This window comes from Calonectris borealis, chromosome 2 (genome assembly GCF_964195595.1).
Source record: "Calonectris borealis chromosome 2, bCalBor7.hap1.2, whole genome shotgun sequence".
NCBI lineage: Eukaryota > Metazoa > Chordata > Aves > Procellariiformes > Procellariidae > Calonectris > Calonectris borealis.
Window position 1 is genome coordinate 5,006,046 of NC_134313.1, and position 1,116,842 is coordinate 6,122,887.

At 40.5% G+C, this 1,116,842-nt stretch overlaps 6 protein-coding genes across 31 annotated transcripts; 4 read left to right on the plus strand and 2 right to left on the minus strand.

Annotated features, from left to right (window-relative positions):
* The first annotated feature begins 20,265 nt into the window (after positions 1–20,265).
* PTK2 (protein tyrosine kinase 2) lies at positions 20,266–249,681 on the plus strand. Of its 7 annotated transcripts, XM_075141088.1 has the most exons (35): positions 20,287–20,495; positions 35,406–35,464; positions 61,914–61,940; positions 109,224–109,450; positions 121,812–121,978; positions 130,732–130,819; positions 152,836–152,915; positions 154,448–154,510; positions 159,106–159,160; positions 164,734–164,874; positions 165,582–165,659; positions 166,645–166,752; positions 168,021–168,138; positions 178,132–178,162; positions 180,628–180,680; positions 191,135–191,152; positions 195,047–195,103; positions 196,543–196,563; positions 197,621–197,718; positions 199,765–199,849; positions 207,567–207,667; positions 208,956–209,071; positions 210,630–210,730; positions 211,982–212,071; positions 213,407–213,611; positions 220,223–220,334; positions 223,197–223,283; positions 224,504–224,641; positions 226,255–226,386; positions 235,571–235,633; positions 241,753–241,792; positions 242,540–242,646; positions 246,724–246,879; positions 247,357–247,437; positions 248,424–249,681. In XM_075141088.1, exons 4-35 carry the CDS (start codon positions 109,256–109,258, stop codon positions 248,634–248,636), a joined length of 3,198 nt encoding a protein of 1,065 aa, XP_074997189.1. In that variant the 5' UTR covers positions 20,287–20,495; positions 35,406–35,464; positions 61,914–61,940; positions 109,224–109,255; the 3' UTR covers positions 248,637–249,681. The 7 variants fall into 7 exon arrangements, with proteins under 7 accessions (XP_074997191.1, XP_074997189.1, XP_074997185.1 ...); XM_075141084.1 differs by lacking the exons at positions 20,287–20,495; positions 35,406–35,464; positions 61,914–61,940 and adding exons at positions 79,847–80,348; positions 189,845–189,928; XM_075141090.1 differs by lacking the exons at positions 191,135–191,152; positions 196,543–196,563 and having other exon boundaries at positions 20,266–20,495.
* Positions 249,682–251,100: 1,419 nt separating this feature from the next.
* RPLP1 (ribosomal protein lateral stalk subunit P1) lies at positions 251,101–252,703 on the minus strand. Its single transcript, XM_075141096.1, has 4 exons — positions 252,467–252,703; positions 252,277–252,351; positions 251,745–251,862; positions 251,101–251,221 (listed from the first exon to the last, which is right to left on the minus strand). Exons 1-4 carry the CDS (start codon positions 252,536–252,538, stop codon positions 251,142–251,144), a joined length of 345 nt encoding a protein of 114 aa, XP_074997197.1. The 5' UTR covers positions 252,539–252,703; the 3' UTR covers positions 251,101–251,141.
* Positions 252,704–273,110: 20,407 nt separating this feature from the next.
* AGO2 (argonaute RISC catalytic component 2) lies at positions 273,111–336,071 on the plus strand. Of its 4 annotated transcripts, none has more exons than XM_075141092.1 (19): positions 273,111–273,413; positions 292,298–292,493; positions 296,407–296,527; positions 301,000–301,184; positions 302,530–302,666; positions 302,801–302,935; positions 305,512–305,599; positions 306,654–306,801; positions 307,004–307,123; positions 307,482–307,604; positions 309,374–309,507; positions 312,422–312,606; positions 314,562–314,721; positions 317,025–317,115; positions 318,256–318,450; positions 319,629–319,763; positions 321,187–321,288; positions 322,111–322,310; positions 322,646–336,071. In XM_075141092.1, exons 1-19 carry the CDS (start codon positions 273,383–273,385, stop codon positions 322,752–322,754), a joined length of 2,595 nt encoding a protein of 864 aa, XP_074997193.1. In that variant the 5' UTR covers positions 273,111–273,382; the 3' UTR covers positions 322,755–336,071. The 4 variants fall into 4 exon arrangements, with proteins under 4 accessions (XP_074997193.1, XP_074997194.1, XP_074997195.1 ...); XM_075141093.1 differs by having other exon boundaries at positions 301,003–301,184; XM_075141094.1 differs by lacking the exons at positions 273,111–273,413; positions 301,000–301,184.
* Positions 336,072–341,762: 5,691 nt separating this feature from the next.
* CHRAC1 (chromatin accessibility complex subunit 1) lies at positions 341,763–344,898 on the minus strand. The gene is made up of 3 exons (XM_075141097.1): positions 344,581–344,898; positions 343,775–343,901; positions 341,763–342,806 (listed from the first exon to the last, which is right to left on the minus strand). Exons 1-3 carry the CDS (start codon positions 344,713–344,715, stop codon positions 342,661–342,663), a joined length of 408 nt encoding a protein of 135 aa, XP_074997198.1. The 5' UTR covers positions 344,716–344,898; the 3' UTR covers positions 341,763–342,660.
* An 11,738-nt stretch (positions 344,899–356,636) lies between these two features.
* On the plus strand, positions 356,637–898,679 carry TRAPPC9 (trafficking protein particle complex subunit 9). Of its 17 annotated transcripts, XM_075141101.1 has the most exons (24): positions 356,758–357,240; positions 357,877–357,939; positions 358,294–358,894; positions 372,175–372,320; positions 374,150–374,278; positions 380,337–380,363; positions 381,779–381,900; positions 384,263–384,388; positions 391,072–391,288; positions 393,861–394,004; positions 410,407–410,533; positions 417,445–417,590; positions 422,689–422,774; positions 433,812–433,938; positions 435,525–435,657; positions 441,760–441,923; positions 452,534–452,686; positions 467,250–467,374; positions 542,707–542,849; positions 555,099–555,209; positions 607,982–608,135; positions 618,508–618,598; positions 887,781–888,004; positions 895,447–898,679. In XM_075141101.1, exons 3-24 carry the CDS (start codon positions 358,311–358,313, stop codon positions 895,624–895,626), a joined length of 3,459 nt encoding a protein of 1,152 aa, XP_074997202.1. In that variant the 5' UTR covers positions 356,758–357,240; positions 357,877–357,939; positions 358,294–358,310; the 3' UTR covers positions 895,627–898,679. The 17 variants fall into 17 exon arrangements, with proteins under 17 accessions (XP_074997199.1, XP_074997207.1, XP_074997209.1 ...); XM_075141098.1 differs by lacking the exons at positions 356,758–357,240; positions 357,877–357,939 and adding an exon at positions 356,637–356,712; XM_075141105.1 differs by lacking the exon at positions 357,877–357,939.
* A 59,018-nt stretch (positions 898,680–957,697) lies between these two features.
* KCNK9 (potassium two pore domain channel subfamily K member 9) lies at positions 957,698–1,046,987 on the plus strand. The gene is made up of 2 exons (XM_075144555.1): positions 957,698–958,283; positions 1,046,146–1,046,987. The coding sequence occupies exons 1-2, from the start codon at positions 957,698–957,700 to the stop codon at positions 1,046,985–1,046,987; spliced, it is 1,428 nt and encodes a 475-aa protein (XP_075000656.1).
* Positions 1,046,988–1,116,842: the final 69,855 nt, after the last annotated feature.

Below are 1,116,842 nucleotides of genomic sequence, written 5' to 3' on the forward strand. Positions count from 1 at the left end.
GCAGGAGGCAAAGATAATTTATATAGCGCCGTACTGGTGTGTCCACCTTGCTACTGATACCCAAACAGGGTAGTTCAATGCTGTTATGGGTCTCCCTACATTACACTGCTCTGTAGTGGGGCAGGTATCTCCCATTACCCCATTTTTTAATGCAGCTTGGGGGAAGTTTGTATTAGATTACAAGTTTGGCTGATGAGGGAATTGATGTTAGGCTTCTGTAAGAAATGTGCCTTGTAACAGTACAGCATGTTGATGAAGTAACTAAAACAATACAAAACCACTGTAAAACACATTAAATGGATTAAGAATTGGCTAACTTCAGGTCTCAAATATAATTATAACCAGAGAAATTTTCTTTGAGTGGGTGTGTGTTTGGAGAGATCCCACAGGGACTGGTTCTTGGCTCTACGCTATTGTATTTTATCAACAACTTAGGAAAAAAAACCCTTTAAATCATTATCAACAAATTTTTCAGATGAAAAAGGCTGGGAAAGTGATAAAAAGAAGGAATACAGGTCACTGATAGAAATGGGTAATTGGTAATCTGAAGGTAAGCAAGTACAACTGAGTTAAGTCACAAGGTCAGAGAAAGAAGATATTTGCCTGGTGAGGGCTGCAGCAGTTCTACACTGGAAAGCCATGACCAAAAAAGGGTTGCAAGTCACAGTGAGTAATAACTGTCCATGAACTGACCCAATCTGTATATGTCTAAGCAGAGGAAATCCAGGGAGAAGAGGATTATATTGTCTGAATATTCCCCCTCTCCCGAAACTGCTGCCAACGCATTGTGCCCTGCTCTTGCGTCCACGAAGCGAGCAGGAGGTTGAAAAGCTGGAGACAATTCAAGAAAGAAACACAAGAATGTACACAAGTCTGAGAAAGATGACTTGCAGGGAGAGATTTAAGGAGCTTAGTCTATTTAGCTAGTCAAAAGAAAGCTAAGGGGTGGCTGGACACTGATCCAAGAACCTCCAGGGAGAAATCCAGTATCAAAAGTTGTCTTCAGTCTAGCCAACAGAAATGTCCCATGCCACCGGATTAGGTCCAAATTCCCATACGAGGTGCACGCCTTCGCCATGTCCTGCCACCATAGGTGGGGAACACACCAACCTTTCTCTCAAAGAGAAATCCAGGTGCCTGGTCCAACCAAGAGCTACAGCATGCTCTGACAGGTCCTCCTATCTAGTCAAGCCAGGGACTGGGAGCCTGTTGTGCACCAGATTTTGAGTGTGAATGTGGCCAAAGAATTTGGGTCCGGGATCCTCCAGCTCTGTTTTCATTCTGTGGTTTTTGTCTCTGTTCTGATCCTGGTGCCAAAGAAATATTGCATTGTTTGAGAGATTTGAATCTGGTGGCATAGCCTGTCTCAGAACAAGCACTTTCAAAGTTCTCATCTAATCTCTCAAGAGAGAAGCTAAACTGAGAGACAAAGATAGCAGGCTCAAGCAAGAAAACTGCTGTGCCTTTTTCCCCCAAATAAAGGAAGGATTATGCATTGACCAGTTGGAGCAAGAGAAAAATGGAAAGGCTGGAGAGCAGCAACACTTTGGAACACTGTACATGAGAAAGACATTAAAAATAACAGTTATTTACTGGGCCCATATCAGCAGCATTTATTTCCATCGTCCTACCTGCCCCTTTTGGAGACCTCTTATCCTATCACTTCAAAGGCCAATAGCCAAACGTGGCAGTTAAACAAAGGTCAGAAAGAGGTGGCTAACATCACACTGACTCCATCTGGCTGCAGCTACTGCCTTGAGTGCAGTCCCTCCCTTTTCATGTGTGTGGGTTTTTTTCTTCAGCTCTACTGGGAGATGGCTGGAAGCACAAAGAGGGGAAAAATAACCAGTGAATATGTAACAGGAACAATTTGTTCTTGGATTTAGAGCTGTCTATGGACAATTTGTAAGCCAGCATTTTGAGTTAAATATTTGACTAATGATCCTTACAAGGAGTATGGAATAATTAATGCCTGGAAGTGATATACAGGGATATGGGGAAGTTGGAGATGGGTGTAAGAGAGTGGGATCATGGCAGTATTTGAGAAAAGCCCACACCTTTGAAGGTAGTTTTTCATGGGGGAACAAGCTGTGAAGAAAGTACATGATGAAGAACAAGGTGGATGCTTTAGCACACTTTTAAAGTGCCTTTAACACATCATAAGAATGTGTTTAAAACAATGTTCCTGTATTTTGGAAGCAATCACAATGCTAGCTGCATATTTTTAATTGCAACAAATTATTGACTTGCACAAGCTTTACAAAACATTGCTGAAACTCAGGCCATTATACTTAAGAATAATTGCATGAACTACTTAAATATGAACTACTTAAAAACACTGGTGAATAAACAAGTATTGTTCTGTATTAAGTTCTCAACAAATTGTTGCTTCTTCTGGTTGAACCTTGTGTTCACTCTAAAGACTACTTTCTTATGGCACTTCTAAAAGCTTATGTGCAAGTGCAAGTGCAACGTATAATTTGAGGTCCTTTTAGTTAATTGCCCACACAGCTGAATTCTACATAACTGCTAAATTCCAAAAAGGCAAAATTGGAGCTGTTTGTTTATTTTCTCTTCAGTGGGAAGTAAGCTTTCTACTAATCAGTGACTGCAGCTGAAATGAATTCATCATCACAATAGTAAAACAAGAAGTGCATTCATTTAACAGCACGTTAAACTGTGCATGCATTTTAGCCCCTTTGCAATGTCGTTGCTATGGCATTTGTGGGTGGTGGTGAAGATGACAGGAGATTCTCAACATAAATGCCAAACCACGCTCTAATATACTGACCTGCTATTAATTCAGTGGCTGCTCTTTTATCATAAAAAAAAGATCAGCTCAACTTTCACTTCAAGAATGGATGTGAAATTCAAAACAGCAGTGGCTATAAGAGTGTAAATCACATGACAGAAACTTTAAAGGTTGTTTTTTTGTGTTGCTGGGGCTTTCTGAAACCATAGAAGGATTATAAGGAAATGGGAATAAGTTGACAGTCGCAGTAAAAAGTTAGGCTGTGCACCTGCCCATGGACTTAGTTCTAGCAATTTCATCTTGCCATAAAATGTAATGATTGTCAGGAACATATATTAACTTAAATATGAGGTTTTAATTCCCTGTGAGGTTTTCTTTTTTTCCCGCCAAGGTGGATGTCAAACCTGTAGCAGAGCTGGGTATTTCTTTGGTCCCATGCTCTTTATTTACAAAGAATTTGGAATTTTGTTTTCCTTACCCTCAAGAAGAATCAAATAATGAAAAATCTCTTTCATGCTCCTTTTCCTTGGGACTGTGCTTATCATCTTTGTGCCAGGGTCTGGGGCTTCTTTTTCAGCTGCATGGAAGCCGTTCTCCATCCACGTGTCCTGCACATGCCTTTGTTTGGGCAGGGACAGTAACTGTTTCGTGTAATTGCCTCTATTATTTCAATTATCTATGTCTTTAATGAAGATTACTGGCTACTTACAGTTATACTAACTCTAACATGGCTCTAAGACAGTCTTGTGAAATAAAACATAATTATATAGGAAGCAGAAGGTATGGATTTGTGTTTTCTACTCCAGATTAGCAACCCCATGAGCATCCTGTCTGGACCATACCAGTGGCTGGTGGCTTCTTGCTCATAGGAAGGTGACACCCTTCCTGCATGCACACATTTCTGAAACTGCTCTGGAGGTTGGGTATCAACAGGCATTTAGAGTATGCTGGCACTGGACTCTTCCCAGAAGAGCAGCCTTAAACCTGAGCTTCTCTGATGGTTGCAACAGGCTGTCGTGTGGTGAGAAATGTGGCAATTAAGACATTGCCTGCTGCTTGCACTGGCAAGTAAAATACTGCCAGAAATAAGTTCAGCAGAGGATGCGAAACTGGCTTATAGGTACCAAGGCTTGTCCTCTTGTCTTTCCCTGCATTGTTTTCTGCTCTGCAGATCCTGACCAAGGTCACAGCGGGCGATATGCCCATTTCCGTCAGCCCCCAACCGTAGAGCGAGCGTGAGCAGTGAATACTAGGACTATTCATGGAGAGCATGCAGGCTCTCTGCACAGAGGCAGCCAGAGTTTCTTTTGTTCTGTATAAGCATTTCAGCTCATCTGGCATTTTTCATTCAGGAGCATTAAACTACAGTCCAATATAATTATGTACTATATGCTCTTAAATTTTTAATTAGTTACATGCACTCGAGAGCAAATGGTCTCTTTTTTCCCCCGATATACACATATAACTCCTCTCAGCATTAATGGGATTTACATGGGTTTATCAAGTGATAATAAAAGCCTAAACGTCAGCTTCTGCTAACATTTACTATATAATTTCCTGCTCTCTCAACACGTAACTATGCACTATTAAGTACAACGTAACAAGAAGAAAAAACATTTAAGGTTAATGCTCGGCTTTACCCATGTCATTGTTGGAAATCTGGTACATAGGTGGTTCATTTTCAAGTGTTATGACAAATCACACAGAACGAAGCAAATCAAAGGGAAAACTGATTTAAAAGTCATAGATGGGTCTTTTCTACCCTGCAAAAGGGCCCGTCTGAACATCTGGGTGAGCAGAAGTCTTTGTAGGAGTCTGCGCGTTGGAGGTTGCAGCACCAGCAGAACGGGAGGGTCCATACAGCACCTTGCTCTTGCTCTGAGGGGAATATATGAAGAAGATAACACCAGCTGGGCTGATTTAATCTAGTCCTATGTGCCTCCAGTCTCCCGTCGGGCAGGCGTGAAACAACAAGTCCTTAAATGCTACCTCAGCATTTCCTTGGGGCTGGAAACAAAGTTTAGTCCCAAAGGGTTGGACACATCTCTCCCAACTTCAGCAGCTGTCTGCGGCATAGGTGCCTCCCATAGCCTTCTTGTCCCTAAAGTGCTTAAGTCTTTCCCCCAAATACTAAGGAATAAAACTAGCGCACCTGAAATTTGGTGACACCAATTCCATCTAAACTGTGCATGAACGGCCCTGGCTTTTCCATGATTTCTAGCTACAAAGCTGTGGCCTGTTTCTTCCCCTGGAAGTGCCCTGGTCTTTAATGATGAGAAAAAACTGCTATGAACAGGTGTGCACAAGGTTTGTCTCACTCCTGCTCTGTCCAGGCAGCTTTAGGGTAGAAAGGGCTACATTATAAACTGGATTATTGAGTCACAGCCATTTCTGCAGTTGTTCAAAACAAACCATTTAAAAATCTCTTCATAATGCCAGTGTTTTTTAATGATTTGAGGTCTGAATTTTGTATTAAGAACTTACTTTTTGTGAAGGTTTCTCATGCAACACGCATTAACACACAGCCTGGATATATTTTATATGCAGTTTCAGTGTAGAGTCTCAATATTGTTCTTCCAGCCATTTCTTACGTGCCACAGCAGAGGTGACTTGTAGAGAGGAAGCTGAATGGGAAGAGAGTATGGAAACAGAAGCAATTTTAGTAACCGCTAATACAAATTCTAGCCACATGCTTAACCACCTCCCAGAGAAAATCAGATTAGCATTAGCAATAAGACCATGCAGATCTGTTTATTGGAAAAATCGAAAAGGAAAACCTCTGTAGAGTGTGACTGCTCCAGATTGAACTTCTGTTGGACAGATGCTGAAAACTGATCTCCCCTAGCACTCTACGGCCAGAAGGAGTGACACACATTTATTGTGCCACTGTAACATGGCTTGATGGAATAGCCATGCAATTTGCTGCCTTTTATCTACCGACTGAAATAAAATAGGAGAGAGAGGTTTTTTTTAAACTTTCATATTGGAAAACTTGCCTCTTCTAAGGGGAATGTCGTGCAGGCTCAGCTGCAGGCAAATATGCCCAGAGGCATCCCACACACATACCAACACATACATAGGGAGCCATACACAATATGCAAACACCCTGAAATCCCAAATAAATATCTTGAAAATCAGTTGTGCTCCAGGGGAAACAAGGGGCCTGCCTACACACAGAATTAAGAAGTTAATTAGTGTTTAAATATTTCCTTGCAAGCTTTGGCATTATTACTGCTTCAATGAGTATAAAACTAGCAAGAACAAGTGACTATATGGGAGAAGAATGACTCTGTTCTTCAGTATGCTAAGATAAATGATAAACAAAAATCATGCAGGTAAACTGTGCATGGTTTTTATTACAGCTTTAATATGGCATGATTGGGAACTGAGGGAAATACTTTTTTTTAAAAGCACATTCATTTTGATCTTTTAATATGTTCAGGTCCCTGCAGGAGAGACGAAGCTACTTGTGGTCTTCTGTAAGAAAGAATGAAGAAAAAAGGCACTTCAAGATCACATAAAATCAATGATCAGCCATAGGAAAATACGTTTTCACCCTCTCAAGTAATTCACTAGACTTGATGATCTATTTATTTTGATACATTCCCCTGTATGACTTCAAGGTGGGATGGGTTTTGTTGGGTCTGCCAAGAAGACTCATCTGTCATCTACAGTTAGAGAAGAATGGGGTATCTCTACCATAGCTGGACAGATGAAATACTGCTTACCCATTCCTGTAGTCATTTTTATATTTACCTATCTGGGACAGAAGCTATGATTTTGTTTTGTTATCTCTTTTAAGTGCCACCAGCAGATAGCTAATATAGTGCTGAGGGAATCAAAGATGACTAAGGCACCTTCCTGAAGTTATTAGTCTCCCTTTACCATTACAGTACAACTCCAATGGGAATAGATGGACGGTGGAAAAGAGTACGGATTTATACTTTACTCTCCACACCTTGGGCTTTTGGATTTTCCTTTTTTGAGAATAGAATAGAATATTTCAGTTAGAAGGGACCTACAACAATCATCTAGTCCAACTGCCCGACCACTTCAGGGCTGTCCAAAAGTTAAAGCATATATTAAGGGCATTGTCCAAAGTTTTTTAACTCTTTGGTTTTTAATTTACTTATAGGTCAAGTTTGCACGTTGCCTCTAATGGCACAGCAATTTCACTGCAGGTATTGAAGCTATACATTTCTCTTTTCAGGCCTCTAGGGACTTAGTTATAAGCTAGGTGCTTCTGCTTCCAGAAACATGACTAGCATGTCAAAATGGAAAGATCCTTGAATACTAAATTTAAAAAAAAGTATGAGTGGTGGAAGGGTTTTCAGGCTGAAGTACTCCGTGATCAGAATATGTGCTTACCAAGCTAAGAGTCTAGCAAATAGTTTTACATAGGACCAAAGCTTTATGGAAACTTGCATCAAGGATGGAGAGGAGAAACATCACCACTTTAGTACTTACTAATTGCTGCCTGCATTACAGTTGTGACAGCCTAACATTTTACAGTTCGCTTCTCTTAAGGGCTGATAAATGGTTTGGTATTATCTGCGATTCTTTGTCTAGAGAAGTTCACTCGTATCAACAAGAGTAAGATCGATGTTCCCCGAGCACAGCTACAGCAAGGCAGCTAGCTGCCATCAGTACATATTAAACTCACCTCTCAAAGTTCTCTTCCAGCTTTGCCACCAACTCATTTTTCTGACCTTGAGCGGGATGTTTTATCTGTTGAGGTACCACCTGGCATGCCTGCAGATGGGAATCCTTCTTACTTTTCAGAGACCGCTATCAATTTAGCTAAACCTGTATCTATAATGTGCTTTGAGCTCTTCAGATGAAACATCACAGAAGTGCAGGTATTATTGAAACACACAGGTAGAAGCCATGGATAAAAGTCTTTCTGGAAATGACTCTTATGGTCTCAATTGCCTGTATGCAGTATTTGTCCTTGGCACATCTTGAACACAAAGGTCTGAATGTGTTTTTTCTTTTAGACATGAAGAGGTGGATCAGCAATGAGAATATTCCTTTATTTTATTGGAAACCGGTACTTCTATTTAACTCTGAGTAAGACGAAAAGTAAATAAATGGAAGTAAATCTCAAGTTTTTTTCCTCCCCTCTGGTTTCTGCAACTGATATGCGTGTTTGTGTGCATTTATCTTACAACTTTTAACTATATTTAAGAAAACTGTATAATGGTTGAGACCCCAACATGTTTTTTTAAGCCAGAGAAGCTCCACAGTCCAGCTCCCAACCCAGCCTCTCAGGCATCTTTACCAATATGGTTGTAATAGCACAGCGCTGGAGTGAAAAGCAATGAATGAGAATACTTTAATTGAGTATTGCTGTTGAGGACTCAGCATCTTAAAACCCCGGCCCAAAGGACTCTCTTTCATCAGAGAAACTGCAAGCCTGACAATACTAAGGATGCTAGATGTATCTGCCACAGTGAATGATCCCTGGCCCCTATGCAAGGAAGTGCAAAGCAGTGATGTCCTTTGCCCCACCACTGGCAGTGTTCAAGGTCAGGCTGGTCAGGGCTTTGAGCAACCTGATCTAGTGAAAGATGTCCCTGCCCATGGCAGGGGGGTTGGACTGGATGATCTTTGAAGGTCCCTTCCAACCCAAACTGTTCTATGATTCTATGATTCTATGATGTGCATGGTTTTCAGGGCTAAACCCTCTCTAGAGCAGATTGACGCATCTACTTGGGGTTCTCGGGGCTCCTCCCTCTTGCCATAAGGCCTAATTGAATTTTTTTTTGAGGGTGTGAAGCCTTTTAGTAGGGTCTTGGAGGACTGTATAGGACAAAGGGAGATAAACCTATAGAACTGCTTGTACAATGCCCTGGGAGCAGTCTTTGAAGTGAACAAACCCAAACACTACAGCTAATTTTTATTTCAGAGGGAAGTATCTGAGTGACTCCCACAGACAGTTGGGATTGAACTAATGTTTTCGCATTGTGGATGCTCAAGGGAGAGGACCCAAAAGTGAATGGGGAACTAAGTTACTTAAGAGGGTGGAGACACCTTAAAGGGACAGAGGGAAACTGGCTGCTGCCTGTACACACAGAACAGGAGAAAAGAAGGGAAGGGAAAGAAAAGAACTGTTTAACCTAAGGTACAACCTGGGGAAAAAGGCAAACACACATAATATCACAGACGAACGTACAGTGGAGACTGAAAGAAGGTTTCTCACTTGTGACTAATTTACTACGCACCTTTGTGCAGGATTGGGAAGTTAACTGTTTTGTGGTTGAATTTGACCAATTCAGGATCAGGCTCATGCCACGAAACGGTTGGTGATAGCAGGGCACCGCACTGATGACTTCTGAGCTTCCTTTCAGTCCGAACCTCGCTCTTTGCAGGATGGTCCCAATCTATGTGTTGCCATTCTTTTCTCAGGATAGGTCTCCCGGCCTGAGTATTTCCTTTCATAGAAATAATAATGAATGTTAAATAGTAGCATTTATTTTAAAATAAATAATAAACATGAATAAAACCGTAAGATAAAGGGCTTACTTCTCAGTTGGGATGAATAGGGGCAGTTCCGCTCACTTCTAAGGCCCCATTATGGCAACGAAGGATTTGGTTCAGATAAAATTAATCGCCAAAAAAGGACTTGATCTTCTTTTGAACTAGGAGTATCATTAGCTCCTTCCTTAGTCTGTTCTTCCAAAATACTGCTGAACAAGAGAGGAAAAAGGATGAATCACTGCAAAACTGCAAATATTTGGCTGGTTTAACAGTAGTAAAAGCTATTCTCCTATAGTAATCTCTTCCTCTGTGGGCTCACTTTGGTTTATTTTAGCTCATGAATGAATGTATCAAGTATGTCTCTTGAAATTCAAGACAAATAGTTTAATTTAGAGCAAAAAGGCAAAATGATGAAGGATTGTTGGACTATGTACCTAAAAATAAATATCACCTGTGTTTAAGGACATAAAATATTCCACAGGTGACTTCCAGTAATTTTAATACTTGACACTACAGCTGCAGTGTAAGAAAGACAAGAGAAGCCTAATGGACTCTAAAACAGTCCTCATTTATTGTGGTCAATAGTCTAGTATTTGTGTTATTTTTACTGAGGGGACATTGTTCAGCACAGTAGCTTAAAAATAACACTACTATTGCTATTGAATTTGTTCTTTTTAATTTTTGTTTCCCATGGAGTACTTCCACGGGAAGAGACTGACTAAAGTGGTGCAAGGACTGGATCTATCCACATAAAAACTAGGGCTGCAAACTTTCTCATAATTTCCACTAGATGTAAATAAAACTGCTCCAACTCTTCACTAGCCCTAGAGAAAGGGTGTTCTCTTCACTGCAGGGAAATTACAGATAAACTTAAATTCCAGAAGCTCTATTGCCAAACTTCATGTAATATTTTATGTAAACGTAACATTTCTATTTTTTCCAAATGCACAGCGACACTGCTTTCAAACAGTTCAGAGGTTAAATCTCTCAGGTACCATATTAAAGCAAGACTCGTAAGATAGTAATTCTGTGCACAAAACATTGGAAGTTACTTTTTTTGTAATAGAGTATATTTAGAAAAAGTTAAGTAATTGTTTTGAAACCTTTCAGCTCACAAAGAGAAATCCAACTCTAAGACTGAACACATGCATTTGAGATCAAAATAGCAACAACTGTAAAATTAATAACTGATTTTACGTAAAATTAATAACTGATTTTATTACAAGATAAAGTTTTGTAAAAGAGGAGTACTAATTTATACCATGATCCAGTGGTACTTAAAAGACACTAGCATGTTGTACTGCATTATGGTTAAAAAGGCAATTTGTCTTCAACAAAACAAAAACTTCAGAATTAATTTAAAAAATGTAGAAGGTCCGTCTCAGCTGTATAACATGACTAAGTAAAACTGCGCATGGCTTGGCAAACTGAAAATGGAACCAGAAGCCAGGTTCTCTGAAAGGATTTTCAGTAAATTATTTCTCTTTTCCTATCAATAAATTTTGGAAATCTTTAGAAATCTATTTAGTCTATAACTAGCCATCTTAAAACATGCTAAATTCAGAGCTTCTCTAAAACATAGTGTTATTTTCATTTAGAGCTAATAGCACTACAGTGAAATCCTACTTTCTGCACTAGTTACATATACTCTTTACATTTACCATATGCATTTTTCCCCTCCCAGTAGCACGCTATAATCATGTGCACATGCACGTAAGAATATCATTGCAATGTGCATATTATACGCGTGCACAAATCATATTATATTATGGCACTTGGTATAACCTGGTCTTTAACAAAGACAATTGCTTTTCAATGTACTAGAAAGCTTCTAACTATTCTGGAATTCTCACTTCTGAAACATTTTAAAGATTAACAGAGACTGACACTCTTTGAAGTATACAGATAACCATATAAAACTAAAGCATACAAGTGGTCTCTTGCTATAGAAAGGGTAGGAGAGGTATACGTGCCAAGTAGCCCAGATGCCAATACCTGGAAGAAACATTGCAAACAGCATAAAGCTCTTTGTTTGCCTACCTAGGCATTTCAGCTGGTGGCTCTGCAGCTGCTTCCGAGTTTCTGAGCTAGTCACTGTAACACCTTGATATGTTGAAGGAGCTTTTTTTACTTACTATATCATAATAATGACAAAATATATAAATATTCCAAAAATATCATATGTTTCCCAGAATATTTACATATTATTTCAATGTGAACTTAAGGAAAACAATATTCTCCGCAGATATTAAGATTTTCCTTGGCACCTGGTTAGAAGTGATGGACTTTATTTCTATTCTTGACATTAACATCTGTGAGTTTCTGTTTTCAGACAAATTGCAGGGCTCCTCTCCTTACAGCAAAGGAAACTAATATGTACTTCTAGACAAGAATTTGCTTTTTAAGTATGAAATCTCTCAAATGTCTTAATGGTCTTTTGTATTACATATTTATTACATATTTTATTACATACTTATTACTTATTTTTATCACATCTTGGTTGCATTAATCTGATTTAAATCATAGTGAAAGACAGCATTGGGAAAACTATCACGAGCTTGAAAAACCTCTACACTTGTTGCACCTGCTGGGTAAATAAACAAAGCAGCTCAGACTGTAACTAGCTTAACATAAACAGATTTTTTAAAAAAGTCTGATGCAGGAGCTGATCTAGCAACATCAAAACAAAAAAGTAAGGAAATCTTTGCTTCTCCATTATGCACAACTCCAGTCCTTCACTGAAACTGTAGGAGTTTTTTTATTAAGATGCAGATAAGAGGGTTGGGAAAACAACAACTATATGAAGAAAGAGAAAAAACAGCTTATACACTCTGTCTTCAATGTTCAGGCACCTTCAATCTCTTTTCTGAACCTCTCCTAATTATAATATCTCCCAATACCTTCTCATAGCTATCAAATTACTACGCCTATTTTACAGACTAGAACTGGAGGCAGCAAAATACTAAATGACATTAAACCCCATATGAAGTTCATAGCAGAAAAAAAGACCTAACACTGCACTGCTTCTTCTAACTTGTAAACTCTTTGACAGTTAAATATCCTGTATATGTATTATGCGGATAAGTAATATTCTTACAAAGTTAATATTGTGATGTGCAAAAAATATGTTTCTAAATAAATAATAAGAAATAATCCACATCTAATTTACAAGGCTCTTTCCCTTCCCGCATACCAAAGCACCCAGGTAACTTTCTAGAGAGGCAGACATCCATAAGAAAGAAATGTTTGACTCTTTTGGAAAGAGAAATCCATGATTTGGTACACAAGCTAAATAGTCATACTTTTTAAATTGGTTCAATAAAAATTAAAACTATTACAGTTTTTTCTTTTTGGGGGGAGAGTAACATTTTCAAGAACAAATTCTGATTAAAAGCTGTGTTATAGACGATTCAGCTGCTGTCAGTTCACTTTTCTATAGCTAATAGTGACTTTGATGCAAGAATGTTTGATTGCCACAAAGAACAAAAATCTTTGTGCAAAATGAAATGCATCTGTCTGCAATCTTTCTGCTATAGCAATTGTTTTCAGAATAAAGGAACCCAAGAGAAATATTTGTTTTCAGTGCTTGCTATATCAAACTGAAATGGCAGACAACATGAGGATATGCAGAGAATACAATTGTTACGGAATGTGATCTATTCTTCAGAGGTTATTGTAAAATATGAACTCACTCCTACATGTGCCGCAATCAACTCATTTAGTCCTGCAAAGCAAAACACACTGATTTAAGTCAAACCACAGGTCTCCTCTCTCACCTTTTTTTAGTGTGCAATATTCTTCCTACAAAGTAAATAAACTCAAGTGTGGCATCGAGGTAGTGAGATACAAAGGCACTTCACAGAACACCTCCAAAAGACGCAAAGTTGTTGTGCCTGTACTGATAAAACTAGTAGGCAGAACTGTGTGTGTAACAGGGAAAAGAAGACAATACAGAAAATCTCTCTTTTTCTATCTATACTGCAAATGCATACACGCCAATGAATGTCAGCCAGTGGGAATAAAGAAGGGATAAAGAACAGGATATCCACGAGTTTGACAATCCTGCAAAGAAAGTATTTTCCAGTGCATCACTGTCTTCTAAACATATCTGCTATGATAATTAGCTCCATATTTTATCCATTGCAGAGGCTCTCTTCAAGAACTTTGTGCAAGAGCAGTATCCTTTCTCTGCAGAATCCTAAATGAGAATAAATTATCAATTTTTAATTAGGCAATTGAAGAGCAAGGACCTGAACTCAAGAAAATTACAATCCTCTTTTACTCCACTTTTATTCCAGCTTTCAGAGCAGCACAGGATGAACAAATTAGAGGAATGACAGAAGCCTTCTACCTCCTGGCTGACTTAAATTTATGAGGTCACTCATTCAGTGGTTCCCAAGTAATGACTTCATGTAGACAGCAGGGACTCTCCATGCAGCCATCGTAAAATGAATTCATACAGGTCAGCAATATCTTGCCTATAACTTTAACTGTTTTTAACAAGAGGAAAATGTAATGCAAGGTGATTGCCTCTGAAACAGGATACAGGATAGGAAGATTCACCCCACCCCAGAAGTAAGTGCTAGAACACGTCCTCTTCACCATGTCCCACAGATAGCAACACAGCTATCAAAGCCAATGAAACCTGGTCCAATAGAGCGATTACAGCCCCTATCCCCCACTCTTTTGTTAGAGAGGAGAGAAAGAGCAAATTTCCAGAGCCACAACTTTAGGGAAGATGAGGAGAACCCGATAACTCAGAGGAAAGTCATATGCAACAAGTACTAGTCCTCTATCCCACTCCTAAAATCCAAATCAAAGTAGTATCAAAGTCTTCATGATTCTGGGACAGATTCCAAAGTGACTGGTCACATTGTCTCATCAGAACTCTTTCCACCTGGAATTAGAAACTAGCTTGGTAACAAATTTGTAGATACTACAGTTGAATAAAGAGACTGGAAAACAAAGAAAACATTAGAAGAATCAATATTCACATACATTCAAAATCATTCACTGAATATGAGACTGGGCAGCAATGACCATTAATACCCACAGAAAATAGTCTCCCTACTTAATGTATTTGGTTCTGTGTTTGAAAATAAATCTACAGAAAATTATTCTCTGATGTCTAAAATGCCATTTAAAGTGGCTGAAAGGATTGCAGAAAGGAGATATTTTTTTTGCCATTTGCTTAGATGTTGAAAAAATGTGAAAGAAAAAAGACAAGTTTTCCCAAATGTGGTCACTGTAACCTTTTAGACGATAGGTGTTCAGAACATTAGTTAATGTTATCGTAAATGGATAAGGCTTAACACAGTCTTAAAATAAAATAAAGAAGTTAAAATATTCCTCACCAATCATCCCTGCCCTCCTTGCTAGCTGGACTGATGTCCCGTGGGCCCAGTGTCACTCTGTGGAGATCAGGAGGATTAGAGTGATACATTCACATCTGACTGCTATAAGTGTGTTCAAACTTGCATTAAGTACAAGAACTCCTTTGATCAAAACATTGCATACATTTTACACATCAAGGGGCTCTACAGAAAAAGTGTAAGCTTACCAAAGCAGCTGAAGGGATTTTTGGGAGGGATTTGACAGAGAATAGAGTGATGACGCTACTGTCACAGTTCCTGCAAAAAGCTGATTTGGGCTTGATCTGATTAATGACAAAGAACCAGAACTACGTAAGGACAAAATAAAAAAAAAAATCAATTTTTTCAATACCAATTTGACTAAATGAAAAGACAAGCATCACAGGTTGGCTCAGTACTGGAAGAGACGAAAGGCTGTATCTTTACCGGGAAAACCACCAAGTGCACTCCTGGAAGTGCTGCGGAATCCATAAGCACTGCGGCTCCAACCCTGGCTGTCCCACAAGCTAGCCCCGCTGACAGCGCATACTTGTGAATACCCTCCTTCTCTCTTGAGCCTTTCTGAGAAAAGTGTGGAACACAGCTCAAGGCATCAAAATGGTAGAAAACTGCAGAAGATAAGTCAAAGAATTCAAGTGTTTCTAAATGTCCATGGGAACTCCATCCCCTTATGCTGCTTGGTCTCAACAGAATGCAGTTTTAAAATATATGGTTTGGTTTGGCTCAGCTACAAGTTTGTCTGAGGTTTGGTTGACAAAAAAAAAGAAAAGGAAAAAAAAAAAAAGGTTGATTTCCATCATGGAAGCCAAAATAAAATGAGAAGAAAAGAATCTCTGATGGGAAGAACAGCCCTTTAGGATAGATCATTAATTTTACTTCCCATGCCATCACACTAGGGCTCCGTCTGAGAGTCTCCTGACTCTCTTGTGCTTTCATACCGACCAGACACAGGATGAATCTCTCCTCTTTCCTTTTAATTTCCATTTCTTACTTGGAACCAGTCTAACTAAGCCAACGGTGGGACCTTTCCTTTCTTTCTAGAAATCAAAGCTACCAGTCAGGACAGAAATTTTGTTTGATTTTCTAGAAAGATAAATGAACTTCTTGATCCCATGCTTCCACCTAGTCACCCTGCTGAAAGTAAGGTGGTCTACGTTACCGTTAGGATAGCAACGCTGCAAACACACATCAGAAAATGAAGAAGCAGTACTGGGAGGGTTCCCTTGCTGCCACGTTTGTTTTTAGCCAGTTATATCCAGAAAAAAATAGTCTTGTTTTTGTTTTGTTTTTTTTGTTTCCCACTGGGAAATCTAGGAGGTTATTACCCTGCTTCTAATTAACACATTAACATTTGCTTTGGAGGTTTTAGTTAATAACAGCAACTCATCAAGTGGGTCCCCCAGCTGCTAATTAGTTTTTTCCACCAAATTTTCTATCTGAAATTTCCTTCCTGATCCTGTGTAATTTTGCCAATTTCCCTTGGAGCTTTTCTTTAGATTTTGTTTGTTTGTTTGTTTGTTTGTTTTTAATAAATTTGAAAAACCTCGATTGGTGACTTTCCATTCAGCTTCTACTCTAGACGCTCCCCAGAAATGCTAATATAATGGTTTGCCTTTTTTTTTTTTAATCCAGAGAGAAGCAGAGATGTGCACATTAATATTATTAACATTTTGGTGCCTTTAATTGTTCAAGTCTGTACCTTGTAACCATGAGGCTGCACATACCACTGTGCCCCTAATTGCTGTAACACCCATCCTCCACCTGTGTGGCATTATTCACTGTTAAATGTAGGATCTGATCCCTCAAGGTAAACCATGCCGCTGACCCTACTGATTAAATATGAAAACTCCCACATGAGAAAAACTTGCAGCATAAGGTTTGCAGCAGGTTGTAACTCTGATAAGAAGGGCATTGTAGTTTGATTTCTATCTACTTATAAAATAGGTATTTACTACATACTTTTCCTTCACCAATGTCAGAGTACTATGTAGACTCCTTATGTATGCAGTTGAAGAACTGCTTCATCTGAGGTTGATTTAAATGATTAAAAAAAAATTCCTCTTACGATGAAGAATGTTACTGTGTATTTTGTGAAATATTTAACATCTTGCCATTTTCTCCTTTTTTCCAAATCCCCCTGCATTTCATTGTCACAGCTTGACATAGCCCTGCAGTTCAGAGCTACCTGTCTCTCATAAGCCTGATCAATCTGATTGCTTTAATGACTATTTACCATCCTGCAGAAAAGTTGAAGATGCCCAACAGCAGCTGTGCTCCAAAACACCGGAAAGAGCTAGTTCTCTTTAGAGCCATTACCTCCAGCTCCATCACTTAATAAAAGGAAAGACAATACATGCTACACTGTAATGAAGTTTCCTACCTTTTTGTTTATACCAAAGCAGCACAGGTTTAATAACCACTCTAAATTAAATGAAATAATGGCATGGACTGGACAAATAATACCATTAGTATTAAACTGATGTCTTACCTCAGTATTAATCATTGGATAATAAATTATAGGGGATAGTCTTTCTTCCACCTACCAGCAACCTCTGTGTAGACAGAGCGGGCAAGAAAATTATTTTATTTTTCTGCGCAAGTTCTCAAGAATCAGAAGAAAACAAGAATCTTAGAAGACAAAGGTGCAAGTCACAACTTATAAAAGTTTACCTATGTAAAGATTTAGGCTAATTACCTAGGCTCTCCCGTAGTCAACTGAGAAAAATAGAGGTCATCAGAGAGCGATTCATTGTATTCTCAATAGGTGGGATGGATGAGCTTCTGTAAGTGCCTTTCTCATAGGCAATTAGTTTGGATGAGACCCTGAAGTTGGAGGGAAAAAAGCCCGGCACCTAGAGACAGAGCAGAGATTTGAATCTGGAAGCTTTATAGTCCCTACGGAAGCCATGACTATCATCCTACTCATGTCCCATGAGTTTCTGCAGAAACTATTGTTTTGGATAATCATGTAACTTTTCATTGGACATCAACACAGCTCCCCTTTCCCAGCTGAGAGCTTGAATCACCAGCTTTTATGGAACTTCCTCTACCTTTGACTAAAAATTGCATTCTGTAGTGTGAGAAAGATTTCCCAGCAAGTGTTTTATCAAAATCAGTACGTTGCTGAAGGCTTCTGTTTTTACAAGCATTTTGCTGATGAAAGAAAGCAACAAGAAACCAACAAAAAAATTCTAACCAGGACCTGAAACAGAGACTTCTCAGGAATTGCTACGAACCATCAATTTGATATATTATTTTGGGCTTGCCTTCATCCCATTAAAACCAATGGGAAAGCTCCCAAGGACTTCAGACAGCATACTTCTTTTCCATATGAAAAAGTGTAACTATTAAAAGATTGAGCAGAAATATAAGAATCAGATTCACAGTTCAACGATTGCTCCGGCTTTACTCTGTCTCTTCCATAAATAACCCACCTATCTCCTAATAGTAAAATGGAGAGGGTTGGTATATTGACATTGCCCAGAGAACCTTCAGAGGATAAAGTCATAAAACCACAAGAATAGTAATCATTTATTAAAGCAAGGACATTGGAAAAGATATCTAAATGAAGAATGTTTATTAAACCTGTATATAAAATCAATAGGATATACTATGCAGGACAGAATGTAGGTATTGCTACTATCTCATATGCATAGGATATAGCCCCGGAGAGGAGATATTTGCTTTTAGGCCTGTTCATCCAGTGAATAATGCGTGAATTTGGCAACTCAAATACTGTTTCAGCTTTCCAGTGTAAAAAACTATCTTCTTCACAAGTTTGCTGAGAGGCTAGAGCACTTTGACAACTGTGGACGAAGGCTGAGACAAAGGAGAAATTATTAATCATTGGGATCAAATGCTTGGAAGGGTCATTTAATGCAATTCCCTGCTATTGCTAACAACCATGTAATAAAAAGTTCTGAAGCTCAATTTTCCCTTTCATTTTCCCTTTCCAGTATTTATACCACCCCTCCCTGTGTACTAATCATAAAATATACTCCTGTTTTACTCATGCATTTCCTTCCATTTTTACTATCCCAGTCCTCAAGAGCATTCAATTTTTCCTGTGTGTTACCGTGAACATCCTCTTTATTGATGTCTCCCAACTTTCTGTCATCGGTAATTTTAATTAGCTCATTTCTACCTTTTCTGGCAACACCATCAATAGCCACCCCAAGACCAATAATTATAAAATAACTGAAATCATTCTTCCTTCCTTCCTTCCTTCATTTCTGCATAGTGGTCCAGCTTCAGTAGAAAGGGTAGAGCGTATTTGCTATCCTGTCTAGCCTACAGTCTGCTGGTTAAAGGACTCTCCCAGGAGACTGACAGATTCAGGTATGAATCATTTGGGCTAGGGAAGTCACTAAGTTTCCCATTTTGTTAGTAACTACTCTAATGGCCAAGCATTTCTATAAAAGATGGATAGGAATGCTGTACTGCTGTTTAAAAGAGAGTTTCTAGGACTTACTTTTATATGGTGCTCAATGCATTTTGCATTTGTATCATGCTCAGAGCTTACCTGATGGATTGGCTCCTGGAGGGGCTGGGACATTTTGGGTGGGATTCACCCGAAAAACTGTATTTACAATCTAGGTACCAACTTGTTTAGCATGTCTCCCTTGAGTTTTCTTGTAGTGCCTGGAAAACTAATAAACATAGGTAAATTTAAGAGTGTGACTTGTCTTACCCTAAACTACCCATGTTTGATCAGATGAATCACATCCCAAATGCCATTGACTATACTGACTACTTCTCCATCAACTATAAAGGCAGCCCAGCCAGCTAGCTCAGCTGAAGATAGGCTTAAACCAAAGCAAAATGCATTCTACCTCCAGTTTCCAGACACACTGGCAACTTCCAGAGGTGGAGGTTTGGGATCTGCTCAAGCTCAGGCTGCCTGGGGCACGCAGAAGAGCAAAAACTGAGTTCAACTGCCACTAGCGGCAAGCAATAGACTAATAGGGACTTTTAAAATGACTATTTCAGACTTAGGTTATTAAATATACTCAGTGACTGACAAGCATGCAAACACTGTGGTCATATGTAAGTAAATATGCAAGTATTTCCTTGAAAGAGAATGTCCCAGCCTTGAAACAAGAGAACAATTGTGCCAACCGGTGCCACCGTGGAAATGAAGCATGGCCAGAGGTCCCAGAAAAGGCCACAGAGCGAGTTTGTCTGAGGCATTTTCACGCCTCCAACCAGCTGGGACGCCCGGTCACAAATGAACAGGGAGACACCGAGGACGCAAGCTTGAGCACCGAGAGCCGCTTCTGAAAAGCGGAGTGAGGACAAGGGGTTAAACTTCCCCTTTTCCCGAGCTAACCCGCCCTTTCCACCGGCCCTTCAGGATCTGCGTTGCCTCGGGGAAGGAGGGCGGGAAGAGCCCCTGAGGCCGGCGAAGGGACGGGATGCGCCCCGCCGCCATTCGCCGCGGCCGCCCCTGACAGGATTCGAGGCGGCGGCGGGGACTAACGGGCTCGCGCCACCTGAGGCCCGCACGCCGCGCCTGCGCAGGCGGCGCGGGGCGGCTCCCCCCCCCAGTTTGAGGGACGGCAGCCTGACAGCCCCCCCTCCATCCCCCGCAGCCATGTTAGTGTGGGGAGCAAACCAGGCGGGGAGAGAGGGAGAGGGCAGCCGCGCATCCCATGGTGCAGCGCGCCGGGAGGGCGGGGGAGCGGCCTGGAGTGGCCGGGGCGGGTAGGCAGGCAGGCAGGCGGCTGCCCGCGCCGCCGCGCAGACCTACCTAGAGCGGGGCGGCAGGCGGGCGGCCTCAGCAGCCGGCGTTGGCGGGACAACGCCGCTGTTTCTCTTCCCCTCGCTCCAGCTCGCCGCGGCCCCTCCGCTCGTCGGGGGCCGGCCGGCCGGAGGCGGCTGCCCGCAGCGCGGTGAGTGCTGGCGGCAGGGGCTGCCTGAGGAGAGGAGGAGGAGGGGACAGAAGGGGCGAGGGGGACAGGCGGAGTGAGGCGCAACGGCCCCAACGGCCCTAACTTACATAACGGAGTGGGGGGAGAGGGGAGCGGTGGGAAGAAGTGGGGGGGGGGCAGCGGCTTCTCCTTCCGTGTCCCCCCCTTCCTCGGCTCGGGGTGCGACGACGGCCCCTACTCCGCAGAGGAAGAGCCGCCCGTTTCTTCTGTATCGCTCGGGAGGGGGTGCCATGGACACCGGGGAGGGGGCACAGGAGACACCTCCCCTCCGCCCCCCCATGGGGCACGCGTATGTGCCCGCGTACATGTACACACGAACCGCACGCCGTGGGTGTCCGCGGCTGAGGGCACCCAGCGGCCAGGGTACGAGCGAAGGGCTCCGGCCGGCCGAGGAGGAAAGCGGGTATGGGGGGGTGGGCTGGGGGTCCGGGCAGAGCCGCTTCCCTTCCCCCGCGGCGCCTGCGAGGGGGCTTGGTTGGGCGGTGTTGGGGGGACGGGCTGGATGGGAAGGGAATGGGAGAAGAGGAGGCTCCGGGGAGAGGTCATTTGGTGCACCGCCTGCCCCTTCCACCCTTCCCCGGGGCGAAGCCGGCCGCCCCCTCCGCCCTGCCTGCCCGCCCGGGTGGCTCGGCCCGCGGCCGGCCCTCCCTGCTCCCCGGGGCCGGGGCGTCCGCGCCGGTCCGGTCCCACCGGATGTGGCGGGAGGGCGGCGAGGTGCTGGCGGCTCGGCTGTGGCGGGGCCGCGGCTCGGCGAGGCGGAGCGGGACGGTCCGTAAAGTAAACAAAGGGAAAGGAAAGGGAGGAGGAGGTGTCCCCTCGCTGCCGGAGCCGGGCTGCTTGGCTTGCCCCTGCCTCGCTCCAGGCGTGCTGGTAAATCTGTGGTTGCTTCTTAGAGCCTGGGTGGGAGCGCAGGGGAAGTGGTTGAGGTTTCTTCTTTTTTGTGCGTGTTGGGGTTTTTGGGGGTTTGGTTTTGGGTTTTCTTTTGGGTTTTTTTTTGGTTGTTCTGTTACTGCGCTCGCTGGAGAGTGGGGTTGTTTGATCCGGAGAGAAGTAGGGGCAGCTCTTCGGTCACATACACGTTTTAACCCGGGGATAGCCTCCTCAATCTAGCGGGGGAGGGAGAGCAAATGCTCCTCAGCGTGGCTTTTGATCGCCCCGGCTGGTGCCGCAGAAGTTGGATTAGATAGAGGAGCCTTTGCACTTCTTGAAGAAATTTGATATTTTTTTTTTCGGTCGTAAACCCGATTTTGGAGTATAGTGAGAATTGTACTTCTGCAGCTGTAACAGTATCTTTCTCCTCAAATCCCTGGGACTAATTTTGAAGCATATGCTGTATATTGCCAATTTTCACATCCATTCTCTTTCCAAGTCTCCTTTACTCAGATGATGCTTTTTTGGAACAAGGGGTAGTCTTTCCCTTTGATTTCCCTTTTTTTTTTTTTTGCTGGCTGAAAGACTGTTCACTATATTGTTTCTATTAGTTGACTTGCAGTCAGTCTTATTTAAGTGCTCTGAAAGCAGAGTGTATCCTGTAGGCCCTAGCACTCTTGCAGTGTCAGCCTGCAGCTGAGTTTTTGGCAGTTTGATTAGGATAATAGCAGTGCTGTAGTAAATGCATTGAACAAAAAGTTCACTTGAAAGGAGAAACACTTGGGGATTCATATTGAAGTATTTAATGTATATGTTAGCTTAAAAGTGAAGTATTGCAATGTCCCTTAAAAATTCAGACTCCTTTGGCCTTTGGTTGTTTAATATCTTTTTTTTTCCCCTGTGTTAATTGGAAAAGTCCCACATTCCTCAAAGCTAATCTGCCTTTATCATTTCTGATTCTATTAAACCTGGGTAAGGTCAAGAGCGTAACTGGATTGGGGCCAGAAAATATTAAATGTTACATAGTTATTTGGAACAGCTTGTTACCTTACTGAAGTTGTCCATGTCTAAAATTCCACCACTTCCTTTCTCCACCCGGCTCCTTTTTTGTTACCTCTGAAATTAGGCTGTTATCCTACCTTGCATCTTTGTTGGAACACCTTTGCCCGTGTGGTGTGATTTACGGATGGGGGCCACTGCCTTTGGATTTCTTAAAGCAAGGTTTATGGCCGAGATTCTGTAAAGAATGTGTATGCGTACCTTTGAGATCGGAGCCCATGCAATAAATTTAATGGACCTAAAATATGAGGTACTGTTAACAATACAAACAAAAAAGCCCCCAAAAGAGGGAGGAGACACTAGTTGCTGGGAAACGTTTTCTCTCACAGGACTGTAAACTCTACAGGCTATTCATCAAGAGAAAAACAGTTCTGAAATTAATTTGTCTTTTGTGCTATTTTGTCTTAAATCCAGTTTTTGTAGAAGATGGCTTGGATTGATGTTTGTGTTGGTTTTGCGGGAAGGTTAAAATGCACACATAAAAGGAAGATGGCATAGTATTTATTTATTAAAAGGTCTAAGCTTTATTTGGCCTCAGCCTTAGGTATTATTAAAAGTACTAAGCATATGTATATGACATAGCAATCAACTAGTAGTGTATTGGAGTACTTATTCTAAGAATATTAATTTCTGGATTAGCACTCTTGTGTCTTGAATGTGTAATTTGCTGAAATAGCTTTAAAAATTGTTTCAACTGCTAGATATCTAGTGATGTAACTTTGCTTCAAAGTATGTTACATGTTGTTGAAAGAGCTTTTTTTTTTTAAAAAATATAATGGTTTACCACATGATGGCTAATAGTTGAATGGGGGAATGATTGGTTTTTCTTCCCCTGGTAGGCATTGCCATGTGTAGCAGTATGGTCTTTCATATGATAGAACATTCATAGTAACAATACATGCTATTCCCATTCCTTTTGTATCTCTTAGGATTTGTGGAAAAGCCTTTTTCACTATGGCGGAGAACTTTCTGTGTTCTCAAAGTACAGTTTTGAAGTACATTGTGTTGCTGGTTGTTCTTAAATATATGTATGTGTATTCATCTACAAGTTTTTGACAGCTAGCTGCACTGGTGTTTAAACAATAGTCATGTTTTGCAGAATATTGGTAACTATAAGTAGGTTGTAATTTTGCTGTAAAACCTGTATATTCAAATCTTGTATGTTTTTAGTCTTGCATAATTTTTTTGTCTTAAATTGAACATTTGTAGCTTTCATTTGATGTAGATTATTGCATAAAGTGCCTCTGTATTCTCACGTTCTGGACAAATTTCAATAAATTGGTAGAAGTTATTTAAAAAAGTTATTTATAAATTAAGAAAATATTCTACACTTACACTAGAATTCATACTCCAGATCTTTTTTCTTGTGTTACAACTACCACTCTGGGATTGCTAGTAGTGAAAACATGGGTTTTATTTACTTCTTACCAGTAAGCTTTTGAGTCCTCATTTTGGACAGCTGTCAATGAAAACTCAGGTGTGTGACTGATACTTAGCTCCATCAGATGTAGTTTCCAGACTAAATCTGTTTTTTCTCTCATCTTGTATTAGTGTAATTCTAAAGTTTCAAGTACCATTGCTAAGTAACATGAAAACATGGACATATTGACTTAATTTCTTGAAAAGGTTTTAATTAGAGGTCAAGATTTTAAAAACTGCAACAAACAAATCCTTACTGTATCACTTTGAGCTCTTGTATGGAACGACAGCAGAAATGATTTAGGAACACTTTAGAGAACACTGTTGAAGAAAGTGGCTATTTAGGGACTGAACAGCTTGAAAACCTGCAGGTTTTGTGTTGTAGGCTTATATTTTTATTTTCCCTACCCCATTCATTTTAACTTTGTGTTCTTTCTACCATGTAAGCTTCCTAAGGTAGGAGTTTGTCGCTTGCTCAGCATTTAGTGTTCCTGACACTGGGATACAAGTCTTGCAACTGGGGGGACTTTTGAGTGTTAAGTCTTCATGAATAGAAAATGGTTTAAAAAAAAAAACCCCAACCGCACAAAAAAAAAAATCAAACAACCAAAAGCACAAAAAAACTTCAGATGGCTTGATCTGATTTTCTCTGTTTGTATTAAAGCAGACACAAGAGACACAGTTGTGATTACCCAGGTGTGTTGTTCCGAAAGGTGTATGAACTACTAAAATTTGCAAGGGGATGTTTTGAAAGCTAGGTCAGAGGTATGTGTTTTTGGAGGGAGTTGACACAGGGAATGATGAGTGTGAAAGTCATAGTTTCAGAGATGGCAGGAGAACCACAGAAACTGAGTGCTCTCTGGCCTGACAATAATTGAAATCTGGAGATGCAGATCACTGGTGGCGTCAGTGGTTCATAGTTTAAGAAGAAATTGGGGAATAGTTTCTGAAATCTGGTTTACAAGGTTTGAATGCAATTTCTTTCAAGTAAAAATCAGAATGGAAGAGGTAAATAACAAAAGCTGAAGGCAACAGGCTTTGTTAGAGAACATCTGAGGCTTTGCTTGCATCAGCATTAATTGTGGGTACATCTAAATTTTCTTCAGATCTGCAGCAGTCCACGGCTGAACTGGTAAAACTCTCCTGTATTGGATTTCCTTTGTCCCCTATGACTTGAAGCCTTTTTTTCCACCCTCTAACTCTCTGCATTGGTCCTCTGCCCTTTTTTTATCATGTTCAGTGCAGAAAAGGCATATAGAAAAAGTTTAAGTAGGTTTTGTTAACTTCCTATTGCACTGAAGTGTTACTCTCCCCCCGCCCCCCCCCCCCCCCTTTCCTGGGAAGGGGAACTGACCAAGCGCTCAACTCTGTTTCATTTTGCTGCAGGGTTCCAACTTCATACAGTGTAATATAGGTCAATTTAGAGCTTAATCCTTAAGATTAATCTTGACCCTTTCCCTGCCCATGGAACTGTAATTTTACTCATTACCCTGGACTAATTTCCTTCCTTTTGACCAAAACTGTATAAGCAAAACATGTGCATCAGTTTTCCTGGAGACAGTAATGGGAGATGACATATTCTTTGCCACTATCATTCTAGGTACATTGATGAATAATAAATCTAGAAGCATTTAGACAGTGTATATGTTAAGAGTCCTTAGATGAGGCACTTCTCATTGCCTTTGCAGAGGTTGTAGTGATACAGCTAAAGCTGTTCTCACTGTTCGGGACAGTAAGAAAGAGGTCAGAGGGCTCTACTGACTGCTAACTACTACTGCTTCCTGCTGCCATGCTTGGGGTTTTTCATTGTTTACCCACACATGAAAATGTGCAATTCCTGCTTTTGTTTTATTACGTTTTGGGGGAGGGGAGAGGGAGCAGAGCATCTGAGGCTGTAAAGTATCTTTGGAAGTCAGAGATTATTTTTCCTTTTTTCCCATTAAAGTTCCTGGGAAGGATTTGAAGCAGCGGCTGATTTTTTTTTTTTTTTTTTTAATATGGGAAGGAGCTGATACTCTTTCCTGTTTTCTTGCTGCTAGGATAGCAAATAATTTGGTTGCAAGGGGGTAGCAGAAGACTAGTTTAGCAGAAGCTCAAAATGAGCTAAATGATATATTTTAGAGATCTGAATGCACCTCTTTAATCAGGTACCTAGCTTTTTTCCCAGACCTTTCTTAATGCTGCAAGGAGTGTTTACTGGTATAATCCATGGGGCATAGAATAGCCAGTAAGGTCTCGGGTCCATCTACATTTGATACTTAATTTCCTAGCATTGCCTTCAAGATTACTGCTGCTGAAGATAACCGGTAAGAGACTTATAAATCCCAATGTCTGAGTTACACCCAGTGGTGGGGATTTATATCAATCAATACCTGTTTCATCCTGTTTGTTGTAGGTTTTATGTTCACTGTGAATGCCGAGGCAAGTTTCTCCTCAGTAATATTCTGTAGCATTGAGATTCAGAAATTCTGTGATCTTTAAAACAGAATTTCCTTTTACTGATTTTGGGCAATCTTTTGAATTCTTTTTCTATGAAACATAGTGTAAAAGCATAAAATCCACTGCCATTTTCTTATTTTTACATAGGTATCTGCGATTGATTTCCTTTTTTGGACTAGGCAGTCGTAATCTTTCTGTCCTGTGAGGAGAAAAATTGGCTATGTTCTGGTTTAGAATATTGGAATTTTTATTGCCCATTTTTCTCAAGTAAAGGTTGATACAGAAAGGAGAGAAATAAAGTTAATGTTTAAAAGAGTACCGTTCCTTTTTATTTTTGGTTAATTAACCAAGCTGTTTTCCAACTTCTTTTTCCCTGCTATTTCTAATACACTTTTCTTCAAGCAGAAATTCCTTTTGCTGGTGGCTGAATGCTCTTGTGGTTCTTTTATACCTGCGTATACCTCAGGTTTTAGCAGTCTCCTCCTTCATTCTTTCTGCTCCTTTACTGATGCTTTTCTGTAGTGGAAGCTGTTTAAAGGCAGGGTTACTTCTTCATAATTGTTTTTACAGTCTAGGCAGTAGCATGCAAAAGTAACATGTGTAACGGGTATCTTTATAGTTCAGTTGCTTGAACTTACTCATTGTAAAGAGTTAAACTTCATACTACTTTAATTTTGTATTAGTCCTATTGCCCTTTCTTCACCCTTTCCCCCAGCAAGTTCCAGAAAGTGATGGAGGTATTGTATTTTTGCCAATGCCTAGGACCTCTCGTGGTTGATACCACTGTTCTTGTTAACCAATTATGGAAGGAGATAGGAAACATTGATACAACCAACAGTATTGGAAGTCAGGAGACAAGAATTTTATTTCTACCTCTTTTGTGGCTTATTTTTTTCCTTTTGATGGCTAAACTAATTTATCTGCTGTGCTGTTGTTTATTCCCCTTTAAAATAAGGACAGTGCTTTGCTCAGGCTTCATCTGCTGGCATATAAACACATGGCAATTCTGAAGTGCTTTCTGTAGAGGTGTCTGAAGTACCTGACACAAGGAAAAGTAGAAACCGTGATGTTAGATCAAGGTTGTTCATTTAAGGTGCCGTCTTACTGCTTGGAATGAACCTTGGCATGGCCATCACAATTAATTCATGTTTGTCAGTGTACTTGTCAACCTTTCATGATGCCTGACTCAGAACTGCATTTGCATTTACTGAATAAAATGCACTTGCACTTATGAATAGGAACAAAAGCTGGTTGATAATACGTGTATAAAAATGCACATCCCTCTGAGATGAGCCACAAGTTGGAGAGTTTCAATCTCTAAGTTCCATTTTTTAATTGTGTTGAAGACTGTTAAATTTTATTACATTTTTAACTAGTTTTCTATTGCCAGCGTTCACCCAGGAAATGTTTACACACTGCTGACATGGAAGGGTCGCTTCCTTGCAGTGAAGCTCTCTGCAAACGTTACAAATTACAGTTTCTGTTCTTACTCTTGTGTTAACAGCACTATTATGAAAATTCTGTTAATTAATGGCTAAAGAAGTAATTCTGAATTTTTATCAGCTCTCATTTTCTATTTCAGGCTTAAGTACTATATCCTAGAGGCTTCTAGATTCCAGTTGGTTAATTAATTATCTTGTCATTTTCACTTTAGTTTGTATAAATCACAAAGCTGATTGTTTTCTTTACTTGTTCTAGTGCCTCTCCACTCCACAGCTTCTTCCTACTCCATATTTAGTGCATTTTGAATTTTGTTGTTCAAATGTCCGCTCAAAACATGCTTTTCAAGTTCTGCAAGAGCTGAGTAAGCAGTGATGTGCAGGTTATTGATTGATTGGTGCTCCATTTGTGATTAACCTTGTTCTGCTGGTGCAGAAAAACAAATGCTCTGCTGTGGTGTAGCAAGGTGGTAAATACTTGGAGTAATTGTTCTACTGAATTCTATACTGATAGGATTTAGTTAGAATGCGATTTTCAGTTCTGGACACGGTACATCGAGAAAGGGTTTTCCTCTCTTTTGGGTGCTTTCAGTAGGCAGATCAGATACCTGAAGAATATGACACACAAGAATTGAACAAATTAAGATGTTAACTTTTTATCTCCTCGTAGTCTTAAGTTATTCACATGCATTAGGCTACTACAAGGAGGAAGAACATAAAGGTTTATGGGGGCTAAAACAAGAAATAGTTGACTTAAATAGGTCTTGGGGGGAAGACTTCTAATGTTAAGAATAACAAACCATTGGACAAGAATAGGGAGGGGACTCTTGTCACTGACAGTATCTAAGAATAAATTAGACGTCTGTCAGAAAGGAAATGCTATTTATCCCTACTTCAGGAGTGGCAGATTGACAAGATGACCTCTTGAGTCCTATCCAGCACTGATTTTAGTGATGCAAACAGGTAAACAACGTGGGGTTATTATTTTCAGTTTTATGCCGATAGTCAAAATGTAGTTGACAGTAACCCCAGCAACTGATAGTTTTCTCTGAGCTCTTGTAAGGAAGTCCTCTTTGTTACCTTGTTAGTTATTGCCTGAAACTGTGCAGCTTTGATATAAATCTGTTGCAGGCAAAGCATCTTGTATTTTCTTTGTGGAATGCTGTTTGCAGTTACAGCTGTAAAGGTCATGGAGAGAAGATCCCTTCCATAAGTGAAACATCTGCATTCTATAGATGCAGATGTTACCTAAATGTGGCTTGAAAAACCAGAATTATAAACTGGTTACTGATATTAGAACAATTAGCTTAGTTGCCATTTTGTTGTACATTTACAAAATTTCATGGAAGAAAACATGCAAGACGTCTAAACTGTGCAAGCAAGTTAATAAAGTGGCCTTAGAGGATGACTTTTCTTATTCCTTTTGGTATTGCCCTATAATTAATGACTATATGTTATTACATATTAATAAACTGAGCTTTGCTTTCAGAATAATAGGAACTTTGGTGGATCTATAGTTTCTTTTTATGTCTATCTTTCACTCTTTAATATGATAGCTTGTATTTTGATGTTGCATCAGTAGGCTTCCTCTTAATTGTAACTCAAATTAATCTATTTTAAAGCAAGTCAAAATGTTTCTCAGCGTTTTGTCATGGAAGGAGTAAGTCACTGCTGAGCTTGGGAAACAGAATTAAGTAATCTTTAGTGAAAATGTGAATGGAGACAAATTAAAACATGGTCTGTATGCCTTCCTGTACTCAGTACAACCTCTGCTGGAAACTAGTATTAATTACACACTCTGCATTTGAGACGTTCCTTATGAAAGAATAAACTCATTGATCGGATAGCTTTTTAAACACTATGTTAAAATTTAGAGGCAAAAGCTGCTGGAATTAACATTTCAGTGCTACATCTGGGCTTTCAGGGAGCCTCTAAACTAAAAGGTGGAGCTAAGAGTGTACGTTTGTGCAGTGTGTATAAACTCTTGTAAGCTGTTTGCTATGGTCTGGGGAACTAAAAGTCATTTAAAAAAGCCCAATGTGGTGTGGAGGCAAGGGGAAGCCTCTTGCTCATCATTTGTGTTGAATTCTGTTTAATCAGTTGTAAAAGCACCTAGTCAGACTAGATACTAAATCTTCATTATTAGGGTAATATAATAATTTCAGATTTACGTGGATTCCTTGTTTAGCATTGCCTTTGTAGATTGTGTGACTTTGGCTGGGGGGGGGGATCTCCTCCAAGGTGGAGGATAGCATTGTTATTATATACCTTAGTGCATATGTACATAAATTGTTGGACATTTTAATTAATCAATGGTTATCGGGGAAAAATCAATCTATTTCCGGAATTGAATAATATTCCTTTTATTTTGCCCATGTATTTGGATGGTGCAGTTTAAGGATTGAAGTTAGTTGAGAAATAGGGGGAAAAAAGTATATGGCATGTGTATCTCTTGTGGGAATATTCTGACTGTCTCTTCTTGAATGCTTTGTGAATATTAGATTGAGTTTTATTACTTGTATTTCTTGGGTTGTGGGTGGAAACAAAAATAACATAGTCAGAGCCCCTGTAAAACTTAGTCAAGGAATGGAGTCAAAAGGAGAGGGATATAACACCAAATAAGCTGCTTTTCCATCTTCTGCCTAGAGTTTGCATCAATATTTCATTTTTATAAGAAATCAAGCTTTAGTTCTCTGGATTTCATTCCCTTGTTGCTGCACATTTGTTACCTACATGAAATTAATGAACAACCAAGTGGATTTCTTTAGGAGATTAGGCACCTTTAGAAGAAGATGGTGTGCAGCATAGACAATTAATTCTCAGATGGGGATTTAAATGAAGGGAAAGTTTAGTTGTGTCATAGGCTACAAAGCCCCTGCTGATTCAGCCTTAGTAGAAGGGGGAGAGTTTCTTTGTGTGATGGCAGTACTGCTTGTCTCATACTGTTTCAGTGCTTTCAACAGCTAGTTTTATGCCTTGCTCTCTTTTCATCAAAAGAGGAGCGGGAATTCTTAGACAGGAGTGTGTATCATTGGGTTCATTTTACAACTGAATCAGCTTTTTCTTCTCTTAAAGGCAAACAAAACCTTTAAACTGTTTCATAATCTGGGAAGACTATTGAACACAGAAGCTTCCTTTCCTACAAAACAAATTTTGGAGTTCTGTAATGTATTTATCTATGTGACTTTTTGGGAGATAAATGGGGATTGCATTGAAGTTCTTTTTTTCAAAAGTCTTTGTTACTTCTGTCGAAATGGGTATTGAACTACAGTATTCTCAAGTGGGAGTAGGAACGCTGGTCATATTATAGCAAGCAAAAGATCATAGAGTGGAAGTACGGGAAGGGTGAGGACTGCAGCAAGTTGTGAAAATAAATGTACATAAAGCACGCCTGCTTTAATACCTTACTCTTGAAGTTGATAGAAGTGGTAAAATACCACAAGACCTTGTGGGTTGCTGAGTCGAGATCAGTTTTGGAAAGGCAAGATGAAAGTAGAGAGTCTTGACAAAGGAGTTGAAGCATAGTCAAAGTGAAATGGGGAGGGGGAAACTGTGCTGCCTATGTGCATATAATGTGAGTACTTAATGCACAGCTGTCACTTGAAATATGATAGTGTTTTGGACTGAGTGTTACAGCAGATTTAAGTGTTATGTTTAACTTGTGTTCTATGTTGTTAAATCTTTTTCTTTATAGCTGATTTTATATGATGCCCTTATGAATAGGAGGTGATAATAAGTATGGACTCCTTTATTTTTTTGGTGTTTTTAATATGATGCGGAAGTGAGATCTTACTGCAGTTTGCCCTTCCCCCAATTAAGTTATAACAATCTGGTTAAAAGTTTCTGTAGAACTACTGGTGGTGAAGCTGACAGTGGCCATATGGATATGTTTTGTGGTGACATGTTTAGGGTCTATGTTTGGGTCCACTGAATCTTTCAAAATTCTGCTTTATGGACTACGTTATTCTGGTGTCCAAGCCACTAAGCAATGTTAAGATCAAGTTAGTGCTTTTACACCAATTATCCCGAAACACTAAGGGTTTCAAGACTACTAAATCTTTACAGCATTGTATCCATGCAAATAGAGCCTTTGAGTCAGTCTAGAATTCAGTAGCTGCCTTGACTGTTCTCGGACTTTTCCTGAAGGCCATAGGTCATTTGTTAGTAGACTGTACTCAGGGCTGCGTTGCACTGTTCTTCTGCATAGGTTTCTTCTTGGTGCTACCGCTGAAAGTGCTCCAGGCAGGTCCATTACCCTCATTGCTTGAGGTGTAGAGAAGCTGTGTATATACAGTTGTTTACGCAAGATATAGGAGAGTATCTAAAAACCTGTGCGTACTGTATAACTAGCAGGAACAATAACATTGCAGATAACTTAGTTATAATTATGTCTCATCTCCACTAAAGAAAATATTAGTTATGTCCAGAATTGCTGTTACTGTTTTTTCCCTGCACTAGCAGAGCTCTTGAAGCCTTTCCTGTCTACCATGATCTTTTGTGGAGTTGCCCTGTGTCTTACTGTAGTGCCAAAGGCACATCATTAGAGACCAGATCTGATCACATTAAATGCTTTATAAGGATAAAAATGTTGCACGACACTAAACTGTTTATTCGCTTTGCTGCTGCAGATCAGAGGTAGAAGGAGAGGGAAGTGAAACAAGTTTATCTTTTGTGGTCCATCTTTAGCTTTGTAAGGCTTGACATGATGAATTGCTGTATTGAAATGGAGTGGAGGATTTGGGAGAGAGTTAGAAGGAGAGGAATTTGTAAAGAATAAATTAATGGAATGATGAGAAAAGAGCAAAGACGACAAATTTTCTTGAAGAACGTGATCAAAGAGCATTAAGGGTAGTTGAAAACAGAAGGAAGCTGAGGAACGAGGTCCATGCCTAGAAGATATTTTAAGATTCTTCTTCTTGGATACTAGTAATTGGCTTATGTCTTCAGTGATATGCTTGGTGAAGAAGTCAAACTGGAGAGGGAATGGAATGATACTGGAAAACAAAACGTAAAATTTCAGACAGTGTATATGGAGATTTAGATCTACAAGTAAGATGCTCTATCTTTTAGTTGAAAACCAGGTAGAATTATGTGTGATTTTTAAGAGGAAAATAAAGTAGGACAGTGATAGATAAAACTGAGTAAAAAAAAAAAAAAAAAAAAAAAAAAACAAATAAAACTGGACCAAATGCGTGACTTACAGCCGCCAATTGGAAAAAGTCTAAAAAGGAATAGTTTTCCACCACAAAAAATGTGTTACACTTAACATTTAAATATTGTCAGTTTACTGAAAACCTCTCCCTTGTCGAGAAAGGTAGAAAAATTTCAAAAGCCATGAAAAATTCCTTCCTCCCCCTCCCCCCACCCCGGAGCAGATATATTTGCGGTTTTTTTGCTTTAAAGAAACCATTTTGTAAGATATATAGGGTTTTTTTTTTACAAAACGTTGAAATAAAAGTGCAATATTTTGCTTAACCCAAACCACTTTTTATGTTTAATCTCCTTTTGACCACTTTAGAAGCTTTCAGTATTTATCCCAATTAGAATGAGACTAACTGATGTCTTAAGAAGCATTACAACTGGTCAAACATGAATTGAGCATAGGAGAGTTTTTGTCACCGCTTGCTTCCTAAGTAATTGATGAATGAATTAAATCAGTAAGTAATCTGCAAGAACAAATCTTGGGAAGGTATGCCTGGAAACGGCTGTCAGTGTAAGGGAGATGAAGTGATCCTGTGTTTGGATTGTCTCTGACTGCATTACTCTCTTAATAGCTAACGACCAGAAGAGAGGCCCTTTATCTGTGCTCTAGGGTTGCCGTCCAACGTCAAATCACAGTAGCATGTGTTTGTACGCTGAATTTTACACACATGGGTAGTTCTATTGAAAATCTGGGGGATGACTTGTGTGGAAAATTTAATATGCTTGTAAGTGTTTGCATTATTGATGCCTAAGTAATTAAAATAATATTTTTTTCTAGTATTTGGTGCATTTTTGATGTTGCATGTGAGTAAGTCCCGTGATATTACACACACAATTATTTTAACAAATGCTTTAAGGGTGCTATTGACGTACTTTCCAGAGTGGGGAAAGGTCATTACTATCGGTCTTGGAAATTAAAAGTAGCTTTTGCCGTATCAGAAGACATCTTTAATTAAATCAATAACTGCACAGGTTTCTCAGGCTGAGAAACGGTCTCATAAGCAATTTCCCTTTTCATAAAGGACTTGTCATGATGTCATTCCCATTGTGTTGATTGTTGGTGTTTTCACGAATTGTCCCAAATCATGACTAATTCCCTAAAAATATTCAGAGCAGACATGATTCTGGGGAAAGCTGTTGTTTGCCACTCAGTCTGGTAGAGATAGTGGGACAGCTGGCTAACTTAGCAGATTTTGTGTTAACTTTAAAATTAGTATTTCGAGGCAGTGCCATTCTTTTTACATGCCACCATAAAAGCAGTTCAAGTTTTCGGTGATATTTTTCCCGATGGTATGGATGGGTATTTCAGGTGAATGTCTGTGGCACATTTCTGTGGCCTTCATGTAGAAATTTAAGTATTTTGGTTTTCTTATTATTTCAGTTTATTAGAGGTTAGATGAACACTTAAAATAGGATTTGAGTGTTCTGTTTTTTAATAAAAAAAATCTCTGCACAGTTTCTCTTTTTTGTGTTACTTTATCTCATCAGATTCTTTTCTCGTGTGGAAATCTTTTGGTGGCCTTTGTGTGTGGGAAAAATTTAAGTAGCTAAGGTGAATAAAGTTTCAGAAACAGTTCTTAAAAATTGATTTCTCAGTGCTTAATATGTAAGCTTAGGCTTTCTACTGGTACTGCCTTTGTCCCTGTAGTATATATTTGTTCGAGAGGCAAAAGAGCAAAAACAACTAACAAAATAGCAAACCCAACTCTGGATTACTCAACTCTGGAGTTCTTTCGGTTCGATCATTTCCTTTAAGGAGAAAAACCACAACTCCTTCTGGACAGTGTATTACGTGTGTGTTTTGAGCTATATCTGTCTGTATTTGTTACTTCAGCTAAAAACTGGCTTGGCTGTCCTATGATGCACATACCCTGAGGAAATAAATGCTTTTACCTAGTTCCTCCCACACACTTTTTTTTTTTTCCCCAGGGAAGCACTCTTTCTAATCCTAGATCTTGATGCTGCTAACGTTTTGAAACACTCATCAGCGTTTTCAATACTCACTGAATTGTTGTTTCCATTAAATGTATGTTAGCTATATGAAAGGTTCACTTCAGAATCCTTCTTTAACCCTCCTCCTTCTTCAAAATACCAAAACTATACAACTTATGAAATTTTTAGTTTACTTTGATGGGACCTACAGGATTTCTGGCAACGTGCTTTGTCAGGTATCTATTTTGAGTTCAAATGTAAGCCCTTGGCTTCTACTTCTACAAACTTCTTTTGTGTGGGGGGGTTGGTTTTTTTTTTTCCTTCGTAAGGACTTCCAGCTAAATAATCTGCACTTGTAAAATAGGGTACATACTGCAGCTCATTCCTTTGGAAGGTTATCTTGTCTTCACAATAAGAATATCAGTTATTTGCTTTAAAGCTTGTTGGATATTTGAATACTTTGATGTTAGGTCAAGAAAATAGCCTGATCAGTTCTAAATGTTTATTTCAGATTACATGTTCCATCCTGTGTTGAGCACCTGCTGCTGAGAGCTGGAAAGCCTACTTAAGGTATGTGGAACAGCTAATGTTTTCACTTTCACACAGCGTTTTATTCTGGGTAAAACGGTTCAAGTTGAGATTTTTTTTGTTGTTGTTCTTTTCTTGTAGTTATTGCTGAAAGTCCTAATTTTTAAATAGTGGATGTTAAAACGGAATTTCTTGGTTTGTCTTTTCCCCTGAGCCTCCTAGAACTGGCCTTTCTCTAACATGCCGTTTATGGCCCTTCCATTCAGCCTGAGGGCTACAGAGGTGGGTAGGCCCGTGCAGCAAGTAATTTATTGTGCCTGGGAGGAATTTGTAAGGTGTTTTCTTGCTTACCATAAATGCTTAGCTGGAAATTGTCTGACCAGACTGATGTACTGGCTTTGGAGCGAAATATTAATGATTCTCTATTTTCACGTTCTGCTTTTCTGTAGTACCTAAAAATTTGTCTTAAGCAAAATTTTCACTGCAGGGGCACCTGGCCTAATCTTAAGTAGTTTTGCTGTAAGCAGGAGTAGAGAAGTTGGGTAACCACAGTATTCTTCACAGTATTACAGGAATCTATTTCTGTTCTCCTATTTTTTTTGGGTCCTTGTGACACCCCCCTCTCCCAGGGTGAATATATTTGCAAACTTCAGTTTTGTTCCTCAATATTCTTGGTATTTCTGACTTCTGCTTTTATTGGTGCTGACATACATGGATGTTTGGAATATTCTTACATTTGAGTGTGGCTAGAATAATGTGATGGATCTTTTTTTTTTCTTTTCTAGTTTGGTGGTTTTTGTTTTCCTTTTCTTTCTACAGCCTTCTCTGTAGTTGGTGGTATGGGAGCCTGTATTACATTATTTTTTTCTGTTTCTTAGGCTTTGGCAGGTAACAAAATTCATCGCCTGCCACTTCAAGAGCACTTTTGCATCTAACTTGCTAATGTGGAGAGCCTTATTTAAAACTTCTGTATCACCTGTTTTAGATTATGTTAATGTTCTCCTTGCCTGGGCTGTAATGTACTTGAGGACAAAGGATATGTGGCTGCTAGCATTTCATGTGGACTAGGCCCCTAATGGGATTTCAGACTGTTATCTTGCAGTTTGACTTCAGAGTACTGCCTCTCCAGGATCTCTCCATATTTTCACCTTCAGGAAACAGCAGAGGGTCACTTAGCATCTCCTGACTATCTAAATTTGCAGGGGTAGATGTCTTTATTCTTCAGTAGGTTTTTTGCTTAACTTCTTACTTCGTGAATGGTCTGGATGTTAGTCAGCCTTTCTTAAACTTCAATTTTCAAGTTTATGGTGGCTAATTGCTTCTCCTTTCTAATTTCTCCTTTCCCTTTTCTGGTATGGGATGATGTTTGTGTTATGCAGTTGGCTTTTTTCCAAGGAATTCCATCTACTTTCACCACTCCAAGGAATAATTTGAGTGGTTTAAAAAAAATAGTAGTCTTCAGTTTTGTCACCTAACTTGGAAAAAAGCCAAAGTACTTCAGTTTGAACAAAAAGCACCAGTACTAATATTTTTATCAATTAAGACTAAAATTTGTTGCCTTGTGTATCATGTTAAAACTGAATTATGATTTGGATGGAAACTCAGACATTTTAAAAACTTTTTTTTGAACATGGAAAACTAATAGTGTGACAAACCCAGAAAGCAAGGGGATGGGGGGAAAACAGGCCCACCCTCTTCAGTTTATCATATATAAAAGCCTACAAATCAGACCTATGATTTCAGTTTTTTTATGCTTCCTTTCATTTTGTTTGACCTTTTAAAAGGAACAGCTATGATTGTCGTGATGTCATAAGCAAAAAAGCACGCTTCTATGTCTTGTGAACTGAAGCCATTTGTTCTTTGGAATACATCGTTTGTAAAAGGCTGAAGTGAGTCATATCCTGGTAAAACCATGACAACTAAGTATTTATTAGTTTGTTAGGTAAATATCTCGCACTACCTTCCTAGGTAAGACTTTGTAGAAAACCAGCCCTGTGAATAACAAGGCTGTGAAATGTGATGGCAAGTAAGAAGAAGAAACAGTGAAGGATCTTAAATGTAAATTGCAAGTACTTCTGACTTTGTCAGGTTTACATTGAAATATGTGTATTTTTTCTGGCTGGGGATTTGGTAAGAGGAAGAGATTAGTGCTACTTACTCCTTGAAATTGGTATTATATATGCAAATACTGGAATGACAGTTCCAGTGGAAATGGCAGAAGAATGTACTGAATCTCTTGCTTACCCAGCTGCTTTACAAACTGTTATTGTAAGTCTTACATTCAAATTGCAAAAATTAAACTCTTATGTGTATCACGATAGTCCTTTCATTACACCATCACATACTTTGTTCTACAGAACCACTCCTTGTCTGGTACCAAAAATATACTTGTCTATTCACTGCATTCTTTAAGCCTTTCTCTGACAGGATGGATTTTTCCTGTTAAGTTTGCCATGCTAGTGCTGGCTTTACCTGTTCATGTTATGTTATTATTAGTATTTGTATTGGATGGAGTCACAGAATTTGGGATAAAAGGTTTCAATTTTAGGTCCCTGCTCAGACATGCCATTTTTTGTTGTAACACTTAAAATTTGCACTCAAAGTAGATCTCTCACTGATTTAATAGCACCTGAAAGTACTTGGCAGTTCTGTATTTAACCCCCTAGGTATCAGGGCATGTGTGTATGAAAGAGAAAAGCATGGTGATTGCAGAAAACTTGACTAAATGGCTCTGCTAGCATCATCCAGAAACCCTGAATGCATAGATGACACTTAATTGCTTTAGCTTATAAAGTATTCTTTGTCTTCTTCCTGATGCTAGTTATTTACTCTGATTATTTATTAGCGAATGCAGAAGACATGTATCAATAGGAAGGGATTATGAGCAACAGTTCTGTTTAGCTTTATTATTCTGACTTACTCGTCAGGCCAATCTTTATGCCCTGAATTGATGCAGGGGTTCTGTAGGTAAAACTACGTGTAATTGTATGGGTATTTGTCATGTGTGTGTTTTCAAAGATGTCGGACCGCCATTGACAGTAGGTGGTGCTAGCACTTCCACCTAAGAAGCAGCTTCCAAAAGATGTTTTCCTGATTGTATCCCTACTGCAAGTGACATCTGATGCTTTCCAACTTTACAGTTTTATTTCAGTTGAAATTAAACTAGTATTTGGTGAGCAACCCTGTTGTATCCGGCACAGTACTCACTTAAATTAATGTTCCTTTTTATCTCTTACAAGTAAGAAACACTTCCCCAATTAAATCTTAAAGATCCATGTTTTTTGTGTATTTTGGATGTTATGCGTGTAATCTTGTACATTCAGGGCTTTTCCTTCTTGATACAAAATCTGTTTCAAAAGATTTCAGTTTGCATTTAAAACTGTAAAGAATAATCACTCTATTCTCAAGTGTCAAGATAATCAATGTATATTGCTTCTTATCGATAACACCTATGTGCTTATAGCTCCTCCTGGCTTCTGAAAGTGGAATTTTGCTGGGCTTGCTACTGGTTTATTATCCTGGACTTTTGGGGCATTGGAGAAAGATTTACTTTTCCCCCAAGGTTATGGTAAACTTCAGCTTCTTCCAAGCAGGCTGGGTTCACACGTGTGTGTGAGTTCATAAGCGGTTCAGTGCAGAACACGCTCTTCTCTCTGGCTGGGTTCTTGCTGTGAAGGGCTCTGTGGTCTATCTGTATTGGCAGGCATCACCAGAGTTTTAAAAGCAATGAACTTGAATGTAACGAACACAATCCATGCCATGTGGTGCTTAATGCCTTCCTGAACTCTCTGTCCTGGCCTTTGCTCAGTATAGTTGTTGTTCCTTGGCCTCTTCCCAGAGCAACTGTTGTCTTTACATAGAACTAAGTGGACTGGGGAAAATAAATTTCAGTGCTTGTGATATTCTCCTTAGTTGTCTCATCCCTCAGTGGAGTTTAATAAAATCTCAGCCTGTCTGGATTATCTCGGAATGTGTTACCGAGGTAAAATGAAGTAGGGTTTTAGTCTTCCTTCTGGAGGTGCCAAAAGCCTTCTGTATACCAAAACAAATTGTTTTGGTTGCTAGCCCTTCTGGTGAATGTGAGTAGGGAAATACAAAGCAGAAAACAAAGTTTGACTCTGTAAATAGTACTCCTTTGTAATACAACTTGGATGGATCTCTAGTAGTACATTCTGATGATGCCAGGCACAGCCATGTAATGCTGCTGCTGCTACCTTCCAGACTGTTTAAATTGCAGATTTCTGAATGATTGACTTGATTAAATATCCATGGGGCTTTTCCCCATACATCAGGGCATTAGCCTGTACATTGCACCATTATGTCAGCTTGGAAATGTTGAAACCTTTTCACAGAGTAGATTCTTCTTCTCATCTTGGGGCAACTAATTTTTTTTCTTCATCCCAGCCCTGCAAACAAATACCTGTTCAAATTTATGCAACCATGTTGACATGTTCAAATCAGTAAGAGTAGTTCTTATATCTGAAGTCAAGCATGTCTACACATGTTTTTTTAGCTATTGTGGTGGTAGGCTCTTATTTATAGTCATAATGAAGGTGGATGCAACCCATTTATTGGTCTAAAAAGCAAAACTAACTCTGTTTCACTATGGCTATTCTGTTCCATCCCACCAGTGTATTTATCACTTCTCTAAAAATAGACTTAAAGCTCTTGGGAATGCAGGGCTATATTTGCAGTAAAGTTTGCTGTAGCTCTATTTCTATGAGAACACTTCACTTTTCTCACTGGTAATGTATAATCCTCCTTTGATCCTGTATTTTGGTTAATGGGTTAAGATCTGTACTGCCTCTTATTTGCTGCAGGAAATACACAAGACTGTTCAACACTGGCCTAGGAAAGTTTCTAAAAGCAGCAGGATATTCTGAATCATTCACCCAGACCGTATCTTACACAAGATAATCACTGATAATGTGCTCCTTGCTGCTAGGTGATAGAATGACCTTCCAGTATGTTCACATTTCAGACACTCAACTCCATATCAGCCTTTGCGTGCACTTTGACAAGTGTGTTACTTTCCTGCTTGTAAAAAGAAAACTTGCAGAGAATTTTCCGAGAGCATCAAGAAGACCAAAATTCAAACCAGACCATAATCTTTTCAAGGCTTGAAAATTTCAGTTTTTACCTGTAAACTGAGTTTACAGGCGTGCCAGGCTTCCTATTATCCTTTGTGATAGTGTTTGTTATTGGTGTGGCATCTTGAGTTGTAGTTGCAGACCAGGTTGTAATGAGTGTCCTTATAAGAAAAGGAAAATTAGTGGATCCAAATGTACTGAGAAGACATAAAATACTGTGGAAAAAATACTGGCCATCTTGATAGGCAGCAGGACCAGCAAGTGACCAGCAAGTTGCCAAGGTTGATTTGTGTGCTCTGTAGTAAAGGAAAGATCTGGGTTATTTCATGGCAGATGTTCATGGAGAACTTCCTCTGAAGAGAAGCAGTCTCGAGTAGACTTCCTGAAATGTGTTTTAATTAGCACTACCTGAGACGCAGAGAATCTTACTCCTCAGGAAATTCAGGGCTTATAAATATTGTGCTGTGCTCAAAACAGGACCTGATATTTTAGCTTAACCCTTATCAGCATTGTATAAAGTGAAAAGATTACTTGTCTCCCTTATGTTTGGCACCCCTTGTTCACAAGTCCCAGCATAATACTAGTTTTTTGTTTATTTTCCCCTTCTCTGTCTCAGCCATTCTTGTTCACTTTTGAGTCACTAAAACCTCCAGATTTTCTGTGGTATTATTGTCTTGCTAGTAATCTCATTTTGTATATGCATGGTTGGTTATTCTTACCTAGTTGTAAATCTGGTGGAAAATCATGCGATACAGTGTTAGAAGCCTGATGTGACGTCTTTCCTTCTCATATATTTATAAGACACATTCCCACAGCTATATGTGAACAGCCAGTATAAATCCTTTCAAATTGGCCTGACTCCCCTTTATGTCTAGATGCTTGCAGATAATTTGGTTTGCTTATTCTCTTATTTCTTTGGGACCTGGAGCTGCGCAAGTCTTTCTGATACATCATAATTCTTTAGATGCCAATTTCTTTTGAAACTATTAAGTTTTGGAAATAATGCTGTGTTTTCATGTGCTTGTATTTCATTAAATCCCTTTACAGTAGCAGGAATTGGCAGAAATAGTGGTTTATTTTTGATTATATTTTGTACTGTTCACACATACTGCTATCTTGGGTATAGAGCAGATGGCTATCAGAAGTGATGTGGTTTCTTTTGTTTCTTTCTTACTGGTAGCTGTAAATCAGTACTTTTTTTTTCTGTGGCAAGAAGTAAAGCAGGCAACCTGAATTCCCTGGGCAAGATTCTGGACTAATGCAGCTTGGACAGTGTTTCCTTATTAGGGAGGATGAAGAGGACGTGAGAAGGCAAGGAGAGTCTATAACTGCACCCATAAATGAATGCATTAAATGAGATACAATGCTCTGTTCCAAGAAGCAGCCTTGATCACCTAGCAGAAGTTATTAATAGCTGTTCCAGGTGCCACTGAAATACTGCCCTTTAACAACATGTGGAAGGTATATTGTAACACAGTCTACTCCCAGCTGTATTGTGGAAGGTGCAGTCTTTAAATTGCTAACCAAGATTCCCATTAAAAAAAAGGTCATTTCTTATTTTAGTAAAATAGTATTTAGAATGTGGAAAAGAAAAAGGCACTTAAAAAGTCATGGTTGTAAACAGGACTCCATGTTTGGCATTCCATGTTATATTTGTATGTATTGTTAGCAGGTGGTTGTGTTGTCATTTCCCTCTTTCAGGATCAGTCTACTCAGTTTAGCTTTCAGGATAGGATGATAAAAGCTTGGCAGAATCATAGTAGGTGTTAAAGCCCAAAGGAATTAGGGCAGCTGTGGTCATGGAGTTCTTCCTTTCAGCATGTTCCTTTATTCCAAATGATCAAAGAGCAATGTCCAAAAGGAATGGTAGGCTTTTTCTGATATTATAATACTCAATGTATTTTAACTTTCTCCTGTTTCTGAAAGTCTTTTCGTGTTGTTTTGCTAGTACTAATATTCCTGGGAGTCTGAACATATTTTGTCGTAGCTATTTTAAGCAGAACAGTTCAGGTTGTACTCCTCTGCCTTTAATGTATGCTAACTCTTACAAATCACCTTACATATAAATTTGAGTTGGACTATTATTATGGTGAATAATTTATCTTAGAAGCCTCTGCATAATAATTTTTGTTTTTGAAAAACAAACAGGATGTTAACTTGCACCTCCTTTTTGCATGGTGTTAGGGACTATGGATTAATCCTTTGATACCCTAAAAAATTCCTAGGCACAGGTTATATTTGTATCTGGCCTGAGTCCTTGTGCTTCTAGCCCTGTGCTAAATCCTAAGCAGATGTGACCCTAAATGAAGGTGGCTGTTAAACAATGACCTCTAAGTCTTTTTGGGGGAAGGTTTTTTTGGGTGGCTTTTTCTTTTTTTTTTTTTTTTTGTCCCCTCTCTTTTTTGGTCCCCTCTTTTTTTTTTTTTTTTAATTTATTTTGAGGCCCACTTTCTCCAGGAGATCTTGTACGGATGTAGGTAGTCAATGAAGAATAGGACATCTGGTGGTGATGGTAGTGAAATCTGAGCTTCAGTTCAGAGGCTTTCTGTTCATAAGGTTTGAAGAGAAGCCAAGCTAAAGCTGCCTGGAAGATTTGCTGGGGGCAGGGGGGAATGTGTGTATAGATGTATATGGTGTGAAACTTTTAACAGTTACTCTTCTACTTCTTGAAGGAAAAGGTTAAGAGTTAGAGCTTTCTACTAAATCCAGAGTTCAAGTGACATAAAAATTACTGAATCCTGATACTAATACAAGGAATTAATATTTTTGGTAACAAACACTTAGCTTTGGAGACATAACATAAATGCAGCTCTCCCCCTGGAAAGGAGAAAGAATGACATAAGGAAAACAGTAAGTTACATTGCTTAATATACTGATGGTCTCTGTATCCATAGTGAAGACAGCAGAAAAACCTGCACAGAACGCTGCTGCCATCTCTGCAATAACTGTATACAAGCAGTATGACTAATATGGGTCAGAAGATGCTGTTTTAGCTTTTCTAACTAAAACTCCCACTCGAAGGTATCATCATACAAAGAAAATTTGTGATGGTTATATTCTGGGGAGCATTACAGATTTCAAAATTAGCTGAAATGCACAAATACAAGTTAATTGTTCTTTTAGCATCTAATGCTTTTCTAGTGCAAGTTGTGCATCCCCTAATTCTTAGTGGGCAAAATGTGGAAGTATTAAGGTGGGGAGGGAGGGTTGCGATCATTCAGAAGTCTCATCTGTTTTTAAGTACAAGACTACGTAATCCATTCTTCACTCAAGTTCCTCACCTGGTTTGTATTTTTAAAGAAAATACTTAATCCCTAAATTTGCATCTGAACTGTAAAATACTTTTGTCAGGAAAAAATAATTTTTGTTATTTGCGTGAGTTGGGTGGAGTTTATTTTAAATTTGTTACTTTAGTATGAACTTCTCTTTTCCCCTTTCTTAAAAATAATTTTTCAAGAGAAATTAGTGGGAACCTGTGAACATTTGAAAAGCAGTTTGTAGGAAAGGCCCAAAGCTTGGCCTCAGGTCTAGAATTTTTGCTCTCATAGAAGTTATGGTTAATTACAGAAGATTATAGAAATTGAACAAAAGACTTGTTGCTTTTGGGAATGGTAGAACTACTGTTTTTCTCAGTTTTCTTGAGTGGCAGCAATGCAGAATTTCTGCAAATTGGCACATTTCAGTTAATATTGGTTTTCATCTCTGCAGCATCCATATTTTCTGTATAGCTGGTCTGATGACTAATCGAGGTCATACGCAGTCCATTCAGGAAATCCTGGTAACTGCATTTTCTTATTTTTACTGTTCTCTCGTATCGTTAAAATTGCCTAAAATGTGTTTTGAAGCAAAGACACGTCTTGATTTGTCTGCGATATCTCAAATTTCGAAGAATGCAGAAATTTGAAGGAGGGAAGCAGTTAGGGATGTGAGCAGCCCAAGGACAAGGAAACCTCTGCAAGCCTACTTTATTCCCTGTGGTAGAAAGAAATATGTGTAAAAAAATTTGGGTTTGGATTTTTGGATTATGCAAATAATGGTACATATGTGCCATTTGTAGCTTAAACGGCATGGTTATTCCAAAATTTTTGTTAAAAGCAGGGGATATTAAAAAAATTACGTTGAAATATTCATAGTATATAATTGCTGAGGCTGTTAGTAGTACACATTTGTATTTATTTCACTTTATGGTTTAGAATATATACACTTTGTAGATAACTTCTGTTACATTTTTTAACTCCTACGCTGACTGCAAATTAAATATTGATTTGCGCATTGCTGGTTTTTAATCTTCAAGGCACTTCTGAGTTGTGGTTAATTGATCTCCAACTCCATATTTTAACACACAGTGGTGGTTCTGAAAGCAAGGCATCTGAATTGCAAATTACTGTATATTTTGCACATGCAGTTCACATATTTAAGTGATTTCACAAAGTTGAGACTAACCTGTTTTGCTGTACAAGTTACTCTGAAATGCTGGTAAATATGAAGAACAAAATGAGAAATAAGCTGCTGCTAACAAGTTTTCTAATGTGAAAGTAATGTTATTTGCATGTAAAATATTTGGAAATTCCACACTCTTATCATTTACACTGTCCATATCATGGCAGTCAGTTTCCCAAAAACCCAAAAGTCAGACCTCAATTTTCTGGAGCTTTCAGTCACAAATGTCAGTATTTAGCCAGTAATCAGGGCTGTAATCCAGTCCATGAATGTTCCCAACATAGGTTTCGGCTAGCTTATTCTCACAGCTTGTACATGTGAATTAAATAAATTTCATCATCTGTCATGGTTTTCTTGAATGAAAGGATTTTGTCCCTAAAAATAAATTTTTGTGGCTGTAGTATGAGGCCATATGAGTTATTTTTAATATTTTATGCTACTTAAAAGCATTTGGATGCGTGTGGAGGTGGAGGTCCACCAGGTCTCTAGTCTTGGTCATAATGTAAAATTTAAAAGCCCACCAGGAACTCTGTTTCATAGAGGGCAGCTGTTGAGTTCAGCAGTTGAAAAGAGCTGCTTACTACCTGGAAGTCTTGTCTCTGATGAGCTGATAAAAGTTAACATAACACAGTGAGATTGTCTTAACTCTTCCGCAGGTAGAGTTGAAGGTTCCTTGTTCTTTTGTCTTTGAGATGTAATTGAAAAAGCTGATGTCAGGAGGGAGAGCCATGTTGGCCTTAGGACATCAGATGTAGTAGGTTGCCTCCATCAACGAGCAGTTCATAAAGAGACAAGGTGTCCATTAACGATCTGCATGGAAGGGAGTGCAAGTCATTGGAACCATTTTCTGACAAAACTACTGTATTTGCTTACCCCAACTGCAAAAGCAACATATTTGTATTTTGAATGGCTTTAGTTTTAGAGTTTGGGATGGAGGCTGAGGAGACAATGGGGAGCTAAGTCCTGTGGAAACTAGATCTTGGAAGCCCAGATAGAGATGAAGTCCTTAGTTTCTCAGTCTAGCTTTGTATTTTTGTACTTTGGGGAAGAGAGGGAGGAGTTGGAGCTTTATATTCTCTTAGTATTAACTTCTTAAAAAGCCAAACAAGATAGTATTTTTCTTCAAACAGAAACAGATGTTCTGGATGTAGGACAGATCAGAAAGGTAAAACTTAGGTGTTCTTGCATTCATGTTAGTGCTTTGGAAAGAGGCCTCAGGATGAGTCATGGCAAGTCACTGCTGTCTGCCCAGCCTCAAAACTGCACTTCATGATTTTTGGAACAGTGTCTCATTAATTTGTAGACTTTAAATTCTAGAGCTGTATGTAATTGCCAAATCTGTTGACATTGTCTAATGTCTACAGACGGATGTGAAGATGTCTTCATTAGAAAAGTCTATGTGGGAAAAACCGGAAATCGTTCTTTTTCGGTATTGCTTTTTCTGAGGTGACCTAAATGAGTTTTAGCTAGTATATTGTAGTTGTATATCGCTGGGATAAGCCTCTTTGTGTATGTTGTCTGTAAAAGGTAGTTTGGGCCAGATGATGCACTTCTTCCCTACACAGAAGCTCCCTTGGACAGGATGAAACCATTAGAAGTCACCACCCCTGACATGACACTTTCCCTCTCTCTACAGTCATGTTCTTAATGACAGTGTTGTCTGTCATTGCCTTGCTTTCCTAAATAATTATAGACTTGTGCTGCCTACCATCTCTCTGATACCCTCTCCCCCACACTTTTTGGCCATAAGCTAGTTTATACCAAATGCAGCACAGAGGCAGAAGCTCCAAAACACAGCTGAATGGAGCTGCTGACTTCAGGCTGCCGACATCAGTGTGCACACAAGGTGTCCCCCAAACTGGTACACGTGGAACTTCGAACCTTCCAAAGCATTATGATGCTTCTTGCCAACTGGTAGCAAGGAGGTGGGGTTGAGGCTTAGGGGTTAGCCAGAATGGCTGTCAGGAGGCAGGTAATGGCAGATCGGATGAGTTTCATGAAAGATTTGCTACTGTACAGGTGCATTGGGATGAAGGGGCCACACGAATGGTGGTTGTGCTTACTCCTTGCTCAAGGGTGTTCCGAACACCGTGATGCTGTTGAGTATATGGGGGTATGGGAAATAATGCTTTATTAATCTATTCAGAAAAGTTTCTCGATTTTTAAATTTTTCAATTTGGTATTTCAAAACAATGTATTTAAGTATTTTAATGTTTTAAGAAGGTAAAACTGTGTTGGAAGGGTGTAAGGTGGTCTTGTGATCTTGGATATTCTATTAAGCACTGTGCTGTGCCATTCATTTGCATTTTAGTCTTACTTTTTAAATTTGGAGGCTTTCTGGCATTGCTTTCAGTTTTCCTTTGCACTGTAAAAACGAAGCGATCTTTACAGCTGCTGAGGCAAAAAATAAGTTTGAAAACTTATAAAAACATCCAATTAGGGTGTGGAATTCACGTGGTTAAATGGGATAGCAGAAGGAACAGAGTTGCCCAGTTTACCCCAAATCCTCTAGAGGATTTCTGTGGTTTTTCTCTTCTCTGTGGAAATAGAGACACACGCCATAGGTTTTCTTCTGGCCTCGTGACTTTTGCCACTGCTCGGTGATTCAGGAATTGGGAGAAAGGAGGTAAATGGACTTACTTAAAGAGCATTCATATGGCAGCAGGGTTAACATCCCTGTCATTTAGGCTGAAAAGAATTCTTGCATTCTGTGAGCCTCCTCTGGTTTGCTCTGAGCTTTCAGTATCCTGTTATTAAGAACTTGTGCATTTCTTCTTGTGTGGGGCTGCAGCAGACAAATACAAAGTAGAAATTATTTCAGCTCCAATTCTGTGACACGTTGTTAGCATATGCAGCCCGGAATTCCAGCTGTCACAAATGCTTAATTTGCAGAATAACAAAATAAATATTAACTGTACCAGAGCTGACACTGGAATAAGTACACACTACAGTTCTTTAATTTGATCTCTTTCTGCATATCAGCAGAAGATATATGTGTTCAGAAGTTCCTGAAATACTGGCATCCTCGTGCAGTAACTGGATGATTTTGTGCCAGAATTACTTCAGTGTTTTCGAGCAAATTTAAGTTCACATCCACTCTGAACCTGTTTAGATCTTGAGATAGCTTGCACTGAAAATGAGTCTTTCTAATAACTATTGGAAATTTGAATAAGGTTTTTAATTTGGACCTTGAGCCTCTTTCTTTCACATTTATAAGCTTGAACTCAAATGTTATTTTGAGGGTGAGTTTTAGGATGCCTTCACCAGCAATTCAGAGAGGGAAGATTGGGGAAAAGAGATCTTTATGAAATCAATGTTGTTTCAATATTTGATTAATTTCAATTTTTTAATAAGCATTGCATATGTATTCTGCACGTTATGAGAGTTAGAAGATACTGTTACAATGTATTCTAAATAACTTAGTGTGCTAGAGGTACCTGACACTTCATGACATGACAATTTGAAAACTGGATCATAGTATAATTAAAAATGTTCACCACCTTAATGTTACTGAGGTTGAAAGTGCGTGAAACAACTGTCAGTTCTGTTCTTCATAATCATTCTTAATCTTGTGGGATTTGGTGGCATCTGACTTTGTCTAAGTTGGATCAGGAGCAGAGAAGCTGGATAGCTTTTTTTGCTGGTCTTTCCTTCTTCCATGCGCAATGAATGATCAGAAAAGGAAAAGCTTTTTAGAGAATAGTCCTCAAATAAGTTATCCTTGCTTGAAATAACAAAAGAGGTGAGTTGCTGTTGGTTTTTCAGGCATGCAGAATGGTGGGATAACGAATAAACAACGATATCAGTGAAGAATTTAAAAAGCTTGACACTGTTTTTTCTTGGTTTAAGCTTTATTATCCTTGTTGCCGTAATTTCCTACAGGTTATATTGTGGTACAAAACATTTACATTTTACTGCCTTCCAGCACTCATTGCTGAGGCAAAAGCACACATTTCTTCTGTACAGTTCTTTGTGGTCCTGAATTCTTATCTTTGTGCAGAAAATATTTGTTCACTGAGTCCAACCTACACACGGCTGCACCAAATACGCTTATATAACTGGGATCTTGTTGGTTCTTTTCTGTTTAGTCTTAAAGGACTACATCATGATTTTCTTTATTTCTGCCAATGCATGTTACAGCTAACTTGCTGATAAGGAATCATTATACATCAACAGTGTATGTATTCACCATTAGTATTGCATTTTATATATCAACAAAGCAAGTTCAAGTAAGATGTAATTGTACAAGTGTATACACTATATGATCCCTCTGCATAAATGGAAAAAGCTGTTACTGGAATATTTGACTATGTACTTTTCAAGTGAAACAGCACTGTTTCTTAACATCAGCAGAAATAGTAAATTTCAGACTTTTTTTTTAATATTAGATGCATTTTGTATTGGAAAAAAAATTTTTGTCTAGGAAGTCATGTCTAGATACAAAATTTTTGTAGACTTAAAATCCATTTAAAATAGACATGTAATACTCTGTAGTACTTACATACTTATCAATATAAGGTAAGTCAGACTTACTAAGGGACTTAGTGATTTTTAGCTAAGAAAGAAATGAGCGTGTTTTGTGAACAGCACTCCTGTCAGGATTCCTTTCTCTGCTGCTGCCCTTAAAATTGGTCTGTTAATTATTTGCGAGGAAAATCGGTTTGACAGCCCTGAAGGCAGAAGTGTTCGCTTCACGGTACAAATAGTGCTGTCACGCTGTAGCCTTGGCGCTGGGGTGACAAGAGCTGCTTCTTGGTGAACCAGCTCTAGTCTCGCCCCAGGATCGTTCGGGTACCTCCAGCTTTGGGGCTGCCAGCAGGGCTGACTAGTACATGTGTCTTCTGTAACGTGTTAACTTATAGCTTCAAACTGTTCTGTATGGACCTCCAAACATTCTTATGTGGCAGCTTTCTGTCATTGTCTTTCAATATTTCTGTGGATAATCTAACTGGTTTAAATTGAACCTTGATAAATTTTGGGTAGGGCTGTAAGCTGCTTGTTACTTCATCTGAGACAGCAGGGACCTGGACCTAGAACTCATTCTGTTCTGACACGTGCATTTATCCAACCTGGTTTTGGCCAGATACCTACACAGGAGATGTAAAATGTATATAAATTGAGAGTTGTCCTTGCTGTCCTTGTTCTTTCTCCCTAGTGTCTGTGGAATTTATCAGTGTTGTATGAAATATTATTTTTATGAGATTTTACTTCAAAAATTGCAGTCATGGCTTGTGTAGGAGGTGCAACTTGGGTTAGCTGCTGGGGAGGTAATTGCAGTGTTAAATACAAAAACCACAGCTCTTAGACGCAATATTGTGTCTACAGACTATAGCGTTTATAGTGTATCTAATGTTTATCTGCCACCTAAGATGTAATGAATCTTAAATCTTTCTGCAAGTATTTCTGGTGGTCTTAATCTGTTTCATGCCAGAGGCAGAGAGAAATAATGCATTCAATTTTGTCAAATTAATTTTTTACTGTGCATTAAATTGATTAAATAGATCAGCAGATTAAGGCGAAAAATACTATCTTAAATTGCAATTCAGGACTGATAGAATCTTAATGATGCCAAGCTGAAATTTTTCAGTGCGTTTGTGGGTATGAGAATCCATTAATCATATATGCTAGACTTTGCGTGTTACTGTACTGGAAACAAACTATTTGACTTGCTCACTTGCTGGTATGAGTAATGGCCGTGTTTGGAAGTCGCAGCAAACAGAATATGAAAGTTGCATGCGTGTTGTGTTCTGTCAAGCCAGCTGGGTCTCTTGTTTGATCACGTTCTTGCAGAGAACAGACGTGTTGGGGGTTTTCCTTTTACATGAATGACAGTGTCTTTTGAGAGTCGCTCTCCGATGGCTACATGACAGAACTAATTAAGACAAGAAAGCCTGTCTCATGTTGTGTACTGAAATTCTTCTGTCTGCAGTCTTGTTCCCGCACTGCCCCCTTTTTTTTTCCTTCGTAATCTAGTTTTCGTCAGTCATCTCTTTTGGTTTCTTTGTCCTGGTGTATGTGTGTGTTTTTCTTTTGCTGTTTTTTCTGCCTGTGGTTCCTCCCCACCTCCCTTGTCATCTTTTTTGCTGTCTTAATTTGTCCTTCATTTCTTTTCCATCTGGAAAACTATATAAAAGGGGACAGAAGCAGAGGAGAAGATAGGGAAAAGATTTTTCTCTGTTTCTGCTTGTCGTGGTTTAACCCCAGTCAGTGAATAAACCCCACGCAGCTGCTTGCTCACCCCCTCCCTCCGGTGGGATGGGGGAGAGAATCGGGAGGGCACAAGTAGGAAAGCTTCTGGGTTGAGATAAAAACAGTTTAATAATTGAAATAAACCGAAGTAAAACAGTAATAATAACAATGAGAACAACAACAACAACAGAATACACAAAGCAGACGATGCACAATGCAACTGCTCACCGACCGCGTGTCACGAACGGGGGCGAGGCACCTCCCCCCCCCCCCCCCCCCCCGGTTTTTATACTGAGCATGATGTCACATGGTACAGAATACCCCATTGGCCAGCTGGGTCCACCACCCCGGCTGTGCTCCCCCCTCCCGGTGCAAGCACCACCCAGCAACAGCCAAAGCATCAATGGGCCATCAACGCTCCTTTCACACCAAACCCAAAACACAGCACACCCCCAAGCTACTGGGAAGAAAGTTAGCTCTGTCCCAGCCGGAACCAGGACACTGCTGGTGCATCTGCCTTGTGTGGGGCGGAGGGAGGAGGGAACTGACCTCACACAAATACTACTATCATGAAATGTAGCAAGAAAAATTAATTATGTCAGTTTAGATGAATGCATAATACATAGCTTTATAATGACTCTCCTGCCTTTTTCTGATTTGTTGTCTTTATTTCTGTGGCCCCTAAATTCCTATTTCAGACCCTGAGGTAGGCTCTGTCTTTTAAGTCTTTTTGACTTAAAAATAATTACGTACGCTTGTGTAACGATAAAAGAAATAGTGTTTGTTATTATCTCCTTGCTAATTCTGATTGCCCTGTGTCCGCTCTGTTCTTTGACAAATAATTTATTAAATCTAGGTGATTCTTGAAACAACATTCCTTTGTGACCTAGGTTTTGGAAAGCTTTTTTGACTTTTTCATTAAAAAAAAAAACAACACCCCACCCCCCAAAACCAACCAAACAAAAACCAAACAAAAAAACCCCCAACCCACTGGAATTACACTTTGCAGCAACAGTACAGTAGTTGGAAGTGGTGTAATCTGTGTCCCTAAGTAAGACATGTAAGACTTGCTGAAACAACAAGATTACATTAAAGGAGTCTTCTCTGTGCCTGTGGTGGTACATTTATTGGAAGTTTTTCTAGCACACTGAGCATGCTGTCCTCAGTTTTCTGTTATTTCTTACATTATTAATGTCTAAAACTGTCATGTCTCACTGTAGAACTCACTTCAGACTCTCTGTAGCTCTACTGCAAATACCCTGCACCATATGCTTGTGGAAATGCCCATTTGTTGTAAAGGGATGTTATGCTTTGCTTTGAGAATGAGCTCTAACTGCAGCAAAATTTTTCTCCATCTATAGTATCACTATTAGACTAAGAAAACACTAGTATTCTTGTTAAAAATAGATTTCATCTTGTTTATTGGGGCAGATTTCTGTACAGAACAAAACTTCGGTAGCTGCTGTCAAGTTTGCTTTGAATGCCTTGCAGTAATCCCATTGAGATCAAAAAAACGTTTTATTTTTTAGGCACTAAGTAAATTAGTCTTTTCATGCATGCAAGTGTTAACTAATAATGGCCCCTTTTTTTTTTAGGTAAGTACAATGTATGTGCAAAGATGATAATCTTCAGTTAAACTTTTGAGAAACTATTTCGTGTGTCTTTTTTACTGGAAAGCTGTCCTTTAAACTTTTTCCTTCTCCCTCCCTCCCTCTGTGCTGGTTGCATTGATTATCTTCAGCCTTCTTTCACTTGTCTTCAAATGAAAAAACTTAAAACTTTAATTCTAGCTTCTGAAAAACTGCTATAACAATGGAATCCATGTGTGGGCCATAACCATGGAAACGGCATAATTTTACAGTGGTGGAACACGAAGGGAATGACTCTCCCAACTTTCTAAGAATTTGTCTTTAAAAAAAAACAAAACCAAAAAAACTTGCAAAATACTGTTTTAATATTCCAAAAAGAAACTTTCAGTGGGTTTTTGTTACATTGTTAGTCTGTTACTCTAAATCTTCTTAACTAGTTATCCTTTCAGAAACAAAAAAAAACCCCAAGATCCCCTAAAAGACCCCAAAACAAAAAAAAAACCCAAGAAAGCAGTTTTCTCTTACATTGCGTTCTGGGATCTGTAGCTCCATTTGAGTTATTTTTTAGTTATTTTTTGCCTGAAGTACTTTCTCCTAACTCTTCTGTTCTTGGTTTTGTCCTTGGTGTTCATTTCTCTACCTGGAAAAACATTTATTTTACCTTCTGAAATGCTCTTTCTGAGTTCCTGTCATACCTAGAGTGCAAAACAGCTTTACTGGCATGCAGTGCTAATGTGTATTTGAGTACAGGAACTATAAAATCCTGTCACCTTTTGAAAACGTGGGTGACTTGTGGTGGCACACTGCATGTCATGAGTCTGTCGTGGAAAATGACAAGGGAAATTCAATGATAACAACAACAAGACAATGGGTTTTTTTGGGGGAAAAAAAAATTCCACTAAACCTAGCACTTTAAGAACAAACACTCCGTAGTACAAATGGGGCGGGACTAGCTAGACACATACAGAGTGCATGTCTACAGCTTTCCCTAAGCTTGCCTTAGGGCCCGAATTGTTAGGTTCATAAAATGTCACAGTATTTCCATCAGGATTATATGATAGCAGGTCATAGTGCTGGAGGTATTCCTGGTAGATCTGAACCATTGTCAGCACGCAGATGGCCCTCCTTAAACGTCTTAAGCGGGTTTAAAGTTTCCTGGGCTCGTTCAGAGCGAAATGCGTCTCCTTTCGCTATAAGCCATTAAAGGATAAGAACACTCCTATAATGTAGCTGATATATTCTTAAAACTGCACTTCTGATTGAGTAGATATTCTTATAGGTCTCGTCTAAAGCTCATGACTGTCCTGCGTCTTCACAGAGCCACAATGGAGGCATTTAAGAACACAAGAGATGCTGCTGGATGAGACCAGTGATCCTCCAGCCCAGCAGCGTGCCTCAGTGGCAGCAGGTGGTGGTGTTCAAATTTGCATGCCTAGCCCTGTATTTCCTCGGCATCCCCATTGCGTCAGGGATGCCAGCCGGTACCTCCCTGACTAGTCCTTGTCATCTTTCCTTGCCAACCCACTGTAAGCCGGTACCTCTTTGACTAGTCCGTGTCATCTTTCCTTTCAACCCGCTGTGAATCTGAACATCTTGAGCTTGCTGATGGTAGCTGCCTCTGCACCCTTCTCTGGCAGGAACTTCAAGAAGCTCACTGCTAGCTGTGAAGAGAGGCACTCTTACTGGTTTGAAGCTGATCTCCAGTAGTTTCCTCAAATGCCTCCTACTACTCATACTCATACTGGCAGGATTTGATGAACAGTGGTGCTGCATTGATTTGCTTCTCCTTTTTCTCCTGCCCCCCCCTCCCCGAAGGGTCCCAGATTTTGTAGTCTGGCCTTACATGGCAGCTGCTCCATCCCTTGATCACTTCAGCTGTCCTGCTGTAGACATTCTCTTAACTCTATTATGTATTCCTTCTTGTGCAGAGACCAGAAGTGAACACAGGATGGGGATGCTTTATTGTTTTGTACAGTAACATGTTTGAATACCATGTTTTCAGTATCCTTCCTAAGGCTACACAATGTTTTATTGCCTTTTTTTGGTCAGCTACTGCACTTTGAGCTGATGATTTCAGAGAAAACAGTGACTCAGCCTTCTTCCTGCAGTTGGAACTGGAGAAAGTGCAAGTGTTAAGTGGTTAAGGAGGTATTGCTCAGAATATTTTTCCCCTAGATGCATTACATCACGTCTATCTATGTCGAACTGTATCCGCTGTCTTTTAGCGACTTGCTTCATATTGTGAGATCCTTCTGGATTTTTTCCCCATTGGCATAGCTTTTGTGTACCCGTAAGAGCTTAGTATCATCTGTATACTTGAAGATTTCACTTACCCATTTTGTGATGCTGAAGAGAGCCAGTTCTTGGGGACTTTACTCCAGACTCTTCTCTATCCATACCTCTCTTCCCCATAGGCAAAAGGTTTATATAGAACTTGTGTAGATATTGAGAATAAATTTTTTTTTATCTGAGTTGCTCAGATACTGCATGTTCTGTAACTCACTGTGTAATGAGATTGATCCCATCTGTCCTGAGTAATGATTGGGTTATTTCTTTTGCTCTTCTTAACCTCCTTGAATGTAGCTTCCACCAGAACTTTTTCATTTAATATCTTACTGTTCAGTGTGCCTGTCTAAAATGTGGCTGCTGGTGGCTGAATAGATAACTTTGTGGACATGCTCAATGATGCGGTGTAAATGAATTCAAAGTTTCCAGGTGTGTGCTTTTTTAGTTCAGGGCAGAGTTCAGGTGAGATGAAGGAAAATACATGTGGATTACTTTCAATGTCTTAATCAGAATTTGGTTTTTTTTTCAATTTCAAAAACTAGTATTTAAGAACCATAAGCAGAGTGATTTAGGAGTTGTCTCTCAGTGGCAGGGGGGAAGTTGTGATTGGAAACTGTTGAAAGACTTTTTGTAGATGCTGTAAACTAAGGAGACTAAATCACGGTGGGTGGGAAGTAGAAGGCAGGTATAAACAGAAGATTGGGGGCAATGAGAAGAATGCAACAGTTAATTAGCTACTGATTTGTCAATTTGTTGTCAGTTATGGAAGTAAATATAAACTGAACATGTTCCTGAGCTACAGGACAAGTTAGCTGACACTGACCCTTGTATTGCTCTAATAACAGCATGTGTTTAAAACTATTTGAGGTATGTCAGATAAGGTGGTGATCACACTGTAAATGTGCCTAGTACATATTTTGTCAACCAAATATATAATCTGGAAAAAAAAAAGTTGGTGTTCTATGCGGTACTTCAGTTGGTCCTCCAATTTTTCCTTGCCTTAACTTTGTGTTTCTTTTGTGTTTCAGAGGCAGCAGCTTGCATTAAAACTAATAACTGGTTAAACAGAACTTCTGAAGCATATAATATAGGCTGTGCACGTTTCCCGAGGAGGGTCTCATAGCGGTTCATTCTTGGCTGTTTGCTAGTTAACCTTTTCAACAGACATAAATGAAAGCATTAAATCATTACTGCTGATATTCACAGTTGAAGCGAAGATTTAAACAAAGATAATAAAGGACTACAGTGCAATGAGGATCTCCTATGAAGTAGGGTTGTAAACAAAAGATGTGTGGTTTTGTACACTGAATTTCTTCTGATCTGCCCATAGCACAAAAAATTGCTGGCAAGTTTCATGGATGGAGGTGTCTGCCCTATAATTGTCCCACCCTATCTCTCCCCATGGTAACAGATAAAAATTTACAGTTAATGGTGGATATTCAGCTGCTGCTGTGCATAAGGCAAATGCAATAAGTATGTCAATAGGGGAAAAAACTCCATCTAAGTAAGCAAATGGTATTTTTAGGGCTGTTATGATTGACTTATGATTACTGTGTCAGGTGTTGGTGTTTGCAAATCGGGGAAGCTGCTAAAAGCAAACATAGTTTAAGCATTCAAAGACTTGTAAGGATGATCAAAGGTTTAGAAAAATGGACCTTTATAGTGAGCCACTTCTGCCTTTCATTCTACGTAGCTAATATAAGATTTGATTGAATCACTCTTTTAAAATTGCCCTAAAATTGCCTTAATGGGAAATGATATAATAAAAGGCTGTTAACATTCAGCTCTGCAGACTGCTAAATTAGAAGTAGGTTAGATTTAGGTTAGAAATAAGAGATGCACTTTTAATGATGAAGGAAAAAAAATACATATATGGCACAATCTAACTGGTGATTTATGTAATCTTATAATCATATTGTAAAACTTTTTAACAGCTTTTTCCTTCGGGGTGTGCTGTCAGAATGAATTCATTGTATCTCCAAGGTCTTTGCTCGATAGATTGGATGATCGTGGACAAATCCTTGGAGTTTCTCAACAAACGTAATTTTACAAAGCAGTTTTTTTTGACAGGTGACTTGTGTTTTCTGCTTAATTATTTGCTTTTTAAAAAAAGAAAAGTATTTTGACATAGACGATGAGATCTCAACTTCATTAAACATTAGAGGAACATCCAGCTGCCTTTTTAGCTTGCTGGAGAATAATAGGAAGGGAGACTTCCGGGCTGTTGAATCCAGCCTCTAAGACAACATCCTTCACCATCAGTCATGCAAAGGCTAAAAGCTGAATATGCACGTGTATTCCTAAATGATTTTTGTATTGGTAGATAAATAGGAAAATTGCATCTTACACTGAGTCTGTGATAGTCCTCGTTCAGTTGGAAGGATTGTTGTTGAATGACATGTGCTACTCGGCTTCCTGGAGACTGTGGTCTGTGGTTCCTCATGTGCCGCGAGCCTTTACTCTTCACTGGAATGAGAGATTGGTTCATGAACTGAATATCTGAATTCATTTCAAGGGAATACTGTTAGGTTAGAGTCAGTCAGTTCCCGCTACAGGAGAACAGGATTAAATTTCTTGTGGTCTGCTGCTTACCACAGCTCTGGAAAGAGATCAGTGCTGCAGATGGGGTGAGAGTCTGAGCCTCTGTGGTTGTCCATGGAGCCATATTCTCATTTTACCTTGAGGTAGGAACATGAAGCTTACAAAATACTCCTGTTTTTGATGATTAGATGTTACTCTTGGAAAGAAGATGTTAAAGTTGTGGCTCCATTTCCAAGAAAACATTTGAGGAAACTCTGCAATGCAAAATGCATAATTTCATAAAAACGAATACAGTGTTAGAGATACCCGGTAGTCAAGGCATCCATAAATCGTAGAAAAAACTATTTGTGATGAGATCCACAAAGCCTGATGGGATCCACAAAGCTTATTTGAGGACTATACTGCCCAAAACCATCTCAATGGGTACAGAAGTAATAGTACTATTCTTTCTTTAAAATACAGTCTTTTTTTTTTTTTTGTTCCTCAGTGAATTCATGTAGGTAATTGTTTTACTTGGCAAGTTTTTTTTTACTAAGGAACTTTCTTATTTTGTAGCACCTCTAATGTCGTTACAGCTTTTTTCCTGTTCTGTTAGTGTCATCTGTGTATGGTATTATAGAAACCTTGCTTGGAAAGGACCTCTAAAGGCCATCTGCTCCATCCGCCCAATATCTATTTGGGATAAAAACAGTTTTCCTTGAGAACTGGTTAACCTTTACAAAGTATGTAAAAGTTTGTAAGGAATATGGTCCAAAAATTATTTTTCTTTCTGCCTATTCAAACTCACAGTTTGCTCCCTACCTAGTAGCACGGTAAGACATGTAAGAATATAAATGCAGAACATCACTGATCCCTTGAAAATATCAGTAGGAGTAGAAGCGTGTGAAATGTGATTAATTTTTAATTTCACTTTGAAGAATGACTTTGGAGCAGATAGGAAACGTAAGGTTGGTTCATGTTCTACAGCTGTAAATGTGGTTTGTGTGATAGCATTCACATGCATTCAGGAAACGAGTTGTAGGAGAAAAGTCAGTCCAGATCTCCATTGCGTGAGGGAATCCTTACCAACAGGACAGCTCCCCAAAATGCTCTCAAGCCTCTCCTTACAGTCACAAACCAGATTAGGAGCCTAGCTTCCCCCTTCCTCCCCCCCAAATATCAGCATTGAATGACTTTCTCCTATATAGAGATCTGAATGCTATAATGTGCTTCAAAAAGGGAAAGGTTTTGCACAGCAAAGAAGGCAAGTTTGTAAACGAGATCTGAAATGAGCAGCTGCCTAAATGCGTAGTCTCAGTTTACTTCTCAGTGAATGAAGTTTTTAAAATGTTGCCAGAATTCACTAATCTTTTTTCAGTGTTAGATGTTAAGTGAAAACCATATTTGGAGAATAAAGCTAAGAAGTTTCAAGCCAGAAAAGATTAGAGTGTGCTGGGGAGACAGGGTAAACCCCAAGGTAAGAAATATCATTGAAGTTCCTTATGTGACTCTGCAGCTAATAAAAACACATGAAGGTAGCAAACATTCATTTACTGTTGTGGTGTCTGGATACACAAACACACACACAAAAAAGTGGAATTGTTACTTTTATCTTTAGAATTGTGACAGTGTTTACTTCATTTATGCTATTATGAGTTGATGTTTGTGTGGTGGCTGTGTTTGCCTCTATGTTAGCCTATAGAGGACCTTGTGCTTAATGGAAATCTTTGAAAAATATGATACAAGTAACTTGCTAAGTGCATTTATACAATTTTGAGTAGACTGATATGACCTTCAGGCTTCAATTTCTTTTGTCCTACTTGTTTTTAAATCTAGCGTGTGTCGATTAATCGTAGAAAACAGTCTGTGTTACGCTAAATTGTATTAGAAGAACGTGTACTTGCAGGAAGCTGTTCAGTATATTTGTCCCAGAGGTGTAGCATCTCTTCAGTTAATGCACTTATGGAACTAATTTGCAGTGGAACATGGAAGTAAGAAATCATTACAGTGTTTGACTTAAATATAGTAACAGTGCTGATCTTGTAGATACCCCATTTGATTAGGTCCCAGTGCAGTAATGGGATCTATGTGCATGCTGGTGCCTGCGTGGGGAGCGATCACAGCAGAAACAGTGGCTCAGGTATTGGGGGCAAACACTACAATATGATCAAGTCTTTTTTAAGTGAAAAATATGTGCATGTCTTAGTTGCAGAGCTTTCCCTGGAGGTGTTTGAAATTGCATGGCTAAGTTCCTGGAATGTAAATTAATGTGTTCTGCCTATCTTTGTGTATATGATAACGTATTTTTCTGGTTTACCGTTATTTTTTTGAAATCTGTTGTGTAGGCACATTTAACCAAATAGTCTACTTCAAGAGTAATAAACGCTGTGATAAAACTTTTCCGGTACATCAAGAATTAGAAGAAAATTTTAATGCAGCTTGTAATTCTTTGTAGTACCTTAAGTTTTTCAGTGTTCTTTAATTTTAAATATAAATGGAACTTAGAGATTAGTTTCCATCACTGTAGAAAAATTAAAATCAAATATGCTATTTTCTGCTCTGCAATTTTATTTTAGAAGTTTTTTTACTCATGGTTCGCATTGTATAGCCTAGTGACAAGCAGGAATTTTTTTTGCAATTTTATAAAAAAAAGTGTGTGGGAACTATCAAACATCTGTAAACAAACAGAAAGATGCAACATTTCTCTTGATTTACTTAACTTTCCAAGTTAATTGTCACTGCAACATATTTTTCTGCTGGAAGAAAGCTCCATTCCCAGTGCACTGGTCTGGATTCTGTGTAGAAGCTGTTGCAGGAGGCGACTTTAGGCTTTTCCTTCCTGCAGTTTATGCAGCTTCTTCCTGTCTGGTTTTCTCTTGTCTAAGGCATTACATAAGCTGTTTTTTTTTCTCGTAAGCAGAGAGCATGATGAGAATCTTTTAAATGTACCTTAATAACTTTTCAAACTTTTTATGTTCTGCCGGAACAAAGCATGCAATGTTTTCTCTGCTGGGGTGTCCTATTGCTATTTTCACTTTGCATTTTAAGCGTGTGTTAAATTTATTCTGCTGTTTCATTGTCTCCTCAGAGAGTACCACAGTTCAATTTTGAAATTTTTAGTAGGCTGCCCTTAAATTTTAGGTGTAATTCTCTTTGGTATTCAAGTTTTATTACGTTTTGCAGCCACAAACATGGATTATAAGTGAAAGCAAGCATGATGTTAAAAATCTGTTGGTGAGAGCAGGGCTAATGAATTTATTAAGCCTTGTTATTTCTTCTAATAGGTAGCAAAGTAGTGGCCATCTGCCCTGACAGTCTATGAATCTGTTCCAGTTGCTACACCTATGGTTAAAGTTCAGTTTCCATGTGGATTTTGTACCCAATATGACAATTTTATTACTCAACATTGCTGTCTCCTTTTAAGCAAATAACTATACAAACCTTTTTCTTACGTTCAGTTCAGTTTCTTATTCATTTGTTTTTACTAGTTCCTTTTTCTCGTCCCCCCATGCTTGCATTTATTTCAGCTTTCGTTAACCCCTTGATGTGTGTCCCCAGTTCTCGTCCTTACAGACTTTTGAGTAATTCTTTCTTACTAGTTCTTTGTGAGTTCTAGTTTCTGTTCTGAACTCTGATCGGCATCTCAAGTCCCAGTTAAAATCGTGGGTGCTCAGATGACAAGTAATGTGTGAAAAGCAGGCAAAAGGAGTTATAGTTTATAAAATTACCTATTTAGGAAAATTTAATGTATATGCATTTATACCCATCTTTCTTGAGGGTATAATTTTTAATACGATCTATTTAGACTCTGAGGCAATGGTTCTTTTAAAGTTGCAGCTCAAGGCAGCCTTGGCATTTACTATAAAAATGTTCAGCTACTGTGTCTCGTGCCTCAGTGACAAAAATTTTTTTCTTTTAATATTATTTCTTGTGTTCCATATTTACCCATTTGTAAGCTTGGCTACCTTTTCTCTAAAGGTTTCAGAATAAAGAAAGCATACAATAATGTCCTCTTCATTTGCAAAGACTAACCCTGACACTTTCAGCTCTGAAATTATGTAGGTGATAATGGTGAAATCTGTATGTAGCACTTAATTTGTGCGTTGTGACCTGTATTCTGCTGTAGTAATTACGCTCATTGCCTAGCAGTATAATCTTTGTCCTTCGGTTAGGTGGGCAAAACGTAATCTTGTTAATGAACAGGGTGAGACAAGGAAAATGCTTTTGATTTGCATGTGGCGTGCCTAGCAGCTAGCAAATTGCTTCAGATAATGTGCTTTATTAAACAAGTACAGCCTTGCAGAAAAATGATTAGGCCAATGCAATTTTAAAGCTATTTTTCCTTCTGTTTCTAAAAGTATTTCTTTATTGTTACAGATATTTCAAGACTTTCCTTGCCAACAGGTAAGTTCTCTTTTTCACTTATGTCTTGATGTGGCAGCAGGCAGCTTTTAAGGGCTTGCTTGCAATATAGTCATGCTTTTATATAATCAGAATATCAGTTCTTATTGGCACTGTCATGGTGCTTAGTCATGTGGGGATCTGAGGTCAAAACAAAACCTGTTGAGGTACGGATTTTTTTACATTTAAATAGTGTATTTTGACAAGGGGAGGAGGTAACTGAGATATAAATATATGCAGTCGTTAAATATGCGTGTGATATAGTTAATGCTTAAAACCACTCAGCAGAGCATGTGATACAGCTGTCAGAAGAACAGATGAGCAGCAGCCACAAATAGTATTAATGGTGAACCAGAGGGACAACATGCAAGGAAATGTGGATGGGTGGTTTATGGGTGGAAGGAATCTCCCCAGGTGCTAGTGGGGAAGGTGACAGGCATGTTCACTTGCCTGGGGTCACAGGTGAGTTGTACCAGAGCTGGAAATATCCCTCCGCTCTGTTGGACCCTGTGTCTCCTACCAGTGGTGTTTAAAAACAAACAAACAAACAAAAAATCCAAAACAAAAAAAAACACAACCCACCAAAAAAACTAACCCCAACAAAAAAACCAACCCACCAAAAAAAAACCCCACAACAAAAGACTTGATTTTTAAAAATAGCATTTTTTGTTTATTGTTCGATACATTTGGTCTTTAACACAGTATTAAGCTCTATAAATTCACTTGTGCTGTGGGCTCAAGTTGTGCTGTAGAGCTCAGAATGATGATGTCTTCTGTTCCCCAGCATTTTGTCTCTCTATTCACCGTTTGTAATGTGAGTTCTAGAATCATAACCGTAGTGCGCTTTAACTCCTGGTTGGGCAGGTTTGGCATTAGGTGTTTGTTATCAGGCGTGCTGACTTTTGTCCTTACTCTGTGTTGGTGATTTTTGCTTCATATCTGTCCACAAAATATCTTTTTACAAATGAGTATCTGAAGTATAATGGTACTTAGTCAATATGAATCTGCTCCGGATGTAGTTGCTCTTTCCCGTTTGAATCAAATGGCAATTTAAATTCAAAGCTTGATAGCTGATGTGTGGTAGTCTTTTCCACAAGAACTTTAGAGTGGCTGTTCTGGAAAAAATCATGTTTGCTTGAAGCAGTGAAGAGAATTCTAAATATGGAAAAATTTGGGTGGTGTGTTTTTTTTTTTCTTTTAAGGAAGGTATCTTAAAAATAATTTTGAGTGCTGAGAGCAGTTGTCAGGAAGGCAAGTACTTGTGGAGAATATTGGAAAAATAAATGTCTGGTCTTTAGTCAGGCTGACAGGAAAATAAGGGGTGTCATGTTTTTTCTGCAGCTTCTAGAACAAGGATGTGTGATGAGACTTCTTCCGAGTTTCCATTTGGGACTTGAAGAGTTTGTCTGATGCTGTGAAATTGAGTCACAATGAGATTATTCTTTTCAATTTGGGTATGTGTATGGGGATGTCCTAATTGTACTTTTTAGCTGTGTCATTGAAGTACTGATAGAGGGCAAAAATTTGCCCAGGATTTTGAAATGGTAACCTTTTTCCACGGCAAGACAAGAGGCCTTTATAGAGGGTAGGAAAGCTGTACACCATGGTTTGCCTATAGCAGGGATTTGACAGTATTCACTGATAAGCAAACTACGGAAACCTGTTTTAAAAACACGCTTAAAATATTGTCAAAAGAGAAGGGTGTGTCAAATGGAGTCCCACAGAGGTCTGACTTGTCCTGTCGTATTACAGTATTTTCATTAATGACCATGATGACAGACTTTATGTGCCCATGCAATCTACCAGTAACACCAATATAAAAAGAGTTGGGAGTGCATTGGATGACAGGATTAAAATTCAAAAGAAACTTACAAATTGGAGAAATAGCCAAGATAAAAGATATAATGCATTTGAATAAAGATGAGGTTCTACCTTAGATGGGAAGTTTTAATCATCAGAATTCGTATTTCCAATAAATAACAGTATTTTCTTATTTCAAGTTTTAAAGAACTTTTATCTTTTTTTCTGAGTGCCACTTCTAGCAATGAGCAACAGATTCCACTAGAAATGCTCTCACTTTTGCCACCTGGTTTTAGTACTCTAAATTTGCATCGTAATACGGTGGGGAGTTTTGCAGTGTTTGAAGACTTTGCAGTAGGGAGGAGGCTGCTTAAAATGGTCTTTATTGTGGTGTCTTGTTTGAGGTTATATTACATGTAAATTCATTATAGTCAGTGGTATACCAAGGTCATCCAGAACACTGCCTTTTCACTTTGATTTCATAGCAAAATCTTCACCTAAAGGATTTGTGTGCTGTTGAATGCATTAGTTGATTAGGTCGTTAGTTAAATCATTACTCAGGAGAGTTATCCTATATTAATCTGTATCACTGCTTTGAAGTCTATGGGTAACTTGGTTTTTTACTACCTTGTAATTGAGGCCGTGGATATGAGCATAGAGAATTTTTGGAATGTGAACCAGTAAGGGCTTGGAGGGCAACTTGCTAAAATATTATAATTTCAAAGCTGAATAGAGAACGCAGTACTCCTGTCTATATGTGAAGTTATCTTGGAACACAAGTGTGTTCACAGTACGCCTGGAGGAATCAAAGACTAGTTTCCTTCGATAAATGCAGTTAAACTTTGTCTGTTGGCACTGTTGGGATTAAAAACAATCCCTCCTGGATTTTGTCACCCTCTGAATTCCAAACAGGAATAGCATCTGTGTGGCGCAGGTGACTTTTCTTTAGAGTTGGCCCTTTGTTCTTGATCCTGTAGTGCAAATAAGTATTCATGACCAGAATCAAGAAATGGTAAGAAAGCAAAAAGCTATACCAAAGAACTATACCAGATAGGTAGAGGAGAATAAAGAGAAATAAAAGAAATGAGCGTATACTGGGTTTTTGGTTAAAAATGGAACAAAACATTCTCCAAGAGTGGAATCTTAGGTACGGACATTTGTTCCTGATGACCTCTCTCCTTCAGAGAACATCTGGTGAGTCTAGTAAAATCTTGCTGTCCTAGCATAAGGTATCAAAAAATTAATAGGAAATAAGCATCCTTTGTGTAGCTTAATTCCAGATATGCAATATATTTGAAGTCTGTCTGATGTGTTTGTGTGCATTTTTTTGATATATAGTGTACAATTTAGGTAAGCACCATCCACACAGTCATTGTTATCTTGAAATATTAAATGATTTTGGAACTAGTTTTAATTCCAAGTGCTCATTTAGGACAAAAAAAAAATTGTTAGACAATTTCAGCTCAACCTAAAGAAGTTGTTCTTTCTGAATTAAAAACATGTCCTCATTCAGTCTTTCGTTAGTGTGTATGGCCTTGCTTCTTACATAAGGCCTGCCAGTGATCCATTTAATTAAACCAAATTAATCTCTTGGCACCTTCCACAGAAGCACACTGCCTCAAAACAACCTGCTGCTGCTTTTTTTTCCTCTTACCCACCGGATACGAGGTGGGGTGTTTAATGTTGTGCTGTATAATTAGATCTTCCTTATCCTAAATCTACACCTGTCTGTGTGATGAACTTAAATACAGCAACTGAAATGCAACATAGCTTTTCAGACTAGAATTAAAAAAACCCAAACAACGGCATGGATACTTTCTATGATGTAAAAGATGGAAGGTTAAAAATCAGTTGAGGAATTGCCAGATGATGTAGCAGTAGCAAGAACTGACAGAATTGAGGATATGCAGAATTCTTAAAATAAATGGTCATGTTTATTACAGGAGTAATAAATTATGCAGCGATTATTCATGCAGCTGACAACAAACTCGGTAACATGAGCAGAGAACTGTTAATGTCTCTGCTTAAAGGGGGGAAAAGTAACCAACTGTGTAGTCAAAAGTAAAAAAACTACAAAATAATGGCTTTTTGATGTCACTTTAATTTTAAATAAGAACTACATACAAGCTGCACTAAGATTGTAAGCAGTTCCTCTCATGTCAGAATGCCTGACGTGGTGCTTAAGCATTACATAAGGAAACCTGCACTGCCTTATTCACAAATAGTATTTTCAGTAATACCTTTGAAAAATCGGGATTTTTTTTTTCTAGGAATCTTTGCAAGTTTTATTAAGAATTCTGATTTTATCCAACAATAAACTTAATGTTCATATATTTGTAATGCTTTTGGTTGTAATTTTTTTATTTGCACTCAAATTATGAGGTACTCTTACAAATGAATGAGTATGGAACTGAAAACTTTTCAGTTTATGAAATGTTAGTGCTATCAAGTTAGAATAGCTGTCTACATGGCCCTTACCGTTTAGAAGATGTGAGAAGGCTTTACTTCTTTTGATGGAAGTATGCCTTACAGTTTTAATTCTTTTCACTACCAGCGAGGTATGTGCTATTTCTAGACTTCCAAATGCTGCATCATGAAACTTCTATTACTACTGGATGAGATTATTGTTGACAAAACTTAAATGTCACTTTGAGGAAGTTTCCCTTGCTATTTGTATGTTAGATCTTCCTGTTCTAAAATTTTGCTGAGTAGTTTTAATAATCTAATCATCTGTACCTCATAAAATGCATTTTCCCATTGTTCTATACCTCTGATACTTGGAAAAGCAATATATTTATCCTTCGTAAGCTATCACTGTTAGGTGTCTGGTTTTTTGCATTGAACACTTCGGAGAGGTGGGGAGATGACAACTAAGATCTTGACTAAATCTATCTATTTGCAAGCCTTTCTAGTGAAACTTTCTATGCTTATTTTGGCTGCACTTTTGACGCTGCCCTCTTCCCTGCACTCCCATCCATATTTTATAGCTCAGGTCAATAGTAACAGCATGGTTTGGTAAGAAAAAGGTAACATTTTTATCAGTGAGCTATGTAGTAGTGTTGAGATGATGAGACATATTAAACACCTCACTAAAACTTAGGTAACTTAGAATTTCTTCTTTTTCCTTTAGAAACTGGTGATCTTACTAATCTTTTATTTGTAGTGGCTGGCCTTCACCTGGACTTTAAGCTGCTGATTGCAACCGTTTGAGCCTGACAGTCCAGACAGTTTCCAGGTCATCTCACTGTCTATTTATTTAGTCCATACTTCATCAGTTTGTTTATTAGGATGTTGTCATGGGAGACAGTATTGAAAGCCTTGCTGAAGTGAAGAGAAACAACATCCCCTCATCCACCAAGCTAGTACTTTCATCATAGAAGTCAGTCACGTTGGTCAGGCATGATTTCCCCTTTATATATCCATGCTGACTACTGATCACCTTCTTGTCCTCATATGTTTAGAAATGGCTTCCAGGGATATTTGCTCCATCATCTTGTCAGGAATGGAGGTAACGCTAACCCGCCTGTAGTTATCCAGAGCCTCTCTCCTTGCCCTTGAAAACAGGAGTTCCATTTGCTTTCTTCCAGCTGTCAGGAACCTCCCCCATTTGCCATGACAGTCTGTAAAATGGTTTATAGTTAAGAAACTTGCCCTGGCTGCAGGCCATTGTTTTTCTGGGAGTATGTATAGGGATAGAGGAAAAAGGAGGAGATGGGGTAGAAGGAAAGAAGTTTCAATAGAGAGTATTGAGAGTAGGATTAAAAAAAAATTCAGGAGTATTGGGAATGATGTGGCACCCCTAATAACTGCTTTAGTCTGTTTTCGTGCTCAAAGAAGGTGAAATTTGATATATTTATCACTTAATGGGGTTATGACATGATTGCATGAGGAAGTAGGGAGTAGGAGTTGATATGAAAAGGTCCTTTGAGTCCTATGCCCTTTGTTTCTATAAATGTTAACAAGCTGGGTTGATAGTCTGAGAGTTTAAAACAAACAAATAAACAAACAAACAAAAGCAGCAGTTCAGCACATTCCTTTATCATTTCCTGTCTGTAGTTTTGGTTCCTAAGATTTTGGGGACGTTGCTTACTCCTGTGCAGTTACCTCGAAGTGGAAAAATTCCAGTAGTCAAGGGTACATCATATACAAATTGTATCACTTGAATATACAGTATGTAAGATTTTTTTTCTCCTTTGTTCTCCTTTCTTCTGATTCATTGCTATTTTAGGACAATTTGGAAATTTTTATCTGCTTCCTTAGAAATTAATATTACAAATTATGTCTTTAGAATAGGAATTTTGCAGTTTGGAGGGATAAGGATATTCTTCCTAGGGAAAATTGTTCAACTTCTTTTTGCTAGTGACAGAAAAAAGTGTGGGTGAGAATCAGCGCTGCTCCACTATGGATTACTTGAAATATTCTGATTTCAGTTATGCAGTTCAGCTTTGAATTAAGTCATCTGCACATTTTCTCCGTTCTTTTAGATAGTGTACTTAACTTTATTCCTAGTTTGGAAAGTTTGTTTTAGAAATGCTAAGATTGTATATATTCTCTCACTGAGGATGATGGACAAGAAACTTGAGCTTCAATGTCATACGGGCACCTGTTGACACTCCTCAGCCAGGTTTTCCAGGAAGGGGTTTGTTACTCTTCCATTTGAGAGGTGGGTAATTTATATCTCGCATAGTTAGGGGTGCAGGGAAGGGGGATTGTCCAACGCTTCATTTTAAACATAGTAAGAGTTGGCATTATTATTATTCTTTTAAAAAAACAAACCAAAAAAGGCTACCTTTTGCACAAAGTATAAAAGAAGAAAATGCTGAAAATTCTTTAGGTGGTTTTTTTTGGGAGGGGAAAAAACCACGTAGGACAGAAGCTATTGAATTTTATGGATTTTTGTCAGTAGTAGTTTCAGGGGAATTGCAGGAGGACTGAGAACTCTGTACTACATGCTGTCAAAAAATAAATAACTTGTGGTAATCTTTTGCTTAGAACACGATGCTTATTTGCTATGAGATGTTTCCCTGTTTTGGAGTCGAAGGAATACAGACTGAAAATGGTTATTTGTGGGTTCTGTGCCATTAAATTTTCTCTTTCATTCTGTTGAAACAAAATGGGTGTCTAGGAACTGACAGTTCACGTTCAGCTGAGGCAGTCCGTAAGTGCTCTCCTGTGACCGAAGTGAAGTTCATTCCACACTGTGCACCCACATGTATGTTCTTGGTGGCAGCGGTAATGCAGGAAAAGCCGAAGGGACATCGATGAGCGTTATTCAGGTGGCACAGTTGATCTAGACCTAAAGTAGAATTTTGTCTGGACTCCACCAAGGTTATAAAAATGCTACATTTTTCATGTTTCTGCAGGAGAAACTAATTCTTGGCCTTGGGGAGTAGCTGTTGCACTTCTCACAAGTGGAGGTTGCCGCTGGCTTGCAGTAGAGAGGTGAAGCTGGTGCTCTCATTTCAGTGGGTACCCCTGTAAAGACCTGACCGAGTGTCCCTGTTCTAGCTCAATATAGCAAATCCTGCTGAAATAGGATTTGCTAATATGAGGATAGTAGCAGGACATGCAAAACCTGTTGTCTGTTTTATACTTACTGTGTGCAAACAGTGAACTAATTTCCAGTACTATAGTTAAGCATCAGCTGGAGAGAGTTGCTTTTACATTGCAAGACTGGCTGTACGTGCTTTAAGACGTGCACCTGCTTACTTACCCAGGGACGTTGCATGGTTGCAAATTTTAGAAGAACTTTTTAAGGGTATTTGGTAATGAGTTAGGAACTTACAGGATTTTTTTTTTTTTGTTTAGGGTGAGGTTTGTAGTTTATAAAAGTTTTTGATAGGCAAGGTAGGGGGTAGGTATCTGCTAAGAGGACTGGAGAATTCATCTATCTTTTCTTACAGGCGAAAAAAAAAAATCCAAAAGCAGAGCCAGCCTTGCAAATGGAGGACTGAGCTATAATCAGGGCATCAGGATATTGTGAATGAGAGATTCTGTTGCTTCTTTACAACACAAAACCTTCAGTGGCAGTCACTGAAAGTATCTTTTTCTGCTGCAGAATTACTTAATGAAAACACAAAACTTTGAAGAAATGAATAATTATGGTACATAAACATTTCTTCTTTACTCTGTCCTGTGAATAATATCCTGCTTATGCCCATGATGTATTCACTCTGTTTTTATAAGACTACTCCACAGAAAGTACAGTATCTGCTATTTTCTGTAACCGCTTCAACTCTTGCAGTTCTTTCAACTTAGATGCATAATACACTTAACAGCTTTCTGTGTGAGTTTCTGTTAAATCCACACACCACACTGGTCTCCTATCCAGTTATATTCGCATCCCATATTGTAGTGTCCTACTGCGGGAGCAACCTAAATGAGCAAGAACTGACTGAGCCTCGATAAGATTTTCAAGCTGTTACCTCTTTTTGTTGTTGTTTTTTTGTTTGTTTCTTTTGTTTCTCCCTGTTGATAAAACACAAAGGTGTTGGAAAGGAAGATTCCCCCCATCCCTCCATTTTGTCAAGCAATTAATACTTCTACAGTAGATTTTGATGAAACCTGAAGCTTTCTTGGATGAGTGCATTGGAAATTCTCACTATCGTATCCAAGTATCTTAGTACCTAAGGTTTTCATAGCAGCAACTGTTGAAGTAAAGGAAGGGTGGGGATGATAGTGTTACTGAAAGAAAGATTCTGAAAATCAAGTTGGATCTTGTGTAGCTGGTTTATATAAAGTGTTAGTTGTTAGAGTGCGTTTTTTGTTCTGTGAGACCTAGGTTGGGAGTGGCTTGGGATCTTCTCCCAAAATATACATAAGTTTGTTTGAAGTGGAGTATCACAGCCTACAGTAAACTAAGAGGAAAAACACTGCATGACTGAACTTTTATCAACTACTTTATTATAAGTTACACCTAAAATGACCATAAATAAAAGGTTGTATGAGCTTTTCTTTAGTCTATTTTTACATCTTTGACAGCTCTTAATGTATAGCTCCACTGCTCTGCTTGTGTAGTTAGCTAATAACTTTTTATTTGTGCAGGTTTTTTTTGCTCAGCAGAAGACTGGAAAAAGGAAGTAGTAAGAAAAATTGTAGATATTGTACCTATGACTTTTCCACCCTTTCTCTTTTTTATTTTCAGAAGGTGAAGAACATATTTAAGAAAATATCCAAACAGTTTATCATAGCTGTGATGTTCCCTGCAAGCCTTTCCCCTGTTGGGTGGGAGTTGGGGATCAACTATGCATCCTCCAAGAGGAGGAGTAAAAGGTGTTATTCAAACTTGAGGCCTTATGATAGAGAAAGGTGGGGGAGCCAAATGATACAGTGAGATGTTAGAGGTAGGTGTGATCGTTGAGGTTCTGGAAACATCAGTAACTGAATTATTGAGATTTTTATATAAAACTTCTTAAAGAAGGGTTTTAAGTAGAAATTTGAAGGACAGTGATCAGGCTTTGTTTAATGACTTGCGTCCTTCAAAACTTGAGGGAGGGAAAGGAAATCTGTCCTTCTACCCCAAGGCAGAATAGACTGAAGTCATTCTTTGAAGATATTTAACCTGTTAAGATGGCAGTTTCACAGTTCCTTCTGCAATTTAAAAATTCTTACTATGCTTTCATTTCAGGGTACTTGAACTTCTCTACCACCAGTTTAAGTTTACTACACTTTGTTCTCCATGTCTTGGTGGCAGAATAAGGCTCATAATCTTCCTCTGTTTATGCATTCACTGATTTTTGTCTCAGTCTCTTCCAGTTTTTTGAAAGTGGTGCTCGACAGCTCAGTACCACACAAGGGATGAGCTCTTGACCCTGTCAAATGCTGTTACGTGCTGACAATGTTGTTCCTGTGATGTTTGGTAATGTAGGTCATTCAGGCTGCTATCAGAAAGGTTTTATTTTTTTTAATGTTCTGTCTACCACTGCAAGACATTGGATATATATTTAATATCTTCTGGACTGGAAGAAGGACTGTGCCCAAAAAGTCAGCTGTATCAGTTGGTCTTGTAGATTTTGGTCTTGCCTAGTTTAATTTTTATAGGAGCATTCTTGAATGTGTCTTCAGCTTCATCAAAACACTGCCTTTCGTGCTTAAGTTGTCCTCAAGTCAACAGATGCAGTTTAGTACACTCAAACTTCAGTTGAATTTGGAACTACAGAGAAGAGGTTGTATTTGTCTGCCTATAAATGTATGTATTATAAAAGGATGCAGACTGGGGATATTTGCTGTCTTTGAAATACTGAGTGCTGTTTCATCTAGTTTCACAGCTGGTTAGCTAAACTAACTTGAGCTTTATTTGGTTCTGAGCTCCTGGAAGCTTTTTTAAAACTAAGCAACAAGTGCTTGTGTTTTCTGAGCACTTTGATACCACTCTGCAGGCATTTTCATAGGTGAACATAACTTGTTCAACAGAACTGTGCTGACAACAAGCTGTCTTGTGTAATTGCAGGAACAAATGAGGCTATTTAAGGCGGTGGATTTTGCATCAAATAAAAGGTTTTGTGTTACCTGAAGATGACCTTTGATTCCCCATAATGGAGCATAAAATGACTGCCTGAGGAACTGCTTCTTGAAAGTTTATTGCTGTTCTCGTGAAGCAGCGATATAGGTGAAAGCTCTTGTAAAGTGAATGTCCCTTCTTGGTATAAAATTGGGAGAGGGATTGATTAAAGTGAATAGGAATTGAATTTTCTGTGGTTTAGAGGCTCAGCTACACCTGGACTGTACTAGAGGTTCTCCTAAACAAAACATCAAACTCTATTTGTTGGAATTTCTCATGCAACAGTTTTGAATCCAAATTATGCTAATTGGAGAAGGAAAGGGGGATTTGTGTCTATTTAAAAATATTTTCGTGGGTTTTAAATACACTAGTCTTTGCTTGAGAAGTTAGGCACAGAATTTGCTTGGTTAATAGAGCAGCCTTAACATTTGTATTATAAAACTTTAAAAAGTTATGTAAAAATTAATTTTTAATTTTCTATTTTCTTAGACTTGAAGGGTGTCAACACTGGCTTGTTGATTTGTTCTGTAACACTGAAACTTTAAAGTTAGATAGCTATTTGTCTTAGCCTATAAGTGTTTATTTAAACATAGGGGATTTATGCTATGCTCATCCTTCATTAAGAAATACAATGTTAACTGTTCCACCAGTGTGTTTTTAAATATAAGTAGAATAATGTTCCATTATTGTGAGCTCATGGATTATTTTTTATTCAGTTTGGAATTGCATTTAATGGTTTGGAAGTCTGAGGAATTGCTAATGTTATATTTGTGGTTTATGTAACACTGGGAGTCTTTGAAAATTACATGCTTTCTTCTGAGGTGCAGTGATACATAAATCAGGTACAACTCTTAGTTGTAAACATCATTTTAGCACAACGTTTTTTGGTAAGCTGTTGTTCTAACTTCGTGTTTAGCATATGGAGAAGAAGCGGGACAAGGGAGACATGTCCAGACTACACCATTTTCTGGTAAATTAATTGGACTCTCTGTGGCTGCACAGCTTTTTTACTTTCTTTTGTGTAACCGATTATTAGATAGATGAGAGAGAAAGCAGTCCAGATATGAACAGACACTGAAGAGACTTGCTGACCCATAAGCAACTTCATTTTCCTATATCCCTCTTAGAAGATGTGACTAATTATTTCTAGGTTACCCTTGAATTAATGAAGAGGGGTTTTAAGAAGCATCTGTAAGGTCAACTGATCCACTTATGGATCCCTTCCACAGAACAAAAGTAATCCTCGCAGAATGCGTTTCCTTTAAACAGCATCAAAGGAATGAGTTCCTCCCCCTTCAGATACCTTCTGCTATGTTTACCTCATACATAGAAGGGTTTTCCCCATAAGTAGAGGAAGCTTTATAAGGTCAGGAAATTCTGGTGACCATTCTGGGCTAGCTTTGTCTCACTCCTTCTGTCACCCCTCCTCTTTCTCCCCATCTGAGAAGGTTGAAGAGAAGCAGTGCAAACTGATAAGCACAGTGAGCTTGTTACAGAGCAAAATTATCAGACTATTTTGCAGTAAAACAAGGAGCAGGATGTGTAGAGTTCACTTTTTCTTCTCTTAGTTTTCCAGGTCTCCGTGAAGCAGATTTTCGCTTTAAGCACTGGAATTGTGAAGGAACTTCTCAAAGATGTCTTGAGGATAGCAACAGTGTTGTTGTTTGGTTGGTTGTTTTTTTTGTAAATAGCCTAGAACATGAAGAGGCAGAAGATTGGAATCAGTGCCCTAAGGAAGGAGTAATTTTAAACCATTCTCAGCTTTCATGGCACTGACTTTATACTTCTCTACAGTAAGCCTTCAAAAAGTAAATGGAAGGAAGTGGGAGAATGTGAGCGGGTTAGTCCACCCACAAGAAAATCTGCTGCAACTTTCATGCCTGAACATTAATACAACCCATGTGGGTTTAAAAAATGGCTAGTCTTTATTTATGAAAAAATAAAAATTAAGTTAACTTAGTGGTCCTTCTAACATCTGTTGTCTTAACAGCATGGGCTAGGAGGCTGCCTGCTGTCTGCTCTGCTGCTCAACATCAGAGGATCCTTTGGGAAGGCAAAGTATGGGAAACTTCATTAACACTACATTCTTCCTGCTTTCTTCCAACATCCTGCTCTGTTTTCCTTTCCCCACCTCACTACTACCAATAGGTTGAGATTTGAAAATAAAAGCAGTGAATTCTGTCAACTAGTATTTTAAAATGTAGTTCAGAGGATAGTAAGGCTGATTAGGTGACCATGGCCCAGAAGGTGAGAAACTGTTGCTTTAAAACTCTGCATATTTCAGGCATAGCCTAGGTGTATTCTGCTAATAAAGCTCACCAAATGGAGGAAGGTAACAATAAATTCAGTATTGGATTGAATTTATGCCAGAAGAATGTCTTAAGCAGAGATCCAAAGCAGTTTCTATTTTAGAATGAGTTTATGTTGGTATACTGGCATCTTCTTCTGGTCAGTTGAAGCACTGTAGCATGAATCTTGCAATGTATTTTCTTCTTTCCCTGGTTATCCACTGCCTCAGGTTGAATCTAGGAAGTGTGAGCTTCAGTCTCTTGTAATTGTTCAAATCTCAAGCATTCTCTGAGCAAGAAATCTTAAAGCAGGTACCGCTAGAAGTTCAAAGTGAAGACTAAATTCACAAACCCAAATTTTTCATTTGATTGATTGGAACCTCACAAAAGAGCACTTAGCTTTACAGGCAATGGATGTTACTAGTAGTTTGCTTTGTGTGTGGTTGTTTTTTTTTTTTTAATTTATTCTCTAAGGTTTATTTCCTAAGTCCTCATTACCTTTTTCCTTAAGGAGAAAAATGGCCTAATCTAATCTAGAGCATGGAATTAGAGTTAGTCCATATTGCAGAGAGTCGAATTCATGGAGACGATGTTGCTTCTCAGTTGTGCTGAATTATTTCTGTCAGAGGTCTGGCCTTGGATTTTGACACTCAAAGTAAAATGGCATTTGTTTTTCAAGTTTTATCTGTCAGAATGCTCATAGTTAAATAAGAAAGAACATCTCTGGTGGCAGTATAGTGATGACTGAACTTCTCAGTCTCCAGAGATCCTTTGAGTTCATGAAACCTGTCATCCTTGTTCTCTGTTGTGTCCTTTGGCAAAGGGTGTTCAGGAGAAGACTATGCTAGAGAAGATGTGGGTGGAGGGGCAAGGGGTTGCTAGTGGGCAAGGATGATAGATGTATAGAGACCAGGTAATCCAAGATAGATTTCCAAGACAGCCTTAGCAAAATTGAGCCTAAGGTAGACTTCAGGAGCTGTAATTCCAGATTTAATGTCATGGCGATGCACCATTTTTCAATAGTTCCTGTGAACAAAGGAGATGATGTTTGTTTGACTCTGGCCAAAGGGAAAGTTAGGGCAGATAATCTTTTCCACTCTTAAGTATTATGCACACAAAATAATTATAGTAATTAAAAAAAAAAACATAAGGAACAAGCTTGAGAGAATGAAGATTAATGAAAACTACAGCGCAGTTTCAATATTTGGAGAGCATTTTCGCAGAATTCTGGATGCAAACGAATTAGGGTGCAGAAGATTGTTACATGAGCAATAAACACGTTTTAATTTTTAGAACAGTCATCAGGCACTCTTAGTTTTACAGGCTGTTCTGCAGTTGTCTCAGTAAAAACCATTTGTGGCTTTACAAAAAGAATCCTCCACTTTTCTTGAGGGCAAACTTGGTTTGGGAGCTCTCATTTTTTATTAGCAAAATGAATGCAATGAAGAAATGTTCTTCTTCCATCTCTTACATCAATATGCAGAGCTTCTTAAAATAAATGCACTTACTCGCCAGCATCTACTAGAGGGATAAACAGTAGCCCATGAAGTGGCTAAGACTACGAATGATCAAGTCCAAAATAATAATAATGATGATGATGTGATTGCTATGCTCTAGGCTGTAGCTCTTCTTTTTTGTCTTAACAAGCAAATGGGCTGCTCTCTTCTCTCTGTTGGAAGGAGGTCTCTGTTGCTGGTATGTTCATCTGGTAGCTGAAGAGGAACTGAAAAATCTTTATTCGGCTGTCAAACGCTGCTTTGATACAGATCTGTCTGCTTTCTTCACAAACATTCTGAATACTGAGTTTAGTTTGGTTTCTCAGGGCAGTGGAACTTGGGCAAGCATTCTCTGTTTGGCTCTGTCCTGTTCCCCTTCCCAACAGTGCTTGAACTTGCCAGCCAGTTTGATCAAAATTTGATGAATAGAGATATTAACTGATGTGAAAATAATTGGTTGAATAGTGGAGAGATCCTAATGATGCCATTCACTGAGGGAGAAACTGTAGTTAGCTCTCTGCTGATCAGATATCCGAGACACCCCACAGGAGCTCAGTCTTTAGACTTAACCCTAGAGAAAGCCAAGCTTTGCCAGTTCATCTGATAGGCATTTTAAATCTTTATTCTTGTTTGAATAAGGTTCAGTGGAAAAAATTATACAACCTTTTATGTGCCTTGCCGTTGTACAAAACTGTTGTTTAACCCTTTATTCCACAAGGCTTTGATTTTTGCAGTCGACTTCACTAGGAGACAGGATCAGCCCTGCAGGCAAAATTAAAACAAAAACCTAAATGCCTTGATACAATTCAAAAGCTTCTGACTCTTTCTTCCGCTTGCTTTCAAAAAGCTGATGCTGATGTTCAGTAGGCTTTAAAACCAGGCTGAAATTGAGCAACCAAAGTTATAGTCACAGTAGAAAAGTCTTGGCTTGAATTTCCTTGGAGGCAAAATGCCATTTCTTAGCTGAGGACCTTAGCCTGTCTGTTATTATTGGGGTAGTCTGAGTTTTTTCTGGTTAGAATGTGTGTGTTAGGAAAATGGTCGGTGCTTCTACATGTTCTTACAGTATAAACTGATGCATTCATTTTTTTTTAAATAAGTATTTTTTAGAATTTTCTTTGATATTTGTAAGCATCATTGCTTACATAGTGAGTACTATGCAGATACTATCAGCGTATGTCAGCATATGCATCTTGCACAACACGAACGAACGTTCCTGTTTCACAGTCCTAATTTCTGACAGATGTTTCTTAGCTCAGTAAATGTTATAATCTGATTGGCATTACTTAAAACAGATTATTTTACATAAATGCTACTCAGATACCTACTTGATGAGCAGTATTTATAAAATGTTGCAAATAACTTGATATTAAACATACTAGAGACATATTTAACTTTCCAGTTTTTTTTTTAACTTTCTGCCTTGTCTTCTGCTCTACCTGCCCTGCTTCCCCACCGCAGCTGAAAAGTCTGGGGTTTCTGACTTTGTCCAGACACAAATTTCATGCTTTTGGCTTTTTTGTACAGAAAAACTGAACATGTTATTTGAAAGAAGAGAATGAGCATATGTCTACTGATTATTTTTTACAAGAACAAATAGAAATTAGGTAATTTTAAAAAAAAATTTTAGCATCAAAGAAGCATTTGGCTTATTTTGAAAAATCTGTGCTCAGAGTCTAAAATATTGGATAACTTCTAAAACTGAATTAAAAAAATTCTCACGCTGTGTAGTACTTTTTCACCTTCATTTTGTAGCCTAATAATACAACAAGAAAGTATGTCCTTGAGGAGAATGATTATAATACTCGTATCATCAATAAGGATAGCTGTAACGAGCAGACAGTATCTCTTGACACTTGGATTTATAATCTGTATTAGTTGAATCTGTTAAAAGTATAAAGAAAAATATGAGTCCACACATTCTGTTTATTAAAATTGTCCTTGGTAATGCACTTACCAGTTGATATTTAAAGAGTTTTGTTTTCCTGAATAAAACTTAAATGTAGGTCCTACCATTTTTACCTCTTGAATTTTTTTTTTAGCTAGTTTTCTGCAAAACACTTTATTTTTATGGAAGACACACAGGCTTTTTATATTTTATGCCCTAAAGCACAGACCAAACCAACTTAGGGAAAACTAAAGAAGTATCTGCAGCTTTCAGTTTTGTAACGAAAAGAGACTGACTTGCTCAAGGTCCTCACGGAAGCCCGTGGCAGAGCTGGATGTGTGAAAGCAGCTTTCCTGTGCTGCGAGCTGCAGCTTGAACCAGAAAGGCGCCTATCTGTGTTCGTGCATCTTCTGTAGGCATACAAATACAATAATTTGTGTTCTAAATATTACTATAACCTATTTTGCTTTATTATTGAAGGTAAATAAAATCGACCTTGTTGCTGGAAGTATTTGGCTGTCTGTGTAGCACTTAGGGTCTTTGAAAACTTTATGGTGGGGGGGAGGAAGGCATCCAGGCATGTCTTCAGTTCCCTTTGGCTTTCTTCAGCCCCAGAAAGAGCTTTGTGCCTGAGCAGTGATGCAGAACATCTGATGGGCCTGCTTGTGGCCTAATCTCTCTCTCTCTCTCCTTTTTTTTTTCCCCAGTGAATGTTTTTTCTCCTTTAAATATAGAAGAAAGCAATACTTCAGAAAAAAAAAAGCAGCAACTGTATTTATCAAGAGTTTTGACATACACTGCTGTAGTTCTGCATAGCCAGTGTATTGAGAAATGGAAATGGCAGAATTATAGTAAAGAATGGTAATTAAACATATGCTGTAGATGAGTGTGTGCTGCTACAAGTAGGCAGATAGGTTAAGTTGAAGGCTGCTAGCTTTAGATTAATTCCCTTTTGGTTATAGTCTTGAATAAGCCTTATGCCTTATGCTGAGGGCTGGGAGTGAGAAAAGATTACTATGGAATATATAAAGCGCTTTAATGATCCGTGTGTGAGTCTTGTTCCTGTTGATTTTTAATACATATTTTAGCTGAATCAGTTGTTCATAATTTTTGTGAAACCTTTTGCTAGGAGTAAAATGAGTATTTTCTTTATTTCTGTATACATATGCTGCCTGAATGTGTGTTTATAAACATATGCTTTTGCAATGTTTATACTCACATTTTTAAAAGAAGAAAAAAAATGTAAGTAGTTTTGATGTTACGTGCTGCGAAGTTGAGAAGAAACAAATGCCATGCTGCCTGGGGTGTGTACATTTGTGGTGACCTTTGCCTTTTGCCTAGAAGTATATAAAGAAGCCCTGGTTTTAGAGGAGGGCTAGACGTGGTACTGAGTAATTAGTGGCATGGGCTGTGATATTTGCTCTTTATTTAAGGCAAAGGAACACTACCAGGGTTCTTTCATCAATAATCTCGTCATTGTGAAGTCAAACAGGAGATGATGTAGGGTCTAACCCCAATTCCTGCTCAAGTTTATGGAAGTTCTCGTGTGCTTTTAGGGTGTCGGGTTCTTTTTTCAGTACAGCCGTATGCAGGTACAGATACAAAATACATAAAAGCAATGCCAAAATTCGAGTGCTCGGTGGGAAGGTGTGATTTTCTGAACAGCCGGGGCTCGGCCCCGGCCGGGCATTGTGCGGGGCTTCACTGTGCCGAGCTGGAGCCGGGCTGGAACAACGGCGACAAAAAATGGTCGGGGGAAGCGCATCTCCAGACATGACCCGGGTCAGGCTTGATTTGCGGCTTAGTCGCTTTCAGAAGCGGCTGTCAGTTTGGTAAACAGGAGGCTGCCGGGTGAATTGAACAGAAGGGGGAGATTAGCATATTAATGTGGCGCTTGCTAATCGCCTTCCCTCCCTCCTCCCCGCCTCCCTCCCTCCCTCCCGAACGAAGGCAGGAGTACGGGCACCCACGCTCACTCCGCTGCCTGCTCTCTCCCTCCTCGGCAGCTCACCCCGGGAAAGGATGGTGCGGGCTTTCAGCCGCCGAGGCGTGAGAAGATGAAGCAGCGGCGCGGCCTCCCCCCTTCGCTGCCGCCGCCGGAGCGCGCTGCCCGGGGCGCGCTGCGGCGCCGCGCTCCCGCCGCTCCCGCGGGCAGGTGAAGCCAGCACAGCACGCCCGGGGAAGGTTAGCGGTTCTCCTCCTTGCTGGTGGATCGAGTACGTTCAAGCGGGCTCCCAGCTCCCCCTCCCCGCCCCCGCAGGACCACATACTGCTGGAGCACTGAATTGGGACATTGTATGCCGAAGCCTTGCTTGAATCTCTATACGGTCGTGTGTATGTGGTTGCTGGAAGTGGCAGGCCAGCAGGCCCCGAAGCGAGCAGGTGCTATCTATATGGAGAAAAGCGGCTGTAGCCCATTCCCGATATGCTGGGCTAAAGGTACACGTACCTTTTTTTAATATTTCTTTTTTTCCCCCCCTGTTAATTTAATGTTTTACCACCTGTGGGTCTATAGGTTTTTTCCTATCAAAGAAAAAAGCAAAGCGAGAAGATAATTTTTTTTTTTATTTATTCTCGTCATGTGCTTGTAATGCGAAGCAGTCCACAGGATCTTCTTTCACCTGACAGCTGTAATGCTTTTTTTTTTCCCGTGGCTTTTCAGAATTATTTGAAATGAAAGAGCACTTGAGCTGTTTGATTTTTACTTGCACTGATGTGAGGATCTGAGGGCTTTGTTTTTGATCTTTGTATGTTTGAAACCACTGTGAGTGTAATTCTGCTTTCACTTACCTTTTGGAAGAAGTAGTTTTTAAGTGGCTCATCATAGGTAGTGTTTACAATGGAAGACTAACATCTTTTTACTTGGTGTCTTAGAAGTTGCCACCCCTATTCACCCCCCCCAAAAGAGACAATAACTAGCCACAAAGCATGCATTTATTACAGTGACAGGGTTTGACTTGAAATTGACGCTTAACAACAATTAGATGGAAATGTGAAACTCATTCACAGGATTATCTTAACTTGCATCCCAAGACATTTATAAAATTATAAATCTCCCAAAGATATTTACCCTATTATAATCTAGAAGGTATTTGTATCTGTATATGTGTTGTGGGGGGGAGTATGTATATGAAGATACGGTGCAGGGATAAAGTTCGAAATTCTGTTAGTAGCCAAAGAATCAAATCTTCCTTAGATGGAAAACAACTGTAAAAGGTTGAGTGTTGCTGATTGTAAGCATAACTTTCCTCACTTTCATTTCAATGTACTTTCTTTTTTGGAAGAGAAACTGGCAGTGAAGTATTGCGTCACTATAATCTTGGATCACAGACAGAGGCAGTTACTTCAGAAGTTCAGGGGAAACGTATCTGAACTGAGGAGTTGGTAGGCATAGCTGATGATTAGTTGTCCTGGCAAAAATAACTAAATTTATTTAGAATTTTTATTGTCTCGTTATTTGGAGGAGACACGAAGGAGCATTTAACACTGTCTTTGTCTTGCCTGCTTTCTGTACCTTGCTGAACTGGTCAGGCTAAACTAGCATTTGCTGTACATTGACATATTATAGTAGCACATATAGTAGAAGTAACTTGAAGAAATTGCAGAACTTGAACACCACATCCTGGTAAAGTCTCATGAAGTTCAGAATCTTGTCAGCTCACTGGGGAATAATAATGAAACAGTGAGTAACAGTAGCTGGAAACAAAGCTAAAACAAAGCTGTGCTTTGCTTTTAGTAAAACCTGTTTACCAGGAAGGGGTAACAGTGATGCCTGCTCCTGTGTGCCATAAATTGGATAACGAAAGTATTAGGTGAAAGTGGGCTTTGTCTCCTTGGACTATTCTGAGGGTCAGAATGAAGGTACTTCCCAGAGATTAACTTTCAAAACTAGGGAAGAAAAATCTTTTCAAAGAAAAAGCAAGTTGTTACCATCTGTTGTTAAGGCTGTTTAGTATTGGGGATATCAGTTTTCCTCCTCCTCCTCCTCCAGCAGGATGACTACAGCAGGGCTAGCTGCTTCTTGCAGAAGATGGCTGCACTGGGCCATGATAAAAGGTATCGATTGCCCCACCACCCACTCCAGCAACTAAAATGAATGAAAAATGATCCCTCCCTCTTCCCCTGGTCGCCTGTGAAATGTTCTCAGAACGTAACTTTGGGAAAGATTGCTTATCCAGCCTCCTCTGCCCTGAAACGGAGAACAGCCATGTAATTTCTTTTTATTCCTGTTGCGGGGGAGAAGGGGGACACCAGGAGTTGCATAAGAGGACAAAGGCACCAGCATCTTCGAGGCTGCCAATTGTGGTGATTTCTAGAAAAAGCTACATCTCAGCCTCCAAAAAAAAATAGGACAGATAAGAAATAGCTTGTGCTATATTTGTCGTTGAATGGTGGCCATTCCTTAGTTGATGAATGCTCTCTATACTGTTCACCAGCTTAACCTTAGGGAAATGAAACGGATCTGGCCTACTTTGATAAGGGCTGTGAGATATCTACAGTCAAAGAAAGGTAATATATTAATGAGAGAAACATTTAACTTGGATAGCTTTATTCTGGCCCTTTGGCTTTTCTGTTAAAGCTTCAGGTTACCTGCAGCAAAAAATGATAAAACTTTAAAAAGTATTTTATAATGTCTTAAAATGTGATCTTGATATATATGTTTTATTATCCATAACTTCTTTCTAAATGGTCTGTTCTCTATTTGAATGTGACAGATTAAGCTTTTGGTGTGTTATGTGTGATCTCATAGCAAATGTTCGTTCTTTGAAAATGCTTTGAAATATTTCAGTGAGTCTGTGTTCATATGGAGTGTGCTTCTGCTTTTTTTTTTAGTGTTCTTAAATCTAAAATCTTCAATCTTCTTAGTGATGCTGTTTGCCCTAATTGCAGCCAATTCTGAATGCTCTGTCTGTAGGACTGCATCAAAGAATAAGATAATACTTGCTTTTTTTATAAAGTATTCATGTAATCTGTATTGCCAGCTTTTGACTCCTCTTTACGCTAGAGTCAGATCTAAGTAATGTTACTGAATTCAATAATTTAGTCTAGGTCTGCATACTCCGTATTTGAGATTATTTTGATTGGCAAATGAAGAGAAAGTGTGTATTTTGTTTACTGGCATATTTCTTCTCAGCAAGCAAGTCTGTACTACTTTACTTTACTTTAGTAGTATTAAGAGTAAGACATTTTTGGCTGCTTCCCGCCCTCTCCCCTTGTTAAGTAATTTGAAACTTAAAATCTCTGGTCTTGTGGAATAAACAGCCTCAAGCTCGGTTCCAACTTTGGGGGACGTTGAAGTGGGTGTCTTGGTCCCTGAGAAGGCAGTACTTGTTTTCCAGCTAAGAACTGAAAATTTGTGCCAGTATCATACATGTTTTCTTTCTGACTGTAACAGTAGACTAAAAACTAGTCATGGATCATTAAAAACTCTTCATTAACATCTCTGATCTTTGGTAAGATTATTAATGGTATAATGGCTTGTACTTTGGTTTAGATGTTTTTGCTAGTGACCTTTTTTCCTGAGTTTCATGTGGCATGCCATTTCAAGCTTACAAAATAACTTAGTGAAAGAAATGTAAATATAACAATTAAGGATAGTTGGATAGCTGTGCTGTATAGTTGTAAATTATCCACCCCAAAAAGGAGGAAGTTTCTTGAGTATCTTTCACGTGAAGAGCTCTGTTTAAAAATATATGAACAATAAATTGATGTGATGTTGTTAAGTGTATGTCATGTGAGTAGTTAGTGACGGGTGATCGCAGTTCTTGAATTCAACTGTTCAGCCTAATATGAAAAGGTCTATATTGTCTTAAGATAATCAAGCCCAATTCAGTCAAAAACCTTGTCTTGATTTAAAACAAAAAAAAATTAAGCTGGCTATGTTGTGAAATGTATTTAATCAGCTGGGAAGAAGTTTTACCCTATTTATTGCAGTCTGTTAATGTTGCAATCTTTTTTTTTTTAAAGTGATAAGCAATTCCAAGTTAAATGTTTGGGTTTTTTTTTTCTTGTGAACCCTGCTGTTTCAGGAGGTGTGTTCAGATGGAACCAGCTGGTGATCTGTTGAGTATAAGCAAGACAGTTGGATACATAGGAGAAAAGTTCAGTGCCGTTTCTCCTTCATCTCCATCTCATAAGTCTCTACTGTTCTGCTAACAGAAAAATACTTGGGTGATAATTTTCAGTCCAACAGACCCTTAGATTTTTAGGTGATAGGTAATCACTAAAAGGGACATGGTGGTAGAAAACGGAGTAAGGGAAGTTGCTGATACCATGAAGGTAGGCAGGTAAATAGTCTCCGAAACAAGATTTCTTACTTTTTTGACACAGACACTGTATATATAACATAGAAATATAATGGCTGTTGTGTATTAGGAAAGAAAAAAGCCCCTCTGTTAGAATGAGTGTTCTGCTGCATCTTCCTAGTGACTTTCAGTTGAGGTGACTGGAGGGAAGCACCCACTTTTTGTGGATCTATAGGTGTAGTTCAAGAATGCAGTGAAGCGCTTTTCCCTTGGTTTCTGAGGCCATAACAACTGTCGTTTGACAATCTATTGTTGACTTACTACATTGGCTACATCAGCTGACGTGACATATCAGCTATTTCCTTCCAAACCATAAATTTGTCTAAACTTTTGTTAAACTTTATTAACTTAGTGGCTTCTTAAGCTGTGAGATTTGCAAACTGTTAAGGCATCTGTTATTTCAGTTCATGTGTGCCTGGTTTTTTTTTTTTTTTGAAGTCTTTGTAGAAAAAAGAAAAATAGCGTTAATCTCATCAAACCACCAATTTTCAAAGGCAGTTTAAAAACAATTCCTGAAATGCCTGTGTATATTTAAAAGTGGAAAATGGTCTGGAAAAGCAGGGGCGTTTCTTCCCTTCAGTGTTACAGTACAGCACGCGGTAGCGTTGATATTCTTCAAAATGTATAGAAAGTATGCAGCTATGAGAGTGCTGATGCATTGCGTGATTTGTTTCTTATTCAAAGTCTACTGGAATAGAAGATGGAGCTTGAGATATTTTTACAAAAAAGGAAAGTGATTGTATTAAGCGCTGGGGGAGCATTTGGTGTTCCCTGTGTAATGGAGATGTATGATCTTATCAATTGTAGCACCTAGTAATGAACCGGTGAACCAGTGTGGAATTAAATTCTGAGCTGCCTGGGAAAAACTAAAACGGAAAACGAAATGTTTTAAATATCTTTTTGAAGATGCATTAGAAAAAGGCTGAAGAGCCAAGTGTGGAAGTCAGCATTTAAGAGAACGATGCATTGATTGAAATGATGCATTTTTGCTGAAAAGTCAAACAGGAGTTTGTGGCCTTAATAGCTTTCTTATTCAGTTTATATTTGAAATTTTTTATCACAAGTCACATTGTGTTTATGTGTACAGATATATTTATTTTCTGTATGGCACACATATATATACACACACACACACATTCAGCATAATTTTCCTTACCCAATTAGCCTGGCAACAGTTGCAGTATTTTGAAATTAGCATCCTTAAATACTGAAGATGATCTCTTACCTGTTTTTGTGTTTTTAGCAAACACAATTCATTGGGCAACTGATCTTCATGCACAGCTTTTGTTGGAAGGACTATTGTAATGAAATAAGCTTTGACTGGTGTTTTATTTGTAAGGAATATATCAGCTTGTCTCAATCCTTCCACTTGCTGAAGTGTTGCTGAAAAGGAATAGTTGCAAATTCATGTCTTGTAAAAATTTCGGTGTGCCAGCAAAGAGTATGTAGTTTTCATTAATTGTTAGTCAGAAAAAAAACCTCACTAGTATCCTTAAATTCGTGACCTGATACAGATTTGTTCATGGTAATGTGTTAAGAACTGGAGACATCTTAAATTAATTTTATCACATTACAGTAGGCAAGCCCATACAAGCTACTGAGTTCTATAAACTAGTACAGCAAACAAGACATACATAAGGAAATGTCTTTGTAAATGTTATATTAAAACAAGCCTAAGTACAGCACATTATAAATGTATTTAATTATAGCAGTTATAAAAATACTGTAGCATTCATGAAGACTTCATCATCTTACAAAATAAATGAGATCACTGCAATATCTGCTATTGAATCCATGTTGAGAATTAATGATGCCAATTTTTTTCTAACAGGCTGTAAAGGACAGGGATTGCTGAGGTTATGGAGTTAACTGGTGGTTGCCCAGCACTTGATATGATGCTTTATTTACTGGCATACAGGAAGAGGGTTGGATTTTCCTCTTCTGATATTGAATGTAGCTTAGCAAAGATGTTAGGAAAAGTATTTCTGGGTGGAATTCAATCCTGCTGAGTCATTTCATTGAAAATAATCTGTAAACAAACTCCTTTTTTTTTCTTCTTTTTTTCCCTTTTTCATTTGATAACCAAGGTTTGTTTCTTTGCCAGAAGAGAGGTTGCTTAGTATTTTTCCCAAGCGCTGTCACTGCTTTCCAAAACCATGTTTCCCCTGCCAATGATTTGAGATCCTTAAAACTAAGCACTAGGGGTTCGATTTGTCTGTCTTTATTTAAATTGGACTCACTCTGCAAATTAAGTATCGTCCCTTGCTTTATTGAGGAAATTTCTAAGGAAAAGCAGCTTTTTCCATGGCCTAAGTCTCTCCATCTTGAGTAAGTACAGGAAGAAAATCAGTGTGTGACCTTCAATTCTGCCATTACTTCGTACAACTGCTCACAGCAACTGAAAACACTTCAGTGAAGAGCTGTAGAGGGTGTCATATCAACAAATGAAGAGCATAATAAACTGAAGTGTGGCATTTTGAGACTGAAAGCTAAACCTTGACTTCAATTTGATGTGCTGTAGAACTAAAAGTCTCTTTTTGTCGGAGGAAATTTGAATAGTCTTAACTTCTCTACATCCAGTGTTTGATGGTTTATTTTACGTTAGCTGAATGGGCCCTCAGGGATGTGGCGGTTTTCTTTCAGAATTGGAAGAGGTACAATAATTTTAAACATGTCCAAAACAGTGATGGAAAGCTTTTGCTTCTCAACCTTGTAGAAGATGCAGATCATCTTCACTGTCGTGTTCCTTACAGTATGAGACACCTTGGGGTTGTCTGACTAATGATTAGAGAATGGTAGTGCCTTCCTTTCATTGCATGCTTTTTTCCTAATTCCTGTAAGAATTTTGCCTAAGCCAATTGTACTTAAAATCGTCAGTAAAACCAGACGTTTCTTCATTTAAATGATACTACTTCTTGATGAAGCTAGACTAATTACTTTATTGCCAGTATTTCGTCATGGATTCCTGTACGGGTTGAGTTTTTTCCTTTAGTAAGTGTATAAAGGTTATTGTAGCAAAGAACTTTTTCATCACAAGTAGTTGCAGGGTAAGTAATGATCTGCAGTCCTCTTAAATCTTTATTTCTAGGGAGGAGGATGGGAAGGGACTGGATGTATTCCTGAAGCTTCTCAGCTGGCTTCTGAAGATAAGGGGCAATAAGATTTAAGCTCTTCTCATAGGCTTTCTGCTATTACGTTTGCAACTCAGCAGTGATCTGTTGTCCTTGCTGTTATGGGAAATACTAGTAGGAATCGTATTCCTGAAATCCTAGTGTGTTCAACTCAAAGGGGGTTTTGTCTAGTCTGTGACATGATGGTTGGTCAAGATAAACTGAAGAATTGCAACAAAGATACTTTAGAGTAGAGCAGCCTTTTCAATTTGATCATAACGGCTGATTCCCATACAAAAACTTGCATTGCCAGTCGACTCGAACAGCAGCTTTTTGTCCATTCAGGTGTTTGATTGCAGTGGTCTTGAATCATACTGGCAGAATTAACAGGCTCAATTAAAAGGTCTATGATTTATGGTTGTATATAGCTGTACCTGTCAACATGGAAGCATATGTGCTGTAGATATCCATCCCAACCCTTCACCAGAGGGTAAACGTATCGCTCAGATGGCACGGAGTTGTGTATCTGTTCTTCAGATACCAACGGTGTTGGCAGTGTAGTCCTAATTAGTATGCTTCTTTTATCATGCAAGTGGCAAAGAAATCGATGATTTGCACCCTAACCTGTTCAGCTGTTCTGAGCACAGTGCCCTCTGGCACAGAGGTGGGATGGGCAGATAGCAGTGGTGCCTGTCAGTTCAATATGTTAATGTTTTATCAACTAACTGTAGGTTTTAGCAGAAGGTAGTCTTTTCTGTATGTGTTTGAAAATTTGTGCTTTCTAATATTAAGGGTTTTTTGCTCTAGTTGTAATGGGAGGACTTAATGCCTGGGGTTTTCTTATACAGAGGTAGGAGAATATCATTGCACTGTTGCTGTTCTGCCCTTGAAATGAGGGATTTGCACCTTCGTACTTTTGCTACTAAGTTCCTTCAGCTACAGCGCTTTTACTTTTCTATTTTTTATATATATATATACACACACGTTATTTTATAGAGTATATAATATGAAATATAAACTAAATAAATGGATACAAGGCATAATCAGTGCTTGGATAGGAAAATGTCCATTACTTGTTCTCTCTTCCAAAGTCATTTTGGGAGTTGTATAGATTCTGGTTTGATCTGATATTGAACAAACTTCTTGCTGGTTTTGGGTGCACTGATCTAGTTTTACTGAAACAAACTGTGTGACCTGCATTGGCCAGTAGTGTTGGGCATGATGCTGAAAGTACCAAGTTCGCACATCTAAACATAATTTAAAATATCTTTTGTCCATCTGGAGGTGCAGTAAGAATTCATTTGGAATATTTGCTCTCATCTGTCACATCTCACTTCTTTTCAGCACTCTGGATGTGATATGTTTGTACAGTTTAAGTATACTATCCCACAATGATGAAAAACAAGGTATTACAGTATGAACAGCAGCACTTGCTATGGCTGTGGCTACCTAATAATTTCTGTGATAAACCCTCCTTCAGGTTGCTTTCTGAACTCAGAATTATCAAAGTTCTTACTGTTCGTGCTGGAATTAAACTCCGGAATCTCTTTGCTCTGAAATTGCTCATTCCTAAAATTTGAAGGGAAAGCAGTTACGCTGGTTCTGTGTCCGGTCTGTTCTGCAAGGGAGCAGTGACTGTTAGAGAGATGAGTGGGGTGGGCCAGCTGGTAATAAGAATTATCTGAAATCCAGAACAAGCGCACCCTGGATACACAAAAAGGTCGTGTTCATTATTCCCGTTTCATACTGTAGGAAAAGCCAGGCAAGTTACTTAGTTTGGCTGGAGGTGCGACTAAACTGCGCAGCACCTTGCGTCTTGGGGGAAGCAGTGGGCCAGACTGCGTATTGATCAGTGGTGCTGCTGATCTGAGCAGTGTTATACTGGGCCCCTTCTAGCAAAATTTTTCTACAAGAAAGGAAACGGGGGAAGTAATGTATTTTTAGTGTTTCTGTAAATACAGTGCAGCTCTTTTAATTTAATACTACTTTTTTGGTTTTACTCTCTCATTTTTTTTTTTTACGCCAAGATTTCATCTAGACATTTCTGTTGTTGTTCCTCTACTCTAGTTAACAACCACGTTGCTCACTGAAAATATACACTAAGAAGGACTATTGTATAAGATAAATCCTTTTCTCACTGTTAACATTTTATTTTTATGTTTCCTGGTGAGATGTTAAGTAGAAAATAGTTTTAGTTGCTAAACGTTGACTGGAAAGTAGCAATAGATTCGAGAAAGTTGATATTGTAGTGCAGAGTAATGATGAAAATAGCTGTAAGCACCTGCTCACTATTTCTTGCAGGGCATTAGTTGAAAAATTTAAAGAAAAGCATAACAAGTTCTTTAAAGAAGAGTGAGGAAAGAGAGAAAAGTGTAGTTAAGTGTTTCGGTAATGCTGTCCTTGGACACCAGAATCATTTAAGTAATGAATATACTGTATAAGCCAGTGGAAATCACAACCTGTACCTCTTCCTTTTCAAGTCATGCACACCCTTACCTGATGTGTGATATGCACCAGCCCACTTGTGCTTAAAGAAAATACTGAAGTAGAGAATTGCTTTTATGAAACGTTCATAGTTTAGCAATGAAAGACAAAGCAAAAATAATGACTATGTGCCAATCACCGACCCACTGTGAGGTTCTTTAAAATCGGATGTCTGCTTATTGAGCTGATAGAAATGAGTTTGAGGACTTGTTGCACAGAAAGTTTGCAGTAGTTAAATATGTGATTTAAAAAAAAAAAAAACCCACAACAAAATACTAATGTTTATCCAGCATAGAAAAGCAATGGCAGACTCTCACTTCTGTTTAATTTGTCTCCAATTTTTTTTTTATGTTAAAATCACAGTCAAGTCAAAGTAAAATAAACCAAGGTGGGATGGTTTGGGCTTAAGAATCTCAGGAACAAGTAAAATTCATCAAAAAGGGGGAAAAACCATCATATTGGAAACTACGTATTTGAAATTGGTTATAAGATGGGATCATACTTGGGTACGTATTTATGAGTAATTATGAGTCCAAAATAATAGCTTCAGGATTTTTACATTAAAGTTTTTCAAGTTAATGTACTCAGCTTGTGTAGCTGTGATGGCTTGTGCATCTTCAGGAGAATTAGAAATTAAGCCAGCTTTGAAACTTGAACTCGCATCTCTTCTTCCTTCACTATCATATTAGGCAATTCAGAGAAGTTTAGTATGAACACACTGTATTTGGAGACGTAAAAACAAGAGGGCAGACCAGAGGTAGAAAACCAAACCTCAACTTAAAATGGGTTTACTTGTCTGTTAAGTGTGCTTGCCTATAGTGTGTGTTTGTGGATCTACACAAGCTGTTGATATGCTGTAATGATTTATTTTAATGTTTGTTCTTTTTAAAGTATTAGTCACTGATGCCTTGAGCCAGTTAGTATTTTCCTGCTCAGTGACAGGAGTTGAGTAAACTTTAATTTTTTTGAATAACACTACATTTGGGGGAGTGGGAGCCATTCCCTGGACAGAGGATGTGACAATTAATTGTGAATTTTAGTTTTGTTTCTGTCTCTGTGGTATACGTCATGCTTCAGCCCTGGAATAATCATATGAAGCAGGCGTTCATCTATAACTTTTTGTAACTTATTACCATAAAATTCTTGGAGGGAATATTTTTCCTTTTTATTAGACTTTCCTTGCTCTTTATATCCAATCTATACTCAGATTATTAATATTGCTCCAGTTCTGTTGGAAATGGAAATAAAATACTGTCTTGTTCCTTTCCTCCAATGGGAAAAATATTTCTCGGAGCAGGCAGTAGATGGGACGTAAGCTATTACCCTTCTGTTCTTGCAAGGACAGTCAACCTACTGTAATGCAATAAAGTTGCTCATAAAATGTGTCCTTTGTGACCAACTGTGCAGTTTTTTACAGGTTTGTAGGGCCAGGTCTTTTCAGGTGTTGTATGGTTCCTCCTTCCTTATCTGTGTGCGTGTACATATTCCAGTGCTTATCGCCTGAACATAAATATACTTGTATATTCGAATCTGCTGTTTTCCTGGAAATCCACAGGGATAGTCATTGCTTTGCAAAATTAAGGGTGGATCCTGAACAGTTCAGGTTGTCGATTTGTTAATTATGGCATATGTTTTCTTTGACATTGGTGGTACAGTGTAATTTGGCACTGAATTTTTAGATGGACTGTTATTTCTGGCTTTGATTACTACTTCTTTGTGTTCTTTCCCTTTGCTTCTCACTCCTTTCAGGCCACGGAGATGCTGTTAGTTCTATTGTTGTGAACTGTTTTGTTTAGCATGTAAGAGTAGATTATATAAATGTTATAATAACTTGATTTATAAGTTCATAGTTTTCTGTCAAAACAACATGTTCTTAGGAATATTTCTAAAGTAATTTGTTGTATCTGTCTCTAATCTTAATTTTGTTGCATTAAAACAAACAGACAAGGAATTTAAGCCTCTCCTGCAAGATGTCCTGGAAGAATTGACAAACCCTTTCAAAAAGATTTCTTTGTAAATACCTTATCTTTGTATATACCATTGTTAAATGCCTTATAAAGCAAAATAAAGAAGGAATGTAAATCTGTAAGTTTAAAATGGAATACATGCTGTGCAGTAACATACAGTCTTTTTTAAATTAAAGGAACAGAACAAATCCAGTTGTAAAAGTATGTCTTGCATCTGGAAAATGAGAAGTAAAGTATTTGGTCTTTTTTCTAGACATTTATCTGGTTGATAAAAGCAACAACTCTAATTTCAAAATTTTTTTTTTTATATCAAGTATTTTGCAGGTGACAGAAAATAAAACAGTTGAAGGCAGACACACCGGTGAAATATTTTTTTAAATTAAAAAAAAAAAAAAAAGTTTTCTTAAGTCCTCATTTTAAATACTGTAAAAATAACTGAATTGGTATATGAAAGGGAAGATGGATAAGCAATGTTTTTAACAAATAATCTAGTGCATCGTAAGTGTGAAGTAAAGAGAAACTGAAACAAGTTTTTGTATAGTTTTGGCATCGGTTGTCTTTGTCTCTGAAATGTTTGAGCTGCAAGTTTCTTTTGATTAAAAAAATGAAGAATCTTCAATTGTCTAGTTTAAAAAAATATTCTCAGAAGAAGTCTTGAAAGAAATGCAGCTTTCTGATCTTTAGCAAGAGCTTGGTAGGGGATAGTTAAAACAAGTGAGTAAATGGGGGAAGGCTGTGCTGCCACTTTTGCAGTGAAGAAACAGACGAATATCTGTTTCTGAAGGGTTTTTTTCTTACACCAACACCCTTTTCATGTGTATCTCACTTCTGCTGCGAAGTATAGCAGTGAAACAGTCTCTGCAGCTGAAGTTTTTGCTGTGAAAAATACATTTTTCACAATAAGAGTGGAGCGGGGATGTTTTAAGTCTGTTTATTAACTGACATCTTAAATAAGGAATTAGTGTTGTACATTAATGAATCAGAATTTGCTCATCTTAAAACGTTGTAAATATGTATTCTTACAGTAAGTGAAAGATGATGGCTTGGGGGTGTTTTAGGGGATTGTGATGTTTTGTGGGTGGGTTTGGTTTTTTTTTGTTTTGTGGTTTGTTTTTTTTTTGTTTGTTTTTTTGTTTGGTGATGTTTTGTTTTGGTGTGGGTTTTTGTTTTTTGTTTTTTTTTTACCTGAAGGGGTAGAGTAAACCACAATGTCTCATCAAGTGTGCTGCTCTGTACTCCCGGTTATTTTAGTGAAATATTCTTCTATTCGGTCTTTAAAGTGAGTAAACTCATTTCCTTCTGGAGTGTGAAAATAATCTGCAGCTTATTTCTTCAGTGCAAATCTTATTAACTCTTAATGTCTCAAATTTTACGTTTGTATAGAAGGAATGTTGGTACTACATCTACCGAAGTCCAGCGGCAGAGCAGTATGTACACTGCGTCCCACAAGGACAGTTCCTCATTGTCCAGATGGAGCAAAAATGTTCTTGAAGCCTGACGAGCTCTGCTTTTTGCTCTTTGCTTCTCTCATTGCCTCTTTTCGGTGTCCATCATTCCTTTGAGTTAGCATTGTCTTTGACAGAAGAATATAGCTGCATTTTAAATAAGTTTTTCTTCTTTGAATCCATGAAACTCACTTCACTTGCTCAGTGAAATATTCTGCAGCTGATTAAAATGTAATAGAATCATGTTTCAGACAAATGCTAAGCATCTTTAAACCGTACTTTGACATTTACAAAATACTGGGAAATAATTAGAGGTTAGGTGTGCTTATGCTCCCATTGACTGTGCCAGGCATATTTCAAATTAACCTTTTTCCTTTACACTTCACTGTAGTTTCATGTTCTATCATGTCTTCAAATGGTCTCTGGCCAAAAAGTTACTTTTAACAGGTAATGTGGTGCTTCTAACCACCTCTTTAAATTCTGATCCCTGATGGAAGATCTGTAGATGGTGCTGTGATAGATAACTATGAGGTGCTTTGTCAATTTTGGTGCAAATTACAGGTGCTCATCACAGTCTGCCTTGTAGCAGGTGCAAACAAGCCCTACTCGTCTATCCTATTCCCCAAGAATTTCATCAACTTCTGCCTGTGTCCAAGTTATTGGAATTAAGAATTTCATTGGTTAGAATGTGTCAAATGGTAAAACCTGCTTTAGTACCAGAACTACTGTCTAATCTGTTAGTAAACACCCTGCTCCTTAAAAAAGGGAAATTGTAATTGTTTTGAGTAAACTAGGTAATTAGACTTTTTTTTCTTTCAGACTGTGCCTTCAAGGCCTTCAGCTCATGCACTATCTAATCTGAACGCAAAGTCAGGAGATGCATCAAATTTTAATAATTTTAATAGTAAAAGTTTCTAGAGATACAAAGTTCTCATACACTTTTGGGAATATGTTTGGTATTTCACAGGTATTCTTTCTGTACCTTGTTCTTCTTTCGCATACATCTTGTAGTACCATCAAAGTTGCATGTTGTTAAACATAACATCAGATTGATTATTTTTATTTTTACGAAGATAGTTGTATCTCAGAAGAACACTGCATGCTGTAGCAGCCATAATTGTCCAGTTTACAAACATTTCAAACCGGGAAATCGCTACAAGATAAATCGCTTCTATTGCTCCGGAAAAATAAGAATAATCTTAAATTAATGATAAGCAATTAATGTATGTCTGATGTCTTACATTTAGTCTATTATATACAATCTTTTTACATCTGTTATAGAAACAAAACTTTTAAGTTCAGCAAAGCCATTTTTATAAAAACTTTATTTTTCATTAGTAAGATGGAACAGATGAGTCCTCTGCAGTTTCCGTTCTTTTTTTATTTAGTATGCAGGGTAAGGAGTAGGGATTATATAGGTCTGTCAGTAACCTAAAGAACTGTTCATCTTTATTATTACGGAGATGTACATAGGAGCTTTGTAGATCAGCAAGATGCCTCTGTGGTGAGGTAGGTGAGGCACTGGAAGGTCCAGGAAGCTGGACTCCGGTTTTTGAACCTGCTGCTGAACACCATAGAAATTCAGTCACTCTGCCTTGAAGGTGTTACTCATTTTTCTCAGCAGCTCCTCCCTATTCTGTCTTCATGTTTGTTCCTTCTTCTGTCCACTCTGACACTTTTTCTGTGCCATTGCAATACGTTACTGTTAAAGATTCTTGGTCTCTTTTTCAAATCTGCCCGTTTAGTTTGTCAAACTTATCTGGGTACGAGCTAATAGTTGATAAATGGCTTTAAAGGAAGAGGAAAAAAATAAGGTTAAAGTTGAGAATGAGACTTGAATTTTTAATATTGGTATTTTAACCACATTATTTTTGCCTTTTTTAATCATTACAATGGAAGACTTCCTCTTCCTCTCCTACCAGTGCTCCGCCCTCCCTCCTTCTCCCCTCTCCCCCCCTGCCCTCCCCTTGCCCAGGTATTGAAAATCAGTAAATGCTATTTAATATTTTAGCATCGGAGGCTCAGAGCTGTCAGATTTGGACTGCAAATGATTTGTGCAGCTGTACTGAAAAAAGCAATTTCACCAAAACAAAACTCACTCATTTCTCCTACCCTTTTGTGAGTGCAGAGGAAGATGGTGTACATCTGATGTATTTATTCCCCCTGCCCAAGATGTCCAAGAGCAGCAGTGAGCCGACAGACCAGCTTGCAGCTGCCAAAAATGGGAAGCCTCCTCCCTACTACTGGCCATGTGCTTTGCTGTTTACTTTGTGCTGGCTCCAGAGCTTTTTAGAGCTTTTCTGAGCCACTTCACCTCATTTAAATGGACCTCCCCCCAAAAAACCCCAAACAAAACCAAACCAAACCCCCACCAAAACCAGAAAAAAAAGAAGCCTGGAGTGATTTCTTCTGTCTTAATAAGTAAAAGCAGCTCAAAAACTGTTTAAGAAGCAGCAGGAGGCCACAGAAGGGAAGCAAGGGCTGCATAGTCAGGAGGAGTGGATGAGGAAACACTTGGCAGGGATGAAGGGGGTAGCAAGCGCCGCAGCTTTGGCAGCAGCAAGGACAAATTGGTTATATTAAGTTAGTTCAGCAGCCTGTGGTGACAACTTACTTGCCTTTGAAAAATTAACTCAAACCTCTGTACAAATATATTCTTCAGAAATAATCATATATCAATTCTGTAGCTTCTTACAGGCAGATCTGAGAAACGAGACTTAAATTCCTTTAATGATATTTGAACATCAAACGATACATGAGAACTTGCACTGTGTGCAAGAAAATATTTAACACTTTAAAAAAAAAATCTGAAAATATTGTGTGAGTGATAGGCCATCTTTAATTTTGGGGTTTTTTTTAAACATGCTTTTATGAACCCTTATAAGGATCAGAATATACAGAGTAGACTTTTCTGATGCGTTCATAGATGTGCTTTTTTTCTAGGATTGTTTAATTTTCTGATTTGTTCTATGCAAGAAAAATCATCAAAATGTTATTTGACTTCTTTTAGTTTTCTGACTTGATGTCAGTCTTTTCCAAGCCTGGAAATCATCATCTTGCACTGGCAGCTATTGGCTTGATAAATGTAGTCTACAAAACATAAGGCATGAGAAAGCTCGCAAAGGTGGTATATCTGTATTTTCATCTGAACTTTCTGGAAGCCTGAAGGGTCATATTTCAGCTTCAACAGTAGAAGCAAAAGGTTAAGCTTTTATGGATGTTCTTAATGTAAAAAAATGTATCACATCAGCGGTACACTCTCTTTGACAGCATCTCCTATTTGTGACTCTTTCAGGAGACCACGTGAGCATGGCTGTTGTCTGCAGTCCATCCTTGTGTTTCTTCAGCATCCACTGCATTACAGACTTTTGGAGAGTCTTTTAATGTCCATTCACGTGCCTGTTGCCCATACCTTTCTGAATTTGCTGCTACCGTCTGCCTTCACAGTCTGCTGCCCGCTACCTCCTGTTTAGAAAAGATCTTTTGACTGAAACTAATTAGGGGATTAGTTTATCCATCAGTTTATGCATCATCATGGATTTTGTAAATATTGATCAAGTTCTCAGGTGGAGTCCCAACTTTTTTAGGTTCCCCTCACATGGCTGCTGCTCTGCCCCTTAATCATTTTAGTTGCACTTCTCTGGACTTTCTGGACAGTACTCAAGACTGTCAATGGAAATTCCATTGATTTCTCTACTCTGCTGCTCCTTGGGGTTCAAATGGAATAAACTTATAGTTCTCTGCTGGCAAGGGATTGTGTGATGCTGAAGATACTAGACACCCACCCCTTGCCTTCAGTAAGCACTGACAGAACCTATTCCAAGTTAAAAAGATCCTGAAGACCCAATTTCAGGCTAAAATTAATAATGCAATGAAATACTGTATTCTTCGGTTGGAATACTTAATAATATTTTATCCCTTTGTGTCATTTTTCCTCAAGCTAGCTACTGTACCAGTTTGCATAGGGGTTTGAGTGACAGTAGGTACCTTCGACCTGTGAAAATACTGCTGCTTGGAAAAAAATGAATTGTTTGTAGTGTGGAGGGTGTATTGTCACAACAATATTCTGGTTTTGTGTGGAAATGTATGTATTTTCATACATGTTAAAGCACATATACTCCTTGTTAAAAGAGATTGTTTTCCTATTTTGTCTCTAGCTACTATGAAGTACTTACTGCAAAATAAATTTAAACATATTAAGAGCACAGATTGCAAATACGTAAGAACTCTTTGCTTCCTGAAGCTCGTGTGCAAAGATGTTTTAATTACTGGATGCTCTTGTAAGAGATTGTATTTTCAGGCCAAGTACAACTCAGTGTTTTAAAAACTGCACATGTTTAAGTAGCCCCCCCAAATTAATATTTCTGTATGTTCTAATAGGGACTCAAGGAAGATTGGACTGATAGCTCTGTGTCTATTGTTGGCTTATGTAGGTGTCTTGTTTGTGTAACACCAACTTAATTTATTACCATCTGCTGTTTCTGCAAATGGTCAGATTGTTGTACACAAATTGCATATTTCATCACTATGATGTGGTGGGGAATTGATTTATTGTTTGCAGAGAAATAATTGAATAGAATAAAAATGCACTATAAAGTAACAGTTTCATCTTTATGAGTCTTCTTAATGCCAACCCGTGATCAAGTATATTGTAAAAATATGCAATAAATTCTTGTGGAGGTAGTGAAACCTGCTTACTTGATTTCTTCAGGTTTTCCGTAGCTTATTAACCATGAAGATGTTACACCAGTCATCCCACATGTTATTAACCATGAAGATGTTACACCAGTCATCCCACGTGTCCTTTGATACCCTTGCAATGATGAGGGACAGCACACGCTGGTGGTTTTGGACCGAAGTGAGTGCTGATAGATCTGTCATTATGTTTGTGCTCATTAGTTAGCTGATGGGCTGTCAAAGAATGTGTGAAGACTGAATTTTACTACTGTGTTTTTTCAAAATGGGCAGCATTTTAATTACCTGATATTTCTGACCCCATTCCAAGTTGTTTGAAATTAGGTAACTGTCAGTAACTAATAAATATCTGGATTTGTTCAGGTAGGATGAGATGGGCTAGATGAAACAACATAATTATTTTAATGGAAGAGTCTGAAACTTGTTGTGGCTACAACTGTGTTGTGTTTATTGCCCATGCATTGAAAAGCATGGTATAGTTTTAACCCAGGATGCCCCCTATTATGGGATAGCAGAGGGGAGAGGAAAACAGTGCCACATATACTGTGATCGAGTATTCTTGAGATGTTCCTGCATGATTTCTTCCACAATTTGAAGTGACAAAAATTATGAAGCTTGATTGTAACAAAACTTGTCTTGCTGTAGGGGATTGAACCCAGCTCTTCCGGGTTCCAATTAATTTTTGTACCATAGACCAATATCTTATCCTTTAAAGTATTAAGTTTCTCTTTCAGAGAACTTTGTTGGAGGAAGCCCTAAAGTAAACATATTTCAGCTGGTTAATACCTAGTTTAAGAATGGCTTTTTTTCCTTTGTTTAAAAACTTAGGGAAATAGCAACTCAGTTGGAAATAGAGTGGTCTAATTGCAGCTGTTACAGTTCAAGTCACAAGCCTTAACTTTTTAATGGCTTGTGTCTCATGCAAAGCTAAATCTTTGGCTGATCTGACATATTGGACATGGTTATTTAAAAAAAAAAAAAAAAACAACCAAAAATAGTTTTTCTAAAATCAGTTGTTTGGTAAGCAGTTGTCTGTCTTCTGTCGCCATATACTGACTGTTGAGGAAACACCCATTCTGAACCCCCTTTATATCCTTATAAAGTTACTTAAGTGACAGCTTTCCCATAAAACTGCGAATTCCTTATTTCTCTGTGCAGTGTGAATGTTGAACCTCAGAACTTCTAGTATATTAAACATGCTTCTTTTCTCTAATCTAAACTCAAGGAAGGTTCAGTAGCCCTGTGTTAGCTGATTTGAGGTAAAAGACTGAAAAATGCCTTTGGTGAGGGCCAGGGGTGTTTTCTTGGACGATACCGTCTTCGGAGCTTTTCAGTGTTGATGGTTCTATTCAAAGACTTAATGGAGCATTCACTGGAAAAACCTAGAAGAGTCAGTAGCATAAACTCCATCTGTATGAAAAAAGAACAAAGTCAGTGAATACCCCTCCTAGTAGATGCGCAATGCACAGAATAGAAGTCCATGGTTTTGTGGGGAGAACATGGGGACAGGGACTATGTCCAAGGGAGAATTCCAGCTAGTGAGTGAAAGGGCAGAGGTCCTGGGTTTAGATTCAGCCCTACACAGCATGTCAAGAGGATCCACCTAGAATGAAAGTGCTGGTAGAGAATCCATAAATCTTACTCTGCCACAACGCAATATGGAATCATTGGTATTGACTCCCGAAGTCTGGAGGGGGCCCTGATGTACTGTTTTGTGTGGATTAAGTGTCTTAAATTGCCTTTTAAAGACTATATCAAGTTGGGGTTTTTTAATAACAAAAATCTTGAAGCGGACCATAGAGGATCTGTCTATTCGCTCCTAGCTTGACTTCACCAGAGTACTGAGACTTACTAGTCATCATATTAGAGGCTTGGACTTGTGCCTATTTCATGATCACGTCGGTACATGAATCCTGGAAGCCACCAACTGATTTCTTACCGGGCATTATGCCTTTGACTTGACTGTTAAATGCCAAATTTGAGAAGGTATTGCTTTTGTTTTTTGACTAATTAAGCTAATTCTGCTTACTCTTCTGTCTTTGGGTGCAGTAGATGGAGACTTTAGGAGAAACGAATGCCTAGCTGAAGGATGATGTGGCTGGTGTTTTGGTCCTCAAACGCAGCATAGAGTCTTGAGCTGTTGAGGAGCCAAGAGCTTTGATTCCTAGGGGGATCCAAGGGAATGTCACAACTTACTCTGCTCTTCAGGATCTTATGTGAGGGTGCAAGGAGACACATGGTACATGCCCAGTTCCAACAACTGCAACTATGAAAATCACTGATTTTTTTGTTTTTGTTTTTTGTATGGTTGTGGAGATACACAGAAGCATCATCTCAAAAAGCTTGTAATTAGGAGAATTATTATGGTCGGCCTACATTGAACTTCCCATTCAGTCACTTGAAAAAGAATCACTTTGTTCTTCATTTCTACCTATATACCAGAGTCTGTAATTACTGGCTTTGGAAAACACTTGAGCCAGAATAGGTTTAAGTAAAACTTTTTACAGGTCATTGATTTCTTTAATAGGCCATTGTCATGCAACACAACAATGTGACTGTTGTCATGCTCTGTTTCTCTTGAGCACTTAATTGTCTTTTATCTGATGTGTGCTTCTGGTTTTCATGAAAAACAGGGATAACACAAACACAGTTAAAACTAGATTAAAGGGGATCAAAAATTAAAAGCCTATAAAGTTGAATGTTTTGAAATATAGGGCTGGGGTGATATAATCATTCAGTAAAGTAAAGCTAGGAAAGGCAGGTTTGAAGTCAAATGGTAGCCAAACCCAAATGTGTTAAGCTGTGATAGTGCATAGCCAGAATACCTTGCTTTTCGTAACTGCCTCTAGTTCAGACATTTCTAGTTCTTAATTTCTGAGAAGCACACTTGCTTTATCACCAGTTCTAATTTATTTTTTGCCTTTAATATTCTAGAAAGACAGTATACACTCAGTGCTTCTATTTACTTCTTCTAAACCTGTTTAGAAGACGACATTGTGCTATGTAGGGCTTCCAAAGAGTAATATTTCAGTAAGTGGTATTAAAAAAGATTACTTGAATTTGTACGGCTTACTGCACCCTCTTGTTTTGATATTCATATAATTAGGGCTGCTGCCAACCAGTGGTGCAACTTCAAAATAGAATTTTAACTTTTTTTTGGAAATAGGGAATTTTTACTTTCTCACTTCTGTGGTGTCTTTTTTAAGAAAGCTGCATCACTATAGTTCTCTACAAACTTGCTAGAGAAATTCAAAAGATCAGCAACAGAAGATGTAAGGGGAAATTAGTGTTTACTTGGATTTCAGTGATACCAAGGGACCACAGTGAAGGTTCAGAGTATTATTGAGAAATGAAGCAAGTATCTAGCTGGATAGCTTGTTCTAATTAAAGCATATAGAGACATTGATTTTCTTGTATTCCCAACACAACTGATGCTTCCTCATTATTAAATTTTTTAATATTAAAAATAGAAATTGGTGCCAACTCCAAAGGGAATTGCTGATAGCGCAGATTATGCAATGTTACAATAAAATTGGGTTAAACTGAGTATTTAAGGCATGTCAGGACTTAATCCTGTGGGATTCTTAGTCAGAAGGATGGGTACCATTTTGAATGTTGCAGGATGGATAGGGTGCAAGACATCTTGGTAGATTTGAATTGCTGCTTGACAGTACAAATAGTTCAGCTGGTTGTCAGTACTCTTTGAAACTTTTCTCTATCTTTTCATCCCAAGGTGCAGTGCTACCAGAGTAAAAGGCTACTGCTTCTGTAACACTTTTTAAAAAAAAAAAAAAGTTACTTACATGTCCTTAAAACAGCCTGCATCAATAGGAGCTGTACATGGAATATGCCAATACGCCCTTGTTTCAATTAGTTTAGGCGATGTGTATATTTATTGATTGATTCCCCCTCCCCCCTTACTGCTGAGATATGCTTGCTGTTTAACAGGCCAAAGATTGTCATAGAATCATAGAATGGTTTGGGTTGGAAGGGATCTTTAAAGGTCATCTAGTCCAACCCTCCTGCAATGAGCAGGGATGTCTTCAACTAGATCAGGTTGCTCAGAGCACCATATTGCTTTGGTTCATATGGGTCTGGTAGTTCATGCTCTCTCTGAATTCCTCCTTCATTCTCCTCTGAATGTTTAATCTCCTGAAACATTGATATAATTGAAATAAATTTTCTCATGTTGGCAACTTGCATTGCTAAACTTGTTTTGACTTTGGTCTGTATTATCTTTTCATGTTGATTTTCTAGTGTATTTCTAAAATATACTTAACTCTGCAAAGACAGAAAAACTATACATTTCTGCTTTGAACTGTATTGAGACATAGAGTCACTAGCTGTTCAGGCAATATTCCCTGGGGGGAAAAAACGTGTTCAGAGGAATTGCCAGTACCAGGCTGTTCTTCCATTTCATATCGATATAGTGAAATATTTGGTGTGTCAGTTTAGACTAAAATAGATATTAACAACTCATTTTAAAAATTGTTTTATTGTGGCTGGCCAGGCTGCTTTATACTTTGACTTGGTGGGCCTTCATAAATGCTTTTGACTGCAATTAATGTACTTAAAAATACCTATATATCTGAAGAAGGGGGGAGAAAGCAGTGACCGGGGGGGGATCAGAGAGGCGGCAGCAAGAGAAATAGATGAATTCTTGGATGTAGCCGTGGCAAGTATTACCAAGAAGAGTGAATATAGCTGAAAGTTGTCTAAGGTGGAACAAAGGATTACTGCTTTTTTTCTTTTGCTTTTGAAAATCAGTATTAGCTGAAAAGAATGAGAACAAGAAAAATAAACTCAGTAGGAAAAAAACAGAGACTTTTCAATGTGACTTACAGAAATAGCTGAAATTATTGACTGTTTCTGAAGGCAAAAGTGATGATAATAGAAAAAAAAAAATACCCTTTCTCCTCTCTTTCTATGTTTGTCCCTAATTTGAAATCACAAACCTAATGGTTTTCTCAAAGTTTCATTCTTAAATCTGCATCCTTAAATGTGAAACAAGATGTTAACATCAGGTAAATGCAAAAAAAAATTGTTGCACACCTAGTGTGCTTGCTGCTTCTTTCCTGTGGCATATGTGTGTTCTGGGCGTGCTGCTTTGACCACTTTGCTTTTTCCACCCTTCATTCTTCTGGGAACGGGACTGTTGCCATAACCAGGCACTCCACGCCACATGACCATCAACATGTAGTTGAATGCACTAGGACTGTTTTCTTAGAAGAAATGTGTCCTTCAAGTGCTGCTAAGAACGATTTTAGCGAGTCGTGCATTGTATGTCCAACAGCAAGCATTGGGACTGGATCTTAACGATAAATATATGTGTGTGTCTATCTCTCTCTCTCTCTATATATATATATCAGGAGATGGCATACCAAAAGTCAGCAATGTGCTGATTCTTAACACAGACTCCTGAAAATACAAGCTTTGTCACGGGGAACATAGTTAAAATCGTACTTAACATCCTTACTTTCTGTGAAGTTGAAATAGACAAGTTAATATTTGCAAGGTGAGCTATGAGTAGGATTTAATACAAACTGTGAAAATGGATTGAACTTGAAACTCATGAGATGTTTACTGTCTGATGTGAGATGCATTATGGATAATTCTAAGGAATTTAGAGTGTGGAAGAAATTCTTAGTCACCAAATCACAAAATCCCTGAGGTTGGAAGGGATTTGTGGAGATAATTGTGTCCAACCCCGTTGCTCAGAGCAGAGTCAACTACACCAGGTTGTTCAGGTCTGTGTCCAGTCGTGTTTTGAATATCTCCGTAGATGGAGACTCCACAACCTCTCTGGGCAGCCTGTTGCAGTGTTCACCTACCTGAGTAGCGCAAAAGCTTTCTCTTATATTTAAATGGGAATTCCTATTTGTCACTTTGTGCCTGTTGCCTCGTATCCTCACAGGGCACCACTGGGAAGAGTCTGGCTCTAGCTTTACTCTTCCCCAACAGATATTTATACGCATTGGTAAGATTCCCCTGAGCCTTCCCTTCTCCAGGCCAAACCATCCCAGCTCTCCCAGCCTCTCCTCATGTGACAGATGCTCAAGTCCCTGAATTTTCTTTGTGGCCCTTTGCTGGACTCTCTCCATTATGTCCATGTCTCTCTTGCATTGGGGAGCCCAGCACTGGGCCCAGCGCTCCCGATGCCCCTCACCAGTGCTGAGTAAAGGGAAGGATCACCTCCCTTGACCTAACACAGCCCAGGAGGCTGGTGGCCTTCTTTGCTGCAAGGGCATGTTGCTGGCTCATGGTTGGCTTGTTGTCCACCAAGACCTCCAGGTTTTTCTCTGCAAAGCTGCTTTCCAGCCAGTCACTCTGGTAAAGCTGCATTGTTTATTGAGGATGCAAGTAACCTAAAGGCTTTTATTTCTTTTAATAACATCAATATTTTGAAGTATTTTAAGTCTCGTAGAATTTTTACACCAGGACCAGAGAAAGAAGTGAACTCTGAATTTTTATTGTATTTTTAATAGATTTCTATACTTTAAAATAGATTTATATAGACTTTTACAGGTTTGAATTGAGATGGACCAAGTTATTCTGTGGAATTGCAACCTGAAAGGGGCATTATTTCATAGATGGCGATTCCTTCAATCCTGAGATAGGGGTCAGAATATGGAGGTTGGGCAACATTTTAAAACTTCATCATACCTACAAAGGACAACATGAAGTCACAGTGTGAATAATTACAGCTTACTTCCTTGTCACATGGACTTGTTAACACTGTGTTGATGGCCATCTGCCAATGCTAGTATGAGGAACAGTTTTTGGTGGGTTTTTTTTTTTTTTTTTAAATTTATTTATTTTTAATATATTATCAAACTGCTAATGTTGAACACATTATTTTCATTGAAAAGATTTCCCTTATGAGACTACTTTAACTTTTCTATCAGTTTACTAATCAATTTTTAGTTAATTGATTTAAATATTTTATTATTTTTTGACTCATAGTGGAAGTGATTTAGTTTCTAAGTACTCGGAGCTGGAAGTGAAACGTGACTTTGAACTTTGATTGTTTGTACCACTAAAAGTCAATACTGACTTTGTTCCTGATGTAAGTAGCAAATATGGGGAATATGCAGTGCTCATAAGATGTGTCAGCAGGAGTCACGTTGAGCAGCAAATGACTTGCAAACAGAATTCTAGAAGGATTCAATTAGATATCTCATTATTTTGTGGGTTTTTTTGAGAAAATAACTTTTATTATACTAATGTAACTGGTACCTAAGTGATGAAAATGGCAGATATTCAAACTCAAGTTGTACAAAGACAGAAAGGAGCACAAAAAAGGTCAACAGTCCTTACTTGTAATTTACTTGAGAAGCTGTGAAGTGTATTGTTGTTGGGTTTTGTTTTGGTTTTTGGGTTTGTGTTTTTTTTTTTAAAAAAAGCTTTATCTTCTAATGTCATTTATCTGTCTCCCATATACTTTCCTAAACCTCAAGTACTCCACCACAGTAGAGCATATCGTCTGAAAAATAACATGCATCATAGTTTGGTACAAATGTAATACCTTAGCAGAGCCACTAAATATCAGCAGGCCATGTTTGGCTTACTCCACTCTGCTCCCCGAGCTTAGAATAAGTCTTTACAGTACTGAGAAATGTGTTTTTTGTAAAGTGTGAGCATTTGGAGAACAATAGTCTTTACTCTCAGCTCAAAGGGATAGCTGGCACACAGCTTCAGGTACAAACAAGTTTGAACAGACTTGATTTTAGATCATTAGTCTTCAGGGACATCTTTCACTAGATCAGGTTGCTTAAAGTCCCGTCCAGCCTGCCCTTGAACACTGCCAACGATGGGCCATCTAAACTGTATCTGGGCAACCTGCTCCAGTGTCTTACCACCCTCATCATAAAAAATTTCTTCCTTATATCTAGTCTAAATCCTGTCCTCTTTTAGTTGACTGTAACTTGTTTCTGCTCCATAATAGCATACTACTTGTCTGTTTAATACCAAAAGGACTAGAGCTGCTCTTTTAAACTGAGATCTGTAATGGCAGGACTACAAACCAATCTGGTTTTAATTTAGAAGAACCCAAGTAAGCATCCTAGTCTTGTAATCTTGGCTTTCTTTGTATCTTAAACAACCAAGCAGATCTTGTTAAAATAGTTGCTTAACTACCCTTGCATCAAGAGCACTATGTTTTACAAAGTTTTGTCCTGGGGCAGAGTTTTACAGTCACATTATAAACTCAAACCCAAGGGCTGGTTTTAGTGGGAATGTTAATAGGTCCATAACCAGAGATAGAGCATGTGTTTCTATAACTTGAGCTATTAAATTTATTGCTCTTTTGGTACCTCATAAAGTAAGCATTGGGTTTTGTAAAGAAGTTGTAACGAACCCAAAGATGATCAAATTTTGAAGGAAAACTGCTTTTCTAATTTTGCATAGAAGATTGTTTTACCTTTAAAAACCTCTGATCCATAAAACCTTGTGAAAACTGACAATAGCCTGTACCTTGTATGGTCAGTCCAATGTTTGATTTCACATTTTCCCTTCAATGTGATGAATATGAAAAAATTGTAATAATGTTTTGCCCAAAATCACGCTGCCTAAGAGCACTTCTGTGTATAGGAACTGATGTCTTCCATTGCTCTTCTGTTTGCTGCTCCCAAGGGTCTTAGATTGTCCGTATTAAGTCTGTGGTCAGACATCATCTGAGTGCTTGTTTCTACATTTTCCTGTAGCTTTTCTCCCCTTTCTTTTTCTGCTAAATAAAACCTGGTGAATGTGTATGTTAAAATTATATGCAAATTAATATTAAAGCAGGCTTTCTTTTAGTTCTACATTACTAAAAAATTACTCATCTTTCTTTGGTTTGTAGCAAATTTTCCTGCTATTTGTGTGCGTAAGCTTGAAATAAAGCTTAGCATTTTTACTAGTGCCTTTGAGGTAGAGTAGGTTGTTCTGAAAGAGGCAGAAGATAACGCAGAAGGGTTAAAAGTGGCCCAAGTCTGAGCCTGAAAACTGCCATTTCATTCCTAGCAGTTGCACTATTGAAGGGCTTCATCTGTACGAATTGTCCTAATGAAACTCCTCACCCTGCGAACATTTGGAGTTTCACGATGGCTATTTTAACCTTACAGGAGAGGAGCCCTGCAGTTAGGAGCATGTACGGTCATGTTGTCGTGGTATTAGTCTGCCACAGGGGAGACTTTTATACCTGCTTCAGCTTTCAAGTCAAGATTTATATGAAAACAGCTCCTTCGGTGAGGATAAGTCAAGAGTAATGTTGTGGAGGGGTTCCTGGCATTTTTTGGATCTGTATCCATTAGTGTAGGGTGGTTAGGAGGGCATAAGGTTGGCTTAGTACATTTGTATCGATTGTCAGAAAAGACAACAATAAAGCAAGGTACAAAAGCTGTAATGATTTCTTGAGTTTGCAGACAGAGTCAACAGAGATACGAAACTAAGCTAGCACTTGGCGGGTGGGGGAAGTCCCTCAAGGATTAGGCACTGGGAGAATGTTGGGGAGAAGTATCTCCTTGGCCCGCTCTTACCATCTTCCTGGAGGGCAGGACATTGGAGGTCTTTTGTCTGACCCAGTATTGCCAATTTTAAGTTCTTAAAGTTCTGATGGATGAATGCAATTCAACCATTTATTCAAGAGGTAAAGACATACTGCACAGATGGGCTGTTTGTTTGCTCTTTATTTTGTGGGTCTGAATTAGGTAGACTCTTAAGATCGTTGTGTTAGACTTCAAGTCCTGTTTTAGCCTCTAGCAAATGTCGTTATCTACAGTCTGAAGATTTCAAGCCTTGATATTGCCGGTAGTGGATTCCTGTTCGCTGAGCTCATGGTGTGGTTTGACATTACTGGTGAACTGGTGTAATGGCTAGCTGCTGCTGGAGGGGATACGGTCTCCCCTCCTGCCCCTGACCACCGGCTGCTTCTGCTTTTCTTCCTCTGTCCTTGTCTAACGTCTATGGTGAGCTACTTCAGGCAGCTGTGGTATAGAACTAAGCCAACCCTAAAAACCAAATCACTTTTTTTTTCCTTTTCCTCCCCCCATAGAGTTTCCTGAACTGATTGTCAGGGGGGTCAGCAGAGCACCATGGCGGGTGGCAGGTTGGTGGCTGAAGCTCTGTTGAGGGGCAGCCAGGCATTAGGGGATCTCAGCTGGAAGCGTGGGTCTCTCTCTGCCTCGCAGTGAAGTAAACTAAGGCTTAGGCGTTCAGTAGCAGTACTGAAGCAGTTTCGCTCTCCTCCAGCCCCCTTTCGCAGGCCAGCTTTACTACCAGGAAGGCGTTCAGAGTACTATGCCAAAAAGATCAAGTTTATTTTATTTTTAACATCTCCAGTTTTCCAAAACTGCCTCTCCACTGGCTGCTCGCTGTGAGGAGGAGGTGCAGAAATCTCGGTGCACTTGCCTAAGCCCTGGAGCAAAGCCCTGCAGTTCTTTGCTCTTTCCAGCCAGCAGACTGGAATGATGCTTGAGACTGTCAGGCGAGGGAGGAGGTATTGTTTGCTCTTTTTCTCTTGTACCGCATTGATTTCTCAGACACCATCTGCTTGTGGCTGACTAATTTGCAGCAGTAGCCAAGAGGCAATTTTTTTCTTTTTCCTTTGAGATGCAGACTCATACCATGGTCCATGCCTTTTGCCACCAGACTTGGAAATCACTTGGAAACCTGGCTAGTTGATGATAAAACTTAGCCACTTATTTAGTAGTTGATGAGAGGAGGGACAGTGGTGTTCTTAATGATTCCTCAGTGAGTGATGAATTTAGCTCTGGATGGTTTTGAGTTGCACTGGTTCCCAAAATAGCACAAAACAAGTGATGTGACAATGTCTTAGCATTAAACAGGAGAGCCTGGTGTTAGTGTGTGGCTTCTTAGTGGAAAGCCTCCAGTTTGGTGACTTGCCTGTCAGGGTTTCCCTATGCTGATCTTTACAGGCTTGTTGCAGGACCAGACTTGGGAGATTTTAGAAATGGGAACTCCTGTTAAAACTGGAAGGTGCTATTTGGTCTTGAAAGCTTTGGTGGGGGCCTCTGTTAAGTCATTGAGAAACTAAAGGAAGAAGTCTTGCCAAAGATATCACTTTTGTTAATGATTGTGGTGTTCAAATTTGGATCACTTGCTCCAAGGGGCTTGCAGTTTCTCTGGTAGTCATCTGGGGAGGTTTTTTATGTTGTAGATGGTATAACTATTTTAGGAGGGGACTCCAAAAAAGGCAACTAATTGTCCTTTAAAAATGAGTCTTCATGGATTTCTGGTAAATGCTTTGTATGAATCGGTGTAAGATTCAGGTATAAATAAAATTAATTTATTTTTTGTTTCCCTTTCCTAGAATATGACAGATACCTAGCATCTAGCAAAACCATGGCAGCAGCTTACCTTGATCCAAACTTGAATCATACACCAAGTTCAAGTGCAAAGACGCACCTCAGTACTGGGATGGAGCGTTCCCCAGGGGCCATGGAACGAGTCTTAAAGGTTTTTCACTACTTTGAAAATAGCAGTGAACCGACAACGTGGGCCAGCATTATCCGGCACGGAGATGCTACTGATGTCCGAGTAAGTGTTTTTAGCGTTCTCATGCCATCTTTAGGTTAGGTGTTAACTTCATGCTCAACAAAAGGGAGGTAAAAGCCTGGAAGCAAACAAACACGGAAGTTTTTCTGTTTATTTTAAAAGAATCTTTACCTGTTGTATTTTGTGAGTAACTTCAGAAGAAGCTTTAAGTGGTACCAACTTTCCTTGAGAACAAAAAAAACTAATGTATGATTGTGTATTATCTTAAAGAAATGAGAACTCTTCCCATTTTTGCGGAATAGAAACTTCAAATTTAGAACAGTGGTTATCAGTCTAGATACCACTACTGATGGATGTCAGTTGACTTTTACCGCTTTATACTCCCCGAAAGCCTGTGTGACACCTCATGGCAGGATGGCAGGGATGAGGCCTGGGATGAAGGTGATATTAAATGACACTTCTCATGTTTTTTGTTTTTTTTTTTTTTTTTTTTTTAAAAAATTTTTTTTTTTACATGTTTAGATGTAAGATGTGTATATTTACATGTTTAAAATGTTTAAATATAATGTGTACATGACTTTTTAAGAAAAAAAAAAGTCTTGTTTGGAAACTCATTCCCTCACAGTGTGGGGAAATTGAGCTGAAGAGTCCTTTCTCCCCCTGTAAGTCCCTTTGTTTCCCTTCCCCCGCCCGGTAGTCACCCGCTGCTTGTATTTGTACAGTGTTGTCCTTCAGTTAGTCTATGCAAAAAAATGAAGGTTGGGATTTTTTTAAGAGTAACTTTAAGTATCTGTAATCTTAGAGGTATGTGGAAATGTTATGTATGCATGAAAAACCAGTGTTTATTCTGAAGCATACATTCTGTCTAATGCCGAGACCTTTACCTACCATTTGCTACACTTATTCTTTCAATTTTGAGGTGTTGCGGTATTTAAACTGAAAAGCTCAATTTAACATGTCTTTTAAACATGACTTTTAAAACTTTGTGGTTTACTTGTTTTTTAATTATCGTCCAAGAGCAGAATCTTGCATGGTGGTAGGTGGTGTGCGGGGTTGTTTTCTTCTGTGAGGTTCTTACTGTAGAAGCAGGTTCCCATCTGCTCATTCCTTCCAACATTTGTATTCTCTGCACAATACTTCAAGTTCTGCTATAAAGACACGATTTCAGTCCTTCTGCCCACTATTAAGTTTCCTTTGTGCAAGAGAAAACAAAGTAAAAAAGACTAAAGAGTTTTGAATGTTTTCTCTCCTTTGCTACTGTTTATTTTCTAGCATGGCTGCGTATGAAAAGACCTAACAGCATTCCTACGTGGAGTAGATCTTGTGACAGTGATCATTGACCTATGAAATTCAAGGATTTTCACTGGTGATGATCAGAAAATCTGTCTCTCTGTCAATTTAGTAAGTTCATATGTGTGTTTAGGGATACCTTGGTGAGCGGACAGATTAGAGGTACAACATCGGGAATCATCAATAGCATACACTTATTTTACATGGAATAGAGTTTTTTGGGTGCCGCTTGAAACATCTTTGCTCCCTGGCTTAAGTGTAGTGGTTTGATATATATCTAATGTGATTGATTCATTTCATAAAGTGTATTACTTGGTACAAGGGAAGAAAAACTGTCTCAGTGTATTTTTAACCTTGCAAGCCTCTACTGTGGACGAATGTCTAGGGTTCTTTATATGGTACTTGAAATTGAGGTTACTTTCCAAAGAAGTATGTAGAAACTTGAAAAACAAAAGCAGAGATTACATCTCTGGTTTCTCCAGCTCAGAAATACCTGTGGTTATGGGCTTTAAGGATCCAAAAGTTACAGTCCCTGTAAGAAATTCAGTGCTGAGTTCAATTTGCAGAGTTACATATCCTTGTTCTAAGCAAAAATGTGTCATTTTTTATAAAAGCGGGGTCAAAAGAACAGGCAAATAGCAGTTACTTGAGGCTTGCATTAATTTTTACTTTTCTTACATGCACATTTAATTAGCTGTCTTTTTGTAAAAGTATTGCGATTTTTGTATTGTTCTCCTTTCCTAATAAAGAAGAATGGGATGGGTTGCTGTTAAACTTAGTTCTTTTAACAACTGTGGTTCTTTTTTAATTTTGTTAAACTGGGACAATAACTGTTGAATGTGCAGGTGCTCCGTAGTGAAGATCTAGCACTGATATATTACTGTGTCCTGACATTTATTTCAGAAACAGTAAACTGTTGTTGGAGTACAAACCTACATTCCATTGGAATGACTGCTGTTTGACCAAGCCGAATAAGATTAAAATAGCCTTTAAGGTTTTTATGCCTTAGTTTTAACCTCCCCTCCTTTTGTGGAGGAAATGGTCTGCCATAGAGCTTCCATTTCTTCTGAATTACAAACTGAAAAGGAGACTGGTGCTGGGTTTGGCCTTTGGCTTGTTTCCAAGGAGCTCTTTGAGAATATTCAGAGGTGGATGTCTTTAGGACAGCTCTGCAAATAAAAGGAAAAGAAAAAAAGGTTTTTCAAGACTACTCCCTTGTTAGCACAGCTTCTGGGATGATAGCCGAGGAACCTCTCCAGTATTCAAAGGAAGTCAGACTTGGCCTGAAATCTCCAGAAGAGCCAATTAAAGGTATTTCTGCTGGTAAAGTGGACGACTTTGTGGAATGTACTAATACCAAGGGAAAGTAAGGGTGGCGTTTTCTTTCCTGATTTATAACATCTTCTGTTTCTAACAAAGTCAAGTTTGCCTTTGTCAATGGAAAGGATGTGTTTGACAGTCAAAGAAGTGAGGAAAAGCCCTTTTCCTTTAAAAAAAAAAACAAAACCAAAAACTTTTATGATTTCCTAAGAGTGGAAACAGTGCTTTAGCAGTATACATTATACACAAATCCTTGATCATGAGGGGAAACCCTTTTCATTAAAAACCTCATTTTGTTAAGCTCATATGAACAGAACTTAGCTTTCTGTAAGAGTTTCTTTAAGTGGCTAGACTAAAGGTATGATTTCCTTGCTATTTGACTTGAAATATCTTTAATCATGACAACAGTGTGGCTATATGTAGGCTTTATTTTGAGGAGAACTTCTGGCTGTGGACCTCTGTTTATTCTGGATGGATTTAGTCCTTCAAAGACAGCTGTTTCCTTTGAGGGATGAGTCTGTATTCTGCAAAGGATTCAAGGGCAGTTTTTCAATTCTTGGAAATGCTTTCTTGGATGCTTCCCTTTATCCTTTTTTTCCTTGGTGTAATACTAAAGATATGTTTCACTTCCCCCTTGCCACCCCCCCGCCCCCCCCTGCAAAAAAAAATGCTTTTATGAATGTGCAAATAGTGGTCTCCTACTGTGAAATGCCACGTGTTTGCCAGAGAAAGAAAGGTTGTTTATCTTCTCTGTTTATCTTGGTGTGTCTTCACTCGGATGTGTTGTCTACGTGCATATTCACAGAGAGGGATTTTGAGGGCTTTGGGGTTGGAGAGGATGCAGGGCATGCTCTGCCTTGTTCAGAGCCTCAGGTGTGGCATGCAAGTAGGTGGGTGTTGCTGAGATGGAATTTCTTTGGTCTCAAGTGCACCCTGAAAGTAAACACTGCCACCGCATCTTGATCAGCAGTTACAAGTAAATAGTTTTTCTGTTTTCAGAAGTCGTGGTTGAAGCAGAATTGTAACAAGCATATTTGAAAGAGAAATGAATGCACTGCATTTAGCAGATTGAGGGGGTAGGGAAGGGTTGGGTATTTTAGAAAACAGACATTTGGAAACCTTGTGGGAGCCCTTAAAGATGGCTTTCAGTGAAGTGCAATTCTGCTCCATGGTCTGCATTCGAAGCCCAGAGGTGCCCAGCTTGCATCCATTACACCGTCTTTTAAACTTCTAGCCCTTAAAGCTTAGCCTTGATTCTTGAATAGTAGTTGTGAGACGTAAAGATGGCATTGTTGGTATGGAAATAACAACCAGAAATCTCAAACCAGGTTAGTGCCAGACATGCATTGCACCTTGATTCTTATACAGGTTTGTTTTCTTCCAATTTTGTAAGACTAGCTGACTAAAACATAAATTGGATAGAGATAGCATTAAAACTTTTAGCTGTCAGCTTTGTCCTTATTTCTGGAGCTAGAGAGCAGCACGGTTAGAAGTCTTTGACAAATAAAGATACAGTGTCCAGGGCTCTCTCAGCCCGTTCATCATTCAAATGTCTTTTTCTCCCTTTTTTTATGTAGTACCACCCTACAATGTCAGCTTCTTCAATGTTGACAGAATAAGAACTCAAAAAGCTGAAGAAAAAAAAGAACATCATTAGCTAAGGATAAGGATATATCTAACTTAATAGATATATCCCGAAAAGGTTTGAAGTCAAGGGGCATGCCTTGGCTGTGTCCCATCCCTACATCAGGGAAAAAGACCAGAGCAAATCCATCAGCTTTCCTGCTCACCTGCAGAATCTTATGTTTCACAGGTAGAAGGCATGGGTGCAGGGTTGGAAGACTCTGTATTCCAACCAGTTCCCTAATTTGAGCTTTTTAGAAGGAGAAGGGCTGAAGCACATTCAGCCGAGACATCACTAAAGTAGTTTATTAAATTGCGTTACTGTGTTAGTATTTGTTGCTTGCTCTTTTCCTGTTTGACTCTCCCCTTCTATCCATGTCCAATTTTTATCTTCCCAAATGATTTGCAATTTACATGTCTTAGTTCATCTTACAGTGTCTGTATTTCACTCTGTTTTGGCTAGCTGTTCTTGCAGTATTTCCATTCCTTCCAGGTTTGTCTACATTAGGCTTTTGAGTTTTTGCGGGTATTTCTGCACTATGGATGATTACTGTATTTTACCCTGTAATACAGGAGACTTGAGTATTTGACTGAAGATTCAGTTTGTGGTGGAGGAATGGAAAGAGTCTGTAGTGCAAAGGTCTACAACTCAAATGATATCCTAGTTAGACAAGTATTTCTTCTGGCAGCAGTGCCAGCTTCCTTCTCACTGTTTGTTTTCTCATGCTGCCACCTTAGTTGTGCTGGCATAGGTATTGTGACTATTTGGCAAACTCAATCCAAGCTAAAATGAATGATTGTTTTAGTATTGTTTTTACTCCAGACCAGTTCCGCAATCTTGTTAGCTGCATCGTCTTGCAGACTGACACAACTGAGAAAACTGGAGGAAGAAAGGAAATGCTTGACTATGCTGGCACTGCTCAGGTCTGCAGTGTTACTGCACCACCAGGGAATAGGCTATTAGAACCTTATTTATAAGCATCCCCCATCATCCACTGCAGTGTTCCTGGTTTCCATACACTTCTTAAAGAAAGATATTGCCTATCTTGAAGAAGGGCAGGAGGCTTGTCGGTCACTGAGAAAACTAACTTCTAGCCACAATGCTACCCATTCAGCTTCATCTCTGTACTCCAAGTCTTGCCCTTTTTCAAACCTGCCTTATTTTGGCCTAATATCTGGACAAAAGGCAGCAGATGCTGTGGCTAGGCTGGAGCAGAGCTGGTATATACAATACTGATTCTGATCCACTACTAGGTAGCCAGAAGTTGAACACACTGCTTTCCAACTGCTGAATGGGCCAGATACGTTCTATTGCTTCTTGGTTCCTCCTAAACCAAGCAGATAGCTTGAACAGTTGTAGGGGATTGGGCATGTGGTAGGGCTGTTCTAATGTATCTACTGCTATCTGTAAAGGAGAATGCAAATGTATTATACAGGAAATTTTTTTTCATCTACTAGGTTTCTCTTTTAAAATAGATTCTTATGATAATGTAGTACAGGGGTAGCAGGTTGGTCACACAAAGTTCTTTCACATTCAGTTGATGGTGAACACTAGCAGGGCTCAAAACCATGCCAGGTAAGTACTGTTTGGTGTTACAGAAATCTGTTGTATACAGCAATGGTTATATATCCAAATCTAATTTCTATGTGTATACAGTAATATATGTGCTTTGAGGCCGTGGAACTTTTTGATGTATCGAAGCAGACTAGAGTGCACTGATTTCTAACATCAATTAGATACGTGTAGAAATGTATAAAATCATTCCTGATCTAGTAAGCTAGAAAATAAGTACCATTTACCTTTTTTCCCTTCCTTTTCTCCACTGCACGTCTACATGCATTGTAATAGATGACAAGGCATAGTTGTATTGTTAGTTAATATGTGCCTCTCTTCTGCAAACTTGAAAAATGCACCAAGAACTCAAAACTACGGACCTGCAAATGTAAGCAGTATGAAAAAGAAGGTAGTCGGTACTCTGATATTCAGACTAATTATAACAGACAAAAATACCCTTGGTCTTTAGAATGCCTTTTTTACTTGTGCAAAATACTCTTGATATCCTTGGATGAGACACACATGCAAAATAACATTTTAAGAACAATATAAATAGCCCTTTGACATTTTTCTGAAAACACCTAGATCTATAGGTGGCTTCAAGTCAAAGAATTATAGAATATCTCAAGTTGGAAGGGACACATAAGGATCATCATAAGGAGCAACTCCCTGCTCCTTGCAGGACTACCTAAAACTAAACCATATGACTAAGAGCATCGTCCAGATGCTCCTGGAACTCTGACAGGCTTGGTGCCGTGACCACGTCCCTGGGGAGCCTGTTCCAATGACCGACCACCCTCTTCGTAAAGAACCTTTTCCTAATGTCCAGTCTGAACTTCCCCTGACGCAGCTTCATTCCATTTCCTCACGTTCTATTGCTGATCACCAGAGGGATGAGATCAGCACCTCCCCCTCAAGTCAAGAGCACATCCTGGATTAGAGTTAAGCCATACAGGACTGGATCCAAGGAAGCGCCTAGACTTTGCAAGTGAAACTGAGGATAGGGGATAGTGAGTTCTATATCTTAAGCTTCTGGAAAACTAAACTTATTGTCAGCATTTAAAATACTGTTACATTTATTTAGGAAGCTATGCCAGTGTGCAGTAGGATCAGAAGAGTGCTGATTCAGATGAGGAGACTGGAAAGCACGGCTGTACTGGCTCTGTGTTTGTCGATGCTGTTGGCGTGTGCTCGGAGGTTCCCTGAGGAATGACGTGTGGATGTGGGGAGGTACTTTGGATGACTGATCTGTGTATGTCTTAAGTGTGAGAGATGCTGAGCCACTTAGGTGGATGTGTTGCTTGAGTTGATGGTGTCTCTTGTCTTGCATGGTGACAAAATCCTAGGCACCAGAATAACGTGTTTTCAGGCTATAGTTTCAATATATACTTGTTACTGCGCTTCTGCAGCAGAGTTCTTGTTCAGCTGGATCAGTTCCCCAGTCTAGTTTATCATGTGATGTACAAATGTGTTTGCTGGATCAGTGCGGGAGAGAGAAAGTAGCACTATAATGATAAAGAGGGATGCGGGCTTTGCTCTTTGAATGTCAGACATAGTGTCATTGGAGGACAACCTGTATTTTGGATGTTTTGAGGGCATTCTAGTGTTTTCCTTTACAGAGATTGTAAATTAATTTGCATCAGAGCTTTGTAGTTTACTTTTGTCCAGCTTTTCATTTAAGCTCCCGATATAAATCTCTCCTCAGAAGTTATAATACTTAGATATATAACTAGCATTTGACATATTTGAAGTGCTTCACAAACATGAACTCCCTATGTCGGAGGTGCTATTTAAAGACTTTTTCTAGTGCAAGATGCTCTCTCCTTCCTACTAAATAGGGAAATTAGGTTTGTAGTCACACTGGGAGTATATTATTCCAACATCGATTTATTCATAGTAGCACATCAGCTTTGTTAATTTACAATCAAGCAATTCATTTTCACTCATTTACAGAAGCACAAAGTATTATTGATACATACTGAGAGAGCCTAGGGTATCCTGTGCCTTTTGGCCTTTCTCTGGTCTGTCTTGATTTTTCAACAGCCTCCTAAATATACTGTACTGTAAATTCTATTTTTGGATACATTCTCCTAGTTTAGGACAAATATTAATCTATTTTTCAAATTAGCAGTGTTGAATATCTGCGGGTTCTTTAGACAAATGAGTAAAAATGAGTGTTACCCAGTTTTCTAGCTATTGAAAAAGCTTTTTTTTCTTCCCTCTGGGTTAAAGGGAGGGAAAGGTGACCTATCACTTTCCTATTATTGATTGGAAATTCCTCTAAGGGCTTCCCATTCTCTTTTGCTCAGCTGCACTAGCCTATTTTATGTTTGGGATGTAAATGTTAGCTCTGGAAACCTAATTAAACTCAATGTGATTACAGTAAACAGCATTCAACTGGCATATGATTGTGCCACTTCTATACAGTTGTAGAGTATTTATGAGACTAACAATAGACACATGAAAACTCCTCATAGAAATTTATATTCATGTAGGTATCCTGTGTATACCCAAAGTGAAATCTCATTCTGGAGTGGGCTTCTGCTGGAGTCAAGCTCTCCTGCGAGTATTAATTTGAGGTCATAAGTTTGTAATCAAAGTTGAAACTGTGGTGTTCCTTACCTGTTTTGTCCACTCAAGAATGCATCTGAGGAGCTTCCTGAGCTAAAAGGCTGGTTGTAGTTAGGTCTGGAGAGATCTCAGATGTCTTAGGCTGTGATTCCAGTTAAAAGATTGTCATGACATATCTCAGCAGGGTGTTCTAGTCGCTATTGTGCAGTGGTTAAGCAGTTAAATTCTTTGTCTGGAAACTTCTGATTAAGTATTCTGATCACTACCACGAAGAACATCAGGCATGCTTCTGGCAAGGCTCCTCACATTGCGACTATGAAAGACAGAGAAGCTGTCACCCATCCTGGAGTGATGGCGGTGGCTTTGTTTGACACTCCAAGCATCTCTACTTGGTCTGTGGAGGCTGTCCAGAATGCAAGGAGACTCTGTGCGTTGTTTACTATGCAATCGGAGTTAAATACACTGACCTGATTATGGCTGCGGTGCCACTGCAAGTTTGGAGATTAATCTTGTACTGTTTGGAAATAGCAGCCAGATAAAACAAACCCTGTCCTGCTGCATGGGAACTTACTATACTGTTTATATGCTGCACTTCCCTTGGTGAGAGTTCGTGTTGCTGAATGAACCGCACTGTTGTAGTGCTGGTTTATGTTGATTGAAGGTGTGGCTCTAAATGTTTTAAAATTCAACTTCGCTGGTTTATTAATAAAAAAGTAAAAAATTTACTTTAGAGGCTTCCCCTGCAGACCAGCCATTTTGAGTGTCTTAATCACCACATTTCCTTATTTCTCCATTTTTTGATTCTGGCTGTGGTTTGTTAGCATCTGGAATGAGCTCTGTGGCATTCCTGAACAAAAAAGAAGAGAAGCCATTTAATGTGTTTGTTTTGCATAAACCATCACTTCTTCCTTTCTGGGCATATATAAGTTTTTAAAATGTATTTTCAAGCATTTGCACTTGACCTCCTTTGCATCAATGCTGCTATCTTCTTAATGTTTACATTTAGTTACGTTTTTCTTGAGTTGCAGTATGTACTAATTGTTGCTAATTATTTTCTTGGGGTGATACCAACTACCTGGCTAGAAAGGATGGGGTACCCTTCTTACATGATTTAGAAAATACATTTACTTTTTTACTATTATTTACTTTTGGTTCTGTGATAGGTTTAAGATTGATTGATGATATAAAAAGGATAGAGGCTTAAAAATCTCACTCGCTTTTGATGGGAGTTAAGACATCTGACTTCTTAAGTCCTTTTGAAATCCCAACCTGAAAATTAGAGAGGTTCTGAGATATCTGGCTTGATTCTTTCCTGAGTAAATACTAATGGTTTCAGCTGAGTCTTGTGAATCAGTATTCTTGGTGGCTCATGGTCATAGATAATTTTGCCTTAATTTTTTTTCTTTCCAAAGCCATTTCTTATCACAGCAGGCATAACTATCGTTTAAGAACATGTACCCCCATTTTCATTATCAACTGACAGCATCAGAGACAGGGGAAGGTGTGAATTTCCAAAAACAAGCACTGCATGTTATGTACTCTATGCAGGGTGCAGAAAGAGATGAAAATGAATGAATCTCTTCTGTTTGCATGCATATAGAAAAGCTGGCAGTGTTCCCTTTAGAGGAGAGCATTCCTGCCAAAATGTTAGGCTTTACTAACTAAGCAGAGATTGTCCTTTGGGTGAAGACGAGGTTAAATGTGCCTCTGTCACTTCTAAGAGTACTTGGTGGTTGTTACGTGTTTCCTGGGATACAGTCAACTGTTCTCCTTTGCAGTATTTGATACAAAGACCCTTAAATGCAGGCAAGAAACAAACTTAACCAATTTTTATACACTGTGCTCAATACATTTAATTCAGGTTTAAAACCGTTCATTGACCTGATAATAGACCTTTGGAACTTGCTGGGAAAGGTTGCAAAAAGTTAACTGCTTTATGAGGAGACAGGATGAGTAACTGGAAGAGTTTCATTGAAGGTTGATGAATGACGGAAACAATGCTTGGCTCAGGAAATCCACTCAGATAAAAATAGCCAGAGGCTGGGAGAGCACTGAGAGTGTCGTATGTGCTTGCCTGGTGTCGCCTCTTCCCCCGGCATCCATCTGTGGCCACTGTGGTTCTTCCTTCAGTTGTTTTACCAATGTACCTGCAGGGAGGTTACTTTCGTTTAAATCAGACATTTGTCCCAGCAACTTGGGCACCTTCTGGCTGCCAGGATTCAGCTGTTCCTGGTTAGTCTGTGTGGTGCTGCCAGCTGGTAGTGCTGCTTGAAAACTTTGATTTGCCAGAGTGTTTTAAAGTCTCCCTCCCACATGATACAGTCCTGTGCAAGCATCTTGCATGCTTTGCTGTTTGTGTCCATCTTCCTTCAAGTGTAAGGTTTGTGATCCACTTAGCAGTGGATGTCCAGCTTCTGAGCATGGAAGAAGAAAAGGGTGTTGGGAGGTAGTACCGGTACTGAAGCAAATGATACTTATGAGGATGCTCATACTGCTGCTGTTGGAGAAAGGGTGCTGGGCTTGATGGAACCTCTTCTGACTCAGACTCCATAAACTTACTAAATACGGCTTGTGTTTCCTTCTTGTAGCTTGTAGGCTGAAAGATTTTTTTTTTTTTTTTTTCAACATTTCACAATGCACTGTGTTGCTTCTGGAAGATTATTTAAAGCTTGCAGTTTGATGAGATGTGTGAGCTGATCTAACAGCTCGCTATCACCTCACCAAAAGCACGTGATTCCACTCCTACACGTGTCATCTTCCCCCTCTATTCAGATTAGTGCTTAATTCTCTTTTTGCAGTTAGTTTTCTGCTTGCTTAGTTTGCAGAATCAGGGTCTTAAACAATTTCTTCGGGATATAAAATAATAAATTTTGGGAAACCATGTCATCCTGAAAAAAAAACAACTTTTGCCTAGCTCACTCCAGTAGCCCATATAGAACTTATCACTGGCTATGTGTTGATGTTTTCTGAAATTCTGAGTAAGAATCAGGAGCTTGCGCATCTGTGTGTGTATATATGTGTGTATATGTATGTGTATATATGTGTGTACACACACACTCACACATGAGCATTTTCAGACCATTGCGGGGTCAGAAGCAAAGGACTATGAATTCCTGAAAGAAGTGTCTGGGAACAGTGATAGCCCGTGCTCCTGCTGAGCTCTAAACTCTGTGCTGGCAGGGGTCTGCCGCCTTGCACACAGACAAGCTTTACCTTCTACTGAGTTGTGAGGCAGCAACTCTGATCTCCTGCTGACTTTCTAATCTGGATAAGAGCAGGACAGCCTGGCATGCTGCACCTGAAAGGTTGCTAATCCACAATCTACTAACACATTTGAATTTTAGTGACTGTTAGACCTTTCTAAGGTCTAACATGGAAGGGAAATGGCAGTCTGTTAAAATTTTTTTGAAAGGTTCATTTCTTGGGTAAGAGGTCCTCTAACTATGAAATTTACCTCAGGAGAAACATTTGTTTTGTTTGAGGATCTTACCAAATAATTGTCTCTTGCCTCGTTTTATAAGGGATCTGTGCTGAATCTCAGGAGAAAATGTTTGGGGTAAGAGGGGGAGGAAACCAAGGGGCTGTGACGTGACCTACCAAATCCTGGCTTTTGGGACACTAAATAGGATGAAAGTCTTAAGACGATTTTCCAACTGTAGATGAAGAGTGACTTTTAAAGACTGGTGGTGTTTTTTTGAACAAATCCATCTTTTTATCCACGAATCGGCTTTTTATATTTTGGCTTTTATGTTATTCTGTTTTATATAGCGGAAATAGTAGCTTAATTCTGATACGATGCATGGAAACTATTTACTGATGTTTTGTGAAGCCATGCTGGTAAAACTTCAGAAATTGTAAATGTTTGTTTGAAACAGCTTACAAGTGAACATGTTTAGTATTCTTAATAAAGGTGATACCTGATTTATTGCTTGGTATGTTGTATAGGGTATGACATTGTTACATTTTAAAGCCTTACTGTAGAAATTTTAGAAAATATATATTGCTTTTTACGGCTTGTAAGGAGTGTATGTTTCTCTGTTTTAGGGCATAATTCAGAAGATTGTGGACAGTCACAAAGTGAAAAATGTGGCCTGCTATGGGTTACGGCTCAGTCATCTGCAGTCTGAGGAGGTTCACTGGCTACACCTGGACATGGGGGTGTCCAATGTGAGAGAGAAATTTGAACTAGCCCACCCTCCAGAAGAATGGAAGTAAGAGTATAAATCTGTTCAGTGTCAAAATCGAGTCATATAAGTCTTTTTGCCTTGTCATAAAAAACAACTCTAATTTGCTTTATTAAGGAAGATCCTCTTGTGGTGGAATAGAGGTGATGGAACAGGGAAAAAAACCCACAACTTCTCACATCAAAGAGCTGTAAGCAGTGAAGAACACTTTTTGTTGTTTTAAGGGGTTTCCTGCAAACTGAGGAGAACAGATAAGTGTAATCTGGGATTTAGAGGAAGCATAAAGTAGGAGCAGAAATCTCCTAGTCATTTGTCCTCAAAAAACCTGCAAAACTTGTGATATATCTGGTGAACGAGCCCCGTCTCGGGTTTTGTCATCCTTCCTGTTTTAGGGCAGGAATCCTATTCCTATTTGTGGTATAGGAACACCACTGAAAGTTTAAAAGGATAAATCTTGTTATTTAAATGAAAACAAGAAAATATTGTTAAGTACTGGTAGTGTTTAGATATAGACTAAGCAGGAGAAATGTAATTTGAAAAGGCTGAAATGCAGTGAATAGATCAGTTTATCCCTCTGCAGTTGTAAAACTTTTCAGTTGTAAAACTATTGGATAATGAATTGAGGCCCAGAGTGATGAGTGACATCTGCCTTTCTTCTGACTGGGATCTTCGGTTATTCCAGCAGCAATGAACAATAGAAAGGTAACTGCAGAACTTGGGGGTTTTTTTTCCCATAGCCTACATACATTTGCTGAGATATTTTCATGATACCAGTTGGTTGGTTAAAAAAAGCGGAACGACCTCTACGCTGTTGAAGGTTGAGTTTTCTTCAGCTTTTTAGCAGAGTAAGCTGATGGTGCACGCTCAGGAGAAGGATGTAGGCTGGAGAGGAAGAAGGGAAAGATTGTCCACTTTCCTGGTAGAAAGACAAGAGGAAACTAAAATTTATTTGCAGAAGGACACAATGGTCTATTAGAAGATGGGGAGCTCAGAGTTTTAAAATACCATTAAACCAAGTATAGTACTAAACATATGGGGGAACACCAAAAAGTAGATTACTATGGTTACTAGTTCACTGCAGGGGTTTTGTGCATGTTTTTCTGTGGTTTATCTTCATAACCACAATTTGTGCAAAAGTTGCTAGTATTTTAAAGACTTAAACATATCTTCTGCAGAATTATTGTAAATAGTCTATACTTAATTTCTTGCAAATGGAGTTGTTACATACTAGCAAATGTCACAGTTGGCAATTCTTCAGTTTATAAATTCTCTTTAGGGGCCTGCTTTTAACAAATGCAACAAATTCAAACAAATTAGGTATGTTTAAAGTTTAGGTTTCAGAAATGTTGCACATTCTCTTCTGTACATGTTACATTTTATTGTTTCTGGGATGCGCATCAATATTTTTCCTTCCATGCCTTACAAGAAATTTTTCATTGATAATACTGTGAAATCACAGCTTAGGAGGTAGGGGATTCCTGAATCCTTTCCGTGATAGATACTGCGTATAAGATGTGAATAATTTATGGTATGGAAATTTGTTACGTGGTGTACAAGTGTCACTTCCAATTTTATTAGGCGGTGCAACTCACGCTGTACATGTTGCAGAACAAAGTCAATCAGTTTTAAAAGCAAAGTTAGATGATTGTTTTGAAGGTTGTGAAAAGGAATTATATAAAATACTCATGAAAGAGCTATGGCAAGATGTAAATTATTCAATACCTTTCCAGAGTGCCATGTAATGTTTTATGGAATACATGCAGCCTGATGTACCTTTTAAACCCACGGAGATTTGCTGTGCATAATCAAAATGCTGCTGTCATATTTGTAATACCATAACACAGAGTGTTTAAGATCATATGACAGTACTTGTAAAAATAGTTAGATCAGTAAAGGGAGACAAATCTTGGAATGGTTCTTAAATTAAAAGCTTCCTATAGTGTTAATAAACCAGTAACTGACTCTTGTGTGGTTTTGGTTTTTTTAAATCATCTAAATTAAAAGGGCTGTATATTCAGTGTTCAGAAATTAGATCTCAGACATTCTCCTGGACTAATCCAGATAATAGAAGTTACACTGATTGTCAGTAGGTTTTATACAAAAGTTACTAGAATAAAATCCGTCTCCTGTATATGCAGCTTTTATTTGGTGCTGTGCTGTTTATAATCCTTCAGAGGATGGGCTAGTGAAGGGGAGAAATAGGGATATGACTGCTTCAGATGACATAGCTGTAATTAGAGCTAAGGAAGAATAAATAATAGTGGACTTCAGGGCAACAAGGTCACTTCAAATTTTCTTCCCTCTTTCTATGGCAAACAGTTCAGTTGTGGGAGCACACACAATTTAGCTTTGCCAAACTGCCAGTGGATAACCTCAGTTATGTCACAAAAGATGAACAGGAAATCACTGCTTACTGGAAGTCTTTTTTCCCCCACCCTTATGTTTGCTTTTACATACTACTTTGACCGTCTTCTTGCTATAAAAGGTTTGTATTTTGCACGAGATAGCAAAGGTTTGAACTACCTTGTGGTGGTGTTTTTTTCGTTTGTTCGGGTTTTTTTAAAGAAAAATCAGTAAAGACCTAATACTTAGTTTTTTCCTACAAAGAAGAAAGATTGGCACTAAATGTCAGATAGAAGCCTTTTACTGACTGTGTCTGCATCTTCACTGTATGTTTACTTCAGGAATGTTTGTGCTAGTTAATGGTATCAAACCAAATATCCTTTTTCAGTTTTATTTTATACGCTGGCAATGAAAATAATTCCATCCAGTATCAGAAAATTCCAAATGTGTCTAAATCATGGTGCCAAAAACGATCAGAGTTACAATTATTGGAACTGCTTGCTTGTTTGTTTGTGGTAGTCTGTTCAGGAAATAAGTATTCTGGAGTCTGCTGTTGTTTTATGTCACATTCAGTAATAACGGTCTTATTTCTTTGAGTTATGCAACATTTAGCACTATAGAAGCATTGTATAATTTGAGTGTAATTCCATGCAATTGCTTTAGAATAACTGTAGTCTTCCAAATGCAGTCTGAGATCTTTGTTCATTACTGAATTACAGTAGGACTGCTGCTGGAGTTAGGTTTATCTTACAGTAGCATAAATTGTTAATTCTTCCTTAGGCATTTGCTTGTATGAAGGCCTGTACCTGTGCATGGGATATGATCCCAGATGACAAGTGAAATACAAACAAACAAAATCCCAGGGCTTTTTTACAGGAAAGCAATAAAGACTGGAGTGGATTTGTTTGCTTCAGGTTTCCTCTTAGTGTTTATGCTAGCAAGGCAGACCTGGGCACGCATTAAACTCCATTTTTAATGAAGAAATTAATCTTCACTTGTAGTATTATTATTTTAATGATTGGATGTTTCCAAGGGCATGAGGATGAAAGATTAAAAAGCCTTCCTTCCTTAACCTTCATCTTTACCCTGTACAGCTAAGTGAACTAGGGTTAGCAGGATGTAGGACTCTTAAATCATAACATAGACCCTGGTCATTTTTGGTAATACCGAGTCTTCAACAGCAATCACAGCAGCTATCCTTTCTGTCTCTAAAAATGCTATGTGCCAAAGCACTGTTCCGTTTGCTGGTCTTTTTTATCCCGCAAGGGGAGAATCAAGACATTTGAGTAACAAATTGTTCCCCGCAGGGTAGACATCTGCCGGTTCTATACTTAAGGTTTGTAGGTAAAGCAGGTCCTTGTAACCAGGCAACATTCATGTTTTGGCTCTAACAGGTAGAAGATGCCCCAATGCTTAGCAATCCTGTACTGTAAGTTTTGATAGCTGCAATACAAATGCCTTGGCACTGATACAAAGGCCAGACCACCTGCGGAATGATTTAATGAGTTGACTAAGTTGATCTAAAAGCTCTGTATCTCTTCTCTCCACAGTCTGTATTCTCCCCTCTCTCGCTTCCAGTTATCCAGTCCTTTCCCTTTTCTTCTATATGCCTTAATGCTTGTCTAATCTTTCAGTGACCTGATTGAGTTCATTAAACTCACACAAGGCTCCTCCTTTGTCTGCCCTTTTTGTTCCCATCTTCTCTTTTCTGGTTACTTTTTTGCTGATGTGAACTGAATTAGAACTTGGTGGAAGCAACCTACATGGTTGGGACTGGTGAGATTATTTCTTTCAGTGCCACAAAATATTAAGCGTTGGATCATCCTTTCTTTTTTAGCTCCACCAACTGCCCAGGTAGTGCTTGTTACTCAAAGAGAAGCTCCTAGAACTGCTCACTAGTGTATGCTATGTTGTGGACAGGTCACTTCACCATACAGCTTGTTAACTGTATTGATGCCCACCTTTCTGCAGGTCTGAGCGGAGGCCTGTAGTGTGTGTCAGTGTGTGCATGGAAGCATCTATACCACAGTATAGATGCAGAGCAGCAAGTAGAATAGTAGTCTCTGGTTTTATCAAACATAAAGGAAATGATCATCAGCTGGGATACTTGCTCAAAAAGCAGACCTGGTTTGTGAGAAAGGGACTGGTCATCCTCATGCTGGCTGCATTTCAAAGACAGTAGATCTAGAGGATATTGAAAATCAAGCCCATCCTTGAGTTGGCCTTTGGAAATCAGCTTCTTCATTCCCATAGGCGTAGTCAGAGATTAGGTTATAAATAGGTAATGAAGGTCACTCCCAGTGACTGTCCCAGCCAAGTTGTTTTGCCTTACCTGATTTTCTCATGAGATCCTGTTGCAAAAAGCAGTACTTCTCATGGCTCCTCAGTTAAGAAGACAAGTCCCTGTAAAGGAGAAAGATTGTTTTTCCTATATTTTTTTTAATCCCAGAGGGTAAAGTTGTTCTACATTCTGGTCTAGATCAGGGTGACTGAGACAATATGTATGCTGCTGAAGGTCTGAGATCAGTTCCACATGCATTTCCTCAGGCCTGAATGGTCTCTGATTGTTGGCTTGTAGGATGACTGAAAAATAAGAAAAGAGGTGGTGTGGAGTTGCTACCAGTATTTAGGCAATATTTGTTATTAGTACATTGGAAGGCCAGATAAAGCATTCTTTTCATTTGTATAGTGTGAAAATTCAACCCCATCTTCAGTATCTATTATTAAATAAGATGTCTGAAACACATGCATTGAATCATAACACTTTCCTTCCAGGATTTAGAAGGTCCCCTTGGTCAGGTATTTGATACCCCTGTGGTGGGTTGATGTTGGCTGGCTGCCAGACCCCCACCCAGCCCCTCTCACTCCCTGTCCTCAACAGGACAGAGGGAGAAAATAAGATAAGAAAAATTGTGCGTCAAGAATAAAGGGAGATCACTTACCAAATATGGTCACAGGCAAAACAGACTCAAATTCCGGAAAATTAATTTAATTTATTGGCAATTAAAATAGATTCAGGTAGTGAGAAACAAAGACAAACATTAAAATCCTTTCCTACCATCCCCTTTTACCCTGCTCACCTTCGTCCCCCACTTCCGACCCCTCTCCCCGTAGAGGGGCGCAGGGGGTGGGGATGGGGGTTGCGGTCGGTCCCCCCCAGCCCCTTTCGGCCGCTCCTCCCTCCTCCCCCGTCTCCCTGCTCCAGCGCGGGCCCTTCCCCGGGCTGCAGCCCTTCAGGGACAACCTGCTCCCGCCGGGGCTCCCCACGGCCGCAGCTCCCGCAGGAAATATCCCCCTGCTGCGGCCTGGGGCCCTCCCCGGGCCGCAGGGCGGGTCTCTGCTCCCGCGGGCTCTCTCCAGGGCTGCCGGGGATCCCTGCCCCGGGCCTGCAGCCCCTCCTGCCCTCCTCCTCCTCCGGCCTCGGGCTCCCTCTGCCGCTGCTCCCTCCTGGGCTTCCTCCTCCTCTGCCTGTGCCGCCCGTGGCCCTTTCGGAAACCTGTTTTCCCCCCGGCGCCCCGGCTTGGCTGAGGGGCTCAGCTGTGCCCTGCGGTGGGGCCGCTGGAGCCGGCCGGGACCGGCTGGGACCGGCTGTGTCCGGCACGGGGCAGCCCCGGCCTCTGCTCACAGAGGCCCCCGCTGCCAGAGCCTGGGCACACCCAATACAACTTCTTAGGGCAGGTACACTTTCTAACTTATTCTTTGCTTTGAAATATTTGAAAATACCTTGTCCATTAACTGTCCCCCAGAAGCACTGTGTGCTGGTATTCTGTCTTGTACACAAACCAAGTATGTGGCAGTCCGTTCAGGTAAAGCCATAGCTGTGTGCCCAGCTACAGCCCAGGAAAGTGGCCTGTGTTAGTTTGCAAGATCCTGAATTTTCCTTAGTTGACTTTACTGATTTATAAATTCTCTTGTGCCATGCTAATGCACTTGAGTTTCATGTGAACCTATGCTATGAATTTGCCAGTCCCCCACAAAGATTAATCAAAACAATAATAAAGAAGTGCCATATTTTGTATTAACATTCAGTGATTTGACAAAGTGCAGCTCCAATGGGAAAGGATGAAATTGTGTTTTAATTAACCGGGAGGTGCTGCAATATGAATAACCAGTTACCCAGTCACTTTGAAGTATCGGGTCAGTCAACTTTTCTTTGCTCAAAGGTTGGATCTCCACTTCTGAATACTCTTTTTTTTCCTGCTTACTGTTTCATGCAGCAAGGCTTGGAAGGTGATGTGGAAACTTGCTGCCATGGAGAGGAATTCAGATAGAAATGGATAAAGGATGAGGAGAGAATAGCAGGAGAAAGTGCACCTGGGAAATGACGAGAAATTTATAAGGACAGTTTTCAGAGAACAGTGTTGGTTTTAATCTTAAAATGCAGAAAAACAACTAAAATGCACTGGGTTATAGAGTCCCAAAAAATGTAAACAAGCAATTTTTTTTACACAGATTTGTTTTATTCCGTATCGGTCTTTGTAGTGGTGTTCAGTGATAGATTTGAGGGGATACGGCAGAAGCAGGCGATAGGGGAGGCTTTGCATTTCTGCTTCTGGTCAGTGTGCTCATGTGCTTTCTCTCCCTAGCACTTAAACACCTGCAGGTACGATTTGGCTTATATCTAAAATTAGATTAATAATTAGATATCTGCTATGTATCATGAAATGTAAATGCTGATCAGCAATAGAAGGTGGTTCTGTGTGCCTTCTCAATTAGAGTAAGTTTTGAGAGTTTGTCTTAACTGTGACTTTGAATCTTTTTTTTGTTTATACGTGTCTGTGGTGTTGTATCAGAGAATGGTTTGGGTTGGGAAGGACCTTTAAGGATCATCTAGTCCAACCTCCCTGCCATGCGCAAGGTCATCTTTCACTAGATTAGGTTACTCAAAGCCCCATTCAACCTGGCCTTGAACACTTCCAGGGATGGGGCATCGACAACTTCTGGGGCAACCATTTCCAGTGTCTCACCACCCTCATTGTAAAAAATTTCTTCCTTATTTCCAGTCTAAATCTACACTCTTTCAGGTGTCCTCCACCTATTTTGCATACCCTACTGTCTGAAGACTCTTTTTAGTTTAAGAACATGTTTTTTGTGCAAGAAGACTGAGCATGCATTTTCCTTTATGAAACAAACGTGCCATACTGTGAAAAAACTTCATTTTACGTATTCCTAGTTTGTATATAGTGTGTATGCATGTGTTTATAGTTTCTAAATGTTTTCCTTGTTTTAATGATTTCTAACGGGACAATGTATTTTCAATTATTTCAAAGAAGAATACCGCAACTTCTGTTCGCAGTGGAATCCTAAGCAGCAGTAACTCCTAGTAACTTTTTATCAAATACCTGCATAAATCTTGATTACAGGCAGCCAAATCACTTGCTGAAAAGAAGTTCTTGGCCTGCTGAAACCAACAGGTTGAAATGTTGCAATATTTGCTCTGACCATCATGAGTAGATTGTTAAATATACTTACTTTGGGGAAGGGCTGTAAAGAGTTTTATACTTAGGATATTCTGTATTGGCACACCCAAAGGGATGAGGCCATTTATTATCAGAATTTCATTGCAGGAAAGTGTTAGAGGCGGAAGCATGCAGTATGTGTCAAACATCATGGGCAGCTACCGCAGGGCAAGCAGTAATACTAAATTTAGGGATTGGAAGCAGAAGCTTAGGTTTGAGAAGGGATACAAATTTGGTATAGGTCATATATGATCAAGGCTAATTCTGAATTTCCCTCACTCCGTGGAGTACTATTAACTTGAAAAATATGACTGTCACATTGAAAACTGGTTCATTTGGTTTTTGCATGCATCTTGATGATGAAGAAGGAAGTAGGAGACCTTTTTACAGAGAAATCCCTTCAAAACCTTTGGAACAATTCAGAGGTGAATATTGCAGCACTTGATCAGAGAAGGAGCAGAGTCATGTTCCTTGAGTAAGCCCTGGTTTTGTCTGTAGCATGTGGCTCCCTGGTGAGTAAGGTTGCCACTCTTACTTGTTGGAGCAGTGGGATCTGTGTTTTAAGTACCATGCTTGTGATAACCAAAGATAAAAGCTGTTGCCAGGGGGTCATGTCAGTGGTGATGGCAGCTCATCTGCTGTCGTCACCTAATTGGGGCCTTCTTTCCTATGGATCTGGACCTGATAGCTTATCTGCTGCAAGTCTTAATGCTTAAGTCCTCACTGAAGCTTTGAGAAGGCAGCAGGGGTTTTATGTTTGCTTCTATTACAAAGGTCCTTGGTAAACATCTTTATGAAATGTCAGGTACTGCATACCATTTTAGTTCTCTGAGTAGTCAAAAGAGGAAGTTTTCCCTTAGTTTTCTGAGTTTGTTTTGATTTTATCCTTATTTTTAAGAATGTTTGAAGACGTCTTTTATTTCTGAGGAAATCTCAATTACTATTTCTGTCTCACCAGTTCTCTTTCTTGCTTTTCAGATATGAATTGAGAATTCGATATTTGCCAAAAGGATTTCTAAACCAGTTCACTGAGGACAAACCAACTCTAAATTTTTTCTATCAGCAAGTATGTTCAGTTCTACTACACTTTCTTTTGCTGGCATCAATTTGGGAAATTCTGGCTTTGTTTATGCGGATAACATATTACTGCAGAAGCAGAAATTGGTAAAATTTAAGGTTGCATATATAAACCAGAAAGGGCGTGAACCCATGGCATCTTTCTCCTTGAGAAGTGGTGAGGAATATTTTCCAAAGACAAGGTAATTCTGCAGTTGTCGTCTTAACTCAGATAAAATTTACTGTTGTTCAGCTGGCTTCTTATAGTTGTTTCACACTTTATTAAGTTGCTGAATTTCTTTATTTTTGCAAGCGCAAATAAGTGGGCAGTTTCACTAAAACCATGGAATGTTTTTTCCACTCATATTGTTAGGTTATTTTCTTGATTTGAGTATGTCTTATTGATTAGTAAAACTGAATAATAGTAAAAGTTTCTGTAAATTAAGCACCTAAATCTTCATTTTGTTCACTTAAATAATTTCAATCTGCTTTTAGACTGGCAAGCTCAAAGTAAAACTTCATAGGGGTATCTGTTACAGGAGTCTGGACTAGAATGGTTATAGTATCCCCTAACTTTAAGCATCCATGCATCTGTGAAAATTCAAACATGAAGTTATGTGTTAGGTGGGTCTTTTCCAGTGTCTGGATGGTACAATGTCTATGTTCATGTACTGAAATATTGTTAGTGCTTACCAAACAGTTTGTGTTGCTTATGGTGATAAGTTTGTGAACCAGATATGGTTTCATGTCATAGTTTTAAGCAGTACTTTATACTACTATATGGAGGATTAGTTTCAATCTAGATTAAAGGAGCCATTTTATGGAGTATTGTCATGATAGAGATGGAACAAGGTAGGAACGAGGCGTAGGGTGAGAGGGCTTGTGAAGTCAGCTGAAATGGCAGAGCTCAAGAACTACACCATGAAAGCTCTGGAGTTTTGTTTTGAAATAGGAATTTTTTTTTACCTGATGCATTTTATTGTGTCAAAGGAACAACAATATGATGTGCTGATAATGTTCTCGAACCCCAAAGGCTTCTACCAAGGAAAACTATTGCAATGGACTACTGTCCTTTTTGTTGTGTCTCTGCCACATTCAAAAATATCCTGATCTTAGGGGGGCACACCATAATTCTTGAGCAACATCCCCTAAAATTAGGGTGTAACTGGAGCTGGTCCAAAGCATGGCACTCTTCTGCCCTTATGAACACACGTTTGCAGATGAGTGTCCTGGTTCCGGCTGGGACAGAGCTAACTTTCTTCCCAGTAGCTTGGGGGTGTGCTGTGTTTTGGGTTTGGTGTGAAAGGAGCGTTGATGGCCCATTGATGCTTTGGCTGTTGTTGGGTGGTGCTTGCACCGGGAGGGGGGAGCACAGCCGGGGTGGTGGGCCCAGCTGGCCAATGGGGTATTCTGTACCATGTGACATCATGCTCAGTATAAAAACCGGGGGGGGGGGGGGGGGGGGGGGAAGGTGCCTCGCCCCCGTTCGTGACACGTGGTCGGTGAGCAGTTGCATTGTACATCACCTGCTTTGTGTATTCTGTTGTTGTTGTTGTTCTCGTTGTTATTACTGTTCTTCTTCGTTTTATTTCAATTATTAAACTGTTTTTATCTCAACCCGGGAGCTTTCCTACTTGTGCCCTCCCGATTCTCTCCCTCATCCCACCGGAGGGGGGGGTGATCGAGCGGCTGCGTGGAGTTTATTTTTGCTGGCTGGGGTTAAACCAGACAATGAGGAACCAGGAAACAGTAATTCTGATTATATTTTCTTTTTAAGTTTCTAAAAAGATGAAAACATAATCCTCCCTGCTGTCCAATACTTCAACTGAAAGCAGAATATAGAATTAACATGCTTGTACTAATGTCTTAAATGTCTTCTATGCTTTATTGTACACACACATATTTGTGTCTTAGGTAAATGCCTTTTAATTTCTTTAATATGTATTGATACATGATGAAGTTGATTTGTGAGAAGACAATTCTAGTGCAGTGCTTATATGGACTTAGCATTCCAGTTTAACTAATCTGTGTGATATGCTTGTTTCAGCCTAAAAATGCCTGGGTTTTGTCGACTTTTTAGTTCTGCCAGGGGTTCTTCTAGAAACAAGAAAATCATGTTCCTTTTTGCTTTATCAGCAAGTGACTTTCTTCATACTGGCTTTAAACATAGGAGAGTTGTGTTTTCCATGATGCAGAAGTGGCTGATGAGCTCCAAAATAATTTCCTGAACTCCATCATTTACCTATCCAAGAGCTGGGAAGCCTGCAGTGTCCTTTCATTTGTGCCTCAGAAACTATTTCTTTCAAGCAAGGAATTTAAAATGCCGGAGGAATATTTTTAGCATTTTCTGAGAAAAGTTTACTAAATTTGTGGAAATCATTAGAAACAGATACAAATGGCTCAGAATAGCAAGAAGGCTTATGAAGGTCAGCAGGAACTCATATGAAAAGACGACAGCTGTGTGTATCTGACAATGCCCTGAATCCTAGTTCTATCATGAAACGAAAATCAGAGATTCTTGTCTCCTTGCTCTGCACACCATACCATTTTTTTTCTCTTCCCCTTTCTTGTCCACCTTACTGTGAGATATTTCTAAATCCAGTTCTTCAAAAGTCACTGTTCTTTGTTCTAGGGTGCTGCAAGGTAATTTGGGTCTCCATTGTCATAGAAATTGGGTGCACAACTTTTCAGAGCTGTCATTCTCTATCCATGATTCTGTTTTGCTCCGTAAGTCTCACCTGACCTCTTGAATAAATTAGGACAATTTCTTTTATCTGGTAAAGTGATATGACTTAGGAAAAGAAGGCAGGAAAAGAATTTGAGCAATAACGCTGCTTCATAAAACAGACCTAAAACATAGGAGGATGTGGAAAAACAAGGAAAGACGATTTTTCACATTCTATTCCTCTCTCATTGTCATTCCCGCAATATTTTAACATCCTCTTTTGCTAACCGCAGCTCACCCTTCACAATCAGACACATCATGTTGTATATAGGCAAGAACAACAGAATATATGTAAATCATACATGCATACATAGATATCTTGAGCTTTCTGCACAGAAATAACTGTATTGGAGATTATGAACATAGGACCCAGTTACAGAATTTTAAAAAATCCAACAGAATAACACTTCTGTAATCAAATTGGCTTTTGTAGATGTAAAAGTCAAATACATTGCTGTCTCGTGTGTTATAAATGAGAAAAAAAGATTTTGAGGACCAGATGCTGCCCATGACTAAATCTTTCTTTTCAAGATGAGGCTGAGAACCTATTACCAACTTGATAACATTTAAACACATGTTGTCTGACTTATTAAAAATGTACAATATTGAATTAAAAAGCTCATGGAGAAGGAAGAGAAATATGGTGACCTCAGTCACCCACGAATTGTCCATGGATTTTAGAAAATGTAATTATTTTCTTGAATAGGAGTTGCAGAGCAGCAGTATTGTTGAAAAAGAAGCTGAAAGTTTAAGTAAGAGACTGAATCCTCAAGTGATCTTCGTCTTCCAGAAAAGCACAGAACATTTGTAAAGATAACAAAATGTTACCTTAATTGTTGTCAACAGAGACAGTTTATTCATACAGTTAACCCAAACCACAATTATCAGGCTGTTAAACTGAAAACTGGCACACGTTTGTAACTTCACATGCATGACTACTCCCATTCACTTCAATGAGTGCATTGCCCTGTAATAAATTGGTGCAAGCATTTAAGTCTTATCAGCTTAGACTTAATATGTGAATTTTTTTTTTCTTAATTTTGACTATTTTAAGGATACTGTGACCTTTCTTTGTTTTGGATATTCTTTATTTTCAAGAGTCTTGAACAAATCAAGAACCTATGACCAGAACTGTTTCTAGCTTGATGTACAGCTGTTTGTAATGAGTGGCAGTCATTCCGCCATCTGCAGTGGGCGTAAGCTGTTCTAATTGGAAGTATAAAAGCAGGACACTTAACGAGACTTTTCATAAGAGTGCCCCTGGTTTGCAATCTGTACAGCAAAGGATTAAAATTAGTGTGTGTGAGGGAGGGGAACCATGCAACTTGTTTGTAATGTCAGAATTAGTCATACTAATATTGATACCATGCAGTTCGTCGAAGCATCTGTGTTTCAGGCTTTGAGACTTGAGATGGGGGAGAGGCTGATGCTTTGACCGTTCCTCTTGACTGGAGGAGTTGTGTGTTCAAGACATGTCACTTTACATCCCAGTTGAGAGCTCAGATCAACGCACTAATGTTAGAATTGTGTCGTCTTTTTTTTACTGGTCTGTTTGGAAGGTGTCAAAGATAGTGGATGACAGGTCTTCAGAGGTGTCTTCTCTTTCTTTCATTAAGTAGAGCATTTAGGTGGTGATATTGCATTGACTGTATTATTATTCCCCTGGGCCCAACTGCTTACAATTTCAGCCGAATTAGGCAAATCGGATCCCACCCAGTGTTGTTTGAATTGTGAGGTTAAAGTATTAAAAAGTCAGGAAATGCCAGATTTATGGTTGTCTACACAGTTGGCAGATGCTTGCTGTATAGGTTTTTATGTGCCAGCCTTCAGTGGTGTCCTGTTGTATTGCATACCTAAATCTGAACCAAAATGAACTCTAACCCCACCCCCAAAACCTTAAACATGAAGTGCACAAGATTGCTGAATAAAAACACTGTAAGTTAATTTTTATCATTAAGTAACCTCCTTTTTTTTTTTTTTTTGGTTCAGTGGACTGTTTTGTAAATATCAATAAAGATCTCTCTCTTTTGTATGAATTTTTATCATTTTTCAAGAAAACTTCAGAGGAAACAAGCATAAGGGTACAAAAGGAGAATTAAAAATTGGAGTTTTTTGAGTAATGAAAATTAGACTTCACATATTTCTTGTACTTTTTGGGAGCATTTCCAGTTGCTTTAAATAAGTGTTGGTGAAATTCATTGCGAGTGTCTTCCTTTCCCTCTGTTACAGTGACAAGGCTGTTGGGAGGTGGAAATAAAGTGGACAGGCTTCTCTCTTTTCCCTTAATAGCTGAGTGAGGAACGAAAGCCATATCTCGCATCAAGACAGAATACAGCTTTTAAAAACATCCACATAATGAGAATCAGACATAAGCTACTTGAATTGCCTTCCTTCTATTGTGGGACAAGAGCCTGCACACATTTATCCTTGAATAACGTTAGCCCCCAGTAATTGGAGATGGTTTATCCCTTGATGAAAAGGCAATAAGCATCTGTATGAGAGTGGGGGGGAAACCAGCTCTTAGGCATCAGCTGTTCCATTGTTGCTGTCCTTGTGCTTCAAACAGAAGACTTTTAAAGGAACTTTTTGGGGTTTTTTAGCTCCGGAAGAACAAGAAAAAGTTGTTTATATCAGCGTAGAATTTTTCTCTATGCTGTCTCGTTTAGCCTGCAGCGTGGAGCCGCCCTGGAGGTCTACATATATATAATAAAGGAGACCATAGGATTGGACGATGGTTTGGTTTTGCTTTTTAAAATGAGCCAAAGTTCATGTAATGCACAAGAGAAGGAATTGCAAGCAGAGGGAGGATGATCTCAAAGTTAGGACAGGTAGATGATGTTCTGCAAAAATGGAGCTGAATTCTGTGCCACAGGGATTCTGTATTTCACCAGACAAATACAATGCAGGTTCATTTTCATAAGAAAACTGTTTTTAAAAAGAAAAGGGGAAAAAAGTAATACTTGTTTTCCTCTAAAAAAAAGGAAAAAAAAAAAAGAAAATTGTCTAAAGAAAGAGGAGGCAAAGTTTCTTGTGGAAAAATGGCACTCTTTGCTCTCTCTCTCTAGTATCTGTGAAGACAATGTTAACACTTAAAATGTATTTCCTTAAATGAAAATTTTCTTTTATATTGTGGCAGATAAATGCATCATGCAAATTAAATTGTTTTTATAACACTGACCCCAAGATGTAGGAAATTTCAAGTCCAGGCAATTACTGTAATAACTTAATGATTAAAGTTTTATAAGGCTTAGGTGCATGAGATATAATTTGAAGTGCAGGCTGGGAATTAGACTCTTCAACCTAATTAAATAACAACATCTCTTATACCGTAATAAAAATAGGAGACCTAAAGCAAATGACTTTGACAGGAAAAGCTTTGAAGAAAATCAAGGACATAAGGAGAAAAGCTGGCATTGTTCGTGATATTGGCAGCCTGTTTAAAACAAAAAATAAAACAAAAAGATCATCTTTCAGGAAAAGTTAATGGTTGACACATAAACTGTGCCCTAAAGGGTAGTGGTAATAAATGTAAGAATTGCAGCCACTTAAAAAGATATTAAAAAATCTTTTTAAAAAAAAAGATAAAAATATAAATCAAACTGAACATCACCTGTCTGCTCCTTACAGCTTGTAAAAGTAATTATAAGTGAGATATCCTTTACAGGGGTCAGTTTCTTGAAATTGCTGAAATTCACAATTCCTCATAAAGTACTGATTTTTTAACTATAAAAGTTGATTTACACTCTCAAAACTATGCTGACATTCTTGCAGATCTTCCTGTTTGTATCGCTGTGTAGCTACTTCGGTATCTTCCAAATGTTCTTTGTCAAATGTCTGCTTTCTGTTAGCAGTGCTTATGATACTCGTATTCCTAAATACCTCTTAAATAGTCAGCCAAGCTCAGTCCAAAGAAAAATGGCTGGTTTGATTTAAAATTTCCACCTGTCATCCAGAGTGGTGAAAATAGTGCTTGTGGGCTTTCTTGCAGTCATACGTGAATTACTTTTAATTCAATACGATAAATTTAAAATGCTCAGGACAGGTTTCCAGGTACTGATGCATGGGTATGTCTTTGTTAGTAATCTTGAACAAAATGTTATTCCAATTAGTGTATTAGGTTATATATAACATGCATCAGACCGGAGGGGGCGGGAGGGGGGAAAGTTGACTCAAGTTGATGCTTGGACTCATTTGTTCTAGAAAAGCAAAATTTGCTGTTGGAGAGGAGGAGTATAAAATTAGCTGTTAGCAAGGCATGCTTAGTAGGTTGAGTACTATATGGCTCCCAAGAGTATAGTCCTACTTTATCAAAGATCTGAGAGGCAGCAGTGTATATTGCAGTGACATCTGGAGATCAGCCCACTCGGACAAAAGGGATCATTTTTAGCCATTCTATCCCTAACAATGCCTCGTCAGAAGTTGATTTCCCCCCCAACCCCATCTCTAATGCCCTTATTATTAACAGAGGAGCTTCCAAAATTAGTTAGAGATGTCAAAGTTCACCTCTAGATAATACAGAGACTGTGACCTTCGAAGACGAAGAGGAGGAGCAGCTGAGGACAGATGGCAAATGAATGTTATCCTGATGCAGAATCGGTGCTTTTAACTCCACTAGAAAAGGCCAAAGCCTTAATTTTCCCTAATGTAGACTTATCTTCTGTAATAAGTCTAATATTATCAAATGGGTAAATAGGGGTGGAAACACATATGTGTTTCCCTCCTGTGCATTCTTTAAAAACTACCATTACGATCATTAAGATGGCTCCTAAAAATACTGATGACATTAGAAGCATGCTTTGGGCTTTTGTGCATATGGTACTTCATTCAGAGCAGATGAGGCACAAATCTTTGAGGGTTAATTTTGCGTAAGATTTCTGAAGCTGTAGTAATGTGGGTTGGGACCCTACTCTTTCAAGCTGATTATTCTGATTCTGCAGTGAAGAAAATTCAGTGTCCTACAGGAACCTGCTGTTGTTAAACGAGGGTGGACTCCGCTGTGAAAAGTTGGAGGAGCCATCTCCTTTTGCAGTTTGGTGATTACAGGTAGAAGCAATTATATAGGGTGACTGTTCTGCATTCATCTAATGATGTATCTGTCCCAGGCTACACTACAGCATTCCTGTAGTGCATTTAACACTACAAGACAGATCACAGAATATTTGAGATAATTATGTCTGATAGGATACCACAGAAGATCTGTGTCGTGGATCGTGGTGGACTTGCATGTGGTACCCGCTGCAAGTGCGGAACAAAATGCAGTCTGAACAGGAGTACTCTGAACACAGAGCAACTTTGTTCATTTTGAATGTGAAATTGTGGGGAAAACAAATGTGGTATATGCTTCAATCATTGTCTTGGTCACATAAGTAGTTGCTGAAGATCATCTTTTCTGATGGATATATTGAGGTACTCCGGACTTCCATGTTATGGAAGCTGGATTTAAGAGTTGGTAAATTAAAGGAAAAATTTCACTGGACTGTCGTAGGACCAATGTCACCAGAAGTGTTGTGTGTTAGTGTAAAACAAAGATCCTGATAAGCAGTTCTTGTGGTGGCTCAGAGTGAGCTATTACATGCAAAAAACAAACACCAAAATACCTTCAGGTATTAGAATCTTGAATGTTTAAAAGCAGGTGCAAGAACACACCTGAGCTGTTAAAAAGGAGAATAAATAAATAATTATTCCAGATATAGGAAGGTTAAGAGGAAGGTTGTATTTGTTAATATAAATGTCGCACAAGTACGACAGCACAAGTACGTAATTTCTGAATATAAAAAACACCAGCTAAAAATATCTGGATAGAACAAATGGATAAGGAGAAAATGGTGTAATGTGAATCTTTGTTTTCCATGCTTCATTAAACTATTATAATTACGATTCTTATGCTACTTACTAAATAGAATACAGAAGACAGTTTGTTTCTTTGCTTGCTTATCCAAATATCTTATGTGTTACGGTGGTGATTTTTTTTGGTTATGCACTTAACTCTTTAGGGGGTACTTAATCACTGAAGTGCTGTTTAAATGCAGTTCTCAAAGCAATGCCAATTTGGAAAAAAAAAAAGTAAAAAAGGACTAAGTTGTGTAAGTAGGTCATAGACATTGAAAGAGAAATAGATGGCTTATTTTTAAACTGTCCTCCTGAAAAATTGGAGATCATCCTGCGGGAAATTTCTTGGTAACATTAAATGAGCTGGGAAAGCCAGCGTAGTGGCAAGTATTGGTATTCTCCTTTTTTGAGACACCATTTGATAGTACTGTTGCTAAAGAATTTCCACAGTAGTTACACTTGAAAAGAAAACTCAACGGAAAGTTTGATTTTTTTTTTAATAATTTCTAAGGATATAAACAAATTTAAACCTAAAATATATTTTAAAGACACAACAAGTAAGTTTTTTTTAAATACCTAAACTCCTGGAAAGCATTCAGTACTAAGTTCAGAATGATTTTACTCTTGTTCTTAATAAAGAAATTTAAATCCAGCTTAGTGTTTTTATGAACTGCACTGGTAAGATGGCTTGTCAGCCTGAGTGAACGTTTTTCTGAAATAGTGCAGCTGCATAAAAAAATTGTATACAAAAAAATGAAGCAGATGGCTTTTGAAAGTAGCAGCTGGTATATAAAATACGAGGCCTGTGATAGATTTCTTCTTAAATCATGTGTGCTAGCGTAGGGCTATTCTCTAATTTCTCCATCTTCACAAACATGGGCTTTCCTCTGTCTCCAATTTTTATTTTAAATTATACCAGCTGGAATTTGCTAGCCATTTATATAGCTAGGAAAGTGCCCATTATTTCCTAGTAAATTTTAAGAAGTTAGAAGTTATACCACCAGTAATTTGCCCATTCAAGTAAAAACCCAAATGTTTTAAAAGTCTGACATCAGAAATGAAACTGGGCTTTTGTTTACGTGCCTGTCTGCCTTGTGGTAAAAGCTTATTAGTTCATGGTGTTCATCTCCTTTCTTTTCTTACGATTTTGGAGTATCTTTGAACTTTTAATGCTTAAAAGACTAGAGACATAAGAGAGATTTTTGTTCTGGCTAATCAATGAAGAATAGTGATGTAAAAATTTTTTTAAAATACTGGTGAGAATAGAAGGTAAATAAACAAAGTGAATTGTTGCTGAATATCAGGATGTTAATATGTCAAGAAATACATTGTGGCATAGGATTATGTTGAATTTCGAAATTCTTGTTTGTTATAAATACTACTGCCCTTTCTAAGCATGTATTCATTGAACACATGAATGTGTGTGTTGGGGGTGTGTGGCAGTTTTGTTTCACTTTTTATTTTATCAGGACATGTAAAAGACTTCTTTTTCCTACCTCCGAGAGGTGCATTTATGCTTGGCATTCATGTTTTCCACATATTGCATTCCTTCCTCGTAGTAAACTGTTTGTAGCTGTCGTGACCAAGAAGTTAACTACAAATGTGAAGCGTAGGTCACACTTTGATTCTTATTCACCAGCCTGTGAATGAGCAAATGCAAGTACAGTTATTTCTTCTAACACTGACATTGTAGTAGTACTCATCCAGAATTCTGAAGTAGTTTTCATTTCCACTATACCATGTTTAATGGAACTTAAATAGACTAATCCTTTTGCCCACAAAGCATACACCTGCTTGACTGTGAATCTGATTTAAACTTGTTAGAACATTTACAGAAAAAAATCCGAGGGAAAAGGTGATTGAAATCAACACCACAGTTTGCAGCAAGAAATTATTTCTGTCTCTATCCTCCTTTAAACTGCTTTCAAATATATTTTTCTCTGGAAGTTCAGATAAGCACATTCTGCTAGAATGCAAAATGGGTAAGTAAGCAGAAGCAAGCGTGTTGCAAGCAATGTAAACCAAAGTGATTCACTTAATATTTGGGGATTTTGATTGTTACCAGATAAAAAGTATATAGGCTTCCAGCAGTATAACACTTGAATTCATACTCCTAGTGTAAATCTAAGTGTTTGCCTTGTTGACCTTTATGCATTTTTATTGCTAAAACATTGTGACCATGAAGCATTTGAGATGACTACAGGCTTCATGTAGTTTTATCATTGCCAGAGCATCTGGTCTCTAGTGTGTGGTGTAGCTGAAGTAATACCACACAGGTGTAGTAGAGTACTTTAAAGGCTTCATTGGGTTGGTGGAAATTGGTAAAGGTTGCTGCTTTACTGTTTCTTGTTTGGCTGGTTGGTTTTTTTGGGGTGGCTTTTTCAAAACCAGGTTTGTGTGACAAGTTTGTATAAATTAGCGTTCTCTTACAAACTAGATAAAATTAAGTCATATTAAATAGCATCCTACAGTATTTTCTGATTTAGTCTTTGGAGAGATCCCATTCTGAGCAACTAAAATGGGGAGCAGAACAGCAGCAGTGGTACTTGGTCTGCTTGAAGAGTATACATATCTTGGTGATGTACTCTTCAGCCTTCCTCAGGTATTGCATCCTGTTAACTGAACTTCCAAGCACATACCACCAAAGAGGCAGTTCTGCAGGTGTTACATGAGCTCACAGATAACAGCATCAGCAAAACCCACAGATCAGGATTCATCCTCCCTCTTAACATACTTCTTCTGAATTCGTAGTAAACAGAAAAAACGGGTAGAATTCTTTAAATTTGTCAGAGTTAAGTTTTTGTGTCTTTGTATGTATGTAGGCTCTATGCTCTTAAACATAGGGCCTTTTTTCCCTTAAACAGACAAAAAATACTCTCATTTCTCTCATTTAACTATATTAACAACAATAATAATAAAAGTAATAATTGAGCAAACACAAAAGACTTCTAGAAAAACTGTTCAATTGCCCTGTGGCGGTGCGCTTAATTACCATTAGATTATCTTTTGCATCTCTTCCATTTAATATTTGTTCAAGCTTTTTCCTTAGGAGGTTATGCAGCTCGTGCTGAACCTCTTGCAAAATTCTTATCTAATCTTTGCATGAGTATTAGTTCATGCAATGATCTAATGCCATCTCAAAGAGAATAGTCAAGAAAAATTAAAGGTGATAAGAGAAGTTCTCATTAGTATTCTGGGAGTAGAAATTGAATCTGCTTTTTTTTTTCCCTCCCCTTAGACTTACTGAAATTTAAAGAAGAATGTGTGTGCCCAGGTTTCTGAAAAAAGCAAGATAAAATTAATTCCTTCTATCAATTTATTACTTTTGCTATCCATAATAGGACACTGCTCAATCTAATTAGACCAGAAAATTATGGCCATAGGCTTCCTGAAGCTTATAACCTCTTTGTACACCTTCCAAAGTTTAAACACAAAAATAAATAGGTGTATATAATGTATATGCAGTGCTTTATGATAATCAAGTGCAGCTATTAATTTTGGTCAGAGGATGTCATGACTGATTTTGTGAATGCTGCTATTAGTCACTTCTGGACACTGAAGGAGTGTATTATTTCTATGTTTTCATCTCATTTCTTAGGCAGATAAAAGCATTTTTATGCCACTCTTCAGGTTGAATAATGTAGTGAATTTGAAAGACTTGAAACTCATGTTACTGTACCAAGGAACTTCAGAAACAACACCCACACACACACACCCCCAACGCAATAAATCAGCAAGGGAGAGTCTCTTTTGGCTGAAATGTGAGGTGGAGGGAATATATGTAATTTAGTCCTTTATGAAATATCTGTGTTTGTCCATCTCTTCTGGACTGGGATGTGCAAAAAAACCCCTTTTTTCTGCTTGTCACACTGACAAAATTATGCACTCAAATAGGCAACTGTCAGCTTGCAGCATTATGGTGAAAATGTCTCACTTATGTCTTGCAAATAAGCTGAGAATTTTCACAGTACTTATTTCTTCTTCCAAATTGTTGGGATTGGGTGGGTTTTTAAAACTTAGTCAAGTTCTGGTGCCTGTAGTTGCAGAGTCAAGCTGGGAAAATATGACTGGAATTTGTGAAAGCACACAAGCCAGAAGGCAGGAGGAAAGAAACTCCAAACTTTAAATATTTGGGTAATTTTGCTTATTTATTTATGGAGTAGTAGTTACTTGAGGCTAGCAGCATTTTAAAATATGTTTTCATGAAACTGAATATGTTCTTAAGCTGTTTAGTTTAACAAATGAAGTACTTCAGTACTGGGATCTACAAGGCAATGAGCTGTGAAAATAAATGAATACAAATTTGATCATGATATACTAGTAGCCTCAAATTAGCGTAGTTTCTGCAATGGGAAGTTTTGTATGTGAGGATTGAAAAAATACTTTGCTGCAGTCAGTTCTCTCTGGCGTCTGAATGCTTTAAAGAATAGGTGGATAACAGCTCTGAATTTTCCTGGTGATGCAAAATTGCTGAAATGGTTCAAAAAATTGAATACATAGTTTTTTAAAAAAAAAGTTTAATTAAATATAAGTGAACTAGCCAACGGATATTTGATTTGAGTGGATGTAAGGCAGGCTAGCTAATGGATTTTGTGAACAGATATGTTAGCTTTTTAGGTGAAGTAACTTGGCCTATACATGAAGATGAATTCTCAGAAAAAGGGTAGGAGAATGAAATGAAAGCTTCTATTTAAAGTACAATTAAGGTTCATTAAATCTCAGTATGGATGACTAAGAAGTAAATTGATTATAGTTTCCTTTAACTTGATAAATTTCTGGAATACAGGCATCCATATAAAAACTGAACTCACATACAATTTGCATCTTCAGTTTGTTTCGTACTTTTCAAATACCCCCATGTAGACTTGGGGACAAGGAGTACTGTTCTGTTGTTTGCCACTATGGGTATTACAGAGGTCATTTATGGTAATAACATGGGAGCCTGCAAATTATATTCCTCATAAAAATGCTCTGAACTTGGGTTTGACGGTTTTAATGCAGGACAGGTTTCATATCCTTACTGATGAACAGAAATTCTGATTTTATTTTCTCTTTAGGTTATTACATTGTGCCATTTATGAGGGCATCTAGATGCTAGTTCTGACTCAAAAAAACCCTTGATTATAAAAGATTTTCTTTTAGAGAAATACTATGCCATTACTGATGGGTGCAGTTCTGCAGTAGAATGAAGAGTAATTGTAAACGGACGCTAGCTGAGATAAAAATCTCAAAATCTCTGCATTTTTTGTCTTGTTTCCAGAAGTGCCCTTTCCAGGGAAACTTCTTCTCATTTTGGCACTTGATGATACTGAGCAGCAGGCTGGTCAGAAATGCCCAAACTTCCCGTTTTCCAAATTTCTTGGAAATGCCTAAAGGCTTTGTAATGACTTTCAGTACAAGAGAGCTATTGAGCTTTTGGAGAGAGTCCGGCAAAGGGTCACGAAGATGATGAAGGGAACGGGAGCATCTCACCTATGAGGGAAGGCTGAGAGAGCTGGGACTGTTCAGCCAAAGAAGGCTAAAGAAGCTTCAGAGAAGAGAAGGCTTAGGGCCACCTTAGCAACGTATGTCAATACCGGAAGGGAGGAGTCGTCGTTTAACCCCAGCCAGCAACTAAACACCACGCAGCCGCTCGCTCACCCCCCACCTCTGGTAGGATGGGGGAGAAAATCAGGAGGGCACGAGTAGGAAAACTTGCAGGTTGAGATAAAAACAGTTTAATAATGGAAATAAAACAAAGTAGAACAGTAATAATAACAATGATAACAACAATAACAGAATACACAAAGCAGGCGATGCACAATGCAACTGCTTACCACTCGCTGACCGCGTGTTGTGAACAGGGGGAGAGCTCCTCCCCCCCCCCCCCCAGTCTTCATACTAAGCATGACATCACATGGTATAGAAATACCCCATTGGCCAGCTGGGCTATGCTGCCCCTGCTCCAGCTTCCCCTGCACTTGGCAGAGCATGGGAGGCTGAAAAGTCCCTGGTGCAAGCACCACCCAGCAACAACCAAAGCATTAATGGGCCATCAATGCTCCTCTCATACCAAAAGCAAAACACAGCACACACACACCCTCAGCTACTGGGAAGAAAGTTAACTCTGTCTCAACCGGAACCAGGACAGGAGGCTGTGAAGAAGATTGAGTTAGACTCTTTCCAGTGGTGCACAGTGACAGGACCAGAGGCAACGGGCACAAACTGAAACAGAATAGGTTCCTTCTGAACATCAGGAAACACTTTTTACCTTGAGGGCTACTGAGCACTGGTACAGGTTAACCAGGGAAGTTGTGGAGTCTCCATCCTTGGAGATATTCAAAAACCATCTGGATGTAGAATCATAGAATAGTTTGGGTTGGAAGGGACCTTTAAAGGTCATCTAGTCCAACCCCCCTGCCGTGGGCAGGGACATCTTCAACTAGATCAGCTTGCTCAGAGCCCTGACCAACCTGACCTTGAATGTTTCCAGGGATGGGGCATCTACCACCTCTCTGGGCAACCTGTGCCAGTCTTTCACCACCCTCATTGGAAAAAATTTCTTATATCTAGTCTAAACCTACCCTCTTTTAGTTTAAAACCATTCCCCCTTGTCCTGTCGCAACAGGCCCTGCTAAAAAGTTTGTCCCCATCTTTCTTATAAGCCCCCGTGAAGTACTGAAAGGCCGCAATAAGGTCTCCCCGGAGCCTTCTCTTCTCCAGGCTGAATAACCCCAACTCTCTCAGCCTTTCTTTATAGGAGAGGCGTTCCAACCCCCTGATCATTTTATGGCCCTCCTCTGAACCTGCTCCAACAGGTCCATGTCTGTCTTGTGCTGAGGACCCCAGAGCTGGACGTAGTACTGCAGGTAGGGGTCTCACCAGAGGAGAGTAGAGGGGCAGAATCACCTCCCTCAATCTGCTGGCCACACTCCTTTTGATGCAGCCCAGGATACGGTTGGCCTTCTGGGCTGCGAGCGCACATTGTTGGCTCATGTCCAGCTTTTCATCCACCCAAGTACCCCCAAGTCCTTCTCAGCAGGGCTGCTCTCAATCCCTTCATCCCCCAGCCTGTATTGATACCGGGGATTGCTCCGACCCAGGTGCAGAACCTTGCACTTGGCCTTGTTGAACCTCATGAGGTTCACACGGGCCCACTTCTTGAGCTTGTCCAGGTCCCTCTGGATGGCAGCCTGTCCCTCAGGTGTGTTGACCACACCACTCAGCTTGATGTCATCTGCAAACTTGCTGAGGTGCGCTTGATCCCACTATGTCATTGATGAAGTTATTAAACAGTACCAGTCCCAATACGGAGCCCTGCGGGACAGCACTTGTCACCGATCTCCATCTGGACATTGAGCCATTGGCTACTACCCTCTGGATGCATCCATCCAATCAATTCCTCACCCACAGGACAGTCCACCCATCAAATCCATACCTCTCCAGTTTAGAGAGAAGGATATTGTGGGGGACCATGTCAAAGGCCTTACAGAGGTCCAGAGAGATGACATCTGTAGCCCTTCCCATGTCCACTGATACAGTCAGTCCATCATAGAAGGCCACTAGGTTGGTCAGGCAGGACTTGCCCTTGGTGAAGCCATGCTGGCTGTCTCGAATCGCCTCCCTGTCCTCCATATGCCTTAGCATAGCTTCCAGGACGATCTGTTCCATGATCTTCCCAGGCACAGCGGTGAGACTGACTAGCCTGTAGTTCCCGGGGCTTCCTTTTTTCCCTTTTTAAAAATGGGGGTTATGTTTCCCCTTTTCCAGTCAGTGGGAACTTCACCGGACTGCCACGACTTCTCAAATACAATGGATAGTGGCTTAGCAACTTCATCCGCCAGTTCCCTCAGGACCTGCGGATGGATCTCATCAGGTCTCATGGACTTGTGCACCTTCATGTTCCTTAGATGGTCTTGAACCTGATCTTCTCCTACAGTGGACGACTCTTCATTCTCCCAGTCCCCACCTTTGCCTTCTGTGGCTTGGGCGGTGAGGCTCGAGCACTTGCCAGTGAAGACTGAGGCAAAAAAGTCATTGAGTACCTCCGCCTTCTCCATATCCCAGGTAAACAGGTCTCCTGTTTTGTTCTGGGGACGGCCCACATTTTCCCTAGTCTTCCTTTTATCCCCGACGCACCTGTAGAAGCTTTTCTTGTTGCCCTTGACATCCCTGGCCAGATTTAATTCTATCAGGGCTTTCGCTTTCCTAACCTGTTCCCTGGCTGCTCGGACAATTTCTCTGTATTCCTCCCAGGCTACCTGTCCTTGCTTCCACCCTCTGTAGGCTTCCTTTTTGTGTTTGAGTGTGTCCAGGAGCTCCTCCTTCATCCATGCAATCCTCCTTGCATTTTTGCCTGATTTTCTCTTTGTTGGGATGCATCACTCCTGAGCTTGGAGGAGGTGACCCCTGAATATTAACCAGCTTTCTTGGGGCCCTCTTCCTTCCACGACTTTGTCCCATGGCACTCTATCAAGCAGATCCCTGAAGAGGCCAAAGTCTGCTCTCCTGAAGTCCAGGGTAGTGAGCTTGCTGTGCACCCTCTTCGATGCCCTAAGGATCTTGAACTCCACCATTTCATGGTCACTGCAGTGAAGGCTGCGCTTGAGCTTCATGTTCCCCACCAGCCCCTCCTTGTTGGTGAGAACAGGGTCCAGCATAGCACCTCTCCTCGTTGGCTCCTCTGCCACTTGGAGAAGGAAGTTATCATCCACGCATTCCAGGAACCTCCTGGATTGCTTATGCCCTTCCGTGTTGTCCCTCCAACACATATCGGGGTGGTTGAAGTCCCCCATGAGGACCAGGGCTTGTGAATGTGAGGCTCCTCCTATCTGTGTACAGAGGGTCTCATCCGCTTGGTCTTCCTGGTCAGGTGGCCTGTAGGAGACCCCCACTGTAATGTCACCTGTCCCTGCCCTCCCTTTAATCCTGACCCACAAGTCTCGGTCAGCTCCTCATCCATCCCCAGGCAGAGCTCCTTGCATTGCAGCTGGTCATTGACATGGAGTGTGACATCCCCTCCTCGTCTCCCCTGCCTGTCCTTCCTAAAGAGTCTGTATCCCTCCGTCCCAACACTCCAGTCATGGGAGCCATCCCACCACGTCTCTGTGATGCCAATATGATCTTAGCCCTGCAGGCGTGCGTATGTCTCTAACTCCTCCTGTTTATTCCCCATGCTACGTGCATTTGCGTTAAGGCATTTAAGCTGTCTTACTGGCTGGGGTTCCTTTGTGCCGCTCTTCAGGCTCTCTCCTGCTGACCTGTGTGATCCTTCTCCAGGCTCTGGGCATCTGTTGCTGGCCCTGGCATCAAACTGGTAGGAGTGGGATGGATTGAGGTTCCCCTCCCTTGGCAATTTTAGTTTAAAGCCCTCTTCACCAGCTTGGCAAGCCTATGACCGAAGATGCTCTTCGCCTTCTCTGACAGATGGACGCCATCAGCCCCCAGTAGACCAGGTTTCTCAAAGCGAGTCCCATGGTCTAAGTAGCTGAACTCCTGGCTGTGGCACCAGTCCTGTAACCATTTGTTGATTGGCCAGATTTGACTGGCTCTTTCAAACCCCTTCCCTTTGACCGGCAGGATTGATGAAAAAACTACCTGTGCTCCAGAGTCCCTTACTACCGCTCCCAGGGCGCTGTAATCCTTGATACTCCTCAGACTGCTCCTGGCTGCATCACCGGTGCCCATGTGAAACAACAGCAGCGGATAATGGTCAGTGGACTGTACGAGGCTTGGTAGCCTCTTGGTAACATCCCTGATACGAGCCCCCGGTAAGCAGCACACCTCTCTAGAGAGTGCGTCAGGTTGGCAGATGGGTGCCTCCATACGTCTCAGAAGAGAGTCACCTACTACGATCGCCCGTCGCCTTTTCTTAGTTGCGCTGGTTGTTATACGGGGGACAGATCAGGCTGCCTTACCCAGCTCCAGTGCCTCTCCTGGTGTGACGGGTCTTTCCTCTTCAGCCTGCAGAGCAGTGAAGTGGTTCTGCAGGGGCACCTCAGGCTTCAGGGGAAGTCTTTTCCTCCTGCTGGTCCTTGCTGTTGCGACTGTCCATTCTTCTGCATTATTGGCCCCCCTCCCTTCTGCGTGTGCCGGTGGGGGAGTTTTTGGCTGTTTGGCCGTGGGCCCACTGCAGACTGTGCTTGGAACCAGCTATCTAACTCCTTCTCAGCCTCCCTGATGTTACGCAGCCTTCTCAGTGCCTCTTGCAGCTCAGCCACCTGCTGCAGGAGGTCCTCTACCTGGGTATACCTTTTGCAGGCAGGTCTGCCGCCTGTCCCTGCCCCAGGGGAGAGGTTTAGGCACTTTCTGCAGTTCGAGATCTGCACTCTCCCATCAGCAGCTCCATCTGCATGGAGGCATTGGCCACCACTGGGGTAGATGGTGCAGACTCCAAAGCTGGAGCTGCAGCCTTTGCTCTCAGACGAGTGCTCGCCATTCTGCCTTGCGGGTCAGGTAAGATGAGTGCCCTTGACCTGCGCAGATGGTCACAGAACGGTGCCCAGTTGCTGGGTTACGTGTATGCCGAGTCCCGCACTCGGCCCGTGGCATGCCCCTCCTTCGAAGAGGCGCCCTCCCGCGCAAACTGACGTGCCACGCCCTGTTTGCCCGTCCTGTTGCAGTGCTCCTGGTCGCCAGTGCTCCCTGGGGCTGCCTTTTGTGGGAGTGGGGGTGGCCGCCGTTACTGCTGGCCCCGCCCACGCCTCCTCAGCCGCCCTCGTGGCAGCTGCCGGCTCCCGACGGGTCTTTGCGCTCCCCTGTGAGTTCCCCGGCTCAGGAAACCCCTCTGTACGCCGCGATCCGCGGGACACGCCTGCACCGGAGCTGATCCCCTCCGCGAGTGACGGGTTGGTAGCGGTTACACCGCGTTTAAATATGCCGCCATTACTCCTGTCCCTGCCCACGCCTCCTCAGCCGCCCTCGTGAGAGCTGCCGGCGGGTTTCTGCGCTCCCCTGTGGGTTCGCCGTCTCTGGAACCCCCCCCCTGTACGCCGCGATCCGCCACTCCGCTGCGGGGCACGCCTGCACCGGAGCTGATTGCCTCTGCGAGTGACAGTTGGTGGCAATCATAGTCCTGGGCAACTGGCTCTAGGTGGTCCTGCTTGAGCAGGGGGTTGGGCCAGGTGAGCTCCAGCGGTCTTTTCCCACCTCAGCCATTCTATGATTCTGGGTGATTCAGATGGGAGAACTCTTTAGTCAATTCATAACATTAGGTAGTGTTTTACACCTGATGCTGAAGAATAGGACCTTAAATTACCCTGCAGAAAATATTTCTTCTTTGCTGAGTCTTTCAGATGAATGGAATGTATCTGACATATCTTATAAATAAATAGATGATAATATGATATATACTGTAGATACACATAATATCTGTGGTCATCAGCTGACAGTTGTTTCTAATTTATACGTGATGGTTTGTAAATGATGTCATCAATTAGAAGATGTTTCTTCCATTAGAGCAATGACTGTTTACTTGGCTAACACATAGGACTCTGCACTTAGGGACCTTCATGGTTTTGAATGAAAATACAGAATCAAACCATCTTGACTTCCTGAAAGATCCATATCTCTCTCTGTTTATATCACTTACAGCCATTGAAATTACCAGATAGGGTCTGCGCTTTTGGAGGGCTTTTTTTAATTTTTTAATCAGATGAACTTTTGTAAACATTACCAGAAAAACTCAAATAGAATGCTGTTTCACATGAGAAGCTATGTTTTTTAATTGTAAGCATAATGAAGAAAAAGATAATTATTAATTCTACATATTTTAATTTGTGTATTACTACCATGGGAATACAGAATGACTATTTCCATACAAATTGCGAACTACATGATGCTGAAGGACAATTATTTCTTCTCCTGACTCTGTCATTAGTATTTGTGGGAGTTGAATTGAGAAGGGTTAAGAGTTTATTGTTTTGTCAACATGTTGAGTACCTGGGTGAGTCCAAATGCAAGAAGCTATTGTAATAATTGCAGCTATTGTAATAATTCAAATTCTCACTCTTTCATAGTTTATTATATTTCTTCTTCCACATCTCTCTATAACAAATTAAAATTTTTCATGCACTTCATAACTAGGAAGGTCTCATGTATTTGTTGCTTTGTAGTCTAGGGCTGGATCCAGCTGTCAAATTGGTGGTGAGGGAATGCTGTGGTGCATGCTCATGTGTTACTGGGAGGATGCTGACTGGAGAGGACCTCCAGCTGTTGGATCTGCTGCTGTACTTCCTGTTCTTTTAAATTATGAATTTCATAGTGGTAGCAGTTTGAAATAGTTTTTCTTACAACTTCTCATCACTCAAAAAATATTTCGTGAAGTGTATTTCTTCATAATGTATAATCTCCTCTTTGATCTGCAAGTCAATCGTGGATTTTTATGATATTTCAGGACTTTCTGCAACTTTAGGATCTTAGGTTTTAGGATCTCAATAGCAAGTTTATGATTTCATAAGATAGAGGATAACATGAGCCATTAAAGAAAAGTTGTACTTCTGTAGAGATATGTTACTGTAAGAAAAGCCTGCTGCACAGAAGACAGGATTTGCAGAGTTAAGACCTTCAGCACTAGTTCTGTTCTCTCTTTCTGTCTTTTTTTGTTAATAACTGTATAAATGACTTACTCCAGTGTGGTGAAAGTATTACCAAAAAAATAGGCTTGCTGCCTACATCGATATTAGTAAATAAAACAAGTCCAGGACACGTCATGAAGCTTTGACCCACCATGGTCCATTTTGTTGAATACTTAGCACGCTCTGTGGTACATCTTTTGCACATGCCACTTTACCACTGTTTTAGGCTGTGCCGAAGCACAGCTGAGGCTTGGTGCATGCCAGCAGTGGTCCAAATACGCTGTTTTGGCCCAGCCATCCTCTTCAGGAGGGATGACCATTTGGCCATAGCATTTGGCCTCAAGGTCAGAGCACACTCCTTGGCCTGTTTTATTTCCTACTGTAGATGGTAACCATCTAGCTACACTCTTGTTTCTTCTTGCTCGTTCAAACATGATTTTAAGTCACTATGTAGTATGATTTTCACATACTACTCTTTTTACTTAATGCTATTATTATTTTCACAGTAACGTGCGGACGTTTGTCTGTTTTATATGCATGATTAGATGCACCTACAAAATTAAAAACTATTGACACAGATGATTTAAGAACACAGCGTACATTTGCATATGCAGGTGCCACCATCTGCTCAGCCTCCTGTGAAGATTTTGAGCATATTTAATAAAACATAGGTAATATTGATGTAGATAAGGAAAATTTTTTTATCAAGTTCATTGCAGTTGAAATGGGTTTCTTACAAAAGTGCAGCTTATTTGTGGAGAATATGAACATAACTTCTTTTTTCTCTTCATGCACTGAAAATATTCTAAAAAATTAAACTTAAGATGTATTTATTCTGTAGTTGTTTGGTCAGTATTTTAGTCTGTATTGGGACTGAACTGATCTTTCTGTGATGCGTACCTACTTCTTTTGCTGTAGGTGAAAAATGACTATATGTTAGAAATAGCAGATCAAGTGGACCAGGAAATTGCTTTGAAACTAGGTTGCCTTGAAATCCGGTAAGCTGATAATTTCATTTATTATTCAACATGTTTCTGACAGAATATATACATTAATTTTTAAACTGCTTATAGTTTATCGATTTCTGACCAGTATAGCTGAATAAAAACATCATAAGACTTTTTTGCTACCAAGTAGTTTGAAGAAAAACTGAGTAGACTGTATTGTAACCAATTTCTAGTGATTTTAGATTAACATTAATTTAAAAATTTTTATTAATTACATCTTGATACTGCCTTTTGGGTGAATTCTTTGTCCGAATAATTCAAAGGCCTGTAGAATACAGCGAAGTATACTTAAAAAAAATGCATCTGTGATGTTATTTAGCAAATAGTCATTGTGCATATATAAATCCTTCAGCTAAAGAACGTAATTAAAGATAAATGCTATTACCTTTCCTCTCTGCATTTACTCAATTTTTAATGTGCTATTTTCAAATGATTAAATCTTAAGGATTCTTTTGGGTGTTTTTGGTGTTCTTGTCAACTGTATAGACAGCTGGAAAATAAAGATAAATTTATCAGATTAAGAGATCCTTGAGAGAGCTTCCAGCACAGCTTTTGAAATTCATATTTTGGTTTTTGCTAATTTATGGAGAATTTCTAGCCTGAAATTTGCTTTAGTTATGCTATTGTCTCACACAGGGAGATTAGGGAAGAAGTAAAATTGATAGGAAATTAATGGCAAATGTAAACTTGTTAGCAGAGAATAAAAGTGTCCTTTCAACAGTACTTTCCAAAATAAAACAAAATTTAGGCTTATGAATTCACCTAGGTATCATAGGAGAACCTGATGTCTTTGCTGTAAGTTTTGCCAGTAGCCCCAGAGAAAACAAAAATTCTTTATGTAACTGCAAACTCCTTACACACTTAAAAAATTGTTGGTGCCTTATTTCAAAACATGTAATGAGTATAATAATCCATGGTTATTTCAGTCAAGTCCTGCTTTCCATGGTTCTCATGCTGTGGCTCTTCAGAGCATTTTCATGAGAGATTTCTAGTAAATGACTACTAAGACTGTCTTACTGTAAGCATTACTAGTCCACTTTCTCAGTGAAAACAATGATCCCAGCCCTCTCCCAACAACAACTGCTATTTATTTATTTATTTATTTATTTATTTGAACATGTCTGGATTGAAACTGTTAGTTTTCATCATTCCCTGCTTCCTCTGTTGCATGCACAGACATGAGTGCTGTTACAAAGGAGGGAGGTACTGTTGGAGGTAGAAGGGAGCTGCTGAAGGGCAGGTTAGATCACTTCTTTTGATAGCGGTGTAGTTAAGCTGGTTTAAAATGGTTCTACAAATGCAGTACCGCTATAGTCCTGTAATGTTCCATACATGGAATTACTTTGTAAAATAAAAATCTGATCTATTAAGGTGGGAGAATAATATATTAATATTTATATTTGAATTCATTCTGCCAATGTTTTCTAATGCTAAGTCTCTGAAAGATTTGACTACATTGATGTTGTAGTTTTAGGCTGGATCATTCAATAATTGTCACTTTCAAATATTTTTCCTGACTTCAGGAGATCCTACGGAGAGATGAGAGGCAATGCATTAGAAAAGAAGTCCAACTATGAAGTGTTAGAGTAAGTATTGTGTTCTAGCTTGAGGTTTGAACTATTTCTTAAGCAGGAACATTAAATTCAGTTAAATAATGGAACGTTTCTGTTGTAATTTTTTATTCCACAAAATTTGTTGAGATCTTCGAGTGTTTTAATGTAAGAAAAGGATGATGAAACCTATCAAGGTATAGAAGTAGGAAGAGCACCTTTAACTCTGTTCCAGGGAAACAGGGTTGGAGTTATTTAAACTTGATCATGAGGCTTATTATGATTCTTTGCAATTTTGCTAATGTTTATGGGTTCGTCAAGTCTATTTCTAAGGTGATTTTGTTTCTAAATGGTTTTCTGTGCGTAGTTGCATTCTTCACTTGTGACTCATCTGTGGTAAAGTTTGAGTTACTTGAAAATGTTTGCGGTATTGTTTTTTCTTCTGTTTGCTCAGTATGTGGATTTCTTGAATTATGACCTTGCAATTAGCAAGTTTATAATTTATCTTTATATCACAAATTTTAAGAAGACCAAGAAGCATCCTTCTACTGAAAGTATTTTGGTTACTTAATCATGTTGTACAGTAGATGGCTTCAGTCCAAACAATCCAAAGTCCTTTAGAAGCTTCAGGGATTGAAAACTGGTTTTATTTGTATTAATTTAGTGGAACAGTGTTTCATACAAACATATACCAATGATCTACTCTTCACTACTGATTATCTTTGTGAAAAGATGCTGTATAATTTAACATAAAATTGGGATAAAAAGTTGGTGTAGCAGCAAAGTCTCTATTTTTTATTTTATTTTTAATAAAACGTGTGCGAACTTTTAGAGGTGTGAAATTAGAGAATTTGGAGGTGGAAGATAGGATTGTTCATCACAATGAATAAGTTCACAAGGATTCTTGAGGAAACTATATGATTTTAAAAGGAAAAGATAAATTTAATGAATTGCCTGCTTATTTATATAGTGCCTGCTGTTTATATAGTGCTCCTCTATCTGTGCAGAATTTTTAAAGCTTTGTTTTTATTTGAATTACGGTTTTTTTGAAGGACTTCATTTTTCTGTCAGTAGCCACTAGTAGAAATATCCTGGTTGAGGAAATGTATAACAAAATGAGAAAAGACTAATAAAGATGAACAGGATGAACAGATAGATAAGGCTAAAAGGTGATATAAAAAAGATTTGAAAGTACTGTGACCTGGAGAAATTCAGATCCCATGTCATCCTCTTCAGGAAAAGGGAGCTTATGAGTTGTTACAATGGTTGTAGTTTACATACGTTCCAGCAAAAACTTGAGAAAGGTATTTTTAAGTCAGCAACTCACAAGCTACAAACATTAGTAATTAGGTTAACAACTTTGGAAACACTGAGACAAAGGAAACAAGGGTCATAATAGATGACACAAAGTATTAATTAATAATTGTAACAGGTGAGAGTTCCTGGAGGACTCAGTGAGGACTCCTGGAGGAGCTGCTTCCAGTTTAACAGTGACTTGTTTCTTTCAGTGCCTGTGTTTTCCAGGCAGTAACTGTTTTGGTAGGAAATAATTTAATGGCTGCTGTGAAAGACAAAGTGAAGCAAAACCCTGACATGCAAAATCTAACAGCTTAATGCCATGCAAAATTGGAAATGTAGAATTGTGCACTTCAAGATTTTTTTTTTTTTTTGAGAAGCAAAATGTGTTTTGTATGGGATTTAGCTAGGAGAGATGAAGGATAAAAGCACCTTAAAGTGGCTATAGATAATTATAAGCTAGTAAGAGTCTGCAAAAAGTGCCAGCGATCCCCAAAATGTACTCATTCAGTGTTACCACCTTAATAGCCTAGAAAGGTTTATCTACACAAGTAATATTTATTTCTCAAGTGAGGCTTTTTGTTTGTTTTGGTAGTTTTAGTACATCATGAGGCACTTAACCAGCTGAGTGCAATTTTTAAATGGCACTTTTTTGCATTTGGTGTGATTGCTTCTTGCCTGTCTTTGTCAGATGTCTATTTGATGTATATTCATCTTTGATCAGATTTTCATACAAGAGCAAATCTGGATGGGAAATGGTAGATAGAATCAAACTGTTAAGTAGCCTTTAATAGTTGGGCCTTCATGTAATGAAAGAAGAATTTTTTCATAATAAATGTGAAGCCTGTTAGCATAGAACAAGGATAATTACAAGTACAAAAATGGGAGCTATATGAAGGAACAGCTGCAGCCACAATTTTGTAAACAGCATGTTAAAGTCTATTATGTTAATCTAACATTACTTTTTTTGTTGTAACTTCAATTGAGATGAAAAATAGAAATAAAGATATATGTTGCCTAAAGCTTCTTGTCATTGCATGACAAGCGATATCATGTATCTGTAGTTGGTATTTTATTAATCCTATTGAAGTTTATACATAAAAAAAAAACCTTTACATTTAAGCCCACAAGTAGGATGGAGTAGATGAGGTTAAATACAAAGCTGTAGTAGAACTGTATGAACCAGGATCTCGCTGCTAATTATCTCCTACTGGCAATCAGGAAACAGATGTCTGAGTTCTTAATTTGGGGACTGAGTTGGTGTGTATCCCGAGTTGGCCATTTTACCCCCACGCCATGCAGCTGAGGAGGGAAGGGAAAGAGTTCATAGGATTGTGTGTTTAAAACTGTTTGTATGTGCCAATTTCCAATGCTTATTATTTATAGGTACCCATAGTTTGTTACTGACCATGGCATTAAATCTGTATGCTTCTTATGTTAAATTCTCCTCCAGTAAATAAGTTTGCTGTCTCAGTTAAACACAGGATATGTTTTATTAACAAATTTTATTAAGAGTTGTGTTTTGTTGTACTCTGCATAAGAATTTCTTCTGAATTTGTTACATACAGATCTGTACAAAAGGCTACTCTACAACTCTTTTTAATAACAAATTGAATCAGATTGTCACAGCCATGTGCTGCAGTACTGTTAAAATGAGTAATACTGGAGTGATGTAGGGTGCTTCATTTTTGAAAACACCATTTCTCTCTCAAATGCTTAATGCTAAACTAATATATTCCTTGTCAAGATGTCTTTGCATGTTATTTAGATGGTAATAGTGTGTTAGATTTATTTAACTGTGTGGGTTGATAAACCGCATATAATTTGCATTTGAGAAGAAATGCATCAAAGGAATTAACATTTATGAAAGTTTTATAATCTTTCAGCTTACTGTCATTCCACAGATGCCAGTGTTCGCTGCTGCGCATGAACATTCTGCTCTTCTTAGTTGAGGATGTTTTTAGTATGTTTTGTGAAATTGTATACTACTTGTCTTTAGAGAGTTTTAAAAATACGCTGTTTTATTATTTTGAGTAATCTGTTTGTATTAACTTTAATGTTGACTTTCTTCTTGTGCCGTTAGGTAGCAGTAAATATATACTGTATCTCTCAGGCTCGCTAACAGCTTTTCTTTTCTTTGCTAAATGTAAGAATTCCAGATGTATTTCTGTTTATGTTCAAAGCATGCAGTCATGGAAGGCTTTTTTTCATACTCATTTCAGAAGCAGATACGGGTGTTTGTTTAAAAGAGATTGTAACCCCTTAAATTTAAAGGAAAAAAAAAGTCAGTAATGCCTTTGAGAGGCAAGGATATAAGTCCTCTTCCTATTTACATTTTTATTTTAGTTTTTCTTTTGTCTTATGCAAATTTTCTGCTAATACTATACAACTAGTTCACGGTCATGCAACATTTGATATACCTGGTTGTATAATGATCTCCTTCTGCACTAACATATCTCTGGCAACTTCTCAGGCATCTTTCTTGAAGCTAGTGTTTAGTTGTAGTGATACATACGTACTCAGACATAAGCTAGGTGCAGCACATCTGAGCCACAAAAATATGTAATCCTTATGGCTCTGGGTTTCAAACCAGGGCTGCAACCCTATTTATAAGTGTGAAAGTGAGCTTGATGTTTGCAAAATCTGAGCTCCTAGACAGAATTAGGATCTTGATTTAGAGAAGTGAGGTTACTTGCAATAAAAAGCTGGGAATTTTAACATTAGATGCTCAATATGAGGAAAAAGTGATTGCAGAAATTAAAAAAACTTTAATTATAGTGCTGCAAACGGTAAAACAGTAGTGGAACAGCAGTCAATATGCTTACTGAAGTGATATCATGAGAAGTCCTTTCCTTTATGTTGTATCTCCTACTCAATTCTAATAGCTGTTTATTAGAATATGCCATTTTCATGTTATTCCCTTCTCGCCTGACTACATGCTGTAACAATGTTTTTTCAATATTCTTTAAATTATGAAAACATGTACAAAGAACAGTTTTTATTCTCAAAAATTCTCTGTGCCCAAGCCAACATTTCAAATAATACACTTTCCACACCATGTACCTGTTGTAAATGTGATATCCTTTTGAATTTAAACTAGAAGATACTGCTATCCCGTATTTGCTGTGGAGTGGCTGTAGTTGGCATTTTAATGGTATTGTGTTTGTTACTCTGAGATTGTCAAGGACCTTACTATGAAAATAATTTACTATATTGCATGTGCTAGTTAAAAAACTAAACAAAACAAAAACAAACCCAAAACACCACCCTGAAAAAGAGCAATACAATATTGCGCAATGTTTTTTATATTAATGCTGTGTGTGTTTTTGTTTCAGGAAAGATGTTGGTTTAAGACGTTTTTTTCCGAAGAGTTTACTAGATTCAGTGAAGGTAATTATAGTTCCAGTCAATTGTATACTACTTAAAAAAAAAAAGTGTCAAAAATCTGAAAATTGCATTATCATTTTCACCATATAGTCATAAGGGAATTGCTGTGCAGTTGTGCTGTCTTGGTGAAAAAATATCAAAGCTATCTTATCAAATTGGTAGGCTATAAATTCCCATAGTACAGGTGTGCAGCTGGCAGAACTAAGATAGTAGTGATTTACGTGGCCTTGCTGAGCTACTGTGAGAGGTACCTCTACACCTCTACCTCTCAAACTTTGTGGCCAAAAGTTCAAAACAAGTCTTCAGATCCTCTAGTATCAAATAACGTGGGGGGTTTGTTCGTTCGTTTGTTTGTTTTCTTCCCCTTCTTCTCCCCCTGAAAGAGAAATGAGACTTCTGGAGAAAGAGGAAGGGGACATGTATGAAAACAGCATATTTTTAGTGGCAGCTCGATAAAACAAATTCTGCCTTCCTTGCTCAAGACTGTATCCGATTCATTCAAGGAAGATTTCTAGTAGTTGCCACTTATGTTAATCCTAGTTAAGACTATAAACGTTAGTCGAATCTCGCTTCCATTGAAGTCCATATGTTCCCAGAGTAAAAAAATGCAAATTTTTCTCGACATATTTTGAAAAGGGGGATTAGGAATGGTCACCAAGTATTTTTACAGCTATATGCATCTTGATATGAATGTCTTGGTAAAATATCTCTTACCATTCATATGTGAAAGTATAAATCACAAATTGGTATTTTGGAGCTGGTTTTGGGAAGCAGTGATGGTTTTATAGGAATAATAGAATTCAACTTCAGATTTAGAAAGTTTCTACATTGTGATTTCAGTGAATAAACAGAAAAGGTCTGACATGAAGAGGTTTTGTTTCAAAAGACCTTTGAAAATCAGAAGCTAATGAAGTGAAGTGGATTTAAGTAATCCCTCTGCATTTTAATTTAAGCAATTATCTGAAACTGTATTCTCTGCTAAAGGGAGAAATTGTGGTGAAAGGTTCCAGATGTAAAAGAATGGATAACTATCTCAAAAATTATATTAACGGAGCCAGAAAACTGACCAACAAAGAAAACTGCTCTTTAGAAATCATGAAATGGAGAGAATAGCAGAAAGAAGTAGCAGGAATTGCCAAAAGGTGAAGCTGAGTAGAACCTTGCAAAGACATGAAAAAGATGTTGGACGTATGAAGAGGAAAAACAAGGGAAGGGAAAATGGGTCTGCTTTTTAATGAAAATGAAATCCCTATTAAAAATAATCTAGGTTTGGTTCAAGTGATTAAATGACTCTCTCCCTTTGTGAAGACCAGTGATTTTGAACTGGCAGGCAAAGGAGGGCTCCTGATGGCCATGAAATATAACATTAATTATTTCTCTCTATTAGCGAGATAAAGCTTAAAGTATAGTGCAGTGGTAATCAAATTTGTTAATGTTATACATTTATGAGATGCCTGCTATACAGAGGATAGGATGTATGCTCTATGTATAGGAAGACCAGAAGGCTGGAAAAATGAAAATCAAAATATTTAGCAGTGCAAAGTATGAGGTGATATACAGGGGTTTAAAACCAGAAAGTTCAGCTTTATTTGGGGAGCTCATTAAATAAATTTTAAAAAGTCAGGAGTTTAAAGACATCTATATATTAGCTGATCGCAGAGTGTCTGTAAGACATAATGTTGTAAAAGAAGGCAAGTGCTGTCCCAGGAGGTGTCTAGGGAGGTTTCTCCAGAAGGAAACATTAAAAAACAATGCACTATATTTCATATATGCTGCAAATAATTCTCTTTATCCGTGTTCAAGAAAGAATAAGTCTAATTCAAGTACAGAGGAAAAGTTACTGAGTCAACAGGACTTCCATTTTCATTACTTCACTAGAGAAGAATAAGAAACCTTCCTTTGTTTAGCTTTGTAAATTAGTAAATGGTGCCTCTAAGATGACATGACTGCTAAGCCATGCTCTTTGTATGTAGATATATCAAGTATGCAAACACCATGGGGGAGAAAAATCTACTTACACTAAACCAACAGTTGGGAGGTGGGGAGGATGCTGGAAAATGGATGTAAGCCAGATGTGTTTAGTTTGCAAATTAGGAGTCTCCCCCTCACTCTAGAGCATGCCTTAAGCAAAAGTGGAGAAAAAAAAATTTTTTTCTTAGGAAATATTTTAAAAGCAAATTTTCAGTGTGTTTCCCTTGAAGCTGTCATTTGCACATATTTTTTGTAAATGGCTCTCTTCTGTTATGGAAGAGGTGTGTTTTTCTAACTGACTTCCTATGTTTACACCATATTAATGATCTCAAAGTTAAAGTGAAGAGTAAGTCGTCTTTGTGGACTTAAAAGAGCATATGCCATTATGCATGGAAGTCAAGATGATGCTGAAAACAGGCCAGGAGAACAACCCATGGGCAGAATAAAGTATCTTTCAGCAACCGAGTGTCTGAAATACTTGGGACAACTTGAGCTATCAGATTTTTTTCTTTTTGTAGTGTCTTGCTCCTGCTATTTGCCAGGTGTTCAGTTAAGGTTAAGGTCTTCAGTTCCCTTAATGTAAGTTTTCTCTGTAAAAAGGAAGATAACAGAAGGGTCCAATCTAGTATGTCTGACTCCTAACAAAGCCTGAGGCAGCTTTGGGTGCAGTAGGGAGGTCTCCTGACTGCCAGATGCTTTCTTTATCCTACCCAGTATCCGCAGCCTGTTAGAGTAATGATCCACCTGATAGTTGGTAAAAGGTTCTGCTAAAGTGACACAGTAATTTGAAATTACAACAAAATGGCAGATTTCTTTGTTAACTTCCTACCATAAAGTTTATGTGCTGAGCTGAAGGGTTTTTCCAACCCATATATGGGTCATTGCAAAACTGATAATAATTTTGTATGAATATAGAATCATAGAATCATAGAATCATTAAGGTTGGAAAAGACTTCTAAGATCATAGAGTCCAACCGTCAATCCAACACTACCATGCCCACTAAACCATGTCCCTAAGTGCCTCAACTACACGTCTTCTAAATACTTCCAGGGATGGTGACTCAACCACTTCCCTGGGCAGCCTGTTCCAAGGCCTGATCACTCTTTCAGTAAAGAAATTTCTCCTAATGTCCAATCTAGACCTCCCTTGGCACAACTTGAGGCCATTTCCTCTCGTCCTATCACTTGTTACTTGGGAGAAGAGACCAACACCCACCCCACTACAACCTCCTTTCAGGTAGTTGTAGAGCGCGATGAGGTCTCCCCTCAGTCTCCTCTTCTCCAGGCTAAACAACCCCAGTTCCCTCAGCCGCTCCCCATCAGACTTGTGCTCCAGGCCCTTCACCAGCTTCGTTGCCCTTCTCTGGACATGCTCCAGCAATTCAATGTCCTTCTTGTAGTGAGGGGCCCAAAACTGAACACAGGATTCGAGGTGCGGCCTCACCAGTGCCGAGTACAGGGGCACGGTCACCTCCCTAGTCCTGCTGGCCACACTAGTTCTGATACAGGCCAGGATGCCGTTGGCCTTCTTGGCCACCTGGGCACACTGCCGGCTCATGTTCAGCCAGCTGTCAACCAGCACCCCCAGGTCCTTTTCCTCTGGGCAGCTTTCCAGCCACTCTTCCCCAAGCCTGTAGCGTTGCATGGGGTTGTTGTGGCCGAAGTGCAGGACCTGGCGCTTGGCCTTGTTGAACCTCGTACAGTTGGCCTCAGCCCATCGATCCAGCCAGTCCAGGTCCCTCTGTAGGGCCTTCCTACCCTCCAGCAGATCAACACTCCCGCCCAGCTTGGTGTCATCTGCAAACTGACTGAGGGAGCACTCGATCCCCTCGTCCAGATCGTTGATAAAGATATTGAACAAGACCGGCTCCAGTATTGAGCCCTGGGGAACACCGCTCGTGACCAGTCGCCAACTGGATTTAACTCTGTTCACCACAACTCTCTGGGCCCGGCCGTCCAGCCAGTTTTTTACCCAGTGAAGAGTGTACCTGTCTAAGTGTTGAGCCGCTGGCTTCGCTAGCAGAACGCCATGGGAGACAGTGTCAAAGGCCTTACTGAAGTCCAGGTAGACCACATCCACAGATGCAACACCCTTGAATCACTGCTATTAGACTAACTCTCTTCTGAGCACTCTTTTTAAAAAAATCTGGCTATGTAGAGTTCTGTATGTTCTTTAAAGGCTTACTAAAAATGAATGCCTAATCTGACTGGAAGTTCTAACAATGAAAGGAAGTTTATATTTGTGTAATGCCTGGATCTGTTTAACAGGCAACATTAAAGAATGAAGAGTTCTAATGCTGTTAAAATAGGACATTCAGATATGTTTTGGTAGAGGAACAATGGTAATTCCCATCTTAACCTTGACATACGGCAAAAATAAGCATGGTTTTGCCTTCTGTCGTTGTTAGTTGGAAGATACATTATAAATGGATATTACTAATGTTTTTTAAACCCATTCAGTCACTTTAGACATGGGTCAAGCTTTGGCAAAGGGAAAAAGAATAGATGTGTTTGTGGTTTTGACATTTTGGCACTATGTCATGAAAACAGTGGGTCACCTGGCCCTACACTACTTAACAGAGCTTACCTGTACTGTTAGGTCTTTTCCGACCTAAATGATTCTATGATTCTTATGATTAGGACAGATGAGGAGAAGGCACTGCACTTCTGTCTAGGTGAATTCTAGTGTTTAGAAACAGATGGTTTTATTCAGGATTCTTGATTGCTTGTTCAGTTTTCAGGCACGTTAAAGAGATTGCTTCTCAGATTCTGTTTTTATTTTCGTATAAGTGGCAGTCTTCCCAGGGTTTATACATTATATACAGGCAGATACTTCACTTTTCATAAGTTTTAGTTTAGTTATCCTTTTTTTTTTTTAAATGCAGTTGTTTGAAAGCCTGCTTGTATCCTCTACGTGCTTGCTTTTTCAGGATATGTAATTAGGTGTCCCACTGTCCCAGATGTTGGGAGGATGATTTGTGCTGCTCTTTTATGTGGTTATTTCTATCCTGAAAACAGTTAATAAAATGATATGCAACATAGTTAAAATAGTCTAATTTAAATGTTTGTTTTACTTTTTACATTAATTTTTAATTTACTATTTAAATTTTATCTTTTTACGTGGAAGTTATTTTGCATATTATCAGACTTTAAGAATCCACTATATTATGGATAGTCTAAGATACTGTGCGTAGAGATTAAGATACAGCTACAGCTGGGTTGTTACTACCAGATAAGAGAACGGTGATTTAAAAGCTTGTATGAAGGTGTAGGTTGCTGTGTTTTTGTATTGGTACACTGTTAAGAAGTTGGGAGAAATGAGGAATCTAGAAAAAATAGTTCCTGCAAAGGTTAACATGTTGTCTTTTATTATAATTTATTCAAAACTTTGTTAGTTAGATATTCCCTCTATAATATATAGCAGAAATAATTTTGTTCCCAAGCAGAAGTTAGAAGGCAGAACTGTAACTTGTATTTTGAAGCTTCTTTTTTTTCTTGAGAATTCATGCAGAAACTGTTAGTGATACTGTGAGACTGAAACTCTTAAAATGCACCGTCACTGACTAGATATAAAATAACTGATCTTTAAACATTTTAATGCACAGGCCAAAACACTACGAAAATTAATCCAACAAACATTTCGACAATTTGCCAACCTCAATAGAGAAGAAAGTATTTTGAAATTCTTTGAGATCCTCTCTCCAGTGTACAGATTTGACAAGGAATGCTTCAAGTGTGCTCTCGGTGTAAGTAGAGTAATGTGCCAGTCACCAGAATACATGCTGTAGTTATGAGTCTAATTGGTTTTGCTTAGTTCCTATTTTGATGTAGAGACGATTGGATTTCATTAACAACAAAAACATATTTATTGATTTTATTTAGAACTTTCTCAGTTGACTGTTAAAAAAGCACCATTCATTAGTAGGGTAAGAATTGTACATTATTAAATATTTTTATTGGTGCTTCGTTTGTGAAAGTCAAGCAATTTTTAAGCTGGTTTCATGAGGAAATGAGACTTCTCAGCTTCTTCTGTTTGTGAGTTTTCCTCTCGTGCCTTTTAATCTCTGCCAATTGCAAACAAATTTTGAGGAAGGGCCTTAAGTCTGCAAGCTTTATGAAAATAGACACTCAAGTAGAAATTAGAACATCAACATTAATGTCCATGAGAAGAGAAGAGGAAATACAGGAAATATATAGTTCTCATGTAGACCTAAGATAAAACACATGGCAACTCATTTTGAGTAGCCGGGATCCCCAGGAAACCAGTCATGAGGAGTTTTGCTACTTATAGAATTACTTGATTTTAACATATTTTAAATTGTTTGAAGAGTTGAAAAGCTTCTAGAGATTAATTACTAAAAACTGTAATTATAGCATTGGAGGATAGTGTTCCATAGCAAGGTCTTGTCTTACTATTGAAATTTTGCCCTGTCTTTCTCCTTCAATTCTGAAGTCAAGCTGGATTATTTCAGTGGAACTGGCAATTGGCCCAGAAGAAGGAATCAGTTACCTTACAGACAAGGGTGCAAATGTAAGTCTACTTCTGTTTTGTTTTCTCAGTTACTGTCTTAACAACCACTAACTTGAACTGAACTTCACACAAAGGGGAATAACAAGTCTAATCTTTGAGTTAAACACAAAAGAGCTGGGAGATTCAGCATATACAGCTGTTAGTCAGATATTAAGTCATAATTTGGGATCGGAGAAAATGCAGTTGGGATAGTGTCAGCCTTAGCACTGAATTTGTTGACTTTTGTACCCAGTGAAGTGCTCAACTGCAGAATTTGAAGCATTAGTGGTGACTTTTTAACAATGAAACATGCAAATTATTCTGAATTATTCTTTTCTTTCTTAGTAATGTGTAAATGAAAAGCTTGTTTAATCAGTTAGTGCTTAGCATTTGTGCAGTCATTGCTGGCTTATTTGCTTTACTTCATACCCTTAATAGCCTTTTCATTACCTGATATTGACTGTATTACACTATTTCCTGTACACCTCTGTGGTGCAAGGAAGTTATGTTCAGACAGTAAAATGTTTGGAACCTTTACAATCATGACTTAAGTTGAGCCCAACTTCTATTGAAATTAATTCAAAGGTAGTGAAAAGGTTTGGAGATCAGAAATATGTAGCCAGCTAAGAACATACCTTTCACAGCAGTCTGGAGGTATGTTAAGTACGCTGTGAGTGCAGGTTCCATGTGGTTAACCTGTTGAGTTTTCTGTCTTGACCTCCAAGAGATTGTTTCCATTATGTACTTTAGCATGTGCCTGGAGTTACTCAACAGTGACCTCTGTAGGCTGGTTGGTGCTTGGTTTCATTTTGCAAATACTGTGGATATTTGTGTATGTTGTTAGCCAAAGCCTAACGTAACTGTAGAAAAAACCAGAGGAACAGATTTCTGCAAGTGTAATTTGGAGATCAAAGTCTACATGTGCTTTTGCAACATCAGGAATAAAGGCAAAGTATTTTGCTGTAATTTTGAAATTTTCCCCACTTTTTCCATTGCCTTTCTGCAGCCAACTCATCTAGCAGACTTCAATCAAGTGCAAACTATACAGTATTCAAACAGTGAAGACAAGGACAGAAAAGGGATGTTGCAACTCAAGATAGCAGGTGCACCTGAGGTATGACATTGAAAGTTGTGATAAACTTACTAGCTTTGGTTTTCCTAGGAAGGGGTGGAGATTAGTGTACTCTTAATGAAGATATTCTGTATATTGTACTTTTGTTCTGGTCTGTAACTTCATTTTGGATTTTTCCACTATCAGTGTAGTTATGATACACTAAATGTATACTTCACTTTTGTATGTGCATGTTTAAGCTGGGGACTGCCTATCTGTGTATGTGTACAAAGACTTCAGTTATTGTTAAAGTCTCTTGCTCCTCCTGTAGTTACAGCCAGTGCATTATATTTTAACATTGTAATTCCGGGCATTCTGCAGTTGTTCGATTTTTCTTGTTCTTTAAGGGAAAAGGGAAGTTGAGTGTGAGCAATCATCGTTGTACTAGTCAGATATTTTTGTTTTTAAAATAGATTTAGAGCTCATTACATATTTTAGGTTTTGCATCTGGTGCTTGTAGACTTTGATATTTGTAAAAGAAGCTTAATTTAAAAATACTAGCCCTTAAGTGCAACTTAATAGTAGCCTATATATGTATATGATGCTACATCCTAAAGAGGAAACTGAGCAATTTCACTTTTGTGAAAAAGGGAAGTATGAAAGAGGGAAAATTTGTTCCCTCATATTACATGGAGGCAGAGCTGGAAGTGAAATCAAATCTTTTCCTTGGTCCACTGCACTGGAAAACAGTCAGTGTGTAGAGAAGGATTGAAAGCAAGTTGGAAAATCTGTGCAGAGGATGATGAATGTTGGAGGTAAAATTAATAGCTTGTCTGTATGTCTGTCATCTCTCTTTCCACTATCCGTCTGTCTCTTTTTTTTTTTTTTAAATCTTTTTTGAAATTGGGAAGGCTACTTTTTAGGGCAAAAAATAAATAGCTGCAAAAAGGTGGAAAAAAGGTACCACCTTGTAAGAGTTTTAAGGAATAAGCAGCTTCTTCAGAATTGTCGTAATTGTAGCTGTAAGAGTTACAGCAGTTGTAATGAACAGTGGTTGACTGAAAGTTTAGTGAGCAAGCCACTTAAAAAGCCCAGATTAATATTACATTTGGGTGGAGGGTTTTATCAGCTGTGCTTTCTGAACCTCATGTTTTAAATTTGCTACATAAAAGGTAAAGCAAGAATCTGATAGTTCTTTGCTCACCCACATTTTTCTGTTTACTGTTCACAAATGTCTGTAAAGTTCTGATGCAATGACACAGCTGTTCTACTCAGTGTTTGCAACTGCTATAATACCTCTTTGTTGGTCCCTTGTTTTTTTACTTCTTTAGCCTCTGACAGTGACAGCACCATCCTTAACCATTGCAGAGAATATGGCTGACTTGATAGACGGATATTGCCGACTGGTGAATGGAGCTACACAATCTTTTATTATCAGGCCACAGAAAGGTAAGGAGATGTTTCATTCTGGTAGTTGGTATACTCATATTTACCGAGAGATTATTTTGCATTTGAATAGAAGACACAAGGTATCAGCAAAAACCTCACTTGGAGGCTCTTGTCTTTCAGGGAGGAACCACGAGGTATTTTTGTTATGGGAAACACTGATAGTAAATGTCACTCCATCAAAAATTACTTAATGGCTGATAATTTAGACTAGTTTTCAATAATCACTGCTTTACACTATTCTAAACCACCAGTGCTTTTTTGTTCCACTGGTTTTTGCTAGTTTGTAGTAGTTCAAATGGGGTAATGTTATTAACATAGTTCAGATCTTTGGCAGGTCCATATATAGCATCCGGCAGGAAAAAAATAACCACCTGAAACTTGGTCATTCAGTAATGAAGAAATTGTGATTGTAGGGTGTTAGATGTTTTGACAGCACTTAGTAATTGTTCAAATTATTCTTAAATTTGCATGTTTGTTTGTTATTTCTAACCCTTAGCATGTGTGACTAACCTTTAGCTCCAACACAAGCAGCTTTGTTAGAATTTGCGTTATTCATGCAGCCTTATCTCCATACAAAGGAAATCTTCCCTCAACACAAATTCAGCTCTTCTGGCCCACTTAGTGTGCAACTCAGTAATGATGAACCAAAATTTGGCACCAAAATTTGACACCAAAAGGATAAGCTAACATCAGTGATAATGCTAGTTTATTGTTCTAAAAATAAAATAGGCATCACAAACCAAGATTTCCGTTTCACTAGTCTAGTCTATACCTGTGAGCAATTGTCTTCTGTGTCTCTTCTTTTCTGAAAAATTGTAGTTCGGGGTTTGTTACAATTATTCACTCCCAAAACTCTGCTTCTCGTACCCAGTGGATTGGCTATTTTTCAGCCTGAACTATAGGAGCCAAAGTTGAGCTTTTAAAACCTTTTCGTATCTTAACACATTACCTCTTCCGACCTCTCAGTCGTACTAAGTTGATGGATAGCTCTTGACACTGTCCTTTGCTTTTTCTTTAAAGGTATGCGTGTAGAGTATGTCTAATTCTTGCCACTTCTGCACTGGTGGTATTTCAGAAATTGGGTCTGTTCAGTCTACATTGCCAGTGCTATTATAGGCTTGCTCCTCTGCTATTAGAATGGCTTTCCTTTTCTTACCTCTACATAAATGCTTTTAACTCCACAAAATACCACTGCCTGATGATTTCTAGTTCTGTCATTCACAACAGCAACCACAGGCAGCCAAGGCCTTCATCAAGTCTTAGCTCTGTTCATCCAGTGTGCAAGTTTCCAGTGCTGTGCATTGTACTCCAGTCACTTGTGTTTCCATTCTTCAGCCAAACCCTGCTCTGCTACCCTCTATGCTGTTCTTGCCCAAGCAAGGGAGCAGCTCCCAGTCAATCTCTACAGGATTTACCATGTCTTCTTCAATACTTACTTGTTTCATGATGCATACAAACAACTGCCATCTAAGATTAGCAGGGCACGTGGGTCCTGACTTACTGCTGCTGTAGGTAGCAATAAAAATTGACCCACTCTGTTTGCACTTTTTCTTTCTAATTCTTGTCTTCCTCTGACCTGACTTCCTTATCATTCAACTGTTACATCTTCTAGACTCACTGAGCTCTGTTAAGGGCAAGATCTCGATTTTTCTATGTGTGTACAGTACTAGGCATAGCTATGCTTTGCACTGTGGTTTGCCGGTAGGCATGAATGCAAAATAAATCAATCCATTTAATGGAGTGTGTTTATTTGTGTGATATTCTGTCGTGGTTTAACCCCAGCCAGCATCTAAACACCACACAGCCGCTTGCTCACCACCCCCCTCCGGTAGGATGGGGGAGAGAATCAGGAGGGCTCAAGTAGGAAAACTCGCGGGTTGAGATAAAAACAGTTTAATAATTGAAATAAAACAAAGTAGAACAGTAATAATAATAATGTAACAACAACAATAATAGAATATACAAAGCAGGCGATGCACAATGCAGGTGCTCGCCACCCGCTGACGCCCAGCCCATCCGCAAGCTGCGAGAGCCCCCACCTTCCTGGACCATGCCTCCTAGTTTATATACTGAGCGTGACATCATGTGGTATGGAATACCCCGTTGGTCAGTTGCGTTAGCTGTCCTGGTTATGCTCCCTCCCAGCTTCTTGTGCACCTGGCAGAGCATGGGAAGCCAAAAAGTCCTTGACCTAAGCACCACTTAACAACACCTAAAGCGTCAAGGTGCCATCAACATTCCTCTCATACCAAACCCAAAACACAGTGCCACACCAGCTACTAGGAGGAGAATTAACTCTATCCCAGCCGAAACCAGGACATACACTTATTGGTGTATTTTAACACAGAGCAAATGAGCAGTGATTGAGTTAAAGGAACATTATATAGCACTTCGGGAACACTCCTCTTTATGCAAACATTAAGAGAATCCCTCCAGTAGAATAAATTGTGGGGTTCTTTTGTCTGAGATTTCTTTTTTTGAAGTTCATAGCAATACTCAACATATTAATTAAACATTTCATAGGAGAGGAGTCCCCACCATGATCTGCATTCCCAGATCCCTCCCACAGTAAGCTTTGATTATATAAGGCACATCAGAAACAAATCATGTAGCAACTCTCAATCCAGCAGATGTGTTTTCTCCCCTCTTTGAGCCTTCCCATCCCCTCTTTGTTGTAAATTTACATGTTTATTGCAAGTCTCCTCATAAATTATCCTCCTTGATTACTAAAAGAACCCGTGTTCTTGTGATATTATCTGTCTCACTATCTGTTAATGATGTAGTTTCTCTTAATTTGGTGAGAGCACTTGGTAATGTTGAAGACCTGGACAGTATTTGGCATATTTCCATTCAGTTTGTTTTATTTTTCATAAATATTTTGCTATACAGGTCCCTTTAGACCAATGTGGAAACTTTAAACTTAATATTTGTGTTTCCATTATCACGCTTATCTCTTACAGGCAAAAAGCACAAATGAAGCAACTGATAAAAACTGAAACTGATATGAAGTGGCTATTTACTGACTGGACTATGCACTAAGTAGCTTTCCTGTGATCTAGTGGAAGTCTAGTGGCTGAATTTTGTATCTATTAATTACTTTAAACAAGCTTTATAGATAATGCAAAATTGTCAAAACTCTTATAAAAGACTAAAAATAATTTCAATTGGATAAGGACAGTTTATGTTGTGGTAAATCAAAATACTTGAGAGTTCTTTTCATGTCTCCTGGAGCCAGGGGTTATAGGAGTGATGGAAGGTACTGGGCGTATGTGCCAAGGTTTTGGTCGCGGTGGGCTGCAGGTGTGGCCGCTGTGGGAACAGACCTGGGGCTGCCCTGTGCCGCTCACAGCCGCCTCCACATCATTTCACCCCTTGCCTCTGTGACACACACACACCTGATAATTATCATTAAAATACACATTCATCACACATTCTTTATGACCTTCTCTTACATCAACAGAAATTCCCAATATCAAAATCTGAAGTATCATCATCACAAAAGCAAAAAAAACCCCACCACAACAGTATATACACAATAAAACTCCTCTCCTTGTCCCATCACCACTTTACAATGACAAATTCCCAACACCAGCATCTAAGTTCCCCACAATTATTGCACTTCCTAGTATTCTCCAGTCTGAATTTTGGCCACTACCTCTTTCAGTTACTGTTGCTGCCTTGAACTCCTGAAGCCTATGCTGGGCACCAAAAAGGTGGGTCAGCCCTGGCCAGCAGCCAACCTCAGCTGCTCCCTCAGTCCCCCTCCTCAGCAGGACAGGTGGAGAAAATAGGATGAGAAAGCTCATGGGTTGAGATAAAGGTAGGGAGATCACTTATGACCGTCACGGGTAAAAGAGACTCGAATTGGGGAAAATTAATTTATTACGAATTAAAATAATTTGGGTAGTGAGAAACAAAGACAAAACTAGAGGAACACCTTCCCCTCACTCCCTTTCTTCCCAGTCCCACCTTCACCCTTCCACTCCTGAACCCTCTCCCCCTGAGGGGCGCAGGGGTGGGGATGGGGGTTGCGGTCGGTCCCCCCCAGCCCCTCTCGGCCGCTCCTCCCTCCTCACCCATCTCCCTGCTCCAGCGCGGGCCCTTCCCCGGGCTGCAGCCCTTCAGGGACAACCTGCTCCCGCCGGGGCTCCCCACGGCCGCAGCTCCCGCAGGAAATATCCCCCTGCTGCGGCCTGGGGCCCTCCCCGGGCTGCAGGGCGGGTCTCTGCTCCCGCGGGCTCTCTCCAGGGCTGCCGGGGATCCCTGCCCCGGGCCTGCAGCCCCTCCTGCCCTCCTCCTCCTCCGGCTTCGGGCTCCCTCTGCTGCTGCTCCCTCCTGGGCTTCCTCCTCCTCTGCCTGTGCCGCCCGTGGCCCTTTCGGAAACCTGTTTTCCCCCCGGCGCCCCGGCTTGGCTGAGGGGCTCAGCTGTGCCCTGCGGTGGGGCCGCTGGAGCCGGCCGGGACCGGCTGGGACCGGCTGTGTCCGGCACGGGGCAGCCCGGCCTCTCCTCACAGAGGCCACCCTGCAGCCCCCTGGCAGACACCTGGGCACGGACACCCCGATACAATCACGAATACCCCATTTTTTTAACTGAATTTAGAATTGGGCAAAATCTCGTGGGTTTCAACTTGTGAAAAACAACATATGCTTTTACTGGAATGCTGTTAGTAACAAATTTTGACTTCAGACCTACAAAGGTACTAATGAATGTTTCATATTTTATTTGGGATATAAGCTGTAAATGGATGAGTACCAACTTGGGAAATACTGTCTGAAGTGAGCAGTTTGTATCTAGAGAGCACGTAGGCGTCTATACGATCAGCTTTGATTTCAACAGTAGTTCCATGCAGATGGATTTTTCTTGAATTTTCTCCAGTGAAAGGGGAGGCATCTCTAATACTACTTGATAGTAGGTTTTTATTTCTGGCTGCTTTTTTATTTTTTTAACATATGCTTACTTTTCCAGTTTCCCCTGTCCATATCTGGCCCCCCACTTGGCGCGTATCTCCAGCAGCCAAAAGGGGGATGTTGTCTGTGTAGCCGGTCAATGCATATGTCAGATTGTGGCTTAAGCGCGGTGCATGTGCTCCTTCCTTCTCCCCAGGGCTAAGCGTGCATTGTCCACCTCTCCGACCCTCATCAACCCAGAGAACAAGGGCCCAAGTTCTGTTCAGTGCATGACAATGTGTTGCTCTGCTACTAATGAGAACAAAATCAGTCATGCCTCATGGAATTTGGCAAAGGACAGTGAAAAGGAAGATGATCAGAAATAGCAAGGTTTTAGTTACATTGGACCCATGCATGCTGCCTGTTTTTCCAACCAATCTGGAAACAAACATTCATTTAACTTGGGTTAGAGTCTCTGCTTTTCTCTGTCCATCCCCATAATTTCCTCTCACTGTTTTCCAGCCATCTTCAATTCCTTGCACCTTTTTCACACTCTACTCGTTAACTATATCATACTAGTCCTCAACTAACTACATAATACCACTTCTATTCGTGTTGTCCTTTTCTCACAAAATGTGTAGAATGGGTTTACTATTAAGATGGAATCAGGATTGTGTTGTGAAAGGGATTTTTATTACAATCCTTGCTTTATATTTTGCACCAATAGGAAGCTGTGCAGTTAAGTGAAGTAGGGACTTGCAGGAACAGAATGGGAATCTCATGGTTAAGGAAATTTAATACTGCACTGGAAGGCTGATTCTATCTTTATCTCTCTTAGATCCTTTTTGATAGGTAGCAATTGACTTCAGCATACACTAGCAGTTGCCTCCTATGGTATTTCTTACTTTCTTAAGAGGTTGGGGTCTACATTTGCAGGAGAGGGAAATGATCAGATCTGCAGCTGAGGTCAGTACTTTGAACATATGAAGCACTGTGGCCCTGCAAGTGTTATGAAATCATTCACTGATGTTTCTGAAGTCCCCAAATATGATACTGATGTGCTCCACACAAAAAAAAACCCACTAGAGGAAATGAAAAGTTCTATCTTTAGAATACAGTTTGAATAGTGTGCAGTTAATATGTATTGGAGCTATGTATTAAACAGCAAGAAAAATTATTTGGAATACCTGTCTTCAATTGTGCATCAGTTATCTCGATTTAAAAGTATCGAATGATGAAGTTAACTTTGCAGTTTAATAAAGTTCTTTTAACACAGAGGTTTGTATGTTTGTATCATTGCCTAAGTGTTTAGAAACAACAGACTACAAGTATGTTTTACCAGTAACATACGTGGTTCATCAGCAACGTCTAAACCATTAAATCCACTGCCAAATGTAGGAGCAGTGTTGGAATAACTAACAGTAGCCTCATAACTTGATATAAACTAGAACATGGGATGCTTTCACAAATAATGATGGCAGCTGGTGTAGATATCAGGTGTAACTTAAGGTTCTTGAGTCTCCTTCACAAACCTAGGGAGGCCCGCACAGTAGTAGGCAGGACTCACCTGCCTGTTTCTCTAAGCTTGATGTTTTTTGCCCAGTTCCATCCAGTGTGAATCCTCTAGTGCCCATTTCAGTCTCTTTTTTTTGGGTACCTCCCCTCCAATCTTTTTATTGCCAGGCTGTCACCTTCAAGCATCTGATCTGATACTTGTCACTCCACACTTCCTTTCAGGATCTTTGCCTTTTGTTTCCTTTCCCAAAAGGTATCATTTACCCTAACATCACAATACCTTTATCTCCCACCTCATGCTGCTTGTATAATCTTGCTGTCCGCCCTCTGGTTTCAAGTGCTTGCTCTAGTCACTTTGCTGAGCTGGTCTAGGTCATCTCCCAAACCACAGCTCTTTGTTTTCCTTCTTTCCTGCATCTTCCTTTTCAACACCTCCCATCAGAGCCTGAGGTGCAGCTCTCTTACCCTTTCTGCACTTAAGGTAAACCTGCTTGCTCTTCAGCACCTTTAAGTACAATTGAGCCTGTCTCCTTTTATTCCTGTGTCCAAACTCGCTGGGAAAGATCTGATTTTGTAGTCCTGGGCTTGATTTGGAGCATGTGCAGCCCACTGCAGCACTGCAGTGGTTTTTTTCCCCCAAAACCCCCTGATAGCTGACTAAAATTAGGCAAGCTTTCATTGAGATGGTGAAAGGAAACATCCTGATACAACACCCATCTCATAGCAAATTACGGTGCATCCTTGATCGAAACTAGAGAGGCCTGGGCAGTTTCCAAAGGGGTCTTTTGTTTTTCTTAAAGTTAAAAGGTCTGATCAGTCCCCTAAAAGCCAGCCAGCCAGCACGTGGCAGAAATTGCATGGAAGCAATAGATGTGATTGGTGAAAGTACAGCAAAATTGTAGGAGATGGAAAATGGATTTCTGTGAACTTAACAGGCCATGCTCTTAAGCATCATTTATGACTTAAACGTTGTTGTGGTTTAACCCGGCAGGCAGCCAAACACCACACAAGTGCTTGCTCACTCCTCTGCCTCCTCCCAATGGGATGGGGGAGAGAATCGGAAAAAAAAAAAAGTAAAATTCATGGATTGAGATAAAGACAGTTTAATAGAACAGAAAAGGAAGGGAAAATAGTAATAATAATGATAGAATATACAAAATGAGTGATACAGAATGCAATTGCTCACCACCCACCAATGCCCAGCCGGTCCCCAAGCAGCAATCGCCCCTCCCCGACCAACCCCCAGTTTATGTACTGAGCATGACGTCATATGGTATGGAATACCCTGTTGGCCAGTTTGGGTCAGCTGTCCCGGCTATGCTCCCTCCCAGCTTCTTGTGCACCTGGCAGAACATGGGAAGCTGAAAAGTCCTTGACTAGCGTAAACACTACGTAGCAACAACTAAAACATCAGTTATCAACATTATTCTCCTATTAAATTCAAAACACAGAACTATACCAGTTACTAGGAAGAAAATGAACTCTATCCCAGCCAAAACCAAGACAATTGTTTCAGATAAACTTAAAAACAGACCTGGGTTGGTGAGCCAAACTATGTTGTTTACCTTTAGACAGCAAAAAAAATTGTAACAAAATACTGTAGTTTGCCATGTTGAGCGTGGCGTCTGAATCATAGAATCATAGAATCATGGAATCATACAGGTTGGAAAAGACCTCTAAGAGCATCGTGTCCAACCGTCAACCCAACACACCATGTCCACTAAACCATGTCCCTAAGTGCCTCATCTACACGTCTTTTAAATACTTCCAGGGATGGTGACTCCACCACTTCCCTGGGCAGCCTGTTCCAAGGCCTGATCACTCTTTCAGTAAAGAAATTTCTCCTAATGTCCAGTCTAAACCTCCCTTGGCGCAACTTGAGGCCATTTCCTCTCGTCCTATCACTAGTTACTTGGGAGAAGAGACCAACACCCACCCCACTACAACCTCCTTTCAGGTAGTTGTAGAGCGCGATGAGGTCTCCCCTCAGCCTCCTCTTCTCCAGGCTAAACAACCCCAGTTCCCTCAGCCGCTCCTCACCAGACTTGTGCTCCAGACCCTTCACCAGCTTCGTTGCCCTTCTCTGGACACGCTCCAGCACCTCCATGTCCTTCTTGTAGTGAGGGGCCCAAAACTGAACACAGTATTCGAGGTGCGGCCTCACCAGTGCCAAGGACAGGGGCACGATCACCTCCCTGCTCCTGCTGGCCACACTATTTCTGATACAGGCCATGATGCCGTTGGCCTTCTTGGCCACCTGGGCCCACTGCCGGCTCATGTTCAGCCGGCTGTCAACCAGCACCCCCAGGTCCTTTTCCTCTGGGCAGCTTTCCAGCCACTCTTCCCCAAGCCTGTAGCGTTGCCTGGGGTGGTTGTGGCCGAAGTGCAGGACCCGGCACTTGGCCTTGTTGAACCTCATACAGTTGGCCTCAGCCCATCGATCCAGCCTGTCCAGGTCCCTCTGCAGAGCCTTCCTACCCTCCAGCAGATCAACACTCCCGCCCAACTTGGTGTCGTCTGCAAACTTACTGAGGGAGCACTCGATCCCCTCGTGCAGATCATTGATAAAGATACTGAACAAGACCGGCCCCAGTATTGAGCCCTGGGGAACACCGCTCGTGACCGGCCGCCAACTGGGTATTGGACATTTCTCTACTCAGTCCCGTAATACACAAAGGCAAAACTGTAGTTCTCTTTTACAAGGTCTGGAAATTTAAGATACTTCAATATAGGATAAGAACAACCCAGAATTAATATGATTTTTGTGTAATCAGTATGTATCACCATTCTCTAAAATGGTGGCTCTTCCATTTTCTTTCAGGTCACTTTATCAGTACTACAGTGATTTAGAGAGTGATACTCATTTTAATTGCCCACTTTCCTTCCCTTCATAGTGTGATCTACTGTAAATCATTGGTGTTTTACTAAAGGATTAGTAACTTCCCCATCATCCTTCCCCACACAGATACCAAGTGTCTCATCAAATCCAATAGGGAAAAAAAGCTTGATTATGTACATCCAAGCTTTTATTACATAATATTATCAAAGAAAGACTGGCAAGAATTTGAAAATAGTTTACAAAAAGCTAACTTCATCTCTGGCTACTAAGCATTACTATTGTGTAATCTCAACCAAATGTGAAATCAGTATGATATGTTATGTGCTTTAATAATTTATTTCAGTTGTCTTGCTTGGAAGTCCAAGTTGGCTTCAACTGTTTTATTTATATGTTAGCACTTGGCACATCTTGGAGATAAAAGAAAAGTGTTTCTTAGTAGAGAGATGAGATACTGTTATACTTTCTGCAGGAGATTTATTGGAGTTACTTGTCAAGAATAAAAAAGAACTTTTATATTCTGTCTACGTTGTTCTCGCAGATAAGAGTTTGCCAAAAGGTCTATATCACTGGTCAGAAGGAGTTGTGTTGATACGCTGCTCTTAATATACATATAGAACAGGCTTTTGAATCAACATAAGTTTCCCTGAGAGATTGTGATGATTATTGTTTCGGGCATGTATGTATTGCACATTGAGAGAGGTTATTTGGAAACTTCAAAAAATTGTAATCCTATTTTCTTCTTGTTTACACAGAAGGTGAAAGAGCTTTACCATCAATACCAAAGTAAGTTTTATACTTTCTTTTTTTTTATATTAAAAAAATGTTTTGAAAAATAGTTTTGCTTAAGTGATGCTTTAGGACTTTATGTGCTTAATTTTTATTGTTGCTTTTGGATTCTAGGACAAATAGCAGGCAGTCATTTGGGACTATGGGGCATAAATGACTGACAGCAGCATTAAACTAGAAAAATACCAGAAATAAAATCTGAGGAAAAAAGTGCATAATGCATCAATCATATTTGACAGTAACAAAAGAAGGATGTTTTGGAAAAGACTTGACTGGGATTCAGGCTATTTATTTTGAGTCCATGAGTAAATTTAATTACAGGAGTGATGCTAAACAGTTTTTGAATTGTGGTTTCAATCTGTACGTCAGTCTGTGCTCTTTTTTTCCCTATTTGTCCCCTTTTCTGCTTATGTGAAATACAGAAAATATTTTTTTTCTCCTATCGTAAATCTGTCATGTCACCTTTTGTTAATAAAATTTCCGTAATGGGGACAGCCTAAGTTGGGATCTCTAGGTTCAATGTAATAAAGAATATAATTTACATAGCAAATACTTTTAAATCTATTTTTTAAAATCTAGTAATGTAGAAGAATTCTTCTCCGATAGTAATTATGGATTTGTAGAAAATGCTAATCTATGTCAGGCACATAGAGTTGCATTTTTTTTCTCTGGCTAGTTTTATGGTGATTCTGTATCCAAGGTATGCTGAGAGATGCTATCTGCATCTAATAATTCTTACATAAAGTATGCTAAGATACCTCTCTCTATTTTTCTCCTTCCCAAGCTTTAAGGTAAATAAGAAAAGATTTCTAATTTAGCTCTGTTTGAACTAAGAATACTTCTTATGTTGTTGGAGTTGGTAGTCCATAACGCAGTGGTAGGCAAGCCTATTAATTCTTCCTGCTGATTCTCTACACTCCTGGTGTCAATGGCTAAGTCTCTGTCCTATCTGGCAAGTTGTGATGGTTGTCTTCCCTTTCCATGTGCAGTTTCTTATTGTGGCCTCCTAAACTTCAGTCATTTAACCAAGCCACTTTTTTTTCGCTTGTTTGTAATCAGACTGCTTTCTCAGTAGCCACATTCAGGCCTGTTTTAAAGCCATGTCTCATCATCTCATCAGATCGTTTTCCTTTAACCTTATCAGGCAGTATCACCCATATCCAGTAGCAGGAGATAACTATTGAAAGACCAAATGAAATTTAGCAGTTTATAGTGACTTATCTCTTCCTTTTTCCTTTGGGACACAGAGACTGTGTCTACTTTGATCCAGCCACCTCATTCTGTTTCTTCCTTGATTCCTGGAAGGAGTCCAGAATTATTACTATTACGTTTTTTAACTATTGGGTGGAGTATGGAACACAATTTGTTCCTGAATCTGCAAGAAACTAGCCACTTAGATATTAGTGATTGCTCTTCCTTCACAGGTCCTGCTGCAGTCCTCGCCAGCCAGGTAGCTTTCTCATGGTGCAGAAGGAGAGGCGTTAAAATGCAGGGAGGAAAACGAAATGGAAGTCAAGGCTGGAAGCAGTAGAACTGATAAACTTAGTGTGCACTCATATGGAAGAGAAAAATTTGGTTTTACTTAAATAGATACAACTGAGAAACACAAAATAACTTTCTAATTACATAAATTTTATCCTTTTTTTATTTGTAGGGATTTCTGGGATAAAATAAGGCTTGAAGGAAAAGCTTCTTCCCATTTTTGGGACAGTTTACCCAAACTGAATTTGTACTCTTGAGTCTGTTTAAACAAGGGCACCACATATGCTCATAGTCTGGCAGCAGAGGAATGGGCTTTTGTCAAATACATAAAACTACTAGCCAACACTATCTTGCATATGGAAAGATTTGCCTTTGCCAGATGAAATTACAGATTTCTGAAGTGCAGTACTCTCGCTGTCTTACCATTAAAGTTATGTTTATATATGTACATGAAAAAAATTTAGAAGAGTTCTTTGGAATTTCTTTTATTAATGAACATTTATAGCTAACTACATTTAAATTTAATTGTTTTTCTTAGTTTACTTGACATGTAAATCAATTTAAGATTGTTGTACAGGGGAAGTCATCTTACACACAAAAACTCGGTTCATACTTTATTTCCAGTAAATAATACAGAAAGTAGAAGCACCATCAAATTACCTACATTGACAAAGTTTACACATGCACAGCTTGATTTTAAAAGTTTGTAAAACTTAGGTTTTGGTTTTTCCGTGAAATTTGCTCTGTCGTTATGAATCAATATGCTAATTAAAATGGTAACACATTCTCTCCGCTCTTACTCCCCCAGATGGGTTTGAAATGGTAGATTCCTTTCTGACTTTTCTCCCCCTCAAAATCTGTCACTGTGGGAAATGGATTGGCCCTGCTAATTACAGTAGGTGCCCTGTTAGGATGAATTCCCAGTGTATGTGACCGTGAAGAATGTACAGCATTCAGCGATTCCAACCTCTGTTTTACAGGCTGGCCAACAATGAGAAGCAAGGAGTAAGGTCACACACAGTCTCTGTGTCAGGTAAGGCTCATTAAAAAAAAATGCAAGTTTATGTATAAAGCTAGCAGATCTTTAGGCAGATTTTTCACTCACAGTTAGCTCGCTGCTTGCTACATGGCTGTTGACTTTCCCAAGACCATAGCTGTGCTGCCTTTGTGGTGCAGTTTCTAAAGAGAAACTTTTTGCAGCTATCCTACGGAGTGTTGCTTGCGAGAACAACCATATCTGTGCAGTAATGTAGGGCCAGAATACTTCAAAGCAAAGCTGCTTGTCAGTATTTTCACTTAGCTTTGTAAGGAAGTAGAATGTCGTGGGCTAGAACTTAAATTGCCTGAGTATGTGTTAATTATGAAGGAGCAGCTTTGAAAAGTGAAAATAGGCAATTAAATATTAATCATCACTTTTCAGAAAGAAGAAACTTAATAGCTATTTTTTTGTAGCTGCTGTTTAGATCAAAGCACTTAATTTTTGCTATTGAAAATCACAAGTTAATTGAAGGATGAGCATGTGAGGTAATACATGTTGTTTCTATAGCTTGTAGGCTTCTAAGTTCTCTGTTAGTTACTGTGGGTTTTTTTAAGTTTTTATACTTGAGAGAGAACATTTTTCTTTTACAGAATCTTAAAACAAATCCTTTTGAGGGATTGATTCAGTGTCTTAGTAGAAGATACGTTTCTAAATCCTTATACATGATATTTACTAAGGAGATTTTCAATGCAAACGTGGTAATATTATGGTATGTTCTTATAGATTTCTAGTATTTGGCCACGAACTTCAGGAACCAATATTGTCACCCAGTGGAGTGTCCACCCCTGACTTACAGGGAGGCTACAGCCCCACTTTAACATTTATGTGAGCACTTAGTGGCACATTTTCAAAAACCCAACATATTTTATACAAGAAGGAGGAAAGATACAAAGATGTTTAATTAATTTCTTACTTTCAGATTCCTTTCCCCACTCTTAACCTTTTTTTAAAGATGTTTGAGATTCGCCACTTGGCATAGGAAGCCCAAGTAAACAGACCTTGTGCAAGAAAATAGATGAGAGGATCTGGAATTAAAATGTGTATCAAGCTGCAAAGGTGTAATAGAGCTTCATCAGTTACTATTACCTCTCAGAGTCAAATAGCAGTTCTTCTTCCTTCAGTACCTATCAAGCAAGCATGGTAGATAAGCATGAAGCATGGTCAGCATGTTCTCTCTTGATTCTTACCCGTGTGGCTCATTTTAGCTGTTAGAAAAAGTTGAAATTTCTTAAGTGATTAGTGTTGTGCTTTTTAATCACTCTGCATACACAAAAAAGCTACTCTTCAGGACAAAATAGGCATACTCCGCTGCCACCTCAAATTTTCATCCTTTCGATTTTTCTAAGAATGCTGATGTACTTCTACTATTAAAAGCAGTTATAAATGCTTACTTCATGATCTTTTATTGCTGCCACTTTGACTTTGCAAATCTAGATATCTTTTGCTTGATGCATTTTGTCTGAAGTAGTGTTGTGTCTCAGAGCACAAACTTGGTTCTCTACTCTTCTGAAGTACTGTTTTGATATTAATGGTGAATTTACTTGTAATACTACATAACTCTGGAGTTTAGGGTGTCACATAAAGGTGAATGGTGGGCAAATGAGAGCTTTGCTGTAGCACCACAGAAGAAACAGAAGCAGTAGCGCTGGAGATGAGCTGGTTGTTCCAACTGAACGTCAAGGAAGCTCTAAGGTGCAAAGCTGGCTCCTGATGCCATAAGCAAAACAATCAAATTAAACCAGTAAATGTCCATCCCTTTCTTTCCAATACTGAAATCAAAACCAAGTAGGTATTTTTCTTGCATTGTAGTAAGGTTTTGTATCTTTCCATAATGAAATCATTGTGCTTGATTCTTGTTTTTTATCCCATGTTACAAACCACTGGAAATACTGACATAGTGCTGGAATGATTCAAGCCATTGCATTTATTATTCATTCTCAACAGTTCTTCTTTTTAATAAGGGTACATAGAACACTGACATACTTTTTGTTAGTGGTGGTTTGGTTTTTTTGCCCCAAAATTATTTGAAATGAATCAAGTGTGGCATGGATGTCAGCATGTTAAATTTAAACCACAGACAGATTGTTGAGATAAAGTTGTGTGATAAGGGTTTTTCCTCGGGAGGTGCTTTCTGTAAGAATCTCTGAGTTCCCAAAGGAATCAACTTGTTATAAATGAAGTAATACTTCACGTAGATGTGAAGAAGTGTCACTCCTTTTGTCACATGTAACTGATCCATCAGTATGAAACAACGGAGGCAACAGATGTACATAATGTTCAGTTAACCCAAGAGTTACAGGTCAGCAGAGTCTGAGAGCTGACAGCATCCAGTGCAAAGCCAGCTGTGGGTGATGCTATCTTGGTTTGCAGAATAAGAGCTTTTCTCTGGTGACATTTAAGTGACTTAGAGCTAAAGGCTTCAAATAAGACGAGCTTTTATAACTTACTGACAGCTGTAACATCCTTCATGCCTTTGATGGTTTAAATCATAAATTAACTCTGCTGTTTGTTCTCAGAGATTGCTATTCTTTGTTTAAACCTCTTCCAATGCTAAAGCTGAATAGCAAAAATCTGAGACACATATTCGGCAGGAAAATTAAGCAGTCAGACATATTTATAGTATTAATACCCTTAGTTCTAAAGGAAGATTTCACAGCGAGTTCCCTACCACATTTGGGGGAGACCAGCAATAGTCGAAAACCGGTGTGGAACGTGATTTGGTGGTCTAAAAGTTCAGGTATTTGTCTGAAGTTTTGTAGATTTAAAAATGACCCTGTTAATGAAAGACGCCTTGTCTTTATTAACATACCTTGAAATATTTCTGGTCTAGTGAAATGAAAACTTGTTCTTTCCAAGTGTTTCAATATTCCAAAGCATACAAAGATAGAAGGTTTTTAAATACTTCTCTTTTTTTTTGCTCTAAATAAAGGCCTTTTCAAACTAGTGAAGGGTGAAGTTGGTTTCAGGAATCCAAAGCAGCAGATTGCTGGACCTGGGAGCCAAGAAGTGTTCTCTTACAGCTGTGTGTCACTGAACCAGGTTTCACCACACACCTCTTACTGCATGCTTCTGTTTCTGTTTCTTCTGGTATTATTTGTCTGCCTTGCTTCTTCAAATTATATGTTCCTTGCAGTGGGCACTGTCTTTCACTGTGTGCAAGTAAGATGCCTGCCAGATTTCCCCCGTTTTTTAAAGCGTATAGTAATAATTTTATCCCTCAAATTTTACGTTCACGCGTGTGTAGGATTATAAATAAATATAAACAAGAAGTCAAATTAAATGAGTTGGATTTCAGATTTCTTTGGTATACATCTGATGTTTTGGTTTAAGTTCCTGTGATTCACCAGAAGCGATGAGTGTTTTAGTTAATAGATAAGTAGTTCCAACTTTTATCTCCTTTTCCCTCTACTTCTGTCTTTACATTAAAAAAGAATTCTTTGTACTTAGGCAAGAGTGTACACTCAGGAAACAGTAAGGCTAAACCATTTGCTGTGTGCAGATAGTGTATCAAATTTGTAAGAAGCAGCATACTAGTTTAATTTCATTGACTAGATTTTCTCCTGTTTTGCTTGGAGTCACCTTATTAAAATGCTCTACTCTAGCCTACAGGAACTTATTTTGGCCAGCAGCTTGTTTTGATACAGCAAACATTAGCCTTAGTAAGGTGATGCACATATTTCCTGATACACGTATTTCCAAAAATAATAATTTACCTAGTCAATTATATATTATAAAAAGTTCTTCATAAGATGAAATCAATAAAGCCTTAGTTTGCTTGCTCCCGTTTTACATAAATTCTTTCTCACACAGAGCTCTTTGGTTTCTCCTGCCCCATCCTTGCTTATATAAATATGACTCGGAAGAATAAATATGCTTTTGCAGCCTTTGGCTAATTGTTGTGCCTCTTTTGCAGTAGAGAATTCTATGGATGTAAATTTTTTTAATCGTAGCTCAAACATTACTTTACATGCAGTGCTACAGAATATGACATTTTAGACTTGTTTCAGCGAGTATTGAACAAGCAGAGTATTGAACAAGTCTTGGCAGTGTTCGGTTCTTGGCAATGTTAGGTTTATGGCTGGACTCCATCTTAAGGGTCTTTTCCAACCTAAATGATTCTATGATTCTAAGCAGTGACTCTTGGCATTTGGATATTCAGGTAATGCTGAATAAAATAACGTGTTTGTGAGGAGGGAGCTGTAACTAGAAAGATGACAGTAAGGAAGAAGATGAGCTGTTCTGCAGGAGCCAGCACAAGGAATGTGCCTGGAGGGCGTTTTTAGGGCCTGCCACAGGATTGGTCTTGGTTCAAAGTGGGTGCTGGTTGTGCAGCTTTAGTATGTGCTTATTTGGTGAAGGAGATTGAAAGGTGTTTAAAAATATGATCAGTGTTTCAGATGTAAAGGCAGGCTGTTCAAGCCATCTAAGTAACAGACCTCAGGACACATGCCTTTAATAGGGAAGCAGGTATCTTAAAGAGAATTTGTTTGCAATCTTGTTCCCTAGCTGGTGTGGCTGTTGTTACAAGTAGTATTTTAAAGTCAAAAGGGGTGTAGCTCTAAGTGCATGGTAATATGATGGCATATGTTTCTAATAATGCTGGTGTACCATTGCCTCTCTATAGAGGAAAAAAAGAAAATTTGTTTGCTTATATTTGCTTACATAATTTTAATTATAACTGCATCCCATCGTTTAGATATATCCAGTAACGTGCCCTGCAAAGGAGAAATCTGATCTCTTGGAGAGAGCTTCCTTCTAGGAACTGAAGGATTTTAGCATCCTGAAAGAGGGGTTTCTCAGCAAGTTTCCAGGTTCTGCCTTAGGATCACAGATTTATAGTATAATATCATTACACTTAAATCACTTACTGTGGTTAACTCCTGATCATGGCAGTGAAGTGGTATGAGAGTTCTTCTCTAAGGTGCTACTTATGAGCAGATCCTGTTTGAAGTAGTTGCCAATTTAATCATACCATTTAGCTGAAATTTCAATTTGAATGAGACAATGTATCTTTTGAAGGAGATATAAGCATGATTTAAGTGAGGTTTTAGCATGCAGGAAAAAATTAGATGGTATATTCATCTGTGAGAGAGACTTCCAGTAGGTTACCTAGAACAAACTGAAATATAGCAGAAGCCAATGTCAAAATGCAACAAACAGGAGAGAAAAAAATAATAAATACATTCACCTGATTTCAGTATTACAACCCTTAAAAATGTTCTTAATGAAGGAGATGTCAGCATATGAAAGGACCTGAATGTACGGGTGAATGATGGGGCTAATCACAAGCTAAGCTGTGAGCAAGGATGGAAAGACAAATACAATTTTATTGAATCACTTCTGCTTGCAAATCACAGTGCACGCTCTGTTTCATGATTCCTGTGCCCAAAATGAAGGTCTGCCCTGTGCTCAACTCCAAAAGAGTTTCTTGTGTAGGACTTGTATTTCCTAGTTCCATTTGAATTAGTTGGTAAGGGAAAAAGGTGTTCTTTGCTTGAGATTGTAAAGATTTTTTTTTCTCATGTTCATTTTGTCAAGTCATTCCAAAAAGACAATGCTGAAAAGTGTAAGTAAATTTTTAAGATGAAAAATTGTATCTTGAATGCTTTTGACTGTGTCTGCTAGCTCAGTTATGTCATACTCTACAGCTCACTACTTCTGAAAAGAAAGACTAACAGTCTTAGCATAGTTTACATAGTTATACATCGAAATTATTAAATAATTGGAGGAATATAAAGGCTCTGTACAGCTGTAGCTCTGCCATATGGTCATAAGACTGGGAGACATTCAAGCCTAAGGTTTATTGCAGATTAATTTTACAAACCTTGAGCAAGGCATTAGTCTCCAAGTTCATGAAGGGAGTTACTTGCTTCTTAACTCACCCAGCTATTCTGCTGATTAGTAAGATACTATAGTTAAAAATACCCTTAATGCTAATAAATTACAATATTTCAGATTCCCGTCACAGTTGAATAGACTGGTGGTGTTACCTGTTTTGTATTTTAGACTGACTAAACCGCTTCTTTTCATGCATAAGACCAGAATGAACTGTGGTGACAGGCTAAACAGACTTTCTCCGTATCAGTACCTAGGAAGTTACTGCATTGATTTCATCAGTCTGTTAAAGAGTTCTTACCCTCCTATGCTCCTCCTTTATGATCCATTCATTTGATTTGAGCAGACATTTTTGCTTTGCTAGTAATAACACTGTAGTATGACTAAAGAAATGTTCCATGAAGTATTAGGTTTGGGGTTTTGTTGTTTATGTATAAACATACTTGATGTGACAACTGCATAGTGCTCATTTTATTTCAAAAGCTTGAAAACAAATAGGTTAATTCCTTCCACAGATTTTTTTCAGGGTTTTTCCTCAAACTGATTCAGGAATGTATGACTAAAATAGAATGGGAAATTACCAGTTTCAGCCTTCCAGTATTGGTTATCTACTCATACAATCCTAACAAGAAGCTCCAGTAGTAACTGCCCACTAGCCTGGTCGCTTCCTTTCTAACATAGTCTGTTGCATAGCAAGTGATTTGTTCTTTTTTTTTTTTTACACAATAATTTTAGTGAATACTTAGTGCTGAGAAGAGGAACTAAATTAAAAAAGAAGTCCAGTGCAGCTTTCAGCAGCATTTCTGAGCTTTATGGGCAGTTATATATGCCAGTGATATCCTGCCTGGAAGCCGGTGTGGAATGGTGGAAATCCTTCTACGTAGTATTCATTTCAAGGAGGTGCTCTCTAAGCTCCTGAAAAAGTGTTGGAACTTCTTTTTTTTTTTTACCCTTAGAATCAACTCTTTACCTAAATAAACTTTCTTTTGTAGCTAGACTTGAAGATGTGGTACGTTTAAGACAAAGCAGTCTTCTGTTTAGTCTGGCAGAATAGTTAAGACAGTAAATCATAAAGGCGAAGCTTGAAATGCAGAAGACAAGTTGGACTGAGTATCACAGGGCATCAGGACATGTACGTGATGGATTAAAAACACCTTTGTCATTTTGATGTGCCCTTCATATGAAATATGCCCAGGGAAGTGGTTGAGTCTCCATCCCTGGAAGTATTTAAAAGACGTGTAGATGAGGCGCTTAGGGACATGGTTTAGTGGGCATGGTGGTGTTGGGTTGACGGTTGGACTCGATGATCTTAGAGGTCTTTTCCAACCTTAATGATTCTATGATAAATAGGTTAGTCAGGCTTCAGTCAGCTTCCGCTATCCACATAGAGTGAACAGCATTTCAGCATTTCAAGCTTAAATTAGCTTTGTAGCCTGAGCAGACAGGTCAAGAGTTGAAACATCTCTTCCCCTTTAGATAGCTTGCATTGCTTCTGGTGACTCTATACCTGTTCTTCTGTTTCAGTACGGAGTATTCGATTCCTTTATTCTCATTTCAGTACCTTTTCAGTAGTCTCTTAAAATAGCTGTAGTATTTTTTTCTTTTCTTTCATACTATGTCTAAAGCTTTTTATGAATGTTACCTCAGGTTTGTGTTAGAATGATAGTGCTGAAAATTGTGCTATGTGATGTTAGGAAGATAAATCCCTAGGATTGCAGTAATGTGGTATACACAGAAATACTGATACACTAACTTACTCAATAATTTTGCCCTCTCCTTGCTCCTCTTTTAGTTTTTAGCATTGAATCTGATTAATGTTCTGTCATTTTCAATGACATGTACATTTTCACAATTGATGAATGATTTCTGTTTGTTGAATCACCCCAGCAGTTTTTATAATGGTACTTTTTTGTTGTTTAGCATACAATGATAAATCTCATCCACTTATTTTAACTTTGGAGTAAAATTGCCATCTTAGCGAAGAATGAGTTTTACATAGTAGTGCGTTACCCATTAGATTTGCATGCGTGAAATTCAACATGCAGCCTCCAGATTGGACAGTGATTGAACACACTTAATACACCTTTAAAAAAATTCTGCACATTATCCCTCAAAATCTGGCCACTAAAAACTGCACAACTGTGTATAAGATGGTGCTTTTGTGTAAGTGTAGCTGCTTTGATGGTTCTTAGGTTTCCAGAACCTATGAAAAATGTGAAGTTATTTTTATTAAAAGGTAATTCTCCTTTTCTGCCCTTCCTCCACTCCTCCCACCACTGACTAGTATGCTGTGCCAGTATGCTGCTTCTATAGTACTGGGCTTCTCTTTCAACACCTTTATAACTCAAGGTGGCTGGACCTCACTCTTGAGTTTTGACTGTAAAGGACTACCAGCAACAAAATGCGGGATTTTAGTTGATTGGCTTTTAAACCACCTCTCACATTTCCTGAGATAGAGGAGAGAAGGAAAAGAGGAAAGCAGAGAGGAGCGAACAGATAACAAGAGAAATAAAAGGAACAGCTATCTTCAGGTTCTTAGTGTGGTCTTGTGTCCTTTCGCACCTTCTGAAATCAGTTGTGGCTTCTTTGTATTTTCTCCTACTCAGAAAACTCTCTCCTCTTGATAAGCGCTTTGCTAATTCAATGCTGTAGGGTGCTAGGAAAGGGGACAGTGAGGACGGTGCCATGGGTGTTCGCCCAGAGATCCTTGGAGAGCTAGAATATCAATTGGCCAGACAGGTCTGCACTGGGGATAAAACTCCAGTGGCAGATATCAGATCATAAAATATGTCAGTGTTGTATTTCAGTGGGACAGAGAAACTGTGTTTTTCCTTGTTCTGTGTAACCCTGCTATGTGAAATACTTGTTTTGTGTTAAGTTCTTTTAAGGGTCCAGAAAGTCAATGCGTCCATGTTTAAGTCTGGTGACTGCCACTTAAATCAGAATTTAGCTAGAGCACAGTCTAGTAGAACTTAGATGGGAAGCTTGCAAAAGCGAGTTACACTTCTGGGATAGACAATGTTCTTTGTGTTGTCAATGGATGGTATATATAGTTGGGAAAAGCTGACTTTTTTAATAGATTCTAGTCTCACTTTTAAAAATTGAAATAAGAATAACTGCTGTAGAAAGGAATTTGAAGGAAAATACCAAATATGCTTTAGAGTTTCAACAACATTCGTATATCCATTTGTGTATACAGAATTGTAATGTAAACCTTTACTTTTATGTTCATTCATTGTAGATGTTCTCTCCAGTCTCTTTTCTTTTATTTCCAAATAATTTGTTTCTGTTTTTCTCTTTCCTTTTCTTGCCTCTTTGTAAAGGAGTCAATCACTGTCAGCATAAAGTAAAGAAAGCTAGACGCTTTCTCCCTTTCGTCTTCTGTTCCCATGAGCCGCCGCCTAAGGGTACTGCACTGCTCTTTGTATAGGCTGCCTTATTAACCCAAAAGCTGAATATACTAACGCAGTTACTGGTTTTTTTACTACTTTAACCTCAGGTAAACAGAGTTCCAAGAATAATTTCATTAAATTTCTACTACTCCTTTCCTCCTATTGAATTGGATTTTCATGCAGTGTCACAAACTTGCTGGTCCCCATTTTTATGGGGGACTGAGTTTTAAGCATCATATTCTACAATGACAAACATACTAATAATTTCATTTGTATAGCTATGCAGCCCCTGTTTACCCATGGGCTTTTTGGTTAATATATTTTTACTTCATTCTTGGACCCCTGATACAGCATGCTTATGAATGAAATAGAATAGCAACAATAAGCATCAGCTAATTTCACTTTGAATTAAATACTGAATACAGTGATGCTTTTGGCTGCATACTGGTTCAGCTTTTGGTCTGGACCAGTTTGGCTTTGTTAGGGGTAAGAAGAATTGGAGTAACAAGTGCATTACTTTTACAACATTAATGCTCATTTTCCTTTTATTTATAAATAATGTCTGAAGTGCATCAGCTTGTGCTGTGGGTATTGGTGTGGAATAGGACTGCTACCATAAATGTGGAATATGGTGCTCATTTGAAGAGCTTTCCAGTAGAGTTGCTCCATTTGCCATTGGTTTAAATTTCAGCTTTGTATAAGTGCAATATGCTCTGTATAATTAGTACTTAGATGGTTCCATTTCTTGCTCATGTCTTAGTGATAGTAGAGGAGTGCATTTCCTTTGAAAGGGTGAACACCAACTCTAGTTATCCAAAGTCCTAAGTGTGTGAAAAGTCAAATTGAACTGACTCGTGGCTGTAGGAGATCCATTTTGTAGTGAAGTATTGACTTAAACCAGAAATTGGCATTTCTTAACAATGCATTAAAATAGTTCCACTCCTAAATTTAATTTTTGTGTAAATTTGTGTTTGAAAGTCATTAACTCTGTTTCATCATACAAGCTTCTTAGAACATATCTTTGTCCCTTGGGTTTTAGGTGAGAAGTCTTAAATTCTGCTACTTTTCTGGTTTCTCTTGAGTCAGGTATATAATATAACTGCAGTCTGAATACTTTTGGATTACTCATGAATTTAATAGTATATTTTCCCCTCCCCTTCTCTGTCCCTTCTCTCTCCCCCTCTGTTTTTCTCTTTCCTTGCATGCCACCTGGATCTGCAGATGAAATTAGTGGGGACGGTAATATGTTTTCTAGTCTGTGTGTTACTAACATGCAATATGCAACTCTTATATCCATATACCACTTAATGCACATTTCAGTAATAAATTTTATACAGATTTTAGTATTAAAAAGCAGTCTGCTTTGGACATTAGCCAATAAATACTGTACTTTACAGGCTATGCAACTAACACTTTCTGCTAACCTGGAATTGAAAAAGGAAAAACTATTTCAAACACGCAGGGATGTGGTATTGCATGCATTTGCAATGAGAGTTCTGGCATGATGCAGAGGAGGTTTATAGGTTTGCAAGAGTGTCCATTCAGTTTGATTGAGATGGTTGTATCACAGAATTTTTTTGGTCAGTGGGTGAGATCAATGGATGTAACATGTGAAAAGTGAGTCTACTAAGTGATGCTTTAAAGGCATGGTAGCATCAAAGTGCTCTGTAGTCCACTACTGCTCCTTGCATAAAAAGAAGCTGTACAGGATAGATTAATGTAGATTGAATACATGAAATATTAATCAGGTTTCAGCTACTCAAACTGCTAATTTTAGACAGATTTTAATGTTTTTCTTCAAAACGTCAAAACTTATTACAAAATATTTAACTTTTCCAGACTTTGTAAGTCTTTTTTGCTAGAAAATATTGACTTGCTATCCTCTGAAAACAAGTTGGATTTTGGTTTTGTTTTTTTAAAGAGATTTTTAGCTATTTTTCTAAAGCATTCCATCTGATATTGGGAAGAAAATCAAACACCTACTACTGATAGTGTATCTTTATCCTTATAAGTAGGAGTACTAAAAGGGCATAAAAAGCAGTATGCAAAGGAAGGCGATAAGAAGAAATAGAAATAACGTCTTGTGGCCTTGCTCAGTAAAATGTAAAGGGGTGTATAACTTTTCATTTCCTTTCTCTCCTTCAGATATAAATCAAAGATAATACTATCCCAATTTTCTTTCTTTTCTTAAGCATCAAAAACTCAAAGGACATTTTTTCTGTCCTAAATTCAGAAATTGTATTTCACATACTAACCCTATATAGCTTTTTATTGGTGCTTATCTTCTTTTATAAATTACGGGCTCTGATAAATGGGAAAAAATAATGAAAAGGGAAATTACAAACGGGTGGATCATGGATTAGATCATGGATTAGCTATTATGGATTTAATATCCTAGGATGTTTTTTCCTACTGTTTAATAAATTATTCAGATTTAGTAAAGCTTAAATTGGCTCATTCACCTGTACCACCAACACTGTATCTTTGTCCAAAAGCAACCTATTCGTTTTTCCATCTAGAAGAATCTGGGGTTGACCAACATGTTCAGTGCTGGTTTTAAAACGTGTGAGAGAGCAGCCGTAATGAGCCCTATTTTTAAATCTTAGTTTTTCTAGACTTATGAAGGGCCTCGAAGATAGGACATCTCCTGGAGTCGCTGCTCTGTTGTGAGTGTTTAGCTCTTGAGACTGCTATAGCACATCGTTCTTCGTAAAGCAGTCTGGAGAGCCTTGCCCAGCTGAGTTTTGCTTTAGACTCCACGTGGGTTCTGGAATATCTCTTAGCAGACATAGTCACAGTCATAGCAGACTTGGTAATAGTCTCATACTATATGACTCTAATTGTGGGGTAAAGACTACATGTGAGAGAGGTCAGTTATCTTTGTTGCAGAACACTTTGAGCACGACTGTTAATGCCTTGATTGAATTTTCCTCTAATTCCCAGAAACAATGCCAGACATGTATAGGAATTATTTTCTGAATTCTTATTATATATTCCTTTCCAGAGTGTTAAATGTGTAACAAAAATACTTGTTTAGTTAATTGCATTCATTAATTTATTTGGATTGGCTACTGAAGACCCTTTTAGTTTCAGGATGGTTTTAGGCAATGTATCAAAACATGTAAAGTGCTCTGCGGTGTTCTGATAATGCTTTTATTATGAATTAACTTCATTAGTTTAAAATAGAGAGATGAACAAGCCAAGCCATTTATCACATTTTGAAAGCACTGTTCCATAATCTAGTGTGACAAATGTTTTAGTTTTTTAAAGACCAGTGTGGCACCAGTTCTAGTTTCCAAACTTAAATTCTTCTCAAATATGTTTGTAATATCTTTCATTCGGTCCTTTTTTTTTTTTTTACATAGATTAAGAACTTTCTGGTATCCTTAAATATTAGCCTGTAACAATAGTTGATATATATCACACTTAACAAAAGTTAGAAACATCTTACCACAATAGTACAAGGAAGCAGAGTGATTTATCTCCATCACATTGGTGTCACACTAATGATTTCTTTCAAATGGATGCTTATTTTTTAGATCAAACTGGGGCTTATTTTCTACAAAAAAATTAATTTATGATGTAGGGAGGAAAAAATGTACCAAGAAAGAGCTTAGTGTCTCTGGAGTATGCTGCCTGTTTAGAATTGTGCACTGTCTTTATAATTAATTGAATTTTCATTAGGTGACTCTGTTATGCTGTGTCCTAAATAGAAATTGCCTAGCAAAAACTTAAATGGCATAGAATTTCCTGATTCTGTTTTTACAAGACACAGTATATTTGTACAGGAGTTCGAAAGAAAAGTAGATCTAATTTTATTTAAGTAGTACAAAGTTAGGATCATAAAACTACATTTACTCACTGAAGTGTGTTGAACTTCAAAGGTTATAGGCAACCTGTAGTTTCCTAATTGTTGAGTATTCAGTTTGTATGAAAATTAAGCCTCTTGTTTATGTATGTGTATGATATTTATGAGCCTTGCTCTGGTTTCAGAGTTGGCTTAAGTTGGTTGAACTGAGGGCTGCTGCCAAAAGGGATCATCCCATCCTTCTTTCCAGTCTCACTGTGGCTTTGTCCCATTCACCATTCAGAAACCATACCTCTAGAAATGATGCCAGGGAGTTGTAGGGATATACATATGCTCCAGGGCAGATGGGGAAAAAGGGGGAGTAAATCATGCCTTTCAGAGGAGATCAAATATGTGATTACCTGAAACCAAGCATGAAAACTGCATACTGGATTTGAAATTATTCAATTCTGAGAACCTCTCTATGCATTTAAAGTTGGTGAGTAGAATTTAACAGTCTTGCAGTGAAAAATTATCTCACTGTTGTGGACTGGTCTTGTAACTCCCCAAAGAATTTATCTGACCTTTAGGAAATTACCTACGCACACTGGAAGTTCTTTAGAGCAAGAGAAGGATCTTTTGATATGACTTGACGCCATTTAAAGCATTTTGAGAACAGATGATGTAAAAGTTGTAAGTTTTAAACAGAGGAAGAAATACAATATCATTTTTCAGAAAATTTTGAGAATTGGTTGTTTTCAAACTCTGTCCATGAGAGGAAAATTGAGACTAATGCAAGGAAAATGGGTGTAAGGCAAGAATGTGACTTAAAAGATCTTTATGCTCTAGAAGACTATGGAAAATAACTCACCTTGCCACACTGACAGTAGGTAGATGCTGCCCTGGAACATCTTTACTGTCTGTTCTGCCTGTTTGACATAAAAAACTAGCAAACTGTTATTCACAGTTTATTGAAAGTAAAGCAGTTTAATCCATTAATAATGTTTTCTCCTTACTGCAGTGGAATTTGCTGTTAAAAAGATTTTCTTTTTAAGTCAACAGTTTAGATGGGTTTCAATTACAGAACTTGAACTTTTTTGAATACAAATGAATCTTCCTTTTATTCCTTGTTGAATGCATCTATGTGACGTAGTATAATTGGCACTGAGGTCATTATCATACCATAAATTATGCATGAGCAAGTTTTATTCATGCTGTTGTAAATGCGTCCCAGCAATGCTGAAGTTGGGGCATGTGACATATCAGCTTTGATAAATTGGAGATATTGTTCTGGAGAATTGTTTTCATCTGCTTTTCCCGAAACTCTTCAATTCCTCCCTTTACAGAGACAGATGACTATGCAGAGATTATAGATGAAGAAGATACTTATACAATGCCATCAAGTAAGTATGGTAGTTAACTTGGGAACTTTTCTATCCGAAAGCTTCTTTGGTTTAGCAGGGACTGAATCTTATATTTCAGCCCTAAGTAATATGTGTGCAAACAAAATATTCTTCATGATGTTTTGAAAAATCATAGATTCAGTGTTTTTCAAGTTCAAGTTTTGAAGCAAATAAAACCAAATTCTATTTTGCTGCTATCAGTGACTTCACAGTGAAGTTCCTTTTATGTCTCAAAATGTAGATTTTTTTTGATTGTAATGCTGAACAAAACACTTAAAGAAAGAATGGATAAGATTTCTGTGATAAGAACAAACAATTTGGAAAGCTTCTGTGTGTTGCTGTCTAACTGTATCTCACCCTTGCTCTATGACAGACTTGCTGCTCTTGAATTCCATGATAGAGGAAAGTCATCTGTACCACATGCAATTTTGTTAAAGATGAAAGACTTTAGAAACAAAAATAAAAATTCAAAGTTCTTCTGAGTCTTCATCTTTGAAGTAAAAAAAAAGATCATTAGCCACCACAAGGATTTTGTCTCATGGCATGTTTGAATTATATAATATAATCTTAAACTGTCAAGGCTAACTAACTAATGTGAAAGTCTAGTATTCTGATTTTAAAAGTTATGTCTGTAAAATTACAGTTGTATTTTGCCAACCAAGGATTTATCTAGAAGTAGACAATCTGTTGATACGTACAAAAACATCAGGTTTGGTTAGTGTAAGAGGGGAGGATTTTCCTAAACTGGTACCATGTTCTGCTGAAGAACTGTGAATGTCAGGATTTCTAGAGTTCACCATGTCGCAGGAATGTTTCATGATCACTTCAGTGTTTAAAACATAGTTTCCACTACTGTGGAAAATATTTGAAAAACAAGAATATATGTTTTGAAAAACATATATATTTGAACATAAATATTTGAAAAGCAAGAATATATGTTTTCCAGAAATAAACAATGTGTTTTGAATGTCTTGCAGTAACTCACTACATGATTCTACTAAATAATTGCAGGATCAAAAAGTACTGTGATAAATTATATCCTTTATTTTTTGGTAACATATTAACATTGTGGGATTCCCCACCCCCCACCCCAATCTTTTCATTTAAATTCTCATGGAAGTAATTACTTATGGGCCCAGCCCTGGATTATGCTGGACGTTTAAGTATGCCTTCAATTCAAAGCCCATGAGATGGGCTGTTGAAGTGAAATTCATTAAGTGCTTTGCTGGATTGAAGTAGGCTCAAGTGTTCAGCTCTCAAAGGACGGTGTCAGTAAAGATCACAAGAACAGACCTGTGACTTCTGCTAATGTAAACTTAAAATTGCATCAGTATATTTCTCCATTTTTTAAATCAATGTTAAAAAATGTTTGTCCTTGTCTTGATTTTAAGAAGCTATATCTAAGTAAGCATTTGATTTTTCTCTTAATTGCACTGCAGAAAGCTATGGAATAGATGAAGGTAACAGGAGACCCTTTACCCATCCCTGTATGCTTGCGATTTGGAATGATGTGGAATTTTTAAGTTTACTATTCACTTTCATTTAATAAACATTATTTATTTATAGTTAAACCAGTTAGCTTCGGGATTTTAAAGAGGAAAATGCAGTACTTAAAAAAAGAAGTGAAAAAGGCACTTATCACTTTGTTATCCGGGTCATGATGACATTATTTCTGTAGTGTTAATGAAGTCAAAATCATCAGTCATGAAGTCCTAAGCTGTTTGATTATATTTTTTTCCTCTGAATAATACAAATAGAGGTGAAAACATATACTGTACATGCTTTTCTGCTATTCCTGAAATATTTTTCCATGTCTGCTAGAAATGAAATTGCAAATGAAGTAATTCAATTGCAATTGATTAAATGTTTTGCTGAAGTACTGAGCCATTTTTAGCAGTAAATTCTCAATCTATTAAACAACCAACTTAACAAAATTGCATAAGTCCACAAAACATATCAATTTTACTTCAATTACACACTGATAGAGGTGTAGTGCACTCAAAATTTTGCTCTTTCATTTTATCTTTATTTGCTATGTCCTTGTTTCTGTATTGTTTCTTGCAGTTACCTCTTTAAAAAGTCTCTGGGCTCATTTGATGGTTCCAAACTCTAAAATACCGCATAGTGGAGTTCTCTTAAACATATAAAGGGATGTGTGCTAAGGCTGTTTTTAATATCATCAGTATTGCCCTGGGCTATTTGTGTTCTTTGTCTTTTACTAGCTATAATTAAGAAGGATTCAATTATGTCTATTGCATTGAAATAAATAATGCATAATAGTTAATTTAGCAAATTAGATTTCACAATTCCTTTTTCATTGCTTTGATTCAAACATTTGTTTAAGAGGTTTCCACTGTGTGTATACAGCATTTCTATAGGTTGGTGTGCAGCAAATGTTAATCTTAGCTATTCATATGTGAGACATTTGAGTGACTTACTTTGAGTTTCGTATCTTGTGGATTATTTCTTTGCCCTTCATTGGAAATTTGATATTTTAAGTGCATTATATTCTTATAGCCAGAGATTATGAAATTCAAAGGGAGAGAATTGAACTGGGGCGCTGCATTGGTGAAGGACAGTTTGGAGATGTACACCAAGGAGTTTATATGAGTCCGGTAAGCGTCACTTCTGAAATAAAAATAAACAAACACTAAAACCTTTCTAGTTAAAAAAATAAAATAAAAAATAAATGTATTCCTTAGATGCCTTGGTCTGAGTCTTCCGGAACAAATAAAAATTTACTTTTAAATTTATTTTTCAGAATAATCAGCATGTAGAGAATATTTCCAATGTTTCAGATAAGTAGAAAACTAGCTCCAGAGTAGTTTTTCTGCTCCTATATTCCCATTTTTTTATAGATTAGAAAAGGAATCAAAAGAGCCAAGTAAATTATTTGGGACCGTACTAAAGCCAGTCGCTGAGTCAGAATTAGAAGTCATTGCTTTTAACCACAACTATACACTTTCTTCTTTATTTTGAGTGTGTTCAACCATAGTAAGCACACGTCCCTTTGGCCATACTCCTCTATTCAGCGTTCAGTGCTTTAGAATCTTTTCCAAAGTTTAAAACAGTATTTATGGGTGTTCAGCTTGACTTCGGTTTAGGTTCAGCGTTCCGTGCAGAAGCTGCTAACTGTGTCAGGATAAGCTAATCTAACTTCTGTGCTGAAATACAGAGAAGAAATTTTAGTCTGTTATGCTGGAAGGGCAGTAGCCTACAGCAGAAGGACAATAATGTCCCAGGAGAGGGACTGGTCTGGCTGGTCTCCAGAGGTCTCATCCAGTGCTGATTATTGAATCCTGATTTCAGACGGGAATAGAATCATCTTAATTTACCACCAGTTTTTCAGTCAGTTTAGGCATGTTTAGGTATGACACAAGATTTTAATCAATGTTTTCCTGCAAAGTCAACTTGAAGAGCTATGTTGTGAGTAACTTAGAAAATAGACATTTAAGCCTGAAAAGTATAAATATTATTCTAATTCTGATAATGTTTGTGTGTAAAATTAGATTTAAAATAGAGCAAGCATGAGCAGACATAGAACATAACTTTGTGAATCTTCAGCTCTCACTGGCCTTAAAAACTAGGTGAGGACATATATCAACCCTGTAGCCTTTTGGGGAAAGGTTCATTTGTAATCTTCCCATTAAACGATGCACAATTCCCAATTTCCCAGTTGTAAGGAAGGCATACTAGTCCTTGAGCAGGCCTATACCTAATGTAGAAGCTTAATTTTAAAACACTTAAGCGTCTTCCAACCCATTAAGAACTTGTATGAGTGACATATGAGCACTGCATATTACCGTGGGGTTACACTGTGTTGTAAAAATACCATTTTCTAAGTAAGTTGTGGCATTTTGAATACTAGTGAAGCTTGAACACCTAAAGCTTCTTCTCAGGAGAAAAACGCTTGCAGCTTCTCTGTGCTGTCTGTAATTTATGGAAAGGGTATTTGTAAAACACACCAAAGCAAGAGAAGATGAAAGACGCTGCCTGAACCAAGAGGCCTCCTTTGGACTGTCTCGGTGCTTCTTATTTTTCAGTATTCAGAGGATAAGCAATCAGATGGTAAAATCTGTTTCTGATTTTGAATACATGTGTTCTCTTTAACTCAGTTTTAAGCCCTTGATATAACTGATTGTGAAGCTAATATGTAAAATCTTTGTTTTACTTTCCTTTGTAGTTTGAGTTCAAAATTATAGCCAGTCTTTGCTCTGCAAGAGCCACAAAAAGTTCTTTATTTGGCTTTCCAGGTTGCTTGCTTGCATAAGCCAAGTATGTTTTTTAGGCATATATCTACTTGATTTCTCTGCTTTTGCTAAATACTGTCAAGAGTTTACCATCCTCAATAACGCAAAAAGTTTACAGTACTATTCAGTTAAACTTACTATCGTTTGTCATAATTTTTGTAAAATTTAACATAGTTTAAAACAGATTAAATATTTCCTAGGCACATTAGATGTTAATGTTGTACACTGGGTGTCTTGACTATAATAATATTTTAATATTGAAGCTTTCAAAATGTAATTTCTTAACCAAAGATATTTTTGTTAATTGTAATTTTCTCTAAAGCAGTTTTGCTAGAATTTTAAAGGACTTAGCTTTTGGTGGGCTGTATTTGGTGGGCAGTATTTCAGTTATTTCTCAATAATGTCTTTCAGGAAAATCCAGCTATGGCTGTTGCAATCAAAACATGTAAAAACTGTACCTCAGACAGCGTTAGAGAAAAATTCTTACAAGAAGCCTGTGAGTATTAAAATACTTCTTTTGGGGTAGCTTCTGTAACTGGTTCTTGCAAAGACTGCAGCCATCTGTGCCAGAAACTTCTGATACTAATGTTAAATCTTCTATTAATATATAGCATGACCTTTTCCTCTCCTGCAATATGTGCCAGGAAGACTGCTTTACATCCTTGTATTGCCAATGTATATAATTATATATTATAAATATATTTCAATATTATATATTGATTTTCTAAATTGAACACTTATGTCTGACTCCTGTAAGGCTTCAGAACCAGTTTTGGAATATTAGAGATCTGATCCTCTTTTTCCTTCTTTCTCCTTAATGAATTTAAAAAAACACAGCACTTGTTTCAGTGTATTACTTCAGAAGGTCAGGTGGTTGTTAACAAAGTTGCTAAAAATGTTATGTCGAAGAGAGATCTGTTTTGAAAATTCAGAATTAAAAATTATGATGGAATAAACCAATTTTCTAAATAATTGCCCACAAATATTGCATTCCCCAAATAGTACATTTCATTCATGGAGGAAGGCTTTTTGTTGAGATGAATACAGAAAACTTCTATAAGAATGTTGCAGTTACTGATTTCTCTGCTGTTTGGTTTTGTAAGAAAATTAAGATATGAGACTTAGGCCTGAATTTTTGCCTATTATCCTCCGCTATTGTATATCTCTAAATCTCATAAAGGTATTGTATTATATCAATAAATTATTAGGTTATGGCCAGATGTTACAGTATACTTTTATTCACTATTCCTTTGTTCAAGGATTTTTTGCTAATTGTTCAGAAAATGTGTGTTCATAGCTAATGGCTTCTTATTTTTGGATGTCAGATTTTTCTTAAATTACTGTAATTTTTTCCATTACATTTCTACCTGTTGGAAAAGTAAATACTATTGCTTATAGTAATAACTTAGCAGTCAAAGGTAGGCTGCTGTCTCTTAACAATGTAGAAAATAATTGCTCATTGAATGCTCCTTATTATGCTTTGAGGTTGACAGATTAGGAAATGCCAACGTAGTAGACAGATAAATAGTGCTTTTCAATTTTGATTTAGTAGTTTTGCCATTTCTTCTTTCTTTTTTTTTATTTTAATTCTCATCTGTTACCTTTCTCTTGTTTGCGTTCAGATTGCAAATGCTCTCAGAAGATACTGCCTCCTAGTTTTTAAGAGCACTCTTCAAAAGGTCCAAATCCAACATCTGGAGGGGCAGAATTGGTTATTTCACTGAATTAAGACATTTATTTCCTAATATGTTATTTTAATAGTAGGAATATTAAAATATTTTAGGGTTTTAGTTGTTTGCTTGTGGAGGAGTTTTCAATGCTGAAAAGGTTTAGTGTTGATTCTTGCAAGGAGGAACACCTCAGTATAAAAAATAGATGAAAGAAAACCTTTTATAAGCAGCATCTGTCTCTTCATTCCTGTCGGCTTTTGCATAGCAGTGTATTAATGCATTTGTATATGCTAAAATACAAACCACCTGGTTTGGGGAGATTTTTATTGATCTTCCACTGGCTTTGGTAAATTGCTCCTTTCTACAAGTAGTTCATTCCTGTAGAAGCTGGATGGCAAAATGATGTAATAACTCTATTACCTTTCTGAATTTGTGAGCTTGTCAGCTAACGTGATTGAATTAATCTCTGGGAAGTACTTTCCAACAATGGAGTTTTTATGTTTAAAACTGGTAAGACCGTATGATATAAAACTATTCGTGCTAATTGCCTTTCCATTGCTTTGATAATTAAAAGTGTATTCCTGCTTCATTTTTACATCAATGAAGAAACATTTCCATGTTGTAAGATTGTAGATTGCATTGAGTTAGATTAGCACAAGAGAACCCTAAAGCTAAATAATTGGGGTTTGTTTGGAATATACACTTTGTTTACCAAGATTTTAATACTAACATTGGGTTTAGATAAATAGTTTAGCAATGCATACTTTTTCGAGGTGTCAGAAATAGCTTCCCTCTCTGGAATTCTGTTTACTTCAAAGGGGGAGAGGGGAATTGAATGATTTAGGAATCTAGCTTCAAGTCTGTGTAGTATTTTAGCAGTTATTACTGCCCATTTGACATTTCACCACATTATTTATTCCTTTTTATTAATGCGTTAAGCTATGTCATTGATAGGGATGTTTGTTTTACTGATTTTTTTTCTGTATTATTCATAACGCATAAATATTTTAAAGAATATGTTATATTAAGTTTGCCCATATAAGTTTCTTTGCAGGAAAATACATTATTGAACCATTATACATTAGGTCTTATAAACATCATTGTCCAATGATTTTTCTTGGAGTTTGTGGTGTTGCAAGATGTGTTGATTATATGGCTTCTGTGTACCAGTGGACAGCAGTAGAATTCAGAGCTCATCAGAACAGAAATCCAAAAACAGCTGCTGGTTTTAGCTTGTAATTAATTAAAAGCCAAAAGATAGCGTTTTTTATTCTTACCCAGTTTTAGGTGAACTGAAGCAGACATTCCGGTTTGATAATTACCATACATTTCTGTTGACACTACAAACTGTAAATGTAAAAGAGATACTACTTCAAGATTAAATTAAGGATATTTGCCAAGATTAAATTAAGGATGTTTGTCATGCGTACGTTGGACAAGAAAAACTTAATCAGAGGACTGATGTTTCATTTAACCTACCAAATACACCTCCCCAAAACATTAATAAGCATTGAGTGAGTCGCCGAGGCGAGCAGCTCCAGTGCCGGCACGATCGGCAGCGGAGCACTCTAGCGTGGTGCACAGGGGGGTTTCCTGAACCGGGGGAACCTCAGGGGAGCTGAGAGACCCGCTGGGAACCCGCAGCTCGCACCACAGCGGCTGCGGAGACCTGGGCGGGGCCAGGAGCAACGGCGGGAGGTTTAAACGCGGTGTAACTGCCATTAGCCCTCAGTCGCCAAGGTGAGCAGCTTCGTGCCGACACATTCCACAGCGGGGCGGAGGGTCACGATGTACAGGGGGGTTTCCTCAAACAGGGCAATGCCAGGGTCATGGAGGGAGCCACCAGGAGCTAGCAGCTGTCACGAGAGCAGCTGACGAGGCTTGGGCGGGGCCAGGAGCAACCTCGGCCAACCCCCGCATCTGTAAAAGGCAGCCCCCAGGGAGCACTATGACCAGGGGCAAACAGGGCGTGGCGCGCGAGTTTGCATGGGAGGGTGCACAGGGAGGGTGGCCTCCGACAAACGGGCTGTTTTCTTCTGTGAGCCAGACAGAGGTAGCGAACAAAATGGTTTCCACCCGCTGCAACTGCAAATCTGTGACTGAAACCCAGGTGGAAGTGGTAAAAACTCCCTATGTGGACACCTACCCAGACTGACCCCCCAAGAACTGAAAGAGCTGCCCAGACCCAAGTTGCATGGAACTCCAGAACCTGGAAGTCCCCCTAAGGTCCAAAGGCAGAGGTGGATGTCATGGGTGCAGGCGAGCCCAGCTGGAGGAACTCTTCAAGCAAGTGGCCATGTCACAAGAGGAGCTTAACAGGCAGCGCAGTATCCGGACATCAGAGCAAGAGATCGATGTGTGGTATTGTGCACTGTCACAAGCTGAGCGACAGCCCTGCCTTCAGACTTTGCAAGGGGAAGGTAAGCTTCTTTTCAACCCTGAGGTGACAGACTGAACCAACTCACGAGACAAAGGAGACTGGACGCTCATCTCTGCTTGGGGCAGGAGGAGGAATATTCCCTTTCCCCCTGAAGTGCCCCTACGTAACAGGTACGATGCCCTGGGGCTGGAGAATGAAGAGAGAGTAACGGGCAAGACTCAGGGAAGGCCAACTGTGCAAAGTTGGTCCAACCACCCCCCTGCATTAGAACCGGTGCCAGCAGAAAAGTAGGTAGGGTTTTAGTAATTGGAGACTCCTTGCTGAGAGGCACCAAAGTGCTCATTTGTTGTCCAGACAGTATCTCTAGAAAAGATTGCTGCCTGCTGAGAGCTCGCATCCATGATGGTCATAGAGAGGCTGCTGAGCCTGGTAAAGCCTGTGGACTATCACCCATTCCTACATTCCAAGTAGGGTCAAATGATGCTGCAACGAGGCAAATCAGAAATAATCAAAAGAGACTTTATGTCCCTCGAAACAATGTTAAAGGGATCGGGAGCGCAGGTGGTGTTCTTCTCTATCCTCCCAGTTGGAGAAGGGGATTCGAGACAAATTGAACAGATGAATGACTGGCTGCATAGTTGGTGCCATGCTCAAGGTCTTGGCTTCTACGATCTTGGACATACCTTTGAGAAATCAGGCCTGTTGACAGCTGACAGGGCTCAAGTGACCAAGTGGGCAAGAGTGTCCTGACCAATAAGCTGGCTGGACTTACAAACAGAGCTTCAAACTAGATTTAGTGGTAGAAGGGGATGGTGTTCTAAGCACTCAAGAAGAACCAGGGGCTGCTGAAGCATAAGGAAGTAACAGGGACACACGTGTGAATTGCCTCAAGGGAATTAGGGCGAGCTCCTCTAAAAAGGAGATGTGGCCCGTAGCCCAGCTGAAGTGCCTCTATACCAATGCACGCAGCATGGGAAACAAACGGGAGGAGCTGGTAGCCACTGCCCAGATGGAAAACTACGACCTGATTGCTATCACAGAAACTTGGTGGGATGAATCGCACAGTTGGAGTGCTGTGATTAACAGCTATAAACTATTCAGAAGGGACAGGCAAGGAAGGAGAGGTGAGGGAGTTGCCCTCTATGCCAAAAACTGGTTGATTGCACAGAGCTATCTTTGAAGAACAGAAAATGCGCAGGTTGAGAACTTATGGCCGAAAATTGGAGACCCAGCCAACAAAGGAAACTTTGTGGTTGGTGTCTACTACAGGTCACTCAATCAAGAAGAGAAGGTTGATGACTCGCAGGTCCTGTTCCTATAGGGGACTTCAACCACCCAGACATCTGCTGGAAAAGAGGCACAGTGAACTGCAAGCAGTCCGGGAAACTACTGGAGTGCGTTGAGGACAACTTCCTAGTACAGATGATGGAGAGTCCGAGCAGAGGAGAGGCACTGCTGGACCTATTGGTCACTAATGCAGAAGAACTTAATGGAGAGGTCAAGATTGGAGATAGCCTCGTCTGCAGTGATCATGCCCTGGTGGAATTCTCAATCTTGAGAATGGGTAAAAAGTAGAGTCAAGGACACTAAACCTCAGAAAGGCAAACTTTCGGCTGTTTAGGGCACTACTGCATGGCATCCCTTGGGAAACTGCCCTCAGAGGCGAAGGAACGCACGAGAGCTGAGAGATATTTAAAGACATTTTTCTTAGGGCGCAAGAGCTCGCAATCCCAATGTGCAAGAAGTCAGGCAGGGGAGGCAGGAGGCCAGCTTGGCTAAGTCAAAACCTCTTAGCCAAACTAAAACACAAAACCAAAATGCATAGGCAGTGAAGGCGGGGAGATTATAGGGATATGGCATGGCCTGAGAGTGCAGGGTGAGGATCAGGAAAGCCAAGGCACAGCTGGAGCTGAACTTGACTAGGGACGTGAAAAATAACAAAAAGGATTTCTTCAGGTACGTAGGACAAAAAAGGAAGATGAAAGAAACTGTACTCCTCGATGACCAAAACGGGAGACCTGGCTACAACCAACATGAGAAGGCTGAGGTACTGAACAACTTTTTTGTCTCAGTCTTCAGCAGCAAGTGCTCTAGCCACACTGCCCAATTCACAGAATCCAAAGGCAGGGACTGGGAGAATTAAGTATTGCCCACCGTAGGAGAAGATCAGGTTCGAGTGCACAAGTCCATGGGACCTGATGAGATACATCTGAGGGTCCTGAAGGAACTGGCAGATGAAGTTGCTAAGCCACTATCCATCATATTTGAAACGTCATGGCAGACTGGTAAAGTTCCCAGTGACTGGAAAAGGGGAAACATAATCCTCATTTTTAAAAAAGAGAAAAAAGGAAGACCCGGGGAATTACAGACTGGTCAGTCTCACCTCTGTGCCTGGCAAGATCATGGAGCAGGAACTATGCTAAGACGTGGAAAATGCTTCACAGAGGTGATTGGTGACGGCCAACATGGCTTCACTATGCACAAATCGTGCCTGATAAGTTTGGTGGCCTTCTACAACAGGGTAACAGTATTGGTGGATAAAGAAAGAGCGACTGATGTCATCTACCTAGACTTGCCAAAGCATTTGATACTGTCCTGCACAACATCTTTGTCTCTAAAATAGACATGGATTTGAAGGGTGCACCACTTGGTGGATAAGGAATTGGCTGGATGGTAGCACTCAAAGAGTTGCGGTCAACTGCTCAATGTCCAGGTGGAGAGCAGTAAAGGAGTGGTGTCCCTCAGGGGTCTGTATTGGGACTATAGAATCATAGAATCATTCAGGTTGGAAAAGACCCTTAAGATCATCAAGTCCAAGCATAAACATAACACTGCCAAGTCCACCACTAAATCATGTACCTAAGCACCACGTCTACACATCTTTTAAATACCTCCAGGGATGGTGACTCAACCACTTCCCTGGGCAGCCTGTTCCAAGGCTTGACCACTCTTTCAGTAAAGGAATTTTTCCTAATATCCAATCTAAACCTCCCGTGGTGCAACTTGAGGCAGTTTCCTCTCATCCTATCGCTTGTTACGTGGGAAAAGAGACCAACAATCACCTGAGGTGATTCTCCCTCTCTACTTGGCTCTCGTGAGACTCCACTTGGAGTACTGTGTTCAGCTCTGGGGCCCCCAGCAAAAGAAAGACATGGACCTGCTCAAGTGGGAGAGAAGGGCCACGAAGATGACTGGGGGCTGGAGCACCTCCCCTATGAGGACAGGCTGAGAAAGTTGGGGTTGTTTAGCCTAGAGAAGAGAAGGCTCCAGAGAGACCTTATAGCAGACTTCCAGTACTTAAAGGGGGCCTACAGGAAAGATGGGGAGGGACTCTTTATCAGGGAGTGTGGTGATACGACGAGGGGTAATGGTTTTAAACTGAAAGAGGGTAGATTTAGGTTAGGTATTAGGAAGCAATTCTTTACTGTGAGGGTGGTGAGACACTGGAAGAAGTTGCTCAGAGAAGTTGTGGATGCCCCCTCCCTGGAAGTGTTCAAGGCCAGGTTGGATGAGGCTTTGAGCAACCTGATTTAGTGGAAGGTGTCCCTGCCCATGGCAGGGAGGTTGGAACTAGATGATCTTTAAGATCCCTTCCAACCCAAAGCATTCTATGATTCTATGAAATTTATGTCTTATTGCATAAAATATATTGTGAATGCACTGCTGAGACTGAAAAGTTAATTAAGTCCATGGAAAATAAAATGAGATGTGAACGTAATCATTAAATGAGATTTTCGTCTATGTCATAAACCGACACACATTTTTTCCAGACATTGAATTATACGTGCTGTTTTTTCCTTCCTCCTCTTCCAGTAGAAAGGTACAGGTTAATTGGTCATGCACTGGATTAATAGGTCATTAGCTTAACTTCTGTTATGCTCAACCAGGGCAGAAGAGCCAGGGAGCCTGACTTGACTTGCACCTTCCACAGCAGTTTACTTTTTGTGAGTGGAGAATAGTACCACTAAAGCAAGCAGTGTTTCATACTGCCCGCAGCACATTAAATGACCAGCCATTGCTTGCAAGCAGTTGTTTCAAGTCCTGCAGAACTGTGATTATGTTTTCTGGTCATAGACTAAATGCTTCTTAACTGACTTTCTTATTTTTATTTTAAAAAAAAAATGATTTTATGTAACACACCAACTTGTTTCTTTTCCTTTTAGTAACAATGCGTCAGTTTGATCATCCTCACATTGTGAAGCTCATTGGAGTTATTACAGAAAACCCAGTTTGGATAATCATGGAGCTCTGTACACTTGGAGAGGTATGAAAAATCCTCATGCAACTTTTTAAAAGAGATCTTTTAGCTCACAGATCCCTTTACAAAAGACTGAAAAAATCACTTCTCGGTACTAATGCAAAGGCACTGTCCTCAAACATGATATCATACTTGTTTGCAGAGTTATGGACTCAGAAACAGGAGTGGCAGAATTTGACCTAACTCCTCCACTGAGGGAACTGCATCAGCTCATACCAAAGTGATTTAGTCACAGTTTTCAGAGAACTTCAATTGCTGTTCCAGAGTGAGAGCATGACCTGTGTCAAGATGATGATAATGCAATACCATTTAAACAGCATTTGCAAACATACCTTCTAGAAGTGAAATTACGTGGTACTTCTTTTATTCTTCCTGAGTAATACTGCGTTTTCCCTTGGAACGCTGAATTTCTTAGGGTTTTTTTCTGTACAGTCTCTGCAGCAGAGACCCTAGATAGACTTTCCTCATTATTACATCTTTTGGATGAATAGCTTAAACAAAACTAGATCTCAGTTTTTATAATCGATTTGTTCTCTTTGAGCTTCGTGTTTCTGAAAATGTGAGCTGAAGTGATATTTCATACTGCATTGTAAGATAGTCATTGTAATTATCAAACTGCAATATGTTGTCCAAGAAAAAAAAAAGGCAGAAAAAGCTGTAGTGGAGAAGTAACTTTCTGTCAAAAAATGACAGATTTCCTTTCCAGTGCCTAAATCACTTTTCAAAGCCTTGTTTTAATTTATAAGGAGACTCTAGTGCCACCTTCCATTAGGTCTGAAGTGCCTTATACTAGGAATATAGCTTATGAAAATTGTGCATTGATATTTGCTACTCTGAGCTAAATCCAGTTGTTTTAGCAAATGTAGATTAAAATTAATGCTTCCAAAACAATACTGATCTAATCAGTGTTTGGATTGGCATGTACTGTTTTATTCTGAAATTATTTAGGCCAAAAATGTGCGCGCTTCTCAAGGGGAGAATGCATAAAAAGTCCAGGAGTGCTTTACTCTGGAACAGCTGCAGCATATGCTCTCAGTCTTCAAAAGGAGCCTGAAAGGAATGCACAAAATTTATTTTTTGTTTGGCTAACAGTTTTCATGTAAAAAAACCTGCTTGAAATTAACCCAGAGTCAAATTTCTTCATGGCAAGTGATTTTCCTTTCTCATCCAGTCGTAAGAGAAAGCACGCTCATGGATTCTCATGTAAACTTCACAATTTGAGATATGCCGTGTTCAAATTTGTTATTTTTTTGTCCTAACTTCGTTCTTTTTTTCTCCTTCTTTGTGCAAAAAGTTGAGATCGTTTTTGCAAGTAAGAAAATACAGCTTGGATCTGGCCTCTCTGATACTCTACGCTTACCAGCTTAGTACAGCACTTGCCTACTTAGAGAGCAAAAGATTTGTACATAGGTAAGATTTTATACATATATATGTGTTCGTGTCTACTTTTATATGTAACTACTTGAAATTTTAAGGAATACGAGGTGTCCTAGATTACCAGATTTTTGACTGGCAGTATTCTGGCTATTAGGTACACTTGCTTAAGTGAAGACAGAAAGCTTATAACACATAGTTGGATTCTCTGAAGCCTTCCTTTTGTGTTTCTTTTTCTTGACTTACGATGAATGTGTTGCAGCAATACTTTGAAACTCCTAAAATCCACTTACCTGTTTTATGTCAGTCTCCGTATTAGCATGTCATTTTTTTCAGACGCTGCCACCAAAATTACACCCTTTTCAAGAGTGACACCTGCTGGCTCATTCCGAGATTGACTCGGAGATGGTGCTGGATTTTAATCAGAATAGATTTCAGCTGGGTTGTTGCTTTGTGGTTGCAGTATTTTTTAAAGCAGTAATCTTCCAAATACAGAAAAGCAAAACAAGGGGCAGCTGGCTTCTTAAGTAAAGAATAGGGAAAACAAAATATTTATAAAATACAAGTACTTGCTTAACCAGAAAGTGAACCTAAATTTCTTTCTAGGTGTGTTTTGAATTTTATTCCCTTGAATTTGAACATGAGCCTTCTAGAGAGAAGAGACTGGCTTTAGCCTCTTGCTGTATGCAATTAAAAGTTCACAGCACTCCAATTATCATGTATGATTTCATTTTGAACTTGAGCGTTTTATTTGTGTTTAAATACTTACATTCAAATTCTATATATGTGTTATATATATTGTACATAGAAACATGTATATGTAAGTATTAGGTATGTATACATAGATATGTATACATATATAAAAACATTGTAAATAACAGAGCCTTACGATTGTTACAGATACTTGAATTTTGGCCAAGTAGCTGTTTATTTTAACTCTAACAATAAAATTTCAAAATACAACTTATTCATACTGTACTGAAATGTGAAAAAGTAGCACTGCTTAGTTTGCTGTATTTACTTCACTGCTCAAAGCTAAACCTGTCAATACTTAGCCAAGTTTGCTGAAATCCAGAATCAACAGACACATAAGGCGGGTTGTCTCACCTGGGAAACTCCAAGAGGAAAATGCCCAAGTCTTTTCATAATCCCTGTGGCATCACTAAAAACTGAGCTCCTTTTTAGGAAGCCTCTCACAGGACTGAGATCTTAAACTATTTCCTTACCTTTGCAGGGTCAGGAGGTAGATTTTCTTCTTTCCATCAATTCTAATTGCCAAAAATTGTTAGCCTGTGATATTTAAATAGCTGAAGAATAAAACCTTTTCCTCTTGACATTGATGGTTATACTTTCGGACGACAGCTATTACTCGTAAGGATCAAATGTAATGCAGCATTTCTGCAAGCTTCTCAGTATCAGTAGACAAATATGTAGTCATTTTTTCTGTACATGCACACCCAAACCATTACTAGAAAAATAATTCAGTCCTCTCAAAGGCGTTTGATACTTCTGGGTTTTAATAATTTTTTTCAAATGATATTTCACCACTTAACGTTTTTAAATTACTAGAAATAATGTCTCCTCTGTTTGGCAGGGATATAGCTGCTAGAAATGTGCTTGTATCTGCCACTGACTGTGTGAAATTAGGTGACTTTGGTTTATCCCGATACATGGAAGACAGTACTTACTATAAAGGTAAGTTGACACTCTGCATCCTTCTTGCAGGCCAGTTAGAACACAATTGCTTCTCACAACATTGAGTTTGTTGTCAAAAAAATTAACCAGATTTTCTTGGTTGTATTTGTATAAAAAGGCAAGCTATTTGACAATTTAATAGGTGGCAGTAAATTCCTACATGTATGCTAAAGAAAAATAATCACAAGGTCTGATTTTAATTGCAAAAAGTAGGAAATTCATGTGTAGGTAAAATTCCACTTTTTAGGACAAGCTTATAGTGCTTTCTTCATGATTTTTAGAAGATTATCTGCATTTGAGGGTTGTTTGAGATAATATTCATATTTATGGCATAATATAGGTAGCCTACAGTGAGTTCAAGGTTACCTACAGATAAATTTTGAGTTTGTGCTGTCATTGTATGCTGCATATTTCAGATGCCACTGGACTAGGGATGTTCAGTACAAAAAAGTCTTTGAAGCCTACTTTTTCCCCCATTTTGGATGGAATACTGATCTTAAGTCACTCCAGCAGCTGTGAGATGTCCTGCAGTGCCTGACAGATGGGAAATACAGCAGGAGAATAGAGATTGCATGTAGGGTACCAAACAGTAGCATTTTAAATCTGGTGTATATTATGAAACCATATATTCATAAATCTAATCTTCAATATATTTCTAGTTTCAGTCATATGTTTTAAAAAATCCTTTATCTGTCCCCTTACACTCCATTATGTTTCCTCGTTTCATTTGTCTCCTATCACTGTGAGCTACATATCGTTGTTTTAATTGCTGAGAGGCGGAATACTTTTGACATGATCATTTCTTGTTGTGCTTTTGGGGTTTGTTGTTGGGGGCTTTATTGGGAGGTTTGGGGGATTATTTTTTTGTTGGTTCTGTTTTATGTAAGGCCAAACAACCTACCCTTTTTTTGTGAATCATTTAAAAACACCTACTCCCTTGCTGAGATTTTGTGACAGTTTCAGATTTGGTGCCAGTACCTTCTTAACTGCAGTAGTTGCATCTTGAAATAAGAATTAACTTAAAGGAGCTCAATCAGTCTGAATATTTAGGCAAAGTGCTGCTCTTCTCTCTACATAGAGGACTACCGGCAGAACTGGTCAGACAGTGCAGAAATCTCTTGTACAAAATTTGATAGTTGAAGTGCTTCACTGGAGACGGGTTTTGCCTATGAATTATTTCACTGAGAACAAAATCTATGTTTGAGCTCACTAGTAGGAATAAAAGCCTGCCTTGTCTTGCCTTCCCTGTAGCTTCCAAAGGAAAATTACCTATCAAATGGATGGCTCCAGAGTCAATCAACTTCCGACGGTTTACCTCAGCTAGTGATGTGTGGATGTTTGGTAAGTGAATACCAAATGGTGGGGTTTCTTAAGTGTTCTGCTGGAGAAGTTCAGTTTCATTTTAACTACTGTAAATGAATAATTTCCCGATATTTGGCACTGTTTTTATCGTACTTTCTGAAAATATGATTCTTTCTAGCACATTTTCCATCTCTGTATTTTTCTTTCCTTTTTCTACTCTGTGAGCCTAAAGTTTCATGTGCCTTTTCGCCCCAAGTAAGAAGCTGACAGAAATGAAGGTGCAAGGAAATTAGGTCATAGTCGTAATGGAGATGATTTTTTTACTGTTGTTTTTCCCTCTGATTTCTTTTTGTTACACCATTGTTATTTGCTGTTTCTATTTTGTATTTTCACTTTTTCTTTTATGGTCATATGCCTGCTGCCTTGCTTAATGCATAGATCAGCCTACATGATGTCCTGTTTCCAGATCTTTAATGCTAAATTCCCACTTAATTTGTATTTCATAGTGCCTGCTAGCTTACAAAATATGACCAGAAGCTGAGTAAAAGTGAGGGTAAATGGGAATATCCTGAAACCTTGATCTTTTTTTCCTAAATATGCAAGTTTTTATATGAATCTGATCACCTGTGCTCAAACTGGTCCAAACTGCTGGTCTGGACAGACAGAGCATAGGCTGCGTAAAGGAACAAAAATGATGAAACTTGAAATAAGAGCAGAACAAGTCAAAATAAAATTTACGAAATAAAATTTGAATGTTTTTAAGTGGAAGGTATGTGAATTTTAGCAGGTTTATGATAGTTTGAAGAAAACTCTAGCACAGTCAGAGTTAGAAAAATGAAGTCTATGGAATATTCTGGCCAATCCTAAACTGACAGACCATTTTTCCCTTTGTGCTTTTAACATAGTTTCAACAGAAACTGGTTTATTGCATAGTTTCAGCACAAAAAGTTTGGATCAATGCCAGTGTTAAAACACCCTCAAAGTGAAAATACGCTCTACATGTCGAAACAAGCCAGTTGGAACTAGTCAAAGGGAAAAGCAAACACAGCTCATTCTACCTCATAAAAAAGTAGATTTGAATATGAGCAACCATCCTGATTTACAATAGGTAAAAAGTAGCTAAATGTGAAGCCAGGCTGCTGTGAGCCAGCTGTGGGTCATGCTTCCTCATAAATAGTTCAGGTTGATACTGTGCGTAATCCCACTGCACATCACTCCTCTCTGCTGCCAGCTGGTAAGTCAAAACTGATTCCCGAGCTATACATTTCAGAAGAAATTGCATTGTTTGGCTGTAAAAAATTGGGGTTTGTTTCTTTTTTAACAGGTTTTGTTGTTTGCTGACACTGGGGAAATTTTTTTGTGTGTGTTTCTCAGGTGTGTGTATGTGGGAGATCCTAATGCATGGGGTAAAGCCCTTCCAGGGAGTGAAGAACAATGATGTGATTGGGCGAATTGAGAACGGTGAGCGGCTCCCAATGCCTCCAAACTGCCCTCCTACCCTCTACAGCCTTATGACCAAGTGCTGGGCATACGACCCTAGTAGACGACCCAGGTTTACTGAACTTAAAGCACAACTCAGGTAGGGTTATACTTCTGAAAGGTCGTTTCCTTGTTCAGAAATATTTATTTTCACTGTATCTTCTGTTACAGTATTTTCTTTCCATGGAAAATGCAAGACATAGGGTATTAAGTTTAATCTTCAGAAGGCCAGGTTGTTGGTACTCTTTTGGAAGTCTGGACCTTATCTGTTGGAGAAAATTAGACTAGGCAATGAATTCAAATAACTGGAAATATGAACCACCTTTCTCTCCCAAGAAAAACTTCAGATTTTACTAGCAATTTGTTTGTAAGTTTAGCTATGTATGTTACAATCCTTGGGGAGGGGGGTAGAAAGAATTTAGAGTGATTACTTAGTCAAACATGCAGTGTAAAGTTTTGGGGTAGAAATGTATCCTTTCTTAAATAAATGAACCATCAGGTGAGTGCTGTTGAAAGTTATTTTCATAACATATGCAGCACACTAGTTGCCCTGTGGCAGCTGTGTCTGCGCAATTGCAGAGCCTGCAATAAATGCAGAGTCATTAACTAGAAATTCCTTTGGCCTTTGTAAACCAAGATATAGACTACCTTATGTTTATCTTGGAATAAATGTGAGCACACACTTTTGAGACCCGTCTAAATTCACACCCTAGTTTATTCTGCAATAATTTATTCCAGTGTCCATATCTCCATTTCACCAGCCACGAAATGGGAGTGATATTTAAACTTTGAAACATCAATGAGATATTGTGTAGACAAATTTGATATTTGTGACCACCTTTGGGATTTTTGAGTGCTCAGTATTTATTTTGCCTGAGTCAATATAAGCTTCAAACAATATGTAGGTATTGTACTCTTGGATTGTTGTAATTCGTTGCCAAATTCTTCCATTTTATCTTGTTTCAAAGTTGTGCTTTGTAGCGTGTTTCATTTTCATGGTATCATTTTGTGGTGTCACTGGATGTTCATGGTACGAGATAGTTCATAGGTGGTTAAAAAAAGGGACAATTTTAATACAATTATGATGCTGTTTCAGAGTTGCTGTATGGATACCTTAGCTACCTTTAAGTTTTTTCCTGTTTCTTAAAATGTCATATGGTTCTGCCATCTGTTACTCTGGGAGCTCCTATGTAGACTAATAATTTACATAGCTAGAGGAAAATGTAGCCCTTCTCACAAAGAACTTGTGCTATTGACTTTGTGGAGTTAACTGCAAAGGAAGGAATGGTATAACTTGGTAGGGATTGCAAGAAAAAGATATGACACGTTTGTGTGATTTGAGTAATAGATAGAAATTGGCAATTCACTTGCTTTTTCTTTTTTTTTTGCTCTGGAAGAATAGAATTCTTTTTAATTTGCAGTCAGATTGTACTGATAACTTACAGCTGACTGGCACAGAGGAGAATGAAGCCCTAGAAACATGTGACTAGGAAGAAGGCTATAGTGTGTAAACCCAGGCAAGGGAGAGTATCTCACCAGTAAGGGAAGACGGATGAGTAAATCCAGAGTAAAAGTAATTGTGTTTAGGAGGTGGAAAAAATGTAGGCTGTACTCAGAGAGAGAGTGAACAGCAGCATCACTTGTAACAGCATGAGTCTGGAGGGGGAGAGGGGAAAAAAGTGAAAGACATGGTATTTATCTGGTACCACCAGATAAATGGGATAGACCAGAGCCCAAGAGCCTGGCTCTCCTCAGAAATGCACAGCCAAAGAGCGAGAACCAAAAGTCATGACATGCAGCCAGGCAAATTCTCGTTAGTTACAAATCAAAATGTTTCCCAGTGTGCATGGGTAAGCTCTGAAACAGGTCACCCAGAATGACTCTGGAATTTCCATACGGGAGACTTTCAAACCTCGACTGGAAAAGACTCCGAGGAACCTGACCTCGCCGTGCGCGGAGCCCACCTTTACCACGAGATTGGACTCAAGACCTTCAGGAGTCCCTTCCAACCTAAATGATTCTCTGGTTCTAGATGAAAAATGTACGAAGGGGGGTGGCTTTTTGCTCCTCTAGTCATGCTAGGAGATTTGAAGCACTGTTTAGAGGACAAGCTCTCTCGTGGGGCCACAGCAACCCTAAAATCCAGTTTTTACTCTCTTCTCACCAAAGCAGAGAGTTTGCTGCTGCTCCAAACTGATGACCTGTATCTCCTAGAAGTTAGGCAGCATGGTTGTCCTTAGGGCTTCTTTGTGCTGCTCACAGACAGAATTAGCCTCTGGTTGGAGAGGCTGCCAATTCCCTTACGATGAGGCAATCTCAGGCAGCTAGAAAAGATTGTGTTTCAAAACTCAAATTCCCATGAACTTGCAAAAACAAGCCATTTCCCTGGTGGCCTTTTCTGTGTGGTGTTGCTACTGCTCGTTCTGGATCCTATCCAGGGTAGTCTTTTCAAGCTGAGAGCAGACTAGTTTGCTTGAAGCCAGTGATACAGCATTGCAACACTCTCTGTTTTAATGAGGAAAAGTCCATGGCTTTGGGAAAAAACTTCTTTTCTGCATCTGAAATAGCACTTCATGGGTTCTCTGTTTGTTATTTGATGCTTTTCCTATTTCATAGTAAAATCTGCTTTGCACAAACTTTATTTGCAGCTGCTTGTGTAATGCGAAGATGCGAATGTAGAATTTATATAGGGTTATTAAGGTAGTAATAAGGCCTGTCCAAAGCGGATAGGGATGAGTTAGTCTTCACAGCAAACACAGAAACAAATGGGTGGATTGTGGATTTTGAAATTTAATTCCTCCTCGCATCCTAGGTCTCTTTTTCAATTTTGGGGGGTGGTAAAAGTGAGAATAAATCAGGAAAGTGAGGCGCTACCACTCTGCTACTCCTGTGATTCTGTCACTGACTGGGCCAGAATTAGAATCTGTGGTATTTTAATCAGGAGACATGTGTTGCCTTGCTGATTTTGCGTGGAAGAGATTTTTAGTCTTGCACTACATGGTAAATAACATAAGAGGCCCTTTGCAAAGTGTTTAATGTATCCAAATCATGCAATATCACTTTTACAGCATTTCTCCTCAGAATGACTCCTAGCCACTTACTAGAACCATATACTTAGTATACTATATTTGTACACTCACTAAACCATAGACTATCTCATACATGCGTGTATTATAAAATTTAATTTATACTTTGCTATGTTCAATATGCTGCAGGTGTGTATTGCTAAGGTAGCACCAGTATACTCACAGGCTTTCTTACAAATCAGCTCCCAGGCTTGTGCTTGCGAGTTGTGGTGCCCTGAGTGTCCCTTTGGTTGATAATGCTTTTAAAACTGGGGTTTTTTGCATTGGAGGTTAAGTTGGATTTTAATTTTGAGCTTTCAAATTAATGTAATTGCATGACATTTTCACTACGTCTTTGAATGAATTTCATATAAAGTACCTATTGCTAACGCTTTCTCTCTACTAAAAATAGCAAAATAAAGAGCAGTTGTATCCCTGCTGTGGTAAGAATGTGAGTCCGGTCCTCTGTTGGTCACTGATGAAGAAGCATGTGTTTTAACAGAGTGGATGATTCCACTAGTATCCCAGCGCTGCAGGTCACATATTAAATACAGCTCTAAAAAGAATGCAAAAAAAAAAAAAAGAAAGCAAGAAAAAAGACTTATTCATGCTTTTAGTCTGTTTTTATGACAACAGTAAGATAATTAACTGATGAGAACCAGACTTGAGCCTTTTTGTGAATGCATTTGATGTAGGTCTTGAGATGTTGCTTGTAAATAAAAGAAACAAAACTGCTAAGAGTGAGGGTAGTCTGTCCTCTCCTTTCATGGCATCCTGCTAAAAAAATATTTTAGCACATACCTGAAATACATGATGGAGGTTGCAAAATGCTTGTTAGCCTTTTGGTTTTTGACAGTGATCATTAGGAACAATCTCCATATGAAAGTGCTTTTAAATTAGGACAATATGAGAAAATCGTTCGTCTGCATCCAGCATTGCATTTCTGATGGCTGGAGACCACAGAGAGAGAAAAAAAGAAGCTGCTTGTTCAGGGTCAGCACTTACTGTTGGTTCCCGCAGCACTATAGCAGCAAACGCTGGTATTGCTGTGCCTTTTGAAATGTAAGAATACATTTTAGTATTTCAGATACACTGAAGCTCCCAGTAAATGTTTCCTTTTCAATGTCACAGGCCAATTTCAGTAAAAAGATTCTTTGTAAATGAAATAAGTTTATCAATTATGCAAACATTTAATAGTTGAGATTTTTCATCAGACTTAACCTAGCCAAGAGGATGAGTTAAGTTTGTCTGTACTACCTCAAAATTTGCTAGGGAAATCATATGAATAGAAGTACTTCTCTGCTTGCTCCGCTTTGCTGCTAAAAATATGTGCAGTTTGGGAAAATATGCCTAGATCTGACTTTCCTGACCTTCTGCAAATTCTAATAAACTGTTCAGAGTACTTAAGCAGCTGCACTGAGAAAAGGTCAAAAATATCTCTTGGCATGCTTTTACTCTGTCTGTGGATTGGTCTTCCCTTTGTAAAAACAAAGACGTTTCTGTGAGTCATTTATATTCTTTGTGTTTTTTCGAGTGATGCTTCTCTGAGGCATTTCTATTTTATATTCTTGTCAGCAGTACTCAAGGGCATCCAAGTACAAATTCTGCTTCAGCTGATCAGCCTTTGACCAGGCTACTTACTGGGTTGCTGGGGAAAGGACCTCCTGATGGCACAGGCGACGAAAGAGCAGGGTGGGATGAATTGAGAGTTGTAACGCAAAAATCTGAGCCTATGTTATGAAAAACAAGTCATTTCAGTAGAAATTTGTCATTTCCAGTGATATGATTGAAGTTAATGGTATTGTATTGAATACTGTGACACCACAGATAAAATGGCTTTGATAGCAAGGCAGATAGGTATTGGTGTTTCATTCCTTTTTATGGAAAACCAGAACTGTGCTGTGACAAATTATACCCATCGCCCCAGATTGTCCATAAGCCATCTCTAAATTTAATCAACTGCTTTTAGCCGACTCCTCTTCCATTCTTTTGCTCAGATTAGAGCAATTGCTGTATCAACAGCTTTGTTAAAAATCTGTATTTTATTCATGCAATGTCTGGGTGGATTTTTTTGTATTGTTTTGTTGTGGTTTTTTTAAATCTTGAGGTATTTCTTGTAAAATCATAATCATGGTTCATGGCTACATGTTCTTGTGCTACATAAAAATGCATGCTGAATATCTGAAGTGTGACCTAGCTTTAAAGCAGTGGTTTTTTGCTAGTTCTTCATGGGTTCAGGTAGGAAATATTTAATTTTCTATTATTATTCTAAAGGAAGAGAGAGGTAAAATAGAAGGATTTTCTCTTTTTAGTTCCCACCGTTGGGCTGTAGCTGTGTTTCTGTGGTAGTTATATCAGGATGACTTTTGCAAATAACTTGTCTGATTTTGTTTTTGTTGCACATTCTTGTGTTACTTCAGCAATGATGGATTGAAATTGCAGCAATACTTATAAACTTGGTTTAGCTGCAGTGAGACGAGATGACTTGTCTGCTTTTTAGAAGTGGCAGATTTTTTTTTTTGGCTGAGTAAGGAAAAGCAAACTTCTCGTCTCCAGCCAAGCAGGAATTTATTCTTGAAATATGCATTAAAGTTCCAAGATTAGAATAGATTGCTGTAGTTGATCTCATCCCCTGCATGAGTAATTCTGGGTGGTTATTTAGTAGACTGAACAGGGGATGATAAACTCAGAACCTAGCTTTGTTTCTCGAAACTTGAGTGATAAAGAAGCTGGAATAGCTCCTTTACAGGATTATCTTTACACTGGGGATATTGACATGTAAATGATCTGCCCTACTCACATCTCCAGAATGTCCATGTAGCGTGCAGCTCCAACGAATTTGCAGATCCCTATTTCAAAGCTTCATTCTGAGTATTTTTCAAATGGCAAATATCCAACATTAATAATCCACATAGCAGAACTGGGAGGAGGCTGCTGTGGGGGCAGCAGTATCACGTTGAACTTCAAACAGTCTTTTTAATAGTCAGAACAGTGGTAAGTAGCAAACTAGTTTTACTGCTGTCTTGTACTTTGTTGAAAATGTAGCCTTTTGACCTGAATGTTTAGAAGCTGAGTGAATACTGTCAGATATTGCTGTTTTGCTAAATTTGTTTGTTGAATGTGTTCCTGGTTAGGCTAAAATGTAAGAGTTGAAGACATAGTATTTAAAATGTTTTTTGACTGCTTTGTTTAAAAAAGAAAAAAAATCCCAGTAATCTGAAGCTCTGTTGAGAAGAACATTTTCAGTTTGTTTTGAACCTTTGCAGCAGTTCAGTAAAATATTTTCTTGTGAAAAATAAGTTTTCATGCAAGTAAGTGCTCGATTTATTGTCTTTGAGGATTCTTCTGTGTAATTACACATCAAAAGAACTGTTGACATGCAAAAAAAATTTTGTACAAGATCAACCACAGCTTTCTAAAAACTTGGTGCTGCTTCTGTTGTTAAAAGCATGCTGGTAATCCTACAGAAGTATTTCTTCCTGATACTGATTTTCAGAAACCTAACCAATGTAAGTAAAAGAAGTTTGTGTTTCAGTTCTCAATCACTTTGTCAAATAGTATTCATTAGTCTGAAAAATGTGGGAGCTCTGGGGAGATGTTTGTTAGACATTGAACTGGAGTTTTACTTCAATATTGTTTTTCTTAGTACAATACTGGAGGAAGAGAAGCTGCAGCAAGAAGAACGAATGAGAATGGAATCCAGGCGACAAGTCACAGTATCCTGGGACTCAGGAGGATCAGATGAAGCTCCTCCCAAGGTAGTTAAGACTGCAAATTATGTATGTTTAAAAAAAAAACAAATAAACAATTTTTATTCCATTTATTTCTTCAAAGCCTCCTTTGACGGGTTCATTCGAACAATGCCATTCTGGCCAATTTTGTCATCATCTGCCAATATTTGCCTAAAATGACCCCGCTCTACTTGAACTGTTATGAGAACTAATCCATGCTATAATATCGCACTAGTGATTTTCTGTTTCTTGTTTTTTAACTTGTAAAAGACTACCATAGTTGCAACAAAATTGTTTCCTGGCCTTTTCTTTATTCTTCTTTCTTGTAGCACTTCTATGAAACGTGAGCTTTCAGACCACCGTGAAGTTTATTTATAACACATCAGTGAGAGGATAGAAATCAGTTAATTGCATTTTCCTTATTCTGGACAGAAAATTAGGGGTTTGCTTTTAAGGACCTTATGTGTTTTAGTTTACACTTAATTTTGTTTCGTTACATGTCTGTCCTGTTTGGATGTCGCTGATGTGTTCTGCAGCTGTGGTAGTCTAACCTCACCAGTTGCTGAGCACTCTCTTCTCTTAGTAACTTGTCTGCTTCCTATCCGAGTTATTTTGCACTTTGAAGGATCGAGCCTGTGTTTTGAAGAATTTCATTTTGTACAGTCACCATTGTAATGTGGAATATTATCTGCTCCTGATCAGTTTGTGATGAATTCTTATAGCTCGCTACGCTAGCTCTGGTGCTGATAATGATATCAGTAGTACTCATGTGGCACCTTCTGCTGCACACATCCCCCAACAGTCATAGGAAGGCAACTTACTTTTATTTTGTTTAGTTTCCCCATGCCCAGGTTGTTTATTTTGTTTAGTTTCCCCATGCCCAGGTTGTAGATTTCCGAGCTTGGTTCGGCATTTTGATAGCTTTATGGCAACCAAGAAATATGGGCAGTGGAATTGTTGCTTTCATTTCAGAGTTAAAAACAGCAAACAATCCATCAACCTGTTTAGTCATACGAGATTAACTAGCAGGATTTGGTGTATATATAAACAGACGATGTTCCAAGTTACAGAAGCAGATAAACTGCATAAATTGGAATATGCTACTTAATTGTTACAGCCTTGTTTGAAGAATTTGTTTAGTCTTGAAGCTTTGGGGCTAATCCAGATAGAATAAATACCTTTTACTATTAGAAATGATCACCGTTAGAGCCTTGGGTGTGATGTATAAACTGAAACACTTGACAAAAGAGGTGTTAAGATTGAAATTAATTCAACCACTGCGTATCTTTTTTGAGGGGGTCAATACGTCCTCACTGTATATGTGATGCAGTTGTTGGTTAGGTTTTTTATACAGTCTTTTTGTGTAAAATATGTGTAAAATAGACTAATGACATTTGAATTAGTTGAATTTCATAGATATGGGATTTTAAGTATCTCTTGTTATCTAATTCTCTAATGATGACAACTGATTTTTTTCTTCCAACAATTCATTATGCGAGTTTCAGGTCTTTGTAGGGCTTAAACTGCATTTTATTTATAGCCTTAAATTTCTACACGTTCTTAAATAATACACAGATATCACAATTTGTACTATGAAGTTACTTGTATCTCACAGTGATTTCAGTTAGAAACGTAAGACAAAAAAGATCCTAGTTCAGAATGATAATAACATTTTTCATAAAGTGATGATAAAATTCTGCAATCTCAAAGTAATGTGGTGGTCACCTTTAACTGCCAGAAGGACTGGAGGAGCCCGTTTGCAGAATTATGAGGTTTGGGGTTTGTTTTCCCCTCTTGGGTTAATTTTTCTCCTCCTGAAACACCCAGCAGCACTGCTTCTCATTAAAAAAAAAAAACTAAATATACTTTTGGAGGTTAATATCAAACAAATAACAGAACACTTCTGCTTGGAAGATAAAAGTGTGTTGTTCTGAGCAACATTTTCCAAAATTACTTATTTCAGTAGTGTGAAATTTCTATACCTATTCTAGCAAAAGGATGATCTGTTCAATGTGTGCAGAAAACCAGGCTCCTTTTCATGCAGTTTTTTGTAATAGTACTGTCCGAATTTCTGGTGACTTTTCTGATGTATTCCTGTGATTATACATCTTGTTTGTTTATGTGTAAAGTATTGTCCTTCTCCTGAAGGGGTAAAGCAAGGTAGTCAGATAGAGGCTCTTGATAGCTGTTCTTTAGCTGTCCTTTCTAATAGGACCTAGTTCTGTCTTGTTTTTTTCTTGGCTGGGAATGGGTTGCAAACAAAGCATGGATAATGAAGCGACCATGGAGTTCAGAATATGATCAAAAGCACCTTCCATGTTGAGGCAGTTAGTTACACAGAAGTTAATTATCAGAACTAACTTTAGTCCTCATAATAACACATGGAAATATTCATGCTAAACAAACCAATTTGATTTGTGTTCCAACTGAAGCAAAAGAATTTACTTTTGGGAACAGTCACAAAAGCAACAAATTAATAGCAAAACTTTATGTACTGCACGTTGTGAACTTAGAAACAATGCTATATTTGCACCTGGAAACTTGATTTAAGAATTATGTTCTTAGTTGATGTCTTCTCTAGAGTTAAACAGCACAGAGCAGGTAATTTAGTGCAAGCAATTAAATATGCACAAAGAATTCACAGAGAAAACATTATTTATTGACATACCTAGCAAACAATTCAGCTGCTTCCATTTCCAAGCAAAAATGGAGGAAAACTTGATTTTAATTGTTTAAAAAAAGTTAGTCATTTTAGAATATTTATTTCAGGGGTTTTTTTGAGCTTGCATTTGTGGTGCACTGCCTGTAAATGTTTGTCTCACCGAAGAGTAATTTTCTGGTTATAGTTTTCTGTTTCTAAACACACTAAAAATTCCTTTGTATTTACAGCCCAGTAGGCCTGGTTACCCCAGTCCGAGATCCAGTGAAGGGTTTTATCCAAGTCCACAGCATATGGTACAGCCAAATCATTACCAGGTATTACATTTAACACTGTGCATGCATTTTTCCAAATGTGGGGTTTATAACTCAGTTGCAGCTGGTGGGATTATTTCACTTTTTACGTGGTTTATTTTCATTCAGTTCTGTTAAATTGTGTTTGTTTTACATCAGAACAAACCCCGAACTGAACCTGGTAGGTTTACTCCCAATGGCAAATATTTTCATATCTGATACGGTGCTCAGATTCCTAAAACTACAGTGAAACACATCAGACATTTTCATATTTATTGAAGGAATGTGGTGTTCATGTTAACATTTGTGCTAAGCTATAAAATTACTTGCCTTATAAATGGCATTAACTGATGGACTTACGTTGGGCTTATTGATACTCTGCTCCCTGATGATTCTCAAAACATTTTTATTTTCTGTTGGCTGATGGCTACCTGTAGATCTACCACATCGTATACTCACAGGTTTTGCTTTTCTTCCTAACACTGCTGAAGAAATTTAAAACAAAGTTTGTCATGAACGTACTTTAAGCATTCTTGGGTGTTCAAACCTACAGCCATATACAGCAGTCTCGGTCGAGATTTTTTTTTCCATGGAGAGGGGGAGGTTTTCATTGTTTTAATGAGTACTTAAGACTCATTAAAACTACTTTGGTTTTCCTGTGGAGAAGTTCTCAGGCTGCACAGCTAAGCACACTAATTACATGCTGTCACTCAAGACTTAAGCTTGTAACGTACACTAGGGGGTACTTTTTTATATGGCTCTGTAGGGTGATGTGTGCAGGCTCCTGTTAACTTGAATATGAGCTCTGCATGTGTAGCTCTTACAAATGTGTCAATAAGTTTATTTTTGTTTATCAGAAGACTTTGATCTTCTTGGCTGCAGAGGTTAAAACGTACTTTCTAATGCTGCTGTTTCGATAAGCATCCTCAAATAGTTATAGTTGTCCTCAAAAGTTATATTTCTGTATTTCTATATAGTTATAGTTATCCTGAAGTAGTTATTGTTATGTTATGACAGGCATCCTCAAAGACTTAAAAAAGAGTTTTTGTGTCATATTTTGGCTTGGCTTCCTTCTTCTGATGTTGCTTCCCCTCCTCCTCCTCCCTCTCAGTGACTGAATTGAGTCATTTCTGCGTGCTCATATTTGCTTCCTTGGGGAGCGGAAGCGATTAATTATGGGGAAGCATAGGTCTTATTAATTCAACTCTTTTTTTCTTTTTTCCTTTTTTTTTTTCCCCCTAAAGGTGTCTGGCTACCCTGGTTCTCATGGGATACCAGCCATGGCAGGCAGCATTTATCCTGGGCAGGCTTCTCTCTTGGATCAAGCAGATTCTTGGAACCATCGGCCTCAGGAAATATCAGTGTGGCAACCAAACATGGAGGTATCATGAACTGACACATCTGTTGTTGTGCTCTGTACAGTAAATACACTTTTTTGTTACTGAGGTACATCTGGAGATTATTGTAGGAAAACTAAGTGTTTCTCTGGTATTTTTTAAATTGCTTTACTGCAGTGGGATGGGAATCATGACTGAATTCTGTTCTTTTCCTCCTATGTGAGGTTGGGCATAAGGTGTACTCTTTACACAAATTCTTGATGAAGTTACTACTATTTGTTATCTTAACTCAGTGAGTGATAGAAGATATTTTGTGTTTGTTAAAAGAAGGCTTTACTGAAACTTATTGCTGTTAATAGAGATGGGAACATTCATGTGAAAATATGTAATATCATTACTATTTAAAAATACCTCTCGTGGGAGATATCCAGCATAGCTGGAGGCTCCTCTGTAGCTCATCCAGAACAGAAAATGAAATGGTCTGCAAAACTGTTCTTGAGTTGTATTCCTGTTAGGTGCTTTTCAGCCTGTCATGATTGCACAGAGCTGCTGCAAAGAACTTCAAATTAATTCCTCCTTTAACCTTCCATCATTTTTTTTCTGTTCTCCTCCAGTATTTTATACTTTTTTCATTCCATTTTATCCTCCCACAAAGATTCACTTTGTGCAGCTTCTGTGTTAAATCCATTTCCTCTCTAACCAGTGCTCTATTCCCTGTGCCTCTGATAAATATTTAAGTGATAACTGAGGCTTACCCGTTAAATACAGGCAAGCAGATAGATGTCTAAGTCTTCAATTTGCCTCTGCTTACTCTTGGTTGATTTGGCCATACATTCTGCCATTATGACTTGCTGTCATGCTGTTGTTGTTCACACTGTATGTAGTTGAGGGTTGTAGTCCCAAGTAGTTCAACATCCCTGTAGATTATTGACTGCAGAAACAATGTAGTCTAACTATGTCGTACTTGAATAAAGTGTTGGTGGAAGGACATGAATGCTTTAAAAGTGTTTATAATAACAAATTATAGCCAAGTTTTCACAAAAGCTTGGGAAGTTGGTTACCTAAAAACAATCTTAGTGAAGTTTGTTACCAAACTCCCCTTGGCTTCTCTAAGAATACTAATTTATACACTACTTGCTAATGATTTCCAGAGAGCATTGGGATATGGTATATTCAGTATTGTAAGCTTAAGACATGCATAAAAACTTACTCAAAAATCATTAAAAATGTTTTTGTGACATGCTTTGCAAGTGTCAGCTAAAACTGAAAAGCGTGTTTGTTTGGAGTGAAAAATCTTGCAGCTTTTAACAGCTGGATAGTTACATTATTGCTCAAGACCGAGAAGATGAAATTGATAAATCTGGTTTTGTTGTCCAACTTAAATGAAGTGCAATATATGAAGTGACAACGTTACTGAAAAACAGAACAGAATTTTTCAGATCTTTTTGGTTCCAGTGATTATGAGCAAGGCAAATAAAATGTTTCTAGTTGGAAGGAGTTTCTTCTGATGGTCTGCTTCAGGAGTCGAAGGAACTCTGCTTGACTGCTGTTGTGCATTTGGGCTTTTAAAAATCTATTCTTTTATCATCTCTAAGTTTTTGTAGCTGTTTATACAAATTTTAAGTTGTGAGACTGAATAAACTTACTCTGTTTTGTAGGATTCAGGCACTTTGGACATACGAGGAATGGGCCAGGTTCTACCCACACATCTCATGGAGGAGAGATTGATACGACAACAACAGGAGATGGAAGAAGATCAGCGCTGGCTTGAAAAAGAGGAACGATTCCTGGTAATGCTTTGTTTCATAGTGCTTCTAAATTCATTATGATTTTTCTTTTTTTATTGCAGCTTGCTAAAACTGATCACTTCTGTGAAATGAGTGTGTTTAATGAACATAGGAGTCACTACCAAAATGTAGGTTGGAAATCGTTTTTAAATTAAGTGTTCGGCTTGTAAGTGAGTCCTCTGTTACAAATACGTTGAACAGCTGGGTTTTTTAGTCACTCTCACTTTATCCAGTTGAGTATTTGTGTGTGGGAAGTTGTGGGTATAATTCTGTGCCAATCTGGAGATTGCCTGTTTGTTCTTAAGGAGATAAATCTGTGCATACGCTACCCTTAAAAAAGGGATAACCATCAGCCATCTAACAACCGTGACTATAGTAAGTGTAAGCACTCTTGCACTGGAGGAATAATGAGACACATTAGTGTGAAGAAATAATTTAAGAGAGAGCTCTGTGAGGTGGGGAAAAAGCTCTGAACGTGACCAGGAGGAGAAAGAAGAGATGCATTGGTAGTGGATCTTCTGTTCCTGTTTCTCTGCAGTTCTGTGTTTTCTTGTTGTCAGTGCCACTGGTGTAGGTATTTTAGTTCAGCTCTGGCTTCCCAGTTGTCAAAATTCATGTTCTGTGTTAAAATTCTTCTACTCGAGACTGATGGCTACAGATGCAGCAGAAGATGGTAGTAGCACATTACTCTGTATAGGCTCATGCTGGGGACCCTATGGGTGCGCGAGCCTCACTTGACAGGTGGATAATTTACGGTGGTGTGGTATGGGTTGTGACAAACATTAGTCGCATGTTTAGTCTTAAGAAGTGTATTTCAAGGAATGTTTCTGTTTGGAAGCCTTTTATGTTGTACATAGTTACAAAACACGCCTGTATAAATGCAGGTGCCATAGGTTTGTTGCGGGAGGTTAAGTTTGAATAAATATGTTCTCTCTTTAAAGCAGATGATGATAATGGTCTATGGTTTCTGTAAGAGTTCTCTGCACTGCCTAGAGCTGGTCTCCAGGAAAATCTTAGGTGTATAGATGAATATTTTTATTTTAGACACCAAAGTTGCTGGTCGTCGTCGTCTTGCAGAACTTAAACAGTCTTTTAGGGATCTTGAAACCAGGACATTATGTTTCTTGAAAATAAGAATTTAGGCTTTATTCTACAGCAAGCCAGTGGGCGGGAATGGAGAGCAGCTCTTGTATGTAGACGATGTTACCAAGACCTTATTCCTTGCCAATTGAATTGTCTTAGTCTCTCAAGGGTTTAATTATGTATGGCATTCAGAACTGTTCAGAACAGCTGACGGCTGTGAAGTCAACCAAGGTAGGATAAATCTCTGCTAGCTCTTGAGAGCTACTGATAGATGCCCCCATGTCCAGTACATGTTCTAGCCAAGATCTAGATTGTGCCAGAGTTAAGATGTTACTTTTGATTAAAGGATGTTGAATTTTGCTTTTGGCTGGTTTCCTTGTAAGTGCACTTGGGAATTTGCAGTTTTCCATTGAATGACTGTAAAGAAACCACTGTACCCAGATTGCTTTGTCCAGTTTATTAGGAGCTGAAGAGAGGGAGGGGAAAGGAAAATTTCTTCCCTAATTTAGGCATTAGCTTTTCCAGTCTTGAGTGGCACCAGTTGCTTGTGACTTTCACAAGCCCAGGAGGTCAGATTGATCCATTGTGGGTTAAAACTTTCAAGATGGTCAAGAACTTTTTGAGGAATTAATGTATTTACTGAGAATGAGGCATTGTGATTTCAGGTGGTGACACTAGATGGTGTGGGAACTTTCTGCAGAAAACTTTCTGAACTTTCTGACCTTTTCTGCAGAATAGATGACAATTACTTGTAGTGTTTGTTATTCTGCTTTGATTCAGCCTCTGGACCATTAGGCTGTTTACTGTCCCCTAAATTGCTGTTTGAGGAGGGACTTTTTGATTTTTCTTTTGATCTGTAATACAATCTTAGCATACATTTGGAAAAAAAATACTGCATTTTCATTATGTGTTTTTATTGCAAGGAGACACCATCTCTATTGCCACCCCCTACTCAAAGGAGAACTAGCACTGATGAACTTGTGAGCAGCTATACAGCTCTGCAGCTTTGCCAGAGCTGGATTTGGTTGATGTAAACCCTTAGTGGGTTAAAAAGGCAAAAAACAGAAAAAGTTTGGGTGGAAGTAAGCATGAACTTAAATGGCCAAAATGAGGAACTGGAATCCATAAGAGACTTCAGTTCTTTTTCTTTCTGCATTAACATTTTGACCATACAGACTTTGGGGTTTATAGTTGCATGCCTGTTACAGATTTATACTCTGTGTCAAAAGCTAAACAAACTAATGATAGCCACAGGGTGTACTGGAACCCATAGCAGGATGTATGTCAGAGGACTCTTCAGTTTATAGATTGGTGTTTCTTGAAATGTGGTTTTCTAGGTTTAGCCCTGAAGAAGTCAAGATGGTAGAAAAGTCACTGTGGGGAGTCACTCTTGGAGGCCTTGCAGATCTCCTTGCAGATATCCACAATTCATACATGAGGGTCCAAACACAGGTCCAGTGTAGAAATAATCCATATATTACATGCACACACTTCTTGCCCCATGTCCTCTAGTGAGTGACTAGTGATATTTCTGCTCCTGGGAGAAGGGCCTTCCCTAATTTCACTCCAGGTGATTTAGGGGGGAGAGGCAACTTTTTTTTTCCCCTCAAAATTGATGTCATGTCTCTTACTTGCTTTGAGACGCCTTTCTGCACTAACCTTTAGATTTTGATAAAATTCTTTTGCTGAAGTGTAGCTCTCCCTTGCCTGCTACAGGCAGGTTTCAGAAGAATATTTCTCCTTTTGAGCACAGAGAACAATAGAGAGAGTAGAGCCAGATTTTAATTTTTAACTTATGTAACTAAACAGTGTAATGTTCTTAGTTAAAACTGGTTACTTTCAAAAGCTGCTCTATTTACACAGTCTTCAGGCTCCTACAGTATATCTCACTTCTACTATTGAGAATTGGACTCACAGGGGAGTAACTGCAGATCATTTAGTGTAAGACACTGCAACGAGAAGAAAAATCCTCAGTGGGGTTTCTGTTAGTACAATTTTTGTTTCCCCAGAGTAACACCAACTTGCACATGACTTGAAATTTATTGCTGCTTCTACAGGATAAAAATACAACTCAAAACATGTTAATACAAATATGAACAGCACTGATGCTGTGTTTCCTAGAAGAGACACCCGAGATAAAGAATGAAATTGCAATGGCATTGAAAGGGAAATTTGCCAGGTTCCGGAGAGGTTGTTATCTGTGTAAGCAGTTTAGCTGAAACTGGTCCTTTGAGAACATGTGACTAGTCAATACTTGAAAGGAGTCAAAAATTTTGTTTGCAAGCTGCAGCTTTAACAGAATCCAGAATTCTGAAATTCTGCTGAAAAAAAGGGAAAACAAACAGATCTCTCTTCATGGGAACCTCCTGAGTGAAAATAAATCTGTTGTGTAAAAACTGAAGAGTAAAGAAATGTTTAATTTTAAATTGTACCGAATATATCCACTGGGAAGTGAGAGGAGAATTGCGGGTTGATTTTGGGGGACTTTTTTTCCAGGACTGACACTCCCTCCCACCCCCTGATAAGAGGGGGGATGTTGCACGCTAGTCTGGTAGCTTTAATGGACACTGAAAAGTGCTTTGATATCATCATCTCCAGGAAGGAGGACAGAAATTCTGAATTATTTTTGAGGAAGCTGAAGCAAAGACAAAGCATTACTGCATTTAAAGCTTGATACAGGTAACTATAGAAGACAGTCTCTGTCCAGGACGTATGCAGGTGGAGGGGGTGAGAGAGCTGCAGTACAAACACATTACATCAAACAAGTAGAAGTCTGTTTGGCCTTCTATGTAAGGAATCTTACTGTTAGGATTTTTTAGGTGCTCAGTCTCGTTGACTGAGTTTTTCACTCATCGTTTATAGCCTGTGATGTTTAGACCTCGGCAGACAAGCAGAATCACAAGAAATTAATGAATTTCTCATTCTGCACTTTCTCCTGAGTTGTTTTTTGATCATACGGGTATTTCCACCCCAAAAAATAAAACTGACGAAGATTAATCAAGATTTTACTTGTACACAGTGCATAGCATATAGAAGCTGAATGAACAACCTCCATCCCCAAAAGCAGTGCTCCACAATTGCAAATGGCCTCTCTGCTGCTGGCACTTGCAGCTCGCTGTAACTAAAAGATTTGGCCCATTACCCTGCAGTTTGGCATGCATGCTGCGATACTCACCCTTATGTCCAGGGTTTCCTGGATTTCCTTTACAGCATTTGCATACACAGAAAATCAGCCCATAAGGATCAAATTACTCCATTAGGGCCACAGTATGTGTATGTTAATATTCCAGCCCTGACTTCTTGTGTGTAGAATTAATTTAAAAGCAAATCAATTAATTAATTGAGTTAAAATCATGTTTAAAGGCCCCCCAAAAATGCTTTTATTTGTGGCTTTTGACAGAAGTTTGGAACTGCCAAAACCTGTCTTGATATTTAGGTTTTTTTAATTGGTTTTAGGAGAGAGTATACCTTGTGTATTTTAATACGGAGTTTGACCCAAAAGGAGAATCATCTGTAACCACAGATAGGAAACGAATGGTGGTGGTGATGCCATGAGAGAGCATACTGAACTGGTAGCTATTTAGTTTGCTTCACAGTAGTTGTGGGAAAGAAACTATGTCATTCTGTGTCTTTTCAAGGTGACCTTTTAAGTTCAGCAGTATAGTGAAGTTAGTGATTTTTATGCTGTAACTTCTGGCACTTTCACTATCTCTGCACGTTTTGCAGAATGCTTTTCTTCTTTTGGGCCTGTTTAATTACCTGCTTCCTCATTTATATTTAGTTTCCAGTTTGAACCTTTCTTTGTGGCTGTATTGATGTTATGTGGCATTGTTTTTAATCATATAAAATAAAGATATATATGTGCATGCCTTTTTGTAAGTCCTCAGCAGACAGAGCAGTGTTGTGCTAAAAAATTTATAGTCCTTTACTGTGATAGGCTAAGAAGAAATAACTCACATAGTTTCCTTATCGTGTTTGGGTTTGTTTTTTTCTGAAATTCCCACATAGTTGTGGTTTTGTCCTATTTTGACACTGAGAACTGCAATTCAAATATAATTGATGTGAACTGTTGCTAAATTAAGATTTTAATTTTTAGCCTGAGAAAATCCCACCAAGACATTACAATTTGGCATGTCCTGAGAATGCCAAGACTTACATGTTCTTTTATTAGTGAGTAACCAAAAATACTGGAAATAAAGTAGATTATGTTCCAGTTTGTCAACATACGCATCCTGTCTGAAAAGTCCTCTTGACGTTTCCAAAGATTTCAGATAATAGACTATTTATTAGGAAAAAATCCATTTGCTTTTGAAGGATTTTGATTTTCTGCAGGATTTTAACAACATGTAGTTCGTCCCTTAAATATGTATCTGTAATGAATATAATAGTAAGTAGAAAAGACTTTGCTTAAACTTGCATTTTAGTTTAGTACAGTTGGCACTTTCACCAAAAAAAAAATTTCAGAGCACTACGGTTTGTATGCTTGAGAAGTCCCACCATACTATGAGTATGAAACACATTTGAAGATGATTTGTCATCATAGTCGGTCACTGTTTAGCTTCAAGGCTTGAAAAATATACTCACAAGTGACAACTTTTTCAGGTAAAGCTGAAATCCTAAATCTCTAATTTCCCAAAGGCTTCATTTTCTGAAACAGCCTTACGCTGCAAAAGGTGTTAAAGAGGGCCTTTGTAGACATACACTCTTACTAGCTAAGTTCAACTTGGGCGCTTCACAACCAAGTGGATGTCTTGAGGGTTTTCCCCCCTCCAACTCATCTCCCTGTTGTATATACACCCTCATACAGTTGTGCTTCAACAAGTGCCGGAAATGTTCTCCATTAACGCACGCATGCTGAGCACCTCAGCACCCACCACCCAGTTTCCAGCCCCTTTAGCTGCCTCTCAGAAAGGATCGTGTCCTGTCCAGCCAAGCAGCTCTGTATATCTAATGGTATGCCTAGTACCAGGATGGGAGAATCATTCAGAGTGATTTTGGAAAGGATGATGGTTTTGGAAAGGATGCCATGGAGGTATAGGGCCACAGCAGGGACTGGAAAGATAGAAGGGTGTGCTTTGGGGCTGTAAAATGGTGTGTAAAGTACAGAACAGGTCAGTTTTGGTGCGAGGCTTATTTTTGACTTAGAGAATGTTGTATTAAACGTATCTGGATGTCAGTATTAAAAATTGAGCAATGCATTGCTATGTAATGCCAGCATAAGGGGCTAAAATTAAGCTCTTGCCACTGTAGAAGCATAAGAATTGCTGCTAAGTAATATTTAAAAATACAATGGGAGTTTGATCTTAGATTTCACCTTTACTGTAAAATAGTTTGTCTTTTGAAATTTCCACAGCTACGCAAATGAGTAAATCAGAATATCATTTACTAAAATATGAGTTGTAGAATTTATTAGAACACAATCAAGTCACTAGAAATATAATTGGGCCTGTTGTTAGTCATTGGACACAAAAATGTGTTGAATGTTTCTCTGTTGTTCCTTGTGTTCCTAACTATCCAAATTTTGATGGGGCAGAAGAAGGAAAAAGTTTAGAGAAGTTAAAAGGGCTTGCGTTTATGTACCACTAAAGATTTTCAGTCCTTATTTCTAAGACGTAAAAAGGCAGATCGCTGAGATGCAGGTGGGTTGTGTAGCTGTACAGACTGCTCATGGACCTGCTGGTTTGCCATTACCCATTGGTGCTTAGTATCTTCATTTTCAGATCAGGTTCTTGGAGATGCCTGGGCAACATCCTACCTTTCATGGCTTTGCTTGCATGGGGTTACTCAACAGGACTCAGTATTTTTCTTGGCAATGTGTGAAGCAAGTGTTTGTCAAGTCAATAATGCTCATTTTAGTAATATTTTGTGTGTATTTCCAACCTTTCTGTGAAACGGTTCTTGGACTGTAGCTAGGTGGTTGTATACTGGTCATGTATGTAATGTTCTGAAGTCCACTCATATGCTGCACATTTGCTGCTGATGGTTACTTGGGTAATTAACTTGTTGCTGTGATGTGAGGTTGTAGAATTGAGCATTTAGAGAGTTTAGATGCTGAAAGGGAGGACCTTTTAGTAAGACAAGGAGGGGAGGAGATGGATATTATGTCTGTTAATTTAACTTTTTTCTTATAATACTAGAAAAAATCTGTTATTTGGACTATGTGTGCTTCTGAATCTTTAAAAATGCTCAATATTTCATTATCTGTGGAGTCTGGTTTAGGGTGCATTTCTGGAGTAATAAATTGTTAAAAGTGCAAAGAGCATTTAAGACCCCTGTGATAAAATAGTCTTTGACTATTTCCAAAGACTTTCGGCACTTCCCTGGCTGGAAACGAACATAAAATGAAGGCAAATTTTGAACATCAGTGTAATAGAAATTCAGTTAGTTGTATGCTTAGATAAACAAAGATAGCTATTTGCTTTAGCTTAAAAATATGAGAATCACACCTTACTTTCGATGTCTAGTGAAGTATCTAACATACCCATATCAAATGAGACTTTAATCAGAAAAAATGCCTTAATCATAATAAAGGAAATAAACTTGAGATTCGTCAATGGTAGGTTTCATCATATAATTTGTCACAAATTCCTGGAGAAACACTGGGAAATCGCTTGCTTGTGTCTGCTTCAGTTCTTCATGTTTAAGATGGGGTTAAATATTTCCCTGTCTAGTATGATTTGTCTATTTTTAATCTGCAAGTTCTTTCAGGCAGCGACTGTGTGGCTGTGCCTCTGGCTGTGCCTCAGTCTGCAGAAGACTGAATGAAAATCCAAAGTATAAGCCCTTCTGACAGACTAGCAGCACAACTGGAGTATTTTTAATGATAAAAGATCAATATTAGTGTATCTTTGCAAGTTCCATTTGCCCTGCTGGCTTTTTAAGGTCATTTAGCAGGATATGGGAGTTGGAATTATTCTTTAGTGCTTTTAGAAAGAAAGGAAAGGGTTCTGGAGTAGCTTTAAACAAGAAACAGATATATTTGTCCCCCAAAACTGACCCTGAAAGAACATGTATCTGTTCATGGGGTCAGTTAAGTTACAGTCAATATTCACATGCCTGCATTTCTCTAAACAAAAAATTTTCATTCTCATTCAGTGTATGTCTATTTTATGTATATATCCATACAGACATATGAAATAAGTTGTATTTACACTGATGCAGATGTTAATTTTATCCATTTTCTAAAGAGAATGAGCTCTGAGTCTCATAGGAGAGTGAATTGAAGAGTCAGATAAATCCTCTTTCTTTGTTGTTGTGTGCCAGAAGTAGTGCACTAGAAAAGCACTCTTATTTTGCTGAACTTGTATCTTCAGATCAGTGTTAACCTTTGTTTCACATCGGCTCTTCCTTTGTCTTTCCCTGTACTTAATATTGTCCTCAAAGAGTAAGTATAACATACCTAGATTTGCTGGGGAGATGAGAAACATGACCGGTTTCTATGTGAAAAAATTGGGCCAGTTTTATTTTTACTTTTTAAAACAACCAAGCCCTGAGTTCCTGTATCTCGCTTAAAACGTATAAAATAGAAATTCATTTGGTTTTGTTTGTCGCTTGTATCACGAGAATAGTGCATCTGGATGTCTTTATTAGCTTTCTGTATCCAAATGCAGTGTTTAAAGAGCTCCAGTAATTGGCCCCATTTGCAGGCTTGGAGAGGGAGCCAAGTACATATAAGCCGTCCTCAGGCAGGAAGCGGGAATTAATGCACAGCGTTTCTCATCCCGTGGTTGAAATTTTGCTGTTGGGCAGCAAACAATTTAAAAAAAAAAAAAAACTTTTGCTGCCTTTGAGAAAATTAAAATGCAGGTTTTCCAATGTTGTGTTAAGGAAATGGTACTACCAATATTTATAACAAGCGTTTTTACACGTGCGCTGAGAACGGGTGGTTGAGAAGCAGTCGAGAAGGCTGCCAGGAGTTTCAGTAGCTGCAGTTGCAGAAGCGCGTAGTCGCAGCAGCGGGGGTGTATAGGCTGGAATGAAATGACATCTGTATTTGTCAGTGTAAATTTTTAACAGTATTCTCCTGTCTTTATAATGATTTTAAGCCTAGGTTGCATGAATCGGTAAGCAGAGTACAGAATGAAATTTTTAATTTTTGTTTTAGAAACCTGATGTACGGCTCTCCAGAAGCAGCATCGACCGAGAGGATGGAGGTCTCCAGGGCCCAGTAAGTATGTGTGGGATCTTTTCATCTCCCAACTCTTTCTCCGGTTTCCTGGTAGAACATGTTGTACGCTGTCTTGATTATGGGAGATGATTTAAAGTTTTTGCTAAATGTTTCCACTATTATTACATGATTCTACAACTTCCCAAGTGGCTCAGCTTCTGTGGGAACAGCAGCCGTGGCAAACTTATTCATGCAGCAGTTTGGGGGATTTGGCGTTTGTTTTTTTTTTCCCCCCTTGAAGCTGCTGTTGTAACAAATACTAAAATGTTTCCACAAATATGTTGCAATAATTTTTTAATGCTCACGTGCTGTATAATTGGGCCTTTTATTTAAAAATATGGATAGCTTTCTGAAAGTTCTGTCAACAGGAAGCAGGATTAAAATAACTTTTGCAGTTGTTTAAATATCTGAAGGGTTTTCTTACAGGGAATGTAAATGGTACTGTTGTATTACTCAGAAATCTGTTTGGGGTAAATGATCCGCTATGAAACAAATGGAATAAACCCCATCGCCATTGATTTATTGCCAGACAACAGCTGCAGCTGTGGTATTCTTTCTAACTGGCTTAACTTCTGTCTGTTTAACTAAAAACGTCTCTCCAATTGTTTAATTGCCATTGGAATCTCTGAATCATACTGATCAAAAGGAGGGGTTAGGCTAGGGACTGTTAATGATAGAAACCTAATGCTTCATCTACTGTTAGTCCCCAGGGATCACCTTTAAAATAGCTAAGTTAATATTCTAAATTCACTTTCCTAGTTCATTTGGGATGCAATTGTAAACTCCTAGTTTGGCTTCAGTATTTCTTCACTACCTAAGAATTTAGGGACTCTTCCTGCATTTGCAGCCAAAGTACAATCGTGAATGAGTATATTAATGACAGACTGCAGCGTGGTCTCTAGAGACATTCAGGTCTGGAAGCTGCTAAGATTTTTTTCCATGAAGTTGGAAAAGACTATTAGTTATTGTTATGTCTTTGCTATTGTTGCATTTTTATATACGGGCAAGTAAATTATCGCTGCATTTTGTGCTACTCATGAAGATGCTCTGAGATAACCTGGAGATTTTGAAGTCATGTCAGAGGTTTGATTCAGGTGGCTGTCAGGGGCAATGGGTTTAAAGTACAGCTTCTTGCAGCCAGCTGTTTTCTCTGACTGCTATTTGTTTTCAGCATGACTGCCTGGGGTTAGAATAAAAAATACAACACCCACATCCCAAACTGCTTGTAGGGGAAGTCCTGTCTTCCCAGACTGGGTAGTAGAATTTCACACCCCAGTTGAATGAGTGTGAAGAACACTTAGTGATCATTGACAAAATGAGTTTTAAAAGAGACTCTAATTCGTGATAACTACATTTCTAGTTCCAGAATTTGATTTTGCATTTTTATAGTTCTTAATACATTCAGAACATAACTTTGACTGGCTTTTGCAGTGGGAAATGTCTAATGCTTCCGTGAGTCAATCTCAGTTTCTCACCTAGAGGATGAGAAATAGGCAGTAGTCATTTCTAGGAGAATATGATTAAATAATTGTCCAGTGTAACACAGAGATTTCTGTGACAGTGGTGAGGACGGAATCCAGTTCACTGAGGTGTCATTTACATCTTCCCCATAAAGTGACTTTTTATTTGAGTAGTCGTTGTGGTAATTGGAATGGGAGCAGAAGGCACAGCAGCTCTGATTCCTGCTCAGAGCAGCAGCATCTGTGCAGTTCAGGGATGCTGGGAGGGAGGATTAATACATGATCCTGTTCTTGGATGTGGTGGTACAAATGAAAAGTTATCACATGCATTTTATTAGTTCCTAACTGATAAGCACGTGGCTGTATAACTTCGTGCACATTCTTTTGACTTATACTTTTAATACACAATTTCCTGGAAGTCAAAAAGCAAGAATTGTGTGAAAAGGGGAATTTTACTCTCTTTCCTCTCTTCCTCTCTTTCTTTTCCCCCAGGGTTATCAGATTTGAAATAGGTTAACAACACAAATCAAAGTTAACGACATGACTGATGGTGCTGGCAGAAAGCAGATGTTGTTTCTAACTAGAGAGGGCAGCTGTATGACAGTGTGTGAGATGATCGGCCGGTGGATTTCAGAGGTTCATGGTGACAGCAGGAGAGTTTCAGGGCTTTGGATCTTTGATTTCTACTCCTGGTTCCTGAAAGTGAAATTTGATTTTTTGAAGTCTGTAGTTACAGTTTTAGAGTAGGCAGGGTGATTATGCTCCTCTGTTTCTAGCCATCACGTTTCTGCTCTGAAGTATTAAGTTGATAGAATATCATCTACGAAACTTAGAAGAACTTCAGATTTCTCCCTGTGCAATACATTTTTATGCAACCTTACTTCCTGGAATTTGTGCTTCTTGACAGAGTTTTCCATAGCAAACTGATAGAAATGAGCTTGAAGTAGAGTTAGTGTGGGAATTTTCATTTCATACAGTTAAAATTTGAAAAATTTTTGAGCAGCTGAAGGCAGGCCTCATGAAGTGCTAGGCAACCTTAGCCATAGGAGCTACTGTCAGATCTGTCTGTAATTTTAAAACCATAACATTAATTTCTAAAAATGCCAGGCTGAAGCTTTTAATAAATGCTGAACTACAATCGTGACTATCCTTCGAGTTTGTTAATGGGTCGGTTGCAAGGCATGAGCATCTCAGTTCAGTTCGGAGGATCTCCTGCAGAGTTTCTGTGTGCTGTTGGGCAAGCTGCTTGGTATCCTCATAGTCATCTAGCACTGAAACGAGGTGATGGTAGAATTAGAAGCTAAGGAATAGTAAGTGTACTGCTATTGTCCCTGTTACCTGGGTGTGTTTCTGAAAATAGAGAATGTGAGACATTCAAAAACAGTTGCTTAAAAGGTCAGAAAAGAAAGTTAATGAATTAACATTCTTAGATGGTGATTTATGACAGCATTATCCAGACCTGAAGGTGAATTGAAGCAGAACTGTTTTCGTACCATTAAAAGTGCATTCTAAGTCTGAATGTCATCTTCAAAATGTTAAAAAAGCAGCTTCCTTAGGTCTGACGCAAAGTAGTATTCTGACTTTGCAGAAAGTGGTCTTTATTTTATAAATAAATGCCTTTTTGAGATGTTTCAGTACTAGACCTATTACATTCTAACTACTTTCAGTGTTTTACTTTGGAATGGAAACTGCTTTATGCAGATATGCTTGCGTAAAATGTGACTCTGTTGGGATTGTAATACTTTTTATTACATGACAACTGCAAGTTTTGTGTAAAGTATTAATTTGGTTGTGACCAAACAGATTTTCATCTTCTATAGAATGATAGAATACCTCAAGTTGGAAGGGACCGATAAGGATCATCAAAGTCCAACTCCGTGCTCCTCGCAGGACTACCTAAAACTAAACCATATGACTAAGAGCGTCATCCAGACGGTCCTGGAACTCTGACAGGCTTGGCGCCATGACCACTTCCATGGGGAGCCTGTTCCAGTGACCAACCACCCTCTCAGTGAAGAACCTTTTCCTAATGTCCAATCTGAACTGCCCCTGACAAAGCTTCATTCCATTTCCTTGCGTCCTATCACTGGTCACCAGAGAGATCAACACCGCCCCCTCTGCTGCCCCCCTTCAGGAAGTTGTAGACTGTGATGAGTTCCCCCCTCAGCCTTCTCTTCTCCAAGCTGAATAAGCCAAGTGACCTCAGCTGCTCCTCGTACATCTTGTCATCAAGGCCTTTTACCATCTTGGTTGCCCTCCTCTGGACACACTCTAATAGTTTGATGTCCTTCTTATATTGAGGTGCCCACAACTGCACACAGTACTTGAGCTGGGGCCGCACCAGGGCAGTGTAGAGTGGGACAATCATCTCCCTCGACCGGCTAGCTATGCTGTGCTTGATGCACCCTAGGACACGGTTGGCCCTTCTGGCTGCCAGGGCACACTGTCGACTCACATTCAACTTGCCATCAACTCAAACGCCCAGATCTCTTTCCACATGGCTGCTCTTCAGCATCTTGTCCCACCATTTTTTATGTGTAACCAGGATTACCCCGTCCCAGGTGGAGAATCCAGCACTTGCTCTTGTTAAATTTCATACAGTTGGTGATTGCCCAACTCTCTATCCAGATCTCTGTAAGACCTCTACCCTCAAGGGATTCCAGAACTCCTCCTAGTTTAGTATCGTCAGCAAACTTGCTTAATGTACATTCAATTCCTGTATCCAGATCATTTATAAAAACATTAAAGAGCACTGGCCCTAAAATTGAGCCCTGGGGAACCCCACTGGTGACTGACCGCCAGCCTGATGCAACCCCATTTACTAAAACTCTTTGGGCCCAACCCATCAGCCAATTCTTCATCCAACATATTAGACTTGTCTAGCTGTGTGCTGGATGCTTTGTCCAGAAAGATACTGTGAGAGACAGTATCAGAAGCTTCGCTGAAATCCAAAACCAATCACATCTACTGGCTTCCCTTGGTCAACTAGATGGGTGACCTTGTCATAAAAGGAAATTAAGTTGGTTAAGCAGGACTTTCCCTTTGTGAACCCATGCTGGCTATGGCCAATGACTGTGTTGTGTCTCAAGTGTTTTTCAATAACTCCCAGAATAACATTCTCCATAATTTTACCAGGCACTGAAGTGAGACTGACAGGCCTGTAATTACCAGGGTCTTCCTTCTTACTCTTCTTGAAAATAGGGACAACTATTTTCAAAAATAGTTGAAATAAATAGTTTCAAAAATAGTTGAAAATAGGGACAACCTCAAGCTTGGACGTGTCAGCGAGGTTAAGTCAGCCTTGTCATTGTTTGGTTCCACCTGCAGAGCCTCATACCTATTACACAAGGGCACCTGGGAAGGTGGGGTAGTCACAGAGGAGATGTGCCCGCTGCGCCGGGCAGGAACTTGTTGCCGTTGCCCCCTATCCCTCAAGTCACTACGTTCTGCTGGTGGAGAGAGGACAGGGAGTCCTCTGTATCGTGTGTCCTGCCTGCCTCTTGGGCCTGCCTCGGGGCAGGCAGGGTGCGGTTCCCGTGGTCTCTCTCCCTCTCAGACTCCCTGATACTCCTCAACCTACTCACCTCCTCCCGGAGCTCTGTCACCCAGCGGAGGAGCTCCTCTGCCTGGGCCACCTCCCTCAGGTGTGCTCACTGCCGCCGGCCGGTCCCGGCCTAAGAGCAGGCACAGCCGGCAGCCCGGCACCTGGGCGGCTGCGTGCTCCCGCCGGAGCCCTGCCTGGGAAGCTGCGTCAGTCGTGGTGGGTGCAGAGCTTAGGGAGGACACGGCCTTCTGCCGGGTGGATGCCATTGCTCCCTGATCGAGCTGGCAGAGCTTCAGCGCCCTTCCTGCGCACTCTGCCACATGAGCTGCGGCACCGTGCCCTGTTTCCCGCCCTGGCCGCTAGCGCTCCCCAGGGGTTTCTTTTATACGGGGGGGGAAGGGCTTGGCCGCCGTTCCTGGCCGCGCCCTGGTCTCCTCAGCCGCTGTGGTGCGGGCTGCGGGCTCCTGCCAGGTCTCTCTGGTCCTCTCAGGTTCGCCCGGTTCAGGAAACCCCTCTGTGCACACGCTAGAGTGCTCCGTTGCCGATCGTGCTGGCACTGCAGCTGCTCGCCTCGGCAGCTGAGGTTGGCATGAAGGTTGTATAAATATAATTACCAAGGAAAGTCACTTCAATTATTAAATACTTCCAGATGAATAAACAAACTGACCTTGACCAAGAGCTTTGCAACAAAACCAAAAAGTAAACCAGCTTAGAAATCTGTTGCCATTATGGAAACCATTCAGCAGTGCAGAAATACCTTAGTCTTCTAATTGTTGCACTGCCATTTCTTCGTCACCATGACTTCTACAGTTTGATCTCTGAATACAGATTAAAATGATTGTGAATATACCACCACATCTGATTAATAATGAAGGTTAAACTGTAATGTAGAGGCCAGAGCTGTTGTGAGTGATACAAAATAAATGAAAATTCTTTTTCTTACTGTATAAATACTATACCTGCAGTTAGGAGCTTAGCTAGTGATGGTGAATAGGGATGTATTTTTAACTGTTGGGAGATGTGCTAAGAACTGGCTACTCTCAGTGTTTGAGGTTGTGCTGATGAAAGTTGTGAGCACTGTAATAACTAGTCTAAATGTATATTTTATTTTATAGGCTGGTAACCAGCACATATATCAGCCTGTGGGTAAACCAGGTAAGCAGGAAATTCATATACTGTCATCTTGAATTCTTGATTACAAGTCTTCTAGAAGCGGTAGTGAACAAAGATTTATTGCAGTATTTTCATACAAAGGGTAGATTCAATTTCAGATAACTACACATAGGTGTTTCGGTGCGCTATGTGTTTAAATTCCCCATGCAGTCCCCAGAGATGTAGTCAGCAAAGCCAAGAAAGCCGTTTCATCAACAGGCGGGAAGTGTCTAGAGGAAGCTGAGTCACTCTGTGGAATTTCACCGTGTGTGGAGTTCAGACATGTAAAACAAAAGTAGACTCCTAAATTTAGGTTTCTCAATTTCAGAGTGAATCACACACAGGGTTTCTGCCATGAATAAGTCCGGTTTTCCCAGACATACGCAGCATGTATGGCACTCAGCTGTGGTACAAAGGGGCGAGTACCTCTCAGGTCTGGGGTAGGTGTACTGAGATGAGTATCAGTTGCCCCGTGAAGGGATTTTTGAAATACCTTACTAAAACAGTCATGTTCTCATAATCACAGGAAAACTTGATGAATTCACAACCTTTTCTGTCTGCATTTCTTCAGTAGAAATACAGATTAAAGTGTAGTTCCTACAGTGGATTTACTGCAAGACGCATTAAGATGTACATCTCCTCTGCTAGTACAGTAAAGCATGTGTAGCCTTTGTAGTGTTGACAGACCAAAATTATGCAGGTACATCTGATATGTTGGTCCTCTAAAATGCAAATTGTTTTGTTAACCAGATCATGCAGCTCCGCCAAAGAAACCTCCCCGCCCTGGAGCCCCCAGCCATTTGGGCAGCCTTGCAAGCCTGAACAGCCCTGTAGACAGCTACAACGAAGGCGTGAAGGTACATTGCTCAGTGTCACATGAAATATGCTTCAGGAGATTAAACATTATCACTCTGAGATAGTTTGCTGTTCCTGGAGTAAAGACCATGGAAAGCAAAAGCATGTAAACTTCCCAAGTAAATGTTGTCATGGGGCAAACATGCACTGGCAGCTCTCCAGGGAAGTGGGAAGTTAACTGGTAAGCTCATGTCCTCCGTTACTGTGATTCAGCATGTTCCTCACATAGAACCTTTCCCAGGTGAGTTTATTTCTAGTTTGAAGAGCATATGAGATCTCCCGTATGGACTCAGCCTCCCTGCTCAGCAGCTTTGTTAAGCAGGAGGGAGCACACCCAGGGTTCCCAGTTACTCAGGTAGTACCAAAGTACCCAGTTACTGGGTCACAGAGAAGTGAGACATGTCTGAACTGTGGTGCTCCAAAAAGCTCTTGCTGCAGCACCAAGGCTCCTAAAGCCCTGCTAGCTCTGGGCAACAAGGGAGGAGGGGAAATAGGCTGTCTGACCTGTGATTGAGATACTTTCTAATGTGTTGTTTCATCTCCAGTAAATAGGCAATAAAGCCAAAAATTAAACTTTACATTTTCTAGGAGAGAGGTGCTGCAGGGTGTTGTGAAACACGGCGTCCTGTCCCCTGTTGCAGTTGGTGTCAATGGAACTGCTCCTTAGTATGTCAGTCACTTTTAAAATCATGCCTCTAGGTGTTGTTCCCTGCCTTTGGGGCTCCATTACCTTTCTAATCTTCAGGAAACAGAAACCTGAGTGACCTCAGGGCCTCCCGAGGGGAACCAGTGGAGCTATTTCTGATGCAAGCAGTTTCCAGCAGCTAGATATAATAGTGGTTGGGAATTCTCTGTCGGTAATACTCTAACAGAAATGCAGCTGATGTATACACATCGCCATTTTGTTATTTCACAACCTTTGCAGCTAAACAAATACCCCTCCACAAAGACTGTTGGTCTGACGGCGGTATTACTGACCAGAGCGTTAAAGCAGGATCACTCCCGCTGCTGCTCCCATTCTGTCAGTTGATGCCATCAGTAGCACCCAGGGAGGTGATGTATTTATGCTCCGTCTATTTCCCAGAGTAGAAAGATGGAGTCTGTGTCAGAGCACAGGCTTCTACAAATACACCAGGGCAATCCCTACTGTAATACAATAGCTAATGCTAATAGTACAGCTCCTCACAGGAGGAGAACGTCCTGCTAATCTAAGCCCTGCCAAGCCTGTAGTAAAGAACAGGAATCCATGTTGTGGTAGACACAGAAATCCATGTTGTGATAAGCAACATTTTATTTTAGACAATTTAACAAAATACAGAAAAAGTACAGTTCATCTGACCATGAAATTCAAAACTTCCATCAAAGCGATATGTTTAGCACAAATTGATCTCAGCCACTGCCTGCCTGTCTCATTCTTGTTCTTTTGTCCGAGATTATCGGAATATTTAAGAATCAGTGTAAATAGACAGCAGTGACGAATTTGAGCAGGATTATTTATTATAAACTGATGCCAATGCTTTTCAAGCTGCTAAGCCTCAGAAAATGTCAAAAAGCAGTAACAGATGTGTTACTAAACTTGGCTTCTCTAAAATTTCCTTTCTAAATGCTGATACTGGAACATGAAAAATGTTTTCCAAAATACATCCTTTAGACAATAAACCAACCTGAGCCACCAAAGTCATCAGCAATAACAAGTGAAGAAGATTCGTGTACTAAATAGCTTCTTCAGTAGAAAACAAGGGCTGATTTTGTTTTTTCTGTCAAGAGTTTCTTGAAATTGGATCGGTTTATGCCCCTTCAAGAAAACAACCCATTATTTTTTAATAGCATATAGCTTTGTTAATGTCTGCAGTCCTAAACTGAAGATGCTTCTGGGGTTCATTTCAGACTCCCTTTTCTGTACACCCATTTCAGACTCCCATTTCAGTCTCCTTTTTCTGCAGAATACAAATTAAAATAAGAGAATTTGAACTGCTTGCCCTCAGGAACCTTCAGGGCATGCACCAGGAAATACATGGTTTTGTGTTACTTGCTGAGGCAAAGTCAGCCAGGCCACACAAAGAAACTCCTGACTTCATAGTCTGCAGAGCAATAGTGTTCATGTTGGGTATAAACAAAAAAAAATCGAGCGTTGAGAAATGCAGATGTCCATACTCTTGAAATGTTAGGGCCTGGCTGTAGGAATGAAGTGGGTTGGGTATAATCCATCCAGAACGGGTTCTTGGTAGTTCTTAACCACGACTGTGATTAGTCATCGTGAACAGGAGCTGCACAATTAGATGACCATGTATTTCCTATCATGACTTTTCTAAAGGAAAAAAAAGGTTTCAGAAAGATGAAAACAACATTTTTTTAAATCTGTTGGTTGATTGTGTAAAGGGACCAGGGTTGCACAGGACATGTTGTTTCCCACCGTTGCAGAGGCCCTCTACTCCATTCACCACTTTGCTGCTCACCAGACTGGCTTGCTCCTGTCAAGCTTTGCATGATCTCTTCCCCATGTGTTTAATAAAAAGTAAGCATGGGTGCATGGCAAATACTTCCACTTCCTACACGGGTGCACAGCAGGTCGTGAGCACATGGTGCTTCCGTAACAAATGGACCAAGAGCTAACATGAATGACTGCCGATACTGTGGAGGATGCATTTTTGTTGCAGGCTTTTTAACTGGTCTCTTATTGCTACACATGTTTTGGTTTTGGTTTGGTTTTTTTCCTGCTGAGTTTTATTAATATTGTTTTTCTTTTTTCCCTTCTTTTGGTAAATTTCTTTAACCTTCCCCCACATTCTGCTCAACCATAGCCATGGAGGGTAAGCAGTGCGTGAGCGTGTGTGTACGTGCCCTATTCCAAAATGTCTTTGCATGTGACTTTGCCAGATGACTGTTTAACTTCTCGATTGCTGAAACCAATTAGAATCACAGCCTTTCACTGGTGATTGAGGCAATTACAATATTCTTTTTCCTAAGGTATTTTCTGATCAGCACACTAGATTGAATCTCTGTAATAGTTGTCAGTACCCACTTAATGAAATGCCACAAAATGGAATCACCATGCACTCCTTAGACAAAGTTTCATCCAAGTATTTTATAGTTTCATCAGGGTGGTATCTCAGGTGCTTCCAGTGAAACATCTCTGTAGCTAGGACCAGTTGTAAGAACCAGTAGTAACCCCATGTGGTGGGCTGAAATGCCATGAGCCATCTTAGCTCAACAGGGTGGACGGCTGCTGTGTGACCAGTAGGAAATAAGCAATTTTTTAACCTTCTGCTCGCACTGAGTGGTTGCTTGGGCATCCTGTAGCAGTGAAGAGCTGCAGGGAACTGGGATGCTTGTAGTTTTACAGTCCAGGAGCAAAGATACTGAGGACCTTACAGAGGAAGTTTTCAAAGTTTGTTTCTTTTCTGAGCGAGGATTATTTCAGTCTGTCTTGGCTTTAACTCTAGACAGATCTGACTCAATGGAAGTTTTGCTTGAGTAAGGACTACAGGATTTTTAACCTATTGGGTTTTTTCTGATCTATTGGAAACAAACTGTATGAAAACATTCAGTGTTTCCCACTTGTACTAGTGACACCATTTTTGTTAATCTGCTGTGAATTTTCACTAACAAAACAATAATATGTACTGCAATATTCTCTCTTTACTATATCAGTATGTTAACTATGTATTCTGACATTGTTTTGGAGCACAGGACAACTTTCTGGAACGAGGGACCTGTTGCCTTAGCAGTAGAACTTGTCCATCAGTAGTGAACCACTTAGACGTGACAAGTACTTTGTACTCCTCGTTCCTCAAATTATTTTCTTCTCTGTTGTGCGAGTTATATTGGAAGCTCTTCGGGGAAATCCTGGTAAAAATTCCCCAGTGTAATTTCACAGATCAGGTTCAGTCAGAAGAACTAAAGGAAACTTCCTTCAGATCCGGGAGCGAGCGTGCTCAGCCAGGACAAGGGGACCCAGCAGGACCGGGCGGGGGGGCTGTTGCAAATACGAGACCTTGCCGGCGGTCTGCAGAGGTTGGGAAGTTGCTGAGCCCCATCTGCTGGGGACAGGAGGTTAAACAACCCCTCTCTGCTTCCAGATTCAGCCGCAGGAAATCAGCCCTCCTCCTACAGCCAACCTGGACCGCTCCAACGACAAAGTCTACGAGAATGTAACTGGGCTGGTGAAAGCGGTCATAGAAATGTCCAGTAAAATACAGCCAGCTCCACCGGAGGAGTATGTACCCATGGTAAAGGTATGGAGGCAATTCTTAAAATCAGTGTTTTAGTTCTCTCCTGAATGAGGTCTTCAAGTGGCGCAGGAGAAACTTCCTGGAAAGTTGGAAGTAGAAAAGCTTTTTGTGTTTGCTGGAGGGGTAACTTGTGGTCAGAGTGCTGGAGCGTTGGATACTGTTAAGTGTTGTGGGAAACAGTGCTTTTATTCCCCAGCTTGCCTGTGCTTATCCAGGGGCAGTGAGTTGTGCACTATCATCTTCTCTACGTTTCACTTTTTCGAAAGAACTTTTTTTTATTAACCCTTTGGCATTTTGTTTTGATGGTGAAACATGGAATTGCAAGTGGGGTTTTCAAACTCTCTCAGCCATGTTCTAACTCCCTTCTTATCCAGATGAGGGATTAAGCGTATCGGTTGCTTCCTGCGCTCTGGCTACAAGTCTCTCATCCATTCATTCCAAGTTTTTAAACCTTATTTTCTTTTTTTTTTTTTTTCTTAGGAGGTTGGTTTGGCATTAAGAACCTTACTGGCAACAGTAGATGAGACCCTCCCCGTGCTTCCTGCAAGCACCCACAGAGAGGTACGTAGCGCTCCCCTCACCCGATGCTCAGTCTATTACGTTTCAAGTTAGCCCCAGCCAGGACAGCTATCCGGACACGTTTTGGCTCTCTCTTTGCACATGTTTTGACTCAGTAAGCAGTATGAATTCTCAGGTTATAATTCTTCTTTAAATTAATTTTATTAGCATCCAGTTGCTGTCTGGAAGTAGGCTTGTATTGACTTAAGTGAATCAAACTGGATGTAATTGAAGAGCATACGACACACGCATATATGAAGTTGACATAAAAACTGTTAACAGTGCTTACGCAGAACTTCTTAGTGCAAGTTTAATCTTTCATTAAACTGCAGCTTGCACGCAAAGTCATTAAACAGGTAATTGAGCATAGCTTAGTGCAGCTGGAAGGTTGTGATGAGATATCTCGCAATAACCTAGTTCTAGATGAGAAGTGACTGAGATCTTTCAGTGAAGTTCATGAGTCAGGAGTAAAATTGTTTTCCTCCAAAACCTTGAATGAGTGCAATAATGAGAAAGCCAGAGAATGGTTCTTTAAGTGCCATCTTAGAGAATCATCCTGACTTCAGCTATGTGGTTAAGTAACCTGTATCTGGCTTCTTGACCTGTTTTATTTTTTACTGCTTCAGAGCTACTTTAATAATAGTACTAAAAAGGGTGATGATAATAGGAACCTGGAAACCTAGAACAAGGTGTTAATTCTTAGACCTGGGTTAAAATTCATTACCAGCGATTTGGGTCTCGGTGCTGTTTAAAGGTGGGCGGCTCAGCAGCTGACAAGGCTGCTCTTGATCTCCACGCAGCGTAGACCAGCAGGTGCCGAAATTGCATCTGCTCCACCTGGTGTGCACAGGAATGGCCCCAGCTTCAATCAGAAATCTCAAGCAGGGGCTATGAGGGTGGATGGATAGTGCCATTGCTCTGTAGTATCGCAGTCACGAGTGCAGTGCTTCTAACGACTTTACAGAGTTGACTGAATCTTCTTGTTCCAGATTGAGATGGCACAGAAGCTGCTGAACTCTGACTTGGCTGAGCTCATTAACAAGATGAAACTGGCACAGCAGTATGTCATGACCAGCCTGCAGCAGGAGTACAAAAAGCAAATGCTGACGGCTGCTCACGCTCTGGCTGTGGATGCCAAAAACTTGCTGGATGTTATTGATCAAGCCAGACTGAAAATGATCAGTCAGTCCAGACCGCACTAAGTACTGAGGGAAGAGTTTCATCAGTCTAAGAATTCTGCTTGCGAAAGGATGTTATTTCACCTTCCACCAGCAGTGAGGATTAACCCAGTGTAGTCCTGGCTTTCCAGCACCTCTTGCTTCAGCAGACCTGACTGACAGCTGTTGGTTCTCTCATTACAAAAGTTTAACCAAGTTTTTATCATAAAGCCAAGCTGGTCTGGGATTCAAAAAGTGGCATTAACACAAGATGAAGTTTGTACAGAAGTCCTCGGGAAATCACGGCTATGGCGCGCACTTGTTTTATACCATCGCATGGGACACGCTTAGCCTAGAGCTGCCACAGGGTTATGGTCTCAGAGCCAGAACTGTCCAAGCAGCAGATCAGAGAGATATTGTGAAGTGAAGAATTCGGGGAAACCTCAGGGCTGAGAATTCTTGCCCACAGTATATGAACTATCCAGACTGGAATTTTTTTATTAGAACACTTACGTCGCAATATGCTAATCACAATTTACAGAGAAAGAATAAAAAGCTATATTTTCAAGACTTCAGTCATTTCAAGACAAAACTAAAGCCCTCTTCATCTTCCTGCCTTTTACTTTTATGTGAATGTGTGAAGCATTTGTTTGGAACTAGCTGTAGAACACAACTGAAAACTCTCATCTTTTTCACCAGAATAATGTGCCAGTTCTTTTGTAGCAATGTTGTTTTCCTTGGAAGCAAAAATGCTGCTTTGTACCAGAGCAATTCAGAGCTGCATTTAGAGGAGTTCTGTAACCATTCAAGTCCCCCATTTTTATATAATTTATAAAGACAGATTAAAGCCATGTTCAATATTTTAAACCCACTGTAGTTAACTAACCCGTCCTTTTGTCTATCTTGCCTGGGAGGAGTTACAGTAGACCAGTGTAATTAGATTTTCCTTGGTTTTCCAGTTATGCCATCTGTTCTGTTAAAATAAAAACCACACTCCCTTTTTGCTGTTGAGGGATATAAATTATTCTCAGGAAGAATATAATGAACTGTACAGTTACTTTGACCTATTAAAAAGGTGTTACCAGTGAAATTCTGGGTATATTATTTTGTGTGTGCATGCACTGCAGAAGAAACCACTGAGAGTTTTCTCTGCTTAGAATTTTTCCCCCTACCCTAATCCGCAAGCTTTTAAGAATTCACTTATGCAGGACTTAAGGAGCAACAGTAAGCATCTAAGGCAGAAATCCAAGATTTGAGTAGTCTTCCAGAAAGCAATTTTTCTTCCAACTACAGAGCACAGGAACAAGACAGTGTTGTCCGTGTAAGTGACTTGTAGTTACTTGGGTATCACTCCTTACACTCCTTTAGACACTTAAAATCAATTTTCCTAAGGGAAGGTTTCTTTAAAGAGGGTTGGGGGAACATAGTTGAGTGGTTTGCAGGAACTATTTTCGAAGCTCAGTAGAGAGTTTGCAGCAGCAGCAGGGGGTTGCATGGACTAAATTCATCCATGGGTGCCTGCATCTTTCAAAAAATGAGCTCCAGTGTTGTGGGAAGATGGGACAGTGCAGAGTGCTTCCATCGTAGGTCTAGATGTGGAACAACCCTCCTACGCAACTTTGGAGTCCTTACACACTTGAACATTTTGCTAATGCATAATTTTCATTTAATATTTTAGAATACACATTAGAAAGACAGCCCCTTACCTTGCTCAGTTCTCTGGTAAAGTCCTGTTCAAAAGTTGTTTTAGAATTACATACTTTTTAAGTTACTCCTTTCATATGTAAAGATACACAATCTTCCACACCTACCCTTCAAAGCAGTTTTCAGAGATGCTCCTTAACTTTCTTGGTGGAAAGGCAAAAAAAATTACACACCTTACACAACCTAGGCTTGGTGCCTTGGTGCCTAGCACTGCAAGACTCAATCTGCTTTTAAATTATACCGACTCATGAATAAACAGTATCCTAGCTTTAGCCTCCAACAAGGGCCTTTAGCTGAGAATTTCAGCCTTTTTCCCCACTCTTCAGCTCAACAAGTGTCCTCCACCATGAAATGCACGCAATCCCTGCCGTGCCACAGCTCTTAGCTGCCCCTGAACAGGTCAAATCACCTGGTGCTAGAAACTGCCCGAGATGGAAGCTGCGCTGTTGCTAAAGCATTAGACACGTTGCAGCTTCACAGAGAGGCTGCAGCACAAGCAGCTCCTGACTGCAGTACCAACCAAGTCACAGCACTTCTGCGAAACGTGACCACATTCTGTACCTACCCAAGCTGTTACTACATCCCACATGCACTGTGATTACATTTCCACCTTTGTCCGTACGCTATGAATACAATTTAGAGCTGTAACTGTCACTGTGCTATGGGTATGTTAAGTATGAAAAACCAACAAGTGAAGTTGTAAAACCCTAGATTAACATGGGATGACAGCAGTTTCGGTACCTGCAGGTAACCTGGCCATCCTTCATCCACTCCCCTTCACATGCATCCATATTAGAGACAAGAGTACATGTAGATGTTCTTTATTATAGACAGGTACAAAACTAATTAGTCAAAAAGACCAAAGCCCATGTCATCATCAGATTCCTCTGATTCTTCTTTCTTTTCCTCTTCTTTCTTCTCCTCGGCTAGAAAAGGAGAAAGGAATTTTTCCATTTAAAGCTTTTTCCATTTTATCAGCTCATAAAAGTCACATGCCACAAAAGACTTCACATACAATGTAACATCAAGAAGCAAGAGCTGAGCAATCCTAACAAGCTAAGCTAACAACCCAAAGAGACTAGTGCTTCCTCTATTAGGGAAGTGGGTTTGTGCCTTCAAAATTAATTCCTATCAAATCTGAAAAACTTTAAAAAGCAGGTGCTCTCCCCTCTAGCCATCATGAGGAGATCCTGGTGATGTACAGGAAGATCAGCCTTAATTCTGAGGTAACACTGATCCTGTACACTGACTCCAAGTGCAATTCCAGCCTTTCTAAAGGTGAGGGTCTGTTTTGCTCTAGAACACCCACTTGCATACTACAAAGCACAAACCGCATTAAAATTGCAAGAGGAAGAGCCAGTCTGACTCTCAAGCTGGTAACAAGCAGCTTTTTAACCAAGTATTTCTTCCAGCTGAAGATGGCTACATTGGACACAGAAGCCCACTTACCAGGGGCAGCACCGCCCGCAGGTGCAGCACCGCCCGCAGGTGCAGCTGCAGCTGGAGCACCACCACCACCAGCTCCTACGTTACAGATCAGGCTTCCGATGTCGATATTAGCTAGAGCCTAGGGAGAACAAGTAGCAGTAAAGCCTCGTTAACACAGGGTGCGTGGGGCAGCTTTGCTTCAGTCCTGTACACCTGCTAAGTCATGCCATGAGTGCAGTGATTAAACCGCACCGTGACAAACCAGGAGTCTGCTGCACTCCCACCAGCGGAGTCACCATAACCCAGTGCTTTTTACGTTCGTTAAAGGCAGCATTTCAAAACTAAACGTCTAGGGGTCTATCAAGTCAGCACGGCCGGGGAGCCGTTGTTTGGTTGTGATCTGCACCCAGAAACCCCCACACCGAGACGGGGACGTCCCCACACGCCTCCCGCCGCCCCTGCCTTCACCCCTCACTCCCCCCGAGATGCCCAAGGCATACCGGCCAGCCCGCGGCTCGCCCGCCAGCCCGACCCGGCGCTCCCTTTCGCCCACCTTCGCGAAGAGGCCCGGCCAGAACGGCTCCACGTTCACTCCGGCCGCCTTGATGAGCGCGTTGATCTTGTCCTCCTGCAACGACAGCGGCGCTCAGCAGCCAGCCCGGCCCCGCCGCCTCCCGCCCCGCCGCCGGCCATGCCGCGGCTCGCCGCCATCTTGTGCCGGCGGGGCCGGGGCCCGCACTCACCGTGACGGTGACCTCGTCGTCGTGCAGGATTAGAGCGGAGTAGATGCAGGCGAGCTCGGAGACGGAGGCCATGGTAGGGGCGCGGTGCCAGTCGCCGGGGTGGGACGGCCTTAGCTTCAGCTGAAGAACACAGCACCTTGGGCCGCCAGGGAGGAAAAGGGACGCGTGGTTACGGGGGAGCTTTATAATGGCGCCCTGAGCCAATCGCAGACCCGGCGAACTGAGACGCAACAAAATCGTCAGCACGGCTGCCCAACCCGTGACGGACAGGGCAGCCCTGACCAATGCCCTCAGGGAAGCGCTCCGCCAATCGCAGCGTAGCGGAGGATGACGGGAGCGTCTGAAGGGCTCGGATGGGCGTAGCGGGACCAGAGCGGCCATGGCGCGGCCCGGCCCGGCCCGGCCCAGCCCAGGCAGCGTCGTACGGCCTCCGGGGGGCGCTAAGCCTCCCTGTCCGCCTCCCTGCCCGTCTTCTCCGGCGCTGCTGCTGCTTCCCTCCCCCTGGGGCCGACGTGGGTGCGGAGCCGGGTCCTGCCTGTGTCCCGGCGCTGAGCGGCCCCGCCCGGCCCGTGGGAAAGGCCCTTACCTTCCCGGGCAGGCAGGCACACTGCCAGCTTCCCCGCGGCTCTCCGCGCTCCGGAGCGGCGCTGCAGGAGTCCTCCACGTTAGAGATGTTGTCTTCCCGTAGAGATCTTTTTCTTCCCCCTCCTTGTCAGAAAAAAAAATCGTCTCAAGATGTGTCGTTATTATACATAAAAGAGGGATTATGGACTGTGAACTACCAAAAAAAGAAAAATACAATACGGAATACTCATCAGAGCCGATACCGTTGACGTAACGATTGACCAAGAGGTTAACGCGGTGGACGGGAATGGCTGGGACCTGCTTTTTCTGTGTGTCGGGCGGTGTCCCCAGACCTTCGATGGAGATACAAACTAATACCATTTACATCAGAATACAGAACTGCCAATTTTTGTTAATGTTCTCCAAAAAAATGTCAATATGTACCGTGTTCTGGATTTAATCAGTGCTGTTATTTAGGGTGTTAAATGCAAAAATTTTCTGTAATGTGCATATGTAAAAAAATGAAAATAGGAGAGGCAGAATGAGTCATTTGTGAAAACTTCACACTTCCCGACTTCTACAGAACTTTGTAACCTTATGAGCCTTAGCAAATTCCAGCATTTCACTCTGAAAGAATAATCAGATTATGAAAAATAAATGTTCTCTAATTTTTATGTGTTCTTGACAGATGCACATTTGATGGGTATCACGGAAGAGTCACGGAGTTTATGTGCCACAGCGCTTGCTCGGAGTCCTGGCACACAGGATGGATTTAGACCTTTGAGAAGGTGCTGAATCAATTGTGCTCTATCTGTTGCTCTTTCAGCAAATGAAGTCCCCTTCAAACTGTGGTCCAGGTAACAGCGACATCAACAGAGGGATTTCAACTGAATCAGTCAGGACTGCAGATTTTTATTTTAAATGGTGAATTGGCAAGATAGGCATGTTTTTAATTCCTCCAGAAAGATGGGAGGTTGGTTTGAAAATATTTTGTCAAAAGGGGCAGAGAAAATAATTATTTTGAGCGAGAGGTGGGTACTTAACTGAATCAAAATATCTTCCCCACCAAAACCGAGCTTTATTTTCTATTTATATACAATCAACCGACTTCCAGACAAGAGTGAAGTTACTTAAACAGCATTTTTTCAGAATGTTGTTGATGCGAGCTACTCCGGAGCCGTCCCGGTCCGCAGCGGAGCGGCAGATGCCGGCGTACATAAGGGTTTCCCGAGGCAAAGAAACGCCGGGGTAGCCAGGAGCCTGCAGCTCTCGCGAGAGACGCTCACGAGGGCGTTGCTAGAGCAACCGCGACCCGCCGCCCCCCCCCCCCCCCCCCCCCATAAAAAGCAGCCTAGGACGCGCTAGCGACTAGCGCGGGCAAACGGTATGGCGCAGCAGTTTGCGCAGGAAGGACATCATCATCCTACCAGCTCAAAAGGTCAGTTCAATTAGTGATCACCACCTTCCCAGAAGGAGCTTAGCTATGGAATCCACCCGGGAGAAAACCATGTTTTCTGCACTCACCAGAACTGATGTGGCAACCCAGACAGAGCTCCCACGAAAATTTGCAGCCATTGAGGTCTCAAGCTGCAGGGAGTGCTAGAGGCTTTCACTGGTAATGGATAGCAATAGTGAGAACAGCTGTGTGAGGTGTTACCAAGTGGACCACCTGCTCAGCCTGGTGGCAGAGCTACAAGAGGAAGTAGAAAGGTTAAGGAGCATCAGGGAGTCTGAGAAAGAGACAGACTGGTAGAACCATGCTCTGACCTCCCTGAGACAGAAACAGGAACAGCCACCAGAAAAAAACCAAGATCAAAGGGATCCTCTATCTTCCCTCCCACACCGGGCAGTAGCTTAAAGGAAGGGAGTGAAGGGAGGCAAATCCACACTCGGGGCGGCAGGCGATCCCCCTCCTTGCCTGCTTCGCCTTCCTAGGTGCCTCTGTACAATAGGTATGAGAATGTGGAAGGTCAGTCAATGAATGATGTAGATGATGGTCCATCTACACCAGAGGTGTTCCCAAGGTCAGAAAGGCCTAGCCCCTGTATCATGACCGCTCCATGAGGAAGAAAAGATGGGTTATAGTTGTAGGCGACTCCCTTCTGAGGGGAACAGAGCGTCCTCTTAGGGAAGTCTGCTGCCTGCCTGTGGCCTGGGTTAAGGACATCGCTAGGAAGCTTCCTAGCCTGGTACGGGCCTTGGACCATTACCCATTACTGCTCTTCCATGTGGGTGGCGATGAAGTCGCAACACGTAGTCCAAGGGCAATCAAAAGAGACTTCAGGGCCTTGGGACAGTTGGTAAGGGAATCTAGTACACAGGTAATTTTTTCCTCTATCCTTCTAGTTGTGAGCAGTGACACTGGAAGAAACAGACATGGACAGTCTGTTAATACATGGCTCGTGGCTGGTATCACTGCTACAATTTCGAGGTTTTCGATAATGAGATGCTCTACATGGCACCAGGCCTGCTGGTGTTGGATGGGATTCATCTTTCTCAAAGGGGGAAGAGGGCTGATTGACAGAGCTTTAAACTAGACTTGAAGGGGAAGAGGGGATAATATCAGGCTCGCCCGTGACAGGCAAGCCATGGGACGACATGCCAAGGTTAGAGGAATGGGGTGCTAGTGAGGGCTCTCAGCCTGTTGCTCTGAGACTTGCTGAGTATACTGGAGCACACCTGAAGTCTTATGGAGATGAGCCAGGGGCTCCTGAGATAATAGGATGCAGCAGGGGAACACCAGTGAAATACCTCAAAGGAATTAAGGGGGGTTCTTTTAAGAAAGTGACATGGCAGACAACCCAGCTGAAGTGCCTCTACACCAGTGCACGCAGCATGGGCAAGAAACAGGAGGAGTTGGAAGCCATCATGCTGCTAGAAGGGTACGACCTAGTTGCCATTACTGAAACTTGGTGGGACAAGGAGGTGATTTGTGACAGCCAGCATGGCTTCACCAAGGGCAAGTCTAGTGGCCAACCTAGTGGCCTTCTGTGGTGGAGTGACTACATCACTGGACAAGGGAAGAGCTATGGATGTCGTCTGTCTGGACTTCTGTAAGGCCTTTGACATGGTCCCCCACAACATCCTTTTCTTTAAACTGGAGAGATATGGATTTGATGGGTGGACCATTCAGTGGATAAGGAATTGGCTGGATGGTCACATCCAGAGAGTAGTGGTCAACGGCTCAATGTGTGGATGGAGATCGGTGACAAGTGGTGGTCCTCAGGGGTCCGTATTGGGACCGGTACTGTTTAATATCTTCATCAATGACATAGACAGTGGGATCAAGTGCACCCTCAGCAAGTTTGCAGACGACACCAAGCTGAGTGGTGCTATTGACATGCCTGAGGGATGGGATGCCATCCAGAGGGACCTGGACAAGCTCGAGAAGTGGGCCTGTGTGAACCTCATGAGGTTCAACAAGGCCAAGTGCAAGGTCCTGCACGTGGGTCAGGGCAACCCGCGGTATCAATACAGGCTGGGGGATGAAGGGATTGAGAGCAGCCCTGCTGAGAAAGACTTGGGGGTACTGGTGGATGAAAAGCTGGACATGAGCCAACAATGTGCGCTCGCAGCCCAGAAGGCCAACCATATCCTGGGCTGCATCCAAAGAAGCGTGGCCAGCAGGTCGAGGGAGGTGATTCTGCCCCTCTACTCCGCTCTGGTGAGACCCCACGTGCAGTACTGCGTCCTGCTCTGGAGTCCTCAGGACAAGAAAGACATGGACCTGTTGGAGTGGGTCCAGAGGAGAGCCACAAAAATGATCAGGGGGATGGAACAGCTCTCCTATGAGGAAAGGCTGAGAGAGTTGGGGTTGTTCAGCCTGGAGAAGAGAAGGTGTTGTGGTTTAACCTGGCAGGCAGCCAAACACCACACAACTGCTCTCTCACTCCCCTGTCCCCAGTGGGACGGGGAGAGAGTCGGAAGGGTAAGAGTGAGAAAACTCGTGGGTTGAGATAAAGCAGTTTCATAGAACAGAAAAGGAAGGGAAAATAATAATAATGATAATGACAGAATATACAAAATGAGTGATGCACAATGCAGTTGCTCACCACCCGCCAAGCACTGCCCAAAGAACAGCGATTGCGACTTCCTGGGACACGCCTACCATTCATATACTGAGCATGATGTCATATGGTATGGAATACCCCACTGGCCAGCTGTCCCGGCTCTGCTCCCTCCCAGCCTCTTGTGCACTTGGCAGAGCATGGGAAGCTGAAAAGTCCTTGACTAACAGGGTACTTAGCAACAACTAAAAAACCGCATCAGTTTGTTGTTAACATTCTTCTCATACTAAATCCAAAACACAGCACTAGGAAGAAATTTAACTCTGTCCCAGCTGAAACCAGGACAGTATCCACCCCTTATTCTATACCATCTACGTCATGCCTAGGTCTCACGTTTTCCGATACATTCCAATTAATCACCACCACCTTTCTTGTCTTTTGATGTATACGCATAGATATCATTCCCTTAGTCTATAGGCCATCCCTCTAAAATGTACATTGAGTTCATTTAGTCCATGACTTTGGGCTCCATCTGTCATAACAGTCTTTTAGGGCAGGAGAGATGGTGTGTGGTGTTGGATTGTTGCATCCTGAAGCCAGTTCTGATTCCATTATTGCTGCACTCATCCGGTTCTATCATCGTTGCATTTTGCTCGGTTTCATCAGAGTTCATTCTTCATTAATCTGGGTGATTCTTACTGCAATACCATTGATAGCAACTATAGAAATAATGATATACAATATCATATAATAATTAACATCATACAATTCAGTTCATTGGCTATTTTCACCCAAAATCAAATCCTCTTGAGGTACATACCGGACTTCCCCATCCTTTCGCATTACCCACCAAGTGCACCCAGGTCCTTGAGCAAAAGCAATCCCACGGATGGGTTTTCCCTTGCCTGAGACAGGAGTAACCCAAACTGTCTTCCCTAGTTTATTTCTTAAGTGCACGACAGGGACTTCATCTACAGTACGCAGAAGTTTTGATCTCGATTGAAAGATCCCCTGGTGTTGACTACCAGGTGGCTTTTGCTAAATGTGTATCCCAATGCTTGAATGTCCCACCACCCGTTGCTCTCAGCGTAGTCTTTAGCAGTCCATTCTATCTTTCGATTTTCCGAGAGGCTGGTGCATGGTAGGGGATGTGATAGACCCACTCAATGCCATGCTCTTTGGCCCAGGTGTCTATGAGGGTGTTTCGGAAATGAGTCCCGTTGTCTGACTCAATTCTTTCTGGGGTGCCGTGTCGCCATAGGACTTGCTTTTCAAGGCCCAGGATGGTGTTCCAGGCTGTGGCATGGGGCACAGGATATGTTTCCTACCACCCAGTTGTTGCTTCCACCATGGTGAGCACATAGCACTTGCCGTGGTGGGTTTGTGGGAGTGTGATATAATCAATCTGCCAGGCCTCCCCATATTTATATTTCAACCATCATCCTCCATACCAGAGAGGCTTTATTCGCTTGGCTTGCTTGATTGCAGCGCATATTTCACATTCATGGATAACCTGTGCAATAGCATCCATGGTCAAGTCCACCCCTCGATCACAAGCCCATCTATATGTTGCATCTCTTCCTTGATGGCCTGAGGTGTCATGGGCCCACCAAGCTATAAATAATTCACCCTTATGTTGCCAGTCCAGATCCACCTGAGCCAGCAGCCTGGTCCACCTGCTGGTTGTTTTGATGTTCCTCAGTGGCCCGACTCTTGGGTACATGAGCATCTACATGATGTACTTTTACAACTGGGTTCTCTACCTGGGCAGCAATATCTTGCCACAGTGCGGCAGCCCAGATGGGTTTACCTCTGCGCTGCCAGTTGTTCTGCTTCCACTGCTGCAACCACCCCCACAGGGCATTTGTCACCATCCATGAGTCAGTATAGAGATAAAGTACTGGCCATTTTTCTTGTTCAGCAATATCCAAAACCAGCTGGATGGCTTTTACCTCTGCAAACTGGCTTGATTCACCTCCTTCAGCAGTTTCTGTGACTTGTCATATAGGACTGCATACAGCAGCTTTCCACCTCCGATGCTTTCCCACAAGACGACAGGACCCATCAGCGAACAGGGCATATTGCTTCTCGCTTTCTGGTAGTTTATTATACAGTGGGGCCTCTTCAGCACGCGTCACCTCCTCCTCTGGGGATATTCCAAAATCTTTGCCTTTCGGCCAATTTGTAATCACTTCCAAGATTCGTGGGTGACTGGGATTTCCTATTCGGGCCTGTTGTGTGATCAGTGCAACCCACTTACTCCACGTAGCATTGGTTGCATGATGTGTAGAGGGGACCCTCCCTTTGAACATCCAGCCCAGCACCAGCAGTCCAAGTGCCAGGAGGAGCTGTGCTTCAGTACCAACCACTTCCGATGCAGCTTGAACCCTTCATATGATGCCAATATCTCCTTCTCAGTTGGAGTATAGTGGGCTTCGGATCCTGTATATCCCTGACTCCAAAACCCCAGGGGTCAACCTCGAGTCTCCCCTGGTGTTTTCTGCCAGAGGCTCCAGGTAGGGCCTCTGCGGCTGGGTGTAGAGCACACTCTTTACGTCTTGTCCTGCCCGGACTGGCCCAAGGGCTACTGCATGAACTATCATCTCCCATTTAATTTGTTCAAAGGCTTCTTGTTGCTCAGGGCCCCATTTGAAATTGTTCTTCTTCCAAGTCACTTCATAGAAAGGGCTTACGATCTGACTGTAATTTGGGATATCCATTTCCAAAAACCCACACCACCTAAGAAAGCTTGTGTTTCCTTCTTGCTAGCTGATGGAGACATCGCTGTTATTTTGTTGATCACATCTATTGGGATCTGACAATGTCCATCTTGCCATTTTATTCCTAAAAACTGGATCTCCTGTGCAGATCCTTTGACCTTACTTTGTTCTATGGCAAAACCGGCCTTCAGAAGGATTTGGACTATTCTCTTCCCTTTCTCGAAACGTCTTCTGCTCTGCTCCCCCCCCCCCCCAATGATGTCATCAATGTATTGCAGGTGTTCCGGAGCCTCACCCTGTTCCAGTGAGGAGTGGATCAGTCCATGGCAAATGGTAGGGCTGTGTTTCCACCCCTGGGGCAGTCGATTCCAGGTGTACTGGACGCCCCTCCAAGTGAAAGCAAACTGTGGCCTGCACTCTGCCGCCAAAGGGATTGAGAAGAAGGCATTAGCAATATCAATTGTGGCATACCGGTTGGCTGCCTTTGACTCCGGTTTGTGTTAGACTTCTAGTATGGCACAGCAGCACTCAGTGGTGGCGTGACTTTGTTCAAGCCACAATAGCCTACTGTTAGTCTCCACTCTCCATTGGACTTTCGCACTGGCCATATGGGACTGTTAAAGGGTGAGCGAGTCTTGCTGATCACTCCTTGGCTCTCCAGTCGACGAATCAGCTTATGGATGGGAATAAGGGAATCTTGGTTGGTGCGATATTGCCGCCGGTGCACTGTTGTGGTAGTGATTGGTACTTGTTACTACTTGCTTTTTTCTTCAGCCCTCAGCAACCCCACAACAGAAGGGTCCTCCGAGAGACTAGGCAAGGTAGACAGCTGTTTATTTTCCTCCCCAGGGCAGCTACACCAAAAGCCCATCGCTGCCCTTTTGGGTCCTTGAAATACCCTCTCCTGAGGTAGTCTATACCAAAGATGCACGGAGCCTCTGGGCCAGTCACAATGGGGTGCTTCTGCCACTCATTCCCAGTCAGGCTCACTTTGGCCTCCAATACAGTTAACTCTTGGGATCCCCCTGTCACTCCAGAAATACAGATGGGTTCTGCCCCTTTATAGCTTGATGGCATCAGGGTACACTGTGCACCGGTGTCTACGAGAGCCTTATACTCCTGTGGGTCTGATGTGCCAGGCCATCGAATCCACACAGTAAACCCGGTTGTCCCTTTCCTCCACCTGGCTGGAGGCAGGGCCCCTCTAGTTCTGGTCATAGTATTCGTTACTCACTTCTTGCAAATGCGAGTCAAGAATTTCTGCGTTACAATCCAAAGTAAGATCAGTCCTTCTGCTCTGTCTGGGGAACTGTTCGCTGGAAACTGGACCATTGTTTCCTGAAAACTGGAGCAGCATTTTTCCTGGGAGAACCCCCTTGTGTGATTGTTTTTCCTTGCAACTCACGTACCCGTGCCTCTAGGGTCAAGGTAGGTTTCCCATCCCACTTCCTCATGTCCTTTTTGTGGTCATGCAAGCAAAAACCACAGGGTGCCCTGTGGTGCGTACCTTCTACACCCTCTCTCTTGAGCAGAAAAACACTGACTCCTAGTGGCTGAGATACTGGTCTGTACAGGTGGAGAATAGGTCATACCCTCTTCGAGTTGCTGGACCTCCTGGGACAGTTTCTCCACAGCCGAGACAAGGGAGGAGGAGACAGTTTCTTCGTATTCCCGGAGTCTGCCAACCACATCATCCACTGTTGGTGCTTCTTCCTCTTTCCAGGATGGTACTGCCAACAAATTGGCATACGATGCTGGTACCTTCCACACCAACTTCCGCCACATGGGTCACATGCACTGGACGTCATCTGGATCTTTGGGTACTTGCTCATTGTCCAGGTCACTATAAACCACCTCCAGCACGGCTAATTCTCTCAGGTACTGGATACCTCTTTCCATAGTGGTCCATTTGCTTAGGCGATATATAACATCTTCCTTGAAGGGATACCATAGAATCATTAAGGTTGGAAAAGACCTCTAAGATCATTGAGTCCAACCATCAACCCACCACCACCATGCCCACTAAACCATGTCCCTAAGCGCCTCATCTACACATCTTTTAAATACTTCCAGGGATGGTGACTCCACCACTTCCCTGGGCAGCCTGTTCCAAGGCCTGACCATTCTTTCAGTAAAGAAATTTTTCCTAATGTCCAGTCTAAACCTCCCTTGGCGCAACTTGAGGCCATTTCCTCTCATCCTATCGCTTGTTACTTGGCAGAAGAGACCAACACCCACCTCACTACAACCTTCTTTCAGGCAGTTGTAGAGCGCGATAAGGTCTCCCCTGAGCCTCCTCTTCTCCAAACTAAACAGTCCCAGTTCCCTCAGCCGCTCCTCATAAGACTTGTGCTCCAGGCCCTTCACCAGCTTCATTGCCCTTCTCTGCTCCAGCAATTCAATGTCCTTCTTGTAGTGAGGGGCCCAAATCTGAGCACAGGATTCGAGCTGCGGCCTTACCAGTGCTGAGTACAGGGGCGCAATCACTTCCCTAGTCCTGCTGGCCACACTATTTCTGATACAGGCCAGGACGCTGTTGGCCTTCTTGGCCACCTGGGCACACTGCTGGCTCATGTTCAGCTGGCTGTCCACCAGCACCCCCAGGTCCTTTTCCTCTGGGCAGCTTTCCAGCCACTCTTCGCCAAGCCTGTAGCGTTGCCTGGGGTTGTTGTGGCCCAAGTGCAGGACCCGGCACTTAGCCTTGTGGAACCTCATATAGTTGGCCTTGGCCCATCGATCCAGCCTGTCCAGGTCCCTCTGCAGAGACTTCCTACCTTAGAGCAGATCAACACTCCCGACCAACTTGGTGTCATCTGCAAACTTACTGAGGGAGCACTCATTCCCCTCATTCAGATCATTGATATAAAGATATTAAACAAGACCGGCCCCAAAACTGAGCCCTGGGGAATACCACTTGTGAGTGGCCGCCAACTGGATTTAACTCCATTTACCACAACTTTCTGGGCTCGGCTGTCCAGCCAGCTTTTTACCCAGCGAAGAGTGTACCTGTCTAAGCCATGAGCCGACAGCTTCTCTAGGAGAATGCTGTGGGAGACAGTGTCAAAGGCTTTACTGAAGTCCAGGTAGACCACATCCACAGCCTTTCCCTCATCCACTAGGCAGGTCACCTGGTCATAGAAGGAGATCAGGTTGGTCAAGCAGGACCTGCCTTTCATGAACCTGTGCTGGCTGGGCCTGATCCCCTGGTTGTCCCACACATGGCTTGTGAGCGCCCTCAAGGCGAACCGCTCCATAATCTTCCGTGGCACCGAGGTCAGGCTGACCGGCCTGTAGTTTCCCGGATCCTCCTTTCAGCCTTCTTGTAGATGGGTGTCACATTGGCAAGCCTCCAGTCGTCCGGGACCTCCTCTGTTAACCAGGACTGCCAATAAATTATGGAGAGTGGCTTGGCAAGCTCCTCCACCAGCTCCCTCAGTACCCTCGGGTGGATCCCATCCGGCCCCATAGACTTGTGAGTGTCCAGGTGGCGTAGCAGGTCGTTAACTACTTCCTCTTGGATTATGGGGGGTTTATCCTGCTCGCCGTCCCTGTCTTCCAGCTCAGGGGGCTGAATACCCTGAGGATAACTGGTCTGACTATTAAAGACTGAGGCAAAGAATGCATTAAGTACCTCAGCCTTTTTCTCATCCTCGGTGGCAATGTTCCCCCCTGCATCCAATGAAGGATGGAGATTCTTCTTGGCTCTCTTTTTGTTATTAATATATTTGTAAAAACATTTTTTGTTGTCTCTTACGACAGTGGCCAGATTGCGTTCTAGCTGGGCTTTTGCCTTTCTAATTTCCTCTCTGCATGACCTAATGAGATCCCTGTACTCTTCTTGAGTTGCCTGCCCCTTCTTCCACAAGTGGTAAACTCTCCTTTTTTTTCCTTTTATCATACCATAAGCCAGTGTTACACAGTATAGCAAAATGATAACCTTAATCCATCTCTCACAGATGACAATCCCCACATAAATACCAACAAACAGCAGTATATACAGCCAGTAAGGTGCTACATACCAAAACTTCAAGTACAGATCTGACAACTCTGAGAACAAATAAACAAACATTGTGACCAGCAACTACTAAACTGATATAATGAATGCTTGTAACAAATGCAAATAACCCGCTCGGGTCAGGTGTGTCGTTATCTCAACCCTTCGTGCCCCACGTCGGGCACCAAAAAGGACTGTCGTGGTTTAACCCAGCAGGCAGCCAAACACCACACAGCCGCTTGCTAACTCCCCTGTCCCCAGTGGGACGGGGAGAGAGTCGGAAGGGTAAGAGTGAGAAAACTCGTGGGTTGAGATAAAGCAGTTTCATAGAACAGAAAAGGAAGGGAAAATAATAATAATGATAATGACAGAATATACAAAATGAGTGATGCACAATGCAGTTGCTCACCACCCGCCAAGCACTGCCCAAAGAACAGCGATTGCGACTTCCTGGGACACGCCTACCATTCATATACTGAGCATGATGTCATATGGTATGGAATACCCCACTGGCCAGCTGTCCCGGCTCTGCTCCCTCCCAGCCTCTTGTGCACTTGGCAGAGCATGGGAAGCTGAAAAGTCCTTGACTAACAGGGTACTTAGCAACAACTAAAAAACCGCATCAGTTTGTTGTTAACATTCTTCTCATACTAAATCCAAAACACAGCACTAGGAAGAAATTTAACTCTATCCCAGCCGAAACCAGGACAGAAGGCTTCGGGGAGACCTTATTGCAGCCTATCCGTACTTAAAAGAGGGCTTATAAGAAAGATGGCGACAGGCTTTTTAGTAAGGCCTGTTGCGATAGGACAAGAGGTAATGGTTTTAAACTAAAAGAAGGTAGATTCAGACTAGATATATGCAAGACTTCTTTTATAATGAGGGTGGTGAAACACTGGAACAAGTTGCCCAGAGAAGTGGTAGATGCCCCATCATTGGATGTGTTCAAGGTCAGGCTGGTTGGAGCTTTGAGCAGCCTGATCTAGTTGAACATGTCCCTGCTCATTGCAGGGGGGGCTGGATTAGATGGCCTTTAAAGGTCCCTTCCAACCCAAACTGTTCTATGATTCTATGATAAATAAGTCAAACTTTCAAAAATAAGCTTGAGCAAAATAATTCAAGGATTTGCAAAAAGCTTGAAAGATTACAATCCTAAAATGACAATTTTCCATTACCAGCAAAGCGTATCCAACAGCCTACTATTGTAATGCTCCTTCATAAAAATCTGAGGATTTATTAGACCATTACAACTAAAAACTGAGGTAGGCAAGAGGGATTTGACCTCTTGTATCCATCCCTTCCTCATGATCAGAAACAACTCAAAGTTTTCACTAAATGAAGATTTGACACTACTTACTGCTGGAGATGATAAATGCAGAGTGTTGCAGCACTTAACTTTTGGGTGCTTAACCCTGTTAGTGGGGTCACCAGCTCTGAATTTAAGCATTTACTACCTATACAAGGCATAGGGCAAATGTCTACATTTTTAGTACCTAACTCAAAGTAGCAAATAATACATCCTTCCATTAGGATGCAATATCCTGGAACCTCTGTCATTGTTAGGTGCTTGAGGATGGGATTTCACAAATGACTTTGCATGAGCCTGCCTTATCTGTCCCTCACTCCAATGTTGCCATGGCCTCCCATGTGAAAGCACTCAGAGCTGCGCCGATAGGTCCATGATACGATCTGACTGTGAAAACTAGCAACATGAGAAGAAGAGATTCCTTTTCAATCAAATGAACTTGCCAATGATGGTGGCCTGGGAAATGAGTAACAGAAGGGTGCAAACAAACCACAAAATTATAGGGTAATAGAGACCAGTCATAATTTGCTTATGAAGGAAGTCCATATATAGTATATAAATACGTTACAAATATCAGGAAGCAGAAACTGGAGTTTGTTCAAGGGCATCAGGATCTCAGAGTAACTCCTACTACAGCATCTCTGGAAATGTACAGCTTGTCAACAGGCTAAAAAAACTGCAGAAGACCCAAGCTATTCAAATAAGAAAGATTCCCTCCTAAGCGGGTCCTGCACCAGATTACATTTATATATGTGAGGAAGGAACTGAAGATTAGACCAGCCCACATAAGGAGCTGCTCAGATAGCTTTTACTTTATATCTAAAGGTACTGCCACCTAAGAAACTGTTAGATTAAGCATCTGAAACGTCTGCTCCATTGAAAACATCCTGTGTTAAACAGGAAGTAACTTATTTTGCAGGATTTAAATAGTGGCTATATATCATTGCTCTCTTTAGACAGTAGAGGAAATCTAGCTTCACTGAACTTGCAGGTTGTCTGTATTCCAGTGATTCTTGTTGCAATGAGCAGCGTGTTTAGTGCTGTTGTACTGAAATTGAATGCATTTGGGGACAGTATGCAAGCATTCTATTTCTTGTGGATATGAAGAAAGATGAATAATGGGGGCCAGCATTTTCTATTCCGCTTTAGTGGTGAAAGTACGAATGGAAATTTGTGGGGGCCCTAACAGAGGGAGGAGGAACACTGATAACAGTTCTGATATAACAGTCCTTAAGCTAAAAATGATTAAAAATGCTGATGCATTGTTAAAAAATAAAATATGAAGACCTAGAATTTAAATGTGACATTCACATAAGCTTAGGCTTTGGTTGGTAAAGATGTTAATTAAATGGGATTTGCCTACATCCTTGCTTCATGGCTGTCTTGCTGCATCTATTGAGTGACACTGATAAGGCTCCTCTGTAGGGGCTCAGAATAAAGTTATGATGAAAACAAATCACTATGTAATAAGTAAGCTAAAAACCAGTTTTTCTGCTTCCCAAAGCTTTTTGAAGCTCAGTTCCGACGCAGACCAAGGGGTAGGATCTAGAAATCTGCAGTGGTATGTGCTTTTCACCTCTGATCCTGTAACTGTCTATACTTTGTACAATCTATTTAACACATCACCGTCCTTTTGTGGCAGAACAGTCTCCATTCTAGATGAATCTATAGCAAATAGATGGGGGCTTAAAAAAAAAAAGTCTACATGCTTCTGTCTATTCTACAATTCCAGGGTAGTGAGTTAGTTCCAGGGTGATGAGTTACTGCGACTTGGTCCAGAAAACCAACGTTCTGGTTTAGGATGATAATAAAACTGTGTTGCTAGCAAGCTGTTATAGGATAGCACAGGAGTGTCTTCATGATAAACAAAACAAGTAACTTGGGTATGAAACGTCCCTGAGGTGGGTATTTTACACTTAAGAGGATGGTGAAGAGCAGTGGCAGAGATTTGGCTGGATATGCTTGTGCATTACTTACCAGCCAAAAAAGGAAAACATCAGCAAGGTGCGGATAAACTGAGGTGATTCTTCCTTTCTTAAAACAGCAGTGTCCCAGCTCTCAAGGCTGTACTTTTTCAATGACCAATAATGGACCATAAGTGAGTTATTGATGGTTTGGGGGCCTTTGCGTTCTGTCTGTACCTTTAGTTTCAGGACCCTTGCTGTTATCCCACACTTAAATATCACAGCATGAGACACCTGGTATCAAGTTCCAGTTCACAGAGTAAGCTTTCACACAAGTTAGTAGCAGGTCTGATGAACCAGGATTGGGGCCTTCTGGAGTTAGTATAAGGCCTATAGCCTGTTAATAGCAGGACAATAGTATTTTCACCAGACATTGGGTACAGAATTGCTTATAAAGTTATGCTGTATTAGCATGCGTATATTTGGGTTCAAAACAAACTAGCATTAAAGTCTGCGTAGTGATTGTTCTGTGGTTCTAGAAAACTGCATCATATTGTGACTCAATACTAAGGAAGCAAGAACAAGCAGGGTAGGCAAAATGGCAAAGTCTTGTATCTGTGACTTGAAGACAGCATTTCAAAACATGAAACAACACGAGTTAAAAACTTAGCCACATATAAGACCAACAGGTAGGGAAGACATTTGCACGCCCCAAAAGAAGAAAAGATATGACTGCTTGACAGAAAAGAAGACAAAACCAAGATTTCCTTAGCCTCTCAATGGGCTTTGTCTTGCCCAGAATCACTTACATCTTCTGTATAGATACCATAGTCTCCTAAAAGCAATCACTGTATGACAGTGAGAGGACTTAAAAGCAGATAAGCCATTTTAGGTTGTCTTTCTTACTACAGTCCACCTTAGTCTCTGTACAGTTCCCTTTCTTTCTCTAGTAGTTCATTATTTTTTTCTTGTTTAAACTGTTCAAATGGTCTAAATTGTTCATTGTCCCTAGAAGGATGCTAATTTGGCTATACAAGCCTGTATCTCCTGGTTTTAGCAATTAGCCACACTAATGAACTTCAGGTTGTTGATCATCATCAACAGGGTAGGAAGGCTATACAGAGGGATCTGGACAGGTTGGGTTGATGGGCTGAGGCCAACTGTATGAGATAAAACAAGGCTAAGTGCCAGGTCCTGCACTCAGTCACAACAATCCCATGCAATGCTACAGGCTTGGGAAAGAATGGCTGAAAAGCTGCCCGGTGGAAAAGGACCTGGGGGTGTTGGTCAACAGTGAGCTGAATATGAGTCAGCAGTGTGCTCAGGTGGTCAAGAAGGCAAATAGCATCCTGGCTTGTATCAGAAATAGCAATCGTGCCCCTGTACTCTGCACCGGTGAGGCCGCAACTCGAATACTGTGTTCAGTTTTGGGCCCCTCACTACAAGAAGGACATTGAATTACTGGAGCAGAGAAGGGCAACGAAGCTGGTGAAGGGTCTGGAGCACAAGTCTTATGAGGAGCAGCTGAGGGAACTGGGACTGTTTAGTCTGGAGAAGAGGAGGCTCAGGGGAGACCTTATCGCGCTTAGGGACATGGTTTAGTGGTGGACTTGGTAGTGTTAGGTTAATGGTTGGACTCTTACAATCTTAAAGGTCTTTTCCAACCTAAATGATTTTATGATTCATGTTAACACCTTCACCCAAAGGCAACGGGTTAAAGTCTTTCCAGCTCTCACGGGAGGGAAAGTGTTGGTAGATAATCAGGTTGCCCTGATTGGGTTGAGTCACTGTTTATGTGCTGTTAACCAGTCATCCCCTCCTGCAACTGTTTTCCACTGTTTTTTGCAGTTGCACCTACTGTGCCATACTGAGTCAGGTGGAGGGTTTTTCTGAATTTGACAAAGCAACTGTAAACCATTAAGTTGTTTTCCCCACGTTTGTTCATGAACAGTCTCAGGTACAATATTTGCTTCCCTTATCTTCTTTTTGGAAAACTACTTGTCTCCCTAGCTGTTTTGTTTTGTTTGGTTGGGTTTTTTTTCCTGATAACTGGGTTATTACAACAAAGAACAAAACTCTGTTACTACTTAAAACTGAAATAATCAGCACACCTAACATATCCCCAATAGGTGGTGCTGCATCTTTTTCATAGTGTTTAATTGTTGTATTGTTGGCCCTGATCACCTAGAAAGGTTAAGTCTTTCTTGAGTGAACTGAAGTTAGTAATCTAATACTAATAAATACCTTGCTTTTTTTTTTTTAATAAGTAAGTATTGCAGTTCATTTGGCAAAAGAAATGAAGTGTGGCTTTGTAGTAATTAGAACAGTCATCTGGTTGTGGAGAGACAAGAATCAGGTTTTGGTCCCTCTGCCATGGATTAATTGTGATTAAATCAGTAATTGTAAAATAATAAACAGTCTCTGGGGAGAGGACCAGAACCCTCAAAGTCTTTGTAACCACATGAACACATTAGATCGTAGAGTACTGGTCTTCACTTTTGTTCTGATCTCATTCATTTTATATTCTTATGCAAAGCAGAATACAGATTATGTGAGACGTCTAATGCATGCACTCCAGGATGATATCTTAAGTTAGGTCAGTTGAGAGCTGAAAAATGTAAGCTTAAACCCCCTCAGAGCCAAGAATAAAATTTATATCTTTCTGCTCTGAGTAAAATTTTTTGCTACTGTGTCATTGTTATCAATGACTAAAATACATTTATAAACTCTGGAGTTTTTTAATTAATTTAATTTAAAAAGGGAAGGGTTGTTACTTAGAGAGATCAATGTATGTTTTCTAATCAAAAGAAAAACCATATTGTTTGTCACTAGCCTATTTGTATATGAAATATTTACCCCAGATTGCCGCTGCTGATGTAAATGATTTTTAAAAGCTCTTCCTAAATGATTAGAACATGCTCAGTTTTTCCAAAACTAATAATTCGTTCTTTGAGAGATACCAGTTCTGGGAAATGTCAGCTTGAAATCCAGCAGTTATGATAGGTATTGTGGCCAACATTCATTCAATGTTTTCTTTAAAGAAACCTGATTTCTTTAAAGAAGTGTTTAAGCAGTTCTTCTTATACTACTATATAATTGTTAATATAGCATATAACAGCATGTATAAAAGAATGCTTTTATAGAGCTTTCAAACCACTCTTTCAAATCAAACCTTTTCAAAAACTGAGGTCTTTTTTGGGTGAAATTGCCCGGTAAGACATAATTAGGTTTCACTGTGCGCCAAAACTTCAATTGTCAGTGACAGAAAGCATTAGAAATAAAGCAAGTGACATGGCCCAAAATGAGCGTGCATCCTGTTACTTCAAGAACAAGTAGAAGAGAGCTGTAACCCTCCTTTCCTCAATAACACAGAAATGCCGCTGGAAGTCTGCAGTAGCATGAAAATAGCCTGCAGGAACAACAGGACTTCTACATGAGAAAACAGTGCTTAAATAAAACTATTTAACTAATTTATTATTTAACTGATTGTGTAAGTCTGCAGTCTGCTGTATACACAGCGATAAGCACTTTTGCTTATGAAGTGCTAAATCCACAAAAATCAGCTTTAAATCAATACGAGTATATTGCACTCTAGGATGTTCCAGGTATTAATTGCTGTTTTCGGCATCTCTATTTTCCAGGGAATTTCTGAAATCAATTGCAGAGTATCCTATGGAGCCCGAGAGAAGTGTGGGTTATGGGTTTATTGTTTTGTGAAACCTCTCCTTATATTTCAGCTCTCTTCTGTTGCTTGTTAGCTTGTTGTTTTCAAACTGCTAGCAGAATACCGTAATCTACTTTTTTTTTTTTCTTTTGCAACTGTGTGAGGTGTCAGGTGAAGTTCCGTGTGGATACATCCCTTCAGCACGTAAGCTTCACTGACTATTGCTTTCAGGCCAGGATTTCACAAGTAGAATGATGTGGAAAGGTGAGACAGAATTATCTGTGTTTGTGTGTCCAACAGTCAGTCAGTTTGGTTTTTGTCCATCTATAGGACAGAGATGGCCATTTTCCTGGAAGTCTGTATTGAGCTCATTCCACATGTCTACAAACATGATCTGATGGAGGTTAGCTTCAGTGCTGCTAGTCAGGGTGACCAAATTAGTCAAGCAGACTTTTCTAGAAATCCATCAGTGTATTTTTATGCTCTTTATGCTCTCTTGTACTTAAATGCAAAAGGTCTAAGAAGCATGATAGTGTGCGTAATGTTAGAGGGAGTTATCTTCCTAATCAGATTGAAGAGATTGATTTAAATATAGTATCAAAAAAATTAGATATTAATACAGGGACTGCATGGTTTCCCTCTGTCACCTCAGCATTTAGTATGATCTAATATGGCAGAAAGGCCAAATTTGCCTCAGAAAACTCTCTTCTGGCTCTTAGTTTTGGGGATTTCTTCCCTCCCCCTGTTTTCAGCCTCTAGTAAGGTTATATAGCGTGAACCAGAAATTATTGGTGGTTGTGCAAAAATGTTACCCAACTCCTCACAGAGAGGAAAACAGCAACCCCTTTGCCAGCTCCCGTGTTTATCTTTATAATTTTGCTAGAGCTACTTGGCTTTACTCTAGAACTAAAGTTGACCTATGATTTTTTCTTTTATTTGTTTATAGTTACTGGTAAATCTTTACTTTCCAGCAACTTGAGGAGCTTGGAATGCAGACAAATCCAAAATCACTCCAGTGGAAACTCTAATGGTGACAATGGTTTCAGGAACAGTACACTTCAAGTGAAAGCTGAGCTGTTAATAACAACCCTTGAATACCTACAAGTATGACCCAAACGGAAGACTAAACATACAGTTGATGTAACTTCAGAACAATGAATGAGATGCTTCAAATATGAACTGATGAAGGAGGATATTAATTGGTTTGATGAACCATACAAGCCATATATTTCTGTTGTCCTTTGGCAGATGATAATTTACTGAAGGAATTCAGTTGACTTTGAAGGGGGTTGACTGTTCTGGGATGAAAACTGCATTTTTTTTTTTAAAGGCTTCCACATGAAAATGGAGCAGGTGAATGAAAGTATGGATGATAGCTGCTATACTGTAGTTCTGTAGGTAACAATTTCTGGTGGAAGCGAGCATCATTAACTTGCTCTTTGCCTCCTTAGCAGGTTTAAGATTTTTTTTTCCTACTTTCTCCTCCTGAAAGGAAGAGGTACCAGTGAGGTGATTACAGGACGGCTACAGGAATCATCATCACTGGTATCTCGTGGGTCTCAGTGCATCATACTGAGCAATACTATGCCTCTTTCACATTATTGCTAGTCGGTATTCCCCCGTACTAAACTTTACATACATACGGCCAGAGATTATCTGGTTGTACAAGACAGTAAGGTACCACAACACAGCTGGGTTTCATAGATGTAACAAAAAGTGGATGTGGTATGGAGGTGTGAGATCCGTGAGGTGACTGATGTGAGGTTTTCACAGCAGCATTGCTTTTGTCTTATAGGGTAGGGGAGGTATAAAAGAAATGCAACAATCAGATCCAATTTTCAAGTAAACAGGGCATTCAAGATCAAGCAGTACAAGTAGTATTGATGCCATTCCAGCATTCCTTTTAAAAATGCATAACTAGGCCAACTGCCTTGAAGGAGAGGTAGTGGAGAGCGAGCTAGAGGCACACAGTTATTTTCCAAGGTCTCATTGAAAGAAAGAACAAGTCTCCTGTCTGTAGCATACACTTTGTTTTAGTTTGACTGTTGATGTTGCACCTGCCTAAGGCAGAGGCTTGGTAAAAAGGAGCCATGGTTCATCTTGGTGGGTGACTCCAGGGCCTAGAAAGGCTCCTGCTACAAATGGTTCGTGTCTGGTTAGCCACATTGGCAGGCTGTAAGAAGAGCAAAGCACAACGTGCGTGGGTACTGACGGCAGGGCTGTGGTAGAGCTGTTCAGATCCAGTTGATTAAATTCGTGCGGGGGAGGAGAGGAGGCGGCAGAAAGGTGGTCAGCTCCAATTGGCGGACCGGAGGCGGTGGGCGCGCGGCTCGGCCCGGGCCCACCGCGCGGCCGAACTACGGGGAACGGGGCCCCTCGGGCGGGCCGGCCGCCCTGCTTACGCGGACTACGGGGGCCGCGGGCAGGAGGGCGGAGGAGCCGGCAGCGGGCGGAGCGCCCCTTCCCCGTGACCCCGCGGCTCCTCCCTTCTCCCCACCCACCTCCCCGCTCCTCAGTGCCGCCGAGTAACCAGGTTTCCCGGCGCCGGCCCGGCCCTCCTCCCTCTTTTCTTTTCTTTTTTTTTTTCTTTCCCCTTTTCTTTTCCTCCCTCCTCCCCTCCCCTTCCTCCTCCTCCCCCTTCCCCCGACAGCGTAGCCGGGGCTCGGGCTCGCTCCCTCCCCCTCTTCCCTCCCCTCGAGCTGCTGCCGCGGTAGGGACCTGGAGAGAGGCGCCGCCTCCGCCGCCGCACACGGAGACATGTACCCGGGAGCCACCTCCGCCGGACCCGGTGAGGCTTCGGCCGGTTTTGTTTCCCTCCTCCGGGCTTCCCTCGAGCCGCCGGAACGACTTTTTCTTTCTCGGGGCGGCGGGGTTTGAGCTCGGCCGCCGTGTGTGGGGTGTGTGTGTGAGGGGGTGACCGTTGGCGCACGAGGCGGTCTGTCAGCGCGGGAGGCGGCACGAGCCCCCTCTGCGGCCAACTCTGCCTCCCCCCCCCCCGCCCCCAGCGCCGCGAGACGGGGGGCGCGAGGCGCCAACGGCCGGCGGCGAGGCGCTGGGGGGAAGGGGGGGGCACCCTGCGCGAGCGCGCTCCCCTCCCGCCCCGGCTCGGGCCTGGCTGGAGCCGCTGAGGCCGCGGCCGGCCGCGCTCGCGGGGGAAGGAGGGGTCAGGCCGCTGCCGCCACCTCGGGGAGGGCGGCGAGCGAGCCTGCGTGTCCGGAGGCCCCTTTTAGGGGGAGGGTCGCCTTCCCCTGTCCTCCTCTCCCCTCCCTCTGCCGCGGCGGGAGGCTGGCCCCGGCCTGAGGCGGGGAGGGGGGAGGCGAGCCTCGAGGCGGCGGGGAAGGAGGGGCGGGCGGGCAGAGGGGGGCGAGGCGAGGGGGGCTGCTCCCCTCTCCCGGGCGAGAGGTCCCATCACGGGGCTCTGGTAGCCGCTGCGGTGGCTGCTGGGGCGGTGGGAGACGGCAGAGATCCCCCCGCCGCCCTCCCTTCCCCGTCCCGCCGCCGCTCCGTCCCCGGGGTGTCCCCTCGGCTGTGCGCTACGTGCTGCCTTCCCCAGGCCAGTGCTTGGTTGTTCCTGCCAGCTCAGCCTCCTGCTGGCAGCGCGGTATGGACTGGGGTCTCCATTTCCTCCCTCCAAGATCCTCGTAGCGGCTGCATCCTCCTGGGCTAGCCTGGGATACCCGTCTCGCCGTGCACAGAAGTTCAGGCCGCTGTGGCCGTGTTTGGCTAACAGCGTGTTTGTCAACGACTGTGCTGCGCTAGTTTGTGTTGTTTAAATGCAGGTAAACCGTATCCAGATATCGGGTAGGGCTGGAAGAGGTTATCGGCTTCATTAGATGTCTTCAGGCTCCGTCGTGTAATGAAATCTGGGAGCAAAGGAAGGCTGTGTGTGGAGAGAAGAAAGGTTACCAACTCGATCAGGGACATTTAATATTATTTAGGGGAAAGATAGGTTAATATTGTGGGAGTTTGTGCAGTTAATATGGGACAGTGTTTTTTCTTCTTAGTGTTAGGCTGTTTCTGTGGTGAGAATTCTTTTCTTACGTAGAAACTACAATGTTTGGGTGACTGGTACCTAGTTTTCTTCTAGAAAAGTTTCAAAATAAGTGGAACTTTATTTTATATTACTGTTCTCAACAGTTTTGCATAAAATCTTTTCTCTTAGACGGATAATCTAGCAAAGAATAATGTAGTGAAATATAGGACCTGTAGCTGGGATGTCTTTTACTGCTTCTCTTACGAATGCTTCTACTGTAAGAGCGTTCACCTAACACCAGAGCTAGGTGCTGGCTTCTTTTTTTTCTCTGATTTGATTCTCTTGAAGGGACAAGAATCAAGAAAGACAATTAGAATGATTGTCTTCCTCTTAGAGTACAGCTCCTCTGTTTTTACTTTCTTGCTTTTCTTTCTACAATGCACAAAGACTTTTACTAGATGCACCAGGAAGATAGGTCTCTCCAGCTGTGTGTATCCAGACTGATGTTCAAGATTTTGCTTTCATGTATAACATCATTCGCACATTTCAGTACTGTGTGTGACTATTGATGTAACCATTTGGTGGCTTCTAGTGTCAGATTCTCTTGCTCAGGTACAGCTATACTTTCAGTTCACAGGTATTCATGGTGCTCAAATTGTGCTGTTGTTGCTAATGTTCACCTATTGATACATCTTTTTTGAAGTTATACGTAAGGAGCTAAATAATTGAAAATATTGCCAGTGTATGGGCTGAAAGTAGTTTTACGTGTGGGAGTCTCTTTATCTTCCTTTATTTGCTCTCTGTCTGATCCTGCCACTCTCCCTTTCACTCAGAATGATATTACTTCCATGTCACCAGCATCGCTGGCTGCTGTCTACCATCAGGGACCCACGTTCAGTGTGTAAGGGTATTTTCCCCTTACCAGAACACCTCTCTGTTCACCTCGGGCTCTTGATAGAACAAACACTGTACTTCTGCTGAGTCCTAGGTTGCTACATGTTACTGGTGTGTGTCTCAGGCTTCTGCTATCCTGCTCCCTCCAGCCAAGCTCATCTTCCATCTTGTTTACTTCCTAGTTTATCTCTGTGGCTCAGCCCTTTCCCCCTGCACAGAGCTGGGCAGTGGTGGTGTCTGTTCTGGGGTATGAGCTGTGAGTTCTCCACATCGTGAGACTCTCCGTTTCCTTCCTGTGAAATCATCCACAGAGAGCCTTAGCAGCATAGTGGCTTCTAGCAGTCCAAACAGCTTCCTGCTCCACACCAAATCATAAGGCAGGGCATTTGAGTAAAGTTTTTTTAAGAGAGCGTGGCTGTACTGTGAACTAGTCTGAAAACGGGGACTGTCAGCAGGATGCTTAGTTGTCTTGTGTAAGGCTACATGTGGCCTGCGAGCTGCCAGTGAAAGTCCCTTTCCATATGTTAATCTGATACCTATAAAATGAATGTATGCTGAAATCCTGTTCTGAGGAGTGAGTAAGAAGTGTGGTTTACAACAACAGTTACAACTGAGCCACAGCTGCCGTGAATGCACAAGAACTCCAGCCTCTATATGTCTGTCAGCACGTCCTTGACACCACTTAAAAGCTCCGTCCACATCTGTAACTTAGATCTTGCCGCTGTTTGCTTCTCCAAACGTTGCTGATGCGTACAAGCTACTTTGCTCTTCCAGCTCCCGTCGCCAAACTGGACACTGCAGCCAACCCTGTTCTGAGGGTGCCTGTGGTGCTGGCCTCCTGCCAATGTAATCGCTCAATTTGCCACAGGGTTTGCTATTTTAATCTTAATTCTTTTTCTGGAAACAGTATAAAGCAATTTAGGAGGCCATATCTGACTAATTTCAAAAAATTGCTGCTGAATGTGGAAACTTTGTTCAAACATGCTGTTACATCGGGAGTAAGATGTTTTTTATACAAGAGGGGGACATCATGAAATCACTGTTTTCATGCTTAGGAAACCTATGATCCCTGTTCCTTTTTCCCAAATACCATTCGAGTTCTCGACTTGGTGTTGAATTTGCTGAAGCATTGCGCCCATACACTTTTTTTGCCTTCAGGAAACTGTGAAAAGTAAAAAATCTGAAAATACAAGAGAGAAATTTTTTTTGTTGTTAAGAAAAAGAAGTTTGGTGCTGCTACATTTTGGTATATCTTTTTATAGAAGGACAGAAAAATGTCAAAGTGGCATAATAAAAATACTGTCGTTCAGTTTAAAGAAGTATCATAGAATCATAGAATTCTATATTCTAAGTGATTAAACCTTGCATAAACTTCTGTAATTTACACTGCTTGGTATTCGTGTATTTACAAATTCTAAACTTCACACGCTATAGATTCTCTTTTTATTCTTTGAAAGGATATTTGATTTTTGCCTGCTACTCAAGGTCTTAATTTATTGTTGAAGCAGCAGTTGTCTGAAAAAGAGTGACTTTGTGAAGGGAGTTATGGCTTTGCATGTAAAATATAACCTTTTTTTCCTAACACAAAAACCAACTTTGAGCCCTCTGCATCAAACTAGTGAAACTAAGGTTATTTTCTCACTTGTTGTTTAGTTGTAAGTTACCTCTTTAAAATTGTTAACAGACTTGAAACTTTTAAATCTTTCTTGTTGTTTTTCAGTGTGTGTACTTGTTTCTAACTCCATATATTTTCTTGAAGACCTGCGATAGTTGAATGTTGACTCTCTTTTGGACTCTTTAGTCCTAAAACGTGATGCAGGGAAGGGTGTGCTCATGCCTTACTTGGGATGGTAGAAATGGCAATGTCTTTGTCTCGTGGAATTTAACTCTACCAGCATCCTCTTGGCTCGCACCCCAGTAGCAGCAAGAACTCCTGTGTACCTCCTGTCAAGGGTCTGCTCTTCTCTTCTTAGAAGGGCTTTTTGTTTTCGTTTGGGGATGGATCTGGACCTGCTCTTACTGCGCTAGCTCTGCTGGTATCACAGAGTTGCCCAGTTCCTTTGGCTTCATTTTAGAAAGTAAATTATGTTGAAATTCATTGTAAGCTGCCATACATAGAAGAGGAAATGAGAACTGAATGCACAGCTTCAGCTCTCTTCCTTTTTGCGTGAGAATTTTTCCTTAAATTTAAGTTGCATTTGACGACATTACAACGTACAAAACACAGTGTAACTTCTTCAAGCGTATTGTTGTCATGGCCAGTATATTTTCCTAAGGAAGAAAAAGTCTGCATATTATTATGTTGCTTCAACTAGCTGTGTAGTCGTAAGGTGGCTTAAAGATGAGGTAGTCATTTGATGAAAAGGTAATTGATGTTGTCATACGTGTGAACCAAACTTTCTCCTTTCCTTAGTGAACTGAAGTATGCTATTTGCTCTGTGAAAAGTGAAACTTTTTTCAGCAGTGATTCTCTTACTGACCATGCAGTCACATGGGATTTTGTACACTTATTTTTCCTTCTTCTTGAAATTTTTCACTTTTGCATTGTGTCCTCATGTATACTTAGTGGTGTGTTGTAATGTATATAGAAAGAGTATAGAGGAACAGCCAAACCTTCCTGACTTTCAGGGAAGTACTGCTTTCACAATTTGTATACCTTCTCCTGCACTGCTATGACGACCAGTCTTCCTCTATTTCACAGAAGGGTGGGAAAGGGGGTTAAATGCTTTAACTCTGTAAAAGAAAATATGTCTTAGATTATCATACGATGGTCTGTTCTTCTACCCACTTTGAACAGTATAGGAGGGAAAGATTTTTCCATTTCAGAAAACAGCCTTTCTAAATACTTTTGGCCTTCCAGAAAATGCAGGGATCAAGTCGATGAACGTGGTAAACTTCTACCTGCTAAATTGGCTTTGCAAACATACACAGTTCTTGCTAATTAGGAACTTTACATGTGTAATGAAAGTCTTGTTTGTGTCAGCTAAGCATGTGCCAACAATGGCTTTACAAAACTTGTAAGACTTGTCAAAATTTTGTTGTGTATTGCCTTCCTTATTTCAAGTTTTAGTGGAACACTTGGTCATATATTTAGTGATGGAATTTCTAATACTCAGACTACCAGAAAACATTACTAAATTTGAAAATTAAGAAAAGTCAACCTTCAGTATCTTATTTTTGGTAAGTTATGAACTAGAAAAAAATAGCTGGTGGAAAATATTACATAGTTTTAACTGTAGTGGCTGTGGATAAGGATCTGTTCCATGCATTTGTCCAATAAATTTGCTTTAGTATCATGCATCCTTTCTGATGCACACACAAAGCAGCCCACTAGAATGTAAACTATCTCTTATCCTATCGACTAGGGAAGTGGTGCTGCACTTTCCAACTTGGTGCAAGGGGTTTTTTTATTTTCTTTTCCCATTTATTGTAGTAGCCAAAGTTGAACTTAAACTTTTCCGTATCCGTTTTATGCTATCAAAATTGGGAAAAGTAAAAGACAGACCTGAATAGCATCATCCCCAGATAGACTGGACTTCTATAGTGTATCTCATGTCTTACACCAGAGTTGTAATTTGTTAGTACACAGTTCTCTTTGGTAGCCATTTCTAAGAAGTAGTGCTTCCAAGAGACTTTTTAGTATTGTCCAGGAAGTGTTTTTTTTAAATCCTCAGACTGAGATGATGCCCATATTTTTGTATACTCATGATAGGTGGTGTCTTTCAGTGTGTTTAGTGAGCACCATAGGTTAATGCAATTCATTTTAACCTCTCCATTTTAATTTGTTTTGCTTTTACTATTCTCTTTTCAGAGTAACCTTAGTGCTTTTAAATAAAAATTTTTAGTATGAGCATTATTTCATCTGTTTCTGTAGTCTCTCTTTGCTTTTTGTGTTAAGGAAAAATATTTCTCCTAAATATCTTTCTTTATAGCCTTGCTGCAGCTGTGAAGCAGTGTGATACCTGGTGACCAGGCTTTCTAGAAAGAAGAGTTTGGGTTTTTTTTAAACTGTATGACTTCACAAAACTGGACACAGGCAAGGTAGAAGCAAACCATTGATTTAGGTGGGAAAATACTGTTGATAAATGGCATAATCAAGTCAGTCCAAAGCTTGCTTTGACGTTTTTCTTTCTTGCTGCCATCAGCGTTGTCTTTTGAATTCGGTTCTCACTGAGCTGTCCACAGTGCTGCCAAATTTTGTTTGTATTTTTTTTTAATCACAGATGTGGCAAGAGTAGTTCATTCTCTCCTGTTGTGATTTGTTTGTCCTCTTTTATTTTTTGCCAGTGCTGCTCAGTTGTGTTTTGTCTTTGTTGTAGGTTTTAGTCTCCATTCAACCTTCATTAAACAGGCAACTGAAAAATAAAACTTTTCGTTGCTGAGAGTAGATTTAGAAGCTGTCTGTGTGTCAGCCTGTAGTTTTACATTCATCTTAAACTAGCCTAATGTAGACCTAACGCAGAAAGAAATGGTCCTGCAGGCATTAGTGTGGGAGGCTGCCTTGTGCACTGTTGGGCAGACCGATCCCGAGTAAAGCCAAGTCCCTTTCATTACTTGCCTTCATGCCCCTCCTAGTTTTAGGTGCTTTGCTTCTCTGCAGGAACGCTCATGATAACGCAAGTTTTGGGATCATAGGGCAGACTGAACGGCTGCGTGAAGGCAGGACTTCTGTTTCGGTGCTAGTTCTGTCTTATACCAGCTTAAGTTGTATGTGAGCTTCTTATGGCCTGAAGTGAAGTTGTTAAGGCCTGGATGCCAGCGTTAATATATGCCATGATAGCTCTGCGGTTGTGAAAGTCTCTATCTTTGAGAGAAGTGTTAAAAAATTTAACTTTTCAGAGATATGGAATAACTACATACACCTGCACTGTTTTGGGCTCCACATGTCTTTCCTAACAGCTCTTGTGGCAACAGCCTGATTGCATTCCCTTGTACAAGTTGCTTTATAATCAGAACGTGGAGAATATGCTTAATGTTAACTCTTTCACCTGTATGAAGAGTTAAATCACATAATACATAATTCCGTAAAATATGTCTGAAGACCGTATGTTTAAACAATATGTGAACTTTATGTCTCATTATGTCACTTTCAACCTGTACTGGGATGTGACTGAAACAAGGGGGCTGCAGAGCAAAAATTAAGTCGTCAGTCTTTTGAGGAATAAACTAATCTCAGCATGTCATCTTGGGGAGCATGAAAATATACTTTTGAAACTATGTTGGTTTTACAGCGCAGATTTGAGTATAGGGAATCAAGTTGATGACTTTGTATGTAGTCTAGGAAAAAAAAAATTGTAACTCTTTTCTGGCCAGATGAAGAGCTGACTTGGCAGGCAGTGTTAGATACCGTGGGTGGCTCTGTTCGAGCTGCTAATGTCACAGATTGGAGCTTTAGAACTTTTTGTCTTAGTGGTGCTTTTTTTGTGTTCTTAGTTCAGTCATGAAATTTATGTTAGAGCTTATTAATGTGAGAAAATAATGAAATTTAAATTTTAATTTAGTAGTAGGAAGTGTGTGTGGATGTGCTAATTTAGATTTATTTAAAATAAGCCAATTTTAGAAGAATTCCCAAGAGGGGAGGTTTCACTGCCTTAGCTAGATCAATCTAAAAATTGTTTGAAGTTAAACTTGTCATGTAGATGAATAAGGCTTTAAAACGTAATTATTACTGGGGCCTCATTATATACCTTCTGAAACTTGTTTAGCAAGTGTTTACTATTAAAGGACAGGCATCTATTCATACGGAGGGTAAATAAATGTTGCTGTGTTCTTGGCTTCGCTTATCCTTTGATAATGAACTTATTTTATTGTCCTTTCATACAACTTGTGGTTTGCAGTGAATGCACCCTTTCTACTGTTTTGTTTTTTTTTTTTTTTTTTTTAAATCAATCCCTCTGTTGGTTGTGCTCTCTGGCCGCATCATACTCCTCCATCGTTTCTGAAATCTTCGTTTGCTCCCATGTGGAGGACAAGACTTTGGGAGAGCAGGGGTTTTCTTGTTTGTGTTTTTTAACTGCCGGTGAAATGTAAGGTTTCTCAAACAATAGTACTCGTCAACTTCAGCTCTTTTGACTTGAATATTTCTGTTGAGAAAGCTAATGAGAGACATAGGTTTAAAAAGAAAACCCCCAAAACCACCAACCCTCCAAACCACAAACAAAACAAAAATAAAATAGAGAAGAAACCCAAGTTCAAGTAGAAATGACAATACGGAAGAATTAATGTCTCTGTGAACCAGTATGTTTCTTTTTGGAAAGAGCTTCAGTGTTTAATGAGGAAATGTTTAGGAATAATTCGTATGGATTCAGAATGTTTGCATAAGGGTGTGTTGTTTAAAAAGTGAGAGCTTCATTCAGAAGGAGGAAGCTTCCCACCAGGGCAAGGAAGTGAAGCTTTTTTGTTTGGGTTTCATTATGTGATTAGAATACAGTAGTGGTATTTTTTTTTTCTAATTGTTTCTGACTTGCAAATCCCCCTTTAAAGTAAAATTTCAGTGGAGGTATAGGCCTCTCTGTAGGAAACTTATGTGCTTTTAAACTTACCTTTCACAGACTCCTTAAAGTAATGCACAGACCAAAAATGGAAATTTACAGGACTAGGTGCCACATGGAGTAAGGTTTTGATAGTGACACTGCAGGAGAAAATTAGTTATGTCCAGAGAAAAAGATCTGTGGTGATTTGGATCTCCCTATAGTAAGATGCCATTATTTGCGGTCTCCTCCCATGTTGTTGCCGTCATGACTGGGGTGGCACAGTGCCACAACTGAGTTTTGGTTTGTATCAATATGAGAACTTAAGTTGCTTACCAGAAGCAGGTGGAGGGAAAAAACCCAAGATGTAATAGGAAAAAAAAATTTCTCATAGGGGAGTTCTGCTGAAAGCCTACACTCTCGTCATATCTCAGTTATTCCATTATTATGAAACTGCATTTTACCCCTCTTTTCAGCGATGCTGAAAACCACAGCCCTATCTCTTGAAACCGCATTAGATACTGTTGGATCTCTTGCATGTTGAAGATGCTGCTACAGTTGCTTTCACTGTCTAAAATGATGAAATAAATCATAACCTCGGCTCTTAACTGTGAATTTTCTATTTTGAAACTAAGCCACGAGAGGGTTCATGTTTTTGTAGATTAATGCAGTATGGGTATGGGGAAAGATTTCTTTTTCAAGGAAAGCATGACTGCTTCTGAGTTATAGCTCAACAGTTGAGTTTCGTAAACTAAAAAGTATCTTAGGTATGAAGACAACTTAAAATTTTTATTTTTAGATTTTACAAAAAAATACTGCTAGCCAAAATCTGTGAGGATATGAATGTGCTCACAAAGGTACAGTGCAAAATATGGCCATCCTAGCTTATTTCTTTAATAAGCTGAGGACAAATTATTTCTGTGTTTCATTAAATTGTATACAATGTGAATACCACAGAGAACGGGGATTTGGGGCCTCTGTGGCACCAGTTTCCAGCTGGGGAGGCACAGCACACTAGAAAGACATGCCAGCGGCAACAGAGTAAAGCCCAAGCCATTAGAGCTCGTTAAGCTTAGTGGAGCTTGTGTGCATGTGGGCACTAATGTCTCTAATAATACAGAAGGCGAGAGGAGAGGCATGGGAAGTAATGGCAAGGGATCTGGAAGGAGAAGGAAGGGAAGGGAAAGGTGTTGGTAGAAAGGTTGGGGGAGCAACGTTATGCTGAGAACTACAACTCTGGTTCAGGTGATTTAAGCTGTCCAGTGTCTGCTTGTGAGCTATAATACAGAGACCAGTTCATACTATTTCTAAGCGGGGAAAAAAATCTATGACATACTGAGATCTTGAGTTATAGAGGTAACGGAGTGTCATAGTGAGGTGTACAGTACTGATGCTGTTATTTGATAGCAGTTTGTGCGTGCAAAGGTGTTGAAGTACTTAGCCACAGCCCTTCGCCCCCCTCCCCCCCCCCCCAGCGTTAAGTACCCCTTGTTGAGCTCAGTTCTGCGCCTGACACTAGCTGGAATGACTCTGTGTGCTCTCCTCGGGACTGAATGCAAGTGCTTTTTCATCTGATATTCACACCAAGTAGTTTGGTGGAGACTTCAGTGTGTGCATTGAAGTAAATATTATTGGAAGACTCAGTACGGTCAAGTGTGATAAATAGCACTAAGAATGTTCTCCATTTCCCCCTTCATCGAGTAGAGGTTTGCCTGAAGATGGAGTTATTTTGTAGTTTGAATTCACGTTTAACTTTGAACTGGGTTGCTGACTTGTGGGTAAGCCATAAGCATCCCTTCCATTGTTTGGATGAGGCTCACTATTTGGATGACTTAACTCAACATTGCAGTTTGTAATTAAAAGCATTTCTCTGCATCTCTTAAGAAGGATTTCAGTAGTATTTTGTACAATTTTGCGTACAGGGATTGGTTAAGCCACCTGGCTTATTAACAATAAGGATAGATGTTTTACGCTCTGTATGCTCCTTGTGTGCTCTGATGGTGCTTTTCTGCCACTCGCCCCATTTGCAGGTGGCCAGTAGAGTGGTGAGAACCAGCTTGTTAGTATTTGAAAATTTGGAGGATGACTTTGAAGGTCTAGGCTGAAAGGAGAATGTGGGAGGAAAAAGAAAGTACTAACACTTGGTGTCTTTTGCTAATTGACATTGTCCAGAAGAAGCTTGCGGGCTAGAAAGAACCATTCTTAGTTTCTCGCCTGCTGCTTTCTTGCTGCAGCATTGATCTTTTCTGCTTTGGTTCTCTGGCGTTTTGTTCTTGTAGTCTTTCACATATTCTTATTTGAAACATGGTCATAACTTACAAAGCAAGGTGGATTGATGTCTTGTTTCTCCCTTTCATCTCTGACTGCAACACTTGCTCACACCATTGGTGTCTGGGAGTGATTCTGGTCTCTGTGTATCATATCACTTCTGGCACTGTGAAGAGATCACGTCTCTATCTTACAGAGGTCAAAAAGTAATCAGGATAACCAAGGGAGCTATAGATATGTAACTGATTATTCCAGACAAAATAATCATAGAATGATTTGGGTTGGAAGGGACCTTTAAAGATCATCTAGTCCAACCCACCTGCCATGGGCAGGGACATCTTTCATAAAAGGGTTGACTTGAGAGTTAACATTGCTTGAATTCTTTTGCAGTAAGTGACAATTACTCAATAAAAATCATGTCTAGATTAGGTCTACTGAAGATAATGAAATTACAGGTTTGAAGGCAATGCTGTTTATCTAACACTCTGACTCCTTGTTAAGGTATTTAATTTCATACTACAATGCTAAGAAATTAGAAGCAATCTGGCAGAGTGGGATCCCTGAAGTTCTCAACAGTCATACCTGGGACTTAAAATATGACCAAGTATGAGGACAGCTCCTTCATTTTTGCTCATGAGTATTGAAGCTAGCTCTGATAGCCCACCTCGGCATACGCAACGTGCCGTGGCTAGAAAGTGTGGTAGTCGCTCACTGAGAGACCAGAAGAACCTCTACAGAGGGGCTCCATCAAAAATGATGTGAAAGGCATCATATATGAATTCTTGACAGGATCCAGGCACAGTTTATATATGGTCAGAGTGAGAAAAGAAATGACAGAAATGTAACACATGCAGAAAAATATCAAGAGACTATGAGCTGCAGCTTTGAGTTTTCCTTATCTCGTAGAAAACACTGCCAGCTTTTTTCCTATCTTTCTCTAACGGCTCTTAACAGAAAGCCAGTGCAAAAGTTAAACTTCTGTCTATAACCTAGACTGTAAGAAAACTTGAAGACAGCCCAAAGCTTTTTTCAGCTGTGTCCTAAAAAGAAAAGGCTCAACTTCCTGTATTCCTTTTCTTGCTTTGACCATATATATATGTCAATAAAAACTCTGTGCAGATCCTGTCAAGGATTCGTATTGGATGTTTTCTACATTCTTTCTGGATTCCCTCTATCGCTGGTATTTGAATAGCTATTTGTGGAAACCCTGTTTCCTCTGCCATGGAGTGTACCCTCTCCAAATCTCCCATTCTCCCACTTCAAACTGCACTCCCAAAAGGGCATATTACCTGTTTGCAAGCCCAGTGACAGGCCACCAAGGTGGCTAGGGGAAGGAGCACGTGGCGTACCAGGAGAAGTTGAGAGAATCAGGTTTGTTCAACCTTAAGAAGAGAAGGCTAAAGGGTAATCTTCTGGCTGTCTACAACTACCTAAGGGGAAGCTATGGAGAAGATGGAGCCAGACTCGTGGCAGGTGCACCAGAACAGGGCAGGAGGCAATGGAGAGAAGCTGGAACACAGGAAACTCCAGTTGAGTATAAGGCAAGTTTATTTTACCGCGGGGGTCATCAAACACTGGAACAGGTTGTAAGAGATGTTGTGGAAACTCTGTCCTTGAAGATGTTCGAAACTTGACTTGACAAGTCAACTCCCTTCCAACCTACATTATTCTATGTTCATGGTACTCAGCACCTCTACAGCAGCTGCTGGAAAAGCCTTTTCAAGCAGATGTGTCTGTTCCTTTGCCAGTCTTGGTTCTTTTTAACCTGATCATGATAAACATGTTTGTCATTTTTTTGTTTCCTGCAGTTCTGGAGGAAAAACAGCTGATCGCTAGTTGAGGGCAAGTTATTAAACCCCTTTTTTTCCAAGGAGTGATGCCTCCTCTGTCTGTGTGGTGGAATTGGTAACTGACCTGGAGGCAGCAATGAATATGCACAATGGTTGTATAGTCCGTGCTGTCTGCAAGGCTGGGGCAGGCAAGCAAGGTAGATCAAATCAAGTGCTGCAGGAGAATTGAATTACATATTGAATTAAAATTCTGTATACTAGTATGAAGTTTGGCCGCCTTGTATTAAATACTTGGGTATCAAGTAATTAGTGTATCTAAAATACTTTGAAAAGCGCATCTTTTATTGTGCGGCAGTATCTGAAAACACCCGTAGTCATGATCCGGAAAAGGTGCCCTGTTGTCTGATATTAGAAACCTTAACTGAAAGTGAAGCTTCCAAATAAGGCTTCCTTCCTTCACCTTAGTTTCATTTAGAGACTATATTTTTAGAAAAATGGTTTTAGAAAGACTTCCTATCGACAAACATGGGTTGCGGTAGCCCAATGCTAAAACATGCTTTGAGTTGTGAAAACATCACCTGATTATTAAATATGCGTTAGGACTTGCCACACAAGGAAACTTACTGATATAATTACATTAGTATAATTATGCTCAGACGGTTTCCTGTGTCGACAAGCCCTTAGATGCAACTAGTTTGGCCCTTTCTTATTTAGTAACTCATTAGGCATCTGACTGCACATTAAAATTGCATAATTCTTTGCTAAAAAAACTTCTATGTGCGAGTATAGTGCTGACTGGCAGCGCTTCCAGGGTGTTGAGCAGACAAGCAGTTAAGCTTTAAAGAATGATGAAGAATGAAGGACAAAAGAAATGAACGCTCTATGTGTGGGAAATGGTTATAAATTAAATGTCTTGAAAAATCATCATTATACAAGTGCATGGATTTTGGAGTAGATGAGCTGAGCTCATTCAAAAGTGTGGCTCATTCACACCTTTTATATACTAGGAGTGTCTTGGCCAGCTGACTCCTTGAGTCACTCTCTTATCTCTAGTTTTGATCCACAATAACGTGCTGAAGTAGGAGCACACACAGAGACAGCCTTGCGTTTGTAGTCATGTTTTCGATTTGCAAAACTCTGTATTTGTAACAAAGCAGCATTTCTGGGATTGTGCAGAGTTCCTCTACCACCACCTTTCCCCTGCCACTCTCTTTTGACAGAGTAATTTTGCTTGATTATTAATTTTATTTTAGAAAACTGCCACAAGCTTGTTATTTTTCTAATATCTGTCTTTTTCCAGATTTCTTTTTTTTTGGTGGAAATTACACTTCTTAAGATTGATAACGATGAATGTTGAGTTTATGTAAATTGGATGAATTATAATAGGAAGTCTGATTTTTTTCATGATAAAAATAAGCCTAAAGACAGTATACTGGCACCTTATTATTCAATACCCAGCGTACCTTACTTCACACGTTGAAAACGGGGCTCTTGATGGTCTCAATCATCACATCAAGGCTGAAACATTCTCATTATTCATATTATCATCTAGCAAATGAGTGAGGAGCTTCTGATACTTATCACACGGATGCTCCAGTTTATTAGTCTTTCATCTTACTTCCAATTCATTCTTCGCTTGACAGCGCTTTAAAAGTAAACTCTAGGTATGCATGTAGATTTTCCAACGCTTTGAAATAGTGTCTCTCCAAAAGCATCATCTGCGTTCGTAAAGGAATCTCTGAAAAACAGAAATGGAGCAAGAAACACGCGTTGGGGTATGAATTTTGGCAGGTTTCCTTGAGCAGGGTGTCATCTCGAGCTCTGGTGTCCGGAGGTATCCCCTGTAACACACCTCACCACACTGCAAAACCTCCCAATAGGAACCTCTGTGCTAAGAAAAGCCTTCTCTTATCGGTACAGCTTCTGTCACATTTAAAAGTGAGGGAGTGATGGGAATTACGCAGGAGTGCTTGAACAAGGAGTTGGAGCAATTGAATCGCTTTGAATGTAGCAACTGTATTTTACGATTGAAACTCACGGTTTTTTCTTTGATAGGAAAGAATAACAAAACTATCCTTTCGTATCGGCACTGAATTCACTATTTTGTGACTCTGTACACTTCACAGCTGGTTGCTGTAATCCATTTTACACAAGATAGTTTGATTTTTGCATGCTTAATTTGAGGCAGTAGTCCAAAAAGTGAATTCAGATCAGTAGTTGTAATACTTAGGTTTTTTCCCTTGAAGTTCAATTCACATCCCTCAGTCCTATAGGTAACGCATACATATCTGTTTTATGTGGCAAAAATATAGGTTGACTGGTTATTAGGTCAATGCTGCTGTTTAATAAACAGTACTTATCTCTTGGAAGCAACACCCTGCCCTAAATAAGTTTGCCTAGGGAGTTGAGCCAGAAATAGCTTGCCTTTTTTTTTTTTAATTGGATTGTGAAGAAAAAAAAAATTCAAAAATACGTTTAACATGAAAATACAGGTCAGTAGTAGTCCTGCTTTCTGAACAGCATGGTTCTTCTTTTTGTTTGTTTGTTTTTCCTTCTCTGTCAGAGGTGCAGGTTGTAAAAGTGCGATCACACACCCCAGGAGTCTGTGCTTCTCCCAGTGTTTCACGTTATTCTCAAAACTGAATATATGCCCTCACTTTTATTTACTGTTTGTCACTAAAACTCCAGTGGAGGAATGTAATGATGTTGTTGAGCAACGTGATTCTGTTGATCCCTGAACACTTCTAGATATGGCTTTGTTACGCCCCTGTGAGAAGTAGTAAACGATCCCATTTTAATACGGTGGGAGGAGGATGTGTTACTTAATTACAAAATTACTTAATATTGCAGCATAAAAAGCTTGTGAGGGGGTTCCCCCCTTTACGATGCAAGTCTTTGTACTTCCAAATCTTGTAAGCTTTTTTTTTCCGTATTTCTGAAAACTAGTTGTGACGTACCAAATCAGGCACAGAAAAAGGAAGGGCAGGGGAGTTAGGATGTGGCAGTAGATACAGAAATGTTAGAAGGCATAAAAATAGCCAGTAAAGAGAAAGGAAATGCTTAATATTGATGAGATAATAGTTGACCAGGTAATAGTGGTAAGGCAATACATAATGCAGCTAGAATGCACAGTGTGGATAATAAGAAATGGAAACTTAAAATAAAAATGCCAGGAGCCTGGGCAGAAAATGAAAATATTTTCCAATGGGTGATGCTATAGGGATCATACGGAACAATGCAAAAAAAGTCATAGAATAACATTAATGACTAGAACGTGGTTTTCAAATGGGAATGTTCTGTTACAAAAGATGGAAATAAAAATAACTGCTTTAATGCAGTGATGAGCTGTAAAGCATTAAGCAACAGAATGGCTGAAATCATAGGTGGGAGCCAGATTTCTTTGGGAAAAGATGGTAAGTGAGATTCTGATGGAGTAGAGGTAGATGCTTGCTGCAGCTCCTCCTGATCTGATTTGGAGGTGGCTAATAGAAACCTTTGTCATATTGCAAGTACAAATATTTGTGGGAGTGTTTTTTTTATGTAACTTTCCAGCTGTAGTGATAATGCTATGAATAACTTTGTTAATTGTCGTATCTACGATAGAGGGTTCCTTCCAATTAATGACACAGAAACTCTGTAAAGTTCCTGAAGTTCCCCAAGCAAGGGGATATGGTGGCTGTGGGGGCCACCTGAGCGAGTTAATCACCTTCAGAAAAATATTTGAAGTAAGCAGAGGTCCTGTAAGTGTTCAGAAAAGATGACAAATCCATGTCTCACACAAGATGTGCAGGAATTCAAAATAAAAAAATTGCCAAAGGTTGAGCGGAATTAGTCAGCTAAGTATTTTGACTTGCCTTCAGGGATGTAAATAGGAAAGGTCAGATGCAGAGGCAGATGGCTGCTTGCAGTGAGGACTGGATTATAGATAAGAGTCTAGAGCTATTGTGTGAAAACTATGAAGATACTTTGCTTCATTTTTCAGTACAGGTGTTGACACTGCAGAGGCAAGGTGGATAAATAGAATAATATTCAAATGAGAATTGCTATGTTTCCATTGAAAGCAAAAGTGAAGGAGTTGGTGTATTTAAATTAGGGAGACAGAATAATCTTTTATCACAGAAACCTGAAGTTTTAGGTCATGGAAATGCAAGTCTTTAGCATCTTTAACATATTGATCAAGTTAGTGCTGGAGAATCACAGACTTTAATGGCAATGTTTACGAAAGGAAGGGGGGAAAAAAGCAAATTGAACTTCTGTAACGTGACATCAAAAGGGTTTATGCCTCAGAATATGTTTGGAATACAAGATCTGAAACAAGCTTCCCAAATATAAAACACATGAGAACGCAAGATTTTTTAAAATAAATAAATAAAACAAAATAACTAACAAAACCCCTATCATATTCCCAATGTCAAACCAAACTATCTGGATTCTGGTGAAATATCTGATATGTGGGGAAGTTGGTGCTGAAAGTCAGGTTAACAGAATGGTAAAAATAAGTAAGGAGATGCTGATGAGTGGGAAACTGGCCATGAGGAGTGTTGAAACGTAAAGTGGGGAAATGATGCTACTGAGGTTGGGAATAATCTTGTTTATTATTTCGTTAATGATCTTATGCATAAATGTTAGGAATAAGTACATGACACTTAATCATAAGGCATAGGAGGCCTTGTCAGAAAAGCAGGACCTGAGCATCATACAGAAAGCAGTAGGGTAATAGATATGGGTTAAAATATATATATATTAAAGATCATGTTACGTGGGAGTTACTAGTGAACTGGGAGATGATCGGTCATAAACAACTGAGACAAGCATGCACGTACTGACTGGTCACTGGATGGCCAAGAGCTGCCATTATAAGGCAGTGGTGCAACAGGCAAATGTAGTTTAGGGCTCATTAACCTGACATTTCCAACTGAGAGATGAAAGGATCAGTGCAGTTGTGCTGGACCCTGATGGGACCTCATGTAGAATAACACTTGGTCTTGTTCAGGAAAGCTGAGCTGAAAATGCATTAGCTTGGAAAAACGGCTGGAAGGATGAGAATGAAGCCTGGTTTATGAGAAGAAACTAATAGAAGTAGTATAGCCTAGAATTAAGAATTAAATGGGAATTTCGTTTAAATCTAAAAATACAATGAGTACTTAATCTAAAGGTCTGTGAGTATAACCTGACAATGAATAAATAAAAATGGAAGGATGTTTCTGAGCATTAGAGCATCACAGTTCTGGAACAGCTTTCCAGTAGGGAAAGTGAGGGTGGAAAAGTGGTGACTGATCTGTTAATGAGGGGATGCGTATTGTTTCTGGTGCTAGCAGAGGACTGAATTCGATAATCCCAGGAAACCACACCTGGATTCTTACATAAGTAATGAGAAGCCTCCTGGGTTATTTTGCTGCAAGTTATTATTGCTCCAGACCACAGAAAACCTGAGTACTGATGCTGCAGGAGTTTTGAAAACTCAAGCTGGTACCTTATGCATTTCTCTGTGGATTTTTGATGGCATTTCCTAGATTGAAACGACCACTAGCAGCTATTATGCTTCTTTTTTTTTATTATGCTTCTGTTTCACATTGTCTGATCTATGGCTGGTATTTGAGCTCAAGAATACAGTACAGCAGCAGTAGACTATTTGCTCTGTTTGCTTTCTGTTTAAAGGAAGCAGTAGGATATAGTTTAATTCTAATACATAGCGTTTTCCAGAAAGCTGCAACATGTAGGAACAGCTTCTGTTTTTCCCTCTTTGGCAAGCTGTGCGGTATGGTCATTAGAGCAAAATGTATATAGCTGAAATGCATGCATTGTATTGGCTTTAGATGCATGCAACTCATTCAAATGTGATTGCAAAGGTGGTTTAAGTGGTAGAAACTCCATTTCATAGGTGTTTGCTCAAATAAACGTGGTTAGGTTACTCGCTTTGGTGTCTGTTTTGAAACCGAGATTCTTCCCTGCAACCAAGATCTGGTTCTCACTTTCCCAGCAGTGCCCGCTTGGCCTCTCAAGTTCCCACCCATCTGACTTGTAGTGTAGGAAGATGCAACTGGTTTTAAGATTTTGTTCAGTAATCAGGGCTAAGAAATACGGCAAATGGTGAACCAGCATGGGAAGAAGTCAGAATTCATGGACTCCTGATAGCAGGGTTTTTTTTTTCTTTTCAGTTTTTAGATTGTTTAAAAGAAGTTACCTGAAAAGTAACTAAAAAGAAGTAGCCTGTAAATTTGTTTAACTGTCAATTTGATATAGCTTATGGCTAATATGTGCTTTCTCTGTTTTTCAGTGCTTGCACCTCCTCCACCGTTGCCACCACCAATACAGGGATATGCCTTTAAACCCCCTCCTCGACCAGATTTTGGCACTTCTGGGAGAACAATCAAACTGCAGGCCAACTTCTTTGAAATGGACATTCCTAAAATAGATATCTACCATTACGAATTGGATATAAAGCCAGAAAAATGCCCTAGAAGAGTTAACAGGTAATACTGTGCTTTGCTTTTCCTCAGTTTATTTACATTTTGTTTTCATTGAGGGCTTGGAGGATGTGTCTGTCTTTAGTCATTGTTTGTACTGATCGCTTCCAACTTTGCATATCCATCAACAGGCATTTTTTTTTCCTCCAAATCTTACTGTACCAATCCAAGATTTCAGTGCTAATTGTCCCTTATTCTGATTGAACTTGTCAGCATCTTAAGATGCTCCTGATCAAAGCCACTGGTGACAGATGGATAAATTGTATTGGACTCTAACGGAGCTGGGTCAGTATAAACCAACTTGATAAATATGATTCTTAGTATTGCTTGGTTAAATATTGGAGTGCAATTGGCTGACAAGCCCTTTAGCAGGGAGTTGGTGTTACCAGCTTGTTTTCCCACCTTCCCCTACTGACAAGGGGAGGCAAAACCCATTTGTTTGTGCAGCTGCAAGAGGATCATGGAGGGACTAAATTAGGTAAGAAATTATCCTTCATCAGTAGATTCTATATAAGGGAAAGATACACTCCTGAGCCAGATAGCAAGGTGAAAACATGAATCAGTTGGCCAAGGAAACAAGCAATTAGGTCTTACATTTTGCATGTGTGCCCTATTAGTCACAGTGTGGCAACATCATTGACTTGAAAAAGAGTAGTGTTGCCAGAAGTGAAACTTGAGAACAAGACTTGGCCCTAACTGGAAACCGCAAGTGTCATCATCGTACTACCTACATCTTAACTGTAGAGTATCGGAATGGCATCTTTATATATGCAAGAGCAAAACCTTTCCTTTATTAAAAAAGGTCACGTGGGTGGAATATGCAGTCATGAACATGAACAAAGTGCGGAGTCAAAAAAGCCACCCGAAAGCCAAAGTTTTCTTAACGTGAATTAATAAACCGGAGTGCATTATCCATTGTTATACTAAAGAGTTGGTAATGATAGCATTTTCATAAAGCAGCATCACTACGCTTTGCTGTCCTGTTGGTTTTTTTTCTGTGGTGATCTATTATAAATTTAATTTTTAAGCCAGTTGGGAATTGAAAACAAACACTGTTGTAAGTGAACTCTCTCCTGAACTCTCCTCTTGCCCAAGGGCAACCCTGCTGATTTCACTGAGATACTCTTACTGCATTGGAGCACTGAAAAAAATTTTCAGCAGTCACTTTTTTCATAGTGGGAGCTGAGAGAGCTTTGCTTTCACCAACCAATATCCCTGCCACCAGCTCCAACCCTGACAACTGGCATGCTGCTGACTCATGCAGATTGCCATGCCTCTGTAGCTCCTCTGGGAGCTGAGTGCTGCACAGCTCTTGCGTGTGTTGTAGTTCTGTGTGATCACGTCCGTTACAGTCCAGTGTGTGGGTGCTTGCTCATCAATGGAAGAAAGCATAATTATTAAATAATAAAGCAATTTTTCTCACTGAAAAGGCAGATTATATTCAGTAGCAAGTTCTTTCTCCACTGACAGCTTCTGACCTGCTTTGCTTTATCAGGTTAGTCACTCCCTCTGTTGTGGTAACAGGAGCAAGTATAAATCTACATAGATTAAATGCCTTTTGCAGTAAACAAGGATGTCATAAATGCATTCAACAGTGGTATGGTGCATGTTTCTCAGTGCAGTGTAGGAAGAATACAAATTGGATTCACTTAATGAAGTGTATTTATTTCTTTTGAGTGCTTATTGCTGCATGCGTTACCCTGTAGATGTACATGCACTCACCTGCGCCTGGGTTTTTGTGAGCCGTGACCTTTCAGTCCTACATGTATACCTATATTTTCCTGTGCTTATGTATATATGTATATATATATATATATATATAGGATTATGCAGGATGCACATATAGTCCAATTCTAAATGGTAGTTTTTTCAGCTGGCTTACACGTTTCTAGTATTTTGGTTATATAATTCAGATATATATAAATAGTTTTTATCATTGCTTTATTTGTTATAACCTCTAGAAAGGATAGAGGGAGATTTTATTTTCATTTACACTACTCCCTCATTTGTCCCAGCTTCATTCTTCAGTTTTATTCTAGGACTTACTGTGGCTTGGACTATGACCCTGCAGACCCACTGCAGGGATGTGTACAGTGTACATGCAAGTTCCACGCTGATGAGACGTGAGCTGGAGCAGGACTGGAAAACACACAACTGAGACAACGTGCTGCTGTGCCAAATTAATACAGTCTAGCTACAATTCTTCACATGTTGCAGAAAGTCCAGATCTATTTGGATAGTTAGATAGGGGGAGTAGGCAATGTGAGTTTGGTTCTGCACCATGGATGCCCTCAGTTTAATTCATGAGGACGGCTAGGACTTGTACAAGGTTCAAGATGAACTTTGCTTGCAGTGCTGGCCCCGAGATCTTGGTGTGCTTGCATGATCTCAGTAGAATAGCAGTCCCAAAGGCTGAAGTTAGTGAATTGGTAACTTCATTTCTTTTAACATCACATGGCAAAAATAACTTACTTTTCATTAAGATGTCTCCACCCACAGCTGAGAAGCGCCATCGCTGAATATGGTTTGAAGCTTGAAAACCTTAATTAACTGCAAGTGTTCATTTTTATATGAAGTAGTTCACAATCGGAAGAACTTGCTCAGTAAGAGAATGGGGTTTCCATTGCTCAGTCTTTAACTCAAGGTTGAAAAACACCTTCTTCCTCCCACCCTCCAAATTATGTACTTGTTCAATCAGACATTGCAGACCTGAGGCAGAAATTACTGGGTCAGGCTTTATTCATGCTTCTCAGGAGGTCAGGCAGGTTTCTTTCAGTGGTCACATCTTGTCTTAAAGCCTTGGGACACAGCAAAGAAATTGTCAATTAAAACAGTCGTCATGCTTTTCTTGAATGAATTCAGAGTTTCATCTCAGAATTTTGCATCACAGTAATATCTAACTGTATGCTGGGTTAATTGCCTTTCCAAGTCAAGGTGTATAAAATAGTCATCTGCAGCCTCTCTGAGCTGCTAGTTGACAACATTACTGAAGAAAGAGCATGCCGTGGTTTCCTTTCTGTGTCAGTTTAACTTCTTAATGCCCTTTTGCCCCAAGCTGTATGTTAAGGATCTTGAAGGCAGCGTATTGTAGACCACTGATGGATTTCAGATTTTACAGCCTTGTGATACAGTTAGCCTGAAGGACGTCTCTTTGGGACATTTGGACCAAAGACCTTTGGCATCAAAGGATGTTATTATTCCAACAGACCTCTCATCAGCTGGTGAACTGCTTTGCATGACCAGTGTGTAAACACTGTGGTTTGACAAGAACTTTGTGAGTGGTTACCTTATTCATACAAACATGCAGTCTAATTCCGACTATGCTTAAATGAATATGTATTTTTAATATGCACGGTCTCAGTGAATGCGCATATCCAGTTTTGTTGGATGGATCCCAGTTTTGTTGTGTACGTGAAAAAAAAGTGATCTTTCTCAGTGCGATGCAAAAAGTTTGCATCTCGTTGTCATCATAGAACCATTGTCCTTACACTAAGGCTGTAAGCTTGGATAGTGATTTTTTTGAAAGCTGCTCAGGCTGCTGAGCTGTTGGTCCATGGTCCTCTGCAGAAAAGGCTCTAGGACAGAGGAGCAGAAGCCTGAGGAGAATACCAAGCACCTCTCGTTTTGAGCTTGAGAGAGCATGAGCTTTCGCTTTAACACTTTCAGTAGATCACAGAAAAGAGGAAGGAAAGTTTCAATGTGAACAAGCTAAAAATAGCTGCTTTAAGAAAACAGTTTAGTCTGTGAAAAGGTTGCTTTAATTCAGATCCGTTAAACAAATCTTGCCTTTAATACTCAACAGTGGACAACCCTTTCATTTACCTAATGCCTCTATTCATAAATATTAGTGTTAGTGTTAATTTGCTACTTAACATCAGAAGTAAAAAGATGAATTAATGTAATCTTTTTGTATTTTCAGAGAAATAGTGGAACATATGGTTCAGCACTTTAAAACCCAGATTTTTGGGGATCGCAAACCAGTGTTTGATGGAAGAAAAAACCTTTATACAGCTATGCCGCTTCCCATTGGGAGAGATAAAGTAAGTTTTAAACAGAAAAGTTTTTAATTGGAGATTTTAATGTAATATTTGCAGAGCCTTTCTAATAACTGATAGGAACTGATTTTATATTTCTGGAGTAGATGCCTCCTTCTGTTGCCACTTTGCTCAGGATGTGGTTTGCCAGGACAGAAGTGTGAGCTTGCTGCTATCAAAATGGTCACTCCCCTTCCCACATCCCTTCTTTCCTCCCTCTCTTTCTCCTCACTCATGTGGTTTCTGCTGGTTTGGTGAACTGGATCACTGCCCAAGACAACGGACAAGCTCCATACTGGCACTGGGGAGAAAGTGAAAGTACAGTTGAGTTTGGGGAGCGGAAGCACCCCTCTGGGCAGCAGCAAGCTGTTGTGTCAGCTTGTTAATCTCATCAAAGCCCATTGTAAGCTGATTCTCACTATCCACTAGCTAGAAGAAACTCCTCCATCCCTCTGTTGGTGGTATGGAACCTCTTCCCCAATCCCCTACAACATGAGAGCCAAGTTAATTTAAACTGCACGGGTTAAGACCTCCTAGCTTAGCCCTTGAGGCAATTGAAGAGGACTTGCATGTTCTGTTTGCCAGCTCTGTATGTGGGGCGGTGACCTCTTTGGTCACTCTGGTTGGAGCTGCGAAGCGTACCCACATCTGTGCCCGTTGATGACTGGTGAAGCAGAAGGGACTGTGTTGGAACATGCTAACACACAAACTGTATAAAATAATTTAGCCTACGCTTCTGTGATCTAATATCAGATTGATTTTTCTGTGGCCTTTTTTATTTAGATGATGAACCCTTGAGGATAGTCATTCTCATTACTCACTTATACTATGGTAGTTGCCAGAGGCCATTATACCCTTCTGCTGTGGGTGCAAGGTGAGGCACACACAGTTACAGGGGAAGACTGTCCGGTCCTGTAGAAGTTGATTACAACTTAACTAGTAAAAAGTAAAATGTAAGGGAGCAAGGGAAATACAGAGAAAGGTGGAAACTTGCTTATGTGATAAAACTGGGAACACAGCTTAGATCTTCCTAAGTTGAGTAGCAGTGTGCTACAAAGTAGTTCATGCTGTCCTTCGCTGTCTCATATTGTATGCCTGTGCAGTGCTTGACATAGTTAATAGTTCTACCTGAATCAAGCTGTTAATGTCATATGTGTAACACTTATTTTCCCCAAATGTATTTAAGTGAATGTCATGCAGTAAAGGTCAGTCTCTACTCCAGTCTTAATTATATTTCATTAACTGATAAGCTAATGTCTAAGAAAACTATAAAAGTATTAGAGATTTTTTTTCACTTTCACATACAGTATTGCAGTTCCTACAGATTTGACATACAAGTTTGCAAAGTATTTGATGAGTGTCTCCTAGCAGAGTTACCTTATAACTATAATACGCTCAAAGTTGTGGATGACTGACAATATATTTTACGACAGATAGGAAGTTCTGCATTTATTAAGTAAAGGCAAATGAAAAATGGTTTATTCTATGGAGGGTAAACAAACTGGGATCAAATTAATCCTCTGATCAAATGAGACTGAGAGATGCAAAGTCTTGACCTACTCTGATTGGGAACTGCATGAGATGACCTGCTCCTTCTGTTCCTTCTGTGTCTGAATGCCTGCTGACTGAATAGGACTTGATTCTTGATGCTTTGGATTTTAAAGCCCACGTATACTAAATCATACATGGTAAAAATGAAGTCTAGTGACACTGTGTCAGCAGGAAATGCTTTTGACGCCCCAATTCCTTCGTGTCTGTGCAAATGAATGTTGTAACCTACACTTGGGAAAAGGCTGACTTTAATTATTTTATTAACCATTTTGGGTGAGTGTCCTGGTTTTGGCTGGGATAGAGGTAATTTTCTTTCTAGTAGCTGGTATAGTGCTGTGTTTTGGATTTAGGATGAGAATAGTGTTGGTAACATACTGATATTTTAGTTGTTGCTAAGCAGTCGAGGACTTTCCAGCTTTTCATACTGGCCTGCCAACGAGAAGGCTGGAGGTGCACAAGAAGCTGGGAGGGGGCACAGCCAGGACAGCTGATCCAAACTGGCCAAAGGGATATTCCATATCATATGACGTCATGCTCAGCATATAAACTGGGGGGAGTTGGCCAGGGCACAGCCGCTGCTTGGGGACAGGCTGGGCGTCAGTTGATTGGTGGTGAGCAATTGTTTTTCGTTTGCATTGCTTGTCTTTCTTGCGTTTTATTTCTCTCTCTTTTTGTTATTTTCCTTTTCATCATTATTATTATTATTATTATTATTATTATTATTATATTTCAATTATTAAACTGTTCTTATCTCAACCCACAAGTGTTCTCACTTTTACTCTTCTGATTCTCTCCCCCATCCCACCGGGGGCAGGGAGGAGGTGAGCAAGCAGCTGTGTGGTGCTTAGTCGCTGGCTGGGGGTGGGACACAATTATCTAGCTGGAGCGATTGCAAAAGGCGGTCACTGAGGAAAGTGTTTTAGTGGAGGTTAGCACAAGATGGTTCAGGTAGTTTCATCTGTGGCTCACATTTAGGCTTGCTTTTAATAAACTCGTATTTTTTCCCTATTTCTCATGTCGGTTGTTCTGCCATACATATATTACTACCCTGGAGGAAAGAGCTAATAGAGATAAATCTTCAACTGGTTTAAATCGGATGTGGGGAAATTTAGCTTAATAAGGGAAATTTTTACATGGTGCTAAATTGGTTTAAGCACAGTTTAAACCAATATAAAGCTTGTAGGTATTAGGACTTTTCTCCAGCATAATTAGATTAGTTTCTTTGGGGTTTTTTTTGGCTGTTCTGTACATAACAAATGTAGCAAGTTTACTGCACATCTGATTACATTTAGGATCATATTGAAAAGATTCACGAACATACAATGGTTAATAAATGATCTTTAATCTAAGTGGAAGAAGACCTTGATTTACTTGCAGTGTGCATTGGTAGTGGAAGAACTGATGCTAAACAGAAGGCTGACACCGAACTGCCAACACTTTTTTTTTTCCTCCCCTCCTGTTGCTCTTTAACTTAATTAATGCACTCTGTCCTCATCTCTTGGTGGTGGTGGTTGTTCTGGGGTTGTGGGTTTTTTTTTTGTCCTTGCCGACAATCCTGCTTCTTTTATAACTTTTTCTACTATTATATAAATACTTTTCTGCTTGGCCTTCATGGTTATTGTACCCATTTTCATTCCTTCTTTATTGTGTCTTATTTTCATCCTTTAATTTGTTCGTTTCTTTAGACCTTTCGGAGCAAATATGGAATATGTAATAGTAGCAGCATATTTTCTTAGTTTTTCCTTGTACACATTGAGAAGAAAGAAGTGTGTAGGAATATTAATTTTGACTGCCTACTATAAATTGTCAACTCGTTTTTTTGGCGTATAGGAAGGCTTATTATTTGTTTTATCTTTCCTTCCTATTTTTTGACTGAAGAAGCTAACTCTTGCAAAAGACCACATGATTGCATATATTAGCTTGCCGTTACCCGTGTATTATTTTTGCTAGCCCGCTAATTACGGTTTGTCTGTTAAGTGGATGCCTTTTATATTTAAATTGTAAGCTCCCTCAGACAGGAAAATGCAGTGTTTTTGTTTATATCCAGCAGAAAGGATATTCTGATCTTGTTATTTCTTGTAGTCACTCCCAGAACTGCTAATCATTTCAGACAAGCCTTAATTTTAGTCAGTTTAAGAACTTCTGTGCTCAGGCTTTCTTTGTTTTAATAAAGAGGAGAAATCAGCATTACAAGTAATTACATGTAATCGGCTAAAGTAATTTACCGTAATGTAGTTTGCCAGTGTTTTTTAGACAAAAAATTCAAAGTAGGGCATAACATGTCAAAGGAGTACCCCTGTTTCCTGCCTGATAGCATCACTACTACTTGGGGGCCATCGTTTATTCTTTCTTTGGTACTTAAAAATAAGAGGGTTTTGGGTTGGTGGGTTTTGTGGGTTTTTTTGTTTTGTTTGGGGGGTGTTTGGAAAAGCTCCTTGCGGATTTTATTTTCTCTCATTTGATCTATGTCTACAGTAATAGTATATAAAGCACTCTGGTGCTCTAGAGAGTGAATACCAGAAATTCATGAATCTTGGCAGGTAGTGACAGACGACTTTTTATTTTAGGCATGCAGGAGCTGACGTGAGCGATGATGCATTAGTATGTGTTAGGTATCTGAAATCAGGTTACCGGATCTTCACCGAGACCTCCCTGTTGATACGCAAGCACTTGCAAATTATAATGTTGCCTCAAAGAGGGAGATAGATGCCAGTTGGGAAGCACGCCAGCTTTCTGAAATACATCTTTGGAAAGATCTAGCTGTAAAAAGAGGCTGTACCTAATGTATATTGTTTCTTCATCATTGCTTTTTGTCTCCTCCCATGCTTTATAGCACTGTTCAGAGGAATCCATCGTCCCTTCCAAGCCCCTTCCATTTTCCCCTTTAAATGGAAAGAATCATCTTGGTTTGTTGTTTGGCATTGTTGCAGGTGGAGCTGGAGGTCACGCTGCCAGGAGAAGGAAAGGACAGAATATTTAAGGTGGCTATAAAGTGGATGTCCTGTGTGAGTTTGCAGGCTTTACATGATGCTCTTTCTGGTCGGCTGCCAAGTGTCCCGTTTGAAACCATCCAGGCACTGGATGTAGTGATGAGGCACTTGCCTTCCATGAGGTGAGGGGAAGACGTTGACGTTGTTTAGGAGGTTGCATTGTTATTTGAATCGCTTCAGAGGCTTTTTGGGTAGGAAGTGCTTTTGTAGCTCAACCAAAGTAATAGCTATCTAGCAGATGGCATGCTTAGGCAAGAGGCAATACAGTACTTTTCTGCTCATCCGGTGGAATCAGTAGCCTCCAGCCTGGACACAAGTCCCTTTCCCCACTGGTCTTCAGACTCACTCCATGTTTGTGTGCTCTCAGGTCAAGGGTGCCCTGCCATCTCGCTCGTAGCCCGTTTCTCTGTAGGCCTCAGAGAAGGAAGCCCTTCCTGAGTGGAAAGTAGTTGGAGGTTGGTAGACATGTAAGGGTGGTTTTAAAACTTGATACCATGTTCCTATGTGTCCTTGGGCAGATGTTTATTGCCAATTTTGTATAAAGGAGACTGTGCTAGGGGGACATTAATGTCACCCAGTATAGCAGTTTTCATAGAAAAGAAAAACTTGAAAATGATTTGGTGTTTTTCCAAGCAACTAGAATCTACAGCATTTGCAGTCAAACCCGAGAGATCCTGGGTTTAATTCTGTTGCCATGAAACAAGACACTTAAGATTACTGTTCAAATTACATTCAATTGGAGAATAAAGAACAAAGTTTAGTAGGGCTGAACTTTCCCATTTTGAAAGGCTAAAGGGGAAAATTAGTTAAATATATGTAAATATCTTTAAATAGCCTTATATTACATTGACTTTATCCTCACATTAAGGACTAAAAAAAAAAATAAATCGTTTTAGTCAGGTTTTGCAACACAGAAAATGACCCAGACTAGTTGTCACACATCTTTGTTCAGAGAAACATATTAGCACTGGTTTTGATTAGTTTGATATTAAGTGTGCAGTACCGAATTACCAAGATGAAAGATGCATCAAAAATATTTGTTAGATCAGTCGTTCACCCACACAAAGTTTCCATGGATTTCAGAGGAAGCGATGCACAAGTAAGGGGAGAGATTATTACATTGTGTTTTAATAGCAAAGATGTTTTATTATTTTTCTTACTGAAGCGTAGCTGAATTTTTAATAGAGTACAAAAAAATTATTAATGCTTTTTGTTTGAATTAGTAGGTATATTAAGGAATATACTGAAAATAAATTTAAACAAACATGAGTAGCAGCCAGTTTCTTACTGTAACTAGCTGGATTTTGAGAGGTGTAACCTGAATCCTGACAGGAATCTCAGATTATTGGTCATTTGAAACACTGACATTTCTGTGCTTTTGTGAAAAGGAATTTGCATTAGTTACGGCTTTATTGCATTTTTTTTTTGCTTTAGTTTTATGATCTGAATTTATTTTCTTTATTGCAGATATACTCCTGTGGGGCGATCTTTTTTTACAGCATCAGAAGGGTGCTCAAATCCATTGGGTGGTGGCAGAGAAGTTTGGTTTGGCTTCCATCAATCAGTCAGACCTTCATTATGGAAAATGATGTTAAATATTGATGGTAGGTCTTATAAAAATCTTTTCTTGTTCCTTCTTTCTCTTTCAGTGGAAAGGCAAAAATTGAGTTCCATTTGTTGGATTTCTTAAAATTTCCTCAGTAAGGTTGTAATATAACATTAACGTTTTTGTCTACAGTATCTGCAACTGCATTTTACAAAGCACAGCCAGTTATTGAGTTTGTATGTGAAGTTTTGGACTTCAAAAGTATTGAAGAACAACAAAAACCTCTGACAGATTCCCAAAGGGTAAAGTTTACCAAAGAAATAAAAGGTAATAATTAAATTACATAAAAATGCTTTGTTCTGTCTGATGCGTTGCCACTACATGTTTAAAGTATTTTCTATAGCAGTTGCCTTATTGGGTCTCCCCAATTATCACAACAAACAGTTCACATACAATTTTTGAGCAAAACTAAGAGGCAAGAATAATTTTATTACTTGTATGTATTTCAAGATGTTCAGAAGTCTACTGATCAATTTTGTTTAGTCTAGTTTGTTTCTCCTTTTTTCTTACTACATTGGTTAATCTCTGTAGCTTGACAGAGTCACTTTGTGAATATAAATGTGACAGATAAGTACATGGCTTCAGGTTTGATGAATCACCAGTATAAAAAGTTAAGTGAGCTTTTTTTTTTTGAACCAGCCACATATAAAGCTCAGATATGCACATAAGTAAATTATCACATATTCAAGAATTTCTGGTAACTATATATGCATGTGCATTTTGCCTGTGGCAAATATAGGGTAGTTTAATTAGGTTTGCCCTTAATGGAAGTGCTTTAGTGAAACTGTGAAGGTGATACATTTTACTCTAAGTGATGGGATGAACTAAAACTTTCTAGCAGATGGATGGTAATTTATTTTAGTGAGATTAGTTACTGGCTTGTGACTTGTGCAAGCTTCTCCTCATTTAAGTGTAGGTTCTCTTGACATACCTTCTTTTTTTTTTTTGTTTTGTCCCTCACCACTTGATCAAGTGTCATGTCAAAGTTACTGGTGCATGTTGGCATCTGAGAGCATCTCAGTGCAGAGGAACTACTGAGATCTTTTCAGCATGTAGAGCAGCATCCCTTATTACGTCAGTCTCCTTAAAAACAATTTATCTTCTCAAGTGAATATTGCTTTATTGTGTTTAGAAGTTGTATTTACTGTACTGCTTTACTCTTCTTAAAGTACCCCCATGTCTAGAGTAAATGAGAGTTAACAGTTAGAAATACAAAAATTTCATATTTTTCTCTTTTGAAACATATCGGTAGTGCCAATCCCAGTTCCATGACAAAGATACTCTAGTTCCTAATCTAATGATTTCAAAATGTTTACAAAGACTGGGATTTCATGTTTTTTAAAATCACCTGATCTTAAATTTTTCCAATTACTGGTGTCAAGATTTTCATGTTGCAGATTTTACTAATAATTTAGCAATGTGTTTTTGCATATTTAGATATATTTCATACATATACTCTCCTGGAAGTAAATGATAGTTATTCTAATATGTAATGACTAAATCGAAGAGTAGGAGGAAGGAATCTTACTGTTTGTGTTCACTGAAGGTTTCTTCTGGAAAATTGAGGTCATTCCTTCATGATATGCTTGATAGGAAGAAAGTAAGTTAAAAAAGAAAAACAAACTCCATAAACCTATCCTGCAACTTCCTTGTTTCCACAAAATGTCCACAAAATCATCTTTGCCCAACTAGAAGTTAGCAAGAAAAGTATAAATAAATCCTAACTTTGTACTGGTTGTAAGTGTTTTGAAAAAATAATCACTTTTTTCCATGAGGATTTTCATTCTTCAGATGGAAGAAGTCATCTCAGATTTGCAGCAAAGCTAGTTGTAAATTGAGGTATTGAGGTAACAGTTTATCTTTTAATGAAAATACCGTGATACAGATTTTGGAGGTATTCATTAAAACTTGGTATTTATTGAAGGTTTCATAATAGATGGCACTTTGAGCCATAACAAATTGCGTGGAAGGATTAGTATGTTGTTTGGCAAGTTATTAGTGCCTTTGACAGATAGGGGAAATCAGCAGCCTGAGTTTATACACACGTGTGGATATATAATGCATATTCTATCTACAGCCCCCTCTTTCCTATTCCCACACATTCCACTTCCTATCTCAAACAGCCCACCTACATCTGTTTCTGCCTAAGCATGGAAGTAATATCGATGAAAACGCTGCATTCAAGCTTATATTTGTGGGCAATGGTAAATTAGAAACAATTCTTTAGGGGTAGCTGTGTTGCGCTGGTTTGGGGTGGATAATTTATTCTTCTAGAAGTTGTTGGCTATCAGGTGGGCTCAGCTTTTGTGCCAGTGGGGTTTGCAACAGATGTTTTTCTTCACGAAGAATAAAGCCCCATGGCCTCATTCCCATGGGCTCCTACAGGCTTTATGGGTATTCCCTGCCCTGATTCATTAGTTTGGGGTTGGTTGCAATAGTTGGAGGTCTCACAGACACTGTATGTTTAGACATAAAGTATAAACAAGCTTTTTGTTTCAAGGAGGTTGCGTGCCCTTTTTGTCCTTCTACCATCCTGGACTTCTTCAGAGGTACAGAATCGGAATTCACAGAATGTGTTCAGCTTCATCTGTGAACTCTTGGGGCTTTGGGGTTTCATCTTGTCGCTAAAATTCTTCGTTGAACTTTGGCTGAAGCTCAGGGTTTTTGAATTTTAAGACTATAAATTGGTTTTTTGAGTTCTGTCTGGGATACCCTTTGGTGCTCTGAGAACATGCTAAATAGTGAATAGTTTTACTGCACAGTTTAAGTGGTCTTGGGTAGCAATTAAGGGGGCTGACACCTTGATTTTGAAGAAACGGTGATACGTGTGTTCCAATTTTTAGGTCTAAAGGTGGAGATAACACACTGTGGACAAATGAAAAGAAAATACAGAGTGTGCAATGTCACCAGACGACCAGCAAGTCACCAAACGTAAAGTATTTTGCTTCTTTTTAAGCATATGTTTAATCTCAGGCTGGAAAAGTATCTTGCCTGCCTTACTGTCATAGGAAAAGTTGTCTTGAAAAATGATACTTTCTTTGGTCAATGTATTTAAAATACAACTCGGAGTACTTTCCCAATTTTGCTGTTCTTTTTGTTCTATTTTTATTCTGTAATGAACGTCATGGCATTTGAACCAATCACTTTGTTTTAAGTCTGTGGTGGTTTTTTTTATTTATTTACGCATTTCTTCAACATTGGAAGAACAGGGTGCCCTATTGGTAGCGTAATGTTTCCCAGAACTATTGAGTAGAAAAGTAGTGCCGATTGGGATCAGCTTTCTAATCTTGCTTGTTACTAATCTATTTTTCCTCTGGAAAAAATGTTTATTTTTAATCACTATCCAGAGATTTGCAGATAACTTGAATATGGAGGTATTTATTTCCATTTTTAAGAAAGTAGTATAAGGAACAAAACTGATACCAGCTTTTTACAAGAAGATAACTGATCAGTATCTAAATCTGGTATTTAATTGTTTGGGCTTTGTTTCATGCTCTTTCAGTGATGTATTATATTAATGAAAAGACAAAATACTTGTGCCACCTTGATGTAAGTATATGCAAATGTGTGTGCATTTGTAATGTACAGAAAGCGAGAAATGCATTTCTGAAGCAATAATTGGTTTTGCAACTCTCATAGCAGGCTTGCTATTTTCTGTGCATGGCATATCATAAAATGTAGTACTGTGAGTATCCCAAATAACCAGAAAACATTAGTCTTTGTCTCTAAGGCACCTGCTCTTAGAAAACTTAATTTATAGCTTCAGGTATCAAGAATGCTAGAGAAATAGCCTTCTGTGGTACTATTAGAAGAGAGACGGTAGTGGCAATGATGGAATCTTAATTATAGAAGTACACTTGGATGATTTCAGCAAGATAGGTTTAATCTCCAGTAAGCTTAACTTGTGCCAAGAAGTGTATAGAGGAAGTGTGGGAAAGTATTCTACATAAAGTAATGGTTTATTTTCATATTTGATCTCCAATAGATTCCCACTTCAGCAGGAGAATGGACAAACAGTTGAATGCACTGTAGCTCAGTATTTTAAGGACAGGCACAAATTAGTTTTACGCTATCCTCACCTTCCATGTTTACAAGTTGGACAGGAGCAGAAACACACATACCTTCCTCTTGAGGCAAGTAAACTTTTAGATAATACTGTATTCTGGGAAGGGGGTCAGAGGAAAAAAGGCTCAAATGTTGACAAACTGTTTTTTGAGTAGCCAACTTTAGAAATTGTGTAGTGCAGGGGAAAAAAAAAGAAAAAAAAAAACAACAAAAAAAACCCAAAAAGAGTTGCATTGTGTTTCTTAACTCCTTTGTGCGGGGATATTTTAGGTGTGCAACATAGTGGCAGGACAAAGATGCATAAAAAAACTCACTGACAATCAAACTTCCACTATGATTCGAGCAACTGCCAGATCAGCACCCGACCGTCAAGAAGAGATTAGTAAATTGGTGAGTATTCTGTTGAAGTTGAGTGAAGTGTAATAATGGACTTAATTTTTCTCTTACTATTAGCAGATACTAAATAGTTTGTGCGCTACGCACAGTTTATAAACTTGTTTTCATAAGACTGTCTCCATTAATCACAGAGAAATACATTCTCACAAAAGATTTTCAAGTGTTCTTTTGGTGCTTTATTCAAATTTTGAGGCATCCATGTATCCAAGTGGAATTAACAGAGGCTCTGAATGCTTAGCATCACCCATCTATAAGGGGTATGTGCCCAAATACAGGTCATCTCAGAAAGTTTTGGATCTCATAAAAAGAACTTCTTTTTCTGCAAGAAATACCTAATTCTTTTTAATTTCAGATGCGGAGTGCGAGCTTTAATACTGACCCTTATGTTCGTGAATTTGGAATAATGGTCAAAGATGAAATGACAGATGTGACCGGTAGGGTTCTACAGCCTCCTTCAATCCTCTACGGAGGCAGGGTATGTTGAACAGATACTCTACAATCCGTGATATATTCAATTACCAGCTGTGATAACTTCTATAATATGGTTGCTTTAAATTAATGATGTTGGGTGTAATGGGATAAAGTCATCCGCAGTGTAATGTTTAGAACTTAAATATAATTTTTGAAACTCCGTAAATGTAACAGGCATGTTGTATGTGATGATACTCTGTCCCGCAATCGCATCTTTATTTCTGAAAGTAAAGCTAGAGTAAAAATGCGCTTATATAAACTTAAGAGAAAAATGAGTGTAAGCAGTGTAACACACTGTTTTATTTTGTGTTGCGAGAAGAAACCTGCAAATAGTGGTTCAAATTGGTGTGTATGGAGAAGAACAGAGACAACTTCCATTATTACTGTTCATTTTTGCCTCCCCTAACTCTGAAATGTTCCTGAACTTCTGGTTGGTTTTGAGTGTTCTGAGTGGAGCAGCTGTGTTTTTTTCTAGAGCCATCTCTTCCTGTTGGAGTATTTACTCACACGTTTTTTTCTTTACAATGGCTTTTCAGATGGCCTTTCTGATATAATCTTCCTACTGTGGTGTCTTTCAAAAAAAGCTTGAGAAACAGGATTTTCTACCAATTATATAATGTGTCTTGGTTTTATGCAAGATGAAAGCTTTGATAGCTGGGATAACTTAATTTGTGAAGGCTTCTAATGAACCTCTTCTAGATCATGCATTGCCAGCTGAAGGTAGTTCTGTCCCTATGCACAAATCAGACTGTTACCTCCACAAACCCGCAATGGGAGAGGGTCTTGCATTTTCTAGTAAAGCTCTTCAGACAAAATCGGGCAGATGAGCTCAAACCTTCCTTCACTGACAGGTTAAGATAACCCAGCTGTCTTTGCCTGATCCTGATTAGGGAGAGCGCTCTCATGAACTATTCTGGCACTAGAGGAGCAGAGGAAGCAAGAGCTTAATGGGAGATGAATGATGGAAAGTCGGAGTGGGGGAAGTACTGCCTTCAGCAGACACAACTTTTTGCAAAATGAGTTATCAAATTTGTGTGTGTGTCCTGAAAAATTCCCATAAATTTTAGCTGTTGCTGCTAAATGAGAAGGCAGGCATCGTGGTAACTTGTCTAAAACATCTATGAGATATTAATACTTATTAAGGTAATTAACATCACCAGAATTACTTTAGTCATCTTATTATATCCCTTGTCCTCTAGATAATCCATCACAGTAATGTCTGCTTGATGGGAGAAAAAAAGTATTGCGCAGGTCAAAGTTGAATAACTGATCATCTTTTGTCAGCTTGTTCACATTTTTTTTCTAGAGTTGTGTGAGTGACATCAAACCATTATTTGCCTCTACTTAGTGATGTGTAAAATATTGATAATATTTAATTTAAGTTGCTCTTGGAAAGTTCACTGAGCATTTGTAAAGTCTCTGTAGAAATGTACGTTCTTGTTAACGTACCAAGCATGAATCTGACTTACTAGCCATATGTAACTTCTATCTGCTGCTGATTTATATAACCAAAGGAAACGATCAACAGTAAAAATGAACAATATGAGCTTTATTTTTATGAGCTTTATTTTTCACCAGGCTAGCAAGCTGTCTTGCTACAGTGACAGAATGATTTTTATAAGATACGATAGATGTTTGAACAGTGGAAAGAAAGACCTGAGAATATAAATAGCCTGCTAGTTGGAGGGAAGTAGAAGCGTAACTGATTTTTGTTAGCACGAACCAATTTTTGCATTAGTGTTTTGGTTTTGTTTTTTTTCCTTCCACTTCCAGAATAAAGCAATTGCTACACCAGTTCAAGGAGTCTGGGACATGAGGAATAAACAGTTTCACACTGGAATTGAAATAAAGGTTTGGGCAATTGCATGCTTTGCTCCCCAGCGCCAATGCACTGAAGTTCATCTTAAGTAAGTGTGTTTCGTAAGATGGTGATTTCACTATTTATTATGTATAGAAATACCATCATTTCACTTATTTATTTAGAATATATATTTTGTTAAATTGTTTAACGTATGGCAATACATATTTAACAGTGCTTTTGAAGTTCTGTTTTGAATGTTGCCATTGTGTTTTGAATGATGCCAATATGATTTCAATGCTAGCATCATGAAATCTTCCAAATCGGACTTAGCAAAAGCAATTTATACTATATGGCAGGTTTCTGACCATTGAGGTCTTAGGACAGAGTTTAAGATGACTGAAATGATGTAATGACGGGTGTTTATCACTAAGTATTTGTCAAGAGTGAAAGCGAACCTGTACGTCGTCTTAAGTTCTCTTCCTGGTTATATGGAATAGATTTATTCATGCAGAACTGAATTAAAAGGAAAATTTTAAAAAGCAATCCAACTTTTGTCTAAAACTTTCTACCCTCTAGAGCTACCACAATGTGCAAGTTGCTGTATTTGCAAGATGAGTAGGACTAGTTGTTTTGTTGACTTTGAGCATTTGAATGAAACTTTCAAATTTGGTTTCTTTATCTTTGGATGGAACATGATTGTTGAGAGACTATTGTGAAAAGTGACATCTACCATTCTTAGATCAGGGAAAGTGTGCATGCCTGTGTAGATGGATTGTCTAATTCTTTCTTTTGCACACAGATGCTTTCCCTTCATGCATGGGCAAGTGCAGCTCTTACAGCTGCCCTAGCAGGTGACTCAGCTGCTCTTTGTAAGGTGAATGTAAGACAGTGATTGTTCATAACAATGGTATTGCCATAACAGTGTTCCTTTAGATGATTTGCCAAATAGCTTGGGAATTTTTCCCTAAGAAGCGGTGAGCAAACAGTGGGAATCTTACCTTTTACTTTTCTTCCCATTGTGTAAAGCTAGGGACTTGTTCTCTCCAGGTACATGGCAGGAAGTAAGCTGCCAGAGAATTTTCCCTTCCACACTTCCTTCTAGTGGAAATGCTGCGTAGGAGAAGTTAGTCAGTTTTGAGATAGGCAGAAGTCTTCAACATAATGTGGCAAAATAAAATTATTTGATGGCTTAGATGGAGTTTGTCCTTACCGTGAAAGGACGTTCCTTCATACTAGGAATATGGCTGCATCCAGTTGCATCTTGTTGCCTCTTGTTACATCTTGTTGAGCAAGTAGGACTCGGCTGCTGTAGATCCGTCAGAGTAAACACCTTCAAAATCCATAAAAGTCTTCAAAATCATCCTGCTTTACCTCTCAGGAACAGGGAGAGAACCTTTCCTCTTAGACACCATACTTACAGATGGACTTCTAAAGGGTCAAAACCTGTGCTGTTTTAGACTTGCATGTTCTGCCACTCTCTTTCTGCTTATAGTGGTGAGTGCCTGTTTTGCCAGGGAAAATGCTTAATGTGCCTATTTTCTGCAAGAAGCCAAAAGCTGCAGGGCTGAAGCTCACAGACTGTTATGATTCATGAAAGTTAACAATGGGTTTGGAAGAAACTAAATCTTCACACCCTCACAGTAGGTAAGACTGTATTATCTGGCACCCTTTGGTGGAGACGAGCAACTTTTTAGACACCTATGGGAGCATCCACTCCAAAATAATAAAATGGGCTTTGTCAGCGTTTATGTCAGTTAAGCATTGCTACCTGGGATCTCACGTTTACTATGCTGGTCATTAAACCAAGTGCCGAAGAAGGACATCTCTGGATGCATCTGCACTAGTGTTTTAGTTTGGATCAGGAGTGCATATTTGAAGTGATGCTCCTGATGGTCACCAATTGCTATACCATGTTCTGCATCAAGGAGCAGTCTGAGTGTACAATGTGGATTTTTTTTTGATAAAACTGGGCTAGAGGATGTGCTTCCGCCACTAAGGGACGTTTAGCCCACCGCACCAGACTACAGTCACTCTGATGAAAAAACCCAGAAACACATGTAGCGTGGATGTTGGTCCCTCAGCACCAGGTACTCCGCTCTACAGGTCTGCACTGTGACGCCTCATTACTTGCTCATCTCGCCTTTGTTTTATGGGGATGGGACTTGCAGACTACTCATGCACCATTGACTGCAGGTGTCTAATCTGGAGAAGCCATGACTTTGAAGATGCTTTCCAGGCTGGGTATACTTTATAGAGCCCTAGACTGCTACGCTGAAGTGCTTTTGATTGTCTTGCTTACAACAGGCACAGTGTCTTCTTGGTGTCCCTTCAAAAGGAAAGATAGCCAAACACTACCACGTCAACAAGAGCCAGAGAAGGAGGCAGGGTGCAACGCGGCATACCCTGCTAGCAGGTGGCCTGAAGCAGTCTTCACTGATAAAAGCCTCTGACAAAATTAGGTTGTCTCTGTTTCTGACCAGTTCCATCAAAGGGTGACTTATCTTTGCACCATCCCTGGAGAAGGTTTGTCTTCAGCTCCAGGATACACCTTTTCTCTGATATCTAGCAAGGTTTTCTTGTGCATTATTATTGATGTTGGATCAATTCGCTGAGATGCAATTGCTGGTAACTTCTGTTGGTTGTTTTCCTTACCAAGAAGAAGGAGGAACGCCAGCCATTTCTGTAGTGGTAGTACCACACAGAAGTATGGTAGAGCAGGCTATCCAAAATATGATTGTTGCTGTATCTCCCGTAGAAGGATCAAGTAAGGTGGAATTTGCTTTGGAAATGAAGTTTTTAGTAATGGTGTTATTTATACAGTGTGTTTCCTCATCCTCCCCTGTCTTTCCTTCAGTGACTACATAGGCACAGTCAATTAAAGATGCGCTTGGGATAAATTCCCAGGTTTTTGGACAGTGCAACTCTGCAAGTTTAACAGGAGTGTTCCATTAAAAAGAACAACAAAAATCAAGATGAATTTTGCTACCTGAGGATCTAATTTATTTATTTACATCCTTTAGGTCCTTTACAGAACAGTTGAGGAAGATTTCCAGAGATGCAGGAATGCCAATCCAGGGGCAGCCGTGCTTCTGTAAATACGCGCAGGGAGCTGACAGTGTGGAGCCCATGTTCAGACATCTCAAGAACACTTACACTGGGCTGCAGCTTGTTGTAGTAATTTTGCCAGGAAAAACGCCAGTCTATGGTCAGTAAGTGCAAATCATGAGCGTGTGTGTTTCAGTCACAATTTCATGCATTTTTTATGAAGTATCTGAATGAGAGAAGTTTAATTCTGATTTAACTATATAAATTCCATTTAGGGAATGGGCTATAAATTAATTTTATTATTCTTGTGCTGCATGGTGTTTTATATTAAGACCTTAATTATTTTGATTATTTTTGTCTATGCTTTTAATTTGCTTTTCCACATTCTTCCTGTTGGTTGTTTTTGAGATGCAGTTTGCAAGTGAGAAAGCTAAACCAGGGCTTTTGTGAAATTGATGAAATTGATATGCAGTGGATTAAAATATACTTACTATAATTTATTTATTAAAAATTCCAAATGATTGAAGAAGTAATGAGTTCAAGAACTGTGTAGCTTTTAGAACATTTTTTCTTACTCACGCCATCACCCTTTGGCAAAAAAAGTTGAGTGAAGGAGAAGATTTCTGCCAATTGATTTTTCCTATTCTTTTAGTTTTTTAACTCTTGGCTTACAAGGACATAGATGCATGGACAGGTGAAAACTCAGCAACTTAAACTGTTTTCTGGAAGCATTGACAATTAGTGCATTTTACATAGCACATACACATAAGTTTTAATATGTTTTAGATAAACCGTGCATTTTGGTTTTAGCTAGCTCTTCCTATAGGCAAGACTGCACGTTTTCCTGTCCTGCCTTCCTCCTTTTTTCACTTACCCTGCCTAATTGCAACACCATCCACTGTTTTTCTCCCATAGCTTCACGGACTGTCTCTTCTCTAATGGCTGAGATCTACCAAGCAGCTGTAGATTTGTTTTATCCCATCCCTTCCCACGCTCTCGCCAATTTAATATAGCAAAAAATAATTTCCTAACTTTCTTTTCTCAAGATTAGCTCATATAAGATAAAAAGAGAGATTAAAAAAAGAACCTTAACGAAATAGTACCTTTTTTCCCCCTTGAATTCAGCCTTGCAAAGGAAGTGGCCTGTGTCTAATTTGTTCAACAGAAATTCAGTGCAAAATGACATTTTCACTTTTCCTGCTTGGCATTAAAAGGGGACTCTTTCCTCTATTTAACCACTGAGAGGATGTGGTACCACTCTCATCTGCTTTCCGTGTCATTATCTTTAATTAGAGTTCTTTCTGCCCTCTCTAATTATCATTTTCTCCCTGCACTCTTCCGTACTCTTGCACTTCCTATACCTACAGTCTTGTCTTTTCTCCTCTTCTCACCCTGCTCCTCAAAAAGCCTCTTTCCCTCTCCTGTTGCCAAAGGGGGGTTACACCTTCTCTGAGCCTGTCTTGGAGCTTAAATTTTTTCTTTTCCTGAGTGTAAGAGTATGGCTCTCTTAAAGCCTTTAAGTCTCAATTTTGTTGTTAACAATAGGATTTGTTTTAACCTTTTGAATAGTACAGTTCTTAATGAGTTTCTTTTGGAGTTTCTATGGGCCATCCTTTGCTAAACTGGCTGCTTTTTAGCAAGTGATAAATTTGCAGTGATAAACTGGTTGGCTGAATGTTACTCAGCACCTTACTACTAAGTTTGCCTTACTAGTCCAGTGTTAATAATGAAATGAGTGCTCATCATCCTAATATTATCCACATTACCTACTTCATTAGCCAAAGGTTCTTACACGCTGGTGATAAAACACTGTAATTCTAAAATTACAATTAGTGTAATTTAAAAAAAAAAATCTTAGTTAAAATAAGCCACCGGTGCCTTTGGTTATATTTAGGAACCAATTACTGCACTGTCAGCAGGTGGAGCAGTACAGAACTGGGAGGAGATTTATTGGAGACTGGGGTTGGGTTTGGGGGTTAGGTTTCTTGTTTCTTTAAGCTTAACGACCACTTTTCTAAAACTCTAGGTGTAGTCAATTGTCACTGAATTAACGTCCCCTACATTGTTTGATTTGCAATATGCAAATATTTTTTGGTGTTTTTCTTCGTTTTGCAGCGGAGGTGAAGCGTGTTGGCGACACTGTGCTGGGAATGGCTACGCAGTGCGTTCAGATGAAAAATGTGCAAAGAACAACTCCGCAAACTCTGTCTAACCTTTGCTTAAAAATAAATGTCAAATTAGGAGGCGTAAATAATATTTTACTGCCACAGGGAAGGTAAGCCATCTTTCAAAGAGGAAGAGGATGTTGTATTGTAAAGAGAACGTGTCATATTAACATAACAGGGTGCTTTTATCTGTAGTCATAGCACTAATAGTTTAAGTGACTCTTCAGATGAACTATCTTTTGGCTTCTAATAAATAGTCCTGCAAAAGTTAGGTTACGAAGACTGGAGAGGAATACTTGTTCCAGTTGAAATGTATAATAAAAATATTGTTATTGCAATTTGACCATTGAAGTGTACAACTTTCATTTGAATGAAAAAATTGTAATATTTTATTTGCCTTGAGTTTTCAGAAACAAATAGAGACTATCTTGAATAGTAATGCCTTTTCCTTTGTAGTTTAATTGTGGTCAAGAGTCTTCATTTTGTTGTATGTCTTAACTTACATAGACATCTAAGAAAAAACAAGAGCTGGGAGCAGAACTCTTAATTGGTTTCCAGGTCCAGTTTACCTTGCAATTTCTTATTAGTATTACATTGAAAAGTTTTAGTTACACTGTGACTATATTCTGTGAAGTTAAATTGATACTATTGAATTCCGTATCTGACATGTCACTGAAGTCCTGCATATAGTTGAGTGGGAGTGAAATAAATATCTTCTTATTTGTAAACCTGCTGTTAAAAACTAAATTTGGTTTGTGTATCATTTTAAAACAAATGTTCTAAGATTGAAACTTTTCATCAGTTTTATTGAAAAATCGGTGACAAGAAATTCTAATGGAAAAATGAATAAAATACAGCTTGTTTTGTCTTACCTGTGCAGGATAGAGAAGGCTAGCATGAAGATATATAAAGTTACTTTAATGAAAATGAACGACTAGGTTTCTACGTCAGTAAAAAGATGGCGTTTTTACAATCATTGCATTTCAAGCTGTAGAGAGAGCTCAGGGAATAACCTGCTACATCATTCTTGGAAGCCTGTTTCAAAGAAGTCAACATTCTGTTTTGCACAGATAAGCAAATTTTCACTTCGACGTATTTAGGCTAGTCACAAGGCAGCTGCTGAAAAATAATCCAACAACAAGTACTTAGGGAGGGAAAAAAAGAATACATTATCAGAAGGGATATAGATTTTGTGTATCTTGTTAAATTCTGTTTATTGAACTAAATCTACTCAGCCTGGGTAATGTGCTTGTTGGAGACCCCTATTAAAGCAAATAAAAATCATCATATTACAGAGCATGCATTTCAAAAAGGCACAGTGGTTTTTTTTTGTTGGTTTTTGGTTTTATTTTTCAAAAATGAGTTCAAGATACTGCTGTGGAAATAAAACAGAAATACACCATATAAGTAGTTTTATGCTGGATTCATAAACATAAGGTCTCTGTTAAGTGACACGTGTTGACAATAGTGTGGCCAGAAAGTTGAATTCTGCTCGTTATACCAATAAACTATGCATTCATGAAAATGGAGTTAAGTAAAGGGGGAAAAAAAATGGTACAACTACACACAACACCTAGGCATTCTGGAAAAGAGCAGGTTTTGGGTATTTAAAACAGAGCTCTCTTATTTTCTGTTGGTTGAGGGGATGGGAATAGAACAGCTATTTATTTGTATAATTGCATTGTAAGTTACATTGTTATAATTACCTTCAAATTCCTTTTTTAGAGAAGGTCTGAAAACAGCTTAATCTATCTACATAACTGTTCCCCCACACACCCACATACACATGAAAAAATTCTGGTGGCCTAAGATTTCCTGTTTAAAATTGTTTTATTAAGGAATAGAGTTGAAGCTTAAAACTTTCAATGTAGTGTTTGGGTATTCTACTCTTGATGCAGTGGATTAATAACTTAAAGGTTTGTTTAAAACTTTGAAGCATAGTTTTAAAAAAAAAATCTACTTTTAAAATAATACCTATGATAGCCACAATTTCTGTACTTCCTTACCATCGCTGGTTTTTTGTTCAGAAACAAAATCATAGCATCGGTATATGTGCACAGTTCTTTAATTTTCTCAGGTGCTATTTGATGCTAAGGAATCAACTTTTATTCTTTTCTGTGGTCTAATTAATAAAGGCTGCAATTCTCCAAGTTAAAAAAAGAATTTTTTTTTTTTACTCATTTTTAATGAAAAGTAACAATTAGCTATGCTTTAAAAATATGCTTAAGCATTTAGTATGAGAACCCTAATCAGGACTTCTAATTACTGTCACAGTACAAGTGACGAACTCTGATCAAGCGCAAATTGTTGACTAATTCACTGCAAGACTATAGAGCGCTGTTTACTTGAGTTATAATGCGTTTTATTAAGTGTTAGCCTTGCTGCTTTAACAAATTTGCTTTCTCTTTATCAGACCACCAGTATTTCAACAGCCTGTGATATTCCTTGGTGCAGATGTAACTCATCCACCAGCTGGAGATGGAAAAAAGCCTTCCATTGCTGCAGTGAGTAAATTGTGTACTGATCTTTAACCCCTGCTCTCTGCTGCTGCTCAGCTCTAATGCTTTCAATTATTGCTTTCAATTCTTTTGTGGTCCATTTCTTCTGATTGCCTAATCATAGTATTATAAATTATTTTTCTGCAGGAATCTAATGAAACTTTGGAGAGCTTGTTCTGATACTAATTACCTAAATGTGTGTATTAGTTTGTAAAATGCCTGAGCTGCTAATACACAGAGGAGCTTTTCTATTAGCTAATATTTATCAGCAACCTGTAATAAGCTGGTGCATGTTTAAATCTGCTTTTTCAGCAGTTAAAAATGTTAAGAATTTATCCATTACTGATAGGGAACTAGGCCTCCTGACAACACAAAAAGTGCAGTAATCTCTTGGAAATGTACTCCTTAAATACAAGGAAAGGCCTTTGACTTGCTTTATGTCAAACACCTGTAATGGCTGCTGTGGCTTATTTAATAACAAAGGTCTTTGGTGACAGTATGTGCAGTATCTTAGCCTGTGGTGCTAAATAAACAAATACCTGTTTTAAAAAGTTACAGACGTATGTCCAGGCAAAACCAGGTGGAGATGTGCTTAGCTGTGATTTTTGACATAGGGAATTTGGATTTGTTTTGTTTGTCTGTTTATTTTTAAGTCCCATGCCACTTTTACAATAGATGAATTTTGATGTTTTATAAACAGAAAAATCCTTTCCCTTGGGGAGCAGTGTCTGTTTGGTGTGGATATTTCTGTGATGCCTCACCATTTCAGTTTTATGGATTCATCCACAGTGTCCCAGAAAAGCACTTGGTCTTCAGGAGTTCAAATTCCTATGCTGCAGTCCTAACTAAATCAATGGTTTCATGGTATCAGTGCTCCAAATCGTATTTGGGTTTTTTTTAACTGTTTGTAGGTGCAAATAGGAAATCAGTCTTCTAGATTTAAAATAAATTTTCCATTTCTGCAGGGTTTGTTACCATGGGTAGACTAAACTCAAAGCTCTCTCCAAGCACATCATGATTTTGACTACATCTTTGCTAGGTCAACCCCTTAGTTTACAACACACTGTTAAAATGCAATTATCTTCATGAAATACCTTTATTAAAGCGCTTTTAACTTTGGTTTGATACTAAGTATTTTTTCAACAGGTTGTAGGAAGTATGGATGCTCATCCTAATCGATACTGTGCCACTGTTCGGGTCCAGCAACACCGCCAAGAAATCATTCAAGATTTGGCTGCCATGGTCAGGGAGTTGCTTATTCAGTTCTACAAATCAACCAGATTTAAACCAACTCGTATAATCTTCTACAGAGATGGCGTTTCTGAGGGGCAGTTTCAACAGGTGGGTTGGGTGTTTTGGTGGTTTTTTTTATTTTGATTATGTAGTTTTCTGGAAGTAATGTGGTTTTATGGAGTTGGAGTTATGAAAAGAAGTATACCCTCAACAAATCTTCCCTCAACAAATCTGTTGTATTCTAACCAAGCAGGGAAGGTGTTTTCATATTTTTCATGAGCTTTTTAAAAATATTTTTCCCTTTTAAAATATTTCCCTTTGCAAAATTATAAATGATAAAGTATAGTTTTAGCACTCAAGTTATGTTCAATATCTGTGACCTATGCAAGATAGTCAAACTATATCCCATAGAACTTGAACAGTAAAGAAAAACTAAGTGTAAGCTAATTTTCCTGCTTTTTTAACCAGGATTAATAAATGCTGTGTTTTCATACTGTCACTTTTAATTCATTCCCGATAAAATTCAACAAATACTTTCTTGTATTTATTTTGTTTGCTTATAAGTACCATATTTTATGAAATATTTTTCTATATATTTTAAATATACTTACATACACTTTCCTTTCCAGTATTTCTATATGTAAATTAAAACATAGAGAATTTAGTCAACTTCTCAAAATCCAAGGGGAAGGGAGTAAAGGTCACTTAGTAAACTTGAATTAATAAAATAATCTTTGTATGAACTTTTGGTTTTTTTTTCCTATTTATTAGTGTTTTTCACTGAATTTTTAATTTATAATTAACACAAACCCCAAATCATTGCTTTTTGTTTTATTGCACTTCCCTCTCTCTTGGTTTTTATTGATGCCTGTAGTCCAGCATGAGAGTTCACAAAGCTGGGAAAGAGCATGCAGTTGAGCAGTTCTGGATTTTATCCCTTGTACTAGTCTGAAAAATAATTAGGCTGTTGTATATTCAACAGCCTAATTAAATGTTCATTTGTATTTGGCAGTTAAAAAGATTTTGACATACAGCTTATTAGTCCAAGCCTCATGCTTGGAGCTGAGCGGAACCAGCTCTCGCCTGGCTTAGGAAACTGGTGATCTAATTTGTTCTCATTAAGTGAAGAAATTAAAGTTTGATCCTTCATGCTTTGACATCTCATTACTCTGAGTGACAATGCAAGAAGGAACATGATAAATAAGAGTAATCTGTACATAAATAAGAGTAATCTGTAAGATAGCTATCTTTCATATTTATCATACATCTTTATGTTTATGATTCAGGTTCTCCATCATGAATTGTTGGCTATCAGAGAAGCATGCATTAAACTAGAAAAGGATTACCAGCCTGGAATTACATTTATAGTTGTGCAGAAAAGGCATCACACCAGACTCTTCTGTACAGATAAAAACGAACGGGTATGTTCTAATTGTGACTGGCAAGTATCTAGCAGGCAGCCAAGTTACCTATTACTTACTGCTTATTTAAGCAGTAAGAGACTTGTTTGAAGACTTACATAACATAGTGGGTGAGATCTTTCTGCCTGGAAAGGAAAACCTTCATTTTCTGTCCCATATAATAAACTGGCAAGAAGCTTTTATGAAATGTCAGCAGGACATGCCTTTCAACAAGTCTGTTCATCCTTTTTTAAGCTCATCATCAAAGTTTTCAGGATTCTTTTCAGTTTTTTTACTGTCTCAAGATCCTCAAGGGTTGAGATTGATCTGAGTAGTGTCGGGTTTATAATGTAGATGTCTACATCTGGAACAGTTATCTCAGGCACTCTGTTGTAAATGGAGATCTGGTTAGTATTCCCAACGCACTTTAAGGCACATTTCGTCTGCTTCTAGCGCTAGTGAGTTCACTGATTTGGTTGCCATTGACTATAGAGTGACTCTTGGGTTACCAGCTGAGATGTAGACACCTGCGCAATGGACACTGACATTGTTAGGTAAGGTGAAACCTACACTTCAAGAATATTTTCTTTTCCATTAATGCTACCTTTAAGGTATCTTAGGTGTCTAATGTCTTAAACACGTGGAGTTCAGTTTGGGCATATCAAGTGTCACAACACATTCTTTGTAGTGCTGAACATCTCAAATTGTTTTATGAGTGTTTCATAGTTGTTATTGCATCTGTGTGAAATACATGTAGAAATACTTGATTCCACCTTTCTGGGGGAGAGGAGACTCCTAAGTCTAGGATGGAGTCATTGCTGTAAATGGAGAGTTCCTAATGGCAAACCTCTGTTCACAGATAGGGTTTTTCATGTTCTTTGTCCTTCTGTCAGGCTTCTCCATGTAAGCATTTGAAGCCCACTAGGTTTCAAGGCAATAATTAATAACTTTTAATGCTGACGTGAAGGTGCTTTTTGTATTGATAACATGCTACGATTACAGTTGTTAAATTGTTTTAAAGTAAGGAGTATTTTTAAGTTCTGCTTTGATATAAACTGTTTTTGAGGGAAGGAGAGGCCTGTCTTACAACTATGGATTGTCCTCTTTCAGGTATAAACAAGAAAAGTTACAGAGGAATAACCTGTCCTGGAACGGGAAGGTTAAAAGAATTTGACAAATCAGTTGCAGGAAATTCTTTTTACATTGATCAGAAAAGCTAATCTTTGTAGGTAACTTCTAAGAAGATTTTGCAGCTTGTGGTGTTTTTTCCTCTGTAGTAGAGACAATCCAGACTTTCAGTTGAAGAAAATTTCAGTTTTGTTCATTCTGTCTTGACTTTTTGCTTTTTGCAGATTTTTTTTCCTTATGTCTTTTCCTTACTACACAGCTGAAAAGAAAAAACTTTGTGTGTGCCTTACTATATTTGCATTTTCTGTTCACACAGGTTGGAAAAAGCGGAAACATTCCAGCTGGTACCACAGTGGACACAAAAATCACCCATCCGTCAGAGTTTGACTTCTACCTGTGTAGTCATGCTGGTATTCAGGTACAGCATTTTGTGTGGGATGGTAACTTTCAAAGATAACGCTGGCTGTTGGTATTTCCTGCATTCTTTACACAGGAGACAAATGGTACAACTTCCATCTGTGTATTTCAGCTTTTCATCTGTGCCATCCACAGTGCTCTTCCATCATTGTTAAAAACTGAAAGAAATAATGAAACTAAATAGATAAGCAGCACACACCCTGTGCATTTAGTTTATTATGCTTCTCTCCTGTTTGTATGCTCTTTTGAATGGTAGCAAGGTATTTGGACTATTTTACAGAGCTGCCTCTTGCATTAAATTCTCTTGAAATGTGCATCCAGTTCCTAGGAAACAACTAATACATTTAGATAGCACCATTGTAGTTTCACATTTTCTTGTGATTTCTTCTTCCCAGTCAGAAACTATTAATCAACAAGTATTGAAAGTCAACATTTGATATTGCCTAAAAAAGTATATTCAATAGGGGCACAAGTTAGATTGCTGTTAGCTATTAATATTTTGCCTAAAACTACTTTATATGATGGCTTTTTGTCAGGTCTAAGTTTCACAAGATGGAAGTGCATTTCAGTAAGATCATTTAATTTCAGTAACAGGGATGAAATTCTATAAAATGCAATCCCATCCAAAAATGCAAAGGGATTAGTTATATGGGGAGCAAGGAGGGAGGTTGTTTGCTTTTTTAAAGGAAAAATTTGCTGGAGAATGTAGAATTGCTCACGTGATTTTTGGAGAAGCGGATGGTTATACTGCAGTTCACCTGCAGAGGTGGAAATTTAAAGAAGTGTTTTATAAATGCTGACGTGCTGTGTGATCTGCCTTCAGGGAACAAGCAGACCTTCTCATTACCATGTCCTCTGGGATGACAATCGTTTCTCTTCAGATGAACTGCAGATTCTTACCTACCAGCTGTGTCATACGTACGTACGCTGTACTCGTTCTGTTTCCATCCCTGCACCAGCATATTATGCGCATCTGGTTGCCTTCAGAGCCAGGTATCATCTGGTGGATAAAGAACACGATAGGTGAGTTGCATAGTTTTGAATTATTACAGAATTTGAAAGGAAGCAGGAAGTGGGCTTGTTAATTCTGGGGTCAGTAGTATCCTCAGTTAGCAGTTTGAGGGTAAATTTGGTCTTACCACTGAATTATTTTGTGGAAAAAAGTAGATGTTTCTGTATGCTTCTGTGCTTTTTTTTCTGTTTCAGAACTTCAGTGGTGTTTTAAGGGTAATTAACTTTTGACCGTTCTGTTCAGAAGAAATTAATGATACGAAAACTTTATATGCAAGGAGAGGCAGATTAAATAGGGTTTCTCTTCTCCCCTCCTTTCCCCCCCCCCCACCTCCCTTCTTTTTCAGTGCTGAAGGAAGCCACACTTCCGGTCAGAGTAATGGCAGAGATCATCAAGCACTTGCTAAAGCAGTTCAAGTTCATCAGGACACGTTGCGCACTATGTACTTTGCTTGACATGTTTTAATGTTTAGCGACTCAGTACAATACAGAGTTGGATTCACATGAGACCAGCTGCACTTAGACCAAGAGTTGCCCAAGCTACAGTGACAGCCAGCAATGAGTTATGCATCTTTTTTTTTTTTCCCATTTGCAAGAAAGCCTTCCGTCCAGAATTTCAGACTTGATTATGAACTGCATTCTTGTACCAAACCCCACTATTGTTGGAAATGTGGTTTGCCAAAAATCTCTAAGCTGCTTGGTATAAAACAGACCCATATTTTATAATTAAATCAAGAGCTGTGATCTCAGGGCTTAGGGGAAAAAAAACAAAACAAAACAAAACAACAACCCAACCCACAAAACTCCTCATTCAGTTTGGTATTCATTGAATTGCTTTTGATAATTTGGAAAGATCTAATTCATACTAAAGTTTGATGGGCTAAAATGCTGTGAATTAGCTTTTAATACAAAGGAAAGCAAAGCATTTTTTGACTATTTATGAAGCCTTGATTATTCTAGATGCATTTACAAAATTTTTATTTTCAAAAGAAAAGAGTGACAAAATTCTGGTTTTCAACTGTCTTATAAAGATTATTCTCTGTGTGTCTAAGGGCAAATGTATTTTCTGAAGCTTGTTCTTGAATGTTTTTTTATTGTGCTGCATTTGAAAATGTTTTTCATAGACTAAAGAAGAATTTTAAAAAAGAATGAACTTGTACCTAAGCTTTTAATAGGTCCACTTAGATTGGCAAAAGAAAATGTGCCATTTAAAAAAAAAATTTGTAAAGAATTTTTTTAAAATCATACTGACAGCTAACTAGAATTTGTCATACAGGACTGTGACACTTACTTTCCAAAGCCTCTAAAGAATACGGGTCTGTGGTGATAAATACAGTACAATCCTTTTTCACTGTTTGAGTTAATGTAAATTTTATATATGTTTCACAGTATTAATGTGATAGACTAGATGCTATTATTTATTTTTATTTACTAAGGAGTGCTCATTATACTTCTGTTAACATATCAAGAATGCTTTGGATTTAGAAATTAAAACCTTATTGTGGGGACATTACGACTCAAATGCAAAAATATGCAATTGACTTTGATGTGAGAGTTCAGAGATACATACAGTGTATATTGTATAGCTTGTAATTTGTAGAAAGGCTTTTTAAGCGTGCACACAACATAGCAGGTTTTACCTGTGCTGTTCAGAGACGCACACGAGACCAATGTTCTACGTTCATTCAAGCACAAAACAATTGTATTTTATTTATATGTTGAATATTGGTGAAGCAGGAGCTCTAATAGAGAAGAGTGGCTCACTGTTTGTAATTTAGACAAAAGTCAGAGAATCTATGCAGTAAAGATAAATCTTAGGAAACTGAAGTTTACTTATGAAGGGAGGTGAAACTCTCTTCGTTATGCATAAGGTCAATAGTAAATGTGAGAGTTTTGCCATTCTCTTGGGAGAAGCATTAATTAAAACTGATAATTATTAGACAAACGCTTCTGTTAGTTTGCACACTGGGTTCATAAAAAAACCATAATTCATATGTAAACCATTGCACTAATTATGATGCCACAAGCAGGTTTAGAAGAAAATGGAAAAAGCCCAGGAAACTTGTTTATGCTGACTTGGTTTTGTTTATTTTTCATAGGATAACTCAAATAACATGCTAAGAGGCAGGTTTTTAAAATTTCATTCTCTTCCACTGATTTATTTTGCTTCATCTTTTCCCTTTTCTCTTAGCAGATGCTCAGTTGCTGTTTTGAATATATTTACCTCTAGCCACTGAGACGGGCGAGCAGCTTTAACCAGCACAGAGGTCTGTGCCATATAGCGGATAGACTATAACCAGTTGCTGTTGGATAAGCTAGAAAATGCCCAACCTTTGCTGCATAAAGAGTTTTAGGTACATAACTTTGTGCAAGTTCAGATCTTCACCTTGTAGCAGCGTGTTGGTTGTCGGTGGTGTTTAGGTGAAATAACAGTGTAAAATCTCTTAATCGATTAATTGTATTATTCTAATTCGGTGATTAGGCTGCTGGGTCAGATTTTCTTCTTGGTCACAGTTATGTAAATCCAGATTTTAAATTATGCTGGTATAACAGAAAGCAAATTCCAGGTCGCATTGTCTATCTTTCTGTGTTCCAACCAGGTTGTATATATCTCCTAAAGAACTGCTAAACTGCAAAACCTTTCCATGGTGGGTATGTTGCACTTCTCTGTGCATTCGCTTGAGAGGTTTCAGATTTCAGTGAAGATTTTAATTTGGCAGAGTTTTATATAAGAATTATTTTTTTATATGAATTATTCCTAACAAATAGGAAAAAGATCAACCATTTTAAGACACCATTGAGTTTGTTTATGCAGAGACCCCTTGGATGTGAAATTCATCCTCCTCTTTCCTTTCTGCGCACATTTGGAATAAATGACTTTGTACACATCGTCAGATGGGGTGAGGAGGGCAGAATCTGTCTTGACCTCAAATTTTATTTCTGAAGCTGGCTGTGGGACTTCACTGCATCCTATTTGGGATGTATTCTTTGGGCTGGAATAGTCCAACAACTCCTTTTTGTAAGAAAAGGAGTATTAGGCAGACCCTTAATCTGAGAGTAGCTGTTGTCTGTGTATCCTTTTGGAATGAACAGAAATTTTGCATAGCTTTCCTTCCCTGAGTATGAAGAACTTGGGATGGTTATATGCATTTCAGGCTAGGGACATTTTTATCTTTTACAGATCTTTTTAAGCCTCCAATACTGCTAATTCTTTATGGCTTGATTTCTCCCTCCTTTCCCCTCACCTCCCACCCCCTGCAAGTGGTGAATTAGTGAATAATTTAAAGCATTTTTAAAAAAAAAAAATTAAGTATATACTTTGAAGAGTACAGCGTGCTATAAGTCCAGCAGCTGCCTTTCTGGGAATATTTTTAATTAAATCATGTATTCAGAAATGTGTCCTGTCAAAAAAAAAAAAAAAAAAAACACCATGAACACTTAAAATTCTTTTTTTTTTTTTTTTTACCTGCCATGTGTCTTGTAAGAACAGCAATATCTCAGGTAAACACAAAGCTCAAGATGTCTCTCTCTCACACATTCCTGCTGTTGAAGTCACAGTTGAGGTTGACAGTTATAACCACTAAGTCACTATGCAGCTCAGGTCAGCAATAACCAAATGTGCGTTACCCTCTGGCAGTTGTTTGGGTTTTGGTTTTGGTTTTGTTTTTTTCCCAGCCCGTGCAAAGGAATTGCATGACTCCTGTTGCAAAAGAGCACTGGGTAGGACCTCATCCCTTGCATTCCTCTTGCTCTCCGTTATGTTCCTGGCAAAGACCTTTGCTTCAATTCGGCTGTCGGTGCAGTTGATCCTGGTGCTTAGCAGTCTGAAAATTGATAGTAATTGCACCCTGGTAACAAAAATATGTTATTCCCATTGCAGGCATGAGCGGTGTGATGGACAAACTGACCACTGCCAGTACTGCAGTATTTCTTTTGTTTTAAGAGCGTGCTTGAGAGATAAACAGATTTCTTTCCTCTAAGTTTTTTTTATGGAAATGGTAACACTATCAAAGACTGAAGCAGGTTGTAGAATTTCTGTCCTCGGAGAGGCTCAAACTTGGCTGGACAGCTCCCTGGGCAGTCTCAGCTCACTGGATCTGCTTTGGGCAGGGGGCTGGACCAGACATCTCCAACGAGCCCTACCGAAGCACGTGGTTCTGTAGCAATTACCCAAAAGCCAGCAGCAGCAAGTGCAAAATGCTCCTCTTGGGAGGCGAAAAATAATATCGACAAAGATAAAATACTTAAAAGTTGTCTTTTTTCTTTTTTTATGTAGGAGATACAATGCAATAATTCGGTTTGCTTAGTTTTGGAAATTTCTGCTCCAGTGGCTGAATATTATAATAAGTCCACTCCACCTCTTCGAGCCCCCAGAAAACAGAGTTGAGTCAATCCTAAGAGGAAATGTCCTGTTGTGAAATGTTGGAAGTAGGTGGATTTGTCTCTGCCTTATACAAGTTTGGCATTCAAGATAGCCCTATGCAATCTTTTAGTTTGTATATATGCACTGATGTACGGAGTGAGATCACTTGTTTTTATTAGAACTCCTTATTTTGCCTTGGTTTGGGTTAGAATATTTCAGTAACCATATTTGGCTTGCTGAATTACAATCAATGATCCTCCGTGTTACAGAAACTTTGGCATATTAATTTCCTTGTTTCTAGATCTCTCAGGTTTTGGGTGAGTTGTTAGGGAAAGGTGTTGTGTCTTAATCTGCTGGAGCCAGCATGCAAAATTTACAGGAAACTTTTATGCTTAAACCAAGAAATCCATAATAAATATTTTTGATCTTCATCCAAGCCTCCAGGCAATGTTCCCTGATTGTAAAAGCAAAAAGGTTGCGAAGGTTTAGCTTTAATTCTGACTCTATCAGTAACTCCTGCAGCCTTTGTCCATTTTTAACATAAGTTGTGTTCAGATGTTAGTAGCTCATTTTTATAGCTAAAACAAGAGAGAATATTTACACGAGGATTTTAAATTTAAACTTTTGAAGGGTAGGTGTGGGGGTTTAGGTTTTTGTGTGCCCAGGTTACTTTCTGAAAAGATTGACGTTTCTAATTGAGTTAAGATGCTTCTGAAGGTTTTATCCAAAGTCTTAACGTGTACATGCACAAAGGCTTTCTATTAAATAGAAGATGGTGATCTGGAGGGCTTTGTGCATTGCTGCCAATGCTGTTTTCTTTACTGCAGCAGTGGGTTCCTCAAATACAGTGGTCATGTGCGTCTCACCTGTAGAAACCGCAATCTTTCTCATGCCAATGAATCTCTAAAATTTAATTGAGAGCAAGGATAGGAGGAAGGTCTATGACCCCCCCAGTCAAATTTCGTGGATTGCTCTAGGCTTTTTAGTGTACATGCAGATTGTTTCTTTTTGAGGAAGAACGTTGAGATTTTGAGGTGAGAATTGATTCTGCAGGTCACGCTTATTCAAAACTATGAGTACTAGAAATGCGGGACTGGGACCTTTGGAGGTTTAGATGGACATACTTGCCTCTTGATGTAATCCAGTAAGCATCTCTGGTGGCATAGATAACCCATAAGGGACTTTTTTTTTTTTAAAAAAAAGAGATCTTTTACACATTAAATAAAGGAATGTAAAAAAAGTTCTCACTCAGTATGTTTCACACTCGATACCAATGTAAGGAAATCACTTTTTTTTTCTTTTTTTTTTAATACTCTTTTCCTACAGTAGCATCTCTTTTTGTGTATTTGTCCTGCCAGCGTGGCTTTCTCAATTTCTAATGCAGGACAGTACATTTTTTTATTTTTGTATTACATTTGGTAACATGCTTCTTGATGCATACATGCAGTCTTTTCTAAGAAAAACTTCAAGTAGAAGGTAATTGCACTGATTATTTTTTTTCAACTCCCTTTTTACTGTAAGACTTCTTTTTTGCATCTGCTGTAGCTGTTTAAAAATACTGTAAATAGTGCTATGTATAGCGAATACTGAAATGCTGTGGATACCATTCCTTGTTGTTCTTGTATTTTTCGGAATACTACCATGTTTTACAGTATTGAGATACGAGCTTTGGTTTTAAATGTTGTTATACTTTGTTTGCATTATGGTATGAATCCAAGGGCACAGTTGCTTTATTACAGTGGAAATATTTAGGGTTCATCTGTATTTATAAAATATTTCTTCCTTCTCTCCTCTATGCACATTTTTCCCACACCGTAAAGATACAAAGGCAGTTTTTAAGCTACTAATGTGCAACGTTCAAATGCCGATCTTTGATATCACTGTTAGATGACTAATAGCATTAATGTAATATCTGGACTGTAGCTGTCACGTGTTTTCCTTGCTTCTTTCAGCATCTGATTCTTGTGTCATATGAAGGAGAACCTGTCTGTGTGGCAGAATCAGTGGAATAATAGGGATTTGGGATCCAAGTTACAATGTCTTGCTCTCTGTCCCTCTGTGGGTGAGGGATTGTCAAGTGCAGTGGATGTTTTAGTGCTCTGAACTAAGAAATAGTGTTGCCTCTCTGATTGCCCACATGAGAAAGCCATCAATCTCCTATCCATCAGTAATACCCTTTTGCTTCAGTAACCCTTGAGGACAGGAGAGACCCAAACGCCAGCCCCATCATCTAGCGTTAGGATGTGAAACAGCATGTTTTGCCTCCTGTTTCTGAGGGTTAATGTCCGGAAAGATGCATTCCTCCGAGATGGTTTTAATCCGAAGGATATGAGGTTTTTTTTTGTGTGTGTGCTTGGTGTGGCACGTAATTCATTTTATCTCATTTAGTGTTTCAGTTGCTTTTTCTATGTTGTTTCTTTGCCTGAAGTGTTAATATGAATGTAATGGCTTGGCCAAATAACTACAAAAGGTGGTTTTGTAATACTCTTTAGTTAGCAAGCAGATGCAGTTAAAGGCTACCTCCTGTATTCCTCTGCAGATGAATTAATTTTTAAAGTGAACCTACTACTAAGCAGCCAAAATGCTCCCAAACGAGAACTGTATTTTTACTGTTTTGTTTCTTGCTGGAGAAATAGCGGTGCCATACTGTGATCTTGGACGGCTGCTCGTCGCTCCTTCTGTCTTCCTAAAGCATAGATGTGGCTTGTGTTGATGCAAGGTATTAAGAAGGTATCAGAAATGGCGAGGCAAATGCACATCTGGCACGTTCGCTTTTGTGCAGGGTTACTCGATAGCAGCAACTCCTTCTATAACCTGTCCCTTCACTCGCTGAGTTTGTATACTGTTGGTTCCAAATTAAAAATGTTTTCATACTTTAGCTATTGGCTGAAAAATGTCACGCTTTCACTGAAAATGACATGAAGGTGCTTGAAATATATTTTGAATCTGAGGCAAAAATTATGTATTGGAATATTTTTTTAAACGTATTTTTTAGATAAGTTGACATGAGACTGTAACAGTGAAAATACTGTATTCCCTGCTCAGATCATGATAAACTTTAAAATGGGCGGAAAGAAAACAAAACAAAACACCAAAAAACAGCCCCAAACTTGAGTATGTTCATATTGTGAGTATTTAGTGTCAGTTATGTGCAAAGCCTTGGCCGTAACTCAACCTTGAAACAAGTGCACGCAGACTAAAGGTGCTTTAAATGACATGAAATGGAACTGTAGAAAACTGTGTTAATACATCGTATTTTGTTTACAATGAATCCAAACAAGCTTCCTCATTTTATAATTAACCACTCTGCTGACAGAAATACTACCTGTTTAAGCACAACGTGCTGGTGTGGTTTCATAGCAGTGTTATAGGTTTGGTTTTGTTTTGTTTTTTGTTTGTTTGTTTTTTTTTTTCTATTTAAAAGTAACTGGGCTTTATGCTACGAACGTTGGCATCTCAGAAGCAAATTTGCTGGCATTATATGCTACCTGCAATTTCATTATCTTAATCTTTGGGCGTAGACACTAATGAAGCTTATTGTTGGCAAGGAGGATTGCTGAAGTTCTGACATTCTGGAAGCCAATTCTTGTTGAGCAATGGTGAGTGACTGAATAACTAAGCTCACTAATAACTGAACAGGGTAAAATCCTGAAAATTTTGTTCAGTTCTCAGTTATAATTTAACAAAAGCATGAAGTATAGGGTTTTGCTCTAGGGTAAATAGCTGCTTTTCAGAAAATATTTCACTACATCTTGTAAACACTATTGATGTTGCTGTGGCCTAGAAGGGGTTTTACTGTGCAGGCGTGCTGAACACACTTCTCCGTGAGCATATCCTTGTAAAATGGCAAGACTAACGTGTGTGCTTTCTAAGCTAGGTCTGCAAACCCAAAGGAGCATCAGGAAATTTAAGCAACTGAAGAGCCATGTGCTAGGTGTTTGTCAGGCCTATACAGAAGAGAAATGCCATCTGCACTATGCCGGCTACCCTGTCCCTCATGGAAATCAGATAAGGAGGCGAGGGGAAACATTTTCTTGCAAAACTGCTAATTAAGCACTTGTTAAGGTGACAGTTAAATAATACTGTCTTGGTTTTCCTTCTGGCTTCCCTGTGAGGGGCCCCTGAGTGCAGCCAGAGCTGTGGCGCAGCCCCTCGCAGATCCCCCACCCTGCACACGTCTGTTGGCCTCTTCCCCAAAAGCGGAATATTGGTAGGCAGTTCCCTCAAGTTGACTTCTGGTTTCAGCTCTCCGTATCAGAGGGCTTTGGACTTGGTTGGAACAAGGACAGGGGCATTCGCCGAATTTGGAGGTGTGAGAGGTTGGCGAGAGCTAGTCTCGGGAGTTTTGCATGTGGCAGCACTAAGAAAGTGGACCCACAGCACAAGATGAAGGCTGGCTACTCCCTTCCTCCCATCTAAATATCCTTAAAAGAGTAATTGCTTTGAATTTGTCCACGCACTGCCTCAACGGCTGCATCTTAAAACTACCTGTGGCTGCTCTTCAACCAAACAACTTACCTATGTTGTTTCGAAGAGCCTAGTATTTGCATTACAAATCTGTATTAAAGGACATATTCATTTCTACGTGGTTCTTAAGAGTGCACAGATTTTAGTTATTTTTTTCCACACCTTTTGGATGTGCTATTGTACTGGGCTGCTTTAGTTTTGTTATTTTTTTTCCCCCTTCTTTAAGCACGACTAAAATACCTGCTGGAATAACTACTATCTAATCATCATCAGGGATTACAGATATGACTAACCTGGGAGCAAGCCTAGGAATATAAATTTAAACTTTTCTGGCCGTTTTATGGTGTTTTGAATGTGCTTGGCAAGCATGAATTGTGAAAAGGACAGCAAGAAAGTTTGGGAGTTTATAATCCCCTGGCTGGTGCTCTTTGTATTTGCTTTATTAGGTTAGATTTCCTGTCGGGGGAAAAAAAAAAGAAAAAAAAAAAAGAAAAAAACCACAAACAAGCAAACAAAAAACCCCAAAAAATCAAAACAAAAAAAACCCCAAAACATTTAACGTGACTCTATTCTGTATTTATCAGCTTTTCCTGTTTTTAAATCCATGAATAGAGGAAGCTTCACTCATGCCAGTATACATAAAATTGCACATCTTTGCTTGCCTTGTACTTGACTCAAAGTTGATCTGGTCTGTGCTTTAGGGGCACCCCAAAATCTCAGCTACTTGATCATGTGCTGTGGGTAGGATCAAACCTATCATGTATCAACATAACATACAAAGAAGTTTGTTTCTAGATTTCACCAAAGTTAATTCTGCATCAACTATGAGATGCTCAGATCCCACTGTTTCTGTGCTATAAAAATATAAGACATATCGACCCTAATTATTTTGTTCCTGATATGTTTTCTCATGGAACTTAACAAGACTGAGCCCTTAAATTGCTCATCTCATTTACAAGTGACAACTTTGTAATTTTACTGTAAAGTAAATAACATGTCTCTAATTGCCTGACTGACTTGAATCTAACTGATCTTCAGTGGTCTGTCAATGTTGAATCCCCAGAACGTCTCCCACCAAGAGATTGTTGCATTTTTCCAATTCTTTATTACCTGGTTTTGGGCAGTAGAAATAACTTGAGTACATGGAAGGGAAGAGTTAGATGTTATGTGCTTTTCCTCAAGGAAGTTTACTTAAGGAATAATTACCAGTAGACCATTTGGGAAAGCAAGGCATTTGTTCAGAGGGGAAAGAAAAGGGGGGGGAACCTAAACCCAAAAAAACCCATTAAGGAGTAAGTTTCAGAATTACGTATCTTGGAAAATCACATTTTAAATTAGGTGCAGTGAGGAAGTATATCTGGCAAAGTTATGTGCTATCCTGAAGAGTGTTGCTATTTGTTTCCTGTAATTTGTTGATACAGCTTAGTAGATTTTATATAAATATGTACGTGTGTGTGTATATCCCTATGTGTGTATGTGTATACACACACACGTTAGTGAAAGGAAAGCAGGACTGTTTATAGACTGTTTATAGAAGATATAAAGGCAGTATTTTGCTGAAATAATAAGCACAATTTCACTGGCTTCCGCAGTACTTCATTAGTTTGTACAGTCACAAAAATCTCAAAATTTAGGGCAGTTCATAAGTAAAGATCCAGTCCCAGATTTCTGTGCAGCAAAGTGGTTAACTTGATCTCGGGAAGGTGAGATGGAAAACAGAATGTATTGATTAAATCAATTTTTTTTTTCCCCTTAATTTTGGTACATTGCAGATTTAACTGACATCTGTTAAGGTTTTAATCTTTTGTTAAATAGTCTTCAATTTTTTTTTTATTTTTATAAAATAACTGAAAAAGAACCAAAAATCAGTTCAGAAATTTCATAGTGTAAATGTTCCCTTGAAACAGAATGTTTTTATAACCATTTAAAGTTTGCTATTTTTTTGAAAGGGAAAAAAAAAAAGAAAAGATACGATGTTAAGGGCCTCATTTCAAGTGGTACTAAATGTATGTTGACTAGTTTGTATGTGTGTTGCATCTGTATTAAAATGTCTTGTGCTTGCAATATATAAATGATGTAGTGCTGTTTGGGTAAGAGTAGCACTTGTAATACAAAAAGCAGACACAGAAATACCCTCGACTGACTTTTAAGTGCATCAACGGCGTTGTAGAATTTACTCCATGGATTGTAAGTAATTTATGTTACTCAAACGATGAGGTTTCACGTAGGTGTGTGTAGTTTAAATACATTGTATGTATCTTGATAACGTAGTTTAACATTTGCATGATGCTGTGTGGCGATGCCACTTTAAATTAAGCCTTAACAAAACGATAAATTTGTCAGATTTTTCTCAGAGTATGCAAAAATACTGTTTAATTAGAGTAGGATGTTCCCATAAAGCTGAGCTGAACTAGTAGAAAAGGAAGTCTTCTCACCTGAGAAATAAAGGGAAACTTGTAGATCTGTATACTGTGACTGACCTCTTTAGGCACTGGCTGTCACTGTTGCTCTACAGGAACTGGGCTCTTGGGCGTTTCTCTGGCAGTCTACCGAAAACAGGCTTTCTCAAATCTCAGCTTTTTGTTGTTGTTGTTGTTGAACATATTCTCCTCCCTCCCCCTGCTAGGAAATCTCTGCGTGAAGGAGGATTGTGATTTTAAATTTACATCGAAAAAAGCTGTTCTTGAGTTCTGTGCTTGCTTCAGATAGTGCCATCGTTTCCACTTCTTACGACTGACATATAATCCTTAAAACATTTTAAATAGAGGCAAATAAAATGTTGGGGACCCAGCTTTCTTTTTTTCGATTTGGATCTACCTCATTTAAACAGTTGGGTGCTATTTACTCAAATTGTCGATGAGATTGGCAAAAGCGACCAAACTGCGTGTGATGACTGACCTCTTTGGAGGCAGCATTCTGCGAACCAAAACCTCTGGGTTTATTGTTCAGAGACAACAATATTCTATTTGAGTTTTATTCTTTGTGCCTTTGTGTTTTTTCCCAGTGCATAACAATCAAAAGTCATATTCTTAATTAAAAACAGCAAATGAATTTTAACCACAAAGTAAAAAAAAAAAAAAAAAAAAAGCCGCAAAACATAGTTTTAGCAAATTTTAAAATATTTTTCAGTGTATCAAGTCATAAAATGTACAGTATCACAGCAGAACTAGGCAAAGAGAAATAGCCAATAAAGAATTTTTTGAAATATATAATCCTGACCCTAGATATATACATTTCTGTGTATATCTATCTATATATGCATTTATACACACACCTATAGTACACAATTTTGTGTGTGTGTGTGTGCATGTATATATATAAAATGAAGGGATACGTGTGTGAGGGTAAGGGAATAAAATGTCATTGACTTTTCCGCTGTTTTGTATGTAACAGTTTACAACTATGTGTAAGTTTTTCTACTATGTGAACCTTTTTTACTTAAAAATAATTCCTTTTTGGAAAATTTTAAGTTGTGATATGCTATCATTTTTTGAAGTTTAAAAAAAAAAAAAAATCGACTTTTTACCAGTACCTAATACAGACGGGGAATCTTTTCTGTAAAATTGTATTTAGTTTAAATATTAAAGAAAAATCTATATATGGAATTGTAAAAGTGCTGACATTCCATCGTGCAGGACTTCAAAGCTGTTTCCTAAGGCTTTCTGCTGCAGAGAGACTCAAACAAAAGGAAAATGCCTCTGTTAAATGTTTTTATAAAACTGCTCCATCAGGTCTATACTTAAGCTATATTTTCTAAAGCCTAATCATCCTTTAATATGCTGCATATAAATTATCAGCATGGTTGCACTTTCTCAATAATAATGTATGCCCTGCAATTGGCTCATGATAAGGACTTTAGTTTTTTAACAAAACAAATAGTACTTTGGGCAGAAGGTAATATTTATATAGGTACCTCAAGAAAAAAAAAAAAGAGCCTGAATATGCTGCATTTTGTTCCTTTAACATTTTTCATGTAGCATTTGTTTGCTTTTATTTTTTTTTAGTAGATTACTAGCTACCTGTTTTGCTTTGGGGGACCCTGGTAGCATTTTAGACCGTTGTTTTCTATTGATCTCGTAGAATGTAGTATCCTTCCTTGGTTTCATGCAGTAGTTCGGGATGGGATTTGCCCTGCATTGTGTACGCAAGGGGGAGGGGGACCATGAGGAAATATGCTTTACATAGACTTCAGGAAAAGGATACTATATTTCTGAAACAAGACAATACATGTTCTTAATTCTTAATCTTTTTTTTTTTTTTGCTCATACTGCTTTCTTGACTCCTTTCTCAAATGTGAGTGTGGAGAGGGGCAGCTTATTAACGGAGGAAAACCAAACTGACCAAACTTGCCCTGTTGGTCAATGTTTTGGGGGTGATGGAGAAGCAGTGGGACATGGGCTCAGCCACGCTGTGTGCCGAATTACCCAAATGCTGGCTTTGGTAAGAGTTGCGCCCCATGTCGGAGGAGGATCCATCCTGCTCTCTGGCCGCTTGCTAGTGTAGGTGCGTTGTCTACTTCTTCGTTTCCGAGTCAGTAAAAATCTAAAAAGGTGCAGAGATGGGGAATTTTTTTGAGAACTGTTGAAGGAAGCTTCAAAGGCTGTGAAATTGAGCATTTATTGTCATGTTTTTAAGCTTAGGTGGGTCCTTTTCCAAGTTTGTTTTACAGCTTGCAAGGTAAAATAGTTTGCACTACTTTTGCAATAAACTCATGAAAAACCTAACAGTTTCTGTTTTGGTTTCTTACTGTATATATACAACTAATACTAAAGATCTAGCATAGTGTTTTTCACCTCAAAACACAAGACTTGTAACACGCTCAGAATGCTGTAATTCCTGACAAAATAATGATGTGAATGATATTTTATAAAGTTATTTTGTATGGTGTCAATTTTGTTTTGCCTCATAGTATGTCAATAAAATAAAATTCCTCATCTTTACAAGTTTCTGTTTGATGTCTTTTTATTTAAATTGGCCACTTTCTGCAGTTACTTGTGCACTGTGAGACTGTTTTTCCTGTGAGCACACAGTGGGACATATTCATGGCCTAAATAATTTTCCAGTGAGTAGAGAAGAGCGGTGGGAGGACATCTCATGAGTGGGGAGCTGCTGAATGCCACTAAATAGAGAAATCCCAGGACATGGGTAAAAAGTCTGTGTGTACTATGCAAACAGTTATTTTACAGCATTGGTGCTCTGTTTTTCTTGCTGCCAAAGGTCAGAATCAAATTCTAAAATCATTGATTGCTTCAGTCTGTAGCTCAGAAACAGTTGATAAAAGCCCCCGTGGCAGATCGGAGATTGTACTGGAGCGCAGAGATCTTTACGCTATACCAAATTCTGCTCTGTCAAATCGTTACCCAAATTTAAGTGTGCTGGTCTGGAGGCTTTTTTTGTGTCGAGAAAAGATCCATGTTGCCTGAGAACCAAAAGTTCTCCTAGTCCCATCGCTCTCCCTTGCATTACACCGCTTAGGTGCATTTCAGGTGTTTCTGTGGGCGCTCACCTGCTCTGTGCCCAGATTTGCAGAGGCAATATATGCTGCTTTTAACTGAGTGTCTTACGAGTTACAATCCTGAAATTATTTATGGAAAGTCAGCATTTTGGAAACCACTTGCCTGAAATCCTACCTTTTGTTGCTTTCTGAGTGAATACCTACAGCGATCAATTTTTAAATGGAAACGAAGTAAGCACTCGGTGTTCTATTATAAAGCATCAAGTGAAGGGGGATATCAAAAAGAATGCAAGTATGCTGAGGAGCTCCTGTTGGGAGCCCAACCCTGCAAACACAGATTAGTTTTACTCAATAATACGAAATAATGTCGCAGCCATCTCTTCCATCTCAGGCAGAGCTTTATTTTTTCCCTTGTTTTTGAAATACTACTTTGAATTGGACGTAGTTTTGCTCTCTGTCAAGCTCTTGGGGAAAACAAATACCACTGACTGGTTTTGATGGCAACAAGCATTGGCAGATGCAGGGTCTTGGAGATGGCTGTGGCAAATTTTGGCTGCTCTGAAGTCCCCATCGAAGATTCTGTCTGAATGAATCCAGAAGGGTGTTCAAGTTCTTGTGGCCTCGCTAATTGACAGAATATGTGCATCATCCCACAGGAAACTTCTAAGAGGGATGAAATATGGTAATTTATACTTAGTAACCACAGTTCTTTTGTCATTTTTGCAAGCTTAGGAAGCTTCATCTCCTTTGAGCAGCCTTGGCTGGGGGGGAAGGATCTCACAAGCTAGTATTGTAGGGGGAAAAAAAAAAAAGAAATATGTATATAATAATAGAATCATCCTGGAAAGTGTCCCCTGGCCTGTGTTCCACTGTCTAAAATCCCTGAACACCTTAAACAGGTCAAGATACCCCTAGTGGTACCACCAGCTTTCCGCCTCACAGGTGTCTTCCCTGCAGCGCAGAAACATTCAGCAACTGCAAACTTTGAAAACTAAAAAAAGAAAAAGCAATGTGTCTCGTAAGCAAAGCTGGCTCTTTCCACTACAATCCCCCATTTAGGATGCCTGTAATTTTGTCGAGATTTGGCTGTTTATAGTGAAGTTTCCCCATGCTAGTTACGGATAGGGACTTGATCACAGCTTTCTAGTACCTGAAGGAAGGTTGTCCTTGGCATCATGGACTTTCCTGTTCCTCCTTTGAGTGTAGGAAGAGGCTGTTTCAGCCCAGGCCGTGGTGGCTGAAGTACTCACAGTTTTGATGCATGGTCCATGAGCAGTAAGCTCCTCACCTGAAAAGTTGGCAGGAGGAAAAAAGTCCTTCAAAGTCAGCAGGGGCGGTCATGGCAAAGCAAAGGGATCGCAGAGGCCCAAGCGGTGCATTATCTGCTTGAGATCTTCAACAGCAGTGGAGAGCTGGGTGCTGGTGGGGAAGAAAACCCTGAGATGTAAAGGGAGAAGTCTGAGACAATCACTTTTTCTTGCTTTCCCCGTTGTTTCAGTGTAGAGTTTAGTGGATGTTATGCAAATTGTACAGTTATAGAATAAGACATAGTCTGCACGTGTGCTTCGTTTTGTTCAAATGCTCCTTGGTCACTTTTGGACCAGTCTGCTGGATAAAGGTGGGCTGTACGTGGACTGGGATATGTCACTTGAAATCTTACACGGGTGTCCCACTGTTCTGGTTAGTCTATGTGTACATCTGATCTCACTTAAAATGTATTTATTTCCTTTACTGTGTAACCCAGTGTTAATGTGCTGTTTTGGCATTTCTGGTTGTGGAGGGTTGACCTTGGGGCCAGCTGCGCCCCCAGCTGTTCTTTTACTCCCCCACCTCAACAGGACAGGGGAGAGAAAATAAGAGATAAAGATCATGGGTTGAAATAAAGACAGGGGGATCACTTACCAGTTACCATTACAGGCAAAGGAGACTCAACTTGGGGAAAATTAATTTGATTTATTGCCAGTTAAAGTAGATTTGGATGGTGAGAAACAAAGACAAAAACTAAAACACCTTCTGCTCACTCCCTTTCTTTCCAGTCCCACCTTCACCCCCTCCCCCACTCCCGACCCCTCTCCCCCCGAGGGGCGCAGGGGTGGGGATGATGGGGGCTGCGGTCGGTCCCCCCCAGCCCCTCTCGGCCGCTCCTCCCTCCTCCCCCGTCTCCCTGCTCCAGCGCGGGCCCTTCCCGGGCTGCAGCCCTTCAGGGACAACCTGCTCCCGCCGGGGCTCCCCACGGCCGCAGCTCCCGCAGGAAATATCCCCCTGCTGCGGCCTGGGGCCCTCCCCGGGCTGCAGGGCGGGTCTCTGCTCCCGCGGGCTCTCTCCAGGGCTGCCGGGGATCCCTGCCCCGGGCCTGCAGCCCCTCCTGCCCTCCTCCTCCTCCGGCCTCGGGCTGCCTCTGCTGCTGCTCCCTCCTGGGCTTCCTCCTCTGCCTGTGCCGCCCGTGGCCCTTTCGGAAACCTGTTTTCCCCCCGGCGCCCCGGCTTGGCTGAGGGGCTCAGCTGTGCCCTGCGGTGGGGCCGCTGGAGCCGGCTGGGACCGGCTGGGACCGGCTGTGTCCGGCACGGGGCAGCCCCGGCCTCTCCTCACAGAGGCCGCCCTGCAGGCCCCGCTGCCAACACCTGGGCACAGGCACCTCCTACACTGGTGTCTCTCGGTATCTGTACCAGTTTTGCTGTAGACAGACTCTAAGTGTGACAGGAGGGAGAAGCTGAGAGGAAGTAAAGCACCGTGAGGGGCGTGTAAAGGGAGACCAGGGCAGACACTTCAGAAACAGGGGTAATCAGTGTGCAATGAGGAGAAACACTCCTAGGAGTGATTCATCCTTCTGGTTTTCCTTGTGGGCGTCCTTCCTTCAAAAGTATGGCTCCTCCACCCTCCAGCTGGATTTTTCTTTCTTGTGCTTTCCCTCCTAATTGCATCTTTTGCCTGACATTCAAAGACACCAGTTGTGTAGAGCATCCTCTGTGTTCGCTCCCACTCCCCAGGTGCACACCGCAGCACTTTGCAGCCTGGCTACAGGGCCAACACGAGGACATGATTCATACCAGGTCTCTTCCCAAGCAGTCCGTTCAGCTCAGGCTCTGTAGCCACTGCTTGGACTACAGGTCCAGGGCAGAAAGGACGCATTCCCCTCTGCTGTGAATGAGGATGGGTTGCAGGACAATGAAGTATGGCAGTCTGCTGGTGTGGGCTACTCGTAACTAGGGACACCTCTGCCATTTGCAAACATAGCCCAGGTACATGAAAAATATGGTCAAGCACTGCATTGGCCTTTTACCACCAGAATTTCCGCCTTCAGTTGACCCTCACAGGACTGGCCATGATCTATCACATCCCAGTAACAATATTTTGTCTTCAGTCCCAGAATACCAGTGTTCCCAGTTGTGTCAGCACAGGCACGTGTACTGGTTCATGGTGTCAGTTTTTGTTCTGGACACATTGGCTGATCACGCTGAGACACTCTCTTTCCCAGGCTCATCAGGTACTAGTCTGTAGAGCAGTGACTGATGAATGTGTTGGGGATTTTTTTTTTTTTCTTCTTTTTTTTTTAGGGTGTCTAAAAGCAGAGTTTCTGTGTTACCTACCAAATGTCAGTGGTAACAATCCATTGACAAGCTGAGTGGCAGCTGTACCAAAAATCCAGGAATGATCACCCCCTGCAGATTATGAATGGTGGGAGATGATACTCACTTGTGGCTGGGGGCTGTTTTGGCACTTTTCCTCAATATTGTCCTTCATAACCTACACCTGGCTCCAGGACTGGTTTAAAAAAACACTTTTCAGAGGGTTCTGCATAATGGATGACTGGGTTAGCTACACAAACAGAATTGGTGGTGGAAAACGCCAGGTCTAAAACTAAGCAGAACTGTAATTTCTATAAACGTGTGTGCTATAAAACTTACCAGCCCTGATGTCTTTACCTCGAAATACATGTGCCCAGCATGAAGACTTCTTTGCCAGTGCTGCTTGAGGTCATTGCATTCTACGTAACATAACTGTGGGTTATGCCAGGTATTGTTTGGCCTTAGCCATAATACCAGTGAGTTGAACAATAGAGATGCCAGCTCTGGGATCAGGCTATTCCTCTGTGAGTCTTCAACACAACTGGTGTGGTGGCCAGTGGTTTATGGGCCCTCAATGATTTGATTTACCTCATTGCCCTCTCCCCTGTTTATGCTACAGAATTACCATGCAATTTTGTGCTAGAGTAGAAGTAGCTTTTTTTTTTCCCAAAAAAAGCTGGCAAGTACTAGACGCACCAAGCGTTGAGCAATGCCACACAATTTACATACCCTACTGCAGGCAACCCGCCCCCCTCCCCAACAGGCAGCATTCAGCCCTCAGTTTCCCACAGATCTCCATGCGCTTTTAATAATAATATTTTTTAAAAAAGCAAAACAACGCTTTCAACAATAGTATAGTTCTGCATACCCACTTGGGAATTTCTCTAGGGATAAAGCATCACTTAACACTCACTGCAGCATTCCTGATACAATATGATTTTGATTTATGGTAACTTTGGGAAAATTTTTTATAGTACAACATACTTTGATCTTTTAAAATAAGAAGAGCATTTCTTGTGTGGCTCAGTAGCTTTACTCTTCTGCCAGTCTCTGATCTTACCCGCCTAACCCCCATTTTTGCTTACTTAGAACAAATCTGGAATGTGCCAGGTCATGGAGTTGCTAGAGCTTTCTGCCTTGTTTTAAGAGCAGTTTAGTGTATTTGTGCCTTCAACCTAAGAGAAGCTGTTAGTATTATCCTAACAGGGAGGATAGTTTCCTCGTAACTCTACCATGCCATCCAAATGAGGGTGTTGCTTGAGACCTCTCCCTTCCTGACTGATTTAGGGCACTTTTTGTAGATTTTGTTCCTTAGTAATATTCCCATGCTTACTTGGGGCATTCTTCACATCCGGGGAGAGATCTTGGTCACTTCTCTCTCACTCTGACTGACCATGACATTGTGCAAGCGTTAGTTGTGTATCAGCAGAGTGCTGGTTAACACAGCTAAGACTCCCAAAGCAAACTGGATCTCGTTAGTATTGCTGATAGAGACTATTCAAAGCATCACTTAGCCTTTTGTCCCCCCTTTCTTCCTGGAAAGATGAACAGTGAGCGTGCTAGGCTTGTACACGACTGGAGCTGGAAAGAACTGTATAAAGTCTCTGCATCAATTGTCACTTTTCATACAAAACATTTATTTTTAAAAAGTTGCATATAAAGTTCTACACAGGACGGTTACCATTTCTGTAGTAAAAAAAACCCCAAACAAAACCAAATGAAAAATCCAGCTCTGTCACTCAAATGGTAAAAGGGTTGCTCATTCTCAACAATCCACATTTAACAGACTACAATGTGCATTTTGGTAGCACACCATGGACAAACTGCAGAAGTAGAGTTCATTAGAGAAAAAGGTTCTAGATGTACATATTTACATCTAACACATGTACTTTTTACCACCACAGCTGCAGAACCACATTAGCTCTTGGAATGGATCTTATCCTCTACCCTGTTTCTGTGCCGACATGGCTATTTACGTTGCATTACAGAAGCAGCTGTTTTTACAGAAGAGTTTTTTAATGGGCTTTGTCCACTGCTAATGCCCTGGCACTGTTCCAGAAAACTGAGGGAGGGTTTGATCGATTATTGGCTCCCCAAGGAGAAGACCGATAGTAGACACTGTGTAAAATACCTCCTCTCCCCTCACCTCATCTTCCGCTCTGAGGAGAAACGCAAATTGGGGAAGGACTCCCTTCCAGTCAGAGGACGAAAGAGCTTTTGCACTGAAAGCTGCCTGTAAGAAATTTTAAATTTGGATAATGATTGTCTGAAGAAGTAATTTTAAATGATCTGAGCAAATTCTGCTGTCAGATTTACATTAGCTCTTCTCACCCCGCCATGTTTCTGAGGGAAGAATTCCATTCTTCAACAAGTATAAAGTTCAATTTCTAAACAAAGCAAAAGCAGATGGCTCAGTATATAAATATATCCAGCATCTGGATTCTCAGTCACAAAAATAACATCCTTTATACAACAGAAAACTGATCACTATGAAGCAATTCTCTGTTGGTCTTAAGACCCAACATCTCCATCAACAGTTTCGTCTTCATCCTCTTCCTCCTCATCCTCTTCATCATCTTCCCCCACTTCTCCATCTCGCTTCTCTTTTTCAAGCATTTTTAGGTATTTGCTAGCTAGAATCTTCTTTGGCAAGATATCTGGAAGGTAGAATTGTTTCTTTTATAGTCAGTTTGAATACTTATATTGCCTCATTAATACTGTTGCATCCGTACCGCTAATGAAATGAAGTCGAAAAGATGCTTTGTTAAAAACATTGTTATTTAAGTGAATAACCAGATAAGTTAGTCTGACCTATACAGCTGTAAGAATAAGAGGGAATTACCCACTTATGGTACAAGTAACCAAAGAATATTTATGACTGATTAATGGCAAGTCTTTACTATCTGCTCATCTACATTATTTATTGGATGTAAAATAGAGTGCTTAATTACTTGACTGCCTTAGATGGAATCAACAAGACAGCTATCCCATAGCTGTCCTGTAGAAACATTTTTTCTGCATTAAGGTAAGACACTTGTTCAGGGCAGTAATGATGGACCTGAGACAAAGCGGGTCCTGCATGCTCTGAAAGTATGTCCACGGGGAACCTAGAGAAAGACTGGGCTAGGAATATCTTATTCTCGACCTATATCCTATAGCTGAGTGTTAGAACAAAAATCCAAGTATCAGTAAATGTGCGTGCGCACGCGCACTTGTGTGTACATACATATATATAAAAAAAGAGAGAGGGACCATATGATGAATCATTTTAAGAAATAAGACTTACAGATTTAAATGTGTAATTTTGGGGCCACATAACTTCTCACATAAAGATGTGCAGTAATCTTGTTTTCTAGACTGAAAGCTTTCAGATGGAGTTGCTGGAATTTAAGAAATGCTTAAGGCAATATGCTGAGAACTAATTAGCATTGTATAATTTTGAAGCACCAGAAAAATCCCCATTCACAAAGAAATGTTTTCAGTGATGTAGTTTATGAGTTCCAGTTGAATGTTATACAGGAGATTAATGACCAGTAGGAGAATTGTGCTCTCACAAATTAATTCAATAAGAGCAAGATTTCGTTTTCCAAATTACATACTAGATTTACCATCATGCTATAGATACCTGCAAGGAACTGAAAGGTCTCACACTCTTCTGCAGTATGAGACAGGTCACTGTACGTTAGAGCGTTCTTCTCCTTGCCTCTGCCATGTTTGTAGGAGTATGTAGCCAAATACTGAACAAAAAGCTCCTAAAAAGATTAAAACAAAAGCAAATAGTCAAACTATGAATTCACACATGTAGTTGGCAGCAGTTTTCTTTAATCCCTGTTTAAAGACACAAATACCACATTTAAGTGTACATATACTAGACGCTTTGTGGAGAGACCCACTTATTTCAGAAGAGCTTAAGATCAGGATATAGTTGCATCTCCTTGGAGCACTGACTGCCAGCTTGGGTTCTGCTTTGTGACTTAATTTGTGCTGCTCTTCAACACTTTCCACAGCCCAGCAAATGACACTTGGGCTCAGAAAGCAGCAGAGTATTATTTCCACACGGGCTAATTTATACTAATTGACAGTGGTGGAAATAAGAACCTCCTGCATTGCTCATAGACTCTGGGAGATCAGCTGGACGGGACGATGCCCAAAACCCCTTTTGCATACTGGGAGCCTGTAGCGTGATGCTTCATGGCCGCCGAGTGACAGACACAGGCAGGAGGGGAAGAGAGGTGCGGTAAGAGCCGCTCGCTGGGGACGAGGTCGGCACTGAGCAGAGACGCAGCGCAGCTGCCGGGGTGCCCCAGCAGCGGTGAGAGAAGCGACGTGGGAGCCCAGCCCGGAGGCAGCGGTACCTCAGGGAGGCACAGGCCCAGCACGGCGGGGAAGGAGCGGGGTCGGCCGAAAGGGAAGGGAAGAGGGAGCCGGTACCGTGGCTTTGGCGGTGAGGAAAAGCGCGTCCTGGTTGATGCTGGAGACCTCCGGCGAGCTCTTCATGATCACGCGGATACGCGACAGGGGCAGCGACACCAGCCGGTTCTCACCGCCGCTCAACCTCGCCGCCATCTTTCCCCCCTCGACCGGCTCCGGCCCTTCACCCCCAGCCCGGGCAGAAATGGGCGGCCGCCGAGGCACGGCCCGCTGGGAGCTGTAGTCTCCGGCCGCCAGGGGGACCCGCGCGCTGCCAGCGGCCAGCGACGGCGGGACTACAACTCCTGTGAAGCCGCGCGCTCCCCGCCTGTTCGCCGAGCGGCGGGAGGACTACAAGTCCCACAGTGCAGTTCGCACCCATCCCTCGCCTGCTCCCTCGTTCTCTTCGCGGTGGGGGTACCGCGGTTCCCAGGATGCATCCGGGCGCACTGAGGAGCTGGAGGCGTCTGGCTGCCGGGTCTCTCAGGGCTTCGGACTCTCCCCTTCGGCCCGGCGGGTGAGGGCGCTGGGCGGGTTTCCAGAGGCCGGTGCTGGCCCCAGCATAGGCTGGAGGGGCCTCAGGGCTTCCCTTGCTCAGCCCTTCGATATGGGCCTTAGCCCCAGGCAAGCACCTGAGATTTGGGAACTTGTTTTTAATGGCAAATAGGCTCATCCTATATATATTCCAATTATAGGCCAGTGGCTACAAAATTGTTAACTCAAACTGTAATTAGAGGCTGCTAAATATCTCTTTTGCTGCTGTAGTACAGCAAAAGGGAACGCTGTCTGGTAATCCTGACGCTTGTCAGAGGAATGCTGAGGTGTGGAGGGCACATGTAAACTATTAAGTGATTATGGGGCTGTGCCTTTATTATTAACACAGTCCTCATATACAGAGAGTACTTAACCTGTGTGTCTACTGTGTAGGTGACTTGTAACATCCTTACGGATGACTTGCGTCAGCCTAGGCCTGCTAAAGGCAATGGGGGTTTTGCTGCTGCTGCTACTGTTCGGTCAAGAAGTTCATCTGTGCGTGTTCGAGTGAGAGCTACTGTACTCCACTGAGAGTGACGTAGCACTTCCAAAAATGATGACGCATAATGTGCATTTCATTAATGGCTTTAATCAAAAGTTTCCAATACGCTTTACAAACAACATGCCTGATCGTTTGTGTTGGTACGAGGTCTGCTAAAGCCACTAATTTGATTACTACTTAGCATGAGAAGGAAGAACGGGAGCTTTTCCATAGCATGCAATAATAGTTTACATAGAATTTAGGGCAGAAAGAGATGTACCCATAAAGAATCATATTAAGTGGAAAATCTAGGGAATTTGTTAATGGAATAGTACTAGCTTATATAGAATTTGCCCAATACATAAGGACATGGCGTTCATACAGATGATACTGATTTATTAATGAGAGACTGCACCTTAAGCAGTTGTAAGCACCTTAGTGCAAAGATGGTACAGTGATGTATTCATTGGCTTCAGTTCCAACACTACTGTATTTGGAGACATCTTTTACAGTTAGCTATTACAGATAATCTAAATCTCTTAGACTGCATAATTCCCTTGAGGTTACAACTTCTGTGAGGCCATTCTGTGTAAGTTATATCTGAAGTGAAGCATAATGTGCTATGATGCTATATGTGTATCCAGCAGGCTCAGTTTCTTCTTTGATCCTTATCGTCTTGTGACATCTTGTGGAAACAATTGACATTACTATGACAGTGAATTTATAAATACTGCTGGGGTCTTTAATGATTTCAACATACATATAAACCCCCATCAAACTACCAAGATTTCTGAGGTCATTGAGCTATTTGGATATGGATTTAGCATCCATACAGATCCCATAGTATCTGGGAACCTGCCTGTAGGCATTTTACTCAGCTGTGGACAACGCAGTGTAAGTCCTGGGTAAACCAGGACTCACTCTTTCTTCTCCTCTAGCTCCTATCTCATTATCAGATGTTTCCCTTTTCCGCATGCAGTGCTCCCAGAAAGGCCACGCATGGGACAGCTCTGTCTTCTTCAGTACCATGCTGAGCAGATGAAGGCAGGAGAAGAATAGGAGCAGGAGCACAGCAAACTTAAGACATCTCTCCATGCTGCAAACACAGCTTTGGTTCGCCAGAGACAGAAACCTGGTGTAGCTGTATAGCATAAAGTGGGTGTGCACACACTCAGAGAATACCATGATACTGCGATATTACTGGCATTTAATAATTAAACTTTTTTTAGTATATTTTGAAATCGCAAAATTAATGTCGTACCAGTAATGGAATTGAACCTGTTCCTAATTAAAAACAAACAAACAAATCCATAGAGCAGTTCATACTATAATTATTTCTCTTGAATCAGAACTGAATTGGTATTGTTATTAAGAATTCTTTGTCAAGCCTGACTGGGAACACAAGTAAAATAAATCTCTCCTCTGGTAAATTCAAAATAACAGTTTGCCTAAAAACTACTATGCCCTGTTCAGTATAGGGACTGTGTGTACTAATTACAAACTGTAGAGCAGCATCACATCTCAGTCTCTCCTTTCCTACTGTCACTTGACTCACCAGTCCGTGCTACAGGAGTCCTTCTTTTTGCTGTGCTTTGCAGACCTGAGTAAGAAACTGCTCAGTGCAGGTACTTTTGTGCCTTTTGAGCTCTCTGACTAAATTAGGTCTCATAAAGGAGTGACCGGAGATGCTATTATTGTCCTGTAGTGAAGATTTGTTTCTTGTTACTGACACCTGTGAGCTTCCCCACAGCAATCTAATTTCTTTACTTCATTGTGTAAATATGTGTCTGGGTCGTGTATGCACATGCACAAATTTGCCAGGAAAAAAAGGAAAGATCAGATTCTTTTCCCTGACCTCTGTCTCACTTCCCCACTGCAATTTGTACTCTTAGTGCAGTGCCATGGCTTCTCTAAGCTTCTCAAGCTCTGTTTCATATTTGGGGAATTGGAGAGAAACTTTGGCATTCTGCTAGCAGTACAGGTACTGTGCAAGCTCCAGCAGGAGAACAGGAAGAGGGTGTTAAAGCCTTTTCCTAGCTGCAGTCTCGCCCTATAGCATCACCCTTTTAATTTATTATATATGTGAGGCAGTGCGCATAAATTCCACAGTACTGGTATAAACTCTTAGTCCTCTGAACCTGAACTACACTGAACAAATTTATTCATGGGCTGAATCTGAAGCAGAACCTAACTGAAGAAGTGTACTAATTTGACTCCCTAATTTACTGATTTTACTTCTACTGTCCTGAATTGAGTGGAAATACGGCAACAGCAGAAGTAAAACTTGCTGCTCCAAGAAATAGTCCACTCAAATGGGGAGAACTTACTCACATGTACTAGTGAGCTACCTGAAAGCAGAAAAGAATGTTGAATCATTGAAAAGTACTTCTCTGTATCAGATCTTTATTGTATGATATTAGAAGAAAAATAATGATAAACCTGATATAATCAGAATTTCCCATGGAAGAGAATCTGGAGAAAGTGTCTGCTGAATTCGCAAAAGTTAGTGAGAGAAGTTAGAGTACTATTGGAGAAAGAGCAAGTATAGTAAATGGGGTTACATCAGGCTGGCGGCCAGTCATCAGTGGGGTTCCCCAGGGCTCAATTTTAGGGCCAGTGCTCTTAAATGTTTTTATAAATGATCTGGACACAGGAATGAAATGTACGTTAAGTAAGTTTGCCGATGATACTAAACTAGGAGGAGCTGCGGAATCCCTTGAGGGTAGAGAGGCCTTACAGAGAGATCTGGATAGAGAGTTGGGCAATCACCAACTGTATGAAATTTAACAAGAGCCAAGTGCTGGATTCTCCATTTGGGACGGGATAATCCTGATTATATGTACAAATTGTGGGATGAGAGGCTGGAAGGCAGCCATGTGGAAGGAGATCTGGGGGTTTGGGTTGATGGCAAGTTGAGTATGAGTCAACAGTGTGTCCTAGGGTGCATCAAGCACAGTGTAGCTAGCCAGTCAAGGGAGGTGATTGTCCAACTCTGCACTGTCCTGGTGCGGCCCCACCTCGAGTACTGCATGCAGTTTTGGGCGCCTCAATGTGAGAAGGACATCAAACTACTAGAGTGTGTCCAGAGGAGGGCGACCAAGATGGTGAAAAGTCTTGAGGGCAAGACTTAGGAGGAGCAGCTGAGGTCACTTGGTTTGTTCAGCTTGAAGAAGAGAAGGCTGAGGGGGGACCGCATCGCAGTCTACAACTTCCTCAAGGGGGGCAGCGGAGGGGAAAGTGCTGATCTCCTCTCTCTGGTGACCAGTGATAGGACACAAGGAAATGGAATGAAGCTTCATCAGGGGAAGTTCAGATTGGACATTAGGAAAAGGTTCTTCACGGCGAGGGTGGTTGGTCACTGGAACAGGCTCCCCATGGAAGTGGTCATGGCGCCAAGCCTGTCAGAGTTCCAGGAGTGTCTGGACGACGCTCTTAGTCATATGGTTTAGTCTTAGGTAGTCCTGCGAGGAGCCCGGAGTTGGACTTTGATGATCCTTATGGATCCCTTCCAACTTGCGGTATTTTATGATTCTGTTATAGAAAGAGCATGAAGCAATTCTAGCTGCACTGAAGATCTTCCATTTATTCTAGAGAGAATATGAGGACTGTAAATTGCTTGGCAAAGCCAAAAAAACCCCTGAAGAATACGTTTTCTTTATATAAAAAGAGAGCATGGCTAAAAAGATTGGCCACTATATTGCTAAGTGACATTTTAAAACCATTTCATACACATTTAAGAAGTTAATAGACTAATTAAAGATTTAATTATTTATGATCTGTAATCACAAAAAATAATGAAATTCACCATTTTTGTGTAAAGAACAGTGGATAAGTGCTGAACTAGGGAAAAATCTGCCTGTGTCAGCAAACAAGGGAAGGCGCTGAAGTCAGTCTGGCAAAGCATAAACACAATATATGGATAAGTAGTTGGCACAGACAATAATAAATGTAAAATTATATTAAAAGAAAGAGGTATCTAGCACAAGATGCAACTGTAACAAAAGAAATTAACTTCTGCGTTCTTTAAATTTGAAGTACAGCAATACAAACCCAGCATTTATAAACTAAAATCAGACAAGTTCATGATGAAGCAGAAGCATTTTCTTGCACAAGGCAAAAAAAGCTAGTCTGAGGGGATTTGATGAAGTGTTATTTGGTAGGCATAAGAAGGTTGCGTCATATTCAAAATATGAGATAAATCTGAGCAGTTGGTAAATTACATGTTAATGCACAAATGCAAACAGAAAATGACTGAACTGACAGTAGTCACTTTAAGATACCTACACATTTGGAAGTCTCAGGGAAGGCTCTTAGTGTAGAAGTTCCTCCATTAGACTAGCTGGAGCAATGAAGGTTTTCAAAAGCAAAAATAAATTAATGGAAGCCAAGCTTTTAGGCAGTCAATACAATGTCTAATCTTCCATTTCTATTTTTGATAGATATTTAGGCAACTTCTCTTCAGAGTTGCTCTACCACTTGGAATTATTCAGAACATTACATGCCCTCATCTTGAAGGATCTCAGGAGACTGAGTAGCTTAATGGCAGTGAGAAAGCTCTAGATCACAGCATTAACAGAGCCACAATCTAAATTACTTTCTAGAGATGATAAAATGTTAGATACTCCAATGTACATTTAGTAATAACTGTCTTAATTAATGCAAGTCATAGATTGTCATCACCTTTTTGTCTCCTAGGGAAGAAGTGAAACAATAAACTGCTGAGATGAACTATGTCAAAAAATGTTTCTAAAACCCTCTCCAAATAATGCTATAGGGTAGATTCATGAATAATGCTGAGCATTGGCTGTGTTCACATGAGACCAAATCTTTAAGGTATCACTGATACCGCAACGAAATACAGTGTCAGCATTTGCAACCCAGTTAGTACTCACATCAATCTTGTAGAAATAAATGTAGCGATCACTTCTCTGTGAGAAATGCTCCTAGTTACATTCCTGGTAAAATTCTGTGAGAGAAAACCATTTATTTTCTTTATTTAAAACTGTCACTCTCTGTCCCCTCCATCCTAAATGTGGCCAAGTTTCAACATCCCCATCTTCCCTCCCGAAAGGGGTGTGTAGCTTCCTAGTGCAGTCCACAGAGCTGCTCTATTTGAAAAATGCAGTTCAGTCTGTATGATCTTTGAATTCATGTTAAATCAATTTACACCAGTTAAAGGTGTAGGCGAGCAGCTCCGGTGCCGGCACAATCGGCAGCAGAGCTCTCTAGCGCGGTGCACAGAGGGGTTTCCTGAACCGGAGGAACCTGGGCCAGCGGAGAGACCCGCCAGGAGGCCGCAGCTCGCGCCACAGCGGCTGAGGAGACCTGGGCGGAGCCACGAGCAACGGCGGGAGATTTAAACGCGGTGTAACCGAAATTAGCCCTCAGCTGCTCAGGCGAGCAACTCCGGTGCCAGCACGATCGGCAGCGGAGCGCTCTAGCGTGTGCACAGAGGGGTTTCCTGAACCGGGGAAACCTGACAGAAGCGGAGAGACCCGCCGGGAGCCCGCAGCTCGCACCACAGCGGCTGAGGAGACCGGGGCGGGGCCAGAAGCAACGGCGGCCAAGCCCCCCCACGTATAAAAGAAACCCCTGGGGAGCGCTAGCGGCCAGGGCGAGAAACAGGGCGCGGTGCGGCAGCTCATGCTGTAGGGTGCGCAGGAAGGGCGCTGAAGCTCCGCCAGCTCGACCAGGGAGCAACGGCATCCACCCGGCAGAAGGCCGTGTCCTCCCTCAGCTCTGCACCCACCACGACTGACGCAGCTTCCCAGACAGAGCTCCAGTGGGAACACGCAGCCGCCCAGGTGCCAGGCTGCCGGCTGTGCTCTCCTCTTAACGCCAGGACCGGCCGGCAGCAGTGAGCACACCTGAGGGAGGTGGCCCAGGTAGAGGAACTCCTCTGCTTAGTGACAGAGCTCCGGGAGGAGGTGAGTAGGTTGAGGAGTATCAGGGAGTCTGAGAGGGAGATAGACTACTGGAACCGCACCCTATCATCCCTGGGACAGGCCTGTCAAGAAGGAAGTCTTAAAGGTGCAGGAGCAGGACATCCCTATGTGCCAAAAGATGAGCTGATGGGGAAGAAGACCGGCCTGGCTGGACAGAGAGCTTTGGCTGGAACTCAGGAAAAAAGCATTTATGACCTTTGGAAGAAGGGGCAGGCAACTCAGGAGGACTACAAGGATGTCGTGAGATTATTCAGGGAGAAAATTAGAAGGGCCAAAGCCCAACTAGAACTTAATCTGGTTATTGCCATAAAAGACAATAAACCATGTTTCTATAGATACATTCACAACAAAAGGAAGGCTAAGGAGAATCTCCATCTTCTATTGGATGCGGGGGGAAACATAGTGACAAAGGATGAGGAAAAGGCTGAGGTACTCAAGGTCTTTTGCCTCAGTCTTTAATAGTAAGACCAGTTGTTCTTGGGGTACCCAGCCCCCTGAGCTGGAAGACAGGGACAGGGAGCAGAATGAAGCCCCCATAATCCAAGGGAAAATGCTACACCACTTAGGCACACACAAGTCTATGGGGCCGGATGGGATCCACCCAAGGGTACTGAAGGAGCTGGTGGAAATGCTCACCAAGCCACTTCCATCATTTATCAGCAGTCCTGGCTAACAGGGGAGGTCCCAATTGACTGGATATTAGCAAATGTGACACCCATCTACAAGAAGGGCTGGAAAGAGGATCTGGGGAACTACAGGCCTGTGAATCTGACCTCGGTGCCGGGGAACGTTATGGAGCAGATCATTTTGAGTGCTATCACACAGCACGTACAGGACTACCAGGCGAGCAGGCCCAGTCAGCATGGGTTTATGAAAGGCAGGTTCTGCTTGACTAACCTGATCTCCTTCTATGACAAGGTGACCCACTTAGTGGATGAGGGAAAGGCTGTGGATGTTGTTTACCTGGACTTAGTAAAACCTTTGACACTGTTTCCCACAGCATTCTCCTGGAGAAACTGGCTGCTCACGGCTCGGATGGGCGTACTCTTTGCTGGGTAAAAAACTGGCTGGATGGCCGGGCCCAAATGGTGAATGGAGTTAAATCCAGCAGGAGGTGGCTGGTCATGAGCGGTGTTCCCCAGGGGCTCAGTAGTGGGGCCAGTTCTGTTTAATATCTTTATCAATGATCTGGACGAGGGGATTGAGTGTCCCTCAGTAAGTTTCCAGTTTGGGTGGGAGTGTTGATCTGCTGGAGGGTAGGAAGGCTCCACAGAAGGATCTGGACAGGCTGGATCAATGGGCTGAGGCCAACTGTATGAGATTCAACAAGGCCAAGTGCTGGGTCCTGCACTTTGGCCACAACAACCCCAGGCAATGCTACAGGCTTGGGGAAGAGTGGCTGGAAAGCTGCCCAGAGGAAAAAGACCTGGGGGTGCTGGTTGACAGCTGGCTGAACATGAGCTGGCAGTGTGCCCAGGTGGCCAAGAAGGCCAATGGCATCCTGGCCTGTACCAGAAATAGTGTGGCCAGCAGGAGCAGGGAGGTGATCGTGCCCCTGTACTCAGCACTGGTGAGGCCGCACCTCGAATCCTGTGTTCAGTTTTGGGCCCCTCACTACAAGAAGGACACGGAGGTGCTGGAGCGTGTCCAGAGAAGGGCAACAAAGCTGGTGAAGAGTCTAGAGAACAAGTCCTATGAGGAGCAGCTGAGGGAACTGGGGTTGTTTAGCCTGGAGAAGAGGAGGCTGAGGGGAGACCTTATTGCTCTCTACAACTACCTGAATGGAGGCTGTAGCAAGGTGGGTGTCAGTCCCTTCTCTCAAGTAACAAGTGATAGGACGAGAGGAAATGGCCTCGAGTTGCGCCATGGGAGGTTTAGATTGGATATTAGGAAAAATTTCTTCACCCAAAGGGTTATCAAGCATGGGAACAGGCTGCCCAGGGAAGTGGTTGAATCCCCATCCCTGGAGGTATTTAAAAGACATATGGATGTGGCACTTCGGGGGACATGGTTTAGTGGTGGACATGGTAGTGTTAGGTTTACAGTTGGACTCGATCTTAAAGGTCTTTTCCAACCTAAATGATTCTATGATTCTATCTAAATGCAATTGCTCATCCAAAATCTTCAAAACCTGTGAATGCTGTTGAAGTTATTTTGTTGGAGTGCCACTACTTTAAGTCATGACATGCCCCCTTTTAGTCCAACAAGCATCTGCACTGGAAAAATAGAGACAGAGGCTGAGAATGCTCCCATGCTAGAGGTTTTGCAAACTGAGGCTGAGAGCAGTTTTCACTTCCCTTGTTTTGGCTGAAGAGCAAAGGTGGCAGGGGAAGGCTTGCAAGAACAGATCATACAACTTTCCTTTCTCTTGACATTCAGACAACAGAAAGATGGTTTGCTTGATGCTCTGTCTTGATAAATGCATAAAATACTTGGGCCAACCACCTTCATGGAAAGTGGAGTGGCAGCAGGTAGATCTCTTCTATGGGGAGAAATAGCATGTTGGAATAGTTGGTGGCAACCAGGAACATATGTCTGCTCTCCTGCATTACTGTGGAATATAAAAAAACCTACTGGAATGAGGAAGAGGTTGTCAGAGGCGATTATTCCCAATGTTTTGTAAACAGGGTTTTATATATATATAAAAGCATATATATGTATGTGTGTGTATATATAGAAAAAAAGTTAAATTATAGAAGAAGAATCTGGTTGCTGAATGTTGATTTCCAACTCTCCCCATAGCTGGCACATCAGCAATGTGCAAAGAATTAAGTTTGCAGTATGTCTTTTGTGGTTTCACATGCATCTCTAAAGCTAATAAATGATGTGCATTTTAAAGAAAGACACCTAGCTCTCAGGTGTCTCTCTTTAAAATGGCGTCTCTCCATTTTTTTTGCTGAGGTTTCTGACCTGTCATTGAGAAATATATGTTTACCATGTTATTAAAGTAATTATTTTCCTAAAATGGGCTAAGACCATTCATTTGCCTACATTTACATTTAATATTTGTGTCTTGGAGGTAGGCTTGTGTCCCAAATGACCCTTCACAGGCTCTGTAATCTTTCCCCACCAATACACTTGTAACAAGGTCTCCCTAATAGTGACCTTTGAGGGAGCCACATTGCCAATAATGTAAGTAAATGACAGTCTCTATCTAAAGCTGGTAACTGTATTTTTTAATATCCCAAAAATGTTTGTATAACTACTTCTAAAATTTATGTTTTAGAAAATTTAAAGACTTTACACTTTCTAAACTCAGAGGTAATGTAACTCATTTTCCCCAATTTTTTTTGGGAAGGGATACATTTGCACCACTTATGAGCTGTCTGTTGATAAATGAGATGGCTATGTTCTTTGGGCTGCCTGCATGAAGAATTTCCCGCTGTCGACAGCGAATGCTTTATCAGACTGTTTCATGAATAGAAGTCTCATAATTTAATATCATAGTTCAATTGATGATCAAGATTTTGGGTTATAGAAAATCCCTAAGAGTGCAGTCATCTGTAGTGAGATCTCAAATGGGAAGGGAGGCAAATATGGAGAGGCTTGGCACCACTCAAGATGTTGCTGTTTGGAAAACAATGTTGGAAGAATGTTATTTGGGGCCCAGAACTCAAAAATTGCAGGTATGTCCTGTCAACTCTTGCCCGAGTGAAAAGCAGAGGATACTCTGAGAATCTGAGTTAGAGAGCTGCTGTAATGAGGTGTGCCAATGCTTTGTTTTCTTCACCAAACCTAAGAACTGGTTTCCTAAGTTTATAGTTTAGTGGAATAAAACGTTGTTTATTTTTCACTTAAATACTGCCTGATTTCAAGAGCGATTTCAAAAGTATTTGGCAAATACTGAGATATGAGATGTCATTCTCACTGAGAACTGCTGCTGTAAGTAGGATGTCATAGAATCATGGAATGGTTTGGGTTGGAAGGGACCTTTAAAGATCAGCTAGTCTAACCCCCCTACCACGGGCAGGGACATCTTCCAGTAGATCAGGTTGCTCACAGCCCCATCCAACCTGATCTTGAATACTTCCAGGGATGGGGCATCCACAACTTCTCTGAGTAACCTGTTCCAGTGTCTCACCACATTTCTTCTTTATGTCCGATCTAAACCTACCGTCTTTCAGTTTAAAACCGTTGCCCCTTGTCCTATCACTCAAGGCCTTGGTAAAAAGTGTCTCTCCGTCTTTCCTATAAGCCCCCTTTAAGTATTGAAAGGCCGCAATAAGGTCTCCCTGGAGCCTTTTCTCCAAGGCTGAACAACCCCAACTCTCTCAGCCTTTCCTCATAGCAGAGGTGTTCCATCTGTCTGACCATTTTCATGGCCCTCCTTTGGGCCAGCTCTAACAGGTCCATATCTTTCTTGTGCTGGGGATCCCAGAGCTGGACGCAGTACTCCAGGTGGAGTCCCACAAGAGCAGAGTAGAGGGGCAATATCACCTCCCTCGGCCTGCTGGCCACACTTCTTTGGATGCAGTCCAGGATATAATTGCCTTTCTTGGCTGCGAGCGCATATTGCTGGCTCATGTCCAGTCTTTTATCCATCAGCATCTCCAAGCTCTTCTCTGCGGGGCTGTTCTCAATCCACTTATTGCCTAGCTTCTATTGATGTTGGGGATTGCCCTGACTCAGGTGCAGGACCTTGCACTCGGCCTCATTGAACTTCATAAGGTTCCCATATTCTCCACTACAAAAGCACCCGTACTCTCATACATGGCTTGTGCTTCCCAGAATCTTCAGGATTTTTGCCCTTTAAGCTACAAGAAACCGAAGACCGATTTCAGAATTTGGAAAGGCTAGGAAGACTCACTTTTGGCCACTACTAAGCGTTAGAGCCCCTGAAGTTTTCAGTTACACAGCAGGGAGAGATATTAGCAGCTGGGATTCACCTGCCAGTTGATGCTCATTCCTTTCAATTAATTCCTCTTCGAGGAATGTCTTGTGTTTGCAGACACAAGCGGAGTCCTTGGAGAAACGCCGGGAGAGGCACCCCGAGCAGCAGACCGGCGAACACCACCACCACTGACCCACACAGCGAACCCGCCAACACTCCCCACCTCTCTTTGCGCATGCACCGCCCTCCCTCGGCGGGGCGTGGCTGCGAGCGCCCATTGCCGTCAGTTCCGCCGCGCCCCGCCCCTGCCCGCCCCGCGCGTCCGGCAGCAGGAGGAGGCGGGGGCGGTTCCTGTCCCGGCTGTGAGTGCCCCTCCGCCCCCCCCACCCCCCGCGTTACCCACCCAAGAGCCCGCGCCGGCCCTGAGGCGGTCGCTCCCCCCACCCTTCCTGGGAGACTCAGCGCCCCCCGCGCTCCCCCGGGCCTCCGCGCTCCTCACGCTGCACTTCAGCTCCCTCCCTCCCTCCCTCCCTCCCTTCCTTAGAGGGCGGCGGGGCGTGTGTGCCTGCCGCCGCGCCTCTTTGGGCTCATCTCTTGTTTTAACATTTATTTCTTTTCCCTTCCTAAACTTCGCCGCGCCCAACGTGGGGATCTGCCCGGAGAGAGGGAAACGGGGGAAGCGGAGCGGCAGGGGCGGCGGTTGCCCGGGCAGACCGGCCGCGCCGGGCGAAGCCCTCACACAATCCCTTCCTGCCCGCCCGCCCGCTGTGACGGGACGCGGCCTCCTGCTGAGTCGGAAGCGGCGGGACGGGCAGCGGGTGCAGGGCGGTGCTCTGCTGCCTGCGCCGCTGTCAGCGGGGCTGCGCTTCTGGCTGACGTTGGGGAGCAGGGTGGGGGGACGGGAGAGGGGATTTACTTTAGCGGGTCTTCGCGCTGCCAGTAGTTGTGAGGAGCCCCTCCCCATCTAACAGCTGCTTTTCTGCCACCTGTGCTGCCGGGCTCAAAACTCTTTTTCTTCGTTCCATTTGGTAAAACCAAGTAGTGTCAGTGTAAAGCCGTGCTGTGGGTTTTTTTTTTGGGGGGGGTGGGGGTGTTTTTTTGTTGTTTTTTTGTTTCGTTTTGGGGTTTTTTTTTTGGTGGTATGTACGTTTTAGAGGGTGCTTTGGAGCTGAAATCCCCCAAGGGATCTGCGTGGTCTGGGAGATCTCGAGGACGTGCGAGGGCTTAGCTATGTGCATCTTCATTTAAGACACAGCTGCAGTACAGTAATCAATTTTAGATAGCTCAGGGGGGAAGGAATTCTAAATATTTAAATATAAAAGCAGAAAACATTGCTTGGTCCTTCTGATGAACCCGAATGTGTTTTGAGAAAATAATGACTTCACTTTTTCTCAAAAATAAGTGTTCTGGACCTGATTTTCCTCTGCCTGGCCATGTGCAAGCACTGACAGCTGTGTGAAGTTTGGTCATTCCGATTTGGTGTCGGCTTACATCCCACCTCACACAATTTTCCATATTTCCCCAAGACGTGTTGTGGAGACAGACTGGAGAACCTGAGTCTCGAACGTCTCTTCTGAGGTGGTGCTTTAGTAAGCATTTAATCTGTGGCTATGGTGCGGAGAGACTCTCTGTTGCCCCATGTGTTAGGTTGGCTTGTGTAGCTGCACAGTGAGTGGGAAACTGATTTGGTTGGAAAAAAACTAATTTACAAATTTTTGTTTGTGGCCATACTGATATGTGACTTAAGAACACTCCTTGTGCACTGTGTAACTTTGTCAGTAGGTTACATGATTGAAGATTTAATAAAATGATGAAAGTAAGTATTAGTATTGTAGCACATATATACAGGATGCAGAACTGTTTAGCATCAAAGTTCTGGTTTGATTCAGCAATGATGCGTATTTCTGAATATTAAAAAATAATATACGTTTTTCTTTTACTAGCCTGCAGTTGATGCAAAATGAGCGTTCCTGACTACATGCAGTGTGCTGAGGATCATCAGACTCTTCTGGTTGTGGTTCAGCCGATTGGCATTGTACCTGAAGAGAGCTTTTTCAGGATCTACAAGCGAATTTCAGCAGTGAGTCAAGTTAACGTGCGCGACTCTCAGCGTGTGTTGTATATCCGTTATAGGCACCATTATCCCCCAGAGAACAATGAATGGGGGGATTTTCAGACACACCGAAAAGTTGTGGGACTGATAACTATTACGGACTGTTCTTCTGCAAAGGACTGGCCTCAGACTTTTGAAAAATTCCATCTTCAGAAGGAAATGTATGGTTCTACTCTCTATGATTCCCGGTTGTTTGTCTTTGGGCTTCAAGGAGAGATTGCGGAGCAGCCCCGCACAGATGTGGCGTTTTATCCCAGTTATGATGAATGCGAAACTGTGGAGAAGAGAATAGAAGATTTTATCGAATCCCTCTTCATAGTATTGGAATCTAAGCGGCTTGACAGAGCCACTGACAAGTCTGGAGACAAGATCCCGCTCCTTTGTGTTCCTTTTGAGAAGAAGGATTTTGTAGGTCTGGACACAGATAGTAGGTAAGCAGCTATTTTTGTCAGCTCGCAGGTCTTGAAAAACATATGTGGCAATTGCTTGCCTTTAGAATAAGCCTATTAGAAAGGACAAATCGTACTTTGTTACAACAAAGGTGGTGCCCCTGTCTTATTGTGTATGTCTGCTCTAATTTAAGAGAATTTAATTTGTAGTCTGACTATATTTGATGTTTTGAGTTTTTATATATATATACACACACACTTAATTTTATGAGGCTAATCAAATAGGAAGAAGTCACAGGAGAGGTTTGACAGATTGTGCTATAAAGGGACTTTTGCTGGAAAGCATCAAATTGTTTATAGACATACAGTATTAATAAAGAAATTCAATTAACATCAATGAAAAATAATTTTGTTTTATGTTGAGTAGTATTTGACTAATCCTACTTACTGTAGTTTTTTTTCCCTAAGCCTCTGTCTACTTTTTCATCCTATGAAACAGTGACCATTTATTTTGGTGACCAAGTTCAGCGTCTTTCCCTGTCTTTCATTTTTATTTAATTATTTGATATTCTTGGCCAGTCTTGTTTTGCTACCGTTCTTCTCGCAACTGTTCTCTTTGGTTTTGTGTATGTTATAGTTTCGTTTTGGTGGTGTGTTTTTTTTTTTCCACATCACATCTTTTCTTCCTAATCATTTGCATGCTCTACTTTCAGATTTGAGTGTTACATAGTTCTCGTATTAGGGATTAGTAATTCTGGCTTGCTAGCTACCAGTAGGTGCAAAACATGTTTGACTCCACCGTTCACAGTCAAATCCAAAGATCACAAGCAACCGTCTTCCTTTTGTCTTGGAAAAGACAGAGATGTGGAAGCCCTATCAAAATACATAGTATGCATAGGAATAGTATCTTTCACATCAGTCTTGTACTACTAGGGATGCCAGCAGTGGTTATTGTGTGTAAAAGCTCAGAGATATCCAGGATGGGTTGTCCAGAGCTGTCGAGGAAGGTTTGTGAAGCCTTCTGATCATGTTAATCAGCTCTGCCTGCATAATTAGTTCTAGCCTTAGAATCTCTGTATAAGAATGTGATAGACTGGAAGAAAGTATTCTAAGTTTCTAATCCGTTTGAAGCCCTCCATTAAATTATCTCTCGTTGCTTGAAGGACCAACAGTACCTTTCTCCCCTGTTCCTGGTCATCTTTGCTGGTGAACAGAGCTTGCTTATCCAATGTTGTTCCCTATTCGAGGTACTCTTCCAGTGTTGTGGTTAATCCCCATACTATTCAATTTTCATTAGTGGTATAAATTACTATGTTATTTTTTGTACTCTGCATGGGCGATAAAGTTTTGTAGACTAGATGAGCCCTTTTAGAATCTCAGCTTTAATTACGTAGTTTGGATGACTTTTAGTTGAATGTAATCACCAAGATTTCCTGTTCCAGTTAGCTAAGAAAACTACAGGTTTTGGCCAAGAATCTCAAAATCAGAATTAATTATGCTGTTCAATTTTGTCTTCTAAATAGCATGCTTCCAAATTGTACTTTGGAAGTCAGTTCCTTACATAAATTACTTATTTATGAGCAGTGGCTGTGTTGTAGCTAGTGGCTAAATATTTCCTGCGAAGTTCTGAAGTGGTGGGGAGCTCAAATAACAGGTAGTATGTTTGTCCACACGTATACAAGAAGATATTTTATGCTGTTGTACTGAAGAGTTGAAACAGATTTAGTGTGATGCTTGAATTCCTTGCAAAATGGAAGGTGTATGACCCTGGTTCATAAACATACGGGTTTATACTGAGTTAATCACTAGTTCAGATATGCGTACAACCTTGCTGGGTGGTTTGAATACCAAATACTTTTTCAGTAAGACTAGATCAATGGATATACTTTCAAAGTTTGCTGCACTTAACTGCTCAAAGAAAAGGTCTTAAATATTCTAATCTTTCCTCTTTCAGTTCAATAGTAAGAAAGTTTTTCAGCTTTATTTTGCTGTGGAGTTAGTACTTCTGATTGTTTTAAAACTTACGATTTATATATGAATAGCATAAGCAAGCTGAATTAAAAGACCTTTATATTCAGTTTAGTATTTTGTGTGGCTGAGTAAGGAAATACTCTGAATGCCTGGACTTTTTTTTTAATATTTTTGAGCTTTGTAACAGAAGGGAGAAATTAATGTAATCCCAAATAAACATCAGAAAAGGAATTGTCCTTGAGTTAGAAATACATGCGCATAGTGTACCTGGGCTTCTCTGCACAGGCACCTTTCATAGAATCATAGAATCATACAGGTTGGAAAAGACCTCTAAGATCATCGTGTCCAACCGTCAACCCAACACACCATGTCCACTAAACCATGTCCCTAAGGGCCTCATCTACACGTCTTTTAAATACTTCCAGGGATGGTGACTCCACCACTTCCCTGGGCAGCCTGTTCCAAGGCCTGATCACTCTTTCAGTAAAGAAATTTCTCCTAATGTCCAATCTAAACCTCCCTTGGTGCAACTTGAGGCCATTTCCTCTTGTCCTATCGCAAGTTACTTGGGAGAAGAGACCAACACCCACCTTGCTACAACCTCCTTTCAGGTAGTTGTAGAGCGCGATGAGGTCTCCCCTCAGCCTCCTCCAGGCTAAACAACCCCACTTCCCTCAGCTGCTCCTTCATGTAGCATTACACATTTTTGCTTCTGTGTTCTACATAGCAGAAATTCAGGACCGTGAAATGTGATTGAACTAAGATCAGTTTATTAAATTAACCTACACTTTCAAACTTAAGTCTTTAGATATGAAATGGTAGTATAGCGTGTTTTATTACTTTGGTTGCAATAAAAGGTTTTTATTGTAGCATGTTCTCTTTTGCAGTGACAAATTTCCTAATTAAGGGGAAAACATTGCATTAAGTTATAACAGGGACATACAGGGCTATAAAGGACCTTCTTCAACTGAGTCCAGTTTCTGTTTTTGCAAGATGCAATGTTGTATAATTCTGTTCAGGGAGGGCTAAGGGTTGTCTGAATGCACAGAGTGCATATGAGAACTTCTGGTAGAGTAACTTTTGCTACTTTGTTGGTTTTGAGTCTGTTGGCATAATAAGTTTAAAGAATGAAATTTAAAAAATTATGACATTATTGAGATATTGAGGCAAATAAAACAGCTTTTTCTAGAATAGGTAGAAATTTCTAAAGGGTTAAAAGATATGTCCCCTTGCTCTTTTTTATATACCCTCTGTCCTTTTTTTAAAATTTTTTTTGTATATAATGTATCCTGACCTCCTAGTCAGTGTGCAACGAATATTCTATATTAAATAGATGGAAGAGAAAGCACACTCTCTGTGTTTATAACAGAGAATATATGTTTTTGCTGCTGTAGTTGCAGATGTCTACTTAGGCTAAATAAGCATATCTTTTCCTGTAACTTCTAAAATTGAAGTTAAATTTCACTGTGTAGCAAAGGTCTCATTAGATGTAGAGTGCAGCTGTAACCTTGAGCTAATGAACTGGGTTGATACATTGAGTGAAAATACGTTAAGAAGTTACATGGGACATAGTAATTCCGATCACGTGATTTGAAGACTAATTAAAACTACTGAACTTTTTTTGTATCTTGAAAGAGACTTTTCTCCAAGCAATTTATTGTAAAATATTAAGGTAATACTTACGTTATGACCAGGACTAGATACATAGAACTGATCTTCTCTCTCACCCAGTAAGACTAGTATTAATTTGGTTGCATAATAATTGCAATATGATTGGCTTCTTTTAAGATGCAGAGTTCATAAATTAGGAAGATGGATTATTATGCTGCATTTCAAATAAGATAATTCTCAGAAAAAGTGGAGCTGATCTTTGTCTTTTGCAAGTTGTTTATTGTTGTGGTTTAACCCGGCAGGCAGCCAAACACCATGCAGCTGCTCACTCACTCCCCCCTACCCCCAGCGGGACAGGGAGAGAATTGGAAGGATGAGGAAAAACTCATGGGTTGAGATAAAGACAGTTTAATAGAACAGAAAAGGGAAAATAATAATGATAATAATAGAATATACAAAATGGGTGATGCACAATGCAATTGCTCACCACCCGTGCTGACCGATAACCAAGTAGTGATCGCTACTTCCTGGATCACACCTACCATGCATATACTGAGCATGATGTCACATGGTATGGAATACCCCGTTGGCCAGCCGGGCCAGCTGTCCCGGCTATGCTCCCTCCCAGCCTCTTCCAGAGCATGGAAGCTGAATCTTCTTGACTAGCCCTGCCAGCCAGGGTACTTAGCAACAACTAAAACCATCAGTGTGTTATCAACATTCTTCTCATACTAAATCCAAAACACAGCACTAGGAAGAAATTTAACTCTATCCCAGCCGAAACCAGGACACTTGTGTAATGAGCAGAAGAGACAACATTCCCAGAACTCGTACTGAGATGATAATATACACAAACCCATTATATTATTTGTTTAGAAGAATTTTTTTGACTGGTAGAAAACTTTATGTATGAAAAATAGTGGATTAAGTTTTAACAAGTTTTGAAGAAAGATTGTCCTGTTAAATAGAAGTTGTAGGACTGGGAGTCTGACCTTAGTTTAATTCCTAGAGCACTCAGCCAATAGGTGATCTTGGCAAATCTGTAAATTTTTCCTTCTGTTTCTTCATCTGTAAATTAGGTAAAATATTTATGTGGTCACAGGGCTGCTGAGGATAATTGAAAAAGTTTCTGAAATCAGTTGCACTTGATAGTTACTTGTAGAGGCCGGGAGACTCATTGAAAAGAATGGAAATGCATGTTCTCATGATGATACAAAGGTCCTACAAACTTGAAACTAGGAAACATACTTGCCAGAAATACCAGAAATCCCATTTGTTTAATTTTTCTATTTCATTTCTGTTTTCAGCTTAAAAAATAAACATACTCATGTATGATTATAAATCTACTTGGATAAGCTCATTTTAATGTTGTTCACATCAGTCTGTGTCTTAGGTTCTTTCTTTTTTAATACTGGTAAGGCATCCATTTAATACTATTGAGTGATGAGAAAGTAAGGCTCTATTTATAGATGTGTCTTTCTCTACACAGTATCATAGATAGGATTTGTTCACTGATCTATCAAAGGTTTATGATATCTCAGTATGTGTATGTGGCTCTTAATTTTCTTTCTGTTGTCTGTCTTTCTAATTTTTGTTTTGTTCCTTTTTTTTTTTCCTTCTTCTCTCATACTGCCCTGTGAGTTTGTTGTTGGGTCTAAAAAGGTAGGCTGTGATTGCATATATTTAAAAATAGTTAGCTTTCTTCCATGTACTGCCTTTCCACTCCGCCTTCATTGCATATTTTAGTGTTGCTTTTTATATTTATTTTTCAGTACACACAAAAATAATCGTTGCCTGGAGCCTCACTACTGTGGTTGACCCTTTTTGGCACATTTGGCAATTATATTTGGTAGCAATGCTGATTTTTTTTGTAGGACACACATAATTTGCTTAGGCGGCTGCTGGCCTCTGGAATTTGCTTTATTTTTTAAACTCCAAAGCCATGAAGCTGTTGCTGCCTGTGTTTGGTTTCCAAATTCAACAGTTCTGGCAGTCGATCAAATGCCCTAGCTGTGTCTTTTAAGTCTGGATAATGTTATGATTGGTGATATCTATAGTTCTGCATGCTAATTGGAAATAGCGGAATTTGATGGAAATTTTTGTTGAAGCATTTTGCATGAATACTTTTGCAAATTCATTTTGCATGTTTCTTGTTTTTAAATTTAGCCACTTTGAAATTTTGAGGATCCAGAAATTCCTTCAAACCTGTTGCTGGATGGTTTGTAGTGCAAATAAATTCTGTCTTGAAATATAATATTGTTGCTCTGAATGTTCCATAAAATTATCCTGGGATCCTAGAAAAGAGTTGGGGATGAAGGGGTAAAGCATGTGTCCTATATAGCAAATTAAGTAGAAATGGAAATGGGGTTGAGCAGCGCTTTTTGGTTCCTGGAACCAATTGGTTCCTCCAGTTTAAAGTAGTAGTAGTGGTCACTGATGGTAATGATTGTGGTTATTATTCTGAAGGGAACATAAAGAGTGTGTCAGGTACCAAATTAACACAATTAACTTTAGAGAATAAGATTTTAAACTAGTTTTGTAGTCAACTGTACGTGTACATTTGTTGAGGAGAGAACCTTCTGAAAAGGAGTTTGGATGACTGACGCTATGGAGTATTCCACGTGTGGTCCTGCATTATGTGGTATTGCCTTCCCTGAGGATATTTCTGAGTGCATCACACTCCGAAAGGGGTTTGTGGTATGTCTTTGTGTGAGATTTGGGTGTGTCTTTGAAACTTAATGTCTTAAATGATCTTCTAGAGGAAAAATAAATAGAAACAGCTCTTAGCAGTAGGGTATTAGAAGGAGCTGACCTAGAAAAACGTTGTCATTTTATCCTAGAAAAAGTAGCAGTTAACTTATGTGGACTTCTTGTCATCAAATAGATTAGGATTAAGCAGTAGAGAGCCAAAATAATTAAACCGTGTTTTAATAAAAAATAAATTAGAAAGAAGATATCTATAAGCTTCTCGCTTTCGGCTTTGTGGCCAGATTCTTCAGGTAAAGCTGTGAGGCAAAACTAGCTAGGTATTAAATTGAATGATCGTAATTTTATGCTGATATATATATGCATGTATGATTTTTTTTCCATTAAATTTGCAGCCCAGTATGCATTGAAGAAACCAGCAATCATTTAGACATGCTTTTAATTACCTGTCGTGGTTTAACCCCAGCCAGCAAAAAATAAACTCCACGCAGCCGCTCGATCACCCCCCCCCCGGTGGGATGGGGGAGAGAATCGGGAGGGCACAAGTAGGAAAGCTCCCGGGTTGAGATAAAAACAGTTTAATAATTGAAATAAAACTAAGTAGAACAGTAATAATAACAATGAGAACAACAACAATAACAGAATACACAAAGCAGGCAATGCACAACACAACTGCTCACCGACCGCCGACCGCGTGTCACAAACGGGGGGGAAGTCCGTCCCCGTCCCCCCCCCCCCCCCCCCCCCCCCCGGTTTTTATACTGAGCATGATGTCACATGGTACAGAATACCCCATTGGCCAGCTGGGTCCACCACCCCGGCTGTGCTCCCCCCTCCCGGTGCAAGCATCACCCAGCAACAGCCAAAGCATCAATGGGCCATCAACGCTCCTTTCACACCGAACCCAAAACACAGCACACTCCCCAAGCTACTGGGAAGAAAGTTAACCCTGTCCCAGCTGGAACCAGGACATTACCTGATACTGTAGATATTGTGGAGAGTGGGTTTCGTTTCAATGAAATCTTTGCCTTTTGTCTTTGTGGACATAGTTGCAGTAATTTGGGGAGGGGGGGAAGCCTGAATTAATTGTACTTAATTGTGAGTGCTAAATTAAGACACAGTTTATACATTTGTATGGTGCAAACTTACTTTATAATTAGTGAAAAAATGTTTTCCAGGAGGATGGTCAAGGCTTGTAGGGACTGTAGGAGATAGATCCTGTCGTGGCACCACATTTAAGAGCTTAAAAGTAGGTGGGATGAATTCAGTCTTTGAATAATTAATAGTAAATTTCTTCATCACCAGGAATAAATTATCTTTTTGTTTATAAATAAAGAGAGTTTCTAAAAGAGAAGTGTTTTGTATGAACAATGTTTATTGATGTCTAAGTGAATAAATGCCTTCAAAGTTTGCATATATTGACATATGCATAATCTGCAGCAAAATTAGGTATTGCTTAGGAAAAGCTGTTGGTGAGGCAGTATGATTGAAACCATTCCGATATTAGGTTCTGATTTAGGAGTCTGGCACCATCTCTTTTCCTTTTGCTCTATGACTCATGAACTTAATCGTATGCAATCTGGAAAATCTGGAAAAAACAGTTAAAAACTACAGTTTTGAGAGAATAAGAAATGTAATTTGTCCATAAACATAGAGATTACTTGAAAGTGTAGAGAGAGGAAATTTAGTGTTAGCATCTTTGAAAGGAATTATAGCTGTGTAAGGAAACAGTGATTCTCCAAGTCCACTATTTATTCTGTGTAAAAAAAGTTAAAAGCAATATAACACTTATAATCTTAATTTCATTCTGGAATACAGAGATTAGTAAAACCTGACTTGTAAACAATTTATACTCTCCTATACGATACTGATTCAAGATTACAAAGTAACTTTTTGAGAGGTATTTCTCTATAACCCAAAGCTCAGATTGAAATCTTGGTAAGATTTGGTGCCCTTCCGTAGTTTATCCAGAGCAGCTTTCGTTTTCACTTTGAATTTTCTTGCATTTTTTCTTAAGAAGGTCTGTAAAGTACATGCATGTTGAAAAATAAAAGATAAGAAATATTGCAATTTCTTGACATATCTGAAAGATAAGGAACAACAGTAGTCTTGTATTTAGCTTCATTTAAGTCGTCATCTTCACATCAATTGTGAATATCATGTGATAGATCTGAAAAGTGGGAACATTTATAAAGGAGTTATTTGTAACTTTTTAGATGGAGAGGAGCAATAGGAGACATGCTTCTTGTCTCCTTTTATAATTTCCAGTTTTTCTTGTAAACAATGACACTGGTTCTGATTGCTTTGCTGTTTAATTTTATAAGGACATTGTATGTGCTTCCATATATCTTCTCTTTTTAAACTTCTGTCCTCCATCCATATAAATCAGTTACTTTCTTTTCATCTTCTTGATGAACTATTCTTTTTTTGAACCAAGTACAAGGAGTAAGACATTATTTGGCAGCTGAACGCAGTGGTTATCCTTTGGACTTGATGCTTCTCTTTAGTGTAAAAAACCCAAACCAAACCAAAAACCTCAAAAGCAAACAAACCAGTAACATGTAATTGTTTCTATTATTACCATTTCTCCTAGCCTTTCTGCCTTAAAATCTAAAGGAAATAAATTAATATGGTTATTCCTACCCTTGTACTTCATATGTTCTGTCCCCCTTTTACTTTTTTTTCGCCCACATTACAGACTTCATGAAGACAGTCTGTTCAGATGTGTTATGAGAGATTATTTCAGTCACAATTTAATTAATCTCTAGGGCCCTCTGGGAAGTTCTTTGCTGGGAAAAAACCCACCACCCCAAACCCCATTTCATTCCATAATCGTGGCATTTCCTCGTATATTCAAGTCTTGCTCTAGGGTATAAGAGTTCAGCATCTGGAGAATGGATGTTATCCTGGTGTTGGTTTTCTTTTTTTGTTGTTTTGGGTTTTTTTTTTTTTTTTTTTTTTTTTAAGTTGTTAGGTTCAAATATGCTAGGTAATTTTTTTAAAGATACTCTGTTGGACTTAGTTTAATTGAAAAAGTATCACTACGTCTACTAAAAGCTAAAAATGTAGAACTATGACAGTCAATCTGAGATGGTTCTTTGTATTTTTGGACACCCCTTTTAACCAGATTCTTTGATTACTCCATGTATACTTCATGTATACAATAAAGAATGACATCTACAGCAATTCTTTTAATTAAAATTTAATTCTCAGGTAACTTTTATTTTAGTTGAAACCATCCAAAGAAAAAAGATTTTTTTCCTTGGTGTGAAGTTTTGACAATGAAATTGTATGCCTCTATATATTTATGTACTTCGAAGACATTGTTAGAACAAAAGGATATACTATTGGAGTAGTGCAGAGAAATGAATAAAATACCTAAGTTGATGTTTAATTTTTCTCTAAGAAAACAATTTTATAAGGTAGAGCAAGGACGTTTGTGCTAGGGAATACTTCTGCAGGAGGGAGAACAGAATTGCTGATGAGGTCAGGAGAGCAGCATTGTTCTGAACTGTGACTTAAATCATGAGGTGCTTTGAAAGTCTAGTGTGTCTTACTCTGCATCTGTTACATTTCTTTAGCTGCAATTTACTAAGAAAAATTAAATAGTAAGGTTAGTGTGTCTTTATCGCATGGATTTGTGCCCAAGTTGCCTTTTCAGTTGTACCGAAGTCTGTTTAATACTTTCAGGAGGACTTGATTCGCCTTGGCTATTAATTTGTTTGGAAGGGAAAGAACTTCACCATTTATTTTAATACGTTAAAAAAAGGGGTAGCAAGAGAAACCCTGTCAGTTCTTACCTGAAGTGATAGTGGTCTTTAACTAATCATCCCTTTAAAAGAAAAACGTACCTATTTCAGGATCATGACATTTCTAAAAAGATAGTATTTCTTCACAAACATAAGCAACTTTTTACAAACCGTGGGAAGCTAACGCTGGCGGCAGCAGCAGTAGGAGCAGCAGTTGCTGCGTGCCGGGAGGAGTGCGAGGCTTGTGAGGCCCCGCCGGGTGCCTGAGGGGGTTTCTGGGCCGCCAACGCCTTTGGGCTGTGTGTGGAGAGGGCAGGTGTCACCAGAGGAGAGCGGCGGGCGAGAGCTGGGCGGTGCCGGCTGTCCCCGCGGCCAGGTCAAAGCGCGGGAAGCCGCGTATAACCGGCCCTCGGGGAGCGCCAGCCACCCGGAGGGTGGGACGGCAGAGGGGAGCGGTGGCAGCAGTTTGCGCGGGAAGCGGTGCGTATTCTGCTAGTGATCGGGCTGCTGCTGGCTCTGATTACCTGGCTTAGCCTGCTGCCCCGACAGTCACCCCAGCTGGTGCTGTGCAAGCCTACCCAGCAGTTTGAGGTCTCCAGGGAATTAGAAAGGTTTATTAGGCAGTGCTTTGAGGTTGTCAGCAGCATGGTGGTAGAGACCAAGCAAGGGCTGTGCTCTGCAGCTGACAGGAATCAGCTACCTTGCCAGGCAAGCCTGGGATGAGTGGAGGCAGCCACCCAGACAGAGCTTGCTATCAGAGCAGCTGCTGTCCAGGTGGAGGGCTGCAAAGACTGCACCTCTGCCTCCAGGGTGGAGGAAGGTGGAAGCTCCACTTTGTGCAAGGTGTGCTCTGGTGGCACATTCAGGCAGTGGGTGGAGGAGCTGCAGGAGGAAGTTAGCAGGTTATGCTGTATTAGGGAGGATGAACAAGAAATAGAGTATTATTTGAGTCTTAGCAGGAAGAAGTACTAGGGCTCCGTGGCACTGACCTCCAGAGACTACCAGACAAAGAGCTTCAACAACGAACTGACAGTACCTTGGAGAAGGAGGTGCCAAGGTCTCTGATAATCCATAGGAACAGAGTATCACTTCAGTCCCCTTCCTTTTATGTACCAGCCAGCAACAGATAGAAAGCCTTGGCAGAGGACAAAACCCATGAGCAAGATTCACAGGGAGAAGCACTCCAGCAGCACATAGTAAAAGCTGCAAAAGGACACGTCAGGTGCTAGTAGTGGATGACTCCCTGCTGAAAGGCACCAAGGCACCCATCTGCCAGGCGGGTATACGGTCAAGGGAAGTTTGCAGCTTGCCAGCAGCCAAGATCTGGGATGTCAGAGGGAGACAACTGCCACAGCTGGTTAAAAGCACAGACTACAGTCCCCTACTTCTTTTCCATGTGGGCACCAATGACATGGTAAAGCAAAACCTGGGCAAGATCAAGCAGGCCTTCAGAGCCTTGGAGGCGCAAGTAAAGGGGACACGTGCGCAAGTAAAGGGGACAGGTGCGCAAGTGATCCTCTTCTCTGTCTTGCCAGTCACAGATAGGGGTGTACGCAGAAGTTGATGCATCATGCAGATCAATACCTGGCTTTGTGGCTGGTCTAGTTACCAGCGTTTTGATTTCAGTGATCATGGGTAGATTTTCGATGAATACAGCCTATTGGGGAGAGATAGGATCCACCTACTGAGAAGAGGTAGGAGAATCTTCACTAGCAGATTGGTTGACTTCACGAATCGTGCTTTAAACTAATGAACTTGGGGTGGTAGTGTCCAAAACTGTGACACCTGCATATTCATAAGCAACAGGGTGGATGAGTGCATGTACTCATGGGAATGCTCCCCAACCCTCTCCAAAGGCAAGAATCCTAAGTTCAGCCACCTCAAGTGCATGTCTACCAACACAAGTAGTCTGGGCAACAAGAAAGAGGAACTGGAGTTCCATGCCCATTCTGAGAGTTATGATGTCATAGGAGCCACAGAAATGTGGTGGGAAAACTCACATTACTGTAAGACCACAGTGGATGGCTGCAAGCTCTTTCAGAAAGATAGGAAGGGAAGAAGAGGGGATAGAGTTCACTTCATGTGAAAAAGAAGTTTGAATATATGGAGCTGAGCTATGGAGGCCATTCTGTTGAATGCCTTTGGATCAAGATTAGAGGGATCATCACCAAGGGACATCTTATGTCAGATATCTGTTACCAGCCTCCCAATCAGGATGACAAGGCTGATGAAACCTTACTTCAGCTGCTTAAGGAAGTCTTGGGCCAACAGAACCTCCTCCTCATGGGTGACTTCAATTACATGGACATTTGTTGGGAAAGCAACACAGCGGTACACAAGTTGTCCATCAGTTTCCTGGAATGCATTGAGGACTGCTTCCTACTATAGATACTGGACTTGCCAACTAGGAACAGTGCAGTGCTAGATGTACTGCTCACAAACCAAGAAGACTTGCTTCACAACATAACTACCAATGGATACAGTTTTGGATACAGCGACAACAGCATTGTGGAGTTTAAGACCCCGCTGAGCACACTGAAGACCAGGAGCAGGACAAAGACCCTGGCTTTTAGAAGAGCCAAATTCAATATGCTCAGAGCCCAGATGCAAGGGATTCCATGGGAAGCATCCATGGACAGCAAAGGAGCTTGAGAGTCCTGGGAGTTATTTAAGAACAGCCTCTGGAAGCACAAGAACAGTCCATTCCCTTCCGAGGGAAAGGAAAAAGCAGAACAAGAGACCACCCTGGCTTAACAATGAGCTTTTGGGTGTACTTAAAAGCAAAGCAGCATACCAGCTGTGGAAAGGCAGCCAAATACCCATTGAGGACTACAAGAACCTTGCTTTAGAGGTTTTCAAGATGTGACTGGACAAGGTGTTAGATAATCTCATCTAGGCTCCCTTTCCCGTGAAAGGTTGGACCAGATGATATTTCGAGGTCCCTTCCAACCTGGGTGATTCTATGATTCTGTTTTATTTCATTTGTGACAAGGCTATTAAAGTGCTCTGAAGTGTAGTCTTTTAACTTGGTGACTCTATCTGCATAAATGCTATGTAGCCAAACTACATGATGCATTGCTTTTTTTCAATATATCCTCAAATTGTTGGTTCTTTTACTTTTGCATATTATGCTGGTTAGAATTCATGCTGGATGCTTGCTCAGAGAAAGAGAGTAAATTAATGTTGATCTACTATTACGGAGGAAAGAAAATTGACTGTAGGTGTTTATTACCTCAAATAAGCGTTTTCTGTAAAGAACTGTAAATTATACCTTTTATTTTGCAGACACTATAAGAAGCGTTGTCAAGGCCGGATGCGGAAACATGTTGGTGACCTGTGTTTACAAGCTGGCATGTTACAAGATTCCTTGGTGCATTATCACATGGCAGTGGAACTTCTGCGGTCTGTGAATGACTTTCTGTGGCTTGGAGGTAGGATTAAGTGGTGATAGTGAATCAAATAATTAGTTGCTAAAACCAAATAAATCAAACTATCTGCTATAACTGTCCTTCTGTATTGTGCAAAATAGGAATTATTTTGGTGACCAAAATCTGAGTATCAGGTGTGACTAAGAATTAAGTTGAAATAAAAATTAGTTAATAAGACATGACAAAGAAATGTGTTTAAGAAAACCTGCAACATAAAATGTGTTACTGTAGTAAAGCATGTACTTAAAAAAAAATTCTGCATCTGACTTTTTAATGATTCTTTGGAAAGTGTTTGGTTTTTTTCAGTGGATTGTACAGGTGTTTTTAAAATCTTTCCTGTGGGTTTCTACCATGGACTGTTAGGAAAAGATTTTTGCCTTTACATCTACCAAAGCCACAAGTGTTTAACTTCCACTGGCATAACTTCCTTTCACATTAGGTCCTAGGCTTCACTTTTTTTTCTCCTGCCTTTTTCTTTATCCTTTCCTTTTCTTTTTTTCATTCCTGCTTTTTTTTATTTATTGGATGTACAACTGATCTTTGAGCACAATTTCTGCTTCTTGGTTTCAAACCCTTTCAGGACAATCGCTGTCTTCAGTTCTGCTTTTAGCTTTCTCATTCTACTTGGAAATCCATTTAGCTTCCTAATGGCTCTGTAGGTTACATATTATGAAAACCTTAACACCTTCTGACCTTCCATTACAAAAGGTTAAATGGCTCAGGATTCTTCAAGCAGGAAAGGAGAACTTTTCTCCTTGTGCAGAGCATGGAAATATTTTAAGGCCCATCTGTTGGACTACCAAATTATACTTACAGATTCATAATTTGGATTAGAAGTGACCTCTGGAGGTCCCCAAGTCTCTGCACTGAAGGGCTGCCCTACTGTTCCCTCCAAGTTGGTATCACCCAGGAATTTTCTGGGAGTGCCCTATGCAATCATCCAGGCTGTTAATGAAGACATTAGAGTATCGTCCCCAGTATTCATCCCTGAGGGACACCACTGGTAATGGGCAACCATTTGAAGTTTGTACTGCTGATCACAATCCTTTGAGCCTGGCTGTCCAGCCTGTTTTCCACCTACTTAGTAGGCCAGCTATCCAAATCTTATCTCATCAATTTGGCTATAAGCATGCTACGGGAGACCATGTCCAAAGGTTTTCTGAAAATCAAAATATACAACATCGACTGCTCTTCCTTTGTCCACTGAGCTAATCATCTCATCATAAGAGGCAGTGAGGTTGCCAAGGACTGCTTTATCCTTGGTAAATCAATGTGTGCTGTTCAGAGCCACCTTCTTGTCCTTCATGTGCTTGGAAATGGCTTCCAGAAGGATTTCTTTATAGCCTTTCCAGGGAGCTGACGTTCACCTGCCTGTAGACCCCTGGTACTTCCTTCTTGAAGAAGGGTATGATGTTTCCCTTTGTCCAGTCATTAGAAACCTTCCCCAGTTGGCATGACCTGTTGGAGGTGATAAGAGAGTGATCTCACGTTGGCTAGCTCTCTTGGCATCCATGGATGCATCTTGCCTGGTTTTGTGGATTTGCGTCCAGTTGGATTAAGTGCTTCATACGTCTGTCTTCCTCTACTGTGGCTAGTGTGTACTCCTGCAGATTCTGCTAGTAGGCTTGGAGACCTGGGAGGTCTGAGAGTAAACTTACCAGTGAAAGCAGAGATAAAAAGGACATTGAGTATCTCAGGCTTTTCCATGACCTTTGTCCCTAGGTCTCCATTTGAGGCATACTTTATGTTTGTGTAAATAGACTTCACTACATGATACTTCACTTCTTGCAAGTATCTCTACTAACGTGTTGGCTTTTTTCTTTACTCTACAGCTGCTCTCGAGGGGTTATGCTCAGCATCAGTCATCTATCATTATCCAGGTGGTACTGGAGGTAAAGTTGGATCTCGCAGGGCACAAGGAGGTTCTCTTTCTGCTGAGGCAGGCAACAGGCACAGACCAGGTAAGGATGGGGTTTCATTTTTATTCTGTTTGCCACCACTGAACATCTGAAAATTTCCTCTCTATTTCCTAACTCTGTAAAATTATACCAATCACAGGATAAACTGGAGGAAGGGGGTGGGAGGGCAGAACTGTATTTCTTTTTAAGATTTTTACATTAATGACTTTTCTACTGTTTTGGTGTTAATTTTGACATGTGTGCTTTGCGTAGAGTTGCAAAGCTTTTGATATCTTCATCTGATTGTTAATAGTGTCTGCATTGGTTTGAATTTTGCTGGAGGAGATGCAGACAGTTTTCATAAAGAACATATGATGTGGCAGAGCTGCACATATTAAGAAGAGTAAGTTAGGTACATTTACTCAGGCTACTCAGCCCCCTGAGCTGGAAGACGGGGATGGCGAGCAGGATAAACCCCCTTAATCCAAGAAGAAGCACTTAACAACCAGCTACGCCACTTGGATGCTTACAAGTCTATGGGGCTGGAGGGAGCTGGCGGAGGAGCTTGCCAAGCCACCCTCCATCATTTACCAGCAGTCCTGGTTATCAGGGGAGGTCCCAGACAACTGGAGGCTCGCCAGTGTGATGCCCATCTACAAGAAGGGCCGGAAGGAGGATCCGGGGAACTACAGGCCGGTCAACCTGACCTTGGTGCCGGGGAAGATTACGGAGTGGTTCGTTTTGAGGGCGCTCACAAGCCATGTCCGGGACAACGAGGGGATCAGGCCCAGCCAGCACGGGTTCATGGAAGGCAGGTCCTGCTTGACCAACCTGATCTCCTTCAGTGACCAGGTGACCTGCCTAGTGGATGAGGGAAAGGCTGTGGATGTGGTCTACCTGGACTTCAGTAAAGCCTTTGACACTGTCTCCCACAGCATTCTCCTAGAGAAGCTGGCGGCTCACGGCTTAGACAGGTACACTCTTCGCTGGGTAAAAAACTGGCTGGACGGCTGAGCCCAGATAGTTGTGGTCAACGGAGTTAAATCCAGTTGGCGGCCGGTCACGAGCGGTGTTCCCCAGGGCTCAGTACTGGGGCCAGTCCTGTTCAATATCTTTATCAACGATCTGGATGAGGGGATCGAGTGCTCCCTCAGTAAGTTTGCAGACGACACCAAGTTGGGCGGGAGTGTTGATCTGGTCGAGGGTAGGAAGGCTTTGTAGAGGGACCTGGACAGGCTGGATCGATGGGCCGAGGCCAACTGTGTGAGATTCAACAAGGCCAAGTGCGAGGTCCTGCACTTGGGTCACAACAACCCCATGCAACGCTACAGGCTTGGGGAAGAGTGGCTGGAAAGCTGCCCAGAGGAAAAGGACCTGGGGGTGTTGGTTGACAGCCGGCTGAACATGAGCCGGCAGTGTGCCCAGGTGGCCGAGAAGGCCAACGGCATCCTGGCCTGTATTAGAAATAGTGTGGCCAGCAGGACTAGGGAGGTGATCGTGCCCCTGTACTCGGCACTGGTGAGGCCGCACCTCGAATACTGTGTTCAGTTTTGGGTCCCTCACTACAAGAAGGACATGGAGGTGCTGGAGCGTGTCCAGAGAAGGGCAACGAGGCTGGTGAAGGGTCTGGAGCACAAGTCTTATGAGGAGCGGCTGAGGGAACTGGGGTTGTTTAGCCTGGAGAAGAGGAGGCTGAGGGGAGACCTCATCGCGCTCTACAACTACCTGAAAGGAGGTTGTAGCGAGGTGGGGGTTGGTCTCTTCTCCCAAGTAACCAGCGATAGGATGAGGGGAAATGGCCTCAAGTTGCACCAAGGGAGGTTTAGATTGGACATTAGGAAAAATTTCTTTACTGAAAGAGTGATTAAACATTGGAACAGGCTGCCCAGGGAAGTGGTTGAGTCTCCATTCCTGGAAGTATTTAAAAGATGCGTAGATGAGGTGCTTAGGGACATGGTGTAGTGGGCATGGTGGTGTTGGGTTGACGGTTGGACTCGATGATCTTAGAGGTCTTTTCCAACCTGTATGATTCTATGATTCAGAGGTGTTTTGCTATTCTAAAGTCAACATTTAATAAATAGATTTGCTTAACTAAATACCAATAAACCAACATAATTTATAAGTTCTAGTATACTTTTTCTAAACTAATATGAGGATTGTATTAACATGGATGTGATAGACATTCTTTGAGAAATGATCTGCATAAAGAATTTTAGAAATTATTAGGAGAGTAACAAAGGGAAAAGAATAGAAAGTATCATTAAGTCTGCGGTTCACCTGCATCTGGAATATTGTATGCCATTTCAGTTTTCCATCTCAAAAGGGTGTTCATGTTCCCTATCTCCCATTTTTCTACTGCAAGGAGGTTGCAGATTGGCAACAATGATGATCTTGGTATGATCTCTGTACAAAGAATAACTGTATAGCCTAGGACTCGTCAGTTTTGCAAAAGAGATGGCCGAGAGCGCTCTGTAATATGGTGAATGTTATGGAAGAGGATGGACAGGGATCAGAGGTTCAGTGTTTCTTCTGACAGAAGAACTGGAGGACATCAGAGCTAGCAGATGGAAAAGCAAATGAGAGGAATTATTCTTTATCCAATGTATAGGTATGACATGGAACTTGTCATTAGGAGTTACCAGATCTGGTAGCGTGATAGAGGCAAGGCTGCTGCAACTCCATGTCCCCAGGTCCAGCCAGTCATGAGGCTTAGCATGCATTCCCAGTAGGTGTACAGGCACACACACAGACCATGTATATACACACAGTCACACAAACTGACACAGACAGAAAACACAGCTTTGGATTACAAGAGTTACTGGCACCTGGACCTACAAGCCTCCGAGACCCAGAGCCCCATTCCAGTTGTTGGTACTTAGACCTACACACACACACACATGCCCTCCCCTTATCCCTCTATTTTTCCATGCTTATTCCCTTAACTGCCTTGATCCCGCCTTTTCTTTGTCTTTGGTTTTTCCCCTACACATCCCATAAGAAATCTTGTGCAATCCAAAGATGTTCTTTCCCTGTATCCTATAATGAGCCCCATATCCCTGTAGGCAGTAACCCCCCACAGTCTGTCTGCAAGGTGATCCAGAGAACTGGTCATGTTAACTGATCTTGATGGGTTTCACCCCCAGACAGCTCTGTTGGTTCTGATTAGGTTATTGGGGTTCAGCTGATTGCCACTGTTCCTCTGTGCTCCTTTGTGTTTGTGGAGATGAACCTTTAATCGCATAACCTAACACTGGCCACATGCTGTTAAGGCTCCTGAAAGTTTCTATGGCTTCCAGGAGAGGCTGGCTAGGGTAGTGAAAGAAAAATGTATTGATTATTATAAGTTAGACAAGCCTTTGGTCTAACCCAGCATAGCTGTTTCTACGTATATACTCGGGTTCCTACACAGTACTGAAACAAACAGAAGCTGGGTTTAAGTGCTGGTGTTAAGTACTTATGTGTGCAATGTGATCAAAATGAATTCCTTCATCTAAAAAAACCAACCACTCACCTTTATTCATCTGTAAGTCACAATCTAGTCAACACTTGCTTTGTATTATCTTTAATACAAACTGTGTATGTTGACACCAGATAATTGTGATAGTAAAATTACCTTGTTTCAGGAGAGAATACTAATTTTTCATATGATATCTCTGCATTTGGTCCCATGGCCTATGAATGCATTTTATGTTGGCTGTTACAGTATAATTTCATACAGTTATTGATCTTTGTCCACTTTTCAACAAATATTTAACAGTACACATTGCAATCTGTTTGTTTGTAATGGGTACTCCTTGTTACTAAAGAAGGTATCAAGTCACAGCTATCAGAATAATTTAATAAAATATATTTTGGGTATATTATTGCTGTTTATATAAGTTGTCTTGTGATTCAAAGTCATGTTTGCAAACTTGTTAGTGTGGTCATATTTTAAAAATGTTTTACTTTCATATGACAAGATTTTTCAAAGGACTTTTGTGTGAAGAAAAACTGATTACAGGTTTTTTTCATCCCTTCCAGATGAAAATGTTACTTCGTGGTCCATTAGATATTGTTCCCTAACTCTAGTTATGATCTCTTAATGTTTTGCGATTCGAACTGCTGAACTCTGTCTAGCCAAACAGCTATTGTTGTGATGTTTTTTCCCTACAAGGTTTTCTGAAAGTTTCTTTTCAATACCTTTTTTGACTCTGCAGTGCCTTTAATTTAAAATATTTTCAAACTGCACCTTTGTTTATAATCTACTTTGTTATAATTAATTTTGTGAGGACGGTATTTAATCTGGGGAATGAATTCCAGTGTATCTTTTTGTAGGGTAAGGCCGGAAACAAAAAGGGGTTTCCAAATTCTGCACAAATCAAGAAATGCCGTACTTGGAACTGACATTCAATTTGTGCCTACTTTTGAGGCATATAGATGTGAGAGTTACTTTTATTGCTTCCTGATGTGCCTGGAATTGCACCTCCTCTTGGGCCCTGTACTTCAGCCTTGACAGGAAGGGGTTTCTTGGTATTGCCTTTGTGCCCAGACCCGATCAAGAGAAACATCTTTCTCTTGGATCTCCTGTGACTTCCACCATTTGGCATTTTTAGGCTACAGAACAAGACGTGGCTGCTCAAAAAATGTTGTGGTGTCTGCTTTATTTAAAAACATCTCTGGAGAGACAAGCATTAATATTTTCTCTTTGTATAATATAGAGCACAAGCTTAAGAGGGCAGTGTTAAAGGGGGTTTTTTTGGGTGGTGAGTGGTGTTTTTTTTTTCCCTACTAAGCAGAATTGAAATATATTTCATACCTATCTGTAACCATCAGAATATAGTCTGTTTTTTTGTTGGTGCACCTTTCAACTTCTTTTGAAACTCTTTTGATAGGAATAGTTCATTCAGAAGAGAATTAGTCGATAACATAGTGTTAAAGTACTTGCCTGGGGGAGGGAGATACGGAGTCTTGCCTGCTCCAAAGACAGGTTTCTTCCTTGGTTACTGCCATGAGCCCATGGACTTGGTATCTTGCTGGTCGTGAAATGGAAGCTTTGACATTTTGAAGAAGTGTGACTTCTCACGTTCCTAAAACCTTTTGTTTCTGAGGGGAGAGCTTTAGATTGTGTCCCCTTGAATGGCTGGATTCATTTTTGCAGCCTTCAGTGTAAAAGCAGATTTTGAGTTGCTTGGTTCCTGTTGGCCAGGAACCTGGCTGTGGTCTGTTGGCTATGTGATTTGTATGTTGAATAAGCTATGTTTAGATTGCTTTGTTTAGCTTACTAGCTATTTGGGGTTTCTCTATTGTGCTTTATTTGTTTGAAGTGCTAAGATCTTAATTTTGTTGCTTGACCTTCCTCTTTCCCCAAGCAGAATTAGGACACCCGAGTGAAGTGTTGGAATATCTTTCTGATCTCGCTTTAAATCTCTAATTTGCTAGTCTGGAGTCTAAGCAAATTAACTGAAGGGAGGTCCTGTTGTGCTCATAAAGCAATTGTTTTTGACTGCTTAACCCTTCATCTTAATAATTTTATTGCCATGTTTAATCAAAGTTTAGGGCAACAAGGTGTTATATATCTGATAATCCAACTTTGCAATACTCTTGGCAACTATTTTATGTGAATAGTCTGGCTTGTTGGGTTGGCGTGACTCAATTATTCAGAAAATTCGATGGAGTGAAATGAATGACAATTGAAAGGGGTACAATTACTTGAAAATGTTATTCTAGAGTATTGTGTAGATTAAATGAGCTCCCACAAGGAGATTTAAGCACTGTAGGACTTGATATTAAAATATAGTAAGTGGATTGTGATGGAAACTTGCCAACTAAAACAAGAATAAAGAAAAAGGAGAAAAAGGGTATGGCTTTAAATTATACACAGAAAATCCTTCAATTCTTCTTGATGTGTCTTAGAATTCATTGCAAGTTTATGGGATTTTTATATTTGTTTTTTAACAAAATGAGATTTAATATACCGTGACTACTTGAATTATAATTGGTAGTCCTTCAAAATAGCAATGATGATCCTAATAAATCCTATAATTTTGTTCAAGCCTGATGTTAGTTATAAAACATTGTAAGAACTTATTTTGTTGGCTATACTTGAGGCTGAAAAAAAAATCATTTTTGTTCCTCCTTTTAGGGGCACAAGAAGTTCTCATTGATCCAGGTACATTATTTTCATGCATGTTTCCAAAGTCTTTTCTTTTTATTACTTGCATTTGTTTTGCATTTGTGTCGATAGTTACTGCCACTTGCCAAAACTAATACTGATTCCTGATGCTTCAGTTTTTGGCTATAAATCTTGAGGAAGCAGAGACTGAAGGGTAACTGGCACAAAATAAATGATGTAGTTCCATGATTGTGTCCCTGTAAATTCTAATCAAGATTGTTTCTTCTCACAAGTAGTGAGGTTAAATTTCTTTTTAACCAACAAACCTGAACGGTCACATGTAGTCTTGTAGTGTCATGGTATTCTTTCAGTCATCACTCACAGAGATTTTCCACTTAATTTCCATAAAAACCCTAAGGTGTTAATCTACAGATGTGCTTTGTATGATTCTTTAAGGTTGACAAACATATAAAAGAGGCGCTTTAGTATTTGAGCATGTAAAATAACATATTTCTGAATATATAGAAGGAATAGAAAGTATCTTTCACAGTAGTTTTTAACTGTCTACCGAGAGCTAGAACCAGCTCTGAAACACAAAAATTTCTTTGCCATCTTAGTAGAGAAACCTCTTGAAGAAATAAATTACCGTATAAATTTAGGCATGTAATCCTACAGATTATGTAATGCTTAAAAAGGTGTAGAGCCTTGCCAAACCTTTGATTGATGTTTTCAATTTTATTATGTTAATTCTGCAATAAAATTAAATTCTAGAAATAAAATTTTCATGTTCTTTGTAATACCCCAGATTTCCTTGGCTTCTATTTCAGATTCTTATCCCTTACATATGTAAAAACTCTTTCTGTCTCTTGCCTTCTTTCTTATATAAGAAAAGCAATTTCTTACTGTTTTGTCTGAGCCTCAGGTAATTTTTTTTTTTAAATGCTCAGATTTGGTGGCCTTTGTTACAATGTAACACTTGGTTTTCTGTGATTAGACATAGGGAAGAGAAGTATTTGTTTTAAATGACTGGAGGAGAAGGTCACTGTTCTAATAATTAGTTTATAAAAAAACGGCACTTTTTTTTTCATAGGTGTGCTTTAGAAATACAATTTTTAAGTAGAACAAGGAATATTCCAAGATTAAAATTGCATATTTAGCAACCTAATATTTTATTCATAGTCTAAATATTCAGATAAGTGTAAAAGATTATGAATATATTTGGTTTTTACTAAATGAAAGTTTATTTCCTATTTGCTGGTTTATGATTGAATCCATTTTTCATTTGCACTCTTTAAAATAGCATAGTAAAACAGAACTAGCATTTTCTAGGTAGGGCATGATTTCTTTCTAGGTAGGGCAAGTATTCTCTGTGTATGCTTTTGTCAAACCTACAGAATATCCAAGTTTTCTTATTAGATATTTAGTATTTGCTAAAAGTCCTTCTGCTCATTTCTTACCCTGTTCTGTTCTAGGTGCGCTGACTTCAAATGGTATAAATGCAGATACCAGTGCTGAGATAGGACGTGCCAAGAATTGCCTAAGTCCTGAAGACATCATAGATAAATATAAAGAAGCCATTTCTTACTACGGCAAGGTATTCCTACATATTTTTAAGAAACTTCACAGAAATTCTTGTGAATAATGAACTAGTGTGGTTTTGGTTTCAGAGGACCTTCTAAAGCATGTGCAATAAAGTTTGTAAAACATATGATAATGGAAGAAATAGTTCAGTAGTATAAATTATTCCTAAGTGCTTGGTTTGGAGTCTGGGAATCTCAGAACTTTGATGAAAAATGACACTTAAAATAGTAATGTGCTGAGTAAACTATTTACTGTACCTGCTAGTACCTGCAGGTTTTGGATTACTTGTCTTACGTTTTTAAAGCACTCTAAGCAGAACTGTTAGATATTTGAAAGTTTGTTAACTATATGGTCCTATATGGTTAACTCTATGTTTATGGTCCTTAATACATACATCATCAATTCCAGTGATGCTTTTATGTGTTGTGTCAGGTGAATGCTTATTTACTGTGCCTGCTGGAATGATCTCTGGGGAATTCAGGAGTTTATGAAGATGTTGCTGATGATGCATATGATTTTAAAGGATTGTTCAGGGAGGCTAGTATTTAGAGCATGCGGAGAGGTAGGGGGTCATGGAGGAAATGTGAAGGACAAACATTCTTAAAAGAGGATTTAGAAAAATCAAAGTTTTCAGCTCTACTGGAGCATTTTTTTAGATTTTTGTGCAAAAGCTCAGAGCATAAGATAGTAAGATAGCTTAATGTTTGCATTCATAATATGAAAAGAAGAAAATTATTTCATACTGTGACAATAGTGGCTCAGTATCCACATCAACATTAAAGATAAGTTTAATTGTATTGCAGTGTAGTTAGTTATGCTTTAATCACCTTTTAATTTCAGGTATCTCTCTTGTTTTATATTGAAAATATCTTTAGACTAAGCTATGTAAATATGATGTGGCATTTCCATGTCTGTGTTGAAGAGAGACTCTCCAAATGAAACAAGATAAATTGTGTGCATAGGTTAATTTATGATCAGGAGCAATGAAAGGTGATAGTTTTAGGGATAGTTTCAGATAGATTTGAATCCATCAATATAACAATAATTCTCAAGCATGCATTCAGCTTTTTATGTTTCCTTAAGGGTAAGTTGCTCATCTAGAAAGAGTATGATTTCTGTAGAAGTATAAAATTATTTGACTTTGGACTTAAGGCAGGATATTTATATTTTGATTATAATAGTATACGTTATGCTCTCAGCAAGTAATAACTATGCTTCACTGCAGCTTCACTTGCAAATAACGAGGAGCTTTGTCTTGGGACTGATCTATAACTGTTCAAGCCAAGCATAGTTAGCTTTTGTCTGTTCAAGACCTACAGATAGAGTAACTCCTAGTTCTAATGCTGAGGAGGCAGCACTTTCTACATATTTTTTGTTATCACTGAACTTAAGAAACTTTTGTAGCATCTTCTAAAATGGATTCAATCTCCAATGATTTGTTTTTGCTGATATAAATGCACAAGAGAGGAATATGTAACTGCTTTGGTGGAGTAACTCTTGCATTTCGTTCTGAGCTTTATTTCCCCCATTAGATTTCAAACATGATAAATACCTGAACAGAGTTTAACTTCAGCAGGAGATAGGCTGACTCAAATATCCAATATCAGTATTGTTTGAGGAAATAACTAGATCAGATTGTTTGTCTACAAAATTGCCTGTGTTTGTTGTCAGAGCTCAAACAGTTCAATGCACATCTACGTTGTCTCCTGCCTTTCTTATGCAAGCTAAATAACTGAAACAGTCATTTACAGAAAATGTTTTGTAAATAGATGCAAGAAACTCAGAATGGTTTGTAATTCACTTGGCATCAGTGATACTGTTTTAACTAAAGAGAAAATTGATGCAGTAAAATGAAAGTTCTGTTGCTACAGCTTCCTGTGCTATATAGCGTATTTTGTAATAAGTGGAAAAAGCAAAATTAATTCTTCATTTATCGTGATAGAACAGTTTTAGGTGGTGATGAATTACTGTAAAACTGATCTTTTTGCTTACATACCTATTACACTGTGAAGGTAGAATTTATTTCTTTGTTGCAGACATACCACCCATACTCACCGTATATATAAGGTTATCCAAAATTATACTAATATTCCCAATTTTTCTTCTCGTCTGAACTCTGACTGAAGCTGTGCTGTGTCTCAAAATAAGAGAAGTGAGTGAAGAGGCTGAAAACAGTTGTTTTGCGTAATAACATTTTAGATGACACCTTAATTTTCACTTGGACATATGTTGATAATTTAACAGTATAGTCACTAGCATTAAGGAATTGCTGGGTTTGGAAGATATGTCAGCTGATTCATGTGTTGAGCAGAAATACTTATCAAATCTAACAGGTGCAATACTTCAATATTATTTTAATTTTCTCCCTATTCAAGTACAAGAATGCTGGTGTGATTGAACTGGAAGCCTGCGTGAAGGCAGTGAGAGTGCTTGCAATACAGAAAAGGAGCATGGAAGCCTCTGAGTTTCTTCAGAATGCAGTTTATATCAACCTTCGTCAGGTCAGTGCAGAAAGTCCAGTTATTTTTCTCCTCTCATTTGAGAGATTATACTGAAGTGTGGAAGTTACTTAGATTCAAGAGACTCCAGGTTATTTGCTGTATCACTACCTTCCTTCTCTCTAGGACTTGACTTCTGAGGATTTTCACATCTGTGAGTCTGGTTTAAAAGGTATTCAGAGTTCATCTAAAAACATGAGGATTTAGTTTGAGATTAAAGACTCTATTGGTTATTCTCCCGTGTGAAGAAAAAAAAAATCCCATTATTGTTCTATTGTGATGTTGTAGTAGGGAAAAATAGCTGCTTGGGACAGATCTGCAATGGATTTTTTTTTTTTTTTCCTTGATTGTATCTCATTCTATGAAACTGTGAGCAAATCGGGAATGGCCTGTTGCAAAGTGAGCTTAAGAGTCTGACTATTGTTGTTAATCAATTGAATTTTTGTTATGTAATGCGAAGTTTTGGTTGGGCCAAATTAGAAAGGAATTTAGAGGAGAAAATCAGTATTTGGAACTGTGAGAAAAATGCTCAGTACCACCACAGAACAAGACTAACATTTTATCAGTGTCTCAAGCTTGGTGTCACTGGTTACAGAGACACTGCTGTGGTTGAAAGAATTCATAAAAAGCTGTTAGGTTTCTTACCATTTTTCCTTTTTTCCTCGTTATATCTTGGTAAGACTAGCAGTTTAAGTCCACACCATCGAGCTTATTAAGCCCAGATGGGGACAGCAAATTTATGAGGGAGGTAGAATACTTTCTTTCATTTGTGGAGAATCCTTTCTGTGGAGTCAATTTTCTAACCCAACATAAATAAGAAATTAATTAATTGATAATCTATCATAAAAATCTTCAATTCTGTCACAGAGTATCTTAACTGCTGTAATCCTTGCAGTGCTAAGGGCTTTCTCTTTAATTCTGTAGTCTGTCTGTCACTGGCAGCTCTGAAGCTGCCTTTCATGTAAGCTGCTGTGCAGTATTTTTCCCTTGTTGTTCTTGCGCTGTTATTCTTGTGGCCTGCCAACTCCAATATTGTTGTTATGATGTTTTTCTTATAGAAGCAATTACTGTCATTGTGAGAATCACCTGTTCTCCTCCTTGACACCATTGTTGCAACTTCCACTTTATATGAGAGGAAAAAAATAAGACTTAGTGAATGGCAAAGTGTTTAAAGTCATTTAAATAGCTGATAAGTATTACCTAATAATACACAAGCACAAAGCTTGGCAGCATGCAGCATGTGCCCTGATCAACGCTTGCCTCAGCCAGCTCTAATAGTGTCCCAAATAGAAACAGCTAAGAGTTTGAGTGGGTCCTGATGAAACACATCTAGTGAAAAAGCGTGGTGAGAAGACATCATCGTTTTTGTCACAGGCTGTGTTGGAGAGAACTAGAGAAGGGTGTTCTGGAGGCCCCACTGCTTTTCTTCCTAGGTGGCTGGTCTCTTTCTCTTTTCTTTGTTTTTCTCCTAAAGGAACTTTGAACTTGATGTATGCCATCAGCTATTGACCCCTGTCCTAGTTTTGGCTGGGAATAGAGTTCATTTTCTTCCTAGTAACTGATATAGTGCTGTGTTTTGGATTTAATAGGAGAATAATGTTTATAACACACTGATGTTTTAGGTGTTGCTAAGTAATGTTTACGCTAGTCAAGGACTTTTCAGCTTCCCATGTTCTGCCAGGTGCACAAAAAGCTGGGAGGGAGCATACTCAGGACAGCTAACTCAGCTGACCAACAGGGTATTCCATACCATATGATGTCATGCTCAGTACATAAACTGGGGTTGGTTAGGGAGGGGTGATTGCTGCTTGGGGTTGGGCTGGGCATCGGTCGGCGAGTGGTAAGCAATTGCATTGTGCATCACTCATTTTGTATATTCTACCATTATTATTATTATTATTACTATTTTCCCTTCCTTTTCTGTTCTATTAAACTGTCTTTATATCAATCCACAAATTTCACTTTTTTCTGATTCTCTCCCCCATCCCACTGCGGGGGCGGGGGGGAGTGAGTGAGCAGCTGTGTGGTGTTTGGCTGCCTGCTGGGTTAAACCACAACAACCCCGCAAATAAATCTTTGCGCATATAAAGCATGCCTCAGTGTGCATTGTGACGCTATATAAAATATATTCTATAAATGCCAGATCTCCCACTGTCTGGAAAACCTTGAAATAAAAATCAGGTATATTATGTATTTTTGTTGTAGCTCAGTCAGAATTTAGGGAGTTACTGCAGATATCATCTAGCAACCTTCAGCAAAGTGTTTGACACTGTTTCCCACAGCCTTCTCCTGAATGAACTGGCAAGATACAGACTGGATGGGCGGTCTGCAAGATGGGTAGGAAATTGGCTAACAGGCGCACGCAGAGGGTGATGATCAAAGGTTTTTACTTGGGCTGGCAGCCTGTCACAAGTGTGGTCCCTGTTGCAAATGAGTGGAATGCACCTCACAAGAAGAGAGAAGCAGCAATACGTTTTATTGAGGTCAGTCAGTTCGATGGAATTTAACAAAGCTTAACAGGGGTCTGCCAAGGTTCAATAAGTTTGATGGCAAGGTTCACCTTATTAATTACTGCATGGAAGAAACGTACAAAGGAGAATCGAGTTAGAATCGAGTTAGAATGATTCACACAGAGACCGGAGATGCAGAAGGGTAAGGAAGACCCTCCCATTGAGTCACGAGGTTCAGAGTGGACCCCCTTGCTTTCTAAACTCCTTATAGAGCCTAGGTGTGGCTAGGTCCGATCTTAGTCTCAGACTTGGACAACGGTTTATGTCTAGTGGAATTATCTATACAAAGTTTATAATAATATTGAGTAGCTACACGGATTAGTAATGTTTCATTAATATTAATTCAGCATGCTATCAGTCACTTACTGAGGATCTGTCACGAGTAAGGGATCTCTCCACGTTGGGCAAGGAAGGATCTCTTAGTCTCAGGTAAGGAATCTCAAACCTTGAGAGGCATCCCTGCTCAAGGGAAGAATCACCCGGCATGCAGTCCAGCTGCAATTCAGGGAGAGCTCAAATTGGACTTACCCAAAGATCTGCAGTTGATAAAAGGTCTCTCTGCCTCGAGGAGCAACCTTGGGGTTGAGGGAGAGAATCGGGGAAAAAAAAAGTAAGATTTATGGATTGAGATAAAGACAGTTTAATAGAACAGAAAAGGAAGGGAAAATGATAATAATAATAATAATAACAATAATGGTAGAATATACAAAATGAGTGATGCACAATGCAATTGCTCACCACCCGCGGAGCAACGCCCAAACAGCAATCGCTACTTCCTGGACCACGCCTCTTATTTATATACTGAGCATGACATCATATGGTATGGAATACCCCTTTGGCCAGTTGAGCTATCTGTCCTGGCTATGCTCCCTCCCAGCTTCTTGCGCACCTGGCAGAGCATGGGAAGCTGAAAAGTCCTTGACTAGCAGACTGCTTAGCAACAACTAAAAACATCAGTGTGTTATCAACATTCTTCTCATACTAAATCCAAAATACAGCACTAGGAAGAAACTTAACTCTATCCCAGCTGAAACGAGGACAAGTATATGGTTGCTTTAATTAAAAAAACAAACTGACACCTTGACAATGTTGTTTATTTGGGCATTGAGGCCCACTGCTGAGCTGTGAACCATTCTTTACTCTGTCTTTATTGATTTCAATCAAGGATGACATTCATCTAGCTTGACTGTGCATGTCTACTACTTTGTCATTTTCTTGGGTGAAAGTATTTCTAGAAAGCATTATTATGAGAAATATGAGTAGGATAATCTTCCTAGTGTTGTATTTTTTTGTATTTTTTGTATTTTTATGGAATGTATTTTCCATAAAGAGGAGTATGGCTGGGAATTATATTTACAGCTCTTCAAGATTTACTGTATATAGCATGGAAGCAGATAATAGTTATAGTTATAATTTGGACTAACTCAAAGGAGGAGTCATCTTGTGATAGGTTAGGGAAACAAACTGTAGGATAGTGTTTTTCTCTTGCAGATATATAGAACATCAGCACAACCAGTATTCGACAGTAGAAAAAACACCTCACAGGATAAAGTGTATGCCTCTGATAAACAGGAAAACTGGTTTCTTTCCATATATTCAATCTCCTACACAGCCTAATAACATTAATTGGTGTTTTCTGATCATAGGAGAGCTGCAGGTTAATAAGACTTTTCTTTGCATCCAGTTATGAGGAATAAATTGTAACATCTAATTACAAAGAAAGTGAGATTATAGAATTTTAATATAGTAAGGAATAATAAAAAAAAAAACACACAAATAAAAAGCTACCCTCTTGAAAGCCTGTCTTAAAACAAGCCTGTGAAAAAACTGGCTCAGTTGCTTGCATAGTGAACTACAGCCTTTACAGATGCAATTACTAACTTGGTTTGTTATAACAGTTAAATGAAAATTAACCAGATGGAAAAGAGGCTGTGCTTCAGGTGTTGGCTATTTCACAGCCACTTGATAGGCCTTAAACTTTTATAAATTTGTAAGGTCAGGAGAGATGTTTGTGAATGCTACACTAATGGTCTGCAGAATGCCTGCTGCAGTCTTCCCAGAATTAATTACTTGGAGTATCTGTGTGGGATTTTTTTTTTTTTTTTTTTTTAAATCCCTGGGTGCTAACACGTAACTATTAGCGCTCAGGGAAAATGCAGTTTTGCTATCCTTGTTGCAATGAAAAAACAGTTTCCTGCAACTGCAAAAAGTATTTGAGTAACTTTGTGGGCAATCATTAAGCAACAGGTTAGATAGCAGTGTTAAAAACTTACTCAGATACAAGAAGAATAAAACTTTCTGAGAATCTGTTGCCTCCCTGATAGTTGTTCCAATTATTAGTAAGCGCTTTTATCTACCTAGATAGCATGACCCTGTCTCTTCTCATCTTAAAATTTAGTTTCCATAGGTGTGTGAATATTGACAGTATTATGTATTCAAGGAATAGCTTTTCTAACTTCAGTACGCAATCATGCACTCATGCCCTTTCTAATTCTGCTGCCATATTTTTTTATTGTGTTAGCTTTTTAAAAATTACATAAATGGAAAAAAAAAAAAGGTGGAGCAGGTTTTTTTTTTTTCTGCTAGAGTAGATAACCTTAATCTGACACCTCATGTTCTTTCTGAATGATAGCTTTTGGGGATTCTGATAAACTGGTTTCAAATTGTTCTGTATTTTCTTCTTGTGCCTTGTGTTCTTTCCAGCTGTATTGATTCATGAAAGCTTTCAGCTTGGTGCAATTACCTTTTTACAACTCTCGTTACAGGGATTGGTCTTTTATATGGATGGGCAGTGTTTTTGCACTGGGCATTGTCTTGCATTGAGTTCTGAGGGAAATAGCAACTTCAGCTTCAAAAATTGTCTGTAACTTTCTAAAATGATTTGCTAGTCTATCTATCTGTGCCTCTTCATATCCTGAAGTGCTAAGATTTGAACTATCAAATAAGGTCATGGTGCCTTCTGAAAACTCTAGGCTGCTTTGAGGTTTCTCATATCCCTATGTCCAAAATTAGAAGTGACTTTTGAAAACAGACTATTTTTTTTTTAATTATATTAGGATTTAAGTGACTGAAAGATGTTTTGCAGCTTCATTTATAAGACCTAATTATTTCTCTAAAAGTTAACCAGTGTGGCTAGCATTTTCTTTTGACTTGCCAAGGCTTTAAGTATCTGAAACTAAATGTACGGAATCCACTGATTGATACTTTCAGTTTTGAAGAATGAGTTGCAGAAACGCTGTTTCTGTCCTTTAGTGCTATTTTTGTATGAAGTTTGTAATTTTAAACGCCTTTGCAAAACGTGTTAGCAGCTTTAGAGTAATTTAAAACATTTTCTATTGCTTTTGGTTGTGCATGCCACATTGTGCACTAGGTGTCAGCATTGGTCCACCTTCAGAACTCAATATTGCTTGTTACTTGGCTGTAGACTTGAAGTAGTTGGTAGCTTCCAGAGTTTCTGCGGCAGTTTCTTCTTGGCTGTCTGATTTAAAAGCAAGATTGTCATTCAAAGCAGAGGGGTTACATGTGACTTGTGCCAATATATTGATAAGCTAAAGAAGTACATGTTGGTAGTTCCTTATGAAGTTTGTTTCAACTTTAAGCCTAATGGGGCTGTCGCTACATTCTTCCTCACTAGTTGGCAGTCTGCATATGTATAGTATCATGGAATAAATATTTTGTGGTTTACAAGATCAGAGACACATAAAAATTGAGACAGTAGTTTCCTTGCTTTCATAGCTTGAGATTTCAAGATTAATAATTAAGTTTATTCTTAAAGGAATGAAAACATTTAACTTGGTAAATCAATAGACATTGGAAGTGGTGTATTTTTGTGTTATTACGCACATGAATATCATGCTAAATATCTTCCATAAAATGTGGAGCTGTTTAGGTGTTATTGACTATTTTTACTATTTACTTGTTAGTTCTACTGACAAATAAAGTTGATAAAGAAATCTATCATTGCTGCTCTTGTTAGTTGTTAAACTTGAAGCAAGCTTAAATTTTCCTTGTAGTAGAAGCTGTCATGACTGGCTCTATGAAAAATCACTGGCCCTTCTGTACTGTTGGAGATATGCCTACTACATTTTTTTCCTCCTGTTTTTTTTAAGTCAGATATACGCTTTAAGGTTTATTTGATTAGAAGCATACTTTTTCTCTTTTGCCTTTAAATTTCAGCTTTCAGAAGAAGAAAAAATCCAGCGTTACAGTATTCTTTCTGAGCTGTATGAACGTATTGGTTTTCACCGAAAGTCTGCTTTTTTCAAGCGTATAGCAGCAATGCAGTGCGCTGCACCTAGCATCCCAGAACCTGGGTGGAGGGCCTGCTATAAACTGCTTTTGGAAACTCTCCCTGGCTATAGCTTATCATTGGATCCTAAAGATTTTAGCAAAGGTAAGTCCTAGGTCACTCAACTGGCTTTCTGTAACTAATTTCCTTTACTTATCTGAAACTAATTGTGGCAAACAGAGGAGTTCTTTAAAATGGTACCTTCACTTTTTGTTAGTATTGCTTTCAATAATTTCCAATTTCTGCGAGCTACTGCTGCATGTGTTGCTGTATTCCTCTGTCTGAGCAAATAATTACGTTTTATTTATGAGAGCTTCATTTCTACTGTTTCAAAAATGTCTTTGTTTTTTATTATACACTTCTCAGTATAAAAAAGGTCATATTTTATTTTTGAGTATTTTTTAAATTAAAGTGCCTCCAATTTATGTATCAGAAATTGTATTTCTCTTGGTATTTGTTGTTATTTGATCTTAGAATCAAAGAACTAAAGATTCTTCTACATATGTTTGTAATAGACATGCATACATACATACATATAATGTAATTCTCTCTGTATCTGTAGGGACAAATATGTCACATTTTTCCACAAATTAGATCAGAGTCATGTTATCTATAAGACTAGCATTTGGTTAAGACATTTCAACAGTTTTTAGATGCTATATATCATTTGAATTACTACTTTATTGCATCTATGAAAAAACAATGCAAAAATAGCCCATAAGAACACATGCCTATTCTTGTAGCTGTTAAATACTGTGTTCACTTTCTGCAAGCTATATGCTGCTTGCTGCTCTTCTTTAGGTAAGCTATGTTTGAACAATTTATCAATGTTATCTAAAGCTGTATATAAAGTAATAATTTTTAAAATTCTGTTTATTTTAATATACTGTGCTGCATTTTGCCTCTAAAGGAAGAGGCAGCTAATATTCTGCTTGGGAACTCCTTCTGAGTAAACCTTTCCATGAAGCCCAAAAACTTGCATTATATTTGTATAGTAGCATTTCTGGGGACTATTCACTAAATGTTGTAGCTGCAGGGGTGGAGCAGCAAGCAATGGGCTGAGCATGTATTGATGGAAGGAGGTGGGGTTCACCAGTAAGAAAACTCTGAACTGGTTTAAATGTGAATAAACAGCAGCTGGCAGAGTCTTCTCCCTTTTGTGAGAGTACATTGACTGTCTATTGTTGGGATTCCAGTTTGAAGTTGTCTTGCAAGTTTAGGTGTTTTCATATGTGCTAGGTTACTTAGCTCCATTATTGTCAATGGCTAGCTGGTCAATTCAGTCAATAGAGAACACTCAGCTGACCAGCTACAATGGAACACAATGGAAATACTCAGCTGACCAGCTACTACATGGTATTTTCCAGGCTGTCTTAGCTGCATTTGTGATTTCCATTGATGAAACAGGCATGTAGACAAGCTGCTGTATGTGTGGATGCTTAGTTTTTTCTTTTTAAACTGGTATGATTTTAGCAGTCACTGAAAGAAATGATATGTGAAAGGAGGCAGAAAATGCCAAGTGGACTAGACAGAAAGATACAAAGCGTCTAGGGAGAGGGAATGTAGTAGAAAAAATAAGCTGTGGCCTATGGTGGAAAAGGAGAAGACTGGGATGGGACTGTGTTGGGAGAAAAGGTTGTACAAGTTCTGCAAGAACTGACGATTACAAAAAAAAGGTGACGATTGGTGTTTGTCTCTCATTTTTAAGTTACCTTTATGTTGCACTGAAGTGCTTTGTCAGATTTTACCCCTAAAATGGCTTTTTCAGAGACATATGGAAAAGATCACTGTAAATTGTAAGAACTGCTTGATAAGAACAATATTTTGCACATGAAAAATGAGACTCCTGTGTGCAAAATATAAACTCTTAAGGTTTGTTTGCAGTAAATACTTCTAGAAAAGTTTGCCAAATGCTGAAGGGTAATGTTAGAAGGAAGGCTGTTTAGAACTTTATGAAGTATGGCCCATCTTGGAGTATCTGTTATTTAAAAATTATTGCTGTTGCTTACTACTAAAAGCAGGTTTAAATTTCATGAAGAGTACTGCATATTACATTTTTGAAAGAAAAGTTACGTTATGATGATCTATTATTGTTACCGTAGATACTTTGCAAATATGAAATAATTTATAGTCCGAAACTTAGTTTTTTAAGACTGAAAATCAGGAAATGTGCCTCATGTCCTGTAGTTTTATTATTTTTTACTGACTTTTAATGGCCAGGAAAGCATTTAGAGAAAATATCTTTTGCTTGATCTTCAAAGAGAGTTAAGTAGTACTTGATTTGGATGAAAATGAAGTTTCTGTATGAAATCTCATGTGAATTTCTTGTTCAGAGAATTTAAAAAATATAAAACTTTAAAGGTTTTGTATCACTTTATTTATTACTTCATAAGGAGTGTTAACTTCATTTTCTGAATTCTAATGATAAATTTATTAGTTGATAGACAAGCATATAAAACAAAAATTGCTTTCGCATTTAAATATTCAAGCAAACTCGAAAATCCTAATTTTTCTTTTGTTCTGAGTACAAGATTTGGTTTTGTAATTATTGGTTCCACTGGGTGATTTTTATATATATAAAATTAAATTACTGCTTAGTATATAAAGAAAACCACAACTAATTGGTTTGTGATGACTTACAGCTTTAAAAAAAGTTAAATGACTGCTTACTTTGTAGGAACTCACAGAGGATGGGCTGCAGTACAGATGCGTTTGCTTCATGAACTAGTATATGCTTCCAGAAGAATGGGCAATCCTGCTCTATGCGTCAGGCATCTGTCTTTCCTTCTCCAGACCATGCTGGATTTCCTTTCTGATCAAGGTATGATTTTTAAAAAAGAGATATCCGTACTTTCTTCAGTCAAATCATGTGACTTTGTTTTGAAATATATTTAATTTGAGAAGTAATAGAGAGCACAGAAGTTAGGGAGTTCTGTGTGTGCATGAGTAAGTGACAGTAATCAATCACGTGTACAGTGTTATTAGTTTTAAATATTACAGTGTTCCAACCTTGATATGTAGTATCTAAAATAAAACTGTCTTAAATGTTTTCCATCAGTAGATGGCCTGCCTCAAGCCTGATTGCTCTATTTACTTAGTAAATATTAGGAATATGATCAGACGGCTTCATTTGCATGTGGATTAAAAAAAGAAGTATTATTTGAAAATACTAGCAGCCTTCAAGCCTTCATAAGTGCTATTAATGAAGAGATTAAGAGGAACTGAGGCTGAAAAGTAAATTCAGAAGAGAAGAGTGTACTGTACTTCAGAATGAATCTACTATGAGTTTTCTGATGAGAGATGTTTTCTGATGAAACATTAATAGTCTGGTTACAGAAGTCATCTAAGGGAGTAGGCACAATCCTTGTCCCTGTGTTTGAGACAATGGACTTGTAGCAGCTGAACATGATGGAATTGAATTCAACAGTATTTAACTAGGACAGTAGGCTTAAGTTTCTAGAAGTAAGATAAATTTCTGTGGTTTCTTTCAATTTGTGTTTTGGTTGTTTTTTTTTTTTTTAATTCAGCAATACGTTTCAGTGGGTTTTATTAAATTTGTCAGTGGGTAACAATGGAATGAATGTGTCTGTGGATGATTTTCAGAAATGGTAATGATATGTGTGAGGACCATTTTGGGGGGGGAGCATGTAGCACTTACAAAATCACCTGGAAAAGCAAAACGTGACAAATATTATGTTTCTATTACGTTTCTTAGGAAAAATGTTTCAGACAAATTTATTTATCACCCAGAATAATGAGACAGAATTAGTGATGAAAGGTTTTAAAAATGTTTTTGATTCACAGTAAGCTAAGTAAAAGCTGCATATTTTTCGGTTATTCCCTTGTTTACAATAAAGAGGATGAGAGTAAAATGATCCAGGTTTTTTTCCCCTCTTTTCTGCTTTAGTAATGGCCAAATGTCTCTCCTTGGTGACTCCTGCAGCAAAAAACTTTGCTAGCAAGCTTTAGGTCTTTGCCTACCAGTGAATTCCGTCTGTTTAGTGGCTCAAGTCAGTAGTGGAGGAAGGAGAGGAACTGAGAGGAACTGATAAACTGGGATAAATTATCTTTCTGTCTGTAGATCTTATGTGCTGTCAAAAGGTCCTTGGATTTTCCTGGACTTTTAATGAAGCTTCATTGATTTGGAAGGTTTGGCTGAAGACAAGGCTTGATGTTCTTCTACTATGCATGTCTACATATGATATTGCTAATCTCTAAACCTAAAAAGGTTTGAAATCTTAAAGAGAAGCAACTTTTGTGTTTCTTGTCTTCAGACATTGTATGTCTGAGTAAAGCTTCTAAGTTTCATAAGACCTATGATAACTGTAATATTTAGTGTCTTTGAAAAATCAAACTAAATGTTCTCCAATGTGTTTGAAAAGTAGCTGAATTTTTTTCTCCTTTTCTGCTGAAGACATCCAAAATAGAACTTAGTGTTGTGTTTGAAGTCTTTTATTGATAGCATGTTGCTCAGACACGGTTAGTGGTGTTCCAAACTAGCTAGAGTGTGGATGATACAGTGCCAGAAATCTATTTCTGGCTTGTAATTTTTTTGTAATTCTTCTGAGATTGATATCATGGTTCAGTTGAAGTTGAGATACTGGGACTTCAGAAAACAGAAAAAATTTATTTCTTCTTCACTTCAAGTAGAAGTTCAGAAGATGAGATTTAGTAGTTACCATGAAAAATCTATTAATTAGAAGCTCTTGCCTCTATTCACAGAATACAAATGCATAGTTAAAACTCGTTTGTGTTTAAAACAAAGTTTTCTTATATTTTAATTGAATGATACTTGATAATTATTTTAAAACACAACTTTTTTATATGTTTACTTGAATTACAATTTCCAACCATGCAGCCTGGCAAATCTGAATAAAAAGTATCATAAATGGGAGATGTCAGTCACTATTTTAACAATATGGAAGCTAAGAGTCTGATTTAAAATTAAACTATTTAGTTACATAAATATGTAAAATGCAGTCTTCTGCTTAGCAAAAAGGAGTACCAAATTCTGCACAAAAGCTTTCTAATCTCAAGCCATTATGTTTTAATGTTAACAAGCCCTTGAGAATCGCTCTTTCTTTAAATAAGAAATAAATGTGCAATTTCAAAGTTGCTTGGAATTACATCTAGCTCTTTTGTATAATGCTTTGTGAAACATAACACTGTGTGTACAGCTCACACTGAATTAGATTTGGGTAAGGTCAGATACTTGGGAAAAACCCCAATATTTTCTTGGGGATCTTTATTGATAATATCCATAGTACTTAAAAGGACTGTGATTTGTACTGTGTGCAAATGATTCTGAGTTGGCTCATCTGTTAGGGCCTGTCTAAACACTAGCTACTTGGAAACAGCTATTATCAAAAAGTGACTGTCCAGACAGAAACCACTTACAGAGTGCATGTGTGTCTTGCCTGCAAGCTCACATTCTCTCAGACATTCAGTGGGTTTCCAACTGTCATGCCTGCTGTTTTGCTTCTGGTGGCAAGGATCTCAATGCACTGAGATGACCTTTTCTCACCATTCATGGTATGCGATGAAACTAAGAATGCTTCATTCCTTTTTTTGGGGCGAGTTCAGTTCATTAAAGATTCTCTAAGTTTGTCTGTTTTATTATTTGGGAAATTATGAAGTGCTTCTCAGTATACCTCTGCCACTAAGATCTTCCTGTCCTGTGATTGTTGTTGCGCTTTAACTCTTTTCAGCCTTCTGGTGGGATGACAGGCTTCGCATCTGAGATGTCTATTGATCTGTCTGTTGTGTACTTAAACTACTCACTCTATGATGATTCTGCCTTGCATGAAACATGCAGAGGTCATTTTTCATCTGTTGACCAGTATTCTGGATGTCTTTATTCTTGAGGTGACTGACAGCAGGTGATGGAGAGAACAAGTTCTAGAAGTACTTCCTGAAACGTGCTAGGGTCCTTCCTGTCATTCCTGTGTGTGGTTGATGCTTACATCATTGGACACCACTGTTAATTCCAGCTGCATCCTCTGTTACCAGACTTTAGGACAGAAGTTGGTTCCCAAAGCAGTTTGGCAGGGGTTTGAGATTGTGGAGGCTACTATGAAGGTGCACGTTGGCCTTTTGACACCAGTTCTACCTGTTGGTCCTGGAGAGTCAGGAGGGAAAGGCAGCAAGACAAATGACAATGTTCCATATTTTTCCTTCTCTCTATCACGGTATTGATTTTGGACACAGCCTGCATGATGGTCTGAGATCTCTTGGGACCCTTTAGGTGCTTCTCTAGCCAACCAAACTGTCAGCACAGGGACTGCTACAGCATTAGCATGGTCTTTGGTGTCTCAAAACGTCTATTCTGCTGTTCCTATCATGCCCTAGATTAACACAAATACTCTCCTTAGAAACAGAACCATGTTGGCTAACAATCTGAAGAACGACCACGTGGCCTCTCATGTATGTACATGTTTACCTTTCAACACCAGAAAGACAGAGAATAGTGCACCAGAAAGACAGAGAATAGTGGATATCATGTAATTCAGAATCTTTCTGTCATGACCTTTGCCTTTAGTCTTAGCAGCAGCAGCAGTGACCAAAAGTAAACAGGCGAAGTTCCACAGCCCTGACCACAAAATGTCTGTCAGCTTGGCAAATAAGATACGCTACTTGTTCCAGTTTTGTTGATCGGGTTATCAAGGCTTCTTTGCTCATTAAGTATAAGATTTTGAACAATTTTAGCTTATTTCTCTTTCTGCTGATGTCATGAAGAAATTTGTTTTAGCCCTAGCAAACTAAAAATGATATCCTGGGCTTCATTACAAATACCCCTTCGACAGAGGCATGCCCTCCCCAGAGTGGATACTCATCACCCTGGCCACAGTCATTGACTCTGCTGAAAGACATGAAATCTTTAGTGAAAGACTTAACTTGTTATAACACTCCTCTTCAACCAGAGGACAGACGAGGTCCTGCATGTGATGAAGGACTCAGGGGGTTTCCTTGCTGTAGCTGGATATTTTATCTTCAGAAGCAAATCTTGTCAACAGAGTTCATCAGTCTCCCTTAGGAGGGATTTCTGTATGTGGATTTTCATTTTCAGTATACCTACTTTATATATCTCCATACAGGCATTGCACAGGAAATACCATGGATTGGCTGAAATCATTACTTGGTCAGGAGTTGTTTTTATGGTTCATCTCAGAAAGCGACTACGTGCCATGGCTGCACTGGGTCACTGGGATGATAAAAACATAGCTCTACCTAAGAAAAAGGTTTTTGTTCCTTTCAAAGGTCCTGAGTTGAATTTTCAGAAATATCCCTAGTTGTCTAAATTTTATTGATGTGATTCTGAACTCCATGGTGGCAGGATTCTATCCCTACTGCAGTAGTGGCTATTACTTGGCACTTCAAAATCATATGACACATTGATCCATGCCATGCAAACCTCAGAGGTTTGTAAGTTTGGCTCCAGGCTGTTTTCTCATGAAAACAATCTCTCATCTTCCAGAAGACACTTACTCTCAGCCTGTGCTGAGATCATCCTCCCTGATGAAGAATTTCTGCCAAAATTTATGCTGAATGCTATTTCAGTTCCCTTCATCCTCTAGATCAGTTGTGATGGACTTGTCAGTGTTGGCTGGGCAGGCCACTTTGATGCCTTGACAGTTTAGAATTGTTGCTATTTGGAGGACCAGGGACTGCATGCCAATAATCTGAGATTGCTTTCAGAACCTTTTCATCCTCCTTTCAAGCTTGCTGTGCTCAGGTGATGGCTGACATGTCAACTGCCGGGGTGAGGTCTGTGCCTTTTGCAAAGAAGTGATGAGCTTTATCTCAGGAAAAAATCCCTAAACCTTGTTTATCTTTAGAAATTACGGTTAAGCCTGGACTGATCATAATTTGATCATGTCAGACGCGGTGTCTGACAACTCTTAAAATATGCCTTTCTATCTCACAGCTTGAAAGAGGAAACTGTGCAGTATTTTACAGACATTTTTATTTCTAGAACATTGCATATGCATCCACTTGGTGATACTTAAATTTCAAATTGCTATGTAGAAATACAGGAAATAAGAAAGAATATTAAACTGGGCTTGTAAAAATTGACAGCTAGACCAAAACCAAATGTGTTAATGCCCTTAAATGTAACCCTTCTGCCAAACCTATATTGGCAGCAGTAAAGACCAGACTCAATTTCTGAGGATCTTTACTGAAAACATTGTCTTGAATTTCCACCCAAACACCTGGGAAGATGAAATAAAGCTGCATGGGCACTTGGTGAGTTATACTTCCCCACACAGAATTGACTAAATAGCATGTCACTGGAGAAAGGGAGAAGAATAACCTATAAACCTACAAATAACTGCTGCTACTTTAGAGCATGGAATGATTTAAAACCGCCTCTTGTTCTGAGCGTCTGCTGGAGCAACTTGTTACTCTATGTTCACCTAGCCGTGTCCTGTTCTCTTGTTTATGTCTTGCTATGACTTTCTCATTTTTCCCTGTTTAGATTGCTGTAGAAAGAGTTCTTGAAAGCTTCAGCTCATTTTCTTTAGTTTGAGCTGGTTGCTCACCATTGCTCCCCTCTGCCATTCCTCCTGCCTATTCCCATAGTGCTCCTCCTCTTTTTTTCTCCTGTTCTTCATATTTAGGTCACAGGAAACAAGATTATAAGTATTAGAAATAAAATGTAGGATAAACAAATAAGAGTGCCTGATTTTAAAATAAACAAACCACCTTGACAGTAGTATTAAACTTTGAAAGGAGGAAATACCTAAAAGTAAAGAAGCTACTCGGAAGAAATTGAGTGGCATGTTTGCTGGTAACATGGAGACTGCTTAAAGATGCCGTAGTAGATTCTCAGGAAGCGTATTCTCCTTCTCCATGAAAATAAATCAAAAAATCATGAAAAAGCAAGAGTAGTTAAACAGCAAAATAAATGCAGTTGGGGAGAAAAAAAAAGTTTACTGTATAGAAGTGGATGTTGTGTCCAAACATAGAAAGTAGAAGGCAACGTCAACCCTGATAAGTTAAATAAGTTATGAGGGAGGAACATAAACCCAGAAAAGATTATGAGGAGTAACTTGCTGAACTCATGAAAGTTAATAACTTGTTCAAATATATTAGAAGCAGGAAGCCTGCCAGAACTGAAACATAATTGAGGTATAAAAAGAGACACTCAGGGAAGATTGAGCTGTATCAGAAAATTTTGATCAAGGTTCTCTTTTTAGGACGGAAGATTCCAAGGCTTGGTCCTTCCTCTACAGAGAATATATCTGTGGAATTCTTTCAAAGTGTAATTAGAAGTGGTTTATGGTGGGGAGTGATCTGAACTGTAAAATGAGTAGTAAATTATAAGAAACTATAGTAAATAATAGTAGGCGTATGGATAATTGATCTAATGGGAAGGAGGTAGAACATCTTTGAAGCGTGATTTCTTTCCAAGAAATGATGGAGCACTTAAATGAGTGTGATTTAGTTAATACAATGTTCCTGAATCAAAAAAAAACCACCTTTTGGTACATTGATTAATTAGTGATTAGAAGAGATAGAAAGAAACAGTAAGTGAATGAGATTATGGTGTTGAGGAAAGAGATTATTAGTCATGTGGCTTTTGCTTTTCAAAACGGTTGTAAGCTATTAGGAAACTGGCAAAAATGGCAGTATCACAATTTATTGCTGAGCCAGAGTTATTTAGAAGAGTTTCTAGAGTAGACTTGATTGTGATATTGTTTCTTGAGAGTGGAAAGTAAGAGATCCTGTATTGGAAACCTTCTGTTAGAAGGTCTGCTATGCTGACCGTCACAAGTAATCTCCTGAAGTGTGTGTAATGTAGGCACCAACTGCTTTGCTCTATAGCTTCTCTTCTTTTGTGCTGCAATACTTGATAATATAGACTTAGCCTGTCAGCACTTCGCAATGTTTCGTAGTCATAAGGAATGTTATTCCTGAATACTGCATTTAAATTAGGACAGCATTTCCCCTAGGATCCTCTATAGTGTGTGAATTAATTTTTAGAACGGTAAAAGTTACTGATTTCAAGGGCTGAAAAGAAGGAAGCTGTAATCAGACTGAACAGAGAATATAATGCAAAATAAAACTTGGTGTAAACTTCTGAGTTGAAGTGAGGTTTACTTAACTGACACTAATGAACTGGTTTTAATGCACTGCATTGTATTTTAGTTGACAAAGTACCTGCAAATTGTTTTTGCCTAAGCAATAAATCTTTCAAAAGGGAGCTAATTTGGTTGGTCTTATAATATTAAAACTAACTGATTTCAGGATGGAGACGGAAATCTTCAATATAATTACTAAGGAATATTTATAGCAGCATGGTAGGTTCTTAGCCATTAATTGGAAATCTTTTTACAGCCTGAGCATAATGCCATATCTTATCTGTGTACGTATATATAAAAAATTGTATGTGTGTATATATATAAAAAATGTAATTGAACCGACTTGTCACCTCGTGTGTTCAATGTATAGCAGTGGCACAATATGGCGTTGTCGTGGTTTAACCCTAGCCGCCAACTAAGTTCCACACAGCTGCTCGTTCACTCCCCCGTGGTGGATGGGGGAGAGAATCAGAAGGGTAAAAGTGAGAAAACTCGTGGGTTGAGATAAAGACAGTTTAATAGGTAAAGCAAAAGCCACGCACGCAAGCAAAGCAAAATAAGGAATTAATTCCCTACTTCCTATCAGCAGGCAGGTGTTCAGCCATCTCCAGGCAAGCAGGGCTCCATCACACGTAACAGTTACTTGGGAACTGCCATCACTCTGAATGTCCCCCCCTTCCTCCTTCTTCCCCCAGCTTTATATGCTGGGCATAACGTCACATGGTATGGCATATCCCTTTGGTCAGTGGGGGTCAGGTGTCCCAGCTGTGTCCCCTCCCAACTTCTTGTGCACCCCCAGCCTACTCACTGGTGGGGTGGTGTGTGAAGCAGAAAAGGCCTTGACTCTGTGTAAGCACTGCTAAGAATAATGAAAACATCCCTGTATTATCAACACTATTTTCAGCACAAAACCAAAGCATAGCCCCATACTAGCTACTATAAAGAAATTAACTCTATCCCAGCCAAAACCAGCACAGGTGTAAGAATGAATATATTAAAAAAAGCTTGAATGTAAATGCTTTCTGAGATATGGTAATAAAAGACTTCTGAGATTGCACATGAAGTAGGAGGAAGCTTCTTAGAAGCCACTTAAATCTTCTTACTCATCATGGTATCATGAATTTTGCAGCTTTTCATCTAGTTCTGTGTTTTCTTCAGTTGTGTACTATAAAACTTCAGCACTGTTATGTGCTCCTGTTGCTGGGAGCTGTTTATCTGCAACACTTTTTCCTGCTTTTTAAAAAACCTTTTTTCTTTTTTTAGTTCAAAATAGTAGCAGCAGGGTAAAACTCTCTGGGCTTGTTTTATTCTTTTAAAATCTCTCTCTGGAATTGGTGTTTTCTAGAGACAAGCTGGCTTATTAAATAACTTCACTCAAACTACTTTATTAAAAAGGTGTAATTTATTTTCCTGAAATACACGTCTTTTAGACTATGTAGAAAGTGAAGATCGCTAAGAGGAAAACCACAATGCCTATATGTGTTTATCTGTTTCAAATAATGATCTGCTTATCCTTGTGTTCCTTGAGTAACTCTGGTTCAGATCCTAATTCAGTGAATTTATAATTTTGAAGTGGAATAAATAAATGAGACTGAGTAAACTAACAACAGCGATAAAAGATTTAAATTCATTTGCATAGCACAAAATATGAAGACCAACAGTTTTCTGAGTCATATGTTATATGAAAGAAAACCACTGTAATGTAAATGAAGACTAATTTGAATTGTCCAGCATTATAAACAAACCTGGAAGTCTTTCACACATGATTTACCTTTTTTTAGACTTGCGTGTTGATGAGGTACAGACAAAAACTCCAGCCAACACCATATCCAAATTCTTGGGTAAAACAGAAGATCAATCATTACAATAAAATGGTGCATTTCTTTATGACAAAAGTTTCCTATTAATTTGTATAAAGTCATTCATGAACAAAATGAAGTTTCTGACCTTTAGCTCAAAATTCCTATCTTCATGTAGTTATCTCTGATTTTTGAAGAAGCCTGATTTGATCAATTGAGGGAAAAGATAAAAGTGTTCAAATGAAGACAAGTTGCAACAATTTTGTTGGAAAAAAAAAAGATTACTTTGGGGGAAGACATAGTTTAATTGGCAATATGAAGATGTGAAGAATTTGTGCTATTTTTGTGTGTATTTTTAAAAGCTAAGGTTTTTGTACTGAAGGAAGCTATTTTAGGAGGTGCTATATTAACTATTTTACTAAAATTCAAATAAATTTTATATGACACTTAACAGACTCAATACTGCTCTCTTTAGCCTAAAGCCAAATGAAGGCACTGGAATCAAGCTGCTACTGAAAGTAGCAGTTTATATGTAAAAATAAATACCCATGTTTAAAAGAGGATCATCCATGTACTTCGGTGAACTTGCCATGTGATGTCCTTTGAGTATGATTGAATGTGCTAAGAAAAGAAGAGAAAGATCTAGGAGTGGTACCGAAGAAATGTTTTTTCAAAAGGACTGGAAAACTCAACTATATGTTAGTTGAGAGAGCTGACATGTTTTTGTTGTAAGTTTTCAGTCCGTGGTCTAGTTTTTTAAACAATTAAACTGTCCTTTTCTCAAGCAAGAGTCTCTTCTCTTTTTATCACTAGTGGAGGCATTGAAACTTTGAATCATGATAATCCTCACTGGCCAAATTCATATGACTTTGCATAACAGTATATTGGGAAAAATGTCCCACAGGAATTAGCATGTTGTTCTTGCCATCTTCTGTCTCTCTGTGCTTCTTCCACCCAAAACGCAAAATCAGATATGTTTAACAGTTACACTATTGTATCTGTAAATTTTTACAAAGCCTGCTTTGCTCAGAGGCAGCTTTGCAGCAGTCCTTAACTTTTTTTTTTCTGTTACGGAAGTTATCTATGCTCAGTTTGCTCCACTTTATGTTAAGATAGGTCTTTTCTTAACAGGAAAAGATCATTAATGTTGTTCAGTGGTTTACATACTGATTTTGTATGTACAAAATATATTTTTGTAGTGTTCAAAGTACACAGACATCTGAAGTTCTCAGATATGGTGGAGAACTGGATACTGAAATTTTAATGGCATGTTTCTGAACTCTGACTTCAACTATGTCAATTTTTCATGAGATTTTATCTAAAAATATTTTCGTGCTTGCTGTGAATTTCAAACTGACTGTGACTTAATGTGTACACATTTTATATAATTATTAAAAATCTTGTAGTAGAAGACCGTGATGTGTTTAGTCAATGTCTTCCCATTGTCTCTCTTTGTGGTGGTCATCTTAGAAGCAGAATGTTTTCTGCTTCTAACAGACAACTCTTCTATTTTTATTTATGTTGAAAAGATTATCTTCTTCCTCCACTTCCTGCAAAGTTAGTAGTAAAGCTGATAATTTCTCTTTCAAAGATGAGCTATTACACAACAAATAACTGAATCCTTTTGCTCTCATTCTCTTCATTGTATGGATGGAGCCACTTTCTTTGATATCGTTCATGATAATCTGTTCATGAAAGTGGGTCTAGCTCTCTGGGTAGCATAGATTAATTATTTTCTTGTTCCTGCTCTTTTCCATGTCAAACTGTGAATTTTATTAGTTTTAGTCTCCACTGTATTTATTTAGAGATTTATTTTGCTTGATTTCTCAGAGAAACAGGATTCATATAACATGCTGTCTGCCCGTGCCTTTCTGGTTTTCCCCATAAGAATGGCTTTTGAGTCTATAGACAAAACATGATGTGGAGAACAGATCAGAGATGTTAATTTTTCATGACACTTGTTTATACATAGAAAAGGTAGATGTTAACAGTGCCCTGAAGAGCCGAAGAAAAAAAGACCATTAATTCCCACTCGCTTTGGTCATTTTGTCATCCAGTTGACCAGTCAGATTGCATGTGCTTCCTGTCTAACTGATGACTTAATGAATATAGGTAGGAGTCTGAAATGTAGCTGTTCAGGGCAGTATAAAAACATAGGTAAGTCCTGAGATTTATTGCAGTAGAGAATACTGGAATGAAACCCCAGTATTCCTTGTGTTGCTTTCAAAGCAACTTGTTCAAGTATCAGATCTCTGAGCAGTTTGAAGTCATGTTTTCTTGCTCCATGTATTTTTCAGAAAAATATTAGCAATGCTGTTTGTTTACTAAAACTGTAGAAAATGCTGTCATCTAATACCTATCAGACTTAATATAATGGAAAAACAGGTAATGCTTGCCTGCAAATTAGAGATCTGCTCTGTTCTGCTGCATTAAACAACCGAAATACTGAATTAGTGGATTGTTCATGCAAGTCTTGCGAAGGCACTTCACTGCCAACATTAGCTTGCTTGTGGTAGTGAAGAGTGACGTACTGAGTATACAAATAAGATGCTTACTGTCCATCGGCATCTATCCAAAACTAGAGTTGAGGGACTACCTGAAAGGTCATGAAGACCTTTGCATACATGCTATAATCTAGTGATTAACTTCAAGGTAAAAAGTTTGTAGTCTATGAATACTCAATTTCTACTTCAGCTTTTGTGAGGATCTTAGCGTATTTTGTGGCCTTTTTGAAATTCTTTTTTTAGTTTAAAGAACACGCTGCGTCTTGATGGCGGGGTGATGCTGAAGATCTCTGGCAGCAGACACTGACTTTTTTTTCTTCTCTAGTTGTAAGAGGGCTCACCAAGCAATTTTTTTTTTTTTTTGGTGAAGGAAATATCTATGTTTGCAGGTGCTGAAACTAGTGTTTCTCTTGCTTTTTCTGCTGTCAGGCTGACTTTTCTGTCTTGTTAGATGTTACTTGAGCAATTTATCAAGGAGATGTTTGACTCTTTGTTCCTGAGAGAGTTGGGTAGGCCAGCTGGCTGCCAATTCTCAGGGGCTGACTGCTGCAGGAGGTCTCATTGGACTTCTCCTTTGTGAACATTATTTGCTGTTTTCAAGGGGGAAGGAAAAGCTCAGCCACCACAAAGAACCCTGGGTACTAGGCTTTTTTGTTAAAACTTTGATTCTGGGCTTATCACCAGGGGGAAATTGAAGTCAGAAGGCTTTTAGCTATTTGTTTCCCAACTTCCTTTTTCAGTATTTTAGCAAGCTGCGTAAGGAAACAGAAAGTTTTTTGTCTTCCAGTGTAATTGGCAGGTCACACATAAACTGTTTCCTTTCTTCATCCTACCTTGCTGTAGGTTGTTCTGCAAGGGACATAATGACTTGATCAAAAAAACATCAACCAATTGTTTGCCAGAGAACAAATGTATTTTTAATATTTGACTTTGTTTTTAATGGGTAGTGACTGAGACCGAGTGCAGATATTTTAAATTTCTTCAAATATTAAAGTTAAAGAGCTGAAACGTACAGTTATAGCAATTAAGGTGTTCTAATTTTCTCCGTTATCTGCCAAGGCATGAAATGCTGTTTGTGTGATACTGTTAAATCACAGTTACTGAAGTGCTTTAAAATGTTAGTCTATAACTGACCTTCTTTCCTGTCCTGGTCTGATTTTCCAATGGCTCCTTCTTTGTGAAATACTGCTTCACATTATTGTGAAACTAGCAGGAAGACTTTTCTTTTTCTCAGTTAGTAACTTTCAGTCACAAATGGTTTCTAACTGTGCAACTGAAGCTTTCAGATTTTTGTGTTCTCATATTAGAAAAAGGTTTGAAGCAGCTTTGGGACAAAACCAATGTTCATTGTGTTGACATGAAGTAGTGTCATGGTTTAGCCCCAGCCAGCAACTAAACACCACACAGCCGCTCGCTCACTCCCTTCTGCCCAGTGGGATGGGGGAGAGAATCGGGGGGGGGGGGGGGAAGTAAAATTCGCGGATTGAGATAAAGACAGTTTAATAGAACAGAAAAGGAAGGGAAAATAATAATAATAATAATGATGATAGAATACACAAAATAACTGATGCACAATACAATTACTTACCACCCGCTGACCGATGCCCAGCCAGTTCCCAAGCAGCAGTCACTGCTCCCCAGCCAACTCCCCCAGTTTATGTATTGAGCATGACATCATATGGTATGGAATACCCTGTTGGCCAGTTTGGTTGGGTTAGCTGTCCTGGCTATGCTCCCTCCCAGCTTCTTGTGCACCTGGCAGAACATGGGAAGCTGAGAAGTCCTTGACTCATGTAAACACTACCTAGCAACAACTAAAACACCAGTGTGTTATCAACATTATTCTCCTATTAAATCCAAAACACAGCACTATACTAGTTACTAGGAAGAAAATTAACTCTATCCCAGTTAAGCAAAAAATTACCAAGAACATTGGTGGACTTGCAAAATTTTCAGTTGTCAGAAGCAGCCAAAAAAAGGTAACGAAAACAATTTGGTATGAAATGGGGAAATTGTACTATGAGGTTATACTGAACAAACTGAGAAGTACGTGCTCGAGTGGCAATACTGACTATGGCTTTGTTCAGCTTTATTTAGTTGCAGCTGTTCTATGATCCTGATCTTTCAATGAGTCTGGAGATAAACTGGAGGGGAAAAAAAAATCATGAACGTAGTTATTCCAGATGACAAAATAACCCATCATTTCTCACTCCATAAATGAGTCTCTGTAATACCTACACAAGAGTATCCAGTAGGGTTTCCAGCCGCAGTGCAGGCTTTTAAAGCTGTTGAGGTGAATTCACAGGTCAAAGGATCAAGTGGTGATTGCTTTCCTGCAGAGGTTTACAAGCATGAAGACACTAGGAGGGTAAAGACCTCCAAGAGTAGCTGTTTTCTATCTTTTCTTTGCAAAGAGAAAGATAAGTACTAGTGATAACTGTTTCAGTCACAGTCTTCTAAACTATGGGTCAGGAGACTTAGTAGTTGAATAGATCCTCCCAGGAGGTCGGTGCAGTTTCTGATTGTGTCAAAATATGATGACAGCCAGGCAGATGCTAGGCAAATTCAGAGATATTTGAAAGTAGCAGTCTGGAGCAGGTTTTTGGCAACTATTAGGCTTTGCAAATTTGACTAAGCAGAGAAATTTGTATCATTCATTCATACCAGAGAGGTCAGGTAGCAGAGGTGCTCAGTCAAGGGAGAAAGGCTCCAACATTTGCTTTCAGAAGTGGCTCTCAGGCAAGATCATGCTCTTCTGCATCATGAATGCTTCTTGGTATGTCCTATCGATGTAGATTCCTTTAGCAGCTCAGCTGAGATGCAGTGCTAAGTAAAAAGTAATAGAGCTGTTGGCTTGGCAGCAGCATGTTTTAAAGTGCATTTCATACAATATCAGCATAGAAAAATGTCTTGGTTTAGCCTTGTCTTTGCAGAAAGCATGCTGAACTTCTACTGTGAAATAAAAATGCGACTCTAAAATCTATAAACAAATTCTTTTTGCAAGTGGCAGCATGCTTTCTTTGAATACAGTAATTGACAGTATTTCACACTAGGAAATGAAAGCCAATTCTTCAGAATGACAGACCTCCGGTTTCAAGCAGAATTAAGTGCATACTGTAGTGTTGTCTTCGTCATTCTTGGTAGCTGTGATGCTTTCCATCCCAGTGAATTCTCCTTGTACTATGTGCCTTTGCTGACACAACATGCAAATAACAACCTAAATGCTGTAGCCTGAAATTTTTATGAAAATACTCAGTCTTGAACCACTATAACTCCTGGCTGTACTACACTGATCTGAGTGTACGTGTATGTCTACTAATGTATTTTTGGGAACATTTCCTACATGCAATTAAAATGTGGTGGGTGGCTCAAGAGGCAGTTCAGTGAAACATAGACACAAGCAAGGCAATTTGTCAGTTATGTGGCATTAATTTCATAGTGAAGGCGATTACAATTCATGTTTATTTGCTTTGAAAGAGTATGTACTCATGGCTTTAGAAGCTTATAAACTAAGCTGGATTGATGTGGGCAGTACAGACATCAGTGGATGTTTGTGCCTTTCAAGGCCCACGATAGTGTTTTGGGCAGTAGCATGGTTTACAGGATCTGTTTCTCTCACATTTTTCTCACTCCTCCCTCTCACAGCTGCTATGCAGCATTTTTTACCCTTTCTTAAATATGTTATCACAGAGGTGCCACCGGCATAACTGATGGGCCCAGCTTTGGGCAGCGGCGGGTCCATTTTGGAATTGCCTGGAACTGGCTCTCTCCTGACATGGAGCTACTCTTCACAAAGGCCACCCCTACAGCACCCCTTGCTACCAAAACCTTGCTGCATAAACCCAATACACTTGTCTAAGCAGTTTTTTTCGGAAAGCAGTATTTGCTATCACCCTTCCCTTTTCTATTTTGTTTTATCGTTGAGTATTTTGATCTCTGAAGTATTTTCTAGAAAGAGTTTAGTTATTGAATAGTTATTTTTATTGGTAGCACATATATGGAGGAATGTTCACTGTGCTTTAAAACAATATAAGTCTAAGAATTTTCAGCTATCTCATTCTCCCCTCTAAACACACACTCTCGGGCTTATTTCTGTTTGCAGGCTCCCATGTCATCAGAGAAATACAATTTTGTGTTCGGGCCATATATTTCCAAATAGACATTTTTTCTGGAGACACATTGTTGAAAATAATTGTTGGATAAAATTCATAAGCATTTATGATACATTATTGAAGATAACCCAAATAACACATGTTTATTTGAATATTCTTGTATTTTTAAGCAAAACCAAAAGAAATTTTCTTACCGGTTGTTATGATGTAGTAGCATAATATAGTACAGTTATTTTAAGAATTAGGTAGTTTTAACACAAGGTAATATCAAAAGTAATTTGTTTCTCTTCTTTGCCTTTAGTATTGTTTCAGCTCATGTTTCAGAACAGGGCTTGTTCACATAACAATGCTATTATTAATAACCTTAACATGCTTGAGGCCAATTGTGTTGGATATGTAGATTTACTAGAGAAATTGTAGAAATTTTTATCTTGACAATGAAAAAATTAACAAAAAGCAGGTATAGACTGACACTTGAAAAATTCTGAAAAGTCCAGAAAACTGTCTTGCTTAAGGTCACTTAATTATATTTGATCCATCCATTCAGGCTTCTGGAGCATAACTCTAAGCATTGTATGCAAAAATTAGTTGGCATTCCATTAGAGTTATTTTGTATAAATACAAAAAAACAAATAAAACTTTAGGTTTTAACTTCATCTTAAACTTTTGTTACATCTAAGTTTGAAATGGTTTTTTAATTTTATTTTAAACAAATTTATTTTCTAGAGAAGAAAGATGTAACACAGAGCTTGGAAAGCTACACAGCAAAGTGCCCTGGTACAATGGAATTCATCACTCTTCCAGATGGTTTGAAGTTACCTCCTGTTCCATTCACGAAATTGCCTATTGTGAGGTAAGACTCAAAAATACAATCTTTAACTTTTCCACGTTACCCGTCATATTTTAAAGGATACTGGAAGGATGTAGTCTTCTCAGTTTATGTAAGTTGTTCACAGTAACATGGAAAAGTGTCAAAATGTCAAATTGTTTTGAGAAGTTCTTAGGCAAAAATAGAGCCTTTGAGCAGAAAATACTTTCTGTGGCCTGTAGTTTCAGAAGGAGAGGGGTGGTGTTTTTTTTTTAAACTGTCATTCAAGAGTTTCTGATACAATCAAAGAAAAGTATTTTTTAATTGCACCTGAGATTTAAGTTAGATACCTGATCGTACTGAAGGTCCACGAGTTAGATGCTCTCTCCATCTGTGGAGCTTGGAACTCAGCTGGAACTGATGCTTTTTGTAGCTGTTCCTTTCCAGATGCTGCATTTTCAAGCTGGCACCTTCACTGGCCTATTCTAAATCTACGTTCCTTTTTCTGCCTGCGTGCCCAGGCACATCATGCAGTCAGTCCAATGAATAATACCTTGTTTAGATTAAAGCCTAGCATGAAGTATTAGAGAGAGTCACAGAGAGAGAGAAAACAGCCATTGGGCATCAATAACAAAAGAAAAGGCTAAAAGAAAATCTTTGTCAAGAAGTGGCTTTTTGAAGGAAAGATAATTGCTATTCAGAAAAAATATGGTAGAAGTTATTGAAGAGAGTTCTCATAGAGATTTGAGTTCTCAGTGGGATGTCATCAAACATTTCATAAAGCAAGAGTTCTGGTATCACAAAAATAATAAAATGTATAACCAAAGAGTGAAAATTATATTTGTTTTCAGATTACTTTTAGTTTCTAAAATGAAAATGAATGTTTTACTCTATGACTATTTTTCATGATACAACTAGTTTTACTACGTTCTCTCTAACTTCTTCAATTTTTCTTTCACATTTACTGAAGAAAGAGACCTTATCTAACTATTTGTACTGCATTTAACATGATAGGTCTGTTCACACTAACAATTTGTTGTGTGGGAGGTGTTCGCTTAAGGTGCAGGTTTGACTGGAGCATGTGGTTGTATGTGGTCAGGTGGAATTGTATGGGGAATCAGAACAGCCACACCGTCTCCAGTGGGGTCCTGGAAACTGTTTTTTCTCCTGGTTGGATCAAGTACAAAGCTGTGTGCTGACTAGCCACCTGGGTCACCCCACTTCTAATGTGTACTCACGGGAGAAAAATGCATCTTCCCTGAGGTCTTCCAGCATTTTCCCCTCAGTGGATTCAGTTAGCACTGACAAATCATCTAGGATGACTTTGCAGATACCTGCTGTGTGTTTCCTGTTCAGTGGTGCAGTGCATACTTTGGAGTTGCAGCTGATACCAACTTTTTTGCCGGAAAACATGCAGTGTGGACATATGATCCCAAAACCTTTTAGAACCAAAGCTACATATTACAGTGGGAAGGTTATTTGAGTAATTTATTATCAGCTGACCTTGGGGCTGATTTAGTTTCACAAAAAAATCTATGTATAGAGCTAAGCTAGTCATATTTGACTATCCTAGATCATGTTTTCAGTCACGATGCGTAGGTAGTCACTGCCAGGTTTTTGTAACCCAATTTAGATATCTACTTTAGGATGAGTTGAATTACTGGAGTATGTGGACTGTATTGACTCATTTTCCATTGACCTTAAAGATGTCCAATGACAAGTTCGGGTAACTGTGTCTGTGTTAGATGAGTTCCCTGGTAAATACATTCTGAAGGCAGGTTCCCAGCTAAATACATGAAGCTGGCCTGTATTTCTTCTCCTGAAAGTTTTTAGACAACAAACAGTGCAAATTTTAACCTAGTCTTTTTTTTAGAAAGAAAAATCAAATAGTGCTAAAAAACCTGAAGCTAATTAAGCAAACTTGTATAGTCCTTTCTAGTACTTGAGTTACGTGATTGTAGAGAGAAGTTAGAGCAAAAGCTTCCATGAAAACGTTTTTAAGGCAAAAGACTTTCTTTTGAGAGCAAGAGTTCTGTCAGCCACTTACTGCCTCTTGCAGAGCTGTGTTCTAGGAATAATCTTAGTATTATACAGTATAAAACCAAAACTACCTTCCTTAATCTGACTGTGTATGGTATCAGTCTGCCTTGGCTGTCAAATAGGTGCAGAAATGCGATGCTGAAGTTCCCTTGAGTCTAACCCCTAACTTGTGCTGAGAAAGCAACACTGTGTTTAGCTGTGAAGTGTTAAATCCTGAATTAGTCTCAGGTTTTTGCTTTTTGCTTAACTTTTAAACCATGGGGGAGGTGGATTGTACTGAATGTATTCCGTAGCACTTTCTTGTTCTTCTCCATGCTGAACATTGAAGAAAATTCAACGTGGAAGATACAGAAAATGCCGATTGAATCCTTTTTTATAGGAGTTGTGCATATAGAGGCTGGTCAGAACTTCGGCGTCAGATTACCAAGACTTCAATGGGAAAGGCTCTGCCTCACTTAAAATGTTTTGTATGCTGAGAGAAGGGGACAAGCACATTATATTTACTTGTTATTCCTAGGGCTAGCTTTAAGATATAGCTCACCATCCAGGTGCTTCATTTACACTATAAGCTTGTGCTGACCTGGTTGCGCTTGGAGTGTTGAAAATAGTTGCTGCTGTTTTGCCATAGGGTGGGGAACCCAACATCAACATTATTTAACAGCTAAGAATTGCTGTTTGTACTCCTCTCCCCCTTCACCTTTCTTGTCTTTTGAAAGTTCTATAAAAGCCATAGTGATAAAAATCTGTCATCCAACAAAATATGAGTTGCATCTAAATATAAAGCCTCCAATTACATCTACACAGCAGACCTAGTGTATTGTACAGCTGTCCAACTAGTTGGAAAATAGCTGTGCTGTAGGACTGCAGAGCTCTTTGAGCTAAATCATGTTAATTTTTGAGACATAAATTATAAATGTGTGGAAATGTGGTTTTGATCAATGTTGAATAACCTAAGCTTATGATTCAATCCATGCTAAAGCCCTCTCGAAACATACACATTTACTGATGATGATGACTTCCATTTACTGTGGGCATTTCATGGTCTACTAGTTTTCAATCCATTTAATGTGGGGTGCTTATTTTGGATGCAGATTTCTTAATCAAATTACTGTCAAACATTGAAATGCCCCAGTGAAATCGGAACATAGTTGGACTGTTACCTTTTTCTCCCCCATACCTATAAAGCAATAGAAGAGATTTGACTTGGCAAAATGTTTATATTCCATTACTCATGTTAACCAGTATTTAATGTCTAGCTGTCCTTTATTTAAGTATGGTATTCTTTATAATCTTTCTTTTTTGTGTGTGTCTTTTAACTAGATGCTTGGTCTATTATTGATGTGCTTTAAATATGTCCTGGTTTTGGCTGGGATGGAGTTGATTTTCTTCCTATTAACTGGTATAGTGCTGTGTTTTGGATGTAGTGTGAGAATAATGTTGATGACACGCTGATGTTTTGGTTGTTGCTAGGTATTGTTTACGCTAGTCAAGGACTTTTCATCTTCCCATGCCATACCCTTCCGATTCTCTCCCCGTCCCGCTGGGGGTGGGGGGAGTGAGTGAGCGGCTGCGTGGTATTTGGCTGCTGCCAGGTTAAACCACGACAAAATATTATCATATTTTTATGTATTTTCTTTTAGCCTTTGGAATTTTGGGATTTTTTTTTTTTGACATTTCAAATACTGTAATGCAATCTGGAAAGCTCTTCAATGAATTTTTATTTCTTTTGATGAAGCTTCAGGAATTAAAAGCATGTTGGATTAGAAAGTATATCATTATAGCATACTATGAAGTCATAATCTAGTATTTTATCAAATAAAAAATAGAAGAATTTATTGTCTTTCTGTTCTAATAGATGCACTATTCCCATTTTCATAACTTACCTGTGTTAAAACTCATTTTCTTACTAACATACTTAAAAGAAGAAAGAATTTTCTTCCTTTTCACCACTGATGTCTTTTAGTTGTCCTTATACACTTTTCTTACTACTTTAAATTTACTTGGTGTCATTTTTTTCCTTCCCTCTGTTTACTTAGTAGAGTTGAGGTTTTTTTAATTATTTTCATTTCCCCTCTAAGCAAGGTTGTTTTTAATTAACACAGCTTTTTCCAGATAGAAGATTTTGATCTTCTGGGAAGTCAGTGAAATTATTTTGTAATTCCTAATTGTCACTCATTTGAATTCAGTTGGGCTGGGCCAGGGGCTAGAAAATATACGTTACTGAAGCTTTTCACACAAAGGAATTAAAAAATTTGCCATGTGCTATATATGACCTGTGAGAGTATAACTGTCTAATATGTGGCTGAAGAACATTCCTTCCTTAACTTATGCATTAAGATAAAAAAGTTTATCCACCAGTATTTACATAATAATGATGGATGAGCCAAAGCACTTCTTTCTAGATATAAAATAAAGTTCCTTTTTATTAGCACTTTATCAAATTTAATGTTTGTTTCCTCAAATAAGTACCATTCACATGTTTTGCTTTAAGTTGCATTCTAATTTGTAAAAAAATTCTATCAGAAGAGGTTTCAAAATATGAAATATGCAGGAATCTCTCACAGTTTCTCTCTATTCCTCAGGCTTATTGTCTGTTATTTCGCATTTGATTGCAATGCTGATACCAACAGCAAGTATCACCAACAGATAATATATGGATGTGATTTATTTCTTGTTCCAAAATATTTTTAGTGTTATCTAGTAACTTCTCATCGGGTGTTTTATATCACAGAGATAACATGTCTGTGTAGTGTTACTCTTACAGCTTCATTACTTTTCAGCAGTAGCACATTATCTTGAATGATTGGGGTAATTTTTAAAACAAATTGTTTTCTTGTATGTATGAACTTTCTATTAGTGGGATATTGATACAACTGTTCTTTAATGTGCTGAGGACTTACTGTGTGAGCCGGCACAGGCAGCACACAGGAACAACCACAAAACCACAGATGAATGCAAAGAGTAAATTTATTTTCGTTACCTCGCCAACCGGGGGATCCCTGAAGCAGCACCTGGGCAGAGGCACACAAGCGGGAACGCAGGCACTGCGGAGCTTGGTCCATGCTAGAGGATCAACAAACCTCCTGGTTTTGCCTGTTTATCAAGGATCCATGCAGGCGTAGTTTACTACTGTGCTTTGATCTTTCCACAGCAGGGCAGGAATCTCAAGCATGTTCGATAGGGTGCCTCTAAGTCTATCACAGGCCTGTGTTATCTAAACACAGATGTTCTACTTGTCCAACATACAAGGCCAAACAACAATTAGTATGATATATGTGTTTTTCGACACCCCACCTGCAAGTCACTTGAGCGTGTTTACAATCCTCCTTGCCGATCTTTTGTTATTTTCTCACACTTGCATTATTTTCATGTTCTTAGTAATAGTTTATATTTTGAAATTAAGTATAATTCTGTAACTTTGGTAAGTGAATTACTTCTGTTATATTCTGTAAATGATGCAAAACTGTTTCAACATGTAAAAGAATACTTACCTGCTTTTCAAAGTGAAGACACTTGATTTTAAGTTGTTTCTATGACCTTTACAGCTGAGGAAGGCAAGTTTCTTTCTTAGTGCTCCAGTGCTCGTCATAGTATTTGAAGAACTTCATAAAACATGACAACTTAATCATGTACTGTAACATTGATAACCTCTTTGCTTTATTATGGCATTATCAAAGAATTCCAGTGAGGTAATTTTTTTGGGAGGCGAATATAGGAAAGGGGGGAAGAAGGGAATTAATCTTTGAACAAGTTGGGGTTTTCTAGCATTCTTGCACTTGGCCTATTAACTGGTTTTAGAAGTCTCCTAGAGTTTTAGCTAGACTGTTGTTGTTCCTGTCTTGAAACAACTACTATATCTTTAAGTATCTTTTAAAAGTTTACTGCTTGAAAGTTTTGTGAGCATTTTATTTCATTCTTGTTTGTCTAGCAGTGTGGTGGGATGCCCCTAGCAATTAGCAAAAATAGTCATTTATTCTATAGGAATTTTTTTTTTTACTTGAAAACCAATATTTAAAAAATTTGGAGATTTAATCCATGAGTAATTGTAAAGGGGAGATTCTTGTCTCTTGATGACGTTCTTAATTAAAAGCACAAATACTTCAAGCTTAATAGACTGTAGCATAATAGCTATGATACTGAATGGTGCCTTTATTCACCTTTTGTTTTTCCTTTCCTTGCTCCTTCCTGACTCTTAAGTAACTAGGAGTCTTACAGGCTTTTATAATGCTGCTATTTTTATTAAATATCCACTAATTTATTGCTTGTTCTTATGCCCAATATTTAGTCTTTAATTTCCCATCAGCATTGGAAGGCCAGTGATTTCCCTGCATGGTATTATAGAGATTTGGGTCTAACAGGGATATAGTCTAATAAATAATTCATTTTCTGTCTATTTGTAATTGCTTTCTGGTCGTTCAACAAACCCACTCAAATTTCTGGGATGCTTCCTTCCTTCCAGAAGCAACTCTGCATTTTAACTGTTTTAAAATCTGGTTTATTCACCTCGGAGAAGTTCTTTATTTGTATTACATTGTCCAATGAAATTTTGTCTAGCTTCTAGTTTGGATTTAAGTTAAATAGTTGGTTGCTTGCTGCACTGGACTTGTGGTGTATCTGTTGTTCAGTCTGCACTTAACCTGGAAATTAATAGCTGGATTTCAAATCACCCATCTGGCTAGTTTGGGTTTTGTTGGTTTCTACAGAAGGTGTTTTTTCCTTTGGTATTTGTTTTCTGAGAGCTTTATGAAACTTTGCCTTTAGTTTCCTTAGGTTGGTACTACTTTCTTTTGTACTGTAGGTGTTTACTTCATGTTTTCCATTTCACATATTTTAATCAGTACCTGCTCAGTGTGTCACTTAGTATTTATCAGTTCATTTTTAACACAGCCATCTATAAAATTATTTTTACTCAACAGATCTGTGAAGCTCTTGAACCTCCCGACCAGTCTCCGACCTCACAAAATGAAAAGTCTACTTGGTCAGAATGTGTCAACCAAAAGCCCCTTCATATATTCTCCCATTATTGCGCACAGTCGTGGGGAAGAACGAAATAAGAAAATAGGTACGAATATTTTGCAATATTTTCCATTGTTTTGTTAAATTAGAAAATCTTTCTTGGTCAAGGAAAGCAAACCTGAACGTTACTTTCTTGTATTTGAAATAACCAGCTTTTTAGCCTGAAGTTCTGAAGGAGCAAAGCTTTGTTCTCCATAGGACAGTTTCATATTTGAAAGAGGAATAAAGTGTCATAGATGATAAAATTGATTTTCAGAGGAGATAAACTAGTTTTATTTCCTTCTCAAACGAAAGAGAAATCAGCGAAAACATTCTGTTCGGCAGCAGCCAGCTTAGCAGTTATCACGTGTGGTGCCCTGAGCTAGATGCACTGTTGGGGTTTCCCCTTTTCTAATAAGGATATCATCATGAACACAAAGAAAATAGGATGAATGAGCTGCAGTTTCTTGAACAAAAAATGCAAATCCATAGGAAACTGGAGTGTGGTAGTTCATCACCCATAGAAATTTTTTTTAAATTTATTTTTGGTTAATAGTGTTAGCCCATTGGGATTTCAAAATTGGTTTTCAGTTTATCTCTTTCAGGAGAAAAAAAATACATCTAGTTAATATCCTATTATCATTTAACTTAAACTCAGAATGATTAACTGTCTGATTATTCGTTTTTTTTTAAAGACAGTTCAGCAAAAATCAGAAGAGCCTTATAAACAATGTTTAGAATACTACAGTCATTTTCTGCTAGAGGATTATTTCATTTATTATAAAGCTCTTCAGTGCAGTAATTGTGCCACTGGAAGTAGACTACAAGGCTTGTTTCAAATCCTGGATTAAGTTACAAATATTGGTAGTCTTTTTTGTTGCTTTTGTGCATATCACATGTATGATAATTTTTAACATAATCATTAGTGTCAGCACAAAAAGGACTTGTGTGACTATGAAACAGTAAAAAATTTCTTTCTTATATTGTGATGAAACCTCTACCAGTGCAACTTGTACCCATTGCCCCTTGCCTTCTTCATATGGCTCGTTGTGAAAAGAAGGTCTCTGTCCTCTTTGTAGCCACCCTTTAAGTACTGGAATACTGTGATGAGATTCCCCCTGAGCCTTCTCTTCTCTGGGGAGAAGAGACCTAACTCCTTTAGTCTTTCCGCATGGGGTAGTTTCTCCAGCCCTTTGATCATATTCGTGGCATTCCTTTGGATCCTCTCCAGTCTGTCCGTGTCTTTCTTGAACTGTGCGGACTGGAACAGTACTCCAGGTGGAGCCTGACAAGTGCTGAGTAGAGGGGGATGATCACGTCTCTGTTTCTGCTAGCAATGTCCCTGCGGATGCAGCCCAGGAGCCGATTTGCCTTTGCTGCTGCAGGAGTGCACTGCTGACTCCTGTTCAGCTTGTTGTCTACCAGGACCCCCAGGTCCCTTTCAGCAAGGTTGCGCCCCAGCCAGAGATCCTAGCCTGTACTGGACTGGTTACGTCATCCCAGGTGTAGGACCTTGGAGTTGTCACAGCTTTGGACACTACTCCCCCAAGTTTGTTAGTTTAAAGCAAGATTGGCAAGTCAGCCAATCTGCTAGCGAAGATTCTCCTGGCCGTCTAGGTAGGTGGAGCCTATCTCTCCCCAATAGGCTGTATTCGTTGAAGGACTTCCTGTGGTCACAGAAACCAAAGCCGTAGTGACAACACCAGCCATGAAGCCACGTATTGATCTGCATGATGTGTCGACTTCCCCCTGCATGCCTATCACTGACTGGCAAGACAGAGAAGAGGATCACTTGCGCACCTGTCCCCTTTACTTGCGCCTCCAAGGCTCTGAAGTCCTGCTTGATCTTGCCCAGGTTTTGCTTTACCATGTCATTGGTGCCCACATGGAAAAGAAGTAGGGGACTGTAGTCTGTGCTTTTAACCAGCTGTGGCAGTTGTCTCCCTCTGACATCCCAGATCTTGGCTGCTGGCAAGCTGCAAACTTCCCTTGACCGTATACCAGCCTGGCAGATGGGTGCCTTGGTGCCTTTCAGCAGAGAGTCACCCACTACTAGCACCTGACGTGTCCTTCTGCAGCTTTTACTATGTGCTGCTGGAGTGCTTCTCCCTGTGAATCTTGCTCATGGGTTTTGTCCTCTGCCAAGGCTTTCTATCTGTTGCTGGCTGGTACATAAAAGGAAGGGGACTGAAGTGATACTCTGTTCCTATGGATTATCAGAGACTTTGGCACCTCCTTCTCCAAGGTGCTGTCAGTTTGCTGTTGAAGCTCTTTGTCTGGTAGTCTCTGGAGGTCAGTGCCACGGGGCCCTAGTACTTCTTCCTGCTGAGTCTCATCCTCCCTAATACAGCATAACCTGCTAACTTCCTCCTGCAGCTCCTCCACCCACTGCCTGAATGACCCCACTAGACCACACCTTGCACAAAGTGGAGCTTCCACCTTCCTCCACCCTGGAGGCAGAGGTGCAGTCTTTGCAGCCCTCCACCTGGACAGCAGCTGCTCTGATAGCAAGCTCTGTCTGGGTGGCTGCCTCCACTCATCCCAGGCTTGCCTGGCAAGGTAGCTGATTCCTGTCAGCTGCAGAGCACAGCCCTTGCTTGGTCTCTACCACCATGCTGCTGACAACCTCAAAGCACTGCCTAATAAACCTTTCTAATTCCCTGGAGACCTCAAACTGCTGGGTAGGCTTGCACAGCACCAGCTACCTGGGGTGACCGCCGGGGCAGCAGCTTAAGCCTGAGGATAAGCAGAGCAAGAACCGGCAGAGTGCGCAGTCCACTGCTGACACCGCTCCCCTCAGTCACCGCTCACTGCGCACCCTGCAAACTGCCCGCGCTGCTCCCCTCAGGCACCGCTCCCTGTTCGCACGCCCTGTCGCGGCGCTCCACATGCCTCGGGCTCCCATGGGGCTGGTTATATGCGGCTTCCCGCGCTTTGACCTGGCCGCCGGGACAGCCGGCACCGCCCAGCTCTCGCCCGCCGCTCTCCTCTGGTGACCTGCCGCCTTGCCGGCCGGTCCCTCCCCATACACAGCCCAAGGGTGCGGTGGGCCCAGAAACCCCCTCAGGAACCCCGCGGGGATCTCGCAAGCCTCCCATTCGTCTCGGCACGCAGTAGCTGCCGCTTGTGCTGCCAGCATCGGCTTCCCGCGATTTCGATACTATTGCAAGGAGGTAGTTCAGAGAGTATTGTACACTGACGAAGGGATGATATCTGTAAAAATTAAGAAACGAGCCTAGAATCCTTTCTTTTTGGAAGGAAAGACAGATTAAAGCATCAGACAAATCAATGGTTTGCGTTTGCTTTGAGTAATAGTTAGATGAAATCAAGAGTTTCCAACATGGTTTTCTGGTCATTGACTTTTTTAGAATCACTTCTTAAGTGGTTGGATTGAAAGCATTTTAAGAAAAGACATTCCAGCCTTGTGGTACTTCTTACAATGTGGAAATTGCTGTAATTTACAAGGACTGAAGTACCTACTTTGGCTACTACAAGTGCCTATGTTGATATAGTTAACCGTAATGAGGCTTCAGTGCTTAAATATCTTTGAAGCTCTGTACAATACCTCTTCAGAGGAGTAACGGATTCTTTTGGGGACTGCAGAATGCAGAAGACATTGTGGACACTAATAAGCAATTAAATAAAAAGAAATTTTCAGAACATCTCATACAATTGTGCTTCTGGATGTTTTGTTTTAATCAACAGTTTTGCTTTTCAGGTTTCATAGTAATATAACCTGTTAATATCTCTGAATGTATGTTTTTAATTTCCGCTAGCATTAATTGGGAGTTAAACATTTGCATTAAGTACATCTCCCTTGAGCTCTCTAATATTGCTTGCAAGATGTAATCATATAGTAAATGATTGTGAATGTACAATTAGAGTACAGATGGTTTCAACTGTGTATTACAGTCTTAATACTAATAATCCTCTTTTTTTTACTGGACACTTTCTAATATCCTAGTAAAAAAGTGTTAGTAATGTATGTTAAAATTATTGAGTAGACTAGTAAAAGTTAACCCATGTATGTTATAGATTAGCTTATAGTAATCGTTTATTTAACAAATACAGTTAAACCACCTTTTGTTTATTTGGACTGCAGGTCCTCAGCTTTTATGGAGAATCTTTTCACATTCAGTTTTAAGTCTGAACATCAGGTGCATGTGGTTAACAGTGAGAAAATTGGAAGGTGAACAGGATCTTTTGGGCTGAAAAGATCATAAAGTGCTGATGTAAAATAATCTTTCTGCATTGAACAGTTCCTCAGAACTTGCGTCTCTGCTACTGACCTCACTTCCATAAACCTCTCGCCTCCTTAAATTAAAAAAAAAAAACAACAATTTTAAATTTGGCAGGGTGAAGTGTCTTTAAAGTTGAACCTCTGTTACTTGTAGTGAGATATAAACTGAAAATACAGCTTATTACCTGACCTATTTTTGTTCATTGTCTTTCCTAAGTATTTTCACAAGTTACTAAATAATTTGCATTATTACTTGTCTCCATTTTGTGAACCTCAGAAAAATCTGTATCTGTAGATCCTAGTGTCATCTTCCATGCCCACAGCATCTCCCAAATTATTTACTGTTTCCCAAAGAGAAGTAGTGGGAGGAAACTAAGATGGCATCTTGCTCGTGAGCAGTTGTTTCCTTCTTAATTTAGGATGATCTTTTATTTACTCTGTATCATCAGCTGTCTATATGAAGATTTGTTTCCATTATTTTTAATTTCCTTCTTCCTGTTGTGTTCATTCCTTATCTGCTTGCTTTTCATCTGAGTCTTAATTATCCAACGTGATATGTACTCTGTACCTAACTCTGTACCTAACTCCAAGTATGTAAGCCTTTAAGTGTTTCAGGATGTGTTTAAGTACTGTTTTGAATTGATGCCTGAGTTAATTTTGCCAATGTAATGTTGGCACACTGGGTCTTTGGAGCACTATTACTGTATTAATGAATTCTTCTGGTCCTTTAACCCGTTGCTTTGCCTGTGATGTATAGCTTGTGTCCCACAATGCACTTGAATAGGACTTGGGCTGTGAAGATTATACAGAGATGTTAATTTAGAATATAAAGATAATATAGTAATCTGACAGCTCAGCTGATGCTACTTTTTTACAACACTATGATTAGGTAATCTTGCATTAATTCTGTAATAATTTCATGTAGATTTCCAGTGGGTCCAGGGAGATGTATGTGAAGTTCAGTTGATGGTGTACAATCCTATGCCTTTTGAGCTCCGAGTAGAAAACATGGTATGTATCTTCCTAAATCTCCCCTTTTTATTATTTTTTTCTGAAAAATTTCTCAGTTGAACTTTCAAAGATGGTTTTCTGTAAATCAAGTAGTTTAAAAAAATCATTTAAGCCAGTATAACCTTAGTTTAACAGTGCAGTACTGTCAATTTTCTTTTATTTGTTGGTAATGAGGTGTTGAAATGAAAATCTCTGCCACTCAGAGTGTTTAAATGCTTTACTGTTACTGACCCGTAAATCAATTCTGTACCTTTCTGCATTGACTAGAACTCATGCTACATAATTTACATATACTGGTCTTCAAGTAATAATTACGATAACGCAAAACCTAATAATTAGTGTATACTTACTACTGTAATTTAAAAATCTGCATTCATCCTAGCTTTTCAAATTCTTATTTTGACCACATTTTAAAAAATCTGAGGAATAAAATAGTTCTGAGAAGCTTTGTTTTTTACTGGAAGCTTCAGCTCACGAATCTGCTGTTCCCAAGGATATATGTTATTTGAAAACACCGTAAGCTAAAATTATTAGGAGGGAGGAAAAAAATGCTAAAATACCAGAGAAGCATGTAAAGTTAGAAGGATCAAGCCCAAGCCATCTACTACTTCAGTCGACTGTATGATATTAATTTTGTGGACTGCTTGCAGAGTAACCTGAAACAAAGTAAACTGGGTTATTTTTGCCCTCTTTATGCCAACTGATAGGATTTTTGTTTTTAATTTATATTCATTTAAAGGTTAAAAGCCCTCTAACTACCAAACCAACTTAATCTCTGCTCAGTCCTAATCCAGTGTTGTCCTTTATATTAAATATTTTTACCTTTAATATTGTTTTAAAAAATAAATCCCATCTCTTAGACCCTATTGTTCTGTTAGGCTAAGTGAATCAGCGTGTATTTATTTGCTCAGGATTTTTGTTTGTCTTTGTTTTTCATAGGTTTACTGCAGTGGCTAGTCAAACAATTTGACCTAAATTACTGATAATATGCCACACATAATAAAGTGTTTTTCCACGGGAAACGAACATGCCCAAAATTGTGCTTATAGCATAACAAAATTCATTCTTGGAAGCTAACACACTGGTTTCTTCAGCAGCATTTTATCTAACCCTTACAGAAGTATTCCAAATTGTTAGGAATGAATAGAAAAAGTAATTGTAAAGCTGTGCATAACAAAGGACTCTCTATAGGAATTAATTTATTTAAGAACATTTTGATTTATAGTCTGATTTGTATTGTGTAAGTAATGATCTAATTATATATTTAAAAAACTGGGTTTGGATAATTTCTTAATTTCTTAATGAGGAAATTTCTTATGAGTGCTTACATATACTTAAGAACTCAGAATACAGTTATTTGCATAGATATGCACTCCATCCATTCCCTGAGCAAATTAATTGTAGTGGCATGAATACTTCTTTTTACTGATAGCGTGATAAAGTTCTATCTTTGCATTAATACTGAATTTCAGTTTCATTGGTAAGCATAAGAGGAAGCAGGCATGCAAACTAGATACAAATAATTGAAGTGATTAATGTAATTCTTTAGTCAGTGCTCCATAAAGAGAGTGCTTTGAGAAATTCTGCTGTGTGCTAATGTCATCTCATTGGTAAAAATTAGTTGATTTTGCTTGATTTGTCTGTGGTATCAAGACTGTAGCCAGCAAGTTGAGGGAAGTAATTATTCCCCTCGATTTGGCATTTGAGAGACAGTGTCTTTAGAAGCAAGGCCAGTTTTGAGCTCCCCGTACAATAGAAATATTGTCATACTGGTAGCAGTCCAGCAGTATTACCAAGATGATTGGCAGGCTGGAGCATAAGACAGATGAGGACAGGTTCAAAGAGCTGAATCTGTTCAGTTTGTAGAAGAGAAGAATACTGGGGTAATTCCTATTGCTTTCCTCGATCCCAAAATGGAAAGGTGCAGTGAAAAGGAAGCCAGACTCTTCCCAGAGGTGCCCAGCGTAAGGGTGAGAGTCAGTGAACACGTTGCAGCAATGGAAAACTTTCCTAATAAAAAATTTCCTTTTTTCAATCATGAGGGTGATCATACACTGGAACTGGTTGCCCAGAGAGAATGTGGGATCTCCATCTTCAGAAATCTTCAAAACTTGAGTGTATAGGACAGTGAAAAACCTAAACTACCATCAAAGTTGGCCTTGTTTTGAGTAGTGGGCTGGGCAGTAGCATTTCCTTCCAGCCTAAATTGTTCTGATTTTCCAGTCTCATCTGTGAGCTTTCTAGAACGTGGGAATAGTTATTACTTTATCACACGAATAAACTCTTTTGTTTTTATTTTAATAATTCAAAGTGTTGTTTAATATTTTAAAATGTTTTAGTTTATTATTAACATGTACTCATGCCTGCAGTCCCCACACCCTCTTGTTGTTTGATTTCTCATCATGTTTTACATTCTTTCGTATCATTTCGTCTCCCAGAATCATTTTCATAGCAAGCATATCTTTTTCTGTCATTTAGGGGCAATTTCAGCTTGTCCCAAAACTTTTTTCCTTCTGTCTGACTCAGCACCGTACCTTTGCAGTATGACTCGTTCAAGCTTGTTTCCAATGACTGGCAGTTCTTCTTTGAGTTCTCCATTGCTTGATTTTCTTTGTTCTTTACCCTTTTCATGGTTCACCATTCATCAACATGTCACTGTCCTGAAATCTATAGACTTATTCCTTTTTTCTAGTTTTCCCTTTCCGTCGTCTTTCAGTTTATGATTTGTTGTTCTGTTAGCTTATCGTTTCATGTTAAATGAAAAATGGAAGCATCGATCCAAACTTTTATCATGATACTTTTCCTAATGGGTGTTCCTGTTACTTATGGCTGAAAGTTGTGATGGTAAACAACTCATTGAAAGGCTTCTCTAGCTATTTTCATTATTTGAAGTATTCATGCTAAGTACATAGAATCAGAATCATAGAATCATTAAGGTTGGAAAAGACCTCTAAGATCATCGAGTCCAACCATTAACACCACCATGCCCACTAAACCCTGTCCCTAAGCGCCTCATCTACGCATCTTTTAGATACTTCCAGGGATGGACACTCAACCACTTCCCTGGGCAGCCTGTTCCAAGGCCTGACCACTCTTTCAGTAAAGAAATTTTTCCTCATGTCCAGTCTAAACCTCCCTTGGCGCAACTTGAGGCCATTTCCTCTCGTCCTATCGCTGGTTACTTGGGAGAAGAGACCAACACCCACCCCACTACAACCTCCTTTCAGGTAGTTGTAGAGTGCGATGAGGTCTCCCCTCAGCCTCCTTTTCTCCAGGCTAAACAGTCCCAGTTCCCTCAGCCGCTCCTCATCAGACTTGTGCTCCAGGCCCTTCACCAGCTTCGTTGCCCTCCTCTGGACACGCTCCAGCACCTCCATGTCCTTTTTGTAGTGAGGGGCCCAAAACTGAACACAGGATTCGAGATGTGGCCTCACCAGTGCCGAGTACAGGGGCACGATCACCTCCCTGCTCCTGCTGGCCACACTATTTCTGATACAGGCCAGGATGCCATTGGCCTTCTTGGCCACCTGGGCACACTGCTGACTCATATTCAGCCGGCTGTCAACCAGCACCCCCCCAGGTCCTTTTCCTCTGGGCAGCTTTCCAGCCACTCTTCCCCAAGCCTGTAGCGTTGCCTGGGGTTGTTGTGGCCGAAGTGCAGGACCCGGCACTTGGCCTTGTTGAACCTCATACAGTTGGCCTCAGCCCATCGATCCAGCCTGTCCAAATCCCTCTGTAGGGCCTTCCTACCCTCCAGCAGATCAACACTCCCGCCCAGCTTGGTGTCATCTGCAAACTTACTGAGGGAGCGCTCGATCCCCTCGTCCAGATCGTTGATAAAGATATTGAACAAGACTGGCCCCAGTACTGAGCCCTGGGGAACACCGCTCGTGACCGGCCGCCAACTGGATTTAACTCCGTTCACCACAACTCTCTGGGCTCGGCTGTCCAGCCAGTTTTTTACCCAGCGAAGAGTGTACCTGTCTAGGCCGTGAGCCACCAGCTTCTCCAGGAGAATGCTGTGGGAGACAGTGTCAAAGGCTTTACTGAAGTCCAGGTAGACCACATCCACAGCCTTTCCCTCATCCACTAGGCGCGGTCACCTGCTCATAGAAGGAATCAGGTTGGTCAAGCAGTACCTGCCTTCCATGAACCTGTGCTGGCTGGGCCTGATCCCCTGGTTGTCCCGGACATGGCTTGTGAGCGCCCTCAAGATGAACCACTCCATAATCTTCCCCGGCACCGAGGTCAGGCTGACCGGCCTGTAGTTCCCCGGATCCTCCTTCCAGCCCTTCTTGTAGATGGGCATCAAATTGGCAAGCCTCCAGTTGTCTGGGACCTCCCCTGATAACCAGGACTGCTGGTAAATGATGGAAAGTGGCTCGGCAAGCTCCTCCATCAGCTCCCTCAGTACCCTCAGTACATGTAGTTTAATTGAGGTATGCTTAAGTAAAAAATTGAATTTATGAGACTGTGGAGACAAGATTTTGATCATTGTTGCTCAGATGATAAGCCCTAGACTCTCTGAAAAGTGGATCTTTTTGTTGGTTTTTTTTATTGTTTTCAAAGCTCTTTGCCCATCTTTGTTGTTCTTGCTGTTTATTCCCTGTCATGAATATTCATGATTTGGGACTCTATTTAGATACCTATTCTTCATGAGTGTCTCATTTATGTATTATCTTTCTGTCTTTTTCTATTTCATGTTTTTGTTTTGTCCATATAGTTAGAAGGCTGATCCATTGAAAGGTGCAATGGTGTTTGTAAAATGTTAAATGAAAATGTTTAATCATGGAATATGGAGGTGAGTAGGTCCAACAGCTGTGTATTTTAGTCAATAAAGCCAAGTAGGAGAGATCATAGGAGTCTTCAGAAGAAGTTAGTTAATAAAACTTAGCAGGTACCTTAAATCAACAGAGTGCGCCTAACTAGCTTTGACTGCAATGGATTAGAGAGAATATTTTTGCTATCCTGGTGGTGGAGCCCAAGTTAACAGGAGATGTTAAGCTGTCAATAAGTGTATATACCACTTTACTTTTTTTCCCAGGAATATTGATTTCTGTAAAGACTTGTTCAGGTATGTGAATGATAGCTTCTATCTCTTTTGTGGTTACTAAGCCTTTTTTCTGTCCAGGAAGAAATGACCTTCAGATTTCAGGCCTTCAAAAAAACCCCCAAATTCTGAGAAGTCTCTGATGGATTTATTTTGTATCTTGGGATAAATGTTTAAAGCAGTAAGTCATGGTACAGTCTAGTGAGATCTACTATTAAAATAAAACGCATGTGAAGATGCACTGCAAAGTGTGTTAAGTCCTCTAAGATTTTAACTACTTTTTCCTCTTTGTTTCTCAAGTTTCATATTAAAGGCAAAAAAACCCCCAAACCACCTGATAAATTTGATACAATGTTATTTATTGAGTGAAAGCATTTTTTCTGCACTTATTGTAGAAAATATAGCCGTGGTTCTAAGAAGGCTACAGTATGTACAGAGCAGTGTAAACTGTATTGAATAATATTGAGAAACTAAAAAATACTACCCCAAACCACAGGGATAATGTAGTTTATAGTATTAAAAGCTCATTATTCAAAAAGAAAGTCTTTGTTCTATAGTTGTCCTTCTATTTGGAGCATTTGAAGACAATTTAAATTTGGTATTTTTATTAATGATGGTATAAGAATGGCTGTTACATTCTTTTTTGCAAACTTCAAAACTATAGTATTAGCCAAGAGCTTTATGTTGATGTTTAAAAATACCATCTAAAATTTTGATAAGTTTTTATGTATAATCAGTCCCATAACTTAGCTTATGTTCTTTTAAATTGTTTCCGTGAACTGTTTTTTAGTGAGTTCACATCTTTGTACTGTTTCTGCCATCTTGAGAGAATATTTACTTACTGATAGACAACACTTAATGGAATCTATATTGGGTAAGAATGTACACAAAAAAGGTGAGGGAGAGGGATAAAAATGGTCGTGTTCGGTGTTTTCTAGGTCTGCTGAAAATAATCTTGTTAGAAATAGTAGGGAAAATTTCCTTTTAAATAAATATTTGACAGTTTTTGTGTAAAGTATTTGACAACATTGTATAAAGTATGTTCAGCATGAAAATTAACTTTGATGGCAGTGTTACTTTAAAAAAAGAATGATTGCGTTTCAGGATTGGTAAGTAAAGCCTAAAAAAAGCAGTTACATACTCATGTTTTTTTTAACAGCATCCCCAAATGCTACCATTTACATAAAAGTTCTTTTGTATCTCTAAAACTAAATTGAGGTTTGAAGTGATTGAAAGACATGCTGTGATAATAGCATGCATATATTAACTCTATGACAATTTAAGTTGTTTTATAAGAATACAAGGAAATGTAACTACTTTTTTTTTTTTTGTGATTCATATATTCTCTGGAGGAAACCTTGTATATGGGTAAACTTTTCCTGTAAGGTCAGAAAGAGCAATGATTACTAAATAGTATTACTTTAAATAAGGTATAAGACTCAAGGGAAATGAAACCTAACACACACTTTTGTTTGTTTGTTTGTTTTGAGTCTGATATGTTTAGGTAAAGGATATGACAGTACTGCAGCCTTGATTTGATTGTCACTGTTAACGTAAAAAATTCTTAGGCACCAGAGGGCAATGTTGGTCAGATATTGCTGAATTCTGCTAACCAGCAAATAGCAATATTGAAAATGTCTTTCAGACACTCTAGATATGTCATTGTCTTTTAAAACTTATTTCTGTGGGTTAATTTTTAAGGGTAAGTATCTTGATTTCAGTTTATGTCTGGAATTCCGAAGCCTAGTTGAGGTTTATATTGGGTTTTTTTCCATTTCGATGAGTTTTTATGTTTTCTTAATAACTTTACTTTTAAAGACTTGAAGTTTTACTGAATAGTAAAACTCTCATATTGAGAGAAATGAATGCTGTATTCTTCGTGTGATAATACACTTGAGGCTCTTTTATTTCTAGTCCAGGCATAGTATGTGCTTAGCGCAGGTGTTTTGGCATTTCCATTGCGTTTGTTCTCTAGAAAAGCTCTTCGGTTTCATGATCTTTGTTGTTAAAGAATACACTGAGAATGCATTCTTAATGCATTATAAGAAAAATACATTGTGCTGAGTACTTATTTTGCTTTAGCAGTTACCTGTGATCAAAATGCTGTGTTTGTGATCAACATGATCCAAGGGTGGATATATAATTTCAGGGGTTAGGGAACAATGTACACTGTATCAATTTTTTTTTTTCCTCTACTGTTATTAAATCATTTTAATACTAGCAATTGCTCTTACTAGTAACTCTTCCTTCTTGTCCATAAGCACATGCGTATTTTGGGTGATTGTACTCCAGATGCATTTGCATGCCTTTTTGTCTATTACTGTCTCTATTTATCTTGATTTTTGTCTGGATTTTGTCTGCTGTTAACATACTCAGTTTAAATCCTTTGGCAAAGAAGATGCTTTCTCTGACAGCTGGGTTGTGATCATTGCTTTTCCTGAGCCTTGACCATTAGCCTTTAAAAATATTACCATTGATTTATTTAATTTTTCTCAGTTCATTTCCCTGTTTTTTTCCCCCACGGTTGTGATCTTTAGTTTCTTCAGGGTTATTTGGCTCTGGCCCATTCCAGGCCTCAATTCCCTGCAATGAGGGAACTCATTAGTGTCCTAGATCAAAACTCTCGCTGGGCTGTGAGGTTTTGACTGGCATTTTTAGGGTCGTATGGCAGCCTGTGTATGTGCACGCATGGCTACTTCAGATGCATTTCTCAGGGCTGTGCTGGTTCATGGCCCCCCTGTGAGGTTATTTTTTCCTTTACAGGAACCTAAAAGGCTTCGGGGAAACGTCTTCCCATGCACCCCCTCAATCCAGCTTGATAGTGGAGGATGTCTGGGGTGGGGGACTAATTCATATTAAGTAAGAGCACAAGACTGGTTATACTGCAAGAAGTGAAATGAATGTATAAATGTATGTCCTGACATCCAGCTTGATTAAAAATGTGAAGTAGAGGAGTAAGAACGTGGGAGAAAGCTGTTTTTACTCATTGCTTCCGTCTCCCCCTTGCGCCAAGGAAAACTGGGCTAATTAGGACCATGTCTTAATGAGGACCTTCCCGTATTTCAGGAAAGTGACCTGACTATGGTTTTGCAATGGTGTTGTCATTTCTTAGTATTTTGTATATGTTTATAGGCATTTGATATACTGGCTAATTTGGGGAATTAGCTAGGAATGGAAAAATAATGATGTGTATTAATTGTTACAAGGTAAGTTCAGTCTAGTATTAGGAGAAAGTTTGAACTGGAAAGTCTTTCCAGTTTAACCACTGCACTAAGCTACCTAATCCCCTCTTAGAGACTACCACTGAGGGAAATTCCAAAACTCCTTAGAGAAACATGCTGGGAATGGTTAATGTGGGGTTGGCTCTGCTTCAGAGGAGGAAGATGAGTTAGAAGGGGTCCCTTTCAGTTCTGTTTATTTGCATTTGCTATAGCTGATACTAAACAAGACATTGGAGGGTTTTTTTTGTCATTGATTTTTTAGGACTTTAAGTCCTTGGATGAAAGTATTTAGTTGAGGTGAATCCTGAATAATATATTTGAATACCTGGCCAAGTGATAGTTCGGGATGCTTTCAGGACCTGTTTTAAAAGTGAGTTTCGAGTGTGTATGGGGTCACCTTTTGTTTATGTTCTAAGATTTGCTTCAGCCAAAGCAAAAGCAGGAAGATTGTGATGAAGACTGAGGCTAAGTCATTATTAAAGTGTGAATGTTCACCCCATTTCTGTGGGGTGAATCCCACTGGAAGGATTCATATTCAGTCACGTGCAATCAATTATGTTGCATCATATCTAAAATTAGTTTGTATTGTCTGGGTATTGCAATAATTATTTTGATCTCTTTATTCTGAAGTATTGCAAGGGATATTTCACCAAGAGCGCAAACAAGGCCTGCTTAAGCTTCCAGCTACATAAACATACCTATTTGAAAAGTAGTGACCAAGCTTGCGTTTACGAAGTGGGAATCAAAATGCGTCAGTGGTCTGATACACTGGGTAGTGAGCGTATAGGAAGACAGAATTAGTTTTTACTTACTTTTCTGCGGATTGTTTCTGACAGCTGAAGTCTCCATGTGAAACTGGGGGAAAACTAAAATTCAGTAGAAGTGAGGGTTTGATACAGTATTTTCTGACAAACTCAAGTGAAATTATATTGAATTTTGTGCAATATTAGAGAAGGATAGAGTTCTCTAATGCACCTTTCCACAAAGCAAGAAAAGCTTTGTTTGAATTAGGTGTTGTCTCAACAGTGTCAAGTCTACAAAGAAGTAATTGCTAGAACGAAAGATTTTTTAGCTTTTGGGTATATTATAATCTTGATGACTTCAGATCTTCGTTAGAAGAGAAATCAAGAACCTGATAAACCTGTTCGATTTGCTTTCTTAAACTTCTGGTGTATTTAGGACTTTGCTGTTAAAAATCTTAGGTGCAAAGTGTTTATTTAGGTGTTACGTAGCATGTACGTGAAAGATGTTTGTTAATTTTCCAGAAGGCACACTGCCTTCTGAGGAGGGAAGAAATTCTGATAATGGCTTTTAATTTAGTTCAGTTTTTGACTGCTGGTGGGTTGATTTTGGATAATATCTAGGAATTGCTTGAAGAAGACTTGCTGGTGGTTAGTCCCAATGCAAATCAGGCCATTAAAACTTAATGTACATGACAGGTCAAGTTTCAGTCATTGGCTGGGTAATTCCAGTGATGCCATTTGCATTTCTTTAAGTACTTGTTATACGAGTATCAATTTTCCTAATTTTTAATTGAGAATTGGAAAAAGAGGGCTAGTCTGCCTTTTACAGCTGACATGAGCATTAGAGGTGCACCATTCAAAACGCAATTGAATTAAAAACTAGGCAATCATAGATGTTTTCAAAGAAAAGCAATGCTGGTATTCTGGCACTGTGCAGATAATGTTGCTGCTTCTTAAACTCCTTCTTCAGTCTCTTTGTGGTTTTCTGTGGCTCAAACCATGAGTTTTTTCATCTGTCTTTACAAAAATAATATCTACCTCTTTCATAGAGTTTTGAGTTCCTGTGAAGCATCCTCATGGAGTTGAGGTTTAATCCAATTGTACTTACTGCATTAATTGATGGAGATATTTGGGTGGCATCTTTATTAAAAAATAAAAATAAAAATCTATATGTATAGAAAAGCAGCTGGTAACTTAGACTTACGTGCTGTACAACATTAAATTTCTTACTTGTAACAGTACATTCTGTGTTCAAGCATCTTAAATTCATTAACTGAGCTTAAAAAAACCCCCAATCTACTAAGGACAGTAATGCTGTGTTTAAAAGTTTGTTAAGTAATTTTTTTTTTTTTTTTGCTTAATTTCTTATTTTGTCCTACGTTTTAAATATAGGATGCTAAGAGATTTCTCTGACATGCACTAAGGAAGTAAATCATACAGTCTAACTGCAGGCATCTAGGCTTCATAGAGGATCAATTTAGCAAAGTGAATGTCTACTCCAACTCACTGAGACGTTTAGGTTGGACAGTAAAGCCAGACTTGCTCTATTATCTGTAAATACTAACATTTTTTTCTCCCCATAGATAAATATTTTCTGGCGAGGAACTTTAATTAAAGTTAAGCAAGAATTGCTATTGATGTTTCATTTCCACTGTCCAAAACATAAGCAAATACACAAGTAAGGTCACAGGTACAATTAAATGTAGGTGCAAAACACCACCATGCAGATTATATCACTCATTCTTTTTACTGTGCTTGGGTATAAATTTTTATTAGTTTTTCATACATCGTTTCCACCTCAGATCCTGAAACACGCTTCAGTGTTGAGTACAAATCTTGCCGTAATTCTAGATGCATGCTTCAGTCACTGGAACTTAAAAACCAAAATAACTACTATGGGCAAATTGGAATAAATAGTAAAAGTTTGTGTGATGTAATGCAAGGGATTAAAATATAAGTATATATCGTAAAAATGTAAGTGTATATCATAAAGGGATTTATCTATGTAATATGACTTTTTCAGGGTCTCTTGACAACAGGAGTAGAATTCGAATCTCTTCCTGCAGCTCTTTCTCTACCTGCAGAATCTGGTCTCTATCCGGTAACTCTTGTTGGTGTTCCTCAAACTACTGGACAGATCACTGTCAATGGTAAGGGATGTCTTCAGTCATTCTCTACCTAACAAAACAACCATGTGTTTTACATCTCTGTGGATTACATAAGTTTGAATGACACATATGTATTTGCCACTCTGAATTCTTCTCAGTAAGTAAAAGAAAAAACAAAACAAAGCAAGCAATCTGTTTTCTATACTAGGTTTCATAAAAAATATAGCCTGCAAAATCGCTTGGTTGTAACAGCAGTAATAAACACGTTTACAGTATCTCATGTATGAGAGGAAAAGGATAATGACTCAAACTCCCCTTTATTAATGCTTTCATTTGGAAAGCTTCTGAGGAGGATTACTTGAACTTTTTAATGAGAATGCAGAAGATAATCTTGGAGTTCGTTTTTCTTAATTAATTGTGTTCATCTAAGATTACAGACATTTTTGCAGATTGCTTCTGTAGAAACAATTTAGCCAATGTATGTAGTCAGTTGCAGTTGAGATATCATTTCATTAATAAGCCTAAATAAAATTGTGTTTGTAGTAAGTAAAGAGAATTAAAGAGCTTTTGTAGAAGACGAGCAGATCAGTCTCCTAGAAAAGGAGGTATATGTGAAGATAATAGATTCAACACATAGTAGGACTGAATCGTCTTACCAACACACAATTTTAGGTACGTGTTCCTGGAATACAGTGTTACAGGAAAAGAACCATTTTAATAAAGCTAAACACCAAAAGAAGATGGCTTTGAACTTGATGAAACTGTTCTGAGTTTTTCTTAAGTGCTTTTCTGTCTGCTCATAAAACGATTCTTCATTTGATTTTTTTTTCCCAGAAACTATTTCAGTAAATACAGAATAGCATCAAAGCATTCAGAGCATTTGCGCTGTAGTTGTCTGCTTTTAGTTTCACATACTAAAAATGTATTGCAAGTAGCAGAATTGATTTCTGTACTTGGCAGCTGTTTGTGTGTCAATGTATCAATTTTTCCTTCAGATATAGCTTGTATATATTGCCTGGTAAGGAATCGGTGTAGAGATACTTTCCTACTAGACTGAACTTTTAGAGGATGAGCTGTGGTCTTTTATGGCAGGTGTCTGTGTGTGTATGCATGTATGCGTATATACTTTTAGGATTCTTTTTTCTTTCACTTCTGGATACAGTTGAGACTCTTTCCTATAATCATTTTTTAGAGGAAATAGGGAACTGTTAACATATGTTGAAGGGTAACAAGTTTTATGTGCATGAGTGGATTAGGTGATGTAGTATAAAATGGTGGTCTCTATACTATGACTTGTGATGTTGATCATGTAAAAGATTTTACAGAACTTGCCACAATCTGTGGTAGAAATCATGGACTCTTTATTTTATTTTTTTTTTAATTTGCATGTTACAGATACAAAGGCATACATGTGTGTTGTTTGTATGTTGTCATGTAGTTATATATGTTGTTTAGGGGGTTTGAAAACTTCTTACATCTTTTGTGTCCTGAGAAGATTCTTCTGTAGAGAAGGTGGTGGTTTGGGTAGCAGAAATATTGGCAAGATCTGACTAGTAAGCTTAGTACTTTTAGACTTTTCAGAAAACAGAAAAATTCACAAAATACTGGTGTTTTCTTCTAAAAATCAGGTTACCATACTTCAGTTTTTGGGGTCTTCAGTGATTGCCTTCTGGACAATCTGCCAGGAGTGAAGACCAATGGCTGTACTGTTGAAGTCATTCCAGCTTTGCCAAGGCTGCAGATCAGTACCTCTCTTCCAAGGTGAGAAGCTGAATTAAATGATGATTTTATTTGGTCGTATTTAAGTGTTAGTCACATGCTGAATAAAAACTCCTTCATCTGAGTATATAATCAGTGCTTTAGGAAAACAAAACATAAACTGTATCTGTGCTATTTACTGCTTAAAACCTTGGAATTTCATAGAAAATATTTTGAGATTTAATTAACTGAGGGAGTATAATGGTTATTTATTATTGAAGTTATAGTTTTAAACAACTGAATTCTTAAAAGCTAAATGTTCATAAAATCTTGAAGTAAAGTGGTGATCCATGGAATAGTGTAGGTTGGAAAGGACGCCTCTGGAGGTCATCTGGTCCAGGATCTTGCTCAAAGCAGGGCCAACTTTGACAAGTGATATGACTTAAATGTTACATCAGGTTGCCCAGGGCATGATCCAGTTAAATTTTAATTATCTCCATGGGCAGTGTTTCCATCACCTCTGTGGGAAATCAGTTCCAATGACCACACTCTCGAGTTTTTTTCAAACTGAGCAAACCCAGGTCTTCGAACTTGTCCTCATATGTCATGTGCTTTAGCTTCCGCATAATTTTGATAACCCTCTTCTGGGCTTGCTCCAATATGTCAATATTTCCATTGTTCAGGAGGGGCCCAAACTTAATACCATACTACAGAAACAATATGTTTAAGAGGTACAGGAAGGATCAACTAAAATAACTTAATTAGACACTCACCAAAAAGGACACAGTAGTAGTGTAGGGTTTTTGTGGGAGTTTTTTTTTAGCTTTTTTTGTGTGAAGAATGTGGCTGACTAATTCCACGATTTTAGAGAGAGATGGTAAGACATTGATTCAATTCAATTTTTGGAACTTTTCAAGGTTCAAGAGCATTCGCCTACTAAGCTGCATGTGGGTCGCTATATCTCAGAGTCTTGCCATCCATCTACTGTTTTGCAAATAGTTGTAAAAGTACGGAGTTTCAGTTGTTTTGTTTTGTTTTGTTTTTTTTTAAATATTCCTTTTAGCTATGGATCAGGAAACAGCCTTTTGTTACTTACTGCCTTGATAGCTCAAGTGCCACAGCGATTGTTCTATTGATTGGAAGATCTCAGCTCCATTTATGATCCTTAGTAGGATGATCATCAGTATCATATGACGCAAAGGGATATATATGTGTGTATATATGTGCATTTTTTTTAATTGTCTTCTTCAGTATGGTTTACTTAGTAAAGCAAAGGAACCCGTTTGGTTCTGATTTTTCCATACTGAATTCTACTTTTCTAATGTGGAATGGGCTGTGTTGATGGCATTGCATTACAAAGATATAAAAGTAATATTCTGATGAAGACAGCAAAATAATAAAATGCTACAATTGAGTTACATGTTGGTAAATTCCCTATAAAAATTCTGCTAGATACGGAGTCTGTGTGGTTTAGCTGTAACAAAATTAATATTGGCTAGCCAAAGTTATGATTATATTAAAGAAGATGATGGGTTTGAAATACAGAGGGAATAGCAAATATTCTTAAATAAGCATAATATCTGCTTTTTTTGCATATATGTTCAGCTGATAATGTGGAACATTAACGAGATTTTCTTTGTATATTGGTGTGTATTTACTTTTTCATTGGTGTTAAATTTACTCTTAGTTTCTTCAGATGCTTTAGTTTCAGTACTCAGTCTCAGTTCCTGTAACACCCTGGGAATTTAGATGTGCTCTTGGCTACCTTGCAGTGTGCCAGAGAGGTCTGTGTGTACCATCACTTACTCCTTCTCCCAGCCTCTATGATACCAGCAAATTGCCTCATGCGACTCCTGTCAACAGCGTTTTATCCTTTGGGTTCTCCGGAGGATGATGTACTTTAAAAGACATGGTGAAGAAATGAAAGAAAGAACATTCTTAATTAAGAGACAGCAGGATAAAATTTGAATAATCCAATTTCTATCCTTGCATCTTGCTTTACTTTTACATTTCCGTTGACACCCATCTTACCAACATTTTATGTTGGGCTCTATTCTTGAGAGAGAGTCTTTTCCTGACAGAGCACATTAGTTTTTATAGCTGATTGTCTTTGGAACCTTCTGCTGGAGCTGAGCTGACTTTTCTTAATTTTTCACCAAATTTATTTATTTTTGAAGTATTTGAGATAATCTTGGTACTGTATTTATTGCCTTGCTTCTTTGTAGGTGAAACTGCTGGTATGTAGGAACAAGTTTGAAATGTCAAAGATGTATAGCTGTTTATAATTTCTTCAACAGTTCATTGATCTGATAGTAATTTTGTAGTGATAGTCATATTCGTAGGCAAGAATAATTCCAGGCCTTTCTAGGCATACCATAATGTCTTGTTAGAACTGTAGATTTTTTTTTATTGATCTGTGTTATGGAAGGTCAATTTAATAAGCTCAATTTAGCAGGAGCTGTAATGAAGCTTGCTGTCGTTGAGAATGACTTAGTATATATTTTCATCATTATATGTATTTACAATTATGCATAAATTGATATGTATCATATATATAGTATATAAAAATACACTACTGAGTAAAACAGTCTTAATGGAAAAAGCCTATAAAGTAAGAAAATTGAGGTAAGAAAATGAAAAATTTATAAATAAAATAATGAAAAACTTGTAATATGGATGAACTTGGAAAAATACCAGTCATTTCCACAAGAACCAGAAATTTTTGAAGCTGCATGCCAGTGTCCCAGATATTACAGGTTGCTTCCTTGATGAGTACTTTCTAATATACTGAAATAATTGTGCAGTACTGTTATGGTCAAAATCTTGTTTATGGGCAAAGAGGAATATATAAAGCTAAGATTTTACTGTTTGTAAAATAGTCCAATACAGGTATCATTATTAATGCAGATGCAATCATTACAGAAGAAAGAAAAAGAAAAAGAGAAAAATACTCTATACAGAAGAAGAATCACTAATAAATACAGTTGTTATACACACACTTCCTATTTTCTGCCTATTGTCGTGTTATACTCACCCTCCAACTGCTCCTCTGGGTCCTAAGATTGGCCTTTTCAGTCTGGTGGTACAGTGAGTTGTCAGCATCTGGAGACCTTCACTGAGAGGAATATGTTGTTGCTGGTTTCCCCCGCACCCCCCCTCACTCTAGAAAGCACTTGAGGTCATTTTTGTTTGCTTACACATTTTTATGCCATGTTTTTTTCTCTTCACTGAAGCTCCACGTAACGTCCAAGTTTAATATATGTGGTGCTTTTTTTTGTATATTAGGTTCTTGTTTTCTTTGTTTTCTTTGTTACCCCTGAAAGCTCTTTTTGTCCAGCTCGAGGTCTGCATTTCTTTGACTGTTAGTGAATAGCTGTGGGGTCTCCAGTGCTAAGCGTGTGCCCCATCTCTTACCATCCCACACCAGTAGTGTTCTCCGCTGCATCCGGTGTCTCCACTTCACAATGCCTCTGCTATCATACCAGACCTGTGTTTCTCTCATTGTTCTAGTCATAAATACCTCATTCTACCTAGTACACCTGCTTGTTACTACTATCTATATGAAACTATGGTTGTGCCAAACAGAGGTAACAGAAATAAAGCAATAGGCGTAGCCACAAGGTCAGAAGAAAAATTGCTGCCACAGCTACAGTAAGTCAAACCAAAGTTGCGGGCAGGTCAGGACAAGTTCAGAGCAGGCACAGAACCACAGAATGGTTTGGGTTGGAAAGGATCTTTAAAGGTCATCTAGTTGAAACCCCCTGCCGTGGGCAGGGACATCTTCCATTAGATCAGGTTGCTCACAGCCCCGTCCAACCTGACCTTGAACTCTGCCAATGATGGGGCATCCACAACTTTTCTGGGCAACCTGCTCCAGTGTCTCACCACCCTCATCGTAAAAATTTCTTCCTTATATCCAATCTAAATCTACCCTCTTTCAGTTTAAAACTGTTGCCTTTTGTCCTGTCACTACAGGCCCTGCTTAAAAGTCTCTCTCCATCTTTTTTATAAACCCCCTTTAAGTACTGAAAGGCCGCAATAAGGTCTCCCTTCTCTTCTCCAGGCTGAACAACCCCAAGTCTCACAGCCTTTATTCATTAGGGAGGTGTTCCAGCCCTCCGATCATTTTTGTGGCCCTTCTCTGGGCAGGCTTTAACAGGTCCATGTCTTATGCTGGGAACCCCAAAGCTGGACGCAGTAATCCAGGTGGCATCTCATGAGAGTGGAGTAGAGGGGAAGAATCAGCTCCCTCGACCTGCTGGCCATGCTTCTTTTGATGCAGCCCAGGATACGATTGGCTTTCTTGGCTGCAAGCGCACATTGACAGCTCATATCTGATTTTTCATCTACCAGTATCCCCAGGGCAAGCCTCAGTCCTGAGATCTTGCAAGTTCAGAACAAAGCTGGTGGCTACACAGCCTTAAACAGGAATTGAGACTTTTTTTAATTTAACAAGCTGTATTACAGAAAAGGATGTGTAAGCTGAATAAGCTTGGGCTCAGGTTTCAGATGTACATTTATACAGTAAGTGAAAGTACCATTTGTTTAGTTTGTTAGTATGCAATTCCTTGATACTTTTGTATAAATATGAGGGGGAGAAAAGAAATTTCTTCTTTCCTGTCACTCCAAATGCCCAAACTTCTGAGTGCTGCAATGATAACAATACATGACAGTAAATTTTAAATGATCAAAAAATACATTTTTTAACTACTTGCTGTCATAGATGCTTTCTGAAAGACTAAAATATGCTCTTGTTTGTGGAGGCTGCTTATCTTCTGCTAAGAAAGGATAGGATAGAAAGGAAGGATAGCAGAAATACCTGCCAAAAGAAGTTACTGAACCTGGGTTTCCCAACTGATTTATTGGTCATTAATCTCAGTAGCTTTTGCCCTTGTATCCTCGATCCCTTCTGACCACTTTGTATTAGCATGAAAAATACAGTCAGAAATTGAACCTCTGCCCATCTGTCTTGTTCTGCAATCCTTCTTCCCTCATTCGTGTTCTAAAGAGTTCATTTATATTCACTATTTCACCTTTCACAAAGTTAATTTCTTCCAGGATCCACTCCCATGAGGTTTATGCCCTCTGCTGTCCACTAAAACTTCATTCTCTGAACTCCCATATTACTTCTTCCTAGGTCAAGGTTACTGCTCAGTTCTCCTTTATCCATGATGTGTGGATATGTGCATATGTGCTATTTCAATAATTGACTGGTTTGAGGCATTTGTTACTTCAAAATGAAATGCTTGATACTCGTTTAAATAAATTCTCATGTTTCTGAAGCTTTAGATAGCCATGCATTTTCTCTACCACATATAACTTGTAGAATATATTTTTTTTCATCTCTTAAGTTGTTTTTACAACATATTGCTCTACTAAGTATATCTTACCTTGTGTTTCAGATACTGTTTATGATCTCTTAAGAAAAGTTTCTGGGTGAACAGCTGTGTAAAACAGTTAGTGCTGCTTATCTGTCATTAAAGGTGTTTCTGTCTTAATTCTGCATATATCATATGTTGGTGGAGTTTGGGAATGCTTAACAATGTAAGATAATGTATCCTCACTTGTGAGTACAAAGGTTTCATCTCTTCTGAGGTTTCTTCTACCAGTTAACTTTATTCTCACTTTTGTAATTTTTACGGGCTGATCAGAGAGCAGTATGGACTTCAGGATCTTGCAGAGGACTCTCACCCTGGTTTCTCTTATGCAGTGCTCAACTTCTTATTCTCCTCAATTTTATTTTTTATTATTTTTGTTTTACGTTCAGCTCTTGATATTCATTGTTACTCAACCCTAGTGTTCAAATACTTGGTAGCTACCACTTTTTTCGAGTTTGCTCATTCTAATGACCTGCTCTTGCTTTTTTGTTCATTTCCCTTTCTTACGGTTTTTGCAGCAATTTTTAACAAGCTTTCACAGTTAGGAATACATATTTTATATTGTTTGAAATCTGACTTATCTTATGCATAAAATATTAACGTTTAACCTCACTGGTTATAAAAAATGACCCTAAAATGAGAATGGAAAATTATATCTAATATCTTCAAGATTGCAGAGCAGTAGTTTCTGAGTCTTCAAAGAATAGTTAATAGAATATAGTAACTTGGACAGACTTTTAACATGTTTATCATAATATTTTGTTTGTCTATGTGTCACATTTTGTAGGTCTGCTCATACACTTCAGCCTTCTTCAGGGGATGAAATCTCCACTAATGTGTCTGTCCAGCTTTACAATGGAGAGACCCAACAGCTTATCATTAAGTTAGAAAATATTGGAACAGAACCATTGGAGAAACTAGAGGTCACAGCGAAAACAGTCAACACTAAGGGTGTGTATGCTGATTTATATCTAGAAATAATAATGATCACTTTTTCTCTGATAAAAGGGGAATTGATTGTATTATACTTCTTTTAGGTCAGTTTAGAATAAATACCATAATCCCTGTTAAGGAACTGGAATCATTCAGTTTTATTTTATTGTAGGAATGTAGAAATGAAAGGGAATGTAAGAAAATGTAGAAAGAGAATGAAAGAAATTGAACCATCTGTGTGTCAAAGGGTCATCTGCTTTTTGGAAATCTAGATTTCATTTTAATGTTACTTGGGAAAAAAAATCCTGAGGCAATAACTAGTAAAAAGCAAGAATCTTGGGTCTAAATTATTTTCTCCTTATGTCTAAATAAACTGATTAGTTAAATAAATAAATTACCATTAGCAGTAATGTTGTCCTACTTGAGGGAGTGGAAGTAAATAAGCCTACCTCTATATCTCACTCAGTAAGCAATAAGAAAAAAATGGGATAAAAGACTTTAAAAAACAAGGCAATAAATAAAATAAGCTACTGTGAGTTAAAAGAATAATTGAAGGTATGGAAGAAATACAGTACATGTCCTGCTTTCAGTTATTTCTCCTAAAATACTCTGTACATATTAGTATTAAAAAGTAGTCTGAGAGGTGAATCTTGTTTTTATTTCGTGATGTGTTTTATCATTTTTGGTTTGTCCTCTGAGGCATCGTTGAAAATGATATTAACAGAAGAACTGCAGTTGACAAGCAAGATAATCTTTAATTGCAATAGAAATACCTTATTTTATTGCAGGTTTTATTCTGTCAGTGCCAGAGTATTAAAATGCAATGTGATACCTGGTGATTTTTGTTCATTTCAGTATTCGAGCTCGTGATTTTTTTTTCAACAGAGTATCCTCTTCTCTGCAACCTGAGAGGAGTTGCCAATCATCTAAGAATAGATTTTCTGTCTGAGACTTTTTACCAAGTATAATTTTAGAAGCTGAAACATATGATGACTTACTGTTGTTATTTCAGTAATTCCAATGTGCTCCTACTGTGCTAGGTGTTGTATGTATGTAATGGAAAGACCAAATACAGCACGCATATTAAATGGTGAAGTTTATGTAATGAAATGTATTAAATGGTGGAATACATGGGTCTCTGAATCAGATGTTAATTGGACTCTTAGTACATAACATTATGCAGTTAATTGGTTCAAAATTTTGAAAAAGAGACTCTTGTCAACTTTAAAACCATCATAATCTCTCAGTTACAACTTTTGTTAAAAACAGTGAGGAAAAAGGAGAAAAGTTGATACACTCAGCTATGAGTTCAGTAAAACTTTAATTTTACTTCACCCTTCATTTTCTTTCTCTATAGAAAAATTTTATCATGAACCCTCTTTGTGTATTTTACAATATCTTAGATGTTATTAAGCATGATAATAATTGTCTTTATCAGAGAAAGGAAAATTTCTGATGAGTAACTCACAAATATGCATACCCCAAAAAATGCAACACTTACATAGCCATTTTGGAAAAATAGAAATGAGAGCGAGTTTTGAGAGGCATCGAATGATACTTGTTCTGAGAGTGTGAGAACCATGCCATCAGAATCATAGAAGTCCCCACGTGGGCAGGGGCCTCTGGAAATCATCTTATCCAACCTTCTTTTGAAAGCAAAGCTTTAGATTAGGTTATCCAGCGTACTGTCAAGCAGAGTCTTCAATTTCTTGCAGTGTCGCACAGAAGCAAAATGCACGCCTGTACTTGGAACTGTATACTCGAGATGAGCCATTTTACTGGAAGAAAATACATACTTAAATAAGTGTGACTTTTTACGTGACTGTCTGCTGTGGGTATGATGTAAAGCGCTGAAAAATGCTATCCGTGGCAAAAGAACTAATGGTCCACAGTAAGCATGTAATAATTATGTTATTTCAACTGTGGTTGTACGTAGTTCTTACAAAGGATGGACCTTTGCCTTTTTTAATGGATTCTCTTCCATTTTAGTTATTTATCGTAAATCGATACAAATGCATAAGGATGGACTTACGGTACAGTGTGACATGGGATTCTGGTGATCAACAGGGAACTAAATATTTGTCATGTCAGCAGCTTAGTTTGGTCAGTGAATACTACATGCATGGAAATAATGTGGATACGACATTAAACCATCTCTAATAGCAACACAAATTCTTGATATTATATATCAAGTTGAGAGCATATGCAGACACTTATGAACTATCTCTAAGTGCATTAAGAAGTTGCCTCTTGGATGTTCTTTACTACTCCTCAGCTGAAATGTGCCTGTGATTTGAACTGCTCAAGGTCTCCCTGAAAGATGTTAGGCATCTTCATCTGCCATGACCACAGCTTGCCTGTCAACTTGGGAGCCCATAAGAAGTTGTCCAATTTCAGCCAGATACAAAGAGCTTTCAATGATCCTTGGTTTAACCTGATTTGCTTTGGTTCTTTTAGTCTTGGCAGTTGCTCGTAAATCATTTGCAGCTGCTGCATGAATGCCCGTCTGACTTCCATTTCCTTACCTTGTTTCTGGGGCCACAACTTTTAGCACAAAGATGAATACTGTAAATGGCAACCATTCTCAATTTTTTGTGTAAATTACTGGATGGGATTAGCTGTTGCAGTGCAGTGACCTGACCTCCCTCCTTTGTTATGTTAGCTATAGCCAGGCACTTTTCTTGAGGAAGCCCACTTCTCTGGCATTGTTTTCAATGGTGTCTTGTTAATGAGGACCTCTGGAGATCAGGCTTTCAAACTTGCCTTCCCTTACTTTCTCTCTTCTGTTTCTTTCAGATGCAGCTCTTTAGCTTTTCCCCTCTGGCCCTCAGATAAATGAGCAGAAGTTGCAGCTCACCCTGTGCAGTTCATAAAGGACATCACAGGGTTTTTGAGTCCTTTAGCAGCCATGTGTTATGGAACAGATCCTGAGGCAAATCAGCAAAAGGGACTTGTCATGCTGCCACAATAAACGTGTCCGTCATGTCTTTTAATGTCTCTTGCACCACTCTGTCTACCAGGCTGTGGTATCTGTAGGTTGGACATCACATATATACTGTGAAGGTCAACACTGTGTCACCTCATATTGTCCCTCACCAGGTCAGATGGTCTAACACTTTTTTGAGAATGATGACATGTGCAAAGGGGGATGCTTTTCCATCCTTTGTCTCCAGTCAGCATTTGTCAGAGGCTTGTTACGTCTTAGTTAGGGAGTGCGCTCTAAAAGCTTTGATAACGCAACTATTTGATCCACTCGGGCAAATGTGACACTGATGTTTTCAAACTTGAAGTACTGAGGAGAGCGTGCCAGGCGTTCTTGCCAGCCTCACAGGTTATTAGGCGCTAGTAGTGAGCACCAGTTGCACACACTGTATGAACTTGGATGATGAAGCAAAACCTCACTGATCTTTCTTAGAAGTGATTGACCTCTGGAATTTAAACATAGAGAAATAAATTTACCTGTCTAGCTGTATTCTTCCCATTGTCTTTGAACACAACTGCTTGCAGTCTCAGCTGTTTAGCTGTGCCAGACCACAACTGAAAAATCTACTCTGAGGTTCAGGTAACCCATTTTAAGAACTGTGAATATCCTGGAATAGATTGATTTACCTTTTTTTGCCAAACAAAACTGTAGTGTCTTTCAAATTGGAGTTATGTTCCATAGAGAGTTGTGAATGCAGGCAGGCTTTTCTCCAGTTAGTCCAAACGTCCTTGTGAAGGTAGGACAATGAGGAGTGTTGGTAATCCAACCCCAGTCTAGCTGCTGTGATTTTACTATCTGGGTTTCTCAGCTCAAATCTCTTCCTCTCTGCCCACAGCCCTCTGGCTGACAGAGATAATAATGATTTTGTATGATTCTTACTAACTCTTTTTTCCACTCATAGGATAAATGTCAAATGGTTCATGATTTTAGAGCAGTTTTTGTTCTCCTTTTGGGGATACTGGCTAATTGCCTAGAGGAAACTCTGCTAGATACATTTACATTGTAAAGAACATAACAAGTCCTGCAAATTCATTTCTATCTATCAGGTCTGAATTCAAAATATTCTGGGTTGTCTCCTCACTTCGAAAGAGGCCAATCTCAAACGAAAATTAGTATCGGAACACTGCCTACGAGCCGATGAACTATTAGTGCTTTTATCTCCGTAATTCTAGAGTGCACACCCCACAGTTCCTCATTTTAAGAAAAGGTGACAGATACTGTGCAGTGCTAAATATGCAACTTTCCTTTTTACTAGAATTTCATGCACTTGAGAAGTTAAGATATATGAATACCAATGCCTATGCATTTAGAACTGATAGTTATTTTGAGGTCAGAATAACTGATAGTTATTCTGCTAGGAATATAACTTCAGCTGGTGAGGCGTCAAGAATCAGATGTGCAGATTATCATGTAAGTCTGAAGAGCTTTGTTGCTGTTGTGATTTAATCCTAGCCAGCAACTAAACACCACACAGCTGCTCGCTCACTCCCCTACCCCCGCAGTGGGATGGAGGAGACAATCAGGAGAGTAAAAGTGAGAAAACTCGTGGGTTAAGATAAGAACAGTTTAATTGAAATAAAATAAAGTAAAATAGTAGTAATAATAATAATGATGATAATAACAATAGAATATACAAAGCAACTGATGCACAATGCAATTGCTCACCACCGCCGATCGATGCCCAGCCAGTCCCCAAGCAGTGATTGCTGCCCCCGGGCCAAGTCCCTCCAGTTTATATACTGAGCATGACGTCATGTGGTATGGAATACCCCTTTGGCCAGTTTGGGTCAGCTGTCCTGGCTGTGCTCCCTCCCAGCTGCTTGTGCACTTGGCAGAGCATGGGAAGCTGAAAAGTCCTTGACTAGCCTAAGCATTACTTAGCAACAACTAAAATATTAGGGTGTTACCAACATTATTCTGGTACTAAATCCAAAATACAGCACTATACCAGCTACTAGGAAGAAAATTAACTCTATCCCAGCTGAAACCAGGACAGTTGCCTTGAAGCACATCACATTTCTATCTTCCAAGTGTCTCATCGTATTTGCAGTCAATGTATCTTCGTGCATGTTGAATCAGAGATGTGGCGTACTCTGGTCTCATCCTTCTGTGCTAGCTGGAAACTGCTCTTGCATTTTTATTTCCTTTCAACTGCTCAGCTTGCGAAGCAGTGGTTTAGTTATATTCTACCCAAACTTCACCTTTCAGCTGTAGTCTGTTACATTTTTCTTTCTCTTTGTTTCCTTTTGTCCTTACTTTTAAACTTTTAAACTCTTTTAAACTGTTCCAAGGGTTTTAATTAAACTGCCAGTAGCGTTGCTAGCATCTCACTGGACCTCCAGGCTAAACTGCATCTTTTTATCCTCCTGTGGTTTTTTTGTAAATCTCTGTTTGTCAGGAATCCACAACTGTGCTCAGAACACTATTCCACGTATGTGCCCTGTCCCTGATGCTTTAAGTTCAGTTTGCAATTTTGAGGCTGTCTGCACAGCAAAATGTTGTGGTTAATAGAGGATTCAGTCCCATCCTCTCCCTTTCTCCCACAGAAAGACAAAGGCATAACAATTTAAGAAATGTCCTACTGGGGCTGATGGTCCATCTAGCTCAGTAGTCACAGGACATTAGGAGATGTTGCTTAGGGAGAGCATGCAAGTCTCGCCACTGTTGTGGTGTTTCTGTTGTGCTTGCTCAGCATCCGTAGCTGCTGTACATACATACTCCTTTTCAGTAGCCCTTTGTGGACTTACCCATGAATTTGCCTAATCCCATTCTGAAGCTGCTGGTACTGCAGCAACAGATTCCAGAAGTTCACTACCAGCTGGGTAGAGAAGTGCTGTATGTGTTTTAATCTGATCTCCTACTAGTTTTATGAAGTGCTCCCAGTTCTCATGCCAGGGAATTTAGTAAACAACAGTTCTGCATTCACTTTATCTGCCATCTTTGTAATTTTTGTATACTATAGTCATCTTCCCCTACTCAGCCTTTTGTTCAAACTGAAGGGTCCCAGCATTTTTAATATCTGCTTACATGGCAGCTGCTCCACCCCCTTGATCATTTTATTTACCCTTCTTTGGACTGTCTCTAGCGCTAATATGTCCTCCTTGCAGTACAGAGACCAGAACTGTAAATAACACTTAGGATATGAGCACACCAAGGTTTTATGCAGTGGCAAAATGCCCCCCTTTGATTTGCTGTCAGTATCCTTCCTAATGATGACCTATGTTTTGTTGGGTTTTGTTTTGTTTTGTTTTGTTTTTTGTTGCTGTTCACTAAGCTGATGATTCCAGAGGACCATCAATGGTGATTCTAGGGTTTATTTCTGGAGTTGTAACTGCCAGTTCCAAGATCAACATACCATGCATGGCTCATATTTCCTCCTCCTCCCCCCCCCCCGCCCCGAGATGCATTATTTTAACTTTATGTATGTTGAAGTCCATTTTTTTGTCTACTCACTTGATTTTGTGAAGTCCTTTTGAGTTTCTGTCCTTTGACATTATTACTCCCCCAAAATTATTTTGAAATCTAGTAAAGATTAACTCTCTGGAAATGAATCTGATCAAGCGCAGGATGTAATTTGCACAACAATTAAATGCTGATAGCCTTAAACATTGTTATTGAAAGAAATCATAGAATCATAGAATGGTTTGGGTTGGAAGGGACCTTAAAGACCTCGGGCAGGGACGCCTTCCACTTAGACCAGGTTGCTCAAAGCCCCATCCAACCTGGCCTTGAACACTTCCAGGGATGGGGCATCCACAACTTCTCTGGGGAACCTGTGCCAGTGCCTCACCACCCTCATAGTGAAGAATTCCTTATATCTAATATAAATCTACCCTCTTTCAGTTTAAAGCCATTACCCTTGTCCTATCACTACATGCCTTTGTAAAAAGTCCCTCTCCAGCTTTTTTGTAGGCCCAATGTCTTTGTCTCCACTGTTCTATAAAGCATTTTATGAAGAGTAAAAAAGAAATTAAAATCTTGGTACCTCATAAATTTGCAGTCTATGCAATTGAGATATTAATGTTCAAATATACCAAATACTAAATACAAATTGCTAGTCTAATTTGAATGTGTTCCTATTTAAGTGATTCTTAAATTCATCATTTTATGGTTGTGTTTCTTGACTGTTTATCTTAAAAGCAAATAATTTTGAGAAAAATGGTAGCAGTCCTAGTAAGTGTTTTTCTGTACCATAGCATGAACTTGTGATGGTGGAAAGGTAAAAACAGATTATGGCTTCTCACAATGGTTTTAATAGCCATGTAAAGTTATATACCCAAAGAGTTAAATTATTTCCATAAAGAATTTTATAGATGTGCTTACATTAAAATAAACCATTTGTGCATCTTTTGAAAGAGATTAAATTAGGAAAATGAGAAACATAGCAAAAAGCCAGATTTACCTGGGAACTTAAGATTGAAAAGAATTGAGGTTCTTGTGGTCTTGAAAGACTTGCTTTTCTATTGAGTTTCTCTACAGAAAATTCCAGCGTGGATTTTTTTTTGGCAGACGTTAAAATCTCTTAAGAGTTAGATTGGGTTAGGGTAACCCCAAGTTATATTGTGGGTAGGCTATTATATGATATTTGTTATGATTTTAGTGATTTAGTATCCATTAGAATGATAAAACAAGTTACTAATTTAAACTCTTGACTAAAAGTCACTGGTATCTTCAGCTGGTTGCTAAACACAAATTTTGGACTCTAGAAACAACTGAATGCAGGCATGCTCCAAATAAGAGTCTTTCCCACTGAACTGAAAGGTTTGAAACCCCATGCCGTAGTATTATTCACTGTAATAATGATTACTGAACAAGGTGAAGAAAACATTATTAAACTATAAACCAGTGTCAGATAAATATAGACGAGATTTTTCTCTACAGTTTAACTTTTAGCTCGAGGATTTAGACCTTGTCTTGTAATTACAGGTGTTAAATTAGAGAGTATCTGCAAGGGCTATTCTCGCTTGGAAAGTTTTTTCACTCATAAGGTCTTCATAATACGAAGACATAATAAATCTCCTACTTCATGAAAATACATTTTGGAAACAATTTGGTCATTAAACTGAAGATACATTCAAGTGCTTGGGATATGTCATTCTTCTTTGCTTACACTGAGGAAAAACATCCCTTTAGCATGTGATGTTTTTACTTATCAGGAAAAGTCTATAGAGTTTGCTGTACTTGCTAAGCTATTTATTTTCTTGTAAATAGAAGAAAATCAAATGTGGTTACAGCTAAATCATTAGATGAGGTGGAGGTGACTTTAAAGAAACAATTATTAGGAGGATTTTTTTATTTTTACCTCATCTTTGCTCTTACAAAGAATCACAGAATCATAGAATAGTCTGGGTTGGAAGTGATCTTTAAAGGTCATCTAGTCCAACCCCCCCTGCTGTGAGCAGGGACATCTTCAACTAGATCAGGTTGCTCAGAGCCCCATCCAAGTCTATAATAGAAGTCTATAATATTGATTTGATGTGGAAAGACACAAGACAACAATTGACGGTCTGTGAGAAAAATATATCTCAGGCAAAGCAGTTATTGTTTAGGTAGAAGTTAATGGAAAAATATTCACTTTTTTTTCCTTCCCTAGATGCAGTTGTTTCTGTGCAAATCAACAAAGTTTGGACTGGAATTCTAATTACGTTTTTTGAAAGATCCTTAATTCTAGATTGTAGTTGTTGAATCAGTCTTCCCACCCCGTTTTCTCACACATGGATCTTAGATGATGGCTTTGGAAAGGCTCTGAAATGACAATATACTAACTTGCTCTTAAATACAGTAGCCTGGTATGAAGTAGAGATGAACTGTGTGACTTTCAGTGGTCCCCATGTTACGGAAGCAGTGCTCAAATGGTGTTTAAATGAGGATTTAGAAGAATTCTTCAGTGTACTTTGGAGATAGTATGCGTTGCTACAATAAATTAATAAATATATTTTTAGGATTCTGCCAGTCAAACCAGCATGTTTATTTTATGTATTAATAGACTTTTCTGCAGTGTTTAACATCGTATGGTCCTGCAGATATTAATGAATTCATGTGGTGGGTTGACCCTGGCCAGAACCGAAGCCCCCACCCAGTTGCTTGCTCACTTCGCCCATCCTCTCCCCCAGTGGAGTGGGGAAGAGAATTGGAAGGGCAAAAGTGAGAAAACTCATAAGTAGAGATAAAGATTGTTTAATAAGCAAATGAAAGAGGAAGAAAAAAACAAAACAAAATGATATTTTATGGCATGGAATATCCCTTTGGTCAGTCTGGTTCAGCTGTCCTGACTGTGTTGCCTTCTAGCTTCTTGCGCGCTGCTGGCCTACTTGCTGGCAAGGCAGAGTGGGAAAAGAGAAAGCCTTGATGCCATGCAAGTACTGCACAGCAATAGCCAAACAGCTGGTGCGTTATCAACACTGTTTTAGTCACAAATGCAAAACACAGCACCATACAGGCTGCTGTGAAGAAAATTAACTCCACCTCAGCCAGACCCTGTACAATGCATTAGAAGTGAAGCACTGAGAGAGTAAGTGATATTTTTTCCCCCCACTCAGATCATTCATGAAGTGCATAAAAATAAAGAAGATACTAGCAGATATTTCTTGTGTCTATTTAGTATCTGAAGTAAGATGAAGTCAGGAAGAAGTCACTGTGTTATTGTACCATTCTAGTACATTACATCTGTCATTCTAAAAAAAAAAAAACATTTTATCTTGCGTAAAGTTCATAAATATCACTTTTTTGATTGCTTTTGCTGAAGGTACTTAAATATCTGTGACTCTAGCTTTTGGCATACTTCAGAGCTTGAAATAACACATAACTAACTAACCCTTGTTCCTGAAGCAGATTTAACCCTCCGCTCGTCTTTATTTCAAGATGGATCTTTCGATGTTACTGGAGTACTAAGGAGACTGAATAACTGGATATAGTATGTCAATGTATTGATGAATAGTAAATAGGTTTTTTCCTCATATTAACTTCTGGCATGTTAGGCTTAGGAGAGAGGAGCTAATAATTACAGATGCCCTATCTCATATGGACCGATGATAAATAATTTATTAAACAAGTATCTTTTAACACAAACTAATCCTGTCTGGCAGCATCCTTAATGTTTGGGTCTTGTATACTTCACGCTTCTCAGTTTCGACAAAGGACTTTATTTTATAAAAAAATGAGAGCCAATAGTCTTCCTAACCTTCTCCGTGGCTCAATAAGTAACTAAATAATGATGTTACAGGTGCTTCAGAATTGGAACTGATTTATTTTGGTGTAATGTTTTGATGAAATGTTTTTGCATTCATGTGACATTTCCTGAATTGAAGTCTGTATGATTCAAAACTATATGAACTTTCAGGTCCCCTTCAGGCTGTATTCAAAGTGTATATTTAATGCTGCCTATTGTACAATATTTTTTTTCTGGTAGTGATCTTCACATAAATTCATATTTTGAGCTTTGTGATCTACGTGCTTCCAGGTCCAATGTCAGTAAACTCTGTAATATCTTTCCAGTGTTACATTAATTTTTAATGCCTTAATTGTAAATATTTTGGAATTTAAACAGGAAATGACAAATCAGTTAATACTCTCTACAACAGTTATAAACTTAAACTTCCTTAACACAGGAGTTATGCTCATGAAATATTTACTTATTTTAATACAGAGAAGCTGTACGGGGACTTCTTGAGTTGGAAGCTAGAAGATACCCTCTCCCAGTTTCCTCTAAAACCTGGAAAGATTGCAACATTTACTGTAAACATTAAAGTGAAGCTGGACTTTTCATGCCAAGAAAACCTTCTGCAAGATCTCAGTGATGGTGAGTTTTTAATTTCTCCTTGCTTAGGAGGGTTGTATGTACTTCTGAGAAACACTTATCCAATTGTTGTGCCATTCGTTTTAAAATACGCTGTGTGATGTGGCTGTGTATTTTCATATTTGTGTCTTGTAATGTGAAGACAACTGTTCAGTGAGCTGTATGGATTGAAGACTGAATTTTTGTGACAGCTGTGGGCATGATAGTCTGACCAAACTTCCCCATCATGAAACCTTGCCCTGCTATCTTTTTAAATCTTTCTTGACAGAGAGTTTTGTTGATGTTTCTCTTTGTATCCTTATCTTATGAAGATAAAGAAAAATAGCTTGCAAACATCAGTGGGTTTTAAAGAGAAATAACGTTAAGTTGATCATTTAGTTAGCTGAGATTGTAGAATTCTTAGTCGTGGCTGACTGCAGTTTTGCCTGAAGTGACATACTGCAATGTAGGGCATAATCCCCCTAATATTTGTACTGTAGAGAAAGTTTCATGTGCTTAAACTCATCATTTCTTTTGAATATAAAAAACAAACAATGTTTGCTTGTATTAGAATTATCTGGAATTACAAGTACCAGATACTTGTAATAAGGATTTCCTTTTTATAATAAACACACAGTCTCACTGGAGTATTTGCTATACACTGTATTTTTTCAATTGCCTGGTATATTTACACTGATTGAATTAACTTGAAAAAACAAGATATTCCTGTATTAAAAAAAAAAGTATCATTATTATTTGGACTGTTTCCCAGGATCCAGTTGCGCGTATGTATTATCAGTATAATTAATCTTTAAAAAATAAATATTTTCAGTATAGAAAAAATACAACAAAATTACATGCATAGCTTATTCAAGTTGAATAGGACTGATTTCTGTGAGTTATCTTGCAAATGCATTTAGACAGAAATTATATTAATTGTTAGTAAAGATTAAAAGACTTGTTTTTTAAACCTCCCTGGTGTAAAATACGTAAATTATAAAAGTATTTCAGAATTAAACTGCACAAAACCCATAGTGTTGCTATGCTAAGGTTTACTTTAGAACTTTTTGAAAAAGCTGATAGTGGAGGAAGACCACACCCTGATATTATTGTGAAAACACAGCTGCCAAGGAATTGAGGCTTTGAGAAATGCCCTTGATAGGAAATGTAATTCCGTACAGCACAAATTTGTGCTACAAATTCACAGAACTGGCGGGGTGAGGGAGCAAATCCGATGCTAACTGTAGGATGATTTTACTGTTTCAGAAGCAGATGATACTGCATTATTTACAGATCCCTGAACTCTTGGTCCTCATGTACCCCGTAGATGACCTCTCTTTTCCATGGAAATTTCAATGGCTTATTGCTTGCTTATTTTATAAGAACTTTTATTAGATCATAATTCAACTCATTATCTATTCCATTGTATGGAAAGGGTATAGGCCAGTTGATTCAAAATTTAAATTGAACTTTGGAAACTTAGCTTTTATTTGTTGACAGATTAACATTAATAGGGAAGAAATCAGAGGCATGGAAATGAGAAGGAACATGATCAATGTCATCAATATAACTTGAGAAATAATTATGAAAGTCAATATTTTAAAAGCTAGACATTGCTGTCTTTAGTGCCAGTTCTGTTGATTTCATTTTTGTAGCTTCCAAATATATTTTTTATATATATATAAAATTTCCTTCATTTGCCCTGTCTCCAAAAAGTTTTAAAGGCACTCTGAAGCTGCACTTGCCCAGCAGTTTTTCAGATGAAATAACATACAAACAAAATACTCTATAGGAGGAGAAGATAACATACATACTTCTTGGTATTGACATAGAACAGTTGTGGGATAGTGGATTTGGGCCTCTGTTTTTTTACCTGTATGGGACATAGGAACAAAATCTTGGAACATTTTTACCTTGTTATTTCTGCCTATAGCTTCTTTGAAAGGTTGTGTAACTGAATCCTGGAAGCAATTCAACCTTTTCTCATTCAGTGATGATAAAGGAGTAGAATCCATTAGTGTTTCTTTAGAACTTTAGTTATCTTTGGGTGCTATGTACTGTGTGTACTTTGAACGTATTATTAGAGATGCTAAGTACATTGAAATTTTTACTTGCTCCTGTAATTTTTCTATATTGCTTTTAACTTTACAAATATTGTACTTTCTAAAGAGGCAGGTAAGATCCTGATGTGAAGAACAGTAAAGAGCTAGAAAAATCAAGGGCAACTATGACATGACTTTTAATCATATGGTAGCTATGGTACCTTTTTCTTCTGAAGACCAGATTTACAATGATGATCAAAATACTTCTGTCTTTTAAAAGTAATGCCCTTAGCAGGGCATCTGTTACTTTGATCTGTTTTCATTTGCTGCTAAAATTGTTTCCTTTTACGCTGTTTGTAATAAGGACATAGTACAGAGAGGATAAATTACTGATGTTTCTGATGATACGCTTATCCAATTGGAAAGTAAACTAAGTTATCAATCAAAATTGCTGATCTAATTCTTGTGTGTTGATGGTATACTGTCTTGTAAGGAAAAATGTTAGATGTTCTTCTAGATTAAAGGAAGCAAAAATACATGAGTAGCTGTACAGGATCAGATCAATGACCGTCTAGTCCAATATCCTGGCTGTGATAGTGGCTAAGAGCAGATGCCTGTGGGAGAATATAGGGATAATCATGAACATACATGCTACTTTCCTTTAGGCTTTTGGGCTCCAACTGTTGTTAGCTCAGGAACTTCCAGAACCTGATAAAGTTTCTCTGGTTTTAGGCATTGTTGTCATCCGTAGTGGGTTTCTCCTTCATAAAACACAGGCTGGATCGATGGGCCGAGGCCAACTGTATGAGATTCAACAAAGCCAAGTGCCGGGTCCTGCACTTCGGCCACCACAACCCCAGGCAACGCTACAGGCTTGGGGAAGAGTGGCTGGAAAGCTGCCCAGAGGAAAAGGACCTGGGGGTACTGGTTGACAGCCGGCTGAACATGAGCCGGCAGTGTGCTCAGGTGGCCAAGAAGGCCAACGGCATCCTGGCCTGTATCAGAAATAGTGTGGCCAGCAGGAATAGGGAGGTGATCGTGCCCCTGTACTCGGCACTGGTGAGGCCGCACCTCGAATACTGTGTTCAGTTTTGGGCCCCTCACTACAAGAAGGACATGGAGGTGCTGGAGCGCGTCCAGAGGAGGGCAACGAAGCTGGTGAAGGGCCTGGAGCACAAGTCTTATGAGGAGCGGCTGAGGGAACTGGGGTTGTTTAGCCTGGAGAAGAGGAGGCTGAGGGGAGACCTCATCGCGCTCTACAACTACCTGAAAGGAGGTTGTAGCGAGGTGGGTGTTGGTCTCTTCTCCCAAGTAACTAGCGATAGGACAAGAGGAAATGGCCTCAAGTTGTGCCAAGGGAGGTTTAGATTGAACATTAGGAAAAATTTCTTTACTGAAAGAGTGGTCAGGCCTTGGAACAGGCTGCCCAGGGAAGTGGTGGAGTCACCATCCCTGGAGGTATTTAAAAGACGTGTAGATGAGGCCCTTAGGGACATGGTGTAGTGGGCATGGTGGTGTTGGGTTGACGGTTGGACACGATGATCTTAGAGGTCTTTTCCAACCTGTATGATTCTATGATTCTATGATTCTATGATTCTCTTCATCAGCACTGTACAGCATGCTGTGGCAAAAAGAATCATAGCTAAATTACTTTTAGCAGCTTTGCACTTACTGGTCTCCTTCTGATATTACCTGGTTCTTATATTGCAAGAAACAGCTAACAGTACATCTTCTAAACATCTTACCTACACTCATGATCTTATACATTTCCTCCTGTTATTGCCACAGTGGTCTCTTTCGCAGACTGAAGATTTCTAACTGGCTTAGTTGTCCGTGTTATGGAAACAGTTCAACACATTGATCAGCCTTGTTGTCACTTTTGAACCCTTTCAATTCTGTATGTTTGAGATAGGCTGTAAACACTATTTGAAAGGTAATCTATGTATTTCTGTAGCGACATAATGATGCTCTTTATTTTATTTTATATTACTTTCCTTATAACAATGCAATAATGCACAATTTGTCATTTGCTTTTTTGACTATTGCTGAACATTGAGTTCATAGATTCGTGAATTTGTGAACCATAGCTCCAGGATCTTGCTCCTAAACAGTAATGGTATGCCAAGAGCCTGTTATTTCACATACAAATTTAGGGTTGTTTTTTCCCCATTTATTTATACTGAATTTCAGTTGACATTTTACTGCCCAGTCATTAAGTTTTGTAAGGCCCTAGCTGTGATATCAGGAACATGCCATTCTGTCTGTGTTGTATAGGCTTCCATGCTGGGAATTGGGTTTATGCAAATACAGCCTAATAACGTGCCAGATAACATTGCTGAAGAATGTGCATCCCATTAAAGCACATCATTTAAGGTTCTTGTCACAATCTAGATTGCCTTGGTTTATTATCTTTGGAATTAATTACTTCGCAAACACTTTGAACGGCTTGGCAGGTGTTCTAGAGACCCTTTGTTAATTAGGATTAAGAAGACCAGGTTTATGTCTTGAAGGCAGTTGACCAAGATTCAGGAGTTCCCTGTAGGAGATCTGTTTGCTGCAAATGCTAATGAAGCTTTGGATCTCCTGTCCCTCAGCTGGGTTGTTCAGGGTTCCTTCTACATATGTTCTTGGTTCTGTGGTGAGGAAAGTCAGGGTGTGTATTTAACTTGATTCTAAGGTTGTTGCACTAGGTAAGACAGGAGGAAGCACTGTATCTGCTTGGTACAGCCAAGCTTAAGAGCTTAAGCAGTAAGGTCTCTGTCACCTGTTAAATCAAAGAGGTCAACGGGATGCTCACGTTATAAGCATAGTCAATTCTCCTTCCCAGTCATTCTACTTTAATTTCTGAAATCCAGTATTTCTCTGACGGTAAATGGGAAAAAAACAATAGCTGCTCTTTGTGAATTGCATTATAAATGGTAACTTGTTAGTGGGAAGCAGTCTTTTAAAAAAAATTCTGTTACATGGGGATAATGTTTTGCAAAGTTAATGAATTAATCTATAGTGAGTACTTCATTATGTAAAATGTTAGCGTTCATTCATTCTGTGTATAGGGAACCTAAAGACAGGTGTGAGAATATTTAAATTCATAAACTCATCAAAGGAATTAATTAATTACATGCTAAGAGAGAAGCAAATCTATGCCTTAAGTCTCTCCTTCCCTTCTCTGGGGGAGAAAAGGTTGCGGACAAATAATAGCATATTTCTAAAAGCAGTGATCTTAAATATTTTTTAATATTGGTATACAAGACCACTGTCTGCTTCATACTCACTTTGTTGCTTTTCTGCTTAAATGGCTATATTTTATCTACTTAAAAATGTTCCTACACTTACATAGTGTATAGACAATATATTTCTTTGTTAGTAAGATACCTGGTTTTGAATTTAAATGTAGTCTTGACAGGTCTTCTGAAAAACTAAGTAGCTTAGAGAACTCTATTAGGATAATTGTATTACTGATGATGATGATGGAAGTCTTCAGAGATGTTTCAGTATGATCATTTACATGTTACTATGCTTGGTTGCCTTTATTACATTTAATCTTTCAGAATATTTTTTCAAAGTGACTTCATTTCTAAGAAGTTTTTTGTCTCTGCAGTTTGAAGATGTTGGTTTTCATTTTGGTTGCACTGTTAATCTGAGTAAATGAGTTGGTTTTTTGTGGTTTTTTTTTTTTAAACTACAAACGCTTCTGTGTCCTCCATAAATTCATCACTGAGGTACGTTAAAAATATTCTTAATTTTTTGAAAACTTTTCTTACAGAGTTCTTTTTGAATTCCAGCTTTAGTGCTTACAGAAGATAAGGTGCATTTTTCTCTTACAACTGCCTTTTAATCTAGATAAATAATCTTGTTTTATAATTTGCCTGATGCAGGGTGGGGTTTTTTTAACAGTATATAAGGGCCATCGGACGTTAGCCTATATCAGTTGTACCAGCCGCTATACAAACGTAGTAAGAGGTATTTCAGGCCCCAAATCTTTCCAATGTAAATAGGTAAGACAGACATGAGGCAAATAGCAATAAATCTATGATTAGCACATACAGGCTAATTGACCACCATCCTGTTACACTATTCCTTTGCTGAGGCACTTAATTTTAGCATCTAATGTAGTGTGCATAAATAATCTCTAGTCTTTGATTATGAATTTCTTTACACTTCATTTGCTCCCTTTTATTGTATTCATCTTATTCTAAATTTAACTTCCAATTGTAGTTTAGTTAGTTCACCAACCTCAGGAAGGAATCCTTCCTTATACTGCATTTGCTATTATTAATTATTATTACCATCCTTTTCAAATGTAATGGAGTCTCAAAGAACTCTGCTATGTGTCATCTCTGCCCTGCTCATGGGAGCCAGAGAGTTGATGCAATCCTAGTAACTTTGCCTGGAGTACTGCTGCCTGTGGTCTCTTGTGTGATAGTCTTAAGCGTGTTCTTGAGAGAGGGAAGGAACTGCATCTTAATGCCCACCTGTAGTGTGAAGGGTGGATTACATTGCCTAAAACTCTGTCTACTCCTCTGTTATCCCCTCTTTGTTGCTGCAGACAGCAGGTTTCTAGAATTCTGCCTACTTTCAGCAGAATACAAGATCGGGGTTTTTTTCTGGGGAAAAAAAGGGCATATTCCAGTTTGGCAAGCATACGCTTTCTCCTGTCTTGAGTTGTTTTTTTCTTTTTCTTCTGCATGCTGAAAGTACCTTAAAACTGTTACACTATTCTTAGGAGAGGTTGCCTACCAGGAGGCTTTTTGTTTTGGAATTTCTATCGAGTAATGGATTGACAAAATAAACAAATGGGTTGAGGGGGTATTTAGTTTTCATATTTTATGCTCAAGTTGTGTACTTTCCAAAAACTCTGACATATCTCATGGGTGATTATTTCATACTGTTAAAACACTCATGTAAGAAAGAAGTTACTATAATGTTTTTCTTTTTTTTTAATATGTAGTGGTTAACCTTGACTAATGGCCAGATGCGTCCCCCATTCCTCCCCAGCTGCTTGCTCACTCCCCATTCTAAACAGGACAGGGGGGAAAAAATACGATGGGAAAGCTCATGAGTTGAGGTAAAGACAGGGAGATCGCTTATCAGTTACTGTCAGAGGCAAAACAGACTTGACTTGTGGAAAATTATATAATTTACTGCCAAATAAGATAGAGCTGTGTGGTGAGAAACAAAAAGACAAACATTAAGATAATAACTTCCTGCCCCTTTCCTACGCCCACCTTCACCCCTCCACTCCCGACCCCTCTCCCCCTGAGGGGCGCAGGGGGTGGGGATGATGGGGGCTGCGGTCGGTCCCCCCAGCCCCTCTCGGCCGCTCCTCCCTCCTCCCCCGTCTCCCTGCTCCAGCGCGGGCCCTTCCCGGGCTGCAGCCCTTCAGGGACAACCTGCTCCCGCCGGGGCTCCCCACGGCCGCAGCTCCCGCAGGAAATATCCCCCTGCTGCGGCCTGGGGCCCTCCCCGGGCTGCAGGGCGGGTCTCTGCTCCCGCGGGCTCTCTCCAGGGCTGCCGGGGATCCCTGCCCCGGGCCTGCAGCCCCTCCTGCCCTCCTCCTCCTCTGGCCTCGGGCTCCCTCTGCTGCTGCTCCCTCCTGGGCTTCCTCCTCCTCTGCCTGTGCCGCCCGTGGCCCTTTTGGAAACCTGTTTTCCCCCCGGCGCCCCGGCTTGGCTGAGGGGCTCAGCTGTGCCCTGCGGTGGGGCCGCTGGAGCCGGCTGGGACCGGCTGTGTCCGGCACGGGGCAGCCCCGGCCTCTCCTCACAGAGGCCACCCCTGCAGCCCCCACTGCCAACACATGAGCATGGACACCCCATATATAATATTAAGTACATTTCGTATGTCTTTAGAAAACAGCAATAAGCAGGTTTGTACTGCTATTGGATTATTTCTTCTGCAGAGAAAAAGCAGTTTAACTTAAAATCTTATGCTGTTTTGCATCTCACGTGACATCGTATTGCCAGTTACCTGTAGACTGCCTTGGAATACATACATACTTCTGTGGTGTCCTGGCTTCAGTGGTAAGGTTATTTAAGGGTTTCTTTGCCACAGAATTTGAGACCACCATAGTTGTGATACACCTTGAAAACCGTATATATTTTTGTCACTTGGCCAGTGATCGTCATACAACACAGCATTACAAGGAATTTCTGTATTAGAATGGAACGGAAGCTATCCCATGCCAGCTTTTTCTTTAGTGCTTAGTCATCGGGTTGTAAATCTACAGGTTTAACTCCCTTAGTAAACTTTCCCTCATTCAAATCATAGTATCATAGAATCATTAAGGTTGGAAAAGACCTCTGATCATCGAGTCTAACTGTCAACCTAACACCACCATGCCCACTAAACCACGTCCCTAAGCACCTCATCTACATGTCTTTTAAATACTTCCAAGGATGGAGACTCAACCACTTCCCTGGGCAGCCTGTTCCAAGGCCTGACCACTCTTTCAGTAAAGAAATTTCTCCTAATGTCCAATCTAAACCTCCCTTGGCGCAACTTGAGGCCATTTCCCCTCGTCCTATCACTAGTTACTTGGGAGAAGAGACCAACCCCCACCTCGCTACAACCTCCTTTCAGGTAGTTGTAGAGCGCGATGAGGTCTCCCCTCAGCCTCCTCTTCTCCAGACTGAACAACCCCAGTTCCCTCAGCTGCTCCTCATAAGACTTGTGCTCCAGACCCTTCACCAGCTTCGTTGCCCTTCTCTGGACACGCTCCAGCACCTCCATGTCCTTCTTGTAGTGAGGGACCCAAAACTGAACACAGGATTCGAGGTGCGGCCTCACCAGTGCTGAGTACAGGGGCACGATCACCTCCCTACTCCTGCTGGCCACACTAGTTCTGATACAGGCCAGGATGCCGTTGGCCTTCTTGGCCACCTGGGCACACTGCCAGCTCATGTTCAGCCAGCTGTCAACCAGCACCCCCAGGTCCTTTTCCTCTGGGCAGCTTTCCAGCCACTCTTCCCCAAGCCTGTAGCGTTGCATGGGGTTGTTGTGGCCAAAGTGCAGGACCCGGCACTTGGCCTTGTTGAACCTCATACAGTTGGCCTCAGCCCATCGATCCAGCCTGTCCAGGTCCCTCTGCAGAGCCTTCCTACCCTGCAGCAGATCAACACTCCCGCCCAACTTGGTGTCATCTGCAAACCTACTGAGGGAGCACTCGATCCCCTCGTCCAGATCATTGATAAAGATATTGAACAGGACTGGCCCCAAAACTGAGCCCTGGGGAACACCGCTCGTGACCGGCCACCAACTGGATTTAACTCCGTTCACCACAACTCTCTGGGCCCGGCCGTCCAGCCAGTTTTTTACCCAGCGAAGAGTGTACCTGTCTAGGCCGTGAGCCGCCAGCTTCTCTAGGAGAATGCCGTGGGAGACAGTGTCAAAGGCTTTACTGAAGTCCAGGTAGACCACATCCACAGCCTTTCCCTCATCCACCAGGCGGGTCACCTGGTCATAGAAGGAGATCAGGTTGGTCAAGCAGGACCTGCCTTCCATGAACACGTGCTGGCTGGGCCTGATCCCCTGGTTGTCCTGGACATGGCTTCTGATCGCCCTCAAGATGAACCGCTCCTGTCCCTGCCCACGCTGAGTCAGAGCTGCCGCTCGTCAGGAGCTCACTCCTCCGGCTCGGAGGGGGTGGGGAGCGCTGGGGCACCCTCTCTCTCCCTGCGCTTTTGCCCTCGCGGGTTTTGCCGTGGTTTTGCCGCTTTAGGAAGGGTCCCCCGGCGCGATCCTCCGCTCCGGAGCCCTTCGCCGCGGTGGCTTTATGCACCAATCAGTGTCACGTTTCGTTCTAAATGTAGAGCTGGTGAAAATCATTCATCAATTTGTAAATAATTATTTTTTCTGAGGTGAAACTTTTAATTAAAAAAGAGTGTATTTCAAAGCTTGCTATCGAATAGATTTATGATCAGTTTTGTTGGCAAGGTATCTTGAAATTCTTAGTATATTGTTGCCTGAAATCTTAGGCTAATAAGTATGTTTGCCTTCATAGCAGTTGGCTTTTAAGAGATTCTAAGAGCTGGTCTAGGAGTGTTTTGATACCTTGTTAGAAATATAATACTTATTAGCCCATACAAAATTCTTTCATGCTCTATCTCCCTTCCTTTTCTGTGGTCTTCATGGGCTACATTCCTTAAATCATTAAATATAGTTATATTATAAGAGAAAAGGCTTTCTGAATTTTAGTTGAATATTAATAAAAACTACTAAGTTTAGCTGATGTGTTTTCCAGTTTTCCAGGATATATGATAACTCATATGATTGTCTTCCCATTTGTAGCTACCCTATTCAGACATACCCCTTCTGATTTTTTTTTCATTTAGATGATCCTGATAGATTTTTCTGCAGTGGACCCACATGGAACAAATATGTTTTAATATCTAATATTAATAAATGCTCTTAATTGGAATATCATAGGGATTAAAATAAGAATTCTAACAATAAGGAAAACCCTGCTAATGCTGCATACTTCTCAAAGTAGTACAATGTGGACATGTTCCCTTTGTGCTCTGGTTGCTCTCAGGGTTGTTTTTTTTTTCTTGTTTTGTTTTGTTTTGTGTGTTTTTATTTTAATGTATAAGTCATTAAATAGCTAACCTGGAAAAGAACAACAGTGAAGGTAAAAAAAGAAGGTGAAGTGGAGTTTGACCTAGATGATATTTAAAGGTCCCTTATAACCCAAACCATTTTATGAAAATGCATGGATTATCATACGAGCTAATAGTCAAAATACAAACCTTTGGGTTGGATAACTGGAACTACTGTTGCTTGAATTTGAGATAGCATGATGCCTTATCTTTGCTGTTCTTATCCATGATGCCATCTAAAAGATGGATAGATATTACATCATATATTTAGCTTACTTTGATAAACCTATGCGAATCACTTTAATGTCTGTCCCTTAACAGTAGCCTATTAAAAAAATTGCTACTGAGCAGTCCAAAGCAGTTTTTGCACATGGATAAACAAATTTATGCACAGTAAGTTTTGACTAATTCTTAGTAAAGCTACATTGCACAGGCAGGGTGTTCTCACCTGCTTGTCCTGCTCTCCCCCAGTAACTGATAGAACAGGATATTCAATGCTTTGGCACTATGCTTGAGTAAAGATATAACACTGGAAAACACAGTGTTAGTCTTTCACTTTTAAATTCTTTCATACTGTCCATTGAGGAATGCTTGATCTGTGCTGGCTCTCTAAAGGTGGCTGGAAGCTGTAATCTGGCTGGCAAAGAGTTGTTCCATCAGATAGTTGGCAACCCTGATTAATTTAAGTAGACTGCAAGTTGTGTCGTTCTGAAAATTCATTAGGGGCTTTGTTGTATTTGTATCTTACACCTAACAAAACTCTAAATGCCTAGTCTTAAATGTGTAGTATATAACGTCTGATCACACACAGCTTTTTTATGTTCTTATACTGCCCAGTGATCTCACTGTAATTCCTTATTTAGAATTGCTAGATTTAGTGACTAAAGGCTGTATCCACATTAAGATGATGCAGTAGGAATAGATTGGTAGGTAGAAGCACTTGGTGCTAAAACTCTTACATTACCTTGTAGTGTGATTCAGGTGTTTTACCTGAGGCCTGACTTATTCTGGCCCTCTGGATAAAATATCCCCTCCGCATATGTCTCCCCTCCATATTTGTCTGAAGGGCTGCTTGTTGGTTCAGACTATTATGCTCCCGTTAAGGGTTGGAGGACATTACCTGTACTCTGGGATTGAAGTCCTTGATTTTGGTTTGTTTATTCCAAAAAGAATCTAGTTTGCATGCACTGAAATTGCTCTGCAAACCCAATTAAGTGGGGATGATGATGAGATTTGCTTCAAAACCATGCACCAAAACACAAGGTGTGGCAAAGTCCATCCTAACTGTTGCAGAAAGACTTACATCTAATGAACATTAATCATAAATGTGACAACTTGTGCTGTGGGTTGAGGGGGGGAAAGGCAATTTTTCATGCACTCCACACAAAAATTGATACATATTTTATTTAGCCACTAGTTCTTTTGCTTCTGTGTGAAGGTCACCAGAACCATCAAAATAATTTTCCCTGCCTTTAAATTTCCCTTCCTTTAAAATTTGCTTCCTTTAAAGCACTGAGAATTGTTTCTGTGAGTTGGATCATTCCTTCCACTACTTCAGTGGTAGCATCTCGTGTCATCTTCCAAAGAATAGTACCGTGGCCCTTGGGGAGCCAGTAGTACAGTGTGGTAACAGCAAGACATCTTCACCCAGTTTCCGGCAATCCTCTGCAGAAGTCAGTGGAGGCCTTGAGAATGTCGTGGTTTAACCCTGGCCAGCAACTAAGCACCACACAGCCGCTCAGTCAGTACCCCCCACCCCCGGTGGGGTGGGGGAAAAATTGGAAGGGTAAAAGTGAGAAAGAAACTCATGGGTTGTGATACAAAGAGTTTAATAATTAAAAAAAGAAATAATAATAATTTTTAAAAAAAAGTAAGGAAAAGAGGAAAAAAAAAACAAAGAGAGGAAAATAAAACCCAAGAAAGACAAGTGATGCAAATGAAAACCATTGCTCACCACCAACTGACTGAAGCCCATCCCATCCCTTAACAGTGGGTCCTTGCCAACCTCCCCCCCCCCCCCCCAGTTTTATTGCTGAGCATGATGTCATATGGTATAGAATATCCCTTTGGTCAGTTGGGGTCAGGTGACCCATCTGTGTCCCCTCCCAACTTCTTGTGCACCCCCAGCCTACTTGCTGGTGGGGTGGTGTGAGAAGCAGAAAAGGCCTTGACTGTGTGTAAGCACTGCTCAGCAATAATGAAAACATCCCTGTGTTATCAACCCTGTTTTTAGCACAAATCCAAAACATAGCCCCATGCTAGCTACTGTGAAGAAATTTAACTCTATCCCAGCCAAAACTGGTACAAATATATAGTATCAAACCAGTACAAATATACAGGCTTTGCCCACATGAAGTACATGAGTGTATGTGAATACATCTTTTGCCATAATCTGTAAAGGTTATTGACCTTTTAGGAAGTCTTGAATGCTCTTGTTTGATTGAGCTGATAATGTTGATGACGGTTGGTGATGGAAATATTAATTTCCTGAGAACTAGTAATCTTTCTTTTCACTTAATATTTTTTTTTTTGCATATGAGGTAAGTTAATTGTAAATTAAAAACTTAGGTTTTTTGACTAGTAAGCCTTCTGAATCAGAATCTTCAAATCTGATGTTTATCATGGTGTTGCACCTTTAAGGCTGAACTAAGGTGCATTTTAAAACCAGTTAGTGAAAGAAATTGGAAGTAAAGGAATACGGGAAATGCCCTTTGTTTTCTCATTTGGATACTTGTGAAGTTGGATTTTACTGAAGCAAAACCATTTCATGCTTCATCTTGTTCTTCTGGTTTCTTCTTTTGAGGAATGTGTCTGCACCAGGACCAGATTCAAGGTCATCCATGGAATTGGAATGTGGTACTAGCAAATATAATTTGATAGGAGCAATTTCCAAAGAGGAAATATGTTTGGGTTTTGTGTAATAACTCGGTGTTTCCCATATGTTTAAATACATGTGTCTGCTGCGATATATGAGATTTTACTTGTATTTAATTGGTGTTTGTAGATTGCAGTCGCTCTGCACAGCATAAAGGAATAAAATCCTGCTCTTCTTTGGACTTTGGATGTAAATCAAAATAATAACGAAATGTTAATAATAAATTGTGAATCTAGTTTTAATGTAACTTCATTATTTTAATTTTCTTGTTCTCTGACTTTTTGATTCAACAGTAATTTTCACGTTTTAATGGTTTGTGCTTAGAATGTAGCTTTGGTAGATTGAGAAACCCAAATATGCTGCAGTGTATTTATTTACCTTCAAGTTATACAAGCTTGTCAGCAATAAAAAGTACTACTAAGTTGTCATATTGTCTTTTATTGCTATACTATATGCCAGTACACAGGCTGCTAGTAAATACCAAACTGAGGACATTCCTCTAAGGATATCTATTTCTGTTAAGCTTTTTCTTGACTATTAAAATGTAAACCTTAGTTTCCATTCTGTCTTTGTTACACATGACAAATGTTTTATATATCTTTACATCAGTAGATGGTACAAAAGATGACTTCTCTATTTTTTATTCTTTTCCACAGTATATACTTGAAAAAGGAATCCTCAGGCCTCATACTGGAAGTTAGTTTAAAGATACTAAGCAGTTGATAGGGTCATTATCATGGAAAAGCACAAACTTTTATCTTTGTTCTTTTCTAATTTTGTAAATATTAAAACTAATTTTATATTATTAACTCTGACATCTCTGTTGTGATATTTCAAATGCAGTTACCTTCCTCTCCTGTGACTTTCACTGAGTTTTAGGTGTATTCTTGTTTGGGTTTTTTTGGCTTCTAGAGAAAAGTTTAGCAAAATAATCTTTACCTTTCGTTTTGCCTTTTTGTATAAAATGTTAATATTTGGGTTTGTGTCTTCTTTCTCCCTTTGATAATACAGCTATAGATGCGTTGGAATAAAATATAACGGTGGACAAGCAAAAGTAATTTAATTTATTCTGTTTCTAGATGGAATCAGTGTTAGTGGACTTCCTCTCTCCAGTCCTTTTCGGCAGGTTGTCAAACCAAGAGTAGAGACTAAACCTATTAATCCGCAAGAAAGCAGCAAAGTTGGTGACTTCAGTCATGTGAAGGTAAGTAAGTGCTATCAAAATAAGTAAAAGATGTAGTTTTCATTGTACTGTGTTACGGTTTGTTGAGTGATTAAAAAATAAGGTTTTCTTAGTCTCATAAATATTTCCCTTTGGTTTTTTTTTAGAACAGCTTGATGCTTTCTGTCTTTGGATTGTTGTATTAGAACAAACAAACAAGAAGGTGAAACAAGATCAGGCTAACAGTAGAAATTGTAAAGAGTTGGTTATCAGTATGGTACACTCAAGGAACTGTCAGTTCTTCACCTTATGTTGCTTTCTTACGCTGTATACTCTGTAGGAAGGTGCTTCTGTATGAATTCTTGGTTTTCGTACATTAAAATGTACGGAAGGATTTCTACCTTCTAAACATTTTGGGATCGAAGTCTTATCTTCACACTCCCAGTAGTAAGCCTTTTAGAGGTGTTCGTGTAAGTAATAAAACAGAATAGTTGAGAGAGCCAAAAGAAAAGTAAATAAAAGTAGCAAGATGAAAAAGCAACTGTGTAGGTAGAAGCTGCACTGTGCTTACTGAGAGTGAGTCTTCCCTGGAGAAAGCTACTATTTGTTTTTCTGATGAAGATCTTACCTGTTGAAGATGTAAACTTCTTGTTTTGAGCAGTGAAATAATAACAGCTTCATACTGGCCAGATTTGCAGAAGATATAATTTAAGATGAAAATAATGAAGATTGTAAAAAATGTACTGTAGCACTTCACTGGTCTCTTCCATAGCTTTCGTGAATGTTTTGCATGCCTTGTACTATTTGATATGTTTCCTACATGAATCTGTGTTCTGCATTAGTGCATTCAGTCAGAATTTAGATCGAGTGTTGTACAATGCAATATTCGGCTTAGCATGTCTTTGGCTGAGAAGCAAACATAGGCTTTGCTTTTCTCAGTAACTTGCTTTGCATATGAATTTGCTTTCTTCCCAGTGAGATTATTTACAATTCTATTTTATCAATAAACAGGTGAAGCTATTAATTTTTAAGTATGTTTCTTTTGGACCATTAGCACTGCTAATTCATCATCATTTGATTCTGCAGTACAAAAAAGATGATGACAGCATATGAAAGATGATAAAAAATTAGTAAAGCCTTTCTTTGTATTTTATGAGATAGCAAGGTGTTTCCCAATTGCTTATAAATATAAATCAGCATGACTGAGGAAACAATTTGATATTTAAGTGGGTAAAATGTCCAGCATTAATTTTTAAGCTTAGAACTTTGTGTAGAATGTCTGACCTACAGACACTTCTGACTTATGGAAGCAAGGGGAATGTTATTTTGAAATCGGACTAAAAATCCAGAAATGCAGAATTTCTTTGCACCAAATACGTGAAAAAACCTTTTGGTGCACTTTTTGCTTGTCAGCCAGTTGTCCTGGCAACCAAGAAGTTGCAGGTTTACAATGATCTATATATTACAAGGATGTTGGAGAGCTGTAAAGCAAGAACGTGGTTTTTAACAGTGTATAGTGAAACAGTTTGGTAGGAATGCACATGCTTTATTCTGTTGTTAGGTTTATGGAATGAATTTTGATTTAATTAATTGGTATTTTGTGATGGAAGGACCTTGCAGGTGATCAAAACTATGTTCAATAGAGAATACACATTCCAATAGCATCAAGGGGTTCCTTGCTCAGTAAATTTATCTGTGTATTGAGCCTGATTTGTATGACTGCTGTACAGCTCCCATAGCATGCCTGAAATTAACAATCTACTGTGTTAACGTCTATTCTAAAACAGGTTTAACCAACAGGCTTAATCACTAACCTTGCACTTTTGTAATGTTCGAAGAGATGATTTATAGAGGGGGAAAATTAAAAATCAGGGTGTTATAATATCCAACAGGATAAAGCTCTGGAGGAAGTCTACAAAATTATATTTCTAATTACTTAAATTATTATCATTCTGATCATGTATTTGCAGACAACATCCATGATAGGAAAAATATGACTTGTATTTTTCCAATATTTATAAGATTGGTCTATTGTAGATGAGGAGAGAGAAAATCACAGTAAGGTATCACCTATCTATAGGGCGATTTACTGTCATGGCTCATTCCATTTTAACAAATGTCCATTTCTATAACTTCCATTTCTATTTACCACGTTAATATAATCATAAATAATAATCTTATCCCAGTTTGTTCCAATTAAACTACTATAAACCAATAATTTGATCTATCTGGATTAAAAATGCTTATGAAGTTCAGAATTATTTAGAATATCTTAGAAGTATTTTTCGATTCACCAGACTATCCACATAATTAAGTCTCTATGTATATGGACATACATAGTTGGTACTGGGCAAATGACCAGAAGAAATCACCTGTCATAACTGAAGAGGTTGCATTTGTCTATTTAGATGACCACATTACATCTGACTGCTAGTTGTTCTGTGATAAGGTATTATATCCAGCTTTGTCCCCTGCTGTCTACTTCTGTTTAATACTGTCTGAAGTAAGACAGTATTAAACTGGTAAGAACCACCAGTAGATTAAAATAAAAGCTAGGCAAATTCCAAATAAACTGTCAGGCAGTTATTGTAAATAATTGAGTCAATTAAGCATTTAAAGATATAATTAGAATGTGTTCTGGTCCAGTTTTCTTGGCTGGGTTCTGAGGAATTTGCTGTATTTTTGGTTTTGACTTGCTTGGTTTTAGACTGGGTATCTTTCAGAGTACATGAATATGTGTTCATTGTCAAATGCAAATGCTTTTGCTCAGTAAGAACATGGTTGTCTAAAATGTAGCAAGCTGGGATATATACAAGAGAGATGATCCAAGGTTTCCTTTGAACCTGAGTCTCAAAATATTTGATATTTATGAATCTTTTTTAGTTCCCTAGAACCTCCTTAAAAGATACTTCAGTTTCTGTTGCTGCAGAACAATTCAGCACTTGTGGACTATGGCCTGTGTCCTGCACAGTGCCATTTGGGACGATTGCTTGATTACGTTTTAAGGTTTATCTTGTAATAGTCAAGCCAATTAAAGTAGTTTGACAAAGACTAATGTAAGAAGCAAGTGGGAGTTTTTAAGTTGAGAAACAAGATTGATTTTAAGGATCACCTCCTCCAAGCTCAGGAGCAATGCATCCCAACAAAGAGGAAGTCAGGCGAGAATGCCAGGAGGCCTGCATGGATGAAGAAGGAGCTCCTGGACACAAAAAGGAAGCCTACAGAGGGTGGAAGCAAGGACAGGTAGCCTGGGAGGAATACAGAGAAAGTCCAAGCAGCCAGGGATCAGGTTAGGAAAGCTAAAGCCCTGATAGAATTAAATCTGGCCAGGGATGTCAAGGGCAACAAGAAAAGCTTCTACAGGTATGTTGGGGATAAAAGAAAGACTAGGGAAAATGTGGGCCCTCCCCAGAATGAAATGGGAGACCTGGTTACCCGGGATATGGAGAAGGCTGAGGGACTTAATGACTTTTTTGCCTTGGTCTTCACCAGCAAGTGCTCGAGCCTCACCGCCTAAGCCGCAGAAGGCAAAGGCAGGGACTGGGAGAATGAAGAGCCACCCACTGTAGGAGAAGGTCAGGTTTGAGATCACCTAAGGAACCTGAAGGTGCACGAGTCCATGAGACCCGATGAGATCCATCTGCGGGTCCTGAGGGAAGTGGCAGATGAAGCTGATAAGCCACTATCCATCGTATTTGAGAAGTCGTGGCAGTCCGGTGAAGTTCCCGCTGAGTGGAAAAGGGGAGGCATAACCCCCATTTTTAAAAAGGGAAAAAAGGAAGACCCAGGGAACTACAGGCCTGTCAGTCTTAACTCTGTGCCTGGGAAGTTCATGGAACAGATCCTCCTGGAAGCTATGCTAAGGCATGTGGAGGACAGGGAGGTGATTCGAGACAGCCAGCGTGACTTCACCAAGGGCAAGTCCTGCCTGACCAACCTAGTGTCCTCCTATGATGGAGTGACTACATTAGTGGACATGGGAAGAGCTACAGATGTCGTCTGTCTGGACCTCTGTAAGGCCTTTCACATGGTCCCCCACAACATCCTTCTCTCTAAACTGGAGAGAGATGGATTTGATGGGTGGACTGTCCGGTGGGTGAGGAATTGGTTGGACGGTCACATCCAGAGGGTTGTGGTCAACGGCTCAATGTCCAGATGGAGATCAGTGATGAGTGGTGTCCCTCAGGGGTCTGTATTGGGACCAGTACTGTTTAATATCTTCATCAATGACATAGTGGGATCAAGTGCACCCTCAGCAACTTTGCAGGTGACACCAAGCTGAGTGGTGCGGTTGACATGCTTGAGGGACGGGATGCCATCCAGAGGGACCTGGATAAGCTCGAGAAATGGGCCCATGTGAATCTCATGAGGTTCAACAAGGCCAAGTGCAAGGTCCTGCACCTGGGTCGGGCAACCCCTGGTATCAATACAGGCTGGGGGATGAAGGGATTGAGAGCAGCCCTGCCGAGAAGAACTTGGGGGTACTGGTGGACGAAAAGCTGGACATGAGCCGGCAGTGTGCGCTCGCAGCCCAGAAGGCCAACCGTATCCTGGGCTGCATCAAAAGAAGCGTGGCCAGCAGGTCGAGGGAGGTGATTCTGCCCCTCTACTCTGCTCTCATGAGACCCCACGTGCAGTACTGTGTCCAGCCCTGGAGCCGTCAGCACAAGAAAGACATGGACCTGTTGGAGCGGGTCCAGAGGAGGGATGGAATACCTCTCCTATGAAGAAAGGCTGAGAGAGTTGGGGTTATTCAGCCTCGAGAAGAGAAGGCTTCAGGGAGACCTTATTGCGGCCTTTCAGTACTTAAAGGGGGCTTATAAGAAAGATTTAGCAAGAGGTGTCTGTTGTAAATATTCAGGAGCAGTAGTTATTTTTCAATCCTGCATGCTGTACATAAGCTAGTCTTCAAATAAAGGTGAATTTTTGCAAATGAAAATTAATGTAAATCAATGCTTCTCTTGTTGCTGATTCTGAAATGTCCTTGTTCAGATATTTACAAGTCTTAGTGCTTAAACCTTCCCTCCCTACTTGTTTGCCTTATAATTTTTGTGCTTCAGTCTTAGATATTGCCAGTATTGCAGTTGAACTTCTCTGCAATCTACGTTTTCAATTTTGCTACAGGCTGTCTTCTAATAAACCAGTCACTGGCTTCTGGAAATGACTGTTATAATGATCTCATAAATTCAGTATTAAAATTGCTTTATGACCTCATCATAAAGCTTGCTTATACCCTCAAGCTGAATAGAATATCATGGTGTAATATTATGTTCAGATGTACTCTTTTCTACTGTTCACTACTGAGTAGTTGTGGTAAGCATTGTCTAAAACCCTTGGTCGTTCTAGGGTGCATCTGTACGGCAGAGTGAGTTAGCCCCTGCTTAGCTCTGCATTGCTGTGGTTATACTGGTATGTGAAATAATAGTCTATTTTAAGGCTGAATCTGTTACTTTTTGAGTAACACTGCAGTGTGTGTTTAGATACTCAACTATTCTATTTCTTAATGCAAAAGCTGCAGAGAGAAATTTAAACAAATATCATAATCTCTCAGCAAACAATGTGTTATTTTTAACCTAGGGAATTCTGTACTGGTTTTCGTGCTTGGAAGCTGAGATTATTTGGCTTAGTCTAGTTCTTGTCAGTGATGGAAGAAACACACTCTTACTCCATGCCACATATTATGGACTTGAGGCTTAGAGATCAGTCTGTTCCATGGAAATTTGGTCCTTAAAGTCACAGTGATTACCATCACGTAATGATAATTCATTGGTAGTTCCTTTTTGTCACAAGGTCAAAAGGAGAATTACTCATCAAGTTATCTCAGTTTTACATAATGTCCATGGTTTCTTTGGAAAAAATCTTCTGGGATTAAGAAATGCTACATGACCCTAACTGGACAAAAGACCAAATCAAGAGTTGAAATGGAGAAGTTTTTTAAAAAAAACTTTGAAGCATATTGTGGGTTTCTTAAAATCTTGGTTTAAGCTGTTAAACATAGAAATTGAGGCCAGTTGTATGGCAGACCGAGGGCTGGTTTATAATTTATAAGGGCCTCGGCTGACTTATTTATTTGTTTTGAAACTTGTATGTTCAGGAGAATTTGCCTCTGCATACTGAACATGAGCTGTAATTCTAGAGATTCAACTGCAGAAATTGGAGAGATTTAAGTATCTCATGGAACTACTCTGTTCCTGCATTATCAGTAAATGGTAGAAAGTGTTAAAATATGGCATGTAGGGCTAATCTAATTTAATACACCATCTTTAGTGTATCTTTTCTGATTTAGTCAGCAGTGTATTAAAATGAGATACAGACCTTAATTGGATTTTTTCCATGCAGTTCTCAGACTCTGCTCTTCTAGTATGGAAGTATGCTTTTAATTGAGGTAAACTTTATATTGTTGATGCTTTAAGCTCAAACTCCTTTTACCCATAAGCCTTAAATCTATTCTAAGTTTAAGCCCTTAAACAGAACAAGTTGGATTTTTTTTTTTTTTTTAACTTTTGAATAATTCTGGATCCTGCTGGAGTTAGTGGGGATGTTGAATCTACAGAGCACAATTGAAATTTAGATTCTTTCTTTTTGGTTGACTAAATGTGAATTTAGGAATGAGATCTTAGGCACAAACATATAACCCTAAGTTAGATGTTCTACTTTCACACTGTCCTATTTTGGAATTCAATACTATGCTTGTAAATCCTGTGGCCCTGAGTTCTCCTTCAGTATTAAACATGTCAAGTCTTATGAAGAAAAAAAAAAGGAAGATACAAGTCTCTGTTTCCCTCATAACTTTCAAGCCTGTAAAAGAGAAGATAAAAAAATCCCAAAGCTCTTTCACTTCCCAAGTTGATTTTTATCAAAATAATATGTATTTATTTTTTATAATTAATTGACATTTGTGAGAGAAGTACCAGAAAGCCAATCATATTTCCTGAAGTCTACTCAGATTGGAGCCGTGAGCCAAATCAACTTTTGCCAGGTCAGCAAGGTATTTTTTGTTGCCTTCCTAGTCAATAAAGTGGATGATAAAAGTAGAGTTGTTCTGCAAAAACGAAAGAGCACTGGGTTCTTGGTAGTTGGTACCTGCCTGGCAAAATTTGATTATGATCTGTATTTGGACCAAAACCTGCAGTTTTTGAGTAGTCTGGGTCTAAACGCTCTTCCCTGCCCAGTTTGGCATTGCTTATATTCCTTTAAGTGCTTTTTGGGTTAGTCAACTAACTACTTGTTCTCTGTGAATTGTTCCTCTTCTGTGAATTGTTCCATCAAGAAATGAACACTTTGTTGTGCCCTAGAGACGACTGTACTTCAGAACACGAAGAAAATATTTTACTAAAGCTATTCTCTAGAGCCATGGGAAAAATAAATTTTCTACTTCCCCCTGAATTTGAATAATTCAATTCATTCATCTCATCTGGTATTTTACATTCAGTATTATCATTGTAGTAGCTGCAATTTCAATTCAACACGTTTTACAACTTGAAGTACTTCCTATTTTTGCCATTTTATTTGACATGAAAGAAGCATTAAAAATTTTGTAAAGTATCGGTAGAAAAATTTTGGATAGATTCACTATCTGCCTGTCAAAAGCACCATTTTCTCCAGACTTTTTTCATTGTCACTCAGTAAACAGGAGATGATAGTCTACTTATACCCAAACAAATGTCTCATCAAGGGTAATTGCAGCAGGTACAATCTACTATATAAACCACACTTCATCTATCTTTCTTTCTTGTGTAAAGGTGAACAAAGAAAAATTAAAGTTGACATCAACACAATAAACAGAGCTTATGTGAAAGTAATAGACTCTGCTTCTTTCCCCGAGGAGTGATCCATGGCCGTCGCTGGCCTTGTTACTCAACTACAGTAAAATCTTGTTGCTATAGTTAGGACATGTCAGTATCTCTTGAGATGAACAATTTCTGGTAGTTTTTCATCAGGTTGCCAGACTACATTTAAGTCATTAATACAGTTAGTGAGTATCAACAGCAGACATCATCCATATGTATCTGTTACCTATGTTCAGAGTGTTCCAATGCTGTCACATTGGAAATATTTCAGACAAAAGGAGTTCCCTCTGAGCAGCTGTTGTGACTTAGAAGGTAATGGTAGATGAACCCATTTGGGGATGGGGTTACCCCGAGATCACCGTAAAGTCCGAAAATTACTTTGGACTGTTTATCATGGTAATGCCTAAGAAGTGCTGTCTACAAATAGAACAGCAATAGGTGGTTACTTCCATAATGACATTATGATAAGAAAGCAGAAAATCTTAATATTGAAGTGGGCTTATGTAGGAGAGCATAGGCTGTATAGAAAGTGAAGGAAAAACTGGAGGTGAAGGTGACTGGGTTAAAGTAATGGAGAAAAACAAAAGATGGGCTTATGTGAACACTTGCTGAGGTGGAAACTTGAAGGAGAGAGAGGGTTGGAACAAACATTTAGAATAGAGTGGTGAAAGTCCAGTCAGCTCTGTAAGAAATTTTAAGAATAATTAGAAATTGAGATATTTGTGTGAATGCTCAGCTTGCATTGGATGATACATTTCCTTACAACAGCTTTTCCAGAAGACAGAGATCACCTGTAGCCTAGACCTCTCAGAATGTAAACTGCTATGTGCCACATCGTCAAGTGCCATAAATTCAGGATACCTTGGATATATATATTTCAATTTTGCCCTTGTGAGTTCTTGCATGTTTAGTTTTCCTCTTTTAACGAGAACAGATGAGGTAGGTCAGACATGCGGTTTAGACCAAAGACCACTCTTTATTTCAGGTGCCTTATTTATTTGTTTCTCAATCTTTGTACATTTTTACTGCTCTTGATGTTGATCCTCTGGCAATCAAGCAGGGTCCTCATGAGTACTCCTCATGATTGCTTCTGCCAAATGGGGAATGTTTCAGCACCAAGAGTTAGGAATACAGTTGATCAGCCCTCTGAAGATTTGCTCTACTTATCAGACTTAGTTCACCACAATGAATTGCCAGTACTCAGCCTCCCTGCTCGCACTTTGGATTTCGTCTGAATGTCCAATTTAAAGTGTTTTTTCATCTCCTCTGCAGGTGGATTTTGATTCATTGTACGTGCTTCTAAAATGAGAGTGTATTGTCCAAGTCTGAATCAGAAGCCCTGTAGCATATTGGGTATCATGCTATGCTTCAGCTAATAAATCCTTTCTTTCAGCAGTGCTTATTTTATTCATAGTGCTATACTTCTTTGACTACATGTCTTCCAGTTCTTAACTGACTCATGTTCAGTCATATGAGGTTCTGGACAGAGTGAGCTCAAGTATGTTTATGAAAAAGCTATAGGTAAGATTTAAAAGATCTGTTTTACCCCTAAGCGCAGAAAATCTGACTCTGCAACGCAAGAATTCTTCCAGAATGACTTATCTGAAAATGTGGGAGAGACTTGCATTCTGTTGTAAGTAGAGACTCTTTCAAGCATTTGATATTTAGATTTCAATTATAATAGAAATTCTGGATATTCTGGATATTATATTAACTTTATGGCCAAATGTATTTCCACACTTCATCCTTACATGGGTATTGATAAACATTTTGCCGTGCTCATTTTTACTAGACTCGTGATGATAATTTCTACTGTTTTAACTTAATCAGAAGTGCGGAATTGGCTGGGAGGAAGGCAGCTGCTCTGGCAGGAAGACACCATAGCAGAAGATGAAATGCACCAGAAAATAGAACTTGGGAGACCAAGTGATAGGGCAGCTCTTATCAGCTGGAAGGTTCTCCAGTGCCTACATAAATTGATCCAGTGAAGTTGTCCATGTGCTTTTGAAAGCATAATCAAGATTTTAATTCAACCTATGTCAGTGTGAAATTAAATGCAGAGAGTGTCATACAGGTGCTGTCTTACTACAGTTAACTGTAACTTACCTTAAGGATGTTATTGTTCCTGACATGACAAGGTAATGCCATTTAATGAACAGTATCAGAGAGAATTTTATTCAAATCTGTAGATCTATGCAGAGAAGAAAATATTTACAATATAAGATTAGAGTTTCAATGTAATGTATATCTTGGTGTATATCAAACAGTTGGAGAAAAGTTGAAGTGTATTAAAAGTAATTTTTTGGATTTGGGTTATTCTTTTCTGTAAAGCAAAATTCTGAATACAAGGAATAGATGGAGTCATGGTTTTGTTTTCATTACTGTTATTTCATCCGTTTCAAAATCTTGTTGCTACTTAGTATGACACAAAGTTGTCCTGAATTGAGTATCTGTACATTCTGTTTAGTAGCTTTGTGTTTGTGAGTTGTTCCATGTAAGTTCAGTAAAATTCATGGCTGCATTTTCATTTTTAGCTAGATATTAAAATCTTAATAATTTTAAATGTGCTGTGATACAATCAATATTCTAAGAACTTGCCTGAACAAATTTTGTTTTACCATAATTGAACTTGTGCAATTCCATAGGTGCCTTAGCAACATTAAGGGCATTCCATCTGCAATTCTCCAGCTCGCCTTTCACCTACAGCTTAATTTACCCTTTTCTTCCTCCATTTCTTCTCTTTTCATCTTGTAGGTTTTAATTTATAACTCCATAGTAAGATCTCTTCACCCTTATCCTCATAGCTGTTAGTTTATAACTTTAGAGCCTAGTAGATAACATAGTAGGTAAATCACATATGAAATAAATACTACTCCTATCTTGTTTACTTTTTAGTATCTCTTTGCTTCTTGTTTTGCCCCTGAAAATAAGGGAGACTACTTTCTTATAGCTCTGGAAAACTGCTACCTGGAGGAAATATTTTTTCTAACTTCTGAGTGATTTAGTCAAAAATGTAAGTTTACATGCAGCATCGTGAACATACATTATATTTCCTTTGACTTAGATCCTAATAATGATGTATTACTGTTTTAAATCTTCCCCTGAACAATAACAAATGGCCTACCTCAAAAAATCATTCTGATGTGATAGACTTACCAAATGAGCTTGTAAACAGTCATTTAGGATAAAAATGATGTGTTCTTCAGAAGAGTAGTTTGTAAGAGAGGAGGCATGCTCTCCAAATTATGGTAACTGGAACAGTTACTCCATAAATGTAATAACCACCTTTGATGCTGTGCAGGAATGGCATCCTGATCATCTTCACATACAAAACCACCTGTTTAGGCTTTCATTTCATTCATAGTTAGTGGTAGTGAACAGTGTCTCCATCCTAGTTGTATTCATTTGTGTAGCTGCTGATATTAGCACATTCTATTTACGCTTCTTGTCTAGAGCCAAATACGAGTAGCCTCTTTGAATATGTCGAAGCAGACGTGGATGAGAAAGGGTAATTTAGGTTCTTTTTCCTCTATTTGGAGCATTTTGTTCTGATCACTAAAATTTAGTTCTTACATTATGAAATGGTTAAGTTCAAAATGTAATGATCTAGAAATTTGCTGCTGAAGTTGGTTTCAACCTTACATTACATTTTTGCTTAAATATTGCTCATCCTGCATGTGATAATCTCTTCTTGCCAAATGTTTGATGGAACTTTTTTGAGATTCTGTAAATTTTATCAATTTAATCTTTTCTTGTGGTCTTCTAACCTCAGGGACCCAGTGCATTGACAAATAATGATAAGTGCCATGTACCATATGCAGGACTTAGCAGCATATCCTTGATTAGTTTGAAATTGCTCAGTTTTTATTCTGTTCTTTTTAAAAATATAGATCAGTTCTTTTTCTATCAATTTGAGAATAAATACATCTTCAAGCAAATTCCGTTTCTGAAGTTTTAAATTAACTTTCTTCTTGAAATATTCTTGATTTCTCCATCACAGGCACAGATCATACTTATGTATGGAGGTTTGTTCTGGTTTTGGGGCAACTAGCCAAAGGAGTTAAAGTGCATCTTCATAAAAAAGAAGAATCTTTAGACTGCAGATCTTCTGTTTAGTTAAATGTGGCATTCTTAATAGCTACCTTACTCAGGAGTATGAGAAAGAGAATAAAGTTTGGTAATTTATCACTGTGGGGACTTCAGAAGAGTAGGTCAAGTGTGGTAGTTTTCCGCAGAAGAAATTGGAAACTGAATGTGATAGCTGTAATTGATGCCAAGCCATTTTTGAAAGGGCACATCAGAATCTACTTTACCAACTTCGTTTCAGCTAGGGAAACGACTGGATAATCCATCACAGCAAGCTCCCCGTTTACTGTTTATGGGATAAAACATGTTTTAAATGTCATAGTTTGCAATTTCTTACTAAGATGGTTTGTACTAATATTCTCATTAAGGGATTGCTTAAGAGAATTCCAATTTTATTTATTTATTTGTTTAAGGCTTTCTACTGCTCTCAGTGAAAACGGGCCTAAAATCTCAAGTTTTAATGCAGGTTTATATTGTAATATAGTACTAAGAATAATGTTGTGCTAACTTTATCATTGATCAGTGTCAAAGGCTGACTCTTTGTTAGGGTGAGTAGGACAAGTTTGGCTTTAAAAGCCTTAGATTTCCAGGATATGAAAATTATCTAAAATTGTCAAAAGTAGGGGAGAGGAAAATCCTGTTACAAGAGGGGAAAAAAGCGAGACTTAAATAAATAAATGCAGTTTTTAATATTGTGTTACATGAAATAGATCCAAGTTATAACTTATATTTCATTGGCCATTTTATGAAACTGTTTTCTATGCGTTGTCATTAAACTGCTGTTCTTGCTGTATATTGCAGTGACTGATGATGTGAGAGAGGAGAAACAGGTGATGAAAAAAATTCTTATATGAAGAGGGGAAAGTGCAGGAATTGGGAGATGCTGATCAAATAGAGTGTAATTTCTTAGATTTTTCTCTATGATTGGTTTAGACCTGATTAGGTGTAAAATTATAGTAAATTAAATTTCTAATGTTACTGTGTTTAAATGGGATAAAAATCTTGTTCTCTGGTGGTAGAAGATGTAGAGAAAAGTACTATGATTATTACTGTGGAAAAATTAATCCTTTGCACTGGTGCATATTGTTTGTGCCTAGAATATTTTCTATGCCCCTTGACTTAGACATCTGTAGTTTGACAATGTATTAGTATAAATATTACTGTTAAGTGACTTGGACGTACATCAACTGTAGCCGTTAAGTACAGTGAACATAATATATAATTCTCTGCAATTGTATTTGTAAAAGTGGAGAACTCATAATGACTAGCTAATTTTAAACCTGGGACTCTTAAAAATTATTATTGATTTAGCTGAAATAGGTCTGACAAGAGCAAAAAACGCAATTAAAATGCATGTTTTTTAATAAACTGATTCTCAGGGGCAAGGAGGCTTCTAGATTACTTCATGGTGGTAGCTAGTTTATATAAATTTTATTAAGTTTACTTTCAGTTATGTTATATCTTTGTATAAAATGACTAGCAAACTGAGAAGTACATTTCAAGTACTGTACAAGTAACTTTATTAGGATTAAGGCATTCTGTAAAACTCCACTCATTTTTTGTTAGGCACTATGCAAATGCAAGTAATAGACAGTTTTATTACTATTGCTGCCATTTGATCTAGTGGCTGACAGTCCAGAACAATGAGTAAATGACTTGCCCAAGATTGCACAAGATGTACAGTTAGGAATATTTCTGATATAACTACCAAATGTTCCTTACTGTGACCAGGGTGAGAAACAGGTGATGTAATCCTGTTTCTTAAGAACCAAAAAAAAAGTCTAAAATCCCACATTCTTCACTGCTGGAGAAATTCAACATGAGATTTTCTCCACTCAGTATCTTGATACTTTTTCCAAAAGCTATTTCTAGATTTCATCCTTTGCCCAATGCTTGTTTCCCATGGGTAATTATCTATGTCTATTTATTTTAATTCTTCCATGTTAATTTCTGTTTTGTCTTAATATATTTTTCTACCTCTTGCTTGGTCAGTGCAGTGCTGTGGTCGATCCAAACCCTCTCCCTGAGTTTATCTGATTGCTTGATAGCCACCTGTAGACTATAATGTTAGATCCTACTCCAGTCTAGGACGGGGGGAGCATAGCTACAAATGGAGATCAAATGAGTTGAAATACAAAAGATGGAATGTTATACAGATGCTGCGAATCCATTCTTGTAGCCTTGGTGAAAACTTCCCACTGATGATCCACCTAGTCTGATCCTGATAAATTTACTTCAGTGGTTCCCGTATCAAGCCAAGAATTCTGAACTGAAGCATTTTTGGAAGTCCTCCAATTTTATTAAAATATTTCAGTGGCAGAAAACTTTCTACATCCTTATAGCAGTTACTTTAATAGTGGCATACCCATGTCATTCAAGAGTGCATTTTACCATTATCCTTAATTTGTCCCACCTTCAGTTTCCACCACTGGGTTTTGAAGCAAGATACCTCCTGTCCTAGGTATCTTTTCTCGACTTATTGTAAGTGAGCTCATGTGAGACCAATTATTTTTAGAGTTTTATTTTGAACTTTTGTGTATGACAGAGATGTCAAATTCAGAAGGAGGGAGACCGCTACCTTTCCAGCACTATTATACAGCTCAGTGATTTCCCAAAAAGTGCTGGTTTTGCTGTTCAGGCTGTATCTCTGTAAAGTTTTAAAGTTTTACAAATTCTAATGAACATTTTTTAATGTTGTGGTTTTGAAACTAACCTTTCGGGTTTCCTTTGTGGTGGTACTGTCGTGCAACTATAATGCATAACTTCACCCAGATAATTTTTCTACTACAAAAGGAGTAAAATAGTTTGATTGAATCGTAACCATTCTTTGTACTTGCTATCCAAGCGTGAGTTATGATCTCCCAGTCTAGATGGAATGGAATTGCAATGTTAGGCGATCATTAGATTTTTAACTGAAAAATTAATTAAAAAAATAGTAATCGTATTATCATGATCTATGCCACTTAATTCAGTGAGTATTGCTCAGAGTTGAACTTGCTTGTTGTTGAACTTAAGAGAAGTCAGTTGAGAAAAAGAAAAAGCTGTCCCCAAATTTGAGCATTATATTTAACTATATTTAACTATATTTAACTGAATAATTTGACTATGATTTCTGTGGAGGAAAAAACCAAAAACCACACAAATCAAAAGACCTGATCCTCCGATGTTAGTGTAGTGGCAGCTCTGCTTACCTTACCTCTTTTGTGAAAGTCACTCGCTTTGAAAAGTCCCCATTGTAAAAGGTAACTCCTGTGGATATGCGAGTCACGGATAACAGTGGAAGCAGTATAACCAGTGGGGACCATTTCTAACCGTTACCTAGTAGCATTTTTTCAGTGCATATTTTGTCAGGACACTTGGCATTTGAATTTAAAAGCATGACAATTATATACTATGTGTAGCCAGGGGACCTTGTTCCCCCCTGAGAATAAGAAGTGATGACATAACTGTGCAAAATAAGACATGGCATCTCTTTGCCTGTGCAGTGCCAGGCTGAGTCCTGTTGGGTTGCATGTACATCACACTAGGCTCTCCTAGCTGTGTGTATTGAATCTGCCCTGGAACAGTAAGGTATAAGATAGGGTATTTATATTCCAAGAACAAACTTCTAGGGGATACTGGCTGAAAAAGAAAGGAAAAAGGAACGCAGACATCAACTTAATAATCTTGCTTCTGCATTCTGGACAAAATTTACAGATGCTTCTCTAACCTCTGTTATCATGATATCCATCTCACTCCAGGGAGGAATGTACAGGAAATCATAGAATCATAGAATCATTAAGGTTGGAAAAGACCTCTAAGATCATCGAGTTCAACCGTCAACCCAACACCACCATGCCCACTACACTATGTCCCTAAGCGCCTCATCTACACGTCTTTTAAATACTTCCAGGAATGGAGACTCAACCACTTCCCTGGGCAGCCTGTTCCAAGGCCTGACCACTCTTTCAGTAAAGAAATTTCTCCTAATGTCCAGTCTAAACCTCCCTTGGCACAACTTGAGGCCATTTCCTCTCGTCCTACCGCTAGTTACTTGGGAGAAGAGACCAACACCCACCTCGCTACAACCTCCTTTCAGGTAGTTGTAGAACGCGATGAGGTCTCCCCTCAGCCTCCTCTTCTCCAGACTAAACAACCCCAGTTCCCTCAGCCACTCCTCATCAGACTTGTGCTCCAGGCCCTTCACCAGCTTCGTTGCCCTTCTCTGGACACACTCCAGCACCTCCATGTCCTTCTTGTAGTGAGGGGCCCAAAACTGAACACGGCATTCGAGGTACGGCCTCACCAGTGCCGAGTACAGGGGCACGATCACCTCCCTACTCCTGCTGGCTGCACTATTTCTGATACAGGCCAGGATGCCATTGGCCTTCTTGGCCACCTGGGCACACTGCCGGCTCATGTTCAGCCGGCTGTCCACCAGCACCCTCAGGTCCTTTTCCTCTGGGCAGCTTTCCAGCCACTCTTCCCCAAGCCTGTAGCGTTGCATGGGGTTGTTGTGGCCGAAGTGCAGGACCCGGCACTTGGCCTTGTTGAACCTCGGCCCATCGATCCAGCCTGTCCAGGTCCCTCTGCAGAGCCTTCCTACCCTGCAGCAGATCAACACGTCCACCCAACTTGGTGTCGTCTGCAAACTGACTGAGGGAGCACTCGATCCCCTCATCCAGATCGTTGATAAAGATATTGAACAGGACCGACCCCAGTACTGAGCCCTGGGGAACACCGCTCTTGACTGGCCGCCAACTGGATTTAACTCCGTTGACAACAACTCTCTGGGCTCGCCCATCCAGCCAGTTTTTTACCCAGCGAAGAGTGTACCTGTCTAGGCCGTGAGCCACCAGCTTCGCCAGGAGAATTCTGTGGGAGGCAGTGTCAAAGGCTTTACTGAAGTCCAGGTAGACCACATCCACAGCCTTTCCCTCATGCACTAGGCGGGTCACCTGGTCATAGAAGGAGATCAGGTTGGTCAAACAGGACCTGCCTTCCATGAACCCGTGCTGGCTGGGCCTGATCCCCTGGTTGTCCTGGACATGGCTTGTGAGCGCCCTCAAAACGAACCGCTCCATAATCTTCCGTGGCACCGAGGTCAGGCTGACGGGCCTGAGGTTCCCCGGATCCTCCTTCCGGCCCTTCTTGTAGATGGGCGTCACATTGGCAAGCCTCCAGTCATCCGGGACCTCCCCTGTTAACCAGGACTGCTGGTAAATGATGGAGAGTGGCTTGGCAAGCTCCTCCGCCAGCTCCCTCAGTACCCTTGGGTGGATCCCATCTGGCCCCATAGACTTGTGAACGTCCAGGTGGCGTAGCAGGTCATTAACTTCTTCCTCTTGGATTATGGGGGGTTTATCCTGCTCGTCGTCCATGTCTTCCAGCTCAGGGGGCTGAGTACCCTGAGGATAACTGCTCTGACTATTAAAGATTGAGGCAAAGAAGGCGTTGAGTACCTCAGCCTTATCCTCGTCCTTGGTGGCAACGTTCCCCCCCCGCATCCAATAGAGGATGGAGATTCTCCTTGGCTCTCCTTTTGTCATTAATATACTTGTAAAAGCATTTTTTGTTGTCTCTCACGACAGTGGCCAGGTTGAGTTCTAGGCGGGTGTTTGCCTTTCTAATTTCCTCTCTGCACAACCTAACGAGGTCCCTGTACTCTTCTTGAGTTGCCTGCCCCTTCTTCCAAAGGTGATAAACTCTCCTTTTTTTCCTGAGTCCCAGCCAGAGCTCCCCATTCAGCCAGGCCGGATGTCTTCCTCACCCGTTCTTCTTGCGGCACATGGGGACAGCCCGCTCCTGCGCCTTTAAGACTTCCTTCTTGAAGAACGTCCAGCCTTCCTGGACCCCTTTGCCCTTCAGGACTGTCTCCCAAGGGACCCTCTCGACCAGTGTTCTGAGCAGGCCAAAGTCCGCCCTCCGGAAGTCCATGATAGCAGTTTTGCTGGCCCCCCTCCTTACTTCACTAAATATTGAGTATTCTATCATTTCATGGTCGCTAAGCCCAAGCCGGCCTCCGACCACCACATCTCCCACCAGTCCTTCTCTGTTTGTGAACAGCAGGCCAAGCGAGGCACCTCCCCTAGTAGGCTCGCTTACCAGCTGTGTCAGGAAGTTATCCTCCACACACTCCAGGAACCTCCTCGACTGTTTCCTCTCTGCCATGTGGTATTTCCAGCAGACATCCGGAAAGTTGAAGTCCCCCACGACAACAAGGGCTAGCGACTGTGAGACTTCTGCGAGCCTCTTGTAGAATATTTTGTCTGCCTCCTCATCCTGGCTAGGTGGTCTATAACAGACTCCCAGCAGGATATCTGCCTTGTTGGCCTTCCCCCTCATCCTTACCCACAAGCACTCGACCTTATCATCACTATCATTGAGCTCTAGACAGTCAAAGCACTCCTTAACATACAGGGCTACCCCACCGCCTCTCCTTCCTCGCCTGTCCCTTCTGAAGAGCTTATGGCCATCCATTGCAGCACTCCAATCGTGAGACTCATCCCACCACGTTTCCGTGATGGCGACTAAGTCACAGCTACCCCGCTGCACAATGGCTTCCAGCTCCTCCTGTTTGCCGCCCATGCTGCGTGCATTGGTATAGATGCACTTGAGCTGGGCTGCCGATTTCTCCCCCGACATTGGCGTGCGGTCCCTAGGCTCTTCTCTAGTGAGCCTGGTTTTATCCCCTTCCCCCTTCGAACCTAGTTTAAAGCCCTCTCGATGAGCCCGGCCAACTCACACGTGAGAATCCTTTTCCCCCTGTGAGACAGCTGAACTCCATTGGTCGCCAGCAGGCTCGGTGCCATGTAAACCTCCCCCTGGTCAAAGAAGCCAAAATTCTGCCGATGGCACCAGCCCCTGAGCCACATGTTGATCCGATGAGTTTTCCTGTTCCCTTCAGTATTCCTCCCTGCCACTGAAGGGATCGAGGAAAACACTACCTGTGCTCCCGATCCTCCCACCAGTCGCCCCAGTGCCCTGAAGTCCCTTTTGATCCCTTCGGGACTTCTCTCTGCAACCTCCTCACTGCCAGCCTGTATAACCAGTAGCAGGTAGTGATCGGAGGCCTGCACGAGACCAGGGAGCTTCCTAGTAATGTCCTTCACCCGGGCCCCAGGGACGCAGCAGACTTCACTGTGGGATGGGCCTGGCCGGCAAATTGGGCCCTCCGTCCCCCTCAGAAGGGAATCACCTATGACAATTACCCTCCTTTTTTTCTTAGCGGAGGCAGTCGTAATGTGTGGGGCTGACTGCCTCGCCTCGGGCAATCCCCTGGATGGGCCTTCATCTGCATCCTCGTTTGTCTGGCCCTCAAGTTCCAGAGCCCCATATCTGTTGTGTAGGGGCAGCTGGGAAGGTTGAGGGGAGGAAGGCTGGGTGGGGATTCACCTGGCGCCCCGAGCAGGGACCTGTGTCCATTCCCCCCCGTCTCCTGGGTCCCCTCCCTCTGCCTGGTGGCAAGAGGGCAGGGGTTCCTCCGCTTCTTGTGGAACCTCCATGTGCTGCCCTTGCCTCAGGGATGGTAGGGTGCGGCTCCACCAATCTATCTCCCTCTCACACTCCCTGATACTCCTTAACCTCTCCACTTCCTCCTTCAGCTCTGCCACCAGGCTGAGCAGATCATCTACCTGGTCGCAGCGCACACAGGCATCGTCTCTGCTGCCCTCCTGTACAAGGGACAGACTCAGGCACTCCCTGCAGCCAGAGACCTGGACAGATGTATGTTTGCGTAGGGGCTCGGTCTGGGTCGCCACATTTCTTCTGGCGATGGCTTTCGGCCGAGTGGGTACTATGGCTAGGTCCTCTTCTGGGAGGGCGATGACCATGAGTTGAGCTAGCCTCTAGAGCCTAGAGGGGGGGCTGGGCCCTGCCCGCATGCCTTCCCCGCATGCCCTGCTGGCGCCAACTGATACCAGAAGGACAACTTGACAGCAGTAACCTGCAATAACTCCATTTGTCCTTCATAACAGGGAAGAGCTGTCATAATTGCTACTGTCCAGTGACAGAAGAAATGCCCCAGATCAGTTCTGATACCTGGAGAGTGTCTCCCATGCACAAGGAAAATATGAAAGAGCAAGGGCCATGTCATTGATGTAGAAGCATCTTCTTCCACTTCTATATCTACATAATTGAATGGAATAGAATAGACTATTTCAGTTGGAAGGGACCTACAATGATCATCTAGTCCAACTGCCTGACCAATTCAGGGCTGACCAGAAGTTAAAGCATGTTATTTAGGGTATTGTCCAAATGCCTTTTAAACACTGACAAACATGGGCTATTGACCACCTCTCTAGGAAGTCTGTTCCAGTGCTTGACCACCCTCTTGGTAAAGAAATGCTTCCTGATGTCCAGTCTAAACCTCCCCTGGCGCAGCTTTGAACCATTCCCGTGTGTCCTATCACTGGATCCTACAGAGAAGAGATCAGCACCTCCACTTCCCTTTCTTAGGAAGCTGTAGAGAGCAATGAGGTCTCCCCTCAACCTCCTTCTCTTCAAGCTAGACGAGCCCAAAGTCCTTAGCTGCTCCTCATAGGACATTCCTTCCAGCCCTTTCACCAGTTTTTTTGCCCTCCTCTGGACGCATTCAAGGACCTTCACATGCTTCTTAAATTGTGGGGCCCAGAACTGCACATAGTATTCAAGGTGAGGCTGCACGAATGCTGAATACAGCGGGATAATCGCCTCTTTTGACTGGCTGGTTATACTGTGTTTGATGCACCCCGGGATCTGATCTGCCCTCTTGGCTGCCAGGGCACCCTGCTCATATTGAGCCTGCTGTTGACCAGCACTCCCAGATCCCTTTCTGCAGGACTGCGCTCCAGCCGCTCCTCTCCCAGTTTATACTTGTGCCTGGCATTACTCTGTCCTAGGTGCGGAATCAGGCATTTGGACCTGTAAAATTTCATCCCATCATTGCCCAGTGCTCCAATCTATCTAGATCCCTCTGCAAGGCTTTCTGTCCCTCAAGAGAGTCAATAGCACCTCCCAGTTTGGTATCATCAGCAAACTTGCTACATGTCTCTGTAATTTCAGACATGCATACCACTGCCTTATTCTTTCACTTAGTATTTTCCTCCTTTGTAACACTAGCACGTGTCTAGCCATTTCTAGAATTGTCTTTGCTGATAGGTTACTATTTTTATAATTAAGCTGTTGGAAGCTTTTCTGCCTTTTGGTTTTTTTGTCTCTTCTCATCTCTCATAGTATTTTCTTCTCACTGAAGTGCTTTGCCATGTACAAACCCCTGGCTTTCTTTTTCAGGAATCTTGCCATCTGTTGAATACCTTGTACTAGCCTAATGTGCAAAAGTAAGACTCAGTTCATGTTCTCTTTTCCTCATTTGTTCAGCATACAAGCTTGCCATCTTACTCAGAAAGAAAATCAAACTGTATGAACATTAGGCTTTTTAAGGATATGTAGAAGAATATCAAATGGGAATAGAAGTCAATCTATAATTGAGATTGTAGTGCATTTTTGGTTTACATCTTAATTTTTGGCTTCCTTTCTAGGTTCAACAAAAAAATCTCCCTATTTCAAAATGCTCACAGTGTGTGTGTTCTAGACTACAATATAATGAGGCCATACAGTTTGGAGTTCAAAATTCAGTTTTTCTCATGTATTTGAATATACTCAAATGTGAGTTAGTTTGAGAATCACCAAAATATTGGTGAACATAAATTTACTGTTACAAATTTTCCAGCCCTTTATTAAAAAAAAAAAAGAAAGAAGTTATAGGTAAGCCAACTTCTTTAAAGTCTTCAAACAGACATACAGTACCTTTAATACTGAATATTTTCTTTATTGAAAGTTTTTTTTCTCCCAGTTTGTATAACAGTGTTATAAAATATCTGATCTAGTGAACATAACATTCTTACCAGGCTCATGTCCCTCCAAAAAAGGACCAGAAAGTAAAAACTTACTGGAATCTTCTCAGTGAATGAAGATTTAATTGCCTTCAAAGAGTTAGAAAGTCTGTCTACGTATCTCAGGAAAGAGAGGAAACTGCTCGGTTACTATTCACTATGCTTTCCCTGCAGACAACCTGAAATTTATAAAAGTGAAACTTGCTTTTGGAAACAGAAACCTTCAGGTCAGAGGATTAGGAAAACAATGGAAAATGCCCTTTGTAAACTTGCTCTTTGAGGCAAAAGCTTTTTTGAAGAAGTTGAAAAGTAAAATTCAGAATGCTGCAAAATGAGGAACTGTTAGTCCTTTGTGCTCAAATGGTTAAAGTCTCCAGTGTAGTGAAACACTTCATTAAAATTTTGTCAGCCACGCTGAAGTGTTAGCCTTGGACTAACCTAAACAAATGTGATGGATTGGCACGTGAGTATCTTGCAGTGCTACATCTCAACACAATTTCACAGTTTCTCTAACGTCTTTTTTTTTTTCTTTTCTTTTTTTTTTCCCTGCTGTATTCCTCCTTTGAAGGAAGGTACATTTTATTTTGATCATCCTGTATTTTAAAAATTTATTCCTTCACATTTGCGTGGCTACCTGTTTGGAGTTATGGTGGGCCTTTTATTTTTCTGACCATTAAATAAGCCTTGAACTTCAGCTCATCATACAGCATAAACTGAAAGTTTTCATACTTCTCTGTCTGTGTGACTAGCTTGCTGTTTTATATTTTATTGCTATTTTGTGAATTAGGAAAACCTTGAACAATAGTAGCAGATTTTAAAGAGATTTGCATATTATCCTCTGTGTAACTTGAAATGCATTTCCTTGCAGTTTTATCTGTGGGTTTTGTTCAGGGCTCTGTTTGATTCGAAAGCAATTAAACGGAAAATAGACACTACAGTTTTAGAGTTACTCCGCAGGTTTCTCTGCAGTGTTTATACTTGGGGAGTAGGTTCAGAACTGGAGTGGCAGGCTGTAGTTGTGGAGGATAACAAATCTGGATTTTCAATATAGGGCGTGAGAAGCACTGGGTTCTTGGGAGCTGAGATTTATCTGGGGAATTCTGAAGTGAAAGAAATATGGATTGATCCAAGTCTACTGGTAAATGAATTTTAAGGTGAAGAGATGAGGGATATCTGTATGTCTTTAAGGAATACTATTGTTCTATAATATATTCTACATTTCTATAATACTTTCTAGAAACAGCGACCAAAATTGACAAGACAGGAAGAATAAGAAAGGGTTTTCTGGTTATTGTCCTAAAAATTGGGTTATAGCTTAAGTTTTGCTCCATATTTGACTCCAGTGCATACATGGTTTCTAATCTGAGTAATGCTTTATATATGATAAGGCAAGGATACACCTTTCTCATTGAACTAAGAGTGTTAGGATGATGCCTTTCATCTACTCATTGTATTCAGTTCGGGTACTGTTTTGCTGTGTGCTCATCCTTGCTTTAGCTAGGTTAACTCAATAGCAATCAATTATAGTGTGAATAAGTACGGCTGCAAAGAAAATAAACAGGAAAAACACTGAAATTTGAATATTATTTGCCTTTTCCTTAATATCCCGTGACAGTGTCCAAGTTCTTTAAAATACTTGTGATTGCTACTATTTTTTTTCTTTTTTTTTCTCTCTTTCAGGAATTTCCCTAATTCCCTGCCGCTAACACCTCTTCAGGTCTTTCTGTCAGTTTATGATCATATAATCTATGGCAAATTGCTACCCTGCATCTTTAATAAATATTCAGGGCACAAAGTGAAAAGAAATCTATGATCTCATAGAAAGAATTAAGATTTTTCTGGAGCTAGAGGTTTTTACCTGTAATTTAAACAAAATTATTTAACTGCAAATAAACATAACTGAATTGTTAACATTTCCCCCCCAATTGCATAGTATTGTTTATTTGCTTCTGGGTAGGTTTTCATTTTTCCTTTACTTTTTCATTTAGGAACTTAGAAGAAGAGGTTATGGCTCTGAAACTTACATAGTTCTGTATCACTGTTGTGATAACAATGTCATGTTAAAAATGTCAACAGTGTCAAATACACCCATAGATAACTGTGTCTATTTATGTCACTGGCCTTTTGAAAGCAATCTTGTTAGAAATTATGTGTACGTCGGTGCTCATTCTTGAAAATGTAGTGATGCACCTGTTCTGAAATTAATTCAAGAGGATATTTCAGTGCTGTGGCAGTCTTGGCCAGAAATAATAGAGAAGAGAGATCTTCTTTGACAAGCACAGTTGTGCTTCTGTTGGAAGTAACTGATCTATCAGGTGTTAAATAATTGTGATGGAAAGGACTGAAATTATCAGTTTTGAGGCCTTTAAGAGTGTCTACACTTTCTGGGAGTTCAATAAAGCATACAAAAAAATTTTGAAGAAAATAATGCACCAGAACAATTTGGGAATAGTCAGACTACATAATATAGAAAAGTGTTCAAAAAGATTGTTTTTCTTAGACTCCATTGCAGAAGACAAGTGAAATACCTCAATTTATTTAGTACCCAGAGTACACCTGTAAGCCTATGTATGCTATACTTAGACTTTCCCTTAGTGATTCAAATGTTTGTAACATCTATCATATGAAAATGCAACAACCCAATTTGCAGGAAAAAAGCCCAAAGAAAACAAGGTTTTATGGGCATAGAGTAGGTACATTGGAGTGCGTATAATGCTTAGGGGTGTAGTGCAGAGATTTGGAGCTACTGATTTTTGGAAGGACATTAATGAAGGCTACATGGTTAGTAAGCTGATATTGTTGCTTGATGTAGTCTTCATGTTCTCTTGCTGTGTCCTTTCCTTTTTGTCATACAATTATATGGTGTATTCTCTGGAAAATTGTACTACTGTCATTAAATGTATGTATCAGTGCTTTTAGTGTTCTAATCTATGGCTGAGGTTCTAAGCCACATAAGCTACAAATAACTTGGAAATTGCAAGATAAAATGAATTAATTCAGCATTATGAAAAACAATTTAAAACTGATTAATGCCAGTTAAGATTGTATACAAGTAGGTAGATTTAAAAAAAGAGAAATATAACTTGCTTTTATAAATGAAACTGAAGATATTTCAGTCTTACTTGATTTATATTTGGAAAAAGAATACTGTGACTGTTCTACTTTCAGCTGTCATTTTTGTCAGTTCTTAATTTACTTCTTTCTAAACAAGTTTATAAATTTGTTCATTTAAAATTGAAAGTTGGCTGCTGCTGTTTCTGTTTAACACATGCTTGAAAATGTGCTACTTTTGAAGATGCTTATTTAGGTGAAAGCTTAAGTCAAGCATTTGAATGCGTTTACTTTCAGAAATCTGTTTCAATTGTCTGCCTAACTAGGTCTTTCAGTGTTCCTATTTTCTCATTTTAACTTGCAAGTGGAATAAAAAACCAACCACCATTATTTGTTTAATATGAATTTGGGGACGAGTTTGTTTCGACTGAGTAATAGATTACATGAAGTTATATATGTATAGTTACATATAGTTGTAGAAAGATTCTTCTCACTTTCTGCTGAGGAGTCCTGAGAAGCTGTATGAATCCTTACACTGTAAGAATTCTGTGAACTGAATTTTTACCCTGCAGTTTTGTGTTGAATGTTCTAATTATGAAAGCTTACATTATATGTAGTGGTTTGAGTGTGGCAATTTGAATGAAGCTTTGCAGTAAATTTCTCTTGTTGAGAGGGAATTTCTTGTTACAACAGGGTACCAATGCCTTGGCACATGAATAGTCTGGTAGTAAGGACAATTGCTTGGAGTGGTTCAGCTTGAATCAAGCAGGAGATGTATTTTGAATAGATTTTCCCTTATTGTAAAAGTGCATTTCATCAAGGTTGACTTGGCCAGTATCTTGTCCGCATTTCTTTATTGGACTGTTGGTGAATTATTTACAGCCTTTGGGGTTTACAGTGTCAAACGTGTATCCCATCTCTTATCGTGCCATGTCTATACTTCTCTGCACTGCATCCACCTCTCAAAGCCTCCATCGTGATGCAAGGCCTGTATTTCTTTACACTACGTTGTCATCTTATTCATAAATATCTCATTCTACATAAAGTAATTGCTTCTTACAACTATCTGTATAAAACTGTGGTTGTACCAACAAAAGTAAAACAAATTAAGTATAGTATCCTGATTGATTGGACAAATTGTTGTGGCAGTTAAACCTCATAAAACAAAGTTGCAATCAGGTCAAGAAAAGTTCAGAGCAAGCCGGGCAAGCCTCAATCTTGAGGCCTTGCAAGCTCAATACAATGCAACAGAAATACAATATCTGGTCCATTACTAGCTAGGGCAATATAGTGTTACCCAGCTTAGATGACACAAAGTTTGTTTTAGATAATTAGTACACGAAAGAGGTGGACATGAGTTCCAGTCACTTCTCTAATGAATGTTCATTCAAGTGAATAGAAAATGATTCTGTGGCACCCTAGAATATTAATTTAAGAAAATTACTATTCCTTTAGCAAGATTGGTTCTTTTTCCCCCGCCATTTATTAAATAGTTGTGTATGCTCATTGTTGTCAGGAATAGGTTATATTACCCTTGAAAAACAAAACTGGTATCTTTGCACGTGAATTGCTTTCTAGAAAACAGTGAACAATGGCAAAATTATTAATCAATTGCTTTATGGAAAGAAAACTTCATCAGAAATTATTGACCTGCATAGTATGTTCAGGATGATTCTACTTGCTGGGTGTGGAATCAGAGCACTTGTTGCAGTGAAACTTTCAGAAGCAGTGGATTTTGTTTGGCAACAGCCTTTCCCATTTTGTACAGTAGATAGTGTGCCTGCTGAAATTTCTTACATAAAAAGGGACATAATAATGTCTTCCACAGGAAAATAGGAAATAGTTGTTCTCTTTGAGCGTCTCAGCTGTTTTTCTTATGGGATAAGTGAAGCATTTTGTTCCTACTTTGAAGGAAAACAGTAGCATCTGAAGTAATATTTAATGTTTTACTCGTGATTCCTTGTGGATATATTTAATAATAGAAGAGATATTGGACTGGAGATTGAGGTAGTGTTAATAATCATAAGCACCAATGATACGAATTCTTTTTCTAACTCATCAGGTACGCACAGTTTGTTTCATATGAAGTTGACGTGTTTACTCTTATTGAAAAACTTAAAGAAATGTAGCATTACATGGCATCTTTTCATTCAAGAAGGAAGGAGGGATGGAAGTCTACTTGTAATTTTTGTTCAATAGCTATCTTGTTTTATGTAACAGTTTCTGGCCGAATTGTTTGTACTATCGTAACTTCCAATCAGATATTATTCTTACAGCATGTCTGTATTGAGGAAAAATGTTATCTGGTATAATACAGTATTTCCCTTAGTGGTCCTCTTTTATAGATATGCAGTATATTACAGCCTTGTCACTTATTTTGTTGTGGGAAGGGGTGAAGGGTGAATAACGACAGGAATATTTGTTGTGAGTTTGGGGAAGGGGAAAAAATAAAGGTCAACACCAATATGAGAAATCTTTCTCCAGTGTTGCTGTCTTCATCAAAGTGTCAGAACTTGGCTCATCACTTCTATAAACTGTTAAAAGAGATAAAATATATAATAAGCCTGGGAAGTCTATCTGAATTTTTCATATGTGAACACAGTAAGCTGATCAATAAGTTTTATACTTCATATTTGCGATTTATCTTCACTGTTTATTCATCTGCCACCACTTTTAAAATGAAAGCTATGGTAATTTTAGCAACAGAACTTGAAAAAAAAGTTCAGTTTGTCCTTGCATAGCTGGCTTTTAGAGGCCAAATTCCAGGGAAAAGCAAACAAAAAGCATACCCTTCCATTTATCTCATTCTTGAGATCATGCTGTTCATTTCCATCAATAGCAACTTTTATTATTTTATAGCAATATTCATATGACTTAGTGGTTAAAGTCCACCATGTTCCTAGTGCACATTTAAGTTTGGAAGAAGAACATGCAAATTGGAAATTTTGAACCATTCCAGTTCATAGAGAATCACTTCTGTCTTTGTCTTCAGATAAAAATTAAGACAAGAGGAGTGGGTTAACATAGGGTAATGGATGACATGAGGTGGTTTGATGAGCCTAAAACATACCATCTATTTATAATGTATAAGAGTATAAATAGTCACCAGATGGCACTGTGGCTGAAATTTAAACAAGGCAACCATAAATATAGTCAGCTAGATCTTGGAATAAATGTTAGTTTTCTCTGAAGTTCTTGTATCAAGCAGTGTTGTTTTTTTTTTTTTTTCCTGTGTTGAACTTTAACTCTACCTTTTCTTAGCTTCAGTAGCTAGTGCTTAGGACTGCTGGTTTATCCAAGCAAAAACATTTATGTAAATTGAGCCATCTAATTGATACTTGGTAACGATTAGTTTTAGACTATCTGATTAAATTATAATAAATTCAGACAACTTCTGATATTCTGCTTTTACTTCTAAGGGGATACATGCAACAAATTATTTGAGAAAAACAGTCATTCTGATCAGAGTCAAATGCTACTTGACCAAAGATTTATACCAGAACAGAGTCATAAAGTAATAGTCATAGTATTCTGTTTAAATTCGTGGCACAAGTTTAACTGGATCTCTTATCAAATCGTTTACCATAAGGAATAAGAGCAATTTTGTAGTAGACATTGAAGTTAAGTGGAACAAAAATTACTTTCTTTTGCACAGAGGTTTCATCTAATTTTTGTTTTATTTGTAAAAATCAGTTACCTAAATGATGTTTTAAAAGAACACTACCAGTCAAGCTATTGCTCATTGGCTTATTTTTCTCATGAATTTTTCTGTTTGAAAAAATATCTAATCAGATCTGACATAACTTTCCTTTAGTCCTAAGCATCACACTTCTTTGACTGGTTGAGTAAACATCTTAGTGGCAGTAACATCACTTGGCAGATATGCAAAAACCTTATATAGAGATGGAGTAGTACTGTCAGTATTTATACAAATGTTCAGAAGTTCAAAGTGGTAATGTATGCTCTATGTTCTAATTCCTGTGTGATAAATCTAGAAAAAAGATTGGAAGAAAGAACCGGTGTGTAGTTGATAATGGACAAAACTGAGTAGAAGTGTTCTTTTTGCCTTCCCCTCTGTTCAGTGCTTGTGACACCACTTCTGGAGTACTGTGCCCAGTTTTGGGTTCCTCAGTATAACAGAGACGTGGACATGGTGGAGTGAGTCCCGTGAAGAACCACCATGCTGGGTAGGGCATTAGAGTCCATGACTTATGCGGAGAGTTATGAGAGAGTTGGGTTTCTGTAGTCTTAAGTGGAGATGGCTAAGGGAGTTACATGATGGGAGAGTGTAGAGAGGAGGGAGACAGAGTCATCTCAGAAGTGCACAGTAAAAAAATAATCACAGAATCACAGAATGGCTGAGTTTGGAAGATGCATCTGGAGGTCATCTAGTCCAACCCCCTGCTCAAGCAGGACCACCTAGAATCAGTTGCCCAGGACTGTGTCAAGATGACTTTTGAGTATTTTTGCTAAGCAATAGGCCCAAGCTGGAACATAGGAAATTGCAGTCAAGTATTAGGAAGATTCTTGTTCACAGTGAGGGCACTCAAACAAAAAACAGTTGCTCAAAGATGTTGCAGAATCTCCATCTTCAGAGATATGTTCAGAATTTGACTCTGTGAATCCCTAAACAACCTATTGTAACTTAGCCCTGCTTTGAGCAGAGGGTTGCACTGGATAACCTCCAGAGATTCCTTCTCAGCTAAAATATTCTATGATATATGACATTATTTACTCTGCAAGCACATTTTTGTTTGTGAAGACCTTCATCATTTGTACCATTTTTTTTGAACGGCCACATTTTCCAGTGTACGGTCGGTTATTAGGAAATTAGCAGTCTGTATGTTTATTTGGTAATTTAAAGAAATGTAAATATTTCCCTGAATAATAAAGGAAGCTGGTTTGTTTTTCATCAGCTGACCTAACTGGCCACAATGGTATTACTGCAGTATTACGAACTGTGATCACAAAGATTTTGAATTAAGACGATGGACATACTAAAAGTAGCAAGCAAAAGATACCTGTTTTTGAGAATGTGTGTCTGAATTCATGACTACTGAATTTAGAAATCTCTTTTCAGACAGTTTTCCTTTATTCATACTGAATGGTAGCTCATACCGTTGTTAGTAACAACTGTGTAGCCATCATTTCCTTGTTTCAGTTATATGGAAGTATATTAGAATGAAGCTGAGCTCCAGCAGCTCAGACAGATGATTTGTGTGCTTTTGATTACCATGTGCTCTTTTATTTTTTCCTTGTAAAATGATTTTTGATTCTGCCCTTGCTTCATGTACTTTGAATTCTAGGCATTACTTCATGTTTTATAGCAGCCTTTTCAAGATTTTTACTGTTGTGCTTTTATTTGTAGTGTTATAGGCAGGAGGGAGGTCAAAAAATGTCATACTGTCTGTCTCCTGTGTGCCACAGATGTTCATTTTCAGCTTCATGCAGAAAAAAACTGAAATTCACTATATGTATGTGACAAAGTGTTTCTGAGGACAAGTGTTCAAATGCAATATTGTCAAGCTATTTTTAGCCAACTGCTGTCCCTATAGTGCTCTTTAAAGATTCAGCTCAGGCTGCTAATAGATATATTTATAACCATTCTGTCAACTGCCACAGCATGAGTGCTGTTACAGATGATAATTCTATTCTTGGAAGCAGTGCCATGGTTACCATTCCCCTAGCTGCTCAAATAGAAGCTATACATCTGTATACACTTAGTAGCATTTTAATATACTAACACATTTTTACACTGCAAAAAAGAACAAAGCTAGATGTGGTATTAAAAGAAATAATACATGCAGACAAGCACATGAAAAAATTAAAATCAGTGTATTTACTTGTTTAAGAAAATACAATAACTTCTTTAGTTACATTCTGAAGTCTGGGTGTGAAAGAAACTGTGTGAGGGTTTTAAACTGCATTTTACTGGCATTTATTTTTAATGTAAGCAGTTTGACTTCACTGGTTTTTGTTTCATGTCAGATTGCTAATGTATAGACACTGAAGTACAGTATGAGTGTGTGTAGACATGCTTTTTGTACTGTAAAAAGTCATTATGCTGATGAGGGTGGTGTTATGCCTTCTAAGAAATTCAGAATTTACTAAATTAGAAATTAATCTGCTTAAAGGTGAAATTTGATATGAAAAGTTTCACGTGGCTTTACATATGTGTGCTGTGCTCCAAGCATGGGTTCTTGAGATGCTCTTTCCTTTGGAAGCCTCCAGCTGTGGCTTTAGATGGCTGTCTGGCATCACAGCAAGCAGCTGCGTCTTTTCTGAGGCTGAGTATCATGTAGAAGCCTTGGATACTCCTTCATTTGGGCCTAAAACCCAAGTGATCCAAGGTCCTGCAGCTTTCTTAGTCTCTGACTCTTTCGAGTAAATATTTGCTAAGTGATAATACAGAGTCTGTGGCTCAACTGTTTTATTTGCTTTCTGTAAGTACTGAGGAGGCTTTAAGTAAGTGTGACTGGAGTGAGGACATTAGGTCCCCCATTTGAAGAAACTGTGTTTCTAGTGGCTGTACTGTAATGTTCTTGCAGCACTGCAGCATGCCTGACAGACAGAAAAGAGTGTACACCTGCATGGTAGGGGAGCTGTCAGGGCTTTGGAGTTTGTCTATTTTTGTTTTGTTTTTGCTATTAGGTTTGCAGGGAATTGGACTGTAGGGCCATGAGTAGTGGCAAAAGGCTCTAATAACATTGGTGATACAGGTTTGGGATGATGTGCTCTCCTCCACCATGCTGGGAAAGAGATGACATGGTCTAGTTTTACTCTATTGCTTTTGTGGAGTTGGGGAAAGGGCTTCTGTGAATCACGGACAGCAGTGGTTAATTTTTATTTGCCTCTAAATTCATTAGGTACAGATCAAAAAAAAGCTATCTTGGCTTTTATACGACTACTGTAATCATAAAAAGATCAATAGGTTTTTTTAGTACATTGTCATTGTCATTGAATGTATCAGTTTTTTGCTAGACATTGACATGAATTACAGATTATGCCTGCCTGAAAAATTGAAAACAAAATGAACTTTGATTTGTAGGAAGATTCGTGGAAAGATTAATATTTTGAAGAAGATAGCATCAGTATTACTGATTTCTTCAGCTGTGGGAGTTACCAGGTGAAGTTTTAAAATAATCAAAAGGAAGTTTGTTTTCATAATGTGCATAATTTAAATTGTAGAATTCATTACTACTAAATGTTAGGAAGGCCAGAAGAATAGACATGTTCAACATGGAACAAAAGAAATGGAAAACTGGATTTCATAGGTAGCTATTGTCTGGTTGATCCAAATGCAATGTCTGTGCTAAAAACTTTTGTGGCTGAATACTGAGAATAAATGAGAGTGATGATAATTTTGTTGCCTTGCTTGTCACATTCCTCCTTAAACAGATACTGCTGTCCATTGTAGGATGCAGAGCTACGTGGACGTCTGATTTGTTCCAGTAAGATATTAAGAAAAAGAGCAGCAAGGCTCCATGTAGCCAGAGTATTTTGTTACAAAATAAAGAAATGTTCACAAGTCATCCAGTCTATCAGAAAGCGTCCTACTGATGTATCTAAAATAAAAAGCCAAGTCTGTTTGGTTTGGCTGCTCAGAGGAATTTTTCTATTTTTAAAGTTTTTCATACTTTTTACTGGTCTATTAAGTGGGTTTTGTAAAATCTAATGAATTTGCTGAACAGTTTCAAAAAAAAGATAATGTACTGGCTCATTACTTGATAATTTTACTTTTTGCACAATTTTCAGTGAAGTTTTCAAAAAACGTTGAAGTAATGTGGATGTTTTTATGTAGATGGTAGAACAATTACTAGTTTTATTAGTTTCTTGAGGATAACTTTTGTTGTAATAAGTGCAGGCAAGTAGTCTGTGTCTTCTAATTGTGAAGGTGATGAGGGATGAACAGATATGAATCCAGGTTCTTTTAATAAGTTTACTCAAATTTTGTACCAGAAATGTGAATCATACTGCAATTTGTCTTTCTCGTTTATTATTGGCATTGCAATGTGCCCGATTGTGTCTACAAATGAAGCAGGTATCCAGCTTGTATTGTGAATGTGAAATAGTTCAGGCAAAATTGCATTAAAAGAAAGACTAAAATCTAGTTTGAGATGGATTGAATACGGCTTGGTATGCTCAGAATATGTACTGCTTAGAATTTTTGTGTGGTTTCTAGAATGTACAAGAGGCTTAGGTGTTGGGTAAGGTGGTGTGTAAAAATCAAGAGAGCGATTAAGAGCCTTATATCCTGGTTTTGCGCTGGCCTTCATGTGGAGAAAGATGGAGCAGGAAAAATGTCATGCCAGTGATTAATAGTGATTCTACTTCTATAAAAAGAAAAAGTAATTGATTGACAGAAGAGTTTATACATGATGTACACCTTAAAACATATTACATCTGTGAGATTTACTACTCTTAACCGTATAATGCTATCAAAGCTATATTATGCATTACAGTGAAGGTGACTGTGATTAAAGCTGCCCGTGTTCCGAAAGTGCTTGGAATGAAAGTATAAGAAGATGCTGCAAAGTGAAGGGTCTGTAGGGTTGTAATATCTGAACTACAGAGGTTTGTTTTAAAATGAGATAGGAATATTATCACATTAGATTCATTTAATAGGACAGCAGGAAAACGTGTATGAAGGAATGGTCAAAACAAACTTTATTGGACAATGAAGAACTTCACTGCATTAGTTGGCTTGTCATGCCCAAAATTCTGGACATATACGCCTATATAAATTACTGGAGAGATATATATACCTCTCTGTGTAAGTATGTATGTATTTGTATATATGTGCACCTAGAAACAAGTGGAAGAACTTGGTGTTTGGTCTTGGGCATGTATAGAAAAAGAAAGAAAAAATGTCTGAAGATGAATTTACGGTAAAAACCAAAAAATTTGTAATGACAATGGTGGAGAGCATGAAAAAATGTGTTGGTAAAGAGGAGAGCTTTGAAGGAAAGAATTACTTTATTGTTGAATAACATTCTGTAGATGGCATCCAGGTGTGATTTTTGAAGTGGTGCAGTTTCTTTTTTGAAGTCTGATGAAGGATATAGTGTTTTTCATATTGAAGGGACAAAAGCAGATTTGAGATTGGTGACTCAGGAAGATTCCTGATGACTGGAAAAAAGTTAATGTTGTGCCCATCTAAAGGAAAGATAAGGAGGCAGATTCAGGGTTGCATAGGCTGCTCAGCCTCATTTCAGTTTCTGGAAAGATAATGGAGCCTTTTTCAAACATGTGAAAGACAAGAATGTAATTGAGCACAGTCAGTGTGGACTTACCAACCTCAGCTTAAACTTGACCACCCTGATTGCCTTCTTGGATGAAATTGCTGGTTCTTTGATGACACTGAGGCTGATATCGTCCATTATCAACAATCCAGATGGTGAAACAGAATGCGTCCTCAGCAAATTTGTGGATGATACTGAGTGTTGGGTAGACATTGTAAGTGGTAGAGATTGAGTCCAGAAGTATCTTGGGAAATTTGAGGTTGGAGCCAACAGGAATTTCAGAAGTTCGGCAAGGAGAAATGCAAAGTTCTTCTGATGAAATGATCTTTGTAGTCACAGTGGATGCCAAGTTTAATATGAGCCAAGAGTGTGTCCTCACTGGGAATAAGGCACAGCTGTTCTTGATTTTATATATTATGGAGTATTTTGGAGTCCTTTGTGGAGGTAAAGCAAGTTTGATCATTGTTAAATTCTCAAACACATTTCATCTACTTCCTCTTAAATGCAGAAATCACAGTGGTTTTATTGTTTAATAATACTGTATTAATAATGGAAGAAGTCAAGCATGAGTGCTGTATTCAGTTTCACTGGCCATAAGAGATGGTTGCCAGATCTCCATGTTATCTTACTGTTTGGCAGAACCATGCTTTAATTATTCCCTTTTTATTCTCTCCCAGACAACTGAGTTGTTTGAAGCAGTTGTTTCTTCTCTTCCACAAGTTTTCCCATGGAATTTTTTAGATTCCTGCCAACCTTGTCTTTTATGTGAGACTGCAAAGGAGGTTGTGACAGATTGGTTTGCAGTTTCATCAATATGCTGCTAATATTCATTTTTACATCTCCCTTTCATGAAACACAGATGGTCAGTTTTTTTAGATGATCCGTGTGTGACTGAAATTGGGTTTTGGCTAAGAGCTGTTGGCTGAAACTTATCCTAACTGAAGCAGATGACACTGGTTGACTAGGGGGAAAAGATGAGAAGGTAGGAATTTGTTTCTTCAAGAAGGTGTAGCTGCATTTAGTTGTTAAGACATATGATGCTTGGCTTAGATTGTTGCTTTTGCTTTTTGGATATGAAGAAAGAAGAGGCATCTAATAATATTTCCTAATGTTCATTTAAAATGCAGCTTTCTGCTTTTATTTTACTGACGAGATGCTGGCTTTAGCTGATGATGTCAAATGTCATTTTTGTGGCTTTGCCTTCAGAGGTATTGAATTCCAGTTACCAAAAGTGTATCTGTGATACGACATGTACCTTCCTCTGTTTAGTGTTCTGCATAGAACACATTATATATAGCCTTTTGGAAAGAGCATTACCTTTCAGAATGTTTTTTATTTCTGTCTGGAGCCCTTAAAACAACTTTGTTTGCATGTGTGCATCTCAGTTTCCTGTTCTCTTGACTGAGAACAGATAGAATTCTTAAGATATGGTTCGTAGATTGAGCTGCTGTCATTCATCTTCTGCTTGGCATATTAGTTTCTTTCCATTTAAGAAATAATAATTTCCATAGCTCAGTTATCAACAAATGTGTGTGGCAGACAACAGTGTTCATATCCACGTTGTACTGAGAAGTTCTGGTAGACGTAGTTTTTTGTAGCACTTAATTAAATGCCTACAAGTCTCAAACAAATACCTGGAAGAACCCCTGTATTTGAATTAAAATCTAAAAGAGAGATGAAGTTATATAAAAATCTCTGTAAGCCTAAAATATTGTTTAGTCTTTGAAAACACTGCTAACTTCATGAAGGGGTATCCAATTACATTTATTGGAGCTGCGCATCAAGAATTCTACACGTGTGCATAGAAATCATACATTTTTATGCAACTCTCACTTAAATTTGTTTTATATATACTTAGACAAAGTAGAAGTTTAATTTGCAAAATATTCCTTGGCAGGCATTGTCTACTTTCTGTGATGATTCTTTTGTGATCTGTTTAAACACTGGTATGCAACATGCAGAATTACGAAGACAATTCTAACTTTTAAGAAAACTCTTTTCAGTTCAAAATGATGGTTTTCTGGTCTTGTTTATTTAGACAGATGTCCCATACTTCAAAAAATGCAACATCGAGAAACGTTCACTGTATTTTAGAATTGAACGGAAATTGGAGAGTGCTGTGGGGAACCAAAAGGGAGCAATACATCTGGGCAGATAGGTTGCAGAGAAGTGGCATGGACAGCCATCAAGTGCTAAGCAGTTGTAGTTTGCCTGCTCAGGCACAGGTGGGAAAGCTCCTATTTCATTCTTCCATCAAGCATGAAAGAAATAGAGTAGATGTCCTTTGAATGAGAGAAAGATGTATATATATGTGGAGGGGCAGAATAGCCTCAACTATTCTTTTCTCTGTTCTTTTTGGTTGTAGTAGTGGGGGCTTGTGGTACTGTGTAGTTTTACATAAGATTGACAGCAACTGGATTTTTTTACTGTAACTATAACTTGTGTTGATATTTGGTAGCAAATATGTAACATACATGAATTTGGAAAACTTCCCTTTGTGAAAAATATATTTCTGGTAGTCTGATTTGCTGCATTTTTTTCCTTTTGCCTTTTTTTTTTTTGCTTTTTTTTTTCTTTCCTTTAAAGAAAATCTCAATTGTTAGGGAAGACCATCCTTTTTCTCTCTCTCTTTCAGAAAGTCTGTTTAAAGAAATTTTTAAAACTTTTTATTGTTATTCATAATCTGAAGAATCATAGGCTAGTATTTGTATTTATCATGGCCCTGCCTTTAAATCTTGGCCTTAACTCTTCTTCCAAGGGATCAAGTCCTGTAACTCCTGAATGCTGTGGAGCAAGTTAAAACCTTTAACACCCAGTCTTTGGAAAAGAGTAAGGAGGAACATGATTCTCACCCTGCAGATACTGGCCATGCTCTTGGATGTTCTGCCTGATAACATAAAGGCCTTTCTCTTCATCCTGGTCTGCTAAAGAGGATGGATGGACTATTAGGTCAGATTTCTTTGAGGTCACCAGTTAACTTAATCGCATTCTCAAAACTTTTGTCTGTACATCCTCTGATAGTGACATTTAAATTTTGACACCCACATTCTCTCTTCCAGAAACCTTGAATTCCCTGCTACATTTTTTCTAGCAGAACTTGGCACTGTTATATTGCAAGAGAAATCCTGCAAATGATTGGTTATCCCATTGTCCCATTCCTCATAGTTTGAAAAATCCATCATTAGTTCTTGTTTGTCTGAAAATCTGTGGCCAGCTCAGCATCTGTCTGCTCCATCGATATTTAAGAGAAGATAATTGCTACTATACTCCTTGTAAGGACTCATCATGTTTTTTAGACTGTCAGTTTTAGGATCATTAGTGGTAGCACTGCTGATGAAAGCCGAATGCTCCATTATGAGAAAAAGGAGTAAGCTTCTTCAGAAAGCTGTGAGTCATAAGAACTAATTTTTATAGCCTTAAAGGAAGGACATCCATCTTTTTTCTTGATAAAAGAGCAGCCAAGAATACTCTATCTATTCAAAAGTGCTGTGTAAGCAGATCAGTGCAAAAAGTATTTGTTTTACCAAGGTAAAAGTAATTTATTTGACATACAGCAACAGTACTTTTTAAAGCAGACAGAAGTTTCTACAAGGTTAGAGAAAGTAGGCCTGTCCAACATCTGTGACAAAAAGCTATCCCTTTCACACTCCAGAAATTTGCTGGATTTCTTGTGTCCTGCCATGTTACCTTCCTACAGGTTGCTGAAAGTTTTTTGTCCTCCATTAGAAGGACTGCAATTGGGAGATGTCTTTGATTTGTTTAAATAAGGCTTTGACCACTTCTTGGTCAGGCAGTTTGTATTAATATGTCCATTGTAACATTCTCTTGCTGGTCTCTCCTTTGATCTTGGCTGGTCATTCTTTCTGTAGCTGAGCTTCATGTATTTGAGCCTTTGTATTCAAGTTTTTTCTCTCCAGCTTGTCTATTCTGCATTTCTTTCTCAAAGTGCCTGTATCCATTTACTGCAACACTCTGCTTGTGTGAGCTATCCCACTAAGTCTCTGGAATCCCAAATACATTGTAGGTCTATTTATTGCTAGGCACAGACTTCTAATTCCTTCTGCTTGTTTCCCAAGATGTGTACATTTGTCTAAAGGCACTTGTTACGGGCCTCTGGTTGCACTGCTTTCTCAAGGGCAATGCAAAAGATTCGTTTGATACCCTGTTCCATGCTTGTTTTCCATCTATTGTCCAGTCATCTGCTTCTCTTCAGGCTTTGGTCTCCATCCCACAGTGAACCTAGCTTAGAAGCATTCCTCACAAGGATAGAGAGTTTGCTGGTCAAGATTGCCTTGCTTCATCAGGTAGATCCTGTGTCTGTAAAGTCGTTCTCATTCTGCAAAGATGTCCTATGGCCATAGAAGCCAAAATACAGCTGCCAAAACTAGCTGTGTTGCCAGGTGGTGATCTGCTGGATACATCCACTTCTGCCAGCGTGTCTGTCCTCCTGAGTTGCAGGATCCAAGAGAAGTGAAGTCCTGTAGTTGCCAGTAATCTATGCTCTTAGTCTCCCTTTTTAGTATCATTTGTGCCCACAGGAGTGAGAAATAGAGGGTAGTGATTTAGCACTACATGAGCCTTAGCAATCTTTTTGGCATTCCCATTCAGGACCCTAAGCAAACAGTATATTTCCAGACAGATGGGTGCCTCTGTCCTTCACTACTAAAAGTTTTACTACTGTATGCACAGTTGAAATTCAATAAAGCTGTTTGGTTACAGACATTTACTAGGATATCTAAAGCAGTCCCGCAGAGAGATGTGGGATTTACCATCTTGTGAGTTATCAAGCAAGCCCTTAAGTAATTTCCTTTATACTTAACTTGTATATTTATTAGATGCAGTCACAGATGACTAGATGTGTAAACAGTCAGTATAGAATAAGTTTATATGAAACAATAGGAGAAGCTGTGGGGGCTCCACATAGCAGTCAGAGATTTCCAGTTTAAAGATTATAATCTAGTTAGTGTGGAAAATAATTTGTAGCAAGCGTGATATACAATAACTTTTCATGCTGCTTGGTCTTCTAGATTGACATATATACGTGCGCATATATATGTATACATATATATACACACAAACTTTAAACAGTCTTGTTTATGGGACTTGGTTTATGTAATCAGTAAGAATATTAGGAAAATCCCATTTAAATGCTATTTACTAGTTCTTTATTTTTCAAAGAAACTTACATGTGCTATTGCTTGTAACAGAAAATGTTAAACAGAAAAAGTAATAATCCATTTTCTCAGTTAATGAAGGCAAAACCCTGAGAAAATGTGTGTACTGTGCATTGTTTGCAGGCTGATACTTTCCTGGGCTAAGTTTTGGGGATCAGTAAAATTCCTCAATTCTTAAATCATACATAAAGTTAAGCTGAAGTTGACAGTAGTTTTGAGAGGGCATATACTGCATTCTCCTGGGAAACATGACCTTGAATTTCTAAAGATCAGCTTTTCAAAAAAGCAAACATTCAAACCTCACCATGGAGATTCAACTTCTACTTGTATTTTTAATTCCATATAACAGTCTTTTTGGTTGCTACCTACTAGTTTTGTGATGTGATTCTTGCCTTGTTGCAGGATTACAAAAAAGAAATTCTTTACTTGCCATTATGTTCCTTTCTTTATTAATGGTTTGACTTTCCTGTGTCAAGCATCCTTTAAAAGAAGGTTGCTGAAAGTGGGGCTCTGAATAAGGTGTAAGAACACCTGTACTTAAGAAAGCTCCATCTAGCCTGGTATTGCATCCCTAATACTGGACACTAGTAATGTAAGTTATTCAAGGAAATAATATGAAAAGATGGCATAAAAAACCAATAGTTTTCTGCTCCATTTTTTCAGGTTTCAATATCTAGTTGGTTGCTGGCTTCATTAAGCAGAGGGTGTAGCTGGTCAATCTTATCTAAAACCTACCACCTAGGCATCTTTTACATGAATTTTTCAAATCCCTTTCTGAGCTTACGGCCTCCAAAGTATCCTGCTGAAACTGGGTTTTTTTTTGTGTGTAGAATTTGTCGTCTGCCAAATAATTATATCAACTAGCCTCTCTTCCCTCTCCTGTCACAAATGGTAGCTTAATCATTCCATACTCATTTTCTGCACAGTGTTTATTATTTGATACATTGCATTCATATTGCCTTTCAATAATGTCTATCTACCTGAAAAGACTCAGTCTCCTGAATCTCTCCTTTTGGAACTTGCTAACTACTTTGCAGGTGTTTTCAGAGAGCTACCCACAGTAATTTATAACCAGTCACTGTGTTTAAATACGTAGTATATTATTATATCAACATATTATTAGTAAAACTTACCACTTATCAGCTACCCCATATTCTGATCATGTGACTATATTGCACAGCTGATGAGACAGGACCATCTTGACCCCAATGGTAGTATTTCCCTACAGTGTTTTAAAAGTACCTGTTTGCACTGTCTGTTGAACCAGTTTTCTGTGAGGAGAACCTTTTCTCTTATCCCATGTACCTTGATGCCTTAAGTGCTTTTTAGGAAGCTTTTGAAAAATCTGAACATACTCATCCTTATTCATGTTGACACTGACTTCCTTGGAGAATAGATTTGGCAGACATTGTTTCTGACCTTAAAAAACATTTGAGCATTTCCGATTTATCACTTCAATCCATTTGTCCACTAATTTTGTTTTCTGTTACGGTTCCTGCCCGTTTGCCCAGTACCGAAGTCATTTACAGATGGCTAAATTTCCTTTATCATTTGCTGAGAATCTCCTTCCTTTAAAAAGAAAGAAAAGGCACATTGGACATCCTGTTTTGCAGATAGTTTATATGAGTAGTCCACCAGTTTGGTACGTGAGTTCATGTAGGTCTCTAATGTGAATACCACTGTAGCAATTTAGAATCAGAGAATCATAGAATGGTTTGGGTTGGGTTATGGTTTAACCCGGCAGGCAGCCAAACACCACACAGCCACTTGCTCACTCCCCCCGCTCCCACAGTGGGATGGGGGAGAGAATTGGAAAAAAAAAAAGTAAAATTTATGGATTGAGATAAAGACAGTTTAATAGAACAGAAAAGGAAGGGAAAATAATAATAATAATAATGATGATGATGATGGTAGAATATACAAAATAAGTGGTGCACAATGCAATTGCTCACCACCCACTGACCGATACCCAAGTAGCGATTGCTCCTTCCTGGACCACGCCTCCTACTTATATACTGAGCATGACGTCATATGGTATGGAATACCCCGTTGGCCAGTTGGGTTAGCTATCCTGGCTATGGTCCCTCCCAGCCTCTAGTGCACCTGGCAGAGCTTGGGAAGCTGAAAAGTCCTTGACTATAGGGTACTTAGCAACAACTAAAAACATCAGTGTGTTATCAACATTCTTCTCATACTAAATCCAAAACACAGCACTAGGAAGAAATTTAACTCTATCCCAGCTGAAACCAGGACACGTTGGAAGGGACCTTTAAAGATCATGTTGTCCAACCCCCCTGCCATGGGCAGGGACATCTTCACTAGATCAGGTTGCTCAAAGCCCTGTCCAATCTGACCTGGAACACTTCGAATGATGGAGCATCCACAACTTTTCTGGGCAACTGGTTCCAGTGTCTCACCACCCTCATTGTAAAGAATTTCTTCCTTATGTCCAATCTAAATCTACTGTCTTTCAGTTTAAAACCATTGCCCTTGTCCTGTCACTACAGGCCTTGGTAAAAAGTCTCTCTCCGTCTCCCCCTGTAAGTATTGAAAGGTCTCCCTGGAGCCTTCTCTTCTCCAGGCTGAACAACCCCAACTCTCTCAGCCTTTCTTCATAAGGGCAGTGTTCCAGCCCTCGGATCATTTTTGTGGCCCCCATTTGGTACTCTTTTCCTCATTACATCTAAAATTTACTGGCCTTCCAATTTGAAGGTAATTCTAAAGACTCATCGTATATAAAGGAAGTTATATGCAGTCTAATACATATAAAAAGAAAGAAATATTGCCCATGCACTGAGTCGTATGTCAGCCACTGAGATGTATGCCAGAGAATTTTGATACATTTATGTTGACAATCTTTCTTCCTCTTTACCTCTGTCGAATATGAATGACTAAAAAAATGCTATCGGGTAATGTTTAAAATGGTATGTACTAGAAATGCTAAAAACCATTTTGATTTGAAACTTGCTCAGATACCGAGTTTAAAAATTGGAAACATTATTGTGATCTGCTTATGTGGTGAAAAAAGTTAAAAGAGGAATATTCTTAAAACTTAAAAAAAAACTCACCAGAAAACCCTACAGATTTTTTGTGCTCAGAATTATCTGTAAAGAAGGTTATTTTCTGACCTAATTACACATAAGGGAAATCACAGGGAGCTAGTGAAAATTAGCTTTTTGCTTGACTGTTCTTACATTTGTGTGTATTGCTTTACCTTTTAACAGTATTTGTTTGCACACATTGTTGGTAACAGTTATAATAGTAGCGCTTTTTTTCAAGAAAGGCTTGAGGGAGAAATGTCACGCTTGTCAGTGAATGATAAATGTATTGAATAAAGGTTAATTACTTTGTGATTCACAAAACAGCTGAAAGCACAGATGAATGCACCATGGAGACTAACTTTAAAGCAGGATCAGAGCTGACCTTAAATGCTGGAAAAAATAGTGAAAATGAAGTTTTCTAAGCTAAGAATTAGTAAGATAACAGGGCTGTGGTAATGTGCTGTATTTGAAAAGCTTTGGTATGTTTTGTATAAAGAGTAATATCTTTTGTCTCATATTTGGGAACTTTTTGTGTAGGAATGATTAGACAAATAGTTAAATCTCTGTATGTATTTATTAATAGAATTATTATACTGTATCAACTTGAAAATTCTGTAATTATTTTTCCACTGTATAGGTTTTGGTAATAAAATAATAGGTAAGAAAAGACAGTGTCCCAGCTCTAGATAAGCATTTATATCTTCAGACTACTCAGAGTAGTAATTCATTACTCCTTAAAGATTAAAATAATACTAATCTTTTTATATTTGATGAGAAAAACGTGCATGCTAGTTATGGTGGTTGTATTAGTCATTCCCTGACTGAAAGTTGTAGAAGTAGTAGTTAACGTTATCAGTAACATTAGATTTTTCTGTTGAAATTTTAGATTCATGAGATGCTTTCTGGTACTTGATGTTTCCTTGATCTTATGAACGTTCAGCATAGAAATATGTTCAAAGGTTAGAACTTGAAAAATTGCAGATTTCCTCACAAACAGTAGATTACTGATGTGGAGACAGCATTACTACAAAATGTTTCAATTATATTTTACTCTGACTGTCTTCTTTCTTCTCATTAAGAGGCAAGGTTATCTGTTCTGTAGCTGCTGAACACATTGATATTCTTTTTGCGGCTGATATCTCAAAGTCAGTAAAACTGAAATTATTTTTATATTCCTGGTTAACAAAAAGTGAATGTGCTGTTCTTTTATGTGTATGTCATTAAAATAAAATAGCTTCAGTTAATAATACTGCTTTATGATCAGGTTTTTTATCAGAACCTTTTAAAAAACCTTCCTATTCTGCCTGAAGAGAAAGTAGATTTCTAGGAGAAAGTAGGATTTCAGTTAGCTTGTACTCAGTTTCATTACTGACTTCTTAAACAAATATTCCAGCTGCAGTTAATAAATTTTCCTGTTTGTACAAGAGATGCTAAACAAATCACAGAAAGTAGAGCTGGGAGGGACTTTAAGAGAACTCTAATCTCTATTTTGCTGCCTCAAAGGTCAGGTTATAGAGAAGCAATGCCTACGCCATTCTGGAAGAAGATCTGGTGATGGAAATTCCACAATCTGTGTTTAATCATAGAATCATAGAATCATAGAATGGTTTGGATTGGAAGGGACCTTAAAGACCATCTAGTTCCAACCCCCCTACCATGGGCAGGGACACCTACCACTAGACCAGATTGCTCAAAGCCCCATCCAACCTGGCCTTGAACACTTCCAGGGATGGGGCATCCACAGCTTCTCTGGGCAACCTGTTCCAGTGTCTCACCACCCTTACAGTGAAGAATTTCTTCCTTATATCTAATGTAAATCTACCCTCTTTCAGTTTAAAGTCATTACCCTTGTCCTATCAGTACATGCCCTTGTAAAAAGTTTCTCTCCAGCTTTCTTGTAGGCCCCCTTCAGGTACTGGAAGGCTGCTATAAGGTCTCTTCTCCAGGAGCTTTCTCTTCTCCAGGCTGAAAAATCCCACGTCTCTCAGCCTGTCTTCATAGGAGAGGTGCTCCAGCCCTCTGGGGCATCTAGCCTCATCTCTAGTCTCATCTCGAGCCTTTGCTATTGTGGAAAGCTGTAGAAAGCTTTTCCTTTTTACTGTACTAGTTCTTCCTTTTCATGGTTTTCCTATCCCCAGTAGAAACTGTTCCTGTCCTCTGCACATGAAACTTTTAATTACTTAAAAACTGTTATTTGATCTTTTCTATCAAACTTCTTTGGGTCTTATAAGTTAGGACTCTAAATAGGAAATAGGTAGAGTTTTAATTCAAAACTGAATCACTAGTTCATTTTTTGACTTTGGGAGAGGCGTCTAACACTGTCATTTCAGGGAAAATCCAATTCAAGATGAAGATCTGCTTCGTCTGGTTGAGCATAGCTAGATTAATTTCCTGGAGTGGAGAGTGTTTCGGTTATAGTCACCAAGCTGTTTTAGATGGAAGACAAAACTGAATTTTAAAACACAACACTATAACTAAACACTGTGGTCCAAATAAGAAGCAGACTCAGACTACTTCCACAGATTAAAAAACCTTAAACCACCTTCTGGCATTCTGTAGATGTATGGTTGATTTGGCAAATTTTTTATGCCAGAATGACTTTGGTTATAAGTTGAATAATATCATATAATTGTGTGGGTTTTTGCCATCAACTGTCAGGTGTAATGAACTAGTTCGTGAAACTATGACAAACTGATTTTAGCAACAGTAGAATTCTTCTTAAAATTTCTGCAATTAAGATATTTCTTTTAAAAAGGCTTTTAAGTGGTAGTCAGAGTAAGAAAAAAGGTCAGTGAGCACTATTAGCATACAATTTGAGAAAGTATGGGCAAACTCTTTGCTCATCTGTGATACAGAGTTTAGAACAGCTTTACTTTCTTGGTTGCCATGTGGTTATAATTTATTTTAAGGCTTTATTCAAAAGGACAGGTATTTTTTTTCTTTAGGCTTTTATAGACTGAAGTATCTTATGGCAGAAGGGTCACAAAGCAATAAAAGAATTGAGAAAATAAATGCATGTTATACTGATTGGAGCTTAAGAAAAAAAATGTAATTTTCTTCTCCCCTTACATTTTTTAAATTGCTTTACCAAAGTGCAAGAGGTAGGAAACATGTGGAATACTCTGCATAAAAAAAAAGATAGATTTTGTTAATTACCTGGCAGAGTAGTACATAGCCCAGAGGAAAAGGACCTGGGGGTGTTGGTTGACAGCCGGCTGAACATGAGCCGGCAGTGTGCCCAGGTGGCCGAGAAGGCCAATGGCATCCTGGCCTGTATCAGAAATAGTGTGGCCAGCAGGAGTAAGGAGGTGATCGTGCCCCTTACTTGGCACTGGTGAGGCCACAACTCGAATCCTGTGTTCAGTTTTGGGCCCCTCACTACAAGAAGGACATTGAGGTGTTGGAGGGGTGTTCAGAGAAGGGCAGCAAAGCTGGTGAAGGGCCTGGAGCACAAGTCTGATGGGGAGCGGCTGAGGGAACTGGGGTTGTTTAGTCTGGAGAAGAGGAGGCTGAGGGGAGACCTCATCGCGCTCTACAACTACCTGAAAGGAGGTTGTAGTGAGGTGGGTGTTGGTCTCTTCTCCCAAGTAACCAGCGATAGGACGAGAGGAAATGGCCTCAAGTTGCACCAGGGGAGGTTTAGATGGGACATTAGGAGAAATTTCTTTACTGAAAGAGTGGTCAGGCCTTGGCATAGGCTGCCCAGGGAAGTGGTTGAGTCTCCATCCCTGGAAGTATTTAAAAGATGTGTAGATGAGGCGCCTAAGGACATGGTGTAGTGGGTATGGTGGTGTTGGGTTGACGGTTGGACTCGATGATCTTAGAGGTCTTTTCCAACCTTAATGATTCTATGATTCTATGATTCTATAATGTGTTGAATGCATTGATTATTACATACAGCGGTTCCTTGCAGAGATGAAGATGGCTAACATGAATATATTGGTTGCTTATATATATTTTTTCAACTACTAATACTTTGAGCAAGGCCAAGTTAGCAGTCAAAGTGCTTCACACTGAAAGTGTGTGAAGATGCAGGGTTTATTTTATTTATACATGGTGTATATGCTTATTAAATTTATTTTTACTACTTGTGAAAGATTAAATACACACTGAGCACTAGTTCTATTATTTTTGATAAAAATTGGCATATTGATGGAGACATTTTAATTCAAAGACTGAATTTTTTTGAATTCAAAGTAGCAGAGGGTTATACATGAAGCTTGTTATTCAGTTTGCCTGAGCAGTTATCTTATTAAGCTGTCACCTTCGATAGAATATATTAAATGATTTACTACAAATGAAAACATTTTTTCATAATTACTATTAAAGTTATAAATATTTTAGAAGACATTATAACCCATACACTCTGAACCAAAAAGTGCCTTTGCAAGTCAGTAATTTTTAAGTTGCAAAGGATATTTTTTTTATTGAGGATGGAATATCGAATAAAACATTCTTAAGCTTGGAATATTTTGATGTGTTTGATAACTCATGAAAGAAAGTCTTGCTTTTTGTGATGGCTTTGCCTTTTCCATGTTTTCTTGCAGGGAGGAAAGATTTAATATAATACATCTTTTAGTGATGTCAAACTTCTCCTGGTATAGCCAATGAGATTAGTGTTTCTGCAGAGTTTTGAGGCTAATCTATATATTTTAGTGTAGTGTTACCCTTTTACATGTTGTTAAACATTTTTAACTTAGTCTGGGATTATATGAAGGTACATGGTGTCCTATAAAGTCTTCAGGGTTGTTTGAAGTTATCGTCCCAAACTTCAGCGGTTATCTGATTTGCTTGTCACTTCCTGATGTTCTTGTACATAATTACACAAGATAACCTAGAAAAACAGATAACTTTTTCCTGTACAGCTACGTTTGCATTATCTGCACAGTAATATTAATGTAGCCTTCATTACATTTTCAGATGTAAAATGGTGACAGCTTGTTTGTTTCTGAGAACATATTTAGTTAGGTTTAGTGGACTCAGCTATAAAGTTATGCTCACAGTTGACATTACTGATTAGATTTTTTTTTCTCGTTGCTGACATAATCAGGTACATAGTTATTACCATAAAGAAGGAAAAAGTGTTTAAATTGCTTGCACATAAAACAAATGGAAGCTCTCTTGAGATTCTAACTATACTAAAGGAAAATTAAAATTTTGATTAAGCAGGCTTTGAATAGAAAATATCTAAATGTGCATTCGTGATGTAGACTTTTGTGCACCGTGAAGTGCTCAAGGCTGGAGCTTTTTTTTAGACTAGGTAGTATATATAGACAATGCATACCCCATGTTCTTTCTGCTTAGATGTGTGGTATATGTGTGATAGTGTTTTTCGGTCTTGGACTTTGTACCTCTTGAATTCCGTTGATTTGGGATGGAGCATTCAGTTGATCCTCTGCGAAAAGCCTTTTTGCTTTGGCTACCTGAATATGGTTTTTCACAGGAACTTTCTTTGAGTTATTTTATTTATTTATTTATTGTTCTTTTTCTTTTGTTTTAGCTCAGTGACTTACGCTGCTATCCTTTAATGCGGTAGTTGACTCTGGGCCATAACTTTGAAGAAACTTCCTTTCTGTGGGTGTTCTTAAGGCCTTTTACTTTATTTTTCTTTCAATTTTGTTGTCCTTTGACAGTTTGTGTTAGTGTTTTTTTTGAGAGAGGAATAGCTGAGAGTTATACTGATGTTAAATTATATTAAAGTCACTACAGTTTTTGGAAACAATGTTTATTGGCTATGAGCTTGCTTACCAAAACCATTAAAAAAAAAGTTTCTAGATCCTGTTTTTGTGTCAATATTGTATTATGTCTCTTAATCTTTGTCATACATAATAATACAATATCTCTCCAGAGAATGGGAGACAGATGTAATGTTAATATTCTGGCCAGTTCATTCAGCCTTCTTTCTTTTCTGCTGGGTTGTTTTGGTTTTTTGAGACTGCACATTAACATACTGCTTCCCGTGCAAGATTGCACGGTACTGCTTGGGTTTGGCCTATACAATATTGCTTTAGGCTGTGATTTCTGCAGTGTAACGTGCCATGTCACAATTTAGCAAACTTGAATAGGTTTGGGACTTGGTTTACTCCAAGATTTTACGTTTTTGTGGATGTGAAAGGTCAAGCAAACACCAGGTCTGAAGTACAGGATTGGCTGTGGAAAAACTAACCAAACTGTTGCTTTGAAGACAAGTACTTTTTAAATAGCATGACAGCATAAGAACATTAATTTGATAGGCGATGTAATTAGATATTTTTTCAGTAGCCTGCTTAGTGATTAACCATTATTAACTGATTATTACATTAATAATATTCCAGGTATTGTTTTCATTGCCTGAATTTTAAATTTCCTAGCTATGTTGGACTAGGGGAATCGGTCAGAAAAATCTTGTGAAAGTGCACATTGGCAGAAGAGAATATGGGGTTCTTGAATTCTCTTCTGCCTTTATCTAAGCTCACTGACAAATGACAAAGCTGTTTTACAAAGTCCAAAGTTCTGTGAGTCTCAGTATCTGATTTTGAAATCATACTTTTGGTATCAAGGTGAGCACCTCAAACACAATCATTTTGCTTTCTTGTAAATGTCCTGTCAGAATGGAAGAACTCCTTTGAGGACTTGAAGAAAGCACTAAGAAATTAATCTTTCCCAAGTGGTGCATCGATGTGTTTTATGAGTGTCAGATGAATGAATTGCATTCACAACAAATAAAGCATTAACATGCCTTTATAAAATGGCAATAATAAAAATGTAAAATGCTTATACGAGGAGATATCATATTGCAGAGCAATCAGTTTCACTGTCATGCTGCAAATGTTTAATATAACTTGTTAGAAGTGTTAAGAGGGAGCTAACAAATGTATTCAAAATTTGTTTATAGTCTTTCTCTTTAGCTCCTCCTTTTACAATTCCGTTTTGTATACCAGGAGTAAAATGTGGTGTTTGTTTATTTACATATTATTGAAGTGTTTGACAGGATAAGGTGTTACTTATGGAATATATAGATACGTTGACTAAGGGAAAAGGTATATCTCATGTTTGATGAAGAGCAAGCTTACCAGCAAAGGTTAAAAAGTAGAGCAATTTTAGTGAAGTCCTTGAAAGGATGGCTTTTATGTATGTGATATGAAAGGAAATGGTAGAGTGTAAGTCTGAGGTGCGACAAGAATAGAATGTTAGTCAAAAACAGAGTGATGATCTCTTCCTTACTAAAGGAAACCAACCTTTTGGAACATTACATTAGGTTTTAATTTATTCCAAAAGATAAACACAATACACTCTTAGTATTTCAAAGTGTACAATATATCTATAAATATACCCTGGGATAAGTGTATAAACTTTTCAGAGAGGGCTTTAGAAGCTTTTTCAGCAAAATGATTATAGTTTGAATAATGGGTGTAGTTGGATGTCAAGTACTACAGCACCGTTTCAGTGGTTATATGTATTTTTCAGATCAGTGATAGGTTATTTTAGTAGGATATTTTATATCACCAATGGCAATGCAAGATGTATCTTGAAAGTGATCTCGAGTAAACAAATTTACTAAGAAAATATTTTCTTATTTTCCTGGTGTACTTCCTATACTTCTTTTTCAGATGTAGTATATCGAATGGCTGGTATCTTAAGTATTGTAGTGTAAGTGCTAAACTTTCCTGTTATATTTCAAAAAGAGAATTTTGTTATTTTGTTTTTGTTCTTGCCTCTTATTTCCTTATTACAAAATCCTTGTTTTGCCCCATTTTTTAAAAAATGAAAATATCCTTGTTCTACTCCAATGTCTTGATGCATGCCGCTGATTTGAACTTACCAACTTCCGTATATGAAAAATATCAGTGATATGAAAATATCACTTTCTATTTTGTCCCTTCTCAAGCTTTTCTAATGTGTGAAATTTTACATTTCATATTATAGCCTGAACTCTTCTGAGAAATTAAACAAATCTGTTGGTTTTTTTTTTTTATTTTGCCTAATAATTTCTAAGCAGACGTGTTGCTTTGACTTCACCCATTTTCAAGAATGTTTAGGTCGTTTTTTCATTCTTGCACCTGATGAGTCATTCAAGTGTGTTTTGTATTAATTTTTTTTACTACTTGTCTTGTTTATTTGTTTTCCTCTGGTGTAGTACTTCTCCTGTGCTTGTGGTATTCCTTGTATTGTAAGGGGTATGGAAGGGTTATCCTTAATCCACTATTGTGTGTCTGAAAACAGAGATTATGCATATGTAATAGGGCTTTCTTTGGCCAAAGTGCAGAGAGCAACTACATCTAACAGGAGGATAGCTTTTGTTAGTAAATAAAGGCTGTAAAAGCAGCCACTATCTAAACTAAAACTCAGGTTTTGTGCGTTAAGGAATGCAGTCCACATCCTGTGCGTATGTCTGTTACCAAAGATCCCATATATATTTCAGCATAATTTTCAAAAATTTTGCCTTAGCTCTCCATTGCATTTTGTATCCTACACAAAATTGCTTTGCTGACATTTAAAATTGTCTACCAATATATTGCTGTTTATCTCAGTGACCTTCTAGTTCCTTATATTCTCATCTGAGAGCTAAGGTGTAGTGTAATTTGTTTTCGTGACTCTTAGACATTTGAAATTACCAGAGTAGTTAGTTGGAATATAATTATCCAAGTGAAATTTGGCCAAAACATGAAGGTTAACGCTTCTCTGCTTGCGAAAACTATCAGGTTTTAAGAATGGGGGCCAGAGTTCTAGTTTTATGTCTCATCAGAAGTATAATGCTTTCAGCAACGTATTTAAATACTATACTATGAGATAAAGTCAGTGCCTCTTCCTAAAGAAAGAGTGCTACCTTCTGAAAGGTGAAGGATTTCCTTTCTTTAGGCTGTATTATGGACTTTTGAACTATATACTTATTTTTCCCACAACTCAAATTCAATTCTAAAATCTTTCTGTAACTTGGCCCCCTTTACGTTTTGTTTTCTGCTTCCCGCAGACTTCTACTACTTGCAGTGTGCAAAGCCTCCATTCTTAATAAAAATATAGAATGTGAATAGTTCCTTTAATTTTTGGAACTGGTAAGGGTGAGTACAATATAAGTGGCACATTTATTATGGTTCACCACCTATATTTAACTCAGATATGATGATGTTTCTGACAAGCTGCTTGCATTTAGACCAAGTCAGCAGTTCTCCATGATGACACATGAGCTGGGACAGGAGAACAAATCATCTGAAAAGGACAGAAAATACAGGATTCAATGGCAAGATGTTAGGAAAGAAAATTTAAAGTAAATATTGAAAGCAATATTATTGTTAATTTTAGTCTGTCAGTTTGACATCTGTGAAGTGCTGAGTGCTTAACTTTTTTGGTTACACAGATCGAAGACCCAGAAAGATTTAGTTCTTACAGTCTTTACAAGTACAAGAATATATTGTTTTAACAAAAAGTTAAGATTCTACATGCTCTATTTTATTTATTAGCCTTTTTGATTTCCTATTATGATCCTCAATCAGAACTTCTGTGCTTGTTTTTCTGGTTATTTCCAGTATACACTTTATTATTAACAAGTACACTAGACTCTATCAATTAAAGAATTGTTTAAAATTATAGAATCATAGAATCATACAGGTTGGAAAAGACCTCTAAGATCATCGTATCCAACCATCAACCCAACACACCATGTCCACTCAACCATGTCCCTAAGGGCCTCATCTACACGTCTTTTAAATACCTCCAGGGATGGTGACTCCACCACTTCCCTGGGCAGCCTGTGCCAAGGCCTGACCACTCTTTCAGTAAAGAAATTTCTCCTAATGTCCAATCCAAACCTCCCTTGGCACAACTTGAGGCCATTTCCTCTCGTCCTATCGCTGATTACTTGGGAGAAGAGACCAACCCCCACCTCACTACAACCTGCTTTCAGGTAGTTGTAGAGCGCGATGAGGTCTCCCCTCAGCCTCCTCTTCTCCAGGCTAAACAGTCCAAGTTCCCTCAGCCGCTCCTCATCAGACTTGTGCTCCAGGCCCTTCACCAGCTTCGTTGCCCTTCTCTGGACATGCTCCAGCACCTCCATGTCCTTCTTGTAGTGAGGGGCCCAAAACTGAACACAGCATTCGAGGTGCGGCCTCACCAGTGCCGAGTACAGGGGCACGATCACCTCCCTGCTCCTGCTGGCCGCACTATTTCTGATACAGGCCAGGATGCCGTTGGCCTTCTTGGCCACCTGGGCACACTGCCGGCTCATGTTCAGCCGGCTGTCCACCAGCACCCCCAGGTCCTTTTCCTCTGGGCAGCTTTCCAGCCACTCTTCCCCAAGCCTGTAGCGTTGCCTGGGGTTGTTGTGGCCCAAGTGCAGGACCCGGCACTTGGCCTTGTTGAATCTCATACAGTTGGCCTCGGCCCATCGATCCAGCCTGTCCAGGTCCCTCTGCAGAGCCTTCCTACCCTCCAGCAGATCAACACTCCCGCCCAGCTTGGTGTCATCTGCAAACTGACTGAGGGAGCACTCGATCCCCTCGTCCAGATCGTTGATAAAGATATTGAACAAGACCGGCCCCAGTACTGAGCCCTGGGGAACACCGCTCGTGACCGGCCGCCAACTGGATTTAACTCCGTTCACCACAACTCTCTGGGCTCGGCCGTCCAGCCAGTTTTTTTTATGACACTGAATGAATTTAATTCATAAATATGAACAAATTAGGGGAGAAGGGAGTTCACGTTAGAGTGAACTCTGTTAGAGCCATTGACTGTCAGAATACGGTTTTTTGTAAGGCCATTGTAAAAGATAAGCAAATTATCTGTTTGAGGTCTAGTAAGAAGAAAAATTTAAATGCAAATTATGTTTTTATAGACAATTCCAGTGTGGTGAGATGACCTTGGCTGGCTGCCAGACACTCCCCCCAACAGGATGGGGAGAGGATAAGATGTAAAAGCTCATGGGTGGCAATAAGGACGGTAACTAGGAGGGGGTAATGGGCAAAACTCAGACTGGACATTGCCAGAGAGTGGAATAATTGTGTGGAATCTTTTGTTGTTGTAAAGCGGTGAAAGGACGAAGGTTGGTGTTGTATTATGTGTGTAAATTGTCCACCTTTGTCGGTGTTGTGATGACGTTGCTTTGATTTTGGTCCAGCGTGGGCCCTTCCCCGGGCTGCAGCCCTTCAGGGACAACCTGCTCCCGCCGGGGCTCCCCACGGCCGCAGCTCCCGCAGGAAATATCCCCCTGCTGCGGCCTGGGGCCCTCCCCGGGCTGCAGGGCGGGTCGCTGCTCCCGCGGGCTCTCTCCAGGGCTGCCGGGGATCCCTGCCCCGGGCCTGCAGCCCCTCCTGCCCTCCTCCTCCTCCGGCCTCGGGCTCCCTCTGCTGCTGCTCCCTCCTGGGCTTCCTCCTCCTCTGCCTGTGCCGCCCGTGGCCCTTTCGGAAACCTGTTTTCCCCCCGGCGCCCCGGCTTGGCTGAGGGGCTCAGCTGTGCCCTGCGGTGGGGCCGCTGGAGCCGGCCGGGACCGGCTGGGACCGGCTGGGACCGGCTGTGTCCGGCACGGGGCAGCCCGGCCTCTGCTCACAGAGGCCCCTGCAGCCCCCTGCCAGCGCCTGGGGATGGACACCCCATTCATGCAGTAAACAGAAAAAATAACGTAAAAAACCTTCATTCAAGAAATAACTTCCACCCCAAACTTAGATGCTCCTTTTTCCCCCACTGCTGGCTATTTGCTTGTCAGTTCTTCCTGATAAAATTCCTTAGACTCTCAGGTTGAGTAGACAGTAATGGTGAAAAAGTGGATCCTTTGTGAGGTGATGCAGTGAAAAACATCAGAGAGCTCTACTGAATATGTGTGTAATTAAAACATTAAAATACTGCTATGCAAAACACTTATTACACCATCTATCATGATCATTCAAAGGAACTGCTATTTTAATAGTAGAACCAAATTTTACTTTGTGCAGCTGTGAATTTAATGAGCAATTTGCTGTTAAAATATTTGGAAAATTTGAAGGGAGAACATTTGCAGGTCATATTTTGAATATTGGGCTTTTCACAAGAAAGAGGTTTTATCTTTCAAAACTACAATCAAACTACAGTCCCTTCTTCTGTTTCTGGTGCTCTCCTCTGTGTGGTGCTGTGTGTCTACAGCAGTAAAAAGCTGAAATTTTTTGAGTAGTTTTTCTATACGTTAAAACATTTGACACCAACTTCTTAGCTTGATTGAAGTAGAAGAAAACATTCCACATCTATAGATAAATCAGCAACCTGGAACTTTGCATGCATGAATCGTCTGTCACATCTCTTATGTTTTGACTGATATCGTAGCACTTAAAAGCACAGGCAGATTAGTGAGTTCCATTAATAATGAGTTAAAATGTATTAGGTTAATCCTGAATTTATTACCTATCACATAGTTGCAGACTAAGAGATGAGTGCAGGACAGGTATTCCAGAAGTGAGGAACACTCACTGTGTTGTGGGATAAGGAAGTCTTTTAGACAAGTCTGCGGGTCCTTGAGCTTTGAAGTCCAGTACCGTACTGTACCGGACCATTCTCTTTAGCATAACTATAAACTCCGGAACATCACTTTACAAATTTTGTTAACATAATTTAGAGTTTCTAAATATTTCCTCCGCATTACAACGGTGGGCATTTCAGTAAATGCACAGTAGGTTTTTTGATGGTGGTATAGTGCTATGAATTAAGGAAAATTTTAAGGAAATCATATTAATAAATCAACCGTATCACTGAGAATTTCTTTGTTACTAGCTGCAACAAATAACACAGAATTCCAAGCCTGAAATTTAAGTCCTAAGTAGGAAGAAGATGGTAGTGAATCAACACTATGGCCTGGTCGGCATGATGGTACTTACTGTAGGATCTTAGTGGAAATTAGAGAGCCTGTGAATTTTGGATACAGTAGTAAGAGATGACCGCAATTGTTCTTTTGTAAATTGGACCAGTGCTGCACTGGGACATGAGACAGACTAAATTTGCAGACATGTCTGTTTTGTGGAGGAGTTGATTAGAAAGCCAATGAAAGTCAATCCCTGACATTTTCTTGGGGAACATGTAGGACCTGGTTCAAAATGTGAGGCTGAAGTGTCACCTTGTAATAGTGATTTTATTATGCTTGGATACAGCAAGAATAGTCAGGGAAGTAGTGCACAGGTTCTTAAAGCTATGTAAAGCAAATATTCATAAAAATGAGAAAAGCTGTTGAAAAGAAAAGAAAGAGCAGCTGAGAGTTAAATCTTGGTAGGTAGCATGGAAACAAATCTTTGAGAGCACCGTATCAGAAGCACAGAACAAAAATATTTCCATAGGAAGAGCCTTTTACCTGTCAAGAATGACTTGAGAAGAGGGCAAAAGACATTGGCATGTCTAAAGAGTAAGGCAAAAAAGCACATTAAAAGCAAGATGACATCTTTCAAAAGTGCCCTGAAAACATGTTTGTTAGGATCCAAATTTATGTGGAAAATAATGTGATACAAATAAAAAACCCTAATATTACTGTCAACAATAGCACCTCTGTGAACTAAAGCGTAATGGTTGTCAACTGTAGTTTGTCACCTCCTGCTTTCAACCATCTTTGTGCCTGAGGATTGATTGATAGATGGCAAATATGATGCCAGCACTTTCTGAGAATTCCAGATCTGGGACTCTGCGTACTGCTAAGCCTGATGTCTCTATTGGACACTTCGATAGAAATTGTAATACAGAATTAGCGGACACATGGGTATGTCCGATATACTGGGGACAAAGCTTTCTTATTTTTCTTTTGAAGTCGATGCTTCACAGTCCATATGCTCCACATACTGGAGTTCTTTGAAGATGGGAAGAAACACTTGGAGGAGGGAGATGGTGAAAGTTTTTCTGGATTCAGAGAAACATTGAACAAGATCAGAGAAGAGAGGTTCAGTGGGGGTTACTAAATACATAGAATTCACCTTTGTTTCAACGAATCTCATGCTATTTGTGATTGGGAGAGTGGGCTGGGAAGTATTTTGTGTGCTTGCTCTGTTCTCCAGGCATCCTGTTTTGGTTCCTATATGTGGCCACTCTTATGAGTATAAACTCATACCAACTTTTCTCTGCTGACTGTACCATTGGTGAAATCTTATCTTAGTTATGATATAAGACTTTCTACTTTTAGATTGTATTAGTGAAGCTCAGTAAATTTAGGTGAGCAGGTGTCCACCTAGGGACAGCATTGGACATGCTGCATAATGGTCTTGTTTAACTGAAAGAAAGAAGAGTAAATGAGCATTAAAAAATTAAATATTTTTGAAGAAGATGCATCCTAGCAAGAGAGATAGACAGGAGCTGGATCTTCTGATGCAAAAGGTTTCAAGTAAAAAGCATCTATTTTTTACTTTATTGTACTAATCATTAACTTTTCAAGATGTGGGTTTGTATTAGAACTGTTAGTGCAAGCTAGGTTTTATTTTTGTTTTATATGTGTATGTTCATGCATTGATTCTTGTATCAAACATTTCAAAGAAGCCCTTCAAAATGTGAGAGTGCATACAACATGGCGATATAATTTTGAGACTATCAGTGAAAACATACAGCCACTCCTAGCGCATTTGGTTGTTTTAAGTTTGTATTATTATCTCCATTATACAGACAATGGCTAAACCCCCTAATTATTCTCTCTCCAATTACCAAGCTAAAGTTGTGCATTGTGTTGGCCTTTCTTTATCTTTTTCAAGCGTATGAAAAAGTAAAAGAATTTAATTTGTGTGAAGCAGGAAAAAGGGAGAGCAAGGCCTGAAATGTCTGAGTAATGTGGGCAGGGGGTGGCTAGTGTATAACAACTTGCCATATATTTGCTCTGTAGAACAACATTTTTTCTTGACGTCATTCATAAAGCTGTCATACCCACAGCACAATAGAAAAATACTTCCCTCTACAAATTTTACAATATCTTGCAAGCTTGTTTGACAGGGCACATGACAGGTCTATCAAAACCGAGAGTCTCCTGTGACAAAATTCAAGACAAGTAAATCGAAAAGGTGGAATTTATGTATGTCAAAAGCCACCCCATTTTAATTTAAATTTCTAAGAGTCATCTTACCATTTTTTCTTCTCATTTTTCTATCTATAGGATTTGAAATATTAAAAGAGAAACACATTAAAATGCTGTCTGGCTGTACTATGCTTTTATATAATCTTACTTGAACACGTTCTCATCTTATCCTTGGATCTCTTCCTTTATCTCATTTCGTTGGAAAGATTTAAACTAGAGCAAAATTGAGAAATAAACTTTAAAAAAATCCATTTCTTCTATTTTTCCCTCAAAATATTAGAGGTTTATGGTCAGTGAAACAGATGGCTGAAGCTTGACCTGCAGACTGCTGTATGCTGGCAAAGGCTTGTGAGTTCTACTTGAACAGGTGCTCTAATGAAGCCAACTAAAAAAGAGCAGAGAAGCAAAAGGCAGTGATGAACATGGAGTCCATAAATCAACCACAAATGCTACATTGCAATGCCTGAGGACATAAATGATTTATTTTTATTAATTGAGGATATATTTAGAATGGTGCAGACTGTCGTCCATGGTACTTTCTTAGTGTAAAGTGGTGAGGCGGTAGCACATGTTGATTATAATACTTAAAAATGCATAGTCATTCACCTGTGTTACACAACCCAGCACAAATGTATTCAAGTACGAGTAGCTGTAGGCTGTGTTGCTGTACGAGGGTATGGCTGAGTAGCTGAGAAGGCGGCTAGAAGGTCCCTGCTTGCTGTGTCCTGGCTGCTGGGTGCTAAGTTGTTTTGAACCTTCTGGAGAGGAGAGATTTTTCCTTCTGGGGGAAGCTCGTCAGAAGGCTTGAGAGGGAAAGAAGTTTTGCAAGTGAGGGGTGAGGAAGGGGAAAAAGGAATGGCTGGAAGGACGGGAGCTCTGCTGTCAGGAAGCCTAGACATCAGCAGCCAGGGAGATTCATGGGAAGAGCAAGAATCATATCGTCAGCTCTCTCTGGTGACAGAATGGACTGTATCTACATTATTAAGTAATGTGGCCAAAAAATGCAGATTTTTAAAGAGAAACAGTTGCTGCTAAGCATAGGATGTCTGTGGTACCAATGGTTTTGAGGAAGGATGGGGGATTTTAGTTTAGACTGTTTCTAACTTGGTATTATGGACTTGAATGCCTAATAGTGGATGGAATACACCTTCCAATTTAATGTCACAGAATCGTTTCTGTTGGAAGGGATCTCTGGAGGTGGTCTATCCAACACACTTGGTCAAAGCATGGTCAGCTAGAGCAGGTTACTCAGGGCCATGTCCACTCAGATTTTGAGTATCTCCAAGAACGGACACTTCACAAGCTCTTTGGGCAACCTGTTCTAGCATTTGACTCTGCTAACAATACTAAAGCTCTTCCTTATGATTATAGGGAATTTTCTGTAGTTCATTTGTACCCATTGCCTCTAGTCCTTCCGTTGGAACCCACTGAGAAGAGCCTGGCTCCATCTTCTTTGCTCCCTCCCATTGGGTATTTATACACATGGATAAGATCTCCCTGAGCCTTCTCTTCTCCAGGCAGAACACTCCAAGCTCTCTCAGCCTCTCCTCGTATGACAGATGCTCAAATTCCTCAGTCGTCTTCATGACCTGGGGCTGGACTTGCTCCAGTATGCCTGTATCTCTCCCAGCACTGGACACAGCACTCCTGATGGGTCTCAGCAGTGCTGAGTAGAGGGGAAAGATCACCTCCCTTGATCTGCTGGCGATACTTCCTAATGCAGCCCTTCATAACTGACCCTGAAATAATCAAGTTTGCATGCTTCAAGACCACCCCACAATGTGAATAAAGACTCAGTAAATAAGAACAAATAGGAGATTGACCACAAAAGGATCTTCCTGATCCAGACGAACCAAATCCTGAAAATGCAGCCATAAAGACCAACAGTGGATTGTGCAGAGTTCACACAAAGTCACCAAGGTCGACTGATAGAAAATGTGAAAGAATATAGTAGACAGGGAGAACTTATTAACAAAGCTTTTAAAATTCTGTTTTCTCTCTCTTTTTTTTTTTTTCTTTTTTTTAAATGGTACCTGTTCTCAGAAAATTCTATCTTCTAAGGGGTGGAAAGAGAGGCTTTTAGGAGGGAGAATTCTAGATAAATCTATCTCAAAGTTTTGGCTGACTTGAAGTCCCATCATAATTTTGTGGTTAATTTTATCCTGTGGTATTTTAAACCTGGATATTTTCTTTTTTACATTTTGTGCCTACTGCAGTTACCGTGGCACAATTTTGGTACCAAATATTTGAAATATTATATATAACTCTAATAACTTGAATTTTTCAGAATTCATTCGGATTTCTTGTCTGCTTTGGAAAAGTTAATTTCCTTTTTAAAATCCATATAGCTTCTTTTTTCTCTGATATGGGTTGAGTGTAGATAGGTTGCCTTAGGCAAACAATTACAAATCAACCCTCAAGCAGAGTCCTTAGGAGTAATTTACCCTTTTTCTATATTAAAGCTGCGAGGCTTATATATTTAAACTGAGTTCTTATGTGTCTTTATTTCAATAGAAAAAAGTTACCCTCATGTTACCTGGTAAAAATAGATCATAAGTTGCCAAACAGATTGTTACCATTTGGTATGATAAAATTAAAATGTTAGAGATGGACAAGAACAACTTGATTCTTTATAATCTTAATATTTTTTTAAAGCAGGGTGTGACACTTGTCATCTAGATGCAAGAATATGTAGTCAACTATTTATGCTTCATTGTTGCCTGACTTTGAAAGCGAGTTTTGACTACTATTTATCTTCTGTTAAAGAGAGTATAATACAAATTTATTGTTAAACAGTTTTCAACTTCTAAATGTTACAGTTCCTAACTGTATTCAGTAAAAACCTATATGTAATAGAACACGGATATGTAATACTCAGTGTTCATAATTTCTCCTGGTAAGCAACTAAAAGGAATGAGTCTGTGAATCGGAAGGGAACATATTTTTTTAGCAAAATCATCACCTGATTTTAATCATTTAACTTAAAAAAAGTGGAGCGGGCATAGGAGGACTTCTGAATGGCTGAAGTTATGTATTTTGATACTTTAAATAACCAAATCTAATTTTCATGTCTTTTCAAAAAAAACCCCTTGATTTGGTTTTGAATGAAGGAAAGCATCATCATTCAGGTTGAATCAATTTGAATTAAAAAATAAAATCACCATTCTATCATAATTTTTTTAATTGCCTTTTTTTTTTGGTCTCTTTTTTGTCTCAAAACTTTGTATTCCATACAGATTTTCCAAGAATAGGATACTGGATTTCTTTTGACTATTGACTATTCTGTAATTGAATGGGATCATACCAAAAATTATTCCTGACTTTTAGCCAGTGTTGCTGTAATAACTGGGAAGTATTGGGCCTGTTTGCTTGCAGGTACACCAAGCACAGTGTCCTGATCTGCTGTGGGAAGTGTGTAGCACAGGATGGAGAGGGTCAGGGCTCTATTCAGTCCTATGTATGGCATGCTCGTTGACTCCTGTGGACTTAGTTTGCTTTCACAAAACTGCTCAAAATAGGCTTTAGTTAGTGGTTAGTTAGAGTATCCTTCTTTAGGCTAAATAATTAATGAGATATGTTTTATACATTTTCAGAAGTATGGGAAAGTGTCTAACCCTTTTGTTTAAAACTAATCCCTATGAATTTCATTGCATCTCATGCAGTAATTTTGCCATTCGTGTGACAAATGGGATGGATAGATGTTTAGATTTTTGTTATCGTGTGATGATATTAATTTGCATTTATATAGTTTTTACATTGTGCACACATTAGATTGCCTTTTGGTGAAATGATTACTGAAGTGACTACAAAAAAAGCCAGTATTTTACTAAGATTTGCAAAAATGAGTTTATAAGGCCTTCTTCTTGATTTTACAGAAATCACTACGTTTACAGTAATGACATATTTTTAATACTGTTAAAATTTTAAAAGATACTTTTCTTCATTTCAAGACAAAATAGGAGCACTATGATGATATTTAGCAGTAAACCATTAAACATGTATTCTAAGTATCATAATTCTGTAAGAATAGGTAGCTAGAGGATGTCAGTGCATTGTCTAACCAGGAACGTGACAGGATTGTTGAGTTGCAACTTTCAATAGATATATGTGAACAGAGTTCTATGGAGAAGAAACTTTGAGATTGTTGCATGTTCTCAGATCATGTCTCATTTTTCTTTTCTCTAGGTAAAAAAAAGTTGTCAAAGTTGGGTTTTTGTTTGCTTGTTTGCTTGTTTTCCTGAGTCAATCAGTCATTCTTATATAAAGTGAAGACAAAATCCACCTACACATCAGTTGTAAGGGAAAGAATTATTGTTCAATGTATGTTTATATGAAATAGTTTTTCCATGTAAGTTGTTAAGAATTAGCACTCTTTCCAGTTACCTGATTTTGGTTGTTTTTTCCCATAGCACTCTTATTTCTGTAGAACTTAACGGATGGTCAAGTGGAATTCACAGAGGCAGGATGGTTTTGACTTAGGATTTAATAAGTATGAGTAACAGTTGGAAAATTCATGATTATTTGTCTGTTTTAAACCTCTGAAGTTATGAGTCACTGTTTCGGAGTTTCCTGCTGCATATTTATGAAGTTCTCTGAGTGAGCTGACTCAGTGTGTTTTTTAAATAAGCATTTGTAATCCTTTTAAATGTGTGCTAACCACTTAGATTGGAAATCAAGTTAGCATCCCTAATAAAATCAAAATAGTGATTTAAAGATCAGGCACCAGTACCTTATCTCTACCTATATATTTATAATATTTCATAGAATCATAGAATATCTCAAGTTGGAAGGGATCCATAAGGATCATCAAGTCCAACTCCCTGCTCCTCGCAGGACTGCCTAAGACTAAACCATATGACTAAAAGTGTCGTCCGGACGCTCCTTGAATATGTATATATTTTTATTTGTATATAAAATATATACATATTTTTATACATATATGTATAAAATATATACATATTTTGCAAAAATCTTTTAAATTTAATAATTTGTTTAGGTCAGTTCATCACTGGGGATCCCTAGAGAGTAAAGTGGTCAAATGAGAAAGAGGTTTTTGCTGAAATTTTATTTATGTGTAAGTGGTTGTTGGAATATGTTGGGGGAATACGTTTAATGTTCTTGAGTGTCTCAGGGAAAAAAGGAAGCAATCAGAGACTGACTATTTCCTATTCACACAGAACGAAGATTTTCTGTTTCTTTTGTTAGAAAGTGGAATTCTCCTGATTTATTAGCATATGATGGTTTTACAACTTAGATTCTGGAATTAGATTTGTCATGTGTCCTTCAGGAAAAGATCTCGGAATCCGTTGATTAATTCTCTTGTTAATGGTGAGTTATGACCTAATAGTAATGACATTTAGTTGACTTTTGAGAATGTATTTTGTTGGAGGGGAAAAAACCAAAAGTAACAACATACATTAAGCCTTTTTTTGATGTTATTTTTATAGGATGTTCTGTTATTTTTAGAGCATAATTGATCTATGTGAAAGTAGTGGTAGCTTGATAACAGTGATGGTCCAAGTATTTTCCGAATTGTGAGATCATGCTCAGAAATCAATAATAAATGCATACTGCAGACCAGTCTGACATACACTGTTCAAATTGTGACTAGGCCTTTATAAATCTATATTTCTGAGAAAACATTTTGTGATGCCTTTCATCTGCTTTAAGACCTTTGCCTTTGTAAAATTTGTCTGTTTTCATTGTAACATCACGGAATTTCGAGTGTATTCTCAGCCTTCAGGATTCTTTAGTGCGGGTGGGACTTGGAGTAGGCAATGGTGCTGGAGCCTGTTGGCATGGACCATGTTTACCTGGCTGAATTATGGCAAAATAGGATCAGTGAAGAGAGGAAATGAATTTTAGTGTCATCTCTACTTTTGTTTCATATCTGCAATTATCTTCTTGTGTTTACTGAAGAGCTAAGTCCAAATGTTGAGGAAAAACATTTGAGGAAATCACATACACTGAGTTTATTAAGAGAACTGTATGTTTTAATAAAGTGAGTGAATGCTTGGTTGCTTGGCATATTAGTTTTCGGATAGGATACCCAGTGAAAGAAAGAAGATACATTAGAATGGAAAGCGTCGCTGTTCTGCAACTCTAGGACCTGATTTCTAGCAAAACTGTAGGACAAATTTAATTTCTGAAGCGTTAATCCCTGAAAACTAATTCACTAATTTTTTATTCTGTTAGTTTTTATTGTCAAATTAAGGAGTAGGAATTTGCAAGATTCATTCCATATAAAACTCATCAAATCAGTGATAAATTTAGCTCAATAACTTTACTGATTTTGAAAATGATTGTGCTACTAGAGCCTCTATTTCCAACCCAAGTAGCAGCTGAAAATTCTGAAGTACTGAGTCTTCCATATTTATGTTAATGGCTATGCTGAATAAACAGATCTATTGATTAAGTTGTTCAAGCATTCCTGTTTTAAAACCTCTTTCTTCATTTGCTTCTACTTTTGAACAATCATTTAATTGGGCTTATCCCTCCTAATCACAGGAATTCCTGAAAAAAATGAGGATTGTTTAACACAAGAATACCAAAGAGCTCTCATGTAAAAATCTGATCACTTAGTTTCAAGGATCTTTTATGGGTTATAGTAGATTTTTTCTTCTGATTGGCTGGATGCATTATTTCTTTATAAGGTACTTCAGCTATTGCAGAGGAGGATTTGTTTTATCTTTTGAGGGTGTGAGTATCATTTTTGTTTAGAGTACAATACAGCAGTATTATGAATAAATAGTATTTGAATAGTGAATGGAGCTGGGTTCTTCAGGAGACCGTTTTGAACAGTGAATGGATTTGAGATTTTCAGGAAACCATCTGTACTTTTTGTGTGCCCTTTGTATGGGATGGATTTGTGTGTTGTAAAATAGAAACTCCAAATTTTGCTTACTTGGGTAATGGTGATGGTCTTGGACCGGTGTCAGATCATACACCCATAGGGGAATACATGCGACTATTCCTTCTTTGTCTGGAATATAATCTTCATATTCTCTGGTGTTTTAAAAGTTTGTAAACTTTGAAAAGTCGAGTTTTATATTGCCATTGGGGAAGCAGAGTAACTAATCTGATTACTTTACTCTTATTTTTGGTAAATATAGTAAAAACAGAAATGTAACAGCAGAGTTAATAATAAGGTTCGTATGTTGGGATACTGTTGAAATGTTTTTTTATGAAAGGCAGAGATTCTGTGAGAATCTTTTGAAGCATGTGCTGAGCTCATGAGCAAAGGGAAAGTTGTTGATACTGATTACTTGATTCCTAAAACACTCCCCAAAAGACTCTCACAAAAGGCTCTTTGAGAGAAACAAAGTGCTGTGAAATAAAAGTGGAGATCCCATCATGAGTCGAGAGCTGGTGCAAGGCAGGATAAATAGCCCATTTACTCACTGAAAGGTGGTCTCCAGCCTAATTCGTAGGGATCTATATTGTGCCTGTCCTATTCAGCATGCTCATAAAGGATCTGGATATTAGGGTGATTAGGATTGTGTCAAAGTTTATCAAGGGTAGCATACATGAAATCCAACTTTTAAGGATTACAGGCTTATTCTGTGATAGAGATGGGTTGTTAAAATTTGAGATGAAGATCAGCGTTGATCCACATGTGCATTGTGAAGTAATGCACATCATGAAGAAAATGCAATCTTAATTCCAAGTACACAGCGATGGGCTCTGAATTAATCATTGCCATACAGGATAGATATCTCAGAGGTATGAAACATTCTACGGAGATGTTAGTTTAGTTTGTAGTAGCAATGCAGAAGACAAACAGAATATTAGGAATAACAGAAAGTAAAGGAGTAGAGAGCAAACCAAAAAGTTTCTTCTGTGTTTACCCCACTTCGTGTGCAGTCTCATTCCCTTTTCTTACAAAGGACATGGTAGAAGGGAACAGAGAATGGATGGGCCAGTGTTGAGGAAGTGTGAAACAGTGTAGAAGTGTTTGGCATGAAAAAATAAAACTAAATAACTTCATTGTGTTACCCAGAAACTTCAGGTTGTTGCATGTGAGCCTATTCAGGCTTGGTGTTGTTAATTTGATTTCCTTCCTGGGTGGGAAGGTTGGAGAAGAAAACTTGCACTCACACTTGCAAACTTTAACAGTGTCATACAGCTTTCTAAAATGCTCATTTGCTTAACTCAAAATATATACTGCAAGGTAATACTTGATTGCTGAGTCTGCAGTAGCAAGATGTGGTGGATCGCAATTAAAACGAGCAGTGTTCTCGCTCTCTCGAAAGTGAGACATGACCTGCTTGTGGATGAGTAGCAATATTGATCAGATGTGTCATTCTTAACTGGGGAGTCACTTGTGCAGCAGTTGTTTTTGGTTTTTTCCTGATGTTCTTTCTGGGGTTGTGACTGTTTTTATACTGTCTGGTTATTTCATTTATGATTCCATGACATGCTGGACACATGTTCTTTGCACCATTATGCCCAAGAGTTGGTTTTATCCACCTTCTCACGGGTGTGTTCCTTTAGTGAGAAGATATCTGCCAGCATCTTGTGCCTTTGCTTTAGGGACCCTGCCTACAGGGTGCAATGAACAGGTTTCAGTGAGGAAATACATTCAGTGATGCTTCTTTATAGCAACCAACACGTTACATAGCCATGGCTGGGAGAAACAGTCTGAGTTGTTGGTCTCCACATAGAGAAATTTCCCTTTTGAAGGGGGTGTGTGTGCTTGTGATTTGTTCATTAACATCTATCCCTGCATTTACTCTCCTTTTGTACCTGCCTACTTCAGAATCAGGGCAGGATTTCAGAATTGGAGAAGTTATTGAGGAACATGTGTGATGACTTGCCCCTCCATTCCTTCATGCCCTCCAAGAACAGAAAGCAGGGCTGCCTAATTTCCTAGCACACGTTTTTCTAAGAGGTTCTGCAATTCAGCGTCAGTAGACAGAAAACTCTTGATGGGAATGTTCCACATAAAAGTTACTTGTATTTAAATTATTTTAGATTCTGTGATACCTGCGGTCAGCAGTGCTTGTATCTAAGTTGATGGAGGTAAAACCTTTGAGGCAGTTAAGAACATGCATCAGCCACTTGGGCGTTCGGCTGCAATAGTACTGCCCTGGAGGCCTGGATGCAATTTGCCTTTAATTAAAGAAAGCAGAATTCTGTGATTAATATTACAAGAAGAATTATGTATTATATTTCCTGACTATTTCCAGAGGGGAATTGAACTCTAGGAGGGAATAACTATCCAGAGGAGTAATGCTGTATACTCCTATCTTTCTGCTATCTTTTGGAAGTAACAACTTGTGTTCTAGCTAAAAAATGCACACAAAATAACTTGTGAATGTGTGGCTGCAACAGCCAATTAGAAAGTGCAGAGTTTAGTGTGAGATGAATGCTCTTTAGTAAAAGATTGCTGTATATTGTATTTTATCTGTCAGTCTGTATATTTGTTTGTTAGATTGACCTTTGATTCACCCTATTCGTTAATGTGGAATGACTATAGCATGCCTGCCTTTAAATTTAATATTATTCTCCTCACATCTCCATTCTCATTATAAACCCGGCTATTTTTAGCTAACACAGATTTAGAATATGCCTTGTAAGCTTAAGGGGGATTTACTGAGCTCCTGTGTGTATTCACTAGAGATTCCATGTTGAAGCTTACTGATTTAGGATTGGGGAGGGGTAAAATGTACTATTTAATTCCCAGCATATGCCTGCAGGAACTATATTTAGCCTCAGCTACTTGTCGTTGCCATTGTGCTATTTTTACAAGGGGATGCAGCAGTTTCATTGTTCAGGGGCTTAACTAGACTGAAATGTAGATGGATGAGCTAGATAAACATTGGTGTACTGCAAAAATTGCTACTGAAAGTCAGTGTGTAGGCAGTAGGTGTACTTGAGTAAAAATGCACTAAAGCATGAACAGAACAGGCACCTTGTTCAATAGACTGCTTGTGTAAATTCACCTGATTAACACATGTGCTAAGATTATATTTAATTTTGCTTTAGCCTGATAAAGTAGTTTAACAGGAATAACAATGTGGGCTTTGTTTGTATTTGTACATAGAAACTACTGCAGTAGCACAATTTATTTCATTGCTTAATCAGTTATTAAGAATTTTATCATAGCTTTTGCAGTTGCCATGTATATTTTTAGTGGAATACAGAGGAGAAAAATTAGTATGGAGAATGCTTGCTGCAGTTCGGTCCTAGGGGGTGATTACATATGCACTACAAGATGATTACATATGCATATCCTTTTTATAATGCATGTATCAGGGCTCTTGCTATCAATTACTATACTATTTGGTGCTTTAAGGAACAATATCTACTGGGAGAGTCTCCTTTTCCTATTTGGTGAAAATTAGGAATTCTACCTTGATCAATTAAGTATTCCAGTAGATTTAGATTTGCTTCATGATTTGCATTCAGAGAAATGTATAGGTACTTTCTGTCCTTTCTTGGCTGTTTAATTTCTCCTTAAAAATACAGAATTTATTTTTTAGCTAAAAAAAAAAAAAAAAAGAGAGTTGTTGTGTCATTTCTAAAAATACAGAAAACCTAAAATATATTTTGTGTATCAGAAAATCAGACAGGTTAGCCATAAGTGAAAAGACTAATATACTTCAGTGAGAGAGAGAGCAATGAATAGATCTCTTTCTGCAAAGTTCATGATATCACTGCACACTCATTCCATCAATTAGTTTCATGTAAAAATTCAATTCATGATATAATTTGCTTTTTATGAACCATGATACGGTGTTTTCTACAGGTAGAAAATTTCATATATGGTTGTTCATGTATTCCACTTCTGATCTTCATTTCTTATTGTGGACCTTTCTTGGGCAGCCTAAGATTTGTGCCAGGTATTAAAGACATAAAGGGAGGACTAATTTATTTTCAGTTTTGGAATAATACTCACCTTGAAAGAAACCTTATGAGATAAAGGCTTGGTGCTCTTCTTATCACAAATGACATGCTCCACTTCTCGTCCCAAATGTCCTTTCAATACCAATATTTCAAGTAAAGGAAGGTGTAAGTGTTTGAGGGAATGATGTGAATTCCTGCATGGAAGAAGCTTGGAGGATGACAGCAGCATCCAACTCCTTGTGATCTGAGTTTTGCAGTAAGAGACCGGTCCAAAGAGTCAATACTAAGAAGCATGTGTATCTCAGAAACCATAAAATATGTTGCGAGAGCATTCAGATTTCAGTAATGCTGTTCTTTGCTTAGCTCTCATCAACAGGGAGTAATAGAAACACGATGCTAGTGACAGTTAGTTGGAGGGTTTTTTTCTATTAGATTGGAGATTTTTGTCCTCCCAAGAAGAATTATAGAATCTCTAACTAGGCAGCAGTTTCTCTGCTTTTCCTCTTTAGTGGTGTGGGGGTGTGTGTTTTTTTCTTTTATCCTCCTGAGAACAAGTGGGCAGGAAGATATTCAGCTTATGTACATAAGGGCACCTGTTGCTTCTCCCAGCACTGCTATTAAGCCTTATGTTTTTATACTGACTTTATCCTTTAAGCCTGATTTTTATACAGACTTTATCCTTTGTCAGGTTACCCTGTGGAATCATGGACTGTAGACTCAGTGATGGGAGAAAGATGCAAAAATCACAAGTAGTTGTCTTTTGTTAGACTATTGTAAATTAAAACTCAAGAAAGTGCTAATTTAAATTAATTTTGATAGCCAAATGAATACATAGGCAGAGATGTGTGCATTTCTAAATGCCAGGACTGAATTTTTTCATGAGAACAACTCTAAACATAGACACAGTCTTTGCATTCACAAATTGGTCCAAGGACTTGAAGCTTGACGTATTTGAGTCCCATCTTCCTTGGTTTCAGCTACATAGGCATCTCCATTTCCCTTCCAATGCTCACATTCTGATCTTTCCCTGAAAAAAAGATTCAACTGTGTCCAACGTACTGCATTTCTGTATGAACCATGTTGCTGGAGCAGCATATCCCACGTGCTTGGATTGGAAAGCTTGCAGTCTCCAAGACTGGATCTTTTTGGGTTTGGTCTAGTAATGCTTGGCTAAGCCAGACAATTTTGATAGTAAAGATGAGAAATTGAGGGTATGGAGCTACATATAGAAAGAAGGATAAAAAATTTAGTCTGACTAGGGCAAAACACCTCTACTTCACTCTGTGATAACTGTGTGCTGTGCAGATGGGGATAAACCACGCAACTTCTCAAGCGTGAATGAAAATGAGCCCGTAGGACTGGCCTGAGGCAGCAAGGAGCAAAAGGGGGCTTGAATGCACCGTTTGGAACCATGGTCTGCAGCCTGAAGCATCACAGAGGCCCTGCGGGGCTGTGTGAGTATGACAGCCCTGAGGAGAGCTCAGCCTCATGGCCCAGAAGCAGCGAGGAAGCTATGGAAGGGCAGAGACCAGGAGATGCCACCAGCACTGCATTGCTGCACCCAGGGAGCCAAGGCTTGGAACGCTGTCTGTGTCAGCAACGTTGGCGCTCTGAGCATGCTTTCGGCTGGCCATCTCTTTGCTGTTACTAGCATATTTATTGCCAGGGTTACCTGCTGCTATTGAAAAGAGTGTGATTAATTTGAGAAACTCGTTTTCTCTTTGTTACTGCCAGATAATTTCATTAGTTACAGTTAGGCAGCTGAAATTGCTGATCCTTGATTTATTTACACAATCCTCAAAGCTCTTAAAAGAATATAAACATGGCACCCAATAGTAGAAATTGAGAAATTAATTTTGTGGAGAGAGTTCTCTGGTGACTGTTGCGAGATGGAACTGATGAACTAGTACATTTTTATTTCTCTTTATTACTGATGAATATCACTGATTGCCCATCGGAATTGAATATGGGAATGGAATACTCAGAGAAGGAAAGAAGGGGGGAGGCAGACAGAGAATTTAACAAAAATGGGGTTTATAGTCTGTTTAAGGGGAAAAAAAACCCAAACCTGAAAACAAAAGGCATCCAATAAGAAAAGGGACTAGAAGTCAGAAAGAATGGCTAAGCACTCATGACTGCATGGAGCATGTCCTGCTAGTGCTAATTTGCATTAGAAGCAGGAGATCAGGAGCATGATGGGATGTGAAGGTATATTTGAAGATTACACACCTAGAATATGTTCTTTTTGAAATTTGAAGCCCTAATCCTGTGAGAAATTATACTCATTAGTAAGAATTGTTTTCTATAAGCAGTTCAGAAACTAAAAGGGAAAGATTATGTTCTGAATTTATATATTTTTAGTCTGGTCTTCTGTATCTTAATGGGGAACGTGCAATGGTACGTTCTGGTATTTCTTCACAGTTATTGCAGTCAGTATCTGCAGGGTCTCTTAGGAGCAAACAGCCTGTAGCTAAGTACTGTCATTTCATCTTGTATTAAATGTTGAGATCTACTTTGTGTCATTTTTACTGTTAATAAATATTTCAGAAATTAATGTTCCAGTTTGGAAAAAAGTTGAGGACAAAATTTTGCTTTGCTATCTGAAACTCAAAATGCAGTATGTGTGGTGATGCGATACTGTAAGAAGAAATATTATAAAACAGAATCTTCTGGTTCTTCCAGTAGCAAGATAGGCACAGGGATAAAATTAGAGTTATTGCTATTGTAAATAGCGAAGTAGCATAGTAAAATTGCTTAGGAATAAAGAAACAAAGAATAAAGAAACAAATCTTCTAAGCCAAATAGATGATGTAAGAATTAAACCCAGGAGCTTCTGACCTGAACTGTTTCCAACTTTGTAAATTTTACAAAACCAAGAATTAGATGCATAAAAGTATTTTTCAGCAGTGAGGAGGAAAGTATATGAACATTTTATTGATTGTTTACTCGTTATCAATATATCACTATAAATTTGAGTTTCCTGATTACTAATTCACCTACTGTGTATCTCGTTCTCATTGTTGGTAGTTTCTTTGTTGATTATATCTAATGTTGCTGTTCAGTAATGATTTCTGTTTTTTAAAAGAAAATTACTCTTTCAATGTTTTTCATATCTTGAAGGGTTTTTTCTTAAAAAACCAGTCTAATTATGAGAGTTGCTAATATTAAATTAAACTAATATTTTGTGTTCTTCTATGGAATGTTTATTTTCCTTTACATACAGCATGTAATGATTACATCTCTGCAGGTGGATTCTTATATCCTTGATTTATAGTTACCTTAACATACTCTTGGTCTAAGCCAATTTTTTGAGCTAAAATAGTGTTCTTTGCTACATATAACTTTGAACACTTTTTTGGGATAAAGCTTCTTGACTCTTGTAATAAATCAACCCCCTGACTTGAGAACAGCATACAGAAAGGACTGAGCACCATATTTAACTTCCCAGCACAAGAAATCTGCTTCATCACTGCTCTTTCCCCCTTCATTTATATGTTTCTTTTGTCATTAGCTGTTTTGGGGAGATCTGTTCTCAAGCAGTAATGTTCTAGCTTCTGTGTAAGTAGCAATATTCTGTAGAATTATATGGAAATTGTCTTTAGATTTTACTCTCTACTTCTGGGTAGGAAGTATTATAGTAGTAGTTCAGTAGAAATAATTGATCCGAGTTGTAGATTATAATTGTTTGAACTGACAATTAAAAATCAGTATATGAAAGGTATTACTGTTCAGACAGAGGGATTGGCAGAAGAGTACTAAGTGTTGTCATTTAGTTAGGAAACTTTAATGCCAAATGTTTTGCTTTTCATTAGTGGCATAGTGTTATTCAAATAGCAGTTCTTTTCTGATTTTGCTTTTAATTTTGTTATGAAAGTGATTTCCGTGAGCAGACCGGAGAGAATGATTTAAAAAAAAAAACAACTGGTACCTGCTCTGTGCAGAAAATAGGTTTGGGGACAAAATGCATGAGAGAAACCAAAATGGTAATTTTTTGATAGTTTATCCGTAAAATATTTCTTGTCAATATAGTAGGTGGTATTAATGTCTGCTGCCGTTGGTTAAGAGTCTTGTCATCTGGAACTTACAGTCAGAAACACTTTAATTTCCTTTTCTTCATCAATAGAAGGAAGGACAAATGAAGTCGTAAAAAATTTATCAAGCCAAAGTCATCATATAGGTTAAACAATTTATCCGTATTTTTACTATTGAGTTTCCAGAATGCAACTCTGCTTAAAAACAAGAATCCCCTCCCTAGTCCATAGATACTCTGAATTCCAGATGTGTTTAGTTAACAATAGGCTTCTTTTCCTGGCTGCCTGCCCTGAGAGGGCAGTGTACTCCATCCTTCCTTCCTTTTCTTTTTTATGGATCATCTGCAGGCAAAATTACGTTCGTAGTGACACCCTGCCGTTTCTTTTTGGTCTGCAGTGATGCAGTTTGGAGAAATCTAATAAATTCTATTGGTATTTGTGAAGATGAATAGAATCTGCAGCTCAGTTTGTTATTTGTGTAGGTTTGACAAGGCCACTGGAGTAAGTATACAGCATTATTTAAATCGGGGTCTGTAACATTTGGACCGTTCTTCTCTGCAGGTGCTGTGGGAGAGAGTGGTAAATTGTTTTAAATTGGAGCTTTGTAAGCTTATGAAAGTATAAGATTTTTTTCTATCCTAGAGATAGAAAATCAATCTTTCATATAGTATGTGGAGTCCTTTCCAAGGTACGTGTGCGTAGAGGGGTTTAAAGGAGATTGAATTTGGGTTTTTTTTACATCCTGTTGATATTACATGAATCCTAAGCAATAAAGCTTTCTCTGATCAGCTGAAGGCTCCTGAAAAAATTATTTCCTTCAGTCATGCTCTTCCCCTACACATACGTCTATACTCCTGATGTAAAGTCTGCCTGATGTTTCATTTTTGTGTGTGTGTGTACGTTCCCAGAAAGCCTGCAAATTATCACGGCCAGAGAAAGAATATAGATTTGAGTGTTCTGTGGTACTCAGAGATATTAAAAAATCTCTTACATCCCCAGTGTTAAATGTCCCCAGTTACGTCTTACATTTTGGGTGAGAAGAGATGTCCTCCTGTTGTCTAGATTAATAGAAGACCATTAGGTTTTCTTTTCTCTGTTCTCTAGCATGGGGTGTGGGACACGCGCAGGGTCATCAGCAAGTTTTCTTTGACAAACAGGGACCAAGATTATGATGATGCCCTTAAACTCTCCTGCTCATCAATGGCATGTAGTGGTTGTATTTTTTAGACTTTTTCTAGAATTTTTTCATTTGGAATTGGTTAGGAAGGGTTTTGCATCTGGAATGATAATGCTATGTGACCTTTTGAACTAACACTTATTACATGTAATTATATGGGATTGGGTTTAATAAAGCAGCTTTGTGCCATGGTTGTATGTAGAATGAACCATGGATCCATACCACAGTAGCTTTCCCAAGCAGGATACTGAGTGTTAACAGCAATAATACAGAACATACATAGCTAAAGTTTTCACAGATTACTTAATTGAAATTGAAGTCCATTCTCACATTACGATGTAAGTAGTGTCAGATCCCTGTACTTGTGGAGTTTAGCTGCGATTTTTATTAGATGGTCCAGCTGGTTAATTAGAATGAAGTATGTTTTGAATGGGTTTGTGCTTTTTTATTTTTGTGTTTAATATTGATTAGCTTCCCTGACATAACATAAACTTGAGTTCATTAACTACAAATTAAGAATTGACATAAACAGAGTAGACGGGTATGTCCGGAGTGCCCAGTGAAGGTTTTTATTTGTATTATAAGGTGCCTCTCATGAATTTTAATGAAACTAAATTAGGAATTGGAGTTAGCCACTTTACTTAAAAGCAAGCTGGAAGTAGGCAAAACATTTAAGTGCGCACATGTAGCAAAACATTAAACTCTTGATTTTGGTATTATTTAAATCACTGGATTGTGGTTATTTTAAGAAATTGATTGTATCCGTGTTTCTGTTCCTTCAGCCAGACTTAGAAGCAGAATGGTATCAAACGTAAATGTTTTGTAAGTTAGAAAATCCTTAGATTTTTCCTTAGAGCTTATGAAAAAAATTAACAGGTTTCATAAGGTGTAAATCTTCAATTGAAAGGGAGAGTACTTTTAACTGTCTGAGGATTGATGACATCTGATAAATATAATTGGTTTCCTGGATAAGTTGTTGACTTCAGGTTTGGGTTTGTTTTGTTTTGTTTTGTTTTTTTAAATAAAGCATGAGCTAAAAGCTAATCCAAGAGGAGACGCGCATCGTTTCAAATCTTTTGAAGAAACGGATGTCGTCCTAGACATAGGCTTCAGCATAATATTGTAATGTCCATGTTAGGGTAGAGGTCTGTCTCTACCTCTGTCCTTGCTCTGAGTCTTGGCAATAGCAGGTGACTGGGGGCCAGAATAAGAGCTGAGGAAGAATCCAGTCATGCTAAACAAACTCTCGCCTTGCTTCCAGCAAATTATATTTCAGGAATATAATGAAAGAAGAGGTGGTGTATAGTCTCTTTGGATGAATCAAAGGTGTGTTCGGAGCTTGAACGCTGATGATGGCATGGGGACTGGTATGCTGGGAAGCTTCCCACTTGCTGTTCATTAAGGAAAAAGACATAGAGCGCAAAGTTTCATCACAGAAATAAAGGCTTGGTACTACTGAGAGTAATGAGTGCATAAGACTAATGCTAAAGAATCATCCTCATTTTTAATATTTGCTAACCAATCATGTTCTATAAAATGAACATCAAAGAAAGACAAGGTTCATGCACTAGATCTAGTCAACAGTGTTGTTTTAATCTGTTAGTTAATGGAGATGAGCATATGTTTACAGTGACTTGTTAAGAGACCAGATGCTTTTAGTTTTGTATAATCTTTATCTGTCCACACTCAAAAACTTTAAAGGTTTTCCATTTGATTATGAAGGTAATGAAGTGGTGAATATTTTTCAAAAGTATGACAGAGCATATCATTTAATAAACGCTAAACTTTTCTAAGCAAAAATAAGCTCTTCATTTTTTCTGCGTTAAATGTGGTATGGAGAGGAATTATATAAAGGGAAGTCCAGCTGACTTTGTTCTGTACTCCTTAGTTTTTGAAAGGATTAGGAGAAGAAGCAACTGTTTACATAAGATGCAGTTATTTGTTAGATTGCCTTTTTTCTTGAGATAATAGAATAGATGGGTTAGGAAGGCAAATTCTTGAGGGCATTAGAAACTTTGTTAGTAAATCACTTCTATGGTCTAATTTAATTGAACTTGTGAAATGCACAGTAATGAAACATGGCTAATAAGTAATTTACTTTTATTTCTTTAGACACTGGAAGCCATTTTGAATTTTAAGTACTCTGGTGGACCAGGACACGTTGAAGGATATTACAGGAACCTTTCACTAGGTCTTCATGTAGAAGTAGAGCCATCTGTTTTCTTTACACGTGTCAGCACCCTTCCAGCAACAAGGTAAGCCTTGTTTTGACTCTTGTATATTTGACTCATTGTCTCTATTATATTGGCTATAACTTAAAGACCATGCTGGAAACCTTCCATATCATCAGCAACATGTAGGTAAAGAATTATGTGAAGAAATTTTCAGAATTCCTCATTTAGGAGTTTAAACTTCCTTTAACTGCAGACTATGATTAAAGCAATCCATATGCATTGGACAATTTCTGAGGTTCAAACATTTTTTCATGATGGTTTATTTTACCAGGGACAGGATATCTCTTGTTTATTGTAATATTTGATGACTTCTTTCTATATCTCTTTGCTGTTGTGGTGTGTTGTGCATTACATTGTTTTGTGTTTGTCTAACAGAGTCTTACCCAAAATGCATGTGTAAATGATTGTCTTTGGATGTGAGGAATAAATTGTAATCATTCTCTCCTTTGGTGCTTGCTTTCTCTTGTAAGCCACAGAGTAGTTTCACATATCATAGTGAGTTTTAAAAATCATGGCAACACGTGAAGGTGGTCAAATGCCATAATTACTAAAATCTGATTGCCTAAAATTCATCAGCAACTGGGTACAATCAGTTTTAATAAGTATTTGTTTTGATAAAATTGTCTTTATTTGCTGCTACATACACGGTTCCTATTCTATATGTTTTTATTAATTTTATATTGCTTTACATACTGCTTAAACAAAACAGCTTTTGCAAAAATGAATTCTGTAAGTTAATGATTTTACCGATCCTTAATCAACAATTTTTTGTTAATGTAAGTTCACCTATGCTAATAGTTAAATACTCTACAATCTTTAAATATTTGGGATGTATTCAAACTCTGGCAGTTCCAGAGGTGGCCTTTGAATAGCTGTCATTCAAAAGATGAATAAACGAGCTTGGATTTGTTGGGAAGAAAGAAGATTGAGAATGGACTTTGTTTCAGTGCATAAGTACTTCTGAGGTATAAATATCAAGGAGGAGGAAATACTTTTTTAGAGGAAGGATGGAGTTAGTGCAAGAAAAAATTGTTACAAATTGGACAGGAATATGCTTTTATTAAAAATCCCCTTGTAATAATCAGCTACCAAGTACCAAAGTAGCAAGATTATTGAAAAGAAAGCCAGTGTGCATAGTGGGAGCAAGTATTTTATTTGGTTTAAAGTCTGAAATAATTTCAGTGCCATTATGTAATACTACTACTAATAATAGTTGAGAGTGAACTTAATTGATTCCTACTGGTCCTAGGACCTTTCTCATGACAGACTTCGGACATAAAACCCAAATATAGGCAAGAAGGGAATATAAGTCTAGGAGATATTGGGACTGTATTTCATTTTCAAAGGGAAGAAATGAATCACCAGTATCATACCATTGCAAAAATGTCAAAGGATGGATGGACAGCAACATAGCTTGCAAAACGTGAAATGTTTCTTTTGTTCCTGTGAAAAAAAGAAGTAAAGCCTCAAGAAAAGTTACCATATCTAGTTTGGGGCTTGAACTTGGAGAAACATGGAGAAAAGTGGACAAGTTGGAGAAAGTCTAGAGCAAGAAGAGTGATAAAATGTGACTTATGCTAAAGCATGAGTTTAAAGAAACTCTTAGTCTTGCTGAAGCCAAAGAGAGGACTGACAGAGGACTTAAGTTTTTAATTACATCAATGGCATTGCCAAGAGGATAGGTATCTGTTTTTCACAGCAGGTAATACAGTAAATAATAACCTTTGCATATAGCAAGGGAATTTTAGGTTAGTCAAAGATAACGAAACACTGAAATAGTTTTTGTAAAAAATGTTTAAAAATGAGACAAACAGAATTGTTTCAAACTGAATTTTTTTAATGAGTGGATTGTGTCCAGCTCTTATAAAAGAGACCTAAAACTGTATGTCTTTATTGGTAAGCAGGTTTGTCAAGCATTTTGCTGCTTGAAAGTGTAGCATAATAGGCATCGTTTTATTCTTTTTAGGAACTGCTCTAGTAAAATAATCTAATGCTACCTGCGAAGTCAGAACACAGTATCCAGAACAGCTGTTTGCAAAATCCCAGGAATCTTATTAACGATGTTCAGAATTTCATCCCTGCAACGGCACATTCTTAGGCCTTCGTAAGGTTTTCAAGGTTAATAAGTGGTCTCTCTTTATCAACCTGGAAGTACCACAGCACCTACTTTAAATAGTTTTCAAGAAGATTCATTATAAAGGTTAAAATACTCAGTTTGCATTTATTATTTGCATGCATGGTCCTCTTCATTCAGTGTCAAAAATGTCTTTTGTACTCTGTCTATGTATACTTTTAAATGGATGGCACGACTGCTCTTTGGTTCACTGCAATTACTCTCCTATAGTCACAGAGCAGCTTGGGTGTGAAGCTGTGAGCCTTCCATAAAAGCTTCAAATACAACATGATGCTTTTCTTTGAAACTCTCTTGTTGGTAAGCTGGCTTTTTGTGCTGGGTTTCCCCAGCTGTGTTTTGTGTAAGACAAGGTTATCCTACCCCTGCCTTGTCAATCTATTCTCAGGAATTTACTATGTGAGGAAAGTATTTAATCCTGAAATCTTTAAAAATAGATTGAGGTGCTAATTCAAAGGTAGAGTTTCTGCGTTGTTCAGCTGTGTACAGTTTCACAAGTCTTATAGCAGCAGGTGCTATATATAGTGGCTCCAATTCAGCCAAGTGTTTCAGCTCATATTGTATGCATTTGCTTCATTCTTTGCCTGTTTATCATACCGATCAGCATTTAAGTCAGTGGAAATTTTATTTTAAGTGATTTGCGGACTGGAGATGTAGTTAAAGGTGTGACTGCTTTTAATTACGGTACCAAAAAGCTTTACTGAGTTGGGGGGAAATACTGTAATATTTAAATTTCTTTCATAAATGTTTTATTGTAAGACCTGTCAAAAGGCTATTCAAATCTTTTTTTGTTACATTAGGTATATATATTGTCTGCTAAGTCATGAATGCCTTTTGTTTTTAAGTGCTCTTATCTCTTGCTGTTTGTTCTATACTATTAGCTTCAGTGATCAGTAACACCATTCCTTTACTCCTGTGTTTCCCCGTGTTGACTCTCCATCAGAAGAAGTCATGTGTCATTCGATACTCTGTTTTAGAGTGAAAAATAGCAGAAATATGTCATCTTCCAATCTAAGGATAACTATTTATCATTAAATGAAAAAAAGATTGGTTTTTGACTGTTGATCATCTCTGCCAATATCTGAGACTCAATGACAGCAAATTATAAGTCAAATTTTGTACTTTTATTTGCTCTGTTAAAATCTTGAATCTGATTTCCTTTTGATTTACAGCTGAGATTTCATTGCTTAAATTCTCTGAGACGCTGAGCTATTTTTGTTTAGTCATTATGAGTAACTGTATTTTATAATTTACCTTCTCAGCTGTCATTTCAGAATGAAAATTACCATTGCTTGCATTTTCTGGATTAAATTTTTTCCCTTTCTTTTATGTTTTTGTTGTTTTTATTTTACATTTTATCTCAACAAAAGCAAGGAACAAGCCCCCACTAGCTGCTGGGCTTAAAAAGTCATAGCAAAATAAAAAACTTTGAACATTGATTCTTCCCTTAGGCCTTTACTAAAAAAAAACAGGAAAAATGTTAATGAAATAACTTTTTTCCCCCCAGTTGTAACATAAAGATTATGGTTTATGTAAAAGTCTTCCAAACTTAATTGGTATTTCTTTTATTTAGCTGCCTGAGCAGATATGCATGGGAAATATCACTGAAACAGCTGGGGATTTGGGTTTGTTTTTTGTTTTTCTAAATATCTAGCCAAAATTATGTCTTCCACTCATGCACCGGTTTCTGCTATATCGGGAGAATTTTCATTAACTGCATCTTCACTATATCTTAAGATGTGTTTAATCCTGACAAGAGGTCCTTTTAACCTTTATCTGTGCTGGTCTGTAGAGGCATCCGTGGTTAGCTTGATGCAGCCCTTGACATGCTGCAGTGCCTAATCTGTTGCCTAATTCTGATTCAGAAAGCAGCTCTCCTGTCGGAAGAGATGATGCTCTGTCAGTAAACGGACGTAATCTGCTCCGAGGTTTTTCACTGGGTATATCAACCTATGCCTGCATCCGAAAAGACTGGCAGAACAGCCTTGTGCTGGGAAATTGTTTGCCTCTGATCATGTTACCTGTAATCCTTGATTCTGCTTGTTTGCGCTTGCCTGGAGATGATTATCCCGTGATGCCTAATCAAGGTGTTTAAAGCAGCCCAGATATAGGGTATAAGAGATAATGAGTTAATGTTGAAAGTTTTCGCAGTGTGACCTACAGCTCACTGACCTGCAGATCACTGAAGTCTTAAAGGGCTTCAGGGATCTGCTTGCTTGACTGTTTATTTACCATAAAATGTAGATAAATCTATATAGTAAAATTGTATTCATTGTCTTCTGTAATTGAGTATACCATGCTAATTGATTCCTTATCATGTCTTAGCCCCAAAACCACTGGTGTGATTCCAGGCCTCAAAACAGTTCAGTTACCAGCAGATTATAGACTGCTAGCAGAGATCTGATGCTAATGGTTCAGTGTAAGGGAAATGTTCTGCTGGCAGTTTCATGTGATATACCTCTTCATTCTGACATACTGTTAACTCTAAGAAAAATCTGCTGTTGAATCTTGTGCTAGCTAGATTGTCTTGAACGATATCCTTTATATGTGTTGATTCTCTCAAAGGCATTATCTGCCAATTTTGGTGGGCACTGAATGTCCTTCCTTATAGCCTTTATCAAAGAGCAGAGAGCATGAAAAAATGCCAGAAAAAATACTGCTTCACTCCACACGTTTGCTAAGAATTCAAGTAAGGCATGCTCTGCATGCTGTGAGGTGCCTGTTGGTCTCCTGGTGTCCCTTGCCATTATGCCATCAGTACAAAATTGTGTTAAATAAGAGCCATCTGCAAAGGTTGGAAAATCTTGGTCTAGCTTATTACAAAGGTGGCGAGATGGTCTGAATTTGTAGATGAAGTCAATCTGCAGTGCAACAGGGATGCTTCCTTCACTTTTGGGCAAAGTTCAGAAGCCAGATATGTAAGAATATTCTTACCTGTAAATTCTACAAATTCAAGGTGGTGAACAAGGTAAATTTTTTAATTTTTTTGAAGCGGCGGAGTTTTCTTCCTATCTTAAAACCACTGTACAGCTGACGAGACATCAGCTGCAGATCTCTTTTGGCAAGTGCAGAGGCCTACACTCTGTTCTTGTAATTGAGTCAGAGAAAAAAAAAGGAACTGCAGCAGGTCTGACATTGTTAAATTCAAAGTGTCAGTTCATCTAACTGTAGGTTCAAGTTAATTTTCCTTTGTACCATTAATGTATATCATTTATTGAAATGTTTAGTTCTGTAAAGAAGGCATCAGATCATAATAAAGCCCGCAGTGTGCTCCCTAATCTAAGACCTTTCATTGTTTTGTATTTAATGTTAGGATCTAGTTTTTCCAACTTGGTTTCCCCAAAGTGTTTGGAGACTGAAAAACAACAATCTTGACTATGTTGAGGTTCTCAGGAGATCCTCAGTTTGGTGGGTAGAACTTTGGGTCTTAATGAAATCAGACATAATTTTCAGAATTTCCATTCCAGTTTCCAGGGTTGCCCACATTTTCACTACAATAAATTGCAACACAGCCTCTTCAGCCATGTCAGGTTTGGGTTAGAAATCCTGATCATACAAGGGAAAGAGTAAACAGCATGTTTCTTTGGCCATGTTCTAACAAACATTTTTGTTAGGCAATAGAAAAGTTCTGTAGCATTTTCGGAAACACTTCTTGGTTTATTGTAGCTGAGTTTTTAAATTAAATGTTCACATTTGCTACATTCAGAATAAGAATCATCTACCTACTGACAGGCAGCTGTTGTGAGTCTTCTGTTTCTCAATATTTCAATGTTCAAATGTCATAGAGCTTTGAGGGGTGGAGAAAGACTCTTGGTTGGGTGCTTGAAGAGTGATCCGTTTAGTTTGGAGGAAGGCTAAGATATGACCTGTTTAAAATGGATGGCTGTTTCTACATGGAGAAAATAATTAGTATTAAATTCACTGTTTTGTTAATGAAAAATAGTCAAAATGGAAACCAGGCAAATTTAACTACAAATAAAGCTCTCATTTTGATCGATTAGACATAATAACCATTGGAAAAATCTGTCAAGGAATGGGTTTAATAACCATTTTTTAATGTTCTCAGGACTGGATGTCTTTCTAGAATACATTATTTATCTATAAACACACCACTGAGCTCAATATAGATTCCACCGAGTGGGAACCCATGACACATGGGAGGTTACATCCAACAGTTAAATCATCTTGCTAACCTTAAACTCTGCTAGTGGTATAATGTTGCATGTTGCAGAGGGTTCATGGAAGAGCAGCAAAAAGTAGCTTACAGATTGAGAGAATTAATTTTTGAGATCAAAATGTTAAATATGTATGGTTTGGCACATGAAGACGTGAGAACATAAATCTGCAAATATTTATAGATATGCTGGGAATATTTAGCATAATTGAAAAGGTTTACAACTGGGAGAAGTCGGATGAGGACAGTTCTTGGAATATTTGAAAAGACCTTTTAACAGTAAGATTGATAATCTGATTTAGTCATCTAAAGTGAGTCTTGAAAGCTTAATTTTTAGAGAATTTAGTAAAAATAAAATTGAATTAAAGAACCCCTATTGAAAACACAATAGCATCAACAAAGATGCTCTAGATTGTTGTTTTGCTATGTTGCTCTTTGTGTTTGTCAGTGGATTTTGGAGAATAGGGTTGTCATCTGGCATGCCATTGCCTGTCGTCATTGCCAATGCTTCTCTTCACTTTCTGATGTCTCTTTTTGAGTAGAGATGCCTGTTTAAAGAAAACGGAAAAGAAGCAGAAAAAAGCGTGGATGTGAAAACACTCCATGATTTCAGTTGATGGGGAGACTGAGCTGAGTCAGGATGTAGATAACTTGCCAAACCCCCCTGAGCATTTCTTGTTTAAACTGACTTTAAAACTAAGCTAGAATCAGAACTGCAATAAGATTATTCACTGAAGTGAGCTGTCATTAGAGCATGGCAGCTGCATCTGGTTTTTAATACTGTGTTAAATGTTACTGAAGAATATCCTCTGCTGTCATTTCAGAGTGCATTGGAATAGTAATCGCAATACCCCTGAAAGAAATTTCTAGTGTAATTGTCTCTTGCCTTAATCTCCCATGGCCCCAGTTTTGTGACTATTTTTGGAATCATAACTGGTATTGTAAGATTTTAAAAACACCGCATGATTCATCACATCACTAATTTTTGTTTGTGTTATATCCTGAATTCTGCAATAGGGGATAACAGAAATTAATTTATACAATAAATCTTCAAGACGCTGTTGAATTAACTCAATTTTTAATAAAAAAAAAGAATTCTTATTTTTTATTGTTTGAAATGAGTATTGACTTAAATTTGCATGTTATTCTGAGACCTTCAGATTATAAATCAATCAACTGAAAATGTTTCCTTGTAATTCTAATTTTTACCTGTACAATCTTCTGATGTATAGACTTTTGTGTTACTTGTAAAAGAAAATCTTGAACATGAAATTTATGGCAGATTTTTCTAAAGGAAACATCAAGGACAAGATGGACATAAGGAAGATCATTGAAATGGAAAATGTTTGCATGTTGTGAATTTTAGTATTCTTCCACTTAGGCTCTGAAACTGTTTGTTTGACCCAGGCTTATTTCCTTTCCATTAGCAGTCGAAATGACAGATGAAAAGAAGACTAAAACCCTTTCAAGAACTTTTGTTCTTTATCCTAGCGTCTATATACAGTCCAGTACAGTTTTAATTCATCTTCATTTAATTTGGACTTTTAACATAATGCAATAATTTGTATATCATTCCGTTCAGAAAAGACAGATGTTGTATTTGTGGTGTCTGCTGTATTTTTCTGGATAATTTTATATTTTATTTCCTAGGGAAATGAAATTTATATGTTCACTCTAACTGTTTCCCCCTCTTCCCTAGGTAAATTTTGACTAATTGCAGCTTCAGGGAAAGGTTAAATATATAGCTGCAGATTGGTGACTGGACAGAGAAGAGATATCCTAATTTATGTCCCAGTGAGGAAAGGCAGAAGCAGGGGCTCAGCAGTTACCTGCTCTGTTCCCTGTGCCAGTTGGCATGGATGAGCTCAGGGCCAGCCACAAACATTGCGCTGCCCACTGCGGTTGATGGACGGGTGAGAAAGCTGTGGATAGTTTGGGGGGTGTATGATGAGGAGATAGAAATGTGGATATATGAGAGTTGAGGTTTTTGTGGTGCAATAGTGTATTTCTGTCCTGTATCTTCCAGAATAATCCATGAAGAGTGGATTATTCGGGTTTTGCAGAAATGGGAAACTCTGTACTAATTCATATTATTTTCTTAAATGCTTGTAAGTCCATGAGTATATGGAATAAAACTAGATGACAGTTTAATTTTGCATGTGTTAATGTGTTATGATACCATGCTATCTCAATAGATGTTCTGGAGGGAAAAAAACCCATAAAACCAAAACACCCAGACACAAACTGACTTATTTTAGATGTGTTTGACCCAAAATTTAAAAAGGAGTTGGTAACTACAAAGTGACCCAGAACCTCTAACTGGGAAGCCATTGATGTCCCTGCACATTATGTGAAATGTTGAAGATGGAGTTCTCCGCCTTCTCTGGGATGAATGGTAACTAACTTCTACTTAACTAGACTTAGAGGACTCAAAATCCACTTAAAGTGGATTTTTTCCCCAGTAACTCACCCTGTACCTCCCTCCCCAATCCACTAAACATTTAGTGTAAACTCTTATATGGTTTGGAAAAGTAAGAAGAAATTGGGTAAGTGTGGGATAATCTTTCCCAGTTCCAGGAATCAGTGGCTTATGTCTGGTATTTCTCAGCCAAAAATTTCAGTAGGCCATTATGGTATATAATTTAATCATCTTTAGATCCATTTATTATTTTGAGTGTTTTAAGTTTTTAAAAGCTTACATACTTTTTTTTTTTTAAATTAATTTACCTAGTATGGAGGCCAGGGTTAATGGTCTAAGATTTATTCCATTGCCTTAAAATCCTTAAAACAATATGACATTGGAAATTTCTCTGATACGGAGCTTAGTTTAAGCAACAGATTGCTGACTGGACTTACACGTAGTAGTTCAGCAAAGTCATGTTGGAGTTCCTTTATCACACTTGCATGGTTATAATTTGCCTCTCAAATCTCATTTATTGACACTTTGAGACAGGTTCTTTAATTCCTGTCTCTCAAAGGACGGCCTTCTCTAAGTTCACCTGTAGTGAAAATTGATGTAATTTGGCTTTCTTGCTAATTCTTTTTTTTCCTGGAACTTCCACTTTCACCCAGATCGTAACTCAGCATCATCAGGTCTATGCAGTACTACTGATTGTGGCATGTTAAAAAAAAAAAAAAATTGATGCTAGTTTTCAGATCTTTAGCAAATTGCTTTTTAACAACTTGAGGTTTTCTTTTTTCCTTTTTGAATTTATTATGGTGTTACTTCTAATTTTCCAGAGCTTATACTTTGTCTTGGTTTCCTTACTTGGATACAGGTTCCAGTATTTCAAGCTTGCTGTTTTAATTAAAATATTTTTGTAACCTTTAGTTGTATTTGTTTTTCATTGCTCAAATAGTCTCTTTGATACTGTCCTGTATTTACTCTGAACATCTAATGCTTCTTCTACAGTCTTAATGTTACCTTCAATCCTTTTATACCTGTATTTTATTCTTCTAAGTTTTCAAACTACTGTGATAATTCTGTAACTTTGTTTTTTATTCATTAAAGATTTCCCTGGAGAATTAACTTAAAATTGACAAGGAAAGAATTATTTCCCCTACATGTCTATTTTGTGTAGTGTTTGAAGAAGATTAAATAGATGTCATGATGATGAATAATTTTCACTGCATAGTCCAAGAGTTCATATTTGGGAATTTTTAGTATTAATGATGGTGTTTAGGACTGCAGAAGGGCTGCTGCTTGTATAGGTCCTTTATATTTATGGCATGAATTGTGTTATATACAAAACTTTGGTTCTGCTGCCAAAAGATATTGCACAAGGTTTGAATGTTATTTCAGACAACTGTTTGGTTTTGCTATGGGATAAATAAAAAATTCCTTCCATGTTGAATTTTGTAAACATAGTCTACACTAGAAGTCTCTCTTGCAGATAATAACTTCGTATCTACTGGAGAGGCAGAAGTTTGCTGGTCTTTACAGGTCTTGTCCCACTCTCCCAACGATGAGATGGAAGCCAGGCTTTTTTTTTATTCTTTCTTTTTCATTCCTTACTGGTAACAGGATAGCTACTTACTCAAATACTGCCCTTCCAGTTATTTCTTTCTTGTGAGCTGTTAAGGAAGGGAGTTTCTAGTAAGAGTTATGACTCCTTATTTGTTATAAATTCTTGAGTTTTGACATGTTTGCTTCAGGCACTCGGCTACCTTCATGCATTCTTCTTTATATTCAGTATTCATTGAGGTTTTACCCAAAGAAAGTGAAACCCCTTAAAATACGTATCAAAAAAGCCTCCACCCTCACTTTTGCTTTTTACTTTTGCTAAGAGACATGCTACTGCCCCAAGCAATGCTTGCTTGTCATTTAGGGCCTGAGTGCATGTGACATTGCTATCACTTTTGTGACCTGAACTTTAGCCTTCCGTGCTTGTCCTAAGAGTGTTCCCATTTCAAGGGTTTGCCAAGTAGCAACACAGTTCCTCCTGTATATGCTCTGAAAATGATATCTCTTGATTTTCAGAAGAGAGTTGTATTTTGAACCAGAGAACCTGTTTCCAAACTAGAAGAGCAGTTCTTAAACTCTTGCACCTCTTGAGTTTAATTGCCTTTGGAATGGCTGGCATTTGAGTTTAATTGCAAATTATTATGCCATAGGATACATATACTTGGTTGCCTTAGACACACAACTGTATCTTACTTAGTTTGAATATGCATATTTTTTGAAGGATGGCTCTGATGACTCAATACCAACATATTCCTCTTTCTTCCCTTTTGGGGAGCTTCTGATTTCAAGTGGACACTCTCAAATTAATGCTGCTGGTGGGTTCGATTTCTGACACCAAATAGAAGTTACTTTTCCCTACTTATTGATTCTGATAGCAATTCTATGGGATGAGATGATCCATAATCTTTGTACAATGGCTATACTACTTTATACTGTAACTCACAATAAGTCACCCAATTTTGTTATATGTGCATTTAAACTTCAAAGTCATTGATAGCTAAAGCTAAATCGTAGTGATGCTTAAGGCTGGGATATTTCTCTGTTGTTAAGTAGCTTCTTAGGAAGTTTTGAATTTCAGAGTAGGCTGATGAAACATTATTGCAGCTGTATGATTGTATTTGGCATTTTGGTATCTGGTTCTGATATTTTTCCATGTGTATTATATTATAATCATTCAATGCTGCTATTTGTGCTTAGTTTCACAAGGAAGAAAAGTTTATAAATAAGAATAAAAATTTGGAATAAAGTTTCTTCTCTGGAGCTTTGTCAGTATTATTTCCTAAGGTTACCAGAAATGCGGTTGGTATATTTATACTGAATGCTTCTAGGGAAATTTGTATTTGAAGGATAGGAGCTGACAAATACAAGGTTTTCTGTGAGAGGTGCCTGTGTTTGCCTTTCTTACAGAAGGGACAGAGTTGTCTCTTTCAGAGTAGTTGGTATAATGGAAAAGTACTCCAGTTGCCAGCTTGCTTTGGTCTGTAGACTAACTAGCTATAGTAGTAAATGGAATTACTCCCTGACACTGGGCAAGGTTTTAAATTTTTCCTTGTAAATTTGTTTCTTAAAAAGATAATGTCAAGGTAATTTGAAATAATAAAACTGTTTCATGTGAATGCTCAAAGAACTGTGGCTTTTTCCATAGAAGTGAATCTGAAAGCTGCGGAGTGAGAATATATAAAGCTGATCAAATGCTATGGGGCTTAATATTGTGCAGGTAGTAATTGCCATGGAACTTCATCTCTTTAAGATATACGCTTCTGTCTAGTTTTAGTAAAAAAAAAAAAACAAATTTCCAGTTATTAAAAAAAGAAAAGTTATTTAGTATGATACTTTTATAATTGGAGTAGGGTATAAAACATATGTATGTGAATGTATGTATATTTATATTTATGCATATTTATTTATATTTATGTATAAATTTTAATTCTGATATATGTATAGTAATTCTGTGGTGTGTTATTGAAATGGTGCTATTCTTTTTTCCCCCCATCTGAACAGCACCCGGCAATGCCATCTACTTCTTGATGTCTTCAATTCTACAGAACATGAATTGACCATCAGTGCTAGGAATAACGAAGATTTAATTCTGCACGCTGGGGAATGTCAGCGGTAAGTGCTTTCAGTATTAAAAGGGCCCTGTTTTTAACCCTATTATTTATTTATTTATATACAATTGATGATATTTGGGGCCTATTTTTCTTTTTAAGCATTGTACACATGTCAAAGAATATAAGAGTTTTATTTTCTTTAAGGTGCATCACTGAGGTCTAGCAATATCTCATGTGAATTTATTTTGGCTATTAATCTAGTAGTACTGAAAATAACAAAATACAAAATAGTTGGTTCTGAGGTGTACAGATGGATATAGCATTGACCCATTTTGTTTAACTCGTTTTTGTAGAATCTTTTAATATAATTTTCATGTGCTCTGGACGTAGTACTGGTGTTAAAACCGGATCTCACTAGTTCGTTATTCTTTCCCAGTTTTAAACAGTCTTTTCTTTATGTAGTTTTCCAGCCATTTAATCAGTTTTCGTAGAAAGAAAACTGCAGGAAAGAAAAATAGAATTGAAGAAAAAGCAATCACAATCTCTGGAAAAAATATTCTAGTTTAAGTAGGCTGTTATGTGTATTGGTTCTTACAACCCTACTATGGTGATGTAAAGATCATTTTGTAGCAAACTATAACCATTATTTGCCATAATATATCTACATAGTATTCCTACTGCTGACTGTACCCTAGGTTGCTTGGTTTGTCTCCTTCAGATGATCATTACATCTAGATGACACCATTTGCATATTGAAAAGATGGAACTGTGAGAAAGGAAATGTTTCCATTTGGTCATACGCTATCTGCACAGTTCTCTTCTTTTGGAGAGTTGTGCTACAGTCTTAAATCATGCAATCAATAAACTTATTTAAAGAGAGATACTTTAATGTCTTCAAATCTCAGTCTGAATATTAAGTTCAAAGTAAAAACACATCAATTGCAAGGCATGCAACTGTCAAAAAGAAGTATAGAATATGTAACAACAGCAGTAAATTTGGAATGCTTTTTGCCTTAGTGACTCTGAAAGCACAACCATGAGAAAATACATTGACTCAAACCAAGGCTGAATTTTCTCAATTTTACTTTATCAAGGAATGGACAAAAATATCAGTAACATACAGTGCTTGTTCCTTTCATTTAGAAAGAATTGGGTTGTTTTTTTTTTCTTAAAAGCAGTCTAAATACTCACCAAAATGTTCGTGTTCTTATACATACTGTCTTGTAATTTTGTTTTTATGCCTCTTGCTATTTCCCATCATTTTTGTAGTTGGTAAACTCCTTGAAATTTTTCACTCCCAACTTTTGGGACAATATGTAACAAAAAGGAATAATGCTACAAATATGGTTATAAAATTACTTTGCATCTCCTTGATTGAATTACCTTTATTTTCCTATGGATTTAATAATTTAAGTTTAAATATTCTTAAATCATTATATTGTAATGGATATAAACACTTTCAATAAGTCTTTTGAAACAGTCATTTATCAAGGCAGATTGTGTATTTCTTGCAAGTATTTAAACCTTTTAAAAATAGTGATTTTTATTCTTACTGCAAAATATTTTATTGTTTTACGCTTGGTTAGAAGTTGCACTGAGTTTTTTTATCAGTTCTAAACTTATTTGTTATCTATTTCTTGAATGATAAGTGCTTTTAATTGTAACAATGTGTATATAGCTCCTATGTTGCTTAGAGTTTTAATTTTTATTCTGATGGATCTGCTACAGAAACTTAGGCAGACCATACACTGGGCCTTAAAATTAGCATCCTCCTCCTAGCAAAGTGCTTTTGTTAATCTTACACACACACAAAAAAAATCAGAAATCTTCCCCCTTTTTTGGAGCAATGGTCTTTGGTCTTTCTTTTTTAACATAGGACTATCGTTCTCAGGAGTTTGCATTTGAACCAAGTGTTTTCAGTCCAGATATACAATGCTTTTTAACAAAGCCTACTCTTAGATTCTCCTTTTATAATTTTTTCTCATCTTTGGACATTGATTTTTTGTTAGTATCTGATTAATATTTAAAGAGAGGCTCTTCAGTCAAGTTCAGGGTTTTTTCCCCTTCGCTGTACCTTCTTGATTCCGTCCTCATTCTTAATGTTTTCTTCATTCCACTTTTATTTAAATTATAACTTTTTTGCCAGCCTTGGTCACTCTTGCTTCCTTTTGTAATTTACTGTCCCTCCATTCATCACCATCATTTTGAAATCTCCTGTCCTGACAAAGTGTAGATAGCAGGAAATTGTTTTCTTCGTTCCTGCTCTTATTGCTGGAGACTCTAAGTGTTTTCATATTCTCTGCCTACAGACCTACAAAGAAGGATAATGCTGCATCCTGCTTACCGCTTGCCCCTTTGCTTCCCACTTTGTACGTTTATAAAGTAAAGTAACTTGGAAGTCTTTGATGTGTTGCTTCTCTTTTTTATATTATGGAGCTGTCGCTGTAGAATATGTTTTGCCCTCCTGTGCCTGGTGAGAGGGAATTTGCAGGGGATTCTTCGTTGCTTTTATGTAAAATGAAGAATGGCAATGGAACGCTCTGGCTGCTACACTTATTAAAGCACTCTCCATAACATATTTGATTTATAACCAAGGTCCACAATTGACTATGAAGCTGGAAACGGGGAGCGTGTAGGAGATGGAAGCAGAAATGCCAAAAAAAGTCTAGGATCAGCAGCAGATCAGTACTGGCACTGCCAAATCTTGCTGAGTCCATGAAGGGCAGTCCCTGGTATCCATCTTATAATATCCATATTATTTGGTGCATTCCAGCCCGCTCTGGTGCTCCGTCTTATTTGTGTTTATGTAAAATGCATCAAATGCATAGAATATTAGACACTCCTTTTACTTTAAGGTCTTAAGTGAAGTTTGCTTCAATTAACTTAAAGGCAGGGAAATAATAACTCTTACAATAATACTGCATATAGTATGAAAAAATGGTATTATACTATTAAGGAAAAATGAGATCCTTTAGGCCATTAAAATACTATCTGGAAAACATATGCCTTTTTGTACAGTAAGATTATACTGCTGACTAGTAAAGTTTATCATTTTAGCTTTCAGAAAACCTTAAGCTTACAATTTACTGTAATTTTTCAGCCATTGATTGGGAATATTTAGTGTGTGCATTGTAACTGTTCTCGGATATGTAAGTAAGTAGTGTTTCTGAGAAGCAACACTCTTTTCCCTCTATTTTAGGATAGAGGAATACATGCTTTGCTCCCTATCATTTTATAGTAAGAAATGATAGTTTGGGCTCAGTCATTATTTTGTTCACTCATTTTTCTGTCTTTTATCATATTTTCTGCGGATACACAAATGGAAAGGATCGGCCTTTCATTTTTTTCCTGTATCCCACGATGTTACTTAGTGATCTTCATGCTCCCCTTTTTGGTTGTCATGTGATATGAAACGTTCCTCTGTGTCCCATTAAGGGACAATTAGTGATATGTTTTACTTGGAGACCTTTTGTTCTCAGAAGATGGCGGTGGTGAGGAGAGAGAACTAAGACTCATTTGGAGGAGAAAAGGAAAAGAAAGGAAATTTGCCCTCCCTCTCCTGTGAGGTGGCATGCTGAAGAAAAGAGAGGGGCAAGGGGTTTGCAGGGTCCTTCGATGAAATCCTGAAAATATAGTTAGGTTTCATTACAAAGCTAGATTCAAAATAAAATTATTTTTTGCGGCTTTACATCTGCAAGAGTTTTTTTAAGCTTTAATATACACAGGGAAATACATTGGACAACTGGTGTCCAGGCAAAAATTTGTCAGGCAAGTTACTCTACTGAAGTTCTGACTGCAGTGAGTGATGCTGAGATGTTGGCAATGTCTTCAATTGATATCAAGTATGTTTGATATACCACACTGCGGCGTCAACATGTTTTGTTAATCTATCCGGTTGAATATGCTTCATGTGATGATGAGGGAAACAAGTTCTCTGATATACGCTATTGGGAAGTTCAGCCTTCAGATATTTTGCTTGACTAGCAGAGCCTCCCGTCTGCAAAGCTGTTTCTTGAAGTAGTCAACTGCACACTGTTGAAGGGGCTTTGCTATGAATGTAGAAATGTTTTGAATGTAATCAGCAGTAAAACTGAACTTGTTTATCACAGTGATGTGGCATTCAACAGGTTGTTCTGAAATGGAAGAATATAGCAGACAGCTCTGGGAGGGGAATTGTATTATGTATGTTACAAAGAAGTGTTGCCACTAGCAGTGATTTTAGTTTATTGAAAAACTTAGGTATGGTAATTATTGTGTTTCTTACTTGATTATCAAACCATTAAAATTAAATTTCATGACAACCCTCATTTATGCGTAAATCACTTCATAATTTATGGTAATAGATGTTATCTCATTATGTGCCCCAGGATATCTCATTTTGTACAACATACCCTGCATTGCCTTTACATTTCTATTCTGTGCACGGTGTGTCTAGCATTTGGCAAACATCGTCGTCAGTGGAAGATTTATCATGCTGATGGTCTGAGTAGATCAATCCTCTCGTTTATCCTTGTGGTGAAACACAACTGAGTTGTTAAAGTCTTCCATGTATATGGGACTCCCCAGTTGGTGGCTGTAGATACAACAGTTTTAGACATTAAGAGTTTTCAGACTATTTTGGCCTTGGTGTGAGGACCGTAGGGATTAAAGCTTGGGACTGCCCAGGAATAGGACTGGAGTGAGGAGTTAAGAAATGAAGAGCAAACAGGACCTGTGTAAGAACAGACTGGAGAAAAAGGGTCAAATGGTATCAGTCATGGAGAAGAAGCTGTGAAGGATCTCTAATCTTTCAGGCATCTTCCTAACCAGAGAGGATATCTTCTTTACTAGATGCTGGAATGAAATCTAGAATTTTTTGAGTGTTGTATTTCCTTGAGAAAAGTAAACGGCCCTGAAGCTTCTGAATAGGTGTTTCACTGGTACAAGCCATCATAAATGAGGAAATCCTTTTATTGGTAATTCAGATGGCAGAGGCTTTTGTGCAAAATTTACAAGTTCTGACAAGTACCGGTGATCCATGTGAATGCTGATGTGAAATAACATGATGGAATATTTTTTTTTTTAATTGGGAGTTGCATAAGAAGAAATAGGCTAAAGAAATGCTACAGTAGCAAAGTCAACACTCAGAAGTTCAGAATTGCCAAGCTTCTTTCTGGGTCGGCAGTTCCTGCCTTTTAGCAGGGTTATAGGGTTAAATGAATGAGTTTACTAATACATATCCACTATAGTAAGTTTTGTTGTTTTTTTTTTTAAAGTCAGCAGAAGCAAAGCTTTTTTCCTCAGTTTTGATAAGTCAACTTTTGTATTTATTGACTTCACCTATTTTTAAATACCTTTTTTGTCAAATTCTAATGAGTCAAGAATAATTAAACAAATTATTGTTTTCATTTTTATACCTCTCATCACACAGTATGGTGTTTCTTTCATCCATGGAAAGTAAAGAATTTTTTAAAAGTCCTTTGTGTGCATACTATTAATGAGGGCCATTGACTACTGCTTAATTATTTTATTTAAATGCGATGATTAATTGAGCTGTGAAGTCTGTGATGTGATATACTGCAATTTCTGCAGCATTAGTTAACAATGCACATACATATTGAAAACATTTTGAAATAAGTCCTCTTGCAAAGGGTCTGAGAATTAAGAATTCTGCCCCTTTTTAAGCCATAAGTTCCCTTCATAAATTTATTGTCCATGTGTAGGTAAATCATGATTGTTATTTCTCGTAGCTGCCAAGTCAGTGTTTAATTTGTGCTTTTGTTTATGACAGGGCATGTTGTCTGTATGAGAGATTAATGATTTTTTCCTTACATTGCTGTTACAGTTTATGTTTTAAAGACAAAGCTGCGATGACTAAGGCTTTGCATGCTGTCATTGAGAGAAAAAATTTCACAGCACTTTCCCTGGCTCTTCATGTTAAGTCCATGGCAAGCTGGAAGTTTCTGAGAAACCTTCAAGTCAAATTAAAAAGTATCAAAGGTTGTATTAACTAAAATATGAAAATCACCTGCTATTTTCAGGGTAATCATTTTTATTTTGTCTTTTACTTGACATTTGTTAAATACACATATAATTTTTTTAAGGCTTGCCTTTTTTTACTAATAGCCAAATCAATCTTTAAACATACTACATAATTTTGAGTGAATAATTAGTTATTTTCAAGAAAGAAATTGAAAAGGAAATGTTTGTTTGGGTAGGAAAGGGTGTTATATCTAGCACTGGTCAGATCCATAGTATGATCCAGTTCTAATATTTATTTCAAAACACTTTTCGAAAATTGGAGATGTTACAGGAAGAATCTGCAAAAATTATAGGCTGAGAAAATAATAAACGTAATAATAAAAAAATAAAGAGCAGTAGAAGGAATAAGAAAGAGAAATTTCATTTTTGGACTGCTTTATACTTAGAGCACTCAAGGAATTCCTGTGCTGAAATGAGGCATGCTTCCCATGAAAAGTTAGTCCAGATGCTCTTTTGAGGTCCCTTCCAACCTTGGCTCTTCTATGGTTCTGATTCTTTGGTAAGGTGCAAAGGCATGATGGGTGATTGCAGGGTGGTTGCGAGTCCTCAGTGCAAGTGTACTGCAAAAACCCAAATGTGATCTGAGAACAGGACAGGCAAATAGAAATAGGGAATAATAAGTGAGAATTATGACATTCAGTTCTGGTCACACGTATACAAGAAAGAGGAGATCAAATGGTAGAAGATGCAGATAACTGGTGAAAATAAAGAAGACGTTGATTTTGGTTTGATAAGCGCTGTAAAATTTGAAAGGGATTATTAATGTATTCTATGAAGTCAGGGACTTCCTCAGGGACAGAGGAGGGCTCTCTTTTAAAGGTTAAGGGAGGTGAGGACACCAAGAAAAATGGAGCTTTGAGCTGTCTATGAATACAGCTAGAAATGAAGAGATTTCCAGGCCTCAGACATCATCAGATTGTTCAGCAGCCTCCCTCACAGAGAAGTGGAGGCAAAGAACCTGACTGCTTCTAAGGTGTCCTCAGCGGAATTGCCAAAGACCTGCCTGCAATTGCCGCACTTTCCAACAGGAAGACCTCTTCCAGTGTTCTGTCCCTGTAACTGATGACAGGAAAACAAATGCCTGTGTAGGTTTTACAGCAACAAATACGTGAATAGATACCTGTTCCTCTCTCTGTTCCCTCCACAGTACAATAACATTCTTTTGTTCTGAAAATGTAGTTATGGTATATTTCTTTAGGCAATGTGCAAGAGAATCTCTTTTCTATGATTTGCATTTGAATTTAGCATTTCTGTTTCTGTCAAAACCACACATATTTGGAACACAAATAAACCTGTCTTCTCTAATTGCTGGTATGGACACTTTCCCCTTTATCAGGTTTGTCTGTGTAAGGTGTTTCTCCCCTCTCCCAGCTTAATTTGAAAGACTCAGTGTATTGCTTATATGAATTGGAGGGTGCTACGCTGGGTAGACAGCTGCTTTGGTATTATATGACTTCTCAGAAGACCTTTCTCTTCTTCCCACTTCTTCAAAAGTAGGTCTAAGCCATTTGACTGTTTTTCTAAATTGGGGGTGGCTAACTCACTGGATCTAACCTGCATGACAGTTTTTCTGACCTCTTTGAACATTGACTTGACCTCAGGAGACCCAATTTGCACTATTTCTAATATTTTGTGTATGCAGCTAGGGAAACAGGAGGTTTGTGAATACAGGCCAAGTTTGTCTCTGACAGGGTTTATTAAGTTTAATAGGGTACAGTATAAACATGGCTAGATAGGTTGGCCCTTATACAAAATATCACACAGATGTAATACGAGTTTGCTATCCTAGTTTTAGATGATCTATAAATCACTCAAAATCCAAAATAGTCATCTTCCTTTTCCCCTTAAATCGTACGTAGATCACAGGTTGTAGGAGGTGCAGGGTTCAAAAGCTCTCTCTTGAAAATGTCAGAATAACGATATCAGAATTCAGATTTAGAAATTATTAAAAAAAAGAGCTCTTTTTTTCCATAAGAGAAACCAGGCTTTTTCCTTCCTTCCTTCATTTCTTCAATACTTGGAAAAATTATTTATTTATTGAAATTTTTGGATGCTAGGCAATTTGTGGAAGCATTTGACAAAGTGCAGGTCTATTAAAAAAATTGGCTGAAGTGCTAATACTTTTTAATTGAGTTTTCATTTTTGTGCAAGACACATGGAAGAAAAAGTAAGAATGTAAGAAAATCCATAAATGTTTCTTTTGTTAGATAGCAATGGAGCAACAAGCTAAACAGGAAAAAATACTGCTTCCTGAAGGAAGTCATAGTTGAAACGGTTTGTGCTTGCCCTTAATTCACACATATTCAAGCCAATAGATTCTTATTGTGGTTTTAGAAAAATCATGTTTCAACATTGATGGATGATGGAAAAAAGTGGCGAATGAAGGTGAACATTATCAACCTTTCACTGCGCATTAGTCCTCTCATTAGAATTAAATAAAAAATACCAATATTCACAGGAAGAAATGATGCCATGGAAAATTTGGGGGTTGTCTATTTTTTTTCTAGTGGACTTTCTGAACATTGAAGGAGCAAGGTAAGTAGTGTTTATCAACATTGTTTTTTCTACTGATGTTTGTCAGTATTTCTGTGAGATGGAAACTTCATCAAAATTTCTGTTTTGTCCCGAACCTACTCAGTGGTCAGCACACCTGAGATAGGCTGTTGCTATCTCTCTTCTTTTAGTAAAGTCCAAGTTGGAAACCTAGGAATACTAAGTGAAATGAGGATAGACAACCACAAGGTAAAAAAAGGTGCCATACAGATGAGTACAGACAAGTAGAGAGGTGCATATCTGCAGTTCTGCTAATATAGTTGGCGCGGCCCAAATGTCTGTAAGACTTGCTTTGCGGTCTAAATTCAAGGTAGGCTGCAAACATTGTTATTGCAGAGGTTATTTCATAATTCTTTCTAATCTAGTTGAATGTGGCACTGCCTAAGGCATGATAGGCGAAGGGAGTTGCGCTGTGCTATGCAGTGTGCCTGGGTGGGAGCAGGGTTGCAAAAAATAAGTATCCCTTGCATGCTGCTGTGCTGCAAACATGAGTCTTTGGGGCTGACTTCCAGATTAGCCCTGCTTTGAGTGAGGGGTCTGAACTGGATGACCTCCAGAGGTCCCTTCAAATCTAAAATATTATTTGATTTGAAAATCTACCTACACATTGATAAACTCACTCTTTCTTCCCAAAGCCAACAGTGTTACGGGCACGTGCCCATATGAATTGGTTCCTCTATCACTTTCTTTTGTCCTCTAAGACTCTTTCTGTCTTCCCAACATTTGTCCTATTCTGTATTGTTGTTTTTTTTCCCTGCCAGAAGACGAATTCCTTTCCTTAGCCTTTCTTCCTTTATTTTTCTGCTGTTACAGATGGCATAGTGCCAGTTTATGGTAAAGCTTTTGGCCTCCAGACTCATGTATTACTTTAAGTAGTGTGTTATTGGGGGTAGCGTGTATTTGCACAGTCCTCCTTCATAGGTCCGATTAGATGCATTACTTTTTCTGTTCACTCACACCTAAAACCTGGTGCCTTGTATGTTCATCTAACAGACGAAAAATTGCTGTGGAATTTATTTTTCTGATAAATTGCACTAATACAGTATTTGGAGAGTTGGAAATAGGGATTGAAGGGTAACTAGATGTGTAGAACCTTTAGAGGTCGTAGGTTCAAATGGCGAAGATAACTGAATAGTTTTAGTCCATTTCCTAATTAACCATCATCTTTATTTTCGGGGAAAAAGCTACCTAACGCATTTCAGGACATTTTTGTTCATGCTGCCAGTAAAAGAGTGAGCATTTGGGTGTAGGTACAGCGCCAGGTCGCACCTGGTTTGATCGATATCTGTAGATAAATAGATTAATTTAGCCTACAGTACTATCAGTATTTAGGAGCACTTGCTGTGTTTTGTGGCTGTGGTGACATGGTGACTGCATTAATGGGATGATAGAAGATTGTCTTGAGTGGCTGCCAGTTACGTCTGCTTTAATGGCCAAAGGATTTATTAAAGTTACACTCTGATGTTGCACTGATTTGGCTTTCTGCCTGCTCTCTAATGTTCTGTAAAAGATCATGGTGGTACAGCATAGATTTCCTGAAGTTGGAAATGAAAATACCCAATTCCTATTAATTTATTTTAGATGATCAAAAGTATAATTAAAATAGCTGGGTTTTGAGTCTTTCCTTCAAAGAGAACAGTCATTTAAAATTAGTGCTTCAGCAGCTTGAATTTATTCTTCAGTCTTGATATCCATTTACTTCTTCCTTCATTAACTGGAAACAAAAGCTAAAACAACAGTGATCTGAAAAGATCTCTGAAAGATGTTATGTAAATGCTATAGTATATAAAGCCTGCTTTTTATGACGTTTTCATTTTGCAGTTATAAAGGTGTCTCCGGAAGTTGGTTTGAAGTGGAGTCTTGGTTTTCTATTTTTCTCCTGATGCCGCTATACTAACTGGGATCGTAGGCAAAAAGTTGAAGCCTTCTTTGGAATAATGCAAGGGTTTATATGTTCTAAAAACAATATTCTGATAAATTTGAATGCAACTTATGATTTGCCCTACAGAACTGTATAATCTTGGCAGGGAATGGGGTGGTGTTAAATCCATAATCTTTCCTCTTCAACCACTTTGTCTTTCCACTCCAGCCTGCTCTTTCGATGGCTGGATCTCCCCAAGGGAGAGCTTTACCCACGTTGGCTTGGTATGCTCTTAGTCCACAACGCAGCATTTGAAGCACATTTGCTCAGTTTTGGAAAACACATACTGCTTCTAATTCGTTTTCTTACAGTTGACAGCTGTAATAAAAATGAAGAATTCTGCTCTAGCTTTGGATTTTTAAAGAATAATAGACAGTTCTTAAACAAGTTCATTGGAGTTGTTTAATTTTCTGGCCCTCAGGACTCTAACTTGAGGGAGAGGAACTCTAAATCTGAGTCCTGTAGTACTTTGATTTCTATCTAGTTTGGTAGGTGTGTTTAAAGCCTCCATATATACGTTTTTTTAAACTACTCCTTGTCTTATATAGTGTTTTCAGGCTATGAAAGATCCCAACGTTATGGAAACATTCCACATTTAATATGTGAATTTTAAGTGACTACCCTCAGGAAAGAGGATGACTTGTAATAAAGAAGGTTAATTACAGGTTTCTTTCTTTTTTTTTTTTTCTTGTGTACGTCTGCATTGGGTAAGTGTGCTGAATTGGGAAAGAGTAAACATGGTTTTATGCCGGGAAGTTGTAGCTCATAAATCCATTGAAGTTCTGGTAAGGAGCTAACAAGCTTCTGGGTAAGGAAGATCTAATTAATATAATTATTGACATATGGCAGAGTTCCCCACCAAAGGCTGATAGAGAATCCAAGCTGCTGTGGGATAAGAAGGGAAAGTTATTAATTGGTTAAGAGAAAGGTGACAGAGGAGTGAATAATGACTTGTAGAGATCAAGTCATCATTGGAGCCCTCCTGGGATCTGGGCTGGGCCTCTTTGGAAACTGTGTGGGAAGAGGAGTGAACAGTGGGCTGGGAGGGTCCCCAATAATAAACTCTGGGCTGTAAAGGGGGAAGCTGACTGCGAGGAATTACAGAAGGACAAGGTAATAAATTGGTAGGTGAACTTCAGTCTTAGTAAATGCAAAGTGATGAACAGGGTGGAAAAAGAATACGAACTTTAAATAGTGAGTGATGAGCTCAGAGCTGTCTTCCACCTCTTAGGAATTGGATGCAGGTTTTAATACATCTATGAAAATGCTGCCCGCGGTTCAATAGTAGTTGAATAGAAACCAACCATCTTTTTGAGCAGATGTATTGTATCAGCACAGGATAGGATGTTTTCACTTCTTTGGTACGATTTCACCAAATGAGGTGGTGATCATTGAAAACTATTTAAGTTGAAAGGAAGTGCTAGGAAGAAAATATTTGCAAAAGGGAACCTAATATGAGAGAGGAACGTAGATGCTGTTACACTTGAGGGGGAAAAAAAGAAAGTAAAAGCAAGCACACATTGTAAATGGAAGAATAAATTATAAAACTATTTCAAGTTTAATAGCCCAAGATGATTGGTAATATTTTCTTTTTCCCTTTCAATTATGAGATTAAATTTTTGCTATCTGGTATAACTATTGGTAAGGTGGTTAAATGGAAACTGGTTTATTGATTCTTATCTTCACAAACTAAATTAGTTACTTCTTGGTGAAGGTTTTGCTATTGTCCGCAGATCTCTTCCTGACTCCTGACCTGAAGGTTTCTGGAGTATTCCCACACATGCAGTTGATGCAGGATTTGCACTGCTGAAGTGCAGCTTTAAGGAGAGGAGCTGGTAATGGGTTGGAGCCTGTTTATACTAGATTATTTGGGGATGGAACAGAGATTTTCCTCACTGATGACAGGTGCTCTTTCAGATTCTTCAAATTCTCCGAGATATTTCTCTGTTCCCCAGTTGCTTATTCTCCTCTTCCTTTCAGAGTCTTCTTTCCCGTGAATTGTGCTGATGCCAATCAGCTAGTCGTAGGTCTGTCCTTTAACTGAGAGGGGAAAGCAGTGGACAAGCAGGAACAGCAACCTTTGCTTTAATATTTTTAAAATCAGCTGAAAAGTTTTATAAATTACATGACAAAATTAAAAATTAGAATCTGGATAAATTCAAATATGCATTGAAACTAGATATACTCAGTATAACAGAATAGAGTGGTTTGTGTGGCTACATGACTTCAATACAATTAAAATAATTTTTCCTCCTTGCTGTATGAGTCTCCAGAAACTAATCTTGTTTTGGAAAGAATCTACTGAGTCATTGCTTGCATGAGGAAATCTTTCTCTCTAAATTACTCCTGCTATAACAGTTTACTAGGTCATCTATATTTTTCCTGAAGTGTTTATTCATTGTTTTTTTTTTCAGTTCAAACTGAAATATAAGTCAACTCTGCAGAAAACATGGCAGAATATTAATTCTGTTAATAGTTGCTGTGAAACATTTGTGATAAAATCCCAGCCATGGGATGTATCTATCTCAGCTAAAACCTTTCCCTTTGACAAATGAGGCCTAACATTATAAATACTGATTCCCAAAGTTTCCTTCCAGGGTTACTTCGTCAGGGAATCTTTGTTCTCAGCCCTATTTTTTATATCAAAATGGTGTTAATGAGCTGTGCATCTCCTGATGAGTTGGCAGAGCTTTCGCAGCTTCGAGGAGATCTAACACCTGCTAATACCAGTGCGAAAGCTTGGCTGCTAAGTTGCCAAGACCACATTTAACCTATTTAAATCGCAAGCTACCATTGATCTGGTTTTCGCAGTGTGTTCTCTTGAGTGCTTTGGTTTTAGGAGATGTATTATTTACAGAAAGATTTTAGTATTCAATTTGCAGTGTTTAAAAGGAGAGAAGCTGCCTCTTTGGGATTGGTAAAGGTAACAAAATACAATTTAGTAATAATTTATTGATAATAATTTCTGAGCTCATAAAGGTCCTTTTAGTAGGATTCTTCTGCTACATGAAGATTCAGTTTGGTATGAACAAAACCAGACTCTTATCAAGAAGAAACTTCAAATGGTATGAAGAGAAAGTTTTAGTGAACCGTATCCGCATTAACAGTGAGGGTAGGAGCAGTGAATGACACCGTATATAAACCAGGTGTATCCCTGTGGTTCTGGCGTAGTTGAATTACCACTTTCAGCTGGCCCAGGTTTTGAGTATGGTGGTACTATTGAGCAAACCTTTCCATCGACGTGTGTAGTTTGAAATTGTAAAACTGTAGAGTGGTTTGGGTTGGAAGGGACCTTTAAAGGTCAACTAGTCCAACCCCACTGCCCTGGACAGGGACATCTTCCACTAGATCAGGTTGCTCAGAGCCCCGCCCAACCTGACCTGGAACACTTCCAATGATGGGGCATTCACAGTTTCTCTGGACAAGCTGGTCCAGTGTCTCACCACCCTCATCATAACAAATTTCTTCCTCATGTCCAGTCTAAATCTACCCTTGTAGATTGCCCTTGTCCTGTCACTACAGGCCTTGGTAAAAAGTCTCTCTCCGTCTTTTTTATAAGCTCCCTTTACATATTGAAAGGCCACAATAAACTCTCCCCGGAGCCTTCTCTTTTCCAGGCTGAGCAACCCAACTTTCTCAGGCTGTCCTGACAGGAGAGGTGTTCCAACCCTCTGACCATTTTTGTGGCCCTCCTCTGGACCCGCTCTAACAGGTCCATGGGTCTTTCTTGTGCTGGGGATCCCAGAGCTGGGCGCAGTACTGGTGGGGTACCAAGGAATTGCAGCAGCACGCATTTCATTATTTTTTCACAGTCCTGAAAAATACGCTATTTAGGGTCCTGATGGGAACTGTGTCATTTTGTGTGTACAGTAATGAGTTAACGCAGGCTTGTCTTTAATGAGGGTGCTTGTGGTGGCAGTGACAGTTCAGGTTTGAAATTGGCTTTTTTTGGTAAATACTAGAAATGGAAGTGAAATGGACTTTGTGCAGAAAAAGGAGAAACCTCATTTTTTAAAGCTGTTCATATTGAATACTTGCTTGTGTGTATTTGGAAAAAGTACCAGACATATATCTGCGATAATTTCTAACTGGTAAAATATATTTTGTAATATATAATTTTGTAAAGATAACAGCTGCATATTGTATTGGCAAATAAGAGAATTTATACAAATTTTTTTACAAATATTTGCCTTAGTTTCAGAATGTCTTGTTTCACAATACAGTAAAATTATTATTTTACTTTAAGTCCTGTGGCTATATCTTTGGGTACGTAGGTGAACCGTTTCACCTTTTGCTACTTGGAGTTTTTGTACGAGTTGTGAGCTAGATTTGTTTTGCAAAGAGTAGACAAACCATGGGTAATGTCTGTAAATCTAACCTGTTCAATTTGAATAAAACTTACGTTGAGGTCTTAACAGTCAGTGACTGAAGAAGTGGAAAGAGAATACAAAATTAGAAAAATACACATATTAAAGCTACTTGTGTAGCAGTTTACTTTCCTGCTGCTCTTTGAAAAAAGGGGCCAGGGAAGAAAACAGTGTCTTTAAATAGCCTGTCAGGCTGCCGCTGCATCTACTTCTTGTGTGACAGATACTGCATTTCTCATTAATGGTACCTTGCAAGTGCCTGTGGTTGCCATAGTAACTATCTCCGAGCCTTATACCTTAAATTTATCCTGACAAAGGTTATTGTGGCAATTCCTACTAATTGGCTTTTTTTGCTGCTGCTATTTTTAATTCATCTCCTCCTCCTCTATTTAAGTTACAGATCCTAAATGGAATGAATTGGCAGAATGGCTGTGGGTGAGAAAATGCTTTACAGGGCAGGACTAATTGGCAACTAAACTCTACGTTTTGTTCTTCAGTGCTTGGTCAGAAAAAACTAAATCATAACTTTCAGTGGTAACTAAAATATTATCTGTTTTGTCCTTCAAATGTTTTGATATGAAATAATATAGATGCTCTTGAAACATGGTTTTGGTTCATGTAGGGTTCTATTGTTTATTACCAAATATTATTCATGTTGTTTATTACTAGATATTACTACCAGCAGAGATACAAGGAAATGAGCCATATCCTGAAGACCTGAAAAGCTAATTTAAAGTAAGTCTTTAATAAACAGAAGATTGCACAATAAGAAGAGTTAGCCTTGTGCTATATTAGCACCTGGGACAGGTGTTGTATTAGTACGAATGCAGTTACCTGGCATCTGCTGGTACAGCAGGTTGAATTAAAAAGTTATTCATAGGCTGATGATATCATTGTTTAATTTCCTGTAGGTGTTTTAGAGGACTACTGCTACAACATTTCCAGTGGCTAAGAACTCTCAAATTTAATCACTTGATTGACTTCAGTTACATTTTCCAGGCTCAGGACTGAGACAGCAACACAGTGACTTGATGAGCAGTCGCAGAGTATTCATTTCATGGATACAGAGCAGCAGAGAAGAAAAGTTACAGGTAGAATGGGGGGCTCTCAAGCACTCTAACTTTTGATAGTGTGGAGAACAGTTCAGTTCTGCTGAACAGCAAGAAATGTGATTGCATCTATGATAAGGTACAAAATGTAGCCATAAAGAAGGCAACATGATAGGACTAAATCAAACCATGCTATTAGAGGAAGGGAAGGGGCAGAGGATTCTCAACTTTTCAGTAAGGTGAAGGATACAGATGCACATTCAACCCATTGTTTTATACTCAGCCGATTTCTGCATGGCAGAGTTCATCCAAAGGTGCAGCCAGCAGTCATTTGACCTTTTTCTTTCTTTTGAGACATATGAGAAAAACTTTTAAAACTTCACAACCTTTAAACATTGAACTTCCTCATTTTAATATCTTCAGTTCAGTCCTGATGTAGATCAGCACTTAAGTTTAGGGCACAGCAAACTTAAAAGATGTAAGAAATGTTTTTTCACAGTTGACCACTTCCGAAATGTTAAGGCTGATGCATTCAATTGCTTTGAAGCCCAAGAATACATCCACTAGAACTTCTTAGAACAATTTAATTTTCTTTCTGTGCTTTGTCAGAAGGAATTTACAAGGACTGTAAATTCATGTCTGGGAAATTTGCTGCAAAGCTAGAAAGGTCCCTATGGAAATTTTTAAAAAAAAAAAAAAAAAAAAGAGATTTGGGAATTATATACCTCCTAAGGGCCATGCAGGGGTATGTCTCATTCAGCATTGTTTCTTCTGGTGTATAACTTTGACCAGAAGCCTCTTTTTCAATAACAAAAACAAAATGGAAAGCTCTGGAGATAGTCATTGGCTTCCAGCATTTTTAATTCTCCTCCTTCACCTTGAAGGATAAGATGAAGGACAACTCTATGCTAAGTAGGTGGACAGGATTTATATCTTGTTTACAGTAAGTCTGCCTTTTGTATAATTTAAAATGAAGGTAACAGAGCTTTGTGGGATACAAAATTAATATTTTGTCACTATGAAGCCAGTTCAATGTGCTTCTGAGGAAACCTCATTCTCTTTCCTTATGTATTTTGACGCTACAATTCCTAACACACTGTTGAGCTTTCTAGATTTTCCTATATTCTTCACTTGGTATTTCTGAACAGGAACAGAATTCAGAACTGATATTTGCTCATTTTTTGGAAACTTCAGTCATTTAATGTAACAGGTAGTGAACTGGAATAGCAAAGTCCTTCTCGCATGTTTTTTCATCCATATGCTTAAGTATGTTATAAAAGAGGTGTATGTTGTCATTGGGGGCCTGAGAGACAAAATGGTAAGCGATTTTCTGGCTGTCACTCAGCAGGAAAGTGCCAAGAGCAGAAACACAATCTGCCTTTCTGGGTTTGCTGTAGCCGTTGCCGTTGAGTGCTGAATTCACTGCCCTGGCAGCAGCTGAACATGTACCGTTTACCTGAATGTAGATATACACGCAGTGATACCAAGAGCTGGGATGTATAAAGAGCAGCTTGAAGATTTCCAGAAGTTTTTACTTTACATCAGCAATAGTGGTCTGAAATGTAGATGATGATTTACAGTGACGTAGAAAATTACAGCATCGGTAAAGACAAATCGTTTCGTCCTGTGATCAGTCCTGGAAATGCCAGAACCCTGTTGGAAATCTAAGATTAAGTATGGATTGAAGAAAACAGCATTCACATGCTGTTACAATTTTTTAACCTTTTGAGGCATTTAAACTTAAATTTTATATAGCAAATTATACTAATTTGCTGCGTAAAAGAATTTCTAGCTGAACACCCGCTGAAGACTTTTTCTTCTTGTGTTGACTTTTCTATTGTGTTGAACATTAACTATAATTTTTGTTTTTCTCAGCAATTTTATATCTTCGTTTTGTTTATAAATCCATTGTCAATGGGATGTCTTTTTCCTGTGTGTGTTCTCCCTGACAAAGTGATTCTGGTCAGCACTTAGGTTTTATACTTGCTGCTGCAGGAATTACAAAAGATTAAGGAATAATGCAAAGTTATGGAAAAAGAAGAAAATACTAATTTAATTTTAATATGGAAAAAGAAGAAAATACTAATTCTCAACAGCGAATGTGTTCTCAGATCTTTCACTTAGGCATACAGAATGTATCTAATACTAATTTAATTATTGTTAGGGGAACTATAAAAATTATTTTTGATACTGTGATAGAATATAATACATTGTACTGAATTAAGAACTGCATGTTTTATTTTTCATAAAATAGTTTCATCCTAAGACCACTACAGTTAGTGTCTTGTGCAATGCCCCAGAAAAGAGGGAAGTCACAGAAACAAAAAACTATCTGTAATAATAAGATTGAATCCTGACTGATTCCAAACAGGTAGCATAGTTTTGAAAATACTGCATTTTCTTCACCGAGTAAGCATTGGAGTATCTTGATCAATGTACCTAACAAAGCAGTCTTGGAGTTTGGCTGCAGGGAGAGAGATTTTTAGGAAGAGCTATTTGTGATAACTCAGCAGAAGGCTGGTGTAGAGTGGAAGCGACAGGAAAGACTACTTTTTACTAAAACACTGACCAAATCTTTGACAAGCATAAGGTGCTGAAGAAAAGTCTAAGGTAACAGTGACTTTCCATGGAAGTTAGTCATATACCCGATTTTAAAAGAATTTCAGTTTGTGTGCAATAGGTGTTTAGTGTGATTTTTCAGAATCTGCTTTGCAGTCTGTCTTAAATCCTAGATCTAGATAATTCCAGATAACTAAGCAGATTTAGAAACTGAATGGAGTACTCAGGCAGTTAACACATTTCTGTGTCTTCTTGCCATACAAATCCAATTTATGAATGACTCACCATAAGAGGTTTGTGAAAGCTCATGGAAGGTAATGGTCTAATAAAATCTGCAACAAAAATTAATTTGTTTAAAATGACATTAAATTTTATCTTCATGCATTAAAATATAAATCATAAGCTCCTGACAGCTTGAACCATTCAAAGTTTTTTCTTTGTATTATTAATGACAATAGATACAGTTTAAATACTCAGGACATTTATTTAAGACTATTTTGGTTTGGATGTGAATGCTCCATCAAAAATATAAATGAAATGTGTTTTCACAGAATCATTCATAGAATCATTTAGGTTGGAATGGACCTCTTGATGTCATGTAGTCCAACCCCCCCTACTCAAGCAGGGTCACCTAGCACAGGTGCCCAGGATCGTGTCTAGTTGGCTTTTGAATGTCTCCACGGATGAAGATTCTACAGCCTCTTTGGATAACCTGTTTCAGTGTTTGGCCATCCTCACAGTGAAAAAAGTGTTTTCTCATGTCCAGATTGAATTTCATGTGTTTTAATGTGTCCAGTGCCTCTTGGCCTGTCACTGGGCACTACTGAGAGGAGTCTGGCTCCCTCGTCTTCATTTCGTATCACATATTTATACAAATTGATGAAATCCCTCCCGACCCTTCCTTTCTCCAGGCTGAACAGGTCTCGGGTCTCTCAGCCTTTCCTCATATGAAAGATGCTCCAGTCCCTTAATCATCTTAGTGGCCCCATGCTGGACTTACTCCACTAAGTCCGTATCTTGTACTGGGTAGCCCAGCACTGGACCCAGCACGCCAGATAGTCTCAGCTTTTCTGGGTAGATGGGAAGGATCACCCCCCTCGACCCGCGGGACACACTGCCTAATTCAGCCCAGGATGCTGTTGGCCTTTTTTGCAACACAGGCACATTACTGCCTTGTGGTCAGCTTGTCTGCTAAGAAACCAAGGTCCTTCTCTGCTTTCCAGCTGTTTGGTTCCCAGCATAGAATCATAGAATCATTAAGGTTGGAAAAGACCTCTAAGATTATCGAGTCCAACCATCAACCCAACACCACCATGCCCACTACACCATGTCCTTAAGCACCTCATCCACACGTCTTTTAAATACTTCCAGGAATGGTGACTCAACCACCTCCCTGGGCAGCCTGTTCCAAGGCCTGACCACTCTTTCAGTAAAGAAATTTCTCCTAATGTCCAGCCTAAACCTCCCTTGGCGCAACTTGAGGCCATTTCCTCTCGTCCTATCGCTTGTTACTTGGGAGAAGAGACCAACCCCCACCTCGCTACAACCTCCTTTCAGGTAGTTGTAGAGTGCGATGAGGTCTCCCCTCAGCCTCCTCTTCTCCAGACTAAACAACCCCAGTTCCCTCAGCCGCTCCTCATAAGACTTGTGCTCCAGGCCCTTCACCAGCTTCGTTGCCCTTCTCTGGACATGCTCCAGCACCTCAATGTCCTTCTTGTAGTGAGGGGCCCAAAACTGAACACAGTATTCGAGGTGCGGCCTCACCAGTGCCGAGTACAGGGGCACGATCACCTCCCTACTCCTGCTGGCTGCACTATTTCTGATACAGGCCAGGATGCCGTTGGCCTTCTTGGCCACCTGGGCACACTGCTGGCTCATGTTCAGCCGGCTGTCAACCAGCACCCCCAGGTCCTTTTCCTCCGGGCAGCTTTCCAGCCACTCTTCCCCAAGCCTGTAGCGTTGCCTGGGGTTGTTGTGGCCGAAGTGCAGGACCCGGCACTTGGCCTTGTTGAACCTCATACAGTTGGCCTCAGCCCATCGATCCAGCCTGTCCAGGTCCCTCTGCAGAGCCTTCCTACCCTCCAGCAGATCAACACTCCCGCCCAACTTGGTGTCGTCTGCAAACTTACTGAGGGAGCACTCGATCCCCTCGTCCAAATCATTGATAAAGATATTGAACAGGACCGGCCCCAGTACTGAGCCCTGGGGAACACGGCTCATGACCGGCCGCCAACTGGATTTAACTCCGTTGACCACAACTCTCTGGGCTCGGCCGTCCAGCCAGTTTTTTACCCAGCGAAGAGTGCACCTGTCTAGGCCATGAGTCGCCAGCTTCTCTAGGAGAATGCCATGGGAGGCAGTGTCAAAGGCTTTACTGAAGTCCAGGTAGACCACATCCACAGCCTTTCCCTCATCCACTAGGTGGGTCACCTGCTTATAGAAGGAGATCAAGTTGGTCAAGCAGGACCTGCCTTCCATGAACCCGTGCTGGCTGGGCCTGATCCCCTGGTTGTCCTGGACATGGCTTGTGAGCGCCTTCAAGACAAACCACTCCATAATCTTCCCCAGCACCGAGGTCAGGCTGACCGGTCTGTAGTTCCCCGGATCCTCCTTCCGGCCCTTCTTGTAGATGGGCGTCACATTGGCTCTGATTAAATCTGGTTATTTTACCAAAAAAATGGCTTAAATCCTGCAAAAGGTAATTAACTTCATGTGCTACAAAGCCATGTGTACCATTTAAACACTATGATTTTCTTTTCATTATCAGAACCTGGAATCTAGTGGTTCTGGCGAGGATTAGTGCTCTGCCTCACCTTTCCAAGCTCCTTTTTTGAATCTGGTTTTCTAACAAAACAAGTTTGATGCAATTGCTTTTTCTGTTCTGTCACTACTAAGTTTTGAATTCACCAGTAAATTGAGGAATAGAGGTCTCAAAGGTAGATTTAATTCCTAAAATCATTGATGGGTAGAGGGGAAAGAGAAAAATCACTGCCGCTTTTCTGGGAAAGACAGGCAGAATTTAGTGAATGTATATTTGATTTGACACCTGGAGCTTTTTGGTTGTTTGGCAGGGAACATGCAGAAATCAGGTCTGAAGTTAGAGGATAAAGAAGAGTGAAAGAACACAAATCCTTATGAAACAGACTTTATTATTCTTTCTGCTTATGAAATAACTTCTTTGACTAAAGTAGTGTTCTCTCAAATTTCTCAGAGGGCAGGATTTTGACCAAATACTTCCTGTGCTTCTGTTTTACCTTTGTTAAAAAAGATTCCGAGTTTTTATCCCCACCTGAGATAACTTCTTATATTGTCTTTAAGGAATATAGTAACTTGACAAAGAACAGAATCCTAGTATTAAATGTACTCTTTCTGTAAAGGACCAAGTTTTCTAAGACACGATTCTTTTAAGATGCTATGTGCCTTCTGCTCCTATGTCTTTGAAGAGCAGTTTTAGAAGTTCAAGCATTTATCTCTGCTTCTGATGGGACTCGATCCTGAATGATGAAAGGAATAGGAAGGTTCCCCACAGAGCAGCTGATGAGTGAGTTGTGTAAGATGAGGATGCTGGAAGTCCTGCCTTAACTGACTGTCCTGGTTTTGGCTGGGATAGAGTTAAATTTCTTCCTAGTGCTGCGTTTTGGATTTAGTATGAGAAGAATGTTGATAACACACTGATGATTTTAGGTGTTGCTAAGTACCCTATAGTCAAGGACTTTTCAGCTTCCCAAGCTCTGCCAGCTGCACAAGCGGCTGGGAGGGACCATAGTCAGGACAGCTAACCCAGCTGTATTCCATACCATATGATGTCATGCTCAGTATATAAATAAAAGGTGTGGTCCAGGAAGTAGCGATCACTACTTGGGTATTGGTCGGCAGGTGGTGAGCAATTGCACTGTGCATCACTCATTTTGTGTATTCTACCACCATCATCATCATCATCATCATCATCAATCATCATCATCATCATCATCATCATCATCATCATCATCATCATCTTTCCCCCATCCTACTGTGGGGTGGAGGGGGGTGAGTGAGTGAGCGGCTGTGTGGTGTTTGAGTAGGTGAATCACAGAATCAGTCATACATTTATTTTGATGGAGCAAAAGTTCTATAAGTTTCTATACAGCACAAGTTCATTAAAAGAGTAATGGTTTTGTTATTAATACCTGAGTATTTACGGCAATCTTACTAGTGTGTTGTCAAACCTGCTTAAAATCATTGAATTTACTTAAACTCAATCAATTTATGTCAGGTTACAGCAGTAGAGGTGGGACTCTGATGCTTTGTCCAAGCTCTACAACAGAACACAGATTCTGATTATATGCTGTGTGTACTAAATACGTAAAATACATATGATTTGGGGGAACGTGTGTTAGGGTCTCAGTTCATCTTTGGAAGAGGAAGCGGTTCTGCAGTCCTGATCTCTGTACCGTCTTTTGGTGAAGGATTGAGCCTTGGTACTTCCACTGCATGTGTCACAAAAATGACCGTGTCAGATCCAATTAAATACTGATTTAGCCATAATCCTGTATGTAACTGAAGCTGGTAGGAAATTGTTTCAGAGGAATTGAAAAGAACAGAGTGCATACACTGAATCTGAAAAAAAGTTGTAATTTTCTATTAACATATTTTACTCTGATGAGCTAGTTGAACAGTTAGACTGAAGCATGTTTAGCTTTGATTTAGACTCCTAAAAGTTCTGTCAGTACCTGGCAAACTTACCAAGTGATCAGCAATGCCTTGCAGACTATCTGTGAGCTGTGTTGCATGTCATAGTATAGCTCCGTATCTACTATCAACAATACTAATGCCGTGAAAAAGTACATAATTACAATTCTGTAGTTGAAAATACATTGCATTAAAAACTAACAATGAATAGAATATGCTTTTCTGAATATACTGAAAAACAAACATGCTGAGAGCTAATCATTTGGAAATGCATGATTTTTCAAGTCTGGTTCAGATCATACAAATGAAACCTATTCACATCTAAGTGTTGTATCTAATACGTTTACACAGACGTAATGGTCTTGCACAGAAATAGTGATCATCTACGGGGTTTTAAAATCATTTAAAGTAAATAATACATACTATGACAGCATTCTGTTGCTGGTCTGAGATTTTTTTTTTTAAAATCATCATTTACTGTTACACACATATTTCATTGCACTTTTTTTATGTTTTTCCTTGCTTCAGCTCAGAAATAAGTCTGACAAGTTTCCAAACCCAGTCTTGTTCTCTTAGTGTTTAAAGCAAAACTAATTATTGTCAAAGGTCTTGAATAATGTGCAGAACATGCTGATAAAGAAATAAATGGTATAACCTAGGAGAAACAATACTTCACCTTTCAGAAACAGTTTTAGAAAACAATAGCAACATGCACAAGATGATAAAAAAGCAGTAGAATGCTCAGCCAGAGTTCTCTGACTGGAGCCTCTGCTGTCATTAAACTGCTTTTGTACCATCCAGGTAAGCAAAGAGGGTACAGAACTGCCTTCAGCCAGCAAGTGAATAATATCCTATTTTAAGAAATTCCAAGTAGACAATATGATCTTTGGGGTATTGTGTCTGGGCAATGGATTAAAGTTGGATTAAGCCCAATTTTTCAGACAGGAGAAAGTTGTAATTAAGCAAATGCTTAATTACAAAAAAATAAAAAAAATGTGTTCTGACCTGGCCTGAAGCTTAGAAAATCAGAGAACCTAAATGGTCTACAAGTTTAGGAATAAGGTGTGTCCATGGCCAGAAGTGAGGCTGAAGACAGGAGACCATGAGGTTCATGCCGAAAACTGTAGTCATGTGAAAAGAGCAAGGGCAGAGCTTTGGCTAGGTTGGGTGATTGGATCAGAAGTGGAAACTGAAATTGGAGCCCAACAAGCCAGACATAAAAGCATGGAAAAAACCAAAGCTGCCACAAATTAGACATTTTCTAGTAGAAATAAAGTGTTGTTCTCTCGATTGCGATGTAAATAAAAAGCAGCAAGGGTCAACTGTCTCAAAGATAGCACAAATATTATAGATGATAATGATGCAGACGTTCAGATTTGATCTTGATGAGATGTTTGTAATCCTTGTTAAGACTGTGAAATGGAAGAAGCAGGGATTAGGTTGGAGAGTATAAAAAACTGATCTAAGGAAATGAATTTGAAATAGTATGTTTGGATAACACATTCAGTCATTTCAGATTTAGGCATAGAGATTGTGTTCGGGGATGGAGAAGATAAAGAGCTGGGATTTCTTAGACTGGAAAGAAACTTGCATTATAAGGAAATGATCTAATAAAATGGAAATGTAGAAAGAAAAATGAGTGAAAGAAGTGAGAATGTAGGAATCTACATTCCTATGCAACAGGAAGGTTAGTGTTGCTGAAATAGCAAAAAACATCAGAGGAGAGAAGGGTTCAGGACAGAAGAGTTAATCTTAGTGTGTGCTTAAAAACATAACACCCTTGTTTCATAGTGCTTGTTAGTATGGAAGAGAACCAAGAGGAGAATTATGCTTATCACCTCTCCCATTCTCAACAGTAAAATTATCCTCTCTCAGCTGCAGACTCCCTTCTGACATACAGTAGAAGACTGGGCTTTGTCTATGTGGCTTGTGTTAATCTGCCTTCTTAGACTCTATGTTCTTCAGGGTAAGTCTGCGTCATTTTCGAGACCTTGGTCTGCTAAAGCAAGAAAACATATTTCTTGTCTATAAAATAAAGGTTCAATTTTGCATGGTGTGCCAGAAGAGTGATTATATTTGACAGTTTCAGTATTTTGATTTCACACCGTGCCCCATTTTGAATTGCATCCATCAAGGTAAAGAAAAGGTTTGCTTCTACAGAGAGTATTGTCTATAAGACATGATAATCTTTATTATGCTGCTCAGCAAATTTGTGTATTTGTCTTCAGCTTTGTCTTCAGAGGGCAAAGAATCAGTTTCATTTTGGGTATGATTAAAAAAAGAAAGAATCAATAAGGAATTAAATGGTCATAAATCAGATAAGGCCTGATTATGATGGAGAGTTGTATTACAGCTTTCTATTTTTTTTTTGCTAGCTAGTGAAATGAAAGAGCAAAAATTAGAAGTAAAAGTTACAGAAAGTAAGTAAAAAGAAATACCCAAATGAGCTAAATTACTGTGATTTAATGTTTGGGGTGCATGGCCTGCCATTAGTTCTGTCTTTTCTGCTTGCACTCATCAGTAGCAATTAATTTAAAATAAGTTGTTTTGAACATACTGGCATAACCTCAGAAAATTGTTTTTGTTGTATTGGTAATTTGCTCCTTATTTCTATTATTTTAGCCTTTTACATTGGAGAACACTTACTATTACATGATGTAGTGGCTTCTAGATAAAAGTAATAATGAGACTGGTCAAGGACTTGGTAGCCGCGGTAAAGACAGGACCCTAATTAATTACTATGACATTATTTATACTCTTCAAGCCTTTTCAAACCAATATAGACTCTTTCAAGTTTCTTGTTGTGAAGTCTCTTAAGCATCATCCTTGTTTGTCAGGAGAGTGTTAATGAAGGCAGCCAGTCTTTTGGCCTGTTAATCCAACAGGAGCCGCTGCTGTTGAAGGAGCAGTAGGGCTTCTTTGATATGCTTGGAGGTAGAAGGAGATGAACATGAAGAATTGGTTAACACACACATTTCAAGCTCTGGTTTAAGTACTGAGAGTGGCAGTAAACAGAAGGGGACACTAAAGAAAAATCTGCTTTTATGACTAATCTTTGAAATGTTTCAAATTGTGGAGAGTTGTGTGAAAGAAAATGAATTTAGTGGAAATAAATCTAAAAACTAAGAAATGGTTTATTTTTAAAAAAAAAAGATTTACAACCATTTAACATCATCCTGAAATTAATTTATTTACGTAATAAAAGAATTATAGATAGTTACTGCTATAACATGGAACATTTTGAGGAATAAAGCTTGAGACCTTGAATTTCACCAAGAATCCTCTATGCAACCATAGTAGAGGAAAAGTACAGATTTTGTGAGCTTTTAGTAGTCTCTGTTACTGAAATGATTTTTGTCAATATTTTTGTGATACTAGAGTCAGATACGTGCTCAAAAAGAGAACATGAGAATAAGAAGCTTTACAATTCTGCTGGAGGAGAGCTGTCTGCTAATGAAGAGTGAATGGATACCACATAGAGAAAATACTATTTTGAGTTCATTGAGGTGTTTTATAAGCACTGCATGGTGATCTGTTGGACGATAATCAGTAATCTGAGAGAATAATCGAAGAGGATTCTCTGCTTTTTTCTGAATCCAGCAGAAAGTCATCCCTGAACCCCAATTTAGGAAGGACTATGTTATATCCAAAGTCTTAGTGATTCACGATGCTGCCGGAAGATAAATGATACTGAGCTTAGATGCACTAACTGCTATGACCTTCTCAAATAAAAAGAGAATAGAACTTTTATTGTTACAGCAAATTCTTCATCTATCTGAAGTTTAATGATGCATGTGTCATCTGAGCTATCTTGGTGTATTACGGTTAGTTTTACTTATGACTCTCTGAACCAGCATCCTCCTCCTTGCGTGGTAGAACTTAGCACTTCAGGAGATTCCCATTAGAACCCAGTTTCCTATTTATTAAGTACTCTATAAATAATGTGCTTTATTGATACTGAATGTTGTTGAGTAAATTGGCAACCTTAAACAGTGTAGTGATTAAAAGCCGTAGTAAAATGCAGCTCCAAGATCATTGTGGCGATTGGGCTTTACTGTTAAAACTCTCATTAGATTAAGTTCAGAGCTCACTTTGAAAGCTGCTTGGTGATTCGGAACAGCACACCTGTACGAGTTTACTTGTCTTCATGTTATCTATTTATTTGTCCCTGGGTGCTAAAGTGCAGACTGTGTTCATCAGATGTACCTACTGGGTTGTACTCAGGTGTTGCCCTGGAATATGTATTACATCTGCCTTGTATCAATTCTGGATGCATTAAGTAGCCATGTATAAAAATCAGCATTATAAAATTCCCTAGGGGCTCCCTTTTGCATCTTGCTCCCCTTCTCTCTCTCACGCTTATTCCCCAGTTTAACCTCTGTTTTCCTCTTACCCCTTCATCTTAAGCCGCTCCCCATCTCAAATGAACAGATTTCTGAAGCAAAAGAAGATTTTCCTTTGTTTTCCTTCTCCTTTCAGGTAATACTTTGTGTAGATACTGGGAATAACCGAAGGTTGGAGATTTCCTTACAAATAATTCATTTTTGTGAAAGTAATTGAAACAACAGTATGAAATGAATGTACAAGAAAACTTTCAGTTTTTGTGAGGGCAGAGATAATGAGCAGGAGATGATCCCACAGGTTTTTGTGTACATTTCTCTTCCACTGTGTTAACATGTTTTCTGAGCTAACTATGCCTTATGCAAGCAATCTTTCAAGTGCTTGAATGTAAAAAAACCCCACCAACCCAACTCTGCATAACTTCACCTTCTCCTTTTGCCAATGACATAAATATTTATTCCTGTAGAGCAATCTTCTAAATGTTCTGTTCTGTTTTTTTTTTCAGCCCTTTTAATGTTTGGGAATATTTTATTTATTATCAATTGAAGATTTTCCCCCATTGCTTTCTAATTATTTATTAGTAAACATAATCTGGGATCAGGAACTATTAGAAGATAGACATTCTGGAATAACTTTCAGACTGGCTTTTTGCCCTTCCAGTCTTCCTAAGTAGTTTGAAGACTGAATTGATAATTTTATGAGTAAGGTTACAGAATCACATACACAATCACAGATTGCATGGAGACTGCACAGCCTCTGAGCAACCTGTTCTAGTGTTTGTTTCTCACAGTAAAAAAGGTTTCTACTATGTCTAGATGGAATTTCCTGTGTTTTGATTTGTGCCCACTGCCTCTTGTGCTGTCACTGGGCACCGCTGAGAAGAGCCTGGATCTGTCTTCTTTACTCCTTGCCCCCTCTCAGATATTTATTCACATGGATAAGACCCTCCTGAGCCTTTTCTTCTCTGGGTTGAACCATCCCAGCTCTCTCAGCCTCTCCTTGTATGACAGATACTCTCATCTCTTAATCATCTTCATGACTTGCTCCAGTATATCCATGTCTCACTTGTACTAGGGAGCCCAGCATTGGACACCTGATGTGTCTCAACAGTACGGAGCGGAGAGGAAGGATCCCCTCTCTCGACCTGCTGGCAATGCTCTACTGAATGAAGCCCAGGATGCCATTGGCCTTATTCGCTACAAGGACACCTTGCTGGCACATGTGCAACTTGTCCACCAGAACCCCCAGGGCCTTTTCTGCAAAGCTGCTTTCCAGCTAGTCAGCCCCAGCCTCTACTGGTGCTTGGGGTTATTCCTCTCCTGGGGCAGGACTTTGCATTACATGATATATTGCTTCTTGCAGCTGGAAGCTGGACTCTGTGAACCTGGAGAATCTTTCCAGCTATACATTTTAATTAGACTAAAGAGAAGAATAATGATCATACTTGCTCTATTAATTTTTTTTCTCTAAGAAATTAAATTCAACCTGTAGCTTAAGTATTTTCTCCATTGATACAGGATGCAGTGGAGCCACAAAAGCATGCATTTTTACATCTTAGGAAATACTGATGCAAAAGGTCTTTATTTCAAAATGCTGCTGTATTTGCTTTAAAAAGGGAATACAAACCACTGCACATTTTTGCCGTGTAGTTTCCTTTTATTTGTTGCCTTAGCTTTATTTTCAATGAAAAGTCAGTCCGTTGTTTTGTTAAGATTTCCACCCACATAAATATATGATTTTTCTTATTTTTAATACATGGTTAATCATTATGGCCCCATTTCAGCTGTGGAGCCCTCCGCACAAGAAACACATGGACCTGTTGGAGCAGGTCCAGAGCAGGGCCACAAAAATGATAGGGGATGGAACGCCTCTCCTATGAAGAAAGGCTGAGAGAGTTGGGGTTATTCAGCCTGGAGAAGAGAAGGCTCCAGGGAGACCTTATTGAAGCCTTTCAGTACTTAAAGGGGGCTTATAAGAAAGATGGCGACAAACTTCTTAGCAGGGCCTGTTGCGACAGGACAAGGGGGAATGGTTTTAAACTAAAAGAGGGTAGATTCAGACTAGATATAAGGAAGAAATTTTTTACGCTGAGGGTGGTGAAACACTGGCACAGGTTGCCCAGAGAGGTGGTAGATGCCCCATCCCTGGGAACATTCAAGGTCAGGTTGGACGGGGCTCTGAGCAACCTGATCTAGTTGAAGATGTCCGTGCCCACAGCAGGAGGGTTGAACTAGATGACCTTTAAAGGTCCCTTCCAACCCAAACTATTCTATGGTTAAACAATAGGGTCAGTCATGAAACAATACCATAATCAGTAAAAAAAAAGTACAGATTTTGATCAGGCACTATTAAGCAGGTGCTGCAGACACTTTCTATCCTGAAATGTGCTAGAAGAATTTTGTTCGTATACAGCAGAAAACCTGATTTATTTTGGCATGCATCAATGTTTGACTGTATTGTCCTTCTTCAAGGATGTAATAGCCAAATTCACCTCATTTAATTTAATACATAATTCTTAAGGCATTTTGTAATTTCTCCCAGGAGGTTATTCATTCATCCAGTTGAAGGGAGATTCTTGAAACAGAGAGAAAAAGCTGGTTTAGTGTTCATGACTTGTTTTAGGGCATATTACCCAAACTTAACAAATTTTATCAGTAACATTGGAACTGAAAATCAAATGTAATTAGTGAGGAAAGTAGTATTTCTGCACATAGCTTTAGCTAAAAACATGAAAGAACCTTAGGACATAACGGTGGTAAATCTATTTTTAAAAGAGAGCATTGATACTTAATGAAATGCTGAGCCCAGGGAATGCAGTCAAGGATAATCAGAGGCACTTATCACCTTTGACAGGCTGCAGTATTTCTTATGGCTTTGTTTCAGCCCATGACTTCTTACTTTGGTAATCAAATACTTTCTGTGCCCATTTCTAGGGAAAAAACATTAAAGTTTAAAAAAATCATAGTAAGAAAAAAAGTATAGCTGGAGGGGATGGGAGAATGCTTGAAACATCAGATTTGAAATATTTAGACTCCTTAAATCAGAGGTTCAAATCCCAGGAGGATTGACTTAGTCCTTCATGTTTTGCAAGCTAGATAAACTCAATGCAGAATCATTGGAAGTCCCTAAATTGTTGTATCAGTGAATCACTTTACTGGTATTCAGAGCACACTTATTGATGGTCTTGTTAGATTGTTTTTAAAGGTCTATAAGGAGGAGCTCTGTCTCTACGATAGATACGATATTCTACCAAGGGTAGACCTGCCACAGCCGAAAAAAAAAAATTCTCAAGGAAGTCTGAGCCCCCATCATTATCACTATTTCCACAGTTTTTTCCAACTCTAAGAAGCATGAAGTATGTTAAAGTATCGGTTGTGCTGTGATATGGCTGATGTAGTTTCCACCAGGAGTTGGAGAAGAATCCATTAGCAGATCCACATGGACAAGGTTGCTGATGTAGTGTGATCAACATTGTATGTGTTCTCTGCATTCATAGTAAGGAGGCACGCTGGACTACACTGAATTGTTGAAAATTACTGATTTCTGCCTTAATGCATCTCAAATATGTTTATCTTTATTCTCCTTTAGTAAATCATTAGTCAAGAGTGGAAAGGACATGCACCAAAGTTTAATTTCAGTTAAATAAGTATGCTCTGAACACCAGTAAAGTGTTCACTGATGAGAACGGCATATTCAAGATTACTCCTACATCTCAAGCCATTTTAGTTTGAGTATAACTTGAGTTGACAGTGAAAAAATGTATAGAAATAGCTGTGAACTGGTGGCAACACCTTCGCTTTTGTCAATAGTATTTTCCTTAGTGGAAGGTCTTTGTAGAGCTTCAGTTCTTTGTGTCTGCTGCTTCTGACCTTGTGGGTAGACAGCTTAAAGTTATTTTTAGACCACTTGTGAGCATATTTATGTGACACTGACTTTTTTAAATTTGAAAAGCCAAGTAGCTTTTTATAATGTTGTTAAAGAGGCAGTGGTCATGGCTCAGTAGTTGAATTCTTTGCACTTAAAAGCTGAGATTTATCCTTTTAAGCCTTGTGTTGGCTTGATTCAATACAACTGTATGTTTGCTGGGAAGTGGTTTCTGGCTGCCTTGCTCTGGCTGTGTGGATTTCTCCCTTAAAAAGAACAGGTGTAGTTTGTACTGTGTATCATCTTTATGTTTTGTTTTCCTGTTTTAATGGATATTTATTTCTGACATTGTAGATATTTTTGAAAAACAATGCAATTTCAGGATAAAACCAAAACCCCAGCTCCACATAAAATAGCCTAAGGTTTGAATATACCGATCAGCAATTTAAACCAGAAGAAAAAAGATACCGTAATTATCCCCACATTAATCACTACATTTTCAATAAATTCACAATTAAAACTTAGCCCAGAGAAAGACTGATGTGTAAAGTACTGTAACAGGGACAGTTTCACCATGCAATGACTTGCATTTTGTCTTTCTAATTTTTTTTCCATGATGGAATTGAGAGAAGCTTGTCTTGGAATCTCATAAAATAGCTTGCTGCTTCTGCACACATTATTTGATCAAAGTCTAGGATCTTCAAGTATTCTTCTGTTAATGAAAACTGGCTGTGGAAATAATGCTTTATAGCAACTACGTCTGTTCTCTTTGTATAGTTTGCTTTTGACGCATTTTTTTGTTGTTGTTAAAATAAATACAGTTTTTTTTTTCTTTGAGTGATTGCCCCATGTACACTTTCTAACAAGGATGTGTGCATTTCCAACTGCTTGCCACCAAATACTTTAACTTCCCCTGTACTGAATGAACTAATGCCCTTAAAATACGTGGGTACATCCTGAAGGAGACTTCATCTACCTGTGTTATTCTTAGCATGACATTGCAGCTGCGTTTTTCTAGTTTCCTTCCTGTCCCTTTTAGAATATTGCCTTGCTTGCGTTCTGAATGTTAGACAAAAATATTTACAGGTGATTTGTAGTTTTGCATGTCAACTTTGAAGCTGTTGGGCTTTGAGGGTCTCACTTGTTTCAATCTGTTTCTACCTCTCAATCTCAATTTTTGATGTTTGATCCCAAAGCACGTAGATTTTCTTTTCTTGATCTCCTCTTTTCAAATGAAAAAGACAAAAAGTTTCAGAATACTCAGTCTTGAGGAAGGTCATTGGTTAGTGCTCTGTCATGAATACCAGAGTTACGTTCTCTATTGCCTTATGGCCCTGTAGATATTTACAGTGTGGGGTGGAACAGACCTCAGTCAAGCAGCCTTTATCAGCTGCAACAGAAGGAAAAAAATAGTCTTCATCTGCTCTGGTGGTGCTTATGGCTGTGAGCGTTTCTGCCGTTGATGCCTTACTGCAGCCCTCTGTCAAGTCACAGTGTTCTTCAGTGAGCCCCATGTTGCACATTTCTGGGGAAATCTCAGTCTTTCCCTGGAGCTTGCACAGCATTTAAACTTCCAGGACTTCTCAAGAACATCTTGGAAACTTGGTAATGCAATTACCTTAATAGAAGTATATCATCTATCTGTGTCCTTGAGATACCTGGAATTATTCCCATCCATAACACGTTATGTACAACATACCTGTTGTTACAGTTGATGTACTGGATTAAGGCAAACCTGTCATTACTGTGTCACAGGTTGATGCGAGGGGCACATCCTGCAGCTTAGATATACTATTTTCTCAGAATCGTAAGAGACAAAGAACTCTGCCAACAAGAATCTCCATTGCAGAATAGCTGGAGAACAGGGAGATGCAGTTCCTTGTGCTTAATGAGCGCCTCTGAGGCTTGAACTAACTTTACAAAAGCTGTCATTTGTTCTCTGCCCCTCTAATCCGGGCTCCAGCAAGGACCTGTATCTTTACAAGGGGATTGTCAATCTCTCTTATCTGCTTTGGCTGCAGGTGTTGATACACAGCAGTAATGGCCATCCTTACGGCATCCCAGATCCCCCCCCAGATAGGGGACCATCCTCTTTGTTTCCTCCCTTGAGTTTAATGGGTGTTTAAACACCTGTGTAGACACCAGTACGGGTTCTTTATCTTGGAGTAAATCCCACTGTTAGATCCCTTGCCAGTAAGAATAACTACTTTGCCCACTGGCTTTTTTCCATCCTTCTCAGGCACATTCCTCATGGAAGCCTGCTTAGAAACACTACTAAATGTCTTCCCCACTAGGTTTCCTCTCATTTGAGAAGAATGGAGCTTTACATCAGCTGTTTTCTGGTAACAAAGAGAAAAAAAGGACAGAGTCTTACTTTGAATTTCAGAAAATGGTGAACAATTTTTGTGGTTCAAGTTAAATATGGTAGCTGCGGTTGAAAAATAATTTGATCATTTCATAAGGAAAACTGGTTTGTTTCTATCCATCTTACGGGGGGTGTGCTTTTCATATTTTGCATGTTCTTGTGTAAATATAATCAGTTCGTCAAAGGTCAAGATCACTATCAGTACAAGGATGTGTAGTTTGGATTCTCTATGACTCTAGGGCTGTTCACTGGAGGTCCCTGCACCAGTAGATACGTACACTTCAAGTTAAGTGGAGCTATTTTTTATCATTACTTCAAACAGGTACAAAGATTCCTAGAGATGATTGTGCAGCTGTTGCACTTACTCGAGTTAATTTGAGCCATGCTTTTTGTTTGATGATGAGACATGGCCAGCATCTGCAAAGAGGAGCCTTTCATCTTCAGCCCTTACCCTGTTATGGTTTTTCGCTGGTTACGACACAAAATCTCTGATGCATGTAAGTGCATTGGACCTCTGGGCTCCTTTTATATTAGCAACGATCATGTTGCAGGTCCTGATGAGTACTGATGGGACTGTGTGACATGTAGTCAGGAAACTAGTGTAAAATGAAGCACAAAGCATTTTGATTTGTCTGAGTCATTTCTGGCTTCCAAATAAAAGAGCTAACATCCAAGTTAATCTCCTTTACTTAATTTTCAGCACTGAAAATGTCTGGAATTTCGTGTGTGTTGGATACCAACAAGAGATTTGACTCTGTTGTGGGTGCTACGCTGGCCCAGATCAGATGTGTTTCTAATTAACGGATTTTTGTTTCTAATTTCGCTGATTTGTGTTCCTGATTCACTGGGTGTAAGTAATGATGAATGCTTTTCCCCAATTCCAGCTCTTTAAAAATACCTTAGGAAGAAGACATTGAAGCTGCTATAGTAATTATATTCATATTATCATGACTAAGTTTCCAAAGCTGCTTTGAGTTACAGAATTGCCCCAAAGTTCAGACCAAAAGTGTACGGTCTGGGGAGCATCTCTGCACCTAACCGAGCTCTGCACTTACCGAGCTCTGCACTTAACCGTGGCTCACAGAGCTACACCGAATTTACCCCAAATCAGCTAGATATATTTTTGTTGATAGCAGGAAAAGATGCAATTTGTCTCTTCTCAACAGTGGTGGAGAGGCCAGAGACTAATTTAACACGGAGCTTGATGGAGTCGATTGCAAACTCTTTAAGACCTGCAGTTTAAAAAGTCAGCTGACTTTTTCTTTTTATCAGTCTCATTTTTTATTATTGAATTTAGTTTGGACATTGAGAGAAGCTCAAGGGGGTGAGGGGAGTACGCTGTCTTTTTTTGGGGTAATTTTCCAGCAGCATGTGGATGGGTCACAGCTTGAGTGAAGTGTTAAGTCAGGTGATAAGGCTAAGGCTAAAAAAGTAGCTTATGTCATATAGGTAAGTGTAACCAATACACAAACACTCAAGTGGACTAGGACATCTTAAAAGAACTTCCAATTTTTGGTGAATAACCTTCCTTTTCCATATTTATAAATATTAAAAGCTGGTTAGCCACTGGAGTGGAAGAGCATGATAAAGGCTTTCATTGTAGTCTGGACCATTATTCTGTATTATCTACAGAAATGTTAACTGAATTCTAATTACTTGGCCAAATTCTGACCTTCCTTTGCACTTCCTCCTCTTCTGGGCATAGCAGAACTTTGGAAAAGCTTGTTATTGGTGGTGATGAATGGGAAAAAGATTATAAACATTAATAATCTGAGTGCGGGGATTAGAAGACTGGAAGGGAGGAATGAAACGATAAATGAAAGAAATTTGATTTGGAGTCACTGACCCAATAACCATAGGATAGTTCTTTAGAATGTAAGTGCACATTAAGCAAAGGATTATTATCCTCCAAGTTAACTCAGTTTAAGCAATGAGGATTTATGGGCAGGGCTAACGTTTTGTCTAAAGATTTGTCTATATTTTTGAGAAAACTTTAGTGTTACGAAAAATCATTTTAATTATTAATAGAACTGAGATTGAGAATAGATGATTTCTTCACTGAAATAAACAGGGTACATCAAAGCAAAAATGTTTTTGTACCTTGAGATCAGTAAACCTGCATCTCCTAAAGCTGTCACACAAAGAGAGTAATTTATTTTTCTAGAAAGGCTTATGACAATAAAAATCATGAAACAATCAAAATTTTCACCCTTAGAAAAGAAACTGCATTATTAAACCCACTGAACTTTGGAAGAAGTGGGAGTAAAAGAATGCAGCAACATCTGTAGATTTAGTAGATATTTTATCATTATTAATTCTATGCACTTGCAAATCATTAGTTTTTTTTTTTTCCTTATATATTTGATATCCATTATTGTTATAAGTGTTGTCTTTTTAGGTGCTTGATCAGATCTTACTGTTTTGCATCCTGACATGAATGTAAGAATTTAGCTGCCTTTTCCCCCCTGAATTCAGTTTAGATTTATTCCTCGGCATTACACTCTATATTGTATATTATTCATTATGCACTGGAGGGAAAAGCAAAGTACGTATGTAAAATGAAATGAAAGGTGTAAGTTAAGAAGTTCAGAAACATTAATTTAGATAGGAGAGCATATGCATCACGATTGAAGTCGTGAGCTGAGGTCCTGTTTTTCATGTGAATTTAGACTTGTTAAGTAGTAAAATAAACTTAGAAAGTGAAGTTTATGTTAAGTCATTGAGATGTTTTTTAAAATATCCATAGGCTTAAATAATAGGCTGTGCTGTGTTCTGTAAATAATGCCCTAAACTGCTTCTTACTAACATATTTTGTATTACTCATGAGCAGCCTTTACCCCATCTCATCCTACAGCAACACTGCCATGCCCAACGGTGTCAGGCACAATAGATACATTGTACTTTACCAAGATTTCATTTTTTTTCCTCGATATATTGGTGGAAAGCGGGCATCACTAGCGGCTTATTTTGGCTGCCACTTATTTTCCTTCTGAATACACAGTGACTTGAGTAGGACAGAACTTAATTAAGCATATTCAGAGTCAGGACATCTTAGAGAATTTCATGAAAGTAAGTGTGCTAGTTTTGGCTGGGATAGAATTAATTTTCTTCATAGTAGCTAGTATGGGGCTGTGTTTTGGATTTGTGCTGGAAAGTGTTGATAACACAGGGATGTTTTCGTTATTGCTGAGCAGTGCTTACACATAGTCAAGGCATTTTCTGCTTGTCACACCACCCCACCAGCGAGTAGGCTGGTGGTGCACAAGAATCATAGAATCATTAAGGTTGGAAAACACCTTTAAGATCATCGAGTCCAACCATCAACCCAACACCACCATGCCGACTAAACCATGTCCCTAAGCGCCACATCTACACGTCTTTTAGACTTCCAGGGATGGGGACTCCACCACTTCCCTGGGCAGCCTGTTCCAATGTTTAATCACTCTTTCAGTAAAGAAATTTTTCCTAATGTCCAATCTAAACCTCCCTTGGTGCAACTTGAGGCCATTTCCCCTCATCCTATCGCTGGTTACTTGGGAGAAGAGACCAACCCCCACCTCGCTACAACCTCCTTTCAGGTAGTTGTAGAGCGCAATGAGGTCTCCCCTCAGCCTCCTCTTCTCCAGACTAAACAACCCCAGTTCCCTCAGCCACTCCTCATCAGACTTGTACTCCAGGCCCTTCACCAGCTTCGTTGCCCTCCTCTGGACACGCTCCAGCACCTCCATGTCCTTCTTGTAGTGAGGGGCCCAAAACTGAACACAGGATTCGAGGTGCGCCCTCACCAGTGCCGAGTACAGAGGCACGATCACCTCCCTGCTCCTGCTGGCCACACTATTTCTGATACAGGCCAGGATGCCGTTGGCCTTCTTGGCCACCTGGGCACACTGCCGGCTCATGTTCAGCCGGCTGTCGACCAGCACCCCCAGGTCCTTTTCCTCTGGGCAGCTTTCCAGCCACTCTTCCCCAAGCCTGTAGCGTTGCATGGGGTTGTTGTGGCCGAAGTGCAGGACCCGGCACTTGGCCTTGTTGAACCTCATACAGTTGGCCTCGGCCCATCGATCCAGCCTGTCCAGGTCCCTCTGCAGAGCCTTCCTACCCTCCAGCAGATCAACACTCCCGCCCACCTTGGTGTCGTCTGCAAACTTACTGAGGGAGCACTCGATCCCCTCATCCAGATCGTTGATAAAGATACTGAACAGGACTGGCCCCAAAACTGAGCCCTGCGGAACACCGCTCGTGACCGGCCGCCAACTGGATTTAACTCCGTTCACCACAACTCTCTGGGCTCGGCCGTCCAGCCAGTTTTTTACCCAGCGAAGAGTGTACCTGTCTAGGCCGTGAGCCGCCAGCTTCTCTAGGAGAATGCTGTGGGAGACAGTGTCAAAGGCTTTACTGAAGTCCAGGTAGACCACATCCACAGCCTTTCCCTCATCCACCAGGCGGGTCACCTGGTCATAGAAGGAGATCAGGTTGGTCAAGCAGGACCTGCCTTCCATGAACCCGTGCTGGCTGGGCCTGATCCCCTGGTTGTCCTGGACATGGCTCGTGAGCGCCCTCAAAACCAACTGCTCCATGATCTTCCCCGGCACCGAGGTCAGGCTGACCGGTCTGTAGTTCCCCGGATCCTCCTTCCGGCCCTTCTTGTAGATGGGCGTCACATTGGCGAGCCTCCATTCGTCCGGGACCTCCCCAGTTAACCGGGACTGCTGGTAAATGATGGAGAGTGGCTCGGCAAGCTCCTCCGCCAGTTCCCTCAGTACCCTCGGGTGGATCCCATCCAGCCCCATAGACTTGTGAGCATCCAGGTGGTGTAGCAGATATTGGGAGGGGACACAGCTGGGTTAGCTGACCTCAACCGACCAAAGGGATATTCCATACCATATGACATCATGCTCTGCAGTAAACTAGGGGGAAGGTTGGCCGGGGGGCCGCTGCTCGGGGTCAGGCTGGGTGTCAGTCAGTTGGTGGTGAGCAGTGGTTTTCATTTGCATTCCTTGTCTTTCTCGGGTTTTATTTCTCTCTCTTTGTTATTTTCCTTTTCATTACAATTATTTTATTATTATTATTATTATTTTATTTTATTTTATTTTATTTCAATTATTAAACTGTTCTTATCTCAACCCACGAGTTTTCTCACTTTTACTCTTCCAATTCTCTTCCCCCATCCTGCTGGGGGCGGAGTGAGCGAGCGGCTGTGTGGTGCTTACTTGCCGGCTGGGGTTAAAGCACGACAGTAAGTTATGGAGTGATTAGTGAGCGCTGATAAAATGGTGACAACAGGCAATAAGTACGTATACACAGGCTTTAATTGTGGAATTTAAATCTAGATGAGGAATAGTCTTACGTCAGTACTCCTTATTGTTTGTTTCCCAGGCTGTTCTATGTGTGTTCAAGTCAACTTCTTTCTTGCATTCTCTCTTGTATTTTGATGTTAGGTCTCCTTTTCTGGAAAGAGCAGGCCATCTGTAATTTTGAAGGAGAGCTTCTTGTCTGTTATCTGGCATTATCTGAGAGGCTGTGCAGGCTGGAGTCGTGTACAATGATATTTTCAAGCACACAGTGACATTAGACAGTTGGTTATGTCTGTACTACTTGTCCTGAAAACACGCTCACCAAAACAAGCCCTGGTTTTTGTCTTTCATATTGCCTCTTGCTATTCTCAGTGCTGCTATCAACTACACAAATTCACTTGTTTTTGATCCCTGTGCACAAGAACTGATTTATACAAATAATTAATGTTTAAAAAGTTAGCATTTTTAAAGGCTGTTCGTTCTTTTGATATAAACTGGATATTTGTTTTCCTAAGGCAATTTAAACCATGTGGCTTTTTCATTTTCTGCATTTCCATACTGTTCAATTGAGAAAGCAAATCACTTTATTTCCTTTCCAAGTCTTCCATTTTAGTTTGTGTAGATGTATGAAAGAAACAATAAATTCATATTTCCAATAATGAAATAATGATAATGACTTAACCACAGTATCTAAGCCTGCTTGGCAAATGTATTCCAATAGGATAGGAACTTTCCTGAGACAGAAGGTCACAGTTTTTCTATTGAAATGGTATTGTCTAAATAAATACAACATAAAAAGAATAGATTAAAAGTGAGTTATTGGGAATTACTTGAAGGAAAATACTGATTTCGCTTAGGGCATACAGGTTGTCCCAGATTTGTGAAACTGCCACCCTTGTTTGCAGAACAACTGCAGAATTAATTTAGTTCCAAAATGCAATTTGTACTTAGAGCTGTTAATCCATATCTGATATTCTGATTATCAGCTTGATAAACAATTACTGGTTTAACGAAATTCTATTGTATTGTTCTCAAAACGGGGTGAAGATGCCTTACTTTTTGACTGGTTTAGACAATTTTCAGAAAGGAAAAGTGTAGAAGAGCACCATGGGGAGAGGTAAGTGTTGCTCCTCCTCCTCCTTTGGCTTCTGTAGCCCAGGAGAGTCCCTTGTATCTGCCTTTTGGAATATGTTTTCGTCCCAGCCTGCATTCCAGCTCCTGAAGTAGCTGCCAAGGGCTGGACCAAAGCGCCTGTGCGGTGGCATGAGGACAGGGCTCCGGGCACTACTGAGCTGGTGCCCGCAGTGAGCAATAGTTTGCCTCAATGCTGAGAATGGTTAGAGATGAAGAGCCCAAAAGCTGGTAAATGAGAATCATTTGCACTGCATTTTTTTTTCCCCCACGGCATTATTCTTTTTGATGATGTTCGTGATTACAAGCCAAAATTATCCCTACTTATTGTCACTCACATTACAGTTGGCAATTAAGGTGGTGATTTGATTTAGTGATTTCCTGTGTTCTGTGATAGCATATGGATTTCTGTAAGAGAACAATCCAACTGAAAAAATGTGTGTAGGTACCTATTTGAAGGATATTACAGCTAAAAAAACCAAAGAAAACTACTGTTTATGACTTTGTACTCAATTATGCGTCATTAGAGTATTGTGTATTTAGGAGGAAATGCTGCTATTTAGCCCGTTTCCTACCACCTGGAAGTAAGTTGGTTTACAATTAAAACTGCTCTTTTTAGTAATATCAAAACTCTTAATGTACTATTTTAGTGACATGTCATACAATGTGTCATGTGCTGATTAAAGTCAAGTTTTGTCCTTTTTGGGAAATGATTCTAATGTAGTCTAGTCAAAGAATTTCATTTAATTACATGTGTAATAGAACTTTCTGCCTTTTACTTAATTGGTCTCGCCTACGTTGTTTCTGCCTATTAGATGATAATTTACAATTTCCAATTTGTATATCCCTGAGGGAGGCTCCATGGGAATAAATGGGAGTAAAAAAATCTCTGCAGCTTTATTCCTCGATTTACTGCTTGATGGCATCTCTTTATTAGTTGTATGGAAGAAGAGAAATGGAGAATAGTAACCAATAAAAAAGAAAATCCTTTGTATAAAAAACTTAGTTTCAGAACAAAGCAGACTCTGTAATCTTTGCTTAGTATATTTACAGTATTATTTGCTTAGTATAGGATATATAAACCCAATTTTAATAATATATGCTTCCAGTTTCAATATTAACCCTATAATCCATTTATACCTGAACAATTGAATAACTCAGAGCAAATTAGCACATTAGAAGCATGGCAGCTTCTTAGCTGTGGATGGGAAGGTTTATAAAACTACTACAGAATTCTGGGGTACAATTTGTCTGGTAGTACTAGACAATCATTTTGGGATAATGTGACTCTGGGATTTGCTATGTTATTTGTAGGCGGGAAAGAATTTTTTTTTTTTTTTTTTTTTTTGTAAACTGTCAAATTGGCCTAACACTCTGTATGTGTTTGAATATGTTGCAAGAACTGGGAACCAGGTGGGACAGGATGGTTTTAAGAAAAAATCTTGGTGATCTATATACAAGTGAATTTCAACTCTCTTGTAAGCTGGAAGTGAAAATACATTGATTTTTGCCTCCTAAAGATGGAGAATAAGACTGATTCCTAAACCGGGATTCAGTTTGAAATGGATGTGTAAATCTAGATATGCCTACATATGTTTTTATTATAGTCAGCAAAATCTAGTCAATGAGTGGAAAGTACATGTACTTTTCATAAAAGAGATCTCAAGTCATTGTTTTCTATTTTGGTACCTTTGAATTTTACCTTGAGTTTGTATTTTTTTTAAAGGAAAAATTGTCTTGCAGAAATTTAGAAAGCATCATGTACTGAGCTTTTGTTATCTATAAAGGAATACTACAAAGAAACAGAGATTCACAGAATTTTGATTAAATTTTTTTCTTAGTCCATAAAATTTAGATTTAGATGAATGATAAGACTTTGTAAATTTCTAGGTTAAAAAGAAATGCTAAATAAACCCCCACCTTCAACATTTACATATTTTAAAACACTACCAAAGCTTCCAAATAATACGAAGTTAATTTTTTACTTGAAATAATTGTTTCTCAGTTAATGAAGCTCTGAAAAGATTAATCTGAAAAAAATATTTTTAAAGCTAGACATTTTTAAAGCATTATTTGAAGTAGACGTGAGTGAAATACTTAAATGAAAAATTACAGCACTCCTTAATCCTGTTAGGATATTCCTCATTTTGAGAAGAAAACTTTCTCTTAAAAACCATGAAAATTTTGAAAAAGTTTAGTAGCATACTTAAAATGATACCTTCAGTGTGAACTTTTAATTGAAAGGTCATATTTTGGGAGTTTTGTTTTAAATTGTTCCTCAGCTGGGGTCTTTGTGCTTGCCATGATAACAGGGTGCTCTGGAAGTCTGTCAAAACCAAAATGTCTTTATCTCAGACACCATTAGTTGACTGCTTGTAACTTTTAGTATTTATAATCCCACTTCCCTCCACTTCCTCCAAATGTAGTGAAGAATTCCATTCGCATATAAGAAATTTGTGTATATGAAAATGATAAGAAATGTTCTTTTATTAGTGGCACCAAAAATCCTGGGTTTACCTCTGAGTTCCTTTAGACTAGCTGCATATTCTGCGAAAGCTTCCCAGGCATGACTTTGCTCACAGGTGAAATTTTCCTGTCTAAAATTCATACTACTATGTTCAGACTATTTCTGAACCATATTTAAGAAGAGTAAAAAGCCCTTTGATCTAGTTTGATTGTAACGGGGTTTTTTAATTTGCTTTAGTTCTTTTAAGATGGTTGTGTCACTGCCTGGACATTAGGCAGACATGCAAACAGGGCTGCGCAATTGATTGTCCATATATAATGTGTGGTCTATACCACCCTAATTGACTAAGGTAGGTTAATATGGCAGGCAACTGCTCCAAAACGAGTATTTTTTCATTTTAATAATTAAATAAATACTGAATTTCTAGCTGTAGTGTTCGGCTTCACTGCCCTTTCCCATGGGAGCTCAAGCTCACGGCTCATTGAATAAGAGGGCAACTGGCAGGGCAATTATTTAATAAGATGCAGCGATTTCCAAATAGGAAGTTACAGCAGTTGAGTTTTGGCTAAAATAACTTGGTATTTTAGAGCTGTGCTCATTTTCTGATGTACTAATCAGGCAAAGCAGACAACTAATGCAACACAGCAATATGCGGGGCAAAATGTGCGAAGGTAAATCAATATAAACATGATGAGATCCAAGTAAAGACAATCCTAGCTCTGCATATTGCTGAAGTTGGATCCAGGGCTGCTAAAGTATAATTAGCAATAGAAGCAACGCCTTGGTTTGTTAACCATTATTTCCTGGGCGGAAGGGAAGTGCTTTGAGGCTATCACATTAACATTCATTAAGGATGTAACTGTTGACGAGAATTGGTAAGACCAATGTGGTCTTTCAGGCTGCTGCACTGCTCAGTGGGAGAGTTTGTTTTCTGAAAATAGCTTGTTTCTGAGCATGCTTCTAAACACGTGTTTAGGTGTTATTGGTGGAGGAAGCATTAAATAAACTTCTCATGCATACAGTGTTTTTGGGGCAAAATATTGTTTAGGTGAAAATTTTGTGTGTGTGTGTGAGTGAGATGTGTATAATTTTAATTAATAGTGCTGAGCAGTTGACTGCTATGGAACCTGTACGCCTTCTCAGGTGAAGCTTACTCACTGGGAGCTAAGATTTAGGGAGCATGATTAAAGCTTAATGAATAAATGTTTGCAAACATTATTCCTGGTAGTAGTTACAAAATAAGCTCTGTAGGTCAAAACTCACAGACCACGTTGCTACAGTGGGAAATGTTCACTGTTGTACTGGTGCTTTGGTTTCTTAAACTGATTATGTCCTGATCTCCAGCTTTATTCTTTCGCAGGCTAGTTTAAGTATGGTGTCACTATGGTGGGTTGACTTTGTCTGGATGCTAGGTGCCCACCAAGCCGCTCTGTCACTCCCCCTCCTCAGCTGGACAGGGGTGAGAAAAATACGCCGAAAGGCTCATGGGTTCAGATAAGGACAGAGAGATCACTCAGCAGTTACCATCACGGGCAAAACAGACTGGACTTGGGGAAATTAATTTAATTTATTGCCAATCAAATCAGAGTAGGATAATGAGAAATAAAACCAAATCTTAAAACACCTTCCCCCTACCCCTCCCTTCTTCCTGGGCTCAACTTCACTCCTGATTTCTCTACCTCCTCCCCCCCAGCAGCGCAAGGGATGGGGAATGGGGGTTGCAGTCCATTCGTCACATGTTGTTTCTGCCACTCCTTCCTCCTCAGAGAGAGGACTCCTCACACTCTTCCCCGGCTCCAGCGTAGGGTCCCTCCCACAGGAGACAGTCCTCCACAAACTTCTCCAACATGGGTCCTTCCCACGGGCTGCAGTTCTTCATGAGCTGCTCCAGTGTGGGTCCTTTCCACGTGTCCTTTCCACAGGGTGCAGTCCTTCAGGAACAGATTGCTCCAGCATGGGTCCCCCATGGGGTCACAAGTCCTGCCAGCAAACCTGCTCCAGTGTGGGCTCCTCTCTCCACAGGTTCACAGGTCCTGCCAGGAGCCTGCTCTGGCATGGGCTTCCCATGGGGTCACAGCCTTCTTCACGTGCATCCACCTGCGCCGGCATGGGGTCGTCCACAGGCTGCAGGTGGATATCTGCTCCACCGTTAACCTCCATGGGCTGCAGGGGAGCCTGCCTCACCATGGTCTTCACCACGGGCTGCAGGGGAATCTCTGCTCCAGCACCAGAGTTGTTTCTCTCACATATTCTCACTCCTCGCTCCGGCTGCTGTTGCGCAGCAGTTTTTTACCCCCTTCTTAAATATGTTATCCCAGAGGCACTACCACTGTCGCTGATGGGCTCAGCCTTGGCCAGCAGTGGGTCCGTCTTGGAGCCGGCTGGCATTTGCTCTATCGGACATGGGGGAAGCTTCTAGCAGCTTCTCACAGAAGCCATCCCTGCAGCCCCCCTGCTACCAAAACCTTGCCACGCAAACCCAATATAGTCACTCAACAAAACTTGCTTCTGGGACTTGAGAATCTGTAATAAAATCTGTCTGACTCCTTCATATACCAAAAGAATCAATGAAGCTGTGGCAAAATAAACATTTTAAAGTCCATGGACTGGGCTAACTTGAAAAGACTCTTCAAGGAACTAACCAAGGAGCACTCTCAACAGCTCTTGTTTTTTTAAGAAATCCTGAAGATGTGAAGGTCACACGTGTGATAGAAGTAGACAAGTTACACATCTAGGAGGGGAAATTGTTTGGGAAAACAATGACTTGGAAAAGAATTTGGTTATCACAGTAAATCTTCTCAAAGTGAACTTTTACTGCAGTGCTCTGGGAAAAAGGGCAAATGTTATCTTTGTATATAAAGAAGAAGACAAGCAAGTACAATGTAAATTAATAATTCACTATGAATGTAAAGTCTAGTTGTATCCTGAAGTGATAGTCCATGGTGAAATGCGTACACTGAGCATTCATGCATCCTATCATTTTACCCCAAAATGTTTGAATCACTACCTTTACGAAAACCTTCTATGTAAAGCGCTGTATCATTTAATTTCCTCCCGTGTAATCACTGAGATGGACTGCTTTAGGTATGAATGATTTCTCAGTTGTATAGGCTGTTCTGGTGTTTTGAGCACTCTGAGTTTGGTTTTGACTAGGATCTCAGTATCTTTGAAGATGACCTTTCAAGTGTATGCAACATGTTATGGTCATATTCCTTTAAAAGACGAGCATTGCCATCAATTGCATGATTTACTGGGAATTTTTAAGCTTTTTCTCTGAAGAGGAAGTGCGTTGATGCTCCAGGTTTATCATGTGCAAGAGGCCGTGAGACCCCTCTGAGTGTCTTAGTGTCCTATGCAGGTCCTACACAGACCCAGCGCCACTCCACTTGTACCATACCGCTGTGCCCTGGGACCAGCAACAACCATCAGTGTTGGGACAGGACAGAGACCATGCTGTGAAGTGATCTGGTGGTGATTCCTGATCACAGTGCTCCTTACCAGTGTTTCTGGTTTCTTTGGGGTGTTCCAAAAGCAGAGGCACTTGACGTTTTTGTCCCATGTTCCTTAATGCTAGGTGTGTGCAGAGTCAGAAGGAAGATAAGGGTTGGAGCAGGCGAGTACCTGGTGCCTCCACTTGAGGTTACCTGAAAAAGATGCTCTGAACATAACAGAGGCGCTTGCCTTATTCACTGTATTTTTCTCTTTACTTCCTGGGGCGGGCAAACTTCTCAATCTTTTCCTGAGAAGATTGAAAGAGCTGGACTAGGCATGACTGTAGAATGAGGTTTTTTAGTCTTATTTGTTATATCTGGCACAAAATTACATGTTTTTAATTTACATATGTTTTCTTTTGAACTTTCTGCCATATAAAGGCAATACTGAATTATACAAATGAACAAGCGAATATGAACATACACCTTTTGAAATTTATTTCTCTCATTATTAATATTCCACTGAGAGAGAGGTAGGAGGTACAGTATGGCATTATTTTAGATAATGATAGGATGACAATCCATTTGTAGTTCAGCTGTGATAAATAAAGGGAGGATATTCAACTCAATCTTCAAATATTATCATGCTTATGCTTTTCTAGATTTCCTAATGGAGTCAATGATTATTAGTCTCTTATGCCCCCTAGAGAAGTTGGTGTATTTCTAGAATAGGCTATTACCATTATTATTATTATTATTATTTTAAATTTCTTATTTCATTAAGTAGCTAACAGTTTTGCTGCATGGTGATTGCCGTAGAAGTCCAAATTATTCATATGGACAAGTGAAAAAAGATGCAAGTGGAAGTTAATTGCTATGACTCTTCATTTCCAGTTTATGGTTTTCAGATTTGGAGTTAGGAATTAAGAAGCCGATTCTCAGCATGCATAGTATAATCTCATTTAAACAGAAGATTTATGTAGCTAACTATCTCTTAACACTGTTCCATTTTCAAATATTACATTATATACAGTGGAACTATTCTTTCCTAGCTTAACTTTTTATCATCTGAAATGTTGTGAATCAGGTAAGTATAAGATACTGAATTTTACAGACTTCAGCACTCTAGTTTGACTTTTATCTCCTCTTCAATTATTTTAAATAAATAATTAAGTTCTAAATGCAAATTTTTTAATTTAATTGACCTTTTCGAGATTAATGGAAAAATTTATCTTTTGCTCTGCATAGTTCAGATATTAAAGCAATCCTTTTTCTTTATGAAGTCAGTTTGAGGCCAGGAGGAGAGATCATTACTTACAGGTTGCTTGAGCTACTTATTTTTACAGTTGCATTTTATTGTAGTGAATGAAACATGGATCGCTCTTCTAAAGCAGTAAAATAATAAAAAGTAAACACAAGGTGTATGTTAGTTTGGATTACTTTAGTTTCTCATTTTTATCGAGTGATACATATGTATTCATCTCACAAGAGATTTGATTCTTGAGGTCCGTCTTCGCGTATAAATTATTATATACTGGGGTGTCACTACTCCACCATTTTTTATATCAGTTGCAGAACTTGTATTTAGGGTAGAATTATGTGTACCTGAAACATGATGTTATAAAAACGTTATTACTGAGCTTGCACAATGGAAGAATCAGGTGAAGTTTCTTTTTTTAAAGTAGGCTGTCTTTATGCACTTTTTTCCCTCGTGAAAGTGAGAACAAGAGTATCATCCTCACTTCTAGCTTGTCCTGAAATTTAAAGTCATTGACTACACAGGGACTATTCATATATATAAGCATTTTGCATAAGTAGTAGTAACACGGTCTGGCTCTGTGTCCCAAATGTCTACTTTACATAAGAAAGGAGGATAAACAGGAAGCATAATATTGAATAAAGTCTCCAACTGCCTTCTTTCAGCTTCATTATGGAAACAGCTTGCAAATTCATCTATGGATGATAGTATTCAAATAGGTAGGTAGTTAGCCATAAGGAAAAGTTTTTGGGTTCCTGTTATATTGTTTCTTCCTAAAGATAATTGAATAAGGACTATCTCTAGATTTTATGCTTCCAACCTAAGCAGCAGTATTTTATTTACTTAATGAAAGATGAAATCTAGTTATGTTAACCAGATTGGTGCTTTTCTTTTAATACCATGCCTGCTTTTAACCCTGTTTTATTTGGAGAGTGTGACATATTTAATTTCACTTTATAGATTCATCCTCCTATAAGAGATGAGGACATCAAAAGAGCCGAGATGCATCGCTGGGGGATAGGGTATGCCTAGGACCTTCCTGCTTTCCTGCCAGGAACAAGGGCGCAGCGCAGGAGGCAGGAGTTTATAGCACTACAGGCAATACTCCCTTACTGAATTTTTCACTTATTAATTTTATCTGCTATTTGCCACTTCTGTGAAACTGTTGGTGTTGCTTAGTTTTAACTGGCACTGCTTTAGTAAAGAGGGATGTGCAAGGCACTGGCTCAGGAGTAGTCATGATGCCATTTACAGGAAATTTTTTTTCTGGATACAAAGTCCTTTCTGTTGTGCATTTTGTTGTCAGGATGGACTACTATTTCCAGTAAAGTTGAAACTCATTTTGTGAGAAGTGGCGAAAAGAACTATCCAGTGTCTTTAATAATTCTGTACTGTTGCTTTAACAGGACTTTAGATACTGTCATTGAAATGTCTGCTGCACCATCAGAAGGTTTGTTATTTTTTTCCCTGTAAGTAATCCTGACAGGTGACGTGAGATGATACCATACAGACATATCATCGGCATTGCCAATGAGCTGACCTTTTCCTCTTTATTCACTTAATTTGTATTTGAATAATTTGCATCCCTGTAAACAATGCTTGGTTGTCTTGAGTAGCTGTCACAACGGCTTGGGCTCGTTTTGTGACAAAACCCAGTAGTTTCAAAACATGATTGTTTCATTATTCATGAAAACTGTGTTGTTGTTACTTTATCCCTCCTCCCGCACAAGCAAGGTTAGCCAGAGAGAAACAAAACCTGTTTTGCATTTGCAGGATTGGCTATTTAATATTTTTACATAATGCAGTGTTTTTATACAAATATCTCATGATTTATTGAAAACTCTTCTTGTAGGAAATTTAGATAGCTACCCACGAGGCAAAGAGGGTTAAAATGAAGTTCTAATCCCTTTTGCTGGAGCAAGTATATGTTTAAACTTTTGAGTTTTAAGATCTTTTACATTTTCCCTGATACATAATTACTGTAAAGGGCAAGGTACTGTGTATATTACCCTTGCACATTATTCTAGCTGTTTGTAATAAATTGAATGCCTGTTTCAGTCTGAATTGTCTTTTTTTTATGCCTTTCTCTATAGATTCTATAGATTCTTGTATATCACAACAAAAAAGAAGTGCAGAGAACTCTTGACAAGAAACATAGGTTGTAAAGTAACTGTAGACAGAAGTGGAGGAAGACTTATACGGCTAAAATACATTTCAGTTTCATTATTTTGATGCACAGCACAGTGACAAAGATGGGCAATGTCAAGAGGTTGCCTTTCACTGTCTTCTGCTTCTTTTAGGATAAAGCCCATGTGATCTCTGCAGATCACTTAAAAATTGAAAAACCTTTTTCACTTGGTGATTGTAATCCAATGTCCAGCTTATCCATTTTCTCCTTCAGTCAACTGGCTTTGGGACTTGTTTGTCCATTCATTGATACCTCACTGGTGAAATGCATCTTTTGAGATGGGAGAAATCATCATATTAAAGTGAAGCAAAGAAGCTATGTTTGTGTAGGGGTAAATTTTTAAGGATGAGTGACTGATTTAGGTTATGGTATTTATTTTTTGTTTTGATTTTTGTGTAAAGCCTTCCAATTTACTACATGTTCCATAGGCTGAGGAATAAATACTGAAGCAACATTATTGATAAAAATGCAGAGACAAAAACCGATCCGAATATTTTTAGGACAAGAGGAAGCAGAATACTGATGATAAAAGGCATATAGATTTAAGAAAAAGAGCTAGCATTTAATTTTGTCATGCTTTACTTTGAGTGTAACCATAGTCTTGAAAAATTTTATTTTATGTTTGTTGCTTTCATATATTCTGCCTACAGCTGTATTTGTGATATTGTTTAGTGTGGTATTCTTTTCTCCATAGTTCTCTTTCACTCAGACCTCTTCACTCTCTAGCTGGCAAGTATGTTGTTGGGGGTGGTTTTGTATTTTCTCACGGGACATGAGGTGTCACTGTGCTAATTACAGTATACACAGTATAAATAAAAACATGGTTAAAAAATTCGAAAAATTAGTAGAGGTTCTGAGTACTAGGAGCCGTATTTACTAAAGTTTCCATACCTTAGAGCTTAATGAACGTTATTTCAAACAGAGCTGTGCAATGAACTGTTGTTAAGAGTAATCTAGGCTGTATTCCTGAAGCTGATACGGATTTATTGTAGACTATGGGAGAAAAAAGTGCTTACATGCGTATTTAATTTCCAGAAAAAAAATTACCATATTGCCAGTAATGATCCATTCACAGAAGAATGCAATCTGAATGCCCTCAATTAAATATTAAATATTGTTAGGCAGGAATGTTTTTCTAATATATCATTCACTTAGAAAAGTGTGGAACAATAATTAGATGAGAGCTGTTTTCCAGGTCCGTTGGGAGATGGATTCTAAATATGTTTTACTGTTCGGAACTAAGATAATTTGTTGTTGAAATATGACTACAGGTAACTAACTATGAGTATTTATGTGAGAATTTAAGCAGTACTGTGTATATAATAGAAATGAAGTACTGAGTTTGCATCTGCTCATGTACCACAGAGTGATGAAGTAATCTTGGAAACAAGGGCAAAAATGATTTCTTCCAGTTGCATCTCTGCCTTCCACATGCATTGCCCATGCAAAATCCAGGAAACTCAACTGGCATTTGCAGAATTGAATCATACTTCAATGCCAGTAAGAATGTTGATGTTGTTAGCCATAGTTTCAGGCCTGATTTTTGTTTTTTAAATCCGGTCTACCGATTGTATCTAGGTGTTTTTCATTACATTCTTTATTTCTGGCTTGATTCCAGTAGTTACTGTGATACACTTTTGTAGCTCATGTTAGCTTTTTTATATGCCTAGCACTTGATGGTCTTTGCATGCAAATGAAGAACTCTTAATGATCTCTTGCTGTAGAAAAAATAGCCAAAACAAAAACACCCTTTAGAGAGGAATAGATTAATTTCTCTGCCTTTTTTGATTTTTAAATGTGAAGATCAGTAAAGATACAGTCTGCAGAAGAGGTAGCTTACAGAAACAGTAATTGTGCCACCTTTATCTCAGTGCTGTATTTGTACTTTTTTAATGATGAAGGTCGTCTTGGACCATTAATAGCTTCTCCTGAGATCTCCAGTTTTTGCTCAGGGTGAAGCATGGTGGGCCTATTTGAATTCATCTTTCCACAGTAAACTTCATAAGCTTTAGATTATTCCTTGTTCTTGTAATTGCCATGTATTTTCTCCCAGTTTCTTTTAGAGTCAAGATTCTCTTAAATTAATGCTAATTATAGAAAATCTCTTCTCATCTGGGGGGATTTCAAAGCCCTTTCTTGTTGACTTTTGTTACTAGTGTTTTCCTTTTGGCAACATTTATAGAATATGTTTCTGTCTTTATATGTAGAAACAGAAAAAGGAATAATAGTAATCCTCTGTTTTTGTGAAATGCCCTTCCCATACCCCTTCTTAGATTGTAGTTGCATTTCATCATGAATGATTTTCAAAGCTGTTGCTTGGTCTTCTGTTTTCCTTAAGTGCAAAGTCGTCTCAAGAGCAATATATTTTGATTCTTCCCTAATTATTTTTCTATTTCAGATGATTCAGGAAATTAAAGCTATTTTGGCAACACAGTATATTAGATCGGCTATAACCACATTTCATGTGATGTGAGCTGATCTAAATTCCCTTTTATATTAGATTAGTGATTCTGGTTTAACATATAAGTATTTAGTATGCATTACAGCGTAATATATTTAATTTAATTTGCTTTTATGCCTTACCGTACATTTAATAAAGCAATTATTTAACCATTTACTACCAATGAATTATACTATGATATTGTAATTAATATTGCCTGTAATTCATGAAGATATATTAAGCAAGATGGAAGTATCTTCTTAAAGAGAAAGTCAAGAGCCATATTTAGGCCCTAGTACTGTGGTTATTTTGTCTTTCCTTCCTGAGTTTTGTAAGGAAATTTTTAAAGAAAAATTTAGGAAGTTGGCTTGTAAAACCAATGAAGTGCACATGGCTTTCTAAGTGTGTTACTGTTCACTTCAGGAGACGCTTTCGTATATAATATTTTGCTTCACTTGTGTATAGGTTGGGATTAATGAACTGCTTTATATAGTATGTTCATCAGCATTTGCACCAGTCTTGTTGCTTTTTTTCAGCAAGTCTTAAGCACACCAGGAGCTTTTACATACCAAGAGTGAAGGCAGATGAACCTCTGCAGAACCACAATACGATCAACTGGTTGCAACTGCAAAACAGATGTCTTGTGTACCACTTACAAAGGCATTAAGATGTTGATTGATGTTTTGTAAAAAATCTTACCATCGTCAATAGGCTTAGACAATGTTTTCAGTTTTCTGTTTTCAGTAGCATAAATCATATATATCATTAGTATACAGACTACATGCCACTGAGACAAATATACTAATATTGTAGTGCTTGGTTTCACAGTGGTCTGCATTTTCTGCAGAAGTAACATCTGTAAAATTGTTATAGTAAAAATCCTATTTTTCTTCTCTTTCTTTTCCCTTTGCTACAGTATGGCTATCCAAGTTGACAAGTTCAATTTTGAGAGCTTCCCAGAATCCCCTACTGATGGGACACAGTTTGCAAATGCAAAGCAGCTGGAAGAAGAAAGGCAACAAGCAAAAGGTCTGGAGATTAACAGCAAGCTGGATATTTGCTGGAAAATTATATCCTTTCATAAATACTTGCTTAAAAAATATATAAAAAGATGCCCTATGACACATTTTATTTTATAATTTGACGCACTTTATAGCACTGTTACTGAAAAGAAAAGTAATTAGAACTATGAAGCTTATCATAATTATAGACTCTTTAAGGTTAATTGTGCTGTATATTATTTAGACGATGCTTGGGTCTTACTATAATGGCTTTTTCTGAGTCACTGAGCCTGCCACAAATCCTGTGTGTTTTTCCCAACTTCTAGGGAACTGAGGAAGTATAGTTAGGATTGATGAGTAGTAATTTTATAGGGTCAAATTTTTCTATTCTCCCCCACACCGAGTAACTGAATCATGAAGAAATACATGAAGCTGGATTTAGAGAGTTTTCATATATTTAATTAAATTTGAGCAAATCAGAACATATTAGAATAATTTATTTCCAAGTCCTTTTTACAGATTTAGTAATATATCTAATCTCGGGTAGGCTTTTTAAGGCTTAGAAAGGACTTGCGTGATGACTTAGTCATTCTAAACATAAAATCCCCATAATCATTCTAAATGCAGTAAAATATCGCCTTATGATTATTAATAAGAAATTACATTCGGTTTAGAATTAAATTAAACCAATGGTGTTGCTGTAAATGTCATGATTTCCATAAAAAATCTTGTGTTTGGCTTGTCAGAAATACACTTTTTCATGATTTTCATCAGGGAAACATTCTGTGCAGCCAACAGCCCTCCAAGCCATGAGCTGATACTCAGCATCTTCCAGGATATTTATGTTTTTCACTCAGATCATCCTCAAATTCACATGATAGTGGGTGGCAGAAAATGAGAGAAGAGTGACAATCAAATCGTGGTTCATCTTTTTGTACTTTTAAGGTTACTTTTATCTCGTGATCCGAAATGATTTTTCATTACTAATTATTAAATGAGCTGCACAGGATTTGTCAAAGGCAAGACTTGAGACATAAAAGAGATTCCTTGTGCCTGGTTCCGTCCAGGCTCCCTAAGCAACATTTCAGAAAGAGTTCTGTTTATGCAAAAATGTCAATATTTAACCAAAACTCACTTCGAAAATTTCTGTGTTATGGAAAGATATAAATATTCTTTGATAGCATAGTTGAATTCTTACACTGAAATTGAATGCATAGTTGTAATAATTTTGTCAGGGTGTAAAAATACATCCTCATTCATTTCTGTTGCTAAGCAACACTGTTTACATCCATTCTGTGTTCCGTATTTAAATCCAATTTTGATACCAAAACTATCATGGCTGACATGTAAGTCAGTACCTTAGAAAAACAATAGAACAATGCATGAATTCTGTGTGTTAAATTCAGTGCAAGCATCAGTTTCTGTGTTTTTAAGATTAGTTATGAATGTTCTCTCTGTTCCTAGAACTAAAACTATGCTAATGAAAGGCAACAAATTGCACATGTACTTAAAAATTCTTGAAGAAACGTGTACGTTGTTTTCCAGGTTTCATGTCCTGACTAGAATCAGTCTTTCTCATCCTTTTATTTCTAATAGCAACATTTAGATGTGAACCAGTAAAAAAAAAAAATTCTCTTCTCACTTCTGCTAAGTTTGAGAAACTTCGTTTCTGAGACATCTGTCCTCCCACCAGCGTAATTTGACACTGGCCAGCAGGGTTTGTTTCAGGCATACTGACGGACAGACACACGGAGAAATGGATGCATAGCTTAACTGCACAAGCCTTTTTTTCCTTCAGAAGCCAGCCTAAAAGCAGCCAAGAGATAAAAAGTATTTGCAAAAATAAAAAGGGATATAGTTGCTTATATTTCGTACTAGAGAAGGCATTTTTGCAAAAGTCTTTTGAATGGTAAGACCGAGTGATCTCTTTGGTGTCTACCATCTTTGAACTACTTTGAGCTCTCCAGCTCGTCCTTCTCTGCTAAGTACATGCATGAGAGGAGGAATGTGTATTTTAGAGAACACAGTTCAGACAATTTTGTTATAAGTAATCTTATTGTTTACAAGGGAAGGGCTGTATTATCTAGCTTGCAATTCTTTAAATTCTTACTGCATTGGTTGATACCGTATGAAACCATCACATAAACAAAAGCTTCAAATTTTAAGTGTGTGGATTACATTGACTGCAGTGAAAAGTTAGTTATATGAAACTCCTGTGAGGGCCAAAAATAGTTCACAAAGGATGAGGATTTCAGGTTGTATCTGTATGTCTTGAGGAGCACCAGAAGTACTTTCCAGCATGGGAAGTCCATTTTCCATGGCTTTATCCATTGAAATATTCAGGGTTTCAAGTGATGAGATTTTCAGTACTTGATTTGTGAAAGTATTGTAAAACTTCATTGATTTTCATATACTTTTGGAGGGCTGAAAGCAGGAGGTAAAGGCAACACAGCATATTATTCAATTCAATCTTTGTACATTTTTGATACAATGAAAATTACTAGGAAAATAGACCTTCTGATGAGAAAGCTTACTGCCATGCCATTTCAATTAAGAAAAATTGTGGAGTAATGTAATTTAGTGTATCATTGAGATTATAGGTGTATTGAGATCATTTAAATTAGGAACATGTTGTCTTGTTTTTTAGCATCTGTTAGATGGCATCTGGTATCAGCTTAACAACTGGGGTTTGTTTTAACACAGGATTTGAACAGATGGAGCACATGTAGTATTAAGGTAGCTAATATTTTCAAATTATGCTTCTCTTCATATTTTCTAAATATTTTTAAATAAAATTTATATTTTCTTCAGGCACCTTCTATGCATTCTGACTCGTGGATCAAGGCATCTCTACTAAGTGTCCTTTGAAGTTTCTAGAGTGCTGTGTCTGTTACTGAGTGCTCTAAGATTTTAACCTTTTTACTGATACTTTGTATCTGACTTCTTCAAAATCTTGAGTTAAGAAACGTCATGTTACCCATGTGAAAGATGAAGGGCAGGTTAAACTTCTCCTTGCGGTCTTTACATGCTCTGTGGTGCCATCTACATTTTGACTTCAGAAATTCAAATATGTTCAAAATTATTTCAGAGAATTTGGTCACATACAGGTGATCCTCATTTTTAGAAGAATAAACGAAGTTTTATCAATGTTCAGATGGCAGAAGGGGTTTTTCATAGGAAGCACAGAAAGGTTTGGCTAGGGGTAGCATCGAGAAGTTATTTATGCTTCAGTTTTATATCTATTTTAGTTTGTCATAACTCTTGCTGCTGCTTAATGAACAGTCTTTCTCTGTCCTCTAGCTCTGAGTGCCTCTTGTCAACCTGCTGATGAAGTGAGGTAAGAACGTCGTTGCCAGCAGACTTGCTAGTCTAGTAAGTCTAGCTTTAAACTTGGTGCCTTGCAGGATGGACCCCAAAGCCTGTAGAGCAGTGCAAGAAGGGGGAAGCATGGGCAGGAGAAAGTGATGGGTTAGGATCTCCGAACCGATCCTGAAGTGTGATTGAAAGCCCATGTCAGATGCTTACACCTGAACTTGCAAAAGCATGGGGAGGAGGAATTAGAGGTCAATGTGCAGTTGCAGAGCTCTGGTGTCACTGGGATTTCAGAGACATAGTTGGTAGTTTGCGTGAACATGGTGCATTGACAGGTGGGTATGGGTTATTTAGGAAGGTTGGGCAGAGATGATGAAGTGCACAGAGAATTGTTAGGAAATGAGCGATGGGACAGTTGAAAGCTTTTGGATCAAGAACAGAGGAGTCCAACAGGGTGATGCAGTGTGCACTTGTTACAGACCATCCAATCAAGAAGCGAAGCTGGATGATTCTTTAACAACTGGAAGAAGTCTTCCAATTGCGGGTTACGAGATTTCTGGAGTACTTTAAGGACACTTTTTGTGTACAGGTGCTGGATGGCATGTGCTGTGTGGGATCTGCTACTTGAAAATAATGAAGATCCAGTTAGAGGGGTGAATTTTGATGGCAGCCTTGATTATAGTCGCCCTGAGATGGTGGAGTTTAATATTCCAAGGAAAGTGAGGAAGGCAAGTAGCAGGATATTGACTCTGGACTTTAGGAGACGAGACTTTGGGGAACCGTTAGGCAGGACTGCACAGGAGGCTGCCCTCAGGAGCATGGGGTCCAGGAGAGCTGATGGACCTCCAGGGGCAACCTTTTCAAAGCCCAAGAGTTGAATCTGTCTTTTCAAGCAAGGCATATCACGAGATGACTGTAGCAAGTTGCAGCCAGGTAAATTCTGGTTAGGTACTAGGAAGAATCCATTTCACAATGAGGGTGCTCAAATAATGGAACAGGTTGTCCGAAAGTGCTGTAAAATTGATGTCTTTGACGATACTGAAAAATTCTGGTCAAGGCCTTGAACGGCCTGATGCAATTTCAATATTTTCCATGCTTTGAGCACAGGGTTGGACAGTGACTCTGGAATTGCCTTTCAATATAAATTATTCTGAGATTTGTGCAGCCACGCAGTGGGCTGGGTCAGAGAATGACCATTGAAAACTAAAATCCTTTTCCTCCCCCTGTCTCCTGCTCTCCCCAGGTTTGATTGCAGCCAGAAAAGTTTTCTAACGTACTGTGAAAGAATTGCTATTTCAGTTTGTCCTGGTTTCGGCTGGGATAGAGTTAAATTTCTTCCCTCTGCTGTGTTTTGTGTTTTGTGTTTTGGATTTAGTATGAGAAGAATGTTGAGAACACGCTGATGGTTTTAGTTGTTGTGAAGTACCCTGCTAGTCAAGGACTTTTCAGCTTCCCATGCTCTGCCAAGTGCACAAGAGGCTGGGAGGGAGCATAGCCGGGACAGCTAATCCAACTGGCCAATGGGGTATTCCATACCATGTGACATCATGCTCAGTATATGAATAGTAGGCGTGTCCAGGAAGTAGTGATTGCTATTTTTTGGGTATTGCTCTGCGGGTGGTGAGCAATTGTATTGTGCATCACTCATTTTGTATATTCTATTTTTTTTTCCCCTTCCTTTTCTGTTCTATTAAACTGTCTTTATCTCAACCCACGAGTTTTCTCACTCTTACCCTTCCGATTCTCTCCCCATCCCACTGGGGGGGCGAGGAGTGAGCGAGCGTCTGTGTGGTATTTGGCTGCCTGCCGGGTTAAACCACAGCACGGTGAAATGAGACTATAACATTTTGCAGTCATTTTCTTGAAAATATTCTAAACTTGGCCCTAATAGCCTTTAAAAAATGAGAATTCCAGTGCCACCTTAAATATCATGTTCCATTTTTAACTTTTCTAATGGTTACACATTTTTTTCTTACTTCAGCATTAATTTCTGTGATTTACATGAACCCTGTCCTATTTGCAATGTTTTCTTACATTTTTGAAATTGTATTCTGTGTGTGCCTTGCTCAGTTTTTTCTTTTCTATATTTAAACCTAATTGCCAACATTTTTTCAAAGCACATTTTCTTTCAGTCATATTGCTGATGTTGTTCTGCAGTATAGCTATATTTTTCTCACTATGGGGGATCCAAAGCTGGAAGCAATACTTCAGGTGAGGTTTCTCATAGAATAAAAGCTATACCTTCCATGTTTCAGATATGATGCTTGCTCTAAGAAATATTCTTGACTTCTTTTGCAAGTGTCCCATGCCTGATTGATTTTTTTGCATGTGGTCCAGCATAACTGACTGAATAATTATTCCCAACTTCTATTTATAGATTTGTTGATTCCTTCCAGGGTAATACTTGGAACTTTTCTTCATTGAATTTCATCTAAGTGATCTTCATAATTCCACTCATTTATTAGGTTTGTGAACACTGACATCTTTTCCAAATACATAAATTTTATGAATGTTTTTGTATTTCATCATCTAAGTAGCAAATCAGAATTTTGAAATTATTATGTATCGGACAGAACCTTGAGTCATCGCATTTGATATGCTGTCTGGGTTTGACAGCAAACCACTGATAACTGTTATTGAAATTTACTTTTCTTTTGTCTATTCAGCTTTTGATGACTTCATCTTGATCATAATTATGAATCTTTGGTTATGAGAATATTGCATGTTGCGGAACTTTTGTACATCAGTAAAGGTTTCCTTAGAAATCATTTAGTTGGATGGAGCTTTACATTTCCATGCAGCTTCTTAGCATCAACAATTGTTTGCGAAAGTAACTATTATTTAAGAACCTCAATAACTGCATGTAATTAGTTTTAATAATAAAGTACCACAATAATAATCAAGCAGAAGCTTAAAATATGACTAAGGCTACTGCTATAAGTAAACTGTGATCATTAATCATTTAAATTTGTTTTTCATTAGTATAATTTTTATTTATGAACATTTGCTAATTTGTTTATGATTGTGTGCACACTTCCACCTGTATTTATTTGCAAAGGAACTGAGAAATATGTTATTGCAAATAAATCTTTTTACAAGGATGCAAGATGTGGATGCTGCAGAGAGAAAAAACATGAGTAACTTTAAGATAGAAACCATTTTTTAAAATCTATTGTCTTTTTAAGCAGTAGGTTTTAGATAACATGCTGTGTTCTAATTGTGGGTACCCAGCTACACATTAGACAATCAAGACAGTATAAAAGACCAAAGTTTTCCCTGAGGAAATAACTAGTTCATTTGACTGTCATTCAGGTTTTCGGTATGAAACAGTTTATATCATTTACAATCTGTTGCTAAAGAAATGTGAAATAAAGGTGTCTACTGTGAAAAATTAGAATTTGGGTTTTTTTGGGTTGTTTTTTTTTTTTAAACAGCATCTGGTAGTTGTGTGTTCATTAGCTCTGAGACCCCCATTGAAACTCCTTTGATTGTGCAAATGAAAATGTCTTGAACTGCCAAATGTGAACAGTTGCACTGGAAACTGGAAGTCAACAGTTTCAGTCCTGGCTGATGCATGTGTTGTTAATAACACAGATTTGACTGTTGGAAGTGAGTCCTGGGTCAACAAAGGCATTTAAGAATTTGACTCCTATGGAAGAGCAGGTTTGTAATCACAGTGAGATTTCAGCAAAATTCTTGGAGGTTTAGTTAAGTAGATAGATTCTGCAAGGTCAAACTTAACTTTGTCTGTTCTTCTGTTTATGTGTGCAGTTTTTTTCAATGAATTTTAAATTCTGGACCTTACACTTTTGTCATTTATCAGGTTCCACTTAGAGCTAGGAATGAAAGGGTATCTTGGCACCCCCTGTTCCAACTGCTTTGCCTTCATTGACTTCTAAAGGCTTGTCTTAGAAAATAGGCAAACTCTTGAGTAAAGCTTTTCTCTCTTTTTGCTCTGACATTTTATTCCTGCATATTTTGGTTGCTTTTCATCTCCAAGGCGATGAGTTTGCTACAGTGTTCAGTTTGTATTTGCACTATAATGAGCAATTATATGTAATTGCGTGATATACTGTCAGAAGACAAAGATCAATGATATGAGATTCAATGCTATTTGTGTCCATTAGGAATGGTTAGACTATACCAACTATACTGAGCTTCTCTGTCAACTTCAGTGATTTTTGTCTTTGAGTCTGCTTGGCAGCAGAGCTTAAGCTGGACTAGATACTCTGAGGGCAAGATCTTAGGTACTGGTTAAACTAAGTACTTTTGCTGGCAAGGGAAAGCATGTTTTCTGAATTGATTTGTCCAACTTAGGCATTTACATTATGTTTGAGTCTATTTTGCCATATCTGTGGGGCAGTCTGAATACTGCACTGAATGCCACTGGCACTGCCAGGTCTTGCTGTGGAATAATCTGAAGACAACGAGGTTACATTTATTGTAGGATAATTTAGGTTGGAAGGAACCTGTTCAGTATACCTTGTGCAACTTGTGTTCATTGCCCCTCTTTGTATTACTATGCTCCTCCAAGAAGTCTGGCTCTATCTTCTCTATACCCTCCCACTATAATAAACAGCAATAAAACGTCTCCTTAGGCTTTCTCCTCTTCTCAAGACCAAACAAACCCTGTTCTCTCAACTTCTTTTTATATGTTATCGGCTCCAGCTCCCTAATCATCTTGGTAACCCTCCAGGGAACTTCATCCCGTATTTCAGTGTCTTGAACTGGGGAACCAAAACTGGACACAGGATTTAAGAAGTGTAGGTATGTCATTTTTTTATTAGTTGATGTATAGGTATGCATACTTTTTGCAGCCAATCTAAGAAGCAGTTGGCTTCAGAAATAATTTGTAGTTGTGTTGAATTTGAAATTGCAAAATGTGTTTTCCTTATGAATACATGGATCTACTTTGATAGCATTTACCAATGAGAAGTATAGAGAATCACCTATTTTATAGTCATTTTATAATGGTATCATCTGAGACATTAAGCTTTCCATGGAGCTTTAAGCAGTAAAAATTTGTAATATTCCAGATACCACTGTGAGCCAGTTGTAAGTAAATTACAGTTAAGTTAGTTTAACGTTACAGTTAATGGCATCCACTCTATTTTAAAACTTCTTTTAAATACTGCCTTTTTATTAGTATTTTCTCTCACTTATATTCCTTACATTAAAGATGTGATAACAGCATTATTTATCTGCTGTATCTATGAAGTAATCCAAATTATGTATTCTCTATCCTATAGTTTGGTTTATGGAAATGATTCTGTTGTGCTGGCGTCCTGGGTCTTATTTTTCAGCAGCAATGTTTTTCTAAGGTGATATTTGCTGCCTTCAGTTTTCCAAATAGGTGCTTTTCTTTAATGGTTTTTATGGCTTTCAGACTCCTTGGGGTTTGTGAATTCTTCATTTGTAGTCCTTTTAGGGAAAAAAAAAACTATTTAAGACACTTTTCAGGGTATAATGAGAATTATTAAAAAAAAAAAAGCTGTGAGAATGCTATACAATGTATTGATTTTCCTCTTCTGTCATCTCCTTGAGCTCTTGAGTCGCAATCACTGATTGTTAGATCTCATTTTAATCTGGGGTTTCAAGAGTTTTCTTTTAAATCTCCTGGAGAGCCTGTAAAATTATGTCCTGTGGTAGAAATTAGTTATCTGCAGTACTTGCTAATTTTCTTTTAAATGACACAGATGAGAACATACACTTTATCAGTCAGATGATGTACCTCTCTTTCCAGAGTTTTGCAGAAAAAGGACTGTTCACATTTAGGAGCTGTTTATAAAAGCTCATCTATTCTTCTATTTTTTTTAATGTATTTTCGAGGAAGTACTTTTGGAGTTGTTGATTGAAACCTTGATCAATCTTGCTAGGCGCTTAGCCCTTAATTATTGTGGGACACCACTTCACCTGTAGTTGTTTCACTTGAAGATTACAAAGTTGGTAAAGGATTTTTTCCAGGTCTCAGAGAGGATCCGGCCTCTCTCTTGAATTTTGTTTCTGTGTGATGCTCCCATTCTGGGAAAGCATGAGCCGAGCTGTAAAGACGATAGAAGTTTTGCCAGAGGAGTTCCAGTATAAGTACACAGACGCTCATATGCTGTACGTGTGCCCGTGAAGGAGCTGTGCTTGCTCCACCTCCACTTCTTCCTCTCAACCTAGCCGAGATAGCGGCTTCTTGTGGTACAAAATCATACCAAAGCCAGTGAATGCAGCAATAGTGCTGACATTTGCATGTGCTTCAAAGCTCTTTGTACTCAGTGCCTTTCTGAAGTCAGGGAATTAGAAAAAAGAAATCCAGTGCTCTTCCTGTTACAGATACATGTTATCTTGGTTGACGCATCGCACATGAAATTATTATTAATTTGCTTAAATGGAAAATATTATTTTGCGTTACACTGGATATTGCCTAAGCCTTTATATTAGTACTTGTGTAATGTGTTTTGAAGCCCTTTAAAAATGGGGATTCTGATTTTCCTAACAGTTTGTTTCAGTGCTTCACTGTCCTTAGAGTAAGAACATTTCCTAATTTTTTCTCATTTGAGTCTGATGTTCTTACTGAGTTTATACAGGAGTGAGTAGAAAGGGACGCTTACGGGTTATGTGCGTGTGCAATTCTGGCATGATGTTTGCCCTCGATAACGACACTGTCACTGCATTGACTAACATCCCTGTACCTCCACAGAACTGGCACCGAGCCAGCATTCAAAGCTCTCCTAGCCCACATTTGTTCTGTTTTGTATTGCTTTATTAAATTTTATCCTTTTTGTTTTCAGATTGCTCTTAATTTGTCATTTTGAATTCTGATCCTGCACCACATAGTTACAGGTTCTGTATTTTTACAGTTTCCAGACTTTTTTCCCCTTGTGTTTTACCACGGTACAGGTACATTTCACCTTTGCATCTTCATATTTAACACTCCTCAGTGGAATTAAATTTTTGTATTCTGAAGATATCAACTGCTCTAATTATTATTGTTAGCCAATACATGGGTTAATAAACCAAATATATAACATTAACCTTTAATAAATCTCTAGCTTGCAGTTTTGATATGCAATAATAAAAGTTGTACGTATCACATGCTCTTTTTCTCTCTGAAACAAAATTTTCCTTAATTCAAATTTACCCTTCCTTGAAGCGTGAAGGAGAAGCAAGCGTGGAAGGTGTTCTTAATCAACTGGTCTTGGAGCATCTACAGTTGGCTCCTCTCCAGTGGGGTGAGTAATGTCAAAATCTATTGATGATCTTTTTAGGGGATATACTACCTTGTAATTTTTAGCAGCATGAGAATGATGATAATGTTTTCATTTACTGATAATCTATGATACAGAAGAATTTGCTAGGAATTTTATTTTCCTTTAGATATGTTACTTAGCTGAAGAGAGATGTAAAATTGAAATTTATTTTAAGTATCACTGTTCAGTGATAGTAAATACGAAATCTGAGTATGCACTTTTCCCTGTAATTTGCAGTCCTAGTTGTGTTGTATGAGAGGTGGCTGCTACTTAATTTTCCCTTTGCCTGGCTGTATGTTTTTAAAGTAATTTCTCTAAAATAGATTCATATGGAATTATAGTATACTTTGTGGTATATTTCTTATCATGATCTAGACATTTGTGTTACTAACTTTTTAGGTACAGAAAAAGTTATTACTCTGTAGTGAGGAAGAACAATTTTTCTTAATTTTGCATTTAGAATTATGTTCCAACAATGAAATACGGAATTAATTTAATTTTGAAGAGTTGTAATAATGTGACTTCTGTCTGAGGTTCTTAACAAGGCTTGTTCAGAGGCTTTGGAACATGGGATGGTTTATCCCCAACACTTCTATGTCAGTTACAAGTTTCAGAAAAAGTCCCCAGTTCATCAGAAAATTGTTTTCAAAGCTTTTGCTTTTAAAGCAAATTTAACTCTATACTCCTTATTTTAATTAATTTGCTGACCTAGAGAGGACCAATTTTAAGGAACAATGATCCATCACTGTTGTCTGCGTTAACTATTAAAACTAAAATGATCCCCAACTCTAGTATTTGTGTAGTCTTTTAAATGCTTGTGTTTTTTTTCAAGCACGTGGACCATCCTCAACCCATATGTTAAAACTTTTAAGTACTTTGTTTATAGATAAGAAGATTAAAACCGGTAATGGTTTAAAGTTGTTTGTTGTAAACATGTCGAACTTTAACCATAATCATGTGTCTCTGAAATCATGCTTATTTGGCCTCTGTTCTTCAGAGGATTCAAGGACTTTGTAGCACTTGCTTGTATGACTGGCTTTGGCTATGATTGCCCTGGTCTTGAGAGGTTTGTGTCAGATGCCTGTTGTGAGGTCACAGGTCACTTGAGAATCATCTTAGTCTGTGGAGTGCCACTGACCTTCAACATGTTTGTAACCTGGGCTCTGCGTTTGGAAATTTTCCCTTGGCACTTTTGCATGGGAGATTGCCTTAAGGATGAAAACCGTAGTCTTTTTCTTTTCATGTTTTCTTGGTTTTTTTCTTTTAATTTTCTTTTCATGCCAAATTCCACTATTTTCTTAGTAAAAGAGGCTTTTAGAGTCATAGGATTGTATCTGGTATCCTGCCTAAATGGTGATAGTCATAGGTACTTTGATGCACTAGTTGGAAAACATGAATGTAACACTGATTTACCATAAAATCTGATTGCCTGTGGAGTTGGTAATTTCTCAGCTTGTTGCTTAATTCAGTTAAAGAATCCCGGTTACTTTCGTTTTCAGAATGTATGAACACCAGACAAAACTCTGTGATATTGTCTGCCTCATAAATGGAAAATCTTTTGAAGCACAATCTCTTGGTTGATTATAGCCTACATGTTAATTTTCTCCATTACGTAAAGCAGGCAAAGGGAGATCCTGTGGGATCTCAAATACTTGATTTGCCACGATTTATATATGACATGTCCTTTTTGAAAGTCCTGGTGGCAGAAAATAGTGTTTTTGCAGAAGTCTACTTTATTTTTATGTCTAATATTTTCTCAATCTGAAATTACTATTGCATATATTATCTATTTTGTATAACACAAAAAATATGTCCATGTAGAAGCTGTAGCTTACTGTGGAGATTATTGAAAAGGACATTTTGATTAAATGCCTGATTTTACTTGAAAACAAAAGCAAAACATGAAAATTAAAAACAATGGAAAAAATTTAGTTTCTTTTAATTAACCATAACTTCAAATATTCAGCAGTTAGATCTTTGCTAGTTGGTTTCACAATGTTGTAGCCAGGTAGCCCTACGTGGATTCATCATGAGGAAAGCTACTGCGGTCCCTCCAGAAAGTGTACTATGGCAATAAAGGCTAATTTTGGTTTTAGTAATGTATGGGATGGAGAAGGAATGAAAAGATTGTTTTTTTCAGTTTGGTAGGTGGGAGTAATGAGTTGTTGGAATGTCTGGACAATCAAGAGTGTGTGTCTGCATGTGTGTGTGTACACACGTATTTAGACAGTGTGACATGCTGCCTTTCGGAATTTAAATTGTCTTTCGGTGCCAGAATGTATTTCCTATTCAACACTTACAGGCATGGTAAAGTGTTATGTGTTTAAAATCATCTAAGATGTAATGCGAGTTCTCTTTTTCCTGTGTTTTTTTCCTTGATATTTTGAAGTGATTGACCTTAACTATCTTGGAAGAATCAGCTCTTTTTGTAGTAGTGGTCTGTACTGAGTACCAATAACGAGATAAACTTATGCAAGCTATCTTAAAAATTCTTTGACTGTTAACATTTCTACTAAAAGAGAACTATAATCTTAATATATATAATTAATAAGGCAATAGTCTACAGATTTTCTTTTCTCGTCCTGCCTCATCCAATATTTTGATGTCATTGATAAGAAGTTACTTTAAAAATACTGTAATATGATAGTATCAGATGTTTTTTTCTCTTCATCATAACACTGTAGTCACAGCCTTGCTTTGCTTTTAGTTTTGCTTTTCTGTATGTTAAGAATAACTTGTGGTTTAATGTGAGCCCTTTAATACTAGCCATCATTGTAATATAATCTTTGCATATATTGGCTGAAAATTTTGCCTTAGTTTTATGCAATAAAATTGATTCTATAATTATTCAAGGCTTTTACTATATTGATGGTTACATAGAGGGTTTACTTTATGAGAAGTGCTCACATTGAAACATGAATGAATATTTAACATGGTTTTGATTAAAAAAATGACTGGCTCTTGTTCAAATTTGTAAAAGCTGGACTTCAAAATTCCTTTTAAATTTGGCATATTTAATTCATATTACAGTTAATATTACATTTCTAAAATTATAAAAGCATATTGAAACAATTTTTCATGTAAATTTGACAATCCTGTCTTTTTTTCATTAAATGCAAGGTAAAAAGTAGAATTAAAACTTAGTAGCATTGAAGTTTTGGTCTAAGGGTTAAAAGTCAGCTCTGACGGTTGTCAGATAGAGGAAAAAAGTGTCTTTTATTGAACCATGTTGGTTGTGATTTCGTATAATTAAATGACTGGGGAAGGGAAAAGTATTTCAAACATGAGGAATCATAAAAAAGAAAATATGTCAAAGGCTAGAGTGAGAATTCTTAATATGTTATTAAAATTGATTTTAAGATTTAGGATATTTCTGTAAAATGAAGTTGTCTATTAGGGAGGTTAGTAAATCACACATAATTGAAAAACATAATCTTGTTCAACACAGCAAGTTCAATGTTCTTTAAAATTTATGACATATTTTCTTTTTACTGCTGGGCAGCAAACCAAATGTAGGAATAGATGTGGTTTTAAGGTGAATATATTAATATAATCAAGTCAAGGAAACATAGCCTGCAAAGTTTAATGAGGAGAACCAAGACTCTTCAAAGGCATATGTTGTGCAAGTTCTCTGGTTAGTTTTGAAAATGATCAGATGGAGGCATCTCTAGTTGCTGGCTGTGTGATACTTTTTCAATCTTTATTTGATTTATGTTGATAAGTTTTGCAAGCAAGCAAATTTCTGAGACCAAACACTTACCAGTTTGATGGTACTCTTCTGCATTTCATAGGAAAATGATCATAGGTACAAACGCTATGCACAAAATGTTGTTATTGAACTTGAAATAGACTGAGTTTGAAATAGACTGTTGATTGAACCTGGAATAGGCTGGACTCAGGATACTCCTACATGCGAATGAGAAGTACCTCTTAAGCGAGAGGTTCCCAATACTTTGCATGCTCTACACAAATTTCGCAACAGAAACTTATTCTAAATTCTCCTACATAAAGCAAAATAAACTTAACTTCCTTCGCTGCCTGCAACCACAAAGTAAAGAAATCTTTTCCTGATGATCCTCATATCTATAAGAGTGAAGATTTATTAGAGAAATTTGATTTAGGAATTTAGAACTGTAGACAAATCTAAACATGCTAAATGTTTCAATATATCGGGCAAATACCTAGCTTTTCTTTCTCTGCAGAAACTAACTGAATAACTGAAACCCCATGATTATATATGAACTCTAAAGAGTATTTGCGTTAATATTCTGAGAACGATATATTGGTAAAGCTTCACCATGGGCAAAATCCAGAAATACCTTTTTGTTTTCATTCGTTCTTTTATTTCATTCACTCATTTCATTCATTCTTCACTTCTTCCTTCATAATAAACATGAATATCAAGACAGTTTATAACATTTAAATTAATCATGGATACCTTTTCATAATGCAGTTCGTTTCATTTGCTAGTATGTGCTTGAAGGGAAAACTAACAATAGTGTTGCTGAATGCTCTCCAGATCATAATTAAGAAAAGTGATAGTTAGTAACCAAAGTCTTAATTGTTTACTTATAGGTAGAGAAAAGAAAACTCAAAAAGAAAACTCAAAAACTCAAAATCGAAGGGTGGTTTTAAATTGTCCCTCATAGGTAGTTGGAATCAATAGGAGATGTAGATGTAAAAGTATTTTGAAGTATTTTATGAGCATGTGGTTCATGACAACTTGTTCTGAAGTTCTGTCTGCTTAAGTTTCACAAAACATCTTATGGAAGCATTACTTTTAAAATAAATTGTCGTAATAATTCATTGTATGTTTTAGAGAGCACCAAATCAGAATCAATTTTCACAGCTTATATATTTCATGGATCTTAAAATTAATTACTGAAACTACTCACCCATTTTATTTTGCATTTTCCAGTCTGACCTTAGACCATAATTAAATCTTTCTTTCCACAGTTTATGTGATTAACTCTTAGGGACTGCAGCAGCGTCCAATCACCGCATCCTGAATACAGAGGAAAATTTTTTAAAGTCTTTGTTAGTGAGTAGATGAGGAAATGATACATCTCTAAGACTGTGTTTTGGATGCCGTCTTGACACCCTGACAGCTTGTTGTCCCCAAGGACCTAGTTAAAAAGAGCCACATCTCTGCAGACATGATCATTGTTAACAGTTTTGTTTTGGTTGGGACAGTCCTACAATATTGCTCCTCCCCTATATTTGAAATTCCAAGGCTGTCTTGGATGTTTGTTCAAAGAATAGTTTTAATGGGGAACTGTAAGGAAGAAGTTTTACTTTCTCTTTTAATAAACAAACCCCTTATAGGCCCTCCGCAGGAGCATGTAGATTATATAGATATAAGCTCGGAAATATGGAGAGATCAGCAGGGTATATGAAGGTCTGCCCTTCAAAAAAATTATGAATGTTATTCTGTTCATTCCTCAAACTAAAATATTCTTTAATTATTTCTATTTTAGAATTACAGTAGACTGGCCATTATCATCCTTAGAAAGATGAAACCAAGAGTGTTAGCCAGAAAATCTCAAGAGTAAGCTGTCTATAAGGTAGAGAATCACAGTCTGATTCATAGGAAGACCAAAATTGAGAAACAATCTGGTGGTAAATGGATTTTACTAGGTAACCAACCTTTCTCATCCATTTAGAAAAATCTTCAGGTTTGTCATTTTTATTTTTAAGATGCAAGAGAGGTGGGAACACTTTCATATCTTAACAGCTTGTGTGCGGGCTGTTTTGGAGGATATTTTGGCAATGTCAAACAAGCAACATGCTTTAGTTACTGGGAAGTGTTAAGGGACTGAGGTAGTACATTGAAAAAATGGACTAACTTGATAAAACTAGGGCATCTGGCACACGAATAATGTTCTCGCATGTCAAAACATGCTATTGTGTGATATACTTTAAATCAGCTGTTGTTTCTAACTCCTATCGAAGCCTTGGTTACTCTAAACTGAGAGGAAAAGCTTGTAGAGAAAGGGTTTCAGACATAACTGGACCAGTAGTGATTTCAAAGAAAAGATCCTAAGACTAAAGAAAGCACCCTAAAGTGAAAATAAACTAACAAAACCTCTTATGTAAACACAGATAGCTTGAGACAGGTTGGGTGGAGTGTCAGTGGTTACTTCATCTCAGATTTCTGAAAGAACTGGTAGCTGCAGCTGCAGGTCCAGCATTTCTAACAAAGCAGTGAGAAGAGGCGGGAGGGAAAATGGAGTAATAAATACTAATGGAGTTGTCTAAGTATTGGTCTAGGACCAGTTTCACCAATGTGAATCATTAGTGATTTTTGCTTAAAAAAAAAAAAGGAAAGCAGATAGGAGGAGGAGGAATAAACTGATGAAATATGCTGATGGCTCAAAAATAAGCACCACCATCTCTCCAAAAAGAGATCAGGCTACTACACAGAATCATAGAATCATAGAATGGTTTGGGTCGGACGGGACCTTCAAAGATCATCTAGTCCAGCCCCCCTGCCATGGGCAGGGTTGTCTAGGACACTAGATCAGGTTGCTCGAAGCTCCATCCAACCTGACCTTGAACACTTCCAATGACAGGGCATCCACAGCTTCTCTGGGCAACCTGTTCCACTGTCTCACCATCCTCATTGTGAAGAATTTCTTCCTTATGTCCTATCTAAACCTACCCTCTTTCAGTTTAAAACCATTGCCCCTTGTCCTGTCACTACAGGCATTGGTAAAAAGTCTCTCTCCATCTTTCTTATAATCTTTCGATAATCTCAAAAACCAGAGTACTGTAAATGAAATGGCTGAAATGTAGTCCAGAAAAGAAGGTTATCTGTTCTGAGACTAGTAACATAGAAATCTGCTAGAAGTTCAGCTGTCTGAAGTGATTGGAAAGGATTTGATTGTTACTCTGAGCTACCAGTGTAATCATCTATGAAGAAGATGTATGTGACATTTGTAGAAGTCTCTAATGAAACCTCACGTGGGAAACCTCTTCTATAAGAAGAGCTCAAATCAAACCAGAATATGAAAAAGTAAGGTTTTGGAGGTGATCAAGGAATGAAGACTTATTGATGGGTTTATGCTATGGAGATACTACACTGAGTAAAATTAGATCAATTCTCAAAAGTTGAGTAAATCTGGCAGGCGAGTTCTGTGTTCACTACTTAGATGTCTAATACAGTTTTGCTTGCTTTGAACTGCACTTTCTCCGAGACTGATTTATTTAATTTAGCAAAATCAAGAGTTGAATGATCTCCAGGAATCCATCGGAGGACAGAGTCTCAAGGAGGGGAAAAAATTGCTGAAGTAGGGCAACTTTTGGCATATGAGCATACTGAATAGAAACTGTCTGTTAATAAATGCAGTCTAGATTTTTTAAAGACCATTAAGGTTTTCAACACAATGTTACAGCAGAAATACTGGCGGAGAAGAAAGTACCAAATAATGGTGTTTAATTGGATATGAAAAGGAGAAAAAGAAACAGAACATTGTGGTAGCAGGAAAATTAACTCATTCAAGCTTGATTCAGGCACATGTGCCTAATACATTTTGTTATGTTGAGTAAGTGTGTGAGTTTGTTTTCAATATTTCATTTACAAAGACAGTATATTTTTAAAGAAAGAAAAAAGCTATGCATAGTTTGCTTCTTTATAGGAATATTGCTTAGGACATTTCAGTTAAGCCATAACAGGTGATTGAGGAACACTATAACGATGATAAATTGTTACACAGTTACGCAAGATACTTAATTTTCTAGTATTGTTAGAAGTAAATTGAATAATAGATTAATTGAGCATTCAAATAAAAAAATGAAAAGCTATCGAAATAATTATGAAAATAGGTTACACTTTCAGAAAAAGGTGTGAAGATAATTGTAAGGAAGAAGACTGAAAAGACAAAAAAGCTGTCTTGTAAAGCAGTTGGTGAAAAGTGTCACTGAATCTGCAGAGAAATAGATTTCTATTACTTTGATGGACACAGAAGATACCATTTGAATAAAAATTTAGAAAAATATGATTCAGCTTGTGGATAATTAAAAAAAAGAAAAAAGAAAAAAGATCAGAAGATGTATGTATTAACAAGAGAGGCAAGAAAGATGCTTTGATCAGGCAGGATTTTAATCACCCAGCAATTAAACGAATTGTACAGTTAAGTGTGTGAAGAATGAGAAATGGAAAATATGCTAATTGTAGTGGAGGAATATTCTGAATAGCGTATGTAGGACAGGTTCAACGTGTAATTGGTTTTGGGCAGTAAGCAAGAAAGGGGGCCTTATTTCAGAATGCATACGCTAAGCTTTCCTTATCTAGCTTCTGATATTTTTCAGCTTTTGTTTTATTTCACTTGAAAAAATAATGCATATGCTTGGAACTGAATGCCATGAATGTCGTAAATGAAAGCAGTCTTTTCACTGACTACCTTGTACTTTGGATCACACTCTTTTTTACTAATAAAATGTGTTATTTGACTGGACTATTACATCTTCTCGGTAGAAGTGCAAATGTACTCTGTTGTAGTTTGAAATTTGTACTTAATCAAGTCAAATGGGAAGTTTTCCTTTTATTTTTGTATTTTACTAAATGCAAAATTTTCCAAGAATTTGCACATGTTCTCCCTCCACCCTCATGTTTTTTTGATTCATCAGTTAAGGCCAGCGTGACCTATTATCAGTAGAAGTTCTCTGGCAAACAGACGTTTTGAGGGGAGGGAAGTTGGTTTAATTTTCAGTGTTCATTTTGAAGTAGTCCTTTATTTCATCAAGGAAGCAGAAGTGAATTAATGACTGTAAAGAACATAAATCCACCTCAGTAAGCCTTGTAATACTGAAATTAATAGCTTCCAACTGTCAAAACCTCAACAGTATGAGCACAGACTAGAAGAGAAGGATTTGTATGAGGAAATATAAGCTTTGACTGAAGTCCTCTCTCTTTCATGTTCTCTCCTTTTCTCCTTTTTAGTCTCCCTCTCTCAAAATTGGCAGCTAATTGTCTATTTTTTAGCATAAGGGATTTTTTTTGCCATCTTATTTTTCTCCATTTTGTGATTTTTCTTAGCCTGTCCTTCTCCCCATTGTCTCTTTCATTTACAAAACCATTGTATTTTTAAAGAAAAAAAAAATCAGAACTTGACTTGATTTTACTTTTGTTCGGATGGATGCATTAAGAAAAGTTACAGAAGGAGAAGGGCTATTTTTTTTGCATCTTAGGATATAAAAGAGGAGCTGAGCAAATGTTTTCTGTAGGATGGCTTTGTACAAAAGAGCTTTCGTCAAAAGATACTCGAGTTGTTTTCTGTTACTCATTACATTTTGTATAGTATCATATAAAGTTGTGGCTCAATAATATCAGACATGTACAGAGCTGTTACAGAACTTTTATATCAAGGCCAGACACAAGAGATGAAATAAGGAAGGATCTTAATTAAAAATGTTAGTAGTATATAGAAAGGGTAAAATGTCTCGGCAGTGTCTGGAATTACACAGGGAGAAATAATTGGTTGCCTCATGTGAAAACTTCAGGAAAGAAAAAAAGGCAGCAGCAGCAATCCTCAATAATTAGAAGAAGTGTTAAGGGATAATTACATTTCTGTGCTTTGATAAACAGTCAACTGTCAGTTATCTAAGTGAATGATGGGGTTGGGTTGTTCAAGCTAAAGGAAAGGCCCAGGTATTAAAAGTGTTGGAGACCATAAATCAAAAACTTCAGAGCAGAAATGCGTGCCACCATCCCCAAATGGTTTTGGTTGGAAGTATTCCAACAGTGCTCCCAGCTGTGGGAACATTTAGTAAATTTGTTTTAGTGGGACATGACAGCTCAGAGTTGGTTTTATGCTGCACCCAAGCCTCAGACTCCAGATCACCAGCTCAGATCTGGCAGGGCTTCTTGGCTTTGGCTTTGCCTTACTCGTACCTCAGACCAGTAGACTGGGTAAAACACGACTTTGCACCTATTCATTAGGCCACTTTGATTCAGAGCACTTGTTTCAAATGAGATATGTTTGTAGCTCGCTCATTCTGCCCAGAAATTTAGGCCCATGCACTCTCCAAAATGCAGGCAGACCCCACGGGGACAGGTGTCCACCCTGTGCCTAGGGGGTTCCTTCATGGCATTTAACTCCCAATAACTGCATCGCTTGTTTTACTATCACAGTTTTTCCCATATACGCTTCACTTCCAGAAAGAAAACATGCAGGTTTCTCTCACTAATGAAATTGCCAAATAGTGGTAGTGAAACAAAGAAAATGAAAAATGAGTGAGAAACATAATCTAAGTTTTGAGGTTTGGATGAAAGTAAGATCAGTAAACAGCTGTCAGTTGGAGTGAACATCCTGAACTTTGCCTGTTAAAGAGGCAAAATGACCTCTTCTGGTTTCCTAGCAGCTATAATTTTGTATAACTTGGTGGAGCAACCAGTGAGTTTCTGAACATCTGTTCCTAATGAAGGTATTAATCAGCAGTGTGCTCACTATTCGCTATTTATGAACTATTTTTGTTAAACAGTTAGGCTCTATTTGAAGGAAATTATTTTTGTTTATGGGTACTTAACAGATAGTGATTTGTATTGTCCACAAATTGTTTTAAATTAATCTCATAACATGAAATATACATCTTTATGTTATTTAATTCAGAAGTAGATTGCAGAAGGTGTCTCAATATAATTTTGTTTGGAGAGCCTTTTGTAAACCTATTGAGCTCTCTCTGAGAAGCTTGCTGTGAATAGGAATTTCAAGATTAAATTTATTTGTGACTCATTTCCAGCCCTTTTGTTCTCATGTCAATATTGTTCTTTCGTTTAAATAGCTTTTCTCAGTCTCTGGTGTTTGCCTTTTTTTACTCTCGCTCTTTCTTTTGTGCATTTCGAGGCAGCAGTCAGGACTACTTCTCCTAGTCTCCTTGATAGCATAGTGGTTTTTTTTTATTGCCCACCCCACAGTTATCCCAGTAGACTGTTGTAAAGTTTTTTTTTTCTTCTTAGATCTGGATTACAAGATTAGATCTTCGGTAGGATCATTCCTGACACAGATCCTTAATGATCTCTCCCTTAATAAAGTAAATCTGTGCTTTCATTTTCAAGACTATCTATTGCCCTCTATTAATCACCAAAATTATAGTGAATATTTAGTATTTCACAGAACATGATGTAGGCTATTGAAACGAAACATTGCCTCTCTCACAAACATTAGTTTGAAACTGGCAATGATGGAGTAAATCCAGCTTATTAAACCTTCTGGCTCATTTCAAAGTTTATGTATTAAGATCAGTGTGAATTTTGTTGGCATCTGGCTACAACACAGTGGTTAGCAAGTTGCTGCTGTCTCTCTAGCGTAGCAGGATCTTTAATGTTTAAGGTGGATAATAATGTAATCATTCTGAGTAAATACAAAATAATTAAACCACCAAAACTTTCAGAAGTTAATTTTGATTACATTTCAAGTTTCAGCTACTCAACACTATGACTAATAGTGTAGTAAAGCAGTATCAGGCCTTATTTCTCTCAGAGAAAAATATCATATTGTGAAGACGCATCGATAATATTTCAAATGGAGTACAGTTTGTCCATTGATGTGAAATTCCTGTGTTATTAGTTTTTTTCATCACTTAAAAGTCTTTCTTAGCAAACAGTAAGGAAAATGCTCTACGTAACTTTGGGAGTCACTTCTCCAAACAGCTGGAATGGTGTCGTATTCGCTAGGTCTGTGACATTCCCCTGCCTGTGCTGATGATGTTGCTATAGAAGATATTTTCTGAAGAAAAGGCTCCTTCCTGCTGTCATTTGCCCTGATGCTGAGAAAATCGTCCGTTTGCGGCTGTGAACCCTGGACCTGGGTAGCTGTCTAGTAAGAATTGGATTGATGCCTGCAGCTCATTCACTAAATGGTCCGATACATAACAGCTTTTCTCCCTATTATCTAGGCTTGTATTCTGAGTGACAAAGTGACATTTGTCTATCCAGGTGACTTGTATTGTCCTTATGAATGTAGGATCAAAGACGTGTTTCTTCTAGTATCCATTGGTGTTGCTAGCTGGAAATTCAACAATTGTTAGGAAACCTAGATATACAGATGAATTGCAAGTTTAGGTCAGTTTTCATTACACAATAATTACGGTTTTTGCCACATGCATGTGCAAAAACTTGGAAATCAAAATGTATGGGATGTCCATGCCCGGGTGCTGCCTCTGTGAGGAGAGGCCGGGCTGCCCCGTGCCGGACACAGCCGGCCCCAGCCGGTCCCGGCCGGCTCCAGCGGCCCCACCGCAGGGCACAGCTGAGCCCCTCAGCCAAGCCGGGGCGCCGGGGGGAAAACAGGTTTCGGAAAGGGCCACGGGCGGCACAGGCAGAGGAGGAGGAAGCCCAGGAGGGAGCAGCAGCAGAGGGAGCCCGAGGCCGGAGGAGGAGGAGGGCAGGAGGGGCTGCAGGCCCGGGGCAGGGATCCCCGGCAGCCCTGGAGAGAGCCCGCGGGAGCAGAGACCCGCCCTGCAGCCCGGGGAGGGCCCCAGGCCGCAGCAGGGGGATATTTCCTGCGGGAGCTGTGGCCGTGGGGAGCCCCGGCGGGAGCGGGTTGTCCCTGAAGGGCTGCAGCCCGGGGAAGGGCCCGCGCTGGAGCAGGGAGACGGGGGAGGAGGGAGGAGCGGCCGAGAGGGGCTGGGGGGGACCGACCACAGCCCCCATCCCCACCCCTGCGCCCCTCAGGGGGAGAGGGGTCGGGAGTGGGGGGGTGTGAAGGTGGGACTGGGAAAGTGGCGGGAAGGTGTTTTAAATTTTGACTTAATAAGTTTAATTTTCCCCAAGTCAAGTCTGTTTTGCCTGTGACAGTGACTGGTAAGCGATCTCCTTGTCTTTATCTTGCCCCATGAGCTTTTTTATCCTTTTTTCTTCCCCTGTCCTGTTGTGGAGGGGGAGTGAGCAAGCAGCTGGGTGGGCACCGGGCAACTGACCAAGGTCAACCCACCACAGATTGTTACTTCAATATCTGGATATTCTCTTTCAATTATTGTCTTTTGGGGAGGTTGTAGTGCAGTCCATGCAGTTCCTTGGAACCAGTAATACTCAGAAATCTCTGCAAAAGCAATAGATACTAAACAAAGATAAAAAATATGCTAGAATGACACAAGGCAAGGAACGAAAATGAGACGATACAGGATTGTTTACTTAGGAAAAACTGTTTTGGCTTTCTAGCTGTCACAGTACATAGTTTTGGTACAGGAGGTCCATTCAGAAAGGTGTGCATAATTCAGTCAAGTAAAAATGGGCAGAGGCAAACTAGGACCGCGACATGTAGTGATATATGCCGGATAGGGGAGGCAGCTGGTAATAGAGGTTGGCGATGATAATCTGGAAGCTGTTCTGCAAAAAGCATGGTGGCAGACAATGAAATAATTCTGTTCTTTTGAGAGAGTGAAAAAATCCAACTACTTGATCTTCATGCAGAACTAACCTTCACAGGTTTCCTTCTGTTCTTGTAATAAATTGTTTCTTAGGCAATGTATTGTGTGAGATTAAGAACAACTCTGACATACTGTATAGCATCATTCTTAATCCTTCTTGTTCTCTTTTAAAAGTATCTTTTGTATTGCACTGGTGCTGGCAACTTGGTAATAATCCAATAGCGTTACCTAATTTATGTAAAATACTGCAGGTGGTGTTTACCTCTATCTTTCATCTGGAGTTTCAATCTGTGGAGCTGTTCGTTTGCCATACAGCATGCCATAATAATCAACAAACCTTTAGTCAAATTAAGTTGGATAGTTCAACAGTATGAAGTCATCAGAAAATTGTTGCATGTCTAAATTTAAAGATGAAGGGACCAAAGCATTACAGAAAACCAGAGATTTCATTTAGCCCAGGAACTACATTTTATTCAGATCTTGTTGTCTGTAGATACTGATTAAAATGTTGCTCTTTTGGAATTTTGAAGCAGGTTGTCTGTGCCTTCAGTTATCTTACATTATAGTTTTCTAATTAGAAACTCACTGTATTCTGTATGGGATAAGTGGATGTTTCTCAGATGCACAGATTAGGAAACATTTCTTTACTGAAAGAGTGGTCAGGCCTTGGAACAGGCTGCCCAGGGAAGTGGTTGAGTCACCATCCCTGGAGGTCTTTAAAAGATGTGTAGATGAGGCGCTTAGGGACATGGTTTAGTGGGTATGGTGGTGTTGGGTTGATAGTTGGAGTTGACGATCTTAGAGGTCTTTTCCAACCTTTATGATTCTATGATTCCAAATGTGACCCTTGATTGTTCAGTTATTTTCATTTTTCATGAAAGTTCACTCTAACAACATGCATATTCCCAGTATGCCAGTCTTTTGGATATTGTTGGGTAGTACTTTTGGATAGTACTGTTTATACCCAAACTTGCAGTGAAGTAGTCTTTGAACTACCTTTGGGAAGAAGCTTTAAACTGAAACACTGTAGTGGTGACTCTTACGCTTTTCCTGAGGTGCTAAAATCTGGAGAGGAGGCTATATGAAGGGCCTTTCTGAGCTCTGAGATTACACTGAAGAAACAGGAGGTGTAAGTGCAGGTTCAAATATTTTCAGTGCTAAAGTGGAATTGGCCTGAGTATTTCACTAGAAATTAAATCTGAGTACACAGTATCTGGCAATTAATAGCAAATTAAAACTATCTTTATATGCAGTGATTAGACAGTCTTTAATTGTCATTACTTCATATTCTGATGGCAAAGTGAATGTATTAAAGTTTGCAAACACTGAAATAAACACAAGTAAATATTTTGTTCAGTAAAATTTTACTCATATGTAATAATGTCTAGGTGAAAAGTCATTTGGGATTCTTTCTAGTTTGAAACAGGGATTAAAATCAATCCGAGTCATCTTGCTATTCGTTAAGTAGCTCACTCCTGCTTCATCAGAAATAATAAACGATATGATGGGAAGACTCATCACTTGCTAGTGAAATTTGAATATCAGCAAGTAAGTTAATACATAATAAGATACAAATAAAAAGCAAGCTAATGTCATCATAAAATATTTTTGAAACTTTCTAAAGCTCTATGATGAAGATCAGGATTGGATACCTTCTACTGCCTAAGAAAGTGGAAATTACCAAGATCTAGCTGTAGAGCTGTTTCCTGATTTTTCCATTCCATGGAAACTGGGTGATTTTCAAATGTTCAGATAAGCTTATTCTGTAAGATCCTTAAGATGTCAGAAATAGCTGCATATTTCTTCCTTTCAACCTCTGTTAGCAGAGAAACCTCATTCTGGAAGGTCAAGGCATTATAAATAGGTATACATTGATTACCACCATCACCCCCAAAAAACCCAAACCCAGCCCACCCATAAAACTCCACCTGAGATCTCTGCCTCATTTCTGGGGTTGAATATCTTAGAACTTTTATGGGAGATCCTGGAAAGTTAAAAGGATGGTGTTATCAGTAGAAATGCATCTTTCGTTCTTCTCTCTCCCCATCCTCTCCTTTTAAGTCTCCTATATGAGGAGATCTCTTACTGAATCCAAATCATATTTGTGATTTTGAAGATGTGTGGTTTAAAATATTGTAGGCTTTGTTGGATGCCTGAAAGCACCAACGACACCAGGAAATTTATACTTTACCCTGCTAATTGTTGGAAAATATAAGCCCTTGATTGGTATGCAATTAGAAGTGTAACATTCTGTTAAACATATCACACAGCATATGGCATGTTAGTAGCAAATCCTCTAATTTAAAATGAAAAAAGTATGTGGTTCTGCATATTAGCAATTTTTGCAGGGAATCAAAATTTGCCATTTGTCTAAATGTCAGAGGGGAAAAAGCCATCCTTAGTTATTCTGGTAATCTGAGTTTGGTTTATATTTGATAAAATTTCTGTTCTCTAACAACAAATATGAAAGAGGAAAACCCATAATGTATTTAAATGTGCCATTAGTTCCAACTAATCAAAACTATATGTTTTTTTAAAAAAAAAAAAGTGAATTACTTACCACATCTGCTTTAATTCAAACAGGTTAAAAATGCTGAAGCAAAAACATAACTGCAGAACCACAGAAAAAAAAAAGTCCATGAGTGGAATTCATTGATGGGCAATCAGATGGTGCACTGTTTTGTCAATTAAAAACCTAGAATGGATCCATAGACAGATGATCCTTTCTTTAAAAACCTCACTGGTTTGATACACCCTCTAGTCTTTCAGTACATATTCTCTGATCACTTTTTTTTTTTTGGTGGGGTGTTTTGGGGCATTTTGGAATAAGATTTTCATGTATATACTGAGGTGCTGCAAGGAGCACCCTTCTGTTAGAGGCTGAAGTCTTGCTTGTATGGGCCCAGAGATGACTAGTGCTTAGATGACGTACTTAGCCCATTTATAAAGCTAATTGTAAGCACTACTAATTGTAGGCATGGTCCATTGAAACATGGCTTGATAGTCCAGGCTAAGATGGGAGCAAGTAAACTGCATCTGAGTGTGAAATAGTTTCCTTTCACAGTAGTTGTGCAGGATTACTATGTGTCTTCAAATATGATTAGTCTTAGAGGGGATTGCATTTCATTGATTGACTGCACATACACCAAAATTTTTATCAGTGAATTTTAAAAATCTTTGAATGCTTCAGACACGTTTTTGTTAACAGGGTAGTCGACAAGCTTGTTATTTCTAATATTTGTAGATGGTTTATCTACATGTTTGGCAGGTAATATTTATCTTCTTCCTCAAAGTTTCTGACTTCCAAGTCAGTCTTTCACTGTTGCTATGTGAGGATAATTCATCACTTAAAAAATGTGCCTTATATCTGCTTTAATTTACATTCTGTCTCCGGTCTTTTTCCCATGGCATAGTATTTGTGAGACATCGGTCTAATGGTATATTTACCAATATATCTCAAAGTAACCTGCTAACTCCGGGTTTATTAAGTGTTTATCCTAAAATGGTAAGTCTGCTTGTCTCCTCAGCGTCCCTGCCTTTGTCACCCTCCTACTTCCGTCACCAAGAGTGACTCTTACCGCAATGTAGCTGAGCACTGCGGAGCCACAGCCTTGTGAGAATTTGCGTCCCTATCTTAAACCGGGCAGGAAAAAAAATATTTCTGCTCTAGCAGATAACTGATCATTTATTATGCTGAAGCACTGACATCAGTTTTGTTGTGACTTTGTACGTCATTTTGACATTGCATTATACAGTCAATTTGGCATTGAACTGGAGAAAATGAGAATACTAGGAAGCTGATTCCTCAAACTATTAATTTTATATCAAAGACAGCTCTCCAAAATGTTGCATGGGGAGGAGAGTTCTTTCTCATTCTCATTCTTATTCTCACCAAATTACACAGTTACTTTGGAAATCTTAAATCTAGTACATTTAAAATCAGTTTGTGCTACAAAGCCTGAGGTTTGGTATCGGTTGTTCCTGTTGTGCGTTGTAGTCACTAATCCTTTTAATGAAGAGCTTTTAGCATTGAAGAGATTCTATTTATAGTAAAGCCATTAGAGCATAAAGCTCCTCATTGCTATTCTGCAGCATGTAGCTGTAATGTTTGTCAGTGGAGAAAAGATATTTTTAGCTGCAGCATTGAAAATCGAGGCTGAAAGGTCAAGAATCCTCGCGGGGATATGTTCTGCTACATCAGTGCTATCACACAGCTGCTGTTTACTCTCTTATCGTTCTTCAGTAATAAGAAGATTTCTTTATTGTGACACTAAAGGTATAAAGCATCAAAAGGATTTTCTGCATGAGATGAATACTCGGGAAAGGATGATGTATCCAATCACATTAAATGTTCTACTTCTCCTTAAGTGAATGATTTTATTTTCCCAAGGACTATCTCAATACCTGTTCGTCAAAAGATTCATTCTAGGAAAGTTTTTTATTAAAGGGGATAAGACCTAATGCAAGCAAAAGGCAATCTGCTGAAATAGCGAAGAATTTTAAGTACATGCTATTCTGCCTGACATCTACACCATTCATTTTCTTAGCAGCATACTGCATGAACGGAAGACATAATATCAACGTGTAGTTTGCCAAAGAAAAAAGAGCCTGGAGATTTCTATTGGTAATTTGAGGCACAGAATTGTGCGTGGTAGTGATTATATCTGCTACAGGACAGCTCGTAGCACACTGGATAGGTACTCAGCAAGCACAAAAAGATCCTGTGGTCCTATTGTAACAGGATATGATAGATGATATGTACAAGGGAGAAGAGAGAAAGGAGGGGAAAAAAGGGATAATTATAGGAATACAAGGCTGCATATATTAGCTGAGTGTACAATGTGGAGGCTTCATAGGGTTTTCTAATATCTTTATATAAAAATCAGGGGGAAAAGAGATTAATTGCCACATTGAGAAAATTAGGGCTGTATGATCAAAGGAAAGGCAGAGAAGAAATGGCCTGTTGACAGATGGCTTATGAAAATGAAAAGATTTTTCAGAGGATATGAGTCTGGAGTTTTGTGCTGCTTGGGGAGACATGGGCACTGTCATCATATTTTAATAATAATAAGCTGCTATGTAACCCTTTTTATTCACCAAACGTTATGTAGCATAGGAAAAGTATGAGTAAAATAATACACTGATAGGTACACTTTCTTCTCAGGGTGTAATGAAATTAATTGTACCTATCCTCTAAGAATTTCTTCGAGGTCTTGCTGCTGGAGGTTCTTCTTATCTTCTGACACATGGAGTCCATTATCACATACCTTTTAAAACAGGTGCCTTCATATCAGGAAATTACTGTAATTCTACTCTTTCTGCGTACACAAAACAGTTCTTAACACCATCTTTTCCAAGCTTTCTCTATAGGCACTTAGTCCATGTGGTTATAGCTGTTATGTTGTGCTATCTGCTAGAATCGTGCCAGGCAGCAGCACAGAGTGAGCACACATTAATAGGCAGCTCCTGTCCTCAGGATCTCGTACATAAATGAACCAAAAATTGAAGGATTGTCAAAAAAGAATTGGAGAAACTGAAGAGATCTCAATTCTACAATTATTTTCTTTTGTAGTTGAATGAGATATAGGTAAATGGGCATTGGCTGAAGGGAATGACAGAGAAAGGGAGGGTATGGCTTTATGAAAAGACATTAATGGCTTGTTCCTATCAAAACCAACAGATGTTGCTTAGTCCCATTATCTCTCATCTCTCACTCTTACGTGAAAGAAACTTCATGGCACAGTGACTCAATTCAACTCACTAAAACGGCAGGAAAAAAAAAACAGAAAAAAAAACCCCAGTAGTTTTGCTTTTTTGGAGGGGGTCAGGTGAGGAGGTTGAATCAGTAACAGGGGCAATGAGTGCTGGGGCAAAGGAGCAGCTGGCTCAGGCAGTGAGGAGCAGAGGGTGGGTGGAAGAGGAGGGCAGGAGGGAGCCCAGCTTCTCCTCCTGGTGATGGTGATGAGCTCTTAATTTAGCTTACCATCATATGAAATGCAGGAACAAGTCTGAAGAACAGGGACGATAGGTGGAGAGAGGCTCAATTATGCAGGAGGAAACCTGCATGAACAGCCAGTCTTCATGTGGAAGAGAACGTCCTAAGAACGGGCTGTCAAAAGCTGTCCTGACGCCATTCAAAGGGCTTGGCCCATCCCTGCTCTAACTCTTTAAAGCTACATTGGTATCTGCTCCTCATAGCTTTAGGTCCTCTGGTGCCAGGATATTTTTTTCTTTTTATTGATATATTATCTTTGAATATGCATGACTTGGAAAAAGAAGGACGCTACCTGGGGCTTAACGCTGACTTGGGAGGTGGTTGCTCATGTGCGAGGTATGCACATAGTATATGGAATGGAGGAATTTATTCTGAGTTCTTGACTTCATGATGTGTATATATACACACTTTCTTAATGAAAGAGAAACTTTATAAACATCCGTGATGGATTGAATATATTGGGACAACTGGAAATTCCTGGGATTTTGATGGTAGCACAAAGATTTCTTTCAAAAGAAAGAATTCAGGAGGTTTTTTGTTTCTTTTTATAACTGCTAGGCTACACAAGGAATCAGCAGAGAATATGATAAAAAATTACGTAAACTCATAATCCATGATCTTAACTGCAAATTAATAAGTTGTTTGTTTATAGCTTTCATAGCCTGTAGAAGTAGTCATGGTGTTGGGGGGGGGGGGGGGGAAGTAAGTTCTAGGTCGTAGACTGATAAAATAGTGTTTAAATTGATTGTTGATATTTTGTGTGAAAATGCATATGATTTTGCTGTTCTACCTACTAGAGTAGTGTGGAAATCCTGATGTATGCTCTAGTTTTCCTCAATTTCCCTAGTTAATCGTGATGCTTTTTATACTCTCTAGTCCTGTGAAATTCCATGTAGGTTTACTATCTGTGCTGCATTCTGTCTTGCTTTCTTAGACTATTTAATTCTTATTTGGGCTTAGACCAGCTTTAATTACTTTAATGGTGGTGTCTTTGTTGCAATTTTACAATCACTATGACGTCTTTTTTTTTTGTAGTTGCTTTTTTTACGGTTAGCTGTTGACATACTACCTAATTTGCTTTATTAGCTAAGCATTCTTGGGAGAAACAAAGGATTTTTTTCTTTTTTTACCAACAGTGGCTTTTGTTAGTAAAAGCAAAGGCAGCTTTTTTGGAGTCTAATGGGCATGCATTGGCATGAAGTTGAAGACTGGTAAATTTTGGTATCTATTGAAATTCAACTTTGCTGTAAATTTGTCAAATTTAATGCAAATCAGTTACTAAACCACTTTGTTTTCATTAAATTCTCCTTTGGATCTCTTCCATGTGCAAAGATAGGTTAAAAATAATTGCAAAGTAGACATGCTGGCCTTTATTGACATAGATTCAACGAACATGCAGCAATTGACAGTTGCCTTTTACTAGTTTCATATTTTCACTTTAAATACATAGTTTCCGTGAGAGAGTGGAAATGTCAAAGCTGTATCTGTAGTGAAGACAAAAATACTTGCCTGTAATTACTGTTCTCTGAAAATATTTTTTGTGAGAGAGGTTTTATCTGTTCTCCTTTCTGCTGTATCTGAGACTTATATATTCTTTTCTTGATTTGTTTGTTAACCAAGGGGAATTTTTATTTTCTTAGTCTCTTGTGTTTTGAGATTTATTGTGTGATTGCCTCTAATTTGAAACGTCGCAAATTCTATAAAATATGGAAATGTGACCTAGTTCTGACCTCATATACCTATGCTGCATTTTGTAGCGATGTCCCTAGCATGTTTGATTGCTCTGCAAGTCCTTTTATTTGCAGTCTGTCATCACAAAATGTATTTCGCTCCTGGTTACTGTATAAAAGGATTAATGATTCCTGACACAGCTGAAGTTTCGGTTTAGGAATCTCAGTTTAAATCTCCTCGCAACAACTGAAATATCAAGAGTTGTTATTAGAGAAAAATTGAGGCACTTTGAGAGATGTGTGGAGACCTGTGTAAAACTGTATGTACACTGGAGAATCTCATAATTTCAACAGCAGCTTTTCTGGCTGGTACAGAGCAGTATCTGGAGAGTTCAGTTTATCTACTTGAGCTAATCCATGACTTCAGTTTATTGTATATACAGAGCCTATGCTGTAGATCCAGTTCAAATTAAAATGACGTACTAGGTCTTAGCGTTTCACTCTGTCTGAAGCAGTAGTTGTTTGATGGTAGCAATGTCGAGAACGCTTTTGCAAATAAAGCTGCAGGTGGTGACTAACATTTTAATTGTCCTGTCCTTTAAATTTGCTCAGTTCGGGAGTCTTGTCGATCCTAATGCTGTCTCTGTAATACAAAGCTAGGATGACTTGTGATTCCAGTCCTATTTTGTTAAGCGGGTATATTTTAAGTGTAACTAGTGACTTGCTGCTAGTGGATGGTAAGTGAACTACTGACTTGTTTTATTGTTGTCCTGGTTTCGGCTGGGATAGGGTTAAATTTCTTCCTAGTGCTGTGTTTTGGATTTAGTACGAGAAGAATGTTGATAACACACCGATGTTTTCAATTGTTGCTAAGTGCCCTCCTAGTCCAAGGACAGCTCCCGTGCCTACTGACTGAGCTAGGTACACAAGATGGGAGGGAACATAATCAGGACAGCCAGCCCAGCTGGCCAATGGGGTATTCCATACCATGTGACGTTATGCTCGGTATATGAACGGTAGGCGTGATCCAGGAAGTACCGATCGCTACTTGGTTATCGGTCAGCGCGGGTGGTGAGCAATTGCATTGTGCATCACTCATTTTGTATATTCTATCATTATTTATTATCATTATTTTCCTTTTTCTGTTCTATTAAACTGTCTTTATCTCAACCCACGAGTTTTTCTCACTCTTACCCTTCCGATTCTCTCCCCGTCCCGCTGGGGGGGCGGGGGGAGTGAGCGAACGGCTGCGTGGTATTTTGGCTGCCTGCCAGGTTAAACCACGACAGTCCTTTTTTTGGCGCCCAACGTGGGGCTTCTTCAGCACGTGTCACCTCCTCCTCTGGGGATATTCCAAAATCTTTGCCTTCTGGCCAGTTCGTGATCACCTCCAAGATTCCTGGGCGACTTGGGTTTCCTATTCGGGCCCGTTGTGTGATCAGCGCGACCCACTTACTCCACGTAGCATCGGTTGCATGATGTGTAGAGGGGACCCTCCCTTTGAACATCCAGCTCTACACCGCAGCCGGGGAGAATGGTCCTACCAAAAAAGGACTGTCGTGGTTTAACCTGGCAGGCAGCCAAAATACCACGCAGCCGTTCGCTCACTCCCCCCGCCCCCCCAGCGGGACGGGGAGAGAATCGGAAGGGTAAGAGTGAGAAAAACTCGTGGGTTGAGATAAAGACAGTTTAATAGAACAGAAAAAGGAAAATAATGATAATAAATAATGATAGAATATACAAAATGAGTGATGCACAATGCAATTGCTCACCACCCGCGCTGACCGATAACCAAGTAGCGATCGGTACTTCCTGGATCACGCCTACCATTTATATACCGAGCATAACGTCACATGGTATGGAATACCCCATTGGCCAGCTGGGCTGGCTGTCCTGATTATGTTCCCTCCCATCTTGTGTACCTAGCTCAGTCAGTAGGCACGGGAGCTGTCCTTGGACTAGGAGGGCACTTAGCAACAATTGAAAACATCGGTGTGTTATCAACATTCTTCTCGTACTAAATCCAAAACACAGCACTAGGAAGAAATTTAACCCTATCCCAGCCGAAACCAGGACAATTGTCTATTTAAAGCTCTCATGAATCTCTGAAAGGGTCTTAAGGCACATTTTTGCTGTGGTTTCCTGCTTGTGGTTGGGTGCCATTCAAGCTATAGGTAGCCTTGTCTCACTGCATCTCCTTCTATATAGCATTTCAGCATTTGGGTTCCAGTGCAATTTATGTTAGCAAAATCCTAAATTGGGATACTTAAGGGTAAAACATTTCTGGAAATGAACTTTGTTGTTCTTGCTGTCAATTAAATGACTAGGACTTAGTGTAAAGTTTTCCTCTTTGTTCAAGATTCTGCCTTGTGTGCTGTTGACATGCCGGAAATGTAGATAAGATGTGATAAAAGGTACTGTTACTATTGCCTGCCTACATACATAATTTGTTTGCTGCATAAATACACCTACAGACTTGTTCCATACAAGGGTCTAAGTAACTACATAGAAACATATATTTGCTTTGTTATTTCACAGAGTTTTTCTGTGATATGTTTAACATAAACATAGATAAATAAGACAAGACTTCATCAGGGAAAACCATGTTTCTGCCAAATTGCGTTACAGTAGGCCAAAACAATTCCATCGAAAACATTCCTCGACACTTCTGAAGGGAATACCTCAACCAGCGCCTGCGACTTCTAAAATAATCAATCTATTCCTAGGGAGTAAAAGTTAAAGATGAAAGAATAATTTTGCTTTTCACCCAATAACTCTGAGTCTAGGAACTGTACAATGAATAATCCAAACTGATTTTTAAAAACATGGAGAATGTAGGAGAATGTAGGTATGACATGGGGGAGCCAAAGCCTATGAAGATGTCTAATTTGGACATCATGCATTGCATCTAAGAACAAAGTGAAAGACGAGCTAGAAACATGACTACGTAAGCAGATAGCCTCTTTGATAGCTCAAGTTTCTAACTAGTTCCCAGAAGAAATTGTTGCAAAATTCTCCTGCAGAACTGCTAGAGCTCCTCTTTCGTACTGTGGATATCTGAAGAAACATATCATTATCAGTCTCTGCAACTGCATCGCTGACCAAGGCTCCAGTGGCATTTAAATAAAATAAATGAGCAAGTCTGTTTAACTGCAGAAGCAAATCCTATCCTCACCGTTTTATCTGGTTCCTTCCCCGAACTCCTCCTCCCACGTCAGCTTTCCAACTCAGCTTGTGCTAATACGCTCTCCAGCATCTCTTTCATTTTTCTTGGCCTGTGTTGTCCTCCTGAACTGACAGAGCTCAAGTCTTGCCATTCCCGTTCTCTCTCGAGGTTCGTGGGATGACATGGAAGATCTCATCCCGTCTGGCTCCAGATTAGAAGTCCTGGAACAGTCAAATGGGTATCTTTCTCTGAGGGCAGGACAAACTTCTGACTTTTCTTTTCTAGCCAACATTATGTTTATAAGGGTGGAAGCTGATTGGGGAAGCTGATTTTTTGTTGTGTTTTGTTGTGTTTTGTTTTGTTTTAAAACCCACAAACCTTGGAGAGCTTGATACCGGAGAATGGTATAAATCTAGGTAAAAAGTTTCTTGTAACTTTTAAATTGTCCAACTGCACTGCTATGAGAAGACAGTTGTTTTCACTCTGTTGCTTACCTCTTGTGAATTTATGATGCTATTTTTCTGAGAACACTGAAATGTTTCTTATCATCAGTGAGCGAATCATATCCCTGTGAGAAGCTTAATGTGCATATTACATATAGACAGACTGAGAAAAGATCATTACTTTGCCTCAGGCTACAAAATAAGACAGTAATATAGTGGGAAGCTCAGTCTCCCAGTCTCCCGGTTTAACCAGTGAATGACTCGTTTATGATACTGGCTTAAAATGCAGTGGAATGAATGATGGTGAATAAAGCTTAGCAAACGATTGGTCAGAACAATGTCTCCTATTCAGGGTTTAATAACATGTGACTTTCACACGAGTTTTGAAATTATATGGGACTATATTTTGCTTCTGGCAATATTCCTGATTAATAAGCAAAGTGTTTTTCTACTGAATTACTTCCAGTATCTTTATTTACACATCAGTGTGTCAGAGTAGTGCTTTCGCGTGTAATTTGGCTGTTTCACAAATCTTTTTTTTGTTACTCCCTTTAGCTGCCACTGGCTTGGCAATGAGGTGGCATTAGTCTGATGTCCTTCTGAACGTGAAGACTTCCAAATATCCTCCTCAGCATCACAGCAATAGTTCTGTCCAAAGACCTTCCTCACCCTGGAGTTGCAAGAAACCACCTCTAGTTTCAGAATACAAAATTTAGATTAAAAGTAGAGGCACTAAAGCAAAGTGGAGTGAAAAGGAAAAAATAAATTTATTACAAAAGCTTGAAGTTCCAGGTCTCAGAACATCTGGTTTTGTCTTCCACCTTTACTGAAAATTTATTGTGATACTTTGGATAAGTTGGTTTTGTTGAAGGGAGTATTGTGAGTGAGCTATGAAAGTTTTAAAGAAGTTTAAAAGCACTAAACAGTACAGTATGGAATCAATACAGTGTAGCTGGACTAGACCTGTGCCATCGTCTGGTTCAGACCCCATTCAGAGCAGGGCCAATCTTAATATTAAAAAAATGCCAAGTCAGGCCAGATGTGAGGGGTATTGTCATTGTTTTGCAACTTCCCCAAGGTCAGCCCGTGAGTTAGGGGCAGATTCGACTGCGTGCTTCCACTGCAACTCTGTCTTCTGGTTAACTTGCTTATAAATAGCTGCAAAGGCCTCTTACGTGCACTGTAATTTTTCTTCAGTAATCACATTAATTATATTTAGAATTTAAGGTGAGATGAAGGACATAGGGTTATCATGAGGAAAGAGAAAACAAGTTGTGAAAGTCAAATAGCTTTCCTAGAATGGGAGCCCTGAATCTGTTGTCTTCATTAAGATGTCAACAAGATGCAAGATTACACAGAAAAACTTGTTGGTAGATAACTGTTTTCTCTTCATGTCATCTTTTCTTTTAAAAGAATACGTATCTAAAATTTTGACCCGTGGTTTAGCTTCTCAGCATTTCTGTTCATCTGGTTAAAGTATATGATATCATCTTCGTTTGACATGTTGTAACATGATCGTTCTTTCTAAAAAAGCCAAACCAAACCAAACCAAAACCCAAATCAGCATGTATGTATTCAGTGCTTATTCTACTGATCAGCACATTTATGTAAATATAATCCAGATTTACTTGAGCATGTTGGGAAAAGTTGTGGTATTTACCAGTTACGTGTTTGTATTTCTCTTCTTGTCCTTGAATTTTGGGATATGCACTCTTACAAACAGAGTTTATTAATATATATAAATAAATCATGCAGTGCAACAGAAGAAGGGAGTCAGCCTAGCTCTGCTCTCTTTCATCATAAAATTTTCTTGTCTTCTTGTACTGATTGTGTACAGAATTGCAACAGGCACTTAGGGATGTTCAGGCAACTCTACAGAAAAGTGATGCTGTTTGCCTACCTCTGACTCTGTGCAAGTATGGCCTTTGCAGATTTAGGTTTGGAGTATGTTTTCTATTTTTTCGATGGGGCTTGTGTCTGGTGTTATTGGACACAGAGACCAATATGCCTTAGCTGTTTCTCCTGTGGAAGCAGTAAAAACAGAACAGTTGGCCGTAAAGAACATTGCAGGAAAGATGCTCTCCATTCAGTTATTCCGTTCAGCCAAGAATCTGATCCTGTTGTGGTTAAAAAGTCTAGAATTATTTGTCAAGTTATGTAAACTATTATGCTCTGCTCAGGTTTTGACATGACTAACTCCTAAGATGCCTAATTTTTATCTGAGCTATGACAAAATGTAATAACTTTTTATGTATTTTAATTCACATTTTTCCTGGGCACCCTGAGAATGTTTCCTATCAGTACGTACATCTCGGAGATTTTAATGATTTTTCTCTATCATTTTCTTTAGAGAGTTGGTTCTTTTCTGGAAGCTTGTTGCCAAGCTAACTTCATTATGCTATTATTATTTAATGTTTTTTTCCACTAAAGAACACCAGAACTTCTAAGAACTTAATTTTGTGAGAGTGGTTGACTTTTTGTATTGAAAATTCACACATTTTTTGGGGGAAAATGGTTATATTTTATCTGTAGGACATCAGTCTGGAAAGACTGAGAGAACTGCTTGGAAATAACTTCTTCCAGCTACCTTTCTGTACTGATGCCTAAATTCAAATTAATAATAGTTACCAATGCCTCTTCACATGGCTTAATAATAGAATCTATGCTAGAACATCCTATCAGCTGAAGATTTCAGATATCATTTCAGGAGAGAAAACGCACACGGAATTTTAACAGCTTCAGGCCCTGTCAAGACAGGCGATTTTTAAAATTTTAGTTTTCTATTGAAGGCAGTAGTGCATTTGCTTCAGCATTAGCAGTATTTGGATCACTGACTTACACACATTGCTGACTATTATTCTGATCCAATGTACACTCAACCTCTTAGCTGTTAGCTAAACTCAAGTGCATGAAGATGGAGGAAGAGGGCTTTTGGCTCCCCAGTATGCACATTCTTTTATATTTTTCTGCAAAAATAATTTTGGAATTATTTACGCCCACCTTGTCCAGGAGCATACTTCTTTTGTGTATGTCAAGTAAAAACAAAGCATGAGACTAATGGATATTTGACCTCCTTGGAAAAATAGGATTTTACCACATAATGAATTCTGGGTGAATGATTATTACTGCTATTAGTATTACCTGTGGTTGTCATGTTGCGGCACAGATTTCTATTCCTGCCAGCTACATCAAAGTGACCAAGGGAAAGATAATTAAATTGGGTATTTGCAAGATTTAGTAGTCCTTGCTCCTTTACCCAAATCATCTTGGTATTCATTCGAGGAGGCACATAATTTTTGTCTCAGCTTTCACATTTTTCTATAAAATGTGTTAGTTGCTGTTCCTATTTGTAGACACAGTTTTATGTGTTTGTATTTATAGCGTTTCTATCACACGTGTGTTTATGTACGTGTACAAAAAATTTACTGAGGCTGTATGCAGGTGAGTTTAGTTTACATGATTAGTGTGTGACGCTGCACAAAAAATAAAATTTGGAGAAAAAGGCTTATGGGCAAGATTATGGAATCCAGGATACAGAAACTTGCTAATTTAGTCTTTGAAGACACAAGTGATATTTTCACCCTACATCCACTTGCTGAATATTCCATAAATAGACTTTATTCATATCCCTCTAGGAGAGACGTGGCTGCAATTTATGGAAAACTCATCATGCTTCATGAAAAAGCTGAATGCTGCAGCTTTAACTAAAGCGTACTGGTTCATAAATGTTGCAATGCTAACAGCAGTGTAAAAGTATACTTCTTTTTTTTCCTTTCCGGCAGGCGATATGATTTTATTGCTTGAAGATGATTCCTACAGAGTTCAAAGAGAAAAAAAAAAAAACCTCAATGTATTTTTGAAAGAAAAAAAAGTTTTTCAAAATAATCTGACAGCTTGATTGACAAGGTGTGGTTTCAACGGACCGTATACTTCCGTTGCTTCTGTTCTGACTTGTATACAGTGTCGCACTGCAATCAAGTCCCCCATTCTTGATTTGCCTGTCAAGAACTGAACGTCAGAGCTCTGGATAGCTGCAAACCCTAGAGCTTTCATACATTAATGGTGGCATAAAAATTGATCAATAGAAAATAACTTTGCTGTGTAGTGATACTTTTTTTCTGAAGATGAAAGCTGTTAGTCACAACAAATTATATTCTTTCCTTATACCAACAAGTCCATACACACTGAGTAGGAATACAACCACAGTGAAACTGGTGCTTTTAGTGTCCCTGCAGTGTCCTTGGCAAAGTGCTTGGTGGATTAGCAAGAGAGTGGTTCTATTATACAGATTAGGGGCACCTCATTCTTCACCTCTTCTTCAATAACAATTGATTATGGTCCATTGTTATTTACCATTCCATGCATACAAAAGTAAAGTTTTAATATAGTTACATTAAAGCCACATATTTAAAAAAAAAAAAAAGCAAAGTAAAAAAGGATTCACTGTAGTTGTAACTTGCTGGTTTTGAGTTTGCAAAGAACCCACAGCTCTCTGGTGGGTCCCACAACCTCATGTTCTCAGTACCTTCTGAGGTTTGGGTGGACACCAAAGATTCTGAGTCATCTTTAAGGAGGCACCAACTCTCTTAGCTCAGATCTTGTGTGTTTAAGTGTAAATGCCCCTACATAAAGTAGATGTGAGAGTACAGATGGAATATAAAGAGCATAGCCTAATAATGCTTTAAATGGGATATAGCCTACAACTGGTTTCCCTGATTCCTGTGACCTGACTCCCGCCTCTGGTCCTTCCAAAGCTGAAAATAGCATATATACTTACTGCAAAGAAAGCATGTTGATGTTGGATTTTGGCTTTTCACTAAATGGAACAATCTAGAGTATCAGGAAGATGTAAGAAAGCCCTAAAGAAATATTGAAATGAATGAAAATTTCAAAGGAAGAACCTTTTTTTTTTTTAGAAAGTAATTAAGAATCATGAATATTTTGGTTACTCTGCAATGAGCAAATCCTTAAGGAATGAAAATATGCTCTAACTAGCTGCTTTGCAAATGTATAAAATTCATGATGTGTTTGATTAAAACTTCTGTATTGCTTACTTAAGCTTTGCACTGAATTCTACAAACATTTCATAAAGAGTAGTTCATAAATCCTATAAGGTACACTTACCATCTCTGTCAAAATCTGACATAAGCACTGTTGAGAATTAAAAAGAAAATGTTCAAAACTCAATAGGAAGTAAGAAATACAGCAAGGAAAGAAAAAGGTCCTTATATTTCTGAAACCTTGGTCAATGCCAGGACTTGGTATTTTTGCTTAGAATTGCCTTGTATATGTGATATTTCAAATATTCTTAATCATGGTAGAGATACGTGACAAAGGATGGATGGGAAAGCTAAGCAGAAAATAGGGCAGAAATATGGAACTTCAGTTCTAAACCGGCAACAGATTGTTGAAGGGATTTCTACTTGATTTATTTTAATATTTTTAAAATAGAATAGTTAGGATAATTTTACTTTCTTTTCCTGAAACCCTTTAATAGGCTCACCATAAAATAAAGATTTTTTTCCCTAATTGTGAATCTGTGGGTGAACAAACTAATGTTATCCTCTCTGTACAAACAGTTACAAATAAAGTCAGCAAATTAGCTTATAAATTCTTCTGCTGAATACATGAATTGCATAATAATTAGAGGTTATAATCAAGTCTTAAATAAAGTGAGTTTATCTAAATAATACAAGTGCTGCAAATGCTGTTAATACAATGTTTTTTCAATAACCTGTTTCTTGAATGATTGTCTCTAGGTCACCTGAAGTACGCTTCTTACCTCTTTCTTTGCTGAATTTTATTATATACCCTAGTGATTTTCCAACTCAGAAATAGAAAAGGGCCATAATGACATTATTGCTGTGGGTTTTGTTGCTGAAATTTTCTCAAAGCCCTTGAGCAAAGTGAAACTGAACCAAAATTGGTGGCATTCATCAGCCACAGCGAACAAACAGGATCACTCTTCACATCAGAAAGAATTTTAATGTTTCGTTGCAATCCATACTTAAGTATCCGCTCTTTCCTCATCTCCCTCTCCCCAACCTATTTACTTGGCCATTCATAATACTGACATTTATGCTGACCTGTGTTCCTTAAAACTATTTTGTAGGCCTTTAATTCCATTTTCCAGATTACCCTGCAGTGAAAATTTTTGCCGTTCTCTTCAATGACAAAGGCTGTTAGGAACACCAGCTAGTCTTAGTATAGCCTTAATCTCAAAATTCAGTTCCAAAAGCTTCAACAAGAAGAAATACTGAAGAGAAAAAAGGGACAGTTGCATGAAAAACAATGTATAATGTTTCAGCTGGAGTGAAAGAAAAATCAATTGGATGTTTTCAGGTGTTGTGATATCTGAAATCTGACGTCATGCAGAAAAAATCACAAGTGGTAATTCTGCTTTAAGAGGGTTGATCTTGTACATCATAGGAAGAAAGACGGTTAATTTACATAGGTTTAGGGTCCCTGACAGAGTAGCAAATAAAATAAAAAAATCAATCTGCTTGCATTTCAAATTAAATTCAAAAAGTAAACAGTAAAAGATGTGAACTTGAAACAAATCAAACTTCTAGATGTTTCTGAAAACCTTTGTAGTTAATTCTGATCATTTAGCAATTTCATTCTATACTTTTATTATAATAAAATCATCATATTTGATAAAATAAAGTGTGATAGAAATGCAACAATGAGTTTTGGATTCCCAAGTGCTGGTATGGTTGTGGCCTGAAAGCTGCTCCAAGGTGGCAAAAAAGGGAAAGAAAGAAAAAAGGCTATTTTCTTTCCCTGGTCAAAATGAATCATGTCTCTCCTTGCGCACTGCCCAGTGCAGCACTTACAGCAGCTCCTTCTGATTTTCTCTTTGGTGATTCAGCGCAAATTAAGTTTGGAAGCCCCAAATTTTGCCTTCTTGATATAATTTAATGCATGGTACTCCTTTTGACCAAAAGTATGACCAACAGCAGATCCATGAGAATGTGCAAATTCAAAAGAGTTATGATGCAGATTCATAAGAGATTTCTTTCAACCCAAGAGGAACACAGTAGTTGCTTATTTCAACAGAAATGTAAAAATCTGCAGAAGCTCATAATATTTGCCCAGCCATTTCATCACTAGGCAGGGGAATATTTAAGACCTTTTAGGCTTACAAGGAGGTTTTTAAACTATACACATCAACCTAAATAAAATCCTGCCATAAGAACAATTGCCAGTTTCAAATTGTAAATTTTATTTTAAGATATTCAGAGTGAGACTTTAGCTACAAACTTTACTTTCAGTTTTATTCTGTGATGCACAGAAGCTTAAAAAGATGTTTGTGCCTGTTAAGACAGACATGCTTTTTTGACCGTAACCCTTCAAGTTGGTTTTAACTTAGTGTATTGCTTGCAGAATACCCTGCGTAGCACATCTCATCTGGTCAGGAACTTAGCGATGCACTCGGTACGTGGGATCAGCACACAGCAGATAGGAAAAGCAATCTGGGAAGTCAGATTATCTGGAAAACAAAGAGTGATCTGATTTTAGTTCAGAAATGTCAGGTTATTCTTGATCTTAGATGCTGTGGCATTTGCCTGTTGATGAGATGATGGAAAACTTGTTTTCATGTGTTGACACTTTTTCCCTTATGGGCCACTTTCAGTTGTGCATTGCAGTTTCATGAGTTAAAAAACCATTAGTAAGAGAAGACTGTGGAAATTTATTAGGAGTCCACATTTTGGAACAGTATTAAAGATAATATCTATTGAAATGATTAATTTTCTTTGCTGTTAATTGCAAAAATCCATCTGAGTTTAACCAACTTTTTATTCCAATTTGGCAATGCATCTGTACGTGATGGCTGGCACAAGTGTTTTTGAAAATACAAATCAAATTGATTAACAAGTATTTAATCCGAGGGAGATTTTTTTTTTCTGAAGACCTTTTTTTCCACTAGTAACAGCTATCAGTATTTTAACAACTGTTCTCTTTAAATTAAATATTATGCATGTTTTTGTTCATAGAGAATTTTTTTAAAATTCTTTTGCAATGCCTTTTTTACAAAACTCAAATACATGGTGTTGCACATAAGACTAGAAAGTAAAAATATGCATTAGAGTATGAAATGGGGCACTTGCAGCCCAGAAAGCCAATCATCTCCTGGGCTGCATCAAAAGCAGTGTGGCCAGCAGGTTGAGGGAGGTGATTCTGTCCCTCTACTCCGCTCTAGTGAGACCCCACCTGCAGTGCTGCGTCCAGCTCTGGAGCCCTCAGCGCAGGAAAGACATGGACCTGTTGGAGCGGGTCCAGAGGAGGCCAGAAAAATGATCAGGGGGATGGAACGCCTCTCCTATGAAGAAAGGCTGAGAGAGTTGGGGTTGTTCAGCCTGGAGAAGAGAAGGCTCCAGGGAGACAATATTGCAGCCTTTCAGTACTTCAAGGGGGCTTATAAGATAGACGGAGAGAAACTTTTTACCAAGGCCTGTAGTGACAGGACAAAGGAAAACGGTTTCAAACTGAAAGAAGGTAGGTTTAGATTGGACATGAGGAAGAAATTTGTTAAGATGAGGGTGGTTAGACATTGGAACCAGTTGCCCAGAGAAGTTGTGGGTGCCGCATCATTGGCAGTGTTCAAGGTCTGGTTCGATGGGGCTTTGAGCAATCTGATCTGGTGAAAGATGTCCCTGCCCATGGCAAGGGGGTTGCATTAGGTGATTTTTAGAGGTTCCTTCCAACCCAAACCATTCTATGATTTGAGGAGTCCATCACGCATTACCAAAATAATTTAAAATATGAGATTTGTTCTTTTCTTAATATGTTCTCTCTAGTTTTTTTTTTTTTAAGGCTAAGCTTCTCTAAGCATGTAGTTTGAAAGCTTTATGCAGTTATAGTTATGACTTAGTATTTTGATTATTTTCTAAACAATTTTATTTTTCACTACTTTTGGTTATAATTCCAATTTAGTATCATTGAGCCTTGTTTTAGAAGAGGAGATTAACTGCATTTTTCCCTGCTCACTATGTACTTTATATTTAACTTTCCACTAATTCTGGCTGAATGAGTGGGCAATGGTATTTATTGCAGTTCATTGTGTGGGTACAGGAAAGTAAGAAATGTAAAACTTAATTCAGCAAAGTAATTCTCAAGGAAAATAATTTTTTTAAACAATTATTAAAAACAAAGTGTAAAGTGATGCATACACTGAGTCAAAGTTCCCCTGGCTTTCTTTTTTTTTTGTTACATCCTCCTCCCTCCATTTTTTTTTCCCTTTCTGTAGTTGCTGTCCTATTTAAGAAAGCAAACCAAATAAGGCCATTTTCCCTTTAAATAAGTCCCCAGGATAGACCCAATTTAGGTGTAATTTACTAGATTTCAGTTCTTTACCCACTCTGTGTGTCAAGCATACATGGTAGAGATTAGTGCAAGTCATACTATGGGAAGTATATTAAAGGCATACCTGTTTAATTGCAAAATGCTTCATAATGGATTTTCTTATCTGATAATTTAAGCTTTAATTCTCTAAACACCTGGGCATTGAGTAATTTTACACCTAGAAATATTCATGTTGAACTCCGTGGCTTGTTCACATTATTGCCATACTACCTTCCAAGTTTGGGGCATTGCCATGCTCTAGTCTGAGCCCGGAGCACTTGTGTTAGTTCTGCTACCACCTTACTTTGAATTAATTGCCAAATTCTTGTATTTTTGTTTCCACCTCCATAAATTTCTGGTTTTTTTTTTCTCTAGACCATGCATAGCTCTTTTGACTTCTGACTGCCTATTAAGAAATAAAAATGACATTTGTCTCTGGTGTGGGAGAAATGCAGTGGAGGTCTTTTCAGCAAAGGTGAATGCACTTTGACAGAGAGGTCTTAGTAACTACATCAGTGGACAAGGGAGGAGCTACGGATGTCATCTATCTGGACTTCTGTAAGGCCTTTGACATGGTCCCCCACAACATCCTTCTCTTTAAATTGGGGAGATACGGATTTGATGGATGGACTGTTCAGTAGATGAGGAATTGGTTGGATGGTTGCATCCAACTACGGAGGATAGTGGTCAACGGCTCAATGTCCAGATGGAGATCGGTGACAAGTGGTGTCCTTCAGGTGTCTGTATTGGGACTGGTACTGTTTAATATCTTCATCAATGACATAGGCAGTGGGATTGAGCGCACCCTCAGCAAGTTTGCAGACGACACCAAGCTGAGTGGTGCGGTCAACACGCCTGAGGGATGGGATGCCATCCAGAGCGACCTGGACAAGCTCGAGAAGTGGGCCCCTGTGAACCTCATGAGGTTCAACAAGGCCAAGTGTAAGGTCCTGCACCTGGGTCGGGGCAACCCCTGGTATCAATACAGGCTGGGGGATGAAGGGATTGAGAGCAGCCCTGCCGAGAAGGACTTGGGGGTACTGGTGGATGAAAAGCTGGACATGAGCCAACAATGTGCGCTTGCCCGCTAGAAAGCCAACTGCAGGCTGGGCTACATCCAAAGAAGCGTGGCCAGCAGGTTGAGGGAAGTGATTCTGCCCCTCTACTCTGCTCTTATGAGACCCCCACCTTTATCACCTCTTAATAGCTCTTCAATTTAACATTCCGTTTTTTCCTGCGATTTTTAAGTTAAGCGAAAGGCAGCTGTTTCACAGTCAGAACATGCTGATGTTAAATCAGCAGCCTACCAGATCTTGCTCTCAAATAAAATTGTTTGGAAACATCTTATTTTCATTCAGAACCTCAATGAGTGACCTTGTGTCCTCTGCTTCCTCTTTAGGTCACCTACATCTGCAGCCAAGTCCAATGTTCAGACACTAGTGTGATAGTCACATAAAACACTGCAATGCCATGTGCTTATGATGCTTGTGAATGAAGTGAGAGAGAGAAAATAAATCTATTGGTTGCACATCTTAACATAAATTACGGAAATGGGACGGACTCAGAGAATCTTTATAACGTATTTCTAAATGAAAAAATGTGTATTGCAATAAAATGAACTATTGTACCAACTGCTGACTACATCCGTATCACAAATTTGTATGTGCGGTTCTCCGATAGGAACTGGGTTTGCCCAAATTTAAGATTTCATAATGTAGTTTGCAATTTCAAAAACAGGAGGGCTGTTAGCAAAGATGCTGATTTTACAGTGAATTAACCAGGACTTCAAAGGTAGTTGAGAACAGCTGGTTTTATTATAGGTTCAGGAGGTCCTAAAGCAGTACTGTTATGCCACTCTAATATTCAGTATTGGTTAAAGAGATTTAGCTGGGCAGCGATGTGGAGTCGTTTAAGGGGCAGAGAGAGATTACTCCTCTCTGAACGAGGAAAGGGGTTCAATCTGGAGACTTTCTTCCTTCAAAGGGGGACAGGCAGAGGGTCACCTTGCTGAAGCAGAGGCTGCTGGAAAAAGGAGAAACTCAGCCAGCCCCTGTAGCTCAAATGGGAATGGGCCGAGTCTGTGGCCACTCAGAAATGAGAAATTAAGAAAGAAGAGCAATTGGAGAAGGCAGCAAGACTTGTTTAAACTTTGTTTTCATTCTTTCTCATCTAGTTGTTCAGAGTGAACTCTATTTAAAGTAAATTTTTAGTTCATATTGTAGGAAAATGTAGTGTTGGTGGTAATTCCACCAGAAATTCTGAGGGTTGTGTCCTGTCTCACTTCACGTCTGCATTTGCAATTGTATTTGTCCTCGCTTTCCCTGCTAGCTCTTACAACAAATTGGGCTTTTATTACTACAACATATTCTTGCAAGTTTACAATTTACTATAGTAATATTTCAACCAAGACAAGAAATTTAGACTGAAGAGGCTTTCAGGAAAAAAAGATTCTTCTCACTATTATACCCTTGTGGGTCAGCGTTCAGTCCATTCCCCACAAAGCAACCCTTATTTTAGAGAAGAATTCAAGTGAGATCTATCCTAGTTTAAGTATCATGGTAAGTTTTTCTACAAAAGCATCCATCAATTGGTTTTTAGTTACTTTTTAACCTCTTTCAAAGATGTCTTTGAGAGTGGCTGAAGTTGTAATTTTTTTGGTCAAAATGTTTGGTGCATAATGCTAAATTTTTTAGGTAGTTGTTAGGTGTTGCTGCTTGCAATAACGTGTAGTGCAACATGTGAAGGACCGCAGAGATTATTTTATTTTGTTGTCAAGTAACCATCCTATTCTGGTTCATTATTAGTGATTCTGTACCCAAAAAAGGTCTTAAAATACTGGAAACCTTTATAAAACTGGCAGTATTGGGTAGTCTGTGTGGCTGCTTGACAGTGTGGACAAATAGGATGGTTATCTCGGCAGGGTTTCTCTTCAAAATTGAAGGTTAACAGCCACTGTGTGCAGCTGTGGCATGAACGTGTGCTTTGAAATTCGGTCTTGCCAGTGGTATGTTTAATGGGTTCATATGCAACCAATTGTTTCCCATCAGAGCATTTCTCAGCTGTGAGATTGATCTCTTGAGTGGTGATTATTCCTATACACCTGCTTTTACTCATATACCTTGCTTAGGAAGCTTGGCACAAAGCCTGGCCTTTCTCCGACAGGCAATGTAAAAAATAGGGGAATTCTTCAAACATGAAAAAAAGTATATTTTTCTTTCCAGGTTTAAAATTGCACAACTGTTAGAGAGCACAGTACCACTCCCAGATTCATTCTAATGTCATTACCAGTTAGGAAGATGATAATACAACACATGTACAAAGTTCTTTGGCAATGTCTGCAAAAAGAGTTTGAAGATTTTTTTAAAAATCAGAAATTTCCAAAATATTGATAAACTCAGCTTTAGATTACTGTACTGTACCGGCTGGCTTCCCTATTCCTGAATTTATGGACTAGAGTTTTGACATCAGTGACGGGTCCTCTGCTTTCAATTATGTCCTAACACTTTTTCCAGTACAGGCGAACAGATTTACTCACATGCTACGTAAGCCTCACATCCGAAAGTGAGCCTCACGTCTGAAAGTTCTTACTGCAGCTGTGCAGCTGCAGCACTGCAAATAAAGAGAGAAAGCAAAAGAAAAAGAAAAAAAGAAGAAAATAAAAAAAGGAAAAAAATTACTTCTTTTCACATGTGTTTTATTGGAGTGAAGCCATAGAAAAACCTGATTTTCACTGTGGAATGGGAATTCCAAAAATTGCCATTAGGGTTTGGAACCTCTGAGCAAACCTTTCCTGCAGGATTGCTGTATATGAAACCTAAACTGAGACCTCTACGCATCTGAGTTCCAAGAAATCATCACTATTAAGGGAAATTTTACTTTTCAGAATTAGACTGGAAGATGCATGGTTTGTTAACAAGACGTGTGTGCTATTTTGTTTTAGAAACTTAAAACGATGTTACCTGGAGTAAGCATCAGTAGAAGTAAGAACAATGGTCCTACGAAGTCAAGGGATGGGGTATGAGTGCAGGAGCTGGTTCAGTCTCTTTCTGTTTAATGCATGCATTAAGCTGGTTTTAAGAGGCATCAAGTAAAGTGCTTGTCCTGGTTCCCAAAGCAAATAACAAAATATTCCTGCTCATAAAATATAAATAAATTATAAATATATTGTGTACTCATCCCCGTGAATGTTCTATTATATTATGTGCTCATCTATTTTTTATTATTTTTACTTTAAATTTGTCAGTATTTGTACTTCTAGGAAGTTTATGCTCTTGCAGTGGGAAAAAGGAAAAAAAATAGTTTTCAAATGTTGATTGCAAATAGAAATGGATGAGATATACATAAATAATGGAAATCGTTTTTATCCACTGGTTTCAGACCACCGATGTATTTTACCGAGGATTTTGGTAGCAATGGGAATGGATAGTTTTGAAGTTGAACAATGTTGCTGGAGGCTCTGATATGAGTAGAGAGATCTGGAGACACAAAGCAGGTGGTTCTTGTATACATTAATTCAGTCTTTCCTAAGCTACATGTCAACTCCTTCAGTTCAGAGCTTTGTGACTAGATAAGATGGAAGAGGGTGGCTGTGAGTGCCCCTGGCTTTGAAGTAAATGTCAAATACAACCACAGCTGTAAAAACAGTAATTGCAGAAAAAAATCATATCAATTTATCAGTATGGGATGTCAAAGGGAAAGCAGTGAATCTGAATATGCTTTGGCAAGTTTGCATAGCACAGAAAAAGGGATTATTGCAGAATATATTATGTTCTTTGCATCCTAAGTTGTCAGAAAGGAACAAGATGAAGAAATCATATTTTCATTATGAAGCAGTCCAGTTCTTAACACTTCTAATAAAACCCAAATATCCAGTAAAGGCTCAGAGGAGTTTTATTGCAGTGCTCCAGCCATGCAGACCTGTTGCAAATTGTGTCATTTGTGTGAAGGGTGAGATGGCTTAGAGAAAACAATATTTACTTTCTTATTTAAAACTCAATTATTATAAGACCTGGAAGAAGAGAGTATAATTTCAATCTGTTTTCTGAAGTATGAATTTGTAACAATATTTTTAATTAAGATGAGTTTCAAGTGACAGTCTTTTGCAGTCTAACAATGCTAGTGGATGCTTCCCCTGGTGATACAACTTTTCTGGGGAAACACATAGTTCTGCAAATTTTTCAGGTCATTTGGTAATCTCAACTCCTGAAATAAGAGTACGCTTGTCTGCTCTACAGGTTTGGAAGTCATTAGTTATCCTGGGTCATCTGGCTTGTGTAGACAAAGCAAAGGTTAAAGATGATGTTCTATTATGTTTAAATATGATGGTCTATTATGTGTATTGTATGAAGTCTAATAGTTTGTAACATACCCATGTAGTCAGTTGGAATAATCCCTCAGTGATTTGCAGGATGCTGAACCAGTGACTTGAAGCTGTCATTTATTGGTAGGATAAAAGAACACTTAATCTGTGATTTTTATTTTGCAAGCGTTCATTAACATCATGAATTCCCCTTGGAAAAAAAATAAGGAAAACAGAAAATGTTGAATTGAAAATATGTCATAAGGTGGAAAACCAGTTTGGAGCTAGAAATGTGAAGTATAATGGGATGCTGTAGAGGGTACTTTGTGTTTAGTGCACCCAAAAATATTATTATTAACCTACTGTAGAATATTGAGGGAAGAAATCTCCGGTCTGCAAATGGTATCTCATGCATTGGCAGAAAGGTCACCATCAATCACTGTGGAAGGGAAGTTATCAATAGAAAGTTCTGTAAGGTTTCTTTCTCAGATTCAAGCAGAATATTGGCAAACGTGACCTCACTCTGATGCTCTTCTTTCAGAAAAATTTGCCAGCTTATTGTAGACTGCCATTGTAATGAGCAGTTGTAGCATTTGCTTTAAGACTGATTTAAAAAATGTCCAAATTGCATTCATTTAGTAAAATAGCTTAGCTAAGTGAATTTTTTTTGAACTGTTTATCATAGTTCATGGTGATATGTGTCTAAATAAATGGGATTTTGTCATGATGAAATGACAAATGAAATGCAAACTAGATCTTTAAAAAAATTAAAGCATAAGAGAGAGATATAATGGCAGTAAAATGCATTGATAATAAATATTTTAAAAAGAACCCCTAAATGAATATACAAGATGTATCATTGATAACTAGCAGAAGGTATCTAGTTCGTGCTAACTTCAGCACAGGAGGAGACAGCTGGCAGAAAGCCAGCAGAGGAAAAGTTTCAAGTCCCACATCTTGTCTCTAGTTTTTCTGTTGGTTATAAAGTGGAAGCTTCAACATAGACTCAGAAAATTATTTTTTATGGTGTCGATATGTTGATTTTTTTAAATGACATAGGAAGCATTTTTTCCTTTTACTTTTTCAAAATATTAATTTTCTTCTTCATTTGAGCCCCAAGTGAAAAAATAAAACTGAACACAAAAGTTGCTATGACCTATAAGCTGGACTTTCAGACAGTGTTTCAGATCTGAACCAACTCTGATATCTCCCATTTCAGTTTCAGACACTTTAGAAAACAAAACGAAAAGCCCGTAACAGTTTTTATTTGCGTTCATGTAATGTTATCTTTGCTTTATCTTACAGTATGCCAGAGTGCTCTGCACAAATTATGCTGAGATGTATCCTCTGGCCCGTGTCATAACATCATGTGGAAGCACAATTGTGGTGTGCATGGTTTTGGGAAGAAATGCAGATGTGTGGTGGGACGAAGCCGTAGCTGTAGTAAACCTGCCGGCCTGGGCAGTAAGAGGTCCAGGACTCTTGGGTATTGTGAAGAGCAAACCTCCCTTACCATTAGATATAGCTATTGTGAGCCAAATTAAAAGTTGTATTTCAAGTATGGAATTGAAAGTATTTTTTATTAAAATACACTTAACATGCCAAAAATACAGTATATGTTTTATTTAAATTCTGTAAACACACATGTAAGCCAACTTTTTTGGCCAGTTTTTCCCTCTCAAGTTAATGACTTGCTATTATTCACCCAGATCGACTATTCTAGTAGGGATCTGAGAGATACTTCACTCTTTCTCCTTCACTGGGCATAAAGAAAAGGGGAGGAGAACAGAAAAGACAAGGGATGCATTTTTCCCTGCCTGTAGCCTCCTCTGCAACCTTGCTAAATCTCACCCTGAATGTTATCCCTCTCCTGTCTACTGTAGACTCTAATCCCACATTTTCATTATGTACATTTTTGTCATTCATTCACATTCACCACAGCCGTGACGAGAAACGAAATGTGGTCTGCTGTTGAGGTTGATGAGCTTAAATTAAAAAAGAGAAAAAGAAAAAAAAAAAGATGAAAGATTGAGCTAAGAGATATTTTTAACTTTTTATATTAACATGGTTACCTTTTTTTTGGAAACATGTCAACCAGATTTGACTAAGGATGGGAGGTGACATTTTGGAGATGTAAGGAGATTGATTTCTTTTTTTCTTGGTAGGAAGGGATGGAGGGGGTAGTTGAAAACTAAAACAAATCTTGTCTTTCTAACAACGTAAAGAGTGTTGGATTTAGTAGCTAGAAGATGGCTGCTTTCTTCTTGCCTTTAGCTTAATGTGAGAATTGGTGGAGTTCCTCTGCTCTTTATCATTCATTTTTCAAGAAACTGTTCAGAACATTATACTTTTAAGACCTCTATTCAATTTTGTCAAATTTGGTTGAAATAATAAATAGTATTTTAAAAAATGACTGTAAGGGGAAAAATGAATATGGAGGCTGTGTGATTGAATAAACCTTGTTTTATTATGAAACCTGGTACACGTGAGCAAGTCTGAGCCAGATGCATAGGGATTTTTGCCTTTTTTCTCTGCAAGCATTGTTATCAAACTCAAACTTAGCTCGATTGTCTCCATATTTTCCCCTAGCCAATCAATTAGCAGAAACATTAATTTTTTATAAATGTCACACTGTTATAGAATTACTTTATGTCAGTTGTTTTTCCCCTGGAACTAATTTTTATAGCACAGGGAGAAGTACTAAAGTGTATAATTTTTTGGATCTGAACAAGATTTGTTACAGTAGGATAATAACCACATGCTTTTAAACAGATGGGATATCATTTTTTTGGGCCTGCTTTCTTTCCTCACAAAACATTTAATGAAAAATATAACTGTTTATCAGTAAAGTTTTTCTTTCCACGCATCCTGATGAGATATCGCCATCATGTATAAGAATCAGATCACTATCACAGGTTATCCTAAGCAAGTATTGAGTAATAAAATTCTTTTTATTTCTTGCTAATCCAGGGAAGGATTGTTATTGGGTTTTTAATGGTCTTGCAGTAGGTTAAACTAATGTTACTTTTATTTTGGTGCAGCCTTTGCTTTGGGTAAGGGAAAGAATTGGGAGCAGAAAGAAAGATGTCTCAAGATGGGTCATTATGGTTGACCTCTGAAATTTTATATCAAAAGTGTCAAGTTTCCTTGATGAAGTTTTAACCTCTGAGATTGCAGTTAATGTAGCTGGCGTTTTCTTATGACTACAGTGAAATGTACTGATCTTCCTGGCATTTTACTTGAATTTTAAAAAAATTTTTACTGTTGCAAGGAGGTGTTAAAGAAGACTATGCTATAGAAGACTACTATGCTCTTGAGCACTCTGGAATAAGTATGGAAAAAAATCAACTAGGGACCAATACTCAACTGCTTTTCATAGACTTCCTCTGATCTGCCTGTGCAATGCTGAACATCCTTCCATCAAAAACTCTTGCCTTGAAGTTAGACTTTCTTAGCACGCTGCTCAGTATTCACTAACAAAAAGCTGAAGTTTCCTTTCCTTTTGGGTTTGCAAGCTCCACTGAGTGACTTGTGTTACAGGAGACCTATGCTTGTGATGTGAAATTATAAGAATTCCTGTTCACTCAGTTCTTAAAAGTGCAAATTGTATTTTACAAAAGCAGGACAAAATGTTTTCCTTCTCACTTTCATCTGAATTTGTGTCTCAGGAAGGATTTTGCAGTTTCTAAAATCTCTGCACTTTCTAAAATCCCTGTACTTTCATAAAGCTCTGCTCATAGAGATGATGTGTGTACAGGCAGGAAGAAGGAAGTTCTTAAATAATTCTGCAATAACATTCCCAATTTCTCCTTAATATTCTCATGCTAATGTTGCTCTACAGTGAATGTAGAGCTGCACTCAAATTTTTCCTATAATGAGGCCTAGGGAATCCCAGTTTTTGAACTAGGATATGGCTACCTGTTTGCTATATCTCTGCTTCTTGTTCTCTTTGTTTTTCTGTTTCAAACCTACCAGCTAAAAGACATTTGGTACTTTTTACTAAGAATCTGGTTAACATATGGCATTAAAAAGAAATAGTATTTCAAGAATACTTAGCAGCTGTCCTGGTACATATTTGCTTTCGGATAAGGTAGCTGTATTTTGCTATTGTTTGTTTAGAAAATATAAATCTGTATCTTTTTATATAGTACTTTCTTCGGGTATGTTGTAGCATGTTCATTCTTTATGACAGCTATATCAACTTGAGTTTTTGTGAGGGCACATAATTGGAAATGTAGGCTGTTAATTGTACACTCAGCAGGTTTGATCTACAGTCATTGGCAGACAAGAAACATTGACTCACAAAAATATAAATGTTCCTACAAAGCCATTTATTACTATCTTTTTAAAAGAGTCTCATATGGCAGAGCCATAATGCACTGCACAAAAGGGGACATAAACCTGAAGTCCACCAAGAATGAGCACTGCACTCGTACTTTAAAGTCAACAAGTCAACAACCTATTTCCCGTGATTGGGTTGTAAAGAATATAATGTGTGTCATTTTTCTGCTCTTTAGAACAGCTAAATTTTCCGGGTAGAATTGTTGTTTGTCATTTCTAGTGGATTTTGTAATCATGCTGCTCATCAAACTGATAGTAATACAGGTTCTGATATATTGGCATATCCACTGCATCATTTGGAACTATTATACAGAGTAAAACCATTCTATCTTTTTGAATTAAAAAAAAAATAGGCATTAATACCCTCAAACAAGGGGATAAAGATCAATAAGCAGGAAGTAGTCAAAAAGTAATGTCTAATTTTTCAGGAGAAAGTGGCAAGCCTTACAGAGAGAGAAGAATCATGAGATAATGTATTTTGGGGGGTTTAGTAAGGTTTTTGACATTCCTTCTCATTACACTTTAAGCTGAAGAAACACAGTTTAGATTACTCTGCTGTATGGCGAATGCAGAACTCGTTGGAAAACCACCTGTAGAAAACAGTTATGAGTAGTTAGTTGTGAGACTGGAAGAATATGTTGAATGGAGCTCAGCAAAGACTTTTCATTACCAACCCAGGTTGTGGACTAGAAGGCATTCTTCTTAAATTTGCAGATGCAAGGAAGCTGGGAGAGATTACAAGTGTGTCAGGATACAGAATTAAAATTCAAAATTACTTGAAAAACTGGACTGAAAAATGTTAGAATTCTTACAGGAACAAGGACAAACTACTAAGTTTAGGTGGGAGCACTTTGTTAATTCTCCGGTGTGCCTTTCCAGTAGGGTACAGACTAATTATAGAGAATTCAGAGTACAGTCATGGTTGTGATTAAACATCTACACAGCATGATCTGAGGGAAGAATGAGAGAATTGGGGTTATTTAACTTGACAGAAGACCAGGAGGTACATAACAGCCCTCTAATATGTTACCTCTTGTACTGATTTTGGCTGGGGTAAAGTTAGTTTTCTTCATAGTAGCTTGTATGGTGGTATGATTTGGATTTGTGATGAAAACAGGGTTGATAATACAGGGATGTTTTAGTTACTGCTGAGCAGTGCTTACACAGTGTCAAGACCTTTTCTGCTCCTCACACTGCCCTGACAGCAAGTAGGCTGGGGGTGCAGAAGGGATTGGGAGGGGACACAGCTGGGATAGCTGACCCCAACTGACCAAAGGGATATCCCATACCATGTAACGTTGTGCACAGCAGTAAAAACTGGGGGAAGAAGGAGGAAGAGGGGGATGTTCGGAATTATGGCGTTTGTCTTCCCAAGTAACCGTTACGTTTGATTGAGCCCTGCTTTCTTGGAGATGGCTGAACATTTGCCTGACGATGGGAAGGAGTGAATGAATTCCTTGTTCTGCTTTGCTTGTGTGCGCGGCTTTTGCTTTCCCTATTAAACTGTCTTTATGTCAACCCACGAGTTTTCTCACTTTTGCCCTTCCGATTCTCTCCCCCATTCAACATAGGGGAGGGGGTGAGCGAGCAGCTGTGTGGGGCTTAGCTGCTTACTGGGGTTAAACCACAACACTTCTGCTGTAAAAAAGGAGAGAAGGACAAAAATAACAGATTATTTGTGTTTCTGGTTAAAGCAAATCTTAAAATAAAGTTGCAGGAAAAGAGATATATACAGGATATTTGAAAAAAATAGTAAGTTATCACAAAGTTATGGAAGCGATTGTCTAGGGAGGCCATGGAGGCTTTACCGTGGAAGCCTCTCAGATCTGACTAGACAGAAATGTCTCACGAATTGTTAGGTATAACAGGATCCTCTTGTGGGAAAAGGAGATGGAGCAGATGTCTTCTTCAGGATCAAGATCTTCTAATTTGCATGACAATCTCGCAAGGTTGCCGTATGTGGTACAGCAGAAATTTATGTGATCATCCATCCTCACCATTTTAATTGGTGGGTGTGTGTTCAGGCATGTAAAACTTGTCAAGCTGTATCCTCCATTGTTGATGAGTGAATAAATTAGATCTTTTATTTTTATTTTTATGAGACTATGAAGGCTTCCCTCGCTTATCAAAACAGAAACTTACACATTTACTAATGGGTTGTAGGAAGCAAATGAAGCTTGAATTGAGTTCTTTTCATTTTGACAACTGTTATTGATATGAAGTGTAATGAAAACAGCCTGTCTGTTGTTAGGCTTTTAGTTATTTGGTATGCTGTTTCCAGCCTTTAATGTACAAGGATGAAATAATTGACCTTGTGTCCTTACAGGTCTGACTGGGAATTACTGACTGCAGTTATGTTTTATTTAACCAGTAGTGCTGTGCCATTGAGAATAAATGGATGTGTGTCTTTAATAAACATAGAGGATGGTCTGGTTAAATGTTCTCCTCGAGATTTTTGGTACTTGATAGCCTTCTGATTGCACAAATACGGACTGAAAAAACCTTGCAAATGATGAGCAATGATAAATTCGAAGGAAATGAAGCTGAAAATATACATTAATGTCACTACTGCTGAGTTTAGGTTCTCATGGCAAATACAGAATATTTTGCTTTACTGTCCTACAACTGAGCCCTGAGGTACTTGTGAAATAGCATGCTTTTTGGTGTAAAAAATATTGTAGTGTAATTATTGTTTCCTTCAGTTGGATCTGATTACCACAAAAATTAAAACAACTTAATTCTTGTTGTTTACATCATAGATGTGAGTATCCTTTGAAGAGAGCCTGAGGATAACTACTAGGCATAAGTAAGCCTTGCAGAGCTCCCAAGGACATAGCCACAGCATCATAGCAAGTTCCTGACTTTTTTTGTTGCAGTTAGGGTCAGATTTCTGTCAAATTAACAGAATTGAGTTGCATGTCAGTTTTGGTGAGAAGATTACATGAGCTCTGTGATTGACATAGTGAAGGAGAATTTGAGACATCATAAAAACCATTTCTTGCTCACAAAGACTTGACACCTCCCCCTCCTCCATACACATTTTCGAGCTATGCCCCATCCTACTACTCTGGTGCACGTATCTTGTTTGGGTATGTCTAATCAGAATTCATATGTAATTATTTTTAATTATTAATTTAGAGAGTTATGTAAAGAGTGGGTTTTCTGGGATAAGAAAGGTTATTGGCAGCTGTCAGCAAATAGTTTTGCTAAATTTGCTATGAAGAAAGCCTAGCATAGTCACTTGGCAAGGAGTAATCTAAAACAAATTGAAAGTCTAAAGATTTTGACTTGAAGCACCAAATTGCGTTTTGCCCAAATTGCCATTTGCCATTCCATTACACCAGCATCATCATACAGCTTTCCTTTGTTTTGACTCATTATAAACTATCCACATTTCTGACTGGCAGTTTAATACCAGCCTTTCACATTTGCTCTACAGCAACCTCACTTGCTCCAAGTGCCTTTCATCATGCCCTCTGTTTTTTTTTCGCGTCCTGTTCCTAACTACTCATCCTTGAACTTCCCACCTCTCCTCAACTTGCTGGTGTATACTGTATATCCTTCTTTCTGTGCTTTTTCTGCCATACCTATTTAAATGTTAAGATACACAACGCAGGAGTAAGAGATCGGTTCATCCCATACTATTGTGGGTGCCTTGCTGCAATATTTGAGGGATGCATCACTCTTGGTGCCTTCTCTCCCTTGCTCCCTGGGACAGTGACCTATGCCAGATTATTTTCCCTAGCAGAGTTTACTTTCCTGTTTGAACAAGGAAAGCCATATTGGCTGAGATCTTGGTAGTTGTCTACTGAAGCTTCATTTCCCATCTTCTTGCCATGCATCTCCTCTTCCTCTTGCTTAAAGTCTGCCTGGTCTCTTAAATCCTTGCATAGTTTTGCGAACAGATTTATTGTTGAAAGTATATTATTAGCGTGGTGCCTAACACAGAGCCTCTGGGTGGCATCACAACATGAATAATGATAATTATAATGAGTTGAGTCAGCCATTAAATCACTTCACCTTCAAATCTTGGCTACGTGTGGAAGCCTTTTTTATTTCTAGAGCTGACTTCTTCCAAATCTAAAATTCATTACTCTGTGCATTTTTCATCTCCACAGACGTGCTGGTGCTCAGAGAAAATTGGGCCACAAAAAGAAACTGAAAAAGCTTTAATTAAAAAGCAAATACCATTTTTCAGCAGGGAAAAGAGGTGGTGAGATCTCCCCCAGGCTTTTCTTACTATAAAAAGATCCTTCTATTTTTGTTTCACTTGCCTTTTAAAATCCACCACCTACCTTATTTATTCATCCCTACTTGGAGTTTACTGATCCAGTTGTAAGAGAGGTGTTCAAAATTAGCAGCTGTGCTGTGGCAGCCTTAAGGGGTATATGACTTCCTTCTGTAAAAGCAAAATTGCAGGCTCTGCACATTACTTGTACAGCTAGTCAGCCGGGGGGATGAAGCTCTAATAGTGTCAGTACCTTTTCTTTTCAATATTTAATTGCCCAGTGTGTAAAGACAGATTACTTTTGGCAATAAGTAGAGAAAGTAAGACATGGTTTTTTTATTTTTTATTTTTGATGACAGACTAGGCTGATTGGAGATGACAGACTAGGCTGTGGTTATCACCTCATTTCAATTTTCACAATTTCGTTTAGGATGGTATGGGTTAGTGATTCCACTATTGATATTATGGGGAGAATTAAGAAATTTAGCGTACGTATCTTTTAAAATATTATTCGCTTTTTTGAATAAATAATGTACTTATCACATTTCCAAACTTTGCAGAGTTGGCTGAGTTGTGGTAGAACTGCTCTGAAAGCTTTTGTATGCAGTTTACTCTTTTGTATTCAAAATCAAAGCGATGAAAGCCCTTTACAATTTATTAGCTATTTTGATGACCAATTTGAAATCAACTGTGATCTTTCTTTGTACTTCACAAGAGCATATCTTGTTCTGTTATATTTAGCTGTAATTGGCATCTTTATTGGCAGTCTTAAGAAAATGAAATGGTGAGGTGGGCCTTGGGAGCTGATTAGACGCTCTTAATTACTGAATGTTTGTGCTCCTGGGAGACACTCGACTGTAGCTGTGGCAAAGGGGAACTTTACCCTGCTGCTCCTTTTTTTAATTATCTTTGCAGAAATGCAGCAAGTAACACTCTGCTGAGCTTTCAGTTCACCATCCTTCATATAAATAAAAAATTAGAATTATTTTCGTAAAACCATTTTAATTTCTTTCTGAATGTTGGACAGTGTATTTCTAAGTGCTTCCTCAGGTGTTGAAAGTTTCCATGTACTGGAACATGACATCCATCCCATGGTGTGGTTTGATCTTCTCAGAGATTAAATCCTGGTTTTCCTTTAGTTGGTATGAGTTTGATTTTTGGTTGAGTGATGACAAGGATTTCACCCATAAGCCATCATAAGATGGCTTATTCATCAGCTTATGTAGTGGATGATGTTTCCTGCATGTAGGGAATGAGATGTCTTTAGTATTTTTTCTTAATTAACATTTGAAATTATTACAGTGTTATACTGTTGAAAAGTACTATGCAGAAAACATATGTAAAACTTATTCTTATAATGTTGGAGTTGCTCTGAACTATACTGACATATCACATTTTTCTCTGAAATTGTGGCTTATGAAATTCAGAAGTGACATATAAATATCAACTCTAAAATGACTATGAGCTATGGCCTGATTGTTCTGAAAACTATAGTGCTTTTCAAATAATGTTTGGGATTTTGAGGATTTCTTTATTAATAGGCATAATTTGGTTGCTGTGGAGAGCTCTGCTCTCTGCGTGGTTGTTTAAAATGTCTCTGTGTACAGAGAGGTGGTAGATGCCCCATCCCTGGAAACATTGAAGGTCAGGTTGGATGGGGCTCTGAGCAACCTGATCTAGTTGAAGATGTCCCTGCCCATGGCAGGGGGGGTTGGACTAGGTGACCTTTAAAGGTCTCTCCCAACCCAAACTATTCTATGATTCTATGATTCTACAGTCTCTCTTGAGGTAAGATTTGACTTCTGAGATGTGTCTCTTTATGGCTGTTTTGAAATGGAGAATTTGCACTTCAGCATCTTCCAAGTGGCATGGACATTACTTATGAACGCTCCTTTTTTGAATAGCATAAACTCCAATCAATCAATCAATCAATCAATCAATCCATCAATCTTTTCTTCTACATCAGGGCTTTTCTTCATCCTCCTAAGAACTGACTTGGTCCTTAATGCTAACTCAGAATATGCAGTGTGATAAAACTGCAGCTGGAGGTGATTTGACAGCCTATTTTTTTATTTTCTTTTTTTTTTTTAGTTCATTACTTACGATAATCACATATAAGGGGCCTTCTCCTTTTTTCTTAGGACGTAGATGTTAGGTAGTAATCCTTCAGAGCAGTATCTACATAGCTGGCTGTTTTGCATTTGAAAGAGTATAAAACCATGAGAGTTTGCAACTACATTTAACCTTCTGCCATCAAATGTATGCATAAAACTTTAAGGCTTGTGGTTTAAAATCTTTTAGTAATAAAAAAACTTTGGAAGTAATCAGTTTCATTATAGACTTTTAGGTGCTTTTTAAGTCTCCCGAGAGACATTACCTTCCTCTTGTCTGGTATACCTGAGTGGCTCCTCCTCTAGTCCTTTAATAGATAATTATTAGTGGTTGCAATGAAGTTTACGTCTTGATTGATGTTCTGTTATTAAAGACTGCTGATAAAATGAACTCTGAAATTGTATGACAAACAGTGTTGAAACAAGTAACTGTTCAAGTTGGAAACTATACTCAGAATTGTTGTGGTAATGGATAACATACTTCAAAAAGGTCTTTTTCTTATCCATGTTATAAGTTGGTTGACTTTATTCTTACCATATAAATAAACTGGTACTGGATGTGTTGAATGATAGTGTGATTTTTATGAAGAGAAATAAGTTTGCTATGTTATTAAATGGAAATATTTCAAATCTCACTCTTTTAAACACTGATTGGAATTCTTTCATAGTGAACTCGGACTTTCAAAGATGATGTCAGCTTGAATCATCAGATGAGAGGCTTTAGGTGTGCCTCTGAGGTTCCTGCTTTTCATTTTACTGCGCTATAATTTATATTTTCTTGGCTTTAAAAAGTTTTATCCTCCTGTAGTTTGAAACAGACTGTTCTACATATACTTTGATTTTTTCATAGTCCCTTTGTTTCTAGCTTTTTAGGCAGTGTCCATCACCTTTGTTATATCAAGCTTCTTGCCTTTGTTCCCTGCCTAGCGATCTGCCCTTGTTTTTATTTCTCCTCTAGCCAGGCCAATGCCTGCTTTCCTTGTGACATTCAGATCCCCTCAGAAGATATATTTCCATTACGATGCCAACAAAACTGTAGACAAATTATAATGGTGCATTTTAAAGGCATTTATTTATTTTAAAGGCATTTATTAAAAAGGGAAGCATAACCACACTGCCTGTTTTATTTATACGTGTACCATTCTCTCTAATTCTCTTCTGGTTTTAAATTCCAAAATTTGCACATTGATTACAAAAAAGAAAAGGAAAAAATGGGAATTTGAGCAGTCTCTGAGTAACTGTCTTTTAATTGTCATCTTTCTGAAGTAGTTACCTACAAATTACCTACAAATTGTTTAAGCATCTAAGCGCAACTGCAACAGTAGAAACAAACCCGCAAATCTTCTTTAGAAGAGTGTTTGCAGACCTATTAGGCATTAGCAGTACTCTAAGATTTGAAAAATGATACTTTAAAATCAGCCTCTGTAATTAAAATATTATTAAAGGAAAAGAGGGGAAAAGATGAAGTGTCAACAGAAGTTAACGAAGTGTAAGGTATCCGTGTTATTAAACGTGTATCACAGGTTTAAAATTTTCTTGGAAGTTGTCACAATGGAAGTACAAAGCACCAGAATTTTGTATCAGTACTTAAAAAAAGTATTTTTGACTTGTTGGGAACAGTGATGGTGTCTCCCAGGCTTCAGCTGTTAGACTTGGAGACTAATAACAGCATTTCTTCCCAGTGATGAATGACCACTTAGATTTTCCTTTCAGTTAAAATTACTTTGGTGTAAAATGCTGTAGATTTTAAATTGGGAGAGGAGACTATTTATCCAGCCTTTGCTATTTGTTATATTTCTCCTTTAATATTACATGGAAAAATGATCCCCTTTACACAGAAACAGATTGTAAGCATTAAACAATTAGACAATTTGAAATACAGACAGACTGTATTTCTGCCCTTAAATATTCTGTTCGGAAAGAAGTAGTGACCGTGTGAATTTCTCCAGGAGCAGGAGGATATATCTGTGATATCTGAAGTTCAGTAAATTGAATAGGAAAGTAAAAGGATTGCACAGCACTTGAGTACTTAAACTAGGAGGAACTGTGCAGTAACTACTTAGTAAATCAAAACTCAGATTCTCCTTTGCATAAAATGGAGGGAGGAGGAGGATGGGGGTTTGTGTCCTTTCAATTTTCCAGTGAAATTGTGTTCTCTTGGGATACTCTAGTTCACCTTCTGAGCGTCTGGGCCTTTCAGCAGGCATTTGTTCACCTCCCCAGATAACTGATGGGAGCAGCCATGCAGGCGGAGGACACAGATTTATCTGCCCCGCAAGTTGTCTTCTAATGGCCCCCAGTTGTCTTCTAATCCTGGCCAGTGGCTGGTGGCTCAGAAGGGACTGTAAGGAGCAGGGATAATACAAGGTGATCCTTCCTTTCCCATATATACATGTCTGGATTTACATTCTAGCTCCTGGGAACAATCAGGTTCAGGACTTTCTCATCTGCAGCTACAATAAACTTAATAGCTGCTAATGGCGTTACACTACACAAATTAGGCTAATCTCTTTTTGAGCCTCTCTACTCTTGGTCCCTATAGTATCCCGTGATGGTGAAGTCTGATGGTGAAGTCCCACAGTTCAGCTGTGCTGTCTGAAATGTATTTTCTAGGGTTTGCTTTACCTTCGTCACTCGATAACTGGGGGTGCTGGTTGACAGCCGGCTGAACATGAGCCGGCAGTGTGCCCAGGTGGCCAAGAAGGCCAACGGCATCCTGGCCTGTATCAGAAATAGTGTGGCCAGCAGGAGTAGGGAGGTGATCGTGCCCCTGTACTCGGCCCTGGTGAGGCCGCACCTCGAATCCTGTGTTCAGTTTTGGGCCCCTCAGTACAAGAAGGACATGGAGGTGCTGGAGCGTGTCCAGAGGAGGGCAACGAAGCTGGTGAAGGGCCTGGAGCACAAGTCTGATGAGGAGCGGCTGAGGGAACTGGGGTTGTTTAGCCTGGAGAAGAGGAGGCTGAGGGGAGACCTCATCGCGCTCTACAACTGCCTGAAAGGAGGTTGTAGCGAGGTGGGGGTTGGTCTCTTCTGCCAAGTAACCAGCGATAGGACGAGAGGAAATGGCCTGAAGTTGCGCCAAGGGAGGTTTAGATTGGACATTAGGAAAAATTTCTTTACTGAAAGAGTGGTCAGGCCTTGGAACAGGCTGCCCAGGGAAGTGGTGGAGTCACCATCCCTGGAAGTATTTAAAAGACGTGTAGATGAGGCGCTTAGGGACATGGTGTAGTGGGCATGGTGGTGTTGGGTTGATGGTTGGACTCGATGATCTTAGAGGTCTTTTCCAACCTTAATGATTCTATGATTCTGTGATTCTATAACTTCATTCGTGCCCCAGTTGTGTCATATGGAACTGTGAAAGAATTGCTCCTTCTTCATCTTTATTTTATAATTCGTGATTTTATTCATCTGTATCAGATCCTATCAAAATACTGTTTTTTTCTCATGTTAAAAGTGCCATATTTCATCTTTTTTTTGTCATCCTGTTTTTTTCTTGTTCTGCTCTCTTTGAGATTGCTTTGCCTGCAGCGCCTGAGATAGGGGCACACCATGGATTTCTGTACAGTAGCACCCTAGTGTTTTCTCTCATACTTCCAATCCCATTCTTTATTAATGTCTTATGTGCTGTTTTCTTTTGTGTTGTCTGCTGAGCATTCATATTTCTTATAGTTCTCATAGAGCTGTCTACCTCATATCCAAGACCTTTTGGCATGGTAATGACTAACTAAGAACCTGTCAGCGCTTACATTATACTTCAGACCTATCTGCCTTTTGCATTTCAGCTGCCATTTTATCACCACATCACTTAGGTGGTTTAGGCAATGCTACAATTTTTCACAGTAAGCTTTTGATTTTGAGTATTCTGAACAATTTTCTGTTGTCAGCAAAATTCATCCCTACGTTGGTCAATCATTTTCCAGATCATGTGTTAATCTTTGCAACTGCACAAGTCCCCTGTGTGTTTCCCTGCTGTGGAAACCTGGTAAGTGAACTATATTTTTAGCAAACGTACAGATTTTTTCCTGCGATATCCAAACATCTTTCTCTTTTAGAAGCTTTTCAGTGATATGTATGTAAAGAATTTGCTGGTCTTCTCTTTGGTCTTCTGCATATTGCTCTCAGCACCATCGTGTTACAACCAAGAAAGAGCAGAAACTTGAGTAGGTGTTGAAGTAACCTCCCTTCATCTGCTCCGTGGTTTGCCTTGGTTAGGACAGAGGCTTATTGCGTCCGCAGGTTGTGAGAGGTTCGCATGGCCATGGCCTGTACAGCCCCTCTTTTGTGGATTACATGGGGATTTAAGGATGAATCGCCATCAGCCTTGAGGTATTGCTCATACATGCAAAATGCCATTTTTTTAGGAAAGTTTATGAAGCTGTGCGATGATTTTTTGCTGCAGCCGTTACTGTGTTATGAATCTTTAGACAGAAAAATAACAAGCAAATAACTATTGATCATCTGATATTCCCCATATTTAGATGCACATAAGTGCAATTTCCCTTTGTTGGTTTGCTCTATGGCCCTAGTCTGGCCATCAGAATGAAGTAATGTTGACATATTTCAGTTTTATGATCCTTTTTTCAAAGCCAAAACTTTGTCTGATCAATGCTGCTATATTTAATATCCTTTGCTGTATTTCCTTAAGTAGTATGATAGTCTATGCTACCGTGGCAGAATAAAACTCTAGAAAACATAATGTATCAAAAGTTTACATTGAAATACATTTTAGTAGTAATCCACCAATGGATTTTAATGGCCATCGTGCGAGCAGTTTGCCAGATGCATCGACATATTTAGATTGCTGATTTTTTTTTTTTTAAGACAGAGCCAAATTCTGTCAATCTGAGGAAAGTTCCTACAGAAATGACGGCAGGCAGGGTGCCCTCTCTTCAACACTGCTGCTTTGCAAGGATGACTGCTGTGTGATTCTAGTACTTAAGCTGCCCATATACATTTTAAAGTAAACACCTCTTAGTATTTCTACAAAAATTAAAAAACAATTATGAAGAATATTTCTCTGTTATCAGGCAGAGCTGACTACAAATATGTAGTTGACCATGCTGTTCAGAGCCAGAGTGTTTGTAGTATTGTAGGTTTATTCACATTGATTTCTATCAAGCTTTGATCGGTAACAACAACAGGAAAAGAAGGTCCAGTTTCCATACAAGCTATCCAATGAATTAGCCCTCGGGCTTGCTACAGAGCTGGAGTCAGGCTTTGCTGGTCCTGCCTTTGCTGCTGCTGTTACCTTTCCTAGCCACAGTACAAATTCATTGAATACAACTTGAATACAACTGCAAGTAGATCAGGTGTAGGGTAGTGGTAACTCAGAATGTTCTTTGAAAGCTATATTATTGAAAGGTATTATATGGCAGATACTTAACCATGTATAGTTAAATTCAAGGAATCTCACTGAATGTGTGAATAGCTGTATGCACTGGCTTTTCTTTCATTGTCTACTTTTCATGCTGGGAAGATTTAAGTGGAACCCCTGGAGGCTCTGCTTATTAGTGTTAGGGGTTGAATTTATGTCTTTTTGGAAGTAGCTAAAAGCAAAAGTAACAAAAACTGAACGCGTGAAATATTGTTTCTGCAAAAAATTGTTTTGTATGACTGCTCACTAGAGGAATGTCCACATTAATTTTGAAGACTGGTACGTTTCTTAGAATTTCGGCACAAGAAACTCCAGTGTGGAAAGATATATTTTGAAGTTTATTGAGTTAATATAACATCGTACCTAAAGCTAGAGAGCTTTTCTGTAATGTGAAATGGCATGAGTATTTAATGGCTGTACATTGAAATTGTTCGGGAAGTCTGGTATGAACCACATGCTGTTGTGACACACTTCTGCCAAATCGCAACTGCTATTTGTGTTTGCACTGAGGATGTATTGCTGTTAGCTTCTTCTGTGTACTTGTTACTTTCACTAACACTTAATTTTGGTTTGCCAATACATTTGGCTACTCTTCCCAGTGCTGTAGGTTAGGATCTTAACAGATTGAATAAGCTTGGCAGGGTTTTTGGACTGATGAGTCACGAACAAAATTTTGCAGAACACAGCCTTGAATCGGGGGAGGGTTTATTCCCCAATTGTTTCTTCCTCTTGTATTGATGCTAGTTCAGTCCTTTCTCTTTGGGAAGTTGTGATCTCTCAGCTCTGTAGAGCTTTTGAAAGAAGGATCCATGCTGCATTTGAGGGCAGAAAGCTTCAGTAGCAATTCTGAACTCCACTTAGAAAAATATAAATGGGTACACAAAATCATGAAAACTTCTTTTAAAGATTAATTAGGAAGAGAATGCAAACATGGTATATTTTTTGGACATACATTAAAATCAAGACATAAATGTCTTATTAGAGAGGTGCAGAGACAAATTAGAGATGACACCTTTCTGGCATGGTAACAGTTGTCACTTTGTAGTGAACGATTGAAATATTTATAGCTTTTAGAGCTATTCATTACTCTGTAGACTAAGACTTGTGAACTACTTGTTATGCTGCAGGTCAGGCAGACGTGTTGCTGTGGATGTGGTTCCTGTTACAGATGCAGTTGACACTTTTCTTCCCAGTCCTATTAGCAGTTATTTTCCAGCAGTTTCACTCTACGCGGTTACTGTTAGCTGAGTTGGCAGCTCTTGTTTCCCAGGGCCCAGTGCAGTATTATGTGGCTGCAGAATTTATTCTAGAATGAGTTTCAAACGCTTTCAAGTCTTCTTTTTTTCTCACGAGTCTTGATGCAGAGCTATGGTTAACAAACCTCATTGCAGATATGCACTGGAAGTAGTCTTGTATTGAGAACAGCAGCAATGAGGCAAAGGGAATGGCTTGTACTGGATATACCTGTTATCACAAATTGAAATCACAGCTTGGAGCGATTTCCACACGTCTGGGGGAGGTTATCCATTTCTAGGTACTGCAGAACCATTCCTGCAGTGAACAGTATTGCGGGAAAGCATACACTTTTCTAGAAAGTAGCTTCCTAAAAACCCTTTGTCTTGCTCCAGATTGCGTGCAAGGAGGGTAAGACAAGAGTGGAGGGAATGCTACTGTAGTTTCTTTACCTTCCTTCAAACCACAAAAACTGAATATTGAGTTGTGCAGTAACACACTCCGCGTATTTCCAATACAGTCTATGCATTTGTTTGCAAAGGTGCTCCATAGCACTTTCTCAGTGCAAGGTGTTGGGTGTTTGGGATAGGAGATGCTGGCTAATCAAAGGGGAGATGATGCAAGATTCCCTTCTCTAAAATGCTGGTAGAAACATCACTGTCATGACATAGCTTTGTTGTATTGCGGTAATGTACAGATAAGTGTTTAAAAAGTAATTTAAAATAATTAAAGCCAGCGTTTTGAAATCTGTAGTTAGCTTAGTGCTTGGATAAACCAATATTTGAGTACCTAAATAAATAAACAAACAGTTTTCAATGAAGCTAAATCCCAGTGGGTTCTATTGAGTCAATAATGGTTGTGGCTAAATTCAGCGGCATGTAGCAGAGCTCCATGCCATTACAGATGACTTGGACTCCTTAATTCATTAAATTCCAAACCTCGGAGATGATTCAGCACTTAATAATCTATTTGCAGGGCTGAATGAAATTAGTTTGCACTTGCATGTTATTTTTTTTTCGTAATAAATTCAGAAATTAGTAACTACGGTGTATCCAAAGACCCTCAGGAGAAAATATCCTGAGGAATAGAGCTTTATAGCATAGGATGTGCTTGTTTAATTTCTGGCTTATAGTGTATTCAGTAGTGGTTTTCTCAGAACTTTTTGGGACTTCACAGCCAGACTTCAGGTAAGAGAAGAAGACAGATTTTTGAATTAGGAGAAGTCTGTAAAGAGTGAAGGGAGAGATTTTTCATGAATTTTATCAGAATGAATATGCATTTAGACATACATATTAGAGCCAGTGCTTGCAGAAACCTGCTAAATTTGCCAAGAAGCATTACCAATTAACGTAGTTAATTAACAAGAAGCTGTGTTAAAATTAGTTTGGGGTTGGAGGATGGGAGAGAGAGTGAATTGTAATTAAAAAGAAATCACAGCTGCTATTTAGAGAACTGGTAGGGAAGTTTGCAGGTCTTGTTGTCGGAAGAAGCACTGCATTGCGGCTATGCCTCGTTCATTCATTCCATTCTCAGTTTTCTAGGAAAGAGCTACTTTGGTATTATGTATCACGATTTCCAAGCAATATTGATTACCCTAATCAAATTTAACTTTCTGCAGGCTAACATAATAATAAAAAAAAGTCTAATTTTTTTGAACTTCTCAGAAAGGTGAGACTCTCAGTGTTTATTGAGCATCTAATGTTCAAGAAATTATGCTGATTTTCTCTAGTTAAGGATTTGTATCATGCTGAGTAGAATGTGCTCAAAGAAAAATGCCAACTTTCCTAGCTTGTATTACCCTGCATACTGTTACTAAGCAAAGAGGAAAAATCAAGGCATTTATCTTTGCAAATTGAAATGAGTTTCACACTAGAAGATATATTGAAGTTACCCATGAAGTAGTGAATGTCTCAAATATATAATTTTATTTTCCCAATGAAAAATAAACTACAATTTATTTATAGATTCCTGAAAAGGCCTGATGTTAGCCCAGGGAATTTTCAGGTCCTTCTCAAATATATTTCTTTATTCAAAAAAATAAAATTGGGCATATGGATTAGGCTGTGTAAAGCAAACTTGAATCTTAGGTTCACCATGGCACAATGAGGCACATTACCAATAGTCTACATTACAAAGGTTTTAACAGTACAACTATTCCTATGGTGGTATAGAGGAGCTATAGTTTATCCTGTCAAAAATTGTCCTTTCCTAGCTAGTGTAATAAAACATTTCCACAAAAGGTACCAAACATATGGAAAAGCACCCTCTTACCAATGCATTCTGCACATAGGGGAAAGGATTTCCTGCTATGCACTATGGTCAGAGTTACAACTCAATCCATTCAGCTTCAAGAGAGAGCAAATTCCAATCTTGCTGTTGAGGCAGAAACTTGATCAATAGAAGCGCATGACACCTGGACAACCGATACTCTGGTTTCTGCAGCCAATGCTCTTACGACCATCTCGAGGTGAGATAGTCTGGGTTTAGGTGGTCAGGGCTTTCAGGTTTCCTTTCTCATGTGCCATTTATCATTACAATTCAGACAAATCCAAATCTTGTGCTCCTTTTATGTTACCTTGTGGATGTGTACTCTGATCCCCATTGGCCTCACTGTACCTATTCAACCAGACTTGGAGTTTGTTGAATATGTGAGTATGTTCACTCTGACCCCCACCGGCCTCACTGTACCTATTTGAAGTATTGTGTTGAGTATGTGAGTACACCTAAGCTGTAATACAACTAAAAAAAAGTCATTACACAATGCCTGGTTTTCAATTCAGGCAGACAAAACCAACATCTGTACTACTTCCCTATATAACAGCTTTTCTGGAGGTCTTTTTAACACCAGCAGTTCACCAGCTAAAGCAGGTTTTTGTGCCACTAGAGACCAGGGGTTGAGTATACACTGGGTTAGCCATGCTACTAATTGGTATTTTTTAAAGATGTGCTGGCAAAAGTTTTGCAGTATAGTTTAGGTCACACATTTTGATATTATTTAAATAGATGGGACCCAGCCACCAAAGTAATGGGACCTTCTGTTTGTGCCCAGTCAGTTTATAAATGACTTCAGTGAAGAACTCTATAGAAGATCTGCAAAGACAGTATCTGTGAAGAGCTCTGGTTACTGTGTTTGTATTTTAAGTACATGGGTGAGGAGTTATCCAGTATCTCTATGGCTCTTGGGAAGTGCATACATAGGTAGTGAAACTAACTTGGTGTCTTCTAAACACATTAAATCATTACTTACTGCTCTGGTTGCATTCAAAAAAGGTTAGAAGAGGTAAAATTTTTACTCTTTCTTTAAAAGATTTGCTTTTTCGTTTAACATAACATTTATTTGACTTTTTAATGCAGTCGATACATCCTGAAAAGGTCTGTATGTACAAGCAGTTCTGTTTAAGGATTAATAGAAATGACATTAATAGCAAATCTAGTAGCTTCTGCTTCCCCTTCTCCATTAGAAATCATGATCCTTTGTTTTTGCTGACATAATTACCTCCATATAAGCCAGTTCTAACAAGGCAGAATTAAGAGTTCACATTATAAATGAGCAGCAGGAACAGATGGACTGAGAAAATAGTCAGGTTTCATGCAAATATCAATAAAGGTGATTAGTAAAGCAATAAAAGCATTTGGCTCATATGTTCCTTTGTAGTAATAAAGCCTGCCTAACTGGGAAGGTCTTGAGGCCAGTTGGAGGTCCAGAGAGTTAGATGTTCTGCTTCTGTACGTTACAAAGTCAAGTTTTGGTTTTTGAGAAGACAACACTGCCATGAGCGGTGTCACATTGCTAAGCCCAATGTTAAAATTCATCATTTTCACAGATTCATTTAGTTTAAGGGCTGAAAGCATTACGTTTCATCCAGTGAAACAGATACTGAGCTGAGGAGCTTAAATTTGATTAAAACACTGCTGTGACTAGGGAAAATGGGATTAGGGCCCCTTTTACCTGGGTTTCAGTTTTCTGCTTTATGAACCTCCACTTGCAGATTCCCCTGGCTACAAGGCTTCCCACCGTGCCTCTCTCCTTACTCTTTCTGGAGGTATCAGTCTTCTGCAGTCCTTTGAGTTTGTTGTTTTGTGATGATGCTGGTGCACTCCTGTATTTCCCTGTACCATATGGATCTATGCCCTTTGGTAGATCTGTTTGTCCTGCCTTTTCTCTCACTTCTGTAACTGCCAGAGACAGAGAGGAGAGCAGCAGAGCCTCTGGCAACATAGAAGATAGGAAACAGCTGGAATATATGTATCAGATGTATGGCACATGTCTACATATTCCTATCCAGGATTTTTTGGAGAGAAACATCGTCGTACATTTGCTTGTTGCATGTAGCATTTGCTTGTTGACTCACATGTGCTCTGGGCTTATCAGAGTATCAACATACACGTTTGGACGTTATTCGTGTGTGCTCGACAGGTGCTTTGGAATTGCTGCCAATGTAGTTGATGCGCACACGCACTGTGGGTTGAATTTATGGACAGCCAAATCGAGCCGGTAGCTCCGACTTGCCTCTCAACCATCTGGAAAAATATCAGAAGTCCTCAGAACTTGTCTGAACGTAATTTCCTAAGAGGTATCTGGGGAAACCTAGGCAGCCCTTCTCTACATCAGAGGGTTAAGATCGCCTCCCTCTTTTTCTCACATGCTCTGAGCTGCTAAGAGTCACGCCAATGTAGACGTATTTTATGTGGGGGATACTAGGTGTATGTGTATTGCTGTATATGTAAGCTGTATTTACTCTGAGAACAGAAATTATTTCCCAGTCAGATAAAGCATATGCTGTATAGAAAGGCATCCAATGATTTTGTTCTTATTTCTTATTTACTAATGAATGAACACTTTGGAAGAAAATAATTCTTCACTTAAAATTCAGTTAGCTAACTTGTTCAGTTGTAAATATAGAAAATGCTCATTGCTCCAAGTCAGTCCTTAGATAGAGTGAGGTGATACAGTAAGATCTTTGATGGCAATAGGCTTTTCCATTGTATATTTTAGGTTTACCTTCCTGGAAGAAAATCTCTCATGACTGTCCCTGACTCTTGTAGATATTTCCATCTCTTAATGTGGGGTCTTGTGATGAATTCAGAGAGGTGTTTGAAAAATAATACTATGGAGTATTGGCATACAGTAGATCTCTTATTATCTTTGAATCACTTTGAAATACTGTACATTTAATTATTTTTTCTTCCACTTAATAACATTTTTTATTGTCCTCAATATTAACAATGGATATAAAACCTTGGCTGTAACCTTGGTTTTCTTAGTTTTGCTGCAACCATTAAGACTTCTAGCCAGAGCCCACTCTCATTTTTTGCAGTCTGCTCTGGGAGGGCAGGAGAGCTTTCTCAGCTAGAACCAAAGCTTCATGCATTTAACTTAGCTTTTGATCGATTTTGCTGCTGCTCACTGTTGGTACTATATTGAAGTTGTATTTTTATTGTTGTAAGCCGCTATGTGCTGTGGTGGTTGGCAATCTAGAAATGTGTTAAATAATATTGATTTTTTTTTTTTCCCACTTGGCAAGCATTTTATTTTACTCTGTATCTAATACTATTTTAAGTATCATTTACTGGTTTTATTTTCTTTCTTATTTACCACTTGGCATCTTATAGAGCAAGGGGCCATCGCAGTGCCTAGAGAGAAGTCCTGAGAGGGAGGATGCTCACAACAATATACTTTCCAGTTCTGATGCTAACTGCCTTTAGATAACAGCAAGATGAGTTTGCATATTATATTCTTATGACATCACTAAATAGTAGGTTTGCATATTTGTCTCAGAAAACTAAAAATTATTTTGATTTCCACTGCAATATATGTAACCTATCAGGTAGTCACCCTAAATGGGTGTTTTGACAAATCAACATCCAGAAAACATCCTTCCTGGACCTCCAAGGGCCAACAAGATGATATAAGAAGACCTGTCCATTTCTGATATTTTTCACAACAAATGCACACATTTAGGTATTTTTCACTTCATGATAAAATGTGGGTCCATCTATTAAAAGTGACTTGTTCTTAATTGTCTTTGTTTGGCATATGAAGGTATTAGGGAAAGCAAGGCTGTCCTTCACTAGGGGAAAATAAAGATTTTCTTTGAAGTGCAGGTCCTGCCTAATGCCACAGGACTTGTTGCTACATCTTAGAGCCTTACACAACATTCCCGAGTTGGAAACCTGTGCTGAGCAGTAAGCGACACCAGGGAGAATAAAGTACAGAAAACATCTAGGTGATAAAGGTGTGGTTTCCAACCGTGGTTTTCATTGCAGCTATTAAGGGAGCGCAGTGGCCTTCTCAGCTATAGTAATTGTCTGTTTCTGTTGAGACTTTTCTTGAAATAATAGTGGGAAGTTAGTTTTTAAATCAAAAGCGGTTAATACGGTTGTTTATTGTCACCGTTTATTTCTTTCACTTTTGCTCTGTACAGATTTGCAAAACTCTGAGTTGTTTCTGATAATGAAATGTTTCTTTAATAAATAGTGCTCCTATCCCAAATTTTGCACAACTGTTGAGGCATTTCATTTTGGAGGAAAAATGTAGACCATAGGTCAGGCTGATATGGCATCTTCTCTGAAACTCTGTGTGTGTGCGCGATGGGAAGAGGTTAATTGTTTTTCCTGAAAAGATTTCTTTATTTAAAAATTCTGAACAAAAATCTTCAGGAGAAATTCCAAAATTATGGAAAAATACTATCAGTCCTTTTTTTCCATGTCTGTATCTTGCTGTATGGAAAGGGGTAAAAAGAGGAGCAATTCATCAACTTCTAATGAATTTCTTTTCTGTAGGAAAGGGGGAAGGGATAGAAAAGGGAGTTTGGAGAATGCTTGGAAACCCTTCCATGGGGGCATGAGACTCACATTTTTCACTTGATTTTCCCTCTGTGAAGACTGATGAAACCTGACCTTGGATCCAGTTCTCCATAATTTGAAGTTGTAGTTAGGTGAATACATGAATTTCCAAGGGAATGGTACATATGAACCTTCCCTGTGGACAAAAATAAAACAGCCCTTATTTATGAAGTCAAGAATTTACTGCTGGTATGACTGAAATCTTAACAATTTATTTAAATAATATTCGTCTCAGTAATAATAACATCGTTTGAATTGTTATACACATATTCTATATATATGTATAAATAGAATCTTTCTTTGCTGTTACACTCATCCTTCTCTTGCCCTTCTGGGTCCTAAGGTTGATGTTACCCATATTCCTGAAGAAGCAGCCAGGGGTTGCAGCAAGTGATTAGCCTCCTCCAGTTCTTCACACCACTTGAGGCTGTTTTTATGTTTTCTGATATGTTTTTTCTCCTCGCTGTTTTTTAACTGGTGTGCAACTGCATGGCATTTTTTGATCTCTTTTTGTTACTCCTAAAACTGCTTTTCCTGCTCCCAGGTCTGCATTTCTTTGACTTACCATTGATGAGTTGTTTATGGCCCTAGGTCTCCAGTGTCAGCTTGTGGCCTTTTTCCTCCCATGCCTGTTGTCCTCCACAAGGTATCCCATGTCCCATCTTTCAAAGGCCTCTGCTGTCATACCAGCCTTGTATTCTTCCATGCTATATCATTATCATAAAAACATAAATACTCGTAGTCATAAGTACTTCATTTTACCCCAAATAATTGCTTGTTAGTGGTATTATATACAAATTATGGTTATAACATACAAAGATAAGTGAAACAAATTAGGCCTAGCCACCTGCTCATTAGAAAATTTGCTGATAAACTAAAGAAGCTAAAATGAAGCTTCAGGGAGACCAAGACAAGTTGAGACTGACTTTCCTGGGCTGCAGTGCTACGATGGACTAATGATCTTGGTAGAGCCTGAAGAGTGAAAAGTCTTTACATTGCATATGGAAATATGGACCGTCTCTAGAAAAGAGTTTTCCCAGGCTATTTTGGCTGAGAATTAACCTTTGATAATTTTGGATATCATCCGTGGCAGCAGCAGTTCTCAGCTTTTTTCAGTGTGCAGACCACTTTGAGATGTATTGCTACGGGTGTTTGTACTCATCACTTCCAAATCCTGTTTCTTTAATAAAGGAAAGTGAAGCTAGAAAGGACTAATGCCATTTCTCCTATGAATGGCACTATCCGTGATTGACTGAAGGTATAGACAGTAGAGTCAGTTGTTTAGGGGAGCAAAGCCAAAGGCACCAAAAAACCCAGCCATAACTCTACTCCATCCTTTGCCAGGCCAGCTGATGTCACTTAGGGAGAGCCCAGGGGATGTGGAGCAGCAGCCGTACTGTGAACGAGGAGACTTGGGGGCTTTCCAAAAACAGTAGTTTGTGTCACAGTCCTTCATCTGTCTTTCTTGTCCTGGAAGTAGATAAACCTTGTCCTGTCTTCCTTAGAGTGGCCATACTCTGAGGCATACACTGTTGGGAAGCCTTGAACCAGTGCTGCCTGAATCTATTTGCAGCTTTAATCCGTTTCAACTATTGAGGGTGACATTTTTTTTTCTTTGAAGCACATACAGTTTTCCCACATTTCTATATATAGACACTCTCAAATCTCCAGGCTGCCTTTTGCATTTGAAAATGAAGGAAGCCTTTGTGCTTCCCTCCTCTAGGATAGCCAGTAGCACGATGAACATTAAACATGGACGAATTCCAGCTGATTTGTAACTGTACCTACTGCATCCAATCTTCACCACCTTGACTTTTAAAATTTGCATTACTTCATAACACAGAAATAGTCTGTGGGGGTTTTTTTGCATAGGTTAGCATTAGTTGATGTGTTACAAATTCATCTCAATCATCTGAGTAATAAAACAGGCATTTCCAATCAAAAATATTTTATGGATACACTACTGTATCATCTTATTGAGCCTTAATATTATCCGTGGTTGACTATGAAGGCACCGCTTGGACAAGTTTGTAGCATCACGTCTGTGTAACTTACCTTCTAGTTATGTTGATGCCATAATATACATCTCACTCCCTTTTACTATTGTAAGTGGAGTTTTTTTTCTTCAGATCTGTTACACAGCTCATTTACAATTTTAATGAAGGCATGTTGGGGGAGTTGAACTTTGGAGATAATGTTCATGCAGAGTATTATTTTTGTCTAATGCGGCAATTGTATGCACGACAATTTGCAGACGAACGTAAGACGTGAAACCTAATTCATTTGTAATCTAAACTGAATACAGTGCAGGGTACAGCACTGGGGCAGTAAGCAAAGGCAGATGACAAAGCAGTTGGCGAGGTTACAGTAGTAAAATACTGTGGGAAAGGTGTATTTTCCGTGTTCGTTTCAATATCAGTGACCTGTGTTTCTAAACCAGACCTGCCCCTTGGAACTGTCAATAACTCCCGATGTCTGGACGAGTCTTTATTTTAGAATCTATTTGATAACCTAATTCTCCTCACTCAATTGATTTCTGACCTGACTTTCATTCTTGATTCAAATGGTTTTCTTAATAGCTTAGCTAACTACAGATGCCAGTAATTGATCCTTATTAAACATTTTTTTTAACGTATCTCAGCATTTTTGCCACCCATCTGCTTTTAAACTGCCCATTTGTATGGATTCTTTGCATAAATATTTTGTGGCTCATTTGATTCTCTGCATAATTAATTAATTGCTTCTCACTTAGTTTTCTGCATAACTAATCTACTGCCACATAATTAACAAACTCTTTAATTCCTTATTAATTATTTACTGTTCTTTTGAATATATGAATTAATTGACTGTTTAAATTTGCTGCTGTGCTGATTTGACATCTAGTTAATTTTTTTGATTAATCAATTAATTAGCTGCTTAATCTCTGCTTAAAAGTATAACCCCATGACTGCCTTGACTGCACCCTTCTCCGTTCTCTTATTCAGTGCAATCATCTCATCTGCATCTGGATGCTCAACTTACTGTCCAGGCACACATGGACTTTTTAGGCTTACACGTATCCGTCCGGTGAAGCCATCTCTATAACCCCAGTAATGCTCCTTATATCTCTGTTCTTCCTCCAAATGTGTTTTCTTCCATGTGTCACACTGCTCATACACTTGAACCTCAAGAGAGATTCAACTCTGCTTAGTTACGCCAAAATGAAAAGGGGAGAATCAGGAAGAAAAGCTTTAAAATATTGAGGAATGAAAATCCATGAGGTAAATGTGATACAAGAACAGACCCAGAGAGTTATGCATTTTTATGGCACACAGGGTGAGGATGTTTCAGATGCAATATAACTACTGAAGAAATTTGTGGTAAATCGATGTAGCTGATAAAGTTCCCAAAACTTTGTATTTATGTATAGCTCTTCCACTAGACTTACGTGTTGAGGCTGGTTTTCTCTGGTTCTTCACTACAGAAGAATTTTAGTAGAAAAGAACCTTTTTCTTTGCTTTATTTATGCGGTAATCTTGGACTTAAGATTTCACAACTGGTTGCTGTAGAAACCGCTGTTCTCTTTGGGGACAAAGCCTTTGAAAGAGGTGTTGCCTTAAAAAGTAGTTTGGTGTTATATATCATGAATAAGCCAACAGAAAACATGCCTGATATTATGAAAACTCCTTCAAAATTGAATGTTTTTTTAAAGTTTTCCACAAGGTGTCAGCTACTCTTCGAAGGTATTAAATTGTGGCTTCTTATACAAGTGAAAGTATGAGAAGTGAAATGGCTTTATCAAGCATGCCATGTGAAACACGGGGGGTACATTTATATCTTTAAAAGAAGGTGCTAAGTTGAGTATTACATTTAGTAGCAAGAGAATAACCAGGTCAGAATCAAAATTGGTTGGACTTGCTCGTATGTTTGATGGGTGCTCTCCTAATTTATTGTCTGATCTTGATCAATCTACAGACTTAATAGTGAGAGTCGTTGCCAGAAATATAATACTTTTGGAGCATATGAAAATGTATAAAAACTGTGTTATCAATGCAAATTTTCAAATACATGGTATGATAAGTTATACTGTTACAATATGTATTTAAAAAGTCACAGTATGCATAATATGTGTGTTATATATCTTTAAAGGACCATCGAGCATGATCACGTGTCAGCTGAACCATATTAGACAGTAAAAGGCTGGAGCTGCTAGAGCAGTTCTCTGGATCCTAGAAATGATACTGCACTGGCTGCCCAGATCCTCCTCCTGCGTGCCATCAACTATGGCAGCTCGACCTCCATTCGCTAGCATGGGACCATAAACACTGAGTGCATGTGGACGTACCTACATGCAGATGACTAAATTTAGATGTCTTAATCTTGAGTTGAATCCTACCCCCAGGTGTTTTTGATTAAACACTTTGGTAAGAAGGCACCAGCTGGTCCATGAAAAGACACCTTTAGCAGTGGTCTCCATGCCCAAATGTTTGGGACTTGCTCCTCTGCTGGAGAACGTTGGAGAATATGCGGAAGCTGTTACTATTTCAAGGGAGTGGATGCAGGAGTCTGCTCATCTTTTTTATCTCAAATTTCTGTGAAACTGATTATCATGAAAACTTGCCATGAAAAGATGCTAGGCAATATGCACAACCTGCTAGCTTGCTTTTTTGCTGTAAGTATAGAGGTGAAGAATTTAAAGCAGTTTGCTTTTCTTTGTTTACGTGAGGCAAATTAACTAGAGGCTTTTTCAGAGCTGTTTTACAATATATTGAGTCTAATTCATAAAGAATCTGAAACAATTGGATTCCCTGAACATGTAGTGAATAATAATGAAAAACAAAAGATGAGGTGGTTGTTATTCTGATGCTACTTTAATTAGTCTGTGATATAGTGAGTGTGCTGCAAAGTATGGATCATCTCTTAGTCTATAAGTATCTCTGAAGAATGAAACTTTACTCTTAATGTTTCCAGGCAGTGCCTAATACAAAAGCTATTAATAACTATGATCAGCATTAAGCATATATAAGTATTACATTTCAGGGAGATTATTCATATGATTAAAATTAAACATTAAAGTTAGATAACTCAGTGGACCCAAGCCCTAATAATATTCACATTGGAGATTTGCCATTGCAAAAAATTATTTTGAAAAAAGGTGCAATCTGAATGAAAAATGAGCTTTTCAAAAAGTTAAAAAAATAGCAGGAGATGTGTCATAACATGATATAGGAGAAATATGTAAAGAAGTGATACAGGTAGGAGAAATTAAAATTTTTATGTAGATATTTATTGTCAATATTTCTTAATAGTGAGAAGAAATATACGTCAACAACCCAATGGTCTATAGGAATTATTAGAGGAGGTGAAATAGCTGAGCCTGCAGGAATATAGCTCCCATTCAGCTCTGTCTCATTGCATTTTTATGTCAGCATAAATCCACTGATTCAGTGCAATTCACTCCACACCTTGATTTCTGTTTCTAACTGAAGCTGTGCAAGCAGAAACCCATACATTTCAGAGTTCCTGTTTTATTTACTGCTGATAGAGCATTATTCCAGTGTGGTACAGAAGATAACACGGTTATTCCTTATAATACTTGATTTTTTTTTTTTAAAACTAAAACTTCTTCCCTGGCTTTCTGTATGTTTAGTAGCTCACTCTCAAATTTAAGTTAACTTTCATAATAGTGTATTCAAATTGAATTTTAGTATTCCTTTCTTTAGTTTTCTTTCTTAAATGTAGAAGAATCACATACAAAAATGTGATTACCCACTTGTTTAAAAATCTGTCACAATCGTGACACGTGATTGGTTTCATCAGCAGAGTTGGGAGACAACATTTCAAATAAAAACATCTAAAACACTGGCTTCGCATGTACACAAACATGTTGAATACTGAATGATCTCTTTTTTCAGGTGTTTACCTTTCTATCTTTCTACTAGAAGCAAAAGTTATAAAATAGGTAAAATGTAAAAGATACATCTACTTTTTTGCAGGATTAGGCATATTACTTTGTGTGTGATTGAGTAGTTGCGGTTGACAAAAAGGATGGAGGCAGAATACCAGAAACCATTGATTTGTAATGGGTTTGTGTTGTATCTCAGCTTCAGCAGTCTGTTTCTTAATGATTGTACGTACTTGCTAACATTTGAAAGCTGTAAGAGAGGCTGCGGTGTTTATACTGGAAGTATATCAGCCTAAAAATTAGGTTAGCATTGTTTTAGCAAAACTTTGGAAAAATAACTGTAAGTGCTAAATAGGGAAAATTGGCTTCCTTTGCTGCTTTCTTTTCAATTTAGAATTTATTTAGAATTTCAATTTATTTGAAAATAAGACTTTGGGAGAAGCTTAATGTTCAACAACCCAATACTTTAATTACCCAGTATTAAATTTTGCTTAATTATAAAACAACACATAAAACTTTTTGACATAGCAACAAAACATTAACAGCAGCTTTCTTTTGAAATCTAAAAATCCACAGGAAAAAGCAGGTGCTGAGACGTTTAATAATGCTCAGTCATTTTACAAAACTCCCTTGAAAGACAACAGATAATTTAATGGATAAATTAGAAATAATTTAGCTGTTATTATTTAACTTATGTAAGAAGCGGAACAGCAAATTATTTTTATGTTTGTGTACATGCCTCAATAATTTCAGAAAAAATAACACAAGTCTGGCTTTGAATTTGACTTAAATTAGCCCAGTGGTGTCTTACAGGTTTCCAGAAAGTAGGGAGTTGCCTATACAAGCAACCCAACAGCATCACCTTTGCCCTGCTGCACTTGAGCGTTCAAATCAGGTAAAACTAAAAAAATGGCCTGTATTGAAACATTAAGCTTGGTCTTAGAGGATTTCTTTTGCCCAGCTCTTGTGTAGAGCATTAATTACCAAAACAAACAGTTGCCTTTTCATTGCAGTTACAGCTTAGTTACTCCCCATAATTCATTTGTATGGTAGAGGAGGTAGGTGGGATTCAAACCTGTGGGATAAAACAAAAATACTCTTAATCATAATATTTTGGTAGACTTGTGGTTTGAGCACTCTGAAGGACAGTGTGCCCATCTATATAATACAGGAAGTCAGAGAAGACTTCTTCCAGGTCACTTCTATATGAGACGTAATGTTGTGTTTGATTAAAAAGGTTCCAGAGTTACATTTGGTCCTGACTTGAGCTTCAAGAATTGGAGAAATCCATTTCCCTTTAATTCCTCTTTCCCATTGTCAACTGGGAGCCGCAGAAACCAGAATGAAATTGGTCCTTTAAGGCAGCATCAACCCTATCTCCGAGCTCCCTGGTTTTCACGGGCTTATTTATAACCAAGATTTCCAGAGGCTCTGGAAGGACACGCAGCAATGCTGGATAAAGGTAGTTACGCATAAGTAGTGTTTCTGAGAACTTTGCTTGCATTGCTTAAAAAGATGAAATAAAGTACGCAGCAAAACTTAACACCGCAATGAGCAGCAGTTAAGTTCAGCTCCTTCTGGTCTTTGGCAGCGACTGCCTCAGCGACAGAGAGTGCTGGCGGCACGGCGGGGTCTGTCTCTCCCTGTGTTACATCTCATCGATGCATCCCTGTCTCCAGTCCTCATAGCTCTTCTCTATAAATAGCAGATTTCACCAAAAAAGATACCTATCAAGAAATTAGGGAAAAGGTGCAGGAAACGATGTAGGACAGAAGGGCTGAGTGAGGGTGCTTTTGACAGGGAAAGGAAAAAAGATCATTTGGGAAAGAGGAAGAACACGGGGATTTAAGAGTTGTTTTCACGACTTGATCATGTGTTATGTATTACCTTTCAGAAATAGATTTGCTTCCTAAATAGTTCTACTCTTCAAAGCATGGTACTAAAGTTTAAATTCCCCTTGATGGTAACATCTGGCCCGCTGATTATTGTCCTATTAACTGACAAATCGGAATTTGAGCCCTGAGCGCATGGATGCAGCTAAGTTTCGGTAGCAACAGCTTGTTCCCCTGTCTGAGGCAGCTTTCTCGCTTCAGCAGAGTCCCGGGCTGCCAGATGTTTCTTTGATCTGGATCATTGACTTAGTCCTTAACGAGTCCTTAACACTGAAGGCAGTGTAACACGATGTCCCAAAGTCAGTGAGTGCCAGCTTGTTTGTGAGGCACATAATAAGTGACTGAAACGAATTTGGGAGGATCAGAAACATAATCTTGTCCTCCTTGTGTATTAAAATAAATTGGGACTAATTAATCTTTTAGATGAAAACATTATTCTGGGAGCACCTTGCTTGGATTAATCCAAATGTGGACCTTTAATCTGGCCTCATTTATCTGTGGCAAGCAGATACCAAGATTATCTGGGTAAGCACCTGGATAAAAGAGCCTTTAGGCTATTGAATCTTTGATTGAGAATTGTTCATTGTTAAATGCAGAGCTGGTGCTCCAGTGCAGTGATGGAAAATCCAGTTCTAGGTTCACTCTCCAACTCAATAACTATTGCTCTGTTGCCTTGGGCAGTCTCCTAGTCTTTAACTTTAGAAAGTGTAGAGTTCCTGAAAGGTCCATTTGAAATCAGTAGGATCTGCGGGAGAGAATAAGAGCATCAGGGCAATCGCATCTTCTTTGGTCTTCCTAACTACCTGTGCGGTCTGCTGAAATAGGACAGTGAAATAACTTGCTCCGTTTCCATTTGTTCTGTGATTCGCTTTGAGGAGGCAAGTGGCAGTTAGTCCAATCATTAAGATATTTAGTAGTACCCTAACTCATGTAAAGTGTAACCCTGACCATAAATCGTTTGTGGCACTCCATGAGAGGTACTAGAAAATAAGAAAGTCTGTATCTCAGAGCTGGTTTTCCTCCAAGCCCAGTGCAGGGCAATAACCTGTTTCTTCTTGCCCAAGTGCCTTCTCTTCTGGAGCACTTGTCCCAGGCTGGCTGGAGAGGGTCACATCGGAGCTACCATCTCATTGAGACAGAGCCTTGACAACATTCCTGTTCTTAGCTTCTCCTCACCAAAGGATCAAGATGTATCCTGATGAGAAATCTCGACAGAGAAAAACCTGAATTCTTTTATACGTGTAATAGACAGTGTTTTCTAGTCATAAATGGCCTGAAAAGCATATGTCTCTCTTTGACATATATGATGACCATAAAAGGATTTATAAAAGGCCTGGGCATAATGAATAATGGAAAATTTAAGAAGTCATAATATGACTGCCACATTGACCGTTTTTTTAATTTTTTCTTGCTTTTCATTCCTCTTCTGCATGTCTACAGCATCCAGGTTCTGATAATATTGTAAAGTTTATAAATGAAAATGTAGGAAGTGATGGTTAGTGTATTGGCAAGTCTGAACTGCACCTTGTGAAGTATTTCATATTATAAAGTTTGCTTCTAATAAAATAAGACCACTCTACATCTCTTTCTAAAAGCATTAAGTTCAATTCAATGCACTCCTAAGAATCTGTAGAGAAAGTTTTTTCAAATAGTTCTTGTTTAGAGAAATGTTTCATGCCACAAATTTCTTTCTGATAGAACAGCGCAACCGGGAGTGGAGGAGGAAAGTAGCTGGTGGGAGGCTGAACACCAGTACGCTCAGTGCCTCTGCCTGAAGGACAGCTTCTTCGTAGATGATAGTGAGAAAATAGAGATTTATTTCAAAAAGCCCTGGAGAGCAAAGATGCAGAAAGGTCTAAAAGCAACACATGAGGCAATGCTGTCTTTTACTATAGCAGGAAAATGAAAATTCAAGCCACAAAAATGCAGGGAGGATGAAGAACATATTCTTGGGGAAATTATCATGCAGTCAAAACCAGCCAGTTTGTAGTACCACAGATAGGACTTCTCTTGGCTTCCTTCCTTGCATATAAACCATTATGAACAAGTAGTTTCCATTACTTCCAACACAAATATCCTTTCTGAAAGATACCTTATTTAGGCTTTTCCTTAAACGGGCATATTGTGCATTATGGAACCACCAAATCATGCTGAATTTTCATGTTTGCATCTTGGTTAGCTGCAGCTCGAGAAAACTCAGCTGCTGTTTGGCTTTCAATTCCCCTCGTAATCTGAATGTCAGTTCCTGCTCTTTTGGGATTAGAAATAATCACTGCTAAATAGAGTCTGTAACGATGAATTTATTTAATGACTTTCTGGATGATGATGGAATCAAAATGGGATTTGTTTAACTTTCATGCCTTTATTTGTTCTTTATTCAAGAAAAATCAAGACGTATTTGGTTGAATTAGTGAAATATGAAGATACAAATCAGAGTGCTCAAGGTACCTTTTTACAGAATGAACAAGAAGTATTACCTTTGAATTTTGTCACATGATTATGAAAATTCTCATTACAGTACTCCTGGGAGAATACCATCTTATTAGGAGATAGGTGGCTTTTCCAACTTCTTCAAATCATTTGAAAAATACGCAGATGTTAACAACATGTCTGCTGCATATAGAAAGGGATGTGGCTTCTACTTCTATGCAGATGAATAATATTTGGCAGAAATATCGGCCAGAAAGTTGTTGCTTTTGACATTGCCCATTAGGATGATCAAACTGATTTTTTTTTTTTAAGGTCTTCTCATAATACTTCTCCCATCTTTGAGCCACTTCTTGAACCATGATGATTTTAAATGGAAGAGGCACAGCAAAGCTGCTGCTGTTCCAGATCACTGATAAATATTCAGTCTGCCTTTTGTAGCTGCTATGTAAGATAGGAATAAACTAAAGTACAAGGGTTTAATGCTGTTAAGAGTTGTTCCTTTGCTTTGACTCATTTTACTAGCAATTTCCAATTATTTTTTACTCGCCTTCCAATAGATGTCCTCACACTGGTCCCCAAAATATCTCCTAAGGTTCAGTTACCCAGCAGATATTTTCTTCACAGACAAGTTGACATCAATATCAGGAGCCGCTGGTTGCTTTCCCGCTTATTTTGGTATGGTGTTTTAGTAACGCCCAGTCTGGCAGTGCGTAATGGCAAGTAGCTCAGTACCTTTAACTTTTCTACAGCATCGTGTTTTATAATTGTGTTCCAGCAGAGTTGCAGAGCATGAATGTCTTTATTTTGAGCTGTTAATTAACAGTGGAAGCAGGATGTGCAGTAAACTACAGATTTAACATCTAATTTGAAGGTGGTAAAGTTATGCTTCAGTTTCTGCAGAAGACTGGAGAAAGAGCAATAGAAAGTTTTTATTTTTACCCTTTCTTCAGAAACCACATGCTGAGGTTACAGGAAAGTATATAAGAATAAATGAGAGAACAGGAAGACAAAGGTCCTAAGCCTGGTCATGTTGGAATTTAGCAACCCAAGAGATTTTCCTAAGGCTCTGGATTTGAAAAGTTCCTTCAAATAATGGTTTAAGACTTGCTGAGAGCAAAACCCCACATCTCTGGAAGCTTGCATTTGAGTAACAGATGACAATACAGAAGGTCGCTAAGTGTTTAATGATCTTAGTTGTGTTTACATGTTAATGCTTGTTTATATTTTTAGTTAAAGTAAGCTAACTACTGATATCTAAACTATAAAACCAAGATAAAGAGGTGAGAGGATTCCAGAGAGAATAGGGGGCTGAGAGGAGGCTACCAGTACGAAAGTGTATGGCCATGAACAGGAATCTGCAGCTCCCTGCAGAGCTCAAGGTCTTCTGGATTGATGCCTGTACATGTAAGCCTTGGGAACAGGAACGGGAACAGTCCTGTTACCTATGGATCAGAAAAACAGGTTTAATTTTCAGAAAATGGGAGATTATTCTTCTGTTCCTACAAGTATTTCTTGCAAAGCTGATGGTCTTGACTTGGGAGCCCTAGTTGGATTTGAGCATCTTGCAAAAGTAACATCAGTTTAATTCCTTGTGTGTATGCACCAGCAAAATGGCTTTTTGAATCTGTGAGTGGAGCTTACCCATTCTGTGAAATGTTAGGGGTAGGTGCCTGAGTGTGTGTGGGGGGGTTTCATTCTTTAAATTACTTGTGAAGTTAATGCTTCAGGTATTCTAAGAGTTTATTCAGTTCTTCTGAGCTAAAGAATGGCTAGTTATTTTAAACTGACATCAACCTATTAAACTGTGTTAATATATGTGTGTGGATGTGTGTATTTGTACAGCCAGTAAAATGCAGCTTCATTCAGTACTGCATTCTCTTTCTCTTCTTGTTGATTTGAAGCTTTGAAAGCCTTGCTGTTTCACAAGCAGAGAGCAAATACAAGAATCTCACATTTCTTTAACAAAAAAAACCCCAAACCACCACCACCAACAACAACAAAGAGAGGTGGTTGTAAGCTGTTCTGCTTGCAAAGAGCCCTGGCTATGTAGTTTGTGTAAACCTATTCCTTAGCTGAAAACTGAGTTTTCCTAGAAGTCAGAGGGTTGTTATTCACATTTCCCTCAGCGCAACCAGGACCAGATTGAAAGTTGCAAAAAGCTGTCAGGAAAGACTTTGAAATTTATTTTTTATTTTTACTGCGGGGGGAGGCTCCAGCTCATCTGGAGGGGCTGGAGTGTCCAGCTCCCACGGAGAAGGTACAAGCTCCCGGCAGGCGACTGCTGGAGCGATTCCAGCTCCCCTCTGAGCCCCGAGCCCGAGCTCTCCCCGCAGCCCCTGCGAGTCCAGCACACGAGGCAGCCTGGTCCAGCAGGCCGTGAGAAGGATGGCTTCCAGCCATGATGCTGACTCCCATGATTATCCCTTTGTCAAGCTATGTGATATTTTAAGGTGACTGTTGAAATTAAGACTACTATTATTATTTTTCAGCTAATACTTAGCATTGGTGGGAAGAACCTGACCTCAACCATCGCACATACTTATTTTCTTCATTTTCTATGTATGCTTTTGCACCAGATATATCAGAAAGCATGTCTTTCTTACATCCATTTAACATCACTAGGTAGAATAACACACAGCAAACCATAAGGGAATGGATAGTGATAAAAATCCCTCCAGTGCCGTGTGCCGGGGCGCATTCACAAATTCCTACTGCATTGTGCAGGCAAAAAATGAGGAGATGCCTTTTCTACAGTAGATTTCAAACTTTATCAAATAGTTACTTTTTTTTTTTTTAAGTAAACTAATCACTTTCAAATCTTGATGATTTGAAAGCAAATGTAGGTTTCAGCATGTTCTTGTTTATCCTTCTGCGCTTCGCGTACTTGCAGTGTAGTAAATTGGAATCTGTGTTTGAATTTAAGATCTCTTAATTTTCCTGCAATTTCATAAAGCTAAATAAAAGAACAGTTTTAATAAGCTGAATACATTATTGTTACATTATGAGTACTGTTTTATGTGGGTTTTTTCCAGATAGGTATGAAAACAAGGTTCTGGGCTTAGAGCCCTCAAGGCAACGAGTTATGGTGAAAGAACCCAAAGAGAACAGATTTCAGAGCTGCTCTTTCATTAGGTGACGCAGTATTATTTTATCTGTCTCTACTTGTTTTTTGTTGGTAGCCGGTTGCTGTTCTGAACAGTTTTGAGAGCTGCCTGATGTGCCATTTAAAAAAAAAAAAAAATTTCATTAGTCCTGGATTTTAAATCTTACATCCTTCGTAAATTGAAATGATCTTGTTTGCACCAGGACATAAAGAGTTTGCACAGCACGTGGGTGTCACGTATCTGTTGGGTGAGAAGCCAAAAACCACTTTGCTTACAATTAAATGTGTTATTGGACTGTATCTTCTCACCGCTGGAAAAAAAATCTCTCCGGTTGGTCACTCAGAGCTTTTTTAATGGTACAAAAGACAGCACTTCTGCTTTGGAATAGAAGAGGAGCTCCTGTCTGTGTGGTCTTGCTGATGCTGTGCTTCGATCCTGCTATGGGAGATAGAGGTGAATCAGCCCGTGGCGCAGCCCTGCTGTGGCCAGGCTGGGCTCTGGTAACAAGATTAAAGCTAGCTTTGCTACATATGTATATATATATTTATTTATTTATTTTTATAGATATATATGTCTATATATTGCACTCCTGTTACTTCTGGGATGGTGGGGTTGACCTTAAGTATGAAATAAGGCAGCGGCAGCCCAATGGTAATGTTAACCATGCGGTTTCACAAGAGCTCTAGTGAGCGGCTTGCTGTGCTGGCTGGAGGAGCAGGTGTTTTTCCATGGGAGAATTTCCTGCGGGAACTCTCTTTGCTCGTACAACTCCTGTAAATATATTCTGAAGAGAGACAGTTTAATGACCTGAATGTGCATTTTGTATCCTACCTAGCAAAAATGAGATCTGAAGATTTAAAATCTTGTATTTTTGATATTTCACTCTTGAATACCATTTCTGTCTTCAAAATAGTCCTGAGACTCTGCATAGCTGATGCTCACAGTATCTGGGATGCAGCTGCTCTGTAGAGTACTGCTGGGAAAATATTAACCCAAAACTGAAAAAAATACATAGAGTTGGCACCAACTTCAGGACTCAAGAACTATCCCTTTATTCCTCTAATCTCCATAAGGAAGAGAGGGAAAAAACATTTACTTTCATGTGATAGGCTGGATATTTTTGGTACATATGAACCGTGGTTCCTTCCAGAGCTATGTGATTACCAGAACAGTAATGAAAGATGGAAGCTTTGTTTAACTGTCAGCAGGTGGATGTACAGTGTCCCAAAAAAGTAAATCACCTTGAAATTACAGAGTTAGGCAAGCAGAGTCAGCACGCTGCTGTCACGGGCTGTACTCTCAGAAATGGGAAACAAGATGATAGCTCTCCTTGGTTCAAAGCTGAGGCTCAAACTCCAAACGTTTCAAGGACTTCGTGTGAATTTGTGAATCTATTATGTGCAAGGTAGTTAAGAATGCTTGACACTTCATATAGGCACACTGCTATGCCTTAAATATTCAGTCCCTAAGCTAGAAATAAGTTATAATAGAAATGCCACAAAACTCAGGTTCTTGTCCAGAAAATTAAAGTGGACGACATGAGGAAAGAGGATGGAACAGGCTGAATTTATAATGTGGATTGCTAACGTTTGTTTGATCCTAATGCAGACTGCCAGTTTGAATTTGGAAGACTTACCACATTTTAGAGACCTGTTTCATCCACTCTGGAGAGACAGGAACACCTGATGCTGTTGTCGAGGCTGGTCTGAGCATGAGTGAAAAGGATTCTCCTCCAAATTTTGGAATCACACAAGAATTCCCCATAAGTCACTGTCTAAAGTTGCAGAGCAATAAAAGAACACATAAGACTCTGTTGGAGAGGCGAGCAAATTTTTTCTTCTTCTACTCCTCTTAAAACAGTGAACTCTTTTCATGTTAATCTTTCAGACCCAGAAGAAATTTTTTTTTGTTCTTTTTGTGTGTGTAGAGTGTGAATCAAGGGTTCTCCTTGTAGCTGTTGTGTGGTGCACCTACCTCAGCTATCAGCTGCAGCCTGGAGTGAAGAAGAGAGTGGTGTTTGTAGTGTGCTCACTGCTAATGATAAAAAATAATCAAAGAAGGATCAAATAATCCAACAAGAAAAAAAAATATGATTAAGTTCTGTGTCTATTCTATAAATACTGTTCTAAGCTGTATGGAAGGTCTGGCACAATGAGCTTTGATATCTCAGCTATGTATTAAATATTGAATATATGTTAGATCCGAGAGTATTAAATTTCATTATAAACTCTATTTCTAATTGTTGTATCCCTTTATGCCAAACCACATTTTGTGGATCACAGTGGGATGAAGTGGCTACCATCGTTGTTCTTTCGATTTGGACAGTAGAAGTACCTTTTGTGGGCTCACAGCTCACCACCATTTATGTATCTAAAATTTTCTGGCTGGTTTTGGTCCTTGCAATAGCGGGGAAATAGTTCTGCATCTTACCTAAAATTAATAATCAAAATCACTATTTCTTGTTTTCTTGATTTAACTTTCTTAATTGTTTCTCTTTGCTGTTCAAAGCTTTATCCATTTTCAGGAAAATATGTGGATCCTATGCAAGAAAAACTGATGCCACTGATGGTGCAAGGTGGTTTCTGCAAATCACGCTCCAGAGAGCCTGTTCCTCTCCCTTGACATAAGGGAGACTCAAGTCCTGGTGTGGATCGTCAGATGCATAATCTTTCACATATAATGATTTTACTTGCTGATGCTTTTTATCTAATGAACTCAAACTGAAATGGATTTTATTCAGTCATTAAAACTTAAAAGAGCAAAAAGTCTCAAATCCAAACAATCAGCCTTCTGAGGTAAGTTAACTGTGCTTGTTTTACAGCAAGAAGCAAGGTCCTGAGTGTTGAAATTTGCTTACCTAAGGTCGAAGTGAATTGACAACAGATCCCAAACCAGGACCTAGAAACACGGTTTCGTGGCTCTAATTACAAGCTGGAAAGGGAGTAGTTGTCTTAAGCTATTTTATTGCATTGCATCTTTGACCTGAACATAGTCAAGAAAAATCAATATTTTCCATAGACTTCTGGAGTTGGCTTTGTGGGTGGATGAGGATAGTCTGATTTATTTAATGAAGCTGGTGGCATGAAGTAAACGTTGTCACGGAGTTTGTCACCACATATTGGAGGGAAAGCAATGATTTCTAAAGAGGCTGCTGTTTGCACATTTATTGATCTTTTGGTGGAGCTGTAGCTACCGGTCCCTTTGTGATGCCAGATTATTTTAACAGTGACGCGTCATGTGTTTCCTCCTTAATCCATTAATATTCCCTTTAGGCACTGGCAGAGCATGGCAAAGCAGTCTCGGTTTTCTGGCAGAAGGTGGCATTTTCTTTCTGAGTTGGAGCATTCACCCTCTATCATTGCCATGCTAAAAATGTCTAATAATTAAGAACTGATGTAAGTTTGGTTATAAAGAGCCAGTGGGTTCTGACTGCAGGCTTTAAGGTTGTTACTTTATGTGCAATGTCTTTCTAACATAAAAATGGAAGAGTCTCAATCTACTGTTCAGTGAAGCAAACACCACTTCTCAGACACTCAGAGGATCCCAATAAGTCACAAAAGGCTAAATAAGAGAATCTATATACTTGTTCTTGACAGCAATAAAAGACAACTTATGATGTGTTTTGGCTCATGAATTTAAACACCAGCGGAATTAAGAAGGCCTCTTACAGTGTTACCAGAATGATGATTGCCATTTGCAAATTACAGGGCTTTTTAGATCTGCTTACTGTGTGCTTCGAAGTCGCTTACAGAAAGATTGACTTGATGGTACATTTTAATATTGTTAAACTGCTGCATGTACTATATAATGAGTCCCTAACCTTGTTTGATCGAAGTGAATCAAGCAAACTTGTTAAAGTCCTTAAAGTCTTATAATTTACAAAGTTTAAAAATGATTTTAAAAATAGAGTCTAATTGAGGTACATATTGCCATTTCTGTTTCTTCATGCTCCACAAAGCCAATTAATTCTCTCAGCAAACCAGAATGTGTGACAAGGAGGAATTGAGCAGAGCCCAAGGGTACTTATATCTTTGAAGGTTTATTTTTGGATGGGACGCAGGCAAGAAACTTTTGAGCCTGTGAAATTTCAGAAGTGTCTAGGTAGTTGCAAAGGCACTGAATGCCATCAATGTCTGAAATCAGGGAGATGCGTGAGATTGGGACGCTGCCTCAAATGGGAATCTGAGAGGTTGGGTGTGCATCATACTTCATGCTGGTGGGGGTCATTTGGTGTTGTAAGTTGACCACCCTTGCAGATGTTAGTGCTTGTAAGGTCATATATTCTAGCAAAATCAGTTTTTTATCTTGAGTAGGCAAGCACAGGGTTTTTAGGTGTGTGACATCTCTTTTAAGGGGGCTGTGAGAGATGCAAACCTTTTTGTAGAGGGTTTTCAGCTGCCACTGCACCACCAGAGGGAAAAGGAGGCTGGTCTAGGGAAATCCTTATCCAGATGGTTGGAGGAGTTTTGTGGCCCAGATCAGAGTGGTGCAAAAGGTTATAATATCAGCAAGAACTTGCTGCCTTAGAGACAAGTTTTTTTAGTTTATTTTTAATATTCATAACTTCCAGATAGCTCAGGTCAGTCCTCCTAACTCGGAGCAGAAGACAAATAAAATATTTCAGCAGTGGCTCATTAATGGTATGTGGCATCATCTTAATCCTTTTCCTCCTCTGAGAATTCATTTTTAAAAACCAAAAGTCCCATAAAACATTAGGCTTGCACTCAGTTAATTAGCTGAATTCAACAATGGTATTCTAATAAATATTTGCTTTCAGTTCCTGTGTCTGTCACTTGTAGATGTTTGCATCTAAACCAGGAAATCTGTCTATTTACAGCTCACAGGATAATTTCTTCCCTACCTGGCAAAAAGATGCTGGTCTTTGTAAGCAGAATAAAACAACCAGTTGCTTCTTTACCTTCTGATGCTCTTTAATCAGTTTACCATCCTGTTTTCCAGACAGGGTTTTCTTACTACTACCAGTCTGATAACTCTGAAGATAGATTTTTTTTTTTTTTTTTGCTAGTGTATCTGTAAAGCACCTTGAGCACAAAGTCATTATCTGAGAGCTACAAACTGGAATTGATCTGTTTTAGGCTTAGCATAATTTCCATGTCTGGGCTGACCCGAATGTTATTGTCCAACAGGTTTCTGAAAATGTCAAGAGCCAGAGGGGAGGTCCCAGTGAAATTGAAGTTCTTCCTTCCCTCGGAGTAACTGAATTTTGAAGTCCCCAAGCCGTGTAAATAAAAGAGAAAAATTGGTAATGAGAAAGGGAATTAATAGGATAGTCTTTCATACGATTTATATAGCTTTCAAAAACTGTTACACTATTGTGTTTAAAAGTGCTGGTCTACAGCACTTTCACACTAGGAAGATACGATTAAAAACTCGAAGGGGCAGCTCTGGGAATTAGAAGCTAGAAGAGCTGATGGATTTTAAATGAAATAAAAGCTGCTATTGGGGAAAATTTATTTTGAAGCTAAAATAGTGTGGCTGCCAATAAAGTATTCAGAGGACTCGGATGTTTACCTTGATATAGATGTCACATTTCAATTTAGTAGACAAGTACATTTTTCAGCTACTGTTGTCATTATGGAACTCAGCTGACCGAATCTCTGCCATGTAGTACGTTACAGAGTAAATTGGAATCTGAGGCGAAGTTACTGTTATGCAGATGTGATACCCTGTTTGGATGCACGTGCAAAGTCATGTCATTGCAACCCTCTGGAATATACTGTGCTTGGACGAGAAAAAATTCAAGCAGAAGTTAGAATGGTCTTTTAATTAGAAAGGAGAAAAATGAACAGGCACTGATGCATCTGCAGAGCATCTGTCTTTATTAAAGATTTCTTTTTCAGGGAAGCTATTTATTTTAAACTTGTAGCATTTATAATGAAATACATCTTTGCGGTGAACCTTATTTTAGGGAAACAAGGGTGTAGGTTCTAGTATCAGAGGTGATGTACTCTTCATGCCTTTATTTATAATATATTTCTGTATGTCTGTAAACTCCTCTCTCCCTCTTTCTCTCAAATGTGTATATGTTCTCATTCTTGCTGTGAAAATGGCTGAATTTGTAGGCACGTGCATAGAAGTAGTATTGTCTTATTCATAGTTTTACTGTGCAGTTAATGCATTGGGGATGAGATTAAGTTGATTGCTTCTGAAGTAAGGTACCGTTGGAGCATTCCAAGTTCCTACAGCTTTCCTGTTTTTACCAGAAAGGCTTCTCTCTGAGTACATTTCTTGCAAAAAACCCCAACTTTGGTACTTTTTTTTGATAATTTCCTGCATGAAAACTCATGCAACGTTGTTGAAGTAAGGATGGGGATGCTAATTATTGTTTTTAATTGAATACGTGGTGTTTTCTTTGGAAGCTTGCTTTTTTGCCTGAAATTTGCTATAGGGAGTTTTTGCTAAGAATTTCCATCTCCTGATATTGTTGAGTTGTTTGTCTTACTTTTTTCTTCCCTTACAAGAGCTTTAGAAGTTTTCTAGGCAAACAAATTGACTGTTACATGGCAGTGTAGGAGGATTTTGTGTTGCATTTGTTTGAAAATGTTTTTGCTCCTGGAGCTTTGTTGTTAAACTAACAAACTTCTGTAGTCCTTGCTCTGTTTTCTGCTCCATTTGCACCTTTTTTTTTTTTCTGACGGCATGGAAATAATCTACAGTAGTGTTAAAAGGAAGTTAATGAACATAACATAATGAACATTAACAGAACTGTGAGTAGGAAATGCATATTCTTAGAAGTTGTTTGGTGTCAGCAGAAGCCAGGATCACAGGATGAATTCTTTCTTTTCTTTTTTTTTTATTTTTCTCGGGCTATTTATCTACAGTATTTAGTACAAAAAGAAACAGAATAACGTTTCTACCAGTATTTCCAGGAAAAAAAGAGAAGTTTTACTTTTGCCCATTTAGAAACAAAAGCACCTAAAACAGATCAGGGGCTAAAGATTTTTATATGTTAACCTATTTTTTCTAGTATATAATTGCTATGCTATTTACTGGTAGTTAGCCTATTAAGACCATATAGAATACTTAAATGTTAGAAAGAAGTATCTATAGGTGTGTTATACAGCTAACAGTTACATTAGATGCTGTGGATGACATAAAATACATGCTTTGCAAAGCCCTGCGTACCTGAACACGACTTCCACCTACCAACAATGTTCCTCCAGGGAACTCAGCTGCATTTTTAATGAGCCGGTGCAATACACACAGAAATACGGCACACCACAAAACAGAAGGTCCCATTGACCATAGCTAGTGATTGCATACAACCCTACATTGGAATATGTATTGAAATCACTAAATAATTGCAGCATATGCTGGAAGAAGGAAACTACCCTCTCTCCCACCTTTCAAACACTTCCCCGGCACTGGCAGATGCATTACCAAATGGAAACTTCACATCAATGCCAAAAATTAAGAACAGAATACAACTTGCTGATACTTCTTAACAACGATGATCAGTGCTATCTGCAGAATCATAAAATGAGTCTTTTAAATGTGTATCCCCTACTATGGGTTTCTACCAGTGAGCGTAATGCCTTGTGGAAGTTGGGGGAAGAGGGAAGATGAGAGTCACACAGCAGGACTTCCATCACAAAGCGTTGGTCAGGCGGGAGCACTCATTCATTAGTGGGAGAATAATTGTCACAAACCATTTCCTTACTCCTGATTTCCAAGAGGGTTCCACAACATACCTCCACAACATAAGATGAACCTAAATGCTGAAATTCCTGGCAGCTGATGGAAATAAAGGTTTCTCTGATGTAGTGGTTTTATGGCCCATTCCAGTCCTCAGTAGAGAGCTTCCTAATCCACTTGCCTCTTTCTTTTGCAGGTGCTATCTTAACCTCTCACCACTAGCCCTGTTGCCACACGGCTATGCTTTGCTGGGGCTAGCTATCCTCTTCTTTCAGCTGGTCTAATTTAACATTATTAACATTAACATTTAACTTAGATTCATTAAGACCAATTGTGTCTAGTGTGTGGCCAGCTTGCAGTTGTCCGTTGCTTTGTGAGGACCACAAGAGGAAGGAAGGAAGGAAGTTTGTGTTGTAGAAAGATATTAGCTGGTCTTATAAAAAAAATGTGTCACCCTATAAATTGCATTCTAGTTTCAGACCTGGTGGAAGATTAAACATGTGGAGCTCTGCTGCAAACACCAGTGCAGGACTGCTGTAGACTTTGGAGAAAATGTTTTGTGTGTCGTTCTTGGTTTCCAGCCCACTTTATTGGGGAAAAAAAAAAAAAGAAAAAAAGAAGTTATCTGTTCTGTTTAGCCAATTTACTTGTCTGGTCAGGAAGATTGTTACTCAGAACCAGTTTCAACACATTCCCCCTTCCTTAGCTGCTGCTTAGGAAGGCTGGAAAGGAACCAAGGGGTTCTTCCTGCAGGGTTTCAGGGTGGGGAAACTCTTACCAGGAGGGAGAGCAATTGGAAAGGGCATGTGGAAGAGGGAGAACAGGGGGTTTTTGTTATGTGAGAGTGATGTAAGACTTGACTCTGCAAGAAAACAGCAAGAAAATTTGTATTCCCAACCTATAGATACCTCCAGTACAGGTTTCTACACCTGAGGTTGTGCAAACTCTCACTATGGCCACTGGGCATCTGTTTATTGGGGCTGAGGGTGCTGCTCATCGAAGCATCTGCTTTAGTGGGAACCATATCCTAACTCTCTACTGACCAGAAAGGGAGAGTTTTAACAACCTCGAAATACGACTGTGATACTGTAACTTGTTTTAAGTGATGTACCTGCTCTAGGTGGTCAAATGTACAGATGTAGCTTCTCTTTAAGTCTGTTGAAACCATAAACTGAAGGGCCACTTTTTTCATTTCAAGACTCTTTTGGCATTTTGTTCGTTTGTTTTTACTTTGGCAAGGTAAGAGGGACCAGCCTAGTGACTCAGGGTGCCAAGTAAGGACCAGAAGAGGTTTGATATCCTTCCAGAACTTCTGCCCATATGAAACAGCTTCTTTCTTCTCTCTGTCTGGGTTTATTGACTTTGCTAATAGGAAAATAATGTAGAGCTAGTGTAAGAGTTGTATCTCTGTCTTTGCTAAGCTTCGGCATCATTCCCATAAGCTGTGAGGCTGGAGGACTGTTCTGGTCCTGTATCTTTGGCGGCTAAAGAGAAGCACCATAGCTGCACAGTACCAATCAGAACCATAGAATCATAGAATCATTTAGGTTGGAAAAGACGCTTAAGATCGAGTCCAACCGTAAAATTGCCATATTGCTCAAGTATACTACACAAGCTGATGTTTTTGAAAAGGCAGTGTTTGCGTGAATAGTTAAATCCATTTAAATTTTTTTTTCCGGCAAGTTTTGATCATTTTTGTGTATCGTCTAATCTTAAATAAAGCAAATTATAGATGGCAACATCCCCTGGAGCCTCAATTTCTACAGACTGTTTAATGTTTTTTGACAGTCATGTACGTTTTATTGCTGGTTTGGTGTTTGGGGTTTTTTTAAAGTTTGAATATTGATCTTATTGTGTTACTTGGTTTTTGCCTGAATGATTTTCAAGTTTGGAAGGCAGCCCCAAACCAACTACAGAGCAACTTTCAGAAAGATGACAGTAGTGTGTTAATCACAAGGACTCTACTGGTGGCATTGGGTTTTTTAGGTTTATTAATAGATTCATGTAAATCAATGTTACCAATATTACAATGCTAAACTATGATTGGTAAAAATATTTTGTATAGTGAAGTTGCCCAAGGATTTAAACACACCCCCCCTCCAAACCCAAGAAAAACTGCAACCAATGTGCAATTCTTTTCCTGAATTCATATAGAAATTATGACTGATACAGTGCCAAACAATATTTTGGGGCTTGATGGATGCTCAAGACTTCAGAGTATCAGGCAATTTATCTGGATCGTTAAACATAACACCGAAGCCTTTTTTTTTCCTTTGAATTTTATTGAAAAGCTTGGGATTGTCTTGCACATTAGAGTCAGGAACCCAAAACACGTCAGTTAAAAGCTCCTTAAATGTCCAGAGGAGTGGGACTTTCTCTTCAAAATTAATGCAGGAACCTCTTCCTCTGTTCCACAATCACCATTTTATACCAATGACTGAAAGAAGTAAGCAGGCTTTGCTTTAACTCCCCTGTGGACACAAGGAAACTGCCAAGAGAAAATGATGGTGTCTTTTCTGCATAGACATCTAGCTGTCCTCTACACGTTGCATCCAAGCCTTGAAATTCAGCATGTCACCATGGCTTATGCCCTGGCTCTTATTATAGAGGCAGAACTTCATAGGTATGAAGGGAAAGGCAGAATTTGTTTTATAGTTTATGCAGTCAGTAAAAGTTCTTATAAAATGTAAGAATTCTGGCATTAATTGCTTTGTCAATAGCCTGAGAAGATGGTAAATAAGAGTACTTATCTGATGGCATTTACACCTATGGGGCAAGAGGAAAAATTGAATATTTTGTATTGGAAAAAAAGTCAAAAAAAGTATATTAAAAAAAAAAGAACACACTTCTGAAGTGCTTGTTGTGCCTCTTTGGATCTGGAAGAGAGGTATGGAACAAGACCTGGAAGTTAGCAAAGTCTGATTTTAGATAGAATTAGTAGGTATGTGTAGAATGAAGCAAGAAGAATGGTACATGTAGGTACAGTGTTCTGTTCTTGCCAAGCCTGGCTGCTCATCTGAGTGATTTATTTGCACTGTGGAGAAGCTAACCTCAGAAAATCTACCTCTATGATAACTTTTGATGGAATCAAGGTGGATATGCAATACCAAAAAAACCCCAGAAAACAAAAAACTTAAATGTGTTGTCATAGCTAAAAATAGGATTAATGGTCTGTTACGTTTCATGCTACTGTGGCATGCGTAGCTCTGAATTACTGTGATTAGATAAGGGGACTATTTATTGTCTAAACACAGGTGAAGTGTTTCATCTCAGCACATTACTCTCAAAGCAGTGGTGTCATCTGTTTGTAAAATGCTACATGCATCCCAGCGTTAACAGGAATCAGTGCTTTAGAAAGGATATCATTAATGGCTTGGAGGCTTCTTCAGTGAGGGGATCACAAAAGAACTGATAAGAGGAGGAGAAAGTCCATCACATGGGAAATCTCACTTTGCAGTAGTTGGGACAGAAGGATCAAACATGCTTTAAATATTTAATACTTCCTAGAATTGGGTGGAAGACTATATGTCATCTTGATGCTGTGTGACACACATAGACAATGCGTATACACAAGGTAAATAGCACATGCAGTGCTTGCGCTCTTATCTTGCAGCACTGTTGTATTCTTAGTATTCAGTTTTATAGTGTAACAACAGAAAACATATTTGGATTCAGAGCAAGTCAAGCTGCACTTTATAAAAAAATGTTTTTCTGGGTATCAAATCTAGGCATTCTGGGTAGCAAATCTAAGCATTTGCGGTACAGGAAAAAAAATCATATGCCTTAGTCTGTCAAGCAAGCTCTTCCCTTCAACCCTTCCTGCCATGAATATATTCTGTATCTGAAGCCACAGGCATCAGTCTGACTCCTCGGAAATTATTCTCATGTCCTGAAATTTTCAGTCCTTGTTCTCTGAAGAAACTGGCAGTCAAGACTAGAAGACGATTCCTATGCCTAGATTGTGTAGTTTAGTTTTCAGTCTTACGCGATTTGTGCTATTTGGTAGCAGAAATAGTTAGTATCTATGACAAGTGCTGCTATCACTGGTGGTTTTTCTGGCGGTATACCTGGTACACAGTGTTGCCTATCTTTAAATAGACTATCCTCTCATTCCCACTTGCCTTCTGTTAGAGATTTTCTACTCTTTGCCCTGATGCCATCCCCTATGGATGCTCTATGGATCTTCTTCCCATTGAAATTCAGATGTCTCACCCCTGAAGTCTTCATTTCTTCTTCTTCCCTTGCTATGTTGTGAGGAGATTGCCAAGATGATGAGAGGTGATGAATTGAGATGGGAGACTTTCATCTGAACCTCAGGTGTGCTGGTATGTGGGCGCTCGTAGCAATGCTGAGTCTTCTCCCTCCGTGGGTGAGACCCTGGACGATATCTATCTCCATGCTCTGGCTTTTTTCTGTATTTATATGGAGTTGTTTTGATAGTTTGGGTTTTACTTCTCTTGCTTACAAGAAGAGCAGAGTTCAAAGTCCCCTTGAGTATATCAGCGGTGTTTCAAATAGGCAGAAAATAAGCAGGCGTGGGAGCTCTGGAGACCTCAGGAGCACTGCTGCCCAGCAGACACTGCAAAACAAGTTCCGATAAAAAGAAATGGAGGTTTTGTTCAAGTACAGCAGCAGAGAGCACAGCGGAATGGAAGTGGGTAATACGGGCCTTAGCGATGATTTCCCATGCATGCCAAAAGTTTCCAAATTAATGAACTTTGAGCAAACTATGGTAGAGTTGGACACATTACCAAATCTTCATAAAAATCAAATGCAGGCCTAGCATTCGCAAAGACAAACCACCAGCTTGGAAAGTCAACAGGGGGATATTTCATTGCAGAAATGTTATTGTCCCATGAAATTATTAAATTCCTTGAATTATCCGACACACTGTGATGTGCTTAAAAAACCCCTAATTAAAAGCTGAAGTGATCTCCCAGATTGACACAGCACAATCTGTATAGAGTAACCTTCGCTACCTGGTCTAGTAATAATAGCAAAATGTAAGCAAAGCTTTTGAAAAGAAAAGAAGTAATTAGTGAATTCTTACTAGAAAAGCTGTTATGGACCAGCACCTTCTTGGTGATGAGAACAGATTTGCCCAGAGAGGCAGGCGAGTGGCTTGGCTTGTCCTTTGGGCAGAGACTGTCTCCAAAAATGAGCTTGCATGCATGATGTGCCCCTTGCTATGTTGGAAAATACTTGATTTGGATGTGGTAGGTTTTAAATAGATAATTCTATGAAAATAACCTCTTTTTTTCTTTTTGTAAATGAAACTAAAGCTTTAATTATCTTTAGAAGAAAAACAAGGCTACAGCATATGTATTCTGAAAATGCACAAGGGAAATAAAATGCCTGTCATGGAGAGAAATGAGAGAACCATTTTCCCTTAGTTAATATAGTAAAAATTCAAAGAAGTCTATGTATGGATGATTTTTTAATCTAACCTTGATAATGTTAGATTTGAAGAGCTGTTTGAACTGTGCATCAAGCTAATGGTAACAATAATCCCCAAAATCAATACAGAAAATACCTTCCTTGTTTAGTAGAAATGTCTTAATTGGAACATTCAAGGAATAAAACAAAATTAACCATTTTGTCTCCAAATATATTTTGAAAAGAACGTGTATTTTCTGACTAAGATGATTTATGGGAGAAGGGATTTCATTTAATGTCAAGTCTTTAGGCAGTTATCGCAGCTGAGAGCAAAATCCAATTTTTTGCACATCTGTACTATGAATTCAGTTGCTATTCGCTGCATTTATTTGTATTGTTAGACTGATTTTCTGTGGAATGAGGCTTTCTGTGCTTGCGCTTATCTCTGTCACCCCCTACTACTTTTTGACCTATTGGACAACATAAACCCAATTTAAAAGAGTGGAGGAGTACTCAAATGTAATTTAAAGATCTACCAGTTTTACAGAAAACTGAAGAAAGAGACCCCAAATCTTAGCGAACTTGGGAAGAGGCTGGAGAATTTGCCTGTTTTGTGTCGTGTTTGGCAGCAGCTAATTTATAGGTCCAAATTAACCCCAGCGCTTAATCACTTTTGCTTAGTGAAGGTGACCTTGTGATGGAGAGGAGGGCAGAAGCAGCACACGTGTCCCTGGGGAACCAGGCTTCGGCAGTTCTGCTTTTTGCTCTGGTGTTTTTTGGCATTGCTTTGGCAAGTTATTCGGTGTCTCAAAGCAAGCTCTGAACAAACCGGTGTGGGAAATAGTGGCCGTCTGGTGTGGACACCTGAAGTGCATCAAGGACTATTTCACCCTGCCCACAAGTGAAGTGAGCAAGCCTGTGGCTATACTATACTTTCTACTCAAACTCTCATTTTAAAAACCAGTTCACTGTGCTGTTGTTTTACTAGATGATATTTTTGCTTATGTTGTTCAACATAAAGACCAGTTATTGTTGTGGGTAAGTGCTGTACAAAATTATTCCCTTAAGCTTGATCAGTAGTATCAGATGGTGAAGTATCTCTCTGAAGTATGTCTTTAAGTACCTCCTATACCCTACTTAAAAATGGAGTAAACCCCATATTTTACAGCCTACTTTAAAAATTGGGTAAAAACACACAACAGTGTATTTTCAATGATATGTGGGTACATGCCAAGAACTGTTTTACTTGATGCTATCCTTCAGTGCAGGCTGAATTAGTTGGCTTTGCTTCCTGATGCTCCTTTGTGCTAGGAAAAGAATTGTGCACTCAAGTTCATTGTGGAAAGGGGGCTTCATCCTTTACAAACCTGTACAGGATGATTGACCATGCTTCAAAGAGCCCAGCATCAGAAAGATAGTTTATTAGCAGGAAGGTGATATGAACAAATGGTTTGTTGTTATGGACATCAAGTACAGAATAACAAAAGGTATCTGCAGTTGTTAGCCAAAACAGTTAAATTTTATTCTTTGCTAAATGTTGCCCTTAAAAAAACAAACTCCCAAAAACCTCATCAGTTGTTTTGAATTTCGGTAACTGAATTCAAGCTTCTACTGAGATGGCAATAAGCTTTACTGGGCTGGTGATGTACATTAATTTCTTGGCTGGTGTAATGAGGCATATAGTTGTCATGCAGGGTCACTCTGGGCATAGGAAATTGTGCCAGTCGGAAGTGATAACTTGCATTCTGTCCTGCCCAGGTGGAATCGCAAAGATTTGGCTGCACCACCCCGGGCTGTAGCCAAGAGCTCATCATGCATGCAGAAACTTGAAAGATCAGATGGTGCCTTATGTGAATGGCAGGGGAGCAGAGATTAGTGAGGAACAGATATAGTTGATATGTCAGCATATTTTATGTTTCCATTCTTTATTCTTGACTTCATAATTCAAATCCATTGATATTTATTGTGCCGTCTTCTGCTTATTTCTTTAGCTTGTTTACTACATTTTAAACTTCATTGGTATTGCAGTCCTTTCGCTGCTGTGCTCTTGACACAAGCTGAGGATGCATCATTTAGCATGATCCTGTGTTTTGCTTTGTTCAATGAAATGACGACAGTAGGATGATGTATGTTGAGCTAAATATATCTTTAGGGTTTAGAAATGGCATTTGGTTGGACATATGGGGCAGTGCTGTACAATATGAAAAGTCATGCTTAAAAAGATTGTGTTTCTTCATAAAAATAATACATTTTTGGCAGTTCTCAAGGTGTGTTATAGACCCAGTTATATTTGCTACTGATGTGATCTTAAGAACATGTTTCTTTGGGGTCTGACCTGCACTGTCATATGTGGTAAAAAGATGTTCCAACCCATATGTCTAATACTGTAAGGACATTAATATAATCAAGAAGAGATCTTTACAAACTAGAACTAGTTTTAACATCAAATCAGAGCATTTTCTTAATACCTGTTTAAGAACTTGGTCAGCTGTTAATTGGAGGATCATAAATCCAGGCTCTGATTTTTAGAGATATTTTATTTTTCTTTCCTGATTGATCATATGACTTTGAGCTGTCATTGAAGGGCTTCTTTGCTGGAATCAGTGATTTAGTTAGACACAGTGCAAAATGCTTTAGTAGAATTTTTCCATAACTCACTTTAGCATAAAAATGTAAAGAAATGTTCTTGTCACTTTTTATAGTGTAATGAAAAGAATAACTTATTTCAAAGGCATCCTGCATTATTGACGGCTAATCACAAACTGCTATTTTCAATACAAAAAAATTAATTAAAAAAACCCCAAAATGTAAAGCCATCTGCCTGTAGAATCTAAACTTAGGCTTTTGAGAAGATACTTCATGCTTCTTCTCATGGGCTGCACACAATTGGTACCTTGTCCCCTATTAAGCTGTTTCAACTGCTGTTGAATCAAACTTATGTGTTTTCCCGATATAATTTAAGTATGTGATTGTGAGTGGTTTGCTTATTGACTGCTGTAGCAGAACATTAAATGCAGTCTGGAGGTGCAGGGTCATTCCTTGCACACTTGTGTACGGCTCAGCCACACTGAGATATGACAGATTGTCAGTATGTGCAAAGTTATTTGGAAACATTGTTTTGGCCCTTATTTGAGCTACTGGACAGTGATGAAAAGGGATGGGAAAGAAAAGATTTTTTTCTTGGGCAACACAGAATCCTTCATCCCTTAGTGGCTAAGGAGAAAGCATATTATCCCTGAGAAAATAACATGGTGTACTTGAACTGCAAGGGCATTGAACTGAAGAGAAGCACTCACATGCTCCTAGCTGGGGAGGGCAAAGACATGATGCAAATAAGGAAAGAAGGAAAAAAATGACTGTCTGTCTTTCTCAAAAAGAGTCTTGATTTCCCAGCCTGGTTTAACTTGCAATACCAGAAATCAGTTACTACAGAGCTTCAGGGAAGATACTCTGTTGGCTGGTTGGTTGGTTTAGTGTAGCTGATCCGATGGGTTCAACTTGAGAAGAAACAATTGCAGGAATGGGCAGGAAGTAGAAATAAACTGTTCCAGGGTTGGCAGCTCTCATTACTGTGGTTGAATCTACATTTGAGAGCTCCAAAGTTCAGCAAAGAAAAGGCATCTGGTGACTACTAGGTGAGTGAGATCTAGTGTGGCTAACACTGATTTATTTTCACCCAAAGACATGTCCTTAAAAAAGATACCTGTGCACAGCTGATTGCCCCGAATAACAGTTTCTCATCTGTTTCTCTCTCCTTCCCCTTCCTCTGCCGTGGCACTCATATTCTAAATACTTGTATAAGGATTTTGTCCGTTTTAAATTTCTGCCCCCAAAATGAGGGGTTTTGCTATCGTATATGATACATTTTTAATTCCTGTGCAGAGAACAGGTCAAACTTTCAATTTAGTTCCTTTGACTTTTATTCACATGAAAAGGAAGGAGTGCAAACACAGTCAGGTTTATCCATTTCTAACAACAGAGTGAAACCATGGTCCAGTAATGAATTGAGAAATCATTTAGTCGGACTTTTATCTGATGGATTTTCCTGTGATGTGTTGTGGTTAGGGACTGGAGGAAGAGGAAGCAGGAAAGCTTTAGCATATGGACTAAACTTAATTTGTGTATGCTTAAAAATGGGAAAAAAGTTCTCTGTTGCCTTTTTGTGGGAAGTTAGAGAAGTCCCTGGCATGTTAAGCAAGCTGTTGAGATTACGTAGTGATGAATAATACATGTGTACCAGTGGAGAGATCTCACTGCTGATTATTTAAGTGGATATTTTTGTGGCCGAACTACTGGTGAAATATGCAGAAAATTTCTTACTATTAGCAGAAACGATAAAGAGAAGATTGGACAAAGTTGTTGAATGATTTGGAGTGATTTGTTATAGGAAGTGGTTAACCACGCTAGTTGCATGGGTTTTGGAAGAGTGGCCATTTGCATTTGCAAGCAAAATTTTCATCATGACCCACTACGTAGAGATTCTTCAGCCTACCTGGCTCTGAGGAACTCATCTGGAAGGTAATACCAACGTTTACCTTCTGAGCCAGCCATGTGGCTTGTGGCTGTGTTCCCTCTTAGCCCGTATCCAGCAGTTTTCATGGGTCAATGAAATACAATTCCAGGCAACTCACATGGGAGGAAAGAGATTCAAACATCTTTGGAGGACAGGTTGCAACGGAAGTGTTTCTGTCCTCTTCACCCTGTGGTGTCCTCACAGTGCATCACAGCCGTTTTCACTGTCTTCCCCTTTTCTCTTGGTAGTTTTTGATCCAAAAATATGGAACACATGCAACTGGAGAAGTGCGGGGTTCCCAATAGAGAGTTTTCATGGTGGGGAAGGTGGGAGAGGCAGACTCCCACATTTTGGGAGTATCCAAGCCATTTGATGAAGCAAGGTAGAACCAGTTCTTCACACTGTGACTGTTTCTTTAGGATTTCACTCAAAGACAAATCAGGATTGTGGCTTTCAGGGAAATAAAAGTGCTTCCTTGCTGTTTAAAAGGATTTTGCTCTCAGTGAGGGGCAAGATTTGAAGACGCACCTGTCACCTCCATGTTTCCTCCCACCTGAGCTTGATGTCTCCTCCAAAGCTTGCCTGGGTCTGTGGAATCCACGCGACAGCAAGTCATCTGCCCAGGTGTCCTTCACACTTCCCAATTCGGGTGTGTGGCTTCAGCTAAATTGAAATTAGATAATGAGAAGGAATATTGTAACATCCATTTCTCTTCGTGGATCCAGCTATAGTTGCCTTCTAGTACTACAGCAAACAACAGTAGACATCAGCCCTGTGTCTTGTTTTTTCATTTATTTGGACTTCTTTTAAAATTAAATGTGCATACTTAAAATAAATAACCAGTTGAAATAAATTATTTTAATATGCTGAGGGTGCAGTTTTATTTTACTTGCTGTATCTCTTTTTGACTCATATAACTCTTACAGAAGAGGGAGAAAATGTATTTAAGGTTCCTTATTTAAGAATTTGATGTTATTGTATATTGATGACAGCAGGTGCAGTAGCTGGGCAGTCTGAATTACTCTCTTCATGAGCATGAGCATACAGGACACACTTCTTCCATGCAGCAGTGACAGCATCCCCCAAATCCAGTTCAAGGGGAGTAACATTAACTTGTTCCACACATGCATTTTGCTTTTGACCTTCGGGTTTGTGTAAAGTTACCGTTGTGTATTATTTCACTCAAGGGCTGTTAAAAAGCTTTCATTCCTCATTCCGAAGGGCTGTGACTCCACTACAATGCTACCAAAGATCTTGACGGTTCTCAGATATGTTTACTCAGATATAGAAATATATCTCAGATATATTTACTCAGTGTTGGCTCATTACAATGAGCTGAATTCAGTGTATTGCCCGGGCACTGTGGACAGTACAGGATGCCAAACACATTAGAGAATTCATATGGTTGGAGAGATTCCTGGTAGGGTCCCTCAGCTGCTCATAAATGCTATTTATTGGCTCCCTTGACAACTTGGTCCCCTTCTGATATCATAGGAACTGAAATCACTAAAGTGAACTTCCTCCCTTGTGTATTTGACCATATCAAACACTTCACACACGGATCCTAGTTCATCGCCCGATTAGATATCAAGAGCTTTGGCTTCACTTTCAAAGGTCTGTGCAGCTCTCACCTCTCAAATCAAGCCTTACATCCTCTGCCTTGCTGTCATCCCCAGTCTCGTTTTTCAGCTGTTCAGCTAATTGCCACCTTTCTTTCTCTTACGTGGCCTCTAACGTATATTGTAGCTCTGTTTGGCTCACATTTAAGTCCACGGAGGTTCCTCATCAGGAGTTTTTGCTTAAATTGGGAGTAAAAGGGTTCTTTCCCTTTCCTAAATTCTTGTAGACCTGACTGTGACTCCAGGCAAATCCTATACCAAACCTTGCTTGCACCTCACTTCAGTTTGTGTGCCTCATCCCTCAGCTTTTGTGTTTCTGTTTTGCTTTTGGTTCCTTAGAGCTTCAGAGGTTTTGAAGCTCATTTATAAATTTGCTTCATCCTTAGAGTGTTTGCATCAGACATTATCTTGTTCCAGTAGCTGAGGATTTATTCTGGTAGGTTGGTTTTAGTTAAATGGTAATCTTATTGCTAGGAATTAAGTATAAAATACACTGCATGTGATTTTTCTCCCACTCTTTACAATAATGATGCAAAACTCTTTCTAAGATTGCATCCTGTAAATATGACAGTGACCAGGAGCTGGAAATACAGTTCTTGACAGAGCTACAATACTTTTGGCTCTGTTCGTCATCGCGTATTATTCATAGCGGAATAAATGTCGCCTTGGTTTGCCATAGTTCCTGCCATCTCTGGCTTCTTCGATTTCCACTTCTTCCATATATCAAAAGCAATGCACAAATAAAAGCAGTTTATAAATAGAATAAAGCGGAGATAATTAGTGGGACTAGGGGGAGAGTTTTCAGCGTTCTTGTGGCTTGGTTCATTGGTGACTACTAGATGTTAGCTCAAGAAAAATAATTTTAACAAGCATCTTTGCAGTCTCTGCCCATCTCTGCTTGCCCCAGGAAATGCATTAATACTTCAGAGCTTTCATGTGCTCATCTGTGTCTTGCTTTTGGGGGGAATTAATGGAATTTACCCTGTAATTTCATTGAGCAGATATATTGCTTTTCTGTCTTATTTAAGTTATATGAAAGAATAGAGGAGGGAAAAAGCTGTGCAACCTTCCTGAGAACAGAGATTGTTAAAGGCACAAATGTTCTTAGAATTATGTCATCATAATAGTTTATTTAAAATAATATGTCAACTATAATGGAACCGTGACACTATTAAATATTGATTTTTGTTTTGTGTGCTTGCACATTATTTAGAGTAGGAAGTTTGTGGATTTTTTTTTTCCCTTTTCCTTTGGGAGTATGCTAACAGGAGGGTCATAAGTAGAAAATCATTTTCAGAAATATACTGCTGAGAGATGGAGACATCACAATTAGCTTAATCTGTTACACAGGTTTAAATGTGGCTGACCAAAAGGATGAGTTTAAATCAAGCCTTCAGATAAGGTTTAGGCATGAATGTAGGAAAAAAAGAGTATTTTTGAGAGCAGTTATAGAGCCAGAGGATCTGCCTGGTTTTTAATGTCCTCTGCGGTTTTACCGATTGCGTTGTCCTCCTGAGCTTCCATATTACATGTTTGTCTGTTTAGAGCAGCCTTTTGTGTAAGGCTGGAAGAAGTATTTTCTGTGGCTATTGGGTTTTTTATATTGGTTTTGGATATTTGTGAAAATGTTTGTATGTTCATATAATTCAAGCTTCCATAGAGTTGTAGACATTTTGGTAGACCCACGGTGGTCATCTAGTCCCATCTCCCATTCAGAGAGGGACTGTTGCCAACAGTAGACCAGGTCAGATGTCACTTGTCTAGCAGGGTGTTAAAAATCTCCTCCGAAGTTCCTATACCTTGATCTCCATCCTTCCCAATCTGTGACTTTTTTGAAGAGTTGTTGGATTATCTGCTCTCTGACTGCTAACCACTGATCGCTGAGTTTAATGACAGCCTGTATGAGGCCAGCTGCGTCATTTGAATTTGAGCATTTCAGCTCTTGGAAGGCCATACAGTATGTACCAGGCGCGAAGTAATAAACATCAAATGTCTCTACTGCCAAGATGGGAACACTAGCAAGGAATTGATACAGCTGAGAGAGAACCAGATCATCTGAAGAAACAAGTCAGGTCCTATGCTACAAACAACATGAGAAAATAAATCCAAAGCTCTTCCTTGCAAAAGGTTCCTTGGCTCCCACCTCATTAGAAAGTCTGATACATTGGGTACTGCCATGCAGTAACCAATGGCTGGTACATTAACATGAAGCAAATTCAAGGGTTTTTTTCACACAAAACTCTGCTTTCTGTTGATCTGATTTTGCTCTCTACCACAGTTTTTCTCACTATGTGTAACCATCCAGACTGCATCTTCCAAGAAAAATTTGTTCATCCATACAGTAAGACCTGGATGATGACACTCAGTTGCCGGTTTGAGAATCTGCCATTACATAAGAAGGATTCTATAGAATCATAGAATCATAAAATATCTCAAATTGGAAGGAACCCATAAGGATCATCAAGTCCAACTCCCTGCTCCTCGCAGGGCTACCTAAAACTAAACCATACGACTAAGCGCGTCGTCCAGATGCTCCTGGAACTCTGACAGGCTTGGTGCTGTGACCGCTTCCACGTACAACTCCAGTCATCAGCTGTAACAGTAAGGGTGGGGAAGAAAGTCATCTGCCCTTGACCCCCTGAGAGCAGAGTGTGATGGCTCCAAGAGGAGATGCAGCAAAGTTGTGCATGGACTGTACTGAGGACTGGTTATTGAAGCGGTTATTTTCGAGGAGCAGTATTTTCAAAGACTCTGTGGCTATTTGTCAGCTGGGTTATACTTAGGAGAAAGCAGCTGTTTTTTTGTCAGAGTAACATGCTCCATGATTACTGGAAAATGTTATTTTGTACTAGGTGAACTTTCCTTGGCTGTTGGTGGATCACACTTACTTGCGCTTACCCTGAAAGGGAGGAACACTTGCCACTTGTAGCTGTAGCAAGTTGTCAGCGTCCTGTTGACTTGGAAGAAGTAGACTTTGAAAGCTGAATCCTGTCCACTGTTCAGTGCTGCTTGCCCCCCCCCCGGTTAACTGGGGGCTGACTGGGATGCTTGTAGGTCGTAACTGCAGTCTTTTGAAAGCTAGCCACAGGTTGTGGTTAGAGAAATCAATTTTCCTCTAGCAATAGGTAACAAAGTGAAATACCTCTTGCAAAAGCCCTCTGTGATCTGTAATCATTCTGCTTGTCTGCGCTCCTAGTTTTGCTGTGCTGGGAGTAGGAGGCAGCACTGGAGATTTTAATTTTGTGCTATCAGGAGAGTGCAGTCTGAACTGACTTGACCAAAATGAAAAATTATGATGAACTTGCAAACACTGGACAGATACCGAGAAGAAGCAATTGTTAACATTTCCAGATTATTTTATATTTAGATTCTGAATAAGCTAAATCCGGGATTAAGGATTACAGCAAACCTTTCAGATGGAACATTGCAACAGTCGTTTTTGAAGAGATAAACTGTATTTCTGATAAGGTTCGCATGAGGAGCCCTCGAACCCTTATACCGTTGCAAAGGAAAACTCAGTTTATAAGGAAAAAGAGTAATGTAAAAAACACTCCCTTATGCACCTTAGAGAGCAAAACATTTTCGTAGCCATTCATAGCCATAATGTGTTCAAAGCACTACATTTGCTATTTGTAAATTGTCTTGAAGCTGGAGAAGATTAATCTGTGCAGCTCCTGACGATGCCCAACACATTGGACAGACGTCAGAGTTTTCCACTGACTTCATTTCTCCCTGTCTGTACTTTTGATATTTCCATTTCCTTTAAGGTAAACTGTAAGTCTGAGTTTCCTGACTTTCCAATATTTGGAGTTTATTTGGTTTATCACTACAGACTTTTAAAATTACTGCAGTTACCAAAATGTGTCTTCAGGCTTCACTTTGTCTTAGCTTTTAGTTGCAAGCATGTAGCATATTACAGTGCATCCTTGTGGTACTATAAAGTTCAACTTTTAGCAAACACTGTAAGCTTTTATGTGTAAACATCTCACTGAAAAGACAACACTAAGAGTGAAAAATTTGAGTAGCACTTGAACTTCCACTGGAATATTATGAAAAATGGATGACACTAGAGAAAATAATAGGTATTGACAATTACCTCTTTGTCAGATTTTCCCCAGAAAACCTCCTTGCTTTTCATGCTTTTCAAGGGAAGAATAAAAATTTCTTTTCTTGTCCCTAGTCTGTATCATTTAATCATTGCTTGTTGTGTACCGGCTTGTAGAGTATCAGTTATAGTTCAATAGCTTTTGTCTAGAGCTCATTATCTGTAATTGAATGTATGCACCAAGCTGAATATGTTTATTTGTAACTTGATAATTAAGCTGCTGCAGACACTTATTCTGGGAGAAGGGAGGAGAGGAGACAGGCAGCCCGCAAACACTGCTCTGGCCTGAAATGGGAAAACCAGGATGTGCTTGAAGGTGATCAAAGTTCACCTCCCAGCATTTACAACCACTGCTTAGACCTCACTGGGGTTACATTTGTTTGTTTATTAATTTTCCTGTCTCCACACTAGGTGGGCACTGATGAAAAGGGGCTTCCTTGTTGTTTTCATAGATTGTGTTGGCCCAGATGTTACTTAAGACCAGTGTCTTAAGGTTGTTTAAGACTGATGCTGCCCAATTTTTACCACCGTAACTCCTAATTTTAATACACCCTGCGGGTTAAGAAGTGGTGATTTCACCAGTTCCTAGGCACAATGGGCAGGATGTGCGGGAGCACCTTTTTGTTGTTACAGCTGATACTGAAATATGAAGCTTCTTTTTTTAAAAAAATACTAAGAACAAGTTTGATGGGAGTATATTACATTTTGGTATTTCTTGGTGATAAAAATGAGAGCCTACTGACGTCTGGTAGCCATGGTTGCTAACACTTCAGGGAGCACAAAAACAGGGATGAACGTAAAAGTTTTTCTTTTTCAGTTCCTAATTCCTTTCCTATGAGGTTTTGAATAAATCTGCCACCTTAATTTTTACTAAATATATCTTAGTTTGCTAATGCTTTCTCAGAGCAGACCTGAGATGACATTGTAGAACATAACTGCTTTGTTTTTGCTGTAGTTACCCTTATGCATTTTTTAAAGTAGAGCATGTTCGGTTGAATTTTTATTTTCTGTCAAGTGTAAGAGCCGGTACTACATTATGTCCCATTAATCATGTGTTAAAAATAAGTCCAGATCCTGAGAGGAAAATCACTACATTCACTGATTGACTCTCTAGGTAACAAAATAGGAAAAAAAAAATTGCCTTAGGAAGAGCTACAGTGCTGCAAGGTCCTGATCACTGCCTGTATTCTTGCAAGGTACTGAAGGGCATGTTTAATGTCTGTGCGTAAGTTGTCCTTCTGAAGCCAGTGGGACCAGAGTTTTATGAAGGTGAAAGAAAAAAGATGACGTGACTCTTAGAGGAGTGTGGTACATGAGAGAGGAGTCTTTCTGTGGCGGAATTTGAAGCCATCCTTGTACTCAGGTATGTAGTGTATGCGAGAGAATAATCTAAGGAATAAATTTCTATCACTTGGTTAAAGACCTTTATAAACTCCTAGTTGAGGTTGACCAAATGTATCAGGTTTGCTTTACCAAGTAGTCAACCTTAGTATGCTCTTAAATAGTAAAACGTATTGGAGATTAGTATTTTAAAATGGGGGTGCAGTCACTGAAATCTCGCTGCCAGGTTTGCCAGGCTGTACCGGCGTTGTTGGTTTTGGAGTCTGCAGCCGTTTTTGCAAGCTTAAATGGTCCCTGATACACTGATATAGGAGGTGCTGAAAACTGCCGAGTGGCATCTGTGTGCACAACATCTCAAAAAGGGACGGTTTGGTTTCAGGCTGAATTCCTACCAGTATTTCTCATTAGCCAGGTAAAAACTGGTTTATGATCTGTACTGTCATTGTTCGTGAGTTTATTTCGTGGGAGTAGAAAAAGGCAACAAGTCGTGAAGAAAAGGATGTTGTGAAAGTGAGCAATGCTTGTAGAGCACCTGACAAGAATTGGTAGGACTTTTTGCCTAGAATTTATGATGTGCGCATGTATAAATATGCACATACACAAAGCTACACCGCATTTTGTACCCTAAGGCAGGATTTATTACCTAGGTTTGGTTTATGTCCTGCTTGGTTTGGGGAAGTTTGAGGTGTCGGGTACACTCAGTTGTGTGAGCTTTTATATACACTTTTGTCATCTCCTGGGTACTGCAGCTATGTGTGATGATGGCTTTGGTTCCCCCGGGTTTTAATGACAGGACTGCTTTGTGCCTGTTCTCTTTAATAACTGTTGTTTGGGGATGTTATCTTTGTGTCTTGATGTAGGATCACAGCTCAGGGAGGATTGTTTTGAATCTTGCCAGCTTGTCTTGGTATTTATTTTAGTTTTTGAGAAAAAATATACCCAAAAGCCATTCTGTTACATTTTTGCATTTATAATCCCTTAGAATTAGTGTTATATTCTGGAATAAAGTGGAATATAAGAGAGAAATAAATAGCTGCCTCTAAATTCACTTTCTTCCCTCGACCCTATGTAAGTCAAGTCTCTGCCTGGCATTGTGTTTGAAAGACCATTAAAATAATCCATTTGATGTGATGCTGTGGAAAACTTCTTAATTTTGAAAGGTTGCTTTAATGCAGAAAAATGAGCTTAATGTATAAAATGATTGAAACTTCTGTATTTGTAGAATCTTTGAGTATGGCAGAATTTTTCCTGGAGTGACCATTGCATCATACTGCTGTGAATTAAAGTACCTAGGAAGATGTTTTCTCTGCAGGGATTTACCACCCTCACTTCATCCGGTAATGTGCTTGCTTCTTTTCCATAGAATAATTTCAGCTAGAAAGAGGAGGATCTCTGGAGATCATCTCATCCACTCTCTGCCTGTTCAAGTTCATCAATCTTCATGTATATTCATATACAATAAAAGTATTGTGCCGGTGTAAAAAATATGGATAAGAAATCTCTGGTTTTTTACACCTGAATTTCCTCAATTTTGTTTTTGCTCATCTTTTGTAGAACTCCGCAATGAAATCTTTTTCAGCAGGTGTGTCTGTATCTTGTGGCTTTCTTCTGTGGTTCTAATGTTCCCTATGTGTTAAAATAGTTTTGAAGGTTACTTCTCGGTTCATTTCAGTGTAACCTGAAAGTCTGTGGTTTTACTGTTTAGTATTCTTTTGTGCTTGGACGTGGACAACAGTTAGGATTTATTTGTGGGTGGGAGGATCTTAGGAGTTAGCCCATGGTGGATTTATTTTGCCTCTTTGAATGCAGTGAAAATAATTCACTGAGGGATTGCTGAATGCTCAGAAAAAGAGAAAAAAATAATTGAACCCTTTGAATATTTTCTCTTTTCACAAGGATACTGCCTTAGAGACAAAGAGATAAAATGACACAGTTTTTAAAAGCATCCCACCTAAACATGGCAGCATCTAAGCTGAGAGTCAACAGTGGAAGTGTGTGTGAAGATTTGTATTGGCTCTCTGTATATACATGTATAATTGACATGTCCACTTTCCCAGTCTGATTTCTTATCCTATGCCTTAAATTTATTATTTATCACATACCATGATTTAAGTGCCAACATACATTGTAGATTATATGGTGATCTCTGACGGTGTGATAGCAAGTCAGTGGAGCAACCACATTTAACATCATCTATAATCTTAGATTATAAAAATCCAAAAGTATTCCTCAGCAGCGGTGTCCATTTACCATGTTTTCACTCATTGTTAGCTTGGTAAGGCATCGCAGCAAAGGGGTGGTGAAGCTGCCTTTGGGGTAGATTTTATGATTAGGGAGAGTCGCTCTGTACTCATTTCCATTTTGGGAAGGAAGCAGAGCATGCCGCAGCTGTGGCCTTTCAACCTGGGACCTCTCTGGCAAATGCCCACGATACGCCAAGAAATCGAGTGAGATGGTTTCTAAATTAGGTGTTTTGAGTCCATGACACACCAAACTCAAGTTAAATTTTCAGACAAAATGCTTGACCAGTTGGCTTCATAGGCATCTCATAGCCAAATATTTGTACAAAACCTGCTTTTTTAACATTTTTTTTTTTTCCTTCCGCCCAAACATATGGAGTAGTTTTGTCTTCTTGCTAACAGGACTAAGATCTGTTGCTGAAAATTTACCCACTCCCTATAATGGTGTAAGCAATTGAAATAGGGTTTCTCGCCACATGTCTCCCCTTTTGCTTAAGTCCCAGGCAGTTATTAAGTCTTCACAAACATAAAATCCAGTAGCAATTGAGCCAGTTTTTAGTTTTCATAATTACATGGAATAATAAGTTGCTAAGCCACTATCCATTATATTTGAGAAGTCGTGGCAGTCCGGTGACGTTCCCGCTGACTGGAAAAGGGGAAACATAACCCCCATTTTTAAAGAGGGAAAAAAGAAAGACCCAGGGAACTACAGGCCAGTCAGTCTCACCTCTGTGCCTGGGAAGATCGTGGAACAGATCCTCCTGGAAGCTGTGCTAAGGCACATGGAGGACAGGGAGGTGATTTGAGACAGCCAGCATGGCTTCACCAAGGGCAAGTCCTGCCTGACCAACCTAGTGGCCTTCTATGATGGAGTGACTACATCAGTGGACATGGGAAGAGCTACAGATGTCATCTATCTGGACCTCTGTAAGGCCTTTCACACGGTCCCCCCCAACACCCTTCTCTCTAAACTGAAGAGATATGGATTTGATGGGTGGACTGTCTGGTGGATGAGGAATTGGTTGGATGGATGCATCTAGAGGGTAGTGATCAACGGCTCAATGTCCAGATGGAGATCAGCGACGAGTGGTGTCCCTCAGGGGTCTGTATTGGGACTGGTTCTGTTTAATATCTTCATCAATGACACAGGCAGTGGGATCGAGTGCACCCTCAGCAAGTTTGCAGATGACACCAAGCTGAGTGGTGCGGTCAACACGCCTGAGGGACAGGATGCCACCCAGAGCGACCTGGACAAGCTCGAGAAGTGGGCCCGCGTGAACCTCATGAGGTTCAACAAGGCCAAGTGCAAGGTCCTGCACCTGGGTTGGGGCAACCCCCGGTATCAATACAGGCTGGGGGATGAAGGGATTGAGAGCAGCCCTGCTGAGAAGGACTTGGGGGTACTGGTGGTGAAAAGCTGGACATGAGCTGGCAATGTGTGCTCGCAGCCCAGAAGGCCAACCGTATGCTGGGCTGCATCCAAAGAAGCGTGGCCAGCAGGTCGAGGGAGGTGATTCTGCCCCTCCACTCTGCGCTGGTGAGATCCCACCTGCAGTGCTGCGTCCAGCTCTGGAGTCCTCAGTACAAGAAAGACATGGACCTGTTGGAGTGGGTCCAGAGGAGGCCACGAAATGATCAGGGGGGTGGAACACCTCTCCTATGAAGAAAGGCTGAGAGAGTTGGAGTTATTCAGCCCGGAGAAGAGAAGGCTTCAGGGAGACCTTATTGCAGCCTTTCAGTACTTAAAGGGGGTTTACAAGAAAGACAGTGACAAACGTTTTAGCAAGGCCTGTTGCGACAGGACAAGGGGGAATGGTTTAAAACGAAAAGAGGGTAGATTCAGACTAGATATAAGGAAGGAATTTTTTACAATGAGGGTGGTGAAACCCTGGCACAGGTTGCCCAGAGAGGTGGTAGATGCCCCATCCCTGGAAACATTCAAGGTCACGTTGGACAGGGCTCTGAGCCACCTGATCTAGTTGAAGATGTCCCTGCCCATGGCAGGGGGGGTAGGACTAGATGACCTTTAAAGGTCCCTTCCAACCCAAACTATTCTATGTTTCTATGATTCTATAATGAGAGATGGACCTATTTGATGATGCCTGGATGGGCATTTTTGGCTTGAATACGTCAGCTGTGATTTCTATAGTGACTGATGGTGATAAAAAAACCAAAACACCTCCCACCAACTCTCCCCCCAAAAACGCAAACTTAGGCCCTGTTTGGGCCATTTTGGTCATAAATTATATAAAGGACATTTTGTGTCCCTTGCTGTGCATTATGGGGAGTGAGCAGAACAAGATGCTCCGTTTTGATCGGAGTGTTTGAATGGATGTTGCGGGCTGGGACATGGCTGAACAGCATTTTCAAATGGGAGAGAAGAGCAATTTCCAAATCCCCTAAGCAAAGTTGGGGTTCCTCCTGAACTTTTGACAAACTGCTAATGTGTTCCCTGTCTGGCTAAGTTTGGATGGCTTTGGTAGGTTTGTACATATCAGAGTTTACAGCGCATTTTCCAGTCCTTTTGGAGCAACTGTCTGGATTTCTCTTCTTGCTTGAAATGCAAATGTTAAGATGTATTTGTTGCCAACTGACAGAAAGCAAGAAAAATTATTTTAGGAGAAAGAAATCAAGCAAGCAAGCATAGCCATTCATTATTTAAATGATGGTGTTTCATGGCAATTTTGTCTTGAAATAACCTTCTGGTTTTGTAAATTGTGCAGCACTGTTTTTCAGTAGCCAAAACTCTTTGTCACAGTCTCAAAACCCTTTGTGATGCATGCATTGCTATCTCAGTAATGAAAAGGTGGGAGCAGATAATTGGCAAATAGCATTAACCAGCAGTACGTTCCAGTGAGGGTAATGAATCAGTATTTTGCTTTGGTGAATGCATGTTGGTATCCAAGCAATTTGGCAACCCTTTAGATTTGACTTGAGAAAATAACTAGAAGAGGTTTTTTTTTGTGTTCCCAGCTTCAGTATCCCAGAGTTGTCTTTCCCGTCCTGCCCTTCCACCCAGAAATGTGGAATCGAGAGGTTATTCCTCACCAGTGCAAAGAAGTTTGTCTGTTGGCTCTGGCTCTTTATTAGGATGACTATATAAGATGGACATTCTCGGTGAGGATCAGTCCCTGAGCTGAAGTCACGGGATGTGCCAATTTTTGAGGCTGCCAGGGTGTTTCAGGAGATAGGTTAGAAAGTGGCCATGTTGTACATTCAGTATTTTTTCTTTGCCATCTGTCTGAAAGAAGTACCTTTAAGTAGATTCAAATCAGAGAAGAAATTGCAGTAATTGTTTCCAAATGTCCCATTTTGTGCAGAATCAGTTGCTTTAAAGATATGATCTTTTACAACTTCTCTATAGAGATGCTTGGCTTTTTTTTTCCTTCTTTTTATTACTCCACCAATATTTCATGGGTATCCTTAACATAAAACCAGAAGATTATTTAAAGTTAGGTCCAGTTTTCCATACAAAGAGGTACTTATATAGACGAAATGTGTTGGTTCTCCCCAAGCTACTTGTGTTACAAAAGAGTTAGTATCTGAAAATTATTGTAACATACCTACATGCAGCCGTCAAAACACTGCTTTTGCTTGGGTTTTGAGGCAAAATGTTTGACTTTCAAAGCCACTTTTAGATAACAAAATAATTGCCGTAGGACTCCAGTCATCTTCTCTTCGCAGATGAAGTTCTTCTGCTATACCCAGAGAAAACTTTTATTTTGTTCATATCTCAGCTGTTTTGTGGTCTGTGTGATTTTTCGCTGTGGTCTTTTGGCTTGCAGCAAGTTGCCATGTGTGTTATTAGTGAATTCTCTCCGACAGTAATCTCTGTATCTGTTACGATATGGATGACCCCTACGAAAGCTCTCATAAAAGCTGTCACAAACACTGTGCGAGAGTAAAGGGCTCCGGGCGAGGGCTTGTTTAAAAGGTGGGTTGTATTGCTCACGTCCTAGTTTTCAGACTCTCAGTTCAGGAGTGGCTTACTGGAAATAATTTTATTTTATAACTGACATTAACAAAAAATTGTCACTGGTTATTATTTCTTTAAGTAGTGTTTCGATAATTTAAGTTTGGAGGGGAGGAAAAAGCTGCGATACACCTATGTTAGAGCCCCCGGTTATCTATGATGACTATAATGCTGGTGTCCATTGGCACAGTCCTTACTCATCACTGTTCCCTATAAAACCAGCCTGATTTTAATGGGTTATCATAGACATTTAGTAGAAGAACTTGCTTTGACTCAGCTGTTGAGGAGGAGGAATTGAAGCTGTTGCTCTCCTGGCTCTTCCTGGACTTGGCATGGGAGCTGCCGCCTCTTGGTGTGCAACACTGGAGCAATGCTGGAGTATTTACCCACGGAAAATGATAATAAATAGTGTTTGTACTGCACATTCAGGTGTTGAGCAAAGCAACGCTTCATATTGGCTTCAAGAAATATTATAATAATAAAATTTAGCAACCACGTTTGTTATATTTCATGATAGTGCGATGCAGAAGTATAAATAAAGTAGGCACACTGAGGAAAGGGAAGGAGGTGGCCGTTAGGCAGAGACCATGCTGGCTCTGTTTGTACCCAGCACCGAGAATCGCGGCTGTGTCTATTACTGGGGCCTCTAGGTAAGGTCACCATTCAAAAAAATTAAATAATCTTTGTCGGTCAGTATCTCAGTCTTATTAAATCAATGTTTCATGACTCTACACAACAAAAACCTATTATTGTCTGTGGACAAATGGGCTGCGCTTTAGACCTAAAAAGGGAAATTAAATTCATGAGTTAGAGATGATATCCAATTTTGTTGTCCTTTTTTTTTTGTCCTGATGCTGAGATTGCATTATTAGCATCTTACACAGATGCGTCAGAAAACACCTGGTGTTGCAGCTTAACGAAGTGAATATTTAATGTTCCACAGCAACATGTGACTACGGCAGGCAATGAAAAAAATTAGTCCATTATTGGCAAAGATTATACAGACAAAATACATTTCCTTCATGCAGCGGGAAGGAAAAATGCAAGCAAGGATGATGAAGACTTTCTTAATAAGATTTCTGTTTTCAAATATTCTGCTTCAGACCTCTTAATAAAATGAATGCATTAGATGCACAGAGCTAAGATCACTGTTGAATGAGATTATACTCTCGTTCATTTAATAATGATGCAGTTGTAGGTTTTTTCCCTACCTTCTCTTGTAACTTTAAATATTTAGTGCTGAGCAAATTTTGCTTGGATTTAAATGGGTTTATTTATTTTTTTTTTTTCTAAATAAGCTTTCAGTTTATGTAATCTGAATGGTGCCTCTTCTCACAAAAGGCTAAATATAATTTTTTCTAGTCATTTTGTGACTTCACTTTGTCTGTTTACTGCAGGGGCCACACGAACAGGAGCCTTTTTAGGGCAGCATTTGAAAATTGAATTTAAAGAGAGCATTTTGGTTTAATTTGCTGGGTCAATTTGTTTAAACAGGCAATAATCTTGTATTTGTCCCGGTGAGACCTTGGACAGAGAGTACATTTGGGCATCATTTTTGATGCTGCAGAATATAGCAGTTGTGCTAATAATTGCTGGTAAACTGATACGTTTATGTATTTTTACTCGGAATGACTGATTTTTGGCTTATGTATTATTTGTGATTGATTGCAGGTTGCCTATTCATTTTCTTTCTGGCTGGGCTATGGAGAGAGGAATTACTCTTTCTCTTTACTTCCTTACTCCCCTCTGTTCTCAGCCGCCTCCCCAAGAGATCAGCTCCAATCTCGGCACCGCGTGACAGTTAGCAGTTGTGACAGGCTAGCCTATTTTTGGAAGTCTGTCCCCACTCTTTCCCCGCTGGAAAAGAAAAGCAAGTTATCTTGAAAAATTAATCCATCTGGAAGAGGAGGAGAAAGCTTCACGAGGCACTCGCCATGCAGTGCTTGGGCTGCAGTTTTGCTAATTATTTGTTCAGCTTGTGTCACGGGATCGGAGAGGTTTGCGCTTCGCCTGGCATTGATCACCTGTCCTCAAGGTCTGCAAGAGCCCTTCTGTTCTGTACGGAAAAAGAAGCAGACTAAAATACAGCATGGAGCTGCATGGATGTTGTCCAGTCATGTCTTATGTTTCACACATTTCTGAGCTGCTTCTGTAAAACCAGAAATACTACTGCTTGTCTCCAAGGAACAGAAACAGAAGTTCAGAATTTGGCAGTCAGGGTGGAAAGATTTTTTTTTTTTCTCATTTATTTTGCCCCTTCTTTAGACTCTGCAGGCTCTACAAGTAGTAAAATATGTGTTAAATTGTACTCCCAGTGGGGTAACATCCATAATGCTGTTCCATGCGAAGAAGTAACTGCTGTGTGCTTAGTGATTACATCTCTTATTTTGATATAGTCTGCTTATAATCAAACTGCTACATCTCTGTGCATTGCCAACCCAGCCCAAGTAAGGCAGATGTAGTCCTGGAACTTTCTCAGGATTATCAATTAAAAAATATAGAGCAAATGCTAGTGTCTGGTAGGGAAAATATGGCAGCAGAATTATGTTGTCAATGGATAGTTTATATTCTATCAAGAAAGCAAGAATTTCAAGTATGTGAAACTATGACCAAAATGGCTTTTAAATTCTCGTTCTGTGTTGTCGGTGTCCCTAAAGCTCAGGAGCACGCTGGACAGCTGATGTTAGTTTTGATCTCCCGAAGCACTATTATTTTGTTTTCTCATAGGTGGTTATTACTGGAACTCTAAAAATAGACTCTGCTGTCTGTCTAATCTATTCATCTAATCTTGTTCTAGACACTTCACTTTATTTCCTTATATAAGATGTGAATACCTCTGTGCCTACACTTTGTATACCTGTCATCGCTAGACTGTCAGAACACCTTTCCCTGGAAGGTCAGTGCTGAGTCATCTTCAGAAGGTGCTCGTTCCTCCCCACATCAGCTTGGTATACACGGAGTTAAATATTCAAAATATCATTGATGTAAGGAGCACAAAAGGAGGGGGGAACACTTGGCCATTCAGGGCTGATCCTGTGTTTTCAAGGAGGTCTGTGGAAGCTGTGTCGTTTCAGGCTCCTGAACCACAAGGCACAGATTTATAATGTTAGTTGGCTAATGAGGCAGATGCCATAAAATCTCCAAAATAAAGTACCTTTGGAGGCAAGACTGTGATACCTAATCACAGTGCTCTGTTTACATGGATAACATTTCCTGAATGTGGCTTTTCCCTTGTCCCCTTTAAAAGATCATGATAATACTGTGTGGCTGTTTCTGTCACCTATCCCAACTGAAGCTCAAAATGTACGTAGGCTTAGCTGGTTGGAATGGGTTGAATTGAAAGTGAAGCAGTAAATTAATTTACAGCTACAGTAAAGCATGTATTGATTCCTCCAACTCTACCACTTTTTCTTCTCCTTTCTAACTCCCAAATAAATAAATGCATATGTTACACATTTTAATCCTTCAGGTTTAAGACCTTCACGAGGAATATAGCTCACCTGATTATATTCCTACCCAGAGGCTTTTTTTTTTTATTATCGTGTGACATTAAATTCACACTTCTCTCTCATCTAAGCCTTCATTACCAGGAGGAGATGCCCATGAGTGTGCAGGTACGCACACCATGTTTATACTATTTCATATCAACAAGCGTAATGCATGTGCACACTGCATAAATTCAGACTGACATGGCCAGCGAACCAGCCCCACGTGTCTGCAGGTCTTTGGTGTGCACCCTATGTGATCTGAGGCATAAAACTACATATATGTAATTCTGTGTATTTTTGAGTCATTTTATCATACCAGTTAGATGTTCTTATAGAACAGAATAGTTTCATTGTGGAAGACAAAGGAACGGGAGAGGAGAAAAAGATTTTAGGATAACTTTTGGTACGTATGTATGTGTGCGTGTGTATATGTATATATTCTGTTGTTTGTCAAGGTAGATCAGTAAGGGGCAGCTTCCTTTGGGTGTTGCATTCCTTCTGCATGGTTTTGTGCATGAAGGGAAAACGTTTGCTTAATTCTACCCCTCATCTTATTTAGTAAGTAAGAGTAAGCATAATTAGGCCCGTAAATTGATGATTACTCTTTCATATCCATCACCACTAGGATGCAGCATTTTTTAAATATTCACTTAAAGTACATGTGAACTAGCAAAGTAATGAATGGGCTGTGCTTCTGGACTTTGTCTTTTCATATGCTAAATGGTAATAGTTAATCAGCATTGGTATGTGGTACAACATCAGATAATCAGACCAAAAACATCCATCTGCTTCTGCTGAAGTGAATCATCATTCTAGCATCCTTGCTCAATATCTTCTGCCGGAGAAAAATGAAACAAACTTCTTTTAGCATAAAGAGTGTTTGCTTGCTTATTCCAAATGAATATCTAAGAGGAGGGGAAAAAGAAGCGAAGCAATACAGGTATGTATTTTTATAAGGCTGGCCGATTTGTAACATTTTCTCTACATCCTTTTTATCAGTCCACCAGAAACAAATGTGCTTCTCTGCACACTGGCTTGCCTGGACATGTCGGGAAGCATCTGTTCCTTGAAGTTTTACACTGCTCTTAATTTGTATCTTGAGCGATAGACTCCAGTCATCCAGTCTTTCTACCTTGTATACTTTTTTTTTTCCTGAAATATGAATTAATTTAATGTATTTGTATGTATTTCAGTTAATAGCTTTCTGCGCACAGTGATCAGCAAGTCGTTTCTTCCTTTTTGGCTGTATGTGTAGATTTTATCTTTTTATTTGCTTTTCTCCAAACATGTAGTCGTACTGGTCTGAATTTCATAAATCAGCCCTGTGACTATAACATGTCATGACAAATTTCAAGTCAGTCTATATTTGGACACACAGAGCAAGTCCTGGGAAGTTGCTCTGAACTATTTACATGTTTAAACTATTGTCCTCCGCTTACAAAAATCATTCTTCCTGCAAGAGGTGAGGGGTTTTGCCTTCACCGCTCTGCAGTTACTTTGAGAATAAATGCTGCTTGTACTGGTTTTTTTCTGTGGTCAGTGTTCTTTTTTATTTTTAAAATAATTATTTAAGACAGATGATTAAAATAGTTCTGATTCTGTATTACTAAATGCCCAATTAAACCTATCAGCTGCAAGAAGTTACAACAATTAATACTTTACATGTAGGCATGTTGATGGTCTGATAGCTGTAACAAAAATGTAACCCATCTTTTAGCCTTTTTTGAAGATGCTTGATTTTGTTATGCATGAATTTGTGCTCTGAGGTTGTCATTTGCCAGGTTGTAGCACGAGTGGTGTGAAAGGGGCACTTTGCCCAGCAGCTCCTGCTGTACATAGTCCAATTCGTATGCCTAACAGGGTCGATTGACAGCCTGGATGGAGTGTCCCAAAGACTCTCCGGGGTTGTTCCTGCTGTAGAAGTGATCAGATTGTACATAAGTCATTTATCAATAGTCAATAGAAACTTTCCCACAGAAATGATTATGCAGAACAGTCTTTTGTATGTCGTTAAGATACTGAAGAGACATTTTGTATCTAGTCAAGGTATATCAATAGCGATAAATTATGCATGTGCTGGGGTGGTCACAGAAGACCACGGCCAGCTGGATTAAATAACTGAGCAAAAGTGATTTGAGGAATCTCCTGACTAGCTCACACAACTTTCTAGGGGAAGTTTTGGAAATGTTGGAGAAAAAGGAGGCAAAGTATTTGTGTAAGGGTGTAAGTTTGAGTTGATCGAGATCCATGCAAATAGATATGTGATGTGCCTCTGCACTCAACTGAGGATGTGTGACTATCACTTGGAGCAAGCGAGAAAGTCTACCCAAAGCATCTGGCAGAAGATGTCTGGTTTCCTCCTCTCCCTCCCACCTCCTTTGGTCTGCAGCAGTGTCTCCTGTTGGGATTCCTTCACTGCGTCTTACCACAACTAGTGCAAGTCTGTCCTCTTGTCATTTCTGCTATTTGGAGCCTGAATCAGGGTGTTCACAGTGCATTTGAAAATTCAGAGGAAATCTCATTTTTTGCCAGCCTAAGGTTAATTCTCTCCTTGGCCAAAACTTGTTATTTCTATCCACAGGCATGTTCATCTGGTTTTAGCGTTAAACACTTACTACTCCTTTTAGTGTAGTCTCATTTAGATATAAGGCAATGCTTGCTTCCTCCCTCCCCCCCCCAATTCTACTATTTCAGTGGCTTTCCAAGGGCTAGTTATGCATATGATTGTAATTCTGCAAATCATGTGTGTCACTGAAATTCCAAAGCATGCAAATTAAAGTGCTTCCATATGGCCACCTCGGCTTTAGCGCTTTGTTAATCGGTAGAGGAAGGGGTCTAGCTGGATTTTTTTTTTCCATCCATCTGTTGTATGACGTCCTCATCTCCATGACTTTGGTATCGTCATGCTTTGCTCTGACACTTATCTGTTTGTAAAAAAAATGCTTCTTTATCGATTTGGTCGTTACACTTGTCTCTCTTTGATTACCAGCTTGCAAGCTGATCAGTGTCAAGAAGCTTCCATAATATTTATTATAATACAGAGTAAATCAATATCTGTGTAATGGAACAAGAATATATGCATTAAGATTGTGAATTATGGTGGTGTCTCTGATGTTTAGTGCTTATGGATTCTAGCCTTTCAGAAGGCTGGGATGATGCTGACTGACAAAAATATAAAAGATGTAAAAGAGCTGGTTCATGGAATTTTTCTTTACCTGTTGCTGTTCACCTCACTTTTTAACAGGGTAAACCAGGGTGCTTTATACTAACATATCTAAAGCCCACTGTGTAAGCAGTTTATTTTTTATTTCTCTCAAACCTAGGGGGAAAACTCCATTTTTCCTCCCTATTGATTAAAAAGCTTCCATGTTTATATTTCTACATAACTCATCAAAACACAAGTGAAAGCAGTAATTTCTAATAACCAAAGATCACAATGTTAATGTGCTTTGTTCTCCTGTCCTACAGACTAATGGTAATGAAAACTGAAATGACATTGGCACACTTAGATACTAGTGTGCAGAGAGCTGACTGCTATTTACGTTAGCTGGAGTTACCTTATCAGATATAATAAGAAGCAGCAAATATTTGATTTCACCTAGAAAGGATCCTTGTGCCACTCTTCAAAGCTTGCTCATAGCTCTGCTTTTCACATAGTTACATCTGCTGACTTGTGTGGCAAAGTGTTTTTTCTGCTTCTTATTACTCGGGAGCCTGGGAGCCAGTTCACCAAAGACAGCCAGCTAATGCCTGTGCATCACCATCATGAGGTTTTTGTAACCTTACTGAAAGGACTGTGCTGGGATTGTTGAAAAACAGGCTCTTTTGTTCCCTTCGATGCAGTTACCTGTATTGCATCATGACATCTTGTGTTACAAACACTAGTGGTGTTGCCATGTTCCCCCCAAAAAAGTGATGTAAGGGAATAGAGGAACTATTTAAGTGAATAATTCAGTAACATGACATATTTTTGTTAGCAAAGGCAAAGCTGTATAAGTTCACCTATATTTGGAATGTGAGGACATGGCTAGTGACATCTAGCATTTTCTTCAGCCTTGGATCAGTCCTCTGACTCTTGGGCAGTTTTCTCTTGGCACTGTTGTATCTCAGGAATGGGTTTGTTACCCCCAAAGTGGTGGTATTTGGCAATATTTTGGGTGTCTTGACTGCAAATCTTGGAGGCATTAAGAACTGTAGGGCTGTGTGATGTAACTGGTGTGGAATTGGGTTTGTGAGTTCTTTACTATTGGTGATGCTATCTGAGAAGATGATAATGCAGGTTGACTTTTAGATCCCTTTTAGAACCCGCGTTGATGATGAAGCACTTACTTTTAGGGGAAAGCAGAATTGATGCGTTAAGTATGGCATTGTGGATTCTTAGCATGGAAAGCCATAAGGCTGTTTTTCTAGGAATATTTTTCAGAGCAGAGTCAGTTTCTCATCTCCAGTGTCCTTCATATTGTGTACTTTTATTAGATATTCAAATAACATGGGGAAGGGTATCCCTATCCTGCTAATTTGGTCTCCGATCTTTCTTATATCCTTATGTTTATTCATGTGAGTTGTTCATTTGACTAGTCTGGTTGCAGAATAAGAAATGCATAAATAGTACATTTTGAGCTTATTATGCAAAGTTAAGGAAGATAAGGGAAAGCATGTATACGTCATTGCAAGCTCATTTATTTCACGGTGTACGGTACAGAACACACCAGCATGTTCTACAATGAAATTTATCCTTGTGCTGCTGGTGGTACAGAGGAGTGAATAAAATACATTTGTTATAACATAATAAATCATATTAATACCGAATAAAATAGCATAGGGATCTTGTTATAGATACAGTGGCTGCAATATAACCCTGGGCAATATGTGAATAAGTAACTATTATTAAGTGTAATTTTTATGCTGCTTTGAAAGTGACAAACATTTGACATGTTCAGTTAATAGCTTTAATTAAAATTCAAGATTAATTATGAAGATGAGTAACTCTCCTTCATTACCTTGTAGGAACAAAAGATACTTACATTTTGAGAAAGAAAAGATAATTAACCCAGTAACATGTATCAGAAGAACTGCAAATACTCCCTTACAGGAGCAGAGATCATAAATATTAAATTCTGCCTCCCCCAGCAAAGAGGGAATGAAATTCAAAGCAAATTGCGTTTGCAGAATTGCTGGGTTTCAAAAAAGTGATTTCAAAATAACCGTAAGTGCACTTGTCAAAGGGGTGAACCGTTGTTCCAGACAGATCAGAGATGATTAGAACAGGGGAAGTATAACTCAGCTGTAAAACATTGAATGTGGGATTGGTTCCCTGGGTTTAAGTTTTGAATATCCATCCCATGTAAAAAACTTGAAAGAGGGTATTAGACAACTATCCTAATTTCTTCCACTGTTTCCAACAAAGTGACAACACCAGCAGATGCATTGTAATAAGTTATATTTATAGGTCAATTTAGCAGCTTTTTCTATTAAATCTTGTCAGGCTCTGTGATTTCTATGGTATTTGTTCAGCATGCCTGTAGCAGATATGACTGGGTAATTTGAAATATGAAATGTGTTAACCTCTGAGTTGAGTTAATGATAAAGTTGGATTAGGCTAATAACAGTTTAAAACAGCCATATGTTTCCTTTCAACTTTGTAGACTTTCAATCTTAGATATGTTTTAGCCTCGTATAAAAATACAAAACCTTAATTCTTTGTAAGTACAGCATGTTGTTCTGAAGGGTCACCTCCAGGTCTTCGACTTACAAGTAGGAGAAAAAGGATTTTGTTTTTAGTACGTTCTGAAATTCCAATTTTTGAAAAATATCTCCGTCTTGTATTTCCTGTGTCAGTCATCGGTATTTAGCTTAGATTTTTATTCAATTGCCAGATCTCACAACTGGTTTAAAATGACTAGTATAGTTGTTTCACGTCTGCAGCCTTTTCTCTTGGGTCCTTTGAATTAGCTCAAGATAAGCTACAAGCATTGCAACTCTCACACCATTTTATGGATTTGATGTGAAAACAAGACATTGCTGTACCTATCATAGAAAGAAACTCCTGAAACTCGTCTGATGAGAGAAGAGTGCGTTTTGGCCAGGATTCAGCTCTTTACTATAAAACTTTACAAGCATGTTCAGCTTTCCAAAGCTGCCCTCGCTTCAGTGACATCTTGGGTGGTTGTTGTGTCTCATCTTCTAGTGTGTGCTGCAGTCAAACTATTTTAAATGTAAAATACTATTGAGTGCCTTTTTCAACAATGGACTACTATTTTTTGCTCATAAATGATGGAATTCAATTTTTAGGAGTGACATTTGTGTCAGTGTCATGCCTTGAAGGTCACAGCTTGTTTAATGATGTCTCATCATTGCTATTCCTTTTATCCCGGTTTTGCCACTTGTGTATCCTACCAGTTTACATACAAATTCCTAGGGAAACCCAGATTAGGGGGTTCATTTAGACCTTGCTTCATCCGTGACAGTAAAAATTTATGTCTGGTAATGTGGAATTATTAGTGGAGCTACTAGACTTGGAGAAGGCAAGGTGCAGATCTGAAATGGGCTCTTTTATTCTATAGGTTGAGAAATTCTCATTTCAATTAGGAAGTCCCTGCTGGTGGCTCCTTGAAATGCTGTGTGAGTATCCAGGTGTAGAAGTCAAGCTTTTTGTGTCACTCCGAATAAACAGTAATGACTCAAAAATGTAGAAAACTTAGAAGATCCCTCCCCCTTGTTCTCTTTCCAATAATGAATTTATATACAAAATTAGCCTTCTTTTCATTGTCTTAACAGCCAATTTATGTTTTTTATTGCCAGTAGCTTTGCAGGCAAATTTTTATATGTAAGTCTAGATACGCTTCCTACATTCAGTGTGTTTACCAGCACCCAGAGTCTAAAGCGCGTGGTCATGAAGATTGTCTGTGATACCTGGTATAGAGGCCGTAGAACACAATTAAGTTCCCACAGAAAAAAAATTGCCTCTGTTAGCTGACTCATCTAATGCCTAGAGGTAACCCTTAAAATCATACATATTTGTGCTGTGTAAATGGTGCTTGTCAAAATGTTTCTGTTGAGGGGATGTGGGTTTTTTATGTGGACAAGATTACTGCTTGGGCGCATTAGCAGAGAGCTGTGCTTTGCCATAGGCAGTGCAATAAACTTCCAGATCTTGACTGTCACAGCAGAGGTACCGATCTAGGGTGAATTTAGATTGCTTTTCAACACATGGCCGTGAGATCAGATTGGAAGAGCCCAGGAAAATCTTTTGAGTGGAGTGTATCAGTCACCGCACGCATCCAAATGTGTTTGCGTCTCACATAAAAATGTCCTGTAACGTTCAGCAGTGACTACAACATATTTCTTGGGTAAGCCGTTGCCTGGTGGCATGTGGTAGATTTGAATAAAATAAAGATTATCTGCAGCACAAATAAAACCAAAATGGAAATCCCTTTGTTGGACACAGCTGTGCTGCAAGTTGTTTAGATATCTTGTGTGTCATTGTCCCCACTTCCTTCTGAGGTCCATAATTTACATCAGGGGCTAATGGTCCCTCAGTATCCTGTATCTGTTCAGGCCATCTCGAATGGTTTTCCAGCTTTTTGCCAGCAATGATTTGGAAATTTGCTCAGTGATAGTGACTCTGCATTGGGATTCTTCAGCCAAAATGGAAAATCTGATGGGTTTAACTCTCTTATTTTATGCCAAAAATCCTCTCCTTTGTTTTCTTGAAAAACATAGGTCATAGCCTTGCATCATGGCAAGACATCAGTTTAAGAAAATGTAGACTACCAACCAATACAGGATCACCTCAGCAGCTTCACTGACACCTTCCCAATTCAGATGGTGAAAATGTTCTTACAGAAGATTCAGCACTTTCTGGAACCTTCGTAGAAGCTGCCTTCTCAGTGTCTTTCAATACAAGGCCAATTTTGTGGCTTATGGGATCATTATTGCTGTTCTTCTGGATCTGAGGAAGAGCTTTAGATGCCTCTGTTAGCTAGTTACGGTAGTTGCTCTAACCAAAGTGATTACCTCTTCTAGAAAACTTGCCCACATCGAAGAAATGATTTACTCTTAAGTTTGAGAGGCCCAGCTGTTGTTGGAAGCTGTCATCTGATGCTGGAAGTTCAGTGGAAGAAAAAATAAAAAGGAAAAATATGGAGTTCTTCATCTGCAGATATGTTTAATGTAATTTACTCCATTTTGGGGAAGAAATAGAAAACTTGCATGTTTTCCAGTGTAGACAATTATAGGCTGAATAGGGGAGATTGCAAGGTCACATGCTTAGAGACAAACGTTTGTGTGGAATGACAAATGATAGCTTTTATGCATTGTTTTACTGTCGATATTTTTTATGTTAGGTAACAAACGCATTTAAACCCCAAGCACGTTTGGATCTTTTTCGAAGTGCCTTAAAACACAGAGCTAGGCTGCATTTCAGTGTTTACAACGCGTAGTCCAGAAAGTTGGCTACTCTGACAGATGGCTTTGAGATATGCTTTTAGCTTTGAGGATTTCTTAGAACATAGCACAAAGAAAGTTTTCAACGAGGGAAGGAGCTCATCCCTTTTACATTTGAAAAGTTCGTAGTCTAGCAGCAAATAAAAATAACTACCAGTCTGTCCATTTCAGACCCTCAAAAGGGGGTCTACAGAGGTCTCTTCCATATTTATTTTTCATTTTCCCTTCGAAGACACTGGAAAAGTTTTTATCCGATTTGGGTTATTGTATATTTTTCTTAGTAAGATTTTGTATACTTCCCCAGGAAGGTTTGGCCTACAAAGAGTCAGATCATACCTCCCCTAATACTGTTAATAGGGAGATGTGAGAAGATCACAACTTCTCGTATTTAGGCAGGGATGTTGTGCTGGTTTTGGCTGGGGTAGAGTTAATTTTCATCATAGTAGCTAGTATGGGGCTGTGTTTGGGATTTGTGATGAAAACAGTGTTGATAATTCAGGGATGGTTTCGTTCCTGCTGAGCAGTGCTTACAGACAGTCAAGGCCTTTTCTGCTCCTCACCCCACCCCACCAGCGAGGAGGCTGGGGGTGCACAAGAAGCTGGGAGGGGACACAGCTGGGACAGCTGACCCCAACTGACCAAAGGGATATTCCATACCATATGATGTCATGCTCAGCATATAAAGCTGGGGGAAGAAGAAGAAAAGGGGGGGACGTTCACAGTGATGGTGTTTGTCTTCCCAAGTAACCGTTAGACGTGATGGAGCCCTGCTTTCCTGGAGGCGGCTGAACACCTGCCTGCCGATGGGAAGTGGTGAATGAATTCCTTGTTTTGCTTTGCTTGTGTGCGCAGCTTTTGCTTTACCTATTAAACTGTCTTTATCTCAACCCACAAGATAAAACATAGCCCCATACTAGCTACTATGAAGAAAATTAACCAGCAAAAACCAGCACAGATGTGAAAGCACGTTGAAAAGAAAGTGGGGTTTTATTTATTTTCTAGTCGGAGTGATCTGAATTTTTCAGAACTGAGATGCCCTTCTGCCACTTTTGTTCTCTGTCTGGTGCCTACCTATAAATAACAAGCCATTTTCTACATTTTCCTGTGAACTTCTTAGTAGCATTCCCCTTAGTAGTCTGAGCCGGTGGGATATCACGTCTTAAAAAGTCTCACCCTTAATCTCCTGTATTTCCATTCTGATTTTATACAAATCAGAAATAGGTGCCCACAAGTTACACTGAAAAAGAAATATTCTCATAGAGCACTTAAATATTTCTCTTCTCTTTAGCTTTTTGGGGTCTAGAAAGAGTAACCATACCAAGATCTGGTTTAGGTGAGACCAGAGGTCCCACCCTAACCCAGTATCCTTCTTCTGACAGTAGCATGAGTCTTTTTTAGGGAGTAAAATGTCAAGTCTAAAATAGAACTTTCCCAAATGTGTGTCTTTGTGGTTTTGAAAAACCGCATCCTAGGCACTTTTTGAGCCAGAGGTTTTATCCACAGCTTTGTGTTTATTAGGTCATGCTGAACTTTCTTTGATGGATTTATCTAATTAGTCTTTGAAACCACTTGTACTTTTCAGTGCCTATATCATAGTGAGTAATTTTTTATGCATGTTTTATAGCAGCTTAAAGGACCTCCTACGATTACCTACAGGTTTTTTTTTTTGTCTACCATAAATCCTTTTCTAAGTACATAAATCCAATTAGTATAGCTTTTATTCTATCTGTTGTCATTTTGGTAAACATCTCTGCATCAACATTTTTATCAACAGGTTTATATAACAAGCCATTATTCCAGTTTCTAAGTACAACTGTCCTTTCTTAGTTGTGGGAGAAGGAAATATTTTTACTTTGCCAAACTTTATAAAAGAAACCTACTAATAAAGATTTAAAGCTCTTTTAAAGCATGTAAAATTCAGATATGAACTCATATATAATTGGATTATTCAGCCTCATCCTCTCATCTTCTTTTTCTTACGGAAGCTGGTGTCAATCCATAGGACGGTTGGTTGTCTTTCATGTAAAAGAGATGTATCTGTTCCACATAATCCTGTATAAAACATGTCCAAAAACTTTTACTGTTTATTCTGAACTAGATGTCAGGTATTTCTTGCTATTTCTAATGAATTGACTGGCCTCATTGCCCCTTTTTTTCCTTAAGCTTAGCATCCTGTTATTTTCTTTACATTGTCTTCTGCTGTTAAAGATGTGGTTTCTCTCTCGCTTCTCTATTTCCTTTAAAAAGATTTGGATCTGCTTGTGCTTTAATTCCAGGGCTAATGAGATTTTTGTCACATAGCATTCAGTCCTTGGTTTTTAGGATTGGAAGCTTTAGCAATTAAGGGTGCTTTTTATCACAGCCATGCTGGTATCCAGTTGTGGTTTTTATGTGTTTCTTCTTTATTTTTTTCTCTTAGTACTGAAAAACCTGTTCATAATTTTTAAGGGATGCCAAATAAAGGTGTGCTGAATCTCTAAGAATATTACTTGTTTTTTATTTCCAGCCTCTTCACCCTAAATTGGTGGGTGATCTTGTATCTACAACATTTGGTGTATTTCCTACCAGCCAGAAGGGAATAAAGGGCTTGCTTTAATATTTAATAGGATCTCTCCTCTAGAAGCCTTATAACTATATGTTACTCTTTCATGCTTTTCTTATCCTCCATGTTCTCTGCAGGGCACCTCTTTTTTTTGTTTTGTTTTAATAATGATCTTTATTTTACTTGTCTTGTCTTAGTTGTAGCTTTTAAAATGTATTTGGCTTAGAGACTGTACTTCCAATTCCTCCAATCTCCTTGATTCAGTGTTGGAGGTACAATTTCTGATCTTAGCTCGTCAGGGACCTCTCTCCTCGCAGAGGCTGTTTTATGTCTCTTTTTTTCTCTTCTGCATATTCTGTTTCCCACTTAAGCAACCATACTTTATTTGCCAAATTCCATGTGGTATCCAGAGCTGTGATCCTCCTCCCTGGGAATTTGTTTTGGGAAATAGCACTTGTAATTGCTCCCTTCTATAGAGTATCCGTTTTATAACCAGAGGAGTAAAGGTAGGGAGTGAACAGGGAGTGGTGTTTTTGGAAGATTTTGATATCTCCCCCTTCAAACTCCAGCATCAAGCAGTGACACTGCAGGCTCCTGGTCTCTTAGTGTTTCTTTTCCTTTTTATAATTTTTGCAAGTTTAGCGTAAAGGTGAATTCAGAAATTTAAAAACTGTTTGGATGCTACCAACAGGCAGTTGTCAAAGATGAATACCAGAGCGTGTCTGTCTTACGGATTTTAAAGTACCTGAACTTGCTTTTAAATTGCCAAACCATGTTGCCAATGTTCCTTAATATCATAGTATGTATCCTTATAAACCCCAAAGGAAGTAGTAAAAGTTATCCAGATAATGATTTCTGCAAAGGAAAAAAATAGGAAGAGTTTTTAGAAACCAAAATTTGTTCTTGTTATAAAGCACTGGTTTTAAGATTATAACATGTTAAGTGTTTCCACTTTTTTATGTAAAGCAATTTGTCTGGAAATTCTTGAGCTTTTCCTGTAATGAAAAGTTCTTTAATGGAAAACCTTGCAGTAAGAGATACTCTGCAGTTTCATCTGTGGAAGATTGAGAGAGGATAACAGAGGAGCAATGAGCACAAAACTGAGGAGAAAATAAAGGCTGTGGGTTTGGTGGCTTAAAGAAGGAGCAAAGGGCCACAATAAGAAGTGAAATCCAAGATACAAGGCAAGGGTCACTGCAGAGCCGAGAACATGCACCTGCTGTTGTTAGACGTGACGTGTTGGGTGGGAGGGGAGGACCCCGTACAGTAAAAGCTCATGTCCCTTGAGAGGAAGGGAAGGATGTTTCCAGACTGTGAGACTATGAAGATAATTTCAGCAGCTGTGATTTGAACAGGCTGGAAAGGAAGGAAGCATGTGGGAATTGGATGCCAGGTAGGAAGGAGTCGCAGTAATTGAGGCAGGATATGATCAGGGCAAGGATGAATGATTTAGCTGGGCTGGTAGGAAGAGTGTTTGATATTCAGTAAATTGCAAAGCAGGGAAGTGATGTGACCTGCTGAGCATCCAGATGCCTCGCTGAGGGCAAAGCGAGCAGCAGAGCAGATAACGGTATTGCAAGGCTGCTTGAGCACGAGGTTGGGAGTGGCGTTCCCAGACGTGGAAAGAGGAGATGTGGGAGGGAAAAGAATTCACCTATTGCTAGAGTGTGGCGTGCCTTCCTGGCTGTGAAGTCTGGGGACTGCACTGGGAGACCATGCAGCAATGTTTGTGTTGAATTTGCACGTTTGCTGCATAGCAATTGCTGCTAGCTCGTAAAGGAGTGCGCTTGTAGGCAAGGGAAGAAACGTGGAGGTGATAACTTACGCACGGAGACATTTTGTGGGTGGGAGGGTGAAATGAGAGAGACGTTGAACCAGTGCTCGGAGAGGAGGTTAAAGTTTACCGAAACTTATAATTACACTATCACCCCATACTGCAGCAAAGAAAGAAGCTTTTTAGTGACATCTAATACTATTTACTCCAGGAGGTTTTGATTTTTTAACAAAGTAACCGTATGCCATGTTTTCAGCTGGAGGGAAGTGACATATGGTGGTGTTTAATAATTGAATTTATTTTAGAGCATCATGTAACATAATTGCTCTGGAAGTACTGTATACACTGCTTAGCTGCCTCTGAGAGTGAAGAACAGTGCGCATTTCTTACCAGCTATTGTGCTGGTAGATAGCTGTGAACATCAACAAGTCAAATAAGTAATGTTAAATGATGGAAGTGATTCTGGAACCACTTATATCTGGGGAGGTGAGAGATTTTTCCTGGCTTTCTCTCTGCTTTTCTTGTCAGCTGGTTGTGACCATTTGCCAGTCATGATGAGACCAAGTTAAGGCAACTGATTGTCATTGGCTGCAAATGCAGTAAATATATGCCCAAGCACTTTTTATTCTTGAATCCTCTTTAATATATTAATACTTTCATTTGTGAAAATAGATGGGGAAAAAATTGGCGTTTACTCCACTTGTCCTTCTTTTATCTACAAATCTTTCAGAGTGAGTTTTTTGTTAGTCTCCTTTTGCCCTGGTATCCTCCTTTTAACAGGGCTGGCAAATAGGAGCACCCAGGAAGGCGTTTGTAGAGCTGTCTTGGGCAGCACTTGCGGTGGCAGGAACGCTCTCCCAGCATGGCTCATGACCACTGCTTTATCTGTTATTAAAAGACAGTGTGCAATGGGGAGAATCTTCCACTTTATTCCCAAAAGAAGTAAAATGTCTGAGAGCACTGGGACTCTTCCTAGCGTGAGTCCCTGGTGATTTTTTTTTTTTGGACTTGGAAAAAGAAACTTTTGTTCTAATTGGATTGTGCTAGTGCGTTATTTATGAATGTATTTTTAAAAATCTTTATTCTGTCTCTTCATAAGATTGAATGTAAGACAGAAACAGCAGGATTGATATTCTGCCTTGGTTAGATATAAATTTTTTATCATATTAGCAATTTTGCTGTCATATTGGTTTTCACTTTCATTAGTACAAGGTGTTCAGATGTTTATTTTCCTTTTAAGTTATCTGAAATAAATTATAATTTAATAAATGCAAATAGCTGCATAAAAACAACATTAGGACTGAGGGGAACAAAAATAAGGAATAATTAATAGAGGGATAAAGATTCTAGTTTCTCTCCTTCTCCTGCTCCCACAGGGTCCCAAAATAGGCATTCCCATTGCAGACTCTGCTTTGATTTTTGCCATGCAAGAAATTTCTGTATGGAAGTGACCGCAATACAGTCCTTTCTCACACTGCTTTGAACCAAGTAGGGATGTTACGCAGTTTGTCAAACAGTTTCCCACCCTCTAGGATTTGTGCTTTATTTATTATAGTATAGTATAGCATAGCATAGCATAGCATAGTATTTATTGTATTGTACTATCTATTATTAATGCTATTAACTGCAGCAAATAATTTCATTTGTAGCCTTCTACATCGTGCTCAGGTCCATAGGTCCTTAAAAAGGTAAATCAGCTTTTTTAGGGACCACAGTGGAGCAAGTTATGTTGCTTCTACAGTTCAACTTTGGGTCTTTAGAGCCTCCATTAGTTCTTCTAGTACTCCTGGCTGCTAGTTTTTCTCATTCAGAGGGAAATTCCTAACTATATTTGAAATGGCTAAATAATTATTTCTGGATAACGATTGGCTCCATAATGTGTTTTTCCAGTTCTGAATTATATCTGCAATTGCACTTATTTTGGGGGAAGACAGTCCTTTTACTGAGCTCTCTCAGGAAAGTGTTTTTACCAGCAGATGTTTCAGGAAGGAAAGCCAGAAAATCAAAGGCATCAGTCTCTATGTCCATTATGAGCCCATTACCCCTGTGTTACAACGGGTTATTTTAGCTTTTTGGCTGATAAAAGAGGCAAATAAGAGAACTAGAGTAGCTGGCTCCTGCTGAGGAATCACCCCTTCTGTCCTTCCCTTCCATTTCCTTCCAAGAAAAAATGAGAAGGACAATATGAAAGGTAGTATCTATATCTGTAAAGATTTCACCAGGAGTTCTAGGCTTGGCTGGCCGTCAGTAACACACCATACACATTGTCAGTCTTAGAGAGTGGAATAACTAGGAACTGCTTGCAATGACACTATGGATGAGGCCATACTGTTTTGGGGATGAAGAGAATTTAACCATGTGTACATGAGACTTGCCATGGCTCTTATCTACTTGGTCCATTTTATTTGTTCATACAAATTTAATGTTTGAGGCTGTCAGAGCTCCTTTAGGAAGTTGAATCTCCAGCATCCTCCAGGAAAGATTCATATGTAATCTTTTGGATAGGGAAGACCATAAACTTAATGTCCAGACTCCCTGGCGGGGAGATTCGTGGCCAAACACAAATGACTAGAGTTTCAGTAGGAGAAATGAATGAAATTATATGTCCTGGGGAGTACAAGAGGTCAGGGAGGAAGAAGATATAATGTTACCTGTTGCTTATAATGTCTATGAATCAGGGACAAACTCTTAAAGGAAACATTCATAAATCTGAACTAGTTACCCTGCTCAATTTATTTTGAGGCAAACTGACGGGTTGGTGGTTGGCCTCTCTGCATCATGAACAGCAGCAATGTCCTCTCTCTCCACTTGACGTATAGGAACCTGAAATTTCAGATTATCTTTGCAGAAATGATAAATGTTTCTGCCTGATGTTTTGCCACTGATCTGCATGGCTACATAAAAGCCATGAAAGAAGAAAGACCGTACATGTAATTTCTTATTTCCTGACCTGTCTAGAGTTTGCATGGCAGGTTAACATCACATTGTACTGTTTGATGATGCTAGATTATGACGGGCTACTATTTCCCTGCCCTTTCTACCCAACAACAACAAAAAAAAGCCTCAAAACCAATCCAGCATTTGGCATCAAAGAGGCCCAAAGGAGGGTTGTTGGATGAAAGGCATATCACTGCTATAGGCTGTAGAAATAAACAAACAAATCAATACATTTATTCCATTCAAAACAGGGTTTGTAATTTGAGTAGTTAAGAAGAAAGTAAACAATAGCCTTGCATTCATTTGAGAGACTTCTCATTTGTTTGTATAAGCATCCAAGAAAAATGATTTTTTTTTTTTAATTAACTCAGGTAATATTCTGTGAAAGGAAGATGTATTCAAACAAGAGTCATGGTACTTGATGTAGATGTCTGTATCTAATCCTGTTGTATTAGGCTGCCTTTATACTGAAATGATAGCAATAGGCACTTGCAAGGCTTGAGTTGCTTGGCCTGTATAATTGTCTGGGTCAGGACCAAAGAATGCCTGTGGCTCCCCATTGACCTTGAAGGGAGCATACTGAGATGTAAAACTGGTGAAAACCAGCTACATTTGCTCAGCTGAATTCTGCCTTAATTATTACCTGTATTAAGGAACTAAGCTTCTTCCTAGCTCTGTGAGTTATAGAATACAACCTTGGAACAGCTCTAACCATACAGCATGCTTTAGTATGATACAATGATAAAATCTTTATAGTTATTAAGAAGTCAAGCAAGGTTTGCGCTAGCTACCAATCCAAATGTTGCTTTACATCGTGCTAACAGTCATTGGCATGTGTGCCATGCCAGAGCAATACTAGTACATAAATATTTAAATGTTAAAGGAAATATGGAAGCACTGTGCATATAAGCTATAAATGAGGTAAGATTGATAATACCAAAAGCCAATATCATTTGAAGAAATCTATTTAAATAGTTGCTTTGTAAATTAAACTAATTTGGGGAATATTTATTGTCACAGATAAAATTTCACAATGGAATTTGCTTCTAGGAAACCTGGAACACTGTGTAATATTCCTCAATGCATCTGAGGGCAGGATTTAAGGGACACACGGTTAGATAACTAAACACTGACATGTGAAAAAACCCTTGATTCACAATTTTGTGAGTAGGAAGAGCAGAATACACACTGATTTCATAAAGTTATCTTAAAATTCCAGCATGTTGCATTTAAAGGATATTTGAAGGATGCAGATTAGTTTTATTGGATCAGACCCAAACTACATGGGTTGTTTAATACACAAAATTGAGAGGAGGAAAAGATTTCGAGTGTGTCTTGAAATCTGACAGCACAACTACTGTGGTTTGCCCAGGGAATATTAAAACACTAATTTGTTTGCTGAAAATGTGAAAGTAAATGAAACTGCCTGCTAAACTGTTGATGTTTGCTTTTCAGTCCCCTTGAGGTTTGATCTTTGGAGGTGTTGGCATTATTGCAGGTTTGAAGTTGAGTAACTTTCTTTGTTATAGTTTATTTGAAACTGTGTCCCGGAAATTAGATGCTACTCAGAGAAAGAAAGATAATTCCCAAAACAAATGAGGTCTCCTGAGTTGAAGCGTCTGTTGACAGCTCTGTAGGACTCTTTCTAGAGCATTGCAAAAGGTAGCTGTAATGTATGATACTGAATTTCTATAATTTCAGTAACAATTTTGTTTCCTCTCTAATACCTACTTCCCATTGTTACAATTTTGCTTTTCTGCATTGTGTGCTGTGCATTTTTATGTAATGCAAGTAAATGTAATTAAGAGCAAAAGGAAAGGGAAAATGCTTCCTATTGGGAAGCCCATTTGGTTGAGGCATGCTGTGTGGTAGGTCTTCTTGCAAGAAGGTTGTCCCATCACTGCAGGACCTTTGTGGCTATTTAGGAAAAAAACATAGGAAAATATGGGCCAACCCTTTTCTGTTTCATACGCTTGAACTCCTCAGCCTACTTCCTACCCCAAAATGAAATATTCAGCTAAAACTGTCTTGGCCTCATAACTTCCTTGTCTTGCTTCCAGTTGACTGCTCAGCCTGGAATTCTTCCACCTCTCTCACTAGGCAGAATATCTTACATGACATATTTGGCCACTAGATAATTCAGATAAAATAGCATATGAAATTATGGATCCAGGAAATTATTAAAAAAACCCACAAAATCGACAACAACCTTAACCCCCTCTATTCTATGCATTTAGCACTGATCAAATGATAAAGCATATGTGAAAATAGAGTATGCCTACTGAGGAAAGTATTACAGTTAAACTAAGGATGTGAAAGAAAGCATACCTGAGGTAAGGAATTACTTGGATTTCAAAGTAATTTCTGGTTTCGAACAGCTTTTGTGAAATTTGAGGCGAGTTCATTAGCAGCTTCTAAATGGACTGCATATTTGCAATATTCGGGTTGCCCTTCTGTGCGATTCTCCGTGTCCTTGTGGCTGTAGGAAGGATTCTTGCACATGTTGAGTGAGGAGTTGTGTGATTTAGTAGAGCATTTTTCTCCTTAATTCCTAAGATTTTTTTTCCTCAGGAGTTAGCATGTGTCTGAGTTTTACTGGGCTTAAAATTGCTCTCTTTTAAAGGTTCATTTGGTCAACAGTCCCTGCAACGTATACCAACTGTAAAGTGTTCACTGTGAATAATGGCCTCCTTCCAGCAACCTAAAATAGCCCTGCTTTTTCTGTCCATGTCTATGAATCCTGGTGAGGATTTTGAAAAGCCAGCCACTAGGCATGGATATAAATCGTTCCTATTTGACAATGAAAATCCCATTGTATCTTCAAGACTGTATTTCCATGTGTCCATCTCTAGTATGTAGAAATAGTTTTAGTTATAATATTAGGAAATTCATATTTTTTTACTTTAAAAGAGAGAAGAAAAATGAAGAGAAACGTAAAATACAGCATCTGATTTTGGAAAGAGTAAAGTTAATAAGTGCTAATATGGGAAAGTACATTAGAAAATATGATCCATGAAAAATGTCAAAATTACTTATTTTCCCAAACTCCTAATAAGTTAATTATTATTTATTATTTTTGCGAGCACAGAACCTATAAATCCTGCTAATCCTGCTGACTAACTGGTGCATTGCAAGCAACAGGACAAAACAGGAGACTGTGTCCAGAAATAACCATCTGTGTAAAAGATGAAAGAAAATAACTGAATGAGCTGGGGAGGGTTCGAGAAAACAGGAGATGCTGTGGTTCACCGTGATAGGCAGTGATCTCTAACATGTCAACAGCATTATCCTTGTGAAACCTTTGTGGGCATCACACCAAGGAAATGCTTTAAGGAGGAAGTAAAGCAACATAACTCTTCCAAGAGCCAATGGGCAGCATGGGCAACAGCTTGGGAAAAAAGCTTGTTTTAAAATCAAACAGATGGGCCATGGATGTTCTCGCACGCCTGCTAGAGGTGAGCACAGCCATCCAGTGCAGAACGAGAGAGGAAAAGACACAGGAGGACAGACTGTGGGAGAGGCTGAGAGCAACAAAATGTGGCAGGCATTACATTTCTATACTTCTTATGTGATGGTATGAAGTCAGAATTCATTAAAGCCTTTTTATAGGTGCAGTAGCAACACCATATGGAATATTTCTGTCTTGGCCATGGCCACATGATAGTCTCTGAAGAATACCATGTGTATTCAGTACATAGCCTGTGGCACTGAAACTTTAGATGTGTGTGGAAGGGATATATGCACAGAAATAAATGTATCTAGTAGCCAACTAATAGCTAGTAAATTCTGTTCTCCTTACTACTCAGAGGAGTACACAAGCAATTACTTCCTGAGAAGAGGTGTGCTGGTTTGACCTTGGCCAACTGCCCCCTCCAGCCGCTCTCTTACTCCCCCACCTCAACAAGACAGGGGAGAGAAAATAAGAGATAAAGATCATGGGTTGAAATAAAGACAGGGGGATCACTTACCAGTTACCATTACAGGCAAAGGAGACTCAACTTGGGGAAAATGAATTTGATTTATTGCCAGTTAAAGTAGATTTGGATGGTGAGAAACAGAAGACAAAAACTAAAAAACCTTCGCCTCACCCCCTTTTATTCCCAGTCCCACCTTCACCCCTCCACTCCCGACCCCTCTCCCCCCGAGGGGCGCAGGGGTGGGGATGGGGGTTGCGGTCGGTCCCCCCCAGCCCCTCTCGGCCGCTCCTCCCTCCTCCCCCGTCTCCCTGCTCCAGCGCGGGCCCTTCCCCGGGCTGCAGCCCTTCAGGGACAACCTGCTCCCGCCGGGGCTCCCCACGGCCGCAGCTCCCGCAGGAAATATCCCCCTGCTGCGGCCTGGGGCCCTCCCCGGGCTGCAGGGCGGGTCTCTGCTCCCGCGGGCTCTCTCCAGGGCTGCCGGGGATCCCTGCCCCGGGCCTGCAGCCCCTCCTGCCCTCCTCCTCCTCCGGCCTCGGGCTCCCTCTGCTGCCGCTCCCTCCTGGGCTTCCTCCTCCTCTGCCTGTGCCGCCCGTGGCCCTTTCGGAAACCTGTTTTCCCCCCGGCGCCCCGGCTTGGCTGAGGGGCTCAGCTGTGCCCTGCGGTGGGGCCGCTGGAGCCGGCCGGGACCGGCTGGGACCGGCTGTGTCCGGCACGGGGCAGCCCGGCCTCTCCCCGCAGAGGCCCCTGCAGCCCCACTGCCAACACCCGGGCATGGAAGGGTCCTGATTATATCCAGAGTTTTAACATTATTTCATAATTGGATGTTGCTGATATGTTGCTAAATAAAGATGACACAAAATACAGGGTTTTCTACCTCCATGTTTACCTGTGGGAACTTGGAGAATTTCACAGCAGGACATGGTCAGCATCCCCTCACATGTATTTTATCTATGGAGGGATGAATATGAGAGCTTCTAATTACTGTAATTTGAGGAGAGACTACTGAACAGCATACCGTTAAGCTACAGAATGGGTTTTCTTTCTGATTGTACTATTTATTTTAGGTATGTGATAGCGAGCTCCTTCAATAAAGTTTGATTATTGAGTGAGAACAAGCACCCCACATTGCCACAGTCTTATTAACAGATATCTGCAACTTCAAAAAACCCATATACTTCATTTGCTGCTCCTTAACACAGCGTGTGAGGCCCAACCTGTGGGAGATAACCACTTCCATCCCCATCCCAAAATATCCCCTTTCCAAATACCCGTTCCAGGGAGGCGAGAAGGAAAGGAAGGCTTTCTATATTGTCATTACACTGGCTGCGTTAGGTGTGGTAGATCCTGTTGGTGAATTAACCTCTGCAGTCTGCACAGAACTTAACAGCGTGGAGGAGCAGCCTTGGGCTAAAACTCCTGGTCTGAATTTCGTGTCTCTAAATAGACAAAAGAACTCTCCGCCTAAACATCTATAAACTTAGGAATGTGAATAAAACAAAACATCAGTGGTGGTTTTGTTGCTGCCATTGTTGATAAATATCGAAAGACTCAAATTCTACCAAACCAGGGAGTGTTTGCAGTTCTTCATCACGTGAAGCCCGTTTCAAACATAAGATAAAATAAGAACACTGATGCAAGTCTCGGTGCAGATTGCAGATCTGGGGCTGAAACCATTTCCATTTTCAGTTCAGCTAATTGGTTTCCAATTGCCTCTTTCATTTCACTGCACCCAAATGCTCATTTTCAAATCTGGAAGCAACTGCATTGCTAACTCCATAAAACAGAAATATTTTTGCTTGGCTTGTTGATTATCTGAAGCACTTTTCTGGTATCAGTGAACTTAGAGCTACTTATGACACTGATAACTAGACTTACTTGATTTACATTACTCCTACAAGTTGTAAACTTACAAGGTTCAAATTGGTTCGTACTCTACTGTTGTAGCCATATCATGAAATAAGTTCATCACTTGAAACTACCATTAAGACAGGACAAATACCTTGATGTCAGAAATGTTTTAGATTTAAAAGAAATTTACGTCAAAGAAAGATGCAGGTTTTGTAGGCTGTCTACACCCAAATGGCGTGGCACATGTACGTCAGATGCATGTGTTTGATGTGTACCTTTTAATCATCTATCCCTTGCCAGCCCAGAAAAAGAATAATTTATAGATTAGTTATGGTAGACTGTGGACATTTTTATTTCTTTCTTAAATGTTTGCATGCTGTGGAAGACTTGTTGATTTGGACTAGAGGTTTACCCCACTGTCTATGTTTTCAGTTTGCCAGACTGAGGTTGTCTATGCCCATCCTTCGTGACATACTCCGTAACTACTTGCACCATTGCACTGTGTATGAACTTCAAGAGTTCATACTTCTTGAACCAGCGAGTTACTGACTCCTTTTTCAGAAACATCAGGGAAGATAAAATGCATCAATTAAGCTATATTTCATGTAAAAGCAAAGTTGAGCACTAGTAACATCCAAGGTGGTATTAACCGCAAGAATAAGAACAGCACTAATACAGTTTATGAGTTGAAGATTGTTAATGTTTCCCTGAAGAAACTTTCACATTTTTGTTTGCCTGATTTGTGATGCTCTCCTCTTTCGTTTTAATATCCCAGTTTTTCTTTTATTTGCCTACTTGGAGGATGTCTGAGAAACCCCTTTATGTTTATTTGAGCACTTAGAAGAATTAATGCTGGTTTACTCCTCTCAAAGATAATTACATTTTACAATTAGCTAAATTTTATTTTAGTTCTTCTGTCTAATTGTTTAGATGGCAGCAATACTAAAATTGCCGTGTTCTTTCATATCGCCTCTTCTCTGCGCTGGCCCATGTTCATTACAAAGAAGCCTTTGGGAAAACATTAACCAGCAAAATTTCATCGTTCAAAGGCAGCACACATCATGTACAGTGCATTAAATTCAGTCATTTTCCAGTTATCTTATGTAACAGCAATATGGAAATCTTGATAAAATCTGAATATGGTAATCTAAATATATATATATAAAATATATAGTCTTTGCACGTATTCAGTTGTAAGTTATTTTTATGTTTCCTTTTTTGTAAAGTAATAATTTTATAATAAAGATCTTAAAATGTTAAGTTAAAGCTATGTAAGTTCCCAACATGTGAACAGACTTTGATGAACATATATCTTTAGACCACCATGGTTACACCAATCCTGTTGTTATAAAGAAAAATAGCTATAGTTTTGAAAAATTGAATGAGATTCAGAAATGCTCAGATGACTAGAAAAATATGTTAAAAGGATTGGGAGGGAGCTCAGCGTATTTAGTTTTAAGAAGACAAGGTTATGAGATGTCGATTACAATCTATGCATATCTTTTTGAGGAACAGAAAACTGGTGATGGAAAGAAAAACTGGTGATGGCAAAGAAAGATCCAGCAGCTGGAGACTGAAGCTAGATACATTCAGACTTGAACCGGGTAGCTCTTCTGAGCAGGGAGAGTAACTCACTAATCACAGGAGCACTCACATGAAGGGTGTTGGATTTACCATCGCTCAGCACTGATGTTTTTCTAGAAGTCGTTCCCGTGTTAACACAGATAAATTGGAGGAATCTGGTGGCATATGTTGTATAGGTCACACTGCAAGTTCTGAGAAAACCTGTTTTCTCTCTGAGTTACGGCTAACGTGGGTGGACGTGTTGGAGATGGTGCAATCTGTAGAAGTGACAGTGTGATCCGTGGACCAGAATATTTGGTTGATCTGGTGTCATGTCTCTTCAGGAGTGTGATTGCTCTCTGAACTTAAATGTTTTGCTAATATTCCTAATGCCCTAATTCCTTTACGCGTAATAGGCAGACTGACAGGAACAGCCACTGCCTACATCATGAGAAGAAGATGAAGTTCAGATAGAGTGATGAAGTGTGTGTTCGTTGTTCTCCTTTTCATTACTAAGTAATATTCTTGGTATGAAATGATTGTAGCCAACATACATGGGTAATCATTTTTCAAAGTGACAAGCTTTCCTGCTCTGCTCTCAGGCACATGATTCATCCCATCGCATGACTTAGATTGAAAATAAGCATGCTAGAGTTTGCATTTTTTTTTCAATGCAAGCTTAACACCATAGGCTGAGTTTTCCAGAGGAGGTTAAAAAAGCCAATGCTTATTGATGGTAAGAATTGTGCCTATTATATGTCAAGACCTTTTGTAAATACAGATGTGATTTATTCATTCTATTTTATTTTCTTCTTAAATTGAGATGTCCTTCTATAGAAGTCTGCAGTGATAGTTTTTAATGTGAATAAAAGTGACTTTACGGCCTTGAGAAACAGTACCTCTGTTTCACATATGGGATCCAATTTTGGAAACAGAAACCTGTAGCAGTGACACACACGTAAATATATCCATATTTGCAAGTGTCTGTGAATGTAGTTTAAAATGTTTTGGTATATGGATTTAATACTGCTATTTAAAGTTATACTAAATGTGAAAATCATTACTGACCAATGAATCGTAGTAGAATATATATTTACTAACTTTTACTAACCAGTGGTACATAAAATACCGTGTTTTCCATAAATTGTGTTGTCCATTCTAAGAATATCTCAGATACCACTATGTTACAAACTCCAATATAGACCTTTATTAAATGTACGCTTCAAAAAAAATTATAGCAGTATTTCTACCTTCATATCTCACACCTGGGCTAAGCATGATCAGCTTGCTACCATGGAGTGTTAAACAAGAAATCCTAACTGCGCTCCAGAGACAAAAGGTTGGCAAGTGGTGACTGGCTTCCAGACTTACTGGGGAAGGAAAAATAATCTCTTTGTAGAGATACAGGGAAAAGAAAGAAAGGTTCAATCTGTTTTTTAACAGCTTCTTCTCTTTTTCAATCCTTAATTAATTTTAGCAGTTATTACCCTCTTTCAAATCTCTTTTTTATATGTAATGTTTATATATTTGCCTTATAGTCCAGGTAGAATGGTGAACCCAACAGTAGGAGCTAATAATCACGTATATTAGAAGAAACACTGAAGTTTAAATTGATTTTTTTGGAGGAAAAATACTATAACTGTTTTTGTATTCTTAGCTTTGTGCTTCTAAGTGCTAAGTCATACTGATCGGCATGGGTTTATTGCATTATTTCAATAGTGGAGATAATTAAATGAATGATGACTAAAAGAAGACATTTATATGACATTCAATTATTTAACGATGTAAACTGTCAAAGTGTTTTATTCCAAGACTCTAAAAGCTGAATTTAGAAGCCAATCCAGTGAAGTCTTTGGAATTGAATTTTTCATTAGCTTTAATGACTTTTTTTAATGGTTATTGTATGGGTCATCTGCAAAATGCAGTAATTAAAGCACTAGTGGTAATTGTAACTTACAGAAAATAACTGAAACTGAGTTTGAGTATAACGTCTGTCTTCATGCCACAGGACTACACCAAAGGCAGGTGTGCATTGTCGCGAATGAGTGGTTTAGAGGCTGTTTAAAGAATCGCCATCAAAGGTATTAGCAGAAAGGGATTTTAATAATAATTTATAAAAGGGTGACTTAACAGAGTTTGATGGCAAGATTCACACTATTACTTACTACACGGATGAAACATATAAAGGAAAATTGAGTCAGAATTAGGCTAGAATGATTTACGTAGAGACTGAGGATGAATAGGGTAGGGAGACCCTCCCATTGAGTCACGAGGTTCAGAGTAGACCCCCTTGCTTTCTAAACTCCTTCTCAAGAGAGGGGTCTAGCTGCGGCTGGATCTACCCCTAGTGTCGGATTTGGTCAATGGTTTACGTCTAAGGGATTATATGTGTCTAGCAGCAGTCTAAGGTTCATTCACAGTTTTGAGGTGGTTCACAAGATTTTAGCAACACTTAATCATTAACTAATTTAACATTTACAAAGTTAGTAGAGTCTACTACAATCACAACAGTAACTTAATTACAGACTATGCTTACTATTAGTTCACACACAAAGACAGAAATATATATAATTGTACAAAAGGTAGCTGTTAAAAATTCCCCTCGAGTTCAGTGAAGAAATACTCACGTCAAATGTCTTGGCATTTCTCAATGGGCAAAAGGTTGAGCCTTGAGGGGTGTTTCAGCCGAGGAGTGTTTCAGCCCAGGACCCGTGGCAATCGGCGATGGTCCTCCGAATATTGGAGGCTTGAAAGTTCGTGAGCTCTGAGGGGCGTCCTACTCAGAGGGAGATGCTGGGTGCAGCCATCTGCAGTCCAGGAGAGCTCAAAGGGTCTCACTCAGGACCACCCTTTATGGGTTCGCAAGATGATTGCCTTTAGTCATCTGTAAATTTCCATCCTGGCCACAGTCCCAGGTAGTAGTTACTAAGAATTCTCAAGACTTCGGTATTGTACCATTTGAGCTACGACTCAGATTAAGGTATCAGGGGATAACACCTGGGCCAGGCAGTAGGAGTACGTTCCCAGCCTCAGCTCTGCAGAGTTTCTGATATGGTTAAGGAGCGCTTAACCGCCAGACTCAGTACACCAAGGCCAAGGTTTTACGGGAATTTTTGAGATCAACAAGCGGCCCAGATCAACAAGCGGCCCAGGAGAAGAGGGAGAAGGAATGCACCACCACAAGCATGCTTTGTTTTCAGTTACCATGCTTTCCTTTCTGTGGTGGAAGCCATTGGGCAATAATTGCTCAGCATTATGAATACCTTCCACCTCATTATATTTAAGGTTCTGTTGAGGTTTTTTTCTAGTCAAATTTTAAAATAAGCTCATAGTTGCTAATATCAGAAGTGTGTTTCTGTGCCAGATAACCCTCTTTCTCAGCCTTTGGACATTCTTTACATACACTTCATGCACACAGTCCCAGGCATTTGACCATTAATAGATGTGTGAAAAAGAATAGATGCCCATTTTTCCCTAGAGCCTTCATCCTCCCTCACTCTTCAATCTTGCCTTTAAAGGGTATAAATACCAGAACATGGTGTAAAGGTCCTTACTTCAAGGAAATTGGTCTATGTCCTTTGATTCAACAGTCTTCAGTGATTCAGATTAATTGATGATCCTCAGCATATGTTTTAGCTTTTACCCCCAGTGGTTTATTGTCTTTACAATCCTTAGTATTGGGGGACAGTCCAGTGGATAGGGTGCTAGAATAAAACTCAGGAGACTTTGTTTTCCAATTTTTCTCTGCCCTACTCAATGAACACAACTTTCTATGTCTGTAAAAGAAGGGGACACCTTCCCCTTTCAGGTACTTTGAGCCTGGCAATGGAAAAAAAAGAAAAATAATTTTAAAAGGCCCTTTTATTATTATTTTGCTTTGGACTTTACTGGGAAGCAATGCACCTAACATATTCTCTTAAATATACTCTTAGGTTGATTTTGGTCTTTGCCATTTATTTACTTTGAGTTGGAACGGTCACTTAATGGTATGCATCTTGGTTTATGTCTGTAGACCAGGGGAGGTGATCCTGCGCTGCTGTGCTTCACGTATATTTTGATGACTTAAATTACTGAAGGATTTTAAGCAGGGATGGTCATAATTAGTGCATGTTAAATGCCCTTTAACATAGTGTCAAGGTGCAATTTTAATCAAGTGATTAAAATGAAGGACAGCATTGCTCCTACTAGAATAACTCTTCCTGTTTTGGGGCAAAATATCTATTTCATCATCAAGTAGAGTGGCAGAAAGAATAATGGAAAAGAGGCTGTTTCTAGTATTATGGGCTGCTGGCCTGTTGAAGTTCTGCAGCAGAGGCCCAGAAATGAACTATCAATTGAGATGATAAGGTAACCAGATTATTTTGTTTGAAGATGCTTTGAGACGCATGAATATGCATAGTGTTCCCTTTCAAGGGTTTCAAGGGGGTGAAGTGAGAAGGTATATAACACGCTTGTTGGATAGAATAGAGAAAGCTAAATGCAGTTGAGATTTTTTTTTTTGTTCTCTTTCTAACATCTTGAAAAACAGATGAGATCCATGTTGTTTCATTAGTGTGGAGAAGTTATAAATGTCTTAGCTTTGGGGGGGTTCCTCAGGAAATACAGTTATTGTTTTGTTTTTTCCTGGGTTTTGAACCATCTGTTAAAGTCACAGGTCCTTGTTTACAAATCAAGATTCCATATGTGAAGCAGAATTGTAATTTCTTGGATATTACTCTTATTTTTGTTCACATTTTTACAAAGCACTCTAGTCTCAGGGAAGGGTATTATTAATACTTTAGGCTTTTAATTTTTTAGTACTGAGTGGCTTCCAGAATAAGTGCAAACTCTTTCCTGGGAAAGCCTGTTTTGAGTTTATAGTAAAGAGGGATTTAAAGTTTGCAGATGTTCCAGTTTTGGAAGCAGGCCAGACTAGAGCTACAAACTTGATTTTATACCCTATAAGGGTAAAGAGATTGGAGAGTTTTTACCAAGAATCCTTTACTAACAGATTGGGCTTCTCTTCAGAGAAAGCTGCCAATTAAAAAACTCCCTCCAATACTTATTTATGTATTTTGGTTCTAAAGGGCAGAAGTCATGGGCCCAAGTCATGTTCCTGGTGAAGTTAAGGGGATCTGCTCTTCATTAGCATGTGACATTGTGGTTGGGAGAAGGTTTTCATTCTGCCTGTGTGTCACTAAGCTCCCAGGAGCCCAGCTCTGAAGATCTGACGCAGAGTCTACCTCGGGCAAGAGTAAATGGAGATCTTGCCTGAGGAATGACTGACTTATTTCATATAGGAATCCTTAGGATATAAAGTGATTTGTAGTAAACGAAGGGAATTTGATTGCTCATAAAGTGCTGACACACAATTCCCATGGGCTCACCCAGGGCAGAATTATTCCTTCTTGTCTGATCTTGTAAAAGTAATGTCCACAGACCGTTAAAAATCCTGCTTTGTGCCACTGGCAAGCTGAGGGGGTGATTGCCAGCTTCTTTCTGGGAAGGGAGCTTCTTTCTTGGGAGGGAATGATTTGGTGCAGAGGAACATTCATTAAACACTTGATGCGAACCTGAGTGGCATTTCAGAAAAGTGAGAAACTTTTGGAAAATGGGTAAAGATATGGAAAATTGCTATTGGCCTTATATTTCATAGATGTTTTGTGAAGAAGCTTTCAAAAGGCTTAGTACCATTTTCCAGCCCTCTGTTGGAAAATTCAAGTTTTGTTAAACGCCAGGTTTCTTAGGACCAAGGCAGAAGAATTAAAAGGGTGCGTTGCTCGGTTTTTGTTCCCTCCCCCTTCCACAGTACCAGAAGATGAAGCTCTTCGCTTTCTTTCTGGAGTATCTGGTGCAGACGTAGTGTTGGACTAGGTGAGTCTTGTGTGCAATTCAGCATAGTGATTTCCACAAACATAAACTACCATGAAATCACTGATCTATACAAATAGTTTCTGTCAAAGCATCGTATACTTACGATGCTTTAAAAAACCACAGTGGCCATAATATGTGTGGTTTAAACTTATGACTGTTGGCTACTCCTGTCACAGCAGGTAGGAGAAAGCTGCAAGCACGATTCCTTCTGCACTAAGACACTGGAATATAGTGGATCTGGGTCTTAGCTGTCAGCAACTGAAAGTTACAGACCTTGGTAAGGAATCCAAGAAAGGGTGAAAAAATCAATATTGCTTACCAAACCTGTCCAATATTTTGAGCCTTCTAGATTCCTCCAGTGACTAATATAGATGTCATTTTGGTGGTAATAGAGAGCTTTGACAAGAGCAATCTCTATTCATGTACTGAAACGATGGATTCCTTTAGACAGAGGGTATGAAGATAATTCCGGGTTTCTGAGGGGGAGATATTGTTACATTTTCCCATCTTGAAAGAAGAGATTTTAAGGAACCAGCTGAAAGCTCCAGTTGAGGTGTTTTTGTCTGGATAATGATAGGTTCAAATCTACCTTGCAGTCTACAGCCCCTTTTAGTTTTTTTGAATTGAATTGCTATCAGGAGAAAAAAAGAGTGTAAGTAGCCTTGAGGCTGGTATCCCCAGTGGAGACTGCCTTGAGCAATCTGCCTTTGTCTAAGTTGTGAGCTTAGTCCACCGTTGAGAGAGCAGCAAGCAGTTCCCAAGACAGAGCTCAAGCAAACAAGGGCAAGAAGTGTGTATCAGGGTGCTTAGCCAACTCCTCTCCATGGAGTCACTAGCATAAGTGCTCAAAGGGATGAATAACAAGATAGTTCTGTGAAAATCTGCTGAAAGTTATTTTGGGTAGAAAAAATCTACCCCAAATCCCTTCTGTTGCTGTGCCCATAGTTGAAAGAGTTTTTTGGCCACCATATTCTCAGATAAAGAAGTTTGAGGTCTAATTGGAACCTCAGCTCTTTGGGTTGATTTTCTCCTATGTAAGTACAAACTGGCAGCAGTCAGTGTTTGAAGTTTGACATCTGAAACCTCTGCTTTCACTTGATATTTGGAACTGCCTTTGAGCAAAGGTAACGTTGTGTTCCCATTTAAATGTATAGATTTAGATATGTAGGTGTCCTGGTTTCGGCTGGGATAGGGTTAAATTTCTTCCTAGTGCTGTGTTTTGGATTTAGTACAAGGAGAATGTTGATAACACACTGATGTTTTCAGTTGTTGCTAAGTGCCCTCCTAGTCCAAGGACAGCTCCCGTGCCTACTGACTGAGCTAGGTACACAAGATGGGAGGGAACATAATCAGGACAGCCAGCCCAGCTGGCCAATGGGGTATTCCATACCATGTGACGTCATGCTCAGTATATGAAGGGTAGGCGTGATCCAGGAAGTACCGATCGCTACTTGGTTATCGGTCAGCGCGGGTGGTGAGCAATTGCATTGTGCATCACTCATTTTGTATATTCTATCATTATTTATTATCATTATTCTCCCTTTTCTGTTCTATTAAACTGTCTTTATCTCAACCCACGAGTTTTTCTCACTCTTACCCTTCTGATTCTCTCCCCGTCCCATTGGGGGGGCGGGGGGAGTGAGTGAGCGGCTGCGTGGTATTTGGCTGCCTGCCAGGTTAAACCACGACAGTCCTTTTTGGCGCCCAACGTGGGGCTCGAAGGGTTGAGATAACGATAGATCTGACCAAAGTGTGTTAAGGCAAAATTGTTATAAGCATCCATTATATTGATTGGTCACAATGTTGATGTATTGGCTGTCAAAGTTATGGGGCTGGCTCTCAATGTTGGGTCATGTAATACCTTGCTTGCAGTATATGTTCCCTTTTGTGCTGTTTATCATTATTCGGAACTGGGCCAAGATTATCATTTTGTTGCTGTTTTATGAGGTGATAAAATCATTGGTCGTAAGTCTAATCTGGTATCTGTACTCAGCGCTGCCGTCATTTCTGTACCTCGGGAACCACCTCTTAGAAATTATTAGTAATTGCACTTGTTTCTCCTCGGAGAATGAATTTAAGGGGGAGACGGGATGGGACACTCTCTCCCACTTGTTCATCTTCCCTTCCATATCGTCAGAAACTCCTTTTTCTTCTATCCTCTTTACAAAGATGTCCACAATATTCCCTGAGAATTTTGAATATCCTTGGGATGCTCAAACAAGCATGTTCATATTGCTATGTCTCCTGAATGTGGTTCAGGCCTTGTTTAGGGTTAAACAACTATTCAGGAATACTGTCCAGAGATCAACCCTCAGGAACAAGAAAAGAGGGAGGGCAAGCAGCAGTGCCTCATCAGGGCGGGCGGAGCGGCGAGTCTCGGGGGCGGCTACAGACACGGTGGCTACTCAAAACCCCACGACAGGCACTGCGGCTACTCCAACCCCCATGACAACCCCTGTGGCTACTCAAACCCCGGCAACAGTCACCGTAGCTTCTCCAACCCCTGCGACAAGCACTGCAGCCACTCAAGCTCCGGCAACAGGCACTACAGTTACTCCAACCCCCATGACAAGCACTGCAGCTACCCAAACCCCAGCAACAGGCACTACAGCTGAACCAGAGGACCAACCCTTGCTGGTATCCGTTGCCCCTGTACAGAAGAGGAAATCTTGGAAGCGGAGATCAGGTCGTTTAGAAAGGGATGATGAAAGACCAGGGCCATCACGAGGAGGGGAGGAGGAAGAGGAAGAACTCATAAACGAGACGGAAACCACCCGATCCCTATCCCTGAGTGAGCTGCGAGATATGCGGAAAGATTTCGGCCGTCGTCCAGGCGAGCATATTGTTACCTGGCTGCTCCGATGCTGGGATAATGGGGCCAGTAGCCTGGAATTGGAGGGGAAGGAAGCCAAACAGCTGGGATCCCTTGCTAGGGAAGGAGGCATTGACAAAGCAATTGGAAAAGGGACACAGGTCCTCAGCCTCTGGAGGCGACTGCTGTCAGGCGTGAAGGAAAGGTATCCCTTCAAGGAAGATGTTATATATCGCCTAGGCAAATGGACCACTATGGAGAGAGGTATCCAGTACCTGAGAGAATTAGGCGTGCTGGAGGTGGTTTATAGTGACCTGAACGACAACCAAACGCCCAAAGATCCAGATGACGTCCAGTGCACGCGACCCATGTGGCGGAAGTTGGTACGGAGCGCACCAGCATCGTATGCCAGTTCGTTGGCAGTACTGTGCTGGAAAGAGGAAGAAGCACCAACGGTGGATGAGGTGGTTAGCAGACTTCGGGATTTTGAAGAAACTATCTCCTCCTCCCTTGTCTCGGCTGTAGAGAAACTGTCCCGAGAGGTCCAGCAACTCAAAGACAATAGGTCCTATTCTCCACCTGTACGGACCAGTATCTCAGCCATTAGGAGTCAGCGTTTTACTCCTCAAGAGAGAGGATATCGAAAGTACACACCACGGGGCACCCTGTGGTTTTACCTGCGTGACCACGGAGAGGACATGAGGCAGTGGGATGGAAAACCTACCTTCATCCTAGAGGCACGTGTACGTGAGTTGCAAGGAAAAACAATCACACAAGGGGGTTCTCCCAGGAAAAATGCTGCTCCAGTTTTCAGGAAAACCCTGTCTCACGACGGTCCAGTTTCCAGTGAACAGTTCCCCAGACAGAGTAGAAGGGCTGATCTTACTTTGGACTGTAATGAAGGAATTCTTGACTCACGTTTGCAAGAAGTGAGAAGCGGATACTATGACCAGAACTAGAGGGGCCCTGCCTCCGGCCAGGTGGAGGAAAGGGACAACCGGGTTTACTGGACTGTGTGGATTCGATGGCCTGGCACATCAGAGCCACAGGAGTATAAGGCTCTCGTAGACACCGGTGCACAGTGCACCCTGATGCCATCAGGCTATAAAGGGGCAGAACCCATTTGTATTTCTGGAGTGACAGGGGGATCCCAAGAGTTAACTGTATTGGAGGCCGAAGTGAGCCTGACCGGGAACGAGTGGCAGAAGCACCCCATTGTGACTGGCCCAGAGGCTCCGTGCATCCTTGGCATAGACTACCTCAGGAGAGGGTATTTTAAGGACCCAAAAGGGTATCGGTGGGCTTTTGGTATAGCTGCCCTGGAGACGGAGGAAATTAAGCAGCTGTCCACCTTGCCCGGTCTCTCAGAGGACCCTTCTGTTGTGGGGTTGTTGAGGGTTGAAGAACAACAAGTACCAATCGCTACCACAACAGTGCATCGGCGACAATACCGCACCAACCGAGATTCCCTGATCCCTATCCATGAGCTGATTCGTCGATTGGAGAGCCAAGGAGTGATCAGCAAGACTCGCTCACCCTTCAACAGTCCCATATGGCCAGTGCGAAAGTCTAATGGAGAGTGGAGACTAACAGTAGACTACCGTGGCCTGAACGAAGTCACGCCGCCACTGAGTGCTGCCGTGCCGGACATGCTAGAACTTCAATACGAACTGGAGTCGAAGGCAGCCAAGTGGTACGCCACCATTGACATTGCTAATGCCTTCTTCTCCATCCCTTTGGCAGCAGAGTGCAGGCCACAGTTTGCTTTCACTTGGAGGGGCATCCAGTACACCTGGAACCGACTGCCCCAGGGGTGGAAACATAGCCCTACCATTTGCCATGGACTAATTCACACCGCACTGGAACAGGGTGAGGCTCCAGAACACCTGCAATACATTGATGACATCATCGTGTGGGGCAACACAGCAGAAGAAGTTTTTGAGAAAGGGGAGAGAATAATTCAAATCCTTCTGAAAGCCGGTTTTGCCATAAAACAAAGTAAGGTCAAGGGACCTGCACAGGAGATCCAGTTTTTAGGAATAAAATGGCAAGACGGACGTCGTCAGATTCCAATGGATGTGATCAACAAAATAACAGCCATGTCCCCACCAACTAGCAAAAGGGAAACACAAGCTTTCTTAGGCGTTGTGGGCTTTTGGAGAATGCATATTCCAAATTACAGTCAGATCGTAAGCCCTCTCTATCAAGTGACCAGGAAGAAGAACGACTTTAGATGGGGTCCTGAGCAACAACAAGCCTTTGAACAAATTAAACAGGAGATAGTTCATGCAGTAGCCCTTGGGCCAGTCCGGGCAGGACAAGATGTGAAGAATGTGCTCTACACCGCAGCCGGGGAGAATGGTCCTACCTGGAGCCTCTGGCAGAAAGCACCAGGGGGACTCGAGGTCGACCCTTAGGGTTCTGGAGTCGGGGATACAGAGGATCCGAGGCCCGCTACACTCCAACTGAGAAGGAGATATTGGCAGCATATGAAGGGGTTCGAGCTGCTTCGGAAGTGGTTGGCACTGAAGCACAGCTCCTCCTGGCACCCCGACTGCCGGTGCTGGGCTGGATGTTCAAAGGGAGTGTCCCCTCTACACATCATGCAACCGATGCTACGTGGAGTAAGTGGGTCGCGCTGATCACACAACGGGCCCGAATAGGAAACCCCAGTCGCCCAGGAATCTTGGAGGTGATCACGAACTGGCCAGAAGGCAAAGATTTTGGAATATCCCCAGAGGAGGAGGTGACACGTGCTGAAGAAGCCCCACTGTATAATAAACTACCAGAAAACGAGAAGCAATATGCCCTGTTCACTGATGGGTCCTGTCGCCTTGTGGGAAAGCATCGGAGGTGGAAAGCTGCTGTATGGAGTCCTATACGCCAAGTTGCAGAAACTGCTGAAGGAGAAGGTGAATCGAGCCAGTTTGCAGAGGTGAAAGCCATCCAGCTGGCCTTGGACATTGCTGAACGAGAAAAATGGCCAGTACTTTATCTCTATACTGACTCATGGATGGTGGCAAATGCCCTGTGGAGTTGGTTGCAGCAGTGGAAGCAGAACAACTGGCAGCGCAGAGGTAAACCCATCTGGGCTGCCGCATTGTGGCAAGATATTGCTGCCCGAGTAGAGAACCTGGTTGTAAAAGTACGTCACGTAGATGCTCACGTACCCAAGAGTTGGGCCACTGAAGAACATCAAAACAACCAGCAGGTGGATCAGGCTGCTAAGATTGAAGTGGCTCAGGTGGATCTGGACTGGCAACATAAGGGTGAATTATTTATAGCTCGGTGGGCCCATGATGCCTCAGGCCATCAAGGAAGAGATGCAACATATAGATGGGCTCGTGATCGAGGGGTGGACTTAACCATGGACGCTATTGCACAGGTTATCCATGAATGTGAAACGTGCGCTGCAATCAAACAAGCCAAGCGAGTAAAGCCTCTTTGGTATGGGGGACGATGGTTGAAATACAAATATGGGGAGGCCTGGCAAATTGATTATATCACACTCCCACAAACCCGGCACGGCAAGCGCTATGTGCTCACCATGGTGGAAGCAACCACCGGCTGGCTAGAAACATACCCTGTGCCCCATGCCACTGCCCGGAACACCATCCTGGGCCTTGAAAAGCAAGTCCTATGGCGACATGGCACCCCAGAAAGAATCGAGTCAGACAACGGGACTCATTTCCGAAACGCCCTCATAGACACCTGGGCCAAAGAGCATGGCATTGAGTGGGTCTATCACATCCCCTACCATGCACCAGCCTCTGGGAAAATCGAACGATACAACGGGCTGCTAAAGACAACACTGAGGGCAATGGGTGGTGGGACATTCAAGCATTGGGACACACATTTAGCAAAAGCCACCTGGTTAGTCAACACTAGGGGGTCTGTTAATCGAGCTGGCCCTGCCCAATCAAGACTTTTACGTACTGTAGATGGAGATAAAGTCCCTGTCGTGCACATAAGAAATATGCTGGGGAAGACAGTCTGGGTTACTCCTGCCTCTGGCAAGGGAAAACCCATCCGTGGGATTGCTTTTGCTCAAGGACCTGGGTGCACTTGGTGGGTGATGCGAAAGGATGGGCAAGTCCGGTGTGTACCTCAAGGGGATTTGATTTTGGGTGAAAATAACCAATGAACTGAATTTTATAATGTCAATTGTTATATGATATTGTATATCATTATTTCTATGGTTGCTATCAATGGTATAGCAGTGAAAATCACCCAGATTAATGAAGAATGAACTAACTCCGATGAAACCGAGCAAAGTGCAACGATGATAGAACTGGACGAGTGCAGCAGTACCGAAATGAGAACTGGCTTCAGGATGCAACAGCCCAACACCACACACCATCCTTCTGGCCCTGAAAGACTGTTATGACAGATGGAGCCCAAAGTTGTGGACTAAAAGAACTCAATGGACATTTATATATATATTTATGTGTATATATGTATGTATATGTATTATATGTATATATGTATGTATATGTATTATATATGTATATATATAAAAAAGATAGTGATGATTAATTGAAAGGTATTGAAAAATGTGAGACCTAAGCATAACGTAAATGGTATGGAATAAGGGGTGGATACTGTCCTGGTTTCGGCTGGGATAGGGTTAAATTTCTTCCTAGTGCTGTGTTTTGGATTTAGTACAAGGAGAATGTTGATAACACACTGATGTTTTCAGTTGTTGCTAAGTGCCCTCCTAGTCCAAGGACAGCTCCCGTGCCTACTGACTGAGCTAGGTACACAAGATGGGAGGGAACATAATCAGGACAGCCAGCCCAGCTGGCCAATGGGGTATTCCATACCATGTGACGTCATGCTCAGTATATGAAGGGTAGGCGTGATCCAGGAAGTACCGATCGCTACTTGGTTATCGGTCAGCGCGGGTGGTGAGCAATTGCATTGTGCATCACTCATTTTGTATATTCTATCATTATTTATTATCATTATTCTCCCTTTTCTGTTCTATTAAACTGTCTTTATCTCAACCCACGAGTTTTTCTCACTCTTACCCTTCCGATTCTCTCCCCGTCCCATTGGGGGGGCGGGGGGAGTGAGTGAGCGGCTGCGTGGTATTTGGCTGCCTGCCAGGTTAAACCACGACAGTAGGTTCTTAATTTACAAGGTAAATTCACTCTGCAGTTATGATTGCTTTAATCTATCTGCTAAATTATTGTACTTGCTTTCAAACTGTTCTTTAGAGAGATTATTTTGAGTTTTTGGGGAGAATGATGATCAAATTTATGACTGTGTTCTCTATAGCAACATAAATTATTCCAATAAAGGCCAAATAAAAAGAGCTATTTACTTGTTTTCTCAGACAAAGACTTGCTGGAACTTTCAAGTAGCTCAGATGTCTGTATCACAGCAAGCCTCTGTAACAGAATGAATCCTCATGCTGCCTTCACATGTGTTCCCACGTTATTCAGTAGAGAGGTCCATGAAAAGGCACTTGTTGAAGCCCTAGAAACTACCTTGTTATCATGCTTTTTGTAAACTGTTTCCCCAAATAATGCAGTTCAATGCAATGGAACTTAAAATAGGAGTCAACAGTGTTGAAAATGGTTTTGGTGTTTCACTGAGTGAGTGTCACTTTAGCAGGAGTGTGTCTTTGGTCTGCTGGACTAAAATAAATTTGTTGCTGTTGAATGTGAAAAACTAGGAAGCTCCCTGCTATTTATTTTGCAACAACAAAGACTGTTGTTGTCTTTCTGTTGGAGTTCATAGTATCCTTCTACAGAATAGAGAGGCACGAAATGAAGTGTAAAGGGTGGAGAAATCTCCGTTTCTGCTGATACGAACAAGTTCTATTCTGTATGAAAAGAGGAAATAGAGGCCTCGTCCTATGCATGTGCCAAGTGGCTACTCAAGGCTTAAGCGTAAGACCAGATCACCTCACTGATTCACTCGGGCTCTGCTGTTATCACTTTTGATCTGTTTATTGCATAGCCGATTGCTTGGCATCAAAGTTACACATGTGAAATTTCTCAGATGTCCTTTTTTAAAACTATGAGGAGAATGATAATTAACATGGGATTTGTTTAGATTTGTTTTTTTTCTAAGAAACTTCTTTTTTATTAACTCTGTCTCACTTATACTCTGACTGTGATTTCCCTTAGCCTAAAACAAGGGAAATGATCTCCCCAATTTAATATTTTCCTTTGATTAGAATCGTGTAACTCATGCTGAGAGTAGTAACATGTTTTCCAGTTTTTTTCTTTATCTGTATCACTCAAAGGACTCCATAAAGAGGCAGGTGGCATTAACACCATTTTCTAGATAAGAAATTGAAACAGAGAGAAGGAAATGCCCTTCCTAAGATTTCACTCAATTGACCAGTCTGGTGCCCTCTGTGACAATGTAATGCCATTTATCTGTAAATAACTCAACTGAATGCTGGTGAATCAGATTATTTTATGCTTCAGCTCTGTCTCTGGTGATTTAGCTGTATGCTAACTTAGTCTTGCTTTGCAGACAGTGTGGGGTGTGACATGCTAGTGGTCCTAATGCTGGTAAAAGAAAAACATAGGTACTTAATTTTAAGCTCTTTTTTTTCACCCATGATTGTAACAGAAAACCACATCTTTCTAGAAAAATCACACTGAACTGTAGCAGATGGGAGAGCTGAGTGCTAAAATGTCCCGAAGTTCAGCTTCAATGCCTGAGCATTGAAGATGAAGACATAAGGCAACCAAATCTTGAGAGGAAAAGCTGTCATTCTGAGAAACAGACAACGAAATGACACCTGAGGGACATGGATGTCCAGCAGTACCCCTGGCAGGACTGGGAGTTTCTTTAGCCACCTTACTACTGGTTTCCTCATAGCAGTGGAGGTTGAGATACCATAGTTGTACCAATAGCTTGGTACAAGGTCTGATCTGGAGCTTGCTGTTGGATGATACTTATGGTCTTGGTTTCCAGTCATGGAGTATTTGACGCTGGTAAAACGTCTTCATCCACAGTATCTTTCAAAACACTAAAATGAAATAAAACTTGAGTTTCTCTAGCTTCATTATTTTCTGGAAGTAGGAGGTGAAAAGCTGGAGCAAACAGTACAGCAACAGTACGTAATGGGTGGCTTGACTGTTTTCAACTTTTGATGAGTTTCTGTTTGTAGGCAGCTGCCAACCATACAAGATTGTTTGCAAAGGAGGACTTCAGTAACATTTTACAAGTTTTTAAAGGCAACAACTATGATAAGTTGTTGACCTCTAAATTCCATAGCCAGGTTTGTTTAAAAAAAATCTCCATCATTTGTGTGCATTTACTCACATGAAAAAGAACTGTTCATGGTAAACTTCTTGTAGCCGTGATAGTCTGATAGTGTGTGGATATAAATGAGGTAAAGTTTGTAAGAAGAGGTCATCTCTTCTATTACTTCTCTCTACAAACCCTTCATTCTCATTAATATGCATTCCCATTCCCTCTACTATAGAAAACATGATCATGCACCAAAATGACTGTTCCCTTTGAGCTTTGTCACCTCAGGCTTTACAGTGTTATTTCGTTTTGGTTCTCATTTAAGAAATTACTCAAGTACTGTTTCTAAAAGAGGTTTGGAATGTTAATTAGGTCCATTAGGTCTATGCTGAGGCCATCAAATTAATTTTGCTTCTGTCCTATGTAGATATGAATCTCAGCTTCCTGAATTGAAAAGGCTATTACATTATATACAACCCATTGTGTCCTGGAACTTCTCTAGAATGTGTTTATAGTACGTATCTGCCCCAAATAAATATTTCTGCTCATTCAGGATAAGTTTAAAACACCTACTTTGCAGAAGAAGGCAGTCTCCTCTGTCTCTTTTTACTTCTGATTTGTGGCAAAGGTCTAACAGAAGTTGAACTGAAATAAAAAATATGTTCTTATTTAGACCATAGGATTTTTATAGGGGCTTCAGAATTCCTGGGCATTTAAAATAAAATGAATAAGAAATTCTGCATCTTTAGTTCTAATAATATGCTTATTTTATGTAGAGTCCCGCATACAAACTGCATCTGAAATACTTTGCGAAGTGGAATAGTAACAGACGGGAGAAGAATTATGTCCTTGGTTTGTTTGAAGGAGGCAGGACTTTGTATCATGGGTGTCAGAAGTCCGTTCTGATCCTACCAAAGAGATAGATATGACATTAATGCTACTACAAGATATTATGACCGTGTTCTGGTTTTGGCTGGGATAGAGTTAATTTTCTTCCTAGTAGCTGGTATAGTGCTGTGTTCTCGATTTAGTACCAGAATAATGTTGATAACACACTGATGTTTTAGTTGTTGCTAAGTAGTGTTTACGCTAGTCAAGGACTTTTCAGCTTCCCATGCTCTGCTAGGTGCAGAAGAAGCTGGGAGGGAGCATAACCAGGACAGCTGACCCAACTGGCCAATGGGGTATTCCATACCATATGATGTCTTGCTAAGTACATAAACTGGGGGTTGGTCGGGCAGGGGCGATCACTGCTTGAGGACCGGCTGGGCATCAGTCGGCAGATGGTGAGCAATTGCATTGTGCATCATTCATTTTGTATATTCCCTTCCTTTTCTGTTCTATTAAATTGTCTTTATCTCAATCCATGAATTTTACTTTTTTTTCCAATTCTCTCCCCCATCCCACTGTGGGGAGTGGAGGGGGAGTGAGCGAGCGGCTGTGTGGTGCTTGGCTGCCTGCCGGGTTAAACCACAACAGACAGGTTTGCATCCAAGGCCGAAAAGGATGATAATCTTGAAGGACTGCTTAAGGAAAACATTATTCATGCTAGCTAAAGAAGGCACATAAAAAAATGTAACCTGTTGGGTAAACGGTTGAAATTTCAAGTTTCAACTATTATTGCAAATTTCCTTGTAAAGGAAATCTGGAACACAGGGCTGTTGTGCATTTGATGAGGTAGGGAGGATTAGAATTTGTCTCAGGACTCCTTTGGTTCACTTTTCCTCAGTGCCTTTGGCTTTGAGTAGCCTCGGGTGCTCACAACATTTGTGTGCACTAGCTCATGCTTCACATCTCCGTCTGCTTCAGATGCAACTCATGAGTATCTCAAATACCCACCTAGGAAACCTACTTTGTTTATAAAAGTAATGTCAGTTGGGAAAGAGAGATTTAAAATCTTCCTGAAAATTCGGAATCTGTCCCTGTCCCTGATTTGGGATTTACTAAGGGGAGATAAGCAGTAATTGCTTGATGACCCTGGGGGTTCTTACAGTTTAATTAATGAATGACTCTAGATGCGCTGAGAACCTCTGATAAAAGATACCCAAGACATAGAAAGTATACTTGTTGTAATGTCTCATTGCAAGGACCCTTTCTTCAAATAAATATCCCTGGGTTAATACAATTGTCGTGATAGTCAATTACAAGTCCATGTGGTTCCTCTGTAATTCTTTTTTCTTTTCTAATTGTCGCCTTAGGAAGAAATTATTCCAGTTTACATTTTTCACAGCCAAGCTGTAAACTGTAAGTTCAGCTTAAAGGAAGCTAATAAAGGAATGCAGTAAGAAGATGTGGTTTTATGTGTGATGTCGAGAAATACAGTATAATTAGGATTTTTCTCTCGGAGGAAAAATAAAAGTGCCAAAAGAAAAGAAAAGTTTCCATTTCTGATATTTCAAATGAGAAAGAGGTTTAAAAAAATCTGAGACGGAAGCACTTTACTGAACTCTATACTATGGAGACCAGTTATCCGGTGGTAGGAGATGTAAATAGGAGCTTGTCACTTATGTCTTTTCTGCCTTGAACAAGCCATTGAACTTGATTTCTTCATCAGCAAAATTAAAATAGGGATCGACATTTTGGTTCAGAATATTGTGATGAACATAGGTGAGTAAATTTGAAGAGTTTTTCAAATGTGTTTGCAAGTAAGCTGAATTTAACCATCCAGATAATTGCAGCTGATATTGGTAGTACATTAAATCAATTTTATTTCCTATGTTTTCCTTTAAGCAATCAAAACTAAAACAATGTACAATTTGATTTAATGTGGATATATTGGGGTTTTGAGCCTGCAATATGCCCTACTATTCTACAAAAGAAATCACAGCTCTTTTCCCCAGAAAGTTTACAAGGTAAACACCGTGGTAGAGTCAGTGATACGTACGTATTTTGATTTCATATGTGTCTTTTTCCCACAACCTTTGATGTTAATTCTGAAAACAAATTTGTACAGTTTCTTTTGGGGGATTCAGGGCTATGAAGCTTGGTTTTCCCAACAGCAGATGGATTTTCATTTCTTTGTTCTATTTAATTCGTTGTTCTTATTAACCTGATCCCTGAAGGTATGCAGCAGTCAAGAATGCACCATTCCTTATTGCTTTCCTTTCCCGGTGGTAAAGTAGCCAAATACATCTTCACTAAAAGTTGTTTTTATACAATAAGAATCAAGGAAAAGTTAAACATTACTGCAGAGACACTTACGTGACATAGCTAGGGGAGTCTACTAGGTGACCAGAGATGAATGGATGTTTTTAACTTTGTAAATGTTATGACGTTAGAAGTCAAAGATGAAATACCACTGTGTCATGAGCTCAGTCAGCATTCAGGAGATGAATGCATCCGTCATTGGCGTTGTGATTAAAAAGCATAAAGTGGCATAAATCCAACAAATTATTCCAGAAGTTTGTGAGGATTTTTGCATCTTTTAAATATGAAAACTTATGGTTTCCTTGTGACGGGTTAAGAAATATCTCAGCGAACTACAGAGTAATAGATTCTCTGCTTAAAAATTATGATCCATATCATAATGAATATATGGCAAAAAACCTCATGGCAATAAAGGAAGACAGCCGAATCCATGGCAAAAAAACCCTGAAAACATGCCCAATAATATATCCAAAACAGTACGTGAATTATCGAAGCTAGAGCATAAAAACTGAGCTGGCTCTAATGTAAGTAAATTGTGTGTTTGAGGTAATAGCAAGAACTTAGGTAAATGAATGCTCCAAGGTAAAGCTGTGCTGCTCTGCCACATCCATCTGTGTCCACGCTGCCTCCAGTCATTTGTATTTTGACTTTGTGCTGACGATGCTTGAAAAGACTACAGTCTACCCTGCAGAAATTTTTGTTTGTTTGTTTTCCTAGATTTTATGAGTGCAATATAGATTTTAACATAATATTTCCTATGTGTTAGTTTTGATTAGAAGAAATAAAAAAAGCTTTCTGATCCCCGTATCTTTTGAGATAAACTAACAGTCTGTGGATTCCTGCTATATGTATGAACATAACAGGAACATGGAAAAGCCTTTGGAACTGGGATGAAGCATTGCCCCAACTCTGTAGAAAGGATGCCCAGAGTGGAAATAAGAACAAGTACAGCATGAATTAGCTATTTGAAGGTTTTGGTCTCCGGGCAAATTGCTGTTGAGCAAATAGCAAATTTTCAGTGCAGACTCGACAGTCAAAATTAAGGCATTTGAGCCTTATAAAATAATGTCATTGTTAAATGGTCAAGAGATGCCAGGTGGGAATTACACACTCTCTGAGCCATGGTGCTAGAGGACTGTGCATGTATGTGTCTTAAAAGGTCTGGTGACTGAAACGTATGTGGGGAGATTATGAGGAACATCTCTGTGTCTTCAATGTAAGATTTTTAAGGAAGTATGTGCTGTGATATTAGTAGTATTTGGCACTTGGTGTTTTTGCATATTTGAGACATGGTTAAGCCATTAAGGGACCCTCATGACATGTCTGTGAATGAAGAATAATCGCTGATGAATTCACACTCTATGGCTTAAAAATGCATGCCTTGATCTTTGGGAAATTGCCTATCTCTCTGACAGTGAGTCAATGACAGACTGATTTTAACTTAGTTGTGTTTCATACCCAGAATCTACTTGTTTGAGCTATGTATGTTGAGGAGCCATAAAAACCTAGTTGGCTTCAAGGAAAAAAAAGAAAAAAAAGATAAATAAGTTAATAAATAAACCCCAAGGCAACAACTCAGTATGTTCATTGCGACAAATATAAATACATTTAGCAATAATCCTCTTTGTTCTTCTATCTTGTTTTCATTGTCCTGGATACCCTCAGATCTTCTTTCTCTGTTGAATTTGTGGCTTCAAGCAGTGTGTCTGCTGCAGTGTGTTAAAGATATGAGAAGGAATCAGGGTGAAAGCTTACTAGGACCACCTCCAGTGCAATTCTAATATCTTACATTCAGAAATCTAGAAAAAAATCCCAGAAATACCAGATTGTAGCAGAATGGTTTGACTTTTTATTTTATGCTGTTCCTTTGGCAAATGAAGGAAGTTATCATCATCCCCCAGTGATTTTTCTACAGCACTTTGCTGTTTCAGTTGCAGAGGAGCATATATATTTGTTGTTCGGGGGAATGTGTTTTTTAGTGCCTTGAAAACCTTGTGTGATTTGATTATTTTAAATTTAGTGTCACTGCTCCAAAGTGAACTCCCTGGGCATTCCCCCTCGCCCTCTCCTCCAGGGCTGCTCCACATAGCTCTCAGGTCTCGAACCTCGTGATGTCTAAGCCACTGGTCACAGACAACATCTCCAGCATTGCTGGCAGACATAGGAAATTAAAAAGCCGAAATAGAGGCCAACAAGGAGTATTGCACCTAATGTTGCTTGCAGCTTTCAACATTACTGCCTGTGGCCAGTGAAGGCTGGTTACCTGGCTCATGCCCGAAGATGCTGAATTTTCCCTGTAACACCTTTGAGGAATCACACCTTCAGCGTGTGTGGCTTTGTCCTCTCACAGGTAATGGCAATGTTTTCAGGGCTCAGCTTTAATAAAACAAAATGCTATGCAACTGGAATAAATCCTGTCTGGAAAATATGTAAAAAAAAATTCAAGTGAACCGGTTCAGATCACTCATTGTCGTGGTTTAACCCCAGCCGGCCACTGAGCACCACGCAGCCGCTCGCTCACCCTCCCGCCGGGTGGGATGGGGGAGAGAATCAGAAGGGTAAAAGTGAGAAAACTCGTGGGTTGAGATAAAGACAGTTTAACAGGTAAAGCAAAAGCCGCGCACGCAAGCAAAGCAAAACAAGGAATTCATCCACCACTTCCCATCGGCAGGCAGGTGTTCAGCCATCGCCAGGAAAGCAGGGCTCCATCACACGTAACGGTGACTTGGGAAGACAAACGCCATCACTCCGAACGCCCCCCCTTCTTCTTTTTCGCCCAGCCTTATATGCTGAGCATGACGTCATATGGTATGGAATAGCCCATTGGCCAGCTGGGCCAGCCGTCCTGGCCACGCTCCCTCCCAGCCCCCTGCACATCTGGCAGGGCATGGGAAGATGAAAAGTCCTTGACCGGCATAAACATTACCTAGCAACAACCAAAACATCAGCGTGTCATCAACATTATTCTCACACTACATCCAAAACACAGCACTATACCAGTTAATAGGAAGAAAATCAACTCCATCCCAGCCAAAACCAGGACACTCATGTACTTCCTCTCTTAGTCAGGAGGAGCATTTGTTTCATACTTTTCTTGAATGATTTTCTTTAATTCCCCCCACAAATGCTTTTTTGGGGGGAGGGCAGTGGGTCCTTCAGAGAGCATGTGGCTTCTTATGGATTTAGTTAGAAATTCTGTTGCTAGGAAGCCTGTAAAGAAAAATGTGGTATGAATAACATGAATACATACAGTAGTCCTCTAATAGCTCTTGTATGCGTCACATGTCAACATTTGTTTATGGAAATATCCTTTCCCAAATGTCAGCCTACTTCATTCAAAACTTCACAAGTTTGCTATAAAATTGCCATCTTCAGCTATGCAGATGAGTCCAAATAACTCTAGTGCAAATAATAAGCTTTGACCTCAAGCAAAGCACTTTTATTGTTGAGTTGCTGCATTTCTCCTTCAGCTTTCACTGCCTTTCTTCAGCTATATGTGTAATTTATTCTTTATTTAAATTTTTTCTGTTACAGATCTCATAATTGCATTTTAAGCTGGGACAGGGCAAAGATTAATTTGGTTTTACTTAATTTTTTAATTGCAGTTTTCTCCAAAGCTTCGGTTACATTTCTCTGTGTATTTAGAGTTGCTACATTGGTCTAACATAAATATTAACCCACTTAAATCTACATATTAGTTTTAATCTTAGAAAAATCCTCTATTTAGTTTAGGAAGACATTTCTGCTCTGTTCACCGTGAAATTGCCACAAATGAGCAAGGATAGAGTTGTGCTGTTAATTCCATGTGCGTGGCATTGAATCATTGTTCTTTAAGGCATTTATGAATTATCCTTTGAATAGGGAATCTAGTTTTCAAAGAGATTTATGGATTTAATGTTATCTCAGAGATGTGTCTGTGTTTTCTATGTTCTGTATCTAGACTAATGTTTGTCTGGGCAAGGGCTATCTACTACCACTTAGGATCACAGGAAAAGGTTAAACATTTGTACTAGAAACAAAAATAGACTGGAGGATCTGGAATCACAGTCATCACCAAGTTGTCCCACTGTCCAGAAGGGCTTTGCAACTCAAAATCCATTTTAGAATTTAAGTTTACAGCAGGATCTACATCTTTGTCGCCAGGTACCGTGTGTAAAATGGAAAGGTCTTGTGCTCTGTGGATTAATCTTGTTATTGGCACACTGATAGGTTGGTAATATCTGCCCATGTTGGTGCTCCTTCTCAAAAAGCTTCAAGGTTTAATGTTTCTACCTGTTCGGTTCTTATGGGAAAGATGTCCCCATTGTACATTGCTTGCTTTCCTGGAAAGCTAGTTGGGCCAGGACAGATAACAATGCCGGCAGCAAGAAAAATTATACAAGTCTTGACAGAGCAGAACTTACTTGACTTCTGAATTTGTCTGAAGAATTAAAACAGCAAAATGATAATCGGTTACAATAAAAGCCTTTTGAATTTGTATGCTCTCAGAGGTCTGTCACTGTAAATGTTTCTGTTTTGGGAAATGGTGTTATCTCTCTCTCACACAAATCGGAGGACCACCAGGAATGTAGCCCTTTTCATTCTCGTATTAGCAATTGTGCTGCTCTTAATAAGGATAAAAATTCAAGTTAATAACTCTTTGTTTCAAGAACAGGCACAGGTAGTGTTTAATGTTACCTCCTGAGGTTTGTAGTCTCACTCAAATGAGATCACTCTGAAGGAGCAGACTACATCTGCCAGCTCTTAGTCATGCAACAAGGCACTAACTGCTGTGTCACATCATGATCCTGATACGCCTTCCTTGGCTTTGCTTTGTTTTCAGTAACAATATTTCAGGACGATTTGTGAGAATTTCAGGGGCCTTTTGACAAGGAGCGAGAGCAGATGGACTCCAAGGCTAAAGGGTGCAGTGATGGCCAGTGGCTCCACGACGGAGGAGGAGCCATGGTGATGGCAAGGCACGCAGGAGCCAGGATGCCAGGTGGCAAGTCAGGACTGGGTCCAGAGACACAGCCAGTGAGTCCATAGCCATGAGACAGCTCCAAGGTCAAGCCAGGAAGCCCAAGCATCAGATCCAGGTCTGGATCGGGGAGCCAGGAGACCGGACATAGCTGCTGCAGCTTGAAATCAGCTCTGACATTTTTATTGATTTCACCCCTTTCACCACCTTTCTTTTCTGCAAAGAACAGCATCTCCCAGCATCCCAGCAACGCCATGCCCCTGCCTAGGCGCATGTGTTTGCCAAGTATGTGGTGTACAGTGGAGCATCAAAGATCATAGCAGCAAACAGAAAGACTTACAGGAACTGTCCAAAGACAGACTTACAGGAACTTCAGGCAGGTCATTTTAATGGATTCACCACATTATTTAGCCATTGTGAAGAATCTTAGAAATGCATCTGTTCCCCAGCAATTTAAGAGCCATTTATTAAGGTGTCACTCAAGTGGCTTATTCTTGCCTAAGCGTCACCTAAGCACTGGCCCTGCATATGGTGTTTCCTACTTGGTGACAGTGATGAAGCTTTCTGATGTTGTTAGGAATTTGAACATGTACTAAGCTTTTATATAAGTGCCGGTGTAATTCCCGTAAGTTTCCTGGATTTTATGTGCTGTTTTGGGTGCTGGCAGCTTAAGTGGTTTTATGGGTAGTTTGTGCTGCCACTATGACATTACAGCATTTGGAAAGATTTTGGTGAATCTCTGCCCAGTACTATGTCCTTCTTTTACAGAAAAACTTTTCTGGGTGGAGATGAAGAAATAATGAAGGAATCTACAATTTGCTTATATATTTAAAATATGAATATATTTATTTATTGAGCAGGTAATCAGTCAGAAGAGGTATGAAGATATAATCTCAATGAACTTTCCCTTTTTAGTTAAGGTGGCCTTCCATCAAATGGTAATATATAACATTACAGAGCTGCCTCTCTGGTAAATTTTACTCTGACCCTGCCAATGTTTTAATAAGGTAACTGGGAATTACTATGTTTTTACACTACATTTGATACTGTTTTACCCTTATGTTTTGAAAAAGAGAAGTGAAATAGGTAAGGATTTAAGCCTATTAGTAAAATCATAAGTCAGAAACTTGTACAGCAAGTGCTGGTAATGTGCCCAATGATTGCTGTTGTAGATACCAGTGCTTAGCCCATTTTAAATTTGCTCATGTTCGTAGTATTTAGGCAGCAGCAATGAGTTGGTGTTTCATGTTCCACACTAAAAATAAAACCGGAGCTTTGTCTAAAGTTTCTGTGCATAAGCTTAGGGGTCTGTTTTTCTGGTAGTCGAGCAAAGAGATCCAAAATAGGAAGATGAATTTAAAGGATTTTGGGGACTGCAGTTTGGGTCCGCTCATTTGACTCCTTGTGTTTGCACTGTGAGTGCTAAAGTGATTTTTTACATTTCTTTTTCCAGTGGTTTTTTTCCATGCTACTGGTTATAGATTTTCTCTCAATGAGGTGCTGAGGGTTTGATATATGAAAGGATCTCTTCTCCAAAACCCATATAATCCATATTATTTGCTATATGCCTTGAACCTTCTGTTTGGTCATGTGTACTCGTTCTAGAAAGATGACAGAAAGATTTCTAGTAAGAATCAGGTAATAAATCAGGATTGTACTTTAACCAAGGTAATTGCAATCCTGAATTACTCAACTGTTCAACTTTTCATACTATTTTATTCTAAACTTAGAGGTGATCTGAGTGTTGGTTTTTCAGCAACCAGGGTGAGTGGAAATACTTACTATGTAGGTGGCTGGCTACGGTGTTTTATCGTATCTCCAAAATAGAAACAATATTCCTTTTCATTTGTGTGGAGGCTTTTGCCTGAGGATGTTAATACAGCTTTATAACATTCTTGGGAAGGAGAAGAACATTATTAAATCTAGTCTGCCAGTAGAGTAGATTTAGTCACCTCCAGCAGAGAGAGTGTACCCCAGTGGGGAGCAGAACCATATTTTCCCCATCTCTTGAGTTTAGAGCTTATATTGGACAAAGTCACGTGCTCTTGGTGGCAGATACATATTTATTTGTAGATAAATAAATCCTTTGCAGCGTTCGTTCTGTCTCATCAATATGGTCCATCAAATCATAGCAAACCGCTTGCAGATCATCAGGATCAAACTGGGACTAGTGTACATGAGCCTATGCCATCCTAACACAGCAATTCCCCATGTTTTATGCAGTGATGAAATCTGACTTAAATCAGGGGGTGTCTTTTGTGTAGTATGAATAAAAATAAAACAGCATAGCACTTCCCTTTGAAACTCTGAGGAACCGGTAAGTTGTCTCATTCATGAATCAAAGCTCACGGCAATCTGTTTACTAAAGGAATACACAGGCTCTGTTATGAAGTTTTAACAGCCACAATATGGGTTTCTCTTTGTTAATCATGAAATAGAGATTAGCATCCTCAACTAATGTTAGCTGACTGATCATAGAATTATAGAATCATAGAATCATTAAGGTTGGAAAAGACCTCTAAGAACATCGAGTCCAACCGTCAACCCAACACCACCATGCCCACTAAACCATGTCCCTAAGGGCCTCATCTACACGTCTTTTAAATACTTCCAGGGATGGTGACTCCACCACTTCCCTGGGCAGCCTGTTCCAAGGCCCGACCACTCTTTCAGTAAAGAAATTTTACCTAATATCCAGTCTAAACCTCCCTTGGCGCAACTTGAGGTCATTTCCTCTTGTCCTGTCGCTTGTAACTTGGGAGAAGAGACCGACACTCACCTTGCTACAACCTCCCTTCAGGTAGTTGTAGAGTGCGATGAGGTCTCCCCTCAGCCTCCTCTTCTCCAGACTAAACAACCCCAGTTCCCTCAGCTGCTCCTCATCAGACTTGTGGTCCAGGCCCTTCACCAGCTTCATGCCATGGGTAGTTCCCTTTCAGAAATTTATTTCTTTTTCTCACTTTGAAATACCTTTTCCTCCCCCTTCTTGTTTTTTTCTCACCTTATTTTTCCTATTTGGCACATAGAGACTGACGGAAGTTTGTTGATTAGACACTGGGATGATACTGCTGCTTTGGTACATTGGTCCTGGCAGCCCTGTGAAACACTCCTTTCCCCAGTGGTCTTGTCCTCTTTCTTTCTTTGGAGGTCTATTGGTCGATTTTGATGGAAGACAGCATCTTAGCTTTGTCCCCGTAGATCTTCCCTGTGGTCTAGTAACTATCATTGTGACTGTGGTCAAGTGAAGGATATAACAAAAAAGGTAGAACACAAGCTATTTAAGGTATTTACTGAAGACACTAAGGAAAGAGCATGTGGAAATTTATTCTGTCAATAATTGCCTGAAGTTTTTCAGGACTGACAATACATGGAAGATACAATGACTGTGTGTAAGACAAGGCTGCAGAGAGAGGGGATGGAGAGCATGGTGGGAAAGGTGGCGTTGGAGCAGGGCGGGCTCAGCGGTATCGTGAAGCGCTTGGCTGTGTGCTCACTTCGTAAGGCCAGCCAAAAAAGCCTCCTTCATCTTTTTCACTTTCTCTGCTTTCTGGAAAATTCACACGAACTGTACCTGCCTTAGAAATGCCTCATTGTTTGTAGGCAGGATTTATAAATAGATGTGTTTATGTGGCAGTTGATTTAAAAAAAAAAAAAAAATCCAAATAACAAACTTACTGTGTGATGAATTCTACATGCTTGCCTAAGGAATCAATACCCTCTTTGATTTGCACAGTATGGATTCAATTTATATGTGCTGAGAGAAGCAGGAATGCACTTTTGTAAAGGAAACAAAATGATTCTTTAAGTTGTTTATATAGAGTATTTTATTTGCAGATGAAGAATATCATGTGCAAGCGTAATGGATCTGTCAGTTGCAAATGATTTCTATGTATATAAAAAGAGATCAAAGATATACCCTTCCTAAAATAGACCTCTTTATGTAATCATTATAAAGTACTACCACGGGCAAGATAAATAGAGGCTCATTATGGTAATAATATACTTAGAAAGTTGAGTTCAAGCCTAATAAGGAAAGTATTTTGCTATTGTTGTTCATATATTTTAATTATTTGTAAGGATACTATCAAGAACAAGACAAGGGCTTTATAGATAAAAACATTAGAAAGCTGATATCTTCTTCCTTTTTCTTTCTTAAAGGTTTTGACCAGTATAATTTTGTGCAAAATGTTTTATGTGGACTATCTGATGTCAGTTCAAAGTGGGAAGGAAATGAGAATAGTATAACAGAGGTTTGAGTATGTCACTCAAGTGAAAGGATCCAACAACTAAATTAATTTAAAGCATGAAGCATCATTTCAGTTGCTTTTGCTGGGGAAATAAGGTATGTGCTTTCAGGTTGTGTTTTATGAGCAGCTTTATAAAACCCTTGTATAGTTTCAGCAGAGATGAAGAAATCAGAGTTAGGATCCTGGAAACATTTTTGCAGAAACCTTCACTTGGATGTGTAGAAGCAGAGATTTAGTGCTGTTTACAAATGTTTCTAGGGCCAGGGCCTAAAAAGAGAAAATCACTAATAGAGTTTTTAGTTCATCCTTTTACCAGTATAGAAATGTTCAGCAGAAGATCCAGTAGCTAGAAGCACTTCGGCTGGTTCCTGCCCCTTCTTTCCCAAACGAAGCAGTTGTTCAGTGCAGTCTTTTTATCTTTTTTTTTTTTCCCCCCACTAGTCATTTAATTATTATTTGGCCAAGCTGCACTTACTGCAGTATCTTTCATATTAATTTAGGCACTCCAGCTTTTGAATTATTAATGTTGACTGTGCTCAGAAATCTCGTTAAACCTTTCCAGCCCTGAGATGTGTTGAAGTGGTTTTGATGTGAAGTCCACTGTGCTGAGCAGGAATAACTAACGTGTGTCTGGACTGGGCTAATATATGTATTCTGTAAGCAACCTGACGACCTTGCTGTCTCGGCCGGTTGTAAGGCTGTGTCTGAGTTACTGTCTGTTGTTTCTCTGGGGGCTCTGGTGTTGCTGCTTTCAAGGTTTTTCTCTCCTCTTGAATATCTTTTTGATATTATTCCCCCTCACATGTAATACCTGCTGTAACTCTAATTCTGATCACTCTATATTCATACCTGTATTTTAGCCTTTTCCATCTTGATAGTGTTGGCAATACTCACTTGGGTGACATATATGAAACCATTTCATTTTAACTAAATCCAGGTCCCGCATTTGCCTCACAGCTCTAGCTTTTATTAAACAAACCACTGCCATCTACCATTACCACTTCTTATCTGTCCTTTGACCAATTTTTGTTTATAAATAAAAAAATGAATTAATTTTTCATTTCAAGTCTAGTAACTCACAGTGGGGAGTGCTTTCCTGGAGTTCAGACAGGCAGTTAGATGCACCATGTCTTCTTCATTCACTAATTTGTGTAGGTTGATCAAAAATTGCTTTCTGCATGAAATTAAATATCCTGGGAGAGTGGATGTTTTGAAAGCTGTGTGGCAAGAAATGTTCTTATAGAAATTAATATTCAGTGCAGAAGAGAAGTTGGCTGTTAATTTTCACAAGTGTTTTATGATGGCAGTAGTACTTTAATACAGAAAGCACTTCATAGCTAGAGAAAATAGATAACTCTATTATCTGAAAACAACAATAGAAACTATAGATCAAATTGTTTATGTAGCCATCCCATTTTTAAGATTTAGTGAGGCTTACTTTTAATTTTAGTTTCTACCAAGCCTTCCTGATTTATCACTTCAATGTCTCTCAGTTTATTGTAGTGCTGAACTGAGCACAGACTCCCCTCCATAAATAAACACACCCCATTATTGTGTTGTCTGTTACTACAAAACTCAGAAGTAATATTTAGGCAATAAACTTGCATAAAATTTGGTTGTTGTCTCCTTTAGTTTGTTCTGTCTTCTCATTAGCAGACCTGCTTGACAGTAGATAGCAGATAAAATAAGAACATAAAATCTGTTTTACCAGCTCAGGTGGTCCTTGCCACCCACTGTCCCTCATCCAGGACCAGGCTCTTCCAGGTCCTGTGAGCAAAGATATACCTGAGAGCAGGCATTTCTGGAAATACTTGCCAAGAGACAAAATGGCTTGATAACCCTCCCACAGTCTCATCTGTTCCGCTGAAGAAGAAAATGTACATCTCTGCCATGTCTTCTTTATTAATTTCAATAACAGTCTATTCCTTTAGTGGAGAGGGGAATGTTTATAAAGTCTTACTGAGCCATTGGCTTTACTCATACCTTGGAGAAATGAGTTTAAAATGTTTGTATGAAGTTGTCTTTGAATTTTACTGCATCTAAAATACTAGTCAGCTAGTTGGTATCAACATGGGGTGTTTTCACGTGTGTAAAATTTGCATTTGGAATTAAAAAATTTCTTTTCACATCAGACACAGCTATCAAATGGCTGCAGGAAAGGCAGAGGCCAATGTACACTGCTCTCTCTGCTTGAACTTGTTTGAATTACTGTCACATTGCCCAGCAAATAATTCAGGTCTTAATTTTTAAGTGCGGCATACAGTCCTAATATCTTCAATGGCAAGTGAGAGGTTGATGGGAAGGCAAAATCCACAAAAAAATTAAAGAATAATAGAAGAGAAACCAGGTGTCAATGACTACTTGTGCTGCCCTCCCACACATGCGCAAGCTTTCTGCCCTGAGTCAAGACCTTGCCATCAGTTTATGGAATTTGATTTGTTATGGTTCTGCTCTTTAACATCTGGAGAAGAGATGAGGTCAAACCTAGAGGAGTTGTCCTATGCCTGGTGGGAACCTGTAGGTAGCACAGCATCATAGGGATGAGTTGTGAGTGTGATGGGTTATACTGTTGCATCCTTGTTAGACCGATTTTTCTCAGAATTGGGGAAAGAGCCTGGCAGTGTAAACGAAAGTGGGTTTATTGCACAGAAAAGTGAGTTTGTGGTTGGAAATGTTTAGGAACCACTGCTACAAACTGTCATGACTATGTATCTTTGTCTCCAGTTACATACTCACAAGGGCCAAAATTAAAACATAAACCAGTTCTTCTAACAACTTTCTATCTTCTGGATGCTGTGTCAGCTAATCACTCTCTGACGGCAAAATTTGTCTCTCCTCAACATTGGTCCTAGTCTTCTATCTGATCTTCCTTTCTAAATGCACTGGAGGAATACTGTGATATATTGCCACTTGGTGGGTTGATGTTTCAGTCATTAAACCTGGGAATGAGCAAAGCATTGTGTCAGCAGCAGTGAAGGATGGGCATCTCCGCAGGTCTCCTGATGTCGTGGTTTAACCTGGCAGGCAGCCAAATACCACGCAGCCGCTCACTCACTCCCCCCACCCCCAGCGGGACGGGGAGAGAATCGGAAGGGTAAGAGTGAGAAAAACTCGTGGGTTGAGATAAAGACAGTTTAATAGAACAGGGAAAAAGAAGGGAAAATAATAATGATAATGATAATGATAAAATATACAAAATGAGTGATGCACAATGCAATTGCTCACCACCCGCGCTGACCGATAACCAAGTAGCGATCGGTACTTCCTGGATCACGCCTACCCTTCATATACTGAGCATGACGTCACATGGTATGGAATACCCCATTAGCCAGCTGGGCTGGCTGTCCTGATTATGTTCCCTCCCATCTTGTGTACCTAGCTCAGTCAGTAGGCACGGGAGCTGTCCTTGGACTAGGAGGGCACTTAGCAACAACTGAAAACATCAGTGTGTTATCAACATTCTTCTCATACTAAATCCAAAACACAGCACTAGGAAGAAATTTAACCCTATCCCAGCCGAAACCAGGACAGTATCCACCCCTTATTCCATACCATTTACGTCGTGCTTAGGTCTCACATCTTTTTTTAATACATTTCAATTAACCACCATTATCTTTCTTTATATATACACACATATATATATATGCACGCACAGATATCATTCCCTCGGTCTATGGACTATCCCTCTAAAATGTCCACTGAGTTCATTTAGTCCATGACTTTGGGCTCCATCTGTTATAACAGTCTTTCAGGGCCAAAGAGATGGTGTGCGGTGCTGGGCCGTTGCATCCTGAAGCCAGTTCTCATTTCGGTACTGCTGCGCTCGTCCAGTTCTATCATCGTTGCACTTCGCTCGGTTTCATTGGAGTTAGTTCATTCTTCACTAATCTGGGTGATTTTCACTGCTATACCACTGCTATATCATAGAAATAATGACATACAATATCATGTAACAGTTGACATCAAAATTCAGTTCATTGGCTATTTTCACCCAAAATCAAATCCCCTTGAGGTACACACCGGACCTCCCCATCCTTTCGCATCACCCACCAAGTGTACCCAGGTCCTTGAGCAAAAGCAATCCCACGGATGGGTTTTCCCTTGCCAGAGGCAGGAGTAACCCAGACTGTCTTCCCCAGCATATTTCTCATATGCACGACAGGGACTTTATCTCCATCTACAGTACGTAAGAGTCTTGATTGGGCAGGGCCAGCTCGATTGGCAGATCCCCTGGTATTGACTAACCAGGTGGCCTTTGCTAAATGTGTGTCCCAATGTTTGAATGTCCCACCACCCATTGCTCTCAGTGTAGTTTTTAGCAGCCCGTTGTATCGTTCGATTTTCCCGGAGGCTGGTGCATGGTAGGGGATGTGATAGACCCACTCAATGCCGTGCTCTTTGGCCCAGGTGTCTATGAGGGCGTTTCGGAAGTGAGTCCCGTTGTCTGACTCAATTCTTTCTGGGGTGCCATGTCGCCACAGGACTTGCTTTTCAAGGCCCAGGATGGTGTTCCGGGCAGTGGCATGGGGCACAGGGTATGTTTCTAGCCAGCCGGTGGTTGCTTCCACCATGGTGAGCACATAGCGCTTACCGTGTCGGGTTTGTGGGAGTGTGATATAATCAATCTGCCAGGCCTCCCCATATTTATATTTCAACCATCGTCCCCCATACCAAAGAGGCTTTACTCGCTTGGCTTGTTTGATTGCAGCGCACGTTTCACACTCATGGATAACCTGTGCAATAGCGTCCATGGTTAAGTCCACCCCTCGATCACGAGCCCATCTATATGTTGCATCTCTTCCTTGATGGCCTGACGCGTCATGGGCCCACCGAGCTATAAATAGTTCACCCTTATGTTGCCAGTCCAAATCCACCTGAGCCACTTCAATCTTAGCAGCCTGGTCCACCTGCTCGTTATTTTGATGTTCCTCAGTAGCCCGACTCTTGGGTACGTGAGCATCTACATGACGTACTTTTACAGTCAGGTTCTCTACCCGGGCAGCAATATCTTGCCACAACGCGGCAGCCCAGATGGGTTTACCTCTGCGCTGCCAGTTGTTCTGCTTCCACTGCTGCAACCACCCCCACAGGGCATTTGCCACCATCCATGAGTCAGTATAGAGATAAAGTAATGGCCATTTTTCTCGTTCAGCAATGTCCAAGGCCAGCTGGATGGCTTTCACCTCTGCAAACTGACTCGATTCACCTTCTCCTTCAGCAGTTTCTGCAACTTGGCGTATAGGACTCCATACAGCAGCTTTCCATCTCCGATGCTTTCCCACAAGGCGACAGGACCCATCAGTGAACAGGGCATATTGCTTCTCGTTTTCTGGTAGTTTATTATACAGTGGGGCTTCTTCAGCACGTATCACCTCCTCCTCTGTGGATACGTCAAAATCTTTGCCTTCTGGCCAGTTCGTGATCACCTCCAAGATTCCTGGGCGACTGGGGTTTCCTATTCGGGCCCGTTGTGTGATCAGTGCGACCCACTTACTCCACGTAGCATCGGTTGCATGATGTGTAGAGGGGACCCTCCCTTTGAACATCCAGCCCAGCACCGGCAGTCGGGGTGCCAGGAGGAGCTGTGCTTCAGTACCAACCACTTCCGAAGCAGCTTGAACCCCTTCATATGCTGCCAATATCTCCTTCTCAGTTGGGGTGTAGCGGGCCTCGGATCCTCTGTATCCCCGACTCCAGAACCCTAAGGGTCGACCTCGAGTCTCCCCTGGTGCTTTCTGCCAGAAGCTCCAGGTAGGACCATTCTCCCCGGCTGCAGTGTAGAGCACATTCTTTACATCTTGTCCTGCCCGGACTGGCCCAAGGGCTACTGCATGAACTATCTCCTGTTTAATTTGTTCAAAGGCTTGTCGTTGCTCAGGGCCCCATTTGAAGTCGTTCTTCTTCCTGGTCACTTGATAGAGAGGGCTTACGATCTGACTGTAATTTGGAATATGCATTCTCCAAAAACCCACAACGCCTAAGAAAGCTTGCGTTTCCTTTTTGTTAGTTGGTGGAGACATGGCTGTTATTTTATTGATCACATCTGTTGGGATCTGACGACGTCCATCTTGCCATTTTATTCCTAAAAACTGGATCTCCTGTGCAGGTCCCTTGACCTTACTTTGTTTTATGGCAAAACCAGATTTCAGAAGGATTTGAATTATTTTCTTCCCTTTCTCAAAAACTTCCTCTGCTGTGTTGCCCCACACGATGATGTCGTCAATGTACTGCAGGTGTTCTGGAGCCTCACCCTGTTCCAGTGCAGTGTGGATCAGTCCATGGCAAATGGTAGGGCTGTGTTTCCACCCCTGGGGCAATCGGTTCCAGGTGTACTGGACGCCCCTCCAAGTGAAAGCAAACTGTGGCCTGCACTCTGGCGCCAAAGGGATGGAGAAGAAGGCATTAGCAATGTCAATTGTGGCGTACCACTTGGCTACCTTTGACTCCAGTTCGTATTGAAGTTCTAGCATGTCCGGCACGGCAGCACTCAGTGGCGGCGTGACTTCATTCAGGCCACGGTAGTCTACTGTTAGCCTCCACTCTCCGTTAGACTTTCGCACTGGCCATATGGGACTGTTGAAGGGTGAGCGAGTCTTGCTGATCACTCCTTGGCTCTCCAGTCGACGAATCAGCTCATGGATGGGGATCAGAGAGTCTCGGTTGGTACGGTATTGCCGCCGGTGCACTGTTGTGGTAGCGATTGGTACCTGTTGTTCTTCAACCCTCAACAACCCCACAACAGAAGGGTCCTGTGAGAGACCGGGCAAGGTGGACAGCTGTTTAATTTCCTCTGTCTCCAGGGCAGCTATACCAAAAGCCCACCGGTACCCTTTTGGGTCCTTGAAATACCCTCTCCTGAGATAGTCTATGCCAAGGATGCACGGAGCCTCTGGGCCAGTCACAATGGGGTGCTTCTGCCACTCATTCCCGGTCAGGCTCACTTCGGCCTCCAATACAGTTAACTCTTGGGATCCCCCTGTCACTCCAGAAATACAAATGGGTTCTGCCCCTTTATGGTTTGATGGCATCAGGGTGCACTGTGCACCGGTGTCTACTAGAGCCTTATACTCCTGTGGGTCTGATGTGCCAGGCCATCGAATCCACACAGTCCAGTAAACCCGGTTGTCCCTTTCCTCCACCTGGCTGGAGGCAGGGCCCCTCTAGTTCTGGTCATAGTATCCATCTCTCACTTCTTGCAAACGTGAGTCAAGAATTTCTTCATTGCAATTACAATCCAAAGTAAGATCAGCCCTTCTACTCTGCCTGGGGAACTGTTCACTGGAAACTGGACCGTCGTGAGACAGGTTTTTCCTGACAACTGGAGCAGCATTTTTCCTGGGAGAACCCCCTTGTGTGATTGTTTTTCCTTGCAACTCACGTACACGTGCCTCTAGGACGAAGGTAGGTTTTCCATCCCACTGCCTCATGTCCTCTCCGTGGTCACGCAGGTAAAACCACAGGGTGCCCCGTGGTGTGTACTTTCTATATCCTCTCTCTTGAGGAGAAAAACGCTGACTCCTAATGGCTGAGATACTGGTCCGTACAGGTGGAGAATAAGACATATCCTCTTTGAGTTGCTGGACCTCCCGGGACAGTTTCTCCACAGCCGAGACAAGGGAGGAGGAGATAGTTTCTTCAAAATCCCGAAGTCTGCTAACCACCTCATCCACCGTTGGTGCTTCTTCCTCTTTCCAGCACAGTACTGCCAACGAACTGGCATACGATGCTGGTGCGCTCCGTACCAACTTCCGCCACATGGGTCGGGTGCACTGGACGTCATCTGGATCTTTGGGTGTTCGGGGGTCATCCAGGTCACTATAAACCACCTCCAGCACGCCTAGTTCTCTCAGGTACTGGATACCTCTCTCCATAGTGGTCCATTTGCCTAGGCGATATATAACATCTTCCTTGAAGGGATACCTTTCCTTCACGCCTGACAGCAGTCGCCTCCAGAGGCTGAGGACCTGTGTCCCTTTTCCAATTGCTTTGTCAATACCTGCTTCCCTAGCAAGGGATCCCAGCTGTTTGGCCTCCTTCCCCTCTAATTCCAGGCTACTGGCCCCATTATCCCAGCATCGGAGCAGCCAGGTAACAATATGCTCGCCTGGACGACGGCCGAAATCTTTCCGCATATCTCGCAACTCATTCAGGGATAAGGATCGGGTGGTTTCCGTCTCGTTTATGAGTTCTTCCTCTTCCTCCTCCCCTCCTCGTGATGTCCCTGGTTTTCCATCATCCTTTTCTACACGACCTGACTTCCGCTTCAAAGATTTCTTCTTCTGTACAGGGGCGACGGATACCAGCGATGGTTGGTCCTCTGGTTCAGCTGTAGTACCCGTCGCGAGGGTTTGGGTAGCTGCAGTGCCTGTCGTGGGGGTTGGAGTATTTGTAGTGACTGTTGCCGGGGTCTGAGTAGCCATAGTGGTTGTTGCGGGGGTTGAAGTAGCCACGGTGCCTGTCACAGGGGTTTGAGTAGCCACAGTGGTTGTCGTGCGGGTTGAAGGAGCTACAGTGCCTGTCGTGGGGGTTTGAGTAGTCACTGTATCTGTTGCTGGGGTTGATCTCTGGACAGTATTCCTGAAGAGTTGTTTAACTCTAAACAAGGCCTGAACCACATTCAGAAGACATAGCAATATGAACATGCTTGTTTGAACATCCCAAGGATATTCAAAATTCTCCGGGAATATTGTAGACGTCTTCATGAAGAGGATAGAAGAGAAAGGAATTTCTGAAGATATGGAGGGGAAGGTGAACAAGTGGGAGAAAGTGTCCCATCTTGTCTCCCCCCTAAATTCATCCTCTGAGGTGAAGACGTAAGAAGTGTAATTATTAATAGTTTCCAAAAGATAGCTCCCAAAGAACAGGAATGATGGCAGTGCTGAGTACAGGCTCGTGACCAATAATTTTATCATAACATAAAGCCAGGTCACACAGTATAGCAAAGCAATGACCTTAATCCATTTCCCAGAGATGACCAACCCCACATAAAAACTGATAATCAGCAGTATAGACAGCCAGTAAGGTGCTACATACCACAACTGCAAGAACAGATCCAAAAACTCTGAGAGCAAATAAATCAACATTGTGAACATCGAGTACTAAACTGATATAATGAATGCTTATAACAAATTTGTTTTAACCCGTTCGGGTCAGATGTGTCGTTATCTCAACCCTTCGAGCCCCACGTTGGGCGCCAAAAAGGACTGTCGTGGTTTAACCTGGCAGGCAGCCAAATACCACGCAGCCGCTCACTCACTCCCCCCACCCCCAGCGGGACGGGGAGAGAATCGGAAGGGTAAGAGTGAGAAAAACTCGTGGGTTGAGATAAAGACAGTTTAATAGAACAGGGAAAAAGAAGGGAAAATAATAATGATAATGATAATGATAAAATATACAAAATGAGTGATGCACAATGCAATTGCTCACCACCCGCGCTGACCGATAACCAAGTAGCGATCGGTACTTCCTGGATCACGCCTACCCTTCATATACTGAGCATGACGTCACATGGTATGGAATACCCCATTAGCCAGCTGGGCTGGCTGTCCTGATTATGTTCCCTCCCATCTTGTGTACCTAGCTCAGTCAGTAGGCACGGGAGCTGTCCTTGGACTAGGAGGGCACTTAGCAACAACTGAAAACATCAGTGTGTTATCAACATTCTTCTCATACTAAATCCAAAACACAGCACTAGGAAGAAATTTAACCCTATCCCAGCCGAAACCAGGACACCTGAGAAGACTGGGGAGGGGGTGTGTTGTCTGCACAGATGCCTGCAAATTTTTCTCGAGCTCCTTGGGGAGGTGCCTTATGTGTGAGTCAGACTGCATCATCCCAACAAAAATGCTCTCACGAGAGGCCAGAAGAGGACATTATTCCATTTGGGTTTTGACTTATTATTGTGCTTTCCCAAGTCTATTGAACCTCTGTTGAGGGAGGGAGAAAGGTGGGAAGAGCCAGACATATCAAACAGTAAGGTTGGGGAGGTCTCTTGTGAAAAACTGATTTTTCAAGAAGAAAAATTCTATTTGAATCTAACTAAAGATTTTTTTTTTTTAAGTTCTTGTGTAGAGGAAAGCAGGAAAAAAAAAAGACAAAAATTGTTGATCCGATTTGCGTGTTCTTCAAAAGAACAATAAAAACAAAGTTTGGCCTCTAAAATGTTATGGAGGTGAAAGCAAGACTTGCCTGTGTTAAAGAAATACTCAGTGGCACATGGGATTAAATATGGATTTCCTTTCCTGGATGAGTGCCCTAGCCCTTCTGCTGGTCGTATACTTGCATATACAAAGTGCTCTGTATAATGTGCTACTGGGCCTGGCGGAAATGTGTTTCAGGTCATCCACTAGCAAAGTGGTTAACAGTCTCACGAGAAGTGGGGGACTAATGGAAATCCCGGCTTTGTGTAGCTAGAGAGTGGATATTAATGTAAGTAATTAAATTTGGAGCTCTATCAATTTTTGAGAACTGAACTTTTGAGACTCTGAAACAAAACCTGGCCCTCCGCAGAAAGCTGACTTCTTTCTTAGGGTTTCTTTTTCATGTACTCTTGAGATCTAGCAATGGGATTTCTACCACTTCCTCAGCTCGTGGTTTGGAGGCTGATCTATTATTTCCAAGATATGTTTGCCAGGATCTGAAACAGTACTCGGAACTTCCCTGTTCTTCCACGTCCTTAATTCAAGTTACAGCTACAAATTTCAAAGGTAATCACAGAGGTTCTGAAAAAGCAAAAAGAAAGAGTATTTTTAAAGCAGCTGGGCTACAACCTTTCTCTGAAAGGGAAGAGTGAGGAAAATTATCAATATTTTATTTGAAATAATGGAGAGTGTCCCTGTTAATGATGGATAAAATACCCATATTGGCACTCAGTTAATGACTGTTCATTTTAATATTTGTAAAACGTGGAAATATTTAGATTTCTCTTGTAATTTATGTAAACTTTGGACCGAACAGCATTTGACAATGGCTCTTCAGTTACTGCGAATGTTTTTTTCAGTCGTCTCTTGAGAGGAATAAAACCACATTAGGAAAAGCTGCAGGTACTCATGGTTCTTCCTAGCCAAGCGCTAAAGCATTCAGCCTCATAGCTACAGAGATGAACTGAGCTATAAACTGTGGATACAAAGCTGTGCTGTAAAGCACTTTATAACCTACCAGCACAATGTACTATTTTGTAAAGCAATTTATAGCACTATTCAAGCCTGGCCAGAGAAAGCACATTACTACCTTGCAGGTGAGAAACATGTTTTAAAACATGGCAGTCAGGACAGTTTTGAATCCTGCTATAATGAGAGCCCTCTAAATGTACCAGAAAGATGGTCAACGTACCTTAAGAAGGAGGTGTAGTCTTGTCTGTAGTCTAGGGAGGTGATATTTGATGAAACTGCATCTCTACTTCCTCGTGTTATTTATATCCAAAGATATTGCCTTCTATGCCTGATATAATCTCTGTATTATCTCTGGTACATAAAGTCTCCCTCAGGCTTCTCATAAAAATGAGGCATTTATGATTTCCCTGGAAAATTAGATTTTACCTAAATACATCCACACTGATTACAAAAAGTGCTGCAAAAATCTTCATGTTTAGAGTTGCACGAATATCTCCATCCTAATTCCTTGACTGCAGCATTAAACCTTTCTGAATTTCCCCTCTGAGGAGAATTTTTTCCCGTCCTGATTTCTGCCTGAAGACTAATACATGTTTTTTCAACTTTGAGTAAAAGTTGTTCATCTGCTTTTAAACAGAATGATAGAAATATTATTTTTCTTATTACTAAATAAGCAAAAGCAAATAGATCTTGCAGCTCAGGTTGTATCTTTGATTATATAGTGCACCATCACCCACAGCTTGAATACCTTTGGAGTCTTCAAGGGATAATTCAACTTTTAAAGGGTTAAGCAGAATTTGTTTGTGGTATTACGATAGTTTCTCCTTGTTTAACTTTTGCAATTCCCCTAAAGAAAGTTTGCTGATGGCTAAAAAGAAAGCATATAGTTTTTTTTTTTAAACTGTATATTATTTAAAATGCAACTGCATTTGAAAGAAAAAGGCTTCTGAGTAGAACTTTCAGCAGTTCAGTAACCACGCTGTATAAAACAATGTCACTGTAAGTCCTGTAGCCCACAACATGATCCGAAAGACAGTAGTTTGTAGAAAGCAACCCAACCTGTTATTTCTGTCGAGACTATTCAGCCTGTTTTACCTGTATTAAAGTACCACCTTAGGGGACCACAGAGAGGGGCTTGGTCTAGGAGTTTGTTTTGTTAAATGTCATAACAATAAATGCAACAATATCATCGCAGGAAAGAACTGAGGCAGGTACTGAGCTCAGTGCAGCAGCTAAGATTTCTAATAGGAAACCATTTGGTTTTGATCACTGGCAGGGTGCTCAAAATTGACAAAATGCTTGGAAGTTACAGGATTTGTCCCAGTTTGTATGGCTTCGCTATATAGCAAAGGGGCCAGCAAGGAGATTTCTCTGTCTCCACAGAAGGAGGAAAAAACCGTATTTGGCCAGCCAAGATGACTGGCGGTTGCAACTAAAAAGAAGCATTCAAGCCAATGTGCCATTCCTCATGTTTGTTAAAATGCAAGTGAACGAATTATTGCTTCACTTCTAAATCACCAGCAGCACATGAAGTCATAAAGAGGGGATGTATTTTGAGTTTTGGCAGATATGGATGGAGAAGGAAATTGTTTGCCAAATTTATATTATCTGCCATAGTTCAACCTTTCCGTTTTTTCCTGTTTAGCTCTTGTGAAGAAGGGCAACCTTTAAAAATTAATAAGCGCAGTAATGATAAATACAACAGTGGAAGGGAAAGGAGGAGAGATTAGTTTAAAGGAAGACTTGGCAATCATACAGGAACATCCTTAAGCAAAAATTTAGAAATTTTATGTAAATCAGACCACTGCATTTAAAAACACTTGAAACAGAGTATAAAGCCCAAGCAACTGAAAGTTAATTTTAATTTTTAATGATAACATTTCTGAAATTTACTGAGCCAACTTATGCAAAGCCTTTGCTTTTCAAAAGCAGTATCTACTTCATCCTCAGTGCATAGTTGAAAACTTCTCTGTGCCTATTAAGAGAGAGCTACAGTGATGCTTGTTGCTGGCACGTTTCTACCTGTCTCGTTAAATATCATCAGAATGTGTTTGAGGTTCTTGAATAAGTTCTAACAATAAAAGCAAATAGGCACCTTCCAATTTCATATATTAAATTCTTTAAAGAATTAGGGAAAAAAAGAGCATTGGAGATGTATGTTGGTAAAGCAGAGCTATGGTATACCAGCTACTGCAAAATTCAGTAGATTTGCATGCCCTGAATAGTTGAAGAGACATATGTCTAGTTAAGTTATCACAAGTAAGTGTTTTCTAGCACCCTGCGTATTTAAAGTAGAGCCGGGTTGCAAACTCTTACATGAAAATGATCATCAGTCTAATTGGATAGAGGGAAAAAAAGTACTGGACAACATGAGTCAAAATGGAGGTAGATGAATGTTTTGCACAAAATCACAGCACGTTGTATAAATGTGGTGGGATGATGTGGAATAAAGGGGCTTAGATCAAAGAACAGTTACCATTCTGGACACCTTAGAAGGGAGAAGGGAGATGGATGTGATGGGTTTTGAGAGCAAGGTTCGGTAGTGGTTATGACATTGAGGAGATCACGGACAGCAAATGTTGACACTCTGCAGAGGTGGGGAAAGAGCTCCCCGATGCTTCCATACCTCTGCGCTTTGGTGTGCCCAGAAAATGGTGAGTTTTCTTAGAAGTCCACCAGTAACTCTTGATAAGAGCAAACTGGGCTCTTAAGTGGAGGGAGCCTCTGAAGTGCACGGCTGAGTGGAATAAAGATGGCTTTAATCAGTGGTTGCTTTTCTGTATTGTCAAGTCTATAGCAGGCATGGAAAGAAAAATTCAATCTCAGATTTCTGAGCGAGTCTGAGGTAAAAGTAACGTGCTGTAGTTGGCACAGCTGTCTGACACAGAGAAAGCTTTGAAGTATATGTGCTTCATTTGCAATAGGTTGGCTTGTTTTCACCCAGCAGAAACTGGCTTTTTGTTCTCTCTCCAGTCCCTTAATGTAAATAGATGTTAAAAACCAAGAACCATAGAATCATAGGATCATTAAGGTTGGAAAAGACCTCTAAGATCATCGTGTCCAACCGTCAACCCAACACCACCATACCCACTACACCATGTCCCTAAGCGCCTCATCTACACGTCTTTTAAATACCTCCAGGGTTGGTGACTCAACCACTTCCCTGGGCAGCCTGTTCCAAGGCCCGACCACTCTTTCAGTAAAGAAATTTCTCCTAATGTCCAATCTAAATCTCTCTTGGCGCAACTTGAGGCCATTTCCTCTCGTCCTATCGCTGGTTACTTGGGAGAAGAGACCAACCCCCACCTCGCTACAACCTCTGTCCAGGCAGTTGTAGAGCGCGATGAGGTCTACCCTCAGCCTCCTCTTCTCCAGACTAAACAACCCCAGTTCCCTCAGCCGCTCCCCATCAGACTTGTGCTCCAGGCCCTTCACCAGCTTCGTTGCCCTTCTCTGGACACGCTCCAGCACCTCCATGTCCTTCTTGTAGTGAGAGGCCCAAAACTGAACACAGGATTCGAGGTGCGGCCTCACCAGTGCCGAGTACAGGGGCACGATCACCTCCCTGCTCCTGCTGGCCACACTAGTTCTGATACAGGCCAGGATGCCGTTGGCCTTCTTGGCCACCTGGGCACACTGCCTGCTCATGTTCAGCCGGCTGTCAACCAGAACCTTGTCCCCCTCTCAAAGTATGGGAAAATCTATGCTATCGATGGCAGTTTGATGAGAAGTTCATACATCGGGTTGTTCCCAAGCCCCAGGGGTGGTGAGGGTTCATCAGGCAGTGGTCTGGGTGCAGCCTTCAGCTCCTCTTGCTCAGCTCTCTAATGGGGCAAATTCGGTGGAAATCAGATGCTCGATCCCCGATCAAAACACATCATGTTAATCCCCCTGTACTATAAATTGGGATTAGAATGGTTTCTTTAATCCTATTACCTAAAAACTATTAATTCCTTTCTCCTCTTGAATGGTGTATTGGAGAGAACTTCTACAGACCTCATGTTTTAAATAAAGCCTGTGACGTTATAATTTGGCGTTGCTATTGTACATTTTTTGTAAGTGATACACTGAGGAGCTGCTTGCAGCATCCTCGGGGGATCCAAGGGTTGTGAACACTGTGGTATCTTTTCCATTGGCCTGAGGAACCCCCATGCACATACGTGCCTACCTACTCCTTCACAAGGCATTCATGGGAAAATAATTTTCTAATGAGAAGCAAGCTAAAGCTTATTACTGGCGATCTGTTGTTTCATACCATGGAAATGACTAAGCTGGGGTGTGCTGATAGTTTGCGTGCTCCTCTGTTGTGTTTCTTATACCAAATGAAATGTGCTTTTTGACATTGGTTAACTTCTCTTGGGTAGTTTTGTCTACTTGGAGCACTTCAGTGAACGTCGTGCAGAGGTAATGAACCAGTAGTGTTTGAGACAAAAAATTGACACTGCTTGGGAAGCAGTACAGTATATTTTTTCCCCGCAACACTATGTCACTGGTGTGCCTGGGCAGAGATTTACAGTGTAGGCACTTGTCACTATGGAAGTAGGCAAAGGCCACTATATTACGCTGCGAAGCAGGCTGGAAGGCTGCAGATTTTACTCTTTAGATTAGTGGGTTTAGTTATTGCAAAGCAAAGAAAAAAATGCCTGAAGCCTGTAATTGAAGCCTTTGCACTTCTGAAGTACACCAGCTTGTATTACTTTTGAAACTTGTCCCGTTATTGTTGATGGAACCTGTTCATAAAATCTGTTTCCCCAAATGCTTACCAGAAAGAAAGCATTGCACAACAAAATTTATAATTATAGAGAGATGTCTCTCTTCTTTTTTGTACTTCTTAGTTTATTTGTGCTTTCTCTATTATATAGAAACATATGGAAGAGAATAAATAGAAAAAAAACATGTGAGAGGGGGAAAGCAGAGAAATTAGGAGACATAGCCAAAAGAAAAAAAAAATGTTTCCACGTATGTCATTTCCATCACTACAATATATCAAGTTAGCTTATAATCTGTCTCCTTGTTTATAAGTGTATCACAGTCTTGGCCAGAAGATGACAGACTGAAGCAGGGACACTTGAACTGAAAGCGCGAGCTCCCTGCCACAGCCGAGGTGGTCCAGCTGCCTTTTTGGGTCATGTCCCGTATGGCGTGCACAACACACACTGAGTGGAGCAGTCTGTGGTGAAAGGTTGTTGTTTTAACAATATACGGGAGGTTTTACGCTGTTTCCAGTGACAAGATATTCCAGATTCTTTGAGGCTTTTGATTTGACCGTCAACCCAACTTTGCTTTCTGAAGACTTTGCAGAGATTTAAAATGAAGGCTAGAGACTGAAAAAAATGTGAGGAGAAGGAAGATGAGATATTTTTGTAGCCAAGAACTGAAGCACCTGCCCAGCACTGAGTTTTCCTGGCAAGCCAAGCCTGGTTAGTCCAAGGCACTGGGAAATTAAAATACCTCCTCGTGACTGGCATGGATTTATAGCTCTCCATCAGTTCTGTTTTAGCTCATAAATATCCTTTAAATACCCTTATGAAGATACATACCTTGCATAAAATTGGGCAAATCATAAAATATTGCAAATATTTAGATAAATTAGAACTTCTTCATTTAATTACTGTATGTGCCTGAAGGACAGCGGGAACAGACAGAATTTAAATAGGATGAACTGAAATGCAGAAGCAAGTGGAAAGTTTTTAAATCTCCCTTGTCAAGTACAGAAACTCTTGTAACGTTGATCCCTTGCTTTGTATTAGTTTAAGTGGTAGAAATGCCCCTTGTGAAAATTTATGAAAGTACTTTGGAAATCTCTCTTCAGTTTTCAAGACTTAGCTGTAGGATTATTGTTACCATTGATTATAATGTAAAGTGACTCATCTGCTTTCCTGTATGTTAAGGCATGAGATCTCTTCATTTTGTACACAGATCCACTTCTCAGCTTGCGGTTGATGAAATATGTACCCTTTGCCTTAAGAATAAAGAGGCGACATGAAACATTGAGCATCCGCTGCAAAAATAGCTTCTGCGCTGTTGTCTTTAGGACTTGCTTTGTAGAAAATGGTTTCTTTTCACTGTAATTTTGTTGTTACAGAGGAAAGATAGCGGCACATTGAGCCGTAACAAGGCAGTCTATTAGAAATTTCTCTCTTTCATCAGAGTAAGTGCGTAACTAATTGCACCTTGTCTTGTCACCCAGTGGATTGAGGCGCTTCGGGTTGCAGTGGCGTCTGTCCTTTTGCGTCGTGGAGTGGCCTGATAGAGAGCCTTTCACTGCTAATAAGTGAGCGAATCTCCTCGGTTAGCGACCTGTAAAATGGTGGTAATAATTGTTACCTCGCCAGGAGGAGTGTTATGAAGTCTAGTTAGTGAATGTTTTAGTGTTCATGGGGAAGAAAAAAAAAAGATGTACAAACGCTGCTTTGATTTTTCTCTTTTAAGACTGTATCTATTAAATGTGCTCCTGTGGAATTGTTCTCAGCGCTTTCACGTATGAGATCGGTAATCTAAGAGGGCTTTGCCATCCTGAAATACTGTGGATCTTGACCAGCCTTAGGTACAAAGGCTTTTTCTCACAGATGTGAGGAAAATAATGCTTCAGAGCCCTTCGCTTCCTTTCAATAGGATGTTCTAAAGGGAAACTATTTTAAATAGGAATGCAAAGCAAATCGTAGCACTTCAATAACATCTTGCCACTGTTTAAGGATGTAAGTAAGTTTGCGCTTGTGAGTTTTCCTGTAAGTTTGCAAAGTCTACTTGAGTGGAAGTGTTTCCAAGACAATGTTACCTGCCTTTCTGACAAACTTAGATGATTCTGTCTCTGATCTGTCTCTGTTCTTTTTTTTTTTTTCCTGAAGTTTCTCTCTTTGTCAGTATTTCAGCACTTCCTAGGTAAATTAGACTTACCACAGCAAGCCTCCCAGTAGACTTCATGGACTCTTCTTCAAAGTGGCTTTCTCCTTATAAATATGCTCATTAAAGTACTTAATTACATAAAGTATGGGTAAGCTTCACAAAAAAACCCCAAATCCTACAAGTTGTCCTCCTGATAGTAAAACATCTCTCAGCCTGGTGTTCTTGGGGAAGCCCATTTGCTGGTCAGAAGTGCTATAGCTCTGGCTCTGCTGTGTTTCATGCTGAGCTCTGTTAAAAATATCCTCCCTAAAGAGGACTCTTTCCTGATTGTCATAGGCTGGGAACAATAAATAAAATTATAGCCAATGAAATTATAGCCCTGATAATATGAATAGTTGAAATAATAGAAAAAGCAGTGGAAGTGCGTTGTAATTGCTTTCCAGTCTGAGATTGCGGTATGGAGCCAGGTAGAGGGCTAGCCACTGTTTTCGGCCCAGTTTACCATGTAATCATAGCAGACTATGAAGTGTGTTGTCACTTAATGAAGCGGCATGACTGGGATTTCAGAAATACGGTCCTAGTTTCTGTGGTGAGCTGTTAACTGTAAGAAAAAGTAAATGAGACTTTCACAAGTGACCTCCCTGCCTTCTCCTCTCTGTTCATCCTCTTGCCCCACTGCCATTCGAAAAATCTGTGTGGGGCTTCCTTCAATTGCTGTAGCCTGATAATGAGGTGTGACATTGAGGCACTATCTGAGAAAAGCCTGGTTAAACTAAAGTTATCCTGGTGTTTAATTTAATTAAGTGCAGGTTTCAGTAAGCAGAGGATAAGATTGCAGCTCTGGGCTGTGTTCTCACACATTGCCCCTTTCCATCTTGTGTGTATAAAATAATAGATGGGCTGATTTTTATGTGCTGTTGATATAATAATCTAAAAGCATAGTGGCAGAAGGCCTTCCTACCATATCTTTACATTTAGGAACAGGAACAGTTGTGCTTTGGGATTTCATTCCCAGAAACCATATGCTGTTGTCCACTATTTTGTCTGCCTACGCATTTATGGTTAAGAGCGTCTCCCCTGTACCTTCTCCTACTGAAATGAAAATCTTGCAAGGGCATCTTGAAGCTTAGTGAGGTGATTATGGTTCCAATTTAATTGTTAGACAGGCCATAATATTGTTATTATTTAATTATATAATTAACTTCCATTAATTTCTTAAACCATTAAGGAAAAAGAAGCATGGTTAAATATTTGACCATAATTTTGACAGACTAATCCTTGCCTGGAGCAAGGGCTTCTCTTAGCTATTCTGTCCTTCTAAGATTATGCAAGCTCCTCCTTATTTTTAATTTTACACTTGATTAATTCTACTTTGTTTATGAATTTGTTATTTGCAGCTGACTCCCCAGGATGCTAATTGCTACTGTAAACTACAGATACTGCTGAGCTAATGTATTCTGAAAATATCAGGAAAAGAAAGAATGCCATGAATGTACAGTTCAAAAATGAGCCACTGATTTGTAATTTTGAGTTCTTTCCAAAATAATAATAAAAAAAAGATCCCTTATTCTTTGCTTCTTTTGGAGAAAATGCCCATCTCCACTTTATTTATATCTGTGAAAGATGAGAGTGGATCTGGTAAAAAGAGAGGTTTTTTCTGTATTTGGTCTTGTATTTGATATGTTTTATTCCATTGTCATTAAGAAGACAGTATTACCTTGCATATTCCAGTCAAAATTTCAAGGTTATTTAGACTACAATAATTAGGAACTGGGTCCTTGATAAAGTCTTAATCTAAGTGAAAGGAATACAGAAATTGATGGCATCAAACTTACAAATTCTTTGCATTGTCCTTTCATTGCTGCCTTTTTCCTAGTGAGGAGAAAGTAAGGTGATCAGTGGAGTGCAGATTAGCTGTCAGAAATACAAATCAAGATATCAGTCCTTTCTTAGGGAGAGTTGTCCTATTGGGTATGTGGTGATCTGGATGAGGATCAGAAAAACTTTTCGTTGCTACGTTGATCTTCCAGACCAAGTCTGACAGCCAAAGGAGAAGTCTCCCATGCAGAGGTTGGCTTTTGGTGGAGGTGCCTAGATGGACATCCAGATGTTGTGAAGCTTTTGAATGGCCTGAGACAAATCAGTTTAATCAGTTGGACTTGAATTTCTTATCTTCACAAATGTAGGCATATTTGTGTTTACCCACTGTTATAGGATGTCCCAGGGAGCTCTCTTTCCCTGCCAAATGTCAGAGAAATTTTCTAAGTCACACTGATCTTCGCTATTTCTCTTAGGTTTTAAGGTGGCATCTCCTTTTCCCAGGTTGGGGTGGATTTTGTCTGCCTTCTCCACCTTTCCCCAAAATACGACTTGGCCTTTATCCCACCCTCAGCCAGAGCCTTAGCTTCACCCTCTGGGCAATACTGAGATTTTATTTCTTTCTTTCTTGTGGCTGGACAGTGAATTACTATGTGGCAATGACAGGCACTCCGTAGTAGCCTTTTCCCTTTTACAGCCTTCATTAAATACGTTAATTACCATGTCTCTGGCTTCAGGCTGCTTTTTTTTCTTTGAAGCCTACTGAAGAAACACTGGTAATACTTTATGTGTCAGATTATCTCAAATATTTAAACACACTTGTCTTCAATGTTTGACTATTTTCTTTATGTGAACATTGATTCAAGAAAAAAAGGGTGCTTAGACCAAGTGCAATATCATCCTCCCCAGCAAGCCCTCTGATACAGGATGAGTTTTGCTCTGGCTCATCGCAGGATTCCTCTTACACCCACACTTTTGGGAGTGTTTTGAGATCAACAAGCAAACAGTTGCAGTTAAAAGCGTAGTGTTACTTCTCAATGGGGAAAACATAAATTAGTTGTAAAATAGATGGAGATCCTTATAGGAGTTGCTTAGATGGCCGTGACTTTCCCCAGCGGCGTTTATAGAGTTTAACAACCAGGGTAGAAAAATATTTGCCTGCGGGAGCACACAGCCCTGTCGTGGTCGTGTCTGCCGACTGCAGGAATTTCATTTACAGCCCCAAAGAGCTGGGCTGTGCCGTGCCACGTTTTATCATTGAATTACTATAGCGAAGGCGCTTATAGCTCATTATACTCCAAACAGATGATGCAGGTTCTTGCTGTTGTATCTGGAGAGCCTGCAGAAATGCGATGGTTCAGCTAGAAAGGCATCGCTGGCCACTCTGGATTTTCTGCAGTTACTGCTGTTATTTAAGCAGAATACTATTTGCGATGTTTGTCCAGGAGCTAGGGCTGTGTGCTGTGTTTTCATGCGGCATTTGGCCTAAGACTTTGAATTTTCATGGGGAAACATTAACATGCTGTAATATTCTGAGGATGAAGCAATTACTTTAATAGATGCTTCTGCCTTATTGGGTGGTCTCGAGTGCATTACTTGCCATCCCTTTCTCAGTGTTGCCTTCTGTAAAATGAAATATTTACCACCAGATTCCTGCCGAGTCTTCAAAATAGTGAAAAAGTATTGTATTTCATATTAATGTAGCATAATAATAGTAGTATTCAGAGTAGAGGCTGACTTAGTTTGTGCAGAAGAAAAAAAATGGTTATTTCATTACCTTTACTTAATCTTGCAAATGGGAAGTCTGTGTGGCCTAACATTCATCTCCCTTGCCTCTGGGTTTTTTGTTTAACTTGGGTCCAAATCAGCTGATTTCTAGAGCCTTGCTAGCTGATCCTTCATTTTTATGGTAACTGGGTTCTCGTGGCCTCTGTCCTCTTCTCCTTTGACATCACGTAGTACTTTGGACTTCAGTTCTAATAACTGAATGTGGAGTCTGCAGGTACTGAAATCAAAGCGAACGTTAAATCAGGATGTGCCCGGTAACTATTTAACTTGATTAGCATTTTGACTGCATAAGGAACCTGAAAAGTGCTTGATAGATGCAATATAAGGCTTTGCAGTGGCAGCAAAAGATATTACTTGTTTAATGTCAGCACTAAATAAGGTAATGTTGATAGTGTTGTCAAATGTCAATTTTCATTGCTAATTTCAGTGCAGCTTGAGTGCTGGAAAATTAATACTTCACAGTTTCAGAAATTCTTACAGCTTTTCCATGAAAAAGTAATCTTTAGAGACAGTATTCTGAAGAAGGAAGGCTTCTTCACCCCAGACACCAAATTTTAAAATTAATTCTTAGGTTTTATTCATTAAGGTCAACACGCAGGGAATATATCTCAGACTTTCGGATTTTAGGTAATAATTTTGAAAATCTTGTGATCTGAGACTGTTTCTTAGGAAAGAAAAGCAGCGCTCTGCTTTGCATCATTAATGAAGTATCAGACTTCTCCTATGAATGATATCCTGACTTCATTAAAAAGTATTTAACCAAATATTTAAACCATAGTAAATGTAGGAAAAATAACATCCTGATTTAATTAGAAAGCAGTTAAGAAATATTTAAATCACTGCAAATCTGAGAGGTGAATAAAGTATTAGAAAGTATGAGCTCCTATCTTAGAAACATCAGAGCTTTGAGAGGGGCTGTCACAAAATACCGATGACTGTTTTACCCCTGTGGCCAATAAACATCTTTGTCTTCGTTCCCACCACCAAAAGCCTCTGCCTTGTATGAATGCATCAAGCACCTACAATAGATTTTGTTTGAAATGTAACCCAAACACTATCATCTCCTCTGGTGGCAGTCTTGCTTAAATGTGTTTGTGTCAGTTGTTTGTGTACATACATTATAAATATTTCTTCAGCATATTTTATTCTGACATAATCCAATGGCTTTCTTTCAAAGTACAAGTGAATATTAGTCTACTAAATTGCATTACTACTTGGGAACTCCCTTTGGTAGTTTTTCTTAGTCATTAAATATACCACAGCAGTCTAATGCTGCATTTTACTTAAGCACAGCTAAGAAGCTTTTCTTCTCTGAACTGGGGCACAGGATCCTCAGCTATAATGTGACCACATCGGTTTCCGCAGATGGAAAGAAAATTTCAGTTTCTTATATTCAAGACACTTTCAAGGTGAGGCCATGATTTGTGTAGCTATAAATCTCAGCAATGAGGTTCTTGGTCAGCTTTTCTTTGATGCATTGTTAAAACGTGTTGGTGATGAGCCACCCAAAAGTCAGTTTGCTGCTGGAGTCCATGCTCTATCATTTCTGAAAATGACAATGAAAGAATGTTAAGTCAGGAAAGTTAAGACTGAATTGCAAAGTCAAATCTGCAAGGAGTTAGGAAAGGTAAAAATTAAGGCTCCTTCTATGACTTTGAATCTTGATGAACATTCAAGCTTTTTGCAGGCCCCAATTAGTCAATGATCTGACTCAAAATACAAATGTGGGACCTGCCATGGCTTCATGCAAATCCCTATTATTTTACACGTTCGAACTCCAAGCAGAATGTATGGAGGCCATCTGTAAGAGAGCTCAGCAAAACCATTGCTTTGCGTGCTGCAATTTTTCCCAACTCCCTAATAAGCTCTACGCATCATGACGTTTTATTTAAGGTTTCCTTACTTCTCAGATGTAGACTTTATGTTGAAAACCACATTGCTGTGAAGCTGGCAAGGGCTTCCTTACCCAAGACTAATTGTGTGCATGTACGTATGGGGAAGCGCGTAAGGGAGGACTGGATATGCTTGACAGTCATCCTGCTTTCTTTGCACTCCTCTGACATTGCTGAGACCTTGCCTACAAGTGTCCTTTTCCTTTCTGGAATGGACACACTACAAATACAGTCCTTAAGAAAGGCTTAGACGTTAAATCTTTTTACTTCCCTGTCTATACATGCAAGATTGTTCTATTTATTTGTGCTGTGAAAGCACTTTGTACCTCCGCTAATTGTTTTTATCCCTCTCAAAGTTATCTTGACAAAAACAGCATACTTGCCTTCTGCCTGAGCTTGTGAAAAAGAGAGGAGGAGGAGAGCAAGCAAAATCAAGATTCCTGCTGACTTGCATGGCAACAGTGATCTCCTTCCAGCTGGAATTAATCAATTGTGTAGCTGTGTGAATCAATTTGTCTGCAGCGTGCTGTCAACTTATTATTAAGAAAGTGAAAACGAGTGCTAGATAATCACTTGGAGTAAATGGCTGAAAGGGTTAACTGCAGGCTTGGGACTCTTAGAAATAAAATTATGGAAGAAATGTCTTCTTGATATGACGCAGTTCTGCCTGGGGATGCACTAATGGGCCAATTGACCACACTGTGGAGTTGCTTGCAATCAGTGCTAGGATATTTTTCTCCACCTTCGAATGAAGAATTTTACGGCTTTAAGTGAATTTCAGGAGAATATGTTGATTTACATCTCTTGTCAGTTTAGGGTTAGATGTTAGGCTACACATTTGAAGCAAAAAGTACAAAACCAAGAACCGCTGGGGCCAAAAAGGGATCCAAAGTTGTTAACAATCATCACATCTGTACAAGGCAGCATTTTTGTCTATGATCTTTTCACGTTGCAAAGGCTTATAAGGAAATCAGGAGTTCAGTGAGATTAGGCAAATGGGCAGAATTGGTCATTAGAATCAAAAGCATTTCTTGCTGTTCACGGGGTACATCTGCTCCTAAGCAGACAACACGGTTTGGAGATGTTTGTCTTGGCACTTGGCTACCACGGTGAGAGGTGCCTTAGCAGCGCTATAGGAAAAAAACAGGTGTATTATGAATGAACAGGTCATGGCATTTTGTTGTTTTATTTTGGTTTTGCTCAGTGCATGTACAAACATGGCACTTTTTTTTTCTTTCTTTCCCCTCCAACTTTTCCTCTATTTATTTGGTGACTGATCTTAGCGGAAAATAACTCCTCACTTTGTATGTTAAACAGTTATGGTCTCCATCTATGTCTACAAGGAAGATAAACATAATAAAGAATGCAACATAGACACTACAAAGACATAAATGACTGAAGGAAGCTGAAGGAAGACTAGTAATTTTGGAGATTCATGTGGGAAAATGTTCTCAAGCTGCTGTTACCAGGACATTGCCATTCTTGATTCAAAGATGTATTTTTTAGGGTGTACCAGAAGATTTCCCATTTATCCCAAGATAGTACATTAAAACTTGTTTCTTAACTGTCATTATTATCTCTGGAAAAAAGTCTTAGAAGTCCTGTGGTTTAGGACAGGTTTAGGAATAAAAACTGGATGGATCTCCACAAAATCTCTTTTGTGGGTATGCTGACTATTCAAGACTATTCAGGTGATTCAGACCTTTTGTTAATAATGGAAGACCCTGTTGCTTTAAACAATGAGAATGACACAGCAGAGGAAAATCAGCCTCTTACGGCATATAGAAAGCAATCAGAAAAAACCCTCAATGTTTTCTACAACATGAAGTTATGCAGCATATGGTTTCTTTGTCCAACAGCTTATCGTGCCTCCTTTATAATAATAATTGTAATTAAGTATCTGTGACATTAATGGTATAGAGAAATTTTTCATGCGTGTCGGTAATTCACCAGAACTGGCAGTTGTTAAGTTGTATCAATCATGATAAGTATAATATCATCAAAGACTGGGTAATGAGAAATAAGAGGAACTTGAAGAAAAATTGGAAACAACAAAAACTTGTTACTACTTCTCAACTAAGAATTTTTTTTTTTGTTTAAAAAGGGTGGTATTACCAGATGGAAACTACATATTGGCCTTTTTTTCCTAGTTTGTATGTAGATAAAGAAGGATGTTTTATATTTAAATACTAGAAATACAGCATTGTTCCATATCCTGACACTACAGGAGCTTGTTTAGGAAGTGCCAACGATGTAGCTTCGTAAATGGGGACACAGAGGTGCCCTCTGACTTTATCAGTGGCTTGTACCGATGTCTTCAAGAGAAAACCCCACTGAGACTTGTGCAGACATCCTGCATTTGAATTGGCATCTTTTGCAGTCAGTTAAAAATACTGTCATATAAATGCAGTGTAAAACGTTATATGTCTCTGCTAGTAGGTACTGCCTACGTGTAGGATATTGGGCAGAGTTTATGCTGTGGTACTCCGTTAAAAAATCTGTGAACCCTTCACATTCAAGCAGCCTAACAATTTGGTTAAGGTTTCTTCGCTAGCTTATTGTTGAAAGTCCATGTGCTTTCCCCCGTTTTGTTCACGTGCGATGCTATAAAGAGCTTTAGAAAACAGCACTGCTAACCAAAAGCAAAGCATAACATTGGAAAGAATAAGCCAACTGTTAAGATACCGAGCCTATCAGACAAACAACCTGGCAGTGAATGTTTGCTGATATATAGGAAATAGCCAAAAAGACCTCCGAAATACTGCTAAGATAAATTCAGTGGATTTTTTTTTTTTTTACTACAAGAGGTTAAAAGTCCAACAGGCGTATGATTAAAAAGTGATGGACACGAAGCTCTCTAATACCTTCACGGCTGGCATGTAGCGTATGAGATTAAATTTCAGCGGCCAAGAGCAGATAGATAGAAAAATATTTAACTGTCCCTCCATTTTGATATCTGATTGCTGAGGCTATCCTTCAGCAACTGAAAAAAAGCAGATTGGTTGTGCTGTATTGATGGTTTAGAAAACTTAATCTAAGTGTGTGATCTTTTTTCTGTTTCATCAGAGTGAGTCACAGTAGTTGAGACTACGCTTGGTTTGCTTTAAGTATGAAATACTTACATAGCTTGCATTACACTTAGGTGGTAAATTGATTTATAGTTTAGAGAACAATGTGAATTTTGGTAGCAAAATTGTATTAAACCATCAAAGTTATTTTTACCCTGTGGTAGGTTCCTATTTCTGCTGTGCTAACTAAATCAGACTAGTTTGGAAGTTCAGTTCCTGGACTCCTTTCAGCTAATTTTTCTTTTGACAACTGTGCATCTTCAGAAATTAGTGAACATGCTTTGTCTGTATTCAAGAAGTTTATCTGTGTTTAGGACAGTGCATGAGAATGCGCTCAAATTAAAGTGTCCTTAAATTTTTATTATTCCATAGTGGTTTAAATAAACCTGTAAGTTTAGCTTGTGCTTAAGCATTGTTTTGACTACAAGTCCTTTCCTGAATTTTTAATTTTAAGATTTGACTTTTTAGAGTGTGGTTATGTCTGAGCACCCCCAATTTTTTGGCTGACAGCGCTCTCCTAAATTAGGGAGGAACTTTTATCTCTGCTGTGCAGCTGAGAAGCAAGGGGAGAGATTTCATGGTGTGCCTCAAGCCGTGCAAGAGTACTGTGGCAGAGTGGGGAATGAAGCCTGGGTCTCCCAAGTCCTTGACTACAGCAGTGTCACTAAATCTTGAAACCATGAATGCCTTCTTGATTCATTTCTTTTCATGCAGCTGCTCAGTCCCACTTGGACCAAGGAGTGAGAACTCATTTTAGGTATGAACATTTACTCCACTACTCTGATTAAGGGCAGAGAGAAAGTGTACGGCGAGTATGAACAATTGCAGCCAGCGCTTGCAACTACTTCTTGTCTCAATGCTGGAAAAAACCTGAGCTATGGCTGACTAGTACTGCTTTTTCTTAAGCTTTATAATCCCCATTGAACTCAATGTCTGAGTTCCCTGGGCTAGCATTTGTTAGCCCAACTCTGGGCTAAACCATCCTTTTTCTCCAATTATAGGCCTTGGCATCAGTAGTTTTTATAAATCTTCTTTTTCAACAATTTTTTTCCCCATGGATAAGACTGGGATATTGAATGACTACCTTTCTGTAAGCTAATCTAATAATGCAATGATTTTCAGACTCTTAGGTACAAAATGAGAGAAAAGCCTCTTTAGACTTCCTGCTTAATAAGATTTACAGTGTTTTCTATTAACCACAGACACAGTTTCCTTCCTAGCTCAGAGTATGTTCACTTCATAGTCAGGCTTCCTAAACTAATGCCTGATTCTTTTTTCAGCAGGTTTTCACCTCTTTTGATTGGCACTGGTCGCAGGCCACTCTTGTCACATTTTTCCATCTCCACTTCAGCGCCGGCCGGCCGCTGCTCCCTGAGCTCATCCGTTAACCTCAGCTCATCCCCACCTTTCTCTCCTTCAGCCCCTTCCACTACATCCTACCCGTTCTGCTCTCTGTTGGCAGTGCGAGACTTCCAGAGCTCATCCTCGCCTTTTTCATGCACACTGATATCTGAGAAAGAAACGGTTTATTTTGTTCAGTTTACCTTGTTTAGGTCAAAACACCTTAGAAAAGATCCAGCAGTCTCTTGTTTCAGATAAACCTCTGATCTTTCTGCAACTTTTAGGATATCAAATATTGAAATTATAGCCTTAATGGCAACATTAAATTCTGTAATATTCAACTTCTGTGTCCTGTGAGATTTATCTACAGGAAAAATGCCAGGTGTGTAACCTTAATTTTCAATTATATAATTAAAATGACATAACTTGCTGGTATGTATTTTTTAACTTTTCATATATAAAAATGTATTTTTTTAAACCAGATCCTAATTATATGAACAATAACCAACACACACCTACTCCACTTTTCTTCATGTAGGTGGTTGTTAGTGCTCTCTAGCAGAAAGCCTGTGGTCTGTTTATTTTATGTATTTCCTACTTTTTAAAATGAATGCTTTAGACTTTACTCCAGTTTACCTTACCTTACACCAACTTAACTGCATTGACTTCAACAGAGTTAACCATAATCTTCATTTACGTGGGAGGTAAATTGTGCACATTTAGCTAATTCTCTAGGTGTCTGGGCTTGAAATGGAGTTTAATGGGTCTTAGTCACTGCTACGTTTTCATGCAAACTGTTAAAACAACGCTTTATTTGCAGAATTTCCCAAAGCTACGGAAAATAAAGAAGTTCGTGAGCATGCTTTTGAGTACAGAAATGCAAATCTAAAATGTGCTGATTTCACAGTGAAAGGCCCTGGGAGAAAGGAAGGAACTTTAGTAGGATCAGGGAAACTCCAAAATATCAATGGCCAACAAACATTTCCAGCTGTGACTCCTTACTAAGTATTTTCTTATTATTTTCTTAATGCAGTCTTTTCTATTTTTATTCTTATTTTCCATTTGAAGCTGATGTAGGTCAAGCATGGTCCCTGCAAGTGCAGTTAGGAAGCAGCAGAATGTAGCTAAATAGGGAAGATAAACCAGAGCACTTTGTCACTCTTGTTTTAATACCACACGTTAAACAAACCCGTAAGTAGTGCAAAATGTTTAGACAGAAGGATGTAAACATAAACTGGTGATGAGCCAACTGGGAGTTGATGGGTCAGGTTCAGAGGGCAGACCAACGCAGGCAACGCTGTGCTGGGTGTCCTCCTACAGACCGCCTGTTCAGGGAGAAGTAGATGAGACCTCCTTCAGATGACGGGAAGAAGCTTCACATTTGCAGGCGCTGGTCCTCAATGGGAACTTTAACCACCCCAAAAACTGCGGGAGGGACAACAGAGCAGGGCACAAGCAATTCAGGAGGCTTCTAGAGTACATTGGTGACAAGTTCCAGATCAAGGAGCCGGCAGGAGGATGTGATCTGCCTGGACCTGAGATTTTAAACAAGGAACAACTGGTCAGGGATGTGAAGGTTGGGGGCAGCCTTGGGATGGTGGAGTTCAGGATCCTAAGGAGATGAGAAAAATAGTAGGTTCACAGCTCTGGATTTCAGGAGAGCAGTTTTTGACACTGTCTCCCATAACATTCTCATAGGCAAACTGATGAAGTATGGATTAGAGAACTGGGCAGTGAGGTGAACAAGGATCTAAGATCCGACAATCTGCAGTTCACACAACCAAGCTTCAGAAAGCCTAATGGCCCTCTTTTTCCCTGCCTCCGTTCTTGGGTACTGATGACTGTCAAGGAAGAAATTTGGAGAAGGACTTGTATGTTATCCAGTTCACCCCTGCCCACGACTGAAGCTGTTCACAGAAATTCTTCAAAGTTGCATGGGGAACTATAACTTCATGCAATATTTGGAAAAGGAAAAAGAAAGAAACAGCTGTTAGTGGAATCTCTTAGTCCATGACCAGCCTGCTGGGAGACCTACTGGGTGTAGTTATTTAAAATGACATAAAACAATATAGGAAACACAACACAGTAATGGATTAAGAGGATGTAATTTAAGTTTCACTTGGCAGGGGCAGCAGCAATGCCTTCAGGCCCATGCTCTGCTCGCAAGAGCTGCAAACTGTTTTCGACTTCTGCCTCCTGTGTGACACAGAGATTAACATTTTCCCTTCTTTTTCCTTCTGAGAGACGGCATCTCTGAGTGGTAGCACAAGTTCAGACATACCCATCCCTGCTTCCACATCAGCTCTGTCTTCAGACTGCTCTCCCTGGCTTTCTTTAACTCCCATTTGTTTTTCGATGCTGCCTTCTTTCTTAGTTGGTAATGAATATTTTTATATTCTTCTATTTGTTTCGAAGAAGTTTAGATGAGGTGTTCGCCTTTCCATTTTCACACTGTCTTATATTAGCGAACATCCATCGTTCCCTGTTTACCCGCTTTTGTCTCTGCTGTACAGGCATTGTTGAATTGAAATAGCCTTCTGGGGAAACTAGTCTGCCAAATGAGTAAATATGTGAGAGAATGAGCAGTGAATCAGTTTTATGAAAAGCTCTGAGTCCGAGAAGATGGAAAAACTCCTAGTTCTTGCAGCCCTCTGATTGGATCTCTCCTTCCTGTTACATTCAATGCAAGCCAATATATATTTGATGTCTCTCTATAAAGTGTTATATTTAAGGAAAATCTTTGGGAAATGATCTTCTTTTCTGTAGACAACTCTTTGTTAATGGCTGTTTTGACCCAATAAAATCAGATCCCTGCCAGAGACTTCCTGCTTTTCCAAAACAACTCACTTGTCATCTATTTTATATCTATGAGATGTAGAAAAGCTATAATTTCTGCTCTTGTTTTAGGCTTAATGCTTTGTCTTTGTCTTCTCTGTCTTCCATGGACATCTTTATGAGTATGTGTTACCCCAGACTCCTATCCTCCCCCGCTGTTTATCTTCAGAAAGTGGCTGAGGAGTAGGAACATACTGAAAACCACGAGGGATTGAATCTCAGCCGAGGGACTGGTTCCCCATGTTCCCTGATTTACCCAAGCCACCCCAGCTAAAGCCGCTCTTGTCATTCACTGCTTGGGTCACTTCAGTGATTGCTTTAGTTGGAGTTATTTGCATTCACCCGTCACATCCTTCACTCCTCATCCTCCCACCCAGGCTTTCCAGCTTCGCCCTTCACATCTGCTAGGTGCTCCTTTTTGTCAGACTCTTTCCCCAGTTTTGACAACAGACTTTCTCTCTTTTGTCCCATGGTAAGCCCCAGCTCACTGCTGTCTCCCCCTTCTCTGTCCTTCACTGCCCAGGGAAGTGGTTGAGTCACCATCCCTGGAAGTATTTAAAAGATGCGAAGATGAGGCGCTTAGGGACATGGTTTAGTGGGCATGGTGGTGTTGGGTTGATGGTTGGACTCGATGATCTTAAAGGTCTTTTCCAACCTTAATGATTCTATGATTCTCTCCCACTAACCACTGCAAATGGATATCCTTGAGTCCATGGGATTTATAAACATCTTCAGTGAAAAGATACCATTCAGTCTGATCTCCCCCATGTTCTGGGAGCTTATCTGTCACTCCTTGCTATACGTCGTGCTCAACAAGTTGAGTTTGATTGTAGAAAGGCACTGGTCTTCGTATGAAGAGGTCAGGATAGGACTAATACCCCTCTTCCCTGCCTAATTTGAACAACTTCTGCTCCAGCTTCCAGCCATTACTTTTAGTAACATGTTTCTCCACTAAATTAGAGTCCTTTATTGCTCTTCATTTTCTCTCCATAGAGATACTTACACACTAACCAAATATTTTTTTCATCTTTTTGATAAGCTAAACAGATTAAGCTTTTTAAGTCTGTCACTGAAAAATATTTTCTCCAACCTTCAGGGTTTTTTTTTTTTCTTTTTTTCTCTTTTCTGCCTCCCTGTTGTTCTGCATTCCCTCTCAAAAAGGGACACCAGGACAGCATTCTGGTTATAGGGTTAGTCTCACCAATGGCAAATACAAAACTAAATGATTTCTTTCTGCTTTTTGCCTGTTCATGCGTTTCGCAAATTTTTTAATGCAACTTGGCATTAGGAGCAGAAGTTACTTATTTCCTGCGACTCTTCACATGCAGGAACATAGAAAGGGCCTTTCAGGGTTAGACTAAAGACTCATCTGGTCCAGGATCCTGTCTCTGACAGCACCCAGCGGTAGATCCTGGGGAATGGTGTAAGAATAAAGGGAGCACAGCAATTCATAGCAATTGTCATAGCAGTTTATGGCTCACCCCAGAAGTAGTGGTGCTGTATTTAACAGATCTCGATGACTCTCTCTTCTGATCCTTTTGTCCACTCACTTTTTTTTGATCACAAGGAAACCTTTTACGTTCATAACTTACCTTGGCAAGCTCAATTGTGGATTGTGTGGCGAGGCATATCCTTTCTTTGTTTTCAGTGCACCATCTGCTACTTTTGTTTGACTTCTGCTGCTGCTGCTGATAGAAGAGACTGTGAACAGTCATTCCCTGCTCACCTACTCCGTGTCACTCATCATTTAATAGATCTGTATCATAACCCTCCTACATCAGTTTCAAACCTACTGATTTGCACGGCAGGTCTTCCCTCCCTAAGAATACTTGAAGAAATACGGGTGTATTCATTTGTATGTGTTTGTATCACAATGAATGCTTTTTTGGATGAGCCGAGCTCTCTGAGTGGTCTGCGTTGTCCTTAACAGTTCCCCTGTCCTCATTATTTATTATTATATCTGTCCTTGCTAAGAAATAAAAGGGGTGTAATATGATTTCTGTGCAATATTTTCTTCATGAGCCTCTTTTTAAAACTCTGACATTTGGTCTTTTTGATACTTTTTCTCCCGGACGCGTTGACAGTAACAGCTCAGTAACAGTAATGTCACCTAATTAATTCCAGCTTGCAATCATAGATGCTTAAACAGGATTAGCCAAATAACATCGATCTATTTACGATCTTTTTGTGATGAGCTTTCTTACAGATCTTATAATGTAAAGGATTGCTATACCTAATATTTACAAAAACCTCTATTAATTCTTCTCTTTTAGGGAGGCAGATTAGGAAGTCATTAATGTAACTCCAAGGCTTCAGGTGAACTTAACCCCCTGATACGCTGTTGCTGCATTTTTTTATTTTGCATACATTCTTATCCATATAAAATATCAAGGGTTCACTTTTACATGGCAAGAGCAGCTCTGCAAATACTGACTTGTGGGGAGAGGATCAGTTATGAACTTCTTGTTGGAAAAAATGAAAAGCAAATCTTGTCTCTTCTTGCCTGCATCATACGCTGGCACAAAGATAACCTCCCGAATAAGTAGCCGGTTCCATATGCTTGGTCTTCTAAGCCAACAGCATTGCATAAAAGGGTTTGGTGGTGGTGTGTTTTTTAACATTATGCTTTTTGGAAGAAACCAACCTGCAAAGTATTTCATAACCCTAAAAAGAGTCTTACAGTGAAAATCAGGTTACTTCAGTTCTGTATTCTACTACAACAACAAAAAAATCTGATTAAACTGAGAACATTAGGAAATAACGGGTAATTGCTTGGCACTGGTCTGTTAAAAGTGTTCAGAGTGTACATTGAATGCACCTTCCCAAGAAATTACATAAGGAAATTAGAGAAAAGATTTGGAGACAAGCAGGTTTTTGCAGTCTTGAAGAGGTGACATCGTAACCTAGTAATGTCAACAATTTCAGGGGCGGGGGGGAGAAGAATGAATGTTAAAAATAGTTCAGGTATCTTTTCAGTTACTCATAAAAGTTAGTCAGAGCGAACGGTAGCCTTCTTTTCCCAGCTGCTTCTAATGGAATTTATTCTTCAAATTAGGATGTTATTTGTGTTTCTGAGGATTTTGTATTTCAAAATAGTGCAGTTAGGAACCATGTAAGAACTAGGTCTCTTCTCAGATAGTCTCTTCAGAAGGCAGCTGGTTAACTCACTGCTTCTTGGGAGACCTTCAGGATTTGCATTATCCAGGAGCACTGGAGATGCACTTAAACAGACTTTTGACTCCAATACATGTGAGTAGGAGAACGGGGACGTTACCAAAGAATAATGCAGGTGTTTGCCTCCTGTTACAATCCTGATACAAATAGGACTGGGTGCCTTTAATGAGTACTTGTACAAAACCTGGAAAAAACATATGTAGAAACTTGGAACAATCCCTGCATTACGCTGAATAACGTGTCTAGAGCCTGACCATAGCTCGCTGCAAGAGTGAAGAGAGACGATGAGCCTTTCAGACACTTGTAGCTGATATTTGGGGGAGACAAAGGTTTACCAGTACTAGTAAGGATGGTAAAACGCAAGCTTGACTTGTAGAGCTGTTGTTGGTGAGACCACAAAGTTTTGTATTTCAGCAGTCACTCTCAGATCTGTCATTCCTTACAAACCTCACAGGATTTGCAGAGCTGTGTATCTAAAGATTTTGTGTACTTTATAAAACATCATGTAACCATGAGCTACATCAGCATTATCTGACGAATCTGCCCTGCCTTTTCTCAGTTTTCTTAAAAAAATGTGACTTGTTATAAGGAAGATGGGTGATGGGTCTCGATGCCATTACTATCCCAAGTAGTGACTTTTGTTATGATTTTGAGAAGGTGATTTCCCTTCCCTATACAAGAAAATAGCACTTGTCTTTTTAAAATAATTTGAATTGTTGGAAAAACCAATTGGTCTGTTGATCCAAAATCATAAGCCAATTTGAGAATGAGAATAGACTTGTGTGATACTCCACAGCAAAAATAGATGCTGTGAGAATTAAATTTATTCACAGTATAAAATGCTTCCTACATAGGACCACAGAGGGACTGTTTTAAAGTTTCCTTGATGCAGCTGAATGCAGATCAGTGTAGTAACAGAGACTCAGACTTGCTTTCCCACTTTTCTCTTAGGTCCCTTACTTCTGGTTTACCAGAAGGAGGGAAAAGTAGAATACTTTTTGTATAAGTTCTCTGTCTAAATTTCTGTGAATTAGGGCTAAAAGTAAATAATTAATTATTCTTTCTCCAGCGTTTCTCACTCCCGTTGCATACATATACATTCATACTCTCAGAAATAGCATGCTCTTTATGCAAAGGCTCCCCTCTTTTGAAATAAAACCAATATATTTTTTAAACATTTCATAAGCAGCAGAGAATTTGATTACCTCATGCTCCTAAATTCAGCTGTTAATTATTTATTTGGAAGTGTTGGGTGGGCTACCACAATTAGCCTTGACATATTAAATAAATAGTTTTTTCCAGTAATTGGTGGTTGATGCCATGCTGCTTAGAATAGGTTTCAATATTTCATTCCTATCTTGGAGCCAGCTGTAATTTTTAATTTTGTAAAACACTTTAGGACACCGTAAGAAAAAATAATCACATTACAAGTGAGAAGTGTTGAGTAAATTTCTTTTACAAAAATGCACCCGTTATAAATTTAGCCCTTAATTGGTGGCATTACAAAGCGCTGAGATGGAAAACAAACAGGAGGAAACCTAATAATCTGTAACGTCAGGAGTCTGCACCTGCAGCTCGGTTGTGGTCTGCTTGCCAGTTTGCGTGCAGGCTGTTGAAGAGGTAGAAGCTTTCAGTCGTAAGACAAAATAATCTTCAGATACTCTGTGCCTGTGGTGGAAAGGTGTCCAGCTGAGGAAACAACAGGTAGGCAATGACCTTTCAGTTCTTATTTACTTTTATGGTCTCAGCCGAAGGGCTTTCCTGTGCTGTCGCTTCCAAGGCAGCAGGGCAAGTCATTGGTTCTCCAGGCTTCCTTTCTGCCAGGCTGCACGCTCTCCACGGGCAGGCTGGCCTCTGCGTTTTATCCAGTCTGTTGTTTGCTTTCAGCTCTAGGCAGGCGACTTGGGCTTCTCACATCACAGTCAACTGGATGGAGAAAAAGCCCCAGGTCTGGCTGCAGAGTGATACAATTGGGCTGTGCAGGTATTTAGGTCTGGCTCTATAATATCTTCTGGCTGACTGGAAGACGTCCAAGCTAAAGGACTCCTTCTCCTCTCACTCCAGGCCTCCTGACAGAACAAGGGAGCAGCAGGATTTGGGTTTGCATAGCAAGTCTACCCATCCAGGAGCTCATTTGGCATTCCTATGCTGCTTCTCTCCTTCCATCACCATCCAGGTAGTCTGTACCTTGAAAGACGTACAAGGATGATAAAAAGGGCACTTTGAGAGCTTTACTGTATCTCAGGCTTTCATACCTCCAGCAGGGTAAGATGTTATCGATAGATCTTAGTTGACATGTTTCTCAGAGAGCTTCAGCTCTCCGGTTCTTACTGTTTTCCCTGGGTTACATCAATTTCAGAGACTCCTTCCTTTCAGTTTAGTCATGAGTTCATAATGTGATGCGGTTGTCTGTTGTGGTGGGCCATTCCAGTAGCAGGTTCCTCCTAATCCTTTCATTCCACGTTTGGGTCCAAGTTTCAGACATATGCTCCTGGCTTACTCACCGGTTTGAAGAGCAGTTTTGTCTTCTGAAGTTCTCCGACCTCTCCATCTCCAGGGGCCTACTGGTTGTTCTCTGTGGACATTACTTGGGCAATTGGCCACAAGCTTCTATAGTGAAAAATGCTAAGACTATAGTTAAAAGTCCCAGAACAATAATTTTTACACTGAAAGTCTGTAAGTCATAGAGAGCTGATTATATTTCTGCTGTTTTCTGCTTATAGGAAGACGCATTTCAAAGGCAGCTTTGAGGGAAACGGTACGCTCTGCTCCACAGTGCTGGAGGTTTGATGGGTGCACGTTTCCAAACGATGCACTTTGTGCAAGGTGATCTGCGTCTCAGCATGCTCAGAGACCAGTTCTTCATTACCATCCCTCAGTAGCTGGCATTAGGGCAGCATTTTTAGCCCTGTTGTCCTTTCCTTACTAATCAGAATTCTGTTTCATTTTGCAAATATGTAGTAATTTCTCTGTACAGCTAAAGCCATTGACCTTGCTTGTTTAAATCTAGTATAACAATATTCTGAGAGACTAAGAAGAGAGACAGATTTTTTCCCCTGATACCACTATATTTCCTCAGCAATGCCTTGTATAGCCACAAGCATATTTTATAAAGAGCAGCCAGATTTTGGGGTGGTGGTTTGTGGATGGGTGGGGGGAACTGTATGATAGAGTATCTAATATAATATATAATAATATATAATAGGAGAACTCTATAAATTCTCCTTGGAGGAGAAATGAACTTCTTGGCTTTCCAGAAGTTTTTCTTTTTTCATTGTCCTATAAGAGGTAAGAAGTTTTGAAGGAGGAGATACAGTAACGTGTGTGATGTGGGGAACCATGACAGACAGCTTATTCTGCGCTTCAGCAGGGATAATGTCTGACCTGGAAGGATTCCTCTTACTGTAAATCCCTGCTGCACCAATGACTTGTGATGGTATTTCTGTAAGCCGTTGCTTCGTCAGTAGAGGGAACAAGAAGAATCCTGCTTTCTTTCCTCTTTAGAAGTTCTCAGTCAATTATTGTGGCCTCTTACATTGAGTTGTTTCTCTTCCTCTGCTCCCTTCGCATGCTAAACTGCCCTTTTCAAGGGGATGAACTTTTTATGAGATAAACTTGTGAACTGACTCTGACAGACTCTTGTTGTCTAGTACTGGAGGAGATAAGCCTTTTTAGCCTTTATCTGTTCCTTTAGGCAGCTGTATAAATTCAGACGGTATTTGATGTCATGATTGGTTGCATTTTAATAGAAGTTTGAATTGAATTATAATAAAACTTTTATAGTGGCAAATAAAGGCAGTTACATACACAAGTCAGGAAACTGAAGTCGTCTATCCATTCAGCCAGAGGATGAACTTCTGCCTAGTGCTCTGTGAATATGTTTCCCTCCTAAATGGAATCAGTTATGTAAATACTTATTTCTCCCTTTGAATACTTGATCTCTATCCTAACATAAGATATCTACCTAACAAGCATCTACCACTTGTAGATGACTGTGGTAACCCAGTGCCTCATTGCATAAAGTTGGTTTTGTATACTCAAAATCCTATGATAGCAGTAATTATGGGCTATAGTGCAATGTTTAGTGTAAGTCTTAATCAAGATGCCCCACATTTTTTCTGGTGTTACTATTATTGTAGAGCTCCCAGCCTTATTGCAGTAGACACAGCAATAAGGCTGGGAGCTCTACAATAATAGTGTAACATGTATGTATAACAGAGAAGATGTAGTGAACCTATCATCTAAACACCAAAAAAGAGACTCCAGTTGTTTACCATAAAGAGAAGAGGGGAGATGACAAAAGTGAGCATAATCTGCTCTTACTGCTGTGTGCTTGTGGCCTGGCACGGGCATTTGGGTGAGAAATCTCTGAGACTACTGCTGTGAACGGGTACAGCTGTCACAGCGAAGGTTTGCAAGGCTGTTTAGTTTTAATGCAAGAAGGAATTGAAATATGAATGAATTTCATAAAAAGCTGATAATCTGTCTCCAGTGTCTCACATCTATTATCTTTCCACTTTTCTGTAACCACTTGAGAATGGATTTCCCAGTGGGCTAATTAAAATCCTCCTGTGACATCCCATTCTCTCAACGAACTCCTCTCCCTGTGCGATGATTTGATACTCTCACTGGGAAGGCAAGTTTGGATCGTATGGACTATATGACATCAAAATAGGCTTCTTTGATGTTGGTCTGGTTTTGCTAGAATGTGACCGTATTTGTTGGCTTTAAGAGCATGTCCGAGAGAAAAGTAATGGAAAACTGATAGAGGCAAAATTTAATAAAATTGAAAGAAAGAAAATGCCATGAGAAAGACATGAACTAAAATGCAGCATATTAATGAGGACTGAAGCAGTCTTCCTCATTCACCTCTGAACCAGGCTCTGCAAACTCCTGTGCATTCTGGCTTTCTGCACATAACTCCATTAATTTAATTGAATTTTGGGGTATCCCCAGGTAGAAAGAATGATATCTTCTTTTTCTTCACAAAATTATCAGTATTTTTTTAATAGTGGGTAGCATTTGGGGGTAAGGAAGGCAAAATTTTTACGGTAAATCGTGGGAGCTTATTTTGCACGTTGAGTTAGTTCCTCTGGTGTATCGCATTTCCCTTAATGTGCTAAAAGTTAAGCTGGAGGTCACAAATAATAAAAACAAGAAGGAATTTTTCTTTCTTCAGGTATGCTCTAATTGTCAGGCCTCCTGTTTGTGGTAGAGGATTGGTCCTTTGGGGAGGGGAGAGGTCATTAATATATTGGTGTGAGCTTTTTAAAAACTCTGGTTTCACTTTTAAGGCCTCATGACCTGGTGAGGGGTATTTGTGTGGCAGTCATGTATGTTTGATGGGGAGGATTACCAGAGTAAAACCGACACTTTGAAAAATTGTGTAGGCTCTGCTTGTGTTTCCAATATCTGTCTGATGAACAGAAATGACGTGCAACTGGACCCAAAAAGATCCCTTGAGGTTGCTCAGTAGCATAGCCATTTTTTTTTTCAGAATGGTGTTACACATATTGAAATACATTGTATGTGAAGAAAGTCTGATTTCCTGTAGGAATGCATTGGTTTTTAGAGACTTAATCTCATGGATCACTTTACGGTTTTCTATTTCTGTCCTTTCTCTGTAGTCTAAACAATAAACCTTGTTATCCACAGGCGGTTTGTGTTGCTTCCTCGGGGTCCCCATTCTGGGGATTGCTTTTTACAGGGTTTTATACTGCTCTAAAAATGAAGATAAAATAAACTGTCCATATGGGGCTTTAAAGATACGGATTGTGGAGGTGTACAGTCTACACACGCTGTGAATGGTTTCTGATAGTCCTGCAGCGTTATAAGGGAAGTGCACGTTGTGCTTCTTTTCTACCTTGGAAGCCAAGTACAACAGAAAACCCTTTTTTACCATCGTCATTGTTGCTCTCAATTTAAACAAATCCAGGACTATGAGAAGGGTGCAGGTAAAGGAAGTCTGAGAGCACAGGTGTAGGCCATAGATAGGACCTCCCAATCCAGACAGCCAAGAAATCACTATGGTCCCTGTCTTGGGTTGTTTCATCTTCACGTCTGCTAAAGTTGTGCTAAAAGGATGTATGTGAGAATAGTTTCTATGATGGTTCACACAGAACTGTATGAAAACATCTTATCATTTTTATACTGGGTCCTAGAGTTTCTTGATAGTGATTTTAAGTTGGTTATTTAAAGATCGAGGTCTGCATATTGTCATTACTAAGCCTCCAAATGCCCAGCTCCGCTCTGACAATCTCTGTATGTACATTTATGTTTTAAGCGCAGGCTTAAAAATGCCACCTTTTAAAATGCTTCCTCACTAACAAAAATCTAAAATCTCATGATTGTCATCAAGTTGTATTCTAAGTTTCTCAGTAGTCAGTTTGCAAAAAGAGAGGGAGCCATGATGCACTGCAGCAGGACCCTGGTTTAGGTTTTGGGGAACCAGGACTCTGGAGCAGAGCACCTGTGTCAGTCAGCCAGGACATGATCAAGATGCACATCCAAAATTATATGGCCTGTAGGTCATATAAATCACATTGTGGGTGCAGGGTCACATTCCCATCAAAATATAATACAGCAGCAAAATCTGCTAGAACAGCACTTCTGTCACAGAGGGCAAACCTGAGCCTTATGTTTTGCTAGAAACCTAAACTGTGTAACTCTTCAAAAGCTATTTAATTTACATTAGAGCATTTCTTAATGTAAGCAAATGTCTCTTTGTACTACTAGTATATTCTCACAAGTGCTAAAAATCTTGCTTTTGCTTGGTAGTGCGTCAATGGTTTAAGCACAGTATGTTTGAAACAAGGATAATAGCAAAACATGTAGATTTTATTAGTTGCGTGTCAGGTCATACATTGAAAACCCTAAAATCTGTAGCCTAAGTTCAAACTATTGAAAGTTGTGTATGAAATCACATAGGTGCAGCGAGCTATAACTTAAAAGCTGAAGATGGTTTTATTTTCAAAAGGATATATAGGTTCAGTGACAATGTTAACATAAAGATGTTAAGATATATAGGATGGGCATGTTGCTCAAGGGAATAAAATATCTCATGGATTTTAATGTCTTTCAATAAACTATTCTCAGCTACATTCACAAATACTTGAGCAGTAACTATAAATAAAATAATTTTAATTGAATAAGTTAGTAAGTGACTTTTTCGGTGATTAACACTACATCTACACTCAATTATTTGATGAGCTGTCATGGGCAGTTCCTGTCGGAAGTCGCATTTGCCCAGCTTTTATTCCAGCACTGATTTAGAGGAGACTGAAATAATCTTTTACAAGTTTATTTTACAGTCTGGTCAAAAGGTTGAGAGCTAAAGCTTAAATTGATAATGTCGAAGTGAATGAAGGCATTAGGTGGAATATAAAGCTTTACTTGATAGACATATCTAAAAAAGGGGAAAGAAACGTCATTTGAAGCCAAAAAGCTTGTCAGTAAAAATTGTAGCGAGTCACAGCTCTTCACTGAATGTTCACTGAGTGCGTAGGAGCATGAGGAAGAGGAAGATGGGCTGTTTCTGTCAGTATTGCCTCACCTCAGCCATCTCTTTCGCCATTTCTAGAGGAATACGGGTTTGTAGAGACTGTATCAGCAGACTGGCTGGGAATTGCCTGGTGCACCACAGTGTTTTTAGTCTGGTGTGTGTCTTGGATTAGAGGAGCCACCTTGCCAGATAAGCTGTGCTGGGAGGGGAACCACAGAGGTCTCGGGGTTCATCGCTCTGGTTTGCTTCATGAGCTTGGTGCTCCCGCCCTACAGAGCAACACGAGTGGAGAAATTGGAGAAATTTACTATCCTGCTGTTTCTAAGTATCCATTTTATGAGTGTTCAGGGTGGTAAATTCTCCCCTTTTCCTTTCCTGCTTCTCTTCCCTGGCTGTCCCGGTGATTTGTGGGAATTAATTATTTTTGAAGCTATCTTCTGAAAAAAGTCATATTTAACTTGACAGTCTTCCTGTCAAGCACACTTGAGCAGAAGGGACCACACAAGGCACTTGCTGCTACTGAACAGATCAGAAAAGATGAAAGTGGGGAGTTAGAAATCTTGTGTGTTAAAGACCTTAGGGTTTTGTATTGTTGTTTTTCCCGATGATTTATTTTTTAAATAAACTTTCTGACTAGAGCAGTGTTCCAATGTCAAAGCCTGATTTTTTTCCCCTTAAAATGCCTTTAAAATAGTAGGCAGTGTTCTGCTTGCCTGTTAATCTTAGCCAGGGTCTTCTTCAAAAGAAAAGATACACAAGAAATGCAGTGTAACGGAATACAGTTAATTTGGTGCCTTTTGCAGCAAATGCAGCACAAAATTTTTAGACAAAAGAAACTTTCAAGTTTGCTGTGTCCTGCGGAAGGGGAGGAACAAGGGGAACCATTGTTAGATGAGAAAAAGCATATCCAAATTCTCACTGCAGGAAAAATGAGGATAAAAAAGAACCTCTCTTCTATATTTTTTTGAAAAAGTTGTTTTTCTGTTCATTATAGGTGGATGGGATCAGCATATTATTTCATAGCGATACTAAAAGATGTTCCCAGCCCATCATCTCATTTAATGCTTGATCGAGGAGCCTCTCCTATTGCATTTTGGAATCCCTAATTAAATGTCAGGTTGTGTTCAAAGACTTTAAGGGATTGGCCACTATTGATTTATTTTAAAATAGTGATATTAGTATTAGTAATGATACTCTCTTTGACAACATGTGCAGCAGTCAGTGAAATCCTCACTCATTTAGTTTTCCTTTACCGTGTAGTAACCAGTTCCCCGAAGTTCTGATAGAAAGCACTCTATAAATATTTTTGGCCTTTGGAAATAAGAGACCCTTTTTTGCAGTTTATATATCCCCGAAGTATTTACTGAAGCAGAAGTGCCTCCATTTTGGAGCGTTTTGCTCGTTGCAGGTTTCCCTTCCCATTTAACAGGATATTAAAAAGATATCCTTGAGGGCAGGCAGTGAAATGTAACAGCGGAAAGGTCACCCAAAGAGCAAGAAGATGGCCTTTGAAGAGCTAAATCTGCAGGAGATACAGAAGAGAAAAATTTGCTTTCTAAAATTTCATTTCAGGAATAAGAGGTCGTCTTCTTTCCCCTCCCCCCCCTTTTTTCGAACCCAGCATTGCCAATTTTTGCCCTGCATGGCTAGCAACTGTTCTGTTTTTAAAATTTTAGGATACTTTTCTTAATACTCTGGATATGTTGTAGAGGTCCAGAGTGCTATGGATTAAAGTTGTGCCGACTGCGTCTAATTTTGGGTTGTGCTTCAAAGGCCTATTTTAGCTTGTGGAAAAATTAATAGGCCTCTGTTTTCTTAAAATGTCATTACTTTTTATAGCTTTGATATAAGCTTTCCTGTCTGATCGTGTTAGCAAGAGCATGAGTCCTTCTAACTTGAACTAAAGGAGTGTCAACAAGGACTGCATGTGTAACTGGGGTCGGCTAGAGTTTTAAGATTGATGGCGGCTGGTTTGCCTTTCTCCTTAGTAACGAATGCTTGTTCCATGGTGGTGTTAATCTTTCAATTTATATGAAAGTCATCACACTTCTTTGTGTATGAGTACAGGAAAGAAAATAGCGCACAGGAGAAGGAATTGCATCCATGCTTTTGCCCTTTTTTAATTGCTTCAGTTCACCCAAGCAGTTTAAAAACATTATTGGCGCTACAGCATCAGTTGTTGAGAACTGCATGTCTAATTTTAGTCTCAAAGTTTTAGAGAAGGTCGTTGAAAATGTTCATGTTATCTTTCTTCCTAAATTTCCAGCTCACTTTGATATTATTGTTAGGGAGATGAGTGAAAGGAAATGTCTTTCCATAGATGAAAAAACAAAGCATTTCTCTGGTTTGAATGAAAGCTTTCTGTCCCTGGACACCTTAATAAAAAAAAAAAAAAAAGGTGCGGAGGGGGAGAGTAATACAATACCCCAACTAATTCATCACTTAACAAAATAAGTGAATAATGGAACTAAAGCTGTTTTGATAGTCCAAGCAGATTAGTCAATAGAACACTGACACTTCTCTGACTCACCAGTTAAAATTAGTAAAGGAGTTATGATAGATTGCGTATGCCATAAAAAACCCAGAAACTTTTAATTTCATTTTTATACTTTGATTTTTCTTTCCGTTTTCTGCTACCTATATAGAAATAGCATTCCTTGGGGTGCTATTCAGGTGCTCTGTTATTACGAAGAAGTTGTGTTTGTTTCCTTATTACTGTTTTCAGACTGCCTTTTTAGGAGCTTTTTACGAGAGAGCCCTGTATGGACGACCTGTATATATGGTGCTTTATAGCATCATATATTCTGTAAAAATTCCAGTTGCTAAATTTGGATTAAAAAAAAAAGACATTTAGGTATGCCTCTTTGCTAAGGACATACCTTTCATAAAAATGAAACATGATCCATGATCCCAGTATGAAAAGTATTGCAAAGAAATGGCCAACTCTTAATTCAGCTGCTTCTTACTTCATTTCAAATTTTGAGGATAGATGCTGCAAGGTACTAAAACTGTTGGGGTTTGGTTTGTTTTTTTGTTTTTTTTTTTGTTTTTTTTTTTTAATTTAATTTCCCTTTCTGAATTTGTATTTCATAGATCACTTTAATGCCTCAGGAACTTCTTAAAAGCCCAAAATAAAATAAGTGCTGTTCTTCTGGTATTTGAGTGACTGTATGATGAAAAAAAGGAAAAGTAATTTTACTTTTGCCACCCAAATTACTGTCTCAATCAGTAGTCTTAGGAGAAGGGGCACAAATACTTGAAGAACTACCTTTCCTTTGTTACTCTACTTTCCTGATCGCCAGAGCGCAGTCCTTCCCCATACTTTATCAGTGACTATTTCCACAATGATTTTGCTTTTCTCTTGAATATTTTAAAGGAAGTAATCTAACTCCAAATAGTCTAAATTCAGGAAAACTTTATAGTTTTGCTATGTGTAAATTCTCTGTTAAGCCTTTGTTGAGGTCGTTAAGACATGAGTATTATTGAGGCAAAATACTGAAAATAAGGTATCATCACAAAAACATTTTTACTTTTCATGCTCTATTGCTCTTATAGCAAATCTCTTTGTCAAAAGGTTGTTGACTTAGCAAAGCATGCAGATGCTTAATTACTTCCATTTAAAAGTACAGTATAGGAAGTCTCACCTGTAGCACAGTTAAAGCCACTGTTCCCCAGCCTAGCCTGAGGTGAAATTATTATCTGGACTAACTAAATAAAACTACTGTACTGCTTTGTATTTGTGATCAGGTTTGTGTCTCTGTGCTGTTCTTCATAAAGCTTTCTGTCGCTAACCGTGAGTTCTGGAACCTGTCACCATTACCTAGAAAACACCCTGTTCTTCGATCTCTATTTTTTCAACTTGAAAAGTAGGAGTGATTTTCTAAAATCGTTTGGCTACTAAAGCGATATTACTGCCCGATGAGCTTACAGTGTGCAGCAGGGTGCAAAGCAGCGGTGCTAGTTTTCAAAACGATCTAACCATGACACAGTGAAATAGAGGCACAGTTGCTGTCATGAAGAACAGTAGGTCTACAATTCTCTGTGTGCTTGCTATTGCCCTCTGTATTTTATTTCTCAGTTTCCCCAGAGGGAAAACTGGGAACAGAGTCACAACAAATCAGCTGCTTCTGGTCATCCTGAGGTCCCCTGGCTGCATAGAAGCTGAAGACGCTCTTTTAAAACCAGAAGAAACAGGGAGGCCACCTCATCTCTTCTCTAATGAGCAATAGGTTTTGGGTTTCCTCCCATCCCTCCATTTCTGGAGTGCTTACAGATGTGGGTAAGAAGTGTCAAATATGAGCTGTACCCCTCTCTCCTTGAAAGGTAATGATGGAAACCTGACTCCTTTGCCTGCCTTTCCCTGTAACAGCAATCACAAAAAAAGAAGTGCCTGAGTACAGACCTAGATATTGAGCATCATACAAAATTTTTGCTTGGAAGGGACTTCTGGAAACCATGTAGTCCCATGCTCAAAGGAAGCCTAGCCTCTAAGTTAGGTCAGATTACTCAGAGCTGCTGCCAACAAGTTTTGTAAATCTCCAGGGATGGAGAGTCCACACTTTCTCCTAGTGTGGATATTTTTTTCCCATGTCTCTGATCAAGATTTCTTTCTCGTAACCATTGCCTCTTGTCCTTCTGATGTGCACCTCTGAGAAAATCTGGCCCTGTCTTCTCTGTAAGCTCTCTTTATGTAGGGTGAGAAGCCCCCCGAGCCTCCTCTCCCTGTTTGTTTTGTCTTTCCACATACATTGTGTGCTCCAGCCCCCAACCATGTGAACTCATTCCAGTTTGTCAACATCTCTCTTGTACTAAGAGACTTGTACCAGTCCTAAAACTGGACATGGTATCCCAAGCGAGGCAGGTGACTAAAGGGGAATAATCACTTCCAATTGACTTGCAGACTGCGCTCTCAGGAGAGCAATCCAGCGTGCGTTTAGCTGTCGTTGCTGCCTGGACACCTGTACTGAGGTTGTTCCTTCCCAAATGCAGGAATTTGCTTGTGCAGTTTCTGGCAGCCCATTCTGCCAGCTTCTGGATGTCCCTCTGAATGGCAAAACCCTCCAGCGTCTTGACAGCTCTCCCTCCCCAATTTGGGGTTGTCTGCAAATTTGCTGAGAGCACAGTGCATCCCACCAGCCAGGTGAAGATGGGAAACAAGATCAGCTCCAGTACTGACCCCTGAGAAACATCCCTTGTAACCACTTCTGAAAAGATCAAGCTCATTAGCAGTACTCTTTGGCTATGGTCAGATCGTTCCTTTATACCCACGGAAAAGGAAAATGACTATAGCAAGCAGGGGCTCTTTTTCCCTTGAAATGAGAAAGTTCAATTCTTAATAGCAGTTTTTTCTTGAATGAGAATGTTCTTTGCTGATTTTTGTGGCAATGTAGTAGAATAGAATTATTACATAAAAAAAGTGTAAAAGGATCATTCTTGTAATTTTTTGTATGCAATGTGATATTCAGTTTTGTCCTAATAGGCTTACTATTGCTCCTCATCTATTTCAGTTCAGCTGCAAAATGTCAAAAGTACTGCTGCAGTTATTCTAGACAAAATGCCCTTTCAAAAACCAGCTTAAAACTTCACATAACCACTGGTATGGAACTGCCAATACTGGTCCTGGTCTGTGTAATATTGATGTATCCTTATGCCTGTGGAAGATGAGCGTGCTGAGCCTCAGATGAGTTTGATTGCCAAAAGGTTATGTGCGCTTGGTTGAAGGACTTGGGGAAAAAGAAGGGGGACGTCTTCAGCATGCGGTTGCGGTCTGGAGAACTGCCCTCTCCTTATCACAGCCTCGGTCCCCTGTGATTCTTTTCACTCAGATCAATTTAATAAACTGACAGATACAAATTTTCATTACTGTCAGCACGGCGCAGCCAATACAAGAGCAAAAGATCAAGCTGCGTGCCGGCTCCGCTTCCCCTATCAGCAGCGCGGTCGCCAGCTCGCTTGTGTCTCTGGGCTCCTGGGTGTGGGGATGGACTGCTGGTGGGGAAAAGGTCACTGGCTGATTTTTGGTGCACCAGGCTGAGGTTGCAGGTTGAACAACATGAAATATCTTGTTTTGATTCGTAAAGCGAGCAAGCCGAGAAGGAGACCCGTTGGAGGAATAGCTCTGAAACCACGTAATGCCATGCCCGTGCGTGGCTTTGATACACAAAGTCAATGCTTCTCCCTTTCCTTTATAAGCATCTTTTTCAAATACACCAAGATGACTTCTCCTTCTTAACGACATCTCCCTAGACAGCTGACTTTTGCTGTGTGGTGAGGATTACAGCTAGAGGAAATCCTCCTCCCCTTGCCTATCCCCACAAGCGATATTGTCTTCTCCTGGGAAAGCGTGTGTGTGCTACGTGTGCCCACCTCCCCACCTGGGAGACAGTTCAGGGACTGACTTGGCCACCCGTATTTTTGTGGATGCTGCTGAGCAATTGTGTTCCAGCATCCAAGCCCAACATTTGGCTTTTTAATTTGTATTGTTTTAATGCAATCGAAGGTGCTAAATGACAGTGCTCTGCTTCTGCGGAGTGCAGGAAGATCATGTTAGCTTTAGCCTGGGCTGGTTAATCATTGATGGAGAGGCGATAGCTCCTGGCCCGTCTCCTCCTTCCCTCCCCTTGCTTTCATTCTCTCTCTTCCCCATATGAAACTCAATTAATGTGCTGCAATATTTCAGGACAAAAGCTGATCTTAAAATATGCAAAATAAAGTTTTCAATTTTATGTCTTCAGTCACCTTGGCAGGGGGTATTTTTAGCCCGATTTCCACATGAATATTATATCATAAAAGGGCTGATTAAAATGAGGTAACATGACAGGAATGGCTCATAGTGAATGGATATCTTATTTGTCCTGTTGAAAGGACATTACTGTAACCTTGCCTGCAATCCTGCAGAGTGGTTCCCAGTAAGTTATGTGCCATCTAACCTTCCCTGAAATTTATTCCTAACAATTGACATGTAGATTACCAATGCAGCAGAAGTCTTCTATATTGTCTTTGGAGCGTGGGGTGGCAAGTAAGCAACCTTCCAAACAAAAATCCAAAGCGCCCATTGATAAAACTGGAGATACATAATTTAGAATTTTTAAAATTCTGGATTTTAGCGGAGGAGTAAAGGAAAAGCAGTGAAAGAATTTGGCAGTCAGAAAAGTGAGCTTTTTGTTCTCATTTCAAAAGGTTTTGCCTTCACTTGAGTAAGGTATTTCATTTCTAAAGCTATACCTGCTATAGTGTGAGCCTATTATTTTAGAAAAATGACAGAGTGTTATCTTTTGTATTGAAGATTTACAATTAACCAATGAAAAAGTTTCCTGGGTTAACAGTAACATCACTTTAGTAGAGCATTTTCCAGCAATAGATCTTGAAGTGCTAAACAGAAGACATCAGGGTCATCCTTTGTACTTGGTGGGTGGGGAAACCAAAGCATAGAGTGAGCCACCAGTTTGCCCAGCATACCAGTGGCACGGCTCTAAACCAAATGCAGGTTTTCAGAGTTCTGCTCTGGCACTGTGTGCTTAACAGTATCGCTGGCATCGCGTGCTGAGGGACGGGGAAGTCTGCAACTGGTCTCGTATTTTTAAGAAACAGCAAGGAAATACTAGAATCTCTTTGCAGAACCTGGTTCCAGAGTCTTTCACGAGAACAGCTTTCTTCTTTAAGGCATCCTGCTTCTTTTCATTCCCTTTTTTTTCACAGATTTGATGATTGAAAGGTCTGAAGGAGAACTGCTGTGGTCATCTTGTCCCTAAATATCACAGATGCTACTACTTCACTTCTTAATTTCTGCAGTGCACCCAGTAAATTCTGGTTGATGGACTGCTGGATTTTCAGAAGGATACCAGATTTTGCTCTGAATTTTCCACATCCTTTGAAAGTCAACCACACCTATGATTCATCTTTTATTTCCCATTCTAATTTCTCTAGGTTTAACCTCTGCCACTGGATGTCATTCTGCCTTTACTAGAGTGGAGCACCTTTCCAACATCAAATAAATGAAAGTAGCCTCTAATATCAGTTCCCTGAGCAGATACGGTGACCCAGTTGGTGTTTTCATTTTTTTTCTGTTCTACCTTTCAGTTTGTGCCCAACAGAGTCAAGATTAGGTGAGAAAAGGACACAAACCTTTTCTGTATTCAGTGGTAAAAGGCTTTGAGAAAGTCTCCAATGTAGTGAATTTTCCCTCAAAACTGCGACTTGTTTCTCTGCTGATTGAGAATTAGAAAAAGGCCAAAGGATATTTGCGGTCCTAATGACAAACAGATACATGTACGTTGTGCGCGTATGTTATCAGCCGCTGTTATGTTAATGATTGATGTAACTAAGGCTGTGGCTTGTTTCTTTAGCTCGGGTCTAAGTTAGGATTGCTGTAGATAGAGCTAGAGACACATGGGGTTAGGAAAGGGGAATTCTGTCTGGCAATATAGGCAGGAAGCTGGTTTTTAGCTTTATTTCCTAAGGAAAGTAGTGTCTGCAATGCTCTGACTATATGCCTGTTCCCAGTAATTTTTCAAGACAGTGGTTAATTTCAACAGTATTTGAAATAGGACAGAAATCTCAAAAATAATTATATTCCTACAAGTCAGCAAAGGTGAAGGTCTCAACGGGTCAGAGATGGTTTCTTGTATCCTTGAGGGGGTCACAAGAGACTGGGTGGGAGCTGGGGTGATTGTGGGAGTGATGGTGCAGGACATGGGACAGCGAGCACAGCTTTTGCAGGAAAATGGGCGTTTTTTCTTCTCCTGCTTGCAGGAAAACCTACTCTCGGTCTACGCATGGTAGGGCATCGTGCGAGGGAACGGCTGCTGCTGCACGTCGCATGGGGACTGCTTCGGGGGCAGCGAGGATGAATTTCCTGACCACGCGCTGTGGTTTTGGAGATGTAGGGGCTGACCCGTTGGCTGGGGCGGGGGGCAGATTTAAGCCCTTCAGCCTACGTGGCAATGGGACGCAACTTAGTGCAAATATTGTTTCTCTGTTTCTGTCCTTTCATTCTCTTTCTGTGAAGGAAAAGGTGTTTGTGGGAAAGGATTCGTCTAACTCAAGGTTTGGAGCTGGTGAAGCCAGATCATCCTTGGGCTAATTAAGGCTGAGGCTCCTGGTTGGGCAATAACGTGCAGTTTCTTTTGGCACAATTATTTTTGCTCATTTGGTTCAACACACAGGGAAGGGAAGTAGGTGCCAAAGACATGGTTAGAACAAGCTGTTTGTATCTGGTCTTAAATAGGAAACAGTTTCTCCATCCTTGATTTCTTTCTCACTTTATTTGAGCTATATTAAGTGAATGTTATGCAGAAGCTATTTTCAGAAAGTGGTAATTATATTAAATTATCTTCTTCCGGTATCCTTTCATTTTCTAAAGTATTCAAATGCTGGTGAGATATTGTCCAGACAAGATGATGATAAAATCTGATCATCTGTTACTGCTTAGTAATGAAAGCAAAATTGGAAGATTGTGTAGCAACTTTAAAAAGGGTACTTTGACAGTTTTTATTTTATTGGAGTTGTTCTAGTCTATTATTTAACAAACCATCTCTTTATTGCTTAAAGAAGTGATTGCAATATTTCACAAGGAGCTCATTTTTCTTCAATTTCTGTTCACTTGTGCAGCGTTCTTCTGACAGCTTTGTGCTCTGCTTCTCATGCTAATTCTTTTTACAGCAGCTGCTGGAGAATCTTAATGAAATTTGGCGTTTCAGCCCCCTTCACTGCCTGCCATACACAGTGCAGCAGCACAGCCTGGTCGAGCATAGACGTTACCACTTCAGCACAGACTGGTGGTAAATCTGGCCACTCGGCTCCTGAAAACCTTTCCTCTAATATCCTTTATTTATACGCATACCCCTTTTTAAGTCACTGTGTCTAATGTAAATACTATAACATCTTTCAGGTCCAAATTGGTATTGCTCCAGCAATGGCCAAAGCTAAATGTTTGTAGCAGAGAAAAAACACGTATAAAGCAATTACCGTTTAACGGTGGTAGAACATTGTTGCTGTTTTTTGAGCAAAGGCAACCATCAATTTACTCTCTGGTGCTACAGACTACTCTGACGTTTCAAATCTAGTGAGTGATATGGTGAAAACTGTAATTCACATGAAAATCAGCCCTGATTTGAAACTCTTGGCAGGGAGTTCTGCAGGTTAATTGAATTAGAGTGTGTGCGTGCTGCTTTATCCTATCAATTTTTATCTTTTAGTTTTATTGATAGATCTTTTGCTTGCATAGTCAGGAGAAAATGAACATGAGAGTCCAACCAGCTTTCTCGTTCTTTTTCTGTTGTTCAATCATCGGTGTTTTCTTCATTTCTCCTCTATAAGGGATTTATTGAAACAATTTTCTACGTTCCTGCAAACACAACCAGGCAAATTTCATTTAGACTGCAAAGGTTTGTTAGGTCTAGCTCCAAGCCTGCTATTGTTTATCTAGATGAAAATAAAATAGTCTTATTTCCTTTACACTTACAGGTATATATGAGAATATATATGAATATGTATGTTTGGCAGAGATAAGAAATTTTGGAATTTTACAGTTGCTGATTTAAGGTGTAGCAAATAACTTATATTTGCCATGCAAGCTCTCAGAGGAACTTTCATAGAGGTTAGAAATGGAAGGTAAAGGGGTATCCTCTCTTAGTATATATCCTGTCATTGTCTCTGCAGGGCAGCTCTTATAAAAGGATTCTCCTCTATATATCCCCTAGCGTATACCAAAAATCAGCCCTGAGCAGAAGTTAGCAGTCAGTGGCTGAACACGAAGAAAGCTGGGAGGTGGTGTTTCTTCAACCACCTTCTTCATTCTCAACCTGGCTTGAAGACTTTGCCACCAAAGAGCCATTTTACACTCAGTGCCCTGTTTCACTTCTCTGAAAGACAAACCCATTGCAGGGGGCATTTAATTGCCTGCCTGCTTTCGGCTCTGCTGTTGCTATATGCTTTTCTTAGCTGTCAGTTCTGAGTCTCTGGCTTTTTGCAAACCAAATAAAATGAATTTTCTGTTATGATGTACTGTGGTCTGGGTGATCCATAGGTTGGTGTGTATCACCAGATAATATTTAATCTTGCAGCCACCAGCCTTCAGATACTGCTTTTCACTATAGCTCTGTATTCCCCATTAGTATTACTACTATTATTTTTAATATTGGTGCTGATGCTGTACTTGTCAGGTGGACTCTGAGCAAAGCACTTTTCCCAGTACCTTACTGTACCTGACAGTTTCCATGTAATCACCAGAGCCAAATTTTGCTCTCGCATACACAAGAGTTACATTCACAGGCCTTCCCTGAGCAAGTCCTCTGCTCTACTTCAAGTAGACAGAAATGTGTTTAGGGTAGAGTTCGTCGTAAAGTTTATCCCAGCCCGTTCCCTCCTCTCAGCCCCCAACTCTATACTAATAGTAGGTCCATTTTGCACTCACAGATTGACCGAACTTGAAAATTGTGATATAGAGATGAGGTTTTCCTGCCCTGCCCTGAAGGTGAGCCTGGGAGGGGAGGCTCATGCTCCAAGTCCTCATCAGCTTTTCCAAACCTGCTGCTCAAGGAAGGTGGGGGACGTTGTCTATAAACGGAGTCTCAGTGATGTGTGCAGTGTTGCGATGTTGCTACAATGCTCAGGAGAAATTCTTGTGGATTGTGAAAGGCACTTTTAATAAAAAGCCAACAGTTTACCACATGCTTTTTTGAGGAGCTGGGTTGCCACTGGGGTAATCACTCTAATGGAACTGGAAAGGTGTCATGCTACAGTTGTTTTCATATTTATGTGGTGCTCTCTTTGGCTATTATTTTACTTTTACTGGGTCCACTATTGTATTTCTCAATTGGAGCTAAGCACTCCCGAGCCCTGGGGATTTTTGCAATTATTGCCACTGACAGAGCAAACAGGAGCGAGGAATCTAAGCCGTTGCTATAGAGGCTGTATATAACACAATACCCGTAGAGCACTGGGCATAATAACCGTAACATGAAAAATGAGCTATTGATTCTCTGCCCAATTCTAGGGAATGAAAAATTTCCTCCCAATCTGTAAGCCAGTGTGCTGACAGCATCGTCCTCCCGAGTGCTTGTCCGCAGAGGTCTGACTCCGTCCTCTGGTCGCTATTTAGTTTAGACTACAGAAAATGCATGTGTGTTTGAGGAAGAAGCTTGTCATAGGCTTATTTAGCGGCTGTGCAGCGTCACCCATGCAGTGATTTCACAGCACTTAGGCATGCAAGACTTCGGTGGGTACCAGCCCTGCCTTAAGTCTCAGGGAGGAGCGGGGGCTGAATCACGGAAAGCGTCAAGAGGAAATTCTGGCATCCTTACTCATTCAGAGCATTGTTACAACCTCTGCATACTCACACTGTGCATAAATGTCCTACTTGATGTGAGCAAAGATGTCATGGTTTAAGTGATTTTAGCCTAATCACACAAGAAATGTTCAGGAAAGATTAGCCCCCAATCCTATGTCATAAGTAGAGGCAATACGAGAAGTGATCACTCCCATCCTCACGAGCTAAAATTCTGCTGTTTCATTTGATGTGATCAACTATTTAGTCATCCTTGAAATTTCCCTTTTGTTCCTTGTAATTGGGATTTTCAGCAGTGCCCAGTGCAGGTTTGCTCTGTGTGCGGTGGCCTGGGGGGTGATGGCCCATGGACACATCTGCCATGAGAAATGACATCAATTTTCCTTTCCTTGACATCCCTCTCGTTGGTTTTAGGTACCAATTATAAGGCAAATAGCCCACACAAGGCAGTATTATTCTTTGTGGGCAGCTGAAAGAGAAGCACCGTGTGGATATCAGTAAAACTTGGACGCTTGTTTCACTGGCATCAGTGCCAGCGTTTTCTTTGGTTTGCTCCGTGCAGATTTGGGACCTTGTGTTTCATTTGGAATTCTGCTTGGGACCGAACCCAAGCTTGGGAAATGACACTGCCAAGTTTTCTCTGGTTTTGTGTCAAGAGCAACTTTGGATTGAAGCTGGAACTGAACCAGGCACGTGATCTAACTCCTATACTGTCTCATATGTTGAGGAAAGCCAGTCTCGTCTAGCCAAAATGGAGTCAGACAGAGGGTGTTATACATTCCTGATGTAAGATTAAAGTAACATCCATGGAGGTTTTTACTCTCCCTTTTATTCTTGGTCTCACAAAAGAACACTTGTGGAACAAACCTTCAATGTGAAGGTTGTGAATGTTCTTTTTTCCCCTCTCCATTTCTGTAGTAGCACATTGAAGGATGACTCTGTCCTTGTTGTGGTTGAAGGAAAAGGATGCGAGAGCAGCGAGTAAAGCCCAGTGGTTGAATGCCAGGTGCCTGGAGCTGCTGCATCTCCATAGCCTTGGGGACAGGTCCCCAAAAGCAGCATCTGACCCCCTCTTTGAATACCTTGAAGTGTTCTGCTGGGCGACGAGCTGAAGGCTGTCACCTGAAGGTAATATATAAGAACCCAAGTAAATTGTTTGATGTGTCGGCATTTCTGTTAGTACAAATAATTAACGAGAAGATTGATTTTTGGACCAAATTCCTTCTTCTCTCGGGGAGAGAGGTGATCTCACTAAAGGTATCTTGCTCTTTATTTAGGTATTTCTGCACTATTTGTCACATACCAAAACAGGCATTGCGAAGGAGGATTGGAATGGCATTTTTAAACCTGTTTTCAACAAAAAACATAGCATGAGACTCTAAAATGTGAGCAGTGGGTCTGCGTAACCCCACAAAAAATCTAAACCTCCCCTGGCAGAACTTGAGGCCATTTCCTCTCGTCCTATCACTTGTTACTTGGGAGAAGACCCCACCTCACTACAACCTCCTTTCAGGCAGTTGTAGAGCGCGATGAGGTCTCCCCTCAGCCTCCTCTTCTCCAGACTAAACAACCCCAGTTCCCTCAGCCGCTCCTCATAAGACTTGTGCTCCAGGCCCTTCACCAGCTTCGTTGCCCTTCTCTGGACGCGCTCCAGCACCTCCATGTCCTTCTTGTAGTGAGGGGCCCAAAACTGAACACAGGATTCGAGGTGCGGCCTCACCAGTGCCGAGTACAGGGGCACGATCACCTCCCTGCTCCTGCTGGCCACACTATTTCTGATACAGGCCAGGATGCCGTTGGCCTTCTTGGCCACCTGGGCACACTGCCGGCTCATGTTCAGCCGGCTGTCAACCAGCACCCCCAGGTCCTTTTCCTCCGGGCAGCTTTCCAGCCACTCTTCCCCAAGCCTGTAGCGTTGCCTGGGGTTGTTGTGACCCAAGTGCAGGACCCGGCACTTGGACTTGTTGAACCTCATACAGTTGGCCTCAGCCCATCGATCCAGCCTGTCCAGGTCCCTCTGCAGAGCCTTCCTACCCTCCAGCAGATCAACGCTCCCGCCCAGCTTGGTGTCATCTGCAAACTTACTGAGGGAGCACTCGATCCCCTCGTCCAGATCGTTGATAAAGATATTGAACAGGACTGGCCCCAGTACTGAGCCCTGGGGAACACCGCTCGTGACAGGCCGCCAACTGGATTTAACTCCGTTGACCACAACTCTCTGGGCCCGGCCGTCCAGCCAGTTTTTTACCCAGCAAAGAGTACGCCCGTCCAAGCCACGAGCAGCCAGTTTCTCCAGGAGAATGCTGTGGGAAATGGTGTCAAAGGCTTTACTAAAGTCTAGGTAAACAACATGCACAGCCTTTCCCTCATCCACTAAGTGGGTTACCTTGTCATAGAGGGAGATCAGGTTGGTCAAGCAGGACCTGCCTTTCATAAACCCATGCTGCCTGGGCCTGATCACCTGGTTGTCCTGTACATGCCGTGTGATGGCACTCAAGATGATCTACTCCATAACCTTCCCTGGCACCGCAGTCAGATGGACAGGCCTGTAGTTCCCTGGATCCTCCTTCCAGCCCTTCTTGTAGATGGGCATCTGTTGCGAATGAGTGGTTTTGAGGCCGCTTAAAGAATCACCAGCAAAAGTATCAGTAAAAAGTGATTTTAATAGAAATTTATAAAAGCGTGACTTAACAGAATTCAATGGCAAGGTTCACCCTATTACTCTTTACATGGATTAAGTATACACAGGGAAAATCTTGTCAGAATTGTGTTGGAATTATTTGTGCAGAGATTGAGGACAAAAAGAATAGGGAGACCCTCCCGTTGAGTCACGGGGTTCAGAGAAGACCCGGCTGGATCCAATATTAGTCTCAGACTTGAACAATGGTTTATGTCTAATACAAGAAGGGTAAGGAGACCCTCCTGTTGAGTCACGAGGTTCAGAGTAAACCCCCTTGCTTTCTAAACTTCTCAGAGAGGGGTCTAGGTGCAGCTGGATCTACCCCTAGTCTCAGACTTGGTCAACGGTTTATGTTTAAGAGATTAGACGTGTCTAGCAGCAATCTAAAATACATTCATAATTTTAAGCTGGATCACGAGATTTTAGCAGCACTTAATCATTGCAGCGACTTAATAACAGATTATTCTTACTATTGGTTATCTAAATCAATTCATACACACACGGGATCTAAATCAATTCACACACATATGCCCAAACCTAAATAAGGTATCTGTTCAAAATTCCCCTTGAGTTTCGTGAAATACTCACGTTAAATGTCTTGGCATTTCTCAATGGGCAAAAGATTGAGCCCCGAGGAGCATTTCAGCCCAGGTCCTAATGGTCCTCCAAGAATCGCAGACTTGAGACTTCATGAGTTCTGAGGGGTGTCCCAGTCAGAGGGAGATTCTGGGTGCAGGCCACTGTGGTCCAGGAGAGCTCACAGGGTCTCGCTTGGGACTGCTCTTTATAGGTTTGCAAGATGATTGGCTTTAGTCATCAGTAAATTTCCATCCTGGTCACTATCAGTGGTGATCCGGGATAGTACTTATGTTATTGTTCCACAGTAACAATCGTATCGTTTCACTTGAGCTACGATCCAAGTAGGGAATGCTTCAGAGCTGTCAGCGATGACGAATTATTCCCTGCTCTTGTTCCCTACCTTGATCAAGTAGCTGGTGTCCCTGGTAAGATCAGTGCTCCCCACCTTAGCCATGCAAAAGTGCCTGCTACGGTCAAGGCACGCTCAACTGCCCAACTCATTACACAATGGCTAAGGCCTAACAGGAGTTCCTGAGATCGTAAAGTGGCCCAGGGGAAGGGGGGAATTGCACCACCACAGTGTCACATTTGCTAACTTCCAGTCAACTGGGACCTCCCCGATTAGCCAGGACTGCTGATAAATGATGGAAAGTGGCTTGGTGAGCACTTCTGCCAGCTCCCTCAGTACCCTTGGGTGGATCCCATCCGGCCTCATAGACTTGTGTGTGTCTAAGTGGCGTAGCAGGTCACTAACCATTTCCCCCTGGATTATGGGGGCTTCATTCTGCTCCCCATCCCCGTCTTCCAGCTCAGGGGGCTGGGTACCCTGAGAACAACTGGTCTTACTCTTAAAGACTGAGGCAAAGAAGGCATTAAGTACCTCAGCCTTTTCCTCATCCTTTGTCACCATGTTTCCCCCCCACATCCAAAAAAGGGTGGAGATTCTCCTTAGCCCTCCTTTTGTTGTAAATGTATTTATAGAAACCTTTTTTATTGTCTTTTATGGCAGTAGCCAGATTAAGTTCTAGCTGGGCTTTGACCCTTCTAATTTTCTCCCTGCATAATCTCACGACATCCTTGTACTCTTCTTGAGTTGCTTGCCCCTTCTTCCAAAGGTCATAAACTCTCCTTTTTTTCCTGAGCTCCAGCCAAAGCTCTCTGTTCAGCCAGGCCGGTCTTCTTCCCCGCCGGCTCGTCTTTCTGCACATGGGGACAGGCTGCTCCTGTGCTTTTAAGATTTCCTGCTTGAAGAACGTCCAGCCTTGCTGGACTCCTTTGCCCTTCAGGCCTGCCTCCCAAGGGACTCTGTCAACCAGGCCCCTAAAGAGGCCAAAGTCTGCCCTCAGGAAGTCCAAGGTAGCAGTTCTGCTGACCCCCCTCCTTACTTTTCTGAGAATTGAAAACTGTCATTTCATGATCGCTGTACCCAAGATGGCCTCCAAATGTCACATCACCCACAAGTCCTTCTCTGTTGGCTCCCTCACCAGCTGTGTCAGGAAGTTCTCTTCCACACACTCCAGGAACCTCCCAGACTGTTTCCTCTCTGCTGTATTGTATTTCCAGCAGACATCTGGAAAGCTGAAGTCCCCCACAAGAACAAGGGCTAGCGATCATGAAACTTCTCCCAGCTGCATATAGAATATTTCGTCTGCCTCTTCATCCTGGTTGGGTGGTCTATAACAGACTCCCACCATGATATCTGCCTTGTTGGCCTTCCCCCGGATTCTTACCCATAAACACTCAACCCTATCGTCACCATCATTAAGCTCTAGACAATCAAAACACTCCCTAACATACAGGGCTGCCCCACCGCCTCTCCTTCCTTGCCTATCCCTTCTGAAGAGTTTATAGCCATCCATTGCAGCACCCCAGTTGTGCCAGTCATCCCACCAGGTTTCCGTGATGGCAACTGTATCATAGTTTTCCTACCGCACAGTGGCCTCCAGCTCTTCCTGTTTGTTGCCCATGCTGCATGCATTGGGTAGATGCACTTCAGTTGGGCTATTGATCCCGCCACCTTTTTGGGGGAAGAAATCCTAATTCCTACGTGACCATTCTCAGGCACTTCCGTGGTTTCTAGCACATCCATAACCCTTGTGTCTTTGCTGCCGCAGGGATCTCCATCCCCTACCTCCACTGAGATGGCAGACTGAAGGACCTTGCTAGCACACCGTCCCTCAAATATCAGCATGCCACCCCCAAGCTTATCTCTAGCGAGATAAGCATAGAGTTGTTCCCAACTGTAGCTCCTGTTATTTTTGCTCATGCAAAATATCTGTGCTGCTGACAGGAATTGATTTGTCCAAATTGGGAAGACCAAGAGAGATGATTTAGGTATATTTTTGTATTGGATGGATATCCGACTCCCACCTATTCATAACTAACAAGTTTTATTTTTAGCATTTGGATGCAGAGTGATAAACAGGCATGGAGAAAAACCAGCCTCAAACTCTCTTTTCAAACGTATAGAGATATCACACTATTTCATGGAGTTTCTGCTATCTCTTGTCATATCTGTGTGTGTTTCTGAGCTCTGTGCTGAATCAATCTATTTGCTTTCCCTCTTGGGCTGCCTTTCAAGCAACACCTGACCGATGCTGATCAGCCGAGAGAGATGTGATATGTGACCTACCCACTCGACTTACAGCAAATCAGGCTCCGCACAGTCTATTTTTAGAAATCTGGTTTCTGTGTTAGGCTACTGGAATTCTGCGTTTGCTTCATCTGGAGTACGACAAAAAATCTTTTGATTAATTTTAGAGGCAAAGCTCCTTGGAATAAAATTTTGTCTAATAATGGAAGTGCATTAAAAATTGATATGAGAAACTGGAATTTATGCCTCCGGGAACTTAAATTTAAATACAATCTACCTGAAACAGACACTGAGGATGTAATAAACACAAGATTCATGTTGAATGTTTGAGCCCTGTTGAGGTCTCCAATCCCATCCTGTTTAAAAACCTTTCTGCGCAGGAGCTGGTTACCACGCTTCCCACTCACAGCCTTTTTATATTTTCTAGCCTAAGTGAACACATTCCGTCCAGGTTTTTCCTTGAAAAGGTGAAAGCCTCTTACCTTTCATGTTACCATCTTCTGACCATTTTTCCTGCTGACCTGTGCTGAGTCTCAAAGTGTGGGCCAAACCCAAACCTGGTGTGCGTGCTGAAACGCCAGCAATGCCGCATGCAACTCCCGGACTTTCCTGCGTACGTTAGTACAGCTCAGAGGGATGTGTGGGTATTTCGTTATACAAGCCACTTGTGCCTGGTTAGCCAATCTGCTAGCAGAGAGCCTTCCACGAGCTGCTGGTCCCTAAGCCAGGTTTTTGGGTGTGGTTTTTTTAGCTGCTAGATATTTATATTTGCATTCTCTTGCTGAAGATTAGTATTCTGTTCTCATCTTCAGTGAATTGCATTTTACTGATTTTTTGGACTGAGTTATCAAAATCCCATTGAATTTTAATCATCAGTAGCACCTGCCAATTTGAATCAGTTTTCCTTTATTTTTTAGATCTCCCCCCCCCCCCGAACTTAAATTGTCAATGAAAATACTGGCTAGACCTCAGGACTCACCTTCATGGGTTTCACCTCTCTGAAATATTCTGAAATATTTTTGGGAGAGATACCAGATTTTTGATGATCTCTCTTTGAATACAGATTTTCAATTATCTTTAAATCATGTGTGTTACATAAAGATTCAGGCCACAAATGGAAAGGTAGATGATAGTGAAGTGCCATGGAAAAGGCTGTCATTGCTGTTCTTCTATCCCAGCTGGAAGCAGGAAACTCTCTGATTATCAATAATTACTTTCTGGTTCAGCCCTAGTTTGTAGACCTGCCTCAGCCAGCCTTTGAGCTCAGAGCAAGGATTTAAAAACAGATAACCCACAAAAATTTTGTATCTGTGACAATATGAAACAGGGCACCCTGAGGCATTAGATATATTTAAAGTTGGGTTTAAGAAAGTGAAAAAAGAGATGATATAATTTAATTCTGGGGTCTAAACACAAGGCTGAGAATCCAGAGCCTTAAAGCTTTACACCTGGCTCAGTGACTCGGCATTGCAAAAGGGAAAGTGTGTTCTGGATCACATTGTCTTTTTTAAAAAAAGATGTGTGTGGGCAAAGTGCACTAATTTACCACTGTGAAGGCATAACATTTTTTAAATTTACTTGTGCCCACACAAGTTGAAATGGAAACTATTATTTTAATGTTAAGCATTAGCTTTTTTTTGTTACTCTGCAAGGTCTGGATCCTGCACTCTTTTCCAATGAGTGCTGGACTTAAATCAGATTTTGGTCTTACATATCAATCTTATTTTTTCTTCCATCTTTTATTCCAGTTTTCTTCTTGCCTTTTACAACTCTTCTGAAGTCTATTTAGTTTTTGTGTTCTGCTTAATATACTCCCCAATATTTAATTTATTGGAGGATAACAGCATTCTGATTGAAATTTCCATCAGCTCAGAAATAGTATCAAAAGAGAAAATGATAGACGAGGGAAATCTAGGGTATTTTTAAATCTAAAAGGCTAATTTAGACTAAATGCAAAATGGGTGTGAACAACTGCCCTAGTATTTTCACAATAGCCAACCAGATGCCATCTGAAAAAAAAACCCAACCCTAATATCCTCATTTCTTTTTATGCTAAAACATTGGCAGGTATTGATATAGGAGGCAAACTAACTCATTTGAACTAAATTGGGCTGTTCACACTGAACAAAAGGCATTCAGCTGCAGTTGCATAAAACATGGTAGAGAGACCCCCTGGATCTTGGAAAGCAATGTGTGAAATTGCCTCAGAACCGTGTGTTTGTTTGTTAAAGTATTGTTTTTCTGCAAATATCACCCCTTTTTGAGTTTGTTTTTACTGAGATTTTTCTGTCCGACTCTCCTCTCACTTCCAGCGTGCAGACTGGAGTAATTGCATCTAAAATTTGGCAGTGCAGGACTGGGAGTAAGGAGCATGGTACTGTCTACTCTGACCAGCCTCTCAACAACTCATTTGGACATACATATAGAAAAAAAGTCACAGCAGAAAGTTTTGAATATTTGCCTGGAGATAAATTTTTGCCATGGCGGCAATGGTTGGCCATTGCTGTGGCGGTAAGAAATTTGGTCTTGGTTAAGATTGTTGTCTTGAAAACCTTGGAGATTTAAATCCTCTATAGATGTGATTGTCATCGCAACAAAGAGACTCCACTGAAAGATTTTCTATGGAAGTTAGAGAGTGAGAAACCTTTGGGTACCAAGAGCACCTTTTTTCTGATGTATTTTTAGCATTGATCATGATCTGTTAAGAACAGGAGTGAATGTTGGGTAGGATATACCAATTTGTTTTTATTTTCACAAGGTATTATTTTTCTATACCTTGTTAATATGCCCTGTGTGTAGCTAAAGCTTCCTGCCGAGCTTAATTAAATCCTCTCTGAGGATCGGTCCTTCTTCCACCACTGTCTATGCTGTAGTCACTTGTCAGTGCGTTTGGGGTTTTTTTCCCCATAATATACCATCTACCTCAAAACACTCATCCCCTTGCTAAGAGCACAGTCTGTTATCAAATTTGGTCTCTAGTTAGGCAGACACAGTGAATGACTGGCCTGATTCAGCTCTGTTAATTCATTCACTACACAGATGTAAAGAAGTTGCACAAATATATTATTCTTGCAAGTAACACCAGAATCAAGCCTATGGAAAAGCCATCCCTACCATGGTAATTGGAAGGTTCAATTGATGTACAGAATGAATAGATTCCATCAATAGATATTTGAGGATATTTCATATCCTGAAACTCTTAATATCAGGAAAATTCACTATGGGTGAACTTCTTGAAAGTTCAGTCACTTTCTAACCTCAGGGTTTGATCCAATCCCCTTTCATGAAGAAAATTATTTTAAATTTAATTGGTTAGTACAAGTCACACTAAGGATGATGAAGATTAATTGTCTTTGTGTATGAGCTTTTTTGATCTGCCAAATGCCTTTCCAAGAAGCATCACACAATGGCCCAAAAAAAAAAGAAAAAGGGCACTAGGAAATCAAAAGAGGCAGGAAAAAAGAGCCCACCATGTGGTCTTTGAGGTTCCCTGTTGTAGCATGATTTATTGGTCTCTCAGTTTTGTTTCAGGCCCCAGCTTGGAGGACAGTAGCTTACAGTGCGACCACGTAGGCTGGCTTGACAGAGATGCATGTTGGATCTGTAATGTAGAGAAAGCGGGAAGGAAAGGTGGCTGAGAGTTCAGGAAAATAAGGCAGCCTTTTTTCTTTCTTTCTTTCTTGCTCTCTTTGTTTCTTTCTTTTTTCTTTTTCTTTAAGTTTGTGCATAACATCACACATTTGCTAAACTATTCATTTTCCCTAGGCCTTTGAAAATTTCTATCTGCTTGTCCTCATTATATTTTTGCATTATTTACTACTTATACAGAAGTCTAACGTCATGTCATTGATTTCTCTTAATGACCAATAAATCATAAATCAGCAGCAAGATAAACAACTTCCAGTAGTATCGCGATGCATTGATATTTATCTTTACAGTGGGTGTGAAACAAGATGAATTACAGAAACCCCATCTACACTTGCAACACCTACATGTTTCTCCACTGTTTTCATGCCCATGCTATCTGAAAATGGATTTGGCATTAGAAGTGTGCCTATTGATAACAATAAAAAGGCATCCCACTGAATTACTGTAAAGTTGTGACTGTAGGAGTTTGTGCGTAATTATCTCTCTTGTATACTATAGGTGATATTTATCTCCCTTAATTTGAATTGCCTGAAAGCCCAGGCTCTCTCCACCGTCAGTGGAATGAGATGAGTAGTCCCAGGGCAATTCTTTCCATCCTACAAGAATTGCCCAAGATAAGTAGAACGGAGGCACCTTTGGAAGCCTATTTATCTCCATGAACTTAGAGAGGATCTTGCTTTTACGTGGCTGCAGTTTGAGGAGATGAATCGTATTGATGGGAATGATTATATTAGTACTGTATTGTGCCTTATATGTAGAAGACATTGTAATGGTACTTATTTTATGGGGCAGGTCTGAGGAAGAAGTATGTTGTACCTGACTAAAGAACTCTCCTGAGTGGAAATGCATGTATAGATTCATTACAAATTAAAGACAGATCATCAACTCTTTTTGTCACAGGCCGCTAAGTGTCACTCAACTACGCTATTACCAGCCTGAAGATATTAGGGGTATATGTTTCAGTCTTCCAGAAATTCAAATGTGGGCTTCAAGCAGAAAAAAAAGCAAGAAAAATCCTAGTGCCCATGGCCCATGTTAAATTATTGTGTGGGTGGAGTTCCCTCAGGAGACCCTATCCTCCCATCTTCCAGAGAAGGCTGAAAAATCCCAAAGGATGGGAGGCTCAGTCTGTGCTCCAGCATCATTGTACATTAAAAATAGTGACAGCTGTCTCACACGATGCTCTCCTGGGCCTCTTCTTCCTGGTTTTCGTTAAAATGCAGAATTTGTTGCTGCCTTCCAAGCTGCTCGGTGTGATGCCCCTTCGAGGAGAGGCTGCAGTTGCTCTGTGCGGCTCGCTCTTCCTTCTTGATATTCCTATCATGGCCTTTATGGGATGAATAAGTTGGGGAGGCAATTCAACTGGAATTGTTTGAAGCAACGGATGATTATGATTTTCCATGGCGAATGTAAGTCTTGGCATTGTCGGACAATAACTCATCCTGGGTTCTTCTGATAAATTGGTTCGATCATGGCTGATGAGCACTGTATAGCCACAGTGGCTGTGGCAGCGAATCTTTCAGAATCATTGCAAATGTGTTCATCTCCGAATAAAGCGATAGAGGCATTTTTTTTCAGTGAAACCTTTGTGACTGATGCCACAGACTGGTTTGGCATGACTAAAAATCCACTCTGTGTCCATTTTCATTCAATATCTCCTATTCAGCCTCACAATGTCCCTTTAATGAAACCATTTAGGAAAATGATTCTATTTTGCAGTAATACTGGCATGCCAGGGAGGTTCATGCTTGTTAAGCAAACTGGCTCATACACTGACCAAATCACTGCTGCAATACTGTCTTTGAGAAGGCATTTACCACTAAGTGTTTGTTAGCAAAGAGAGAACCCGAGCTGTTTTCTAAACCTTTGCAAATCTAATACAGAGAAGTCTTATCCTGGAATATCTTTTTAGGAGGTGAACTCAGGAGCTATTAAGAGGCCAGAGTATTGGTAGCAGAGAGAAGAAAATAAAATACATGCTGAAAAGAGAACATAAGATTAAAGATAATAGTTCTGCTGTAGGGGCCCCTTTAGGCGATCAGGAGAAATAGAATAAGGTTTGTAATATTCTTCTCTTTCTCTCATAGCCTAGAGAAGTCTTCATGTGCAAAATATTTTTAATCTCGTTTTCTATTTCGAGACTCTGTTTCGCAAAGTCATTTTTATACATCCCAGTATAAACACTGCAGCAGATTTAAGAGGGATTTTGTGTCTGTCAAAATTAAGTGCATCAGTCTGTGTGCAAGGCTGGGAAATGTTAGGAGGCAATCATAGTGAAAAACAAACATACAAAAAAGGCAAACATCAAGTATGGAATAGTTTTATGTTTCAGATAAGTGACTTTATTCCCAAGGCTGACTAATGACGGAGGAGAGAGAGGTTATTCAGTGGTTATCACAGACGATGGATGATTGGGGCTTTTGGGTTCTTTTTCTATGCTGACTCATTTTCTGGCCTTTAATGAGTCAAACTCTGTGTCACTGTAGTCTGTAAAAATGGGTGTAATAAGGATGTGTGTCCCAGAAGCATTCTGAGTCTTAATTGACGTTGGTAAAATATTCTGATATTTTTGTTTGAAGATTCACTAAAATGAAAATAGTATTGCTAACAGAAGCACCAACTCTTTCCATGTGAACATTTCTGCATGGAACTACACTCTTGTGGACCTAATTCTTCTGGATTTTCTTTGCTTTCCCTTAGTTTTTATACTTTGTAGATCATGCAGAAAGCTGAATGTTTCCACTGATGCATTCAGCAATGCCACTCAAATCTGACATTTGTTTCTTCCCATGTTTCTCTTTCTTTCTCCAACATGAACGCTTTTATATTGAAATTTAAGCTTTATCCAAATTGAGCTTTCTCCTTGACAGTTGCTGTAGCTCTGCTTTTGTATACGCTGCCAGGTCTTTGGGAGTGTAAATGTGTGAAGTTCCTCTCCCATGAAAGTCCGGGACAAAATTCCATTGATTTTCAGTAGGGCAGGATCAGATTCAATATTAAGAAAACTCCATTTCCTGCTAAGAATCTATTTTGGTCTCCAGACAACTTGCAGAGTTGTCTTTAAAACAAATGGCTAAATCGGATTGGCTGCTTGTTTTGTTCTCTCTAAATAACCTGCAAAAAATTACATTTATAAGGTTCAGTCCTGCAGATTCTTATCAGTATTGCTGCTGCTCATTCAAAGGTGACCCTTTTATAAATAAGGATTACTTCTTAGAATAGAGGCTGGCAGTATCAAGCGCCAAAATTCTCACAGCCGTTTGTATTTCAGACCAAATTTCATGTCAGTCAGCTGACTGTTTGCTTTGACTGCAGCGAAGCCTGGTAGATAGAAAGCAGACAAATGAATTAATAGCGAACTCAACTAAAACAGGAAAGTTTGAAGAGATGCTAAAAGAAAAAAAAGGTCTTAGGCAAGTAGAGAACATGGCTTGAAGGAGAGAGCGTATTTGTCATGTTGGAGGGCGCTTGGATTACATGGTCAGTAATACTTAGTGCAACACCAGCCTATTCTAAGCAGTAGTTTGTAAATTTTATTAAATAGAATATAAGCAGGATCTACAAATGATTTCCAAATAGGAATTACATAATGCAAATTAAGGGAAGTACTAATAAAGAGGGATAGAAATTGTGAAGCAGAGCTGTGGTTATGGTACGGGTTCTAGGAAAGAGACACTTCAATGCTGAGCGTTTCTTGCAACATCTTTGATGAGATTTTGAGAGGTTCAGAGCTGGGCAAACACAAATCACAGGAGAAAAATTGGCAGAGATGCGGGGCCATATTCAGACTGTTTTTCTACAGAAGCCTATCTTTAGCATCTGAATTTGAGAAAGCGATCAGTGATTCAGGCCACCTACAATCCAGCGCTGCCAGACCCGGCTGTCTGCACTGTCGGTGGAGAAAAGTACTCATGATACCTAAATTAGCTACTGGGAGCAGATTATTCTGAATACAGCCCTGAATTTAGGAATGGAAGTAGCTTCTTGTGCTGTTTAACTAAAGAAGGCTGTTGAAACAGCTGGGGACCCAAAAGGATGAAAGTGTGCATATTGCTTGGCTCTGATTTCCTAATTTAATAACTATGGAGGAATGTGAAAATCTGGTTTACCTTAAGGTAAATTTAAGGAAAAAATATAAGGACAAAATAGAAAGTAATGGTGATTTCTCCAGGGCCCCTACATATTTTGGGCAGGGATTTAAAGTCATGCACAATGGGAAAATTCTAGGTATTCAGTGAGGAACCTTTAAACAGAAGAAGTGCAATGAACAGTGCAGAACTGCAGCTTGTAGAAAAAAAGGCCACGTAACTGCCAGTAGGATTGTGTTTAGCTGATACGGTGATTCCAGTGAACATATTTATCAGGAGTCATGTATTCACTGTTGCTCTTTATCTTTTTAATATGGTTGCTTGTTATCAAGGTGCTTTTGCGTTGTTTTGCTTTTTGTAGCTATATTTTGGTTTTAACTCATTGTCACGCTGTAAAATTTTGGTGCTAATAATAATTACAGATGGATTTTAGTTGTCCCATGTGGATCCATTATGCTCACTCTTCCTTATTCTTTTTTTTTTGTCCCTGCTTTATCTGGTATGTTGTGCTTAGAGTTGTGTACAATAATGCCTAATGGATTTCATGGGTGAATAAAAAAACTTGTGCAAATAAGAGTAGGGGACAAAGAATAGAGAGAAGGGGGAAAATGAGGATGCTTCAGCTCAGAAGTGTAGGAAAAGCTAAGAAAATTGTAGGAGAAAGCCTGTATTACACAATTCTCTTGCACATCTCTGACAAAGATGATTTTAGCCTCTTATTTAGGAAAAAAAAAAAATTGGAAGTCAGTGGGTGGCTTTTCTAATGGCTTAGTGGGTTTTGGCTGACTGATACTCTGAGTCTTCAAGAATATGAGCAAAGTACTGTTGTTATCTGTCAGGGAGGACCTGATTGCTCTGCCCAAGAATTAAGCAACATTTAGGTGGAATTCATTTGGCCTGATGTTGGGTGGCTACATCTGAGCTAGTCCCTGAGCTTGTGCCAAACCCAGGAGAAACCTCATGAGATTTTTTTTTTTCCTTGAGTGGGGCCCTTGAGGTCAAGAAAATGAATGCTGTTAGTCTCTCAGGCTCACATTGCTTCAGATAGGCACAAAAGATCTGCCTGGTTTTTAATGATGCAATGTCATGACACTCCTTCCGAATCTCCCCACTGTAAAGGGAAGGAGTAAGGTGGATCAGAAAGCTCCGGACATGCTCGGCTGCGGGTGAAGGATTTGTGACAGTAGAGATCTGCCTCTGGAATGAGCCTGTGGGCAGATGGTGTGTATCCAAGCCTTGGCCATCATTAAGAAATAGTGCTGAACTTCTTTCAAAAAAAGGAATTGTATGAATGGCATTCACAGTGCTGCTGCTCTTGCTTTCCGAGCAGAAAAAAGCCAACCTTGTCAAATAGCAAAACAAAGAAAGATCAAAAAGCTCTTTCTCATTTTGGGTTGTTATCAAGACAGACAGTCAAGCAACCCTAAGGACTTTTGGTATTGATTTTACATGGCAGGTTTGGGGAGTTTTTGGTGAAAGGTGGTGGTAAATAAAACACATAGTAGATGGAATTAGAGCTCAAAAGACTCACTGGAGTCCTGTATGTCTTCTTTTCCTCACCCACTGGGCCAGCATCCCTGTCTGGGAGTGTAAAATGGACAGCTAATCTCTTCCAAACAAGCCAAAATGATCTTTTCTCAACCCAGTGGATGTAATGGCTGCTATTTCAGACATCAGTTCCTGCACTGTGTGGGTGCACATTGTATTTATCGTTAAATGTGGAAAAGAGCAATTAAATATGTGAAGTATTAAGTAAGACTTCCCGATTCTCTCCTCAACAACTTCCCAACATGGGCAGCCAGATGCTTCCCACTGAACTCCCTGGCTAACGATGCTGGTATTTGTGATGCACAGGAACATCTTTCTCTCGGCAGTTTTATATGCTAACTTTGATTTCTGCTTTAGCATCTTGGAGAGCCTGACATTGTAATGTGCTTTCTCAACTCAGTCAATACATGAGGAGAAATACCACTCGGAGGTCATAACATGCTGTTCCATCTGCTCTGTCCTGGCCTATATCCTCAGCTGGATTTGCAAATCGGATCATGGATATAAATGTTACATGGGAGCCAGAACACAGGAATTACCATACCAGGTCAGCGCAGTTGCCTGCCTCGTCTGGGATTGTGTCTGGCAGAGTTGGCACCATGTGCCTCAGGAAAAGGAGTGTCCTGGAGAGTAGGACCATACAGGTGTTGGGAAGATGAATGGTGGTTTTGTGCCTTCATATCTCTGTGTAAAGGACACGCTGAAAAGGACAAGGATTCACACATGCACTGGCCTGTGGCATAACTTTGTGGGAGCAAGATAAAAAATAAAAGCATGTGATTATTCCTCTCTGGAAAGAAAGAGAGTGAGTGTGTTTGCATCTCTGTCTTTCTGTCTCTCTTTTCTGCCTCTGTCTCCCTCAAGGTCTTTTGAATTTGTTTGCCAGTTTTTTATGCAATTTGATAAAGAGGTAACTCAGTGACAATGAAATCCCTGCAAATCTGTGAAATCTGGGGGAGAGGAGAGAGACTTTAAATGAGGGAAAGGCACTAACAACCAGACTGCAGTCTGGGTAAAAACCTTTGCAGGCACCACCACCACCACCTTCTACCACAGAAGGTAGAAACGTCCCTTGGAAGAGGCTGCTGGAGATCTCCAGTCCAGCCTCCTGCTCAAAGCACCAAACTCCATCAGGTCAGCTTTGCCTGGGCTGAGACTCAAATACCTCTAAGGCTGGAGATTTGACAGCCACCCCAGATGACCATTTCCAGTGCTGCACTGTTCTGCAAGTGAAGAATCTTTTTCTGATGTCCAGTCTGAACCTCCAACTTGGCACCATTTGCCCATGATTGAGAAGCGTTTGTCTCCATCATCTTTACAACTCCCCTTGGGGTAGCGGTAGGCTGAGATTAGATTCCCCCTTAGCCTCCTCTTCACAAAACAAGCTGGTGTTGAGTCAATCAATCACAAGAAAAAGAAGTCATAGGCAACCAGTACCCTTGGAATTACTTTTTCTTTTATAAATGGGAAGACCGAGGGATGAGAATTAGATGTTTCTGCACTTTCTGCAAAAATGTATAAATGCAGCTCTGCAATGCATTGATCTCTACTTTTTCCTATAGTCCTTGAAGAATAACAGCTATTGCTACAAGAACAATTACAAGTGCTTTCTTTCCAAACAAATGATAAAGTATCTTACCTTATGTCAGCATTAAAGAACAGAAATCAGTTGTCTATCTGTCAGCATTATATATTTCATGAGAAGTTCAGATACTCTCCTCTCTAGTGCACTTTCAAATCAGTACCTCATTTGCAGAGTTTATATAATGCCTTGTTGATCTACCACAGTGCTCCCTTAATGTTTGTGACTTTGCATTTCAAAGCTGGGTTTTAAATAACTTCAAAATTGCAAACTTATTATTGTGTTGCTATTTCTCCCATTGCCTTTCAAAAAATCATTAAAATATTTCCATTTTATTTTTGCATAAAGAATTGTAGCAGCTGTTGGTTACACAGGAAAATCAAGGCATCAAGAAAACTGTATAATGTAAAAGAAATTTAGAGATTTGCAGTATTTCCCATTAAATGTCAATTTACATTGTTTGGGCCAGTGATGAGCTAGGATTTAGCAACTCTATCTCATTGCAACCTCAGAAGTTCCACTTGGTAGCTTGTGTATTGTTTATCTGTAAAGTTGTACTCTTCTCTGTACTTCCACAAAAAAGGGATGCTTTGAACACGAGCTGCTGTGGTTTGCAGTGTTCATCAGGACTGTAGTAAACTCATGAGGTGAGCGCAGCTAAAAGAAGCAGTCAATAGAAGAGCAGTTTCTGTGCTTTCCTTTGACATCTCCTGGGAACTTCTGGGGCTGTCAGAGGACTCCTGGGAGCTCTTCAAGGATGTTCAGGGTGCCGGCTGCAGTTGGGAAAGGAGAGCTACAGGCCTGTCTTCCAGCAGCTCTAGCAGCTTTTAATGAGCTCTGCCAGCTATTCCTAATCAGAAGGTGCTTTGAGCTTGTTTTTTTTCCAGCTGACTCCTAGTTAGGGAGCATCAAGCACCCTTTCAGTGGGTGCTGTGGAGAAGCCTATATAGCTCCTGGCGTTAAAGCACAGCTCCCAGATGTAGCAGCAGTTGGTGCAGAAGTGGTCCAGAAAGAGATCGACTGGTTCTTCTCCAAGATGCTGAAGGTACAAAAGCCTGAACCCCCAACTGTACTGAAGGATGTGCTGGCAGTCTGTGCTTATCAGGTTGGGAAATGAAGACTTCCATGATGGCAAGAAGCTTGTGACTTCTGGCCTCAGGAGGAAGGCTCCTGTTCCACCTGCAACTACAGAATAGCTTCAGTCCCCTGGGTCCAGGTGAGGGGCTGGGAGCTCTGTCCAATGAAGCATCTGAGCCAGCTGAGCCTGAGGAGGAAGGCTGATAGTAGTGGGTGACTCCCTGCTGTGGGTGATGGAGTCCTCATCTGTCAACATGACCTGCTGCCTAGGGAGGTTTTCTGCTTATGAGGAGCTCAGGTCTGGGATGTTGTAGGCAGACTGCTTAGGCCTGTTCAGCCCTTGGACTATTACCCTCTTCCACGTGAGCACCAATGATACAGTCAAGGAAACCTGGAGCAAATCAAATATGGCTACATAGTTCCACAGGTCATGGTTGAGGACATGTGGCCCAGATGATTTTCTCCTTGAAGGGGAGGGCTAAAGAAGGAGTGGACGGATCCTGTAGGTCAGCAACTACTTGCACAGATGGTGTCAACAACAAGGATGTGGTGTTTATGACTATGGGACCTTCTTTGGGGATCAAAGACAGCTACAAAGAGACAGGATCCACCTGACCAAGTGGGGCAAAAACATTACAGGAATGGCAGGGAAGGGCAGTGATGACCCTCAGTGGTGCCACTTTATGTGAGAGTGCAGGGGGAATGCATGGAGCTCTGCTTTGGAACTGATGGTGAACTGATGGGTCATGCTTAGAGGTCAGACCAATGCAGGTGATGCTGTGGTGGGTGTTTGCTACAGACCCCCAGATCAGGAAGAAGAAGATTAGGCCTTCTTTGGACAACTGGAGGAAGCCAGCCTCAAAAAGAGAAAGCTCAGGGGGATTTTATCCATGTGTATAAATATCTGATGGGAGGATGTAGAGACAGAGCCAGGCTTCTCAGTGGTATTCAGTGAAAGGACAAGAAGCAACTGGCCCAAACTGAAATTCAGGAAATGCCATTTAAACATAAGAAAATGTTTTTTACATTTTTTACAATGAGGGAGTCTGAACACTGGCACTGGCTGCCCAGAGAGGTTGTGGACTCTCCATCCTTGCAGCTATTCAAACCTGGCTGGGCATGGCCCTGGGAAACCTGCTGTAGCTGACCCTGCTTTGAACAGAGGTTGGACTGAGGTTGGACTGAGGTCCCTGCCAGCCTCAGGGATTCTGCAGCTCTGTGAGAAACCACATTTCTCATGTTCCTTTACATCAATGAAGCAGCACACAGCAGTGAGGAACAAGGTGCCTGATTTCTGGGAATGTGCTTGGAGTTTACTTAAAGACACAACAAGTGGGAATGGTTTGCAGCACAGCTTTCCCAGAGCGTATTTGCTTAGAGCAAGGTAAATTTTCGTGAGAGAAATAAGCTACCTTGAATTGCTTAATTATTGGCAATAAAAGAAACCACAAGGCTGACCTGCAAATTACAGGGATAAAAAGCTAAGTGCAGGTTTAGACTTCACTGAAGCTTTGTTGAAACTCCGTAGGTATTCCAAGTGTATGTTTAAGAATGTCAAATGAATAAATAACAGCTACTTGAGCCATCTACTCTTTTTAACTGTAATTAGTGGTACACTGCAATCTGCTTTCTGAAAGAATTGGAAAACTTCCAAAGACAGAACAGGCCACAGGATTTTGGTACAGTTGGTAGAGATGAAGTGATGTGATGTCCTTGCAGGGTGGAGAAAGGAAAGCCAAAAGAGAATGACCAGGCAGATACTCGATGGTAAATGTCTGGATTTCAGCTCAAGCTGGACAAAGGAAAAGATTTCACAGGCTCATAGTCAGTGAATAGCTGGTGTTACTCTTAAAGCAATACTTTGAAGACCTCTTGAACATCTGTTCTGAAAAGAGCAGCATAAGATGAACAAGAGATTCATGTGTTTCAATAGTAAATGATATTCAGTATAGGTCATTTGCTAAGTGCTCAATTCCAGTAATTCATCCATTATATGCGATTAAACATAGTTTAGGACAGGCAGGTTTAGCACCTACAGGAATGGTTTAGAGACCATTCAGGGAATGTAGGAAAAGAAGTTGTTTGGTTAAATCAGAAGTGGTAACAAAGGGAAAGTCAGTGTCACGTGGTAAACTTAGTTAACTGAAGACAGGCATGTTTTGGACTGAAGAGAGCCCTGGAAACAAAGTCTCTTTAGATCCAGAAATTCATCCAACTTACCTGCAGCCAGTCAGAAGCATGTTGGGTGGTAGATTAGATGGCCAAAGACTTGGCCGGAGCAGCTGTAATAGTGCCAAGTGCTTCAGAGCTGCCTTACAGATAAACAGGGTCAGTTCTTTTCTGCTGTGCCAAAGGAAGAGGGCCATTCCCGTGTTCTGCCTCTGGGGCTCAGGATCGCTCACAATGAAGTGATGTGAAATTATGTATTGCAGTTTTGGTGGGTGCCATTAGCATTCTGCCAGTTTGCGGCAAAGCTACAGCTGTTGACTGAATGGCATGCCTGGTCCGTCCCTTCTTGCACGTAGTGCAGATTGCTTATGTGTAAATGGTGACTCCTCCCTACAGCCTCTCGCCTACCTCTTGTTTCTCCAGTTGCAAGATCTGGCCAATGCTGATGCAAAGACCGGCAAAGGTCTCCTTTTTTCTTGCTTATTTTTCATTCTTCCACTACTCTGTCACTGACAGAGACTTACCACTTTCTTTTTCCCTCTAGCCTCTGTACCTGCCTCTTTGGCCTTCATTTGCAAGATAATTTCAGGGTCTCCACTCTTGCACCCTCTCCGTTCCTTCTCTTCACCTTGACGTCAAGATTTCAGCTCTTTCTCTTTTTCTCCTTGTCAGCCCCATTTCATGAAGTCTGCTTTGTGCAGGGCTACATTCCTTGTCTCCACTTTGTAGATTCCTAGAAAATCCATTATTATTTATTATTGTGTTGCTTTGAAAGTTAGCCATAAAAATACATTATGGAACTGCAGCTATTACAGAGACATAGCAAATAATATCCTAAACCTATGCCAAACAGCTCTACTACGATGCACTCTTCCCTATTGAACGGAAGAGAAGAATTGTCTATGTAGCTAATGCTAGTGCGGGAAAAATAAAGCAACTTCAAAGGAGTGATGAGTCTGTTGGTTGCTCTGCTGAAAAGGAGTAAACTATGAATGAAATGAAAACAAACATCAAAAGGTGACTTCTCTTGCAAAAAACTGAATAAAATTGTTTTGCCCAACTGCAAGTAAAGTTGTTCTATTGCTTTTGTGAAGTTTGGAAACAATTATTTCTTATGTGTGTTGGAAACGAATTTGTTGCTAGAGACTGCATCACAGTGGACAGGGCTGAGGAGTTTGGAGGTCCTATTCCCACCTATATATCTGGCGTATAGTGTAATTGTGAGCAAATTGTTTCACCGATCTGTGCATGTTTCTCACTATTAAGTAGGGCTAATGATACTTCCTTCCTTTGTAAAGCTTTTTCAGTCTGACTGGAGAACCAAGCTATGAAAGATATGTATCCTTGCTGTTATTACACAGCAAAATACCTTGAAGGCTTCTTTTAAAATTTAGGAGAGGACACATCCACATATATCTAAAGTCAGCATGAAGCATTATGACCTAAGAATCCGAATAAACTGGAGTTGGTGCCCAATGCACATTTTTATGCTTTATGTTGCTGGTTGTTCCTATGTATAAGAGGATATTTCTTCTACTACCCACCATCCTCCTTTCTCTGCGTAGAGCTTTTTAAATTGCCAAGAATAGAAATGAGTACATAAATGGATGTATTTCTAAACCACCTTCCCCTTCTTACAGAATTTAAAATGAGGAGGTTATTTCTGCTATGCTATAAAACATGTGGAGTTGCAGTGGCTTTGAGAGGCTTCAGCACCATAAGCTTTCCAGTTAGCTTAAGGGATATGGTTCTGTTACTAGGACACTACAGAGTCTACCAAAAAATAATGAAAAATAGTCCTTTTCTTCTTTTATTTCTCCGAGGCATTGTATTTCTATTACAGTACAGAGTGATTTGATCTTATTACTTCAAAGGCAATCTAACTTTGAGCTCCTTGTGTTTATAACCATTTGGTCATCACACGTTGGTCTCTCTGAAGGTCTTGGGTAATGATGTTGCCATCAGAGCTTTTATCTGTGGATTAAGTATTTTAGGGAATTCATTCAGAGAAGCTCTGCTGCAGAGAGAGCATTGGCAATCTGTTTTTATTTTCTGCCTTGCTCTTTGCTTTCTGAGGTAGCTGTATTTTGAGAGAAACTCTGTGTGTGTCTAAACAAAAAGCTTGGTCACGTTAAATGTATGCAGGTAGAATGAGATCTGCAAACAAGGAAGACTTCGTAATGCGACCTCTTTTTTTGAGAAGATTCTTGGGGAGATATATGGATGGGTGGAAGTAATACGCTTCTCAGTACATTGACTTTCTGGAGGCGTTGTAGATCAGCCTGACTAAACCTTCTTGAAAAAGATTACTAAGGAAGAATATTTCAGATGTGTTTGCTGAAAGGACCTGCGTGACTCTCGGCGTTGAAATCAGTGTGTTAATCTTAGCTTAAGCTATCCGTCGGTATTCAGTTTTGCAGATTTGCAAAGTATTGTCTTCTGAATAATGGTTGAAGACCTCAGTCCTGGTTATCCTCCTGATGTCTGCACCTTCTTTATTTGCCATTTTAGCAGAGAGAATAAGACTTCAGTGTACACAAATGCACCCTTCTGAGAGTTAAAATGAGCTTCAAATCCAAATTAATGTTGTGTTACTAGGGCCAATAGTGGTCACATTCCTCCCTGTGATATTAAGGGAGTCAAAGCTGAAACTCATTTATAATTTGAAAAGCTACAAATCCCTCTGCCTTGGAACATGTTTTCATCTTTAGATTGTATCTGTCAAAAGAGAGAAGTCCTATACAAAATTGTCCAATGCATGAGTTGTGGATCCAGGACTGCAATCCCACAGCGGGATGTTGCTTTGCCAGGACATGCAGTCATGTTTTCTGTTTTTTATCCTTTACGTTACGTATTAAGCAATGAAATAAATATGAAAAAATAAAGAAATTATTTCAAATGGTACCTGTAAAGAAGTGAGGCTTGATGCTTTCCAAATAACTTTCTTTCTTCAAAAGTTAAAATAAAAGTAAAAATTCATAACTGAAACCATGTAATAATAATATTATTAGTCAAATAGGGACCAGTTTCTTAAGGAGAATGAAGGTTAGGAGATATGTAGTCCGGTCATGCTAATTAATTGCTTTCAGTTGTGCCATAAACCTGTCTGAAAGCAAAGAAGTTGCAGAGTTGCCTCTTAGACTGGTTCACGGCCATTAGAGATGAGATATAATAACTGGAAAGTGTTTGTACACGTCCTTTGCAAAACTTGGAAGTGTTAGTGTCAGCTGTTCTTCTTGTCATGGGTTGGAGAGCCCTCATGAGCTTGTTGCTTGAGTTGTTCTGGGAAATATTATTTTCCAGTTTAAGAAAGGACACAATAGTCAAAAGACCATAAAAACTTACATGGTGAAGTTTCAGAATTAGGGAAAGCTGGATTGAAAAATTTATCCCGTATCTTATGTATGGAAGTAGCAGCATTGAATGTAATGCTGTTGGGCGGTGAGTTAGGAACAACACTGCTCCTTCTGACTTTTGATTATTAGTAGAAAGCGTATCTGCTAGGAGAGGAGGGTTTGGATGTGCATGCACTGGTCTGACCAAAGGTCTGTGACAAGAAATCTCACGAACAAAGTTACTGAAAGCCTCTCTTGGCACTTATCCCCCACAAATCATGTGACATGAGAAGATCTCCAGGGTTTTCCATAACCATATCATTCCTGACTGTTTAACTCATTTAATTTGAAGTTTCTCGTGTGGCTTTGGGTGTAGCTGGGGGAGTCCTGAGGAGCCAGGCTGTTCTGACCTGCGGCACTCGCAGCTGTAGCAAGCTGCACATGATATTTAGAAGGGAAACCTTCCATATCTTGTGGTGCTGGAAATGGGACTACTCAGTCAAGGGAACATAGAGGGTGTCTGGATAAAAAGTCTTGACTACGAATACAGAATACACTATTTTACAAAGCTTATAATTTACAGGCATTTGTGTTGAGCAGGAAAAGTATCATGCCTAACATGCAGGCAACTGTACCTCCCCAGCCAAATTTCAGATCCTAACTATAATGCCTGAAAATGCTAAAGCTGCTCAGGAAAAAAATCTGTGCAAATTCTACACTCAGCTTAGAAATTTTTGAGTTGTACTAAAAAAAACCTGCTGTAATTGTGCCCAAACTAATTCATCTCAATGGTGAAAGACAGAACTGGCATCTTCGGTCAATATTTATCCAGGAATATTGAAAAGAAAAATCTCTGCTGTCACTCAGACCACTGTATTATCAGAAGAAATCTGTGGCAGCATTCAAAAAGCAAAAATTAACCAAAATACAATTCTCCTTTTGGAGAAAAGCAATTTAACATTTAATAAAAAAAGTAACTTCACTTGGGGGGTGAATCTGCAGCCTATCAAGCCTGCCATATAATTTTAAAATTTATAACTCTCATGATTAGAAAATGTCAAGATAATCAAAATACAGGGGAAATTACAGCTGCTACAGTAAATGAATGCTCTGAAAGTACTCAGATTGTGCGATGCTATAACATCCACATAACAATCCTAACTTGTAAAACACTTTTGTCACACACAGTTTTTTGCTTATACATTGCTTAAAGATAGTGAAGATTTGGGTATGATTTCATAGTTGATCTTAAGAGCGAGTTATTAAATCCCTTACATTTGATACAGTGCTCTGATAATAAACCTGCACTGCAGAGAAAGTGTCAAAAAGTTTAAATTCTTTTGTGCTCAAACCCTCCATATAAATCTGCGTGGGTAATAAAATTATAATCACATATTCATACCTCTTTGCAAAATAAATGTGATGATACTTTGTATTCCCTTGGCGCCAGCTCTCTCAAGTTCTTCAGGTACTTTATAAACATTAATTAAGACTCGCGCCTCTGTGTTGCGTAAGTGCCATACTGATCACCTTCATTGTTTTGTAAAGTGTCTGCCATATTTTGATTACTCCAGAGCCACTTGTTAATATTATACATATCAGTAAACTGAGGCAGGGCAGTTAAGTCGCATGATTAAATTCTTGCAGCAAATCAGTGATTAAGGTTGGGGCTGCAATTAAGAGAGTTTCGCTTTCCAGTTCCCTGTTGTAACCACCGGACTAACTCCTACGGGGACTTCAAAGGATTTTCAGTGATTTAAATTGGTTTCTGTGTTGAAAGAAAATTAATTCATAACATTTATAGGTGTGTGATTGTTAATGCATTGTCACTTGGTATCTCTTGAGGGCAAATGTGTGACAGTAGGGCAGCCACGAACCGTACTGTGGCACCCATTAAAGGTTCTTTTCCTATAATAAACTATAATAGGCAGCTGTCTGCAAGCATAAGCTGTGCTTTATTATGGTGAGTCTATGGCTCATTTATGACTAAACGGACTCTTTTCCTGTTGGTCTTTAGCTTGCAATGTGCTACTTTTTCCTCGTTTTCCAGTCAAGAAAATTGTACCTTCTCCTGGAATTGGCGTTTCTCTCCTCTGTTGCCAAAGGCTGTTTTATTAACTCCCGTCCAACTTCTGTTTCCTGTCATTTTCTGCTGCTTTTCCATCTGAAGGAAGACAGTGGTCATGTCATAATTATTTTCTTTAGTAATTGCCACAAAGATGCTGAGTGTTTCCTAATTAGATCAGGCAGCATTCATGGTGAAACCTCAGAGATGCTGTGCGAGGACACGAGTTTCCTTCAGATCTCTGTAATTGAGTTGTACAGACTGTGCTTGTGCAACCCGAGTTTCTCCCTACAGCTCTTGAAGCACACCAGGGGGTTGAGAATAGTGGTATTTAAAGAGAAAGAGCAAAGAAGTTTAATTGGGGAAGTAAAATAATGGGATTTTTTTCCCCCCTCTTCTTTAAATATGCTACGATGTGGAAATTCTACTTGGGTGTATCTCATCATGGTCTCATTTTGCAAATAGCAAACTGGAGCTAAAATACTTATGTATAGGTGAGGATCAGCTAAAAAAAATTGAAGACTTAGTTGTGTTTTTGGGGCAGATGGATAAAATTTACCTAGGGATTGAAAGCACATTTTTCAAATGTATAGTTATTTTGATGCAAAATAACTGTACAAAATGCTCTAAATACTGCCTTATTTTCCTGCTGGAGGGCTGTAAAATTATAGATCATTGCAGTGTAGATGAGATGTTAATTTGGAGGAATTTGTGAGCAATATAGAATTGCTGGATACATTCGGTGTGCTGCTTGCTTTCATTTTTATTAGTCAAAATGAGCAACAGGGTGATCAGCATTTGAGAGGATGCTTCCACCAACAGGATTAACGTTCGTGGCAAATGCCAGAAGCAATGGGAGAAATGGTAAAACTGCCCTTTATCTAACATCGTGCGGGGGAATATTCTCTTTCCCTGCTATTTGTGTTAGGAGCACCTCCCTTCCACCTTTCTGTTTAATGGATAGGAATGGGACATTTATCTGGAGATAGGATGGGACGCTTATCCAGAGATAAACCCACAGGGCATGCGGGGGGCTGTGATCTGGTCATGCCTTTGGCCACTGCTGTGCGTTTCCCATGCCATTTTGGCAGACTGGCTGCTCGGACAGGATTAAATAGTTCCCTGTACCTTGCAAGCATCATTACAAAGCAGATTAGGAGGGAGGGTGAAGCTTGCTTTATCCAGCTCAAAGATCCGAAGATCTTTTACCACCCCTCAACTCCATGTTTCCCTTGAAAATTGTGGTTTTAATTGTAGATTCTTGAAAACAATTGCATCTTGGATTCATGTCTTCCATGTAAAACCCATAGCAACACTGTGCCTAGGCATTTTTGGGGAAAAAGGGCACCTTTTTGCAGCACGATGTTTCCTTGAGCTCTCCCTATTGCATCATGGTCAGATCCCGTGCAGGGATCTTAGCTTGTGACTCTGTTTGAGCTTTCAACTCTACAAGGCTAAAAATGAATTTAATCCTTAAAAGAAAGGGTTAAAAATTGAAAGTGTCACTTAAAACAGGACCGTGAAGTGTGTGGTGGTGTTTATGTATTGGCAGGTAAAATGCTGGAGAAAAGGAAGCCATAGGTTAGTCAGGAAAAGAAGATATTAGCTGTGTTTACTACTACTAATATAATAATAGTAATAATAATTAATAATAATAATAATAATTATATCAGATTATGCTTTTCTGCTATGATGATAAAAAAACAAAGGCTGGCTTTCCAAGTCTGGAGTGATAGTTAGATACCCTGTTCATACTAGTTATTAAACCCTTCATTTGACGAGCTACTTAGTGTAAGTGCCTTCACATAACATCTAAAAATGACTCTGAAGCCTGAGCCACAGACAGGCATTATAGTTATTTTGCTAAGGAGTGGGATGAAAAGGCAACCATCCCCTGGAAAACAGGCAAAAAGATAGGAGAAAGGCATGAACTGTCTGCTTCTCTCCTATCAGTCCTGGTGGTCTAATGGTTAATGGTACAAAATGCTACTGAAGGACACCGAAGCAAAGTAACCTTTTCTTTATCCAGCAGGTGATGGAAAACATTACTGTCATTTCCAGGGCTTAGTAGATTCATTCTGCTCACCAAAATTTCAGCCTGCCGATGCTATATATACGATATAGTAACGGAGAAAAGCTGTTGCATGCTGCACAAAGAAGGGACACGTATCAGCAGCACAGTTCTGCTTTGGTCTGTTGGCAATGTGTTACAGTCATCTTTCTCTCTTAAGAAAGATTAGGAACAAATTCAAGAAACATGCTACTTCTCACAGACAGAAACCGCCATGATATATAGGATGGCAGAGCTTCTGTGAATTAGCAGGGCTTTTTTTTTTTTTTCTTCAGATAGAATCATAGAATCATAGAATCATACAGGTTGGAAAAGACCTCTAAGATCATCGTGTCCAACCGTCAACCCAACACCACCATGCCCACTACACCATGTCTCTAAGGGCCTCATCTACACGTCTTTTAAATACCTCCAGGGATGGTGACTCCACCACTTCCCTGGGCAGCCTGTTCCAAGGCCTGACCACTCTTTCAGTAAAGAAATTTTTCCTAATGTTCAATCTAAACCTCCCTTGGCACAACTTGAGGCCATTTCCTCTTGTCCTATCGCTAGTTACTTGGGAGAAGAGACCAACACCCACCTCGCTACACCCTCCTTTCAGGTAGTTGTAGAGTGCGATGAGGTCTCCCCTCAGCCTCCTCTTCTCCAGGCTAAACAACCCCAGTTCCCTCAGCCGCTCCTCATAAGACTTGTGCTCCAGGCCCTTCACTAGCTTCGTTGCCCTCCTCTGGACGCGCTCCAGCACCTCCATGTCCTTCTTGTAGTGAGGGGCCCAAAACTGAACACAGTATTCGAGGTGCGGCCTCACCAGTGCCGAGTACAGGGGCACGATCACCTCCCTGCTCCTGCTGGCCACACTATTTCTGATACAGGCCAGGATGCCGTTGGCCTTCTTGGCCACCTGAGCACACTGCCGGCTCATGTTCAGCCGGCTGTCAACCAGTACCCCCAGGTCCTTTTCCTCCGGGCAGCTTTCCAGCCACTCTTCCCCAAGCCTGTAGCGTTGCCTGGGGTTGTTGTGGCCGAAGTGCAGGACCCGGCACTTGGCCTTGTTGAACCTCATACAGTTGGCCTCGGCCCATCGATCCAGCCTGTCCAGGTCCCTCTGCAGAGCCTTCCTACCCTCCAGCAGATCAACACTCCCGCCCAACTTGGTGTCGTCTGCAAACTTACTGAGGGAGCACTCGATCCCCTCGTCCAGATCATTGATGAAGATATTGAACAGGACCGGCCCCAAAACTGAGCCCTGGGGAACACCGCTCGTGACCGGCCGCCAACTGGATTTAACTCCGTTCACCACAACTCTCTGGGCTCGGCCGTCCAGCCAGTTTTTTACCCAGCGAAGAGTGTACCTGTCTAGGCCGTGAGCCGCCAGCTTCTCTAGGAGAATGCTGTGGGAGACAGTGTCAAAGGCCTTACTGAAGTCCAAGTAGACCACATCCACTGCCTTTCCCTCATCCACTAGGCGGGTCACCTGGTCATAGAAGGAGATCAGGTTGGTCAAGCAGGACCTGCCTTCCATGAACCCGTGCTGGCTGGGCCTGATCCCCTGGTTGTCCCGGACATGGCTCGTGAGCACCCTCAAAACCAACCGCTCCATGATCTTCCCCGGCACTGAGGTCAGGCTGACCGGCCTGTAGTTCCCCGGATCCTCCTTCCGGCCCTTCTTGTAGATGGGAGTCACATTGGCGAGCCTCCAGTCGTCCGGGACTTCCCCAGTTAACCAGGACTGCTGGTAAATGATGGAGAGCGGCTCGGCAAGCTCCTCCGCCAGCTCCCTCAGAACCCTCGGGTGGATCCCATCCGGCCCCATAGACTTGTGAACATCCAGGTGGCATAGCAGGTCATGAACTTCATCCTCTTGAATTATGGGGGGTTTATCCTGCTTGTCGTCCCTGTCTTCCAGCTCAGGGGGCTGAGTACCCTGAGGATAACCATTCTGACTACTAAAGACTGAGGCAAAGAAGGCGTTGAGTACCTCAGCCTTTTCCTCATCCTTGGTGGCAACGTTCCCCCCCGCATCCAATAGAGGATGGAGATTCTCCTTGGCTCTCCTTTTGTCATTAACATACTTATAAAAGCATTTTTTGTTGTCTCTCACGACAGTGGCCAGGTGGAGTTCTAGCCGGGCTTTTGCCTTTCTAATTTCCTCTCTGCACGACCTAACGCGATCCCTGTACTCTTCCTGAGTTGCCTGACCCTTCCTCCACAAGTGATAAACTCTCCTTTTTTCCCTGAGTCCCAGCCAGAGCTCCCCGTTCAGCCAGGCCGGTCGCCTTCCCCGCCCGTACTTCTTGCGGCACATGGGGACAGCCCACTCTTGCGCCTTTAAGACTTCCTTCTTGAAGAACGTCCAGCCTTCCTGGACCCCTTTGCCCTTCAGGACCGTCTCCCAAGGGATCCTCTCGACCAGTGTCCTGAGCAGGCCAAAGTCCGCCCGCCGGAAGTCCATGGTAGCGGTTTTGCTGGCCCCCCTCTTTACTTCACCAAGTATCGAGAATTCTACCATTTCATGGTCGCTAAGCCCAAGCCGGCCTCCGACCACCACATCTCCCACCAGCCCTTCTCTGTTCGTGAACAGCAGGTCAAGCGAGGCATCTCCCCTGGTGGGCTCGCTTACCAGCTGCGTCAGGAAGTTATCCTCCACACACTCCAGGAACCTCCTCGACTGTTTCCTCTCTGCCGTGTGGTATTTCCAGCAGACATCCGGAAAGTTGAAGTCCCCCACAAGAACAAGGGCTAGCGACTGGGAGACTTCTGCCAGCCTCTGGTAGAATATTTCGTCTGCCTCCTCTTCCTGGCCAGGTGGTCTATAACAGACCCCCAGCAGGATATCTGCCTTGTTGGCCTTCCCCCTCATCCTTACCCACAAGCACTCGACCTCGTCATCACTATCATTGAGCTCTAGACAGTCGAAGCATTCCCTAACATACAGGGCTACTCCACCGCCTCTCCTTCCTCGCCTGTTCCTTCTGAAAAGCTTATAGCCGTCCATTGCAGCACTCCAATCGTTCGACTCATCCCACCACGTTTCCGTGATGGCGACTAAGTCATAGCTACCCCGCTGCACAATGGCTTCCAGCTCCTCCTGTTTGCCGCCCATGCTGCATGCATTGGTATAGATGCACTTGAGCTGGGCTGCCGATTTCTCCCCCGACAATGGCGTGCGGACCCTAGGCTCTTCTCTAGAGAGCCTGGTTTTATCCCCGTCCCCCTTCGAATCTAGTTTAAAGCCCTCTCGATGAGCCCGGCCAACTCACACGCGAGAATCCTTTTCCCCCTGCGAGACAGCTGAACTCCGTCCGTCGCCAGCAGGCCCGGTGCCATGTAAACCTCCCCGTGGTCAAAGAAGCCAAAATTCTGTTGATGGCACCAGCCCCTGAGCCACGAGTTGATCCGATGAGTTTTCCTGTTCCTTTCGGTGTTTCGCCCCGCCACTAAAGGGATCGAGGAAAAAACTACCTGTGCTCCCGATCCTCCTACCAGTCGCCCCAGCGCCCTGAAGTCCCTTTTGATCCCTTCGGGACTTCTCCCTGCAACCTCCTCACTGCCAGCCTGTATAACCAGTAGCGGGTAGTAATCGGAGGCCTGCACGAGACTAGGGAGTTTCCTAGTAATGTCCTTCACCCGGGCCCCAGGGAGGCAGCAGACTTCCCTGTGGGATGGGTCCGGCCGACAAATTGGGCCCTCGGTCCCCCTCAGAAGGGAATCACCAATGACAATTACCCTCCTTTTTTTCTTAGCGGAGGCAGTCGTAATTTGTGGGGCTGGCTGCCTCTCCTCGGGCAACCCCCTGGATGGGCCTTCATCTTCGTCCTCGTTCGTCTGGCCCTCAAGTTCCAGAGCCCCGTATCTGTTGTGTAGGGGCAGCTGGGAAGGTTGAGGCGAGGAAGGCCGGCCGGGGGTTCGCCTGGCGCCCCGAGCAGGGACCTGTGTCCATTCCCCTCCGTCGCCTGGGTCTCCTCCTTCTGCCTGGTGGCAAGAGGGCAGGGGTTCCTCCGCTTCTTGCGGAGCCTCCGTGTGCTGCCCTCGCCTCAGGGATGGCAGGGTGCGGCTCCACCAATCTATCTCTCTCTCGCACTCCCTGATGCTCCTTAGCCTCTCCACTTCCTCCTTCAGCTCTGCCACCAGGCTGAGCAGATCATCCACCTGGTCGCAACGCACGCAGGCGTCGTCTCTGCTGCCCTCCTGTACCAGGGACAGCCTCAGGCACTCCCTGCAGCCGGAGGCCTGGACAGATGTGTGTTTGCGTAGGGGCTCCGTCTGGGTCGCCACGTTTCTCCTGGCGACGGCTTTCGGCCGAGTGGATACCATGGCCAGGTCCTCTTCTGGGAGGGCAACGACCACGAGCTGAGCTGGCCTCTGGAGCCTGGAGGGGGGCTGCGCCCTGCTCGCACGCCCTGCCGGCGCGAACTGCCGCGCCACGCCCTGTTTGCCCGCCCTGTTCGCCGCGCTCCGGGTCGCTCGCGCTCCCTGGGGGCTGCTCTTGTACCTGAGGGGGTTCGGCCGCCGTCCCTCCTGGCCCCGCCCACGCTGAGTCAGAGCTGCCGCTCGTCAGGAGCTCGCTCCGCCGGCTCGGGGGAGGGGGGCTGGGGCACCCTCTCGCTCCCCTGCGCTGTTGCCTTCGCAGTTTTCGCCGCGGTTTCGCCGCTTCAGGAAGGGTCCCCCGGCGCGATCCTCCGCTTCGGAGCCCTTCGCCTCGGTGGCTTCGAATGAAACGAAATGGCGGGTGCCCTGGGTTTTAAACTGCCGCCGTCCCTCCTGGCCCCGCCCACGCTGAGTCAGAGCTGCCGCTCGTCAGGAGCTCGCTCCGCCGGCTCGGGGGAGGGGGGCTGGGGCACCCTCTCGCTCCCCTGCGCTGTTGCCTTCGCGGTTTTCGCCGCGGTTTCGCCGCTTCAGGAAGGGTCCCCCGGCGCGATCCTCCGCTCCGGAGCCCTTCGCCTCGGTGGCTTCGAATGAAACGAAATGGCGGGTGCCCTGGGTTTTAAACTGCCGCCGTCCCTCCTGGCCCCGCCCACGCTGAGTCAGAGCTGCCGCTCGTCAGGAGCTCGCTCCGCCGGCTCGGGGGAGGGGGGCTGGGGCACCCTCTCGCTCCCCTGCGCTGTTGCCTTCGCGGTTTTCGCCGCGGCTTCGCCGCTTCAGGAAGGGTCCCCCGGCGCGATCCTCCGCTCCGGAGCCCTTCGCCTCGGTGGCTTCGAATAGAATTCACATAAATAATTAAATACAAAACCTGGTTCAACCTGGCTGTCCAGCAGAAGTGAAGATAAATATTTGCAAAATTCTAAAATATATTGTCATAAAACAGGCTTGTGGCTGGATTCTTCCCAGTGTTTTGCGGTCTCTTTGCCATTCCCAACTGTTTTTGCCAGTTAGATTCTCCCCAGAGTCTGTAAGATCATACACATATTTGAGACTTTTAAGTTCTCACCTTGATAAGAAGATAACAAGCACTTAACTCGTAGTGACAAAAAAAATATTTAGGATGTTTCCCTGCAGTGTGTGGCAACAGTGAATGCAGCTTCCTAAACACAGCCCATGACTCAGGATGCTGTTTGCAAAATCAGAATCAAAAGAGTTGGAATTGCTGTCAAAATTATGCCAAAACATTAAGGGTTGGTTGCAAAAATAATTGGCCCTGCATTAAAATTCAGGAAATCTGAATTGATCCCTTTGACTTTCCAAAGATTGGTGAGCATCTGAACTCGTGTTCGGGGCATATCCTTCCAGCTACAGTCTGTCAGTCATATCTTGAAAAAAAGACCTTTTCTTTTTTTTTAAAAAGATATTCTGGACACTGTAGGCTTTTATCATCATGAATAAAAGGATTTTTCTTTATTCAGAATCTATCAGATCTCTTTCATTGCAGTCTCCAAGTAAAAGCTGTCATAATTGTTGCTGTAGACACTAGTTTTTCTTTAAAAAACAGAATATTGTTATTCAAGTGCTTGCTGTACATGGTGTCTTAAAACGAGAACACCAAAGCAATGACCGTCTTAAACCAGGTGCTGAAGAAACACAAAGCAAAACATAATGATCTTTTCTCTAGACTGTCAATACTGTATTGTGGTTTAGAAGTGGGATGTCCTCTAATCTTTCAGGACAGGTGAAGTCATTATTTTACACATTTTGAGTGTTTAGAAATGAAACGGAAATGTCTTTTTATGTGCTGCTTGTACAAAAGGGAGAACATAAGGTCCAACTCAGCATTAGAAGCCCATCGTGCCTCAAGTTTTCCAGGAACAAGGCAAATGGGAAGACCTGAACTCAGCCTTGCTTCCTCTATGGCTTGTGAACAGAATGAGAGCGTCCTTACTGAAATCATTTACGTATGTCAGCAAATGTGTCTCATATAACAGGCCTGAAGAGGCTGGTAATAAAATAAAGCAAGGTAATTTAGCAAAGAGACAATGCACTTTGGTTTTCCCCTAGGTTAGCAATGACACTGTTTTTTTTTGCTTTGTTTAAGTTGCTAAGGAACCTTATTTTCTCTTGAATCTATTTTTAATTGGCCCAATAATGAAGAGTTTTGTTACAAGAAAATGCTTTCTTGAATCTAGATTTATGAATCAGGGTCGTTCAAAGAAACAGAGTTCATTCTAAACTGAGGTGTCTGATATTTTCAAAGAACTCTTCAGTCCTTAAGACAAATGTTTAAAAGTAAATACAGACTGTAGCAGACTGAAGCTTCTTAGATATTAACCTGGAGATTGACTGTGGTTTATTGGTTTAAACAGTTTAGGAACAATTTTACTGTTCTTCCTTGAGGGTCCTCTGTTGAAAAAATGAAATTATTGTATCTTGAGCTAATTCAGGTATAACCACAAAGAAAATGAAAAGAAAACCTAACTGAAGTGGGGCCGCTGGTGATCACAGTCATGCTACATGGTCTGACTTTTGGAATACGTATTTAAGTTTATGTTCCCTTTAAAACAACTTTCACAAGGCTTACAGATTTGAGATTTTGATGTATTGCTGTTTCATTTAGACCATCTGTCTTCTGATATCCTGAAATGGTATTTCTTCTAACACAGTTCCTATCAAAGTTGTGGTATTATTAAAAATCAAATTTCATCTTTTTTTTTTTGCCAGGCAAAGCTGCTTGGCATCAACACTGTTGGTAAACAAACACAATCAAATATTCTTCCAGTACTGCATTCCCATGTGTGATTGTTGAAACTGCAGCTGAAATGAGGTTGGATGCAGCAGTTCTACCTGACTGCAGACAGGCACAGCAATATTTCCCTTTGCACTCAATTTGAAGAAGGCAGAGGCTTGACAGGTAACTTTAGTTCAGTCCTGTCCAAGATCTTCACATTGGGGATAAGTTTGCTGTAAGACAAAGTGCATCATTTTCTTAAAAAAAAGTAATTAACTCGATTTTTGAGAAATAAAAAATAACACACCTTCAGGTGCTGCTGTATTAGCATTTTGAGATATATTGTATAAAGGCCAAGAAATTCTAAATTAAAGAAGATATGCAAGATTCTTCTTGACCTTTTGGCTTAGATCACATTTCATATCAGATCAATTTAAGACATCCTGTATTGAGGGATGCATTCAGTAATCTAATAGGCCTTCTCCATTTTTAACTGATCTAATTGTATTTATTTTTAAATTATCTGACATCCATTGTTTTTTCTGATAATTTTAATTTATGCTAGTATATTTTTCTAATGTCTTCCTATGCCAGAGGGTAGTGGAGGCTGGACATATTAGAGGGATACCAACCCCATGTGGGAGTGGAATTATTTCGAGGCTAGAATGTAGGCTATAACTAAGAGTAATGGGATAAAATGAAGATGGGAACATTTAGACTGAGACTTAAGGAGCCTTAACAATAAGATCTATTGAACTCTGAAGGTATTTCCTAGAGGATATGGTAAAAGTCTCATTATTTTGAAGTTGCAACTAGACTGGATAAATTAGAAGAATTACTATACGCGGAGCACAGACTTATTGTTGGAGATTTACCTCTCTTTTCAATCTAAATTTTGGCTATTTATCCTCCTTTGCTTTATCCAGCTCTTTCAGTGGGACTGGAAAGAATTTATGGAGAAGAAAGTATGCTGTATTTGAATATACCTGAGAAAGCTGTACTGCAAGAGACATCTGTAGCTTTTTTCCAATAGAGCCAAGAAGCCACCAGAGATTTGTTTTTTCTCCGTCTCTGCCTGCTGGGCAGAGAAGTGCTGTGACTGTTCTCTGCCTTGCTACCCAAAGAACTAGTAAGACTAGTTTATTTTCATTGCTAATATTATTTTTGAGAAAAAAAAAAGCAGAATGCAGAATAAAAGCTCTCTTTCTTGAATAGCGATGGTGGCATGAATAATGCGATAAAAGTGAATTTTGATAGTTTGAGAGATCTGCCTTTCTGAAGTGCTGAGTTTGAGTCTCACTGGGAACTTGTATTATGATGATGGAAGTGTAATGCGGTAGCACCTGGATGTGCTGGGATCTGAGCACCCCTGACTGTCAGCACCTCATGTGCCTATGGCAGAGATCTCTGCTGCCCCAGGGAAGTTGAGGCAGGTGCAAGAAGTGAGCAAAATGCTTGATCTGCAAGCCTGGGGAGAGAAAGTCTGGGAAAACTCTACTGTGAAAGTGTGTGCAATGGCCAGAAAAAGAAATAGTGGTCATTTTTTCTTGTCACCTCCCAAGCCATTATCTTCTAGTAGTGTCCCCAAAAGTGTTGTGCTGGAAGTGCGGTAAGAAATAAGGTCCCATTTCTACCTGGTGATCTTATTTGGAGAGGCCATCACATGTATAATTGGCATTTTAGGAGAAGGCTGGAGAGGAAGGAGCATTTGAGACCAACCTTGGTGGCAGAGCAGAGTGTGAGGAAGAACAAGACCGTGGTCATGGATGGAGATGGGGGTAAGCTCTAAGGACCATTAGAAGTAGCAACTGCGACATTTTTTGCCGTGGGGAATAGGCATTCAGGGACAGGATCCAATGGAAGTGTAATACGACCAGAATGATGGTCTAGGAAACAAAGCCAGGCTATTTTGCCACTTTCGTTAAGCTCTTTTGAGTCTTTTTCTTTGAGCCCATTGATTGTCTAATGTCTAGTGATCACTGATTTTTAGTATGCTAGATATGTGATATCAGCTTTAAGTAGGGAACGATTTCGGAGGCATCCGTTTGAGTGCTGCCAATTTATCAGACCTGTGACAATTATGTAGTGAAGATAAAGGAGAGAAATATAAGAGAAACCAACCAGACAAGTAAACAAATTGTTAGGAATTTTTGTCTCCCCCTAAGTCGAGCGATCTTTTTGAATAATAACTATTTCAGAAGTAGTAGGACTCGTTTCATATAATCACCGTTATCTTCTTTGCTACAGGTCTCTTTCTGCAAGGTGGTACGGTAACTTGAAAAGCAACAATCATAATACCAGCTCTGCTCATTAGTATAAACAACCTGCAGACAAACTTGAGCTATTTTACTAATTAACAGCTGTATTGTTCTCCCTTGGAAATCTCAACAGAAAGGCCATTCATGCGACTGCCCAGCAGAAATTGCTCAGCTGTCAGAGCCAAAGATGGCAGGTGGTTTTCCAGGGCTCTCAATGAAGTCTGTGTCATATTTTTATTCTACCCAGGGCTCAGCGAGTGGGCAGTTAGGGAAGTGGTGTTTGCTGGCTTTGATGGCAACTCGCACTATGGCCAAGCAATAAAGAGCCGTGCTTGCAAATGATCCAAGAGAAGATTACAGTCCCCAGTCCCACACAATGCCTATTCTCATACAGGATTCAAATATTTAGGACTGTTTTGGTAGGATGATAAGTCTAGGTAAGGTAAATTGTTGCTCGGTGTTATTAACAGGCAAATCAGATCTCAGAACAAAGATTTATGTAAGTATTTCAGCGGGCTGCAAGAAAATGAACCTTGTGCTGATCTCAGATGGATTTTTCCAAAGTGATTTTGCCATGATGTCTTTCAAATTTTAGATTTGTTGTTGGGGTATTGTGATTCCATGGATTCATAATGCACGAGAAAATAACGTGTGTGAAATACTGCATTTGCAGGGGAAAGGCTGATGAGCAAACGTAGCCTTTTTTCAGTGTCAAGTAGAAATATTCTAGATATAACTAGACCTCATACTTTTAGGCATAGAAAAGCTGTTACTGGCACAGGATGGAGTCCTTCTGGACAGGCATAATTTGGAAGAAAATTCTATACTTAGTGAGCTGTGGACAAGGATGGACAAGGCATATATGAAAACGCCCAAGATTTGAAATGCTACAGTGACTCTCAGATGGGTGGGTCAATGAGCAAAGGAAGCTGACATGGTAAAATGTGTATGATGTAGCTGTATATGTAGATAGCCACTAGGAAATAATAGTTAATCAATTAGCTATCATCATAACTATGAACCTGATTACCTGGAGTGAGTGATTACATGTATTTCTCTATAAACCTAGTGGATGTATACATGGATAATTACACATATCATGAGTTTAGCAAGGTCCTAATACCAAATCTAAAACAAATGCAGGAGGCCCAAATGCCAAAGACATACAGAAAGAATGTACAGGTCATGTATATTAACTGCAGTTATCATATGTGTCATAAAGCTGGAATACCCTTCCTTTCTAGGCCATCAAAGTGTAGGCAGGAAAAAAAATTATTAGAAATTATCCCCATGGATCCCTACCAGAAAGTATCGCCATGGATTTTTGACCAGGTTAATTACTGTTTACTCACAGAAGACATAACTACAGCTTTTATTTTATTAACCAAACTACAGCTTACGTTTTATGAACCACAGGCATGTTCCTAGGTTGGAAAGAGGTTGACTGCTCTGTTAAATTTTTGCCTCATTCTCACTTCTCTGAACTTTTTAAATCATATTTTCTCATTAGCAGAATATACTTGATTAACTCACTCGTTTAATGAGGTGCTTTGGGATGGTAAAGACAGCAGTCCATTCTGCTGAATGACTTCAAGATGTTAAAAATAAATAAAACTTGTAAGTGCCAATAGATGTCCCGTTGGTCTTTACTGGTAGTTCTTTGATGTGAGAGAATATTCAACTCCGGCTAGTGTCCCCCTTCAAGAAGTTGATTTTCAGATTGTTGTTAATGGCAAGTGTTGGCACACTGTGGCAGATACTGGCTTCTTTTCTTAGACAAATACTTAAATTAAGTAAGAGTAGGTCAAGCTTGCCTGATTTCCAAGTAATTAACAATTTTATTAGTCTTTTATCCTACTTTTTAGGAGAAGATAGTGATATTAATTTAAATTAGATCTCAAAGGAAAGTGTCAGAGGAAATGGACTTTGCTCTTACAAACCATTTTTTACTTGAGGCTGCCACGCTCCGGAGTGTAAAGATGGAGCCTAGCTACAAATGAGACTGGGGAAAGAAGAGGATGGATGCTACGATTGGGTTTTGTATGATTCAGGTCATTAAAGACAACTGGAATTGATCTTTCCTGTCAAAGACAATTCTCCACTATTTTTCTATAATTTTTCAGTGTTTTGTTTTGTGGGTTTGTTGCTTCTGTACTTGAGTAAGAAACCTGAGAGTAATGTTAACTTTATTGCATTTTATGGTAACAAAGATCTTGGCTCAGTGTTTTTAAGGCAGGGAGTGATTTCCCTTTATACTGAAAGGTCGAATGTTTGGAGTTCAGTGTGCTTGACATCTGCACGTCGCTTCAACAGCTGGCAAACTTCTTGTGGAGCATCTGCTTTCTATTACAGCTACTTTTCACTGAGGCAGATTGAATGTGGCATCTGAAAGGGCTCTTTGCATACATGGAGATTTCAGTGGTCATTACGTGACAAAGTGATTATTTGACAGGGATTTTGCCTGTTTTCATACAGTGCCTGGTACACTGTGGTTGCTGTCAGAGGCAAATGCAAAGGACGTTAAGAAATGGTCAGGAACAATGTGGAGAGAGAGGAAAACAGGGAAGAAAAGATAGCAAAGTTCTACATCTGTAGATATTTACTACTGAGTTTCTAAAATGCTCAAACTTAACTTTATGGATTTTAAATGCTTTTTATAGTTTTGAATGAGATGCTTCACTTTAACAGATTATCCTACTCTGGTAAGTGTTTAAGATTGATGCTATTTTTAGAACCCTTTCAAAGTCAAACCTTTCATGAAGCTGAGTGATTTTTCACCTCTGATTTTTGTTTCGTTTGTTTTGATCAGGGATACTCTACTGACCAATTGGGTATCTAAATCTCATGAAACCTCATCCTGCTTCTACCATATTAGTGTGTTACTATGTGCTTTTATCACTAGATATGGCTCAGGAACTACAGTGATACCTTTATGGAAGAAGTAATAACTGGGATTTGGCCAGTGATCTTCCCAAATTACCATCTTACGATGTCTGTCATTTCTCAAGAAAGGATTTTAAGAAATTCTTATTGAGTGGGCTCAAGCAAGAAATCTCTTCAGAGAAAAGGCCCATGAATGGTATACTAACAGGTGATTGTATAGCTACGGACAGGAGGCTGAAGCCACCTGCACTAATATTGTATTCCAGCAATAACGTCTGACGCTATGGGTCAGGACGTTTTGTTGACTCCTACTAACATCTGTGAAGACTGGATGCATCTTCTCCCTTCCTTGAAAGCATCTCTTCTTTGAATCACCTATGCCAGGTCAGGCTGGATGTCCTCTGCTTCTCTCCACGCATGTGGTGCAAGTGGCTATCTCCTCCTTGCCCCATCCTCATTTGTTCCCAGATCATCTGGGAATACCATCTTTATTTGAAGAGTGAAGTAAGAGTGCTCCGGATGCGCACAAACACATACCAGCAGGCTCTTGCATTATGGTCTGCTGAGCCTGGTGCCGGCACTGAGCTGACATTTGACATCCATCCTGAAACTTTGAGCCAGGAACCACAGAGTTTGTATTCTCTGAGTGAGCTCAGTTGTACACCCTGGTTTATAAGGGGGACTATAATATCTGTTCGGGACCTTTATGGAAAAAGAGTTCAATTCCATTCTCGCTTGTTACTGCTTCCTCGTAGCTGTTTAACCAGTTGTCATGTTCTCCTGTGGTCTTGCCACTAAGCATGCTAATGCCATTAGTGGAAATGGATGAGAGAGAACTTCATTTGTTTTAGAGAGTTTTCCAGGAGGGGGCAGCCATAGTTAATTCTGGGTCAGTTCACGTAACACAATGTGAATATCGATAACAGGCAGTGTTTGGCTGTGACTCTCTATTGCCCAGCATGGTTTGTGTGCTTAGTTCTTTTAATTTGTTCTTTTGTTTGGATTGCAAGTGCATAAAAGATAGACTTTTTCACAAATTAATGCTGGAAAAGACAAACCACATAATAGAGTGGTTGACTCCCAATGCCCTATACTTGCTGAAATCGCAAATGCTCTTGGGAACAGCTTCCATTATATGTCACTGTTTGCTTTATGTACTTTCCAACCAGTTCATAAGCTTTTCTTCACTCTCTTACTTCAAAAATTTTTGTGGAAAAACATAGCCCAAACTCTTGCTAGAGACCTGAAAATTTCAGAAGAAAAAATTCCCTTGCACTGAAAACTTTTACTTCTTTAGGAGTTTAGAAAAGATCAGGAGAAAATTATCCTCTCTCCTCTGCTGTTTTACATAATGAGGGTACACATAAAACCTCTCTGGGTTTGGATGCGGGGTTGATAAGTTAGCACTAAGGGCATATCCCATATCCACGGTTTGGAGGGTATACGTGTCCAAATAGCAGCAACAATGTAGATGGCATCAGGAGACTTTTTTTAATACTGCCCTGCCAGGGCTATTGCTTTGGCAGAACTGCTTCTGGGACTGGGGTGGCAACCAGGACCCCTTGACACGCGCTCTCAGTCTTTGTACTAAGACTGCAAGGAAAGTTGCCTTTTCGTGTGAAATTCCTTTGCCTCTTTTTTTTTTTTTTTTTAGTTTTAAAAAAAACAACTCTTGTTTTCCTGCACCACCAAATAAAAACTCCATGAAATACCTTTTGCGGGATCCCTAGGTAATGTAAATCCATGGATTTTTATACAGTTAAAAACTGGTCCCTGCAGTTACAGAGGTGATGGGGTTTGGGAGGATTTTTTGTTTGTGCTTTGTAGGAAGAAACAAGGTGCAGTCAGCACCACTTCATGTAAATCCACAAAATGATACATAACCTCAGAGGTACGACTAAGGAAGCCATACAGTCTTTCCCTATGTTGAATTTTGAAGACTTTTATCTTCCATTTTGTCAACTTTGTCAACTTCCTATGCTTTACAGCCTCTCTTCATTTTGTAGGCATTCCACTGATGTGTATCAAACATACACAGGTAATCTCAAAATACATAAACCATTGAGAGATTGCACCAGCGAGAGCTTGTGAGATGATGCAGTGTTGCTTTGCCTGCTGTGGAGGGCGAGGAGTTAATAATTTCTCTTCTCTGCTTATGCGTCTGTGGGTCTCTAGAAGGTAGAGCAGACACGATACTGTTTCTGTAGATGAGCTGATAGCTCTGGACGCAGAGCGCACAGAGCCTTGTGCAAATAATTCTTAGAAAAGAGCCCTAATCAGCCACTGCACTACACTGATTTGCCCATAATTGTGTCTGTCTTTTAAAAGCTGAAGATAAAAGGACAGAATTTGACACCTGCTCATTGCTCATTTTTCCAGCGGCTCGGCTGGACCACGGTTGCAGGGTTTGAGCGAGGAACGGTTTTGTCACCCGAATGGAGAATTAAAAGGAGAGGGGTTTGCAGGAATGCTTTGCAGCACTTGACAGGTGAAGCTCGAGGCATGGCTGCAGTCTTGGGTAGAGAGGGGATTTATTTTTTTACTGTCTCTAGCTGAACACAGTGTTTCTTTTCTTTTCTCCCCTCCCCCCCCAATATTTAATTTGTAGTTTTGTTTAAACACAAAGTTTTCATCCTCTCTGCACTTCACCGTGCTGATATCTGAGGTCTCCATTCCTTCAGAATGCAGCAATGGGAAAAAAAGGGGTTTAGGGTCTCTCTTTTATCAAAGAGTTCTCCTTTAAATAGCATTATTTTTATTTCAATTTACTTTTCCTTATGGTTGGGTTTCCTTTTATCCTCTCTCTCCCTTCCTGCAGGTCCTATAAATCCTCAGATTTTACATTCAGTTTAGTGTAAGGTTTATTCCCATAAGGAGTTGGTACCTCGATGAGCCAGCATATGGATTTTGAAAGCTTACGATTAAGATGTTTTTCTCTATCTTCTGGAAGTCACCTTCCCCTCTCAATTCTATTGGGTAGCTTATGCATTCATTTCTGCTCAGTGAAATCTCCTGACTGCTCTTCACAGGACAGGTTAACTCCTTCCTAAAATGTCTCAGGGTCCCCATTTGGAAAACTGGTACAGTGCTCACTTCCTTGCCTCACCAGATAGCCTTGAGATTTGAGATATGCAGATATAGATTTTTTAAATTTATTTAAGATTATTTCCTTTATTGTTTCTAATTCTCTAGCAGTGCTGGCTGGAAATCCCAGGAAAATAGGTCTGCATAGTTCTAGGTGCCATACAAATTGTTGTGCTAAGCTCCAAGGAACGTGAGTATTGTTGTCCCTAAGAGCTTATAGTCTAGTATTATATATACATATGTATGTGTATATATATATGTATTTTTTTATATATGCTATAGAAGTATATACGTTATATGGGAAAAAAAAAAGGTTAGCAGGGAAGAGGAATAGGGAAAATAGTATAACAGAGTAATAGAGTAGTTCTGCACGCAAGTTGTAGTCCATAGGTAGCAATGAGCACAACTTGCCATCTCTGTAGGTGCAAGATAGCAGGTTTCTGTAAGTATTACTGTGTGAGCTCAGCAACAGTTTTCAGCTTGCACGGGAAAACTTGAGTCAGTATGTGGGGATTTAGCCTGGGCTGAGCTCTACTGCTATAGCTAGAAAGTAGACAAGCTGGGAATGACGTCTATGCAAGGTGCCATGTATACATAACCAGGTTATAGACCTACAGGGTGATCTTTGAAGCAAGGTCTTCAGTAGAATAGAAAGGAACTAGTTTGGAGGTGTCAAAAGCAGAGATGAAGAGATTTTAATTGTTAAGGCTTATAATCCAATTAGATCTTAGGCAAGGGTTTGGCAATGTAGGCAGAGTGAAAAGGTCAAATCTGGAGAAGTTTTGTAGAAAGTGGCATCAGGATTTAATCACAGACTGGAGGTGTGAGTCATGAGAGGAGATCAAGTGAAAGAGAAAGCCGAGATTGGCAGGAAAGAATCTGATTTTATTTCTGAAATTAAGACAGGTATGGAAAAGAAAGGACTTCATGAAAAACTCGGGAGCTGGGTTTTGAGCATGTTCAGTTTTAGCAAGTAGTAAATTATTAAGAGAAAGATCTTAGAGAGAGGCCAAAAGTTGTTTGGGTTGATGACTCTAGGCTTAAAGATTTCTTGTTTTCAGTAAGTTTGATTGTTATTTGTGTGTTCATATCCTATCTAACAAGGAAGAATATGGATTTGTGTCACAGAGGATGACTGAAAACTTCCATCTACATGTATCTATTAGTGCGGTTCAAATGGGATTTTGGGATGGGTCATGATGTAGAAGGATGCAATCAGAATAAAGAAGTCGTAGCACCATAGTAGGGCTTGATAGTTTCCAAGTCACATCTACCTGGATTACTGTCTCATGTCTTAATGCAAAAGTGGCAGAATGGACTAACCATACATAGGGAAAATAGTAAAGATTTAACTCAATCCGCTGGTAAGTAAAGCAACGTAGAGTCATTAGACTGAAATACGCTGTGACTGAAATTCAAAGAAACTTCATTAAGAATGTGTCCATTTTAACGTGCACCTCTGCTTTTGAGCAACTCTGGTCTGTAGACATTAGCCACATGTAGTCTAGTAACCACACGTCACACCTTCCCTGTACGTAAAGTGCTGCGATACAGCGTTTGTGCCTGGAGTTCTTTAATATCTCTCATTTAGCTCAGCTCATTGCATTTCAATCACGGTTGGGCTAAAGGAGGCCCGTGAGGCTCAGTGTCCTAGTGCTCATATTTACACAGTTACTGAGATGTGGTAAATCATCTACCTGCCTGTTAATAGGGGGTTATATATTATCTTGTACCAGGCTTTGGCTGCTCTACAGGGATACAAAAATTCTTATGGCCTGGACATCTCATGCAATATTTCACGGTTCTTTTTTAAGACAAGCATGGAAAATGGGTCATGTACCCATCATTTTTCTTTAAATAATCAGTATCACTTGTTTTGCTTTCTTAAAGCAGCCTGCCCCTATGTCTCTATACATCTCGGCATGGAAATACCTGCTGCCTTGTCTCTCTTCTCATATGCGTTTGAGTTCCTTCTGCTTCAGACAGTAAATAGTGTATTTCATCCTACAGCAGCCCCAGATACTCCTCAAATATGACAATTATACTACACATAGGATTAGTTTAACTAGCAATTTAAAGTATGATCCTTTATCTATGTAAGAGTCCAGAGCACCACTCTGTGCCTGTTGAATGGATAATGCAGAAAATACTGTTTCCACTTGAAATAGTAGAAAATCCAGAAAAAAGGTTCCACTTCCATATTGCCGTATTCAGGTAGTTTAGGTAAGTAGATTGTGTGGTGAGATCCACATATTTGACTTTGCACGCACGGAATTGAGTACAGGAGCCTAGTCTTGTGTCTCTGCTGTAAGGAGGCATTACTTCTTTCGTGACCATGTGCTAGCTCACTACCATGTCCATAGGAAACGGGCCACAATCACCACCCTTATCACTGATTTCTAGAGCAGGTAACACTCCCTGGAGGTTATCACTGATTTCTAGAGCAGGTAACACTCCCTGGAGGTCTCCAATCTACGTAGTGTCTAGACTAAACCTGCTTTGAGATCAGACTCCCGACCCCGCACATAAGGGCTACAGGCTCTTTTCTTACCATTAACTTCTCAGCCGCAAGTCAGAAACTCTCACAAAGGTTGCATGAGACCTTTAAAAATCTCCTCTGCAGAGGGTGAGGTTTGTCTCACATCCATCATTGCAGAATGGCAGAAAAAAGGAGAAAATTTTAAGTCTCATTTGCAACCAGTGAGGAATAAGGTGATTTTCTTTCAGTAAGCTGTAGGCTAAGCCACGTTATTCATGACCTGCAGCAGTTTTGCACAAAGCTGCCAGTATACAAAAAATAGTGTTATATGATATATCCTAGTATGGATTAGCGTTGTTTAAATGTAATATAGGGCTTTTTTCTTTCCTTTTTTTCCTTTCCTTTTTTTTTCCCCCCCACAAGGCAGGGTAAGAATGCTCTGAAAGTAGTCCTTTCAGAAAAGCTATAGAAATAAAGTTTTCAATAACCTAAAATAACATGCAAATCCTGGGATCACGAAATTTCAAAACACAGGCATACACTGTATGCCAGCCTGACCTTCTTGCTGTGTAGCAGATAATCAAAAGAAGTCTTCTGCAAATCTGCTTGTGATGAATAGATAAAAAGGGGTTGGCCCACATTCAGAAATGAGACTATTTAAGCAAGCTGAGGCTATGTCATGGAATATTTTAAAATAAGTCAAAAGGAGCTCAGGCTCCCTGGAAATGCAGAGCTTTGAGATTTTTAAAATTTTAGGGGTCTGCCTTTGTGCATTTAGATTAGGGCTGGACACAAGCAGTACAAAGTCTGAAGTGATTTTCACTTTGATAGCAAATTGGGCAAATCACCAAATGACAGGTTGTCTTGGCTGCCAGAGGAGAAATGAGACAAGCAGGTGCCATCCATGTGCCAGCGATTTCACAGGGCAGGAGAAATGTCTGTCGTAAAAGGCATGTGCAAAATAAAATAACTCCCACCAACACCAGAGAGGTTAAACTGAACAACTCATTTCTTAAATAAACCTGTGGTTAATGTGCATTCAGGTTTCTGTTTTAAGATCCCAAGGAAAAGTAGGAGGCAGTCAAACCCCAGAGCACTAGACGAGTTCATGCTTCTCTTTTCAGCTAGCGTGACCCTGGTATTTAGAGTTAATTGAAGAAGATTGTACTACATCTAAATGTTTACAGATGAGATCAAGCGGCACTGAAAGTGAATGCATATCACGTGTCTGCCAAGGATAGATTTGGAGATTAAAATTGGACATAAACGTTATACTGATTTGGAGGAAGAAAGCTTATTCAATCCAAATGAACAAGGTTGGAAAATCCTTTTGCAAGCGAGTCCTATGGGAATGCTGCAGCATCTTCAGTCCGTCATCACAGAGTTAAGAACAGACACGAACTCGAAACAATTTGGCAAGAACAATAATCGGACCAGTCGGGATCTGTCATCAGCATACTGGCCACTGCAAAAGAGTGATTAAATAGGAAGACACGGACAATTATCAAAGACTAATTGCTTATTGTTGCTAGAACTATATTTTAAATGTGTTTTTCTTTTTAATTGCTTTTGGAGCGAATAAAGTGTCCTTAATTCAATTGTGAAATGTTTGGGAATGGGATGCCTGCCAGGAATCAGGCAGCTCAGAGGTCTTGTGAAAGCAATTGCCTCTTTCCCTAGCCTATATTCATGTTCAGCCATCCCATCCTCTGCCAACTTCCCTGTTTTCAGGTTGGTGCCCCTGTGTTCGCTGAAGGTCTCTGGGTTGTTGGTACTTGCAGGAAGCTGCACTAGTTTGTTCATATCTTTTCCTGTATTTTTTATTCATCCCCATCCAAGGGACCTAAAGAGGAGCTGAACTCGTCAGGTTCCTAGGGGTTTTGGATCAGCAGGCTCTGCGTATAAGGGCACTTTCTAGGACAGGACTAGCAGTGGTTGACAAGGTGAGATGTTTGTGTAATTTGAACCTGTTACAATACAAGCATCTGTATACCTCTGTGCTCTGTTACTGTTGACTGCAATGAAATTATGCAGGGGATGGATTTGGCCCAGTATTGTGTCAGTATAACAGTGAATGAACACGAGGATCTTATTCCAGGTTAAGATACTCAGGTTTGGTGTGAAGAGCAGATCCAAACCACATACAGAAGATTTTATGCAAATAGCTATGAGGCTTTCGTGTTAGTAAATAACCACTCAGCGTTTTCATGATGAGAGTGACAGGGAACACAGTTTTTCTATTATAGAAATATCTTTTGTATGGATGTATTCAGCTCTGAAAATACTGCAGGACCTCGTAATGGACAAACAAATGTAACCAATGCTATATCTCTATGTGTAAATAATTTGCATGAATGGTTTAGAAAATGAAAAGGAACTGGTCTACATGAGGGAGAACAAGTGGGAAGAGGGGAAACAGAAACAGTGTTTAGGTTCATATATTGGAGGAGATAGATAAGAAAATTCAAGGAGCCTGTTGTCTCAACAGAACACCACGTGTTACCTGCCAGCTCCTCTAAGCAGCCAAGTGAACCCCAAATAACAGGCTGCTAAAACTGTTGCTGACCTGGCATGCAGCATGAGAGGAGGGACAGGGAACTTGCTTGTTTGGAGACAGGCAGGATCAGCTTGCTCTGCACACAGAGTTTGCCTGTAGTACAGGTTTTTTTTCTCCATTCTGATCTTTCTTCCATCTGCATAATATATAAGATCAGAAACGGACAGAATTGTTCAACCTATTTCTAAATGAATTATTTTAAAAAAAAAAAAAAAAGAATTCTGTTTGCATTGTTAAGTTCCTTGCAAAATCCTGAACAAACATTCTTGCAGAAGAGGACAGGGAAAAAAAAAAGTTGTTGTTCCAGACAGAATGACTGGCCCTTTTAGGGCAATTAGAAGTAAAGCTGGCCTGGGCAGACATTTTAATCAGCACTTTAGGTTTGGTGAACACAGAAAAACTGAATCATTCTGTGAGACTTTCACTGCAGCAACTCTGGCTTGGGCTTTTGGTCTTTGGCTTTCCTCCATCGAAGTACCTGATGGGCATTATCTAGAGCCGTCACCGTTGTTGCTGCTCCTCTCCCCCCCTCAGACCACAGCTCTCCCAGTTCACAGACCGAGATGAGTAAAACTAGTATTTTGGAACAGCTGTAACAGCATAAAAAAATGTCTGGTTGACTAAAATTTCCCTAACTATCACAGTACAGCTGAGCAAGGCTTGCTTTGCTGGGCTTGAAGATCTCTTTTACCTCTTATGGAAGATGTATTTACTCATTTGGGCATCTCTTGCCTTGAGTTTTGTTGACCTATCTGTTTGTGCAAAGCCATGCCTCCGTGAGGTGTTTGCTCAAAGTCTCGAGGCAGATTCCCAGCTGCAGCGAATGGCAGAGACCAATGCATCTGCTTCAGTTCAGGATTCAACATCAAATTTAAAAGCAAATATCCAATGGAAATTTCTCCACCCCCCCCTGTAAAGATGAGCACAAACACCCTGCCTTCCTCTGCAGCCTGTTTTTTAAAATCAACCCAAACTTGAGTGAGGAGAGTAAACATTGCTGGAACGTGCATTTCCACTGAGATTAAACATGTATTTATATGCGGCTTTCCAAAATTAAACTTTCACAGTGGCAAATAGGGAGTTGGGCGCGGAAATGCAATTAGCCATGACTCAGGCCTCTTGACATGCTCATTGATGGGCCAGTGAGTTGCGAGTGCTCACACAGAAACTTGACAAAGTAGCAAGAACAACTCAGCGTGTGTTAACATGAGCAGAGTAAATAACACAAAATATTAATAATATTTGGTATTCATTTCCAAACTGTTCCTTTGGGTGATGTAGACAGAAGTACACCTGGCAGGTGATGCTAAATGATATTTTTCTTGTGGAATAGTGGTTGTCTTCCCATTAGTAACATTCATTCCCTTTCCTTGAGTTTTGAGATCCTGAAAGACAGACACTATATGAAATCTGATGTGTTATTTTCATATAATGGTCTCCCAGCCATTGTGGTGTCAATAAGCATCACCTATCAACTGGCCATGAAGTAGTTTTTCCAACTAAAAGGTGAATTCATCGAGATCTCAAAGGGCTTGGCTAAGGCCATCAGTGAAAAAGCAAGGCTTTCCAATCACCCTTCTCACCCTTTCTTTCAATGATCTTAAGGGTCTTTTCCAACCAAAATGATTCTATGATTCTCAGTGGCTTGTATCATCCTCATCCTCTGCCTTCCAAAACGTGTCACGCATTTTCTCCCTTGGTACAATAATCACTTAGAGAAGGTCCTAGAAATAAAATACCCTGCACTTCCTCAGGGCGGTCCCGTGCCTGTTCACGGGTGCATGGCAGAGACTGTGTCTTTCCTTTTTTTGTGGCTATCAAGCATGGCAGGGTGATGTTGGCACCCAAGGATGCCAACATAGTGGACCTGTGTAGGGAAATGTACAGGAAAGGAGAGGGGGAGAGAGAGGGAAAAAAATAAAATAAAAAAGCAGCATTCTGGTGGCGTATTAAAGTACTTAAAAATTATTTAACTTTTAATTAGAAGGAGATTGCTAGGTCTTTGTGCTTTTTTTGCCCTGACAGCCAGAGTTTATGCTTCCACCTTTTTTATGTAATTTATCTATGCTGTTTGCATTAAACTAATTTTCTGAAATACTGTTTATCTTGTATTTGAGTCTTTGGAAGGTGGAGATACGGCCACCCCTGTCTTCTGTGCTAGCGACTGTGTCTTCGGAATCAGAGCTACTGTATACTGAAGCCAATAATGATTCACTCTCACAGCAGTGGTGTGAGCAGTCTCAGCTTTTATATGCCATCTGTGTGAGTGAGCTGAATCTGCAGAAATGGGACCCTATACACATGGCTTTTCCTCTGTTCATGGATGAAAATATTAAAGCAAATCCGTATGGTCCATGAGATGTTTTCTGTGTCAGGAAGGGAGTAAAACTGCCTGTCAAACCAAGCTGTTCTCTCTGATGAAAGGGGACTGTTTTTAAACACTCCTTTCCATAGTATTTTGCACGCCAGCCATGTGTGTTTTCTCATCTGACATCTCATTGAGATCCTTGGCTTCAGTACTGCAAGAGGGAAGGGTGTGCTGGGAGGGAAGGAAATAATCTCTCAATACGTACCCAAGCACGTGTGCACACACATGGTCTTAAATCAATCTTAAATGAGTTGAATTTTTTTAGGAATACGAAAGAATATTAATCTGGTTGAGCCAGACTTAATTGCTTCCCTTGTGTTTGGGTTTTCTCTTTTCACATGAAGATATTGGGAAGCAATGCTCTGAGCTATTATTAGATACAAAGGTGGAGACAGGGGGCAAAGGGTTCATTTACAATTCCTACAGCAAAGCATTGCATTTTAAAGCTAAAAAGCAAGTTGATGAGCAGCTTGAAAATAAAGATTCGTCCACTTAGCTTACTGAGTATTTCTGAAGGTTCATGCAGGTCTGGGGAGCTCACCGTTCTCGCAGCTGTAAGACCCGCTGGCTGGAGGAACCAGAAAAAAAAGATTTTTAAATTTTTTTTTTTTTAAATGAAAGCACTTACCTTGCAGGGAGAAGCTGGAAAACATAAACTGATATAAAGTCATGAATTGATATAAATGCATTTCTTTTGAAGGAAGCAACTGGACTTCACTTCTGTGGCAGGAGGCTGGGGAGCATAAAGATTATACACACACATTTTTGTGTTTTGAAAAAGTCAAGTCAGTTAATCCTACATAATGGGATACCATTATAACCACTACTTCACCTCCATGATCTTTGGGCAATCCTGCAAGAAGCAATTTGGTCATGTTGGGCAGAAGAGCCCACAACGTTAGTGTGCTATTGCAAAAGAAATCCAACGCCGAACAGGTTTTCTAGCCCTTTCCTAAAATGCAATGGTGATTATAACTTCCTTTCCCAGAATCACAGAATGGTTGATGTTGGCAGGGACCTCTGGAGATCATCTGGTCCAACCCCCTGCTCAAGCAGGGCCCACGACTCTGTCCAGACGGCTTTTGAATGTCTCCAAGGATGGAGACTCCACAACCTCCCTGGGCAACCTGTGCCACTCCTTGGTCACCCTCACAGTAAAAAAGTGTTTCCTGATGTTCAGAGGGACCCTCCTGTATTTCAGTTTGTGCCCATTGCTTCTGGTCCTGTCACTGGGCACCACTGAAAAGAGCCTGGCTCTGCCCTCTTTGCACCCTCCCTTCAGGTATTTATATACATTAATAAGATCCCGCCCAAGCCTTCTCTTCTCCAGGCTGAACAGTCCCAGCTCTCTCAGCCTTTCCTCATATGTGAGGTGCTCCCGACCCTTCATCATCTTCGTGGCCCTTCATCGGACTCTCTCCAGTATGTCCATGTCTCTCTTGTACTGAGGAGCCCAGAACTGGACACAGTACTCCAGGTGTGGCCTCACCAGTGTTCCCGTTGTCAAAAACTGGGCACCTCCTTTGGAAAGGAAAGTTTTGGCACAGGGACTGTTCCAACTGGGACACCGACATGGGTTTTGGATAGCTGCAGCTTGAGCGCTGCAGGTTTCTTTGTGCTCACTCTGCCAAGCCTCTTCTATCTGAGACTTGCTGCTGCATTTGGGGAGCTTTGGTCAAGGAGGGGTTTTCATCTGGGTAGTTCAGCTTTGCCTCTGGAATAAATGTCCCTTTCTGAACTTGTTTCTTCTTTGGCACTAGCTTTTTTTTTTCCCCAGTTGCTGCGCTAAGGCTTGTTCAGTTTGCCAGGCTAAAGGGCACCGCGAGAACATGCATCATTTTGTAGTTTTTCATCTAAGGCAACAAAACAAAAATAAGTAAAAAAAAAAAAAATCACTTTGGTGTAAAATGTTTTTTTCTGTGAAAGCTCCTGAAGCATAAAAATAGTGTCTTTTCTTGAAGAGGGGATATTACTAATGTAAATCCGATGCTGTTGGCAGAGGAATAATATGCTGTATGTCATAAGGCAAGCAACTGAGGAGGAGCTGCAGTGATCGAAATGCCTCATGGGCATATGAGATTGTGGGGATAGGTATTCACACAGAGGATGCTTTCTTACATATGCCCAGGGCTTTCTCTTATCTCTGAACATGAACCCATAGTGAAATAGAAATGTTCCTGTATTAATAGTGGATCGGAGATAACCCTCATCTGAAAAAATACAGTAATACTGCACAACTGGGAACCCTTTCAGAGCAGGGAATTGGACTAGCGATTTCATAGTGTGTTGGTAATGAAACATTTTGGTTCTGTATAAGCAAATGGGCAAGGTTAGTGGACACATTACTCCGGCTGTCATTGTCCCAGCAGTAACCAATTTAGAGGCTTTATATTTTCTGCTATCCCAGTAAGGGAAAGAAAAGTAGACAGTTAAAAATAGAAATCCCAGAATGAATTAAAGCGCAAAGAGTGAACAAGCTCGTAGTACTGCTGTGTAATTTTAAAATCCCTTTTTTTCCTTATAATCTGGACTTTAATATATGTACTACATTGCAAATTCTGGCAGTCTCTGTCCTGCTCCAAAAGGTCACCTCCATACAGGAGGATTTATTCTGGCTGTAACATGTGAACATGGGCATCCAGCCCTGGATCTATCTAGCTACCATTTGTATTGATGATTCTTGTTTGTATTTCCCTTCACCTGATGCTGTTGCTTTGCAGGAGAAGCACGAGAAGCATGTCTGTGGCTTCGGCCTGCAAGGGAGGAGGTTAAAAAGATATCTTTGGGTGCCTGTGTATAGATCATAATTGGTTTTTTTCATAGCTTTTTCAACAGCTGGTTGAAAACTGGTTGTTGCAAGTAGTTTCCCTCAACACTACCCTACACAACACTGCAGGCTTGGGTTTTCTTTCCTGAGGTTAACCGTCATGCGCTCTTGGTTTCTTTTAGGTTACTTTTTCTTGTTAAGTTTCCTATCAAGGTTAATACCGTTCCTAAAGCAGGAGTCCAACATAATGTGGGATTGTTTTCTTGATTTGCAGATATCCTCGTTGATGGGAAGCTTTGCGATTGCGATATCGTGGTGGACTGCAAAGTGGGGGATCCCATCCCGCTGGAGGTGAAGCTGACCAACTGGAGCAAACACAGCGTGGGGCCCTTCGCTCTCACCGTGACGCCTTACCAGGATTACCAAAATGGGGTGCACAACTATGAGCTGCAAGACGCTATCACCTTCGTGGGATCCAACACCTTCTACATCGATTCAGTAAGTCTTTCTATCAAATGGATTACGATTCTGGATGACGTGCGTTTGCGGAAAAGGGCTTCATTATTCAATTGTGCGTTTTAAGGCAGGTTAATTTTTGGAAAGCACCACGATTATGGCAGCTATTGCTAAAGGTGCTGCTGGGTTTGGGGATATAGAATCATCTCTCTGAAATGGTTTAGGGCTGTAATTTCTTATTATGTAAACCACTAGTAGACTATCAGAGACAGTAACTTTTGGTCACTCCAGATCTGACTAAATGTGAATGGGTAACCTTGATAAAATGTTTAATACCATATTGCCAGTCCCTTGAGCCATCCAGTGCAGCCTGCAGTAATAGATTTTAAATAACTTTTTCTCTTTGGTCCATAAGAAATATCCCCCAGGCTGAGCCAAGGAACTCAGCAAATCAGTTTTAGTCAGCTCCTGAGGAAATGCAACAGACTGCAAAAAGAAAATGCTAAACATTAATGACGAATATGAGGAGCTGGTTCATTTCCTTGTCGCGTAGCATACTCTTATAAAACCATAAAGAAAAATAGAAAACATTCTTAAAATGGGACAAAAAAATTCCCTTTTTAGAACAATTGAGATTTTGATTTTTCTCTCAAATTCTTTTTCAAAAATTTCAAGTCTAGGAGCTTTTGGCCTCTAAGGCAAAACACTGAAAATACGGATAAAACTACTCTCTCCCACATCCTTCCCCTAAAACCAGCAACAACAAAGAAACAGGAACGCAAAACATACGGACAGTACTGCAGAGTGGAATAAGCAGTATTTCTGGTAACTTATAAAATAAACATGAAGAAGAGGGTCAGCGTTTGGGATAGTGCTTAGGACCTTTGCTTAGGTCAGCTCTTTGGATAGCTAATAAAATGTACCTGTCAAAACTGAATATTTAAGTGAACCTTAGTAAGAAGGAAGTTAAAGGTTAACCACAGGGATAGTCACCATGCATATTTTTCAATTACGCATCATGGGAAGAAAATATTTCAAAAAGCTAATGAGCACGGAATACACCATCAACCTGAATTTTAATGGGGGATAACTATATTCTTAGCTGAATAATTTAAATATGTCAACAGAAATAATCAAGAGATGGCTTTCTTTGACTCTCTTCCTGACAATGTGGATTTTTTAATCAGAGTGGCAGTGTTTGGATGCCCAGCTGCCGAAGGGCCTGACCCTCCAGGCTAATGAGGGAAAAGGGAGATGTCAGCGTGATGTATTCTTACCTTCTGATTGAGTCTCCTATGGGGCAAGAAGTCAGGAGGTCACATCTCTTGTGCCTGCCCAGGCAGCCTTCTCATACATTACGGTCCCTGCTTTTGCCCCGTTTTTCAGTATTGTGACATTTCTCCTGTAAACACAGTCCCTGATAAGTTAAAAATAGAGTTGTTTTCCACTATTTGTCCTCCTTTTCATCCAAAAGGGTGAAATGAAGAAAATGTCGGCTCTTAGACAAGAAGTGTTATATTTCACGGTATGTAGTATTGATACTTGTCCTACACAGGCTCCCAGAGAAAATGCTTAGTCATATTTCTTTGAGGCATAGAGCCCTGATCATGGAAGAAAATCCTTCAAACGGTGTATCTAATGCTGTCAGAGGCCCTTTCATCCCCTGTAATAACTAATTCAGTAATGGAAAAAAGATTTCAGAAAGCCACACCTGTTTTGGGGACAAGAAGAAAGTCCTGGTTTGTGCATTTGATGCTTCAGGGAAGAACGAACAAACTCAGAATTGTGTTCATGCTCTGAGTTTGGCAGAAACTCAGACAGATGCTGGTTGAGAAACGGAAGCAGCTCATGGTTGGTGAGACGAAAGAGAATTAGAGTTTCTCTTTTTTATAAGTGAAAGCTGAGACACCGGACCAGATTCCCTGCTGGTGTAACTCAGTGCTGCTCTGTCGAAGCTATTAAACATGTGTCCATGATTTTTATAAACCAAGGTCACGGGCACACAATTATTTTGCTTGTTTAATGGAGGTGGCTTGAGATGGTGCCATTTCCCAGCAGCTTGTTTCTGCCCCTCTGCAGGAAGATGCTCCCCTCTTCCCCAGCAGACCCAGAGGGAGAGATGGTGTGGGCATTTGTTTTCGTGCAAAGTTGGCCAGTTTAGCAAAAACTGCATTCGTCAGCAGTTTAAGCTAATTGGGCTGACTTTACACTGACACCGGCAAGGAGGTGGTGACATGATTTATTGCACTGCCGAGCTGGGTGGGAGGAAGGATGGAGAACTAGCGTATGGTTTGGCATATCAGTAGTGCATGGTCAAGAACAAGTGGGAGCATCAGGTATTACAGCAAGAGAAGGTACTTCTCACGCCCTGAAAATTTGGCCTGTTGTCATGCTGATGCAGAAACTACGACGGTATTGGAGCTCAGTTGAATGTGGTTTCTTTGGGGGGAAAAAACCCCAAACCCAACCCCCCTCTGCTTTCCTAAATGTTCATTTCATACTAAGCCTGATACTCAGCAAATCACAATTATTTTTGTTTCCAGACTAAAAAGTTTCAAATCTGCTATCTGGAAGACAGGGGGTATATACAGGAATTTTCAGTGTGCACATGCTGCTTCGCAGTATGAATATAAATTGGTTAAAGGGTAAAAGTCATGCGATTTTGTATTGCTCTTTCTTGCAACTTGAAGTCCAGGTTAGATGATTTATCTTAGAGGTAATGTAATGAGTGCTTATGCACCTTTTTGTGCTCTTACTTCAATTCAATGCAGCAGTCTGGCTTTGTGTTACAAAGTCTGCTGGGATATACTACTTCAAAAAGCAAATTCTTTTACTGAAAATTAAAAAGGTTATTGAGGTATTTGCATGCATTTTAAATTAAGTAAAATTTTTATTTTTAAGCACAACTTCTAATTCGGTTAACCTTGCCTTTCTATGTCTGTATTTAACAGAAAAAGTGACTTCATCAGTTATCATTTAGATAGTAGATTTTTTTTGTTCAGTGAGGGGTTTTGAAACATGAGATAACATGGAGGACCCCCACCTATTAATACATTGCATTGAATTATGTTTTACCTTAATTCACAACCTGAAGTTTTAGCCGTGTTATTAAAAATTCTTAATTCTTACCAATGTTTTGGGTTTGACTAATTAGTTGATCAGACAGAGTTGCTTCTTGCCAAATTAAAAACAAAAAAAATTATCTTCTTTGGAGATTCCTGTAACTACCAGCGATTCATCTTTCCTTGTTGTTCCTGCTTTTGCCATTACAATTCTCGAGCAGGTTTTCTTCCTGCGTGTGTTATCACACACTAGCTCAAGTGATTGGTAGTGGGAGATGAGGAGAAATTCATTAGTAGCTGGTCATTTTGAATCGGCTCAGAAGCTATGATGAACATTTGATCACTCCTGGCAAGTCCTCTGTGGCCCATCTGGAACAAATTAGTTTTCTTGGCACTGTTCTACTCGCACTGTAAACTCTTTGGGGCAGTGAACAGTAGCTGGCACTAGCCCTAATCTCCAACTGAGCTCCCTAAGTACTACAGCAGTATAAATAAGTAGTAATTAGTTCTAAGCAATCGCAGTCCCACATGGTAGCCTGAATCGGGGAAGGATTAGGATGGAGCTAGAAACTTAACTTAATTTTTCTTCTATCTCAGTGGAACAGAGGAATAATATGGGCATTTTTTGCTTGATTCTTCAGTCATTTTTTTCTGGAGTAGAAGCTTCCCATCTTTGGTTTCCACGATTTGGTGGAATTTTAGTAAAATCTGTTTCACCTCTGACTCGACTCAGCAAGCATGTATTCAACAGCATCCCAGATTGGCACAACATACAAGCCGGTATCTAGGTGGTGACACTACCAGACCTGTGTGCTGCTAGATCGAATGACAATACGAATTTGGCCTGGATCAGGCACGAGTATGTGATCTTCATGTTTCTTGTAGGTTAGCTGGATCATGCGTTGCAGTCGGCGGGATGGTGTGTACTGTCAGCTACGGCAGGAAACGTCTGACTTGTGTGCACATCTGAACAAGTCATCCTGAGCTCCCTTCACAGGCAGTGGAGAGCTAGTCATCAGGGTTGATGGAGTTTAGGGGATGTTTTACCTCATTCTGCATTTGATCAGATGAATCCTTGTGTTGAACAGCTGGCTCAGATGTGGACATCCACTTTACAGACATTTGGGTGGATTCAGTTCCAGACTGAGACATCTGAATGAATAGGTGTTACCATGGGTGTTGGCCAGCTAAGCTCCCATTAGTCAATGGAGATGGAGTCTGCAGCTGGTGAACCTGGCTTACACTAACATAGACACCAGGGCTGAGATTCAGTTCCCTAAAAGTAGGTGTCTACCATCATTTAGGTGCTATGGGTATCCCACCTGGCTTCCACCTACTGCCAGAAATCCTCCTGTAAATCATCCTGTAAATCCTGCCAGCCCTTTGCAGATGTCTCAGTGCCTTAGGTCATCCCAAATGTCACGAGGTGCCTATATTTAGGCAACTGTATCCTGACTCTATAGGCTGGCCAGCTAGACCATTCTGTGTTTGCTCCACTGGCTGCATTGGCTGGATGTCCTCTTACTGTAGTAGGAGCTCGGATACCTAGTGTGCAGAGAGACACCTAAATGTACATCGTTTAACCCCAAAATTAGGCCTGTGCCCAGTATACCAGTTGAGTTGGATCTGGCCCTCTACTGACCTGACTACTGCTGATGTACTTGTGGTCTTCTGGGGATGTTTGTAGGCAGCCCCACTGGAGAGGCAGCCTTACTTCCCAAAGGTAGTTGCTATTTTGGAAGAAACTTCCTGTAACTTCTGCAGAGCCACTTGCATCTAAACAGTGCAAAGGTTTCAAGCTGCTTTTGCTTCCCTGTTTCTTCCCCAAACCACAAGTGTTGATTAGAGTAGTGGTTGCAGAAGTGGTCAAACAGATGTGGATAGTCCCCAAACCATGAACGTTGCTGTCTGGTCTGTGCGTACTGCGCACAGGGAGATGGGCTGCAGGCAGAACTGGACATAGACCACTACCTGCCTCGCTGGCTCTTCTCACTTCTGATGAAGAAACCGATGACTGGTGCAGAGACTTGTGCTGTAAAGGCAGGAGGAATGAGCAACCATGTAGGCAGAACTTCAGCCGAGTGAAAAGACTGTGTTGATGCTGATGTGCCTGAAGCCACTTTCCTACTTGTCAAGGGCTCTGATCAATGCTGTTACAGATATTTCTTCACGGTGCAGGTAGATTAGGAAAAATGGACTGGGAGCTTGAGAAAGGTATGGGTCCTGAGGAGGCTTCATTTGCTGTTTGCCTCCACCCATTGCTTGCGTTAGTGCCTGCCTCTGCCCTCCTCTGGATGCAAGTCCGCATCAATTCCAGTGAGGCAGAAATAAGGCAGGCAGCCCTGGGAGGAGGGGATGGAAGCAAGAGGGGAGACTGCTTGTGTTGTTCTGCATGTCCAGACTCAATGCCAGAGGGCAAGAACTAGTAGGCAGCAAGGAGGGGAGATGCCAAGGACAGGGGTCAGGAGAACAGCTGTGGCTGCTCTGATCACTCATGGATGATATGATGCCCATACAAGTTTGCTGTAGGTCAGCAAAAGTGCTCAGCACCAAAGCCAAAGGGAGCCTGGGCTCTGCCAGCTCTGACGATGTTGCTGCTTGTGAACAGCCAGGCCCCTGGGCAGGAGCAGCAATTTAGGGAGGTTCAACAAAGAAGTCTGGTACCCCAGGGGACTATACAGGGTTCGTGTCTGCTGGCTGAAGGACCCAGCAATGAAGGTCCAAAAAAACCTAGAATAGGAGAAAACGGAAACAAACAGCTCATTCCCCTCACATCTGAAAGCTACAGAGAACCTTCCTCACTGGAGGTGGTGTCAGGCAATTTTCAGCTCTCTGGCATATTCTTGAGGTGCTCCACACCTCTGGAAACTTTTTCTAGTTGTTCGCCTCCCCCCTCTCCCCCACCATGGTCTAGTCATCATCCTTGTTCTGGTCTTCCTATGCAATGGCAAGATGCCCTTCAGCAAAGGGTGTCCATAGACACTTTCCCAGTTAATACCCCATTATTGATGTCCCAGTTTACCATATGACCACATTTTTTATAGTGGGCAAGAATCCTGATAACCTGTCTCAGAGCCTTAGCCTCATCCCTTCACTGTTCCAGGTGGTAATGTCCCATCGGATCCTAGTGATGTCCCTTGCAAAGGTTTTCTCCCCCTGAATCCAATCAAGTCCAGCACATCTGGACATCTCAGTGCTTCTGGATCCAACACCAGAGTTTCTGTTGTGGTTGGGCTTGGGTCTTGTCTTGGCTGACCAGTGGTATGTCATGCTGTCATTTGAAATCAACGCTGGACTCTGATGTAACATGATGGACACTCAGGTGTTTGGAGATGACGGAAGAAAGGCCCATTACCAATGAGTATTCAAGTAAAAAAGAAAACACATGGGCACAGGCCTACCCGTGAAAGTAGGGATGACCCCATGAGTGTGTCTTGAGTTGATGGTTTCAGGGTCCACAGAGCAGGAAGGAACTGCTAAGATGGTCTTGGCTGAGGGAAGACCAGTACTGAGGAGCATCAGGTGCCCTTTATTGGGTCTTTTCTGCTGTGATGAAGTTGCCTTTTCACAATTTTTTGAATAAATTCCATCCAATGGAATGGCTTTGTGCTGATTCTGTGTTTTGCATCTGCAGCAACTTTAACCCAATTCTAGGCACCCTGAAACTGGATTTAACATCTTGTGGAAGAAGATATTAATTCAAACATTATCACATGCTGCGCAGTTGTGGGATTGTTAAAGTTAGAAATTACTTAAGTGTCTTGCTGAAATGATGGACTGAGATATATTATTTGTTGTAAAGATATGGATCGTATATGGTTTTGTGATGAAGGGAGATATATAAATGTAGAAACAGTGTGAACTCTGTATTTAATTTGGACAAGTTAAATCAGAGTGGCTACTTTTCATGGGATGTTTCTTGCTAAACTTGATTATTTCAATGATAGTGAGTATTAAAGATTCCTGATTAGAATTTGCAGTCAGATTGTGTCTGAATAATAAGTGGGGATGAATTTAGTTATTGCTAAGTTGTTAAATGGTGTTTAATCATGTATTTAACATGAGTTCAGAGACCTTTAATATAGATGTTGATAAATGCAGTCTAAGGAGAGATTTTGGGTGACCTCTGTCTTAAACCACCTCTGTTCTGGAATCAGTGACTCCTGAAGATCTGTATTCTTGTTTGAGCTGTGCCACAGCTTTGCTGTATGAGAGAATAATACAGGATTTAACTTTCAATGCTCTAGTTTTACCATTTTTAGAATAGGGACAAGATCTTTACTCCTTTTTGTGTGAGGGAAACACTGAGTTGTGAATCTAGAGTACTTTGAGATCATTTGAAGGAGCTACTGAATTGCTAAGTGCAATTATTTTGTTTTGTTGCTGGTTTAATTATACTGATTTTCACGTTCTCTTTTCCAGGTGAAGCCGACCAAAGACTCTGTGTACTTTGGAGCACTTCTCTTTCTCTACACAGGTGATTTCTACCTGAATATCAAATTCCATGAAGACAACTGCAGCAGGGAGCTGCCTCTCTCCTGGTTCTGCCTTCCTAGTGTCCACATCCGTGCAATGGAGCCTATGGTCCAAACGAAGCTGTAAATGTACTGGGTGCTATTTGATTAACCACAGTGCACAGAAATGCTTGGCACATCCTCTGCTTGACCCCAGCTTGTTTCTGTCCAACCCCAGGCCACAGTCCCTACTTTGGAGGAACAGCTGAACACTTTCTGAATTGGCTGATAGTCATTTGGGCAGCTGCTTTAGCTAATTTCAGAGAGAGAGAGAGAGAGATTATAACTATGCTAGAGTTTTCCTCTGTTTCCAAAAAGCCTTTGAGATTGCTAATATATGCATTATACTTTCGTATACTCTATTGATATCAATGGGTTTGAAAGGGTCTCGAGGGCTGAATTTAAGAGGGCTGTATTTAGGAGGGCTGAATTTAACCATGTGTTTGAAGGTCTCCATTCCAACTTGAATAATCCTTTTTTAGCATTTTTGAACAAGAGCTGTATATCTCTTTGAAATTCCTCCTGGCTTACGCTGGACCCATGGCATGTACCCTTGAGGTGTAGTTCCCTCTTAGATTTGTTCACAGGCCTGTTCTTGTTCACTTGTTTTCTGAGTATTTGGTGTCTTTGGTAGTAAATAGCAGTAGTGATGCTTTTTCCTGTGTTACTGAAAGAAAGAAGAGCAAATGTGCCTCCAGTTATTCTCTTCCTCCCCTGAGCCCAGTGCCACTTGCTCCTGCTAAAGTCACTGCCTTTAGTTTGGTGGATCTATGAACAAGAAATGAAAGAAGGCAATGAAGAGCTAAAGGGTTTTGTGCTTGAGAAAGGAAATAAGCCAACTTTTGGGTTGCCTAGGGCTTGCCTGTGATTTTGGGCTTTCACAGTTCTATTTTATACAATCACAATTGCTTGAAACATTTGCAGACGCTTAAAGAGCCACCAGAATTAATCAGCTGGTCATTAATATCACTTTGCATGAGTTTTTGCAAACTAGTCTGATCAGATTTGTCATGCTAATAGACTGGGCTTGATTATGTGGTTGTTTTTTTCCTTCTTTTCTTTAGAATGATTAAGTTTAATTATTAGCCAGTTAAGGCCATGGAATTCCTGACCGTAAAAGTAGTTGATGAATGTTCTGAAAATTTAGCCTGTTGTCTTTCAGAATAATGTTTTTGTATAAAGAGACCAGCATTTACCCCTGTAAAGCAGGGAGATATCTTAGCTGTATGATTAATATATTATTTCACGGACCATATGTTTCAAACCTGTCTCAATCTTTTCTTAAATTTACAGCCTGCAGCTCTTAAATTTGGTGGTAGTATACTTTCGGAGGTGGATACACCAAGCCATGGCAGGGGAACTCCAATTCGCTCCAGTTAGCTCTATACGTGCTAAATCTACATGCACAACCTCTTTGCAGATTTTTTGTTTGTTTAGGCTTCATCCAAATGTGGGCACACCACTTCATGCCTGACCTGGTCTGTCCTGCTCATCCTGTGGAGCACTAGCCCAGACAGCTCATTCTGGCACTCTGCACCATGGCCAGTTGTACTTTTAGATGTGACTGGTGTTTTCCCTAGGAATGACAGTGCTCAAAACTCAATTCATTGCATGTTTGCAAATGACTGTAATGTATTCATCCTAAATATATTTGTAATTTGAGGGAACTATAGCTATAGCATGGTAGCTATATTTCCAGTGTATGCAGGGTATTATCTCTAAAAAGACTGTATTGTGGCAATGTTATCAGTGTTTGCTCTTGAGCTGTGGCTCTGTGTACAGCTTTGAATGCCAGAGTGGAAGTCTTCAGTCTTAAACTGATGGAAATCTGAGACCGACTGAAGATTTACTTGCAGCGATACTGCTCTGTCAGCTGCCAGCACGCAATGTCTGGTAAGAAAACTGTTCCTTAGACTTGCACGGTGGTTCTGGGCCAGAGACACCCATGGCAAGAGGGTTCAAGCAGCTGCGTTGGGCATGTTTTTGGCGTTAGTGGTGCTCGGTTGACCAGTTTGCGACATGAGGCAGAATTCTTTGTCACTACATAGGCATATACACAGAAAAATAAGATCCCGGGAGAGCAGGAATTAAACCAGTTAATCTTCTCCATAAAAGCTTGCTTTTGACATGTGTCTCTGTACTATGTTACACAACACTGTTGCAGTGAAATCCAAATTGGGTTTCACTCAGTATTCCCAGCAGGTAATCTGCAGATGCTAGGAATACAACTAAGGCTTTGTAAGGACCACATTGCATTTGAAACAAAAATATTGTGAAGCAGATGCTGTTGCAGTCAGGATGCTTCAGCTTACCCAGCTAAGGGATCATTTCCTCATTTATTTTTGAGAGCGTTCTCTGAGAAGAGCGGATATTGTTCTGTGAAGCCCATACTGGGATGCAACACCCCTGTGCCCTTTACTTAGACAGGATCCTGATCCACAGCCTGCTGAAGCTGTTGGAATGGGAACAGGTTTTATTATAACAAAAGCAAGCTGCATATTTCCTAGGTTTCCAATATGCCATTATAAATCTGCCATATGTGCTCATAAATATAAGTTCTTCTGTGTGAGCCGACCCTCGATGATCTATCTGTTCATTATATAGTAGACCACTCTGTCCTTTGTCAACTTTGATGCTTAGTTGCTTTTGGCATTTATGATATCTTTCCTAATTTTCTCACTCTTCTACTTGTCTTGGTGAGAGATATGGAACACAAGAAATTCTTCCTTCTGGGGATCATTTGTGACTTATCCAGAAGGAGAATATTTAAGCGTCAGCGTAATTTGGAGAAGGGTGAGGGGAAGGTACTTGAAATGAGAATACTGCATCACCGGGATTGCTGTCAGGATTGGTCCTTGCAGTGCTTGAAAAAAGGATGATACTTTTCTGATCTCCTCTCCTTTTCTGGAACTGAAAACTTGTTTTTATTTCTCTGAACCACCCAGCTATTATTTTGAACATGAGCCAAACTGCGCATTGTTACACAGATGTAAATCTGATATGATCCCACTTGGTTGAATTAAATCATTCCTAATTTAAATCACCATTGCTGAGAGCAGACGTTGGTCCAATATATGTATGCATTGGAGAAGCATAAGTTGTGTAAATTTAACTGTCTGAATAAATACTTATCTTGTGTTATTTACGCCTCTGCCTGTCTCTTCTGTCTATAATTCTTGATAGTGTTCCTGTGTGTTTTTACTGGTAATAATAACATAACTCTTGATGCTGCATTCTGTCTCTGAAAGAATGTATTGACCCTGGAACTGAAATTTCAGCTTCACTCAAACTTTCTCTTCCTAGATGAACTCAGAGCTAATGAAAGATGTGCGCTCCATAGTGTGGCTCCTGTGTCAGTGTCCATTAACTGTCAGCTGAGGGGAAGGGGATGCACTCACGTGAAAGGTTACTTATGCCTCAGTATCCTAATATTGACAATGGGGGTGGTGAAACACTGGCACAGGTTGCCCAGAGAGGTGGTAGATGCCCCATCCCTGGAAACATTCAAGGTCAGGTTGGACGAGGCTCTGAGCAACCTGATCTAGTTGAAGATGTTCCTACTCATTGCAGGGGGTGTTGGACTAGATGACCTTTAAAGGTCCCTTCCAACCCAAACTACTCTATGATTCTAAGACCCTTTCCATCCTCTACAGAAACAGCCCAAAGGATGGAAGGAGGACCACTTTTGGAGGTGGTATATCTGGGAAGACTGACTGGAAGCACTTGTTTTGTGTGCACCATCTGATGTCCAGCCTTGTTTGAGCTGCTTCTTTCAAACAGTCCTGAGGCTCCTGTGTTTGGGTTCCCAATCTAGAAGCTCTCGATAGGACGAGAGGAAATGGCCTCAAGTTGTGCCAAGGGAGGTTTAGACTGGACATTAGGAGAAATTTCTTTACTGAAAGAGTGATCAGGCCTTGGAACAGGCTGCCCAGGGAAGTGGTTGAGTCACCATCCCTGGAAGTATTTAAAAGACGTGTAGATGAGGCGCTTAGGGACATGGTGTAGTGGGCATGGTGGTGTTGGGTTGACGGTTGAACTCGATGATCTTAGAGGTCTTTTCCAACCTTAATGATTCTATGATTCTATGATTCCATGATTACTTATTGTCCCTGTGTTCCTGATTCAGCAAGATCTCTAAGCATGTGTCTAATGTTAAGCACATTAATAGACCCACTGATTACAGCTAATTCAGTCTCACATCTGCCTGGGGAACTTGCTAAACCTGTGTCCAGATGTACAATCTGCATCTGAACCCGCAAATTTGAGATTGAGGCCCCTCTCCCATTACGTTGCATGGGCCATCACCACTGGCTCCCAGGAACCCTGGTACAAGGAGAAGACATTTCATCAAAACCTGGCACTATCATTTTAATACGTGAGGGACAGATACACACAAATCTGTGAGTGCAGAAGATCCTTCCAGGCTAGTTCTCAATGTATATCTATACCAACCACAGCAATGAACCTTGAAGGCATAAATCATATGCATAGACTTGCTTGGGAAATCATGTTATACCCGAAGGTTGTGCCCAGTAGCTGCATATTAGTTGAGAGAGTGCTCAACCACCTCCTGCTTGCAGTTGCTCTTCCAAGCGTTCCTCTTCCAAGGGCTGGTACCATCAGCACAGTCTGCGCTGACGTCCTCTCAGCCTTCCCGTCTCCACATCCACAGGAAAAGTCCCCAGGAACTGCTCAGAAATTACTTGGCATACGTTAACAAAGAGGAAACACAGCACCACTTCTGTGATGAGGGAGCGCTGGATCCTCTGGAGAGAAGAATTCGTTATGGCCCAACGTACTCTGATATCAGGACTGCAGAAGGGCGATTTCAGCCCCTCTTCACCATGTATTCAGTTTGAACAAAACAACGTAGACACTGCCAGAAAGAAATCAGGCCAACTATTGAAACGGTTTAACAATGAGCATCTTGTTAATGACTATGAGGATGTCATCACTAATCTGTGACAGAAACAGGGCCCTTTGCTATCCGAAGTCTGCCCGTGTTCTTACAGAACTGTCCAGGTCAATGGCTGAAGTGATGCCATGGTCCAGTTTAGGCATCTGCCTACCACCTCCTTTCCCAACAGCTCAGATCCAGAGCACAGATGCCATTCCCTCCCCATCCCTTTGCCGGATTCACCTCTTCGCGTGGCTGCACCAGGCTGATCCCGCGCGATGGGTTTGGCTTGAAAAGGGGAAAGAAAAGGCAGGGGGGTGTTCTCCTTTAGCGTGCGTACACGCGTGCGAGGGGGTTGCTGATGTGCAGCTCGATCGCTGCACAGACCGTTGAAGCCTGGGAGGTTGCAGCATCCCCCACAAACACATTTGCAGAGCTCTTTGGGGCAGCCCAGGGGTAAATAAGCAGTGGGAGGAAGGGAGGGTAGAAACGCAGAGAGAAATGGTACAGGGCTACAACCAGAGACACCTCCGCAAGGTACCCGAGGTTGACTGGGATGAATCAAGGCCAAATGGGTTATGTAACTGCCACAACATTAAAAATAGGTTACGCTGTATATTAAGATTTCATTTATAAATTGTTTATAAAGCATTCATAAATGTTAGATGTGGTAAGCACGTTATGCACACGAATACTTTGTGTTCCAACATTATCGATGGCAGGTATTATAGATGGTTAAGTCACAGCTCTAGAGACCAACCGGTCAATAGCAATATACAATAAATGATTCATCAATCACTTAAACATGTATTAAGCATTTATGTGTTCTTTATAAATGGAACCTTAATATGAAGTGTGACCTTAAGAAGTGTGAAACAGGGAACTTTCCCCCTTTCATCTTTTTTTTTTTTTTCTTTCTAAAAAAAATTAAAATACCTCTCAAACCACCAGTTTAGTAATGATGGTGCTTTCCCTCACTTCTGGCTTGAGAGAGGCCACAGGCTCCTGAGAATTAAAAAGGGTTCATGGAACGAGCGCGGCATTTGGATGTGCTCCCCTCTGCCTGCAAATATGTTTTGTGTCAGTTGAGGGTATGGGCTCCAGGGATGCAGAAGGATGTCACCCCAGAAGGAGGTCACCTTGCCAGCCAGGGTGTCTGCAGATGCCTGGAGGAAGCACAAGAGCAAAGGTAATATGAGTGTAAAGTAAGTCAAGAGCAGAGCAGAAGAGCTGTAAAATGAGACTTGAACAAGGTAATTTAATTCATTAAAATAAACCCTCCAGCCAGCTGTGGACATTTGCTTACATGGAAGATGCCACCAGAGAAAATGCCACCATTGCAGACCCCCAGCACAAGGCAGACCAGGTAAGAGGTTTCTCCTTCCCTACCATGGTGTTTGCCACGTAAAAGAAAACCTGGAGGAAGGTGTAAAGGTGTAAAGCTTGCCCATCCCATGCCACCTTTCACTCCCTTGGAGAGCTGAGCCCCTCAAGACTCTTTTTTTTAGTGGAGAGATACCAGATGCTCCTGTCTTTCCACACTTGGCCGAAGTCCTGGCCAGGGCTGTGTCTTTATAAGTCTCTTGAGGAGGACATTGCAGGGACCTGGACCAGGTCTGTAGTGTTTGAATTGTATATAGATATTAGCCAGTTCGTGTAGTGTCAGAACAAACCCCTTGGATAATGAGCATTTAAATTTAGCACAAAAGTAAGACAAAATATATGCAAATGCTTTGCGATATTATTTTCAATACAAATATTGGGTAAATCTACCAGATTTTCCCTTTTGTATACCTCTCCAAATGTTGCTGCTCTTGGTTTCAATATAAAATCATGTCCTCTAAAGCTGTGGACAGTCCATACTGGGGACTCGGGGTCACACAAGCTCTGTTGGGAGAAACAACAGGAGGGATCAGCGATGTTATTAACACAAGCCTCTTTGTTTAAAATCACTAGATATGAACAGGAGCCACGTGATGAGCTGTTGTGATTTATAGGGGAGTCATCTGTGCTCCCCAGGAAATCCACAGGGAAAAAGGGGCTCTGTGAGGAAACGCCCACCCTGCATCAGAACAGTCACGTTTCCAACCTGAAATGCCTGGGGTTTTGCCAGTGGCTACAAAGAGAGGCCAAGGTGACTCGTTGAGATGGAGACATCCACTTACCTGACCACAGCATTCAGGTGAGATAAATCCCCCTGCCCTGTCCTGTCAAATGCAGATGAAGTTAACTAATGTGTTTAAAAGTTTAAAAGGACCCAGGGAGGCACCTCTGCATGCAAACAGTATGAGAACAAGAGCCTCATTTGGAAGTGGGCTCAAGCAAAACCCTTTCCCTCCCCATCCAGGGTGCGGTTCCACGAGGGCCAGGTTTGTACGTGGGCTCTTCAGCGCTGCTGCGCTACAAATACCAGGACTGCGGCTCATTCCCAGTATTTTTCCTTTTTGCCCTGCACACCATCGGCCAGGTGCACAGTGACCTTCCGGACGAGCAGGACATCACGCGGTATGTCAGCAAGGAGCCACATGATGGGGAAATACAGGTCTCCTGGGGACCACCGATGTAAAATGTCCAGGGGAAGAGGGAAACCTGCTGCAGCTTTATCTTGGCTTTGTGCAAACCTGCTCTGATGAGACCCTCGGCTGAGAGGCGTTTTGAGCCGGTACCGAATGAGCGCGGTCATATTTTCCCTCTCTCCCTTCCCCGCACCCCTTGCTGCACTGTAGATAAGGCAGCTGTGTTTTGGCAGCTGGGAGGTGACGCTCTATCTGTTTGCACATATAGGATGCTAATGAAAATGTGCCACCCGTTACTGGGGTTTAGCTTGCCTCTACTCATTGCGCTGGGGACATTGGCTGGTTCTTTTGGTGGCAATGCAAAGAGCAACGATGCCGGGTGCAGATCACAGACCAGGCAGACGTCTGCATTCAACACCAAAAAAACCTCTGCATCAGCCTTGCTTACCGCTCTGGCGTAAGGCTCGGCTCCAAACCTCTTTTTGCCCCTGCCTCCTTAGATTTTCAATTTCAGGGAATTTTTTCTGGCATCAGGTTTATTTATTTTGTAAATAAATCCTTTGTGTCATTTTTCTGCAGCTAGACCGTACTGTTTGTTCGTTTGACCTAACCCTCGGTTTCTGGGTTTGGAGCAGTCAGAGAGAGTCCACGAACGAAGTCTTCCTCTCTGTTTTCAAGTGTATCCTTTACCTGCTCAAGGCTTGTCCACCTCCTGCCCTGCTCTGCTGCCTGCCTTATTTCAAGGTTAGGCACTGGGAGGAGAATAAGAGCCCTGCCTGGCTGGGCTCTCCCTTCAGACCTGGCACATCTGGTTTGAATTAGCCCACGATACTGTTGTCCTCTCTTCCCTTATTCATCAGTCCTCCCACCGGCTCCCAGCCACCACACTGGCAAAACTCTGGTTCTGGTGACCTCGGTGCACTGGAGAGGACGGAGGAGGAAAGGAGATTTAGTATCACCTTACTATCTCCTGCAAAATCCATGTTTTGTTGCTTAGTGACAACATCTTTATACGCAGTCCCAGCGCTACACGTAAGATACTGAATGCGAAGCGCTGCCGTGCAGCGAGAAGTTAAGCTTCGCTAAATGCCACATCTCCTTGCTCGGTGCTGGTGCTGGGGTTCCCAGCTCCTTTTCCAAACGCTAAAGGGCACATCAGGTCCTAGCACTGCAGATTGGCACAGCCCCCCTCCAGCTCCATGGCAGCGTGGTGCTTAGCTGAAACAGTGGTGGTGGTCCTGGTCTCTCTGCCGTACTCGGGACATCCCAAATATTGCTGGTGTCCTGGGTGGGATCTGGGGGCAGATTCAGACTGCCTAGGAGGACAATGTTCCTCAGGCCACCCTGCAGACCCCAGGAGTGTGAGGCAACTGTGTCTAGATACAGCCTTGCTTAGCTTGACCCAAAGTTTAATTTTACTGCACAGTCTTTCCCAGGAGGAAACACTTCAGCAGCTCTATTTCTCACTTCCACCTGAGGATATAAAGACAAGTCCTAACTGTTTTCAAGCCTCCGTCTTGGTGATACTATAATTCACATTAAGAGAGGAGGCCCTGGAGCTACAGGCGGTCCAACCCTGCAGTGACAGCCGCAGAGTGTACCAACCCCAACGACTCGAGCAAGGGAGCATGTTGCCCAGCCACGTTGCCCTTCCCTCACCTTGTGAACCCTGTGCACCTTGTGCACTTTGTGCTTATGGGTCCAACAAAAGCAATATGGAATGGAATGGAATGGAATGGAATGGAATGGAATGGAATGGAATAGAATAGAATAGAATAGAATAGAATAGAATAGAATAGAATAGAATAGAATAGAATAGAATGGAATGGAATGGAATGGAATAGAATAGAATAGAATAGAATAGAATAGAATAGAATAGAATAGAATAGAATAGAATAGTTGGAAGGGACCTACAACAATCATCTAGTCCAACTGCCTGACCAATTCAGGGCTGACCAAAAGTTGGAGCATCTTATTAAGGTCATTATCCAAATGTCTCTTAAATATTGACAAGCATGGGGCATTGACCACCTCTCTAGGAAGCCTGTTCCAGTGGTTGACCACCCTCTCAGTAAAGAAATATCCCCACCCCCACCCCAAAACCAAGCAATTGGCAACAACTGATCAATCAGGATCGGGCCACCCCCTCCGCAGCAGACAGTGGCAGTGAGAAGTGGAGAGGGTTTTCTGTGCCTCCTCAGCATCTCCTCTCTGGCAAGAACAATTAGCAGCCGCTCATTTGTCACTCCGACAAACCGAAGCTGGGAGACACAGATCTGGCCTCCGGCTTGTGACCCACCTTGTTACTGGTAAGTGGATGTGCGAGATAAATAAACCAAAACCAAAACAGCGGCAAAATCCCCCAGCTGTATCAGAGAGAAGAGCTCAGGGATGAATGCCTGGTTCAATCGAAATGAAGCGGCTGCTGTATGAAAATGCATATTTCATGGGCTACCTGTGACTGACAATGCACCAAATATATTTTGGATGGTCTGTCTTGCTAGTAAACTCTGCCTAATCGACTCTGGGGACTGAAGTGGTTGCAGCAGCCTTGGCTACACCAACACAATATTCCATTTTTATCTTGTTTGATACCATTTTGTACAATGCAGCACACTCTCATCCAAAAGCTGCATTGCTATTCTTATAACAAAAGAAAGATCTCCTCTCATTTTAGGTGAAGTCTCCATTTGCATTAAGAATGCCCAGGGGATGTGGATACACGCACACGCTTTATCCGAGGGAAATGTTGAGCAGGGTTCCTGGTAAGCCCCAGCTCATCTGTCTCAGAAAAAAAATAAAAAAACAAGTCAGGGCTGTAGCAACACAGTTGGCCTTTTCTTTTTTTTCTGCCACACTGGGCAGCAAACCCACACCTGCGATGGTGCACAGGAGGGCTGTAAGAGCGAGAACATGCCTCTGGAATGGATTTAGAGATAATAAGAAATCATCTTAATGCGACTGTTGAATGTACAAGGGATCCGGTAATAGTTATCACAGGTACACTTTCATTAACTCCCTTTAATTTAAAAGCTCAGTGTTTGCAGCAATCTTTCACGGGCAAGAAGAAGTCAAATCAAATCATAAAAAATCCCGCTGAAGTGCAGTGCTGCTGCTTCCCCCAGGAGCTGTACAACACAGCCTGAAATCCGCCCGCAGTGACCCCTCCAGCCCATCCCGCAGCCCTTCGATGGGCCAGGCGGGCACTGCCAGTCCTGCCGTGCCACTAAAACACCCTGTGTCATCCATTACCCCCTTATCTCTTTACAGCAGGGACCCGCACTCGCTGCCTACAAACGGGGCTTGGGTGGGACCTTTCCAGCAAGTGAAACACAAATGACAGCACCTACCACGTCACCAGAACTGCAGCTTTTCCCCACGCTCCGGGTGAGATAGCGAGCACAGTCCAGGCTTGCAGCTATGTTCCTCCACCCAGGAATAACCCGCGTTCATACCTATTGGGGGGGGAAAAAAAAAAAGAGAAAAGAAAATAGATGCTTTAATACCCAAACCTAATATAGTTCTGTGACAAAAACCTAAATTAAATAATCAGGTTGCAATGTAACCCTCCTGAAAGTTAATCAACTATTCAACCTACCCAATACATTAGCTGCACAAATCAATTAACATGCCAGGGAGATCAGGGATTTCAAACGAAAGCCCATAGCTTATGGAATTTGTGATTGCTGAGTGGCGGGAGACAGCCCCCCCTTGTTGTCCCCCCCTTTCCTCCTCCGCTCCCCACCCTCCACCCTGCAGAGGTTACTCTAAATGCTGGCAGGGAACGAGGAGAAAAGCCGACCCAACTATGTCTTGGTTGACTTTTCAACATCTTGCTGATCTCTGCTCCTAGTTTTTCTGCGAGCAATTCAGCTTTATGAAAGCCTTCATACATATTCAGGCACTTCAGAGGACAAATGCTGGGAAGGCTGGAGGAAATTTCGGTGGAGGGATGGAGCGTTTCTGTGTCTGCAATAGGAAATGCCTTTATTTGCGGAAGCAGGATGAGAGGTGGGGACACAGAAAGGAAAAAGAGTTCGGTTCAGGAAAGGTTTATTAAAGGAAAATAACCCAACCATTAGATGCTATCTGTGTTGTGAATCGTATACATTTCCAGCTCAGCTTCAATGTAGGACCTCGCTCCATAGGGAGTGTGGTGTAACAGCGTGGTGACCTTTGGGGACAGTTGGGGGTTTTAGGGCTAAATGTGCCATGGCTGCTTTGCTTAATGTGTCCCCTCACCTTGTGGTTGAGACTTCGGTTGCAGGTGAATTATTAAGAGAAGTCATCATTCTGGGGTTAAACTGAAAGGGTTTTATTAATGATCAAATGATGATCAAATGGTAATTAATTAATGATTGAATGAAAATCAAATAGTAATGGTTATTAAGCAATAATTGAATGTTAGTTAAACAGTGATTTAACAATGATTTGACAATGATTTAAATGATGATTTAAATGATAATTTAGACGGTGATTAGACAATGATTTAGACAGTGATTTAAACAACGGTCAAACACTACTACTTACTACACTTCTAATAATTAAGCTATAGCTGGGTATATATAAAAGTCGCTAGCATGCAATATCCTTTAGGCCCAATATGAAATATCGCTTACCTCGTTCTAGATATCGGATGCTGGATAAGGGGTGTCTCAGCCTGCAGGGGTAACCTTGAGAGGCACCCCTGCTCAAGGGGGAGATCACCGCCGTGCAGCCTGCTGCTGGATAGGAGAGCTCACTGGGCTCGGGGGGGCTACAAATTCTTATACCGTAAAGTAATTGACTCGTAGTCAACCCCCGCCCCCACTTTGGCGTATGTGCAGGTGTGCAGCTGTAGCAGTTTTAGTTTTGTCTAGTCCCAGCTCGGGCTGGTCCTGTTAGGTCCTCATAAGACATGGCCGAGGTTCCTTGGTTCCTGATCAGATACGGCCTAGCACAGTTAGATCATAGAATCATAGAATCATTAAGGTTGGAAAAGACCTCTAAGATCATTAAGTCCAACTGTCAACCCAACACCACCATGCCCACTACACCATGTCCTTAAGCACCTCATCTACACGTCTTTTAAATACTTCCAGGGATGGTGACTCAACCACTTCCCTGGGCAGCCTGTTCCAAGGCCTGATCACTCTTTCAGTAAAGAAATGTGGAGAGATGTGGACCTTCATGGGACGTAGCTTGCCTTAAGCTACTCCTAAGAGACCTGGCAGGCAGCCTAAGCCCAAAGCCCCAGGTGATGGGCTTCCACCAGTTTTTCTCCAGAAGGTGAATCCTATACAAGACAAAGCTGATTTGTGGGGCCGGAGGGAGAGGAAGCCCAGGGTGCAACGGGGGCTATGGCATGCACCCAGGAATGGGTTACACCTGCCTTCCCCAAGGCAGTGCGTTAGGGCTGCTCTGACCCTGCTCCAAAAACTGACCCTGCAAGGAGCTTCTGTGCTTCCCTGTGCCAGTGCTGGGTCTCTGGCAAGGCCAGGACTTGGACGCTGGGGCTCGAGCAGCTCTGGACTTGCGGGATGGATGCCCCAGTACAACAGGGATGTGTCTGGGTTAGGCCCTCTCTGACTAGGGCATCACTGAGCTGGGGGACTTCTGGGCTATGATTTTAGGTGGAGACACAGAAAGTCTTTCGATATCTTATGCCTGTTTTTTTCATTGACCTACACAATTGACTTACAAGGGCACAATTCAAAATAACCAGCAAGGAGCTTTGGGTGCATTGTAGGCTATTCACATAAGGATATGTCTGGGTCTTGTTTTCCTTCATCCTATTCATCCTTCCCCCCGCCACTCCCACAGGCTGTAAGGACACACTCAGAGCAAACAAACAGAAAGCTGGTGTCTTTCCCCATCCCATCACGGAAGGTTGTAGATGCTTCCAGCTGGGCCTACCCGGAAAAAGAAAAGGCTGGAAGGTTTTATGGGGTAAAACAGGAATGCAAAGGTACTTGTGGTTATCACAGGCATAGGAAATATGTATATATAAGTGTCTTCTGGGTACTTTCTCTGTGGTGTATCCTGGACGTCTCCTTACCCTTGGCTGGCCTTCACATCATCACTAGCTTGAGCAGAAGCTCACATGGGCTGTGGCGTGGGAAATGTGGGATGAGGGGCTTCTCTGGACAAGGGAGAGCTGAGATCTCTTCTTCCTGAAGACGAGAAGTTGAAATGAAATGAAGTGGCCATTACTGTCCGTCGTGTATCAGTTTGCAGGCAATATCCCAGTAACGGTAAGGGTTCAACATCAGTGAGGCTGATTGACTGATAGACGAAGCAATTATTTTATGCTAAAAACAGTGTCTGGAGAAAGGACTTGGCAAGGAAATCTGGGTCACAAACTGAACGTCTCCATGCTGCATGCAATAATAATCAACACACTCAATCTGGACTTTCCTTCACATGCTGGAGCCCTCCCAAGGCTACTCTGGGCATGGCAGCCTGAAGGACACTGCTGTCTCCTCTCCAGCACTTGTGTCATTTTCTCCCCTCTTCTTTTTGGCTTGTTCACAATCTGGTTTAGCTCCACTTGCTATCTGGAGTGATGATGTCCCCTTTGCAGTTGGGTACCAGGACCCTCTGGGCCCACAGGAGCGAAGAGGAGGACCTTGTATGGAGAAATGGCAAAGACCAAGCTGCAATAGGGAGGCCAGGCGGGCCTGACCCCAGCACCCTAAGAGTGGGTTTTCATCCATCTGAGAGCCTGTGGTCTGCAGGTGAGCAGAACAGAAAATGGAAATGGAAAACAGCTCTGAGAAGCCTCCTGTCTTTGCGAAACCCGTCCCACCATGGGCCATGACCCCCACAAAGCATCTCAGTATGGGAAATGGCTGCTCATCCAAACCCTTCTCTCATAACCTCTAATGATGTGCCCCAGGCTCAGCAGGAGCCTCAGAGCCATCAGATTTGGTCTCTGCAAAGCGGTATTAAACCCACCTTCTCTTGCAAGGGGCTCTGTAGGGCACAGCCACCCCAAGGCTCTGAGTTTCATTCACCTACACCCAACTTTTCACCGTCCCTCCCCTAGTCCCACGTTCGCGTGGCAGCCCTCTCTGCCGAAGGCTGTCCCTTGGTACATCTGGCAGCTTTGGCTGCATTTCTGCAGGCAGTGAGGGACGATGGCTTGTGAAAGGACCTTGCAGGACTGCAGCTCTCTAAATACTGATTTTTGCAGCAAAAGCACCAGCTCTACCAGAAACTCCTGCAGCTTTTGGGTCCATTGAAGGATCAGAAGCAATGCAAGCATCACTGGGTTCCTCGGTGAAAGCTGGAGGAAGCCTGTCCCCATGCAAGGGGCAGTTAGCACATGGATTTTGTCTGAGCAAGCCGTAAAGGATTTCTTAGCCTTGCAGTGTCTCGTTCATAAGCTGCAGAGTGGCTGGCACACGTCTCGGCAGGGTGAGTCACACCTATACTCCACTTTGGAACACAAGGCACTACATACAAATGCTCTCGGGCGTTTTTGGCAAGCGGCTTCATTCTGGTACCCCCTCTGCATCTTCCCTTAGCTACAGCACCTTGTGTAACTGAGAAATATGGCATATTTATCCCATACCTCAGGCCGTCTCTATGTTCTTTCACTGTACCTTGGAAACCAAACTTCTATTCTTGCCAACAAATCACTTTCAGACGAATGGGGGAGTGTGTGGTAGCTTGGATTTCTCTTTTTTTTTTTTTAAGATTTTTTTTGCAAACTAAGAAAAGACTTGAGGATCTATTTTTAAAGATTATATCCCCCCTCCACCCACTGTGCTGCAACAACTGAACACTTTGGCTTGATGATATTAGTAAAGCAGTCACAATCTGTAGGGTGCACTTAAAACTACGTTGCATAATGGGACAAGCGGTGAGCATGACACAAGAAAATGCAATGGGGGCTGGGATTTTCTGTAGTATATGTGAACTAAAAACCCATGTCTTCAGCCAGGATTGATCACCAACTTGTTTGCAATAACCCACCCCCTGACCTTTCCTGCTTTTGTCTCCCCAGTTTTAAATCTATCGATCCTAGAGGCATGCTAAAGCACGGTTAATACAAGGTTTTGCAGGAAACGTAACTGCTAAAACAATGTCTTTCTCCTGCTTGATATATGTTGGTATTTAAGGAAACCAATAAGTACAGTAATGGCAATGATACGCCTGTAAGATGATTTGAAAAGTGCATTTTTGTCATTAGAGTCTGGGGGAATTGCATTAGCTCTAATAAAATCCTATAGGACTTCAGAGAGGATAATAACTTTAAAATGTTGTTATTAGTAGCATTGTCAGTTCTATTCTCAGATCTGCAGTGTTAACAAATTAGACGTAAGAAAAAAATTCCATTTGATTTGGTTGAAGGCTACTGCGTTCAAGGAAAAATATAGGACTTTTCTACATTTTATTGAAAGTCCTTGGGAATCAGCCACCCACCCGGGGTGTACTGAGTGATTAATGCTGGTCATGTGCTATTTATCCCTTAAAATGTAATCACAAGTTGATTATTTTGTTCAACACATTTTTGGTGATTTGATTAAGAAGGTGCATGGACTTAACAGATCCAAAGGAAAACGCATGGAAGAGGAGTTGAAAGACAAAGGTTGCCGCTAGGTAAGGATGTTCTTGGGACCTTGGTATAACCAAATATCTCTGATTAAGATTCAGCTTTTTCAGCGCTTTAGGCTTCTGTGTGTTTGCATCTATCTTAAAAGAAGTGGGCTAAGTTGATGAGGGTAGATGAGGGGATATGGCCTTATTCTGCAGACCTTTTGTGCAGCTAGAAGAAATAACGTTGAACTTCAGGTCCACAGAACGTGTAGGGGAGAAGGGGGAGAAAAAAGTGAAGATTTGGTATGATGTTTAAAGTTTGAAAAAGAAAGGTGTTCATTCTGAGCTGAGCTCCCCTTTTTGAACAATCACTCTTTGTGCCTGCCTTGGGATCCGGCAATCAGGAACCTTTGTATAATAATAATAAAATAATAATGTTTATGTAGCTCTTGCATGAGCATATAACGAAGCACATCATTGAAAGACAAGTATATGTTTCTATCCCTGCTACTGAGATGGGGCACACAAAAGCTTTCTCTTTGACTAGCTAGCAACCACAGCACCACCAAGTCCTGGTACGGATGCTCTCTAGCCCACTGCTTGTTTCTGATTTCCTGAGCTAATCTATGCTGGCCTTCAAGAGGGCCGAAGCTATCTGCTTGTTTGGGACAAGGTGATAAAAGAAAGACGTTGTTTTCTTCAACAACTTTCTGTCTGTCTTCTTTCTTGTTTTTTTTTTTTTGCTTTGCTTTGTTTTGGGTTTCTTGTGGTTTTTTTTTTAAAGGCTGGGATGTGACAATGACAACTGAGATGCCCTCTCCAGCAGGTATTAGATATCAAAGTCTAGAAAGAGTCTTATGAGAACCAGAAGGTGGGTCTGAATCAGCTACAGAAAAGCCACGAGGTGTATGTCTGAAAATCTGCTGGCCTTATGCTGGCAATTGCAGGAAGCAGAAGAGGAGACCATGCCTGCGTGTGAATGCAAAACAGTTGATGTGAGAATGGAAGCTTATCCTAATTAACTGAGTGAAAGCAAATTCAATTTGTCTAGCAACATGTGCGTGTTGGATTCAGTTTGCCTAATAATGGTCTGAGTTTAATCCAGTTAAGAAAAGAGCTGGGATCCAGGACATAATGCCTGGAAGTTGATGGGACACTTCACCCATGAGGTGTCTGTCCCTGCCTGAGGAAGCAACTCAGGTAGAAACATAGAATACAAGATGAGGCAAGGAGTTCCCAACTCTTCTCTGCTGTGTGGCAACTAGTTTTAAAATTAGAGAGACTGACTTTGTCAAGCTTAAAAGACAGTTAACGTTCAGAAGTCCACAGACAGTAAATGATCTTTGGCACTTTTTGGCTTTGTGTGGGCTGAGATGACATTTAAAGGAGTTGTGTTCAGCCTGCTAGCTGAAGGACAGGAGAGCGGGTTTGACAGGCTTTGAAAGTAGCTGGTGTTTTAGCCTGGGAGCTTAAAACTCCCATAAGTTCGGTGAACTTATTCATACAAAAATCAACCTTTTGTTGGGTCCTGTCATTCACAGTCTCTCTGAAGCTATTTGATTTGGAGGCAGCTATTTTGTTGTTTTCTAGACTGCGTTTCTCCTGGAGATGGTTCTTCTTTGCTTCCTAAGCATTGGTTGAGATTTTCTCATTGAAGAAATGTCTCTGTCTGTGCTTTCTGTGCCAAATCCCTTCCCCATCGCCACTCCTTTGCCCTCTTAGAATCATAGAATAGTTTGGGTTGGAAGGGACCTTTAAAGGTCATCTAGTCCAACCCCTCTGCAATAAGCAGAGTCATCTTCAACTAGATCAGGTTGCTCAGAGCCCCGTCCAACCTGACCTTGAATGTTTCCAGGGATGGGGTTTCCCCTGCCTCTTCTGGGACCCCATTCCTACCTTCCACCACTTGCCACCTTTTGGATGCTTCTCCCCACTATGGCAGGCACACAGCATCAGCTAAGGACCTTTGTAATGCAACGCCTCTCTCCAAGTAGCTTATCTTTATGTGTCCCATACTCCTTCCCCAAGATACCACTCTCCCAGTCCTCTCCCGCCTTTCCTGGCCATCCCACCAGCATGCTTTTTGTCCTTCTCCATTTTCCATTTTTCATAGCCATACAGAAATTCATCCTCTTCTCACATTATGTCCAATCACTGACTCCCCTGGATCCTATGGATGGCATCAACATTTCTAGGTGGAAGTTTTGTAGGCACTCCACTCTCAGACTGCTCCTCCTGGTTCATTACTGCTTCTTGAATAGAAAACTATCTCATGTTGCACTGTTGGCTGAGATGGATGATGCAGAACTTTTTGTCTTCTCTCTGCCAGGCCTAAAGCAGCACTGTTCTTCACACCACTTAAACCCACAACACAAGGTGCCATGTTTGAGTTTGGCCATCCCTCCCCCTCAGATCCCTGCCCTCTCCAAATCACCAGGCCACCACACTGATGCACTGCTTGCAGGAACAGCTGTACCTGGCAGTTTTCTTTACTGCCTGTCTGGAGCTTTTAAGGTGTGTGAGAGAGTCCAGCTCTTTCCATTCATGGTGGGAGATGCCTACAACAGTTTTGGATGTTAGTAAAATAGTAGAGGGCAGAGATTATTTCTCCCTGAAACACAAAGTCTTGCAAGAAAAATCTCCTCTCAGGAGATGGCCAGCACAACATCTAGAGGAGAAATATGTTAAATACCCAAAAACAGAGCTGCACTTGCTGTAATATGGCATGGGTCCACTCAAGTCAAAGGAATAGAGCAGATTCACACCAGCTGAGTCTCCAGCACCTGCATACGGGCTTCAGCTGGGACTGGTTTTGCACTAAGCAAACCAGCAGTTCATAGCCAGGGTCTCTGTTTTTTTAAAGAGCAGCATAACATTGGAAAAAAAGTTGCTAACGGTGACACAGAAAACTCTTGCAGGAGGGAAGGAGCCCAGCACGGACTCAGCTACAGCAGGGGATTTGCATCTTGCGTGAGATCAAGAGGCTTCTGGAGCATCGCGTCGCCCAGCGTGGGACCTGGGAAAGGTACCACGGGGAACAGGACGTGCCGACGCTGACTTCGGCTCAGTGGAAACATGATAGAAGCAGGATTTCAGCTGCTCATGTCACAGGGTGATGATGAGATGTATGTAAGCTGGTTGCTGTCAGGGACCCAGATGTGTGCTGGGATCAGTAGAATAAATCCAAAGCCCTTACTGAGAACGAGAGACGGTCTTGCTAGTACCGACTCCTAAATACTAACGCAGGAGAGTGAGCGATAAGAAACCAGAGTCTCATTCGTTGCTGCTTAAGAGAGAGAAAGGCATGTTCAACACTGACAAATTTGCTTTTATTTTTCATTATTCTTTTTTCCTAAAGCCAGAGAAGCTGTTTCAAAACTATTTCCCACAGAATTGCAAGAGGCTAAGAAATGGAGTTGAACAGAGGAGATGGCTGTAATTTCCAGCAAACCCAAGTAAAGAATTGTTATCGACAAGGCTTCTGCCAGACCATTAAAAAACCCCGCAGCCATTTTTTCACTCCTGATATTGTGCGAGATAACAGAGTCGGCGGCAGTGTGGACAACTCCTGCCTCATTACTCCGACACCGTGCTCAATAAGTTCAAACAAGTCGCTGCCGGAGGTGGGACCAAAGGGTCTGCGGGGACTGGCTGATGCACAGGGGCCACCCAGGCAAAGTGGGGGTTGCAGGGGGCTTTTGCTGGCAGACCTGTTTGGGCAGCCAGAGACCAAAATCACAGGGGAGGGGGTGTTGCCGCTAAAGGATAAAAGTGCCCCAGGCTCTCTCACTGCCGGGGTGACAGAGCTGCTTCTCTCCTCCTTTGAGAAACGAGTTTCTAAACCATGAATAGTCTCATCCCCTCTAAATGATGGTTTAAATCTTCATGGCTCTTCTAGTTACTTTAGCAAACTGAATTCTGTGAAATTTCATATGATGGCTTAAATTCTTTTTAAAGCCCAATTTGTTAAGAAAACCAAGGCCTTTGTTGATTTTCTAGAGGGAAACTCCAGTAAGAGAGTTTGGTGGAGGATGTGCCTGTGTGAGGACAAGGTTTCTGAGTGACGACCAGAGGGAGAAATGCATCACCTGTGGTCTGTGAACCCACCCCATCTCTGACCACATAGATTTGATACTGCGCCAACTGAAATGATGGAAAACTGCCATTGCCTTCAGTAGGGTTAGATTAAATCCCTAAGGAGAATGGTTTGGAGGCAGAAGTGTGGCCCATGTGGTCCTTTCCCTTTGATGTCTTATTAGGATTCTTTCTAAAAAAGTCTGACATGGGCACTTCACTTTTAAGCCACAGTCTTGGAGAGAGTTCAGATCAATAGTGACTGGATCGGTTGTCCTCTCCTGTGTGATCAGAGGGTTTCAAGACATGGACAGATAGGCTTAGGGCATCTCACTGCTTAGATGTCAACATCCTCCTAACCAATGCCTTTGTTTTAGGCTCAGGGGTGCAATGAAGATGTGGCTGGACCTGCATGCTAAATTATCCTCTCATCCTGTAGGTGATCCAATTAAGCCAAATTTGAAAAGAACCAGAGAAGTTCATGCTCTGCCTTGCTGCGCATGAAGTCAGCAAGTTAATAATGGACATTGATCTCTAGGGCTGTCAGTCTGTCTAGGGCTGGGTGGAAGAGATTTCAGATTTTTTTTTCATCACCTCATTAGGTTTCATACTGCAAGCAATAAACTCTGTAGCCTGCAGCTGTGAAAACACTAATTTGAAAGCTTTTTTTTAATATATTTTTGAGAACTTGCTGCTGTATTTTTTATATATATAAAATATATATATATGATTTTTTTTTTTCAAAACTCCAGTAGTTATTTCAGTTTACTTTTCCCCTTTTCTAATTTTCTGGACTTTCATATTAATTAGGCTATCCCTTTTCCCCTCTTCCCCCCGTTCTCCCTTCTCTTTTTTTCCTCTCCCTCCGTTTAGTTGCTAGAGCAACAAAAACCTTCAGAATAGAGGGGATTTACTCAGTACAGAGTCTAAACATACGATGACACCAAAGTTTTGCCTGTTACTTATGAATATAATACGAGCCCTTCTCACACCTACTCCTCCATTCGGGGTGTGTTAATCTAGTACCTTCTCCCTCCTTTCTAGGACTGCGATTTCCCAGATCTGTTGGCTTCATTCCTACATCTTCAGCCTTGTAAGATCAAAAGAAATAGCCCTTGGCAAGGACTAAGTGACACTATCTAGAAAAGAAATTGTCACCCTTCAGTGGCATGTTCAAGCATTTCTCTCTCCTCTTTCTTTTGTGCCTTCACCCCGTGTTTACTCCCCAGAGATCTCTCTGCTTTATTGGTCCCTACAGCTCCAGAGTCCTGTGGTAGTTAGTACAGGTAATCTTTTCAGGATAGTTCTGCACCTAATGTGTCAGAGGGACATCAGTGCAAAAGCTGGCCATGGGAATAGATGTTCTGAAGGCAACAATAATCTTAAACCTTGAGACAATTTTGTCAGCCTGTGTCTTTTGCATTAATGAAAGAAGACTTGCCCTTCTGCTGCTGTGGGATGTTTATGGTTAAACATGCTGGCATATAGCGCCGGGTGATGAAAAGCCACATTTCTGTCTGACTTAAATACAGGCTTGGAAAATAATAACGGGAGTTAAAGTGTGACTAAGCACTTCCAAGGGCCATCATGCTTGACACTGAAGGCAGCTGGTCATGCCCTTGAAGTCCTTTTTAATAAGATTACTGTGTTGCTCATTATTCAGAGGTCTAGAAAAAGCAATAAATTGTTATGTTCTTATAAAGGTAACTAGCTGCTCGGTTATGTCCTCATTCCTCCTGCCCCAGGGCTCCTGAAGAGCCCTTTCTATGATGGCCAGGCTGGACCCATGATGTTTAATTTAGGATGCCAACTTCCTTCTCAGAGTTGCATGTTTTGTAATGAGCCTTTACTTCAGCAAAGTCCTTGGTTTTGTGCCTAAATACTTCTGAAGTCAGTAGCACATGCTTTATGTGTGTGACAAAAGACACACCAGTGCTATAGGCACTGCAGAACAGCAGCTGGGGAGATTCCAACACCAATCTTGAATGGCATCGTGTGGTCACTGACGTCCAACAGTTGACAGGAAGGGGTGCTTGATCTGCCCCTGTTATTAATGAACAAAAAGAAATCCCTCTCCCGACTGAGTCTACACTGGGCTGGAGAATGAGCCATACAGCAAACCTGACTTTAATTTCCTTTCCAATCCCCATGTTCAAATCTCCATGACTGTGATTCAGTACTGAGAAATGACTCTGTTCTACCTTCGTATGTTGTAATTAGATTAATATAGCCGTTTCGCATGTATTGGTGATGATGGCCAGTGGTTAGCACACCTGGGATTGAATTAAAAGCCTCTGGAGCTAAGAGCATGAGTCATACGTACAGGCTGAGCTCAGGAGTCAACCTTTGTAGCTGGGGCCGAGAAACGCATCTCCTGCAGATAAAGGAGGTGTGAGGCCTCTGCGCAGAGCTGGGTGGTGATCTCGGCCTCACCCCGTTTCTGTCTTGCAGAGGGAAGTTACTGGCTCTGCATCTCACCCACCGACACTGGCACATTCATGGGACTGAGAGCCCAAGCGTGTGGGGATGCTGGGGTTGGGGGTGCCGACTCCTCCCATCCTCTATCCCAGCCTCTATCAGGCTCTCTGGAAAGGATGAATACATTTGAGATTAGATGCATGAAAAGGTTTGAAAGTGTATCTTTAGTTGCAGATAGTTGTTCACAAGGGTTAGCCTCCATCTAGGTACCTGAATTTATCTTTTAGTGCAAGCGCTGCTGGTACCACCAAGGAGACTGTGGGAACCTTATCTGTGTGGAAATACTGTGCATTGCGGGAAGTGGAATCAAAACTGAATTTCATTTGGAAGAGAAAAGGAACTGGGAAACGCACTTGTCTTGAGTATCTAGGTAGATCCATTCAAGCACAATGACACAAATTAAGAGAGGGTTACTTCGTTTGCACTGGACAAAGCGACCCTACAGAGATGCTGTATTAGACAGCATTTGCTCTTGGAAAACTTTACCAAGTCTTCTACTTGTATTATCTCTATAAATCATTTGGATCCAGAGTGTGTCCGCTGTGATGGCTTTAGGAAGAAGTGTATGTACTGGGGAAGGCTGGGGTGATGCTGACTTTTGGCAGCATGCTCTAATTGCTCTCTCAGGAGGGACTCAGCACCTACCTTGGTCCATGTAGACAGGATTTAATGCATGGACACTCGGTCACTGGTCCCCAGCTGGCCCTGGTCAGTGATGCTGGAAACCCCTCGCAGCAGCAGCAGGATCGGCAACAAATATTTAACTAGTTTCAGTCTTTGAGGGAAACTGTGCATACTACTAAAACTAAAAATAAAACCACAGCAGATGGTACCTTGACAGCTGCTGGTGTGGACTGGCCCGGCCACAGAGGCTAAACTCCCCTTCGCTGCCACCCAGAAGCACCCTCCTAAACTGGGGCTGATGGGAATTTAAGTGCTGTTTGTGTTCATTTTTTCTCTGATCTGTGGCACACATCCAATGTTACTCGCAAACTGCAAGCAGCAGAAATCACTGTGAATTTTGAAATGAATTATCTCTTTTTTTTAATGGATTAGGCTGCTTTCAGATACAATGAATTCAGGTTCATTTTCAGCTTGGAGAATGTGAGCTTAAGCTATCTCTGACTTCTTTGAATCTGTGGAAATAAGAATAAAACATGACCCTCCACGTCCTCAATGGCTCAAACTGAATTGAAGAAGACAATTATTTAAGGTTCAGAACAGGTTAGCTATCTCCTCCGTTGTACTGACAAGTCTCTCTCTCTCTCCCCATCTCTTTCTTACTTCTTCTTCTGCGCTCTGGCCAAGCCCTGGAAAAAAAGACATGCCACCCCCCCACCCCCCCCCCCCAAACCGGAAACTTGGATTATAAACGTTCTTACCCAAAACAGAGTGGGAGTACTAGAAATCCAGTAAGAAAATATGTTCTCAGAGGCCAAGTGATCTGGGTAGTCCACAAAGCTTAGGAATTAGTGACTGATGTTTACTGTCAGTATTGGTTTTGTTTGTTTGTTTGTTTGTTTAAAGGTGAATTGTTTGGGACAGCCTGGACTGGACTTATTTTTGTTAATAAGCAGATAAAATTCTTCTCCATGGAAAGATACTGAAATAAAATCACTGCTGTGGTGCAGCCCTATCCATCTATGATGGTTCAGTCTACAGATCTGAACCCCACCATTGAATTTTAGGGTTCCAACACAATTTATTGGTTTTCTAACCATTGTTGCTGTCACTGGAAGCCCCTGGTATTTGGGATCAATCCATAACAACTTCTAAAATCTGCTCTTTGCATACTGGTTGTTTTTACTAGCTCTTTCTAACTCCTGCATGCAGAACTAGTGTTGAAAGGGTTTTATTGCCAGTCTCAGCCATCACAGATCAAGACACAGCCCTTTTTGCAGTAAAAGGCTGGAGCACTTTCTACTGTTGCATTTAACTAGAAGTCACTCTCCCTGTTTTTTTGTGGCAGAAAATCAATGCCGTAATAGCTATTCCTTTTTGGCAAGAGACTGATAGCATTGGCCAGCACCCAGAATAATGCAAGCAGGAGATACAGAGTTCTGCCAATATACCTTAAACCTCGTGACCTTCAGCATCTCAGGATTTCCAGCCCCGAGAAGAGAGCTTTTGGGAGAACAGATTGATAATTCTGCCTGGCTGCGAGACGGTGTCCAAGAAAGAGCCCCAGTGGGAAACTGAAAACCTCCTCTGCGTTGCTTCTGTTTTCACAGTAAGGTAAATAATGGCTGATGCCACTGAAGCCAAGAGAACCAACTACCGAAACTAGGGCTGAAGACAGCAAAATCAGTCCTCCTAGGCACGTGCTGGCTCCAGGGCTGCACTGTGTTGAATTTGCTCACAAATGTCTATTGGATGGAAACAAGCGTGTTCTTGGTGTGATTTTTTTGCCCTGCAGATCAGCCTGTGTTTTGGAGAGTGACTTCTTGTGGATGCTGATGTGCTGTTCCCCTGTGGGGTACCCACTTTGGGGCAGGCTAGCCGAGGTCTCCCTGACGCTGCAAGGCTGTCGGACTGTCTGACCCTTGCAGACTGTCATAAGACTGCAGTTAAGCATCTCTTGGCTTCTGGGAGTGCAACTTGTGCTGATTTTACCCTGATTAACCTGCTGTGTTGGTGATTACCAAGGCAAACTCACCCCGTTCTTCAGACATTAACATTTCACTTCTTGCTGAATGGGAGGGTTTGGTTCACTAGTCAAAGCATGGCTCTGGGAGCCAAAAGTGCTGACATCTCACTCTGCCTTGAGCAATGACTTACCACATGACCTTGTCCCAGATGCTCTGCCTTTATTTTCCCATCTGTAAAAATGGGTTTACGAATTCTCAGCAATCCACCTTTCCAAGACTGTTTACTAACATGCAGAGCGGTAATTTTTCCAGTTTACTGCTCACTTGACTTGCTTCATGAAATAGAGTGGGCTGTTGGATGTAATGATGCAAAAGAAACATTGCCCCAAGCTGATCCCCATAATATAATTCCACCATGAAATACGACTTCTGAAGAGATATCGAACACAAGGTTACTTATGCATTGCTGTATCTTTTTACTCCTTTCAGCTTAAAGCTTGCAGTCCTGTTGTCTACAACACGGCTGCTGCTCTAATCCTTCATGTATTACTTTCACCTAATCTGAGAAAATTCCTTCAAGGGGATATTGTGTTGTGCATCTGTGTCATTTTTTCTTTATAGTGAATGAAACCGTCCTGCCCACATGCAGACAGACTTCTGAGGAGTGAAAGGGTACTGTTATTTCATAGGTCTTAGATCAAGTGCATCCATTATAATTGTTGAACCTGATCTTCTGCATAGCCAGACTATTGAATTTTACCAAGAGATTTCTGCATGAGTGTATATTTTTTATATATATAATTTTTAAATTTTTTTTTTTTTCTGAAAAAATGCAGCAGCAGAGAGCATCTCTTCAGACACAAGTGCTAGGAAAAAAGGAGAAGCAAGAGTTAAGCTAAACTGGAAAGTGACAGTGTACCAGATGCATTGACACTAATGTGCCTCTTTAGAGTTCACGCCTAAAGGCTTTGTGTGCGATGATAAATATATTTGTTTTGGTTGCTGGAGGTGCCCTTAAATTATTAAAAGACAAAACAGAAAAAGGGCTTTTCATTTTCTAGCCACATTAACTTGTTTCACTGGCCATGAGAGACTCAAAAAAGGGTTCAGAATTGAAAAATCAAGGCTCAGACAGCCCTAAATTTAGTTATAATTTTCAACCTTTTGTTGTGTTTCATGTTCCTATCTGTTAGGTCCAGTTAGCAATGCCCTTAATCGTAAAACCCACAACCTCTGCCTGCTGCAAAAGTCTTTTTATAATAAAAGAGGGAAAATAGGGCATTTTCAATGTTTCTTTCTATTGATTTTGTGTATGTGTGTGCGAGCAAGAGAGAGAGAGGGAAAGAGAAAAAACAGAATTGTGATAAAATAATAATACAGTAGCAGTATAATTTTATCTAAAAGAAAAATGTGAAAGGGGAAAAATACTTCTGGCTCTGTGAAGTTCTTTGACACAGTCGGAGACGTCTTTTGGGCTAAACTTTTTAAAGTGGAGATTCACCTCCATCATGTGTTACCTTTTATCTATTCAGGCTGCATTTTGCTTGCTGTTGCCCATTCATTTAACCCTTTGCTCCCTCCATAGCTTTCCAGATCACAGAGCTTTTTAAAAAGGCAAGACCTCACCTGGATCTTGTGGAGTTCCATAATTACTTTTTCTTTTTTTTCCCCAAATTGAAAAGAAACCATTCGGTTGCATGCTGCAGATCCTCTTGGCATTGCTCCACTGTACGCTGAACTCATGGCTCAACTCAACCTGGTAGTGGTCAATGTAATGGTGTGTATCTGTCAGCTCTATATGTCCTTCTACGTCTCTGTCCATTTGCTCTCAGGTACAGACTGAATGTTGGTAAATAGATACCAAGCTTTAGGTCTCTCAGTTCTGAAAATATTAGCCTTTTTAAAAAAAAAAAGTTATATTCGCTAATTACTGTGGAAAACATCACTAGGTACGTGATAAGATAAGTAACAACTTCTCAGGCTCAGTTAGTAATGCAGACTGTCCTGAGGTCCTTGACCGTTTCTGACAGCATCCTGACTGATGCCAATAAAAGAACAATACCCCATATACTGGGAGGAAAACCAAGTAAATCTGACACATCTGCTTTCATGAGTTCTGTGCAATGAAGAGAGATGAATCAGCGCAACTAAGTGCCGCACAGAGGGCTCCACGTGGAGGGCTCAGGATCCCTGCAGTCCTACATATATTGATATCAGCAAGGCCTGTAGCAAATAGATGTGTATAGTACAGAAGGAAGGACTGCTTGTCTTGGGGCACAGGAGAGTTTACCTGCATTTTCAAAATGAAGATTAGTGAGATGGTGAATAGAGGCTAAACTGAAGACATGGAGGTGATGAGATTCATGGTTAATGAAGCATTGATTCAAAGAAATGGAGGTGACCTCTTCTTTCTCTCTGGCAGGAAAAGTTTGCCATGCTCTTCACCCACATCTTTGGATACCTCTTCTATACGTCCCCTGACGGCCCCCCTACACACGCATCAAAGGCCTTTATTATACAAGATCAGTCCTACTGACACCAGCTGATGTGTATGTAATGTATATGGGCATATCCTCTGATCAGACTAGGAGCAAGAACTCAGAAAGTCTTGAATGAAGAAATATCAGGGAACAGTTAAGCCTTCAAGGACGTTTAGGCAGGCACTGGAAAGCAAATGCCACAGCAGTCAGCAGTGGTCAGATGCCTGGGGCTGGAGAACAGCACCTGCCTACCCATCCTGAAATGAAAAGCTGTTTCAGGGCTAAATAAAACTAAAGACTCTGGGTGGGTTCAATTGTAAGTAAAATCTCCCACAAACTTTCCAGAAGCTGGCTTTACCACAGTAAAAGCTATTTATTTATTTTTTAATAAAAAAATGTTTTTCATGCTAAGAAAGTTCCTTAACTATGATAACCTATGCTGATCTTTATTCCATTAAACACATAATAAAACAGTATTACAACTCTCTTGTTAATGGTTTGCTCAGTACATGGCGTTTTAAAATATCAAGTCCCATTCATTTCATAGGTACCTTCACCACAGGTAGTGGAACAACATTTTAAAGGTGCCGTGAAAGAAAACCTGGGCAATCAAATATAGATGTACTTGAATGCAATTAGAGCAGCAAATGATTGTGTACCAGTGAATCTTGGTTTAATCTAATCGAAGCTATGCAATCACCTTCTGTACCCTTTTCAGTATCTTATTATTAACCTCGTCTATGGAAAAACCACTCTCAAAATGAAGGAGCAAATGAAAGTAGTTTTAATGTTAGGCTTTAAATCTTAGCTGGGTCTTTATTCGAGTACAAGCACAGTCAGAGCTGATAGTGCAGCCCATAAAGCTGCCTAAGACTTTCACTTCTATATGACCCCTCTTTTCAAAAGTTTTGCCAGACTTTCATACAACCATGGAATAACTTTAACTGCTTTGGCTAAAATATTCTGTCTGCCTATTTCTGAGCTACTTCTTTATGGATTTTTTTGGTTAGTTGGCTGGTTTGGGTTTTTTTAAGTATTATTTTTCCCCCCAAACTCTATGCCTTAATTTCAGCAAAAATGATTTGGCTGTAAGATGTAATAAGGAAATGGTGAAACTGCTTGTTTTACCCGGGTCCTGAGATTTGTTGGGAAGTTGAACGTCCAGATGTTCCACAGCAGACATGACATGCCCCTGGTGCCAGGGATGTGCCTTCCGCTTACTCCTGTTAAAATTCATCCCCATTAATTTTAGTTATGAGTTGCTGAAATATCTGCTTGCACATACTCAGTAGAGGTATATTGGAGTCTGCATGCTACATTTTGCTAAGATGCCACTCACTGTGTGTGCTCTAATCCCTCGCTATACCTCCTTGTTGGCAGGACTGGATGCACAACTATCTAAAATAAGTATGGCTAAATGTGTTAATCTACAATGCAGACATCTCCATCTCCATCTCCATCTGAGGAAGCCACTCTTCCTTTATAGATAGTGCAGAGCTGACCTGTATGGTCAATGGAGCTCAGGATATGATACTTTTCACGCTACCTCTGGTCAGATCTATCCTGAAGCCCAAGCTCTCCATGGGAACAACACCTGCTCTCCATGGGAGGTTAAAAGCTCAGGTGCAGACATCTACATTGCGGACAGGTAAAGTTAATTGACATTAATTTTGCCTGAAGTAACTGATTAGTCCAGTACTGTAGGGACTGAGCAGGAACGTGTCCTGGGAATCTGTCATAATCAAATATTTAGAGGGAGAAATTGCTTGCCTGAACGTTTGTTTAGCATCATTTCTGGGTGGAATTTTTGACACAAATTAACTCAAGCTACTAGGGATTTCAGGCCCATTCCAACTTCTCTAATGGAATGAGGAAAAGAAGAAAGAAACTGCAAACCTGTGAAAGTATCAAGCTAGCCAGATGCAGTGAGGTGCCAGTGGAAATTTTTATTGTGCAAGGATTAAGAGCAAAAGGAACAATGCTATATAAACTGACATTTTTAAACAAAGACTCATATTTCTGTGATAGAAAAAATCTCTCTCAAACAAATATATGTAATTCTAAAAGAAGAGAAGGAGTTTAAATATTTGGACAATAATTATGGAAATTGGTTCTAGGAGGAAATATAAGACCTGGACTCACATAAACTCAGATAGGATTGCCTACTGTTAAAATACATGTCTAACAGGTAGCAGAATACAACAACCTAATTCAATAATCAGTTTATATTGTGGTTCTGGACTTCCTAGACTCAAATTCTGCTGATGCTCTGGTCTAACAGGCTTGTTAAATTAGCTTGGATATGCCTTATTAAGAGCAGGAAAGCCTGCAGGTAATCACTCTTCGCATATGCACTGAGCTTCCCTCCCCCATTTGCTTTCATGATGGACATTACCTAGTGCTCAAGAAGCTAAAATGGCACTCCAGAAGAAATTGGTGAAGCACCTATAGTGTCTCAAGGCTCTACATTCTCCTTTCTCCCAAGCCTGATAAATTAATTTTAATTCCTTCCCCAGCTTCTGACCCCTGCATGAGTTCCAGAAAGAGCCAAGCATGGGGATGATCCTCTCTTCTCCAGCAGGCAGGAAAAAGCAAGAACTGCAGAGACGCCAGAAGAAATTGCTTTCACTGCAAAAGCTTGACTGAGAAATGCTTGCAGAGAAATGCTGTTCCTTTAGAGGTGGACATACATCTACTCCCTCAGCACAAAAAATAGCTGTTCTTGGACATTTCTCTCCAAGAGCCAAAGAAAGAAGAAAGGACAGTCAATCCACAGAGATACTTCCTAAAGACCAGTTAAGGATGACAGTAAAGAATGGGCAGTTCTGTAATTTTGTGAGAGACTGAGGATGCAGATACACAACCAGAAGATTCCCTGGTCTCCTGATATATGCCTTGTGCTCTCCCGGTTTCTCAATTGTCATCTGTCTGCATTTTAGTGCTGTAGGAGCTGGACTCTCAATGAGCAGCATCTGCAATGTAGCAAAAGCCTCGGAGAAGAGATCTCTGGCAACAGACCCCGGGAAGCCTGACCAAATTGGTAGCCTGTGTTGCAGCCTCTATGAACTGCTCATCCAGAAACTTCTCGGTTGTTTGTTAGCTACTGCACTTGAGAACATGACTATTCCTGGTGTTGCTGAAGAGTCTGTTTACCGCTACAACCCTTAATGGGATACAGCATGTCTCTGCTGCGTGTTCCGCCAGCCCTAACTACAAAAGGGAGGAGGGAAAGAAAGGGGTAGGGCTTTGCTCCTGCTTCCTTTTTCCATTAGGAGCGTTGGGAGGGAAGCCTTCAGTTGTGAATGGATGCTGTGTGCGGATACTGGGGTCTGCCGGTCCCTCCAGTATCTCCACAACTTGCCCTAAAAAAACATGTGGAAGAAGAAATTATAAAAGACCTCTAACAGGCTTGATGATTCAATAGCACTGGCCAGTTCTAGGCATGACATTTCCAGCAGCCTAAACAAATTCATTGGTAACTTTATAATGTTTGTCATTCTAATATTGCTATTAATAACCATGTAAGCGATCATCGTGGCTTTCATGAGTTTGTACAGGGTGTCAAGAAAGGAACGGAAAGTATCTGCTGATGCATTTTGTTTGGAAGTGACCTTCACTGGTGGCATATATACTTGGAAGATAAAGGAGGAATCAAGAATTAAATGGATTGCTGCAGATGACGAAAGATCTCACTTATTAGTCACCACAAGTGAAGGATGTGTCTCCAACATCTACTCTACTGCAGTTGTTGCCTGGTCTCAGGCTTCACAGGTATAGGTGAAGATTATTTATTTCTTATTTGTAAACTTGCAAAAAATGTGCTGAGGTGTTTCAGGGAAAGAAAATTAATAGTTATGACATGGCTTCTACCCTGGAAGACCTTGCAACCTGATTTAAATATGATGCTCCGAGTGAGCAGAGCAAAGAATAGGAGGACTAAGGGTGAGGGTCGAAGTGGTCAGAATTTGCGGTGAGTTAGTCTGTGTGTGTCTATGTGTGTGCGTGTTGCTGGTTCTCTTCCATCCATGAAATGGGCATCCAAAACTAATGAGTCTGGCTAAGAAAGAGAACGCTATTCTTTTCCTGTCTTTTGAAACCCACTTCTTAGGGAAATCTGCTGCCTTCCTGGGGCCCGGGTTAAAGATATGAAAAGAAAACTTCCTACCCTGGTACGGCCCTCTGATTATTATCCATTATTGATTTTTCAGGTAGGCAGCGGTGAAGTTGCACAAGAAGTCTGCTCCCCTACCTGCCATTTGATCTTTTCCATAGTTCTTGCTACTATTTTCCTCACTTTCAGGCTCCCTCATGCATCCAAACTTTTCTTCATTTCTTCAGTGTCCCTCTGATTCCCCTACAACACCTTTATCCTTTAACAGATACATTACCCTGAGAATGAGGAAGGGCTTGACCTGACCAGCATGGCTTTATCCCAGAAGATCCTGTACCAATGAGCAGAAGGGGGTCCTCTCCAGCTAGGTGGGAAACGGTAGCTTGAAGAAAGTCACCACATCTCCTCTGTTCCCTGCCAATTGAGTCGGCAGAAAGGATCTGCCTAATTACTAAGTCTCACAGCCATCAATGTACTCATAAGGTTATTTTCCAGCCTAGGGAGTCCAGTTAGGTGGAACATATTCCTTTGATTTATGGCCCTGAGACAGTCAGCTCATAAATTAACGTTTGCATTGGCAGCTTCAGTATGTGCCTTTTACATCTGAAGGCTGCAGGTAGCAGAGAGTGACAGGAAGGCATCAGACTAAGATGTGTAAAACATACAGAAACTGTGTTTATTTTCCATGTCTCAACTGAGAAGGTATTTCACTATGAGTGTTGTAACATGGCTCTTTAATGCATTATTATTTATAGACATGACTTGGATAGTATTGAAAGCAAGATTTCTGGGTGACAGTAAATGGTGAGGAGAGGTAAATAATGAAGAACAATGCAGTTAGACACAAAAGGTCTTAGATCATTTAAGTAATTGGGCAAAAAGATGACAAATCCAGTTCGGTGCAGATAAATGTAGAATAATGAGTCTTGGAGCAAAGAATATTAAGAGAGAATATGTTAACTAGGAGAACGCCACAGCATACTGACTAGCAAAGAGATCTGGGGAGCTAACGGAGAGAAATCTCCTTAATGCTCAGGATAGAACTGCTCCTGAATGGGTGGAGTCACAGAGGAGTAAGAAAAGGGTCAAGAATTGAATTTTTCATAGACATAAAACCCTCTTAGGTTATCTTGTCCATCCCCTTCCATCAGCTGAGAGACAATTCTTTCTGCAAAGAACCCTATTATGTTGAATTATGAGGACTGTCAAGGTGATTTATAAGACAGATTTAGTTAGAGTGTGAACATTTTTGCTAACCAACACAAAAAGCTGAATGTTTTGGATGAGATTCTGACCTCACTGACACAGATGTAAATAAAGCCACCTGTGCAATTTTGAGCAGAATCTCTCGTGCTAAACCGAAGTATATACGCACTTATTTATTCTCAGAACTGGAATTTTATCCCAGGCTTTGCAATACTGAGATTTTAGCTACAGCTACAGCTGATACAAGGCAGAATCTGGTGAAGACGGGTTTTCTACCAGGGAAATTCACAGGACCTGGGGAAGCCCAGGATGACTTAAGGCTGGTGATTGGAATCCTATTCCCTCTCCTGCACGGCTGCTGCGTGATGACCCAGTTCAGATGTTGATCTGGATAAACGGTTATCTGCTTTCTCAGCAGACCCAGTGACTTCAGATGATATTATTAGTGAGTAGAAAGAGTAGGAGTTGACTCTTGCAGTAAGAATGTAGACATGAAAAGCAAGAATCAAAGCCTGAAATTATGAGCTTAAAACCCCGTGTTCAACTCCCACTAGAAACATAGACATCTTCTATCAGTGAGTATTCGATACCAATGTTTTCCAGCTTCTTGAAGTTCTTGAAGTTCTTGAAGTTCTGCTGCTGGAATCTGCACCAAAGCCCATCTGGGATCCAGAAAAAAAGTCTAAGTTCCTTGCCTTATTTGGGAAGCAGAAGACCTAGGTTCTGATCTTCCTCCAAGGGCTGATCATACACTTCTATTGTGGTTTAACCCCAGCCAGCAACTCAGCCCCACACAGCCACTCGCTCACTCCCCCTGCAGTGGGATGGAGGAGAGAATCAGAAGAGTAAAAGTGAGAAAACTTGTGGGTTGAGATAAACACAGTTTAATAGGTAAAGCAAAAGCCGCACACACAAGCAACGCAAAACAAGGAATTCATTCACTGCTTCCCATCAGCAGGCAGGTGTTCAGCCATCGCCAGGAAAGCAGGGCTCCATCACGTATAACGGTTACTTGAGAAGACAAAATGGCATAACTCCGAACATCCCCCACTTCCTTCTTCTTCGCCCAGCTTTATATGCTGAGCATGACGTCATATGTATGGAATATCCCTTTGGTCAGTTGGGGTCAGCTGTCCCAGCTGTGTCCCCTCCCAGCTTCTTGTGCACCCCCAGCCTACTCGCTGGTGGGGTGGGGTGAGAAGCAGAAAAGGCCTTGACTGTGTGTAAGCACTGCTCAGCAGTAATGAAACCATCCCTGTGTTATCAACCCTGTTTTCAGCACAAATCCAAAACATAGCCCCATGCTAGCTACTGTGAAGAAAATTAACTCTATCCCAGCCAAAACCAGCACATTCTCCACCCCTTATTCCATACCATTTACATCATGCTCAGGTCCTATGCTATCCAATACATCCTTATTAACCACCACCCCCTTTCCCATCCTTTGATACAATACACAGATAATCATTCTCTCAGTCTTTGCACCACCCCTGTAAAATGTCTATAAAATGTCCAGAAATGCCCACAACATGTCCACTGAGTTCATTTAGTCCATGACCTTGGGCTCCATCTGTTATGGTGGTCACTTAGGACAGGAGAGGTGGTGTGTTGCACAGAGTAACTGGGCACCAAAGCCAGCTCAGGTCAGGTCACTGCTGCACGTGCACTGCTTCTCGTAAGGCTTGTCCTCCATTGGTTCAGGTGGTTCCTGCTATAGTAATTCCTATAACATGCAACTCAAATCATGGGTTACAACAATTTAAAGGTATTTCCATTACAATCTCCACCCCTGGTCCCTTTGGACCAGATTGTAGGGTTTAACATTGCAATGAACTCCTCCCCTTGCCCCTGCTCCGGCTTGGACTTATCTGCAGACTACAGTTCCTTAGAGGTGTACCTGCTCCAAGTGGAGCCTTATTTATGAGCCACAGTCTCCCCAGGGGTATACCTGCTGCAGCATAGACTTATCCACAGCCACAGTCGCTTTGAGGTGCACCTGTTCCAGTGTGGCCTTCTCCATGGGCCACGATGCCTTCAGAGACAGATCTGCTTCAGCGTGGCCTTACCCACAGCCACAGTCCCTTCAGAAGTAAACCTGCTCCAATATGGCCCTACCCATGGCTGAAGTCCCTCCAGGGTGTACCTGCTCTCTCGTGGGCTTATCCTTGGCCACAATCCCTTCAGAGGTGTACCTGCTGTGGCACAGACATGACCATGGCCACAGACACTTTGAGATACACCTGCTCTGGCGAGGACTTATCCATGGCCACAGACGCCTCGGGGTGTCCTGCTTCCACGTGGACTCATCCACAGGTCATAGTCCCTTCGACTGGAATTCACACTGGAGTTCCAGCCTGTCCAGCACAGCAGCACAGAAAAAGCAGCGATGCCCTGGCCATCTGCCAGCCCAGGCGCATCCCCATTGCTGTTATCAGAATGTTCCCAGGCACAGCACAGCAAGGTGATCAGCAGCACAGCAGCACAGCGAGCAGCGAAAGCAAAAAGCAGCCGCTAACGAGCTCTAGACTAATACACAGTAAGGCAAGCAAGCCCCATGGCAAGCACAGGAGCCTGTTGATTAATAGCTAAATGGCAAAAACAGCTATAAATTTGATCTAGCACATATCAATCAAATCTGTCATTATCTTGAACCCTTTGAGCCCCACGTTGGGCACCAAAAAGGACTGTCATGGTTTAACCCCAGCCGGCAACTCAGCCCCACCCAGCCGCTCACTCACTCCCCACTGGTGGGATGGGGGAGAGAATCAGAAGAGTAAAAGTGAGAAAACTCGTGGGTTGAGATAAAGACAGTTTAATAGGGAAAGCAAAAGCCGCGCACACAAGCAAAGCAAAACAAGGAATTCATTCACCACTTCCCATCGGCAGGCAGGTGTTCAGCCATCTCCAGGAAAGCAGGGCTCCATCACGTGTAGCGGTTACTTGGGAAGACAAACACCATCACTCCGAACGTCCCCGCTTCCTTCTTCTTCCCCCAGCTTTATATGCTGAGCATGACGTCATATGGTATGGAATATCCCTTTAGTCAGTTGGGATCAGCTGTCTGTCTTTGTTTTGGCTGGGATAGAGTTAAAATTTCTTCCTACTGCTGTGTTTTGGATTTAGTATGAGGACAATGTTGATAACACACTGATGTTTTCAGTTGTTGCTAAGTATCTTGTCAAGGACAACTACCCTCCAGGAAGCTACCAAGCTACTACCCTCCCAAGACTGGGAAAAGGGAATACAGCCAGGACAGCTAGTCCAGCTGGCCAACGAGGTATTCCATACCATGTGACGTCATGCTCAGTATATGAATGGTAGGCGTGATCCAGGAAGTACTGATTGCTACTTGGTTATCGGTCAGCGCGGGTGGTGAGCAATTGCATTGTGCATTACTCATTTTATAGATATTATTTTTTATTATTATTATTATTTTCTCTTTTCTGTTCTATTAAACTATCTTTATCTCAACCCACGAGTTTGTTTCCTCACTCTCACCCTTCCGATTCTCTCCCCGCCCTGCTGAGGAGGGGGGGGGAGTGAGCGAGCGGCTGCGTGGTGTTTGGCTGCCTACCAGGTTAAACCATGACACTGTCCCAGCTGTGTCCCCTCCCAGCTTCTTGTGCACCCCCAGCCTACTCGCTGGTGGGGTGGGGTGAGAAGCAGAAAAGGCCTTGACTGTGTGTAAGCACTGCTCAGCAGGAATGAAACCATCCCTGTGTTATCAACCCTGTTTTCAGCACAAATCCAAAACACAGCCCCATACTGGCTACTGTGAAGAAAACTAACTCTACCCCAGCCAAAATCAGCACAACTTCATATTTAACAGGCACAGAAGCAGTGAGAGGAACTCAGACCTCCCCTTTCCCCGTGAAGTCAGAGCAGACCATTACCCTCTTGTGCTTCTGCCCAATGTGTCAATGAAGGTTCTGCTCCTTTCTTCTTTTGACACAAGGGGTGGAGACCTCTCCTTCTGGAGCTTGGATTTACAGACATGGGCGAGATACCTCTTGCTTTGAGAGGGGCACTCATCCCAGCATCTCATAACATAGAAACGACAACTGTGAGTGGTACAGCATTGCTCTAAAATGGAAAGAAACCCCTGCTCAAGTCTTTCGGTGTACAGACCTATGTTGCTTCCTCAGGGAGGGTTTGGGGGGGTTCAATACTTTCTGTTCTGAAATGATGGAGGAATCCTCCTGCTACCCTGGGCTGGGTGAAGGAAGGATGAGAAAAGGGTGCAGCAATCTCCCTGTACAGTGCTATAGGGAGTCAGCACTGAGTGCTGGGTCCTGGATCTCAGATGCTTAGGGTCCCGCGTACCAGGGAGGTATTATGGTGCCTACATCTTTCCATGGAAAAAGCCCAAGATCCACAAGTGAGCTTAGTACAAAACTAACCGGGTAATCTAATCAGAGCACTGTCATTTTGTTAATTCAGCCTTGGAGAAACTTACCTCTAGGTAAACAATAGCTGCAATATCCTTTTTTCTTGTCAATGAGGTGTATATTCTACTGCATCATTCACCTCCCTCAGTTCTTATTTCCAAACCTTGCTGGGGGACCAGAAAATGCTTACACTGTTAAACACAGGCAATTTAAGAAACTAACACTCAATTGGAATGTTAGATGTTAATTAAAACGTTGATTTCCTGATCTTTAGTTCCTTTTTTCTTTTCTGTTTGTATCAGGCTGGGCAGTACTTCCGAGGGGGTAAAGCAGAGGTGGGATGAGGTGGAAATAAGTAATGCAGGGTGGGATGGAAGCAGGACTGGTGTGCTGCTGGAAACAAGCTATGCACGTTGCGCTACAATGGGCACCAAACAGCTCCCTTTGTATAAACGGTCCATTTTAACAGGGATTTTCCAAGAGCTGTACCTAAGATGTGGAAAGTGGAGGCAAACCCTTGACCCACCGCAAGCTTTCCATACCAAAGGGACTTCTGGTTTCGTATCACTCTCTGTAAAACCTATACACGCACAAACACACAGCATGTATACAGAGCCCTTCCCCATCTCCCAGCGGCAGGATACCAGTAAATGCATCAAAACTCTCTATGTCACTTATGTCACTTATGTGACACAGAGACGCTCTGTGTCTCTCACGTCACTTAGGGACATGGTTTAGTGGTGGACTTGGCAGTGCTAGGTTAACAGTTGGATTTGATGATCTTAAAGGTCTTTTGCAACCTAAACGATCTATGATTCTGTGACTTCTGATAGCTTGGTCTCGGGAGCCTTAAAACTTGGGAGATCTTTTTGGCACTTAATTCCTTTGTCAAAGAGATGTGCTCTTTCTATAAGGTGTGTTGTTTGTGAGGAGACACTAGGCTCAGCTGAATGTTTTGTGGAAAAAGAATTTTTCTTTGTGATGAAGTAGTGACTTGCTGGAGCAGTACCGAAATAATGCTATTTTATTTATTATTCTTATTTTCTTTCAAAGCTGGGGTTACTGTCTATTCCTAATAAAGCTGCTAACAAGCATCTGTGGCAATTTGTTTCCTTCTGATGTTTTGTTCGCAAGGCCCTTGAAGAGTGTGACATCACATTGGCTTTTCAACATAGAAATGAAATGTTTTTGCTGCTCTTTCATCTGCTGTAGGTTCCAAATACCTTTACTTGGTTATCAAATGGATGCCAGTGTTCAGCTACATGATTATCAGGTATTTATTCAACCTTTTTGACACATCAAAATGTCAAACACTTCAAGATGCCTTCCCTTTTTGAATACAAGGCTACAGAACTTTCTCTTAAATTCTGATGTGTCTTAACAACTTCAGGATTTTTTTGTTTTAAATGCTATATACAGCTTTAAAATAAAATTTTTCATAATATAAAATAATAATATACAGCTTTAAAATAAAATGATACCCTGCTGAGTACTAACGAACAGCTCCTAAAGCCTACCAGCTACATAGACTAAGATAATTACAGTTCCCTCTGATGGGAAATCCCAGCTTGAAAATTTATCTTCTTGCGAAGCACAAAGAGCAACTCCTGACATGGAGTATGAACAGGTTATGAACCCTGGGTTTCTGTGGGCATGGGAGATAGCCTGATCTGATGAACAAAATGGAGCAATTCTGCATGAGGTGGTTGCTAACTATCTATCATTTTCTCCATCGATGAACCCTTTCTGCAGTGCTGCAGATGGCATTCCCCTTTTTTAGGGGAGATGTCCCAACACACATATAATCTCCAATACATAATCATATTCATATAGTCATATCCCGGATCATATCCCACCAGCCCAGACCCTGGATTAATGTCACTTTGAGAAAGAAATTCCACATTTGAAAGACACAGTAAGATTCTTCCTAAAAAAAAAAGATCTGTCTGAGATGTCTTGGTGGCATGAGATATTGTATTGAGGGAGCAGGAGCAAAAGAGACTTGAACACAGAGGGATACACAAGATAGTAATTTCTATAGGATCGCTGTGTGTCATGTAGCACACTTTACTGGAAACAAAAAACATATCTCTGGTAACTAACTACGAGGTCCAGTTCTGTAGAGGTAAAATGGTGTTCTTTCATTTTAATTTTTTAAATCAAGAGTAGATATCTTTCCAAAAGACACGGCTTATTTCAAAGAGGAAGGAGGAACTGAATGCAGCAGTTGCTGGCTGGAAATCATTATAGCTGGTTACAGTAGTCCCCTCTCAATGTGAAAACCCTGGGTGAAGTCCTGGCTTCACTAGAACAGGAAAGAATGGGATTTTACCACATCAAGTGATCCTTGTACATCCAAAAGATATATGCACATATCTGTATTTTATATTAAATGAAAATGTGAAACATAGTTAATTTGTTTTGTATCAGTCATTACAGGAAGAACTCCAGAATCAGCTGCAAGAGGCAAATACAACTAGTGTTTTGATGGAAAGGTGTCCAGTAGCATCACAGAAGGATGAAGATGGCAGTTGCTGAAATGCTGGAGTCAGAAAGGCCAGAGGATACTATCTACAAGCCTTGCTTCTGAATCATGATAACAGGGTCAGAGCAGGACAAGAAGTAGTACCGTCATAGAGAAGGAGCAATGTGGGCTGATTTTTGAAAGAATGGGCTGAGATCAGCTACACCGCTGCATTTAGTGTCAAAGCAAGCTTTCTAAGCCTGGGTCTGTAGTAGGACATATTATCATGGATTGGCATATTTACAGCGATGGAAATTACTATCTAGGCTTGAAGGAAAGTGTATAAAATGTGTCCTAAATGTAGTGTGTGTGCGTAGTGTGTGTATATATATATAAAAAAATTTGGTTTTCATTGACTATGTGGTGTTTTAAACACTTGAACACGAAATGCATGAACATGGGGTATTTGGACCATTGGCACCTGTTTTGCATGAGAGTGCATGGCGCTGAGATCCAGTGAAAAGGGAACTGGACAGGGGCTAAATTCATAATTTTCCTACAAGCTTTGTTGAGATAACTTGACCTGTGGAACCATCTTGGACAAAATCAGTCTAAATCTGCGTGCCTCATCTTTGTAATCAATAAAATGGGGACATTGTAGCATGCTCTGTGAATATAATGAAATCTACAGTGACCAAAACCTTGATGTCGGCGTTAGGAGGCTCGGTATGGATTTGTGGTACACAGCCTTATGGATGAGTAAAGGACACATTCCTTGTTCAAAAAGAGGATTAGAACCTTCTCGTGCCTTTTACTGCTCCAGCAGGACATAGTTATTGGTGAAACCTCTGATTAAGAAGCAGTACTTGAAAGATAACAAATTTTCAGTCATTACCATGGGAACCACAAACGATTTCATAAGGGTGGAGAAATTATAAAAAGTTCTAATTGAGAGAGGATGAGGCTTAAAACAGTTTCTATGGAAACCAGAGGTGGCATCCAAAAAAAGTGTGTGTACTAATCTGATAGTCTGATTGGCAGGTAATTGGTTCAGTGCTGGAGTGGTGGAAGCCTTGGGATGTGAGATGAAGTGTCCATCACATAAATATATAAACCACATCGTCTTCTGAAGAGAAGCAGAATACGTTTATCACTCAATTAGTGATTCATTTTCATTCTTGTCTCTGCTGAGTGAATCTGGTTTGGTTTTTTTTCTTTTTTTTTTTTCTTTTTTGCAATGTGGAACAACTTCAACAGAGGTGATGGATGGGGCTGCTCACTCACCTCACCCGAAGGGTAGAAGTCATGAGGGTGCTTTTATGGACAGCAGGAGATAGAGTGCTTTTATGGATATCAGGTGTGGGCTCCAGTGTCCTCCTTCTCAGACAGAAAAGAGATATGAACACAGACTTCCAGCCTTCAGTAAGCACTCTGAATCGTTGGATGAGATACTTGCCTGTGTTCTCCAGGACTTCAGTTTCTTCTGACTGACTGGCTAATATCCAGCTAAGCTCAGTTCACAGAATTCAGAATTTCTGAAGTACTTTTACTTGTCAGATCACAGTGGAAATCCCAAGGACACAATGTCCTGTACGACCTGTGAAGGAACCTACAGACATACAATAAACCAGCTAACCTAGTATTTGTATCTACCAGAACCATTTGCTTTTAGGGCAAGTGGAAAACTGTTTTCAAGAGTTTTGGGGAAGACATAGGATGAGCAAATCAAATCTTTTCTCTCTTTCATGGGGCTACAGCCCAAGTACATTATGATATCCTTCAGCCTGATGCCTGAAGAGAGAAAATAACATAACACTGTTGTCAGTAAATTAGATAAATAACAGGCCTTTGGCCAGCTGCAAGTTGCTGAAGTCCTCAGCAAAATCTTTGCCAGCTCAGTGGTTTGGCAGACACATACTTTCCTCCAGTATTCTCTGAGCTCACCAAATTCATTTCTCCATTCAGCAGATGTAGACAGAAAAGTCTAGCATTCTGAAATATTTTATGGATCTGAGGTGTTCTGAAGGCAGATAAGTCTTTCTGTTGAAAGACCTGGAAGGCTGGTCTGCAATCTCTGTGTCACTGTGGTTCGTGGCCCCCCCACTGCTATCCATAATCATGATCTAAATGAAGTATTGCAAAAGTATTAGGAGAAAAAGCATCCCTTAGCTTAGCAAACGTGCATTTGGAGAATTTACTTTGCCCACTTTCTGATCATAGAATTACCAGTGCCAGCACAGTCTAGGCTGGAGCCATCTGCAGAACAGCCACACTTCTCATGGTCAGTGGCCAAACTTTTGGCAAATTTGTATCCAGAATGGCTGCTATATCATAACCTCTGTATGCTCCAGCATAAATTGGATTTGAAGAATGGTATACAAAGGTACTCAAAGAGATCAGGAAGATTTCTTGCTCCACTATTGGTCTGGTCATTTTAGATTAATCTTAGGTCAAGCTTCACACTGTGTTTTATATGTAGAACTAAGGTTAGGTGAGTCTTATACATACCACATCTCTGCCTGGATAATAAGTTTAAGCTGTAACCTTTCAAGGATTCTGTCTTTATAGTATGATAAAAAGATTGTTTTCCATAGACTGAAGGACTGAAGCTATGAGGACGGTGGTGGCATCCATTTAAAGAAGACTCTTAGAATAATGCCACATTAACAGGCATCATGCAACTGAAGGGGTCCTCAGGTGTTCACCCTGCATTGTGGTTCAGTGAATCCATTGCTGCTTGTACCACACGTTCTTTTTAACAGCATTTCACAAAAACGGGGCAGTGAACGAAACAGAGCAGCTGAAGAAAACGACAGAGGATGTAGCTCAGTGCAAGAACACCCAGGGCTCCATCTTGCTCACTCAGCCTGGGTAGCCTTATTGTTGGTTTTTTCTCTGAAAGACTGTGCATTTTTGAATTTTCATGTATGTTTTTATTCCCACTGCCACCAGTGGGCAAAGAGATAATCAGAGAAACAAACTTGACCCAGATATACTTCTGGTTGAGTGCTTGCACATCTGCTGGTTTTCTGATACATTCACAGATGCTGCTGGTCTGTGCCCTGTCTATCATGAACCATGCAAAATTTTCCCGGCAACCGAATCATAATCCATATTTCATTTCATTTCAGATCTTGCAATTGCATTTCTCAGAAGTGCGTGTCTGCGTGGGGGAAGGTGTGTAATAACCTTTATATAGATGTTCAATAGAAAGCAATAGTGAAAGTTTCTGGTTTACACAGGTGAACATTTCTGTGTGGGGTTTGCAGGTGGTGCTTCATTCTTTCCAGTACAGCGTGCCAATAGTTTTAAGCCCCTCTGGAGACTCTCACATCTTTCCTAGGCAAACTAAATGTTCTACTAGCTACAGAACTATCAGAGTTCAGCAAAAAAGGCAGCAATCCTTTACCATAGCGGACAGAAAACAGCATCTACCACCTTATGTGGGATCAACTTGCAAGAATAACCACTGGGTCAAGACCAGGTGAACTAAATGAAGGAACTTTTGTGGGGCTTAGACAGGAGATGTTTAGCCTTTTGAGGTTAAGAGATGTTTGAGCATGTGCACAGTGGTTGTTTATTATCAATGAGGAACAAAGTTTTGAGGGTAGAAAAATGCATGAAAACATAACTGTGCTGCTCTGTAGGGGTCAAAAATACAAATCAGATGCTGGAAAAAGGAGTTGACAACATAAGAGAGAACTTCATCATACCTGTGTAACTCCACACTGCCCACATCCTGATGACTGTATGGAGTTGTGTCCTGTCTATCTCAAAAAGGTACAGTAGAACTGAAAGGCATGGAAAGGGTGACACAGCAAGGGATAACTGTGTAAGGGATGATTAAAAGACTAAGATTCTTCTCCCTCAAAAGGGAACAGCAGAGGAGGAATTTTAAACAGGCCTTTTAAAACCTGAGTGGTAAGGAGAAAACGAAAGAGGAGAGCTTTCTTCATGTCCTCTTTCAACACAAGGACAAGAGGATAATAACAAAACTAGCAGATTACAGGTCCAGAGCAAACAAGAGGATGCAGTCCCTTGTGTAATGTATAATTAGGCTGTGAAATTTCTTTTAGATCACAGCGCATCCTGTGTGTCCCAGAGTACAACTTCACGCTTTTTGGCATCATCAAACAAGTTTTGGGGGAGGGCGGAGTAAGGACATTTGTAAGATTTAAAGTCCTTATGTAATCACGGCTTACATATAACAGGTGCATTTAAAATACAAACCCAGATGTTTATAGTTTTGGTCTGAACTTAGTTGTTATTTAGGCCCTAATGGCCTAATGACACCATTATAGACATTTGTGCAGATTTAAGCTAAATGAAAAGAATTTAGCTTTTTATTAAAAAAAAAAAAAAGGGAACATGTGTGTCCACCATAAAAGTGATGATAAATCAAACTTTAAATTAAACAGTGCCAGTTCTATTTGCAGACATGCCAAGAGTCACATGAGAGTGAAGTCAATGTGCATGTTCCTGAAGATCGCTTACAGTGATTTGCTTGCAGAGCTTGCAAATACAATGATTTGCTCATTTGTTGAGTGACAGTTAATACAGTAGCCTGGCTAATATATTAGCCTTCCTTCCTCCAAGCTGTGAGGTAAGGTAACATTAATGGAGTATAGGGAACAGGCATTGTTGGGAGAGCAATTTGCCATCAATAATTTCTCTGATAAATATTACCTTTCTTTTTTTTTCTTCTGTTCACAGACTGTCCGTGAATAGGCTATGATTGGAATTATGTGCTGAACAATCTCTGCTACTGTGTCTCCATCTGTCATGAACTTTTTTCTATGAATGTATGACTGACAAAGGTCAAGGAGCTTTGACTACACACATATGTTACGGGGACTGTTTCTTTTCCATCATTGGATGGCAGGAAATCTCAGAGTAAAGCCTTCTGGAAAAACAGCTGTAAAAACAAATTCTGAGTCTGCCTGCTGATTGATTCAGTTATATTTTGCTGTTCTTTTAAGCTTTTTGAAGTGCATTACACGTTCCCTTCCAAAAGATGTCATTCACAAAGAACCTGGTAGCTCTTCAACTCAAAAGCTGAAGAAACTCATGAGCTCAAGTACAGAAGCCTTCAGATCCATCTTTCATGCCATTTAAAATGAATAGTATTGCTCTTTGCCTAATCACTCTGGACAATAAAATTTTCTTACAAATATGTTTTAGAATCAGGGATTACTATAGATTGGAAAGGAGCTCTAGAGGTCTCTAGTTCAACCTCCTGCTCAAAGCACGGCTAATTTCAAAGTTGGGTCAGTTTGCTTGAGGTCCCCTTCAGCTGAGTTTAATATATCTAAGGATGGAGATACCACAGCCTCTCTGGGCAACCTGTTCCAGTGCTTAGCTGTCCTCATTGTGAAAAATGTTTCCTTGCAAAGAGCTGAAATTTCCCTCACTGCAACCTGTGTCCGTTGCTTCTTGTCTTTTCACTGTGCACCCCTGAGAAGAATCTGGCTCCATCATTACTATAAGCACCCACTAGGAGTTAATAAAGTCTTCGGCTTTAATAAGGGCAAATATGAAACACCGGAAGCAATGCTTGTCTGAATAAAGTTATGTTCAAAGGTGAACTACTTATACAACTAATAATTGGGATATTATCCTAGTTTCTAATGGCAAAATTCATCAGCACAGATGCCATTGAGATAGGACACATGAAAACATAAAAGTAAAGAAATTAAACAGAGACGTATTTAATGAACAGGATAGTTTCTATGTCTGTAATGTTTCTCGTTACAGCAAAGTTCTCCTTTTCCCCTCCAAAATACCCAGCCCTCAACCCAACTCCCACTTTGGTGTGTCCATGCAGTGCTCACATAACCTGTCTCAAATATGCATAACTTTCTGCAATTTGCCAATACTTTAATGGCATTAAAAGATTCCCACATAGAACATCACAGGAAAGGAAGAAAAAACCACCATGTCCCATTGAAACTGCAGTGCATTTGTTCTGCGGGAAGTAAATCTGCTCCATAGGCCATACCATATGTAATGTAATAGCAGGATAAATTCAGAGTGGTTTACACCAGTCACTGTGATGCTTGTAATTGCCAGGAAGGATTTTTCAGATGAGATTAGCATAGACATTGGGGATATACAGTTACAGTACTATGGCCTTTAATGGTACCAGTGGTGCAGAGCACCTGCCTGTTGCACACTGCCTGCTTGCTGATGTTGGAGCCCTGAGGGACAAGGTTTGCTAAAGCGGGCTTAGGGCATGTGGGTGCTGGTTTTCCATTCCCCTGAAGGCAGTATGAACGCCAAGTTCAGCTGTCCAAGGGGCTTCTCAGCTCTCTGTCCCAGCTCCGCTTTCCCACACTGGGAACAGCAAGACCCCACTATGGTCATTAATATTCAGATTTGTCTGTGTAAAATTAGCTTTACTCCTTATGTAAAAGATAGATTTAGAAAAGGATACCAAATCCCTCAGAAGGCACGCTTGGTTCAGTTATTGTTATCAGTACTGAGTCGTTCATTTCTGAAAAGGCAAAGAATATACCAGTATCAAGTGGTGCATTTTTGCAAAGGCAAAGAATAAAACAACTGTTAAATACCAAAGCCCTTGTCCTCCTGTGTGTGCTAACCTGGCCCACTAGTCAGACCCATTCTCATTACAGTACAACTGCTTAAGTGCCTTTCCATAACCCTCATGGATCTCTCCTAGGCACTGAGTCAATACAGTAATTTGAAATTAACTTCTCTATCCAGCTCATATATTAGGGGTCTTTTGATAGGTCTGATGGGGGAAAAGGAGGTCACGGGCAGAGCAGTGCTGCTTGCTGGCTGTTCACGGACGGTGGGATGTCTATTGACAATCTTGAGTCTGTTTTAACCAACACCATGAGCAGACAGACGAATGACCACCACTAGAACCAGGAGGGTATGAAGGTAGGTTAAAGCAATCCTGATTCATACCAGATGGCTGTTGTGCTGAATTCAGACATCTGGAACAGAAGCTAAGACAACTTGTGTGATATTGTTGAGCGGAGGCACTGGAATACTTGGTCCCAGATACTTAAACTACAGCAACTGGTGTAAAACATTCTTTTCCAGCTCAGTGGTGTCAAATGATTTCAGTTCCGTTCAGAGCTAACTGGTATCTATTCCAGCTGATGCTGGCATATGTTAAGTGCTGGGCACCTTCATTGCACTGTATGCTGATGTTAAATGATACTAAAAGAGGGGTTCTGTTAGCAGTCTGGCCATTGACTTTAATGAAATAGCTAATTTGATCATTTTAATTATGAGTTGAGGCAAAGCAAGAGCATGTTAAAATATCATTTCATGCCAGTAGAGAGAAAAGTTGACATTTACCTAAACCAAGGACCAGATTGCTGAGAATGAAGGAGAGAGATAATGAGCAAGTGCAAAGGAAAATGGGAATGAAAAGGTGAGACAATCCGAAAGCTGACAAGACACTAGAAGGACATGACCTGGAGCCAGAAATGGCTGGAAAAGCCTTCAGGTGGGGAGAAGATGAGAAGCTTTGTGAAAAGGTTTCATGTTTTTTTAGTTAGGGAGGAAGAGTCTCGGTGCTGGAAAATGGAGCCTCTATTTCCTGCAGTTCTGAGACAAAGCATTGGATGTAACACACAGAACAATCTCTCTGGATTCTCTTCTGAATGGAATTATTTCTGCATTTGTAAAGCTAAATTTGATCAAATTCTCACAGGAAGAGAAGCAGGCACACAGACTGTCTTTTTTTTTTTTTTTAATAAATAAAGCCATACTTTCATTGTCAGGCTAACAACTACAACAGGCTAACAACAATGTTAACAGAAAACAGGTTTCTAAGAGAGGAAGAAAAATGGGACTACACAATTCCTTCGATACCAGAAGCAGAGCAGAATTACCAAAGCACTGCAATTGCAAACCATTCTGGCAGCAAAGCATCTCCTCCTACACAGGTTGAGTTCTTCTTTTGCTTTAGCCATTGATTAGGTGTGTGGATGAACATGAATCATCTAAATTCTGTAAGTGAACTCGTGGCGTTGCTGAAATCAATGAGAATTTTGCCATTGGTGTCTCTGGGGAAAATAAATGCTGGTGTACAGTTTTGAAAAGGGGGTGTAAGAATATTTACTGACTTTGCAAGGTTGTTAGTCATCACTATTTGGTGTTCATTTAGCACGCGGATGGACATGGTGCTATGGGAAGGCTGGCTACGTTTGAAGGTTGATCAATTCCTGCTTTATATACCTTCTGCCAGAGCCAGATTTTCCAAGATTTTTTTTGAAATCATTTTTGTCTTTATCAAGAAGAAAATTTGTGACCTGAATAATTGCAGTGAGTTGTGTCAATACCTTTGCCCAAACGCTGAGAGAACAAAATCACCTTAAAAGCTGGGGAAAAACTGTCGTTCCCTAGCCAGACTTTACATGGGTCTGGGAAAGTTGCTGTTAATCAATATCCTCACCTGGAGATCCTGAATGATAACTGATGGAAATGCAGAGCTGGAGGAAAGTTTCTTCATAAGTGATTTCTCATGAGAACACATTTCCTCACAAAGGAAATTCCCTGTTTCTAGTAAATTCAGTAGCAATACTGTAAAAAAGAGAATCCTTGCCTCACATTAAAAATTTTTGTTCTTACCAATCCAGTAGAGAGAAATTCCCTAAGATCTTACAGTCTAGAAGACTGCTTTGATCTTATATTAAAGATATATAATATCTGACAATTTTAGTGGTTTATCGTCTGTGTAATTGGATGTAGTGAATGGATTGGGCCAAATTCTCAGCAGGTGTAAATCGACATCATTGGCAGCTTTGAAGCTGTGCATTTGCTCCAGTTTCTGTCAGCTAAAGATTTCAGTATGACTCTGAGATTATCGTGTAGTGGTTTGAAATCTCATTTGTGTGGGCCTGGCGAGGGAGCAGTCTCAGGGAAATCTGGTCCCCATAGGTACTAGACAGAGGTACATGGGGAGGCAGATTTGGCTCCTCTTTACAGCCTTTGTGTCCGCATTGCTTTCGATTGAGGTTTCTGATCTGCACAGATTTCCTGTGTGCTCCCGGCCAATGCTGTAATTTCTCTTAAGATGCAGTTCTCTGTCTGTAAGATGAGGATAGTAATTCAGCACTGAATTTCTCCTCATTCAGGTGATGCAAGGAGAAATCCATTAATGCGAGGCATTTAGGTAATAGAGTAATGGTGGCTATGAGCATCACAAATACCTGGGTCTAGTCCTGCAGAGGGATGCACTCTTATATTTATATGGAGATAAGAGCCATGTTTTTCTATCTGCTACCAAACTATTTGATGTTCTGTGTTGAAAAAGCACAAGACAGGGAAATAAATATCCTAATTGCAGTTCCAGAGAAAAATCATGTGGAAATAAAGAATGGAAAATTGGAAAGTGCGGTTTTAACTTCTGTTGTCATTGGCTCTGCCAAGCTATGGGAAGGTTTTGAAAAATAAATGTGCTGTTTTGTGGCTCCTGCTCTCCCTCTGTAATCATCCCCTCTCCTTTGCTGTAAAGCATCATGACAGTGTGGCAGTTAATAGTGATCTTACACAGAATTAAATTCTCCCTCCCTCCTCAGGTCCCTCAGACTCTGCTCCGTGTCAGGCCTGGAGCTCCTGTCCCATTCCTTAACCACACAAGTTGTGCTAGGATGGATTTAATGACATGTTCATAATAGATGCTTTGGACTAAATCCTAAATGTCTTTTCATTCATTCTCAGATTCTGCTCATGCAAACTCCCAGAGAAACCAGCCACTTCCACCAAACCCAGACTTTTGGTTTACTAGACCTCAAGACACACAGGGAATCAAGCATCTGCCCTGCATGACGTTTGGGTATAGCATCAGGTTATAGGTTCTTCTTCCCATATGAGAAGAAACTGAGGCCCAGAGGAGCGCAGAGTTGCGCCATGCCATACAGTCACCCTGTGCAGAGCCAGGAACACAGACCTATGGTGGTATCCCATGAAGGGCATCCAGAACTTTTAGCTTGTATCATGGCAGAAGTGATTTTTACTGACGACCTGCATGAGCTGGTGGCATCGGGGTTCAGCAGGCAAACTGAATCCAGGAAAGTGAGACACATGGAAATAGGTATGGAGTGAGGAGAGGAAGAGCAAGATAAACAGAGCACGAGGGCCAGAGTAACTGCGAGGTGGGAGTAGAAGTTGGACGATGGCGGAGGATGTGATAACAGATGAGGCTGCTATAAGAAGCCTCAACTATTAGTAGTATATCAGTTTTCTGTTTTACTTAGCAGTGCACTGGAAAGTGTGATGAATTCATTCTCATGTAGCTCGTGGAAAGGCAGCTCTACGTACATTTGAAATGCAGGAGATGCTGCGATCTGGAATGGATCTCAGCCCCTGTTTTATCTTGCACACCTGACATTTACTGTTGAAGGAAGCCTGCAGCAGGAAATGGAGGGCAGTTTATTTCACAACGTTTATATGAAAAACATTCAATCATATGCCCTGCTGTTCATACAGTTGCTAAGAGGATGAGATTGATAGTAAGTGGTCTTATGAAGCTATCAAGCAGCTTCATATTCAGGGCTCAGATTTCTGCCTTTTCAATCTGCCCAAAACAGGCCTTTTCAGGACTTTCCAATCTGCCCAACGGGACTTTTCAATCTGCCAGAAATTATTATCCTTGCCAAGACATAATCTTCAGGGAAAACCAAAAAGTCCCAAACTCTTCCTTCCCCATCAACTTTGCCTGACTCGGTAGACCAGAAATACCATTTGCCATTTTCTCGTAGACTTTTGACTTGTAACTCTTGCCTGTTATTTAATGTGGCTTTAGAGCAGGTTCAGTGAAGAAGAGCTCAGCAGCGCCCCGAGCACACACGCTGTAGAACCAGGGCCAGCTCCAGCAACGCTACTTGGCCAATGCTAACCATAAGCTTTTTGCTGGCCGAGCGACATTGCCCGGGGGTGTGAGGAGGTGTGAACCGTGACTGTCTAGCTATGCTGGCACCAAGTCCTAAAAGCAGTGCATTATACGGCTAAAGCTGTGTGCTGCAATCAGACAGCTTGCTTTGCTGATGGGGAAAAGCTACTAAGCTTGTGCAAAGCTCTGCTTTGCAGGCAGGCGTCTGCGGATACTTGCAAAGATGCTTTGCCACTGTAGATTAGCAGTAGGGAAATGCATTTACTGTAGACATAAAATTAATCCCGGGGAAAGTCTATTTAAAAAGCAATTTTCACTCCTGAAGAGTGTGTCCTGAGCAGTCTTTTCAGGAGAATGGTGGGAAAGGTTGTTTGGGAGGTGCGTTAGGGTTAATGCCCCTCAGCTATCAGCACACACAAGGATTCTCCAGCTGCACTCAGGGAGGCTGGGATCAGAAAACTGAGAAGTTGGTGGAGCCCTGGCTCTTTTTGTCCTCACACGATCAGCTTGACACACAAGCACAAGCAAAAGTCTCTGCAGTGTTACGTCCATGTGAGAAAAAAGCCTTAGCAAGAGATGTGCTCAGAAATCAAGGCATGATGCCCGTTGGAAACACAGTTCGAATCTGAGAACTTTATTCTGCCAGTACAGTGGTAACTTCACTGAATGTAATGTGCCTTTCCCAAGAATACCCCAGATTTTGAAGACTGCATGACAGACTATGTGACCCCCTGGGGAAACTAAAATGCGGGTGCTATCTGTTCCCTCCTTTACTTCATTGCCTTCAAGAAAAAAATGCCAAGAGTATTCAGCCAGAGTCTCCAGACAGCTGGAAAAGCTGCAGACACAGCTGAAGTGGACATTGATAAACATTTTCTGCAGTTCTGACTGCAATTTTTTTCTGCCCCGTGCCAAATGACTGATTGCACCAACCATCTCCCTCCTAGCCCCTCATCCTCAGCTCCTAATTTCTCTGTCCACTTCCTTCCTCAGTCTCCCATACCTTCTTTCCAGCCTGCTTTTTTCCCTCATGTAGATTAGTTCCCCTGCATGACAACCATCACTGTCATACTCTTCACTCTCTTCATGCATTCTGGCCCTACCACTGATCTTTTCCGTCTTGCACATGCTGATTGTGAGCCATCAGTGGCAGCCATCTCTAGTCTTGGCTGGCCCTTCAAGATGGCCTTCCTGAACCTGGTGAGCAGTCGAGCATCTCTAAACCTACTGGTAAGCATAGTTTTTCAACTCCTATCTCAGTGACTTAAATGGAGTGTGGATTGTTGAGCAAAGCCATGGGTCTCGGAGTGACGAGATACGACACCATGGAGGTATAAAAGCAGCAGCACCGTGACAATGCTGTCGTCATTTTTGGTAGCCAAGAGAGGCAAAACTGCAGAAATTCTCACTCTATTTAGGTATTATTATAACCTTATTCGGTCAGTCAGCCTGTACTGGCCTGTGCTGAGCAATCACAAGGAAGAAATGCTGTCCCAATGCACTGCTGTACGATAGTTAGGATATGGCCACCTGCATTTGGTTCATGCTCTGCCACTAATTCATTTGTCGGGCTTATAACCATATAACAATGCTGTGCTTCAGAGCAACCATCTGCAAACTGAGTACAGTACTTACTGAATCACAGGCATGTTGTGAGGCTTCATCAATCAACTGTGGTTTTAGAAGGACTCTCAACTCCTGGCCCAAAAGTGTAAATCACCATAATTTATGTCCTTGTTAGAATTTTTTTACAGAAGTCTTTGTCCTATTTTTTTCTCATAACAAATGTACACCAGGTCAATTCTCAGTGGGTTACTCCTGATTTAAATGTGAGTAACTGAGCTGAGAATCAAATCCCTCATCTTCAGCCAGAGGAAGGCTCTTAATACTGTAGCCATTTATGCACCCTCGAAAATGGAAGCTATTTAAAAGCTTTATTTGACTTCAACAGCAGGAAAATGTGCACCTCACTTTCCCCAGCATCAATTCTTTTTAAAGCATATTGTGTGTTTACAAGCTGTCTTGGGCACTGAAATTGATTTTAGAGCTGGGCAGTTATTAAAGGTTCATTTTCCCTCCCTCCTCCAGCTTCAAAATAAGTGATAATATGAGATGGTGGGAAATTCTCTCCATGAGACGATACTGCCTTTGCCCTGACTCTCTGAGTTTCTCAGGAAAGGTTTTCACTAGAGTATATATCCTGCTTGATCTCTACAAGTAAAACTATAATCTTCCTTTCAGAGAAACAGTTTAGCCTTGTGTGTATATACAGGTTGGAATTTATTTTGGAAAATAGCTGTAAGAGACTCTGGCACAGCTAAATGTAATTGAATTAGCTGGGGTTTAAGCTACTGCCATGGTCTTACTTCCATTTCAACACAGTCACATACAGTAATAACAATATTTACCATCAATTTCTTAATTACTAGTTAGTCCAGACACTGCCTGATTTTGGTGAGATAAAGCTGACATTTCCAGCATGTCTGTGGAGAAGAGGGAAGATGCTATTCTTCCACTTGCTCTACAACAGATTGGCTTGCTTGCCCCTAGTCTGTCCTAGGCAGATTCCAAAGCTGCACCCACAACTGGAGTATTCTGGGATTACACTGGAGTATTCAGGCCTTGGACCACGGAGACAGGTTTGCACGAGATGCAAGTGGAGGCAGTGGGGACACCCCACAGGATGTCCATCTTCGTTTGTGAAAGGTCTACACTAAGGCTGCAGCTGGATACGCCACCTGCCACAGGCTTTGGTAAATCTCTCTGTTCTCTCTCTACCTGAAAAATGGTATTTGCAGGAGGAAAGTGTTGGTTGGAAAAAGTTTTTCCATTACTGGGAAGTGGTCAGGTCATAAATGACGGGAATAGAGGCCAGAAAAAGTATGTTAGAACAAAACGCACTCTGAAAACTACGGAGGTATCTGAAGGGTGAGTGTATTCATGTGTCCTCAAACCGGAAAAAAATAGGAGGAGGTGTGGAAGAGCCCACTCAATCTCTTCCAAATAAAAAGGATGTGTATACATCAACTGTTTATTCAAAGGAGATAAAAGCTAGGTCCTGCTGCTCAAGTAGTCAACACAGAGAAGTAAGGTAAATCAGCACATTTTATTCAGCCTTATTTTAAATATTCCAAGCAATATGGAGTCTTTTCTTCTGGACAAGACAATTCCACAGCAAATATTCATGATAGCTCCTATTTTCCCTTTACAGTGGCATTCCTTTAGTAACAGTTGTAGCTTATTGCACTAGCCAGGAAGCCCCCTAAGCAATTAATTTCCTTCTTCAGTGGTGATTTTAACAAAATGTACACTTCCGCAAATTCATTCAGAAGTTGTTGCATCAAAATATAGTACCCGTTGCTACAGGAAGATGTCTCTCCCAGCGCTCTGGATCTTTGCAGCTCAGTTACCTTTAGTTATGACAGAGAAGGCTGTACCAGTACAGGGATCTTCCTTTCTACTTTGCCAGGGTTCTCCTTGAAGACTTATTCTTATTCAGTGGCAGTTTTGGTACGCAACATAGTCATCTAAAGTATGCATCAAATATTAGATTGAGGCATCAGCTGCAGTAAATGCAAAAATGACAGTCACACTGTGAGCATTTGGTAATCTACAAACAGATCGGGAAGTCATATTGGCCCAGGAAACTTAGGGGGAGTCAATTCAGTAACAAATGCATCAATAATCAACACCTTTGCTGTATTAATTTCTCCAAGGCAGCCTGTTCCTCTGTAGTGTGCCTACAAGACGTGCATACATTACAGTTAGTGACGGATGCTGTCCCCTTAGCTGCTCATGTTTAATGAAAGCTTTGTGCCTATATATAAATTCTGTGTTTGAGTGAAACATCTTCCAAACCCTTCACAGCAGTTCTGGAAGAGACCTTTGGCTTGTATACTGAAAAGTGAACTCACCCTTTCCGCCATGCACAAGCTCTGCAGAATAAAAATGATACATGAATATAAAAATAGAACAGAAGAGACTATTTAGGTTGGACCAGATGCTCACATTCCTGCCACCTAGGTTCATTTAATATTAGTGAATTACCTGTAAAAAGAAATGAGTGTGGGAAAAATATGAAGCGTAGGTCTGACCCTGTTCTTCTTTTCTCCCACGTGTGAACTTGCTTCACACAAGCACCCTTTCCCTAAGTCAATAAGCCTCTTCGTGCACGTTTTCTGTCACTGCTGGTTACTCTCAAGAGGACTGTCATGTTGCAGGCACAGGGGGGATGGAGGCAAGAATTAAAGCACCAGTCCCCTCTTCTACCTTCTTCTGCATAAACACTGCTTGGGGAAGGGAACGCTGTTGAATCATTTGAGACCTGCCTGAGCGTATCCAATAGAGGTTGCACTGCTTTGAACATCAATGGGAAAAAGGTACAAAGAATAAAACGAGCGCTGCACAGGGAAGGTTCCCTCCTCCATCATTTGCCCGAGCTACTGCTCTAAGGACGCAGGTGTATTCACCCAGTAACCCAAGCTCAGCTTCCTCTCACAGTCAGCCAAGTAAATCCACGGTCCACGAACACTTCAGTGACTGCAAATGCACACAGCTGGCAGAAGCAAAGGACATGAAGAGAGCTTGTGAAGCTAAAGGGATTGGCTCCTTACAATCCAGTCTCTAATGCTTGTCGTGATAATCTTTGCATTCTTGATAATAGCCTGTTCCAAAGGCCACCAGAGCTGATAGATACGGCTATGATAGGCTTTTAGTCAGGCATTGCATTTTTAAACTGAGCCACTTCCCAGTTCTTAGAATTGCAATGTTTACCTCGGTGCTGCAGCTGCATTGTGAAGAACATTCTTCATTCATGGTCAGATCATTTAATGAATGAGTTTTGTAGACTTGCAGGTAAGAATTTTTATGGGGGACCTCTGGTGAGCTATTCTTAATCACTGAAATTGCAGTGTTTTTCTTATGTATTGCCAATCTCGCTGGGTGTTGGAATTGCTACAGATGTGAGGCACTCCTCTCATGTAAACAGCGTGGCAACAACCACTCCTTGTGTGTGACCACTTTCCACGAATAATTGCCTATTGTCACTCAAAAGAACATTCATTGCAAATTTCAACACCCATCAGGTGTTGATACGTATCTCCTGCTTCCTTAGGACATGCAGCCCTGGAGAGGACAATGTCTCGTATGGTACTTTTATCGTAGTAATTCAAAGAAATCATCCAAAGGGCCAGAGACACTTCACAGGGCAAAGTGAGCCAGGGCTACACCTCTGCCTTGCTCGCCTGTATACACGGAGCCTCTTACTCTTATTGCTGTGGCAGACAGATGGGGAAGCCACACAGAGCTGTCACAAAATGCCCCTGCATGGGGGGCAGTGGCTAAAAATGGGGCTACCTTCTTGAATTTCAAAGTCTCTACCAAACCATGAGCGGCATGGAGAAATTGCACAGTTTGCTCTCTCTTCCAGCACAGGGGCTGGGGACCATTGAAGGAAGCCCGCTCTGAACAAAGAAAAGGGAGTGCTCTTCCTGCTCTGAATAACAGATCTGTGGAACTCCTCCTTAGGGGAGGATGAGAACTTTTGCTGAGGATGCAAAAATTTTAGCTGGATTCAAGAAGAGAGAGGACAAGTGCTTGGGAGAAAGATCCATCATGGGTCACTAAATAGAGCAACTAACCGAGGCTCGGAAAATCCCCTGAATTAAAGTAGTCTGAGGTTGGCAGAGTATTTAAGGAGCTGAAAAAGAATCACACATACTTGTTCTGTTCTCATTTCTCCCTCATGTCTGCTACAGCCTCTGTGGAAGAGAGACTTCTGGGCTAAATGAACCTTGGCCCTGAACCAGAACTGCCGTTCTGACCATCTTCGTGCCATTGTTTCAAGAGAAAGAAAACAGTTTCTTGATAACCTGTGTAGAAAAATAAATAGGTTAGCTCTTTTTCTTTCTAGTTTTGATCACGTTTTTCGGGTATTTTTCTGGTTTGGGGGCTTTTTTTGCTTACGCGGCTTGTTGTGACTCCTGTAGTTCAGCTGGAAGATGGCTCATGGATTGGCAGCTCTCAGCCCCTTCTTGCACAGAGAGAGACATTAGATCTCTCTCAAGGAACATCTCTGACAGGTCAACAGGAGTGACTGGAGAGGTCCACAAAAGTAATTCAGAAGCCAGCTGCCCTTGCAGCGAGCTCTCGCCTTCGTTACAGAGTAAACTCAAGGTAAAACAGGAGAGCTGCTATAACACAACAGCACCCACACGCTCTTACCTTGAACGTGGGAGACTTCTAACTCTCGTTGGCTTCTTGTAGAGGGAGTAGGTGAAATGTTGGGTTAGCACAGCTGTCAGCAGCCACGGCAACCACTACACAGCTCAGGGCTATCTTCCAGCCTCCTTGCTCTCCTTCAAGTTAGACTAAACCAAGAGGAACTAAGGTATGTGTTGACACTTCGAGTTAACCTTCCTTTTGGTGACTAGTCAAGGTTTGCTCCTTCAGTAGCTCAGTTTACAACTGTCCAGGTCCCCAGTCAGTCACTGTTCCACAGAAGAAAATACTTTTTTTTTTACCTTATGGAGAAAACTTTTGGCCAGGAAAGATCTTTTTAGCCACTTCCATCTATATTAAAGAGAGAAAAGCTCTTCACTCATCCCTTACCCCTCCAATCCTTTCCATGCCAAATTTACAAAGAGATATTTTCTAGATTCTTCATCTTTACGGTTTCCTTTTCTTTCAGTCATGTCGTACACCTCTGGGTCCCAATACTGCACTCAGGCTGACAACGAACTTTCTGTTCCTGGGTGTATGTGCCTCTGCCTCTCACTGGGGTGATGCCAGCTCAGCCTGGCACTCTGGCAGAGCCTGCGAGCTGAGCCATTGATCATCCTGTCCAACGTCAATCCTTCTCCCTGAAGTTTGCCTGACTGCTCTGCTGTAGGTGGAACGGTTGAAGGACACTTCTCTTGGACGTTATTTTCTTTGTGGTTCAAATACAGACTTCTGCTGGTGAGTCTGGATGAGCAAAGACTGGTCCTCAGGGAGGTGGATACTTTCTCGGCAACAAGGTCAGCAAAAAAGAAGAAAAACCCAAATTGTTGTAGACATAAATAGATATTTAAAAAGTGACTGTGACTTTTCTCCAAGCAATGTCGAAACCTTTGCAAGTACGCAGAACTACAAATATTTCCCGTTCCACAACCCCAGCAAAATGCTAATACTCAGGTATTTCTCCAGAAAGAACTACACCAATCCGCAGCTTGACACTGCAGCCTGATCAGAGGAAGACTGTGAGCTCATGGCCATGCCTGTACCCTCCATGACCGTCATGCTGCTTTGTGCCCTGAAGTACCATGGAGACCTCATCCCTTTCCGGTTGCCCACAGGCTCCGCTTCGACCCCACGCTAACCACCTCTTTCCAGCTAAAGGTTAATTACTCCAGGGGACATTTCCATCCAAGCTGTTGCCCGCAGGTTGCAATCCCTGCCTGAGCGCTATTTTTAGACCAGCTCCTTCGTTGCTATTGATCCCAGTCACCCTCTGTTAATTAGATACACACAACACACACAGCATTTGCAACTCATTTATCAATTCCGTTCAGCACCTCCTTCCCCTGAGATGTAATTTGGAGCCCTCCTTGAATCATGCTATTGATCTTTCCCAGCAACTTTGCTATAGGATTCTCTGCGTTGCAAACTATTTATAGATCATTCTTCTCCTCCTGCTCTCCCTAGGGGAATCAGAAATGGGCAACGGTAATCAAACTTCTATTTTTAAGGCGTTGATCGAAACCAGATATTTCCTCTTTTCTCCTTCTTTCCCCTCCTTCCCCCTGCTGCTGTTATGTACAGGCTTCCTTCGGCAGGTGAGACCTTCCTGCTCCATGTGGTGCTGTCATGATGCTGGTACTGCTCAGGCGATGCGATGAAGAATTTGCCCTGGGTGAACTCTTGTTTGATGAATTACTGAAATGAATTCCTCCTCCTCCCTGCGTCCAAGAGTTTCACAAAGGGCTTTGTGAGCTGTTCTGTCTGCTCAGCCTGAGGTGCACCTTTCAGTGGGCTTCAGCCTCGGAGTCTGCCTTCTCAGCCTACAGATTTGATCCATTTGCAAGGCACTGGGTTCCCATTGCCTCCTTGTATCTCAGGAAGGGCATCCAAAGGCCTTAGGCAATGTGTAGTCAGGACTGAGGTAGATGGAGTGGCTTTTAGGGATGGAGGATGACAGTAATGAGCCCTGGGGTTCTAGGATTTGAGAAAGACACATCACCTGAGGCGCAGAGAAATCAGAAGCAGCTCAGTCTTCATTGAGTAAGGTTGAAAATCCCAGCTCTAACGCAGGAGGGGGCCTACAGTTACCATGGGCAAGGTGACACCAGAAGGAACAGCCTTGTCCCTGGGAATACATGAAAGCAGCCCCAAGCTTCCGTGATGGCACCTGCTGCTGAAAATCTGATGGTGAAGAGGGAGAGAGGTATGCCCAGAGGAGCTGGGCAGGATGCGGGAAGGGGCTCCGGGCTCACAGTGGGCCTGGGGCAGCCACGCAGCACCGGCAGCAGCATGATGGCTCAGGAGTCATGGGGCTGGGGCTGGGCCGCGTGGAGGTCCGGCTCCTCCGAGCCAGTGGGAACGTGGCACTGTGTGCGCGTGTGTTGTGTGTGAGGATCTATGTGTGCGCCTGTGCTTGGGGAGGTTGTGCTGTGGTTGGGGAAGGGGCTGTGTGGTGTGTGTGGGATGGGGGCGGTGTGGGGAGGGCTGTGGTGTGGGGAGGGCTGTGGTGTGGTCGTGCAGTATGTGTGGGGATGTGTTCGGGGGGGGGCTTTCGTCTGTGTGATGCTGTGGTGTGGTTGGCTGGGGACTGGGTGTGGGCTGTGGTGTGTGGGGCTGTGTTTGGGGGGCTGTGTGTGTGTGGCTGTGGGGTGTGGGGGGCTGTGGGGTGTGGGGGGCTGTGGGGTGTGGGGGGCTGTGGGGTGTGGGGGGGCTGTGGTGTGTGGGGGGCTGTGGTGTATGTGGGGCTGTGGTGTGTGTGGGGGCTGTGGTGTGTGTGGGGCTGTGGTGTGTGTGGGGCTGCGGTGTGTGTGGGGGCTGTGGTGTGTGTGGGGCTGCGGTGTGTGTGGGGGCTGTGGTGTGTGTGGGGCTGCGGTGTGTGTGGGGGCTGTGGTGTGTGTGGGGCTGTGGTGTGTGTGGGGGGGCTGTGGTGTATGTGGGGCTGTGGTGTTTGGGGGGCTGTGGTGTGTGTGGGCTGTGGGGTGTGGGGGGCTGTGGTGTGTGTGGGGGCTGTGGTGTGTGTGGGGGGCTGTGGTGTGTGTGGGGGCTGTGGTGTGTGGGGGGCCTGTGGTGTGTGTCGGGCTGTGGTGTGTGGGGGGCTGTGGTGTGTGTGGGCTGTGGGGTGTGGGGGGCTGTGGTGTGTGTGGGGGCTGTGGTGTGTGTGGGGGGCTGTGGTGTGTGTGGGGGCTGTGGTGTGTGGGGGGGCTGTGGTGTGTGTCGGGCTGTGGTGTGTGTGGGGGCTGTGGTGTGTGGGGGGCTGTGGTGTGTGGGGCGCTATGGTGTGGAGCTGTGGTATGTGGGGCAGCGCGTGTGGGGGCTGTGTGAATGGTGGGGCTATAGCGTGTGGGGCTGTGGTGTGTGGAGCTATGTGTGTGTGGAGGGCGGAGGGTGTGATGTGAAGCTGAGGTGTGTGGCTGCGCGTATGTGTGGAGCTGTGCTGTGTGGGGCTGCCTGTGGTGTGTGGAGCAGTGGTGTGTGTGGAGCCATGGTGCGTGGAGCCATGGTGTGTGGGGCTGCGTCTGTGTCACTGCAGCGTGTGGAGCTATGGTGTGTGGGGCTGCGCGTACGTGTGCCTGTCGTGTGTGGAGCACTGGTGTGTGTGGAGCTACGGTGTGCGGAGCTGGGGGGGGGGGCGGCGGTGCGTGGAGCTGTGGTGTGTGAGGCAGACCTCAGCGCGGGGCCGCTCTCCCCCGCGGCGGGCGCAGCGGTACCTGAGGCGCCGCCCGCCCGCTCCCTCCGACCCGCCGAGCCCTCTCTCGCTCCCGCCCCCAGCACGGGGTGTGGCGGCTGAGCCCGCGGCGCGGCCGAAGCGGGCCGGCGGCCGGGGGGGAAGGGCAGCCCACCTGTCCCGGCCGTTACCCGCTTGCTCGGCTCGGGGGCGGGAACGGCCGGTGCCCGCTGCGCCCGCCCCACTCCGGGCTGTCCCTGAGGGAGCGCCGCGAGCCCGCCCCGCCGCCACCGCCACCGCTACCGCCACCGCCACCGCCCGGCCCCGCTTGGCGGCCGGGGCGTGGCCAAGCCCGGGGGAGGCGGGAAAGAGCCGCGCCGGGGGAGCCCCGCGGCTTCTCCCTGACAGGGCGGCGCCGACGGGGTTAACCCGCTCCCCGCGGCGGGCCGGGGCGAGCTCCCGCCTCCCGTGCCGGCGCCGGAGCAGACACACGCGCACTCACACGCACTCACACGCGCAGGCGATGGCTGAGGGGCGCGGGCTCGATTTTCCCCGAGATGATGTCAAGAGCTTGGGAGAAGGAGGAGGAGGAGGAGGAGGACGGTTGCTCTTTTTCTTAACGGCTTTGTTCTAAAATCATCCTAAATAAAGCAGCCCCAGCCCCGAGCGCCGGGGGGAGCAGCCGTGAAAGTAGCTTTTTTTTTTTTTCCCCCCCTCCTTTTTTCCTTTTTTAAATTTTTCTCCTCATCTCTGGCTTTGTGTCCGCCGGGGGCCGAGCCCCCTCCCCGCGCTCCCGGGCCGCTCTCTCCCCGGGGAAGCCGCCGGCTTTTTTTTCCGCTCCTCCCGGCAGCCCGAGGCCGGAGGCAGCGCCCGCCGCCGCCGCCGCCGTCCCGCCCCGCCGCTGCCCCGGGCAGGTGCTCCGCCGCTGCCGGCGCGCCGGGCGGGCGCCTCCTCGCTGCCCTCCCGCCTCCCCCGCCCGCCGGCCGGGGCGGCTCCGCGCCGCTCCTCCCGTTCGGCGCGGTTCCTGCGGGGCGCTGGCTCCCCGCCGCCAGGGCCACGCCGGCGGCCCGGCGCCCCCGCCTCCCGCCGGAGCGGCGGCGCGGCCCGCCGCGCCCGGGGATGCTACCCCCAACTCCCCGCCCGCCGCCTGACACCGCCGCCGCCGCCCTCGCCGCGCCGGACGCCGCTCCGCTGCCCGCGCCGCGGCCACCTGCAGCAGCCCGGCTCCCCACCGCCCGCCTCGCATCGCGGCGGAAGGAATAAAGCGCTCAGCCCGTCCCGACCCGCCCGGCCGGCCCTCCCCCAGGCAGCCGGGGCCGGGGCGGGTCGGGCCCCCACGGGCCGCCCCCGACGGCCGGAGCCCGGGCGCCCGCCACCCCTCGCCCCCCGCGCGGCCCCCTGCGGATGGGCGCGCTGCCGCCGCCCGGCCCTCCCCGGCCCCGCCGCGCCGCCTGAAGAAACTTGGAACGGCGGCGGCCTCCGCCTCCCCGCCGCGCCCCGCCCGGGCTGCGGGGGACCCTTCCCCGCGCCGCCGCACCAACTTCGCGGGGGGACCCGCCCGCCGCAGGACTCCGGCCCGGGGCCGCCGGCCCCTCGGCGGGGCGCCGCCCAGCGCCCCCTTCCCGCGGCGGGGACCCCCTGCCCCTGGCCTCGGTGCTGGGGAGGAGCGGGGGTGCCCTGGATGGCCCTGCGCACTGGGACGGCTTGGTTTGGGCAGGTCCTGCGCAGAGTTTCCCGGCTCCAGGGCACCTGGTCCCGGCGCTCCAGCAGCCTCCTGTGCCTCTCCTCCTCCCAGGAGCCCGAGCAGGCGGGCGGAGAGCGGCCGCCGCCGCAGCACAAGCTGCCCCGGAGCAGCGGCAGCGGCGGCGGCGGGCGCCGCCAGCCCCCCCGGGAGCTGCCCCCCTGCTGCGGCTGCTGCGGCCTGTCGGATCCCCGGGCGGCCAGGGGGGGACATGGTCCCCTCACTCGCCCCTTGCTGGCGGCCATGAAGAGGCAGAACGTGCGGACCCTGTCCCTCATCATCTGCACGTTCACCTACCTGCTGGTCGGGGCTGCCGTCTTCGATGCCCTGGAGTCCGACAACGAGATGCGGGAGGAGGAGAAACTCAAAGCCGAGGAGATCCGGCTCAAAGGAAAGTACAACATCACCAGCGAGGACTACCGGCAGCTGGAGTTGGTGATCATGCAGTCCGAGCCGCACCGGGCTGGCGTCCAGTGGAAATTCGCTGGCTCCTTCTACTTTGCCATCACGGTCATAACGACCATCGGTGAGTGTCTCACTTCGGGGAGGCCCTCTGGGACCAGGGCCAGGGCCAGGGCTGGGGCAAAAGCCCCCCTGGTTGGGAGAAAGGGAGAGGGGCAGGGGGGCCGTGGCATGCAAAGGGTTAAGTGCCGGATGAGTTTTTTGGCTTCTCTCCCATGTTATGTAATTCATTGCTCTTCACGGGCACTTGTTGGACTTGGTGGTGTCCCGCACCTCTTCCCCTGGAGATGGAGCCTGCGTCCCCAGGGTGGGACTGGAGAGAAGAGGAGCTGGCCTGGTGGGGGGATTGGTGCTGGCCAGGTGGCTACCATCGCGCTGTGGCTTGGGTGGCGAGGAGCAGGGGGGAAGAGGCAGGGTGACACTCTCCTGGGGTTCTCCTCAGGAAGAAGGAGGCCCTGTTGCTACGCTCCTCCTTGCACCTTTGCTTAAGAGACGTGAGGAAAACTTAGGCAAAAGGCAGTTGGATGAGGACGAAAACGATGAGGGCATGGGAACTGGATCAGCTGGGAAAGCCCTTGATGTAGCCAAGCGTAGCCCTGCTTTCGCAAACTTTGTCTTGGCGTTGGCGAGGGCTGTGGTGGGGGTTCCCACAGCTGTGGTCCCATCGCTGGGCCTCTCCTGGGCATTCCCAACGTGTTCCGGAAGTTTTTATTGCAGCTGGAGCGTCTGATGTGCCAACAGGTCACAGTCTGCGTCTCCTCTTTGTGGGCATACGGTCTGACAGGCAAAACGGTGCCCGCTGTCACATCCGTGCTGCCCAGCTTCCCAGACGTGCCATTTCCCGGGACGGTCGAGGGACAGTCAGTGGACACAGCCACAGGCTGTCATTTTGTACTTCTCTGCTTCCCACAGCTAAAGCGGAGCGTTTTCACATAAAGTTTGCTTCCCTGCCGTAAAAATAAATACCACAATATCTAGAGGCTGCAGAGTGCACACAGAACTGTGCTACACCTCTGGCTTTGGCTTGATGAGCGGGTTTGTTCTTCCTCGTTTTGTATTCATTAAGGTGGATTTACTGAGGCAGTTGATAACGTTCTTCTCCCAGCACTTCTAGATGTTCCCCCCTAACAACTGGGGAGATCGGAAAAGACCTCTCTAGCTCAGTGGCTGTTTGATAGTGCATCATATTGAACAGGACACGAAAGACTACCTCTCTTATTAATGCAGAAGGACTCGATCTTTTCACCATTTAGGGCTTGTTAGAAGAAATTTGCACATTGCCACCTGAAGATACTGACAGTTTTCAGGAGAAGGTGCTGTCCACTGCCCTTGGAGCAGCGTTTACTTACGTTTGTATTTGACTGTGTTATACCTGGGGCAGTAAAAAATTTCCTTTGAAAGACCATCTGACACTATAAAGTCTATTTGCCCTTACAAAGATGAGATTTTTAAGGGATAATTTCCTCTTTTGTTATTAGATGTATTCATATAAAATGCATATATTAATAGGCTATAGAATAGAAAGTAGAATGCAACTTTGGCTGATGACTTAGATTTCCTGCTGTTCATTATGGTGTCAGAACTCTCCTTCCTCCTTTGGTCACTGATTTTCTCTTCCTCGATCTGTCTCTTGTCATTTATTTGTGCTAAGTGAATATTGGACTGTCACGCTCCTCCGGGTTACAACAAGGCTTCCACGCACACGCCTGTGTACTCCCGGTGCCCTGTACTCCTGCCTGAGAGGTGGCTGCAATACTTTCTGCGTTCTTAAGCTCGGTCGGTGACACGTAGAAAGAGCTGTTTTTTACAGTAGTTTGCTGTTTTGATCATTTTTTACCTGGAAACAACTACAACTTGCTTGGGAAGCTTTAGCATTTTCTCATGCAAAGAGCTGGGATTTGTTTAGGAAGCTCGGAGCACCTCAGCGTGCAGAGGATAGCGTGGATTTCTGTAGGCAGAGGCACTTTGGGATGTCAGAATTGTTTAAATTTAGAATTTTTATAGCAACTGGGAACTGCTGGGAGGAAGAGTGATAAAGAATGGTGCAGAAGAACAGACATTCTTTAATGATTGTCCATTTGGGAAACTCTGCTCCAGGAGGATATGTGATCCGTCTTTCAAAAGTTTATTAATAGTTACTATCTGCATCTTGCCAAACGCACTTTATTTTGTGCATCATCTCTTCAGTACTAAAGTAGCTTCGTGATGTTGTCTGATCTACTGGTAGTCTGCAAAAGTGAACGTGGAAGGTTTTTCTTTAATTTCTTATTTATCCTAGAAGAATTTGGTTCAAAGGTGGAAAAAAAAGACTTTCTATATTTAAGTTCTCAGGAAAATAGGAAAATAAGAGAAGATTTCTCCTCTACGTTTCTTGCACGGGGCAGTGATCTTAAATGTTCATATTAATCTTTTATGATGGTTCTTCTTATTAATCGGACTGTGTGTACGCTCTCACACACATTTCCTTCTCCATCTGAAACCTTCCAGATGGACCTCAAGAAGCACGGGCAGCGGTGTCTGCGTTAGCCAACGTGCTGCAGTCAGTAGGTGCTCTTGCAAAAGTGCCTCTGACTGACCGTCGCAGGCTGGTTTTTAAAACAGACTGAATAAAATCCTTTGTTGCCTAATCTAGGGTGGTACATCTGTCTCCACAAAACTTCTCTTCGGAGAAGTGCAGTAGGGCTCAGCGGACCACAAATCTAGCAATATGCATACGATAGCAGACTAATTTACGTCTAACTTAATTGTTCTCCTTGATACGGCCGTGCTAGCAAGGCGTCTGAAGCGATTACCTCTTTACTGCCTTGATTTAAACTTGCCGTGGCTTTAACTGAATCACAGGCCTTTACGGCTGGCCGCGGACCACGGGCCGGCAGCCGCGGCCGGCCGGGCAGGGGCCGGTCCCCCGCCGCCGGCGCCGGGGAGCGCGGCGCTGCCGGGCGGGGCGGGCGGGGCGGGGCGGCGGCGGTGCTGAAGGGACAGCTCCGCCCGCGCCGCCCGCGCCGCCCGCGCCGCAGCGCCGGTCGGCCCCGGGCACCCCCCGCGGCTCGCTGCTTCCCGCGGAAACGCGGCGTTGAAGACCTGTTGGGACGGGAGCAGGAAAAACCGAAAGCCTCCCGGGCGAGGCGAAGCGCCGAGGTTTGGTCAGCGCTCACGTTGCCTCTAATCGATGGCGTTCGGCTTTTGTTAGAGGGTGGTAGGGGGTTGTTGTCGCTTGTCAAGCTGAGTACTAAACAACGAAACCAGGGCTGATCAAGTAAATGGAAACTGTTTTTTTTCACCTGTGACACAACATTTTTTCCTACTCCCCAGGCGCAATGTTGGGTTTTTTTCTTTTTTTTTTCAACCGACCCAACAAAAAAAAAAATTAACGACCTCAGGTGTTACAACATTCGATGACTCTGCTCTTAAAACCCATTAGCAGAAGAAAAATACCCTGCTTTCACAAAGTTTTGGTCATGCCTGTGAAAGTTTATAGGTGATCAAAAAGAACTAATAAGCTGTTCTTGGCTCTCACCAGTTGCTGAGTTTATTTCAGGATTGTTCTCACTTCAGAGTTAGCTAGTATAATTTCTTATCCATTTCCAGTTATGCAGCCATTTCCAGTTACAGAGCCAAAATGATGACAGAAAGCGATTTAATCAAGTTCTCTCATCTTTTATGAGATACACTGTAGAACACACCACAGAGTTCATCAAGAGGCTGGATATGATGAATGAAAGCATCAACTTTTGAAAAGAAAAGAAATTCCTAGGATTCCTACTAAGTTTTAATGCCCTTTTCTACAGGTTTATAGGAGTGAGTAAACTGCTTCTATGTAAGCAGGTGTCAACACTGTCAAAATGTGTTATTGGTATGGATATCGCTCCATCATTTAGGCCTTGAAGGGTGATAGTCATACTTGATTTAACACCATCAAGCTCTAGTAAACACTGAATATTTCTGGAGGCTTATGCAAAATGTAAAGAACTGAAAGCTGTTTATGTCACCCTAAAATGAACTGAAACAAAAACAGATTGAGGATTTTTATTTTTTTTTTTCCTGAGAAGTGACTGGAGGGGGAGAAAAATTCAGACAGTGAATTGCTAGTCTCTTTTTCTAGCTTTTATGCCTTTGTATTCAGTCTCAAACCTACTACAGGCAGTGACTGAACTATCCTGGTGAACAGAGACAAAGCATTTTTTAAGAATGTGGTACAATATCTGTAATGGTGAGTGGAATATCCACCTATTGACAGCTGTTTGGCTGCTGAGTAGCTAAACTGTCTACATCCAGATGAGGAGATTGCATACTTCTGGCAGACGGTGGCCCGACAGGGAGTTTGAACCTGCATTAATGAACTAAGCAAACACATGCTTAAATCCATTTCAGGATAGTAGTAGAGTCTCTGTATCCTTTCTCTGCATCACTTTACCCTTCTGTAAAATGGGTATAAAAATACCAGGTTGGTAGTGTTGCAATGTCTCTGATTTGATTTAGAAAAAGATATAAGTTTTTTACATGTGAATTAATTTATTAATATTGCTCCTCCTTTAAGACCAGCCTCTAGCGTGGTTTTGAGTCTGCTCTTGGTTTTTGATGGATGGTAATATTTAGAGGCAGTCCATTGAAAAGCTTTGAGTAGGGAATCATGGAAATCAATTTGCAATGGAAAGAAAGAAAAGAAAGGAAGAAGACAAGATATGAAAAGGGAAACATAAAGAACAAAGACACCAATGCTTTGATCAGTTAACTGCTACATTCATGACTTGCCAGGACCATGAAGGTCATATCTTACATAAAAAAACCAAACAAGCACAGAAAAGATTAAAGCCACTCTATTATTAATAAACTCAGGTGAAAGTAGAGAGCAAGATTTTCTGGTGATGTGAACGCTTGTAGATGCACTGAAGTAATGAATCTATTAATTTACACCATCTGAAGCTTCAGTGGAGAATACTGGGTGATCAGGACTTAGAGTATCTGTTGGTGGTATCTCCCAGGCAAGGAGGAGGTCAGCTTCAGCGAGCCACGTGAAGATGAACTATCCATAGGATTTTGCTCCCCTGCATAACTATAATACTCTGCATGATCTTTTCACACTATATTCTTTGTCTTCTGGAGAATTTTTTTTAAAAAAAAAAGAAAATCCAAAATAGTGTTTTGCTAGCTAGAGGGGACTTTGTGGCTACTTTGCTCACATGTTCATAGAAACAGTTCCTGAGTTCTTGAAAACTGGTTTTGCAATGATACCTCACATTCCTGCCAGAGGCACATTAGCAAAAGCTTTTTAAAAATCACGGATAAGCAAGACAAAAATACAGCTCAGACTGATGCTGAACTGCAACTTCCCGCTGTATGGCTTACTGGCAGTGCAAATGCAATATCCAGTAAGAGTCTGAAAACAGTTTTGGGGAAGCGTTGAGAAGCCTCTACCACTCAGCTGGGTGATGGTGTCAGCAGATTTCCTTAGCATAACCAAGCCGGAGAAATTGGTGTCTTGTAGTTTTTTTTAGGATTTGATGCCCTTTGATTTCCTCCTAACTATTCATAACTTCTTTCTTTAACTGAAGCAAGTGAGATTTACATTAGGCACGAGGAAACTCTTTCCAGCTGTCAGGGCAGTTGCGTGCAGGAAGGGATTGCCTAAGGAGACTGTGGAATATCCATCGCTGGAGCGTTTTAAAAAGAGTTTAGACAAAAATCTGTCAGGAATGGGTAAGTTATAGCTGCTTTTGCCTTTGGGGAGGAAGATGGACTGGCTGACCTCTTGAAGTCTTTATCAGCTGTATGTTCCATGATTTTCTGAATCTTCCTTTTTCCACGTCTTGAGCTCTAATAGTTCCCGGGCTAGCTTGTTTTTCTTGAGAAAGAAAACCAAAGATCTTCGAAATTCCATTTTCTCCACTGTATGGTCTTTGCTTACTGATTATTCTTCTGTGCAGTAAAACCATTTATGTGCCTTTGCAAGTGTCAGCATAGAAATATCTGTGTGTGTCCACTGACAAGGCTACAACTTAGAGGTGTCGATGAGTCTTTTGGGAAAGAAGTTAGCTGAAGAAGAAAGTGATCCCACTGATACAATGATGGCAAGCAGAAATTTTCAGGGCAGAATTGCAAAGGAGAGAAGGTGTTCTAGACAAAGAATAAGGGAAGAAGTTTAACTGTTAGGTATGGGCTTATGTCTGCTTCAACTAAAAAGAATAAAAATCCCTTTGCTTTCTTTGGGAACAGCATCAGAACTACGAGGCTTGATCTAAAGGAAAAACTGATTAATGGAGGACTTCCCTTTTGGACACCATGGATTTTGGGACAGAGGCTGCTGGTCTGGCACGCAGCAAGGACCGGAACACTGTTGTCTTCCCTTGAAGGCAACCTGAGCTGAGGTGCTTAGTTCCTTCGAGGCCGGAGCGTATTCCTTCATAAATGCTGAAAGCCATGCTCGTGGCTTCGAGTTGGAGTTACACAGCACTTTATATTCAGAATGCTGTACTGACAGTAGGTGATTCATCTTCACAACACCTCTGTGTAAAAATTATCCTCAATTTAGAGGCAAGAAGGTAAAATGACTTTCTGAAGATACAGGTTGGGAACTATTTCTAATTGCCAAACAGCTCACCGCTCTCTCTTTCAGACCACGTGGCATTAGTTTATATCCAGATAAACAGTGAGGATGAACTAAAGGCAGAGATCCATAATGAATTCAAGGTGATATTAGTAAACTCCTGCAGCTTAGGTCTTCTGACATGCAATAATAGCAGAACCTGGAGCTTTATTACATGAAGGAGCACATACAATTCTGGATAATTATCTCTGTTATTACTATGTGTCTTCTATCAAAGGCCCTTTAGGTTTTTAGGTACCCAGTTTCTATGGATTTTACTGAAGATCGTTGACTGGATTCAGATAAAGGCTGCATGAAATATCCCCTTCCCCTGTAACAGATGCTATCAAGGACGCTTGCTGGTGATGCAGAACTAATCAGTAAGAGTCCTTGCTGCTTCTAAGTTAAACTAAGAGGTTACTGTGGACTTGCAACAGATGTTTGCTGTGTGTAGCAGGCCTATTCATCTCTTTTTGGTTTGTGGATATTTTTGAGTGAAGCCATGGGCTACTTCTGAAATCTCACATACGTAGATTGCTGTGATGCAAATTAATTTGGATTCGTTACCCTCGCTGGATTATAGTCCATGGAATCTACTGACTTCAAGTTAAAATGTATGGATAGAGTCCTTCCCCCAGGTTACCTATACCCTACCAGGTGTCTGTGACTTGATTGGCTACAACTAACATTGATATTGTTGGTGTTGTAGCTATGGCAGTTTCTTAGATTAAAATGAGAGGGTCTATGGATTAGGGAATGTTAGGCAAACCCCCCCCTGGAAATTAAGGCCTGATCCAAAATCTGTTGTAAATAATGGAGAGAATATTTTGAGTCACAGTAGTTTTGGATCAGGACATTATTTGACATGAATTCTACAATGCAAGGAGCTATATTCTATAGCAAACCAACTCCTGGAAAATATCTGTAATAGCAGTTTTCAGATTTTTTTTTTTTTTAATAATGAAGCAAACGGAGTTTGTGGAGTTAAAGCATATGTTGACTTTTGCATTTATACTGATTTTTATTTTTTTAATTGAAAGTGAAAGGCTAAACTACATGTCTACTGCATACCTTAAACTTAGAGCAAAGAGAAATCTTGAGGAAGAATGTTATGCTTTGTATTCCATTTATTTGTTTTGGTGGTGGTTTTTTTTTTTATTTTGCTTTCTTTCATTGGCTGCCAGACAGTTAAAAACCTCTTCTGATCCAACATCTTCTGATCCACTGAGATGCATTTTTTTTTTGTTTTAAAAGTGTATTGCACACTTATGTCTTTTCTGTTTTGGGGGAAGAACCTCCTAAGTTTCTTAGCATTTTTTTTCTTTTTAAGGAGTTAAGTGACCTTTTTTTTTAAAATATCTGGCCAATCGCCACAAGAGGCTTATGCAGTCATCAGTTGGTTAAAGGGTTCAGTATCCTTTTTAACTGCTTTCATTATGGAGACGATTAGGGCATGTCAGTGAAAGACATATCTCTATTAAGGACTCATGTATTTGTTACTTGTTAGGATGATTAGGAGGGAATAGGCTATATTGTCCTTCAGTTCCCTGCACCAGCAAGAAAGAAGAGCTTCAGAGAAAAGCAGGCAAGTAGTGGGGTTAAAAGATATCTGATGGGAGGTTGATTGTCTTCTTGCTCTCCCGTCACAGAAGAGGATCGCTCCCTTTGCTAGCGGTGTGAGCCTTCTCAGGAAAATTTCACGGAGAGCTTTAGGGCACAGATTGATGAATGAAACCCGCAGCAGCTCTCTCTAATTGTATAGTGCAGGAGATTAGCTTCGAGGAAATGTTCGTAGACTCCCAATTTAAGGCTATTCTTGACATATTGAAGGGAAGGTAGAAATAAAAGAGATCTACTCCCAAGGCAATTGGCACTGTCAGCAATTTCCGATGTATGCTACCATTAACTCATTACAGAGGTGTTTTGGGTGCAGATGGAATATTTTATTTCTTCCACCCTCTTTTCTTTTGATGTCCTCTAGAGAGGATGTCCTCCTCCTGTGTTTAAACCATCACAGACCATTGCTATGGGAACTGTATCAGAAATTAACTGTTGTAACAAACCTGTGACCATCTGGAGTTTTGAGTTGTCGCTTTGCTGCATATCACACCGATCGGGAACTTTTCAGGACCAGACACAGTAGGAAAAGATGTTGAATGCTCTTGTTTCAAAGGTCTAGGCCTCCATTACTTGAACTAATGAATAGTTGCTGTTAGAATCATAGAATCATAGAATCATTTAGGTTGGAAAAGATCTTTAAGATCATTGAGTCCAGCTGTTAGCTGTTAATAGTTTGGACTTTATGGTGAAACAGGTCTGACTTCACTCATTGAAAATAGTGTTATTGGCAGTAATAACTTTTAAAAATCTGCAGTTTGCTACTTAGGTTACCTTTGCTCTGGAAACTAGGGGACAAGCAATAAAATGAACTCCAGCAGCAGGAAAGATGTGGAGCCCTGACCATAAGGCTCTGCATGCAGGCTGTGTTGTATAAGATACTGCATCTAAAATGTTTTTAAACTGTTCATGAAATAAAGATGATTGAACTCGCCATTACAATCCTGCATCAGAGAAACACCTCATAGCTGCCGAGACTTGATGTCTCAGTGCTCCCCCACTGTTTTTCTGGCCTTTGGGAACTTCTTGGGCTTCCAGAGGTAGACAGGGAATTTTAGAAGTGTTCCTTACGGGATAAAGCATATAGTATTTTCTGCTGAGGATTAGAAACAGTAGAAAGATGCCCTTTCACATTATTCAGGACTGTTACATATACTGGGCTGTTAAAAAAACTGGATTGCTCTAGACTGCCAAAGAGGAAAAAAGCCTATTTTGGGACGTGGAAGTCTGGGGACCAATGTCGGGGGAGTGAGAGTCTCTCCCAACATTTGAAGGGATCTACCCACCATCACTCAGCCACATCCTCCATAAAAGTCCCTGATCTACTGTTTGTTTGCTCCTGGACACCAAATATAAGTTATCATTGCAATCTTTTTTTCAATATTACTTAGGTGTGTTAGAAATGAGATAAAGCAAGTTCTAGGCAACTGATAGTTAAAACAATGACACTGGATCTGTGCCATTGGAATCACCTACAAATCCCAGAGATTTGACCTGAATTTTTCAGTTGACCTTTCAACTGATATATTAAGCATTCAGCGATCTTCTCAAACGCTCTCCCTCAGAGTTTCTCCCCTCCTTTGCTGTTTCATGTGGGAATGAACATCCCAAGGAGAGGAAGGAGATGGTAGCTGTTCAGTCTGTACTGATGCCCTATCAGCTTTTGCATTCTTTTCTGGTATTTTTGTCTGACAAACAAATAAATGATCAGTCTTTGGCAGCAAAGGCTTAAGCTCATGATTTGCTCTTAAAACGCATCCTGCCTAGTAGTAAAAGGCCTGTTATTTAAAGGGCGCTTTTCAAAACAATTAGGACTTTAGTAGCAATGTGTTTGCCTTAATGAGTGCACTCTGCCAGTCAGAGGAAACAACATAAGCTGATACCTACTGATGTAGGCCAACAGAGGCAAATTAGCAGTGTTACAAGTCAGTTCATGAATGTACCGCACATCCAAGAGTTTTATTTTAATGCGTGAGAAGCACTAGATACGATTCAGAATGGCTTCGATTTTGTTTTCTTCCCAAATATCCACCCCCAATTATATTTTCATTTAGAAGCCTTTGTACCACTCCTATGCTTGTGATAGCTTAATCTGGATGACTTGCATTCAGCTCTGGTTTGATTTGTTGGACTGGCACCAGAGATAGTTTTTCATAAAGCCTCAGTCTTACTACCTTGCTTTTGTTGTATGATGTTTGAAGTCAATGTCCTTATGATGTGGGTAGGTCAGCTGCTGGCATTTTGGTATGACATGGATTTCTTTTTTAAAGGTTTCAAGAGGTTTTCCTTTTCTCAAGATGGGCCACAGTAAAGGCTGGTGGTACTGAAGAAGTAGATGTGTGGGATACAAGCTTGGCTCTGAGTATCTAGCGATAGGTATCACAATGGAAGCTGCTGGCTCTGGAGCATACGGGGTCCTGATTTGGATGACTAGCTGAAACCTGGCTGCAGGTTGGGTGATGAGCAGTTAAAAAATATTTCCATCATCTCTTTGAAAAGAATCCAGCCTGGGGAGATTTTCAAATCTGATCGAAACCATGGTCTGTTCCCGAAGAACTTGAGTGCGGTACAGTGAATAAGAAAAGCTGTTAAACAACAGCAAGGAAGAGTTAGAGTGGCCACAGAGAAAAAAACCTTTCTAGCGATAATACTAGTGAAACACTGAAATACATTGCCTGGGGAGGGTGTGGGCTCTTCTTTGCTAGGTCTTGAAGAACAGGATAGACAAGCATCTGTCAAGAATGACCTATGCATACTGTCCTGCCTTGCGGCAAGGTATGGACCAGCCTCCTCCTGCCTTATTTTTAATGGTTCTGTACACACAGAGGCTGTTTGAAGTTTGTCTTGGATCTTGCTTGGGATCTCTGTAAGTTTATCTTGTCCTTTTTTGCTGAAGGTTCCTGCTTCCCTGAGGGATTATCAGTGCGTCCTACAATTTTGTCTCCAGCTGAATATCTGGATAAGAATCAAACCTCTTCTCTAAGCAGCAACTGTTCACTGTCAGCAGTGTCACCAGTTTTTTATGGCTGCTGTTTGAACAGCTCTACCAGTGGCTGTTGCAGGGAAAAACAAACACGCTGCCTATCTTTAAAAAAGGGACAGGAGAGAACATGGGGAGTTAATGCTCAGTCAACCTAAATTTGATACTCAGAAAGATATTTGACCAAGCTGTTAAACAATCAGCGTGAAAGTACCTAGGGGATAACAAGGGACAAGCTGGAACAAATGCAAATTTTTCTTGAGTAACTCGCATCAGACTTCTGTGGGTTGTTTTTTTTCAATAGAGTAGCTGGTCTAGCTGATAGTGGGGGAGCAGTAGATCTTGACGTTTATTGCATATGTGGCATTATAATAGCATTGAGTTCTCATAATTACGGTAGAAAAACATGGACTGGATTGAATTACAGCGTGCAAGGTCTGGACCCACACACACTGTGGACTAGAGGTTGCACTGTGGCTGGACGTATCGCATGTGTGAAAAGCACATACACTGTGCAGGTGGTTGTAAATGGGGCAGAAAATACAAACCTGATCGGCCCCTGCTAAATCTGCCACCAGACAATTTCACAACAGGATGAAAAAAAAAATTGAAAATATTTATCAGTAGTTTTCTGTCAAATTGGATGGACATAACATGTACAGTCTTACAAGGGTCTGTCTTGTAGTTGGTACTATTCAATTTTCCCATTAATGGCTTGGCTAACAGAACAGTGAGTACACATATTAATTGTGAGGGGGGTGGCTAGCACTTCGGAGGGCAGGAGCAGAATCCAAAATGATTTTGATAAATTGGAGAGATGGTCTGAAATCAATATGATGAAATTCAATAAAGACAAGTGCAAAGTATTAACACTGCAGAAGGAAACATCAAATGCACACATAGAAAAATGATATAAACTAACTAGATGCAAGTACTGCAACATCATGCTGATAAAGTGGGTTGCAGTCTAAATATGAATCTATGCTGTGAGATGTTCAAAACAGTCAAGTGTTGGATGTTAGTCACAGAAGGTAGCTATTCTGTTTTGTTGGTATTGGTAAGGCTTCAGCTTGAAAACTGGGTCCAGTTTTGGGCACACAGTGTTTTGAGAAAGGAACAGAAAAATCAAAATGCTAAGAGAAAACTTGACCTGTATTCAGTGTGAAGTGGACAGAGATTGTTTAGTCTGGAAAAGAAATGTATGAAGGGGGGAATAATAACAGTCTTCAAATACGTGACAGGTTATTGTAAAGAGAACAGTGATAAGTTTTTTCTACATATCTACCCCAGGTTTACTTTTCAGCACAGCAGATGTAGGTTCATTGTCAGCTGTGAAAACAGGGAACCTCCAGGGTGCCAGTAGTAGGATATTTATCTGAATGGGTTAAACAGTTGTCCAACACGCATGGGCTTGGTATACTTCAGCCTGCCTCAGATCTGAATGGACTAGGTTACCTGTTGAGGTCCCTCCAAGCCATGTGTTCCTAGGAGTGGGTGGTTGATAGCTGCTATACAGGAGCTGACTGATGATTTGAGTAACCCCTACATGGACTGAGGATCTAAGCATCTTGAAACAGGTACTGAGTTTTCTCCCAGCCCTCAGCTTCTGGGATTATACACTCGATGGATGTTTGTGAGTACCGTGCTAAATGTACGGTAACGTTTGCTATCTGGCAGTGGACTTCATTACGGTCAAGGCTGAACTTGCCTTTAAGAGAGCTGTTCTGCTAGAACAGGCATCAATATGCATCTTGCAACCCCTGCTCATTTTCCATTTTGGGTCACAAATTCTGTCATGCTGAAACAAAGAGGTTTCTCCTCTTTCCCTAAATCCCATGCATACAAACCAGCAATTTCCGTAACACAGACAATCACCCAATCTGTTACCTTGGCAGACACCAATGCCTTTCTACTTTGGAGGAAGGAAATCTATCCCATAATACACCTGTGCAATATATGGCGATGGTGATTTCGTTGCTAACCCCCGCAGCAATCAGTTTATGCCCTCAAGCATGGGATTTGATTATCCTTGTCATTATCTTAGCTACAAATGTTATTAGCAGCCATAAAATTGTCCATTAAAGTGAGAGGAATTACTTGCCTGCACCAAGGGGAGAACAGATAATTTACTACACAGATTTTAAGCCCAAATGCACTTTTTTTCCAGAAGAGCCCTTTAAGCCTTTGTACAGCCTCCATTTTTTGTGTTTCACAACCTGCTTCCCCCTCTATGGGCTTCACGTCTGGATCTTTATACCATAACAATGAGACAGATACATGCCATTCTTGAAATAACCCCAGAGATGATGACCATATAGTTCCTCATGTTCCGGAAGTGCAGATGCCCAAACTTTGGTTGGGTTCCATAATTTCTAGACTTCAGTGTTGGTCCAGGCTTCATTTACACACAAACAATTCCGGATGCCTTGGGCTGACTTGGCACCCATGGACTGACTGTACATGGCTGGTTGGGTGTAGGATCAGTTGATCTGCTCCTGGCGGCGTCATTTTTATAGGTTTTCTTGATACTGCAGTACTAGGTTTTTATGAGAGGAAGAGATGATGTATCACAGGGGCCAAGAAAAGATGCTGTGTCTGAGTGGGTGAGAGCCAGGGTAGTGTCTGAAAAATTTCTTTGTCTTCACTGGGACTGGCTGATTCATTCCCTTCCCACCACCCTGTTAATTCCTGTTCATGTATCAGTTCACCGTAAAGCTGCTTTTTTATTCCCATGTGGTATTGTGTTCCCACTCCCTTCCATCAACAGGGAGTGGGAGAGACCACCTACATCTTTCCCAACAGACAAAAATGGTGAATCCTGACAGACTGGGACAGATTCTGATCGCAGTTGCTCTCTGTAAATCCTGTGGAACTTGGTTGTTTCGGTGCATTTGTTAGCTTTAAACTGAGATGAATGTGTGCGCAGAATCTGGTCTGGAGACCCTCTGTTTTGAAGGAAGCATCCCCTCCTACTCACCCAACAAATTCATACACACACGGTGTAGCATCAATATTAGCTCCTGCAGCAAATGGAAATGTGGCCGTAGCCTGAAAGGAACAGAAAATGTTCTCAAACAGGGCTTAAAAAAGTAAATAAACATCATATAACCAACAAAATCAATACAGTTCTGTATTAGCCATTACAGATACCTCTGTCTTTGCCTCCATCATACTGTGCACGTTTCAGTGGTGTGGAAAATGTATAACCCAGGGGACCTCATTTCAGAACTTGGAGATGGTATATTAAATGCAGGGTCTGGGACAGAAGGCCTGACAGAGATTGGTGTTAAATAACAAAAGAGGTTTTCCCCTTCTACCCCCCGAAAGAGCATTAACTGAACCAAACAAGTGTAAATATATATCCAAAATGGATATATATTCATGGGTGTTACAACGTTACTAGAAACAACTCCTCAAAAGCTCTTTTTTCCTGAGTCATCTCCACTGACTTAAAAAATGACTTTGCAAGAACAAACGTTAGGTTCAGGACGTCCAAGAGGGGGACAGCCTTTTAGCTTTCTGCATTCTAAAAGCTTTATATTCCTCAGCTGCTCTTCTGCTTGGAGGGAGTCCTAGACAGAGGAATGTCCTTACGCTTTCCAGTCTATGCCGCATGGCCTTCTTCCTTTACTCTTCACGTCTTCCCACACAATCAGTAATATTCAGGCTATTCTTGTGGGCTTCTCTATTGAATTTGTTCAAACCAGGCTGCTTTTGGCTGCTGAAGGCATTCCCTCTGCTCCTTTTCCTTTGAGAACTTGATGTCCCTATTGATCCAGGAAGCAAGAGACAGGACTGTGGACTAAGCAGGCGGTTGATGATCTTCCCAACCAGAAGACCGTGTCATCAACTGTCTCAGTGGAAGTTGTGTTAGATTTAAAAGGAGGAAATGCTCCTGTGACCCAGGGCCATTCTTTGGTTGATTGCCTAATACACATAATATTGGGGGAACATCCTGTGTCTTTTGAATGGTGACTTTTGCTTCCATTCACAGTGCAGAGCTCTTTGCCAAGGAGAGGCTGGCAAGTTTTCCTGCACAGCACATTGGTAGAGACTTTGAAGAAGAGGAAGAAGCTGGAAACTTCTATTAGGACAAAATGGACCATTGCTTGAAATCCTTCATTCTGGTGATTTCCTGAAACAGAAATGTCTGGTTTTGGTGGTCTTCAGTCTCCTAGTGTTTTAGTTCTGTATATCAGAAAAGGTGTGCACACTCACTGAGGCTGCTGGAGAGCCACAAGAGCTGTGCTTCACTGTGTTTGCTTTTCTATTAGAACGATAGTCTTACCTGAAATGTAGATTGATAGATAGATAGACAGATAAATAATTTATTTTATTTTGTATGTGACATGCTCCAACTCTTTTACAACTGTCCGTAGGTCCTCTGGGAGGTCCACAGCCTTTTGTCTTGAAGGGGAGACAGAAGATTTTTGTCTCTGCTCTGGCTTCTCCTTCACCTCCCAACAGCAGTGCTTGATGTCGATCTTGCCCAGAGCGCCTGCAGCGTGTGTGAGACCTGGGGGCCTTGGGTTTCTTGTCTCTTTAATGGCATTCTGTGAGCTTGTGTTCAGAGAGAGACAGAACGATCAAAAACTGTGTTAGTGCACTGCGCTTGATTTTGCTTACACCAATATGAATCGATTGACTTCACTGAGTTATGAGGGATTTACAGCTGGGGGAGAACAGATTCTGACCTAATGGCTCCAAAAGAGGCTTTTCTTGGATGAGCAATGTAATTAGAGCACTGGAACAGACAGATTTTGTGACTCATCTGTGGGTCTGCGGTCTTTTCTTTGCTTCTAGGGTGTTCACTAATGTCACCACACTTTCATTTCACCCGTGGGCTGATCTAATGACGGACCAACCTTTGCTTGAACAGAGATCCCTATTCAGCTGCAAAGCATCCTCCAATCTTCATGTCACTGTACAAACTTTATTTGCTGCAGAGTGCCCAAGGAAGGGACCAGCAAGCTCAGGGTAGAGAGCACTGGGGTAGTGGAAAATTCCCACTTTCTTCCTTTGTTAGAGTAAAGCAGAGGGTTAAAAGAAATAGAAGATGTGAGGCAGGGAGCGGGGAGAATGGATTGTTGACTGGGTCCACTTCCTAATCCCAAATATGTGTCTTAGCAAGGGGCAAAATGGTGGAACACGTGCCAACGTCAACCTGCTCGGTATATCCAGCTGGAAAGCAGTCCATGCAGTTTGAGATTGGTAAAGCTCCTTTTCAGAGCTGATCGGAGGTTTGGGGATGAAATATTTTTGTCAGAAGATACCAATTCATTGAGACTACAAGGCATCACTTTGGAAAACTTTATGGAGAACGTTCCCCAGATTTGGGGAAGAGGAGATAATGGTCAGCGTAAGAGGGATTAAGCATGTGTTCAGAATGAGTGGAGGTGAACATGGTCACAAGGGTCGGGCTTGTCTCCTCCCGGTGTCTGGAGGCTATGCTGGGCACAAGGGCCTGATGGAGAGGTGGCAGCACTGAGGAGGTGGAGGTGGTGCAGCTTTGGCTGCTGGTTCTCCTTTGGTCCCAGCACAACAGGAAATGGAGTGAGGGGCCACCTGTTGCAGTTTGGCTGGTGGCCATGACTATGACAACAACAGTAGCAGGGTTTTGTCAGGGCTGAGTAGGCAGAAGTCCCTGCCCTGCTGCATACATAGTGCCACCTCTTTCTCACCCATCTCTTGTTTCAGCTCAGCAGTTGTTTCAGCTCAGCTTGTTTCAGCTGTTGCAGTGGCAGGCAGCAATGGCCTTGGTCCACTGAAGTAACGAGGAGACAGTAGTTTCAGGAAAGGGTAGGGCGATGCAATGATGCAGTGTGATGCAATGGACTAGAGTTTAGCATGGGATGGGAGAGGTGAAGCAGATACACCATATCTGGCATCATTGAGGGTTCCTCCAAAAAGATTGGGGGCCATTGATATAGAGAACCCAATGGAGGTGCCTGCCTTACGTGTAACCCTATCCTTTGTGCCTGCGTGCTGTCTTCTGAAACCTTCAAGATGCCAGGGTGCATCTACACCAAAATCACAACCTACTCCAGCTACACCTCTGCTAGATTTAGCTTTCCCGAGTGGGTTGCTGCTGGTGTGGTACTCAGCACAGATTGTAAGACCCACCTGGGAAGAAGGTGAATTGCTATGTGCTGAATTGTGTGCCTCACCACTTGGCAATGACAGTAGCACAGCTATATCTGCAGTTGGATTTGATGTTGGTTTTCTTCTGATTTGCCACTCACTGAAACTTAGAGCCAGTCATGATGATTGGTCCTGTCCTTGGATTTGAGCCCTGATGCACCGGGCTCTGTACCAGCACGAAATGCAGGGTAATTTCAAAAAAGTGTCTAGAAGACCACAGAACTAAAGCTCCATTTTCAAAAGTAGCTTTTGCACTTAGGAGGCTAGTTTCCAAGCCAAGTAAGCTCATACCTGCCAAATACGGGTTTAGAAAACAGGTTGGTTGGGCTGTGAAGTCATTGAAGAACATGTGAAAAATGTGCCTTTCAGGATGGTTTAAAACAAAGGGATACAGGTGCCTGGTAACTCCGCGTCCTCTGGTAATCCACCTCTTCAGCTACTGTCACACAAACTTCCCTTGGAAGATTTTCCTCTCCTGTTACTCCTGAGGGAGTAAGTCACCATGTGAAGTATTAATGAAAGCTGCAGTAGGTGCTGGTCTGCTTGTACACAGAAGTTAAAACTGCTCTTTCTGCATGCTTACTCACGAGGTACCAATTCCTGTTGATAATCACAGGAGCTTCGTGAATACCTGTAAAGCATGAGAATAAGTCACTGCCTTGGAGAAATTTCTGTTGCTTTGAAACAAGACACAAATGAGGGCAACGAGTAATAGGATGGAAGGAGAAGAAATAATGAAAATAATAACAGTATGTTCTGCTAATTGCTCTCAGTTGCCACCATCACCGACTAGCTGAAGAATTTATTCCAAGAAAGATACTGGCCTCATGGGTTAGTTTAGGGACATCTTTTGTGTCCGAGATGCTGTGAGAAACAATGCCTGGAGACATTTTTTGGAGGAGCCAAAAAATGCTAGTCACAGCTGGCACAAATGGCATTGCAGATGGGGAAGTGGGTGATGAGAAACAGGAGCTGGGAAAGATGGGGCAGGGCTGTGTGGTCATGAAAAACTTGAAGATGTTGTGGGAAAAGGAGAAGTCAATAGAGAGGGAAGGGTGAAGTTCTTGGGGTATTGTGCTGCTCAGAATGGAAGTGTTAACATTGGTTTCCTTCAATGTTTTTTTCAAGATAGGTGAGGATATCCCACCTGAATGGGGTAGCCTGCAGGTACAGAACATCACAGCTTATGTGAGTGCTGTTTAGAACAGTTACGTCTTGATTGACTTACCCTGGAACTGGGCTTGGCTGAGGGCTTTCTTTATGCCTTGCATGGTTGTGGGGATCTGGATGCGGGATGCACTGTCCTTTCCGAAAGAGTCTGAAGCTACAGACTGTATTTTTTAAGCCTCCAGAGATAAACACTACCATACGTTCCCAGGCTATTTGCACTGCACAGCTATCTGCAATATGGTCTAATACAACATGAGGTTCACACAGCTCACAAAGCCGCAACGTAGGCAGGGTTCAAGCATCCCAGCGCAGTGTTGGCTGACCCTACAGGTTTTGTGTGCTCTCTGCACTGGGTTTAGCATCCTAGTGTCAGCCTCGTTAGTAGCACAGCTCTTTTTAACGGTCACCAACACTTTTCAGCAAACTTTGGGGTTAAAACACACTGGTGGGAGAGCTGTAAAACTCTTCCCACTCTTCTGACCTGTGGAGGTGTTTCGCTGTTGAAACAGTCGTACCTCAGCAGCGTTAGACAACGTCTGAGTAGAAATGCTAGATCTATGGCATTGAAGCCAGGTCGTTGATCAATAATCTGCAATCCTAATTTTCCAAGCCCAGATACTTCTTAATGACTTCAGCTGGATTTGTGGACACCTTCTAGCTTTGGGTGTCTTGAAAAGAGGAAGGAGGGAAGCTGCTATCACAAATGTGTGGCAGATACACTGATGCTTCTGTATTCAGTCTGAAAAGTGGGGGCAGGGCCATGTAAGCCTTCCTGGAGCTGTTCTCTAGGTTAAACCACACTCGGGGAGTACTAAATATTGTCGTTATTACTTGTGTGACTGAAGAGAGCAAAATTACCTGGGGGAAGAAGGAACTGGCCAAATCCACTCTCCTGGCTGCATCACCCCGAAGAAGAATTTTGATTGTGAGCAGCACATCTCCAAGCTGCCGTGATGTTCGGCTGCCGTCATTGTAATGCTGAGGCAGACGTGCCGCTTCCTCTCCGGATTGTGTATTTTGAGCACGTTTCAGTACTGCTCTGAGTTAACGTTTCTTTCTCTTCCTCTACAGTGCCAGTCATTGCCTTTTCTTCATTTTAGTGATTAATTGCTCTAAATACTCCTGCTCCTGGACTGCGGGAGTACAATTTCTGAGCTGTATTTCATTTGAACTTGCTACGCAAGTACAAGCGAACTTGGGGGAGTGCACACACCCACGTATTGCTAGGTAGAGATGGTTGCCAAAAGGACACCAAGTAAAAGAACAGTTAGTTCTTAAACAAGGGTATAATCTAATAAGCCAAAAAAGAGAAAATTACATACTGGAATCTTCAGTGCCTTCCCCCTCCCCCCAGTTTCAAAATTTACAGCTAGTACAACCCCTGACTAGAGCAGTGATTTAAATAAATATAGGCATCTGTGCTTCTAAGAAAAGGAAGTGTGTCTGTTTGGGGAGCTGTGTGGAATGAGTTGGTGGATCTCAGTCCAACTTCTGGCAGCCAGGTTTTCACATCACTCAAAGCCACCCCCTCGCCCAGCCCCCTCCAGGGCTCGTGCCAAGCTCTTCATCTCTTCCTCGTACGATCCCACCTGCCTTAGCACCTTCTGCAGTGTTTCTCATTTTTGATTGTGGTCCTTCTGGGCTGGCACTGAGACATGCTGCTGGCCTGTCAGCCCTGCACGTGGAGGGTGGGGTTGGCTGTCTTCTTGCTCTCTCCCCCAGTGCGGCTGATCCTTTGCACATCGCTCCCCGCGGTCCCCATGTGTTAGACGCTTTTAGCCATCCCCATGACTGGTTTTGCCTGGCATGTGGCGTCATCTTTCAGCATGGAAGGCACGGTGCTGTCTTGTGTTAGGACCATGGCACGTCCCCTGTCATAGGGTGGACATGATGATGTGCACCTCTCCGGGGTCCGGTGTGCCAAATGTCATCTGGGATGTGGTAAGACAGAGCTTCTTCACCTTTTCTATACCGTGGCTCTGTTTTGTTACAGGCAAAAAGCTTCAGGACTTGCAACAAATTTAGCAGCTCAGAAATAGAAGGTTATTTCGTGCTGCCTGGAGGTTACAATTTCCTCCTCAGCTCCTAAGTGGAAAATCCATGGCTTGCTGCTGTCCTCCTTCATCTGTTCTTAGGATGTCCATTGCCAGGACCCTCAATCTGGTCTTGTTTATGCGCTGCGTTCCAAACCTCACTGTGCAAGTTATTTCTTACAAAGCTGTTGCTATGCCTGGGTGTATTTAGCTGTTTAACGATCCTCTTGTGCCCCTTGAAAAGCACAACAGCCCTTTCTGATGAAAGCGGCGCTCTGCAGGCTGAGTGCTTTTACCTTGACTCAAAAACTTAAAAGGAAATGTTAATTGCTTTAGTGGCGTTATTGTTGAAAAAGACACGCCGGGCAGACTAGCTCAGAAAGATGAGTCCTGGTGCTGATACGGGAGAGAGCAATCTATGCGAGTCTGTGAAAAGTCAGTAGTGCCCAGGGCAAATTCAAAAGTGGAATGGAAATAGCTCAGTGATGTGCTTCCTTGTTGCTTTTGTCTGGAGATGGCAGAACTGACTGGCATCTCAGGGCTGTGCTAACTTCTGCACTGCTTTGTCACAGGCTCTGGGCTTCTTCGGTGTGCTGCCTGTGCTGCTTTTCTCTGTTATGGCAAGTGGCCAGCTGCAATGGAAATGCAAAGAGGAGAGGGAAAAGAGACTCTTTAGGGAATGCGTTAGTTGCAGGAGTCGTGAAACACATGGGCAAGGTGTGTGCTTGCTCTTTCCTACACTCGGAGATGCTGTGGATGAAACAGCACAATCAAATTCAATATTCATTCAAGCCTGGGGGATTGAATAGGTCAGGAAAAGGTGACACAGCTCTCTGGGAGCCTGGGTTCAGAACCGGGACATACGACCCCAGAAACGTGAGGATGTCCCAGCAAGTTCACTTTCCCAGCTCCCACCTGCCATAAAGCCAAATCAACATGGACTTGTAGTTGCTGGTGGTTTGAGCTTTAGACGACGTTGTCTTCATGTCTCGGACTTGCTCTCTTTGGTGCTCAGGTGACCTAACGTATACTCTCCTGATGCCTCTGCTGTTTTGGTTTTGTTTTTTTTTTTTCCTTTAATTTTTGAGCTCTTCCAGTTGCAGTTTTGCATGTGTGCAGAGCCACCCCTCTCTTATCATCTCCACACCTAACACACATTTAGACATCCTCGGGATTATAAATAGAGGTTACTTGAAGCAAGAAGAGGTAGGGAATGAGCACTTTCTACCTGTGCTGTTAAAAACGAGTCGTTCTATAGAAAAGGATCCAGCAAGAGAGAGTACAAGGGAGGGAGCATGTGATGCTGTAGCATGGTGATCAGATGAGGAGGAAGTCTTTGACTCTGTTTTTTGTCTGCGCTAATTGTGGATTTTTTATTTCATTAAATACTTTAACAGTCATGACAACCACATCTCCCAAGCCTGAGACAAGGTTTTGAATTTTACTCTGTGAACTTGACACATAAAGCATAGGTATTGCTACACCTCTGCTCTGGGTGCTCAAGGTTCTTACTGCTTCTAGCCCTTAATCTGATTGTGTCTCGGTTTCCTACAAGTGAAATAGGTATAATCTTCCCCTACATGTGCACTCTACGCTGAGAAAGAATCCTTCCCTTCTCTTACTACATCTGTGCAGTACATAATATATAAGTGCTTGGCTGGGATTTTAAAAGCCCAGCTCAAATCCCAAAAACTAATGTGCTATTTCAATTTCTGTATGCACCTGTTATTGTTCTCCAAATTCCTGGATTTTTTTTTTCTTCTATAAATTCATGCTCATTCTACCCAAAGAGGTTTTAATGGGCAGAGAGGATTAAGGTAGACAGCCTGTAAAAATCCAGACACTTAAGAAAAAGCAGCAACCTAAATTACCATCTCAAGTTATCGCTGTACTGTGTTACTGCTTACCCTACAAAGTGCTGTGAGCTGTGAGGAAGCAGCTCGTTTATAATAGTGGAGCTGATTGGTATCAGGTAGAATCAGAAATGCCCCATTGCATGCTGTGTTGTAAGGGTGGTCTTCTGCATGAGAGCATGGTGGAAACACTCCTGTATCAGAGAAATGCTTACTGTCTTATGTGGCCACAAACTGGCTATAAATGGCATTTATTTAGCAGTATCTCCAACTCATACTACAGAATGCTTACAAAGATAGCCTATAATCAGTTAATCTTAGTGCTGGCTGGTGGGTCAAGAATAAAACAGCAGAAAAAAACGTCCTAGTAGACAAATGGGAAAGGAAAGAATCTGTAGTTTGTGGAGTGGGAAATAAATTGGCCTGAGCCAATCTTGGAAAAACGGTAGCCTTATGCTCTGTAGACTTCCAGGCAGCCAAATCATCCCCTACTTGTTTTTTCTTGCTCTATCATTCACTGATAGACTCACTCCCTTTGCATTGCTCTGGGTTTTTTTTTACTATATCTCAAGCCATCTCCCCCATTTGCTCTTTTTGATCCTTAGCCCATGTTATGTCTAGTTCATGGAATTTCTACCAAGGATCTGATGCTGAAGGGTTATACAGCAGGCAGCTGTTATGTATCAGAACTGTTGCTGGTAGGTGAACAGTGCTGGCTATTAAAAAGTGCCAATTAATGCTTGTTTGAACTATTCAATACCCTACAAAGCTGGGTGCTAGCCTGAGACATTCATAACATTCCCAGAAGGACCTGGGCTTCAGGTTTCACAGGCAACTGAGAGCATTTAATCCTAGCACAAGGTAATGTTTTTCCTGCCCTGTGACTTCTTATTCACAAGTAATGCAGACCGAGGCAGTGTGGTGATAGTGCTGTGGCAGAATGTGGCTGCTTGGGTTTAACACCACAGCTGATGGTGTTTGCATGGGTTTCCCCTGGTTTTCAAATCGGTCTCTTTTTCTGAGATGGTCCTTCTTTGTACTTGTCATTACTCCAAAGAGAACAAGCATTCAAGAGGTGGATGGACTAGTCTGGTAGTAAAGATAGCCACTTGGGTGAGATTCATGTTACTGCTCCGCTAACGGCTCAGTAAGATGCATAGAGAAGAATAGGTCCAAGGGAGACAGAAGGAAATAGTGTTATTGGAGGCTTGATGGTGGGACTCCAGAATTCAGGTCCTTCATGAATGGAGCTGTGTCACTCACTCTAACAACGGTGCTTTTCAGCCTGAAATTTCATCCTGCTCCTAAGAAATGCTGTATGCCAAAAGTGGTGTATTCCCAAACAGGGGGGGCAAGGGCTGAATTGACACTTTTAATAAAAAATACAGGAAAATTACTGTATATTCAGTATTGGTCCTCATTGCTGCAAGGGAATCCAGGAGAAGCAGCAACCCTCTCTCCAGCGCTGAAGCTGAGCACAACCCCAGTGCAATCAGTTCTGTTCCTAAAGTGAGTGGGGGCTCTGTAATAGGTCCCTGCAAGTGCAATGGGAACTTCAGAAGTGCACCCTGAGATCTGCACCCCTTGGTAAAATCTAAGCAGGCAGAGAGGAAGAGAGAAGAGTGAACGTCTTGTTCAGCTCAAGTGATGGGGACAGGTCTGCCCTCACAAATTCGCTTCAGATATGTGTTGTAGGCAGGAGAGTGACTGCTCCCCACACTCTGGAAGAGTTGTAACTGCTGGACAGCCCCAGAGGGTAATCTAAATATCTGTCACAGCATTATGGCTGCTCAAGGAAGTTAGCTTTTTTGGCCACTTGTAAGCCAGGCAGCTGTGAAAAGAGCCTAAGAAAACTGTACGGTATTTTAAAAGCAGTGGATGCAGTCACAGGGATCCTGGACACTGGGAGAAGGCTGGCAAGTGGGACCTGGTGGGTAGACGAGGCTTCCCCCAGAACATACCCTGGACTGTTGAAGTAGGAACTTCATTACGAAAAACTTCAGGGAGCCCAGTACTGTGCTTCAGCCAATTCAGTCATCTAATGCACTTTCCAATATCCTGTGAGCAGGAATAATGTAACTGTAGTGCTTTTTCTTTTATCCCTGACATTCATCACAAAAACGAAAGCAATGATGTTGTGACTCAGCCAACCTGAACGAGCCTGACAGTTCGTCTCTCTGATGGGTTGGGACTGGGTTATAATATGGAGTCATTTACTCTTAGTTGCCTTTCAAGCAGTAAGGACTTCAGAAATGTCCCTGGTGAGGTAGGGATGAGGGCACTTAGCAAAAGCCGGTTCTTATCTAACTGACAAAAAAAAGCTGTAAGAAGCTCCTTATTCCTGGTAGAAACGTAACATGGACACAAAGAAGACGGAATTGGAAAAATGCCTCATTCCAAAGTGTGTTTATCCATGGTAAAGTGCTTCTATAAAAGGCATCTTGGGACTCCATGTTTATTCCCCCTCAATGACTTCTAGACTGGGTTTGCTTGATTTTCAAGTCAACAGTTTTTGTTTTTTTTCCTACTGCCAACTGTATAAACTCAGCTGGGTTCTGGAAATCAAACAGTGCTTTCTCCCTCGCGACTGTCGCCTCCAGTAATATCCTGCAATCAGCACATGGGAAACAGCTTTATCGGCGATACGTAAGCCAGTTTAGATACCAGTTCATTCCCCACCGCAGTGACCCTGTCATGCTAAGAACAGTAAAAACTGGTCCCTCTAGACAAAATCAGAACACCTAATTTGGAGACGTGCCACCTTGAGAAAGAAGGGGCTGCTTTTCACTTTGTCATGGTGGTAAACTGTGGAATTTTACCTTTTTTTTTTCCTAGTTCCCACACTCATATTTAAAGTTCACTGTGGTGAAAAGCTGATGCATCTGTGCCTGGTTTGTGGTGGAGAAGAAGAAAAGCCCATGTATGTACATATTTTCCCTCTTTTCAGAGGGTCAAGTGAATTCCCCGCTTGTACATTACAGAATCTGTAGGTTGGGATGCGCTGTGTCCTGAAGGTAGCAGCTCAGAGAGTGATTCCCAAAAGGGAGCATGCAAAGGTGGCATGAGATTTCTATTTGTATCTCTGGGATTTTGGGTGGATGTCTGGGCCAGTTTGGGTCTTCAATGGTGTTATGGAGAGGAGAAGGAGGAGACTGATTTCTGTGAGTTGTTTCTGATGCAGCTCTGAATCAATTTTGCGCTTCTGAGAGCTCTTGCTCTTGATTTTGCTCCCAATTTTGGTTCAAGTGAGCTCCTTACATAGAACCACAGAATGGCTTAGGTTGGAAGGGGACCTCTGTTGGTCATCAGTCCAAGCCTCTCCGCAAAGCAGACCAAGTCCGGAGTTAGATGAGAGCCTTGTCCAGCTCCGTTTTGATCAGCTGCAGATTTTTAACCAGCTGGAGATTGCACAGCTTCTCTGCCCCTGTTTGGTGTTTGTTGTAAAGATTTTTATCCTAATACTGAACTTAGAATCATAGAATAGTTTGGGTTGGGGGGGACATTTAAAGGTCATCTAGTCCAACCCCCCTGCCATGGGCAGGGACATCTTCAACCAGATCAGGTTGCTCAGAGCCCCGTCCAACCTGACCTTGAATGTTTCCAGGGTTGGGGCATCTACCACCTCTCTGGGCAACCTGTGCCAGTGTTTCACCACCCTCATTTTAAAAAATTTCTTCCTTATATCTAGTCTAAATCTACCCTCTTTTAGTTTAAAACCATTCCCCCTTGTCCTGTCCCTACTAAAAAGTCTGTCCCCATCTTTCTTGTAAACCCCCATTAAGTACTGAAAGGCTGCAATAAGGTCTCCCCGAAGCCTTCTCTTCTCCAACAACCCCAACTCTCTCAGCCTTTCTTCATGGGAGGGGTGTTCCATCCCCCTGATCATTTTTGTGGTCCTCCTCTGGACCGGCTCCAACAGGTCCATGTCTTTCCTGTGCTGAGGGTCCCAGAGCTGGATGCAGCACTGCAGGGGGGGTCTCACCAGAGCAGAGTAGAGGGGCAGAATCACCTCCCTCGACCTGCTGGCCATGCTTCTTTTGATGCAGCCTAGGATACGATTGGCCTTCTGGGCTGCGAGCGCACATTGTCGGCTCATGTCCAGCTTTTCATCCACCAGCACCCCCAAGTCCTTCTCGGCACGGCTGCTCTCAATCCCTTCATCCCCCAGCCTGTATTGGTACCGGGGGTTGCCCCGACCCAGGTGCAGGACCTTGCACTTGGCCTTGTTGAACCTCATGAGTTCTCTTATGAGTTTCTCTCATAAGAAACTTGAGTTTCCCTCTCTGCAATTTGTAACCATTGCCTCTCATTTTGTGGTGCACCTCGGGGCATACAGCTCTCTCTTCTCTTGACCTGCCACTTATGCTCTTACTAATGCAACCCGGTGTGGTTGGCCCTTGTTGCTGCAAGGGCACACTGCTGACTCCTTTTCAACTTCTTGTCCACTGGCACCCCCTCATCTTTTTCTGCAAAGCTGCTCCCTCACCAGTCCTGATGATTTTCAGGTCCCTCATGACTGTTTCCAGCACTTGCACTTCCAGAGGATCATAAGAGCAAGGGACCAGGAATCCATCTAGATGAATATTAGAAAAAAGGAATGGAAAACCTTCAGCGGGCGATCTGTCACTGAGGAGCAGAGCAGAGCTGCCTCCTTTTGTAGCTGGAGTGATGTTTTTTTCTTCCCTTAGTGTAGAGCTGCTAAAAAATTGCACAGTATCAGTTGTAACAGCAGCGTTACAATTTGCAAACATGCTACGTTAAGCAGTTAGCGTGAGGCTGCGCGCCGGAGCCTGCAGGTTCCTCGGCTGATTTCGGCTGAATCCTCGTAGATGTCAGACGGTTCTGAAAGACTACGTCCATATTACATAAAATCTTTGCTTTTTCCTCAATGGACTGTTCCTCTGATGCATAGGCCCAGCGTTTGGAGTAAGCTCCTAATTTTTAGGCTGCATTTTGTGTTTCATAAATTCCTTCAATTCTTGCCAGTTTTTCTGCCTCAAGTAAAGTGTTCACATCCTTCCGGTATTTACAGACTATTATAAAGTCCTCACCATAGGTTATATGTAGTCAAACTATGTATTTATTTGACTGTTTTAATCTCCCCTCGTTAGTTCTTTCCAACATTGAAATAATTTCTCATGCCTTTCTTTGGATTTCCTTATCTCGTACAATTAGTTTATCTCGTACAATTAGTTATCCTCCCTTTCTGGGCCAGGGAGTACTATGGAGAAGCAATCACAGAGGAGCTTTTCTCCTCTCGTTTTTTCACCAGGACGCTCACGTCAATTATATTTCATCAGTGATTGTAGTTTTTAATTTTGCCTTCCCTGATGAAGGCGTGAATGCAAGAGTTGTGCAACGACGTCAGCAAGTACCGCACTGAACCGGGGGTTTCTGGAGCTGAAAGCCCCATCTGTAACTTAGGCTGAAATGGAGGAGCAACACGCTGGCCGGCTGCCTTCATATTTCCCTCTGCTCCTCGGAAACATGGCTTTTCCCAAGCTCAGCTTAACTAACATCAAGGATCATCACAGCTAAAAGGCCAAAGCCAGACCTGCAAGGGGGATGGGGACAGGAGGGTGACAGATTCACCTCCCCTATGGAGTGAGGGGATGCTTAATGTATATTCCCTGGTAGGCTCTTCTGAGCAAGAGGTGTTCAAGGAGGTGTGTTTCGCCAAGGCGTACGAGCGGACTGCTCTACTCCTCGGTGATAATACTGATGGAGATAGCTGGGACAGGCGCTGAGCGACCAAGGTAGAAGATTTGGAGATTAATCAATTCAGAAGCCGTTCAAAATGCCTGAGGCTCCGAGAGATCACACAGGAGCTGTTGGAAAAAATGTGCCACCAACTTCAGCATCGCCGCTGGTTCTGACGGCGGTGCCTGGGATGCCTTGCCTGGGGATTGGGCCCTCGTGTGCATGATCCTGTACGCGGGTACAACGGATAGCACCCCAAAGAGGCACCGTTGTTGCGAGCAATGTTGCAGGGCCTGATACGGGTTTGCTCAGCCCCCGTCTTTCTATTTATTTTTGGGCTAGCCGATAAAACGCTGTGACATAGATACCTGCGTTTCCAAACTGACTTTCCAGGGGAAGAGGATGCTTATTTCTCAAACGAGAGACGAAGGGGAGGGAAGGCTGGTTCCCCCCCCAATTTCACAGCAGAGACAGCGAGCTGGAGGCGGCCCGGCGGGGGGGCCAACTGCGGTTCCCGAGCTCCCCCCAGAGGCGTGCCGCCGCCCCGCTCCCCCCAGCCTCCGCAGGGCTTCAAACCCTCTTTTTCTTATTTTTCCACCTCTTTTCCTTTTATTTCTTTCCCAGAGAAACCCTAGGTAAGTAAAGCGTTTCTGATCTTCAGCGCAAATGTGCCCCCCCCCCCCTTTCCCTTCCCTGCGGGTTTGTTTGTAGAATAAGGCGTCCACCACCGTCTGCAATGCAAAAAAACCCACAACCCCAGGTACCTTCTGATCAGGCAGTCATCAAGGCTGTTGCAGACACTGGGATAACAAACAAACAAACAAAAAAAAAGAAAAGGAAAGAAAACCCTCCAAATTTTATTTTAAACAATTTAAACTGCTTTATTTTTGGTGTTAGCTTTTTAGGAGAGACTTCAGGTTAAAAGAGATTTGCAGATGGCTGAGCGCGTACAAACACTCCTCATTTAGGCTGTCTGTTTTAGTACAAGCCATCATTGGAGAGAGGGTGTAAAAGGCAGAAGGGACACTTGTGTAGAGTCCTTTGAGGGACGTGGTTGTGATTGGGTTTTGCCTTGTGCAGCATTTGGGCATCCTCATATTGGATGTTCCTATTCACTCTGGATTCCTGGCCAAACCGAACTCCCACTTTTTGGGAGCGCAGTCTCATGTCTCTAGGTAACGCTTGTTCCTGGCTGAGTTGTTAGGACTTCTGCAGGTTTGAGGGATGTGCTTGATTAAGGTTGTGTTTTTCTTCTGATTTTGCTGGGGAATTTTGGATCGATTCCTCCTCCCATCCCAGTCCTCTTCCTTTCCTCCCCAAAAGGGTGGGTTATTGTGATAAAGAAAAATGGGCTGCAGAGAATAGCAACATCAGTTAGACTGCAACGTGGGGACTGTTTGGTCAACCTTGTGAGTAGGTGCTGTGGAGGAGAGGGATGATACAGGCATTAAACTGATGTTTTGTAGGGGCTCGTCAAATTACATGGGTTTCATGCAAGGGATTATAGAAGGAGGAGATGCTAATGCTTTGTCAGTACTCATCTCCCAAGCGGGAGATGTGTTACAGTGTTCGGTTAACATTATGGTGACATTTGGCTGGTCTCATTAGCCTCTCTGAGATGAAGGAGGAGAAGACAGAAGTCTTTGCGTTGTCAGCAAGGCCTTGGCCAAGTCCTGGTGAGTCAGTGTACTGAAAGCAAAGGGCAGTTGGGGAGCTATGGGGATGCCAGTTTATTTGTGGAGAATTCCCATTTCAGCATGGTGGCTTTTCAACTATCCTTTCTCAGCTTCTATTTGTTTTGCTTGACACTCCGTGGACACAGTCTTTTCCCCTTTTAAATTTATTATGTATTCAGCTGGGACATGCACAGACTGATGTATTCTCTATTGGATTTCTTTTTGGCACCTGGGCTAGATTTTTACAATAGGCTATGTACTTACTAGGGATTATTTTCTGGTATTTCCCTCTTCATTTTATGGAGTCCGACTGTATTTGTCCTCCTTGAGCACAAGCTTGAAATCACTCACCCGATGTGATTCAAGTCACTTAACTGCTTGTAATAGGCAGGGAATAGCATTTGAGGTGGTTTCTTCATGTCTGGCGAGGAGTTTCTTCACTTGTTAGGAAATTTTTTTATTCCAGACTTGAGACAGAGTGGGAACCAATGTGAGACCTTCTGGGAAGTCTGAGCTCAAGCCTGAGTAACCCTGTCTGTGAAGATGTTCTCAGGATACTTGCATGTTTCACATGGCAAGAAGATGTTTTGTGGTGGAGACTGCTCCACGCTGTGCGTGTCACCCAAAGTAAATCTCTAAGGTGTGTCAGCAGGTTCTCCATCAGCATGAGAGGAAAAAGTAGGTAAATTTTTAGGCACTGTGTTTTTCTAATTAATGGGATTTATGTAGGAATTTTTTGTCTCTTTATGGCTTGAATGCTAAAGCATGTTCTTCAGCAATTACATTTGATGTCAATTCAGCTCCCCTGAAGAGCTGTGCCCTGGGGTCACTGCAGCTACTGGTCAGCAGAATAATACTGGTGGACATCAGAGAGGCTTTGGCACCTGTTACAATAGAACATCTACTGGAGCAGACCTAAAATTGGCTGGTCTGACATTTCTTATCAACAAACCTGGCTCCTTCTCTGTAACCATGAAGCTCAGTGGGGATGGAATTGGAGTGCCTGTCTTTTTCTTCTTTAAAGTATAATTTCAAATTTTTGGTAAATGATAAAAAATTAACAACCTTTCAGGCAGTGATGTGTAAACAAGAAATAAACAGCTGGTGGCTAAGTCCTTCAAATGCCATGAGTAGTAATGCTGTGTTAGATTAAAAGAACAGTAATACCATGTAAAATCTTTTCAGTATGTGTAGTTCTCATTCATAATGAAATATTACATTCAAAATGTGTTGTTTGTTAGCCAGTATCTAGCTAAATTTGACCTGTTCAGTGACTATGAAACACCTAGAAAATAAAAAACCCTGTACCTCATTGAATGTGTCAGTAAGTAAATACAAATCATATTATGTTCTGGCTAATAGACGTTTAATAAAACAGGATAAGCAAATGCTGCCTTTATGCTTTTCATTTAGAAGGCTATAAAAAAGCTTAAAACATTGTGGAAAATACACGTGTGTTGGATAGATGCACTGCTTCTAACTCAAGGAGGGTTTAGTACCAGAAGTCATGAGAAAATGTACACCGAAATACTTCTTTTAAGTATATAGTCAAATACATGTTCAAGATGACCAAAGAATTCCACAGGAATGATGCAGAGTTAGGTCTCTGTTGATATTTTGTTAAGGTAATGATTTTTTTTTTACTTTCCAGACCATAAGGTTTCAATAAAAGAAAGTGAAATTGAAGAACAAAAGTGACATTCACATTCTGATGGAATTGACTCAAATAATCAATTCCCTTGTCTGAATCATTCAACTTTTCATCAACAGAGTCATTTCTCTTCTTTTTTTCCCTTGATTTGACTATTCAGAAGTGCCACTACTTTATCATAATCATAAGAGACCATTTTTAGTATCTTCAGCAAAATGATATTTGGTGGAAAAAGGAAACGAAATAGTGAGTCCTAGCAAAGACAAACAAAGGTTTTTTGTTTTTTTTCTAGCGAAGGTGCTACTAAAATGTTAAGTGAAAATTATGAGATGTTTAAAATTGAAACAATACTTGCTGTTTGCTCTTTCAGTTAGGAGTATCAGTCAGTCATGGTCTAACTTCCACACCAAATCATCAGTGTTTCGCATCTCTAGGGCCTTGTCGTTCTCCACGACCTCAACCACCTCCGAGCTCTCACATCTGTACAACAGGGGGAAGCCTGCCAACTAAAATCCACATAACTCTCATTTAGTCCTCACTTGTTGTTCTTTCAGACTTCCCTCTGTTGTAGTATCTATTGAACATTGTCTGTTGACAATTTTCCAGCAGGAGGGAGGGTGAACTTGTATTTATGGTGTTGTTAGAAGGGGTTTAGGGTTCCTGCTATACTTCAGATTGTGGGACTCGGTTCTGCACATGAGGAAGGAAGGATATAGCCACCCCTAAGTGCTACGAACCAGTCACAAACATGGAATGAGCTGTCCTAGAAGTACCTGCACTGACATCATTGCTTGTAATGCAAATGTGTGATTAAGTCATCGCTACCTTATAGTCTTCATTTGTTGGCACCAGGCCTTGCAACTGCATCCCGTTGTGTCCACTCTCAGGACTGTAGGACCAGTGTCACGAATGAGTGGTTTTAAGGCCGTGTAAAGAATCACTGGCAAAGGTATTGGCAAAGGGTGATTTTAATAGAAATTTATAGAAACGTGACTTAACAGAATTCGATGGCAAGGTTCACTCTGCTACTTATTACATGGATTAAGTATACACAGGGGAAAATCGTATCAGAATTGTGTTGGAATGATTTGTACAGAGATTGAGGATAAAAGGGTAAGGGGGACCCTCGCGTTGAGTCTCGAGGTTCAGAGAAGATCCGACTGGACCCAGTCTTAGTCTCAGACTTGGACAACGGCCTGTGTCTAATAAAAAAGGGGATAGGAAGGCCCTCCCGTTGGGTCCCGAGGTTCAGAGTAGACGCCCTTGCTTTCTAAACTCCTTCTCAGAGAGGAGCCTAGGTGCGGCTGGATCTACCCTTAGTCTCAGACCTGGGCAATGGTTTACGACTAAAGGGTTAAGGGTGTTTAGCAGCAACTTAGAGTGCAACAATACTTAAGCATTAATCAATTTGGCAGCTATACAAAGAATTAGTCAAGTTACTACAAATACTAAAACAAACTTAACTACAGATTATACTTGTTAGTAACTGTACAGATAAGCGCGCAAAAAGATCTAGATGAATGGTATATATATGCATATGAATATGGTACGAAAGCTAAATGAAAGGCCTAGAATTAGCTAATTTATAAAGGTATACCTGTTAAAAATTCCCCTCGAGTCCCATGAAATACTCACGTTAAATGCTTTGGCATTTCTCAACGGGCGAAGGGTTGAGCCCCGAGGAGTGTTCAGCCCAAATCTTGGTGTTCCTCCGAGTATCGCAAATTCAAGTTTGCAGATTCTGAGAGGCATCCCACTCAGAGGGAGACTCTGGGCGCAGCCCGCTGCAGTCCAGGAGAGCTCAAAGGGTCTCACTCGGTACCGCTGTTTATAGGTTTGCAAGATGATTGGCTTTAGTCATCAGTAAATTTCCATTTTGTCCACTATCCGAGGTGGTCCAAGGTAGTAATTATGGTATTGTTTCATGGTAACAATGGTATTGTTCCACTTGAGCTATGATCCAGGTAGGGAATGCTTCAGAGCCATCAGAGATGACGAATTATCTCTTGTTTCTGTTCCCTACTTTGATCATGTAGCTAGTCTCCCTGGGACGATCAGTGTCGTTCCCCACCTTAGCCATGCAAGAGTGCTTGGTGCGGCCAAGGGACGCTTAACCGCCCAACTCATACACAATGGCTAAAGCTTAACAGAAGGTTCTGAGACCGTATCGTAGCCCAGAGGAAAAGAGGGGGGAGGAATGCACCACCACAACCAGTGAAGGCACCTGGGAGCAGCTAGAGCTGCTCTGTGCTCCAGGAAATCTGCCCCTGCTTGTAAAAAGAGCCTCCTCTGCTTGGAGCAAAATTAAACTAGTGCTCAAAAGCTGGAAGGAGGTTTCTCCTGGAAGCTATGTGAGAAGTCAGAAGTCCCAGAGTAGTCACACTGATGTTGTCCTGGCTTTATCTTTCTCTCTAGAAATGTTTAGAGGGACAGACAAACCTCTCTGAAAGGGTCAGTTCCTGACCTGACAATCTGGTTCAGTGAGTAGATTTGGGGTAGAAATCCTCTTAGTTTTGCTCCTTCTCTCCTTTGTTTTGTTGGGTCATTCTGAGCAAGTGGCTTAAATTTGCTGCCTCAGTTTCCTCCTCTACTTACAACGTTACCCACTGCCTGCCTTCCTGAATCCTTGCTGAGGATTATTTAGTTCATGTTGATACAGTTCTGTGGGAGTGAAGAAATGCCTCCAAAAGTGCCGATTGTTAACCCAAGTGATGAAATGCTGTTGTGAGGAATAATTCATTTTTTTTGCTGAATGAATTGGCTAGTGGCAAATTAGCTAATGTTCAGAACAATTCACTCCCAAGGTCCTGCTTAGCTGGGTTTATCAGCCATTGAATTATTAGCCCAGCATATTGTTACGTATTACACAGTGAAGCCATCGAATATGCATCAGCAAAGCCTCTATTAGCAAGACAAGATGGGTGTAATGCTGTACGTCGCAGCCAAGCCCAATTACCACGCGAGAACGCCTCTCCTGTTCGGTGGCTGCCAACCATTTCGTTGCATATTAATGGCGTTTACTCCATTTAAGTGGCTTTGCCATCCTGTCCCCGGCTCCTGTTTCTTTGGCGGTGCCGCACAGCTGTAAGCAGTGACAGGCGCATTCAGAGGTTGTTTCAGCTTTAAGGTGGGATTAATTGTCCTTTGAAGACAGGGCTGAGGTTGGGGGTTGGCCATGCTCAGCAGCACCGGTTGCTGTCCTGACCGCCTCCATCATTTGGGTGGGGTGGGTAGAAGTAGCAAGCCTGCTCTGTAGTGATCTCCCACAAAACTTTCCTTCCTATCCCCGTCTTTCCCTGGCTTCCAATTTGGTGTTCACTTCTGAAGAGCTCCAGCTTGGCTTCTGAACAGAGAAACCAGCACAGTCGGGCTTGTCCGTACCAGCTTTTTCAAGCCAATGTGAGATGACCCATATGATGGGGCTTCCTCAGCCCTCTGGCTGCTGGTACAAAAGAGGGATTAGGCCCATGTCTGATCCTCCCCGGTAATCTGAGGCCAGACATGGTCTTTTCTTTCAAGAACAGTTGCTGAAAAGATTTTAAGGATGTTGTCACAGCTAAACTCGTGGGCAAATGGAGCAGTTCAGCTGCTTCAGGCTGGGAAGGTTTAATTGAGCTCTGAGGGAAGGCTCAAAGCTGAATTAAATCTTTTTCTGATGGAGAGCAAGGTCTGCCGTAAAGAAATTCTCCTGATGCTTGCCTTCCCCACGTGCTGGACCCAGGACCAGCTCTGACCCAGTCCAGGGCAGAGTTTGTGCTGAGAAAGGGGCTGTTCGCCCTGCTGGAGTTACTTCCCACACCACAAGCAAATAAACTATTTTATTCTCTGTTCAGCGCTGTGAAAAAGACATTCAGAGCAGCTGAACTGCCATTTTTTAATTGCTGTTATCTGTAGCTAGAGATCGTGAGATTTGCAGGCTCTCAGTTGAAATGTCATAGCAAGATTGTTCCTTATAATTGTGTAAGAAGAAACAGCGTATGTGGGAGAGACGGGCCAAGAGAGAATAGTTTATCTGTTTTCCTTGGTAATATAAGGATGACACGTGTATTAATTTTGGAGCAAACTGTGGAGATTTGTTGTACGACCTCATGGGTTTTACTCCTGAATTTTACTCCTGGATAAATAAATACTCAAACTATAGCATGTTTTGAGTCTCAGGCCAATTTTTCAGCCTCCTTACTACCAAAGGTACCTGGCTGGTCCATCCCTCTAAGGATTACATTTGGAGATCCTAAGGCACTAATCTTATGCTGGAATCAATTCCCCTGGATTTCTGCACAGTAAATACCTCTTCAAATGGCTTTTAAAAAATGCCTTCAGCCCTGTGTTGCTGTTGGTAGGTGTCCTGGTTTCGGCTGGGATAGAGTTAAATTTCTTCCTAGTGCTGTGTTTTGGATTTAGTATGAGAAGAATGTTGATAACACACGGATGTTTTCAGTTGTTCCTAAGTACCTTGTTAGGGACAGCTTCCATGCTACCAAGCAGAGGCTGGGAGGGAGCATAGCCAGGACAGCTGGCCCAGCTGGCCAACGGAGTATTCCATACCATGTGACGTCATGCTCAGTATATGAATGGTAGGCGTGTTCCAGGAATTGGCGATCGCTACTTGGTTATCCGTCAGTGCGGGTAGAGAGCAATTGCATTATGCATCACTCATTTTGTATATTCTATTATTATTGTTGTTGTTGTTGTTATTATTATTATTATTATTATCAATTTTCCCTTTTCTGTTCCATTAAACTGTCTTTATCTCAACCGACGAGTTTTTCTCACTCTTACCCTTCCAATTCTCTCCCCGTCCCACCGGGGCGGGGGGGAGTAAGCAAGCGGCTGCATGGTGTTTGGTTGCCTGCTGGGTTAAACCACGACAGTAGGTTTGGCAAAGACATCCTCAGCAGCCAGCAGTCCACTGCTGGAGCATGGGTTTGTGGGATCCTCTGGAGATGGACAAAGGCTTTACTCTGAGCCTCAGAGACCCCATCTTTAGGGGTATGTCAAAAAGTGCTTCCATGGAAGGGGATCTTTATGCAGAGTGTCGTCAGCTGACTTGGATTTGTCTGTGCTTTCTGCACAGGAGAATTTGGGTTGTTCTGCAAAATAGTTTTGTTTTTTTTTTTAGGATCTGCACTTTTTTTTTAATGAGGAAAGAAATACTGAAAATCTCTTCAAAAGAAAACCCCACTCTCTCTTTTGAGGACTTTGGCAAAACTAAGAGGGTTAGATGTCTGGGTAAGGATCAGAACTGCAGAATATCGGTGTGAATGAAACTTTTGGTAATTTGTAAGGTACCGCTTTTTGTTACTTACTATAGAGAGATGCTTGCTGAGAAGATATTTTTGCAATCACACAATCTTTCCATGGATTTAACAGGAATTCAGAGAGGTCTCCTGGTATCAGATCAGTTCATTAACATACCCCTAAACTTCAAGTCTCCTAAAGACTTCATCTTACTTTTTTTTTTCAGAGATCCTCCCTTCTTGTAACATGTCTGAAAACATTTTCATTCAGATGTAACTAACCTGAGACCAACATGAAGGTGTCAGAAGTATTTAAACTAGAAAAGAGTGATTACAGAATTCAACCTTGAACTACCTGGGGTTACAGGAAAGCACAGAACTAGGCATGAATTACGGGGAAATAGATGTGAGGTGAGTGATAGGTAATATTCTTGGAGGCTTTATGATTCCAGGAAAGAGGGAAATGTGAAATAGAAGGTGAGCCAAAATTAGAGACCCTTCAGAGACACTAATAAATCTGAGGGGTGCTGATTAGTGCAAGGTTTGTGAGCAGCTTCCCATCTTTTGTGCAATTGAGGGAGAATTCTTTCTAAATCAGTGCATGCTAACCTGGTTCTCACCTTGTAGCATCATTTACACAGGCACAAAAGGTGACATAAATCATAGAGGTGATCTGTTCTGGTAGCGTTTTACCAACCCTCTGGACAGATAAAAATGAAAGCAAACCTCACGCCGGCTATACTGAATTTTGCTCTGTGACTGTGGGATTTCATTGCACAGTTCTGGGTCTTAATTATTTTCCATTTCTCTGACATGACAAAATGAAAGGAGTCTAAACCAGACATAGCCTCATCCATATCAAAACTTAAGCCAAATCTAGTGCAAAAATGAAGAGACTGGTGCCTGTGACTGAAGCTTGCGATGCCTCACCCCTTTTTATGCTAAAACGGCACTGGGAAGGGATTACCTCTCCCATAGGAGATCTGGGATCCCGTTGTGCTGTAATTCTTCCTGGTGATTTAGGTACTGCATCAAATAATGCAGGTAGCTTTTTGCTGGAGCTAAGGCTCTCTGTGACCTTGGTGAGGTTAATCCTCATGTGTGCTAGCGTGAAAACAGAATCCAGTCCATATGTTCAGCCTTGCATGTGGCTCCGGGAAGTGCCACGGATGGGTTCAATATTAGAGTCATATCGCTGTCTCCTTGGGTAGATGGAAGCTTGCCAGGACTGGAGGGGAAAATGTTAGCTGATACTCATAAAAGCAAGGACATTTATGATTTTTCCTTCTCCCACCTAGGTTAGACACCTGGAGAACCTGAGGACTTTTCTCTTCTGTTTTGTTTTGTTTAATGAGCGAAGAGATGGAAAGATTGATTTTGATTTAAATGTCAGATGACAGAATTATAGCCTTGCCAATGCCTTGGGTGCCCTTTTATTTAAAAGAAGCATCTGCGCAAGAATCAGTACCCCGCAACAAAGCCAAGGTCTCAGATAGCAAAATTAAAGTGACTCTATCCAGCCGGTAAATGCAAAGCACAAGTATGCCTGAATCTGCCTCAGAAGCTTCAACTTCTCTTCAAGCTGCAGGATAGGGGCGACAGATTTTCCTAATCCTCTGACTCACACCCCAAATTGTTCTGCAAAGCCTGTGAGCCACGGGATGTATCATTGTCCCTGGGAGACGAAGGGATGGCAACATTCAGGAATAGTTTATAATGGGAGATGATGGTGGTTTCTTAATGGTGGTTTCTCAAGGGTCGGTCACTCATTTGGCTCTGCTGGGTAATCTGATGGGGCTGGTCTCAAGAGTCCTGGCTAGTCTCGGGGGTCCTGTGTCCGTTCTGAGCTCCCCAGTACAAGAGAGACATGGACATGCGGAGAGATTCCAGTGAAGGACCACACGGGTGATTAAGGGACTGGAACATCTCTCCTATGAGGAAAGGCTGAGAAAGTTGGGACTGTTTAGCCTGAAGAAGAGAAGGCTCAGGGGGAATCTCATTAATGTGTATAAATACCTGAAGGGAGGAGTATATAAATACCTTAATGTATATAAATACCATCTTTTCAGTGGTGCCCAGTGATAGGACCACAGGAAGGTCCATCTGAACATCAGGAAACACTTTTTTTACTGTGAGGGTGACCGAGCACTGGCACAGGTTGCCCAGGGAGGTTGTGGCGTCTCCATCCTTGGAGATGTTCAAAAGCCATCCGGACATGGTCCTGGGCAACTGGCTCTAGGTGGCCCTGCAGGGGGGTGGGGCAAGATGACCTCCAGAAGTCCCTTCCCACCTCAACCATTCTGTGATTCTGTGATTCTTTGTAAAACTAAGGGTTCAATTTACTGAAAGCTGTGTCTCACCTAGCCTTGTTCCTGAAATGTGAGTGGCTCTTGAACTATGCAGCCTGCGTGCTACTCAAAAGCCAAAGCCTGGCCTTGCCTTTCTTGGGTTAGAAGTAGACTTCACCAAAACCTAGATCTTAGCTATTCCAAATGGGAAGGAGAGCATGTTTCACACCTGGCATTGCAAGGATAGACCTCACCCGCTCTAGAGAAGGAATTACATCCATCTCACCACAGCTGTATGACCACACCAATGTCTTTGTTCAAGAAATCTCTAGTAGAGGGCATCTCAGTTTCTAGAGCTTCGCTTGGAAACATGAAGCTAGCCCATATTACGGGACAAGGATGTGTTGGTGTTGAGGTACAGGCTCTGTGAAGCGACGTTTCACTGTGCTTTGCTCCCATAAATGAGCTTTGATGGAGGGAGTTCCCTGCGGTGGGGGAACCTTGCAGCATCTCAGGTCTGGGTAGTGGCAGTGTCCTCATCTGAGGGGTGAAGCTGCAAACTCTCAACCTCCGTTGCAAGTGGGCTTGCTGAGAGCTTTGCAGTGTACCCGAAATAGCAGCACAACGTGACTGACTCACCTTACGCGCCACTGAAACGCCATGCAACGTTGCAGGTGACCTGGCAGGGCTTAAATAATATCTGCAAGGCCACTGATGTCTCCTGGAGAGGTCTGAACTACTGGCACCATGTAGCACAGTGGAATAATAGGAAATGAGTTTTGATGGGAAGGAGGGTAACTGTAAAGACAAAAATCCCTTCTAGATCAAGAGGTTAATACAGGCCAGGCCAGTGAAGCGTTGCTGATAGAGGTGCGGATAGGCCATGAAAAATTCACAAGCCAACATCTCGAGCCCCTGTCAGACTGCAAAATGTGACCTTCATCCCCCGAGCCCCTGATGCCATTGCCAGGCAGTAGATGCCGAGCCTTTGCAGAAGAGCGAGATCAGGCGCCGATGGTCGGTCTGCTTTCCCTGCAGCGTTCTTCTAGGATCTGCTGATCTCTGTGTCTCACTCGGCGTCATTCCGAATATGGCTGGATGTCTGATCTGTTTGCTCTGAAAACGCAGAGCTGAGGCCTCACGGGAGGGTTGGCAGGAAGGTGGGGGCTAACTGGTCTCTGTGCTGGACCTCCTGAACTGTGGGCTTCACTGGAAACACCACAAATATGTCTCATCCTGAAAGGTCCTAAATATCTCGCATTCCACGTCATGCAGGGGTCTCTTTGGCATGGCAGTGGCATTGTAACCGCTTAACATTTCTTTGTCTTCATTGATACTTTTTCTTCTTTACAAAATGGTTGAGCATGCTTCTCTTTATCTGAAGGAAGGGAAGACTCACCAGCTCTGCTTGATTAGATGAATACTAACCTAAAGTGTTTAAAACTTGTTATAAGGATACGTATTTAAGACCTTTGCTTTGTCTAAGCCTTGGGTGACGTGGCCAATGGAAAACTGAGGAATCTTCCAACATCTCAGTCCCAAAGAGGAGAGACTGTTTGGAGGACCAGGCTAGAAATTAACTCATCTGTGTCTTCCTCCCAGTTCTGATCCTGACTTGCCGTGGTGGTTGTGTAAGCACTCTCCTCCCCCTCTGAAGCAGATAGCTCACTGCCTCGCCGGTGTCAGAAGGTCTGATTGCCTGGTGTTTACAAAATGTTGGAAATCCTCCAGTGAAAGGCTGAGTGCTATTTCACTCCTTTAACAACCCACCATTTTGTGTGAGCTGTAACCCCAGCGACAACGGTATGTCACTCTTATTTTAAGCCTAATCTGATTTAAACTTGCTTATACAAAAGCAGAGAGAGAGATGAGGAGAGTTGACCCCATTCATACCTACTTAGATTTCCAGTTTGAAGACAGTGTAAGTAAAGAGTAAAATCTGAGCAGGGTCTTCAGAGCTTGGCCTTTAGGGAGCCCTTTTTCCCCTCACAGAACAAACGTAGCGGTAATGGGAGTCCCTTGTCTCACGTCTCTGGGCCCACCTCTTCATCTGCTCTTGGAGACACAGGTTGTTTCCACCTCTCTGAGATGCAGCCCTCTCCACCATGTGCTGCCTCACCCGCGCACCATCGAGCCGTGACAGAAAAAGCTTCGGGGTCCCTCAGTTGGCAACTTACACTCACCACCACTGAAAATGTGGTGGTCTCCAAGGCACTAGCACTGGGAATTTTGATCATGCTGCTTGGCAGAGGGGTGAATAGGTGCAAAGGATACAACTCAAGCCAACTGGGGTCTTATTAGTGATCTCCAGCCCTGGTAGTGGTCAGGCAGCTGGTGAAAGATGGAGTATCTACTTGTACGGTAAATCAAACAGATGCATGTGAGACATCCAGCTGAAAAGTCTCCTAACACGTGCTGATTGAGTATCGGCTAATAAAAGCATAGATTGCATGGCTTCCATTGAACTATGTGACCCCAGACCTCAAAGATTTTACTGCTGGAAGTCAGGGGGAAACTTGGGTGCATAAAATGGTAATAAATCAGAGCCTGAAAGGTTTTTGGATTTAGTGGGGCAGTGAACAGCATGGAAACAAGCCCAAACATTTCCCCTCTTTTTCTCCCCCTCTCCCTTCAGCTTTTGTGCTTTGCCATAAGGAAGTACTGAGGGAGGATGCAGAATATCACTTTTCCTAAGATGAAGTCCCCAAGTGTTGGTGTTTTTTTTCCATTCTGCAGACAAAAAATTTACTATGACAATAAATCGATGGCAGTAATATGCTCCCCAATTTATTGGTGAATTCATGTATTAAAAGGAATGTGAAATACAACATTCCTACTGCTGACTTGTAGTTTTACAGCAAGGCAGCCAAAAACTATAGCTCCCCTTTCCATAGAGGTGGGGACCCCTCCTACTGGCTTCATTCATGCAGAGGTGATCAGGCTTCTCATAAAGCTTTGCGGGCTTCCAAATGATGCATCATTTTCAAATTCATTTCCTGCTTATGTTAATAAACAGTTGATTCATCTCCTTCTTTCTAGTTACAAGCTAGTTGCAATGACTCTAAATACTAGACCGTCAAGGTGAAAGGGAGGTGATCATGGGCAATAAACATTCAAAGGAGTTCAATTACTTGTTTGCATCAACCTTCACTCCAAAGCAGTGTTCATATTGAATTGGAAAGGGCTTGGGTGGCATGGTGAGAAGAAGATGTGTGGGAGGGAATCCCTTTCCTCTTCTGAGTTTTAGTTTCTGAGTACCATTGAACTATTCCCACAAGCAAAGCTGCGTGAGCTAGAGTATTTCTGACATAACCTCTCCTCTGTGAGTGCATCACATCAAAGCTACTAAAAGACTATCCTGACACTGGGGTTGCAGGTAATCCAGGATCCCATCTCGGAGCGTTTTTCCTTCTTTGCTCCTGCTTTGCCAATAGAATAATTAGGTGGGGGAGGGCAACGCGGAGGCTGAGAGCCAAAATCAGCATGGCATTGGAACAAATGGGGATTGTAAGGCTGCAGCATGTTAAGGAGCTCATCATGGGCACATCTCTGTGGTACCCCACTGAAGGTGGCTGGGTGCAGGGTTTTGTTCCTAGAGACCAGGTCCCACAAGAGAGGCCCAGATCAGGGCAGTGGGGAAAATCTAGGTGTCTTGAAAGAGCTAAGCAATTCAGTATTACATGGGAGATGCATAGCCATGCTGTTTAGTATCAAAACAAGCTGGAGAAACGGAATAATAACACAATTAAAATAGAGTTTTTGTTTTTTGTGACTGAGCTCTTGACTTCACTATGCTTTGCTTAGTTCACTTCATGCTGTTTGCAAGCATACTGAGAGCCCCAAAGGATTTGGGAAAGCATCTTCCAGTCTCCAAAGTCCAGTGATGATAAATCAATTTATCACTGATCAATGATTTTGCAGTGTAGTGTGTGGCTTCTCTAATAAAGCAGTTACAGAAGGTCATGGACATGGGGAGCCAACTAGGAACCAACCATTAAAAGTGAAGAGTCAAAGAAAATTGTTTGCAAATAACTTAAGGTCTATTTGCCAAGTGCTTATAAACAATCAATACATTTAAAGAAAATCAGGATGGTTCCCAAACATTCTGCTAACCAAAATGGGGCTTTATTCATAATAAATACTATTTATGATGAATAATTTGACTAGGGAGGACTGGAGAGAGGCCAATGTATCCATCTATTTAATAGGAACTATGGGTGATCCAAAGAATTATAGACTTATCAGTCTTATTTCAGTTGCTGAAAGAATAACTGAGAAATTAATTAAAGAACAGGCAATAAAACACCAGGGTAAGTATAAGTTGAACGTAGCAAAACTCCATGGATTTTAAGGGTAAAATTCTGCATGCTTTCACTCATATTTTCTAGAAGAATTGTTCCATTCACCAGTATTTCTGTATCTGCTCAGATTGTGGAAAAACAGGGATGGGGACTTTCACTCAATGTAGACAGAGCTTAGCACATTGCCACCTAATCTTTGCTGATGTCTTTGAACACTGCAGCACTTAATAAGTTAAGAGACATAATAAGTTATGTCTCTAATGTTAATAACCCCTCAATTTCTTTGGAAAGCTTAAGAGCAGAGCAGATAAAGGACAAACGGGTAAATACAGTTAATTTAGATTTTCAAGATGTTTTTGAGAAAGCGCCTTACAAGAAGCTATTAATGGGATTTTGTGACTGTAGAGGGAGAAGGAAGGCAGAGGCATAGCTTCAGCGGTGGTGAAGAGGAGGGACAGAAAGAGGAGGGCTAAGAGTTCAATTCTCAGCATGGGAAGAGGTTACTAACAAGGTCCGCCCAGAATCAGGTTCGTGAAGACTAGTGAGGAATAAAAGCAACTCCATAAAGGCCTAACAAAGCTCAAAAATTGTCAACATGAATTTCAGTATAGCCAAGCACAAGGCACTGCTGCTCGAAAGGACTGATTTAAATGCTTCATGAATGCTGACGATTTCTGCGTTCGTTTTAACCCTCCAGACCTCGGGACATCGTTGCCAACAGCTGAAAGAAGGGATTCGTGCAGTATGCAGTGGGGGCTTGCAGCGATGAAAGGACCGCTCAGCTGAGTTAAGGAATGGGTGGAGGGAGCTGTGTCTAATAATAATGATGTGGCTAATAATAATCCGATGAACTAATGCTTCATCTGTACCACCTGCTGTATTCAGTCCTGATCGCCCTTTTGTTGAGAAGAGGAACGGTAGTGCAAATAGGAAAAAAATGAGAGTGATCCGCAGCATGTGGTTCTTCTGTACGGTGAGAAGAGAAAGTGATGGGGTTTAATCCGTAGGGAAAGAAGATGAGTAAGTTAGAATTGACGTATTTTACAGGTTAATACTCACAGGGAAGAGCTCATCTGCCACTCTCCTGTTTTGCTTTTTGTCTTTTATTACTTTTCATGAAGTGATGAGTATGGGGAAGTACAAAGAAAGCTAAAGGCAGTTTGTTTCAGAGGGGAGAAGTGTTCCAAGACTGCGTGACAACTGTTTCAGTTGTGGACCTCGGTGGGGGAAGTACTTCTTGGAGGTAGCTGTATATTATTGTAATGTATGCTTATATGTATATATATGTGTATATATATATTTTAGATAAGGATCTAGTGCTTTAAGGATCTACTACTTTAGTAATCTAAAGGAAAGAAAATATCCTGGGCTGTGAACATTCAAGGTGCATACTGATGTCGAACTGGGAATGGAAAGGGATGTCACGCCGTGGAAATACCACCCTGTTCACAAGCGCTGCTGTACAAAAGTCCCTTGCACACAGCAGCGATTGCAGCGTGGGTTACCGCCTGCCAAACTGCACATCGTTCAGATTTGATAGCAGTTTTGGGCTCTAGGTCAGGCTATCTGGAAGCTGCCTGTGCCCAGTGTGTGGTGTCCAGGATCAATCTGAAAGGACTTGGGCAGGAGTGGAAGGTTTTGCCTGTGTGTGACTGCAGCTGGGAGAGACCCAGCAGTTTTGATTCAATCTCAGGCTCGGTTTTTAAGCTCATTTGAACCCCAGGAATGAAACATGGGCAGGTCTGTTCATCCCAGCTCTCGGACAGCAAAGCTCCAGATCAATTTTCCTGAAGAGGTGCAAAGTGAAATCCCTCCAAAGCTGAAGAGTGCCTTGAGCAATTGCCTGTGACCTGACACTCCTGTGTGTGCTGACACAGGCTGGGACACCGCTGCTGTGCGTGCACATGCTGGCGTGGGAGGGACACCAAGCTCCGGGCAGCTCCAAGATGGTTGCCGACGGGTGGGACTGCTGCTGTCAGATGTCAGTCCCTCCTGCAGTGATGGGGACGGGTTGCTGGAGGACTGAACGTGTGCTGTCTGTTCTCCTTTTTCCTGAAGCCGCTTGATGTGCATGTTAAGATGTGACCACCCGAGGCACCTGATAGGTCTGTTTTGTCCATAATGGTGTTTGCTGCCCCAGCCTTACGCTAACTGGAGCCCTCCAGCTGGTGCTGAGAAGTCATCTGCTGTCCTTCTGCCTCACCTCCTTTCTCCGCAGCGCTGTTGCTACTGCTGTTAACCGCAAAGGTAGCAAATAGGACAAGGAAGGTCTAGCTGGATGCTAAATAAGCACTTAAGGCATTGATCAAATGTGACACAGGGATCACGTCTTCCCTTTGCTTGAGAAGGCAGGGAAGTGTTCCATCCTTCAGTTATCACCGGAGAGCTGAGGCACAGAAAATGTCCTGGCCACACCATGCAGAAATTCAGTGCCAGCAACTGACTCTGGCTTTCCTGGATCCCAGCCCTGGGTGTAAAGCAGAAGCTTGACCCTACATCAAGGCTGTCTTCTCACCTCCTGTCTGTTTGTCACCGTGCCTCATTGCATCGTGCTTAGCGTTAGCATCCACATGTGCTATGGACAGGTCAGGTCTTTCTCTGTGAGCAATGAGCCTCACTTCAGGGCTGTTATGCAAATTCATAACAACAATGATCCAGAAATAGTAATCCTTAATCATGGGTAATTTCTAAAATGAATCAAACACATTCTTTTCTTTCCAATGAATAATTCTCTTAGTGCTGAGCATTAGTAATGGTAAGGACTTTCTAATGTCCCTACAATATGTTTTTAAAAGGCATCGGTCTCTCCTTTTAATAAATCCCCTTTGGAAATGTTCTGTTTAATTCGAAAACCTTAGAAAAAAAGAAGGGTCTGGTGGAAAGCAGTCACTGCTGCTCAGCCTTAATCACATCAAGATGGTTTTCGTCTGCAGATTTAACGCATGTGTGTGGATGTGTGGCTCAGAGCCTTCCTTAGGCGTGCACTGACTTGATAAGCCTTAATGGCCATGTCAGTGATCCACGGATGATAGGTCACGGGGAGATGGGGCATTTTGAAACTGCACCTTTCAATCCATGCTGCTGCGCCTTTGGGGGGCTTCCGAGGCAGCCACAGGAACCAACCAAGCAGCAGTGATTTTGTACCCATCACGGAGCATCCTAGAAGCACCTTGGGCAGTGACTTTCATCATACCCCTGGCCTTTGGATGGCTCTGAAGGACAACTCTAAACTGCAGGAAGTTGAGCAAAATCAGAAAGCCAGGGGAGGTAGTATTGAACCACATTGCCCTGCACTGGTATTTCTTTGCTGATTGGGGATAAAGCCCCTGCTGAATAAGCCTAGAAGTAAATGCATGAGCATAGTCTGTCCTGGAGGCACGGTGTGGAGTCGGTGGAGGGATGCCAGGAGGTGTCTGCCTTGAAGTGCTTGGACTCTAAGAGGGGACATAACTGAGCCGGGCTGAAGAGACATGGGCGGTCACACACGTGCAACATGGACACATGCCCTCACTGTCAGGAACGTAATGCTTTCAACTAATATCGATCTTTCCTTACTGCCCTTCTACTCTTTCCTCCTGCCAGTCTAGATGAAAAAAGCACAGATTGTTTCCTTAGAGCTGTGACAAGGAAAGACCAAGGGAGGAAAGTTTAATAAATATCATCAGGGCTCGAAATGCAGAAGGGCTGTCAAGGAAAACCACAAATGCTTGTGGCTCTGCAGATAATATGGTAACTGCATGTTCAAAATGCCTGCACCCATCAACGTGCCAGCTGCCCCACTGCATGAGGAGACACCATTTCATGCGGTTCCCCACTGACATGCCCACAGGACAAGTCTGTGAGCACTGCGGTTGTGAACATTCAGTCCCATCTTCAGGAAGACGGAGTTACACTCAGGAGTTCCTGGCACTTTTATTCATACTTCTCCCATAGGATGCCCTGACCACCTGGCCCAGTAGCTATTTTACCAACTTATTTTTGGTAAGTCAGAAGTAAGAAGGCGTGGAACTAACAACAGAAAACCTTTATCCTTTTTAGGAAAGTGTTTCACCAGGACTTGAGAGCTTGTCCCAACGTGCAGTGCCTGAGTGCCAGAAGTCCATTGCCAAGGATGCAAAGCTTCTTGCTCCTGCGTGGTTGCGCTAAATACCCAGCATGAGCATCTGATCTTGGTTTTTCCCTCTATTTTCAAGGTTGTCCCACAGACAGCAGTGAGATCTCTACATGGGGATGCAGGATTAGATTTGAAGTCTCTGTGTCGCTCTGTATAGCTCTGTGTCGCTATATAGTTCCCTTTTGCATGAAGAGTATGTAGATAGGGGGGATATGGCCTTATTTTACAGACCCAGAAATGTGAGTTTGAGCTTCCCTTTATGCCCCTACTGAAGGTTAAGTATGTTTCAGGATGGTGTGAAGAACAAGACCCTCATCTGAAGACCTGATGATCCAGATGGACAGCATTCAAAGGCAAGGGGAGCAAGGGAAGTGAACATCCAAACCAAGAGCTGAATAGGGAAACTTACTGCCCTTCTAGCCTATCCAGTGGATGGATGGTGGATGGATGTTGGTCTCAGTGCTTGGGTCACTGGAACTGGTAGCCTTTGATAAATAAGATGTAGGATAGTGGTAGCTACCACTGTTTAAAGTTGAGGACAAGGTAAGTAGCTTATGGTGAAGTCTGTTGGTGTGATTAACTTGGTCTTTTTAACATATTTGTTTACTTATCCTTCTAAAAGCGTGGGTGCTGGACGAATGAACTGTGGTGTATATGGCAGCAGTAAAAGGGATGGACGAAGGCAGGTAGGCAGGAACGTGTGGCTGGGGGCATCGGTATCTTTTAGACTGGATTTGCCTCTGGAGATGTTGTCATATGAAACTGCCCCCTTCTGCATCAGTGTATCAGGATGGTCATCCTCCTTCCCCATATCCTTTGGGATAACCCAGCTGATTTTGCAGTAGTTTGCTGCAATTAAAGAGCAGCTGCTCCTTGGCTTTCCATTTGCTGCCCTGTGCTGCACAGAGTGTGTGGATCATGGGACAGGCCATTCCTGGGCAGTGCTCTGATCTTCTCTCAGTCCTCTTGCAGCTCTGGGATTGCAGTCCCTGGGATTCGTGGGGGTTCTTCACCTGGGTCTGCTCCTTCCCTGCTCTCATTCTGCCTATGATGAAGAGGACCTCTAACTATGCAGAGTTAGTGGGATATTTTGACTGAAAATTATCCTCTACCTGATTTGGATGTCATGCAAGACCCAAAGTGGCCCTATAGGATACAAGAGACAATTACGCTCTTTGTGGGAGTTGTGGGGTAAGTAATGCATGGGGGCTTAGAATTGCAGAAGGCAGACATCTACTGACAAATTCTTCCTATCCCATCCTCTAACATTCGTTCTATATATGCTCTCTTACAGAGAAACTGTTCTGCAAACATTATAGAGAGCTGTAATGTATTAAAATTAGGTTTAGATTAGCATCCTCCCACCTGGAAATCCAGGTGCTTTACTTATCATGAGTTGAGCTCTCTGGAGCTTGGAGACAACCATAAAGCTTCTGTGAACGTCCTTAAATAGCTGTTCTGCACATATAAATGCTGCTCCTTTGAAATCAACCACCTAATTTCCAGAGCAAGTGATATGTATTGCTGTGCGTAGCTCTCGCCTTCCCTGGGTATGAATTGCCCTATTCTTCTGCTAAAGAGCATGGACCAGGGCCCAGAGTGGCAGTTTTTGTATGACATACTTCTGTCTGGTCGAATTTTCCTTCTCGATTTAGAGGAAGGTGCAAGTGGGCAAGGGAGAGGAAATGCCGTGTTGGAGAAAAAAAAGAAGGAAACAGTGTGTGGAAGATTTAAAAAATAATAATCAGTGGTAGTCATTTGGAGGTGTCCAGATAAGATGGTGGAGGGGTAACATCCCTCCAATGTATCACTCTTCTTGTAATCATCAGTGCTATCCTAACGACTCTCCAGCTCATCACAGGGGTATCGTTTCCCCAGGTGTGGAGTATATCAATTATTTTTAAGGGCACCCTGAAATCTAAGCCGTCTCTTCAGTTGGTGTGGGGTGGCATAACTACATGACCTCAGCAGAGCTCTGTGGATTTATTCCAGCTGAGGTTCTCGTTTATTGTCCGATTGCCATAAAACGCCCCACGCTTCGGTTCGAAGTGGCGAGTACCGAGCGCTGCATCCACGGGAGATTTTAGGGGAAGCAGAAATAACACAAAACTGGCTCGCCGCAGCTGGCATCCTGCCAGGATGCTGGGATTAAGCTGGCGAACGCTCATAAACAGCGCGGCTGGCCCTGGTTGTAGCTTTCCCCTTGATCCACAGAGTGCGATTCCTCCCGAGCAGCCTCCTGAGCCTTGGGGTCAATGCCGCTTCTGAGGAAGAAAAGCTGCCGATGAAGGGGCTGGTGCCTGGCGTCCCCTTCTTCTGGCTTATGGGTTGGGAGGCTAATTGCAGAAAGTTCCCAGCTTGGGGGGGGGAAAAAGTGGAAAAGACAAATGGGGAAAGGATGATTGGGTTTTGCTGTCAGCCTGAGGAGGTGAATAGTTGGGAGCGTGGAGTTTATTGTGAAATGGAGGCCTAACCCAGTGGCCTTTGAAATCAATAGAAAGCCTCCAACTGGCTTCAGTGTCTCTTTGTTCTAAGCAAGGGGAAGATCATGGAAATAGGAAAGCAAAATGATAACAAGCTTTAGATCTGCAGAATGCAGAATGCAGATCTAAATCCTGGGCTCTACGGAGATGCAATTACCTGTCTAGGCTCATGGAGAGACAAAATAGTGATGTTTGCCTTAAGGGAAATGATTGAAAAAAAAAAGGAAAACCAAAACCAAAGAATGCATTCAGGGGAATTGGATGGAGGTGTCTGCAAAGGATGAGGATTAAAGGCTTGGTTCTGCCTGTTGCACTCCTGCCCTAACCTGAGTTTAGAAGCAATGTAAAATAGTCCAAAGAGCAGAGGAGCCAGTTCCAGTTCTACAAGGAGATGGTGGGTATTATTAGCCAAAAGATGAAGGAGGCTAAATAAAAAACAACCAATAACTTCCTATTGTAGAGTCAAAGAACTGAAAAGATCTGTTAGAGAGTATACAGGAGGGAGCAAACCTAAGTTGGCAATAAACTGGACAGACAGGTTGTCTTGGGACTCTTCGGTCTGCCCGGTTGTCTGTGCACATATCAGCCATCTCCTACGTGGGGCATCTTATAACTACTGTAGAAAACCGGAATAGTCCATGGTATACACCGAGGGTGTTGCTTTGCATACGTACACCTGAACAATGCCTGGTTACCATGGTGATGGGCGCTATAGAAAGCATTCTTATAGATTCCTTTACAATTTGTAATCCAGTGGGGAGAGAGAGCAGTATGAGAGGGGGTCTTTGCCAGATGGGTCGCCTCTAGAGAACACCCCTGCAGGGGTCTTCACTGGAGACTCATATGTTGAATTTATATTCTTTAAGAGAAATAAAATAAGCTCTGAACAGCCGACCTCTGCAGCTAGGGTTTTTGGTAGCACGTGGCTGGACATTGGCTCAGAAACTTACGGACACTTGAGTAAATACCCTGGATTTTATGTTTAGTGAGGCCTATCAGGTATTTAAACGTGTATCTGCTTTTAAACAGCTAAATCCATTATGTAGGTGATATTAATATCCTTGAACAGCCTATGAACTGGGGTGAGTCTCACAGAATCACAGAGTCATGGAGGTTTGAAGGGACCTCTGGAGAGCGTCTAGTCCCCAGCTCAAGCAGGGTCAGCTAGAGCGGGGTTGCTGAGGGCTACATCCAGCTGGGGGTTGAATATCTCCAGGGAAGGAGACTCCACAATCTCTTTGAGCAACCTGTTCCAGTGTCTGACCACTCTCATAGTAAATAAGTTCCTTATGTTTAAATATCTTTTCCTGTATGCCACTTTGTGCCCATTGTCCTGTCGGTGGGCACCACTGAGAAGAGTCTGGCTCTGTCTTCTTCACATTCTCCTGTCAGATATTTATACACATGGAAAAGATCCCCCCTGAGCCTTCTCTTCTCCAGGCTGAACAGTCCCAGCTCTCTCAGCCTCTTCTTGTGTGACAGATACTCTCATCCCTTAATCATCTTCATGGCCCTTTGCTGGACTCGCTCCAGTATGTCCATGTCTCTCTTGTACTGGGGAGCCGAGCACTGGATGCCTTGGCTACAAGCACTGTCCTTTGGAGAGCATCCACACTGTCCATCAGAAAATGATCAAGGGAGGCAGGATCTGGACCCAAGTGTCCCAACTCCCTGCTCTGACAGCGAGGCCACGTTTTCTAGCCAGGCTTGGAGATGGTCCCCTTCTCTGGCTTCTCTTCCATGCTGTAATGAATACCTGGTTGGACTGATTATCAGAAGTGGAGAAGTTGATGAGTCACTGTTTTGTAGAGCAGTGCAATTTTGTGTGGAGCGCTGCACCGATCTGCCTACCTAGTTCAGGCGAAGATTTATTTATGGCGCTCTCCGAAGTGATACTGTAATATCCTTTTCTAGCCCACATTCCCTCTGGTGCCTGCCCACTACGAGATTTCCCCCCCCCCCAATATGTTAAATAAGATTAAAGCGTATTGAGGTTGAAGGGAGCAGGATATTGTTACGATTTTTATCATCAAATTACTACTTTAAGCAAACTGGAAGTCTCTGATCAGTCATGTAGAGCACAGTGTACTGGTCCTGGCCTTGACGTCCTCTCTCCTCTCAAAGCCCCAGCAAGATTCAGCGAGGATCCAGAGGTTACCCGAGGTAAAGGTGGAAAACATATTGGTGTCAACAGCTGCTCCTGGTGCTGCTCCTTCACTCTCAGGGAGAGTTCAGAGGCAATAGATTTGTCTCAGTGAAACATTTCTCCTGTTTGGTAAGTCGTGCTTCGCTAACGCACTCATCTGCCAGGAGGCTATTTTCAGTTTATGCCCATTCCAACATGGAAAGCACATCTCCCCACTCCTCCCAGCCTCTTTGCTCTGCCCTGGGAGGGCTCGAGGCATCTGATGCCTGCAGGGAAATGTGGGTGCTTTGCTGTCTTCTTCAATGCAGCATGAGAAGAGCGATCTGCTGAAGATGTCTGTGGCAGGCAGAGCTGGCTGGCCACTGGTTTCTCCCTATCTGTTGCAGGCATGAAGGTGGTCAAGTCACATTTAATTTTTATATAAAATTAGGATGCGTTTAGAGGCAAATTCAGTGTGTTGCCTGGCAGGGGACCTGCATTGCCCGCGGCACTACTAAGTTTAGATTGCTAAGTGCAAGTGATAAAGTGGCACCTTCCCTGCTTCAGAAGAAGTCCAACGTCTCTCTTTCTACAGTGGGCTGGTGGATGCCTGGCGGTGATGTTCCTCTCACTCCTGAAACACTAAATTTGCCTTATTTTGACTCATGCTGTCTTTCAGTCAGTATACAGTTTAATACCCAAAATATCACTCTAATACCCAAAAAGTTAACCCAGAGGGGCAGCAGTGAAATGGTTAACAAGAAGGGCAAGGTGGTGCAGAGAGATGGAGATGAAACAGAGATGAAACAGGATTATCCAGGACAAGTTGTTTCAGTTTGCTGCAGGGGGATGAGTCACTGGTGATGGTGGCTAATGTAGATTGCGAGATGTGCGTCTTTTTTTCCAAGTGAGATTTTCAATGGAAAATATGTGGACTAATGTCAAATGATGCAATGGGGACAGTAAAGTGCATATGTTAAACTGAACGGCTCTGCGGACGGCCACCCGGTGAAAGGATTGATGGGTTATTTATTGCAGATTATATGACAGGGGAAGAAATCTGGCTCATCGGGGGCTAGGGAAATTAAATGTTATTCTCCTGTCACAGTAGGTGCTGAAATCAGTCTGTTACCTCCTGTTACCTCTTTTGATGAGCATGCAAAGCAGCCTGTTGCTCGGTGGATGAGGCCAGCTTTTTAGAGTTGTAGCTGACTAATTTTGGGGGCAGCAATAACATTTCTGGTTATGAATTTCAGAGCATAAAATGTTTTCTGCATAGATCAAGAAAGATGACATCCCTGCCAAGTAAAATATTGATTACCTATTATGGAAGTGTTTTTACATAAAGAGAGCTTCTTTGAACCATCAGATAATGGTGCTACTAGAAGCATGATACTGAACCAGACCTGCCTTTTTTTTCCTGTTTTGTGAAAAATTTTGACTTCCATAGGTTTCAAGAGAGATCACCCCTATAGGGCTTGACCCTGTTTCCATGTCATGTAATTCTGTGCCATTATGTGAACACTGTGTCTCTACTTCCCTGCGGACATGTAACATTTATCAAAGTCCAAAAACACATGTTGGGAATGTGTTAGCCAGGGCAAATTTAGTCCTGTGCTTGGCGTCCAGTCATAATCGCATCAGCGATACTGCCCCCCAAACCCTTCTTAGATCTTTAAGGCTGGTTGTGGTAAGGGTTCTGCACACACAGTTGATGCCCTTGGTGACTGATTTAATTGGCCCAACTTTTCTTAAAGCAGGAAGAGATATCTCCTGCTTTGAAAACAGTAGTCATTTCTTTGCTCATCTGCCAACATCTTCTGCTGTGTGCCAGTCACAACTTATGTGTCTTAATCCAAAGTATACCATGCTCTAACACCTACCAAAACCCAGGCCTAAAAGGACTTGGCTCCTGCCCATGGCCTTTGGGGACCATTGCTATACAAATGATTAATAGTGATAGAACAAATGCTGTGGCCCTCCTTGGCTGTTAATACCAACATCTGGCAGATTTTGGCAAGAGTGCTGAGCGTTGATGCGTTACATGGTGCAGGTGAGTACTTACAAGTACCTAAGCAGGTAGAGCTGGAGAGATGTGACTGATGCTTTTCCAGCGGAGGCACAGACTAGAAATCCAAAGCTACCCTATGGTAACATACAGCTAAGTTTTTGGGGGACTTTATGTGCAAATGGATTGCTTTTTGCTGGGGAGACACTTCTTCTACTATAAAGAACCTGGTGGCTAGTACCTGACAATGGGGTTCATTGCATTCGGCTTATAAAAATTTTATTTATATATCTGTAAAGATTAAGGACCTGAGTCTGTTCCTACTGAGACAGCTGCAAGGTTACCCAGCACTCAGCATTACGAAGCGATTTGGTAAATCTGAATCAGATCAGCAGTCGTTGCTGAGAGCAACCTAAAAAACACCACAGACAAGGCGGTCTGAATGCAAGCTGAATAGATGGGACATACTGCTTTATGCAAGAGACAGTCATACGGAGTCAGGACATGGGCAAAAAGCAAGGCTAACCAGCTTAGGAGACAATTAGGCTGTGGCTGAGCGGAAGGATAGTTTTGTGATTTAAATACTGGCAGAGCTGTCGGATCGGGGTTCTGGTCCTAACTCTGCTGCAGGCTTGCAGGATCCTTCGTTTGCTATTGATGCTCTTCCCCTGCTGTTGTGGTTTAACCCGGCAGGCAGCTATACACCACACGGCCGTTCGCTCACTCCCCCCCTAAGTGGGATGGGGGAGAGAATTGGAAAAAAGGTAAAACACGTGGGTTGAGATAAAGACAATTTAATAAGACAGAAAAGGAAGGGAAAATAATAATAATGAAAAAAGAATATACAAAACAAGTGATGCACAGTGCAATTGCTCACCACCCGCTGACCGATGCTCAGCCAGTCCCGAGCAGCAACAGTGCCTTCCCCCCGCCAACCCTCCCAGTTTTTGTTCAGCAAGACGTCATATGGTATGGAATATCCCTTTGGCCAGTTTGGGTCAGCTGTCCTGGTTGTGCCTCCTCCCAGCTTCTTGTGCACCCCCAGCCTCCTCGCTGGCAGGGCAGTATGAGAAGCTGAAAAGTCCTTGACTTAGTGTAAGCACTGCTCAGCAACAACTAAAACATCAGTGTGATATCAACATTATTCTCATCCTAAATCCCAAACACAGCACTATACCAGCTACTAGGAAGAAAATTGACTCCATCTATGTTTTGCTAAAGATTTTGAGCTCATTGCAAAACCAGTCAGGTCTTGGTTGAGAGAGGGATGCTGGTGGCAAGGCTGGTTCCTACAGTATCTATAGGTATATATGCATATGTATGTGTATATATGTATTTATATAGCTGTGTATGTATGTGTAGCTGTAAGGTTGTCATTCTTGCCTCTGCCTATTGCAGACTTGGAAGTGCTTTTTAGGAGGTGATAGGGGAGGTAGGAGCATAGCTGCACCCTCGCCTTCTCCACCCTGATCTCTCCTGACGTCTCTGGCTGGCCACAGAGAGAAGATGAGGGGACCTGCACCAGGGTCTCCAGCAGGCTAAAGCAAAAGCTGAGACTGCTTTATAGGAAAAAGTATTGCAAAACAAGAAGTCGGTGGCTTCTTGGGTAGAGGAAACTGCTCACTGTGATCATCTAGCAGAATGGTGGCCCTTTTGCCCTGGTATGTGGCAGACCTGTATTGGGAAGATAGATCAATCGCCTGCTCAAAAGGCAGTATTTGCCAGCAGGTTTTATGCCAAAGTGTCCGAGTCAGTATTCTGCACGTGGGGAGCTTCTGGGTTTCCCGACGCAGCCCCGGTGGCTGGTAAAGCCCAGCGGTGCAGGAGCCGGCACTGGTCTTTGGAGGTGGCCAGTCTTCCTGCCACTGCGCACCAGCACTGTGGAGGGGCTGAAACCTTTCGTGCAACGACCTCAGGAAGCTCGAAGTCACTCGTGCTTGTCTTGTGTACATGGAAAGCTCTCTAGGAGCACAGAGTTTGCTGTGGGAAAGGGGAAGGGCAAGGGAGGGACAGATGGGTAAGGAAGAAGCAGGCTGGAGAAGATAAATAGGGCAAATGCAGGACAGACTTGGAACCCGTGGTGGCCAAACCTGCTAGCCAGAACATGCCAGGAAGAAGCAAAGATCATGATCAGCCATCAAAACGTCCCTGGTAACTCTTGCCAGTCATTTCTCTCTGGAAAGACAGAGAAAATAGTAGGCTAACTGATTTCATGTCATCCCAGGAGCCTCCAGCACAGCGTCATCAGCCGTAGCATGCCGTAGGCTGACCTTCTCTACCCTGAGACAGACTTTGTCCTCTCTTGGTTTGGAGCCCCTCTCTCAGATGGGCCAGAGAAGATCAGACTGCCAAGAGCCAGAGTGTGAAGGGCTCGACAGGCCATGACAGCCGTGTTCCGCATGGCCAGGAGCAAAAATGAATGTGACATGACTCTCCAGCCAAAACACGACAAAATGCGAGGAGCGCTGTCCCTAATTTGTCAGTCAGGCAGAGCTCTGGTGACGTGAGGAATGGGAGGTGACACCCCGTGGCACAGACACCCTTAGGGAGGAGGACGGCATGTGTGTGTGCTCAGCCCTGCCCCACATCAGTGGGGAGGTTATTTCCTACCGGTCCCCCTTCCCACAGACGTACCAGAAAAAATCTGCCGCATCAGCTGAATTAGCTGTTTGACTACAAAAGCCAGTGAAAATCTTTTGGCAAAGAACAAGGTTTCTGGAAATCAATTACCTAAAATTCAACCTCCGGCTGGGTAAGGTCCTGCACATTCCAGTATAGCGTTTGCGTTGCCTGATGGCTTTCTTGTGTTGGGGATTGCTCTCTCCTCACTTTAATTACAGCTACTTTCAACAAATGCAGCAAGGACACCCTTTAAAACCAAGTCAGGCAGCTCTTCCCCATGCACCTTTCAACTACGGGCAATGAGGCCGTTGATCTTGCCACCTTGTTACATCCAGAAATCATAAAATGAGACTCGTGCTTAAGTGGATTGTGTCGTTTTGCTCAGCGGCTTCACATGGAGAGCAGAGACCGTGAGCCAAGATTTCTGGTTCCCTGCATTGCCTGTTGGCAATGGCTGGGCTCTTCCGCAGCGTGTGACATGGCCACCTGTTTCATTATTTGGTAGAAAGCTGGGACTTCCTTTGAATGCACCTTCCTAGGGGCCTGTCCCGGATCCCTCCCACAGAGCTGGGTTTCTTCCCTGTTTATTCCTTTCTTGTTTTCTTTATATGCTTTGGTCTTAAACTCTGCAGAATGCAACTGGAAAGATGCTACATAGACGAGCTTAGAGATTGCAGCTTGTGCGCGCATCCCCCTGGACTCTTGGCATGACCTCCAGCTATGCTGTAGGTGCTAGGAGATGAGTAGATGGCTTCATGCCACGATGTAAAACGTGAAACGCTTCCTGCAAGCACAAGCATAGTGGGGAGAAGCAATCACCAGTACAGCCACTGGGAAGAAAAAGGAAGAGACTGAGGGTGGTGTACCCTATTAAGAAAGGGGAGTCCCCCACTCATAGCTTTTTAAGAGTAAGGGCAGATATTCAGACCTTGTTACGCTGTTACCAAAAAAAATGTGGATTACTAGGAAATTCACAAAAAGCAGTGGGAAGGCAATGCGAAATACTAGTGGAGAGTTAAATCTGGAGAGTTTGTCCAAGGGATGAGTAAAAGGGCTTGCGCTACCTAGCTGCAAAAGTTTAATGGATGTAAAAACCAGAGAAAGAGGGGAATGATTTGGCTTAGTCAAAGGGCATAGCACTTAGCAGTAATGGGGGGCAATCATGGAAGGTTAAAATCCAGGCTGAGTACAGTACAAATTTGCAGTCGGATGTGTTAGTTTAGAGAATAACCTCCCGTGGAGATGTGTGGCACTTAGTTGGCATTTTGTAACTAGGTAAGTGCACAGAAGGGATAAGGGTGAATGGGCATCTGGAGAAAGGAATGGCGCGTGGGCAAGTCTGTTGAGATACGAATGCATGTGAAGCTGTGTTGTGAGGACCCAGGGGTATTTTGCCCATAAATGATGTGAACAGAAGAGCTGGGAGAATCCAGTGGGATGGCTTGCCAAGCAGCTATCCCAAGGAATACTTTTATGGAAAAAATCACAAATCAACAGGGTTTACTGGAACATTTTTAGGTCCAGTGCTTGCTGTTCAGAGATCCCACAACCATTTTCACTTATTGGTGGACAGGCACCACTATTCCCAATTTACGGAGGTGGTAAAGAGAAGACTTGGAAGGCCAAGACTCTCTGTAGTCACTTAGTTGGTTAGCAGCTGACCTGAAAAAAATATTATTTCTTATCATTTAGGCTTTTCTCTGAAGCCTACCATCTCTGAAGCTCATATCTTTTTTTTTTTCCTTTTCCAATCGGTGCTGGAACCTGCCGTACCAAACTGCTGCTGCAAAGCTGTCTCTTGGAGGGGGGGTAATCTCCAGCTGAATCAGAAGAAAGATTGTACCTGTCAGATTTACATCACAACTTTTGAGATTTTTTTAAATGCTTTTTAAAAATATTCGAAGCTGTAGATGGTTTTCCAGACCCTAAAGGAGAAATGTGTGAGGTCCTTTCAGCAATCACATTGGCAACCTCATCCAGGAAACAGCAGCTTTCTTGGCTTCTTATGGTACCTGTTGTTATACCCAGTATGAAGGAGCTGCTATATTCTAAATTTACAGGAAGCCACAAAGTTCATGTGTTCATTCATTTATTTTTCATCCATGCACTGAGCAGGAGGCAGCCAACAGCTGTTGCACCAGGATCCAGGGAAGGAGGAAACAGCAGCAAATCAGGGATTACAAATAAGTCCCTCGTCCGGTTGGAAGTGTAGCAGAATTTTCAGGTGAACAAGTCAGAGACAGAGACATGTGTAATTGTTAAGGAGCCGGTCCCTAGCTAAGAAGTCGATCTAGTGAAAAATCAGTCTGAATCAGTCCAAAGAAATGTCCAGAGAACCACAACCCTTTTAAGTCTGCAAATCTTGGAGCAGTTGTGAATTTGTCCTGAGACAGAGAAGTCCAGTGGTGACAAGAGACATTACATTTTCTTTTCTTGCCTTGCTCATTTGATTTTCCTGTTTATTCTTAGCATCACATACAAGACACAGTCATTTTCCCAATCTCTTTAAAGCCCCAGGATCCAGTTCTGCTCATTCTTCATTCTGTATTTATTTAATATGTGCAAGCAGAAGCTGGTTGATGAAACATGATACTGAACTGAAAGAGGCCATCACAGGAGAAAATGGGTTTATTTTTCTCCTTAATGATGATTCAGATAAGTAGGCAATGACTCCTGGAGGATTTTGCATTGAGATCATGGAGTTACAGGCAGCTCTCCTTCCATAGTTCCCCTCAAAGCCTCAGTCTTGGTCCTAATGTGTCATGTTCATAGGCTTTGACCTCTTGGTACTGATGATGTTATGCAGTGAGATGCGTTTGGGACTTGGAACAAAGCATCCAGCATGGATCTGGTGTTCAAAGATCCCATGTTGATTACCAGACCCACAAATGTCAGTAAAAAAGTACCACCCAAGCACCACACCTCTAAACCTGAACAAACCCATGGAGCCGTGCCTTTCCTCTCAATCTGTCTGTAGCGTTGATTGATGACAACGAAGGAGGCGGTATCTCTCTTACCTAAGGCCCATGTTTGAGCACAGTGGTCTCCAGATTAGTACCTGGAGAGACAGTGCCTCCAAGTCCACGAGCATACGAAGGTGCTAACGTGATGTTGGTGCAAAGACAGGCTTTGACATAGTTGGCAGCCCAGATACCTGCTGCAGCGTGATGGTTGGTGGTTGGCATCATGGCTAACAGACCAGGGGTTTAACCAGCTACACAAGATTGGGTTGAAGAAAAGCTGTGTAGTGTTAAGACTTCCAGGACTGGCCATTGAAGAGGATATATAACACACAGTGGTATGCCCCCAGATCTGTATATGATTATATTTGACACCCTTTACTGCTTAACTTAACTTACAGACTTTGCAGGAGCAAGTATCTTGGGCATGCAAACAGCAAGATCCCCTTCCTGTCTGAGATGGGATGTTTTCTAAATTGGTTAATGCCAATTGCCTGTGCTTCCTGATAAGCTAAATAACTGCAGTTGGGATCATCTTCATGGAAATTTCCATATGCCCCTTGCAGAGAAGCCAATAACCAGCTGTCAGGCAATGAACCTCAGCCCAAACACCCGACCAAGACGGCTGCTAAATGGGTATGGAGAGAGTGATGACTCCACATCTACATCCGACTCATACCTCTGCGTGATGGCAGAGTTGCAGGGTTGCATGACTGCTTGCACAGTGGGCTTGGGCTGCTGCAGAGTGGCTATCCCAGCTACGCAAGAAGCTCCCAGGTAGAGATATGGGAACTGCTGCTGCTGGACTGCCCATAAATTCAGCCCAATTAGCGATGGAGAGGATGTCTTCTTCGTTTGGTCCCCATCCCTTTTTCAGTGCAGAGGTGGAATGAAATGCTGTGATCATCAGTGCTGGGTTATTGTAGCTCTTCCTTGGTGGCCAGCAGTCTCTAAAGGTGATCTTGCCTCCTCCAGCCCCGACAGTGCTCCCATGATAGCGGGGTGAGCTTTGCTTTTGTCACTTATCAGCTCTGCAGCAATACAATTTTTATTGCAGCTTTGTTCTTCCTTTCCTTGAAATGTAGGCTAGTGTCTCCTATTTCCCTTATGCTACTCAAGGAGTAGCAGAGATGGTGTATTTGGAGTATTTAGAGGAGAAGTTTACATTTATCTAATCTGCAGCTTGAGAGATGTAATATATGTCATTCAGGAGTATAGAGAGTTGTTTTGTTATTATTTTATTAAAAGTGCATTTTTTGGTAAAGGGGATCCTTAGCCAATAATCAAATAAGAGAAGCTGCAGATCATTAGGAAAACAATAAAGGATCAGACTAATGACTCTTAGGGCCTCATTTGCTCTCCAGTTAATTAAACAGACAACACAGATGCTGCTGCTGTTAATAATATCATTCAATTACTGTGCTGCTAAGTATTATGGTCCCTAGGAAACCATTACCCAGTGCTGATTGAGAAGGGGAACTGTGAAGGGCTACTTAGGGGACAATAAACCATGTCTCTGTTGAAAAGGGGGCTGAAAGCGGTGTTTACTGGAGACACTAGGTGCTCTAGTAGAAGTAGGTGCAAGGTTGTTTGAGGTGATGGAGGAGCTGAAGGGCTAATCTGAAAAGCCACGCTCCTACCCCAAGCGTGCTAATGAAGCTCAGAGCAGCTGGTTGGGGGTCAACGGGAGGCATTTTTGTGAAGAAGGGGCTGGGGAGGAAGGCTCTTTGCTTGTGGAAAGAAGAGAGCCTGTGCATGTAGCAGCCGGGAGATGGATGGTGAATAAAAAGGAATTGGAAATGGAAATGAATGTATCTCAACACTCTAGAGTACACTAAGCATCTCTCCGAGGGGGACAGGGGATATCATAAAAAGCCTCATTGAGCAGTGCAGGTAATAGATTCACTTGTCTGGTATTTCCACTCTCCTAGTTTGAGGGCGAGTGTAAAATCCAAGGCTGGCAGTAGAAGACCTCATCTCAGCCCTTGGGACTTTATCAAACTCAGCTTTCTCGTCCAGGCATTGCAGCGACGGGGACTATCGAGCTGAAGGAGCACAGCACAGCGCAGTCCCGCGTGGCTCCTGTTCACGGCACAAACCCAGCACCCCGGGAGTGCCGTGCACCAGGGTGGGAGAGGGCAGAGGATAGGAGCTGAAAGGAAACCTGGGCCTTCCCCAGAGTTCTGATGTTGCCTTGCAGCCTTTCCTCTGTCCCAATCCGTCGGGTTTCTCTCATTTCCCCCACAAGAACCAGAGAGTGCTCATTTTTTTTTCTTTTTTTTTTTTTTCTCCTTTTTTCTGTGTTTGCTTGTGCAAAAGGAGCTTTTGTAGTATTTATAGAATCATAGAATCATAGAATCATTAAGGTTGGAAAAGACCTCTAAGATCATCGTGTCCAACCGTCAACCCAACACCACCATGCCCACTACACCATGTCCCTAAGGGCCTCATCTACACGTCTTTTAAAATACTTCCAGGGATGGAGACTCAACCACTTCTCTGGGCAGCCTGTTCCAAGGCCTGACCACTCTTTCAGTGAAAAAATTTCTCCTAATGTCCAATCTAAACCTCCCTTGGCGCAACTTGAGGCCATTTCCTCTTGTCCTATCGCTAGTTACTTGGGAGAAGAGACCAACACCCACCTCACTACAACCTCCGTCCAGGTAGTTGTAGAGCGCGATGAGGTCTCCCCTCAGCCTCCTCTTCTCCAGACTAAACAGTCCCAGTTCCCTCAGCCGCTCCTCATCAGACTTGTGCTCCAGGCCCTTCACCAGCTTCGTTGCCCTCCTCTGGACACGCTCCAGCACCTCCATGTCCTTCTTGTAGTGAGGGGCCCAAAACTGAACACAGGATTCGAGGTGTGGCCTCACCAGTGCCGAGTACAGGGGCACGACCACCTCCCTGCTCCTGCTGGCCACACTATTTCTGATACAGGCCATGATGCCGTTGGCCTTCTTGGCCACCTGGGCACACTGCCGGCTCACGTTCAGCCAGCTGTCGACCAGCACCCCCAGGTCCTTCTCCTCTGGGCAGCTTTCCAGCCACTCTTCCCCAAGCCTGTAGCGTTGCCTGGGGTTGTTGTGGCCGAAGTGCAGGACCCGGCACTTGGCCTTGTTGAACCTCATACAGTTGGCCTCGGCCCATCAACCCAGCCTGTCCAGGTCCCTCTGCAGAGCCTTCCTACCCTCGAGCAGATCAACACTCCCGCCCAGCTTGGTGTCATCTGCAAACTTACTGAGGGAGCACTCGATCCCCTCGTCCAGATCATTGATAAAGATATTGAACAGGACCGGCTCCAATATTGAGCCCTGGGGAACACCGCTCGTGACCGTCCGCCAACTGGATTTAACTCCGTTCACCACAACTCTCTGGGCTCGCCCGTCCAGCTGAGTGGTAGCAGCTGGAGACCCTGACCGGGGATGTAGGGAGACTTGTATGCCATGACGCTTAACTGGTAGGTAACAATAGTCTGGGGTTGATGGTGTGTGTGCCTGGTACTTTCAGCTGTTCTCTGGTCCGCAGGAAATACCTTGGGTCACGGTCATAATAGCTTAAGTGATATGAAGAAATGTGTTGGAAAATGCTTGGCAGTAGCTCCGTGTAAGAAAACCGCTCCTGCATGGCTGCACTGACATTTTGAGCACAATGCTGAGGAGTTTGGTTCTGTGTCCGCTACCTCTTTGCGGGTTCTCAGGGTAAGCGAGTGAATATGAGGGTTTGGGGTGCTAATGCTCCCTCTGTAGGGAGGTGTGGCAGTGTCGGGGGCTGCACTGCCGTGTGGTGGCACCAAGCTGCATTATAACTGGTTTTGCTAGTTGCAGAGGGATCCTTTACTGGCCTCTCCTGGAACACTGTGCCAAGGTCAGGATTTCAGTTTGCATGTTAAGGGCTGAAAAGATGTATGTTTGTGCGTGGATTTGCCCGTGATACAAAATGATTCGACCCCAAACCAGTAAGAAGGGAATTATATTCACTTCTGAAAGATGCTCTGGGGAAAGTGGTCCATTTTCTTTAAAGCTGAATTTAAAAAAAAAAAAACTGGTTGTTTTTTTTTTTTTTTACCCAAACTTGCATTTTTTCATTCAGGTTCTCCTTTGCCACTGTCTTAATACACTATGCCAAGATAATTTCAAATAGTTTTGGTCCCACAGACACCTGTGCCCCCACTGAATTACTGTCTGAGCACCTCAAATCCAGAACGCAGAGACTGTTCTGGCCCCTGGGGCTTGTAGCGTGACCTGGCAATTAGCATCTCTTTGCTCGTCGGCCATGAACAAGGTACGGACTTGGGAACACGTTGGGATCTGAGACCTGGGCATGCACCAGTGTCTCGCCAGCCCTTGGGTTGGAAGGAGGCCGTGAAAGACCAAGGCCAACCCAGGTCTGGTAGTGTTGCCAGGGGGTGCATCTACTACAACGAAGCTGGTGAAGGGCCTGGAGCACAAGTCTTATGAGGAGCGGCTGAGGGAACTGGGGTTGTTTAGCCTGGAGAAGAGGAGGCTGAGGGGAGACCTCATCGCGCTCTACAACTGCCTGAAAGGAGGTTGTAGCGAGGTGGGTGTTGGTCTCTTCTCCCAAGTAACTAGCGATAGGATGAGAGGAAATGGCCTCAAGGTGCGCCAGGGGAGTTTTAGATTGGACATTAGGAGAAATTTCTTTACTGAAGGAGTGGTCAGGCCTTGGAACAGGCTGCCCAGGGAAGTGGTGGAGTCCCCATCCCTGGAAGTATTTAAAAGACGTGTAGATGAGGCCCTTAGGGACATGGTGTAGTGGGCATGGTGTGTTGGGTTGACGGTTGGACACGATGATCTTAGAGGTCTTTTCCAACCTTAATGATTCTATGATTCTACTTTGTCCTCAGACTGGGACCATCCAGATGTTTTCAGCAGTTCCAGCTCACCGGGGCTATGTAGCACCTCTTTTTGGAGAGCAGGGAAGTGTCTTGGTGGCCAAGACACTGCACATTGCTTGGCCCAAGGCAGTGGCCAAGGACAGTGCAGTATAAGACAGAATCTCTCAGGATGTGTCCTAGCACCGTGGCAAACTCGAGAAGAGAAGGTTTAAATAGGAGGATCCAGTGAAGCAGTAGCAAGGAAACTTGGACTCGACTCAGTTTTATGCTTAAAACACAGTAAATTGGGACTAACGCTAATCAGGGGAATTAAATGCAAGAACAGCCCAGCCCCTTGCAATCGCCACTGCTGAGAAAGGAGATTTATTGTGAATGAAATCATTCTCCGGGGTGCTTCGGTGTGAGCAAAGTGTCTCCTCGCTTCCGTACAATTTGTCTCTGCTGGCGCTGACCTGTCGAAAGGCGGCTCCGGATCTCCTTCGCATCGGCAAGGCAGGGATCGGCCCCGCGAGGCAGGGACACGCCGCTACGCTCGCCCGGCTGCCTGAGAGGCGGGAAGGGGCTGGGGTGACACGGGCGAGCGGGGCCGGGTCCCTGCTCCGTGTCTGGGGAGATGGAAACCTTTCCAGGATACCATTTTCCTTGCATTTCAGCTCTTTCCCAGCCCCCTGGAAAGACGCTGGCCGCTGCCGAAGACACTCGCTTCCTCTATTGTCAGGGGTGCTCGGTGACTGTGCAAACCTTCCCAGTGCTCCCACTTTACTTTTTGGTGGTATCAGCTGCAGACCCCTCCTTTATTACAGATCCATTCGTGACTTGCTAGCTGGCTTATCTCATCCCTGGCATCCCGCTTCTGTCCCAGGAATGGAAATATTAATTAAGATCAGCCCCACCGTGAGGAGCTCCACGTGTGCTCGCAGGGATGGGACCTCTCTGCAGCAAGGCTTTGGCTTTGGCACCTCTGCCAGTTGCCCAGCCACCATCCCGCGTCTGCAGCCTGCTGAGATCTGTGGGTCTCTGCCCCTGCCTCAGCTGCTCCTTCCTCTGATGTTTCTTCGCTTACCCGTTATTGTACTAAAGGCTTGTCTCGCTCCTAAGCTGCTACAGACATCTCTTTAACCACGGTGATAAAACACAGCCATTAACTCTTTCCGGGCCGATCCTCTCCCATCCCACACAACGTGTTGACATTTCTTATTTAATCCTTCAGCGTTCCTCATTTTCGTGAGGGATTCCCTGTGGGGCATATTAATGAATCTCACTGGAGTGCAACAAGAAACACCTGCAAATATTTTTTGCTTTATGTATTTATTTATTTAATTCTGATATTTCATTTCTACATTTGAGGATGTGGGAGTTGTTCAAGACTTGTTACCAGTTTTCTATCCCAGTTACCGATCTCTATCTGGACTTCGACTGAGCATTAAGTAACCTTCTTTCTGCTGAAAACCAAAGCAACGTATTCTTCTAATGTAAGGCTCGTCCTCATCCTACCCTTGTTCCGTAGCTGCCTTCTTTCCTTACATATCCAAAGAACCCTCTTCTATTTGTTTTAATGTTCATTAGGCAGTTCTCATCTTACTCCTACATACAGAAACTTAGCAGACACGGATTTGTTGATTTGTCCTTTTACCACTCCTTTTAAATGTCCCTGTCAATTCTTCCCTTGCAATAAGTTGCAAGGTCTATTGCAATGAGCGTTATTGTAATCTAATCCTTTGTGCATTTGTCATGGAGAGATCTCAAGCTGCTTTTTTATCATCCCTGTGTGATTCTGTTACTAATCCCTTTAATTTTTCACCATTGCACTTTGGAAATTAAGGACTTGGATACCTGCTTTTGCTTATCCTTCTTTTTAATTTAAACAGTAGTAGCGAACATTTGATCAAACGTTTTTCCGTAGTGTCCTCACTGTTGATCTAAACCAAGTATAAAATAGAATTGCTTTTTGCTGCCTCTGATGCTATTTCAGAGGGGAAAAATCTATTGTCTATTACAGCCAGGAAGGACTGAGCCTACGTTTCGCTAGTAACAGTAATTCTCCACTTGCCATCTAGAAAATTGCAAAATGACACATTTCTCAGTATTATTTATCTTTCTAATAATTTCCCAGAGATCTCTTGTCATGTCTGGATCCAATGGCAGAGATCTGTAACAGCTTCCCATAAAACGAATTGTATTCAGATGGATTCTGTTATATGCATGATCTCATTTTTTAAATCCTTATGAGCTACCATGTTATTCACCTGCACTGCAGTTTTTCCGTTACAGCTTTTATTTCTTTCTCAGATCATATCCCCCAGTAGTGTGTACTGATCCTATCATGTTCCTGTTATCACAGAAATGCTCTGTTTTCGCATCTGGTACCAGGAGTTCTTGTTCTTCCAAGCATTCACATTGTGTCTCTGCCATTTTCCGTGGGCAAGTTTTCCTCTTCTTTTTATTTCCTTCTCACTTTCTTTTTCTCTCTCCTTTCTCTTTCTTCATATCCTCCTTTCTCTTTTTCACCTCTTCGCTCTGCGCATTTCATCTCTTTTTCATACCCTTTCCCGTCTCATCTTATTTTGCTCCTTCCCCCCCGCCTTCCTCTTTTTCCTCTCTCGCTGTGAAATAGCTCCCATGTCCTTATAAATCCATTTGCTCCGCTCTCCCTGCTTTAGGTTAGCCTGCAAAAGAGTCGCAGGGAACCACGCTTTAAAGGCATTTAAGATGTGCTTAGTCTATAAAATACAGAGAATCTCTCTCTGCTAATGTCCCGGTACGTCAGCGAGAGTTAAACAATCAAGGTCAGTGCAGTTCGGGGCTTGTGTGCACACTGGATTACTCAAAGCCCTGCACGTAATGACACTTGTTATCTCTGCTGGCCACGTTTAACTATTTTGCTTGTGTTCCCAAATCCTGATGATTTTTACACCAAACTTTCCACTCCAGGCTACAAGGGGAGGAGGGAGAGGATGGATCCAGTCTGGGAAATGGAGGAGAGGGTGTAAGAGCTGAGAAATGATAAGGAGGGGGGCACGGGAAGAGTCTGGAAAGTATTGAGGGTGGAGAGGGGTAATGAGAGAGGAAAGTTAAGAAGGTTTGGGGGGAACCGTGGTGGTCAGGATGGGGTAACAAGGGCCATTCGGGCACCGGAATGGTGCTGAAGATGGTACGCTGGCCAAGACGAGCTCCAGATCTGTGCTGTATTGCATTTCTGCGTGCGAGGGGAGGGAAGGGAAGGGAGCACAAAGCGAAGAGGAGCAGATGTATGAAGAGAAAGGCATGGAAAGGGACTGAGAGTTATAAAATGTACAGCGGGCTGGAGGTGGAAGAGGGGCACCCCTGATCCCCCGTGCATGTATCACTCATAGCGGGAAGCCACGGTTCTCCTCCCCGGTCCCACCTGGTTTCTGGGGGATGCCGGCACCACCTTGGTGTTACCTGCCTGCTGCGGCCAACGAGCGCTGCCCGGCCGAGGATTCAGCGCTCGCTCCTCGGATCAGCATCGGCAGCGCTGGCAACAGCAGCGAAGTAACGGGGTCAGCTGCTGGCAAGCTGCTATAGTTAAAAAACAAAACAACAAAAAACCCCTATATACATAAGAAAAGGAAAATGAAGCAATGATGGTTTGGGCAATTAAGCTAAAAGCATCTGAGAGTGTAATCCAGCTCTCTCTATCAATAATTCACGAGTCCAAGATCAGTCTAATTGATTGAACACCTTCCACAGTAGTCAGCCACTAATAAGACAAATGAAATGTCTTTTTTATTTTCAAATCTCTATCTCACATTCACGCAGGCAAAATCCTGCAGGGCTTTTCATTTGAGGAGCTTGGGTATTTTTTCTCTTGATGGAGATAAATTGAGGGCCAGTGTCTGTTTTTAAACAGCAGTAAATTAAGCTGGTCTGCTCCTTTGGCTGCGGGTGGGTGGAGAAAGAGAGCTGTGCTGAGCAGGATTCACACGTAAAACTTGTGTGGGTTGTCAAAAGTTGAACCCGGTTCCCAGAGGACGTGTTATCACTGTGTAAGGATTTGAGTGCCTAGGACACTTGCCCTTGACAGACCCCTTGACTGTGCAGATCTTACCCTAAAGCCAGTGTCTCTTACCTCCCTTCCCCTAAAGAAGAACCATATTAGGATCCTTCGTTTCCTAATAGAGGTGTTGATGCGTACCTTTTGACATGGCATAGATGTTTAAAGGGGGCTGGATGAATGTTTAACTTTTCCAATTTAGCAAACCGCGTCGCAGATTGTGGAAAAAAAAAAAAGAAAAAAAAATAGTGGGTTGAAACTGTTCTGTGTTTTATAGCTTTCTTCCAAAATCATGCCAAATGCAGTGATTTGGGGGACCTCTGTGATAACAAAGCAGGGCATGCTCAGCAAATTTGCTTGATTTTGTTTCCTTTGGACATTATACCTGTGTGGGGAGGAGATCGCCCCAGCAGGATGGAGCTGGTGGACACCAGCTCCGGAGCATTGCCCATCATGATCAAAAGCTGATTTGAAGAAGAGGTGAGGCTTGAGTTGCTACCGATGTATATACAAGTGCCCGTCTGCACAGTGACATTCTGTGTGTGAGCAAGGCTTCTTTAAGCCCAGATACTCACCAGTTATGTTAACACATCCTCTTGTACGCACAGAGGCTCTGGGACTGGATTTTTAGCCAACATAAATCAAAGTAGCTCCTCTGGGGCATTCTGCTGACTTATACAAGCTGAAGATCCAGCCCTGGGGTGAGGGAGCAGCTCTGATTATGATATGTGTGTGTGTTTAATTAGGAAAGACCGCAGGCTGTGTGCATGCTCCGGAGTCCCCACCGAATTAACCTTTTCGCTGGTGTGGCACAAGTTGCCTTCTGAGCAAACCCAAAGTCTGGAGATCTGGTAGTGACTTCCCTCATTTGCTATTACCACATGCGCTTCCCCGCGGCTTGGCTGGGGGGGGGAGGGAAGGAGGGAAAGTGCCTAAAAGCAGTTTCATTTTGCCTGTATTACCGCTGAATACATATAATGAACATTTCGAGTGTTCGAATGCTTGATCTAACCAAGGAGTAGTTGTTTTACTTCCTAATCTAATAACTTCATGATGTCTGTCTCCTCTTAGCTTTGCTCTAGCTTGACTCTGCAAATGCCATTTAATTGTGTTCTTGTGAAAACTAAAGGCCAGTAGCTTTGCCAAGGATGGCTAATTTTATAATGCACCATGCCAGAATTAATCCTGTCTGCAAAGATAAGGCTGATGGTTTATAGTTGGCAATTATGGTCATAGAACAACTGTTGTATAGGGTGGTTATAGGCTATGAAGTTCTTTTAACTCTTGTGCATTGCCTAAGGACGCAGGTGTTTGCCATAGTCAAGACAGAGGACAATGAAGAAGGGGCAGATGGGAATGAAAGAAACTGGGCAAGAGAGAGGAGGGAAATAGGACCAAAAAAAGGGCATAACAGCAAATGAAAACAAGTAGGGTAAAGGCACAAGCATGGCATGGGAGTGACATATAGATGGAGCAGGGGAAAAAAGGAATGGATATGGCTGACAAGAAGGAAGAAGAGTATGGAAAAGAAGTAGAAAGAAACTGATGGGGGAAATAGGGCAGTGAGTACAGAAGTCTACCTGAGATTCAGAGCAGCCAAAGAAGATTCTTTGTTTTCTTTTGAAGGATATTTTCAGATTCTCTGTCTTTAGGCCATGTACCTCCTATCTGCCTAGTAAGAAAAGCAACTTCGTTACACAGTAGATGTGCTGATGCTTACTGGAATCTTCTCCCCGGGACAGGTTCTTTCATCTGAGAGCTGGTCCTCTGCAAAGATAAATAAAACATTGCTAGGTTTATCATCCTGCTGCTGCTACCAGCCAGGGAGTCAGGAGGTCTTCAGGACTCAGAAACAGCTTCAGCCTCAGTGTGAGCACTTGAAGCGGGTGACAACAGCTCCATCAAACCGCTTACGGTTTTGCAAAGCAAATGTGACCCAGCAGCAAATGAGGTAGCAAGTCTGGAAGTGGAGTTATGTTCTTGTTACTTCCAAGACTTACAAGCCACCAAGCAAGCAAATAAAAAATAGCTATTGATCTGTATTGGGTTTACGTAGCAAGGTTTTGGTAGCCAGGGGCTGCAGAGGTGGCTTCTGTGAGAAGACATCAGAAGCTGCCCCCATGTTGGACAGAGCCAGCTCCAGCCGGCTTCAAGACAGACCCGGCGCTGGCCAAAGCTGTGCCCATCAACGATGCTGGTGGCACCTCTGTGATATATTTAAGAAAGGGTAAAAAATGCTGCGCAGCAGCTGTGAGAGAGAAGTGAGAATACGTGAGAGGAACAACTCCGCAGACACCAAGGTCAGTGAAGAAGGAGGGAGGAGGTGCTCCAGGCGCCGGAGCAGAGATTCCCTTGCAGCCTGTGGTGAAGACCATGCTGAGGCAGGCTGTCCCCCTGCAGCCCATGGAGGACCATGCCAAAGCAGATATCCATCTGCAGCCCATGGAGAACCCCACAACAGAGCAGGTGGATGTGCCCTGAAGGAAGCTGCAGCCCTTGGAGAGCCCGTGTAGGAGCAGGCTCCTGGCAGGAGCTGCAGCCTGTGGAGAGGAGCCCATGCAGGAGCAGGTTTTCTGGCAGGACCTGTGGCTTGTGGAGAGGAGCCCACACAGTAGCAGGTTTTCTGGCAGGCTCCATGCTGGAGCAGTCTGTTCCTGAGGGACTGCACCCCCTGATAAGGACCCATGCTGGAGCAGTTCGTGAAGGACTGGATCCCTTGGGAGGGACCCCACGCTGGAACAGTTTGTGAAGGACTGGATCCCTTGGGAGGGACCCCACGCTGGAGCAGGGGAAGAGTGTGAGGAGGAAGGAGCGGCAGAGACGAAGTGTTACGGACTGACCACAACCTCCATTTCCCATCTCCCTGCATTAAATGGGGAGGGGGCACATGGAAAAGTTGGGGATGAAGGAGTAAAGTTGAGCCTGGGAAGAAGGAGGGGGTGGTGAGGAAGGGGATTTTAGTTTTGCCTTTGTTTCTCACAATCCTACTCTGTTATTAATTGGCAATAAATTAAATTAACCTTCCCCAAGCTGAGTCTGTTTTGCCCGTGATGGTAGCTGGTGAGCGATGTCCCTGTCCTTATCTTGAGCCACAAGTTTTTTCATCCTATTTTCTCCCCCTGTCCAGCTGAGGAGGAGAGGTAATAAAGCGGCTTGGTGGGCACCCGTTGGCCAGCCAAGGTCAACCCACCACCTAATTATATATATTGGTTCCCGGAAAGTTGAGGAAACCTGACTTCCACAAAACTGTGCTAAGATCCTTACTGAGAGTCCAAACTTGAGCATGTGTCTGCAACTCCAGTCCCAAACTGAAGAGTGTGAGATAATCCCGCACTGGAAGTACAGGGTATGCATGGGAGGGGTAGTGCAATGGGGGTTTGTTGTGTCTCATAGACAGGAACTCTAGTGGACCCTCTAGTGCTGCTCCTTATTTATATAAGCTTCAAAGCTTACAAGTGAAGCTGAAACTGAGACTTAAATCCCTACAGGAATGGTTCTGGAGGATGTTAGCCAGGGTTTTGTCCAAAACAGTTTTACATAATCCTCCTAGTGAGTTTCCTCCCTTCTTGAACAGATTAATAATTTTCCTCATTACATGGCCTTTTTTGGGGGGCATGTCAAACTCTTAATCTGATCTGTATTCTTCATGACTAGGCCCTCTCCCCCTCTGGTATCCAGGTCTGGAAAGTGCAGACGGTAATTCCCAGTGTCAGAGGAGAATTGTGAAAAGTCACGGACCATCTCATGTTATTCTGTGTTGTAGCCCCTGCCACTGTGGGGTCCTGGACCACAATGGAGGTTCTCAGGTAGAAAAACTGTTATGATGGTTGTGACTGCTCAGAAATGTCACATGAAGTATTTTGTCAGTCTGATTTCTCAAGCTACCTTGTGTGGAGGAGTTCAGGGATGAAATAAAATGAAAAACACCTGATTATGATGTTAAAATAATCTAGTAGGACACTGTTTTCCACCCAGCAGAACAGAAATAGTGAGGGGTAGGGTTTGAAGAAGTTTTGGTAGGTGGCTTCCCATTTCTTTCCACTCAGGTTGACTATTCCTGTTGGCTGGGAATAGAAAACCGAAGTGATGGATTGCTCTGATTATGCCTAGTCAGATGCATTAAATGGTGTCTCACTCTGCTGCCTCCTGCAATCTCGCTGCTCGGAGTGCTTATCAGGGCTGACGTGGAAAAGGTAGGTGTCTGTAAACAATAAAGAAATAAAAGGGGAGGTGAAAGATCTCAGACTGGTCTCAGCAAAAGGATTTGTTGGGAACTGGAAATGTGTTGAGGAGATTAAACCGGGCGACTTTTAGAATAATTAATTGGGATACACCTGTCAGCTTCAAGACTCAGTAGCACACACGAACCCCATCCTGCTTTTCATGGGTCATTTGTTGGGGAGATTCTTGCAGTATATGGAAAGTTTCTTTTTAGCATCCGTCTGTTTAATGCTAACATGGAGCTTTGCTCCAACGCTTGTCTCTAGTTAAACCATGAACTCGTGTACTTGAGTTATAGTGCTGTGAGTTCATACTCACCAAGAAAGATTACTCTATTTTCATCAGTGTGAGACAAAATAAGATCCCATGGATTTTTAGTACTGCGAACCAAAGACAGGTAGGTTCGAGATGCAGTACTTTATTTCAAGTTTTGTGTCAGTGCTGTCTACAAGATCTGTCTAAAATTGTATGAAATACTATTCAAAGTCTGTACAAATGGAGCATTGAATTTCTGTGTTTCTGTATCTAAATTTGGATTGTTGATGTACAAGAAAATTGAATTCAAGCTGGAAAGGTGCAAAATGCTATGAAAGTGAAACTGTCTAATTGAAGACTAGCAGTGGCTGGTTTATTCATCCTAGGAAAAAAAGACAGGCTGGTGAGATATGGCTGATCTTTATTAATCTATGGGAATAGGGAAGACAAACGGGCAGGATTGCTGTTGGAGCTAAGGACTTGACTTTTATGAGAACAAACAGACCATGAACAAGTTTGGATTGAAAACAGAAGACTTTTAGCTGTAAGAGCAGTGAGTTTAGGGTCAGCCTTACAGCTTGATTAATGGAGACAGAAGCCCTAACTGAGGTCGACCTCCATCTTTTTAGGAAGGAGATTTTCACTGCATGTGAACTCAAGTTCTGGGTTTAATACCTCTTGGGCTCAAGTTCCTAAAACACCTGATTTACCTTGGACAGTTTCTGCTGGCTGGAACAGCATCCCGTGAGAAATGCCTCTGGTTTCGTCTTGGTGGGGAAAGGTACTGGCAGTCTCTATGCTCCTGGTGTGTGTTTGCTTCTTTGAGATAAAAGTTGCTATCAGAAGAAAAGGATGAGGTGGCTTCATATGAAAGTGCCAACCCAGCGAGTTGAACTAGTCTACCTCCAGCGGTGTAATTACGCTGGTACTGCTATTCCAGCAAATCTTCCCATAGACAACCCAAGGCAAAACTTTGACCTTCCCGTTTTAGCTCAGCTCTTCTATCTTCAAAGTGCAAGGATAAATGTACCTCAAAGTTAGTACTGGCTCAATGGAAAACTGCACAGGACAGTAGAGTTGGGCAATATATTTCCATTAACTTTCTTGGTTTCAATTTCCAAAAATGCTTTCTCAATCAGAATTGAACTTCTTCCTTCACAGAAGTGTTTTGGTTGAATTATTTCAGTTTTTCAAAGACAGTTGACAGAACACACTTAAAAATTGTAAAGGAAAATTGAGAAATCTCTTTTTGCTTGTATTTTCAAGCATACATCTGTTTTGGGAATAAGAGCAACAGATATAAAAAATTGCACATTGGTAAGAATAAGCTCAATGCAAAGCATTTGAACAAAATGTTTTTCTTTTTTTCTTTTTTTTTTTAAATGAAATACATGTACCCCTTTGATGAAATCTATCTATAAATCCAATTGAATCACTGCTCGGTCTATATGTGATGTAATGGGGGAAATTATGATGGACTCCACTTGCTTTGGCTGTTAGATCAGTGAAGCCAGGTTTCAGTTAATGAAGCTGCTGCAAAATTAGAGTGTCTGCAGGGAAAATAGCCTTGGCCAAAACTGCAGCCAGCTAGAGTCAGAAGACGTGTTTGGGAGTGCTTTTTTTCAGAGAAGGGTACAATAAATGCTGTAACTGATGTAAAGAAGTCTATGACTGCAAAGATCTAGAAGCAGGAAAACTTGTGTCCATCTGGCTAATTCCTTATCGTGGTCATGAAGGGACAGAGAATGAGAAGCAAAGGAGAGGGAAGAGGAATTGGTGGTTCCTCCACACTCAATGTTCACCTGCCGAGACGGAGACTACCCTGGAAGAAGCACTTTTGTATCTGTATAACTGTCTAGATCAAACCTTGTACCACCTCATCTGTATTAGTAAAAGTCATGTCTCCTAATTGATTTGCTGGCATGTTTTTCTAGCAGGGACTGAAGTTGAGCACAGTGGGAATTGCTAACCCTTCCTTTCGCTGCCCTTTTGGATGGGGAAGCCCTGGTTTCTCAAACAGCTGAAAGGAGAATCTGCTCAAAATACCACGTGCCTATTAGTATTTTCCAAAAGTTTGAAAAATATCCTTTTTTTCTTCTGCATAGGAACAATCTGCAGTAGATACAGGACAAAATAAAAACAGATCGGTGGGCGAACTCGTGGCAAGCTGTCTGTGCTCTTCTAAGTCTTTTAGTCGCGTAGAGAGGAGAGTCGTAGAGGTAAAATGCAATTGCTTCAGTGAAATCGCAGCTGAACTGCTTCCCTAAATGCCACTCCGCGTCTCTCGCTGGACGTGCTGCGTTTTACCAGACCAGCTCTGACAGCATTTGATGTCACACTGATTTGCAGAGCTCTGTGGGCTGGATAATGACATCACAGGTACAGAGGACGTGATTACTACAGCATTAATGATTCGAGCCACTCTGCTGCGTGCCGCCCGTCGGTAACGTTTGTTTAGCGGGGTTTTTGTTGAGATCCAGCTTCTCAAGCCCTGGCAGTGTCAGACTGGGAGCTGTCTCAGGCATTCAGCGGGTCTGAGAGCAGAATCCCGTTAACCCCGCGAAGGCTCAGACCTGATGTGGTTTTAGTTTGAAAAGATCTAACCCTTCGAACAAAGAGAAATCAGTAATTTCTCATGCCCCTTTTCTGTCATCACAGCATAGTAAAGGAAGAAGAAACCCATTCAGTTTTGGCCTCTTGTTAAGACGTGAGCCCCTACGCTTCTTCCTGATGTGTTTTTCCCTGATCCCCCAGAGTGCTGTATGGATCATCCTGCTAACTCTGCAGGTGGTGAGTCCTTCATCTTCCCCCTCCTGGGTAGGTCTCAGATCATTGCCAATAAACTGGGAGCTACCAAAATCAGTTACAGAAAACTATTAAAATTGCCCAAGAAGGCCATTTATAGAGGGGATTGAGGAAAAATAATGCTTATTGCAATCACATATGTGCAGTAGAAGCAGCCTTTGGGATGTAAAGAAATGACGGCATCAGGAAAAGTTTGCTATACATTGAGGACATAATGTTATAGTGATGACCAGTCAGACCTACATACCCAAAGAGGGTATTTTGCAGTCCAGGGAACTGATAACCCTGCTGCCCTGGTCCTGCATCTATAAGAACTGTGCACTACTCTAGCAAAGATCCTGAAAGTTTCTGAAGAGCAAGAGGGATCTCAAAGAGGTGCAATAAAAGTGATCACATAAGGAGCTGCTTCTGAAGAGAGATTTAAAATCTAAATCTAGGTATACGTTGTAAAACACCTATTGTCTTCTTTGCTGCAGGACTCTGCCCCAAAGAGCTCTGTTTATAGCTAATGTTGACTAAAAGATGAAGCTGTGACTGTCTCCAAGAAGTGTGATGAAAGGCAGCATAGAAAATACAGGCTGTGTATCAAAAAAACCTTCCTAATAGTTGGATCTGCTAGACAGGGGAATAATTTCCGAAGGGAGAGAGCAGAAACCCTGTTATTTCAATCATTTAAACAAAACTGGACAAAGCCCTGGAGAATATATTGTAGGGAACGATCATATGCCGGCCCCCGGGAATGGATAATATGACCTGATAAGTCTTTTCCTAGTGGTTGCTATGATTCTCTTCAGATTGAGAACTTGTTCTGGACATGATTTGTCTTGGGACTAGATGTGATGTGAGCCTCAGGTCAATCCTCTGACTGTTTCAGAGAACAAAATGGAGAGGAGGAAGGGGATGAAAGGCGTGCAGGGGCAGTCAGAAATAGAGAGCATGGGAAAATGTTGACTCAGAAGTGCTACAGGGCTTTGTGCAGTCAGGTATCTCAGTGCCAAAGATAAAAAACACACTCTGGTCCAGACGCAAAGGTTTTACACTGAGGTGGTGATGTGCAGGCTCCAGAAAACCTGATCATTTGATGCTTATCATAGAGCTCCCAAGATGTATGAACTCAAAGAGTCATGGTCAACCTGCTTGTCCTTGGACTTTGGAGGTTTGTTTTTCTTGCTGTTACAAGAAACCAGCTTGTTGGCTGATCTGTCTTGCTGCGTCCCTGTGATGCACACACGCTCTCCAGGTGTGCCTGCCTGCCAATTTGTACAGCTCTTGATTTCTTCAGAAAGGTGGCCAGGCTCAGCTACAGTCCAGGGAACTGTCAACTACTGCCCAGATGGAAATCCAGAACAGAGCTGCTGTTGGTTTCGGGAGGAGTTGGGAAATACCAGAAACATGGCCCAAATCACTGCTGTTTTCAACGCTAGTCTGTGAGAGGAACCTCTTCCCTCTTCCCAGCCTCTTTTCTGAAGCAGAAGAAGATGAGTAGAGATAATATTGTCATGTCTGGGCAAAATTAACCGGTGAGTGTTGGCATCCTTGATTTCCTGGGGGGTGGTACACCAGGTGGCAATTACCTGGGATGGTCTGTCATCTTATTTAAAAGAATTGCCCATGATCGCAGACATCTCTTATCTAAGCAGTAAGAGTAGAGGCTGCCTAAGTTCAACAAGAGGAGGTTTGAGATAATCAGGTCTTCTGTGTCATATAGATAAGCAGGAAGATTGTCAGTGGTTTCAAGCGGTCATTTGAAAATTTCCCCTTTCCCTCATGTACTTTTTTAGTACAGCCCTTTAGAGTGTAAATTTTACACAGAAAAAGTGGAAAAGGCCCCTGTACAAAAGGAAAAAAAAACAACAAAGCACAAACAAATGCATTTTGTTTTTTTAAGGCAATATTTTTCAAGTTTTGTCTTTTGCTCGTTTCTTGAGCAGCAGCAGTAGTCAAGCCTGGTTTCCTGTGAACTCCAAAACATCCCCCAGTTCTCTTGAACCCTGATCCGCATCCTCATCCTCTCGGGCAGATAGGTATTTCATCACAGGCTGTCTTACAAGGTGACAGAGACATCCTCTTCCTGCAGTTCTCTCCCATGCCCCTACATCTCACCTTGCAGGACCCCCAGCTCCTGTTTCTGGCCAGAGAAAGAGCTGATCACATTCCAGCTGACTCTGCACTGTGTGTGTGTTCATTTTTTGGCCCTTTTATGTGTATTCACAGATTGGCCAGATGGCAGGCCCAGCAGAACAGATTACTGTCAAGTTCACATTGCAGCTTCTTCTAAGTGGTGGAAATTGGTGAGCAGTTTCAAAGCTATTGGGGAGGAAAGACAGATGGGCAGAGAAACAGGTATAGGTGGCTCATCCTTATCAAGAAATGAGAATAAAACCAGAACTATTTAGAAAAAAGAAAAGTTTTTTATGGCTTGGTTTAATCTTGTAAACCTATTTGTTCTCACAGTGACCCAGTGGGTATCTGAGAGGGCCAAATGTTGGGAGCAAATCTGTGCTGCCCCGGTAGGCAGAAGCGATAGCTCTCAAAATGGGGGAGCAATGTCCTATTGGGTTATAAGTTCAGGAGGAATCCAAAATCTTTCCCATGGGAAGCAGAGAAGCCCCCAGATCTCTCCAGCTGTGGGGAGGGTGGAAACTGCCTGGGCACACACCTCTGATGGGCACGTGGCTGAATGAGCAGCACTTCCAACTACTCTGCCCTAATGAACTGAACTGATTTGTCCCATCACCGCCCCAGGTAGGCATCCAACAGCACAGAGGAAAGACCATCCCATGTACATGCTGGTGATGGAGTCCAGGCAGGGAAGGAGGAGGAAAGCCCAATCTAAGCAGTCTGAGAACCTCTGAAACACAGTTCTCTGACATGTGCCATGGAGGTGACTTTACTGAGAGCCTTACTGGGACTGGGACACATTATTTGCCTTGATCTTTTAAGACTCCAAGAGAAGTCTCCTCAAGAGGGTCAGCTTCTTACGGGGAACGCCTGACTGTATTGCATGTGATCCCCAGATGAAACCAGCCAAACCTGAAGTCCTAAGTCCTACCCTGAATCAGAAATGAGGATGGCAGTGCATGACTGTGTTTCACAAAATTAAATTGCTGCCTTTGGACCACTATCATTTCAGGTAGTGTGAGAAACATATTGTCTTCCCAAGGTGGACCCACAGGAGGACTACCCAGAAGGCTGTCGCAGCTGATGGCCTCAGTTATTGCTCCATCATGGCTGTAAGAGTTCGGGGCTGTGTTCTTAAGCAGTTGCCCAAGCACATTTGATGTAGTAGTTTTCCTCTGGTTGTATCTTGCAATGGCACATGGTTTAACAACATCTGGTAACACTCAGGGGAGGGAATTGATGCCAACAGGCAGTTTGGGCAATGCAAAGCATTCGCCACGCTGGTATCTACTGCAACTTGGTGTGGCTGAAAGAGAAGCTATGGGAAGAAAATTACTATCAGTAATGCTCCAGAGCAGAAGGTTCAAATTTCATAAGGCAGGAGGTATTGTGTGATGGCTGCAGACCTGGTCAATGGAGGGAGTGAGGACATGTGGTGGAGGTATGAATGGCATGGAAGCTGGCATTGTGCTGACTCAGCATTTTGGATGAGACCTTCACCTCCGCTGCTGGGCTGTCATACACCAAGTTTGCTGACAGGCAGTAGATTCAGCGTGCCCGGTGAGCTTACAGAAATTGCTGTGCCGGCGGTAATTTCTGAGGCCAAGGCAATTGTCTGTCCTGACTGGATGCTCCTTTGCTGGAGCATGTCCAAAGAAGGGCAACGAAGCTGGTGAAGGGCCTGGAGCACAAGTCTGATGAGGAGCGGCTGAGGGAACTGGGGTTGTTTAGTCTGGAGAAGAGGAGGCTGAGGGGAGACCTCATCGCGCTCTACAACTACCTGAAAGGAGGTTGTAGCGAGGTGGGTGTTGGTCTCTTCTCCCAAGTAACAAGTGATAGGACGAGAGGAAATGGCCTCAAGTTGCTCCAGGGGAGGTTTAGATTGGATATTAGGAAAAATTTCTTCACCGAAAGGGATGTCAAGCATTGGAACAGGCTGCCCAGGGAAGTGGCTGAGTCACCATCCCTGGAGGTATTTAAAAGACGTGTAGATGTGGTGCTTAAGGACATGGTTTAGTGGTGGAATTGGCAGTGCTAAGTTAACAGTTGGACTCGATGATCTTAAAGGTCTTTTCCAACCTAAATGATTCTATGATTCTATGATTCTGACTCAAGATGCGCATGGGTCAGGGCTGGCTTCCCTCCCACAAGAAGACCGGCTTTGGCTGTGCCTTCACCTGCCAGTCAGCGGATCACAGAGAGAAGCCATTTCTGCTCATCCTCATTTCCTTGCTGGACACTGCTTGTGCGTGTGTGCCTGCCTAGCCGCTCAGAGCTGCTTTTGAAGCTGTTCTCCCTGAATGTCTTGAAAGTTTGGTTCTAAGATCAAGAAGAGACGTCTGTGCTCGTGGTGGGGAGAAGAAAATGAGGGAAGCCTGCTGCGTACCTGCTGCCCAGAATAGGAGGTCTTCTGCAGGTCTTGATGCAATGCAAAGCGATGAGTGTAATTTCAAAAGTGGCAGTCAGGACATGGACATGGACCTCTGCAGTCAGGACATGGAAGCAGTCATAACAGAGTAGGGGTGAGCTGGGGTGAGAGGCTGTGCCGACCTTGTCGAGGGATTTCGGATTTGAGGTTGCACCTGGGGCTTGGCACATCCTTTCTTCTTTCACACAATGTCCATGTCTTCACAACACAGGATGATATCAGCCCATATTTCTGTCTGTTCCTGTGGGGAGCCGTGTGCCACGCTTTGACCTGACATTAGAGACTGTCTTTTGGGCATGGAAGGGGAGGATGTCTTTGAGGAGGGAAGGGGAGGATGTCTTTGAGGAGGGAAGGGGAGGATCTCTTTGAGGAGGGAAAGGGGAAGCTGTGCAAAGTAAGAGAGGTTATTCAGTTATGTGCTGCAATGAGATCGACTAACAAGGGAATGAAAGAAAAAGGGAGTCCTGGAGATGTTTGGGGAGAAAGGCAGCAGGACTGAGGGAGAGCCCAGACATCTGGGAGAGAGAAGGGGGAGCAGTCAGCGGTGCTCGTGTGCCGGGAGGCTGGTGTAGTTACACGGCAGCTGTCATCCAGGTCCAGCAGCATCCATGATGTGCTCTCAGTTTCTTTACAGGAGAATGCCTTTGTCCTGGTAAATAAGTTACTACCAGTTAGTTAGGTGCGGTATCTCCCTGATCCCTACTGAAACCTCTTTCATCTGCACCATGAAGGCCATGTTGTTTCTTCTCCCTGCTGAAAGCACGAGCAACAAATCCAGCGGAGAGCCAGCCTGTTCTTTGTGGCAATTTCTCTGACGTAGATGAACCTCTGAAGTCAAGTGTTTGACATCAGGAAGATGTTTTAATCTGAATTATGCTTGCCCATCTGAGTAACAGGTGCCGTTATCCTCTTTTCATTATCTCACGGCCAGGGCTGCTGCCAGCATGAGTAAGAAAGGTTTGAGTCACAGGGATGGAGTAGTTCATTTCTTTTCGGAGGCTGTTGTCAGAAACGACCAGGCCCAAATGTCCATCACAGGGATGAATGATGTGTAGATGAATGAGGGGAGAAACCTACTCCTGAGAGAAATAAAGCGTCCCTCATGAATAACGCAGTGTTGCTTCGAGATTCAAGACATCTAGAATCTGTTGTACATTGAATGTGAATGTGAATGAGGCTTAGCCGCTCCGCAGCTACGCACTGGCCTGAACGTGATCTATAAATAACTTACCACTGCCACATTTAATTTTTATTTTTTAACACTGACCATGTATTTGGCCTGGTAACCAATGCACATCTAGAGACAAACCTCTCCCAATCTCTGACAGAGATTTTCTCTGTAGAAAAACACCCTTTGCTTTGCGCCACGCAGGCTCCATCTATGCTACGAAGTAGAGCAGGACCTGTGTTTTGTAAGACACAGAGGCCAGCAGAGATGGCATGGAGAATGCTAGTAATACCTAACCACACGTACTGCCCAGAGTGGTGCTTAGCGGCAGTGGTCCCTGGCCAGCATTAACCTCCAGAGTGGACCAGGCATGGACTTTGCGTGGGACAGTGCTGGCTGGTCCAGAGTAAAGCCATGTCGGGAACTGTGCTAATGATTTAAGAGTGTGAACAATCATGGATTGGTGGTGGAATCTATCCCTTATCCCAGTTTAGTTTGCTAGAGTAAATATTGCCTTGCAGTATTGAAGGTGGTTACTATGTAGATGCAACACACTGGAAGTATTCAGGATTTTTTCCCACAATGTTTTATTTTTGTTACGGATTTACTTATTCTGGGCAGTCTGCATCATTGCAATAGCATGGAATTGTTTATTGAGACCGTTTTTGGCCCCAGAAGCAAAGTGTTAATCAAGAGAATTTGTGTTGGAGGACAAGACAGACGTTACGGGCTTGTCTATACCCTGCAGCTGAGCGTGGTGCAAAGATCACTGATGTAGATCTAAGCAAGCTGGTCTGTCCACATGAGGCTATACAGCGCCAGAGATACTTGCTCAGGGCCTGAATGCAGGCATGGCATTTTTGTTGATAAAATGTCTACAAAATCATGAGTGACACAAAGAAGGGGAATAGGGAATGATTGTTTCTGGTCTCTTCCACAGAGGATGTGGGGACATCATACGACAGTAATGGGAGAGAAGAAAAGAAGCAATGGTGATTTTTTTAAAGAACACATGGTTGATCTGTGAACCTTCTTGCCACAGGATGTTGCAGGTGCTAGAAGTTTATACACATTCAAGGGGCAATGCCCAAGCTCATGGAAGAGAAATCCATTGTGTGTTACTAAAACCAGTGAAACCATATCTGGCTTAGGAAATCACTGAGCTCCAAATGATGAAGCTGGGTACATGAATACTTGGGGGAAATGTCACATATAATTATACCATTCCTACACTCTTCCCCAGCCATCTGCTTGTGGTCACTGTTGCATTGAGGGTAGCTGTGCACTGCGTTCCACTGCACGCTATGGTTGTGGCCCGGTACCCCAGCACAATGTCCCTTTAGAAGCGAGAGAAGGCTATTTGGGTTGTCCTCCTGAATGGACCTCACATAGATTGTAATGAGGAGTTTCTGTCTGTGCCTCATCTGAAAGGCACCGTGCAAAAATAAGCTTTGAAGGAGGTTGAACGGGTTTTCCCCAGGCTTTCATAGATACGCTCTGGCAAACAAGAAAATAGTATTCCCTTTTCTCCTAGAGTTACATATAGATGCACGTGTCTTTGAGAGTTTTCCACCGAAGAACGGACAAGGCCTGGAAAAATCAAAGGCAGGGAAGACCTCAACAGAGTACTCACTTGGTGTCAGCCCGTACGGTCTGACCCTTGGCCTCCCTCGCCTACACCTTCCTGCAGTTCTGCTTGATGTCTGTAGCCCAGCCCCTCCATAACTGGGAGGAGACGGCTTTTGCGGTGCGTTGATGCTCTGCAGTCCAGAATTGGAGTAACACTCTCAGACATGACATTTCTTTATGCCAAACTGTTCTTCTTGGTGCCAACCCGGATGAGCTCTGTCTTGAAAGCCTAAGCAGCTGGGAGGTATTATAAAAGAGAGAGAGAGTACTAATGACATCACTTCCAGTCAAGGTGAAAGTTATTTAGACTGTCCTTGATCATTCAAATTATATCTCATTAAATATCAGACAAACCTGCCTGCTGTGGTCATATTGCTGTATTGTGGGACCTCAGCAAACTGGGTAGTATACTAGTGTAGTATAGGTAGTATTTACCTAGGTGTGGTCCAATGTAAAGCTCCAGCTATACCTTTCTCACTGTTATCCCAGCCCCATGGCTTGTTAGGGGATGCATTTGCTATACCTAATTTTAAGGTCTTCTGTTTGATCTTTCTTCTTCACCACAGAAGAGTGAGAAATAACAATGTCATGCTTAACCTTTCTATTTCTCTTTAAGCCTTGTGTTTCTTATGGTTCACATGGAGTCACCTCTTTATGCTCTGGAAAAGGGCAGTGGCATTCATGTAGCGGAAGTTAGGCTGAATTTTGGTAGCCGAAATCTGCTACCAAGGCAGTCGCTTCTGCTTCTGCCTTTACTTGACACAAGTAAAACCCAACTACTTGAAGACTGACCCTGTGCACTGCGGAGGGCTATTTCCCAGCGTTAATGATCCTCTGAGCCCCTCTTCCTCTGGCAAGTACTGACCTTCTCATTTTTCCCAGAGGCAGTCTCTGATTTTAAGAAGACAGTGGTTTGTTTTAAATCTGAGATTTACTGAATTTCAGAGAACATGCACTGCTGGAGTTTGCTTTGCTTTTCATGCATTGCTCTGTTTATTGCTGGATAGATTCTGTAATGCTAAAGTAACGGAGAGTTAAGTCTTTCTCTGGTGTATTTTGAAACCCCTCATTTCAGAGTGCTGAAGGCAATGACTAAGGTGCCTATTCCTTAAAGCCATATTGTACTGGAGAAATGTATGGCTCGGACGCCCCTATACATGAATCTATTTGTAAAGTCTTATTCCAGCTTCATGAATAAAGTCCTTTTACCCCAGCTTCATGGTGAAAATACGGTAAAAGACATTTATCTGATATTGTGGAAAGTGAGTATGACGTGGGGCAGAACAAAAATCAGAATTTCTGGATATTCTGTCTACCTATGTGAATTGGAGAGAAATTATAGTCTGCCAGAGTCTGTGCTTTCCTATCTGTAAAACAGGGATATGGATATATTCCTATCTTATGAGAGAGCCGTGAGTCCCAAGTTAATTACAAAAAGTCTATGACAAATCTTAGAAATTCAATTGTGAGATAGTGTGTAAGCATATAATGTTAATATTTTATAATCTCCCTAAACTGTCTCGGTGGATATCTTTAGGGAGAGGGATATAGTGACACCAAAAGAAATCTTTTTTCACCCCAACCATTTTCTTTAGAACCCAAAGTGAAAGCTGTTTCCACCAACTGCCATCTCTGCAACCATCTGGAAAATCACATTTTCTGAAGCTTTCCTTCTCTTTATCGGCTGTAACTAAAGCTATAAAATGGGAAGATGTCCCTGGTTTAATTAACACCCCTGTAGTTCAAAAGCTGATCTTAGTAATGAGAGGCAATTATAGCCTTTACTGAGGGACAGTCAGGTGGAACAAACCCAGCATCAATCTATTGAAGACACTTCCCTTTCCAGGTAATTTGGAAACTGCTTTTTATGATGAACAGGCTACCTGGCCCAATACAACAGGTGAATCTCCTTGTTTTGTAACCTGACAAGAATTTCCTATTTTGATTTATGTGCTTCTTCTGTAAACTGATTTTTGCATCCCATCCATCTGCCAACAACTAGCAACTGAGCTAAGGAAATACCTGTTGCTTTTTGGAGGGCTGGTTCTCTCATTTTATTTTCCTGTCCACCGTTGCTTTTCATTTTGAAGGTTGCCCGGTGTTCATATTTTTGTTCTAGCAAAACTGCAGACTCTGTGGTGCACCCACATCGTGAGGGCTATGCAGAGTTCTGGTCTCTGCACCTCAAAAATGATGTGGTAAAGCTAGAAAAGGTCCAGAGAAGGACATTGAAATGATCAAGGGAATGTGATTTCTGCTATATGAGCTGAAAAGGCTGTGGCTCCAGTTCAAACAGGAGACAACTAAGGGCAGAGGTAAAGCTGAGTTTAGCTGAAGTCATGCAGGTGAGGGATAAGGTAGATGCAGAACTTTAATACTAAAGCTAATGGGCTCTAGCTGAAACAAGGAGATCTGCTTGAAATTACTTTTTTACACAGCAGATAGTGAACTTCTGGAATCTGTTGCCACAGGAGGTTGGGGCGGTAGGCAGTGTCATAGAATCATAGAATCATAGAATCATTAAGGTTGGAAAAGACCTCTAAGACCATCGAGTCCAACCATCAACCCAACACCACCATGCCCACTAAACCATGTCCCTAAGGGCCTCATCTACACGTCTTTTAAATACTTCCAGGGATGGTGACTCAACCACTTCCCTGGGCAGCCTGTTCCAAGGCCTGATCACTCTTTCAGTGGTCAGAAATTTTTCCTCATGTCCAGTCTAAACCTCCCTTGGCGCAATTTGAGGCCGTTTCCTCTCGTCCTATCGCTTGTTACTTGGGAGAAGAGACCAACCCCCACCTCGCTACAACCTCCTTTCAGGTAGTTGTAGAGCGCGATGAGGTCTCCCCTCAGCCTCCTCTTCTCCAGACTAAAGAGTCCCAGTTCCCTCAGCCACTCCTCATAAGGCTTGTTCTCCAGACTCTTCACCGGCTTCCCCAGCACCGAGGTCAGGCTGACCGGCCTGTAGTTCCCCAGATCCTCCTTCTAGCCCTTCCTGTAGATGGGCGTCCCATTGGCAAGCCTCCAATCATCCAGGACCTCCCCAGTTAACCAGGACTGCTGATAAATGATGGAGAGTGGCTTGGCAAGCTCCTCCGCCAGCTCCCTCAGTACTCTAGGGTGGATCCCATCCGGCCCCATAGACTTGTGAGCGACCAGGTGTCAACAGGTTAAAAAAAACATTAGACAAATTCAGAGCAGCAGGTCCATAACCTGAGTCTAAAGGTGATGGGCAGGGCTGAGGTAGTACAATGGGAATGGTCTGCAGAGAATGGCCATGTTCTTCTGGTCTGCCTCAGTAGTATCTCAGGCGCTGTCTGGCTTCCAGCTTCTGATTTGTAAGAGTGTGGGGCTGCTGTATGCCCTGTGTTTCATCTGCCAGCCCTCCATGGATATCCTGATATTCAGGGCTCTCAAATGATGCTAGACGCCTCTTTCTGAAAAGCTGATTTAAACCCTCAGTGTCTACAATGCAGGCACCTACGTTGGAGCTAGTCACTGAAGGTGGAGCTCTGCTCATGATTAAGACACTGGCATTTGGCTGTTTGCCTGTAGCTGTCTACCTGTGCAGTAGGTGTCTAAATTCTTCTGCAGTCAACAAACATCTAGCCAGTCCAATGGAGACCCAAGGAATACAGTCAACGGAACAGTCAGTACTGTCATTTCATCTCGCCGTAAGGTGAACTTGGGATGGTCAGTTAAATAACTCACTAGTGGCTGTTTTCATTAAATCTTTGTTGACTATAATGGGAGCTTGGACACCTAGCACACATGTAGATACCAAAATTTCGGTATGTTAATCTTGAACTGAGTTCTGTCCCGAGATTTCTGTTATAATGACTGTAGAGAAATAGGTGTCTCCTGAGAATAACTCATTGACCTGTTTTAGACACCTAGGTGTAGATGAGGTAAACTGCACTTGGGAAGTGCATATTTCAATTCACTGACTTTAAAGGGAGTCCAGATAGTGGTACCCACGTGGCCAATGCACACCATGGCCAGGTAAGTCCCAGCCATCCCATTTTGGAAACTTTGGTACTGTCACTTAGAATCTCAGCTGTAAGAAATGTAGATTTTTAAAGCAGTGTGATGTGAAAAACTGAAATTATAATTTCAAAACAGACCCCCCCACACTTATGATTTGATTTAGAATGAAGGTTTAGCCATGATTTTACTGTCTGTAAACTATGCTGTGAAACATACTACATCTTGCCTTTGTCAGACTAACTGTAAAAGCTGTACAACTATAAAATAAGCTGGTAAGTTGTTTATTCTTCAATAATTAAAGATAGAGCTGGCATTAAACCCCTAAAGTCCTATGGTGTTCCAGTAGTGAGTGGCTTTCATAGGGTGTCTAGGAGAAAGGTTTGTTGAGTATGGAAGAGTTTGGAAAATAATTTCTTTGGTCGGTGGGTCTCTGGATGTTAACTCCATGCTGCCAGCAGACACAGAATTTGGATGCCATCAGTGTACTCTGGTTTTGGGACAGGGCAACGCCAAGTCCTCTCAAAAATACTGTGGACAAGTCAGCCTATTTCCAAAGTTTCCACTATCGCTTGTGATACAGGATGGATGTGAAATTTCTTTAGCAAATGAATGCGATATAATCTTGTTTAGGAGACTGCACAGTTATTTGAGGTGGGAGGGATTGCCCGTTCTTTCATCTTTCCCACTCCTGTGCGTACAACTTTGTTGTTCTGTGTTTTATTTGCTTTGGATACAGGACATGGGCGAGGAGATAAGACGACTGTGTGACTGCAGTGTTCCCATAGCCTTGGATCTGGCTGCGGCATCAGCGTCTCTGCGATCCACGTGGCTTGCATGAAGGGGGAGCTGTGGTCATCACCTGCCTTGCTGACTGTCCTGTCTTTTCATTCCCCCTCTCAGGTTATGGACATGCTGCCCCAGGGACGGATGCGGGGAAGGCCTTTTGCATGTTCTATGCGGTCCTGGGGATCCCACTGACACTCGTCATGTTCCAGAGCTTGGGCGAGCGCATGAACACCTTCGTCAAGTACCTCTTGAAACGCATCAAAAAGTGCTGTGGGATGAGGAGCACCGAGGTCTCCATGGAAAACATGGTCACTGTGGGTTTCTTCTCCTGCATGGGAACACTCTGCATTGGAGCAGCAGCCTTTTCCCAGTACGAGGAATGGAGCTTCTTCCATGCTTACTATTACTGCTTTATAACATTGACTACGATAGGGTTTGGAGACTATGTGGCCCTGCAGACCAAAGGGGCCCTTCAAAAGAAGCCTCTCTACGTGGCTTTTAGCTTTATGTACATTCTAGTGGGGTTGACAGTCATTGGGGCATTTCTAAATCTGGTTGTTCTCAGGTTCTTAACCATGAACAGCGAGGACGAGAGGCGGGATGCCGAGGAACGGGCGTCCCTGGCAGGGAACCGCAACAGCATGATTATCCACATCCAAGAGGACTCCCAGCATGGTCGGCCACGGTACAAGGCCGAAGTAACAGACCTTCAGTCAGTTTGTTCCTGCATGTGTTACAGGTCCCACGAGTACACCAGCCGGGTGGTGTCCCACCAAAATTCGTTCAGCTCAAAGCTGAACCCCCAGTACTTTCACTCCATCTCTTACAAGATAGAGGAGATCTCGCCAAGCACATTAAAAAACAGCCTTTTCCCATCTCCTGTCAGCTCCATCTCACCTGGGTTGCACAGCTTTACAGATAACCACAGGCTGATGAAAAGGCGAAAGTCCATTTAAAGGGATTTGTCTTCTTTTGCTTTCCTTGTTTTCCCCAGTTCTTCTCCGTTGTTTTGGTTTTTCTGTTCCTTGAGTGAGACGGAGCGAGGCCAAAGGGAGCAGAGCAAGCCAGTCCTCCTCTGAGACTCCGCTCTTGAGCATGAAGCATGGATTATTACCGTTCCAGCAAAGTATGCCTTACATTACCCCCTCGGTGGATGTCAGAGGATTCAAGGTGACGTGAAGTGGGTACCAAATCCAAAGTTGCACACACAGCTGGGAGCCTTCATGTGCCGCTGGCACTCCTGACCTAATAAACTCTTTTCCTCACGAGCAGGTTGCAGCGTGCGTGCGTGCTTGCGTGCGTGTTGGTGCGGGTGCGTGTGTGTGTGCGCGTGCAATTCCACAACTAGTGCCATGTGACAAAAATTAAAGCATCAGGTATTATTTTTTTCCCTTGAAGCAATTGTGTTCCAGCCTGCTTTTAACTTTTAGATTGCTTCCAAAAAGAACGGGGAGGGTGGGAGGGGAGCCAATTTGTTTTGTTTTTTGCCAAGACAAGCATGCGCCATAAGCAGTCAATATACCAGGTGTATCATGATAAATTTTTTAATGCTAGATTTTAGATTGTATTAACATTAAAAAAAGGCGGGAAAAGATGGATCATTTTAGCTTGCCAGTTCAAAATTTAAAAAAAAAAAAATAAAATAAAGCATGCACTTTGTAAAACTGGTATGCATAATAAAAACACAAGAAAAACTAGCAATGGAATTAATAATCAAAAGCAAACAATCCTATTGATTTAACTATATTTACTTTTATCATTTTCAACTGTTCCAATAATTTGCAAGTGGAATTTTTAAGAGAAATTGGGAGAATTGTTGGAACTAAAGAGTGTATTTTGTTATTTTTATTTTATTTATAAAATTATTATTATTATTATTATTATTATTATTATTATTATTATTATTATTATTATTATTATTAATTATTTTGTGCAGCAATTACCTGCATGAATAGGAATTATATTTTTTGGAATGCTTGGATTAGGATGGGTATAAATAGGTGGATGTATATTTTTTCTTATATGATAGTGACAGGGCATTCCTTGTTTTAAATAAAAAAATGAAGATGATTGTCTCTAAATGCTTTTGATTTGTAAATAATGGAAAGCCTTTGTTGGTCTCAGGAAGAATTCAAGGGACAGTATCTTGTGTTTGGCTCACTGGGAACTTGTGAGATTAGATGTGATATTGCTTTTTTGCTAGGCGGAAAGGCAAAATGCATTTAGCAGTAATGGGCAAAAGCAGTTTTACTCCAGTGTTTGGAGGGTAACGCTGGGAGTGATTGCGTTGGCAAGTGGCAGTGGAGGATGTTGAGACCATGTCATAGAGTTGTTCCTTGGAGATTGTCCATCTTTTGGTTGTTCATCTGGACCAAACAGACTTTACAGAACCGAATTAGAGGCCTAATCCAGCTCCCTTTTAAGACAATAGGAATTTGCAATGATTACATGGGATTTAGTGCTTTGGGAGATTTATCTTTGATTTGACAGGGGTAGGACTGAGAGTTTTATAAACCTGCACCTTTGTCTCTGATTTAATCCTATCTTTTAAATCACCTTCCGTGTTAAGTCGCCATACAAAACCCGTCTTTTTTTGGCACTAATCACCTCCTGCTGATTCAACCATTTTGTGCTCTCAGTGTAAAAGCAATAATCCTTTTTTTTTTTCCCTTAAACTAGATGGTGTGTTTTTGTACAAGCCCCAGCTCTGAGCCCTGTGTGCTGATGGATGTTGATATCCTTTCAAAGAGGCATCTATAAAGAGCATTAATAGGGAGAAATAAGGAATGTCATTCCTCCTCTGTTCTCTTCTCCCTGGCTTTAAATTATTAGCTATATCAAGTATGTTCATGTTCTCCTAATTTCCATATCTGTGTTTCAACAAGTAAATGAAAAGCAAGTATCCATGACTTTGACTCCCCTATGCAGCTTCCTTTGGGATTATAAATTGCTGTGGCATGAAAACCTCCATTAAGATTAATGAAGAAATAATTTAGGATTCTTAATGAGGATGGATGAGGATGGACTTTTTCTGCCTAACGTGTGGGGATAACATCGTTCAGTACAGTAGGAGAGCATGCCCGGTGCATTAATGCTGTGCTGCTGGTACCATGTCCTAAGGTGAATGCTGATGGCAGAAGTATTGAAGCAAGCATACCTAGAAAAGCAGTTTCGGGGTGTGTTAAACCACCTCAGTGATTGCCACCTAGAAGCTGGTTTCCACGAGGGTGGGCCATAGGGTTCGCAATGCTGTCCAAATTCACTTTCGTAGTCTTTGCTTGTGGCATCCCAGAAGGGCAAATAGATGTAGGTTTCTTTTCCTGCTAAGGAGATAAGAAAAAGAAGGCCTGGAATATACACATCTGTATCGTGTATGACTGCTGGATGTATTTGACACTGGAGAAAAGCAGGAAAAGTTTGGGATTTTGCAGAACTCGAATGAAATTCTCTCTGCCTAGCGAAGGAGAGCTTTTGTAACAGGAATTTTAGCAAAATATTTAAACAGTTTTGTGAAAAAACCTGTTACATCATATAAAATATTGGTTAGCTTTTTCTTTTTTTTTTTCCTTTAAGTGGAAAATTCTGTTTTGGCTGCCTATAAAAATAATCTTTAAAAGTCCTATAAATCATGTTGAACTCCGGAAGTTCAAAGCTGTTACATACTCTACCTGATTTGTTACTAAATCTTCCCTCTGGAACCGTAAACGAAGAGTAAATTTTAATATATGGGGTATTTAACCAGGGGAGCAACTTACCTCGGCATGTCATGGGTGATTGGCCACTTAGAGTCTTTGCATTAAAACTCAGTGGCTTTATAAAAACTCTGCTTTAGCTTTGTCGAAGTTTATGGACGTGGTTGAAGAAATCTGTATGATATGAAGGAGCCAGAGTAGATGTCCGTTGTGATACTTTTAAGTCTAAAAGCCATAATGACGGTGTATGTGAGAAAGTGTTTTGCTAAAACGTATCTGCATTCCTGAGGATTTTAAAATATGTTTATTTATTTTTATTTTCTGCCTGAAGAACCCGCAATTCTGTCCAATCTATGTTTTTGTTACACACGAGATTTTAAAGTGGCAAGACATTTCCTTTGCAAGACCGCACGCGTTCAGACGTTTGCATGAGCTCTTGCAGGACTTTGCTTTGTGAGCAGCCACAAATACAAGAACTCTCACGTGTGCACATCAGTACGCCGGGCAAAATACGCCTCTCTCTTTCGTTGTTTTTGTGGCTCTTGATTGATGTGTGAATAATGACTTGGGCTGTCTGGAACTGGAACAGACAGTATTATGAAAGGGAAGCTTTTGTCCAAGGCTAATCCCAGCTTTTCAGTTACACATGAAAAATCAGCCAGTGAAAGGTGAGCTGATTTTTGTTGGCTCTCTCTCTGACTTCTTATTGCCCTACATGAACACCAGTTTTCTTCCCACAACACTGCTTTTCACAGAATATTTTCTTTGGTAATGGTTAGTTTTATTCCACTTAAGACCTTTTTTGTTTCAGAACAACCTCTCTTGCTCGCTACTTGCTCTTCTGAAATTCAGCCAGAAGCTGCTTTTGACAAGACATCCTAATATCCAAATACCTGACCTGTGTTTCCGTAGCACACACACGTCTGCTATCACTTTGTGATGCACTCTCATTCCCCAGAGTCTCATTTCCCCTACCCTTCCCTATTATTAAGCATTAGAAATAATAATAATAAATCAGATTAGTCTATTTATGTCACACTAATGTGCTCTTCATCAAAACAACACAAATTTAGCTCCCCGCTGTCGACTTTGATTATATAACAACCCTATTATCCTATCATATTTCATATTATCATCAAAGGGAAAAATCAGTTTGATCAGTGAAGCACCAAAATAGCTTTGACTGAGCATGCTGTGATATGGAAACGAAAGAGGAAACTTAATAGAACAATGCAGGCACAAGTCTCCGTTTGGTCTTCATTACTGCGTAAGGAAGATCCTGACTGATCTAACTGGGGCTGCTTTCCCAGAACTTTGTACATATATATGGTTTACAGGGATGACTGTGATGGGACAGCTGTAGAAGGGGTGTTTGGATGTTACTTCAAGGGTCCAGAATAGCTTCTTGGTTGTTATTCTATGGAGAAGAACGTACAGTGACCTTCATCAACAGACTTCTGTTTGGACTCCTCTGTAACAGCTCATTAGGACAAAATCAGCAACATTAAAATAAAATAAAAGAGGGAAGTGACCAAGTTAATCTACTGTATTGTAGGTTGTCTCATTAGTTTCCTAATGCTTCGATCAAAGAAATGCCAGGGCAGTAATCAAGATTATTGCGATTCAAACCTAAGCAAGGTAATTTCCTGTTTTCTCTGACAGTTTTGAAAGCTTTTGTTATGGGAAAAGGCATCATTTGTTGCTAAAAGCTTAAAAAAAAGCAGTCAGTGGAACCAAAGTGGAGAATGAAAATGTTCCAGAATGATTTGGTGTTGCAGACCAGAGGGCAGGGGCTTGGGTGGAAGTAGCTTTCAGTTGAAGTTTATGTCCTCATTTAGCTTTATGTAATATTCTTGTTAATATTAGGATCTAATTAAGACAGTCATTTAAAATCTTTATGAGGAAGCCAGACCAGAGAGATGTGTTGGAGTGTGTCCATTACACTAATGTTATGGGCTTTTTAATGCATTTTTCAACAAGACACTATTATTGACTGGAATATTGCACAAATTGCAATGAGAATCACACCACCACTACTTTCATCAACTAGAGGTGCGTAACACTCACAGAACTGAAAGAGAAATATTGCCTTTCTGACCAGCCTGCCTGTCATCTAACTTTAATATCAAGCTTTATTTTGGGAACTTCAGCAAGATAAAGCGTATGAAAAGGATTAGCCATCATAATGATACACCAAAATCAAAACAAATAGAATAATGACATTGGATGCGGAGAAATTGATTACAGATGGAAGGTGCTCTGGGACTCTTACGCTAGTTAATCCGAGCTCAGAGGCTGAATTAAAACCATGAAAACGGATGGTACCCTTTGCCAAAATATAGTTTGCAATTATTTAAGACGTGAATAATGAACATGGCAGAGGAACTTTCACCCAAAAAAGTAGTAGGAGGGCAAAAAGAAAGATGGAAAGAAAGAAATTGTTCTCAACAGCAGGGGTACTTGTGTTATTTCCAGTTGAAATCACAGTGAGGTGATACTAAAGACTGTTGTGCTTTGACCTGGGTAGAATCAGACTGGAGACTGACTGTCCTCTGCTCAGTCAAGGTCTACGCCACAGCGTTTCACTGATTACTGCTGGTGAGGAGATTCATGGAGGTCTTGATTCTCTGGTCAGGTTTTTGCTGCTGTCTTCATCGAAACCAGGATTTTATTCAGCCAGCCCATCCTGAGCAGTGCTGGTCCCTCTGATAAATTCTGTTAAGTCATGCTATTTCCTTTACTGGTGCTCCTAAGTGCAAGGGCTCAGTAGGATGTAAGCAAACCCTTTCCTTCTCTAAAGCCTGGAGTGGCAAGACCTTCCTCTGAAGCCAATGGACGCTTTACTAAAGCTAAACTTGTTCAGACTGGCCCTAAGTCTTTCATTTAATTGGAAATTGTTCAGTGATTGTTATTCTTATTTTTTCCTTTTCCCCAAAGAGGCTTCTCCAAAGCCCCTGACTGATTCTCAGCCAAACCGTATTGTCCTTTGCACAAATTTCCAAGTCATGTACATGTACGCATTAGTATTCCTTTGGGGGAAAAGTCCAACATAAAGCTTCGAATTGAGGAGCTTTCAGCATTTATGTCCCCGTTACACTGCGAGCTCCACAAAGTTTCTCCTTGTGTGTGCTGGAGAATGCAGACATGGAAAATGCACGATGGTTGGGTTTGCACATAACTTAGGGGATGTTGCAGCTGCTGAGCTTGCTCTTGCTGGACTATTTTCTGAAGTTGGTGGGTTTATATTGCTGTGAATTGGTAAGCTACAGAGAAATCAAAATGCTGCAAAAGCTATTTTTTTTCTCATGCAGATTTCCAATATGGTGACCTAACTGATTTGGGTGCAACACAATAAGTCCTGATTTATACTCCTTTACTGAAACTGGAATGTGAGCCTTTTTCTATTTACTGCTAGATATTATATCAGTGTCTCCAACTAGTGTGTACCATGAACAAACTTTCCTAAACCTAATGGAGAGCAGAAAGACCTAAAGACAGCAGTCAACCTGTATAATTTATGCTTTATGGAATCCAGTCATCCACAGCTGCCTGCTAATTTTAGGCTGGAAATACTATCCCTGGAGCCTTCAGCCTTCATTTGTTTCTCCTTCTGTGAATATTGTAATTAATAAACATCCCAAAGCCCTCCCTCACCTTGCTTTCTGACCATGTAAGGAGTGCTGCCATACATTAACACCCACAACAGATTGGGAAAAAAAAGAAAAAAAAGGGAAAAAGAAAGATTAATGCTGCAATTTTATTGGTAATTAATATTCACAGTTCCAAGCTGTGTTGTCTTCTGAACTAAAAGAGAACTTTGAGAAATGCAGAGCAAACAACAGCATGATAACATTTATCATAGCTGGCTAATTCACAAGTGGCGCTAGCAAATACAATAATTGAAACTATGCTCTATAATGCATCTTCCTCGTGCATGAGTTCTGATACCACTAGCCTGGCTTTGATTCATTGTTTATCTGGTCCGTGGAACAGCTTGCAGTAATTGCTGTATCCAGAGCACTCCACTTGAGGCGAGAAGAGAGATCCATTTCACAAGACAGCGGCCCTCCGGCTTTCTCCATATGCCCTCCCCCCTTTCCTACCCAGACATTAACTCATTAGCTTGCCATTTCATAGACGTATGTTCAGACCCAAGATCACCACATTCTGTACTTTCCCCCCCTCATCTATTAATGAAAAGCATTATGCTACAGAACTGCACCCTGGGGAAGGAAATGTTCCACTCTAATTACTACTGACAAAAGCAATCTACAGGTTGATTAAAAACAATATGCAGGGAATGAAATAGGAAATGCAAAGTGCATAAACCTGCACGGGTGAGATCCACTTCTTCCCTGGCCGGGATGCAATGCATTAGCCTGCGAGGAGAATTTGGGAGCGTGTTTGTTTGGGAGAAGACCATCAGGAGAAAGGGCAGCACAAATGACATGAGCAGGCAAAGAGACACAGGGGTTTGGTTCATTGTCTGTAGAACGTCGGTAAGGTCTGTGGCATGGTTTCAAAGTAAGGAAGAGCCATGGGTCTTCTGGGTTAAGTCTGTTTGCCAGCATCCTCCCCAGCAGGAGTGGCAGGAGGTGTGGGAAGGATGGAACATGGCTGGTTCATGGTGGAGTGAATTGTCATTGGTGAGACCACATTACCAATGTTGGTGTCAAGCAGGAAGCAGGGAAAAATGTGTCTTCTAGAGCATCTTCCCTCTACTACTCCTTGAAGAGATCAGTTACACCATCTGTCCTATTGCCTGCAGCAGATCCGTGCTGTGGCTCAGAAAGATGTGGATTGTGGTATCCTTGCCCATCTTTGATAGCATCTCCCCAGAGCTGTGCCATAGAAATGTGTGGGAAATGCTAAGCTTCTCCAGCTGGGTTCAGGAAGTCACGATATATAGCAAAGAAACCTCTTCGTATTGACTGTGTTTGGGCAGTTTCTACACATCAAAACATAACCAAAATTCACCTTTAGAGAAATAACATTAATTCGTTATTGCTGGCTCTCCCTACAGCACGGGTATGTAGCTCCTTAATCATAATTATTGTTAAGAGGCTAATTAATCTGATAACAGTATTTAATTAGATTAGCTGAAGTAGAGTGTATAAATTATTTTGGCCTCCCAGAATCTGAAATCGCAGGTCTACAGAATGATTTCCAAAAGGCCTGTTCGGTAATATCATTGCTGACACGGGGGTCATGCCACGGCTGTCCTATTGACAAGCAGCATCTTGGCACGTTGACTGGAGCTGGTGCATGGGAGTATCTGGGGAAAGAATTTTAGCTCAGATCCAATATATGCGGTGAGGCTCTTAATTCCCACTGAACTAAATAGGTGCTTAAATGTCTCTGTGGAGACAGGCTTTGGGCCTGATTCTGTCTTACCTGTAGAGGAAAGAGCCAGGTGTTGTGTCTTAGAGAGATGGGATGATGCAGATGGATGAGCAAGGGGCTGTGTTTCAGGATGGAGCATGGTTCTGGTACCCATTTGGTGCAATGGTCAAAGTGTCTCAGCTGTGCTGTCTGGGATAGATTATGCTTCTGGGAGGAAGGGTTGCTGGATACATGTCCAAACAGTCTGGACCACCTGGGGAATGGGGAAGATAGAGCTGAGTTCCTGTATTGATGGATTGATGAGGACACTGATGCTATGGAATATCCTTCTCTAAACCCTCTCTGAGCAAGGTTAAAAAAGGCAGAGCAAAAGATTGGATTTCTTCCTGGCCTCTGGGTGAGGGTGATGGAGGACAGGGATGATTTCTTGCACACTGGGCAAGAGCTCAGGGCAGCATTCTCCTTAGGAACCAAGACAAGGAACTTCAGTGACAGAGCCTTCAGATAGCTCCATAGCCATTTCTTCTAATGTTTCCTTTAAAGTACTTAGCACATTTCTCTGATGTCCCTGTTTTGAAGCTCTTCTTCTGAGAGCCCTTTCTGAATGGCGATGTGGGTGAATTGGAGTTTCTTGTTCAGCACGCAGCAGCAGGCACATTTCATATCTTTGTTGTGCCAGTCATCCAAATGGATCTGTGGGGCAGCTCTCAGCTATTCATCATGGTTTTGGCCACCACAACGTGGCCAAATTCTTCTGGTTGCTCTGGCAGCCGTCGTTTTGCCAAAAGATTGGCCAAGTGCAACATAGGAGCAAAGACATTTATGTGAGATTGTTTTAGCAATGCACAGTTAGTTGTTGTGGGTTTTTTTTTTATCTTCACTGTACATTCCTTTCGTGTTCTTCGGCATCTAAGCCCCAGTTGCTCTACGGTGACTTATCTTGCCATGTGACTTTTCTTTTCTTTGAAGAATTCCTTACTGTCAACACACATTTTCCAAAAAAGATGGATACCATATTGCTCCCTTTTAGCGTATCTTTTCAATTCCCAACATGGAGGGATACTGCAGTCAGAGGCAGCAGTAGGAAATTCCTCTTCATCGTTGATACTGTGCCCTTTTCATTCTCCTGGGAAGATTAGTACAGCAGAGTCTGGTGTGGTCACGGCCGACCAACACAACTGGTATGCTCGTCACAACTTAGTGATCTTCTCATGCCAATTTACCTCCTTTTCGACTGCTCAGCTGCATTTACATTGTGGCAGATACTTTCTATATACGTTGTTAGTGCAGGAATATTATTCAGATATTGGAGGACAAGGACTACCTGCATAACAGGAGAGGGGTCCCAGTGTCCAGGACACAACAGATTTAAGACTCTGTTAATCTAGCGGTTGGCTTTATTAAGTCATTTCCTGGATACCGCTCTGAGCACCGCTCTTTTGGATTTAACATTAACAAATTTGGTTAATCCACACAAAGTTAGTTTGGGTGTAAGTACTGTTCGGTTGACCCTGTGTGAAAAAAGGACGAGTATATGTTTCAGAAAGAGTCCTGTCTACTACAAACCTTTTTAACAACTAACTGATAAGCAGAAATTATGAGAGACTGACTCATTCTTTAGAACGCAAACCTAATCTCTCTTTCTTTTACAGAATGTAAATTTCTTATAATATGCTATACAACCAATAATCCATCTGTTCCTTTTTTACAAGGTCAGGAGTGAACTGTGGAAGAAAAAAATGTTTTCTTTTTCCTCTTCCCTTGACTTGTTAAGATTTGTGTGGCTGTTTGTTGCCATTGAGGAGTATTGACTAAAACTTTTGATCCTAGTGATAGGACGGCAAAGGAAATTCTTTGGAGCTGGATAGGTCAATGGGGAATGGGAGGGGGACTTAAAAGTTGTTTCCAGTAGGCCAAAAGAATGTGGATACTGTCTCTTCAAGGTGCAATTTCTTACTTCAACAAACTGTTCATCTATGAGAAACAGGGATAAAAGTGTTCAATTTGGGACCTAAGGAGTTTTTATGGAAATTCTTGGATTTCTTCCAAACACACATACATGTTGAAATTAAATTGTGATTCCTCCTTTGGAGACTGAGCCTTCCTGCTCAGACAGAAGCGTGCGTGTATGTGTGTGTTTGTGAGTGTGTGTTGATGCTATGTCTCTTTTGGATCTCTTGACACTTTTTGGTGCATTTTTGTACTTCTTTGAATGTGCATATGCGGACTTACCGATGGTGTATTGACGGCATTCTAAAGGCCCTCAACAGCCTGAGATAGAGCAAAACTCTCTAAATTTCTACCCTGGTTGATACATTTTCTGTGCAGCACACAGAGTATTAGGAGCACGGTCATCTAGAAAGAGGAGCTGCTTGGCTGTGGAGACTGCACGGGGAATTTACCTCCTGGAAGCTGTTTTCTCTGCTCATTTCAGACCTCTAACTTCAACATAGTTGTTGAGCTGGTCCTAGCAAAGGAGAAAGAGCAGGTCATAAGCATTAAGGTGCAATTTGTTAAACCAGTGATAACTTGATTACAAAGAACCAAATTAAAGACTCTTTTGTGTTTTGATTTCTTTTTCTGGCCTTCTCCGTAATGGGAGAGGATGCCTTCACACATGGCCTTAGAATGCCGTACTGGAGTTAGAATGCAACAACAGTCAAATGAAAATAAGATGTATTGCAGCTTACATAAAGAATGAAAACTGTATCACACAAATGTTTACAAGTCCAAGTAGACAGCGAACCCCTGTACAATATGTAATTTATGCAAGGGATTGCATCTTTCTTTTGTAATGAATGCACTAAGCAACCCTGTATATATTTTACAATGTCTTTACAGAGAAAAAAAAAAAAAGAATCATTTACTGTAGTGTTGTAAAATAATGCACTTTTCTAATTTTTTCATTAAAAATCCTATGGCACGTTTTCAAATGTATATTGTTTCTTTTATATTGAATGTGGAAATGTTAACTTCCTGTAAAATTGCACTACAGAAGTAAAATCCACTGATGGAACTTATTTTGTTAAAGAAAAGTCCCTTGACAACCAACAGATGTTTATGATTATACGATATGTATGTGTGTGCATATATGTGTATATAGTGTATATGTAATGTATATATATGTATATGCATACACACACATATATCTAGTGATATGTGTATATATATAAAATGATAGAGGTCCAGATTTATATATGATTGTATTAATATAATATCTATAGATTGATAGATATATAGATATGTATATATATTCATACATACACACAAGAATCACAATGTACAAACCCAGAAAGGATTACTCATTAATTTAAGGGGGTTGGGGGGGGAGAAAGATGTCATATACAGAAGATATTTTGCATTGCAATAAAAGCTTTTTTGACAAAAGTACGTGCAGAGTGAAGTATGAACCTTCATCGAATACCCAACCGTGCTGTTCCCAGACGACTACAGTACAGAACAAGCAAAACCAAAGTGCTTAGGGGAGGCATGAGAGCAGAGTCAGCGCATGGTGGACTGGAGTTAGCTGTTGAGGCTCCCCCCACCTTAACTGGGTGGAGCTGAAGGGCAAGATCTCAGGATACCAAAGTGAACAGCAGAACTTCTCCTGGCTTGAGGAGATCCGCGTTTCACTCACAAAATTATTGATCTAGTGCTTCCTAGCAAAAGAGGGGAAGGGGGTCTCAGCGCCAATTTTAGCTGGCAGGTGTTGCTGCGAGGCACAAGCACGATTCCTCGCTTGGGATGGAGCGTTGGGCAACTTGCACTGCTGTTGCCATCCAGGTAAGTCACACGCGAAGGCAGGTACAGGACCTCACTTTGTCCTTATGATGTGATTTCTACACACTGCGGCTCATGGAAGAATTCTAAAAGTTTCCAGAGCTAATATTTCATATTTGAGAAACGTCTTACCAATAGGCAGAAGTCCCTCTTTTTCCTTTTTTTCCCCTGATGATGCTGGGGCCAGAAGCTGATCCCAGCTGCACAGTGAGAAAGAATGAGAGGTTTTGTATTTCCTTCCCGCAGCCCTGATGAAAGAAAATGTCTACATGAACAGTGAGAACAGTTAATCATTAGAATAAAAAACTGGTTGCAGCAAATTTGCCGTGACATGCAGCGACAAAACAGAGACCAACTACCTTGTGCACTCTTACAGGAAGAAACCATTGCCTCCATGCAGAAAGGACTTAGTAGAAGTCACTCTTCTGTATTATAACGAGAGTGAGATTAGCTTGTCGTCACAGCCTTCGTCTGTTCTTGCTACGTATGAGACTCAGTTACAAATGAGCAAAGAGCCAACATATCCTGTGTGTTGGGACGCAGTCACTGTTATATACACCCTATATTTAGTCCCTGGCCTCCATTAAAACAACAACAAAAAATGCTTGTAAAAACTTCATTTTCTGATGGTGAAGGCAGGAGTTCTTATGGCACAGAAAGGAGGAAAAAAGCTTTAACAATAGAGATAAATATACCCGAGCATGTGTTTTCTGTGCTGCATGAGATAACATCTCTGTTAGCAATTAAGATCAACAATTTCTTCCTTTTTGAAGTGGTATTCGCCAGCATATTTTATCATCTCAATTTATCCAGCATGCACAGACAAGCCAAAGTGTCGTTGAACCCCGTCCACCCCTTTTGCAAGCAAAAAACCCTTTTAGAGTAATTAATTAAGCAATCAATAATATAAACTAGAAGACCACATTTTAAAGGGCTCCAGGTAGTGCAGCAGCATGCCCAGGAGAATTTGAAGAAGACCTTATGTGCTGAACTTTTCTTAATAACCACAGGAATGTTAGATTTTAGGGGATGGGGGAAAAAATGCAGGAAAAAACCTCCAATCTTTCATCTATAGGCATATAAATATCGTTATAAATCTGAATCAAAGTCACAGATGCCTGAATGTTCAGAGTTTGGCTGCTGCCACGTGCCTGGGTCCTGTCTCAAAGGACGAAAGAAATTAAGCATCCTGCAGCAAAATGCAAGAGCCGGCTCAGTACACATCAACTGCTTGGTTGACAGCAAACAAAATATTTCAGTCGCTGAAAATGGGTTTGTGTCTGTAATCATGCTGTGACCAAATCTCTGCATCTTTCTCACCTAAGGCAATGTCTTCAGCTTGCCCGTTGTAAAAACAGTGACTTTTGAGAGGGGACAAGTGAGGGAATTGTACTGGTAGCGTACAAAATAATGAGCAGTACAGAAAAGGTAAATGAGCTCTTCCCTGTTGTGCTTTCTCACTCTCCCAGGACAAAGCAATACCCAATTAAACAGAAACCAAAACATTTAGAACTGAGAGAAGGAAATATTTTTATTTCTGTTATTTAAAAAAAAAAAAAAAGTTCTCTAGGAAAAAAAGAAAGGCACATTTCTAGGATCTTCAGAGCCAGGAAAAAACTGTTACTTGATTAAAAGGCAGAAAACAAAAGCTGTAGAAGACCTGCAATCAGTGTGTCAGTCCAAGTTCAGCCACAGAAGGAGGTATAAAAGACTAGTTGCTGCTAATATTCAGACTATCCTTGGCTCCAACATTTCACTGCTGGGAAATTTTGACTGTTGAAGGAAAGGAAGAAAATGTTCCTATAGATGAAGTCAATGTACTGTGCCACTTACATAGCTATTAATGGAAACTCTTGGCTTTAATGCTTGATATGGATTCAGATGAGCTGCCCTGTCTTAGCACTATGGTTATTTGTTCCAGGTCTGGCTGGGGTGGGAGTGTGTCACTTGGTTTCTAAGAGGGTGGAAATACTAGAGATAGAAACTACTGACCTATACCACCTCAGACAACATGGACTCTACCTGGAGGTTAATCTTTCCCTTCTACCTCCTAGTCAAGGTTGAGAGGAAGAAAAAAACCCTTTGATAGCCACATTACTTCTACATACCTCATACACTAATGTCTGTGTGACACAACAGACTCCAGTTTCACACTGGAAGTGCAGGTCATATGAATGAACTTGGTATTTCCTTAGGTTTGAATAAAAGGAGAACATATGGTACGTCTTGATCACAGGGAATTTCAGACCTGACCCTTGACCTGTTTCCACTCTGCACTTATCTGCTGAGAGGACCTGTGAAAAAGGAGACACTAGATTGCTGGTGCCATAGGGCAGGAAGAGCATCTCCTCAGTGTGTCATACCGTAGTCAGCTTAATCATAGAATCATAGAATCATTAAGGTTGGAAAAGACCTCTAAGATCTAAGTCCAACCGTCAACCCAACACCACCATGCCCACTAAACCATGTCCCTAAGCGCCTCATCTACACGTCTTTTAAATACTTCCAGGGATGGTGACTCCACCACTTCCCTGGGCAGCCTGTTCCAATGTTTAATCACTCTTTCAATAAAGGAATTTTTCCTCATGTCCAGTCTAAACCTCCCTTGGTGCAACTTGAGGCCATTTCCTCTCGTCCTATCGCTAGTTACTTGGCAGAAGAGACCAACACCCACCTCGCTACAACCTCCTTTCAGGTAGTTGTAGAGCACGATGAGGTCTCCCCTCAGCCTCCTCTTCTCCAGACTAAACAGTCCCAGTTCCCTTAGCTGCTCCTCATAAGACTTGTGCTCCAGGCCCTTCACCAGCTTCGTTGCCCTTCTCTGGACACGCTCCAGCACCTCCATGTCCTTCTTGTAGTGAGGGGCCCAAAACTGAACACAGGATTCGAGGTGCAGCCTCACCAGTGCCGAGTACAGGGGCACGATCACCTCCCTGCTCCTGCTGGCCACACTATTTCTGATACAGGCCAGGATGCCGTTGGCCTTCTTGGCCACCTGGGCACACTGCCGGCTCATGTTCAGCCGGTTGTCAACCAGCACCCCCGGGTCCTTTTCCTCTGGGCAGCTTTCCAGCCACTCTTCCCCAAGCCTGTAGCGTTGCCTGGGGTTGTTGTGGCCCAAGTGCAGGACCCGGCACTTGGCCTTGTTGAACCTCATACAGTTGGCCTCGGCCCATCGATCCAGCCTGTCCAGGTCCCTCTGCAGAGCCTTCCTACCCTCGAGCAGATCAACACTCCTGCCCAACTTGGTGTCATCCCACCCAACTTGGTGTAACCTGGTGTCCTTGTCTAGACAAAAGCCAGCAGCTGACTTTTCAAGCAAGGAAGAACAGTTTACACCATCCTTGGTGTCCTGTGCACCGTGCATCATGAGCAACAGCTTTTATCTTGTGTTTCACTGTTGTAGTGTCTGATGAGCGTTACCAGCTGCATTTTGAATAGTAGGATGCCAAGACAAACTGCAAGATGCTGACACATCTGTGGAGTTTTAGGGCAGAGGTTTACTGTGTTGTTCACAGAAATGAGAGGGAAAGAGGCCAACTCACAACATGAATGACCTTGACCTCAAGCTATGAGTTATGCTTCTTGATGATGCTCACATTTAGTGCTATTGCTTTTCTTTCATCATTTTTACCTCATAAAATGTAAGAAATTCCATGTATAAAAAGGGGGCTGCTAAGACATGCAATCATCCTGCTCCTCTAAGACTTCTTTGAGAATGTTGTCCCTATCTCTGTCTTTGAAGATGTGAGTTGAAATAATTTTCCCAAGAGGCAAAAGGAAACAAGGAGCAGAGATGGAGCAAGACGGCAACCTCCCTCCATTCTAGACTCACGCTGCCGTTGTGAAACACTGTGCAGTACAAAGCGATCTCAGCTTATATTTCTGTATTAGTCTGTCTCTCCCCATACCGTGCATGGGCTCTGACTCTGCATTTCAGAATAAATCTGATATCGGCTCACTGAATTTATATTACCGTAAACAAGAGGAATATTTGGACTGATGGGTTAAATTAATCTGTATTTTGGTGCAAGAACCTGTGGGATGGTATGAGCCAAACTGTTGGGCGGTAGTGTAAAAGCCAACATCACTGAGATAGAACTCAGCTGAATACAGATTTGGTGAAAAAGAAAGGAGAGGGTAGACCAGCAATTAATAGAATCTGAATTATTTAACTCGTCAGATTTGATAAGAGAGCTTACCTCAATTTTTCAGCATTGCACTAAGCAGTTTAATCTAGGCGTAGCCTACACTGGGGCTGAACTTCGCTTATTTGAGCCAACCCAGCAAATTGGTGCAAGTTATAACGCCTTGCTAGCTTTACCTGTACGGTTGTCGTGGTTCCAGCTGGGACAGGGTTAACTTTCTTCCCAGTAGCTTGGGGGGTGTGCTGTGTTTTGGGTTCGGTGTGAAAGGAGCGTTGATGGCCCATTGATGCTTTGGCTGTTGCTGGGTGGTGCTTGCACTGGGAGGGGGGAGCACAGCCGGGGTGGTGGACCCAGCTGGCCAATGGGGTATTCTATACCATGTGACATCATGCTCAGTATAAAAACCAGGTGTGTGTGGGGGCTCGCGCCCCGTTCGTGACACGCGGTCGGCGGTCGGTGAGCGGTTGCGTCGTGCATTGCCTGCTTTGTGTATTCTGTTATTGTTGTTGTTCTCATTGTTATTATTACTGTTCTACTTAGTTTTATTTCAATTATTAAACTGTTTTTATCTCAACCCGGGAGCTTTCCTACTTGTGCCCTCCCGATTCTCTCCCCCATCCCACCGGGGGGGGCGGTGATCGAGCGGCTGCGTGGAGTTTATTTTTGCTGGCTGGGGTTAAACCACGACAATGGTCTTCCTGCCTGGGCACTGAGCAGGTAAATCTCCGCACCATTCACATCACCGACAGCCTCATTCTGCTCTCCTTGGCCCTGATTTCATGCTCATGATACACTTCTCTTCCTAATGCTAATACAATTTGCCTATTTTTTTTCCTTCCCAAAATGTCTGCAGAAAATACTTTTCCATTCATGTTGTAAATTTGCCTGCCCAGAAGATGTGGTCACCAAGGAAGAGCCCTCCTGCAACTATAAAACATATAGATGGTGGATATGGATGCTAATAGCTTCTGGCTCATTAGCACAAGAGCAAGTATCTGTGGGAGGTAATTGCTGTAAGGGTAATAATGTAGGAAACATCCAAACCATCGATCTCTGTGTGAAGGTGAATCCCCAGGTGCTAAATCACTTAAATTAATCACTCAGTGCTGTTACAGGCAATGATTACTGTCTGCTCTCCTGAGGGAGAGGGATGGAGAGAGAAAGAAGTCTAGAACGCAAATCACGCCGTGTTTGTCGTCTTGCGGACATTCTCCACCTCTTTGCAACAGCTTGAGGCCAATACGGCTTTGCAAGATGTGGTCTTGTCAGGATTCCCAAATGCAAACAAGTCAATCAAGTCTGGCAGATCCACTAACAAGAAGAACCACAGGTGGCCAGATGCTGTTTTAGTAAACGGGAGCGCTCTGGGAGCCCACTTGGTAAGTGGAATCCCAAACGCAGTCTATGGTGATTGCAGTTGGATAATTTCAAGATGATTTTGGCCTGCCTTTGATCATTTAAATCCATGCCTTGTTGATATCAGGAGCAAAGGTCTCACCACTGAGTAACCATCTACTTTCTTGTAACAGATGAGTTTTCAAATTTGCCATTACTTCCCTGCGCTCCTTGAGATAATCTGATAGGGTCCAGGGCTGAATGAGTTGTAGAGACAGAAGGATTCTGTAGTCTTGAGCTGCAGTAAAAAAGCATCATCTCTTGTGTGTCTGGGCCTTTAGTGGAACGGCTGAAGGAAGCGATAGTCTGGAGATGTTCCTGAGCTCTCCAGACTTCACGCAGCCAGAGAGATAGCACAAGGAAGGGTTCACATCCATCATGAAGTTAGTGTCTTAACAAGCTGTCGTGTATCAGGTGAGCTGTAAAACCTGGCCTTGGGTCTCTCCTCAGCCCATGGCCATGCTGCGTGGAGTTTTCCAGTCAGTTGTGATGGACTGTGTGTTTCTGGACAAATAGAGAGAGACATTTATTCTACCTCATATTTATGGGGGAGCTCCAATCAATGGCCTGCTCTACTCCAGTTAAGTCTCTGTAGGAAACTGATGTACTCCTATATCCAGTCAAAGACCTCTACACAGGGAAGCCAGCTCAAACCCCGTTCTGGTCAGGATCAGAAACGCTCTTTCCATTTCAACTGCTAATAGCTCTTAACAAGTTTGGGATGCCAAAGACAGTTAACGAGCCCATCTGAGGAACCAGCAGAATTAAGGGGCAGCAGAGGGGGAGGTGCTGATCTCCTCTCTCTGGTGACCAGCGATAGGACACGAGGAAATGGGATGAAGCTGCGTCAGGGGAAGTTCAGATTGGACATTGGGAAAAGGTTCTTCACGGAGAGGGTGGTCAGTTATGGAACAGGCTCCCCAGGGAAGTGATCACGGCACCAAGCCTGTCAAGTTCAAGGAGCATCTGGATGACACTTAGTCATATGGTTTAGTTTTAGGTAGTCCTGTGAGGAGCAGGGAGTTGGACTCGACGATTCTTATGGGTCCCTTCAAACGCGAGATATTCTATGATTCTAAGGTTGTTTTAAACACATGACTCTTCAAGGCAGACCCAGACAGACTGGGAAAAATGCCTCCTATTCTTACTTTGGTCTTACATGCATGAATACGTGTTATTTTGACTGCAGTTGTGCTTAATGCAAAGCAAAAATGGGGCCATTCAGCTTGGCATTGTACATGGACCACACTGAGGCAAATTGCTCCCTCAGCGTGTATATAATCTAATATGCTAATATGCACCACTCTCCTGGGAGTTACCATGAATTAATGGGGGAAAAAACCTCTATATTCTGCTGCTCCAGTACATCAAGTAGTCATAAGCAGGTAACTGCTGATGATGATGTATCAGAGAGGGAGTGACCACCACCTTAGGGCTGCTTGTGGTGAAGATCATCATTCAAAATCCACTCGAAGAAGGGAACGCACATGTAAGGAAGGCACCACAGGGATGAAAAATGGGAGAGCAATTTTCCAGGGCAGGTAAAGAGTCAGCCCCTGTATTGTGTGTCCATGCCCAGGAGGAAGAAGAGGGCGGGAGGTGCTGCAGGCCCGGGGCAGGGATCCCCGGCAGCCCTGGAGAGAGCCCGCGGGAGCAGAGACCCGCCCTGCAGCCCGGGGAGGGCCCCAGGCCGCAGCAGGGGGATATTTCCTGCGGGAGCTGCGGCCGTGGGGAGCCCCGGCGGGAGCAGGTTGTCCCTGAAGGGCTGCAGCCCGGGAAGGGCCCGCGCTGGAGCAGGGAGACGGGGGAGGAGGGAGGAGCGGCCGAGAGGGGCTGGGGGGGACCGACCGCAACCCCCATCCCCTGCGCCCCTCGGGGGGAGAGGGGTCGGGAGTGGGGGGGTGAAGGTGGGACGAGGTAAAGGTATGTGGGGAAGGTGGTGTATTTGTTTCTCACCATCCGAATTTACTTTAATTGGCAAAAAATTAAATTAATTTTCCTTGGTTTGAGTCTGTTTTTCCCATGACAGTAACTGGTACGTGATCTCCCTGTCCTTATCTCGAGTCACGAGGTTTCTCATCCTATTTTCTCCCCCTATCCTGTTGAAAGAGAGTGAGTGAGCAGCTGGGTGGAATTTTGGCCCTTAGCCAGAGCTAACCTGCCACACCATGACAAATCGATCATGTAATTAAAAGCATCTATTCATTTTCTTTGCTTCTTAGACAATATCTTTCCTTACGATTGCATGTGCAAAACTGCAGTAAAATTGCTCAGTGTCGACTCTTCTGTTGGCCGCAAAACCCACCATCTCCTCAGTGTCCTAAGACATAATGACTGAAGATCTCTGCTGTAAAGGCACCAGGAAAAGTGAAAGTTTGCTGGTAAAGCAGCTTGTTTGAGACCGTTTTTCCCATGACAGTAACTGGTACATGATCTCCCTCTCTTTATCTTGACTCATAAGATTTCTGTTCTTATTTTTCCACCCTGTCCTGTTGAGGAGTGGGAGTGAGAGAGCAGCTGGGTGGGACTTTGTCCCTTAGCCAGGGTTAACCCACCACAGCGCCCAAGTGGAAAATCCCTAAACAACTTGGTCTGACTTTAGCGTTGGCCCAACTTGAAGCAGGAGGTTGGGCTAGAGACCTCCTGAGGTCCCTCCCAGCCTGAACAAGACTGTGACTCTGTGTTTGAATCAGTGTAACATGAAGGAGACACCTGCAATCAAGACTTGTCCCATAGATACAACAGCAGCGATACAACGGCTACTTAAACATAGTCTCCCAAAATCAACAACACTTCTCCAGAGACAATAGATCTGTCACTCCAAATGGACACAGCAGAAGATTTAACCTGATGTCCATGAATTAGGAGGAAGCTTAAATGAAGCATAATCTAAGCACACTTAAAATAAATCTCCTGCAAAGCATAGTCTCTCATGGACATTTTTGTAGCCCCCTGGACTTCCCTGGTAATGATCACGCATTCATACCCATCTTCCACTGGGCCCAAGACATAGTACATGCAGGTTCACTGCCTCCCAGGGAGAGCTGCGTGCAGGCTCTGGTAGGTGGACATTAATCATTCCGGACGGCAAAGTGACACATGGCTGAGCGAACAGGGCACAATGTGCTTTCGTTCTCAAAGAAGGCTGCGATAAGCAGGAGCCAGGGTTGTAAGGACATGATTATTAGTGTAGCTGTCTGATTACAGAGAAACAGCAACAGAAAACACAATCTGGTTGCATCTGCTCCCCGAACACCTCTCCCCTGTAAACAGCTCAGGGAAAGGCAAAGCCACGTGGGAGTCGGGTGGCCCTGCAATGGTTGCAGCCCTGTGAGTTGCCTGCAAAGCAGTGTTATATGCTGAGCAGAGTGCAAGGCAGGCTCTCCCTCTGCTTCTAGAGAAAGAGATGACCTTCTGCATAAGGACAGTTGCAAGTCAGCCTCTCCTTGCCAACCCGACTCCTGACTCTGTGGAAATTCATAAAGAGACGTAAGGTCTTTGACCACTGACTTGGGAAAGGGCTGGGGAAATCAGGGGCAAAGAAACAACCGCACTCATCAGTGTTGCCACTTGCTTGTCCCCTGGGAAGCTGCCAGAGGCTCAGTGGTGGGTCTGGACTATCTCCTCAAGTCAGGGGGAATTTCCCTGTGTACCACAACGCTGACGCCAGTGCAGAGAGCAATACCCCACCTCAGGGAGACAGGTCGTTGACAGGCAAGTGTCTTGGTCATAAAAGCAGCATTCAAAATGATGCTAAAAGTTTTCCTTAGCGGAAATCTCAATACGAGAGAGATCAAGGATGTGAAAAGAAATGAGCTTCCTTCCAGCCACCTCCTAAGATGGACTTGGGTCTCTGCTGTGGCATGTAACTTGAAGAGGACCGAGATCCTTTACAGACCTCAGCAGGCAGTGGGGAGAAACGGTGCCGCACACAGACCCTTTGCCTCCTCCAGCTAGCTGACTTAGATGTTGTAACTAACTTATCTCCATCGACGTTATTGAAAACCATGCTCTGGTGCCCCTTGTTAGAAGGCAGTCTGAATAAATCACAGTCACATCAGCTGGGAGGCTTGTGCCCCTGCAAACAAAGGACTCAACTCTCCAGTTCAGTGGTGCTTGACTCAATTGATTCACAGAGAAGGTGACCACAGAGGGGAAAAAAGATGCTGGTGAAGACTCTCCTACACACCCCTATCAGATGTAAAAAATGACCTTTCCCAAAATATAGCTGGGAGGCCATATTTTATACAGCCTAGATTCTCTTCCAGCAGTTGATTTGATGGCTCTGCTTGTCTCCAGTACATGTTGCCTTCCATTTTGCTTCAGTCTGTTCTTTATCTGTGTCATCCATGGCTGAAGGACAATGATATTTCTTATCTACTTAACTTCTGGACAGGAAACTACATGAACTCACGCACCACCTCTAAGGATGCTTCTGAGGGGATACGCCGTGGCAGTGATTTAGAGCTCCGTAATAAAGAAAAGAAACATTTGCATTCAATTTTCAATAAGCAGATGGTGCACGGTTTGTTTTATACCGCAGTAAATTTTGAAGTCCCTATTGAAAAATAAGAAAAGCGAGCGTATTCGCTTTTATTTCAAACTTTCCCTGTTTCCATGGCAATATCCCAGTCAGGTACCAAGAGTAGATGCTGGGATATGAGGTATTAAATAGTTCTTTTTCTCTGCATCATGAAAGCCAATGCTGAGATCCACGTGTAAAGAAAAGCAAGTTGGGAAATGACGCAGGGACATTGAAGAATTATTACACTGAGGATGAGAAAATTTCAACACTGTGAATCCACAGAAGGATAAACTAGATTTGTCCCTTTGTTTTAGCCCAGTGCAACTCAGTTGATTTTTAGTGGAGCTGTACCAGCACTAAAAAATGGGACCATTCCCACATTATATGGGTGGTTATGGAGAAGATGGAGCCAAACTCTAGTTGGAGCTATGCAGCAAAAGAATGAGCAGCAACAGGCACAAGCTGCAGCAAGTGAAATTCCCATTAGGCACGAGGGAAAAATGAATCACAACGAGAATGGTCAAACCCTGGAACAGGTTGCCCCAGTACTAACCTTGAAATAATCAAAGCCTGACTGGAAAAGCTCTTTAGCAGCTTGATCTAACTTTGAAGTCGGCTGTGCTTTATTCAGAGGTTAGATGATCAAATTCTGCTTCCAACCTAAATTATTTTGTTATTTTATGATTCCCTGTCACAGGCACTTCAAGAAGCCTCCTTTTTCCTATTGCACTGTATATTCAGCCTAGTCTGTATTTAAGGCAACTGAAATGATGCTCCTTCTGTTGCATCCTTTTGCAGATGATTCTGCAATTTCATAGATTTTGCGTATAGTGAGTAGGTAAGCCAAATTTCCCTACTGCTCCTTTCTCCTCAGTTTTAGTATTGCCCTTGGCTGACGCATTACAGTGCACTTGACTGAGCCCTGTATTTACTATTTACTTCAGTAATTGGAGACCTTTGATACCACAACAGCCAGGCAACGAGACACCTCTTCAGATAAAATGTGTAGCCCAAGCATTATTAGCCAATCGCAACAATATAACAGGATCATATGATAATTCACTTCGGAAAGGACCTCAGGAGATCACCTAGTCCAGCCTCGTGCCTGCAAAAGGATGCGAGGGAAGCTGATTTGTACAGACTTATTGACTCAGGGAAGGGTGTGGGGTATCTTATAAGTGTCAGAGGACCTGAAATTTAACAGGCATTGGATTGCCTTCTCTAATAACAGTGAAAATATACATAGTAATCTGTTGGTGGTAGCAGTAGCAGTAGCAGTAGTAGTAGTAGTAGTATGCATTGAAGTCCTAACCCTTTAAACAAAAAAGGTATCTCCTTATTAAAATCTAGATGGGGAAAAAAGACAAAATGGGAGATTAAAAGCAGTATATTAGATTCATTATTTTACAAACTGACAAATTACATGACATTTCTGAAGGATGCAGGCTGATCACACAGCTGGAAAACACACCCACATTCTCCTCAAACCCAGACCAGTTCCTAAAGGTAAGACTACTCTTCTTTTAATGATAGCTTTTGTTCTCTGCGGTGCATGTTTGCCCCAGCAGCATTTGCGAAAACTTAGCATCCTTCAGCAAGGAAGAGGATAAGAAGAGGATATTGCCTGTGACTTGGGAAAGAAATTGAGATCTCTTTTTTTTCCTGTCTGCATGTGGTAAACCTGAAGCTTATTCTTTAAATGGGTCTGTTCTTTAAATGAAGATCTGTTTTTTCCGATTTCCAAGTTGGGCCAACATTTCAAGTGGCCAAGATTTCAATAAGACTGTCTCTGCTGATAATGTGGAAACGAATGTATGAAAATCTCCACAGCACTTTGTAAAAGCATCTGTAGCTCTTTCCTCACTGTAAAGTCAGTGGATCAGACCTTACTCAGGCCCTACAAATTCACCTTTAGTGATAGGCCAGCTTCTGTAAAAACTCTGAGCTGGCTACCAAAAGGAAGACTAGCTGAGTTTCTGAGTTCTGCAAGTCAAAGACTGTTCTGCTTGGGGCCCAAGAAGTCTGGTGTATTCCTAACCCTTTGTTCTTGTTCTTACTGTACCTAATTTATTACTTTCATGTTTTTATTATTATATTCAGTCTTATAGAATCATAGAATCATAGTATCATTAAGGTTGGAAAAGACCTCTAAGATCATCGAGTCCAACCGTCAACCCAACACCACCATGCCCACTAAACCATGTCCCTAAGGGCCTCATCTACACGTCTTTTAAATACTTCCAGGGATGGTGACTCAACCACTTCCCTGGGCAGCCTGTTCCAAGGCCTGACCACTCTTATTTTATTGCTATATTTACTACTGATTGATTATAGACTAAATATGCTTCTCTGAATTTTTCTAATGAATGTACAATGTACCACTTCTTCAAAGTCAGCAGGTATCAGTGTCTTTGCTCAGTTCATAACCTCTTTGCAACCAGTGCAACACCACATCTCTCATTGCTTTTCTCAGGGTCATACTGTCAGTATTTCTCTTGCTTCCCCTTCTTTCCCAGCCCTTCCATCTGCCATCCTGTGACTGCTTCTGTTAACAGAGGTCCTGTGCAGTGCCTCTCCCATCAGTCCCTTGTGAAATAGCCACTGGTTTGTGCTTTGAACATGACTCTGATCACTGAGCTTGTTTGCTTCTTTAGTTAATCCTGGAAGAAAGCTGGTTGTGATGCTCACCACCTTCCCAGTTGTTCTATCTAAGGGTTACACAGAGGTCTGTGAATGCTCGCTGTTGGAAGGGGATCCTAAAACAAACAACGGCATTGATTAAGTGAATAGTTTAAGTATAATCTGAGCCTGCCTTCCCAGAGAGGGAGGCACTAGCTGGGCTCTCAGGTCCTACTAGCCTTTTAACCCATTACAGGAAGGGCTAAAGAATCCCCATGGATCTAATGCTCAGGGAGTGCAAAACACATTCTTGGCCTGCAAAATAACCCATCAGAAAAGTGAGACAGAAACCCACTTGGCACAGCCCCATCTCCTAATACAGGAACAACGCCTTCTTCTGTAGTGCAAAAGGAACCACAGCTTGTGAGGTGGGCAGTGATCCAGGACACTGGGAACGTCTGAGTTCTACAAATCATTTGGTTGAGACTACTTTGGTTGTTGAGAAGAAATTTAGAAAGAGCGTGAGTCTTTTTCAGACTCCAGGAAAGGCATTTGTAGCTTCAACTGACATCCACTGGGATCCAGCCAGGTCCTGAGGCTGGGTGTGTTTTAGCAAAAAGCGCGACTGAAAGTGTTTGGCTAGACAGGTCCTGTTTGAACACTGACCACCCTCCAGGAGTACCCCAAACACCAGACAGCACCAACTGTTCAGTAACTATTTAGCAAAGGAAATGCTTTCAACAAGCACTTTCTTCTGTAGCAACAGATGGCTTGAAGCTGCCGTGAGTAAGAATTCCTAATGAGGTCCTTCTAGTGGTGCTCCTGCAAAGGGCAGAGGAGGGAGAGAAATGTGCCCTAGATTTACAGAAGTGCTCATCTGCACTCATGCTGTCCTCCTCTGATCAGCTGTAAGGGAAGAAGCAGAATCTCACTGCCTCCTTGCAGAGATTAACCTCAGTCAACAAAGACAAGCCAATGAGACAAATACAAAACCAAGCAAACAGTTTTAAAAAAAGACATAGGCTGTAAGGTGGCTTGTTTTCAAGGTTCATTGTTAGTAAATTTTTGTAGCATGTGGAGAACTGAACTTTCATATTTGCGAAAGCAATGACGTGAGTGGAGTGCTGTGCAGAAAGCGTGAAGCAGAGAGACCCCTTTGCCATTTTTGCTGCAAAATCTCAGAAAATCAATACTAATAATATTAACGCGCAGGGAGGCTGAAATAAAGTGTATGCACCAGGGCTGTGATATTTAAATACGGTCTTTTCAGTGAGCAGTGGAGAATGATGAGATATGACAGAGAGAGTAGTTCTCAGATCCAGAACTAATAAGGAACTTAGACCCCTGAAGTTACTCTCTGTGATATCTAATTTTCACTCTTCTGGCTCTAAGAGTGGAACTGAGATGTCCTGCATGAGATTTCTGGGTGTCCTATATTGTGTACAAAATACAAAACTGGGAGGTATATTTGAGAGACCAGAGGGTTGTGCTGCCTTTCAGAGGGACCTCAACAGGCTGGAGAAATGGGCTGACAGAACTTCATGAAGTTCAGCAACAGGAAATGCCAAGTCCTACCCCTGGGGAGCAATAACCCCAAGCACCAGTAAAGGCTGGGGAGCAAGTGGCTGGAAAGCAGCTTTGCAGAAAAAGACATAGAGGTTGTGGTGGACAACAAGTTGCACATGAGCTGGCAATGTGCCCTTGTAGCAAAAAAAGGCCAACAGCCTCCTGGGCTGTATTAGGCGGAGTGTTGCCAGCAGATCAAGGGAGGTGATCCTTCACCTCTATCCAGCGCTGGTGAGGGCCATCAGGAGTGCTGTGTCCGGTGCTGGGCTCCTCAGTACAAGAGAGACATGGGCATACTGGAGTGAGTCCAGTGAAGGGCCACAAAGATGGTTCAGGTATTGGAGCATCTGACATACGAGGAAGGCTGAGACAGCTGGGACTATTCAGCCTCGAGAAGAGAAGTTTCAGGGGGATCTTATCCATGTGTATGAATATCTGATGGGGTGAAGTAAAGACGATGGAGCCATCTTGCGATGTCCGAGATGTCCTCGGTGCTGCCCAGTGACAGGACAAAAGGAAATGACGGAAATTGAAACAGAGGAAATTCCATTTAATTGTAAGAGAAAACATTTCTATTGGAAGGGGAGAGACTGGGGGAGGGCAGACTCTGGAACAGGTCACCCAGAGAGTTTGTGGAGTCTCCATCCTTGCAGATATTCAAAACCAGAATGGACATGGCCCTGAGCAAACTCCTCTAGCTGATGCACAGTCCTGTTGACAAATTAAACAAATGAGCTTTTGAAAATGGGAAAGAACAGTAAAGTCCAAGACTTTAGAGAATAAAGACTCTTTAAAAGAAGTGAGATATAAGAAGGTATCCATTGGCAAATTATGTGCCAAAGAAGGAGTAATGCCCACAGAGCCAGTAATGGGCTGCTCTGCACTCAACGTTCAAAGAACTGGAAGTCTCTGTCCAGTCAGACTCCAGGGCTGAGTCTCTATTCAGACCCAATTTTTTCTAATGGCATTCTCATATTTGCCATAAAGAACCTCACCAACTCGGGTGCCATGTGATTAGAGGTAGGGTGGGACTAGCACCATTCTGCTGACGTTTCCCTCAAAACCAGAATTCATGGATCATTTAATCACAAATTCCTTAACAGCCCAGTATAGTCTTGATCAAAATCCAACAGTAGGCCACACGCATCAGTACCATTTATTTAGCTGGATAAATTGTGGTTGTCAATTTACATGGCTCTGTGGAATCTGAAGATGAATAATGAGGCTTCACTCTGGCATTTGACTATAGCGGTTGCAGGGAGGAAGATCATTTGCTTTTACAGTGACTTAATAATTTATCCCCTGACCACAGGAATGTTCATTAAATATCTTTATTGACCATCTGGGCAAACAGAGATTGCACTAAGCTATATCCAAAAGACATTACTCTTTTGAATGCTAGTGGGGCCAGGCCATGGTGTGGGTATAGGATGCTGCAATGCTCTTCTTGATTGAGTAGGAAATCTTTGGATCTGAAGAAACTGCAAACTTAAATTATAAAAGAGCGAAGGGCTCTATGCACGGGTTGCCTTTTGTGAGGCAGCCAGATGGTGAATGGGTTGTGCGAGTCCTTGAATAAGAAGGCTGAGAAGCATCTTTCAGCTTATTAGCTGAATCACAGAGTGTGAAAGAAACTTTGAAACCTGCTAGACTAGAAAGGAGCATATTTATAGAAATGTCTTTGTGAACTGTATTATCTATTCCTATCCTGCATACTCTATCTGGTATTACTACTATTTGCTCTTACCTTAGCCCAGCTTGAAATAAAATGATTTAGAGATAATGGGCTAATACCAAGTCTTTTCATCCTTTTGGCATGCCAGTCCTTAAAATGAAGCTGCTGAGATACGCCAACAGCATTCAATTCCCGGAAAATCCCAAGAGAATGGGAAGGTACGTCCCCTCACACCGCACAGGATGCCTGGCAGCATAGTACCTGGGAGCAAGGAGAATCTTCTCATGGCCACTGTTAAGCCAGAATGCCTTTGATGTGCAGCAGACCCAGGAGCTTTGTGCTGAGACCGTTGAGTTTGCAAGGGCTCTAAGGTAACACTGAAGAGACATAGGCAGCAGGCTGATATGGCAGGAACAGACTCATTCCACTAAGACTGTGTCCTGAGAAGATGGTCCTCTCCCTGGAAGAATTGCTTGGCCCAGAGCCCAGCTGCTTGGGTTACGGGTGTAGCCTATGAATAGTCTGGGTTGGGGGAGGCTACAGTTCATTTATTTCAATTTGCCTGAGAACCAGCATCAGTGAGTGCAGCACCTGCCACAGAGACAGTCCTGCTTTTTTCATAATGCGGTTTTGTAGCAGATATTGTTACCAGTAAAACAAAAGTAGCTGGGCTTATCGGGCCTGATTATGGACGTATATGCTGTTGGGTTTTTAGATCTTTCCCTGAGTGACTCGGTACTTTTCTTGATGCCAAGGTTAAGAAGGTTAGTGGTAGTGTGAGAAACAGTTACATCCTTAATCAATCAAAGCCTATTCAGTGAGAAACAGATCAGTGTAATGCAGAGGATTAGCCCTAGAAAGGTCCACACCACTGCAGAATAGTAAAACCAATTCCCATGGTCCTCAGGGGATGTGCAGCTATCTGTCCATGTAGTGAGCCGAATGTCCCGGCAGAGGGATTAATTCACCTGAGCAATATCCTCCAAGGAAACAGAGCACCTGAGATGTTAAGAACTGGATGGGGCACCAGCTCTGCCCGGCTCTCCTTACACAGGCAGTGGGGGGTGAGACTCAGTGCACAAGGTGGTGACGGGGGTTGGGGGGTGTGGGGGTGTTAGACAAGGGAGGGATGTACCAGGGCCCGGAGGGCATCCCCTTCCTGGGAGATCTGTCTGCCAGGGTGGGGGACAGCTCAGTGCCAGTGCAGCTGAAGAAGGCCCTTCCCATGGGGAGACACTGTCAGGGAGGTCCTTGGTGGACAACCCAGCCTTGCTGTGCGCTGCTGGGATGGAGGGAGAAGGAACAAGGGAGAGGAGCTCTTCGTGCATCTCCTGGCACAGCAGCGTCCTGGTTCTACAAACACAAACCCGAGCTGGAAATCCAACTGCTGTTTCCTAAAGAGTAACGTCTAGTGAAGTTCCCAGTGGCTGTCACAAGACAGACACACAAACATAGAGTCCATAGCAGACATAGAGAAGGGTACAGTATAGGACAATGGCAGTAGGAAGGCCAGAAGGGGCAGTGAGAAGCAGCTGGGTGGGAGGATACAGCAGGATGGCCGAGGGGGATTGGCATCAAACAGGGAGCTGGGGACACCTTGCAAGGGAAGAGGAGGAACTATTTATCACTGCAAAGTCTTTATCTCAAGCCTTTTTTTAGTGTGTGGTATCAATTAACACTTATCTGTGCCCTGTAGCAAGATGGTTCCTGCTCTTCTCCCCACTCCTACAGGCCAGCTGCTTTCAAAGTCACCGCTTTCCCACCGAATTGCTGAGTGGAGGAGGGTAATCCGCACATCACATATAACCTTTGTAGATGTTTTAAATCAGGTCTATCTTGTGGCCTGATCTTGGTATGGGTGGGGTTTGGGGGTGGGAGATGTTTCAGCACAGCAGTATGATATAATGCCACAGTATAACGAGTGATTTACTTGGGGTGGTGGGTCATTACTGCTCTCTTCTGCCAGGTGATCACCACTGAGGGCCGGAGTACGAGGTTTATAAACAGGAATTGAGAACTGCTATGAAAGTAGGAGTGACCTGGTTACTGCAGACAATCATTACTTTTTCTTTTTTTTTTGAGATTTGTTCCCTTAAAAGCTGTAGTGATGTTTAAAATCAAGATAAAATCTACTGCTTTGCTGAAAAAAGCTAGAAAAAATAAATGAGTTGAAAACTCAGAATTGAGGAACTAAGTCTCTCCCTTGCAGGCATCCCCTGAAACCACATGGGATCCTGGGCTTTTGGTTTTGAATGTCTGTACTCTGCTGAAAGCAAAAGAGAAAGCCAGATCTCCTGGGGCGTGGGCAATGCTTGTGTTCCCTTGTACCTAACCCAGCACTGCTGAGTGAAGCGTCTCCATCCATCCTAAATACTAGCTGCAGATTAAATGGAAAGAGGCATACCTTGATGTCAGGAAACTTCCAAGTCACAAATTCTAGGTCTGACATGTGCGGGACAACCAGGGGATCAGGCCCAGCCAGCACGGGTTCATGGAAGGCAGGTCCTGCTTGACCAACCTGATCTCCTTCTATGACCAGGTGACCCGCCTGGTGGATGAGGGAAAGGCTGTGGATGTGGTCTACCTGGACTTCAGTAAAGCCTTTGACACTGTCTCCCACGGCATTCTCCTAGAGAAGCTGGCGGCTCACGGCCTAGACAGGTGCACTCTTCGCTGGGTAAAAAACTGGCTGGACGGCCGGGCCCAGAGAGTTGTGGTCAACGGAGTTAAATCCAGTTGGCGGCCGGTCACGAGCGGTGTTCCCCAGGGCTCAGTACTGGGGCCGGTCCTGTTCAATATCTTTATCAATGATCGGGATGAGGGGATCGAGTGCTCCCTCAGTAAGTTTGCAGACGACACCAAGGTGGGCGGGAGTGTTGATCTGCTGGAGGGTAGGAAGGCTCTGCAGAGGGACCTGGACAGGCTGGATCGATGGGCCGAGGCCAACGTATGAGGTTCAACAAGGCCAAGTGCCGGGTCCTGCACTTCGGCCACAACAACCCCAGGCAACGCTACAGGCCTGGGGAAGAGTGGCTGGAAAGCTGCCCAGAGGAAAAGGACCTGGGGGTGCTGGTCGACAGCCGACTGAACATGAGCCGGCAGTGTGCCCAGGTGGCCAAGAAGGCCAACGGCATCCTGGCCTGTATCAGAAATAGTGTGGCCAGCAGGAGCAGGGAGGTGATCGTGCCCCTGTCCTCGGCACTGGTGAGGCCGCACCTCGAATCCTGTGTTCAGTTTTGGGCCCCTCACTACAAGAAGGACATGGAGGTGCTGGAGCGTGTCCAGAGAAGGGCAACAAAGCTGGTGAAGGGTCTGGAGCACAAGTCTGATGGGGAGCGGCTGAGGGAACTGGGGTTGTTTAGTCTGGAAAAGAGGAGGCTGAGGGGAGACCTCATCGCGCTCTACAACTACCTGAAAGGAGGTTGTAGTGAGGTGGGGGTTGGTTTCTTCTCCCAAGTAACTTGCGATAGGACAAGAGGAAATGGCCTCAAGTTGCACCAAGGGAGGTTTAGATTGGACATGAGGAGAAATTTCTTTACTGAAAGAGTGGTCAGGCCTTGGAACAGGCTGCCCAGGGAAGTGGTGGAGTCACCATCCCTGGAAGTATGTAAAAGACGTGTAGATGAGGCCCTTAGGGACATGGTTTAGTGGGCATGGTGGTGTTGGGTTGATGGTTGGACCCGATGATCTTAGAGGTCTTTTCCAACCTTTATGATTCTATGATTCTATGATTTTGTAGGTCTCTACAGGGACTAACACCTTCTGATCTGGCCCTTTGTTTCAATTCACCTGTACCCATGCAAACAGCAGAGGAGATTCAGCAGTCTTTTCCCTGGGGTCGGGTCTGGCTCCAGACTTTTGAATGGCAGGGTTGGTAGTATCGGATACTATCCCTTCTCAGTTTCCCCACCTTATTATGCAGTGCCGAGAGGGTTGGGAGAGGTGTTTGACCTTCAGTGCTTACCTTGCCAACCTACCGAAGCAGCTGAGGTTTAGCTGCCTGAGAGGAGTGAAATGCAAAACTCAAAATCATTAAAGCAATTTAGTTTAATAATTCAAGCAGCAATGTAAGCAAGGATGAGCAAAAGCCAAGACCTCACATCCAAAGACAGATTTTGGGTGTCTGGGGATGCAGAAGTCTGGACTATGTTGGATTTTGCTCCCTCAGTGGGTGTTTTGTGGGCAGGGCTGGACTTTCTGCCTCAAAAGTATTTTTTACACAGTCAGGACATGGTCTAGTTCTTTAAATGCAGTACAGATTGTCCAAGGAGTCATCGGTACCAGGTCTCTCACTCAGACTTGTGCATTTGCAACTAGTTTATCTCCCTTCTGCAAGATAGATATTCAGCTTGTGTAATAGGAGGTGGCTAAATTTCCCCCAAAGAGCCAACCTCAGCTCTGGGAAATGGGCTTGCAACAACATTCCTGCATAGGGCTGACAGGGGGGTAACAGGAGATTTCTGACTGAGTAGGTGTTTGAGTTATTGGGGAACTTAATTTTTTTGCTGAGGACTGCCTTCCCTTCTATGGAAGTTATTTTTTCACTTGCACTCTTAGTCTGCTGTTCAAACTGATGCAAAGTGCCTAACACAGATAGCAGTATCCAAGTCTGCTGCAGGTATTAATAGATAATTGAAGCAGTAATGCAAGCGAATTGTGAGCATCCTCCAGCGTGTAATTGACTGATGTCCTCACTTCTACAGAAACTCACAGATCACCAGCTGATCTAAGGTCTGTTGGGGAGGAGGAAAAAAACCACCTACATACACAAACATAGATTCTACCTTGTTTTAAGACTTCCTGAAGCTTATAGCGAGATTTGAATGAAAAACATTATTTCTGAAAATAATAACTTCAGTAGTTAAACAGAAATATAGGAAGGCAATGCAATCTTCCTGTAGCTGCAGATAACCTTCCAGGTCTTACACCTGGGACAGAGAAGGTAAAGCATAACTCACAGACAATGGAGAAAGGATGGAAAAAAATCTCTGAAAAGCTTTCATCAAAGAAAATTGAATTTAGGGGATGAATTTGCCCCATAAATCTAGGAGTAAAAATAGCCAAGGCTGGCTGATAGTGGTCTGAAAAATGAGTTCAGTTAGAACGGTCACAGCTGTGATGGATAGGGGAGCTGCTTCTTATCAGGTCAGGCCAGTAATGGAAAGGCAATGGGATAATCATCAAATAATTCTTTTTACTACCTATCAGTTACACATAAGTGGTTGCCTTACAGAACCAGTTAACTGGTGACAGTAAATCTGAGCAGAGCCTGTACGCTCCAAATGAGGATCTCCTTGTGCTCCTCCCTTACTTGTTCAAGTGCAGTTTGTTTTCCCATCTCTAGTGTTGCCCGTGTTATCTCTGACTAAGTGCTGTTGCCATCTGATAGTGTCTTTGTACCTATGGGAAATGTGCTAGAGATGCCATACTAGTTTCAAACAGACATGCATCACCAGCAAGCCCCCCTTCCCAAACTTAACTCGCCAGTGCGACTAAGCTGAGATGCTTTAAGAGATTTATTTTTCAGATAAGAGTAAAGCTGAAGTCATGACTATGGCTCCTAAGAATAATGCTCTTGTTACTATTGTTATTGCTACTGCTACTACTAATACTGTTACTAATACAGGTGATACAGCATACCTAGTAGTGCTAATGATAAAAGCAACAAGGAATAACAACAATGAAGACATTTCCCTTACTATTCCTGAGCCGTATAACTTCCCTGGCAAGATTAAGAATAATAGCACTGACTCCCTGGTACCATCTGATCTTGGATAGCTGCAGTTTTTCCATGCAAGGAGTTTTCTGGGGAGTCACTTTGGAGCTGGTGTTCTTTAAGTTTGCTGACGCTGTGGGTAATTTTGGTGTGTGCTGTAGGGGTGTGTTTAAACTGGGGGGTGAAGAGGGTGGGTGTATGTGTGAAGATAAATATGCTAGTGGGAGAGGCTCTGTTGGGGCTATAAACAATTACAAGCATGTTATTAGAGTCCAGTGATAAAATTGTAACCATGGCCACGTTCACACGGATGTGTGATGTATCTCTGAAGCTCATTTACAATTTTCAGATACCTGGTTGCTCCCTGTGTTTCCAAGTCGAAATACACTCCTGTTTTGTGAAACATTATAGTATTCTGGGTCAACTATTGTGCTATGTATACATAAAATAGCCAGGTCAAGATCTTGTCTGGCCCCCACTTATTGTTTTCAGTTAAAGGAGATAACCCCAGAACTGGGCAGAAAGAGTGGCTACTGGTACAGCACAGTCCCAGTTGTTTCTGTTACTTAGGATGGTCTTTAGAAAATAAACTATCTTTTAGCCTACTGGCATATTCTTGGTCATGACAGGGTTGCATCCACCAATGAAGTTACCAAGCATCGGTAAAGCAAATGGAAACCTGTATCCATGCTCTGTGCTCCCTGCTCTCCTCAGCTGCAGAGTAGAAGACATTGATCTTTCTCACCGAGCAGGGCCTGTCTTTTACTTTACTGCTTAATAACTTGTTCAGTGAAGTCCTAATTTTATGTGGGGTTTGCATACTGCTGTATTGTTGATACAACAATTGTTCGTAAAAGGGAAATGTTTACTTCTTTGTGCATGTCCTTCTCTATTTAACATACACCAAAACAAATATGCCGAAAGAAAAATACTCACCATTTGATTACTAGTGATGTTGTCTTTGTAGTTTTCATCAGTAAATCCTCATCTTCAGAGCTTCAGCTATTCAAAAAGCTTTGCAGTTTTCCTTCCAAAGCACCACATTATTCGGTGAAGCTTGAGCCAACTCATGAGTTTAATTAGTTATGTGACTTAAAGGAAAACATGGTTGCAGTTTCCTACATGCCATGTCACACTGCGCATCTGTCAAATAGGCTGTGGGAGTCTTCCAAGAAGTGCTTGCCCTATTATTCAGAAAGCCAAGGCCTTTTGTTCCCTTCAGTGGCAGCTTGACTTAATAATTAATACTTAGCACTATGTAAACATGAGTTAATGAATCCTCATGCTACTCCAAGGCTAAGGATTAGTGCTTCCCTTATATGAAGGGGGAAACCGGGCCACAGCAAGCTCCGTTGTGTTGTCTTCTCCAATTACGATGGCCCAGGAAACTCGGGACTGTGATGCCCCTGTAGAAGAAACTGGCTTTAGACCATGAACTGAAACAGGAGGGCTTTTTATTCAGGGACAGTAGGAAGAAACACTGAGTACAGTGGATCTGTGCTTCTGGACCCTGATCTTCTTGCTGGTGCAGCAGAGGGCCATGATACCCACCCTTTCCAGATATGGGCAGGAATTCATGCTGCCGTGAGTGGGGCTGGCTAATACAAATTCAGCTTCCATGTCAAAATTATTCTTAAGGGACCGTGACTCTCATAGCAGCTCCTCCTTGACCTTTTTGAAAGTTTGATGTCATAGACTGAGATACATAGTGATTAGTCAGGCTTGTCACTCTCTCTCATCTCATAAATCAAGAGGAATGGTGGATCCTTGAAAAATTCAATAGTTAAGTGCAGGTGCTAGAGTAAAATAGAATATAGAACTCAGGTCAAGGAGAAACAATCCAGGTTTAAATAAAGAAAAAACTCAGTCAGATAATAATCCCGTAAGCATTTCCTCTTAGGAATACAAGAGGGCACCTGGAGTCTCCTGCTCCACAGAATAACTATGTGGAGTTTAGAAAGATACAGATGATACCAACAATACGTTCCTCTTCTCTGCCCTTTCCCACACACCACAAGCCCCTAAACGTTCACCAGTGTTCCTGTACCGTAAGACTTTCGAAGCGCAAATGCCATACCCAGAATTCAGAGCTACTGATAAGATAAGCAGGACAAATCTGGGCTCAGACACCTGCTCCATAGTCTCGCTTTGGGCTACCTCTAGGAATGGCTCATTAGCTGAAGTTGGCAGAAGAATACTGGTTTTTTTTGAGCATGTCTCTGGAGGAAACGTATGTTCCCAAGGTACATAGATTAGGTGAGGTCTGATCAGTGTTTTTCAGAATGTTGATGATGCCTAAGCAATGGCTTGCAGTGCCTGCATGGATAGGAGAAAAACTGGGTGTCAGTGGCTTAACCAATTCACTCAAAGATCCGGCAGAGATAATAACTGGATCCAAATCTTCCAACATCTTCCTGTGTCCGCACACCTAGCTGGACATAAAATTGAACGACAGTTGTAAGTCTGTGCACTTTCCTTTTTTTCAATGGCATCAAAGGCTAAAACATCGTAGCCAAAACTCTCCTTTCTTATCAGGCTGTGGATGACTTTAACCTCTTGCAGGTCAATGCAAAGTTTGGCAGGGAAGGGACTCCAGGGGAAGGGGAGGCCTCTTCTTCAAAGCAGCTTAATCCTAGTAGGGAATTGCTTCTGAGCCCACTGCTGAATTTCATCTTCCCCTGTCCGCCTCAACTCTCTGGTGAGGAGTAACTCGATGGCTTAAGCTTCTCCCCGTGACTCGGGCTTCTCCCCAGTGATTGCAGTGATGACGCAGCAGCAGCAGCTCATTACTGACTCACTCCATCGACGTCTCTGAGAGAAGCAGGGGCAGGAGGGAGACCTGCATTTCCTTCATTGAAATTCCAGATTTTCTGTGAAGCTGGCAAAGGACGCCTGCGACCGTCTGCATGCCGTGCTAGAGAAACCTTCACACTTGCTTCCTCTGGGAAGCTGCCTGTGGCACCCAGCACCCCTCTGAGTCAGAGCTGGCGGCTCTTCTGTTTGTTTGTTTCGCTGGACGTAGACAAATGCATCACGTGGGAAAATGGGGAATGAAAATACATTCAAAAGATGGTCACTGGCACAGTGGTGAATGCCGAAGCTTTTCACCCAACACAAGGGAAAATAAGACTTAATAATAGTGGCATTGATAACGTATATGTGTGCCAAAGCACCACAAGCAACCAGAAACAGCTGCATGTTGCACAGTCTTCCCCAGTTCTCTGTGGCAATTGCCTTGGGATGTCTGATAAATCACCTTTGTCTCAAGCTGAATTAAAAAAGGCCTCTTTTGCCAGTGCATGTGTTACTACGATGTTCCCAATACTCTGGTTCCTGGTCTGCAAAGCTACCATGCAGCGAAGCCTCCTGGAATCCTTATCTTGGTGTTTTACGCAGTTTTGCCCTGAACATGTTGTGCCTTTGCAAATTATAATCCGATTTGAAAGTGATACTTATCTACAGTGGGCTAAATGACTTACAGTTCATAATCCTGGACTTCAGTAAGTTTAGGCATCAAGACACACAATATCTCTCTGTCCAGAATGTAGTCTTATAATCTGTCAAGAGCCCTTATTTGGGAGAAAGGATTGAATTCCTTGTGTGTAGCACAGACATCATTGCTTGCATGATCCCCTAGCTTTCAAGTCATTACACCACTGACTGCTCCATTTCTCAAGTGACTTCTACAGCTTCGTTTCTGTGCCTGATCCCAGGAGTTTTATTTCCCCGGTTCACGGAGCATCACAGCAGCAGTCTTCGTCATCAACCCATTGATGACATCGATGTCTCAGAGTTCAAAGCCTTATCGAGCTCAGGTGTCTTTGCAAGCAAACTTCAGCCAAGGGCTTTTTGAATAGAAAGGATATTGTCACAGTCATCAAAACAGGAGGCTTCTCTATTACAGGGTTTTTTTCAGTATTTTCTGCAAAATGGTGTTCTCATCCATTAATGGGAGTCGTGCAGACCTCCATACATGCACTGTTGTTAGTACAATGGACAGGCATTTGGAAAGATGACCTTGGTGTGCTGGTGTCCTGATGCTCTGCACCAGCTCTTGCTGTCACCAGGTGGATGATACAGTCCCTGGGAGAGAAAATGTTGCTGGTGGGGTGTTGCTGGTAACTGGTCCTTCCTGACATATAAGCTCCTGTGATAACAACAGTGACCCTGGGAAGAATCTGGAAGGACAGCAGATAAATTGTGGCTAAGTCTGTCTACACAGCCATGCCCTAGCACTGCACAGATTGCAGGTCTCAAAAGTATTTGCACCAGGGCAAGGAAATGCAAAAACTGTATTGTGAAAAAGCAATGTTTAGCATTGGAAGGCAACACCAAATATGTTTGGGTATAAAGACCCTGCAAATATAAAGCAGAGGGAGAGAATATGAGGCAGGAGCAGAGAGATGAAGAATGATTGAGGTGGATCTGGAGATCTGGGTTGAATCTGTGCCTTGCTGCGTTCAGGCAGCCTCGGACTGAGCGAGGACCTGCTCGGCGGGAGATCAGGGTCCCGTCGCATTATTGAGAGCAGTCCCTGCAGACGCTGCTGAGTTTAGCTCAGTGAGTGCCTAAGCTTCAGATGGACACCGGATTAGCTTGTTAGTACATTGCAATATTTTGCTATAAAGCAATACCCTTCTCCAAATCTGAACAACCTTGAATAACCTTTCCCAGGCAGCTCTCTGCCTGCTTTTGAGTCTTTTCTTTTGCAATTTGAAAAGAAGACAAGCATTTCTAGTTCTAGGCTGACACTGTCCAGACACGTAATGGAAACAACGTGCTTTGTTTCCGCTCCTCTGGTTGTGGCACATAAGACATATTGAAACGGGTCTCAAAAAAGCTGCACTGAGGAGGAGAGGAACAGAATGAGGGTTTTTTGCCTCAAGTGGCTCCTGAAATGAATTTGTCTTACTTTGGGCACTGCCCTTGTGGCATTAACAGGGTATATACTCCACTGCCTTAGCACATGAGAATGACCTATTCTGCTTGTGAGACCCATTTTATCCATACTTTTCAGCACTATATGAATCCCTGCGGGGATGCCTTCCTCACCTCCTGCAGATCCCACCTCTATTTTCTAGTGCTACCGCTGTGCAAGACATCAGACTTCAAACTAGCTGTTGGAGAAAGTCTTGTCCAATAACTAGGTAAGAGTGGGATGAAATCCCAAATTTTATGGGGTTTAATTTTTACGGCAAACAGATTTGATGCCTCCAAGGACATTTGCTTGACACCGTTAAATTAGAATTTTGGAAATAAACTAGCTGGAGATTAGCTCATGGTTTGAAGGCAAAATGAGATGCCATTACCAAAAATGCAGTATAGGCAGTCTCTAGAGCTGGGAGATGTCAGGTCTGTATCTGCAGGGAGATTTGGTGATTCTGTTTAACCCATTAAAGGTTTCATGGTGAAGCTTAGGACAGCTGTATTATTCATGAGTGGCTCTTATACTCCTGGTTTGTTTATGACACAGATTCTTACAGAAATATTATGAGTCGGAGAGTTATAAAACATTTTATGGTCTGCACATCCCGCTATAAATCAGGTTGCCTTAGTTACCATCTGGCTAACTGCACAGGTGAGGGGAGAGAGAGAGACCGAGAGGCAAAGAGAGAGATTAGTACTAATACATTTTTAAAATCTCGAAAGATCTTGTGAATTGTAATGTTGTGATACGATAGAAAGCTTTCAAGACCTGCACAATACAAGAGGACTATGAAAGCAAAGATTCAGACTGGCAGCTGGCAAGATAATGAACACACTTATGGGTCTTTTTATTAAGAAAATAATGAATCTAAGCCTGAATATTGCCAAATCAAAAGCTTTAGCAAAGCTAATACTTAGTCCCTTCTTAAACACTTTCTGTATTTGGGCTGGAGAGCTGTGTCTTCCCTGGTAATAAAATGTGCTTCTGCTTCTGATTATGAGAGCAGGTGGCATGGCACAACTTATAGCCATATGATTAAATCATCTTCCCAACTTTCTTACCCAAACTGTGTATTGGGACCCGTCTAGTCTATGCTACCTCCTGACCCTAATGGTTAGGCTGCACCATCCTGTGAAGCGGGCACAGGCACTGCCCATATTAATTATATGGACCAAAATCGTGCCATGGGACAACCTGATGACTAAACAGCAAAGACTGGATGCAGGATAGCATGCTCTGGTCCATTCTCTAGTCTGATTTAGTGTAAATGGAGGCACAGGGAGAATACCTTCAAAAGTGGTATGGCTACTTGAACAAAGCAGGCTGGAAGGGTGGCACTGGTGCTCCTGTGAAGCTTTGTGACACAGTTGTGAGTCACATAATAGTTGATATTTTTCTTAGAGCAAGTCCCAGCTGCTTGAATCAACAGCAAAACTTGATATTCTCAGCCTTCATTTGAAAAGACAACGGAGAAGATTAAATCATATAACTCTAGCACACACTGTCGTGAAGGAAAGCTTGCATGAGTGGAGGTCCCCCTGTGGGCAGAGAGGCCAGCATTTCATAAAAGCTGTTATTTTAAGCCAAGCTCGTAGTCTTCTGAGAACAGACTCATTTCTTTGTGAGAAGAGCAATACTGCTAGCAGATTAGATGCCTTTGACTCCTAATGCTTTCTTCATTCAACTGCTCTATGCGTCCATGGTAAACCAAATTTTGCTTCTTTTTTGTGAGGCAAAATGCACCTAAGAAGTTTGGAAATAAAACCAGAAGTGTCTGTCCCATGCCCATTATCTGCACACAATCTGGAAAGGTAGTCATGGCTCATTAGGCCCATGGATTAGCTTTTTTGTTAACTGCTACCGAATAATATGATCATATAGGTTGAGAGCTGTGTATTGACTTACATGGGAGTCTGAGCCTCCAGGGAAGGTGAATACAGATGTTTGCAGTCACTCTTCTCTAAATGATACCCTGGGGATCTTGGATATTAGTGATGATAGTTCCTAACTGTGTCCTGACAAAAATAGTTTCTCTAAATGGGAATGAGGAGAATGGGTAGAAATCATGACACATTTATTTTATTTTCAGTCTGAGTTCGTACCGAAATTGGCAGGAAATGTGGTTGTGTGGACATGCTGGCTGTTTGTTAGCCAGTATCCCCTAATCCCTTACAAGGTTTAACCTTATGATCAGTTTCAACCAAACCTAAAAGAAAGTTTGAGATGTCAGATCTCAATTTTCCATGTGTATAGGATAAAACATGCTAGCAATGCTCTGACAGTAACTCCTACTAGAGGTAGGAGAATTCACGCAGGAATGCAACTTTAGGACATGGGACCCACACTTATTGGCTTTCTGCTCAAGGGCCTACTAGTTTCTAAATGAGGTAGCAGAGGGTAGGATCCCAGACACCAAAATGGATGTTGGGGGTAACTGGAAGAATTTGTTTGAAAAATTTATTTATTTTGGGGTAGGAGTAAGCTGCAGTATTTCAAAAGAAGCCGTATCTTCTTACCTGAACATTTTCAAATGAGTGGTTATACTATTTTATGTCAGAGGTATGAAACATTTGGCCACCTAGATCAGGTTCTAGCTGGTGTGTTGCATCTCACTAGGTTTTTTTTGACTGTTAATGCCCAACCAACATTTGTTGACTCACTGTGGTGGGTTAACCCCGGTAGGCAGCTAAGCACCACACAGCCGCTCGCTCACTCCCCTCCAGCGGGATGGGGAATAGAATTGGAAGGGCTAAAGTGAGAAAACTTGTGGGTTGAGATAAAGACAGTTTAGTAGGTAAAGCAAAAGCTGCGCACACAAGCAAAACAATATAAGGAGTTTATTCACTACTTCCCATTGGCATGCAGATTTTTAGCCACTTCCAGGAAAGCAGGGCTTCATCATGCGTAAAGGTTACTTGGGAAGACAAACGCCATCACTCCCAATGTCCTCCCTTCCTTCTTCTTCCCCCCGTTGCTGATTGCTGAGCATGACGTCATATGGTGTGGAATATCCCTTTGGTCAGCTGGGGTCAGCTGTCCCAGCTGTGTCCCCTCCCAAGTTCTTGTGCACCCCCAGCCTACTTGCTCGTGGGGTGGTGTGAGAAGCAGAAAAGGCCTTGACTTTGTGTAAGCACTGCTCAGCAATAGCTAAAACATTGGTGTGTTTTCAACACTGTTTTCGTCACAAATCCAGAACATATCATCATACGAGCTACTATGAAGACAATATACTCAATCCTAGCCAAAACCACTACATTCACTAAAGAACTCAAGTATTATACATCTTGATTAAAAAATGCCCCAGTTCTCTTTCTTCAGTGGAAGTCATAGTAATAAACCATAATAGATAAGAAAATCAGGAATGCTAAGTTGATGTGCTTCTTGGAAGGAAGCTCCTTCATTCAGGTGAAGGTGAAAGGGGGACCCGGGCAGGCACTTGCTCTTCCTGCAGTAACTCTGGCTGGCTGGTGGTATTAGCTTTCCCCATAATGTAATGACCCTCTTTCACGAAACCTGCACTCAGGCAAGCATGTGCTTCTCGGGATAGTAAGACCAAACCAGCTCTTTTGGCAACTGTGCATGTTGAAGGCACAGTTGAGGTTCACCCGCAGACAGAAGACTTGGACATCAATCCTTATTCTCAATTCTGGCATTGAAGATATTGTTCCTCGGGGCTTCTTTTTAGCCTTCTCCATCATGAATGCAATCATAACTTACCTGTCTTACATGTTGAGACTTTCCTAAAGAGATTATAACATAAAAGTAGCTTTCAAAGTGTAACTAAGAAATACTTATTCTCACTGATCACTGAACTAGGTGGGACCAAATATTAGATTGGAATACAGAGTTGAGTACAAAATAGTTGTACTCAAAGGCCCCCAGTCTCCTTTGCTGCCTTGATGTCTGAAATATACTGGACAGATATTTTTTCTAGCAGTGTTAAACATAGAAAAGTAATTCTTATGGTCTTTGAAAATAGTTCAGCCAAAGAACTACCCATCTGCACAATTAATGCAGATATAACTACCACATCTTGAAATTACCTGGCTTCTTTTAAGGGCTCCTTGTTCTAGCAATTGAAGCTTACTGAAACAATAAATATAGCAACGCTGTCATTTCTGATGGGGTGGAGAGCTCAGAACTGGTTAGTGTTAATTTACTCCTTGAGGTGGTTTGAATTTTGACAAAATATAGTGTTTTGCTGTTGCTGTTTCAGTTTGCTGGCTGAGCATTTCTTGAAATGCTTACTGCCTCTGCTCAACAATATAAAAGCAAGATTGCTTTTTATTGCCATTCTCTCCCAGCACAAGATTGTGTCTGGGTCTCTTACAGACTTAGCTAAGCTTGTCAATCTGAGAACTTCATTTGTAATTTGCCAGGAGCCCTCAGGCCATATTTCTTGCAGTAGTCCTCTGTCTCCTGGGAGAGGGGATAGATTCACCTAGTCATGGTTTAACCCCAGCCGGCAACTAAGCACCACACAGCCACTCACTCACTCCCTCCCAGTGGGATGGGGGAGAGAATCGGAAGAGTAAAAGTGAGAAAACTCGTGGGTTGAGATAAAGACAGTTTAATAGGTAAAGCAAAAGCCGCGCACACAAGCAAAGCAAAACAAGGAATTCATTCACCACTTCCCATCGGCAGGCAGGTGTTCAGCCATCTCCAGGAAAACAGGGCTCCATCATGTGTAACGGTTACTTGGGAAGACAAACGCCATCACTCCGAACGTCCCCCGCTTCCTTCTTCTTCCCCCAGCTTTATATGCTGAGCATGACATCATATGGTATGGAATATCCCTTTGGTCAGTTGGGGTCAGCTGTCCCAGCCGTGTCCCCTCCCAGCTTCCTGTGCAACCCCAGCCTCCTCGCTGGTGGGGTGGTGTCGTGGTTTAACCTGGCAGCAGCCAAATACCACGCAGCCGCTCGCTCACCCCCCCGCCGGGTGGGATGGGGGAGAGAATCAGAAGGGCAAAAGTGAGAAAAACTCGTGGGTTGAGATAAAGACAGTTTAATAGGTAAAGCAAAAGCTGCGCACACAAGCAAAGCAAAACAAGGAATTCATTCACCACTTCCCATCGGCAGGCAGGTGTTCAGCCATCGCCAGGAAAGCAGGGCTCCATCACGCGTAATGGTTATTTAGGAAGACAAACGCCATCATTCCGAACGCCCCCCCTCCTTCTTCTTCACTCAGCCTTATATGCTGAGCATGACGTCATATGGTATGGAATAGCCCATTGGCCAGCTGGGCCAGCCATCCTGGCCACGCTCCCTCCCAGCCCCCTGCACATCTGGCAGGGCATGGGAAGATGAAAAGTCCTTGACTAGCATAAACATTACCTAGCAACAACCAAAACATCAGCGTGTCATCAACATTATTCTCACACTACATCCAAAACACAGCACTATACCAGTTAATAGGAAGAAAATCAACTCCATCCCAGCCAAAACCAGGACAGGTGGGGTGAGGAGCAGAAGAGGCCGTGACTCTGTGTAAGCACTGCTCAGCAGTAACGAAAACATCCCTGTGTTATCAACCCTGTTTTCAGCACAAATCCAAAACATAGCCCCATACTAGCTACTGTGAAGAAAATTAACTCTACCCCAGCCAAACACAGTACAACCCTTAGGAGTGTGAGATGACAAAGGTCCAGCACGCATCCCCCTGTGCAGGTTCTATGGGGGCTTGTGGTGCTATGGAAGGTGGGCTGCATGCTTTCCCTTGTGTCCCATTCGCAGTGGGACTAAGACAGCAAGCTGTAGGATCCCAGGGCAGTGATACAGCCCAGGGAATTGTATTTGCCGTTCTGGGAACTGTTCTGCCCCGACCTCATCCGCTGCTCATTCCAGTGCTGTTCCCTTCCCCTAACTGTGGTCCTCCATTCCACAGGCTCCTCATAATATTTCCACTCACAGCCTGGTTCTTGGTCCTTCTGCTCCTCTTGGCTGCCTGGGTGTCAGCCACCCCGCTTTCAGTTCCATAACTGTCCCTACCAGCCAAAAGAAGCAACTGCAGGAAAAATTTGGCCCATTCTTCCAAAACCAGGGGTGGAGCATGCTTGCTAGACTGTAAGTTTTAGAAGGACCTACAGACTCTGTGCAACATATTCTGCTGAAACTGAAGCTCATCAGGCACAAAAAGAGTGGACAGGACACTACTGATAAGTGAGGCATGGAGGTGAGTATGAATGTGTTGGAGAATCATCATGAAAACAGTGAAATAATTACTTTAAATCTATGGAAGATTTACTTCCCTAGATTTAATTTAAATTACTTTAAATCACTTTAAATCTGCTTCATTCCTTTGCCTCAATCCTTCAAGCAGCAGAAGCAATTTTGCTGAAATTTTCTAAGGACCCTGCTTTTTCCACAATCAAAACATACATTTAAGGGGAAATGTTTAAGCTTTCCAACCTCCAAGCTTGCTATTTGTAAACAGCAGTTAGCATGTGATAGGAAACTTTCTGTTGATCTCAATGGAAGTTGAGGACAAAGAGAGAAGGCTGAGACAGAAACACAAGGGACAAAGAGGAGAGATCAGCCAAAATGTGTCAGATCAGTGAACACATGCAGTCCTGCCTTGACGGCTCACTTTTGCTTGTTTTCCTCCAGCAAAAAAATATGCCTTTTTGTGCTCTGCAAGTACAGCCTGTGTCTCACTGAAGATGCTGAGAGGGAGAAGGGAAGGCTCAGAGAGGAGCTGAAAAGTGAAGGGAAAATTCCACTCATTATTCATTTCTGTGCTTGGAACTTGAAATTCAAGTTCAAACTTCATTTAAAGGGATATGATTAAAGCTTGGGGAGTTTCCTAAGGGATTTCTGCATACAGAGATGGATAAGGGTGTCTCACAACACCTGCAAAAGGACCTAAGCAGGGTGGGTGCCTAATCCTCTACAATTCCCTTCTTAGACTCTTTTGTAGATCATACTGAGTTCCTATCTCACATCTTAATATGCCTTTGTAAACCTTATGTATTCACCAAATTCCTTTGCTTGGTTATAAAGCAGGCAGTTATTTGCAGCAATACCCTATGAGAACGGCAGATGCTTTCAAGCAGCATTTCCCCACAATAATTTCCTTTCTATAAACCGTTTTATCCTCCCAGTAATAACAGCAACCCTTTAGGTAAAGCAGAGCACCAGGGCATTGCTGATACTGAGCATTCCATGTATTTGTGCTGTACTGGAGCCAGTATGGTATGAGCTGGCTCTCACTTTACCCAACCTAACTCCAACCTGGTACTCATTCACCAGCCACTGAAGTCTCTTACTATGACATCTTCTCATCATGCCACTTCTCTTTCTCACTTCCCTCAAAAAATGAGCACTTCAGCATCCAGCTGTTCTCTACTTTTGGTAAGTCTGAATCCAGAAATGATGTAGGTGCATCTTTTTTTTTTTTTCCTAGCTTCATTGTTTGAAATGGCAGAATACTTTTTGCTGAAACTTTAAAGAGAGAGATATATATCTGTATATCTATCTATATATTTATATCTCTCCCCATTTTGTGGCCTATTTTTAGATGCTACTGCTGAGTACCATGGACTACAGTATGTGAACAATGCATTACAGGTTGATATATATTGCCTTTCCCTTGTTTCTCATCTTCTACTGCAACTGTAAAGAAGAATGTGGCTTGAAATGAAGTAAATCTGAGTAACTCACTTTATGATTACTTGGAAGAGTCAATCAGTTTTTTCAAAAAAGTTCTGGTTGATTTTATATAAGAAAGTAACTCCCTAGCTAGAGGACTAAGTAGAGAGAATTCAGTTTTATAAGAGTATTGTATTTGTCTGAATCTCTTTATAGAGATGCCTGAGTCTCAGACATTGCAAAAAAAACCAACCAAAACCGAAGCAAACTAATAGAAAACAATGCCGAAAAAGGTCTTGAGAAGCTAATTATCGCTTTGAAAAAAGCCAAAGCTTAATAGATGTTTCTTTAGCCTAACGATTCTCAAGCATTAGGCTACAAGCAAAGGGCCTGGTCCCTCTCATGCTCTATGAAATGTGTGGGGGCCTTCGGCAGGAGCTCTCACTGATGAAATTTCATGTGGTTTTTGTATTTTTACTGTTCCTTTTTCCTGTTTACCTCCCTCAAAGCTTCTTCCTCTTCCACACCCATGAAACAGCTGTGACACTTACTTGGGGAGATAGGCTGAAACCTCCTTATTCTACTCTGTACTGGTTTTGGCTGGGATGGAGTTAATTTTCTTCATAGTAGCTGGTATAGTGTTATGTTTTGGATTTGTCTTTCTCAATTGGGGCTTGGTCCCACCTGAGATGTCAGAGGGCAAAGGAACAACAGACGACCCTGCTGTTAGCACTTCTTGGTGTTGTCTCATCACATTGGGTTTCGATTTCCACTGGCGTGTCTTTCCAAAGCTGCACTAAACCAACGATTTCTAAATATGTCGCTGTTGCAAGCAGCCAGCATCCTCTGTCCCTGCATTAAGGCCAGCTTTTCCATTCTTAGTCTGCAGGAAATTCCTCACTTAGAGTTTCTTAAGGAATAAGGATGGAGGCCACAGCTCCAAATGGTAATTCTTATTACTTGTTTTCACAACATTCTCCAGCCTGATTCCTGAGCTGGCTGATTTTGGGATCTGGCTGTTCACCACAGGTCAGGTTAGATGCCCCCATAGAGAATGATTTCATAGCCTCTTAACCTTTCCATCAAACACCCCTGTCATCTTTTAGGTAGGCATGTTTGCCAGACCCCAAACAAATCTTTCAGCTCTCCACTAAGTCCCTCCTATTTTTTTAACTTTTTTTTTTTAAGTGTGGACATGACAACTGCACACAGCACTGCGGTAGTGGTTTCTCCAGTGTTCTATGTAAAAAGTAGGTAATTTTTCTCTGCTATTTATGTTCTTCTGCTTATACATCTTATGCCTGAGTGGGAAAAAAAAAAAAGAGACACTGATCACACCAATGTAATCTCCCAGCAAAGTTCTTAATGAGTGTTCCTTGCAAAGAAACAAAGAAATGGAAAACATTATGTTTTCTTTTGTTTCTTCTGCGATATGCCAAGAAACGTTGCTCTACACATTATCGGCAGTATAAATCTAATACTGCTTAGAAACACTTGTTTAAGAGATATGAACCAGAATCCAAAATACATAAAAACTTTATGCTGGGTCTGCAACCATTGCTTTACAACAAATGATAGGAGGGATTTATTTTTCCTTATTTCTCCTCTCAGGGAATTCATAGCTTTTGCTTTATGACAGATAAAAATATTTTTAATAACCTTGCAACAAGGAATTTTGTGTGTGATTCTTAAAACTAATGCGAACAAACAAAACCTTCTCTGCTTCAGGAGTATGAGTGATCAAAGAGTGTATCTGAAACACCTCCGGTGCTGCCTGGTACAATTCCATTCAATTGGTGGTTCACTCCTTTCATACGAGTGCAAAAAACCAGGACCATTTAACACATTCATATCCAGTCCCTTTTTTACACTTAATTGCCTGTTCTTATTATGAAGCATCATCAGACAACTAGATCTCTGTACTTGATGGTTCATTAGCACCCTTACCAAAACACTCACAGGATTACCAAATGCCGAGGCAGACTCACTATTTGCATGAACACACATACACAAACAGGCTATTTAGATTAAATTATTATTCATAAATTAGTCTTAGTTAGACTGTTCATCAGTCTGAAAGATTATGCTCCCCTGTTACAAGTAGCATTAAATTACTTCTTAAAATCCATTACCATAGCTTGTTTTTCATGTATGTTTTTCCTCACAGTTTCAAAATAACATCCTCTTATTGCCGAAACAGTTGAGAAGATTTTGACATTGCCCAGCTTGGTGTTAACTCCATAATCCTGGCTGCTCCTCCAGGCAGAGTTCCTCACCATGCATAAGAGAGGAACAGTTATTGGATGAGATCTTACCGAGCAAAACCAGCTGACAGGGAAATGGAGCGATCAGGATCTGGCCTGGCTTGCGTTCACAAAGGTTTCATACATGTGATTCCCAATCCACATCTTCTACATCCTGGGCAGACCCTTGCATTTCCAGTGGTCTCTTTGAAAGGTAGCTCCTATCTTAAGGAGAGCGTTTAAATCAATATTGTGCTAAGACACTTAGATCCTGAAGAGGAGGGGGATTAATCTGTCCTCAGCATTTCCTATTTCCTAGCATGGGTGCTCTTAGCTTTCAGGCGTGACTTTTATAGATCCTTTTCAGAAAAATCTAAATCTCCTTCCCCTCTGCAGGGACCCTGAGCACTTATCCCAAGTGCAAGGTTTCTACTATAAAACCACACACCAAAATAGGATTTGCCATCCTGAGCCTCACAGTGGCTTTGGGAGGTCTTGGCCGGACAGGATCAGTGCACGGGGTGGGGGGAGCCATTTCTTTTTCCTATGGGCTGTCTCATATAATTTAATGCCTGCTCTTGACTTCACTTCACAGTGCAGCTGTTTGTCTGCAAGCAGCCGGGCTCCTGTGTCTGGAAATGGGTCTTTGGATCTGGCATCTGCAGAGGCAGCTGGATCTTTCCCATCTTTTTCACTAGAAAGTATCCGCTTGTGATGCCTTCAGCTGGGCAGTCAGTTTGCCCTCTTCTCCATGTTCCTTTCCTCTTCTCCATGTTCCTTAACAGACTGCACCATCAAATGCTTTTTTATTTTGCTTGTGACACGGTAAGGCAAGAGGCAAGAAAGCTCAGAAAAAAAAAAATATTCACAAGCAGACAAGAACAAGAAAAGACAAAACAAATCCTCCCACTGAGGTAGAGATCTCAGAACTCATTTATTTCAACTTCTAACTTACGCTGAGATTTTCCAATTTGCTGACGTTGAAAAGTACACCGAATCTTGGCTGAGGTACAAGATCTCAAACTCCTTTTTTTTTTTAAAAAAAAAAAAAAAAAGCTGAATTTACATCTACAGCTGCACAGGAGACAGATAAAAGAGTGGGCAGATAAAGCCTGCCCTTTCCAGGATGGGGAATTTGCGAGCAGTGTGATAAATTTCAGAGGAGAGTTGTTTCCGTTGAGTTTCAGTTGTGTTGGTATTGAAAACCATCAAAGCTAGTTTCCTTGTTGTCAGATCTGTGAGGGAGGAAAGAGTCATTGCTGGGTTATTTACTTCATTGTTACCTTTTCTTCCCTTGGGATTTTAGCATCTGTGGTCTTTCTTGATGTCCAGCTTGTCTAACTATGATATTAAAGGGTTCTCCCAAACTATTACCTCTCTTCAAACAGGGCTTCCAGGCACAAGAAGGACCAAAGATCTACTGCCAAAGTGTTAAACTTCTTTTTTCTGCACTTGAGAACTACTTTAGCAACTTGCCATGCATCCAACTCAAGTGAACCCCAGCGGTACAGCAGGAACCAAACAGCGGGTAAACCAAATTAAGGGTCTGACTCACAGTTGCTCTGGGGAGCCAGCTGAGCTGTTATGACTGATCCTTGCTGCTTAGTTCAAGCAGTCCTTGTCCACATGCAGAAGAGAAGGACTTGCTGTGCAGCGGTTGCCCGCCTTGCCTCATTGCCATACCCGTGTGACGGGCTTCAGGGGGTTAGCAAAGGGCAGCAGGCTTATCTCCTGGCCAAGAAGCAAACTTGCACTTATTCATGATTGCTCTAGGCTCAGCTTTTGCTGACCTTAACCTGCGGGAGATCATAAGAGCGCTGTGACTCCGACCTACCTACTCAACAAGGAGCCTCTAGAGTTTATCTGTCTATCTGAGCCCACAGTTTGAAGAGGTGAGACTAAACCTGCCCCACAGACATGTCTTCAAACATCCCAAGTTATGAATCTCCTGTAAGATCCATGAAATGTAAGTTTCCTCTAGTTATATAATTTGCCTTCAATTTGTTCAGCTAGTATCATATTTTTATAATTGATTTTTAAGCTAAAACTAAGTTTCATAATGCTCCTTAAACTTGAAATGCCTTAGTCCTAGTTTAAGACTTTTCTTATGTGTATTGGGGTGTCCGTGCCCAGGCGCTGGTGGGGGCTGCAGGGGCCTCTGCGGGGAGAGGCCGGGCTGCCCCGTGCCGGACACAGCCGGTCCCAGCCGGTCCCGGCCGGCTCCAGCGGCCCCACCGCAGGGCACAGCTGAGCCCCTCAGCCAAGCCGGGGCGCCGGGGGGAAAACAGGTTTCCGAAAGGGCCACGGGCGGCACAGGCAGAGGAGGAGGAAGCCCAGGAGGGAGCAGCAGCAGCAGCAGAGGGAGCCCGAGGCCGGAGGAGGAGGAGGGCAGGAGGGGCTGCAGGCCCGGGGCAGGGATCCCCGGCAGCCCTGGAGAGAGCCCGCGGGAGCAGAGACCCGCCCTGCAGCCCGGGGAGGGCCCCAGGCCGCAGCAGGGGGATATTTCCTGCGGGAGCTGCGGCCGTGGGGAGCCCCGGCGGGAGCAGGTTGTCCCTGAAGGGCTGCAGCCCGGGGAAGGGCCCGCGCTGGAGCAGGGAGACGGGGGAGGAGGGAGGAGCGGCCGAGAGGGGCTGGGGGGGACCGACCGCAACCCCCATCCCCACCCCCTGCGCCCCTCAGGGGGAGAGGGGTCGGGAGTGGGGGGGTGAAGGTGGGCCTGGGGAAAGGTATGTGGGGAAGGTGTTGTATTTGTTTCTCACCATCCGAATTTACTTTAATTGGCAAAAAAATAAATTAATTTTCCTTGGTTTGAGTCTGTTTTTCCCATGACAGTAACTGGTACGTGATCTCCCTGTCCTTATCTCGAGTCACGAGGTTTCTCATCCTATTTTCTCCCCCTATCCTGTTGAAAGAGAGTGAGTGAGCAGCTGGGTGGAATTTTGGCCCTTAGCCAGAGCTAACCTGCCACACCATGACAAATCGATCATGTAATTAAAAGCATCTATTCATTTTCTTTGCTTCTTAGACAATATCTTTCCTTACGATTGCATGTGCAAAACTGCAGTAAAATTGCTCAGTGTCGACTCTTCTGCTGGCCGCAAAACCCACCATCTCCTCAGTGTCCTAAGACATAATGACTGAAGATCTCTGCTGTAAAGGCACCAGGAAAAGTGAAAGTTTGCTGGTAAAGCAGCTTGTGTAGAGAGACATTTAGACTTCATGAGAAATGTTTAGCATCACAAATGCTTTTGAAAACATGAGCGGCTGACATACCGCTGAGGACCTATTGGGTGAATACTGGTGAATACCACGAGTTAGTTCCTAAAACAGCGGCTGAGGTGACCATCTCTGGGAAATGTTAGAAACTCTGTATGTTGTCTTCAGAGTGCCCTTTCGTGGCAATAGTCCCAATAGGAAAATGTATTTAGCATTACTGTGACCCTCTAAGTACTTGAATAGGTTAACTGCTGCAGCTATCTTTTTGTTTTCTGCTAATGCAGTTTCTTTGCCTGACTGCTCACGCTTTCAAGATCAAGAGACCACGTCCTTATATTGGCCATTTATCTGACTAGTTTTTCCCTCCAAGCCAAAAAAGGATCTGTGATGGCCAAAGTTTCTCCTGAAAAATGTAGAAAACATTTTGTCAGAATATATGGTTTTCCTTGCTCAGATCTCCCCACCAGCTGGCTACGCGGATTAGACAAGGTGTTTTGAGAGACTGAGTTGTTACTGCTTCCCCTCAGCAGCAGAAGTTAAGGGCAAGTGGGAATCTAAGGGCCAGAGGTGTCTCAGTCATGCCAGTTTGTTCTTTGTTAGCTATTCAGGAGATAACAGCCTGGGAAACGTGATAAGCTAAGCTTGAAATTGTGCTCTATTACACTCCTGTTTTGAACTTAGCAGGAAAGGGGGCACAGTCTAGTTGCCTGATTAAAGGCATCTAGGACCACTTCAGAATCCCTAAGGCATCCTGCCTTTCCTGTAGATCCTATGGCATTCCTGTGCAGCCATCTTGGATGCCAGTAGCATCTCAAAAGTCACTACACGCTTATTTTTGGGCAACTGAATTGAGCCCAAAGAATCAAAATGGCAAAGAAGCATGCATCTTCCACTCAGGCTTTCCCCAGAACTCATGCTTCCACCTCCAGATTTAATATAAGAGAGAAATAATGGTTTAAGCTTTTTCCAGTGTTTAGATTAACAGAAGAGATCAGTATTACTAAATACACAGATTCATAGCAATCTCAGTAATGATCAGTGGAAATATCTCCATGACATTGACTTGAGTCTGATTTGAGAGGATGCATGCTCCGTGGAAAGGGGATTGTATTTTTGGCATAGCAGTGCCAATAGATGACAATGATTAAGTGCTGAGCAATATGCTATAGTCCCCTAAAGGAATGATTGGACAATCTATTTAAAACCAAGATAAACGGAAAATTGGAGCAAACACTGTGGGAAGGCTCATGCATTGACAGTGGAGTGACTCTGTCATGCTGTCTGTCTGGAAGTCTGCCGGTCTCATACTGCTGGTTCTTCCCTTGGTTGCTTTCTGGACAGCATGGCCGAGAACAGCTTGAGACATGCAAACACTAAAGAAAATGTGAGGAAATGAAAGCCACAGTGTTATTTTCACTGGGGGCCAGTAGCAGGAAAAAAACGTTAGTGAAGCAGAGAACAAGGTAGAAGAGCACGAAGTCCAGGAAATTCCCCTAAGAGTGAGAGAAAGGTATAGGTAAAAGGGGAATAGTATGCATGAGAATACAATATGAATGGAATGAATATGAAAGATAGGTTAGGGCAGGGACAAAACCCCTAAGGGGCAGGATTAGTGGACATGGAGCTAAGCTTTGTGTCAGGAAACCTAAGATCTCTCACTAGTTCAGTCATGATTTACCCTCAGGTGTATTACTTGCTTTCTGGACATCTAATTCCCTTTGTGCCCTTTATCTACCCGCCTTTAGATGTAAGGCTCACTACCATAAGGCCCCTCCTCTGTAGCTGTATGAGGACTGGCAGAGTGGAGTCCTGATCAGTGACATAAATAGCAAGGAGAGAGTACAGCTGAAGAGAAGCCTACCTCTTGGAGGGATCCGGGATCCAAAGCAAGCAGGAGGTGGGTGGGAGTGAAAAAGAATAGCTGGTTATAGAGGGTCCCCATCTTGTTCAGTGCACCAAGATCTCTGATGAACCCATGGATCAGGAGTCGTCTGGGGCCTCCAAACGCAACCATGACCCTTGGCAATAAGGCAAAGAAGTTCACTTCTCCCAAGTGGCTTCAGAAGGTCAGGAGGGAGACAGCTTGCTTTTTACTTCCCTGGTGTTACTCTTCCATGGTTACTATCCAAGTAGCTGTCGTAAAGACATCAGAAAATCACTGGATAAGGAGTAGCACCTCCAGCAGGAGTGGTGGAACTTACCTATGGAGAAGTCTGAAGATGACTAAATGTGATGACAGACTTCTCTCCTGTCTCTACTTATGCCCCTTCCCAAGTCCTTCATGCTGAAGTTTGCTGTCCGCTGTATTCTAGGCGTGCTCTGGCCGCCTGGATCATATGGTTTTAAAAACCTCCTGATGCGAAATAATAATAAACAAATGAAAGAGGTTATTGAAAACATTACAGGCCATAATTTTAATAAATGTTGGCTCTTGTCACTATGTTCTCTAGTATTTATAGTTTTATATACTGCCAACAGATCCAAGTGTTTTGTCTTTTTGACAAACATTTCATGCAATCATAAATTAACTCATTTTTCAGCAAAATCTGACATCAGCAGTTAAGCTGTCAGTACATAGAAGTACTAGGGTTGGCAAATCCTCATCTCATAATGAAAACAAAGAGCTTTAAATGCGTCCCAGACAGTGAGCTAAGTGCGCCCGGGCTGAGTCTGCTATCGCAGGCCACATTGGTCACGGATCTGACAGGCAGTGATTCTGCAGCTCATGCATCAGCCAAAACAGATCTCACAAATGTTGGCTTTATTAATAATCCTGCACAGGTATGCAGGAGCAACTCCTGGCCTTTTGATGAAGCCAGGGAACTTAAAGCCTCATCATTGTTTCTTGCTGGCTTGTGTTGAGCTCCATGTGTTGCTAGTTTAGATCTTAAGAGAAATTCTGCACCAGGTGGGTGTTTTTTTTAGATACAGTGCTGATAAAAACAGACTACAGACTGGTAGAAGATTAATTTATCCACTTGATGCTGGGATTTACCCACTTTCTGATTGAGTAGATAGATCTGCTGCCACCTCTTCTGAGGGAACTGCAGAGGTGGAGGCAAAGCTGCCCTGAGCTATGTAGAAGCTCAGGAAGAGCTCTGTTTATAGCTATAATCCATATGAATCTTTCATTCTGAGCAAAGGTTCATGCTTAAAAAAAACAGTAATTTAGTCTCATTACAGACTAAACTATTCATTTCTCAATGTTCTTGAAGAGAGGGCTCCTCCACAGACTTCCCTGGGGGGGGACATCCTCCCTGCAGAACCCTGTCTAAACATAGTGCTGTTAAGGCACTCCTCAAAAAGAGGAAACATTTCACCCCTCCAGTACCCCAGAACACAAGGTGGAAAACACCTGTCTTATCTGCTCAAAGATGGCAGATGAAATTATAGCAATGAGTGGCTCCTTGGAGCAGAAGGCAAGGGCAAGGAAATGTACCCAGGCTACTACCAGCACAGTTGTAGTTGATGTGGAGGTACAGAGGCTGCTGAAAGAGCACTTGGCAAACCTGAGAGATTTGGGTGCCTACAGACCCACATAAATCCTTCCAGAAATCTTGATATTAATAGGTATCACCCAAGCTCAGACTTGAAGGTCTGAGATTAAAGGTGAGCAGGAATCTAATCCCAGTTCCAGGCATGCATCTCTTAAAGGAAATGGCTGATGTTAATATCAGGCAGTAATGTACAGAGAGAGCCCAGCTGACATTGCCTGGACATCAAACTGGCCACATGTGTGCCAGATCAAGGATCTGTGAGCATGCTAATGGGTCTCTTGGGAGACTGATTTTCCTGCCCTGGGTGTGGCACTGCACCAGCACCGCTACCTATCTTCGTCTGGAAACTGATTCATGCCAAGATAACTGTGAGCAGGACAGAGCAAATTCACTTTACTGGTGCATGCTGAAAGGGACTGACTGTTGCATTTGGATTGGCAAATCATCTAGGTCAAGTTTTAGGAGACAGTGTGAAGAGATGGTGACAAGACTTTGCTCGTAATTCACTTAGTGCCCACTGCATAAACATAAGTACTTACCACCATCGTAGGCTTTTTGGCACATCCTACCTGGTCTCTACTGGGTTATGAATGTTCCATGGGACCCATGTCATATCTGTGGATGTCTAGGACATGATAGGGATTTCATGATGTTTGCAGAACTAAATGAAACCTTAAGGTCCATGGAAACATTACCAAAAAACTTCACTGTGTTTTGGAGCCGACTGGGGGATTTGTGACCCAGGAAAATTCTCCACTGAGGAGAAGGTTTCTATAACCCTCTCTTGACTGCAGATTTCTGCTTGCATGGGGAAGAAGAAAGCGCTCGCTTCCTGCTCTGGGAGCCAGCATGGAGCAGCTCCCTTGTGCATCTCAGGAACCAACCAAAACCAGCCTCTGTGGATACCTTTTACAGTTTCCAGCCTGTCTGTTTGGGGACTGGTTGTGGCAGTGGTGGACGTTTAATTAAAAATAGCCACCATTCAGTTTATATGGAGTTAACTATTAAGTTGAAAAAAATAAGTAGTTATGCTTTAATAAGTAGCAACCTTCAGATTCTCTAGTGACGATAAAAGCAGTACCATGCCGATGCCTTGCATTTTTTGTTCGGTGTTCCTGCTTCAGCTAATGTCTACTCTCATTCATCATATCTTTTCAACATTTTGGCTTTCCTCCCGGGCAGGATATGTTTGAATTTTTTTCTAAAAGGAATAGAATATAATAGGAACCATTTTTGTTTAGTTGCAGTAAAATATAGAAGGAGACAAATAGTACCTGAATCAAAAAAGGGTGAGACCACAGGTCTTACTGTTTAAAGATTTAAACACCGCTTATTTCTCCATTCTTCCGAAGTGAAAAAATTGTGATTCTTTAATCATTTGAAAACGGTTATAGACGTATGTTCGGATAAGGCCTTTGTTTGTTTATCAGTGTCTCTAGTGTGTTGTGTTCCTCTTGTCTTCACTTGTTTAATACAAAGCCTTTCAAGATCTTTTCTCTCAACTATTTTGTTGAGGAGTGCTTGGAGTACTTAATACGGTATAATGCTCAAAGTGCTACTGACATCTCACTTATACAGTTGTGAATGAAGAACTTTGATATTTTTGCTTAGGGAAACAAAGAAAAGCAAGATGGAAAGCAGGTGTAAGGATAGGTAATAATTTCCTCTGGCAGAGCCAGGCTAAGAGCAGATTTGGCAGGTTTTCACAGCTTCGTCTCCAGCGATTCTGGATCTTCGTTGACTTCAAACCCTGCTGAGAAATATTCTTACCATCTGACTTGCACTCTGGGCTTCTGCTGTTGACCACCCAGGAGGAAGACGAGAGAGGAGCATGAGAAAGATGTTCCTGAGAACAAGGTTTTGGCACTAAAGGAATATAAGAAAGGCTAAATTGTCTCGTGTAACCTTGTGCCCTGTCTGCTCCTTAATAATTTCTGTTTTCTGGTAAAGTGAACTACAGCTCATTTTAATAATGCTGTGGATTCAAACCTCCGTTAAGATACTGGGTTAATACCTGGGCAAAGACTCCACGCATTGCCCAGGTATTAACCCAGTATCTTAACACAAAGGGTCAAAACAAGTGTAAGAGTCCTAGCAGGACAAATCCTGCTGTATTCATTACTATTTCCTCTCCACAATCTAGAAGGAGTGGGAATATTTAGAAACAGAAGTGGCTTTTACTCTTACAAACTGGTTTGTTTTTACCACAGCTTGGTGGTGGGTAGAGTTATGGGCTATTTCATAGTGGAGAAAAATAGAAATGGAAGAAATTAAGAGACTTGTCATGGTATCACACATGGGGGAAAAGTAAGGCCATTCTCCATATGTTGGACCTTTAGCACCTTAGTCTGAAAACACCAAAGCAGCTGGAAGTGACCACTGGGCCAGGCCAGATCCAGCTGTGCTGCAAATTCAGTGAGTTAGATCAGCAGCTAGCGTTGCACCACAACCAGGAGTAAGGATGCTTTCTAAGGCAGCGATTTCCCCTTCCCACCCAGTAAATCTAAGCCTGGTTGCTTAATTAGTTTCCTACAGCTTGATGTATCTGAGCAAAGTGCTATTCACATCATTCCCTGGTGCTCTGTTAACTGTAAACATGGAGAGGCCTTAACTGCATTATCCCAGTGACCTGTTTGTTTTGGAAATCCTTGCAAATCCAACTATCATAATCCCAGTCATCTCAAGCAATTATTCTTGAGTATGTGTCTAAATGCTTCCCTGAAATGGGATTGTTTCCTCAACTGGGCTCAAGTGGCTTATCTAAATGCAGACTGTACTGCAAGTTCACCACTTCAACAAGTAGTTAAAACTTGGACTAGTCTAGTCTTTACACACAAAGGAGTGCAGCAATAATTAGAAATCAATTGCATAAGGAGATTTGAAAAATCCATTGAAAGTGTTTGGCTGATTAAAGAACTGGTCACACCAAAGTGAACATACAAACACTGGATTGGACTACTCGGTTCAACAAGTTCAATTCCTTGCAATTATAACCAAGCGTATAATAAATGTGTAGTATAGAAAGGTCTATAAAACATTTATTCCACCTGCCTTCACAGGCCAATAAACCATTTATAACATCTTGTGCTGAGACTTATAATCAAAAAATCAAATGCCACTACTATAGTATGGCATGCAAAGAAGACCCCATGGCTGGGGTCATACTGGACATCCTCCAGTACTCATAGGAGGCAGGCAGTGCAAAATGCAACAGACAAAGGCAAAAATCCAACTCCTGCACTCTACACCACTCTGATCTGAGGGGCATATGCCCTCCCCCAGGGATGTGAGCGTGTCAGTGAGACTCACCAGCAAAGAGACAACTTATCACCTATGCCTGTCTGTAGCAATCTGCAGTGATTCAGAGAAAGGTAAAATCTTCCTCTAAAGCATCCCAGGAGACAAATTATACCTAAGAAGGAAATAGTTCCTCTGTCAAACCTCTAGGCAGCTGGTAGAAACCCTGAAGAATGACAATGATGTTATATTCAATGATTTAGGCTTCCTTGTCAAACCAATGGCATCACCTGAAAGCATCAGCTGCTCTAAAGGAAGTTGAAAGGAATGAAGTTGGCATCTAAAAAGAAATTAGAAGATAAGAGGGGTGGGGCGTGGGGAAAGCTACATTTGACATGTAGGTCCAGATCATTTCCAGTCCTCCTATAATATGAGTATACTATGAACAGATGCACCATAAAATATGGAGGAAATAAAGGAAAGAAGACGACAACATAGTCTGTGGCTTATGAGGAGATAAAACTACTTCATGGTCCTGCAGAAGTAAGAGTATGGCGTGGACATTTGAAATGTTCACATATATGTATGTAAATTCGCTCAAATGTAATTGCAAATATGCACCAAAGACATTTAATCAGGACAGAGACAGTCTCAGAAAGTTCCCATCAGTGAAGTATTTTCTGATTGCAGAGGCTTATAAAGAAGTTAATGAGAATAGCACTTCAATCATAGATAGCTTCTGTTGTGGGGAGTATAATAGCCACATTATTTAGGCTGGATTTTTTCTCTGACAAACACAAACTTAGATCATAATGGTCAGATATTTGGTTCCCAATTCTCAACTGAGTCAATAAAAAGTAGAGAGAGTAGGAGAGTTCTTGCTGAGAGATGAATGGACCCAAACTCTTTTGAAAGACAAATCTTTTTTGTTCACATCTCTATATATTGATTTAGGAACTTAACATTGGCTACTGAATTTAAATTAGGAGCCAAAAGATACTGCTCTGCTTTATGAACACAGTTAATGAATTAAACTTCCCAGTATGTCCTCAAGGTAAATAACAATCATTATCTGAATTTTAGAAATGCAGAAAGCTAAGGCCAAGTAATCTCTGAAGTATCCATCAATGTGCCTAGTTCAGGATACCTACCTTTTAGTTTTCCAGAGGCTTGTTCAGCATTTTGCTGACAGTAGGTGCAAAAATTAAGCCAAAGGACAAGATCTGGAAAAACACCATAAGCACTTCCAATTTAGGTGTCAGGGGATGAAAAACTGGATATCTGTGCCCCCTGCCCTGCCACCCTGCATGAGTGAGAAAAAGGAAGCGTGTGGCATCTAAGATCCCCGCAAATTCAACGGGGAGAGGTTACCACCCCCTAGGGCAGACAGTCACACAGCCTGGCATTAAACAACCAAGTAGTGTTTGAGCAGAGGCGTGTGTTCAAGTGCCCTCTGTAGAATGGACATGTCTGAATCAAGCATGTAGCTTAGATGCCTCCATCCCCTTGGGGTCTCTGGCTGAGGGAAAGGGTGCAAAGCGAGGAGGTTTATCTCTCTTTGAAGGCGATACTATGATGAATGTGTATGTAATGAACTAGTGGTCAGAACCTCATCCGGAGCACTGTCCATGTTGCCTCTAGGCCTTCCCCACCTTCAAATATCATGTCACTGGAAAGAAAATCTTAATTATATCTTTTACTGAAGCTAGTTTACTGTTCAATCAAAGATACAAGAGACATTGGAACAGAAGTTGAACAAAGGGGTCCTAGTCCTACCTCTGTTTACATACTTTTAATCAAGAATTATCTAATGTGACGGGCGCAGAGCAAGGGCTGGAAAGAACCTTCCTTTCAACACAGTTGAGTCTTCCAAACAGCGCAGCCAGGAGGCCAGCCAATGTGGAAGAACTGATATACCCCCAGGTCTGAGGTTGGCGTTGCTCCTACTCACATGTTTAGGAATTAAACCTGAAGCTGCCACAGTTATGTCTTGCACCAGAAATCTGTGCCAAAAAGAAATGCAATGAAGATGTCAAGCTGGTAGAAGAGGGTCATTTTGCAAGTGCAAACTTATTTTCTGATAACTATAAATATATATTCTGAATGTCATGTATGGTATCCAGATTTCTAGGAGTGTGGCAGCAAGGAAAATTGAAGTTGTAACAGGAAAATCAGAGGTGAAATTGAAAAAAGTTGGAAGCATGCACTCTCACTGTATTCCTCTTAAATGAGTCAGCAGCTGTTGTCGACACAGCCCAGCACTCATTTGAATGATGTCCATAGAGCACGGTTTCAAAGGAGAACTGTTTAAAACTCTAACAAAACAAAACACGGGGAGGAAACATCTTCCTGCTATTCATAAGGTAGATGGAAGACATGGAAGTGCTTATTCCACAACTTGTTTAAATAGCAGCAGCTGGTGGTTTTCTTTTGCCTCAGTGATACCGATCTACTGCGCAGGAAAGAGTTATCTTTCCAGGGCCTGTAAGTCCCTGCTAAGGTTAACAGCAGTCCTTTGGTAGCACAGACCATCCTGAGGACAGCAAATTTCATCCCTGTCAGATCCCATTACTTACATTTTTAAAATGGTCTTTTAATACTGCACATTACAGCTGCCTACCTTCTCCACACAACAGTGCAACAGAAAAGGAAAAACACTGAAAAGATTTCAAAATCTTCTTCCAGAAATAGGCCACTTTTTGAATGAAAGAGGTAAGCAGTATGAAGAACTCAGTGGTCCTCCAAAGCTGTCTGGTTTGGCTTTCACTGTTGAGCTGACATCCAAACCTAAAGACTTTAATCTTGAAATTCAAGGTGAAGGAAAAACTGACACAAATTATTTCATGAGTAAGTGCTTTCAGAATGAAGTTCGAGCTCAGGTAGCCTAGTTCAACACAGATTTCTCTTCTCTACATTTCAAAAGAAAGTCAAAGAAGAAGTAAATTTTCCTAAGGTGATGTAGTCAGAGTATTTGGAATATGCTAAGGAGGATTTTGAGATGTGACTTTCTGTCTTCAGCTGCAACATAGTCATCTCTTCGCTAACTTCTTGGTTGCTAGACTTACATGCAGAATTTCTAATCAGATTGGAAGTGTCTTGAAAGTAAATGTCAGTGACCTGGAATGGAAATTATAACCTTTGCAAACAGATGTGCAATTAAAAGCACAGCCACGTCAACTATATTTTTAACCATTGGAAAAAACTCAGCTCTCTCATTTCTGAGTGGAGTTCCCTTTTGATTAAGTGCATGTTTCAGGTCAACACATCCGAGTGAAGCTGAAATTTCCATGATGAAAATATTGAAGTCCAAGTTCAGGTCTGTCTTGTCAGATGACCTCCTTAATGACTGCAGACAAGTAGCAGTGACACATTACATATTCTGAAAGTTGGCTGAGAATATGCAATGTTGGAGTTCTCATTATTGCTTCTCTGAGAGCAATTTTTATGACACTGATGGCAATAATATACCTTTAGGTCTATGACTGCACTGTATTTTTTCGTATAGTGTTATGAGAAATTTAAAATTATGTAAAAATGAGTTAATTATTAGCTACATATTATTTTAACCTCCCATTTTTGTGCAAAGTGCAGGTCTTACTGAAAAATCTCACCCTGGCATTGGCCCTGAAGGAGAGCACAGTGGAGGCACACCCCAGCCGCACAATGCAAGTCACAGAGGAAATTTAGAGGTATCCACGGATATCAGTGTCGAAACAATTGGTGCTGGACCTGAACTGACATTTCCATATACCCAGGCTGGGGTTTGTGAACTTACTGGCTTGCTTGAGGATCTTTTTTCTGCACTTCATTGTGTGCTGTAGTTGCACCCAGGTCTGAAATGTGTAGATGGCACTTGGTCAATAAATGTTTATCCTCCTGGTTTAGTTCTATGGTTGGATGCAATCAATGGTGGGCAAAAAAAAACCCCAAAGCCCCCACAAAACCCTGTGGTGTGGATAATGTGTCAGTCAAGTGAGCAATGCTGCCTCCCTGGAGCAAGCTGTCAGGTGGTGCATTTTGTGGACATCCTTGAAAAGGTGAGTCTTGAAGGAGTGATCTGGGGAGACAGAAGTGGTGGCTGCACACTTCAAGATGATGTTCTCTTTACTAGCAAAACGTGATTTGGGAGGAGAAACAGATGTGACTTGATCGGTGGGTAGATGCGTACAGTACAAGTACCTATGGCTTGATCACGGTGGCTGTACTCCTTTGCTTTTTTCCATGGTCTGGGGGTGTAGCGCTCTAAATTCTTCAGGACAATAGGTCTTTGTTAACGCCTCCTCATTTTTGCTGAGGTAGGTTGAGGTGCACTGTTACCATCTGCTCTGCTGATAGGTCTGAGGAACCAGTAGCACCTATGGAGTGGGAAGCCTGGGCCTGCAGGGGTGGTGATCTCTACCTGTATCGGAGAGAGGATGTTGTTGAAGGCCCCAGGAGGACAGCAAAAACCTAAACTCTGCCTGACCTTCTTTGTCCAGGGGAGTGACTCAAAAATCTCATCTTTTCCATGAACAGGCATTTATATCTGTATCAACATCACCGGAACAAAAGCAAAGCAGCTTGAAATAAGACTCATTCTGTCTTCTGAATGCAAAGGCTCCACAGTCTGTTGTCAATGGCCCCTCCAGTTTGACAGCATCTGTTGTTCTCACGTAAGTATTCCATTAACTCAAATTTCTACCAAAATGGGTTAGTCACTCCTGGATTCTTCTTTATGAGCTGTACCAGATTAAAAATGCCTCAATAATAAACACCTGAGCTTAACCTCAGTGCTGCCATAATGTATTGTGACCATATATTAGAAACTATTGCATAATGCATTTTGCAGCACAAAGCAACTTTGCAATAAATTATGAAACAGCCCCATCATGATAAATGATGATTCTTCAGATTAATATGCCATCAATATTTTGTCATTGTTTATTATGCTTCATAGCACAATACATGGCCATAAATATTGCTCAAATGACTAGCACATGGCAGGCTGTACAGTAATACTGTACCTTATCTCTGTGCAGATGTAGATGCAATTGTAGCTTTAAACCACCTTTGAGTAGGGTCTGTGGAGGACTGTGGCTGGCCCCTACTTTAAGGTAGAGCAGCCTCCAGCCACTGCACTCTACATCCAGCGCATGTAGAGCTGAAGAGATCGATGTATTTCAAAGACCTCTACTGTTCTTGCATCTACATTTTTATTACTCTCCTGGATTTTTGCATGTTTGTTCTAGATCCCGGATTTCTCCTTCTAGCTCTTCATTTTTTTTCCCCTTATTCCTTTCATTGATTTTGGTGGAGCTACTGTTGGCCACAAGACATCAGGATCTCAGCAGAGAACCAAAGTACTAATCCTAGCTCTGCTGAAATATATCTTGTGATGTTTCTCAAAGAGGGAGAGTAGGAGCATTGACTACAATTCTAACTTTCTGAGAGAGACCAAAAGCTAGCTGCTTTTGGTCAGGATTGTTCAAGTGTATTTTCTTCACAGTATAGCACAAAGACACATTGTAGAAGGTGAACATATAATGATGGATATTTTATTATCATGCAGTGTCTGGAAGAGTTGAGCACTGGGAACATAACCTGGGAGATTACTCTTTTGTCTGAATACTCTCTCTCCAAGGAAAAGCGAGGAACAATTGTTGGAAGGCGAGGTTCCATGTAATCTAGTACTGTGCAACACCTCAGAATGTATTAGCTGTTTCATAAAGAATGTACTAAAATATAGCCACTGCCCCAAAAGAATTGCAGTGAAAATAGCCTACACACAACATTACTGCTGTTGTCATTATCAATAACTGATGTGGTCTTTTCACAGCAAGGCTGATTCAGCTGCTCTGCCTGTTCAGAGAGAGGAAGGCAGGCAGAGCTGCCTGGGCTTGTCCTGGAAGCTGGTGAAGTGTTGACCCACACTCATTTATTCTAGGAACAACAAAAAAAAAACCAGAATTGCTTTTGAGGTAAGTAAACACTTTTTATTGATTCATCCTGATCCCACACCCCTTATGAAGGAGGAGAAGTGGAGCTTGGGAAGAGTTATCAAATTATCATAGCATCTTCCTGGCTTTGCACTTTCTGCAATGCAAACGGCTAGCTATGCTCTTCACCGTCCTAAGCATTCCTGGGTGATCTCATCGATATAATTCTTTTCCTGCATGTGGATTAGAAAAAGTAATTTAGAAGCACTTGAGCTTGCAGAAGGACAGTCCGAACAGGCTGGTCAGTCTTATGCGAATAGGGATTCAGGTAGATGCGTGCTGAATGGGAAGCTGCTGTGGGACAAAGATCCTTGGAAGATGTTATATGACTGCCTGTTTTTCCTGAGTCAGATCTAACGCAGTGCTCCAATTATACGGTAATGGTGAATACATATCACTGTACAAGTATGACCCTGTTGTATGCAACAGGCAAAGCTAAGGTCAAGGTAGCAAAATCCCTTGTGCATTCTGCAGAAATAGTGTTCTTGGCTGTTCTGTGCTGATGAAATTCCAAGGTTTTGTTACAGGGAAACAAGCAAGAGGAATGGAAAGTAGTTTATCCAGCTTCCTAGCATTAAAGCATGCCTGTCCCCACGATGACTCTCCCTAGGTGCTGGCATGTTTTCCTTCTGGTGCAGCGTGCTCTGCATTATTAAAAGGCTTCTTGTTTGACCTCATCATTAGGTTTTTATTTTACTTTTTGATTGTAGTGACTAAATATAACAATAAATTATTTAAAGAGGAGACAGAAATAAGTGTTAGAGAAAACAAACAGCCTCCCCCCTGCCAAAATTCTGAGTGGCGTAGCAGCGAATGGTTGAAAGAATCAGATTTAATTAGGGTTCCTTTCAGCACTGAAAATTCCATTTATGCACACTATTAAAATAATCTTCTGCATTAATACTAATTTCAATCATCAAAATAGCACTTCATGTATTATTCATATGGCATTGTAATTTCTCCCAACTGAGAGGGTGAAGCGTGGTATGACTCTTCTGCTAAATACTGCACAGATATTAAGATATCAGTAATGGCTTAGGTTTTTTTTTCTACAACATTAGATATCCCACACAGTTTCCTCTCTCCTCTGGATCTGTGAATGACTACTGAAAAGACTGTAATAATTATTACACTCTTTCTATGCCCCTTATGGCCAAAGGGTCTCCCTTTCACAGGCATTCTTGTAAAATCAATCTCCCTTTGCCTGCTGTATAAGTGCAGCCTCGTTCAGGGGAGGGTGCAGGAGCTGTTTAAGCAAGAGAGTAGCTCTTGAAGGGGAGCAAAGAAAAATCCTTTCTTCTCGAGTTTGAAGCGCGATAGGGAGAGTTGATGTGCAGAGTGCAACACAGCTGGAATTTCATGCAGTCTTGTCTTGGAGATGGCAAACTCTTGCTTTCTGAACAAAAGCAAGTGACTGATGCTAGTTTGCAGCTTTCACTTTCTGTGGCGGGTTCTCCGTGTGTGTGCACGTGTGTGCGTGTGTAGGATGTTGGTGTAGCTCCCAGTTCCCAGCGGGCATCATGGCACGCACCTACCTCATGCTACACAACATGCCAGACTGGGGCCTCTGGCTTTTTGAAGGTGCTAATGGGCATCATGATGTTTTTTGATTTCTGAGCCTGACTCTCATTATGCTAAGAAGACAAACCAAAAGTTGTCTTTAGACTATTCTAGCAGTACAGAAGGGTCTTTCAACAGTGTAGTTTTCATCTACTTGAAATCATGGTTCCCTGAAATGTTTACTGGGCAGTTTTCTTTTTCATCTATACACTTGTGAAGTGATGCAAAGGAAGAAATAATTGTCTACAAAGACTGCTGCTAATCACTGAGTAACAATCTGGAGGGAGGAAGGGAGGTAGGTGGGATGTAATTTTACTTTTAACAAAGAAAGAGGTCTAAACAGAAGTTTCATGTGTCAGCTGAAGATGAAAAAAGACCTCACATGGTATTTCTTGGCTTTGGGACTCAAGTGGCCTTTCTACTGCTTGTTGGTTTAGAATATGCAGCAAAGCACAGTACGACTCTGCAATGTTTAAAGAGCAATAATCGTGTAGACTTGGAAATCAGTAACTAAGACAAAGTAATTCCAGCCTCAATAACCCTAAATATCAGAAATCTTATAAAAGGGATTATTTTTTTTCCATGAGTTGAAAGGTGTTGCTTTATTACCCTTGTAGTTTTATTAATCTCTATAAAGCTTTTTTTTTCACCTAGGCTGGTGTTTAATAATTACTGTTTTTCATATTCTTGGCTTTTTAGAATGTATTAAGCACTGTAGAGCAGATGTACAGTAAAATGCAACTAAGCCTGACCAGTCATCATGAAACTGCCCGTGGGAAGGATACTTCAATAAAGACTTGAGTGTGGAGGCACCATAAACTTGCGGAAGCAGACTGAGTTTTCAATGCACTTAGAAAACCATTAACTAACATGCGTTATGGATAGATTTCCATCACTGATTTCTTGCTGCTACATGTGATCATAATAACATAATAAAAGACCTCTGACAGAGTAAAAACTAAGCTTCAGAGTGGATTTATATGATTTCAATGAATATATGAAAAACAAGATATTTTAATGTGCTCTGCATTATCTCTCACAGTGTGAGTTCTGTGAACTTCATGAGTTCTTTGTTAACTTAGCGATGCATGGCACTATAGTAACAATTAAATCAGGGTCCTCATTATAAGATATTCTGCATTGGTTTGTTGATTAATTGGTCTTTATAGCCAATACCTTACCGATTCAACAGAGAAGATAAGCAGGTAAAAGATGTGTGAAATGAGTTAGATAAACAGCTAGGTATTTTTAGCGGAAGATATACAATGACCTTTTGCTCAAGGTCTCAGAGGATGTTTGTGGAAACCAGAAGATGGATACTTGAGAAAAGAGATCCAAATTAGGTGGTAAAGATTGGTTAAGGAATTGGGTTTCACAAGGTTTGGTCAGCTTGGAGCTGTAATGACTGGACAGAAGGGAGCTGTTTTGGAAAAGTGGAGCTGCCTTTAGCAAATGTCAGTATCTATGACAGAGAAAGCTTGAACAGATGGTTAAGCTTTCCCTAGCCCATTTTGAGAACTTTCAATGAGAAGCTGAAGGACCATGACCTCACATTATACTCAAGATTCTCTGTGAAACTAAGGATTCTACTTTCCAGCCTTTCCAAAAGTTTCAACATCGGTTTCCTAATGTAAAATAGGCCCAAACAGTGGTACATCTTTATATACACACATACTGGAAACAGTAAAAATGGCAGAATTTACAAGTCACTGTCTCATCAGGTACTCTGACCACAACAAGAACACCCAAGTCATCCACTCAAGTGTTAAGCAGGAAAATGCTGCATGCTAATCCTCAAATCCCAGTTATGACTCTCAAATGTGTTGCTATTTTCCTAGTGTAGCAGCTTTTAAAACCAGAAGGAACTATAGTAATTATCCAGTGTGGAATGCATAGACCAAGTCATAGGAGATGCTTTAACTGATTCCTTTTTCAAGCCCATTATCTCTCCTTAAGTTGTGATGTAACTTTCAGAAAAACATCCAATATTGATTTAAAATTTTCCAGTGATAGAAAATCCATCATAGCTGTTGGTAAGTTGTTCTGATGGTTAATTACCTTGCCTGTTGAACATTCATGACTTTTATTTCTTGTCTGAGCTTGTCTAGACTAGGCTAGATCTTTCTGTGTGATTGCCTTTCTGTGAGATAGAGGAATGTTTAATTCACTTTTCAGTTTTGTATGTGATAACTGGTGCACAGTGTAAGCTACCCATGTGATCTTCCTAATATTTTGTTACCCATCCTGAAGTCTAGAGACCAGAATTAGGAGTAATCCTACAGCTGTGATACATTATCAAATTGAGAGGCTGTATAATTTCTATTCATACACTCAGAAAACCTCAAATTTATGTATCCAGGAGTCATATTAGCCCTCCTGACTACGTTACACTCAGAAGTCATGATTTTTTCCAAAGTCACTAATTTCCAAGAGGGAAGGGGCTAATACATTATTCTTTATTCCTTCATGTATAACTTGATAGTTGATAAAAACATACTTTTTGTGTGTCTACTTTATTAGGTAGCTCTGTCTCAGTAACCTCTCTTTTCAGTATTGTCTTCTTAGAAACCCAACTAAATATACACTCTGTTTGCAATCGCATGTCAAAGATTATCAGTCAACCAGTTGTAAAAAGTTCAACATGTACATATTTATTTTGTACCCTTCTAGTTCTTGTACAAGTTGTTTCTGGTGTAAAGTCAAATACCATAGTGATTTCTGCTGTTTTGACCTTATTGTCTTTTTTATCCAAGCCCACAGTCTCAGGAAAAAATACACTATATTATTTTCGCAAGATCTGTTCTTGCACTTGAATTGTGATTTACATGTTGCCATCTTTAATTCCTTATTAATCAATTCTCATATTAGACAGGCTATTTTTTTTGCCCAGGATAGATGTCAAACAGAAATATAGTCCTGTAGTTACCCACATTTTTCTTTTAAAATATTGGGTCATATGCATTTTAGCCCAGTTCCTTGGAATTTTCCTAGTAGTCTAAAATATTTTGAAAATAAATAGAACACCACCTGACCAAACATCTTATCTTTTAAGAAGCTTGGAGACAACAAATGTGGACCAATGGATAAAAAATGTCCTAATCTCGTAACTAGCGTTCCAAAATCCACCAAAACCAGTCGTGGTTTTTCTTATGTAAAGAACTCGACCATGCATAGCTTTTTAGCATAATAACTTTGGATAGTTGAATTAACATACATATTGTTCTTTAATGCCAAGGAGGATGGTTCATTACGGCATTAATAGTTCTTAATGGTCATGGTTTAATGATCAGGTGCTCTGCTATATTTCTCTTGTGTTCCTAATACTTTGTTCATCAGGAGTAGGCTCCAATTTGATGTACCTTCATACAGTAGTGATGGTAAAAAGGAACTGTGGTTAATAGGAAGATAATAGATATTTCTGTATTTTTTCATTTTTAACGTATTTTTTATTTTATTGATCAAGTATGAGTCAGAATAAAGTAATAAGGTTTTAAATGGTAGCTGATGAATGTCTAGTTTGTGTGACGTAAGCTTTAATTCCTGAGAGACCAAGGGAAACAGAGGTCAGCTGGTCTAGGCACTAGCCCGAGTTTTTAATGGTTTGTATGTACTACCTGCTATGAGATGGGGGTCAGATGCTCCTAACTGTAATATTTGTTTTTTACTTCAGCAGATGTGTTCAATCATTTGTTTTCCCTTCAGTTGCTTAGTACCTTGAGGACAGTCATCACCTGGTATAAGCAAAGACAGATACATCCTTGATCAGAATAGGAGAAATGTGAAACTGCGTGGGAGCTCCCACATGATGTGACAGGGACTGTGTTTGCTGAAGAGAAAATAAATAGGCGCTATTAGACAAGCTCCTCTGACTGATCTAGACCAACTGAGCAGTTGTCCTTGATTGTGTCTTTCAAACTAGTTTGTCTTTCTTTTTCTTTCTTTCTTTCTTTCTTTCTTCTTTCTTTCTTTCTTTCTTTCTTTCTTTCTTTTTCTTTCTTTCCTTCTTTCTTTTTCTTTCCTTTTCCTTCCTTCCTTCCTTCCTTCCTTCCTTCCTCCTTTCCTTCCTTTTTCTTATTTCCTTATTTCCTCTCTTTTTCTTTTTTTACTT

What these genes read in the sequence shown, in the direction of transcription:
- TRAPPC9 (XM_075141098.1), top strand. Translation starts at nt 358,311, where the DNA reads ATGAGCGTTCCTGACTACATGCAGTGTGCTGAGGATCATCAGACTCTT. An exon ending in AGGCAACAGGCACAGACCAG is followed by an intron (nt 374,279 to 380,336) that starts GTAAGGATGGGG and finishes TCCTCCTTTTAG; the next exon opens with GGGCACAAGAAGTTCTCATT. An exon ending in GTTGGCTCCTCTCCAGTGGG is followed by an intron (nt 618,599 to 887,780) that starts GTGAGTAATGTC and finishes CTTGATTTGCAG; the next exon opens with ATATCCTCGTTGATGGGAAG.
- PTK2 (XM_075141084.1), top strand. Translation starts at nt 80,207, where the DNA reads ATGCCGAAGCCTTGCTTGAATCTCTATACGGTCGTGTGTATGTGGTTG. An exon ending in AAGCTATGGAATAGATGAAG is followed by an intron (nt 196,564 to 197,620) that starts GTAACAGGAGAC and finishes ATATTCTTATAG; the next exon opens with CCAGAGATTATGAAATTCAA. An exon ending in TGTGGCAACCAAACATGGAG is followed by an intron (nt 224,642 to 226,254) that starts GTATCATGAACT and finishes TCTGTTTTGTAG; the next exon opens with GATTCAGGCACTTTGGACAT.
- AGO2 (XM_075141092.1), top strand. Translation starts at nt 273,383, where the DNA reads ATGTACCCGGGAGCCACCTCCGCCGGACCCG. An exon ending in GTACAGATAAAAACGAACGG is followed by an intron (nt 319,764 to 321,186) that starts GTATGTTCTAAT and finishes CTGTTCACACAG; the next exon opens with GTTGGAAAAAGCGGAAACAT. An exon ending in GTGGATAAAGAACACGATAG is followed by an intron (nt 322,311 to 322,645) that starts GTGAGTTGCATA and finishes CTTCTTTTTCAG; the next exon opens with TGCTGAAGGAAGCCACACTT.
- KCNK9 (XM_075144555.1), top strand. Translation starts at nt 957,698, where the DNA reads ATGGCCCTGCGCACTGGGACGGCTTGGTTTGGGCAGGTCCTGCGCAGA. An exon ending in CACGGTCATAACGACCATCG is followed by an intron (nt 958,284 to 1,046,145) that starts GTGAGTGTCTCA and finishes TCCCCCTCTCAG; the next exon opens with GTTATGGACATGCTGCCCCA.
- CHRAC1 (XM_075141097.1), bottom strand. Translation starts at nt 344,715, where the DNA reads ATGGCGGCGAGGTTGAGCGGCGGTGAGAACCGGCTGGTGTCGCTGCCC. An exon ending in TCCTCACCGCCAAAGCCACG is followed by an intron (nt 343,902 to 344,580) that starts GTACCGGCTCCC and finishes TAATCTTTTTAG; the next exon opens with GAGCTTTTTGTTCAGTATTT. An exon ending in GACCTTTCAGTTCCTTGCAG is followed by an intron (nt 342,807 to 343,774) that starts GTATCTATAGCA and finishes TCTACCTTCCAG; the next exon opens with ATATCTTGCCAAAGAAGATT.
- RPLP1 (XM_075141096.1), bottom strand. Translation starts at nt 252,538, where the DNA reads ATGGCCTCCGTCTCCGAGCTCGCCTGCATCTACTCCGCTCTAATCCTG. An exon ending in ACGACGAGGTCACCGTCACG is followed by an intron (nt 252,352 to 252,466) that starts GTGAGTGCGGGC and finishes CTGTCGTTGCAG; the next exon opens with GAGGACAAGATCAACGCGCT. An exon ending in TGCGGGCGGTGCTGCCCCTG is followed by an intron (nt 251,222 to 251,744) that starts GTAAGTGGGCTT and finishes CTCCTTTTCTAG; the next exon opens with CCGAGGAGAAGAAAGAAGAG.